This window comes from Schistocerca cancellata, chromosome 7 (genome assembly GCF_023864275.1).
Source record: "Schistocerca cancellata isolate TAMUIC-IGC-003103 chromosome 7, iqSchCanc2.1, whole genome shotgun sequence".
NCBI classification, from domain to species: Eukaryota; Metazoa; Arthropoda; class Insecta; order Orthoptera; family Acrididae; genus Schistocerca; species Schistocerca cancellata.
In genome coordinates this window covers 324123156-325276588 of record NC_064632.1, presented here as the reverse complement: position 1 = coordinate 325276588, position 1153433 = coordinate 324123156, and the positions used below count along the sequence as shown (strand labels likewise).

The 1153433-nt window shown below is 40.6% G+C and overlaps 2 protein-coding genes, 1 non-coding gene and 1 pseudogene across 3 annotated transcripts; 2 read left to right on the top strand and 2 right to left on the bottom strand.

Annotated features, from left to right (window-relative positions):
- The first annotated feature begins 175564 nt into the window (after positions 1-175564).
- Positions 175565-175638, top strand: Trnat-ugu (transfer RNA threonine (anticodon UGU)). The gene has a single exon. It is a non-coding gene; the product is annotated as a tRNA-Thr (tRNA).
- A 189592-nt stretch (positions 175639-365230) lies between these two features.
- On the bottom strand, positions 365231-1033745 carry LOC126092749 (cilia- and flagella-associated protein 44). The gene is made up of 27 exons (XM_049908475.1): positions 1033537-1033745; positions 958819-958981; positions 929913-930052; positions 924216-924379; positions 897224-897354; positions 847197-847341; positions 846853-847043; positions 830435-830674; positions 821774-822097; positions 785708-785978; positions 785255-785474; positions 772002-772269; positions 748538-748704; positions 717697-717915; positions 710272-710379; positions 686768-686954; positions 640796-640984; positions 606147-606344; positions 601888-602180; positions 559270-559513; positions 517700-517877; positions 505388-505556; positions 488656-488794; positions 430200-430399; positions 385945-386170; positions 385711-385845; positions 365231-365470 (listed from the first exon to the last, which is right to left on the bottom strand). Exons 1-27 carry the CDS (start codon positions 1033743-1033745, stop codon positions 365231-365233), a joined length of 5358 nt encoding a protein of 1785 aa, XP_049764432.1.
- On the bottom strand, positions 734522-734639 carry LOC126093836 (5S ribosomal RNA; annotated as a pseudogene).
- A 349-nt stretch (positions 1033746-1034094) lies between the features above and the next one.
- Positions 1034095-1052267, top strand: LOC126092157 (palmitoyltransferase ZDHHC3). The gene is made up of 5 exons (XM_049907626.1): positions 1034095-1034243; positions 1034368-1034507; positions 1034596-1034725; positions 1041111-1041269; positions 1051592-1052267. The coding sequence occupies exons 1-5, from the start codon at positions 1034125-1034127 to the stop codon at positions 1051851-1051853; spliced, it is 810 nt and encodes a 269-aa protein (XP_049763583.1). The 5' UTR covers positions 1034095-1034124; the 3' UTR covers positions 1051854-1052267.
- The last annotated feature ends 101166 nt before the right edge of the window (positions 1052268-1153433 follow it).

Genomic DNA, 1153433 nt, shown 5'->3' with positions numbered 1-1153433 from the left:
ACAACGGGGGAAATGCTGTGAATGATGTCTTCAGTCTCATATTGAGGCAATAATGCCCATTCTTTCTGCAGAGCTGCTTGCAAGTCTTGAGAGCTGTTGGCGGATGCTGACGTAATGCAACACGTCTCCCTAGTGGTTCTCAGAATGCTCTGATTCAAATCGAGAGAGCGAGCAGGCGACGTTACGCACGCAATATCTTCCGTTTCCAAGAAAACGCCGGCCACCCATGTTCTACGAGGCAGAGCATTATCGCACACCAGTACGAAGTATGGGCCCACAGTACCTCGCAACTACCGCACACGAGGTCCCAAGATCTCGTCACGATATCTGACGGCAGTTAAGCCTTGCCGATTCACCTGTACAGTTTCATGAAGAGATGTTCGAGTGGTCAACATAATCCCTGCTCACATTATGGATCCTCCTCGATAGCCATCTCTTACCACAATTTCTGGGTCCCCAAAATCGCGTTCCACGTCCCCTCGAGATGCGAATCCTCCAGGCCAAATCGGGACTCGTCTGTCAGAAGAATACTGGCACACTGTGCGATCGTCCGGGTGGCATGTTGACGATTCCACCTTAGACGTTCCCTTCTGTGAAGGTGCGTCGGAGGTACACGCACAACAAGTCTCCGACAGTAAAGGCTACTCTGCCGAAGCCTTCTGTACGCCGTTTGCCACGATACAACACGTCCAGTGGACACTGCGAGGTCAGATGCCAGTTGCCGTGCAGTACTAAGGCGGCACCGTCGTGCCTTTCAGCCAAATGCCGATCCCCTCTTTCTGATGTCACACGTGGTCGACCATGGTCTGGTCTTCGTGATAGTATTTCGGCATGTATAAACCGTCACCACCACCTAGAAACAACAGAATCATGCACACTGAGCCATCGGGTCACACCAGTTTGCGACTGTTCTACTGAAAGGGTACAGTACCACCCGACATTGAAAACAGATACAACATACTTCATTATTTTTGTCAGAACAACACATTTTTTTTTGTAAAATAACTCAATTTCAATTAATACAGCGAAGCCGGATACCAGTGTTGGAAAGAATGACAATTTATTTATTTAATTGATCATATGTGCACTCCCACAAAATAAATCCCTACATCCAGTTTGGTGAGATCTGTTAAATGAATGAATGTATGGTCATCTGCTAACCGCAGATAGTGAATGTGAATATATGATCATCTTTGAGACGATCCTTTGGCCACCTTTGGTGGGACCAAAGATATGAAATTTACCTGAGCTTTGAGCGCCTGAAATGTGGCTGACCAATATGGTAGCAAGGTGCTCCCCCACTTCGGCAGAGGTGCGAGAGAACCTGAAGAACGGCCATGTTTCAGCACTCTGCCGCTGGATCTTTTGCTGTTAAGACCTGTCTTAGGTGTGCTCCGTAAAGACAAAAGAGTGGAGACATGGTATGCACGTGGAATATTTAAGAGTAGTTTGAAATAATAATTTCTCTATTTCAGGAACTTTTGTGGGGAGAATTAAATGTCAGGCAGGTAATATTAATGCGATCGTAGTAATCTTCGGAAGTGACCAACGGTCACAATGAAACCACATGTAGCAATAAGTTGAAATACTTCCGTGTGCTTAAGTTAAGCTGAATTACTAGCGTGTGTACTATAAGTTGAAATATTTAAGTAATGGCGTGTGCAAGACTTGAAATTAGAGACGAGTACTTCCACGTGGTGAGTGCTGTGTGAGTCTCAATCTGTGTATGAGACAAAGGATAGAGAGAAGTACTCGTCCATGGTATCAGTTGATGACTCGCGTGTGTGATGAATATGCACTTAATATTACTTTGCATGTTATGTTTCCGTGTGACGCTTGATTCAAGCTATAATACTCTGAGAGAGAAGCAAGGTGAGTCAGCCCTCTATCCAGCAACGCTACTTGGCTTGCATTGCACAGGAAGACGTGCATATATCTCCAGAGTTCATAGTAGGAAAGAAGAATTACGAAATGGGGCAGTGTCATGTGAAACTGGGGTAAATACTAATTGAAGTGGGAAAGCTGAAAGTGATAGTGTTGTGACTATTTATTGTGTTGTAGTCCATGTTGTAGTGTGGTGTATGTCATGTAATTTGGGTACGTGTGGTTTGCATGGGAGAGTAGCTAGGTAGTTGCAGAGGTAGTGCGTTATGCGTGTTCCTTTTGTACCGCTCGGTCTGGAGGAAAGTTTCGTGATGATGGTTGTGAGAGTCGAAGTGTGAGATATAGCAAAAAGATCCACCATCCTATCCAGAAAGTGCACTGTAGCGTTGAATAATTACGAGACCATAAGATAGAGAATCACCAATGTAAAGCCATGCCCACTGGGCGGAATTTCTCATGTGTCATTGTTGTAGGTTATAGAATTTGTGTGTTTAGGTTATAGAATTTATCGGAATAAATAAGATAGTGAAAAGAAAAAGATTGGTGGCCCTTTCCTTCGAATTGTATGTTGTCATGATATCCAGAATTTATAATGTGTGCGCCACTCATATTCAGTGCGATGGCCACGTGTTGATAAAAGCCGTTAAATAAAATAGAGAAAATGTGGTATTGCCAGTGCGTAGTGAACAGTCAGAGTTCTGTAAATTACTGATAGTCAGATGAGCGTTTCCGTTGCGCATTATTCATACAGGAGGATAATTTGTGACTTTATTGTGAGTACTAGAGTTCATGTTACTCGACAGATAAGAATGAATCCACTCGCTTGGCAGACCACTCATCTTGCAGGCCTGACTGCTTGATGCCACAGTATGAGCAAGGCAAGTGGGTGCCTCTCACTACAACCATTCTTCTTATGCCCCTCCATCTCAGAAAGTCTAGTAGGCATCTTCTCTGTGCTGTACTGCACCGTCCGTGACTGTGTACACAGCGTTTGTGGATGTGGGACTGGTGTTTGTCCTTGAACGAATTAGACAAATGCAAGGCATCAGCGTTTGAGGTCTGATATTAGCAGTATGCTGCTGATATTGTACTAAGTTTGCGAACAGGAACAGAACACTAGAACACCTTAATCTCTCGCTCACAATAACTGTCGAGCAAGTGTCAAGAGAAATGTGCACATAGCATCGACGATATCTCACCATTTCCTGTCACTGACACAGAAGAGCTACTGCTATGAAACTGAACGACTCGGTTTCTGTCGAAGATGCTTGTAAGTGTACCAGATATGACAGGCATCTTCGTTGGTGGAGTCTAATGTTAAGAGGGAATGAGACTTTATTTCCAATTTTGTGTTGAAACCAAGGAGTTTTACGTCATAACAGGTTTTCCAGTGGTTCGTATCTAACCTAAAGCAAACATAGCCATATAGTTGCTTTTCTGTAGTCACAGTTAGTAACTTAGCAAAAGTAGCGTGAATGTCTTACAATTATTGCAGATAGTTCCAGAGTTGGCAGAGTAGCCCTTTTGACTGGTGAAAGGCTTGCATAGCTGTGTGCTCGATGAACAATGAGGAGTGTTACAGGTTTATGATCGAAGAAGACGAAAGACAACTAGCCAGAACAGCACAACAGGAAATCGAGAAGACATCATAGTGCATATACACAGCAAATCAGTTTTGCGTTTAAATCTGAGAAATTCATCTCAAAACCAGATCATATAAAAAATTCTAAGACAGACTTGCTCTGAAAGGGATACATATAGTGTTCTACAATACAAGGATTTGTAAACTTGGTATAGACAACTGATGTTTCCACAGGATTTACAAATAATTACACATGAATACAGGTGTGCTTCCTTCAACAAGAGTGTTGCGGTAAATTTTTTGTTGTCCCCCAGGCACTGAACGGTCACGATAGTCAGGGTCTATTGCTGCGATTTATAGTGCACTGTTTACGATTGTTGACAGAAATATGCTAGTGAAGCGTTGCTATAGCAGATTCTCTCAGGTTTCCAGCAGTATCTAACGTTACCTGTTTACATAATCCCTGTGAATTGTGGGTGCAGGGCTGACATCCAATAGCATAATCTCAGAATTCAGCACAAATAACTGCGATGTTCAAAACTCAAATACTAACAGTGCTCTTTATTCCATACAATATGTGTGAGGGGACTACCCAAGAAGACTGAAAATACACAATCAGAATACGATTCAGAGCACCAACTTTCAGTAATCCACATTCAGAAACCTGATATATTCCAGCAAGCCATCAAGTGTGTGATGTCCACACTTTCATATATATTATGGAATCGTTTGGTGAAGCCTTATAGAGCTCACACGTCAGAACAATCGACATCTTTTCTACGAATTTCGAGCATGTTGTTCACCTGTTAGAAATGTAACAATCCAACATAGTGAACCACTTGGACAAAACATGATATTTCTGGTTAACATTCCCCTATAGTGTTGCCCTGGAGGCACTAAGCAGTACAGACATATCTAAAGCAGAAGCATAGTCCATCAGCTATTTGTAGCTAAGCTATTTCCTCCAATATTATTTCAAATCTGAAAACATGTTATTCACTCACCACTTACAAGGACAAAAATATTTCTGCAATGTTACCCTAAGAGTACCAACATGCATCGACCCGTAACACATTCCATCAGCTTTCTCGCTACCAGATATTCCACCACTGGCACATCATACATGTTTGTCAGATTTCTCATCTTGTACTGGGCTTTCCTTGACATCTCAGTGAAAGAAATTTGCAGGTGATAAGTTTTGAATCCATCTTCTTACTTCCTTGCTGTAACATGGGGCATTTTGTTACAATTCTGCAGTAACACTGCGTAATTTGTTACAATTTTTGTTGCAACTTGGGGAAATTTGTTACGATTTTTGTTGTGAGGCGGGGCAATTTGTTACAATTTTCGATGTAAACAGGGGTAATTCGCTACAATTTCACCTTAACATGAAGTATTTTGTTACAATTTTTATTGCTACATGGACTGATTTGTTATCATTTTTCCGCAACACAGAGCAATTTGGTACAATTTTTCTGTGGTGTGGGGAAATTTTTTTATAATTTCACTGTCACTATTGCTGTAACATGGGGCATTTTGTTAAAATTTCACTGTAACTTGTGGTACTTTGTTACAATTTCATTGTAACAATACTTCTTATGAAGGAGTTTGATACAATTTCATTCGATTCTTATCTGTAATCAAATAAAGAAATATGATGTATGGACAACTTGTTACATTCTTTTATTAACTGTCGTGGTATGACAACCTACGAGTGTCACGTGCAGCTCCTCATATTTTATTTTCATTGGAAGGCAACATGTGAAATTACAAAAAGTAGACACAGACATAACACCACATGGACCATATAGCAAAGCAAATGAAATGCACAAGACTATCTGGGAAAACCATATATGTAGGGAATACAGCATATAAGATTAACGAAGCATCTGATAAAAGTAGAGATAAAGAACTTGAAAGAACATAACTACTACCGAGTCCAATATTACTAAAAACTTCAAAAGTTAATATTTCATGGAACAATATAGAAATGTATTGTGAAATATTGTACATGACAGTAGTATGTAAGAAAGCCAATGGAGTAGGAACAAAAAGCTCACAACAGTTCAAAATACAGAAATATTATCAAACGAGCATTAGAGGGTATACCTGGCAATGGTAGTGTTGACATTCAGAAGAAGATAATTAGCAGTCAGTTTCCAGAACGCATCTACTACATTCACACCAACGAAATAGTTGAACAGTTACTACTGGTCACAGCACTGACCTCTGTGAGAAATACAGCTCATTGGAATAAAATCATTTCAGTAACGCCACAGTTTAGAAAAAAATGTATTGTCAAAAACAAGATGTGTTGTCAGAAGCCAACACACGGCACATTACAACGTATGTACCTTATAAAAGAGGTTTAGATGTCTTACATTATTTGGAAATTCTGGGTATGTTACAATATTCACGGAAGAATAAACGCTTGAAATATATTTTAATAGTCACTGAAACAGTGAACTATAGATTTTGACGGCCATCGTATTGTCACAATTTGGTTCTGTGATTGCTGTTCGTACATTTAAATTCTTCTTGTAACAAACTTGTCGTTTTCATGTATTTGTACTAGCAATGTGAGTAACAAGATTGTCTGATTTCACGTTGTGGTCATCCGAAGAAGTTTACAGATGCTAAGCACTTCAAGACAAGACACGTTGACACTTCGAACTACCACAGGGTTAGAGTCAACCCAGGAGACAGATATTCAGAAACTGCCTGCACCTGCTACAGGAATAGGTCTGTGACACAAAATGGTGAAATTCTGTTTTTTCTATTCCTACATTTTCTGGCCACTTGCTAGACGGTTGTCGTGGGAGAAAGATTAAGGTAATCTAGTATTCTGCTCTTCTTCGCAAAATAAGTACAATATCAGCAACATACTGTTACGTTCTGAGCTTAAATGTTGACAACTTGTATTTGTCTGATTCCACCAAGAAGTTCGCTTCTATCACAAAGGTCAGTGAGATGCATGCTGACAATAGTTGCTTTTTTAAATCCTATAACGAACTGTGAAAAGCTGGTATCTTACTGTAGGCATTGGTTAAAACCAAAAACAGATTTGAAATACGTCATCAAAAAATGGTTCAAATGGCTCTGAGCACTATGGGACTTAACATCTGAGGTCATCAGTCTCCTAGAACTTAGAACTACTTAAACCTAACTAATCTAAGGACATCACACACATCCATGACCGAAGCAGGATTCGAACCTGCGACCGTAGCAGCAGCGCGGTTCCTGACTGAAGCGCCTAGAACAGCTCGGTCACACCGGCCGGCGAAATACGTCATCACTGTGTACAGACTTTCAGAGATTTTACACGTACATCAACAACTAAATGCGTAAACATACTGTACAGCAGAGCTGAAGTAGCACTAAACAGGTTAAATGATCGTATAATGGAAATGCCATGTGGCTAGGGCCTCCCGTCGTGCAGACCGTTCGTCTTGTGCAAGTCTTTCAAGTTGACGCCACTTCGACGACTTGCGTGTCGATGGGGATGAAATGATAATGATAAGGAAAACATAACACCCAATCCCTGAGCGGAGATAATCTCCGACCCAGCCGGGAATGGAACCTGGGCCGGTAGGTATGACATTACGTCGCGCTGACCACTCAGCTACCGGGGGCGGACAAAATGATCATATTATTCGAAACTACTGTCCTAAGTACTCTGGTTCATTCGACGATAATAGTTACGCTGATGTTGGGTCGATATATGACGATCCCCTAGACATCACAAGGGATGGGGCATAGTTCTTACTAGGGTGTGTGATCACCACGGAGAGGAATGCATGCTGGCCATAAGACGGGTAAAAAGTTTTTATGGTAGAGCGTTCCATTTCTCCACCAGAGCGTTTGACAACTGTTCGATGGTCGTTGGTGCATGTTGACAACTTGCAGTATATCTCCCCAACGCACCCCACACGCGCACGATGAGAATTAAGTCAGCAGAATGGGCAGGCCAGTCTATTCGCTGAATATTCTCTCGCTCGAAGAGTTCCTCCACCTGCTCTGCTCAAAGTGGTCGAATTGTCATTCATACAAATGGAGTGAGGACTCAATGCAAACCTTGAAATGATGCACATGAGAAAGGAGTACAATTTCACAATAATATTTCGGTGAGTGTAAAATGTTCAAAGATTTGGAGATCAGTATACCGTGCAACATTAGGCCTCCCCACACCATAACACATCATATTCGACAATGCTGAAAGTACCATCATATAGCGAGAGGTGAGGACATGTAATACACTTAGGAACACTGTTGAAGATGGTCGTTTTGTGATGATAACGTTAATAACATGATTTCTAGCGTTTTATCAGTGTGGTTGACTGACTTTATGTTTTCGAATGCGTGTACAAACGATTTCGTTTTACTCAGAAAATTTCGACATTTGTCTTAGTTGCCTTCTTAAAGTGTTCTGTCTTGTGGTATTAGGTGTATCATTATAACTTTTTATTTCAGAACGTGTTCTATAAGTTTTCATAAAATGCCTAGTGGGGGTACCTTTTTGCCCTTTCCTATTCCACTCGCAAACGTAGTAATAGGACAATGACTGCATGCTTTGGTGCATTATGTGTTCTCTTAAAACAGCTTCGTCTATGATGCGAGGAAAACGTCTGCTGCCTATACAGCCTATAAACGTGTCTCCAGAGGATCAAGACACTACTACTTTATTGATTTTACTTCAAGATGTGGACCTAATTACTGTTGCATAGCTTAAAATCATCATAACATTCGTTTTGTCCTCTTGTGTGCATAAATTGACTCAACAGGAAACGTTATCATCTCAATAAATTTCACTCAAGAAAGCCGAAGAATGCTCTATTAGTTCAAAAATTACTTGTTTTAATCCCTTTCAAACTATCAAGTGTTTCTCAAGTCCATGTAAGAGAGAATCGTAAAACTGTATCGTGTGGAAGAAAGATGGACTAACATGCTATCAAGAATTATACCCGTTTCCAAAAACCATCATTGAACTGACGCACACCACTATAGATCTTTGTCGCTAACTTCAGTGTCAGTTGGCAGTGGAATCTCTAAATACATCTTACGGTACTTGGGGGGGGGGGGGGGGGGAATATCAACATTTATTTCGTGTGCAGGTCAGCTCTGTCTCTTCATCGAAAAGTTCGCTGGCCGCTGTGGCCGAGCGGTTCTAGGCGCTTCAGTCTGGAACCGCGCTGCTGCTATGGTCGCAGCTTCTAACCCTGCCTCGGGCATGAATGTATTTGACGTCCTTAGGTTAGTTAGGTTTAAGCAGTTCTAAGTCTAGTGGACTGATGACCTCAGATATTAAGTCCCATAGTGCTTAGAGCCATTTTTTTTCTAAAAGTTCCACAAGACAGAATACACTTTGTTTCTCAGCCTCTGGTCTGTTTTTAGTATGGTTTCGCGATTACATCAGATGAGCAAAGTACGGTATATCCCTCCATATTTATGACTGAATTGAACAGTTCTTAACAAATGGCATTTCGTTCTTGATGATAAGGAACCTCGCTTGTTCATTCATGAACCAACATGGCGGCAGGTACAGCCGTCTAGGTTCCTGGACTTGAGGTCACCATTAGATACAGTTCCACGCCCTTGCCATAAGATCAAATGTGGAATACGACACTAGATTTGTGGTTCGGTTGACGAGTTTCTAGTAGATATCATGCTGTTCTTAACAACGAGGGAAGTGCAAGCTGAAAAGAAATTGCAGTCATCCTCCTAGGGAGGGATATAGCATACAGTACCAGGGTGTACAGTGACTACACCAGTTCTGGCTCTCGTCACCACACACATCTCAGCACAGTACAATGCCATCCAACTCTAAAATTAGGTTATGGTTGGGTGTAAAATCATGTACCTAAGTATAGTGGGGTTGCAGTGCCCACAGTGTACAATAGGTGAACGACAATTACCCACTTTTCTAACAGATAACATAGCGTCAGTTGGTTCAGACAGGTATTGTGAAGGTAAAAGCAGATGAATACACAGGACCACGTGACCGCGCTGCAGCACATAGCAGTTGCTTGGCGCGTGTACTGCAACTGCCTGAAGCTTACGGTAGCAGACACAGACACCGTGGTGCATGGTGTGGCACGGCTAGTTCTCTGGCACGGTACGGCACAGTGTTTAAATAATACCTCTCCCAGTCCTATCCTGCTACACACAACAGTGACAAGTGTTTGACCACCGTACATGTTGCACCAGTGGGTTATACAGTTAGGGCAAGTGGCGTGGACCCGAATTTGTCCCAGCGTATACAATGTACAAATAACACGGAAATACTGCTGGGTGATGTTACCCGGCTGCATTTCCATAGGTTATTCGAACAAGTGTTCTAGCCCTGACAACCAGGGGGCTTCCCGCCACTCGGAACATAAGGATACGTGAATTTCTCGCCATTTTAAGGTAAGGACAAGTCAACTCCAAACTTAGGTTGATAGTTGATTAAACAGCAAAAGTGGGGTGGGGAAACTACTTATATGTTTAATAAAGACGCAATTGTTCCCATCCCATCTTTTCGTGAATGCTTGAACTTGAGGTAAGCGGACCCCGAACTGTAACATCAGGGAAAAACCAAGGATTTTTTAAATTCCCACCATTTAAACTTAGGTGGAAAACTAAACCATGCGCAAGTGACCTGGAAACAATGTAGGCTGTCCCAAAATTCACCAAGTCCACCATCTTAGATTCTGACATCATGGAGGCTGTCCTAGAGTACCTAGGTCGCCATCATGGATTGTGACATCATACATAGTGTCCTAGTATGACCGGATCACCATCCATTATCGTCATCTAGGACTGTGATATCATAGATACGGTCGTAATATATCCCAGTTGCCATCTTGGATCGTCATCTTGGACAGAGACGTCGTAGACACTATCCACGTATGCTGAGGTCACCACCTTGGATCGCCTTCTTGCATTTCTTAATCTCACACCAACAGGATAATGGTGACTTGCCATCTCTTTATAATTCGTCAACTGTCCTGCTTTGATAGTGATGTCATAAAAGTGAAAGAAACACTCTTCCACAGTTGGATTATTCTGAATTTCCTGCCATATGTTGTAAAATTGGAAATTTGTCTATGTAGAGGGCGGAGGGGGGAAGGGTGGCAATAATGCAGACTGTTTTTAAATTGCCTCATCCCGACTTCTACAATAGCTATCATTATTGTATCAAAAGTTTTTATATCATTTGTTTACATCTGCACCTGTTGAATCGCTTCAATAAGAAATCTCAGTTCAATAAATACATCATATTAAAAGCATTTGTCGAAAAGTTTGAGAGTTTCCTTTGTGATGCAGCTCGTTTAAGAACTATAAAAGCAACAAATTTTCAAACTTTAACAACTTCATAATGTCAGTTACACTCATCAGTAGTTGACACTTAGTTCTAAGGTTGAGAACACAGATCTGCAGACTACAGTAACGTGGAATATGAATGTGCGGGATGTTGTATCTTCCTGTCATTTCTACCTGTGTTTAGGGAAGTCACTGTTTCTGTTGTTTTTTTCTTAGTGGAGCGTTTTCGCCTCTTCCTTGCCTTATTCAGCTTTGTGTGATTTGGTGGCTGCAATTGTGGACTCACGAAATGCAACAATTTTTTCCTTGGCAGCAGGTAGAGTCAGCTTGTGGATGGGTGTCTTTTCTTTCCTCTTTTCTTTCTTAAGCATCAGGTCACAAACCAGTCCACGTGGGCTAACAGTCTGAAAAAAAAACCAAAAACTATTCTCTGTTGAACGATGCTTGCAATTTCTTACAATTTCTTTGCATGTTGAAGACTCCAGTTCAGTCTGTACACTGAGCAAGCACCAAAGGAAGCCAAAGAAAAGTTTGGAGATGGGATTAAATTTCAGATGTATGAGAAAACCCGAATGAGAAAATTGATTATGAAACACACACTCTCCCTTGACACTGAAGCTACATTACTGCACACAAACGGATTAATAAATGCACAGAAACATTAAGGCCCTAGCTGAGTATATAAGAAGTGAAAACCTGAGTGAGAAAATTGATTATGAAACGTGCACACTCCCTTAACGCCGAAGCTACATTACTGCACACAAACGGATTAGCAACTGCAAAGAAACATTACGGCCCTGTCTGCGTAGCCTAATGTGGGGGATTGTCTAATATCAAGAATCAAGATGTTTAAGGTGCTAACAAAAACAGATTTGAATGAACATACTAACTTATTCACTTACAGCACAAACATGGAAACGCATCTGACTTTCTCACAATACGAAGTTAAAAACTATAAAAACTTACTGTAAACATCAAATACGATGAATCTTACGACTGTTACTTCAAAATTTTTAAATGCGCATCTATAAACCCAACTGACGTTCTGGAATAACTGAGATTTCCTGTAGTTCGATTACAGTGACTGGTTGGCTGAGTATTAGCCCAAAAAGATACAGGGTGTTTCAAAAATGACCGGTATATTTGAAACGGCAATAAAAACTAAACGAGCAGCGATAGAAATACACCGTTTGTTGCAATATGCTTGGGACAACAGTACATTTTCAGGCAGACAAACTTTCGAAATTACAGTAGTTACAATTTTCAACAACAGATGGCGCTGCGGTCTGGGAAACTCTATAGTACGATATTTTCCACATATCCACCATGCGTAGCAATAATATGGCGTAGTCTCTGAATGAAATTACCCGAAACCTTTGACAACGTGTCTGGCGGAATGGCTTCACATGCAGATGAGATGTACTGCTTCAGCTGTTCAATTGTTTCTGGATTCTGGCGGTACACCTGGTCTTTCAAGTGTCCCCACAGAAAGAAGTCACAGGGGTTCATGTCTGGCGAATAGGGAGGCCAATCCACGCCGCCTCCTGTATGTTTCGGATAGCCCAAAGCAATCACACGATCATCGAAATATTCATTCAGGAAATTAAAGACGTCGGCCGTGCGATGTGGCCGGGCACCATCTTGCATAAACCACGAGGTGTTCGCAGTGTCGTCTAAGGCAGTTTGTACCGCCACAAATTCACGAAGAATGTCCAGATAGCGTGATGCAGTAATCGTTTCGGATCTGAAAAATGGGCCAATGATTCCTTTGGAAGAAATGGCGGCCCAGACCAGTACTTTTTGAGGATGCAGGGACGATGGGACTGCAACATGGGGCTTTTCGGTTCCCCATATGCGCTAGTTCTGTTTATTGACGAAGCCGTCCAGGTAAAAATGAGCTTCGTCAGTAAACCAAATGCTGCCCACATGCATATCGCCGTCATCAATCCTGTGCACTATATCGTTAGCGAATGTCTCTCGTGCAGCAATGGTAGCGGCGCTGAGGGGTTGCCGCATTTGAATTTTGTATGGATAGAGATGTAAACTCTGGCGCATGAGACGATACGTGGACGTTGGCGTCATTTGGACCACAGCTGCAACACGGCGAACGGAAACCCGAGGCCGCTGTTGGATCACATGCTGCACTAGCTGCGCGTTGCCCTCTGTGGTTGCCGTACGCGGTCGCCCTACCTTTCCAGCACTTTCATCCGTCACGTCCCCAGTCCGTTGAAATTTTTTAAACAGATCCTTTATTGTATCGCTTTTCGGTCCTTTGGTTACATTAAACCTCTGTTGAAAACTTCGTCTTTGTTGCAACAACACTGTGTTCTAGGCGGTGGAATTCCAACACCAGAAAAATCCTCTGTTCTAAGGAATAAATCATGTTGTCTACAGCACACTTGCACGTTGTGAACAGCACACGCTTACAGCAGAAAGACGACGTACAGAATGGCGAACCCACAGACTGCGTTGTCTTCTATATCTTTCACATCACTTGCAGCGCCATCTGTTGTTGAAAATTGTAACTACTGTAATTTCGAAAGTTTGTCCGCCTGAAAATGTACTGTTGTCCCAAGCATATTGCAACAAACGGTGTATTTCTATCGCTGCTCGTTTAGTTTTTCTTGCCGTTTCAAATATACCGGTCATTTTTGAAACACCCTGTACATGCATCTGCTAATGCACCCATGTATTCGGAATAGCTAATTGCAATGCTGAAACTGAAGGCTGGCAGGGATTGTCCTAACATGATGGTGCTGATATTTCTCTCACCACAAATTGTGAACTTAAGACAAACAGGGCATGTCTCTGGTTCTCTGTTGTACGACACTACACTCGTGCTGTTGCAGACTCGAACAATGGAGACCTCAGCATTCAGAGATGTGCTCAGCGCCTAGACACACGTTGAATTCCCCTCTTGTCTATCAGAAAAACAGCAGCCTGCTTTTTCTTCCCACCATGACAACACGACCACCAGTCATTTCTCAACTGAAACTATTTGGTTCCAAGGACCTGTCCAAGTTCCAAACATCTACGATGTGTGTATATAGACTGAAGCGACGTCGAAAATTTGTACCAAGGACAGGATTCGAACCCAGGTCTCCCCTCACTAGAAAGATGCAATAACCATCACGCCACACTGGCACAGCTGCATGGACTGCCCTGGCACCCTAGCGCGGCTCTGCCTCACTCCAGATTCCCGTTTACGCCTCAGCACTTTGGTATTCCCCCAAAACTCGAACAGCATTGCTCTCCAACTGTATCAAAATAGCACCTCAGCATCGAACGAAATGGGAGATCCCGCCTAAATCCAGACATAGATGCTTTAATCAAATTAAACTAATCCAACACAATTGGTGAGCCTCTCTGATACGGTTCAAGTTCATGACGAATAGCAAGTGAGCCGAGGTGTGAATGGGAACTTGAAGAGGGAGGCGTGCTCCGGCATTCCGTGCAGTTGGACAAAGTAACTGTGCCAGGATAGTGTAGTGACTAGTGCTGCTGCATAAGGAGCAGGAGACTCTGGTTCGATTCCCAGCCTTGGTGTATATTTTCATTCGTGGCTTCAGTCTGCAGATCTACATTATAGGTAGCTCTCTGGAACCATACAGTTTTCCTTGAAAGGCAATTTATATTGCGTAGGGAGTCACGCTAGGGTAGTCCCTGCAGTTTTGCAGATCGAGTGCCAGGATGGCGTAGTAATCTGCCTAGTGAACGAGAGACCTGGGTTCGAATCCCCACCCTGGTAAAAATTTCCATTTGTCACTTCGGCCTGCATACATACACCAATGATTTTTCATTCGCTCTCTGTTCACCAATGGCATAATTCCTTCTTAAGGAGAAATGCAGTCAACGAAATGCGTCATGTAAAACACTCCAGTGACTTTTCTGACCTTCGTTTTTTTCTAAAAACTTTCCTTTATGTGATCTGGCCTCATGACGCCGCACGTATTTTTACCAGTTGATGTTTTTCATGCCCACCAGGTAGCCTCACTGCCCGGGCACTGGAAAGGTTAAAAACAGTGCCTGAGACTACATCCTAATTCTGCAGCTTCTTCATGCTTTTTCGGAAAGCTGAAAATTCTTACCTGGTGAAGCCATTATTCTGAATACGGCAGAGGGCTGATAAAAGTTCTTTCTCCCAGCTCACAACTGTGCTCTTCCGGCTAGACTACAAACACGCTTTATAGATGAACAAAAGGTTCCGTACGCTGAGTGCTACCAAGCGATCCAACTTTCACTCTGATAGCGCACAGCTCCCTACTTGCGGCCTGACCCAGTGCCACAACTCCTGAGCCCCTGCTGCATGGCAGACCTCCACTTTTACTGCCTAACCACCAGCCCCTGTCCACATCCCATCGTATGAGCGCACCCCAGACTCCCTCAGAAAAGCAACGAACAAACCCACACCAGATTAAATGTGAAAACGCTAATTACGACAAGAAGTTACCAAGACCTCAGCACATTAAGTCACTGCAATCGTGTTTCCTCTTCTAAGTTATTATTTTAAATCCTGCCTCCTCATTATCTTCTAGCTGAAATTAACTGTTATTAAATTAAAGAGACGACCTGAATGTTATGCTGCCTTATACTTAGAGGTTTGCCGATAACGTTGTAATTATGTCAGAAACAGCAAGGTCTTAGAAGAGTAGCTGAACAGTATTGGCAGTGTCTTGAAAGGAGAGTACCAGAAGAATATTAATAAAAGCAAAACAAGAATAATGGAATGTAGTCGAATTAAATCAGGCAATGCTGAAGGAATTAGATTAGGAAATAGGGCGCTAAAAGTATCAAATGAGTTTTGCTATTTGGGCAGTAAAATAACTTACGATGGCCGAATAGATAGAATATAAAATGTAGACTGGCAATGGCAAGAAAACCGTTTCTGAAGAAAAGAAATTAGTTAACATCGAATGTAAATTTAAGTATTAGTTTGTCTTTTGAGAAGAAATTTGTCTGGAGTGTTGCCTAGTATGGAAGTGAATCGTGGATCATAAGCAATTCAGAAAAGAAGAGAATAGAAGCTTTTGAAATGTTATACTACAGAAGAATGATGAAGATTAAACGGGTAGATCGCGTAACTACTGAAGAGGTACTGAACTGAAATGGGGATAAAGAAATGTGTGGCATAACTTGACTAAAAGTAGAGATCGTTTGCTAGCACACGTTCTGAAACATCGAGGAATCATCAGTTTAGTAATGTAGTGAATTTTCTTATGTGCTTTTTCTTCTTGGGATGGGGGAGGGAGAAATTGTAGACGGATACCAACAGAAAAATACAATAAGCAAATTCAGAAGGATGTAGGTCGTAATAGTTATACAGAGATGAAGAAGCTTGCACAGGATAGAGTAGCATGGAGAGCTGCATCAATCTTTGGACTGAAGACCACAACAAGAGTTCTCATAATAGTATAATCTCCCAAAGTTAAATAAGAAACTGTGAATTTAGTATCCGCAAAAATATCGACGCCTATAGCAAAATGTTGATATGGACTAGTCCCGCCACCAACGCCGCCTTTCCCCTTTCCTCTTATATCCCTGCCTAATACACGTGTTGCCAACCTATCATTTGCTTTATCTCTCTCTCTCTCTCTCTCTCTCTCTCTCTCTCTCTCTCTCTCCCCCCTCCACTCACTCCCTCTCTCCGTATTTCCTTCTCCGACACACACACACACACACACACACACACACATGAACAGAGGTGAATGAATGACAGAGAGAGAGAGAGAGAGAGTACGAAACGGAGATCTTGGCACGACAAACGGGTAACTGTAGGTAACATTTCCGTCCATGTAAAAATTATGGTGTCAGCAATCTCGAAAAACGAGCAAACATGTTTGTCTAATTCGCCCTTGTTTAGCTGTAGATTTGTGAAACAAATCCCTACACGTTTAAATAAAGTTTGTCAGTTTAACCTCATTTTGAAGCTGACGCTGTTAAGAGTTCGTGAATATTTTGACAGTAGTGAGAATGGCCCCAAATGCAGACAAAATATTTCTGGTACTGACTTTGGCATTGTGCTTACAGAATATTAAAGATGAAGACGAAAGCAAGATGCTGATCCGGGAACGACTTAACATGAGAGTGAGATAAACATACGGAAACTTGTTAAATTAAATGTTACACTTATAACCTGATGATTATGTCAACTTTAGACGGACTTTTAATAATTGCGGATAACTTGTTTGGAATTACTTCGTCGTTACACTGAAAAAGAAGACACAAGCACGCGAAAATTTATTCTCTTCAACTTTATCCTCTGATAATAGTTGATTAAAATACCACAACTTGGAAACATAGAGACAACATCGCCCGTAGGAGAACCGGAAACTTCAGTTTCTTTATTTCATTTTACCCCCGCTTGTATGTTAAGCATTGAATGGTGATTTTCTTGTTAACCTCTTTCTGCGTAATATGTTGTTGTTGTTGTTGTGGTCTTCAGTCGTGAGACTGGTTTGATGCAGCTCTCCATGCTACTCTATCCTGTGAAAGCTTCTTCATCTCCCAGTACCTACTGCAGCCTACATCCTTCTGAATCTGCTTAGTGTATTCATCTCTTGGTCTCCCTCTACGATTTTTACCTTCCACGCTGCCCTCCAATACTAAATTGATGATCCCTCGATGTCTCAGAACATGTCCTACCAAGCGATCCCTTCTTCTAGTCAAGTTGTGCCACAAGCTCCTCTTCTCCCCAATTCTATCAATACCTCCTCATTAGTTATGTGATCTACCCATCTAATCTTCAGCAGTCTTCTGTAGCTCCACATTTGGAAAGCTTCTATTCTCTTCTTGTCTAAACTATTTATTGCCCACGTTTCAGTTCCATACATGCCTACACTCCATACAAATACTTTCAGAAACGACTTCCTGACATTTAAATCTATACTCGATGTTAACAAATTTTTCTTCTTCAGAAACGCTTTCCTTTCCATTGCCAGTCTACATTCTATATCCTCTCTACTTCGACCATCATCAGTTATTTTGCTCCCAAAATAGCAAAATTCCTTTACTACTTTAAGTGTCTCATTTCCTAATCTAATTCCCTCAGCATCACCCGACTTAATTCGACTACATTCCATTATCCTCGTTTTGCTTTTGTTGATGTTCATCTTATACCCTCCCATCAAGACACCGTCCATTGCGTTCAACTGCTCTTCCAAGTCCTTTGCAGTCTCTGACAGAATTACAATGTCATCGGCGAACCTCAAAGTTTTTATTTCTTCTCCATGGATTTTAATACCTACACCGAATTTTTCTTTTGTTTCCTTTATTGCTTGCTCAATAAACAGATTGAATAACATCGTGGATAGGCTAAAACCCTGTCTCACTCACTTCCCAACCACTGCTTCCCTTTCATACCCCTCGACTCTTATTACTGCCATCTGGTTTCTGTACAAATTGTAAATAGCCTTTCGCTCCCTGTATTTTACCCCTGCCACCTTCAGAATTTGAAAGAGAGTATTCCAATCAACATTGTCAAAAGCTTTCTCCAAGTCTACAAATGCTAGAAACGTAGGTTTGCCTTTCCTTAATCTTTCTTCTAAGATAAGTCGTAGGGTCAGTATTGCCTCACGTGTTCCAACATTTCTACGGAATCCAAACTGATCTTCCTCGAGGTCTGCTTCTATCAGTTTTTCCATTCGTCTGTAAAGAATTCGCATTAGTATTTTGCTGCTGTGATTTATTAAACTGATAGGTCTGTAATTTTCACATATATCAACACCTGCTTTCTTTGGGATTGGAATTATTATATCCTTCTTGAAGTCTGAGGGTATTTCGCCTGTCTCATACATCTTGCTCACCAGATGGTAGAGTTTTGTCAGGACTGGCTCTCCTAAGGCTGTCAGTAGTTCTAACGGAATGTTGTCTACTCCGGGGGTCTTGTTTCGACCAAGGTCTTTCAGTGCTCTGTCAAACTCTTTACGCACTATCATATCTCCCATTTCATCTTCATCTACCTCCTCTTCCATTTCCATAATATTGTCCTCAAGTACGTCGCCCTTGTATAGACCCTCTATATACTCCTTCCACATTTCTGTTTTCCCTTCTTTGCTTAGAACTGGGTTTCCATCAAAGCTCTGGATATTCATGCAAGTGGTTTTCCTTTTTCCAAAGGTCTCTTTAATTTTCCTGTAAGCAGTATCTATCTTACCCCTAGTGCGATAATCCTCTACGTCTTTACATTTGTCCTCTTGCCATCCCTGCTTAGCCATTTTGCGATTCCTGTCGATCTCATTTTTGAGACGTTTGTGTTCCTTTTTGCCTGCTTCATTTACTGCATTTTTATATTTTCTCCTTTCATCAATTAAATTCAATATTTCTTCTGTCACCCAAGGTTTTCTACTAGTCCTCGTCTTTTTTCCTATTTGATCCTCTGCTGCCTTCACTATTTCATCCCTCAAAGCTACCCATTCTTCTTCTACTGTATTCCTTTCCCCCAGTCCTGTCAATTGTTCCCTTATGCTCTCCCTGAAAATCTGTACAACCTCTGGTTTAGTCAGTTTATCCAGGTCCCATCTCCTTAAATTCCCACCTTTTTGCAGTTTCTTCAGTTTTAATCTACAGTTCATAACCAATAGATTGTGGTCAGAGTTCACATTTGCCCCTGGAAATGTCTTACAATTTAAAACCTGGTTCCTAAATCTCTGTCTTACCATTATATAATCTATCTGATACCTTTTAGTCTCTCCAGGGTTCCTCCATGTATACAACCTTCTTTCATGATTCTTGAATCAAGTGTTGGCTATGATTAAGTTATGCTCTGCGCAAAATTCTACCAGGCGGCTTCCTCTTTCATTTCTTAGCCCCAATCCATATTCACCTATTACGTTTCCTTCTCTCCCTTTTCCTACTGATGAATTCCAGTCACCCGTGACTATTAAATTTTCGTCTCCCTTCACTACCTGAATAATTTCTTTTATCTCATCATACATTTCATCAATTTCTTCGTCATCTGCAGAGCTAGTTGGCATATAAACTTGTACTACTGTAGTAGGCGTGGGATTCGTGTCTATCTTGGCCACAATAATGCGTTCACCATGCTGTTTGTTGTAGCTTACCCGTTCTCCTATTTTTTTATTCATTATTAAACCTACACCTGCATTACCCCTATAGGATTTTGTATTTATAACCCTAATTCACCTGACCAAAAGTCTTGTTCCTCCTGCCACCGAACTTCACTAATTCCCACTATATCTAACTTTAACCTATCCATTTCGCTTTTTAAATTTTCTAACCTACCTGCCCGATTAAGGGATCTGACATTCCACGCTCCGATCCGTAGAACGCCAGTTTTCTTTCTCCTGATAATGACGTCCTCTTCAGTAGTCCCCACCCGGAGATCCGAATGGGGCACTATTTTACCTCCGGATATTTTACCCAAAGGGACGCCATCATCATTTAACCATACAGTAAAGCTGCATGCCCTCGGGAAAAATTACGGCTGTAGTTTCCCCTTGCTTTGAGCCGTCCGCAGTACCAGAACAGCAAGGTCATTTTGGTTAGTGTTACAAGGCCAGATCCGTCAATTATCCAGACTGTTGCCCCTGCAATTACTGAAAAGGCTGCTGCCCCTTCTTCAGGAACCACACGTTTGTCTGGGCTCTCAACAGATACCTCTCCGTTGTGGTTGCACCTACGGTACGGCTATGTGTATCGTTGAGGCACGCAAGCCTCCCCTCCAACGGCAAGGGCCATGGTTCATGGGGAGGCTGCGTAATATATGGTTGGGAAAGATTCGACACCGCTACCATTTTGGTAATTTTCCAGTACTATTTTGTTTTCATTCTTGATTGCAGTTTCCATAATTATGGAGACTCACTACAAAGAGGGATGAACTGTAATAAAACTGTTTTTCACTACACATATGTGGCGAGACATCGAGACAAACAAACCTCGCCGTCTTGCTAAACTATGCTTGACAAATGTGTCGAACACCGTCACCGTGAAATGTTTGGCAATCGTAGTAAGGTTTGACAAACTTCCTGTTAGTTTCTGTCTCGGGTTCTTCGGCCGACGTGCGTCTGATGTTCTTTCTAACGTTTCGCCAGCACGAGTGGCTGACTTTATCGAAATTTCACCCTCCATTGCTGATGGTGGAGGGTGAAACTTTGACAATGCCTGCCACTCGTGCTGGCGAAACGTCTGGAAAATTATCAGACGAACGAGCCGAAGAACCCGAGATGGAAGCCAACAGGCAGTTTGTCAATAAGTGAACACGAAAGCCTTAACAATTTTGTATAATAAAGTTTTACAAATTGTTCGATAATGTACGGGGGTCTTAACACAATTAAAAGCAAACCTGCATTACTACAGATTACATCCACTGACGACACCTTCAATATGTAAAGTGAAATATGTATGTAACGAAACTGAATATTGTACTGCAACAAGTAAAAGACGTTGGGATTTATAACACGAATATTTATAGAAGTGCTTGAAAAACAACAGAAATACACTCGTTAAACTACGAAAAAAACCACAGCAACATGCTCGTTATATATATATATATATATATATATATATATATATATATATATATATATATATATATATATACACTCCTGGAAATGGAAAAAAGAACACATTGACACCGGTGTGTCAGACCCACCATACTTGCTCCGGACACTGCGAGAGGGCTGTACAAGCAATGATCACACGCACGGCACAGCGGACACACCAGGAACCGCGGTGTTGGCCGTCGAATGGCACTAGCTGCGCAGCATTTGTGCACCGCCGCCGTCAGTGTCAGCCAGTTTGCCGTGGCATACGGAGCTCCATCGCAGTCTTTAACACTGGTAGCATGCCGCGACAGCGTGGACGTGAACCGTATGTGCAGTTGACGGACTTTGAGCGAGGACGTATAGTGGGCATGCGGGAGGCCGGGTGGACGTACCGCCGAATTGCTCAACACGTGGGGCGTGAGGTCTCCACAGTACATCGATGTTGTCGCCAGTGGTCGGCGGAAGGTGCACGTGCCCGTCGACCTGGGACCGGACCGCAGCGACGCACGGATGCACGCCAAGACCGTAGGATCCTACGCAGTGCCGTAGGGGACCGCACCGCCACTTCCCAGCAAATTAGGGACACTGTTGCTCCTGGGGTATCGGCGAGGACCATTCGCAACCGTCTCCATGAAGCTGGGCTACGGTCCCGCACACCGTTAGGCCGTCTTCCGCTCACGCCCCAACATCGTGCAGCCCGCCTCCAGTGGTGTCGCGACAGGCGTGAATGGAGGGACGAATGGAGACGTGTCGTCTTCAGCGATGAGAGTCGCTTCTGCCTTGGTGCCAATGATGGTCGTATGCGTGTTTGGCGCCGTGCAGGTGAGCGCCACAATCAGGACTGCATACGACCGAGGCACACAGGGCCAACACCCGGCATCATGGTGTGGGGAGCGATCTCCTACACTGGCCGTACACCACTGGTGATCGTCGAGGGGACACTGAATAGTGCACGGTACATCCAAACCGTCATCGAACCCATCGTTCTACCATTCCTAGACCGGCAAGGGAACTTGCTGTTCCAACAGGACAATGCACGTCCACATGTATCCCGTGCCACCCAACGTGCTCTAGAAGGTGTAAGTCAACTACCCTGGCCAGCAAGATCTCCGGATCTGTCCCCCATTGAGCATGTTTGGGACTGGATGAAACGTCGTCTCACGCGGTCTGCACGTCCAGCACGAACGCTGGTCCAACTGAGGCGCCAGGTGGAAATGGCATGGCAAGCCGTTCCACAGGACTACATCCAGCATCTCTACGATCGTCTCCATGGGAGAATAGCAGCCTGCATTGCTGCGAAAGGTGGATATACACTGTACTAGTGCCGACATTGTGCATGCTCTTTTGCCTGTGTCTATGTGCCTGTGGTTCTGTCAGTGTGATCATGTGATGTATCTGACCCCAGGAATGTGTCAATAAAGTTTCCCCTTCCTGGGACAATGAATTCACGGTGTTCTTATTTCAATTTCCAGGAGTGTATATATATATATATATATATATATTACTATAGCGATTTTTATTTTCTTTCGTTCAAAATTTAATTAACATTTTAAAGTAATTTGCCTGATGCTACAAAAAAAAGATGCATATCAGAAATAGCATAAAATATCGTATGGTGCTTCGTATTAAAGATTTACAGATACTTTAGAGGCTGAGATTATAGATATACTGTGAAGCACGTGTGCCATATTATGTCAATAAAGTAACATATTGCAATGTGGCAAGATGTAAGTCTCAGCAGTAAAATTATCTTACCATGTTTAACATTAAAGATTAATTAGTGCGGCTTTCACCGAATAAAAAAGAAGTAACATACTGCATTAAACGTAGTACAACGTTAATTATGTATATAATAAAGAGCTTTTTTACAACGAGAAAAAAATGAAGTTGCACGTACACAGCAATTTAGCGAAACGTAATTGAGTATTCATGTACATTTGTCACTGTGCAGGAAGGTTTAAACAACATGAGTGTATACCACTTCATTCAATGATCTTTTTTTGTTTGTTACAGAACGCGCTGGCATGTAAGTGTCCGGCCAAGGAGTGTGATGGGTTGTTGGAACGTCACAAGCAAGTGTTACTATAAATTAATTTTTAATCTTCAGTCTTCTGACTGGTTTGATGCGGCCCGCCATGTGTTATTTCCTGTGAACCTTTTTATCTCAAAGTAGCACTTGCAACCTACGTTCTCAATTATTTGCTGGACGTATTTCAACCTCTGTCTTCCTCTACAGTTTTTACCCACTTTAGCTACCTCCAGTTTCATCGAAGTCACTCCCTCATGTCTTAACAGATGTCCTATCATCATGTCCCTTCTTATTTTCAGTGTTTTCGATGTATTCCTTTCCTGTCCGATTCTTCGCAGAACCTCTTCATTCTTGCCTTATCAGTCAGACAATGTGTTCTACGAAATGATCTCTTCCGACAGGTGTTCTGAAGTATACCACTTAATTTTATAAATATTTAACGTGAACCGCAAGTGATCAATCTTGACACTACATAGAAGAATAATAGGGAAGAGATAAAACAAATGAACGTTAAATATACCCTTATACGCTTTCCGTTTTGAACAGGAAGAGCTGAATTAAAACTATGCGATTCTCATTCTGAAATTACGTTGGCATTACAGTAAAAACTAAAATGCAACGGCCATAGAGATTCCTATACAATTATGAGCGCAAATGCCTACCTATATCTTTTTCAGTTACACAGTTCATTTAACGACCATAAGTAACGATAAAACATCCCGTCTTTGAACACATTTCAACCGTATTTAATGGAGATTGCAACGGACAACCAATGAAAGAAACAATCATAAGATGTGCTGCACACATAGAGTTAAATACGTAAGCTGAAAATTGATATTAACCTCCTGTCGAAGTTGATATCAAGTTACAGCATAATTAGTTTGAATACTGATCACGCCTCTGCGTCCAAACACGTACGTTGACAGGTGGGCGATTAAAAAAATATTACAGAGTAAACAAAACAGAAACGAATCACAGCAGAACGTACTCACTGTACTGCTGTGAAACGCTTGAAACCGGGTGACACAGTTATGGAATTTGCTGTAGAGTGAAAGTGGCGCAGATCTGAGCGCTCATTGCAGACCCCATGTTGTGGAAGTTTCTGAGAACCATATCCAATAGTTACCACACATCACTGGTAACAAAAGAGGAACATATGCAGTACATCTACACACATAATCAAGTTGCTGACAGACTCTCTAACTCATAAAGAAAATTTTGAGAATGAATGTGCCTATTCCAGAGTAAGATAGCACAATCAATATGATAATAAAAATAATATTTTATATGTGTGGTGTCTATTCTTTGAAAACGTCCGAAAGGAAGCAAAAGCAGTATGATGATAAGCGATCATGTGTTATCTATGTGGTTTCTGTTCTCTCGGCATGTCTGAAAGAAAGCACAATCAATATGATGACAAACAATCATGTATTCTATATGTTGTGCCTGTTCTTTCCGACATGTCCGAAAGAAAGCACAATCAATAAGATGACAAACAATCATGTGTTAAACAGGGCGTAAATTTTATGCTGACAAACCAGAATAACTCGAAAAATAAGCTTCACACGAAAAAATGTGTAAAATCCAGAGTTGAATATTTTCGAGGGGGCTTCTGCTGGTGCTAAAGTTAGCACGCCACCCCAGCCCCTTTGGGGTGGGGCGGGAGGAAACTTTAAAATTTCAAATGGGAAACCCCATTTTTTATTGAAAAATCAGATTCTACATAAAAAACTACGTACATTTTGTCTTAAACATTTTTTTTTACTCTTGGTAGCTGGCGGTGTAATTCAAGAAAATCCATGTTCTCATTTTTGCGTGGAAAATAATTACGGATAAGTAAAAAATACTTATTTACTTCGTAAATTTTGATTCGCTAAAACTAAAACTCTCCCTCTCTCCCCATAGGGTGGGCTTTGAGAGAGAGAAATTAGAGTTTTACAAATATTTGTCCAAATGTTAATTTTTTCTGCAGATTTATAAAACTCTAATTCCTCCCTCTCAGACCCCACCCTATAGGGAGAGAGGGAGAGTTTCAGTTTCAGGGAATCAAAATTTACGAATTAAATAAGTATTTTTTATTTATCCGTATCCATTTTCCACGCAAAAATAAGAACATAGGTTTTTTTTAATTACACCGCCAATTACCAAGAATCAAAACAAATGTTTAAGACAAAATATGCGTAGTTTTTTATAAGTATTTGATTCTGCAATAAAAAGTTGGGGTTCCCATTTGAAATTTTAAAGCTGCCTCGCGCCCCACCCGCAGGGGGCTGGGGTGGTGGGCAAATTTTAGCACCAGAAGATGTCCCCCTAGAAAACAATTAACTTTGGATTCTACACTTTTTTTCGTGTGAAGCTTATTTTTCGAGTTATTTTGGTTTGTCAACTTAAAATTTACACCCTGTACGTGTTGCGTCTGTTCTTTTGGGCATGTCGAAAGAATACACAAGTAATATGATGATAAACAATCATGTGTTATGTGTTTAATGAAGGTGAGGACGGCCAGTGAACACTTCACTGCGGGTGCACACCACGTTCAATCTCTTACAGGAATCGGCGAAATGCCACGAGTAACTATGATAGCGGGCAAGGGGCATCGGATCAGTAGTGTGTGGACAAGTTGAGAATTTGCGTCTGGCGGGAGGATTTCTAACGTAGTTCGTGCAGTTGTGATGACCACTGCGTCATTAATTATTGCGACGTTTCTATGACGAACATACCAGTTTCAGTTCAGGAGATGGAGCTCTACAGTAACATTGTTATTTACCGTGATGGTAAAAGTATCCCCCTGAGACTAAATAATGGTGATTTCTTGAGGGTATTTTTGTTCTGTCGTTGCAACTACAAAAATGAGTGATTTTATTCACCAGGCGCGTTTCGCTTTATTGAGTTAAAGCATCATCAGTAGTCTGTAATTAAGTTATTTACGTTTTTATTTGCTTTTAGATCGGAAAACAGTTCGTTAAGAACATGTTGATTTGTACTTACGATGATTTTCGCTTGATTTCTCGCTTACATCGGGAAATCCAATCCACTAGCACATCGTTGCTTTTCCTTGTGCTTGTGTTTTGTAGTGTTGCCAACATAACCTTTTCACCACTTTGTCTTTGACCTACAATCTTTTTTATGGATCTATTATTGTATGTCTATAATTCCATTTAATTGTGTTTCTGTGTATTTAAATGCTGTGTGAGAGTATGGAAGGAGTAGTGATAGAGGAATGTTTTTTTATTATAGGGGAGGGAGAAACCATGATGAATGGACATAAGTGTATAGAAATGTGACACAGTGTGAGTAACAGGAAAAGGTGTGGGGCAAGCAGTGAAATGAAATTGTGGATGGGGGCAGGTGGGGGGGAGGGGGTTGTGGGAGAGTGGGAGGGGGTGAAGGATGGAAAAAGCTCTGCTCTTTTTCATGTGATTTCGTCAATTATTTTATATATAGTTTCCAATATTTATGTGGTTATTGAGTAACTGTTTGTGTTAATGCTTTTTGTATGTGGAAATTTTCTTGGAAAGGGAGGAGGTGACTGTCTTTGCTGAATTTTATGATATTCATGTCTGTTTCAGTACTGCTTGGTCTATGGTGCCCTTGTTTTAGATGATCTGCAAATGTTGAATGGTTTGTACCGTATTTAAATGCTCTAATATATTCTCTATATCTTGTGTCCAATGTCCTACCAGTCATTCCAATGTACAGCTTTCCACAATCTCTGCAACTGAGCTGATACATACCAGATTGTTGGTATATGTCTGTTTTTTATTTCATTTGGAATGTGCTTCTGTATTGAGTTGTCTGTTTTGTAAGCGATGCTTATGCCTTGTTTTCTGAGTATCTTACCTATATTGTGTGTGAATTTGTGGTAGGACATTGTAAGTTTTTTTTTTGTTTTTTTTTTTTTTTTTTTTTTTTTGCAGTGCAAGTTGTTTCAGTTGGTGTGGCTTTGTTGTTTTTTTTTCGCTATTTGTCTCTTTATTTTTTTGTTACAATGGCTAGCTCAGTCTGGTAATCAGAAGTGTCTAGGGGGATCAGTTCAGCCTGTTTAACACATACCTGATTGCTGCTTGTTGGTAGCTCTACTGGTGGTTTGAGGTTGCATTTAAGGTAATGTCACTTGTTGGGGGTTTTCTGTATACGTCAAACACACATTTGATACCGTTGTCTCTGAAGAACGCTTGTTGTTGAGGAATTTTATTTAAGACGTCTGCGAGCTACTCACATATCTGGGAACCTATTCCGTATGTTCAAATTTTCGTTGATAGTCTGCAGTGGGGCACCGTGTCAATTGCTTCTCGGAAATCCAGGAACATAGAATGTGCCTGTTGCCCTTCGTTCACATTTCGCAGAATATCATGTGTGACCTCCCCCCATGAACAATGGACCTTGCCGTTGGTAGGGAGGCTTGCGTGCCTCAACGATACAGATAGCCGTACCGTAGGTGCAACCACAACGGAGAGGTATCTGTTGAGAGACCAAACAAACGTGTGGTTCCTGAAGAGGGGCAGCAGCCTTTCGAGTAGTTTCAGGGGCAACAGTCTGGATGATTGACTGATCTGGCCTTGTAACACTAACCAAAATGTCCTTGCTGCTCTCGTACTGCAGACGGCTGAAATCGAGGGGAAACTACAGCCGTAATTTTTCCCGAGGGAATGCAGCTTTACTGTATCGTTAAATGATGATGGTGTCCTCTTGGGTAAAATATTCCAGAGATAAAATAGTCCCCCATTCGGATCTCTGGGCGGGAACTACTCAAGAGGACGTCGTTATCAGGAGAAAGAAAACTGGCGTTCTACGGATCGGAGCGTGGAATGTCAGATACCTTAATCGAGCAGGTAGGTTAGAAAATTTAAAAAGGGAAATGGATAGGTTAAAGTTATATATAGTGGGAATTAGCAAAGTTCAGTGGCAGGATGAACAAGACTTTTGGTCAGATGAATACAGGGTTATAAATACAAAATCCTATAGGGGTAATGCATGAGTAGGTTTCATAATGAATAAAAAAAGTAGAGTGCGGGTAAGCTCCTTCAAACAGCATAGTGAAAGCATTGTTGTGGCCAAGATAGACCCGAAGCCCACACCTACTACAGTAGTACAAGTTTATATGCCAACTAGCTCTGCAGATGACGAAGAAATTGAAGAAATGTATGATGAGATAAAAGAAATTATTCAGCTAGTAAAGGGAGACGAAAATTTAATAGTCATGGGTGACTGGAATTGAAGAGTAGGAAAAGGGAGAGAAGGAAACATAGTAGGCGAATAGAAATGAAAGAGGAAGCCGCATGGTAGAATTTTGCACAGAGCATAACTTAATCATAGCTAATACTTGGTTTAGGAATAATGAAAGAAGATTGTATACATGGAAAAACCCTGGAGATACTGACAGGTTTCAGATAGATTATATAATGGTAAGACAGAGATTTAGGAACCAGGTTTTAATTGTAAGACATTTCCAGGGGCAGATGTGGACTCTGACCACAATCTATTGGTTATGAATAGTAGATTAAAACTGAAGAATCTGGAAGGAGGTGGGAATTTAAGACGGGACCTGGATAAACTGAAAGAACCAGAGGTTGTACAGAGTTCCAGGGAGAGCATAAGGGAACAATTGACAAGAATGGGGGAAAGAAATACAGTGGAAGAAGCTTTGAGGGATGAAGGCAGCAGAGGATCAAATAGGTAAAAAGACGAGGGCTAGTAGAAACCCTTGGGTAACAGAAGACACATTGAATTTAACTGATGAAAGGAGAAAATATAAGAATGCAGTAAATGAAGCAGGCAAAAAGGAACACAAACGTCTCAAAAATGAGATCGACAGGAATCGCAAAATGGCTAAGCAGGGATGGCTAGAGGACAAATGTAAGGATGTAGAGGCTTATCTCACTAGGGGTAAGATAGATACTGCCGACAGGAAAATTAAAGAGACCTTTGGAGAAAAAAGAACCACTTGCATGCATATCAAGAGCTCTGATGGAAATCCAGTTCTAAGCAAAGAAGGGAAAGCAGAAAGGTGGAAGGAGTATATAGGGGGTCTATACAAGGGCGATGTACTTGAGGACAATATTATGGAAATGGAAGAGGATGTAGATGAAGATGAGATGGGAGATACGATACTGCGTGAAGAGTTCGGCAGAGCATTGAAAGACATGAGTCGAAACAAGGCCCCCAGAGTAGACAACATTCCATTAGAACTACTGACAGCCTTGGGAGAGCCAGTCCTGACAAAACTCTACCATCTGGTGAGCAAGATGTATGAGACAGGCGAAATTCCCTCAGACTTCAAGAAGAATATAATAATTCCAATTTCAAAGAAAGCAGGTGTTAATAGATGTGAAAATTATAGAACTATCAGTTTAATAAGTCACAGCTGCAAAATACTAACGCGAATTCTTTACAGACGAATGGAATAACTGATAGAAGCCGACCTCTGGGAAGATCAGTTTGGATTCCGTAGAAATGTTGGAACACGTGAGGCAATACTGACCCTACGACTTATCTTAGAGGATATATTGAGGAACGGCAAACCTACGTTTCTAGCATTTGTAGACTTAGAGAAAGCTTTTGACAATGTTGATTGGAAGACTCGCTTTCAAATTCTGAAGGTGGCAGGGGTAAAATACAGGGAGCGAAAGGCTATTTACAATTTGTACAGAAACCAGATGGCAGTAATAAGAGTCGAGGGGTTTGGAAGGGAAGCAGTGGTTGAGAAGGGAGTGAGACAGGATTGTAGCCTATCCCCGATGTTATTCAATCTGTATATTGAGCAAGCAATAAAGGAATGAAAAGAAAAGTTTGGAGTAGGTATTAAAATCCATGGAGAAGAAATAAAAACTTTGAGGTTCGCCGATGACATTGTAATTCTGTCAGAGACAGCAAAGGGCTCGGAAGAGCAGTTGAACGGAATGGACAGTGTCTTGAAAGGAGGGTATAAGATGAACATCAACAAAAGCAAAACGAGGGTAATGTGGGAATTAGATTAGGAAATGAGACACTTAAAGTAGTAAAGGAGTTTTGCTATTTGGGGAGCAAAATAACTGATGAAGGTCGAAGTACAGAGGATATAAAATGTAGACTGGCAATGGCAAGGAAAGCGTTTCTGAAGAAGAGAAATTTGTTAACATCGAGTATAGATTTAAGTGTCAGGAAGTCGTTTCTGATAGTATTTGTATGGAGTGTAGCCATGTATGGAAGTGAAACGTGGACGATAAATAGTTTAGACAAGAAGAGAATAGAGGCTTTCGAAATGTGGTGCTATAGAAGAATGCTGAAGAGTAGATGGGTAGATCACATAACTAATGAGGAGGTATTGAATAGAATTGGGGAGAAGAGGAGCTTGTGGCACAACTTGACTAGAAGAGGGGATCGCTTGGTAGGACATGTTCTGAGACATCGACGGATCACCAATTTAGTATTGGAGGGCAGCGTGGAGAGTAAAAATCGTAGAGGGAGACCAAGAGATGAATACACTAATCGGATTCAGAAGGATTTAGGCTGCAGTAGGTACTGGAAGATGAAGAATCTTGCACAGGATAGAGTAGCATGGAGAGCTGCATCAAACCAGTCTCACGACTGAAGACCACAACAACAACATCATGCGTGAAATGAGCAAGCCGAGTTTTGCACGAGCGATGCTTTCTAAAACAAATCTCAACCAAATTTATTATATTCTAACTGAGAATACATTTAAAAATTTTGCAGCAAACCAATGTCAAGATCTTGGACTGTAATTCTACAGGTCCGTTTTTTTACCCTTCTTGTCTAAGGGAACCATCTGCGCGTTTTTCCAGTTTTGGCGCTGGGCGATAGATTCGTGATAAATGAAAGCTCAGTAAGGTGCCAATGCCGTAATGTACTCTTTGTAAAACCGAACGGGATCCCATCCGGACCTGCTTTGAATTCTTTCCATTGTTTCTTTACGTCAGCGATGCCTATTACTACGTGGTCCATGGGCGAATCTGTGTGATGGTCAAACGATGGTATGTTTGTACAATACTCTACCGTGAACGATTTCTTAAATGCAGAATTTAGACCTTTGAATTTTCTTTTGTTATCTTCTACTACCACACCACACTGGTCAGTGAGCGGCTGGATTAAAGCGTTAATCCCTCTAAACGACTTTACGGAGGACCATAATTTTTTCGGGCTCTCCGCAAGATCTTTTGCTACGGTATGACGGTTGTAGTTGTTGCATACTTCTGGCCTCGATCTTTTTACAGGCGCACGAATTTCTACTAACTTTTGCCTGTCGTCATTTGCGCATTCCCTCAGATCAGAAGAACAAGATGAAAATATGAGTATATACAACTGTTTCAAATATTTTCTTTGCAGAGAGAAACACAGAGAGAGAATATAACTCATACATAGAGTTCAACAGGACTTCAACTCCACAAAACTGAATGATATTGGAGGTATAAGAAACTTGTGAAACGGTTGTTTCGCTATCTGTACGTGAAATAACTCTTGTTGTTAAAAGCAAAACGTTTGAATACAGCACGCGGCTCAGCTGTACTAGTTGAATAGGATTCGTTTAAGGACAGAAGGTACCGATAAATAGATTAAAATATGAAATTTCTCTTTATTGGTGATTATGTTGGTTTTAAATCTGTTTTGTGCGAATATAAATGTATTTTTGGTGAAATTTCATTTAAAGGTCCCAAACGTCGTTTTAAATGGAAGCTTGCAGCGTCAGTCATGTCCACTTTTAGCTCTGCGGCTTATCTTCCTTGAATTTATATGCGTAGGGGCACTTTCGGTAGTTAGACATATTGTTTGCTGTCTTGAATTCAACTGTTCCTACAGTAATAACGCAACGCGTGTGTATTTTGTTTCTGAGCAAAGAAATGCCGAGATCAATCTCCAAAATTGTCAATAAAAGGTCCGGAGGACCTGAAATAAATAAAACAGTAAATATAATGAAAACAATATCCTGTTTTATGTATGGAATGTGTACAACTGAAAAGGGTTTAACATTGGGGAAAATCATATCTGTGATTATGAACTGACCAATCTCTCCCAGAAACATTCAGAAATATAATTCTTTACTGCATTGTGCTTGCATATGAAGTCAGAGTAGTCTATGACACATACAGTGAAACAAGCTGTGAATTTAAATGATGAATGCGCAGCAGGAATGTATTAAAGACCGTAAGCACAATAAAACTTCAAACTCAATTTCCCCTAACTTTTGTTGTCTCTATCCTGATGTACCTTTTCTCTGAAACCATTTATTCCAGAGCAATAAAAACCTAACACTTAATTGCCTTATTGCGATTGCATGAAGTGACATTTTTTTCAGCTTTCTAACTATTTTATAAAGGAACTAGTGCCCTTTTCCGATTTAAAAATGTCCCCGAAAAAGAGGTCATTATTGAAACATTTTTCAAAATTACAATTTTAGTATACTACACTTAAAATGTCAGATCGTTAGCAGAGAGTGTAAAACCACGTAAAAAAGATCAGTGTTCTGCTTCTAGTACTACCAGAGAAAAGGTCAGTTTAACATGGCAAAGATACATATACCATTTCCCCTTAAAGTGTTTTTAGCGCATTGTTTTTAGGTTTGAGTGATGAAGCTAATGATTATTTAAACAGTACGAAACCAGTAATCCGATATCCGTTTTTAAATAACATATCACTGTTTTGTTAACGAAACATAATTTTAAACACCTGTTTTCGCCACACCTGCTCCAACCCTTCGCCAGCTCGGATGTGTGCTGGAAACGATTTCTTTCTCTCGGATAAGATTCGAGTCTCTGTATCACTTTCTTTCAATATTTTCTAATAATTTTTTTATATAATGAGAAGCACACGAACGACGACTGTATTGAAGCACTATGGAATCGTTGTCATGTATCTGACTTTAAAATATTAATGTGTTGTTAGATTCCCCATACGACATATTTGCTTACCGTTACTGCATGTCGGACAATGTGAATTAACACCTAGTTTCAATCCTGATAAATTTACGAATGCTGGTGGTAGATTAAGACACCACACGAAAAATTTAATTGGGAAAATAAGGAACGATCGGTCGCGAAATGGAAACCACAGTCAAAATCCGTTGCACAAGTGTGTTTGGCAGTGTCTCTAATATGCCCGTCGATCGCGTTACGTCGTTCTTTTTAGTTCTGACTACACGGGGAGCACATAAAGATACCTAGAACAGCAGTGTCTCCCGCCAAGTACGAGGGCCTGTGGGAAATTTCGCCTGAATCTATGCAGCCAACATTACATAACTGTTTTGCGTTTTCTTCTTCAAGACAATTCTCAGCCTTATTCTGCAGGGGCAATGAAGACGCTCCTGCATTGATTCCAATTGAAATTTTTGATTACCCACAATACACCCCGTAATTGTCTTCCTCTGAGTTTCATCTGTGCTGAACCGTTGACTATGAAGACAACATTTTGGCACAGACAACGAGCTGTAGGCCAGGGTAGAGAATTGACGGGAAGCACTGGCCGCTGCCTTCTATAAGTAGGGTATTCAGATATCTGTATACTGCAGTTACTGTTAATTACAATGTTTTCCATTTCTTCTTCATAGCGCTGCCTTGTGAAAGTTTTCCTCCTTCCCTTCGGTGCTAAGTATATATAAACCCAAAAAAGGGGCAATGAAACTATCTTTCCCATGTCATGAAGTGTTACAGTACAGTACTTTCATAAGTCTCACTGTTATCGTACTGGCATGCACACGGTAAGCCAAAGGACCGTTAACAATTTAAAACGCACAAATTTATGGAATAATGTAGGTAGAGAGTTAAAAATTGATGTACACACCTGAAATGACATGGGATTTTATTGAAATCAAGAAACGAGTGAAAAAACTGACAACATATGGCACTGGACAGCTATACGACAGTGACGCCGTGTGAGAATGGTGTATAAAATGAGCTGTAGTGAGGGAGAGACCCGGATCATCCCTAACCTGGCTGATAAACACCTGCTGAAAGGTAGGACTTTTATGCAGGATGGAGCTCCATCTCATATCGCTACTCGTGTGAAAGATCTCTTCAGCACATCATTTGGTGAGGATAGCTTGCCGAGCCGCCACGTCCGTCATGCCCGACCTCTCAGGATCCCAGATCTCAATCCTTGTGATTATTGGTCCTAGGTTTACCCGAAGCCGCAAGTCTACCGCGATCGTCCTATCTCATTAGGGATGCCAAAGGACAATAATCGACGGCAATTTCTCACATCACCTACTGATATGCTGTGCAGTGGTGTTAACAACATTGTCCCTCAACTACAATTATTGTTGATGAATGACGACCGATATGTTGAGTATTTGTTATAAAGAACATCGCTTCCTAAAAATCAATTTTTATGCTAACTATTGCTCTTTCATCATATGAAGGGCCACCTTTTGGTCATTTTCTAAACTTCTTTTGGTTCCAATAAAACCCAATGTCATTTCAAGCGTGTGTGTGAGTTTTTATCTCTCTATCTAGATTATTCCGTGAATTATTTAATTCTGAATCTTAGATACACGTTTAGGTCACCTTGTACTATTTACTCATTCACACTCTTGCTTTATAGAGATACTCAGTTAAGAAGTGTAATCTGTATTACAGATGATGACACGTCTAAACTTGATTGGATATATTTCGTTCTTGATAATATACTTGAACAGGCTAACGCTAACGGTTTCGACAAGTTTATTTGCAAGCAGCAGCAGTCCAATGCTAATGATGTGCTCGAATCGTTCTTCTGCAAGTAGTACATTTTTATACGTTTGTTAAATAGTATCGAAATACATATCCTACACATAATTTATTTTTTCACAGATGATTATATACCTGTGAAGGAATCAGAAATTTCTATATGAAATAATGATAAGTCACAAAATTTCTGCGCTTCGTTTATAAATACGAGGTCTGTCTAAAAAGAGTCCAACCTTTGATTTTCCCTCGCAAAATAGAGACGATAGCGCGGCGCCACTGTACACAGTAAAGGAGGAGACCTTCATGGGCATGCGTGAACTTTGTCCGCGCCTTCTAGCGCGTCAGTCGCTGCCTGTCGGTAGCTGAGTGAGGTGCTACACAACGCGTTCGTCAGATTACCGATTCTCTCAAGATGACTGAACGTGTTGAGCAAAGATGCTGCATCAAATTTTGTCAAAAGCTTGCTGATTCTCAAAGTGAAACAATTCGTAAGATTCAGCAGATCTTTGGAGAAGACGTGATGGGTGTAACACCAATTAAGGAGTGCTTCAACCGATTCAAAAATGGTCTACATCAGTGGAGAGTGACCAGCGTTCTGGCAGGCCCCAAACTGCTCGAAGTGCAGCTGTTGTTGTGAGGGTGCAAAATTTGGTGATGGCAGATCCTCGTTTGACCGTGCGGGAGATTGCCCAAGAGGATGGAGTGCGTAAAGATTCTGCACATGCAATTTCACATGATGATTTGAACATACACCGAGTGGCTGCGAAAATCATGCCCAAGTTGTTGTCGCTTGAACAAAAAGACCCCCGTTTTGACGTTGCACGGGACCTTCTTGACACCACCAACACTGATCCTGGGTATCTGAACACCGTGATAACTGGAGGTGAGTCATGGGTGTACGGGCGCGCCTCAGAAACCAAAAGACAGTCGTCGCAATGGAAGCATCCCGAGTCTCCAAGGCTGAAGAAAGTGCGGCAGGTGTGAAGCAAAATCAAGATGATGCTGACTGTCTTCTTTGATGTCCGTGGAATTGTGCGTCACAAATACGCACCGGAAGTACAAACAGTGACAAAGGAGTACCATCAAGATGTTCTCCGGCGACTCCATAACGCAGTTCGGCGCAAAAGACGAGTCATGTGAACGGGGAAATACTGGCAACTGCATCAAGACAACGCCCCCGCACATTGACCCCACTTGATCCAAAATTTCTTGCCCAAACATGGAATTACAGCCGTTAGCCAACCTCCCTACTCACCATACATGGCTCCTTGTGAGTTCCGGTTGTTTCCCAAATTGAAGACGCCACTGAAAGGATCCCATTTTGAGAGTAGAGAAGAGATAATGCGGAACAGGAGGATGGAGCTGAACACCAGTCCAAAAGCAGACTTCCAGAGGTGTTTCCAGCAGTGGAAGGATCGGTGAGCTAAGTGTATGCTAGCACAAGGGACTTCTTTGAAGGGGATTAGGGTCCCAACCCCGTCAGGTATTCGAAATATTATTTCTGGCCAAGGGTCGGATACATTTTAGACAGGCCTCGCATAGTTCTTGTACCAACATAAGTTTTTTTTGTGTACGATGATTATATCTTTTGGTTATCTGACATGAACATTCAGTGTAGGAGTCTAACTATAATTCTATATTGTAGTCTTCTTTTGATAACCCAATTAATCTGCCGAGACAGTTAAAACAGTTACTGGATTACAAGTTTCGGCAATATGTATTGTCGAAACGAGTAATCCAGTAAGTTTGTTAACGTAGTGATCTTGGCAAATAAATAGGATTTTCAAAAGAATACTTCAATACAGTTACATCTTCATTTCGTCACAGAAGTTTTGGAATCACCTACAACTATTGGCACACTCTAAGACAAAAAAAAGGACGCACAATGAAGGAATTATCCAAATGCGATGGAAATCGGTAGATGTGATGTACGTGTGCAGGCAAACAAATGAGTACACTTTCATAAAAATGGGAGGATTTATTCAAAACAAAGAGCTTCACATATTGAGCAAGTGAATAATGCGTTGCTCCATCTCTGGCCCTTACGCAAGCAATTATTCGGCTTGGCTTTGATTGATAGAGTCGTTGGATGTTCTCCTGAGGTATATCGCGCCAAATTCTGTCCATTTGGCGCACTAGAACGTCGAAATTCCGAGCTGGTTATGTGGACCCTGCCCATAATGCTCCAAACGTTCTCAAGTAGGGAAAGGTGCGGCGACCTTTCTGGACGTGGTAGGGTTTGGCAAGCACGAAGACAACCAGCAGAAACTCTCGCAATATGCGGACGGGAATTATCTTGCTGAAACGTAGGCACAGGATTCCTTGCCAAGTAGGGCAACAAGACGGGGCGTATAATATCGTCATATCGTCGACGTACCGTTGTGCGGCTACGGCTGCAGTGGATGACAACCAAAGGGATCCTGCTATTAAACGGTGAAGGCCATCAGTCCTGGTTGTCAGGTCATACGGCGGGCGACAGTCGGGTTGGTGTCCCAACACTGTCCAGGCGTGTATAACAAAATCAGTAAGGTACAACAGCGGTTCAGTTTTGGAAACTGCCGTAGTTGATTGTAGTTGAAGGAAAAAAGAGAGATAATACATGAGAAATATTTATTCTGCAATACCATTCATCAATACTCTTGCATTGGTCATTACCAGACATAGATCTTCAGTGTTTTGAGTGATCATGAGACTGAAAATATTTTCATTGGATCTGCCCCTTACAGAGATGATAACCATTTTACTTTCTCATCACCTGTTTACCGTAATGTGGTCTACACATCTGTACAGAGCGTTACTTGCAGTAAATAGCTGCGATCCATCTGCCCCCACTGCTGACGATGGTGATAACGTGAAGAATTCGTCTTCTGCCTTGTCTCTAGCAGACTATGTTATTGTGAGCAAAACGTCAGCGATAACATGCTTGCCATCTATTAGGATAGTAATACAAAACTATTTACGTCATCTTTATACCGTTGCAGGTCTATGAATACTGTCTTCATTCTTAAAGTATGACGACGGTATCATTTAATATTTTAACGTCACTGAATCTACAATGAAACACCAGTGTGTCGCCTTACTATAAAGTGTTTTCAGAGTGGGGAGGCATTTTAACCTTGAAAGCTTCCCTCGTGCCAACTGCGCCATCCTGCTATTCCAAACAGCAGAAAATACATGTTGACACCTTCAACTAGCACAGATTTAAAATTGCAGTGGAAGGCATATATGCTTACATCCATTAAGTAAAATTATAAAGAATGTAGCAACCAGTCGCGGAAACATGATTTATTTATCCTATTACAAATCGATTTCGATTGATATCAGTCATCATCGGTGCTAAAACAAATACAAGAGACAACAACATCTTTAACAAACGAAAAAATTAACAATAAAACATAGTTACATCAGTTATAACATATACAGATGTCTGAAATTAAAATTCAAAGTCATACCATTAGCAACCGATATATGCCATAAGTAGAAGTACTGTCCTTGGCAGATTTCTATCCTGAAGTGACACATCGTAGGTCAACACTACAACAAGACAACATGAGGTGGCGTCACGTGGACATAAGCGCCCTCTACGTAAAATACAAAAGTAATGTAAAATACAAACAGTAAAGAATATATCACATCACAAAAAATTATACAGTGATGGTAATTGATAATACCAATTTAAAAAATTACAAGTGAAAATATCTTAACATTGTTTGTCAGATGATAATAACAAATTAAATACGTCAAAACTACGATCGTCAAAATTGTAACGAGAGATAAACTCGCTAAAAGTATTTCATTCACACAAATTTAGGAAATGAAACTTATTTGTCATAATGACGAAACCGAATAGTGGAATCAATGGCGATCTGCTGTTCTACATGGAGCCCAACATTCAATCCATTAAGTAATCATATTTTCATATCATCTTGCTATAACACAGGGCAATCTGTTACAGTTTGGGCGTAAGTTGTTACATTCTTCTATTTTGGTTATCTGCACTTGATATAAATCGTGATGTATCTGAAAGTTAAAGTTAGCCAGTATCACATGCAGATTATTTTTTCAGTGTGAAGGTAACTTTTTTTGTTTTTTGAGTCATCAGTGTTCCGACTAGTTTGATGCCACGAATTCCTCTCCTGTGCCAACGTTTTCATGTCTTTTCGGCCCTGCAATCTCATCGACCGGAGTAGAATTGTCTTCAGTGATAAGTCCCGGTTCGAACTGAGTGCGATGGCCAGCGAAGACGTGTTCGGAGGCGCTCCAGACAGCGATGGGATGCCGACCTGACTGTTGCCCGCCATGTGGCCCGACAACTGTGAGTGGTGGTCTAGGGAGCCACTTCTTCTCATACCAGGCCCCCTTTTGTTGTCATCCGCAGTAACCTTACTGCGCAGTAGTATGCAGCTATATTCTACGCCCCGTTTTGCTGCGTTTCATGGCAAGCTATCCTGGGCTAACATTTCAGTAGGGCAAAGCCCGCCCGCACTAGTTGACAGTTTCCACTCTTTGTCTTCGTGCTAGCCAAATCCTACCGGATCTCTTCCGAACTGAAAACGTTTGGAGCATTATGGGCAAGGCCCTCCAGTTAGCTTGGGATTTTGATGACCTAACGTGCCAGTTGGACAGAATTCAGCACTGTATCCCTCAGCAGAATATCCAACAATTCATCAATCAATGCAATACCAAATGCTTGCATGAGGGTCAGAGGTGAACAAACTCTTTATTGACTTGCTCAATTTGTGACGCTCTTTTTCTTGAGTAAACCATCGATTTTTTCTGAAATTGTAATCATTTGTTTGTCTGTGCATGTACAACACGTTTACCGATTTCTGTCCCGTTCCGGTAATTCCTTCATGCTGTGTCGCTTTTCCGACTAACTGTTCATACTGATTTAAACAACTCTCTTTTATTAACTTATTTTTCATACAGAGATAAGATATATTCCTCATATTTTTTATTATTCATTTTGCCTCACGTCTCCATAATATTATCTAAATACTTGATTTTTATACGCTATAAACTCTGCTTGTATGGTGTTCAAACCAATAGAGGCATCTATGATTGCAAGTTGTACCGATTTATCACATATGGGAGCTATGACTGCAGCTTTACGTATTGCAGACAAACATACGCTAATACACAGTTCTAAATCAGCATTTATGCTCTAATCACAAACATAAGTCACAACATCATCGAATGCCATTGTCACATACGGCTGCCATTGAGGTAATTTGTCTGCTGCAGTCCACACTGCACTACAAACCATGACAAATTAACATCACTTCAATAGTTTAAACAAATATATTGTGGAAGATCTTCTAATGATGATGATAACTTGAATGTAGGAGTACCATACGTGTTAATATTGGCTGCCTTGTTGCTAAAGACTGTGAGGGAGATGAGCTGGCTCATACTCTGTTGACAGCAAATCATCTATGTACTTCAGCTGCCTCCACCTCTGTAAACTGCACTTTAGTGTTATGTTGAACATTATAGAGTTCTACTGTCACTTTACAGCGACATTGTGGTGTTTTAGCAGCATATAAACGTTTAGAAGCATACGCTTTTAACATCTACGTATTGGTAAAGAGTATTATTTTGAAATTAACTGGTGTTATGAGCCCACTGTAGCGTTTATATACCTCTCCACAGCAGTAAGACGTCATAGCTGACCTAAAAGCCGTAGAGCTTAATGCAATGTATGTTGCTGCACACATAGGCATGAGACCTCAATGCACTGAAGCTCAGAGCACTTGATGTGAAAAGACATACCTCAGGGTTCCAGAGCTTAAGTGTTTTTGTGAAAGTGAAACAGTTAAACTGTTTTGTTTGTGACATTTACTTGTGCTGAGGTCTTGGGGCTTTGAAGCTTAAATACTATTGTGAAAGTGAGACAGTTATGCTATTTTGTTGTAACATTTCCATTATTTACTTGTGCTGTGGATTGAACTCGAGGCCTCGGGGCTGCGAAGCTTAAGCATTGTTGAGAAATTGCGCGAAGATTAAGCTATTTACTCATATAGAAGCTCAAGACATTGGGGTTCTGAAGCTTAGAGTACTTGCAATGGGAGGTCATAACATGTTGTCGCGCAAATTATACTCATATACGGCGTAGTTAATAGAGCAACAAAATGTATATACACCATAAAAAATGTACCTCCTATGGACTATTAGAACAAGAGATATGAGTCGTCAAAGTTACGATGAGAATACTGCAAGTATTTGCGATTTATTACACAAATTGAGTATTTGAAACAAATAATAAATAAGATAAGACGAAACCATCTATAACAGGATTTACTTGTTTGGTGCACTATCGGAGACAAAATACTGCATATGCAAGTCAGCAATAACAGTATGGTCAGTGCGTAGGCAGTTCGCGCAGTGTGCACTTTTGATGGAAGCAGGTTGATCACAGTTCTCATGGAAAAACTCTTCCAATCCTTCTTCGAAGCAGTGCTCCAGGAGTGTTTGAAATACACCAGGAACGCCTTTGGTGCAGCAGCATTGACAAATGCGCATATGAGTAATTGGACACTCGTCCCGCCGAGATGGAAATGCACAAACGATTGAAGGCGTAATAAGTGGTCTTTACATCATATGTTAATGTCATTGTGAGAAGATACAATAATTGTATCTGTGATAAATTTCATAACATTTTTATATCGACAGAGGAAGGAAACGCCAGCAGGTTGGACAGTGCCTATGCACTTTGCTGCAATCATCTTCTTGATGAATTCAACGCCTCCAGGAACTGTAGAATTGTATAGTTTGTGATTACTATTGGCTGTCCAGGACTCAGCCAAATGAAAAGTTTTAGTATTTTCTTGTATATCAGGTCACGTTACTTTTTGTAGGAAGACTTTTAAATCCCTGTTTACCGTATTAGCATATTTACTTTGATGTTCGGTAAATTTATATTCGTATTTGCAATGAAAAAGACCTGTGGGCTCGGATACAAGAACATACAAATGGAGTATGTGAGTTAACGAGCATTTAGCTCTCCTTTAAGTATATGGCCAAAAGAGTGAAACGAACCCTGTCGTCCAGGACTGTGTGCCACAAAGAGCGCAGATACGTCACGAGATGGGAAAATTCACAGGCGTCTGTTGTGCTGAATGAGGCCTAAGCGCTGTAGTGTGCGAGCGAGACAGACGAGAACCTACGTCATAGGGAAACCCCGCAGAAGCTGATTGTGGCCAGGGAATGTTAAATATGGTGGACCTAAAATAGGCCATACAGAGAAACATTTATGAAAACTATTTAATTCTGTAGTAATTCAGGGAATGAAGCCACAGTAATTTTAATCTACCATCCTTCATAAATTTTCATGGTGATCAAAATAAAAGTTGAATATTGACCATGTGTATAATAGATTAGGATTTACTGTTAAAGTGAAATTAACAAGTTTCGTAACAAAGACCTGAATACTAAAATCTGAACGCTTTCATCTACCATAACGATCGACATTTCGTACAGACGCGCATCATTAAAATGGCAAATGTTGTAAATATCAACTCTGTAATTTTATTTGTTTAAAAGATACAGTAAATTTAAATTATCAGTGTTTTCTGTTAAGCATCAGATCATCATTTCCTCCACACAAAATACACTGAACGATAACAGCATGACACCATATCGAATCATTAGGTAATAGAATATCTGTTGTAAAGTTTAGTGCATAGTACTTTTATTCGTTATTTATTTATCAGAAAGCACATTGGTGCAAGTCTATTGACCGTGACATTCTAAGTTAAGGTGGAAATTGTATTGGTTCTATGTAAAAGAATTTATCGTTTATTATGTAATGGATAATATTATTACTTCGTTTAGGATGTGAAAGTGGTCAGGCTTTATTTAAATATGTTAAAATTTACAGTAATGTAGAATGAACTGTAGCCAATCAGATGGACGGCTTCATGAAAGGGAACTGCACTAGTCAGTTGAGCGAGGATGTTCTGCGCGCGGGAAACGCGGCCGGGGACGGGCAGAGGGACAGTGCTGGCGGAGATGGGACAGCGGACGGTCGGTCTTTAGGTAGCTAGGAAGTGAAACGACTTAAAATTTCTCGTTGTGTGGTATCGCGGGACTTAGTCTCTGAGCGTAGTTAACGAGGAGGACTGTTAGACGTATAATATTTGTTATGATAGTGGAGGGCTATTGCTTCAAAGTGAAAGTAGGTCAGGGTAACTGGAATTTGACCTCTACTATAAACGTGGCATCTTGCTGCTAACTGTCAATGGCGGCATACTTCTGCCAGTGCTAGAGCACTTGCCCGCGAAAGGCAAAGGTCCCGAGTTCGAGTCTCGGTCCGACACACAGTTTTAATCTGCCAGGAAGTTTCATGCCGTAGCCACTTGATGGTGACTTAATGAATAACCAGAAAGTTAGTGCACTTATCTCGTTAGTAACAGTGTTACTGGTAGACTGCATAAGTCTTTCCCATTCAGGAACTTCTGGCCTTATACAGTGCACTTCACTGGGTAGAACCACTTACTACACGTCCACATTATATCTTGCAAGGTGGGTGTCAATATGTTTGGTGGAATAGGACCGATTATGTTTAAATGTAAAACAGTAATCTGCTGCAATGCATTGCTTGACTTGAGTTGGAAAATCTGAAGTTCCATAACACTTAGGTAATCCTCTTCTGTTACAAAAGGAGCCAATTTCCGCCTCTAGACCTCTCAAGATTTAAAGGAAACAGAGGCTGGAGTGATCCATTCGATATCTTAAGCTGCGAAAAGAATTCCAGTCAGTGATAGTGGAGACATTAAATCGGCACTGACGAGTATATATTGACGTATGTTACATTTGGGGCATTCTCTTCGGTGTGGTAGACAGTTGACAGCTGCATCTGTTAGGCTTCTTTACATAATACTTCATTTAACAACTGCAGCAAAGTACACACTTACTAAACTGTAAATAACTCCACCATACAAACCTGAGCTCTGTGAAGCTATTTTGTCTACTCTCAAAAGAGAACTGGAAAGGAAATGCTGGGTGGGGGGGTTGGGGGTGGGGGGGGGGCTAGTGGTATATTTTGTTTGTAAACTGAAAAGCAATCAGCGCTCGTGGCGCATGAAGTTGCCTAAGACCTCTAGCTTTGTAATTAATTCTGTGAACCACGCAGTGTTAAAGCACTTTGTGGAAAATAAACAGCCCTGGACATATTTGCACACTGAATGGCCAGTGATTCACAAGGCAAGCTGCAGGAAGGGTCGATATAACTTTGTGAAACTCCCTGTAGTTGCTTTGCGGTAGAGAGAATGGGGAACTGCGTACTCGCTCTCCACTATGAAGACCTTAAAGGCGGGAAGTGCATGATCACAATACGGCGACCTAACTTCCCACACGCTTCTAACCTCCACCCCACCTTTCCACACAGTTACATCCCCAGAACACAGTTCATCTCTTAATGCGATTCTGCTGCACTTAAATGTAGTACAAGCAACTAAAATTTGTTCTTAACACATGTTATTTAACAACATAAATTAAATTTATGCCATGAAATCATTATTTTAAATAGTCTGCTATTGTTCCATCCCACGTAACGCAGAAACTGTTAGTCCTAGAGAAGAAATTAATAGGAGCTCTGTTGCGGAAAAGGAACTGAGTTTAATTTTGTATTGTGAAATATTTTCGCCAGAAGCCGTGGTACTGGAGACAGTCAAGGAAAAAACATAAAAAGATGACCTTTAAACGCCACCGGTCAGGACTTTAGTATGTTATTCATTACACTCCCTTCTGCCTCTTTGCAAAAAGTTGGGACTACGCTAATTTTTTCCCTAATTTTTCTTCGTTGACTGCACTATGACACGCAGACCACGAACAAGGTGTACAATGAAACAAAATGTTTAATGGCTCAAATTAACTTTCGGTGACCTTGGTAAACAGGTTGTTTTTTGCTCCGAGCGTATTAGGTCGTGGTCTTCGACGTAAACAGCGACGACTCTAACCTAACAGAGGGCTGCAGACCTTTTTTTACCGTGCCCTGACACCTTTACTGTGAGGGGTTCCGATGGCTCGAGATACCATCCATTTTCTGTGTTGGATCTTCTAACAGCGGCAACCACTCACTAAACAGAACACCGGTCATCCAAGCTTTACTTTGAATTTTGCAGTAAACAGGGAAAGCGTTCATACTCGCAGCTTTGACAGACTTTCCAGTTACCATAAATTGTAATTTATTTGTTGCCATGTTGTTGCTACAGGTTAAAACAGTTGTTCATTCATTTCAAAACCTGTTGCCGACGACTCTGCTTCCGAAGCAAGACTTTTAGTAGAGACGTTCAGTCCAGTTTCGTCAGCGTTTTGAACTAGCTCTGGGGAGTAATATATCGACGATATTAAGTCTGCAAACTCATCTAAGAATGGATCTGCGGTGGCAACATCACCTGATAGTTTTTCTCTACTTATCGTCAATTGCCGTATCCCGTCTCTCTTCTTCCAACGGTCTAATCAACCACAGGGGGTAGTAAATGTTTTACGTTTGTCAGCTGCTGTGCCTTTCTTGGATCGGTGTACCGCTAATAGGAACGCCTTTCTGTCTTTCCTGAGTAAACTATAAAAAAGTCACTTCGTCACTTTCATCATACCACGATACGGTGCTGTGACGTTACTCCCAAGTTTCTTCAGTAGTTGTGTTGCAGGAGCTTTCAATTTTTTTATCTAGTCACTGACAGTGTCTTTCCGGACACCAAATTCAAAAACCAATTTTGTAGCACTTCCAGTTTTCTGTTAATGAACGGTAACTTTGTTTCGTTTGCTTGGCATTGTACTGTACGGTATAACACCCGTTATATACGTACAGTTTCAACTTAGTTTATGAAGAAAAAGCGTATAATGTAGGTAGAATATTCGTTAATAACAGCCAAACAAACTGTGCTTAAACTCCTCTGAACAAAGTAGCAATGCTACAGCACGCGATCGGCTATATACACTGACGGGAAAAATATCGCAACACCAATAAGGAGTTGTGCGAAGTAAATGAAAGTTGATAGGCGCGTTACTGCACCTGAAAGGTGATGTATATTCAAATTTCGCACCAGTCGCAAAACAATGGCCCTAGTAGCGCCACTTGAGGACGCAAATTAGTATTGCTTTAAATACACGCTGAAACGCTCGTGAGACTTAGTTACTTTTGAGATCGGACGTGGTGAGTTGATGTTAGTGAAGAATGTCTTTAAGGAGACAAACACGTCATTATCAACACCTTATTGAATTTGAATGTGGTCGTGTAATGGGGCTACGAGAAGCTGGATGTTCCTACGATACTGCGTCTTACTCGATTTGCAGCAGCAATTTAAGCAGCAGTTGGCACGACGGTAACGAACTGTTAGACATCGATAACTTTAACACCTCCGAGCCAGATGCCCTGTAGCGTGATCTTCGCCGATCCCAAGCAACCGCCATTTGCGACTTCAGTGGTGACAAGCGAGAGCTCATTCGAGGGCAGGGTGAAGGTCTGTCGTGTTTCTTGATGAGAGGTGGTTCTGCTTCGATGCTAGTGTTGCCTGTGTGTTGATTAGAAGCAGGCCAGTTCAGGATCTGCTATCAGCCTGTCTACATGCTAGACATATTGGACCTACACCTGGAGCTATGGTCTGGGATGCGATTTCGTATGACGGCAGGAGCACTTTCTTGGTTATCGCACATACGCCGACTGTTAAATTGTACATCAATCTAGTGATTCGACCTGTAATGCTGCCATTGATGAACAGCATTCCAAGTGATGTTTTCCAGCAGGATAACGCTCTGCCACATGCCGCTTTTGTAGCCCAAAATGCTATGTAGAGTGTCGACAGCCTTGGCCTGCTTGTCACCAGATCTGTCTCCAGTCGAGCATATGTGGAACAACATCGGACAACAACTCCATCGTCTTCCACCAACAGCATTAAGCGTCCCTGTACTGACTGAGAAAGTCGAACAGGCACGGAATTTCATCTCACAAACTGACATCCCGCACCAGCACAACACAATACAAGCGCGTTTGCATGCTTTCATTGAACAGTCTGGCGATTACATGGGTTATTAACGTATCAGCATATTACACGTGCAAAAATGTACCTCACAATTACATCACCGTGTGATCCTGCAATGTTAATCACTTAAATATGGTACCTGGACGAACGTCTAGAAAATAGATTAAGGAAAGGCAAACCTACGTTTGTAGCATTTGTAGACTTAGAGAAAGCTTTTGACAATGTTGACTGGAATATTCTCTTTCAAATTCTGAAGATGGCAGGGGTAAAATACAGGGAGCGAAAGGCTATTTACAATTTGTACAGAAACCAGATGGCAGTTATAAGAGTCGAGGGGTATCAAAGGTAATGTGGAGGAGGCCCTTCCGGCAGCTATTGAACGCACTGGGTGTGACCGGCTGCAGATAATAGCACATGTCGGAACGAATGACGCCTGCCGCTTGGGTTCTGAGGTCATCCTTGGTTTCTTCCGGCGGCTGGCTGATTTGGTGAAGACAACCAGCATCGCACGCGGATTGCAAGCTGAGCTTAATATCTGCAGCATAGTGCCCAGAGTCGATCGCGGTCCTCTGGTTTGGAGCCGTGTGGAGGATCTAAACCAGAGGCTCAGACGACTCTGCGACTATAATGGTTGCAAATTCATCGACCTCCGTTATTGGGTGGAGAACTGTAGGGCCCCCCTAGACAGGTCAGGCGTGCACTACACACCGGAAGCAGCTACTAGGGTAGCAGAGTACGTGTGGCGTGCACACGGGGGTTTTTTAGGTTAGAGGGACCCCCCCTTGGGCGAAACGATAAAATACCTGACGGCTTACCAGAGAGGACATTATCATCGTTGATAAAGAACGTCCGTCCTCAGAGACCAAAAACAGGAAAAGTTAACGTAATATTGGTAAACTGCAGGAGTATCCAGGGCAAGGTTCCTGAATTAGTATCTCTTATTGAAGGAAATAGTGCGCATATAGTATTAGGAACGGAAAGTTGGTTAAAATCGGAAGTGAACAGTAACGAAATCCTAGACACAGAATGGAATATATACCGCAAGGATAGGATAAACGCCAATGGTGGAGGAGTATTTATAGCAGTAAAGAATTCAATAATATCCAGTGAAGTTATTAGCGAATGCGAATGTGAAATAATCTGGGTTAAGCTAAGTATCAAAGGTGGGTCAGATATGATAGTCGGATGCTTCTATAGACCACCTGCATCAGCAACCGTAGTAGTTGAGCGCCTCAGAGAGAACCTGCAGAACGTCGTGAAGAAGTTTCGTGATCATACTATTGTAATAGGGGTAGACTTCAATCTACCAGGTATAGAATGGGATAGTCACACAATCAGAACTGGAGCCAGGGACAGAGACTCTTGTGACATTATCCTGACTGCCTTGTCCGAGAATTACTTCGAGCAGATAGTTAGAGAACCAACTCGTGAAGCTAACGTTTTAGACCTCATAGCAACAAATAGACCGGAACTTTTCGACTCCGTGAATGTAGAAGAGGGTATCAGTGATCATAAGTCAGTGGTTGCATCAATGACTACAAGTGTAATAAGAAATGCCAAGAAAGGAAGGAAAATATATTTGCTTAACAAGAGTGATAGGGCACAAATCGCAGAATATCTGAGTGACCGCCATCAAACGTTCATTTCTGAGGAAGAGGATGTGGAACAAAAATGGAAAAAATTCAGAAACATCGTCCAGTACGCCTTAGATAAGTTCGTACCGACTAAGGTCCAAAGCGAGGGGAAAGATCCACCGTGGTATAACAATCATGTACGAAAGGTACTACGGAAACAAAGAAAGCTTCATCATAGGTTTAAGAGTAGTCGAATCATAGCTGATAAGGAAAAGCTGAACGAAGCGAAAAAGAGCGTAAAGAGAGCAATGAGAGAAGCATTCAACGAATTCGAACATAAAACATTGGCAAACAATCCAAACAAGAACCCTAAAAAGTTTTGGTCATATGTAAAATCGGTAAGCGGATCTAAATCCCCTATTCAGTCACTCGTTGACCACGATGGCACCGAAACAGAGGACGACCGAAGAAAGGCAGAAATACTGAATTCAGTGTTCCGAAACTGTTTCACTGAGGAAAATCGTAACACGGTCCCTGACTTCAGCCGTCGCACGGACGCCAAAATGGAAAATATTGAAATAAACGATATCGGAATTGAAAAACAACTGCTATCACTTAGTAGCGGAAAAGCATCCGGACCAGACGAGATACCCTTAAGATTCTACAGTGATTATGCTAAAGAACTTGCCCCCTTTCTATCAGCAATTTATCGTAGATCGCTGGAAGAACGTAAAGTACCTAGCGACTGGAAGAAAGCGCAGGTCGTTCCCATTTTCAAGAAGGGTCATAAATCAGATGCGAATAATTATAGGCCTATTTCGCTTACGTCAATCTGTTGTAGAATAATGGAACATGTTTTGTGTTCTCGTATTATGACGTTCTTAGATAATACAAATCTCCTTCATCATAACCAACATGGATTCCGCAAACAGAGATCATGTGAAACTCAGCTCGCCCTATTTGCCCAAGAAATTCACAGTGCCGTAGACACTGGCGAGCAGATTGATGCTGTATTCCTGGACTTCAGGAAGGCATTTGATACGGTTCCGCACTTACGTTTAGTGAAAAAAATACGAGCTTACGGAATATCGGACCAGGTTTGTGATTGGATTCAGGATTTCCTAGAAGAAAGAACACAACATGTCATTCTTAACGGTTCAAAATCTGCAGATGTAGAGGTAATTTCGGGAGTACCGCAAGGAAGCGTGATAGGACCTTTATTGTTTACAATATACATAAATGACTTAGTTGACAACATCGGTAGCTCCGTGAGGCTATTTGCAGATGACACGGTTGTCTACAAGAAAGTAGCAACATCAGAAGACTCGTACGTACTCCAGGAAGACCTGCAGAGGATTAATGCATGGTGCGACAGCTGGCAGCTTTCCCTAAACGTAGATAAATGTAATATAATGCGCATACATAGGGGCAGAAATCCATTCCAGTACGATTATGCCATAGGTGGTAAATCATTGGAAGCGGTAACGACCGTAAAATACTTAGGAGTTACTATCCGGAGCGATCTGAAGTGGAATGATCACATAAAACAAATAGTGGGAAAAGCAGGCGCCAGGTTGAGATTCATAGGAAGAATTCTAAGAAAATGTGACTCATCGACGAAAGAAGTAGCTTACAAAACGCTTGTTCGTCCGATTCTTGAGTATTGCTCATCAGTATGGGACCCTTACCAGGTTGGATTGATAGAAGAGATAGACATGATCCAGCGAAAAGCAGCGCGATTCGTCATGGGGACATTTAGTCAGCGCGAGAGCGTTACGGAGATGCTGAACAAGCTCCAGTGGCGGACACTTCAAGAAAGGCGTTACGCAATACGGAGAGGTTTATTATCGAAATTACGAGAGAGCACATTCCGGGAAGAGATGGGCAACATATTACTACCGCCCACATATATCCCGCGTAATGATCACAACGAAAAGATCCGAGAAATTAGAGCAAATACGGAGACTTACAAGCAGTCGTTCTTCCCACGCACAATTCGTGAATGGAACAGGGAAGGGGGGATCAGATAGTGGTACAATAAGTACCCTCCGCCACACACCGTAAGGTGGCTCGCGGAGTATAGATGTAGATGTAGATGTAGAAAGGTAAGCAGTGGTTGGAAAGGGAGTGAGACAGGGCTGTAGCCTCTCCCCAATGTTATTCAATCTGTATATTGAGCAAGCAGTAAAGGAAACAAAAGAAAAATTCGGAGTAGGAATTAAAATCCATGGAGAAGAAATAAAAACTTTGAGGTTCGCCGATGATTTTGGAATTCTGTCAGAGACAGCAAAGGACCTGGAGGGGCAGCTGAACGGAATGGATAGTGTCTTGAAGAGAGGATATAAGATGAACATCAACAAAAGCAAAACGAGGATAATGGAATGTAGTCGAATTAAGTCTTGTGATGCCGAGGGAATTAGATTAGGAAATGAGACACTTCAATTTTAAAGGTGTTTTGCTATTTGGGGAGCAAAATAACTGATGATGGTTGAAGTAGAGAAGAATATAATGTAGACTGGTAATGGGAAGGAAAGCATTTCTGAAGAAGAGAAATTTGTTAACATCGAGTATAGATTTAAATGTCAGGAAGTCGTTTCTGAAAGTATTTGTATGGAGTGTAGTCATGTATGAGAGTGAAACGTGGACGATAAATAGTTTAGACAAGAAGAGAATAGAAGCTTTCGAAATGTGGTGCTACAGAAGAATGCTGAAGATTACATGGGTAGATAACATAACTAATGGGGAGGTACTGAATAGAATTGGGGAGAAGACAAATTAGTGGCACAACTTGACTAGAAGAAGGGATCGGTTGGTAGGGCATATTCTGAGTCATAAAGGGATAACCAATTTAGTATTGGAGGGTAGCGTGGAGGGTAAAAATCGTAGAGAGAGACAAAGAAATGAATACATTAAAAAGATTCAGAAGGATGTAGGTTGCAGTAGGTACTGGGAGATGAAGAACCTCGCACAGGATAGAGTAGCATGGAGAGCTGCATCAAACCAGTCTCTGGACTGAAGACCACAACAACAACAGACGAACGTATTCCCGAAATTTCATTACTCTGGATTAATTTTTTTTTTTTTTTTTTTTTTTTTTGCGTCAGTGTAGTCGTACTCTTGCAACGTTTGTGGTACTCGTAATAGTGTCACTTCCTCACGTTGCTAAATTGCCAATTTCTCACATCGCTACCCCACGATGCATTGTGGCTGCTAATTCCGTACAGCACCTCTGCTCGTACATGTATCGCACATTTTTTTTTCGGATAGTCCTAACATTTTCGAATCGGAACGGACCACACCCCCAGTTAGTTCGCAATACCGGGATTCTACGGTATAAGGAAAGCTATAAAAAAAAATGGGTCTCGTGGTCGGGATCGAAGCTCAGACCTCCTGGCGCGAGGCCCGTCAGCTCGTGCCACGTTATTGGAACAGGACAGGTGGACAGCGTAGAGCAGACGCGGGTAATTGCCGTAATTGCAGCGAGGCCGCGAGCGCCGGCGTGAGGCAGGTCAGGGAGCAGAATGCGAGCCACAGAGTCGCGGGCCGGGGGGCAGCGACCGCATTTTTGTCGCCGCGGTTTTGTTGGCGCGGCGGGCGCGGTGGAGGGGGTTAGCAGGGTTGTTGGGGAGGGGGGAGGGGGACGGAGCAGTCGCTGACCCCGGGCAGCGCCCTCCCACACGCCGACGCCGGCGTTCCCACCGTGCTATGGTATGCGGCCGCGGGATCGTCTCGTCGCGCTAGTAGTAAAACTTCACCAGGAACCGTTCACACTTTAACTTTCGAGTGTACGAGTATGTTGGTAATGCCTGTCGTGGGAAGTGAAGATGGCGGAACAGCTTATTTGTATAGCCCACAACATGATCAATGTTTTCGTTTGCGTCGTAGGAGGATACAGAGCATTTAACCTTTTCCGACCCTCTGGCTACAACCACTGTGTACATTAACTTTTATTATGTCTTAGCTGCAACAGAATTATTTTTTCGCAATGGAAACCTGAGGTACACATTTGTGAGTGGTCACCCTTTTCATCAAGTTCAAGTGCTTTCAGCTGATGGGCGTCATTATGAAAATTTTAGCAAGTTAATGTAGCAGTGCGCGGCAGCTCGTGGGCGCCGGAATACACGGAGGTGGTTTTGTATTTTATTGTATTATTCTCCATGTTTCTTTTTAGAACTTGAGGCATTTACCATTGCCGTGTCCTTCATTCCACCACTCTTATTTTGACTACCGTTCCTTTTAAGTACGCATTAATGCAGCATGACTGAGTGTGATGTGGGCGTCCAATTATCTCTGCGTTTCGCTGTAAATGATTTAAATTTGAGTATTCTGCTTACTGAGGACTCGATTCTCTCAAAGATTATTTTCCATTTCGTATATGTAATAGCTAAACATCACTGAAGTTACATACTGATTTTGCTGGACGTCTTGCCAAAATAATATTTAATTTTCCTTCAATTTCATTTTTTTCTATTCAAATGTACTTGATGGCGCAACTTTAGCTTGAGAAACCGGTTTTACTGACAAAGGATTCTTCAACAGCTGGTGGGTTTTGTTTAACAAGAGTGCATTCTTCCTATAACTAGTTCGTTACTTACACGGGTCATTTGAACGATTCTTTTCTCAAAATGTTGTGAAACGGGTCAGTTCACAAAATATGTATACGTTATTGATGTGAAGATTAATGAGGACATTATTCTGTAGTCCTGCTCAGGCAACTACACTTAAAAAATAGTTTTATTTATTTATTTTAAATATGCATCAATTTTAAATAGAAATTCGTCCACTGAACAGAAGCAGTAGTCGAGGACAATGATTTTAGGTTGAACTTCCTATCTTACTATATTATCAAGAATAATTATTCCTCACTACTAAACTCCTTTCCGAGCCATCCAGAGCTTTAGTAAGAGGTAATGAAGGTCACTTTGTCCTCTAGTGTTGCAGCTACGGACATCGCTGGTCTTCTCAAAATGTGTCTGACTAACTTCGTTAGTGAAGGTATGTACTGTGCGGATACAGTTAAAATGTCTAATCGCTTGATCAGGTACCTCCACGCTGAGCGCAGGTGAACAGCAGATACTATTTTTACTTTCCTACATTGTGCAGTGAGTACTTTTTTCTGAGTGATGAATTATTAAAGAACATTATTCCGTACGACATTACTGAGTGGAACTAAGTAAAATATACCAGGAGATTGATTCGTTTGATTCCAACACTAGGAATTATACGAAGAGCAAAAGTAACTGAATTTAGTTGTTTGAGAAACTCAGTAATATGCTTTCTCCAGATCAAATTTTCACCAGATCAAATTTTCATCATAATGGACACGCAAAAATGTGCAGCATTCTTAACTATTTACTGACATTTGTTTGTGTGCTATATCATTTGATGGTATCATCTTATTTCTTGAACAGAGTTGAATGCAGTGTGTTTTCTTCAAACTTAAGCATAGTCCATTTTCAGATAACTGCTTCATAATTCTTTAAAAAATGACGCTGATAATCGCTTCTGTTGCTTTCTCTCTAATGGGATTAATTATAACACTAGTATCGTCTCCGGATGTACCAATTCTGCTTTTCGAATGTTAAGTGAAAGGTCATTTACATTTATAAGGAGAAAAAGCGAATCCAAAATTGAACCCTGTGGTACTGCCTTTCTGGTTTGTCCACAGTCATTAAAATTTTCTACCATTCCAACTTTGTTTGAATTATTCAGCACAACTTTATGCCTTCTGTTTGTTATCATACATCAGTTATATCAAAGTAAAATGTGCGTATGTAATTTTCACTCACTTTGCGCCTAGTACTACCAACTTCCAGTGAACCTCGATCGTGTTATAATACATCTTCCTGACGTCTGGAAGTTCCCTGCTCAACTCACTGAAAAATAAGTTTTGCTGATAATCACTTTATTACACTTTAAGTGAGTTTTAGTATTTTTTATTTTAGTGTAAGAGTAGCGTCATGTGTGCTAAATGTGGATATTGCCATAAGTTAACTGATATGGGAGAAACATGTCAGGGCAGTGGGTTGGTATTTCGTTGGAGAGAATACAGAGGAGAAGCTGAAAATGCGTCAGATAGGCTCTTTCATGGAGTTGTAGATTATGTAGCCGATACAAGAAAATCGTGGAACGGGGAAGAAGACTTGTACCCTGCAGGCCAAATTATAAATGGCATATTTTGAACTGAAAGGAGAAAGAGATAACGAGAGCGGGAAAAAAAGGTGAAAAAATTATAAGCAAAACGAAAAAACCTCATACACCACATTTCAGCTCCAGATTAACAATCAATTTGACTTGCTACCTGAATTAGGGGAAGACCCTCAACCAGTGTTTGAGTTTAATACGGTGCAGCAACCTCGTAGGGAAGGAATGGCTTTAAGGCTAGGTCGGTAGAAAAGTCATGTAGAAAGAAAAGAGCCTTTCTACTAGGGAGTAGTCATGGGAGAGGCGTAGGAAAATCGCTACAATAAAAGTTAGGCGTAGAATACCAGGTCAGAAGCCTCGTGAAACCTAGAGCCAAGCTTAGGCAGGTGACAGAAGGCGTAGGGGTCTTGTGTAGAGATTTTGATGGGAAGGATAAAGTGCATATTGTAGGATGATCAGGTAACCTGGGAAAATAGGAACAGCAAGAGCGCACACTCGTGTGGGGTTTGTCGAAGCTCTGCAGCGACATGACAAGCCCTCGGTTAACACAGTTGTTAGCCATGTGAACAAAGAGCTGAGAGAGTTGCTTTTGACTGAAACAAAGTCTCATATCCATGCTGTGCCTGTTGCTGCGACTGGGAGTTGGGGACACACTTATCATGGCCTGCGCCTAAACAGAAGGGGGGAGGAAAGATCAGCTGAGCACATTGCAGAAAGAGTAAGGGGAGGGGGGGGGGCAGCAAAAGCACGCACGACAAAATCCCTGTGATTCCTGGAATAAAAGGGGCACATTTTTGGGTTAGAATCAGGTTAAGGACAAAGACTATTAAAAGAAATTAGAGCAGTGCAAGACTATAACATGTATAACAGTTTCCAGAAAAATAAAATTTATTTATATCATCAGAACATTGGAGGGTTGAAAAACAATATAGATGAGCTTATTGTGTGCCTAGAAGATGTGGAAAAATCTGAAGAAATAGACATTCCGCACCTCTCCGAGCACCATCTAACCACAGGCATGGAGAAGTTAAATATCAGTGATTACAAACTTACATCATTTTCATGTAGAGTTAACAAGGAAAAAAGAGGAACACATGCAAAAGTTGAAAAAGTCAAAAATATTGAAACAAATAGATTTTGTGTGTTCAGAGTCTAGAAGCATGTACTTGTAAGTTGTTACTGCAGAATACCTCTCTGACAATTGTAACAGTTTGTAAATCCCCTCTAGGGAACTTCTGTCTGTTCATGAGAAATCTACATGCATTATTGAGCTAACTCCAGACAAGAAGAAAGAATTAGTAGTTTTCAAAGATTTCAATGTAGATTTCTTAAAAGATACAGACAGGAAAAATGAACTATTATTTGTATGTTCCATAATTTGAGTAGCCAATTTCCGAACGCCTGTGCAGCAAAATAGTGGGACAGTGATAGATAACAGTTTTATAGACAGTAATCAGACTGAAACAATATGTACCCAGTTGCTAATGGACCTATCTGAGCAGCAAACAGTATGGCTCCTTACAACCTATGGGCAAGTTCATACAAAAAAGGGAATCTTATTGATGAGAACCGGATATGTTTTAAGATTAAACTAAAAGGGATGGTATGGGATGAGGTCTATACATATAAAGAGACGTTATTCCCAAATTTAATTTATTCCATACTAAATTTGTGTCAATATCTGAAAGCCGCTTTCTTAAAAAAACTGTCCAAAAGATCCATTACAAAAAAATAAGTATGCCATGGACAACTAAAGTAATTAAAATTTTATGAGGGAGATTTATGTAAAGGCCAAAGTAAGTCAAAATCTGACATTACTTGTATGCTACAAAAATACTATAGTATTTGAAGTAAAATCACTAAAATGCGCAGAGGTATGAATGTCATGACAGAAATAAATAATGAAGATAATAAGATTAAAACTATATGGGACGCTATCAAACTGGAGATGTGACAGCCAGTCAGTGTTCAAGAGTCCATAAGAATTCAACTAAATGGCAATAATTCACAAGCTACATATATTTTTAACAATCGCTTTCTGAACATAGCAGCGAATATAGGATAAAATGGTTCAGTTGAAGAAGCAGGAGAATGCATTGAAAATGTTATTCCACAGAACTTTAAACAACTAAAAGTAGCACCAACATCCTTCACTGAAATTAATACAATTATTAAAAAATATGAAAAATAAAAGCTCTTGTGCACTGATGGAACTTCCAACTTAATAAGTAATGTTCTTAGTGTTATGTGCAATGCTCAGGGAACATTTCCAGAAAGGTTAAACTATGTAAACCATGCAATTATTAAACCACTTCATAAGAAAGATGACAAGACAGGTTTACACAATTATTGTCTAAATTTCTTACCAACATTTTTTCCCAAAATATTCGAAAAAGTAATGTACTCAAGAGTAGTTCACACTTATCGGAAAAATTTACTTAGCATATCACAGTTCGGATTCCAGAAAGATTGCCGACTGAGAACATTATTTATAGGTTCTTTCGTCAAATAGTAAAATCCTTAAATGATAATATATCGCCAGTTAGTATTTGTTGTTATTTCTCCAAGGCAATCAACTGCGTAGATCATAACGTTCTCTTATAAAAACTCACGTTTTTGGAATTGATGGCTTTAGACACAACTGGTTTGAATCATACTTAACAAACAGAATGCAAAATGTCAGAAAGGTAGAAAACTTTAGTGACTGGTGTAAAAATCATAAAGAGTGTCCCACAGGGTTAAATTTTTGGTCCACTCCTATTCCTTACATATGTTAATGATCTTGCACTTCATATTCAACTAGAAAAACTGGTACCTTTGCAGACGATACTAGTGTTATAATTAATTTCATTACAGAGAAAGCAACAGAAGAGTTAATAAATTATATTTTACAAGAATTATTAAATGGTTTTCTGAAAATAGACTCTTCCTAAATTTTGAAAAAACACAGTTTTGACAAAGTAACTTTTAAATCTACTTTAAAATCATTCAGTTCTGCAGAACAAATAGGAATATACCAACAATTGACGTAGCACATGAGCAGTAGTCAGTAAGTAGGACAGAATGTTTCAAATCTTTTAGTATATTTTCAGATGATAGAGCACAGGAATCAGTCATCCTTTTCTTTCAGGTTTTATTAGGCAAATCTATATTTCGGCTAGTGCCTAGCCATTATCGATGCATTATTTCATGGTATCACTGCCTGTCCTAGTACGTCAGTCCCCTGTTTTTCAAGCTTTTGTCACAGTTCATTCAAGATTTTAGTGAATATATTGATGAAAATTTGAACTGGAAGAAGGACATTAATGTGCTTCTCAAACAATTAAGTGCAGTTATCTTTGCTCTGCCTATAATTGATCATCTTGGAAGTCAATGTATTAAGCTCCTAACATACCTTGCATATTTCCGCTCAGTAATGTCACATATGTCACAAAAGCGAGCAGTAAGAGTACTATGTGGTATTCACCCACAGACGTCATGTAGATACCTTTTCAAGGAGATGGATATTTTAACTGCGCCGTCATGATACATATTCTCACTAATAAAATTCCTCATAAATGATCCATCACAATTTGAGAAGAACAATATGAACATACCTACAAACACTAGAGGGAAAAATGAACTTCATGGACCATTGTTAAAGCTGTCAGTAGTTCAGAGAGGAGTTCAGTATGCAGCAATAAAAATTTTTGATCATTTGACCAATAACATAAAATGTCTGACGAGTAGCGAAGCAAGTTTTAAATGTAACTTAAAATCATTTCTCGCAGTCAACACCTTCTATTGCTTGAAGAATTCATACTTAAAGAGTTGAAGCCAGTAAAAAAAAACTTGTTTTTAATTGTAGTTACGTGAGTAGGGATAAAATGATAGTGTGTTTATAAATCTCAAGAGTAATAATGTACATATATCCTGTAAACTGACTCGTTCCATATCATTTCAAAAACAGAATCGTTGAAATGATTTACGGACTGTGTAGCTAATTAAGTAACAATTCAGTCTCAGAAAACATGCTCACATCGTCAGAAGCATAGTCTGATATCATCCAGCATAATGATCTACTCTTTCTCATAAATCTTAGGATGGAGAAACTGAACGCAAAATAGAATCAAATGATACAGAAATCAACTTCTCAATACTCGACAGATTCGCACGCTCTCTCAGCCTACACCCCTGCATATGAATACTCACGTGTGAAAACCAGAGCGAAGAAAGCAAAGTCACGAACTAACTCGCCTCCGACGGTGCCACAAAATTCGGCACAGTAAAATAACTTTGGAACTGGCTTACCGATAATCTTGCGCCTCGTACAAATTAGTCATCACAGCTCTCTGTTGGGCAAAACTAACTTCATTAGAATAGCGTGCTTCATGAAAAGCATTTCCCAAACCAGCGACGTGTTAACACTGCAAGCACTTTACACGAAGGTAACGCACCTAAAACCAGAACGTAATATGGTACCGCTGACTTCCCCCGAACAGGAAAGGCACCTGGCAACTCTGCCTAAAAGTTATGAGGTTGGCTGAGGGCCAACGACTCGTCAAACATCACCCATAGATCTTACAAACGCATTAGAATCCTTAAGTAATCGAGCTGGCTGGCTTAACACCTCAGAAATACATCTAAAATAAACACTGTAGATCTTGAAAGAGATAAAATAGGTGGCGAGAAAATGAAAGATCCAACAACTGACGCCTTTCACCCTTGTTTTGCTTTTGTTGGTGTTCATCTTATAACCTCTTTTCAATACACTATCCATTCCCTTCAGCTGCTCCTTAAAGTTCACTGCCGTCTTGACAGGATTACATTGTAGTCAGCAAACATAACATTGTTATTCATTCTACCTGAATTTTTATTCCCTTTCTAATTTTCTGACTGACAAAAAAGTACGAATGACGAAAGTCACAATTTACAATGTTAAATCTTCCCGGCTGAGCGGAGCGATCGATACATAGAACTATGTATCACTCACGTTCCGTCTCCGACTGGCGGAGAGATTTTTCGGAGGTAGACCGGCCGCTGCAACAAAAGCTTGAGTGGCTACTGAATTTACAGAGCCACAAAGAAGGCTCCACATTCGAAGGATGATGCGCATTGTGTGATTATCTCTGGCTGGCACCATCCTTCTCAATTAAGAGTAAAGATATTTTATCTACTTTAACATCTATTTCGTTTCTGTTAAAATATTTATGGTGTTTGTGAAATTATGTGGCCTGTCTACACATGGGCGCATGGCAATGTGTTGTCTTTTTCTGAAGCGAACGTTTTTAACAGAAAAGTAGATATTAAGTCATATAAAATGTGGAAGTCAGTTTTGAGTGAACAGAATCATGAATCGAGGACGTTGGTGCCAGCCAGAGATAATAAGTCATCACATGACGAATGGAGATGCTCTCTATGAGCGTCTATAAGTTTGAGGACTGCTAGAGCCCTTATTGCAATTGCCGTTTTACCCCTGAAAATCTCTCCCCCAGTCGGGGACGAAACGTCACGGAATAGTTTAAGGAGGGCTGTGCCTGAAATTGTTAGCTATTTAGAAATTCTTCAAACGAAGTCCGACGACAATTAGATTATTTAATTTTCGTAGATTGTTTTTTCCTTTTTTTTCTTTTTCAACCGTGGATCGTACACGCAGCGGATCCACCGACACTGGATTTTAAATTATGCTGCGAACGATGAGTGAAGATGCAGGCAATGCTGAGTGACACACAGTGCCAAATGGATCTATCGCACCACGATTTTCGTGCAATGACTTCGAAAAGAAGTTAAATACAGAGCAATGTCACCCTTTTGTGGTACGTGTTTTTGGTGAGTCTACCCCTGCTACGACCCACTGAATTTTCAAGGGGTAGGGAGTCTCGTCAAGATGAACCTCTTCCTGGTCGGCCATCAACGGCAGTGACCCAAGGGAACTTCGACTCCATGAGTAAAATAATCAAAGAAGATCCTGATCTCACATTTTGTGACAGTGAAAGGACCACTGCAGACCATCGTTCACGGTTATTTAGGCCTAGTCAAGATATGTGTCCGTTCGCTGCCTCATTGCCCAAGAATGCCAAAAACCAAAAAGAATGGATTGGCATCGTTTTATGCTTGAAAATTCGAGGTAGGTCGATGCAAAGACACTGACAATACCGTAATAGAGTACGAAACATGGGTCTACTATTATGACTCAGAAAGAAGGGGTCAGTCTTCAGTATGGTGCTCTCCAGATGAGGAACCGCTCACGAACGTTTGGAGAAGCAGGAGCTCTGTAAAGAAGATGACAGCCGCTTTCTTCTCCACGGTGTGTCATTTCACCTCTGTGACTCCCGGAGCACGCCGTACAGTCAGTGGTGAGTGGTACGTGACTGAATGTCTGCCAAAAGTCGTCGCCACCTTGATATCACAGACCCCAAAGTCGAAGAAACGATATCTCTTTCCTCGGCGCGAAAATGCCACAGGCGCACACGGCTGCCAGAACAATGGACTTCTTGGAGGAACTGTGATCTGAGCCCTTGTGACTTCCTCTCTTTACCAAAGATGGAGTGAAAAAAATCGTGGGGAAAGTAATTCTTCCTATGAAGAGTCTATCTCAGCATGCAATAGCGCCTGACGTCACTAAAGAAGCCCGTACTGAGACATTTTTGAAAATGTCTCAGAGGATGGAAAAATGTACAAGGGCTATTGGAGCTTATTTTGAAATTCTAAAAAGTTTCAAAACTTATACTGCAAATAAACAAAATTCTAAAGTTCTGCTAAAAACTTTGACATGAACCTCATGCTGTGGCTATACGAACAGCAGGCGCCATTAGCTACCCGCACAACATGGATCACGACGACAGTACCACGGCCCGCGCGAGGACAGAGCAGAGGCCGTGCCAACTCAGACCGGCTCCAGTTTCCTGCTTCCGTGGAAACCGACTGGAGCTAATCACAAATGGGATATCACTCCACGAGGCAATTATTTTGGCTCACTCTCCGGCTCCAGGAGTCAGTTGCAGCGCAGGGAGCAGTCCCGGAAAGACCAGACATCACTCGTTACAACGTGAACGCCTCTCCACTCTGCACATCACCGAGCGACTGGACTTCATCAGTGTAACGGTGCTGTGATGGAGACCTTGATATACTCTGCTTCAATACTTCTCTACCACTTTGACATTGTCGGACTCAGTATTGGTAGCTGGTTCGCACTACTGGCGTAAGGTTGCCGCGGAGTGGAGGAACTGGGCGAATAAGGATTCAACATCATTCGTATCAACATCTTTATTAACACTCCTCAGGAAGAGTAGCTTCCTCAATTACATCAACAGGACTTTAACATATTAAGACAAACCGTGCAGTTAGATAAGACAGTTTAAGAATATTTACTAATAATCGATAGAACAATGCCTCTAAAGGTTTTTAAGGTTTATTACAAATGTCAAGACTGTCCCAAATAACAGTGTCTTACAACAAGCATAACACGGCAGAAAAACAGTCTTCAAAATAGGCAATAAACATGTTTAGAATATGTTTGACTAAAATATAACAAATAATTTAGGTTTACCTAAACGGGAGTTCATTAAAAGGAAAGAGAAACATTTAAAGCTGCTTGGTATGAAATCTCTAAGCATCAGGCAATGTGGTATGTACGAACGGCACCAAAATCACTTAGGGCAGGGCAGATACGCTGCTCACCACACTCCTCATTTCCTAAGCAACTAGTGGGTTCACACCGCAAGCCACAAACATACAATGATATCCTGATGAACAGAGAAGTAACTTTTAAGGGGGGTAGGACGTCAAACGGGTCGACTTGGAGCAGGAGAGGCACCACAGGACATTTTAATTTCCACTGTCTATACTTTTACAAATAAATTCATAAAACTTTGTCAGCATGACCAGGAAGGATTGAGGACTCACACTTGTAGCAGTGGAAGTTCAAAAACGTAACAAAATACATTTTTTTACATCTGACATTTCATAATTTTTTTCACTTACTACTGGCTACATTTGTTGCTATAGGTACACTTTTCTTCCTAAGTAAGAGAGATAATTCGATGAATTTTGCACAGCATACAAACTGTAGTGTATGAAACTCTAGAGTTTATTTAATTTATGAAAAAATGAGTGAACTTCTTGTTTAAAAAAACTGAAATTTTATAGTTAATTATCTCAATTTTTACCACAGTTTTTAATATATTTGGAAAATTCTAGAGTTTCATACACCTGTAAGTACTGCTTGTATGCTGAGCAAAATTCATCGAAGAATCTCTCTTACTTAGGAAGAAAAGTGTACCTACAGAAACAAATGCAGCCAGTAGTAAGTGAATAAATGATGAAATTTCACATGTAAAAAAAGGTATTTTGCTACGTTTTTGAACTTCCACTGCTATGAGTGTGAGTCCTCAATCTTTCCTGGTCATGCTGACATTTGTAAAAGTGTAGACAGTAGAAATTAAAATGTCCTTTGGTGCCTCTCCTTCTCCAAGTCGGCCCGTTTGACGTCCTTCCCCCCTTAAGTAGAACAGGTAACAACTTAAGTCATCATATAATAACACGCTGGCATCGCAGACAAAACAGTTGCGACAAGTCGATAAAAAAAAGGTAACTGGCAAAGACAATCCACACCCCTCCGTCCCCCTCCCCCCCCCCCCTCTTACACCAGATTGTAAAGAAGTTCAGTGCGGCCACCCGAGATTCAGCTTCAGATCACGTCAGAACGTGGAAACGCTAAATACTTAACCGTCGCACGGGACGCAGAACATAGGTGGAAGGAAGACGTGAACGATTGTCTGATGAACCTCGCCTACGTTAAACACAAACTTGACTTGGAAGTATAACCCATCAAAATACACGCAACAAGATTTGCCCTCGTAAGGCGCACAAGTTTGCGGGTTCTAAATAACTAGAGAAAGCAACTTGACGATTTAGCACACAACGTACCAGGCCAAAAAAATTTTGAACGTCACGAATAACGACACAATGAAAATAAAAAAATTACAAAACCCTAATAATTTAAAACACACAATTAAATCACAACTCTATGACAATTACCAAATGGAATCAATTATTTTTTGATACGTGCGACACGCTTATCAAATCGCCTGGCCAGACACAGTAACAGGGCGCAACAACAACAGGAGGCTGAACCAAGTTCAAAATGTTCAAATGTGTGTGAAATCTTATGGGTCTTAACTGTTAAGGTCATCAGTCCCTAAGGTTACATACTACTTAACCTAAATTATCCTAAGGACAAAGACACACACCCATGCCCGAGGGAGGAATCGAACCTCCGCCGGGACCAGCCGCTCAGTTCATGACTGTAGCGCCTCAGACCGCTGAACCAAGTCCGACATAGAAGCAGCAAGACACAAACACGCGCAGGAAGTGAAACAGCCACACTATATACTTACCATATCCATATAAGTGTATAGTTCTGGCAATACCGGCCATGACCTTGTTCTTCTGTGCGGATGCACACATGTTACCCCAACTCTTACGGGGCTTGGTAAGAATGTCTTTCACGAGTAATGAGTGTGTTGGGTAGGGACACTACGAATGTAGTGTGTGGACATATAAGGTGAGATTGTGGGTCTCGCGGGAGGCGTGCGCGAGATAGTCCCTGCAGTCGCACTATCCTCTGTGCCCTTGGTGGCTGAGATGCATAGAGCGTCTGCCATGTAAGCAGGAGATTCCGGATTCGACTCCCGGTCGGGGCACACATTTTCACCTGTCCCCGTTGATGTATATCAACTCCCCTCAGTAACTGAAGGTATTAATATATAATTCTCATTTCAGTAACTCATAATGGTGAGATGATTCGTCCCCTCCTCCTTCCCCTTAATAACTGAGTCGTGTCCACGCCCAGTCAAATCGGCCCTGAGATTTATAATTTTGTTTTGGTTTGTGTAAACAGCACGAAAATAAATACATTTCTTTCATGTTTTGATCTCCTATAAACAATCTTTTACATTCATGCATTAATCCCTTATTTTCGAACTATTTGTGATAGCTTCTAATGTGGCGCAATATCGTCAGTCGCCTGCTCGACATTTCATGTTCGACAGCAAAGACCACAAGTCCCAGTTCACTACATTTTTGGCGCCCAGCGTGGGGCGACCTGATTGGTAATTTTCATGGTTTCTGATGTCACAAAATAATTTCTCGAGATCACAACAAAAAAACATAGTTCATATGTGTCTACGGAATAATCAGTAAGGTTTGAGGATATATTGGACACAGGCTCCCGTGAAAGCCTACATTGTATGAATGATACCATATCCCAAACGCGAAGCTATCTACCAAACAGCGTCCACTCTCAGCGCCTTCTCCTCTGTGAACCCACCCTTCGCACTTGCTTATCTACTGGTTAGGAGTCTGTTCTCTAGTGGGCGCAGGAAAACGGTTCGACGATCGGCTGCCTGTGGGTTCGTCTGGAGAGAGTGGCGGGAGTAGATGACGGGAGGGAGGGCTCGTTTCCAGGGGCTACTGGCCGTAAAAGGACTGCGCCGAAATTCGGCGGCCGCGGCGTCACAGGCCAGGGTGGCTGAATTAATAAGGGCGCGCCCTCCGGCGGTGCAGGCTACGGCTATCGACCGGGGGGTCCCGCCGTCTCCGCCCCGGTGCTACGGTACTCGGCGCCGTTTAATTATTTCGCGAGACTTCCGTCTCGGGCCCGCGCTGCCTGGAATTTCGCGGGACTGGCGTGCGGCCGATGTCGGAGGAAATGCTGGGCAGGGAAGGGCGGCACTGATCTTCTAGGATGGTTAGATGTTAAACGGACGACCACCGACTGCGTGGCCACCAGAGGAGAAACTAAGGAAAGCTGCCAGCAGCACTACCTGACTTACATACCCGTATCACTGACGTCGATTTGCAGTAGGATTGGAACATTTACTGTGTTCGAACATTGTGAATTACAAGTACCTCATATTGTCGGCTGGAGAGCGATTAATTTATTCAATGTAAAGAAAGCTTCTGATAAGAAGTTTTTTTACTGCCCTGATCGCGTGTATGGATTACTTGCTTCGACATGACAAAACTGCCATTTCATATCCGCAGTATACAGGTTATGAAATCATGGTGAGCGATAAGCCGCACATGCCGGCCGCGGTGGCCGTGCGGTTCTGGCGCTGCAGCCCGGAACCGCGGGACTGCTACGGTCGCAGGTTCGAATCCTGCCTCGGGCATGGGTGTGTGTGATGTCCTTAGGTTAGTTAGGTTTAAGTAGTTCTAAGTTCTAGGGGACTTATGACCTAAGATGTTGAGTCCCATAGTGCTCAGAGCCATTTGAACCATTTTTTTTTATAAGCCGCACGTTTGTTTTCGCACCATCGTAACGGACTCATAGTACGTGTGAAATGATAATGAAATCAAGACCCTAAGCTGTCGACAGGCGTTGATATACATCAAGGGGTACAGCTGAAATGTGTGCCCCGACCGGGACTCGAACCCGGGACCTCCTGCTTACATGGCAGACTCTCTATGCATCTGAGCCACTAGGGCACAGAGGACAGTGTGATTGAAGGAATTTATCCCTTGCACGCTCCCCGTGAGATCCACATTTCCAACTTAACGTCCACACACAACATTCTTAGTGCCCCTGCCCATTACACTTATTACTCGCGGCAGACAATCTTACCGAGTCCCGTAAAAGTTCGGGGAATGCGTGTGCACCCAGCACAGAAGAAGAAGGTCAATGACCGGTTAGCCTTAACTATATATGAAGATGATATCTGTTATTTCGGCCATGTCCGAAAGAACAGTTCCTGTCACGCAACAGACAATTTATGGAGGAAATTATGATGTGGACCTGTTTGTGGTCAGTTTAAGAGTTGCGCCTTCGACATAGTACTACGAGGGTCGTTAAATAAGTAATGCCCCCCCTTTTTTTTCTCAGAGCATGCTTATTGTTAAGAGTCAGAACTTGATGACAATATATGCATCAACATGTCTTGTGCATGTACTATTTTTCTACGTAGTCTCCATTACGTTCTATGACCATACACCAACGTTGTGGAAGTGCCTGCTGGTAAAAGCTCCTGTCCTGTGGGCGTAGAAATGTTTTCACTGCATGACTGACACTCTCGTCATCTTCAAAGTATGTTCCCCATAGAGAATCTTTCAGCGTCCCAAAGAGATGCAAGTCGAGGGTGCCAGGTCTGGACTGTAGGGTGGATGAGGCAATGATGTCCAACCTAGTTTGGCTTTGTGTTCCTGGGTTGTCAGACTTGTGTGTGGGCGTGCATTATCGTGTTGGAATAAGATTTCTGCTGGATTCTTGTCCGATCGAATACGTCGGAAACGGATCTTGAGTGTATTTAGAGTCTTCAGGTACCCTTCAGATGGTTGACCCTCTTGGCATCACATCCACGTCAATGACACCATCATAATGCCAGAAGACTGTCACCATTACTTTTCCGGCAGATGGGTTGTCTTGACTTTCTTGTTTTGTGGTGAATGAGGATGATGCCACCTCATGGACTGCCTTTTTGTTTCCGGCGCAAAGTGGTGCACTCAGCTTTCGTCCTCCGTAACAATTCGTGACAGATAAGGCCTCTCCGTGGGTCTCAAAACGTTCCAACATTCCGATGGAATGGCCTTTCTTTGAATCTTGTGGTCCACTGTGAGCATTCGGGGAACCCACCGTGAGAACCTCTTTGAATATCCGAGTCTCTATCACTGCAGAAGCGCGTCCAATGCTGACCGACAAGTGTAGAGCAAATTTTCGAGTTGTGATGCCCCAGTCGGCACGATTCACCATATCTGTAGCAGTGGCCGTGACAGGACGTCCCGAGTGTGGCTGATCAGGGAGCTCTGTTTATGCGTTTCCTGAGGCTGTAACTACCTTTACCCATCGTCCAACTGTACTCCCATCAACTGCAGCATCGCCATACGCTGCACACAAACGTTTATGGATGTTCACCCCCGTTTCTCGTTCTGCACACAAGGGAGAATAACATTACCCTGCCTGTAACGTGAGTCGTATGTAGACCCCATTTTGACGCTGTACCACGGCTCTGCCATCTGCCTGAACGGTTCGAAACTTCACCGGCACACAGGTTAAATTCAACTGTTAAATAATACAAAGATTTTGGTATCACACAGTGATTTATTGCGAGAATTCCTAAAGTATTATAAGACAAAGATATTGAATATAATATAAATAAGAACAATTTAGCCTGGGTAGTGAGATGTTGGCTGAATCTGCATACAGGAGTGGGATCAACTATCACACTCTACAAACTTTGTGAGTGAGAGTATGCCTTAACACGTTACTCCTATTATGAATAATATTGATAGGGAATGAGAGCCCTTAATAAAGATCACACATGCAAGTTGTGGCCGTGCGTGGCGACAAGGTGACACTATATGCTAGGAGGGGCTAAATTAATCAGACAAGTCCCTACGCCGCCAGTGCTGCAAAAACATTACCATTGGCAAGACCGGCTGCGCGTCGACAGCTCGGAGCACAGAGAAGAAGTTGCACCTGTCCTCACTGGAGGTCTGCGTGCGAAACGACAAACAAGGCTGACTGTTGTCAACAAATGGTAACAGACATGGTCTCCCGGACTACCTTGCCAGTAATACTTCTGACTCTTTCGATCACCTTCATTCTGGCTGACGAGAAGTGAAGAAATCTAACGTTTGCTCTGGTGGTCCGGAAGGAAAACACGACCGATCACTCCTGCCGTCCAGAAGTGAATCCCTTGAACTCCTCACTTCGTTTCCCCACATTGGAGGGAAGTCTCCAATCGGGAGGACACAGAAACAGCTGTCAACCGCACTCTTATATTCTGCAGCTCCTTTCCCCTCCAATCAGTTACAACAAATTTCCCTCCTATCGCGGGTCGTCCCACCAAATTCGGTGGGCGCTGTTTTGTGTCAGTACGTGTCATACTGGTCCACCAATCAGAAGCCATTTTTCGTTCTATTTACGGGAAAGTATAGAACTGAAACTGCCTCGGGCCATTGGATGGCAGTGGTCTACCTGAGCGCCATACAGTCGACCCTCTTGGACGCAGACATTAAAATTCTCCAGACTGACACAGACAATGCAGCCGTCTGGCATCGTCTGGTAGGCGACAGGTGGGTCTCATTGCACTAAAGCCCGCTTCACGTAAGAAGGCATAGAGGCGGAGCGATAGAGAGGCGTGGAGGGGATGAGGTTTGCGCGTGCGTGGCGGCAGAGAGCGGGCAAACGAAGTCCGTATTGCCGAACTGTGTTGCTGTGGACAACGATCATGTTGATTCGCCTTAGGTACACCGTATTATACGCTCAAATCTATGAGGGAATAACATATTTTAAAACCGATTTCGATCATTCGTCTACATGAGAGAAAGCTTACTTTTGGGTCTTGAGGTTGTGTCCACTGTTCCACAGCAACTGTCTGTGTGACGTCGGAAGGCGAGAACAGCTGATACAGATTTGTGAGGACGTCAAGGACAATTTTTCTCAAAACTACAAGTGTCTAACGACAAGGTCATCGTAAATAGTTGCAATAATTGCCATTTATTGTGATTTGGACTGTATTGTAAGTAAAAATGTAGTACGTAACAAAACAAACTTCAAACTAAAACAGAAATCATTGTATTTCTTTGACAATTGCTTCTACTCCATATAATTTTTAAATGTGTATAATGCGCGTATGTCGGTGTGTTTCACTGCTGTTCAGTGTAAAAACAATAGTAACTGGTAGCAAACATTAGTGTAAAAGACTATCGTAAAAATTGTCAGTATGTTACCATATTTTTCAGGGTCTACAGGCATTACGAGTTTAAACTAACTCGTACGACATTACAGTAGGAGAATGCATTTATGATCTGTTGAACAAGCAAACAATTAACCATCTTCTGTACATGACTCGATGGAATGCTGACCGATAACGTAGAAAAATACCGATATATCGACAGGTAACCCTCCCTTTCATTTTAAGGCATTTTCCATTTCATGCCAACAAAATGACAGGGGCTTACGTGCCGAAAAACAGGCGTTTGTGACGAATTTATGCAGCCGTATTCTCGGAAGTAATACAACAGGCTGGGAAAAGCTTAACTTCTCCTTGGGCAATGTATTGAACATTATAGTCTGAATGCTCCACAGGCTACATATTCCTAATCAGTAAAAACCAGGAAGTTCTCATGCACAGTGTATACAATCGATATGTTGACAAAAACGTTTTTAAACCATGAGTCTTTAAAACCAAGAAAGATCAATACTTTGTTTCGAAGTCTACATCGTAATACCATTTATTATATACCATTTATTATCTGAGTCCATATCAGAACTATCTGACTGTAAATTTAGGATGATACGTTCAAGACTTTTATCCATCTTCACCTCCCCCTGAAAGTCTTATTTCTGAAACTTTTCAGCGTGACGCACACAGTGCGCCGACGCTGAAGGGGGTTGCTGACTATTGCTTCAAGCACATGTCTTTCAGTGTTATCTTGAATGTTTTGTTTTTTTCTCCACATAGCTCGTAACCTGTGCGCAAATTAATTCTATCGGATTATACTGACAGTAATATGTGGGTAAGCGCGAAACTGTGATCACATTCACATGCAAGATTGTCAAATTTGTGCATTCTGTCACGTGACTTTTATAAATTAACGAGCTGCAAGAGTTGTTCACGAGTCTGGCTTATATTGTCCGGAATATTTTTATTTTTCAGCCAGAATACCATATCCCGTTCCTGGTGTTCGTACTTGGTCACTTCTCTGTAACAGCTGAATGATAACTGGCACGGTAATTACAATGACGACTTCGAAGCTAGGTATGGTAAGAATTGTTTAGTGAATCACTTCTTGGAAGTGAGATTGTTCATTCCGAATGCTAGTCACTACTGTTATTCTGACATCTAAATACAATTTTACTCTCTGGAACCAAATCAGAAGAGTCAACATGCAGAATAAGAGTCCGAGAACCTTTTCCTAAGGGAACTTTAAAACCACCGTTACCATCAATCATTTTCCAGCAAGTATTCATGGAATGATCTGATTCACCTATGTTTCATCAAGGTAATACGCTGTAGAACTTCCTCCTCCTCTTGTATCGCGTATCTTCGTAACGGACGTGCTTCGTACTGCTTCTATGTCACTTCTTTCAGTTAAAAACTCTCTTCTTAACATGTTTAAAACCAATATATTTTAAAATTCTTTACATTGACGAAGCGCTACCTTTGAAACCAAATTGCTCAGGCATAATCAAACAAAGTTTTTGTGATGTTGGGTATTCCCTTCTTATACACATTTCCAAAACAGAGCGCTGTAAAACACAGTTGTCAAAACCATCTATTTGTGTCACAGGTTATTTGCGATTTCTATGATTTTCAGGCGACACGAAAACAAAATTGCCTGAGTTTTCTATAGCTTCGACACTTTTGTTTACTATTCTCTGTACAGCTCCGACACTTTTGTTATCCATCCTCTGTACAATTCTCTTGCCGACACGTGCTTCTGGAGTTTGTTCTTGCGTCTTCAGAATGTCAAAAATAGAAGTATCGGTTTCAGATTCAAATTTTGAAAATGATGTATATAAACCTCCTACTGCTTGTGAAGCATCTACATCTAATGATTACTCTGCAGCTCACAATTAAGCGCCTCGCAGATCTTTCATAGAACCACCTTCAAACTATGTCTCTACATTTTCCCCCTCAAACAGCGCGCAGGAAACACGAACGCTTTTATCTTTCCTTGCGAACTCTAATTTCTCTTATTTTATTATGAAGAACATTCCTCCCTGAGTAGATGGGCGTCAACAAAGTGTTTTTACATTCTGAGGACGAAACTGGTAATTGCCATCCCAATTCGCGTATCATAATCGTGGCAGTCTCTCCCCTATTTCGCGAAAATACAAAACGAGCCGCTCTTTTGCGATCAATTCTATCTGCTGTGGATCCCACACCTGACAGCAGTACTCCAGAAGTAGGCGGTAAAGCATAGTGTAAGTAGTCTCTTTAGAGGACCTGTTGCATTTTCTAAGTATTCTACCAATAAAACGCAGTCTTTCGTTTGCTTTCCACGCAGTGTTATCCATGTGATAGTTGCATTTTAAGATATTCGTAATTGTAATCCCTAAGTGTTTGGTTGAATTTACAGCCTTTAGAATAGTGTGTTTCATCGTGTATACCGAATTTAGCGGATTCCTTTTAGTAATCATGCGGATGAATTCAGACTTTTCATTATTTAGAGCCAATTGCCACTTTTCTCACCATACAGATATCTTGTCTAAGTCGACTTCTAATCTGTTTTAATCTCTGATAACTTTATAAGACGTAAATCACAGCATCATCTTCAAACTGTCTAAGAGGGCTGCGCAGATTGCCTCTAAAATCTTTTACTCGATGATGTTCCGTCAGTTACCTTTCGGACAGGAAGTCACGAACTCAGTCACACAACTGAGACGATAATCCATAGACACTCAATTTAACTTAAGTTGCATGTGAGGAACACGTTTATTGCCGTCGCGAGTTTATCTCTTCTTACAATTTTGACGATCGTAGTTTTGACGTATATATTTAATTTGTTATTATCATCTGACAAACAATGTTTCAGACATTTTCACTTGTAATTATTTAAATTGATATTATCAACTACCATTACTGTATAATTTTTTTGTAATGTGATATATTCCTTATTGCTTTTATTTTACATTACTTTTGTATTTTACATAGAGAGCGCATATTGCAAAGTGGCGCCACCTCATGTTATCTTGTTGAGGTGTTGACCTATGATGTTTCACTTCATGAAAGAAATCTGCTAAGAACAATACTTCTACTTATAACATGTACCGGTTAGAAAAATGGTATGTTATGACTGAATTTTAATTTCAGATATCTGTATATGTTGTAATTGGTGTAACTATGTTTTATTGTCAATTTTTTCGTATGTTAAAGTACTTGTTGTTTATGCCCTGTCTCTTGTATTTGTTTTAGCACCGATGATGACTGATATCAGTCGCCCGCATCTCGTGGTCGTGCGGTAGCGTTCTCGCTTCCCACGCCCGGGTTCCCGGGTTCGATTCCCTGCGGGGTCAGGGATTTTCTCGGCCTCGTGATGGCTGGGTGTTGTGTGCTGTCCTTAGGTTAGTTAGGTTTAAGTAGTTCTAAGATCTAGGGGCCTGATGATCATAGATGTTAAGTCCCATAGTGCTCAGAGCCATTTGAACCATTTTTGATTGATATCAGTCGAAATCGATTTGCAACAAGATAAATAAATTACATTTTCACGACTGGTTGCTACATTCTTTATAATTTTACATTTGAAAGAAACATTGTTTTGTGCCGAGTCAATGAAAGATAAATATCTCAGCATTCCGAGACAAGTGGCAGACCTGCGTTGTGGACAGGGACCGTTCTCTCTTTTTAAAGTGGTGGCCTACTTTCCGGCCCCTTTTTTCATGAGATGAGTAACCTGCGTCTAAAAAGTTGTAAGAATGCTCCTCAATTGTTAATCTAAATAGAAAAATCAGAGTAGGAGAAGACAGGACGCCGGTTTCCGAGAAATGCGAACACTGAGACGGCGTACTGGCTGAAGTAGCAAACTTAGGAATGGAAGAGTAATTCAGAATTGTTTGAGAACTGTGGACATTGATGTGAAACGAATGGTTAATGTTGTAAAAAGCCTCTTACGCTACAGCGCAATCGTTCTGAGCGAGATTTTCAATGTCCTCTCGGTTTAGTCTGCAGTTTCGTCAACATTATTAATTTAAACTTTCCCATGATGGTAATGAAAGAAAAAAGACTTTATCAAACGTTATATAGAAACTAATTACGTGCACAACTAGATCTAGACTTAACCCGTACAAACACAGTAGTTTCGTAGTAATGTGTCCAGAGAAACAAAACTATTTTTTTCTTTATTTCATACTGTTACAATTCGCAATATTTTGATGTAAAATCACGGCGATTTTTACATTCTCTAAGTGCAAGAATAAACGGTTTTTGATATTCAAGGATGATTTTAGCTGAAATCTCACATGACATACATGCACTGTAGGCAGATTTCATGCTGTTTCCCTAGTTGATAGACCACGGCTTGTTAGTTAAACCAAAAATATAAACATACTGCGATATTGCAGTGCCTGCATTGTTAAGAAGAGTAATGCAATGTTCCTTCGCAAATGCATGCATGTCCGAAATAACAGGAACTGTGACGACTACAGCCATTATGAAATACACTAAATTATGAAAGTGAAAATTTGTGCCGAAGTGGGTCTCGAACCTGGATGTCCAGCTTTACTCTAGCGGTCGCCTTAACTGTTTCGGCTATCCGTGAACGATTCACGGTCGGACCCACACCTCCATATTTCGTGGTTCCTGCACCATAACCTGTACTCACACTCAAATATGTAATTCCCGTACAGAGGAGGGCATTTTATTTGAAAGTCGCTGCTAACTATTGGCGGATAAATACAATATTTCAGTGGCTGTGTTGTTGAGAAGAATGATGCGATGTTCCTTCGGACATGCAGGCATATATGACGTGTGGAAGTTTGGTTCTGGTCATGAGTCATGCACGGATAGTCGACAGTTGCACCTTGCTCGTCGGTGAACAGGTTTTTCTTACTTCCGCTTGTACTGCAGTCCCGCGTGTGTCGACCTTTCGTGTTTTCAGCTTTGTATGTGTAACGGCCGGTGTTACAAAGCTCTTGCCTAGCGGAGTTTGTTGTTTATTTATTCCCTGGCATTGGCGTTCTGTGCCCGCGCCATGGTGTCTGTCGAGTCTCCCAAGAATATTTCTCGTCGCGGTACTGTTCCTATCAGTTCTGATAGAGTATGCATCATATTCAATCGGATTCTCTAGAAATTCACGATTGATTGATTAATACGATTGGAGTTACATCTTATCAGACAGATACAGTTTATTTTGATTCTGATTTGTACGCATTTTTGTAAAGTATCAAGTTCCCTTGCAAGTAGGCCTGCTTCTCTCTGGGGTTGGTTCTCAGGTGAAGTTTACAAATTGTGATGGTTTCGTTATTTCAGTCCTTCTTGGCTCAAAATGGCTCTGAGCAAGATGGGACTTAACATCTGTGGTCATCAGTCCCCTAGAACTTAGAACTACTTAAACCTAACTAACCTAAGGACATCACACACACCCATGCCCGAGGCAGGATTCGAACCTGCGGGCGTAGCGGCCATACGGTTCCAGACTGAAGCGCCTAGAACCGCACGGCCACAACGACTGGCAGTCCTTCTTGCAAATGTGGCAATCGAGTATATTCCGGTTGAAGCTTACAATCCTCCACCCGAAGTGGACGATTCATTTCTCAAGGCAGCTTTGTTCTGTTATGGAGTCGTTCGATATATCTGGCGGGAACGCCAGTCTGCTCGACAACGCTTGCAGTTTTACAATGGTACCCGAACCGTGGAAATACGCGTTCAAAAGAATATTCCTTTACACTTGAATGTTTGCGGTTACCTGATTCACGTTAGTGATGCAAGGCAAGAAGGAACCTGCATCCTTTGTAATGAAAGTGGTCACCTCAAATCCAGTTGCCCGATCCGTGTTACGGTTTTGAAGTCGTCCTATGAAAAACATCGTCCGTTGACATTAGCTCAATTACAGCCTTCGTAGTCTGCTGTCAGTACTTCTTCAGCTTTAAAGGACGTTGGAGAGACATTCCCCCTCCCACTCAGCACGATTTTCAGCCGTTGCCGGCACGTTCAGATGCGACCCCTGCTGCGTTAAAGCGCCGGAAACGGTAGCACAATGTAACGCCAGAGGAGGCGAACTCAGCGTGGGGAAGATTTTTTAAGTCACCCCTTCACAACACGCTCAGATTGAAAACGTTGTTTCACACCACTAAGTGAGAACATAACTTCTTGATGAGTTAGGGTAGGGGTCTCATAAATGTCCGGTGCGGGAAGCAGGGGGGGGGGGGGGGATGGGGGGAGGAGTCTCCAATCCACTGAGAGAAACACAATCGGTAGCGATGAGCATCCTCATTGGATAAAGAAGGGGCAGGCAATGATACACCGCCTGAAGCAGTCTGGCATCTGGCTACCCGGAAAAGAATCCGTAGTAACCTGTTGCTCCGTCGTATCAGACTGAGGAAGGGATGGCATTGCACTAGAACACTGTAACGGCAGTACAGCAGATGATATCTCCGTTGGCAGAAGCCACCGGAACAGACGTTCGTTTCCCAAATTTTTCCCAATCCTTCAGTGACGTCCCGGAAGTTACAAAGATTATCGGATAAGTTTATCTCGCGAAAATTTATGAGGTTACGGGGAGAGCCCTGCTGATGGAAGGCTTGGGCCTCCCTGAGGTTCGGATCAAGGCTTCTGCTTTTTTTCTTCGATGTACTGTTTAAACATACCTTCGCGTCCCCCATCACTTACTTTTTAACCTGTTTCCAAATTGCGGCCTTAACCCTTCCAATAGATGCTGGTAGGATAAATAATAAATTAAGGTTTATTCGGGAACTTTTTATTGATGTCAGTTATTTGGGGGTTGACATTCTTTCCCAATCGAATCTCTCTGTAAAAACGCTATTCCGTCGTTGGACGTTTCCAAATCGCAATGCCTCTGTGGAGTCCCTATCACCTGAAACAGACTGGACGGTCGTTTGGTCCGATGTCAAGCTACCTATTTTTGCTGCGGAAGTGGCGTCCTCACGGTACCAAGCCATTCATAACGTTGTCCCCACCAACATTAGACCTTTTCGCATTGACCTTAATGAGACAACCGATTCAGTCGTCGACATGAAATGGGTACATTATGTCATCGGTTGGTCGGCTGTGGACACAGACACTGGAGTTGGCTCCGCCGACAGTTAGCCTTTCTTGCCAGGTGTCGGAAACGGCAATCTCCAGTGAGATTCTCCTTCGTCCCTATTCAAACGTCTTTCCCAGAACGAAGAAGAATACGGTTACGTGGCTTGTCTGGCATTATGTTCATTACGTGGTGGTGGGCTGGTATGTCCCGGACCCTTGTGCCTTTTACCAGTACATGTTACGGGCCAACGGACATGGCAAAGAAAGCCACGCTATTTTGAGCTTTTTGCAAATATGCTGTATCTAGTGTTTAATAGCCAAGGAGTTGGATGAAGTGTAGAATCCCTTTTCTCTTCGAATGTTTCATTCCTATTGCCTTCCTTTTAGTAAACTTGACAACAAAATTTAAAAAACAAAACAACAAAAAAAAGAAAAAAAGGTGTTGAGTTAACCGTTCCTCTTGGTATTTTCATCGTGCTCCCTTTTCAGGTGTACTGTTAGACAGTTACTTCATTTTTGTGGCCGTGTTTGTCTGTTTTCTGTTTAATTAATTTAAAATAAACAAAAATAGTTTCAGGGTACCACTGGAAATGATTTTTTGAAATGGCGGAAACAATGTAAGGTTTCAACAGAAATAAATAAATGAATACAAAAATAGAAAAACGTCGGTATCATATGTGGGCCAAGCGTAAACAGGCGAGGAGGGGGGCGCGGGGGAGGCATCGTGGCCGGGCTTCGGGGGTTTCGACCATTGCCCACCTTGTCTCCACCCAGCCTAAAGCTGACTGTATCCGTTCTTCCCTGCCACTACAAGGAAAGAAAACCGAATCCAAGCATTTTGCCAATAAGAAAATATCCCGAAAAAACGGGTAAGCATTTACTTTCATAACCACGAGGTCAAAAGAAAAAGTGGTTAAGTGGACCGCTAACGTAAAGCGGGAAATACACATTCTACATCTACATCTACATCTACATCCATACTCCGCAAGCCACCTGACGGTGTGTGGCGGAGGGTACCTTGAGTACCTCTGTCGGTTCTCCCTCCTATTCCAGTCTCGTATTGTTCGTGGAAAGAAGGATTGTCGGTATGCCTCTGTGTGGGCTCTAATCTCTCTGATTTTATCCTCATGGTCTCTTCGTGAGATATACGTAGGAGGGAGCAATATACTGCTTGACTCTTCGGTGGAGGTATGTTCTCGAAACTTTGACAAAAGCCCGTACCGAGCTACTGAGCGTCTCTCCTGCAGAGTCTTCCACTGGAGTTTATCTATCATCTCCGTAACGCTTTCGCGATTACTAAATGATCCTGTAACGAAGCGCGCTGCTCTCCGTTGGATCTTCTCTATATCTTCTATCTACCTATCTGGTACGGATCCCACACTGCTGAGCAGTATTCAAGCAGTGGGTCCTAGTCAAGCACACATTGTCATTGTCGTCATTCCCTTCCACAGCTATGGTTGTTCGTAACCATAATTGCCAATACACTTCATATAAATATACTCGTTACCGTTATCTTCTTCTTCCTCCTTCTATGAATTGTGTGTGTGTGTGTGTGTGTGTGTGTGTGTGTGTGTGTGTGTATGTGTGAGTGTAGAACATCCTGTGATAATGAACGGCTGTAGTGTGCACAGACATCTTCCAATTTTTAAAATTATTTCCTGGTAAATTTAAACAGAATAATGCTTTTCCATGCCTGGAAGCGCGTATTACTGACAAGAGGACGCATTTTTTCTTAAACACGTTGTACAGATTTTTGGCAAGAAACTTCACTCGGGTTCTGAAAGATTGTTGGCAGTGTTCGGTCTCGCCCTGTAGAGCACAGACTAATGAGGGCACTTGTAGGCAAAGATGACGAGATAGGCAGAGTGTACAGAGAAAAGGAGGGCCACAGCAAACCAGTCGAGACAAACAGTCGGCAAAGGAAGTACGCGCGGTTCCGCCATGCGGTTGGCGTCGAATTCCGTGGACGGTCGGTGGTGCAGGCGGCCACGAACCGGAGGCCGTTAGCATTGTAAGCAAAAGCGCCGGGGGCCTCGCTTGTCAGGGAAATCATAGGCCGGCTCCATTACCGGGCCATATGGCTCGTGCCGGGCCTGTATGCAAATTGATTTCCCACGGATTACAGAAACGGCGGAATGCGATACAGCAGGCAGCGGCCCTCACCCTTCAGCCCCCAGCGCCTGCCGTGGAAGTGGAAGCCGAGCCCAACTTCGCTTCGCCGCCGCCCGAACGAAATTTACATCTGCCGCGCCACGGGGAAACAGATGGCGGAACGAATACGGCGGGCCTTTATTGCCCCTAAATACGTAACTCGCCTGAAATATTAAGTGGCGGCGCGCGAAGGCGTCGTTCGTTTTGGGAATGAAGAAGCAGTATTTCCCGGGCGGGGCAGCTGCGACAACCGACCAGCTGGGGCCAATCACCCACCCCGAGGCCGGGCGCCAACTGCAGGCCCGAGCTCCTACAGGCTGAGCATAAAGTCGTTCCCTGATAACAAAATTTATTTCTAAGGAACTGAACGGTTTATTGCAAATGGTAGCTTAACTCATAATTTTTTATGAGTACGCTTGCACATGTCTATGTGGCTTTGTTCAGATGGTAGCTATGCTCACAGAGTTTATTATGGATACACTTTTTGACGCTGTATTACAGATGTACTTCATAAAATGTTGGTGTTTAAAATGTTCATGGTGTTTATTGTAAATATGGTTCAAAAATGGCTCTAAGCACTATGAGACTTAATTTCTGAGGTCATCAGTACCCTATAACTTAGAACTACTTAAACCTAACTAACCTAAGGACATGCCCGAGGCAGCATTCAAACCTGCGACCGTAGCGGTCGCGCGGTTCCAGACTGTAGCGCCTAGAACCGCTAGGCCACTTCGGCCGGCGTAAATATGGTGCACTTGTTTTATTCCGTAAATCTTTAGATACTATGTGTTAATTAAGAAATGTGACATGTACTGTAACCTGTATAAATTATTTTGTATTACGATGTAGTTATTCTGGGTTAACGCCGTTAGGGAAAATTATGATAAGCAGAGTGTAAAGACTTGTGTGGGACCGCTGTCTCTGGACGTGAGTGTGACATCAGAGCAGAACATGCAGGAGGTTTACTTGGTTGTGAGATGTAAGAGTGAACACATCCAAGCGGCGGGCACTGTCGGGCCTATGTGAGACGCAGTAACTACTAGCGAACTGACTGGCCTCCCCATTACTCCATTACTCCGACTTAAATCTCATCGAACACGTGTGAGATGCGTGGGTGAGACCTACTGCACTACGTCGACTTACATGCACCATGGCTATCGAGCAGTCGTCAGCGGCGCTGGTGGAGGAATGGAACGCCCTACCACAGAAACTCATCAATCTTTTGGCCAACATGGGAGCACATTGCCCAGAACGGATTGTCGCCCTGCTATTTACACGCTCGTAATTTTTTATGTTAATGGGACCATTGTAAATCAAGACGATTTCAGTGCAATTATTGCCTTTGAGTAAAACTATCATTTCTGTTCGTCTCATTGCTTGTTTCAATTACCTTGTGTAGTACACACTAGCAGTTCTTGCTATGTACGGTCCAAGTTTCATCGAGCTGCATTAAATTTTGTACACCTGCATATTTCTCCATCAAATAATCAATTGATGTGCTGTGTGACAGCTGGCATTGTCATGAAGAAGAAAGATCCGACTTTTTCGGTAGTCTTTTATGATTTCATTGTTGACTCGTGGTATGCAAACTGTCGTTCGGCATTAACTGCGACACGTCCGTTGTAAGCAAAGCCTGATCATTTTCGTTGAAGTGCTTCGTAAACGAACGATTTTTGTTTCCTTTCGGTTCACGCAGGAAACCCCGGTTGGTTAATTGCTGCTTGGTTTCCTACTCGTACGAATATACAGAAGTTTCGTCTCCTTTACAATGTTGCATGCAGATTTTGCATTTCCTTGGTTAAATTTTTTGGCGTTCACATGCAGCAATTCACACGAACCTGTTTTTGACCTTTGGTCAAATTTTATGAAATCCACCTGGAGCAGATCCTTTTCGTATCTACACGTTTATGCCAAATCGAATGTATTTTCCCAGTAAGGCACATGGCTTGCCGATTTTGCAGGCAGCGTAATGTTTTTGAGGCACAGCAACTGATTTTCATTCACCTTCACGAGACTCATTGCTGACGGAAGCGTGATCACAGTGAAATTATCAAAACTCATCGTATACAGCCTTTTTGGATGTGTTTAGTTACCAAAAGTCGATCGAAACAATCCAGTGCGCGATTGTTGAGTTAGGACTTAACGAAAATCGTAAAAAAATCTCCCAACGAAACTTAAACGTGAAATTTCTATTTTTGCAATAAAGACACATTTACTATTCATAGACTATGTGCAAGCTTTCGATAAAGTAAACAGAAAACGATGACTCTATTTTCACCACGAACGGGAACACGCGATACACACAAATACACGGAGTACCCGCTACGCTCAAACAACCCGACTACCGAGTAAACAAAAATACCTCATAAATCATATAAATTTTGGCTTTCCTTTATATGATTAATTAAACTACAGAAAATTATTTCACTTAAGTAAAAATATACTATAATGCGTAATAAGAAAATATTTTAAAATATGAAAAGTTGTTTTTTGCTGGATGCATTCCAATCTCTGTCTTCCTCTATAGTTTTTACCCTCTATAGATCCTTCTAGTACCAGAGAGGTTATTCCTCGATGTCTTAACACATCTCCTATTACCCTGTCCTTCCTTCTTGTCAGTGACTTCCATAAATTATTTTCCTCGGTGATCCTCCGTAGAAACTCCTCATTTCTTACTTTATCAGTCCACCAAATTCCCAACACTCTTCTGTGACACCACACCTCAAATTCTTCGATTGTCATCTGTTCACGTTTTCCCACAGTCAATGGTTCACTATTATACATGCTGTGCTCCAAACGCACAGCCTCAGAAATTTCTTCCTCAAATTAAAGCCTATGTTTCATACTAGTAGACTTCTCTTGACAAGGAATGCCCTCTTTGCCAGTCCTAGCCTACTTTTTATGTCCGCCTTGCTCCGTTCGTCATGAGTTGTTTTGCTGCCTAGGTAGCAGAATTCCCTAACCTCGTCTACTCGGTGATCCCCAGTTTTGATGTTAAGTTTGTCGCTGTACGCATTACGTTCGTCTTTCTTCTACTTACTGTCAATCCACATTCTGTACTCATTAGACTGCTTATTCCTTTCAAAATATCCTGTATCTTTTTTCACTTTCACGGAGAATATCAGTTTCATCAGCGAATGTTATTGTATCCTTTCGCCTTTAATCTATTCTTGAACCTTTCTTTTTTTCCGTCGTTGCTTCTTCGATGTACGGATTGAACAACAGGGGCGAAAACCTACATCCCTGTCTTACACAGTTTTTAATCTGATCACTTCGTGTTTCGTCACCCACTCTTATTGTTCTCTCTTCGTTCTCGTCCATCACTCCTATTTTTGTCGGAATTTCGAGCATCTTGCACCATTTTACACTGCCGAACACCTTTTCAATGTGACAAATTTTTGCGGTCGGTTGGAGTTCAGCGGAGGTCAGTGCAATCAGCCTGCTCCGTTTACGAACTCGGAACACGATTAATTCCACCAGCAAATTAATGCCTTGTGAAATTATCACACAACAGAATGATACTGAAAAACCAGAACACTCTCTCTGCTACGTGCAGGAGCGGGAGAATTTCAAATTATCAACAATAAAATTTAATAAAAATGTTTTTACAAACCTTAAAAGAAGCAGTTATCTTCTCCTGGTTAATAATGTTCTAGGTACTGGCATCTATTTAACTCTGGAACGTCGAAGCAGTGAGCACACAATTCAGAGATGTAAAAGCACGTGACGATATTTGTTTTAAATTAAGGGAGGGTCGCCTCATCAGAACAGTACTAGGACAGCTCGAATGAAAATAATCATTAACATGAACGTGAATTTATTGGCTGAAATTAGTTTCTTTCACACATCAGTCGTTGATAAATACGAGATCTTTTCTGAACAGTTAAAAACTCTGAGCATGAAGCACAATGATGAATCCTAATTATTCGGCGCAATTAATCAAAAACTGACTTCGAGATTAATGTTTCAAAGCATAAGGTACCTGAAAGCTATTTGGAAGACTGTTAATTTCTTGGTCAAACTACACTCACATTCAGAAAAAAAAAACAGAAAATTTTGAACTACTGGAGATATAACATTCATATTCAGAGGACATATTCATTGGTATGTTCTTTAGAAATGATTAGCATTTGAACCACGTCGAAACACGACTTCAAGGTCAATGTCGATATCGCGGCACAACACTAGCTACTGGTAATACACTACCGGCCATTAAAATTGCTACACCACGAAGATGATGTGCTACAGACGCGAAATTTAACCAACAGGAAGAAGATGCTGTGATATGCAAATGATTAGCTTTTCAGAGCATTCACACAAGGTTGGCGCCGGTGGTGACACCTACAACGTGCTGACATGAGGAAAGTTTCCAACCGATTTCTCATACACAAAAAGCTGTTGACCAGCGTTGCGTGGTGAAACGTTGTTGTTATGCCTCGTGTAAGGAGGAGAAATGCGTACCATCACGTTTCCGACTTTGATAAAGGTCGGATTGTTGCCTATCACGATTGCAGTTTATCGTATCGCGACATTCCAGCTCGCACTGGTCGAGATCCAATGACTGTTAGCAAAACATGGAATGGGTGGGTTCAGGAGGGTAATACGGAACGCCGTGCTGGATCCCAACGGCCTCGTATCACTAGCAGTCGAGATAACAGGCATCTTATCCGGATGGCTGTAACGGATCGTGCAGCCACGTCTCGATCCCTGAGTCAACAGATGGGGACGTCTGCAAGACAACAAACATCTGGACGAACAGTTCGACGACGTTTGCAGCAGCATGGACGTTCAGCTCGGAGACCATGGCTGCGGTTACCCTTTATACTGCATCACAGGCAGGAGCGGCTGCGATGGTCTACTCAACGACGAACCTGGTTGCAAGAATGGCAAAACGTCATTTTTTTCTGTTTACACCATCATGATGGTCGCAACCGTGTTTGGCGACATGGCGGTGAACGCACATGGGAAGCGTGTATTCGTCATCGCCATACTGTCGTATCACCCGGCGTGATGGTATGGGGTGCCATTGGTTACACGTCTCGGTCACCTCTTGTTGGCATTGACTGCACTTTCAACAGTGGACGTTACATTACAGATGTGTTACGACCCGTAGCTCTACCCTTCATTCTATTCCTGCGAAACCCTACATTTCAGTAGGATAATGCACGATCACATGTTGCAGGTCCTGTACGGGCATTTCTGGATACAGAAAATGTTCGACTGCTGCCCTGGCCAGCACATTCCCCAGATCTCTCACCAATTGAAAACGTCTGGTCAATAGTGGCCGAGCAACTGGCTCGTCAGAATACGCCAGTCACTACTCTTGATGAACAGTGGTATCGTGTTGAAGATGGATGGGCAGCTGTACCTGTACACGCCATCCAAGCTCTGTTTGACTCAATGCCCAGGCGTATCAAGGCCGTTATTACGGCCAGAGGTGGTTGTTCTGGGTACTGATTTCCAGGATCTATGTACCCAAATTGCGATAAAATGTAGTTCTCAGTTCTACTATAATATATTTGTCCAATGAATACCCGTTTATCTGCTGTATTTCTTCTTGGTGTAGCAATTTTAATGGCCAGTAGCGTATGTGCGTGGCGCTCTCGTTGTCGCTATAAACCGAAGGTAATGGATCAGATTGTGACTTGAGCCAGATATGCAGGTTGCCTTGCAAACGTTTGCTCGAACCGTACCGTCAAATTAGTGAGTGTGAAAGAGAGTACATTATTGGCATGAGAGAAATGCTGCTCAGGTGGGAAGAAGTGTTTAGGCAGTGCAACGGGTGTGTGCAGAATGGTTAACCGAAGGCCATACAACACAACGAGATGGGTTAGATCACACCACCCAGAAGTAGTGTGTCAACCCTCATAGCATTCCATGTTGCGTTGTTGCCAAATTTATTCAAGATGGCAGATCCAAGCTGGCGGCGATAGATATGACAACGTCGCAATGGTGTCATGGCGGGAAGTTAAAATTTTAGTGGGAAAATAGTCAATTGGGCTACCTCCACAAACCTAACCCCCACCGCTTTTTCTCCCCTCCCTCGCCCAAAAATGGTGGGAAGTTGAAATTTTGCTGGAAAAAAGGTCACTTGGGCTTCTTGCACTAACCTAAGAAAATGGCTCAAAAAGAGAGCACTTGGGGTACCTCCACTAACCTAAGTCATCTGTGAACCATTAATTTACTTTCAAAACCTTTTCTTAAGAATTTATTTTATTTACTAGAGATTCATCAAAAACATTAACACATTTAATCACACTACGTGAGCGTGGAAGAAGTTGCCAGTAGGTAACTGATGAAAACAAATTAAATTTCTTTCAACAAATGGAAATTTTATTCCTAAAAGCCCTTTTTTAAAACCGATATAAAATTATAATCAGAAAGCACCCTCTAAATATCAAGTTACAATTTATTCAGAGGCAGAAAGAACAAATTTTGACAGTATGAGCTTTCGGGCTGAGAACTTTGCGTCTCCCTTTTGACACGGCCGTAGTCACGACCGCTGACAACAACCGCTGAAAGACTACACTGGTGCAAATCTCCAACACACCAGATTACTTTAAACTAAAAATTTTAACAACTCACACACACACATAAATTATGACCCTGTAGGAGGGATGGAAATGGTACAAAACACTAACATTAAGAAAATTAACTTGCCACCGAAGATGCAACGTGATTAAAAAAAGAAAACTCTCTTACGGTGGAATGGTGCAACCTTTATATACTAAAGTGACCTACGAGGTGCATTCAAGTTCTAAGGCCTCCGATTTTTTTTCTCCGGACTGGAAAGAGATAGAAACATGCACATTGTTTTAAAATGAGGCCCCATTCATTGTCAATACGTCCCAGAGATGGCAGCACCGTACGGAAGATGGAATTTTACCGCCAGCGGCGAGAATGAGAACTGTTTAAATACTTAAAATAGCGGCATTTTCCTTACTTGAACAGCGTGCAATCATTCGTTTTCCGAATTTGCATGGTGTGAAAGCAATTGAAATTCATCGACAGTTAAAGGAGACATGTGGTGATGGAGTTATGGATGTGTTGAAAGTGCGTTCGTGGGTGCGACAGTTTAATGAAGGCAGAACATCGTGTGACAACAAACCGAAACAACCTCAGGCTCACACGAACCAGTCTGACGACATGATCGAGAAAGTGGAGAGAATTGTTTTTGGGGATAGCCGAATGGCTGTTGAACAGATCGCCTCCAGAGTTGGTATTTGTGTGGGTTCTGTGCACACAATCCTGCATGACGACCTGAAAATGCGAAAAGTGTCATCCAGGTGGGTGCCACGAATGCTGACGGACGACCACATGGCTGCCCGTGTGGCATGTTGCCAAGCAATGTTGACGCGCAACGACAGCATGAATGGGACTTTCTTTTCGTCGGTTGTGACAATGGATGAGACGTGGATGCCATTTTCAATCTAGAAACAAAGCGCCAGTCAGCTCAATGGAAGCACACAGATTCACCGCCACCAAAAAAATTTCGGGTAACCGCCAGTGCTGAAAAAATGATGGTGTCCATGTTCTGGGACAGCGAGGGCGTAATCCTTACCCATTGCGTTCCAAAGGGCACTACGGTAACAGGTGCATCCTACGAAAATGTTTTGAAGAACAAATTCCTTCCTGCACTGCAACAAAAACGTCTGGGAAGGGCTGCACGTGTGCTGTTTCACCATTTGTTTCATCGATTTGTGTGATGAGGACACGTGGTCTGTTCCCAAAACATCGGACACTGGTGGTGGTCCTAAGCAACAGGTAGATGGAAGACAGTACTCGTCACCAACATGCGACCCATCCCAGCAGAACATCCCTGTGATAGTGTAGATACAGTGGATAAGAAGGTATCAAGTGTACCCATGCTTTTCTGTGCTACCCTCCAGTTTAACTCTCAGCAGAACGAAATTTTTAAATGTTGATATAGAAGCACATAATGTCTGGGATTTGCATGCCAGAATAGAAATTGAAAATGCATCGAAGGGTGTTAAAGTCCAATTTCTGAGTCAGACTGGTACGAAATATGTCGTGTAGAGCGCTACATCAGCAGGTGACTACAGAGTATTATCCAACTCGTCCCCCCCCCTCCCCCCACCCAGACATTCGCCTTACTGGTGGGACACTATCTATTACAACAGTGTATGATGACTGTGCACTATGTGTAAAAGTGCGTGTCAGTTGTGTTTATCTACTATAAGCCTTAGTTATGAACCTATAGGATTTGGATACCGCACTGCATCTTGCACTGGAGAGATTGAATCATTGATTGCCGTGCATAGACTCTGCATACAATGATGTTGTAAACTTCCTACGTGTGCATAGTGTACATGTTAATGATTTTGTGGAGTACCTTTCTTTGCACATGAACGCTGAAACAAAAGAGAGACAGATTAAATGTGCATGTGAAAGACCCAAGTGCTGTTAGGCAACCATTGGCTTGAGGGAGATAGGAACGGAATTTATCGCATATCAAAAAGCTTTGTTTGAGAAATACTGTATAGCTGCGAAGAAGAAGATAAAGAGGCTGACGATTTTTTTTAAATACTGCATCTGATGTATGATATTAAGTAATGTGTGCATATATAATCTCAAACTGTGTTTGTGTTTTATTTCATAGCTCTCTCATTATAGTCCAAGTATTACGCCTATTAATACCATTATTTTTCAGTGCTACACCTATAATGATGCAGCAGCAGACAGTTACCCCAAACATCTCCTCAACAGTCATAGACAAAAAGAATGATCAAGTTACTCTTCATGGGTGAAATATACATATAGCCGATTTCTCTGTGTAGCCAATATAGCTCAGTTGCTTAAGTGATGGAGCTACAGTGGTTACACATACTATTACCGTCCCTTCAAGTGCGTCTTTCTATATATGCCAACTACTTGTCAGAACCTGGCGTAGTTAGTATCATGGCCGGGTTGGTGAAACATTCTCATCACAAGGACTTTGTTGTCGGTGACTGATCCTGTGAAGATGCAAATGAAGACCTGAAGAGGAAGAACTGAATTTTCCTTCCTGATAATATACAAGCAATTATTATAGGTGCATCCAGTTGTGGGAAGACTAATGTCCTTCTGACGCTACTAACACATGTAGATGGAGTCCGATTTGAACATGCTTGTGTATTCTCAGAAACACTGTTTCAGCCCAAGTATCGACTATTATGGGAGATATTGCGCGGTGGAGATGGTGTTACATTCACGAGTTTCAGTGAAAGCTGTGACATCCTCCCACCTGAAAAAGCAAACACTTTCTTCATATTTGACGATGTTGCTGCGGAAAACCAAGACCAAATTCGAAAATATTTGTGTTTCGGTCGTCTTATGGGTGCTGATGTATTTTATCTAAGACAAACATATTCCAGAATCCCGAAACAGTTGGTTAGTAATAAAGCAAACCTCATTATAGCATTCAAACAATACAATCTGAATTTAAAACACATTTACCAGGCACATGTAGGAACTGACATGTACAATGATTGTGTAAATATATGTGCTGATTGCTGGAATCATTCACTGTATGGGTTTCTCATTATTGATAAAACAAAATTGGCTCTGAGCACTATGGGACTTAACTTCTGAGGTCATCAGTCCCCCAGAACTCAGAACTACTTAAATCTAACTAACCTAAGGACATCACACACATCCATGCCCGAGACAGGATTCGAACCTGCGACCGTAGCGGTTGCGCGGTTCCACACTGTAGCGCCTAGAACCGCTCGGCCACACCGGCCGGCTTTGATAAACCAAGAAGACTGAATGATGGTAGGTACAGGCGAAACATTGAAGAGTTTCTGTATATATAGCCCGGTAAGAGAGGTTATTGCATCAGTATACGCTGCACCATGGGCAAATTCGCGCGCATATCCAGCTCTCAACCCGAGAGAATGCGTGCGTGTACACAGACAGAACATTCGCCTGTAGATTGATGTGAAAATTCAGGCTATTGTGCATAAAGTTGGAGGTATTCGCAGGGATCTAGAGACTTATCACTAGACTTTTCTGGGAATGGTCAATGCGTTAAATGAATTAGTTAATGAAATCAGTAAGAAAGTAACCGACTTAACTGAAAAGGTCGAGGCTAATGAGGGGAAAACAGATGTAGAGTTCCTTGTTGAGAAGGGGGAACCAGGCGCATAGTAAGGGGAAGAAGAAGAGCGGATATATAAAGCCTCACGCTGCAGAGATGTCACCGAAGCAGAAAGTGGTTCAAGCGCGGAAAGCCGTTCGAGAGAAATTACGATTGCTAAGGTTAGGGCATATGGATCGACAGCAAACACTAAAAGAGGCCTTCAGCAAAACCAAAACCACACGATAACGATGGTGTTGCCACTGGTGTTCATTATCCATCACGCCCCTGGTCAGACAGATAGAACATTCAGCATTAGCTGGGGGAGACCGTTCATGCTGGGCATCCTGTAACTGTAACTGATTGCACAATACAGATTTGCGATAGGCGGTTTGAGAGAACACCTGGTTTAATGAGTTTTATTTTCCTAAGACCTACCAAAAAATCTATAAACTATTCAGTTAATGATAGGGAAATGTACCGTGAAATACTACATTTGACTGGTGTACATAAGGTCACTAAAAGCCTGAGCAAAAAACAAATATAAAACCATTATAAAACCAATACTTGAAGGCGAAAACAACAACAGCAGCAGCGGTGATGGCATAGACATTGAGCATAAAGCAGTGAACAATCGAATCCTGCAGTATATACGAGGGTCATTCAGTACTTTTTCTATTTTTCAACGTAATCCCCTTGACCATTTATGCACTTGTTACAACGGGCTACAAGCTTTTCAATTCCGGGTGCAAAGAACTCTTTATCTTCATGTTTAACCAATTTCCAACAAATTTCTTCACGTCCCCGTTGTCCTGGAACCTCTTCCCACATAATGCCTCCTTTAGTGCACCAAACAAATGGAAATCACTAGGTGATAAATCAGGACTGTAAGGAGGATGAGGCAGTACTTCCCAGCCCATTTTGTCGATGGTTTCACTGGTTAGTTGAGCCACATGAGGACGTGCGTTGTTTTGCTGGAGAATCACACCTCTCTTCTGAGATCCACGATGGCTCTCCCTCATGGCTGGCTTCATCTTGTTTAAAGGCAAATCAGAGTAGTATTGGCATTGCACGCTGCTCTTCGAGATAATCACAAAAAACTGGACCTTTAGCGTCCAAAAACACCGTCAACATGACTTTTCCTGCTGATGCTTCGGTTTTGAATTTTTCCGTGACAGGTGATTCGGCGTGTTTCCACTCCATGCTTTGACTTTTGATTCTGGCTCATAATAGTGAACCCAAATTTCATCACTAGTTAAAATTTTGTTGAGGAAGTGCTCACCTTCTCTTTCATAAAGTTCCTTTAGCTCTGTGCACACTCTCAACCATGTTTCCTTGTGTAGCCGCATCAACTGCACATGCTTTGTGGTACTTCGATTTGTTACAGATAATCTTATGAGCTGTATCAGTACTAACTTGAACCTTATCAACTATCATTCCCACAGTCACACGGCGGTTGGCACGAATAATGTCAATATTTCGACTTCCAAGTGAGGGAGTTGAAACTGCAACAGAACGGTGTTCGTCAGTCTGCGAGTCGTGGCAAATTTTTAACTGCTCTACCCACTTGCAAAAATTCCCACGGTTCATATAACCTTCACCATAAGCTTTAGTCATTCTACAGTATATATTCACTGGTTTCTCGCTTTCAGCAAGTAAAAAACGAGTAACAGAACATTGTTCAAGTATTGTGGACATTTCAAGCAAACTCGCCATCTTCAAATGTATTTTTGACGTTATAAACAAAACAATGTTGATACATCAGCTGATCAGGGCTCATCCCAGTGATGCCAACTTAAAGTCATAAAAGTGTCAAACTTGCCCTACTAACAGTTTTTTCCCCAGACCAATTTGTCTCTTTAATTATTGAATGAACCTCGTATATTTTATGACGATCCCAAAGAGTTAATAGATCGACCACGGCTGCTCATGGCATCAGCTGCTGCAGGTAATACCGCTCATTCGAATGAGGCTGTTTCAATAATCTCTAAGCTTAAAAAGAGAGGTATCATCGAATAAGTACGGAGACAGCAGTTCGAGAACTGCACCAAACAGCACGCAAAACACACCCTCGTGGCCATGTTACGATTGAAGGTTTGGATGACTTACGGCACGCTGATCTTGCAGGTAAGAGAGAGTATTCACATGAGAATAATGGATTCAAATATATTTTTATGGTCATTGATACATACTCCAAACTTGTCGGGACGTTACCTATTAAAACGAAAACGGCTGGAAAGGTCACGGATGTGTTTGAGCGTTTGCTATAGACTGGGACGTGTCTATAGCATGTCCAGACAATCTCCAAACCGATGACGGTGGTGCGTTCTACAATAGGTATTTCAAAACCGTGATGCAGCGGTATGGAATACATCACTCCACATTCACTCACCTAAAGGCAAGTATCGTGGAGCGTCTGAACAGAACAATAAAAGGTCGAATGTGGACGCGTTTTAATCTTTGCGGCTCATGCAAATGGACAGATATCCTCCCAGAAATAATTGCTTAGTATAATCGAGCCAAACATAGCACATTAAAAATGAGACCAATCGAGGTTCGTGATAATGGACGCGTGGACACTATGTACTATCGAATTAAAATGCTGGATCCCCGCAGACAGAAATTTAATGTAGGTGATTTGGTACATATCTCAAAACACAAGACAGCATTTGAGAAATCATACCTACCGATCTGGTCAACGGAGATATTTACAGTTTCAAAGGTGCAAAGAACAAATCCTAGAACTTATATATTGAAGGATAGTAAAGGCGAAGAAACTGCAGGCTACTTCCACACTGAGGAGTTGCAGAAAAGCTCAAAACCGGATGTGTTTCTCGTGCGGAGAGTCATAACACGTCGGGGAAATAGAACACCAGTCAAATGGCTTGGTTTTCCTGCAGCACGAAACAGTTGGATTGATGCAAACTATTTGCTTTATAATGGGGCACACAGTCCACAACCACCGCAGTAGCTTAACGTGCTTGCTAGGAGACGGATTAGAGGAGGTTGTGGTATTCTAGACAAACTGTCAGTGGAATTACACATTCCAGGATACAACTACTGTGGACCTCGAACAGAGCTTCAGAAACTCTTGGCACGATGTGATAAGGGGTTAATCTGTTCGAGGAAACGTGATGGAACATGACATTGCATACAGTGCAAATAATGATCTCTCAAGTAGTCACATTGCAGCATTTGCAGTTGAAACCATGCGTGAAAAAATTAAGTTGGGTTTAGGAGGAATTATGAATGCTCCACGTTGTACACTAAACAAGAAGAAGAAGAAGGGCAGGAAGCAGAGTTGTTTGAAGAACTGTATCCTGACAGCGATGTATGCAGCTAAAAACGAAATGAAGCAGAAAGGTGCGGGAAGAAGAAGAAAAGGATCGTTTAAAGCATCTCGAGTTCTATCAATACCCAAGACGTCTGGTGGTTTTCTTCCATTCTTCATCCCAGTCCTCTCCGCGTTGTCCGCAGAAGGGTCCCTCGCTGGTGGTGCTGCAGCTATTGCTCGAACAATCAAGAACGTGCAAAACTCCCAAGCGCAGTTAGAAGAAACAAGAAGGCATAACCGCATGGTGGAAGCCGCAGCCATCGGAAAAGGACTATACTTGAAACTGTACAGGACAGGGCTTGGTCTATTTATAAATTAGAAAAATGCCCATTAGCGGTCCTACCAGATCGACCACTCAAAAATACTGATCTTCTTAAGTTTGTTAGGAAAAAAATTCAATATTCCAAGATTCCGTGGTGTGTTTATGAGGGATACATTACCGAAGACTATATGAAAACTGGTAAGCGTGGTACAGTGAATTTAGATGTTGCTAGAGGTCCCGGCACTCACCGGGTGACATATGCTATGAAAAATTTGGATACCATCTACTATTTTGACTCATTTGGTGACCTGTAACGGCCAGAAGAATTACAGCGATACTTCAGACGTGTGTTCTACAATTTTCGTCGCTATCAGGACTTTAATAAAAAACTATGCGGACACCTATGTAACATGTTCCTCTTGACGTTTACAAAGAAGAAGAAGCAGGCTATATAATGAGGAGCTTTAAACACTCCTTCATCAGTTGAGGTTGAGACGCAATGTCGTGCAATTTGACGTTGAAAGAACGATCATCTGTATTGCCTGCAAATTACTTCCCAGAAACGATGTGAGCATTGGTCAATGGAGTATTGCACTGACTGGACTGGAGACATACAACAGCATCCCAACTATCACCGAGACTAACAACAAAATGCGTTTGGATACTAATGATGAAAAATACATTTCGGAAATAGAACCGGGTGCATACGATATCGACGATTTAAACGAAGTCTTAAAACAGTCAGGAAAAGGTGTGAGCTACGTGCAAACATTAGTACACCTAAATCTGAAATAAGGACTGTAAATGCAACGATTGACATCGACCAGAAAGGTTCAACAGAGCGCCTATTGGGTTTCACAAAACTTTTTCACAAAACGTTCCAAACTTCACAGAAGCTTTCCTGTAGGAGACGAGGTACTGGCAGGAGTAAACCTGTGAGGTGAGGCGTGATTCGTCCTTGGGTAGCTCAAATGGTAGAGCACTTGCCCACGAAAGGCAAAGGTCCCAAGTTCGAGTCTCTTTCCGGCACACATTTGTAATCTGCCAGGAAGTTTCGATTTGGGAATTGTCTCTGCAACTCATTTCCAGCCATCAGCGAAAAATGTGCCGGACACCCATGGTGTTGATACCACATTCTGCTCCTTGTTCCTGAAGGTATTTCTTCAAATAGCAGACTTAATGTTTCTTGCAGGAATGCGGTGTACTTCCTACTACTAACATTTCTTCGATGAAATAGGGGACTATAATTCTGTCCTCCAGAATACCACACAATACATTCACCGGCCACGGTTTTTAGTGAGCAACTTGCCACAGCCAACGTGGATTTTCAGTTGCCTAATAATGGATGTTATGCAAATTAGCATTTCGATGGTTCGTGAATGTAGCCTCGTCAGTAAATAAAATCAAATTAATGAATGTGTCATCCCTCTGAATCTGAAGTTGAGCCCATCTGCAGAATTCAATGCGATGCATACAATCAGTACCAGATAATTACTGGTGGAGACTGATTTGGTAAGGATAATATTCATGGCGATGCACAACACGAACAACACTACTCTGGCTCATGCCAGATTCTCTTGCGATTTGATGCGAACTAACACAAGGATCTTTAACCACAGTGGTAAGAGTACCAATTTCCGTTTCGTCCGCAACTCGTGACTAGCGGCTAGCGTTGTACCTCTGGATCACGGGGTTACGGGTTAGATTCCCTGCCGAATAGGGGATTTTCCTTGCCTGGGGACTGGTTGTTTGTGTTGTCCTCATTATTTCATCATAATCATCATCAATCGTGACAGTGGATACATTGGACTATGAAAAAGACTGGACCGTGAAAAAATTGTGACTTTGTACAGGTGCTGATGACAGCGCAGTAGAGCGCACAACAAACCAACCAACATCAATTTCCGTTTCCTCGTTAGTAGCTATTCTTTGCCGGATATGTTTCTGATGCGGCAAAGATCCAGTTATTCTCAATTTACCACACACATATTTAAATGTACGACGTTTAGGGTGAGTACGTTGAGGATATCTTTCAGCCTATAAGTCTCTAGCTCGCACTGAATTTCGTTGCCATTCTCCGAAATGAGAAGGATATCGACATGTTCTTCGAAGGAATACGTCATTCACATTCGCTTGATTCGACAATACTAGTCTTATCGCTCCTATTAGTGTAGTATTGCAAAACCATCGATGGTGTTTACACGTTAATGGCACATTAGATGGATACACCGTATTTGGCGAATACTTACTATTCGCAAGATATACGAGAGAGAAATGTCAGAGCAAATGCTTCGATAAGTGCCTGTGTGACAAGGAATACCACTCAATCCATGATAAGAATATTGCAGCACTTCATTGATACCAATGGTCAGCACTTCGAACACATTCTGTAAATGGACATTCATGCCACCTTTTTTACCTACGTTGACTTTCAAAGACCTTACTGTTACACATCATTGGATTCGTCTCGATAGCCACTGTCAGAAAATAAGTACCAAATATACAATAAATACCAAATATGTAATAAATATACAAATATTTTTTCTATTTATGTTTTTTAATATTTTTTGTTTATGCTTTTTTAAACATTTTTTTCACACACATGGTGTGCATTATATTTCTTTTTTTGTCCTTTTCTTTCCACACATGACCTATTTGTATGTACATAGTACACAACAATATTTACACGTCATACACACACACACACAAACACACACACACACACAATTACCTACACTATGATGAAAGGGCCATACTACTAGTCCTCCACCCCTTCTGTCGCTACAAGTGAGTAGTTTGAGTATGGGAGAGTTTCAACCCCTTCATCACAAATGACCCTTTTATTTTCATGAGGCGACAGGCCGATTTTAGACTGCAGCACAGTGTACACCTCATGTCCCTCAATCGAATACTGGTCTGCCGTATCATATGCGACGGCTGCCGTGCAGTACCGTGTACACCACTGTACAGGCACCGCAAATAGTCTTCAATAGACAGGGCTCTCGATGCCATACAACACACACTGTTAGCCCGCCTTTGGATGGCACCTTCCAATGTGCGATACGCATACGTTTTTGAGCGTAGACCTACAAATTCCACAATCGGCAATCCATTCACCTCATCCCTCATAAGACTGATAATCTTCTTGTTCTGTGGAAAAATACCATAAGGATTATCGGACGTGTATGAGGACATATCGAATTCATTACCGTGGTACCTCATTACTTCATTTGGGTCTCAGTTCTTCACCCAATAGATGAAGCTGTATGTTTCCATATAAAGTAATTTAGGATCTGTGAAATGAATTTTCGCAAACTCATAATGAAAGCGGTGAATGTGAAGTTTGGATAGGTCTAGTATGCACATCCCCATATAAATAGGTTTCGTAAACCCTACTGCAGACTTCGCCATCTCCACAGCAAGAAAGTTCTCATTGAATATGGTGCACACTTAAAATTTGGTCTGGCAATGCATTTTCTTACGCCATAACGCCCATCCCATTCGGTTATAATCAAAATTTCACGTCGTTCCCTCAAATTCTCCATTGTTTTACCGAAAATTGAATTACTCATTAATTTGTAAAAATCTTTCTCAAAGTCACATGTCGCAGAAGCTCTCTGTCAATATACTCCTTCAACCATGGGGACTGCTTGAAGGAGCTAGCCTGGGTGATTCTAACCAACTCCATACCAAAGCTGAGACACTGCTGAAGATTACAATGCTGAGTAATGTATCGCCGCTTAATTTTCAACGTTGTCATCAGTTTTGGCGTGAAGCCTCCTTACAGAACTAGTTGTTCTGGACACAGTGGCAAATCGGCGTGCGCATCATGCAAACTAATAGGGTATATCAGTTCTGCCTCCACCACATATCCTACATCACAATCAGCTGCCATACACCCCATGATTTTTCCACTTTATCCCTTGCACTCCTCTTCAGACAGCCATCGAAACTCACCAATCGGCAGTGATTGCTGCATGGCGTGCCCGTATAAGTTATTCACATTGAGATACATTATATAACTTGAATCAAGGGATCCTTTGAACCTTTCACCCATCTGCAGGTTACTTGCCTTCGCGTTCCAATGGACTCATTGGCAAAGTCCCCCACGGATCCCTCACTCAAAGAAAAGAAGCATGTCAGCAACGGTCAATAATTCAATGCTGCACTTCGTTATCTTGAGCATTGCATCCCAAAACAACTCAGGTTCCATGTAATAAAGGCAGGATCTAGAGAATATGTGGCCATGCATACTCTCTGGAATTCCTCAAAAACGTCCGCAAGCAGGTGTACATCTGTGTCCATATAAAGCAGCTTGGTTTCATTCAGTTTCGCCATACTATCCACATACTCATATGGGAAAACCCCCTTCCTAGTGACACGTTGAAACTTTTCCTCATCAGAAAATGCAGCTTCAGTGATATACATATCCTCCTGAGGTAGAGTTTCGACTACTTTCTGGAATGATGCCTGCATAAAACGTAGCATATCAAGGAAGCGGAGCGTAATTCTGTATTTCTCGACTCTCTCATGTAGGACACTGACCTTATCTTTTTCCAAGCCAAAATCAGCCGAGTACTCAACTAGAAAATGAGCGTCATACCCGCTTAAACCATGAAAGAAAACGGGTATGTGCATTGGAAGCTTGTACTTCAAATTGCACGCATTGAGGTCTGCACCATAGGTCTTCACCATAAGATGACAGTGGTCCCTACGAGGAGTTTCCGCTTTTCTGTGTAACGGCAGCGCACAAATATGACAATCAACCGCGTTACTACACAAATCTTCATTTTCCTTCGATTTGGTCATGGGAATGTTGTCGCTGTAAAGCTTATCTACCTCCCATGAAAGTCTTTCGAGCTCAGTGAGCAGCCAAACAACGGGACTATCCCCGACATAAGATTTGTATTGGTTTAGACTGGAATCATAGGACGATACAATTTGGTATGCTGCCGCATATAGTATGATAGGAAGATCCTAGAACAGGAGGGGAAAATTGCCGTCCTTCAGACTGAGTTAGACAAGGCCAGGGGAGATCTTGACAGGTTAAGGAGGGAGAAGGGTAAAGAGAGGTGGGAAGTGGCAACAGGCAACAGGAGAAACAGGCCTAGAACTTTGTCTAACAGCTTCGTGGTGAATGTGGAAAACAGATTTGACTTGTTGCTTCAGTTAGAAGCTGGTGAACCTCAAGCAGTTGCAGGTGTAGACAGGTCACACCAAACTTCCAGCAGCAAATCGAAAAGTAAGAATGTAGGGATAACAGTAAAGAGAAAGAAAGTGTTGTTGTTAGGTAGTTCCCATGGAAGAGGTGTTGGCCAACTTTTGCAGGATGAACTAAGATCAGAACACCAGGTCACCAATTTTTTTAAACCTAGTGCTGGTCTGGAGCAGTTGACAGAGGATTTAGGATCACTTTTCAAAGATTTCTCTAAGGAAGACACCATGGTTATAGTGGTGGGGCAGGTAATAGTATTGACAGAGATCCTGGGTACAGTATAGAGTGTGACCTGGCAGACTGGATCAGCATCCAAGCATACTAGTGTTGAGTTTGTATCTGTTCTTGGGCGCCATAACCGACCTCATTTGAATTCTTTTGTCAAGAGAGTTAATTTGGAGTTGGAATGGCTGCTTATGTCGGGTGCAAGATCACAAAAAAATGGTTCAAATGGCTCTGAGCACTATGGGACTTAACATCTGTGGTCATGGGTCCCCTAGAACTTAGAACTACTTAAACCTAACTAACCTAAGGACATCAAAAACATCCATGCCCCAGGCAGGATTCGAACCTGCGACCGTAGCAGTCGTGTGGTTTCGGACTGAGCGCCTAGAACCACTAGACCACCGCGGCCGGCGCAAGATCACACATTGGTGTGGTTCCTGCTGATTCTCTCAGTAGGTGGGATTACACTAGGCATGGCCTTCACCTCAACAGGAAAGGGAAAGGTAAACTGGCTGGGAAAATAGCACGAAAGTTAAAGGGGGAGGCACTGCCATACGTGATAAAATACCACTGGTTATAGGGTTCAGAAAAGACCATTTTTTAGGGTATGGAGGACAAAAAGAAACCAAATTTTAAGAGAGGTTAGGACTGAGACAAACCTTCAGTTTGAGAAAGAAATCAAAAAACGTAATTCTAGCTTATTATATCAGCTTAAACAGCTATTGATTAAGAATTTTCAACAGTCAGCAGATATTTCAGCTGTACCCAATCTTAACTCAGTCAATGTGAAACGTCACCTATCTTTATTGCACCTAAATATTCGAGGACTGAGAAATAAAATTAATTAATTAATTATCTGCATACACGAATTAGAGTCTTCAAACCCAGCTGACATAATCTGCCTCTCTGTACATCATCTGACCACTGGCATAGAACTTTTAAGTGTTACAAGGTTTAGGTTAGCATCTCACTGTTGTAGAGCAGAAATGGAGAAAGGAGTTGCCACATTCATCAGGAACTGTCATAAATTTAACATTCATAAATTTTGCCTAAAACAGCATATGGAAACATGTGCAACAGAAGTAGAATTTCACAAGAAATCCTTCGTAATATTAAGTTTATATCGAGCACCTGCAGGTAACTTTAATCTGTTCATAAACCACCTTGAAGCTGTACTGACCCATTTAATAGCCAAAAACAAAGTAATAGTGGTAGTTGGTGATTTCAATGCCTTAAAGACTCTGCCAATAAGAAATTATTTGAGTTAGTAACACTACCATTCAACTTAATTCACACTGTAAAGTTCCCTGTTAAATCTGCGCTCAAGAGGGTAATCAATAAGCCAAAAATTGATTATTTTAGGACTCTTCTCAGAGACATTCACTGGTCTGGTGTTTACAGTGCTCATGGCATAAGTGAAAAATATAACTGTTTTACTAATAAAGTGCTTACCTTATTTGGGCACCGTTTTCCCCCAAAACTAATCAAGGTTAGAGACAAGTCTACAAAGAAGCCATGGATTACTCAAGGAATAGCAGATCTTGTAAAACAAAAAGAAAACTATATCTGTCAATCCGAAACAGTTCTGATGTTGATGCTACAGCTTATTACATGAAATATTGCAAAATATTAAAGACTGCAATGTGGGCATCAAAGCAATTATATTACAAGGAAAAGATAGTCATATCAGATAACAAAATAAAGACAATATGGGATATAGTGGAGACCGGTAGAACCAGACATGAAGAGGGACAAATAGCATTAAGAGTAAATGATTCATTGGTGACAAATGTGTATAGTGTTGCAGAACTTTTCAACAAACATTTTATAACTGTTACTGAAAAGATGGGGTTGTCAGGTTCTGTAGATGCTGCTATGGAATACCTCAGACCAGACATTTCAAGTAACTTCCATAACATGAATTTGAGCTTCATTACCCCAGCAGAAGTAATGTCCATCATAAAACCTTTAAATCAAAAACATCTAGTGGGTATGATGACATATCAACAAAGTTAATTAAAGGATTTAGTTCAGAGTTGAGTAATATATTAAGCTATCTGTGTAACCAGTCGTTTATGAGTGGAATATTTCCTGAATGGTTGAAATATGCTAAAGTTAAGCCACTGATTAAGAAGGGAGATAAAGATACAGCATCAAATTTCCGTCCAAGTTCACTTTTGCAGCATTCTCAAAAATTTTAGAAAAAGTAGTGTACAATCAGCTTTATAACCATCTTATCTCAAATAACATACTGTCAGAGTCGCAGTTCGGATTCCTAAAGGGTTCTGATATTGAGAAGGCTATCTACACTTACAGTTAAATTGTGCTAAATTCATTCGACAAAAAATCGCAGGCAACTTGTATATTTTGTGATTTGTCAAAGTCATTTGAATATGTAAATCACAATATCCTTTTAAGTAAATTAGAATATTATGGTGTAACAGGAAACGCTGCAAGATGGTTCAAATCTTATATCTCTGGCAGGAAACAAAGGGTGTTATTAGGAAAGAGACATGTATTAAGATATCAGGCATCATACATCTGGGAACTAATTACATTGGGGTCCCACAATGATCCATTTTATGGCCCTTACTTTTTCTCATGTATAGTAATGACCTTTCATCAGATGCCAAGTTCGTTTTGTTTGCCAATGATACAAATATTGCAATAAATAGCAAATCAAGTGCAGTCTTAGCAAGATCGGCTAATAAAATATTTATGGGCATTAATCACTGGTTCCTAGACAATTCTTTGTCACTAAACTTTGAAAAAACACTATATGTGCTTCAGAACTTGTAAGGGGTGTCCCACGAGTATATGCCTAGCATACGATGAGAAGCAGATAGAAGAAGTGGACAGTGTTAAATTCTTGGGATTACAGCTTGATAATAAATTCAACTGGGAGGAGCACACTACAGAACTGCTGAAGCGTCTTAACAAATTTCTATTTGCAATGCGAATTGTGTCAGATATAGGAATGAAAAAGCTGGCATATTATGCTTACTTTCATTCCATAAAGTCATATGGGATTATTTTTTGAGGTAATTCGTTAAGCCAAGCTGAAATTTTGCAGGCACAAAAACGTGCAGTAAGAGTTATATGTGGTGTGAACTCAAGAATGTCCTGCAGAAGCCTGTTTAGGGAACTAGGGATACTAACTACTGTTTATTCCTTAATGAAATTTGTCATTAAAAATACATGACTTTTTCAAACCAATAGCTCAATTCATAGAATCAATACTAGAAATAAGAATAATCTTCACAAGAATTTATGGTCACTTACTCTTGTACTAAAAGGTGTGCATTATTCAGCAACACACATTTTCAATAACTTGCCAGCAGCCATAAAAAGCTTAACAACCAACGAAATTCAGTTTAAGAGAAGCCTAAAGAATTTATATCAGCTAGCTCCTTCTACTCCATTGATGAATTTCTCAGTAGAACCAACTGATTTGTGGGTGTGTGTTTTGTGTATATACATACAATATATATATACAATATAACTTCTGCACCATTTCAGTACAGTAATGTGTTCATTGTCAATAAGTATTATAGTAGTTCTATTAGATGTTTATTACCTTATAAATAAATAAAAACTGTTTTTATTTTAAATTCAGTGCATTAGTGTTTGTAAAATGATTCTTTCATATAGTGTTCATTAAAAAATGACGATCATTCCACTTGGGACCTGTGGAAGGTACATTAGCTTATTTGTTTCAGTTGTAAATATTTGCCATGTATTACTGTTTTTCTGACATGTTCTACATCCTGGAGGACCTCCTCACTATGGATCAATTGGAATGAAAGTAAATCTAATCTAATCTTATGTAATGTGTTTTTCTGTAAAGGTGGCATGTGGGGGTGTAGGGTCACCTTCACAGCGGGTCACAGGAGCAAGGAGGCATTCAAAGTAGGCATACACTACCAACAGGTATCGCTCCTGGTGGTGAGCATTCTTAAACTTTATGAATTTGTTTTTCTCGGTAGGCATAATAACACATACTGCATCCTTTGAAGCACAGTCTAATACATGTGCCGCTAATAACTTGTCTGAGGAGAAATAATTCAGGCACCTTAAGTAAATATGCTTTACATGATGATCAGTTGACAATTGGTAGGAAAGGAGTCTGGACATGTTTTTGATCCAAATGTAGTGATAATTATCACCTTCAGAGAAGAGCAGTATTTTTACATGCAACTCACGCTCACTGGAAAATTTTGAGAAATGGAGGGGTCCAATGGCAGTATGCTTCTCTTGCTCATCTGACTTGTTTTTCTTCTTCAGGCTATAGCCATGAACTGATATTCCGGTATTCTGCACCTCGAATTTAGGTATGTCCTGGATCTTGACAGGGAACTCGATACCATCAAAGTTGTAACACTCACGAGTATTATAACCTACATGGTATGTACTTGCACGTTCAGGATGATCTCTGTAATTGTCATTTCTTTCACAAGCCAGGATTGGCCATGCAAAACAAGCCTGATCCATTCTATTTTTGACATTAATACATGCCTGCTTATTAGCTGTATCTTTATGTAGCTTGATAGAGCTGGACCCTCTACCTACTGGATCATAGACATGTGTATGGATGTCCGGGTGTAGTATTCAGCTGAGTGCTTTAGTTGACCCTCTGACTTCCATCTCGGAAAACCAGGCCAGTATAGCACTCACGATGGATTTATGGAACCACTCAGCGATTGACGAGCTCCAAGTTATTACACCAGTTTCTCCCAAAGATAATGAAGCGTTGACTCTTGAACACCAAAATCAACTTGGGGGAGGGAGGGGGGGTGCGATAGTTCGACGCAGAGCACCGCACTGCGTTAAATGGTGGGATACAACTGATCATTGACCTTGAGGAGGCCCATTTCCACAACAGGAAGGCATGCCCTTAGAAAACCAACAGGGTTGCGGTACCCTCCAGTTGGGTTCTCGATCCTCCTGAATGAGATTCGCTCCTCCTAGATGTCTGCAATCACTGACTATTCTAATTGTGGTATGGTATCACTGACCTGATGCCATTCACTAAAAGGATGGGAGAGAGAGCTGCCACTAGCCACAGGATCTAATTACTATTAATGCTATTCTGCGTCTGCCCCATTGATCATGGCGCTGGGGAGGGGTATGTCAGCACGTGCCGAGGCACACATACCTTGCGTTTATGCCGATTCTGACAAGGCTGATATGATGATGCTGGGGTGCTACCACGTCAGACCGATGAGTACAGCCAGGCTGCAGTGATGGTTCCTGATGCTGTTGTTGCTGCTGCTGCAGACCCAGCCTGGAAACTTGAGAGGTGGTGGTTCGTTGCTAGGCCCATTGACGCTAGAGTGGCAGTGCCGGGGTGGCGGCGACGGCGGCAGCTTCCCTCGTGGCGACTAGCAGCACCCTTATCGGCGATGCGTGCCTTACCAAGCGCCGCTTTGGGGAGGAAGACTGTTTAGCCACCATCGGTATATGTGCCACACTGTGTTATGGCTGCAAAGACGTGACTTCTGTAGAAGGATAGAAAACAAACAGTTAAATACATTGCTTACTGCTGCTGGTGCAGTTAAAGAATTCTGACAATCACAAGGTTATAAACAGAGTGAGTAATTACTTTTTCGCTCTGGCTACAAGGCATTAACACTTCATCGGCCGACTCCACCACACCCTGAAAGAAGTCATCATCATCATCATCATCACCTAATATGGCCCGATCACAGTGCCTTTCCTCCTCCTCTAGTTCAGTGGCTCTTTGTGTAACCCATTCAGACATGTCATTGTCCCCGTCAGAATTGGCATCTGGCAATTGGTCTGCCTCGCCTACAATAGCAACAACAAACAAGATATATAAGCCGAAAAAACAAGTAAGAAAATTTTGAATCACTACTATACAAGAACAAATTACAATAAAAAATATACTCGCCTGGCAATCCAGGCTGTGAACCCACCACAGGAGGCTGGACTTCAAGAGTCTGCCACGGTCCAGAGGCCTCATGTCCCTCCTCATACTCCAAGATAAAATCCTGGAGTTGTACTATAATAAGGAGGCAGAATTAATAAGGCGAATTTAACATACTCACGAAAGTTTACACTCAAAATACTAATTGTTTACTCGCTCAGTAATCCTGTCTCCAGAACTCTACGACTCTTTGCGCTACATTCTGAATCGTTGCTGCTCCTACCTCTCTTCATTTTGGAGAGAAAAAACACATGCGCAAACAGAGATTAAGGTATGCACAACAACATGGACAGCAGCAGACTGAGGATAATGGAGGTTCGTTGTGGATTTATATGTAGACTGAGGCTACCAATGAGAGAGCTTCATTTGTATGGACAGCCAATGAGAAGCTTTTATGGAATGTCACTATTTCTGGAAGGGCTTGACGCTACCATTATCCCTGTTTCCAAATAACAAGAATGCCTTTATCATTATCGGTGTTTTCACGGGTGTGCACATACATGGTTCAAATGGTTCAAATGGCTCTGAGCACTATGGGACTTAACATGTATGGTCATCAGTCCCCTAGAACTTAGAACTACTTAAACCTAACTAACCTAAGGACATCACACAACAGCCAGCCATCACGAGGCAGAGAAAATCCCTGACCCCGCCGGGAATCGAACCCGGGAACCCGGGCGTGGGAAGCGAGAACGCTACCGCACGACCACGAGATGCGGGCGTGCACATACATGATGAAGGCTTTTAGCAATGAGAAGTTTCCCATTTCTGAGACATATGTTGAAAGCAGGACATTACGATTTCTGGGAAGAGTAACACGTGATGGACGAGGACCATCAGGGAGAATGTAACAGGTATTATTCTGAGATACTTTCGTCAACAGGTCCTGTTAGGCCAAGAACTTCCGTGCAGACAAGTTGAGACATGACGAGAGCTCCAACAACAACGATAAAAGAGACCGTTAACTGCTTCTGTGACACTTTAAAAATTCTGAAAAGGGAATGATGAGTAATGGAGGGGCTGTCCCTTTAGGATCACGAGGAAGAATTCATTCTGTGTTACTCTGGGAAGCATTGTAAAAGATTTCTATAGCGCGTCCAGAGGGAGACTTGGATTTACATAGACATGTGACATCAGTATCACATAGAAAACGGTTCAAATGGCTCTGAGCACTATGGGACTTAACATCTGAGGTCATCAGTCCCCTAGAACTTAGAACTACTTAAACCTAACTAACCTAAGGACATCACACACATCCATGCCCGAGGCAGGATTCGAACATTCAACCTTAGCAGTCACGCGGTTCTGGACTGAACCGCCTAGAACCGCTCGGCCACCGCGGCCGGCAGTATCACATAAAGAACCTTTTAGCTGCATCTGCAAGGGTGAGCCACTATGCAAACATCTCTTTTTCGCGCTCGGACCCATAGCTATGTGTCAGCCATGATGACCAGGTAACCACGAGTTTCAACAGTAATTTCTCTGGTGCCAAGTATGAAAGGGATGCTGGCGCTTCATGCTTGTAAAACCCAAATGGACACCTGTGCATGGCCCGGCAGCTGACAGCCGCTTTGTAGGGCAGACCGCACTGGCGTGTGCGCATGTTGGACCTCTGTGAGGAACCGTTCACTGATACATCACAGTCGAATTTCTTAACGATAGTTCGAAAGCAATTTTACGTACAATGAGTGTTTGTGCACTGTATTATTTTCGGCTGTTTAAACGTTGAGAGCGCGCTGGCCGAGCATTATATTTGCATTATTTTTTGATAATTTACGAGTTGTTTGGATGTCTGTACATCAGTGTACTGCATTATTTCGTTGACTTACGAGTAGTTTGCAGGTCTGTAGGCTGTGTATTGTGACCACAAGCATGTCAGAGCGAGTGTTTTTTATCTGTGTAATAAATGAAGTATGTGAAATCCATCCCTAAATAAACTGCTCCAACTTCCCACAAAATAAATACACTCCCTCCTCTGCAGCAGCCCAGCACTGTCTGTTTCATTTTCCCGCCATTTTCCCCACCTCAGACTGCCATGGGACGAAAGCGTCCCCTGGTGGCAGTACTGTGTTTTAGGTCAGTTGGACTCTGGACCTGATGGTGCCTATGACAACGCAAATTGTTTAAATAAAGACTGAATGCTAAATAAAGACTTATGTCCATTCCCGCCAATTCCAAGGAAGAGGTGGTGGTCGGATGACTTAGGTTAGTGGAGGTCCAGTTCTCCGTCTACTTTTGACGAATGTCCAGAAACATGCAGTATGGTAATGATGTATGGAAGGACGCCACTAGGGACAGGAATAGAATCAGATAGTGTTTTGGGACGAATCCAGGTTCTGTTTGTTGGAAAATGAAGGCCACATTTTGGTTCGCCGCACACAGGGGGAGCAGCTTCACACTGACTGCATTAGCACAATAAATACAGCATCAACTAAAGGCCTGAAAGCGTGTGGTGCTATTGGGTACACCACAAATCACAAGTGGTGCGCGTCCAGGGCACTGCGACTAAAGAGATGTACATAGGTGAATGACGTCCTGCGACCCGTAGGCATACCCTTTCTGCACAGCATCCCAGACGCCATTTTTCAGCAAGACAATGCACAACCACATATTGCTGCATGCACACGTGCCAGCTTGGCGTCACAGGATGTCAACCTTTTGCCCTGGCCCGCCGGATAACCAGTATGGTTGCCAATCGAAAATGTGTGGGATATGGTGAAATGAGGGGTGCAGTGCTGTGACCCAGAGCCAACCACCACAGATGAACTTTGAACTAGGAGAATGCTGCACCACAGAATGCTATTCAGGCTTTATACGCGCCAATGGCAACACGCATGGAGAAAGTTATCAGGGACCATGGCGGACTCTGTGCCTACTAGGCAACAGGACACGTACTGAACCAAGGTTACCGAAATGTTAATCATTTCTGCTGAACATACTAACGTACATGTTCTCTGAATATGAACGCCCTATCTCCAGTCGTTCAAGGTGTTCTGTTTTTCTGAACATGAGCGTACTCATTTCAGTTTGGGTAGCTCACAAAGTCAGCAGTACCGGCTAAGCTCGGAACACGAGCTCACAAACGCAGAAATACTGGCGAAGCTCGGAATACGATCCTCGTAATACAAACTCTGAACGAAATAGCAAAAACACAAGTTGGGGACGCAATCGCAGGTTGAAAATTGCACAGACTACAAGTAGCGCTAACGCTGTTCGCGACACTTAATCGTAACAGCAACAAGAAGCTCCAGGCTTGACCAGTCACCGCTCATATCCTCAACAGAAAGGACGTCGCTCTGTTTTGCCATGTAGGACGGTCCAGCAACCTGGCTGTTCCTCAATTACTCTCCAACTCAAGTTTTTTTCTTTTCTCACACACGGAAACAGCCAATCCCCAGGTCTGCCACCACGATAACCGTGAATTTTTTTTTCTGCGCCACTTTACAGGGAAGGCTTGCGTAAATTTTCCAGTTGCGCTTGTTGTATTGTCGCAGACTAATCTCAAGTTCCTTATCGGAAGCACGTCTACTGTGAGAAACGTGGCTCGTTTCCCACTCTATGTGAGAAAACATTGCGGTGGTTTCCCTTCTGCTGCACTTCCAGGAAACGCCCAACTGCGTTTCTCAAGGTCTTTAGGAGCCATCGAAAGAGCAGCTCATCATGCAGTAGAAGAAAATGGAACATGGATGATAAGCAGTTCAAACATGAAGACATTACCCTGAGGTGACAAAAAGTCATGGGATAGCTATATTCACATACACATACGGTGGTAGTATCGCGTGATAAAAGGACAGTGTATTGGCGGAGCTGTTCCTTGCACTCAGGTGAATCACTTGAAAAGGTTTCCGACGTGATTGTGGCCGCACGACCAGAATTAACAGACTCTGACGCGAAATGTCAGTTGGAGCTAGACGCATGGGACATTCCATTTCGGAAATCGTTAGGGAATTCAATATTCCGAGATCCACAGTGTCAAGAGTATGCCATGAATACCAAATATCAGGCACTATCTCTCACCTCGGACAACTCTGTGGCCGACAGCCTCCACTTAGCGAAAGCAGCGGCGTATGGGTAGAGTTGTCAGTGCTGACAGACAAGCAAAACTGCATGAAATAACCGGAGAAATCAGTGTGGAACTTAAGACGAAAGTATCCGCTAGGACAGTGAGGTGAAAATTGGGCGTTTATGGGGTATGGCAGTACACGACCGTCGCGAGTGCCTTTGTTAAAAGCGCGACATCACTTGCAGTGACTCTCCTGGGCTCGTGACAGTATCGGTTGGACCCTAGATGACCGAAAAACCTGGCCTGGTAAGATGAGCCCCCCGATTTCAGTTGGTTAAGAGCTAATGGTAGGTTTCGAATGTGATGCAGCCTCCACGAAACCGTGGGCCCAAGTTGTCTGCAAGGCAGTGCGCATGCTGATGGTGGCTCCATAGTGGGGTGGACTGTGTTTACATGAAATAGGCTGTGGCTTCTGGTCCAGCTGAACCGATCATTGACTGGAAATGGTTTTGCTCAGCTACTTGGAGACCATTTGCAGCCATTTATGAGCTTGATGTTTCAAAACAACGATCTACATCCACTGAATCACTCTGTATCATAACTGGCTGCTTGTTGTTGATCTATTTCTAAAGATGTTAAAGGCGCATAATGTTAGGATATCACTATGAATCTATATCTACATCCATACTCCGCAAGCCACCTGACGGTGTGTGGCGGAATACTATAGTGACTATAATCTCGAGCTCATTAGCGTGTAAACAAAGGCAAGCTCACCATTCTGTTAAGAATTGTGAAAGGGACAGGTTAAACAAATAATTACGTTATTTGTTAACGTTCGATATATCGCATTACATTCGTAAAAAGGAAAAAATACTATTGTCCAATTTAGAACCTAATCCATTTTTAAACAAATTTAAAAAATAAGAAATATAGATTTTGTATCATTTCAGAAACATAATTTCTAAAACAGCTATTTCCACAATTATTGCAGAAGGTTGTAAAGCTTTCTGGACAACACTCTTAATGAAGCACATGTCTGAGCCAACAGAAGATGACGAAGAGAGTAGCACAATGTTTTTCAGGCTGATGGCAATTTCCTAACTGTCTTGGAAATATAGACGTAAAACACATTCGTATAAAAAAAAATAAATAATAATAATAATAATAATAATAATAAAAACAGTAAATCTGGTTCCACGTATTACTGCTACAAATCCTCCTTTTCCATTGGATTATTAGCCGTCACCAACACAAATTATAGGTTTTCACGGTGAATGTAAGCCCATAAGGCAAAGACAATGATACAGGTGTGTTTGATGAATGCCCCTTCCGTCATGCAATAGAAAAGGGAAGACTAAAATTACCTGAAAAAGAATTTTTGCAAGGATCCAGTATCAAGTGTCAATATGTTTTTCTAGGTGGTGCAGCATTTCCACTAAAGGAATATTTAGTGAGGCCTTTTCCAGAATGACGACTGCAGGTGACAGTAAAGAGATATACAACTATCACTTACCTCTGGCAAGAACTGGATTATAGCACTGACTCAAATATTCCATTGCTTATAGATGAGAATTTGACTTTACGTAGATTGTTTCTAATCTCATATATATATGGATTGATTATCCAGTTGTCTTGTCATTGGACTACATTTGTTAGTTGTTGGTTTGAGGAACGTTCTCGATAATTTGAGTGAATTATTTGGCCATCCAAATCGCCCGACATGTAACCCATGGAACATTTATGGGACAAAAGCGAGAGGCCAGCTCTTGCACAAAATCCGGCACCAGCAACACTTCCGCTATTATGGATGGTTATAGAGGCAGCACGCCTCAATATTTCTCTAGGGCAGTTCCAACGATTTTTTTGAGTCCATGGCACTTCGCGCTGCTGCACTGCCCCCGACAAAAGGAAGTCCGACGTGGTATTAAGAGGTACCTCATGACTTCTGTCACCACGGCGCATAACTTTTTGAAATGAAGTGTTAAGGAATAGTGATGGAGGTTGGATTACTAGATCGGAAAACTGTTGAGGAGGTACGGAATATAACTGTGGAAAATATTTGCGGCACAGCACTGGTTGCTGTACCACCCTAAGCCGTCAATAAATCGTCAGTTTGATGACGGAAAGAACTGTGAGTGTGTGGGAGGGGGGGGCGGGAGGGGGGGGGGTTGGTGGTAAAAACTGCGCAGAGAGACGACGAAATGACTATAGTAAGCAGTTGTAGGCTGCAGTAGCTACGCAGGGATGAAGAGGCCTGCATAGGACAGAGTAGTGTTACGAGATGCAGCAAACCACACTTGGGATCTGTAATATTCGATGTCAAACCCCAAGCAAGGTAAGTGGATTTTCGGTATAAATAATCATCATTCTTGCAATATTTAATCGTCATTAGGAGCAAATAATCAGAAACAAAATGTTTTACTTATTTTCCACTCTCGTTTTCTGCTTGTTGTCTGAGGTCGGCTTTGTTATGCGATGAGTGAAACCTATTTCCTCACCTTTGTCGCCATTTATTAACATCAGATCAACTGCGCATCACACAATTTCTCTAGACAAGTAGTTTTTATAGTCAACACCCTGCCAAAAAATAATTTTAGGAAAAAGAAATTTTTTCTTCAGAAGTGAAGAAAAGAATTTTTAAATTCTGCTATATTAAGGCTAACACAAATAACTATCATCTGTATAGAAATTTTAGGTAATATAAGTGGCGATGAAAAAGTTTGCACCTTCTGGTGCGGCCGAGCATTTCTGGGCGCTTCAGTCTGGAACCGCGCGACCACTACGGTCACAGGTTCGAATCCTGCCTCGGACATGGATGTGTGTGATGTCCTTAGGTTTAAGTAGTCTAGGGGACTGATGACCTCAGATGTTAAGTCCTATAATGCTCAGAGCCATTTGAACCAAAAAGTTTCCGTTCCAAATCCGTGCAATGTAGAATCGGTATGCCCATCAGACAAAATCGTCGTGAGCATTGAGACAATTATGTCATTCACTCACCACGTTGAAGATACCCGTTCGGTAAAACACCGTGCCCTGCTGTGTGAAGAAGTCCGTAACTGCCTGCTACACATCCTTGTCCTACAGGAACCATCGACTCTTCTTGGCCTTATTTTAAAGGACCGAAGACGTGATAATCGCATAGGGAGAGATCAGGACTATAGGGCGGGCAGTCGAGTGTCTCCCGCGTGACTTAGCGTAACTTCTGCGTTATCACTATTGCAATAGGGGACGTGCGTTGCCATGAAGCAGCCGTATCCCTTGTCCACAATGATGGTTTTCGACAGACATGCTGCCCACACACAATTTTCAGTCTCCATGTATGTCTACAGGTGTTCGTCCTTCGGCAGCCAAGAAAAGCATAACAGCACGTTGGTCTTGTTTGGACACTTTCGGTAATAACATCACTATAGTTCAGGTTTCCGCATCAACTGCACGCATGTCGGAGACACACGAATGCCAAACCCGAACTATTCCCTTGTCTAGATGTTGGTGCTTACATACCCGCAGTGGAGTCTTGCCACGTTGCATATCCGCTGCAGGTACGTCCTCAAACGGAACATTTTGATCGCTCTTTATACATACTTCGTAGTTACCATAATTTTATATCTGTTTAAATAAAATATTTTTAATTTAACTAACTATACTATTAAAATCAGGAAAGTGATAACTAAATGCTGAATAATAAAGTTTATAGTAAAACACCATTAATAAAATTTCGACAGTTTATTTCGGAAACATTTGGCTATTCAATAGGTAATTAGTAGACACGATTAACACAAGAAGGGGAAATGTTACATTGTTACTAAATCATCGTAACTTTTGACCGTAACTTTTGATCGTAAATTTTACCACTCCATATGTCATTCAAAGGAAGTCATAATTTATAGTTTATGGACTAGTCAATCAAAATTATAAGGTCTCTAGTGCTATGTTACATACAAAATAAGTACAATAATATAAAGTAATATAATTTGAAAAATGGAAAAATCTTTAGGAAATAAATAACCACATCCCTCTAATTTATCATGAGTTCTATAACAAAATACCCCGTTACAGAACTACAGTTACCGTGGGTGTAAGAAGAGGAAGTGAAGAAAGAAGATGATATGGTCGAATAAGGGGACAAGGAAGGCTAAAAAATACACAACACAATGGTACAGCATTACGAATGTTTCCCCAGGAAGGACAGTCTTCAAGAGATACCAGTAAAGGTCTTAGTTGTGAGAGGATTATAGAAAGTGACGATAAATAATCTCTCGTATGTGTTGGACCCATACAAGTATATTTTAGTTTTTCTATTTTTATTTTATTTGATATTCCTATATTGTTTTCAGATTGTGATATTAATTTTGCATTAATTATGCACATACTCTTGTTTTATAACAAACATATATTGTACTATGAGTATCATATGTCTTTCACCAAAAAAAATCTTCAGTATAAAGCACAGTAAAGACACCGTTTTTGCAACTTGCTCCTGTTTCATGCTATCAAATTTTAAAATATAAGGAGTATAACTAGATTTAATATATTATAAAAATAATGCGGAAGCCATGGAATCTCGAACCATAGCCATAGCTACAATTAACTAACAGTCCATAACAGAAAATATCTAATGCTTCGATAGCACTTCGGATGGTTCTAAACAGCCACTCAACTCTAGTACTCATTTACCCAGTTTGCTTCAGCAAGGATTTGTATTACTTATACTCAGCCCCTCAAATGTGTTTTATTTGAATATTGTTAGAAAGAAATGTTTTTATTTGTTGTTCTTAGTGAATGAAGTAATTACTTTTGTATGGTCACCAACACTCTACCACCACCACCACCACCACCACCACCACCACCACCCCGACCCCCACCTCCCACCGCCCTCCGACCATACATGATAGGTATTTCAGATTGCAGACCACACAATAACACGCACCTGGAAGACATTCGCCTGGACGGTACAAAATACGATGGAAATAGTTTGCTTTCACGAAGAAGTTGACACGGTGGACACGTCAGGCGCTATGGCGCCCATGATGAATACACCGAGGTGACAAAAGTCATGGAATACCTCTTAATATCGTGTCGGTCCTTCTTTTCCCTAGCATAGTGCAGCAGCCCGACTTGGCATGGAGTCAAGAATTCGCTGGAAGCCCCACAGAAATATTGAGCTATAATGCCTCTGCATCCGTCCATAATGGTGAAACAATCTTGTGCACGGACTGACCTCTCGATTATGTCTCATTAACTTTCGATGTTGGGTGATCTGGGTGGTTGAATCATTCGCTCGAATTGTTCAGAATGTTCTTCAAACCAATTTGCGAAAATCTGTCGCATGGTTACATGTCGCACTGTCCATCGTTCTTTGGGAACGTGAAGGCCATAATGGCTGCAAATGGGCTCGAAGTAGTCGAACTTAAACATTTCAAGCCAATGATCAATTTAGTTTGACCAGAGAATCCAGTCCATTCCATGTAAACGCAGCCCACACCATTATGGAGCCCCGACCAGCTTGCAGTCATGAATCTCAGCCGCTGCTCTGCTCTTGTCGAAGTTATATTAACATTACGGGTATAGGAGGCACACGTAAAGCTTCAACATCGATTTTATCGGAAACTAAGGACCGTCGCATGAAAAGACGCTGGCCCAAGTCCTCAAAACGGATCCCTCTGTAGCATACCTAAGAATCATCAAAATCCGTGATTAACAGGTCTGATGGTCCCGTTGTGAATCGTTTTGCAGTGTAGTGCTCAATTCACCAAATCTTATAACAACATGTAACTTACTTTTTTAAGGCATCTCTCGTCGCAGCCGCGAGTGAACCTTGGCGCGGTGACGCAGCGATACGGCAGAGCACGAGTCGGAGGGACGGTTCAGTGGATGCGTTTACCGAAACGAATTTGTCAAGCGCTGTCGTGCTGTTTGCTCGTAAAGCGACGGGTTATGATGTAGTGGACGTCTGGCGCGCCCCCCTGTGCCGTTCCTTATGGCGGCTGCTACGTGGCCGGCCAAGATAATTTGGGCTCGCGGCCCGAAATTATGAGCGCCGAGACAGAAGAGGGGACGCCGGCGTTTTATAGGCTGTTTAACGCACCGTGATGGACGAGCGGCGCGCGCCGAGCCGGCTGCCGACATAAGTGGCTCCCTAGGCCTAAACCTCAATCTAAACTCTGGTCTGCTCTGCTGGAACACCTCGCTACCTCCCATGGAGCGTTGCCGCGCCACGGACGCAGCTGAGCGCACGCGTGATTACACTGCGGTGACGAAAGTCATGGGACAGTGATAAGCACATATAGAGATGGCGACAGTATCGCGTGCACAAGGTGTGAAAGGGCAGTGCACTGACGGAGCTCTCATTTGTACTCGGGTGATTCACTTGAAAAGGTTTCCGAGGTGATTATGGCCGCATGACGGGAGTTAACAGACTCTGCCGCGTTACGATACTTGCAGCTAGGAGCATGGGACATTCCGTTTCAAAAATTGTTAACTAATTCAATATTCCTAGATCCACAGAGTGGAGAGTGCGCCGAAAATACCGAATGTTTATTTTTTTATTATTTATTTACTCGTCAAGTTTCGTATCACCAAATTGAGGAGCAAATCTCCAAGGTCATGGAACGTGTCAGTACATGAAATTGCAACATAAACGTAATAACAGGTGAAAATAAATGTTCATGAACGTTTAAAAAAGTCAGTCCATAAGTTTAAGTAAACGCTGTCAGCAATACAATAAAAATAAGCTTAATTTTTCAAGGAACTCCTCGACAGAATAGAAGGAGTGACCCATGAGGAAACTCTTCAGTTCCGATTTGAAAGCGCGTGGATTACTGCTAACATTTTTGAATTCGAGTGCAGCTTATTGAAAATGGATGCAGCAGTATAATGCACACCTTTTTGCACAAGATTTAAGAAAGCCCAATCCAAATGCAGGTTTGATTTCTGCCGAGTATTAACCGAGTGAAAGATGCTTATTCTTGGGAATTAACTAATATTGGTAACAAGAAACGGCAATAAGGAATATACGTATTGAGAGGCCACTGTCAAAATACCCAGACTCGTGAACAATTTCGGCAAGAGGTTCGTGAACTTACACCACTTATTGCCCAAACCGCCCGTTTCTGAGCCAAAAATATCCTTTTAGAATGGGAAGAGTTACCCCAAAATATAATACCATACGACAATCGCGAATGAAAATAAGCAAAGTAAACTAATTTTCGTGTCGAAGTATCACTCACTTCTGATAGCGTTCGAATAGTAAAAATGGCAGTATTAAGTCTTTGAACAAGATCCTCAACGAGGGCTTTCCACGACAGTTTACTATGTATCTGAACACGTGGAAGTTTGAACTGTTCAGTTTCACTAATCATATGCCCATTCTGTGAAATTAAAACGTCAGGTTTTGTTGAATTGTGTGTTAGAAACAGTAAAAACTAAGTCTTACTATGATTTAGCGTTAGTTTAGTTTCTACAAGCCATGAACTTAGGTCATGTACTGCACTTTGAAACCGAGCCAATGTTGCACACAACATCCTTTACTATCAAGCTAGTGTCATTAGCAAACAGAGATATTTTAGAGTTACCCGTAATACTAGAGGGCATATCATTTATATAAACAGGAGTGGCCCCAGCACTGATCCCTGGGACACCCCCCCCCCCCCCAACTTGACAGTACCCCACTCAGACTCCACATTACAGCCGTTATGAACATTGTGAATAATGACCTTTTTCTGCCTGTTGCTAAAGTAAGAGGTGAACCAATCGTGAGCTGCTCCCCGTATTCCGTAATGGTCGAACTTCTGGAGCAATATTTTGTGATCAACACAATCAAATGCCTTAGTTAAATCAAAAAATATGCCAAACGTTCGAAACCTTTCGTTTAACCCATCCAGTAACTCACAGAGAAAAGAGAATATAGCATTTTCAGTTGTGAAACGACTTCTAAAGCCGAACTGTACATTTCATAGCAAATTGTGCGATATAAAACGATCAGTTATCCTTACATACATAGCCTTTTCAATAACTTTTGCAAACACTGATGTCAGGCGTCACCTCTCACCGCCGGCCGGAGTGGCGGAGCGGTTCTACGCGCTACAGTCTGGAACCGCGAGACCGCTACAGTCGCAGGTTCGAATCCTGCCTCGGGCATGGATGTGTGTGAATGCCTTAGGTTAGTTTGGTTTAAGTAGTTCTAAGTTCTAGGGGACTGATGACCTCAAAAGTTAAGTCCCATAGTGCTCAGAGCCATTTGAACCATTTTTCACCTCTCACCTCACACAGCGCTGTGGCCGCCGCCATTCACTTAACGACCGAGAGCAACGGCATTTGGCTAGAGTTGTCAGTGCTGACAGACAAGCAACACTGTGTGAAATAGCCGCAGAAATCAACGTGGAACTTACGGCTAAAGTATCTGTTAGGACAGTGCGGCGGAACCTGGTGTTACTGGGCTATGACAGCAGACGACCGACGCCAGTACCTTTGCAAACTTCATGACATCGCCTGCAGTACCTCCTCTGGCCTCGTGACCGTATCGGTTACCATAGACGACTGGAAAACAATGGCCTGGTCAGATGAGTCCTGATTTCAGCTGGTAATAGCTTATGATAGATTTCGAGTGTGGCGCAGACCACATAAAACCATGGACCCAAGTTGTCAACGAGGCACTGTGCAAGCTAGCAGGGTACAAATCCTGGTCATGTCCTTTTTCCTCCTGCAGTATGTCATTAATAGTATAAGTAATGCAAAATTATTCGAAAGGAGCCATTTTGGACGTAGTAATTTCATTAACAACGCAATCAGTACAGCAAACTGTCTTCAAATGTACGAGGGCTATTCAGAAAGAGAGGAACGGTCGGTCGCGAAATGGAAATGACAGTGAAAAGCCGATGAAGCTTTGCACAGATGTGAGCAGTGTCTCTAGTATGCCCTTAGATGGCATAACGTCGCTCATCTCAGCTCTGAGCGCACAGTGAGTGTTTAAAGACGCCTAGAAAACAGTATCTCCCACCAAGTATGTGTGGCTGCAGTGATAGTTCGCTGATTTCATGCAATACCACATAACTTAACAGTCATCCATTTCCTGCATCATGACACTTCTTGAATGCACACTGCAGGGCAATGAGGACGACCCTAAAGCGTTTTCGATTAGAAGAATTTGATTAACCACTATACAGTCCAGACTTGGCTCTCTCTGATTTTCAAAAAAATGGTTCAAATGGCTCTGAGCACTATGGGACTTAACTTCTGAGGTCATTACTCCCCTAGAACTTAGAACTAGTTAAACCTAACTAACCTAAGGACATCACACACATCCATGGCCGAGGCAGGATTCGAACCTGCGACTGTAGCGGTCGCGCGGTTCCAGACTGTAGCGCCTAGAACCGCTCGGCCACCACGGCCGGCTCTGATTTTCATCTCTGCTCAAATGAACCGCTGGAGGTGAAGACAACATTCTGGCACAGACAAAGAGCTGCAGTCCAGCGTAGAACATTGTTGGAAAGTACATGAACCTGCCTTCTATGACAAGAGTTTTAGAAGTTTAGTACAAAGCTACAACTGATGTCTAAGTCGGAGCGGTGACTACGTAGGGAAACAGCCGGAAGCTGTCGCTAATTGTTGCAAATAAAACAGTTTTGATTTCAGTGTGCTTTCCATTTCTCGACCGATCGTTCCTTGCTTTACGAATAGCCTTCGTATGTTTCGTTTCTTATAGAATAGACTAGCTTAGCGCCCACTGCTTCACTCGTCTAGACTGTGTGGCCTGCAGAGATTTTTTTTATTTTTATTTAATCAAATTATTTGTTGTTCACAAACTGCAACACCTTCTAAGCTTTACACTCTAATTAAGGCCATGTAAGCTTGGTATTTTCCGAATGTAATTCTGACCAAAAAGTGATTCTATCAGCTGGAGACCAAAGATTTGTTAATCATGCCTTTTGCGTTCTTGTGGAGATATTTCAATAGCAACTTTCATCCCCTAACAAATATTTCTTTATATCTAACTGAAAAGTGAAAACCAATTTCATAAATTCAGCTCTAATTTTTTTTTAATGTCATGAATTATTTTCTTAAAAATTTCATCCTGTATTGCACTCTCTTAGGGGTTGAATTTCCAGATACACCGAAAGACATTGTTTTTAAATTTCTAACCGAAAAGTTAAATACCAGTTGTCATAGATGTAGTCTTGAAAATACTTTAGTAGCTCTTTAGTAATTATTTATTTTCAAAAAAGTTTTCACGCACTATTTTGCCCCCGTAGTGGTTGCATTTCAAAAACTGCTGAAACACTTATTTTTTTACTTTCTGACAGAGAAACCGAAAGCCAATTTTAGTAGTTCTGGCCTCTAAATTCCCTTAATAGCCACATACTTTCAAAAAGCCTCTCATCCCATATTTCACCCCCTTAGGAGTGAAACTTCGGACAATTCCTTCTTAAAAGATGCCTACGGTATGAAATCCACACTCTCTCCAAACTTCAAATTTCTATCCTTAGCGGTTTGGGCTGGCAATGAAGAGTCACTGAATCAGTCTCACGCTATTTCACCTCTCAGGGTTTGAATTTCGAAAAATAGTGACACGCGTATGTTTTATGTCTGACAGAGAACCAAACACAAATTTTCATAAATTTAGCTTGAAAAATACTCGCACAGTGGAATATTTCCAGAAAAACTTTCATCCACCGTTTCACCCTCACAGGGATTGAATTTCCAAAAATATTGAAACACATATTTGATTTCTAACTGAGAATCCAAATTTAAATTTTCATGGATTTACCTTAAATATGCTTTGATAAAAAAATATTTTAATAAAAAATTGTCCCTGGTTTCATCCTCTTAGGGATTGAGTTTCCAAGAACAATGAAACGCGTATTTTTTATTTGTAACCGAGGAGTCAAACAACAATGCTCATACATGTACCTTTAAAAATAAAAATACTTTAGTAGTTCTTTATTAATGATATATTTCCAAACTAAAATAACATTCACTCTCTATACCCTCCCCCCCCCCCCGGGCTAAATTTCCAAAAATGCTGAAATACGTATTACTTTATTTTTGACCGAGAAACCAAATACCAATTTTCGTAGGTCTAGCTTCAAAATTGCCTTAATAGCGAGATTTTTCAAAGAAACATTTAATCCCCTATTTCACCCCCGAAAGGGTTGGAATTTCGAAAAATTCCTTCTTAAACGCCTCTACAGCGTAAAATCCACACATTCTCCAAATTTCAAGTTTCTATGCTTAGCAATATAGGTTGGACCGTGATGAGTCAGTCAGGACATTGCCGAGGATTACAGAATCTTACAACCTGTAAATGTTATTTCTTACTGTCCCTATTCCTTATTTCTTTCTCTTTAAAATCCTTGAAATAACCGGTAAGTGAACAAAGAAGTGAATACCTTTGCCTTTTCTTAAATGAAATCTAATTAAATCGTTTTCCTGTAGCCACGGGGAGTGGCCGCGCGGTTTAAGGCGTCATGTCACGGACTACGCGGCCCCTCCCGCCGGAGTTTCGAGTCCTCCCTCGGGCACGGGTGTGTGTGTTGTTCTTAGCATAAGTTAGTTTAAGTAGTACGTAAATCTAGGGACCGATGACCTCAGCAGTTTGTTCCCTTAGGAATTTACACACATTTGAACATTTTCCTGTATTTACTGATTTTAAATCGTAAGAAAATCTCAATAAGACATAAGTTCTTCGAGTCTAGCTCTTTGAAACATTTATTGTTCCCACATATAAGTATTGTCTTGCGCCAAGCAGAAGACATGCCTGTACTCCCGCATTTCGGCGTATTTCTCGCTCAATTTGTATGTATTTTCCGTCAATTTTTTCGTAATGCTATGACACTTATGCCGACGCCATCATGATATCACTTTGCGCCACGAATTCTAAAACTGCTTGCAAATGTGGTAGCACCGTCGTCAACACACAGCGCAAATGCACTATTTTTCTAGTAAGACGATATACGAGGTGCATTCAAGTTCTAAGGCCTCCGATTTTTTTTAAATTAACTATTCACCCGAAATCCATTAAACTGGCGTTGCTTCTCGACGTAATCGCCCTTCAGACGTACACATTTTTCACAACGCTGACGCCATGATTCCATGGCAGCGGCGAAGGCTTCTTTAGGAGTCTGTTTTGACCACTGGAAAATCGCTGAGGCAATAGCAGCACGGCTGGTGAATGTGCGGCCACGGAGAGTGTCTTTCATTGTTGGAAAAAGCCAAAAGTCACTAGGAGCCAGGTCAGGTGAGTAGGGAGCATCAGGAATCACTTCAAAGTTGTTATCACGAAGAAACTGTTGCGTAACGTTAGCTCGATGTGCGGGTGCGTTGTCTTGGTGAAACAGCACACGCGCAGCCCTTCCCGGACGTTTTTGTTGCAGTGCAGGAAGGAATTTGTTCTTCAAAACATTTTCGTAGGATGCACCTGTTACCGTAGTGCCCTTTGAAACGCAATGGGTAAGGATTACGCCCTCGCTGTCCCAGGACATGGACACCATCATTTTTTCAGCACTGGCGGTCACCCGAAATTTTTTTGGTAGCGGTGAATCTGTGTGCTTCCATTGAGCTGACTGGCGCTTTGTTTCTGGATTGACAAATGGCATCCACGTCTCATCCACTGTCACAACCGACGAAAAGAAAGTCCCATTCATGCTGTCGTTGCGCGTCAACATTGCTCGGCAACGTGTCACACGGGCAGCCATGTGGTCGTCCGTCAGCATTCGTGGCACCCACCTGGATGACACTTTTCGCATTTTCAGGTCGTCATGCAGGATTGTGTGTACAGAACCCAAAGAAATGCCAACTCTGGAGACGATCTGTTCAACAGTCATTCGGCGATCCCCCAAAACAATTCTCTCCACTTTCTCGATCATGTCGTCAGACCGGCTTGTGCGAGCCCGAGGTTGTTTCGGTTTGTTGTCACATGATGTTCTGCCTTCATTAAACTGTCGCACCCACGAATGCACTTTCGACACATCCATAACTCCATCACCACATGTCTCCTTCAACTGTCGATGAATTTCAATTGGTTTCACACCACGCAAATTCAGGAAACGAATGACTGCACGCTGTTCAAGTAAGGAAAACGTCGCCATTTTAAGTATTTAAAACAGTTCTCATTCTCGCCGCTGGCGGTAAAATTCCATCTGCCGTACGGTGCTGCCATCTCTAGGACGTATTGACAATGAACACGGCCTCATTTTAAAACAATGCGCATGTTTCTATCTCTTTCCAGTCCGGAGAAAAAAAATCGGAGGCCTTAGAACTTCAATGCACCTCGTAGTATAGTTGTACTCGCACCCACTTGCAGTCCATTTGCTCTGTTTTCTGTACATCTGTGTGTCGTCGCGGGTGGTTCAGAGAGGAAGGCAGAGTGGCTTCGGGTCTGCTGTCGGCTTCACGCGGCTACAAAGCAGAAGGGCTGAGGTATTTCCCGAGAGAAAGGAAGTGTGCCTGGAGTCAGCGCCTGCGCCAGTGCGCGCCCTGGCCTGTGTCGCGCGGCCCTGCAAAAGACGCGTGTTGCAGACCAGACAGCGGGACACTGTGTGTACTTAGCTAAAGAGAGTAGAGTTACGAGCTGGGGTGACTGCAGTATACAACTACAGAATGGATCGCGTGTTCGACCCTGTGCAGGACTGATTAGGTGTTTTAGGTTCTCTGTACACTCCACTGATCGCAAACTTGCGGTGTCAGCAAACAAAGAGCTGCTGTATGGCAACATTCTTCTGTATTTCTACTAAGGTAATAGTGATAGTCGTTAATTGACTGCTGTCTTTGATGCTTTCTTGGATAAAAGAGAAACATCTGCCCCTAAACTTACCTGCACCTGTGTTGAAGGATTACAGAAAGTGGTTCGAGTGATCGGTTGAAACAGAGTAGTAGCGAGGTATGACTTAATGATAGACTGATGATGCGTTCTCGGGAGGGGGGTATTGCAGCAGGTCATATTCCATCGGGGTGCATCAGTTGTGTGGCATAACCCATGTTCGACTCGTATACAACTGGGTGTTCTGTGTGTGACTTAGAGCACTGTCTACTTGTGATCGTTAGCAGCAAACCTATCAGTCATAAGAGGACTTCCACCTCATGTGTGATGATGATGATGATGATGTAACATGTCCACCCTGTTTCGACACATTCCTCTACACGAATGAAGATTTATGCGACGCACTCCATTCCCCTGCCGCATCTTGGGCAGTTTCATAACTACCGTGATTCTAGGTTAGCGACACGTATTTGTGAGTTACTGCAATCCCCGTGTATACATCTGATTGATAGATGTCCTGTTTACGGAGTTAATGACAGCATGGCGTGTAATTTCATGTGTCAAACACCGCTGCTATGCGTTAGTCTCTTTTCTTGTAAGAGGCATTCTCCGTTACTAATGATCATTTGTTTTATGGGACTGATATGAGCATAATTATATATAATTTATGAACCGTGATCTGATGTGAACAGTGAGCGCTATACACCTCTGGTGTGCATTATCACAAGGAATCGATGTTTCAAGGATGAACTTTTCCGTTTTACAGTTCGTTGCTATTATTTATCGTAGAGAAACTTGCAAGAAGGATGTATGTCATGCGCTGGAAATATATTTCTTACATTTGAATAGCAAAAGTGCTGCATTCCACACGAATAATAAGTCGGAAACTGCACCGCTATAATATTATTTCGTGTTTTAAGTGCAGAACCATGTGGCCTTAGGAGTGCATGTGCTTATGTTCTCTCCTACCAATACCTTCTTGGTAGGCACTAGAACAGTAGTTTAGAATTCATAGCGCAGTTGATTTACGTAAAATGCTTCAATCTCCATCCACCTGGAGCTCCATCATACATGATAACCACACGTTTCTTTTTCTCGACCGTCTGTTGTATTATCACGGCACACATCGAAGTCACCTGTAGTGTAGGAGGCTGCAAAATAAGATCCCTGTGTCCCTGAGTTGTTGTTTGAAATATTGTTCTTTTCCGCTGTAACACATCCAAGCAGTGTATGTCTACAGCTTCGTGCACTGCCATAGTTTTTGTTTTTTCCACAAAGACTTTGAGGCCTGCGTTCCATTTCGACAGATTCCTCATAGTGCTCTCATGATGGCAATCACTGTTTCGGTACTAGCCATCCCTGAAAGGCATTGCCCATGAGTAATAATTACAAGATGCATAGGGACCATCTAAAACCACATTGGAATTTTACTGTAGCAGATAGGTTTGAAAAGAGTGAGTCATTTTCTCAATCTCAAACAAGTGGTGTCAGTCAATCATTATGCAGAGATCAACAACATACCAGTGGACGGATGGGATGGAAAAGACACTTTCGATATACTGTAACAAGCATCAGAGCTGATAGTGCGATCAATTTTAGCAATTTTACCAGTTTCTTCTGTAATTTCAACGCTGACCAATGACATGGCAGTATGCTTTCCAATTTCTGTATCATTACTACAACTGCCCGTCCACTACTTTGCAAGGACCATATACTAGATTGCAAATGTAGATAGATGACTCTGTAGTATGTCAATTCGTTGTTCATTCTCGAACATATCCACCGAAGTATACCAGACGGCGACCTACATATTTCTAGCATTTCACTCACAGTGTGTAATTTACGATTACTATTGCCCATCTTGCACTATATGAATGGAAGTCGCAGAGCATTCTCGCATTGTTGAGATTGAAAAATGTCCTCACTTTGTGTTTGACCAGTCCTCCCTGCAACACTGTCACCGATTTAACCTGCAGCTGGCCAGAAGTAGACCACGTCTTGTGAAGGAACAGAGTAAGCCAAGTCCATAACTGCTGTTCCCCACGAATCTTACTCACAGTATCTATCCAAGTGCATAAAATCTCTCTAGATTTGCACATGTTGAGAAGGTTAGCAGCCCTTATCGGTGTATGGTAGTAGATATGAAAGTGTCGTGGTGATACAGCTGAGTGGATCAATACCTGTATATTTAATAGGGCCAGTTCATATGCTCGATGCCAGCACGCAAACGGTATTCGTTTTTGATATATATCGAGTTAGTGGAGCATTTATATATAGTTCATAGTTTTTTATTCTCTTTTGGGTGGTATGTGATAGAGAGAATGTTTGGGAGACAGACGTGGATGCACCTTGTGAGATGTAGATCTCCTTCGGACTACAGTAGCTGTATGTACTCGTAGTTTGGAGACACACTGCAATGCAGTAGCAAAGTCCTCGTCCTTCTCCCAGTTCCCATAACGGCTTGTACTGTCTTTTATACTACCTCGTGTTGAAGGAGAAGACTTCATTTGGGGCTGATCTTACACATCATACAAAGTTGGCGGAGGCACGACAACATGTTCCCATTTCCAGTGAGAGGTCCAAACCATGGGGATGATGGGGCAGAGTCTGAGTAATAATTACAAGATGCATAGGGACCATCTAAAACCACATTGGAATTTTACTGTAGCAGATAGGTTTGAAAATAGTGAGTCATTTAGAGATGTGAGAGTGCCACGAATATGATTCACTAGTCGCTGTAATCATTAAAAGCCATCTCCATAGGATCCAATGCAGGTACACGGTTTAATGGAAAGACTTGATTCAAAATCACCATGCAGGGTAGCCATTTGGTCTAGGGCGTCTTGCCACAGTTCGTGTAGCTCCCCCCCCCCCCCAACCCTGTCAGAGGTTCGAGTCTTTCCTCAGACGTGGGTGTGTGTGTGGTCCTTAGCTTAAGTTACAGATTAAGTAGTGTGTAAGCCTAGGGACCGATGACCTCGGCAGTTTGGTCCTATAGTAACTTACCACCACCAAATCGCAACAGCATTTCTACCGGAAAATGTAACACTATAGATCTGAAATCCAGTGTATTTTGTACACTTCTTACGACCTCAGTCTAGTGTTGCATTTTTGTAAAGTGATTCATCACATAGCACACCATCTACTATACGTGATCATTCTCAGTCAACCATCATCCTCCCTCGCCTATAACGCAGTGGGTATATTGCAGAACCTCTGACGTGGCATCGAGATGTGTTACAAATACTGGAGAATTATCTATCAGTGGCATGAGGGAGTTACAAATACTGGTTTCATACCACATTCCGTAGCCGAATCACTTTCTAAATTCGGTGACTTTATTACGAGCTTACGCCACCAGTGACGTATACCGGCACTGTCGGTCTGTTAATAGAAACCCCATCAACCACCGTCTATATTCAGTGTCATGGTATCTGGGTGGAAAACCACTTCATTCCTACGTAATGCCATAATTCGAATTATTAAGTTTGTACGGTTTTAACATGGATATGGTTCGTGATACTTGTGTGTGTCTGTAGAACCAAGACTACTTGTGAGAGTAACAAAGCCGTTGAGATAGTGTTTTTAACATCCCCGTTCTAAAATACAGTGCTACCACTCTCAAGAAAAACTTATCAGACATGATTTTCGCTTAGTATTGTCTGGTATCACCATCATTCAGTTATTGGCGAAGAATTATACTTAATCATAGGGGATGCAAGATAGAATTGCTGTGATCAACAGGCTCATAAAGTATGTATACTGTGGTCAAAAGTTCCGACAAATGCAAAGAAAATGGCTTTGGCCTGTCGTAAGGAAGGTATTCATTTGACGTGGAAAACTGCAAAAGGGATGAAAGACTTTTTTTTACATGGAAAATTATGCCCAGTCATAAGATTGCTATAGATTTTAATATTTCCAGAGCCACCATCGTCAGGAGGGGGTATTTCCGATACTTCGCTCATTGCCAAATGTTATCAGACTGAGGCTGCAATCGTAGTATTTTATTGTAAGTACAGTGATAAAATATATGTGGCTTGTTTCCTAGGACGATCTGCAATTTGTCTGTCTGCAGATAAAAAATGGTGGACAGCGCTTCCACAACGGCAGCAGCAGCAGCAGTTTGGTAGGTAAATTCGGTAAGAGGCAATCAGAATGCTCCATTCACAAGACATCCTTCGTGTAGTTCATGCAGGGCATAGGAGCACCTAAAGACTAGTTCGATCAAGATGGAGGAAGGTATCTACGAAGTGTCTGAGAGTAATGTGATGTCATCTTTGTTTGAGTGTTCAGAGACATGTCCAAGCAGACCATCCATTCCTGAAGGCTTGCTGTCCCTCAGCCGCCATTGTGGCTATACAGTATCTCCAGACCAGTAGCTGTAGGACACAGAAAATTCCAGCCATTTTTCTTATCGGTAGGACAGGGCTTCGAATTGTTCTCATTTTCCTATCTGTGCTCAGACACCAGTGTGTGCTTTGAGAAGTGACTCTAAAAAGATCGCAACACAGTTGTGAAACTATCCCTGCGGCGCTTCACGCGCTTTTGTGGGAAATACCCTTGTGTTTGAGCATGAGCTGCTTCAGGAGTTACTAAATCCATCTGAATATGTCTCTAAATGCACTTTCAAAAATGTTGCTGCACAAACTAATATCAGCTGCGATATCTGATTTTACACGCCGAAACGTCCCTGACTGCAGCAGCAGAAGCAGCAAATACGAAACTAAACCCACTCACCATTTCAGAAAAGTTATGAACACCGCAGCAGCTGTAGTATTTATAAATTTCTCTCTCTCTCTCTGCCAGCGCCTTCAAACAAGCAGCTAAGACTCGAAACGTGGTGAGCGTTCTGTTTAGAGTTACAGAGATATTTATTTCAACTTCCAAATATCATCGTTTCGACATGTAAAATCAGATAGCACAGCTGATAGTTTGTGCAGCGACATTTTTGAAAGTGCATTTAGAGACGTATTCAGTTCGATTTAGTAACTCCTGAAGCAGCTCATGCTCAAAGATAAGGGTATTTCTAACAAAAGCGTGTGAAGTGCCTCAGAGATGGTTTCACAATTGTGTTGCGATCCTTTTAGAGTCGGTGTTCAAGTGTGGCGGTGGTGGTATTCCTCAGAATGAAACGTGTAATTGTTTAAATATTCTCACATCATTTGTGAGGCTGTCTCTCTCTATTTGTGCAGTGGAACATTTAGTTCCTGTGATATCTTCAAGATATGTATGTGACAATATTCCACAACACCAGACGTAGTAACTCCTAAAACAGCTCGTGTTAAATAAAAAGGGTATCCATACACCACAGATTGGAAGGAGGAGGGCCGCAGGTATTTCTAATGCAACAGGAAGTGCTTAGCAGATGTCACTGTGGTTACCGCACAGCCATGCCAAAAGCTGGTGCAGAGACTGTTGGGGAACATGGGGCTTGGCACAGTGCGTGGTCTCTCTCTTCCAGTGGACTGCATGCACTGGAGTGAATGACTTGGCTCTTGCACTTCGGAAGGCTGACCAGACTTTTATCGAATGATCTACAGTTACAGCACATGCATTCATCTAGATCAGTTTTGAAGTATAACTTAGCCCCATCCTGCTGCATCTTCATTATTTCATGAAGTGTATTCATCTTCACGAAATATCATTGCTATCGACACAGTCCTCACACGCATAGATACAGCTAATATACTCCTCCCTCTCCAGCACAGACATCTCATACATTGAACACAGTAAACAATTGTGTCAGTCCTCCCAGTCCAGCAGCTAGACACAGACTTTGCCAGAATTTTTTCCCCACACCACCATCTTGGATTATGTCATAGGAGGGGAGAGGGGTAGAGATGACAGCGCCCTCTGGTGGTGGTGTTGTGAGATAGGTCACTTGGACTCTGGGCCTCATGGTGAACACACCACATGTAGCTACTGCCTGTAACAATGCAAATTCTTTAAATAAACAATACATACAAAATAAAACACGTCCATCCTATCTGACAGGCCAGCACAGACTGAGTCCTTTTCCCACCAACTTCCAGATGGTAGAGTGGAGGGGATGGCAAAGGGAGGGGAGGGGAGAGAGTTAGGTTAGGTGGAGGTAGCCCAGGTGACCTATTTTTCCGCCAAAATGTGAACTTCCCTCCATGATATCACTGCGATGTTGCCACATTTATGGCAGCCATATTGGATCCCCCATCTCGAATAAATTTCACGACAATGCAACGTCTGGTAGCACTCTCTTTGCCCTACTACTACTGCCCTACTGGATCAGTTTATCATTAATACATTCTCAGCTATTAAAGTTCAAACAGTGTATAGCCTTTTGTGGGACACCCTTTATATCTCTCTGTTTGACAGAAGTAATTGTAGGAGCAGGTGGCGTCAGTGTCTCCTTCTTGAGTGAGTCGTGGTCTAGTGCTGCTTTTAGTCGTGGCTGGGAGGAAACTATTATAGAAATGTTTCACTGTGTGCCAGTACACCTGAAGTTACATAATATGTATTAGGATCTGTATATTGACTGTGAATGCTAATTGTACTACTCGCGCCAGGTGCTTGGCTATCATTATTTACGTCGTGGATTATTATCAACTGGAAGATGAAATAATGATTGACAGTCACTATCTTGGAATCTACGCTACTGGCCATTAAAATTGCTACACCAAGAAGAAGTGCAGATGATAAACGGGCATTCATTGGACAAATATATTATACTAGAACTGACATGTGATTACATTTTCACGCAATTTGGGTGCATAGATCCTAATAAATCAGTATCCAGAACAACCACCTCTGGCCGTAATAACGGCCTTCATGCGCCTGGGCATTGAGTCAAACAGGGCTTGGATGGCGTGTACAGGTACAGCTATCAATGCAGCTTCAACATGATACCACAGTTCATCAAGAGTAGTGACTGGCGTATTGTGACGAGCCAGTTGCTCGGCCACCATTGACCAGACGTTTTCAGTTGGTGAGAGATCTGGAGAATGTGCTGGCCAGGGCAGCAGTCGAACATTTTCTGTATCCAGAAAGGCCCGTACAGGACCTGCAACATGCGGTCGTGCATTATCCTGCTGAAATGTAGGGTTTCGCAGGGATCGAATGAAGGGTACAGCCACGGGTCGTAACACATCTGAAATGTAACGTCCACTGTTCAAAGTGCCGTCAATGCGAACAACAGGTGACCGAGACGTGTAACCAATGGCACCCCATACCATCACGCTGGGTGATATGCCAGTATGGCGATGAGGAATACACGCTTTCAATGTGCGTTCACCGCGATGTCGCCAAACACGGTTGCGACCATCATGATGGTGTAAACAGAAAAAAATGACGTTTTGCCATTTGTGCATCCAGTTTCGTCGTTGAGTACACCATCGCAGCCGCTCCTGTCTGTGATGCAGTATCAAGGGTAACCGCAGCCGTGGTCTCCGAGCTGATAGTCCATGCTGCTGCAAACGTCGTCGAACTGTTCGTCCAGATGGTTGTTGTCTTGCAAACATCCCCATCTGTTGACTCACGAATCGAGACGTGGCTGCACGATCCGTTACAGCCATGCGGGTAAGATGCCTGTCATCTCGACTGCTAGTAATACGAGGCCGTTGGAATCCAGCACGGCGTTCCGTATTACCCTCCTGAACCCACCCATTCCATATTCTGCTAACAGTCATTGGATCTCGACCAACGCGAGCAGCAATGTCGCGATACGATTAACCGCAATCGCGATGGGCTACAATCCGACCTTTATCAAAGTCGGAAACGTGATGGTAGCATTTCTCCTCCTAACACGAGGCATCACAACAACGTTTCACCAGGCAACGCCGGTCAACTGATGTTTGTGTATGAGAAATCGGTTCGAAACTTTCCTCATGTCAGCACGTTGTAGGTGTCGCCACCGGCTCCAACCTTGTGTGAATGCTCTGAAAAGCTAATCATTTGCATATCACAGCATCTTGTTCCTGTCGGTTAAATTTCGCGTCTGTAGCACGTCATCTTCGTGGTGTAGCAATTTTAATGGCCATTAGCGTATTTCGCGATTATCAGTCATGCGTTCAGAAAAATGGTAAATTATTTTTCGGCGTTTTTAAATACATTTTGAGCAAAAAGGTGTAAATTTTATAATATTTGTTTGCCGGTTTTGGTTCATACTTGCGGTCTCATTGTTTGTGATAATGTGTAAAGAAGACCCGAAGTTCTCATACCAATGCAATCGAAATTGTTTGTGCGGTTTTGAGTTCCAGTATAACTGACGCACTGCAGTGTGGGGTGCATTCTTTACGCACGTTTTGAGTTTTGGCAAGCAGCTACATTAATTTCTAGTACACGTAATGTACAGTGACTGAATTTTGTCAAGCAACCTGTAACGTTGTTGCTTTAATGTATGGTGTCAGCGGTGCTGATAGACAATAAAAGCGGGTCAAAAGCTGTGAGCTGTCTGGGGAAGTTAACCTTGCATTACTGAGCAACTGTTTCACCAGGTATCCAGTCTAGCTTACCAAATTCCCAACCAGATGGTGGTGGTGGTTAGTGTTTAACGTCCCGTCGACAACGAGGTCATTAGAGACGGAGCGCAAGCTCGGGTGAGGGAAGGATTGGGAAGGAAATCGGCCGTGCCCTTTCAAAGGAACCATCCCGGCATTTGCCTGAAACGATTTAGGGAAATCACGGAAAACCTAAATCAGGATGGCCGGAGACGGGATTGAACCGTCGTCCTCCCGAATGTCCCAACCAGACTAACATTAATTATAATATTTTAATAGTCATACGACAACCGGTGATATGTATATAAAAAAGAGAATTTAAATAAAAAGAAATAAATCAGTTTATATTTGGAAATTTATTTTAACATTGATCATTGAAATTTCAGCATATTAAACGTGAGTCATAACTAAGCTGGTGCCTTATTTAGGACTGTGAAAAATGTGAGTTTGTAATCTTACGGAACACATCAAAAATGGAGCCAAGATTGGGAGACTGCATACAACACTGCATTCATAAAATAACACACGAAGAACGTTGAAACATATGCAAGAGGAAATTAACCACAACGAACCGATTCAATTTTCACCCAAAGAAGTTACGTTCGTAGCGCAATCCTGTCCGTCATATAATTACCACACACTGGTATACTAAATTCATACTAGCTCTCTGTGAAATCTTTCCGAAAAGAATAGCTGAGGGCTACTTTGATGATTACACCACATGCTTCACGTGGTCAACTTGGTTTACACAAAGAGTGTAACTCCACAATAATTTTAATAATTAAAATAAATTAGATCGAAAAGCAATTTACAAAAGAAAAACCTCGAACTGGTTACTATCGTCTTACTATTAACCTGATGGGTCAAACAATTGTATAAGCACGTGGTACTGGTCTCACAAAGTACACCCCATGTGGGTTGAACATAAAGAAAAGCTGCTATATTGAAAAATATTGTCAAGACGAGACGTTATAATCTCACGCACATTCGCATTGAAGATTGATGATGCTAGTTAGAGTTACTGATCAACACGTGGTTCCACTTTACTCACAAAGTAGTGACAAAGCAACTACCGGAATATATTCTGAACTTCACACTCGAATTACACTGCGTTGCAATTTAAGATAACATTAGATATTTTAGAGCTAAACCTGAAATAAAGGTGATTAAATTTTCAGTTAGGCTGAACTTAAGAAATCCATTGTCCTACGGACTTAGCAGACACGCGCTTAGCCGGAGATCTTACCACTTCAGACGCTCACCACGGACAGACTGCCGTGGTCCCTTCCTGAGGGTGGCTCTCAAAAACAAGCGGAAGTGGCCAGAGGGGCAGCTTCCTATACCAACATGACAAGGGACGGACAGGACCATAATAAGGATAGAAACCTCTTTGGTTTTAGAAAGCGCAGCTACCTGTTCCGACGTTGGTCCTACTGTTCTCTAGCAGACAGGCTTGTCTGCTACCCTCAAGCATGCAACTAGAAATACATTTGCTCATTCATCATCTCACACAGAAAGGAAGGGGGATGACAGTATCTTATCATATACAGTATATAAAAGAAAGCGGATGTAGGTTCCGTATGAGACTGTGCGACATGAATTACATATAAACTGTGTTTTAAAGTGTAGTAGTGTGACAGATCGTTCTTGTTTATGTGTAAAAGTAACACGTTTCACTGCTCAGTCTCCGCCCAGATAGTCAGAAACACCACAGTAAATTTAGAAGAGGAATTTATGCCGTAAATGACAACAGATTAAAGAAATTAACATGAAAGGAAACCAACAGAGACCTTTCAAACTAATTGACTTCTAGCACACATGTGGCGCAATGGCTGAGTTTTGGTAAGCAGCCACATTAATTTCGAGCACAGATGCAGTGCAGTGACTTCTTACAGTTACATCCAGCTCAGTGATTTACAACGAGTATTCGGCCAGAACAGAGCAGAGCAGAGCAGCGTTTCCGTTACTCAGGCTACCATAAACTCTTGGGCCAAGATGAACTATTGTCTGTTGGCACTAAGGAGCAGTGATCATTTGTGATTTTTCTATGTACTCCAGAAGTTGCTTTTGCACACAGATATAACATGTGACAGCAAACTGTTTCAAGTTTTGATTGTTGATGGGGATCCTTTTGAGGAGATCACAGATTGTTATTTCACGAATTCAGTTATTAATCATTGCTGACTATGAAGCTCAGTTTAACGTCATTAAATCTTACATGTTAGATAAAGAGATGCTGTGTCGTTCTAGTTGCAGTGTCAGAATTTCAAGTATTGCAGTAAGACGATAATGATCGTTTATGAACTTTCTTTCAAAATGTTTGCGGTTACTAGGTCCTTTTCAAAGTTGTCACATTAAATTTTTGAGAGTCACGTTTAGGAAATTCAGTACCATTTTATTTTTTACAGTTTCTATAGCAAATTTGCGCTTTCAGTTGTAGCCCTGTTATATCATGTCGAAGTCACGGCTCACTGACTAGACAATAATTATAATAACAAGAACACTAAATTAGGAAATAGTATCTCCTATAGAACGAACTCCTGGCGAAAACGTGTATGACCTGGAAATGAAGAAAGAATAATTGCCCTTCTTAGCAGAAGATGCCCACAGCCCTGGGCCTTTGGAAATGTGAAGCACCACCAAACATTTTGACGCTGCAAGAAACATATGTTTACATAATGTGAAAGTTGCCAGCATTAGTTCACGTAAATAAATTATAAGTTAGAAAGAGACACCAGATGGTGAGGATGCAGTGTACCTCATTGTTAGAAGAAGAGACGAGAGAGAGTAACGCAACTTTTTTTCTATAGAGGATGGTAGGATGTAAGTCACTGGTTAACCATCCGGAGGGAAGGGACCAGCGTTCTCTATGAGTCAATTTGATCGGCAAATCTGGAGCTGAACCAATCAAAAATCAATGGGAGATGCAAGATGCAGCAATGTGAGGTTTCCTTTTAATTAACACTCTATCTGAAAAGAGACTTTTACTTCAACGCCAGCCTTCAAGACGATCTTCGAGAGCCTTCTCCACCAGACGTCTGTGCTGACAGTTGCTGTCAGCCGCTGAACCACCTTAGCTGATGCACCGGGACTTAGAAAATTTTTGGGCTAATCTCAACTTGGCTACTGATGAGGGTCGTTGGTTCCGCCAATGACCAATTCTGCATCCACATCAGCCATCATCTGCAATATTACGGTAAGATCGAGCAGCAAACATGAGATGACCATTGAATTCATTTTAAGTAATCCAGTTTCGACGGGCTTCACTCTGAAGGCTTACATTTTAATGCCATGAACAGCTGCTTTCAACTCCCTTCTGTAGTGCTATCTATTTTAAATTACTACAATCACTGGGCATCTTATGATTGTAATCAATTTACTAGTATGATTACTAGCATCTCTCGCTTTCAGATAGGCCTCTGTTTTATTAGACTAATATTGCCATAGGCTGCCATTTGTTTATGTATGAATTTGTTGTATGAAGACTCATGTTGCCACAGATTGCCATTTGTTTAACATCCATTTTATTGTAATCAAACGAAGAAATTATAATTCATACCTCATTTTATAGTCATAATTTTCCCCATTCATTAGTTTGGAGGGTACCCCTGCATATTTAATCGACACTAGCCAGAATTCAATTCACTAACCTGGGGTGTCAACCTAAAAAAACGACTCCCAGTACTACCACCTGTCAATATATGGAAAGCAAAGAGCTTGCGGTAGAAGAAATTGTTTCGCAGCGTTGAAGATGAAGAAGTGCTCATAGCTCATGCTTTTTAGTGTCTAAGTTACCAGACTTTTTGCTTCGACTGGTCGTTCCTGTCATATCACTGTTTCCTGGCCATTCCCACTAGGACACCCTTTATAGTACTGCGACCTGAATGCACCATGATGGTTATATAACAACGAACAGGGGTTACGAGTTTGTAATGGACATAAGTAAATACGTAATTGATTCGCAATAAGCTAACAAGCTATAATAATTATTTGAGCTCACATGAGTGACATGTAAGCAACAGTGCTTGTAGCTAAGTTGGGTGCTTAGAGGAGGAGGGGGGCAGGGACCCTATGTGTTAACGTAGCATACATATGTAAGATATGAAGTAGTCACGTGTTATGTAAGTTACCTGCTCCAACTCCTTCCCCAGTGATAGCGGCTGACTTACCTTCAGTAGTGAAAAAGTATGCAAAGATGGACCGAAATGCTCATCATATTTACTGAAGTGCATAAAACTGATCACAGAGACAAATCAGTATAATTACTATCTTTGCTGAAGGCAAATTCACATTATATGTTTTTTTATTACAGTCTCTGATCACAATATAAAGTCCTTCAACGATGACCAGTTTCAGTCAGTAATGACCAGACCGCAGTACTGATTTTCTGCTTCAGTTTACAGAGCCATTTGGTCAAAGACTGGAATAAGAAACATTTGACAGTATCTGGATAACTGTCTATATTAGCGACTATGTTACAGCTCGTGAAACTAGTGGTATGTCTGACTTGCGACAGAGCCACAAGCCTCTGTAAACTGAAGCAGAAAATCAGTGTTGAGATCTGAAGATGGTTATTACTGACTGAAACCGATCACTGTCTAAGGACATTACATTGTGATCAAAGACTGGAATAAAAAATATTTGACAGTATCTGGATAACTGTTTGTATTCGCGACTATATCGCAGCCTGTGAAATTCACATTATGTGCAAAATCTTTATACATATTGTAAAGTGCCTCAGACGTAAAAAAAGCCAGAAGAGGAAAAATAATAGAAAGGCAATTAGAATGACTTTTAGAACGTCTGAGTAGAAAAACGCCAGCGGCAAATTGATTTTATCGGAGCACAAAGTAAGCGAATATGCTCCTGTTTTTTAAAAGTTTCTTTTGGATATTATCCTCAGCACCTTTAAAAATTTTCCCAAAAATCTTGGCAATGGAACACATTCTCCCACTTTCTGAGCTCTCGTCCCACAAGCTCCCCTAACTGTAGTTCGCTCACACCCAGTGTTCTGTCGCTGTAAGTGTCTCATACCCATCCACTCCCACTTGCCCGTTCTCCCTCACTCATTCACCACAACTCACTGTCATTATGTCTTTGTCTATCTCTGTCAGTATCCCCTGTCTCACAGCCACAGCTTCCTTCGTTCTGTTGCACTAATACTGTCTCTCCTCTTCTACTGGCACTACCTTATTCGTACCTTCCCACTACTGCTATCTCTTCTTACTGTCAGTATCTCTCTCTTTCTCGTTGTCATTGTCATACACTTTGTCTCTCATTGTAACTGGATCTCATCCACTCCCATTCCCTTCTTCTCTTTATTCTTCTCCAACTGACACTGTCTCTTTCACTCTTTTCCTAGCACTGTTCCGTCACTGGCATGTATGTTCCAGTGCAACTATATCCCACTCTTTCCCTCACATTGCCGTTGTGTCCTTCACTCTTTCTATACCACAACCATTATTTACTATTACTTTCCCGTCTCTTTCCAACTACCACTATCTTCTGTCTCAGCAGATAAAAGCTCGAATATCTTCGCATGCCAACATTTTTAAAGATGCTGAGGAAAGCAGAATGAGGCAGCAGGTAGCCGACTTTCCAATCAGTCTTTGAAATAGGAACATATTCGCTTTTTTGTGCTCCGATGTGAACATTTTTCCGCTGACTGCCTTCTTCTCCGTGCCACCGCAGAGCATGTCACTCATATGAAAAGACGTTTAAGGGTCAGTAAAATTTTGATACTTTATTTATGTGAAACTGAAACAACGCACAATTAATTTTAGATGTCAGACCGGATTTTATGTGCGCAAACATTTTGCGTGTGCTTCAGTAACATTACAATATGGGGTTCTCAGAATCCTTCTCATGATAACGGAGACACTTTCCACGATATGTATCTGTTCTATGTCACTTTATAAATTACGAAACTAAGTTTTCGCGTCACACCGGATTTTACTTGCATGTTTTACATATACAGGAAGGGTAGCTTTAAGCTTCTGTATCTTGGAAGAAAATATTCAAGGTTGTTCGAGATCGGTATCTCAGGAATATATCGTAAACCACGTTTTTCGAGTTTTCTCAGGAACCGCCCATGAAATAAAAGGTGCTTCCGTAAGCCCCTTAAGGGGCACCGTAGATCACATCTAACGCAAAAAAGAAAAACCGCTTTGCTCCCTTTACCCAAGCTGCAGGAAACGCGTAATATTCCAAATTTGACCCAGTGCTATAGGATAGTTACAGTAAGACGATTCTTGTCTTGGTTACACAAATTGGCCCTATATCAAGGGCTATCCAAAACATCAACCCTACGCTTCCATCACCACTAGAACCCGAAGCATGCGTCCCTGAAAATTTCCGTTGTAATTCGCGGTGTTTAGGATCATATTAGGTAGCGCGTAACGATATAATTGCTTCCAAAATATAGTTAAGCCATGCCACGTACAACGTTTGTGCAAATATCATGTGTTACGAAAAGCCACAACCCGTGAAAAATTTGAACAAAAAAACTATGTATCTCAAACAATAAAAGAAAGTAATTGAGTGATAATTTGAAGAAATTAAGTGCACTGGATTAAGTGAAACCCTATTCTGTACAACGCTTCGAACATCACCTCCTTCACAAAGCGATAAACGTAACGTCTCAAAATAGAAAGCACACTCGAAAGTTCTGAAGATACTGTGAATACCAGCACACCAAGTCTAGCAGTACGAAATGTCAGGTCCCGCCACAGGTCGAATCCGTCAATATAGAATCGGTATTGATTGCGTGACGCAGTGGGGACATTGACGACAGTGTCACTTTTTGGTGCTGTTGTAAGTATTCTGGTCAACCTTCACAGAGAAAATGAGAGGGAGTAGAACCTCCTTGGTTGCTTAAGATTGCGCTGGTGACAAGTGATAAAGAGTTACTGGCTTGTAGGGTACAGGAACTAAACTGCACGGTCATCGGTCAGAAAGATTTGGTTTTGGCAGGAGCAGTCTGCCGATTAGCAACTTATTAATCTCCTTCAAAGAGATTTATTTGTCTTTAATCACACTGACATGTGAACATATTGACATGTGAAATGTTCAACCAACCACCTCTTGTTATACATATAGAGTCATACACGGAAGTAACAAAAGTATAGGATAGCGATATGCAGATGTACAGATGGCAATAGCATCGCGAACACAAGGTATAAAAGGGCAGTACACAAGCGGAGCTGTCATTCGTACTCAGGGGATTCTTGTGAAAAGCTTTGCTGGCCGCTGTGGCCGAGCGGCTCTAGTCGCTTGAGTCCGGAACCCAGCTGCTGCTACGGTCGCAGATTCGAATCCTGCCTTGGGCATGGATGTGTGTGATGTCCTTAGGTTAGTTAGGTTTAAGTAGTTCTAAGTCTAGGGCAGTTATAAGAGTCGAGGGGTATGAAAGGGAAACAGTGGTTGGGAAGGGAGTGAGACAGGGTTGTAGCCTCTCCCCGATGTTATTCAATCTGTATATTGAGCAAGTAGTAAAGGAAACAAAGGAAAAATTCGGAGTAGGTATTAAAATCCATGGAGAAGAAACAAAAACTTTGAGGTTCGCTGATGACATTGTAATTCTGTCAGAGACGGCAAAGGACTTGGAAGGGCAGTTGAACGGAATGGACAGTGTCTTGAAAGGAGGGTATAAGATGAACACCAACAAAAGCAAAACGAGGATAATGGAATGTAGTCGAATTAAGTCGGGTGATGCTGAGGGAATTAGATTAGGAAATGAGACACTTGAAGTAGTAAAGGAGTTTTGCTATTTGGGGGGAAAAATAACTGATGATAGTCGAAGTAGAGAGGATATAAAATAGTAATGGCAAGGAAAGCGTTTCTGAAGAGGAGAAATTTGTTAACATCGAGTATAGATTTAAATGTCAGAAAGTCGTTTCTTAAAGTATTTGTATGGAGTGTAGCCATGTATGGAAGTGAAACGTGGACGATAAATAGTTTAGACAAGAAGAGAATAGAAGCTTTCGAAATGTGGTGCTACAGAAGAATGCTGAAGATTAGATGGGTAGATCACATAACTAATGAGGAACTATTGAATAGGATTGGGGAGAAGAGGAGTTTGTGGCACAACTTGACTAGAAGAAGCGATCGGTTGGTAGGACATGTTCTGAGACATCGAGGGATCACCAATTTAGTATTGGAGGGCAGCGTGGAGGGTAAAAATCGTAGAGGGAGACCGAGAGATGAATACACTAAACAGATTCAGAAGGATGTAGGCTGCAGTAGGTACTGGGAGATGAAGAAGCTTGCACAGGATAGAGTAGCATGGAGAGCTGCATCAAACCAGTCTCAGGACTGAAGACCACAACAACAACAAGTCTAGGTGAGTGATGACCTCTGATGTTAAGTCCCATAGTGCTTAGAGCCATTTGAACCATTTTTCTGAAAAGGTTTCCGAGGTTATTATGACCGCGCGACAACAGGAATGGACAGACTTTGAATGGTAGTTGGATAGATGGGACATTCCGTTTCGGAAACTGTTGGAGAATTCACTATTCCGAGATCCATAGTGTCGAGAATGTGCCGAGAAGAGCACATTTCAGGCATTACCTCTCACTATGAACAACGCAGTGACCGAACGCCTTTACTTAACGACCGAGAGCAGAAGCGTTAGCGCGTTGTCAGTGTTAACAGACAAGCAACACTGCGTGAAATAACAGCATAAATCAAAGTGGGAAGTACGACGAACGTACCCGGAGTCGTGGCCATATCGGTTGGACCCTAGACGACTAGAAAACCGTGGCCTAGGCAGATCATCCCCGATTTCAGTTCGTAAGAGCAGATGGTAAGTTTGGCGTGTGGTGCAGACCCAACGAAGCCATGGCCCCGAGTTGTCAACAAGGCACTGTGCAAGCAGCAGTGGCTCCATAGCGGTGATGGCTGTGTTTACACGGAATGGACTCGGTTCTCGTGTCGAACTGAACTGATAACTGATTGGAAATGGTTATGTTCAACTACTCGGAGACCATTTGCAGCCGTTCATGGACTTCATGTTTTCAAACGACGATGTCATTTCAACGAGCCACAATTGTTCGCGATTGGTTTGAAGAACATTCTTTACAAATCGAGCGAATGATTTGACCACCCCAATCACCCGACGTGAAACCCATCGAACATTTATGGGACACAATCGAGAAGCCACTTCGTGCACAAAACCATGCACCGGCAACACTTTCGCGATTAATGACAGTTGTAGAGACAGCGTCTCTCAATATTACTGCACGGGACTTCCAACGACTTGTTGAGTCCGTGCCACGTCTAAAGCTGGTTCAAATAGCTTTGAGCACTATGGGGCTTACTTCTGAGGTCACCAGGCCCCTACAACTTAGAACTACTTAAACCTAACTAAGGACATCACACATATCCATGCCCGAGGCAGGATTCGAACCTGCGATCGTAGCGGTCGCGTGGTTCCAGACTGTAGCGCCTAGAACCGCTCGGTCACTCCGGCCGGCGTGCCACGTCGAGTTCTTACATTACGCCGGGCTAAATAAGATCTTACGCGGTATTAAGAGGTATCCCATGACTTTTGCCACTTCATCGTATAGCTTCCCAAAGGTTCAGCCAGAACCCCTTCTCGGGATCGCACGCTTATTACATATGAGTTACAATTTCTATTAAAGACGAGCGCTGTTACCGTCATTCGCTCTGTGAACTACTGATTCCCTGGCCACTTCGCCTACCAAATCAATCATTGGCTCCTAGACCTTAGTCACGCGAGATACAGTAAGTATTAAGCAGTGACTTGCTGTTGTTATTAACTGAATTGCTCAACAATAGGTACTTGAGACAGTGACTAGATATCTCACACACTAATCCAATGAAAACCTATAGCCCCACCTACTAACAGTTGAAGTTGTGTCCACCAGAGTATTTCACCATCTTCTCGTTGTCGAAATTTCTAAAGCTCCTCCAGTAACTGCTGCCAGTCGTCACTGCCAATGGCGTCTTTATACTGGCTGGATGCTCGGTGGATGCTAGATACTTCGTCTATTCACTCCTAGCTATCTTGCTCAGTACATAGCTGAACCAAAACTTCCTATCACCAAGCTCAATCGTTCCATTTGCTAAGTCCTAAGCTGCAGAGATGCTCTCTCTTTCTCAGGCAAGCTGAGTAAAGAACGCCACGTCCGCACTCTAGGCAAGCTGGGAATGGAAGACCACTACGGGGACTTCTTCCAGTCCACTCTTCATCTCGGTTTCCCCTCCAGCAAAATCACTTACTCCAATTGCAGCGCAAGTCGCGTTAATTATGCATCGCTTCCCAGCGCTGACCAATGCCTGCTCTCGGAAGTCAAAAAATTCCTATAAAATTTCCCTTCCTCTCAACTTCTGCTAGTTAGCTCCTCCCAGGTCACCCATCACGGTTAGGTTATGCACAAAACACCAATTTTTCCGGAATTCTGACTCCCAGGAGAGTACTTCAAATTCCTTGGTTCTATGTTTCCATTGGAGGCTGGCGTATTTCATTCTGTCGCTCTTCACCTGATTTACTTCAGACTCTGCGGACCATGAATTCAGCGTGAAGTTGCTATAGTCACGAACACGCATATTTTGGCCTCTGTTGACCGCTCCACCGTAGCTTTACGCGGCTTGCTCGCATGTTTCACTGAAAACGGGACGATAGACATTTATCAACAGGAGTAGAAGTTCTCTGTCTGCTTCCCGGAATACCAGCATGGAGTCAACCACCCACTCACTGTCACTCACCTTAAGGCAGCTGGAGGCCGCACGCTGTTACCACTTTCTCAGAGCTTGAGCCGCCCTAAGCTGCCTATTGTCACTTCCCTTCGCCACTCCCCAGCCAGCCACGGTCAACTCTGTATACTTCCCTGGGATAAACTAGCATCCAGTAAATCGACGCGTTTCCACAAAGTTTTCATGTCAGTCATTTTTGTTCAGCCCTACTGTTCGCTCAACATGAGTTAGGTGAGCTTTAATGACTTCATATAAGGGGCATACTTCTCGCCATCTTACAAAACATTGTTACACATCCGCCCCCAGTAGCTGAGTGGTCAGCCGGCATGGTAACTCAGCGTGTTTGGCCAGAGACTTACCTATGTAATAAAGAAAAAAACCTGACTGAATGGATCAACTAAGAACCTAAACGGGTGTCATCGGACGTCCACCCCTAACAAATTCAACGAACAATATAGAACAAAATGAGACAAACCAAAGAAAGAAGATGGTCAGCATGACAGAATGTCAATGCTAAGGGTCCTGGTTCGATTCCCGACTGGGTCGGAGATTTTCTCCGCTGAGGGACTGCATGTTGTATTGTCCTAATCATCATCATTTCATCCCCATAGACGCGCAAGTCGCCGAACTGGCGTCAAATCGAAAGACTTGCACCCAGCGAACGGTCTACCCGACGGGAGGCCCTTGTCACACGACATTCATTTTAACATTGTTACATCAAAATAAGTTCATGGACTGAAACACTCTCTTCAGTTTCATTTCATTTCACTGTTGGGTATATCAAAATTTTATTCCAAAATTGCATCATATCTTCCAGAATGTAAATTACACTTTATCTAATATCATCTATTTTTACTGTGTTTATGGATAGTTTGGCTTTGTAGGTAGATTGCTTGGGAAGTTGTTGATTCATCTGAGTAGTGCTTAAATAAGAGCTATCAGACCGCAGGTCATTGACGTTTATCACCTGTGGTGAATCTTCGATGAAACTAAGTTCATGATACTTTGATAGAGCTGAAGAAATCTTTTGCACTTTTGGAACACCTTTTACGTACGAATCATTACTAAGGCAAGTATTTTTATGTGTATGTGTATATGTATGTGTATGTGTGTGTGTGTGTGTGTGTGTGTGTGTGTGTGTATGTGTGTGTGTGTGTGTGTGTGTGTGTGTGTGGGCGGGTGTAGAACCTTGACCAACAAGTATCGTAGTCTGTAAAGTCTTCTGTTCTCATGAGAGAATCATTAGATTTGTCTTTCTCGTGTGAAGAACGCAATATGAGGCCAGTTACTTCAATAACTGTGTGATATATTTTCTGTTTTCTCAGTTTTCTCCTAATGATGCCTAAGTCCCTATGTTGTTTACATAGGTCCATTGCCACCAGTTTAAGGCGACTTGCTCTCACCAGCATACAAAACTGCACGTGTTCGATTGGCAGTAGGTCTCAGACATGTTGCGACCTTGCCTATTTTCAAATGTTGCAAGGCGTCGAATACAACGACAGCGCAATGATGTGTTTAATTCGCAGTGTGAAGACGGTGTAGATCGGGGCCAAAGATGGTTTCTCGATGTTTCGGAAGTGTTCTTCCTATCATGACGAGTTATTCATGTTACGGTGAACTTAAATCAGTATTACACAGTCCAGTCACATTAATGTGAAAACCGCCTAAGTTCGATGTCAACGCGCAATAATCGCACACAGATGGCAGATGCCGGCAGTAGCAGTGGAGGGGTATACCAATCGTGACGGGGGAACCCGGGAAACAGTGCCGTCGGTGTCGTAAAGCGAAAACGGGGCAATTTATCTGATTTCCAAAAGGGCATGATCATCGTTTTATGGCCAAGGGTGGAAAGATTGCCGCAACTGCTAAGTTTGTGAAATGTTGACTTGATGCTGCAGTTGAAGTATACCATGCAGGGCAAAATGACGCTATCCAAAACCGGCGCTGAGGCAACTGTGGTACACGACGGGTCATAGATGACACTGTGAATGATGGCTGCGAAGATATGTATGGGCAAATAGCCAAGCAGCTGATGAGCAACTGACTGTCCAGATGAACCCCTCAACGACCGTTCAGCGAATGTTGCTGTGTATGGCCTCCGTAGCTTCTTCATCAACCATGCTGACTACTGTTCATCCGTGCACTTCAGTACCTCAACTGGAGGTCCACTAAGTGACTCACGTTTTGTGCTCCATCAGACAGATGGCCGTTGGCGTTTTCGGAGTGAAACGTCTGAAAGCAAACACTCTGCATCAATCTCTGGAGGGAGCCACACCTGCCCCGTGGGATTAGCCAAGCGGTCTAAGGCGCTGCAGTCATGGACTGTGCGGCTGGTCGCAGGGAAGGTTCGAGTCCTCCAACGGGCATGGATGTGTGTGTTTGTGCTTAGGATAATTTAGGTTAAGTAGTGTGTAAGCTTAGGGACTGATGACCTTAGCAGTTAAGTCCCATAAGATTTCACACACATTTCACTCTGGTCCACACCAGAGGAGGGAGTATTATGGTCTGGGGAATGTTTTTGTGACATTCTCTGGGTGACTACATCATTCTGAAAGGCACAATGGACAATGCCAATCCATGCATGCAGTTTGTTTTTCCTCGGTACGATGGCATCTACCAACAGGACAATGCAACGTGTCACACAGTTCGCAGTGTACGTGCGCGGGTCGAGGAGTACCAGGGTGAATTTTCCGTTCTCGCCTGACCACCAAACCCCTATGATTTAAATACGATCGAGAATACGAGCTGTTAACGCTATGGATCGTCAACCGAGAAACCCGGCGTAGCTGGCTATAGCGCTGAAGTCGGCAAGGTTCTGCATCCCTGTCAGTACATTCCGGAACCTCGTTGACTTTCTTCCTACGTGTGTCACAGAGCACTGTGCTGCGAAAGGTGATTATTCGGGCTTTTGACAGGCGGTCTCATCAATGTGACTGTACAGTGTATTATATCAACATTCTCTGTGACAAAGAGTTATCCCTTGTAAGGGTTCATGAGTATGCTGTGGATATCCTATCTTCCAAGATGACAACTGCCACTTTGACAGGACTTCATACATAGGTACCTAGTTTGACGAACACTCAGCATCTCCAATAACACGCTAAATTAGCTAATGTAAAAACTATGGAAAATATCTAGGACTATTTGGAACAGCAGATGAAATGCAGAGGAGTCAACATGCCCATTATAAAGGTTAGAGGTGAGATTAGTATTATCATGGTCTCTCCCAGAGGTCACTAGATATTAGTCTAGTTTGCTTATAACCCTGAGCTGAACTATAAATAGAACGGAACGGCAAACGGGAGCTGCATTTAATTGTCTCACCCAGTGATCGCCAAACTTTTCCGGCCAAGAGCCAATACTTGCTGTTCATTGCTGCTAACATTCTAAGGTAGCAATATTTTGCCACCATACATTTAATATTCTGTAAATTCTTTTCGATTTATGTTTATATTAGATCACTATTTACAATGCATGATCGAATTAGTAATAATTTCATTGGCTGATGCTGGACAGCACTATGTATTAACAATTTCTACACTGCTGCGTGTCTGGAAGTTAATTGGAGCCGAATGCTGACAGGAAGCACGACGTGGACAACGCGTTCCTCAGAAGCCGCTATCGGTTAAAGAGTGGCTGACAGGAGAGTTGTTGCGTTCTGCTGGGGCGGATATTTACTGCCTTGGAAGAGAACACAGTGAAGATGCGGTGCTTTACAATTCTGGAGGCCCACCCCATGGCACAGACTGAGCAGGTGGGAGTTTGCTCTCTGAGCAGCGTATCTGGCGGAAAAGTGTCGAGGGAGTGCGAAGAAATTCTTGTGGTCACAAGCAATAGTCGGGAGCTGAATACAGAGGAATCTTCTCATGGGAAATTTCGCGACTCGCTTTCCATTGAAAATGAGAGATGCGTATTTCATTGGCGGAGTGCTAAGGAAGTGCTAAGGAGGTAAGAGCGGAAATGCAAAATTCCAGAAAACCTTCTGAAAACATTATGAGCTACAAGCGATTGGCTGGTAGGTGTTTTGTATCCCGCCTGGAAAGGTGGCGCGTTGGTCTGCTCCTGGAAACAAAGGTTGGCCGAATGAAGGAAGCGAGTAGGAGCAGGTGAGGTAAAACACGTCGTAGGTACTGCGTTGTCAAATTATAGATGTTTACTATAGACGAAAACATGTTGATAAACGCCTACATAACTTGCAGTGAGGTGCGAAGTGTACCCGCCATCTGCTCTTGATGAACTGGCTGACCCTACAGTGGTGATCGTAGAGGGCGCTGTCGCCGTTCCTGTCGTAGTGCTAACTTAAATGGCAGCTACGCCGTGGCATCCTAGCTATCGATACCACAACGTTCATGACGAAGTAGTGTGAGGTAGTGTTTTTGTAACAGCTGCTGGGATTCTTCACCTGAGCATAAACACAGATAACACGTGTCGAGGATGAAGCGAACGTATGGCATGGAAACACCCTTACCTGCGGGGATTGATTGAAGACACTTCCCTGTGGGGATTGACATAGACCTTTTTTGGCGAGACATCACACCTGAGAACCCAGCGGTAAGATATGAGAAGTGCCAATTTCGCCACAAGGAGCGCAGGACGTCGTTTCTACGTGAACAGAATTATTATTTTGTTTACTCGAGTGACAGTTATTTATCTCCCTGTGGAGTCTGACATACACTGAAGTTCTCCTTTATGGAAGAATATTTGAGTCGAATTTCTGGCTAGAGAGCAAACCGAAATCTTGACTCTTGTTCTATCTTCTACAAATTTCAGCCTTGGGAGTTTATGGACGGCATATTTCGTCCACTGTGTAGGCAGAGAATTACAGGTACACCACAGACACCATCTGCATACCAGCCAATGCCCCTGTGAGCAGATCATCGGTGCATTATAACTGCCGTCTGTACTTCAATAGGTGATATGCGCACTTCGGTTTGGCGAACACTCACAATAAATTCATGTGCTTGTCCTCTGAGCTTTTTCTGGAAGTGCCAATCAAATTGAAAGTGTTCTGTTTGTCACCGTTAATCTGTATTAGCCAGCTTTGTTTCCATCTAATAAAAGGAGGGCACGGTCTAAAGAAAGTCAGACATATGTTCGGCCAATCTCGAAATTACATTTAGGGTAGAATTTGACATTGTGTACGCCATGTTAATATAATTTTTGGACTCTTTGTTGTTTAAGAGCAAATCATTTGCGACATCCAACTTTAATTCATTCTAGTAGCATCCCGATAGGAACAACTGATTTCATTTGCTGAACTGAAGTGAAGTAAAACCACAACACGATACTTCGTTTTATGGAAATCCCTAGACATAACTTGTCAATGGCAGAGTTGGCTTAATCACCTGTAGGCGTGAGAATTCCGCTGCGGAAACAAAATTGGTTCAAATGGCTCTGAGCACTATGGGACTTAACATCTGAGGGCATCAGTCCCCTAGAACTTAGAACTACTTAAACCTAACTAACCTAAGGACATTACACACATTCATGCCCGAGGCAGGATTCGAACCTGTGACCGTAGCAGTCGCGCGGTTCCGGACTGAGCGCCTAGAACCGACTGTTCGCTGTTTCCGGTTGGTGCCGCCCTCAACGATCGCGAAGTTGTGACACTATAATTTCCTGGCCAAGTGTTGTTCTGTTGTCTGTGTAAGCGGATTATTAATTGATTAATACTGTGAACCTTTCATGTCGTACATAAACTCCGTGTGGCGTATTTCGTGCAGATTACGAGACATTATAGCGAGCACTTCTTTGTAAAAAGTCTGCTGAACGACTGAATCTGTTACCTCGCAAGTAGTCGTGGGTCAGTGACTGTTTAGGACGTTTAAAATATCGGGTCAGACTAAATATCTTCTGGCTGCTCATGGGTATTAACTTGCAACAGATACATTCACTATAATTGCATAATTGACGTCGGGATGTGAAACACGGACTTGATAGACTTCTCCTTGTTTTAAAGACAATAACCAACTTCAAGGTAATTTTAGACATTTTTCAAACGAGTGATGCAAGAATCCCGAACGCCCGATAGTTTAACTAACTTTCAGTTACTACCCATGGACCGGAGTTATGTGGCCTTTGCATGGTAGGTATTTAGTCGAATTTTCTTCAACGCTGCTATTGTGGGCTAAATCAGTATCCACCACCGCAACCTGAAGCCTATCCAGGCAGATGAACTGATTGTTTAAAGCCGGCCGGGGTGGCCGAGCGGTTCTAGGCGCTACAGTCTGGAACCGTGACCGCTACGGTCGCAGGTTCGAATCCTGCCTCGGGCATGGATGTGTGTGCAGTCCTTAGGTTAGTTAGGTTTAAGTAGTTCTAAGTTCTAGGGGACTGATGACCTCAGAAGTTAAGTCCCATAGTGCTCAGAGCCATTTGAACCATTTTGATTGTTTAAAGAACAGTGAGAGAACCTAACACCTCTCCACACTCTCCCCCCCCCCCCCCCCCGCCCTCCCCGCAATGGCTATTTTGCACTCGCTGCATTAGTATATAGTATTTCATCTTGCAGCCTTTACTGTTTGCCTGTAACAGATAAAAAATGTTTTTCATAGTTCATAAAAGAGCAAACATCAGAAAAGAACGTAATGTTTCAACGAGCGTTTTATGAAAACAAAACAAGACATACTAAATTGAAGTTTGAGACATTTCCCCCTACAAAAAGTTAGGATCATCATCTGAATCTTCGATATCGTCATCCTCCTGTCATTGTCAAGAAACTGTTGCTCCAGTTTTCACGCAAAATTCCGTCTTCCGTTAAAAAAAAAAAAAAAAAAAAAAAAAAGTGAAGCCATATCTTTCGTTTCTTTACATTCTGAACGAATACCTGACGCCCTCCAGCAGCTTGACTTCGTGCAACAAACGGCTGTTTTAGAAACTACATCTTACTTGCAACACAATGAAGGTCGAGCGAGCCCGTCAATATAGGTGGCTTTGTACTTTACCATATTACGTGTTAGGATCGACAGTCTACCGCAATTTTAGTGACCCCTGAACTGCAGGGATTGACAGTCAAAGTATTAATAACACTAATTGTACTTGTAGTAAAATGCATTTTTATTTAATTTCATATTCTTTGTAAAAACCGCATTTCAAGACGGACGTCCCTATAATACACATTCAAGAATTTGTGTTACTTCCATTTGAAACTTATACCACAACAGCTGATCGGTACGATGCACAGATTACCGTGAGGTGTCAGTCCTAGAATTAAACGATAAAACATTCTTTCTCTCAAATACTCTAACCCCGCATTGACTGCGACACTTATCCATCTGCTGCTGAGGTAAGCAGCCAACTTAGCTGGCCGAAGTGGCCGTGCGGTTAAAGGCGCTGCAGTCTGGAACCGCAAGACCGCTACGGTCGCAGGTTCGAATCCTGCCTCGGGCATGGATGTTTGTGATGTCCTTAGGTTAGTTAGGTTTAACTAGTTCTAAGTTCTAGGGGACTAATGACCTCAGCAGTTGAGTCCCATAGTGCTCAGTGCCATTTGAACTTTCAAGCAGCCAACTTTACTTAGCACAAAGCCGAATTCAGCACCCACAGATAAAATTAAGGACATCTCAACGTATTGCTTCCTAAATGTTTTTGTTTATTACTGAGCAGGAAAACTGCACTCTTAGGAAGCTCTTCACGTTAGTTGACATTTTCGGTTCGGCAGTTAGCTGCTAGCTGCATGCTATTATAAAATATGGCACAGAACGCAGACCACACGACTACTCGATTGGGGCCAAATGAGGCCCCCGGGCCACAGTTTGAAGACCACTGCTTTATATGTTGTTCCATTCGGTAGAACGCATGACAAAAGGTCCACTACAAGACGACAAAATAAGGAGTAACTTAAAACATTCACGCCGGTGCATCACACTAGATTCTCCCATTGGGCGGCGTGTACCACCAGTGGCTCACGCTAGACCATCCCACTGGGCAGAGTGTACCACTAGTGATTCACAGTAGATTCTCCCATCAGACAGTGTGTACCACCTCTGGCTCACGCTAGATCCTTCCACTAAGCAGTGTGTACCACTGATGGCTCAGGGTAGATTTTCCCATCAGACAGCGTGTACCACTGCTGGCTTATGCTAGATCCTCCCATCGGGCAGTGTGTACCACTTGTGGCTCACAGTGGATCCTCCCATCACATGATGTGTATCACCAGTGGCTCATGTTCGATCTACCAGTTATACTGCCAGCAATAGACAATAACGTATATGACTGGTATAAAATATCCAATCGGTTGCAACAAAATTTTACTTTGACCAAGTTTCGACACCGACTAAGGGTTCCTTCATCGGAAAATCCACAATTACCTAAAAAGACTATAAATAAACATTAACAAAGAGAAAAATAAGGAAGAAACAGTTTTTATTCTTATAAGAAGACTGTACTCACATGTAATAACTGGCGAACAAAATTAAGGGCGATAATGCTCTTGTCACATAATATACTTCTTTAAGAAGTTAATGTTGAAACCACATAAAATTAAAAACAATGAAACTGAGATAAAGCTTGCCAGTAAAACTATAGCCACACGGGAGAGTTCAGTACGCGCCGCTAAAGACTGCAAGAGGTAACAATCATTGGAGATGGCATCAGACTAAGAGGTTCACATGCCGAAGTTGCTACAAGGTGGACACGAATCAAGTCGCGCTATCCAGTAAACACTGAAGATACCAGCTGCTTAATTTACGAAAATATTTTAAATCGCATTTAAGTACTCATCTCATGTATCAATAGCCAGTACTATGTAAAATGAAAAATTATATAGGACATTGCAACGGCAAATGTCAGATACATTTTTGTACGAAATAATAAATGTAGACGAGAGAGGAAAACCATATTTTAGAATCTATCTCAAGAAAAAGTGGGCTTCAGGCCTATCTAAGTAACAGCTTTATACCATTAAAATATGTTATTGAGTAACTGCAACCGTTCCTTAAGAATAATCGTCATTAAAAGAGAAGGTGTCTGACAAGTTCTAAGTCGTTAGGAATGTCGAGTGCGAAGCCTTCCTCTCTGTGTGGGGAACTGACATCATTAACTAGTTTTCGCTTACGGTTTGTATTAATAAATCATTAACAAAGGGTGAGTTATATATAACTCTACAGTTTATGTTCTTGGTATCTAACAGAAATTCCTCGTCCTGTTTACCCTATGTGGTAGATTGGACATGTGTCACAGCTAATTTTATAGACACCTGAAATTTATGTCACATGGGTCTATGGCTGCTTGGCAGTGTGAAAAAATTAAACTTCTACTTCATTACTATCAAAAGATACGGCCATTTACCAGTATGTCACATAATCACAAACTCACTCATTAAAACCTATAATGTAATTTTACCGTTGACCTAGACTCATGAAATTTGGTAAATTTGAAAAAATTAAATAAAAACTTTGGTAGATAAAAAAATTAGTCCCATTACTTTTCTCACACTCTTCGTAGTTAGGTTTGTGTAGAACCCTCGATGCGTTAGGCCTACTTCCACTTTCCGGATTTTTTATTTTTAAGTTTCAGTTTAAACTTTTGCTTGAGTTTACAGAACTGAATCTTTTTTTTCCCAACTGTGATTGCAGTTGTGGTCTTTGCCTAATTACACTGTATCGTTTGATCATGGCGCAGCATGTTTACAAATTCTGGAATGCCGGCATAGTATTTGTGTCCGGATTTTGTAATGGAAGCGGTGCTGCTTCTGCACGGTTCACGATTTCCCAACGGCAGACTACCAGATTCAAGATTTTTTACCCGTCTTTTCACTAAACTGCGTGAGACTCGTGCAGTTACTAGCAGTCATGCCTCATATGAATGTGCAAATCAACAGTGTGCGGGTGAAGTAGAGGACCTTATTCTGTTGCTCGAACGTAGCCCTTCGACAAGTACTAGCAGAATTTCTACGCGTATCGCTGTTACACACACAAAAGTTTGTCGTACATTATGTATGCACGATCTCTATCATTGTAATTTACAGCAGATTCAACGCTTTTGAGAATAAGGTGAAGGCAGACGACTGGAATTTTGTCGTTGTTCAGTTTTACATTGCAGAGTAATCGTATTAAATGTGTGTGAATTCCTAAGGGACCAGACTGCTGAGGTCATCGGTCCCTAGACTTACACACTACTTAAATTAACTTATGATAAGAACAACACACACGCCCATGCCCGAGGGAGGACTCGAACCTCCGGGGGCAGGGGCCGTCAAATCCGTGACATGGCGCCTCAAACCGCGCGGCAACTCCGAGCGGCCAGTAATCGTATTAGTACTGTTTACTGATGAAGGAACTTTTACACATTGTAAGCGATCCACTCTCACTAATATCACCACCCGTCAAAAATCTGAATAGCCAACTTTTGCAGCGCGGACGTGCAGGAGGAGAGCCAGGGAGACTCTGGGAGGTACCGACCTGGATGTGAAGCGATGCCGATTCCAGTACTGTGGACAACTGCGATAGGTTTCATGGCTAGGGTTCTATGGAGCGAGCAGCCCCCTCGAGGTGGTCCCACAGATTATCGGTTAGGTTTAAATCCAAGGTGGGGGGGGGGGAGGAGGGTTGGTGCCCAGGGGAGTAAGGCAAACTCATCCAGGTGGAACAGGCAGACAGGCAAAGTTAATAGAAAAATTGTGGCTGTAAAAATATCGATGTACGAAGCTTACAAGTACTTCCACTGTCATACCTCAGCAGTAGATATTGCCGAAAAAATTCTGGTCCTACATAAAATCGCTAACTGGGTCTTAGGCTTGTATCCAGTCAGTCGTTGACCAGTGCGATGTGGCAATAGAAAATCGTAAAAGTTTTAAATTTCGCATTTAAGAAATCGTTCACGCAGGAGAATCGTACGAACATAGCATTGTTTGACCACTGCAGACTCCCGTATGGACGAAATAGTAATAAGCATCCCTGGCGTAGAGAAACGACTTGAGGAGTTGAAAACAAGTACGTCATTAGGTCCGGATAGAATACCAGTCTGGTTGCACAAAGAGTACCCTACAGCATTGGCCCCTTACTTAGCACCGAGCGAGGTGGCGCAGTGGCTAGCACACTGGACTCGCATTCGGGAGGACGACGGTTCAATCCCGTCTCCGGTCATCCTGATTTCGGTTTTCCGTGATTTCTCTAAATCGCTTCAGGCAAATGCCGGGATGGTTCCTGTGAAAGGGCACGGCCGATTTCCTTCCCCATCCTTTCCTCACCCGAGCTTGCGCTCCGTCTCTAATGACCTCGTTGTCGACGGGACGTTAAACACTAAATCTCCTCCTCCTCCTTACCTAGCTCTCTCCCAGCACAAAGTCCCAAACGACTGGAAAGAAGCGCAAGTGACTTGTATATAAGAAGGGTAAAAGAACGATCCACATCATTGTAGGCCGATATCTTTTCATGGGTTTGGTGGAGAATCCTTGAAATATTGTCAGTTCGAATATAATAAATTCCCTTGGTAGGGAAAAAGCTTCTGTCCACAAAACAGTACGGCTTTAGAAAGCATCGCTCGAGCGGAACTCAGCTTGCCCTTTTCTCACGAGTGATCCTCCGAACTATGGATGAAGGGCAACAGTCGGTTTCAGTATTCCTAGATTTCCGTAAAGCATCTGGCACGGAGCCACACTGCTGGCTGTTAACAAACACGTAACAGTTTCCAGGTATCTGAGTGGCTTGAAGACATCTTAAGTAACAGAACCCGGTCCCGGTAGGTTGAGCCGGCAACTGTGGCCGCGCTTCAGTCCGGAACGGCGCTGCTGCTATAGATCCAGGTTCGAATCCTGGCTCTGTCGTGGATGTGTGTGATGTCCTTAGGTTAGTTAGGTTTAAGTAGTTCTAAATTCTAGGGGACTGATGACTGCAGATGTTAAGTCCGATAGTGCTCAGAGCCATTTGAATCAGTAGGTTGTCCTCGACGACGAGTGTCGATCAGAGGTAATGGTTTTGCCAGGAGAACTGCAAGAAGTGTGATGGGACCGCTATTATTTTCTATATAGATAAATGATCTGGCTGACAGGATAAGCAGCAGTCTGTGGTGTATGTGAAAGTGTCATCGTTGAGTGACTGTAGGAGGGATACAAGACTACTTAGGAAAAATTCAAGTTGGTGTGATGAATGGCAGCTACCCCTACATTTAGAAAAATGTAAGTTAATGCAGATGGTCAGGAAAAACAAACCCATAATGTTTGAATACAGTACTAGTATTATGCTACTTGAAGCAGTCACGTCGATTAAATATCTATGAGCACAGTTGCAAAGCAGTATGAAATGGTATGAGGACATAAAGACTGTAGTGTGAAACAGGAATGGACGACATCGTTTATTGGGAGAATTTTAGGAAAGCGTGGTTCATCTGTAGCGAAAACTGGTATAGGGCACTAGGACGACCCAGTCTTGAGTACTGTTAGAGTATTTGGGATCCGCACCAGGCCAGATTAAATACATTTAAGTTTGAACAACACGCAAGTATTACGTCGACACTTCAGGAACTCAAATGGGAATCACTTGAGGGAAGACGATGTTCTTTTCGCGGAGCACTATTGAGAAAATTTAGGGCACTGGAATGTGAAGCTGACTGCAGAACGATTATACTGCCGCCAACGTATATTTCGCGTAAGGACCATGAAGATAAGAGGTTAGGGGGCTCGAACCCTGCATGTGCACTGTGAGCTGTGTAACACATACATCGTCCTGCTGGTAGATGCCATCGCAGCGAGGAATCATGAACTGCATGTAGAGGTAGACATGGTCCCCAAGGATAGATGCATACTTGTGTTGATCCATTGTGCGATCCAGAGTGACGACGGCGCCCATGGAATGTCATGAAAACATTCCTCTGACCGTAATGCTCCCCCTTCTGGCATGGACTCTTCCTATGGTTGTTGCAGGGCAACAGGCCATCTGTCTAACGAAGCATAAAACGCGATTTATCTGAAAAGGCCACCTGTCGCCACTCAGTGGACGCCCAGTAGCGGTATTGGTGTGCAAATTTCAGCCTTCGTCGCCACCGAACAGCAGTCAGCATGGGTGCATGAACCAGGCACCTGCTACAGAGGCCCATACATAACGTTCGCTGAACTGTCCTTAAAGAGACACTGTTGGTTGCCCCTTGGTTCATCTAAACGGTCAGTTGCTTAATAGTTGCACACACACACACACACACACACACACACACACACACACACACACACACACAAAATAAAGAAAACTCACAGACACCTCTGAAAGATTCAGAACAACCGTCAGGAGCACTTTCAACTGTTCCACTGTCAGCCATCTTATTTTTACACCTTCAACTGTTCCACTGCCCGCCATGTTTGTTTTTACAGCTGGTAAACTGTGAAACAGTGACAATGGCAACTCAATAGATGGTGTCTGACAGTGATGAAGATAAGGAAAAAGGAAACATAAGTGAAACATTATTTAAACAGACACACACACACATATAGAATTAATTAATTTCAGGCATAGAAATAACAATTTTCAAATCGTAATTTCGGCTTAAGCAATTTATCTACTTTAAGGTGTAAGTGGTTGCAGATGACAAACTGTGGAACAAAACAGTCACTGTAGAAACACAACACGTCAGAAATACCACACCATGTGGTAAAAAGGTATGAATTCATAATTTATGTGTTCTTTCAAGTATCTGCAATTACGATTTAAAAACTAATAGTTACATGTATACAAACAGTAAAGAACATTCTTTAACAGATGAAAAATAAAAGCCCGCTGAAGATGCTGCAACTGCAGTGAAACATGTTTGGGTTAAAAAACAAAATTGTTTTGCTAAAGGCGGACCGTATCCAAAAACATACGTATTGTTAAATCAAACACGGAAAAAAGAGCTTCAACCCCGAGATGATTAGCTGCATATCTATTCGCCCGAGTAAATCTCCACAGGCGTCATTCACCGCTGTGATGTATGGGCCATGGTAAACCGCAGATGCCTTGGCGCCTATTTTGGATAGAACCATTTTGTCTTACACGGTATAGTTTAATCATGGCGGCAAGCGAACAGTTTACAAACATAGCCATTTCAGGCTATTGGACGTCAGATAAATCGCTCTGTTTCCGCATTACGACAATGGCTGCACTGTTTTCCGCGTCCGCCCGATATGATTTACCTACCCTCCACTGCTAGTGCTGCCACCTGCCGTCTGTGACGTCTACCATAGGTGGTCGTCACATTAATGTGTAATATCAGTATCACTCGTAACTCACCTCAGTAGCCCGGTGGAAACCCATATAGCATCGTGGGGACATATTTTCAGAACGCTGCTTTGTAAATGTGTGATTTGGTGTGATAGACAAGCAGTTGAGTGGGCCTGTTGTGTCAGCACATGAGGCACGGCTACCAAGACTAGAAAATGACCTTCGAGCATTATTGTAAGACGTCCCTTTGGTAGCAAGAATGGATATCTTCCAACATGACGGAACCGTGCATATTCTAGCTGTCAGGTGACACATCATCTAAATCTGAAGTTCTCCGGAAGATGTATTAGTAAAATAGTCACCAAGGTCCCTAGACACGACACCTGTAGATTACTGGTTGTGTGGATAGTTGAAAGACAAAGTCTATAAAGAAAAAATAAACGCGAGAAAGGTCTAATCTTTCGGATTATAAACAGTGCTGCCCTCATAAAAGAACACCATGATGACTTCAGACGTGATGTTGTCAAGAAAATTCGAAAGTTCATTGAAGTCGGATACGGAACCGATTGATTGACACCTGCAGTGAGTAACTGTTTCGGATTAATTTCAACATCTGTGAACGGAGAGAACAGTTTCTTGAAAGGAGGGTATAAGATGAACATCAACAAAAGCAAAGTATGGGTTACGAAATGTAGTCGAATGGTATTGCTGAAGGAATTATATTAGGAAATGAGACGCTAAAAGTAATACATGAGTTTTACTATTTGGAAAGCTAAATAAAGATGAAGGTCGAAGTATAGAAGATAGAAAACGTAGACTGGCACTGGCAAGGAAAAGTGTTTCTGAAGAGGAGAAATTTAAGTTTGAGGAAGTATATTCTACAGATATTTAACTGGAGCGTAGCCTTCGGCGGAAGTGGAACATAGTCGATAAGCAATTAAGACACGAAGAGAATAGAAGCTTTTGAAATGTGGTGCTGCTACAAAAGAATGCTGAAGATTAGACGTTAAGTCCTGTAACTAATATGGGGGTTCTGAATTGAATTCGGGAGAAAATATATTGTGGTAGAACTTGACTAAATAAGGAATTGGTTGATAGGACATATCAACAAGGAATCTGCAGTTGGTAACGGCCGGACTATAGTACGAGGGTGGGAAGAGTGAGGAGTGGGGATGGGGCGCGGCATTTCAGCGAAGGCCAGAATACATCAAATCGGTTCAAGTGGTACTCTATCGGCTATGAACAACCTTGCCCAGGATGGAATAGCACGAAGAGCCATTACATAAACAATAAAATTGGTCATACGTTATACGGAACGTTTTGTTCGAATTAGTCCATACTACCTCCTACTCAAACCTCCTGAAACACGCTGTATATGTACCGAGGATCTTACACAGAGGCGTAGAAGTTAACTCGAAAAATATTGACACACTTGAGCAGCTCTACTATGTGACATCACTTAGCTTTTCATTAGAGAACGGAATATAAATAGCATCGTCATTTCAAAATACGTAAACGTATGTCAGCCTTTCTGAATTTCATTAACAAGCTCCAAGAACACACTCTGGAAACAAGGCGACGGTGTATGAGTTGCACTACTACGGAACGACAGTCACTGCTGAATAAAAGTACAGTATCTCATTCATTCAGTTTCGCTAGCCGTATCTGCGTACTCGACGTCATCCCGGAAATGCCGCAGGTAACATCCGCGCAGGCGCTTATTGCTCGCTGCTGCTACCTAGCGGCGAACGTCGCGTTAGGAGCACGGTACGAAACGTGGCCTGACATCTCTTGACTCTTTCCTCAACTGTTCCTGAAACGCAATATTTGTTGATGAAATTGCACTGTTTGGCTGAAGCTGCTGTTTTATGTACCGACAGTGTTTATGTTTCTTAACTAAAGGATTCACTCTCTAACTGCATAAAGTGACACATTAAGATTGGAACATACATTGATAGTCAGCCCCGAATCTACAATTATTTTCCGAATGGTGGCAGGAACTTGATAGCGGCGCCCTGTCCTCTCGTACGACTTACATAAATTGTTACAAAAAACCTCACAATGAAATACTGCGTGGGATTTTTTGTGACCTGGAGAATAAAAATCATCCAGCCAATAATTTTCTCTTTCGTGTGAGATAAAATCAAATACGGGGAACATACAACCAATAAACAGACCAGTAAGGCAGGCCGGCCGAAGTGGCCGTGCGGTTAAAAGCGCTGCAGTCTGAAACCGCATGGATGTTTGTGATGTCCTTAGGTTAGTTATGTTTAACTAGTTCTAAGTTCTAGGGGACTAATGACCTCAGCAGTTGAGTCCCATAGTGCTCAGAGCCAAGTAAGGCAGTGCGCATTTCATCAGCATTTTTTTCTCTTTAATCTTGGTAGTTTCTACAGCTTTACACGGCGTGCTTCCCTTGCTGCGAAAGAATCTATTAGCCCATCGACGTTCGTCTCACAGGCAATTTTATTTTAAATGGCTAGGACCATGAGCGCCGACAGACGTTCCTCACTCACTGCTGAACGCAGGTAGCGTTTCATTATTTTCAGTTTGCTGAAGTTTCCCTCACAGCTTGCAGACGTCGTCGGTAAGGTACAGTGTATTTTAAAAAATCATTAGGAAAGACCTCTTGTGTCTGTATGTGAGAAAACGGATTTCAAGAAAACTTTCATCTCATATAACGTGTACTTTCGGTATCGTATAGGTAAACGAAAGTGACTGTTGGTTGGCCCCGTGATGCGCATGTGAACGGTGTGCAATAAAACTTCAATGAAATGCAAAATTTGAAATAAAGAAAATGCATCTGATTAAATATCAAAAGAAGCTAACTGTGTGCTCACTGAAAACTATAGAACTAAAACTCGGTACTGAAGTACGTTATGAACGTTGCGTGATATGAAGTGCAAAGTTTGGCTTGGAATATCCGCAAAAATAAATTACTGCTCTGCTCGGAACAAAATAACTTGTTTCAAATTAGCAGTTCTGCTCACTAATGTTTGCTAGCACGACGCCTGACCGTCATGACTACACTCTGTTTGCTCAAGAATGAATGGTGACATCTGCTCTGAAATAAAAGTGACGTATCTCTTGCTCAGCATGCTGTTTTTGTGTCTGGAGTACTGACGTTCTCGAAAGCAAATACAAATAAGCAGATGCAGCAGCTGAAGGAAAATAACCTACTCACTACTGATTTATTTCCTTTTTCTTGTCAGAAACTGTCTGTGACTTCGCGTGGCGTAAGGTGCAATGCACGCACGACAAAATATTCGAAATGTTACTTTAAAGAAAATCGTTCTTGAAAAATTGAACTCTGATTGTTGACAAAAGGGACTATGCACAACAAGACTCTGACAACTGCGAATTCAATCATCACAAAAATTACAGACATATCAATCAATTACGAATTTTGAGACATAATGAAAACAGAGAGATCAAATTAACGCTTATCATAAAAGTTATTAGTTATCCGACTGACAAAGATTTTCTTCAGTTAACAGTTTTGACAAACTAACATTTCATTCTTGCGCATTCATTTAAAATTCCTCCAAAATCTTCTCCATCAGTATAAAGAACGAGAAAGTATTTTAAATGTGTTTTCATCTTGTAATAAAGTATTCCAGATAGTTTCACCCAGATTTGCAAATAAAAGATCTGATTTTCTGAAATACTGAACAGCTCACTACTGTACCTCAAATTGGAATGCCCCAAAGATGACTAGATGATTAGAAAGTCAACCACAGATGAAACTAAGCACAAGAGTCAAGGATCGCATTCACTACTAACGCAGTACGCTCATTCGTCTTTATCCTTGTACAGTAAAAGTGAATTATTTACAATAGTAAAAAGAATATGAGCTTACTCTTGCAAGTCATGCTTGCACAGATATTGCAACAAGTCGAATGCACTTGATTTTTCATCTATTAAGGTTACTAGCTTTTCGAATACGGAAAGGTTCCTGGCAAAAATCAACTGCATTCAATGCTTTAGAATATTTTCGTGCTAGATCGGCACCATTTTTCTGCATATCCTCAATTGGTATACATAAAAATGCGTAGCATTCTAGGAAGGCGAAATTTTCATTTAGACTACTCACTGCGCTCTCTACCCTTGTTCCAATTTGAGTTAAAATTTTGTAAAATACTACTTTTATATGTCTAGAAAATAGCTCAGTCGGGTCTAGTGTTCTTGATTCGGTCTCGCGGATTTAGTCGTGATGCTTTTCCTTTCTAGAAGTTCCTTTGCTTTTGAGGACTAGCTCGATTTCAAGCTTTTTTGACGCTGCTGCCGTTTCTTCGCTCGTACGTTCTGTGGGTTTTCTCTCATTTCTTGCAAGATCTTAACAAGACCTCGCATTAGCGCCACAGAACGCGAAATGATAATGTCACGGTAATGTCCTTTTTCTGTACTTCGACGTTCACTCTATTAATCTCTCGAAGAATACTACCTCGAATTCTTAACTTGAGGATAAATTTAAAATCCATCGCCGCCTGTAGCAGATGATCAGCTTCATACTTAGCTTCTGCGGCAAGAGAGGATTCTCTTCAGTTTCTTCAACAGCTTTGACAACTTCCAGTAAATTATTACATACAGCTGTAACAACTAGGTCTTTACCTGACCATCATGTTTGAGTACTTTCTCGTAAGTTGTTTTTGTAGACATCTCCATTATTTTCTACCGGCTGGTGGATCCAACAAAGAAACAAAGTTCTTGTACAAGCTCAAACAGGCTAACTGCCTGCGGACATGATGACGCTGAATGCACGCCCAAAAGATTTTAAGAGTGTGCTAGACACGGTACAAACACTGCCAGCTCATTTCCACATCGCTGTGTGATATATTCTCCAGTATTTCCGTCAAATTCTATAAAATCAAAAAAGATTTTCTTTATTTCACAGCCGGTTTCTGTTATTTTAATTTAACGAATCACCTAGCACATTTTGTGTGTGAGAGATACATCTGAAGTGCAGTCAAACATGACGGTGAAATAGTTGGTGTCTTTGATCTCATTTACAATGGCATTTCAAGCTTTTTTTTTGCCATTATATAGATGATATCACTTTGTATTGTCTTCCACAAACAGCATACCTGTTTTTTTAAGTAGTCTAACGGACTCTTGAGAGTAGGATTGTATTTGGCGAGCAGAGTTATCAAATTAAGTAAATTTTCTTGACTAGGTTGAAAATTTTCAGTGAGATCACTCAGTGTATCCTTAGAATCTCGAAAAGAAAGACAGTTTGTGGCGTTATATATTACTACATGTAGAATATGTCTCCATTTTTATTTCTCAGATTGAATTAATCGCTCAGTGTCGCGGCCGATGCGCTGATACGATTCCATTTGCTACAAACGGGCTTTGCATTTGATAAACCATTCTTTACGTGAGTGCGATGCTTCATATTCAGATAACCTTTCTGAAGTCTTTTTCCAATTTATGAGAAGCTCTGTACACAACGCTGACGTAGAAGTGATGGTGTTTAGGGTGTAGGCAATACAGTAAGCTGCATTTTTTGTTTTTGAATAAGCAAGCCAGGATCTTTTAATATTTTTCTTATTGCCATTGTTCCGAACCACATGTGCTATGTCAAATGCCTACCGTTGCCTTGAGTGGACCTAAACTTCATGTTATTTTCATGATTATCATTTAGTAATACCGCTTGTTTGCTGAAGAATAATTTCGTCTCTGCTACTAGATTGCAATAAGTTACTAGATGCTAGCTCAACTTCGTCTTTCTGCAATGATAATACCGACGATGAAGACTGTTTACCATCATCTGCTCGTTGAAGCTCTGACTGTTCAGTCGAATTATCTTCAGTGTCTAAATTACAAGCATTATTCGAAATACCTGAACTCGTAATATCGGCATCATCAGTGAAGCTTAACGATGCAGCTGCTTCGTGAAACTATCTTCTCATCTTAGAAGCCGATTTATTTACGAAGTCAATTTTATCTTTAGCTTTTCTCTTGGTTTGAACCAGAGAAAGCTTTCTTCTTGGTGCATTCATCATTTGCCCTTTCATACCTAAAAATATAAATAAATACATTTTAACACTGATGAATTGGTCTTACATACAAAATCATGATCGTGTATGCATATGTATAATATATGTCCTTTATATCACTAACAAACACACATTTTTTATTTTAGCCCATTTAGTAGTGTAGCGTTCTAGCAAAAACTTTCTGTCAACATTTCATTTTCTTTGATATATTTCATCTCATTTTAGGCTACTTGACTGGACTATTACACCGATAATGTAAAACGTAATATTTTTTACCTGTTATTCCCGTTAATCGTTAATTTGCACTACAGTAATCTACCGATTTCCCTAATAATTATAATAACACTGATTATTCGCACTTCACATCAGCCACATAAACAAACAGCGATAGTCGCTTTGCGTTCAAATACGTAATCTTTTTTACTTGTTATTCCCGTTAATCGTTAATTTGCACTACAGTAATCTACCGATTTCCCTAATAATTATAATAACACTGATTATTCGCACTTCACATCAACCACACAAACAAACAGCGATAGTCGCTTGGCGCTCAACCACTCAGGTTTATTCGGCTCAGCTTGTGCAGCTCCGTCCGCTTTTATTTACAGGAAAGATTTTTTCCGTAGATGCGACGGGGATTCCCCTACCAGAGACATCATGTACACCATGCATGCGTTCAAAAATCAACTTATGATACTGCTGTGTCGACCGAACAAGACACAGCCATGGCGAAAGCACCACAGGCTCAAAGATGCAAGCTGGTGGCAGTGCCATAGAGACTCGCCACTTGCGCGAGTTCCACCTGCGCCACGGGCGGCGCTGACGATGAAGTTACCGACTTCGCCTCGGCCAATTGCCGGGCGAGTACAGTCCGCCAATGACTGGACGACAACGGACGGAAGTCTACTCGGAAGACAGAAGAGCGGCTCCCGCCCATGGTTATAGATGATCGCCCAGGGCTGACTCAGACAGGGAACGTCGTTTAGTGAACTCTTAGAAGTGAACAGACAGTTGTAAATTGCATTTTCTACGTAATGTGAAGTTTACCTACGATTATTTGCACTTAGCCACTGAGGGCCTTTTATGTGTTATATTACAAGCAGTGTTGCTGACTTCATTATTCAGCTAGTCGCAAAGATAAGTAAACCTTTTAATTCATTGAAATGATAATTCAATCAAGACCCTACGCTGTCGCAGGCGTTGGTATTCATCAACGAGGACAGTTGAAAATGTGTGGCCCGACCGGGACTCGAACCCGAGATCTCCTACTTACATGGCAGACGCTCTATCCATCTGAGCCACCGAGGACACACATGATAGTGCGATTGCAGGGATTTATCCCTTGCACGCTCCCCATGAGACCCACTTTACCATCTTAATGTCCACACACTACATTCGCGGTGGCGTTCTCGCTTCCCGAGCACGGGGTCCCGGGTTCGATTCCCGGCGGGGTCAGGGATTTTCACCTGCCTCGAGATGACTGGGTGTTTGTGTTGTCCTCATCATTTCATCATCATCCAGGCAAGTGGCGCAATTGGACTGAGCAAAGATTGGGTAATTGTACGGGCGCTGATGACCACGCTGTTGAGCGCCCCACAAACCAAACATCATCATCATCAACACTACATTCGTAGTGCTTTTGCCCGTTACACTCATTACTCGCGGCAGACAATCTTCCGTAAGAGTTCGGGCCATATGTGTGCATCGGCACAGAAGAAGAAGGCCAATGACCGGTTAGCCTTAACCGTATGAAGATGGTATCTGTTCTTTCGCACATGTCCGAAAGAACATGTCCGCAGCTCGTGGTCGTGCGGTAGCGTTCTCGCTTCCCGCGCTCGGGTTCCCGGGTTCGATTCCCGGCGGGGTCAGGGATTTTCTCTGCCTCGTGATGACTGGGTGTTGTGTGATGTCCTTAGGTTAGTTAGGTTTAAGTAGTTCTAAGTTCTAGGGGACTGGTGACCATAAATGTTAAGTCCCATAGTGCTCAGAGCCATTTGAACCATTTGAATCGAAAGATCAGATACCATCTTCATATTTTAATTCATTTGTGTGACTTCGTTACCAATTTGTTGGTATGTTGTAGAACCTTCGTTCTTCTACCCTCTTTCCTGACCCCTGGGCCATAGATGTGTAATAGTGGCAGGGAGAAATTGTCTTAGCGGTGTACGGCACCAGAAGTCGTTTCACGAACTCATAAGCTCGGCCTACCACAACAACAATGGCGACGAGGTCGTTACGAAATTGGCGACGAGGGTTTACAAAAGACATTTTCGTTAATAAACTCAGGATGTGTTAAAAAACCAACTGGGATACGTTTCAAAATCAAATGAATAGTCGATGGAGCGAAGTCGCCGGTTTCTTTTTCCTTCCAAGATATGAATCTGGTGTCCCCTGAAATTGACCCCCGGGACAGGTTTGCAGCACTGTTGGCTAGTGGGGTGCACGCAGCGCTTGTGAGTCCAACTGAGGAGCTACTTGATTGGGAAGTAGCTGCTCTGGTTACGAAAACTGACAACGCCCGGGAGAGTGGTGTGCTGACCACATGCCCCTCCATATCCAGTGACGTCTATCGGCTGAGGATGACACATGTGGTCGGTACTGTTAGGCTTTCGAAGGCCTGTTTGCACAGAGGAGAATGAGAAGGTCCTACTACTACAAATGGAACGGTATTTTCTTCACTACTTCGATTTCTTCTAAACAACCAGCTTTCTCTCCTTGTTCATTTCACTTTACAAAAACGACATCTTCAGTTGATTTCTGTGCGGTGGTCTCTACCAACATTTTGAATAGTGTCCCTCTTGCAGACCCAAATTGTTTATTAACAAGGAATCGCAGAAAACCTAAATTCAATGAAGGTTTCATTTCCCTGATTATTTGCGATTACAGCAGATGTTGGAGAGAAATAGAAGGTACAGATTGGAAAATATGACATAATAATTCGTCTAATAAATAGTCCCACACATGACAAATATACTGCTTGCGGTAGGTCGATAAACACTCCACAGCCAAGCGATTTACTAGACAATTTGCAAGCAGTATTTTTAACTACACTGTGTTGTTAAATTTTGCTATGGCAAATGAACTTTGTTTAACAGAAGTGGCAGTTGACTATCGTATGGCGACTAACACATAAAAAAGTAATATTTTTCCAGTCTCTGTCTTCCACAGTTTTTACACTTCGCAGCTCCCTCTACTACCATGGAAGTTATTTCCTGACGTCCCTTCTTCTTGAAACTGTTTTCCATATGTTTCTTTCCTCACTGATTCTGTTGAGAACCACCTCATTCCTTGCCTTATCAATCCACCTAATTTCCAACATTAATCTGCTACACCACACCTCTACTCCCTTGTGTTCCAGTTTTACCGTTGTCCATGATTCACTACCGTACAATACTGTGCTTCAAATGAACGTTCTCAGAAATTTCTTCCCCTTACTATGGCCTACGTTTGGTATTAACAGACTTCTCTTGGCCAGGAATGCCCTTTTCGCCAATGCTAGTCTGCCTTTTAGGTTCTCCTTTTCGTGAGCACATGGAGGAGCTACCACATGTTGGTGCAGAGTATTCTGCAATTCTCGCATTTGACTTCCTTGATAAACATCGTAATAAAAATCGACCTTTCGCTGTATACAGTTGAGCTCAGTGGAAGCAGCAACTGCATCAGAGGCAAGGTTGCAAGGTGATCTAATCATGAAGCTATTGCCAAGTGAGCTGTGAACACTCTAAGGTTGATTCATATAGTAACATACCATCCGGTACAAGGAAGTTAGTCTGGGTTACTGGAGGTACTGACTTACCACAATAAGTATTGTGTGTTGTAGAACCACTAGAGAATAACGATGAGTAAAATAGAATACTCTGTTTGGTGTACAGAAGCATACTGAGGATTATTAATGCAGTGGTCAGTTTATGGTCGCTGTTAGCCTAAATAATTTTGGCACAGACGAAGTTACGCTGCCAAAGACTTAAATGACAGTCACTTTAGATGTTTTGGATGAAGAAGATATTTATATGTCATTTGATGACCAGAGCCACAAGGAAACCATTAGTGAATCTGCATTACGCAAAAAATTAATCACTTATCAGATAGTGATTGTTAAGTGATGAAAGCTTTACTGCTATGATTCACTGATTGGTCTAATACAAATGGTCCATTAACAGCGACACCTGTTATACAACGTCCTATGCCCACTGGTGATAATACTTTGGTTTATAGGAAGCAATACTGTGTACCATGAGACCTGTAGTCACTGAGGAAGGAATTCATTGACCAGCAGCTAGCAGAAGGAATAATAGAACACGGTGATAACTCATGGGGTAAAATGGTACTTCTTTTCCCGAAGGAATCACCGGATGGTACCAAAAAATACACCTTCTATGTATTATCTGAACACAAAAACTGTCACTGGTGCATATTCCATCCCAAAAAAATTACTGCGACGTTGGACAACATAGGCCAATGCAAGTATTTTTCAACGGTGGAGCTGAGGAGTAGATATCGCAAGTCAGAAGTAATCTCAGAAGATAACCGAAAACTACCTTAACAACATCATGGGGCCATCTCCAGTATCACAGAATGTCATTTGGGCTCAAGCATGCACCGGGTACGTTTCAGAGACTGTAACACGCAGTGCTTTGTGGATTAAAGCCTGGGAAGTGTATGGTATATTTGGATGACATCATAGCATACTACAAAATTAGAGAAGAACATTTGAGATGTTTAGAAGATGTATTCAACAGAGTACAGGCAGCACAACTGATACTCATCAAGGATAAATACTATTTTTCATAGACAAAAATGAATTGTCTCAGACATGTGAGTAGTGAAAAAGGTATAACAATACCTGATTAGTATCAATAGTTCATGAATTCTTGATTCCACAAATAATGAAACAACAATAGTCATCCATAGGCGTATGTTACTACTGTAGAAAATTCGTCAGAACTATTGAAATGTTTATTAAGAAAAGGGGCAAAATTTGAGTGGGCAACAGAGTGCCACACAACACTTGATACAATAAAAAGGTATTGATATCAGATCCACTACCGATATTTCCTGACTTTGAGAAAGAACTCATCTGTCATGCGATGCTGCCAATGATAGACTGTGCTGTATTTTAAGCCAAAATGTAGATCACAAAGAATATCCAGTAACTTATATGTCAATACAACTAAATAGGACAGAACGGAACTACACCACTACAGAAAAGGAGATGTTATCATTTATGGAGTCACCTAGTTTTGCTACAATTTGTATGGGCATAAGTTTAAGGTAGTAACAGATCATAGATCGCTAAAAAGGTTGCTGGGATTTAATGATGCTTCTAGCGGATTGACAATATGGGCACTCAAACTGAGTGAATTCAACTGTGATCTTGTTCATAAGCCTGGTAGGAAGCACAAGAATACACACACTTTTAAGCAGGAGTACTGGAGTACTACAGTCACTAAGCGAAAATGTGGCTGGGTGGCAAAACGTGCAGGCATCCTACATAGACTGTCAGGCATTCAGGTTTGTGAAACTTCATAGCTTATTCAGCAGATCAACAAATTGCGGACAACGTGTGATGATTCTGCCAGCATTCAGGGACGAAGTTTTATCCCACTGACACAGATTTTTTCTATTGACGTCGTGACACAGCAGTTCATTTATTTTTCAGCGATTCTCCTTGTTTTCACAGTAACATACTATAAGCTACATTGGAGCAGTCTATTTACTGTATTCTCTCTTACATTGTGAAAAACAATCATACACAGTGTGTCTGAGCGTGATAAAGCTTAAAACAGAAAAACAGAATTCTCCACACTATCCTTATCATAACAGACCTTACATCTTCTAGATGGTGCTGCTTTTTTGTTAGTTGGGGTAGTTTTGTGGGAAAATGTCCCCAGTATCTTCCCTGTAGTCTTAATGGATTTGTTCGTTGGCATGGGCATCCACGAATGGCATTCCCATGATCAGGAAGTTTAATGAAACTTCCTGGCAGATGAAAACTGTGTGCCCGACCGAGACTCGAACTCGGGACCTTTGCCTTTCACGGGCAAGTGCTCTACCAACTGAGCTACCCAAGCACGACTCACGCCCCGTCCTCACAGCTTTACTTCTGCCAGAACCTCGTCTCCTACCTTCCAAACTTTACAGAAGCTCTCCTGCTAACCTTGCAGAACTAGCACTCCTGAAAGAAAGGATATTACGGAGACATGGCTTAGCCACAGCCTAGGGGACAAAGTTTTTATTTCTTCGCCATGGATATTAAGATCTACTCCATATTTTTCTTTTGTTTCCTTTACTGCTTGCTCAATATACAGATTGAATAACATCGGGGATAGGCTGCAACCCTGTCTCACTGCCTTCCCAACCACCGCTTCCCTTTCATGCCCCTCGACTCTTATATCTGTCATCTGGTCTCTGTACAAATTGTAAATAGCCTTTCGCTCCCTTGTATTTTACCCCTGCCACCTTCAGAATTTGAAAGAGAGTATTCCAGTCAACATTGTCAAAAGCTTTCTCTAAGTCTACAAATGCTAGAAACGTAGGTTTGCCTTTACTTAATCTATTTTCTAAGATAAGTCGTAGGGTCAGTATTGCCTCACGTGTTCCAACATTCCTGCGGAATACAAACTGATCTTCCCCGAGGTCGGCTTCTACCAGTTTTTCCATTCGTATGTAAAGAATTCGCGTTAGTATTTTGCAGCCGTGGCTTATTAAACTGATAGTTCGGTAATTATCACATCTGTCAACACCTGTTTTCTTTAGGATTGGAATTATTATATTCTTCTTGAACTCTGAGGGCATTTCGCCTTTATGTATGAATCTTGCTCACTAAAAGGCCTGGCTCTCCCAAGGCTGTCATTAGTTCTAATGGGTTTGTCTACTCCTGGGGCCTTGTTTCGACTTAGGTCTTTCAGTGCTCTGTCAAACGTTTCACGCAGTATCATATCCCCATATCATCTTCATCTACATTCTCTTCCATTTCTATAATATTGTCCTCAAAAACATCGCCCTCGTATAGACCCTCTATATACTCCTTCCACCTTTCTGCTTTCCCTTCTTTGCTTAGTACTGGGTTTCCATCTGTGCTCTTGATATTCATGCAAGTCGTCCTCTTTTCTCCAAAGGTCTCTTTAATTTTCCTGTAGGCAGCATCTATCTTACCGTTAGTGATATGTGCTTCTACATCCTTACCTTTGTCCTCTAGCCATCCCTGATTAGCCATTTTGCACTTCCTGTCGATCTCATTTTTGAGACGTTTGTATTCCTTTTTGCCTGCTTCATTTACTGCATTTTTGTATTTCCCCTTTCATCAATTAAATTCAATATCTCTTCTGTTACCCTAGAATTTCTATTAGCCCTCATCTTTTTACCTACTTGTTCCTCTGCTACCTTCACTATTTCTTCTCTCAAAGCTACCCATTCTTCTTCTACTGTATTTCTTTCACCCATTCTTGTCAATCGTTCCATAATGCTCTGTACAATCTCTGGTTCTTCCAGTTTATCCAGGTCCCATTTCCTCAATTTTCCAACTTTTTGCAATTTCTTCTGTTTTAATCTATAGTTCATAACCAATAGATTGTGGTCAGAGTCCACATCTGACCCTGGAAATGCCTTACATTTGAAAACCTGGTTCCTGAATCTCTGTCTTACGATTATATAATCTATCTAATACCTTCCAGTCTCTGCATAGCTGACCTAAGTTTCCTGTCACCTGGTCTAAGGTTAGCACTTGGTTTCAAAAGCTTTTGATGGTACCCTTCACCTAATTTCTACTGAAGCTGGTGGCCTACATTCTTACCATGACTGCTACCTAGAAGCAGAATTCTTCTTTTCCTATTCTGACTTGATCCCGACTTGTCTTTTTTTCGTAACTGCAGAGATTCTAAGTCAGTGATAGTTGTTTGTGAGATACTGTGAACCCTGTCTACACATTTACTTGACAGTTGTTGTACGTGGAAGAGACTTCGTTCTGTTCATGCATTTAGTGCAGCATGGTGTATAATTTGGCACGTCAAATTCCGCTCCTATGCTTTTGCCTATTTCCTCGTAAGATGGCGTTGTTTCAAGCTTTTTCCGTTGCTGATGATCGTTTTATACTGTTGATGCAAGCATAGCATCATTCCCGAACTGTAGTCAGACGTGAACAGTGGGTTTTATACACCTCTGGAAAGCTATATGAGGAATGTATCACAAAGAATCTATGTTTTAGGTGTAGAAACTAGTAGTTTTATCATCATAGTTTCTCACCAACCATAGTGAGTGTGATACAAAAATTGCAGAATGAATTAATGTCGGCTGCAGGAAATGTATTTACTGCATTGAAGTATTAACAAAAAATGGTTCAAATGGCTCTAAGCACTATGGGACTTAACATCTGAGGTCATCAGTCCCCTAGACATAGAACTACTTAAACCTAACTAACCTAAGGACATCACACACATCCATGCCCGAGGCAGGATTTGAACCTGCGAGCGTAGCAGCAACGCAGTTCAGAGCGCCTAGGACCGCTTGGTCACAGCGGCCGGCAAGTATCAACAGAATTGCATTGCACGCTACTAATATATCGGAAAATCACATTGCTTTAACGTTATATCGTGTTTAAGTGCAGAACTGTGCAGCCTTAGAACTGTTTGTTTATGTTCTGTGATCATTTCTTTGTTTCCAAAACATTCTCAGCATGGACTCCAAGCCCGCATCTCGTGGTCGTGCGGTAGAGTTCTCGCTTCCCACGCACGGGTTCTCGGGTTCGATTCCCGGCGGGGTCAGGGATTTTCTCTGCCTCGTGATGGCTGGGTGTTGTGTGCTGTCCTTAGGTTAGTTAGGTTTAAGTAGTTCTAAGTTCTAGGGGACTGATGACCATAGATGTTAAGTCCCATAGTGCTCAGAGCCATTTGAACCATGGACTCCAAACACTAGAACGATACACCAGAACTGATAGCACAAGTGATTTACGTAAAATGTTTTAAACTCTTGTCTGGATCTCCATTATGCATGATCCATACGTTTCTTCTTCTTGTTCTTTACTGTCTGTTGTATCATCACAATACTCTCAAATGTTTCAGGTTCGTATTTGTTATAAAGTATGCATGCACCTAAAGAAGTCTTGTGTACCTGGATGAGCGCTGTGAGAAAGACTGCTACAGAACAGTCTTCGCATAACGGCAGTTACGGTAATGGGATGAGAATATCAATCTATATCACTAGTGTTGGTCGGTTGTGCAAGCTTGGAACATGTGTTATGCTCTTTCCAACAGTACATTATCGAAGTGTATTGATGATGTGAAACTCAGCTCGCCCTGTTCCGTCACAAGCTGTCAAATGTACCGGGTGCGCTGCTGCTAGTGGTCAGATCCAAATCAAATCGGAGACACTGTTGCTGGGAGGGTTGGCCAGAGAGAGATGCTTAGAGAGATGCTTAGAAAGGGAAACCGTCTATAGCTTCGCTCAGGATCCTTAGCCAATAAGTTCCAAGAAGGGGCAGCTCGTTTTGAAATGTAGGCAGAGTGCTGCTAATACAGTTCCTAGTTTTACTCCATTGGATGTTACAAAACAATGAGAAGAGATAGAGATATGCATTGTAGCTTGCTGTCGGTCATAAAAATGACTTTTTCTGACATATGTGAAAGACCCTGTCCTGTATTTATATTTCATGCATCTGAAATGTATGTACTACGCACATGCATGACAGTTTATTTACAACACTTCCACAGACCCTACTTTTGAGCATGGGGATCACTCTCAAACTATACCAGTTTGTCCATCAAACGGAAAGACATCAGCTGTATTTGTTCTTGTGGAACCATGGCTGCCTTAGTATCATCGAGATTGTGTTTATTTTTAATAAGTATTTGCTTGTAAGAGTTAGGTTGACGTTCCACTGATGATTTATGTCACACAGCAGCTTATAATATAGATGTTTTGGGGCTTAACGTATGTTCCAAAATAGTTCTCACTTATACTCTGATGTACGTTCCAAAATAATAAGGACATACTGCTGTGGTCGGTAGTGTTCACAGCAAAATAGCGGAAGTTTTCGACTCTTTTAGGATGTGTTGTCGATTTTACGAATGGTAAGTATGTACAAGACATGTTTCATAGATTAATATATGTATGGCATGGACGACAGCGGGACAGTTGGAGGCAGTGGGGTGTGCAGATGGTTGTAGGATAATATCCTTGAAAGCAGGGTGTTTGTCGAGTCGTATTGTGCTGTAGGGTTACCACAATGCCGTGTTCCTGGCTGTTTTACAAGGAATCAACATTTTCTTTGGTGTACAAGGTAGCTGTTTTATCACCTTAAAGTTTGTCGACATAGAGTGTCCGAGAGAAGTATGCAGGGTAAATGTATGTCAGAACCTGGAGTTAGCCGCTGAAGGATAATACTCTCGTGAATAAATAAAGACACCGTCCCACCTACCTGCAGACTGGTACAGGTGGATCAGGGTGGAATGCTACATTGCCGCCAATTTTGAACACCCTCTGTGAACTAGCTCAGTTGAACACTCTACACCTCTCGGGCAAGTAACAGAAGGAACGGCCAGTGTTGTGTGAGGCAGACCAAACTGCTAAGGTCATCGGTTCCTAGACGTACACACTATTTAAACTAACTTAAGCTAAGAACAACACACACACCCATGTCCGAGGGAGGACTCGAACCTCTGGCGGAAGAGGCCGCGCAGTCCGTGACACGCCGCCTCAAGCAGCGCGTCCACTCCGCGCTGCGTGATCGGAAAGAGTAGGGACAGGGGACAGCGGAAACTGGGAGCAGAGGGTGGGGTAGTGGTGTATGGAGACAGCTGTAGGACAATCCAGCAGAATAAAATTATCAAAGTAAATAAATACCTTATATCCTTTCTCTCCAGCAGCTCAGCACAGCTGAGCCTTTTTCCCACCAATTCACAAGTGGGGGAGGGAGGGGAAATGGGGAAGTATGGGAGGGGCGAGTAGAAGATCTTGGTCTATGAGGTGCAGGTGTTATAACCGAAGTAACCACTTGCGAGAGAAAGAGAGACAGAGAGAGAGAGAGGGGGAGAGAGAGAGAGGTACGTGTTTCGACAGTAATTTCCCAGGTATCGAATATGAAAGGGATGCCGCCGTCTTCTGCTTTGCGTGACAGGAGGAAACCACTTGAGACAGTGAATGTGTTCTGAGATTTCCCAAATATCAAATTTCAAAGGGATGCCGCCATCTCATGCATTGTTCAGGCCCATGATATCAAAGGAAACTAACATCCGGTATCATGCATTCCTCGGAAGAACTAATTCATGGGCTTGCTGGGTGGAGTGATCACAAAATATTTATCTTGTGCCCGCCGCCGCGGCGCCCTCTATGTGGCTGTATTGTGAACACTAGTCAGTGTGCAGTGGGCTACCTTTGCGATCGCATGTGTTGCGTGGGTTACGGGTATCTGTGTTCTCAAACATCGGTGTGTAAAATTCCTCAGATATATTTAGCGCTGTGGCGAGTGTCTTTCTTTTTCCTTTTTTCGAAATTTAATAACTTTATTTGCAAAATGTACCTGTGACTCTCATGTGTGTATCGCATTATCATCAGTTGTTTATGAATGGTGGTTTTTCACGGCAATTTCGATGTGTAATTAGTGCAGTGAAGCATTTTTCATTACTTGCGGTAGCGCGTATTGAACTATGATCTGTGTGTGTCTGAAGCACTTGTCAGTTCGGTTTCGAGTGGTATGTGATTTTTTTAATTGATAATCTGTCAGCTTCTAGTAACAAGTGGATGAGGGAGGACTGCTACCTTCCAGCCAATTCCGATCCTCTCCCGGCCGATGGCAGTGGTGCAAGAAGCCTTGGGGAGGATGGGCGCGCAACTGCTTGCCTCTCCCAGCACAGCGCATCCGTGGTTCTTGGCATTCCTGAAGTCGGTGGATGGCGCATGCAGTGACGCGAGTTTGAGTTTCGTTTAGCCAGATATGTGGTGCTGACTGTTTTAAGTGAGCATCTTTCCCTGCAAAATAGTCAAGCAATTTGATGAGATACTTCATACCAAATTTGCAAATGACCTGTAGCTACCAATCCAGCCGAGTCTGTGAGTCAAAAGTATGTCAGTATTTCCAGAAGGGGCTGAGAAACCGTGGGGTTTGGGGATCAAGGTGGTAAAGGACTTTTACCAAACTGCACCACTATATCCACTAATAGGTAGTTACATAGGGACCATAGTTGCGCTACTTCCCAACAATTTTTTGATATCACAAGTAGTGCAGGGTTTCTGGGATGGGAGGAGATGGAGAGGGATGAAGGCTGGGGAATTTCCCAGAGGTGGAAAAGTGGCTCAAAACTGAACTGGGTAGGAGGTAACAAAAAAATGTCCAATAATCGGCATCCCTTTTCCCAGTAGGGTGAGGGGGAGGACAGAAGGAGGAGGACAGAAAGGGGAGGGGTGGGTGTTTCTCAAAAGGATGGATTATCCCCAGGGGGTCATAAATCAACCCCCAGGAGGTCATAAATCAATTAGCATAACAATAGGTGAAGGGGAAGGGGATAATTTGCTCCTGAATATTCGCAAATTGCATAAACAAAATGTGCCAGCTGTCTCTTTGCTCCAATATCATCAGTTATTGAAGATTTTCTGCACTTTAGTCTGATTAAAATCACTTGAAAGCCACAATGGCAGACACCAACCGCTGGGTTATAAGTGACACACAAACACAGTGGGTATCTTCACAAATGCTGTTAACTTGTAATGTTGAGCAATGTCGGAAGTGGCTGATGTGAGGTATAGTAGTAATGTGAGATTCTCTGTCGACAGCTGATTTTAAGCCCAATGACTGAACAGCGGCAGACAAAGCGATCTGTAGCCCTGAATTTGAACTCATGTTTTAATACAGCCACAATCCCATCATGTGCAGTATATCTGAGAAAACGGCGGTCAACCATCTGTGGCAGAACTCAAATCATGATCGCTTTGTTCACGGAAATTAAAACTAACGTCTACAAGTAAACTCAAGAAGGGAAAATTTCATTTTCAACACTAAAAGCAAACTGTACTTTCTCGTTATCACTGGGTATTATGCTCAAGCTGGCTACACTACCCACCACGTTACCAACCGATGATCAGTGCTCGTTGGCACTTGGTTACAGAATATAGGTGGCACAGGCAGATTCCAAACGGAAAAAAGAATGATAGGTAGAAAAAGAAGAGAAAATAAACAAAGTCAGTACAATGGTGAAAATGACACGGCACAGGATTAGAAATTTTTAAAAAATACATTTAAACCAATTAATTGAATACAAATAATAATCTAAGTCTTTGATTAATTTAGAAAAGAAATTAATTATTTGACGAGATTCGAACCTACGATCTTTTACACGCCAGGATAATATCCTAGCCACTGTTCTACGCAACCACATTGTGTCTGAATGTTGTATTTATGACTCTTAATTGCTGCCTTCAAGAAAGTCGGCTTCATGCAATGTCGTGCGAAGCTTATCTATCGTAAGCCTATATCTCTGGTTATAATAACTGTGTAACACTGAATTGCTTCTTGTGTGGAAGGATCCAGTAGTGCTGGTTGCGGGAATGTTGACTGCTATGATTCACCTGCTGCTTTACACAGTCACAGCCATTCCCTGTGTGGTTACTGTTGGATGTTTTAGCAGTCCAGGCCTGGTGCTATATGGTGCCTAAGTGTTCGTCAAACCAGGAAAGTATGCGTTCAGCCCTGTGAACACCTTGCAAGACGAGAGTGTCCATAGCACACTTATCATGGAGACATAGAAGAAAGAGCAACATTTGATCAATAAGAATGTTGAAATTACCATCCTGGTTCACGTTCATGGCAACCGGAATGAGTGAGCTTAATTTATTTGTTTATTTATTTATTTACCGTATGGTAATACGTATACAAAGATGACAAAACTACTTCATGTGAACATTTAAACACAGCTTTCCTTCGTAAAATAACACAAATGACGAAAGCTATATATGGCTATTAAGGCCTGTTATGTATTGTATCACCTCGCTCGCCATTGTCAGGAAATCTTCAAAAGGACCCTTGTAGCCACGTGTGGAACATGTCGATGATACATCATGAGCAACTGTCTGTCGTTCTGACCATAGTCGCACGATAGTGATGAAGATTTTCTCAATTTGGAAGACTATCTGCACGTCTTCCGCAGTCCGTTCTGATACGGTTGAAGGTAGTCCAAATTTCCCGAGGCTGATCAAATTCAGGAGGTTTCTTCTGAATGCAGGTCAGCTTCAGGCGTTGTGCCGGACAGTTTCATTGAAAGCAGCGTTTCCATTCGTCGATGGGATTGAATTCAGTTTCCATGTGAGGTGTCTTGATCTTAGTGTTTTAATTCTGGTATTCATCCAGTAGCACATTTCCCCGTCTGATACCAGGAGGTGGAATGTGACTCAAGATAGCTAACCAGTATTGTGTCCGCGACGTGGACAGCTGAAAATGTGTGCCCCGAGCGGGACTCTAACCCGGGATCTTCCGCTTACATGGCAGACGCTCTATCCACCTGAGCCACCGAGGACACAGATGAATAGCGCGACTGCATGGACTTATCCCTTGCACGCTTCCCGTGAGACTCACATTCCCAACTTTCCACAATTCTACATATTCTCGTATACATCGAGGTATATCAACAACACCTGTCGGCAGCTGAGGTTTTCAGTTAGTCATCATTTATTCCAGGGAAAAGCTGCACGGTCATCAACAGTAACTGTTATTTCAAGAACAAGTTACTGTCTTCGTATATATAGTTAAAGGCTACCCAGCCATTGACCTTCGTCTGTGGGAATGCGCACAGGTTGCCTAAACTCTTACGGGAATCGCCAAAGCGTGCGCGAGTAATGAGTGGGTGGGCAAATGTCTATAAGGTACATTACATATGTAGAATTGTGGACAGTTGGGAATGTGAGTCTCACGGGAAGCGTGCAAGGGATAAGACCCTGCAGTCGCGCTATTCATCTGTGTCCTCGGTGGCTCAGATGGATAGAGCGTCTGCCATGTAAGCAGGAGATCCCGGGTTCGAGTCCCGGTCGAGGCACACATTTTCAGCTGTCCACATCGAGGTATATCAACAACACCTGTTCGCAGCTGAGGTTTTCAGTTAGTCATCATTTATAGAATGGACATCGAATTATAATTTATGTTGTGCATTGACGTATATTTGTGTATATAAAGGTCTGGTAATACAGGTATTTTGTATGTTTTTACAAAAGCCTTCAAAACTTGTTTGAAAATGGTTGTCTCACACTTACCTCAGTGTTGTTCAAATGGTTCAAATGGCTCTGAGCACTATGGGACTTAACATCTGAGGTCATCAGTCCCCTAGAACTTAGAACTAGTTAAACCTAACTAACCTAAGGACATCACACACATCCATGCCCGAGGCAGGATTGGAACCTGCGACCGTAGCAGTCGCGCGGTTCCGCACTGAAGCGCCTAGAACCGCTCAGACACAGCGGCCGGCTCAGTGTTGTTCCCAGCATTTCTACAGCCTGAATATAATCCCCCATTTTGGTATTTTTGATCTGATTGGTGTCTTTCAACCGCCCATGGAATCTGTGAGGGGAAGTGGCTGATATTCTGAGTCAACAGAAGAAATTTTTGTCATCCTGCCTCAACTCTTCAAACAACGTGTAGAAACCTCCAGCTCCCTCTTCTTTCATTAACTAGATGAAACCCTGAATATCCAATTTCTGCAGCGTGGACCACAGCAAGACTTGCAGGAAGAGAGTCAATGAGGTCGTGAAAGATACCAACAGGGATGCAGAGCCATTCCGACTGCCATGGCCAGCTGTCCTCGGTTTCCCAGTTGTGGATTCATGGCACGAACAACCCGATCGCGGTGTCCGACAGTTTCTACATTGGTTTTAAGTCCGGGAAGTTTGGTGGCCAAGGGCGTACAGTAAAGTCATCCTGGTGCTCTAAGAACCATGCATGTAGACTGCGACCTGTTTGAGACGTTGCATTGGCGTGCTGATAGATACCATCGTGTCGAGGAAAAGCAAACTGCATGTAGAAATGGGCGTCGTCCCCAAGGATACACTGCTTATTTGTATTGATCCATTATGACTTCCAGTATGACGAGATCACCTGGAGAATACCCTCTGGTCTGTATCCTTCCGACGGTTATTGCATGGCCAAACACTCCAACGGCCATCTGTCCAGTGGAGCATGAAAAGTGATTCACCTCAAAAGACCACTGGTCGCCATTCAGTGGGCATCCAGCTGTGGAGTGCAAATTACTGCCTTCGTCGCAAATGAAATGCATTCAGCATCGGTATATCAACCAGGCGTCTGGTTCGAAGGCCCATACGCAGCAATGTTTGGTGAATTGTCTTTGAGGAGACTGTTGGTAGCCCCCTGGTCCATCTGGGCGGTCAGTTGCTCGACAGTTGCGTGTCTACTTGCCCGTACACATCTCCGCAGCCGTCGTTCGCCCTTGTCATCTATGGACGTTGGTCCACCATAGTTGCCTCGGCGCCAGTTTTGGATAGCGCCATTTTGCGATGCACGGTACACCTTAACCATAGCGCACGTCAACAGTTAACAAGCTTAGCTATTTCTGGAATGTTTCCACCTTGGCCCAAAATCCAGTAATCATGCCTCTTTGGACTTCGAACAAATCACTCCCTTTTCCGCATTACGACGACTGTAGTGCTTTCCGTGTCCTCCCCGCCCCCCTCGGCCCACTCCCCCCCCCCCCCCTCCCGCCGTCACCAACACGCTTTATACCCTCCACTGCTTGTGTTGCCGACTGCCGTGAATGGTTACTGCAAATTCACGTCGAACACAGGTGGTGGTCACAATGTGACTGTACCACGTATTTGTACATCGTGATGCTTTGGAAGACATAGAGTATTGAATACGAATGAATTTTGTACGGTACACCTGGTCCTATCACACATTCTTGGGGCACTCCTGCAATTATCTTTACATCTGTCGATTTATTTCCGTTAAGAGAGACGCGTTGAATTCTATCTGCAAGGAGCCTTGAATCCAGTCACAAATCTGGTCGATACTGCGTAAGCTTTAAATGACAGTTCGAAACTGTACAGATGCCTTCCTGATGCCAAGAAAAGCAGCATAAGTCTGACTGCCGATAGTTTCGGCACTGTAGACGTCATGGACGAATCTAGCAAGCTGAGTTCGCAAGGTCTCTGTCTACGGAGTCCATGTTGATATTTACAGAGATGATCTCCGTTCTCCGAAAACATCACAATACATGAGCATAGAACATATTCCAGAATTCTACAACAGGTCAACTTCAGTAATATAAGCCTATAATTATGTGTAACTGTCCTAAGACTTCAAAAACTGGAATAACTTGCGCTTTTTTTCCAAATTAGGCGATTTTTTCTTCTCCTCTTCATTTGTCAACGTAATAAAAATTAAACTAGAATTTGCTCTCTGTTCATTTCAAACAACCCTGTCCGCTTAAAAGCAATAAATAATTTAAATAACTCAGTAAAATTAAGTGAGCTGGTTTTATGGTGATAATCGGATTACTCGCACGACCGCGACGGAGATCTTAGCGCCGTGTGTGTAAACGCTGGATTTGTGTGAGCGGCGACTGTCAGTTGACCGCGCCGCCCTGTGTGCTACCAGCTTTACGACACGCTGAGCAGCTCTGTTTGAGGGATAGCAGCTGTAGCGTTTTCTTTGTTTTACTGTAGCTCTTCCAGACCGCGAGTATTATTTGAGTATACCTGTCCCTTCAATCTGCTACACAGGTCAAAATCAAAGGGAGAGAGGTCAAGCGATCGACGCCCAGGATATTGCACTGACTCTGTTGATTGTCTGCTGTTCACCAAAACCTCATGCACTTGTGACAACGTTGTCCAGGCGGTGTGTGCTGTTGCTCCATCTTGTTTAACATGCATATACAATCATCCATTGTCTGTGTGTTGATCCACAAACGTATTACACAGTTTTGGACATACCTGTTACTTGCGAACACCTTCCTAATGGAGCACAGAATCACTCGGATTGAATGGCCTCCATTCTCTTCATAACTTGGTGAAAGCATCGTGTTACGATTCACACACCACACACTGCGTAACAAACATTAAACCTTCAGATATGCATTGGTTCCTCGGAATACTGATAGGGGATTTTGTGATGCATCATGGTGTGTGTTCTGTGATTTGACATAAGTAACAGGCTGAACCAGGCCTTTTACGAAGAAATGAAACGCCGTAAAAGTCCTGATTCCACTTCACTCAGAAGCCACCAGCAGAATTCAACGCGCGAAAATTCGTCTGGGTGCTTTAATCAATGGACAACAGCAAAATTTATAAGGATACAGATAGAGGTTTCACACGACCATCTCTTAATTTTCACTTGTACAGATAAAATACGTTGAGATTTCGATGGACTTTTTTCAAGGCTTTCCACACTCGAGCACTATTTTCTGTTGTTCGAACTCTTTTCGGGCAGTTAGGGTTTCTACTCGCTACAGAGCCCATTTCGCATCATTTACCACTATGTTTGGCATTAAAGACTTCGCTGGAGGTTTTGCCAAAACACTTCCAGTCTCGAACTCTTGCGAAAACAGTTTCTCACGTGTCTTCCACCAATTCTGCCCTGCATAATACCCGACGATGTACATGCAATGTTCTATCTTGAGTACCAATTTGTGTGACATTCATATGGTCAGTCACTCAAATGTAATGACACATCGATGCGCATGCTCAGACACGTGACAGCATCGAAATCGCGGTTATCAGCATCTGTGGTTGCGAGTTACTAGTCGTTTACAGGGTCAGTCTCATCCCACATCTGTCGTATAAATATCGGGTGGTTATAATTAATATGCAGCTGCTCACAGAGGTCCAGTGTGGGATGTAATTATCGTATGGCAGCGAAAGTTGGTGGATAAGTTAACGCTGAGCCTGTTCACGCTGGAAAAACATTAGTTCCAGTTTTGGTAACCAGGTGCGGAGTTGGTGCTGTGAATGCAAGAAGGACGTATAGAGGAGTTCCATACTTAAATGGATTAGGGACGGGACGTGGTGAGAAAAGGTCAAACAAGTGAGAATGGCATGATGTTGATTTTGTTATTAACCGAGACTTCCACAATTTATTCAATATGAGCACCAGAGACGTCGAATGGAAGCTGCATCTTTAAAACGATGTGATAAATAGTTGTTAGTAACAGTTCCGGTGCAATCCGAGCAACATATTCCTGGAAAACGCGTTCGTTTAGATACACTATGTGATCAGAAGTATCCGGAAACCTGGCTGAAAAAACTTCCAAGCTCGTGGCACCCTCCATCGGTAATGCTGGAAAACAGTATGGTGTTGGCCCATCCTTAGCCTTAATGATAGCTTGTACTCTCGAAGGTATTCGTTCAGTTAGGTGCTGGAAGGTTTGTTGGCTAATGGCAGCCCATTCTTCACGGAATACTGCACTGAGGAAAGGTATCGATGTCAGTCGGTGAGGCCTGGCACGAAGTCGCCGCTCCAAAACATCCCAACGGTGTTCTATAGGATTCAGGTCAGGTCTCTCTGCAGACCAGTTCATTACTGGGATGTTATTGTCTTGCAACCACTCCACCACAGGCCGTGCATTATGAACAGGTGCTCGATCGTGTGGAAAGATGCAGTCGCCATCTCAGAATCGCTCTTCAACAATGGGAAGCAAGAATGTCCTTAAAACATCAATGTAGGGCCGTGCTGTGATAGTGCCAGGCGAAACAAGAAGGGGTGCAAGCCCCCTCACAAAAAATACTACCACACCATAACACCACCGCCTCCAAATTTTACTGTTGGCACTACACACGCTGGCAGATGACACCCACCAGGCATTCGCTATACCCGCACCCTGCTATCCGATCGCCACATTGTGTACCGTGATTCATCACTCCACACAACCTTTTCACTGTTCAAACGCCCAATGTTTACGCTCCTTACTCCAAGCGAGGCGTCGTTTGGCATTTACTGGTGTGGTGTATGGCTTATGAGCAGCCGCTCGACCATGAAATCCAAGTTTCCTCACTTCCCACCTACCTGTCATAGTACTTGCAGTGGAGTCTGACGCAGTTTGGAATTCCTGTGTGATCGTATGGATAGATGTATGCCTACTACACATTACAATCTTCTTCAACTGTCGGCGGTCTCTATCAGTCAACAGACGAGGTCGGCCTGTACGCTTTTGTGCTGTACATGTCCCTTCACGTTTGCGCTTCACTATCACATCGGAAACAGTGGGCCTAAGGTTGATTAGGAGTGTGGAAATCTCTCGTACAGACGTATGACACATGTGACACCCAATCACCTGACCACGTTCGAAGTCCGTGAGTACCGCGAAGCGCCCCCTTTTGCTCTCTCACGATGTCTAATGACGACTGAGGTCACTGATGTGCAGTAGCTGGCAGTAGGTGACAGCACAATGCACATAATATGAAAACTTATGTTTTTGGTGGTGTCCGGATACTTTTGGCACATAATGTCCACAGTAAAACTTATATCGATTCATATCAGGTGATCTTTCAGGCAGTGCATCTGGAAAACCTCTGGAGATAACAGGTTCGTTTACGGTTGCATTAATCAGATCTTTCAGTGGGCGAGCGACATGAGGTGTTGCCGTCTCCTGTATGAACACACTAGTTTCCACATAGCTGCGCTCTTCCGAAGAAGGAAGTACATGCTATAGAAGGAAATCTCGACAGGCTTTCTGGGTGTATCCTTTTCGTAGAATCCACATCACACAGTCGCAAACAGAGAGCACAATGGCTCTTCGTGCGCAACACACAGTTTAACAGTATTCCAAAGTCGGTAGTTCTGTGTATTGGTTGCAGTCTGTAGTGTAAGATGTGCCTCGTCATTCTGTAGGACATTGTATGGTCAGAAACCGAAGAGCAAATTCCGAACGTTGCCGCGGATCATGAGTTATCAGTTGCCGCACCCTCTGGATTTTGTGCGGATATCAATATAAGTAGACCGCAAAACGTCCCGTACTGTTGACAGTGGGATGAACAATTCTCGTGACACTGCACTAGCATTAGCTCTACCTGGGCCACGTGCTGCATAGTGAACTACAGCAACAGCAACCTCATCAGTAACTTCTATCGGAAAAGAGCACCTTCTTCTTCCAAGTGCCACATCAAGCGCACCAATATTTTCGAACGTCAATATCATCTTTTTTTAAAAAGCAGTTGATGACATCGGACCACTCCTCAGACCTTTCGGCAGTTACTGCCGTTCACATAAAACAGTTTCACTAACAGCCCACCGTATCTCTTCTCGGTAGCCATACTGTTCGTTCACGTTATACATTCTCAGATGATGTTGTGGGTTGGCAGGAGAGAGAACACCGGTTTACTAGAGGAAGCCGAAAGGCACGCGTTTTAGCTCACGCAGGCTGGCGTGAGGTTTGGAACAGTACAAGGAAATTAGACTTTAGAAAAAACGGACGTAGCTGGTGGAATACTTAACTTTAATCCATAAATGGTGAACATCGCTCTTGACGGTACATTATTCATAATCTCAATAGTAACTGGTAATGGCGCCTTGCTAGGTCGTAGCAAATGACGTAGCTGAAGGCTATGCTAACTATCGTGTCGGCAACTGAGAGCGTATTTTGTCAGTGAACCATCGCTACCAAAGTCGGTTGTACAACTGGGGCGAGTGCTAGGAAGTCTCTCTAGACCTGCCGTGTGGCGGCACTCGGTCTGCAATCACTGATAGTGGCGACACGCGGGTCCGACGTATACTAACGGACCGTGGCCGATTTAAAGGCTACCACCTAGCAAGTGTTGTGTCTGGCTGTGACACCACAGATGATATCATGGATGTAATACCATCAGACAAACGGTGTACACCGCCAAATTTGCTCCTGGTGGCCAAAATTTGAACTAATGTTTTTGTAGTGTAAATCGCATTAAAGCATTAGCGTATCTATGAAGTTTCCCTGCCCTACTATAATTGCAGACCACACTGAACCTTCATGAGTTTCTGCACTTTGGTTATAACCACCCGATATTTTCCCGGACACTTTTATTTTCCCCCTCCTGTATACGTGCTAGGAAATCAATGATTCCAGCAGATAGACAAATGCGGTACACTTCTCTTTAGGGCGGAGATTGTCTGATTACAACAATAATGGTAGTAGTTGTCACATCTGATTCTTTGAAAGTCGTTGCGTAAAATGGAAACATCAGCAAATCAGAAAACCTGGCGCCGTGTCGGCGGAAGTAACTGCTGCAGCTCACGAGCGGAGCAGGTGCTCAGCGTTTCATGGCTCGTGGCAAAGCACCCTCTTCCACCGGACGCCATCATTACTCGCAACTTCTACCGTGTCCGGCTCCGAAACTTGCGTGAGGCCGCTCCATAACAATCGGTACCCCGTTCCCTTTACCGGCCGACTCGGGGAGACACTAACAAAAATTAATTGTTACACATTACGAAAAAACATGATGGCCATGCAAATAGCTTTCGAAAATGTAATTATCTAAGGGAATTCATTGCGTACGTGGCCGACATATTAATTAAGACAATATTAGTTCGAGATAACCTGTACAAGCAAACAAGGAATCGCTTAATTGCTTAATTTTTGGATGGGAAACACCTTACGCACCGCAGCCACGCCATACAGCGTACAGTACTAAAATGTTATAATCATACCACGTTACAGGCAGTCGAGAAAATTTATTTTGGTAAGTAATGAAGCGGTTGAGGCAGCGTTAGGACGGACAAAATATTCAGTTGGAGGGCGAAGACGTGGAGCACAAACACACAAAATTCAAAAGCATTGTTCAGTACGCCTTAGAGAAGTACGTGCAGAGCAAGGTTTTAAGGCGTGGGAAAGACCCATAGCGGTCTAACAAGAGTGCCAGAAAGGCTGCGAAAGCAAATAGAGCTCCAGCATTGTTTTAAGCGATTTTTAAGGCAATTAAAGGCCCGCTGACAAACAAAAGCTGAACTAAGCGATATACCGAGCTTAAGGAGAGCAATCAGAGAAACGTTCAATCAATTTGAAAGTAAAACTTTGCCAATATAACTGAAAATCCTAAGAAGCTGAACCCATGTGAAGTCGGTAAGCGGTTCAGAGACTCAGGAACCATACCGCTACCAAAACGGCAAATGACAGAGAGAAGGACGAAGTATTGAATTCCGTCTTCTCAAACTGCTTCTCCGCTGAAGATCGTAAGATGGTCTCTCCATTCAACCATCGGGCGAAGGCCGAAATAGCAGATACTTAACTGAGTGGTCGCAGAATAGGAAAGCAACTTCAACAGCTGAATACAGGAGAGGCATCTGGATCCAATGAGATTCCTGTGAGATTCTACAGAAATTATGCCAAACAACTTGCTCCCCTCCTAGCAAGACGATGCAGTAAAGAAGAGTAGCTAGCGACTGGAAAAAACCGTAGGTCATTCCCGTTTTCAAGAAGGTCCGTAAGACAGTTGCACATAATTATAGACCTTTATAGCTGACACCGATCTGTTATAGAAGTATCGAAAATGTTTTATGTTCCATATTGTGACGTTTTCGGGGAAAGAGAATGTCCTATGGAAATATCAACATGGTTTTAGTAAAAACACATACGTTGGGAAACTCAGCTCGTTCTGTTCTTCCATGAGATACACAGCGCCGACTCGTGATGACGCCATGTTTCTTGAATTAAGTAGAAGTTCCACCGTGTCTAGTGGTAAAAAAAAGAAAAAACGAGCTTACTGGGTGTCGTTTTACGTTTGTGACTGGAATCAAGGGGTCCTTGTAGACATAACTCAACACGTCGCACTTGATGGAATAAAATCGAAAGATGTGAATGGAACCGTTATGGTTCCGCTTTCCTAGAGAGGCATGCAAACCAAAACATACAACCTTCACTAGAAATAAACACCTCATCAGGAAACAGTAATGGCTGTGCCTGAGAAGCAAGAATCATGGAAGGACTGACCAAGATGGTTTCACTGAACATCGTTTACCATGACTTTTTAAGACAATTATTTAAATTGATATTACTATACTGAACATTCAAGTGTAGTACAATTCTTGTTTTAACAATGGCAAATGTTAAACAGGAATGAGGTACAGAAGCAAACAATCAGGCAATAGCTTAAATTAAAACAGTAGAACAAATCCATGCAAATACCAGGAACTATATAACCGTTTCTGTTGAACGGAGCCTTCTTTACCTTCAGGACAAGGCTGTAGATCAATGTGAAAACATAAAATGGGCACCAGCCGAACATCAAAACAACAAAATTCCAGTAGCTACAACAGTTAACACTCAAGCAAAACCTTAAGACTACAATAAGAACGCAATACGAGTGAATGACATAACTTAATAAGGCTGCGCTTAATGATGCGTCCACAAGCGTTCATTCAATGGCCAAGCCACTTAGACGAGGGCCGCACCAAGCGGTACAACCACCGGAGCACACACCCACGCTACGGACCTGCCGGCGTGGGGCAGCGGACAGCCCAGCTAGCGTCCCCACACAAGTGCCGAGCCAGAACAGCCGCAAACCGAATTACAGTTGAACTGTATAACATACACACATCGCCAGTTAGTTTCTATGTGGATGAAACAAGGATGATTCACCGCATAGATGAATATATAACCTATATAAGGAGTAGCTACAAGAATTTGCATTAAAGCAGCCTGTAAATACATACATATGTGTATGTATAGATGTCTGCAAATAAGGAGGGGATTATTTTGAATTCCTGTGCTTACAAGTAAATGATAACTTACTTATACTTATTTTAAAACTATCAGCCAGAATAATAATAAATATGCACAAGTAACTTTCAGACAGTAAAGTCAATTTAAAACTACTTGGAACAAGTGGGAAAAACAACCGTACAACTCAGTGATTAAAACAAATTTCCGATCACAGCTCAACTAAAATATGCTAGCCTATAATGTAAAATATTCCCCTTAAGTAAAACAAGCTACAGACCACAGTTTTAAACTGATAACATATTGGAACTCAAACTTTACAAAAGTGATTTAGAATTAACACTGAGAGGCTGAGCCCAGTACCGGGTCACCAAAGCGACAAGCCTGACGCAAAACAGATGACTAGCAAGCTTAATTGCTAACTGATTTCAGTCAGTCAGGACTGCCAAAGACGGCCGCGAGTAGCAATACAATACCAGCGAGCTGTTGTGGACGGAAACGCTCAGTCAATATCCCAAGTCACAGCTTCACGTCCGCGGCTGATAACAGCAGAAGACCACTCCGGGTGTAGTTAGCAATCCCCGCAGAGTCGCGCAGAACTGCCCGTACTCCAGCATGGCGGCCAACTAAAGCCACACAGCCGCAACTCGGTACGGAAAGCCAGCAAGCTTCCACTCGCTGTCGCCAGACGATACACTATTTACACGCTCGCTGCCACAAACCCGCTCGCTGCGCAAACCCGGCCAAGAAGGCAAGACCGAGAAGCTAAGACAACATGCGAGCCGCACCGTCTCACGAGCTTCAGGAGCGCCCCTAGAATGTGTAATAGGACCCTTCCTGTTTACAATATTCAGGGGTACTGTAAATGATTCATTCCTTTTCAACGTTCTTCATTTTCGAGAGTATTACACGAACAAATATGACTGATGCATGAATCATAAACTCAAGGAGTTTGCAATATGCCTGTCAATTGGCGTTACAAGTATAGGGCCTTGACAAAGACGGTTACATTTCAAACCATACCGTTTGCAGCACATGCAACAATTAAATCCGGAAGACTAAGTTAGCGCCTTTTAGCGTCACAACGCGGGAAGCACTTGAGGATGAATATTTCACCTCCAAGCTGACGTTCAGTGACGAAGCAACGTTTCATTAATCTAGAAAGGTTAATCGCCACAATGAGTGAGTGTGGGGCACTGAAAATCCTCATGAAATTGTGGCGCATAAACATTTGCTGATGATATTTTGTGCGGCGTCACAGAGTAATCTGTATGGATCTTTTATCTTCTGTGAGAGGACTTTAACGGGTACCTCTTCCTTCAATATGTCGCAGATATGTGGTTGCTTCCACAACTGGCTGCCGATTCTGACAATCTCATCCTCCAACAAGACCGGGCACCTCCTCATTGGAGCATCGACATTCGTCGCTATCTAAAAGACGACCTTCCGCATCACTGGATTGGGCGTAGTGGTGAAGATCGTGTGAGTGTTCCCTTGCCCCCCCCCCCCCCCCCCAGGTCTCCTAACCTAATGCCTTGTGACTTTTTTTCCTTTGCGGGTACATCAAGGACAAGGACTGTGTTTCGTACCCCCCCCCCCCCTCCCATGTCAGGGGAACACTGCAACAGCTCAGAGAACACACCAATACTGCTGTGGTCACCACTGACTGGATGTTGTTACATAAGGAATGCAACGAACTTGACTAATGCTTGGACGTGTGCCAGAGGGGACTCGCAGAACGTTACTAGAATGCAAAACACAAACTTCGTGAGTTTACTGTTCTATTCGTGCACCAATAACTTTTGTACATGTAATACTTTGGAAACTATAGACCTCTCAAAACGAATGAATCAATTATAGTAGTCCTGTATAAAAACGATCTAGTCGTAGTGGATATCGTTGGAAGCTCCATGAGGCTGTTCGTAAATGATAAGGTTGTCTGTAAGGAGGTAGTAATTCCTGAAGACTGTGGCGAACTGCGGGGATCACTTGAAGAGGAGTGGTGAATGGTGGAGGCTCTGGAAGTTGTCTCAGAACGCAAATAAATGTAACATACTGCGCACACAGAAAAGAAGAAACCCTCTGATGCACAGTTACATTATTAGAGACAAATCGTTCGATATAGCTACCACAGCAAAATAGCTGTAAATAATCACATAGGCCGAACTGGAGTAAGATGACCACATAAAACAAAAAGTGGCAAAAGCAGATACTAAGCTGAGTTTCACAGGAATCTTTAAGAAATGTAATGCACCTGTGAAAGAATTAATTTACAAAACACTTGTTTGACCGATTCTTGAATACTGCTCATCAGTGTGGGACTCTTATCAGGTTGGATTTTACACAGGATTCACCCAAGAGCGGCGCCTTTTTCACGGGATCGTTTAGTCGTTGTGGGAGCGTTACAGGGATGCTCAACAAACTCCAGTGGCACAAGCTTCACGAGAGCCGTTGTGCATGTGCCCGTGCCCTGTGCCAAAACGGTCAACCTGACTGGCAGGTTTCCCCCACCCCCACGCCACGCTGTCTGAGCGCGAGAAGGGGGAAGATTGGAAAACCGCGAACGCGCTGCATTTAAATGGCAATGCCTTCGCACTGCAAACGACTTGATTTTATACTTCGCATTTCTCAGCAAAACAGGTTACAAACAAAAGAAATTTTCAGTATTGTTTAATTACTTTTGGCGTGCTGAAGACATAGTGCAATTCATACCTGATGCAAACTGCCAGCATACGGACAGACGCAAACAATTTTACAGTGTTTCGCACTCAAGTTTCCACGTAATCGTGACTTATTTCGTTACATCATGGAAGAAACGTCTTGCACATAAATATGTCGATCGAAATATTGTACGTTTTTGCAATCTCATTATAAAGACTTGAAAATTCTACCTGAGAAAAGCAATGTAGACGTAGTGTCGACATTAAAATGGGAATTACCTTGTAGATCAGTCAGTTACATCTGCATGTGCACGGGGGCGCTTTCAAGTGAAATGGCAAAGGGTATCGAAAACAGCTTTAAAACACCTGGAATACTGACAGTTTCCTCAAAACGTTTCGAAGACTACCCTTGTAATTCTTTCAAGGCCACAATGAACTGCTAAATCCTTGCGTTTTCTTTAGTGGCAGTGGACTTAGGGAACTGGACGGTCTTTGTCAGAATGTGTCCCATCTACAAAGCGATTTTTAAAAATGCATCCCCATCAAATCAGAAAGACGTTACCTTGCAATGTGTTGCTGTTGGCAGTGTGCAGTCACGATGCCAAGTCTGACTCCATTCCCGATGTTCTAATTTTCATTTCTGCACTCCTTTTTCCTTCATAAATTCAACAGTAGCGTGTTTTACTCTGCAGCAACATATACAGTCTTCAAACTCTGCGTTCATTTCCACTGGAAAGTGTTGCAAATGAGAAAGGAATAATGCGTGTGACTTCAGAAATTTTACTGTTCATACCACCAATTTCTCCACCTGCTCCAGGCCTGCAAATTTAGCACAAAGTTCTTTTTGACATAGAGAATAATGAATCCCGTATGTCGACCGTCGTAATTTTTTGCTCTTTTTTATGAACTAAATCTTTAAATTCTTTATGCATTGTATTGTAACATCGTTTCTTAGCAAATACATAGTACCCGTGACTTATGCGAATTTAAAATTCCCATCCTTCTCTTCCGTCATTGCCATTCATTTTAAAGCATTGCGACGACAGATTGCTAGACTGCCTCTTTTTGTGCAAACAGCCACTGGACGTGTGAACGTTCCTTATACCACGAACAAATAGCGAAGGTTAAACAGCGCTGACAGTACGATTCTGTCGAACTGAAGAGAGTTGTGCCGACCGAAAACTACCGCACCGCAATGCTGAGTGAAATGTCACGCAGTTCCGGGTAATTCCGAAAGGACCCAACAAAGCCGAGTGACTGGTCGGTCCTTGGCCCGCACACGGCCCACCCGCTGCACGCGTGAACACAGAGACCTTTACATTCACTCATTCGAAACGATTGTTACCTAGGAATTAAGGGAGGGGAATTTTAAAACTCGCAGAGTTCTGTGTGAGCAAATTTTTTAGAACATTTCCCCTGGCGCTGTTTTGAGTTCTTCCGATGAGGCCCACTTCCGCTTCCCAGGTACGGTAAATAAACAAAATTTCCGCTACCGGGCAGCACAAAACCCTCAGGAACTTGAGCAGCGACCACTTCACAGCCATCGTGCAATGGCTCAGTGCGCCGTTGCTTAATCTGGTGTTGGGGTCCGTAATTTTTCGAAGAAGATGGCGTAAAGGTAAAGGGTAATTCATTTGTCACATGATAGGGATGTTCCTTCGACCTAAGTTAAACCAATTTGTTAGCGACCATGAACAAGGGAGAAGTGTGGTTCCAGCAAGACGGAGCCACAGCTCACACTTCTCAACATTCTCTACAAATTTTAAGAGAGCTTTTGAATACATTATGGGAGAGGCAGTGATCAATGTCTTACAAATATTTACTATTAATAACAGTCTTTATCACTATTTATTTATCAAGGTTACCGGTTTCGACCACTACTGTGGTCATCTGCAGATCATTGAGTAGGAACCTCTTTCTGGGCTCTTCTCTCTTCGGGAAGAGACATCGCCTGGCACCCGAGGTCACCTGATTTGTCGCCCTGTGATTCTTTCTTTGCGGACCATTAAAAGGTCATTTGTACAGGCAACGCCCTGGCCGGCCTGGAGTAGAGGTTTGCTGTTCAAATGCCGAGAGAGCTCACAAAGCAACCACAGTGGAAACATCAAGAAATTGGAGCTAATATCGAGGTTTAATGTCAATCTTCTTCGCACATGTCATCTGCGAATGGAACAGGACGAGGGGATCGGAGCCGGCCGCTGTCGTCGAGCTGTTCTAGGCGCTTCAGTCTGGAACCGCGCGACCGCTACGGTCGCAGATTCGAATCCTGCCTCGGGCATGGATGTGTGTGATGTTCTTACGTTAGTTAGGTTTAAGTAGTTCTAAGTCTAGGGGACTTATGACCTCAGATGTTAAGTCCCATAGTACTTAGAGCCGTTTGAACCAATGGCACTATAACGAATGCCGTCAGCGATATATATATATACAGTATCTTCAAACTCTGAACACTGGTGTGAGTGAACATCTGTGCAATCTTCAGTTTTAATATTACTTTCGCAGTATATTTATTGTGCAACAAGTTGCTAGAAGTGATTCCACTGTTTTCCTTTAGTGTATGTAAGGAAAAGTGTTGTAACAGGAAGATAGTGTACCTAGAAACACATGACGTTTCCTGATCGGTGCTTTAATCTAGTGACTGCTTTTAGAATCACATAAAAGAATGTGCCCTACAAACCTCCATACGCAGTTCTCGACATTTTCAATGATTTTTGTAGTTGTGAGGCGTGAGGTTGAGTTTTGTGAAGCGTTTGTAAATATTTCGCGTTCCACACCTTTAAGTGGTGTATTAGATATTAAAGCTATTTCGAAGATATTGTTAATTCTTCAGTTACAGAGCTTTATGATGAGTAAAATTTTGTATATTCTTGACATTATTTCCGTAGCGTGTGGACTGTTAGGCCAAAGTCGTCGGAGGTGTATCATCATGTACCCTCAGGCAGAAAGTCTTCTATCACGAAGCACTTGATGTTCGCATATGAACTGAGTTTTCTTGCTTTAACAAGTGACCCTTTCCTGAAAACGGAAATTAGTGTTAGCTGCCAACAGCGTCTATTTCAAAATATTTTCAACTCGTAACTGGCATTTGATAATACATTTTGACATATTCCACTTATTGATTGTATATAGTAGAGAAAAAATGTAACACACGGACAGTTACATACATTGTTGCCGACCTTTTCTCGATTGCAGCATCTTTAAATCTATGAACAATACTTGTTCCTATGCACATGACCAATGTATAGGTCAGGCAAAAAGACACAAAAAGAAACAAAGATACAGAGAAAATACTTTTATTTATGAACAACAAATACTATGCCATTATACATTAGATTGTTTTAAGAATTATATCCGTTGAATGGCGTCCTCCATTGTTGACATATTGACGAAGCCTTTCCGAGAATTCGTCCATAGCTCTTCCAACTATGTGCGGTGGAATGGTAGCCATTTCCATGGTGACTGCCTTCTTAAGTGCTTGAAGCGTTGTGGATCGTTGCCTGTACAAATGACCTTTTAAGTGTCCGCAAAGAAAGAATCACAGGGCGACAAATCAGGTGATCTCGGGTGCCAGGCGATGTCTCTTCCCGAAGAGAGAAGAGCCCAGAAAAAGGTTCCTACTCAATGATCTGAAGATGACCACAGTAGTGGTCGAAACCGGTCACCTTGATAAATAAATAGTGATCAAGACTGTTTTTAATAGTAAATATTTGTAAGACATTGATCACTGCCTCTCCCATAATGTATTCAAAAGCTCTCTTAAAATTTGTAGAGAATGTTGAGAAGTGTGAGCTGTGGCTCCGTCTTGCTGGAACCACACTTCTCCCTTGTTCATGGTCGCTAACAAATTGGTTTAACTTAGGTCGAAGGAACATCCCTATCATGTGACAAATGAATTACCCTTTACCTTTACGCCATCTTCTTCGAAAAATTACGGACCCCAACACCAGATTAAGCTACGGCGCACTGAACCATTGCACGATGGCTGTGAAGTGGTCGCTGCTCAAGTTCCTGAGGGTTTTGTGCTGCCCGGTAGCGGAAATTTTGTTTATTTACCGTACCTGGGAAGCGGAAGTGGGCCTCATCAGAAGAACTCAAAACAGCGTCAGGGGAAATGTTCTAAAAAATTTGCTCACACAGAGCTCTGCGAGTTTTAAAATTCCTCTCCCTTAATTCCTAGGTAACCATCGTTTCGAATGAGTGAATGTAAAGGTCTCTGTGTAGCTGCATGTTCAAGTGCTGCAAGCTTTCGAGATTGTTGAATGGAGGCTCTCACACGCTCCACATTTTTCAGCGTTGTTGCAGTCCGAGATCGGCCAGCAGATTTTTTTCAGTAGAGAACCTGATGTTCTGAAGTTTGATACCAAAATCTGAACACTTTTTCTGCCAGGAACAGAATCATGTCACTCAATTTCAAACCGAAAGCGAAATGCTTGCTGAGTGGTAGTCACAGAACCACCATCACGAATATACTCCTACACAACAAAAACACGACGCTCACCTAGCCAAGCCATGGCGCCTACTGAAAATGACAGGTACACTACTATCGATCGATACTACCTCCGCGCCAGTATAGCAACCACACCTCACACACGTCCTCTGCAGATACGCGAAGACTTTTTGCCGGTCCGTGCACTTTGGAACACTATTTCACTTTTAGAAAAGCATTACTTTTGGAGAGTAATTCTTATAATTTCACAAACAGACTGCAGCACATATAATGTGAATGCTATCGTTTCAAAAGGGAGTAAGAAAACGTGATAAACTTCTATTACAACCGAAAGTCTGAAAAGTGTTCCACAGTACAACACTCTCCCCTTACCATTCTAAACAGTCTCTCACGTATAATAGGTCTGTTAGAAGAGTATCCGACCTTTTCTTCTGAACAGCTTATGAATTTGAAAGTAGCGCGCTTACATGAGCCGAAGTTGAACCTCCTTACGCATGCGTGAATTTTTCCCGTCTCTCGATAGCGTCAGTTGCTGGCAAGCAGTAGTTGGTTGAGGTAGTGTGTAGTGCTCGCGTCGGTTTCTCATTGCATGGGAAATGACGGAACAGCTGGAGCGGAGCTACTACGCTTCTATTGTGCCAGAAACTGGGAGACAGCCAGGTGGAAACCATTCGAAAGATTCAGACTGATTTCGGTGACGATGCTATGGCCATCACACAGATTAAGGTATTGTACAACGAACATATTGACGGCTGCTCGTGAGTGAAGGGCGAGTCGTGCTCCTGTTGGCCATCAAAAGGCTAAATTATCAGGTCACTGCAAAGTGAACGCTATGCTGATTCTGGACTGTCGTGTAATTATCAGAGCTGGCCGTGGTGGCCGAGCGGTTCTAGGCGCTCCAGTCCGGAACCGCGCTGCTGCTACGGTCGCAGGTTCGAATCCTGCCTCGGGCATCGATGTGTGTGATGTCCTTAGGTTTAAGTAGTTCTAAGTCTAGGGGACTGATGACCTAAGATGTTGAGTCCCATAGTGCTCAGAGCCATTTGAACCATTTGTAATTATCAGAGAAATTGTGGAAGAGGTGGACATCAGCACTGTTTCGGTACATTCGATTGTGATCGAATATTTGGCCCTGAAAGTGTCGGCAAAATTCGTGCCGTAGCTGCTCATGCCGGGCAAAAGCAACTTCATGTTGAAGTCTCACAGAACGTACTGCGCTCGACAAACAGTCTCTCTGACTTCGTGAACACCATAATCACTGGTGACCAGTCTGGACATATGGGTATTACCCGGAAACCAAATCCCAGTCATCAAATTGGAAGCTCTCTTCGTCCAAGACCAAAGAAGAACCGCCAAGTAGACAGCAACGTCAAAGCGTTTCTGACTGCTTTTTTTGACTCCCACAGTGTCGTGCACCACGAGTACATACCACAGGCTCAAACGATCACCAAAGAGTACTTCACGGATGTCCTCCGTCGTCTACGTGATGCTGCACGGCACAAGAGACCTTACTTGAGGTCAACAGGACATTGGCGCCTTCATCACGACAATGCTCCAGCACTTTCCTAGCAGGTGATTCAGATTTTTTTGGCGAAAAACCAGATTCCTATCCTTCGACAGGCTCCTTACTCTCCTGATCTGGCCCCCTACGACTTCAGGCTGTTCCCAAAACTCAAGATGGCATCGAAAGGAACGCGATTTCAGACAAGAGAGGACATTATGGCAGCAAAGACAGCTGAGCTTAACTCCATTCCGAAAGAGGCTATTTCGGTATGCTTCCAAATATGGGTGCACCGCTGCGAGAAGTATGTGGAGTTCCAGGGGAACTACGTTCTTAGCGGGTGATTACGTATCCAACACTCCAGGTAAGCCAGTTTTTTTTCCGGCCAAAGGTCGAATACTTTTGTAACAGACCTCCTATCAGCTGCCCCTGTTATATATTGTCATGCACGACGCTCATTAAAAATAATACGTTTCGGAAATAATCTGACGTGGGCAAAATGAAAATTCGAAATGAAACCATGGCGTGAGAATAGGCTAGAAGGCTAAACAGAAAAGACAGGGAAAGATATATGTTTGCTAACTGCTCTGCCAGCATCGACACCTCTTCGTATAACGTATTTCAGCTCGATAAACAGAGTTCACAGAATTTAAGAAAGCTATAATTGCGGTTTCTTTGCCACAGTTTTGTTCACTGGCAACAGCCGTTGCAGAGACGCACCATTTCCCGGCACATTTGCATTCTGTTACCGTAGTTGCCAGAAGCCATATTTGCTGCCACGCATTAAGAACAACAAATGGAAAAAAGCTGTGTTGCGTGAGAGGCTAATAACACGCCACCTGCCGTTTTCGACAGCTCCAGCGTTGGCTCATTTCCATATTTTTGGAACATGGTTGCCTACAGATTGAGGAAGTATCCGGGAAGAGGGAATTTACACAGCTGTAAAGTTTACAGAAACGTTTCGGAATATTCTCGACTTATCCACGCATTTCCAAAGTCCCAAAAACGTAGATCGTAATGGAAAACAGAATCCACATATAATTATTTACCGTTTGAACATCTGTGTGTTATTCATTGTGTACGTATTTGTGTTTTCATTTTCCGTTTCCTTTTATGTTGGCGAAAATTCTTTCACGGTTGAGCACTGTACTGGCTCCTAATTAATACCACTATTATAAGATTCATACACCTTGGACTACATGACAGCGTGATCCACGTACGTCTTGGAGTCATATTGTCAGCCATGATGTCTGTGTTTCCGAACAGATCGTCTGAAGACAGCGTTGATTTCCTTCTACTTTTCGCGTATCTATTTGTGTACTTGTCGAAGAGAATTATTGTTATAAGTGGCAACACACTGTTTTATGTATAGATGAAGACACATGAAATAACCTTAGTTTTCAACACTTCATGGATCTATATTCGTTATGGATCGTTTGTAAGAAACTGACAAAAACAAAATTGTGATGTTGCCTATAATATACCGCTGTAAGTTTCCGATAGTGTTGCTGTATAATTTAAGAAACTTGCTCGTACAGTAAGCTTTAAAAAATTCTTTAAGCTTAATTATTGCAAAATAATGTTTTAAACTGCATGGTGAATTTCTTGATGCGTTATTTACTCTAAGTTATTGATTAAATTATGATTCTGTATTTCAGTGTGGCAACAGAAATGCGTTATGGAAAGTGAAGCACAGATGAATTGCATTTAGTTCTAACAGTATATCTACATGGAGACCCTGGATTAAATGCATGTGTATGCATATAAAACCTACCGAAGCCAACAATTAAACAGCCTGCTAAAATTGAGGAAAAAATTCGAACGGTGATATAAAAAGGTTTAGTTGCACTTAAGCGTTTTCCAACGTGGTTGAAAACTAATTAAAAGAGAATATGCTTACATCTGAAGAGGTTATGTTCGGCTTAAGAATGACGAACGTAATAAAACTTATATTCCAGAACAAAACGGCTTACCCTATAATTTCAATGCATAAAGAGAAAATGGAAGTCAAGAAGTGGAGTGAAGGTGTTCACCCTAGAAATATCGCCGAATCCGAGGGAACTGATGAAAGGTCCAAGCAAAACTTCCAAGCCTAGCATAGAGCCTGTGAGCTGAAAATCGGCCCCAGCTAACGAAAGCAAAGGAGAAGATAGCTAGAACTACATCTCTACATGTGAGAAGGAAGTGTTTTGGAGATTCTGTGGAGAGTCCATCACCGCATCTCATTCGTAAAACAGAGGAATGGTATAGTCAGTTGTGTAAAAGACATCGAATGTAAGAAATTACCACAGGCATGAAATACAAAATCTGGATTCACGCGAACTGTGCAGAGTGAGAGAAAGATTGAAAAATTTGTATTGCAATGTCTGCAAATAGTGATCTAAGATTTAAACTACGGAATGTTTCCTTAAACTTAGATTAGTCCACTGATTTAAGCTCAGAGACGTAGTTTATGTGGTACTGTGTATGCGCCCACTGGTGCAAATTGAGGAGCCAAGATTCCTAACGTATACCACCTGCGAATGTCTAGAGAATTAAGCATATTGTACCAGAAGCGATGGCACATAACACTGAAGGTCCAATTACTTTCATTTGTGGCACACATGACTTCACGAACTGTAAAAATACAAGTAAAAGGTCAATTACCTACCAAATAGAAAACATGTGTAGTATCTGCTCGTAAAACGATACTGACATAACGTCTATGTCACAGTGGATTTTCCTGTGTAATCTCTTCCACCTTTTGTCTGTGTACCTCATCCTCTCACCTCTGTGTGACTATCTCTTTCTCCCAACTATCTCCATCTCCTCCTCCTCCTCTCTTTGTCCATTTCCTCCATTCCTTCTGTCTGACCACATCTTCCCCCTTCCATTTGACTTTTTAGTTGTCCACCTCTCTCTCTTTCCATCTCCATCTCCCCATATTCCTTTTCCAACTGCTCACTACATCTTCCATCTGCCTCATGCATCTTCTGCTCCTCCCCTCTCCATCCATTTCCTCCTCACCCTCAGTCTGTCTATCCACCCCTCTATCCATCTTAACCTGTCTCCAGACATGCTTATTGACACATGTAGGCCCTGCAGTACAGTTTCATAAAGCACGCCTAACATGTCAGTGCAGCCTGCATGTTGGTGCCAGAATACCGTTTCTTTCCCCTGATATGTAGGTTGCTCTGAAAAGCAGTACATCGGATAACAGATTTATGCACAGGGCTATTACAAATGATTGAAGCGATTTCATAAATTCACTGTAGCTCCATTCATTGACATATGGTCACGACACACTACAGATACGTAGAAAAACTCATAAAGTTTTGTTCGGCTGAAGCCGCACTTCAGGTTTCTTCCGCCAGAGCGCTCGAGAGCGCAGTGAGACAAAATGGCGTGCTTGAAATGCACTGACATCAGTCAGTCATAACAGTGCAACGACACTTCAGGACGAAGTTCAACAAAGATCCACCAACTGCTAACTCCATTCGGCGATCGTATGTGCAGTTTAAAGCTTCTGGATGCCTCTGTAAGGGGAAATCAACGGGTCGGCCTGCAGTGAGCGAAGAAACGGTTGAACGCGTGCGGGCAAGTTTCACGCGTAGCCCGCGGAAGTCGACGAATATAGCAAGCAGGGAGCTAAACGTACCACAGCCGACGGTTTGGAAAATCTTACGGAGAAGGCTAAAGCAGAAGCCTTACCGTTTACAATTGCTACAAGCCCTGACACCCGATGACAAAGTCAAACGCTTTGAATTTTCGGCACGGTTGCAACAGCTCATGGAAGAGGATGCGTTCAGTGCGAAACTTGTTTTCAGTGATGAAGCAACATTTTTTGTTAATGGTGAAGTGAACAGACACAATGTGCGAATCTGGGCGGTAGAGAATCCTCACGCATTCGTGCAGCAAATTCGCAATTCATCAAAAGTTAACGTGTTTTGTACAATCTCACGGTTTAAAGTTTACGGCCCCTTTTTCTTCTGCGAAAAAAACGTTACAGGACACGTGTATCTGGACATTCTGGAAAATTGGCTCACGCCACAACTGGAGACCGACAGCGCCGACTTCATCTTTCAACAGGATGGTGCTCCACCGTACTTCCATCATGATGTTCGGCATTTCTTAAACAGGAGATTGGAAAACCGATGGATCGGTCGTGGTGGAGATCATGATCAGCAATTCATTTCATGGCCTCCACGCTCTCCCGACTTAACCCCATGCGATTTCTTTCTGTGGGGTTAAGTGAAAGATTCAGTGTTTAAACCTGCTCTACCAAGATACGTGCCAGAACTGCGAGCTCACATCAACGATGCTTTCAAACTCATTGATGGGGACATGCTGCGCCGAGTGTGGGAGGAACTTGATTATCGGCTTGATGTCTGCCGAATCACTAAAGGGGCACATATCGAACATTTGTGAATGCCTAAAAAAACTTTTTGAGTTTTTGTATGTGTGTGCAAAGCATTGTGAAAATATCTCAAATAATAAAGTTATTGTAGAGCTGTGAAATCGCTTCAATCGTTTGTAATAACCCTGTATAAGGACTGGACAAAAATATTGAAACGCCACGAAATTGCATTCTTGAACATAAACACAGATGCTAACCAAGTCGGCAGATTGCGTTGTTATATTTGACCATTAATGGCACATGTACAATTTCCTTCAATATTTTGCAAGTGTTAGTCACTGTGAGAACAGTGTTCTGTATAAATGTGAGCGCATTACCTTGGAAGTTAGTGTATTCAGGCATGAGTAAATGGTTGGTGCTGGTATGTGAGTGCTTCCGTAACCAAGGTAGCCAAATTGTTTCACGCTTCAAGAGGCGTCATACTGAAGATTTACTCCACATATAGAGAAATCGGAAGAACACCATCCTCTAAGTCACAAAGTGTGTGTTGAGTGATGATGACAGATGGTTACTGAAGAGGATTGTGACGAATAATAAGACGACGACAGCTGCAAAAGTCATTCCAAAACTGAATGTCACACTCACGAACACCGTCAGCGACCAAACAACACAAAACGACATCTGTAATAGGGGAACTGCAGGCTGGGCTGAAATTTCGAAACCACACGTCAGTGTTGCAAATGCGTATAACACGAAAATGTGATGCCGTTGCCATTAAACCTGGATTATACAGCTATGGAAGATGGTCATTTGGTCGGATGAGTGTTGTCTCACATTGTTACCAACTTCTGACCGCGTTTATGTCCCAGGAGTAAAACTTAGCGAGATTTCGTGATGATTTGGGAGCTGCATCGTGGTATTCCATAGCCCAGTTGTTACTGTGCAATGTCTCATTACTGCCAAGGATTATGAGACTATGGTACAATATTTTTTCCCCAATTGTGATACTGTGGGCCAAGACGACAGAGGGTTTGTTCATATACCTCGCATCATCCAGCATTAGTTTTGTGAGCACAAGGATGAAGTGTCGCATCACCCTTGACTGCATCAGCCACCAGAGAACGCTGCGTGGTCGCTAACCACATCCATCATCATTGCCTGAACTTGTCATTCTATTGCAGGAAGAAGGTTGTAACAAACATTTAAAAACCATACAGGACCTGTAGTTACCCCATTCTGAGACGACTGGCAGCTGTTTTGACTGCCAACAGTTTTCCATCACCATATCACACATGGTGGTGTCTTGTGTTTTTGTGTTTCCACATTTTTCTGCACCCTGTGTAGACTGTGCCAAAATGAAAAGCAGACCGAGGATTACAGTTCTATGTACATAAATTTTAATAATAATTTTAGAATTACAGTTCATGTGTAACAGTGCAACTTCACATAATTGCCACTGACATTGATACATCATTGTCAGTGTGTATTAAGGGAGTGAATGGCTTCAGTGTAGAAATTCCTGGCTTGTTGGTTGATACAGTTTTCTTCGGTGTCCTTAGTTGTCACAGATGAACCTTCAACCATTCAGAGATTGGTTTAAAGAATTACAGGGGATGTATTGGAACTGTAAGGAGGGTGTTCCAGAACTTCTCATTGATATTTTTGAAACAGCTAGTGGCCTAGTGTTGTCCTGCAGAAGCACTATCCCATTCGAGAGCCTGCTCCGATACTTGTTCTTCATGGCCTGTTTGAGTATCGTCGGTATGTTGCAATACTGTTCAGTGTTAACCAAACTTTCTCATGCTGCGGTAGCTTTTGCTAAGCAGAGATCTTTCTTCGTCGGAAAAAGAAAGAACCCAGCAACACATTTTCAGTCTTCAGAGCACAGTGGACTTTTGTTGGACGAAGTAAGCTGGGTTGCAACCCTATAAGGTTAAAGATTAAAAGGCAGGGTCGAAGTGGTTACATCACATTTCATCTCAAGGCACACTCGGAGCAATAAAATCCGTTCTTTGCTCCACGTATCTCAACAGATGAACCACGAAAACACACATTCTCGCCGACTTCTAATTCTCTGAAACGTGCTTGGGCACCCACTGTGCACAAACTTTGCCATAATGAAGTTTCTTGCGGATTACATATAGCATAGTTCTTTTGCTTATCGGCAGTACAACAGCAGCGTCATGTGTGGTGACACGACAGTCCCGTCTGTATCAGACAGCCGAAATCGTGACACTGGCTGTGACAACTTGTGCCTGCCCATGGCGGGCCGGCCGCAGTGGCCGTGCGGTTCTAGGCGCTACAGTCTAGAACCGAGCGACCGCTACGGTCGCAGGTTAGAATCCTGCCTCGGGCATGGATGTGTGTGATGTCCTTAGGTTAGTTGGGTTTAATTAATTCTAAGTTCTAGGCGACTGATGACCAGAGAAGTTAAGTCGCATAGTGCTCAGAGCCATTTGAACCCTTTTTTTTTTTTTTTTTTTTTTTTTTTTTTTTTGTTAATGCTGGCACTACCGGAGTACCGGAGTATTGTGCACCAGACGATACACTGCTCTCCACACATTCCTGTCAACGAGCATGAAGACATTCATGCTCACTGGATCAAGTAACGAACTGCAGAAAGAACTGTCCGGAAAAAAGTAATTTCTGTGAAGCCGTTAGTACCACTTACGCAACTGGGAATACCACCACACCATATCTTGCTAAACACTTTCAGCCACATATACAAGGGTGTCACAAAATGATACTGACAGACTTCAAGGGGTTGTAGACGGTGTCTACAGGGACGAACTGAGCATAGGAACCTTCGTCTCGGAACGCCATCCAGAGCTTCGAAGCTATGGGCGCCGGCGCCTGCCACTAGGCTACTCCGTCGACAGCAAACGTGACTTTGTACGCTGACGGACCATAGATGGAACGCCTCGCAATGTTTTTTGTTATTCAGTGACGGCGACTGCCTGCCACAATCGACTGTGGCTAAGTTAGACTTAACTGCATAGACATGTCTTGTCTCCTACGAATCTAATGCTCTGTTGCAAAAAAAAATGGTTCAAATGGCTCTGAGCACTATGGGACTCAACTGCTGTGGTCATCAGTCCCCTAGAAGTTAGAACTACTTAAACGTAACTAACCTAAGGAATCACACACACCCATGCCCGAGGCAGGATTCGAACCTGCGACCGTAGCAGCAGCGCGGCTCCGGACTGGAGCGCCTAGAACCGCACGGCCACCGCGGCCGGCAATGCTCTATTGCCTCGGTGGATGACACTTCTATCCTCAATTTATTCCTCAAGACATATTCTAAAATACACTCGAAGTTCGTTCGTATCGTTTCGTAACACCCTATATATGAAAACACCCTTTTAGGTGCTTCAGATTTGATGTCTGATCTGCAGGAAGGTGAAACTCGTATAGGTACTTCCAGTAATTAAGACCTTGGTTCACTCCTGGGCCACTTGGAGCGCTGCAAGTTATCATTATATCATCTCAGTTTCTTATTGAAAGACTGAAATCTTCCATATTTGTTTTGGTTTGGTTCAAACAGATGCTGGTTTTATAGCATCGTCTTCCTGATAATGATTTCGTGTCTTTGAGCTGCATTGCGAATATGTTGCTCGTATAGTATTTGATTTTTGATTGCAGATCTAATATTGAGAGGAATAAATGTTTCCGTATTTGTTTTTGTTTCATATAGAAAAGGGGGTGGTTATGTGGACATATGTTCCTGCCTACGACCTGTGTGTGAACTGCCGGATAATGTGCTGTAAGCACACTGACGGAAAAAAATTGCAACACCAAGAAGGAGCTGTACCACAAAAATTGAAGTTGAGGCACGTGTTTCAGCATTACAATGATGTTTCTTCAAATTTCACGCCAATCGCGTAAGAGTGGCACTAGTAGTGCCACTGTGAGGGTGAAAATCAGGTTACACGCTGTAACGGTCGTGAGAGTTAGTTACGTTTGTTGATGTTAGCTAACAATGCCTTTAAGGCGACGAAGAGGCCATTATCAACACCTCGTTGAGGATAATAGGGCTACGACAAGAGAGATGTTCCTGCTCCGATCTTGCAGAAACACTTGGCAGGAATGTGGCGACTGTGCATGATTGCTGGGAGCGGTGGTCACGAGAATGTACAGCCACAAGAAGACCGGGCTCCGGAGGGCCGCAAGGCTCTCGTAATGCATCTGCAACAGCAATCCGACCAGCAGTTGGCACCACAGTGACAAATTGCGACTTCGCCGCGCGGGTTAGCCGCGCGGCCTCAGGCGTCTTGTCGCGGTTCGCGCGGCTCTCCCCCGTCGGAGGTTCGAGTCCTCCCTCGGGCATGGGTGTGTGTGTTGTCCTTAGCGTAAGTTAGGTTAAGTTAGATTAATTAGTGAGCAAGCCTAGGGACCGATGTCCTCAGCGGTTTGGTCCCATAGTCCGTACCACAAATCTCCAAATTGCGACTTCAGTGGTGTCAAGCGAGAGCCCATTGGAGGGAAGGGTGGAGATCTGTTGCGGTTGCAGATGAAAGCTGGTTCTGCCTCTGTGCCAGTGATGGCTGTGTGTTGCTCAGAAGGAGGCTATTTGACGACATGCCACCAACCTGTCTGCGTGCTAGACACATTGGAGCTACACCACGAGTTATGGTCTGTGGAGCTACTTCGTATGACAGTAGGAACACTCTCGTAGTTATCCTACTCAACCTGACGACAGATTTATACGTCAATCTGGATATTCGACCTGTCGCGCTGCCATTCACGAACGCATTTGGCTCTAATGGCCCTGAGCACTATGGGACTCAACATCTGAGGTCACCAGTCCCTTAGAACTTTGAACTACTTAAACCTAACTAACCTAAGGACATCACACATATACCGAGCGAGGTGGCGCAGTGGTTAGTACACTGGACTCGCATTCGGGAGGACGACGATTCAATCCCGCGTCCGGCCATCCTGATTTAGGTTTTCCGTTATTGCCCTAAATCGCTCCAGGCAAATGCCGGGATGGTACCTTTGAAAGGGCACGGCCGACTTCCTTCCCCATCCTTCTCTAATCCGATGAGACCGATGACCTCGCAGTTTGGTCACTTCCCCCAAACAACGCAAACCCAACATCACACATACCCATTCCCGAAGCAGGATTCGAACCTGCGACCATAGCAGTCGCGCGCTTCCGGACTCAAGCGCCGAGAACGGCTCGGCGACCGCGGCCGGTGAACAGCATTTCAGGGTGTGTTTTCCAAGTGGATACCGATCGTCTACACACCGCTGTTATACCCCAACATGCTCTAGAGTCTAGAGTGTCGATATGTTTCCTTGACCTGCTCGACCATCAGATCTGTCTCCAATCGAGCACGAATGGGAACTCATCGGACAACAATTCCAATGTCTTTCAAAACCACCATTAACCGCCCCTGTACTGACCGACCAAGTGCGACAGGCATGGAACTCCACCCCAGAATTTGACATCCGTCACTTGTACAATACAACGCATGCACCTTTGCACGCTGGCATTTAACATTCTAGCTGATACACCCGTTATTAATCTGCCAGTATTTCACATTCGCAATGCCTTATCTCTCGCTTACATTAACCTGTGATCTTGCAATTTTAATCACTTAAACATGTTGCCTAGACGAATGTATTGCCGAAATTTCATTGCTCCGCCTTAATCATTATTTGGTGTTGCGATTCTTTTCCGTCAGTGTATCTTGCTTGTATTCTACTTTATGTTTGTTCGCATCTGTTTTTCGTACATCTACATCTACATCTACATCTACATCTATACTCCGCGAGCCACCTTACGGTGTGTGGCGGAGGGTACTTATTGTACCACTATCTGATCCCCCCTTCCCTGTTCCATTCACGAATTGTGCGTGGAAAGAACGACTGCTTGTAAGTCTCCGTATTTGCTCTAATTTCTCGGATCTTTTCGTTGTGATCATTACGCGAGATACATGTGGGCGGTAGTAATATGTTGCCCATCTCTTCCCGGAATGTGCTCTCTCGTAATTTCGATAATAAACCTCTCCGTATTGCGTAACGCCTTTCTTGAAGTGTCCGCCACTGGAGCTTGTTCAGCATCTCCGTAACGCTCTCGCGCTGACTAAATGTCCCCATGACGAATCGCGCTGCTTTTCGCTGGATCATGTCTATCTCTTCTATTAATCCAACCTGGTAAGGGTCCCATACTGATGAGCAATACTCAAGAATCGGACGAACAAGCGTTTTGTAAGCTACTTCTTTCGTCGATGAGTCACATTTTCTTAGAATTCTTCCTATGAATCTCAACCTGGCGCCTGCTTTTCCCACTATTTGTTTTATGTGATCATTCCACTTCAGATCGCTCCGGATAGTAACTCCTAAGTATTTTACGGTCGTTACCGCTTCCAATGATTTACCACCTATGGCATAATCGTACTGGAATTGATTTCTGCCCCTATGTATGCGCATTATTTTACATTTATCTACGTTTAGGGAAAGCTGCCAGCTGTCGCACCATGCATTAATCCTCTGCAGGTCTTCCTGGAGTACGTACGAGTCTTCTGATGTTGCTACTTTCTTGTAGACAACCGTGTCATCTGCAAATAGCCTCACGGAGCTACCGATGTTGTCAACTAAGTCATTTATGTATATTGTAAACAATAAAGGTCCTATCACGCTTCCTTGCGGTACTCCCGAAATTACCTCTACATCTGCAGATTTTGAACCGTTAAGAATGACATGTTGTGTTCTTTCTTCTAGGAAATCCTGAATCCAATCACAAACCTGGTCCGATATTCCGTAAGCTCGTATTTTTTTCACTAAACGTAAGTGCGGAACCGTATCAAATGCCTTCCTGAAGTCCAGGAATACGGCATCAATCTGCTCGCCAGTGTCTACGGCGCTGTGAATTTCTTGGGCAAATAGGGCGAGCTGAGTTTCACATGATCTCTGTTTGCGGAATCCATGTTGGTTATGATGAAGGAGATTTGTATTATCTAAGAACGTCATAATACGAGAACACAACACATTTAATAGAGAGCCCAATGTTAGCAGTTTTTGACAGAACCGGTATTCAACTTCATCACGTCGTCACGAAATGAGTATTTAATTCTGCTTTGGTGTTGGTTCTTGGCGCTGAGTATGCTTTGTATAACTAGCAGGGAACAGATTGAAAAAAAGTAATTAAACTGATTATTATGTCAAAAGTATTCGTTATAACTGTTAATACATTTATCCCGCTCTGAGACAGGACGGTCAATGTCTCCACGGAAAAATGTTTGCGGTTCCCTACGGAACGGTGATTGCACACAGTCGGGCACTCTTCATCCGAAGCAAATCGACAGGCTGGAGTATCTTTCACCAGGGCTCCAAAAATGTAGGAATCGCACGAGATCAGGACTGTATGAAGGATGTGTAAAGGCCTACCAGTGAAACTCCTGCAGCGTAGTCTGTAAGCTTGGCTGGATGGAGGTAGAGCACGAACCCAGTCGGTGAGTACGGGAAGGAAATCGGCTGCGCCCTTTCAAAGGAACCATCCTGGAATTCGCCTTAAGCAATTTAAGGATCCCACGCAAATGTAAATCTGGGTAATCGGACGGGTATTTGAACCGTTGTCCTTCCGTATAGGTGTCCGGTGTCTTATCACCGCCCCTCCTCGCTCGGCAGAACTGCCTGCCATGTGTTTCTCACGGAATCGCTGCACAACCAACTCGATCCTGACGGCAGCTGGAGTATTTATGCATGATGAACTGATAAAACGCTCCGGCTAGGGCAGCAGAAATATATCATACCAGTGATCTAATTTGATACTAGTGGGTATTACATTTATTTTTAATCTGCCAGGAAGTTTCATAACAGCGCACACTCCGCTGCAGAGTGAAAATCTCATTCTGGAAACATCCCCCAGGCTGCGGCTAAGCCACGTCTCCGCAATATCGTTTCTTCCAGGAGTTCCAGTTCTGCTAGGTTCGCAGGAGAGTTTCTGTGAAGTTTGGAAGGTAGGGGACGAGGTACTGGCAGAAGTAAAGCTGTGAGGACGGGGCGTGAGTCGTGCTTGGGTAGCTCAGATGGTAGAGAAAGGTCCCGAGTTCGAGTCTGGGTCCGGCACACAGTTTTAATCTGCCAGGAAGTTTCAAAATTATTCTTTCTTTCCTACTGATTTCAGTCGCAGCTACAGTTTTCACGAGAGAAACATAAGCTGTGTGTTAGATGACTTGTTTTCTTCCTTTGGAGATGGACGCTACTACCGGATCTGTGAACAATAACGAATAAATTTGTACAGCTGATAACAAACATGCAATTCATAAAAGCACAAGCTGTATCAAGTCACCTCATTAAAGTGTATATTTAAATGCTGGGAACGCATCTCTGAAGGTCTTATTTCTGTACTGTTGCGTTGTATGAATCCAATGAACTGCTAAGATATAAAGGGAACAGAAGCTTTTGAAATGTAGTGCTACAGAAGAATGTTGGAAATTAGATAAGTACTTAATTTTTTCCACATTTATGGAATTGTTTGAGATCTGCGAATGTATTTTTGAACATATCAAAATGAAGCAGTCAAAATTATTTCATAAAATTAAATGAGTAGCTTGAGTAACTAATGAGAAGCTACTGAGCGAGTTGGGGTTGAAAAAAAAAATTTCTGGCACAAACTGTCTAAAAGAATGGAACGATTGATATGACAGAGCTGTGGCATTAAGGAACTGTCAGTTTTGTAAGGAAGAGAAGTATGAGAGGTAAATGTCTTAGAGGAAAACAAAAACTCGAGGTGGATGTAGGTTGTGATAGTTACGCAGAAATGTAGAGACTTGTGCAGGATATAAGAACTGTATCAAACTGATCTTCTAACTGAAGACAACAACAACAACGTTTTCATAAATTCATTTTTAGGGGTGAGTCACTTTTTACAGTTTGGTTCCTCAATCGATGAAAACCGTACCCTTATAGGATCACTATTTCATCCGTCTGTCTGTTCGTTAATACCCCTTTTTCTTAGGAATGATTAGAGGTAACAAGCTGAAATGTATGTCAGATGCTAAGGTCTACGGTGTCTTGGCAGTGTGAAAAATTTAAGCTTATAAGGCAATGGAGTCAAAAGATACGGTCATTCAAGTGATATATTTTGATACTCGCAAAATCTTTTAGTGAATAATTATCTCGATTATCGTAATTACTTATTACAGATGTCTTTTATACAATGTTATTATTATACTATTATATGCCTCTTACAAGACATTGCTTTCAGATGCACATTTTACTTGGCTACAATGTTCTGCAAGACAGCGTCGTCTAGGCTTTGTTTTCCTTGTGGTACATTCATCGAATGCTCTTTGTTGATAGTAACCACATGGTACCAACATTGAAATTAGTCTTGTTAACAACTTTTCCCTCTGAATTTGCCGTCTCTATTACAGATCTTCTTATGGTTTTACTCTGTGATGTTAGGCTGTCATTGGGTTTACTTAGGCCTGAATGGCACTCGCATGTTAACTGTCAATAGTAATGATTTTGAAGTTATAGCCAAACTATCGTTATATTGCATTCCGCAGTTTGCTATCGTTACATTTGTCATGCTACCGTGTCTTCTATGACAAACATGCATTTTTTATTCAACAGATGATATATGATGCTGATGTTCAGAAGTGCAATTATATTTCGAACTTTCCATCTGTGTATGCTACATATATTTCTTCTGTTTGTTTAGTCTCCCTGTGATGATGGCTGAAACAACCAAAACCGGTGAAGGCTAGATTTAAGTGATCGTAAAAAAGTGCTTTTCTTTAAATATCTTACAGTTGTAGCTAGTTACCTACACAAATTGATAATCCTTCATCAAAACTTAAAGACGAACTACCTAAATAAATGTGTTCTAGCATTTGCCTGGTAACTGAGTCCGATAACAGATTTTTGAAACTTCGTTTTAAGCTAATCTTCACCTTTCTACGATGTGAGTGGCTGCCAGAAACAACACGTGGTTCGGATTCCACGTTAAACTGTAGTTTCACTTTACCCGATAGGATAGCTGGGGTAGATTAGGAACACGCAAGTAGCCAAAGTGGCGTCCAAAAGAAACGTACGAGGCCACTGAGCCCCACAAAATTATTATTATTTTCTGTATACATAACTAGCGAACCCGGCAGTGCTTTGCAGGTGCTAAATTTGTATGGGAGTTCGATATATATCCTAAGGTCCTCCCCCCTCCCCCTCCCTCTCTGCTCCACCCCTTCTCTTTGTCTGCCTCCACCTACTCCTCCCCCCCTCTCTCGTGCATCACCTCCCTCTCCCATCTCTCCCTCCAACTCGCCCTCCCCCCTCTCTATGTTCATTTACTGCCCTCCCCTCTGTCCACTTAATCATCTGTCTGACCCTGAGCCTTGTTTACTGTTACTGCAAACAAAACCCTCATTCTGTCATGAAATCGCTAAGGGTGAATGAGTAAATCAGTTGAGTTCAAAAAATGGTTCAAATGGCTCTCAGCACTATGGGACATAACTGCTGAGGTCATCAGTCCCCTAGAACTACTTAAACCTAACCAACCTAAGGACATCACACACATCCATGCCCAAGGCAGGATTCGAAGCTGCGACCGTAGCGGTCGCGCGGTTCCAAACTGTAGCGCCTAGAACCGCTCGGCTACTCCGGCCGGCAAATCAGTTGGGGTCTATGGTATACGGGGGAGACCTCTCCGTCTGCTGAATCGATGAATATAGTAGCTTCAAAAGCAATATTTAATGTTGTTAATCCGCGAATGGGTGAAAAGTTTCGGACGACTCAAATTCTGTAATACTATTCTAATCATAAGGCCATAATCCATAAATACACCTTTTCTGTTTTCTGTAAAGCTGACAACAAGGAAGAATACAAAACAGCACATTGTTGTGTTATGAGAAACAATTCGTCTAATGATTTACTTGCCTTTCTCACGTAGCTAAAATTGACTGCAAGAAATAAAACGAAACGCCACATTTTCACAGCGCTACACAACATTTTCTTTCTCGCTGTCGCTCTTAGGAAACCTGTATATTGTCCATGTAAAAAACATATAGGCGATGTCTGTCTGAATTACAAAACACAGCAATCAGTGACAACCCCACTGTTATTCTTGCAAGAATAATAAAAAATCAATGGAACTGCGAGTGACTGCTGTGTTATCCTTCCTTAAAATAATATGCAGTCGCTGCGTACAACGGTTAGGTATTGGAGTCGAAGTTTGTTGTATGAATGGTTATAAGTGTATCACGTAAGAATGTATAGTAAAAGTGTCAACATAATTTCGAGTCATTTGGTAACATTTTCCATTTATATATTGCGTATGTGTTTATATACTACACAGATTAAAACCCTATAGTCTGTGTCTGCCCAAATGTTCATTAAAGTATAATATAAAATTTGCAGTAAATTGGTCAAGAACGTCCCGAGATATTTTCCAACAATTTACCCCATTTTTATGGTACATAGATATTTATATACAATATATATTACAAAACATGTAGTCTATGTCTGCCCGAATGTTTATTAGACTTTTGTGTAAAGATTTGAGTGTGATTGAGCGGTTCTAGGCGCTTCAGTCTGAGACCGCGCGTCCGCTACGGTCGCAGGTTCGAATCCTGCCTCAGGCATGGATCTGTGTGATGTCCTTAGGTTAGTTAGGTTTAAGAAGTTGTACGTTCTAGGGGACTGATGACCTAAGATGTTAAGTCCCATAGTGCTCAGAGCCATTTGAACCATTTGTAAAAATTTGAAATGAATCAGTCAGGAACATTTCGAGTTTTTTGCTAACCTTTGTTTCGCTTCATACACTATACATATGTATATGCCATATATATTTAAAACTATAAAGCCTATGTCTGTCTGTACATTCATGAGAGATTGAGCAAAAATTTCAAGGAAATTGGTCACGAACTTTTCGAGATTTTTGCCAACAACGCTCCTCCTTTACATACACTATATATAAATATATTCCATATCTATTTATTAGTGTATCGTTAAATAATCTGGAGTAAATAAGTGAAGATTTTTTCAGACTTTTGTAACAACGTTAAACTGCAACTTACCTTTATATAATAGTACAGACTAAGTTTGTACGGAACCGTCGGCCGGAGTGGCCGTGCGGTTCTAGGCGCTACAGTCTGGAACCGAGCGATCGCTACGGTCGCAGGTTCGAATCCTGCCTCGGGCATGGATATGTGTGATGTCCTTAGGTTAGTTAGGTTTAATTAGTTCTAAGTTTTAGGCGACTGATGACCTCAGAAGTTAAGTCGCATAGTGCTCAGAGCCATTGGAACCATTTGACCGGAATCCTCAGGGTGCTACTTGCACTTGCCATGTTTTTATAATATTTGTTACCACGGTGCTACCCGGCAGCATGCTAATAAATATTTGCAAAAGTGACTGAATCAAAAAATCATTTTATAAATTTTGTAGTACAGTCGCTGACCTCAGAAAATGCCATATAACATGCGACAGATGTAAGTGAAACAACGTACTGCAGCGAGCATATGATCAGCAACGCGATGGACACAAAATGGCGACCGGCGGTAAGTTGGCCATAGTTTCCGCGTACAGAGCGTTACGTTGTAGCGGCGTCACGGTGGCGGTTCTGTGCGCAGTGTGAGTGAGTGTGCGGGCACTGGGGAAGAGCAGCGTAGGCCACGGCAGCAGAAGCAGGACTGCGCCCGCCCCCTGGCGCGCAGCGTGGCGTGACGGCGTTCCCGCGCCGGCCACTTCGCGGTTGGCCAGAGGCGCAGGGGGCGTGGCCGTGGCCGGCGGCTCAGCTGTTTGTTGTGGCGTCCGCTTCCTGGCCTGCATGGCAGCCGCCGAGGGGAATCCCCGCCCGGCGCCGATAGTAATCCCCCTCCCCCCAATAACGCTATACTTCCCCCTTGGCTACAGCCTGTCGCCCCTCCCTATTTTGCTTCCACTTTGAAACACCGCCATAAGCAAATATCCCCCTCCCGCGTTTTGAATCATGATGCATAAAGACAGACTGTGACTACTACAGGGTGTTTCCAAAAGATCTATCCGAATATCTCCTGCGTATATGAACATAGACACGCGGGATAAATTTTAAGTTACCCAGAGTAAAGGAAGGTGCCCAAAAGCGAACCCTCATTTTGTTTCTGATTAAAAAACAGAATTTTTATTATCATTAATATTTTGAACTTTTCCTCATTACAGAGGCTTATCTCCAACATAATAATTTACTTGGAAATTACAATACAAACAATAAACGTTCATAGACTATATTTTCAAAATATTCCTCCAGGTGCTTCGCTCTAGTGTGTCCTCTTCCTCTTCGCCCATTCTCCTCATTGTGTGCTGTACATTCTGGAGCCAGGCGGTCATAGGCCGTCCTCTTCTTCTTCTCCCCTCCGGTTCCCACTCCAGTATCAATTTTGGTATTCCGGCTTCCTCCATTCGTCGTACATGCCCGTAACACTGTAATTTCTTCCGATCCATTACGTCATATTTTCTTTCTTTATTTATGTCACATACTAAAATCTCTAGTCTCTTGGTGATTTGGAAAATTTAAGCTTCTACGTCAATGCAATCAAAAGATGTAGACATTTATATCACATGTTTTGATACCTTGCCAGTATCAATAACAATAACAGGCAAAAATGGTCGAAATTCCCGATTCCAGGGATGGATGAGCTACCCATATAGCTAAGTTTGTACGGAACTGTTCGTTCGCGAGACCTACTCGCATTTATCCAGATTTTTATGTACTTTACAATTCTATATAGTATTTATATTTTACTCTTACAACATATAATGAAAAATTATTATGAAAAAATTATTTTCAAAAACCTTAAACTTAGTGAGTCAGAAAAATGGTTACCAAAATCGAATTCCTTATGAAAATAATCAGAATAACACTAAACAAACTTAGAAAAAGGCATTAAACCAGACGAAACGATGCACCTATAGTCTTTTTTCTGACAATTATGGGTTGTGGCATTTATGAAAAGGTGTAACCCACTTTTTTCAAGGAATTTCGTCTTTGAAATGGTGTTTAGTGTTATTTCTCATTGCCAGTCCCACGGCAGCTCATTAAGTGTAAATCCAAAGAAAGAACCCTCCATTGCAAGACAACACTAAACATCTCTTCTATAAGATGTTTGCCCGAAATTTTATATAAACCTGTTTTTGTCTTTGCTTCTTCCTCAGGTTGTACGTCATATGGACAATTCAATAAGTGTTGCCTGGCTTTCTTCCAATTCACCATCTTAACTACATCAATACCTTTAGTCAGTTTATGAAGACTCCACTTTCTTTGATCATCCTTCACCTTTATCCTCTTGTAGTCTGCAAGAGAATTCCAAGACAATAACAGTGTGTACTAACTAGGCAAACTTTGAACGTGAAAAAGGCAACTGAAGGGGGTGCAAGTTGTGGAGTAGACCTGCATTTTGTTAAAAATAAATTTTCAACCAAACGCGCATTTGAAATGATTTGAACATCAACATCAACATTAACTCCTCCTATCCAAGAACACATATAGGTTGAAAGGCTTACCTACCAATATCTAGGAGAAATATTGAAAAATTTAGCACAATGTAAAACCTTTTTCCACAGCCAAAACAAGCGAAAAAACAGTGCATCCCGCTGCAGTGTGGAAGAAGCCTTAGTCCCCCAAAGTTCATGAGGATACAGACCCAAGAGACCTGGGATATGAATTTGGGGGGGGGGGGGGAGGGAGGGGGAGGAGAGGAGAAGTCCAGCTTGGAGGACTTTTCTCTACCACAAAGCCTTCAACTATCCTACAGTATAAGGTTGTGTCTCTTGCATGCATATATACACAATCTTCGAGTACATTTTACAATTATGTTTAGGATCAAAGATTCTAATTAACCTTTAGCAAAAGTTCAAGGTGTGTGGATGCACGACAATAATCCAAATGGTTCAAATGGCTCTGAGCACTATGGGACTTAACTGCTGAGGTCAACAGTCCCCTAGAACTTAGAACTACTTAAACCTAACTAACCTAAGGCTATCACACACATCCATGCCAGAGGCAGGATTCGAACCTGCGACCGTAGCGGTCGCGCGATTCCAGACTGTAGCGCCCAGAACCGCTCGGCCTCTCCGGGCGGCACAATAATCCAGACGACTGTTAAAAGTCGTCCCTTACCTTTGTGAGCAAGTCTGCTGTTGCTCTGTAGTGTCGCAGTTCACCAAAAGTAATTGGAAGAAGAGGCACATAGATCGAGTCTTTCATGAATCCACCCCAAAAAATGTTACATACCATCATACGAGGTGAACTTGGTGATTAATGGTGCACTGCAATATCATTACACCCCTTAAATCCAATGCATCGCTGAACCAGATCATTGTTAAGAAATGTTCTTATATGCACATGTCAGTGCAGTGGGGTGCTGTCCAGGAATGAAATTTTTGGCATGTCCTCACAGCTGTGGGGAAAATCAAATATCCAAAGCATTTCTTGTAAGCGAGCGAGCTAACAATAGCTAAATAGAGAGCTGCCAACGTCATTGCGTCGGGCTTGTTTCGTCCAAACTGCAGCGGAATGTACAAATGGGCGATGGCGGAGTACAAAATATGCTGTAATACTCGTCTCACTGAAACAAACACACAAGACTTTTTTGCGAAAAATTCGATAGTGAATGTTTTTTAAATTATTTGGTCGTAGCGAGACTAATAACGTATCTCCATTGTGCTGTTTACATTTACAGGACAAGTAGTTCATATAGTGAATATAAAAACTATTTAGGCACCTATTTCTGATTTGAAGCGTGCTCAGCAGACAAATATCGCTGCACTAAGAAGAACAGAGACTACAAATGTAGGTGTTTAAGATTTGTTTTCCGTTTCAAAAATTAAACACACATTACAACAGTTGAGATAAAATCGTAAGCAATCTTCAGTTATGACGGTCAACAAGCGTTTTAAGACGTAACAAAAACTAACCACATAATGTTTTTGCAGAACGATTCCTGGATTCAACACGAATGCCTTTCATAGGTAGCTTTACGAATAACAAGCCATTCTGAAATCCCATAACGCTAAATTATACTGCAATAGCGAAATTAGAGAATAAAATATAACAATACATCTGTTTCTACATCACAATAAACATTTATATCTTAATTAAGAGACTAAATCTATGGGGGTGGTTAGTTTGTGCGATTTGTTCAGTAATAACTCTTCAATTGGTGGCTTATTTACAGTGAAGAGAACTACAGCAACACCTATCAAAACAATGCGCAAACAATTTACCCACAACACCAGTCAGCGATAACAGCGCAACCTAGACTAGATCGTGGTAAAACAGAGAGTGAAACTTGACGTTACTGGCAGGGACTGGCATATAAGGGCTTCATAAAGCCTGGTGGTCGTATGCACGAAATTTTGAAGAACTGCAGTGCATCAAACAGTCAGGACATTGAAATATTTGGTGGCGCGATCCATATGTACGAGAACAAACGAACAATGTCAGCTTAAACTCAGTCAGTAGAGTAAAGAAGCAAACAGTTATCAAGTCAGGCGTCATTGTCAGAAGTCATCTAATAGATCGATCCATATGTACGAGAACAAACGAACAATGTCAGCTTAAACTCAGTCAGTAGAGTAAAGAAGCAAACAGTTATCAAGTCAGGCGTCATTGTCAGAAGTCATCTAATAGATCTTTCTTGTTTAAAAGAGATTCAAAACGCAATCTACAAGAAGACCTGTTGGTCAAATTCAAGTGCGTTTTTTCAGTGTGTTTTGTATCTCCTCCGTTTTCTGTAAATTCCCACTGATTTATTCTTCGTCCATTCCGTGGAAATACGAGCCGACGAAACACACCTTCGCTTCTGCTTGCACACCAGACAGCAGTCCGCCCCCGATAGTTGAGTGGTCAGTGTGACAGAACATCAATTCTAAGGGCCCGGGTTCGATTCCCGACTGGATCGGAGATTTTCTCCGCTCAGGGACTGGGTGTTGTGTTATTCTAATCGTCATCATCATTTCATCCCCATCGACGCGCAAGTCGCCGAAGTGGCGTCAAATCTAAAGACTTGCACCCGGCGAATGGTCTACCCCACGGGAGGCCCTAGTCACACGGCCAGACAGCAGCACAACACGGCATTCTTTCTGTCTGCAGAATGAATGACAGATGGTCAAATACACACTGCACAAGTGGTATGTGTTTACTTCAAAATCTTATTGGTTTCATGACAAAGCTTTTTTATATAAACTTCGAAAAGACACTTGTCACAAGTTAAAAGCTTATACACTCTAAGACAAAAAAAAGATGCACCACGAAGAAATTATTCGGATGGGATGGAAATCGGAAGACGTGATGCACAAGTGCAGACAAACAAATGATTACAATTTCAGAACAATTGGATGACTTATTCAAGAGAAAGAGCTTTAAGAATTGAGCAGGTCAGTAAAGCGATGGTCCATATCTGGTCCTTATGGAAGCAGTTGTCAGCTTGGCATTGACTGAGAGACTCGTTGGATGTCCTCCTGAGAGGTATTGTGCCAAATTCTTTCAAATTGGCGCGTTAGATCGTCATAATCCCTAAATGGTTGGAGGGTCCTGCCCGTAAACTTTAGACTCAATTTGGGAGAGATCCGGCGGCCTTGCTGGCCAAGGTAGGGTTTGGCAAGCACGAAGACAATAAGTGTGCGGGCGGGCATTACCTTGCTGAAACGTAAGCCCAAGATTGCTTGCCACGAAGGGCAACAAAACGGCGCTTAGAATATCGCCGACGTACCGCTGTGCTGCAAGGGTGCCGTGGACGACAACAAAGGGGTCCTGTTATGATATTATGAAAAGAAATGGCGCCCTACATCTTCACTACTGGTAGCCGGGCCATACGGCGGACGACAGTTGTGTTGGTATCCCACTGCAGTCCGGGCGTTTCCAGACACGTCTAAGACCTGTAATGTCATTGACTGAATTAGAACTGTCTTCACTGATGAGTCTTGCTTCGATCTGAGCCCCGATGACCAGCGGGGACATGTCTGGAAACGCCTCAGAGGGCCGCGGGTACAAGCGTGAATGTCGCCGGCTATATGGGCCGACAGCCAAGAGTGATGGTCAGGAGTGCCATTTCATTTCATAACAGGACCCCTTCGGTTGTCATCCTCGGCACCCTTACAGTACGGCGATACGTCGACGATATTTTACGCCCCATTTTGTTACCCTTCATGACAAGCCATCTTGGGCTTAGATTTCAAGAAGCTAATGCCCGCCCGCACATGGCGAGAGTTTCTAATGCTTGTATTCGTGGTTGCCAACTCGACCTTGACCAGAAAGACCGTCGGATATTTCCCCAGCTGAGAACGTTTGGAGCATTATGGGCAAGGCCCTCCAATCAGCTCTGAATCTTGACGACCTAATGTCCAGTTTTAGAGTATTTGGTACGATATCCCTGAGGAGGACACCCAACAAGTCTGGTAATGAATGAAAACCAAGTAATTGCTTTCAAGTGGGCCAGAGGTAGACCAACGAGTTATTAACCTGCTCTCTTGAATACATCATCCAATTTTTCTGAAAGAGTTATTATCTGTTTTTCTGTACATGTACATCGCATCTATCGACTTCCGTCACATTCGGATAGTTTCTCCGCGGTTTGTCTTTTTTTTTGTATGCCTTAGTGTGTATTAGCCATAAAGGACGGAAAACCTATAATACTTTCTCACTGACCAAAATGCGAACTGCAATAAATCGCCGGCCAGTATGGCCGAGTGGTTCTAGGCGCTTCAGTCTGGAACCGCGCGACCGCTACGGTCGCAGGCTCGAATCCTGCCTCAGGCATGGATGTGTGTGATGTCTTCAGGCTAATTAGGTTTAAGTAGTTCTAAGTTCTAGGGGACTGATGACCTCCTAAATCAATCTTTTGTGATAAGTCAGAGATCCAATTATACCTTGTACCTCATTCACTGTTTAAAGCCATCACTGTAATTTCGTTCTTCAACTTAAAAAATAACTGAGGCGCGGATAACCTCCTCCTAACGCCTTTCTTCTTCCGTCCTCCTTCATGTAAGAATCCGTTTCTTTGTTACCTATAATTTTAAGAAGAAAAATGATAATACTGTCATTCGTTTTCGCTTTTATTTCACAGTAATCCAGTATAAGCGCTTTTACTAATTCTGTGTTCAGAATTTGGGTCTGTTTCAGTTTTTAATAACGTCTTATTGTTTCTTGACATAACACGTTTCGGAGGTATTTTCATCATAAAAAAATGGTTCAAATGGCTCTGAGCACTATTTGACTTAACATCTGAGGTCATCAGTCCCCTAGAACTTAGAACTACTTTAACTAACCTAAGGACATCACACACAACCATGCCCGAGGCAGGACTCGAACTGCGACCGTTGCGGTCGCGCGGTTCCAGACTGAAGCGCCTAGAACCGCTCGGCCACAACGGCCGGCTTTTCATCATCAAATGGCTGCATTGTATTTACAGAGCAAACTGTTGATCAGCTATTGAATGACACAGTGCCAGTGAATGTGTCCTTAGTTGCTTTGAAGATTCGCACGTTTTCTTTTCGTGTAATACGAAATATTGAATTGAATAGAGTTGTCACTATCACTACGTAGCGTGTTTTTGAATCAAAATCAAGAATGCACAGAATTAAATGTACATGGATCGTCGTTCACACTTATAAAGTGAGTAACCTGATTTTACATTAACATGACGTGTTCTGCATGTACTGATAGCAAGCGAAGCCACTAAGAACACGTGATGTTAATGTACTATCGTGTTGCTCACTGTGTAACAGAAAATGTTGATTCATTTTTAACTTTGTGCATTCGTGATCGTGATAGAAAAAAAACGCGACATAGTGACACCGGTATGTTTACCTAATACAATATTTCGCACTATACGAAAAAATTGTAAATCTTATAGCAAGAAGGATATATTCGCTGGTACCGTGGCATTCAACAGCTGAACAACAGTTCGTCCTGCTAATACAATGCGGCTATCCGATAATGAAAAAAAAGGTTACAAACCTAAAAAGGTATCAAACTGTAAAATATGTTAAAGAAAAATGTTATCAGATTAATGACTGGTAGCTGCCTTTACAAGATATGTTCATAACAATGTTGTACGGGCTATACTGATTTGCTAAAGTTCCCAGCAGCACGTGTCTGATTGCGTTGATTTTCCGCTGTAACGCCTATTTATCAACAAAACCAAACACTGGAACAATACTCTAGAATTGGTCGCTCTAGCGTCTTATATGCGTTCTTTACAGATGCATTGTACTTTCCCAGAATGCATCGAAAACATCCAAGTTTTTCATGTGCCGTAGGTGCTGCACAGTTTACGTGTTTGCCCTATTTAATGGCTCTGAGCACTATGGGACTTAACAGCTGAGGTCATCAGTCCCCTAGAACTTAGAACTACTGAAACCTAACTAACCTAAGGACATCACACACATCCATACCTGAGGCAGGATTCGAACCTGCGACCGTAGCGTTTGTCCCATTTAATATCGCGTATTAGTATTACCACTAAATGTTTAATCAATGTGACGTGTGAAACATGTCCTCTCCTAGTACACAGAATATTTTTAACAGCCTGCTGCCGAGTCAGGAGGTCAGTGGGCGCCGAGGTTAGACAGGTGAGGTTGTGACGTTACAAAGTGTCGGAGGCCGGTGAGTGTTTCAGTCTCACGCGCGAAGGTGCCAGCAAAACAGCGGTATCTGTAACAACATTTTATTAACATGATTACTTCAATGAATTATTGTCATAAATTTTTATTTAACCATCTTGATCGCGAAGTGTTTTGAATAAGATTACCAATTTCGACTACGCAATAGAATCTACAACAGGAGTAAGATAAGAAAGCATTACCGTTTACTACATTAAGAGGTTAAAAAACAAAGGAAAAATCATAACAAAGTATTAATTTTAGCTTGATTCCTGTAATTAAATTTTATTTTCGGAACATTCCATAAAATTGAGAATATTTTAACTTTATCTCCAAACATATCTTCTTTTAATTATTTTTTAGAATTGTACGTTATGTGTGCATCTGCGACCTCTAGGATTGCATTTGCATCCTATGTAAACTGGTTGACATTTTTGACTCGTGTTGCATCGGTGAGGAATACTAGGCATAGCATTCCAGCAGCTTCCGCAGCCTGCGGCGTGTCAGGCACACTGCCTGATAGCGAAGCGGCGCGGGGTGCAATAGCGGGGCCCGGCGAGGCAGCCCGAAGACGCGCCCCTGTGAGCACAATGGCCTCAGCGCTCTCGGACAAGAACGCGAGCTTAGACCTGTACCAACAGCATCTTCCGGCCGGAAGGCTGAAGCCCAGGGCTCCCTCAACACACACAGCGTACCGCTAGGAAGGCGATACACGTACATCCTGGAAAGTGGCATTCTGGTGCTCAACCAGCACACAGAAGGTGGCAGCTCGTAGTCAGTCACTTTTGGTCCTTCACCCTGGCGTATACGCAGGGCTGGGTCCCTGCTTCACCTATTCTAACACGACGTTTTTACCCTGCGGGTTGCCGCTCCTCTCTCCCGCAGGCGCTCCTCCATAGGAGATAAACAATTATGAGCCCCCCCCCCCCCCCCCAGTACTTCCTGTGTTTGTTTTCGTTGCTGATTGTTAACATTCCGTTTACAGGCTCAACGCCAACAGGCATCACAAGAGACCACCATACACAGGAAGCGTGCGCAGCAACTACAGCGGCGCTGCTGTCACGAACCATCTTACGTCCATGAATCCCGTGATCAAGTGTCCGTGGATATTCCTCCGCCTCGGCATGCTTAAGCCGTGGCGCACGCTCCAACGGCCCGTTGCAGTCGCACTTTCGCTCCAGGTCACTCGAGCCGATTGCCAGTGCTGTCCCGTTCTACTCCCGTTCTACTGAAACACAGCCGACTCTGCACCACACCGCATCGCTCCGCTACGCCGCGCAGAAGCCATCAGCACCCTCCCTGATGGCCAGTGCTACGGTGTAAATACGCAACAGTGATTACGTCACGACCTGCGTCACGGCCCAGATCACGACAAACTCTTGTCTTGCTACGTTGAAGTTGATCAAGGACTATGATTGCTGTTATCATTCTCTTATGCGGAAATTTACTTTTCGGCAGTGAGAATGCAATAAATATTGGTTGTCAAACCAACTGCAGAATCGTCAATCATTGCGTGCAGTGCAGACTGCCGTCCAACCTACGAACATAAAAGGTCCAGTACGCCCGCATCTTCTGTTTGTCACGGCTGTGACCCGTCAATAGCGCCAGCATGGAGTGATGTCCACCCACAGCCGGGCTGCAGGCATGTAACTGAAGTCTCCAAATAGGCGGCTAGCAGCACATCACGGTTCGCCAGCAGTTTTAACCTGTAACTAGCGAAACTGTCATTCCGTCGGAACTGGGGATGCAGACCTTAAGACGAGACACTGACGATATGTCCGACACAGGTGTATTTAAAGCCAGAGATCACGTCATTGTGTACTCTCTGCATCATACGAATAAACCTAACGTAAACAAACACAAACAAGATGATTGTCAGAAGCCGTACACTAGTGCTCTTACGCTCTTGAAATTAGGTCCTAGCCGGCCGAAATGGCCGTGCGGTTAAAGGCGCTGCAGTCTGGAACCGCAAGACCGCTACGGTCGCAGGTTCGAATCCTGCCTCGGGCATGGATGTTTGTGATGTCCTTAGGTTAGTTAGGTTTAACTAGTTCTAAGTTCTAGGGGACTAATGACCTCAGAAGTTGAGTCCCATAGTGCTCAGAGCCATTTGAATTAGGTCCTACTTATGTATTAAATATCTCATTACTAAGTTACGATAATCGAAACGTTAAGGTATTCTAATGTGTTAACAGGCATCAACGTTTTCCTTAATCACGCTTTGGCTGTGTACCTTTGTTTCAAAAATCATGTACAGTCACAGTCTCTGTACTATTATACTCTGATCGTCGCGCTGTTAACGCGCAGCCGGCCGAGGTGACCGGGCGGTTCTAGGCGCTACAGCCTGGAACCGCGCGATCGCTACGGTCGCAGGTTCGAATCCTGCCTCGGGCATGGATGTTTGTGATGTCCTTAGGTTAGTTAGGTTTAAGTAGTTCTAAGTTCTAGGGGACTGATGACCTTAAAAGTTAAGTCCCATGGCGCTCAGAGCCATTTGAACCATTCTTTTTTTAACGCGGAGTATGAAAATGGCTGAGGCCTCTTCCTGCTCCGTAGTGAACTTTGCATGCGGAACAACGTTAAAAAGTGCCGAGAAATGAGTTGTTCTTAATGTTTTTCATATATTTACAGAAAAAATCGGCTTTGAAGTTTTCCGAGGGACTGTATTTGATTTAGTTGAGATAAAATGCGCAATGGATATATAGCGGAATCGGTAGCGTTGTAGATAGGTGTAGTTCGTGAACAGCTGGTTGAAGTCTCGCCTTGCTCGTGATTTTTTTTCGTTCAATTTGAAGTACCTATATCTCGAACTGTGAAATTCATCATCATTTTTCGTGAATAATGCACGTCTTCTTGTTTGTAATTACATACTGCACGCGAAATTCCTGTTTTCATTTCAAATAAAAATTCTTAATTATCCATATATTCTGAAAGATTGTTAATAAAGGTTGTTTCAGTTAAGAAAATAGAACAATTTAATTTTTCAGGACAAAAATGAAAAACCAAATACTCTTTATTTGGACTATGTCCATTGTTTACCACAGATGTAGTGTCACACGAACTAGTGTGATGAGTGTCGTAAAGCATGAAAAACAATCATTTTCAAAGCATGGAGCACACCATACAAATGTTGCCTTTTTACATTTGCCACCGCACCATTACAATGCGAACCGAACTGATCTGGAGCCAAGTTAAGAAGGAACCTGTCGCGAGAAATAAAAAAATTGTTAAGCTGCCAGACGTACACAGAAATGGAAGTAAAGCCGTTTTCATTGGTCAGCTTTTAAAGAAACCTTTTGCACGTCTGGAAGTGAATTGTTTCGCACCAGTGTATCTACTAGATTCCAGGCTTGTTTTGTGTGTACGCTCCCCTAACGGTCCCATGGGTTAAAATCAGCTATGATTCTTGCCACGTTCAGGTCCATTACTTTCCGTTAGGGACTTACGTCACCAGTGGGGCTAGCAACTTGCTTTGCAAATAATTTCGACGGGACCATTTGGGGAATATACACAAAAAACAGGTTTGGAATCTAGTATATGAAACTATTCGAGTCCACAACGTGCGAAAGACTTCTTTAAAAACTAACCATTGAAAACGATTGTATTTCCATTTCTGTGTTCGTGATTGCAAACGTTTGTAGAAGACCCACTGTAATTGCTGTATGACGATTAGGACGCCAGGTACCGTAACACACAGACTACATTTAGCAAATAATAACAAATACGCCTCAATCCAGAATCGAACCCTCGACCTGCTGCATGCTAACTCAAAACGCTATCCAGTGCACCAACTGCATAGCATTACTGCTATCTGCTGTCAGTATCGCCCTCCGCCACACACCGTTGGGTGGCTTGCGGAGTATAAATGTAGATGTAGATGTAGATATAGATGTGATTACCGTGTTGCCAGTATGCCAGTCTTGATCGTCCGTTTACTATCCGAAATAAGCCCAGGACGAAATTTTCTGACGGGAAGTTTTGTATTGCTAGTGTGTGAGGAATCGCTTTGCGAAGTCCGAGTGCCCGAGTTTTTCTCCATCCTGAGTATTTAGACAGACATTTATTTATTTCCATTCCTTTCACATGGCAATATTAGGGCCTTTAAGCCTTCTCTTACATCAAACCAAGCTACACATAGTTCGTTTGTACATGAGGAAATGACCGGTATAGAAATGAATATGTGTGACTTAAGAAATGTCGGCTTTACTAACATTAAGCACGTTCCTCGTTACAGTCTTCTCGAATTTGATTAGAGGCATCTAACAAAATAAGTATGACGATAGTACAAAATTAATCAATCTGGAGAAGAAGCTGACTGTTCAGAGGAAGGAAGAAAGATAAAAGTTTAACGTCTCGTTGACATCGAGGTCATTATAGGCGTTGCATAAGCCCGGATTAGGAACGAACAGGGAACGAAACTGGCAGTTTCCTTTCGAAGGAACCATCCCGGTATATGCCCTAAGCGATTTACGGAAATCTCGGAAAACCTAAATGCGGATGGCCGGACGGGAATTTGAACTGTCGTCCTTGCGTATGAGAGTCCAGTGTGCCGATTACTGCGCCACCTCGCTCGGTGGTAAGAGGAAGGGCAAAAAATTAATCAATATTAGGCATAAAATTAGCAGATAAGGTGGAAACAGAAATAGAAAGGGATGATAAAAGCATACATAGCTTATAATGTGACAGATATTGGTTCCCTGTTCAACAGAAACAAAACAGCTTCTTTCACCACTGGCAATGACGGATACATAAGTAATCATTTCAATAAAAATGAATTTGTAATATACCACGAGGTATAAAATAATTTATCATAGCCCCATTCAGATTTCTAACTCCATGTCAACAGTCCTGAAAATGTGTGACTTGGAACTTTTTATAGCTATGAAAATGTTTGTAAGATTTAAAACGAAAAACATGGGGCGTTTGCAATACGTAATTGTTGAATGAATAGTTCACCTCCTAATTGTTATCTACTGCATACTCGTACATCCCTCATCTTTAATTTTAAGTCTTACAAGTAGTTCCATTGTATAATAATCCACAATCACAAATTTTCGGTACTATCTGTATACGATTCGCAATCTGTATGCTGCTATGAAAAGTTATTTCACACTTTTTAGTCCGACTTAAAAACGTAGTATATTACGTTACATTGCGAAGTTGAATCTTGTGTTGGTGAATTTTTTCAATAGATTTCAAAACATTTTGATGAAATAACAACGGAGACATGTGGCAAATTTCAAGTTTATTTCAGTTTCTCTTCAACTGTTTACACCAATATATTGCTTCCTCCTGCGTATATCTCGTGAAAAGATCGTGAAAGTAAAAATTAGAGGGTTTCGAGCACACATGGAGGCTTCCCATCAACCGCCCTCTCCGCGAACCATTCGTGACTGCTGCAGGGAAAGGGGGAAATGTCAGTGGTACACAGAGCACCCTCTTTCACACACCAGACACGAAAACGAGCTTATATTACATTGTCATCCCGTTCTGAGCTATGTGCAAAATTTGAAGTCTCTAGCTCACCAGGAAATTAGTTTAAAATCAATTGAAAAATTTGCGACGAACAGGCAGACAAGGAAGCGACGTAGTGAAAACGTAGTAAAATACGGAGTTGTACCAAATTAAACTATAGGTCCTTTTATAACTGGCTGGATAAGTCTGTTCAAATATCGTACGAACGCAGACTATACCACTTCCAATAGCATCATTCCTAGTAAAGCACTGCCGTGTACAAACTAATCGTAGATAGAGAAAAGCAGCTTTCGGAATTATAGAAGAAGAGTCAGAGTTAACTAACTGCACAATAAATTTAAAACGAGAGCCAAAACACACCTCATTAATAATACATAGTTAAGGATTATTTAGAGAACACAAAATAGGAACTGGAAAAAACTAACATAAATTAATAGTAAACAGCTTTATTATTATACAGTATACTGTCAAAACGCAGTGCATCTTATTGTAAAATCTTAAGCCCAAAATCTGTGACGGGTAATGTGCTAACCTCCTTCTATTTTTCTGAGTTCAAAATCTGAATCACATGTGGAGTGACGATAATAGTTTTCCAGACAGACAAAAGAAAAATTCGGAGTAGGTATTGAAATTCATGGAGAAGAAATAAAAACGTTGAGGTTCGCCGATGACATTGTAATTCTGTCAGAGACAGCAAAGGACTTGGAAGAGCAGTTGAACGGAATGGACAGTGTCGTGAAGGGAGGATATAAGATGAACATCAACAAAAGCAAAACCAGGATAATGGAATGTAGTCGAATTAAGTCGGGTGATGTTGAGGGTATTAGATTAGGAAATGAGACACTTAAAGTAGTAAAGGAGTTTTGCTATTTGGGGAGCAAAATAACTGATGATGGTCGAAGTAGAGAGGATATAAAATGTAGACTGGCAATGGCAAGGAAAGCGTTTCTGAAGAAGAGAAATTTGTTAACATCGAGTATAGATTTAAGTGTCAGGAAGTCATTTCTGAAAGTATTTGTATGGAGTGTAGCCATGTATGGAAGTGAAACATGGACGGTAAATAGTTTGGACAAGAAGAGAATAGAAGCTTTCGAAATGTGGTGCTACAGAAGAATGCTGAAGATTAGATGGGTAGATCACATAACTAATGAGGAAGTATTGAATAGGATTGGGGAGAAGAGAAGTTTGTGGCGCAACTTGACCAGAAGAAGGGATCGGTTGGTAGGACATGTTCTGAGGCATCAAGGGATCACCAATTTAGTATTGGAGGGCAGCGTGGAGGGTAAAAATCGTAGGGGGAGACCAAGAGATGAATACACTAAGCAGATTCAGAAAGATGTAGGTTGCAGTAGGTACTGGGAGATGAAGAAGCTTGCACAGGATAGAGTAGCATGGAGAGCTGCATCAAACCAGTCTCAGGACTGAAGACCACAACAACAACAACATGGGAAAACACGACGTACGTAAGTGCATAGTGCAAGTAATATGTACAGTTTGCCGTCGTGCGTGCGTGTGTGTGTGTGTGTGTGTGTGTGTGTGCGAGTGTGTGTGTGTGTGTGTGTGTGTGTGTGTGTGTGTGTGTGTGGGTTTATCTGTAGTGCAAACATCAGGCACGACTGATGCAATATGAACATAAGTCCTTCGTCAGCTAAATATGTCCGCAACAGTGTACCTGTAAGAATGAATGAATTAAATTTTTTTATCTCTTTTTTTAGTAGGATGAGATGTATATTATCATGAAAAATGGTTTGTGGATGAGTTAAATAACTAACTGTGTGTAAGATACATTATAAACAAGCCTTCGGAATAAATAGACCAGTTTTAATGACAGAAAAAAATACTTGAGACGAATTTGTTGTAGATGAAAGAGCACGTGAATGTGAAGGTATGTAAGAGATGTGACAGTCAAATTTGATATCTTTTTTAAGGGCTTTTTACCTCGGTCAGTGAGAACGGAATCCTGTTAGAGTCATTTCGCTGTCTGCCTGTCTGTTCTACTATTAAGGTCCCTTTTTCTTAGTCACGAGTAGAGATATCGTGTTGAAATTTGTCACATACTAAGGTACTCGATCCCTTGGCGGTGTAAAAATGTTTAACATATAAGCCAATGCAATCAAAAGATACTGCAATTTTTGTTACTTGCAAACTCATTCATCGAAACCTATAGGGCAATTCCTGTTGACCTAGAATCATGAAATTCGGCAAGAAGCAAGGTTTCACAGCACAAGTATAAAAAAATTCAGAAAATGGTTGATTTTTAGTTATACCACATAAAAAACTTTTTTCTGCCATTACAAACGTACATAGCAGTCGTAATCTGTCAAAAATTTCTGGAACTACTGTAGGAATTTTGACTTAGTTCTCAGTAATGGGTAGAATGATTCACGAGGAACGTTTTTGTATTCAATTTATAAATACTTCGTGCTAATTGGCTGATCTAAGATGTAATGAAGTCCCATGCCGCTGTGAAAACGATGCAGGCATAAGGCAGCCCTACTGCCACGCTGACAGTCTATGCCTGCGATACGTACGGCATCAAAGTAGTAGTGGTAACTGATGCACGACTGTACTTCCACTGTATGGGATGACGTTCCGTTATCCCATAAAATATCCAATGAAGCTTTCCACAGAGCAATTCAACATTTGCGTTAACAGCAACAGCTCTATGGCCGGCTGTACCGTTTTCTTATCTGCAGGCTTCCGTCAAATCTTACCAGTAATCGCAACAGGGACGAGACCACACGAATTCAACGCACGTTAATACAGTATAACTCCAAAATTGATAAAATACATGAAAAATTGTAACAGCAAATGCGAAATTGCACAAAAAATTAAATTTAAAATTAAAACGTTCTCGAAAGTCTTGGAATTACCGGGACCGATACCCTGCGAGCATCAGTATCGAACACAGGTAAAAGTTACTGAGATTCTAGATTCTAGGGATGGATGTACTAATTATACCTATACTTAATTAAGTTTGTACAGAACCTTCGGAGTGCATGTGCTACTCGCACATACCCAGAACTTATTTTTTTTTATATAGATGAACTTCATGTTTCTCCTTGTGGATAACAGCTGTCTTTGAGAAAAAGACAATGGTGCAATTATGTCGAACATATAGCGAGCAAAGGTATGAGTTGTGCCATTGTTCGTGTGGTGTTTGAATGGTGCACGACTAGTAAATTTTTGCATGCCTGAAGGAATGTGTGTCATCAATACAAAAGGCACTGGATGAATTCTGTATAGCGCTTCAGAAAGTTTCACTCAAGTGCAGCGTGAGTGACAACTATGAAGATATCTGAGAGCTACTCCTTTGTCTAATTACGTTATGTTCTTTGTAAAATATTTATTGGTGAAAATTTTTTTGGTTTATTGATAGACGCAATCACATGTTCATGACACAATCATAACCGGTTTCGGCCATACAATGACCATCTTCAGATTCTAAAACAATACAAAAGAAAATTTATATTAAAACCTAAAAATAAGTGCAATATTTAACCACCCTTATTAGTAATCTAAGTGAATTTATGCGAAATACATATAGTTCATACCTGAAGGCGGCATACACTGAACACAGGTTCATGCGTTGTCAAACTAGCTATGAAATGTAAAACAAATGTAACAAAATTTTTATGTCTATATAAGTCCGGTGTTTTACATTTTATTGCTAGTTTGACAACGCATAAACCTGAGTTCAGTGTATGCCGTCTTTAGGTATGAACTATACGTATTTCGCATAAATCCAGTTAGATTACTAACAAGTGTGGTTAAATATTGCACTTATTTTTAGGCTTTAATATAAATTTTCTTTTGTATTGACTTAGAATCTGGAGATGGTCATTGAATGGCCGAAACCAGTTATGACTGTGTCATAAACATGTGATTGCGTCTATAAATAAACAAGAAAAAAATTTACAAAAGAATCAATCACGCACTCCATAGACAAAATGTTTTTTCCAAAATTTATTAGTATAATCGTTATTAATTCGCAGGTTATTTGTCGGTGGAAAATTATTTTCATATATGAAGAATCTCATTATTTTACCTTTGATGACTTGAGAACACAGCGGCTGTTGGTCGTATTATCAGTAAGGAAGAAAACTGCAATCATCCACACTATTTTTGAAATAATTTATGTCTCTGTAAGTAGTTTTGGGCCCAGGACCATCATCATTCTTCGCACAAATCCAAAATTTTATCCTGAAAATTTTTTACTTTGTGTATTGAAACGTCCCCTTAGAAAAATTTATACACGACTGTGCTTAACCTGACACACAATATTTTTAGCGCAACGCAATCTGACTATCAAAGATCCCTGCAAAAGAATGGCCCTGAGTAACATTAACCTATACCTTTCACAAATCACTTACCTCACAAAAATCTTCGTTACTGGAACTACTGCAATACAGCGAGCGCCACTACTGCCAGCTAAATAAAAGATTCAAACTACGGAAGGCACTAACTACTGATAGGGATAGATAGCAAATGAAAGATATTAATAGAGAACAAACAATGTATTTACCTTAATAGTCATAATATATATATCAGTTCATGACAAATTACAAAACTCCGCCATCTCTCTCCCCACATCCACCACTGCTGGCGGCTCACCTCCAACTGCGCAACGCTACGCGCTGTTCACATCCAGCTGCTGCTGCCTAACACTACAATGGCAGACAACAATGCAAACTAGCCACAGACTGCACACAGCACAGCCGGTGATTTTCATACAGAGCGCTACGTAACGTTGCCAATAAGAAAACATAAACAGCCTACTTACATAGCCCCCATGCTCCCCCAAAAAAATTTTACAAAATATTTTTGGGCAGTGGCCAATAATGATTTGAAAAAAATTTTTCATAATTACAATAACAAAGATATCAAATGCACACACTTATTTATACAATGCTAGTCAAAAGCTAAAATTTTCTCACAGTCCATAAAGAGAGTCCAGATTGTTCATCACAGTAAAATTTCAGTGTTTTTTTTTTTTTTCTAAGTCTGAGCAGTAAAAGACAATGCACACGGAAGTAGTGGATTTCCATGCAGTCTTGAAGAAGTAGTGTTGTCCTTCCAACTGGAGGCTGTGCTGACTCTTGACATGCTGACAGGTAATGGGCCACAACAGAGCAAACCCACAGCAGAGTCATTCGACGTTTTGAAGAATATTGGTAGGTAGGTCATCACAGAGTAGACCCACTGTAGTCCTGGTAGAGATTGTGGTATTGGTGGGCCACCAGAGGTGCAGACCCACTGCAGTCCTTGTAGAAATAATGGTATTGGTGAGTCAGCAAAGGTGTAGACCCACTGTAGTCCTTGTAGAAATAATGGTATTGGTGAGTCAGCAAAGGTGTAGACCCACTGTAGTCCTTGTAGAAATAATGGTATTGGTGAGTCAGCAAAGGTGTAGACCCACTGTAGTCCTTGTAGAAATAATGGTATTGGTGGGCCATCAAAGATGCAGACCCACTGTAGTCCTTGTGGAGACGGCCAGCAGCCATCTGTTGCGACTGTGCAGGTGCACATTCACCATCGAAGAGTCTTGTGGAGAATATAGCAAGTCCATAAACCACCACTTGTGCACTCACAAAGTTTTTTGTTTGAAGTGTCCTTAGAACCAGCAATGCTGTTATCCAGTCCCTTGCTGAATTATTAACACACGTGCAAACACTAACAGTCCCAACTTCTCACATATTGTCCATATACTATGACCAACAGAAACGTGTGCAGTGAAATGTAACTTACAAGTTACTTAATTTGATGAACTGGTGTCAATTACAATATTATAACATGAGAATACAATTACAAAGGTACAAAATACATCATTAAAAACATAACGATAGAGATAACATTTGTAGTAATACAGGCTTTACAAAAGAATAGAAATAAACATATACATCAGTGTTACAGAAATTATGACATAAGTACATACATAAAAGATCAGAATAACTTGCGAAACATCAACTTCACACATGAGCATTAAAACAAAACAGAATAAATAATGTCTCAACATTTTTACAAAGTAAATAACATAGAAAAATTCTACAACATAGCTCTCATCAGCTAAACACATAAAGACAGGAAAAACACAAATACACAAGGGTACACAAACATATAGAGGGATGACACAAAAGGAAAGGACTGGGTTTGTTTTACTGCAGTATTTTGCATGGAGATCTCCCTTCGTTCATCATTATTCCCAAAAAGTCCTATCTAAGCCTGCTTTCTGTATTCTGTTCACATCCTCTGTCAAAATAGTTTTTCTCCACTGTACAGTATCCTTTTTTTTTTTTTTGCCCAAACCATTTTCATATAGCTTCTCAATACATTTCTTCCAAGTCATCATAGTTAGTTTCTTATATAGTCTACCCCTCTTAAGCTAACTTAAATCTACTGAGCTCAGATGCTAAACTAAGGGACGAGGCAATGCAGCAGCATATAACAAATTAACACAAACAGCAATGCAAAAAAAAATGGAAAATTGCAAAGCAAGCTACAGTAAATCTAAATTACCAAGCAATGCAACATTACAACTAATATGAGCCAATGTGCAGCAACAAGAAAAATGAAACAGTAGTAAAACTAGCTTAACAGAATAATACAAAGTCAAATTCAATAACACTATGCCTGGCAAACAGCAGCAACTTATACCTAAACATGACATAGCTCAAGCAGAAAAAATTTTACACTAAAATGGCCATGTCTAATACCTATGTCACATCTTAACACTAAAGTGATGCATCACGAGAACTTACACTAGCAGATAAGTTACCAAATCGTAAAGAAATTATTTATGCAATTCCTGTGAAGGGAAATGTCTATTTATGTGCCCTCGTTTTCTTGGAAGTAGATCATAAATTTCTTATTGACTGGATCTGTAGGCATAAAATAACTATATTAGTACAAATATTAAATTTTATTTTAACCAATGCTGCAGTGCAGCTAGAAACTAGATATTAAAGAAAATGAGCAAATATGTACAAAGTAAAGCATAAGAACATCATTCAGTAGTCATGAGGCATTTCCTAAGTTAGTAGCTCTCAACTCTCGTAGAAAGACGCTTGTCGTAATCAGGTGTGCAGATGTAAAAATATTTCTCGTCATTTCATTAGGCATTTCAGTAAATATCATAAATTACGAGCTCCACAGTATGCTTTCAACAAGGAAATGTCAATAGCGAGGATAATGGCCTCCCCTTCCTTTTTCTACCTGTGCTTCCGGAAAGGCACACCCTAATGGCTTGTTCTCCAGGTGTCTGACACAGCTGTGTGCCCACGACGCACGTGCAGGTGGTCACTTAACTTTCTTACGGAAATATTTACGACAGCAGTTTCCGTTACAGTGACAGTCTCATATAAAAATTTCACAGGTCGAGAATTTACGTTGCAAATGTGTAGAAACAAAATCCTATGAATATAACAGTGTCCAAAAAAATTTTCGCCGGCATTGTGATACATTCACGCATTTACACACATTTCATAACTCCTAAAGTACGATTCTTGGTTTCCAACATCCTTTTTCACAAGTCAAGAGTCCCTAACTTCTATCCATTATTCATATACATATAAACACGTAATCACATTCCTCATATATGGTAGCATCATCTTATTGACATAAACATACCTCAACAGCATAATACACATCGTCGTCGTAAAAATAACATCATAACACCTCAGTCAAATCTCAAAAAAGTCGTAGCTTTCTGCAATAATTTCAAAACCTAAAAAAAATTCTCTGCTCATGTCAAAAGTGTCATCTGTCTGAAACGTACTTTAAAAATCGTGATCTCATACCAAATATATCATTCAAAGCTCTCATAATATCACAATGGGTCCGAAAAAATATGAACAGTTTACAAAGTACAGACAAAATACAATTTCGTAAGTGTGAAGTTATCCAACGGTGTAATTGCGTAAACATGTGTCACTGACGTAGTAAAAAAAAGGTTTATCTCTCAGTTAAATAATCAGATAGCTGTGTATTTTGTGTGTTAGAGAAATATGGTACCGATGTGTGAAGTTGTATAAGCAAATACCATATTAGCTAGGGCTCCTTGTGCTTGCCAAACACATGATACACAAAGTAAGCGTGTACCCCCCTGAGGATTATTGTAATTATACCCTCAGGTGTTACAGATTACAGCAATGGAATGAAATGTATCACGGAAAACTTTCTTTGTAATTCAAAAATCTTTAAAAATAAATGTTTTAAGTACAAAATTAATCACTCAAATACGTGTCCTGTAGCGCTAAATGTGCGTCTTGCTGTAAGATCATCTCTGTGGAAGTCTCGTAGTTATTGTCCTCCGAAAGCTAAGTTCTGGAGGAGGAGGAGATTAGTGTTTAACGTCCCGTCGACAACGAGGTCATTAGAGACGGAGCGCAAGCTCGGGTGAGGGAAGGATGGGGAAGGAAATCGGCCGTGCCCTTTCAAATGAACCATCCCGGCATTTGCCTGGAGCGATTTAGGGAAATCACGGAAAACCTAAATCAGGATGGCCGGAGACGGGATTGAACCGTCGTCCTCCCGAATGCGAGTCCAGTGTGCTAACCACTGCGCCACCTCGCTCGGTAGGGCTAAGTTCTGCAGAAGTCAATGTACTTACCTCATGATAAACAAAAGTGAAATGCTTTGGGTATAGATTTCTTAGTTATTACGCTTATTGTTGTGATGAAGAAATTACTGTGCTGTAACGTATTGTTGTGCTAGGGAAAAGGCTGTCTCATTGTAGCTATACCACAAAAGTTACTATTAAATATGTTTTACTTTCCAGAAGAATTCAGAAAAACCGTGCAGATATGAAAAAGAAACACCGCAAAAGCAATAATATAAATTGTGTCACGCATTAGTAGCATCGTGGTATAATCGTGTAGCTGTCAAAGAAACCAAATACTAAGTCATCTTTAATCTCACAGAAAGTACTTCAAATAAAGAATGTCTTTTCAAGTAAACCAAAATGTTGCATTAAAATCTCATTAGCAGTACCAGATATGTTCTAAGTATGTGAGCCTTATAGTCGTTACGTAATCGTGCAACTAACAAGCAAGAATGTACACACACAATAACACTGTGTCGTCTGTTCGCAATAACAATGTAGTCGTAATTTCTGTTTAAATAAGTTCTCTTGGTTCTTGAGTGGATATTTAACTTCAAACATTGTTGCATGTTAACAGTTTCTTAAGTCTGACAAAGCATACTAGAAATGTGAAGTGAAAAGTTTTATGGCAAAGACAAAGTTAATGTGGTGCAACCCTTTGCTCTCCTCAGTACGCAGAGTTTCAGCTTTAATGCAGTTATCATGTGGTATACGTCGGTAAAGATTACTGGAACTTTTCCCAAGGTTAGCGTCTATGTTATTTTTCCCTGAGCCAGCGGGCGCAAGTGGCTGCCTGCGGTGCGAGTCATTGTCTGTTTCTTTGTTGGCGCGCGTCATTATTGGGATTAGGAGACCTAACTTCTACAAATTCGCCTTGCCGAGAGGGATCTGCTCTGTTTAAATCCCGCCAGTTCTGATGCAGTTCAGGTCTGTCGTTACGATCATATCGTCTGTCGTCATGTCGGTAGATTCCATAGTTTCTTTCTTGTCGGTCACGTGGTGGAGAATTTCTCCCTGAGTCGTAACTGCGCGCTGGACCGTTGCGTCTAAAGTTATTCTGTCTCCCTTGATAATAATTGTTTTGGTTCCCATATTGTCTGTTTCTCTGATTGTCTCTGTGATAGTCATTACTGCAGAGAGGTGATCTTTCCCTGTAATTATTACTACTCTGCCAACGGTTGTCATACGGGTGATGTCTGTTTTGGTCGCGATTTGTGTTGTGAGAATAGCCTTGTCGTGTCCAGTTATTATTTCTGTCGTCACGGAATTGTGACGGATGTGCCCTGTAGTGATTGTTTTCCCGTTTTCGCATCCCGCGACTGTCTGTGTCAATTTCTAATTCTTGTAAGAGTCCCTGAAAAGCTTCAATGTCGTCTTTGCAACGTCCTGCTAAAATAATATGTCGTAAATGTTCAGGCAGTTTGATTAAGCAAATGCGGATGAGTTCTGAGGGCCTGTATGGGTTTGACAGGTACTGATTCTTATGCAACATGTCTTCAAAATATTTCACAAGACTGGAAAACTCAGATTGTTCGAAATGTTTCATCATTATGATGCCATGTTTTACTCGGTCTTGTGTGGCTTGAGACCAATATGCTGAGAGGAAGGCATGGTAAAATTCTCCTTCACTGTGACAATCGTGAATGACCGATCGCATTCTTACAGCTGGTTCATTCTCCAAGTAGCCACACATAAATTCTAACCTGTGCTCCAATGACCAGTTGGGAGGGAAACATTGAGAGAACTGATGGAGCCATGCTTGTGGATGAATGTCGTTGGTAGAATTCTTAAACTTTTTGAATTTACGTGTAGTAATGAATAGCTTATAGTCAAAATCATCGTGTCGGCGAGTAGCATGTCGGTCATTGTTACGTCGTGTCGGCGGCTCGATCTCAAAATTCGGTGTACCTTGCCAATTTCTTTCATAACTTCCGAAATGCCCTGTGTTATTATTTTGTGGCTGTTCCGTATTTTTATGTCCCTCTTCCCGTGTTGGAGTGCGAGTGTCCTCTGAAATACGTAATTCTTGTATTACCTGTGTCAGCTGATCTTGTACTTCCCGGATTTCTCTTTGGTGTTGCGAATTGATTTGATGTTGATTTTGTTTGAATTTTCTTATTTGTTCATACTCTTCTGTGTCAGTGAAGGCTACGGGTCTTGTGTCATTCAGATCATCATCTACCTTTGTAGATAAGTTAGTGACCTGATCCGAAAGTTCGGCTACTTTCTCCGATAGTGTACTTATTTCCTCCATGTGTCTTTCTGAACCAATTTTCAGGGTAACTACTGGGTCCTTTAAATTTTCCTGAGTTTTTGCAAGTTGCGTAACCGAATCGGTAGATGCAACTGAGTCAATTTTAGCTTGCAAGGTCTCATGATTTTCATGAACAATAGTTTGCAGTTCTTTTATGGCTGCTTCGTGATTCTGTAATGCATTTTCATGACGCGAAAAAATTGGTTGGAAATGCTCACAAATTTGTGTTTTTACGTCATTACAGACCTTCTGACATTTCGATTCGATGTTATGTAACTCAGTGGTTAAATCTTCACGTGTTTGTTCAAGTGTGGTGTCTAACTTTTGAAGATTTTGTTCCATTGTGTCTAACTTTTGAAGCTTTTGCTGTGTTTGTCTCTGATTTTGTTCCATTGTGTCTAACTTTTGAAGATTTTGTTCCATTGCGTCTAACTTTTGAAGCTTTGTTCCATTGTGTCTAACTTTTGAAGATTTTGTCCCATTTGTTGCATTAATTGTAATAACAATGCATTAGTGTCTGGAATCTGTTCCTCTACGCTTTTCGGCAGTGCATTTGCACCAGCAACATTCACATTTTGACAAGCAGAAAATGTGTCTTGACTTATTTGAGAAAACGGTGAGGACCCAAAACCCAAGTCTACAGTATTTGCAATATTGAGTTCTGTCATTTCGGATTCCTGAGGCGAGCTGTTGCCGACCGATCGATCGATAATGCTTCCCTGTTCACTACCTGTTTGACTGTCTACACCATTATTTGCCGCCCGCTCCATTTCCCTATGCACAATTACCAAATTACTACTTCGAATGTCTGTTAATTCACTACCCAGTGGTGCTGATAAGCTACGCTCGTCGTCACTATTATTTCTCAGTTTACTTTGGAGCCGCGTGTTACGTTTTTCACACGCCATTATTGTCACAATATTTCAGACGACAACACAGAAAAACACAATTTGAATAGCAGAAATAGGAGAACACATTAACATAGCACTGAAAATAATATCTAGTTAATTGCAAGCGTAGCTGCGAAATACTTGGTGCAAATCTACCTGCATGCCACAACTGCTTTACTGTACAACAATGAAAGACTGCAACTACAAAGGAGATTCTCTCTACAATTACGCGCTAGCAATAAACAAAATCTACGCTAATTACACAAACTACAAGAAAAAATCAGAAGATACCAGTGAGGTATCCTAGGCTAAGGGTCGACATATGAAACGTCCCCTTAGAAAAATTTATACACGACTGTGCTTAACCTGACACACAATATTTTTAGCGCAACGCAATCTGACTATCAAAGATCCCTGCAAAAGAATGGCCCTGAGTAACATTAACCTATACCTTTCACAAATCACTTACCTCACAAAAATCTTCGTTACTGGAACTACTGCAATACAGCGAGCGCCACTACTGCCAGCTAAATAAAAGATTCAAACTACGGAAGGCACTAACTACTGATAGGGATAGATAGCAAATGAAAGATATTAATAGAGAACAAACAATGTATTTACCTTAATAGTCATAATATATATATCAGTTCATGACAAATTACAAAACTCCGCCATCTCTCTCCCCACATCCACCACTGCTGGCGGCTCACCTCCAACTGCGCAACGCTACGCGCTGTTCACATCCAGCTGCTGCTGCCTAACACTACAATGGCAGACAACAAGGCAAACTAGCCACAGACTGCACACAGCACAGCCGGTGATTTTCATACAGAGCGCTACGTAACGTTGCCAATAAGAAAACATAAACAGCCTACTTACAGTATTACGAATTGGAGGTCTGGTTCATTGACGTGTGACATGAAGACTGAAGCTGCCCGTCTTTACATATACCTTCGGTATCGCCGATATAATTCCACAAATACGTAATTTGCCATAATAGACCTAATACCACAGAATAAGTATTACACAATTATTGTAAGGTAAACCTGACATCAACCTGAAAGTTGTTTTGGACACCACAGTACTTTCCTAAGCCTGGTACTATTGGAAGAGGTACGCCTTTGCCATCGTCAGATCTTTGAACTGACTTGTCCACACAGATACAGGGAGACCTACTGTGCAGCCTAGTCTCCAAACTGCGGTGTAATTCGGCATTTTTCAAATTAACGACTACTGCCAGAGGCGAAAGATGTGATAAGTGACAGTGAAGCCCATCATTGCCAGGGGGGGAGATGGCGGTCTTATTGTGGTTTATCAATTTTTTAAATTAAAAGCTTTTAATGCCTAGACCGCAGTTTTCCTATCACAAATGGAGTTCGTTTTGACGTGTCTCGTCAGACTGCTGAGGGTGCAGCGTTCTCACATTATCCTTCAATATATACATATTTGATAAAGATGACTCTACGTTATAAGCTACGCAGGATTATTCTTGTGTAACGGAGGCTACGGAACAGCTGAGAGATTTTGAAACTGTCACATGTACTGGTCTCACGATAATTCCTGTTATACTATTGCAAGGAATTAGATTTTTTCCAGCTTCTAACCATGCAACTGGACAATTTCGTATACGACCGTCAACCTGCAAAATTACCGTCTACAACCAGGCTTCCTTGCGGTGACGTTTCCAACTACGTACTGCTATTGTTTTGGTACTTACGATTGCATGTTGGTGCCTGACTACAGCTAACGATGCTTTCCAATGCTTATTCACCAGCTTTTCATATATCGAACGATCTGAAGATGGTCACATATAGTAACCGAAACTAGTTATCGAACTTTAATTACGACAGGAAAATTGCGTTCTAGGCATTAAAAGTTTTCACTTCTTAAATTTTTTTATTTAATGCGTAACACATACAAATTCTAAGAAATATACTAACCTAGGTTACAGCTTACATTGTCAGTCGAGTTTCGGGTAATATGATAACATACTAACCTTACGGTGCATAGGTTTAGTGTGCTAACACATTCAAAAATGGTTCAAGTGGCTCTGAGCACTACGGGACTTAACATCTGAGGTCATCAGTCCCCTAGAACTTAGAACTACTTAAACCTAACTAAGGACATCACACACACACCATGCCCGAGGCACGATTCGAACCTGCGATCGTAGCGGTCGCGCGGTTCCAGACTGAAGCGCCTAGAACCGCTCGGCCACAACGGCCGGCTCGCTAACACATTCAACACAATATCACTGGTTGGTATTCTCTCGTCTTTGCGTAATATATGTGTACAAGCATTAAAAATGGCGACTGACAGCACAAAATCATAAGAAAAGCAATGATGGATGTGTGTAATAAACCAGTCTGTTATAAGAAATGTAAGCAGACCTTGTCAAGTAGTTTGGTAACATTTTGATCATTTTCCTACACTTTTTCATTGGAGCGTGTACTTATTTTTTCTCTTTTTTCGCCTTGTTAGTAAATTCCGTCACCTTTAAATTAGCTATATATTGCCCCTCTTCAGCTAACAAGGGGTTCACACGAACTTTCCCTCATTGATTTCATTCATATTGACAGGGTATGTGGGGCGGGACTAGAACTTCAACATTAAACAGGAAGACGCAGCTCTCAAGTGCTTTCGATAAAATCGAGTTTGAAAATTTTAGCCGTTCTTATATACTTTGCTGGGCTGCTAACATGCAAAGAGTCCGTAGCCAAGTTAGGGTGTGACAACAATCTCGACTCCCGTGATTTTCGCCAATACACTGTGAACGCTCATTGGGAATGGCAGAGGCTTCCATGTTGCCGTGCTTTATTTGCAAGTATTTTGCAACTTGTCTTTAATCGTCGAGGTATTTGATAGTGTCCGTCGGTCCCCCCTTCCCCCCCCCCCCCCCCCCCCTGTTCTGAGGCCTTCTCTCATTGTGTTCTTCCTAGAGACAAAATCTGCTTTCTTTTGAGTCCCGAACTTGTGTAAATTATGTCTATGAAGTTATATTTTCACAAAAAATGAAAAATTGAATACACAAAAAATAAAAAAAAGGCCAGTACCTTGCGATGAACCAGCAAAGTGACAGGCCTCGGGATTCAACCCCTGCGTATCTTGCCTCCACCCAGCCTCAAGCTATGTCCGTTCTTTCCTGCAATGTAACATAAAAAACTGAGTTGACAAGAACAGCGCCCTTGTTTTTAAGAAAAGGAAAGACATAAAAAAAGATTTGTGACCACTTGTCCACGAAATGAAAGGTCCCGCGTTCAAGGCATGCTCCGACACACAGTTTTAATTTGCTAGTAAGTTTATTTAATAATACCATTATTTTTTCTTTATCGTAAAACAGTTCTATAGCTTTCTTTTTTAAGGGACCGAATGCTGTCACTAACAGATAGGTTCGCTGAGTGAAGGCAGCGTGCATTATGTAATATGTATTGAAAGAAGTTATCCCGAGGTATCTTAACAACATGAGTATTAACTTTGTATGGTACTAGATTTTCGATAGCGTATCACTGACTAAGAATTCAGGAATCCAAACTAGTAATACAAGGGCACTAATAATTGATGAACAGGCACATTTACTACAAGAGAAGGAAGGATACCCTAGAACCCCTCTGGAGAAAATAGAGACCGGCTGAATAACATGGTTAAATCACCAGCCTATCGCAGTAGAGATGTTTTCGATTCCGAAGCGGCTTAAAGATTAATTGAAAAAAAAAACCTAGTAAGCGCTTAGTTCATAGGCGCGAGGATTGTGGATCGAATCTCACCGCCTTTTGTGATCTGTCGGCACCAATATTCTGTGACATGCCTCGGTACACGTGGTACGCCGCGAAACTGGGTTACCTCCAAGGACCCTGTATTAATGTGAACCTAGCTCGTTTTGCAATAGACACACTGAAAAAACCGTGCACATGCAAAAATTAGGCGTCCATTACATTTCCTGTAAGGCACAATAATTGTTTTCTATGGTTCTCCCATATTTATCATCCTGATTTGTGCAATGTTACGTATTATACTTGTCACAAATGTAGGTAAAATAACATTAACAAAATCATTGTACTAACTTCATTGACTGTTCTCGTGTTTTCTTTCTTCATTTCCAGTCTCTTTAACAAAAATCTTTTTCTATATTTTTCTGGATAAATATTAGCAGAACAATAAGCGAATTTTAAAGATCGCACGGTCATAATAAATCTGCTGTTAGCATTGCGTGGGAACGAAAAACACGCCTATTGATAGCGAGATTCGATCCAGAGACCTCGCGCTTCTGAAACTAAGCGCACGGCTGCGAATACCTTAAATACTAGCGACCCTACAAAGTATATAAGCATGCCTACAATTTTCAGACACGACTTTCTGGAAAACGGTCAAGAGTTCCGCCTTTCTGTTTAAACCTGTTAAAGTTCTAGTAATGTAGTGCCCAAAGTATTAAATCAGTATGAATCAAATCGGTGATGGGAATTTCGTACGTGAGAACATTTATAAAATGCAAAATTAGGCGCTGGTAAATTGAAGATTTAAACAAAATGTACCATTTTTTTTACTGTAGTGTCTTCATAAAATAAAACGCCACATTTTGTTGAAATTACGAAAGATAAGCAGTATGTGAGGAGAGTTCTTCGAGAAAGAGTGTTTTCGAGATGATGTGAGACGGGAGAGTGGGAGAAGTACCGTGATTCAAGTGGGAATGTAGTAACGTGGGAGGGGAGTGGGTGAACAGGAGCCCGAACATAGACTCTTTTTCTCTTTCTTTTCTTTGTTGTTATTTTATTCCCTTCGCCCCTTACGGACTGCGGCTGGGGTGTGATAAGCACAATTACCGGCTGTTCAGTGAAAAGACAGGTGGTATACACAAAAACGAAAATAAAACAATAAATTAAAAGGCGAGATATTTATTCGTAATGTTAAAAATTGGCCATATGAATTTGATGATGGTTTTATAAAGAGCTGAAAGAAATTTTATTTCCGTCGTCATTAATTTAAAGCAGGAATACTCAAAAGTAAAAAGAAAACATTAGGAACACTTTTAGAATACGATATAGAAAAATATGATCTTAAAAATGAAGCGCTACACTCGTTAAAAGTTGAAGAATCTGCTCTTGGAAAAAACGTCTCTTTGAGGAGATGCTAAGGTCAGACTTTCATTATTATTTTCGTTTTACGGTTCACTTCATTACCATTTCGTTGCTTTTTGGTATGCTGGTAAATGCATTTGAATGGATACATAACAACATCTTTGTTACATTATTTTTAGCAGTATGACAGTTTATTGTGTGCGATATGGCTGAGAAGACAGAGTTAACACATTCACATCTGTTTTTCCTCGAGATTATAGGCATTTCCTGCTGCTTGCTATGAAAACGATGGGAGACACGCTGCGAGAGTGAATCGTTATTCCGAGATTTACCACTAGAGCTAATTTCTCTGTCATAGTCACACACTTTAATTGTAATATTTTAGAGAACAAAACTGACGCACATTGTATTGAAAGGCGGCAGCCACTCTTATCTACGATAACAGTGTAGCACTTTATACGTAAACGAAGTGTCTTACGTTACTCATTTCTTCCTTAGTGTAACTGACAAAATCTGGTTCGCTGCTTTTGTATACGCCGTTTCATGTAATTATGGTGCGATCGAACTTACAGATAAAATTGTTTAGAGCAAGAATTCAATCTAATATTTTTCGATAAGGGAATAACGCATTGGTTAGAGGTTTTGAGTGCTCTGTTGCGATTGTGTGTAGATCTAAATGCGACAGTCGATTTTAAACAAGATTTTGACTTACCTAAACCAAACGCAAAAATCTGGAACAATTTTTTGTGTTTGTTAAAAGCGTAGATAAATGTTCACAGTTATTAATTGCATTTTCACTGGCAGAATTGTTTAAAATATACCCTTAACTGTTTTATTTTAATTCCTTTGCAATATTTCGCGCTTGGGCTAGCCTACTCCTGATGTCCTCCCTGCTCCCTCAGTCATACGTTAGATACTTTGATTAAAGATTGTCACTATGACTCATCATGCAGTGTGCTCCCTGCCGCCGTTGGATAAGCAGCTGCAGCAGCAAGTCGTATACTCCTAGCTCACTCATTTGTTACATAGTTTAATTCTTAATTTCTTTGCGTGTTTTTGGTACTTGCATTGTTTAATTCATAAATTTCGGGCGTATTATAGTATTTGAGAGTTGTAGCATCGCGTTTTAGTACCTGAATAGTGTAAATTCGCGTAGTCGTCTGTCAACTGTTTTTGTTTTGAACGGCCAGTGTCGGTTGGTCACAGTCAGTGTGCTCCCTGCCGCCGTTGGATAAGCAGCTGCAGCAGCAAGTCGTATACTCCTAGCTCACTCATTTGTTACATAGTTTAATTCTTAATTTCTTTGCGTGTTTTTGGTACTTGCATTGTTTAATTCATAAATTTCGGGCGTATTATAGTATTTGAGAGTTGTAGCATGACGTTTTAGTACTCGAATAGTGTTAAATCGCGTAGTCTCCTTCCGCCGCCGAGCAGTGTGTCAGCAGTGCACAAGTGGCAGCATTACTGCATTTACTAGGCAATCTTGTATTTTAATAACCGCTTCAATTTTGTGTCGTTTTGTTTGCGCTCTCTGTAGATTAGTTCAGACGTTCTTTGCACAGTTTTTAGCATGGATAGGGACTGCAACTGCTGTGTTCGGATGCAGGCTGAGTTGGCATCCCTTCGCTCCCAGCTTCAGGCAGTGTTGGCTTCGGTCACACAGCTTGAGGCTGTTGCCAATGGGCATCACTGTGGGGGTCCGGATGGGGGTTTGTCGGGGACGGCCAGCTCGTCCCACGCATCCCCCGATCGGACTACGACTGTGGGTGCCCGGGATACTGCCCGCATTGAGGCTGATCCCTCACCTGTGGTAGAGTGGGAGGTCGTCTCAAGGTGTGGCAGGGGGCGAAAGACATTCCGGAGGGCTGAACGGAAGGCCTCTCCAGTTTGTCTGACGAACCGGTTTCAGGCTCTGTCTCAGGCTGATACTGATCTTCAGCCTGACATGGCTGCTTGTCCTGTTCCAGAGGTTGCCCCTCAGTCTGCAAGATCCGGGCAGTCGCAGAGGGTGGGATTACTGGTAGTTGGGAGCTCCAACGTCAGGCGCGTAATGGGGCCCCTTAGGGATATGGCAGCAAGGGAGGGGAAGAAAACCAAAGTGGACTCCGTGTGCATACCGGGGGGAGTCATTCCAGATGTGGAAAGGGTCCTTCCGGATGCCATGAAGGGTACAGGGTGCACCCATCTGCAGGTGGTCGCTCATGTCGGCACCAATGATGTGTGTCGCTATGGATCGGAGGAAATCCTCTCTGGCTTCCGGCGGCTATCTGATTTGGTGAAGACTGCCAGTCTCGCTAGCGGGATGAAAGCAGAGCTCACCATCTGCAGCATCGTCGACAGGACTGACTGCGGACCTTTGGTACAGAGCCGAGTGGAGGGTCTGAATCAGAGGTTGAGACGGTTCTGCGACCATGTGGGCTGCAGATTCCTCGACTTGCGCCATAGGGTGGTGGGGTTTCGGGTTCCGCTGGATAGGTCAGGAGTCCACTACACGCAACAAGCGGCTACACGGGTAGCAGGGGTTGTGTGGCGTGGGCTGGGCGGTTTTTTAGGTTAGATGGCCTCGGGCAAGTGCAGAAAGGGCAACAGCCTCAACGGGTGCGGGGCAAAGTCAGGACATGCGGGGACCAAGCAGCAATCGGTATTGTAATTGTAAACTGTCGAAGCTGCGTTGGTAAAGTACCGGAACTTCAAGCGCTGATAGAAAGCACCGAAGCTGAAATCGTTATAGGTACAGAAAGCTGGCTGAAGCCAGAGATAAATTCTGCCGAAATTTTTACAAAGGCACAGACGGTGTTTAGAAAGGATAGATTGCATGCAACCGGTGGCGGAGTGTTCGTCGCTGTTAGTAGTAGTTTATCCTGTAGTGAAGTAGAAGTGGATAGTTCCTGTGAATTATTATGGGTGGAGGTTACACTCAACAACCGAGCAAGGTTAATAATTGGCTCCTTTTACCGACCCCCCGACTCAGCAGCATTAGTGGCAGAACAACTGAGAGAAAATTTGGAATACATTTCACATAAATTTTCTCAGCATGTTATGGTCTTAGGTGGAGATTTCAATTTACCAGATATAGACTGGGACACTCAGATGTTTAGGACGGGTGGTAGGGACAGAGCATCGAGTGACATTATACTGAGTGCACTATCCGAAAATTACCTCGAGCAATTAAACAGAGAACCGACTCGTGGAGATAACATCTTGGACCTACTGATAACAAACAGACCCGAACTTTTCGACTCTGTAAGTGCAGAACAGGGAATCAGTGATCATAAGGCCGTTGCAGCATCCCTGAATATGGAAGTTAATAGGAATATAAAAAAAGGGAGGAAGGTTTATCTGTTTAGCAAGAGTAATAGAAGGCAGATTTCAGACTACCTAACAGATCAAAACGAAAATTTCTGTTCCGACACTGACAATGTTGAGTGTTTATGGAAAAAGTTCAAGGCAACCGTTAAATGCGTTTTAGACAGGTACGTGCCGAGCAAAACTGTGAGGGACGGGAAAAACCCACCGTGGTACAACAACAAAGTTAGGAAACTACTGCGAAAGCAAAGAGAGCTTCACTCCAAGTTTAAACGCAGCCAAAACCTCTCAGACAAACAGAAGCTAAACGATGTCAAAGTTAGCGTAAGGAGGGCTATGCGTGAAGCGTTCAGTGAATTCGAAAGTAAAATACTAGGTACCGACTTGACAGAAAATCCTAGGAAGTTCTGGTCTTACGTTAAATCAGTAAGTGGCTCGAAACATCATGTCCAGACACTCTGGGATGATGATGGCATTGAAACAGAGGATGACAAGCGTAAAGCTGAAATACTAAACACCTTTTTCCAAAGCTGTTTCACAGAGGAAGACCGCACTGCAGTTCCTTCTCTAAATCCTCGCACCAACGAAAAAATGGCTGACATTGAAATAAGTGTCCAAGGAATAGAAAAGCAACTGGAATCACTCAACAGAGGAAAGTCCACTGGACCTGACGGGATACCAATTCGATTCTACACAGAGTACGCGAAAGAACTTGCCCCCCTTCTAACAGCCGTGTACCGCAAGTCTCTAGAGGAACAGAAGGTTCCAAATGATTGGAAAAGAGCACAGGTAGTCCCAGTCTTCAAGAAGGGTCGTCGAGCAGATGCGCAAAACTATAGACCTATATCTCTGACGTCGATCTGTTGTAGAATTTTAGAACATGTCTTTTGCTCGAGTATCATGTCGTTTTTGGAAACTCAGAATCTACTATGTAGGAATCAACATGGATTCCGGAAACAGCGATCGTGTGAAACCCAACTCGCATTATTTGTTCATGAAACCCAGAAAATATTAGATACAGGCTCCCAGGTAGATGCCATTTTCCTTGACTTCCGGAAGGCGTTCGATACAGTTCCGCACTGTCGTCTGATAAACAAAGTAAGAGCCTACGGAATATCAGACCAGCTGTGTGGCTGGATTGAAGAGTTTTTAGCAAACAGAACACAGCATGTTGTTCTCAATGGAGAGACATCTACAGACGTTAAAGTAACCTCTGGCGTGCCACAGGGGAGTGTTATGGGACCATTGCTTTTCACAATATATATAAATGACCTAGTAGATAGTGTCGGAAGTTCCATGCGGCTTTTCGCGGATGATGCTGTAGTATACAGAGAAGTTGCAGCATTAGAAAATTGTAGCGAAATGCAGGAAGATCTGCAGCGGATAGGCACTTGGTGCAGGGAGTGGCAACTGAGCCTTAACATAGACAAATGTAATGTATTGCGAATACATAGAAAGAAGGATCCTTTATTGTATGATTATATGATAGCGGAACAAACACTGGTAGCAGTTACTTCTGTAAAATATCTGGGAGTATGCGTGCGGAACGATTTGAAGTGGAATGATCATATAAAATTAATTGTTGGTAAGGCGGGTACCAGGTTGAGATTCATTGGGAGAGTCCTTAGAAAATGTAGTCCATCAACAAAGGAGGTGGCTTACAAAACACTCGTTCGACCTATACTTGAGTATTGCTCATCAGTGTGGGATCCGTACCAGATCGGGTTGACGGAGGAGATAGAGAAGATCCAAAGAAGAGCGGCGCGTTTCGTCACAGGGTTATTTGGTAACCGTGATAGCGTTACGGAGATGTTTAACAAACTCAAGTGGCAGACTCTGCAAGAGAGGCGCTCTGCATCGCGGTGTAGCTTGCTCGCCAGGTTTCGAGAGGGTGCGTTTCTGGATGAGGTATCGAATATATTGCTTCCCCCTACTTATACCTCCCGAGGAGATCACGAATGTAAAATTAGAGAGATTAGAGCGCGCACAGAGGCTTTCAGACAGTCGTTCTTCCCGCGAACCGCGAACCATACGCGACTGGAACAGGAAAGGGAGATAATGACAGTGGCACGTAAAGTGCCCTCCGCCACACACCGTTGGGTGGCTTGCGGAGTATAAATGTAGATGTAGATGTAGATCATCCAACAAATTCGAAGAGCTTGTATTTGAAGTAAATGTCTGCTGTATAATTTCTTGCATGGAAAACAGCTTACCGTAATTCTCGTATATTAACAGTAGCATAAGGCATTATGGTGAAGAATGACTGAGTAAATTATGGAAAGACGTGAGGCTGTGCTCATCCAGTGCTGACTGAGTCATTTTAGCTATAGATTCGGTGCTGTATTGCAAGCGCCGGCCTACTGACGAGCGGGTAGTAAAAAAAAAAATGGTAAACTGAACACTGTTTTCGTCATTCTTGTACTGTCCATAAAACTGTTCTCAAGTCCTAGAACAACTCTCGGATTAAAATGCAGTAGGAGTGTGTATGCTAAAACACGCACGAGAATATTTGTGGTGCAACATGAAAGTGTAAAATAATGGAACACTAGAAAAAAAATTACTATTTCATTTTAAAGCGGATGGGCGCGCCGGTCCCAGTTTGAACGCGCCAGGTGGATTAGCGGCAGGGGCCGATGTGTCGGCCAGCCTTGGACGTTGTTTTAGGCGGTTTCCCTCATCCAAACAGGTAAACATCGGGTTAGAACCCCAGACTCCTTCAAATATAGGCTACACAAACATTTAGAATACTTTCTCACACTTGAACATGAGATTACTCTAGACCAGGAAAGGCCAGACTTTGTAAATCTACTTACTGTTTTCTCCAAATAAATGATTAATATGACCATGATGTGCCATAAAACTAATCTTAGAGCTACATTTTGATACTGCATATTACTTGTTTTTCTTACTTATTTTGTGCATGAATGCTTAGATATTTTAAGACTGATTGTGCATACACATTTAAGCTATACAGATTAATGGAAAAAAACTAAATACTTCCAAATTAATATTCTTAATGGCAAGTAGAAATATGCCTTTCAAACAACAATCATAAAATAAATTTTTTATTTATCTACATGAACGAAAAATTAATGTGATGTCTGCTGTTCCAAATTCGATGTCAAATAATTTATAGTAGGCACATACTTTGTAACTTTTGTCAGAATACGAGATGAACTCGCGTCGTCTGACAAACGGTTTCTTAGTGAGTCTTCAATGTTATTTATTTTAGGAAATAATGATTCACCGGCAACTATTTTCCTGATAGCAAACGCCAGCTTGTTTAGACAGCTATACGTGCCTGGAATCGAATTCCATGTTTCCATAATTTTAGTGTTGAAAATTTTGCTCATACTGCCTGATACTCTTTCTAATTCGTTCACTTCCAGTTTTTTCCTTGTTTCGATAAATGTTTGTATCCATACAGAACTACATTGGAAATAAGTCAGCTTCATTTCAGTTTCTTCAGTTTCCAACCAATCAAATTTATAGGAGTTCAGTTTATGCAGTAAAGTCACAGTAGGATACATAATAAATTTTAGTGTTACCGACAACTCTTTGAATTGAGAAAATGTCGATGAAAATGCTTCGATTGAAGAACGCATTACCATAAAAAAATCCTCAGTGACATTTTATTGGTCTGACCTTTCATGTAAATTCAAATAGATGGCAATTTTTTTAATTTGGGAAATATTTATAGTTTTTGGAAACAATATTACTAAAAACTTGCAGTTTAGCTTCAAAAGTGCGCATAAGAAGTTCCATAACAATAACTGTTTTGTTGGTGCCTAGATGTTTTGCTTTCACATCACTGAAATTCTGGTACGTATCCGCAAAAAACACCAATTCTGTAAACTACGCAACAGGCATTAACTCTGAATATTGCACAGATTTAGCCTCACTTTGTCAAAACAGCCTCATTTCTTCCAAACAATCCACAAACATTTGAAGTACGTTGTCATGGCTCAGCTAGCGGACGTTGATACGCATCAGTAAAGCCATAGTTCACTGAATTTACTTCTACTAACAACGCTTCGAACTTTCTTTTTATTAGAAGCTTGCGATTATAGAAGTTTTTGTGATTATGACCATTATATTATAAAGGGAAGCGAAACCACCCTTTGCACAAAAAACTTGTTAACGTATGATACAGTGGAATTCAAGAATAAATATCCAATATGTGCTTGGAATAAACGTATAAAACTATTTTTTGAGGGGCCCCGTCCGCCCGTGGTTAGCACACTGGACTCGCATTCGGGAGGACGACGGTTCAATCCCGTCTCCGGCCATCCTGATTTAGGTTTTCCGTGATTTCCCTAAATCGTTTCAGGCAAATGCCGGGATGGATCCTTTGGAAGGGCACGGCCGATTTCCTTCCCAATCCTTCCCTCACCCGAGCTTGCGCTCCGTCTCTAATGACCTCGTTGTCGACGGGACGTTAAACACTAACCACCACCACCACCGTCCCCCCATGTCAGTTCTCGTCGACACAACTTTCGCTTAAATCTACTTCTTTTTCAGTAAGCGAATTTTTAATGGCGTTACAAATAAATATTTGTGTCCTTAGTTGCTGCTGAAAACGATACTATCGCAATCAGTTCTTCTTTAGTGTCACTTACAACACATTACCGAGCAAAGACAGCTCAATGGACAGGTTTAGTTGCATCTGTACTTCAGTCGGGATACAGTGAAATATAAGGAAAAAACTTGAAGCCATTTTTGTCGTCATTTTAAATTTTCTACCAGTTTTAGGATTCTTCCTTTCATTGTGTTTATACATAAGGAATATCTCTGGGCCGGCCGGGGTGGACCAACGGTTCTAGACGCTACAGTCTGGAACCGCGCGACCGCTACGGTAGCAGGTTCGAATCCTGCCTCGGGTATGGATGTGTGTGATGTCCTTAGGTTATTTAGGTTTAAGTAGTACTAAATTCTAGGGGACTGATGACCTCAGAAGTTAAGTCCCATAGTGCTCAAATCAATTTGAACCATTTGAATATCTCTGATGCACTCAATTATTTTATCTTTATTTTCAAAATCTTCAAGAAGTGGTGGGATATGCTAACAAGGCTTCCTTCAAATTCCCCTTCGCCAAAAGGTTCACTATGCTGGGCCAGGACATTTAAAGCTGACTAACTTGCGGCGCCGGTTGACTATCGTTGCTAACATATTTAATCATAGATGTCGACTGTCTAATCCAGTCTTTAATAGCGCATGCAATAAATTGCTTTTGTCCTGGTTCGCCTTTTTGACAAATTGACATCTCATTTGTTTCATAGTGTCGTTTTGCAGACGATGTTTAACACACCTGTTTCCGTACACCGTACCTGCTTCCGCTAAAATTGGAAATACCGAAGTAACATGCCAGAAGAAGACACGAGAATACAGGCCTAAGTGAGAGAGCACAGGAGTTCTCTTATCAGTTGCTCTCTTCAGCTAAAACTACAATTTATGTGAATGTTTATTTGAGTTAGAGTATTACGTTGCACTTTAGAATAAAGTCTGACAGGAGGAATTTTCAAAAAGTTTTAACTATCACCTAGGAAAAATAAAGTTCCGTATTTAATTTTTTGTTTATTTGCAGATAAATTCGTGTAGTCCTAGTAGTACCTACACAATGAAGTCCCCTCGTGACAGCACCGCGTTGAACGGCTGTAGATTGGGATGACCAAACGTCCCGGGAAATCCAAGTTGTCTCCGCTTTTCATCATAACATAAGGTGTCCAGAAAAATTGTTTCGGGACGTTGATAATTTCCGAAATTTAGTTTTTAAATATATTTTATGAAATTCTACAAGTTTTTAGAGATTTCGCTCGATTGAAAGGAATAAGAGGCGATAAATTAATAAATTGTAGTTTATTTCTGTAACCTCCATAGTCCCACAGTAATCACAGTGTCATTGTTGATAAGTTGAAACAATACTTTATTTTGAGCAGCACTGTGGATGGAGAGCAGTTTTATTGTTTAAGAGTTCCAGGTGTTGCAATTCGAGAACAGTGACGAAAACTGTCCGATTCTCGCGTCACTTGCCACCGTCATTGTCTGAACAATGCAGTTGTTTGTTTTGTTTTGTTTTAGGGTGCTAAAACAACTAAGGTCATACGCATTCATGTCAGAACCTCAGAACACTAACACGAAAAAGGAGTTAAAGGCGACTACACGTTCAGCCCGATCGACGGAAGGAAATACAACTAAAAACGAGTACTTCCTCTTGGAGATAGGTCCACAAAATACATCGCAGACACTATGGAGGTCCTGAACTAAAGACTAGACGTCATTTGCCATATTGCTACGACAGATAAAAATAAAACGGGGTCCACAGCCGGCGCATCGTTCGCTAAAATGACCGATAACTCAGACTGCAAACACACAGCAGAATGGAAGTGGTAATAAAAAGGACATTCGGTGAGGAAATGGTGAACCACCAAAGGTTGATGACAATGAGCACAAAGTGGTGGAGGATCATCACTTAACAAATGGGGATACAAACATTGCCCAATACGCAACCTATGATCTCGTGGTGGGAAGGCCTAGCGAGAGTCGACCAAGCATCTGGGATAGGTTTAACTCTCCCTTACGAAGGGAAGACCAGTGGTGATGCCAAAATGACACCAGCTGCTGACACTTGGTGACGTTACGTCAGACGTATTGTACCAGTGGCTCCTCGTGTTTCTTGCCATTCAGTTGCAAAACGCAATGCCGAAACGTGCCTGCAAATTCAGTGGCAGTTATTGTGCGAAGTGAAATTTTGCCGCCATATGTCGATTTGATTACGAAGCAGAGCGTTTTTTACGTTACTGTGTTACTGTTATCAGTGGTGGCGTGCGTTCTGACATAGTTGATCGCATTAAGTTAAAGAAGGACATTAACAGATTTAGCGCACCGGGCTGCTATAAAACTCTACAAAATTATTTTGTAAAACCACAAAAGTTAGAGCATCCGAACTTACACTAGCCTACTACACAGTAAAACATCGCCAAAACTTTAGATCTAATGATTGTACTCATAAGCTTAAAAGCGTTATGTTTGATGATTCTTCAATTGCAAAAATGTTTAGTTCGGCAAGAAAGAAAGTATGAAGCTTACTAAAAGGAGTATTGCTCCACGGAGTTTAAAGGAAAGCCTTGAGAACATCAAAAACTCTTCTTCCTACGGAATATCCACTGATGCCAGGAATCATAAAGCTGCTAAAATATTTCAGTTGCTTGCTCTATTTTTCGAGATTAATGAATGGATTCAGTCCAAACTTTTGAAGATGAGTTCCCTACGTAAGGCGTAAGGACACATATGAGAAATTTCAACATTTTGTTTGAATTCTATTGAAAAGTTTGATCTTGAAAATAATAAATATGCAGTCTTTTATGGAGACAAGGCAAATGAAAAGTATTTGCGAAACTCAAGACAAACATTGAAAGGACAGACTGCCCGGCACATGTTTTACACAACTACGTGCAGACATCTGCTGATAGTTTGAGCTGTGACGTTGAAACTATCATTGTGAAGGTATTCTCGTAGTTTTTTACATACACAGTTAGAAGAGAGAGACCTAAGTAGTTCTGCAATCGTATGTGTTTGAATATATGAATGTAATATGTCACTCGAAAACGGTTATCACTGTTTCTAGTACTGTGGAAATAAATTATGGTAAATTTGTTCTTTCCTTTACTAATAGTAAATAGGCTATCACAGGGTTGACAAAACATATTAACACAACATTAAAATATCCTGGATACATTTGGAAGGGAGGGATTCCGTTGGGACCAAGCTGTCTGTGTCCCAAAATGATTTGGTCAACGAGCTCTACATCAGACACTCGAGTTCGTTTCGGCAGGAGTAGAAATGCTGCAGCTGTGTCGAGCCAAACCAGAGGGTTAAAGAAGTCATTTAGGTGCCCTCACACAGCTGCCACACCCCCTCTGCTGCCAAAAATGAAATACCGCTCAATACTACACTTCGTGAACGGGCTACGTCAATTCGTTTTCCCCCTTCTAGTGGCGTGCTGCAGTGTTGTGCACAGGAATTTCAGTGTGTATGAAGACTGAAGACATGTACGTGGAGCGAACGATAAATTAATGACATAACTTTATTTTCTCGAGGTGATAATTAAAACTACATGACTACTATCGTACTTACGAATTTTCTCATATTTTAGAACAGCATTTCAATTTTGTGCAAGTATCATGCCACTCCTCGGCGAGTGTGAAGAGCTGCTAACTCAGGGACCCTTTTAGAGCATGGAAAAACGAAGAAGTTTGACAGGTAAAGCAAAACCTATACGAGGGCGCATTCGTGATGAGGAGTTGTTATCTATCCTGTGCCCGTTACCGTAATTAGCCGTAGAAGCAACTCGGCGACAAGCAAATTGCCCCTGGAGATGTACGCGATGTTGACCGAAGTCTGTACCGGCTGACTGAGAATTAATGAAGGGGGAGGAGGGGGGGGGGGGGTGTGGAGTGAGGCAGGGGAGAGGTTGGGGAGGGAGTATGCTCTTTCCTTCGCAAGTGCAGGTGCGCCGCTAGCTTGTCGCTCTCTTCCCGGCCGCAGGATGTAATTTGTCACAGCCAAGAAAATCTCACTGTCGTTATTTGTCATCTCGCTTCAGCTGAATAATGAACGGCTTGCGCCAGCTGTACACTATACTAGAAGGGAAGAAAGGAAATTACAGATTTAATGTCCAGTGTGTTAACCACTAAATCAACTTCACTCTTGACCTCAATTTACCGCAGTCCCCTTGAGCAGAGACATGCTTTCCGTGATTGTAATAGAGCACAGGCCACACATTACGAAAAAGGGCAGTACAACTGATGCTTATATACCGGGCATTTATGCGATGCTGATTAGTAATTAAATTTAGCTACTCACAGAGGTCCAGTGCGAACTATACTTGTGTGGCAACGACGCTTGGTATGTATTTTAATCCGTTAATGCGGAACCGGTTTTCCGGTCAGAAAAAGTTTTGTTCCCATTTGGTCACCAGGTGCAAATCTGGCCCTGCGAATGCAAGAAAGACATGTAGAAATACAGAGTGTACATTAAGTACGGGAACACTTTCAATTATTTATCGCACAAGAACTAAATATTCTACGGATGTCATACATATTGCATTTTGAAGAGAACCTCTGAAAGTTTTTTTTTTTTTTTTTTTTTTTTTTTTTTTTGTTACAAACATTCGATATGCGAACCATGAGTGTCCCAGCAGACGTCAATATGGTAATCGAATTCTTGCCATACCCACCCCAGCATGGCTTCGTCGATTGTGGCAGACGCTTCCCCAGAGCTCTGCTACATCACGTGACAGAGACGGTACATACACCAGATCTTTAATGTGTCCCCACAGAAGAAAGCCACACGGAGTGAGATCTGGTGATCGGATAGGCCAACTCATGAAACAGCTGTCCCCTTCTGTAGCACGGCCGCCATGTTTGCGACTAGCGCTGACTATCGGCAAATTATCAAACTACGCTGTGGCGGTATACATGAAAAAAAAAACTTTCAGTTTTTCTCTTCAAAATGACATATGTATGATATCTGTACAATGTTTGGTTCTCGTGCAATAAATAATTGAAAGTGTTCCCGGATTTTATGTACACCCTGTACTTCCATACGTAATAGATTAGGAACGGGACGTGGGTAGAAAAGGCCAGACAAGTGGCAAAGGCATAATGCTGATTTTTTATTAGCTGCCACTTACACAGTTTGATGAGGTCCAGGTGCTATATCTGTGAAACGACGTGATCGACAGTTGCTCGCACCAGTTTCGGCGGAATCTGAGAAACGTGTCTCCGTACAGGGGTCTTCTGATCAGGTAACGACCGAACCCGGTAAACGCGTTCTTTTAGATATCCCCAGAGCCAAAAGTCACATGGATTTAGATCAGGTGATCTTGCATCTGGAAAACGTCTGGAGATAACACGTTCATGGAAATCTGCATTAAGCAGATCTTTCACTGAGCGTGCAAGAAAACAGTGGTTTCCATACAGTTATTCTGTTCCAAAACATGAATCACATACTACAAGGAGGTCTCGATAACATACAGACGTCGCGGTACACCTGACGGACCCTCTGCCTCTGGATGTATTCTCTTCAAAGAAGAACGGACGGAGAATAAAGGTTATTGTGAATCCACACCACACAGCCAAATACGGCGAGTGCAGTGGTTCTTCGTGCTCAACACACCTTGAACAGTACCCCAAATTCGGCAGTTGTGTGTATTCAATGCGCCCTGCCCGGCCACAAACCGCAGAGGAGACTCGGAACTTTGCTGCGGATCATGAGGTTTCACTTACTGCACCGTCTGAATTTTGTAAGAGTACCTTTGCAATACTGAACGCCAAACTTTCCTTACTTTTGATAATGGGATGGACAATTCTCGTGACACTGCACGAGCGCTAGCGCTACACAGGGCACGTGCTGCATGGTTAGTTACCTCGTCAACAACTTCCACCGGTATAAGATGCCTATGGGCCCTCGTCCACGGAAAGAATATCCGCTGGCCGCCAGTCCGGCAGATTCGCCGAGTTTTGTAGTGACACATTGTTCCTTATGAGGGCTCGTCCACGGGACGACACGGCAGAACGACCGGCCCGGCTGTCGGGTGCGCCTCCGGTTGCCCACTGCAAAGCCGGCAGCCGGACGGTGAACTGGGTTCTCAGTTGGACGGACATGTTGGAACACGTCTGCGTGTCCACGAGCCGGCAACTCGCCTGGTGCCGGGAGAGTTTAGTCGCGCCTGGAGCCGTCATACAGGGTGATTCAAAAAGAATACAACAACTTTAAAAATGTGTATTTAACGAAAGAAACATAATATAACCTTCTGTTATACATCATTACAAAGAGTATTTAAAAAGGTTTTTTTTCACTCAAAAACAAGTTCAGAGATGTTCAATATGGCCCCCTCCAGACACTCGAGCAATATCAACCCGATACTCCAACTCGTTCCACACTCTCTGTAGCATATCAGGCGTAACAGTTTGGATAGCTGCTGTTATTTCTCGTTTCAAATCATCAATGGTGGCTGGGAGAGGTGGCCGAAACACCATATCCTTAACATACCCCCATAAGAAAAAATCGCAGGGGGTAAGATCAGGGCTTCTTGGAGGCCAGTGATGAAGTGCTCTGTCACGGGCTGCCTGGCGGCCGATCCATCGCCTCGGGTAGTTGACGTTCAGGTAGTTACGGACAGATAAGTGCCAATGTGGTGGCGCTCCATCACTAAACACAATCTTTGAAACGAAAGATTCATCTGTTTCCATTTCAGCAAGGATAAAATCACAGAAATCGATTCTTTTAATCTTATCAGCTGCAGACAGTGCTTGAACCAATTTCAGACGATAAGGTTTCATAACTAACCTTTTTCGTAGGACTCTCCATACAGTTGATTGTGGAATTTGCAGCTCTCTGCTAGCTCTGCGAGTCGATTTTCCTGGGCTGCGAACAAATGCTTGCTGGATGCGTGTTACATTTTCATCACTCGTTCTCGGCCGTCCAGAACTTTTCCCTTTGCACAAACACCCACTCTCTGTAAACTGTTTATACCAACGTTTAATACACCACCTATCAGGAGGTTTAACACCATACTTCGTTCGAAATGCACGCTGAACGTCTGTCGTCGATTCACTTCTGCCGTACTCAATAACACAAAAAGCTTTCTGTTGAGCGGTCGACATCTTAGCATCAACTGACGCTGACGCCTAGTCAACAGCGCCTCAAGCGAACAAATGTACAACTAAATGAAACTTTATAGCTCCCTTAATTCACCGACAGATAGTGCTTAGCTCTGCCTTTTGTCGTTGCAGAGTTTTAAATTCCTAAAGTTGTGGTATTCTTTTTGAATCACCCTGTACGTGCTACCTGTTGAGTTTCAAGATGAATGCTGAACTGAATACTGATTGTGAAGTTTTGATTGCGTTGGTGGAGGAACGACCAGTCCTGTGGGATAAGACAACCGAAAGATATAAGGATAAACGACTGACTTTGGAAGCGTGGAAGGATGTGTGTACACAATTTAAAGAAGATTTAAAAACTCTTGGAGATAAGGAAAGTAATGATATAGGTATGTAGTTAAACTTCATCTCAAATTTATTGTTTCATTTTCATTAGACATCACATTCCTTCTCTCTGTACGTTTGTTTGTTTCACTTAAAATATGAATACATTAGGCGAACATATCTTGCCACGGAATTTTCTCATTTTCAGAAACAAAGTACTGGGTTATTACAAATGATTGAAGCGATTTCACAGCTCTACAATAACTTTATTATTTGAGATATTTTCACAATGCTTTGCACACACATACAAAAACTCGAAAAGTTTTTTTAGGCATTCACAAATGTTCGATATGTGCCTCTTTAGTGATTCGGCAGACATCAAGCCGATAATCAAGTTCCTCCCATACTCGGCGCAGCATGTCCCCATCAATGAGTTCGAAAGCATCGTTGATGCGAGCTCGCACTTCTGGCACGTTTCTTGGTAAAGGGGGTTTAAACACTGAATCTTTCACATAACCCCACAGAAAGAAATCGCATGGGGTTCAGTCGGGAGAGCGTGGAGGCCATGACATGAATTGCTGATCATGATCTCCATCACGACCGATCCATCGGTTTTCCAATCTCCTGTTTAAGAAACGCCGAACATCATGATGGAACTGCGGTGGAGCACCATCCTGTTGAAATATGAAGTCGGCGCTGTCGGTCTCCAGTTGTGGCATGAGCCAAGTTTCCAGCATGTCCAGATACAAGTGTCCTGTAACGTTTTTTTCGCAGAAGAAAAAGGGGCAGTAAACTTTAAACCGTGAGATTGCACAAAACACGTTAACTTTTGGTGAATTGCGAATTTGCTGCACGAATGCGTGAGGATTCTCTAGCGCCCAGATTCACACATTGTGTCTGTTCACTTCACCATTAAGAAAAAATGTTGCTTCATCACTGAAAACAAGTTTCGCACTGAACGCATCCTCTTCCATGAGCTGTTGCAACCGCGCCGAAAATTCAAAGCGTTTGACTTTGTCATCGAGTGTCAGAGCTTGTAGCAATTGTAAACGGTAAGGCTTCTGTTTTAGCCTTTTCCGTAAAATTTTCCAAACCGTCGGCTGTGGTACGTTTAGCTCCCTGCTTGCTTTATTCGTCGACTTCCGCGGGCTACGCGTGAAACTTGCCCGCACGCGTTCAACCGTTTCTTCGCTCACTGCAGGCCGACCCGTTGATTTCCCCTTACAGAGGCATCCAGAAGCTTTAAACTGCGCATACCATTGCCGAATGGAGTTAGCAGTTGGTGGATCTTTGTTGAACTTCGTCCTGAAGTGTCGTTGCACTGTTATGACTGACTGATGTGAGTGCATTTCAAACACGACATACGCATTCTCGGCTCCTGTGGCCACTTTGTCTCACTGCGCTCTCGAGCGCTCTGGCGGCAGAAACCTGAAGTGCGGCTTCAGCCGAACAAAACTTTATGAGTTTTTCTACGGATCTGTAGTGTGTCGTGACCATATGTCAATGAATGGAGCTACAGTGAATTTATGACATCGCTTCAATCATTTGTAATAGCCCTGTAATTAGTGAACTGATTTCTGCGCCGTTCACGTAAAAAATTTCTCTAACAATGCAACAATGCAACTCTATTCTCGATGGCCATACTGCTCACTCGCGTTATGGCTTCTCAGATGACAGTGTGGATGTCATACGTAGTACGAACAGTGCACAGCGCCAGATTTGCACCTGGTGGCCACAACTGGAGTAATTTGTTTTCCAGCGTAAGTGTGGTCAGCATTAACGCATTACCATATCAAGCAAGTTTCGCTGCCGTATGATAGTTACAGCCCACAATGGACATGCACTGCTCACCCGGTATACTACGCTGTTTTGCAGCATAGTCACCCAGTCTCTGTAAATAACGCTCGGAATGTTCTACCAGTCACCCAGTTCCTCGACTTCAGAGGTCATGGAGTCATTCGAAGACCACTGTGTGACTGTCCTCATAGTTGGAAGACTCACATCAGATGTTCTTTCAGCTTTCAGAAAAGATGGAAGACTCATGGTCTAAAATCTTCTACTTCCCGATCGGCGTCACCCACGTCTTGGATAAATTGGTGCCACCATTTCACTACGTCTGGAGACGCGACACAGCGTTTCCTCCACGCATCGCTAGTATTTCACGGTGGATCTGTGTGAAATTTAAACGTTCTGCCCACAGTAATCGTACCGTCCCCGTACAGCTTTGTAGCACATTTCCAGTTGCCGCCCCATTTAACTCCTATACTGTCGCTACTTGAGGCAGCGCAGTCGAAACACTATTTACCATATGGATACCCATCGTCTCAGGAATGATTTCAGCTTGTGCACTGCAGGATTTGCGTTTCTAATTGTGTCATGACTCGGCTTTAGGAGGCTTGACTGTTACACCAATGTAGGTTTGAAACGCAAGCATCAGTACGCATTACAGGTGCAGAAAGTCACCACGTTATAAAAATAAGAGCAATACTACTGCTGTTCGCGAGTATCGACGCATTAAAGGAGTACGGATAGGTCCTCTTTCCGCACAAGGGTTGAAGAATGTGATGCGGAAGTTCGAGTTCAAAAATGGCTCTGAGCACTATGGGACTCAACATCTTAGGTCATAAGTCCCCTAGAACCTAGAACTACTTAAACCTAACTAACCTAAGGACATCACACACACCCATGCCCGAGGCAGGATTCGAAGTTCGAGTTAACTGGTGATTTGGAAACTGCGTACCCACCGAGATCACCAAATTTGAACGCGTCTGATTTCTGCCTGCAGGGTTACCAGAAGAACGAGCTTTATCAACGGGACACTAATAACATTGGAGGTTGAAGTTGAGCACAGTAAAGAGGGCAACTCTCATCCCACCTGTTTCGCGCTGCACTACAGCAATCTCCAGTGCCGTTCCAGGCTGTCGTGGATGTAGATGGTCTTGACACTGAGCAACGTTTATAACCTGGAACGTAAACACGGCATGCAATTAACAAGTGTTACACTCTCATGTGGAAATTAAAATATGTTTTTTCAATGGTTTATTCGTTATTTCTCTTCCGCATATCCTTACAAATGTTTGACAGAGTTCCGTTGTTCTACGATCACTCATTTTTCATGGGGGCCTGTCAAGAAGCGAGGGTTTAATTATAACCATCGTGTATATTTGACCGATATCTGCAATGTCCGTCCACTGAGTCCCTTAATTCGCCAGACCACTGCCGAAAATTTTTCGATTGTTAAAAACTGCATTCCTAGACGACATATCGTTTTGGTTATGGGGTAACACTGAGGATGCCTAAATACATCAGGAGCCAGAGCTTCACGCTCTTGTGAGCGATAGTTCGGCATTTATTAGTTTTTTCTCGAAATTTGATTGAAACTGAGAGTGGCTCTAGAGCAAAAGCTGGTTAGTGCTGTTTTCTGACCAGAATAGTAGTTTTGAAGTTACTAGTGTTTGTTTCCGTCTTTGTTCGCACCACTATACTCGTAGATTAACTAGTATCAGTTTTGGTTGACGGAACTGTGTAAGACAGTCCAAATGAGGAATCTGAGCCACGTCTGAGGTTCTCCAGACTGATAACTCAGGGTGTAGGAATTTTTGAAGTATATTGTCTAAGTCGTCAAAATAAAATATTGCCGTTTAAAAAATTTTTGGCGTTCACAGTTCTATAGACAGGAAGATTGGATTAAGGAGAAAGCAAGTGTCCTCCTTTTAAAGAAAAATTTAGGGAGTTGGTCGATGCCCGAATTTGGCAGCGAGAAGCGATGCCTCATCACACGAATGCTTGACCATAACAAAGTCTGTGCGAGTGGCAAAATCAGTAAGCATTTTCATGCGCACCGCTCCCGTCATATGCACGGGAATTTGAGTATGAGAGTTGGTCGGCAGCGAAGCTACGTAAAAGCTAATCGATCGATTCTCTGATCCGCAGAGGATTACAGTGTTACAGACTTTATTTTCAGCCATGCTGAAATGTTGTATAGAAATTGAAAATTTTACGGTCAGCTTCAGACTCTTTCTGGAGAGACCCACCGAATATTCCCTTAGATTAATTCAGTGGTGTGAACTATGCCAGCGAACTTTTAACTTTCACAGGTGCGCTGGTCTTTGATTTTGAGTAGTTACATCGAATCGGAACTTTAAATAATTTTGATTAGACATATTCTGGTGTGGAACTCGGAACATTTTCGAATGAAATCGAGGTAGAGATGGAAAGAGAGAGCTGAGGGAGGATATGGCCAGAGGGAAGTAGGAGCAAGGTATGGTCAGAGGGACGGAGTGAAGAGAATGGACAAAGAGAGGGGGGTAAGAAATGAAGAGGCAAACAGGGTGGGGAGGAGTAGACAGATAGAGGTGTGAGGATGAGGTGGACAGACAACACTGTGAGGAAAGATGGACGGGGGGGGGGGGGGGAGGGGAAGGCATGTTAAGTATATGTGTTTAACATATACATGGGAGAAGCCACAGAGAAATAGCTAATGTAGCATAACAGTGATAATGACTATAATAACAAGACTACAAATAGAAAAAAGACAATTTTACATTAGAGACCAAATGTTCAATACAGTTTAATTAATCTATGCTTGGCTTTTGTCACTGTAACCAACAGTTTCGTGTAATACTATTATACAAGGACCATTCAATATCCGGGTTCCCGGGTTCGATTCCCGGCGGGGTCAGGGATTTTCTCTGCCTCGTGATGACTGGGTGTTGTGTGATGTCCTTAAGTTAGTTAGGTTTAAGTAGTTCTAAGTTCTAGGGGACTGATGACCATAGATGTTAAGTCCCATAGTGCTCAGAGCCACTTTTTGAACCATTCAATAAATAATGCAAACACATTTTTTTCTCAAAGTTTTTCATTCAGTTCTATGGCCTTATCCAACCTTAATGTGAGAGCCTGTATGCTATCATGGTATCTCTCTACTGGTCTGCATCTCAGCTAAGTTCTTGCTGCATCAGTAACTTCCGCAACATCGCTGTAGTGCTGCCTGTGGAGTCCATCCTTCAGAGACCCAGAGAGATGGAAGTCAAAGGTATGAGATCCGTTGGAAGAGGAAGAACAGTCCACCAAAGTCTTGCAATTGTGAGGTGTCAAACAAATAACACACCTTTCACCGAATTCCTGAAACAGTTCCAGTTAAATCGATAGCCGGCCGGTGTGGCCGTGCGGTTAAAGGCGCTTCAGTCTGGAACCGCGTGACCGCTACGGCCGCAGGTTCGAATCCTGCCTCGGGCATGGATGTGTGTGATGTCCTTAGATTAGTTAGGTTTAATTAGTTCTAAGTTCTAGGCGACTGATGACCTCAGACGTTAAGTCGCATAGTGCTCAGAGCCATTTGAACCATTTGAAGTTAAATCGATACGTCACACGACATAGTCATGTGAGATTGTACGAATTTTATTGATATGCAGATCAAATAAACAAACCAGCATTGCATGAATGTAAACCACTAACACTCACACTTCTTGTTTTAATTTAATCGTCTGGCTAGGAACCCCTAGTCGGGTAGACCGTTCGCCGGGTGCCGGTCTTTCAATTTGACGCCAATTCAGCGATCTGCAGTCGATGAGGATGATAGGACTATGATGAGGACAGCACAACACCCAGTCCCTGGGCGGAGAAAATTCCCTGACCCAGCCGGGAATCGAACCCGGACACAGAGGATTAACAGTCCGTCACGCTGACCATTCAGCCACCGCGGGCGGAAGTCTCACACTACTAATTGCATGCAAGTAATTTCCCAGACCCGAGCTAGGACACGTAGTATGAAGAAGAATTTTACAACTGTATGCCCGTCTCTCGTTCGGCTAAAAACTTCACAGCGGGACATCTAGCAGACACAATGAGACACTGGAGCACCTGTGTAGGCCGCCGGCAAAAGCGTTCCTTGTCCCTGCTTTTAACGATGACCCTTCAGATATCCTTTCTACAGGCATGTGGCCAAAGATGGCAGATAAATGTCCGAAGAAACCCAACTCGAAACACTGGTAACTGACCTGGGTTAAAACTCGCATGAAAGAGAAAGCTGTATACCTCAGTATTATATAAGAGAAGTTACACTCTGTCCTTCGAAAGAAATGACGCCTTTGATAGGCTACAAAACTTCAGTGGGAGGAGTTATAACAAGTACAAATGCTCTCAAATGGTTCAGATGGCTATGAGCACTATGGGACTTAACATCTGTGGTCATCAGTCCCCTAGAACTTAGAACTACTTAAACCTAACTAACCCAAGGACATCACACACATCCATGCCCGAGGCAGGATTGGAACCTGCGACCGTAGCGGTCACGCGGTTCCAGTCTGAAGCGCCTAGAACCGCACGGCCACACAGGCCGGCGTACAAATGCTCTGATGGGCCAGAAAGAAAACACGTGGCCACCAACTTTGATACAGGCAAATGTAGAAAAAAAGAATTCGCTCTTTCTCTTGCAGCAAATCTTCGAGTGTTCGAGCAAGGTGACTCGCGCCATGTTGAGACAATTGCGAGAGTCATTATGTGAGCAGTTGTTCACTGGCTCATCTTAACTCGTAAGGAGTTAACCTGCAAAGTTTCGTAGTATGGGGAATCGCACTGAGCACTGACAGTTAACGCTTGTGACTGATTTGACGGCAACGACATAAGTGCTGTTCCAGCCTAATAACGTGTACCATGCCAATTGACGTAGTTAGGGAACAACTAGGAGTCTCGACGTCACCAAAGACGTAGGAAATGTGTCAGACTGCGGTTTAACAGTCGAAAGAAATTTAGAATAGATTCTCAGGTTCACAGCACGCGCCGACAGCCATCACTGTCGCCGCCGACGGAAGGTAAAAACGTGCACTCGTGCTATGCCAGCAAGTGATATTCAATTGACACTCAGAACTGCGGACATCTCAGTCTCTCCTTTATTTTTACATACAATCAACCATGACCTGTAGTTAAACATATTCACGATTGTTGGGCTTAATTGATGCAGAAATGCGAGATATCCAATCTAACAAAAGGAATTGATCAGCCACCCATACACCCCTAAAGTTGGTGAAATGTTTTAATTGTGTACTTCTTTGTGATTGCTCTTTACTGACCCCCATCCACTAATTAGTTATTTTAATTGTGTACTTTTTCTTAATTTATATCTTTGGCCCCAACTGTATTTAATTTGTTTGTTCTTTATCGACCCCCAGATATGCTCATCAACCATCTTACTATTAAAGAACCTTAGAATAGTTAGGAATTTCGCTACACAGTTGTGAACACCCCATATCAATATTTTACCACCCTGTACATATTATAATATGTCATGAAGTCACACGTAGATTAAAAATAAACCTTAATAACGAGCCCGCATCTCGTGGTCGTGCGGGAGCGTTCTCGCTTCCCACGCCCGGGTTCCCGGGTTCGATTCCCGGCGGGGTCAGGGATTTTCTCTGCCTCGTGATGGCTGGGTGTTGTGTGATGTCCTTAGGTTAGTTAGTTTTAAGTAGTTCTAAGTTCTAGGGGACTGATGACCATAGATGTTAAGTCCCATAGTGCTCAGAGCCATTTGAACCATTTGAACCTTAATAACGAAAATCTAAGATTTATATTTATTGCTAACATATAGTTACACTTGAACTCGTACACTAATTTCTGTTAGCGATGACGTTTCCATTACAGGGAGAGTAGTACAAAATGGTTCAAATGGCTCTGATCACTATCGGACTTAACTGCTGTGGTCATCTGTCCCCTAGAACTTAGAACCACTTAAACCTAACTAACCTAAGGACATCACACACATCCATGCCCGAGGCAGGATTAGAACCTGTGACCGTAGCGGTCGCGCGGTTCCCGACTGTAGCGCCTACAACCATTCGGCCACTACTGCCAGCCGGAGTGTAGTGGAACCAACATTGAGATCATTGTCTGATTACATCACTGTCCATACTGCTGCATTTTTCTGAACTCTGCTTGCGTGAGATGGCCTCTTCCTACCTTGCAGGCTGGAGGTTCAACACCAGATCCCTTAAACACTCACAGAGCATTCCTGCTCAACTGTGTTAGAAAGATATATCAGAACCAGTCTCACACACGTTAGACAATCTCCTCTCAGGTGCACAGACCTGTGGGTAGTCTTTTGTTACTGTGGATAAGCAGAAGTGCATTGGCATTTTTATGGCCACAAACGTGCTTTAATCCTTTTTTGAATTTTCTAAGAGTCTCACTATAGTCTTTGGAGTTGAATGTCTCATCATATAGAGGGTACTACCAGAATGACGCCTTCAGCAGGCTGTAGTCATGCCTTTCGAGGGTACTGATTTGAATTCTTCTTGGAAAGAGGTTGTGTGGTAGCTCTCCCATAGATTATCATTTTGTTTCAGATGGCAGTTAGTTAAATCATTTACTAGAAAACAGAACAATGACTTTCAGATGGCAGTCACATACTTCATTTACAAGAAAACAACATAGTGATTTCCAGAATGAGATTTTCACTCTGCAGCGGAGTGTGCGCTGATATGAAACTTCCTGGCAGATTAAAACTGTGTGCCCGACCGAGACTCGAACTCGGGACCTTTGCCCGCGAAAGGCAAAGGTCCCGAGTTCGAGTCTCGGTCGGGCACACAGTTTTAAACTGCCAGGAAGTTTCAACATAGTGATTTATTTCTTCATCAACACATACACTCTGCAAGTCAGTTCTAGATTCTTCGGATAAATTTTAGCAATTTCCTATCCTTTTGCATGAAGGCAATTTAGTGAGTGAAAAGGTACTATGAACCTTTCTGCCTGCCTTAATCTATTTTATCTTATTTTTATAGTACGTATGAGCGGTATACAGGATGGGCAAAATAAATTCGCACCCAGGGAAGATGATGGGACTTGGGCGGGCTGTCTCAAAGGGCATCAAATATTTTCAAGGCGACTTTTATGTTGCCCATCCTGCAAGTTGATGGTAGCTCATAATGGTCACACGGTTCTTTAAATTTTCCCAAGTGTTTGTTGCAGCACTGTCGCCTTATTCTCAAAATTCACGAATATCTCTGTTAGACTTTTGAAAAAGCTGTTATGATTAGTAACGATGCTAAAAGTCAGCCTCCGAATTCGTTTGACCTTTTCTATCATTCCTACATGATAAAGACTCCAAAAGCTAGAGCAGTACTAAAGAATTATTTGCACTTGCGTCTGGCATGCTCATTCCGTTACAGGTGTACTGATCTTCCACAGAAAAAATCAAATTATTCCATCCGCTATTCATAACACTGATTTTTACATGTTTGTTTCATTCAATATTACTATTGTTAATCACCCTTACATATTTAAACGATTTGATATACTGTAGATGTTCTCTACTGATACTGTAATCGGATAGTGTCATGGTTTTTCTTTCTGTTATCGGAACATCAAGGGAAAATTTTGTCCGAGTCTTTGTGCATGTCCTTACGACCGCTCAAAGACGATACGTTGCAGTAGACAGCAGAATTGTCATCAAACAGTTGACAGTGACGCTGTCCCTATATGATAAATGTTTCATGTACAGACTGTGTGACAAAATATGTGAAGCAGTGAAAGATATGGTTGGATGTCAATGCAACTCCTTGCGCGAACTTACCATTAGTGGGTTTATACAGAGTTGCACTTCTCCATGACAGGTAGAACGGCCATCGGACTGCCCTACTATTGCTCATGTTTAACGCTGTTTTCAAGGCTGCTAGGGCATATAAGGGGAGTGAATAGCGTCAGATGGTGAGTGATCACTGAAGGGCACATAAATGGGGGGGGGGGGGTACTTGTAATACAACATTACCAGCACCCGACACTTTGAAAGGGCCCCCATTGTGGATCTCCATTTGATCAGCTGATCGAATGGTGTAATATCCAGATTTGTGGGGCATGCAGGTGTGATAGAGGCCCAGTGTTGGACGGCATGGGAATATGAGGCTAGGCATTCTCATCATCAGTGCCCTAGTCGACCACATCTGATATCCATAAGGGAGGATCGGCGTCTTGGTGCAAATGGTTCAAATGGCTCTGAGCACTATGGGACTTAACATCTGTGGTCATCAGTCCCCTAGAACTTAGAACTACTTAAACCTACCTAACCTAAGCACATCACACACATCCATACCCGAGGCAGGATTCGAACCTGCGACCGTAGCAGTCGCGCGGTTCCGGACTGAGCGCCTAGGGATCGGCGTCTTGTGCACCAAGCACATCATAACCCATTTACACCTGCACCTGCAATCCGAGATCACTTAGTGGACTCCTTGCATCATTCTGCATCATCCTGCAGTATTGGATGGAAACAGCAATAGCTGGGCTAGAGAATTACCATTCCATGCATTGGCTACCATTAACACCACAGTGCAAACGACTGCATTTGGGTTTGCTACGACAAGGAAGCATGAGCTGTTCATGAACCGCATCGCACTGAGTTCAGCAATGAATTGTAGTTCTGCACAACCTGGGATAACTATTGTCTCTGAGTGCTGTGCTGACCTGGGGAGAGGTCCAATACTTCCAATTTCTGGAGAGGTACAACAACGATGTTACTCCTGCGTCACTGTGCGGGGGTTCATTGGGTATGGTCACGGTTGGTGTTGACTGCGGGAACCCTGACGGTGCAACGGTACGTCATGGACGTCCTATATCCTCAAGTTATCTCTCGTGTGACAGTGTCATGGTGCCTGTTATCAACAGGACAATGCTCGTCCATATATGGCACATGTTTCTATGAACTGTCTTTATGATACTATGGTACTCGTGTGGCCAGAAAAAACACCACATCAGTCCCTGAAAGAACGTCTGGGACCAGCTGGGACGTCAGCTCTGTCCTAGTCCCAGCATCCAGGATATCTGGGACCAGATTGACAGCTTTCTTCAGGAGCTGATACGACAACTTTATGACACTCTCCCCAACCGATTCAGTCTATGAATCCACGCCAGGGCGGGTGCAATGTCATGCTGAAAAATAGGCTCATACTCTCAAGTTTTTCGTAAATTTACCTCGATTTTGTAGTCGCTCAAATACCGTCACATACCTTACAAGCCGTGAGGTTTCATTTCATTCCCTCCTCACCTTCTAGGGGTTTCACCTTCCTTGTCAGGTCGCTTGTATCGAAAATTAGGGAAACTATTACGCTTCCTTCGACATGCCCAGTATTACATGTACTTCTATTGAACATTTGCTTTCCGGTATAACGTTTTGTGTTTTAGTAGCAAAATATTCGTTAGTGAATATTAGTCGACTTTATTATACAAGATCGAAGGCCTTTTAATAACATACGTAGACATAATCTGCCTATTCACTCGCATCTACAGCCTGCAAAATATCATGTTTGAATAACCTAATTTGTGTATTCTCCTTACCTTTGAAGTAAGATTTATGCACAAACCAAAAACAAAATTAATTATTGTATCCAACGTTGGAAGCGCTCCGGGCCGCTGACAGAGGTCGATCGTCCAGCTCTGTCCGCGTTCCCAAAGTGAAAAGCACAGTTTACACAGCGAAACTGCAGCTCATTCTTCTCAGAATTACCTGACGAAAATTCGTAGTTTCCCGTTGTGATTTCACGTTGTCTCGCTTTTGCTACCCTTCTTTGTGACGGAACATAAAATCTCAAGCTCATTGTGCAAGCCATAATAAAGTAGGCAGTGCCAGTGGTCGTTGTAACTTGACGTGTGGTAGTCACGGGGGACGCTGGTAAACGTGGCGACTCTCATCATTAGCGCTCGTTAACACCTCGAGGTGACACACACACACGTAGTTTACGTCCACTCACCTACACAGGTGTGAGTCACAAGAAAGGGCTATCTGCGATTGGTATCTCACGACAGGTGTTCCACCACCAAACGAGCTGTGCCGTAGGCTTTGCCTTTGGGTGGCTCTTATAAGGCACTTTTTTTTCAATTTTTCGTAGTTTTCCTTGGGCTACCCGCTAGTTTGGTTGCATATAATATTAAAAAAATGAATTTTTGTATATCCGTCTTCTACGCGTATGTATGCCATTCATCCAATTACAGTGAAACTTTGGTGAGTTGTTGTCCACACGCCTACGAAGGTTTTTGCGCTGTACGTATCATCTATCATGTGTAGAGATGAGGATGAAACAGGTTGAGATAGGAGCTTAACACATAAAAGTCCAGAGCAACTTCAGTCAAATGTTGCACACATATGGCTCATTAAGTGTATAATTACTTCTATACAAATATTGTGGGAATAACATACTTGACAAGTAAAACTACACTATGTGATCAAAAGTATCCGGAAACTCACAAAAACATACTTTTTTCATATTAGGTGTACTGTGCTGCCACCTACTGCCAGGTACGCCATATCAGCCATCTCAGTAGTCATTAGACATCGTGAGAGAGGAGAATGGGGCGCTCCGCGGAACTCACGGACTTCGAATGAGGTCAGGTAATTGGGTGTCACTTGTGTCATAGCCCGCATCTCGTGGTCGTGCGGTAGCGTTCTCGCTTCCCACGCCCGGGTTCCCGGGTTCGATTCCCGGCGGGGTCAGGGATTTTCTCTGCCTCGTGATGGCTGGGTGTTGTGTGCTGTCCTTAGGTTAGTTAGGTTTAAGTAGTTCTAAGTTCTAGGGGACTTATGACCACAGCAGTTGAGTCCCATAGTGCTCAGAGCCATTTGAACCATTTTTGTGTCATAGGTTTGTAAGCGAGATTTCCACACCCCTAAACATCCCTAGCTCCACGGTTTTCAATGTGATAGTAAAGTAGAAAAGTGAAGGGACACGTATAGCACAAAAGCGTACAGGCCGACCTCGTCTGTTGACTGGCAGAGACCGCCGACAGTTGAAGAGGGTCATAATGTGTAATAGGCAGACATCTATCCAGATAATCACACAACAGTTCCAAGCAGCATCAGGATCCACTGAAAGTACTATGATAGTTTGGCGGGAAGTGAGAAAATTTGGATTTCATTGTCGAGCGGCTGGTCATAAGCCACATATCACGCCGGTAAATGCCAAACGATGCCTCGCTTGGTGTAAGGAGCGTAAACATTGGACGACTGAACAGCGGAAAAACGTTGTGTGGAGTGACGAATCACGATTCACAGTGTGGCGTTTCGATGACAGGGTGTGGGTATGGCGAATGCCCGGTGAACGTCATCTACCAGCGTGTGTAGTGCCAACAGTTAAATTCGGAGACAGTGGTGTTATGGTGTGGTCATGTTTTTCATGGAGGGGGCTTGCACCACTTGTTGTTTTACGTGGCACTATCGCAGCACAGGCCTAAACTGATGTTTTAAGCACCTTCTTGCTTCCCACTGTTCGATTCTGGGATGGCGATTGCATCTTTCAACATGATCGAGCACCTGTCCATAATGCACGGCCTGTGGCGGAGTGGTTAGACGACAGTAGCATCCCTGTAATGGGCTGGCCTGCACGCGTCCTGACCTCAATCCTATAGAACACCTTTGGGGTTGTTTGGAATGCAGACTTCGTGCCAGGCCTCACCGATCGACATCGATACCTCTCCCCAGCGCGGCACTCCGTGAATAATGGGCTGTCATTCCCCAGGAAACCTTGCATCACCTGACTGGACGTATGCCTGCAAGACTGGAAGCTGTCATCACGGCTAAGGGTGCGCCAACACTATATTGAATTCCAGCATTACTGATGGAGGGCGCCACGAACTTGTAATTCATTTTCAGCCAGATATTCGGATACTTGTGATCACATACTGTATTCGATAGCGACCGATATTCAGATCCGTACGTTTGCGATTTCTAGACTTATTGGTGACATTCAGGGTGAAGTTTTATTCCTAGGTTTGGGGGTGGGGGGAGGAGGGGCTGCAAAGACAGTGACATAGCAGCATATCTATGTTATACATGAAGCAATTTCTACTAAAACTGGCACAAATTTTACTTACTATGTGAATAAACATTTTCTGTGACAGTAAGACACACCTAGCACCTTTATGAATGAGTGTCTGGGGTGAAAAGAATTAACATAAAAGCCTAACTCAGGAACGCGTAGATCAATCTAAAACAAATTGGATATATAGATTGCAAAACCACGGCTCTGTTAAAGAGAGCTGCCTACCTAGACCCTCGCCCAATGAAACACTCCTAATTAAACTGTGTGCAATGGAATTAATAAATGCTAATTTATGTTGCAATAAGGTCTAAGCAGGTGGGGATAATCACAAACTTTCACTAATTGTGCACTGAATGACTAACCATGAAATGAAATTCAAAGATTATGTAAATCCATGAGGTTATTAATGATAACTGATTTTTTCACGTTCTCAAATAACCCACAAAAACTTACTCCTAATGTGTCTCACATTAATAATAAAATGAAAAAACAAAAGTGGAATGAAACGTAGTTGACAGAGTTAGGAGAGGGAAGTATGTGGTGGTAAATTCAGCTTCCTAACATATTAAAACTGAGTGACCAAAATTCGCGATTCAGCAACAGTGCTCGAAGCAGAAGCAAAGTTATTACCCAGCTGTGCCTGCTCCAGCGGTCGTGTCTAACCCAATCGTGAAATTATGGAGAGTTATTAAATCCTCTGTGACATACACTGCCGGTGCTGCATGCAGTCTCACTATCATTGAAGTGTGGATGTGTTGGTTGCTGGTAGCAGCGATGGCTCGCTAAGTTCGTCTGTTTGGTTGCAATAACTTCATCATCCTCGGACAAGGTCTGAACGAGAAGTCTGCTGGGCGAAATCTGCCCCTGAAGCATGCTCACCGAAGTGTCCCAACTGAGAGCAGAATCTAAAGTGTCGGTAAAGCATCTGCTCTCCGAATTTTTCGCACCTCAAGTATAAATTGCCAGCCGGAAAAGTTATATTTAGTATCCCACCAGTCAAAAAATTAAGCTGTCTCCTGAGTACCCCCACCAAAGCTGGGAAAATGCGGCCATCCCAATGAAGTGCAGTGATGCACAACTTCCAGAACTTTTCTTCGGAATAGAGGTGGTATGGCGCCACTCTATGGATTGCCGTTTTGTTTCCGGTTCGAAGAGATAAACCCACGTTTCATTTTCTGTGACGATTCTCGACAAAAAATTGTCATTAATAGTATCGTAACATGCAGCCAGCTCATCACAGATGGTCCCTCGTTGCTCTTTATAGTCTTCTGTTAGGCGGGCACACACCTTTGAGTACCCAAACTAATGGACCAATGCATCAGCGCTACCAACAGAGATGTCCAGTCCTGCAGCGGAATGTTCGATTGTGATCACCTCGGATGAGAGTGTCCGCACGTTCCAACGTTGCAGACGTGACAGCTGTATGCGGTCGGTCAGCAATCAGGACATCAACAGATTTTCGCGACCTAGTATTGATGACGACAGACACCTCGCTCAATGACTCACCATACTTTCGTTCACTGTCAGGTCTCTGTAGATATACTGCAACTGCCCAATGTGCAATGTTCTGGTTTTCCACAAAAAGAAAATTGATGACAACTCTCTTCGTTACAGACCCATTTTGAAGGCTGCGTACAGTGTCGGAACCAGTCGTAATTTCAGGAAACTATAGGGACTGAAGCGGGAATATTCTACGACGTCCCACAACAAATACCACATTTTTTCGACCCAAACTGGCCGGGGAAAAATGTGTTGCATTACTTACTGAATGCCCCTCGTATATGTGTATCTAGTTAGAAACAAAAAAAAAGGCATTGCAGCGTTTACTTGCCACACAGTTTGAGGGATGAAACAGCCCCTCCCCCTCATATTATATGTTATTCAAATGTGAGTTATTTTGGAAACAAAAGAAGTCCGTAGGAAGCGGTTTGTTGTTGCATTTCGTACGGCGTTTCCGCGGTAACAGAGCGGAAGAGACAATTGCGACATGAGTATCGGGCTTAACAGCTCCGCAAATGACACTGTTTCACCGTGATTTTAGCTCACTTTGGGCAGTTAAAGACAGGGTATTGATTACCACCACGGAAGTCTATCAGCGGCAGCGCCGTCAGTGGCACACGGTTACGATGGTGACGACTTCTGCGGAGTGGCTCTATCTGTTCAGTTCGGAGGTAGATATTCCTGAGAGGTGAGTGCTTCGTCTGGGAGGTAACACACCGCTGAATATTAATTTTTAGTGTTTCTACTTCTGAGACATCAGCAGTTAGGAATAAAATATGATCTAGCTTTGTATATGTAAGCTTACTTAGAAAGCAAACGAGACTTTGCGACGCATTTTGGCTACAGCTAGTTTCTAATAAAGTAAAACTAATTTTTTCAGTAGCTTTGACGTATGTCAGAAATTACTTACGGTCTTTCGCAGTGGCATTACAATGAGAATTTCTTACTTCTTAGTTACTTCTTAGTAAAACAAATCCATATTACAGGTTGAATGACAACCACACTGTTTTCGTTCTACTGATTTTTGTTTATTTGAAATTAGTATTCGGCTTTTTGGGTCATCTTTCCTAAAGATAAACAAAAATCAATAGAACAAAAACAGTGTGCTTGTTATTTCTTCCGTGACCTACATCTATTTAATAAACTGATAACCGTTAATGTGCCGGCCGTTGTGGCCGAGCGGTTCTAGGCACTTCAGTCTGGAAACGCGCTGCTGCTACGTCGCAGGCTCGAATCCTGCCTCGAACATGGATGTGTATGATGTCCTTAAGTTAGTTAGGTTTAAGTAGTTCTAAGTCTAGGGGACTGATGACCTCAGATATTAAGTCCCATAGTGCTTAAAGCCATTTGAACCATTTTAATCGTTAATGTCCTGGAGTAAAATACAGTACTTAAAAGGGAAAAAAGATATACCAGGGGCGTTCAATAAGTGATGCAACACATTTTTTTCTGAAATTAAGTTGGTTTTATTCGGGATTCCAATACCTCATGTTATTGCGAACTCTTTTGGCTAAAAATCCCTATTTTTCAATGCAAAGGCCTTATGCCACTTTACTGCAAGGACCTGTAAGCTGCATGGTACCACTCTACAGGTAAACGTCGGTACCAACGTCTTACTGTACCGACAATCTCCCCATCATGCACGTACTGCTTCATGCAGAGTGCATCCTTCATAGGGCCAAACAAATGGAAGTTGGAAGGTGTGAGATCCGGGATATAGGGTGGGTGAAAAACAACATTCCAGTGATATGTTGTTGCGTTGTCGTGGTGAAGCAGAAGTTCGTTTGCATATCTGTAACGACGAACACACTGAAGTCGTTTTTTCAACTTCCTGAGGATAGCACAGTACATTTCAGACGCGATCGTCGCTCGATGAGGGAGGAGAACAAAGACAGTAACTGCTTCAGAGTTCCAGAAGACTGTCGCCATGACTTTACCATCTGAGGGAGTGGCTTCGGTGTGCAGCCACTCCATGGGTTGCCGTTTTGTTTCTAGTTCGAAGTCATGAACCCAATGAATTGTCACGATGAGCGTCGTAACGCGTAAGCAATTTCGCACATATGGTCCTCCATCTTCTCCACTGGCGATGGTGACACTCAGTCATGATCACTGGATAACAAACGACATTGCGAGACGTTCCGCCTACGGTTCGTCAGCGTAGAAATGCACGTTTGCTACCGAAGCGGTAGCCTAGGGCAGACGATGGCGCCTAACTTCTACACTCTGTAGTGTCGTTGGATGACGATTCCAGACACTGGTTCCTATCCTCGATTTGTTCCTCAAGACACTCTCTCACTGTTTGTCGCAAATATTAACAATTAAATAGAAAATAATGAAGTTATGGGTTAATTTTTAAGTGAGAGTTTTCTCTTTTTTCCCTCAAATGTAAGATCCCAGATGCATGCCTTTCTCTATTCCTAGTGAGTCCAAATTACATGCAATTTGATTTTGTGTGCAGTGGTACCACTCTAGGGCGTAGCACAAAGAAAAAGATCAAACTCGAAAAATAAGAGCTACTTTCCTCCGTATCTCTGTTTGCCTTAAGTGACTCCTCCATTAGTTACAAGACAAAACCTCCGACCAACGATGGGTGACTTCACGAGTGGTTGCCGCTCGCAGCAGAAGTAGTACAATGAAATCTCAATTTGTACTGATTGGGGTATGTACTTGTCCAAATTATAAAAATCTCGAATTACAGAAAGCACGAATTACAAAAATTATTTCTAAACTATCTGAAACTATAATATAGAACAGGTGGTGGTATAGACTAACTCGGATGTTATCCATGTAGCCTATGTTCAGGTTGGTTGGTTGGTTGGTTGTTTGGGGAAGGAGACCAGACAGCGTGGTCATCGGTCTCATCGGATTAGGGAAGGATGGGGAAGGAAGTCGGCCGTGCCCTTTCAGAGGAACCATCCCGGCATTTGCCTGGAGTGATTTAGGGAAATCACGGAAAACCTAAATGAGGATGGCCGGACCCGGGATTGAACCGTCGTCCTCCCGAATGCGAGTCCAGTGTCTAACCACTGCGCCACCTCGCTCGGTAGCCTATGTTCAGTTTTTGTCGGTTACAGAGATAAGTTTTCATTTAACATATTGGTATTTCAGTTGCCATGGGTTTATTTATCGATTATCACATTTATTTTGAAGTTCATGTGTTTAATTTTTCAATTCTGTGATTTTTGGGCAACCATTTAGGTAAGCCTCATGGTTCGAATGTCTCTGAGAACTATGGCACTTAACATCTGAGGTCATCAATACCCAAGAACTTAGAACTACTTAAACCCAACTAACCTAAGGACATCACACACATCCATACCCGAGGCAGGATTCGAACCTGCGACCGTAGCGGTCGCGCGGTTCCATTATGAAGCGCCTAAGCCTCATGTATTTACAACTGCTGAGTATGCTGGTATAGTATTTGTTTACGGTTTCTGTAGTAGTAACGCTGCTTGTAGGAAATACGGTAGACAGTATACAAACCGCAGAGTAGCAGATTCAAGAGTGCTGACTCGTGCTTTCACTAAAGTGTTTGAGAGTTAATATACTGCCTAGTGAGGGGGAACATCTAGCATTTATTTTAGTTACTGAATTAAAGTGTAGACAATAGAGGCAGTGGACAAAGAGGCATTGAAAGGGGATTCATATGTAAAAAGTGCTTGCGAGTTATTAGAGACCAGAAGGTTTGAAGTTCCGTATAATTCATCATCCACAAGCTGTCGCCAATGCAACATTGATCCAGAAAGTGTAGAATAAATTTATTTTATTTCGTTCTACGATCACAAAATTGTTTGGTCTTTAGGCGACATGTTTTGGTCAGCGATGACCATATTCAGACCTGCAGCAAAACAAGGAAATTCCATATAGGTGAAAACAATGTGCTTAGAATATGATGAGGCACATCTGTTTTAAAACATGATCTAATATTATGAAAGCATAGTGGCATCGTCAAAAATTACACACAAAGTCAGCTTAGCATCCTAGTACACATCTAAAAAACGGCGTAATCTAGATCACAGTGCCGGCGGAGTGATTCTGTTAACAGGGCTACTGTTCAAAGCTAGCCACAGTACAGCAGCTACAAATAGGCTAGAGAAACGAAACTAAATAGTAGGCAAAAGCATACTCACCCAGAAAACAGAACTAATAAAGAAAGAATGAAAACTACTCCAATGAAATTTCACGTCAATATGTCCCAGCAAACAGAGAAATGTTTCAGAAAATCTAATATTAGATGTGGCATTCAAGTTAACAACAATTCAAAACTTCGTGTTAAACATGAGTTGATAAAAGCGTATGACAAATCTAATGGCTCTGGAGTATACACGATTTGTTGTAATGACTATAATAAACAACGTTCCAGCAGAGAGTGAAAAACATTGTTTAGTTCTTAAATGGCGTCAAAAAGATCTGTTTTGAAAATGTCAAAAAACAATGTGCTGCAGCTCACCAGAAAATGCTTCAGAGTCCTACTAAATCAACCTGTCGGAAGAGACCGACATATCACGTCGATCATGCGAACGAATACTCCATCTGGGTCAGCACACGCATCTCGACTGAGTGTCTGTTGTTCATTCACTAAAACCTGCAGATGCCCGTCAACGCCTCCAGTCTTATGAGTGGCTGTTTACTGAAATAACAATGAATGGTTTTGACATGGATCTGTTCTTCATGTTTGATGAAGCCTTGTTTCACCTGAATGATAATGTCAACTGACAGGTTCTGGGCAGCGGCGAATCCACATAATTTCCACGAGAAACCATTGCATGATCAGAAGGTTGGGGTTTGGTGTGCAGTGTCTGCATGCAGAACTATTGACCCCATTTTGTTTCACCAGACGCTGACGTCGGCGTGTTACATTGCCAACATTTTGAAACGATTTGTGGTGGCATCAATGGAGGAGGAAATGACTTACGATTACTTCCCACAGAATGGAGCAACTGCCCATACAGCCGGACGAACCTTGGGTCACACTTACACAATCTTCAAGCCTGACACAGTAGTTAGCAGAGGTCACTCTCATCACGGCCTTAGCTGGTCACCTAGGTACCTGATCTGTCAGAGTGCAGTTACTTTGTGTGGTGAGTCCTAAAGTCTAACGTATATCGCAACAACCTCCATAGTCTTCAAGACCTGCAGCAGAATATTTCGGATGAGATTTCAGCAATTCCAGTAGCGATCCGCCTTGAGCATTTTGCTGACCAGGACTCAAACGTGCCTAGAGTTGAATGGTGATCACTTTTAACATCTGTTGTAGTCAGGATAGTACTGTATTTCCTTTCCTCTGTTGTGTTTCTTTGTGAACTGGGACTCTGTTCTCCGCGCCACTTTTATTTGCCTCATCCTGTATAAGTAGGGTTCAGAGCCTGAGAATATCTTTTAGCACAATCGTAGCAATACCAATGCATTTTCTGTGTATGTACAAAGAGAGCAGGGACACTTTATGACCACCACAAAAAAATTTAAGGAATACAGATTTTATTAATTGTCGTTGAGTTTCATTCACTTCATAGCTACATTTTAAAGATATGTACATGTGTAACAAGGGTACTGAATTTGAAAATATAAATATGACATTTGTAGCGAAGTTACTTTCACTACTAAAACTTAAATTTTTTGATTACATTTCACTGAAAAATCGAAAATAATTGTGGAGTCTGATATAAGAAATCTTTGAAAATATTAAATTTTTTTAAAAATTTTTTAAAGTATTAAGTACGTTGACTAGACCACATTATTTTCAGAAGGTGCCTGCGAGGGTTAATCACAGCCTCTCTTATGTGCATCTTGCCTTCTGATTAGCTAGTATTGAGTGCATCAGATATTTGCTTCATTTTCGTATGTTGGTCGTATTACTCTAGTGATTGAGTGTCCTTTCACCGTTACTGCAATAAATTTCATAACGAGATATTCTTAAAAGCGAGTGGTACAATGTACTCTGCGTCGCAAGGCACGAGAATTTCTCTGGCGGTTAAGTACCTCTGACTTCTCGCCTATGCTGCACTCTGACGGCTACGCCAGTAAATGGCGCTGATTACTTACTTGTGTCTTTTGTTTCATCCATTTGGCTTCTTTCCCTAGTTTTTTATCAGTTTTATATTAATCTGTAAGCTCCGTAACCTTGTTATTGCGTATGTTTTTATTTTCACTGGAAGTAACTACAAGAGCATATCAGAATGACATACTGTCATGTAACCATTTCATCTTAACAATTTTAAATTTAGCTTTATGGGCGTTTTAATTTATTACATTTTATCACTGTAATAACATACTCGCTTGGTAAACCCACTGTAGACTTTACTTACTGTATTTTTCATTTTATAGCATTCTGTAGAATTTTATAATTGATGAATATGTGTAGACGTACAGTACCGACGTATAACATATTTTGGGCTACGGTGACACAGTAGGGGTGGTAACGGCACTACTCCGCCGGCATTGTGGCCTAGTTTACACCATATTTTAATATGTGCGACGATGCTAAGATCACTTTGAGTGGCTTCACTATGATTGGTCCTTTTAAAGCACATTTCCCTCGTCACGTTTAAAGCTCATATTTTTCACCTGTGTGGAAGTAATGTTTTTCATTGCGACCTATTTTATTGTTTTAAGATGCAAACAGTACCCTTGTTTTACTTGGTTGCCCTATGTTTCGCCGCAGATCTGAAGATGGTCGTCGTTGACCGAAACCGGTTGTCTAAATACCAAACTATTTGCTGATTATAGGCGTAAATAAAAGAATTTTATTCTATGATTTATCATAATTTATTGCATGACAGGAGTACAACTCTACAATGCTAAATGTATGGTTGCAGGAGTTTCAAAGGACACATGCTGTGCGGTAATGGCCACACCTGGCCCAGCCGCCCGAGACGAATTATCTGGCTGCTCAACACAATATAACGTCGTTTAACTTGCTCGGGGCTCCAACATTCAATGCGTGCAAAATTCAGTAGGAACCAGCATTTACAATTTTCTAAGATTAAGCGACTTCCAGAAAGCTAGACAGGGACTGACCATTTATTTACTAACGGCATACAATCTCAGTTTGCAAAACTTCATTAAAATGTTTTTAATTTTGAATCGGTCACCTGGACAGGCGAAACAGCAACAATGTATTGGCAAGGTGACGCTTCCTCAATAAAATCCAAATGCGAGACACAATAGCGAGTAATTTAAACTCAGTCACATCGAGCAGATCGACGTGTACGTGTATGGAGACAATCTCATGAACCCATGGATCCCGTTCATCAGCAGGGGGCTCTTCAAGGTTGTGGAGGCTCTCTAATGGTGTGGGGCGTTTACATTTGGAGTGATATGCGACCCCTGACACGTCTAGATACGACTCTGATAGATGACACGTACCTAAGCATCCTGTCTGATCACCTATATCCATTCACGTCCGTTGTGCATTCCGAAGAACTTCGTCAATTCCAGCAAGACAATGCGTCATACCAAACGTCCAGAATTGCTACAGACCTCTTCTGAGTTTTAAAACATCCTCTGGCCATCAAAGTCCCCAGATATGAACATTATGGAGCATATCTGGGATGACTCGTAACGTGCTGCTCAGAAGAGACCTCCACCCCCTTCGTACTCATACGGATTTATGGACAGCCCTGCAGGATTCGTGGTATCAGTTCCCTCCAGCACTACTTCAGATATTGGTCGAGTCCATGTCACGTCGTGTTGCTGGACTTCTGCGTCTCGCGGGGGACCTACACGATATTAGGCAGGTGTACAAATTTCTTTGGCTCTTCAGTGTATATGCCTATGAGAAACTGAAATGCAACATGTCACTCAATATGCACTTCATTCGCTGTAAATCGACATTTTCCCTGAAGACTGTGGGGCGTTTAGGAATGAACATGGTGAGAGCGTTCATTAACAGATCTCTGTAATGGAACATCGTTACCAAGGAAGGTTTAGTGTTTCCATGTTGGAAGATTTGTTTAGTGCTTCGATGTTGGAAGATTTCTGTTGGACTTTGCAGAAAGATTCTCATCTTACCTGTAATCGCAAGGTGAAGAGAAAACATGTATTGTAAACAAGGTAGATCAGCAGTGTAGGTTTAATTGAGATACATTGGCTGTTGCTTTTAATGTACTTAGTCTAAATCACTTTTATTTTTCCACATGATTTGTGAATACGTTAGACGTAACGATTTTGTATTGGTCATATATTTCAGTGGTGTTGCGTAACAAATGTGTAGGAATCTATGGCCTATCTGATAAAAATGGTATGATATATGGATCTAGTACCCGTCACATTGAATAAATCCATTTAGATATCCTTGAATCACTAAAAATTTCGAATAGAATGTGAAAAATATATGTGTCAGCATTTCAATAAAACTAAAAACTTCAACACGCTGTATCTAAAACACTAGAGTCATTCTACAAAAACTGACTGATATTTTTCATCAGTGCATTGAATTCTCCCCAAAACCACTGTCAAATGTTTGGTAAGTAAACGCGTTTCACAGTGCTACGGTTGTTAGACTATGGAGCATTATAATATTTGAAGAACATAAAAGTGTCAATAACTTCCAAACCTTAGCTAATCTAGATTTTTAATTATCGTTCACAACTTCTTCGCAATCAAATCCATATGATTGTCTAGTGTAATCAGTAATTTGTTCTACCGACCAATGGTTTAGATTGGTAGTGCCGGCTTGACATGTACTGTAATAAGATTAATGATCTTATACCTACATGCACCAGATGCAGGTATGCTTAAGGTTATCAATAGTTATACAACTCTCCAGGGCCATTTCTAGCCAACCACATACATTACCCATGCGTGCTGCTACAGAACTTCTGATTCCCAGCTTGGTTCTTCATGAAATAGCTCTAGGACAAGGTAAAAGTATTCTGGCCAATGCCTTTGTGACGTCACTATACGTGGCAATTTGAAAGGTCGCGAATAGAGCCAGGTGCACCGGCTAGAGTGAGCGGCGCTACACTAGAGCCTTTCGAAGCCAATGTGGGAGATCGCTGTGTACCACAGACGGAACGTCGAGTACCACTGGAAGAAGAACACTGGCAACTAGACGGTAGAGCGGTCATGGATGCATGTCCGAAAGAAAGTTGGATCGTACTTGTTAATAAGACAGCCACTGCTATTTCGTATTCATTCGCCAACACCAGACTCTCGACTCTCAATAAGTATGTCCTTCATGGACGTGAATATACGTAACGTACGAGTGCAGGTTGTGACACATAGGCATACGGAATTTCGGGTCTGGCCGTGATTCGTGCACGCATAAAACTAATCGCGTAAAATGGGAAATCCGGTTTCGATTCCCGTTCCGGCGCAAATTTTCGTTGTCGTTATCTCAGAATACAGGCGACCATGGTTCATACTCGCAACTGCGAATACATTTCCTGTACGTCCGGTGTGGTTACAGTAAAACAATCTGTGAAGTGTTAACAGAAGTGTTAACACGGGCGGTTAGACTTGGGCATTGTATGAGGACCTCTTTTGTATGCAGTTCTCTCCAGGTTCCGGCGCATGTTGTAGGTCTGCCTGTGGTAATTTCTTTTCCATTGTTGTCAATTTATTGCCCTAGCCCCATATGGGCGGGGGCTGCGCTGTCAGTGGATGCAAGTCGCCGCTCTTCGGCCATGTTGTTGTTGTTGTGGTCTTCAGTCCTGAGACTGGTTTGATGCAGCTCTCCACGCTACTCTATCCTGTGCAAGCTTCTTCATCTCCCAGTACCTATTGCAGCCTACATCCTAGTGAATCTGCTTAGTGTATTCATCTCTTGGTCTCCCTCTGCGAATTTTACCCTCCACGCTGCCCTCCAGTACTAAACTGGTGATCCCTTGATGCCTCAGAACATGTCCTACCAACCGATCCCTTCTTCTAGTCAAGTTGTGCCACAAACACCTGTTCCCCCCAATTCTATTCATTACCTCCTCGTTAGTTACGTGATCTACCCATCTAATCTTCAGCATTCTTCTGTAGCACCACATTTCTAAAGCTTCTATTCTCTTCTTGTCTAAACTACTTATCGTCCATGTTTCACTTCCATACATGGGCTACACTCCATACAAATACTTTCAGAAACGACTTCCTGACACTTAAATCTATACTCGATGTTAACAAATTTCTCTTCTTCAGAAACTATTTCCTTGCCATTGCCAGTCTACATTTTATATCCTCTCTACTTCGACCATCATCAGTTGTTTTGCTCCACAAATAGCAAAACTCCTTCACTACTTTAAGTGTCTCATTTCCTAATCTAATTCCCTCAGTATCACCCGACTTAATTCGATTACATTCCATTATCCTCGTTTTGCTTTTTTTGATGTTCATCTTATATCCTCCTTTCGAGACACTGTCCATTCCGTTCAACTGCTCTTCCAAGTCCTTTGCTGTCTCTGACAGAATTACAATGTCATCAGCGAACCTCAAAGTTTTTATTTCTTCTCCATGGATTTTAATACCTACTCCGAACTTTTCTTTTGTTTCCTTTACTGCTTGCTCAATATACAGATTGAATATCATCGGGGAGAGGCTAGAACCCTGTCTCACTCCCTTCCCAACCACTGCTTCCCTTTCATGCTCCTCGGCTCTTATAACTGCCATCTGCTTTCTGTACAAATTGTAAATAGCCTTTCGCTCCCTGTATTTTACCCCTGCCACCTTCATAATTTGAAAGAGAGTATTCCAGTCAACATTGTCAAAAGCTTTCTCTAAGTCTACAAATGCTACAAATGTAGGTTTGCCTTTCCTTAATCTTTCTTCTAAGATGAGTCGTAGGGTCAGTATTGCCTCACGTGTTCCAACATTTCTATAGAATCCAAACTGATCTTCCACGAGGTCGGCTTCAACCAGTTTTTCCATTCGTCTGTAAAGAATTCGAGTTAGTATTTTGCAGCTGTGACTTATTAAACTGATAGTTCGGTAATTTTCACATCTGTCAACACCTGCTTTCTTTGGGAGTGGAATTATTATCTTCTTGAAGTCTGAGGGAACTTCGCCTGTCTCATACATCTTGCTCAAGAGATGGTAGACTTAGTTGCATAATTTAAAATATATGAAAGGTAGAGTCGTTGACTAAGTAAAAGATTGACACAAATGAAATGACAAGTGAATGTTTCACGAAAGTTAAATTACAGTTAACATTAGTTAAAAAGTAAAAAGCTAGTGTGTTGACTGATTACCATAGAGACTAACATGAGTGAAATGACAAATGGATCTAGACCGCCAGGAAGAGGGCTATAATGGCACATAACAGTTAGGGTAGTGTGTATGAGAGTGATTGCATGGGTGGGTGATTGAAGGCGGAATGCGGGAGAGTGAAGAGGGATGCCACACAGGACCAATGGTTGGGATGTGGGTGGAGAGGAAAGGGAGCCCTGCCTGGGGAGGTGGGGTGTATTCTGTTTAGATGTGGCAGGATGTGTATGTAAGGGCGGATTTCATGGTCGAGTAAGGAAAGGCGATTAAAATTTCGTTGGTACAGGATGTGGGTACAGGATGTGCACAGTGTGAAGATGTAGCGCTGGGTGAACGTCATGGTAGAGATGCGACAGACTATTAGGAGCAGTGAGAAGGGGGAAACTATGGGGTGGGTAGTGTCGAGTGTGCGGGTAATGTAGGATATTCGGAGGTGTTCAAGATGGAAGAGGAATTGGGTGGGGAGGTCAAACACATTCGAAAAGCTAGAAGGAGTGCGTCGCGTTCGAGGATCTGTAGGGCGTGATAAAAGGAGGGAGGAGTGCATGCCCATGCCACATTTGCGTAGCAGAGGAGGGCCGGATCAGGAATTTATAGGTGTTGAGGGTTGTGGAAGGGTGCAATCAACGTCTCCCGCCGGCTAGTAGTTTCAGTAAGTTTAGTCTATTGTGCCTGTGGTACAGACAGTGCTGTATTTGCAGGAGATAGGAGCGAGCACCGTATAGTGGATGTATATGCAATTGCTCTGTGTGATTTTGACTACATCCACAATGCTGCTCAATATTTATGGGACTGATTTTGAGCAGAAGCTTTAAGTTGGATTGTAGATTTATGTAACGGTGATCAGTGAATTAAACTGGCTTTGTCTTACTATTGCGTACGTATCTGAGTAATAGTCTGTTCGACATATATCAGGCATTGTGGTAATTGTGATTAATTAGCAGTGTATAATTGATTATGGCCAAGGGCTCTACTAATAGATACTGAACTTCCTGTGTTGTCTATTGGCTAATTTTATCCGGTTGTATTCTTTCATTTGCATTTACTATGGTAGTATAAATTTATTTTCTGTTTTTAATATTTGCATTATTACTGTTTCATGTTTTGTATAGTGGAATTCTGTCTGGGTTACTTTTTTCTAAATTGTGCTAATTTATTATCTGACTTTAATATTTTTGGTTATTATTGCTTTTACTCTCTGAGTTTGCGCAGTGACTGAGTTTAAACTACTCGCTATAGTCTCTCGCATTTGGATTTTATTCAGGAAGCGTCACCTCGCCAATACATTGTTGCTGTAATGGGATACCTCTTAATATCGTGTAAGCAACTCGACATGGCATGGACTCAACAGCCGCCCATATTTGCGGAAATGTCACCGGTGCAGGATTTTGCGCGCAAACTGACACCTCGATTATATCTCGTAAATATTCGATGATATTCATGTCGGGCGATCTGGGTGGCCAAATCATTCTCTCGAACTGCCCAGAATGTCCTTCAAACCGGCCAGGTGACATGGTGCATTGTCATCCATACAAAATCGATCGTTGTCTGGGAACATGAAGCCCATGAATTGCTGCGAGTAGCCGAAAATAACCATTTCCAGTCAATGATCGATTCAGTTCTGCTAGAGGACCCACTCCACCCCATGTAAACGTAGCCCACTTTGTAATGTACATCGGCCGTTTTAGCGAACGACGCGCGGGCTGTCGACCGTGTTTTATTTTTTATCCGTCGTAGCAGTATCGTGAAAGATAGTTAATTTTTAGTTAAGAAACTCCGTTTCTCTATGGCGTATTTGGTGGACTTTCTCCAAGTCCCTTTGTTCAGCTGTCTTTCCTTCCGAGGATTGGGTTTAACGTCTCTTCGCTTTTACCTCCCTTTTTTGCCTTCAGTTCTACGTTTCTGGCATGGGCGCGAATAACCCTAGTCATTTTTGCGCCCTAAAACAAAACAAAACAAACCTCCAGCTTCCACAGTGCCTTGTTGACAACTTGGGTCCATGGCTTCGTCAAGTCTGCGCCATACTCGAACCCTACTATCAGCTCTTACCAACTGAAATCGGGCCTCATCTGACCAGGCCACGGTTTTCCAGTCGTCTAGAGTCGAACCGATATCGTCAGGAATCCAGGAGAGGTAATGCAGACGATGTCGTGCTGTTAGGAAAGGAACTCACGTCGTTCGTCTCCTGGTTCAAATGGCTCTGAGCACTATGGGACTTAACATCTGAGGTCATCAGTCCCCTAGACATAGAACTACTTAAACCTAACTAACCTAAGGACATCACACACACCCGTGCCCGAGGCAGGATTCGAACCTGCGACCATAGCAGCAGCGCGGTTCCGGACTGAAGTGCCTAGAACCGCACGGTCACAGCGGCCGACTGGTCGTCTCCTGCCATGGCCCATTAACATGGCATTTCGGCGCACTGTCCTTGCGGATACATTAGTCAATACGTCCCACATTGCTTTCTACGGTCATTTCACACAGCGTACTAGTACTGACAGCTCTACGCAAAAGCCGTAGCTCTCGGTAGTTAAGCGGAAGCCGTCTGTCACCGCGTTGTCCGTGATGAAAGGTAATACCTGAAATTTGGTATTCTCGCCATACTCTTGACACTGTGGATCTCGAAATATTGTATTCCCTGACGATGGAATGTCCCATGCGTCTACCGGCCATTAAAATTGCTATATCACGAAGATGACGTGCTACAGACGCGAAATTTAACCGACAGCAAGAAGATGTTGTGTTATGCAAATTATTAGCTTTTCAGAGCATTCACACAAGGTTGGCGCCGGTGGCGACACCTACAACGTGCTGACATGAGGAAAGTTTCCAACCGATTTCTCATACACAAACAGCAGTTGACCGGCGTTGCCTGATGAAACGTTGTTGTGATGCCTCGTGTAAGGAGGAGAAATGCGTACCATCACGTTTCCGACTTTGATAAAGGTCGGATTGTAGCCTATCGCGATTGCAGTTTCTCGTATCGCGACATTGCTGCTCGCGTTGGTCGAGATCCAATGACTGTTAGCACGATATAGAATCGGTGGGTTCAGGCGGGTAATACGGAACTCCGTCCTGGATCCCAACGGCCTCGTATCACTAGCAGTCGAGATGACAGGCATCTTATCCGCATGGCTGTAGCGGATCGTGCAGCCACGTCTCGATCCCTGAGTCAACAGATGGGGATGTTTGCAAGATAACAACCATCTGCACGAACAGTTCGACGTGTTTGCAGCAGCATGGACTATCAGCTCGGAGACCATGGCTGCGGTTACCCTTGACGCTGCATACAGACAGGAGCGCCAGCTATGGTGTACTCAACGACGAACCTGGGTGCACGAATAGCAAAACGTCACATTTTCGGATGAATCCAGGTTCTGTTTACAGCATCATGATGGTCGCTTCCGTGTTTGGCGACATCGCGATGAACGCACATTGGAAGCGTGTATTCGTCATCGTCATACTGACGTATCACCCGGCGTGATGGTATGGGGTGCCATTGGTTACACGTCTCGATCACCTCTTGTTCGCATTGATGGCACTTTGAACACTGGACGTGACGTTTCAGATGTGTTACGACTCGTGGCTCTACCCTTCATTCGATCCCTGGGAAACCCTACATTTCAGCAGGATAATGCACGACCGCATGTTGCAGGTCCTGTACGGGCCTTTCTGGATACAGAAAATGTTCAATTGCTGCCCTGGCCAGCACATTATCCAGATCTCTCAGCAACTGAAAACGTCTGGTCAATGGTGGCCGAACAACTGGCTCGTCACAATACGCCAGTCACTACTCTTGATGAACTGTGGTATCGTGTTGAAGCTGCATGGGCAGCTCTACCTGTACATGCCATCCAAGCTCTGTTTGACTAAATGCCCAGGCGTATCAAGGCCGTTATTACGGCCAGAGGTGGTTGTTCTGGGTACTGATTTCTCAGGATCTATGCACCCAAATTGCGTGAAAATGTAATCACATTTCAGTTCTAGTATAATATATTTGTCTAATGAATACCCGGTTATCATCTGCATTTCTTCTTGGTGTAGCAATTTTAATGGCCAGTAGTGTATCATTCCGCGTTCAATGTACAATGCTTGGAACTTAAATAGAGGCAACTATTTATTCGCAACCGATACAAAAGAGTTACATGTTTGTACGTGTTATTTGCGCCTGTTACTGTCCTTCAAAGTAGTCACCAGCGTTGTGTAGAACCCGTTGCCAGCTATGTGGAAGGCGTAGTATACCGTTAGCAGAGCCTGTTTTGTTGATGGTGCGAACGGAGCGGTCTACTGCCTGTCGAATCGCTGGAACAGATCTGAAGCGAATGCCACGAAGGGGTTCCTTCATCTTCGAAATCAAGTCAAAGTCACAGGGACTTAAGTCGTATTACTGTTCGTTTTTGGAGCACCAACGGGTACCAGCTTTGCGAAAGAACCGGCGACACTTTCTGCGCAACCCACCCATCATTTTGCACGACAATGCGCAGGTGCATACAGTGCAAGCTGTGGCTGCTGTGTTCGGTCGATGGAATTGGGAAGTACCGTACCATTCGCCGTACTCCCCGGACTTAACTCCTTGTGACTTTGATTTGATTCCGAATATAAAGGAACCACTTCGTGGCATTCGCTTCAGAACTGTTCCAGAGATTCGACAGGCACCATCAACAGAACAGGCTCTGCCAGCGGTATACTACGCCTTCGACATCGCTGGCAACGGGTTCTACACAACGCTGGTGACTACTTTGAAGGAAAGTAACAGGTGCAAACATCTAACTCTTTTGCATCGGTTGCCGGCCGGAGTAGCCGAGCGGTTAAAGGCGCTGCAGTCTGGAACCGCACGACCGCTACGGTCGCAGGTTCGAATCCTGCCTCGGGCATGGATGTGTGTGATGTCCTTAGGTTAGTTAGGTTTAAGTAGTTCTAAGTTCTAGGGGATTTATGACCACAGCAGTTGAGTCCCATAGTGCTCAGAGCCATTTGAACCATTTTTTTTTTTTTTTTGCATCTGTTGTGAATAAATAGTTGCCACTATTTAACTTCCAACCCTCGTATGTTAAATCCCGTCTTGTGGCCATGATCACGTCGAAAACCTTTGCACATCAATCACCTGAATACAATTGACAGCTCCCCAACGCTTATACATCTTGTGCACGCGATACTACCTCTATCTGCATGATGTGCATCTCGCTATCCCGTGACTTGTCGGTAAATGATACGAAAAAAAATCTGTTTGCAAAGAAATAAATCAGTATAAATAAGCCACTGTGTGGCAGATGTAGCATTCTAAGCTTACAGCCAAAATAGCTGTTCAGCTGGATAATCTTTCTCAAATAATTTGTCTTTTCTTGAATGCGCATCGTTTGTTTCATTAATTATACTGTATTCTTATTACGTTTGGCGCCTGACTCTTCAGATGTGCGTTTCATGTGAGAAACGTTTTGTTAGTAATAACAGTATTTTAATTCAAGTATGTTTAAAGAAATTAATGTAAGAAACTACACTCCTGGAAATTGAAATAAGAACACCGTGAATTCATTGTCCCAGGAAGGTGAAACTTTATTGACACATTCCTGGGGTCAGATACATCACATGATCACACTGACAGAACCACAGGCACATAGACACAGGCAACAGAGCATGCACAATGTCGGCACTAGTACAGTGTATATCCACCTTTCGCAGCAATACAGGCTGCTATTCTCCCATGGAGACGATCGTAGAGATGCTGGATGTAGTCCTGTGGAACGGCTTGCCATGCCATTTCCACCTGGCGCCTCAGTTGGACCAGCGTTCGTGCTGGACGTGCAGACCGCGTGAGATCACGCTTCATCCAGTCCCAAACATGCTCAATGGGGGACAGATCCGGAGATCTTGCTGGCCAGGGTAGTTGACTTACACCTTCTAGAGCACGTTGGGTGGCACGGGATACATGCGGACGTGAATTGTCATGTTGGAACAGCAAGTTCCCTTGCCGGTCTAGGAATGGTAGAACGATGGGTTCGATGACGGTTTGGATGTACCGTGCACTATTCAGTGTCCCCTCGACGATCACCAGTGGTGTACGGCCAGTGTAGGAGATCGCTCCCCACACCATGATGCCGGGTGTTGGCCCTGTGTGCCTCGGTCGTATGCAGTCCTGATTGCACGGCACCAAACACGCATACGACCATCATTGGCACCAAGGCAGAAGCGACTCTCATCGCTGAAGACGACACGTCTCCATTCCTCCCTCCATTCACGCCTGTCGCGACACCACTGGAGGCGGGCTGCACGATGTTGGGGCGTGAGCGGAAGACGGCCTAACGGTGTGCGGGACCATAGCCCAGCTTCATGGAGACGGTTGCGAATGGTCCTCGCCGATACCCCAGGAGCAACAGTGTCCCTAATTTGCTGGGAAGTGGCGGTGCGGTCCCCTACGGCACTGCGTAGGATCCTACGGTCTTGGCGTGCATCCGTGCGTCGCTGCGGTCCGGTCCCAGGTCGACGGGCACGTGTACCTTCCGCCGACCACTGGCGACAACATCGATGTACTGTGGAGACCTCACGCCCCACGTGTTGAGCAATTCGGCGGTACGTCCACCCGGCCTCCCGCATGCCCACTATACGCCCTCGCTCAAAGTCCGTCAACTGCACATACGGTTCACGTCCACGCTGTCGCGGCATGCTACCAGTGTTAAAGACTGCGATGGAGCTCCGTATGCCACGGCAAACTGGCTGACACTGACGGCGGCGGGGCACAAATGCTCCGCAGCTAGCGCCATTCGACGGCCAACACCGCGGTTCCTGGTGTGTCCGCTGTGCCGTGCATGTGATCATTGCTTGTACAGCCCTCTCGCAGTGTCCGGAGCAAGTATGGTGGGTCTGACACACCGGTGTCAATGTGTTCTTTCTTCCATTTCCAGGAGTGTATTTCCTTCATTACATGAGAGATGATCACTTCATGTTTTTAAAATTCTCGCGCATATAAAAAGCTGGGACCGCGTTGTTTAGTGGTAGAAAGGATCGTGCACCAGTCGCGCACTATCGATAAACGTTTTTTTCTTTATCACAAAGAATCTGCTTTCATACTAAACGATATTAGATTATGCACTGAGGTGACAAGAGTCAAGGGTCAGTGATATGCACATACAAGGTGTTTCATATGGTCGATATTCAGGGATGTGACAGCAATGATCATTCAGAACAAAAAAGTTAAATAAACATGGGCTCTAAAACGCGTACCTTAAGAGCTATGAGCAATTCTTGATCTTGAAGACTGTGAAACAAATCTCTTCTACTGCAAGCTCTTTGCTTTCCATATTTTGGGAAGTGGTAGTATGGACCAAAACAAGAAAAAAATGTCCAGTAAACATGTACTGTAAAATGCATACCTTAAGAGCTATGAGCACTTGTTCATCTTCGCTACTTCAAAACCCAACTCTTTTAATGAGTAAGTGCTCATAACATTTAAGGCATGCGTTTTGGACCCCATGTTTATTTAATTTTTTCTTCTAAATGATCATTACTGTCATATCCCTGAATATCGACCACCACTTCTGAAACATCCTGTATACAGATTTTCCTAAGCAAGGTGTAAGAGGGCAATTGTGATACGTTTTATATACACTCCTGGAAATGGAAAAAAGAACACATTGACACCGGTGTGTCAGACCCACCATACTTGCTCCGGACACTGCGAGAGGGCTGTACAAGCAATGATCACACGCACGGCACAGCGGACACACCAGGAACCGCGGTGTTGGCCGTCGAATGGCGCTAGCTGCGCAGCATTTGTGCACCGCCGCCGTCAGTGTCAGCCAGTTTGCCGTGGCATACGGAGCTCCATCGCAGTCTTTAACACTGGTAGCATGCCGCGACAGCGTGGACGTGAACCGTATGTGCAGTTGACGGACTTTGAGCGAGGGCGTATAGTGGGCATGCGGGAGGCCGGGTGGACGTACCGCCGAATTGCTCAACACGTGGGGCGTGAGGTCTCCACAGTACATCGATGTTGTCGCCAGTGGTCGGCGGAAGGTGCACGTGCCCGTCGACCTGGGACCGGACCGCAGCGACGCACGGATGCACGCCAAGACCGTAGGATCCTACGCAGTGCCGTAGGGGACCGCACCGCCACTTCCCAGCAAATTAGGGACACTGTTGCTCCTGGGGTATCGGCGAGGACCATTCGCAACCGTCTCCATGAAGCTGGGCTACGGTCCCGCACACCGTTAGGCCGTCTTCCGCTCACGCCCCAACATCGTGCAGCCCGCCTCCAGTGGTGTCGCGACAGGCGTGAATGGAGGGACGAATGGAGACGTGTCGTCTTCAGCGATGAGAGTCGCTTCTGCCTTGGTGCCAATGATGGTCATATGCGTGTTTGGCGCCGTGCAGGTGAGCGCCACAATCAGGACTGCATACGACCGAGGCACACAGGGCCAACACCCGGCATCATGGTGTGGGGAGCGATCTCCTACACTGGCCGTACACCACTGGTGATCGTCGAGGGGCACTGAATAGTGCACGGTACATCCAAACCGTCATCGAACCCATCGTTCTACCATTCCTAGACCGGCAAGGGAACTTGCTGTTCCAACAGGACAATGCACGTCCGCATGTATCCCGTGCCACCCAACGTGCTCTAGAAGGTGTAAGTCAACTACCCTGGCCAGCAAGATCTCCGGATCTGTCCCCCATTGAGCATGTTTGGGACTGGATGAAGCGTCGTCTCACGCGGTCTGCACGTCCAGCACGAACGCTGGTCCAACTGAGGCGCCAGGTGGAAATGGCATGGCAAGCCGTTCCACAGGACTACATCCAGCATCTCTATGATCGTCTCCATGGGAGAATAGCAGCCTGCATTGCTGCGAAAGGTGGATATACACTGTACTAGTGCCGACATTGTGCATGCTCTGTTGCCTGTGTCTATGTGCCTGTGGTTCTGTCAGTGTGATCATGTGATGTATCTGACCCCAGGAATGTGTCAATAAAGTTTCCCCTTCCTGGGACAATGAATTCACGGTGTTCTTATTTCAATTTCCAGGAGTGTATTTCATAACTGCTGAGATCGCTGCAGTGCCTGTTCCTTCGGAAATGCACACGTTTCAAAAGCATCTTGCTTTTGAAAAGCATCTTGCTTTTGAACAACACAGGCACTGCAACATTGTACTTATAGATACGATAACTTTACGTACATTTAATGTTCTTTACAGCCGCCTCCTTTACAGATAAAATCTGAGGTTACTATAAATTATAGACGAGAAGATACGCTTCAGAACCTATGTAAAAATGTATTAATTTTGTTTAGAAATCTTTCTCAGTTACTTGACATGATGCCACAAACCGCAAGTATGTGTCTAATTTTTTTTAAATTGTATTTGTAAATTAGGAGAGTTTGATATGGAGGCCCTGTACTTACTATTCTTCCTGAAACGCCTCAATATTATGTAGCCATGCGATTAGAGTTCCTATAGTACACCCTGCCACCTTTCTTACGCAAACACACAAGCGTAGGTGGCACACGTAGCTGCACCGAGCCCGTTTGCACCTGGAAGAGGATAAAGCAGTGCTGGAGTGGGAGTTATCGCGGTGCAGATGCAGCGGGAGGGCCGTACACCTGCTGCCTACACCTGCTATGGCGCGTGCCGGACAGGGCAGCTGCCGCGCTGGGCAGATGCGGGCAGCCGCCAGCTGCCACGCACGCACACGCACGTACACACACGTACAGGCGGACGCAGTGATTTGCCACGTGCTGTCAGCCAGCTTAGGCAGTCGCTCGTTTGTCATCGTCGCTGCTGGTTGGCAGCGTAGCAGACACTGCGATGATATACTCTGAATCGGTACATGATCGAGCAATTAATGTGAAAGTCGGTCGAAAAGTAATACCTCTTAATTTATTTATATTTTCCCCACTATGACGTACTGCCGTAGTGTAGGACGCTGTCTTGCTGTCGACACGGTGTATTCGATTTCATTCGTAGACCTAGGATTGATTAACCGCATCCTTTAACAGAAATGGTCCTCAACCCATTAGACCATCTCACTCTGGGAGGCAGTACTACAAACAGTGGATAGATGCAATGCCCTAATTAGACTCAATTACCAACGACTTATATTTTCTGTGGTACCACGCACAGAAGACAGAAACTTTACAAACTTAATTGGCGCGAAAAGTGCGGATAAAGTGCCAGTAAAATTATAAATACACTACTGGCCATTAAAATTGCTACACCACGAAGATGACGTGCTACAGACGCGAAATTTAACCGACAGGAAGAAGATGCTGTGATATGCAAATGATTAGCTTTTCAGAGCAATTACACAAGGTTGGCACCGGTGGCGACACCTACAACGTGCTGACATGAGGAAAGTTTCCAACCGATTTCTCATACACAAACAGCAGTTGACCGGCGTTGCCTGGTGAAACGTTGTTGTGATGCCTCGTGTAAGGAGGAGAAATGCGTACCATCACGTTTCCGACTTTGATAAAGGTCGGATTGTAGCCTATCGCGACTGCAGTTTATCGTATCGCGACATTGCTGCTCGCGTTGGTCGAGATCCAAAGACTGTTAGCAGAATATGGAATCGGTGGGTTCAGGAGGGTAATACGGAACGCCGTCCTGGATCCCAACGGCCTCGTATCACTAGCAGTCGAGATGACAGGCATCTTATCTGCATGACTGTAACGGATCGTGCAGCCACGTATCGATCCCCGAGTCAACAGATAGGGACGTTTGCAAGACAACAACCATCTGCACGAACAGTTCGACGACGTTTGCAGCAGCATGGACTATCAGCTCGGAGACCGTGGCTGCGGTTACCCTTGACGCTTCATCACAGACAGGAGCGCCTGCGATGGTGTACTCAACGACGAACCTTGGTGCACGAATGGCAAAACGTCATTTTTTCGGATGAATCCAGGTTCTGTTTACAGCATCATGATGGCCGCATCCGTGTTTGGCGACATCGCGATGAACGCACATTGGAAGCGTGTATTCGTCATCGCCATACTGGCGTATCACCCGGCGTGATGGTATGGGGTGCCATTGGTTACACGTCTCGGTCACCTCTTGTTCGCATTGCTGGCACTCTGAACAGTGGACGTGACGTTTCAGATGTGTTACGACCCGTGGATCTACCCTTCATTCGATCCCTGGGAAACCCTACATTTCAGGAGGATAATGCACGACCGCATGTTGCAGGTCCTGTACGGGCCTTTCTGGATACACAAAATGTTCGACTGCTGCCCTCGACAGCACATTCTCCAGATCTCTCACCTATTGAAAACGTCCGGTCAATGGTGGCCGAGCAACTGGCTCGTCACAATACGGCAGTCACTACTCTTGATGAACTGTGGTATCGTGTTGAAGCTGCATGAGCAGTTGTATCTGTACACGCCATCCAAGCTCTGTTTGACTCAATGCCCAGGCGTATCAAGGCCGTTATTACGGCCAGAGGTGGTTGTTCTGGGTACTGATTCTCAGGATCTATGCACCCAAATTGCTTTAAAATGTAATCACATGTCAGTTCTAGTAAAATATATTTTTCCAATGAATACCCGGTTATCATCTGCATTTCTTCTTGGTGTAGCAATTTTACTGGCCAGTAGTGTATCATAGCAAAACAGCAAATGTAATTAATTGTACCCGAAATACGCTGTCGTCGGTGTGCAAGATCAGGACTCAGTAATGATCAAAGAAGGGTATATAAAGGACAATGGGAAACAATATGTACGTCATAACGAATCGAGATGCCCAACAAATTGAACTAAGCTACACTGTTCACTTGTCAAAAGCCCGAATAACCACGTTTTATAGACACGCATGAAGAGAGTCAGTGAGTTTCTCGAAGTTACCGACATGGCTATGGAGCCATTCCGGCTACAGTTCTGTGGCCAGCTCTGCTAGGTCTCTCGGTTGAGGATCATTGGGGCGAACAGTCAGATCGAGGTGGACCCACAGATTCTCAATTGGGCTTAAATCCGGGGAATCTGATGGCCAACGACTGTCTGACCAAAGAAGCATAAAACGCCAGTCATCTGAAAGGCCACCTATCGCCACTCAGTGGACGTCCAATTGTGGTGTTGCCAATGCCGGTGAACAACTGTCAGCGTGGGTGCATGGTCCAGGTACCTGCTGCAGGAGCCCATACGCAGCAACGTTCGCTGAACGGCCGTTGAGGTGTCAGTGCTGGTAGCCCCTTGGTTCATCTGGGCAGTCAATTCGTCAACAGTTCCACGTCGTTTCGCCCACACACACCTTCGCAGCCGTCACCTATTGGCCTTGGTTAACCACAGTTGCCTCAATGCTGGTTCTGGATAGCGCCATTCTGCCATGCATGGTATACTGAAAGGGTCCTGTAGTTCCCTTTCATTATCATTTTATTTGCTTTCCAGTGATACAGAACTTCCTATCATGCGTGAGTGAATGAATGTGGGTGTGTTTCATTTTGCTAGACAGTGGTTTTGGCTGCTGCAGAGAATCAGCGGTAGTCGTACAGAATGGCCAAACCTTGTAGTTCTCAGGTAGGCAAAGAGGTTTGCTCCCCTTGTGTGAAAGTTACCGGTGTTAGGTTGGTGGCGGAAGCCTCATCTCTGGGTTTTCCTGGTCACGGGATCGCGTAGGAGACGTTGGAGTGTGTGGGACGGTCAGTCTGCTTCCAGCTAGCAGAGGGTCTGCAGCCGAAGTCTCTTCGAAGAAGGGTGAGTTGACTTCACCGCGTGGCGCGTTGTCTCATAGCAAGGGGGAAGCGCTTAGCGTTTGGTCTCGCGTTTCATCTTATAAAGATTGATTTGCTGGGTGGCAGCAAGGAATGCAAGGGTTTTGCAGACTTTCAGTTTGATTCCTAATGCAGAGTTGATTTTGATCCGTAAGAAGAACATAGCACAAAGGTGTTGCATATGTTGATGCGCCGTCGGTTTCGTGTGAATGTTTGTGCGCCTACAACTGCGTGTGTATGCATTCTAATCTTTTCTGAATCTTGGTAATTTTTGGTTCTTTGTGAATGTTCTTTGTCTCATCACTTTATGTCCTGTGGAAACCATCCACATGGGTTAACATAAGAGGTTAACATTAGAGTTTGTTGGCCCTCTGCCATTATCCTTTATTCAAATGTGTCCTCTGTAAAATGTTAATTCTTCGCGACTGCGTGGTTTGATGTTACTAAAATTTGGACACGGTACGTAGAAATTGTGTCTCCACGAACCACGTGCGCACACGAGTCTGTTGTGAAACATATAGCGTTTCACAAGCAATTGTACTTAGTTACCAGGCAACAGCAGTTCTATAGATGCATTACATCAATGTTTTAAGGAATAAGTATTTTTGCCTCCAAACTTATCCAGTGTACCGATGTTACGTCTCCGTTACCTACGCCATTTACCTTGTAGTTTTCCTTGTTAGCCCATCCATAGCGTTTCCGTGTGCTCAGGTCCAATAATTAGTGTCCCTTTTTTATTTAAGACAAATGCTTTGGAACAGATCTTGTTTTCAGGAATGTTGCTGCAAGCTTCACTTATCCGCAGTGTTCACGCACTCTTTACTTTATTCAATATTTGATTCACGTGAACAATACATGGTCATATTAATAATTGCATCCCATTCTTTATCAGTGAGTTTACAATGAATCTTCTTTTGTGAGCTTTTCTTGTGAATAAGTAATTTTGCGATTCAGCGCAACCTCTAATTTGTCGGGAGGCTAGAGTTGGTGGCGACCCAATCTTTTACGTTGGTTTCAATGTCAGACAGCATCTTCTTATTCAAAGTGCGCGTTGCTCTTTTAGCCATCAGGATACATTCAAAGTGCGCTTCACTCTTCCTACAGATAGCGACCTTTTATTCGCGCTACTTACAATACTTTAATCACAGCGAACAGTTTACAAACTTAACCGTTTCGGAAATGCTTTCACCCTTGGTCCGAAAGCCAATCATCATGGCCTTTTGGACGTCAGATAAAGTGCTCTGTTTCCACGTTGCAATAACTGCACTGTTTTCCGCGTCCCCTCCCGCAGGTTTGATATACCCTCCACAGGTAGTAAGGCCACCTGCCGTCTGTGAGTGGTTATTGCACGTTGACGTCCAACACAGGTGGTGATCACGTTAATCTGACCGCACCGTGTGACTGCACAGTTAAGACGCTTTGGGGAGGTTACTGGGCTTTGTGTTGAAGCTCCACTATACGCGAAACATTTGCGTTGTGGAGTTCCTTGAACATCTAAAGCCCCGTTCACACTGAAGCGAATGGAAGCTAACACAGGCGGACACGCGTTCTCAGACCATTCGCCAGCGTTTACCACTATTAGCTTGTGCCTCTGAACAATCATTTGCCGGCCGGTGTGTCCTAGCGGTTCTACACGCTTCAGTCTGGAACCGCGAGACCGCTACGGTCGCAGGTACGAATCCCGCCTCGGACATGGATGTGTGTGACGTCCTTAGGTTAGTTAGGTTTGAGTAGTTCTAAGTTCTAGGGGACTGATGACCTCAGATGTTAGGTCCCATAGTGCTCAGAGCCATTTGAACCATTTGAACAATCATTTACACTAGTTGGAGCGGAAGAGAACACGAGATAACAAATATAGCCAATGAACGCTGCGTTATTGCTTTTTGCCCCTAATAATCGGCACACCGTATACGACACTATATTGTTTGAACAACACTGCAAGACTGATATTCAGAGAGTATTATTTTGCATGGCGAGCGCACTGTTTTTAACGAAGCAAGCAAACGGGTTTAGTAAAAGAAGAATTTAGATGCCTGAATTTCTACACAAACGTGAAATGCTTGTAGCTACTGCACTTAACACTGAATAGCAGGGCCAGCTGTTGTTAGCTTTATTCCAAAACGTTGATGCTTTTCGCTGATCTCATTACAGTTGAGGAGCAAAATTAAAAGCATTTCACTAACAAGCGAAAAAATGCTCCTGTCGAAGCACAAAAACGAATATATTCCCCTTAAAAGGACTGTGAAAGAAAAGTGGGGAAACAGTTGCCTCATTCCCCATTCCGCTTTCCTCACCAAAAATTTTATCATAAGAACATATTGGCGCTCTTTTAACTCAGAACGCTCTAAATCCTTTTACCCAGTTTCTCTTTGTAGTTAAGCCTTCTCAGCGTCTCCCTTTCACTGCCACTGCCTATACATGTCTCCCTCCCATAGTCTACTTTTTCTCCCCTTGATTTACGGTGTATCCCACTGCCTCTGTCTCCTCTCCCACTTAAACTGTTTCCTTCTGTCTTTTTTCCCTCTACCACTGTCTCCACCACACCTCAGCAACTCAAAAATTCAGAGGGTAGAACTTACGTTTCCCCCTGTATCCACGTCTTTCAAAATGCTATCCAAAAGGGGTCCAACCCTATACCTACGTGTTAAAGTTCGATAGTCTGGGAGGGTTTGAACCCTAACCCTCCCCATGAAGCCTATATGGTCTCCACTCATCAGTGTTTTTCATTCCTGCAGTCGCCTCTCTCTTTTGCTCCCACTGTTATTACCTTCATCCATCTCTCTTTCTCCTTCACTGCCACCTTCTCTCTCCCACCATCTATTTATCCTCTCTCCTTCTCTGCCACTGTCACGGTCTGCTGTCTCTTCCACCGTCACTGTCCCTCTGCTACTCTCTTTCAGCACAAAGAGCGCGAATATCAAAAATCTTTGATGAGGAAAGCGGAATAATGACTGGGGCAGATGGTTCCCGATTTTTGTGTCAGTCTTTAAAAGGGGAAAATATTTGCCCGTTTTGTGTCCCTGCAGGAGCACTTTTTCACTGGTTTTCTTCATTTCCCTGACACAACGAGGTGTGTTGCTCGTATGAAACGAATTCTATAGGTCAGTAAAGCTTTTACAGTTTATTTATATTCTTCGACACATTTATATATTCTGACACAAATATAAACTTCAAATAAGTACGCATAATGTTAGGTTAACACAAAATCGCTACATTTTTTTGGATACTTTGCTCATCGATCGCAATTATTCATCACCCGATTATGATTTGTATCTTATAAAAGTGTTATTAGAAATATTTTACTGAATTTAAATTCTTTTGAGATTTACATAATTTTTGACAGTCATTTTAATTTATTTTCAGAGATGTCGAGAACCTAGTCAGTTTTTTGTCACTGCAATTTCACTTTGAACATATTTGTATAGATGTGAATTGCCTATTATCCCGAGACAGTGAAAGTTTCATTGGTGAGAGAATACTGACTAAAAACATATGAGAGGTGTTCAAGAAGTAATGGAATACATTTTTTCCAAAGCAGTTTGATTTTATTTAGGATTCCACTACACATACTATTCCCTACTACCTCTTTCAGCTACAAAATCGTATTTTTCAACATAATCTCCGTTGGATGCTACGGGCTTGTATGCCTGCATGGTACCACTCCACTGGTCGGCGTAGGAGCCAACGTCTTACTGGATCAATAACCCCCCCCCCCTCCCCCGCGTCGACCACATACTGCTTCCGCGGAGAGCACCCTTCCTTAGCCAAACAGATGGAAGTCAGAAGATGTGAGATCGGAGCTGTAGGTGAATAAGCAACAACACTCCAATGAAGTCAATGAAGTTTTGTGAGCTGCTCTCTGATGCATAGACTTGTGGAAGGCCTTGCGTTGTCATGGAGGAGGAAAAGTTGGTTTGAATTTTTGTAGTGACGAACTCGCTGAAGACGTTTCTTCAGTTTCCTGTGCATAGCACAGTACACTTCAGAGTGTATCGTTGCACCATGAGGAGGGCATCTAACAGAATAACCCCTTAAGAATCCCGGAAGACTGTCGCCATGACTTTAACGACTGAAGGTGCGACTTTGAACTTGTTCTTCGGAGGGGAGGAGGTGTGGCGCCTCACCATGAATTGCCGTTTTGTTTCCGGTTCGAAGCTATGCCTGCACACTCACCGTCGTCGCGACTGGACAGATATCACGTCGCCGTTTGCTCCCCGGCAGCGGAGCTGATCTCAAAGGTTTGTGTATATATTATCCCGGCTAAGAACCATTCCGTGCCGTGTGGTACGGGCATAAAACATCTCTGAATCGCGTTGTGAATCTAGTCTTGTGAACTAGCAGTTGAAAATTGATCACAATTTTCCAGAGATATTTCATACACTTTCTTCCACAACGGATCCAAAGACAGTTTTTTTTTTTCTTTTTTATTACTCTGGAGTAAGATATCAGTTGAGTTCTAGTCTATTTTTACTAATTTGTTTCCCTGAGTAATTTGATTTAGTTACTTTAGCAGTCTCTATGCATTCGTTGAATCCTATTAAATTTGTTTGTGAAAAGATTTATCAACTTCCATCAATAACCCTTGAATGTTCACAGATATTATTGTCTATGTACTAGCTGATTATGAATTTGGTAAACACTGGGAATGTCTCGTATATTTCTGTTTTATTGACTCAATTAAGTTCTTAAATTAATGAGAGATGACACTGGGGGATCAATGAAAGGAGAGTTGATCCTAGTGTGTATTGTTTCGGTATGATAACAGTCAGTACTACATTTCTTCGTGTACCTATCACCAAAGATAAATTATAAATATGTTTCAGGGCATTACAATGTATAAGCTTCTCAATTCTCACGACACGATATTAATTATAGATTCGAATCCTTTCAGTGCCTCTTCAGCACAAGTTTAGTTCTTAAACGGGCACTATTGTTCACTTCTCGTTTATTAGCGTAATCACCTTGACAACGAGCGGCAAATATACTAGTGTGATAAGGTCCAAACTATTTTCGGTCCCAATACTCTTTAATAATTCGCATACAGTGAATAAAGTTCTAATTCAACATAAAAGTTTCAGTATTGTCAATAAATCTCTTCACAAACGTAAGCATACGATCGTAGCTTTTCGTTTAACACGGACAATCACCATTCACTTGAATAACAATGTTCATACACCCAGTCACCTCTAATTGACTCCGTCTCTGAACTTATCCCAAAATAATCTATTCTCCACCACTCCAATGTCTAATCCAGTTCTAAGAATGCAATTTAATTAGGCTTCTAATCCCAATATTCCGACTACCACGGAAGAACTGCGAACACACTCGCCACCGCTGAAAACAAAAACTCAAAACATCTAAAAATGCTGCGCATTGGTTTATTTATTACATTCAAAACAAAACTCAGCTCTGTTCTGTCTTCCTTGGATTACCTTTGTACTACTTTGCGTTACTCAATTTCAAATATTTACTCATTGTAAAATTTTAACTAACTATCACTTCGAAATACTACTACCGGTTTTTGCCTCTTAGGTCATGTCGTACTACAGAATTTGATCTAATACTCGTTTCTGTATAACCACTGTGTAAAGAGCGGTTACAAAGCGAGCGGCAAAAAGGTGTCACGATCAAGCTCGAAACGCGCAAGTAATTCGCACAGAGTGTCCTTCGTTGCTCTCTATGATCTTCTGTTACGCGGTGATAAACCTAGCGGGCATACACCTTTGAGTGCCCCAACTGGTGGGTAAGTGTGTCAGCACTACCAACAGAGGTGTCCAGTTGAGCAGAGAGACGTTTCAATGTGATCCGTCGATCACCTCGAATGAGTGTGTCCGCACGTGTTGTGTGCGGCCGACCGCCACGCTGGTGATCGGACAGGTTTGCACGACCTTGTTGCGATGATGACAGACGCCGCGCCCAACGAGTCGCCGTGCTTTTGTTCGCTGCCAGGTCTCCACAGACATTCTGCAAGCGCCTATGAATATCTACGATGGTCTGGTTTTCGCCGAAAGATACTTAATGACAGCTCTCTGCTTTATGCGGTTTTTTTGCGTAAGCACGGTAACTTTGAACCTCTGGATCTCGGATAAGCTTAATGATATCGAAAAAAATTTCTTAAGTTTCCCGAGAATATCACCTTAAGAACATATGGCAAACATTTCTATGATCTGCCATCCCATGAATAGAATTTATAGAAGTCGTAACCCCCAGAATTGATATGTTCCGTACCGGTACTCAAAAGTCATGGTTTTTCGGGTTTTTCTCAGGGGTCGCCCGCGAACGAATGATGCTCTTATAAGTTGCCTAAGATCCACCCTAGCCTACACCTGATGGAAAAGAATCAACCGATTTTCTTCATTTGTCTGGGCTGGAGGAAGTGCGTAGTTAAATTTTGAAGTTGTAGGATAGCTACAGTATTCCCGTCCTTCCGATAGGTATATAAATAGTCGCTAGGACAGAGGATAAACAAAGCACTTTCCCCCTTATCTCTGTGAGATGTGTGTCTACTGCAGGAACCTTGTTTTTACTTAGGACACTGGTAATTACCAAGCATAAGCTCAACTCCATAAAAAGTAATTGCTAGACCGGTACTGACTTTGCAAAAACTGAAAAGCATTCTCAAGTTACTACTCACTGATTTAACTGCCCACTAAACGTTTTATTTGACTGGTCTATACATGCACGAGCAAGAAGGTTGCTCACAAAGGGAGTTCCTCACCTTAACGCCACCTTAACGAACTTATTATCGCCCTTACCCGGAATTATAGCTCAAATCCAATTATGCCGGAAATTAGCCGAGTGTTTAAGGGGAGGTAATTCTATTGCTTGTCGCTTCATTAGAGAACATAGAAGAAAAAAATTATGTTCTGAAACACGTTAAATATTAAAATAATCTCAAATTTCCGTATGGCACATTGATTCTTATGATATCTCACGCACTGATACATTGTAACCTGATGTGAGTGATATTTTTTTATGAACATAATTTGCAAACCAGGGGTCTTTTCCAGTACTTTGTCGCTTAGAAGACTGACTTAGTATTCGTCATTTGCAATTTTATTCTTTACTAGATAATCAAACAGAAAAATTGCACACGTGTCACCGATAAGACTGGCTATAGCCTTTGTACCAATGGGAGCAGAATCTGCCCTTTGTGGTAAATGGCAGTCGGTTTCAGCCAACAGTTGTTATTGTTCTTTGCTGTCTACAGCGAAGCGATGGATCCACAGTTCATTTAGAGTCATGAATCGTCGCATATTTTTTAACTGTTCAAAAAGGAACACACGCATTATAAAATAAAACCAAGTTTACGTCTGTTTATTTTAGTGATTAAACGTAAAAAAACTAAGCTGTTTTTGAAGGCAAGGTATTGCAATTTATCTGTTGGGATGAAAGACCCGTGGCTGCATTAAAAGAAAGAGAAGCCAGATATTCACTAAATCAAGTCAACATCTGACGTAAGTTATAAGCAACGTGTACGAACAAAAGCAAAGTTTTCGTTAATATAAGTGCCACGTCAATACCCGGCCGAACACCTATCACCTTCCTTTCTATGCAGACTCAACTGCAGTAAAAAAATGAAACTACTGCTTAACTAATTCTCAATTATCAACAAAATCTCACGTTTTCCCACGAGCTGCGGTGTTTAGAACACCCAGAATATATCTCCGCAACTTTTTCTTTCGTGCCTCAATAGTAAAGTGACAGACTATGAATTCAGAGCTCTTGGGTTCGATCCCCCATCAGTGCTGAGATTTTTATCTCATACCTTGGACTTCCACTACTTCTGGAAATGTTTGTTGCGGTGAAAAATGACGATCGGCGCTGTGGTTCGGAATTCACGTTAAACTGTGCGTCTAGCTATCACTGACTGAGTGTGTCAGTTCAGAAGTCAGAGACAGAAAACGCCATACCTTCTCCGATAGCGCCATGTCTACTAAAGCGATTTGATGTTCAAACCAACATTCGGGCTAGGTGCTTTACATTACTCAAATAAAAGCATGAAAATTTTTCGTATCTGTATTATTACATTGTATACTACTTTCAACACCGCCGCTACACACACTGAAGCACTTATCCCAACTGTGAACCATTTTATGCAAGCCCTCTCCCAAACGCTCCCTGTCCTCCTTTAAAGGAGCAGCACTGACGCCTGAAATGCAGGCAACCACGCGTACTCGAATGCATGCAAGAACGCCAACCCCTCAACACCGTTAGCCGGCGAGAATAAGCGCATTTAAAAGTTACGCGATCGATCACGCGTCCAACATTTTGCTCACACTCAACAAGCAGTCTGAAATATACCTCATATACGTAAATTAGAATGTTTTTTGTTACTTTCACAATAAAACACTCATATTTGACTATTTAAAATATTTATTTGCAGAACGAAACAGTAAATGTATGTGTATTGTTGGTAATAATCCTAGGACAATTAAAAGCGCATCTTCTAAGACACTTATTATAAACTGAGAAAAACAAGTACTTCTTGTTATTTAACTTTCGTGACTTAATCTTCGTCATATATCTGAGCTTCGCGTACATCACTCTACTTGTTGTCTGAAACTTATGTTTCGTTGACAAATCGTTTTATAATTTTCTCTAGAGGATAAGACGGTCTTTGCATTGAACTCCTAGGCATAATTTGTGATTGAGTTAGCTGCAGGACCAGCGTTTTGAGGTACTGTCTCCTACTAATTATCAGATTTGTATTTTCTTTATACTGTATTTCGCTGTTTATGCCAGTATAATTTAAAATCGAGAAATATAATCTCAGTGGCCACCTACAGGCAACTAGAGCCACGGAATAGTTTTATTTCCGACGATGCACTACACAGACAGCTCCATTTGTCCGATTACAGTACGTAATGATTTCCGATTTTGTGTCTTCCACAGCAATTGGATCAATCTGGTCATTATCACAGAGTGTACTAATCATAAGCGCAACTTCGTTCTTTTTTTATTTGGAGATAGGAAAGCAGAAACATGTTCATACGACAACCAAAGGTACTACTGGGTTTTGTTCCTATTTTACACTACTGGCTATTAAAATTGCTCCACCAAGAAGAAATGCAGATATAAACGGGTAATCATTGTACAAATATATTATACTAGAACTGATATGTGATTACATTTTCACCCAGTTTGGGTGCATAGATCCTGAGATATCAGTACCCAGAACAACCAACTCTGGCCGCAATAACGGCCTTGATACGCCTGGGCATTGAGTCAAACAGAGCTTGGATAGCGTGTACAAGTACAGCTACCCATGCAGCTTCAACACGACACCACAGTTCATCAAGAGTAGTGGCTGGCGTATTGTGACGAGCCAGTTGCTCGGCCACCATTGATCAGGCGTTTTCAATTGGTGAGAGATCTAGAGAATGTGCTCGCCAGGGCAGCAGTCGAACATTTTCTGTATCCAGAAAGGCCCGTACAGGACCTGCAACATGCGATCGTGCATTATCCTGCTGAAATGTAGGGTTTCGCAGGGATCGAATTAAGGGTACAGCCACAAGTCGTAACACATCTGAAATGTAACGTCCACTGTTCAAAGTGCCGTCAATGCGAACAAGAGGTGACTGACACGTATAACTAATGGCACCCCATACCATCACGCCAGGTGATGCGCCAGTATGGCGATGACGAATACACGCTTCCAATGTGCGTTCACCGCCATGTCGCCAAACACGTATGCGGCCATCATGATGCTGTAAACAGAACCTGGATTCATCCGAAAAAATGACGTTTTGCCATTCGTGCACCAAGGTTCGTCGTTGAGTACACCATCGCAGGTGCTCCTGTCTGTGATGCAGCGTCGAGGGTAACACTAGCCAGGGTCTCCGAGCTGATAGTCTATGCTGTTGCAAACGTCGTCGAACTGTTCGTGCACATGGTTGTTGTCTTGCAAACGTCCCCATCTGTTGACTCAAGGATCGAGACGTGTCTGCAAGATCCGTTACAGCCATGCGGATAAGATGCCTGTCATCTCGACTGCTAGTGATACGAGGCCGTTGGGATCCAGCACGGCGTTCCGTATTGCCCTCCTGAACCCACTGATTCCATGTTCTGCTAACAGTCATTAGATATCGACCAACGCGAGCAGCAATGTCGCGATACGATAAACCGTAATCGCGATAGACTACAATCCAACTTTTATCAAAGTCGGAAACGTGGTAGTACGCATTTCTGCTCCTTACAGGAGGCATCACAACAACGTTTTTCCAGGCAACGCCGGTCAACTGCTGTTTGTGTATGAGAAATCGGTTGGAAACTTTCCTCATGTCAGCACGTTGTAGGTGTCACCACCGGCGCCAACCTTGTGTGACTGCTCTGAAAAGTTAATCATTTGCATATCACAGCATCTTCTTCCTGTCGGTTAAATTTCGCGTCTGTAGCACGTCATGTTCGTGGTGTAGCATTTTTAATGGCCAGTGGTGTGGTATCTAGGAACAACGAAGGGATTTGTTTTTTATTCTTCGTTAGACTAGCAGCTTAAGTTGTTCATATAGCCAGCGCATTCGAGGTGAAACAATTATCAGCGGTTATGTTTGCGTCTGTATGTATCTTTATCTTGCGATAAACGATTCAGGACAGCAGATGTAACGTTATCTAATTTGAATGAGCCATGTGCCTGCTTGCACGAGTAAATTTCTCCATTACTTGTGTAAAAAGAATTTGAATCATGTAAAGCAACACCTTGATTCCATACGTGACCTGTATATCTGCAATGTACAAATGCAGTTTACAGCGACATCGAAATGCTTTCAACATCTCATAGATTGTTACATTTTCTCCAACCTGATAATTCGATCGACACATTGTGACAAAATAATCAAATATTTCACGAATCGGGGTGAGACTGTCATACTTAGACGTTTTTGAGTGGATCTGAATGTCATCAAACCACATATTTCTCAACAACTCATTACGGTTTTGACCCGCATTTCCTGCACATTCAAATGATACTTTTTTTATATCAGCCAGGTATAAAACGCCTTAAACACTTTCACTTCTATAATATTAGTCTCCTTACAATCTCTCTCTCTCTCTCTCTCTCTCTCTCTCTCTCTCTCTCTCTCTCTCTCGAAAATCAATCCTTTATTTTTTTTAATGTGAATACGCCTGTATGTAACTATGTCTGTCAGCATTTCTTCACTTACAAAAATAAGAAAACAGTCCTCAATATCTCTGGCATCTTTTGCCACAGCTTTTACCCCTTGTCTACTAATAACAATATTATGAGAAGCTGTTCTCCCATTGCAACGACCTAGACTGTAACTCCACTTCGTTTGTTAGTCTTTAACGAAGTAAAATAACTTATCTCGAGCTTTGATGAGAGACATCTCACCTTCGTCTTCTTCTGATGACTGTTCACGGCATAGCTGTCGCTGTTTTCACTGTCAATGTCACTTTCAACATTGTCGGCTCCAACAGATGCTACTAAAATGTCTTTTATGTCGTCTTCTTCCAGCCACACACAAAGTATCTCTTCTTGTCTGTCTCTTTATAAAAATACAAAGCAATGTTAGCTCACTCATTTCACATATACTTAAAAACTAAACTTAGTCCGAACAGATCTTGGAAGACCCAACGGTAAGTGTCATCCTCAGCTTACAGGCGTCACTAAATGCGGATATGGAGGGGCGTGAGATCAGCACACCACTCTTACGGCCGTTTTCAATTATCGTGACCAGAGCCGCTACTTCTCCATCAAGTAGCTCCACAGTTTGCCTCACAAGGTCTGAGTGCACCCCGCATGACAACAGCGCTCGGCAGACCGGAAAGTTACCCATCCAACTGCTAGTGTAGTGCTTTAATTTGGTGTTCTGACGGGAACCGGTGTTACCACTGCAGCAAGGCCGTTGGCTCATACGCTGACGAGGCAAAGAAACTGATACAGCTGCCTGATATCGTGTAGGGCCCCGCGAGCACGCAGAAGTACCGCAACACGATGTGCCAGGACTCGACCAATGCCTGAAGTAGTGCTTATTTTTTTCATAGTTCCACACAACTTCTTCCTGTTTTCTCGATCGATCTGTGTTCAGTTTTTCAAGGCCTATTCACTGTTCCAACTTATAACTAAATCTGAGGGAGGTGCGATGGGGAGGTTCCCTTGCGAGCAGGCAACAAGTTTCCAGTCCCATTTCGGTGTAGACGAGCCCAGGCGAGGCGTAAAGCATTGTGACGTGCAGGCATCAAGGGTACACGAGTGGGCCTTCGGCTCCGAAAGCCCATATCGATTATGTTTCGTTGAATGGTTCGCACGCTGACACTTTTTGGCGGCCCAGCATTGAAATCTGCTGCAATTTGCGGAAGGCTTGCACTTCTGTCACGTTGAACGATTCTCTTCAGTCGTCGTTGGTCCCGTTCTTGCAGGATATTTTACAGGCCACAGCGACGTCGGAGATTTGATGTTTTGGCGGATTCCTGATACGCACGGTACACTCGTGAAATGGTCATCAGGGAAAATCCCCACTTCATCGCTACCTCAGAGCTGCTGTGTCCCATCGCTCATGCGCCGCCTATAACACCACGTTCAAACTCACGTAAATCTTGATAACCTGCAATTGCAACTGCAGTAACCGATTTAACAACTGCTACTGCGCCAGAAACTTGTTGTCTTATATAGACGTTGCCGATCGTACAGCCGTATTCTGCCTATTTACATATCTGTATTTGAATACTCATGTCCATACCAGTTTCTTTGGTGCTTCAATGTACATGCTTTGCTATGGTAATTAATAAAAACGCAATAAACCAAGAACAAAATATAAATAGCTGAAATATACATTTACGTCGAGACTCGCACCATGAGATAAATTCCATACTGCCGTGATCAACCCAGCTGACTGACCTCTGCGAGCGACACCCTCGTACTCACACAACAACAGTTTCCTAGTCTGGGGACGAGTAAAATAAAGCTGCTGAGTGAATGAGGACCCTGTAAGCTTTGCTGACAAAATGCCGAGTGTTTTAAAATTTCTGTGAGCTAAGTGCTCATACCGTGAGTTCTGGCGGGGTTAATGCTGCCATGCTGATTAACAACACTGTAATAATCTTGTAAGCTGTCTGTGGATGCCGGTGAATGCATAGCTATGTGTCCATCTCTAACGCATCAGCTGTCCAACACCCGATCGCCTGCAATGTTGCAGTGGTCACTGCACAGAATTTCACAATGTGCCTTCTATTCCTGCCTCACTCGCTAGAGCTCCTTCAAATACACTCCTGGAAATTGAAATAAGAACACCGTGAATTCATTGTCCCAGGAAGGGGAAACTTTATTGACACATTCCTGGGGTCAGATACATCACATGATCACACTGACAGAACCACAGGCACATAGACACAGGCAACAGAGCATGCACAATGTCGGCACTAGTACAGTGTATATCCACCTTTCGCAGCAATGCAGGCTGCTATTCTCCCATGGAGACGATCGTAGAGATGCTGGATGTAGTCCTGTGGAACGGCTTGCCATGCCATTTCCACCTGGCGCCTCAGTTGGACCAGCATTCGTGCTGGACGTGCAGACCGCGTGAGACGACGCTTCATCCAGTCCCAAACATGCTCAAAGGGGGACAGATCCGGAGATCTTGCTGGCCAGGGTAGTTGACTTACACCTTCTAGAGCACGGTGCGTGGCACGGGATACATGCGGACGTGCATTGTCCTGTTGGAACAGCAGGTTCCCTTGCCGGTCTAGGAATGGTAGAACGATGGGTTCGATGACGGTTTGGATGTACCGTGCACTATTCAGTGTCCCCTCGACGATCACCAGTGGTGTACGGCCAGTGTAGGAGATCGCTCCCCACACCATGATGCCGGGTGTTGGCCCTGTGTGCCTCGGTCGTATGCAGTCCTGATTGTGGCGCTCACCTGCACGGCGCCAAACACGCATACGACCATCATTGGCACCAAGGCAGAAGCGACTTTCATCGCTGAAGACGACACGTCTCCATTCGTCCCTCCATTCACGCCTGTCGCGACACCAGTGGAGGCGGGCTGCACGATGTTGGGGCGTGAGCGGAAGACGGCCTAACGGTGTGCGGGACCGTAGCCCAGCTTCATGGAGACGGTTGCGAATGGTCCTCGCCGATACCCCAGGAGCAACAGTGTCCCTAATTTGCTGGGAAGTGGCGGTGCGGTCCCCTACGGCACTGCGTAGGATCCTACGGTCTTGGCGTGCATCCGTGCGTCACTGCGGTCCGGTCCCAGGTCGACGGGCGCGTGCACCTTCCGCCGACCACTGGCGACAACATCGATGTACTGTGGAGACCTCACGCCCCACGTGTTGAGCAATTCGGCGGTACGTCCACCCGGCCTCCCGCATGCCCACTATACGCCCTCGCTCAAAGTCCGTCAACTGCATATACGGTTCACGTCCACGCTGTCGCGGCATGCTACCAGTGTTAAAGACTGCGATGGATCTCCGTATGCCACGGCAAACTGGCTGACACTGACGGCGGCGGTGCACAAATGCTGCGCAGCTAGCGCCATTCGACGGCCAACACCGCAGTTCCTGGTGTGTCCGCTGTGCCGTGCGTGTGATCATTGCTTGTACAGCCCTCTCGCAGTGTCCGGAGCAAGTATGGTGGGTCTGACACACCGGTGTCAATGTGTTCTTTTTTCCATTTCCAGGAGTGTAGGTGCGGGAAAACGAGTGTCAGTACTTGTCAACAGTCTGTATTCTCTAAGTAAAGAGCATAATGTCACCCAGGCATTTAGGTATATCTTTTATAGCACAAGGAACAAGAGCGAAGACCTTCCGTTAAATAACGTGGCACCGACGCACAATAGAACTGACGGCGAGAGCACTGCGCGACTCCATCCTGTTGTTCCGGAGTGTTGGCAGTCGCCTGTCAGGCTGCACACTAAAAGCATTCTCGTTGCAACCTCTTTGTTGCATAACATTATACGGCAGTCTTGGCGAACTGCATTCGCACTATGTTACGAAAATTATGTGGACATCCCTATGTAATGCACTATTAACCAGTAGATATCACGATCAGCGAATCCGCCAGAATAAAAGAAGGCAGGGAGAAGTGTGTTGTCAGTACAGATCTTGCAGGCTGAGAGGTTTCCTCTGAAACAGGGCAGGCGACGGCATCTGGCTGAACGGCGGCGTCAGCCACAGACAGCACCTGTTTGTCAGACTAAATGGGGAGGCCTTACGCGCCGTCCCCTGGGAAGTCTTTCGTTGCCTACTACGCCCTGGGGCGACCTCCCGCTCGAACACAGGTGAGAGGTCAGCCGCAGAATGAACAGTAACTGGGCTGGCCACCGGTGAGGACCGATCAGAGGACTTGGATGTGCTGGACGTCCGTTGGATTCCCACGACTGACCCACAACAGCGATGCCCATCCACTGCAGCTTCAAGCTGTGTAACTGAAGCCATCACAGCCTGGAGATGCGAGCGAAGTGTGACCAGCCCGGCTCGCATCCACGTACAACAATCACAGTCTCTATTCATACTAAAGACTGTGGAAAACTAAACTACCCAGATAAGGGACTATCGGCACATACTGTGGAACTATACTCCCGATGCTGACAAAAAAGCAGGAATTGTGTCTAATAAATTTCATTAATACGCTGAGAATTATAAACCTAACTACTGAAGCACTCAGTTGAAACTAAATAATTCGGTTTACTTTCCGACGCAAACGAAAATGGAGAACTGTGGCTATTAGATATTAAATTAACATGCAGAAACTCAAGATACTGAACTATCAAAATACATGGATGAAGTTATACAATTCGCTCCTGGTTAGAAACTCGTAAAAATCACAAAATCGGTTGCTTTCCTGTTTCTGCGTCTGTCTCAGGCGGTTGCTGCTGCCCTATCATAAAGCAGTTCTGACAGTTAATAATATGTGGACAGTTACACTCCTAAAATGGACAGCACTGCGCAGAGTGCCGATCTGAACCCAATAGAACACCTTTGGGGTAAGTCAGACGCTTTACTTCGCTCCAGATTCCGGCTTCCAACATCACTAACCTCTCTGGTTTCGACTATTGAGGAAGGTTGGGGTGCCATATCTCCACAGATGTTCAGACACCTAACTGGAAGTGTCTCCAGCAGAGTTCAATCAAGGGCGGACACACCATATATTAATGCGCACTAATAAGTGTCCAGGAAATTTGGTCACATTGTGTATGTACAGGGAAGTTCCGCATAATCAGGCATGTGTGTTATACACACAAACATTTTTGATGGAAGAGGCAAACGAAGAACCACAAATCTTATTAAAATCGCTGCTTGTGTGGGTTGCAAGAGCCACTAGCTACTCCAGTCGCCAACGAAAGAGAGTAAAAAAAGCCGGGGGAAATATAGCTACAAATACTACCCAAGGCATCACACTTCCGGAAGACATGAGAGAAGGGAAAGAAGATTTTGCTTTTAGGTAATATTACCAAACTTGTCAAGGGACTGACAAATAATTTCTACGGCGCCCACGTTCTTTATTTAATCTGTCAATGTCGTAACAACCGATGCCTGCTATGCTACACTTTTCACTCCTACTTTGTTTTATGAAATTTCCTTCTTGTGGTGTGCGGTCCATCCTACTTTGCTTTGGTTGATCTCTTTTATGAGAGTCTTTCTTTTTTAGTACTCTAGTGAGAAGCTACTGACTTTGAATGTCTACAGTTGTCAAATTACTGGACGAACTGACGTAACCTATTAATAATATCGTCTGCATACTCGCTAGCTGTAGCTTACAAGTTATGTAAAACACACGTTTTTGTGTGGATTCAGCAGTCGAAGTACATCTTACTTACCGAACGGCGGCCGTTCATAATGAAGCTCCTACCACTTCCTTCATTCCCTCCCCTTCTTGTTTGTTCCCTCAACTTCTTCTTTATTCCTTCATCTTCTTCGCAGATATGGAACAAGTTACTTCTTTTGCACTGTACGTTTCTTATACAACGAAAGACAAGAGCGTAATCAGATTCTGAGATGGGGTGGGGTGAGCAACTCACGTTAGTTTCACGTAAAATGATAAAATAGCTTTGCGATTTCACAACAAATGTCCCTGTGTGCACTTGCTTCTATATGTTCTTGCTCTCCTCAGACCGATACTGGGTTCATACGTCTGTTTGTCTGGAGGGCCAGCATGACAGATCCGTTTCCGAAGAATTTTCTCTAGGGAGGGGGCAAGGGAGGGGCAACATCCCTCCGTTGTCCCTAGCTGCGTACGCCCTTGACAAAAGAACTTAACTGTTCAGTCGCGTTACTACGATCACCACCTGCAGGGTAGTCAATAAGCAGTAGATTAGAAGTTTAATGGCCATAACGGTTAGCAAAAGTGCACTTTATGTTAGATTTTACTTATGTACCATAAGTCAAATCGGAGTGTTCTAAAATGCAGTTTTCTTAAGAGTTAGAGGCTGAACTTCTGAAATAGAAAGTAGCCGGTTTCTTCTGGTCCAATAAAACTGCAGCAGGGTGAAGTTACTTATCATTATGACACCCACAATAGTGCCTCCATCTTTTCAGCTGTCTACACAGTTTTTAGCTTCCCTGAGTGCAGCATATCAAGTATAGGACCAAATGCTTTCTAGGTATTGTTCAAACGTGTATGACCTAGTCCATGGCCAAACGCATATGGTGGTAAAGTTACTGTATGTTATCTTTTTCGGTTGCTGAGTACAGGTGCTCGCTCCAGAGCCATTGGTAGAGATATTTTCGATGATATTTCAAGAGTTGTCTGTAACTATCAAGAATCCGAAACTTCCGAACATAATAATAAGTCACACCTGCTACATGTTATTAGTCAAATTTGCCGGAAAATGCACTTTCGCATGGCGCTAAGGCGATTCAACCTGTGGCATACTACTGACGACGGGCTACCTTGTAGATGTTACAGCTAAAACGACACCAGATTTGGCGCATTTAAGGTAATTTTATTATTAATAATAACATTGTGTTGTGAACATCATAGAATTTGTTCCTAAACTCTCATCCATTTGTCGACAACTCGAAGTTATAAGAGGCAATCAAGTGTTTCGTTTCGAAGGCCATAAAGTGCAGAATAAGTATGGTATGCCAATCAGGTAAAATCACCGTGATCATGGAGGCATGCACCGGGTTGGAAGATACCCGTTTGGATAAACACCGTGTCCTGCTGTGTGAAGAAGTCTGTAACTGCCTGCTGCACATCCTAGTCCGACAAGAATCGTCGCCTCTTCAAGACATTTTATAACGGACTGGAGGAGTGATAATCGAATGGGGAGATATGAGGACTATAGGGCGGGTGCTGGAATGCCTCATATTTGAGTTGGCGTAATGGATGAGGCCGGCTCCCAGATACATTAGCGTCTGTGCTTATATACCCTCATCGGAGCCGTGCTATGTTGCATATGTGCTGTAGCAACTTCCTCTAACGGAAGCTTTTTAATCGTCCCTTATGTTATAAAATGACTTTTGGATGACTAATTTTTTATGACACCACATCCGTCCCAATTTTTTGCATTGAATCATTTCTACCCGAAGGTGGCTGGAAAATGACGCAACAAATTGGTATTAAATTACGCAGTCTAACATGCTTAAGTTTCTCCTTTATGCTGCACCTTTTATAATTTGATTTCGTTTTAGCAACCTAAGTAATTCAAATTAGGGTTAGTCTAAAATTAAAACATATCAATGTAAACTACAGAAATACAGCCTTAAGTCCAGTGTTGAACAAGTTCAATCAAGACCTGAGAAGTTAAACGTAAGTGTGTCATATACAATACTCAGTTATGTGGACTGTCCCAACTGAATGCCTCAGGTACGAGCAGAATATGTATCCGTACCAAATTTCTCATTTTTTTCCCTTCAATTTCATCATCCGCTAGACTTCTTGTCTCGAATGGGCATCCATACAGTGTACTTCATTGTTGTTGCACAACTGCTAAACTGTATCTCTGATTCTGATTCGGATTCAGACTATGAAAACTCAAGCAATATCAGCTCGCTTTTTCATAATGTTTTGTTGCTTTCAAATCTTAGAATTTTATTTTACCTTCCGTTTCTCTATTTTAATTTATATAGCGTAGCCATTAAAATTCTGGAGTGTTGCAGCTCTCATTTCGTGTTTTTACTATAAATTCATCCATAAAATTGTAACGAAAAGTAAACGTATAATACTGTGGGGTTATATTTCACAGCCACCCGTTGTACACGATGCTACTCCAGCATGCATGAGTTTACTGTGCCACAAAAAACTTGATGTGTATCAAGTTCAGTGAGTAGAAGAGCTTCTACATCTACATCCATCTACATCCATACTCCGCAAGCCACCTGACGGTGTGAGGCGGAGGGTACTTTGAGTACCTCTATCGGTTCTCCCTTCTATTTGAGTCTCGTATTGTTCGTGGAAAGAAAGACCGTCGGTATGCCTCTGTGTGGGCCCTAATCTCTGATTTTATCCTCATCGTCTCTTCGCGAGATATACGTAGGAGGGATCAATATACTGCTTGACTCCTCGGTGAAGGTATGTTCTCGGAAATTCAACAAACGCCCATACCGAGCTACCGAGCGTCTCTCTTGCAGTCTTCCACTGGAGTTTATCTATCATCTGCGTAACGCTTTCGCGATTACTAAATGATCCTGCGACGAAGCGCGCTGCTCTCCGTTGGATCTTCTCTATCTCTTCTATCAACCCTATCTAGTACGGATCCCACACTGGTGAGCAATATTCAAGCAGTGGGCGAACAAGTGTACTGTAACCTACTTCCTTTGTTTTCGGATTGCATTTCCTTAGGCTTCTTCCAATGAATCTCAGTCTGGCATCTGCTTTACCGACGATCAACTTTATATGATCATTCCATTTTAAATCACTCCTAATGCCTACTCCCAGATAATTTATGGAATTAACTGCTTCCAGTTGCTGACCTGCTATATTGTAGCTAAATGATAAAGGATCTTTATTTCTATGTATTCGCAGCACATTACGCTTGTCTACATTGAGATTCAATTGCCATTTCTTGCGCCATGCGTCAATTCGTTGCAGATCCTCCTGCATTTCATTACAATTTTCCATTGTTACAACCTCTCGATATACCACAGCATCATCCGCAAAAAGCCTCAGTGAACTTCCGATGTTATCCACAAGGTCATTTATATATAATGCGAATAGCAACGGTCCTACGACAGCCCCCTGCGGCACACCCGAAATCACTCTCACTTCGGAAGACTTCTCTCCATTGAGAATGACATGCTGCGTTCTGTTATCTAGGAACTCTTCAATCCAAACACAAAATTGGTCTGATAATCCATATGCTCTTACTTTGTTCATTAGACGACTGTGGGGAACTGTATCGAACGCTTGCGGAAGTCAAGAAACACGGCATCTACCTGGGAACCCGTGTCTATGGCCCTCTGAGTCTCGTGGACGAATAGCTCGAGATGGGTTTCACACGATCGTCTTTTTCGAAACCCATGCTGATTCCTACAGAGTAGATTTCTAGTCTCCAGAAATGTCATTATACTCGAACATAATACGTGTTCCAAAATACTACAATATTTTTTGTACGTTCTAGGCAACAGTTCAAGCGTCCGCTGCTAGTCAGCACTGCAGTCACCGAAAAATCCAAGATTCTCGACGCCCCTCGTCTGTTAGTGCATGAGGCCTGCCTGGTGTCGGTTTAGCTGTGTTCTTTCCTTCGCATAACCATTTCACAATCACGTCACCACCAATCGACTTGGGAAGCTCTAGAGGTATTGAAACGTCCCTGTTGGATTTGTTACTCCGGTGACATCCACTGACTAGTCTTAGTTGAAGTCGCTGAGCTCTCCCGGCCCGCTTATTCTGGTGTTACTGCTTCTCTCTTCTCTACTGGCAAAGCAACACTCCTCGTCTCTCATGACATCCAGTAGTCAATCCTACATTACATAGGGCTGCTCTAATGAACTCTAATGAATATTTTATCATCATGCAGCCTTGGTCAGACAGTAGCAGCATCCAGACATGGAATTGACCATTCCCACGCCTTGGCTCCCGTTAACACCAGAATATAAACGGTTCCGTTTGGATGGCGTGATGATCAGGAAGGGTGGGCTAACGACTAATGGTGCTGTATTGCGTTCAGCGATGAACCATGGTTCTGCACTACCCACATGACTATCCTCAGCGAGTACAGCAGCGACCTGGGGAGAGGTCTCAATCTTCCAACATTTTGTAGAGTCGCAGCAATGTTACTCCTGGGGTCATGGTGTGGGGAGCCATCAGGTATGATGGCTTTCGGTCTATTCTGGACTGGTAGTGATTGAGAGAACTCTAACAGCACTACAGCAATTTGGATTTCGATTAGGCTTTCACTTGTTGTGCATCTTCATATTTTCGCGGCGCAAATACTGATGCATAAAATTTCGGGCGTGCAGCCACATAAATTTGACTTCTTCTTCTTCTTGTAATATTTAGGCTGAATACAGTCCAGCCATCTTCAGAGTGAGCCGAGGTGGCTGACGCTCCAGCACTTGCTCCCTTCTTTTAAAGCCGTGGACCGCGCCACTGCGCATGCGGCCACAGATACACAAGGCGCCAGAGACGTTAATCGGCGGCAAAGACGTATGGCATATCCATGGAAATAGATCCATGGCTGCGCAGTCGATCCACACGGCGATATCGATGTATCACTGCAAGCTGCACCGTCGCGACGTCTTTGTGATTTTATTACATAAATTGCCCGATTCCAAGATTTGTCCAAGCTGAAGCCGCTATCTCTATTAATTAAATGCGTCGCCATGCTCTTACAACCTAATAAATCTGCAGTGGCCGAGCACCGTATTGACACTGGGCACTCTATGGTGTAGATAATGTCGAAATTTTAGCTTCGACTTTATCCTTCTGGGACTCAATAGTGAAGCAAGCAATTGAAATTCACTTGGCTACGAATTTTATTAATAGAGATAGCGGCTTCGGCTTGGACGAATCTTGGAATCCGGCAATTTCTGCAATAAAATCACAAAGACGTCGTGACGGTGCAGCTCTCAGTGAAACATCGATATCACCGTGTGGATCGACTGCGCAGCCATAGATCTATTTCCATGCATATGCCGGCCGGGGTGGCCGAGCGGTTCTAGGCGCTACAGTCTGGAACCGCGCGACCGCTACGGTCGCTGGTTCGAATCCTGCCTCGGGCATGTATGTGTGTGAAGTCCTTAGGTTAGTTAGGTTTAAATACTTCTAAGTTCTAGGGGACTGATGACCTCAGAAGTTAAGTCCCATAGTGCTCAGAGCCATTTGAACCATTTTCCATGCATATGCCATACGTCTTTGCCGCCGATTAACCTCTCTGGCTCCTTGTGTATCTGTGGCCGTATGCGCAGTGGTGCTTTAAAAGGACGGAGCAAGTGCTGGAGCGTCTGTCACCTCGGCTCACTCTGAAGATGGCTGGACGGTATTCAGCCGAAATATTAGAAGAAGTCAAATTGATGCGGCTGCACGCCAGGAATTTTATGGATTAGGCTTTCACTTGTATGACAGCATACCCGGACACGGTCACTGACCTGGCATAATAAAAAACGTGATTCATTCAAGCAGACGCCACTGCATTGATCCATGATCCAATTTCAATGGTCTTGTGCCCACTGCAATTATCGATGGCGCTGGGTCAGCATGGGAAAACGAAGGGGTCATCCGCTGTGCAGCCCAACATGCGCCGAATACTGTGTTCCAAAACACTCATGCCTGCACCAGCAGGTTTTACAGAGCGTTCTTTGATGAGGTGTGGATATCTAACACCTTGACACCTAATCGTTGCACCGTCCTTCTATCACCTTTCATAGATGCTCTACATGAACAGCCGTTCAGCTTCGCTGTTTCCGAGATTCTCGTTCCCAGCCTCTAGGCCGTTGCAATCCACTCTCTGTAAGAGTCGCTTATATCACTGCGGTACCCCATTTGTGGCCCATACAGTGGCTAGAATTATATACGTCTCGTCAGAGTTCCACTCTCAACTTTCCTTACCGTACCACTCACCCGCAAAGCCACCAGGCGGCATTTAATTTCGCGGCCGGCAGTATACAAAAAACATAAACTAAACATTTCTCAACCTGACTCGGTATTTGCAGCAGAATTCATGCTACCAACACCGCGCTTTTGTCCCATCCCGTGGTCATTAAGAGAGTGCTCTGGTCGCTGCTAACAAGTTGTCAATTCGCTGTTTACATTATTGTTCCTTGTTTCTTCTCTGCAATATCTATCATACAACTGTTATCAACTGGACACTCTCCACTTTCCTCTGACTTTTGCGTCTACCTTAATCTCCTGCTAACTCCGTTCATGTTTAGTATCATCTTCTTCTTCTTCTTCTTTTCTTCACAATCGTCTTCTGTTTCCTGCAACCTTTCCTTCGATGACTCTTTGTTGCTAATAATTTCTTCACAACAAATCTTTCAACCAATACGTTTTCCCCATTCTTATCATTTGCATTATTTTACTTTCCTCTCCTATTCTAAGAAGTACTTCTCCATTACTTATTTCCTCTGTCCATTTCACTTTAAGCGTTTTGCTCCATGACCACATTTTCACTTCTCCATCAGTAATGCATTAGGCCTTGCTCGTCCTGTTGAAGCTACTTTTGTCCCTTTCATCTTTTTTCTGGTCTTTCAATGCATCTTTGATCTTACGGAATATACTGCCATAAAAATAGTGGTAATCGTGACTCCTCCATTTACAATAAATGGAATATCTATTCTTGCCTATTTTCTTCTACATTTCTATTTGTATAAAATATTACTAATTCCTTCCTAATACATTCTTTCATAACCTAAGTTTGTGTGTTCTGCTATGTTTATGAGGAACTTCATTTCATTGACCTATAATCTTATTTTACCTTTTTTTTTCACCACTCAAGTTTTACATACACACAGCGCTATTATGCCGGCCAGGGTGGCCGAGCGGTTCTAGGCGCTACATTCTGGAACCGCGCGACCGCTACGGTCGCAGGTTCGAATCCTGCCTCGGGCATGGATGTGTGTGATGTCCTTAGGTTAGTTAGGTTTAAGTAGTTCTAAGTTCTAGGGGACTGATGACCTTAGAAAGTTAAGTCCCATAGTGCTCAGAGCCATTTCACAGCGCTGTTATTACAGATACAACTTTATAATATTCAAGCAGTCCTTAATTTATTTTGAGGAAATCTTCTAATGGTTCCGTATAGGTAAGTGAACCTCTTAGTTTTGTCTTTCTGATCTACATCAGCTCTTTACGTTAGCATGGTTCCTAAAAATTTAAATCTATCTACTTGCTCTGTCATCTTGTATTCTATTACTATTTTTCCCACATACAGCCTTGACTTTTGTTTTTTGAATTGATATTGTCATATTTTGTGTAGTTCATTGGCAGCTCTCTCTCTAGTTCATTGGAGCTCTCTCTCTAGTCCATCTTCACTGCCAGAGATTAAAACTTTAACATCTGCAAACAGCATCGTCATTATAAAGGCTGTATAAAAAAGGAGTTTACATCTTTGTAAGTTCATATTGGCTTATTCAGTTAACTTACAGGCATAACGAAATACATCAAGTTTTTTTTTATCTTATACCTAAATAGGTTCAATTTGACATACATTGGTTATGCGGCACATATCCCATCTGAAGTAGACTTCTTGCCAAACTCGCCACAGCATACCAGGTGTGACTTGTTCAGTTGTGATTTAGATTCTAGCTCTGAGCTCTGGCAGAGAAAAGGTAAGGGTTAAACAAACACGGTATTCTTCATGAATCTCGAAAGGAAAAGGTCAAGAGGTGTCAAGTTCAGTAAGGAAGGTGCCTCGCAGTCGGCACACTTTGGATTACCGACTTACCTGGAAAGCAGACATTTAGGAAATCCAAGATGTTGGAGAGGTGATGTGGTGATGCGTCATCTTGCATAAACTGCACGCTGCGTTTTTGGTCACCACCATCATTCTGGGGGATTAACAAGTTATCATGCATGTCTCAGCATGCTCGGGACCAGTACAGTCATCCATCTTTGTTACAACTACCACTAGCGCTTGGGGTGGAGTGATTCTGCACCAGCGTACCACGTGAGCCAAAACCTAATCTATTTTACTTCACGATGACACCAAGACTAAGTCTGTAAGTCATATGAATAATTTTGTACGAATTTTCAAAGTTATAAAATACTCTTTGATGCACACTTTATATTCTTGTTAACAATATTCGTGTGTGTAATGCTGTAGTTATATTTAGAATTACCATATAATTTCGTCACTATATATATTAAAGAGCAGCGGCGAAAGACTGCTACCTTCTCGATCTCTCAAATAAGTATCCTCTGGTTTTTTCCTCATTATTCATTATTATTTGTACTCTTGTATTATTATAGATCTTCTGAATTACCCATTTAAGATATATTGGTATGCCTCTTCTTCTTCATATCTCCCACAATAACTATCTATTTACTTTGTCTTATTTATTACAATTAATGAAAAGCGTGTGCATTTCTCTATTGTACGGTATTCCTTGTGTGTCTCTGTAATTTGTTGTAGTATCAATGTACTGTCTGCAAAACTTCTTCCTTTCCTGAAATCATTTTGTTCCTTTGATACAATGCAATGCATTTGGGCTTCAGACTTCTGGTTATTATTTTAGAACGTATCTTACACAACCACATATCACAACTTTATTTTTGATTTATTCGCTGCCACATATACATTTGGCCAACTTCTTACTTAATTCTATCGGATCCTTTTTTGCTGTCAATAAAGCACTCTTCTTTTCCAAAGTTCTTCTAGCCATAGATATTCTGCTTCCGCCACACAGCATGCATTTTCTGTAACCAGGCTTCCTAACTACCAAAAGATTTTATTTGTCCCAGGGCCTTTTCTTCCAATGATATTTTGACGGAAACTTCACGTTTTCTGATTCTCATCACACTACATTTGCCGTCATTCCATATTCTTTTCTCATTTTTACGACACTCTTCCCCATAAGTCGTTTTTCCTCCTCCGATTCAACCAACATCGCTTGATCACTTCATACTTAGGTGTCTTTATCCTTTTCCTCCTATTATTACACTTATTACTTTTTCCATTTCTTTGTAATGTACCTGACTAATATTATATTTCGATAATTCAAAACAGTCTTCTATAGTAAAAGCGTTTTTTTTTCAGCTAAACGTCCATCATCAGATGCGTCTAGAAAAGAATGTACGAGATTTTCAATGGAAGTATCTCAGGTTATGTACGTAAATGCTGGTACTAACACTGTTGTATGATATCGCAAAGCGCTCATTGGTAAGTTTTCACTTCCTATTTTGTCCATAAAGAAGAAATTTTGCGATGAAAGATAGTTTTGAAAAGAACAAATTTTAATCATTGGGTAGCTATATACTTTATGTGATGTTACACTGTTGTGTAGCACGGGACCTCTTAATTGACTAACTTCAACAACATTACTCAAAAGTCAACCGGAAATTACTACTATAATATACTCGTAAATTGAAAGATCGACCATGGGATTCTCACACATAGTTCCTGAAAAGTTTAGAGTTCTATGACGAACGAACAGGGTACATGATTCACTAACAGATGGCATTAGATGTTATCTGGCTCCATTACATAATGTAGCGCGGTGTTAATCCGTCTATAATGAGCATGTTCTTGGCGGTGGACTCTCAAATCTCACGCAAGCAGAAGAAGAACGAGAAGAAAAAAACGTTAAGGTCGTTCATTCGGATAGCAGTCGGCTTGTGGAAGCGCCAGCTGGTGCTAGAACGATAACGACCAGACCCCACAGCACCGGTGCCTTTTTTACCTCAGGAGAAGGTATGGGGGAGGAAAATTCTCGTAGCAGATGTGTGAGCCATGAATCCATTTGTGTACCGACTCAACCTTAACTACGACCGCGTACTGACGCTTTCCTATTTTTCGAAATTTGAGTTTACTGTTATTATTAAGAAATTTTCTTTCTTCTGTGTTGCAGATTAATGATGGGCTAGAGAGACTGTAAATGACAATAATGAGGACTTTCCAACGATATCAGCACAAGTCAACGTAAAAACTTGATGTCCCCCCCCCCCACCATTCCCAAAAAATGTAAAAAAAGACTCCATAATATTGTGAAAGATCTGAAGCATTTACACCCAACAGTTAATGACTACGAGTAGGACGAAGGTTCTTTCGATGTATTTGGTATTAGTGTTGCCAACCAGTTAAAAAACGCTGTCACTTAACAGCACAAGATACGAGGGCGTGCTGAAAAGTCATGTCTCCGCATTTTTTATGTGAAAATCTTAAAGCTTTTTAAGTATGCCAAGCCGCTGTTAGCATTCCACATCTTTATTCTTAATGCTTACATATTTATTTTTCAACATAGTCACCCTAGCGACGAACACGTTCTCCCCCCCCCCCCAACGAGACACCAGTTTGTTGATACCGTCATTGTAGAATGATTGACTTTGTTGACGGAGCCACATCATCACCTCTGTCTCCCGATTCATCACTGTTAAAGTGAAGTCCTCTAAGGATGAAAATCGGAAGGGGCCAAGGCGTGACTTATGGAGGATGACCGATGACAGTAAACCCAGGGCGTGGATTATTGCAGATGTCGCAGCGTTCGTGTGTGGTCTGGAAGGATAGGGTGCTGCTCGTGTGGACGAACTGGACAATCTCTTCGACTTAGCGAAACTCGATTACAGCACGCTGTTTCCCACGCACCGTCTTAGTTGCGTTACACGACGCCGTGTAACACGCTACAGTTCGGCGCCCTGTAGCGGCAGAGGACTGTAAATACACAGACATGAAGAATAAGTATGTTGAACGTTAATAACGTCTTTTAATTTAAAAAGTTTAAAACAAAAAATTCGTAGACATTACGTTTCAGCATGCCCTCGTACAATTCGGAATCTTCTGACGGAAATGAGTGTCGTTCACATTCAAGACTGGTTTTCGATACCTATCATCGTTCATCAAGTAAATCCCTCCTATCACCGTACTGTGTATCTTCACCATTACCAATGTTTAGCCCTCAATACCAGTTTCCACCACAGTCAAGTACTTTCACAGTTATTCTTCCACTTCCCTACGCACACTTCGCACACTACGCCACGTATGCGCCATACATTACCACAGTTAGACAATATTAAAAATGCTTTCGGTTCTTCAGATTGTTCTGAAAAACTAGCCTCACTGACTTCTGCTCCTTTCAGTCAGCGTTTTTCATCTACGTACTTATTACAAATTACCCTTAAAAATTATAAAATGCTTTAAATGTTTACAATAAATGTCTACTTAAATGTAAGTACTGGTTTTAAGTTACTACCTTACCTGAAGCTAAACCTCTAGGTGTCCGTAAATAGCATCCAAACACCTAGGATGAACTTGCTTGTGCTGACTAGAGCACTGGGGAAATGGTGGAGTAAGCGGAAATCTGTTCCTGTTACACGAAAACCCAAGGCACATGGAAGTTAACTTTTCCTGGAATATCTATTCGCAAAACAATACCTTTTTTTAGAATTTATGGCATCAAGTAAAGAATGAAGTTCCAGTCTCAGAAAAATCTGTATTCCTTGATATTTTCAGTTTCTAATTCTCTAATGCACTTCCGCGCCTGGTATCTTTTCCTAGTAGCCACGGTCTTGTGAATAATCGTTGACTATTACGGTGTGACGCCTCTAATTAGGGTGGCAAAAGTAATTACAGTGAAATACGATTAAAAAAATGGTTCAAATGGCTCTGAGCACTATAGGACTTAACTTCTGAGGTCATCAGTCCCCTAGAACTTAGAACTACTTAAACCTAACTAACCCAAGGACATCACACACATCCATGCCCGAGGCGGGATTCGAACCTGCGACCGTAGCGGTCGCACGGCTCCAGACTGTAGCGCCTAGAACCGCTCGGTCACTCCGGCTGGCAAATACGATTAACAAAAAATATTTATCAGAAGTAGTGTACTGAAACGTTACATTTCTGGTGACATATAAAGATTACACGAACTACTATATAAGGGAAAGACGCCATGTTATCTCCCTCTTATCGCTCGTCTTTTTGATCTTGTTGCTAAGCTCTTGTCTTGTGTTGCGCTCGTAGCTCTGTATGCCATTCGATGTATTGAACCTTGCTACCTGTTCGTCTAGGTTGAATTACAGTTAAATAATAATTATCAGTGTAAATTTTAAATATTTGTTCTTGCTTTGGAACGGAACCCTCTTCCTCTCCCTACCATTTACATAAATGAGGCCAGTGCTTTGTAGGGGTGGAAGCTCATGTGGTGTTTTAGTTCCAGAATTAGGTTAAAATTAGTTTTCTTTCATTTCTTACGCTCTGCATTCTGAACAACCTGCATTTTAAAGTTATTTACGAAGTCTGATTTTCAGTTAACACAGCATGGTTATTTTTGATTGTTGAAAATGTATCTTTACATAAACCCACTCTGGCAGAAGCTTTCATTAACCCTGGCTTGAGCCTAACGAAATAATATTTCAGAATTAAAAGAATTTTCAATTTATTTCGAGTCAGAAAGAAAAATATTTAATATCCAATAACTCTTAAAACAATTGCCGAAATAATTTCTTAATCTTGCTAACGTCCTAGCGAAGGCATCGATGATGTCTTCTCAGATGGAACCAATGGCGTATTGAGGTGGTGAGGGAGGGGGGGGACCGTGTTCCAGAATTAATCCCCCCTCCTCCTCCCAAAATGTGAGATTGTAGACCAACGACGGTGGTCGACTTGAAATTCTTTCCTCAATGGCTAAATCGACTGGAGCAGTTGCCTCGAAACGCAATGGCAACTTTACCTGCAACCGTTAGGTCTACCCTAATTTGTTTCTGTTTCTACATCTCTTGGCAACCCTACCAGTGGCAACGGCCGCGAATGAGGGTAGTTTCTCCATCCTTAAGAGAATCAAGAGGCACCAAATAAATAAAACTAGCGAGACATGTCTGAATGGGCTCGCCATGATGGCAATTCATTGAGAAAAAAGGACTGATGTTCAAACTGTGATAAATGATATGGCAAAACAAAGAGTCCGCCATTTTCCTTCTGTTTATGTGCATTAAAGTATCAGACAAAAGCAGATTTTATACACTTCAGAGAAAATTCTATAAGCAGCTTGATCACATTTTATTAAAATTATTCAGACTTCATAACTTTATAAAATTTAATTTCATAATGTAATTCATAGCATCAATAAATCGTTTTCGTAATGTAATTAGTGTCCTAATTAAACAAACGTAAACCAAAGATACACTTTATTTTCATAATTTTGAACATTAAATTAGTACAGATCACTAAAATTAACTTTCAGTTTGAGCTACTGGAAACTGAAGGTCTAAGCACACCCCCTCCCTCCCCCAAAACAAAATTATAAATACGCCACTGGACGGAGCCACGATGTTTTCTAGATCCAGAATAGCAGTTCTCAGGGAGATACCTTTAGCAATATAACTATCAGCCTTCTCTACGTTATATTCGAAATATTCAATCAAATTGTTACGAATGGCGTGGAATTAACAATAGATTTGAATTAAATGAATAATAAACTGACTTTAGAATTGGATGTACCACAACTGAACTGCTTGCAAATCTTGATTAACATTACGCAATGCAGTAATGAGTAAGAATTTCTACTTTGCCTAGGATCCGCACATTTTGAGAAGTTGTTGATAAAATTTCAATGGCCCTACAGAAATGAAGCACTGATTTAATTTATGTTGCCAGGGCCTCGTGGGCCTTCGGGGTCATTAAGCAGAAGAAGACGCGGCTAAGACTGCCTGTCTGACAAATACGATTTCTGATGTGCTGCCCCCGTACATGCAGTTACCTCGCTATTGAGGCAGAGGATCATGGGAGACAGGTCACTGTGACGGGAGGAAGTACATCTAACTCGCTTCTGGATAGAGCACATTCCTCAGAAGCCTGGATTCGTCCTCCAGTAGAAAGATTCACCAGTGTGCAGTGTTTGTTGTATACAGGTATTTGTGCACTACATTTTAACAGAATTTGTTTCAGACCAAGCCACGAGGGCTGCAACTGATATATAGGTGACCTGCCTTCTATTTTAGGAGATGATGATTCAAAATTAATGTCGTCCGTGTTTCGAGATTCAGTGTGATGTATGGTCTTCTCAATGCTATCTTGGGTAGGAGATTTTAATGTGTTTCCAGGTTGGTTGCTTCAACTTTTATCTAACAATTGCTCAAGAAGGCATAGTTCACTGTTCCACTGTTTTAGATGTTGTGTAGTTAGTCTGTCTATTTTAACCGTAAACTACCTTCAGGTATACACTTTTTGGCAAAGAGATAGAATACCATAGAGAGGCAACACCGCGATCAGATTGAAGCAAACTGATCTACTCTCCGCCATGATTTTGGAAATCAAAACAAAGAGGCATGGCACATGATAGTTCGTAATGAAATAACGAAACGTAGCCTAAAATAATAAAGTCACATATTCACTTAAAGTTAAACACATGAAGGTTCTTTCTGTGCTGGTGTATAACACAAATGAACAAAACGACAACGGATAAATCTTTTAAACAGTACGCACATGAAACGAGGTATATTCGTAGTTTTACTACTTTTCAGCGTGCATCTATACACTGCCCAAATTTCGAAAAGGAATTCGGCAACTGTATATCTTACAAGTTCGCACACGTACTATATCGCTTTTAAAACAACCACAGAATGACGAGTGAGTATAACGAGGCAGCCGCAACCGCTTTCGACTGGCGTTCGTCTGAAATTGGAAAACGATCCGTGACATCTCACGCTCGTAAATTTTGAGAGGATTCATCGTATTTTGTTGTTTCCGTATAACTTGCGCGTTATGACACTACGCTGTTTCAGGGCAACGGCGCATAAAAGATTTATCACAAACACATAACTCTAAGTACGATTTGCTAGAATTAAATGTCAGTTAAGGAGACATAACTGTAAAGGTCCTTAGAAGATTCTAAGACGAACGATAATAATTTTCGAAACTTTAATCGATCGCTGCGTTCATGTCGTTAAAGATATGCAGTAGGGGAGTTTAAGGCACCTTTTTTTTTATCTTCGCGTTAGTAACACAGTCTGGGACTTTCTTATTCATATAACCGAATTGTATTCTACAGTGTTCGATGTTATTATTTGCTCATAAGATTAAGTTCTATCAGGAATGAGTTTCTACACTTTCGTTATTTCATTCGAATTAAAATAAGAAAAGATGACGCTGCTGCGAGTGAAACAATATTCTTTCTTGTCACAAAAATTTGATCTTTCTTTCAGAATATTTCGCGATTTCAAAGTCTAGTCTCGTTGCTGCGACTGAAATGAGCAGCAATGATATTTGTCTTCTTGCATGTCACAAATACTTAGCTGTTTATCTCCGAATATGTTGCGATTTCCGAGAGAGACAATGGGAAGGAACCCAAGAGCACAGCTTTAGAGAAGAATGAAAAATTGGTAGAAGCTGACCTCGAAGAAAATCAGTTTGGATTCCGGAGAAATGCAAGAACACCCGAGGCAATACTGACCTTGTGACTGCTCATAGAAGATGGGTTAAGGAAAGGCAAAATTACTTTTATAGCATTTGTAGACGTAGAGAAAGCTTTCGACAATGTTGACTGGGCTACTTTCTTTCATATTATGAAGCTGGCAGGGAGCGAAAGGCTATTTACGATTTGTACAGAAACCAGACGGCAGTTATAAGAGGGGCACGAAAGGGAAGAACTGGTTGAGAAGGGAGTGAGACACGGTTGTAGCCTATTCTCGATATTATTCACTCTGTATATTGAGCAAGCAGTAAAGGAAACAAAAGAAAAATTTGAAGCAGGAATTAAAGTCCAGGGACTATAAATAAAAACTTTGAGGTTTGCCGATGACATTGTAATTCTGTGAGAGACAGCAGAGGACCTGGAAGAGCAGCTGAGCGGAGCGCAGAGTGTCTTGAAAGGAGGATATAAAATGAACATCAACAAAAGCAAAACAAGGATAATGGAATGTAGTTGAATTAAATCAGGTGATGATGAGGGAATTAGATTAGGCGGCGACAGACTTATAGCAATAGATGAGTTTTACTGTTTGGGAAGCAAAATAACTGATGATGGTCGAAGTAGGGAGGATATAAAAAGTAGACTGGCAATGGCAAGAAAAGCGTTTCAGCAGAAGAGAAATTTGTTAACATCGAATATAGATTTAAGTGTCAGGAAGTTCCTTCTGAAAGTATTTGTATGGAGTGTAGGCATTTATGGAAGTGAAACATGAACGATAAACAGTTTACACAAGAAGAGAATAAAAGCTTTCGAAATGTGGTGCTACAGAAGAATGCTGAAAATTAGATGGGTAGATGACGTAACTAATAAGGAGGTACTGAATAAAATTGTGGAGAAGAAAACTTGGTGGCACAAACTGACTACAAGAAGGGATCGGTTCGCAGGACACATTCTGAGGCATCAAGGGATCAGCAATTTAGCACTGGAGGGAAGCGTGTGAGGTAAAAATCGTAGAGCGTGACCAAGAGATGAATACAGTAAGAAAGATTCGATGTAGGTTGCAGGAATTACTCGGAGACGAGAGACTTGTAGAGAATACAGTAGCATGGAGAGCTGCATCAAACCAGTCGACTGGAGACCACAACAACAACAACAGCAATAACAATAACAACAACCTCCACCATACTGTGTCGCACGTTAATGCTAGTATTTAAAAATGTAATTATTGGTAACTCATGATATCAATATTAAACTCTTACGAAATAGTGATACTAGTAACGACATTTTAATTTTAATTCTGTTTCGTCACAGAAACACAATGGAACTCTTTTCCTTTCATCTCTCAACGAGTTTCATTTTATCCATCAGGCGGTTGTTAGTTACAGCTTAGGAACGACTGGTTAGGTGGTGGAGTCGCTTCCAGTGTGGTCAAACGAGTCTGAATGACGAAGAACGAAGCGACGGACTATCTTTCTGCGAAGAAACGGGCATCGTAATAGGAATGGGGTGCCTGGACCAAAGTATCGCAATCGAGGGTACAGTGGAAAAATGAAATCAGTCAAGCATCAGTTTTCAACATCGTGCACATTTTGAAGATGGCAAAAGATCGCCCCCAGCCCGTTGGGCTCCGTGACCACTCACAGCATTTACACACGCACACACACACAAAAAAAATAGTACCAAAGCTAGCAGCAGAAACATGCATATTCACCAGCGCCGAGGAAGATACAGACCCATCCATCATCAGGCAAGATGAATGCGAGTGTATTTTGGGGCTGCCGTGGTGTAGTCGTAAGAGTTATGCGTGTATGCTTCCGAAATCTCCTGACGACATTACGGGAGGCTGTACCTACGAAGAGTCACGGGAAATTGTCCGAGGGGTGTTTTTGCTCCACGACAATGCTCCAGTTCATTCTTCTTAGGACATATCTCACATGCTGCTTCTTTGGTCTATATAACTCTGCCTCATCCCCGTATTCTACTGAAACAGAACCCAGTGACTTCTTTCTCTTTCCTCGGTTGAAGAGACGATTGCATTGGAGGCATTTCCAGAATGGCGGTAAGGTGTTTTTGAGATGAAACCCTTCCTGGACAACTGAAAAGTACTCTTCTACAACCATGGTCGCCAAAAAAGTATCCACCATTGGGAAAATTTTTTCGCGTTATCTGGAGAAGGACTAACATCATCACCATTTTTCACGGTCATAGCTCGATTTTTTCAAGGAGATAACTAAAAATTTTTGACTAAACGTCGTGTGCTCATCAATGCGACAGATTTCATTAGACAGCTTCTGAATAGTGATACGAATTAAAAACCGAAAAGGACACTTAAAAATCGACATTCCACGCAATTGTTTTGTGAGTTGGCAGTACTGTTGCCAATTGTCTAAGTAATGCCCTACAGGCAGCAGCATACTACAGACAATCGAAACGCGGCCACAATATCACTTCAAAATGGCTGCCTCGCTTGTGACATGCACCAGGGGAGAACGGTATTAAGTCTATTGAGATCCATGGCCGAACGAAGAGCCGGTAAAGTGATGAATATCTATTACTACAGAAAGTGTATGAAAGGAGTAGAAAGTTCGGAAATGTGGTGAAGCTTGTGACAGACGCTCAGCACCCGGATCAGGAACACCGCGTTGTGACACCAAAGTCCGCTGAAAAAGTGGAAGCTATTGTGTCAATAAACGGCCATGTGACGATGGAAGAAATAATCGCAGATATGAACATTAGTAATGGCTAAGCACGTCACATCATTCATGAAGCCTCGCAAAGTGTCTACAAGATGAGTGCCACGGGAGCTCACTCCATAATACTCTGCATCATCTGCCATTTCACCATACCTTCAACCGAATATTACCACATGCTTGGACCACTCAAATAGGCGATGAGAGGAAAGAAATTACGTGCTGACAGAGATGTGCAACAGTGTTCCGCGAGTGGCTGCGCACAAGACCAAAAAAAATTTTAGAGGAATTCTTAAACTTCCTACATGCTGCACAAAGTGTGTTGGAAGTCTATGTAGAAAAATGATACACATATGCCCCACTTTTGTTTAAAAAGTAAGGTTTCCATTTGACTTCCCCTAGTATGTCCTAAATTGAAAGAGGGGTCAGACAGTGAGATTCCGTACCAGAAAGTCAGATCTCAGAAGAATTACATGATGTTTCAGATCCTTAATCTGAGAAAACAAGGATGGAATACGTTTTAATGCAATACATCTAATACACGTCCTTTTTGCTGCGACAGTCTGATGGAAAAATCCACAACAAATGATTTCTATGTCCCCGCAGCCCAGCATTGCTTCATCGCAGGGATATGTGGATACAAATCAGCTGCAAGGCATAAACATTTAGACAGGGTTAGTCGGTTAAAAAAAGTGTGACATCGGCACTTCTGTGTGACGGTATGAGTGAGCTCAGTGGGAAAACGTAGGGCAACCCGTTAAGCAAATTTAGCAGGATGGCATATCGCTGACCACTCGTAATAAACTGGACCGATTCGGTCACTAAGAATGATGACTCACGGCGAAGCCTCCCCTCAGTCCAGTATAAGTACCCCAACCAGCTAGCTCAGAGGTAGTCGACCAGCAAGTTGGATGGCATACATGTCATTCGCACTCGATTCTCTGATTATTGTATTGTAACATCTTGTGTGAGATTGTTCCAGTACTGTCACTCTGTGCCAGGCATACCTTCACTGCTTGGCGCAATGATAGCAGTTCTTAACTACAGGTAACTGACGCTGGAGTCCATGACCGAAGTTGCCGCCGATGGGTAGTCCATGAGTCCATCAACACCACTCGAGATCGGCTGCTCTGATACTTAGGCTTCGTGCAAATTAGATGGCCTGCCTAACAGGCTTGGCAGGGTCAGTGTACATCATGACATCAGACTTCACGGCACCCGACAGCACGGTCCAGTTGATGGGAGAGCGCAGGCGGTGACCAGAAAGGGATACAGCACTCTTAGGGCAGCGTGTAAATCAACCATACACGCACCGCTTTCACGCCTCCTTTGGAGTGGATTTGCTGCACGGGAAGCGCCTACAATTCAGTGTACAGGCAACCCGCCACACTAGGAGTCGCCGGCCTAAGCTTCGGCTGACGTAACGACCTCCGGCAGCCGTGAGTCTGCCACTGATGACAACAGATTCCACTACAGCCCACGTAGCTACTGCCAGTTGCTGAGGCCAGAGCTACGAGATGTATACTGAACAATAACTCGAGTAATAACTAATTTTGTTTCATTAGCATCAAACGACGTCTTTCATTCAACTAGATTGCAATAAGTTGTACGACATACTACCTGTGGTCTGATGCCTCGATCAACCAAATTTACGCCAAGAGGGTGACTGTTACTCGATCTGTTGTGTATTACACTCCGGCAGATTTAAATGAACTACACCAGATGTTCTTTGCTTTGTTACTTTGTTGAAATGTTTGTGATTCGGTAATATTGATCAGATGTATGAAGATTTTCATCAAAATGCGTCATAAGCAAGAACCGCATGAGAATATTTCCACGAAAATGTTGTCTTATGTGTCCCATTTTCATCAATACTGATAAAAGATTCTGGAAGTTGGAATTTTGTGCTTCAAGGTAAGAATGTTATCAATGTAGCGGTAGAAATAGCATTTGTTGCACCTGCTGCTTTATACAATGGCTGATTGGAATCTCTCAATGAAATATTGTGTAAATTCTTCTCATTCTATCCTACACCAACAGTCACACGGTAGTAATTTTGAGCATCGTCACGATATTGTCAGTAGGTTGTTACAGAAGGCAATTATTTGGAAATTTGTGGTAAGGTCTTATTGGACCATACTGCTAAAGTCATCGATCCCTAAGCTTACACATTATTTAATCTAACTTAGACTAACTAACGCTAAGGACGACACACACACCAATGCCCGGGGGAGGACTCGAACCTCCGAAGGGGAGAGCCGCGCAATTAATTATTTTAATAAGTACAAACTCTAAAATAATGTACTGGAAAGGAATTCTGTCGTACGACACACTTGTGGAGAACATCTCAACAGGAATTTAGTCAGATCTGTAATGTAAAAAAATTTCAGGTGCCTCATTTTGTGGAGATTATGGAGAAGAATTCTGATACGCCACATTTTGTGGAGAATATACGGCAGCATAATATCAGCATGGTTCACAAGAAACTTGATCCACATAAACAGTGATTTCACTGAATTTCATTCCAACTTCATGACTGTGAACACGTTATAGATCAAACGTATTTTTCTTTATCGAGGCTAATGGCAATAAAAGAGTCACAAACATCCCAGTAAAATGTCTCTCAATTGTATTTACAGAAGAATCACAAAGTTTAATGCATTTGTAGCTTGTAGATTTAAGAAACAGGAAAGGACGCAAGGAAAAGTAGGGCTTAACGTACACTCGTTGATATCATTATAGATGAATCACAATCTCAGTCAGTCGTGTCCTTTCCAAAAGGAACCATGCCAGCAATCCCCCCAACCCACCAACCTTACTACCCAATGTGTCTTTTCTCACTCGTGTAGCTCCATCCCCTTATTTATTAAATATATTCCGGGGTATCACGCCTCAATCTGATGAAATTCTTGTTGAAACCCAACGATATCTTCAAGGGGATAAGGGTTGTAGGATTTTCGAAGATCCGATGCACGTTTGAAGAAACTACAACCACCCTTGTAGAAGTCCTCCGCAGGTGTTGACGAAACGCCATGCTACCGCAGCATAACAGCCCGTATTATTTTAAAAAAGAGTGCCGTTTCCGGCCGTGAAGGTTTACAATTAGCCCCACCTTCTGTGCAGTTGCCACACAAACAGTCGTCTGTTCTGCACAGATGACAACCGTTCAACTGTGTGTCAATTCCTAAGGGACCAAACAGCTGAGGTCACCGGTCCCTAGACTTACACACTACTTTAACTAACTTAACGCTAAAGACATCACTCACACCCATGCCACAGATGATACAAATGGATTGCAGAGTGACTGTTTATATGTGGTTTACTTTTGCCTAGTTTAATTAATTTCATCTTCTGTGGATTATATTTGCGACACGTCAGTGTGATCTGGAAATCGTATGTAGGTTGTAAGTTTGTTACTTTAATTTGCTATGTTGGAAGCGGTACTGATGGACAATAAAAGCAGGTTAAAAGCTGTGAGCTGTCTGGGGAAGTTAATCTTGCATTACTAAGCAACTGTTTCACCAGGTATCCTGTCTAGCTTACCAAATTCCCAACCAGACGAACATTAATTATAATCTTTTAATAGTCATACGACAACCAGTGATATATATATAAAAGAGAGAATTTAAATAAAAAGAAATAAATCAGTTTATATTTGGAAATTTATTTTAACCTTGATCATTGAAATTTCAGCATATTAAACTTGATTCCTAACTAAACTGGTGCCTTATTTAGGATTTTGAAAATGTGAAAATGTGAGATTGCAATCTTACGGAACACATCAATTATGGAGCCAAGATTGGGAGACTGCATACAACACTGCATTCATAAAACAACACACAAAGAACGTTGAAACGTATGCAAGAGAAAGTTAACCACTACCAACAGATTCAAATTTTCACCCAAAGAAATTACGTTCGTAGCACAATCTTGTCCGTCATGTAATTACCACACACTGGCATACTAAATTCATATTAACTCTTTGTGAAATCTTCGCGAAAAGAATAGCTGAGGGCTACTTTGATGATTACACCACATGCTTCACGTGGTCAATTTGGTTTACACAAAGAGTGTAACTCCACAATAATTTTGATAATTAAAATAAATTAGATCGAAAAGCATTTTACAAAAGAAAAACCTCGAACTGGTTACTAACGTCTTACTGTTAACCTGACGGGTCAAACAGTTATATAAGCACGTGGTACTGGTCTCGCAAAGTACACCCCACGTGGGTTGAACATAAAGAAAAGTTGCTATATTGAAAAATATTGTCAAGACGAGACGTTATAATCACACAAGCATTCGCATTTAAGATTGATCTTAGTTAGAGTTACTGATCAACACGTGGTTCCACTTTACTCACAAAGTAGTGACAAAGCAACTACCGGAAAATAATCTGAACTTCACACGAGAATTACACTGCGCTGCAATTTAAGATAACATTAGATATTTTAGAGCTAAACCTGAAATAAAGGTGATTAAATTTTCAGTTAGGCTGAACTTAAGAAATCCAACGCGCTTAGCCGGAGACCTTACCACTTCAGACGCTCGCCCCGGACCGACTGCCTGGACCCTTTCTGAGGGTGGCTCACAAATACAAACGGAAGTGGCCAGAGGGGCAGCTTCCTATACCAACATGACAACGGACGGACAGAACCATACTAAGGATAGAAACCTCTTTGCTTTTAGAAAGTGTAGCTACCTGTTCCAATGTTGGTCCTACTGTTCTCTAGCAGACAGCCTTGTCTGCTACCCTGAGTCATGCAACTAGAAATACATTCATCCTCTCACACAGAAGGGAAGGGGGATGACAGTATCTTACCATATACAGTATATAAAAGAAAGCGGATGTAGGTTCCGTATGAAACTTTGTGACATGAATTACATATAAACTGTGTTTTAAAGTGTAGTAGTGTGACAGATCGTTCTTGTTTATGTGTAAAAGTAACACGTTCCACTACTCAGTCTCCTCCCAGATAGTCAGAAACGCCACAGTAAATTTAGAAGAGGAATTTATGCCGTAAATGACAATAGATTTAAGAAATTAAACATGAAAGGAATCCAACAGAGACCTTTCAAGGTTTATAAATATTATACATTTTCTCGAGAAAAACGAGGTTCCATGCTGATCTTCGCCATAACTGTCTTTTTGCTTTAACCTTGATCTGCAATGAAATTTAATAAACGGTGTCCAAGACACACAGATATTATGTATGCCAAAATTCATCAGATTCGTCTATGGAGCAGGAGAAATTGTCACACAGAAGAACTTCAGTTTGTTTCTAAAATTATAATCTTTGCTTGCCAGCACCTTCAATCCACAGGGAAGGTGGAGAGGTATTCTTATGGTTCAATGCTCTGTGCCTTTCTGTACGAGAGTACTGGTAGTGTGTAACATAGCGGTGTGTAATTTGACTACGCTACTGCATGTGAAACAGCCTGCTGTAATCGAGTTTCGCGAAATCAAAGAGTACGTCCTCACATGGAGCGGCCTCTCCTTCAGTACATGTGAGTTCTGCGACGTTTGCAACAATCCGTCGCCTTGGATTCACTGTCATCGATCGTCCTCCAACAGACCCGACTTGGCTCCATCCCATTTTCCTCTGTTTCCAAAGCTTAGAAAACACCTTCTAGGATCTCACTTTGATAGTAGTGAAGCGGTGCAAACAGAGCTGAGATTGTGGCCCCATCAACGAAGTCGAACATCCTATGTGATGGCATCAACAAACTGGTCTCTAGTTGGGAGTAATGTGTTCGTCACCAGGGTGACAATGCCTAATATCGTGTAGGGCCTCAGCGAGTACGCAGAAATGCCGCAACACGACGTGCCGTGGACTTGACTAATGTCTGCATCCTGCAGGACTGTCCATAAATCCTACGAGGTGGGTGGAGATCTCATCTGAATAGCACGGTGCAAGGCATTCCAGATATGCTGAATAATGTTCTCGTCTGGGGAGTTCGGTGGCCAGCGCAAGTGGTTCAGTTCAGAAGAGTATCCCTGGAGCCAATCTGTAGCAATTCTGGCCGTGTGGGGTGTCGCATTGTCCTTCTGGATTTTCCCAAGTCCGTCGGAATGCACAATGTACATGAATGGATGCGGGTAATCAGATAGGACGTGTCACCTGTCTGAGTCGTATCTAGACGCATCAGGGGTCGCGTATCATACCAACGGCACACGCCCCATAACATTTCAGAGCCTCCACCACCTTGAGCAATCCTCTGCACGGTCCATGGATTCATGAGGTTGTGTCCATATCCGTACACGACCATCCACTCGATACAATTTGAAATGAGGCTCGACCGACCAGGCAATATGTTTCCAGTCACCAACAACCCAATGTCGGTGTTGACGGGCCCAGGAGAAGTGCAAAGCTTTGTGACGTGCAGTTATCAAGGGTACACGAGTGGGCCTTCGGCTCCAAAAGCCCATATCGATGATGTTTCGTTGAATGGTTCGCCCGCTGACACTTGTTGGTGGCCCAGCATTGAGATCTGTAGCAATTTGCGGAAGAGTTGCACTTCCGTCACGCTGGCGATTCTCTTCAGCCGTCGATGGTCCCGTTCTTGCGGGATGTTTTTCCGGCCGCAGCGATGTCGAAGATTTGATGTTTTGCCGCATTCCTGATATTCACGGTACACTCGTGAAATGGTCGAACGGGAAAATCCCCATTTCATCGCTACCTCGGAGATGCTGTGTCCATCGCTCGTGCGCCGACTATAACACCACGTTCAAACCCACTTGAATCTTTATAACCTACCGTTGTAGCAGTAGTAACCGATCTAATAACTGCCCCAGACACTTGTCTTATATAGGCGTTGCCGACCGCAGCGCCGTATTCTCTGTATTTGAATACGCCTGCCTATGTCAGTTTCTTTGGCGCTTCAGTGTAAATATGTATGAATGAAGATGTAGACTGTTACTTGTTTTATTTAAAAAGCTATAAGAGTCTTCGTACAAAGTATTCGGTGGCATTACTGCTCAGCACGTTCTCACAGATCACTAGCTATTACCCGCAGCTCCGCTCGCATATCGGTAGTTTTGTTATGACTATTGCGAATACATAGAAAGAAGGATCCTGGTAGCAGTTACTTCTGTAAAATATCTGGGAGTATGCGTGCGGAACGATTTGAAGTGCAATGATCATATAAAATTAATTGTTGGTAAGGCGGGTACCAGGTTGAGATTCATTGGGAGAGTCCTTAGAAAATGTAGTCCATCAACAGGTGGCTTACAAAACACTCTTTCGACCTATACTTGAGTATTGCTCATCAGTGTGGGATCCATACCAGATCGGGTTGACGGAGCAGATAGAGAAGATCCAAAGAAGAGCGGCGCGTTTCGTCACAGGGTTATTTGGTAAACGTGATAGCGTTACGGAGATGTTTAGCAAACTCAAGTGGCAGACTCTGCAAGGGAGGCGCTCTGCATCGCGGTGTAGCTTGCTCGCTAGGTTTCGAGAGGGTGCGTTTCCGGATGAGGTATCGAATATATTGCTTCCCCCTACTTATACCTCCCGAGGAGATCACGAATGTAAAATTAGAGAGATTCGAGCGCGCACGGAGGCTTTCGGACAGTCGTTCTTCCCGCGAACCATACGCGACTGGAACAGAAAAGGGAGGTAATGACAGTGGCACGTAAAGTGCCCTCCGCCACACACCGTTGGGTGGCTTGCGGAGTATAAATGTAGATGTAGATGTAGATGATGTGTAATAAGGTATTGTATGGGCAATAACATCAATTGTCTTCATATGTCAGCCAGTTGGGGTAAGCATAGAACGGCATGTGCGCCCCTCCCTCCCGCCCCCCTCTCAATTCTATGCCCTCCTTACTGCCCTACGTAGAGGGGCGTGGGCTGGAATGCACACCTATGCATCATGCTATTGAAGTTGCTACACTTTACACTCTGTGCACATTATGCAGGAAATTTAATAATTTTTATCGTGGTTTATTTTCACTAATGTAAAAAAGATGTTTCCTTCCTGTAACCCCTCATTACATAGAGGTAGGGGTGTAAATGTGGAAACCCAATTTGTTTTTGCTGTATAAAAGAAATGTTTACTTCTCTTTCAGCTTCAAAAGTTAGCCAAAACTAATTCATAATGTTTTATCAATGAATGTAATATTATGAAACACAAAAACTAAATACGTTAAAAACTAAAAAACATTTTCTGCTTGCACAAAATCTCATTAATTTTTCAAGAAGTGCTGGTAATGTGGAAACGCCTTGAAATTGTGGGAAACTGACTACTTCAAACGAAAACTATCAAAAAAGGTTAGAAACTATTTTATTTTATGTTAAATAAAATTACACAAAAATGTTTTTAAACGCAACTCTAATAGAAAAATGCATCATAAGCGAAGTTCACTTGCAAAAATCGCATATGTAAGTATCTCCATTTCCGGCACACAAAGAGTGACTCCACTCCTCATACACTACACACTTAATCACTACACACTTAATCCACAATTCTCCCCGAACGTCTTTGGAAAATGCGCCTCCACAAAAAAATACAAATGGTATCTTCTTCAGTAGGTTTTTCTTCCCCAACTGGGAGATCCAAATCTGACTCACCTGAAGAAACAGTTGGTGCATTGGGCTCTTCATCTGAATCCTCAGATAACTTAAGCCGTTTTTTGCATGGTTTTCTAGGATGAGCTTCACGTTTTTTTCTTGCTTTTGGCAGGTGCCTTTACCCTTCAGTAAGGAGTCTTCAAGGCGTGTTTTATAAGGCGAAGATGTCAAAACAGCTGATGAACCTGGATTACGACCTCTGTTGGAAACCATCTTCTTTAGAGGAGGGATTGGCATGATATCTTGAGGAGACACACACGTGTTTGATGAGATATTTGACAACGATGTTGACCTTCTGCTTTCTCTTTGGCCATCTTCACTTCGGCTGTCAGTTGTCACAGGTCCGAATGCGTTCTGAGCGTCTTCTTGTCTGTGGTCATTATTTCCACCTGGAGATACTGGATTCTGGTAAGTTCCTCTCAGACTTCTCGCCTCATCTAAAGCCGACATGGCAGCTATAAAGTCGATTTCTGCAAAAACAGTCCTATCACATGGGAAAATTCCAGTCTCCAAAAATCCTTTTGCAGCAATAGAGCCAGTCTGGCACTTTAGGTAGGCTTTCCCAAACAACTCAGATATGTCATATTGTCCTAAGGGCTGGCTGCTGTGCCGCAACCATTGGTGAACATACTCAGCGTAATAGGTTTTTAGAGTGCCCATAAAGGTCTTATGAAGTGGCTGAGTTTTATGAGAGGTATGAGGCGGGATGCTCACGATTGTTGCATGGTTCTCCCTTGAACGTTCTATAACGTGAAGGTTTCTGGCACGACTGTTATGCACATCAAGAATTAACAACACAGGAGATTCTTTTGAGGGATGTGCCTTAGAAATGAAGTGGTCAAACCACTCGGAGCAGAAAATGGTTCAAATGGCTCTGAGAACTATGGGACTCAACTGCTGTGGTCATAAGTCCCCTAGAACTTAGAACTACTTAAACCTAACTAACCTAAGGACAACACACAACACCCAGCCATCACGAGGCAGAGAAAATCCCTGACCCCGCCGGGAATCGAACCCGGGAACACGGGTGTGGGATTCGGAGCAGAGCTCAGTTTAAATCCAGCCTGAAAGATGAGATTTACCAATTGTTCCAGGTGGTGCTCCTTTCAGTAGAGTATCAGCCAGTTCTTCCTGGGAAGAATATCATTGGTGATACGAAAGTATGGCCAGCACTCATACAGCATATGACAGTCACCAGCGATGCTTGCTCTGCTGATGTGAAGGCACCTACTTGACGTTCACCCTTCAGTCCAATTATATGTGGTATTCTGCTCTGGACGACAGACAGCCCAGTCTCGTCCACATTGTACACACGATCAGCACTATAGGAGTGTTTACTGTACTCAGCTTCCAAAATGTCATAAAACTTGTCTACACCTTTTTTGTTGAACCCGTTTGCTCTCAAGAATGAGGTCCCCATAGGTTTGTGGATTGTCAGTTTATTTCTGTGTCGTCTAAGAAAATGTCAAACCAAGCTAAGTAGAAGGATGATTAATATTATTTCTTTCCTCTAGCTGATATGCCATTCTCTTGACATCTAATCTGGTAAGGACATAGAACCGATTATCCATTTCAATGAGATACTGTACCAACTGTTTCTCAATAGCATCAGGTAGTACAGGCTTACGTCCAGGTCTCAAAGAAACACATTCTTCAGATTTCATATCACTGTGTACAAACCTTTGAAGTGTCGTCTGAGGTATACTGAAAGCTTTTACTGCTCTTCTTAACCCCATCTGCTTTTCCCTTAAGACTATTATAGCCTTAATCATGTTTTCAGCATCCCACTTCTTCTCGATAGCTCTTGGTTTCCGATCATTTAGCTTTCGTGGTATCTAGAACCCGACGTAAAACGTATTAGAAGTAATGTATTTGATGTTGGTATTGTGGGAACGTTTCGACAATGCCATCGTATGTATGCTTCCACATGGTCATTTTAATTTTCGGTAGATTACATGAAGCAACTATCCATTTAAGGTTGACAAAGGACTGCTAAAACCTTCTATGCACCTCCCTTTATAAGCTATCAGACGTAAATAAAGATAACTACAAAGTATGTGGATAAATATAATACTACAACTTACCTCGAAAAAGGTTTAGAAAATGCGCGAACGTAAATTGCATCCCTGTCACGGCGTCTGTTGCTCAACTGACTGCTAACCCTCTATCCTGACAAACAGGAATTATTGCAACAATTTCTGCCTGCCCCACTAGAATGCAACACTCTGCAAGCCAAATACTAGACGTTTCCATATTACCCACACGCTTCCACATTTACACCCCTACCTCTACCTGATCTTTTTTGAAACTAAAATTTGTTCGAACTAGCCATGAAGAATTCCAATTTTTCATATAAATCACGAATTCCCATTTTAAAGTTGAGAAAATTAAATAAAATAATAAGAAGGCCCAATGGAACAGAGTAGCAAGCGCCTTCTTTCAAAGACATTCTAACAAACGTCCCTTTTATTTCACAACTACTATATAAAACGAACGCACGAATTGTTAACGTCTTTAGCGTCTGGGAGTCTTTAGTGTTTGGGACTTTCTAGCATCTAGGAGTCTTTGTGTTCGTGATTTTAGAATTTGAGTACTGAGTATTGGCGTCTCTTTAAGGGGAGCCGGAGGTGGTCAAATCCAAAAAATTACGAATTTTATTTTTTTGCTACCAAAAATTAATTGGAACATTCCTCTTTAATGTAAACGTTGAATTATTGTTCTACTCGCCCTAGAAGTGGAGTTATTACCAATTTCCCCCACGCCTGCAGAGGAAATGGGCCGCTGAATGCATCTAACACCCTCTCGTGACTTCCTGGCGAACTGCTTGGGATTTTCTCGGCTTGTTACGCATACAGCGCCTTATGTTACGCATACAGCGAGTGTACAAGGGTTGGCTACATTGTTTTCTGTGACAAATGAAGCGCTAATAGCGTGGAACATCGTCTCCTTGCTGTTTACCGTTTCGAATTAGTTCAGTGTTGCGCCTGTTGTTGGTAGTATTATACTTCTTGTGTAAAGCGCTGTTCTGGTTACGATGCCACGTTTTAGTAACCGTGTATATAAGAAGAGGAAGTACGTAGGGGAAAGAAAATTAACACTAATACCAAGTTGCGATACTACAATTGCTGAAACAGTGCGTTCTTCTGCTAAGCAACACATGTCCGGCCATAGCCCTGTGACATCTTCTAGCAAATACTACCTTGGGGATGGTGACTCCAAAGGTTTCAAGACTATAGAGGAACTGAAACCATATGGAAATGAATTTGTAGTTGAAAAGTTGGAATGCATTGGGCATGTGCAAAAGTGTATGGGTGCACGGCTTCGAAGGCTCAAACAAACTTTGGGTTCAAGTAAGCTCAGTGATGGAAAGACAATAGGAGGGAGAGGCAGGCTTACTGATGAGGTGATTGAACGTCTACAGAGATACTATGGGTATGCTATAAGGCAAAATACTAGTAATGTTAGTGACGTGCGAAAAGCAGTGTGGGCATTGTTCCTTCATACTGCCTCTTCCATGAATACCCTCAACACAACCTGTGCCCAAAAGATTCCTGGTGCAAATATAATGCAAAAAAGGACTATGATCACAAACATGGTTTGCCAGCAGCTGTGATAAATGCAATAAAACCAATTTTTCATGACTTAGCACAGCCAGAATTGTTACACAAATGTCTACACAGAAAGACGCAGAATCCCAATGAGAGCGTAAACAATTTGATTTGGAAAGAGATTCCTAAAAGGGTGTTTGTAAGCATAAAAACACTGCACTTTGGCATTTATGATGCAACAGCAACCTACAACCAAGGGAACAGTGTGAAGTTCTGAAGGCATTAGGATTTACAGCTGGGGTGAACACTGTACGAGCACTAAGAAATATTGACAGAGAAAGGATAAGAGGAGCAGAAAGAAGAAAAAGGCATATGAAGTATGACGGAACAACAGGCCAGAAAAGAAGACAGAAGAGGAAGCTTTTGGAGGATGAAAAAGAAGACCCTGATAATCCATCCTATAGTGCAGGAATGTATTGAGAAACTTTGATAGCCATTTCCTGTAAATTAGAATTTTTCGAATATAAGGAACATTTTCTCAAAATCCACTCAAGCTAGAGAGATGAAATTTTTATACAGCATTCCTAGTGGTTAAACTTACATTGTAATACAGCCATTTGGCAATATGTTCAGTAGTTTGATTTCAGTTTAATTATAAAGCAATTATTTGTAAAAAAAATTGGGGTCATTATTAAAAAAATAATAGGAAGGAAACTAGAAAAGATACTCCAAAATCCCTCTGTCATAACTGCAAATACTAAACCACTCTATATGTAAAACAAATTCAAATTTTTCTATTTGGTAGTTTATTCATAAATGTTCCTCAAACTTCGTGATTTTAACATGGGCAGCATAGGCACCTCCGGCTCCCCTTAAGTTCATGCGCCACTGCTTGAAGTAGTTAATTTCACTGGAAGCTGGACTAATTAAAAGTAAGTTTCTGTTCGTTTAATTTACTGTAAAAAGTACGAAAACTTACAGAACTGAGGTAACGCCAACATCCAGCGAACATCTCAGTCAATAAAAGATATCATTAATTCCAATTTAAGAACTTTAGTTGTTACCGAAGCTACTATTCAAATATCGCGTCGCAACTTGACGTTCGATTATGGACCCTGTTCAGACATTTACTATCGAGCTAAAGTGTGACCATTCACAGCAGTGAATCATATTAAAAAAACTGTGTTACTAAAAACCGAGTTAGAAAAAAACTATAGTGTCCTGCGATTTCGAACCAAGCATCACGAGAAGTGAACCGTGTACTGGATTATCTCTGAACAATAATAATAATAACAGTTTATTAAACATTAATATTAAAGGGAATAATTGTCAACAGACAAAACATCGTACTGTGTTAAATGAACCCTGTAACTTTTGAAGGAATTAATTCGCGAATCGGTCGCCTGGTAACTATTAATAAAGATCTTTGGCCGCAGCCGCTAAACAACGCAGCTTTCCGATAGTAATAATTTGAATCTAAACTTTTTAACGAACGAATTTGACTCAAATTAGTGCAAAGAGCGGATATAATCAACAAATTAACAGATAGTGCTGCATCGCTTCGCTTTCCCGTATCTATATGAGGTGAAGAATACTGGCTGTTCATAGAAAAAGGACATTAGAATTTCACTGATGGTGGAAGAGCCAATTGGCAGCAAAAGGAGGCGTCACATTCGCTATTCCACCCACTTACAGGTGGATTTGCTTTTTAGCCCTTGTTCTTAATCATGGACCATACCAAATGTCATCGGAACTGTTTCAGCGGTTTAGTCGTGGAAACGTAACAGGCAGAGAGCTTTCGCACTTACATTATTATATTATGTTATACACAGTTCAATCACATTATTGTGACCTGTCAAAAGCCTGAATAACAAACTTCTGAGCTGCGGACATGCAACATGAGAGTTATTAAGGTTCTTGGAGGTACCGACAGGGTTGTGGAGCCGTGATGAAACCCGTGCAGTGACCACTACACTAGGCTTCTTGCTTGAGAATCCATGGCGCGTACAGCCCGATGGAGGTGGTCCCTCAGATTCTCGACTGAGTTTGAATCCAGAGAGTTTGTTGAACAAGGGAGTAAGGTAAACTCATCCTGGTGCTGTTTCAGCCATTGACGTACATTGTGAGTGACACGTTGCGTTGTCCTGATGGTAGATGTCATCATGCCGAGGAAAAAACAAAATACGTGTAGCAATGGACATAGTCCCCAAGGAACTTCCATTGCTCCAGTGTGCCTTCCGGAATGACTAGACTACTCAGAGAATGCCACGAAGACATTCCCCACATCATGATGCTCCCTCTTCCGGCATGGATTCTTACGACAATTCCTGCAGAAATGTACACCCCAATGGCCAACTGTCCGATGGGACAAACAGGTGATTCATCTGAAATGCCACCTGCCGCCACTCAGTGGACGTCTAATTGTAGGATTTGCGGCAACTTGCAGCCTTTGTCACCCATGAACAGCAATCAGTGTTGGTGCGTGACCTACACGCCAGCCGCAGGAACTCAGCAGCATTCGCTGACCGCTCATTGGGGAGACGCTGTTGGTGGCCCCTAGGTTCACCAGGATGGTCAATCTCTCAACAGTTGCACGCCTGTTCGCCCGTACACATCTCCGCAACCGTCTTTCACCACCATCACCAACGGCCCGTCGTGCACCACAGTTACCTTGGCGCCTGTTTTGGACAGCGGTATTTTGACATCCACGGTACACTTTAACCGTGGTGGTACGCAAACAGTTTACAAACTTTGACAGTTTACAAACTTTGCTGTTTCGTAAATCCTGCCATCCTTCACCCGAATGGCAGTGATCTTGTACTTTCTTTGTACATCAGAGAAATCGCTCCGTTCTCGCATTACGACTCCGTGCGCCGTTCACGTTTTATGACGTTCCAGTGCTAGTGATGCCATCTACTGTCTCTGTGTGGCTATTGCACGTTGACATCGAACGTAGTTGGGGTCACATTAACACGACTAGACTGTGTAGTGTGGAAGTATGGATTAAACATATCGAGGATTGGATAAGCAATGTACTCATTACGTTGAATCGTTTTATGTGCAACATATCAACCAGTCAAAGCATTTCCACAAATATCATAAAGTTCAAAAGTCAACGATAAAATAGCTTTTTCAAAGAGCAAATATTTTTCCGTAATTCGCTTAATATTCTGCAAATGAATTCAGTAAATGTGTTGTATTATACACTTTCTAATGTAGCCTGTGTTCTTCCCCAGCGTTCAAGCTGTCTCCACACTAATATTCATCAGTATCGGTTCAGCAGTTCAGTCGTTAAAAGTTACAAAGACACTTTCTCATTTAGAAGATTAGCATAGATTGTCGTACAAGTAGTGTGACACGTATTTTGGGTCAACTTCAGGTAACTGTTCATACAGTGTGTCTCAGGAAGAATGGTCAGGGAATTCGAAGCAAAATAGTGAACATGGGCTCTGAAATGCATGCCTTATGAGATACGAGAACTTCTGCGTCTTTGGTCTTGTGAAACAAAACTCTTCTACTGCATCCGTTGTGCTTTTAATATTTTGAGAGTGGTTAATATGAGGGCGATACAGGGACATCTGGTAACACAATCTTGGTTCGTTGTAAGCCCACTTGGAGCGCTGCAAGTTTAACAATCCATCATGTCGTTTTATTATTGGTGATGTGTTCCTGATTACGGCTTCCTGTGTGTGCTGCACACTTTGAATTGTATTGTGAATACGTTGCTGATATTCTGCTTGGTATTTTCTCGCATCCGTAATATTGAACAGAGATAGTCATTCTTTGTTTTTTGTTTCGTATCACATGGAAGCTGATTTCTTCGCATGATTTTCTGTGGACTTACGTATATTTGTTACTGCTTGCGAATCTGTGTGTTAATTGTTTGAACTAAATGGATTGTAAGTATATTTCTTTTATTTCATTTTTAATTTATTTTATTTTGACTTGCATCTGTTTTCTGTACTATCTTGCATTTAACGGAAAACTCCATGTTAGGGTCGTTTGAAATAACTGAAATTTAACTTTATTATATCCTGTCACGAAAAGAGTATGTAATTCTGCTTTGACTGGTGTTGCTTCTTGCTACTGAGTGACATGCATTTCCGAATGGTTTGCGAAGTATGGATGTAGATAAGTATGTTTTGTAGTCTTATTGACTGGAGCTCGAAATGCAACAGTAATTACGCTGATATGTTCGCACGTTATTAGCATGTACTACAAGCAATACATTTTAACAGAAATCACTCATCTAGAATCACTCTACCCGCCAGGGTAGCCGAGAGCGCTAACGCGCTGCTTCCTGGACTCGGGTAGGCGCGCCGGCCCCGGATCGAATCCGCCCGGCGGATTAACGACGAGGGCAGGTGTGTCAGCCAGCCTGGATGTGGTTTTAAGGCGGTTTTCCACATCCCGCACAGGTGAATACAGGACTGGCACCCACGTTCCGTCTCAGTAACACGACCGACAGACATTAGAACTCGTTCGCACTATTTCATAGGTTACACTAGACGTCGACAGCTGGGGTACAATACTTACATCCAGGGGGGTCCGGAGTGGCGGTAGGAAGAGCATCCGGCAACCCCCTCCAACTAACACTGCCAAATCCGTAATAACAAGGCCTACCTCGCGTTGGCGCGGGACAAGGCCCAAAGAAAGAAGGAAAAAAAACTACTAGAATCATTTTCAGCAACAAAAATATCGGATGCTTCCTTCAAATGCGAGAAAGTGCGAAAAACGTATGCGAACAAAAATAACGTAGAATACGAGAAATATATTTACAATGCATCTGAATCGAGCAGTTCACACAAGGATACGTAATCAGTAACAAATAGACATGAGTCCACAGAGTTAAATGTTACGAAACCAGCTTCTGTTCTATTTCAAACAAAAACAAGTATGCAGTGGCGGATTTGCATATAGGCCCACTAGGCACGGGCCCAGGGGTGGCACATTGAAGGGGACGGCATTTTTTGCTCTGTACTCATTTTAACCTTTTACGTTGTAAAATAACTGCGCTTACAAACGACAAAATTTGTAATATTGTTAAACAACTTGCTAGTTTCAATAAGCCTTAAGATCGAAATTCGACAATACAAGCTTGGAAATATACATAGTTTACTTGGTGACTGAATGGAAATTTAACATTGGGTTTCTGTCTGGGTCACCTTCATGATTGTTCAAAATATTTTGAAGTAAGCTGTCAGGACGGCAATCTACTATACAATGTTTGGAACGTGATTATTCCGAGCATGTTGTCGGCTTCTACTTGGCCCTACCATATTTTCCCTGTGAAAATACCGAGACCCCTGAAAATCTGTGATAAACTAATCAGCCGTTTCTTAAATACTGTACACGTGTGGGCCTCAGCATGTAAAGCCCGACTCTACTTAAATTTCTTGTAGAAATTACGGGGGAAGTATCAGTTAACCCTCCATTACTGTAATTAATGTCAAAACTCTGTGGTCTTCAATATCTGAGCTTTGATTTAATGACACACGTTCAACAAAACATGTTGATACCGGGAATGTTTTACATTTTTAAACACATGTTTATACGAAAAGATCCTAAGCGGAATATCTAATAATGTGAGAATACACTTCACAACAGTTTAAAAATTTTATTTATTTACTTAGTTACTTTTTTGGTAAAAAAGAATAAGAAACCCACTTTCGCTTGTCTCATTTATTGTGCTGCAGCCTGCACGATATCAAAGCTCCCACTCCGTGCAATCGAGTAGTACGTGGCATTCTACATCTACATCTACGTGATTACTCTGCTGTTCACAATTAAGGGCCTAGCAGAGGGGTCAATGAACCACCTTCAAGCTGTCTCTCTACCGTTCCACTCTCGAACGCCATGCGTGAAAAACGAGCACTTCATTTTTTCTGTGCGAGCTCTGATTTCTCTTATTTTATCGTGACGATCAATTCTCCCTATGTAGGTGGGTGGCAACAGAATGTTTTCGCAATCGGAGGAGAAAGCTGGTGATGGAAATTTCATGAGAAGATCCCGTCGCAACGAAAAACGCCTTTATTTTAATGGTTATCACTCCATTTCACGTATCATGTCCCCCTATTTCGCGATAATACAAAACGAGCTGCCCTTCTTTGTACTTTTTCGATATCATTCGTCAGTCCCACCTGATGTGGATCCCACACCGCACAGCAATACTTCAGAGTAGGGCGGACAAGCGTGGCGTAAGCAGTCTCTTTGGTAGACCCGTTGCATCTTGTAAGTGTTCTGCCAATGAATCGCAGTCTTTGGTTTGCTCTACCCACAATATTATCTATATGATCGTTCCAATTTAGGTTATTTGTAATTGTAATCCCTAAGTACAGGGTTATTACAAATTATTGAAGCGATTTCACAGCTCTACAATAACTTTATTGAGATATTTTCACAACGCTTTGCACACACATACAAAAATTCAAAAAGTTTTTTTAGGCATTCACAAATGTTCGATATGTGCCCCTTTAGTGATTCGGCAGACATCAAGCCAATAATCATGTTTCTCCCACACTCGGCGCAGCATGTCCCCATCAATGTGTTCGAAAGCATCGTTGATGAGAGCTCGCAGTTCTGGCACGTTTCTTGGTAGAGGAGGTTTAAACACTGAATCTTTCACATAACCCCACAGAAAGAAATCGCATGGGGTTAAGTCGGGAGAGCGTGGAGGCTATGACATGAATTGCTGATCATGATCTCCACCACGACCGATCCATCGGTTTTCCAATCTCCTGTTTAAGAAATGCCGAACATCATGATGGAAGTGCGGTGGAGCACCATCCTGTTGAAAGATGAAGTCGGCGCTGTCGGTCTCCACTTGTGGCATGAGCCAATTTTCCAGCATGTTCAGATACACGTGTCCTGTAACGTTTTTTTGCAGAAGAAAAAGGGGCCGTAAACTTTAAACCGTGAGATTGCACAAAACACGTTAACTTTTGGTGAATTGCGAATTTGCTGCACGAATGCGTGAGGATTCTCTACCGCCCAGATTCGCACATTGTGTCTGTTCACTTCACCATTAAGAAAAAATGTTGCTTCATCAATGAAAACAAGTTTCGCACTGAACACATCCTCTTCCATGAGCTGTTGCAACAGCGCCGAAAATTCAAAGCGTTTGACTTTGTCATCGGGTGTCAGGGCTTGTAGCATTTGTAAACGGTAAGGCTTCTGCTTTAGCCTTTTCCGTAAGATTTTCCAAACCGTCGGCTGTGGTACGTTTAGCTCCCTGCTTACTTTATTCGTCGACTTCCGCGGGCTACGCGTGAAACTTGCCCGCACGCTTTCAACCGTTTCTTCGCTCACTGCAGGCCGACCTGTTGATTTCCCATTTACAGAGGCATCCAGAAGCTTTAAACTGCGCATACCATCGCCGAATGGAGTTAGCAGTTGGTGGATCTTTGTTGAACTTCGTCCTGAAGTGTCGTTGCACTGTTATGACTGACTGATGTGAGTGCATTTCAAGCACGACATACGCTTTCTCGGCTCCTGTCGCCATTTTGTCTCACTGCGCTCTCGAGCGCTCTGGCGGCAGAAACCTGAAGTGCGGCTTCAGCCGAACAAAACTTTATGAGTTTTTCTACGTATCTGTAGTGTGTCGTGACCATATGTCAATGAATGGAGCTACAGTGAATTTATGAAATCGCTTCAATCATTTGTAATAGCCCTGTATTTAGTTGAATTTACAGCCCTCGGATTTGTGTGACTTACTGCGTAATCGAAATTTAACTGATTTCTTTTAGTACTCATGTGAATAACTTCACACTTTTCCTTATTCAGGGTCAATTGCCACTTTTCGCACCATACAGATGTCTTATCTAAATCATTTTGCAAGTCGTTTTGATCATCTGATGACTTTACAAGACGGTACATGACAGCATCATCTTCAATCTATCGAAGACGGCTACTCAGATTGTCTCCTATGTCGTTAATATAGATCAGGAACAATACAGGGCCTAAACACTCCCTTGGGGAACGCCGGATATTACTTCTGTTTTACTCGATGACTTTCCGTCTATTACTACGAATTGTGACCTTTCTGACAGGAAATCACGAATCCAGTCGCACAACTGAGGCGATATTTCGTAGACACGCAGTTTGGTTAGAAGACGCTTGTGAGGAACGGTGTCGAAATCCTTCTGGAAATCTAAAAATATGGAATCAGTTTGACATTCCCTGTCGATAGCACTTATTACTTCATGAGTATAAAGAGCTAGTTGTGTTTCACAAGAACGATATTTTCTGAAACCGAGCTGACTACGCGTCAATAAATCGTTTTCTTCGAGGAACTTCATAATGTTCGAATACAGTATATGTTCCAAAATCCTACTGCAAATCGACGTTAGTGATATAGGCCTGTAATTCAGCGCATTACTCCTACTTCCATTTTTGGGTATTGGTGTGACTTGAACTATTTTCTAGTCTTTACGTACGGATCTTTCTGTGAGCGAGTGGTTTTATATAATTGCTAATTATGTAGCTATTTTATCAGCATACTCTGAGAGGAACCTGACTGGTATACAATCTGGACCGAAGGCCTTGCCTTTATTAAGTGATTTAAGGTGCTTCGTTACACCGAGGATATCTACTTTTATGTTTCTCGTCTTGGCAGTTGTTCCTGATTGGAATTCAGGGAATACTTACTTCGTCTTCTTTGGTGAAGGAGTTTCGGAAAACCGTGTTTAATAACTCTGTTTTAATGGCACTGTAATCAGTGACTTCACCGTTGTTATCGCGCAGTGAAGGTGTTGATTGCCTCTTGCCACTGGTGTGCTTTATGTATGTCCAGAATCTCTTTGGGTTTTCTGCCAGATTTCGAGACAGAATTTCGTTGTGGAAATTATTAAAAGCATCTCGCATTGAAGTACGACCCATATTTCGAACTTCTGTAAAACTTAGCCAATCTTGGGGATTTTGCATTCTTTTAAATTTGGCATGCTTTTTCCGTTGCTTCTGCAACAACGATCTGACCCGTTTTGTGTACCATAGGGGATCAGTACCATCACTTATTAATTTATGTGGTATATATCTGTCAATTGTTGTCGATTCTATCTCTTTTAAAACATTCCTCAACTTTTCTATACTTACATGATCAGCTCGGAAGGAGTGAAGACACTCTTAAAAAGGCGTTAAGAGCATTTTTATCATCTTTTTTAAATAGATATACTTTGCGTTTCTTTTTGATGGTTGTAGGTGTTACGGTATTCAGCCTAGCAGCAACTGCCTTGTGGTCGCTAATCCCTGTATTCGTCACAATCCTCACTATTTGTTCAGGATTATTTGTTGCTAAAAGGTCAAGAATGCTTTCGCAACCATTTACGCTTCGAGTGGGCTCATGAACTAATTGTTCAAAATAATTTTCTGAAAAAGCATTCAGTACAATTTCGGATGACGTTTTATTCCTTCCACCGGATTTAAACGTATAATTTTTCCAGCATATCGAGGGTAGATTGAAGTCACCACCGACTATAATTGTATGAGCGGGGTGCTTATTTGAAATGAGACTCAAGTTTTCAATGAACTATATCTTCTTAGTCGGTGGGGGGGGGGGGTCAGTAAGACCATCCAATTAATAGTTTAGTCCGATTGTCCAGGTACAACCTCTACCCATACTATTTCACACGATCTATCTACTTCAATTTCACTACAAGGCAGACTACCTCTGACAGCAATAAATACTCCATTACTACCTTACTGTGTTTTACCTGCCCATTTTTAGACGGACGTCCCTTCTGTGGTTCCCTGAGACTCTCTAACCTAAAAAAACCGCCCAGTCCCTTCCACACAGCACCCGCTAACCGCCTCCTGTGTGTAGTGGACACCTGACCTATTAAGCGGAACCCGGAAACCCACCACCCGATGGCGCAAGTCAAGGAATCTGCAGCCTACACGGTCATAGAACCGCCTGAGCCTCTGATTCAGACCCTCCACTCGGCTCTACACCGAAGGACCACAGTCGGTTCTATCGAAGATGCTGCAGATGGTAAGCTCCCCCTTAATCTCGGAAGTAAGACTGGCAGTCTTTATCATTTCCGCTAGCCATCCGAAACCATACAGAATCTGCTCCGATCCAAAGCTACACACGTCATTGGTACCAACATTAGCCACCACCTGCAGTTGGCTGCACCCTGTACTCTTCATGGCGTCTGGAAGTACCCTTTCCACATCCAGAATGACTCCCCCTGGAATGCACATGAAGTGCACACTGGTTTCCTTCCCCTCCTTGGCAACCATGTTCCTAAGGGGCCCCATCACGCGCCTAAAGTTGGAGCTCCCAACTATCAGCAAAATCACCCTCTGAGTATGCCCAGACCTTGCGGGCTGAGAAGCTTCCTCTGGAACAGGGTGGACGACTACATCCGGCTCAGATACATCGTCACCCACAGATAACGCCTGAAACCTGTTCGTCAAACAAACCGAGAAGGCCCTACGATCGACCCCTTAGAAAGTTTTTCGCTGCCTGCCAGACTTTGAAATGATCTCCCACTCGTCCAGGAGTGAGGAGTCAACCTCAGTGTAAGCAGTACTCGTGGCTGCCACAGCAGTGGGCCGATCGAAGGACACGTGGGACTTGCTCAACGTCCCTCGCATCCCCGCGTTCGATCTCCCACAGTGACGCCGCTTGGCAGTAGCCTCAAGCTGTGTGACGGAAGCCAAAGTAGCCTGGAGCTGTGAGCGAAGGATTGCCAACTCAGCTCGTATCTGTACACAACAATCACATTTCCTATCCATTACTGCAGTCGCTCCTGTTTGAAGCTCTTAAAAATATGCAACAAACGAACGATGTACTCGCCTTATTAGCAGTGGGAAATCGAAGTGATCTCTCACTGGCGGTCTAACTGACATGCGCTGTTCTAACCAAACAAACAAAAGCCTGTACGATACGAGGGTCGATAGCAACGGCGGTACTGTACACTACACACTGTTATTGAAATAAAAGGTTGTGCCTAGTAAGCACTCAAACACGCAAGAAATTACAAAAATAAACTAGTAACTACCCAGATAACTGAAAATAAGTCGCTCCTGTTTGAAGCTCGTAAAAATATGTAACAAGCGAACGGTGTACTCGCCTTATTAGTAGCAGAAACTAGCAGTGTGCTCTCGCTGACGGTCTAACCGACACTCATTGCAAATTTTATGTTAAACTTCTTAACTAACTTCATTCTGTGAACATCCCCCATGCTGTGGCAAAGCCACGTATCCGCAATATCCTTTCTTCCAGGAGTGCTAGTTCTGCAAGTTTCGCAGGAACGCTTCTGTGAAGTTTGGAAGGTAGGAGACAAGGTATTGGTAGAAGTGAAGCTGTGGGGACGGGGCGTGGGTCGTGCTTGGGTAGCTCAGATGGTAGAGCACTTGCCCGCGAAAGGCAAAGTTCCCGAGTTCGCGTCTCGGCCCGGCACACAGTTTTAATCTGCCAGGAGGTTTCATATTCAGAACATATTTGCATCCCAGCTAAAATTCCGGTGACGCGGGAAACAGAAGCCAAAAAAATGGGACTGTCCCGTTTTCTTTACGAGGCGAATTCCGGCCGGCAGGTGTGCTTCTAATAATCACTGACAACAGAGAAACAGACGATAATGAAATTAAATTATTCTGCATTGCCGTTCTTTCATAGCACAGTTACGTCGAGTAATCCGAGTTGGTCAGTTCATCGCGCCGTGTTTAAAGGAAAAATCTTTGTGCTCCTGTGCCGTGTTTAAAGTAAAAAGCGTTGTGCTCATGTGCGGTGCAGTGCGCTTGGAACTGATTACAGTCTTTCTTTCTTTCCTTTTACAATTTTTTTCTTTTGTTTTGACTGTTGGTTGACAATTTTGTAAGTGCCTTAATATGAATAACAGTGAAAAAATCAAACGTGCAAAATTAAGTGGGGCGGCATTTCGGAAATAATCGAAGGAAAGGCGAGAACGAGAAGCCAATGCTCTAAAAACACTTGGCAGAGTACATAAATTTTTTGCAAAAAATGTTGCTGGTTCGACTTAGAGTTCAAGTAGTACGGATGATATTTCTGGCACTGCAGCTGTTCTAAAAGAAGTAAATACAGACGAATCAGAATTTATAAATGAAGAAAAGCAAATTGTTCCTGATTTAGAGTTTCACGAAAAACTAAGTGTCGAGTCAGACATTACAAAAAGAAATGACCTCGTTAGTGATGATCCTGCAGAATGGTGTGTCAATGAATCAACAATCGCCATTCTGTTACAGCTTATCATTAATCAAAATTGTAACGGTGATTTTTTTAATTCAAGAAGATCATTAGGCGATAAAATCAGATATTTGAACAAAAATGTATTTAACCGTAAACTTTTAAATGGTGAATCAACTTTGCAAGATCTTCTCGTATACTCCTGTAGCACCGGTACTGTTTTGTGAATTGTTCGGGGGTAAGGCAGCGATTGCTACTAATGGTACTGCAGATTGGAAAAATATATCTAATATTTTATCTCATGATGGGAATTCACTTAGACACAAAAATTCTGGGTTATCACTCTTAACAAGAAAAAAGTCACTTGGAACATTAGATAACCATTTCGAGTCATCTGTTGAGACAGAAAAAATGTTTTGGCGCAGTGTGTTGAAAAGGGTGTTTGCAGTAGTGAAGAAGCTAACGAGTCGTGGACTGCCCCTACGTGGACACGTTGAAAGATTCTATTCATTACATAATGGTCAATTTATGATGTCTCTTGAACTTACAGCTGAGTTTGATCCTTTTCTCGAGGAGTACATTGAACGATATGGAAATCCAGAGCAGGGACATACAAGGTATCTTTCTTCAACAATCTGTGATGAAATAATAGAGCTTCTTTCTGAACTAATAAAAGAACTATCATAAGTAAATAAAACAGGCCAAATATTTCTTTATAATAGTAGATTCTACTACAGACATTTCACATATCGATCAATTACCTTTCATATTAAGATATGTGAACGACAATGGTGAACCTGTTGAACGTTTCCTTCTGTTTTTACCAAACCCGGGACACAAGTCCGTAAACTTAGCAGAGGACTTACTAAAAGTCCAGTCTACAAATTCCATTGATATTATTGACTGTATAGGCAAGTCTTATGACAACGCAAGCAATATGTCAGGAACCTACACTGGTTTGCAGGCACGCATTTAAGAACGAAATCCGAAAGCGCCTTATGTGCCTTCTGCAGCATATTCTTTGAATTTAGTCGGCACTAGTGCTGCAAGCTGTTGTCGGGAAGCATGTTCATTTTTCAATTTATTGCAAAACCTTTATAATTTTTTCTCTGCTTCTATACAGCGCTCGGATAAACTTCTTTCTTTCATGAAACCAAGAAGCAAAGCGGTAAAAAGTTTATCAAAAACACGTTGGCCAGCAAGAGAGGAAGCGTGTTGTAAGTCCATGTGAAAACTGGGAGACGTTATCAATGCCCTCACTCATATTGCCACTAATACGTTTGAAGTACCACTTGTGCGAAATGAGGCTTCAGCTTTATTGAAGCAACTCAGCAGACTAGAAACAGTATTCATTATGACAGTTTGAATGGACATACTCCAGAGATTTAATAGTGTAAATCTGAAATTGCAAAGTATAAATACTGATACTAAAATAGTGCATGAATTATATAAATTAGTTGTAGGATTTACTGCATCTATTCGTGGCATGTTCTACTATTATGAAAATAAATTCATGGAGATTTTGACTGATATAGACTATGAATGCACCCATAAAAGATCACGAAAACGCAAACTTCATGATGACGAAGAAACACTCTGAAGAAGTTTCTCTGACTGAAAGGGAAAAATTTAGAGCCGAAACATTTCTCCCTTTTCTCGACAGCTTGTACGACGAATTAGTGAGTAGGAAGGAAGCTATACAACACTGTTGGCCTCCTTCACAATTTTCAGTAACCTTAAGAACAGTTCACCTGACGATATTGCTGAACGTGCAGCAAAGCTCCAAGCGTCATATGACAGATTTAGAGACTTCCTTCCCTAGTGAATGTGTACATTTCACGGAACTTTTGAAATCTTCTGAGATCAGTGATATATCCGTCGAAATGAGTAAATTTTTACGAAAAGAGTGGTTACAGTCCGTGTTTCCGAATGTTGACATTGCTCTTAGAATATTTCTATGTATGGCACTTACAAATTGTTCAGCAGAACGCTCGTTTTTGGCTCTTAAAAGACTGGAATCGTACCCACGTTCTGCGTTGTCTGAGGAGAGATTGAACGCCTTGTCCATTCTTAACATCGAAGCCGATCTCCTAACTGATAACCGTCTGATCTATGAAGATACGATCAACGAGTTTTCTGTCGTCAAAGCCAGACGCAAACTTTGCAGACTGGTGAGTTTGTTTATTTGTTCATATTAGTTTTAAAAATTTAAGATTATAATGTGATACTGTAGTATATTACAATTGATGCATATTCTTGGCGTATGCTGAATTGTATAGTTATCGCGGAAATATACGTTATCGGACAGTACGCTTCGATGAAAAAGTGTTAATAAATAACGTAGCTCCGTTCTGTCGATAAATATATAAAAGCTTTGCTAATACCGTTAGAAAGAGCTATGGTGAGAGCAGCAGCTGCAGTACAAAACTGTTCAGCCCTTACATGGATTAAAGGTAATGTATGCACTTACTATGCAGTATCTATCTACGCAGACCCTAATGCTTTACCCGTTAACTATTAGATTATAAAACAAATTTGATTTTACGGCACCAGTCTGTAAAATTATGTAACAGCAAATCCAGTTCTCTGTTTGTTCGTCTGTATTTAGTTATAGTTCGTGCACCGAAATCTCTATTTCATTTTCATTTCTTACGCTTTCCTATAGATTCACGTATTGACAATGAACGTGTTTTTTTATCTGCTACACATTCAAGTTATCAGATCGTAAAACGACAGTTTAATTTTAATTTTGAACCCATCTCTGTAAAAGAACGTATTAACTTCTAACGTATGACACGTTCGCCTCAATTTTTAGATCATAACACAGCTTTTCTATTTTCATTTTCAACCGTTTCGTGTAAAAGAACATATTAAAAGCGAATGAATAACAAAAATCCTTTGTCTCCTACGAGCTGTGCTGAATTTTTAGGCCATAAGAGAAAAGTTATTTTCCTTGTGTTTGTTTATGTTGTCTTTCGACAGAAGAATGTGTTAACACAATGCAGTTTTAAGTTTGTTTTATCCGCTGCCGAGCACAAAGTACAGTTCAGGAACCATATTACATTTTGATTGAACGCGACTAGACCGCTCACGCGTCCTTCAGAACAACGAATAGCAGAGTACGGAAACAGCTCACAGCGCTCCCACCCAAAACGGCAATTGTGATCAGATAATAGTTATTATTTAAAATATAATATGGTATGCCTAGGGGCGCAAAATTTTTAAATCCGCCTTTGCAAGTATGGAATCATTTATCCCACCCAATACTAATGACGGGAGCAGAAATTAATCAGAACACGAGTATCACATTTACAACGCAATTCAAAGAGCGTAATATAACAAGAAGGTCGTAATAAAGAACACAATACGATGAAACCAGCTTCTGTGTCCTGTAATGTCAGATGATTTTCAGGCTTTGACATAAGCTAAAGTGCAATTATGCCCGTTTCGTAATGACCACAAAGTCAAAACTGTATTATTGTGATTTACAAAGAAATAATTTTACAGCCAAAAAGGCAATCGCAACGTCAGCTACAGAATTTTACATGACTGTGAAACCCAGTTAGGAGAACTTAGTTTTCGTTTGAAATATCTCGAATATATCATTCTGCAAGGTAACAGGAACGTTCCCAGATAGCGTATTTCCTTTTCCGTGTTCAGCAAGAGAAAATAGTGCCTTAAAATAAGCACAGGTTTGTTATGTTCATTCTCTCTCTTAACTCATATTCACTTCAAGGCGTGGGTCCTCCAATGTTGCAGGGATTTGAAATGCACATTGTTCTTCCAAACGCGTGAGTAAGGCGATGAATGGAACAAAGCCATGAAGCTCACACGCTTATTTCTCCGTCAGTCACGTTTGTTTTTCAACTTGTAGCGTTTGAGGTTATGTTTTCAGCGTGTGCTGTCGGCCAATAAGGAACTTCTGAAGGGCATCTTGCTTGCATTGTTGACAACTTTCAAACAGTAAAATATGATGAAGACGATAATAGTTACCTATGTCAAAATCGGCAGTCTTATCTTGTGAAGGTGATTACGACACAAAGTGTGGTTATTTCATGAAAAAATTTTAAGAGTCAGCTCAAAATAATTGGATTATGATGTGACGTTATTCGAATCAGTTACAATATGATTTTAGAAAAGTATGTAATTGTCATCTTTCCGAATGAAACTAAAACAAAGACAAAACAAAAGGCGCGACTAGAAACTTTAATTGTAAAGCAAATGTAGAAAACAAGTTTTTAAAAGTAACTAAGTGTACCTTACAAAATTACCATTAATGAGCGGGATTAAATGTCCTAATATGGATTAAGTACAATGTACAATCATTCCCATCGAATCTAAGTCGCCCAAGCACTGAGCCTGTTCTGTTGTTCTAAAGACGCTATAAACCAATCTGTTATATTTTGAAGGTCGCATGATATAGATGCAGCAGCTAAATATTATAATGAAATGGCTGTCATTGAGGACTACGATGATAACGCTCACATTACATTGTGCAAAGCGCAAAAAAATTCACTTGATCGTCAAGTTACATATTTTTATGGGACGCGAGGCTTCAGTTACGTTATCGACGTTTCAAAGCAAACGAAGATTGAGTTATCCAGCAGAAGAACAAACTGTGTGCGTTATAATAGCACTCACTATGCAAAGAGTGTTTAAACCTGATTTATCTGATGAAATTGTGTTTATTGACACAATTGGAGCCTGTGATCAAACAAATTTCTCTTACATTTACATTTGCTACAATGAAACTTGGTGCTTCGCTGTTGTTGTCATTTTGCACACTCTCCTGGCTTGTTCAGTTGTAGCGGGTGGTTACAATTAGAGTGCAGCTACTTAGGTAGGTCCAGTATGAGCTGTAATTATCCTATGGCAGCGAAACTTGGTAGATATTCTAATGCACTGAAGAGGAATCGATTTACGCTGGTAAAAAAATGAGTTCCAATTTTGGCCACCAAGTGCAAATCTGGAGCTGTGAATGCAAGAAAGACTTAGCCTATGTCAATGTTTCCATATGTAATGGATTAGGAAAGGGATGTTGGCAGAAAAGGTCAAACATGTGAGAAGGGCAAATGCTGATTTCATTATTAACCGCGGCTTCCCCAATTTGTACAATACGAGCATGAGAGTCGTCGTCGAGATGCTGCTTCTGTAAAACGACGTGATCAGCAGTTGCTCGTAGCAGCTCTGGCGGAATCGAAGGAAGGTGTTCCTTACTGGGCTTCACATCAGGTGCAGACCAAACATATCGCAGGCAAACGCTTTCTTCCCAGGTTCTTTTGGGTCCAGAACGTCTGGAGACAACACTTTCGTGGAAGGTTCCATTAAGCAGATCATTAACTGGGGGAGCGAAATGAGGTGTTGCCCCATCTTGCATGAGACAGTGGTTACGGCAAGGTTGCACTCTTCCGAAGCAGGAATCACGAGCTGTACAAGGAGCAGTCGATAACGTGCATACGTCACACCACATCTGACAGGCCCTCTAGATGTATTCTCTTCTGCACAAATCCCGTTCGTGATCCATTACATATGGAAACATTTATGTGCGTCTTCTTGCACCTGATGGCCGACATTGTAACTACGAGTAATTATTTTCCAGCGTAAATCGGCCCTGCATTGACGCAATAGCGTACCTACCAAGTTTGGCTGGCATACGATAATTACAGCTCCGTGAGTAGCTGCACTTTAATATGTCCACCTGGTACATGCTCGAAAACAATTTCAACTTGACTGTTTCTGGTGAAGGCGTACTGGAAAACAAGTTTGATCTATCTCATTTTTTTTTTTAACATCTGCATAAGAATTTCGGCATTTCTGGTTTTGTGAAGAATGTAATAGGAAAAAAAATTAGGCTTGCCTTAACTTATGGAAAATATGAAAACGAATTTTGGTATGCTTCATGTAGTGGAGGACAAACTATAAGAATTTCAGCATGACTCAGATGAAATTTAACACACAGAAACAGTGGTTTCGCTGTATTTCATTCAAATCTCATGACAGTGACCATGCAATCGATCAACAATGTCTTACTTTGTCGAGGCTTAATCGTACTGAATGTGTTACAAACATTTCAGTGAAACGTCTCTCAATTTTACAATGCCTCATAAAAAAGTAAAGCAAACAGAAAAAGTGGTGGGATGTCAATGGAACCTGGTGCAGGCACACACGATCGGCGAGTATGTAAAAATAGAGTTGAAATTTTCTGTGAGAGGTAGAACATTCACTGGAGTGCATTCGTGCTGGTTGTTTTGCTACCAGGCCTGATAGGATATACACTCATGCACATAGATTAAGGATAATTGCAGTGGTGCGACACAACGTGGCACTACACAAAACTGGGGCTAATAGCGTAGGCACATAGGGAAAACACACGACACAGATCTGTAAGTCCACGGTATTGGTGATAAGTTGAGAAAACCGTCTCGAAACACATGTGCTACAAAATGTCACTGTTTCCTGCGCATGTACCCCGACATCAATATGGGATATGATCACCATGCACACGTACACAGGCCGCACAACGGGTTGGCATACTCTGCATCAAGTGGTCGAGTAGCTGCTGGGGTATAGCCTCCCATTCTTGCACCAGTGCCTGTCGGAGCTCCTGAAGTTTCTTAGGGGTTTGAAGAAGTGCAGCGATACGTCGACCGAGAGCATCCCAGACGTTTTCGATGGGGTTTAGGTCTGGAGAACAGGCAGGCCACTCCATTCGCCTGATATCTTCTGTTTCAAGGTACTCCTCCATGATTGCAGCTCGGTGGAGCCGTGCGGTATCATCCATCAAGAGGAAGGTGAGACCCACTGCACGCCTGTAAAGGCGGACATACTGGTGCAAAATGACGTCCCGATATACCTGACCTGTTACAGTTCCTCTGTCAAAGACATGCAGGGGTGTACGTGCACCAATCGTAACCCCACCCCACACCATCAAACCACAACCTCCAAACAGGGCCCTTCCAAGGACATTAAGGGGTTGATACCTGGTTCCTGGTTCACGGAAGATGAAAAACCGGCGAGAATCACTGTTCAGACTATAGCTGGACACGTCCGTGAACATAACCTGGTACCACTGTTCCAATGACCATGTACTATGTTCTTGATACCAGGCTTTACGGGCTCTCCTGTGACCAGGGGTCAGTGGAATGCACCTTGCAGGTCTCTGGGCGAATAAACCATGTCTGTTCAGTCGTCTGTAGACTATGTGTCTGGAGACAACTGTTCCATTGCATGCGGTAAGGTCCTGAGCAAGGCTACCTGCAGTACTCTGTGGCCATCTGCGGGCACTGATGGTGAGATATCGGTCTTCTCGTGGTGCTGTACATTGCGGACGTTCCGAACTGTAGCGCCTGGACACTTGGAATCGTAGCCATAATCTTGAAACCACACTTTGTGGCACACGGAGGACCCGTGCTAGGACCTGCTGTGTTTAACATGCCTCCAGTCGTCCTAGTATTCCACCCCTCATAACGTCATCAATATGTGTTCTTTGAGCCATTTTCAACACACAGTAACCGTTATCACGTCTGAAAACATCTTCACACTTACTCGTCACAGCGTACTCTGACATGCACCAACACACCTCTACTTATGTGGACTGCTGCCGGTGCCATCGTGAGACGACCGCAGGTCAAATGCAACGCATGGTCATACCCCGCAAACTACCTACCAGAGCGTTGTTTCACCATGTATCAGCATTATCCTTAATTTATGAGCAAGAGTGTAGATGAGTTGTTTACAGCGTCAACCGTTGAGGAATTACTGTGCACGGCACGGATATACTGTGTACTAGAGTGAGACAGCGTTATCAGCACATGATAGAGATTGAAGGGGACAGCATTGTGAGCCTCCATTTGGTTGACTGGCAGAACTGTGTAATGTCCATATTTGCAGGATGCTCAGATGTGACGGTGACCCAATATTGGACGGCATGGGAACATGAGGACTGGCTTTGTGGTGAGTGCACTGTAAGACCTTCAGTACACACACCATCAGATTATTTGACTTGTCGCTCTAATGAAGTAGGCGAGTGTCAGTAATATGTCTCGTTGTCTTATCGTGGCGTGTTTATCTTCTGCCATTAGGTCAGACGATAGAAATGCCACTGGCATGCTTAGAGTAGCAGATTGACGGTGAACAGAACTTGATTAATTTTCACACACATTTATTAAAATAATAACAAGCATAAAAATTACTTAACTTGGTTCTGGATGCTATTTACTATTGACAATCTGAAGTTCCTTTGGTATTGGTACGTTAATCCTATTCTCACATATATCTCTGATACTTGACAAAAGTGTCTATACATTTATCTTCATGGCTATGTACAGGAATATGGTAATCTTATTGGGCGTAGACTGAAACTTGACTATAGACTGATACAGACAAATGTCTGTACAGATTGTTGCAGACAAATGCAGACTGACTAATCGGAGGTCTGTACACTCATTATAATACCTCGCACATTCATGTATCACTGCGCGAATGTGATCCGCGAGGAGAAAAGGTTCTACATTAGCAGCAATCTCATTGGCTGTGTTAAATATTAATACACGGATCGGCGGAAGCAGAATTTGGTCCGTCTCTATGGCAGTGCCATCTCATAGTGCGGAGATGGACGAGTGCTGCGCCTGCGCTGTTGTGCTTAGCGGGGCACGGTCTAGTGGGAAAGTTGTGTATGCGCTGACTACGCAGAACTATGTACACAATAGGCATACTCGTCGTTAAGGTTCCAGTCGACCACGGTGGATTACCAACAAGCGCAGTGTAACCCCTTCTCTTCTGTGCCAGCTGTCAGAGAACAACTAATGGACTCCCTTCAACATTCTGTATCATCCTGCACGATTCGTCAGAGGCTAGCAACATATGTTTCCATCCCAGGCGTATGTGTTATTAAGCTACAACACCAACGGCTGCATTTTGAGTGATGCTGTCACTGGAAAACATGGACTCCTGATGAATGTCATCGCACTGTGCTCAGCGATGAATCATTGTTCTGTACTACCCTGGATGACCACTGTCAGCGAGTATGGTGGTGACCTGGGCAGAGGGCCAATTCTTTCCATGTTCCAGAGAGTCAAAATGGTGTTACCATGGTGTGGGGAGCCATCTCCTGTGGCTTCACGACGCAGGTGGTAGCGACTGTGAGAACTCTAGCAGCACAGTGGTACATATAGGTATCTTTCATGCTCGTGTATTACCTCTCAGGGCAATATCATGGTGGCATTTTTCAAACAGGACAGTGCTTGTTGTAGCATGACATGTGTGCCTATGAACTTTCTGTGTGGCGGTGAGCCATTACCATGGCCAAAAGAAATCCAGATGTGTCCTCTATAGAACTTCTGTGAGATCAGCTCGGACGTCAACACAGTCCCAGAGCCATTATCCAGGGCATCATGGACTAGATCAACAGCTGTGGGCCAGCTAGCTTCAGGAGGGGATGCATAATCTTTATGCCATTCTTCCCGACTGAATAACTGCATGCATCCAGGTCAGAGGGGTTGCAACGTCATATGATAAGTACACACACAGTTCCAAGTTATTTGTAAATTTGTAATCACTGAAATAACCCACAGATCCTCTCAAACTGTAAAGTTTCATTTTGTTTCTTCCTCCCATTCTGCCTGCTTCACGGCTTTTTTTTTGGTCTGGCAATGTATTCACAGAAGAAATAAGGATTCCAATTTTTTATCAGTTGTACCCTGTAACTTGATGAAACAGAAGAGGAAGTAAGGAAAATTAGGGCATTATGTACAGTTGTCGAGGTAGAATAAGAATAGGAAACCAAACTAGCCATGTCCTTTTCAAAGGGACATCCCAACATTCGCACAAACCCACATTAACAAATGTAGTACATGGTTTGTGTAATGACAGATGGAGTATTTAGTGAACAGGCACTCTTGAATCCAGATTGTGTCTTTGGTACTGCTATATCATAGCACAATGCTCAGATTTACTGACAACTGTTATATATTCCCACGACTTACTGCGGTTGCTTGAATTTGCTTTCATTTAGGGAAACTATCATTCTTTCATTAAATAACACTCACTCTCTGTACAGTAAAAACACAAGCTTTATTTAAACTTTGTACATAGCAACAAAAATAAATACATGTCCATTAGGAATAACAGACATGTGTTACATGTAAGAAAATCAACGTGAAAAACAAGTCTAATTACCAGCGCCTATTAAAAAAAAAGTAGCCAGAATAACTGCAACTAAAACATAACAGCATTGTCTTTAATACGTTAATTATATTTTCGAATGGCACACACTAGGTTTAATTACGTAAAACAGAATTAAGCTATTCACATTTACATCGGGAACTATGATAGACACAAGAAAAAGTTTCACTGATTGACTTCATCATTTAAATTACTATTTGGTTTTTGAGTAATGTCAGTAACTGTCTGAACAGGATATGCGGTAATAGGCGAAGGTGAAATGGGCGGCAGCGGCTCAGATTTGAAAGACAACATTCTCATTTCTTTCCGCAGAGCCTCCATTTCCAATTCTTGAGTTCTTAACACATCGTTTAATACGTCACAGTCTTTTGAATATTTTGTTAACTTCGCCGCAGTTAATCCGCCCTGTAAGAGAGGCAAAAATACAGAAGATATGATTAGTTTTTACTTAACTTCAAGTGGTGTCCACTGGTGAGACAAAACATATGACCATCTGCTTAAGATCATGTTGTTCAACATTCGGAATGTAACACAGTACCGATACTGCATGGCACGGATCCGACAGTTGCTTGGTAGATTTCCGGATGCATGTGGTGCCAGAAGTCCAAGCATAGGGTACAATTACCGTACATTACAATCACAGGATTGTGGGTAGGAAGGTGGTACCAGATAGTGTCCCGGATGAGCCCCACTGGGTTCAGGTCAAGCGATTTTGGTGGCCAAGACATCAACGTGAGTCCTCTGTCAAGCTCCACAAAACACGGTAGCACCATTCTGGCCTTGTGACTCATACAATTATCCTGTTGGAAGAGGCCATCGCCGTTGGGAGAGACATCAAACATGAAGGGATGCTGCTGGTCCCTAACAAAGTTCAAATAGTTCAGTGAAGTCACGGTACTTTCCATTGCTACCATGGCCCACGTGAAACCCCAGCTTCATGTCCCCCATTACGTAATACTGCCCCACCAGCCTGCGTCTGTAGCACGTTGCAAGTATTGAGCAGTTGTTTATCTAGATGATGGCTTGACTGGACAAGATCAGCGACCTGGTGTAACAAGAAACGCGTTTCATCCAACCATCCATCACGTTTTGATTGATTTACGGCTCAATCTCTATGGTCTGATGCCCAGTGCAATAGTAGTTGACGATTTCGTTGGATCAACATGGGAACCCGTAGCGGTTCTCTGCTGTGCGGCCCAATGTTCAATAATCTGCACTGGACGGTGTGCCCCACAACATCTGCACCTCCACCAGCATTGTAATCTGTCATTAGGTCTGCCACAGATCACCACCTATCGTGCTTAACAGAGTAACCAAGTATCCAACCACCGTGGTGAGACATGGATGCCCAATGCCTTGCCGCAGTCTCGTAATTTCATCATCATTCAACCACTTTCCATAGACGCTCACGACAGAAGCATGCAAACAGCCGATCAGCTTGGCCATTCAGAGATGTTCATTCCCATGAGTGGGGCCATAAAAATCTCTGCTTTGTCAAAGTCACCAAATGGCGGCATTCAATCTCGTAGTGGGTAGTGGTAATATTGTTTTTGCTCATCCGTGTAAGTGTCATCATAGTGACTCACGAACCACTATTCACAAACTGAGACAAAGAACCTATTCCAAATAAATTCATCATAAATCTGCATATAATTTCCCTAAAATTAAACTGGAATTACCTTCAAGCACATTTTACATTTGCAAAACAATATATTCCCTGCGGAATTTTCTTAAAATTGTTATCCTGATAATGTACTGTAAAGTCCATAAATACTGAAAACTATGGGTTACTACGTATCTGCATTCCGGGCTTCTTGGTGTCAGTACTGGCATAACAGAACTGCCTCACCGTATATTTGATAAATTTTTCTCGCTAGACTGTGAATATGACAATGAGACTTTAACTGACCCCATCCCCAAACCCCATCGGTCAACTGGGTAGCGTATGAATTGCAGGCTGCCCTCCTATTGGCTGAGGCATTCAGTTTCCTTTTCCTTATTGGTATGCCTTATTAGCCAATGAGGACTACCCTTTCCTTTGTCGTTGATACACTGCATAACACAACTGAAGGACCACTTTTTCCAAACCTTGTAACTGTTCCTCACTCGATGGAAAAGTTTGAAATTTAGCTCAAAGGTGTCCAACTTTGCTCTGTAAGGGTGCAAAAGCGTGGCCTTGGGGTCGGCGCTGTTTCAGACAGCAAGGTGTCGGCACATGCGAAAAAAAAAGAGGAAAAAGTGGCCAGAGCTCAGAAGTTCGCGTGAGGTGTAACATGGATTACTAATGTCACAGTGGCACTAAATTTCACCACAGTTCTATCCAACGCAATCGTGGACCTGTTACGCGACGGAAACGTCATCGCACCCTCTCTTACCAATATTTCACTCCTTCTTTTGAGGCCCCTGCAATGGTCAGGACAGCGACGTCCAGTGCGGGAATTACGTGGTGTTCACACTTGTGGCCGAGGAAAACATTTCTGGCACTCCAATGTTCAGAATCGACACCAAAATACCTCAGCGGGTGGCATAAAGGATGTCAATGAGACCACGGTATTCCTTGGGGCGTTGATTCCCACATATTTATGTAAAACGACAGTTCGCAGTGTGATGAACAACACAATGACGTTCTTGACAATCTTTGACACTGCCGACACCCCGCTGTCGATTTAACCCTTCTCTAGAGACATCGTGGCCCCGCAACACTACTGAACCTGATCATACCCTTTGGAGAGCAGTGCGACCAAAATGTTTGCTCCGGTCTCCGGTGCGGAATCACAAGGGACCGTTCAGTACCATACGGCGACATTTAAGCACGATGCAAATCTGGAAACTGTGATTATACTTTTTCAGCCCTCCTGTTTTGAGCATTCCTGAGGCGTTATCATGGAGAGGTGCAACATAGACACCTACGTGACTAAAACAGTAAAGAGTCCTCCCATTTTGACTACACTCTCGTTGCCATCTGTTCACTTTTGTTGAGCCCTTTACAAATGTAGCAGTACAGAGAAAGCTTATGTAAAAAATCCTACGCTCCTGCAGGCAGGCATGCTGTTGCTCTTGGCAGCTGCTAGAAGACATGTGGTACTTGAAGAATGTGAAGGGGTTGCCCGTCACCAAGGGCCTAGGGCTCCATCACGGATTTTCTCTGTAGTGTACTGACCATATTTGGTCATAGATGCACGACGTTGGAAGTGAAGTGCAGCAGTGTCATCGCAAGTGTTACGCTTTACGATATATAACACAATCATTGTAATGCTGCAAGGCGAGCTAGCTTGGCAGGATGTGGAAATAGTTGACACAGCAATACCCAAGTGGCCGATGCCATAAGCCTTTCCACATCTGCGGCTGCTAAAATGTTTAGTACACTATTTTTGTGAAAATACAGTTTTCATTCTGCATGTATGAAAGTTTTAAAGTGTAGATATCTCCTTCCCGCTTGTTTTCAAACTTAGTTCAACTTGTTCCCGTGAGTGGCGCCGTCACAGGATGTCTTCAAGATGGCTGCTACACTTGACGTTCGTCAGAAGCAACGTACTGTCATAGAATTCCTGTGCTGTGAAAACGAGACAGTGGAAACGTCCACAAGAGGTTGAAAAAGGTGTATGGAGATGCTGCTGTCGATCGCACTACAGTTAGTCGGTGGGCACGCAGGTTATGTGATGAAAGCGGCCACGGCAATATTGAGGATTGTCCATGCAGTGGCAGGCCTCGTACTGCACACACTCCAGACAAAGTGCAGGGAGTTAACGAATTGGTGACTGCTGACAGACGCATCACAGTGAACGAATTGTCATGCTATGTTGGGATAGGGGAAGGAAGTGTTTGCAGAATACCTAAAGTGTTGGTGTTAAAAAAGGTCTATGCCAGGTGGGTTCCCAGGATGTTGACAGTGGCTCACAAAGAAACAAGAAAAACGGTAGGTAGCGAACTTTTGGAACAGTACGAGAATGGTGGAGATGAATTTCTTGGAAAAATTGTGACAGGTGATGAAACATGGCGCCATCATTTTTTACCAGAGACGAAGAGGCAATCAGTGGAGTGGCATCAGGAAAATTCACCCAAGGAAAAAAAATTCAAAACCACAGCTTCTGCTGGAAAGGTTATGGCTACGGCGTTTTTCGATTCCGAAGGACTCTTGCTTGTGGACATCGTGCCAAGTGGAACCACCATAAATTCTGATGTATATGTGACGACACTGAAGAAACTTCAAGCTAGACTGAGTTGTGTTCGACCACATCGGCAAAAGCAGGATGTTTTGATGTTGCACAACAATGCACGGCCACCATGGAAGCGATCACAAAACTCGGATGGACATCACTGAAACACCCGCCTTACAGTCCTGACCTGACTCCATGTGACTATCATCTCTTTGGGAAACTGACTCTCTTCGTGGAACAAGGTTTGAAGATGATGACTCCCTTGTGCACGCTGCCAAACAGTGGCTCCAACAGGTTGGTCCAGAATTTGCCCGTGCGGGTATACAGGCGCTGGTTCCAAGATGGCGTACGGCAGTTGAGAGGGATGGAAATTACGTGGAGAAATGAAAATATTGTTCCTAAAGGATGTCTTCCCCTGTGAACCATGGACCTTGCCGTTGGTGGGGAGGCTTGCGTGCCTCAGCGATACAGATAGCCGTACCGTAGGTGCAACCACAACGGAGGGGTATCTGTTGAAAGGACAGACAAACGCGTGGTGCCTGAAGAGGGGCAGCAGGCTTTTCAGGAGTTGCAGGGGCAACAGTCTAGATGATTGACTGATCTGGCCTTGTAACAATAACCAAAACGGCCTTGCTGTGCTGGTACTGCGAACGACTCAAAGCAAGGGAAGCTACAGCCGTAATTTTTCCCGATGGCATGCAGCTTTACTGTATGGTTAAATGATGATGGCGGCCTCTTGGGCAAAATATTCCGTCGGTAAAATAGTCCCCCATTCGGATCACCGGGTGGGGACTACTCAAGAGGACGTCCTCATCAGGAGAAAGAAAACTGGCGTTCTACGGATCGGAGCGTGGAATGTCAGATCCCTTAATCAGGTAGGTAGGTTACAAAATTTAAAAAGAGAAATGGATAGGTTAAAGTTAGATATAGTGGGAATTAGTGACGTTCGGTGGCAGGAGGAACAAGACTTTTGGTCAGGGAATACAGGATTATAAATACAGAATCAAATAGGGGTAATGCAGGAGTAGGTTTAATAATGAATAAAAAAAATAGGAGTGCGGGTAAGCTACTATTAACAGCATAGTGAACGCATTATTGTGGCCAAGATAGACACGAAGCCCGCGCCTACTACAGTAGTACAAGTTTATATGCCAACTAGCTCTGCAGATGACGAAGAAATTGAAGAAATGTATGATGAAATCAAAGAAATTATTCAGATAGTGAAGGGAGACGAAAATTTAATAGTCATGGGTGACTGGAATTCGGTAGTAGGAAAAGGAAGAGAAGGAAACATAGTAGGTGAATATGGACTGGCGCTAAGAAATGAAAGAGGAAGCCGCCTGGTAGAATTTTGCACAGAGCACAACTTAATCATAGCTAACACTTGGTTCAAGAATCATAAAAGAAGATTGTATACATGGAAGAAGCCTGGAGATACTGACAGGTTTCAGATAGATTATATAATGGTAAGACGGAGATTTAGGAACCAGGTTTTAAATTGTAGGACATTTCCAGGGGCAGATGTGGACTCTGACCACAATCTATTGGTTATGAACTGTAGACTAAAACTGTAGACTAAAACTGAACTGCAAAAATGTAGGAATTCAAGGAGATGGGACCTGGATAAACTGAAGGAACCAGAGGTTGTACAGAGTTTCAGGGAGAGCATAAGGGAACAATTGACAAGAATGGGGGAAAGAAATACAGTAGAAGAAGAATGGGTAGCTTTGAGGGATGAAATAGTGAAGGCAGCAGAGGATCAAGTAGGTAAAAAGACGAGGACTAGTAGAAATCCTTGGATAACAGAAGAAATACTGAATTTAATTGATGAAAGGAGAAAATATAAAAATGCAATAAATGAAGCAGGCAAAAAGGAATACAAACGTCTCAAAAATGAGATCGACAGGAATGTAGTCGAATTAAGTCGGGTGATGCTGAGGGAATTAGGTTAGGAAATGAGACACTTAAAGTAGTAAACGAGTTTTGCTATTTGGGGAGCAAAATAACTGATGATGGTCGAAGTAGAGAGGATATAAAATGTAGACTGGCAATGGCAAGGAAAGCATTTCTGAACAAGAGAAATTTGTTAACATCGAGTATAGGTTTAAGTGTCAGGAAGTCGTTTCTGAAAGTATTTGTATGGAGTGTAGCCATGTATGGATGTGAAACATGAACGATAAATAGTTTGGACAAGAAGAGAATAGAAGCTTTCGAAATGTGGTGCTACAGAAGAATGCTGAAGGTTAGATGGGTAGATCACATAACTAATGAGGAGTTACTGAATAGGATTGGGGAGAAGAGAAGTTTGTGGCACAACTTGACTAGAAGAAGGGATGGGTTGGTAGGACATGTTCTGAGGCATCAAGGGATCACCCATTTAGTATTGGAGGGCTGCGTGGAGGGTAAAAGTCGTAGAGGGAGAGCAAGAGATGAATACACTAAGCAGATTCAGAAGGATGTAGGTTGCAGTAGGTACGGGGAGATGAAGAAGCTTGCACAGGATAGAGTACCATGGAGAGCTGCATCAAACCAGTCTCAGGACTGAAGACCACAACAACAACAACAAAGGATGTATCTACACACTGTAAAACATGTGAAATAAAAGGTGGATTTTTTAAAATGTAGTATGCATTTCTTTTGAAATATATGCTGTAACCAAACAAGCGCAGCTCGAAAGCGTATAAATACCCATGTATATTAAAATCACATATGTTAATATCCCAGCTCTATCACCGTGTGACTGTGTCACTTGGTCGCCGTCTGAAAAGCTGGTGGTGGACCACTGTTAGCCTGTGTCAGGTCAGTCCGCCCTGAGACTGGACCAGGAGTGGCGCCACAACCCATTACGTCACCGGCTGCCGCCTCCTGGACAGTGCGGAGTCTGCGAGCCATGCCACAATGCACGCAGGCCACTGCCCGTCCAACACTGCACTCTGCCTGCAATGCAGGGTAGCAACACATAGGAGGCTACAGAATGCTGCTACGAAGCTGCCACTTCCTGTACTGGGCTGTACTACCGTAATTAAGCATTTGGAATTAGAGGATGTTTAATTGATGCTGCATGGCGTCCCAGCCCATCTCTACCTCTCGCCGCACTTCGTAGCCGCGTGGTCTTAAGCGCCTTGTCACGGTTCGCGCAGCTCCCCCGTGAGAGGTTCGAGTCCTCCCTCGGGCGTGGGTGTGTGTGTTGTCCTTAGCGTAGGTTAGTTTAAGTTAGATTAAGTAGTGTGTAAGCTTAGGGACCGAAGACTAAGCAGTCTGGTCCCATAAGCTTTTACAACAAATCTCCAAAATTTTACTCTAACTCTCAACAACATCTCTAAACAGGTACCTTTTTAAAGTGCTCAACAAACGCGGGTGGGTGGCACTGTGGGTGTTGCCAACTGTGGGATCTTAGAGGGATCCTTTGCCGTTTTATTCGCGCATGTGACCCTTCTGTAATAGCGCTATAGGGGTGCAATGATTTTTAAATCGGGTTGCTGACTCGCTAGGTCCATAGTGAAGGTTGAATCGTCCCTCTGGTGTCAGTAGTGTCAAACGTTGTCAAGAATGTCGTTCTGTTGCTCACCGCATTGCGAACTGTCGTTTCCGACCGCGAAATGTGCCGGAATCAACGGTTTAAAGGAAGGGGTAATTCCTTTGACGCCCTTTCTGCCACCCCCCCCCCCCCCGAGACATTTCGTGCGCATTCTGAGCGGCGGTCTGTCAGAAATGTGTGAGAACCAACCACCCCCCTCCCTCCAAGGGGAGGGGGTTTTACTGACGCCATTTATACCACCCATTGATGCCTTTTCGTGTGTCAGAAATGTCTTTCCCGGTCACTCATAAGAAAACCACGTGATTTCAATGCTGAGCCTCACTGTTCTGACCTCCATTATGGAGGCTTCAAAAGAAGGGGGGATTCTTTTGGTAAGATGGGGCCCGACGGCTTCCCATCATGTGACACGTCCACGGTAGCGCTGGGCGGAACTGTGGGGAAATTTGATGACAATGTGAGATCATTAACCCACCATACATCTCACATGAACTTCTGAGCTGTGACCTTTTTTCGCATGCATCGATACCTTGCTGCTTGAAGCGTCTCCGAGCCTGGGGGTGACGCCGCAGGGCGCCACGGTTTCGCACCATTATAGAGGAAGACTGAAGGCATCTTTGAGCCAAATTTCAAACTCCTACATCACACCGGGAAACAATTATTGGATTTGCAGAAGTGGTCCTGTAATTGTGTTGTGCAGTGTATTTATTACCCTTCTTGTCTAGCTTAAGATAACTTATGTTTTCCTTTTTTTTTTTTTAAATATCTTTTCCTTAGTGCTATAACTTATTATCCTTATCGCTGTTATTACCCAATAAGCACAATTTATGAGACAAGTTGGCAACCCATGATGGTAGAACTGTGACGTCATATCGAACATGGGTACCTCCATGAAATGTGGTATGAACCTGCCCCTATAACGTTACAGTGGCCATAGCCCAGCGTAAAAACGGCGATAAATTAAAAAAAATTTAAGTTAGATAGCTTCCATGCTGCATAGTCTATTCATTTAGAAACGGTTCTGTGTCTCTCTATACATGTTTGTGGCGGTATTATGTTAAAAACATGCTACTGGCACACATACAGGATATCACCAGTGCTGTGCTATGTGTAAAATACATGAAATTCAAAATAATGTAAGACAATTTTGCTTTTGAAACAATTACTGATATGTTATAACTTTTTAACGTTGCTCGACATGAAAGAGATACTTCATATTTACATAAAAATGTAGCCACGGCAAAGGAACTTGTGCTTTTTTTTTTTTTTTAACCATGGCAGAAAGTCACCAAATAACATTCACAAGACACGTGAATATAACACTATCTAGACAAGATGCCTATCAGATATCTGGTCTGAAGGTCACAGAATGTAAACAGTCGTTGAAAAACGCATAGCAGACATGTATTCAATTATAAAGACTAGACAAGTTGCCCTTCAGAGACTTGGAGGTCATAGAATCTAGGCAGTCATCACCGGTTGCTAGGTGTACCCCCACCCCCCACCCCTTAAGGTCCATTCTCCAATTGGATGGCAAACTGGTAGGCTGTTCTCGAATGGGCTAGTCTCCTATTGATCAGGAACACAGAAGACTGTCTTTCTATTGGCCATATGCATGGTATTTACTCCTGCCCACCAGGCAGATGGGTACAATCATCCTCCCACCCATCCCCTCACCCCCTCCTTGATTGTACGAGGTTTGGAGCTTTAATAGTGGCAGCTATATTCTTACAACTTACAGAAAATAGATACATATTTCAAAGTTTTACTGTCTTTCAAAATAGTGACAAGTATTGTATATAACTCGCTGGCAGCGATGTGAAGGTCGTAGGATACCGTTAGCAGTAACAGTTGTGTTGATAGACCGAGTGGAGCAGTCTATTGCCCAATGAATCTCAATAACAGTTCCGAAATAAATGCCATGAAGTGCTTCCTTCAATTTAGGAATCAAGTTGAAGTCGCAAGGACTTAAGTTGGGTAGTGTGGCGACTGGTGCAGTATTTCCCAGCCCCACTGATCGAACATATTGCTCTCAACCTGTGCCATACCTGCCCGAGCATTGTTTGAAGTGTCGTCCTCCTGAATGTATGTCTAAGTGTAGTGACTGCGACGTGTATAGTGTAGCATCAGGTATGTGTTATATGATGACAGAAGGGAAAGAGTAAAACCCAGTCCCAGAATACTGACTAATTCACTCGAATAGCAGCAAGAAGGCCACCGAGATCAATGTCCCCATCCGACAGCGCCACAGGCTTCACTCCATGAGACACTGAGAAGGGGTTAGGAATTTAATCCAGGACACTGGCATAAAGTTAGTAAGTCAGGACCTTTACGCCAAGACGTTTCCTTCCCTTGCTGGCAAAACACTTGGAGAGAAAATTTCTGCCACTGACAGGATTCGAACCAACTACATTCAGAATCGCAGTGGCGTGCCTTAGCAACCTCAGCTACAAAGGTGGATACAATGCCAAGAAATGCTTCTTTATGTATAAAAGCTATTGCCATAAGTTGGAGAGTTTTCAGATCACTGCAAATCACTGGTAGCAGGGCTGGTTGGACACAATTTTTCCACACACGCGACACATGATTTGGCAGCATCCCCTTTCCAGCCCCCCCCCCCCCCCTTTCATTCAGACATTAGTCGCATTCCCTTGGACATGTATTTATTTTACTCGTGTGATGAATACAACAATCCTCCTCCGTCGCTGAACGGTGGTGTTCACGCTTTTCACATGGTATATCTAGGTTCGATTACTGGTGATAATTGCCGTCAGATAAAAGTGTTTGCACCAAACTGTGAGCCACCCCATATTTATTAATTATTTATCTATAAACATTAGAATAAAATGTTGTATTTCTTACATATACATGATGAACCAGAATTAACACTTAAAATGACACATATGAAAGTATACGACAACAAAATAAAAAACATTCCACTAAACATTGGTCCGCAAACGAGCTATATTCGAGATAACTGCAAATGTATCTTACGTGTCGCCACTGACCTCAGTGCAACATGTTCAGTACAAAATGTTAGTTTAAATGCATTTGAAATGAAAACTTTTCAATTAAGCTCCCATCGAAGTGGGGTCAAACGTCACCCATAGCCTACCCTACTTTGCACAATGTTGAAGAATGTGGTAGATGCACAATGCACCAAAGGACATTTTTTCTGCCGATACGAGACATCTAAAGTATCAATGTGGTCCAAGATGGACAGGTAGAGCAGAGTACCTTGGCCTCCGAAGTCACCTGGCATCAGCCCTCATGGTTTTTTTTTTTTTCGCCTGGGGTCATTTCTATAGTGCAGCCTACAGCACTGTCGTTGGTACAGTTGGAGAACTGGAGCAGCAAACTGGACAGTCTTGTCAAAATTTACGAGATGATCCAGGGGTGTGTCAAAGAATTCGTAACTCACTGCAGGGCCGAGGATGGCGTTGACTCCAAATGGCAAGACTACATATGAAGCATCCTCCATTAACAGGTACTGGCACGGATACTAGATAACCTGTTGTGTTGTAACTACGTTTTAGAGCGAAAACAAAATTGTTTACGGCAGTATGAAATTTTATTAGTGACTGTCGATTTAATTCAGAGTGATGTAATAATTATGAATGTCCTGAGGGATATTTTTAAGAGTAAGTTTTTAAGTGAAAAATGATTATTTGCGCCGCGATCGCCAGTTGAACTAACCACAGCAGACAACTAAGTAAGTTACGAAGTAAGTTTCGTATGTTTCTTAAAAACAACGAGACGAAACGAAGAGGGATAAATGCATGCCGCGCGGGATTAGCCGAGCGGTCTAGGGCGCTGCAGTCATGGACTGTGCGGCTGATCCCGGCAGAGGTTCGAGTCCTCCCTCGGGCATGGGTGTGTGTGTTTGTCCTTAGGATAATTTAGGTTAAATATTGTGTAAGCTTAGGGACTGATGACCTTAGCAGTTAAGTCCCATAAGATTTCGCACACATTTGAACATTTTTGATAAATGCATGTACATGTGTAGAATCGTTTTCAGTTGAAAATGCTCCCGTCTGCTCAGTACATTTTACTTATTCGTATTATGAAAGGGATTTGAAAAGTGAGTGCTGAATATTCCTTCGAAACTCAAGTTCAAAACTGATTCAGTTCCAATTTCAAATCTACCATCCTCTGGTGTTGATTCAGGGCGTAGTACTGAGCCTAATAGTGACATAAATATATGGGCACAAAAACGAAGCCATTGCAAAGATGCAGATGATATTTTGCAGGTAAACATACACTGAAGCACCAAAGAAGCTGGCATAGGCATGCGTATTCAAATCCAGAGATACGTAAACAGGCAGAATACGGCGCTGCGGTCGGCAACGCCTATGTAAGTGTCTGGCGCACTTGTTAGATCGGTTACTGCTGCTACAATGATAGGTCAGCAAAATTTAAGTGAGTTTGAACGTGGTTATAGTCGGTGCACGAGCGATGAACACAGCATCTCAGAGGTAGCAATGAAGTGCGGATTTTCCCGTACGATCATTTCACGAGTGTACTATGAATATCTGAAATCCGGTAAAACATCAGATCTCAGACATCGCTGCGGCCGGAAAAACATCCTGCAGAACGGGACCAACGACGACTGAGAACTGTTCAACGTGACAAAGCGCAACCCTTCCCCAAATTGCAGCAGATTTCAATGCTGAGCCAATAAGAAGTGTCAACGTGCAAACCATTCAACGAAACATCATCGATACGGACTTTCGAAACCGAAGGTCCACTCGTGTACCCTTCATGACAGCACGAAACAAAGTTTTACGCTTCACCTGGGCCCGTCATCACCCACATTATCTGCTGATTACTGGAAACATGTTGCCTGGTCGGAAGATTCTCGTTTCAAATTGTGTCGAGCGAATGGTCGTTTAATGGTATGGAGACAACCTCATGAATGAATGGACACTGCACGTCAGTAGGGGCTTCTCAAGTTGGTGGAAGCTCTGTAATAGTGCGGGGCGTGTGCAGATGAGTGATATGGGACTCCTGATACGTACGCATACTGTCTGATCACCTGCATCCATTCACGTCCGTTGTGCATTCCGAAAGACTTGGGCAGTTTCAGCAGGACAATGCGATACTCCACACGTCTAGCATTGCTACAGAGTGGCTCCAGGAACACTTCTCTGAGTTTAAACACTTTCACTGGCCACCAAACTCCCCAGACATGAACATGGGATGCCTTATAATATGCTGTTCAGAAGAGATCTCCATCCATTAAGGATTTATCGACAGCCTTGCAGGATTCATCGTGTCAATTCCCCCCAGCACTACCAGACATTAGTCGAGACCATGCCGCGTCGCGTTCCGGCACTTCTGCGTGGTCACGGGAGCCCTAGACGATGTTAGACAGGTGTACCAGTCAGTATCTTTGGTTCTTCAGTGTATTATCAACTAATGGAAAAGTTACTACTAGACAAAACATTAGCCGCGAAAATAAACACTGTTCTAAATGCGACGATGCATGCTTACACTAACCATTAGAAATTATGGAAACAGAAATAAGACTTTAGGTAAAAGAATGCAGATTTACAGGATCGTTTCTCTGTTGAAGTAGCGATGAGTTACACGAAATTGAAACTTGTTCAAAAAGTGATTCAGAGCTCTTTTTCTAACTATCAGCAACAAGTAGTTATGAAAGGACGATGTACTAATTCGTCATCTGAAGATACTGCAACGGTTGCGACGTTGCGTTGTCTATCTTTTCTCAGAGACATACCGAAACATCCTCTTCCTAGCGAAGTCACTATTAACAAGAAGACTCAGGGAATTTATCGTTCTGCCACATTTTATTGATTTAAGCCTTAGTGTTTTGAAAACTGAAAGTTATTAACAAAATTTGAAAAATACATAGTTCGGACGCTACATTACCATTTAACCAACCATATAAAAATAGTATGACTTACATAAAGCTTAACAATAATAATACACTAAAATCTGCAAAATCTCGATTAAATTCCTACCTTCTTATGAGTTGTGTGCGCTGTGTGCCTATAAGCTCTAAGGCAGTATGGCGAGGCGCAAGGATCCACGGTGACGTCACAGCTCATAGTCCGCTGGTGCGTTATACCTAACGCGTATTCTACACTCATGCTCATACATTAAGGATAATGCTGATACATAGTGCAACAACGCTCTGATGACCATGCGGTGCATTTGACCTGCAGTCGTCGCACGGTGGCGCCGGCAGCTGTCCACATACGCAGAGGTGTGTTGGTGCATGTCAGAGTACGGTGCAGCGAGTAAGTATGCAGACGTTTTCAGACGTGCTAATGGTGCCTGTGTGTTGAAAATGGCTCAAAGAATACATATTGATGACGTTATGAGGGGTAGAATGCTAGGGCGACTGGAGGCTGGTCAAACACAGCAGGTCATAGGATGGGCCCTCCGTGTGCCACAAAGTGTGACCTCAAGATTATGGCAACGATTTCAGCAGACAGGAAACGTGTCCAGGCGCTACAGTACGGGACGTCCACAATGTACAACTCCACAAGAAGACCGATATCTCACCATCAGTGCCCGCTGACGGCCACGGAGTACTGAAGGTAACCTTTCTCGGGACCTTACTGTAGTCACTGGAACAGTTGTCTCCAGACACACAAGTCTACAGACGACTGAACAGACATGGTTTATTCGCCCGGAGACCTTCAAGGTGCATTCCAATGACCCCTGGTCACAGGAGAGCCCATAAAGCCTGGTGTCAAGAACACAGTACATGGTCATTGGAACAGTGGTCCAAGGTTATGTTGACGGACGAGTCCCAGTATAGTCTGAACAGTGATTCTCGCCGGGTTTTCATATGGCGTGAACCAGGAACCAGATAACAACCCCTTAATGTCCTTGAAAGGGACCTGTTTTGAGGTCGTGGTCTGATGGTGTGGGGTGGAACTATTATTGGTGCACATACACCCCTGCATGTCTTTGACAAAGGAACTGTAACACGTCGGGTGTATTGGGACGTCATCTTGCATCAGAATGTCCACCTTTTCAGGGGTGCAGTGGGTCCCACTTTCCTCCTGATGGATGATAATGCAAAGCCCCACCGAGCTGCCATTGTGGAGGAGTACCTTGAAACAGAAGACATCAGGCGAATGGAGTGGCCTGCCTGTTCTCCAGACCTAAACCCCATCAGGCACATCTGCGATGCTCTCAGTTGACGTATCGCTGCACGTCTTCAAACCCCTATGACGCTTCAGGAGCTCCGACAGGCACTGGTGCAAGAATGGGAGGCTATACCCCAGCAGCTGCTCGACCACTTGATGCAGAGTATGCCAACCCATTGTGCGGCCTGTGTACGTGTGCATGGTGATCATATCCCATATTGATGTCGGGGTACATGCGCAGGAAACAGTGGTGTCTGTAGCACAGGTGTTTCGGAACGGTTTTCTCAACTTATCACCAATACTGTGGACTTACATATCTGTGTCGTGTGTGTTCCCTATGTGCCTATGCTATTAGCGCCAGTTTTGTGTAGTTCCACGTTGTGTGGCACTACATTCTGCAATTATCCTTAATTTATGAGCATGAGTGTAGTATCCGTGGGTACTGGTGTGCAGTAAACTGTAACATGTGACTTGGTGAAGTGATATTGTATTCCTTGTGAACGTAGGCCATGGGTGAAATTTATTCCAAATTAGATGACAGCTTAATCGAAAGATTTACATTACAAGTACATTTATATAAACTAGGACGATCTTTGATACTGAAGTCAGTGAGGGCTCGTGACCACTCACTGACTGTTATCTCGCAAATGGTTCGTTTGGGGATCCATGTTTACTGGAATTTCTATGCTTCTGTTATCATATACTTTCAACGGTGTCAGTTTTCGTAACAAATTATGCAAATTTTGCACAAAGCTGCTTGAGTCGCTTGGGCCTTAAACAGTCGCCTACCTGCAGTATAAATGCTTTCGTTGATTATGGCAGTAGACCGTTCCAAAAGTTTCAGTTGTTTCATGCCTACACTAACTGATAATTCACCAATGCAGATAAGCGTTTCAATAGTTGCACTTTATTTTCTATTCACTGCAACGAGAATTTCTACTTCGTTTCTCTCTCCACTTGCAAGGGCATTTTTGACCCGGGGTGTTCAAAAAGTCTCTCCGCAGTGCCGTATGATTGTTAGCTGCGCGTGCCGTCTGCCGCAGTGAATATACCGAAATGAAACTCAGTGAAACACACGTTATTAATTTATTGAATATTCATTTTTACTTACAAATTTTCACATTAAACGTTGAAAGTGTCTCCCCCTGTTGCTGAATACACAATTGACATTTCTTCTGTAACAGAAGCAGTGAAAGTGGATATTGCAGTTTTCAATTCATCGATGGATTTTGGACGGTTTTTATAGACAGTTGCTTTCGCTGCACCCCAGAAGAAAAGGTCATGTGTTGTTATTTCAGGGGATCGTGGTGGCCAAAGTCCCTGTGAAATTACGCGATCACCAAAAACATCAGCAAGCAGTGGCATTGAAACGCGAGCTGTGTGAGCAGTTGCACGATCATGTTGAAAATAACCGTTCAGTATTTTACTTAACAGAACTTCTCCTATTAATGGGTAAAGAATATCACTTCAGTATCGTTGTGCGTTTATTATTTCGTTGAAAAATATGGGACCCACAATCCGACGTCAAAAAATTGCAATCCAAACTCTTGTTTTCACAGAATGAAGTGGTTCCTCATGAATACACAATGGATTTGCAGTATTCCACACTGGAGAACTTTTCGAGTTCATTTACCCGGATAAATGAAACCACGCCTCACAGCGAAAAACGTTTCATTAAGAATATCCCTTCCATTTTGTTGAACGAAATTTTTGCCCCATTGACAATAATGCAGTCTCTTACCCTGATCAATAGTTTAGGCACGAAGGGAATAGAAGCTTTCGAAATGTGGTGCTACAGAAGAATGCTGAATATTAGATGGGTAGATCACATAACTAATGAGGAGGTGTTGAAGAGGATTGGGGAGAAGAGAAGTTTGTGGCATAACTTGACTAGAAGAAGGGATCGGTTGGTAGGACATGTTCTGAGGCGTCAAGGGATCACCAATTTAGTATTGGAGGGCAGCGTGGAGGGTAAAAATCGTAGAGGGAGACCAAGAGATGAATACACCAAGCAGATTCAGAAGGATGTAGGTTGCAGTAGGTACTGGGAGATGAAGAAGCTTGCACTGGATAGAGTAGCATGGAGAGCTGCATCAAACTAGTCTCAGGACTGAAGACCACAACAACAACAACACCCTGATCAATATTTTTCAGTTCTTGCACTATGGGAAAAGTTCTAATTTTTTCCTTAAAGCTATGTGGGCCGTTCCGACACTAACATCGATTTCCCGGGCGAGTTTTCTTACTTACTGTTCGGACGCATGGACATTTTATCGGAAATATCGAGAAGTTTATCCTCACACAAAACTCTAGGATGACCACTTCTCGGTGCATCGGTCACTGAACCCGTACTTCGAAATTTGTTAATCAAATCTCGCACAGTATCGCGATGTGGGAGCGTTGTCTCCGGGAAACCTGGATTAAGTGTTTGACAAACTGAAACTATGTATTTACCGCCAGCTTTGAACACTTGTTCGACTAAAAACACACGTTTTTCAATCGTTAGCATTTTAACAGTGACAAAAACGAAACAAACGAACAGAGGAACTAAACTTAGACGTTCACGTCAACACGTAACGTCACACACTACTAACACTGGCTGAGATAAACGAAATAGTGGAATGTTGGGAGAGTCCACTTGAAGGGAAGTAACCCTGTCAGTCGAACAATTATACGGACGCGCGGCTAACAATCATACGGCACTGCAGAGAGACTTTCTGAACACCTCTCACATCTGTATTCCGCATGCCACATTACGATATGCGGCGGTGCATACTTTGTACGCACCATTATTCTCTCTATTTCCTGTCCTACATGCAATTGATGCACGGGTAGAATAGTTGTCACTAACCAAAATTTCTCTAATTTTACTGTCATAGTCATTTCGTAAGATGCTTATATGGCAGAAAGTAATATGTTGCCCGACTCTTTACGCAACGTATTTTCTCGGAATTTCTACAGTAAATCGCGCTGTGATGCACAACGCCTCTCTTGTAGCGTCTGTCATGGAGCTTTCCAATCATCCCTGAATCGCTTGTGCACCAACAGAACGATCCTGTGGCGAAACTCGGTGCCCTTTGTTGGACCCTGTCTATCTCTTCTAATCATCCGACTTGGTAACACCTCATTAGGTGTCGTCGCTAACGCATGCCTGTGTGGTGGCGCTGATGTTCAAAAATGGTTCAAATGGCTCTGAGACTATGGGACTTAACATCTATGGTCATCAGTCCCCTAGAACTTAGAACTACTTGAACCTAACTAACCTAAGGACATCACACAACACCCAGTCATGGCACTGATGTGGAGAAAAAAATGTTCAAATGTGTGTGAAATCTTATGGGACTTAACTGCTAAGGTCATCAGTCCCTAAGCTTACACATTACTTAACCGAAATTGTCCTAAGGACAAACACACAAACCCATGCCCGAGGGAGGATTCGAACCTCCGCCGGGACCAGCCGCACAGTCCACGACTGCAGCGCCCCAGACCGCTCGGCTAATCCCGAGCGGCTGACGTGGAGAAAAGCTGGTTCAAATCCTACTGGTGCAACACTCTCACCACCAGTATTTGGCTGGCAAAGGAGAGAGATGGTGTCGTAAAGTTCCAGATCTTTGTGCCAATCTCCTGGATTAAGCTCCAAAGCTCTCTGCAGTGTCTCATGAAGTCAGGGATTGTGACACTGTTGATGGCGATCTGACCATCAGCAGACCCTACGCTTTCGGAGCATTAGGCTGCGTGCCAACATAGGATGTCATACTCTTGTTTCTCTCATCATTCATATAACACAAACATTGCACTACACTATACATACATCCACTACTCTCACCTACAATCTAAAAATACACATACCACACAAAAATCTTGTATCAGCAACGAGAAAGAACGTATCATAACCGCGGACGAAGAACATCCTTTCCGACAGGTGGGTGAAACCGCCCTGTGGGATATCCCAGCCAACAGTGCCACAGTACATTTAGCACCTACATTATTTGTACATCATAACCGGTAAGGATTCCAGACCGGTGAGTAATACTCAAGAATCGCTCGAACAAGTGTTTCGTAAGCCACCTTTTAGTGGATGAATTAATTTGCTCAATATCCATCCTATGAATCTCGTTCTAGCATCTGCTTTTCCTACAATTTGTTTCAAGTAGTCATTCCACTTTAGGCTACAAGTGGTACTCCTTGTTATTTTCTATAGTTACTGCTTCTAGTGATTTGTCACCAATAGTGTAACTGTACAGAAGTGGATTTCTTTTTTTGTACATGCGCAGTATGTTTTATTTATTTACGCCTACGGTCAACTGCCAGAGCCTGCATCATTCATCAGTCCTCTGCAGGCCTTCCTACATTTCATCACAATCTTCTAACATTGCTATCTTCGTACAGACAATCACATCATCTGCAAACAACCTCACATATCTTCCGACGTAATCCACTAGATCATTAGATACAGGAGGGTTGGTAATATTGAGGGATATGACAGGAACACTCATTTGAAGCAAAAAACTTCCTATGGGCATATATTCTGTTCCTAATAGTTTCCGAGATATAACATATTTTTTCAGATTTGTTTTTGGGCTAGCAGCGCGCACGTGTGTCTTACCTACCCAGACTCTTTGACGTTTTATTCTAGTCCAACCAACCTCGATTTTTCAAACTTTTTTCTCGGTATGTCTTTCTGCCATAGGAATAGGAGTGGACAGTGAGGGTTAAGTGGTGGCCCTGCCTCAAGCGCTGATCTATCTCGGAAACTGTTCGGAATAGGGAATATGTCCATACGAAGTTTTTTGCTTCAAATGAGTGTTCTTGTCATATCCACGAATACTGATCATTCCTCCTAGGACAACCTGCGTACTGTAATCAGTAAAGGTCCTCTCACACTTCCTTAGGGTACTCCTGAAATTATTTTTCGATCTGTCGATTTTGTTCCATTAAGAACAAAATGTAGGAAGTCTTGAACACAGTCACAAACCTGGTCCAATACTCGGTAACCTCGTATTTGGTTCACTAAACGACAGAACAAGCAGATGCCCATCTGAAGTCAAGGGACACGGCGTCAACCTTGGCGTTGATTTCTATGCCGCTCTGGAGAGGAGGAGGAGGGAAAAGCGATTGCAAATAATCTGTGATTAAAAAGAGGACAAAGTCTGCTTATGCAAAATCACATTTGTTTAAGTGACGGTCAACTGATGTCCCTGCCTCAAGTGCTGATCCTGTAGATGTCATTTGCATCGGTACCATCTGCGAACAGCCCACGGAGCTTCCGATGTTAACCATCAAATCATTTCTGCAAACAGTAAGGCTGCCACGATCCTTTTTTTGGAACACATCTGATAAGTTAGGCTTATTTCACAACTTGCTACTTCTCACTGTTCGCTAGTTGGCTAGTAAATATTCACTCTAGTTACATAACTGATCTGATATTCTGCAAGTTTACATTTTGAACATTAGGCGACACCACGACATAAATCTAGATGCCGCTATCTCGAGACCAGAGAGAGTTCTTTGCAGAATACAGGCTGACTACTATAGAGAAGATTTTTCAGTTTCCAAAAAGATCATTATATTCGGAGCACAAAATTATTTCACAAATCTGCAATAGATCGTCTTCTGTCTAGGCCTACAGCTACGCGAGTATGTTGGACGACTCTTCTTGAGAATGACTGAATTTTTCAAAACATATATTTCTTTCAAATTACATCAAGGTATGAGGTTAGTGTCTTTTATCTCAACATATGAATTTTCACAAGTAAATTACTACTGCTATTACGATTTCAAATATATTTAAATTAAAACAATCATAGTTCTGAGTGCATATACACCTACCTGCTTCGTCTTTTGTTTATTTAAGAGTTTCCATAGTTTAGTTTTCTCTGCTTCCAACACGATCAGTAGATTTTTCTTTTCAGTATTCTGTTGAATAATTCGAGACAGAGCTTCCAGTCTCTCTTGCACTTCAGTCTGCAACAGTATTATAAATAATAATTAAGGATATGTCCAAGAGAACTAAATAAATATTGTAGATGAAGAAAATGATTGCGATATTTAAAGACGACAAACCTGCATTTTAAAAACTTTTCTGTCGTACTCTTGCCTTAATTTGTTCACAGAGGATCGCATCTCCGAAATATGCTTCTTAAGAATTGCTTCCGCTAAATGCTTTAAGTTCAGTTTCCGCCCAAATTTCTGTAGCATTGCTTCCCCTATCTCGATTTTTAGCGATTCAGCATCAAGCGCCATTTGCCGGCAGTCAGACGACATTCGCTTGTGATGTTCCTTATCCTTCCTGCAAAAAGAAAATAAACATTCACTCCTCCCTCCAAAAGGCACATTTTTCTCCTCCTCTCCGTCCGAACAGGCCTCGGAAGGACCATTGCACCGACCGACCGCCATGTCATCCTCAGCTGGTAGGCGTCACTGGATGCGGATATGGAGGGGCATGTGGTCAGCACACCGCTCTCCCAGCAGTTGTCAGGTAACATGACTGAAGCCGCTACTTCTCATTCAAATAGCTCCTCAGATGGCCTCACAAGGACTGAGCGCACCTCGTTTGCCAACAGCCCTCGCCAGACGCGGACGGTCATCCATCCAAGGCCGACAGCGCTCAACTTCGGTGATCTGACGGGAGCCGATGTTACCACTGTGGCAAGGTCGTTAGCTAAAAGGCAGATTTTACTTAGAGGAAAGAAAGAACACTAGAAACAGATATCATAAAGTGTTCATAAATAATTCTTGCACCAGCAGAAGATCGGCTAATGTGTGCGGACTCAGATTCAAGGGGATCAGGGAAGGAAAGGATGAAACTAAAATAAAACGTTACTGTGAAATAAAATTAAAAAAACAGTAATAAAAAAGGCAGCCTACTCACAGCGCACATCTTTGTATATCTGTGCAAATAGAAGTCTGCTGCTGGGCAACATTCAGTACCATGTTTCTTCAGCTTGTGCATTGCAGTACGCTTAGATACCTTTTGGCATGCTGTCAGAAGGTGGTTGAGACATTGCTACTCGAGCCTGCCCCACTTTTGAGGTCATCTAGTGTGCTAGGAGAGTTCCTGTGACAAAGCACTGCAACATGTTCCAAGCATGCTCCATTGTACATGGTACTAAAATATACTCTCTTTCAAATTCTAAAGGTGGCAGGGGTAAAATACAGGGAGCGAAAGGCTATTTACAATTTGTACAGAAACCAGATGGCAGTTATAAGAGTCGAGGGGCATGAAAGGGAAGCAGTGGTTGGGAAGGGAGTGAGACAGGGTTGCAGCATCTCCCCAGTGTTATTCAATCTGTATATTGAGCAAGCAGTAAAGGACACAAAAGAAAAGTTTGGAGTAGGTATTAAAATCCATGGAGAAGAAATAAAAACTTGGAGGTTCACCGATGACATTGTAATTCTGTCAGAGACAGCAAAGGACCTAGAAGAGCAGTTGAACGGAATGGACAGTGTCTTGAAAGGAGGGTATAAGATGAACATCAACAAAAGCAAAACGAGGATAATGGAATGTAGTCGAATTAAGTCGGGTGATGGTGAGGGAATTAGATTAGGAAACGAGACACTTAAAGTAGTAAAGGAGTTTTGCTATTTGGGGAGCAAAATAACTGATGATGTTCAAAGTAGAGAGGATATAAAATGTAGACTGGCAATGGCAAGGAAAGCGTTTCTGAAGAAGAGAAATTTATTAACATCGAGTGTAGATTTAAGTGTCAGGAAGTCGTTTCTGAAAGTATTTGTATGGAGTGTAGCCCTGTATGGAAGTGAAACATGGACAATAAATAGTTTGGACAGGAAGCGAATAGAAGCTTTCGAAATGTGGTGCTACAGAAGAATGCTGAAGATTAGATGGGTAGATCACATAACTAATGAGGAGGTATTGAACAGAATTGGGAAGAAGAGGAGTTTGTGGCACAACTTGACCAGAAGAAGGGAACGGTTGGTAGGACATGTTCTGAGGCATCAAGGGATCACAAATTTAGCATTGGATGGCAGTGTGGATGGTCAGAAGGATGTAGGTTGCAGTAGGCACTGGGAGATGAAGAAACATGCACAGGATAGGGTAGCATGGAGAGCTGCATTAAACCAGTCTCAGGACTGAAGACGGCAACAACAACAACTAAAATATGACTGCCACTCTTCCCTGACCAACCTGGAGAAATCCATCAGTACATGGCTGCCTTCAAGCTCCTCTAAGATATTCATCAGGCTTCAGGCAAATCCTGTACTCGACTGTGAAAAGAAACCAATGCACACATCCGGATTCCATTCCAGACTTTCCATTCCCCACCTTACTCAAGCACCACAGTACAGGTTGACAGAGAGGGAGGGAAGAGTGCAAATTGATCAAGTGCAAATGGTTCTGTAATGTCTGGGCATCCAGTCACCTCCAGAAAGCAGCATACATTCTTCTCGAGGTACCTATGAACTAAAATTTGCAGTTAGCAGTTATCAGCTCGTGTTAATGATGGCGAGATATGCTTATGTGGCATACCTTCAGTGTTTTGGGGCCTGTGATAGCAGCTGAAAATTCGAATGACGATGCTGTGCCATACACTAATTCAGTGGGTAGCTATCCATCCTGGCAACCCTTCTTGCTGCGAAGTGGTGATGTGTTCACAGTATATGGTTGAAATACTGGGTGACTGAACAGTGAACAGAGACCGCATTGTCTCATTCATGATTGGTAATGCAGCATGTTCTACTCAATTCGACTGACTTTTACCGTCTCTACACAGGTGGAATTTGCTGTGGTCAAAATATTGTTCAGAAAGTGGCTTCCAATAATAAAAACATCGACTACGAAAGTACGAGGGTATGTTGAAAAGCTATGTCTCTGATTTAGTTGTGTGAGAACTCTTAAAGCTTTTTAAATAAAACGAAGTTTACTAACATTCTACGTCTTTGTTCTTCACGTCTGCATATTTATTTCTCTACACAGTCACCCTGGCGATGAACACATTTCTCTCAACGAGACCAGTTTGTTGATACTGGGGTCTTTTAGCTGCTTACCTGGTGGGCTACAATCAAGGAAGATGAGTATTCGCGGGCCACACGTAATATACTTAACATTAACAGCAACCGCTGAGTAATAAAAAAGTTGGAACAGTAGGAATATACGCTGACCGAAAAAAGATCACAACACCAAAAAGGAATTGTACGACGCAAAAGACAGTTGGTAGGTGTGTTTGTACATCTGAAAGAGGATTTATATTTAGATTTCAAGCTAGTCGCATAAAAGTGGTGCTAGTAGCTCCAATATGAGGATGCACATCAAGTTTGCCTTAAATACAGACTGTAACGGTCATGAGCATAATTAGCTCTGAGATTGGACCTGGCTGATGTCAAGAACTTAAGAATGCCTTTAAGGTGACAGAAATGCCATTATCAACTTCTCACTGACTTTGACCAAAGTCATGTAGTGGAGCTACAAGAAGCTGTATTTTCCTTCAGCGATATCGTGGAAAGACTTGGCAGCAATGTAGCCACTGTACATGGCTGCTGAGAGCGTTGGTCACGAGCATGTATGGTCACAAGATGGCCATGCTCAGGACAACCACGGCACTACCGAGACGGAAGATCATCATGTTTGGCATGTGGCTCTGCCATATCATATTGCATCTCCAGCAGCAATTTGAGCAGCAGTTGGCACCACAGTGACATAACAAAATTTTACAAATTGGTTACTTCAAAAACAGCTCCAAGCCAGACACCCTGCAGTATGCAGTCCAATGACCACAAAAAACCGCCATAAGCGACTTCAGTGGCGCGTGAGCTCACTGGAGGGCAGTGTGGAGGTCTGTTGTGTTTTCTATTTATTTTATTTATTTATTTTATTATCCATCTTTAGGCATTAAAAATGCAATTGATGTCGTCATTCATGTACATATACAGTTTACATAACTAACAGAAATGGTGTAATATATTGTAGATCATTATTGCCTAATAAGATACAAGACTTTGTCCTTGATGCTGCACAAGGTATTTGCATTATATTTACATGTATAAGTTTAATCTAAGTGAAACTATATTAGTACCAGTACTTAAGATCATCTTTAGTGCACATTATAAACTCTTCTATTGTATAAAAAGCTTTTTCTCTAAGCCATTTCTTTGTGACACTTTTAAACTCATTCAGTGACACATTATGTGCCTCTATTGGCAACATGTTAAATAGTTTTACTCCCATTTACCTGTAACTATCTTGAGTTTTCTTTAGTCTAGCAATTGGAATGTCAATTTGCTGTTTTATATGTGTGTCATGGTGATGGATAAATTGTCGTAGTTTGTGACTATGTTGGTTTTCTTTTGTGTGTATCAGACAACTTAGTATAAAGAGGACTGCAACTGTTAGTATTTTTAGATTTTTGAAATATGGTCTACAAGACTCGTTATTTCTGACTCTGTGGATGCATCTGACTGCCTTCTTTTGCCAAATGAAAACTTGTTTTGCTCCGGTGAGTTTCCCCACAACAAAGTGGCATATGTTAAATTGGTGTGGAAAAAGGCATAGTATGCTTTGAGTAATAACTTACCACTAACACATGACCTTAGTTTACCTAACAAATGTGTCACACATGCTAACTTAGTGCAAATGTAATCGGTATGACTCTTCCATGTTAATTTTGAGTCAAGATGGATCCCAAGTAGTTTAGCTGAGACACAATCAATCTTATCACTCTTAACACACAAGCTAAAGAGAATATTTACAGTTTTATCATGATTTATATGCAAGTCATTGAGTCGGAACCACTTGACGGCTGCTCTGAGATGAGCCTCACTTTCCTCGTTTAATTTTCCTAAATCTTTCCCTGCTGTAACAAAAGTTGTATCATCTGCATAGAGTGTGGATTTACATAACATGGTGCTGGGCAAGTCATTTACATATATTATAAAAAGTAAAGGTCCAAACACAGAGCCTTGTGGTACACCCTGCATGATATCCAAGACATTTGACCTCATATTGTTAAAATGCACAATTTGTTTTCTGTCACTCAGATAGGATCTGATCAGAGATCGTTCTGAGCCTCTAATACCATAGCAGTGCAGTTTTTCTAGTTGTATCCTGTGACTGACAGAGTCAAATGCCTTGCTGAGGTCCACAAGAGTGGCATTAACTGATAATCCTGATTCAAATGATGGCAATATATATGAAACAACATCTTCAACTGCTTTTGCCGTTGACAGGCCGGACCTGAAGCCATACTGAGAGTTACTAAGAATATTATTCACAGACAGATGTTGACTGATTTGAAGCTGTATGCAATATTCCACTACTTTTGATATGATGTGTACAAGGGAGACTGGATGGTAATTATTAGGACAAGACTTGTCACCTTTCTTGTGCAGTGGAGTAACGACTGCCATTTTTAAGGATGAAGGGAAACAGCCACTGACAAACATCCAGTTCATAAGAGAACAGAGTGGATGTGCTATTACATCTGCTATTTTTTTTATTACAAAATTGGAGAGACCATAAATGTCTTATGATTCTGAGTAACTTAATTTTACTATTGCAGTTTTAATATCTGTTACTTTTACTTCTTTCCATTTAAACACAGGAACCATATCCTCAAAATTTTGTGGAAATGAATTTCTATTATTTGAGATATGGTCGTTGTCACATTTATGGATATGTTCATTTGCAGCACTGTTATTCATACTGGCAGCATTAATGAAGTAGGTGTTGAAATCATCTGGTGTGATAGAAGCTTCACATGAATTATTTTTGTAACATCTTTAATTACCATTTGACTTGCACTTGCTTAACCTAATTTCCGTCTTGTATTCGTTCCTCAAACTTATGTAGTTTGCTTTTTCGGCTTCACTATTTTTTGATTTGTCCTAGGAAATCATTAACAGAGTTCTGAGCCTTTGTAGGTCAGGTGTGAGCCAGTTATGCACTGATGTGAGACCATGTTTCCTCATAGTTCCCTTATTTTTTCTTGTTACTTTAGGGCAGCAAGTTTTAAATGTATCTGACAATGCACTAATGAATAATGAAAATGCTTTTTCAATATGATTACTTTCCAGCAGAATGTAATTCTAATTTGTTATCTTTATTTGTGTTCTGTAGTTATCAATGTTCTCTTCATTCAAAAGCCTAATGTACTTAATTTTATTGGAGACAGATGTGGGCTCTTTTGTTATCAATTTTAACCAAATACCTTCATGGTCTGATAAAAAATGAGTATTGAATAGCCCTAGTTCATACCGATTTGACTCAACATTTGTGATTACATTATCAAGGCAGGCAGACTGTCTCGTTGGGTTTTCATTAATGCAGTGCAGGTCATGTGATCTTAGCATATTCAGAAGATTAAGTTGTTTAGGTGTGTTCTGCCTTATATCAATATTTATGTCACCAAAAATTAAAATCCTATATTTAGGCCACTTATTGATGTGTAGTATCAGTTTCAGTAAGGCCTGTGCAAATACTTCAACATCATTATCAGGTGTGCGGTATACAGACACAATTATGAGTTTTAACTTGGGCAGTAACATTGCTGCTATTTCCAGTACATTTCCTATACAGTAATCATTAACACTAAGGGTGCTGTAATCCAAGTCTATACCACTACTAACATATACAGAGGCTCCCCCATAGTTGTGTGTTGGTGTACAATAACCTGTTATTAAATCAAAGCCTGGGGGTACATATAACTGCAGTTGGTCTTCACTTTGTTCATTGATACATAATATAATATTCTTGTTCACTCCTAACAAAAAACTCAGGTCATCAGTTTTGTTTCTTAATGACCTGATATTTATATGTACAAATAATAATGAGTCATCCTCACAAAGGGGTAGGGCTGGATTCCTCTGTAGCAGTATATCAGTTTGTTCACTTTGCTTGTACATTCTTCTGTCACTTGTTGATTGTGTACTTACATCTCTGGCTAGTTTCTTGATCGTGTTGGATCCAGATGATGACGAGATGATTTGCCTGGTGCCATCCATAAAAAAATCACTGCTCCTCTGTGGAACTTTTCTCACTCTGTGCAAATACTTCAACATCATACAGTAGCTTGTTTGTTTTCACTCATGTCTTGCGTACTTGCTTTTCTTAATTTTACAGCTTGATTGCTTACACTCACTGGCTGAACACTTACATTTAAATCATCTGCTCTTTGAATGTTCTTATTCACTGACTGAGAACTTGCTTTTAACTGACCCACTTGACCTGGAAATGACAACATGACATTTATATGTGTAGATGATGTGCTGACAGTTCCTGGAGACTTTCTTCTTTGCTGGGAAGTGGACCGGATAATGGTTTCACTTATGTTTATATTTGTAGTTGGTGCGCTGACAGTTTCTGGTGACTTTCTTCTCTGCTGAGAAGTGGACTGGATAACAGCATCACTTCTGTTTATCATATGAACACCCTGTCCCAAAACTGGTGTCATCATATGACTGCAGTTTACTGAGGAGGTAGGTACCTTTCTCAATGTTGCCCTCCATGTGAACCTAGCAGAAGTAGTGATAGTTTTGCATACTTTCTGTTTTCCTTTTGCGTTGAGATGCATCTCGTGTTTTGTGTAGTCTTCTCTATGTAGAAGTTGGTTCAAGTCGATTACAGTGACGTTTGTACATGGAGATGCCAGGTCTATTATAATACAGTTAAGATTGTACAGCATATAGTTGTTTTCTGGCTTATCATATCTGTATGGGATTGTACACAGTAGCAGCTTAGTATGACGCATTCTTGAAATTAATCTTTGTACACTCGTTTTAAAAACTGCTGTGCTTCTGTTACTGTCATTAAAACCTGCAGTAACTACCACTAAGTCGTCCAAAGTGAAACCCCTGGAGAGTTCGACTGCTTCCCTGACAATGATGAAAGCTTCTGATGAAAGCTGGCTCTGTCTCTGTGCCAGCGATGGCCATGTGCTGATTAGAAGGAGGCCAGTTGAGGTCCTGCAGCAACCTGTCTGTGTGCTAGAAACACTGGACCTGTACCTGGAATTATGGTCTGGGGTGCGATTTGATATGACAGCAGGAGCACTCTTGTTGTTATTCCACACACCCTGAATGTTAATTTGTATGTCAGTCTGGTGATTCGACCTGTTATGCTTCCAGTCATGTACATCATACCACTGGGTGTTTTCCAACAGGATAACGCTCGCCCACATATCACTGTTGCAACCTAACATGCTGTACAGAGTGTCGTCATATTGCCTTGGCCTGCTTGATCACCAATTCTGTGTCCAGTGACACCAATTCTGTGTCCAGTGAAGTGCATACGGGAGATCATCAGACAACAACTCCAGTGCCATCCACACCAGCATTAACCAATCCTGTATTGACCAACCAAGTGCAACAGGCACGGAACTAAACCACGCAAACTGACATCCAGCACCTGTACAACACAAAGAACACAGGTATGCATGCCTGCATGCAACATTCTGGCAGTTACACTGATCATTTCACATTTGCAATGACTTACCTCGTGCCTACATTAGCCTGTGATCTTGCAATGTTTATCACTTAAATATGTTACACAGAAAATGTATTCCTGAAATTTCATTATTCTACATCAATAATTTTTTCTTTATTATGATTTTTTTCTGTCAGTTTGGTTAAAACATTTAAATAATTTAGAATTTGTTAATTTATTATGTTTTATTCCAAAAAGGCAAGCTGAAATTAATATGACATTTTATGTATATAATTTCATTAAAAATGTTTATATAAGTAATTACAATTGTTAATATATATAAGTAATTACAATTGATGAGACATTTGACTTAGAATTTGGGAAACTAATGTATCAGTATCATTTTTGATCAAAGTGGTTGCAATTCTCAAAGTGTTCTCAAGGTGTTATCTGAGATTTTGTTTCTAATTTTAGTCTTTATGTGGCTTACTCTTGACAATAACTGTTTACAGATGTATGTACTTCCAAAAATAGACATATAATGCATGATTGTGCAGCAAGGGATGTTTATCTCTTGGGAAGTATGATTTGTAAAAGTCCAGGAAAGATACAGGATGAAATTTTTATTTTAGTTGGGTGTCAGACTGCAAAACTCCATCCATTCCACCTGAAAATATACTGGCAACATATCTATATATATTTTTTTTTTGTAAAAAGTGTCGCATAAATACAAATGTTCTGACTATTTTTCAAAAATCGTAAAATTTATTTACAATTCTTGCATCAGATCGGAAAGTATGGCTGCATATTTCATCCCATCTTTAAGATTATGTTCTAGATTATTGTCACTTTACATAAAAAAAATTCTAAGGATTTTTTTTAACTGATTATGAGGCAGATGCTGACTTCGTGGGCCCCACTGACACATGTTTTGGGCTGCATGTGGCCTGCATTGCAGGTTGGACACCCCTGTCAGATTATCTAACTTTGTTGACAGAACCACAACCTCACCTCTGCTTGCACTGTTCCATCCTCAAAGACATTCTTTAAGTTTTGGAAACATGTGAAAATCAGATGTGACCAAGTAGGGATTGTAATGAGCATGATTGTTGATAGTGAATCCCAGGTGTCAGACTGTTGCAGCACTTGTGTGTGGTCTGGCACTGTCGTGCTGATGGAGAGGGTGCTCCATGCGTGGAGAAGTCTTCAAATTCATGGTTTCAGTTTTCTGAGTATCTCATAATGCACTGACCTAGTTATTTACACACTGCTGTGTTACATCCTAAAGATTGGAGCCCTTTAGCAGCAGTGTGTTGCAGCTTATATCAGCAAAGCAGGAAAGTCAACCGGGCAACATGCATTATACATAATACCTCCCCTATCTTGAGAAGAGAACACAAAATTCAGAGACAGCACTTTTCAGCACATCCTCAAAATGCATGTGGTGCAAAACACATGGTCAGTTTCTTGCAGTGTTGATAACAATAGGGTCCCAAGAGCAGAGAAAGGCTTCAGCAGTAACCATTTCACATGCATACCGTATTTCCTCGAATCTAAGCCGCACTCGAATCTAAGCCGCACCTGAAAAATGAGACTCGAAATAAAGGAAAAAAAAAATCCCAAATCTAAGCCGCATCTGAAATTTGAGACTCGAAATTCAAGGGGAGATAAAAGTTTTAGGCCGCACCTCCAAATCGAAACAAAGTTGGTCCATTGTAATATGAGACACAATTTAGGTCAAATGAATGACGATACAGCTACAGTAGTTTGGTTCGAGTCAAAAGCTTAGCAGTTAAGCTTTCCCAGGTAGCCATTGCTATGCGTCAGGCACTCTGTCCATATTTATACGGATACCCTTCCTTTTTCACGTGCTTCGTCTGGTTTGAATCGATTGCTTATTTTGCTTTGATCTGATAAGTGCCGTTTTCTATGTTATAGGTGTTTACGTCAGTCACTCGAAGCTGAAAATGCATTATTATACTGTGTCATGCATTGTTTGTCGCATTCTGATAGCGCGTGTTTACGGCCTGTCGCTGCTCGCGGCATGGCTTGCTTTTGTCCGCGCTACCGCCGCCTACAATTTAAAAAAGAGAGGAATCATCTCATTAGCGAAACAATGGCAAGAGACTGCTATTTGTTGTTACTTACACTGCTGCTTTCTTTGATAATGATCAACAAGAGCCAAATAATAGACTGCGTATGATAGAACATGTTCTGAACGAGAGTTTGGCGAAAATTTTTCTCCGTTTGAAAATCTTTGCGGCCGCTTCTTTAGTACATCAAATTCTGCACAGAAATTAGTCATCTTAGATTTAAAAATCTAGTCAGTTGCCGTGCTTCATTTCTGACTGTATCACTATTAGGCAGAAGAGTATACGAATATAAACATGACACGATACGTATATTCTTCCGCGTTTGCTGTTGTCTCACTCTAGTTTCGTAGTTTATTTGGCAGACAGGATTTAAATGAGATAGAAGCAAACACGAAAGAATACATGGCAAAATGTTTATATTCATATTATTCTTATGGTGAAGAGAATACTGCATGTGATTCACATTTCATCAGGTTCCTATTAGCAACCATCTCTTCTCACAGATAGGAAAAAATTCAGAATGTAGAGTTGGCCATATTGACAAAAATCCCAGTATTACCAGTCAGATTTTCGTAGTACATTGAAATTCGAAGATGAACAATACGGAATTTGTATTTACTTCGTTGGATTATGTATGAAAAAGCAGTGGTCGAAACTCGGGCGGAGAAAAAAAGCTCGTCTTCCAATTTCTTTTTAAATTTTATTTACTGACGCAGAGGTTTTGGCGCCAGTATTTGTCTTTGTGCCTGTGTAGCGCTACATATATTCGACGGCAGAAATTAGTTGTGGCGGCACCTATCAACATTTTTCAGAACTTCCGCTTGATTTGCACTCGATTCTAAGCCGCAGGCGGTTTTTTGGATTACAAAAACCGGAAAAAAAGTGCGGCTTAGATTCGAGTAAATACGGTACATTATTTTTGCTGTTTCTTACAAGATTTGACAGTCTGTGTCACTCAGTGATATTTGAATATTATCTTGGCCTTCATAATTTATTAGTGTGTTCAGTCAATAACAGGCACAGTATTGTTCTAGTTGCATGCATGATGGGAGAGCGTGGATCACTTTCATACATAAAGCCAGCGTCCAGTGTTGTGTGTTCTGGATAACAGCAAAAGTCAGACATCAAAGGCTTGGATGTTGTCTACACCAGATGATGCTGTGATGTTTATGTTTTGTAAATACAGTATTCCCCAATTTCTTTTAACGAGGTAATTTTGACCTTCTTTTAATTAATGTTGAAAAGTGTTTTGGTGAGTCAATTGCTGTCTGTTCTTCAATGTGGCCACAGATTTCAAGTGTATCTCATAGTTTTAGTGAACTTATCTGTTTGCATATAGGACTCTGATGTTTTCCTCTTCATCCTGATTCCATTTCCTTATATAGGGCCAAAAAATTTTACTACAAATTTTTTGCTCCTGTTACTGAATTTCTGAAGTATAGAGCACTCTTCAACAGTTATGGTCTCTGGTGCATATAATGCTTCTGGTAGAAGACTTTATTGTAATGCCACAGATTCATATTGAGCAATGTTAGTTTTTTGTTATAGTGATGCCATGTAATTATGAATGCCTTTTGAAGTTTCATGGCTCTTCCTAGGTTTTAATTGCAAACCAGATGTAATAGAAGTGTGATCTTCCCAAGCTATATGAAGGAGTATACCTATAAATTCGTCCTGCATTCCATCTTTAGTACAACTTTCCTGATATTTTGATACAGATTTTCCATATAACAGCTTCTGTCATAAGATATCTGGAAGCCTGCTTTTGTTGCTATCTTGTATAGTTTTTCGAGGGCATATTTAGTTTCTTCTGTAGTCTTACTGATCCCTGATAAACCATCATCAAAGGTAAAACATTTAACATTGATTTTGCATCCAGTCTTTGATGTTCATATCTTTGTTGTCTTTATCCTATTCTCTCATAACTTTGATGTGAACTAAGTTAAACAGTAGGGAAGAGAGACAGTCTCCTTTTCCAAAAGATTTTATTTCATTTTCTTTATGTGACAGTACCCAACCCCACCATGATAAGAGACAGTGATCAGTGTCTGTTACTGTTTGCAGCAGTCAGATTATGGCTGCATAGGATTTGTTACCACTAGTGGTTGAAAGTTGACAAGCATTTCATCACAAAATTCTCACATGCATGATGCTGAGGTTAAGAAAATGTGTTTCATCTGGTCTTGCAACTGCCTTTGGGCTCATGTGGCATCAGGCAGTGCTTCAGCTTTTTTCATGATTGCATACAGTGGGAATGCAGGTACGACCCCAGAAACATGTGGCAGTGTGATATCCAACAGCACATGAGGTGTCTGTTCTGGAAATATGTACAAGAACAGACACTACACATGTAATGGTATAGATACACTATTCGATCAAAAGTATCCAGACACCTGGCTGAAAATGACTTAAAAGTTCATGGTGATCTCCATCAGTAATTCTGGAATTCAATAGGGAATTGGCCCACCCTTAGTCTTGATGACAGCTTCCACTCTCGAGGGAATATGTTCAATCAGGTGCTGGAAGGTTTCCCGGCAGCCCATTCTTCATGCACTAAGGAGAGGTATCGATGTTGGTTGGTGAGACCTGGCACAAAGTCGGCATTCCAAAACATCCCAGCAGTGGTCTATAGGATTCAGGTCAGGACTCTGTGCAGAACAGTCCATTACAGGGATATTATTGTCATGTAACCACTTCACCACAGGCCATGCATTATGAACAGGTGCTCGATCATGTTGAAAAATACAGTCGCAATTCCTGGAGTGGGAAGCAAGAAGGTGCATAAAACATCAATGTAGGTCTGTGCTATGATAGTGCCATGCAAAACAACAAGGGGTACAAGCCCCTTCCATGAAAAACATGACCACACCATAACACCACTGCCTCCAAATTTTACTGCTGGCACTACACATGCTGACAGATGACGTTCACCAGGCATTCACCATACCCACACCCTGCCATCAGATTGCCATATTGTGTACCATGATTCATCACTCCACACAACATTTTTCCACTGTTGGTCGTCCAATGTTTCCGCTCCTTACACCAAGCAAGGCATCGTTTGGCATTTACCGGCATGATGTGTAGCTTATGAGCAGCCGCTCAACCATGAAATCCAAGTTTTCTCACCTCCTGCCTAACTATCATAGTACTTGCAGTGGATCCTCATGCAGTTTGGAATTCCCGTGTGATAGTTTGGATAGATGTCTGCCTATTACACATTACGACCCTCTCCAACTGCCAGGGGGTCTCTGTCAGTCAACAGACGAGGTCGGCCTGTACACTTCTGTGCTGTACATGTCCCTTCATGTTTCCACTTCACTACCACATCAGAAACAGATGACCTAGGGATGTTTAGGAGGATGGAAATCTCATGTACAGATGTATGACACAAGTGACACCCAGTCACCTGACCACATTTGAAGTCCATGACTTCCATGAAGTGCCCCATTCTGCTCTCTCAAGGTGTCTAATGCCTACTGAGGTCATTGATATGGGATATCTGGTAGTACATGGCAGCACAATGCACCTGATATGAAAAACTTATTTGATCACATAATGTACCTCTCAAAAAGCATATGACTATTTTGGTATGGATTCATGCCATTATTCATCCCCTCGTGGGAAACCAATGATGCTGTGAACAACAGGGAATATGACTTGGATTACATCAGTGGTGAGCAGCACCTTGGAATTTGAGTTGGATGGGAGGCATGTCCAAGTGCCCGCAGCAGTTAAGGAAACTGTCGTAGAGAAGCAGAGGTTCTGGGTTTGTTTCCTGGTAAAGTCACACATTTTCAAGTGCAGCTTTTGAATTATTTTAACACCCAAAGGAGCTACATCACATAGACTTCCCTTTAGTTATTGGGCTATCCATTGACATATTTTATAATATACATTTTCTTCCACCTTAACTAATTTTGTATAATACAATTTAAAAACAATAAAATATGTTTTGTATCAGCACAGTTTTACAGAACGTATTTTGACCAGAGTTCTTGCTCTAAGGCACTGTACTACCTTAAATTGATTAACTTTTGTAATATTAATCAAACATTAATTGGATGATTTGATGTTATGAAATAAACCAAACTATCGAAATTTGTTCACAAATACATAAACAAACAATATTCCCCTACATAAATAAGAAAGCTTCTGGTCCACAAACACTGCCCTATTTTAAAATACAAATAATTTGAATACAATACCCAGTTGTTCCCTACAAAGTCTACTACCAGTAGCATATTACAAACATTTTCAGATTTGCTTCTCAAATACATGTTAGCAACATTGTCCAAAATTTCCTCTTCGGGAGTTAAAACATATAATTTTTATTGATCAGATAACATACCTTTACAAGCGAAACATAGATTGCAATATATGGTTTTGAAGATAATTTTATTTAGAAGAAGTATTTCATACCCATGGTAGTATTTATTCATGATTTTAATTATTGTATATAATTGTATAATTATTTCCATCACAATCTTATTTGGAAAACAGCATAAGTTTCTACTACACTCCTGGAAATTGAAATAACAACACCGTGAATTCATTGTCCCAGGAAGGGGAAACTTTATTGACACATTCCTGGGGTCAGATACATCACATGATCACACTGACAGAACCACAGGCACATAGACACAGGCAACAGAGCATGCACAATGTCGGCACTAGTACAGTGTATATCCACCTTTCGCAGCAATGCAGGCTGCTATTCTCCCATGGAGACGATCATAGAGATGCTGGATGTAGTCCTGTGGAACGGCTTGCCATGCCATTTCCACCTGGCGCCTCAGTTGGACCAGTGTTCGTGCTGGACGTGCAGACCGCATGAGACAACGCTTCATCCAGTCCCAAACATGCTCAATGGGGGACAGATCCGGAGATCTTGCTAGCCAGGATAGTTGACTTACACCTTCTAGAGCACATTGGGTGGCACGGGATACATGCGGACGTGCATTGTCCTGTTGGAACAGCAAGTTCCCTTGCCGGTCTAGGAATGGTAGAACGATGGGTTCGATGACGGTTTGGATGTACCGTGCACTATTCAGTGTCCCCTCGACGATCACCAGTGGTGTACGGCCAGTGTAGGAGATCGCTCCCCACACCATGATGCCGGGTGTTGGCCCTGTGTGCCTCGGTCGTATGCAGTCCTGATTGTGGCGCTCACCTGCACGGCGCCAAACACGCATACGACCATCATTGGCACCAAGGCAGAAGCGACTCTCATCGCTGAAGACGACACGTCTCCATTCGTCCCTCCATTCACGCCTGTCGCGACACCACTGGAGGCGGGCTGCACGATGTTGGGGCGTGAGCGGAAGACGGCCTAACGGTGTGCGGGACCGTAGCCCAGCTTCATGGAGACGGTTGCGAATGGTCCTCGCCGATACCCCAGGAGCAACAGTGTCCCTAATTTGCTGGGAAGTGGTGGTGCGGTCCCCTACGGCACTGCGTAGGATCCTACGGTCTTGGCGTGCATCCGTGCGTCGCTGCGGTCCGGTCCCAGGTCGACGGGCATGTGCACCTTCCGCCGACCACTGGCGACAACATCGATGTACTGTGGAGACCTCACGCCCCACGTGTTGAGCAATTCGGCGGTACGTCCACCCGGCCTCCCGCATGCCCACTATACGCCCTCGCTCAAAGTCCGTCAACTGCACATACGGTTCACGTCCACGCTGTCGCGGCATGCTACCAGTGTTAAAGACTGCGATGGAGCTCCGTATGCCACGGCAAACTGGCTGACACTGACGGCGGCGGTGCACAAATGCTGCGCAGCTAGCGCCATTCGACGGCCAACACCGCGGGTCCTGGTGTGTCCGCTGTGCCGTGCATGTGATCATTGCTTGTACAGCCCTCTCGCAGTGTCCAGAGCAAGTATGGTGGGTCTGACACACCGGTGTCAATGTGTTCTTTTTTCCATTTCCAGGAGTGTATTTGAGCATTCTTTTTTATTAACATCAAGTGTGAGAACAGAATATAACTGATTAACTGTAAATAATTAATTAATAAATTAAGAACATTACAAATTACATCATCAGATACTACCAGCCAACTTGGATTCAGCACAAATAAACCAGAGTTCTACAATGTGTTGCCCTGCCTTTTGGTGAGGCAATTACTAAAAATAAAAATATACCTGCTGGTGAGCTAAGCTCATTTTCCTTGCATGTTAATATTAGTTAATTTTTTTGTTACAGACCAATAACAGCAAAGTCCATAGAAAGAAAGGACACTAGCATTCATCTTATAAATCATCTGAAGGAACAGACCCACAAATGTGTGTGGAGACTGCCAATTTTTTTGGGGTGATGACAAGAATCACACTTGTGTAGAAAAGATCTTGCAGTTGGACAAAAACAGTGTTCATAGAGAGATCTTTTGTACATGCACCATGAGCAATGACTTTACTGCTCTACATTGCTAGGTCTAAAAGATGAAATAAATCTCAATAATGCACTGCTTCAGATCTGCCATGAGATTTAAATTTTTTCCATTTTAATTCAACAGCCACCAGTTCTGGTTTCCAGGCAGTGCTTTATTGAAATCCAGCATCACTGTTGATAAAGACAGTCTGTTATACTGTGTATGGAATCCTTGATAACACAATCGCAGGACAGTGAGGATAAGGTTTTAAGTGTTTCCACAAAATATGTGGTACCATTTATTTAGACAATGGTCCATTATTCCCAATCTGCCAGGTTGCCCTGGCATGATCCTGTGTCCCATATAGCAGCTTATCATTTCTGTTTGTCATGGTCAGAAACCTACATACCACAAAACTACTTACACAGAGTCATATTTGCGGGCCAAAAGTTATCATTAACCCTACACAATGAGGTAGTGTCTTATGCTCCATGCATATAGAACATATTTGGTCTCAGATCCAACAGTCTGCCAGGTGAGTAGCAACATTTAAGAGCAGTGTTCTGATAGAATATTATTCTGAAACACAAAAACATAATTTATTCCCATCAAAGGCAAATAAAGATACAGAGGCAACTACTACAATGGTCTTCTTTCTGTATTTCAGCAGTATGTCTTCATGAATCAAAAGGATCCTTAAGAGATAAAACATTTAGTACATTTTTCATCCACTATTAAAACTGAGAGTTATATTAAGTTTCGTCCAAGGTACTCTTGGCTTTAGGAAATGCAGAGTACACAAGTTTCATGCCAGTGTGCCAAGTCTTATATTGGGCAGACATATCACAATGAACAAGAATGCTATGTTGGTCACTGTTACAAACAGATCTAGGACAAACTGATGAATCAGCAGTAATGGAGCATTTTAATAAACAAGCGCCATCATATGTTTTATTGAAACACTGAATTTTTGTGCTCAGCATCAACATTCTGCAATTGTGTTTCTAACACAGTCAGTCATATGTATCCATACGGCAAACAATCTCATCAACAATGATGTGGGATTTCCATTGAATACTGTCTGGATCCCAGTGATGTCTGCTGTTTAAAAAAAAAGAGGAGATTCAACAACTTCTGATAACAGACACAACACAGGACATCACAGCAATTTAATTCAGCTTTTAACCATAGCAACATCAGGCAGCACAGTCATTGTGTATGGCACATGCTCGGAAGGCCTCTATTTGGCTCCAAACAGAGTTCACAATGAGCACCATTTTCATCCATAGAGCTTTTCTGTGTATGCATGTTTCCTGCTCATGGACATGTTGCTGTGCAAATATTATTAGTCATGTCTTGCAGCTGTAACTACTGTAGCCACCTGATGATACCAGGTGACAGACACAAGAAATGTGTTTTGCATGAAAAAGTTGATTTATCAAAATGTATTTGCTACACTTTCATCATTTTTCAGGGTATCGCCCTACACACATCCACTATATGAACACAGATGATTGAATACAACGAAATTACATAAAATTATAATCACTGTATCACTGTAATAAATTCTACTGCTACATTATAACATTAATGTATATTAAATTTGAACAGTTAATTAACAATCTGTGGATTTACTATGATGTGTGTTTACTTCTAATCACAAACAATCTTCATTATTCACACAAAATCCCTGCTGTGTTCAATAGGCCATTTCACAGCAGCAAAATCCAATGTGATGAGCACAGGTTTTGAGGTACAATATTGGGGGTGAGGTGGGGTGGGGGCAGCCAGGGGAGAGAGTGTGGCACTTAAAGTTACTTTGGTACATTCATTTGGAACTGCAACTTTACCACTGGTAACTGTTAAAAGCCTTGCAGCAAGATTCACACAACCACATTACTTATCATAGAGTGAAAGTAAAATCATCAGACAATTTTACAGAATGATTAGTGTGTCTACGAGAGTATTTTAATTGGGTTGTCAAATAATTTATGGGTCTTCTCAGAAGAAAGTACAACTGAGTGGTAGTTGTGTTGCAGCACCCAAGATTAGTTGGTGTGGCACCGGAATAACCAGTAGAGAGAAAAACTTTTGCAGGTAGAAAAAGGTAACAATTTGCAAATCAGATTTTGAGAATGTTTGGTAGGGCAATTATGTAGAGATGAAGAAACAACAGCAAAAGATGAAGGACAACATCAAACCAGTCCCAAAAACATGATAATGACAGGAAAGATGCACACACATAGCTCTAGTTGCTTTTGCTCAGTTTGAATCCTGTAATGTGCCAAGCACTAGTTGTCACACAAAATGGCTTTTTATTCAGTTCACGACCATTTTTCAGCTATCAGGCATTGTTTCAGTTATTCAATGATATAAATTCTGCGTGGTCAAAAGTGAAAGTTACTGACATCAGAAACGTGTGTTCTATGTAGACAGGTCTGTTCCCATTATGCCAGAGTTGTAAATACCCATACGAAAGAACCTTTTGGGAATGCAGACAGTTTCATCTTGGTGGGTCCCAAAAGACTTAACCACAGATCAGAGACAGGAGCATGTGTAGTGTTGTGAAGAAATCATCTACCAATAAGCAGATGAAGATGGCTTTCTTGCAAGGTATGGGACAATGGACAAAATGCGGGTTCACCACTTTGATTCAGAGATAAAACAACAGTCACAACAATTGAAACTTCCTACATTCCCTAACCCCAAAAAATTTTTGGGTGCAAAAATTAGGCAGTAAGGTGATGGCATTGGTCTCCTGGGATGCAGAAGGAGTAATTATGGCAGATTACTTGCAAAATGGCATAAGTGTCAATACATCATACTGTTGCACCCTCCTTCACTGTTTGAGATAAGGAATAAAGAAAAAAAGGCACAGAAAATTGGTGCATGGGGTTCTTTTGCATCAGCACAATGCATCGGCGCACAACGCCCTCGCAACACTGGAAAATCTGCATGACTGTGAGTTTGAATTGTTACATCATTCGCCGTATTCTCCAGATTTGGCTCAATCAGACTTTTTTCTTTCCCAAACCTAAAAAAGGATATCAGAGGACAGTGATTTGACAATGATGATGCAGTGATTGATGCTGTGAATGCCTGGTTGGACTTGAAATTGAAGACCTTTTATTTTAATTGTTTGCAGAAGTTATCTTAGCATGTCTGCAAGTCTCTTAGTGTACAAGGTTGTTATACTGAGAAATAAATTGGTATTTTGAAATTTCTGTCATTCTTTATTTTTTAGGCTAGAAATGTTTTGCATTTTGAACCCTCCCTCACAAGACTGGCCATACTTGCAAGGTAGCTTGTAGACCACAGGTGTTCTAATACCTGCTATGTTTCTATATACTCTGAGTAATTGATGTAGTTTTGTCAGGGGCTTGCAGATGGATTTGATCTTGTATCTTTTCAGTTGGTGGCTTTTATTGAATGACAGAGAAGCAAAAATGATAGTTCAAGCTGCCTTTCATGAAAACACAATGGTGCAGTCCACAGATCTTCAGAACACTCTGTCATCAACTTGGCAGTGAGAGATATAGACATGGGTGGAATGTTGGTACTTAAGGAAGAACTTAATTTTGCCCTTTTGCAGTGGCACATTCCTATCTCTGAAATAATAAGTGGCATTGAACAGGCACTCTGCAACCTCCCAAATGAATCACCGGACAAAATATGGTATGAAACCAACCATATCCTCATGAAAATAAAGTTACCAGCACTTAACATGACCAGGGCTGTGTGCAATGGCCTGTGAGCACTATGGAATGATTGTGGTTCTTATTGCTGACAAGGGCAATGCAGCCATAATTATAGAATATGTGGACTATGATATGAACATATGTGTTTTACTGGATGAAGATACTTACTAGAAACTCCCATTCTCAAGAGCTCTCTGATGGAAGGCAGTGTGGTCAAGAATCTTCTTCAACAGGCACCCAGACCACCTACTGCTTATATTTTGCCAAAGATCCACAAGAATGGAACTCCATTCCACCTTACCGTATCCACCATTGGTTCACCAACATACAAGCTGGCAAAGTACTTAGCCAATCTCCTTGCACCACACTGTACACATCATATTAAAAAATAAGCAGGTTTTATCAGCCAAAAGTGACTGCAACTTAGTGAGGGTAATATTATGGTCAATGCTGATGTGGTGGTGTTGTTAACGAATTTGCCTGTCAAAAACTCTTTGGACATAGTATCCCAGTTCTTTGTAAGTGATCTGTTCAAGCTATTTACGCATACTCACATGCCTTCACATTTTCTGTACAATTGCCAGTATTAGGATTGGACAGACAAAGTTGCAATGGGTGGCCTGTTAGCTCCAGCTGTTGCAAGTCTCTTCATGGAGAATTCTGAGCATATTGTCTTAGACAAGGCACCATTAAAGCCTAGATCTTCCTTTCAATACATTGACAACACATACATCATTTGGCTCAATGGATGCACAAAACTTGATGAGTTCTTGGTACACCTCAATAGTATTAACAGTAACATCCATTTCATCATGGAGGTACAAGAAGACAATGCATTGTCCTTCCTCAAAATCCTCATCCACCACTAATGAATGGATGCCTTGTCCACAGGACTTAAAGAAAACCTATCCACACTGATGTGTACTTGCACGTTATCAGCCATCATCACCCAGCACAGAAGCTTACTGTGCTGCAAACACTGGTGCATTGTGCAAGAATGATATCAGACACTGACAACTTGCCCCATGAGCTGAGCCACCTACACAAAGTCTTCAGAAATAACAGCTATAACATTTGTCAAATAAATGAAGTGATTTCAATTGCAAATCACAATAAGACCACCAACAAGGTTCGGGAAAGGAAACTTACTTTCTTGCCATCCTGTGGCTCCATGTTGGGCAAAATAAGCAGCCTGCTGAAATGACACAAGATCAAATCCATCTTCAGGCCTCCAACAAAAATCTGTCAATTACTGAGATGAGTTAAAGATGCAGTGGGTCTTAGAACAACTATGGTCTACAAGATACCTTTCAAGTGTGGCCAGTCTTATGTCAGACAAAGAGTACACAATGTGAAACAACACAGTAAGGAGTATGAGAGGTTTTATGACCAATTCTACCCCAAGACATCCACTGTGGCTGGGCATGCTTTTGAAAATGGTCATCGGATAAAATTTGATGAAATGTCAATGGACAGTGCATAAACTTCAGGTAATCATTCCCTAATCAATCTCACAACTGCAAGCCAGGATGCCTATATCCAGATGAATGCAGGAGCTACTGTTTCCCTGATAAAGCTCCATTTATATGCTCATGTGGGTTCCACTGCCTTGGTGTCAAGCTCCCAAACATTGGTCGCATATGGCAACAGTTCCACACTCCTCCGACATCAATTTACAGTCACTGCTTCTAAAAAATATAATACACAGCTGATAACTGTGTTTGTTGTCACTGATCACATGGCTGGCAACATTTTGCTATGCTTGCCTTCTTGCTCTTTGAATTCTCCATCACTGATGAGGTTCAGGTCATCTCAGACACAGTTCTCATTCAGGTGCTTGATGACCACCGGCCTGGCTTCACACCTCCATTCACACTTGGTCTGGGGTGTGCCTTAGATTTCTGGGCTGATATCTCCTTACGCCCAAATACAGTACCCAATTTCTGCTGGGTGTGTCCTATTGGTCTCCTTGCAAACTGTCATTAAGCATGAACTTGATCGCCTCTCTGAACCTGGGTAACTAAACCAGCTGACACCAGTGCCTGGGTCAAACCCCTGGTAGTGGTCAAGAAGCCCAATGGCTCTCTCCAGGTATACAGGGATTTTAAATCAACTCTGGTGTTGCTACTGCATCTTTTAGCAAAAGTAATAAAAAGTAGTGATAAAACCGAGGTGGAGTATTGCATTATCAACCACAAGCTGATAGCCACAGTGTGGAGACATGTGAGTCAAAATAACAAACATGTAAGGGGATTGCTAGTCAAAGCTAGCTGTGCTCAGCCAAAAACTGTTCAATGCAATAGTAATGACTGTAGCAGGTGTGTTATGTCACCACACCAGGGCAAATCACTTGTTATGGGTGATGTGAGTAGGTGCCAGATTTTAGTGAAATAAATGCACCTTGCAGTGACAGAAGTGTGTCTGGATTTTGAGATAGAAGCATTCTCATCACCAGAATCCAGCAACACCATCACAATGCCAGTGCCATACCAGACAGAAAGACAACTGGGCATCACTTGCAGCAGCCATGGGCTCGAGACGGGGTTGCCACTGTTGCTGCCAGCATTTAGCCTTTCACAGGATTCGACACCACAGCACTGCAAACCCATTATTCACAACTGCCACTGCCAGCACTGAGTTCCCACCCTGGGACTTAGTACCACAGGGCCAGTCACCGTACGACTTCTGCCAGGGAGCAGCAGCTCAAATACTGCATCTAGTAGTGTCCAAATGCCACCACAGTGCCCTCATGTGGAGCTGAGTCACTGCCCTAGGAACCAATGCAGACAGAGCAGTAGTACACTGCTGATGTCATGACCATGGCCTACACAGGTCACCAACTGCACTTGAGCCTGCAGTTAGCATTCTGGGGCATCTATGCAGCATCCTCTCACCAGGGTGAGATCCACTGCCCACATGTTATCACAAGACAGGGTCAACAAAGCATGTACCATGATTGAATATAAGCCTTCTTTATTCTCAGCACCACCACTTGCCCAACCAAGTTCAACTGCACTCTCCAGAATGTCAGCAAGGGCCTTCAGTCCCACCACCATGCTGTTTGATGACAGTAGAGAGAGCATCACTGCCCACAACCACCATCTGTAGATGAAGAAGATGACTCGACTATTGCAGTGGTGCAGTTTCATTGATAAATGGTGGGCTGAGTGCAAATTTTTTTTTTTTTTTTTTTTTTTTTTTTTTTTTTTTTTTTTTTTTTTTTTTTTTTTGACTGCAAAGTCCTGGCAAGTCAGTGGAAGTAATACATAAGTTGTTAGTCATGAGTAGTGATTCAGGAGGTGAAGCTAGGTTTAGTCATTCTTTCAGTGTATAATAAGTGTGAGCACCCACTCAGGCAATAGCAATTAAGATATAAGAGCCATTCAAAAAGAAGAAACAGATCTCAAACATTTATTGCTTACTAATTACAGAAGATACACAAAAAATTCCAATGTTCCTGCAAAGAGAAAAGTTCAATTTTTTATGCATTCAGCATGAGCACCATGTGTTACACGACAAATGTCAAAATGGTGGCTCATTTCCTACCACATGCAAAGCAGCTGGTCTCTCATTATTGAATTCACAGCCTCAACAATGCTATGTCACAGACTTTCAAGAGTTTTAGGCATAGGGAGGATAAAAATGTGGCCTTTTACACAACTGCCCAAATAAAAGTCAGAAGGTGTGAGGTCTGGAGACCTGGGAGACTACCAGCAATGAAATTCATTTTCTGCTCCTCCTCTTCTGATCCGATGCCCTGGAATGGTGTCATTCAGGTAACATCGGATGTGTTTAGAGAAATTCAACAGGGCTGAATCTGTTGAAGAGTGTATGCCAGAGATTCGAAATGTAGTGCAAACCAAGTACTGGGTCACAACCTTGTAGGACAAGCAAATAATGTGCACAGCAAGTTGTTTACAGCACAGCCAAATGTTGATGTACACAATGGGTACGAAGTGGGTGAAGGGTACAATGTGAGCCTGGAAGTAATCATTCTCACTGAATGTCATGCCACAGTTAGCCTTCAGAGACAGGAAGCTGTTGCCGGTGTAGAGCTGCCATGAGGTGTGACTACTGTACAAGACAAACCAGTTAAACAATATACAAATACATTATGCACAAATACATTGCTGGTATGGTGCCACCAGGCATAAGAAAGTTGTTTTGGGTGAGCAGGAGTACCAGAAAACCAAACATTTCTACGAGAATTCAGTTTGTAAAGAGCGCTACAAAACTAGGAATAAATGGGACTACCTGTTGATGTGTTGCGAGTTGTAATGCCATATATGGTTTTCTCGTAAGAATAGTTTCTGGAGTATATTGTCTTGAGAAGCATAAGGAGAACTGTTGTTGCAAGGGCACAGTTATGAAAGTTGTTCCAAAACAGGAAGGTTACAAAACCAGTGGATAGACAGGTGAGACAGAGCATAGGAGTTTAATGAAGCTGAGCTATATTTGCTGAAGCTGATATGTTAAGGATAATTTATTAAGAATGAAAGTTTTTTAGTTTGTAAGTGTGGAATGGAAAGTTAAAAGTCATTTGTCCATAAGCGTGGCAAGAGGCCTAGCAGGGAAAAATGTTTCATTTTGAGTTTATGAGTAGGGCAAGGGGTCCTTAAGGGACATTGTGAGATTAAGCAACAGATAAGAAAGGAGTTTATGGAGTTTTAAAGATTAATGCAGTAAAGAATAGCCAGTCTAGTAGCCCTCACTTGTTTTCACGCCTGTATCCTAAGCCTCAGTGTTTAAGGTGCAGGAAGAAGGCCACATGGCTAAATTCTGCCACAATGTCCTGAGATGAATGAAGTACTCAGGTGGGCATGGCAGCCACGCTTACAATAGAAGTAAAGGAGAAACACATATGTGCGCATGCTGCAGGGGTTCCCATTTTTCCAACTGGCAGGGCAGACCGGCTTTCTCAAGCCACAGCCTGGCCAATGATGGGATAGTGGCTCTAGCTGTAAAGGCACACTGGTGAAGAAGACAATGTGACCAGAAAAACTGAAACTGGCATAGCAGAACAACGAATTGGCAGCAGTCTCCCCTGCATGTGAACAGAGGGAATGTCCCACCACCAGTACTGGGGCAGAAGGCCACAAGTGAGGGGGAGTGGGGGGGGGGGGGGGGGGACACAGCCTGACCACCCTCAAGAACACCAAGGCTGTGGAGATGGCAGAGGTCGGCTGGCAATCTGTACAGAAAACTACAGATGAGCTCTGGGCAACAAGAAAAGAAAATAACCCTACCCCAACCACTGCCATATCCTTGGGGCGAAAAACTAGGAAAGGCCCTGCTGAGCAGCCAAACACACCTTTGGCAGCCACAGAGATGTGAGAAGTCATTGGGGAGATTGCAGCGGAGACAACACCTGTAACTGCTGCCTTTCCAGTGCAAGAGGAGATATAATGGCAGGCCACCATCATAGGTCCTGAAATGGCGGCATGGGTAGTGTGGGTATTTAACAGGACCAGAGGACAACCTTCACCAGGGCACTCCCCTGCAGCCTGCGGTGCCTGAACAATCATCTGTGGCAACTGCACAGTCACCTCCTGTGATTGATCTGCAGCCACATGAGACACTGTGAAGAGGAACTGATATAGCAAACAAAGCTGCAGAAAAACTGGACCTGCTGCTGCAACCAGTCACCACTGACTGAGTGCAGTAGAGGGCCACACACAGCAGTGCCTGGCGCTAACACATAGATTCTGACTGACCACTTTATGATGAATAGATGACGATGACCCTGATACCCAACTGCATCATACCTGTTATTAACATAATGTACCCTTGCTTGATCTGTCACTAACAGCAAGCAATCTACTACTGCTATTACTACCTATCCATATTTTTTTCTTTTCTATTGGTGCTTGCTAAGGAAGTTTTATCATTCTGTCCTTAAACCTGCTCTTCTTCAATGGTCCTGTGTTACTGGGTTAGCGTAACCAATGCAGAAGTGACAGTAGATGTTTTGTGATGATCACCAAGCTAGTGTGATGGGGAGGGGGTCCACTCATACTTTGGGGGGGATCCACTCTTACTTTGTTTTACATACTTAGAATGTAAGTAATTTTAGGCCAGGGCTGGGTCTTTTCCATGGAAGGGGTCAGTGTAGTGTCGCTATCCAGTCTTGTAGTAAAAAGTGGTGAGACAACCACTGTGTAGTATTCTGTTAGCAGCCACAGGCTGGTAATGTGAATCAGAATAACATACATGTAAGGGTATTGCAAGACAAGGCTAGCTACACTCTGAGGAAAACTGCACCATCTCTTACTTTGGGAGATTTGACTAGGTGCAGGTTTTAGTGAAATAAATGCACCTCTGAGCGATATAAATATGTCTAAATTTTGAGGAAGAAGCATTCTTGTCACTGAAGTGCAGCAACACCACTATAATGCCACAGCCACACTGTGGTGATACAACTGGTCACCACCACCGGCAGCTATGATAACGAAAACATGCTGCACCTATTGCTGCCAGCACTAAGTTTCTCACGGTACTTGGTGCCTCAGCACTGCCAACCTGTCATCTGCACTTGCAGCTGCCAGTACTGAGTTCCCTCCCTCGAGTTTAATACCACAGCACCAGCTGCCATCTGATACCCGCAAGGGATCATTGGGTTGAATCCCATGACAGCTGCCTCCTCATACTGCCACAGTGGCTGCATGTGGAGCCAATGTGCTGTCACAGATGCCAATGCTGATGGAGATGTAGCGCACCACTCACATCATAACCATGGCCTAAAGAAGCTACCAATCATCCATGGGCCTGCAGTCAGCATTGCGCAGCACCTATGCAGCATCCTCTCACCAGGGCGGAAGCCGACACCCATACAACAGCAGCAGCCAGGGTCAACAGTGTGTTGCGTGTCTTGCCACACAAAGCACATCCGCAGGTTGAATAAAAACCTTCTTTATTGTTAGTAATGTTCCCACTGAGCCCTCCAGCCTGACACTACCAATACTAACCCCATGCAGTGGAACTCTACTCTTCAGAATAATAAATGTCAAGGCACAAGTGCAAACCTATGCCATTCCACACCAAGAGGACTTTCTTACAAAGCTTGTCAGTGGTGATAATTTTTGTAAGATAGATTTTGTTGATGCTTATTTTCAGATACCACTGGATGAGGCCCCCAAAACTTACATGATGTGCAGACTTTTTGGGGAAAGTTGAATTATTATTCTCAATTTATCCAACAAGTGGCCAACACTCAACTAACTGTGGAAGAAGGATGTTCAGTACAGGTGGATGGCTGTCTGTAAGCACACTTCCACACAGATGAAGCGTCTGCTGTGCTCAGCATCTTGACTAATGTCACTTTCTCCATCACATTCCCTGGTTTTGGATACGGATGTTTCTCCCTGTGACATAGGTGCAGTGCTGGTGCATAGGAATGATGACGGTACCAAGCAACCAATTGTCTATGCATCAAAGGCACTGATGCCCACTCAATAGAAGTACTCGCAGATCAAAAAAGAAGCTTTGGTGAATATCTATGCCATTAAGAAATTCCACGTTTACCTATTCAGGGCAAAGTTTATGCTCATTACCAATCACAAACTACTGGTAGCACTCTTATGGGCGTACTCCCAGCTACCAGAGAGGATAGCACAACAGCTCCAGCATTGGCATTTTTCCACAGCTCTTACATTTATACCATTAAATACAAGCCCACGTCACAACACTCAAATGCAGATGCTTTACCCTCAGGACCCAACCTAGCATTTGGCCAACAGGAAATCTCCTGTTTCCATCTTGACATGGAATGGCAGCACACTCTGGGTGGGTTTCCCACTACAGCTACTCACATCAATGCAGACACATGCGACCCTGTCTTATGGTGTGTCATACACTACACGCTCCGTGGGTGGCCCAGTTATTTTTCGAAGTCCACCAATCCAGGGCTCTGGCCTTGGGCTCACCTCTCCCAACATTTGTCAGTTGTCTGCAGTGTTCTGCTTGACACAGAGATGGATATTCCCCTTCCCATGATTCTGTTGACCCTATGTCCTCATGTTTTGCAACACCTACATCCTGGGCATTGGGGTATGTTGCAGATGAATGTGCTCCCAAGGTGACATACCTACTGGCCTGGACTGATGATGCACAGTTGTTCTGCTTGTATGTGGCACCGCCATTCTCCTCCTCCATTTTTCATTCCCTGCTCCACCCCCCATTGTCCCTGGGACTGTATTCATCTTTGCTGGCCCCTTTCTGGGCTCTGTGTGGCTCATTGTCATGGGCGAATGTGATCAGCATGTTGACCACCACCACCACTGATGCCACCCTCAATGCAGTCATTCATATTTTTGCCATCAAAGGACTTCCTCTCACTATTGCACCAGACAATGGTATCTGACACATAGCAATTGCTTTTGAACCATTCTGCACTTCCAGTGGTATACAGTGGTATAAAGCACCTGTTTAGTCCGACATTTCACACATCCTCCAATGGCAAAGCGATATGTATGGTGTGAACGTTTAAATAACAAATGTTAAAGGCAGTGGGCACTTCTGCCACTGTGACTGCACTCACAATCTTTCTGACCACCTACAGAACCACCACTGTCCATGACCACAGCCTGCTATAACTCGTCTGTGAAAACCACAGAATACATTGTAACATCAATTACAGTAGTGGGAACCCCAAAATTGGGGAAATGATGCTAGCAGCAGACACAATGCTGCTTTGCAGTGCCACTTGTACAAATGATTCATTGCAGACCTTCATTCTCTTGGCTTGCATGCCAGGATACATCTCCAGCTATTGCTGTGTCCTGGAGGTGGGCTTTACATTAAAGCATACACATCAAAACAAACATAATGTGTTCAGTGGCAGCTCTTGGTGACATCTCAGGCAACATCAGATCCCTGCAGCTTCCTCTTCATAAAAGCAAATCTCGCATCTTTCATTTGTTGATTGATGAATCACGTGGCAGTGTCGGACAGCAACATGATATAGGTCAACAACGTGGTGCCAGGTCATTGTATCCATGATGTGGTCTTGTGCAGAGTCAGCAGAGGCTATAGGACAGGACATTGGTCTCATGCAGCTATAGCAGTGGTAGCGGCTCCACGTAGACTAGGGCAGGCTGCCCAGACTGAATGAACGAAGCACTCATCTGATACTTCACAGCACGCAGCCAGACAGCCCCCATGACAGTTTAAAACATCTACTCATGGCTTAGTAATTTGTATGCAGCACCTGAAAGCCAAAAATGTTAAATTCAGCATTCCTTTTCTGACATTAGATTGTACATCCCCTCTTAGATGTAATCAGAATCAGAAAGTGGTGTGGGCTTGTAATTAATATCCGGTATGCAGGTGTATAAAAAGAAACCATATTGGTTTATTTGTTCATGGCAATTACATCATAAATATCACTTCAGGGGTGAGAGAAGATAAGTACAGTGGCATCACATCCATCTTGAAGAAGAAGGGACCCAATCCATTAAGCGTCTGCTCAATGCAGCAGATCAGAACAGAAGTGAAAGACATTACTCAGTAGCATGTCCAGGAGCCCTCAGCCTCACAAGTCACATGATCCTATGACATGATTTGATTGGCAAGGTGGCTTTGCTGATGATGATTCTTTCTATTTTGGCGTGAACTGGTTGATTGTTGTCACATCAGCTGAAAGGAAACGAATGATAAAGACAGCGTCTTTGAAATATTTAAACAATACACATTACTCGCATTTGGAGCCTGAGGGGCACCTTGTACACAAGTATTAATAAAGAGGAAGTAATTCTGGTGAAGTGAACTACATTATGGAGTCCCAATATCCTCAAATTAAGTGACTGACCATTCGTCATTATATCAAAACAAATTAAAAAATGATGCCCATTAGAATTCACAGAGCTTGCTCAAATGCAAGTGTGCCATTACCAGTGGTACAAAGGACACATACGAAAGATCACTCACATACGAGTTTAAGTTTTATAAACAACACAACACAGTTAATCTCTGTCAGGAAGATGCAACTAATGCTCTTTGCCACTCACGACTTCTCACACCTCACCGTGATAGTTAGGAAAGCTGTAGAAAAACATTTTGATATGCCCCAAGTCAACAAATCCCACAAACTGCTAATCACGACAAAAAAGGTCATCGGTGACAGCAATACCACAACACTTGAGTAGTGCTTGCCAGTATGCTGCACTCAACCTATCTTCAAAAGCAGGGGTGACACATTGCACATGGCACAAGCCCTGCTCATTAACTACCAGCATCTAGACCTCAGCAGTTTGTCAGCAGCAGAAAGTACTTCAATCACATTCTTATATTTTAGCAATATTTGGTCGAAAGCTTATATCGTGACAATCTTTATGTTGTGCCTATCTGTGACTCAGCATCTACACTATAAGGTGAGTAGCAACTTTCCTTTTCATAATATTGTTACATTTCATCCTGGATTTTCCACTGTTTGCACCAGCACATCAGATGCAATAGCAAAGCTTACTGTGCAATCAAGGCAGAGCAACCCTGGGCACACATCCACACAGTTCAACCACTGAGCCACATCTCTCTAATAAAGGTATGTCACTACACTGCTCAAAATTGTTGGTGCCAGTGACATCAGGCAGCACAGTTTACTAAATGTTCACTCTCCTTGTAATTACATCATTCTCTATGATTTATATACATGGAGACAAGTTCTAAACATTACTTGAAAATATGTGACAAATTCTTTATGTTCCGCCAAAATCATATGTAAGATGGACTATTTTTCCTTTCACCTGGGTACACTGATGAACTCACCCAAAGGGGCCTAATGAATGGATGTCCTCAAGAATTGCATCTTAAATTTTTGCATCCTTTCTCTGTGTCCCTGTGCCTACTCCTAACCTTTCCAGGCCCTGCTGGCTTTGCCCACCATGCTGACCTGTGATATTGGGGGCCACTGTTCACACACTGCCCCCAAAATGTGCTATCTGGCCTTCCCATGAACACGCCACCTCCGGTTCTGATAGCCTCACTTACTTAAATCTCTCCACTCTATATACTCTGGTTGTTATGCTGTTCCTGCCATTCTTATTGTAATAAAATTCTGTAGCATTTGACAGGGTTTCCAACTAATTGCATTTCTTAATCATTATCCTTTAATTGTTTAATTTGTTGATCATCAGCCTGAGAGTGAAGCAGAAAGGTTAGGATTACCAGTTTGTGAGGTAACGGGTGAGTTGTGGTGCCCTGGAAATATTCTAAGTTCGGAGTTGGCATGGCCGCATGGGCTCTCGGCAAGCCGCAGCCCGGCAGCAAACACGTGGTGTCGAATGTTAGGCGGGGTCCAGGAACTGCGTGGTTGGGGATTTCATGGTGATGCTGTGTCGATGAAAGAGACTTGTAGGCCAAGAGTGCCAAAGGTGGTGGACTTTGTGAAACCATCATGGCAGACATTTCACTGTTCATATAGAAATTAATAGTAGCCAGATGAATCATGATACCTCAAAAAGAAATATATACATTACCATTATTTGCATGATGATTCTGATGGTGTAATGTGATTTTTAATATCTTTATTAGTTTAAAGTTTAGTATCTGACAATAAATTATACAAATAACACCCAGCAACAAATTTCCAAAATCCAAATGGTTCATCCGATTTTGTCGATCGATGTGTCTTTAGAAAGCTATTAGTGTAAACCTAAATTTGTATAAATTACAGGCATTTAGCTTGAATACTACATGAGTTATTGGAGGTCTAAGAGGCCGATTACTATTGATCACACCAGGCCATAAGTACTCCACAGTGACACAAAAAAACGGTAGCAGCATGCTTATAAATATATTTATTCATCTATGTTTTTGTCTATATCTGATATAAACTATTCATGAAGAAATTGGTTAAATATTTAGTGTGTTTCAGAAAGCACAGAGACATTGGGCTACTGGTCTACCTTTTGTTCTATTCCTTTGATATATGTTTGTTTAATTTGTTTATGTATCTAATAATGTGTGTTAGAGCGTGTTTATGGTCCAGCCGTAGGAATATTTATTTAATTTCAAGTTATTTAAATGTAAATCCAGTATTTTGAATGTGTTTCATCATGTTTTTGTGGGTGCGTAGGCTTGAAGATATGGTGCAAGCACTCTAGCCAATCACAGCGCTTGTGAATGGGGAGACTGGACGGAAGTGCAAGAAGAGTTCTGAGTATGGCACACGGCACTGGAAGTGTTAGACGTGATGGTGTGATGGACGTACAGTTGCAGGAAAGACTTGGAGAGTGTGGAGCGGCTTGCGCTTGATTGCGGGAGATGGAAATACTTCAGAGTGCCTACTTGTGAACATGTGAGATTTCCATGCTTTCTGTGGTGAAGACATAGTATGCATTCAGAAGTGAATATCTCATGGGCTATGTTGTCATTAATAACTAATTACGTGAAGTAGGAATCTATTGTTTCCCTGTTATTCAATTTATATTTTATTTAACTGCTGGACCATCGAACCAATAAGTGTTTTGAAGAAATATACCGCATTCTGAAAAGTACTTCTACTATCATACCCATCATTTAAAGTCGTTAAAATAGTATGTTTAGAATTTATTTAATTGCAATCTTTCATTTATAGATGACTATGTTGCATTAAAAATTCACAATTGCCGAGTGATAGGAATCTTCGACCATTCAATTCATGTGTATATTCATATTGTATACTGTAGACTCAGCAGTATTTGGCTTGCAATGTGGCAACTATATATCCCAGCCACCAGACAACGAAACCAGCTAAAACTTTTAATACACTCCTGGAAATGGAAAAAAGAACACATTGACACCGGTGTGTCAGACCCACCATACTTGCTCCGGACACTGCGAGAGGGCTGTACAAGCAATGATCACACGCACAGCACAGCGGACACACCAGGAACCGCGGTGTTGGCCGTCGAATGGTGCTAGCTGCGCAGCATTTGTGCACCGCCGCCGTCAGTGTCAGCCAGTTTGCCGTGGCATACGGAGCTCCATCGCAGTCTTTAACACTGGTAGCATGCCGCGACAGCGTGGACGTGAACCGTATGTGCAGTTGACGGACTTTGAGCGAGGGCGTATAGTGGGCATGCGGGAGGCCGGGTGGACGTACCGCCGAATTGTTCAACACGTGGGGCGTGAGGTCTCCACAGTACATCGATGTTGTCGCCAGTGGTCGGCGGAAGGTGCACGTGCCCGTCGACCTGGGACCGGACCGCAGCGACGCACGGATGCACGCCAAGACCGTAGGATCCTACGCAGTGCCGTAGGGGACCGCACTGCCACTTCCCAGCAAATTAGGGACACTGTTGCTCCTGGGGTATCGGCGAGGACCATTCGCAACCGTCTCCATGAAGCTGGGCTACGGTCCCGCACACTGTTAGGCCGTCTTCCGCTCACGCCCCAACATCGTGCAGCCCGCCTCCAGTGGTATCGCGACAGGCGTGAATGAAGGGACGAATGGAGACGTGTCGTCTTCAGCGATGAGAGTCGCTTCTGCCTTGGTGCCAATGATGGTCGTATGCGTGTTTGGCGCCGTGCAGGTGAGCGCCACAATCAGGACTGCATACGACCGAGGCACACAGGGCCAACACCCGGCATCATGGTGTGGGGAGCGATCTCCTACACTGGCCGTACACCACTGGTGATCATCGAGGGGACACTGAATAGTGCACGGTACATCCAAACCGTCATCGAACCCATCGTTCTACCATTCCTAGACCGGCAAGGGAACTTGCTGTTCCAATAGGACAATGCACGTCCGCATGTATCCCGTGCCACCCAACGTGCTCTAGAAGGTGTAAGTCAACTTCCCTGGCCAGCAAGATCTCCGGATCTGTCCCCCATTGAGCATGTTTGGGACTGGATGAAGCGTCGTCTCACGCGGTCTGCACGTCCAGCACGAACGCTGGTCCAACTGAGGCGCCAGGTGGAAATGGCATGGCAAGCCGTTCCACAGGACTGCATCCAGCATCTCTACGATCGTCTCCATGGGAGAATAGCAGCCTGCATTGCTGCAAAAGGTGGATATACACTGTACTAGTGCCGACATTGTGCATGCTCTGTTGCCTGTGTCTATGTGCCTGTGGTTCTGTCAGTGTGATCATGTGATGTATCTGACCCCAGGAATGTGTCAATAAAGTTTCCCCTTCCTGGGACAATGAATTCACGGTGTTCTTATTTCAATTTCCAGGAGTGTATTTCAACTCTGAGTCAGTGGGTACGTAGTTGATGACTACCGCACTACCATCATCGCATTTTTTATTTGAAAGCCCGCAAGTTACAAGTTACATCTTACTGGTGTAGTGAACCAGCTTTATTGCCACACTCATGCACTGTGCTCTCTGTAGGCACTGGTGATGGTGACTGACAAGTAACATGCCTGTACAATGATACATTTATTTGTCATAAAGAGATGCACTGCCACTTAACAATATTTTCTAGTAGTGAAAGTCTGCACAATAACTCTCCTTGAACAATGTTCCCAGAGGGTGTTCACTCAGCAGTGATTGAGCATGTTGTCAGATCCCATAACCACATGAACATAATGGACACATGAGCAGATGAAACTGATGATAGTCTTCCTGTCCCATGGGCCACCATGTACATTGCAGTCATGATGAAATGAGATGGATGAATGGACAGCACTGACTAAATACTCCTGTACGCATAGTGGGAAGCCCATGTTGAGCTAGACTCATGTGGCCCACAGCCAGCAGAGATGCCTTGAGAGATTTTTACACCATTCCATAGCCCAGTTCACGCTAGCCTCTGGTTTATGTCCTGCACACCCATGTGTATTGCATCTTGGCCTAAATTTGGTTAATGGTAAATCCATGGTCATTTCAGTGAATGCCAGGCACTGCTAACTTGTGCTGCCTTTAACTATGGCTCTGGCATTCATGCATATCTCAGATAGCTTCCACAAAGATCACCCCCCCCCCCACTCCCTCTCCCTTTCCCCATTGAGAGTAGAGCTCAGGAGCTCTGGGAGATGCCAGTGACCAACTTGCCACTAGCATATTTGGAGCCCATGTGCTTTGCAGTGACGTCAGCATAAGTGAGATGGTACGGGCCAGTCCACAGTGATTGGGTGGCAGCCAGTAATGTCTGCACTTGGGTTGTGGGGTACACAGTGAACATGTCTGTGCCCTGCTGGCTCTTGACAGCAGAGGCTAGCTGTGCAGAGTCCACAGCCATATGTGATTCATCTCTGAGGACACCAACACTCAAGCAAATTATGGTTGGCAGTTAATACACTCTAACAAGGGGAGGCCACCAATTGTGAAATTCAGATTCGATTCATACTGCGCATAATAAAAGCTCATGGCCAGAGGTGTAATGTGGCAAAGCACCAAGATGCACTTCTCAGCTGTTGTCGAGAAAATCGACAGTTAAAAGAAACCATTGCAGTGAAATACTCTCTACAATTAATAATTTTCTACAGTGTTGTGGCGCAGCGGTAAGCACTCGGGTTCATAATCCGATGGTCGCCAGATCGAATCTTGCACCATGCAACATTTTTTTTATTATTTGTTTCTTGTAATTCAAAAGAAGGATGATGTGACTTACCAAATGAAAGCGCTGGCCGGTCGATAGACACACAAACAAACACAAACATACACACAAAATTCAAGCTTTTGCAACCAACGGTTGCTTTATCAGGAAAGAGGGAAGGAGATGGAAAAAAGACGAAAGGGTGTGGGTTTTAAGGGAGAGGGTAAGGAGTCATTCCAATCCCGGGAGCGGAAAGACTTACCTTAGGGGGAAAAAAGGACAGGTATACACTCGCACACACACCCATATCCAACCGCACATACACAGACACAAGCAGACATTTGTAAAGGCAAAGAGTTGTATTTCCGCCTCGACTGACATCTCTGCCGAAACTCTTGCCTTTACAAATGTCTGCTTGTGTCTGTGTATGTGCGGTTGGATATGGGTGTGTGTGCGAGTGTATACCTGTCCTTTTTTCCCCCTAAGGTAAGTCTTTCCGCTCCCGGGATTGGAATGACTCCTTACCCTCTCCCTTAAAACCCACATTCTTTTGTCTTTCCCTCTCCTTCCGTCTTTCCTGATGAAGCAACCGTTGGTTGCGTAAGATTGAATTTTGTGTGTATGTTTGTGTTTGTTTGTGTGTCTATCGACCTGCCAGCACTTTCGTTTGGTAAGTCACATCATCTTTGTTGAAAGTTGTTTGTCGTGGAAAAATAATACTTAAAATAAAACACAATATCACAAATAATATTCAAGTGAATACAATTTATTGAAAAGTTCAGTACACACTCACACATAATTAACAATTAGTGACCAGAAGTAGCTGGAGTATCGCACGAACCATAGTGATAGTTGTCACAGAAACATGGAAAGCAGAAAACAGCACGACATCAAGCACATCTGATAAACGATGCATTTTTACAAGAACAATTGTTTTTTAAATTATCTGTTGGGAAACACATCTGATTGACATTCTGAAAAATTGTTCTATCGTTCGTCAGGTTTGATGCATACCACGCGTATTGTATCATATCGGCAAAAATCGGAGAAGACAATTGGTGGTGGATGGTGGATTGGATTTTTATACAGTCATCTTAGGAGTTGATGTCACGGTTTCGCTCGATTAAAAAAGCACAATTTGGAAGGCACTTGATCAAATTTTTTACCTGCCGGTAAAAATATACGTCACACGGTTGGACGAGAGGACTGCACTTTGGAGGAATGGCTTTTATAGTGCACGTTGGTAACTTCTTATCATCCTGGAACATCTCATCGTATAATGCCGGGTTCGTTTGCCCACCCCAAGAGTCAATCAGAAGGAGAAATACTTTCTTTTGTATGTATGGTTGCAAAGCATTACGCAAGAAGTCCATGAGCAAACCCGTTGTTAGTTTACCGGATTTTGAGGATGTAATAACAATGTTGGTCTTCTGTACTCTGGGTCTAAATGTATCTGTGGACTCTTCGAGGCATACGAAAACAAGAGGCAAGACTCGTACAGACATCGTGATTGAATATTGTGCCGTATACGAATGCGTCACTTTGGTTACCAGGACAGCCTTTGACCCTTTTTAGGCGAGAGTTCTGTTGAACATGGACTGATACTGGCACCCTGACAAACAAAATGTAAAAATATCGTTTATATAAGAAATATACGAAATCTGTGTTGTCTATCATATATCAGATTATCATATTCTATCATCATGTCATATGACATTTGTGAACAGCTCTTTACGTACCTGTTTGATCAGTATTAATTATGAAATCTTTGTCGAAGTTAGTCATCAACATTCGCGTCTGGATCCGAAATGTGTCCGCTGCAGCCAAAATTTCATCTTGGGTAGCCGTCTCTTTCTGGGAAACAAATTTTGTGATTTTCCGTTGCTGAATCCCATGCTTCTTTTTAAATGCAGTGACCCATGTTTTTGAAGCTTTGAATTTGAAATCTGGGAACTGACTTGCAGCGCCCAAGGCCCACTGCTGCAGGTTTCTGGTAGTAACTTGCTGGAAGTTTTGTCGAGCTTCTACGAAGCGATCATGCACCCATGAATCGATGGTACAATATTTATCAAATTTGCTACCGCCACGTTTGATTTGCTCTTCCCACCTGGATAAATAGCCCATATTTGTCAAACGAGAGCACCCTTTTTTTTTGTAGAGTTTTGAGACTCCAGCCTGGATGTTCTTTGGCCAGATTGACAGCTCTAATTTTGTAATCCAGAGAAATACAGTCGTACCCTTTTTTTTTCTTCTCGTCCGGCTCGTATTCGTCTGATGATTCGTTGGCAAAGGGACTCGTTTCATTGTCTTCGTACGCATTATTATCGTCGATTTCATTAATGTCTATCAGTTCATCATCATGAACGAGGGTGTTTTCGGCGAGCATTTGCAGCGTATTCTGGAACATTTCTTCCCCAATTACCATGGCTTCTTCGTTGATTGATGATGACGTTTCTGCTGCGATGCGATTACTGTTACGAAGGAGGCTTTCAAAATATACCAATGCATCTTCCAATTCTTGTTTTGCCACTTCACTGTGTATAGAATCTTCTTCGATCACATCACTTTCATGCGAAGGGCCCAGATCACTCTCCAATTGTACCGCCTCCATTTTTCCGTTTGTTTAACAGGGTGTACCAAAGCTCTCACGTACGCATTGATTTTCGACGATGTTATAAGTTGCGCTAGGGACCATTCCTACCTTCTTTCGAAGCTAGCAGGCAACTATGCTGTTATGCGGCGGCTCGTTTCGGCCCATTCAACATCTGTCCTTCAAGTGTAACGAGCGAGTAACGGAGTTTATATTTCATACCTGCCACAGCAAATTTGTGTTCGTGGTGTCTCTATTCTAATTCGAACGTTTGGCTTACACAATACGTATTTGATTCGGAATATCATTTCTACGTCTTCCGTTAACTATACGTGGTAAACATTACGAAGACAACTAATAACATTTGTGAAATACAACTTTGTTTGCAGAAAACATAATGATGTTCGAAGTCGCCAGTTTTTCCACGACCAACGACTTTCAACAACTTATTACATGCATAATTGTTGCAACTGATTGCCGGGAATTATATATGTGTGTGTGTGTATACATTTTAATTACAAAAAACAAATACTAAAAAAAGTTGCATGGCGCAAGATTCGATCCGACGACCTTCGGATTATGAACCCGAGCGCTTACCGCTGCGCCACGACGCTGTAGAAAAGTATTAATCGTAGAGAGTACTTCACCGCAACGGTTTCTTGTAACTGTCAATTTTCTTGACAATGGCTGAGAAGTGCATCTTGGTGCTTTGCCACATTACACCTCTGGCCATGAGCTTTTATTATACGCAGTATAATAGAATCTGAATTTCGCAATTAGCGGCCTCCCCTTGTAAGACAAAAAACGAAAGATACACCACAAAGGTATTATCTGAATTGGATAGAAATCAGTAAATGTGATGTACATATACAGACAAACAAATTATTGCAATTTCAGAAAAACTGGATGTTGGCAGTTGCAACTACACTCCTGGTTGTTGAGCTATATGGCAGGTGGCAATCAGGATGGTATCTTACCACTGTCCAAAGCATTTCCAGATACATTTTCACTGGTCATCGGGACTCATTTTGAAATTAGATTCATCCCTGTCAGCAAATCTATTCCTTCAATCAGATTCCAGGCTCAAGATGTGTCTGGAGATGCCCAAGATAGCAGTGGGGTACCAACGCAACTGTCACCCACCATACGGCCTGACGGTCCTGAGTGATAGTTTGGGTTGTCATTTCTTTTCATATCAGGACCTGTTTGGTTGTCATCCAAGGCACCTTTACAGCACAGAGGTATGTCGTCGATATTCTAAGCCCAGTTTTGTTGCCCTTCATGGCAAGCCATCCTGAGCTTCCACTTCAGTAAGATAATGTGCACTCGCATATAGCAAGAGTTTCTAATACTTGTCTTCATGCTTACCAAATCCTGCTTTGGCCACCAAGGTCACTGGATCTCTCCCCACTTGAGAATGTTTGGAGCATTATGGGCAGCACCTTCCAACCATCTCAGGATTTTGATGATGTAATGCAACAGTTGGACAGAATTTGGCATAATATCCCTCAGGAGGAATCCAACAACTATATCAGTCAAGGCCAAGCTGAATAACTGCTTGCATTAGTGCCAGAGGTGAACCAACGTGTTCATGACTTGCCCAGTTTGTGAAGCTCTTTCTCTTGAATAATTCATCCAACTTTTATGAAACTGTCATTATTTGTTTGCCTCTATGTGTACATTACATCTACTGATTTCCATCCCATTCTGATGATTCATTGGTGGTGCATGGTTTCTTTTTGCCTTAGAGGGTATAACGAAACAAAGCATTCATGAGTTGCACAGTTAACACATAATGAAATAAAGAGTTCACAAAGTAACATTTTTCACAGTTCAATGCCTTGATGCTCAAAACAATGGAAGCAAGAGAACTGCATGAAGCGTCTTAACTTGTATGAGCATGGTGGTCCCAGAACTGCTACAGACAAGGCTGCGGCCCTGCACACAAAGTGCCGAGTTCAATGGCAATGCAAACACAGAAACTAACATGGCAGTTGATCCAGCTTCAACACCCAATGCAGTGGAGACACAGGGATGTGAAAACAGGTCCAGGGGCTGTGACACACAAGCTGCATGTGAGAAAGGAGATAATGACTGGAGCTTGACTAGAGGACATTTGATGACACAGCCTGCTGGGGACAGGGTCTCTGAAGGAAATGGCAGCTGTGGCAACTGCACTGAGAAATGCATGAACACCTGAGCTGTAGTTACAGCCAGCATAAGTTAGTGGTACCCAGCATTCGCTGATGTGCCCACAGATTTACCATTAGGCCAAACTTTGCCAATGGGAAATGCATATGGTTGTGCAGGAGACAAAATAGAGGCCAGTGCGAGTTGAGCAATGGAGCAGTGTAAACACATCTCCAGGAGGCTGATTTTGCTTGCCAGAAGCCACATGGATTGAGCATAAAACAAGAACCCCACAACACAAATGAGATTGTTTAGCTAGCACCAACCATTTGGGCTCATTTCTTCACAATTGTGACATGCATGCTGCCCCATGGGTTTAGAAGACAGTTTTCAGTTTCATTCATTCATGTGTCCATCATTTTCCTGCATTTATGTGATCAAATAATTTGTTCGATCACTAAGGAATGTGTGCCCTCCAGGAACAGTGTTCAAGCAGAACTATTGTGCAGTGGCCATCACTGCAGTTACACGACTGCGAGAGTACAGAGTTTTGCTGCTAGAAAATATTGTTAGGTGATAATGTATTCCTTTATGATAAGTAAATGTATCAGTGAGTGGGCATGTTCCTTGTCAATTACTGTCACCACAACCTACACCCTGAGCACACTGCATGGGTGTGCATCACTAACTTGTATGTGGTTGTCCTACACATTTCTGTTTCTCACTCACATCAACAAATTAAACAATTAAAAAATAATAACTAAGAAACATACTTAGTTGTAAAACCTGTTATATGGTGCAGGATTTTATTATAATAAGAATGGTAAAAACAGCATAACAATCAGAATACATAGAATGGAGATATTTAAGTTTTAACTAAGCAAGTCTATCAGAATTGACTCAGAGTTGGCTGGAGTGCAGGAAAGCTGGGTAGCACATCCAGAGGGCAGAAGGATGTCCTCCTCAGGTAACTGTGCTTAACTTTTAATTTGGATTTTTTCTCTGTATCTCTGTGCCTGCTCCTACCCTTTTCAGACCTTGCTGACTTTGCCTGCCATGCTGGCTTCTGATACTGAGGGCCATCATTCATGCCTTCCCCAAGAATGTGCATGCACCCTCCCTGCACTCCAGCCACCAAGTGTCAATTCTGAAAGGCTTGCTTAATTGAAACTTAAATATCCCCATTCTATATACTTTGATTTTCATGGTGTTTCTACTATTCTTATTGTAAATAAATCCTACATCATTTAGCAGATTTTCCAACTAAATATGTTTCTTAGTAATTATCCTTCAATTATTTAATTTATTGATTATAAGCTTCAGCATGCACATTGTTATGACAGTGCACTACCACACCTCATGGACACTATACCAATGACAGGGTTCTTGGAAGATCTTATTACATCAAAATATAGCAGAAGTGACATAACAGCATCTAGAATCAAAATAATAGTGATACATTGGTAGGGCAAGACAGACAGCCAGAGAAGATGCTGAATACTTCCAGCTGATCTTGCTCATTTCAGTGCAATACTTAGGAATTCTGCTGCTAGATGACACAAAATGGAAGACATTGAATACTACTGAAATCTTAGTTCTGAATAGCTAGAATGGTTTGGATTGCTATTCCATATGATGACAAGGATGTTAGACTGGCAATAATGAAGTTAAGGGGAATAATTATGGCAAAAGTGTTGCATTAGTCAGAAGACCAAATTGTTTTATGTCTGACAACATTATTAAATGAATGTCTTCTGCAGGGACAGGTACATGGAATATTGTTACACCAGAAAGCCAAAATCTTACAGGCCAATTTACTTTGGAAATTCTCTACCTAAAATAAAGAGAAGCACCTATGCATCTGTCTGAGAAATTACAGACAGATATGTGGCATAAGTTCTGTGCAGTATGATTTCAGAAATGGAAAATCCACCACGAATTCAGTGACCATGAATCATGCACTGCATATTGTTGACAACTCAAAAACAAATATACCATCATTGTAATGATTGATATAATTGGGGTATTTGATAGTTTATTATCACCTGATTTGGTGAAGATACTAAATAAAATGGACTCACACTAGTGTCCCCATTACACCCTCTGGTGATACTGCAAGACAGATAGACAAAAGATGAGGCTGGAAGGTGCCAGTGGGAATAAAGTGAAGAGTGTTGTCAACAGATGCTCACAGGATTTTGTATGTGGCCCAGTTTTCAGATATTGGCAGAAACCCACGATGGAGCTACATGACAAAAGAAACACTGCAGTTCGGGCAATGTAAAAACTCCTTGACAACTTGTAGTACTGTTACCGGCTTTCAAGTGTGAAATTCTCTACAAGTGCAGGTGCAGGCGAGAACAGAAGCCATCAACAAAGCTGTGGTAAGGATGAGGTACTATCATAGAGATGTTTACAAAACTGTGTTACATTATTGGTTGAGACAGGCCCATGAAGCTGCTGCAGCCAGCCCACTGCAAGTGACAGGGACCAACTTATGCTGATTCAACTACAATGACTACCTTTGAGTGTAATAAAAGCACATTGCAATGGAATCCTCATCACCATTATATGCCATCAGATGAGTGTCTGTGCACATAAAGCCATAAAAGTAAAGACAGCCAGGCCCTTTGGTAAGCACAACCACACATCACAGGTGCCCACAGGACTGCACCTAATTGAAAATAAAACATTAGAAAACTGAGACTTCTGCTGCTATGTATGAGAGTGTGCTGAAGTGATGTGTCCAAATTTTTTATTCCATTCTCAGTATCAGTTGAAGTATTGCATGTCATGAATATTATTCAGCTGATTTTCATACTTTGCTGTCACAAGTTGCAACCCTCCATCAATAGCAGGCTCTGAACCGCAGCATATAACATGGCAGTGTGTAATGTAACTATATTGGTATGTGAGAAACAATATGATGTAATCAAATTTATAGCCACAGAAAACATTTGTCCACATATGGCATACTCTCTCCTTCAGCATGAGAAGGCCAGACCACACATGGACACTGCAATGTCTGCAACAATCTGATGGCTTGGGTTTGTCATTGATCACCCTTATTATAGTCCTGACCTGGCCCCACCTGATTCTCAGCTATTTCTGAAAATTAAAATATATCTTAGAGGACTTCACTTTATAGTGATAAGGCAGTTCAACCAGAGATGTGTTTGTGGCTCTGTCAATGAAGCTAAACATTCTACATGACATTATCAACAAATTCGTTTCTTGCTGGGAGAAATGTGCCCATCGCCAGGATGTCTACATTGAGAAATAAGTATGCAGACATGAAGAATGAAAATGTAGAATGTTGATAACATGTGCATCATTTAAAAACCTTTACGAGTTTTCAAATAAAAAGTTTGGAGGCATTACTTTTAGCATTCCTGTGTACATAAATTGCATATTGTCAAATTTATAGTCCTTACAGTTACCCTAAAAAAACAATTTTCATAGATTTTTAGTTAATTGTTATTCTACAAAGTATATTAATTGATGATGGCCATGAGAAAGATCTTTTCACTCCAAACTTCACCACATTAAAAATATTACTTATCTTTAGATACCACTGAAATATTGTTTCTGTTACATACCTGTGCCTTTCCTTTTGCTCAAGAGTCTCCATTCGTAGTTCTCCAACACGGTTATAGAGCTTTTTTAATGTTAAATTCAGGAATAGCAATTTATCATCAAGCTTTTGGAATGGAGCTCTCAAATCATTGAAATACTGCAACTGGTTTAGTCGAAGGATCACTGTAGCCTCCACTTCATTCAGTCTTCTTTGTTTCTCACGCTAATATTGACAGAAAAGCACATATGTAAAGCCTCTTTGTTAAGCGCCAATAGGAAACAGAATTCTATATAAACAGGACTTAACATAATAATCACAGTACAACTTTTTCTAGTTGGCCTTGATCTTATTTACTTTCCAACATTAAACATTTCGTGAAATGTCTGACATCATCGTTCCCTCTATGCTAGTTATCACTGAAGTGCATTGCTCTCCTTTAACATTTGTTATGTAAATAGCTTGCTGGCTTCTTATCATTTACTTCAGCAGTACTCTTCTGATACAAAGCTATAAACTGATTTTTCTTCACTTTGTCTTCTGCAAGCAAAGGGATAAGAGATATGGTCTTGGGAAGCAGAACAGTTCCTTGCTATAGCAAAATTTTCATGGATCATATTGAGAACACTTTCTTGAAAACAAGGGACTGGAGCCTAATTTGTTTCTCATAAACTGATATTTCCAATGTTTGTATGATTATTGAAGCTAAATTACAAAATTCCTTCAGGTAGGTTCTACTTACGTTTGTGTCAAATCTCTTGGGACTATTCCTCTGTACATCTTTGATCATCACATTGTATTTTGGAGAGTATTAGCCATTCTTAGATAACAGACTGCAGCTACCACTCTCTCGCATTACCAAAGCAGTTTGTGAACTGATTGTGAATACATCTAGGAATTCAATCAGTCTTGTCCTCCCTCTAGACATGTCATATTTCATTTCTGGTGGACCTCATAAAGCTGTATATCAGAAACTTGTGGTAGATACAGTAAGCAAAAGCAAAGCTCCATGTTCTGGCCCAGATGGGCCACTCAAGACTGACCAAATGCCGTGTCATTCTCTACTAATGGCACCATTCAGTATGGAGAGGCATGGGGTCTGCACACTACTTCTCACTCAAGCAGCTCCTCATTTGTCGGAGGCCAAGTGCACCCCACTCCAGTCCTGCCAAGAAACAAGGAAAAATCCCTGGCAGTACCGGCAATCAGACCTAGGTCCTTTGCAAGGCAGTCAGCCTACTTAAAAGAGTATTGGTCCATGTCTGGAAAGCAATTCAGAAGTGATTCTGCATGCCATGGATTCAACAGATACTTGGTAGGTTTCCAGAGATTTGTGGGATCAGATGCCTAGGCACAGGTCACACACTTCCTTTAATTTATGGGCAGTTGGCTTGTGGGCATAGAGCTGGCACCCGATAGCATCCCACTTGTGTTTCATTGGATCCAGAGAAGCTGAATTTGATGGCTAGGATATCAACGTGAGTTCACTATCATCCTCCTCAAACCTTTGCAACATGATTCTGGCCTTTTGACATGGACAGTAATCCTGCTGCATGATATCATCACTGTTGAGGAACACATCAAGCATAAAGGGTTACAGGCGGTCCCTAATAATGTTCACATAGTTCACATTTGTCATGGTGCCTTCAATTACTACCACAGGTCCTATGGAAGGCCAGGTAAATGTCCCCAAAACATAATACTGCTCCCTTCAGCCTGTGTAAGTGGCGCGCTGCACATTTTGAGTAGCCATTCACCTGGCTGGCAACTTATCTGGACATGACCATTGACCTGGTTTAACAATAAACTGGATTCATTTAACCAAGTAACATGATTCCATTGATCTGTGGTCCAATCTTGATGACCCTGAACCCACTGTAATCGTAAATGATGATGTTGTTGGATCACCATAGTAATGCGCAGGGGTCCTCTGTTGTGGAACAGCATGTTCAACATTGACCACTGAATGGTGTGGTCCAATACACTGGTGCCTCCACCAGCACTGTACCCTGTCATCACATCTGCTGCAGATTGCTGCCTGTCCTGCTTTACAGAGCAGGCAAGCCTCTGACCCCCACTTCTGTGATGAGATGTGGATGTCCGACTTCTTGTCGCCTACTCATGCTTTCAGCATTCTTCAACAACTTTCCACAGGTGCTCATGACAGTAGCACACAAACAGCCAACTAGCTTCACATTTTCTGAGATGCTCACTCCCAGGCACTGGAATCTGGCTTTTGTCATAGTCGCTCATACTTACCCTCAGTTGATAACTAGATACTGGGGAAATCCAATATGACTCCAGCCAATGGGAGTATTAACAAGTTTATCAAAATCATATCCAGCAAGTAAATGAGAGATTCACAGGTCCTTAGCAGCAGTTTGCTGTTACATTAAGATAAGAATCATTATATAAGAAATTGTAGTCATAAGGGAATTATAATACAACATCTTCTGCTGAGGAAAATGTGGGGAGCTGCAACTGTCTGTACATAAGCAATGAGTTCTTATCAAGCAAAAATATGTGAATATCTAGCAAGTATTTCTTATTACTTTTTTCTAGAAAACATATTGTGTTAACACAAATACTGCACCATTTTTCTAACCCAGATAATTAGAGACTTTTCAGTGCTTCATAATGTAAACCATGAAATACTGCCATTTCTTTTGTTCAATCATAGTTGAAGAGTTTTTTCACAGATGGCTTACCACATATATGCAGACAATGACCCAGCTGTCATGGGATTATACCCTTATTGTCTTGAATAGTAGGTTGTCATTCTCATAATCATAGAAGGTATCAGCATCCATTGCAATAATTATTTCTTTCATACATTTAGCCCTACTAGAATTGGTAAAATAGGATATGTATGTAAGTAACTGTATTGGAAATCATAGGTGCTACCACATGCCACATGGACTGGAGATTCAACCAAATGGAGTCTTTGGTTTCATAACTTGGCAGTGATATGATGTTCATAGCTATTTGTGCACAACTGAGAGCACTTCCAGTGTGGGACTCTAGATGACGCCACAAGTATTGCTTCTGTCATGTCTTGTGGACAACTTCTCTGGCTGTAGTCTGTGAATAAAAGGGCCAGCTTAGTAGTGTACAGCCAGTTCTGTATTTACCATTGCTGGATCTACACCTCCTTGTTACATCAATTATCTCATTATTACTGTATTTGTTCTCTCTTCAACTACACTATAGCTGTTTGTTCCTAATGTTGCAAAACACTTACTTATTGCTTTTTTACATTACAGTTATCATTTTCCATGGATCCCTTGGAGAGCAGTCTCTCATCTAATCTATCCTGCTGACACATGTCAAATTTGTCAGCTTGGTGTTGGCCCTTGCTCTACAAACAGGGTTTGCTTGGAGTATTCGTTCATCAGATTTTTCTGTAGTCTATAATGACAGTGATTGCATTGTTTGTGTCTCATTCACTCCTCTAGAGATTCTACTGTGCAACTGTAATAAGCTGGTGTTAGTACAAGAACAAAACTGGTGAAGACACACACTTACTAACGATGAAATTTGTGCCTGTTTCAGATGGTAAACTTAAAAGCCCAGAATGGATTCAACAATTATTGAACTCTTGAAACAGCAGCAGCAACTGATGATGCTGCTCTGCTGCACCATGCAGGATATGACAGGAATCACTAACAGATGACTCTCCATGATGCATAATGCCTCTCTTGTAGCATCTGCCACTGAAGTTTGTTGAGCATCACTGTAATGCCTTCATGCCGACTAAACAATCTCTTGAGAAAACATGCTACTCTTCAATGGATCAAACCCACTAATGGTCTCAAGTTGGCAAGCAATACCCAAGAGCTGGTTGAACAAAGTGTTTTGTAAGCATTTCTTTCATGTATGAATTACATTTCCTGAAGGAACTCGAAACTTTATTTATGCTGATGATTGCGCTATCACTACTCAGGCTGACTGTTTGAGATTGTAGAAGATACACTATCAAAATCTTTGGAAGAATTCATTGTTTACTATCATGGGAATTACTTGAAACCTAATCCTGCCAAGACTCAGACCTGCACTTTCCACCTGAAGAATAAACAGGCAAAGATATCCTTAAATATATCCTGGGGAGGCATCATACTCAAACATAATCATACTCCCAGATATCTTGGAGTAACTCTGGATCGCACACTAACATATAAGAATCATTGCCTAAACACCAAACAGAAAGTGGCAGCCGGAAATAACATAGTGCGAAAATTGACAGGTACGCCACGGAGTGCTAATCCAAGCACCCGGCTAGTGCACGTCGAGTGAGCGCAGCGGTATACACGGCATCGCATCACAGTCTGCAATCACTATAGGGGCAGGAAGAGTTCTGCATAGCCAGGCAAGAGAGATTATTTTCAATGTCATTACATTTATGTCAGATGAGGCATAAGAGAGGAGACAAATCCCAATGAAGGAAGCCCATCCACTACATGGCCCGCACATCCTAGACTAAAATCAACAAAGAGCTTCTTGACAACTACTGTGGCTCTCATTGAGAATCCACATGCAGCAGGGATCTCGTGATGGTGGGAGAAATGTCAGTATATGGGTGAATGGATGGCTCCAAAGGAAGAACTTCCCCTGGACATTTGCAGAAGTGGTCAATATGGAGGTCTCTCAATAGATTACGATCAAACACAACAAGATGCACAACCAATCTGCAGACTTGGGGTTTCTCTGTGGAGTCAGTTCTTTGCCAGTGTGATGTTAAGCAGACTGACAGTCATTTCCTTCAGTGTTCCTCATCACCAACCACCTGAACCATGCAAGTTGAGTCTATCTCTTGTTGTATGTTCATGGACATATCTGTTTGTGCAGTAATTACCAATGTTATTTTTGATGTGTATAACTGACTGGTAAATGTATTCCCATCGAGCAGTTAAAATCCCCAGTGTTTTTAAAAGGGGATTTTTAATACACACACACACACATATATATATATATATATATATATATAAAGATGATGTGACTTACCAAATGAAAGTGCTGGCAGGTCGACAGACACACAAACAAACACAAACATACACACAAAATCCAAGCTTTCGCAACCAACGGTTGCCTCGTCAGGAAAGAGGGAAGGAGAAGGAAAGACAAAAGGATATGGGTTTTAAGGGAGAGGGTAAGGAGTCATTCCAATCCCGGGAGCGGAAAGACTTACCTTATGGGGAAAAAAGGACAGGTATACACTCGCACACACACACATATCCATCCACACATACACAGACACAAGCAGACACTTGTAAAGGCAAAGAGTTTTTCCTTCGTGGAATGTTTCCTTCTATTATAAATATATATATATATATATATATAAAAAAAGAAAGATGATGAGACTTACCAAACAAAAGCGCTGGCAGGTCGATAGACACACAAACAAACACAAACATACACACAGAATTCTAGCTTTCGCAACCAATGGTTGCCTCGTCAGGAAAGAAGGAAGGAGAGGGAAAGACAAAAGGATTTGGGTTTTAAGGGAGAGGGTACGGAGTCATTACAATCCCGGGAGCGGAAAGACTTACCTTAGGGGGAAAAAAGGACAGGTATACACTCGCACACACACACATATCCATCCGCATAAACACAGACACAAGCAGACATTTGTAAAGGCAAAGAGTTTGGGCAGAGATGTCAGTCGGGGCGGAAGTACAGAGGCAAAGATGATGTTGAAAGACAGGTGAGGTATGAGCGGCGGCAGATTGAAATTAGAAATTAGCGGAGATTGAGGCCTGGCGGATAGCGAGAAGAGAGGATATGCTGAAGGGCAAGTTCCCATCTCCGGAGTTCTGACAGGTTGGTATTAGTGGGAAGTATCCAGATAACCCGGACGGTGTAACACTGTGCCAAGATGTGCTGGCCGTGCACCAAGGCATGTTTAGCCACAGGGTGATCCTCATTACCAACAAACACTGTCTGCCTGTGTCCATTCATGCGAATGGACAGTTTGTTGCTGGTCATTCCCACATAGAACGCTTCACAGTGTAGGCAGGTCAGTTGGTAAATCACGTGGGTGCTTTCACACGTGGCTCTGCCTTTGATCGTGTACACCTTCCGGGTTACAGGACTGGAATAGGTGGTGGTGGGAGGGTGCATGGGACAGGTTTTACACCGGGGGCGGTTACAGGGGTAGGAGCCAGAGGGTAGGGAAGGTGGTTTGGGGATTTCATAGGGATGAACTAAGAGGTTACGAAGGCTAGGTGGACGGCGGAAAGACACTCTTGGTGGAGTGGGGAGGATTTCATGAAGGATGGATCTCATTTCAGGGCAGGATTTGAAGAAGTCGTATCCCTGCTGGAGAGCCACATTCAGAATCTGATCCAGTCCCGGAAAGTATCCTGTCACAAGTGGGGCACTTTTGGGGTTCTTCTGTGGAAGGTTCCGGGTTTGAGGAGATGAGGAAGTGGCTCTGGTTATTTGCTTCTGTACCAGGTCGGGAGGGTAGTTACGGGATGCAAAAGCTGTTTTCAGGTTGTTGGTGTAATGGTTCAAGGATTCCGGACTGGAGCAGATTCGTTTGCCACGAAGACCTAGGCTGTAGGGAAGGGACCGTTTGATGTGGAATGGGTGGCAGCTGTCATAATGGAGGTACTGTTGCTTGTTGGTGGGTTTGATGTGGACGGACGTGTGAAGCTGGCCATTGGACAGGTGGAGGTCAACGTCAAGGAAAGTGGCATGGGATTTAGAGTAGGACCAGGTGAATCTGATGGAACCAAAGGAGTTGAGGTTGGAGAGGAAATTGTGGAGTTCTTCTTCACTGTGAGTCCAGATCATGAAAATGTCATCAATAAATCTGTACCAAACTTTGGGTTGGCAGGCCTGGGTAACCAAGAAGGCTTCCTCTAAGCGACCCATGAATAGGTTGGCGTATGAGGGGGCCATCCTGGTACCCATGGCTGTTCCCTTTAATTGTTGGTATGTCTGGCCTTCAAAAGTGAAGAAGTTGTGGGTCAGGATGAAGCTGGCTAAGGTAATGAGGAAAGAGGTTTTAGGTAGGGCGGCAGGTGATCGGCGTGAAAGGAAGTGCTCCATCGCAGCGAGGCCCTGGACATGCGGAATATTTGTGTATAAGGAAGTGGTGTCAATGGTTACAAGGATGGTTTCCGGGGGTAACAGACTGGGTAGGGATTCCAGGCGTTCGAGAAAGTGGTTGGTGTCTTTGATGAAGGATGGGAGACTGCATGTAATAGGTTGAAGGTGTTGATCTACGTAGGCAGAGATGCGTTCTGTGGGGGCTTGGTAACCAGCTACAATGGGACGGCCGGGATGATTGGGTTTGTGAATTTTGGGAAGAAGGTAGAAGGTAGGGGTGCGGGGTGTTGGTGGGGTCAGGAGGTTGATGGAGTCAGGTGATAGGTTTTGTAGGGGGCCTAAGGTTCTGAGGATTCCTTGAAGCTCCGCCTGGACATCAGGAATGGGATTACCTTGGCAAACTTTGTAAGTAGTGTTGTCTGAAAGCTGACGCAGTCCCTCAGCCACATACTCCCGACGATCAAGTACCACAGTCGTGGAACCCTTGTCTGCCGGAAGAATGACGATGGATCGGTCAGCCTTCAGATCACGGATAGCCTGGGCTTCAGCAGTGGTGATATTGGGAGTAGGATTAACGTTTTTTAAGAAGGATTGAGAGGCAAGGCTGGAAGTCAGAAATTCCTGGAAGGTTAGGAGAGGGTGGTTTTGAGGAAGAGGAGGTGGGTCCTGCTGTGACGGAGGACGGAACTGTTCCAGGGATGGTTCAATTTGGATAGTGTCTTGGGGAGTTGGATCATTAGGAGTAGGATTAGGATCATTTTTCTTCGTGGCAAAGTGATATTTCCAGCAGAGAGTACGGGTGTAGGACAGTAAATCTTTGACGAGGGCTGTTTGGTTAAATCTGGGAGTGGGGCTGAAGGTGAGGCCTTTGGATAGGACAGAGGTTTCGGATTGGGAGAGAGGTTTGGAGGAAAGGTTAACTACTGAATTGGGGTGTTGTGGTTCCAGATTGTGTTGATTGGGATTTTGAGGTTTTGGAGGGAGTGAAGCTGGAAGTGGGAGATTGAGTAGATGGGAGAGACTGGGTTTGTGTGCAATGAGAGGAGGTTGAGGTTTGCTGGAAAGGTTGTGAAGGGTGAGTGAGTTGCCTTTCCGGAGGTGGAAAGCCAGGAGATTGGATAGTTTTTTAAGGTGGAGGGTGGCATGTTGTTCTAATTTGCGGTTGGCCTGTAGGAGGATGCTCTGAACAACCGGTGTGGATGTGGGAGAGGAAAGATTGAGGACTTTTATTAAGGATAGGAGTTGATGGGTGTGTTGATTGGCTGAGAGGATGTGTAGGTGAAGGATTAGGTGGGTGAGGGCAATGGAATGTTCGGTTTGGAACCTTAGGCCCCCTACAAAACCTTTCACCTGACTCCATCAACCTCCCGACCCCACCAACACCCCGCACCCCTACCTTCTACCTTCTTCCCAAAATTCACAAACCCAATCATCCCGGCCATACCATTGTAGCTGGTTACCAAGCCCCCACAGAACGCATCTCTGCCTACGTAGATCAACACCTTCAACCCATTACATGCAGTCTCCCATCCTTCATCAAAGACACCAACCACTTTCTCGAACGCCTGGAATCCCTACCCAGTCTGTTACCCCCGGAAACCATCCTTGTAACCATTGACGCCACTTCCTTATACACAAATATTCCGCATGTCCAGGGCCTCGCTGCGATGGAGCACTTCCTTTCACGCCGATCACCTGCCGCCCTACCTAAAACCTCTTTCCTCATTATCTTAGCCAGCTTCATCCTGACCCACAACTTCTTCACTTTTGAAGGCCAGACATACCAACAATTAAAGGGAACAGCCATGGGTACCAGGATGGCCCCCTCGTACGCCAACCTATTCATGGGTCGCTTAGAGGAAGCCTTCTTGGTTACCCAGGCCTGCCAACCCAAAGTTTGGTACAGATTTATTGATGACATTTTCATGATCTGGACTCACAGTGAAGAAGAACTCCACAATCTCCTCTCCAACCTCAACCCCTTTGGTTCCATCAGATTCACCTGGTCCTACTCTAAATCCCATGCCACTTTCCTTGACGTCGACCTCCACCTGTCCAATGGCCAGCTTCACACGTCCGTCCACATCAAACCCACCAACAAGCAACAGTACCTCCATTATGACAGCTGCCACCCATTCCACATCAAACGGTCCCTTCCCTACAGCCTAGGTCTTCGTGGCAAACGAATCTGCTCCAGTCCGGAATCCTTGAACCATTACACCAACAACCTGAAAACAGCTTTTGCATCCCGTAACTACCCTCCCGACCTGGTACAGAAGCAAATAACCAGAGCCACTTCCTCATCTCCTCAAACCCGGAACCTTCCACAGAAGAACCCCAAAAGTGCCCCACTTGTGACAGGATACTTTCCGGGACTGGATCAGATTCTGAATGTGGCTCTCCAGCAGGGATACGACTTCTTCAAATCCTGCCCTGAAATGAGATCCATCCTTCGTGAAATCCTCCCCACTCCACCAAGAGTGTCTTTCTGCCGTCCACCTAACCTTCGTAACCTCTTAGTTCATCCCTATGAAATCCCCAAACCACCTTCCCTACCCTCTGGCTCCTACCCCTGTAACCGCCCCCGGTGTAAAACCTGTCCCATGCACCCTCCCACCACCACCTATTCCAGTCCTGTAACCCGGAAGGTGTACACGATCAAAGGCAGAGCCACGTGTGAAAGCACCCACGTGATTTACCAACTGACCTGCCTACACTGTGAAGCGTTCTATGTGGGAATGACCAGCAACAAACTGTCCATTCGCATGAATGGACACAGGCAGACAGTGTTTGTTGGTAATGAGGATCACCCTGTGGCTAAACATGCCTTGGTGCACGGCCAGCACATCTTGGCACAGTGTTACACCGTCCGGGTTATCTGGATACTTCCCACTAACACCAACCTGTCAGAACTCCGGAGATAGGAACTTGCCCTTCAAGCATATCCTCTCTTCTCGCTATCCGCCAGGCCTCAATCTCCACTAATTTCTAATTTCAATCTGCCGCCGCTCATACCTCACCTGTCTTTCAACATCATCTTTGCCTCTGTACTTCCGCCCCGACTGACATCTCTGCCCAAACTCTCTGCCTTTACAAATGTCTGCTTGTGTCTGTGTTTATGCGGATGGATATGTGTGTGTGTGCGAGTGTATACCTGTCCTTTTTTCCCCCTAAGGTAAGTCTTTCCGCTCCCGGGATTGTAATGACTCCGTACCCTCTCCCTTAAAACCCAAATCCTTTTGTCTTTCCCTCTCCTTCCTTCTTTCCTGACGAGGCAACCATTGGTTGCGAAAGCTAGAATTCTGTGTGTATGTTTGTGTTTGTTTGTGTGTCTATCGACCTGCCAGCGCTTTTGTTTGGTAAGTCTCATCATCTTTCTTTTTAGATATATTTTTCCCACGTGGAATGTTTCCCTCTATTTTTATATATATATATATATATATATATATATATATATATATATATATATATATATATTCTGTACTAAATAAAATAAATTTCCTTAAACTTCTTCCTATGAATGCCATTGTGGTACTGCTTTCCTACTATTTGGTTTATGCAGGCATTCAACTTAAGATCAGTCCTGATGGTTACTCCTAGATGTTTTACAGAAGCCTGTTAAAAACACTGGGGATTTTAACTGCTCCATGTGAATAGATTTATCAGTCAGTTGGTAATTACTGCACAAACAGCTCTGTCCATGACCATGCAAGAAGAGATAGACTCAATTTACATTTACCAAGAAAAAATAAACATAAAACTCAAAACAGCATTTTCTACCAAGGAATAAAACTGTTCAATAAATTACAAAAATAGATTAAAGAAATTGCAAAAATACACTTATTTAAAAAGGCAGCTAAAAAGTACCTCTTATGAAATACATTTTATATGTTGAGGAATTACTTAGATAAAACAGAGAAGGGTTTGATAAAAATGTTATACAAATAAATAATAGTAATAATGATTATAAAACTTATAACATTACTGCTCTTCTCGTTATACAGACATGCAATTTACCTGGTGATGACAAGATTCATTTTTGTCACAAGGCAGCCATGTATAACACTACTGCGGTAGTAAATTTGCCAAATATGGTCTAAACTTGCAGTAAATGTTACCCTCTGAGAGGAATTTAAATGACCGAGTTTACCTAATGGAAAATTGGAATTGAACCTCAATTTTGAAAGAATAGCTGTAGGTAGATGACAGAAAAATACAATTTTGCAAGGAGTAACAGTAACTGATAACTGTTAAATGAAATAGTTATATGGTCGCCAGCCTAATAGGCATAATAATGTAACAGCATTATTCATCAAGAATCTGTTTTTACTGCTTCAATGCGAACTTTCATTAAATACTGTTCTATGAAGTGCAATGAACACACCCAAATGGACAAATTACACATTGGGTAGCAGTAGTTGTCACTAGATTTGCGAATGAGCCCTTCTATTGTTTACTTTAATCATTACTTCTGTCTTTAGCTAAAATTGCTTAAACCTGCCCTTCATTAACCACACAAGACCAGATAGCACATAATAATAGTCAATACAATTAATACAAGGGCGAGTCAAATGAAAACCTTAAATATTTTTCTAAATATTACTTATTGTGCAGAAGTGGTACAAAGCAGTATTCTGACTCATTTTCTCCCTCACGGCCACTATCCATTAATTGTGCAAGATTATTGTCAATTTCTACTTCATTTATACTATAGACGATCTCATCCTCTGACCTATTTTTATTTATACTAGTCATTTCATTACTCTTCCTTTCCTTATCACCAATAACAGCAACTCGCTTGTCTTCCGTGGTGCCTTCATTTTCAACATTTCCCTCTTTAATATTTGCTGCACGTGTACTTTGCATGGCACTTCCTATTTTCACCTTCCCTCTATCTACAATTTCCGCCCCTACTTCTACTACTTCCCCCTTTATAATATCATACTCTGTATAAATATTCTCAATTTTACTTATTTTGTTCTGCTCACCTTCGTCCTTTGATAACTTTTTCTTGCACAACAACTCTTTCTTATTATTGCCATTAATTGATACACTCAAATTTTGTTTGGTTTCGGGGTCATTAACCACTGAAACTTGTCTACTGAAGTGTCTGATTCCATGCGCACTTCTGCTGCAGCTAAGTCGGCCGCACAATGGCGAGCTGCTTGCCTATCTGAGTTCATTGTGCTCTGCCACTCAGAGCACGAGCACCTGCCTGTTAACTTTTCACATCAGTGTGACTCATATGCGCTGCCATCTGTTATTCTACTCATGTCACCCAGCGACGTGTTCTTATAATTGCCTCTATGTTTGCTTTCATTACATCGATAATTTCAGTATGATTTACTATGTTTGGGCCTCACATCATTGTCCATGCAGATCTGGCCCATAATACACACAGGCACTAGTTTACTGCATCATTTCTGTTTTGCTAATTTCTTGGCGTAAACACTCTGCCTCGGAATGCAACACTCCCACGTCTTCTACCTCTTCCTCGCTGTACTACATTTTCGTGATATCTCTCATTTTCATTTTGCTCACTTTGATCAGGGTTTTCTCTCATTCTATTACTATTGATCCAACGGTGGCCACGATTTCCCTTCCAATGGTCTTTGTCTTCGACACTCTCTGAGAAAGCTGAGAAGCTTTTATGATTGCTTCCCACATACCTCTTTGAATCTTCCAGTAGCTTTTTCCACAATTCTCATACAACTTCTGATTCTGTCTGTCTAGTTCTTAAATGAATCAGCTTTTGGTACCAGGTCTCACAGAATTCTTTCATAGACTGCCTACTTCTAACATCGTACATCCTGGAAATTATAAATTCATGCCACAGATAGTCTTGCTTCTTTTCCGGCCAATATTCTTCAACAAATTTCTGTTTAAATTCTTTATCCTATCCGTTTCTGAGTTGAGTCCCCAACTCTTTGCATCACCTGCTAAGGCACCAATAATTACATTAATCTTTTCCTGAGCTGTCAAGTATTCGGGAAAGTTCCTTTCGCAGTTCTTATGAAATCAGGAGGATGCCATCCATTGTGTCTTTTCGCAGGGTCAAACCTCTCTTCACCCTCTAATAGTTTGCTACTAATCATTCTTTTGGTTACATGGGTGGGCATTTCCTTTATTTTTCTTCCCAAGTCACACACTTTGCCTAGGATTTGAGAAGTGTGGTGCTCGCACTTCTTTCCACATGAAGTTATTTGTTTACATAGTTTTTTTTCAGTTTCTATCACCAATTGTCTCACTTGAGCAAACTCAGTGTTGCATTAGATTAATATTTCTGATTTAAGACCAAATACCTTCTTGTCAACTTTGGTTATTATTAAAGGCTCTACTTGGTGTTGAAGCTTCATTATCTCAGTGTTAAATCTTTCACTAATGTCAATTATTTGCCCGTGCATAGTGGCAACATTACCACTGATAGTATCAACTTCAAATTTTATGTCTTTAATTGTGTTACTCACAACTCCTACCCTTGAATTTACCTCTTCAATTTGTTTACTAAGTTTGTACCCTTGCATTTCAATTTGGCAACTCTGCATTTTTTCAAGTGATTTAATCTGACAGTTAATGTTACTACTGTGAGCCACAACCTGTCTTTCAATTTGGTTGTTTATTTTTTGACCTTGTGCTGAGATTTGAGCAGTCAACATTTTGAACAATTCTGTCATATCTAACGTTTTTTAGCTTTCCTTTCCTGACGCATTTTCGCGTTCAAATTTTTCCTCTCATGATTCACTTACTGCTTTTTTGACCTTTGGGAAATCAAACATATCCGTTGATTCATCGATACATCCAATATTTTTACTCACATCCTCCTCCCTACTTTGTTTTGTCTCTGATACGTTCATTATACTGATTTGCTCATTTACACATGCATGATATTCTGTGTAGTCTTGCTGGTGTCTTGTGGGGACATCTATTGTTAGATCTAGTGAACTACTGCCACCTAATGCATTCTGTGCTGCCCCGTTCCATTTGTCTTGACGTGTCTTCATCCTATTATCCATCTTTGATATTCTGTTGCATATTGGTATCTTTAGCTCTCTGTTCTAGGAAAATTTTTACCTACACTTTCTTCTAATATTTTGCAGATTTGTGTCACTGGATGTTTCTTACTCGTTTTACTTTTATATTTTCTTCAATATTTCTGTTTCGAACCATCTCTCATAGTAAAACGAACATGGTACCAAATTATAACACTTATACCCCAACAGAACAAATAGCCTTGTCATGGGAAAAGCCAAATATAACACCACTGCTCCGATCATTATACTGACGTGCAATTTACCTAGTGACAACCAGGTTTATTTTTGTCACAAGGCAGCTGTGTATAACACTACTACAGTAGTAAATTTGCCACATATGGCCTAAACTTGCAGTAAATGTTACACTCTGAGAGGGATTTAGAAATTTGAGCGAGTTTACCTAATGGAAAATTGGAATTGAACCTCAATTTTGTAAGAATCGCTGTAGGTAGATGACAGAAAGAAATAATTTTGCAAACAGTAACAGTAACTAGGTTACAGTACTGTTAAATAAAATAGTTATATGGTCACCAGCCTGATTAGGCATAATAATGTAAAAGCATTATTCATCAAGAACCTGTTTTTACTACTTCAAAGCGAACTTTCATTAAATACTGTTCTATGAAGTGCAATGAACACAACCAATGGACAAATTACACAGTGGGTAGCAGTAGTTGTCACTTTAGTAGTTAAGTAGTCGCTAGATTTGTGAATGAGCCTTTCTCTTGTTTACTTTAATCTTCACTTCTATCTTTAACTAATATTGCTTAAACCTGCCCTTCACTAACCACACAAGACCAGATAGCACATAATAATAGTCAAGTACAATTAATACGAGGGTGAGTCAAATGAAAACTTTAAATATTTTTTTAAACATTATTTATTGTGCAGAAGTGGTACAAAGCTGTACCACTTTTCAACATAATCTCTCCCATGCCCAATACAAGTCCTCCAGTGCTTACAAAGTGCATAAATTCATTCTGAAAAAAATCTTTTGGTAGTCCGCACAACCATTCATGCACCGCGTGGCGTTCCTCTTCATCAGAATGGAACTTCTTTCCTCCCATTGCATCTTTGTGTGGTCCAAACATATGGAAATCACTTGAGGCAAGGCCTGGTGAGTATGGTGTATGAAGAAGACACTCAAAATGCAGGTCTGTGATTGTTGCAACCATTGTACAGGCAGTGTGGGGCATTGCATTGTCATGTTGCAAAAGGACACCTGCTGACAGCAATCCATGTCACTTTGATTTGATTGCAGACCACAGATGATTTTTTAGGAGATCTATGTATGATGCACTGGTGACAGTGGTCCCTCTAGGCACATAATGCTCCAAAATGATGCCTTTTTCATCCCAAAAGAGAGTCAGCATAACCTTCCCTGCTTTGGTGATGAGGAATGGTGCCATTCCTTGCTCACTCTCTTCGTTTCTGGTTGGTGGAAATGAACCCAGGTTTTGTCCCCAGTAATGATTTTTGCAAGGAATCCATCACCTTCTCGTTCAAAGTACTGAAGAAGTTCTTCACAAGCATCAACAAGTCGTTCTATCATTTCAGGAGTCAGCTGCCATGGCCCCCATCTTGTACACACTTTGTGAAACTGGAGCACATAATGCACAATGTGTTGTGCTGATCCATGACTAATATGTAAACATGCCGCAATGTCATTCAGTGTGACTCAGTGGTTTTCCTTCACTATGGCTTCAACTGCTGCAATGTTCTGTGGAGTCACAACTCATTGTGCCTGACCTGGACGAGGAGCATCTTCCACTGAAGTCACACCATTTGCAAACTACCTACTCCATTCGTAGACTTGCTGCTGTGACAAACATGCGTCACCGTACTGAACCTTCATTCATCGATGAATTTCAATAGGTTTCACACCTTCACTATGCAAAAACTGAATAACAGCACGCTGTTCTTTCCTGGTGCAAGTCACAAGTGTGGCAGCCATCTTTATAATGATACTGCGACGGTATCTGTGCATTTGCACTATGCTGCCACCTACAGGCCATTCTGCATGCTGTTTATAGCATGCTTACCAACTTACAGGATAATGGCACAAAATTTCAATTTGTTATTACAAATTTAAGGTTTTCATTTGACTCACCCTCATACAAACATTCACTATACAGAAGTGAATAGGACACACAGTATACCAACCTTCTATCTTTGTTTCTCAATGATTACTTCAATAATAATCATTAGCTAGAAACCTACTAAGAAATGTGATCCCACAAACTAGCCATCTCATTGTAACAACAAAATTCTATACACTTCCAAATTTATGTATCATTAGGGTAGGATTGGATTACTCTTTCAATTTGAGATCATTAAGTTTGTACTATTTTAACACTCTTTACCCAGACAATAACCTCTACACAACAGAGAGAATTTCCAGTAAAATTTAACTTCAAACAACCTCTAGACAAAATTTTTATAGTACCACTTTGGAAACAAGTAAGTTTTGAAAACAATTTTAAATCAGTAAACATTAGTACTCTCTTTTCCAACTAATACTTTTTCCTAAACTGATTTTTAAGTTTATTTTCTAGTTAAGTTTCAAAACATTCAAGCATGGACAGTCACTGTTATATGTATGAGAAACAAGTAATTCTTGCCCAGCAGATTAATTGTACTGGCATAAAACTTTGCCACACTTAAAAAAAAATGCACCGTAGAATTGTTAATGCTTTTTATGCAAAGGACATTCTTGGATTTCATTATTTAACAGAGAGGATCCTACTTGGAAAAGTGCACAGGATGGACACTTTGTTCAAATACATTTTTGAACATTAGGATTATATTTCCATAGAACCAAACACAACATTACTGGTTCACACATTAATACATTTCTGACTTTTTGTGAGTATGATGAAGTGGTTGCACAATCAAGGTGGTGAGTAGGTGGCGGCTAGGTGGTCTTTCCATTGGCAGTAATAAGCTCTATTTACCTCTTCTTGGCATTGTAAATAATAATTTTAGACCTTTTTCCAAATCGAGAACACCATTTTACAGCCACATACTAAATCCAAGGCCATTCCATTCCACTTGTAATACTATAAGCCTCACTCAGCATCTGCACTGTTTGCTCGTCAGTTACTTGCTGTCGACTGCCTACTGTGCTCTCTCGTTTGGTGACCAGATGAGCACCACATCCACCTTTTCCTAGTGCATCAACTCGCTTCCATTGCAGAGGGGAACTACATTGGCTTTTTCTTTATATAATGTTTATTCCCTATATATGAACCAGTTACAATGTAGTTACCAACAAACATATTTTTAAAAAATCTCATCATTTAAGCATATTAAGAAGGCAACACAATTAAACATAATTAAATGATACTCTCCTCCAAATAATACAAAGAACTTGACTTGCAAAGAGTAAACATGTCATAAAGCCTTTAAATTTCTTTAAAGTAGATCAAAGACATTACATATTAAAGAATATATGCTTTACATACTCATCATAAATCAATACAAATTCCAAAGAGTAAACATGTCATAAAGCCTTTAAAGTTCTTTAAATTAGATCAAAGACATTACATATTAAAGAATATATGCTTTACATTACTCATAATAAATCAATACAAATTATTTACAGTATTAAACTATGGTGTTACAAATATACAATATTCCACGTAACACCTTCACTTTGTGTTTTTTCCCTTCTTTTTTCCTTTCTAGGAATACTTACCCACAAACTATGCATAGGACAATACTAACACCTCTTCCTGTTCCTGAGCTCAACATCTCACTCGTTATGGAGGGATGCTGACTGAGGATAGCAAATGGGAAGTTGCAGTACAGAAAGTGGCCCAGAGATCATCAGAGTGTGTGTGTGTGTGTGTGTGTGTGTGTGTGTGTGTGTGTGTGTGTGTGTGTGTAGTGAGTGAAGTGTTACGAAACAATGTGTGATTGTATACCAGGAATAAATCTAATGATTTTGTCTAACTAGAACTCTGTAAATACATATGTATACTAATTAGCTTATTTTAAATTGGTCTAAACTTGTAAGTACCGGGTGACCAAAAAGTCAGTATAAATTTGAAAAATGAATAAATCACAGAATAATGTAGACAGAGAGGTACAAATTGACACACATACTTGGAATGACATGGGGTTTTATTAGAACTAAAAAACTACAAAAGTTCAAAAAATGTCCGACAGATGGCACTTCATCTGATCAGAACAGCAATAATTAGCATAACAAAGTAATACAAAGCAAAGATGATGTTCTTTATAGGAAATGCTCAATATGTCCACCATCATTCCTCAACAATAGCTGTAGTCGAGGAATAATGTTGTGAACAGCACTGTAAAGCATGTCCGGAGTTATGGTGAGGCATCGGCGTTGGATGCTGTCTTTCAGCATCCCTGGAGATGTCGGTCGATCACGATACACTTGCGACTTCAGGTAACCCCAAAGCCAATAATCAGACGGACTGAGGTCTGGGAACCTGGGAGGCCAAGCATGACGAAAGTGGCAGCTGAGCACACGATCATCACCAAACGACACGCGCATGACATCTTTCACGCGTCTAGCAATATGGGGTGGAGCGCCATCCTGCATAAACATCGTACGTTCCAGCAGGTGTTTATCAGCCAGGCTGGGGATGATGCGATTCTGTAAAATATCGGCATACCTCTCACCCGTCATGGTAGCAGTTACAAAACCAGAATCACACATTTCCTCGAAGAAAAAAGGCCCGATAATGGTAATGATTTTGAAGTTCGAAGCCGTGGGTTGTTTAGACGATAGACCCTGCCGACCGAGCACAAGGCGTAATGCTGTTGAGACAGTTCCAACCCATACCCCGACTTTCTCGTCGTGCAATGGAGTTTCCATGACAGTTCAAGGATTTTCGGTAGCCCAAATTCTGCAGTTGTGGGCGTTGACAGACCCTTGGAGCATGAAATGAGCTTCGTCAGTCCACAACATGTTACTCAACCAATCATCATCTTCCGCCATATTTTGAAACGCCCACACCACAAATGCCCTCCACTTCACTAAATTGCCAGGTAATAGTTCATGATGCCGATGGATTTTGTACGGGTAGCATCGGAGGGTATGCCTAAGTGTCAACCAAACAGTAGTTTATGGAATGCCGGTGTGACGTGCGACTGCATGAGCGCTGACTTCCCCCGTGCATAGACGAACCCGCTACAGTCTCCATTTCTTCCTGAACTGTCTCAACAGCATTACGCCTTGTGCTCGGTCGGCCACTACAGGGTCTATCGTCTAAACAACCCACGGCTTCGAACTTCAAAATCATTCTTGTCACAGCTGCATTTGTCAACGGACCTTTACCCGTTCGAATCCCCTTCCTATGGTGAGAGGATTGTAGCACTGAACTAGCACATTCCCCATTCTGATAATACAGCTTCACTAAAAGCGCCTTTTCAGGTAATGTCACAGCTCCTTTTATACACAATTGACATGCGCAGTCACTGACGTTTTGCTGTCCAGCGCCATCTGTCAGGCATTTTGTGAATTTTGTTGTTCTAATAAAACCCCATGGCATTCCAAGCATGTGTGTCAATTTTCACCTCTCTATCTACATTATTCCATGGTTTATTAAGTTTCCAAATTTATACTGACTTTTTGATCACCTGGTACTTTGACATGTCCTTTATCCTTGTAAAAAGAGATCTGCGGATGAATAAAGCTACTACTACTACTACTACTACTACTAAGTTACTGTTTCAAGCAATTATTCATCAACAGTGTAACTGTACAGTAGTGGACTACTTCTCCTAAATATGTGGAACATGTTACATTCATTTACACTGAGATGACAAAAGTAATGGGATAGCAATATGCACATATACAAATGGTGGCAGTATCACTTACATGAGATATAAAAGGGCAGTGCACTGGTAGAGCTGTCATTTGTGCTCAGATGATTCATGTGGAAAGGTTTCCGTCATGATTATGGACACACAATGGGAATTAACAGACTCTGTACAGAGAATTGTTGAAGGAGCTACACACATGGGACATTTCAATTTGGAAATCGTTAGAAAATACAATATTCTGATACTCACAATGTCAAGAGTGTGCTGAAAATACCAAATTTCATGCATTATCTCTCACCATGGACAATACAGCGGCTGATGGCCTTCGCTTAATAACTGAGAGCAGTGGTGTTTGCGTAGAGTTGTCAGTGCTAACAGACAAGCAACACTGCATGATTATAACTGCAGAAATCAATGTGGGACTTATGAAGAACATATCCATAGGAAAGTATGATGAAATCTGCTGTTAATGGGCTACGGCAGCAGATGATCGACGTGAGTGCCTTTGGTAACAGCATGACATTGCCTGCAGCACCTCTCTTGGGCTCATGACCATATCAGTTGGACCCTACTGACTAGAAAACTGTGGCCTAGTCAGATGAGTCCTGATTGCAATTGATAAGAGCTGATGGTTAGGTTTGAGTGTGGCATATATCCCACTAAGCCATGGATTCAAGTTGTCAACAACGCACTGTAAAAAAAGCTGGTGGTACGTTCACATTCATGTGGGCTGTGATAATTATTATTAATATTGAATCCCATCAAACATTTGTGTCCTCACTTCATGCACAAAATCCTGCAACAGCAATACTTTCACCAATTTGTATGGCTGTACAGGCAGTATGGCTCAATACTTCTGCTTGGAGCTCCCAGTGACTTGTTGGGTCCACGCCATGTCACATTGCTGCACTACACTGGGAAAAAGAAGGTCTGATATGATATGAGGAGGTATCTCGTGAATTTTGTCACCTCAGTGTACCTTCATGGTCAATTGCCAGTCCCTGCACCATCCCACTAAACCTCTGCAGATCTTCCTGCAGATCCCTACACTCTTCTTGTGTTGCTACCTTCTTACAGACAATCACATCATCTGTGAACAGCCTTATGGAGCTCCTGACATCATCTACTAGATCATTTATATACATTGTAAACAGTAACAGTCCTATCACATTTCGCTGTGGTTCTCCTGAAATCACCTTCACATCTGTTGATTTTGTTCCTTTAAAATTGAGTTGTTGAGTTCTAACTGCAAGGAAATCTGTAATCCAGTCACAAATCTGGTCAGATGCTTGGTAATGTCGTACTTTTCACAAAATGACAGTGAGGAACTGTATCAAATGCCTTCCTTAAGTAAGGAACATAGTACCAAACATGAATGCCAGTGTCTATAGGGCTGTAACGCCTGGGGATCACACACTATGTTGGGTGGCAGTTGAGGACAAGTCAAGGTCAGGATACTGTAAACCACCACCCCAGGATGTGTGACAACCAGTGGGCATTAGTAAAACAACATCAAAGAACCAAACGTTTACTGTTCAGTAATAAAAAGATTATGTGATGGCACCCCAGGTAACCTGCAGCAGCAGGGCAGAGGCAACATTCACTTGGCTAGAATGTGCTGACTCCAGTGCACAGTCCATGTGGATGCTGCTGTGATGACAGTGGTGGTACAAGGCTTCTGAGGTGGCAAGACAACTCTGGATGCCACCAATGCTCCATCGGCCACTGACAGCCTTGCATGTAGAGTGTGGTGTTGTGCTGAGTCACAGTGTGGCCTGTGGACAGCGGTGACCCGCAGATCTAAGGCACCGAATGGCCCACAGATCTAAGGCACCTAATTCCTTCCCATCAGACACAGTATGGATGGTGGTGCTGTTTGACATATTGTTCCTTAGAAGCATGTAGACAGCTAGATGAGCGGCTGATACCCTAATACAGTGTGGCCTGTGGACAGCGGTGACCCGCAGATCTAAGGCACCGAATGGCCCACAGATCTAAGGCACCTAATTCCTTCCCATCAGACACAGTATGGATGGTGGTGCTGTGTGACATATTGTTCCTTAGAAGCATGTAGACAGCTAGATGAGCGGCTGATACCCTAATACAGGTCCCTCCTTCAGTATGATCGGCTACAGACTAAGACAATCTCCACCAAAAAATGGGAAATATTTACACAGGGGTGGTCTGTGCTTGTTATTCAACCATTCACTCCATTCACCCCAACTCGTAACATCACTGCGCAGCCTGAGCATAGGTAAATCACGCAGTCCAAGTCATAGCTGCTCCTTCTTCCCACGTCCAAGTCATAGCTGTTCCTTCTTTCCACTGTGTCCATAATTTGGCACCCGGACTGCCATGCTTGGCTGTGGAGTGAGGTAACTAGCTTGTTGTGCACTCATAATACTTGCAATATCAGTGGACTCCCCTTTTCAAAATTCTGCCTGGCTGTTACAGCCGGACTTGCTTTGCCCTACTTTTTGTGACACTAAGGAAGTTTCCCTTGGTTGCAGCAGGTATATTATTTTATGGTGTACTTCTCCCCCTCCTTCAAAATATTTGCACTGGATTTTGCTCAAGATGTCTCTGGAAAATGTCTTTACATCCATATGCAATCCTAAAACATTATTTTCTCCTTTCAGTCCACTGAACTCGTATTCTCACAGAAACTTACTTCCTCAAAGGGTGACATATACACTCGTACCATTATTTTTCCACTACCATAAACAATTCACAAATCGCAAGGAACCTGCAACACAAATGGATGTTTTTGACAACAATGTTTTAAAGTGCTCCATGTGAATGATGAATGCTCAACATCACAAAAATGTGTTACAGCTATGTAGGAGAAAATTAGCTTCAATGGTAAGTGCTTCATCAATGTAAAGAATTATAAAAGAGGTTGGTTCCTGATATGTTAAGAAGAGAGTTTTTAGTTCAAAGAAGTGACATAGGTCCAGCACAAACTATGTCCCGTATAAAGATTCATGATACAAGAGAAGGAGGTAGTTCAACAGTGTATTACCTTGATGAAAGATGGGTCAATTAGAATCATTCCAGGAAGATTTGCTGGAAAATGAGTGATGGTACTGTGGTTTTACAGTTTTCTTAGGAATTGGTTCTTGGATAGATATTCTGCATGCTGACTCTTCTTCTAGTTTTGTTCCTGAGTAAACTCGTATTTAAGAGTAAGAAAAACAGCAGTGATTACCATTCAGAAATGAACGTGTCAGTTTCATGATGTGATTCACAATTCTAGTCATACCTTGTTTCACAGTCAGTCATTCCCAGTTATAATTCAACTGTTACAGAGAAAACACTAAGTATAAACACCAGAAAAGTGGATTTTTTCCCTAGCTTAAAAATAAAAATATAAAGCACAGTATACATCAGACTCATGGCAGCTTGTTAATTTATACAAGTCACCTGACAGAACATACAAACTTGAATTTCTTGCACATGAATTGTGTCACACAGTTTTGCATTTACTCATGTCACTGTCAGTGTAGCCCTATTCAATTAATTTGCACAAAGGATATGGCTATGTGGGAGAAAAAAAATTCAAGATAACATTCACCAAATCGCTTGTACATGAGGCGATATGCAACATGCCACCCGTAACATGGGCACAGTCTGTGCGGCATGCTAAAAAGTTTCACAAAGAATAATTTGACAGTGAAGTGAGGATTAATAAAAGCTTTGAAACTATCATCACAAATTTACAATCAGATTGTTTGGAAACAGATTCAAATAGAAGTGACAGTGGTATTGCAGTGTAGACTTTGGAACAAAGTAACAATATTTCTTAATTTTAAAAACTCATGGTTTAAAAAATGTGTTTGTCAGCATATCAATTGCATACATAACCTAGCCTTTTTGATTAGGACTTTGTATCCTTTGAATTAGGCAGACTATAATGTTCAACATATTGCCCAAGGAGAAGTTAAACTCCTCCCATCATGTTGTGTGCTCTAATGACATGGGAGAATGCAGTTGGATAAATTCATCAAATGTCTGATATTTCCACATGTAAACCACTGTCATTCTCAAAGCACGAACTGGAAGGCCCTAAAATGACAGCAACCGTTACTTGTCAAGATATTGGTGGTTTTCAATATTATCGGTCATCATTCCCTGGAGTTATTTGCAGATGATGGTTAGTTGTTTGCTTTTTCTATGGATTATAAATGTGGTCTCTCACTGTAACGTCGAATAAGTTATTTTAAACTCATATGCCCATTAACAGCGAAAAATATGACAACTTCCTGACCATTTTTATGATAGCCTTTTCATTGGTCTTTTCTACCACTAATTCTGTTTATACACAGTGATTACACTTAACTACAGTCAAACACATCAACACACACACATTACACATATTTATAAAAGTTCTATTGAGTAGAATCAGTTGTCAAGCGAATATAATGACTTTGGTTTGGCCTTGAAGTTGATTTTGTTGTGTATTAAATTTTCATTTATAGTACAGTTCAAATCACAATAAATGATAATTATTGCAAGTAGTTTCAATGACCTTGTCATTAGATAATTGTCATTTTGAGAAAAATTGTACTTCATGTCTTCTCAATCCGTCCACTGCTCTGCCTCTATACGCTTAAGTGCCATCTTACATGACGTGAGATTTAAGTGATTATAGTTGCCTTTCTATTCCATAATCACTTATTCAGTATCTGCTATTTTGTCACCGTATGATGTTGAAATGAGGGACCATGTTATGATCTTCCACGGTATCGATAATTTGGAAGATTGAATTCAACAGTTCAGGTTTCTCTCTGTTTTCTTCTGTTTCTGTGCCAGTATGGTCATTCAATGACTGAACAGGTCATTTTCAACCACTTATCAATTTTACATGACACTAAAACTTCTCATGGTTTTTAGTCAGATCATTAGGCAAAGTTTTATTTTCACTGATTGAACATTTATCTCATTACTCTTCTTATTCTCATTTTCTTTTTGTTCTGCTTTTGTTTATCAGTGACGTTTTGACTTCTCTTAAATTGGTGATGAAGCTTTCTTTGTTGACACAGCAGTTTTCTAACACGGCTATTGAACCACAAATTCAAACTTGCATTCACCAACAATGTGATTTATTGTTTGCAGGGCATCTCCACAGTCACAATCTGGAGATGTTGCACAACCCATTTGTGCTTTAGATATCCACAGTTCCCTTGTCCTGTTCAGATGCAATTGATGGTTCTCCACTGGCATCCGGGGAGTGTGAAACCTGGAACTAACATGGAAGACTTTTCAACCAGATGACCGTTGAACACTGCCGATTCTTCCCACTGCCTTCTCCTTACTTCATTGATGTTAAAGTTGGAGGCTTCAAGATATTGTGCAGTTCACCACGGTGGTTTTCTTGACTTCAGACGCTGATGTTCTGCTATTAATATATTGCTGTGTATGGGTAGCTGGGGGTTCTTCTGAATGTTTCTGCAGATCTTCAGGAGAGCATCTGATCTTCGTAGAGCTGGAGATTGGATGTTACTTAAAACTGGTAACCCCTTGTTTGAGTGCATGTATGCAGCCTGTGATAAGTCACATTGTCTGGTTAAGTTGCACATCTATCTTGCCACAGTGGGCACTGTTCATCCAAGTTGGACAACAGTATTCAGCGACAGAATATGATAGTTCGCCAAAGCAGTTAATCTTAGGGTTTGAGCACAGCAACCCCAGGAGGTACCAGCAAGCTTCTGAATGATATTATTACAGGTCTTCACTTTTGCGACCATGTTGGAGAGATGTTATCGGAAAGTTAGGGACATATCGAGTTTTATTCCAAGGTTCTTCAGTGTGCTGCAGTACTGTAGGGTTTGTCCTCAGAGTTTAACTGCTGATTTACAGTCAGAGTGTCTGTTCTGTAGGTGGAATGCTGAAGTAACAGTTTTCTGATGGTTTAGGTGGAGGCACCATTTCCTGAAGTATGTGTCCAGGATTTCCATGTTGGCAGTTAATGTGCTTTCAACACTGGTGAAACTGGAGCTCTGCGTTACCAAACAAATGTCATCAGTTGAAAAGGAGAGGGACCAATACAGATCCTTGAGGTAGTCCATCATTTAATTTGAAGACTCTGCTTCTGTCGTTACCAGAGTAAATCTGGAAAAGTCTGTTGCTTAGCATGTTGCTAAGCAGGTTTGTGAGTTTCCAACATTGAATCATGCTCACAAATTTTAAGAGAAGACCTTCTCACCATACAGTGTCATAAGCAGCAGACAGATCCAAGAAAGCAGCTATGCTTACACATTCCTTCTCATACCCATTTTGAGTATGGGTTGTTAATGCAAACACATGGTCATTACAGCTTCTACAAGGCCTGAATCCAGCTGTCCTTAAACAATGCCCCTCTCCAAATTTCAAGTTTAATCCTTAGTAGAAACCATGGACCTTGCCATTGGTGGGGAGCCTCCTTGCGTGCCTCAGCGATGCAGATGGCCGTACTGTAGGTGCAACCACAACGGAGGAGTATCTGTTGAGAGGCCAGACAAATGTATGGTTCCTGAAGAGGGGCAGCAGCCTTTTCAATAGTTGCAGGGGCAACAGTCTGGATGATTGACTGATCTGGTCTTGTAACACTAACCGAAACGGCCTTGCTGTGCTGGTACTGCGAACAGATGAAAGCAAGGGGAAACTACAGCCGTAATTTTTTCCTGAGGGCATGCAGCTCTACTGTATGATTAAATGATGATGGCGTCCTCTTGGGTAAAATATTCCAAAGGTAAAATAGTCCCCCATTTGGATCTCCAGGCGGGGATTACTCAGGAGGACGTCGTTATCAGGAGAAAGAAAACTGGCGTTCTACGGATCGGAGCGTGGAATGTCAGATCCCTTAATTGGGCAGGTAGATTAGAAAATTTAAAAAGGGAAATGGATAGGTTAAAGTTAGATATAGTGGGAATTAGAGAAGTTCAGTAGCAGGAGGAACAAGACTTTTGGTCAGGTGAATACAGGGTTATAAATACAAAATCAAATAGGGGTAATGCAGAAGTAGGTTTAATAATGAATAAAAAAAATAGGAGTACAGGTAAGCTACTACAAACAACATAGTGAATGCATTATTGTGGCCAAGATAGACATGAAGCCCATGCCTACTACAGTAGTACAAGTTTATATGCCACCTATCTCTGCAGATGATGAAGGAATTGATGAAATGTATGATGAGATAAAAGAAATTATTCAGGTAGTGAAGGGAGATGAAAATTTAATAGTCATGGGTGACTGGAATTCAAGAGTAGGAGAAGGGAGAGAAGGAAACGTAATAGGTGAATATGGATTGGGGGTAAGAAATGAAACAGGAAGCCGTCTGGCAGAATTTTGCACAGAGCATAACTTACTCATAGCTAATACTTGGTTTAAGAATCATGAAAGAAGGTTGTATACATGGAAGAACCCTGGAGATTCTAAAAGGTATCAGATAGATTATATAATGGTAAGACAAAGATTTAGGAACCAGGTTTTAAATTGTAAAACATTTCCAGGGGCAGATGTGGACTCTGACCACAATCTATTGGTTATGAACTGTAGATTAAAACTAAAGAAACTGCAAAAAGGTGGGAATTTTAGGAGATGGAATAAACTGACAAAACCAGAGGTTGTACAGAGTTTCAGGGACAGCATAAGGGAACTATTGACAGGAATGGGGGAAAGAAATACAGTAGAAGAATAATGGGTAGCATTGAGGGATGAAGTAGTGAAGGCAGCAGAGGATCAAGTAGGTAAAAGGACAAGGGCTAATAGAAATCATTGGGTAACAGAAGAAATAATGAATTTAATTGATGAAAGGATAAAATATAAAAATGCAGTAATGAAGCAGGCAAAAAGGAATACAAACATCTCAAAAATGAGATCGTCAGGAAGTGCAAAATGGCTAGGCAGGGATGGCTAGAGGACAAATGTAAGGCTGTAGAGGCTTATCTCACTAGGGGTAAGATAGATACTGCCTACAGGAAAATTAAAGAGACCTTTGGAGAAAAGAGAACCACTTGTATGAACATCAAGAGCTCAGATGGAAACCCAGTTCTAAGCAATGAAGGGAAAGCAGAAAGGTGGAAGGAGTTTATAGAGGATCTATACAAGGGCAATGTACTTTAGGACAATATTATGGAAATGGAAGAGGATGTAGATGAAGATGAAATGGGAGATATGATTCTGCGTGAAGAGTTTGACAGAGCACTGAAAGACCTGAGCCGAAACAAGGCCGCAGGAGTAGACAACATTCCATTAGAACTACTGACGGTCTTGGGAGAGCCATTCCTGACAAAACTCTACCATCTGGTGAGCATGATGTATGAGACAGCTGAAATACTGGACTATCAGTTTAATAAGTCACAGCTGCAAAATACTAACATGAATTCTTTACAGACGAATGGAAAAACTGGTAGGATCTGACCTTGGGAAGATCAGTTTGGATTTTGTAGAAATATTGTAACACGTGAGGCAATACTGACCTTACGACTTATCTTAGAAGAAAGATTAAGGAAAGGCAAACCTACATTTCTAACATTTGTAGACTTAGAGAAATCTTTTGACAATGTTGATTGGAATATTCTCTTTCAAATTCTAAAAGTAGCAGGGGTAAAATACAATTTGTACAGAAACCAGATGGCAGTTATAAGAGTCGAGGGGCATGAAAGGGAAGCAGTGGATGGGAAGGGAGTGAGACAGGGTTGTAGCCTCTCCTCGATGTTATTCAATCTGTATATTGAGCAAGCAGCAAAGGAAACAAAAGAAAAATTTGGAGTAGGTACTAAAATCCATGGAGAAGAAATAAAAACTTTGAGGTTCGCCGATGACATTGTAATTCTGTCAGAGACAGCAAAGGACTTGGAAGAGCAGTTGAACTGAATGGACAGTGTCTTGAAAGGAGGATATAAGATGAACATCAACAAAAGCAAAACAAGGGTAATGGAATGTAGTCAAATTAAGTCGGGTGATGGGCAAGGAATTAGATTAGGAAATGAGACACTTGAAGTAGTAAAGGAGTTTTGCTATTTGGGGAGCAAAATAACTGATGATGGTCGAAGTAGATAAGATATAGAATGTAGACTGCCAATGGCAAGGAAAGCGTTTCTGAAGAAGAGAAATTTGTTAACATCGAGTATAGATTTAAGTGCCAGGAAGTCGTTTCTGAAAGTATTTGTATGGAGTGTACCCATGTATGGAAGTGAAACATGGACGCTAAATAGTTTGAACAAGAAGAGAATAGAAGCTTTCAAGATGTGGTGCTACAGAAGAATGCTGAAGATTAGATGGGTAGATCACATAACTAATGAGGAGGTACTGAATAGAATTGGGGAGATGAGGAGTTTGTGGCACAACTTGACAAGAGGAAGGGACCGGATGGTAGGACATGTTCTGGGGCATCAGGGGATCACAAACTTAGCATTGGAGGGCAGTGTGGAGGGTAAAAGTCGTAGAGGGAGACTAAGAGATGAATACACTAAGCAGATTCAGAAGGATGTAGGTTGCAGTAAGTACTGGGAGATGAAGATGCTTGCACAGGATAGAGTAGCATGGAGAGCTGCATCAAACCAGTCTCAGGACTGAAGACCACAACAACAACAATAGGTTGGGTTGGGTGATGATGAGTCAGAGAGTGAGTCAGTCAGTCACGACACTGCCTTTTATACACTCTGAGGTGATAAAAGTTATGGGATAGTCATATGCACATATATAGATGGTATATCATGTACAGACAGTATAAAAACAAAAGTGCATTGGTGGAGCTGTCATTTGTACTCAGGCGATTAATGTGAAAAGTTTTCCAATGTTATTATGGCCACACAATGAGAATTAACAGACTTTGAACATGGAATAGTAGTTGGAACTAGATGCATGGGACATTTCATTTCAGAAATATTCACTGTTTCAAGAATACCAATTTCAGGCCAGACAACAGAGTGGCCAATAGCCTTCACTTAATGTCCAAGAGCAGCAACTTTCGCATAAATTTGTCAGTGGTAACAGACAAGCAACACTGCATGAAATAACCACAGAAATCAATGCAGAATATACGACAAATGTATCCGCTAGGACAGAGCAGCAATATTTGACATTAATGGTCATGACAGCAGGTGAATGACATAAGTGGCTTTACTAAAATCATGATACTGCCTGCCATGCCTCTCCTGGACTTGTGAGCATATTGGTTGGACTCTGGACCATAGGGAAACCACGGCATGGTCAGACAAGACCTGATTTCAGTTGATAAGAACTGATGGTAGCATTCAAATGTTGTACAGACCTCATGAAGCCATGGACATAGTTGTCAACAAGGAACTGTGCAAGCTGTTGGTTTTGAACTGCACCATGTGAGTCTTTGATATGTTTAGATTCAACCCATTTAGCTGAAACCAAGTTTCTAAGGTACTGAGGGTACTGATCACAAATTTGGGAATTTTTTCCGAATCCTGATCTTCAACTAAGACAGATGTATCATCGGCGAATAGAATTGATGGGGAGCTGATATTTAATGGTATATCATTAACATAGAGGAGAAATAGGACTGGGCTTAATATGGAGCCTCGTGCGACACCCTGAGATTTTTTTTTTTTTTTTTTTTCAGTCACACAAATAATATGCGTCATTTGAAGAGATGCTAACTCTTTGCTTTTTGTTGGATAAGCAGGATTTAAGCCATTGTAGGGTACTGCCACTAATGCCATACTTTTCAAGTTTGTAAACAAGCAATGCATGGTTTACAGAATCAAACGCCTTTGTGAGGTTGCAGAAAATACCTGCCACCTTATTCCTCTTGTCTAATGATGTACTTTTTTTCTCAGTAAAACTATTTACTGCATCTATGGTGTTTTTCCCCCACTGAAAACCAAATTGATTGTTTAGAATAACTGAATATTTTGCAATGAAGTTTTGGATTTGTGCAAAAGCAAGTTTTTCAAATATTTTAGATAGGACTGGGCGAATCAAGATAGGACAATAATTTCCCATGATCTCTCTTGATCCCTTCTTGAAGAGTGGTTTGACTTCAGGATATTTCAGTACTTCTAGGAAACAGCCATCTTCAAAACATTGATTTATTATTTGAGCTAGTGGGTTTGCAATTCTGTTGTGTACCACTTTAATAACTTTGGTGGATATTCCACCTCAACCTGCAGATTTTTTGTTGCTTAATATTAGAATAGCATTTTCTACATCCTCCACAGAAACTTTTAAGAATTTTGTAAAGTTTCCTGAGTTTTCACCTACACCAAAGGGATTTACTTTGTTGTGATAATCTATTACATTTACATCAGACTTTGATATATTTATAAGGAATTCATTAAAGTACTCTGGTATTTGAATTGGATTTACAATAGTATTTCCTTCAATGTCAGGTTTTGAAATTTCTTGGTTACAGGCTTTAACACCTAACTCGGATTTAATGGTTGACCATACACCCTTTGTCTTATTTGTATGATTTAAAATTAGCCTGTTATTTGCGAGTTGTTTTGCTGGCCCGACAACTCTTTTAAATATGGTGTCATAGAGTCTAACATATTTCAGTTCTCTGTGCAGTTGCCTTTTTCTTACACTGGAAATTTTTATGCCCTGGGTAATCCACTTTATTTGTTATTTTACTGTTGCAGAGTCTAGGTGGAAATGTTTCATCAAAGACACCAAGAAAACTATTTAGAAATTTCTCAAAGTTGTCGTCACTTGAGTTACAATGATCAAAAGGCCATGTTTTCTCTTTTAGCTTCTCACTATATGTTAGCAAGTTTTCCTTGCTGAAGTTCCTGCTCATATGGGTTCTCATATGTGAAATGTTCCTGTCTGTCTGTGGCAGCTCAATGAACAATGCACAATGATCTGAAATACCTAGATCTAGACAAAATTTATACACATCTTCATATACATAATTAGTTAGAACATTGTCAATACATGTTGCTGATTGCCCATTGTCTCTGGTACATTAAAAGAAATTCAGTTTGAAACCATATTTCTTTACTAAGTCAGTGAATCTTGAAGTGTGGTTACTATCACACTTGATATCAATATTAAAATCAGCAGCTGTGGCACTTTTTTTTTCTTTTTTTGTCTACAAAGGTCTTCTAGCATAATATGAAGCTTACTCATTCTGGAAACATCCCACATCTCTGCAATATCCTTTCTTTCAGGAGTGCTAGTTCTGCAAGGTTCGCAGGAGAGCTTCTGTAAAGTTTGGAAGGTAGGAGATGAGGTACTGGCAGAAGTAAGGCTGTGAGGATGGGGCGTGAGTCGTGCTTGGGTAGCTCAGTTGGTAGAGCACTTGCCCACAAAAGGCAAAGGTCCCGAGTTCGAGTCTCAGCCTGGCACACAGTTTTAATCTGCCAGGAAGTTTCAGTCTTCTGGCCGTTTGGATGAGGTTCCTTGTGTGGTTTACAATTGCTTCCTCGCTGTTGTTTCCAAGCGAATTTGTTCCCACATGGATAAAAACACCTTCTGGATTTCAGCTATGCTTATCTGCTGCATTCTCTCTTGAGTTTGAGACGTTGTTTATGTGTGTATGCAACTGACGTGTCCTGATTCCAGGCCAAATGTTGATTTCAGAATTTGGAACAACTATGTATTTCAACAATGAGTCATCTATAATAAAGAATTCACTTTCAGTCTTATTATAATGCTTCTCTCTGCCTTTGTTGTACATTATGCTGGTCCACTTATATTTGTTTGGTTCTTCCATATCTTCAGTTTCTTTTTCTTTTATAATGGCAGCTGAAATTTTTCATGGTTAATCAGTTGTATCACTCCGCGTGTTTGCCAAAGTAGGTCCAACGAATACTGGAGTTTTCTCACATACACAACACTTTTCACGTTTCAATGCAAAATTTTCTGCTTTAGTAATGTCAGCCCCACTTTCAGACGAATAATTTTGTCCTTAGAACTTAGTGTGGATGTTAATCGCACATTTTTGTCACCTATACAGTTGAGGCATGTCCACTGAATATCATCATTTACAAATTCTTTTGACTACACATTTTTTATACTCTCTGCACAAAGAACCATTTAATTTCAACTGATTTTTGAGCATTCTATTACCACACAATCCTATCGGTGCCTACATTGCCTCAGTGTATAGAGATTTATTATTAGTGGTTTCATGAGATCTGCCATGATTTCGTCTCCTGTGCCAATCTCATCATCTCATAGTACGAAATGTCCTCAATCATTTGTTAAATTTATTCCAGTCTCCACATTAACCAATAATTTTTTTCCTCAATGACTGCCTCTTGTGCCAGGGAAGTTATTCCCATATGTCTTCACAAATGTTTTGTCATCCTATCCCTTCTTCCAGTTATTGTTTTCCACTTTTCTTGCCCTATCAGTCAACTTCATTTTCAGCAACGTGTGCAGTTCTACAGGTCTGGCACTTATATTCTCTTCCCTTCCAGTTTTTCCACAGTCCATGAGTCACTTTCATACAATTTTGTATACTCTCAAAAAGTTTTTTCTCAAATGAAAGCCTATGTTTGGTATTAGTAGACTTCTGTTGGTAATGAATACTTTCTTTGTCTCTGCTGGTCTGCTTCTTAACTCCTTATTTTCTTCCCCAAGTGTTATATTGTTCCCAAGGTAGCTCAATTCATTCACTTCATGTATGTTGGATGTTAACGTTTTTACTACTCTCATTTCTGCTACTGCTACCCATATTTTCCTCACTCTCAGTTGACACTCAGTGCTCAACAGAGTGTTCATATCGTCAACAGGTCCTGTAATTATTTCTGACTTTCTGACTTTCACTGAGCAAATCTTATCATTGAATTGACAACATTTCACTCTGAATGCTAAACTCACTTGTGAAACTTCCTTTTATTTTCTTGATTGCTTCTTTGGCATACGGATTGAACAGCACAGGAAAAAGACTACACACCTTGATTTTGCATTCATATTGCACCCTCTTAGTTCTTTAAGTATTTCTAAAACCTTGGACCACTTTACTTTATCAAATGATATATTTACCTTTCTGTACGCTAAACTGATTGTTCTCAACTTTCTTTCCTAGTTTTCTGTACATTATTCTAGCCAGCAACCTGAAAGCATTTATAATAGCTCATTTTCTATTCTCCCCCCTCCCCCCTCTCTCTTTTTATTTCTCTGTCTCCCACCTTTCCTATTCCTATTCCTCCCACCCCCCTCCCTCTCTCTCTCTCTCTCTCTCTCTCTCTCTCTCTCTCGTGCTGCTGCTAGTCATTCTCTTTCTTGTTGAGCTCACAAATGAAGCAAGGGAAAAAATAACTGCATATATGTTTCTGTACAATTCCTGAATTCTCTTTCTTATCTTTGTAAGCCTCACACGAAATGTATGTTGGTGGCAGTGAGATTGTTCTACAGTCTGTTGCAATGCCATTTCTCTTAACTTTCTCAATAGTGTTTCCCCAAAAAGCACTTCTTCTTACCTCTAGGGATTCCCATTTGAGCCCACGGAGCATTTTCATGATACTTGCATGTTGATAGAGCCAACAGGTAACAAATTTAGCTGCACACCATTGAATTACTTCAATGACTTCATTTACTCTGACATGGTGGGGAACCCAAACACTCACGCAGCACTCAAGAATGGATCATACAATTCTCTGTATGCGTCTCCTTTATTGATATGCCACACTTTACTAGTACTTGCCCCATAAATTGAAGTTAATATTTAACTTTCCTAAAACTGACCTTACATGCTTGTTCCATTTCATGTCGCTTTACAGAATTGTGCCTTGATATTTAATTCAAGTGACTGAGTCAGGCAGCACAAAACTATTACTATATTCAAACATTACAGTATTATTTGTACCTACCACATAGAGGAGGCACTGAGTTGCAGTCAGGCACAATGAAAAGACTACTGAACATTTCAGCTTTCAGCCTTTAGGCCTTCTTCAGAAATAAGAAGCACACACATTCTCACAAGCACAACTAACACAAACATGCCATTGTCTCCAGACGCTATGGCTGACTACAGACTGCAACTGCATCTGACTTGAGTAGAAATCTCAGGTGAGTGGTGGGGCTAAGGAGGTGGCATGGGGCAGGGAGGGAGAATGGGAGACACAGGGAAGGTGTTATACTGCCTGTGAACCATAAAAGCAAGCAGGGACATGGTGGAAACAGGACAGGGGAGCTACATGCAGAGAGTAAAGATACTATGCTGCTTGGAGAGATTGGGGGGGGGGGGGGGGGGTAGCTAGTGAGCAGAGAAGGCCAAGGGGAGAGGAAAGAAGTAGAGACTGGGGAAAAGACTAGTGGGCACATTCATAGAATGAAGCCATGCAAAATATTGGGGAGGGAGCAGGGTAGAGAATAAATAGGTGGATGACTGGGACTAGCAAAGGTTGAGGTTAGGGAAATTATGGGAATGAAGCATATATTATAGGGAGGGTTCCCACTTGTGCAATTCAGAACAGTTTGTGTTGGGAGGAATGTTCCAGATAGTGCTGTCTGTGTAGCAGTCATTGAAGTAATGCAGCATGTTCAGCAACTAAGTATTCCAGCTGTGTCTTGGTCACAGTTTGGCAAAGACCATTCCTGTGAACAGACGACTTGTTAGTTATCGTGCCCGCATAGAAAGCACCACAGTAGTTGCAGCTTAGTTTGTAGAATACATGGCTGCTTTCACAGGCAGCTCTGCATTTGATGGTGTAGAAGGTGCCTGTGACAGGACTGCAATAAGTTGCAGTTAGAGGGTGTATGGGTCAGGTCTTGCATCTAGGTCTATTGCAGGGATATGAGCCACAAGGCAAGGGACTGAGTACAGCGGTGGAGTAGAAATGGTGGAGGAAGTCGCATAGGTTCAGTGGGTGGCAGAATATCACTGATATCACTGTGGGAAGAGTGGGGAAGATATTCCTCATTTCAAGGATTAATGAGAGGCAGTTGAAACCCTGGTGGAAAATGGGATTCAGTCGCTCCAGTCCTGGGGCATACTGAGGTGTGAGAGAAATGCTACTTCATGGCTGGACAGTGAGTACGTGGGAGGTGGTCAGTGACTTGAGAGATACAACATTGTAGGTCTGTTACTGAATAAGGCTGAGATGGTTATGTCATTTTATGAAGGCCTCAGTGAGACCCTTGGCATATTTGGAGAAGGACTGCTTGGTATTACAAAGACAACCATGGGTGGCTAGGCTTTATGGAAAGGACTTCTTGGTACATTGTGGATGGGAGCCATCAAAGTGGAGGTATAGTTGGGAGCTGGTATGTTTGATGTCGACAGAGGTGCTGATGCAGCCAGCCTTGTGCCATGTACATGAATTCTTGCTAACTACCCAGATTTTCAAATCCCTCACCTGGTTCAGATTCATAGATGACATCTTTAAGATATGGAATGACTTTATGGCTGCCACCCACTCCATATCAAAGAGATCCTTTCCATAAAACCTAGCAATCCAGAAACACATTTCTCATGCCCTGCCTCTCGGCTCACCACCATCTCCCATGTACTCACTGTCTGGCCACAAAGGAGCACTTCTCTCATGGGTCAGTACCACCCAGGACTGGAGCAACTAAATCATAGTCTCGTGTTTCAATTGCTTCTCATCATGCCCTGAAATGAGGAATATCCTTCCCACTATTCTCCTCACCACTGCCACTGTGGTATTCTGATACCCACTGAACCATGTAATATCATGTCCAGCCCTACTCCACCCCTGCTCCCTGTTCCTTGCCTCATGGCTCATATCCCTTCAATAGACTTAGATGCAAGACCTGTCCTACACATCCTCTCACCACTACCTACTTCAATGCTGTAACAGGCATCTCCTATTCCATCAGACACTGGACTACCTGTGAAAGCAGCCATGTGATCTACAAACTAAACTGCAACCATTACGGTGGTTTCTACATGAGTAGGACAACTAACATGCTGTCCATTCACATGAATGGTCACTGCCAAACTGTGGCCAAGAGACAGCTGTACAATCAAATTTTTGATCATACAGTGCAACATGATGTGCTTCATTTCACTCCAATGACTGCTACACATATTGCACCATTCAGATGCTTCCTATCAACACTAACTTGACTGAAATGTACAGGTGGGAACTCTCTCTACAGCATACCCTCATCTCAGCAATCCCCATGCCTCAACCTTCGGTAGTTTCAATCCTCCACACCTCTACCCCTCTTTGCTCCCATTCCAGCACTAAACATCTCTTCCATTCCACCAGCATACCCACTGGACTTTCCCCTTCTCTGTTTTATTTCCTCTCCCCCTTCTCCTCACCATCTCCCCCCTCCCTTGCAGCCCACAGGCTGGCCATAGTGGCTGGAGACAGTGGGCATGACTATATGAATTGTGCTTGTGTGTGTGTGTGTGTGTGTGCGTGTGTGTGTGTGTGTGTGTGTGTGTGTGTGTGTGTTCGTGTGTGCTCTCTTTCTGAAGAAGGCCTTTTTTGCAGAAAGCTTAAATGTTTAGTAGTATTTTCATTGTGCCTGTCTGCAACTCAATAGATCCTCGTATGGGAGCAGCAACCTATCCCTTTCATAACAACATTGTCTTTATTTCATCCTGGCTATTATGCTGTTTGACAGAATTATTTTTCCTAACCATCAACTGTAACCTAATTTTTTCCCACATTTAGGGCCAGACTGAAATTCTACGAGGGCAGTTCAACAAGTAATGCAACACATTTTTTTTCTCGGCCAATTTTGGTTGAAAAAACCGTAAATTTCTTGTGGAATATTTTCAAACATTCCCGCTTCGTCTCGTATAGTTTCATTGACTTCCGACAGGTGGCAGCGCTGTACAGAGCTGTTAAAATGGCGTCTGTAACGGATGTGCGTTGCAAACAACGGGCAGTGATCGAGTTTCTTTTGGCGGAAAACCAGGGCATCTCAGATATTCATAGGCGCTTGCAGAATGTCTACGGTGATCTGGCAGTGGACAAAAGCATGGTGAGTCGTTGGGCAAAGCGTGTGTCATCATCGCCGCAAGGTCAAGCAAGACTGTCTGATCTCCCGCGTGCGGGCCGGCCGTGCACAGCTGTGACTCCTGCAATGGCGGAGCGTGCGAACACACTCGTTCGAGATGATCGACAGATCACCAGCAAACAACTCAGTGCTCAACTTGACATCTCTGTTGGTAGTGTTGTCACAATTGTTCACCAGTTGGGATATTCAAAGGTTTGTTCCCGCTGGGTCCCTCGTTGTCTAACCGAACACCATAAAGAGCAAAGGAGAACCATCTGTGCGGAATTGCTTGCTCGTCATGTGGCTGAGGGTGACAATTTCTTGTCAAAGATTGTTACAGGCGATGAAACATGGGTTCATCACTTCGAACCTGAAACAAAACGGCAATCAATGGAGTGGCGCCACACCCACTCCCCTACCAAGAAAAAGTTTAAAGCCATACTCTCAGCCGATAAAGTCATGGTTACAGTCTTCTGGGACGCTGAAGGGGTTATTCTGTTCGATGTCCTTCCCCATGGTCAAACGATCAACTCTGAAGTGTATTGTGCTACTCTTCAGAAATTGAAGAAACGACTTCAGCGTGTTCGTAGGCACAAAAATCTGAACGAACTTCTCCTTCTTCATGACAATGCAAGACCTCACACAAGACTTCGCACCTGAGAGGAGCTCACAAAACTTCAGTGGGCTGTTCTTCCTCATGCACCCTACAGCCCCGATCTCGCAGCATCGGATTTCCATATGTTTGGCCCAATGAAGGACGCAATCCGTGGGAGGCACTACGCGGATGATGAAGAAGTTATTGCTGCAGTACGACGTTGGCTCCGACATCGACCAGTGGAATGGTACCGTGCAGGCATACAGGCCCTCATTTCAAGGTGGCGTAAGGCCGTAGCATTGAATGGAGATTACGTTGAAAAATAGTGTTGTGTAGCTAAAAGATTGGGGAATAACCTGGTGTATTTCAATGCTGAATAAAACAACCCCTGTTTCAGAAAAAAAATGTGTTGCATTACTTATTGAACTGCCCTCGTATACATGTTGTCTTGTATCCTCCTACAGTAATCAAATGATGACACTTTCCAATACACTACAGCATCATCAGCATACAGTTGCAGATTACTTATCACCATATCCTTCAGATCTTTTGTGTATATAGAGAACCAGAGCAGTCCTATCACACTTCCGTTGGGCACTCCTGATGATACCCTTGTCTCTGATGAACACTTGTTATCCAGGGCAATGTAACTGGGTTCTATAACTTAAGATGTCTTACATCATCTTACAAGAAGTCACATGTCTGATAACCCATTCTGTATCCTCAGACCTTTATTAACAGTCTGTAGTGTTCCAATGTGTCAATACTTTCTGAAAATCCTGACATATAGAGTCTGCCTGTTGCCCATCGTGCATGGTTTGTGGATAGAAGCTCTTTTCTCTCAAGGAAATTTACTACATTTGAACTTATAATATGCTCAAGAAGTTGACAATAAACCAACATTAAGGATATTGCTCTGTAATTTCATGGGCCCATTCTTTTACTGTTCTCACATTTGGGAGCCACTTGCAATTTTTTTCCATACACTTGGGACTTCCCACTGAATGATTCATGAGAGACACAACCAAACTTTAATTCCATCTGTACCTGTTGATCTATTTGTTTTAAACCCTTTCACCTACTTTTTAATGCCAGGTGCCAGTCTCTATGTCCTCCATCCAGGAATTTGTGTGGCAGTAAAATGATTGTATGTCTGTATGATTTTCCTGCACAAATGTTTTATATTGCCACACCAAACTGGCGTCTCTGATGTCCCTAAATATTAAATGAAGGACTAGAATTTTCTAGGTTTCTCAGTAAAGTGTTTTGCTAAAGTATAACAGAGAAAGTTGTTGTATGCTTTGTGTAATGATTTTTTTCATACATGAATTTCTGTTAAATTCTGTCTGTTGATGTTTCTTTTTTCTTTTTGGTATTGATAGTGCAACAATTTCTGCTAGCTCAGCATTTACAGAATACTGCTATTAAACCACCATGGGGATTTTCCATCCTTAGTCCACTAACTCAGCACGTACTTCTGCAGAGCATGATTTACAACCAAATCAAAATTTACCCATAACTCCTCTACACCCACCATAAACATTTGCTGTCTAAATAGGATGCTAACGAAATCAAACAATGGAAAATATCCCAAACTGAACGAAACATTATTATGAAAAGGATAGTTGCTACTCACCATATAGTGGAGATGCTGAGTCGCAGATAGGCACAACAAAAAGACTGTCACAAAATAAGCTCTCAGCCAACAAGGACTTCATCAAGACAACACACACACACACACACACACACACACACACACACACACACTAACACAACTCACACAACATGACCACAGTCTCTGGCTGCTGAGGCCAGACTGTGAGTTGTGTTGAATGTTGGGATGGTGGGGTAAGGAGGAGGCAGGGAGACAGGGGAGGAAGGGAGCAGAAAAGGAGAAATGGCCACAGGAGGACAGGCTGTATGGAAAGGACTTCTTGGTATGGAATGGGTGGCACATGTCGAATTGGAGGTATTTCTGGTGGTTGGTAGGTTTGATATGGATGAAGGTACTGATATAGCCATCTTTGAGGTGGAGGTCAACATCGAGGAAGTTGGCTTGTTGTGTTGAGTAGGACCAGGTGAAGTAAATGGAAGAGAAGGGGTTGAGGTTCAGGAAGAATGTGGATAATGTGTCCTCACCCTCAATCCAGCCCACAAAGATGTCATCAATGAATCCCAACCAGGTAGGAAGGATTTCTCTAGATGGCCCATGCATAGGTTGGCATAGGGTGGTGCCATATAGGTGACCATAGCCATACCCCAGATTTGTTTGTAGGTAATGCCTTCAAAAGAGAAGTAATTGGGGGTGATGACATAGTATTTAGACACAGGGCATTGTCTTTAAGTCCTGTATGACTTAATTTGGGTGTGTGGCAAAAGGTGAGACATGGAGGTCTTGTTAAAGACCTTGTCTCCTTCTCCGGTCCCTACAGTGGAAACACTTTTTTGCCACCAATCCTACCAATCACACTCAACGAGAGACCAATGTTGGACCAGGCCTGACTCAGTTCACTCCTCCATCCAACTGTGATATACCCCCACTGCCCCCAAATCAGCCCCTGTTAATTTTCCAGAATTTCTGAACATCAAACCTTGGCTCACCATAATTTCTCAAATCCCTCAACATGCAAACTAACCTTATGTCTGCAGAAAGAACCACAATCCACCATCGAAAAACGGGTCCTGACCTTATAATCCTACCTGCTGACACAGGCTCCTCCACTGTTGTTCTGAACCGCAAGGAATACCGGGCAGAAGGACTCTGCCAGCTGCCAGATACTTCCACCTACAAACCCTGCCATAGTGACCCCATTCCAGAAATCAAGCCGATCTCTAATCTCTCCTCAAATCCTTAGACCCATCCCAGAACCTCTCCCCAGAGTATATGAGATCTTCTCATCCCCATCATTCCACACACACACACACACACACACACACACACACACACACACACACACACACTCCTACCTTGTACATGCTTCCTAAAGTTCATAAATCCAACCACATAGGACACCCCATTATGGCCAGTTACTATGATCCCTCTGAGAAAATCGATGCTTTTATAGACCAACACCTTCAGCTTATTACCTGCAACCTATCCTTCTTACAAGAGATACCAACCATTTCTTCCACTGACTCTCCACAGTTCTTGCGCCTTCACCACATGGTGCCCTGCTTGTCACTACTGATGTCACCTCCCTTTACACTAACATCCCTAATCCCCATGGCCTTACCAGTATTGAACACTACCTTTCCCAATGCTCAACAGATTCCAAATGTACAACCACCTTCCTAGTCACCATGTCCAACAATGTCCTCATCCCCAATTACTTCTCCTTTGAAGGCATTACCTACAAACAAATCTGGGGTACGGCTATGGGCACCTGCATGGCACCATCCTATGCCAATCTAATCATGGCCCACTAGAGGAATGCTTCCTAACCACCCAGAATCCTAAACCACTCACCTCATGCAGATTCATTGATGACAACTTTGTGATCTGGATCAAGGGTGAGGACACCCTTTCCACATCCCTCCAAAACCTCAACACCTTCTCCCCAATCACTTCACCTGGTCATACTCAACCCAGCAAGCCACAACCCTTGGCATTGTTTTCCACCTCGAAGATGGCTACATCAGTACATCCATCCATATCAAGCCTACCAACCACCAGCAATACTTCCAGTGCGTTCCTCTCCTGATTCAGAACTGGGGCAACTGAATCACATTCTCTGCCAGGGTTTTGACTGCCAGTCATCATGCCCTGAAATGAGGAATGTCCTACCCACTATCCTTCTCATTCCTTCCACAGTAGTATTCTGCCACCACTGAACCTTCACAATGTCCTCATCTATCCCTACAACCCCTGCACACAACCCTTGGGTTCATGGCTCATCTCCCTGTAACAGACTTAGATGCAAGACCTGCCACACACATCCTCCCACCACCACCTACTCCAGTCCAGTCACAAGCATCACATACCCCATCAAAGGCAGGCTACCTGTGAAACCAGTCATGTGATCTGCAAGCTAAGCTCTAACTACAGTGCTGCATTCTACGTGGGCATGACAACCAACAAGATGTCTGCCCACATGAATGGCCACTGACAAACTGGGGCCAAGAAAAAGCTGGACCGCCCCATTGCTAAGCACACCACCCAACAAAGACTTTCTTCAAGTCAATGATTGCTTCACAGCCTTTTCCATCTGGATCCTTCCCACAAACACCAGCTTTCCTGAATTGGGCAGGTGAGAATTCTCCCTGCAATATATCCTACATTCCCGTAAACCTCCTGACCTCAACATTCGTTAGTCATTGTCCTTACCTAGCTGTCCTATCCTCTCTCTGTATGCTTCCACAAGCCTCACTTTACTGTCCCCCACCCCTATGCTGCTATCCCCCCCCCCCCCAAAGGCTCCTCCTTACCCCTACCACCTGCTCACAGTCTAGCCTCAGCAGCCAGAGACTGAGTGTGTGAGTTGTGTCTACATATGTGTGTGTGTGTGTGTGTGTATGTGTGTGTGTGTGTGTGTGTGTGTGTGTGTTGTCTGTTTACAACAAAGGCCTTGTTGGCCGAAAGCTCACTTTCTGACAGTCTTTTGGAAGTGCCTATCTGCAACTCAGCACCTCCATGGAGGCTCCACTATAGGATGCTAACTACTGCTTATCTGCTCTTTTCAGCACAAAAAACTCTCCTATCATCCTTGATTGATTTATTAACTGTAGTAACTACCATTTCTATGATGACATCATGATCACTAATATTTGCCTCTGCACTATCAATGTCAATAAGATCAGTCTTGGTCCCATTGCATATGATTGTCAAACTAGTTGCTTAAGACAGTTTTCAGAGAAAACATTCACAACTACTTTGCAAGATTGTGTGTTCATACCATCCTAAATGTATCCACAGCCTATAATTGGAAGGTTAGAGTAGTCTACAACTAATATTGCAAGACCTTACTTACACATTACTGAGTGTAGACACTCTTTGAACTTGTCTACAACTGTTACAGCAGAATTCAGCAGTCAGTAGAAACATCAAATGACATATTTGAATTGACCTTCAATGGTTACTTGTGTCCAGATAACTGAACAGTCACACTCGATTTTGACCTCGATACACATTTTATTTTTGTTGGTTGCAATGAATACTTCCTTTCCTATGACATCTAACCTGTCTCTTTGATATACGTTCCATGCCTTATAACACATTTTTGAGCTTTTGACTTGGGTTTCATCCAGCTCTCAATTCCAAGCATAATTTGAGTGTGACAGCTTTCCCAGAGATCCAAAAATGCAATGACTTTGTAGAAATTGCTACAGTGATTTACTGTTAAAATTTTGACATTCAAACTACCTCTATTATCCACACAGTCTGACTTTACTCTCTGCATACTGAATGGTAAGTTTTCATCAAAGGACCTAATACTGTTACCTAGCCTTAAAAATTGTCATGTGCACACTATGTGTAATCTGCTACTTAAGGAGCTGCTTCCTCTGTGTAATGCACCCCTGATCTCTCTAGGGGAATCCTACTATTCTCCACCACACAACACAGGTCATTAATCTACAGTCAAGACCACCATAGAATTGGCAGAACCTCTAGATGCAAACCCACATTCAGCCATATAGAAGTGACCCCAATCAACTCTGGGTTCAATATTCCACATTACAAACTCTGCTTGTATTCCATGAACAAATCCAGCAGTCTTCACCACTTCTGTCTGCTTCCTGTAGGAACTGAGGATAGCCTCAAAACACAAGCAACAGGAGTTGTTGGTGCTGACATGAGCCACAACTTGCAGATGTCTGCACCCTTAACATCTGCTGGAAGGACTCATCGACATCTTGGATTAGGCCGCTAGCAGAGAGTCCAAGTGCATATTTTACTTCTTCCCAGACTTGGATGCTGTTTCTCTAAAGGCTTGTGATGAAGCAAGCTGGGATATTTTTTACTTCCCCTCTTGTTTTGACATCTGCCTCCTTAAAATTCATTTTTTCAAAAATGGTTCAAATGGCTCTGAGCACTATGGGACTTAACATCTGTGGTCATCAGTCCCCTAGAACTTAGAACTACTTAAACTTAACTAACATAAGGACATCACACACATCCATGCTTGAGGCAGGATTCGAACCTGCGACCGTAGCGGTCACGCGGTTCCAAACTGAAGCGCCTAGAACTGCACGGCCACACTGGCCGGCTCATTTTTCACTTTTAACTAATTACCATTAACATACATGAGTATAATCTGCATTTTCATAAAAAAGAAAGGTTGTCCCTCAGTTTTAAAGAATACAACAACAGGTGTAATTTTGTGCTAAGTTTTATGTATCTAATTGATTTTCTAATTTATTTTGACTATTACTAGTTAGTATCTTTTGTTATAGGGCAAAATTAGTAATTGTTTCATAACTTAAATTATACTGTTGACTTATAAACAAACATAAATTCTGTACTTATTGTAAACATTTGGAGGAACAACTAATAGTATTCTTAAAGCATCTATTTGGCTCTATTCGAAAACATGTTAGCAAAGCTAGCTCTTAATTAATTCCAAAGTAATTTCCCGTTTCATCAAAAGTACTGTTTGTGTAATTATATTTGTTAATTTCAAGATCAAAACAGATAATACGGCTAAGAAACTTTAAAAAGATGAAATGTTTCAATGTATGCACTTAACTGTACAAGTTAAGTTTTAATTGTAACTTCTGTAAATTAAACATCAAACAATGTGCAGTTTCAGTGCCTATTATTGGAAAGATATATAAGAGACCAATTTTTGGTCCTGAGACAGTCAGTCCATGGCCGAGTATCAGAAGAGGAACTCATATTGGTTAGATCAACAACAATGCAACAATGCATCCCAAAACTGAGATGGTGAACATGACAGAGAGAAAGAGGCACAGAATTGTGAAAAACAGTAGTACAATGTTTTGTTATTGGAAGAACAGGGATGAAAATAACAAGAAAAAAAGGTGATAGGAAGGAAGTGGGAGGAAGGCAGCTGTGGTTTAAAATGGAAAATGTGTTGGGGTGCTGGAGGGGCAGTTCCTGCCTGTGTGGTACAAGAAAGCTGTGCTCAGGGAGGGGACATCTTAACAGTGTAGGTGCTAAGGCAGCTATTGAAGTCACAGACATAGTAGTGTGCATCATGTTCCTCAACAGTTGTTCAAACTTGCAATTACCTGTTAAGTTAATACATCATTATAAATATACCATTTATATTAGCAACATGTTTCAGTAGTCAATCTCCCATCATCTGGCTCTCAAAGTTAATCTTACATAAAAAGCACTTCAAAAGCACTCAAGGTCAAAATATAAAGACATGAAGTTCTCATCTTACTTTAGAAATGGCAGCACCAGATTCCCTGCTCCATTTATCCATTTACTGCATATTCTCTAGAATGTTGATTCCATAAGGCAGTAAACACTGGTCACATCAGCTGCCTCTCCGTGCAGTACTATAGTTCAATTCATTTATCTTGGCGGCTCGCGCATGCCCGCCTAGACGCGGGAGATTGCTGCGTTGCCAGTTGCACACGACGCACGCGCCAAGAGAAGCAGCGCCATAGTATAGCATAGTTTGCACGCTTACATTTAGGGGGGAGCGCGCAGTTCATGAAGTAAAGCCACCACGGCCGCAGTAACCCTTTTGCTGCTACAAAGACGTGCTCCCTGCATTCCGCGCTGTGGGCGATTCTGTCACTGCACTGCTCGCCTGTGCAGACACACTGTGTTCCGACTGCTTTGACACTCTTTATCATTCGATTCCACAAAAACTATTTGGCTCAAAAATTAGACTTTTACCTATCTTCTTGACTGATACCTTCCCCCCATAAATGACTTAATTTTGTTTCGATGTTCAACGCAGTTATTATGCAGCATTAAATACAGTAAACCATTGCACGAAATTTTGAAGAGTTTGCAGAGGTTAAGTCCATAGAGTACACCTTCCGGATGGTCGATTTTAGTTGCCACAATGTTGAGAATGAAATGTGGACAAGATACCTATATATTTCATTTAATTTAAGTACCACATAAGTGTCGTATGTAATATTGAGAAATATTCCACCTTTCGCGACTGTAACGAAAGTTTTACTTACACTGGGCACGTTTGGCTTTATTTTAAAGCACTTCAATCAATCAAAAGGAAGTAGACAAAATACATTAAACAAAACTGTGGACTTACAAAAACATTAGGACTTGAATATTCCGTCTGTCAGTGAAGTGCTCAGAGCTATGTCAAATATAATTTTGTGTGTGGTACACACAAACAGCATTTATTTGCTAAAACACTGATGAGCCAACACAAACGTTGAATATTGTGCTACCGCACACAAAACTACGAAAGGTGACTTGGCAATGGAGGACACAAAATACAGTCCTCTTATGATGCTTCAAAAGAGAGAAACGCGTCTGGTCTAAATAAGTCGCTTATTACAGTTGCAGAAGAGGGATATATTTCAATACCATTGGTAAAACTGCGACTGTGGAACAAAAACAAGAAACAGAACATGAATACCATTGTGTATGTGCCATAGCTTTCACCGATGGAAGTGCTTTAAAATAAAGCCAAACGCGCCCTGGGTAAATAAAACTTTTATTAAAGTCGTGAAAGACGGAATATTTCTCAATATTACGTACGACACCTATGTGGTACTTAAATTAAATGAGATATTGTTATACAGTAAATATTATATGAAATTTAGGTATCTTGTCCACATTTCATTCTCAACATTGTGGCAACTAAAATCGACCATACGGAAAGTATACGCTATGGACTTTTACCTCTGCAAACTCTTCAAAATTTCGTGCAATGGTTTACTACATTTAATGTTGCACATCAAAACAAAATTAAGTCATTTATGGGGGGAAGGTATCAGTCAAGAAGACGTGTAAAAATCAAATTTTTTGGCCAAATAGTTTTTGTGAAATCGAATGATAAGTGTGTCAAAGCAGTGGGAACACCATGTGTCTGCACAGGCGAGAAGTGCAGCGATGACAAAATCGCGCACAGCGCGGAATGCGGGGAGCACATGTCAGCAGCAGCGAAAAAGTTGATGAAGAGGCAAAGCACTCGAAATTTCATTCAAACGAATAAAATTCGTGAAGTAAGGCACTCCAATATTGTTTTAAAATAAAGAAAATATTAAGCACCGCGCAAGGTTTGAACTCATAACCTTTCGCTTGGCAGCCCAACACCTTCACCGTTCCGCCACCTCAGCTCATCGAATAGTGTAACTCCATAAGGAGTCTAACACTGACGCAACTACTTATAAACACTGTTGGTATGATTATGAATTACTCACGTTTCGTTGAAGTACAATAGGAAATAAACAATTACCGCTGTTCTTTATTGCGAAAAAGCAGTTCGTGAGATTGAAACAAACACCTTTCCTTGCTATCACCTGAATTAGGAGTCTTATTGCTTGTTTGGTTTAATTAATTAATAGAATATGAAGCAGTTGGTATAAAGAATGCTTTTTCCAAACATTCTATAAAAGAAAGTCTGCTATCAAGACATTGCTTTTGTTCTATTACTTTATTTATGACTGAACGTTTCTAGAACTGAAGACACTCGTCCGTGCTCTGCACTGCAGTCGAGATCTGGCAACGTCGTTCTCTGTTCATTGGCTGACTGTGTTTTGTGACGTCAGATGCGCAGAACGAACCTAAACTCGGCCACCAAGATATATGACGCGCACTATAGTTCACAAACATATGTATGGGCCTGACAGCTGCACTGAGCAACCAGCCGTTCCATAACATTCCAAAGACAATACACAAAGGGTATGGAGAGACATATACTAATGGTTATCTGTGCCAAATTGTACACATTTTTCATACAAACACAACTTTTAAAAAATCTAAAAAAACATTGAAGAAGGAATTAATCCTCTCACCAGTTTGTGTATACAGTTCATTATCACACTTCAGCTGGTGGATTTCCATTTTGAGTTCCTCAAGTGGGTTGAGTTTCTTTCCTTTCTTATTCACACATATCACCTCTAAGTTCTTTTCTTTGCCTTCAGGGGTTGATCATCCAATATAAAAGCATCCGCATGTTCCCTATATCCTGTTAAACTTTTCCTACCTCTTTGTCCCATATATTTTGCTTCACACAATGTCAAGTATGCTAATGCATTCAAACCGAACCAATTTACACTGTAAAACAAATTAATTCCAATTGTGACCACCAGGTGCAAATCTGGCACTGTACACTGTTTGTATAACACTATGACATCCATGCTATTATATGACAAGCCATAACATGAGTGGACAGTATGGCTATTGACAAGAAAGTCTATGCACTGCTAGTGAAACTGTTTTATGTGAACAGAAGCAATTTAAGAGCTGCATTGAGACAGTATGACTGACTGTAATGTTTGAGGAGAGGCCCAATGTCATTAAATGGTTTAAAGAAGAAGATAATGAAATCTGAAAACATGGGTCAGCTTGGTGCAGCACCTGGAAGAGGAAGGTGTCATATCCACTGGAAGTTATTGATGAAGTTGCTGTTGTTGTAACTGACCATGCACAGCATGTGTCCCAGATAATGGTAATGTTTGTGCAGTGTCACGAGAATTGTCCATTCTGCGGTCAACACTATGGAAAGTTTTGCAGTCTATTTTACACTGGCACATATACATGATACAGATGGTGCAGCAACTGAAACCTCATGACCCGCAGCAACATTCTGAATTTGTTCTTTGGTCTCTGGCATGGTTTGAAGTTGAAGACACGTGGCAGGACAATATTCTATGGAGTGACAAGGATGAAGTGAATACAAAGAACTACCAAGTTTGGGTACTGTTGATCCACGTATTGTACACGAAGAGCCAGTGCACACACCATATGTGACTGTGTGGTGTGGATTCACAAGCACCTTTATTCACAGTCCATTCTTGTACAATATGTGATTCCTCCTTTGGAAGAGCACAACTGTGTGGCAACCACTGTTTTCTGACAAGATGGAGCAACACCTCGTGTTGCTCACTGAGTGAAAGATCTGCTTAATGCTGCCTTCCACAAATGTGTTAAGTTCTAGAGATTTTCTAGATGCATGGCCAGCAAGATCACCTGTTCTGAATCCATGTGGCTTTTTGCTCTGGGGATATCTAAAGAACATGTTTACCAGGGACACATTCAGTCTCTACCTGATCTGAAGGCCAGTTTACAGGAACACCTTGCTCATACTGAACTAGAACTGCTGTCATCAACTGTTGATCATGTCATTTTATGGATGCAGCACCTCATCGACATCTCCGGTGCTCATATTGAACAAATTGTGTAAGTGACAGTTACTAATAAAATCAATATTATGCCTCTCTCACTTGTCTGACCTTTCCCCTTGTAGGAACTGAATGCTTTTTTACCACCAGGCATGAGGAGGAGGAAACCACCACTTTAAGCAGAACCAAATGTTTAACTGTACGTATACACTCTAGTATAAATAAGAAACCAGGAAAGAGTCAGTGTAAAAATCTTAAAAAAGAATGCTAATTTTGAAACTTTAGACAGAAATACCAGCACTTTCTTAATGCACTTGAACATAAATGGATTAGGTACAACCAATCATAATGGTAGAGTGAATAAAATTGATGAACTGCAGATTTTACTCTCAGAATACAAAAGTATTAAAATGATTTGTTTAAATGAACATTGGCTTACAAAACATTGTGTCACAATTTTGGATAAGCTAAACAATTCCAGTGTAGCCTCAAGTTTCTGTAGAACAAATAATACCCATGGAGGCTCACAGATACTTGTAAGTAACTCCTTAGAATACAAAGTGAAAGATGATTTCAGTTTTCTAAATGAAGGAGGTGTATTTGAAAGGTGCTCAGTTGCATTAGAAAAACAAACTATTGTCATATCAATACACAGAATTCCAGGTGTAGCAGTAACAAAATTATTTTTACCAACGTTAATGGGTCTTTTACAGAAATTCAGTAATGACTAAAAGATAAGGGTTTTAATAGCCACTGATTTCAATACAAATTTATCAAATGATGCAAGGAAGCTATGTATAGATTTAAGACTTTCAGACCATTCCACATTGTTTATGGAAATGATTAATACAAATGAACAAAATACTAGAAAAACTTACAGCAAAAGACATTATACTGTTGAAAACTTAAAATTGTTCTGCTCTAAATTAGAAGAGATGGAGTGGGGCAAGTCCAAGATGAGATTCAAATCTCTATACATTTTAACATATTTTTTTAATTTTTGTATGAATTTAATGAAATATTTCCACTTACAGTGGGCTAGACAAAAGTGTCTAATAAGCTAAATTGGATCACTGCTGGAATAAAAATATTCAGTGGAAAAAAGGAGAACTGCACAAGGAACTGAAATACAACAAAAACTCTGTTTTCATCAACTATGTTAAACAGTATAAAAGCATATTTAAAAGCGTAGTGAAAGTAGCCAAAGAAATAGTTAATAATAAATGGATCTCAGCTCATGGAAACAAATCAAAGGCAGTATGGTCCACCATAAAATCAGAACTGGCGATTAGAACTGACAGCAAAGATATTACCAAAATTAAGGTGGGGAGTAAAATAGTAACAAACCTGTTTCAAATGTCAGAGTCATTCAACACTTTTTTAACAAATGTATCTTAATCAGATGTAAATGTATATGTTTATGCAGAAAAAGTAAATTTAAGACACAAGGCAGAAGAATACTTTAACAAATTTGAGGAAATTTCAGTTAAAGATGTAGAGAAAACTATATTACAACTCATAAACATGACCTCATGTATCATGCGTGAGTGAATAAAGAAATCCACAAAACCAACACTGGAATAAAACAATTATATGCTACTTACAGAAAATGTAATGTAGTAGATATTAACAGACTGGTGAAAAATCTGCACACTGAACATGGTGAGCATCTGAATTACCAGGGTAAAAAATTTCTCTGTCACAAGATAAGCAAAATTATAAATGAAATTCAAGAACGCAACTGTCTAGTTTTAAAATACAATATTTCTGGGGACACTTATGGACCTCCTTTTTTAGGCAATACAACGTTACAGGGGAAGGAAGGGTAGAAGCCACGTTAAGTGAAAACTGCAGCAAAGTAATCAATTCAGATAACTGTGTTGTTTTAGATCAATCAGTGAAAATAAATGAACATGCAAGACCTTGTGACATCAAAATACCTTTATGTGCAGATAACAATGTTCTCCTTCTACATATAAATGTACAATCACTTTGTGGTCAAATCAATGAACTGCAGTCCTGGTTTGATCAAATTAACTGCAGTTGTATCAATGAACAGTGGATGAAAGAGTCTGAAATAGACTTGTGTGTTCCTCTGGGACATTTGCTAGTTACTAGCTATTGCAGAAGAAGCATTTCACATGGTGGAGTCTCAAACTACATTAAAAGCAAATTAGATTTAGATTATACAGTAGTAGACCTTAGCAAAATGTCCCTTGAAGGCATATTTGAAGTAGCTGGTATGGTAATACACACACAAAAAATTGTAATTGTGCCAGTGCATCAAACACCAAGATCTGATGAAATAATATTTACAGAAAAAATTAACACACTAATTTTGCAGTTGTCCAAATATAAACAACATAAAATTGTAATTGCAGGTGATACTAACATAGATATAAGGGCAAAGAAGAAAAATGTTATCTATATGGTTAATTCTTTGAAGTCATTGAACTATTATTGTCTTAATGAAAAGCCCACCAGACAGAATGCATGTCTTGATAACATAATTACTAATGTATATAAAGATACTCTTCGATGTGACATAACAGAAATAGGAATATCAGATCATGCAGGACTATGACTTCGAATAGAAAATTCAAAACTCAACTCTAAAGAAAGACAAGTGACATATAGACTTCTAGAAGAATCCAATGTAAACAACATGATTAATGAGTTACAGAAAATTGATCGGTCTCATAAAATTAATAATAATAAGGCAACTGATGAATGCTTTACTATTTTCCTCACAGAAATTAAGCACATTGTAGAAAAGACGTGCCCCACTGTAACCAAAAGACAACATCCTAATAATACACATAAGCAATGTCCTACCAACAAGTGGAACACTCCAATACTTAACAAACCTAGGATACTACTTCTAATTCTGAAGGATAAATCTAATAAAAGTGATCAAGACGAGGCAAATTACATAAATAGAAAACTTTACAAATCAGAAATAAAAGGGGCTAAGTGCAATGCAAATGATGAATACATTTTGAATTCAAAAAAATAAATGTAAAGCAGCCTGGAATGTCATAAAACAGGAAATTAATAACATCAATAAAGAAAACAACATACCTGTAGACTGTGATACACTCAATGATTATTTTGTAAATAGTGCCACTACCACTCCACTCAATAATTCTACCATAAATGTAGAAGCATTACTCATCCATACAAAACAGACTAGTGAGAACTTTACTTGGACCCCTATCACCCCAAATGACATTTGCAAATCAATAAACAAACTAAGTAATTCCAAAACAGTAATGGACTCAGTAATTTCATCATAAATCGTATAGCAAAGGAAATCAAAATGCCACCTCTCTCACTGTCAAACAGAGTACTAGATGAAGGAATTTTTACAGAATGTCTTAGGTGCACAGTTACACTACCTATGCATAAAACAGGTGATAAAAACCTCCCAAACAACTACAGACCCATATCAATAGTACCAATCACATCCAAAATAATAGAAAATTGCATGCATATGCATCTATACAGCTATTTTGGAAGCAAAAAACTATTAAATGAACAGCAATTCAGATTCAGGTCTCACCTATCAACTGTAAAAGCAATTGAAGCTTTGGTGAACAATGTATATGAAGCATATGACAAGAGGCTGCATATATCTGGAACACTTATTGATTTAAGCAAAGCATTTAATTCAGTGTCTCATGACATAATCATTAAAAAGTTAGAATACTATGGCATTGAAGATATACCACTCACCTTATTCAAATCTTATTTAAGCAATAGATCACAGCTTGTATATGCAAATAAACAGAGATCAGCAATACTCCCTATAAAAAGAGGAATACCCCAAGGCTCAGTTCTTGGCCTTTCCTGTTCATTGTCTATATTAACAGTTTCTCAGATTATATACCATTTAAGAATATACTGTATGCTGATGATATAACACTAATAACCTCAGGTGACAATTTACAAACTGTGCTGGATAACAACAGAGAAATAATGCAAATGACTAGTCACTGGTCTCAGGCCAATCAACTGTGCATAAACAATATAAAAACAGAAGAAATAATTTTTAATCTAAAAGCTACAAAAAGTAAAAATAAAGCAGTGAAACTACTTGGATTGCACATAGACCAAAAACTCTCCTGGGAGGAACACACCAATCACCTGTGCAGCAAACTAGCCCATGTAATTTTTTTACTGTAGAAATTGAGAAACAGTGTAAGCAAACAGCTGTTACTCCACTCATATTTTGCTTTCTTCCAATCCCATCTGAGGTATGGAATTTTGCTCTGGGTAATTCCTCAGGGGCTAAATGTATTTTCAGATGGCAAAAGAGGGCCATGAGATGCATACTAGGATTAGCACCCAGAGATTCCTGCAGAAACCACTTTTAATATCTCAGTGTAATGAAAGTACCTAGCATGTACATATATAACTGTTTACTGTATGCTAAAGAAAATCTGGACAAATTCAGCACGAGATGCATAAAATTTTTCAATAAGTTACCATACTCAGCTCGTACAGCCCCATTTAATAAATTCAAGAGTGTATTGCAAAATTGGTTAAAATGCAGTGCATTCTATACAATTGAAGAATTCCTAGGAAATACTCATTATAATATTAGCTTCTAATAAGTGATGAAGAAATGTTTTCAATTCTTAAATAAGCTAAATAATTCTGTGTATGTAAGTGTTTATTGTGCTTAACTGTACTCCATTGTAAACTTTGACGAAGCCAATTGTATGAAAAATACTGAAAGTTGAATAAAAATATTCTATTCTAAAAAATTCTATTCTATTCTATTCTAAGAAACAAAAATGCTGCTGGGTGGGATATCTACCAAAGTAGTTAAAGCAGCTGCCAGGGTAATAGCTCACCATCTTTGCTGAATAATTAACAAATCACTTGAAGAAAGCCGCTTTCCAGATGTCCTAAAGTATGTGGAGGTAAGACCTTTGTTTAAAAAAGGCTCAAGAGAAGATATGGGGAACTGCCACCCAATCTCTATTCTCCCAATTTTTTTTCAAAGATATTTGAAAAAGTGGTGGTAACACAAATTAAAAAATTTATAGAGAAATCAAACATAATTTCAGATAGTCAATATGACTTTCAAAAAGGCAAGGGTACAACAGAGGTCACTAATGAGTTAAAGGCTCAATTCTAGGTCCAAATCTGTTTTTACGTTATATAAATGATCTGCCCTTGTTGAAAGCAATGACCCTGAACAAATTCCTTCAACTGTTGGACTGTTAGACACTTTGGAAAACTGGTTCCAACTAAATGGGCTAAAACTGAATATTGGGAAAACAAATTTGCTGCAGTTTAAAACTAAAAACTAAGGTAAAAGAATTCCACATTACTCATAGAAACCAAGAATTGAAAGACACGTACTGTGTTAAAATTTTTAGACATGCATTTTCACCAAAATCTATCCTAGTCTTCAAACATAAAGTATTTAGCAAGTAAATTAAACAGCCTAACATTTGCAATGAAGATTCTGTCATATTCAGCTAGCATGGAGACAAGAAAAATAGTTTACCACAGCTACTTCAAATCAGTTATAAGGTACATCATTATTTTTTGGGGACTAGAATTTTAAAATTACAAAAATCAATTTTTAGATATATGTCTAATGCAAAACTGAGAGTATCCTGTTGCCCACTCTTATGAAACTTAAAAATATTAAGTGCTCCATGTTTGTACATTTATGAACTGATCATTTTTGAACACGGTAACCCCAAGTTATTCATAGACAATAACTTCAATACAGTAGTAGGAACAAGGAGAATTTCATGCTTTCTGCTTATATATTAAAGCTGTTAGCACAAACCGCAGAATACATGGGCATGGAAATTTACAACATTCTAAAAAAGAAACAAATCCTCAGCATGGAGATTGGGCAACTAAAGCAAAAACTATGACAATTGTAATTACAGAAATGTTATTGTTCCTTAGAAGAATTTCTTAATGATAATATGACAATCTGAGCAAGAAAGCAAGTGGCTGAAATGTTTTGTTAATTAACCTTAGAAGTTTTATGTCTAATAAATGATTGCAATAATGATTCTCACTTTGTAAAGTAATACTGTTATTGGGCTACACACAGTCCCTGTAAATTATAAATTAATAATTATTGTTTCTGTAATATACATAAATTTTAATTGCAGTATTGACGAGACCCCTGTATATTAAATCTTGTGATTTAACTCTGTACATTACGTGAGAATAAAAATTCTGATTCTCTTACATATGGAAACATTTCTGGACATGGTGCTTTCAATTGAGGAATATATTTTTCTTATTGAACTTGTGTTTTGTCAAGGTAATAAACACACAGATTTAGTTTAGGAGGCATTTGTCAACAAATTTGCAGAAATAGATGCACCTCAACATAATGTAGTTTGTTGACTTATTGAAAAATTTTAAGAGACAGGGTCAGATTCTGAACAAACTGGATAACCAACTAAACTAAGTGATTAAAAGTTGTTGGATGTTTCTGACTTTATGCAGTACAGCTCGACAAAACCATTGTGCAAGATATCACTAGAAACATACAGTTGGCATGAAACCAAGCATGAAGCATTTAAGCAGACATTGAAAGTGTTCCTGTATAAAGTGACAGCAGTGCAAGAGTTGAAAGATGGGGATCATGAAAAGTATATCCACTACTAGAAATATTTCACATCTTTTATTGAGAGAAATTCTTAATATCAACTTCTATGCAGATGAGGGCTGGTGCCAACTCCCATTGTCATGTTAACACAGAAAAACACATTTATGGTCAATGGTGAGTCCTCATGCTGCATGATCAGAAAATTGGTGTTTGGGTAGCAATATTCCAGGCAGTGCTTTAATGGACCTTCATTTTTTGAAGAAATCGTGAGCAGTGAACATTATTGTTTAATGACCAATGAATTCATTGGCCAGCTAAAGGTAGATAAAATCAATTACTCATGGTTTCAGTTTTCTGTAAGAGTTTTTTTGGGGAAACATGTTATCTCTTAAAACCTATGGCCCCCTCTCTCACCAGACCTTACCCTACTAGACTGTTTTCTGTGGGGAGCAGCAAAATCTGTAGTCTATCACAATTGCTCAAGCACATTGTGTGACTTAAAAACTGAAATAACTGCACATGTGAGACTCATACCACAATCAGATTTGCAGAAAGTGTTTTCCAATCAAATTACATGGTTTCATATGTGAATAGCCAACAAAGGGCATCATTTTCAACATTTTGTAACTGCACAGCATCTTTTTGAACAGTGTATTTGCATCACATGGAAAATTCACATGCAAGAACTAAGAAATAATTTTAGACAGTGCTACTGGCAATTACTCATGTACAAGGGAAGATTTGTATAGTACTGATTATTGATGCATCAAAGTACACACACAAAAATCTCCCTTTGTCAACTGCCAGGAAAGGACCAACCATTCTGAAAGCTGGAATAGCATATATGCTTTTCGATGTGTTTAGTGGCAGTAGTATAAATTTAACCTCAAGAAATGTATTTTATTAACAGAAAATATGTCTCTTATAAAACTGAATATCATTTTATGTTTCAGCACAATCACATCCATTGTTAAAGTAATATATCCAAGAGCTCAGAATTCTTGTATTGTAGTCCACTGCCACCAGTCCATTAACCCTATCACCTTAAGACAGCTTCAAAATATTTCCTGCACAGACTTCAAAAGGTGCATTGGAAAATTTTATTCTTCATCTGATTCTTCAAATTATCTACATGTTTGTTGTCCTGTAATACTTGATCTAAAAAGCATTTTAGGTATTCATTTCCGAACAGCTTGTTTTTCTTTTTTTCCATTTAAAGTTTGCTGACACTCAGCAAATAAGCAATCCATTTAGTGAAATGAAAGTGTCAAGTACAGCACCTACAAAAGCTGGACCTTTGTTTCCTGGATGAACTTGTCCCAAACTAGAGAACTGTGGCAGTGTTTGAAGCATCAGTGTACACTGTGCTGATTAATTTACAGACTCATCACATCACTGTGTTCTCTTGATGTTTATATATTTTTTACTGCCACATGTTAAAACTTTTCAGTGTACTCAGTTCATAAGTTACAAAACTAGTGATATTTGCCAGGATGAGCTGCACACTATAATTCAAGGTCTATGTCCTCAGCATGTTTAATTGTTTGTTACCACAAGACTTATAAACTCAAAGAATGTAACAAAGATCTGCATCCCAGAATCAATGCCTTTAGTTAAACTACAGTAAAAAATGAATGATTGGATTTAATGTCCCATCAATAACAAGACAATATAGATGGTAAATGAAAGTCATGATTAGAGTCACAAACTGAAACATTTATCTAATCCCAATATAAATGACAGATGTATTCAATACAGTATTTATGTATGGAGACTGGTAAATGTGAACACTGAGAATTGTTACCGTTAGTAACCAATATACAACATAGAAGTAGATTTTGCACATTTTGCTATGATATGTTATGATCTCTGCCCCATCCCAGTAGTTGTACCTCACGTTCCCAATTCTGTGCAAGCCAAATAAAAAACAAGTGCTCCCAAATTTGACTACCAAAATGCTACTGCCCTCTCCCATTCAACAAAAGGACAAGTCCCATTCCCACAATCACATACCAGAAAGCATAAATGTGCATGGTAACAGTCTTGCAGACTGTTGCCCCAGGTGGAATGGAAGGAAGGAAGGAACTACTATGAATCTCTGTGGAGATATAGTCTCCATGTGATGAGTACCTCAGAGAGAGAGAGAGAGAGAGAGAGAGGGAGAACTGAGAAGCAAGACTGTGTGCAAACTATCAATCATCTGCAGGTGAGTATAATGTTTCCTGATTTTGAATTTAAGGTGCAGTGATTGTAAGTCAGCAGCTTATTAGTAAGATTCTATTCCTACCTGAAACTTCTCCAGCTCTATTTGGACTTCCTTCAACATGGCTTCATCGGCCTTCAATTTCTTCTGACTAGATTCAGTCTCTTTTCTTAAGAGCTCAATCATCTTCTTTTCTTCTGCTACATCTTGCTCAATTGCATATCTACAATTTTTTATTTATTAATGAGGTATGAGTGAAAAGATTACAATAGACAAATTAGTAAATATGAATGGGCATAATAGTGATAGATACAACTTTAAGAATACTAATAGAAATCACACTTTAATCATTGATATATAAATGTCTATCTCAAGTTCTGAAATAGAATGGATTGTAAACCAAAAATAGTTTCACAAAATTAATAACTTTTGTTTATCACTCTTTTTCTCAACAGCAACGAAATCAGTATTGTAAAATCTTCATTAAGTGACTCTTTAGATAAAATAAATTACTCTTACAAATAATGCCAACATAATAATTTGTAAATAAATTTTTTGGTTATCTTTGGTAAATAAAGTTATCTTTCAAGAATAATTTTCATTTACTCCTCATTTAAATGTAATAAAGTATAGTATAGTTTCTAGTCGCTGCAGACCTCTCCATCATCTTCTGTCTTCCCACCATCTCTCCCTCACCATCTTGATCCAGTATTCTCCTCTCTTCCATACATTGTCCTTTGCCCCTTTCAGCCACCATTCGCCTTGTTGTCTTTCTCTTGGTCTTTTTTTTCCTTCCCTTTCATCTTGTGTGTCTTTCTGAGTAGCTTCTTATCCTCCACTTGCTCCTCCGCTTGCTTACCATGTAGTACTTAAGATCAAAAGCTATGTTTAAATTATGTAACACAATTGCCACTAAATAATTTTCATCACCAAAAATATTATCAAAAACTTAAGTTTAGGGATCCTTTTGGTCTTATCTTTCTTTGAACAAAGCTTTTTGACCAAATACTTTGACCATCACAATGGAAAGAAAACAAACTGCTGTCAAACCACCAGGAATGGCAATCAGTGTGAGGAATGTAAGAATTATTTTCATGTGGGAGGTTAAAACATAACAAATATGAAGAATGATGCTCATAATTGTTACTACCACTACACATTACTGGAAAAAGGGGAGCTTATCTCGAAACTTCAAGCTGATTTGCTAGTAGCACAAGAAGTATTAGTAGCTTTGTGAGCTGCAGTTTTCAGAAGTAACGTCAGAGCTAGACCAGAAGACTGGATTACATTCAAGCTTTCCAAATCACTGAAAAGATCCAGGAGCCACCGCAAGTCTATTACCTTCTGTCTGGCTGACTACAATAGTTCAGTACTTTGGAGACTGAAGAAAAATGCTTTCAGATAATCCAATAAGTTCAGTGTAACCTGATGTTGCAGTGCATAAGGTGGAAGCTCAGTGTGGGGAGAAAAGTTGTAATGAGACTGAGAGGATCTTATTGCTGGGTATTGGCCACAGGAGGGGCATGTCAGACTTTGCATATATTTTCCCAAACATTATATATTTTCCCAAACATTTGATTATCAGGTAACTAGCATATTTAAGTCACGTGCAGGGCTCAACAATGTCACCTCTGATATAGACTCTTTGGACTAGAATCTTGGTAAAGAAGAGCTTACAATAATACTCGGGACTGCAGCTAACAGCTTCAATCATAACATTAATGCAGAAGAAATATAGTTACAGTACAAATAGCTACTGGAGAAACAAATTACTACACCTTGTACAAAGACAGTAAAGGAAATGCAGGTAGTGTTTCCCATCAAAACATCAGAACAAAAGGTGGACTTCTCATATCCATAAAAGAAATGAAGGAACAGATGGAATATCAGCAGACTTGGTGTGCATATCACATCACACAAAAATAACTGAAAGTGAATAGACTCATCTTGAGGAATACAAGGTGGTATTGTATTACTCTAAGCCCAATAAGTAGAGAAGGCAAGTGGATTTCTATGCGAAAAATGAAGTCAAGACCCAGGCTTGTAGCTTGAAGAGCATTACATTGAACAGGTTTTTTAATGCTGTGTCATAGTAGTGGACACACAAGTTTTGTAAAATTGACAGTTTACAAGCCTACAGCAGAGAGTATCTTCAGCATCATAAAACACCCATAAAAAGTTTTAATGAGGATATGCAGACTTCATTGGAGAATCATTGTTTGTGGAGAATTTAATGTTTTTCTCTCAGACAGTACTAATCAACAACGACTAGTGGATTATTGTACACAGTGAAATTCTCTGTGACTGTTGAAGAATGTAGCACAATGGCCCACGACAATTAGTTTTGGATCCAACAATGTGTAGTGATTTAGCCATAAAAAACCAAACCCCAATGGTTTATCTGATCATGATGATCAAATGCTAACAATATCATACACTGACCAGTTAGGTACAGATCACATAAGAAAAATATTACATCATAATATCACAAACAGTGACTAGACCAGCGTTTAGAGAGAAACTACAAGAAGAACAATGGGGAAGACTATTTAACTCTTTCTGAAACATACTCCAACAGTATTTTTGAGTCTTAGTTTCTGAAAAAGCTTCAATAAGATATTGTTATTCCAGCAGCCAGAGAACACTTCAAATTTTCTAATACAAATTTCCTAAGCAAGGTTTTGTCTTAGAACAACAATGACAGAAAGAATAAAAATAACACTTGAAGATTATAAAGTTAATCAGTTACAAGGTTGGTTAATTTGTGTAACTAAAGATACACTCAAGATCAACTAAAACGAATAGAAAAGTTCGGAAATCCAAGCACAAGCATGAAAGCTAATACTGTACAATAAGTATCAAAAGACTGATTATATGTTAACATAAAGCAATAAAACTGCAGAGGTGCAAAATAAAGCACCCCAAGGAGAATATCAAGTTGTATTACAGGAAAAGTAGTTAGAGATAGTCTGTTTCACACACTGACCATTTGTTTCATACGTCCTAGTTACACACTGTGTTGGCTGCTCTCTGAAGAAGGAACATTTCCAACTTTCTTTCAGCACAATGTTGCCCCATATTATTATGGGCTAGCTGTCAGAACATACCTGGATGTCCAGTTTCCCCAGAGATGGATAGGTCATGTAAGTCCAATGGAGTGACCATGACATTCCTTAGATATAAGTCCACTAAACTGCTATCTGTGGTAACTGTATATGCACTCTAGTTCAGAAACATTGCGCACACCAAGCAGCTGGTTGCTAATGCTTGTGCTTGCATTCCATCATGACAGGTGTTGGTTAAAGACCATGAGGAATGGGTCAAGCAGATAACAACTACCTTACAACATGCTGGACGACACGTCAAACACATCCTGTAGCCTTTATGTGTTATCATCATTTGTCTTTTTTTGTACAAAAAGCAACAAAAATTGAGAAAGAATAAAGCTATGCTCAAATGAAAGCCATCATTGTTTTCGTCACATAATTCTCTGTCTGTTTGATATGTCACATGCCCCTTTTCGATTTGAGAATTATGAGCTGCAGCCAAGATGGGACTTGTTTCAAGTTTGTTCCCTTATTATATCTAGGCTTCCACAGCCAGTGTCAAAATGATTAAAATTCTTCTGGGTGTTGTACCACATCGTAGTATCAAATATAAAACACTATACAATGACATGATACTTCACTCAGAAGAATATTAATCATCTTTTTCCCTGATGCTGGCACATTTAATTGGAAATTACATTTGTAAGAGAAGGTGGTGCAATTTTAGTTCAGGATACACAGTGTCTTGCTAAATGCTGGAATTTTTCAGAGAACCATTTGAGTTCCAGTTTCTTGGATTTTATCATTAGAGTCATTTTGTGAGATGTATGTAGGAAGGAGTGCAAGTAATATGTTATTTGACTCTTCTTGGAATATGTACTATTATTGTTTAAAAGTAAACCTATACTCAATGAACATTACTTCTCATTTAGCACTTGCCTATAGACTTGGATTATCTCCTTCATGATGCTCTTGATCTGCTTCTTCACCTTGAAATCAATTTCGACAGACTCTCCTGAACATTTTGTCAAATAGGGAGACAAGTTATCTGTTATATTAAGGTATATGCATAAAAAATTCTAGGTCGAAATTGCGAAAATATCTTTACCAACAACTAGTTTCAGCTCATTGATGAGCCACCTTCAGATCAACATGAAATTATTATTTTGTTCAATGTGGCTTATACATGATGAACAAAATAATGGTTTATCAATGAACTGAAATTTTATCAATAAAGATATTTTTATGATCCTGACCTAGAATTTTTAATCCACAACTCCTACCAAGTTTTGATTCTGACTATTTCTGGTGATTAGTTGCCAATTGTATAGTCAAACAGTAATGTATTCTTCTTGCCAAATTACACTGATGAATTATTCTCTAGATGTTACCAGTAAACTGGTCAAGTGTATCAACATTTCAGAATAGCAAGTGTTTTACTCTACAACCTGTACAAAAATATTGAGGTCCTGTACAATTTCAACATTTATATGTTCCAGTTTCCTATGTTTCATGTGCTGGAGTTGGGTGAAATGGACCACCTGCATGCATTTGCAAGTGAGCATACTAGGCAGTGGAGGAAGTGTAGGTAAATGGAGTGGTGGTGTATTGAGTCCCATCACATTCATTTGACCTTGTCCATTGATGGCTTCTCATCCCAGGGAGGGCCGAATTCAAAGCAACTGTTGTGCTGTACAAGGTTTTCAAGCAGTCTTATTTAAATAATTGTACATACATACTGCTATGCATATCAAGTGGCTGTGTGGGAAGGAACACCTACAAAAATTATTACCACACTAAATTGAAATCATGGGTACATAAAGTTCTAATCAGAAGAAAATGGTTGCCTGTTCTAGAAAGACAGAAGACAAAGCAGCAGCCTGGCATTTCTACCACATGTGATACCAGCCCATGCCAAAATTGCCAGGATACTGAGCAAGCCCTGTGTGGAGACGATTTTTCATCCTTCCTGCAAAACTAGTGAAATGCCAGTCTGTTTAAAAGAGCAGATGTAGCTACAAATAATCTGGCTTGTAAAACATTGTGTGGAGCTTGGAAGACTGTACATAGGTCAAACACAACACTGCAGTTTGTGGTGAATCATGGAGTATGTGAGACATGTGCATCAAGAATACCCACCAAAATTGGCACCAGTGAAGCACAGATTCAAAGAGTTCATACATTCATGTTTGCAGATATGAAGATGGTTTGTCACGCCGGAGGACTCAGTCACCAATGAGGTAATAGAAATATATGTGTATGTACGTGTGTGTGTGTGTGTGTGTGTGTGTGTGTGTGTGTGTGTGTGTGTGTGAAGATACAGTTTTTTAATTAATGTCATGTGACTAGGGCCTCCCATAAGGTAGGCCGTTCGCTGGGTGCAAGTCTTTCGATTTGACGCCACGTCGGCGACCTGCACGTCGATGGGGATGAAATGATGATGATTAGGACAACACAACACCCAGTCCCTGAGCGGAGAAAATCCCCGCCCCAGCCGGGAATGGATCCCGGACCCTTAGGATGGACATTCTGTCGCACTGACCACTCAGCTACCAGGGGCAGACTGAAGACCCAGTAAACCACAACAATGACTTCCAACTCAGCTCTGCCTAGTATGAGATGACTGCACGAATCCAACTGAAATGCTCAAGAACACCAGCAAGGGGCAGAGCTGAAGAACTGCCACTGGACTCCTTCTCACCTCATATGCCAGTCTACACAACACTATCTGTCGGCTATAGCCATGCGAATCACTGCTGAAGTACTGGTTATACTTTGTCTTATGCTGTCCTTTTAGTACATATTACAGTGTCAGGATGTCACTTTTGCCCCAGAATGGAATGTGTTGGGTGGTTGGATGCATTCAACCAGCGCCATGTTGCATGCAGTATCAGGAGAGTTCAGTTAATAAAGAGATTGTTTATTTTGCAAGACTCTTGTACAGAGGTTGTTTACGGTGCCTAGGTGGCATGTGTTGTCATCGTCGCAGTGGTTGCTACCACAGTGCCCCTGTGGCATGCTTGGCACACAACAGTACATGTGTACACAAGGAAATGGTGCTGCCTCAGCAGAAGGACAAGGCTGGTGTGGCGGCCATATTGATATAAGGTAGGCACTTCAGGCAGCCCCTGCGGTTATATGCATTGGCCATGACTAGTAGGATAAGGACGCATATGTCCTATGTTAAAACCAGGACCCTTAGAGTCATTTGGAATGCTGGTTGAAGTTAATATGGAGATCTCCCCTTGGTATCAGAGTTTATAGACCCACAACTGCTGGGTCTAGCAGCAGCTTCTAGACCAGTGGCTTGGCTGATGACGTTGTAATGTATATTTGAAGCTGCTTGGCTCCTATGGGACTGTCAGTTCACATGGAGACTGTTATGACATCCGCTGGACTCAGGAGTTCTAGAACCATCTTAGTAAGAATACAAGTGCTGCCAAGGGCTGAGATTTGAGTATGTATGAGGTGTAATCAAAAAGTAATGTGAATTTTTTTAATTTTGCAGGCTTTATACATTTGATTTTCAATTTCTTTATCTTGTTGGTACACATGTTCCTGATGTACGCATTTTCAGCTGTTTTAAACACTTAGTTTATTGTTGACAGTCAAAAAGTTTATGCACAGTTTTGATTGCTCAGGAAATTTTTACTATCAAAAAAGATGGAGCAAAGAATTTGCATTGAATTTTGTTTAAAAAATTGAATAAAGTGTAGTGCTGAATTCAAAATATTGACTGTGTCTTTTGGCAAATCTACTATGAGTAAAAAGAGTTTCTGTGTCGAATAAACATTTCAAACAGCGTCAAGAAGACGTTGAAGACAACAACTGCTCTGGATGCCCTACCATGTCAATTACTGATGGCAATGTGGAATTAGTAAAGGAAATGGTTCTGTAAAGTCACCAAATAACCATCAGTGAGGTTGTTGATGATGCCAGTATATCCTGTGGCTCATGTCAAGCAAATTTTTTTAGATGTTTTGGGCATGAAACATTTAACAGTAAAGTTAGTTCCAAAATTGCTGAATTTCAACCAAAAATGATGTCGCTGAATGAAGTTGACAATGATTCAGAACTTCTGAAATAGGTTATGAAAGCTGATTAAACATAGGTATATGTACATGACATCAAAACCAAGCCCCATTCATCCCAAAGGCAACTGCCTGAAGAGCCAAGACCAAAAACAGTTCGACAACTTCAATCACATGTAAAAATTCTTCTCACTGTTTTTTTTATTACAATGGGACAGCACATCATGAGTTCCTGTCTTGTGGTCATATGGTCTGCAAGGAATGTTACCTGGAAGTTATGTGACATTTGTGTGAAGCAGTCCAAAGAAGACAGCCAGAATTGTGTAAAAGCCACTAGTGGAAATTGCATCACTATAATGCTCCCACTCAGACCTTAATGCCTGTTCATGATCTTTTTGGCAAAGAGAAAACCATTATATTGCCTTAGCAACTTTATATGCCAAATATGGCCCACTGTGACATCTAAATATCCTCAAAGCTGAAGAGAACCATGAAAGCACATTGTTTTGCACTGCTGAGGAGATAGAAACAGTATCACAAAAGGAGCTGAGCACCATAACGAAAAGTGAGTTCCAGAAGCGCTTCCAAGAGTGGAAGAAGTGCTGGCCCAAATGTATTATCTCTCAAGGAAATTGCTTTGAAAGGACAAAAGTGATTTTGATCAATACATAAAGATTCTTGAAGAAAAACGAAAATTCCCATTACTTTTTAATCACGCCTAGTAAAGTCACTCTTCCCAGGTATGTTGTGACAGGTGTCTATTCCCCAGTTATGTAGGTGACAATGGAAGTGCAGTGTTGTGCTACAGCATGTGGAAATCTGTACCATTGCTACAGCAGACTTGCTGTGTTACAGGGTGTTGTGCCAATATTATTTTAGCTCACGGCAGCAGGATTTGACGGCTCAGCTGTAGGCCTCTCAGTGGATTTTGAAGTCTGTACTGTGATTACTTCTGTGAAACTCTTGACTCCATAGGAAGATTTGATCTTCTGAATGGTAGATTGTTGCTAAACCTTTGAATCACTTAAAATAATACATAGTATTATTGTATTTATATTCTATAACACACATTTACAAAAAAAAAAAAAAAGAAACTGAACAAAAAAATTACAATAACTCAAAATTCAAAATTTTCAACAAGAGATCCCTTTACACTTTCTGCCTCACATATAATGTCTGAGCCAAAGCTTTCATCTTTTCAAATCATTTTTTGTGTCCATTTTCTAGGCAATGTTCAGCCATGACCAAGTTCTCAAGTTCCTTTTGTTTAATATGCCATGAGTACTCGGCACAATGCTCAGTAACAGAGAAAGCAGTTTGACCTATGTAAATGCTACCACATTTACATGGGACACCGTACATGCCAGGAACTCAAAGACTTCCATTAACCTTGTGTAATGTATCTCTTTTCTTGGAGGTGAGGCTGGAACACGGGCCTCAGTCCATGTCTCTTCAGCACACATCGTATTTTACTAGTAATTGCTCCATGGTGTGGAAGGAATGCAGCCAGCTTGGCCTCTTCTGTCTTTCACTGATCTTCCCTGAAAGCTTTTGCAATTTCTCCATTGCTGTAACAATTTTCTCTGAACACACACTTCAAATGCTGAAGTTCAGACTCCAGATGGTTGTCATCAGCAACAATCTTTGCCCTGTGTGCTAAGTTCTAACACAGTGAGCACTGCTTTGTTGTGTACAGGGTGGTGAAAAATATTGGCGTTCAGGTACTGGACAGTACACTTAGATTACCTGTACACTGAATGGCCATCCCAGCCTTCTGCCTTCCACTCAGCTAAAACGTTCAAAACTGGAAGTTTGCTATTGCTCTCCAATTTGTCAATAAATTTAATCTTGAGATAAGGTGTCATCAGTGTACCATAGGAAGCAAAACAGATGCTACCTCACAGAGTTCTGAGCTTGCTCCTCAAAGTGTTCTATGGAAAAGTTTATGACAGCTGGAGACAGTGGGGACCCCATGGATGTACCATCTGTTATCTCATAATATTCATTCCAGTACAGGAAATACATTGATATTAAGTCATGGCAGAAGGTTTAACAATCTCAGGTAAAAACTGTTGGGCAAAAACATCCAGAGTGTATTGTACCAGCACCCCTTTTCTGATGTTGACATTGTGTCTATATAATCAGAACACACTGCCAGCCCTAGTAGTCAGTGATTTTAACTCGTGGTGATGATGGTGGAGACAACTATCGAAAGCTGAAGTGTCTTACTGAAAAGTCAAGTGGCTTGTAAGCTGAAAAGATTTTATTGAAGCATGCCACAGTGAAAGTCTCAGATGGCACAAGTGTAACAACCACAATTGCGGGCCATTATTTGTATTTCCTTTCAGATTATGCTTTCCACTGTGGAGCGAATAACAACTATCACCATAGTACAGGTCAGTATTTTGTTTGGATTATTTATCTGCACAATCATGTGGGTATTAATTCTGTGATTCACCAAGAACACAGGGTGTACCACTGGTCCAGAAAGGGAAAAATATATGTATATATTAAGCACCATGCCCCTCTGTCATGTGCAGAGTTAACATGTGAATGTGTGGAGTGGACATCTGTGATCATCTTAGAATCTACATCATTTACACACACATGCCATCCTGACATAGATTTCATAGGTTTTCTGCGATTCCCCTAAATTGCTTCAGGCAAATGTCAGGATGGTTCCTTTGAAAGGGCATGGCTGACTTCCTTTCCCACCCTCCCCTAATCTGAGCTTGTGCACCATCTCTAATGACCTCATTGTCAACGGGACGTTAAATAAACGGTGGCACAGAAAAATGGGAGCATTTCCACAATCCAATAAAACTAGGAGTTATGAAGGAAAGAAATTGCATTTGTATTTATTGAAACCCTACAACTTTGCCATTTATGAAACATTGATGGCATTTATCATTTTTTTTAATTACATCCTTTAGATGGCATCCTACTGTATGATTACATTAATGAAATCTGCTGTTGAAGTTCCTCACTGATCACTGCAACATCTCATCTGGCCTCTGTGAATTGCATTCCAAATTCCCTGTTTCAACTCATCCAGGGTTCTTGGTTGAGTCATCTAGACTTTGTTCTTGAGGTAGCCCCACAAGAAAAAATCACAAACGGATAAATCTGGTGATCTAGGTGTCCAGCCAATGTTACTGAATCATGAAATCACATAGTTGCCAAACGATTCTCAAACATATGCCATTGATTGCCATGCAGTGCGTGATGTTACTCCATCCTGTTGGAACCAGGCTTCTTGAACATTTTGAAAGTTATTCAATGCAGGTGTAATGAAAGTTCATAACATCGCCATGTAACAATTGGCATTGACAGTTATTGTGTTTCCCATTCATTTGCAAAAAATTTGGTCTGATAATCCCATGTGATGAAACACCACACCATACTGTCACTTTACTAGCATGTAAAGGGTGCTCATGAACGTCACTAGGATTTGTGTTTGCCCAGTAACGGTATTTCTGTTTATTCAGATAACCTGTGAGATGAAAATGTGCCTCATCTGACATCCACAACTTGTTTAGAAATTCATCATCATTGTTTATTTTTGTCATCATTTGTTGACAGAGTCCTAATCATAACCAGCAATTGTTGTCCTTCAATTGTTGCACCATCTGTAGTTTCTACAGATGAAATTTTATATCAAGATGAAAAATTCTGCAAACGCTCTCCCATGACATTCCAATCACTGCTGCTTGCTTACGAATTGAACGCTGTGGGTACTGTAAGACAGACTCGCGTACAACATCAATGTTCGCTGGAGAATGCAAACTTCTTGGCCATCCTGTTGTTTTCTTCTTGAGGGCAGATCCAGTCTCTTCAAAGTTATTAATCCAACATTTTAGCACATGTTTAGACAGAGGGGCATCATCATGTCCTAAATTGTAAAAACATCAAAACTCCTTCTGCACTGCTAACAAACGATCATTGTTTTTATAAAACATTTTTATGGCTTGCACGCTGTTGTCCATTCCACTGATCCATGATTACTGAAATGGTGGACTGTTTACTCACTATCATGAACCCGCAGTGCTGCCACCTGCCCATGGCTGCCACTACTCATTTCAAACATTCCCGTTATTCTGTGTCACCCTGTCCTAACCTCCACCTTCCTCCTCCATTCACACACACACACACACACACACACACACACACACACACACACACACACACAAACAGTGTACAGTAATGGTCCAGGAGAGTACATTGTTTGTTTGTTTATTATATTACAAACTTTTAATTAAAAGCTTATTACTTATTTAGTTTTGCTTTTGCAGTTAAATTCTTAAATTTCTTGATGTTTGTGTAGCAAAGATTTCTGCTGTCTCTAATATGGATAGGGACTGTGAATGCTGTTTTCAGATGTGGGTCGAGTTGGTGACCCCTTACCCACAGCTCCAGGCAATGCTGACTTTGGTCACACATCTTAGGCTGTTGCCAATGGACATCACTGTAAGGGGCCAAGTGTGGCTATCCAACTGAATATGGGTATCCAAGAAACATCCAGCACATCCACCAATTAGTCCACTACAGTGATTGGTCCAGTAATTATCCACATTGAGATTCACCCCTCACACATGATCGAGTACGGGGTCATTTCAAGGTGCGGATGGCAGCAAAAGTTAATCTGTGGGACAGATTGAAAATCCTACCCAGTCCATCTGAAAAACTCGTTTAGGGAACTTTCTATGGCTGATAGAGCTCCTGAGCCAGATGCAGTTGCTTGCCCTGTTTCATAGGAACATATCAGTATGTGTAGAGGTTACAACCAACAACCAGCATAAACAAATAATTGGTTCCATTTACCAATCCTTCTGTCTCAGATGATATACTCACTGGAAGTTCAAGGAAAATTTGGGTTTTGTTTTGTTTCAAACAGATACTTAACTCATACTGTGGCAGCCATGCTGCAAAAATGCATGAACAGACCAGAACCACACACGGCTGTCCCACATTAGCTGTGTCAGACATCTGTCGGCATCCATACCTGCCGACAGGCAAAATTTTGGTAACATGTGGCGCACACAAGCACACATCGGCAAAAAAGGCGACAACAGTGTGAACCAAGCTGCTGTACAGTACAGACATGTTTTTCGAGAGTCTGTAACCTTAATCCACAGACGACACGGGTTGAGCTTAACGCAAGCTCCCCACAGACACGTAACGGAATTTATTTGATGCTCTCTGTTCATTTCTACCTTCGTTTCATCACTTCCATGAAATACACCGTGCCCTGCAGTCATGAGAAAAAGTTTGTTTCATTCTGGACTTGTGTCCACTGTTCTCCTGTGCTCACACACTTGGACAACATGCTTGTCACTGAGGAGTGTACACCCTCCGAGGTCAGCATTAAAGTGGAACTGTTACACAAACACAATTATCACAATCACTGGTTAGTGGTCATTGTGATTTGATTTCATTTTTGGTGCTTGTTCATTTACTCGTTTGTCAGAATAAATACATTTTTGGCAAGTGTTAAAGATTACTTCAATCTATGTTTGGTATGTTGGTGAAAATACATATTTAAAGTCAGTGGTAGACCTAAAACATCATCTGAAATTCTGCTAAATGCCTTCACCAAAAATTATTATGAATAATTAGTTCAGGAGGCCACACAAAGCATAAACAGTTTCAATAACACTCTTGGCAACATGCTAGAGCTCACAGCAACAAACAACCCTTAGCAAACAGAGAGCATTGTGATGGATACAGGAATCAGTGATCACAAGGTCATTGTTGTGAGACTGGATACCATAACACACAAACCCACCAAATGCAAACACAAAATATATCTATTAAAAAAGCAAAAAAAATTGGCTTGTGGGTTCCTAAGAGATTGTCTCCATTCCTCATTCCTAAGAAATAGTCTCTATTCCTTCCAAACTAACTATGTAAGTGTAGGCCAGATGTGGCTTGTGGGTTCATAAAAGGTAGTCTCCATTCCTTCCAACTAACTATGTAAGTGTAGACCAGATGTGGCTTAAATGCAAGGAAATAGTACTGATGACAACTGAGAGATTCATACCAAGTAAGATGATAGGAGATGGAACAGATACCCAATGGTATACAGAAGTGGCCAGGACAATTTGCAGAAGCAACAAAAAAACATGCGAGATTTAAAAGAATGCAAAATCTCTGACTGGTAATGTTTTACAGAAGGTTAAAATTTAGCATGGACCTCAATGAAAGATGCTTTTTATAGGTTCTTCAATTAAACTCTGTCCCAAAATCTGGCAAAAAATCCAAAGAGATTCTGGTTGTGGCTTGTGGGTTCATAAAAGGTAGTCTCCATTCCTTCCAACTAACTATGTAAGTGTAGACCAGATGTGGCTTAAATGCAAGGAAATAGTACTGATGACAACTGAGAGATTCATACCAAGTAAGATGATAGGAGATGGAACAGATACCCAATGGTATACAGAAGTGGCCAGGACAATTTGCAGAAGCAACAAAAAAACATGCGAGATTTAAAAGAATGCAAAATCTCTGACTGGTAATGTTTTACAGAAGGTTAAAATTTAGCATGGACCTCAATGAAAGATGCTTTTTATAGGTTCTTCAATTAAACTCTGTCCCAAAATCTGGCAAAAAATCCAAAGAGATTCTGGTTGTATGTGAAGTAAGCCAATGCCAACACACACTCCATACCTTCACTGTATGACAGCAATAATATTACTGAGGACAGTTCCACTACATCAGAGTTATTATTTGTGGTTTTCTGAAATTCTTTCATCAAAGAAAATGTCATAAAGTTCTAGAATTCAAGTCAGTAACAGTTGCCAAAATGAGTATCTTAGAAGTAGATACCCTCAGCACAGCAAGGCAACTTAAGTAACTTAATAAAGGCATGTCTTCTATCCCAGACTCTTTATCAATTTGGCTCCTTTTGGAGTACACTGACATAATAGCTCTATATTTAACAATCATATAGAACCACTTGCTCAATGAAAATTTATACTTAAGGACTGGAAAGTCACACATATCACATCAATACGCAAGAAAGGAAATACAAGTAAGCCACTTCATGATAGACTGTTATCATTGACATCAATTTTCAGTAAGATTTTGGAACCTATGCTGTGTTTGAACATTGTGAAATATCTTAAAGAAAATTATCTATTGACACATAGCATGGATTCACAAAATATAATTCTTGTAAAAACAACAGGGGATTCCAAGTTCAATCCTTATTTCTAGATTTTGAGAAGGATTTTGACAGATGGTTCTTCACAAGCAGCTTCCAATCAAATTGCATGCCTATTGAGTAGCATCTCAGTTATTTGACTGGGTTTAAGATATCATGTCATAAAGGACACAATTTGTAGTAGTTGGTATATTCTGTGAAACAGAAGTGAAATCTGGTGTTTCCCAAAGAAATATTATAGGCCCTTTGCTGTTTCTAAAGTATGTAAATGGTACAGGAGACAATGTGAATAGACCCCTTAGGTTGTTTGTAGATGATGCTGCCATTTACCACCTGGTGAAGTCATAAAAGGATTAGTATCAATTACAAAAAGATTTAGACACAATACCTACAATGTAGGAAAAGACGAATTGCTACTTACTCAGTAAAGTGAGACACACCATTCACACACATAGGCAAGCACACCTCATGCGCACATGACCTCCAACTCCAGCATTCTGGCCTGAGATGCTGGAGTTGGTGGTCATGTGTGCATGAAGTGTGCCTGCTCAAGTGTGTGAATTGTGTGTGTCTCTCTCTGTTGATGAAGGTGGTGGCTGAAAGCTGTATGTTAGTCTCTTTTAATTGTGCCTGTCTGCAAGTTAACATGTCTTCCTTATGGTAAGTAGCAAATCTGACTTTTCCTACATTGCTGATATTCCTACCTGGAGTTTCCATTGTTAGACACAATATATGTATGCTGCAAAAAGTGGCAATTGACTCTAAACAATAAAAAGTATGGGATCCCCCACATTGTTGTTGTGGTCTTCAGTCCTGAGACTGGTTTGATGCAGCTCTCCATGCTACTCTATCCTGTGCAAGCTGCTTCATCTCCCAGTACCTACTGCAACCTACATCCTTCTGAAGCTGTTTAGTGTATTCACCTCTCGGTCTCCCTCTACGATTTTTACCCTCCATGCTGCCCTCCAATACTAAATTGGTGATCCCTTGATGCCTCAGAACATGTCCTACCAACCGATCCCTTCTTCTGGTCAAGTTGTGCCACAAACTTCTCTTCTCCCCAATCCTATTCAATACTTCCTCATTAGTTATGTGATCTACCCATCTAATCTTCAGCATTCTTCTGTAGCACCACATTTCGAAAGCTTCTATTCTCTTCTTGTCCAAACTATTTTCGTCCATGTTTCACTTCCGTACATGGGTACACTACACACAAATACTTTCAGAAACGACTTCCTTCTACATTTTATATCCTCTCTACTTTGACCGTCATCAGTTATTTTGCTCCCCAAATAGCAAAACTCCTTTACTACTTTAAGTGTCCCATTTCCCAATCTAATTCCCTCAGCATCACCCGACTTAATTTGACTACATTCCATCCAGATGAGTACTACAAAAAAAAAAAAAAAACCATTAAATTTTGGTTACACAATAAATAACAAAAATTTTAAGGTTGTTGCTTCAGCTCAATACCTAGGGATTATGGTTACGAACAACTTAAACTGGAACCATCATGTAGAAAATCTTGTTGGGAAGGAGAACCTGGGACTGTGTTTTATTGGTAGAACATGCAGGAGATTCACCAGATCTACTAAAGAGACTGCCTACACTACACTTGTCCCTCTTCTGCTAAAGTATTGCTGCATTTTATGGGATCCTTATCAAATAGGACTGATGGAGGACATTGAAAAAGTTCAAGCAAGGGCAGCTTGTATTACCATAAACAGGGAAGAGAGCATCACAGATATGATGAGTGAGTTGGGGCGGTAATCATTAAAGCAAACATATTTTTCAGTAAGCGAGATCTTTTCACAAAATTCCAGTCATCAGCTTCCTCCTCTGAATGCAAAAATGCCTACATGTGGAGAAATGAACATCATAACAAAATAAGGAAATAAGAGCTTGCATGGAAAGATCTAGGTTTTCGCTTTTCTGTCACACTGTTCAAGAATGGAACGGTCAAGGAAAGAAGACACTTAAAGAAGACCCTCTACAAAGCACTTGGATGAGAACTGCAGAGTAGTGATGTAGATGTAGAAGTCTTCATTCACAAGTCCAATCTGATATTTTATAAGCTCATATTTATCTACTAAGCAACAGTGTTGAACAGTATCACAAGTCCCCATGGAATATGGTATTAACTTGGGTGCAGCTATCTATTGCCTTCTGGGTCTCATGGATAGAGTGAGCTGCATAACACAATGAATAAATAAGTTTCACCATTTTTTCAATCAATGTTGTAAAGGAGATTTTCACTATTCAAAAATTTCTATAATATGTGAAATAATTTTACAAGATACTTGTGTCAGCATTATAGGACTACAGTAATGTACATTTGACCAACAACTCTTCTAGATGACCAGAATGACCTGTGATATTACCAACATTTTGAGAGACATCACTGCTCCAGTAACCTGTGATAAAATATTGCTACATGGGAAGTTTCCATTAAAAAAAAAAAAAAAAAAAAAAGCAACACTTTTTGACTCCACAGGTCAAAGAGAGAAAATATACGTGTTTTCTGATGATTTATGCCTTACATTTAAGTACAGAAAGTTCAGTTAAATTTGATATCCTACCTCTTTGCACGAAGCTGAAATGCCAGGTCATAATTATTTCTGTTACATCCTTCAGGACAAATTGTTTCATCAAGTTTTATAGGTCCTATTTCTCCTGATTCTATACTTCCGAGGTCTTCATCCTCATCTTCAGAGCTTTCTTCTGAAGTTGATGACTCTTCATCAGATTCTGTGAAATATTGGGTGTTTTCATTACTGGTATGGGTTTACATTAAAAAATAATATAATATAAAATAAAAAATAATATATTAAAAAATAAAAAATAAATATTGGACTACAATGTGCTTATTATGTAGTCTACTTATTATTTGTTGTACACGTACACACACACACACACACACACACACACACACACCACGCACACACACACCAGTGATGCAGTCTATTTCATTGTAAAATGATCGATATCTGATAAAGATACTTTATATTTCGGTACATATTTGACAGATAAAAAACACATTAAAGCAGCATGACAGTATTTGATAAATTGCTCGGTTATACACTTATCACTGAAGAGTAATGCCTTCCAGTAATAACTAATGCAATAACCTGACAAATATTGTCTTAAAATTTAGTTTAGTTCTGCTACAACTGTAAGCACTCATAGTTGCTATCTGTCGCTAAGAAAGAACATCTCAGTTCATTAATTTATGTATGACTCATCCCACATATCCAAAATCGTGATTCCATTTTCACAGTGTTCAGGATCAAAATTATACACATGGCAGGGGACTTAAACTAATTACTTTATGACAAGGAACTAATGGTTGAAAATAAATATTTATGTTTTTACTGGCATAAAAACTAACAACTTTTACCAAAATCTTAGATTCACAGCTATTGCTCAAATCTGCTCAATTTCATCTATCTGCGACTTGGAAACAATCAAAGCTGCATACCTTGGATATTTCCATTCACTCATAACATACTTCACCAAGTTCTCAGAAAACCAGTCCTGAGCAAATAAAGACTTTATTGCACAGAAGAAAGTCAAAGAACATTCAAACAGGTGCTGGAAGGTTTCTTGGGGAATGTCAGCTCATTCTTCATGGAGTGCTGCACTGAGGAGAGGTATCGATGTCAGTCAGCGAGGCCTGACATGAAGTTGGTGTTCCAAAACATCCCACAGGTGTTCTACAGGATTCAGGTCAGGACTCTGTGCAGGCCAGTCCATTACAGGGATGTTATTGTCATGTAACCACTCTGCCACAGGCCATGCACTATGTACACACTCTACCAGACGACGTTCCCCAGGCATTTGCTACACTCACACCCTGCCGTCACATTGTGTACCATGATCTGCCACCCCACACAATTTTTCCACTGTTCAGTCATCCAATGTTTACACTCCTTACACCAAGTGAGGCATCATTTGGCATTTACTGGATTGATGTGTGGCTTATGAGCAGCTGCTCGACCATGAAATCCAAGTTTTCTCACCTCCTGCCTAAGTGTTATACTACTTGCGATCCTGATGCAATTTGGAATTTGTGCGTGATGGTCTAGATAGATGTCTGCCTGTTTGCCTATTACACATTACAACCCTCTTCAACTGTCAGCGGTCTCTGTCAGTCAACAGAGGAGGTTGGCCTGTACGCTTTTGTACTATACATGCCCCTTCATGTTTCCACTTCACTATCACATCAGAAACAATGCACCTAGGGATGTTTAGGAGTGTGGAAACTCACGTACAGACATATGACACAAGTGACACACAATCACCTGAACACATTCAAAGTCCATGAGTTCTGCACAGCCCCATTCTGATCTCTCACAATGTCTAATGACTATTAAGGTCGCTGATATGGAGTACCTGGCATTAGGTGGCAGCACAATGCACCTATTATGAAAAACTTACGTTTTGGGGGGTGTCCGGATACTTTTGATCTCATAGAATATTTGACCATAAAAGTGTTACATAAACATTAGATAAGCCACTAAACTTTTTCTGGTTAAGATCAATATAAGTAAGTCACAACATGTTCTCCTTATCTGACACACATCAATGAAGAACTATGGTACACTATAGTTACAGATACAATGAAGAGTGGGAACATAAGGCAAAAACTGGCCTACACAAATCTATTTGCATAAAATTTGAAATTAAAATGAATTTGTACTGTTGTTGTTGTGGTCTTCTGTCCTGAGACTGGTTTGATGCAGCTCTCCATGCTACTCTATCCTGTGCAAGATTCTTCATCTCCCAGTACCTACTGCAGCCTACATCCTTCTGAATCTGCTTAGTGTATTCATCTCTTGGTCTCCCTCTACGATTTTTACTCTCCACACTGCCCTCCAATACTAAATTGGTGATCCCTCGATGTCTCAGAACATGTCCTACCAACTGGTCCCTCCTTCTAGTCAAGTTGTGCCACAAGCTCCTCTTCTCCCCAATTCTATTCAATACCTCCTCATTAGTTATGTGATCTACCCACCTAATCTTCAGCATACTTCTGTAGCACCACATTTCTAAAGCTTCTATTCTCTTTTTGTCCAAACTATTTATCGTCCATGTTTCACTTCCATACATGGCTACAGTCCATACAAATACTTTCAGAAACAACTTCCTGACATTTAAATCTATACTGGATGTTAACAAATTTTTCTTCTTCAGAAACGCTTTCCTTGCCACTGCCAGTCTCTCTACTTCGACCATCATCAGTTATTTTGTTCCCCAAATAGCAAAACTCCTTTACTACTTTAAGTGTCTCATTTCCTAATCTAATTCCCTCAGCATCACCCGACTTAATTCAACTACATTCCAGTATCCTTGTTTAGCTTTTGTTGATGTTCATTTTATACCCTACTTCCAAGTCCTTTGCTGTCTCTGACAGAATTACAATGTAATCGGCAAACCTCAAAGTTTTTATTTCTTCTCCATGGATTTTAATACCTAACCCGAACTGTTCTTTTGTTTCCTTTATTGCTTGCTCAATATACAGATTGAATAACATCGGGGATAGGCTACAACCCTGTCTCACTCCCTTCCCAACCACTGCTTCCCTTTCATACCCCTCGACTCTAATAACTGCCATCTGCTTTCTGTACAAATTGTAAATAGCCTCTCGCTCCCTGTATTTTACCCCTGCCACCTTCAGAATTTCAAAGAGTGTATTCCAGTCAACATTGTCAAATGCTTTCTCTAAGTCTACAAATGCTAGAAACATAGGTTTGCCTTTCCTTAATCTTTCTTGTAAAATAAGTCGTAGGGTCAGTATTGCCTCACGTGTTCCAACATTTCTACGGAATCCAAACTGATCTTCCCCGAGGTTGGCTTCTATCAGTTTTTCCATTCGTTTGTAAAGAATTTGCGTTAGTATTTTGCAGCTGTGACTTATTAAACTGATAGTTCGGTAATTTTCACATCTGTCAACACCTGCTTTCTTTGGGATTGGAATTATATTCTTCTTGAAGTCTGAGGGTATATCGCCTGTCTCATAAATCTTGCTCACCAGATGGTAGAGTTTTGTCAGGACTGGCTCTCCCAAGGCCGTCAGTAGTTCTAATGGAATGTTGTCTACTCTGGGGGCCTTGTTTCGACTCAGGTCCTTCAGAGCTCTGTCAAACTCTTCACGCAGTATCATATCTCCCATTTCATCTTCATCTACATCCTCTTCCATTTCCATAATATTATCCTCAAGTACATCGCCCTTGTATAGACCCTCTATATACTCCTTCCACCTTTCTGTTATCCCTTCTTTGTACTATATTTTTGTACTATATTTATGATATTCACCTGGTTATTTAGCATTTATGTAAGCAGTATAAAAATGCAATTTAAATCTAATAATATCATTGGCAAAAGAGAAAAGAACTGTCTTACTTCACTCAAATATTTCTGACAGATAATTCGTGACAGATACTGTAAACATCAATCAACCATGCTCATTGATGAACTATGGTTACCCAACAGGACATAGGGAAAGGAACCTACCATAGACAACATGCATTTATAGGCTGCACACTCATTGTCAAATTTTCACATCCTATATGCTCCATTCAAAAGAACACACACTGATGCTAATTTATAATTCTAAACAATACTCTGCCTGGAGGCTGGATGAAGCTGCTTCAAAGTAGAAGTCTTTTTATTCTCATCATCCATGCGGCCTCTTTCCACATGCTGCTCACTCATAGCACTTTTGACTGGATTTAGGTTCTTCTTTGTGGTTCACTATCTGCTAACTTGGTACAGTGCCTTGAGTGTCATCCCTACATCCTTTTGACAGACAAATAACAAGCATCTAACGTTATTTGGTCCAACTATTTGCACTAGTCTGAGATATGTTCATATATCTTGCTTCCACCTAGCCTCTTTCTAATTGCATGTAGTTCTAAATTAGCATGTACATTACTCATGACGTCTGCCTTCTTCTTTAGCACTTAAACACCTTTCTACCACAAAGGGCCTCCCCGCCACATATTTTTCAGACTCCACTTTACATAAGATTCACTATCTATTATTCTTCTCACCATGTATCAGTTAAACTATCTCGCAAAGTAAGTAACATAAATATGTCTGCAGTAAGTAATTCTACCCTATTTGTGGCCATTTAATTCAACTCAGTTTGAAATTTTATAAATTACAAACAGTACCTCTTCCAATGTCTGCTATAAACTATACTGAAATATTATGCTTTATTGTACAGATAAGAAAATTTCATCTTCTACAGTTGAATTTATTTGTAGACGTATTAACTAAATGGAATACGTTTTTAGCTTTCATTTACAAACTTAGTTATAGCTGTATGACTTAGGTTTCATGTTATAAGTGCATTTTCTGGTACATATCTGTTCCCAAAGATGAGAATCAAGCAAAGGTAAACATGTCAACTTTTGAAAATATCGATTCTTGCCTTATACTGTAAAATTTATCTCTGGTTACAATTATGACAAAACTGCATATGGATTTACAATGTTTACTAGGACAGAATTTACAATAACTATGACTAAAATGTAATGGAGTGGATCTACACATAGGAATGGAATTTTGGTACATGAAAGAAGGTTTTTTTCTGTGTAGGGGTTGCAGTATTGTCCAAGAGGAGCAAATAATTGAAATGAGTTTGTCCATGCAGTAATAAATGTAGGGATGCACAAATCTGTTTCTTAATTTCTATAATTTCTAACTGAGTGAGCTTTCTTCCTTTTCCCCCCTATATGTAGGACTTCTATATCTACGAAGCATTTGCAGTTTTCATTTATGCAATATTTGGCAAAGGACAAACCTGGCTTCTTTAACCTCCAACTTCTATGGTGTTCTATGAGCCTAGTGCAGATTGGCCTCCAAGTCTGTCCAATATAGCAACATTGACTGCAGATTATCTTATAAAACCCACTGCTAGCACTTTATCTTTTGAATTGAAGAGACATGACATCAGTGGTCTGGTATGTTAACTTGCGCCCACACTAGGTAAATAACTTCATAAAATTTTTCATATTGATGCCCCACTATGTGATTTAGAAGAACACCTCCTTCACAAAATTTTTGTGGAAGTGGGAAGTAATGAAAGGTGCCAGAACCCTTCACCTTGGCTCTTTTCATTTCTTCTTCTTTAATTATGCAATTGGATGGGAGCTGAATTAGTTTAACAGAAGTCATGAGATCACAGCGATTGTAAGAGCTGGGTTCTTGTCTCTTCTTAACCTTCTGTAATCTAACATGGTACTGGGTATATCAATTTGTTTTCTGTGTAAGCTTCAGAATAGAGGATTGCTGTGCAGGTATATGAAAGTCACCATGTTGGTGAGAGGGGGCTGGGGGGGGGGGGGGGGGGGGGTGAAAGGTACTTTGCCAAATGGTGAACAGCTGAACAAGATATTGTCTAGTTTATAGCATGGTCTGCAGAATGACCAAGATAAAAGCCTTTATTTCAGGAGACAGAACTCTGTCAGCAGAAACAATTACGCCATCAGTTGGTGTAACTTTTGAGGGGATTGGTCAATGGGTTTTGTTGATGAGAAGGGAGGAGCAAGCCGTTTTTTAGAGAGAGAAAATATCAGATGTGGACATGTCGCACTCAGATGCTGGGAAGAGTTGCGGCTGTGCTTTCAAGTAGCAAAGTCATCTGAAATCCAATATTTGAAAAACCACCTGCTTGATCACAACACTGAACTTCCAACCAGAGAGCCATGGTGTCTCCACTCTGCTCACATTACATTTAAGATTATGGTAAGCATCACTTACAGCTCTGGCATATTAGGACAAACCAGAGATTTTATTTTAAATTCATGATAGGTTTTACTGTCACATATTTTTAGTGCTTCCTCAGAGCTTTGGGATTCTTAGGTTCTGTTTCAGACAAACAATCACTGTGATTGTCATAGTCAGGTTACAATCATTTCACAGTGTCATGTGCAAGATTATTAACCAACTCCACCTCACCTGGTAACTTTGACAACTCAGAGTTTTAGTTTGCAGCTCTCATCAGAAGGTACATCACAGCAAAGTTCATATTCACATAATTGTCTTACTGCTTTGTAATTCCAAATGTGTTTTGTAATAAACCATAGAGTACACTTAACTTTGAGTTTATTATCACAATCAGTCCTTTCTGTGACAAATATTATGTCAATTCCTCCACCTTCAGATTCAGTGCTAGAGCCTAAATAACTTATATTGTTAATAAATCTGTTGCACACATTAAATTCAGCAATGAATCTCAGGATGGGCCTGATTCTTGATTAATGCAGATTCAGTTAAATTTCACTTACACAAAAATGGTGTTTTGCAGTTGGAATCACAGTTCTCATTAAATGCCACTATACAAGTGGTTTCTGTAGCTGTTCCACGAGTTGCTGGAGCATGGCGTCTATGGGCCATTGAAAACCTTTTACCTCATCACCAATTATAGGTAAACGATTCTGACAAGACTGGAAACAACTCAAGAACCAACAGAACAGTCAAGAGCATCAATAGTGAGTCGCTTGAGTAAACAGATGAACAGCAACAAGAAAAGCACAGGCAAGAGAGACAGCACTGCAGAATAACAAGTCCATTGAATAAATTAAGATCAAAAATAGAAGATGGAAAGAATCTAGAGCTGAAACAATGATATGGAGGAAGGTCAGTGCCAGAGGGCAGTGAAATCATGACTGACTGACAGCTGCTGCACTACTCGTCTAAAGGGCAACCATGAGCAATGGAAAATGGAAATGAGCATTTGGCGTCATTGGCCGGGAGGCCCCTTACAGAACAGGTCCGGCCACCTTAGTGCAGGTGTTATTACATTCAACGCCACATTAGGTGACCTGCATGCCAGATGCAGATGAAATGATGATGAAGACAACACAACACCCAGACCCTGAGCGGAGAAAATCTCCGACCCAGCCGGGAATCAAACCCGGGCCCATAGGGCGGCAATCCATCATGCTGACCACTCAGCTATTGGGGCGGACACCTTGAGCAATGATAGGTCAGCAGGGTGACTGTGGCTCCATATCAAGTGCTGCAGCAGTGACAGCACTGCTCACAGATTACAGCAGTGCAGTCTAGTGGCTGTCATTGAGGTCCAAGTCCATGCCTTCTGGTAGGTGTTACTGTGTCAGGATACCAGATTAAGGACTGGTCAATGGGATATAGATGTTGTGTATTTGTTGGAGTAAACAGGAAACTGAAATCCACTGAGGCAGATATTGCATCTGCATGCAAGATTGGTTGGACAAGGCTAAATATCACTGGTAGGCATAAACTTATGACTCAATCTTCCTATTGACCACCAGACTCACACCAAGATAAAACCATAAACTTCTGTTAAAATATAGCTCACTAATATGTTGGTTCACCAATCACACTGTGATTATTGAAAAACACTTTAATCATCCAAGAATTAACTAGAATAATTACAGTCCCATAAGTAGTGGGTGTGACAAGTCGGGTGATGCTGCGGGAATTAGATTAGGAAATGTGACACTTGAAGTAGTAAAGGAGTTTTGCTATTTGGGGAGCAAAATAACTGATGAGGGTCGAAGTAGAGAGGATATAAAATGTAGACTGGCAATGGGAAGGAAAGCGTTTCTGAAGAAGAGAAATTTGTTAACATCGAGTATTGATTCAGTGTCAGGAAGTCGTTTCTGAAAGCATTTGTATGGAGTGTAGCCATGTATGGAAGTGAAACATGGGCGATAAATAGTTTAGACAATAAGAGAATAGAAGCTTTCAAAACGTGGAGCTACAGAAGAATGCTGAAGATTAGATGGGTAGATCATATAACTAATGAGGAGGTATTGAATAGAATTGGGGAGAAGAGAAGTTTGTGGCACAACTTAACTAGAAGAAGGGATCGGTTGGTAGGACATGTTCTGAGGCATCAAGGGATCACCAATTTAGTACTGGAGGGCAGCGTGGAAGGTAAAAATCATAGAGGGAGACCAGACCAAGAGAAGAATACACTAAGTAGATTCGGAAGGATGTAGGTTGCAGTGAGTACTGGGAGATGAAGAAGCTTGCACAGGATAGAGTAGCATGGAGAGCTGCATCAAACCAGTCTCAGGACTGAAGACCACAACAACAACAACAACAACTTGAAACATTTAGTATGTACAGGAACTGTCACTTAAACTTAGCAAAATAGTTGACTAGGCATCAGTGGCAAATACAGAAAAACCTCAAGGAGGAGGCGCGAAAGATATCTTGAGCTACCTTTACTTTTACTGTTATAAAAAGTGATCAACTCACATGAAAAGTTTAAAAAAGTTATATTTAAACTGATTATACATACATATAAGACAATTCCATCTTATGATATAAATAAGTTACAATTGTGGTTCTCTTCCTTAAATGATGAATTCTATGCACCTATTCTTCCTGATGAATTCGCTAATTACATCATCAACAGGACAATCAATGTCAGGGTGAGTATTCAACAGAGTTAAGCCATTAAGTCGATTCTCCTTCACTGTTGACCTCAGTCATGTCTTTGTATGCCGCAATGTTGAAAAATTTCTTTCCACTGTAACAGGAGATGCAGGCAGACAAGCAAATATTTTGTACAGCCTGTGCAAAGTAAGACAGTAAGATCTATAACAGACAGACAACACTTGCATAACAGAATCATGATCATTACAGGTGTTTATGTTCGTTTGCTTGTATTGAAGCATCTCTCCCATTAGTCTCTTTTTAATCACAAAGAGCGATTCTTCTTCAAAGAACAGTAGTTCAGTTAAGCACTAATTCAATTTAAGTGCCAGATCATTACTGTCATGTTTCAGTAGTTGTGAGGGCATAAGTATGTTGAATTTTAAATGATAAATATTTTCTTCAGCAAAACATTCTCTCATACCAGTTGTAACATGGTCCAGTGTTGGAATAAAAACTGTTTTTTCCAATATGTCATAGTATCATCATTATGACTGCAGTTTTCCCTGTGTCTCCATCTACCTGAAAGATGAGGAACACTCATCTCCATGTCTAACTCTTCCATAACTGCCTTCGCCTCCTCAACAATATGAGCAAAGTGGCTATCAGCATTAGCTCTCATGCTGCCGTACACCTTGAGTATCAAATCTAATTTTGCTTTTACCATCATGACATCCAAGCTAGGGTCTAGTAAGATTTTGCTGACTGGAAATGTTATGCTCATAATGTCAATCCATGTAAACAGAGTGATGATAAACTCTCAAGGAAGGAAGGAAGATATTGGCTTTGGCAGCCGTTGTTCTACGCTTCCAACACAGAATTTCTTTGAGAACTTTGCAAACTGTCCTGAGATCAGCTGTGAATTGAATAATAGCATCATGGCAATCAACCCATATCATCTGATAATGTGACTACTCCATAACTTGATTCAGTCAAGTTGAAAGAAACAAACAAATACCATGCGGGCTGACTGGCGAGGGTGGCACGGGTGGCAATGCGGGCACTCCTTCAAGGTGGGGCATACACCCCACATGTCCCCCATATGTATCTGCCACTGCTAGGCACTGGATAGATATGTATGTAGTAGATAGTTTCTGATCAGAGGGACCCTCCATGATAAAAAAAACCAATGCAAAGATACTTCAAAAGAAACAACAAGTGTTAAACAAGGTTTAGGACTATATAGTTGCTAAATGAAATACAGTCAAAAGTGTGATAAGTGAAGCTGTCAATGACTATTAGAGTAAAATCTTATTAGCAGCATCGTGTCTGCAACAGACACCATGTAAATTCTGTAGCTGTGATACATATTATGTAAAGTTACAGCATCATCAGTGTGGTTTTAATTTCTTTCTTTGTTTCTTTCTTTGAGGGTTCCTGCATTGAAAAAGGAAAAAAAAGAAAAACACTCATAATACTGTTACTTCAGTCAAACTTGTCTAGGTGAAAGAGAAGAAAAAATTGTGTTTGCTCAAGACAGAACCAGAAACTATTCAAAAACAAATTTATTGAATTCAGCATTTATGATTTTGCTTTGCTACCCTCAACTTCAATTCCTGTGTCACCCATGAGTATCTAGACACTAACTTTAATGCCACTGAAAGCCTTTCCATACGACCAAAATTTATTTGGGTTCCGTGGGAGGTAATCCAATAAGATTTTATTATGTAAATTCAGGGTGGAAGGGGAGAAAGGAAAGGAATAGGGAAGGAAATAATGTTATCAGCTGCATCACAATTTTATGCAGAATCAGCAGTGCTGAATGAAAGTGTGTCCCAGACCAGCACTCAATCCTGGGATCTCCTGCAAACTAGGCAATGCATTGATCACTGCACCATCTGGACACAGTGCTTATCACAAATGTGTGGACTATCTTGGCTCACTCCCTGCTCCAGGCTGCCTCGAATCCCCACCTAGTGCCACCTGTCTACAGTCTCTGTCAGTATCTTCCATGCTTGCTAATTTTAGAATCACACAAGACGTTGAACAAAATCTACATACGCACAGAAGAGTGTGGATTCATTGCCCATCAAGGCAAATCAATTACAGGAATGCATGGTGAAACAACAGACACCATGCGAAATTCACAGCTGTGATACATATTTTGTAAAACGATATCAGCTGCATTGTGCCTTTATGCAGAATCAGTGGCACTAAGTGACAATGTATGCCAGACTGGGACCCAAACCCAGGATTTACTGCTTACTTACTTTTTTTTGTAGTGGAAAGTTTTTCCCTTTCTATCACGTTTTACTCAGCTTCCTTGTACTAATGAACATGGCAGATTAGTTGTTTAGCAGCAGGTATGGTCAGACTCTGAATGAGCACCTTTAGTTAGCTGGAATATTTTCCATATGCAGCCTATATGCCAGTTCATCTCTCAGTGATGAAGCTAAAAAGTGGAATTTCTTGCCAAATTTTGATAACCTTAGTTGTCATGCTTCATCACCCAATTTGGGATTTAATATATATTAAAATAAAAGTGGTTTTAGTATATTATTCGTTTGAAGATGTCATGGCTCCGATTACCCTCCCCTTGGATCTGCACATGCCTCTACGTACCATCCCCAGTGAGACTGCAAAGACAAGATGAAACTACCATTACAGTGCACTCTGATGCATTTAAGCAGTCATTCATCCCACACTCCATATGCAGATAGTGTGGGAAGACACCTAAATGCGTGGTATAACAAAGAGAGAGGAGAGAGGGTGGAAGTAATTCTCACAATTATCTGTATAAATAGATTAGCTCTAGTTGTAATTGGTTGTTAACACACTTTACAGAAGTAGTTTGAAGAGGTTGTTTCTGCCTATTACCATACGACTTGATAAATTCCACATCAATGAAGGCTTTTTTTTCAGGGTTATGTATGAATGAATGCCATGTTCTTCGTGATGAATGGAATGGATAAATGAATGTCATTTTCCACTTTGATCTTCAGGAAAATGTTTCTATTTACAACAAATGCAACAATTTTATGGAGGATAATTCAGTAAATAACTTACTATGATCATGCTATGTTCATACTGACAACTATATTAAAGCAGAGCATGGAGAACGTGCTAACTAACGGGTTATCTGATAGCACATAACATCAGCTACACAGACCAATTTTAAACTCATTCTTCTTTGTTCTTTAACCTGACACTAAATTCATGCAGTTTCACAAGTTTTAAAATGAGAAATACTAGTGAAACAATCCTACACAAAAACATTTGGTATTTCTTGTATCATAACTGTTACATGTAAATTGACAAGAGAAACAAGAAATGAAACATACATGCAATAACTCAGCTACTGATGTCAAGAATGCATCTAACTGAAATCCTCAAAGTTAGTACAATGCACACCAGGTAAGATTTGTAAAGCTAATCAGCATTTTTTAAACTTAATGATGATGTATTTAAAATAAAAACCCAAAACGCTTTATGATAGAGGAAATTGAATAACTCACCATCATCTTCTTTGACCTTTGGTGCTTTGTATTTCTTCTTGTATATCTTTCTAAGGAAATCTGCAAATGGTTCATCAACTAGTGCCTCATTGAGAGTGGACAACAATTGAGCCTCTTTTTCCATTAAGTTATCGATCTCCTTCTTCCGAAAATCAATATTTGTTTGTAGCTGTTGTATCTGGGGATATGATGAAGGTACTATATGAATTCCTTTTCAGCTTATGTATACTTTTCAGAAATAGAAATTATTTACAAAGTTAAATTTATGTTTAGAATAATTAGAATTTTAGTTTCAATAGAGGATGGGAAAGGATACTTCTCAAAACTAATCTGCCACACACTAAAACCCTGCACAAAACTGAGATAATATTTTACAAACAATTAATGTGTGATAACTTTAAACTGAATGTTTTTCTCACCTTGGCATTGCATCATATACCTCCTGAACAGCAAAACCTTACTTGCAAAGTAACACATAATTCACTGTAGCTCAATACTGTTAAGTAATATGGAAATCTAGGTTTATGTTTTTAATGTTACAGTCAAGACAATATTACACCACACTATTCCAAGGAGCAGTGACTGAGCAACGGAGAATTGGAGTATTCAACATTGTGTTGCCTCAGTTGGTAATTACTATGAAGTTAAATGTGTGATGTTGGTCGACATGGTTAGGTACTGTCTCAATGTCTCAGAACGCCATACAGGCCTGGGTGAAGCAGTCTGAAGACAATGGTGGTGCACGACGTGAAGCATGGAGCTCCGAGAGCAGTGTGCACACCTGAAAACGTGCAGAGAGTGAAAGAAGCTTTGAAAATATAGTTCTCACTCTCAGTGCATCAGTAGTTTCACATTTCAGGAGTGAGTCAAAGAAGTTAATGACGAATGCTTAAGGACATCACATTTCATCCTTACAAACTGAAAATTGCTCAGAAACTTACCCCAAGAGACAAGGAAGCATGAATTACAGTCTGCACTGCCATGTTTAATTTGCAGTGAACCCCTTGATTTCTTGAATAATTTGTTCATAACTGACAAAGCCCATATTCATCTCTCAGGTTTCGTCAACAGACAGAACAAACAGTACTGGTCTCCAGCAAAACAAAAGAGCTGCATAAAAAGTTGACAGTTTGATTTGGATTCAGCGTTTTTGAGACTGTAGGCCCATGTTTTTTTCAGAATGAATATGGAGAAACATTGGCTGTTAATGCAAAATGTTGTCACTATGTTACAAAACTTTGCTAAATTTTGCTAACAATGGCTTTCCATTGAGCCAAAGGCGCTTTACCTTCAGCAAGATGGTGTATGCACGCTGTGTGAGACAGCATGGCCATTGTTAGTGGAATGTTCAGAAGTTATCTCTTATTTTGGAGACATTACTTGGCCTCCTCAGTTATCCAGTCTTACTGTACTAGATTTTTTTTCCTGTGAGGCTTTTGAAAGACCATGTGTTCTGGAGACATATCATGAACATTCAAGAACTCAGACAAGCCATTGCTGATGAAGCTACAATTATTGAAGGTGACCATGGGGGCAGATGTATGACAATTTCTTGAACCGCTTTACAACAATGCACTGATTGAAATGGAAGCCATACTTCTCAAACAATTTTCAAGAAATAGTCTTGTAAACTTTGGATAACAAATGACATATCTCAGTGTATTTATAGACTATTCCACTTTATCTTTCCTGTCTCATTTTCATCATCTCATCTGAAGTATATCAGCCAGATCAATGCTGCCCTGTACAAACATTTGTTAACTGTGAGTGTGAATGAAAGAGCTTTGTCTCAGCCCATAGTTTTTTATGATGTTAGATGTCTGGTGCAGAAGAGGGTCATTTAAAAAGAGAGATATCATTCTGTCCTGAAAACTAATCCTGCATCACTGCTGATGTGTGTATTAAAGACCAGTCTTACAGTAAACAGATTATCACCATTTATTATAACTGTCACACTGATGAGAACAGGATTAATGACTATCAGGCAGAGCATTTCAAGTCTATAGAGATTCAGCCCACACTGAAACAGATGCATGGCCCCTGGGAGAAGACTCATGGGTCTATTGGTGTTCAAATGAATGCCTTGCAGACTGTGCACTCAAACTGGACCATCATTTGCTGTAGCAAAAACTGATTTGTCAGAAAACATAAATTTCCTTAATTATTAATTAATATTGTTCTTGGTAAATATGAGCTAGTGTAGTAAACTTCCTTCTTGGAATTGCCTAAACAGCAACATGTCTGCTTTGTTGCCTGGCACACTAAACCCAGAGCCAAGTTATATCTCCTGACCCATCAATTATACTTAATTTAAAAATATATTTTGCACTGATGTGATAAAATTTCACTGTTGTAAGTCTAGTTCACATATGTCTAGTTGATATGGCAGTTTCCTGATACCATTCTGTAAATTGTTACACACTGTACTTATTAATCCCATAGCATGTCCCTGTCTTTGATGTGAATAAATTTCGTTTTTCCACAAAGTCAATAATGTTGTAATGGGTTGCCTGTTAACATTGTTGCATGGTGCATAATTGAGTGGATGGATCAAAGTGATGTAATGCAGATATCTGAACTTGAATCGTGCACTTGGCTACCACAGAAGTACAATAATGTGCTTACACATGTACATAGCTCACCACATTAGATCACCAGAAAATAGTCATCATAAAAAAGTCTAATATGGTACACTATTGTGGAAGAAAACCACAAACATATTATATTTCAGTTACAGTGAGGTGACCATACAAAAGTTACACACACGTGTGTCTCTGGTTTTATCCAAACAAAGCTTCATCACAACAACAGCATTTTTGAAGACAGTAAGCTGACATATTCAGAACTACTGTGCAGTAACACTGACATCAATTTTTTGTAGAATCTGTGACATATTCTGAGCTCAAATATAATGAGATATCTGTAACAAAGTGACTTTCCTCCATGTCAACAAGCATGGATTCCAAAAACATCAATGATGTGAAACTCGACTCACACTTCTTTCAAATGACGTACTTAAAGCTTTGGATCAAAGTAGTCAGGTAAATGCAGTATTCCTTGATTTATGAAAACATTTGATCCTATATGACATCTATATTTATTGTCAAAAATGTGATCATGTGGGATGTCAAGAAATATTTGTGACTCAATTGGTGATTTTTTAGTAGGGAGGGGAGGCACATTATGTTGGATGGAGAGTCAGCATCAGATGTACAATAGAAGTAATTTTGCGTATACCCCATAAAAGTGTGTTGGGACCCTTGATCTTCATGTTCTATATTAATGATCTTGTGGACAATATTAATAGTAACCTCACACTTTTTGCAGATGATGGATTTACCTGTAGTAAAGTACTGTATGAAAGAAGCTGCATACTTATTCAGTCTGATCTTGATAAGATTTTAAAGTGGTGCAAAGATTGGGACCTTGCTTTAAATGTTCAGAAGTGTAAAATTGTGCACTTCACAAAATGAAAAAATGTATTATACTATGATCTTTCTTTTTCTTTTTTTACATAGAGTCAACAAAGATGACTTTTGCAGATGTCAGTGTTGTTTTATATTGATATAAATTAACAAAACTGCAACAGAGGCACACAAAAGAGAATATAAAGCCACAAAAGTAGGTATACAATTAAAATATTTCTCATTTCTAATAAAAACTGTAAGATCCTGTTTCCAGCTGAAAATATACCAATGAGCCACAGCTGGAGATGGATAACTCCTACAAATATCTGTGTGTAGCACTTTGTATGGATATGAAATTGACCAGGTATGGACATATCAGATGGTAGACTTTGGTTTATTGGTAAAATAGTGGGAAAATGCAGTCACAAGAATGCCTGCAAATCACTCGTGTGACCCAGTCTGAACTATTGCTCAAGTGTGTGGGACCCGTACCAAATAGGACTAACAGAGGATGTTGAGTGTATACAGAGAAGAACAGTGTGAATGGTAATGGGTATGTTTGACCCATGGGAAAGTGTAACAGAGAAGCTGAAGAAACTCCACTGGCAGACTCTTGACATAAGCTATCTCAAGAAAGCCTACTTACAAGGTTTCAGGAAATGGCTTTAACTGATTATTCTGGGAATATGCTGCAAACCTCCTAACACCCAGAGGTATTTAAACAACCATCCTTCCCTCATTTAATATGTGAATAGAACAGAAAGAAACCCCAATAACTGGTACAGTGGAATGTATCCACTGCCATATACTTCACAGTGATTTGCAGAGTGCAAATGTAGGTGTAGATGTGTGGATCCATTCATGAACATTTTTTATTTTTTCATTCCTTTAATATTGACAATTTTAAGTTTGTCCCATAGTATCTCTATTTCGTATATTATGAATGACACTACTGCCACTTTGAATATTGTCATCGCTGTGCTTTTTGATAGACTGGTTTGGAATATTGTGTTAGGCTTTGGTGGCTGCTGCTACTCTTTCCTGAATGCATATACCCAAAACTGTTCTTGGTGTCTATAATGTATTTCCCAGTATTTATATTTCCCTACTATTTGCAGTGGTTCATTGTAGAGAGCTGTACTGTCTTTGGGTGATGTTTTTCCTCCCTTCCTGAATGTCATTTGAACTGCCTTCTTTTGGTTTATTTTTCAGTCATTTTCCTTTTCCTCAGTTTCCAGTCTTCATACTGCCTTCTGCATGTCCTCTCTCACTGTTAACCCTATCATCATGTCTTCTGTGTACATAATCATTTAAGCTTGTGAATCTTCTGCTATTATGTTTGTCATATCTGCTGCACATATGCTGAGCAGCATTGGACTCATAGAGTCCCCTTAAAGAACTCCATTCATCTGTATAATTTTCACTAAGATTTCAACACTGTCATTTATATGAATCAAATTTTGTTGAAGGCATGCCTTGATTGTTGTTATTAGTAGGTCTCACTCTCTGGTCATCCTTTTCAGTCTCACCATTAGTTTTTCTCTATTTACTGAATCAAAACATTATCCTGAGATCTACAAAGACTTCATAGTCCTTTCCCTTTTGGGGTCTCAGTGTGTCTTCTATCATGACTGTCAGTATTTTAACTGCCCGTACTGTGCTCCTGCCCCTCTTAAAGTGAAACTGGCATCACAAGATGTTTCCCTTGACTGTGCTGAGTAGTCTTTTATTGAGTATTTGAGTAAATATTTTGAAAGATACCTTTTCTAGTGCCACTCCTCTTAACAAATCCAGAGATGTTCTGTCTCCTTTCCCTTTGTACAGGATCTTTAGTGTTGCTTTTCCCAGCTTCCAGTGATTTTTCCTGTCTGTAGGCACTCGTTCATCAGGTCTTTCCATATTTTCTCCATGCTGTCAATCGATCTTTGAGGAGCTACATGTACATGTTGTCTGGACTTGTCACTTACTTGCTTCCTCCTTCTTGTATTGCTTTTCTGATTTCAGTATTTGTTATTAATTAAAAGATATGTGTGGTTCCCATAGCTTCCATTTTATATGCATTGTCTTTTGTCTGTTTATTCAATATTTCTGAGAAATGTGTTTCCCATTTCTTCATGTGGATTTTCCCTGTGCATCCATCCCTAGTTTTCTTGACTCCTTCTTCATTTATTCTGCTGTTTTCCTTTTAGTGGTAGATTTATATTTCCCTCTTTTTTCTTCATATGTAGGTAAATGTTTGTTGTCTGTGAAAAAACAGTAATGCAACCATTTTATAATAGCTGCCTTCTACCTACTGTAAACTTAACTGAGATAGTGTAGTTTGTATGAGATTTAAACATATCATTTTGTTGTCAAGGCAGTGAAGTTCATATACAGCAAAAACTATCTATACTCACATTGTTACAGCATTTGAAACTGGATGATAACATGAGAAGAAGCATGTATAACCCAGGGATCCTTACTTACATACATACTCTGCAAACCACTGTGTGCATGGCAGCATCCGACATTTTTAGCTAGCTGGAAAATAGCAATAAACAGCAAAATACAGGGTGTCCCACTTTCAATATGCTGTAGAAGGAGAATCAATGCTCAGAATGACATCAGCTTTGAACAGCATTGATTGACACAGGAGGAATCATCATGTAACAACAAAATTAATGAAAATTGACCAATTGATGGCACTGTACATGTCAGAATATACATACTAACAGACAAACAGCACATGGCCGTTCCTCAGTTTGCATCTGAGATGCCCAACATTACTGTCTCCATGAAGGATGGCATGCTGCTGCTAAAGATCTTTTACAAGATGGGTGACTGTGAGCCAATAGCCCTGCAGAAGTTCTGGACACTCAAGAGTAAGAAGAAAGGCATTGGTCTGATGTCTACTAAAGATCTAGTGAAAATGATTACAAAATTTGAAAAGACTTTTTTTAAAGTGCTATGTGGTAGAAGTAGGAAAGCAGTTGATCTGACATCTGTTGAAGCTGTGGCCACAAGCACTGCATGAGAGGTTGAGCTGTGGTGTGCAACCATGCAGTGCACAGGGAACTGCCTGAACATTGGACATGCCTGCAACGACAGTGCATAAAAACCTATGAAACATCCTGCATTGCTATCTATACACAATCACACATGTTCAGGAGCTGTTTCCTGCTGACAAAAAAAGACAACCTTTCACACTGGGCTTACTTGCTCACACGGAGGTGGACAACAAATGGCCATGGAACACTCTGTGGACAGATGAATCCCATTTCCATCTCCACTGACATGTCAATATGCAAAACTGAAGAATACAAGCAATAAATATCTGTACGCACATCAACCAGTACCACTTCATTGTGCAAAGGTGATTGTGGGATGCGGCTTGATGGCAACATTTATCATGTTGTTGTTGTTGTTGTTGTTGTGGTCTTCAGTCCTGAGACTGGTTTGATGCAGCTCTCCATGCTACTCTATCCTGTGCAAACTGCTTCGTCTCCCAGTATGTACTGCAGCCTACATCCTTCTGAATCAGCTTAGTGTATTCATCTCTTGGTCTCCCTCTACAATTTTTAACCTCCACACTGCCCTCCAATACTAAATTGGTGATCCCTTGATGCCTCAGAACATGTCCTACCAACTGATCCATTCTTCTAGTCAAGTTGTGCCACAAACTCCTCTTCTCCCCAATTCTGTTCAATACCTCCTCATTAGTTATGTGATCTACCCATCTAATCTTCACCATTCTTCTGTAACACCACATTTCTAAAGCTTCTATTCTCTTCTTGTCGAAATTACCTATTGTCCATGTTTCACTTCCATACATGGCTACACTCCATACAAGTACTTTCAGAAACGACTTCCTGACACTTAAATCAATACTCGATGTAAACAAATTTCTCTTCTTCAGAAACGCTTTCCTTGCCATTGCACGTCTACATTTTATATCCTCTCTACTTCGACCATCATCAGTTATTTTGTGCCCCAAATAGCAAAACTCCTTTACTACTTTAAGTGTTTCATTTCCTAATCTAATTCCCTCAGCATCACCTAGTTAACTCGACCAAATTCCATTATCCTCGTTTTGCTTTTGTTGATGTTCATCTTATATCCTCCTTTCAAGACACTGTACATTATGTTCAACTGCTCTTCCAAGTCCTTTGCTGTCTCTGACAGAATTACAATGACATTGGTGAATCTTAAAGTTTTTATTTCTTCACCATGGATTTTAATACCTACTCCAAATGTTTCTTTTGTTTCTTTTACTGCTTGCTCAATATACAGATTGAATAACATCTGGGAGAGGCTACAACCCTGTCTCACTCCCTTCCCAACCACTGCTTCTCTTTCATGTCCCTCAGCTCTTATAATTGCCATCTGGTTTCTGTACAAATTGTAAATAGCCTTTCACTCCCTGTATTTTACCCCTGCCACCTTCACAATTTGAAAGAGAGTATTCCAGTCTACATTGTCAAAAGCTTTCTCTAAGTCTACAAATGCTAGAAACGTATGTTTGCCTTTTCTTAATCTAGCTTCTAACATAAGCCTTAGGGTCAGTATTGCTTCACGTGTTCCAACATTTCTACGGAATCCAAACTGATCTTCCCCGAGGTTGGCTTCTACCAGTTTTTCCATTTGTCTGTAAAGAATTTGCGTTAGTATTTTGCAGCCGTGACTTATTAAACTGATAGTTCGGTAATTTTCACATCTGTCAACACCTGCTTTCTTTGGGATTGGAATTATTATATTCTTCTGGTAGTCTGAGGGGATTTCACCTGTCTCATACATCTTGCTCACCAGATGGTAGAGTTTTGTCAGGACTGGCTCTCCCAAGGCCGTCAGTAGTTCCAATGGAATGTTGTCTATTCCCGGGGCCTTGTTTTGACTCAGGTCTTTCAGTGCTCTGTCAAACTCTTCACGCAGTATCGTATCTCCCATTTCATCTTCATCTATATCCTCTTCCATTTCCATAATACTGTCCTCAAGTACATCACCCTTGTATAGACCCTCTATATACTCCTTCCACCTTTCTGCTTTCCCTTCTTTGGTTAGGACTGGGTTTCCATCTGTGCTCTTGATATTCATACAAGTGGTTCTCTTTTCTCCAAAGGTCTCTTTAATTTTCCTGTAGGCAGTACCTATCTTACCCCTACTGAGATAAGCCTCTACATCCTTACATTTGTCCTCTATCCATCCCTGCTTAGCCATTTTGCACTTCCTGTCGATCTCATTTTTAAGACATTTGTATTCCTTTTTGCTGCTTCATTTACTGCATTTTTATATTTTCTCCTTTCATCAATTAAATTCAATATTTCTTCTGTTACCCAAGGATTTCTACTAGCCCTCGTCTTTTTACCTACTTGATCCTCTGCTCCCTTCACTACTTCATCCCTCAAAGCTATCCATTCTTCTTCTATATATTTATCTATATAGATTTATCATAGCTTTTTGTTTTCAAGGAGATGTGTGCTGAAAGTCCAGTTACCTGTCCTATTATGTAAACGCCATCATCATTCCAGCCTTTCAACAGAATGGATGTATTGTGTCACATTCCTGCACATTTTCCCTACACCAACTTTTTTTTTTCTTTTGGCTTTGGTGTTGTCTGTCTTTGCAGTTGGGAAGTTAATGATAATATGGATTTAGTTAGCTTATTTGTCAACCTTTATAGTGGAGGTGAGGGGGAGGAAATCTTCTTGGATAGGATGAGTATTTGGTTAGAACACGTTGGCAATTTTCATGGAATTGGCAGGATTGTTCTTAACATAATGTGAAATGCTTTCAATAATCACTAGGAAGGACCTTTATCAGAGACAAGTGCTTTCACTGCCACTTGGTTTGCTAACTACTGTCCACTTGACCTAAATAATAAATCATGAACATTTTGAAATAATACAGTGTCAGTCAGGGTCTACTTTCCCTGTGATACAAGAGACAAGTACCAATCAGTAACTTGTTCCTGCTATCCACTGAAAGTCCTCTAACTTATTGCTTAGAGAAAGAGATAGGCCGTCTCTGCTCAATGCTATTCCAACGAATACTGGAAACTGCTACTTAGCTTGCAGTGTCCATATGTGCACCAGAGTCTATCATCATCTTCTCATAGTTGAAGTGTCTATTGCTCCATCAGATGCTGCTGAGGAGCGTCACTGCACTCTAACTGATTGGATTACTTGCTGAATCTCTCTTCTTTGCTACTGCTGTTAGTCCATAGTCACTACTCTTTAATCTGCCACTCACTGATCTAATACTTTGTTTTTCATTGATTCTGCATGCACATGGCCCTCTGTGATATCTGGATAAAATCTTCTCAGGTTTCAAGCCACGCCATTTGCAATAATCCAATAAAATCCTCAAGCTTCTGATGGCTAGCTCTGCCATTGTTGTCAGGAGTAAAACTACTGACTGCTGGGACCGGCACTATTTCCCACTTATATACCTATGATTACAGTCACTGGCACCAATCAGAGAGGGCTGAACTGATGCATATATAGAAGGTGAGTTGGGCAGCTGATAGTAGATCTGGTGGGACCAAGTGATGTCAGATGGTGTGGGGGGCCCGCGCCATTTTCTGAAACTGCCACTCCTGCCTCCCTACAAGCATTAAGCATCTGCTGTTGCTTCCTTTTGACATACAATGCCCACCCCAGGTCCTACTTAGTGTGTAGTCCTTGTCTCTGTTGAAGATGTTGCTGTTCGTTCTAATCTCCGCTGCCTCTTTTACAACTCAGTCCCAGTATGTTGACACATGAGCCGAGACTCATGTGTTCTCAAACTGTATTATTTGTCCATTTTTGACGCAATGCTCAGCTATGGCCAACTTGTTGAGCTCCCTTTGCTTAATATGTCTCTCGTGCTCAATACAATGCTCTGAAACTGTGCAAATTGTCTGGCCTATATAATGCTGCTGCACTCATGAGGGACACCATACACACTGGACATGCAAGGAGCTACGTCATCTTTAACTGGGTGCAACGTATTTTGTATCTTGGGGGCAGGCCAGAACACTGGTCTCAATACATGTCTCACCGAGCGAGGTGGCGCAGTGGTTAGACACTGGACTCGCGTTCGGGAGGACGATGGTTCAATCCCGCGTCCAGCCATCCTGATTTAGGTTTTCCGTGATTTCCCTAAATCTCTCCAGGCAAATGCCAGGATGGTTCCTTTCAAAGGGCACGGCCGACTTCCTTCCCCGTCCTTCCCTAATCCGATGGGACCGATGACCTAGCTGTCTGGTCTCCTTCCCCAAACAACCAAACCAGACCATCAATACATGTCTCTGCAGTAAACATCCTAACTTCCTACTTTTTCCCCACAGTATGGTAGGAAAGCTGCCAGCTTTGCTTCTTCTGCTGATTCACAAGGCATCCTTCTTCATTGACTCCTGAAAGTGTTTGCAATTTCTCTTCTGCAGTAGCCATTCTCCCTGAACACATGCCTCAAGAGCTGCAATCCAGACTGTATGTGGTTGTCATCAGAAAAAGCTTTGTCTCTGTGTATTAACAAGTCAGGGCTGCTTTCTTGTGCACAGAATGGTGAAAACTACCAGTTTTCAAATATCGATCAGTGTGCGTCAGTTTCGTGTACACTAACTCATTTTGAATTAGCTCTAAATACTTGACAATTTGTACTGGATTTACAGTGTGAAGGGCAAGAAAACCCTTTTCATCATGAGTTATCACACATACTAATTGCTCATATTCCCTAGACACTTCATTAAATAAAACCTGTAATTGCAAAAGTTGTTCACTGATGGTCATGAATGTGGCTGTTCTCCTGAGACCATAGTCTGTGAGCCTCAAAGAATATGTTGTGGCAGAACTTCCAGAAAATATTAATATCTTTGCTTTTTTGTACTTCGTTTTACTTACTTTGGTTGTTGACTAGTTGGTGTGAGACATTCGTCATGACTGTTACCGTGATTGTCGAAAACTATTTCTTTGTGTTTTGATTTATCTCGTGCCAATAAAAATATTACATAGTGAAAGTAAATGGTGTTTTCTGTGTTATAAGTATAACACACGCCATACTGGTGTCCTCCGACATGCAACATACATCCTATTCAACAATGTGGCCGTTTACTTCGATATCTCCACATCACTCACCTTCCGCTCCTTTCGGACTACAACATGATACTAATGGTACCTCTACACTGTCTTTCCATGGTTTCCTATGCACAACGCCACCAACAACTGGGATAAAATTGGAAGATAAGTACAATGCCGTGGAGTTTTCTCTGTCATCAACAATGTCATTGTGGACTCTTTCAACATCGTCAGTGATGTCACCTGCTATGAAGTTTTTTTCTACGTTAGTCTATAACAAACCAATCATGAGTGCTGTGCCTAAATTTGTGACTCAAAGTGCATCGTATGTGCAACCTCCTGTGACATGTGGTGTGCAACAGTGCCCCAACACTATGAACCTCACAGACTTTTTGAGCCCACAGATCACTTGGAGCTCCCCATATATTGCTGATAAATTGGTTTTGGACACATTCTCACTACAGAAACAGATGGGTACAAATTTCAATGACAACAATTACTGGTTGGACAGTCATCCCGCCCCGATTGTTTCTGCAGCCCTGGCCGCGCCTGCAGCGCCTCCCGTGCCAGCTGTGTTTAAACCAGCCGCCGCGAACACCATGAGTGACAGCTTCATAAACACTCCGCCACTCCTGTCTGCTATGCTATCAAATCTGTTACATCCACAACACAAGAGTGAGAAAATTCCTAAATTACCAAGGTTCACGATGGACAATCCGCATATGTGGTTTATTTTGGCAGAGACTATATTCACCGCCCTAAACATTGATTCAGACAGCGTTTATTAATGCCGTAGAGGACCACGCTGAGTGGGTACAGGACTTAGTACTCTTGGTGGCCCCCGCAAATCGTTACGGACTGGCAAAACAACAGATCTGCGAATGTCTAGCTAAGACTACGCAAGAGTGTTTCATACATACTGCGAGATGTACATCTCAAAGACTTGACTCCTTCACAACTGTGGTGACGTATCAGAGCAGTCTTCGATAGCAAAACTATGCCAGATGAAGCTTTACTTTCTTTCTGGGTTGCAAAGCTGCCGCAAGCTATCCAACTGCAGCTTCTATCACACGACCGGGAAGCTCTACAAGCGAAATTATTGCTGGCCGACGCCGCATATAAGATAATCAACAGAAGAAAGTTATCTATGTGTGTCCCCCTCGATATTACACCTCCCCCGCATGGCAGAGGCCGATCTTTCCAAAACAACAGACAGAGTACACTGGCTGACCACCAGATTCCACACCGTCCTTCACCATCCCATACCACAGCTTCAAGTGACGTCCTTCACCCGGTAACAACACAGGATCAGCAAGTTTATCCTCTCTGCTGGTATCACTCCGTTTACGGTAATACAGCCAGGAATTGCCGCTCACCCTGTGGAATGTGCCAAAACATGCACGGCGGGCCATTATAGGTGCACCGGTCCGCACTTTGACGTCAAGTCGCCTAACAGATCACAGGCTAGTACTTCCGAATTATTCTCTCGGACGTTTGTATATCCAGGATATAGCTTCTCAGAAATGGTTTTTAGTGGACACTGGTGCCGATGTGAGCATCATTCCACGTTCAATGGTCACTTCTACAATCAAGCATTCGCCTCACCAAATCAGAGCAGCCAACAATTCCTCATTAAAGGTTTATGGTGTAACGCAACTTCGCATTTACTTCAATGATACACATAATTATGAATGGACATTTTCGGTAGTAGAAATCGATGAGCCAGTATTAGGATTGGACTTCTTAACTGCTCATAACTTTTCTTTGGACTTAATTACACCTGCCCTCTGCTCAGTGGATTTTAAACAAAAATTTTTGGCGAGATTTTCCCCATCCATGCCGACAGAATGCAGCTCGAATACGTCCTGTCAACAAGACAAAGAGACAGTTTCTATTCTATCTGAGGAGGTCAAAGCTGCCGTAGTGAACTTTGTTACGCAACGCCTTGAAATCGACCAATTGTCTGAAGACAATGCAAGGCTACTTCAACGTTGTGATGCCCTGACTGATGAATTGTGCGGGTTTAGAGAGGAGATCAAGATTAAAAGTAATAACACACACGAAACTACACGGGACCTGCATACCACACAGCCACAGTAGCACCTGCCACGACCCGGACAGCGAAGGCGGCAACCCACCGAACAACCCCCCACCCTGCGCTTCACCGTCCGCCTTTCATCAAAACACAGAGGCGAAAGCTGTTACAGGCGATGCTGCGCATGCGCGCACAACGATTCCTTTGTGCAGTAACACCATAGTCAATGGAACCCCGCCGGCTGTTGCACAGCGCAGCTCCGCAGACAACACTGCAGCTTTCACTGAACTACCGTTCAATGATAACATGTCTCAGGTTAGTTCCCTTTCATACTTACCATGCACAAACGATAATGTCGCTCCTTCCTGTGTCCCTCCACGTATTTTGGCCACACCTATTCACAAAATCAAGGCCATTACTACGGGCGTCTGTCACTGGCTTAACACAACTGAGGGACCGCCTGTCTGTTCTCGCCCCCAACGCCTCAATGCAAAAAAACTTACCAATGCCAAAGAATGTATTAATGAACTTTTACACTTGAGTACAGTCCACCCCTCGAACAGTGCGTGGTCTTCCCCAGTACATGTCTTTCCCAAAAAGGACAATTCCTTTCGACTCTGTGGAGACTATAGGTGTTTGAACGCCAGAATAATACTTGATAACTACCCTGTCCCACACCTCCACGACTTTTCACAATCCATGTTCGGTGCCAATTTTTTCTCTGTTAGACTGCAAAAAGGCATACCATCAGATTCCGGTGCACCCAGAAGATATCCCCAAAACCGCTATCATCACCCCATTTGGACTATATGAATATTTGTTTATGCCTTATGGATTGAAGAATGCCGCTCAGACCTGGCAAAGATTTATTGACACCATTCTACGTGGCCTTAATTTTTGCTATGCCTACCTAGATGACATTATTATTTTCTCCACAACTGCAGAGGAACACAAACAACACCTCCAACAGGTTTTTGATAGATTGGCACGACACGGAGTTGAGATTAATCATGACAAATCCCAACTGGAGAAGCCAGAGGTTATTTTCCTGGGACATTTGGTCAATAATGAGGGCATTCATCCCACCTCAGATAGAGTACAACAAATACTTGACCTTCCCCTCCCTCAAACCTATAAAGAGTTACGTAGATACCTCGGAATGGTAATTTTTTTTAGACTCCACATTCCACATGCAGCATCTCTTCAAGCCCCTCTCACTGAGGCCTTAAAGGGAAGAATACCACAAGCGACAGACACATAGAATGGGATCAGATCATGCAGCGAGCCTTCGACTCGCTTAAGTATGCCTTGGTGAACGCTATTACCCTGTCTCACCCTCACCCTGATGCCTCCCTGATAATAACCACAGACGCTAGTGATAATGCCATTGGCACAGTTTTGCAACAGACCCTACCAACAGGTACTACACCCCTGCATTTCTTTTCAAAAAAGCTCACCGAAACGCAAAGGAAGTGGTCCACATTTGATCGTGAACTTTATGCCATTTATGAGGCCATAAAGTACTTTCGTACAGATATTGAAGCCCGACTTGTGACAGTTTACACAGATCACAATCCCCTTGTCGAGGCTCTCCGCAAACCAGCATTAGATGTACTACCCAGAAGGTTCCGCCATATGGATTTGGTATTACAATATGTTTCAGACTTTCAATATATCGGGGGTAATGACAATGTTGCAGCAGACTACCTGTCACGCCTGTCCTACCTGAAGGCAGCTATTGATCCTCACCGCTTAACACGAGCTCCAGCTATCTGAACCAGAGATACAGCACCTTCTCTCTGACTCTGTTACTTCCTTACAAATTGCTCTACTTCCCTTCCCTAATGATGATTGCTCTTTGTATTGTGACATTAAAACAGGTCATCCTAGTCCCTAAAGCTCTTAGGAAAGATGTTTTCGACACAATCCACAATCTCGCTCACCCGAGCATTCACGCGACTACGTGCCTCATTACAGAGAGATACATTTGGCCTAATGTAAAAAGAGATAGTAATCGGTGGGCGAGAGCATGCATACCTTGCCAGAGAGCCAAAATACACAAACATACTAACCCCCATTAGGCAAATTTACTGTGCCCTCAGGTAGATTCTGTCATGTCCATTTGGACATTGTCGGTCCGTTACCGATATCTAACAATTTCCGTTACTTACTGACCATGATAGATCGTACCACACGTTGGGATGAGGCTATCCCCATCGCGGACATTACAGCCGACACTGTAGCTAACGCTTTTGTCTGCCATTAGCTTTCTCGTTTTGGTTGCCCTACTTCACTTACCACAAACCACGGGAAACAATTTGAATCTAATCTGTTTCATCGCCTCTGTCCACTGTGCGGTATCAACAAATTCAGAACTACAGCCTATCACCCGCAATCTAACAGCCTAATAGAATGATGGCACCGTACCCTGAAGGTCGCTCTCATATGTCATTCTTCCTCTTGGACTGAGGCACTCCCCTGGGTCCTTTTAGGTTTGAGGACGGTTTTCAAAGAAGACCTTAAAGTGTCAGTTGTTGATATGGTATACGGAGAAAACCTCGCACTTCCGGATTTTCTTGATGATCCTACTCTACTTCCCGAGGATCAACTTCCCGAGTTGGTACGACAGGTTCGACAGCTTGTCACCAAGTTACGTTTTCCGCAACCTCGATCGCATGCTACCCCTCCGGTTTTATTCACCCACACCTCAGTTCTTGTAACTACGTGATGCTTAGAGAATATGCCATGCATCCACCCCTTGCTTCACCCTACATTGGCCCATACCGGGTCCTGTCACGCTCTGAAAATACTTATACCATCCTCTTTAAGAACAAACCATCTGTCGTGTCCATTGAGCGATTGAAACCAGCATGGATCCTTAACGACACCAACATACACGATAATGAATTTGTTTTGCAAGAACCTTCAGAGGCCTGTCCTAACCCTTCTCCACAAGCTAATCAAACACTCTCTGCAAGTCAAGGCCCCCCTCTTCTGTACTTCACGCCTCCGAGTGCCAGCAGTAATGAACTAGTGTTTCAAGTGAACTTGAGTGACTATGATGTGGACTCTATAAAAATACAGCTTGTGGACACTATTCTTTTTTTATTTGAAATTCAATACAATTCTGTGCCATCTGACCAGAAAGACATTAAGCTATTACAGTGCTTCAATGTGGCTCCTGGTACTTCACAAAAAGACATTTCAGCCTATGTAGACTCCAATAATGTTTTATTTATAAGAGTAACCTCTCCCTCTCCTTCGTCTTCCCTGAATCCTCCTACCCCTATTGCCATCACCCGTGCTGGCCGCACCATATGGCCACTTCTCAGACTTCAAGATTATGTCATGCCTTAAAGGTTTACCTTCCCTTTATCACTTACTCCTCATCACTCCTCCTATGCGTTCCGCGCTCCTCGCAGGAGGGGGGGCTCTGTGGCAGGACTGTCAGAAAATATTAATATCTTTGCTTTTTTGTACTTCGTTTTACTTACTTTGGTTGTTGACTAGTTGGTGTGAGACATTTGTCATGACTGTTACCATGATTGTTGAAAACTATTTCTTTGTGTTCTGATTTATCTTGTGCTAATAAAAATATTGCATAGTGAAAGTAAATGGTGTTTTCTGTGTTATAAATATAACACACGCCATAATGTAATAAACTGTTCTAAATTATTCATTCCATTTTTGAGCAATTGCTCATTGGTCATGACTGAATCTAAAGTTTTATTTAAATTTGACAATGTGGCTCTAGCTACAGTCACTTGTTCTTTGAACAATTTAAAAAACTGTTCTATCTCGACTCCATACTATCAATGTGTGTTTTGTAATAAGCAGCATCTGCCTTGTCCAAGGTTATGAATAAAATTTTACTAATATCCGCTACAGAATTAATAATTACTCTCTCTTGTCTCGTTACTGTTTTTGTTAACTGATTTATGAGAGATTTGGTCTCTTGCTATCATTCTACATTGTGCATAAACCCATTAACTAGGATATTAAATGCCACTTGGCTAATTTTTAGTTGCTCCAGTCTCTCTTTACATTAATGAATCATTTTTAATCCTACCTGTCGAACAGTGTTAAATTTGTCATCCAGTGCTCTCAAACTCACATAGGTTACCAATCTCCAATTCATACCGGTTACATCAACATTGCCTTTATGATGGTAGTATATCCCTGGCCGTGTCTTTATCATGTGAATCTCCACAATACCATACATCTCTTCATACCTATGACAACTGTAGGTCCACCATCCACCAGAGATCTTCAGAATCCACATCACTGCTGTTGACGGCATCCTTATGGGTCTATAAGTGAAATGCTAATCTTACATTTCTAACTTCATTTTAGTAATAAAGTTTCAATCTATTACTGTGTACTTTCCATTCTTGTCTCCTGTTTGCCATGATTACTACATTAGGCTATTTGACTTCTATTATTTCATGTGAGCCTCTGAAGTGGGAATCCAACTTTTTTGATCTTCCATGTATTAGTGTCTCATCACACAGAAACACTCTGTCTTCTACCTGAAATATTCTCTTATGCTCCATCTTGCCATAATGAACCTTGTTTGCTTCTTTGGCCTCTTTTATCTCTAACTACTTGATGTGTTTCTTGCATCCTAGCTTTGAACTGATATACATAATTCTCATAATCATATCCTGTTTTGGCTGTCTCTTTTTTTTAAATTCTGGGTAAATTGTTCTTTCAAACCTTAATCCAAAAGGGGCATATCCTGTGTTGTGATGTGGTGTAGTATTGAAAACAAAAATAACTATAGGGGCCCCATTTGTCCCAAATGGTATGATCTTCAATTATAAAATGCTTCAAATACTTCACTAACACCCAATGTGTCCTTTCCAATGTTCCATTCACTTGCAGGTGGAAAGGCTGTCTGTATATTCTTTGTTCTCAATAATCTGTGTACTCTCCTGAAAATTTGACATAGAAAATTTGAACCTTGATCTGTCAACGCTACTGAAGGAATACCACACTTTAATACAATTTCTTCAATGAATTTTTCTGCTATTGTGTCTCTCTATCAAAACTGCTACAGTAAACTTGCTCATATCATCCTGAAAAGTTAAAATATATCTGTTGCAATCGGTAGTTACATCTAATGAATCAACTATTTCCATATAATATATATCAAACATTTTTTTGCTATGTCCTTAATAACTAGTGGCATCTTCATCTTACTTTGAGTAATTTTTTTTCCATTGACATTTATCATATTTTCTAATGTATTCCTCGACACCTCTTTTCCTTCCCTTCCATGAACCATATCTCTTTAGAAAACCCGAGGTTCTTTGAAGCTCTTGCTGCCCTCCTAATAGATTGTCATGTACTTCCTTTCTAATCCTGGCCTCTGTTCCTTCCTCAACCATTCTTCATTTAACTCAGTAATCTCAGTTATCCTTCTAATGGGCTCTCTGTTTTCCATGACCTGTGCCTCTTCATTACTTTGTTGCATTCTACTTAATGGAATTCAGTAATCCTGGCTTATATATAATCTCGTATGAATATTCTTCTAGTTTCAGTCTCCATTTTAAATGTGATGATGGGCATTTCACAGCAAAAATCCACATTAGTGGCTTGTGGTCTGTTACTATTTTTAATTTCCTTCTATACATATATGGTGAAATTATTTTGTTGTTCATACTAATGCTAAACACTCCAGTTCAGTTGATGAGTAGTTTTTCTCTGCTCTATTTAATGACCTGGAAGCATATGCTATTGGTAAGTCACTTCCAACTTTACCTTATGATAACATTGTGCCAAGTGCTGTTTCATTTGTGTCCATCTTAATAATGAAAGGTTTCTCAAAGTCAGGGTACTGTAGTATGGGGGGACTGAATAAGTTTGCTTTTAATCCATTGACTGCTTCCTGCTGTTCGTTTTCTTTTAACAACTTATGTACAGAAGCTGCAGTTCTACTGAAATCTTTTACATATTTTTGATGGATCCTGCTAGACCTAGATATCCTTTCAATTCTTTCTTTGTCTTTAGCACTTCTCTATGTTCGACTTGTTTGACTGTACTCCTGTATCAGTTATCTTATATCTCAAAAATATCACTTACTTCTGTAAAAATTCACACTTGTCTGGCTGCAACATCAGCCTATACACCCTTAGTCTGTCAAAAATCTCTCTTAATTTCTCACTATGTTCTCCTAAAGAACATCTGTAACAGGTAATATTGCCCGAATATATTAAACATTTTGTTCCTTGTAAACCTGACAGTGCAATATTCATTAATTTCTGATATTTTTTCCATGCCCTTTTCATATCCATAGACACCCTCTTGTACTCATACTGCCGGCTGGGGTGGCCGTGCGGTTCTAGGCGCTACAGTCTGGAACCGCGGGACCGCTACGGTCGCAGGTTCGAATCCTGCCTCGGGCATGGATGTGTGTGATGTCCTTAGGTTAGTTAGGTTTAAGTAGTTCTAAGTTGTAGGGGACTGATGACCTCAGAAGTTAAGTCCCACAGTGCTCAGAGCCATTTGAACCATTTGTACTCATAGTAAGCATTAAATGCTGTTTTCTCCCTGTCCTGGGGTTCCTTCAATATCTGATGATATCAACTGGCTAAATCCAACATGGAAAATTACTTAGCTTTCCCAACTGATCCAGATTATCAGTCACCAAACTATATTTTTGTTTTCCACTGGCATTGACTGTTTTGAGAATCTATAATAGTGGTGCATTCCATTGGCTTTGACTTTCTACAATAATATCATCCGCTAACATTTTCTCTACATGTTTACATAATATCTCCTTCTGGAAACCTGGTACCTGATATAGTCTGATCCTGGCTTTGTGCTTGGGCAGTATCAGAAGTCTATGTTCTACTCTCTGTAAATGACAAATGGTCCCCTTTTAAATGCAGCACATCACCAATAGCTCAATTCATGGAATCAATACTAGAAATAAGAATAATCTTCACAAGGATTTAAAGTCACTTAGTCTTGTACAAAAAGGTGTGCATTATTCAGGAACACACATTTTCAACAACTTGCCAGCAGCCATAAAAAGCTTAACAACCGATGAAATTCAGTTTAAGAGAAGCCTAAAGGATTTATTGGTGGCCAACTCCTTTTACTCCATTGATGAATTTCTCAGTAGAAACAACTGATTTGTGTGTGTATATACAGGGTGTTACAAAAAGGTACGGCCAAACTTTCAGGAAACATTCCCCACACACAAATTTAAAGATGTTATGTGGACATGTGTCCGGAAACACTTAATTTCCATGTTAGAGCTCATTTTAGTTTCGTCAGTATGTACTGTACTTCCTCAATTCACGGCCAGTTGGCCCAATTGAAGGAAGGTAATGTTGACTTCGGTGCTTGTGTTGACATGCGACTCATTGCTCTACAGCACTAGCATCAAGCTCATCAGTACGTAGCATCAACAGGTTAGTGTTCATCACGAATGTGGTTTTGCAGTCAGTGCAATGTTTACAAATGCAGAGTTGGCAGATGCCCATTTGATATATGGATTAGCACGGGACAATAGCCGTAGCACAGTACGTTTGTATCGAGACAGATTTCCAGAACGAAGGTGTCCCGACAGGAAGACATTTGAAGCAATTGATCGGCGTCTTAGGGAGCACGGAACATTCCAGCCTATGACTCGTGACTGGGGAAGACCTAGAACAACGAGGACACCTGCAATGGACAAGGCAATTCTTCATGCAGTTGACGATAACCCTAATGTCAGCTTCAGAGAAGTTGCTGCTGTACAAGGTAACGTTGACCATGTCACTGTATGGAGAGTGCTATGGGAGAACCAATTGTTTCTGTACCATGTACAGCGTGTGCAGGCACTATCAGCAGCAGATTGGCCTTCACGGGTACACTTCTGCGAATAGTTCATCCAACAATGTGTCAATTCTCATTTCAGTGCAAATGTTCTCTTTACGGATGAGGCTTCATTCCAACGTGATCAAATTGCAAATTTTCACAATCAACATGTGTGGGCTGACAAGAATCCGCACGCAATTGTGCAATCACGTCATCAACACAGATTTTCTGTGAACGTTTGGGCAGGCATTGTTGGTACACGATCAAAGGCAGAGCCATGTGTGAATGCACCCACGTGATTTACCAACTGACCTGCCTACACTGTGAAGCCTTCTATGTGGGAATGACCAGCAACGAACTATCCATTCGCATGAATGGACACATGCAGACAGTGTTTGTTGGTAATGAGGATCACCCTGTGGCTAAACATGCCTTGGTGCACGGCCAGCACATCTTGGCACAGTGTTACACCATCCGGGTGATCTGGATACTTCCCACTAACACCAACCTGTCAGAACTCCGGAGATGGGAACTTGCCCTTCAGCATATCCTCTCTTCTCGCTATCCGCCAGGCCTCAATCTCCGCTAATTTCTAATTTCAATTTGCCATCGCTCATACCTCACCTGTCTTTCAACAACATCTTTGCCTCTGTACTTCTGCCTTGACTGACATCTCTGCCCAAACTCTTTGCCTTTACAAATGTCTACTTGTGTCTGTGTATGTGCTGATGGATATGTGTGTGTGTGTGTGCGAGTGTATACCTGTCCTTTTCTCCCCCTAAGGTAAGTCTTTCTGCTCCCGGGTTTGGAATGACTCCTTACCCTCTCCCTTAAAACCCACATCCTTTCGTCTTTCCCTCTCCTCCCTCTTTCCTGACGAAGCAACCGTTTGTTGCGAAAGCTTGAATTTTGTAGGTATGTTTGTGTTTGTTTGTGTGTCTATCGACCTGCCCTGCCAGCGCTTTTGTTTGGTAAGTCACATCATCTTTGTTTATATATATATATATATATATATATATATATATATATATATATATATATATATATATATATATATATATATATATATATATATATATATATATATATATATATAATAGAGGGAAACATTCCACGTGGGAAAAATATATTTAAAAAGAAAGATGATGAGACTTACCCAACAAAAGCGCTGGCAGGTCGATAGACACACAAATAAACACAAACATACACACAAAACTCTAGCTTTCGCAACCAACGGTTGCCTCGTCAGGAAAGAGGGAGGAGAGGGAAAGACGAAAGGATGTGGGTTTTAAGGGAGAGGGTAAGGAGTCATTCCAATCCCGGGAGCAGAAAGGCACATATACAGACACAGGCAGAAATATGTAAATGCAAAGAGTTTGGGCAGAGATGTCTGTCAAGGCGGAAGTAAAGAGGCAAAGATGTTGTTGAATGACAGGTGAGGCACGAGCAACTTGAAATTAGCGGAGCTTGAGGCATGTTGGGTAATGGGAAGAGAGAATATATTGAAGGGCAAGTTCCCATCTCTGGAGTTCTATCTTCTTCCACAGATTGTCAACTGATGAAAAACCAGTACACTACCTTTGCCCTCCTGGACTTGATTCATGGTGCAATTACCACAATGCCCAGTACTGAAACAGTTCATATAGCCATAAACATTCCATCCCAGCAACAGTCTTGGATATCATAAAACCTACTTACAGAGACTTTACAGAGATCTGGCAAATCCTGAATTTCTGAAGAAGTGTCTGCAGGGTCAGACTCAAAATCCCAATGAGTCGTTCAATAATCTCTGTTTTTGTTGGAATGAAGACACTAAAGTGGGGGGTCAGTGACGCTGTTATTGCTTTTAATGATGGCAACATTGGTAGGGTGAAAGTGCTACAGCATATGGGAATTAATCTTGGAGCAAACTGCATCAGAGAACGTGAACAGATGGACAAGGTTCGTATTGATAAAGCAGAGTATGAAGCACAATTGGCCACTAAGGAGTCCAGAAAGAAGAAAAGCAGAAAAAACTTGGAAAAAGATCAGGAAGATGATATACAGTATGGTGCAGGGTGAGTAACTAAAAATAAAAAATTAAGCATATATTAAATGAGTTACAGTCTTTTGAAACTTTAGAAGCCATTCCTGAAAATTTGCATTTTCTGTTGCATTTTTCCCTAAATCTCAGAAACCACTTTGAGTAAAGTATTCAAATTTTCATGGAGTAATAACATACATATCCTGGGTCTATTGAACTGAAAGAAGAACATAATGTTATGTATAATTAAAATTATTTAGGATAACGTACAAAAAGTACACAAATTTTAACTGTGTAGTTAAAAAATTGTATTTCTGAAAGCAGTGACTGAAATGCAATTTTTGTAGTTCAGTAAACTCAGAACATACAGTTTAATGTCCTGTAAAAGTTTCATCTCAATGGCTACAGTGGTTCCTGAAATACAGGGAATCCAAGTCACTAAATTTAACATTTTTGGGATAGAGGGTTCCAACACCCTTAAGAGTATATCAAAAGGACAGGCAAATGAGAAATGGAGGTGGTGTATTTGTTGCAGTAGACAAAAAACTAAAATCCACCATGGCAGAAATTTAAGCTGCATGTGAGATTGTTTGGCAGGACTCAGTATCATGGATGGGCAAAAAATGATAATTGGATCATTCTATTGGCCACCAGGATCGTCTCCTGATGTCACTGAAAACTTTAGAGAAAGCTTCTGTTCACTTATAAATAAGTTCCCCAATCATACTGAGCTCATTATGGATACCTTGATCATCCAACAATTAATTGAGAAAATTACACTGTTGTTAGTGATGGGCATGATAAAGACATCCTGTTAAACTTTACTAATAGCCTTCCCTGAAAAGTATGTAGAAATGTAGAATAGATAGTTAGGAACCCCACTCATGATGGAAACATATTTGAACTAATGGCAACAAATACACCTGATGTCCTTGAGGATGTCCACACAGAAACTAGTATCAGTGACCCTGATGCTGTCGTGGCAACTAGGATAACCAAAGTACAAAGGACAACTAAAATAAGCAGAAAGATATATATGTTCAGTAAACTAGATAAAAAATCAGTAGTGTCATATCTGAATAAGGTACTTGAAACTTTCAGCATAGGTCAGCAGCTTGCATAGGAACACTGGCTTGAGTTTAAAAGAATAATTGACCACGCACTGGGCAGATGTGTACCCAGTAGGACAGTTTATAATGGAGGGAACCTCCATGATACGCAGTCACTGTAAAGAAACTACAAAGGAAACAGTGATTATGGGATGATAGGTGAAAAACAAAGTGCAGGGCTATTGATAGAGAAATGCTGAATGAAACAAGCATGTTTGGTTGTCAAGAGAGCAATGCATGGTTTCTTCAATGACTACTGTAGCAGAATATTGTCAAATGACTTTTACAAAATCCAAAGAAATTGTAGTCATATTTAAGGGCTGTTAGTGGCACCCCAAAGATAGTGTCCAGTCCCTAGTGAATGAGACAGGAACTAAAATTGAGGGTAGCACAGCAAGAGCTGAAATGCTTAACTCCGTATTCAAATTTTCCTTTACAAAGGAAGACCCAGGAGAACTGCCCAAATTTAATCCTCGTACCAATGAGAAGATGAATAAAATAAGTTTTAGTGTCAGTGGTGTAAAGAAACAGCTGAAATTTTTAAAACTGAACAAAGCTCCAGGACCCAATGGAATCGCTGGGAGATTCTGTACTGTGTCTCAGTTAGCCCCTCTTCTAACTATAATCTTCATAGATCCTTGAACAAAAGCCTGTTCCCATTTCTTGAAAAAAGTCACAGGTCACACCCCTCTAAAAAGAAAGGTAGTAGAAGTGATCCACGACACTACTGTCCAGTATCCCTGACACTGATTTGTTGTAGAATCTTAGAACACATTCTGAGCTCAGACATAATGAGGTATCTTGAACAGAATGACCTCCTCAATGCCAACCAGCATGGATTTCGAAAACATTGATCATATGAAACCCAACTCTCACTTTTCTCACATGACATACTGAAAGCTTTGCATCAAAGCAACCAGGTAGATGCACTGTTTCTTGATTTACAAAAAGCATTTGACTAGTACCGTACCTACTATTAATGTCAAAAGTATGATCACATGAGGTATCATGCAAAATTTGTGACTGGAGTGAGGACTCTTTGGTGGGGAGGACACAGCATGTTATCTTGGATGAAGAGTCATTTTCAGATGTAGAAGTAACATTGGGTGTGCCACAGGGAAGTGTGTTGGAACACTTGTTGTTCATGTTGTATGTTAATGACCTTACAGACAATATTAACTGTAAAATCAGGCTTTTTGCAGATGACGTAGTTATCTACAATAAAGAACTATCTGAGAGAAGCCGCATAAATATTCAGTCAGAACTTGATAAGATTTCAACATGGTGCAGAGATTGGCAACTTTCTCTAAATGTTCAGAAATGTAAAAATTTGTACCTCACAAAACAAAGAAAGTAGTTTACTATGACTATACTATCAATGAGTCACTGTTGGAATCAGCCAACTATACAAATACCTGACTGACAATTTGTAGGGATATGAAATGGAATGATCACATAGGTTCAGTCATGGGCAAAGCAGGTGGTAGACTTCAGTTTATTGGTAGAATATTGGAAAATCGTGCGACCCATCCTAGAACATCGGATAGGACTAACAGGCGATATTGAATATATACAGAGAAGGACAGCATGGATGCTCACAGGTTTGTTCAGTCAGTGGGAATGTGTCACAGATACACTGAGAACTGAAGCCAGACTCTTGAAGATGATCATAAACTATTCTGAGAAAATCTATTAACAAAGTTTCAAAATCCTTCTTTAAATGATTACTCCAGGGATTTACTACAACCCCGTATGTACCACTCCCACAGGGATTGTGAGGATAAGATTAGAATAATTACTGCATGCATAGAGGCACTCAAAAAATTATTCTTCCCACACTCCATATGTGAATGGAACAGGAAGAAACCCTAATAACTAGTGCAATGGGACATACCCTTTGCCACACACCTCACAGTGATCTGCAGGGTAAAGATGTAGATGTTCACGTAGAAGTGCTTTCACTGCCACTCTGTCTGCTAACTGCTTTCAATAATCACTAGGAAGGACCTTTATCAGAGATGACTGCTTTCTCTGCCACTTGATTTGCAAACTTTGCCTAAATAGTAAATTATCAACACTTTAAAATAATTCAGTATCAGTCAAGGATCACTTGCCCCAAAGCTCAAGAGGCAAGTACCAACCAATAACTTGTTGTTGCTATCAACTGAAATTTCTCAAACTTAGTTCTTTGAGACAGAGACAGACAGTTTTTGTTCAATGCTATTCCAATGAAAAGTGAGAATTGCTACTTAGTTTTCAGTTGCTGTGTGACCACCAGAGTCTATAATTGTCTTCTCACAGCTGAGGTGTATTGACCCATCAGGTAGTGCTGGAGCATCATTGCACTCCAGCTGACAGGGTAACTTGCTGAACCTCTCTTCTCTTCTACTACTGTTACTCCTGCTGTCACTACTCTTTAATTAGCCCCTCTCTCAGCTCTTCTTTTGTTCTACATTAATTTTGGGTGCACATGACCCTCTGCGATACCTGTTGGGAATATTCTCTTGGAAGCTTTCCTCATCATGTGATCACCTTAATGTTTGACTATCACTCTAACTCATGGTTCTTTCATTATGTGTATTGTAAAGTTCCCTATCATTCTGTTGACCTAGACCCTCAGTGCTGAGTGACCTCTATGAAGCAGATTGTGTCAATCTGTTTTGAGACACATTATCTGCTTCAAATATCCTGTTTAACTGGCCTCTGTCACACATGTGGGCCATCTTGCATATGAAACCTGACTCACTTCTTATGTTATGATCTGACATGTAATTTAAATTATTAACGTTTTCTGATCTGCCATGAAATTAAAAGAATTAACATTTTCTATGGTCACGATGGTGGGTACGGTCATTTTTATGCGAGATGACACTCCTCCACACATTGCAGCCAGTGTAGCAGCTGCTGAAGAGGTATTTTGGAAGCACTAGAATTGTCAGCCATCATTTCTCAACAGCCTGGCCATCCAGATCATTTGATATTAATCTAATTTGCTTCTGGCTGTGGGGTCTCAGTACTCCAATTATGAAAGTAGCTGAACAGAAGACACGTCTCCTCCCACCTTTATCTCCCTCTGCCTCTCTGTCTACCTCATCGTCCCACTCCTATCTGTCCACCTTCTCCCCATCTCTCTGTTCATCCTTTCCTGCCCTGATCTCTACATCCATTTCTTCCTGTCTTGTTCTCTCTGTCAGTCTCAACCTGTCTCCCTCATGATAACCTCCTCCTCACCCTCTATTCATTTCTTCTTGCTCCCCTCTCCCTCCCCACCATCACCTGCTCACTCCCCATCAATCTCCTCCTTCTTCCTATCTATTGCCTACTCCTGTCTTGAAAATTGTTTTTTCCTCTAGATGTGTGGGCTGTCCTGCAAATTTGGTCAATAAGGCAGGCCAATATTAAGCCAACACAACATGCCTGTCTTGCAGGACAATCTACTTGTTGGGGGATTGAAAAGTGTTGTTGCTCTTGATGTGTAGGTTGTCCTGCAAAGCAGCTTGATAAGGCATTCTGATACAATTCCCACACAAAAGGTCTATGGTTCATGGCAGCGTAAATGCAGTGACTGAAAAATCTTTTTTTTTTTCTTGTCTCCACTCTTATGAGAGCTAGGAGGTCAAAGCTGATATTTGTGTAGCATAATGTACCAGATTTGGTTGACCATGTTTTATTCCTGAACACATTTCCCTCCTCCTCCTTCTTCCCACTCTCTTTCCACCTCATCCTCCCACATCTGTCTAGCAATATTTTCCTTCCATCTCTCTGTTTCTCCATTTCTTCCCACTCATCTTTCTAAGATGCCCCCTTCTCGTATTGATCTTTTTACAAAAGCACTTCTCTCAACTAACTGTTACCTGTCATTACCTATTATTATTTGCACAGACTCTTTTGAACCAAGAGTGCAACTGTCTTTGTTTCCTTAGCATTTTCTGAAACTTTACACATAATTCCTCTACACCCTTCATATTGGAACTACATTATATCAGTTAATTCTCTAAGTATGATGCTAACATTTGCTTATCTGATCTTTCTAGAAAACATATTCTCCTAGCCTTCTTGATAACTTTAGTAACCATCATTGGTATAATCTCAAGATCACTGACATTGCTATAATCTCATGATCACTGATGTAATCCCTGTATCTTTACTTACACCATCAATAATGTCAGGCCTGTTTGTAGCTACAATGTCTCAAATGTTTCCACTGTGTGTGGGCTGTTGATATAGTTTCTTGAGTCATTTTTGGAAAACATGTTCAGAAGTACTTTACAAGAATGTGTGTCTGTAGCCTCTGCAATCAATGTGTAGAAAACCCAGTTTACATTCAGTGTGTTACAGTCACCTTCAACTAATATTGCATGAGATGGGTATTTCCATGCTACTGACTGTACACTTTATTTGACTGTTCTAACAATGTCACAGCAGAATCAGGTGGCTGGTAAAAACATCCAATAATTATCTTGATTTCACATAGACCTATTATACACATCCAGATAATTTCACTTTCAACTTGATAGAAGCAATATTTTTTCCACCTGTGACAATACTCCCTCTACTATGATTTTTAATCTGCCTTTTTGATATACATTCATTGAATCGCTAAATATCTCAGAGTTTTCTACTTCAGATTTCAGCCAGTTATCAGTTCCTACAATAATTTTAGTATGAGAAATTTCCTGCAGGGCATTCTGTACATGGAGTGATTTCACTATATGTGTATCAGCTGTTGAGTGTTTGTCAGCATACCTCAAACTACTGCCTAGGCTAAAAAATCCCATATTCACTCCACAAGTACTTCTCTAGCCAAGTAGCTGCTTCCTTTATGTAATGCACTCCTGACCCATCAAGGGGAATGCTACAACTCTCCACCTCATACTGCAAGACCAGAAATCTGCAGCCAAGACTGTCATGGAATCAACAGTGCTTTCAGTTGCAATCCTCCATTTGGCTCCAAACCAAAGGACCCCAATCAACTCTTTGCCCATTTCCTTCTCCCCCTCTCTCTCTATCCATATTCTCCTCTCTCTACCTATCTTCTCCTGCCCCCCTCTACCTGTCCACCCCCTCCTCTACCCATCTCAACCTTTCATTACTCATGCCGATCCACAACTGTAACCCCCACAAAACAGGTCAATAAAGCAGGCTGATACTACCGCAACACAACAGACCAGTCATACAGTAAAACCTACACATCTTTGCATTGAAAACTGCTTCTTGCCTCTGACATCAAGGCTGCCCTGTGAAGCAGGTTGATAAGGCACACTGATATATTGCCGCACAAGACAGAAGCTGCACAACAGATTAAAATAACACATTCTTGGCATATCTGCACACCTATTTGAGTTGTACAGTTATAAATTTCACAGTCTCGATACTCATGAAGTTTGCGATTGTGTGCCACATTTGGCGGGAAGCGATCCAGAGGTCTGGGAGGAGACCTGGGACATACTTACAGCCTACTTTGTATATGTACTAGCGTTTCTTCCACGGCGTTGCCTGTGTACACGTATGTCAAATGTTATGCTCACATCTCTCATCCCATCACCTCCTCTCCACTCTCTGCCCACAAACTCCTTGCCTACCTGTCTGCTCATCTCCTCCTCCAACATCTCAGCTCACCTCCTCTTCCCTCCACTCTCTCTGGCAATCTCCTTCCCCCCTTCTGTCATCCTTCCCTATCCCTTTCTCTATGTACATCCCTTGATATTCCTTCTCTCCCTACCCATCTCCTTCTCCCCCCCCCCCCTTTCTCCCTGTCAGTCCCACCTGGCCCCTCCCTCTCTCCATCTCCAACCTTCCCTCAGGCAGAACCATCCACATGTGTAGCCCGTGCAAGAGACACCAACAAAGTTGGCTGGTACTACTACCACAAAATGTCTCTCATGCAGCACATCCTACATGCAAAGTGCTTGGGAAACTTTTTTCCCATGATGTGTAGGCTGCCTTGCAAAGCAGGCCAATAAAGCAGGCTGATACTATTCCAATACAGCCCACCTACTGTGCTGAGCACTCTACACACTGCGGGCTGGAAAACCATTTCTGGCTCCTGACATACAGACTGCACTGCAAAGTTGGTCAGTAAAGCAGGTTGATACTATTTCCATACAACACATCTGTTGCACGGGGCAGTCTATACGGCAGGGGATTAAAGACATGCACTTTTGTATCTCCATAACTATTATATAAATATTGTAGCTAGAGGCCTGCCCTCTCAGGACAGGCATCTGTGTTTCAAATTTGGTCCACTTCATTCCCAGACACACATATATATTCTCTGATTTATGTATATTAAGACAAATGAGATTTTGGAACTATTTCATCTGACTCAAAGAACTAACATATGTGCATATAATAAGATGGTACAGAAACATGCTTAAGTTAAGATAGAGTAACTAAATGGAGAGGTATTGAACTGATCATGCAGAAAAGAAATTTATGGCACAATTTGACTATACAAAGAGACTGATTGATAGGAAACATCCAGAGGAATCAAGAAATGGTCAGTTTGGTTGTGGAGGGGTAAAAATTGTGGAGAGAGACCAATGCTTAATTGTAGTAAGAAGATTCAAGTGGATTTAGGTTCCAACAGTGATTCAGAGATGGAGATGCTTGTGCAGGATAGACTAGTGTGGAGAGCTGCATGAATCCAGTCTTTAGACTGAAGGCAATTACAACACATGATTGATACAATGAAATTAGAAAAGCTTGAATAAGAAATGTGCTTGTTTTCTATTAAATGAGATGCAATTTTTGTGAATGTTTTTCATGAAGTGAAGCAAGATGACTTTTGATCAAAAAGAGAATTAAAAAATTCTGTAGTTGAAGAAAGAGATACAAAAAGAAGGAAATACTCTGAAAGGTACCAAATCTATAAGAGGAGGTCAAAAAAAAAAAAGAGACAGACAGGAAAAAATGGTTGAAAGAGATACAAAAAGAAGGAAATACTCTGAAAGGTACCAAATCTATAAGAGGAGGTCAAAAAAAAAAAAGAGACAGACAGGAAAAAATGGTTGTACCCAGGCAAGCAGCTCCTTGTTTAGAGACTGTGTCTCTTTGTGTCCTAGCAAAATTTCTGCAGCATACTTGAAACAATCTTTGCAGCATGTGGATGTACAGCATGTTGGATTTGTTAAAACTATTATGGATATTCAATTTCTTTAGAGACAAGCAGCATGGAAGATCTGTGTCAGCTTGAGAAGGCTGATGATAGCGATATGAATTCTTCGACTACTTAAATGACCTTGTTATCACTGTCTTGAGCCTGGAACCATTATTTCCTAATCCATCTACTTGTACTGAGTGCCTTGACTTTGGGCCACTACAAAATGCTGAGTTATTAATGTGCTTAATATTTCTGGAGAGTTGATAGAGCTGACTCTTGTTGCTTGAGTTTCATCACCGTCAAGACTAACAAAATGCAGTAACAGTTTAAATTATTCATATAAATAATACCATTTCATCTGATTTTTTTAACTTCTCTACATATTCATTACTGTAATAGCAAATCTACTATGATGGATAGTTGGGTCAGGCATTTTCTCTGCCCAGGGGCTGGATGTTTGTGTTGTCTTCATCATTACACCATATAACATTTTTGCTAATAAAGTGCTTACCTTATTCGAACACTGCTTTCCCCCGAAACTTACCAAGGTTAGAGCAAAGTCTACAAAGAAGCCATGGATTACTCGAGGAATAGGGGTATCTTGTAAAACAAAAAGAAAACTATATCTGTCAATCCGAAACATTTCCAATGTTGATGCTATAGCACATTATAAGAAATACTGCAAAATATTAAAGACTGTAATACGGATGTCAAAGCAAATATATTACAAGGAAAAGATAGTCATATCAGATAACAAAATAAAGACAATATGGGATATAGTGAAGGAGGAGACCGGTAGAACCAGACATGAAGAGGAACAAATAGCATTAAGAGTAAATGATACATTGGTGACAGATGTGTATAGCGTTGCAGAACTTTTTAACAAACATTTTATAACTGTTACTGAAAAGATGGGGTTGTCAGGTTCGGTAGATGCTGCTATGGATTACCTTAGACCAGACATTTCAAGTAATTTCCATAATATGAATTTGACCCTCACTACCCCAACACAAATAATGTCCATCATAAAATCTTTAAAATCAAAAACATCTAGTTGGTATGATGAAATATCAACAAAGTTAATTAAAGAATGTGAATCTGAGCTAAGTAACATATTAAGCTATCTGTGTAACCAGTCGTTTATCAGTGGAATATTTCCTGAATGGCTGAAATATGCTGAAGTTAAGCCACTGTTTAAGAAAGGAGATAAAGAAATAGCATCAAATTTCCATCCAATTTCACTGTTGCCAGCATTCTCACAAATTTTCGAAAAAGTAATGTACAGTCGACTTTATAACCATCTTATCTCAAATAACATACTGTCAAAGTCACAGTTTGGATTTCGAAAAGGTTCTGATATTGAGAAGGCTATCTACACTTACAGTGAAAATGTGCTTAATTCATTAGACAAAAAATTGCAGGCAACTGGTATATTTTGTGATCTGTCAAAGGCATTTGACTGTGTAAATCACAATATCCTTTTAAGTAAACTAGAATATTATAGCGTAACAGGAAATGCTGCAAAATGGTTCAAATCTTATATCTCTGGCAGGAAACAAAGGGTGTTATTAGGAAAGAGACATGTATCAAGCTATCAGGCATCATCCAACTGGGAACTAATTACATGTGGGGTCCCACAAGGTTCCATTTTGGGGCCCTTACTTTTTCTTGTGTATATCAATGACCTTTCATCAGTAACATTACCAGATGCCAAGTTTGTTTTGTTTGCCGATGATACAAACATTGCAATAAATAGCAAATCAAGTGTAGTCTTAGAAAGATCAGCCAATAAAATATTTGTGGACATTAATCACTGGTTCCTAGCCAATTCTTTGTCACTAAACTTTGAAAAAACACACTACATGCAGTTCAGAACTTGTAAGGGGTGTCCCAAGAGTATATGTCTAACATACGATGACAAGAAGATAGAAGAAGTGGACAGTGTTAAATTCTTGGGATTACAGCTTGATAATAAATTCAACTGGGAGGAGCACACCACAGAACTGCTGAAGCGTCTTAATAAATCTCTGTTTGCAATACGAATTTTGTCAGACATAGGGGATATAAAAATGAAAAAGCTGACATACTATGCTTACTTTCATTCCATAATGTCGTATGGGATTATTTTTTGGGGTAATTCATCAAGCCAAGCTAAAGTTTTCTGGGCACAAAAACATGCAGTAAGAATTATATGTGGTGTGAACTCAAGAACATCCTGCAGAAGCCTGTTTATGGAACTAGGGATACCAACTACAGCTTCCCAATATATTTATTCCTTAATGAAATTTGTCATTAAAAATATATCACTTTTTCAAACCAACAGCTCAATTCATGGAATCAATGCTAGAAATAAGAATAATCTTCACAAGGATTTAAAGTCACTTAGTCTTGTACAAAAAGGTGTGCATTATTCAGGAACACACATTTTCAATAACTTGCCAGCAGCCATAAAAAGCTTAACAACCAATGAAATTCAGTTTAAGAGAAGCCTAAAGGATTTATTGGTGGCCAACTCCTTCTACTCCATTGATGAATTTCTTAGTAAAACCAACTGATTTGTATATAAGTACAACATAACTTCTGCACAATTTCAGTGCAGTAATGTGTTCACTGAAAATTTGTGTGGCTGTGTGTGTGTGTGTGTGTGTGTGTGTGTGTGTGTGTGTGTGTGTGTGTAAGAATAATCTAACTTCTGCACCATTTCAGTGCAGTAATGTGTTCATTGTAAATAAGTATTACAGTAGTTGTATTACATTTTTATTACCTTATAAATAAATAAATAAACTTTTTTATTTTAAATTCAGTGCATTAGTATTTGTAAAATGACTCTTAGTGTTCATTAAAAAATGACGATCATTCCACTTGGGACCTGTGGAATGGTACATTAGCTTATTTGTTTTAGTTGTAAATATTTGTCATGTATTGTTGTTTTTCTGACATGTTCCACATCCTGGAGGACCTCCTCACTACGGATCAATTGGAATGAAAGTAAATCTAATCTAATCTAATCTAACTCAGGTAAGTGGCAAGACTGGACAGTGAAAAGATTGGGAATCTGTATGGGCACTGATAACCATTCAATTGAGTGCCCCACAAACCAAATATCATCATCAACAACAACAACAACAACTATGTAGGAATTTTGTTTTCATTAGGAATTACACGTTTATCAACAATTTTCTATGTGATTTTTCTGTGGCTAATCTAATAAGTCATTTCAGGATCATTTCATTTATTCACTATTCCTTCCTTGCTACCTGATAATAACATGTTATTCTGCACGTTATCATCACTGTGGTAACTCAAGTAATAATTAAATGTGTTAATAGGTATACACAATTTTTGGATCAGTTGTCACGGGCTATTGTTTGACAGAGCACAAATATGCTGTTTGCTATGCAGTGTGTGAGGGATGTGAACCATCAAATATATAGTGGTGAAGACCACTTGTGATATCACTCAATTAACTTTGCACTCATTGTTATCTACAGAAATAACTTTCTCTCTCCATTCTTGCTGAATGAAACCTGTTTTATAGTGACATACATTTTTTGTTCTATAGACTGTAGCAGAATGAGCATTACTTCACAGGAGAACCAACTTCTTGTGCATCACTCATGATGATTGGCTGCATCTGAGTTATCCAAGCAGGTTGTCTCACCTTGCAATGATTATTTGAAGAACACTGGTTGTGATGCTTAATTTTTATGGTTCTAAGTAACTGTCAAAATAAATGCTGTATAATAGGTAGGTAAAATCTTTCCTTTTTGTATACTAGTGCAATAATTTATCTACAGGTATTCTTAAAAGCCAAGACATTTATGAGTCAGATAAGTAATTTGAAACACATTAAACTGCATTAAAACAAAAAAGTTTATACTTTTTTGCTGTAAATACAATTCCACATCAGGACTAAATGATTACTTATAGATTTTATGTCCAGTCTGTCAGTAGCATCATTCATCTAAAGAGAAAGTTGAAGACAACAGTAAGTTTTCCAATGTAGTCCATACACTACACATGTACTTCCCTCTCTCATTTCCTTAAGGGTTGCACACTGACATTTGCAAAGCTGTAAGTCTATTAGAAATTTGTTTTTATTTTTAAAATTATATTTTGTAAATATACGTAGGGCTATGTTACTATTCCCATACTGCTAATTATTCCTAATTTTTCTTTGTATAGAAAGGCACAAAAAAGAATACAGAATCATGGTATGTTGCATTGGTTTATGGCACACTTTATGTTTCAACTGAACTGAATACATACATATCATCACACTTTTGTGTAAGTCTTTCCTTATAAAATCATCTGCAAATTTAAGAATTCTCCTCATTAGAGTACTACCACCTTTTCTCCATTCCACTGCACAAGTGTCTGTCAATTCTCTTAACAGAAAGACATGAAACTCTATTATTTTGCTTCTGTACTTTTCCAGTATAACACACTCATCTCGCTGAGATAAGTATTGAACACCTCATGGATACCGCTGTACTGTACTCGAGTTTTAATCATCAAACTACAACAGTTTCGTTTTTATCTGTCTTCCTGCTTCACACATTGACTGTCAGACAATGTATCAATTGATATAAGCTAGATTTCTTCTGCATTTTTATATGTTGCACTCATTCCTAAAAACATACCACATATGGTGATTCCACATCTGTGAAGCCAGAACAACATGTTCAAGCTTGAATAGCAATTTGTAGAAAAATCAATTTTGATTTAATGGAGTGCATTTTTAAAAAAGATAATATCCTTTCAGCTACAAGATGCTTTAACCAAAGAACAGCTTTTAATGTGGATAAAATTCATTGTCAGATGCCTTAAAACTGTTTCGAATGAATGTTCTGCTCCAATACTGGCAGAGGTGAACCAAAGCAATCTCAAAAATACCACAAAGTACAGTTAGAAAAAATTTCATAAAAAAGTGTAGTGTTCAAAAGAACTTCTAACTTTTCACCTAAGCTAAAAATGACAAATATCAATACAACAATGAAGTGGGTTAAACTCTATATCTTTCCCCTTTAGCAACTGAATTCACTTAGCCTTGCATTTTGACCTTGTTATATGAATCGAATCAGTTGGTTTCATTTACTATAAAAATTCTCAGACCTTATAATCGACACAGTTTGCATCTGATACATTTTTACATATTTTTTTTAATATTTTATCCAAGCAAAAATATCTGTTTTCATGCAGCTTCAAAATTTCAGCTGTGAGTAAAACAAGATATGTCTTTGGGAAAAATTACAGCTGTAGTATCCCCCTGCTTTCAGCTGTTCGCAATACCAGCACAGCAAGGCCGTTTTGGTTAATGTTACAAGGCCAGATCAGTCAATAATCCAGACTGTTGCCCCTGCAACTACTGAAAAGACTCCCAAACATTTAAAAAGCTCAAATGGAAGCTGTCTTTAAATGACCTTGAAGTAGTTTCTTATGAATAAATCTTGTTATAGAATTAAGGAATCATTTCAGAGGAGTAGAATACTTTCATTAGTACAAACAGTGTTTACATATGCCAGTAATCAAGCTACACAACTTTTTATCTTTATTACATTACTTGTAACTGTCCAGACAGTTATGAGAGGAAGTGTAAAATATTTACATAACCCACAGAAATCCTTATATTTTGTTTATGGAGAATAAATAAATAAGAGAGGGTTGGTCTTTGTTTAATAGAACAGTTGAAATAATCTAATCCATGAAGGGAGAGGAAGAAGAAGATGATGAAGAAGAACTTCACTAATTGTTAAACCATCTACGGACAATAAAATTTCCCTTTTATGAAAGTTCCCTGTGAGAAATTGTTTGCATTCCACTTAGTTGTAATTAAGCATTAACTTGTTCTCAGAAAGTCATACTGATGTTTCTAGCTACTCTATTAGCTAGATCACTTACACTATCTCCAGTGTGTTTCACAATAACATTTGCATTCTCTGCAAAGGGAAAAATTTTGAATCATCTTTCTGGGAAAGAGCTGTAACAGAAAAAGATAAACGTTTGGAGGAATAGTATTGTATTTGTTCGTGATGTTGTCTGTACTGTAGATTTCTTGTAAAGTTTGTTCTTCAAGATTGGCTTTAAATATTTGCATACTAGTGGATTTATTGCTCTAAATCTTTTGTTTACAACTGTGAGATATGTTTTTTCCATGATCCTTTACTATTTGTACATTGTGATATGGCAGTCCCACATACTTTTCTCAGACTATGTCCATAAGTTAAATAACAATCTGTGAAGACATTGTGCATGGCTGAGTTGCCATTTTCCTGAACTCTAGTTGGAAATTTTACCATCTACACCAGGTTCCAGGGTTCAAGGAAATTTATTAATGTTCTTTTCGCTAGAGAGTAAATAGTGCTTCTCTCTCATTCTGAAGTCTAAGTGACTTCCCCTTCCTTTCTAAGCTCCCCAACCTATTGCTGTCTCCTCCCCAAAAAAGAAAGTAATAATTCCAAATGATGTGATAGTGTCATGTACCTTTTTATGTGTTTATTTGCTGTGCTAAGTATTTTACTTCCTAATGGTTATTAATGGCCAACAATTCTGTCTTCTAATTCTATAGTTTTTTTGAAGACCTGGCTAGTAATACAATGATAACTATATGAAGCCAAATCCTGGAAAAACACAAGTTTTTGCATTTCCTCTAAGAAATCAGAAAGCTAAAAGAAAACTGAACATCACTTAGACAGAACAACAACTTATCCATTGCAATACTCCCAATCACCTTGCAGTAATCTTGGAACATTCCCTTACATTTAAATCCCACAGTAAAGAGATAAAGATGAAAGTATCTGCACAGAAACATCATCCATAAACTTACAAGAACCACCTGGACTGCTCAACCAAAACTCCTTCAAACATCCGCCCTTGTACTATGTTTCCCTGGAGTGGAATATTCTGCGCAATCTCGAAAAATTCTGTAAATGCCAAACAGTTGATATAACTTTAAATGAGACTGGACATGTTGTAACACACTGTCTACAAACAACTTCTGTTTGTAAACAGTTTCAAATTATGGTGATAGCATCATCACATATTTGCAGTAAAACTGCTTCAGAAGTGAGGAAGAAAAAGAAAACTGATCCCTGACATCCCTCATTTGGGCAAGAGCCTCAATGACCAAGACTCACATCAAGAAAGAGTTTCATGCAGACAACTACAACAATTCTTTCATCACCTGGAAGTCAATCAATGGAATTTTTGTGAGGTTCTTTGATTGAGTCCTGATCCTACTATCTCTAGGATTTCTTCCTCTCCACAAAAATGGTGATGTTTCATTTTTTAGCACAATGATAATGAATAAATAATACTAAAGTGGCAAAACAAAATAAAAGCCATGAGTGGCTGAAAATATCTAGAAGAGACCTCAACAATAAACATCTGCAAATACTCCAACTAAAGAGCCTGAGGTTTGAAGAGTTACTGAATGAATGGGACAGAAATATGTTTGTGTATGTTAAGATGTCCATTGCAATCTGAAGACAATTGTGTAGTGCAAGGGATCTGAGAAAGACACAGACAACTGTATGCTAAAATGCCCACAGTATCCACGTCTACATCCATACCTGGGGATATGTATAATTATGTAACTACCGGCATCGGAGCAGTCATAAACAGTTTTAAAACGTGCTATGACAAATCCTATATGGACTTTACTATTAACCACAATGGCATACTCATAAAAGACCAACTGAAAATTGTAAATATTTTTAATGAATATTTTTCTTCCATAGGGGAAGCCATAAATGACAAACGTAAAAACATGCACTGCAGTTTTAAAGGTAATGCATGTGACCATAGTATATATCTAGCCCTCACAAACTGTACAGAAATAATGAACATCATTAGCTCTCTAAAACCCTCTAATTCAGCTGGGAATGATGACCAAAACATTCATGTTTTAAAAGCCTGTGGCCAAAATGTCTCTGTACCTCTGTCTGTAGCAGTAAACAATATAATAGAATCAGGCACCTTTCCAGACAGACTAAAAATAGCACAGGTAACACCCATTTTTAAAAAAGGTGACAATAACAAAATAGAAAACTGCAGACCAATCAATCTTTCCTGTCTATTCCAAAATAGTCAAGAAAGTTATATACAACAGGATTATAAACTTTCTTAACAGACACAACCTGATTTTTGAAAATTAAAATGGATTCCTATAAGGTAAATCAACTAGCACTGCAGCTGCTCAACTAATTGGAGAGGTGTTAGGGGGTATCGAAAGCAAGGTACATGCTGTGGGTGTATACCTAGACCTGGAAAAAGCCTTTGATTGTCTGAATGTTGACAGCCTATTAGCCAGGCTATGGAACATGGGCAATAGAGGTGCTGCTTATGACCTAATAAATTGTTATATCAGCAATAGAAAACAGTTTGTTCTGCTTAAAACAGAAAGTGGTGTCTAAAAATCAGAGATCACTTACATAAAATATGGCGTGCCCCAGGGCTCCGTGTTGGGTCCCCTTCTGTTCATGATCTATGTAAATGATATTAAATACTGTACTATAAATTCCAAAAATTGTTCTGTATGCCGATCATACATCCATTGTGTGTAAAAAGGAATCATGTAATGAACTAGAGGCCGAGTGTAATAATGTGACAAAAGAAATTGTTCAGTTTTTTAATGAAATCCATTTAAATGTAAGCACCAGTGAAACATGTTTGATGGAGTTTAATAAAAGTAGTTTGAATAATGAAATTAAATTATACATTGGCAACAAATTGGCAAAGAAAGAGTCTAGTGTAAAATTCCTTGGCCTAACAATCCAAAGCAACCTGAAATGGGACACACATATTGACTCCCTAGCAACTAAGTTGTCAAAAAGTAGGCCTGTATTTGCAATCTGCAAGTTCTGTAATGACACTGTAGTCCTAAAGACTGCATACCATGCTCTTTTCTCCTCTCACTTGAACCACGGTTTTTAAATTTGGGGGGCAACAACCAAAGCTAATCTAGATAAGCTACTCATTCTTCAAAAAAGGGGAGTGAGAATAATCTGTGGAGCAAAATATAGGGAGGGAATCTTGTCGTAACTTGTTTCCAAAAACAGAGGTGTTAACTATTATAAACACATATAGTCTAAAAGCCATATTGATTGTGAAAAGACTGCACCCAAACAGTTATTCGGGTTTCGACTAGAACAATACCAGAAATAAAGAAAGATTTTACATCGGCAGCCACAGAGCAACACTTTATGAAAAGGGGCCTCAGTATGCAGGTATAAAATTAGCTAATGCACTGCCTAGTGCAGTCATGGCTCTTCCAACAATTAAAGTGAAATATCAGCTTAAGAAATTTTTAGTAAAAACACCCTTTCTACACATTAGAAGTGTACCATACTTATATGAAGAACAACAAACGCTTTGTGAAATTATGTAAATAGAAATCGGTAAACATCTTATTGTAATTTTGTTGTAAATTAATGATGTATTCAGAAGAATGTATCTTGTGTATTGTACAAATAACTGTAATCATTACTGCTTCTTCGTACATGAGCAGTGTACCATTCGATGTTGAATAAAGCTATTATTATTATTATTACTATTATTATTACTCTTTTGATGTCCACACTGGTCAGAAAGTGAATGGAAATTATATTTATAGTATGAGTGAATGAGTTGTGTTATCATATGCTCCACTCTCATGTTAAAGTAGCCAATATTATGATAATAATATTATGTCAAATGATAAATTTGTTATCAGTTTTTGCATGGAATCATTCATATTTCATAATGCACAAAGAGTGTGAAATATAATACTTTGAATTAAAAATATGTATTTTTTTCTTGGCCTACATGAAAGTTTCTCTCTTTTCTTAAATTATAAAATGAATAAAATCATCGTAGGTGATACTTTCACTAGCTTACACAACAGTTTCTTTGAACCATCCATAAAATGGTAATGTGTACTACTCTGAAACTAAAAACTACATTCTACTTTAATGATCAAAATTAATTTAAAGGGTAATGATTTCTTACTACTTCCTTTATTTCATATCAGATATCACCCGTTGAGAAACAGTTTTAATTTTCATTAGACTACTCACTTTATTTTGAGCTTCAATATTTTCTGCATGCTTCGCTGAAACCTTGTTTGAAAGGGCATCTTCTGTAGCTTCAAATTTTTTTATTATTATTAACTCATGGTGCAGAGTTAATACATGCAACTCCATCAATTTTGCATCAACTTCCACATTTATCTTTTCTTCTTGTAGTTTTCTGACAGATTCATCAAATTCATTTAAGGAATCATAAATGCCTTTAATTATTTGATCTTGCTCAAAAACCTTCCTGACGACAAAAAGAATATTTCATTTAAATAAACATAAATTACATCTTCTCTGTATTGTCTTGTATCTTTAAGATATAGCACAAATTTGTAGTATCTGAAAATATACATAAATCATAACTGCTGTAACCATGTACATCAATCTGGTTATGCACTGTGGCCTGGTGCACTACACTCAAATACTCAGCCAACAGCATCTGTGCAGTCCAGCCACCAGAGCCCCCCTGTGACTTGTGCATAGGGCATGGCACCCACCATGCTGCCCACCGGAGCTCTCCTCTACATAAGCACAGTGCAGCAGGTGCCCATCCTCAGATTGTGTTCCACTGCTTATTGTACTGTTTCTACATTGTTTACTTGAATGTAAATTAATAAACTTTTGTTCTTTGTGGTCATACTGTTATTTGTGTCTAGCATTATGACAATAACATTTTTGTGTCATTTTGGCACATTGCTCGAGATACATAAATTCCACAAAATAATGAACAAAATCTCAAATTATATCACAGTAGATGGATGGACACTCAGCATACATGCTGGTACTTGATTTGGCATCAAAGTGAAGTGAGTATAACCTTTCTGTGTACATGTAGCATATTTTAAAGAGGAATGTGCCTGTCCTTACGAGTTGTAAGTGAGTATAAATTAGTCACAGATCAGTATGTCTCCCCAATGCCTCTGCTATCTCATCAAGTTCACAAAATGCTGAGCAACCATTGATATGAGAGTGAAGAAGAGTGGCACACTCTAGTAAGGATATGGCTGTTATTCTGTAACTTTAATGAAGCTCATGCTCTGCAGTACTGTCCCTGTCACCATCATCAACTGTTTCAGTGATGAGAGGAAAGTTTAAACAACTTAAATCACTATTTTGTATTTATTCTTTGATTAGGCAGCTTTTCATCAAGTCCACATAATGATTATTAGAGTTGGGGGCCATGGAAGGACGCAGTAGTTGAAGAGGGAGTGAGACAATGTTGTAGCATATTCCCTGCGTTATTCAATGTGTACATTGCTCGCAATAAAGGAAACCAAAAAAAAAAATTTGGAGAAGGATTTCCTGAAGCATTAGTGTAAGATTCAAGAAAAGCCCCCCCCCCCCCAACATACACACACACAGATTGAACTATTAAAATCAATTGCCAAAGGCTAAGAATAAGCCATAGTTTGATGCACTCTTAATATTTTGTGGAACTCACTTAACATTGTGTACAGAAAGCTGCTAGCATATGAAGCTGCCAGCAGTGATATTGTTTTGGTAAATGTAAAGGATAGGATAGTGAAATATCAACAATGTACAAAAGATAGATTGCCACTTGCCACAAACATGACACATTAAGTTGCAGACACATAAAATTACAAGACACCTACACATAAGCTTTGAGGCACAGCATTTGTCAGAAAAAAGAGAGAAACACACACCATTCATTCACGCAAACAATCACACCTACCCACACATGACCCCCAACTCTAGCAGCTCGGATCAGAATGCAAGGCCTTCACCACTGACAACCACTATCCCCCAGACAAAGTCCACAAACAGATTTTTCATGCCATTTCCCCTCACACACCTAACCCTCTCATCACCCCAAAGAACCAGCCACAAAGGAGTGCCCTCTGTGTCACCCAACATCACCCCATACTGGAACAATTGAACCACATCCTTCACCAGGGCTTTGATTACCTATCACCATGCCCTGAAATCAGTACCATCATTCCCAAGATCCTTTCCACCCCTCCTGAAGTGGTGTTCCATTGCCCACCAAGCCTCCCCAACATTCTAGTCCATCCCTATGCCACTCTCAATCCCAAACCCTTACCCCAAGGATCATGTCTCTGTGGAAGATACAGGTGCATGACCTGCCCAGTCCACCCACCCAGCACTTTCTATTCCAGTCCAGTCACAGGTGTATCATCCCCATCAGGTGCCAGGCCACCTGTGAAAGCAGCCATGTCATTTACCACTACTGCTGCAATCATTTTACTGCTTTTTATATAAATATGACTATCAACCATCTGCCTTTTTTGGCACAACATGCAGCTAAACATAACGTGCTTGATTTCATTGGCTGCTTTGCTACCTGAGCCATCTTGATCCTTCCCTCCACCACCAGCTTTTCTGAACTGTGCTAATGAGAGTTATCCTTGCAACACATTCTCTACTCCCATAATTATCCTGCCCTCAACCTACAGTAACATACTATCCCCACACCCTCCACCCAACAGTTTCCACACACTCTGTCCTATCACCTCCTCCTCCCCTTTCTTGTCTCCCATCCTCTTTGTTTGTTACCATCTGCCAATGAATCCACCCATCTTTCCCCACTCCTCATCTTGTCACTCCGTTTTTCACACCTCACTGCCCCACAGCTTTCTGACACTGCGCTTCTCAGCATTCTAGTCCCCACACACTTTGCCAGACAGCACTCCTCTCTCCTCCCACCTAAAAAATTCTATCCTTTCCTCTTCCTCCCTCCCCCCAGAGTGTTGCTTCCATGCCACATAATAGTTGCATCCTGGTCCAAGCTGGCGGAGTTAGCAGTCATGTGTGTATGAGGTGTGATTGCTTGTGTGAGTGAATGGTGTGTGTTTCTTTTTCTTTTTCTGTGACCAAGAGTTTATGTGTAAGTGTCTTATAATTGTGCCTGTCTGCAACCTAATGTGTCATCTTTATAGTAAACAGCAATCTATCTTTTCCTACGTTGTTCATATTCCAACCTGGAGATTCAATTGCTTTACAGGCTAATAAAAGACAATGGTAGTGTATTTGTCATAGCAGACACAAAAATTATAATCTTTGACAAACAAACTGAAGCTGCATGCATGATTCTTTGGGCAAGATTCAGTATCACTAGCAGGCATAAACTTCTAACTTGTCTTTCTACTAGTCTCACCTCCCCCCCCCCCCCCCTCTCCCCCAATGGAACCAAAAACTTTAGAGAAAACATCTGCTCACAAGTACATGTTCACCAATCTCCTTATAGGAGGAGACTTAAATCATCTATCATTGGACTAGGATAATTACAATAAGTGTGTTCGTGTGACAAGACAACTGAGAAACAATAGCAAATGCATTCTCTGAAAACAACTCAAAACAGTTTGTTTGGAAACATACCAATGATTGAAATATTTGACTTCTTTGACAATGTTGTGGTTGATACTGGTATAAGTGGCAATGAGATGGTTGTAACAATAATGATTACCAAAGTACAAACAAGAAGTACAAGGAGAAATATTTACATTTTCAGTAAACAAGACAAAGAGTCATTACTGTCATATCTCAGTGAGGTACTTGAAATCAACATGGCTTTAAAAAGGTACTTGAAACATTTAGCTCTGGACAGAATTATTTAGAGGAACTGTGGCTGAAGTTTACAAGAATAACTGACCAAGCAATGGATAGATATGTACCTAATGGACGAGTTGTAATGGGCGAGACACTCCTTATCATACAGCCCCACACAATAGGTGTCAAACAAAGCACAGGGCTATACAAATTCAAGTTGAATGCACTTGGCTGTCAACAGGGCAATGCATGAAGCCAGCAATGACTACTTCTCGAAACATCACCCACAAAACCCAAAGAAATTCTGGTCATGTTTAAATGTTATATTTTCATATCCTTCTTTTTAAAGGAAAATCTAGGACTATTGTCCTAATTTAATTCTCCCAGTGCAAAAATGAGCGATATGGGAATTACTGGCTGTGGTGTCGGGAAATAGCTGAAATCACTAAATTTTAACAAAACACCAATGGCTAATGGAATATCTGTAAGTGCTAAACAGAAGTTGCTACTGAATTAACCCCTCATTAATCAACAACAAAATATGCCTTGCAGTTGGAAGTAAGCACAATTAACAATCATTTACAAGAAGAGTTGTGGAAGTGGTCCACAAAACTACTGACCAATATTTTTGTTATCAATCTGTAGTAGAATCTTGGAACAAATCTTTAGCTGAAATTTAATGAAGTATCTCCAACAGAAAGCCCCCATCCTTTGGATTCCAAAAACACCGAACATGCAAAACCTCACAACCCCCTAAAACTTATGTATCGAGGTAGCCAGGTAGATGCAGCACTTCTTGACTTTTGTTAAGAGTGAGACTCTGTACCACAGTGATGCAAAAATTAATGTAAGTACAGAGGCAAGAGTTACCAGGGAGATTTCTGACTGGGCAGAGGATTTCCTGAATGGAAAGTCAACCACAGATATAGAAGTTGTCTCAGGGAAGTGTGTTGAGATCCTTGCTGTAAATGTTGCATATTAATTACCTAGCAGATGATATTAATAGTAACATACATTTTTTTAGATGATGCAGTTATATACAATAAAAGACTATCTAAAAAAGCTGCACAAATATTCATTCAGGTCTTGGTAAGATTTCAGAATGGTACAAAGATTGGCAACTTGTTTCACACAGTTAGAGATATAATATTGTGCACTTCTCAAAATGAAAAAAAAGTACTGTCCTATAACTACAATATCTATAAATCACAACTGGAAACTTTCAACTTTTAAAAATATCTTGAAGTAACAGTTTATAGGGATATGAAATAACCTGCAAACCACTGTGAATTTCATGACAGGGGTATTTCTTCTATTACCATGTATTACAGTTCTTCGGATTCCATTTGTGTATGGTTTGAGGAAAGGACAACTCCTTAAATGCCTGTGTGCATGGTGCAATTAGTCCAATCTTCTCTTTGCAGTCTTTACAGGAACAATACATAGGAGCTGTAGTATATTCCTAGATTACTTGCTTAATTATTGTTCTTGGAACTTTGAAAATAGTCTTTTATGGGATAGTTTGCATCTATCTTGAAGCATTTGCCAGTTCAGTTATTTCAGTCTTCCATGAGACATTTCTGTTGGTCAAACAACTAGTGGCCAGTCATGTTGCCCTATTTTGTAATCAGTTACTTCCATGTTCCATAGACAATTTGCAAAATAAATTGTAATGAATTGAAATGAATCATTTTACATAGAAATCACAAATTTATTTGTAAATATGGCTACATGCTAACCATTTATAAGCTACTTCAAAAAGAAAATATAAATATGAGAGTTAATAATTCCTACCCACCACTATTTACACTTTATAATAATACAAATTCTTGTAGAGAACAGAAACAGGTATCAAAGAGAAACTTTTTCACTTTGTTTTCAAATTCTACTTTGCTGTTTGTCAGACATTTTATATCTTGTAACCAGAAAAGGGAAATGTATCTGAAAGCAAGAAAGAGTAGTGACCCAGAAACTATCAAACATTATAAAAACTACTGTGCTATATTAAGAAAAGTTATTAAAAAATCCAGAAGTATGTGTATCATGTCTGAAATCAGCAACTCTGATAGTAAAATTAAAACTATTTGGAATATTATTAAAAGAGAAACAGGTCAACCAAGAGCACAGGAAGACAGTATTACCATCAAATTGAATGAAAACTTTACGAACAAAAAGCCAGAAGTTGAAAATATTTTTAATAATCATTTTCTAAATGTTGTGGATATAGTAGTACCCAGGTGTTCATTAGAAGATGCTAGGCTGTTAATGGAAGAGGCCATACCTATGCAATTTGATACAACTGAAATCTCACCCACTTCTCCCTCTGAAATTAGGAAAATAATAAACTTGCTTAAAAGCAAAAACTCACATGGAATTGATGGCATTTCCAGCAAAATACTAAAAGCTTGTTCTCAACAGCCACCTGTGTAATAGCTCTCTGGAACAGGGCACTTTCCCTGATAGACTGAAATATGCTATTGTTATACCTTTGCATAAAAAAGGGGATAGATCTGATGTCAACAATTTCCGTCCAATCTCCCTTCTAACAGCTTTATCCAAAATTTTTGAGAAAGTAATGTATTCAAGAGTAGCTTCACATATCTGTAAAAATGAAGTACTAAAAAAATGTCAGTTTGGTTTCCAGAAAGGTTTTTCAACAGAAAATGCCATATATGCTTTCACCAATCAAATTTTGAATGATCTGAATAACCGAACACCACCCATTGGGATTTTTTTGTGATCTCTCAAAGGCTTTTGATTGTGTAAATCATGAAATTCTGCTAGAAAGGCTCAAGTATTGCGGCGTGAGTGGGACTGTGCACAAATGGTTTAATTCATACCTAACTGGAAGAGTGCAGAAAGTTGAAATAAGCAGTTCTCATAATATGCAAATATCAGCACATTCCTCAAACTGGGGAACTATCAAGAATGGGGTTCCACAAGGGTCGGTCTTGGGTCCTTTGTTGTTCTTAATATATATTAATGACTTGCCATTCTATATTCATGAAGAGACAAAGTTAGTTCTCTTTGCTGATGATACAAGTATAGTAATCACACCTGACAAACAAGAATTAACTGATGAAATTGTCAATAATGTCTTTCAGAAAATTACTAAGTGGTTCCTTGTAAACAGACTCTCACTGACTTTTGATAAGACACAGTACATGCAGTTCCGTAGAGTAAATGGTATAATGCCATTAATAAATATAGACCTTAATCAGAAACACATAGCTAAGGTAGAATATTCAAAATTTGTAGATGTGTCTGCTGATGAGAGATTAAATTGGAAGAAACACATTGATGATCTGCTGAAACGTTTGAGTTCAGCTACTTATGCAATAAGGGTCATTGCAAATTTTGGTGATAAACATCTTAGTAAATTAGCTTACTACACCTATTTTCACTCACTGCTTGCATAAAGCATCATATTTTGGGGTGATTCATCACTGAAGAATAAAGTATTTATTGCACAAAAGCGTGTAATCAGAATAATAGCTGGAGTCCACCCAAGATCATCCTGCAGACATTTATTTAAGGATCTAGGGATATTCACAGTAGCTTCTCAGTATATATACTCTCTTATGAAATTTGTTATTAACAACCAAACCCAATTCAAAAGTAATAGCAGTGTGAATAACTACAATACTAGGAGAAAGGGTGATCTTCACTATTCAAGATTAAATTTAACTTTGGCACAGAAAGGGGTGAATTATACTGCCACTAAAGTCTTTGGTCACTTACCAAATAGTATCAAAAGTCTGACAGATAACCAACAAGTATTTAAGAAGAAATTAAAAGAATTTCTGAATGACAACTCCTTCTACTCCACAGAGGAATTTTTAGATATAAATTAAGGGGAAAAAAAGAAAAAAAAAACTAAAAAATTATAAAAAAAATTTAAAAAAATAAAAATGTTGTTATATTAACTTAATTATGTTGTTAAATTAACTTAATTATGACATGTAATGGAAAATTTGACTCGTTCCACATCATTACGAAATATCGTATTCATGAGCCATGGAACTAGTATTAATCTAATCTAATCTAATCTACTGGGTAAGTGATTAAAAAATTTTGCAGCATTGTGCACACCTTTTTGTGCTAAAGACAACCTTGATGTGGAGTAATGCATATCTGCCTTGGATGTTGTAATTATGTAAATTATTGCTTCTTTTGAACTGCAATTGGTTATTTTCAACAAACTTTATGAGGGAGTAAAGATATTGTGAAGCATCAGTTAAAATGTCTCACTCCTTAAACAGATGTCTGCAAGATGATTGTGGGCGAGCACAAGATATTATTTCTATAGCACTTTTTTGAGCAATTAAGACTTTCTTTCTCAGAGATGAGTCACGCTAGAGCATTACTGTATATGAAATTACTGAACGAAAATATGTAAAATATGTCAACTAACTGATTCAGCCTGGAATCTCATTGACTGGAGTACAATTGTCTTCAGAAATCAGTCCCACTTCAATTTGACTCCTGATGACCATTGAAGATGTGTCTGGAGAAGCCCCTACAGAGCACTGGGATACCACCTTTCTGTTCCCTGCCCTACAGCAGAACAACCAGGAGTGATGATCTGGGGTGCCATTCCTTTTCGTAGTAGGACCTCTTCGGTCATCATCCACAGCATCCTTACGGCAGAGCAGTATGTCGATGATATTCTACACCCCATTTAGTTGCCCTTCACGGCAATCCATCCTCAGTTTACATTTCAGCTACATAACACACATGGCTAAAGTTTTTCCTGCTTATCTACATGCTTGCCAAATCCTACCTCGCCTCACCAAATCTCTCCCCAGTTGAGAAACTTTGGAGCATTACAGGCAGGACCCTCCAGCCAGCTCGGTATTTTATGATCTAACATGCCAATTGAACAGAATAATTTATCAACTAGGCACAAACAAATACTGTATAACCATTTTAACAATTGTTAAGTACTCAATTCTCTGGAACCTTAGAGAAATTTTTATATATTATTTTCTTTATATTATTTTTAAAAAGCATTAATGACTGTATACCAATAATATTGTAATAATGAGGTTTTCTGTTGAATTTAGAAGCATCCAACCCACCTTACATTTCAAGGCGGTGGTTTACTCTGTACTGATAAGGAAATAAATAAATAATTGAACATAAATTGGTATGATATCCCTTAGGAGGACGTCCAATAACTCTATCAATCAATGTCTATCTGAATCAAGTACAACAGTGGATCTAACGTTGAGCCTTGGAGAAATCAATGCATGATTTGAAAACTGCTGAAAATACCTGAAAAAGGGAAGGCAACTGTGCCCAATGTGATACCATCTCATTTGAATGATTTATTTATAAGAAGGATGTGGAACAAGTCAGTTTAGAGCACATATAAAGAATCATTTAAACATACAATGCCTGCTGTAAGCTGCCTCCCCCCACCCTCTCCCATGCCATGCACCCCATGAACCATGGACCTTGCTGTTGGTGGAGAAGCTTTGCATACCTTAGCAATACAGATAGTCGTACCATAGGTGCAACCACAATGAAGAATATCTGTTGAGTGTTTCCTGAAGATGGGCAGCAGCCTTTTCAGTAGTTGTAGGGGCAATAGGCTGGATGATTGATCGATCTGGCCTTGTAATATCAATCAAAATGGCCTTGCTGTGCTGGTACTGTAAATGGCTGAAAGCAAAGGGAAACTACAGCAATCATTTTCCCTGAGGGCATGGAGCTCTGCAGTATGCTTAAATGATGATGGGTAAAACATTCCGGAGGTAAAATACTCCCCCATTTGGATCTCCAGGCAGAGACTACTCAGGAGAATGTCATTATCAGGAGAAACAAAACTGGCATTCTACGGATCGGTGCGTGGAATGTCAGATCCCTTACGCAGGCAGGTAGGTTACAAAAATTAAAAAGGGAAATGAATATGTTAAAGCTAGATATAGTGGTAATTAGTGAAGTTCAGTGGCTGGACTTCTGGTCAGGTGAGTACAGAGTTATAAATACATAATAAAATAGGGATAATGCAGGAGTTAGTTTAATAATGAATAACAAAACTGAAACACAGGCAAACTTCAATGAATAGCATAGTGAATGCATTATTGTATCCAAGTCAGCAATGAAGCCCATACCACACCACAGTAGTACAAGTTTATACACCAACTACCTCTGCAGATGAGGAAGAGATTGAGGAAATCTGTGATGAGATAGAAGAAATTATCCAGATAGTTAAGGGAGATGAAAATTTAATAGTCATGAGGAACTGGTAATCTGATAGTAGAAAAAGGAATAGAGGGAAAAGTAGTAGGTTAATATGGACTGGAGGAAAGGAATGAAAGAGGAAGCCATCTGGTAGAATTTTCCACAGAGCATAAATTAATCAAAGATGAGACTTTAATTTTATCCATATTTTGCAGCTTCAAACGTGACTGTACTCAATGCACTCGAGGTATGAATTAAAAAACGCCTTCAGTCACAATTTTTCTTGTTTTATTCAGTACACGATGCATTTCAGACCCTGTGTGTCCATCTTCAGGTGTAATTCATCTTAATACATGATTTATTTGCTCTCTTGAATGAGATGAAACGCACATTCGCAAGGCTTGCGAATGTACCTCTTGAATGAAGTGAGATGCTTAAAAACGATGGAAGAAAAAACTTATATTGTTACTAAAATATTGAAAACACTTTTCTTGGATTATTTGGAAAAAGCATTTCATCTCATTCAAGAGAACAAATAAATCATGTATTAAGATGAATTACACCTGAAGATGTAATGCATCGTGTACTGAATAAAACTAACACTTGTTTTAAGAGTCATGAAAGAAGATTCTATACATGGAAGTGACTTGGAGAGGGCTTCAGATTGATTATGTGTAATGGTAAGACAGATATTTCAGAAACAGATTTTAAATTGTATGACATTTTCTGGGGCAGATGTGGACTCTGACCACAATTTACTAGTTATAAACTGAAGATTAAAACTGAAGAAACTGCAAAAAGGCAGGAATTTAAGGAGATGGGACCTGGTTAAACTGAAAGAACTGCTGGTTGTAGAGAGTTTCAGAGGGAAAGTTAGTGAATGACTGACAAGAACAGGGGAAAGGAATACCATAGAAGAAGAATGGGTACCTTTGAGAGATGAAACAATGAAGACAGCAGAGGACCAAGTAGGTAAAAATATGAGGTTTAGTAGAAATCCTTGAGTAATACAAGAGGTGTTGAATTTAATCAGTGAAAGGAGAAAATATAAAAATGCAGTAAATGACGTAGGTGAAAGGAAATACAAATGTCTCAAAAATGAGATCGATAGGAAATGCAAAATGGCCAAGCATGAATGGCTAGAGTACAAATATAAGGACATAGAAGCATACTACACTAGTAACAAGATAGATGTTGCATACAGAAAAATTAAAGACACCTTTGGAGAAACAAGAGTTCAGATGGAAAACCTGTCCTAAGCAAAGGAGGGAAAGCAGAACGGTGGAAGGAGTATATAGGGGGGTCTATACAAGGGAGATGTACTTCACAGCAACATTATGGAAACTGAAGAGGACATAGATGAAGATGAGAAGGGAGATATATGATACTGCATGAAGAATTTGACAATGCACTATAAGACTTCAGTCGAAACAAGGCGCCTGGAGTAGACAACATTCCGTTAGAGCTACTGATAGCCTTTGGAGAGCCTGCCATTACAAAATTCTTCCATCTGGTGAGTAAGATGTATAAGACATGTGAAATACCCACAGACTTCAAGAAGAATATGGTAATTTTGATTACAAAGAAAGCAGGTGCTGACAGGTGTGAATATTGCCGAACTATCAGTTTTAATAAGTCCTGGTTGCAAAAGACTAACACAGCAAGCTGATATGATTCCCACACAACACACATGTTGTGCACGGCAGTCTTTATGGTAGGAGCAAAGAAACACGTGTTTGTCTGCATGAACCCCACAGTGATGATACTCATGAAACTTGCTAATTCTGTGCTGAATTTGGCTGTAATCAACCCAGAGGTTTGGAAGGAAATGCCACACACACACACACACACACACACACACACACACACACACATATGCTGCTTCATATATAAAGGGTGTCGCTCCTAAGAATCATCAGGTATATTCTACCTGGTGCTTCAGCAGACATTTGCTATTTTGTTTTGGCAATGTGCAGCTGGAGTCAGTCCAAACAAATGCTGCTCATCCTGTCTTTCATCCATCTCCCAGTGTTAACAGAAAGTGTCAGTTTGTTTCCCATTACAGACATAATGATTTGTAATGTAAAATTTAATGTTCCCATTGGGTAGTGTGCTCCCAAATTAGTCTAGTATAATATTCATTTTATCAATATCTATTAAAAGGAAAATAAAAATACAATAAATAATTAACACTCCAGCAGCAACTTGTGTGGCACTCTGGCTCATGGTTACTGCTACTGCCAGTCAATTCTGGAGTACTGGTTATTCTTTAGGTTTTATTGTCCATATTCATACATATCACTACAACAAATATTGCACTAGACTAATTTGGGGCACTCTATTGAACTGAAACATAAAATTCCACTTTAAAATGTAATTTTGTTTGTAATGGAAAACAAACCATTGCTTCACATCAACACTGCATGTCTCGTGAAGGACATGATAAGCAATATTTATTTAGGCTGACTTCAGCTACAAATTGCAAAAACAAAATTGAAACATATCTCTTGAAACACCAAAGAAAAATTGCCAGGCAACACTTAGGACAGACACCCAGTACATAGATTACCTTATAAATTACCTTGTAGGTAGTGTTCTTAGCTCTCTGATGCTATTCACAGATCACAAACTTGTACACCTGGAGATCATGTCAGTAGAATACTGTCATGAAATGCAGGAAGACGGAAGATGATAAAGGCTCTAATAAATCATTGGTACCTCCAGCAACATCTATTTTTTACATTTACTTTGATTTATTTTTGTGCTTAGTCATCATATGATGACTTTTGTAAATGTCATATTGTTTAAAAATGTATAATACATATCATATTAGAAAGATGATGAGACTTACCAAACAAAAGCGCTGGCAGGTCGATAGACACACAAACAAACACAAACATACACACAAAATTCAAGCTTTCACAACCAACGGTTGCCTCATCAGGAAAGAGGGAAGGAGAGGGAAAGACGAAAGGATTTGGGTTTTAAGGGAGAGGGCAAGGAGTCATTCCAATCCCGGGAGCGGAAAGACTTACCTTAGGGGGAAAAAAGGACAGGTATACACTCGCACACACACACATATATCCATCCGCATATACACTCCTGGAAATTGAAATAAGAACACCGTGAATTCATTGTCCCAGGAAGGGGAAACTTTATTGACACATTCCTGGGGTCAGATACATCACATGATCACACTGACAGAACCACAGGCACATAGACACAGGCAACAGAGCATGCACAATGTCGGCACTAGTACAGTGTATATCCACCTTTCGCAGCAATGCAGGCTGCTATTCTCCCATGGAGACGATCGTAGAGATGCTGGATGTAGTCCTGTGGAACGGCTTGCCATGCCATTTCCACCTGGTGCCTCAGTTGGACCAGCGTTCGTGCTGGACGTGCAGACCGCGTGAGATGACGCTTCATCCAGTCCCAAACATGCTCAATGGGGGACAGATCCGGAGATCTTGCCGGCCAGGGTAGTTGACTTACACCTTCTAGAGCACGTTGGGTGGCACGGGATACATGCGGACGTGCATTGTCCTGTTGGAACAGCAAGTTCCCTTGCCGGTCTAGGAATGGTAGAACGATGGGTTCGATGATGGTTTGGATGTACCGTGCACTATTCAGTGTCCCCTCGATGATCACCAGTGGTGTACGGCCAGTGTAGGAGATCGCTCCCCACACCATGATGCCGGGTGTTGGCCCTGTGTGCCTCGGTCGTATGCAGTCCTGATTGTGGCGCTCACCTGCACGGCGCCAAACACGCATACGACCATCATTGGCACCAAGGCAGAAGCGACTCTCATCGCTGAAGACGACACGTCTCCATTCGTCCCTCCATTCACGCCTGTCGCGACACCGCTGGAGGTGGGCTGCACGATGTTGGGGCATGAGCGGAAGACGGCCTAACGGTGTGCGGGACCGTAGCCCAGCTTCATGGAGACGGTTGCGAATGGTCCTCGCCGATACCCCAGGAGCAACAGTGTCCCTAATTTGCTGGGAAGTGGCGGTGCGGTCCCCTACGGCACTGCGTAGGATCCTACGGCCTTGGCGTGCATCCGTGCGTCGCTGCGGTCCGGTCCCAGGTCGACGGGCACGTGCACCTTCCGCCGACCACTGGCGACAACATCGATGTACTGTGGAGACCTCATGCCCCACGTGTTGAGCAATTCGGCGGTACGTCCACCCGGCCTCCCGCATGCCCACTATACGCCCTCGCTCAAAGTCCGTCAACTGCACATACGGTTCACGTCCACGCTGTCGCGGCATGCTACCAGTGTTAAAGACTGCGATGGAGCTCCGTATGCCATGGCAAACTGGCTGACACTGACGGCGGCGGTGCACAAATGCTGCGCAGCTAGCGCCATTCGACGGCCAACACCGCGGTTCCTGGTGTGTCCGCTGTGCCGTGCGTGTGATCATTGCTTGTACAGCCCTCTCGCAGTGTCCGGAGCAAGTATGGTGGGTCTGACACACCGGTGTCAATGTGTTTTTTTTTTCCATTTCCAGGAGTGTACACAGACACAAGCAGACATTTGTAAAGGCCTTTACAAATGTCTGCTTGTGTCTGTGTATATGCGGATGGATATATGTGTGTGTGTGCGAGTGTATACCTGTCCTTTTTTCCCCCTAAGGTAAGTCTTTCCGCTCCCGGGATTGGAATGACTCCTTGCCCTCTCCCTTAAAACCCAAATCCTTTTGTCTTTCCCTCTCCTTCCCTCTTTCCTGATGAGGCAACCGTTGGTTGCAAAAGCTTGAATTTTGTGTGTATGTTTGTGTTTGTTTGTCTGTCTATCGACCTGCCAGCACTTTTGTTTGGTAAGTCTCATCATCTTTCTTTTTAGATATATTTTTCCCACATGGAATGTTTCCCTTTATTATATACATATCATATTAGTGTAGAAATGTTTAATACTTAACTGATTTATCTACAAATGGTAATACATAATAGATATAGCTATGAGTTCTCTCAATGAATACACATATTTATTTACAAGAAAAGATTTTAAGTTTGTTTCCAATGGACTCCCAGTATCTACTCTTATGGGTTTGGCAATTTGTTGTACTACAATGAGGCATTGATATATAGACCGTAGTCTCATACTTTTTGTTCTTTGTCTAAAATAACTGTGATTATTACTTGTGTAGTGGTTCTCCACATCATAGCATTTTTGTGAGTTGCTCTGATGTCTTACATAGAGTGTGATAGCTCTACATATACACAACAAGTATACAGCAAGATATTTATTTTTGATAAGAGAATCATGACATGTCTCCCTATAACCCAGACCATGAGTTAACAAAACAGATCTCTCCTGTTTAGACTTGGTCTGCACCTAGACAGGAGGGGTAAACTTAGGTTGACAGAGCTTCTTGCAGATAACATATGAGGAACATGGTGAGATGTGGGGAATAGGGTACTATCACTCAAAACAAGAACTCTGTGGTTACTGACATCAGAGGGGCACCTCTTTTAGTTTAGACTCAGGGTTTAGGCACCATGTTTTGAAAGAAGTTAGAATAACAGAAGAGCCTGACAAAAAGGTTAGCTTATTTCATCAAAATATTTGAGGAAGGAGTAATAATGATTTATTTTTGGAGAGGGTCCAACTTGAGCAAAACACAGTTTTACCTACCTCCTTTTTCACAGGCATGTTTCACAGAGGTTCCAGCATTACCAGTGAGTTTTTATTTTCCTTCTATTAACAAAAAAAACACTCTTAACTACTTGTTCACATATAAATTTGAGTTTTTATGAGAGTACAATATAACCCCGCTTTTACGTTCCCACAATTAACATTTTCCCGCCGTTTATGACATTTATTATCGGTCCCGTGAAATTTCGTATGCCCACAATGTTAATTTGCACCTGATTTTACATCAATATATTTATAATTTTTCTGCGATTTACGCATTACAAAAAAATGTTTGTGGAGAAAATATGATGCTGGCATAATGTTGACAGTTCAGTAGTGTCCACAAACATTAAATAGTTAAGTTTCTTGACATCAAGGCACTCTATTCATAGGATTTGAATGGATAAAAGAGTAAAAGTTGTAACAAATTGTGCCGTATCTCCCATCACTTCCAAGCTCTACATGGCGTTGAGGCTGATGGGAGTAATTAGATTCATTTGAAAGAAGAGATCATGACCACTCACAGCGATTTCCAAACTGTATCTACTGTGCAAATGCAGTTTCGTGATTGTTGTGATCATTGTGACACCTTTTTTGAACCATATTTAGCGTGAGTCTTCAGTTTCTCGAAGCGTATTTGTTGCTCGAACAGTCCACGGGTATACTGCCAGTTATTAGTGTCCAACGGGCACAATATTTCGGCGATCAGACATGTCGCCATCGTCAGGTGCACTGACGAACTGAGCTCCTGAGGGCAGGCAGCCGATTTAAATCCCCTTCCCCCGTGGGCCACTCACTCCAGCATCCGCGCCCGCGCATCGGTGGTCGCAAAGGCATGGGTGTCAGAGTCTGTCATAGCATTGATGTGCTTGCTACATCTGCCCTGGTCACCAGTTCGTACTTCTTGCTGAGAGTCTCCTTAATTACATTCAATGCTGGGTCCCAAGCCTTGCTGAGATTGTAGCCGCAATCTCGGTTGATAAGATCTTCCCTGGTGCGAATTTTGATAGCCTCCCTTATAATGCTGTCCCAATATTTAGAGGTCTGAGCCAGGATCTTGGTACGCTCATAATCCATCTCATGTTTCTTGGAAAAACAGTGCTCTGCTACCGCCAACTTATTTGGATATTTCAGTCGTGTGTGCCTTTGATGTTCTCCGCAATGATCTTCAATGGTGCGTACTGTCTGTCTGATATAAGTCTTCCCACACTCACAGGGAATTTGGCATATGAAGGCCTTCCTCAAACCGAGGTCATCTTTCACATTTCCCAGTAATGCCCGTGTTTTATTGGGTGGGCAAAAGATGGTTTTAACTTGGTGTTTCTTTAATATACGGCTGATTTTCCCTGATAGTGTGCCATTGTACTGGATAAAGGCAGTGGCTACATCTTCTTCTGTGACTTCATCCATCTCGACAAGTTGTGCTGTGGTGGTGGGACGGAGAGCACGTCTAATCTGCCATTCCGAGTACCCTTTTTTTCAGAACACGGTTTTTAGGTGTTCCAATTCCTGGGGCAGATTCTCTGTGTCTGAGATGCTGTGCACCCTGTGTACTAGTGTTTTAGTACTCCATTCCTCTGAGAAGGGTGATGGCAGCATGCAGGTACATGTCAGTGTGCGTTTTCTTCCTGTACACACCGTGGCTCAGGGTACCATCAGCTCTTCTCTTGACCATGACGTCCAGGAATGGTAATCTTCCTTCTGCTTCGGTCTCCATAGTGAATCTGATGTTTGGATGTATGGATTTTAGGTGTGTAAGGAAATCCAGGAGCTTGTCCCTACCATGGGACCAGATGACAAACGTGTCATCGACATAACGGACGAAACAAGTAGGTTTCCAATTGGATGACACCAAGGCTTCCTCCTCGAAGTACTCCATGTACAAATTTGCGACCACCGGCGAAAGTGGGATGTCCATTGCGACTCCCTCCATTTGCTCATAGTATTCCCCATTAAACAGAAAAGGCATTGCACTCAAGACGTGCCTAAAAAGTTCAGTGGTCTTCTCATCAAATTTCTGCCCAATAAGCTCGACTGACTCTCGTAGAGGCTACCTGGTGAATAGTGAAACCACGTCGAAGCTCACTAGGATATCAGTGTCTTTCAGTCTGAAGTTGTCGAGACATTTCATGAAATCCACGGAATTATGGATATGGTGAGGGCATTTACCTACATAGGGGCTACGTAATTCAGCCAGATATTTTGCCAGCAAGTATGTAGGTGCCCTAATGTTGCTGACAATCTGGCGCATAGGTATCCCCTCTTTGTTGACGTTAGGGAGTCCTTAAAGTTTTGGTGGTACAGGTCCTTGTGGTGACAATTTCTTGGCGTCCCCCTCTGGTAGATCCGTGTCCTTGAGTAGAGCCCTGGTCTTGTTCTCCACCTTCTTCGTGGGGTCAGCGTTGATCTTCCTATAGGAGTCATCATCTAGCAGGCGCTGCATCTTCTCAATGTAGTCCTTATGGGAAAGAACAACAGTGGCATTGCCTTTGACAGCAGGTAAGATAACAATCTCAGTGCACTCTCTTAGGTCATGAATGGCCACCCTCTCTCTGCTGGTAATGTTAGTCTTCGGAGGTTTAGTTCTGGTCAGAGCCCGGCAGGTTTCCCATCGCACTTATTCTGCTGCTTCAGGTGGTAATCGCGCTGCAACCTGTTCCACTCCACTGACAATGTCCGTGACCGGCGTGAACCTAGGGGTGGGAGCAAAGTCCCTTCTCCAGAACCGAAACCGCCTCATGAGTCAGCTCCATGTCAGTGAGATTGATGATCGTCTTGAATGGTGCCTCCAGCGATGGTTTATCCATTCGGGAATCATTACTGTTGTCAGAAAGTCCTCAGGCCATTCACCACTGTCATATATTTTATTACATAATCTCAATATTACTCTTATTCCATCTTAGTTCAAGAATTTTAATATTTCTTCTGGTATTGTATCTATACCTATTGCTTTGCCATTTTTCATTGCAGCTATGGCAGACTTTACTTCTTCCTTTAGGATGGTTGGTCCTTTCTCGTCATCACTTACACTGTTGTGTGATTCAAGTTCCAGAGTTTCTGGTTTGCTATTTGTGTCATATAGCTCTGTTAGATATTCTTCTTACTCAAAATTTCCACAGTAGCACTTCCTGCTCTGTTTCGTTCCCATGTCATAGTCTTTACTCTGTTGTATAGTAGGTCGTATCTTCCCTCCCTGTCCAGTTCTTCAATTTCATCACATTCCTCTTTTAGCTATTTTTTCCTAGCCTGCTCTGTTTCTCTTTGCAGTTCATTATTTAACCTTCGGTATGTCTTTCTTGCATCTTCAGTGCTCTTGTTTTTCAATTTTCTTCTCTCCTCCATCTTGGAAATCATTTCTTGTGTGACCCATGGTTTTTTTGACCTTTTCCCTTTTACATATCCTATATTTTGCTGTCATGCATTAATGATTCCTTCTTTCAGCATATTCCAGTACTCACTGGCATTATCAGGTCATTCTTTGTCTCGTAATGTGTTGAGAAACTCCTGTGACAGCATTTCTGTAATTTGTTCTTTGTTGGATCTTATCTTCTCTAGATCCCACTTCTTCACCATGGTGGCCTTCTTCAGTTTTTTCATTCTTAGTTCTATTTCTGCCATAAGTAAGTTGTGTTCACTATTAATATCTGCACCTGGTAATGTGCATTGATTCCATTCCTGTATCTTTCTTCTACCAGTATAAAATTGATTTGGTTTCTGTATTTATCCCCTGGTGATTTCCAAGTGTAGAGCCTCCTCTTGTGGTTCTTGAACCATGTGTTTGCCGCTATCAGCTGCCTTTCCCTGCAGAAGTCAATTAGCCATTCAACTCTATCATTTCTCTTTCCAAGACCATGACTGCCTAATATGTTTCCCTCTTTCCCTTTTCCCACAATGGCCTTCCAGTCTCCCATTACTATTTTGCAGCATTTTTTATTTTTGTCCATTATTCTCTCTATTACGTTAGACGTTCCTCTACAATTTGGTCATCATATTATGAAGTCGGCATATACACCTGGACAATCAGTAAATCTTTTTGTGCTCCTTTCAGCCTTACACCAATAACCCGGTCATTTGCATAGTCTACATATTCCACACATTTAGCCAATTCTTTTGTCATAATCATTCCTACTCCATTCATTCCTTTTACTTCTCCTCCTGAGTAGTACAACACATATTCATCTGACTGCAACTCTCCATGTCCATTCCATCTTACCTCAGCAACTCCCACGAGGTCCATATGATTCTTTTCCATCTCTCTTTTAAGGTTTTCTAGTTTTCCTGCTTGTAGCAGAGTTCTAACATTCCAGGTACCAATTCTTGTTTTGATTTTTTGCCTCCTTCCAAGTTGTATCCCCTGGAGACCCGAATGGGGGACTATTTTACCTCCGGACACTGATTTAACATGAGAGGAAGCCATTTTTGTGCATAGACATAGTAGAACCATAGTTGATTATGTTTCCTTTGGTGAGGGTCAATACAAGAAAATAAATGTTTATCCAGTAACAAAGTCTCTCTCTGATCATGACGCATGATTATTTAGGATAAATAACAGAGTACCTCACATTATGAATGCTCCTCAGTGAAAGTCAGTTAGAATAATTAATGACTCCAGCACAAAAGTTTTTAAGAATGGTTTCCTGGCAGGAAATTTGAATAGGACCAAATGCTAACAGAAAATGTAATCTATTCCATGATAAACTCATTTCATTATTTGAAAACAGCTTTTTGCATAAGCTGATCAGACACAACATTAAACAGGCAAGTAAAAAACCATGGATCTCTAGAGAGATTCCGGCATATTGTAAAAGGAAAAGGGGACTGTATCTGTTGGTAAGAACAAATACAGATCTTGCAATAATTGCAAACTACAAAAACTGCCCAAAATTAGTAAGAAAGGCCATCAAAAATCAAGGAAATTCACATAATGCCAAAAACAACAGACTTAAGGCTATATGAAATGTAGTGAAACAAGGGACAAGACAACCAGCCATAGAACAGGATAACATCTCTACTGAATTGAATGGAAGAGCTATAAATGACGAGTCACAGGTAGCAAATACTTCTGATAACCATTTCTCAAATATAGCAAAAAATACAGGCATAAACAGTTGAAGAGCAGATTCACAACAGTATGTTGAAGAAGTAACATTCATGAAATTCAATCATATTAGTGTATCACAAACTTCTCCTTCTGAAATTAAGAAAATTATACATTCTCAAAAAAAAATGAAAAGAAAAAAAGAGAGAGAGAATGCTTATCTGCTTTTGATGTCATAAGAGTATTAAAGATTTGTTTCCACATGATAAGCCCTGTTTTATCTAAAATATGTAATTTATCACTAATTCAAGGCATTTTTCCAGAGAGACTGAAGTATACCACTGTTGACCCCTCTTTAAGAGAGGTGATATGAGAGATGTCAATAACTAACTACCTGTTTTACTGCTCACACCAGTTTTCAAAATTTTTGAGAAGGTGATGTATTCTAGAATAGTATCACACCTTAGCAACAATAATATCATCAACAACTCATAGTTTTTGTTTCAGGTGAGTTGCTGTACCGAGAATTCCATTTACATATTAACTCACCATATTTTACAAGTTTTAAATAATAAAACAACACCAACTGGTATTTTCTGTGACCTGTCTAAGACATAAACTGTGTTAATCCAATATTCTTTTAGATAAATTGAAGTTTTACGGGACTGATGGTACAGCCAACCAATGGACAATGCCATATTTATCTACAAGAAAGCAGAAGGTTGTACTTAGTAACTCAACCAATATAGTCTGGAGGTGTCATTGTGATGGGGGAGGAATCATGTATGGGGGCTCTCCCAAGATTCAGTCTTGGATCCACTATAGTTTTTCATACAACAAGCAGAATTAGTTCTTTTCCCAGGTGATCCTAGTATTATAATCAGTCTCAGCATACATAAAGAAACAGAAGAAATGGTGAACAATCTTCTTAAATGAATCATTCATTGTCTAGTTTTCTGTGAATGGCCTCACATTCAATTTGGAAAAGACACAATATTTACAGGTCTGCATATACAGGGGTACTACACCAATGATAAATGTAACACATGGTGAGGAAATAATAAATAGGTTGGAAAGAAACTTACTGGCAGATGAAAACTGGGTGCCAGACCAAGACTCGAAATCGGGACCTTTGCCTTTCATGGGCAAGTGCTCTACCGTCTGAGCTACCCAAGCATGACTCACGCCCGATCCTCACAGTTTCAATTCTGCCAGTACCTCATCTCCTACCTTCCAAACTTCACAGAAGCTCTCCTGTGTACCTTGCAGAACTAGCACTCCTGGAAGTTTGGAAGGAAGGAGATGAGATACTGGCAGAATTGAAACTGTGAGTTGTGCTTGGGTAGCTCAGACAGTAAGAGCACTTGCCCGCGAGGGGAAAAGGTCCCAAGTTCGAGTCTCAGTCTGCCACACAGTTCTAATCTCCCAGGAAGTTTCATATCAGCACACACTCCACTGCAAAGTGAAAATCTCATTCTGGAATAGATTGGAAAGTTCAAAATTCTTGGGTGTCCATACTGATGACAATTTAAACTGGAAAAAGGACATTCTGGAACTCCTAAAACAACTTAGTTCAGCCACATTTGCACTTAGAGTCATCACAAACCTTTGAGAGAGAAATCAGAAAGTTGACATGTTTTGCACATTTTCAATCAATAATGTCACATGGGATAATGTTTTGGGGTAACTCATTTTTAAGATAGAAAGTCTCCATTGCTCAAAAACATGCTGTAAGAATAATATGTGGTACTCACCCATGATCGTCTTGCACGTATCTAGTTAAGGAGTTGGCCATTTGGCTACTGCTTCAGAGTATATTTATTCCCTCCTGAAGTTTGTTGTAAATAGTCCACTATATTTCAAAATGAACAATACTGTACATAATTACAATACTAGAAGAAAAAATTATATTCATTACTCCACAGAAAGGTTGTCTTTAACACAAAAAGGGGTGCAGAATGCTGCAGCAAAAACTTTTGATCACTTACCAGCAATATACAATGTCTAACAGACAGCAAAGTAAAATTTGAAATAAAACCGAAATAGTTTCTCCTTGATAACTCCTTCTATTCTGTAGAAGAATTCATATTACTGTAATGTGTAGTAGATGGTGGGTAGAAATTAATAACTCATATCTGTAAATATTTTTGAAAATTATGGAAGAAAAAAAATCCAAAAACTTATAAATATTCAGCATGTAGCCATATTCACAAATTAATTTGTAATGTGATGAAAAATGACTCATACTATGGCGTTATGACTTATCATGCAAAATTATCCATATAACATGAAACTAATTAAATGACACAGAAAATTAGCATGGTTTTACCACTGGAGATTGCCATCCAAGACCAGTTGCGGAAACCTAAGAATTAACAATTTTCTTTGTAAATATATGAAATTCCACAATATTTCCTATACATTTGTGACATCTGTGGTATGAGTTGTCTGCTTTAAACCCCCAGTAACTGTGATCTGGTATTATTGACTTTTTGCTCCTGATTATTAGAACATCTAGTCCCTTCTGATGTTCCATGTGTTAAAAAATGTGTTAAAACATGTGTTATATCCTCTTTGTTGTCACCATAATACAAGATAGACAAGAAGCCCACGCCTGCTACAGTAGTACAAGTTTATATGCCAACTATCTCTGCAGATGATGAAGAAATTGATGAAATGTATGATGAGATAAAAGAAATTATTCAGGTAGTGAAGGGAGACGAAAATTTAATAGTCATGGGTGACTGGAATTCGTCAGTAGGAAAAGGGAGAGAAGGAAACATAGTAGGTGAATATGGATTGGGGCTAATAAATGAAAGAGGAAGCCGCCTGGTAGAATTTTGCGCAGAGCGTAACTTAATCATAGCTAATACTTGGTTTAAGAATCATGAAAGAAGGTTGTATACATGGAAGAACCCTGGAGATTCTATAAGGTATCAGATAGATTATATAATGGTAAGACAGAGATTTAGGAACCAGGTTTTAAATTGTAAAACATTTCCAGAGACAGATGTGGACTCTGACCACAATCTATTGGTTACGAACTGTAGATTAAAACTGAAGAAAATGCAAAAGGTGGGAATTTAAGGAGATGGGACCTGGATAAACTGAAAGAACCAGAGATTGTACAGAGTTTCAGGGAGAGCATAAGGGAACAATTGACAGGATTTGGGGAAAGAAATACAGTAGAAGAAGAATGGGTAGCCTTGAGGGATGAAATAGTGAAGGCAGCAGATGATCAACTAGGTAAAAAGACGAGGGCTAGTAGAAACCCTTGGGTAACAGAAGAAATATTAAATTTAATTGATGAAAGGAGAAAATATAAAAATGCAGTAAATGAAGCAGGCAAAAAGGAATACAAACGTCTCAAAAATGAGATTGACAGGAAGTGCAAAATGGCTAAGCAGGGATGGCTAGAGGAGGCTAGAGGACAAATGTAAGGATGTAGAGGGTTATCTCACTAGGGGTAAGATAGATACTGCCTACAGGAAAATTAAAGAGACCTTTGGAGAAAGGAGAACCACTTGCATGAATATCAAGAGCTTTGATGGAAACCCATTTCAAAGCAATGAAGGGAAAGCAGAAAGGTGGAAGAAGTATATAGAGGGCCTATACAAGGGCGATGTACTTGAGGACAATGTTATGGAAATGGAAGAGGATGTAGATGAAGATGAAATGGGATATATGATATTGTGTGAAGAGTTTGACAGAGCACTGAAAGACCTGAGTCGAAACAAGGCCCCCGGAGTAGACAACATTTCATTAGAACTACTGACAGACTTGGGAGAGCCAGTCCTGACAAAACTCTACCATCTGGTGAGCAAGATGTATGAGACAGGCGAAATACCCTCAGACTTCAAGAAGAATATAATAATCCCAATCCCAAAGAAAGCAGGTGTTGAGAGATGTAAAAATTACCGAACTATCAGTTTAATAAGTCACAGCTGCAAAACACTAATGCAAATTCTTTACAGACGAAAGGAAAAACTGATAGAAGCCGACCTCGGGGAAGATCAGTTGGGATTCCGTAGAAATGTTGGAACACATGAGGCAATACTGACCCTACGACTTATCTTAGAAGAAAGATTAAGGAAAGGCAAACCTACGTTTCTAGCATTTGTAGACTTAGAGAAAGCTTTTAACAATGTTGATTGGAATACTCTCTTTCAAATTCTGATGGTCGCCGGGGTAAAATACAGAGAGCAAAAGGCTATTTACAATTTGTACAGAAAGCAGATGGCAGTTATTTGAGTCGAGGGGTATGAAAGGGAAGCAGTGGTTGGGAAGGGAGTGAGACAGGGTTGTAGCCTATCCCCGATGTTATTCAATCTGTATATTGAGCAAGCAGTAAAGGAAACAAAAGAAAAGTTCGGAGTAGGTATTAAAATCCATGGAGAAGAAATAAAAACTTTGAGGTTCGCCGATGACATTGTAATTCCGTCAGAAACAGCAAAAGACTTGGTAGTAGGGTATAAAATGAACATCAACAAAAGCAAAACAAGGATAATGGAATGTAGTCGAATTAAGTCGGGTGATGCTGAGGGAATTAGATTAGGAAATGACATACAGGGTTACTACAAATGATTCAAGCGATTTCACAGCTCTACAATAACTTTATTATTTGAGATTTTTTCACAATGCTTTGCACACACATACAAAAACTCAAAAAGTTTTTTTAGGCATTCACAAATGTTCGATATGTGCTCCTTTAGTGATTCGGCAGACATCAAGCCTATAATCAAGTTCCTCCCACACTCGGCACAGCATATCCCCATCAATGAGTTCGAAAGCATCGTTGATGCGAGCTCGCAGTTTCTTAGTAGAGGAGGTTTAAACACTGAATCTTTCACATAACCTCACAGAAAGAAATCTCATGGGGTTAAGTCGGGAGAGTGTGGAGGCCATGACATGAATTGCTGATCATGATCACCACGACCGATCCATCGGTTTTCCAATCTCCTGTTTAAGAAATGCTGAACATCATGAGGGAAGTGCGGTGGAGCACCATCCTGTTGAAAGATGAAGTGGGCGCTGTTGGTCTCCAGTTGTGGCATGAGCCAATTCTCCAGCATGTCCAGATACACGTGTCCTGTAACGTTTTTTTTGCAGAAGAAAAAGCGGCCGTAAACTTTAAACCGTGAGATTGCACAAAACACATTAACTTTTGGTGAATTGCGAATTTGCTACACGAATGCGTGAGGATTCTCTACCGCCCAGATTCGCACATTGTGTCTGTTCATTTCACCATTAATAAAAAATGTTGCTTCATCACTGAAAACAAGTTTCGCACTGAACGCATCCTCTTCCATCAGCTGTTGCAACCGCGCCGAAAATTCAAAGCGTTTGACTTTGTCATCGGGTGTCAGGGCTTGTAGCAATTGTAAATGGTAAGTCTTCTGCTTTAGCCTTTTCCGTAAGATTTTCCAAACCATCGGCTGTGGTACGTTTAGCTCCCTGCTTGCTTTATTCGTCGACTTGCGCGGGCTACGCGTGAAACTTGCCCGCACGCGTTCAACCGTTTCTTCGCTCACTGCAGGCCGATCCGTTGATTTCCCCTTACAGAGGCATCCAGAAGCTTTAAACTGCGCATACTATCGCCGAATGGATCTTTGTTGAACTTCGTCCTGGAGTGTCATTGCACTGTTATGACTGACTGATGTAAGTGCATTTCAAGCACGACATACGCTTTCTTGGCTCCTGTCTCCATTTTGTCTCACTGCGCTCTCGAGCGCTCTGGCGGCAGAAACCTGAAGTGCAGCTTCAGGTGAACAAAACTTTATGAGTTTTTCTACGTATCTGTAGTGTGTCGTGACCATATGTCAATGAATGGAGCTACAGTGAATTTATGGAATCGCTTCAATCATTTGTAATAGCCCTGTACTTAATGTAGTAAAGGAGTTTTGCTATTTGGGGAGCAAAATAACTGATGATGGTTGAAGTAAAGAGGATATAAAATGTAGACTGGCAATGGCAAGGAAAGCGTTTCTTAAGAAGAGAAATTTGTTAACATCGAGTATTGATTTAAGTGTCAGGAAGTCGTTTCTCAAAGTATTTGTATGGAGTGTAGCCATGTATGGAAGTGAAACATGGACGATAAATAGCTTAGACAAGAAGAGAATAGAAGCTTTCGAAATGTGGTGCTACAGAAGAATGCTGAAGATTAGATGGGTTGATCACATGACTAATGAGGAGGTATTGAACAGGATTGGGGAGAAGAGGAGCTTGTGGAACAACTTGACTAGAAGAAGGGATCGGTTGGTAGGACATGTTCTGAGACATCGAGGGATCACCAATTTAGTATTGGAGGGCAGCATGGAGGGTAAAAATAGTAGAGGGAGACCAAGAGATGAATACACTAAGCAGATTCAGAAGGATGTAGGTTGCAGTAGATACTGGGAGATGAAGAAGCTTGCACAGGATAGAGTAGCATGGACAGCTGCATCAAACTAGTCTCAGGGCTGAAGACCAAAACAACAACAGACAGCAGTTCAAGTGGTATGTGTGTGATACTGCCTGCCCTCAGTTTCTGCAAGAGAAATGCATGGTTGACCAGATTGAAAGCCTTTGCAAGATGTAACAAAATGCCCACAGTGCTCTTTTCTTCATCTATATAATTATAGCTGTTGTGCATGAATTGTGTGACAGCTGTTGTGATGTGATCTTTTTGAAATCCACGTTGTGTTTCTGCAAGATTATTTTATGTGAAATATGGCACTCATATGTGCCAGCATCAAAGAGTCAAAAATGATCCTAAGTCTAGGTAACAATGATATTGGTCTGTTGTTTGTTGCTTCCTTCTTTGATCCTTTTTATGTATGCTCTTGCATTGCTCCTTTTCAGTGCATTGGTAAACATACCGCCTTTGACGATACAATGGATGAGACATGCAACTGGTTAAACCACCACATTTGAGCGTTTTTAAATTACTGTGCAGGAAAGACCATCCCAACCACTTGAGTGTTTGCTTTTTAACTGTAGAGTTATTTTGTTTATTCCTTGTTCTACTACGTCCTCAAATTCAAAGCCCTTACGTGTTGTGTAGTAGTGTACTGAGTTGTTGAGAGGATCTGTGTCTGGAATTATGGTGCCAATTGGGGAGATAAAATGCTTGCTAAGAACGTTACGAACAGATTTTTGATCTTGCATCTGTGGATCACGTGTGATATTTAGTGCCTTCCAATACATGTTCATTGATGTTTCACAGCATTTATTAATGAGGTTCCAGCAGGCATGGATTTCATTTGCTGACTGTACTACAGATTCAGTGTGAGCTCGTTTTCTAAAAATTAGCAGTTCTGATATGAAACTTTGCTTGGCATTTGCATATTTTTCTTTGAAAATGTGCAGCCCAGATGATATGTACACTATACAGAGGGTATGGATATTTTGTTTGAGCTTGATTAATCTAGCTGGTAATTTGAACGTAATTCTTTTTTCCACTGATAGGGAATTGTTCTTATTTTAGTTGGTCAACAAGAATCAGATTGCCTCAACAGAATAGAACTGAATTAATCCCATTTATTATTTGATTCTTCTAACTAGTAGACTCCCTCCCAATTCTCCCTAGTTAGTGTATTTTTCTATGTGATTGTGTTTGTAGTGATTAGGCTTGACTTCTGTTGAAATATTTTTGCATTTTCTGAAGGATCCACATTTAGGTAATCAGTTTCCTGGCAATGATATCAGAGAAGTGGAATTCTATAAATGTAATATAGTGTACTTATGTAGCAATATTGTCTAAGTACAGTACATATCAAACAGTCACTGGAACCTCTCGCAAGAATAAAATATCTAGGAATGTCTTTTCAGGGTGATTTATAATGGACTGAGCATCCAAATTTAGCCAAAGATAAGGCAGAGGGCCAGCCTGCGATACAGAAAAAAATCATAAAGAAATGCTTTCCCTACACAGAACACCACTGCTGAAACATTTGTTTGACCAGTTCTTCCTCATTATTATTCAGCCTGTGACATATATCACATTTTGTTAATGGATGAGGAGGAGAAGTTTGAGGGAAGAACTGCACACATCATCACGAGTTTTTTTAGTCTGTACCAGAGCACCACAATAATGATCAAAAATTCTAATAAAAGAAGTTCAAGAGAAACCCACTGTCCACTGCAGAGTGCCTTACCCTCAAAATCTGAGAGCCTACATGCCAGTATACATCATCATAACCTATTACTTCTCAAAACATATATCATGTAATTAGCATAAAAAACATTAAAACATTTAAGGCAAATACAGCTCTTTGGGTGTGTGTGTGTGTGTGTGTGTGTGTGTGTGTGTGTGTGTGTGTGCAGTGGTGGCAGAGGGAACTGGCTGGTGGTGAAAGGAAGAGGAATGGGGGAAGGATACCAATGATCTTTCTCCCGACTCACCATCCATAAATGGAGACGCAATGGAGGGTACAGGTTTCTGGCACACCATGTACAATTCACGACCCATTTTGTACTGCTTGACAGTAGACAGATGCAGAAGGAAATGTAGATATAAATGCCACATTGAATGCTAACTTCTTATTACCTAATCAGGATACCAGTGCTAAGTGCATTGTGATCTGGCTGCCACATCATGTTGAGTTACCAACACAGCACTCCTCTTTCTGAACTCAGTATTTCTGATTGTTGGAAGTGATGAGTCCTTCTGTTATTCTAGTAAACAGTGCAGATACAAAAATTATTTGATTGCTTTTGTAACTTTCAAACTTTTCTGTAGATGAATTACTTTTTTAACTTTTGTTATTCTGTATATGAATTATTGCACAAATTGCTACTGTGACAAGAAATTATACCTTCTAGTAGTTTCTGACAGAAATTTGGCTATTTGTTAATCAACAGTGCTGTCTTTGTTAGAATTATTATTTTCTTAAGTATAATCAAGTAAATATCAGTGAAACTGATGGTAAACCCGGGATTATTACTTTACTGTAGAACTCTGAAAAACTGTCCTTATTAATGGTAAAATAGTCAAACACCACATGTCTGGCTCATCTATTTGATACACTGGGATGGAGTGTAATTTTGTTCCTCAGTCCTGTCACAGAACTGAGTCGAAATGGAGTGTTAATTTATTTATTTTGGGTTTATTCCATCCCATTATGGAATATATTGTCCATGGTCATCTATTTTATAAAATTAACTACTCTCCAAACCCACTAGTAAAATACAGACAATAGTGCTTCTGCTCTTGCTAGCACACTACTTCTCCATCACAATCTCTTCAGTGCTAGAGGCTTGCAGGAAGCTGGAATCCTTCTTGATTTTACATATTGACCAACTTCAGTTCTCCTTTCAAGACCAATCTATTTAAGCTTCTTCACACACTGAGTTCATCATTGTTCAATATATATGTCACAATCATATCACAAATGTTTGGATACAAATATCTTGGACAAGAAGGATCATTTTTGACAATCAAAATGACCAAGAATGTAGGACACAATGACAATTTTAAAACTTCTTTTGTTCTTGCTTCTACAATGTTTATATTTTTATTATGAGCACCATTCTTCCATAACTGTAACACTCCTCCAAATTGCAACATCTAAGAACAACATAACTATAACACACTTCTAAGCGGCAACATCTAAGAGAAAGTGGACTTGCTAAACTTGTCGTCCTGTGTGTTTTCTCCTATGGGTTATCTAATTATTTATAACTAATTAAATGGCTCTCAATGTATTTCTTGTAGCTACCCTATGTACTTTTATAGTATTTAGGATCAAGAATTTATTTATTTATTTATTTATTTTTTTTATTTTTTTTATTTTTTTTTTTTTTTTGGGAAATCGTCCCTAGATTTAAACTCTTCTGAATGAGCAGTTTCCCATTTCATCACATCACCCTCCATGTAACTAAGTGCAAAATCTATTTCCTTAGAATTTTCCCACCTCTTTGATAATTATCTAGTGAACACTCATAAAAATTAGGTTAGATGTACTTCACCATTTGGTTAATAAACTATTTTGACAAATTCATCCCATTCCCTAGCTGAAGTCCTTCTATTAAATCTCCAGAGAATCCATTATTATATTTAACATGCCTTTTGCTTACTACTTCTTTTGTTTTTTCCAGTTCTGGCAGAATTTTTTAAATTCCTTTTCATTTTTAACTAAATGTTCTGAAGAATTAGGGGTACATACAGTTTAGTCAATTCTCTAGAGTGGAGTAGAGTTTTATTGGTCCTGGTAATCATACAGCACACAAATAGCACATTCTGATGTAGGAAAAGTCAATGTATAACAAAATATAATGGTAAATATGTATTAATTTAATTATTTCTGCATTATTTATTTCATTTATGGATTTATTTAACCTGGCAAGATTAGGGCCATCAGGCCCTCTCTTACATCTAACCAGGCACTCTACTTATTTTACTTTCATATGTTTTATTAGGCATGTTAAACTACATCTAGAGTTTATATTCATAGATGATAAGTACTGCTATAATTAGACATTATGATAGAGACAGATTTTAGATAGGAGGGCTAGCAGCATGGGGTATGAGGGAGACTGATGGTGAAGGGAGGAGAAGAATAGGGACATTATGAAACATCATCAAGGAAATAAAGGAAAAGAAGATTGTGTGGCTAATGGAGATAGATGAAGAGGAAGAAGAGAAAGAAGCAAATAGACACTAGCTTTGCCATTTGACAGAGGGGAGGACTAGCCTCGTACATTAATTATTTGGGAAACATTATGAGGATGATAGTAGGAAATGCTTCAATTTCTTGTTAAAAGCAGCAGGGGATTGAATTTTGCACAAGGTAAGGGCAGTTTGTTCCAGAGGCAGACAGCAAAAACTGAGAAGGAGTTTGAAAAAGTTTTATTTTTGTGAGTGGGCACAGTTAGGAAACTAAATAATAGTGACCTTGTGTTTCAGTTATGATGGCATGAAAGGTATCTGATCTCTGAAGCACGGTACTGGGGTGCTTGCACAATGAGGAGCCAGTGAAGTAGACATAGAGTGTGGTAGTCATGCAGTTTGTCTGGTCGCAGCCACCCTAGCTGGGAGTATGAAGCACTAACATGGTCATACTGGTGAATGTTGCAGGTGTAATGCACACAGACATTCATGGTTAGTTCTAACCACCTTTGTTTTCACAAGTCATGCATTGTTGAATTACATCACAATAGTGGAAGTTCGGTAGAATGAGTGCCTGCATGAGCTGGCAATTCATGTCCTGTGGAAATACGTTCCAAAACTTTTTGAGAGCACAGAGACAAGTGGACATCTTGTGGCATACTGCGACCGTATTCTCTGCCCAGTTGAGATGCTCATCCAAAGTTACACCCAAGTTCTTAACTGTTTTCTGATATGGTATTGGAATAACATCGAGCAGAATAGGTGGCAGCCATTCGCGGAAGTCTGAACTTATTTATTTCTGATGAGCTATTAAGATTACCTGTGTCTTTTTTGCATTTAGTTTAAGCCCCAGGTTTTTTGCACATGTCACCACTGAAGACAGATCATCATTCATTTGAGCAATTCCAGTATTTGTATCTTCAGGTCAGATGCATAGGTAGAGCTGGATGTTGTTGGCATAGAAATGATATTTACAGGAGGACAGAACCAATAAAATATCATTGACATATAAGGAAAACAAAAGTGATCCTAAGACTGATCCTTGTGGTGCTCCTGAGAAGACATGTTTCCAGGAAGACTTTTCATTTACACAGACAACACAGTGCTGTCTGTCTTTTAAGTAGCTTTCAAACCATCTCATTGCACTATCTGAGAAATTAAGCTGTTGCATTTTTCTGACCAATATGTCAAAGTTAACAGTGTCAAAAGCTTTGCTGAAGTCTAGTAGTGTCAATATTGTTGCCTTTTGACTGTCTATGGCATACTTCAGGCATCAGTTACTTTAATTAGAGCAGTGTTTGTGCTGTGGTGTTTATGGAAACCAGATTGAAATTTATCATATAGGTTGCATTCATGCAGGTGTTCAGTGATTTGATCATGAACAATGTATTCAAGTGCTTTGGAAACAGCAAGCAGTATGCTAACTGGTCAGTAATCATTAGGCAGTCGCGGGTTTTCAATCTTAGGGATAGGTCAAATTATGCTTCTTTTCCACGCAGTAGGGTATATTCCATTCACGAGGGAAAGATTAATTATGTCAGTTAAGACAGGTACTAAGATGTTGGCAACATTCTTAATCATTGTTATACTGATACTGTCATTGCCTACGGCATCAGAAGAGATTCTCATTATTGTGTTTTTTGCCGTATTTACTGTTACATGTTTTAGATGGAAGGTATCATGGTTAGTTATCTAGTTAGGGGATTCTTGTGGTCGGTATTTATCAGCCATATGGGTATTCAGAGGTGCAGAGAAGTATTCACTTAATTCATTCGTTTAGACGTGAAAAGCAGTTTCTGATTTTGCCTTTCCGACCCCCAAGCTACGGAGATTCGTCCATAGAGTCATGGGCTTCAGATCGCTACATACAAGGGAGCAAGCATGCCCAATTTTAGCATTGCAAATGCATTGTTTCACTCTGTTCTGTAGCTTTCTACATTCTTCGAAACGCTCATGTTTTGGATCTGCCTTGAAACGCCTTTGGGCAGAATCCCTATTATTCATAATTTGATGTAATTCAGTTGTCAGCCATGGAGCAGGAGATTTTCTTACACAGATTGTGCATACAGGTGCGTGTTTGATGTAGAGGGCAGTGAGTTTATCAGGAAGTTCATTAATTTTGCCATCGATTATAGGTTCTCTGATTATTTGATGCCATGAGATTTCTGAGCATTTGGCTGTTAGAGCGTCAAGATCAATACGTTTCATATTCCTACAAGTTATGTAATGCAATTTGATCTTTGGGGGCTGCACAGACTAGGCCTGGAATATTACATCATGTGCTGAAAGGCCTGGGGCCAAGGTTTGACCAACATCTCTTAATTTGTCAGTCTGTTTTGTTGCGATTATGTCTAAGAGTATGACTGTGTCCTGCATGGTGTGTAGGTTGTAATAGAAGAATGTTCATAAGAATGTTCATGCTATTGCAACCAAACAATCTTCTTGGGTTTATTGTGGAGGGAGTGTCTCTTAGCAGGTCTACGTTCATGTCTCCCATTATGATGACATATTTTTATTGACACTGAAGCGAATGTAATTCTGACTGAAAGGAACTCATTGGGCTTATTTTTGGTGGCTTGTACATGACACCAGTCAAGCACTTCCAACTTTGTATATTTATTTCAGTAAACATGAATTCAGCCTCTTTTTCTTCATCAGGGTTTGACATACATAAAACTTTCGCTTTCAGATCTGTTCGTATATATGCTCTGACCGCGACATCTCACTTTTTTTATCTGTCTGCCCTAAGAATGTGTACCCTGGGAGATGCAGAGGATACGTGTGGTTTTAACCACATTTCAGATAAGAGGATTATGTGGTAGTTTAGTTGGTTGAAGAGGAGGCTAAGTTCTTGGTAATGTGGTGATAACGACTTGATGTTGCAGTACGCTACTGAAAGCTCTGACCCATTCCACTGAGCAGCCTGGAGTAGGGTAGTAGACTGGTTTGTCCCTTTGTTAGGCACTACCTGCCACGAGGGGCACTTGCCACTGCTTCCGTGAAGTGACATTCCACAGGGATGTCCAAGATTTTGCATCCCCTGTTTATGACTCTGCGAGTGCAGAAAGAAAGGCAATAGCAAGAGATCTCCTCAGGTTGCAGGTGCAAGGAGAATATGACCAAAACAGTGACGACTGTGTGTCACCGTGTATCCTCTGTCGTAAGAGATGAAATGTAATTAGTGTATTTGAAACAGCTTAGAATTAAATTGAAATTGATTAAAGTGATACTGATAGTGATTTTTGTTACGAACAATTTAAACCGAAGAGGTGGGTAATTAATGAACTAAAGGAGAGACTAATAACTGCAGTGGTACTATTACAGAATGGAAGAGAATAAACTGCGCAAATAAAAATAGTATCAGCAGTAACTAAAATTAAGTAAATGTTAGAGCTACAGGTACAAACAATAATATAAAGTTAATAGAATTACAAAAACAATTAGTTGAAGGTATAAATATGGGGATAATTAAAAAGTTAATACAATTACAAGACAGTATATCTGAGTATAGGGGATGTTACAATTTGCAAATGGTGTTACGTTTGCACTTTTGGCTCGAGTAGTTTCACTTAATATTATTCAGTTCTGTCATGTTTGTAACTGTCTTCTTTCCAGCTGTTGTCTTCATGATTACTCTGTCATCCTGAGTCTGAAGACCAAACTGGGTATGGCACTGTTTAAAATCTTTAGCCATTCTCATGTCAGATCTTCCCTTGTTGTAAGCCCTGTCCTTGCTAATCTCTTCTTCTGGGTAAAGATACCTGCCTTTTTTCAGTATGAGAGAAATTTAACTATTATTGGATGAGGTTTGTTAGCATCTAGTAGTTTTCTTCCCACCTGATGGCTCCTGTCAATGTCTGCCTTAGTCACTTCAACACCTAATTTTTCACATGCAGCCCGTTTAAGCAGTTTGTCTGTGTCTTCTTCCTTATTTTCTGTTACACCAGACAGTCATAGACTATTTTGCCTTTGGTACTGTTCTAGTTTGTCTGTTGTGCCAGATAGTTTTACTTCCAAATCTCATGCCTTTTTCTCATACTCATACACAGATTTTTTAATGCTGTAATTTCAGCAGTATTGGCCTCAACAGTTTCATGCACTTTGGCCAATACTGTTGCCGTTATTGTATCTGATATAGTGCCTGCTATCAGATTGAGATTGTTTCTATGGTGAAGTGCAGCGTTTACCTCAGAGCAGACCAGCTCCGCTATACCTGGACCACACATTCCGCCAAGAGCAGGCCCGCCACAACTGTTGCTTCCCTGCTGCTGCATGCACTGCTGTTGAGTCTACTGTTTACCATTTTTCCAGCATAGATATTGGCGGAGCACAGAAAAAATAGCACTGCTGCAAGGAACACAGTAGTTTATACAATTTCCACTGGCACTAGACAACACTACCTGCAAGAGCACCTTCGAATTCAACTAAATTTCACGAGCCAAACTTAACACATGTTACACTGCAGCTGCCGTCCTATTCATATATTCAAATGATAACTGAGTTACAATATACAAAGCAAATATTGTACAAAACTAAAGAGTAGATATTTTAAAGCAGAAAGAGCATGTACTGTAATGGCAGATTAATATTTGTATTACAGCAACATTTACATGGTAAATCATTAAAGTTCTAGTAACATTTTATGGTACATCACTAAGGGAAAGACACATATCATTAGTGAGCTTCCTGAAGGAACTCGTGGAGGCTATAGAAGCAGTGATGAGTCAAATATGCCTTAGCAGTTGGCTTGAAATTTGCCAGGTCATTTACTGATTTAATTTGTGGGGGAAGTTTATTATAAATAACTTTCCCATAATACAGGGTTCATTTTTTATTCAGGGTGGTGTTGGTGGCCTCTAAATATATGTTTCATTTTTGCCTGGTGTTATAGCACTGGATATTTTCATTTTTATGGAAGAAAGTGGGATTTTCCATTGAATATTTTTTCAGAGACGCTGTTATCTCTTACACATATATACATGGAAATGGGAGGATTTCCAGCTTTTTAAAAAGTGGTCTACAGGTTTTGTTTCATTTTATACCTTCCATTATTCTTATAATTCTTTTTTGTAGTCTAAATAGCTTTTGGCCAAGAGAAGAATTACCCCAGAAAATAATTCCATATCTTAGTTGTGGGTACATACAGTCATAATAGACAGTTTTCAGAGAATCAATGAGGCAACATCCCTCTAATATTCTCATTAAGTAGCATGTAGTGCTTAATTTCTAACAAACTTTTCAATATGCAACCTCCATTTTAGATTTTCTTGGAGCCATACTCCCAAGAGCTTAATGTTGTCTACATACTGAAGGTCTTTGTCAGATAATTGAATGTGAATAGTTTACTCACCTTTTTTCACATTATAAAACGTTAGTGCTACTGTCCTACTTCCATTTATTACCAATTTGTTGTGACTTAACCAGTTTTCAGTGTTGTTCAATGTCTCTGTTGGAGACTTCTGAAGCATTTCCATTTATTTCCCACCCACTAGCACACTTGTATCATCAGCAAACTGGATGATATTCTCACGGAATTTATTTAGATCATTCACATATAACAGAAATAGAAGAGGTCCCATAACTGAACCTTGTTGCACTCCATATTTAATGGTTTCATAGTTTGAATAGTGGTGCGTGAGTTTGATGAAATTTTGATGTTGCACATCAACCACTGTTTTCGACTGCTTAGGTATGACTTTATCCAGTCGCTAGATGACCCTCTAATCCCCATGTTGTCAAGCTTAGGCAATAGTTTTGTGTGATCTATGATATCAAAAACCTTAGAGAGATCTAGACATATTCCAGTGACATTTTTGCCATTATCCAGTTTCTGAAGTACTTCACTTAATAGTTCAAAAATTGCTGTATCAGTTGATCGACCTTTCCTGAAACAATGTTGTGCTGTGGATAGTATTTTTTGCTCTTCCAAAAAATCTACTGCTCTTCTTAGAAAAAAATTTTCTATGAGTTTTGAGAATACATACCGGGCCCGCAGTTAGCTACTTCATCCTTTTTAACTCTTTTGAATAGTGATTTGAGCTTAGCTCTTTTTGGCATGATGGGAAAATTGCAGTTTGAAAGGAACTATTATAAAGGTGAGCTAATGGTTCAATAATGAGGTCTCCACATTTTTTTATAAGACTGTCTGGGATGCCACTTATTCCAGAGGAATGATTCACTTTTAAAGTTCTGACAGGACTTCTTTCTGGGTTTTTGGAAAGAGAAACAGTGAAGTAGAATTTATGTTGGTATTTAAAGATGATACTGGGCAGTTTGCATTGCAAGGTTTGACTTCAGTGATTAAATGCTCACTTGTATTGCTAAAATAAGTATTGAACACATTTGCTATTTCTTTAGGACCATTAATTTCTTTGCCATTACAATTCAATTTAATCTTGGAATTTTGAGGAGAAACATTGTCAGTTTGCTGTTCCACTATACTCCATACAGCCTTAATATTGTTATTTGAGTTATTTATATAACAGTCATTTGCCATTACTTTAGCTTCTTTGATCACTTTTCTAAGTATAATTTTATAATTCTTTAAATATGCAAGGATTCATTGGATACCATCGAAGACTTGGAGGTCTCATATAATCTTTGTTTTTCAGCAAATGACTTTTTTATACCTGTTGTCAACCAGCAATTTTTGCTGTTGAGCCAACTACACTTAATTTTCTGATTTTTAACTGGAAATGACATGTTAAAATAATGTGTAAATATATCCATAAGTATGGTGAACTTCTCATCTGTGTTTTTGTATCTGTACATGTCAGTCCATGTCTCCTTCTTCAGTAAATTCCTCAAGTATTCAATGGCTGAAGGTTATTCCTATTTTTATTGTTTCTGTTTGTTTAGTTAAGTTCAGCATTGAAGATAGTTCAAGAATCTGTGCATAGTGGTCACTGAAACCCGTGTTGAAGTTTCTAGCTGCATACTCATGGCTTTCCTTGTTTATCAGTATCATATCAATAGTGGTGCTGGATACACTTGTAACTCTGGTAGGGGAATTTATAATTGGGAGCAGGTTGTATGTTGCACAAATAGCCATAAGGTCACCTCTATCTTTTGAAACTTTGAAGGTCATCTCTATCTTTTGAAACTTTGTTTAAGTCTCCGCATATTATAACTGTTTTGTTTAGGTCCCTGATACTGTCAAGACTACCTTCATGTTGGTTAAAGAATATTTTTATGTTTGAGTTTGGACTTCTTTACAGGCAAATGATGATTGTTTTTATTGAGGTTAGTTCTACAGTAGAAATTTCAAAATCACCTTCTTTTCCTAACTTTTCAAGAGATTTTAGGCAGCAATAGCTGATACTGTTTTTCACAAATATACATGTTCCTCCATCTGTAGATATTTTTCTACAGAAATGAGATGTCATAATATAACCCTGTATACTTATGACTGCTAACATCTCAGCAGTTAGCCAATGTTCACTAAAACACATTACAGATACTCACTTTAATTGATCTGACAGTAATACTTCTAGCTCTTTAATTTTATCTCACGATGACTGCACATTTTAATGGACAATTATACACTTGGGATTTCTGCTTGGCATATCTGATTCATCACTTACCTTGATTTGTTTCTGCATTCCTTTCGTTTTAATCTGAAGAACACTTCTGGGATGAACTATGGAGTTGCTGTCTTCATCTACGGCCAGTTCATCTTGTATCTTCTGCTTGACTGTGTCATATATTCATTCCCCCAAACTAACAAAAGTAGGCTGGGGACTAAGGGTAACAATCGAATCCCTAGACTGCTCTAATATGTTCAACCTTATCTGGGTGTCTGAGATTTGCTCACTAATATTATTAAACTCCCACTTCATAAAGTCTTTCATTTGTTTCTAGTCATTATTTAATTCACAAAATTGCTCATTGATCTAATTTCATACTAAATCACATTGATTGTTCGCCTCTGTATATAACTCCCTTTTTTAAGTATTTATAGCCGTCTACAATTCTGAATTATTGGTATTACTATTAGTTATCTTATTGCTTTAATCATTTTTTAATTCATCACTAGAGGTTTTAAAATCATTTCTTAATTAATTTTTAATTCATTACTAGAGGTTTTTAAGTTGTTTCTTAATTCTTAGTTAATTATTGCAGAACTCTCCTTCTTTAAATACTTTTGGTAAATTGCTCTCCACAATATGAGTAACCACAGGCATACAATAAATTCAACAATAAACTATGAAGAAGAACCAAATCATGAACTTGTACTACTAAAGAAATAAAATCACTCATCATTAAACAGCACAATGATGAGTTACGATCACACAACCACAATCAAAATAATAGAAAAACAAATAGTTTATCTCAGATACAGCTCATCAAAGCTGTGCTGAAGTGATGGTGAGAAGGTAATGAATTGCTGATTCCATCTTGTCAGCTGACTCAAATGTATTGCTAAGTTGGAACAGCAGTGGATTGTGGTGAGGCAGCATATTAGGGTGTTGCCCTTGTGTCATACTGAAGCTGTGGTGACAGTCAGAGATGGTACAAACTGCTATCATCGTTATTTCAACTCATAGACTGATCAAACTTCTTCCAAGTTGGAATCCACCATAGCCAAAAATAAATGTCAATTGGTTGACTGCATACACTTTCCTCTCTTTATTCACAGGCAGTGCTTCTTTTAATAGTGCTTACACTGCAAATTACTGGTGGCTGTTGACACTCATTGTCAAAGACAATGGCATATTTCTCCAATTTCTTCTTGATAAATTTCTTAAAATTCTTCTTCTTTTTGTTCTCTAACACCATTATATTTGCATCCATCACTAGGGCACAAAAATTAAGTGTAAATTTTTACTCAGTCCTGTTGAAGAACAGAGCCAAACTGGAGCGTTAATTTATTTATTTTGGGTTTATTCCATCTCACTATGTGATGTATTCTCTGCGGTCACCTATCTCATAAAGTTAACTACTACCCAGACCCACAAGTTATATCTGGACAATTGTGCTTCTGCTCTTGCTAGCAGATTTCTTCTCCTTTACAGAGTCCCCAGTGCTAGAGGCTGGAAGAAAGCTGAGTCCTTCTCAGTTTTACATATTGATCTGCAATATGTCTTCTTACAACAACAATATATTTAAGCTTCCTTATACAATGAGCTAATTGTTATCAGATATGTTTATTACAATTTATCACAAATCTTTGGATGCAAATATCTTGCACAACGAGAATATTTTTTGACAACCAAAATGACCAACACCACTATAGATGTTGTGTATGCCTTTGTTCCATGGCCACAACATCACCTTAAGCCATGATGTCTAAGAACAAGCAAACAACAGCAGGTGGACATGCTGAACTCATCATCCTGTCTTGCAGATATGTTGCACCTATGTACCCCAAATTAATTGCATATGCAATGGAACTTTGATTTTACATTCTACGATTTTACGTTGTTCTATGCCTTAAATTTGTGTCCCTTGAGAGGGGGGGGGGGGGGGGGGGGGGACGGATTTCAATGTGTTAGATACTGATGCTTTTCACCGTACTTCACAATTTTCAGTTTAAATCACCACTTTCATCAATTTTTCCTTTTTTCTGGGCGAGCACAAAGGAAAAAATCTCTCACAAATGTACACTTTGAGATATAATTTGTTGTCATAGTATATCAGAAAATAGCTCAATTACCTTGTACCCAGACACCAGTTTCAATTTTTCAACGAGTTTTTACTTGCTGTTACACATCTGTGGTTTTTTAAGAACTGATGAAATTCATTAGCACAAATTATTACATAAACATTGTATTGTACATTTAATTTCCTTCACTTATATAGATTTTATACAATGTATTGTTGGAGGTTTTAATATCTTCCTTGTTCTGCATTTTCAACAATTTTGTGTTTTTTAACTTTGGATTGCATGAAACTTAAAAAAATAGGAGTTTCACTTTTAATGAACTATTTCTCTGACAATATGCTATCCAAAACCTAACTGCTAATAAAAACATTAATTAAATGCCATGATCACCCTTCATCATTTAGAAGGACCGAGAGTGTGATCCATCATTTTCCTCAAAGTGATGTGTTACGTCTCACAGGATAGCTCACTGTACTACACAATGTATACCCTCTTGATGTTCCCTTCACAGAAATATCTGAAGCTTCATTTATCTATTTATTCTGTTGAAAGTATTCTTTGTAACATCTGACGAAGAACAAATTTCTTGTAGTTGGTGGACACATTGGTGCCCACATAAGCCTTGCAGTGACAGCAACTCCACACTCCTTGAAGCTCATTTTCTGCAATTCTGGCATTCAGTAGAGCCATACCAAGAAAATGTAATATTATGTGAAGCTATCATTTTAGTTTCATTTGCATTATCTGAGGTTAGTCACTTCTGAATAACTGGTAATTCACTGAGTAACTGATATAGCATGTCAAGAATCAAGCAACAACAGCACATAAAACTAAACTCCCACAAGAAACTACTTACAAACAACAAGAGCACATGAGAAGCATGTGTTATAACAGTAATTTCAAACCCAGACAGATGGAAAAAGTGTGGTACTGAACACCAAGCTCTGGAGATGGCCTCTAGAGGTCTTTAACTACTGATAAACATCAAGGTAAGCTACATAGTCAACCTAAAAATGTGATTTCATACAGTAATCACCAGTAAACACAGGGTTAATAATCAGTATCGATCTTTTGATACACGCCAGTAGTATAGTGTTCTTTCTTTGTTGATGGTCCACAACACCTGCTGTTCTGCATTCATTTCTTAATGTAGTGACTCAGGAAAAGAATAAATATGGTATCAGTTAAGTTGATATTTTGGGGCCATTCACCATGAGTCATTATTTCATGCAGTGCAATTAATCTCCATTTCACTATATGTGAGAGATGGTGATATGTGAAAGATGGCAGGTATCCATGCCATGGCTTATTTCATGGTGTTTTTGTAATCCAGAGCGTTCTATTACATTGTATATATGTGATGGAGATTCATTTATCAATTATGATACACTTATGTATTTGTGTTCATTGTGACCCAAAGTTAGCCACTGATAATGCTGGTAAATGTGTCATAGCCATACAGTGACAATTTATAATGAAGCAATCTGACCTTCTCATGGAATTAAATACTGTTTTCTATGGTCAACAGTGGGTTCAACAGCAGTGAGGCAAAAAAAAAATATGTATGTGGATCTCCCCTACACAATACAGCACTGTGTGTGTGTGTGTGTGTGTGTGTGTGTGTGTGTGTGTGTGTGTGTTTGAATGCTGACTGTGTCTGCCTCATTTATTCCACTACATGATTATCAGACTATATTGCTTTGAAACCTCTAATGCTTAGAAGCTAATTAAAATCTCATTGTTTCACATTAATATATAAGAGTAAGCACCAATACTAAAACAACTAGCATTTTTTCAGCCTGAAAAAATTTCAGTTTGCAAATCAGTTTTATTACTGTTTGTTTGTATTCAGTTTTTAAAATTTCATCGTTTCACATTAATATATAAAAGTAAGCAGCAATACTAAAATAACTAGCATTTTTCCAGCCTGAAAAATTTCTATGTTTGCAAATCAATTTTATTACAGTTTGTTGATATTTAGTTTTATGATATAATTGGACTCGAAACACCCAAAAACTCAAAATTTTACCTGGATTCTCTGAAAGACTTGAATTCCTCTTCCACAGAAGTTGACTGTTTGTCATCATCCTGTAACTCTGTCACCTTTGCGATGTCATATTGTGTACTCATTGTGTAACAACGTGACATTAAATTTGCTAGAGATGAACTGCTTGATTCAGTTCTTGCAGCTTCATTATCTTCAGTTAACAGTATTTCAAAGGTGACATCTAGTACTTCGTTTGTAGTGGATGTTGCATTTACTTCATCAACAACTTGTGTTTCTTGGGGTACAGTATGGGTTTCAGACTCTCCTTCTTTCAACTGCCAAATCATGAAGAAATAATACTCTATAAGCACATGAATTTATGGACAGTGAAATTATTGTTCATATACTAAGCTATGTACTAGATATATTGTTGGCTCAAACAAATACTGCTCATCACATATTTTATTCATTGCCCTACATGAACGGAAAGCATCAGCTTGTTTTCTGTTGTAAACAAAATTATTTTTAAAGCAGAACTTTACATGCCCATTCAATAGAGCAGTCTGTATTAGTCTAGCAGGGTATTTGGTTTATTGGTGTGTATAGCTAAGGACAGTAAACGAACACGAATAACTAATACTCCAACAACACCTAGTGTACTGCCCTGGCCCAAATGAGTCTAGCAGGATATTTGGCTGAGTGGTATGTATGAACAGGGACAGCAAACAATGAAGAAAATCCAGTACTACAGCAGTAACTAGCGTGCTGCACTGGCCCACCATGACTGCTGCCACCACGCAGCAGGACAATTAAGTCACTGCTGCATCACTGGTTATTCATCATGTTTTACTAGCATCCGCCCCGATAGCTGAATGGTCAGCGTGACGGACTGCTGTCCTGAGGAGACCAGGTTCAATTCCCGGCTGGGTCAGAGATTTTTCTCCATTCAGGGACTGGGTGCTGTGTTGTCCTTATCATCATTTCATCCCCATCCAGCATGGAGGTTGCCCAATGTGGCGTCGAATGTAATAAGACCTGCACCAACGTGGCCGGTCCTGCCCTGTAAGGGGCCTCCTGGTCATTGACACCAAATTCTCATTTCCAATTCCATGTTTTACTGGCCCTCTTAACATATGTAGTTAAACTGAATATCACACTAAACTAACTTCAGATTACTCTATCAAATGGGTACATAAAATTCTGCTTTAAAAATAATTTTGTTTGTAACAGAAAAAGCTGATGCTTTCCATTGGCACTGCACATAGCATGAAAGATGTAATGAGCAGCATTTGTACAGGCTGACTCCAGCTACACATTGCAAAAATGCAATTTCAAATATCTTCTGAAACACCAGAGAAAATGCATCTGGTTATTCCTAGGAGACAGACCCAGTATATACTTCTGGGGAGGAGAAGATGGTCAGAGGGAGGGTGGAGGAAGAGATGGACAGAGTGCGGGGGTAGGAGATGGACAGAGAGTGTGAGGCGGAGATGGACAGAGAGTGTGAGGCGGAGATCAACAGGGGGGGGGGGGGGGGGTTGGGAGATGGACAGAGATAGGGGAGATGAGGAGATGGATAGAGAGAGGGAGCAGGAGATGGACAATGGGGATAAAGCCACGGGTAAAAGACTAGTGTTATATACAGTTTTTGGCATCATGACTACCAGTGTCGTATGTAGATTTAAAATTACATTATGGCTGAACATGAGAGCAGATTGATAGCATCAAAAGAGAAGGAGAAGGACAGGAAGAAATAATTAAATGAAATAATTACTATAATGGGTAAATAAAAGAATTCAGGATTATCTGGAAACAATACTGAGGAGATGAGCACCCATTTCACCTTCAGAGAGATGCCAGGGAGCGAACATAGTTCCCATAGAATTATTGCACATTGTTAGAGGCTAGAGTTAATAATGAGCAAGAAATGTAAGAATGAAGATGAATATGGAAAGAAAAGCATAAATTTTATCAACAGAAAAGGGAAAAAGAATGACAATTTTCTTAAATTAATATGTATCCCAATTTAATATAAGTCACACATGGAAGTAAAAAGCTTTTCAACATAAAAATACTACAAAAGAAATGTTATGTGCCTAAAGAAAGAAATATATTAACAAAAAAGCAATGTACTTATCAGACCAATGATCTAGAAGAATAGATGACTATGAATGAGTGGAAATGCTTGGAGAAACAAGGAGAGCAATAACAAAAGTCCAAAGCTGAAGAATCTAGTACAAGGAATTGAGGTCATTTAATACATTGTTACAGTAGGAGTGTCAAGATCAAGTTTTACCTAAGGTAAAGCATAAAGTGCAGGCATAATTGGTTGCAGAACTACACTGTATCTTCCACACAACTCTAATGTTTTTACTAAAGAGATCTTGACTTTACCAGTGTATAGACGGAATTGGATCATTAGACAGGCCAACTGCCTTTGCATCAAAACTCCTTAACAAAGATCAGTGCAACTACTCATGTACTGAGGAGGAGGCTCTTGCTATCATATATGGGGTGACCAGATTCTACCAATATCAAAATGGCTGAAAATTATACCTTGTGACACATCACAGGCCTCTCACCTCAATGTTCAACCCTTCCATGCCAGTCACTCCATGCATAGTGCAAAAGCCGTAGTGTCGGTCTCTGCTCCTTTACAATTACCAGTACAAAATTATTTGCAGGCCAATGGCTAAGCATTTGAACATAGATACTCTTTTCTCCTACTAGTTGGCATTGATTTGGTGATCAGCATCTGAGAGAACTCATGCTTCCACATTGATGCTTAAAACAATATATCACTTGACAGTTTTTCAACCGACCGCCATCAGATTGCTCAGGCAAATGCTGCAGGCCACAGTCTCAAGATTCCATAGCAACATCTCATCAACAGTTAGCTGCAGTCCATTAAACAGATTAGTGATCAAGTTGTATGCAATTATTTTGGACTTTGGCACACCTTATCAGCCCAGCAGGGTGTTATCCTATTACTTACAATGATCAGTCTCCTTTGTCGTAGTGTCACATTTGCTTCAAAAGGAAATTCTTTGCCTTTTCCATCAAGGAAACTGGGGCATTGTATGCACCAAGCAGCTTGCCCAATTCCACTGCACATGGTTCTGCATGGACATCCAAATCAAACAATTGGATTCACAATGTCCAACATGTGCAGAACACCATGCTGCTCCACCACAGAAACTTTTTGATTGGCCCAGGCCCAGAGCCATTGATAGCATTTGCATATTGACTTAGCTGGTCCCTACTGCAATTCTCATTAGCTTGTTGTGGTAGATGCCTATAGCAAGTTTCCATCTGTAGTGCCACCATCACCCTCACTGCAGCCACAGCCTGTGGCCCACCTCCACACTGCCACCTTCCAGTGGAACACCCTGAATCCTCCAGGTGCTATTGGGCTTTACCAATGGAAGATGTTCCATTTCTGAGCATGGGTGTGCACCCTAAGGCTGGTTTTCTGACTGATGTTTCTGGCCGTTCCCAAGACAGATGTCGGGGTGCAGACAGGGGCTCAGCAGCAGTTTCGGCTCTTGCCCCCTTACTGGCACCTGCACCCAGGCCTACCCCCCCCCCCCCCAATTGTTTCTGCCAGTACTGAGATATGAGTTTTGAGTTTTGTGTGTGTGGACGGCGGGGACTATGGTGTCGTCCAATATTGGTAGCATACCAGACATACATGCATAATGCATCCTGAGATTGGCAATAAACCACGTGACAGCCTCACCAATCCAAGGCCATCTTGAAGCTACACATCTAGCTGTATGCACATGTAACTCTAGCACTGAGCTGACGTACAAAGACACTGCAATCAGATCAGACCAATCGACTAGTGGTCTACAAGTGCAGTCAGTTGAAGTCTCAGCAGTTTATAATAGTTATCTGTGATTGTGCTCATTTTTAACAACTTTGTCAGTGAATGCACTCCCTTGCATCTGCTGTACAAAGAGTAAGTGAACACCTGTGTCCCTCAGATCAAGCATGCTGCTAAACATTTCTGCTTTCTGTCTAAGCACCCACTTATTCCTCAGCATCCTCCTCTAGCAGATCCAACACTATTATTACAGAGAATTTATGCAGTGGTTTTAGAAATACTTCCTTCTTGGCAGGAGAATGAGAAATAAATCATATATTGTATATGGCAGTGCGATTATTTAGAAAATATTTCAAGACAGTAAATGTAGGGGAACAGCAGTATCCATTAGATTTTGTCTACAAAATAAGTCACAATGTATGGAAATATGCTTCAGTATACAACATAAAACTGTGTTAACTGGTAAGATGCAGACCTCAAACTCTCTTTCAGGAAATTCTATATCTTCATGGAGAGCTGGAACAGGTGGTGGGAATTTAATCATATCATCAGGAATTTCTGTATGTATGTCCTTAATATATTTGTGCAAATGCTTAATTCTGTTGATAAGCTCCACTTTGTTGTTCCTTAGTCCATACAATTTGTCATTGTAATCTTTCTTGATATAATAAAGCTGAAAATAAAATTTAAATTAGACTGACTAGTAGAATATTAGTTACATTATATTAATTGTACAAATATACATTACAAACTAAAAATAATGGCATTTGGCTAAAGAAAAATAAAATAAAACAAATACTATTTGTAAACAGGTGCAACAACAAGCAGCTGGTATCAAGTTTTTGAAGACCAAACTCACTTATCACTCAACCCTTCCTGGATTAGTCTCTACAGGGCTCAGCTCTTGCATCAAGGGTGTAGCTTTGATCATTTCCATCATATTAGATCAAGACTAGTAAACATCTTTCCCAAATGTCCATAACAAAATGCCATCATTCAAAATCCCCACCAAATATGAACTAGAAACAAAAACATCCCTAATCATGTTTCCTTCTTCCCATTTCAAGTTCATGGAGGATCAGGTACTTTCAGCACATAAAATATTATACCAAAGGTAGAAGACTTCACTTGAGGCCATAGAAAATGAAGTTCTTCTTCAATTCAGATATACCTGTGTAATGAGATGCACAACCTGAATGATTATGACTATAGGTTATATAGTTTTTGGAGTACACAGAGAGCTATAGGAAGGAAACAGAAAAGATGTTGTCTTGAAGATGTCAATAGATATGGCAAGAGTATGCTCGGATAAGAGCGGAGGGCTGGAGGTGGAGACACAATGGTGGGTGGGGGCAGGGAGGGAAGGGAGGGAGATTTCTTAAATCAAACTTGCAGTTTTCAGATGACAGTCAAACGTCACAGATATTTACTCATAGCAAGTGTGCCGAGAGCCATTTGTTATGAAATATCAGAACTACTCGGTAGTCCACAGTTATCTTCTTTGCAAATAAATGCCAGTGTATTTGTGTTTTATGAGCTTGCAGGGGTGCTGCACAAATGTGGCTGTGAGGATCATGCAATAGTCGCATGCAGTTCTTGAATCACAGTACACCATATATTGCACAAAACAGTAATTTAGCCATTCTAGTTAAATCAATAGACTGGTATTCTCATTAATGAATTACTTTATTTTCAACAAAGTGGGAAAAGACAGACTGCTGCTTACCATAAAGAGACGCATCAAGTTGCAGATAGGCACAGTTAAAAGACACTTACATAAAGATTTCACCCACAGCCTTCATCAGTGAAAGAGAGAGACATACCATTCACACACAGAAGCAAGCACATCTCATGCACACATGACTGCCAACTCGAGCATCCTGGGCCATAATGCAGCTATCCTGTGGGTGCAAGCAGCAGTCTGCAAGGGGCAGGGAAGGGATAGTAGAGTACGGGTGGGGAGAGAGATGAATGCTGACTAGAGGAATGTGCAGAGACTAGACTGCCAGTAGGCACAGTGTCAGGAGGTAGTGGTGCAGGAAGGAAATCATTGTGCAGCTTTTTATATTCATATGAGAACAAACCAGCTGTCCACCAGCATGAACAGCCACTGCCAAACTGTGGTCAAGAGCAGAATAGACCACTCTGTGGTACAACATACAGTTGAACATAACACATTTGATTTCAATGGCTGCTCCATTACCCAACCCATTTGGATACTTTCCTCCATCACCAGCTTTTCTGAAGTGCGCAGTGAGAGTTATCTTTACCACACATTCTCCGCTCCTGTCATTATCCTGGTCTCAACCTATGGTAACATACTGTCCCAATACCTTCCACCCAACAGTTTCCGCCTCCTCTCTCCATCATCTCCTCCCATTCACATCTCCGACCCTGTTTATTTGCAGCCTTCTGCCAACACGTCTGTCTTTCATTTCCCACTCCTTTTTTGCTCATTTTTTCCCACCTCTCTGCCCCACAACCTCCTGATGCTGCACCTGTAGCCAGTCTAGTCCCTGCACAGTCCACTGGGCAGTGTTTTCCCCTCTTCCCACCTGTACACTACTATTCCTTCCCCTTCCCTGCCACCTACAAATTGCTGCTTGCATTCCACATGATAGCTGCATTCCAGCTTGAGATGCTGGAGTCCAGCCTGAGATGCCTGTGACTGGACTGCAGTAGGAGTCAGGGACAGTTCTTGCACCTGAGTCGACCACAAGGGAATGACCAATGAGGTGCAGGATTGGTAGCTGGATCAGGGTAGAGATGGACAAGGATATTCTGTAGGTTGGATGGTCAGCGGACACTATTTAGGGTGGTAGAGCACATATCACATTGATAGACAGGGGATACCAAGGGAGGGGAGAAAAGGAGAGGAAGGCAGAGATGAAGAGGTAGACAGGGATGGGAGAGGGAAATGGGAGAAAGGGGGAGAGACGGGGGCAAGAGAGACAGAGGGGAGATGCCATTCCTCACCCTTATCATAGGTAGATGCGCACAAACAGAAGCACTTTGTTCACCATCAGCATCATCCTCAAGAAAACTCAGGCTTATTCAATATTTTCCTCTCTGTCATTGTCAATCGACCCCAAAAACATTCATGCATAAAATCATATTCAAATTTCAGCCCACAGCATCTACATTGTCATTGCCCCTTCCTTGACATTATCTGTTTTACATATCGCAAGGCAGGGTATCCTGCAAGTGTCTTTCTAGGTCAGTGTGCATCAACAACTTCTGCTATCAGCACACTGCTAACTATCTTGCTGAAGCCCAGGGAAGCAAAGGGTGACATGCAACATCACATGTTGCAACTGTACATTCATGGGTTGATGGTAGATTTCCAGGTGGACACAGGCACAGCCACTTCTCTGATTAATGAGGATACATACTGAAACATTGGATTCTCACAGCTGCAATCTCCTCAGTGCAAAGAGGTGACATACAGTGGCCAGTCAATTCCATATCAGGGACAGATTATGGTCCAAGGTAAGTATAAAAACATTACTTGGCAACTAAACTTACCCATAGTCAACTCTTGGGTAACACATAACATTTTTGGTTTAAACACTTTTGCACCTACTGGTTTTCAAATTCAGGACTTGGTTAATTTGATTTCATCTGTGCCCCCATTCACAGAACTTGATGTATTGTGTGCACAAATTAAGCAGGTGTTTGAACATATATTACGTTGTGCAGCTGGGTTCCGGGCACACATTTGCTTAAAGTGATCAACAGTGTCTAAGTTTTTTAGAGCTCATTGGGGGGCTTTTATCATGCTTGAGCAAGGTAAAGCAGACCTAGGTAGGTTGCAAAATGTGTATGTTCTATCTCTAGTATTGTCTAACTGCTGGGCTATGTCCATGGCCTTGTTTCAGATACCTAATGGATTTTAAGTTTACTGTTCAAGCTGAAGCAAATGTCAATTCATATCCACTTCATTGACAGGAGGAATTGTTGGCTAAATTGGCTACAGGTCAATATTTTTCAGAGAAAGGTCTTGCTGATGTCTACTTTCAATTGCCTTTAGGTGAGGAGACAAAGCAGTTTTTAGGGCTTAATACACCATTTGGCATGTATCATTACAGCAGGTTGCCATTTAGAGTTGTAAGTGTTCCCGTGATATTTCACAGGTACCTTGAGCACTCATCCAAGGTATCCCCCCAGCTGTCTTAATTATTTAGACAATTTTTTTGTTACCAGAGTCACATGGGAGCAGCACCTGCACACTCTCCAGATGTTGTTTGACTGGCTCCAAGTCAACTGTCTGCACTGTCACCTTGACAACTCTAGCTTCTTCACATTGATTATCACGTACTTGCCTCATATGTAAAGTGAGATGGGGCCACCCAATGCAGGATCATGTGGCCACAACTGTTGAGTTACCAGCTCCTAAGAAACTCAAAGAACTACAGTTGTTCCGAAGCAAAGTAAATTATTATGCCAAGTTTATTCCAAATGTGACCTACATTTCCCATACACTCAATAAATTGTGTAAAAGAGGTGTTAAATTTGTGCTGTGTGATCAGAGGTGTCAGAAGCCTTTCATGCAACTAAAAAAGTGCCTTTGCTTGGCCCCTTGTTCAGCTGCATTCCACCCTGGCAAGTGTTTCATGCTTGCCGCTGATGCACCAGATTGTGGCATTGATGTTGTGCTGTCCCAAAAATACACAGATGGCACCGAAAAGCTCACTGCATTTGCATCTAAAACATGAGATGTGGCACAGAGAAATTATTCACAAATCAAGCAGGAAGTGCTGACTATCATGTATGGCATCCTAAAGTTCTATGTGTTCCTCTACAGTACGAAGTTTCAGCTGTTTGCCAATTACAGGTCTGTTATTCCACTGCTCAGCACCCATTCAAAACTTCACAATACAGTGGCATAGTGGATGCAATATTAGGCATAAGTCAGTATTTGTTCTATGAGGTCCATTATCAGCCCACCATGCAGCACTCCATCATGGACATGCTTTCCCAGTTGCAGTGTGTCACAGATGCCAAATTGGATAGTCATGAGGAACTGTGTTTTGCTTTAGACACAAAACAATCAATTAGAGCAGATATGGCCCATGATCCACACCTGGGAAAAGTGTCGTCTGCTGTATGGCAGGGGACCAAAGCTGTTGCATGAGGACATTGATCCAGAATGGTGCACCTATTTTTCCCTATGGCACAGGCTTATCAAAACTGAAGGAGTCATTTTCCTAGTGAAGGAGTAATTTTCCTAGCTACAGATGATAAGTGTCAGGTGATAGTTCCTTCCGTGCTCTGCCCTGTATACTGTGCAACACTTCCACACTGGACATTTGGGAATGTACAGAATGAAGGCAACAGCATGCCCGGGGTTCATGTCACCACTGAACACTATCTAGAACTGCACCTATGACCATTCAGCCCCAGTGCAGTGGTTCAACCCTTAGCCATGCCCTGACCAGCCCTTGGAAAGGGTATATGTCGATTTCTTGGATCCATTCCAGGTAGCAATGTGGCTGCTTGTTGTCAGTGCTCTCTCTAACTTTTTATATGTAGCATGTATAGCTACAACTACCAGTGCAACAACTTAGCACACTCTGTGCATCATACTTGATAGAGGATGCCCCTTCCATCCTAGTTCCCCACAATGGCCCTTAGTTCACAATATCAGCATTTCAGGATTTTTTGTCAGCATCCAATCCAGGAACCAACAGGAGGGTCAGGACATTTAAAACACAAATATGCAAACTGCTAACAACAGCCAATTCCAGCAAAGCACTCATCAGTTTCCTGACCTCCAACTGGTCCAGTCCCATGAAGGGACATAGTCTGGTTGCAATTTTTCATGTGCATGGACCCCGAATCCTGCTCAATCTTCTGCACCCAACTCTGCAAGCCCACTGGCCATGCACACAAGTTTATCACCACGTGGACACCCCTGTCTGTGCTTATACTTTCAGCCAGAGCCTTGGCTAGGTCTAAGGCAGTGTCACCAACCACAGGTGGAGTCAGATGTCTGAGGCTGATGGTGGCCAGAAGAAGCTGGCCCTGTGCCGCAATTAGCTCCATCTGTAATGTGACATACCACCACCCTATTTCCTGCCACTGCCAGCTAGCCATGCCATCTGTGATCGCCCCACAGTCTGGCCAGCCCACCAGCCTGCCTCTTATTACAAAAACCTCTGCCCTCATGTTAGGTGTTGGCAAGAAATCAACCATGACTAGCATTGGGAGGCAATGAAAATTGAACCCTTTCCTCCCCCTAAACCACTTCCAGCTCCCACTTCCACCACTGGTGGCACACTTCCCCCACCATCAGTGAGTGAGGTGGATCGTTATTGGACTGTGCTGTCTACAGAGACCAACCCGTTCGTCCCAGCTCTGTCCCTTCCAATGCCCACTCCACTGTCGGCTATGCCAGCTGTGCCCCTGACTCTGTTGATCAGCGAAGACTCTCACAGATGGCATTTCCTCTCACCTCTGCTGATCATAATAGGAACCCTCCACAGGCACCTTTTTGGGCTTTCCTACATTCCTCTCTTCCTTTCCTCATTAAAATGGGCAACAGCTGGTTAACTTTCAGCCCTACATGCCAATTAAAGAAGGATTTAGTACCTGAGGGCGATATGATTTCTCCATCTAGCCTAAGTATCATTAGAAAGAACACATCAGGGCTCCAAATGACAGACACACCTCATGCCCACATGACACTCAGCCACCACAGCAAGCCGTGAAGTTGGGTCACCCTGTGATGAGTATTTATCAATAAACTACAGCCTGGCAATTGCGTCCAGTCTCTCACTGTTCTTGGAAGTCCTACACACAAGACGCTGAATGGCAGAGTATTTTGACTTTGCCTGGCTAACACTTTGTGATATGGACTTATCCCTGGATTGTAGTGTATGTTTCAACGATTGGGAAACACTCTGGACTTCTGTTGGTTCGAAATTCATGTCGTTATTGATGATCTCCACTGCCAGTCACCACCAGAATCCATTGTGTCTTTCTGCCGGTCTCCTTGTTGCCACCACTGTGAGACTTCATAAACTGTGTTTTTATGTACAAAGAGTACCATAGAACACTTACCAGAATCTTTATTGACAGACAATATCCCCTCCAGCTCATCCATAAACAGATCTTCTGTGCATTTCCTCCTCTGACACCAGTAAATCTGTTAACCAGCCACCAACCAGCACTCCCCTGGTCCCCCAATATAACCTTGGTCTTCAAAACCTCAACCACATCCTTCACCAGGGCTCTGACTACCTCTCATCATGCCCTGAGATGAGGGATATCCTACCCAAAATCCTACCTGCATCACTCAAAATTGTGTTCCACTGGCCATCCAACCAACAGAATACCCTTGTTCATCCTTACTCCAGTCCTTTACCTCGAGGGTCATTAATATGTGGTTGACGCAGGTGCAAGACATGTCCCGTACAACCAGCACCACCTCCTACTGCAGTCCAGTCACAGCCATCTCATACCCAATGAAATACAGGGACACATACAAAAGCAACCAAGAAATTAAAAACTTAGGCCAGTATTACACTATCATATTTCTTTGACAAGAAAGATGATCAAATATCCATCAAATTTATTTGACAAAGATCTTTGACATGGTGCAAGAAACAGATATTACACTGTTGTGATATTTTCCACTAAATTTAAAGATGTTGGACAACAACAACTTGTTATTAGGCACTGAAGCTGCTTGCACCACAATTTTATTGCATTGTGTGTGCATTTGGAAGAAAAGTGGTAGAAGAAAAGGAAACATACTTGGCTGAACCCATGGGTATTACTTTGAGACAGTAAAAGCATCCAACAAAATTTGTTATCAGAGCTGCAAGTGGAGGATGTCAAGTTTTACATAAATTACTTAGAATGAATGAGAGTGCATTAAAGTGTTTGCTCAGCAGAGTGGCTTCTCATACTACAAACCAGACTACTCACTTGAACAATGCTATATGTGCAGAAGACAGGCTCACTGTGACACTATGATTTCTTGATACAGGAGAGAGCTACTCCAGTTTACAGTACAGCACTCGAATACCACAATGCACATTAACCAAAATAATTCCAGAAATGTCTGAAGCACTTATTAAAGTAGTTAAGGGGGAATATCCAAAGATAAATAAATGTTTGGTGCACAATATGGGGAATAAGAACAATTTTTATTTTTGAATAATTTAATTAATAAAATTAGTGTTCCAATAACCACAAAATTAATAACAAGTACAAAAGAGATGAAGTGCTATTTAACTTCTGCCATCCAGAGTTCAAAAATATACAAAGTAGAATGGAAAGTTAAGATCTTTTATTTTAGAGAGTGACCACCACCTCTATCCTGGCTTTCTGAAAAGCTGGCTGGATGTTTCCAGATGTAGAGGTGGATGGCTGTAACTGTGATTGTGGATATGAAGTCGCCTGCAGTATATTACACCTGCCCATTAGCACACGATTAATAGCATGCATTGTGCCCTTTGCTGACCCCCTCCCCACTCCGTCCCAGTTGAAGCAAGGTTATTATCAAGAGTTGAAGGAACACACCAACTTAATTTCTTTGACATAAATATTTGATGTATCAACTGTAACAAAGAAATTAGGTAGAGTAATACTGGTCTTAAAAACTTCCAACAATGCAAATACAGGACAGATGTAACAATATTATGAAAAGGATAGTTGCTATTCACCATACAGCAGACATACTGAGTCACAGACAGGCACAGTGAAAAGACTGTCAGAAAGTGAGCTTTCAGCCAACAAGGATTTCATCGGACACAGTCAACACACACACGCGCACACACACACACACACACACACACACACACACACACACACACACACATGCGTTTGCGTGAGTGTGTGTGTGTGTGTGGGTGGGTGGGTAAGTGTGTGTGTGTGTGTGTGTGAGAGAGAGAGAGAGAGAGAGAGAGAGAGAGAGAGAGAGAGAGAGAGCGAGAGAGAGTGTGTTGTCTATTTCTCCATAGGCCTTCTTTGCAGAAAGCTCACTTTTTGACGGTCTTTTTGTTGTCCCTATCTGCACTCAACATCTCCACTATATGATGAGTAGCAACTATCCTTTTCATAATAAACTTACAAACTTCATTTATTATACTGCTGATTTTCAAATTTATAGTATAAGCCAAAATTTATAGTGTAAGCCAGAGATACAAAGCTTCATAATTATACGAAGCTGGTTGTTTTCATTTTTCAAACTGACAATTTGAGGCTTTCTAATCAATTCCGAAACATCTGTCTTTATTTCACTGATTGTATATTCCAACCAAGCTTTTGTCTCCCCCCCCCCCCCCCCCCACCTCTTGTGGCTCAATATTAAGCAATCATTATGACTCTATATGTAGTCCACTGCATTTCATGTTTCTCATACTTTATTTATTGTAATTCCAAAGGGAAGTGGTAACACACAGTTTTTAAACTGATCTCCACTGTTTTTTTTTTTTTTTTTAATTAAGAAAGGGGATTTATGTTTAGTCCATTTTATCTAAATCCAAGCAAAACTTTCTCCAGTTTGGTTTTCCCCAACTCTTGTTTATATTTCATAAGACTGACCTATGACCGTGAAGTGCATGGCGGAGGATAGTATCTAGTATAGGGCCACATCTCAGGATTTCTTCCTGTTTCAACTATATATGAAGCACAGGAAGAATGACTGATTAAACATATCTGTGACTACTGCAGTTAATCTTGTCTTGACAGTCCCTAAGGGAGTGGTATGTAGAGGGATGAAGAATACCTCTAAATTTTCAGTGAACAGTGGTTTTTTAATTATGAAAGTTGGCTTTCACAGAATAATTGCCTTCAATATTTAGTTCATGTTTTCAACATCTCCATGACACTCTACTGTGGATCAAACAAGCCTGAGTCCATTCATGCCACTCTTCCCTGTACATGTTCAGTATCCCAGTTAGTGCCATTTGCTATGGGTCTCACTGTAATACGACAACCCTTTTCGGAATCCTGTATCCTTTTCCAGTCTCATCCCCACTCTCTTGAAGAGGGCATATGTATAATATCAGTAATTTACAACAGTTTAACCTGCTACTTTCATTTTTTCTTTTCTGGTTATCTGGATTCGAATACACTTTTGCAGCAAATTAGTAATTTGCACTAATTTAAGCTATTGTATTGACATTGTTTACGTTGGGATCTCACCAATATGCAGAATGAAGGAAACATGTTGGAGTAAAAGCTGACATGCCATCACAATTTGTACATTATAAAAACTTCAGGCACATGGTAGGAATAATTCCGCTATTGTAATTATGGAATAATTAACGATTAATGTACCGATACTTCTGATCATCAAAATACAGCTATTTTTTATGTATTAAAACTAAAAAAAAATTGTATTCCTGATAGAAATATGACATGATAAAATTTCAGTCAGAATTAAGCATACTTATGTTTTAATTCCCCCCCATAAACCATGGATCTTGCCATTGGTGGGGAGGCTTGCGTGCCTCAGTGATACAGTTAGCCATACCGTAGGTGCAACCACAACAGAGGGGTATCTGTTGAGAGGCCAGACAAAAATGTGGTTCCTGAAGAGGGGTAGCAGCCTATTCAGTAGCTGCAAGGGCAACAGTCCGGATGATTGACTGATCTGGCCTTGTAACACTAATCAAAACGGCCTTGCTGTGCTGGTACTGCAACGGCTGAAAGCAAGGGGAAACTACAGCCGTAATTTTTCCCAAGGGCATGCAGCTTTACTGTATGGTTAAATGATGATGGCATCCTGTTGGGTAAAATATTCCAGAGGTAAAATAGTCCCCCATTTGGATCTCCGGGCGGGGACTACTCAAGAGGATGTCGTTATGGTAGGTTAGAAAATTTAAAAAGGAAAATGGATAGGTTAAAGTTAGATATAGTGGGAATTACTGAAGTTTGGGGGCAGGAGAAACAAGACTTCTGGTCAGGTGACTACAGGGTTATAAACACAAAATCAAATAGGGTTAATGCAGGAGTAGGTTTAATAATGAATAGGAAAATAGGAAAGCGAGTAAGCTACTACAAACAGCATAGTGAAAGCATTATTGTGGCAAAGGTAGATACGAAACCCACGCCTACTACAGTAGCACAAGTTTATATGCCAACTAGCTCTGCAGATGACAAAGAAATTGATGAAATGTATGTTGAAATAAAAGAAATTATTCAGATAGTGAAGGGTGACGAAAATTTAATAGTCATGGGTGACTGGAATTCAGTAGTAGGAAAAGGGAGAGAAGGAAACGTAGTAAGTGAATATGGATTGGGGCTAAGAAATGAAGAGGAAGCCGCCTGGTAGAATTTTGCACAGAGCACAACTTAATCATAGCTAACACTTGGTTCAAGAATCACAAAAGAAGGCTGTATACATGGAAGAAGCCTGGAGATACTGACAGGTTTCAGATAGATTATATAATGGTAAGACAGAGATTTAGGAACCAGGTTTTAAATTGTAAGACATTTCCAGGGGCAGATGTGGACTCTGGCCACAATCTATTGGTTATGATCTGTAGATTAAAACTGAAGAAACTGCAAAAAGGTGGGAATTTAAGGAGATGGTACCTGGATAAACTGACTAAAACAGAGGTTGTACAGAGTTTCAGGGAGAGCATAAGAGAATAATTGACAGGAATGGGGGAAAGAAATACAGTAGAAGAAGAATGGGTAGCTCTGAGATATGAAGTAGTGAAGGCAGCAGACGATCAAGTAGGTAAGAAGATGAGGGCTAGTAGAAATCCTTGGGTAACAGAAGAAATATTAAATTTAATTGATGAAAGGAGAAAATATAAAAATGCAGTAAATGAAGCAGGCAAAAAGGAATACAAACGTCTCAAAAATGAGATCGACAGGAAGTGCAAAATGGCTAAGCAGGGATGGCTAGAGGACAAATGTAAGGATGTAGAGGCTTATCTCACTAGGGGTAAGATAGATAATGCCTACAGGAAAATCAAAGAGACCTTTGGAGAAAAGAGAACCACTTGTATGAACATCAAGTGCTCAGATGGAAACCCAGTTCTAAGCAAAGAAGGGAAAGCAGAAAGGTGGAAGGAGTATATAGAGGGTCTTTACAAGGGTGATGTACTTGAGGACAATATTATGGAAATGGAAGAGGATGTAGATGAAGATGAAATGGGAGATACGATACTGCGTGAAGAGTTTGACAGAGCACTCACAGACCTGAGTCGAAACAAGGCCCCCGAAGTGGACAACATTACATTAGAACTACTGACAGCCTTGGGAGAGCCAGTCCTGACAAAACTCTACCATCTGGTGAGCAAGATGTATGAGACAGGTGAAATACCCTCAGACTTCAAGAAGAATACAATAATTCCAATCCCAAAGAAAGCAGGTGTTGACAGCTGTGAAAATTACCGAACTATCAGTTTAATAAGTCACAGCTGCAAAATACTAACGCAAATTCTTTACAGATGAATGGAACAACTAGTAGAAGCCAACCTCGGGGAAGATTAGTTTGGATTCCGTAGAAATGTTGGAACACGTGAAGCAATACTGACCCTAAGGCTTACCTTAGAAGCTAGATTAAGGAAGGGCAAACCTACGTTTCTAGCATTTGTAGGCTTAGAGAAAGCTTTTGACAATGTTGAGTGGAAAACTCTCTTTCAAATTCTGAAGGTGGCAGGGGTAAAATACAGAGAGCGAAAAGCTATTTACAATTTGTACAGAAACCAGATGGCAGTTATAAGAGTCGAGGGACATGAAAGGGAAGCAGTGGTTGGGAAGGGAGTGAGATAGGGTTGTAGTCTCTCCCCGACGTTATTCAATCTGTATATCGAGCAAGCAGTGAAGGAAACAAAAGAAAAATTCGGAGTAGGTATTAAAATCCATGGAGAAGAAATAAAAACTTTGAGGTTCGCCGATGACATTGTAATTCTGTCAGAGACAGCAAAAGACTTGGAAGAGCAGTTGAACGGAATGGATAGTGTCTTGAAAGGAGGATATAAGATGAACATCAACAAAAGCAAAACAAGGATAATGGAATGTACTTGAATTAAGTTAGGTGATGCTGAGGGAATTAGATTAGGAAATGAGACACTTAAAGTAGTAAAGGAGTTTTGCTATTTGGGGAGCAAAATAACTGATGATGGTAGAAGTAGAGAGGATATAAAATGTGGACTGGCAACGGCAAGGAAAGTGTTTCTGAAGAAGAGAAATTTGTTAACATCGAGTATTGATTTAAGTGTCAGGAAGTCGTTTCTGAAAGTATTTGTATGGAGTGTAGCCACGCTAATGAGGAAGTATTGAATAGGATTGGGGAGAACAGAAGTTTGTGGCACAACTTGACTAGAAGAAGGGATCGGTTGGTATGACATGTTCTGAGGCATCAAGGGATCACCAATTTAGTATTGGAGGGCAGCGTGGATAGTAAAAATCATAGAGGGAGACCAAGAGATGAATACACTAAGCAGATTCAGAAGGATGTAGGTTGCGGTAGATACTGGGAGATGAAGAAGCTTGCACAGGATAGAGTAGCATGGAGAGCTGCATCAAACCAGTCTCAGGACTGAAGACCACAACAACAACAACATGTTTTAATTGGTGTCGGTTATATGGAAATGTAATTACGACTATACGGAAATGTAAAATTATTACTCATACAAAATTTAATTAACTGAACCAAGGCCTTTTGTTCAATAAAACTAATCCCTCTGTTCACCTGAAAATGATAGGGTGATTATCCTTCAAGTAAGAAACATGATACATGCAAATTAACGAAATATATTGTTGCAATGATAAAACATGTAATTTGTAGTCTTAATAGAAACAGATTCTTTCCTGTTTTTGTACGAAATTATTCACTTTTAATTCATGTAAATTTCTATGCAATTTGGGAAGGCAAATGTAAAAATTTTAAATGTATAAGTCTAAAAATTTAATATGTAACAATTTCAGTAACTGTTTAAAATCATACAAATACAGGTGATTTGTACACCACCATAGGTCAGTCCAAAGTTAGTCTTACATCAGTTATGAGACAGTGTTAAGTCAATTTTACGCATTTAGTTTGCCATCAAACATCTAGCATGGGATATAAAACTCTTTGTGAACATGAATTCCTGGAGCTTATTTCTACCATTTCATGACCCCCATGTGGCGATTCAGTAACATCAAGATGAACCTACAGCAGTTATGAAGCAGCATCCCAGATTACACAATCTATGTATTATTTATTTGGTGGAGGGTGTCTGTAATATGACGCGGTATTCTGTTTTTCTTGTGCTAAGCAATGACAAACATCCAAAATTTCACCACGCAAAAACATTTTCGCCACATTATATTACAATGTGGTGAAAGGAGCTGGGATGTGTATAAAACTGCATTATATGCTAATGCTTATTAAGTAAATGGAAACAAGGACGTATATGGAAAAAGTGGATGTGTGAGTCAATGGACCAACAGCCAGCAGCCAGCAGCTTGGATTGCCAGATGAGTACCAAAGCATTATTTATGTGACAGAGTAGTGAAACAGTGAACTGTTAGGATGTGAAATTGCTTGCTTAAGTCAGGAAAAAATAACTGCATGTGACATACTTCAAAAATATTATAGGAAAGATTTTTTTTATTTATTATTATTATTATTTTTTTTTAATCATCTCATCAAAGTTGTGCATAAATCAGTTAAAATGAGTAGAAGCAATATATTTTTTGTATGTGACCAAGACGGAATCACAAGAAGTTCGGGTCAGTGGCTGCATGAATCAACACCAAATCTAAATACTCAAAGGAAATTGGAAATTTGCGATAAGATCTTATGGGACCAAACTGCTGAGGTCAGCAGTCCCTAATCTTACACACTACTTAATCTAACTTAAACTAACTTATGCTAAGGACAACACACACACCCATGCCCAAGGGAGGACTCGAACCTCTGACAGAGGGAGCTGCGCAGACCATGACGAGGCACCACAGAACGCATGGCTTCCCCTCATGGCAATTACTCAAAGCCACGAGAACCCATCAAGTAGTTTAACTTTACCTTTCCATGGATTTCAACAATCAGAAAATTTGTTAGATCAGCTTTCAAGATTACTAGATAGTAAACCGTCCAAAATCAATTGTAGAAAAATAGACAATACTATCATAAAAATGGACCAGAAACTATAAGCAATTAGGGAAGATGTTAATAAGGCAGATAGACAAATAAACAGTGTAAATGAAAGAGTAGACAATGTAGAATCTGAAGTGGGCTGTTTGAAGAAATTTGCTGTTACTGAATTACAGCTAGTTAACAAACATGTTGACATAATTGACAAATGAGTAAAAAGAACAGAAAATATCATCATTGACAAACTCAACAGATGAAAATCAGAGTTGCATAACATACAAATTTATATTGAAACTGAAAATAATTTAATTGATGAGAAACTAAAATTTAATTCCATATTGGTTACAGAGCAAATTTCTTCAGTAAACAGCGAAGTGGATTATGAATCAAATAATCTTCAAACAGTCAACTCTAAAGTTGTAAATTTTTAGTTGTATATGTTTAGTATTATATATAGTGGAAATAACATGTTTCAAAACAATTACTGTAACGTTATTATGAAAATTTTTCTGGGTGATTTTAAACTACACCCTGTCGATTATTTGTGCCAGTGCAAGGGCAGCTTTGCACCGGGCATACCAGAACATACGCAAGTGAAATTTGCTAAACAATATTTAGATGGAGAGGCATTATATTGGGCTAACCAACATGCTAACCCAGAAATGACATTTTCAGAGTTTGAAAAATTATTTTTAAACAAATTTTGGTCAGAAAGTATGCAGGTCGAAATGAAACCAGAATTTTTTAATGGGTGTAGATTTCATGAAGAGAGATGAGAATGCGAGAATTTTGTGAAAAGCAGCTTACAACATTAGCACACTTATAAACCACTTGACAATTAATCCAAACTGGCACACTGAAGTGGCGTTTACCTGGGTGTGGAGCCTTGTTTACGTACCAGATGACAGTATTGAGGAATTTCTGAAGTACATAGTAGAATGTGCTTGGGAGAACAGTTTTCAGAATTGGGGGTCATCACAACACCACCAGAATAACAACAACAGGAACAATAGTGACAGATATGATGTGAATAGTGAATAGTGTTTTATTCGTCTCATAACATACAATTTCTAATCATATGATTAGTGTACAGGAGACACGTCAAAAAATGGATAACACAACTTAGGCCTAATTGGTACAAAGAATTTGAACATTAATATAAACTTTTATTTTTCTTTCCTCCCTTTTGTGAAGGACAGCTACATTTATACACAAGACTATACGTAAATTTATCCTGCTCAAATGTTCAGTTCATCCTTCATGAACTCCTCAACAGTGTAGTAGCAGGGTTTGACAAGTATATCATATAGCTTTGTTTTCAGTGTCTCTAGGTTCATACTCAGAACATTCTTTCCTTTTAGCTTGTTATGAATTTTCATTGCCATATACTGAGGAGACTGCGCATATAGGTTTAACCGATGAGTGGGAAGCATAAAATTGTCTTTGTTTCTTGTGTTATATGAGTGATTGAAACAGTTTTCCTCGAATAACTCTAAATTGCTATGTAGAAAGATGATAATATCATAGATGTATAAGGAAGGAACTGTTAATAACTGTTGTTTTTTAAATAGTGGGCGACATGATGTCCTTGGATGGGCGGTACACGTGTTCCTTATTATTCTTTTCTGTAGCTTTAGTATGCGCAATATATTGCTTGAATTTCCCCACAAAATAATACCATACCTTACAACTGATTGAAAGTAGCTGTGGTATGCAATTTTCCTTGTATTCATGTCTGTTGCACCAGCTAATATTTGCATAGCAAACGCAAAGCTACATAATTTGTTTAACAGGTAGTCAACATGTTTATTCCAATTTAAGTTTTTATCTCGGTTTAACCCTAAAAACTTCACAGAATCTACTTCCTCTATATCCTGATTTTTATGAGTTATTTTAATTTCTTGGGGCTTTGACTGTTTTGTTCTGAACTGGACCATGTGGGTTTTGGGGATGTTCAATCTTAATCCATTCAGTTGGAACCATGTTTCTAGTTTGTTCATTGTGTTTATTATGTAGAGAGGGATGTTTTCTGGCTCCTGGTTTTCAATTAATACAGATGTATCATCTGCAAATAAAATCGATGGAGCATTTATATTGTTCGGTAAATCATTAACATAGAACAAGAACAAAATAGGTCCTAGAATCGAGCCTTGAGGGACACCTTGGGCTACTGTTTTCCATTTTGAATAGTAATTTGCTGAATTTGATGAGACAATCACTCTTTGTTTCCTATTTGATAAGTATGAAGTAAGCCAATTTAGAACATTATCCTTGATCCCATACTTGTCAAGCTTATAGATAAGCAGTGCATGATTTACAGAGTCAAAGGCTTTTGTGAGATCACAAAAGATTCCTGCAACTTTATTATGGTTGTCTAATGATGTGCTGATCTTGTCGATAAACTTGTTAATTGCATCAGTAGTACTTTTGCCACGCTGGAAACCAAATTGGTTTTCCGTAATAATATCACATTTCTCGATAAAATTTCGAATCTGCATAGCAGCAGCATTTTCAAAGATTTTTGAAAGGACTGGAAGGAGCGAGATGGGATGATAATTCCTCATATCCTCTCTTGACCCATTTTTGAACAACGGTTTTACTTCCGCATACTTCAGCACCTCTGGGAAGCTTCCTTGTTCAAAGGATTGGTTTATTATTTTAGATAGTGGGTATCCTATTATTTTACACACAAATTTAAGGACTTTTGCTAGTATTCCATCCCAACCCGCAGAATTTTTGTTTTTTAGTTTTAATATAATTTTTTCTACATCTATTGTTGAAACTGTCTTGAATTTTGTGAGGCATTCAGAATTATGATTTAGTCCAAAGGGACATACATTGTTCCCATAATCTGCAACATTAACCTCTGGTTTCACTACATAAATGAAGAACTCATTGAAGCATTCTGAAATTTGAGCCAGATTTACAATGATCTCATCTTCAAGCTTAATTGTACTAATTCCATGTCTAGAGGCTTTGATACCTAATTCGTGTTTTACAACTGACCACACTGCCTTTGATTTATTCTCATGTTTTAAGATTAATTTATTATTTGTCATTTGCTTCGCTGCTTTGACAACTTTCTTAAATGTACTTTTGTATCGTTTAACATATTCAATAAATTCAATTTTTTTATTATGTCTTAGTTCCTTATGTAGCTGCCTTTTCTTAGCACTGGAGATTTTTATACCCTTAGTGATAGAAGAAATAATAATTTTGGTAACATCTGTCACAACCAGAGTAATAATAACAATAATAATAATAATAATAATAACAGAAATGAGTAGGGTGGAGGTAATCAGAGGAGAAATGGTAACATATCTTATGAAAATAATAATCAGGAAAACAGTTAAACACCTCACTGTGAGCCTGTCAGTTGGCAGTGAAGAACAGTTACAGAAATCATGCTAGAAGTAGGAGAGGAAGGCGAAGTTCACTTCACAGGCACCACAATAGACACAATAATTACCAGATAAACAGAGTTGATTATGATAAGGCATTTTGGGACTTTATGCTGCTGAAAATGGGTGAAGATACTAGGAAAGTAGAAAATAACTTTAATCTTAGTACAGATGATTTGACTAACTTATTTGATGAGAACGACGTGTTTAGCAATAGTAACATTTATGATGATGATGATGATGATGATGAGTATGTTTAGTTAGCTTATTTTGTGATGATGAATTTTCAATATTGTCTGTAAAAGATGTGGAGGAAACAAGGATCATATACCTACATTGAATTATGTTTATGTGCCCGTTGACATTTTGCCAACATAAGAACTTTTACGGCGCACGCGCGTCATTCAAATTTTGTATATAATATACAGTATAATGTAAGTCATGTAAATAGTTGTAGATAACTTAGATTTTCTTGTGCCTTTAGGTGAATTGCTCACCTGCAGGTGTGTCCTTTCGCCTCGCAATTCAGGGGGCAATATAAAGGCACATTTGCATGCCGTTCGTGAGTTTCCTCGGAAACGCGAAATCTTAATTAAATAATTAATCTGTGACAAATAAATAAAGCCTATGGCACAGAACTGCAGCGCTGTGTCACTGATAAAACAAAAACACAATTACGATACTCTTATGTTTCATTAAGAAGAGGAGGTCTGGGACAACTGGAGCGGGAAGCTTGTATTTTTCATTGACTGGCACACCGCCATATTTGATGTTATATAAGAACACTGCGAGTTGCAATCTTACTAGGCACTCGATTCTGTAAAGAATTTATATTTATGAAAGTAAGTAGAATTATTTAACTGTAGGCTTATTCGTTGAATATATCTGATTTAACTAACTGTGTAAACTTTTTATGTTTAGTAGACAGTCACCTCTGTACGACGTATTGACATGGCTGGCAAATTATTCTAATATTGAGATTTAGATTTGAGTCCGCACCTACCGCAGCAGTCTTTGGAAACGATTTAAATACGAAGTCCGATTATTTGAGTCTTATTTCACGGTCAACTACGAATAACATTACATTTATGAAAAAGCCATTGTCAAGCGTCTGATACCGAATAATTATACGTCCACGTTCCAGATAAGCAAATATTAATTACATCCAATCACTATCATACATAATTAATAATTAATGTAATGTTTTATGTTCTGCTACTTTTGATAGTGATCATGATGTGGAGACATGTAGTTGAAGTTGAGATTTATGCAGGTGCAGATGATGTTGCTAATGAGTATTTTGAGGCTATTGTTGCTGATGCTGGTGTATTTTATGATGTATTAGATGGTATGGTTTATTTGGAAGTATTAGACAATGATATGAGTAATGGAATGATAGAATACGATGATTTGGAGTTGGAAAAACAGGTACATGAAAATCAGTTGATACTCATTGAGGTCAGTGAGATATTACATGATTGTTACAGTAAGGAGGTTTGAGATAAGCTAATAAGTGATAAGATAATGAAAGTATTGGAAGAGAATGAGGAGTCTGAAGGAAAAGGTGATTATTGTGATAGTGTTAAGTGCACACACTCTAGTTGTAAGCTACCTGTAAGTACTTTACAACCTAAGATAGGAAATGAAATTCAAGTAAATGCTGATTTTAAAGTGTAGGGATATTGAAGATGATTTATTGGCAGAAGAGGATGGAAGTAATAACCAGGTGGTTAGTGAAGACTTTTCTCAGTTAGTACTGGATAAACTTAACTCGGCAGACAATTAAAGTAGAGATGAAAAAAGTGACTTGGGAGGGATTCCTGTGGGAATATAGTAGCATTTACAGTGATAAGCCAGGCAGGGTGGAAGATTACATGTGTAAGTTAAAACTGAGACCACATGAAACATTTTTCATTAAGCCATGTGGAGTACCTATTTGTAAGAGGAAGGTTGTTGAAAAGGAGTTGGAAAAATTGCAGAATTGGGGGATAATAGAAAGGACTAGCAGTCAGTACAACAATCCTATGGTTGTAGCAGAAAGATGGTGGGGTTAGAATAGCACTTGACTATTGACATTTAAACAAATTTTCAGAAAATGAAACTGACCATTCAGAATCAATGGAGGAATTGTTATACAAATTTCATAATGCAAATTATTTTACATTTTTGGATCTGACATCAGAATTTCATCAAATTACTTTAGAACCCAATTCTAGGCAATATACTGCATTTTTATAATGGATAAAGTTTTCAATACTGTGTAGTACCTTTTAGATTAAACTTATCAGTTGCTGAATTTATCAGGGATTTGGATTTTGTTTTAGGAGGTGAGTTACTGTTAAAATTAATCATTTATGTGGATGACATTCTGGTAGTCAGTAAAACTCGGGATGAACATATGGAAATTCTAAAAACAATTGCAATAAAATTTATTTGGAGTGGATAAGACATTAAATTTGGAAAAATGTAAATTTGGAGTAAAAGAGGTGAAATTTCTTGGGCACACTATTAATAAGGAAGGAATTCTGCCTGATGAAGACAAACTGTTGGCCATTGCAGATTTCCACAAACCAAGGTGAAATGACTGAGTTTCCAACTTGTACAGAGTTAACTGCTGATGAGAGGGAAGAGGTGGTGAAGAAAAATATGGAGGCATCTCATAGTAAGAGGAAGAAGAAGCATGACAAAAATCTTAATGTTAAACATTTTAAAGTAGGAGACCTCATGTTGCCTAAAAGATACAAAAAATCAAAAGCAATCAACAAAGAAACAATAAAATTCTTCGATATACACATAGGACCGTTCAAGATCTTAGAGATACCACACCCAAATGCATTCAGGTTAATTTCAGGTTAATTCATCCAAAGTCATGTAACCTATTTGGTTTAAGAAACATCACACAACTGAAGCCATATGTTTGAATATGATCAACCCTCTCTGTGTGTACCATGTGTCTGGCAAGCACAAGGGTCCCAGGTAATGTAGTAGCTGCTTGAACATCTTTATATTTCTGTACTACATTCCTTATTTATATTTAGTTTCTTGTCACATGTTCAAAGCAATCCTGGGCATATGAAGTGCTTTCACTGATTTGAAAATAGCATCTTATCTCATTTATACTGACAGAAGCTGACAACAAAATGAATTTTGAAGAGAAGTATAGCCAACTGGATAAGACACATGCTTTTGTCTACTTAACATAGTAGTTGGTCAGCAGAAACTATGGTATAATCTTGGTCACTTGTATAACATTTGGTATTATTTCACATCTCTATGGTTATACAGTTCTTCAATTATATGTAAATCTGAAATACCACATACATATATGATTAAATGTTCACTATTATAGAGTTCAGTGACAATCAACATAAATTACTTTGCATGCACTTAGCCTGCTATTTGAAATTTATACATGATACTTCAATGATATTATGTATTATTTACTTTATTTTATATCTAAAAACAAAGATGATGTAACTTACAAAATGAAAGCGCTGGCATCTTGATAGACACACAAACAAACGCAAGCATACACACAAAATTCAAGCTTTGGCAACCAACGGTTGCTTCATCAGGAAAGAGGGAAGGAAAGGGAAAGATGAAAGGATGTGGGTTTTAGGGGAGAGGGTAAGGAGTCATTCCAATCCCGGGAGCGGGAAGACTTACCTTAGGGGGAAAAAAGGACAGGTATACACTCGCGCACACACACACACACATATCCATCCACACGTGCACAGAGACACACAGACAAATGTCTGTGTGTGTGCGAGTGTATACCTGTCCTTTTTTCCCCCTAAGGTAAGTCTTTCTGCTCCCGGGATTGGAATGACTCCTTACCCTCTCCCCTAAAACCCACATCCTTTCGTCTTTCCCTCTCCTTCCCTCTTTCCTGATGAAGCAACCATTGGTTGTGAAAGCTTGAATTTTGTGTGTATGTTTGTGTTTGTTTGTGTGTCTATCAACATGCCAGCACTTTCATTTGGTAAGTTACATCATCTTTGTTTTTAGATATATTTTTCCCACGTGGAATGTTTCCCTCTATTATATTCATATCATTACTTTATTTTACTTTATATTGACCATAACAAATCTTATTCCCCTGCAATAAATCTGGTGTTGTCTTTCAAAGCTTTTGATTAATATGATTTAGGAGTATTTTGCTCGATATAGTCCAAGGGAGATGATAGAACACCAATTATCCATGGACTTTAAGCTATGTTTCAGTATGTCAAGTGCATTACTCATATCTGCATTATGATTTGTGCTTTTACCTATATTAGATTCTGTATATGTTTTCGTGTCATGTTCTCTATATTGGTTGGTAGAATTCATCATACATGTTCTTTGGTACTTGGATGCTCAACACTGTCATGGGGTATAATGTTGCTCTTTTTTACCATTTATATTTTCTGCATATGACCATCTGACCAACATGTACCCATTACATAGAATTTCTTACATATAACTTATTATATAAACAAAAAACAAAGATGATGTCACTTACCAAACAAAAGCATTGGCATGTTGATAGACACACAAACAAACACAAACACACACACAAAACTCAAGCTTTCACAACCAACGGTTGCTTCGTCAGGAAATAGGGAAGGAGAGGGAAAGACGAAAGGTTGTGGGTTTTAAGGGAGAGGATAAGGAGTCATTCCAATCCTGGGAGCGGAAAGACTTAACTTAGGGGGAAAAAAGGACAGGTATATACTCGCACACACACACATATCCATCCACACATACACAGACACAAGCAGACATTTGTAAAGGCAAAGAGTTTGGTCAGAGATCTCGTGGCAAAAGAATCTGCTCCAGTCCTGAATCCCTGAACCATTACACCAACAACCTGAAAACAGCTTTCGCATCCCGCAACTACCATCCCGACCTGGTATAGAAGCAAATTACCAGAGCCACTTCCTCATCCCCTCGAACCCAGAACCTCCCACAGAAGAACCCCAAAAGTGCCCCACTTGTGACAGGATACTTCCAGGGACTGGATCAGACTCTGAATGTGGCTCTCCAGCAGGGATACGACTTCCACACATTCTGCCCCAAAATGAGATCCATCCTTCATGAAATTCTCCCCACTCCACCAAGAGTGTCTTTCCGCCGTCCACCTAACCTTCGTAACCTCTTAGTTCATCCCTATGAAATCCCCAAACCACCTTCCCTACCCTCTGGCTCCTACCCTTGTAACCGCACCTGGTGTAAAACCTGTCCCATGCACCCTCCCACCACCACCTACTCCAGTCCTGTAACCCGGAAGGTGTACACGATCAAAGGCAGAGCCACGTGTGAAAGCACCCACGTGATTTACCAACTGACCTGCCTACACTGTGACGCTTTCTATGTGGGAATGACCAGCAACAAACTGTCCATTCGCATGAATGGTCACAGGCAGACAGTGTTTATTGGTAATGAGGATCACCCTGTGGCTAAATATGCCTTGGTGCAGGGCCAGTACATCTTGGCACAGTGTTACACCGTCTGGGTTATCTGGATACTTCCCACTAACACCAACCTGTCAGAACTCTGGAGATGGGAACTTGCCCTTCAATATATCCTTCTCTTCCCGCTATCCACCAGGCCTCAACCTCCGCTAATTTCAAGTTGCCGCCAATCATACCTCACCTGTCATTCAACAACATCTTTGCCTCTGCGCTTCCCCCCGACTGACATCTCTGCCCAAACTCTTTGCGTACAAATATGTCTGCTTGTGTCTGTATATGTGTGGATGGATATGTGTGTGTGTGCGAGTGTATACCTTTCCTTTTTTCCCCCTAAGGTAAGTCTTTCCGCTCCCGGGATTGGAATGACTCCTTACACTCTCCCTTAAAACCCACATCCTTTCATCTTTCCCTCTCCTTCCCTCTTTCCTGACGAAGCAACCATTGGTTGCGAAAGCTTGAAATTTTGTGTGTGTGTGTGTGTGTGTTTTTTTTTTTTATTGTGTCTATCTACCAGCGCTTTCTCATTTGGTAAGTCATGGAATCTTTGTTTTTATTGTATTTTTCCCATGTGGAATGTTAACAAAGATAATGTAACTTACGAAACGAAAGCACTGGCATGTTGATAGACACGCAAACAAACACAAACATACACACAAAATTCAATCTTTCGCAACCAACAGTTGCTTCACCAGGAAAGAGGGAAGGAGAGGGAAAGATGAAAGGATGTGGGTTTTAAGGGAGAGGGTAAGGAGTCATTCCAATCCCGGGAGCGGAAAGACTTACCTTAGGGGGAAAAAAGGACAGGTATACACTCGCACACACACACACACACACACACACACACACACACACACACACACACACACATATCCCTCCGCACATACACAGACACAAGCAGACATTTGTAAATTTGCCTTTACAAATGTCTGCTTGTGTCTGTGTATGTGCGGATAGATATGTGTGTGTGTGTGTGTGTGTGTGTGTGTGTGTGTGTGTGTGTGTGTGTGCGAGTGTATACCTGTCCTTTTTTCCCCCTATGATAAGTCTTTCCGCTCCCGGGATTGGAATGACTCCTTACCCTCTCCTGTAAAACCCACATCCTTTCGTCTTTCCCTCTCCTTCCCTGTTTTCTGATGAAGCAACCTTGGGTTGCAAAAGCTTGAATTTTGTGTGTATGTTTGTGTTTGATTGTGTGTCCATCAACATGCCAGCGCTTTCATTTGGTAAGCTACATCATCTTTGTTTTTAGATATATTTTTCCCACATGGAATGTTTCCCTCTATTATATTCATATCATTAATCTGAACCCAACAATTACGTTTGTTATTGTCACTGTTGCATTTCGAAATCTTTTCTGTCATCTTACTTTCTCTTTCTGTTTTTGCAAGTAGTTTCACTTTGTATTCGCCTTCTGCTTTTTACTGTAATCTACTATACAATTTTATCCCACCTATTTATACTCAATAATACGTAACCCACTTCCAAACCATATCAAAAAAAATTTTTTTCCACTTTCAACACTACCGCTGCTATAAAATCCACCGTTTCCAGTTCACAAACAGTTCCTTTCACCTATTAAACAACCATTTTGGCTAGTTCTAACAACTTTTGCTTTATTTCCATTTCCGTTTTTCCCACATCACTGATCATAATTAGCCGTTTCCCACAGGTTTAAACGTCATTATTTCTTCATCAGACAATTGTTAGCCTCGTTTCATAATCTGCCACCATAAAACCACTCCTTTTAATACATTTACACGCAGTTTTTTCGAAATTTTCCCAAATTTCTCCATCCTTCAACGTGTTTTGGCGGCAACACAACCACCTAACCTTTGTGCATATCGTTGTTTACCAACCCAAGTTCACCACAGGATCAACATAGCTCAGCTTCAACCAACACTTTTTCGACTTTTTTCACACCAGATCTCCAGTTGCTTTCTAGTTCACCTTTATCTCTCCCCATACATTTTTATTTTCATTTTCATTTCAGCCTCATGTTACACTTTCCACCTTCTAATACCATGTCACCCTCACACCATCCCCACAACGACCCCACTAAGTTTTATTTACATTCCCTCCGCAAACATGCCTTCGTCCTAGCCAGATTACGCTCCCATATTTTATTTACTCAGGCTTGTCTGACATTTGGTATTACCCCAAAAGGAATCACACTTAAAGTTCCCACCTCTGGCCATAACCCTTCTTTCCATCAGTCCCTACACCAGTTCCAAACTGAACAATCCATTGCCCTCACCCACATAATCCTTCACCTACACATCAACTCAGCCAATGAACACACCCGTCAACTCCTATCCTTAATAAAAGTCCTCAATCTTTCCTCTCCCACATCCACACCGGCTGTTCAGAGCATCCTCCTACAGGCCAACCGCAAATTAGAACAGCATGCCACCCTCCACCTCAAAAAACTATCCAATCTCCTGGTTTCCCACCTCCAGAAAGGCAACTCACTCACCCTTCACAACCTTTCCAGCAAACCTCAACCTCCTCTCATTGCACACAAACCCAGTCTCTCCCATCTACTCAATCTCCCACTTCCAGCTCCACTCCCTCCAAAACCTCAAAATTCCAATAAACACAATCTGGAACCACAACACCCTAATTCCGTAGTTAACCTTTCCTCCAAACCTCTCTCCCAATCCAAAACCTCTGTCCTATCCAAAGGCCTCACCTTCAGCCCTACTCCCAGGTGCAACCAAAAGAGCCCTCATCAAAGATTTACTGTCCTACACTCATACTCTCTGCTAGAAATATCACTTTGCCATGAAGAAAAATAATCCTAATCCTACTCCTAATGATCCAACTCCCCAAGACACTATCCAAATTGAACCCTGCCTGGAACAGTTCCATCCTCCATCACAGCAAGACCCACCCACTCTTCCTCAAAATCACCCTCTCCAAACCTTCCAGGAATTTCTCACTTCCAGCCTCGCTTCTCAATCCTTCTTAAAAAACCTTAATCCTACTCCCAACATTACCACTGCTGAAGCCCAGGCTATCCGTGATCTGAAGGCTGACCGATCCATTGTCATTCTTCCGGTGGACAAGGGTTCCACGACCGTGGTACTTGATCGTCAGGAGTATGTGGCTGAGGGACTGTGTCAGCTTTCAGACAACACCACATACAAAGTTTGCCAAGGTAATCCCATTCCTGATGTCCAGGCGGAGCTTCAAGGAATCCTCAGAACCTTAGGCCCCTACAAAACCTTTCACCTGACTCCATCAACCTCCTGACCCCACTGACACCCCGCACCCCTACCTTTTACCTACTTCCTAAAATGCATAAACCCAATCATCCCGGCCACCCTATTGTAGCTGGTTACCAAGCCGCGACAGAACGTATCTCTGCCTACGTAGATCAACAACTTCAACCCATTACATGCAGTCTCCCATCCTTCATCAAACACACCAACCACTTTCTCAAACGCCTGGAATCCTTACCCAGTCTGTTACCCCTGGAAACCATCCTTGTAACCATTGATGCCACATCCCTATACACAAATATTCCGCACGTCCAGGGCATCGCTGCGATGGAGCACTTCCTTTCATGCCAATCACCTGCCACCCTACCTAAAACCTCTTTCCTTATTACCTTAGCCAGCTTCATCCTGACCCACAACTTCTTCACTTTCGAAGGTCAGACATACCAACAATTAAAGGGAACAGCCATGGGTACCAGGATGGCCCCCTCGTACGCCAACCTATTTATGTGTCGCTTAGAGGAAGCCTTCTTGGTTACCCAGGCCTGCCAACCCAAAGTTTGGTACAGATTTATTGATGACATCTTCATGATCTGGACTCACAGTGAAGAAGAACTCCAGAATTTCCTCTCCAACCTCTACTCCTTTGGTTCCATCAGATTCAACCTGGTCCTACTCCAAATCCCATGGCACTTTCCTTGACGTTGACCTCCATCTGTCCAATGGCCAGCTTCACACATCTGTCCACATCAAATCCACCAGCAAGCAACAGTACCTCCATTATGACAGCTGCCACCCATTCCACATCAAACGGTCCCTTCCCTACAGCCTAGGTCTTCGTGGCAAACGAATCTGCTCCAGTCCGGAATCCCTGAACCATTACACCAACAACCTGGAAACAGCTTTCACATCCCGCAACTACCCTCCCGACCTGGTACAGAAGCAAATTACCAGAGCCACTTCCTCATCCACTAGAACCCAGAACCTCCCACAGAAGAACCCCAAAAGTGCCCCACTTGTGACAGGATACATTCCGGGACTGGATCAGACTCTAAATGTGGCTCTCCAGCAGGGATACAACTTCCTCAAATCCTGCCCTGAAATGAGATCCATCCTTCATGAAATTCTCCCCACTCCACCAAGAGTGTCTTTCCACCATCCACCTAACCTTCGTAACCTCTTGGTTCATCCCTATGAAATCCCCAAACCACCTTCCCTACCCTCTGGCTCCTACCCTTGTAACCGCCCCTGGTGTAAAACCTGTCCCATGCACCCTCCCACCACCACCTACTCCAGTCCTGTAACCCGGAAGGCGTACACGATCAAAGACAGAGCCACGTGTGAAAGCACCCACGTGATTTACCAACTGACCTGCCAATACTGTGAAGCTTTCTATGTGGGAATGACCAGCAACAAACTGTCCATTCGCATGAATGGTCACAGGCAGACAGTGTTTGTTGGTAATGAGGATCACCCTGTGGCTAAACATGCCTTGGTGCATGGCCAGCACATCTTGGCACAGTGTTACACGGTCCGAGTTATCTGGATACTTCCCACTAACACCAACCTGTCAGAACTCCAGAGATGGGAACTTGCCCTTCAGTATATCCTCTCTTTCCGTTACCCACCAGGCCTCAACCTCCGCTAATTTCAAGTTGCCGAAGCTCATACTTCACCTGTCATTCAACAACTTCTTGGCATCTGTACTTCCGCCTCGACTGACATCTCTGCCCGAACTCTTTGCCTTTACAAATGTCTGCATGTGTCTGTATATGTGTGGATGGATATGTGTATGTGTGTGTGTGTGTCCGAGTGTATACCTGTCCTTTTTTTCGCCTAAGGTAAGCCTTCCCGCTCCCGGGATTGGAATGACTCCTTACCCTCTCCCTTAAAACCCACATCCTTTCATCTTTCCCTCTCCTTCCCTCTTTCCTGATGAAGCAACCTTGGGTTGCGAAAGCTTGAATTTTGTGTGTGTGTTTGTGTTTGTTTGTGTATCTATCAACATGCCAACGCTTTTGTTTGGTACGTTACATCATCTTTGTTTTTAGATATATATTTCCCACGTGGAATGTTTCCCTCTATTTTTATATATATATATATATATATATATATATATATATATATATATATATATATATATATATATATATAAAGATGATGAGACTTACCAAACAAAAGCGCTGGCAGGTCGATAGACACACAAACAAACACAAACATACACACAAAATTCAAGCTTTCGCAACCAACGGTTGCCTCATCAGGAAAGAGGGAAGAGAGGGAAAGACGAAAGGATTTGGGTTTTAAGGGAGAGGGTAAGGAGTCATTCCAATCCCGGGAGCGGAAAGACTTACCTTAGGGGGAAAAAAGGACAAATATACTCTCGCACACACACACACATCCATCCGCATATACACAGACACAAGCAGACATTTCATGTCTGCCTGTGTCCATGCACATGTGGACGGACACGTGTGCATGTGCGAGTGCATACCCGTCCCTCCCTCCCCACAAGGCAGGTCCCCCCGCTCCCGGGACCGGAACGGCTCCCCACCCAATGGCCAGCTTCACACATCTGTCCACATCAAACCCACCAACAAGCAACAGTACCTCCATTATGACAGCTGCCACCCAGGGAGGGACGGGTATGCACTCGCACACGCACACGTGTCCGTCCGCATGTGCACGGACACAGGCAGACATGAAATGTCTGCTTGTGTCTGTGTATATGCATATGGATGTGTGTGTGTGTGTGTGTGTGTGTGTGTGTGCGAGTGTATACCTGTCCTTTTTTCCCCCTAAGGTAAGTCTTTCCGCTCCCGGGATTGGAATGACTCCTTACCCTCTCCCTTAAAACCCAAATCCTTTCGTCTTTTCCTCTCCTTCCCTCTTTCCTGATGAGGCAACCGTTGGTTGCAAAAGCTTGAATTTTGTGTGTATGTTTCTCTCTCAATTTAACCTCCATGTAAGAGTTTGCCAAAGAATCTTTGACATCGCCCTTGTTGAGCCACTTTTGTCGGGATACTCTTCCACATCAATGTCACGATATTAGTGATATATACAGGTATTGTTACTGTGCTTTTTTTTCAACTGCTTGTTCAGGATACCATTGAATACTTACATTGCTCTTCTTATTGAATCATTTCAATGCCAGCACATGTATTTATCTTCAAGCAACCGTTCGTGTTAAAATGTGGTATGAAACAATTAGATAGTGTCTGAACATCCTCTACAAAATCATTTTCACCAGGTTTCATTACAGTATGGACATGTTTAATTTTATTTATGTGGAAGATTTTCCCATATCTGACATGAATTGTAATCATTGTCTGTTGCCTGTTAGACATTTCTTGTGAACCAAACCTCATTGTACAGTCCCGTTCATGCCTCATGAACCCAATTTAATAATCTTCTGTTTCTATGCCCTAGATAAAATGCTTCAATCCTTATTTTCTGGAATGGAAAGTCATAACTTTCAAATCAGTCCGTGCATCACAAACATGGCTCTTGAACATTTTGTCTGGAACTTGAAGGTCCATATCTTATTAATTCACATATTTGCATACTTATTCCTTACTGGATCTTGAGATCTGAACTAATTGATTATGAACTTTCTTACCGGTTAGTACCCAGCAGTTTGGATTTTTCAAGTTGGTCTGAAAATTCCAAATGTAGTTCTTTAACATTTTGAATTTGGTTTGAGGTGTCTTATGCCAAATTCTAGCTTCATGTATTTTTGCTTTTTTTTTGTTTTTTGTTGTGATGTTATGGTTTTGGACTTCCTGTATAGTTTTAGGCATCATCATAAGTAAGTCTTGTATTTGATTGTATGTTAGGGAGTAAATGATTTTTTTCAAATATAACTTGTTTTGTGGCCTTATAGTCACTTGTTGCAATCACATTTCCTATGAGTGGATGAAGTCTATACAGTTCTATGCACTACCTAGGATGCATTTAACAGACTGGAGGGATTTCTCCTCTGCATTTTCTGGTATATATGTTAAATTGGTGTTCTTCTATGATTTGATGCAGGATAACTCTTGAATCTGATTTGACGTTCATGGAAACAAATATACATTTTGTTTGGTATAGTAGGTTAGATTTTATGTTACCAACCTTAATTTTGCTTTGTCCTACTATATTTTGCACACAGAATAACTTTTTTACATTGAACAGTTCACCATACTTCTGAATGGGAAGTTACACTATGATTAGAGTAATTAACAATTATGGGATATATGTGCAATAAAGCAGCTGGGGTGGATGAAATTAAGTTGGAACTCATCAAATACAGTGGAATGTCAGGTCTTAAATGGCTAAACAGGATAATTGAAATGGCCTGGGAGTTGAACGACTAACACTAGATGATAGAGCAAACAAAAAAATATTTGAGGATCAGGGTGCATTAGAGAAAGTTAGATTAGCATGTACTAATAAATTGGGGCCTTTTAGTTTGAAGCCGGACAGATCGTCTGGTGTTCCATGGAGGAAATACAGTAGACGAAATGCATTTAAGTTTGTAACGTATTGTAAGCCTGAGACCAGTGCGGATATAAGTAAAGTGAAGTCATGGCCAGATCTAGAAAACCAATGTAAATGTAAAAATAAGCTATTTCAGGGAGTCAATCCTTTTTATATTGGTGTAGAAATTGCAGGTGACGAACCAGCCAAAAATGATGTAGTTCAAAGTGAAGTTAAATATGTTACATTTATTGTACGAAACAGAGTGTATATGACATTTTGTAGAAGAAAGGTTCCATCAGACTGGACAAAAGCAGTAATCACACCAATCTTTAAACATGGAAACAGAAAAGATTGTAACAACTACAGAGGTATCTCTTTAATCAGCATTGTGGGTAAAATCTTCTCAGGTATTGTTGAAAGGAAAGTGCGAGTATTAGTTGAGGACCAATTGGATGAAAATCAGTGTGGGTTTAGGCCTCTTAGAGGTTGTCAGGACCAGATCTTTAGCTCACGGCAAATAATGGAGAAGTGTTATGAGTGGAACAGGGAATTGTATCTATGTTTTATAGATCTAGAAAATGCGTATGACCGGGTTCCTAGGAGGAAGTTATTGTCTGTTCTACAAGATTATGGAATAGGAGACAAACTTTTGCAAGCAATTAAAGGTCTTTACATGGATAGTCAGGCAGCAGTTAGAGTTGACGGCAAATTGAGTTCATGGTTCAGACTAGTTTCAGGGGTAAGACAAGGCTGCAACCTGTCTCCACTGTTGTTCATATTATTTATGGATCATATGTTGAAAACAATAGACTGGCTGGGTGAGATTAAGATATGTAAACACAAAATAAGCAGTCTTGCATATGCGGATGACTTAGTTGTAATGGTAGATTCGATTGAAAGTTTGCAAAGTAATATTTCAGAGCTAGATCAGAAATGTAAGGACTATGGTATGAAGATTAGCATCTCCAAAACGAAAGTAATGTCAGTGGGAAAGAAATATAAACGGATTGAGTGCCAAATAGGAGGAACAAAGTTATAACAGGTGGACGGTTTCAAGTATTTACGATGCATATGCTCACAGGATGGCAACATAATGAAAGAACTGGAAGCGAGGTGTAGCAAAGCTAATGCAGTGAGCGCTCAGCTACGATCTACTGTCTTCTGCAAGAAGGAAGTCAATACCAAGACTAAGTTATCTGTGCACCGTTCAATCTTTCGACCAACTTTGTTGTATGGGAGCGAAAGCTGGGTGGATTCAGGTTACCTTATCAACAAGGTTGAGGTTACAGATATAAAAGTAGCTAGGATGATTGCAGGTTCTAGTAGATGGTAACAATGGCAGGAGGGTGTCCACAATGAGGAAATCAAAGAAAAACTGGGAATGAACTCTATAGAAGTAGCAGTCATGGCGAACAAGCTTAGATGGTGGGGTCATGTTACACGCATGGGAGGAGCAAGGTTACCCAAGAGACTCATGGGTTCAGCAGTAGAGGGTAGGAGGAGTCGGGGCAGACCAAGGAGAAGGTACCTGGATTCGGTTGAGAATGATTTTGAAGTAATAGGTTTAACATCAGAAGAGGCACCAATGTTAGCACTGAATAGGGGATCATGGAGGAATTTTATAAGGGGGCTATGCTCCAGACTGAACGCTGAAAGGCATAATCAGTCTTAAATGATGATGATGATGATGTACATATGAGTAAATTACTGATGATCTTGTGCTGATATAAATTTGAAATAAACTAAGAAAGAAGTTGGAACAATGTGATGTGCAGTGGAGTATGGTAAACCACTGCACTTTATACTGATATACAGTTTACTCATAGAGGTGAGAGACACTGAAGTTGCAATGACAAAGGGATTATTCTGAGATGCATTTAATGTTGTTTACTGATGTACTTTCACATTTATCTGAGAACACTGATATATATTTGATCATTCTGACCATTAAATTAGGAAGATGATACATTTTCTTCTATCTGTCTGAAATTTTGACATCAAAATTAGTTTGATACAGCATCTATCTATCTAATGTCTGAAAAAAAAATAAAAACCAATCCCACAAACAATTTTTTTACAGATAAGACACATTTTTTTGGTTCTAATATATAATCTATTGAACATAGTAATAAGAAATCTTATAAAACATTCAATGGAGTGCACCAAAAGGACACGAAGAGGATAAAACTGAAATTTTATACACTTGTATCTTTCTTATATTTCACTTTGTATATGAGAAAGTTGATTGACTACTACACTTTATACATAACATGTATTTTCACACACACTAATCGCCAAACTGTTTGTCTGTTTCACTAGGCATGATTATATTCCCTTCAGTTTAGTCAGAGATTTAGAAGACATTTGTCTCTCTGCGATAGTCAAACCTCTTCAAGGAGTATTGTAATACTGCAACCCTTTTTGGGAGCCTGTATCCTTTTACAGCCTCATCCCCACTCTCCTGACGAGGGCATATGTGTAATATCAGTAATTTACATCAATTTAAATTGCTACTTTGATTTTGTCTTTTCTGGTTATCTGGATTCCAATACACTGAAGATTTTCTCTTGCAGCATATTAGTAATTTGCACTAACTTGAGCTATTGTTTTGACATTGTTTACATTGGGCCTCACCAATATGGAGAATGAAGGAAACATGTTGAAGTAAAAGCTGATGTGCCATCACAATTTGTACATTATACAAACTTCAGGCACATGGTAGGAATAATTCTGCTATTGTAATTATGGTGTAATTAATTATTAAAGTCCCAATATTTCTAGTCATTGAAAGGCAGCTATTTTTATGTATTCAAGCTAAAAACAAATTGTACCCCTAATGGAAATGCCATGTGGCTAAGGTCTCCCATCGGGTAGACAGTTCACCTGGTGCATGTCGATGGGGATCAAATGATGATCATAAGGACAACACCACACCCAGTCCCTGAGTGGAGAAAATCTCTGACTCAACCAGGAATCAAACCTGGGCTGGTAGGTATGACATTCCGTCGTGCTGACAACTCAGCTACCAGTGGTGGACATATCTTTAATATAAATATGAGATGATAACTTTTTTAGTTATATGGTAGAGCTTATGGTAGGCACAGATGGATATTTCTCTTGTCTTACAAAATTTCCTACCATAGATAAAATAAACTCAATGTAAAAACGTTGCACAAAGATAATTTGCTTTTAATGGGGACTATGTTGGGAAAAAGTGCATCTCTTACTTGACTAATGCAGATTTTCAGTGCCAGCTATCAGCCTTCATAACTATTTTAGATGATTTCTGAAATGTGTACTATTTTTTTTGAAAACAACATAAAGCATTAAATAGTCTTTCCCATACTGACATATCAACTGTTCTACATTTACTCTGAAATCCTTTATTTGAATGAAATGTGCCAATCTAGGAAGTTCAAATGGAGCATACCCGAAATTTGATTTGTGATTGTAGTCATCTATGACAAAGACTGCAGGCTCCATATGAATATAAAGATTTGTAAAATAACAACATATGACTAATGAACAAATACCTTTTCCCTGCATGAAAGTAGCTCATCATACTTTTTCACAGTAGTCACCCTCAAATGCTTTGGTACAATGTAATCAACAGCACTTTTTAATTTAAAATCGCCGATTGTTTGTTCAGCAATCTCAATAGCTGCAACATCATCTGGATGATTCTGTGTAGGATCTGGTTTCTTCTTGTTATGTAGTATCCACTGTAGAGAAACAACTTTTTTTAAAAAAAAGTTTCTTCAAATTTGTAATAGTTGTCACATATGTAACTGTGTGATAAGTATGCTTGTCCTCCAAGTTAGTACATGTAAAAGTCATTTCCAAAGAAAAAATATTGGCATCTGAATGATAAGTAGCAATATATGAACGATAAGTAGCAACATAAACATCCAATAAATATTAGGCTGCTGAAACATACATTACAGTATCAGTGAATGAGTCAACTGAACATGAATCAAAAAACCTAATGAGATTGATTACACTTAAAGTAAAATAGTAAAAGCCTTTTCTGCTCAGTTGTGCTCAGTAGTGTCTATAATACATCATCTTGACAAGGTCTTTTTTCATATGGCAAATACACTACTGTTAGACTTTCTTCTAAGAATGGTACCTCAACTTCCAGACTAAAGTGGTAGTGTATTTTCATAACTTAACTACCTACTATTTCATGGTGTGGACACTGGCACAATACACCAAGGACCAATAAAGTATTTATTCTGCAAAAATGGGCAATAAGAATATTAACATTGTAATGGAATATAAATAATGGTAGGAGTAATGGTGATAGGTGAAGTGTTGAGTGGTCACTGGCATATAAACATATGCTTTCAGATGAATCCTTCTTGAAAGCTTACAGAATACACATGCATCTGCATGGCTACATTGCCCTGGATGACTTCACTTCACCAGCCCAGTTGAGCTGCAGTGTGTGCAGTGTCGCCAACCAGGATAATGTAATCATGCAGGTGTATTCATACATGTATACTTATTCTGTTCGTTCTGAAGAAGGACTTGTCAGAAAGGATAGCAATGTTTTCCATGCCATTTATGCTTATACAAACCACTTGCTGCAATAGTAATATTTACTGTACTTATTTTATTATATAGAGTTGGTTGACAAATGCAGTTGAGAGGCTTTGAACCATCTACATACGTCAGCAGACATAAAAGTTAATGTCACATGTAGCAGGTAATAAAAGTCCACATTGAGTATACATGAAAATAATATCTATGCGACCTCTGTAAGCCAATATAATTTACAAGATGGAGTTCTTCATTATGAGTTAAACACTTTTTATCATCGCTTAGACATTTTAACATATATGACTGACTCTAGCAAATTATAACTTAATTCATAGAGTAAGATTTTATGGATAAGGACTAAATAGTGTGCCCAATTCTCTTTGATACCAAAATTTACTTTCCATTGACAGTTGTGTTTTTGTTGATTCTATAGTGTGAGTCAGGAGGAAAGGTACACGCTTTAAGGGTACCTAGATTATTGACATGAGAAATGAAAACCCTGAGGAAGAATGTGTGTGAGGGTCTCATGAAGACCTTTACGGAAGAGTGGAAATGGGAATTTGATGGCGTCATTACCCAGGATGAAAAATGGTGGTTTTTGTACAAATCTGAGGACAAAACCCAATCCATGCAGTGGTGTCATCCTAGTTCCCCTTGAAAGGAGAAACCAAGACTTTCACGAATAGCAGGCCGAAAGGTGATGACCTCCTCCTTCTGGGATCAGTGTGGTGTCATTTTCATCGAATTTTTGGAACCCGCCTCCACAACTAACCAGGACCATTACTGTTTATCACTGGACAAGCTGCGACGTGCGATCAAGACCCACAGAGCATGGCTTCAGGTTCAGCTCATCAGATTACACCATGACAATGCCAAACCCCCGTACACAGGAGAAAATCAGGAAAATTTGTTGGAAAATTGTTTCTCATCCTTCCTACAGCCTGGACTTGGCTCGGTCTGATTTTTACCTCTTTGGTCATCTGAAGGCCCACCTGCAGGGCAAAACATTTGTTAATGAGAAAGATCTTATTTCCTGTGTCAAGCAATGGTGTAAAAGTCAATCCCCAGAATTTTACCAAAGTGCATTTACATCATGGAAAGTACGTTGGACCAGATGCATCACAGTTGATGGGCCAGATGCATCACAGCTACATTGAGTAGGCTCAATATATAGCTAAATGTTTCAAGTATGTTCACAAAAAATTTCATTCTCCTCCTGCACAAAATAAGAAATTAGGAATGACTGTGCAAAACGTTTTGAATGCCCTTTCTACAATAAAATACCATAACAAGACCTTAGACGGTTACACACAATACATATGAGTGAAGTGTCTACCAATGCTCAATATCATCAACAGGTGTTGCCTAGTGCACTGAAGCGTCAGGGGACTGCTCTTTGTTTTATACATGCCGACATGCATACATATCAGTTAGTGTATACACAAGATCAGTCCCCTCTGATACTTCAGGGCGTTACAGAGTACCTGCTGGTCCAAAGATAGCACAACAATCCAGCAGCATCCCCATGACAACACTGTAGATCATCAGTGCTGGCAAAACATGAAATATTTTGTCTGTCTAAGGTTACTTACTACAAACATAAAATACAGTTCTCTAGGTAAGGCCTCATTACATACAGGATCAGTACATGACTATAGATGCACTTCATTCCTTTGTCAGAGAATCTGACAGGTTGGTGAATTTTTAGCCTTTTGAGCAATGTTTTACTCACTAATAATCATTTTAGATTGGTTTTGTTACTAGTATTTGTTATAAACCATAGAGACCAATACCACATATTAATCCTATGGAATGCCTGACCATATTAAACTTAATTATGTGCATTATATTTGGTATACCTCCTTGGTTTTGAATTGATTATTGACATTAACTAGACATATGTATATTACATTTCTAGAAAGTAACATTAGTTAGACACTTTACTGATATACATATATGGTGACAATTCTTGAAAAACAAAATTACAATCCATGGCATGCATGCAATTTATTCAACATTTAAATGTCACTACAGATATTTGGATTTAGATTATGACATGTTTGATATGCCTGCCATCATATGTGATGATGTAGCACAGACAAATAGTGAAATTCTACATGACCTGCTGAAGTTTCAGAACATCAATGTTGTCAATGACCTTCTGAATGGCTGTTTTCATTTCAGAAATGGTTTTGGAGTAATTGCTGTACACATGGCCTTTAATATTGCCCCACAAAAAGAAGTTGCATGTGCTCAGATCTGGAGAATATGGTGGCCAATCAAGGCCCATGCCAGTGGCCTCTGGATACCCCAGAACCATAATGTGGACCCCATAGTGCTCCTCCAGGACACCAAACACTCTCCTGCTTCGACAAGGTTGAGCTCTGTCTTGCATGAACCACATCTTGTCAAAATCAGGGTCACTTTGGATAATGGGGATGAAATCATCTTCCAAAACCTTCAAGTACCGTCCAGCAGTCATCGTGCAATCAAGGAATATCACACTGATTACTCCGTTACTGGACATTGCACACCACACAGTCACCCGTTGAGGGTGAAAGACTTCTTTATCATGAAATGCAGATTCTCAGTCCCCCAAATGCACCAATTTTGCTTATTGACAAACCCATCCAAGCAAAAGTGGACTTTATCACTAAACCAAGCCTTACTAATTCCCATCATGCCTCATGCAGTTTGAATGTCCTAACACAAACCATTCAGAAGTTATGGTGATTTTATTTCATACTGTTCAATAACTGCCACCCTGTACATGTGTAACCTGTTTAAGGCCTTCAAACACAATTTTATTGTTTCCAGACTGTATTGTATTGCAGGCCTGATGAAGCAGAACAGTGACAACAAAATTGATGACATTTGTGTACACAGGCATCAAGAGCACAGCAGTTGGTGAGACATAAATATTATGAATAAAGAGAAGTCTATAATTTTATCCCATTATGTGAGTGATGCACCCTACAAGAAGAGAGATGTGCCCACGACACATAGAATATGTCCTAATGTTAGGTTCTGAGTTGCTCCTCAAAAGCACCTGAAAGGTCATCCTGATATGATGAGAAATTGAACCACTTAATAATAATTCTTGGGTACAGTTTGAGTAGACAGGCTGACATAGTATGGGAACACAACCATAGGCACGGCCTGTATCTGTTACACTATTGATGTCTGGGTTCCAACTGGTGTGCAATGCACTCTGATGAACAGTGATCGCAGAACATCAATGTCGAACTCGCAAACTGGAACTGGAACTAGGACACTCAAGGACTGCCTGGCAAGCTGCTGGGTGGCATCTTATAAAACCAGCCAGCAGAGATGTTGTTCTTGTATTGCATGGCTCATGCAGGCAAGCTAGGCCTGGCAATAGTGGTGGTGATGTGTTCCCAGGTACCACAGCAACTGTTGCAGATGGGATGAGCTGTGACTGAGTTGTGCAGAACTTGATGGGTGGTAACCTACGGCTCACTGCTTGTGGTTGGTGGCTGGATCATAAGGTGTCAGCCACAGATATTACATCCCTCTATCCCACAGAGGAGATGGCAAAGTCCCCTTGCTGTGTAGTTGGCCACTATGTTGTATGCAGTGGCTGAGGATGCAGCAAATAATATGACACCTAAGCAGCTCAAATTCATCTGCCAATGTATTCCCATTATCTGCCATAAATACAGCGTGGGTGAACAAAACTGTCTTTAAAGAATTCGGGTCCCCCTCTCAGAGATAATGTTGAACAATATGGTGGAGCAACTGCAGAATTTTCAGAGTCTATGGAAGTCATCAAATTCTCTTTCTAAGCAGGTTGCAGGTTATGCTCATTGTGTTCAAACTGATTTTTCCATATTACAGTATACTCAGACTTCAAAGACACACAAAAGATAAAGTTTTAAAACTGACACACATCTATTGTGTGTTACTTCCCCAACAGCTTATTTCAGTTTTTGTTTATGCATATTACTTTATCTAAAATATGCATTTATATGAGTGATTAAGCAATTATAAAGCTCCAATGAGTTCTATTAATGTGACACACATATTTAATACTCTGTTTGAAACTATGTAGTAGTCATAGATTTATCACATTTTAAAAAGATCATGGTTTCTGCAGTATGTTTATATTTATAAATTAATGTCTTTTTATGGTGTACATAGTATTTTTCAGAGTAAATCTAAATATACTTCATTATGTTTTACTTGTTGCCATTACTATGAAGTATTCATTGAATTTGGTACCCAACATTTTTATGATTTTATTGTTGTAGTTATTTTTTCTGACACAACTATTATCTGATGCAAATAATGGAAATAATAAAGGTAAAATTTTACCATATAGTTGAGGTACTGAAAGTCTACAGGTGTATAACACTTTTAAGAATAATGTCCTTACCTTATTTGAAAGCTGTTTTCCCTTGAAATTAAACCTAGTTTGACCACAGCCATGGATTACTCAAGTATTTTATATGTCAAAAAGGAAACTCTACCTAATAGTTAAAAACAGCTCTGATGTGCCCATTACAAGGTAGACTGTAAAACACTAAAGCTAGTAACACAGATGTCAAAATAAATAAATCATAAGCAGAAGATCGTCACATCAGGTAATACAATAAAGATAATGCAAGATACACATAATGAAAGAGGAGACTGGTAGATCAGATATGAATAGGAGCAAATAGCATTAAGAGTAAATGATACATTGGTGACGGTTGTGTGCAGTGTTGTGAAAATATTTAACAAGTATTTCTTATCTAAAACTTTTATCCACTGTGGTTTGTAACACTGGAATTGTGATGAATAATTCCTGAAATTACATACTATAAATATCTACCATCTGATGATGACTCGCTAGGTGACTCAAAACCACTAATTGAAAATAAAAATTGAAGAATAAAACAAAAGGTGACTGGCTGCAGTGATTTCTGTAAACCTTCATTTCTTGTCTGTTACTGAAACCTTGGTGTTGTCAGGTTCAGTGTATACTGGATTGGAATATCTCAAACTAGACATCACACACAACTTCAGTAATATGAACACAACCCTCACTACACCAGTAGAAGTAATTTCCACCATAAACTCTTTATAATAAAAATTCTAATGGTTATGATAAAATGCAACAAAGTTAATTAAAATGTAAACTTCTGTGTTTAGTAAAATATCAAGCTATTTGTGTAACCAGTCATTCCCCAGTGGAACGTTTCCTGTCTGGTTGACTTGCTGAAATGAAGAAGCTTCCTTATAAGAAACAGACAAAGAAATACCAGGCAGAGCCAAGTTTTTCAGCCCTTGCTGTACACGCTGTCCCACATGACATGCTTCTTGTGCGGGAATAGTGTCAGCATGCCTTATCGAACCGCTTTGAAGTGCAGCCTTAATGTCAGGGGCAAGAAACAGTTATCAAACCCAGACACAAACATTGCCCTATAAGACAGGTGTATTGTGTTGGGAATAGTATGGGCATTCTTTATCGACGTATTTTACAGGAGCCCCATGTGTGGATTGGCACTGCTGGAGGAAGGTTGAGGATGACAGAGGCAAGAAGGGACTATGGGAGAGGCGGCAGGAGTGGATGGATAGGGGACAGAAGGAGGGAGGGCAGGAGTAGATGGACAGAGAGAGGGAAAGGAGGAAATGGACACAGGGAAAGAGAGAGGAGCAGATGGAAGGGCATGATGGGCAGTGAGGGGTGAGGAGGAGACAGACCAAGAAGTGTGCACTTTATATGTGACATACACGTATGCAGGTGAATTTGCAGGGAAAAGGCTAGTATATATAAAGCTTAATGTAAGTGTATATGTTTCAGAAGTAGTCCCAGGCTCCTGGACTAAAGTGGACCAAATCTAATACACAAAATCCTAGCCCTGAGAAGACCAACGTAGAGAAGGCCGTACTGTTCTAGCTCTAATAGTTACGGACAAACAGACACGCATGCCATTAAGTCTCTGCCACACAGGCTGCCCAGCACAACAGGTGTTTTGTGCTGGATTATTTCAGCTTGATTTGCATGGTAGCCACACATCATGGGGAAAATTGGATTTCCAGGCAATTATCATATAGGCTGTGCTGCACAAAGGGCATATTGTGGGACATTACCAGTCAGCTTTATTGCCCTCTTTGACAGAGGCTACACATGTGCATAGGCATGCCTTGGGGAAAGGTTGAAATAGATAGAGGAGGAAACGGAGAGAGAGTGCCAGGGGGTAGGGCAGGAGTGGAGGATAGGCAGAGAGGGGGGAAAGGAAATGATGGGTAGGGAGAGACTGGGGCGGGAGAGGATGTACAGACAGAAAGGGAGGGCAGGAGGTGACTGACAGAGAGAGGGGTGGAGAAGATGGACCAAAAGAGGGAGGGAAGAGGAGATAAGCTGAAAGGTGGAATTAGAAGATGGACAGACAAGGAGGCAATGAAATAATGGGCAGAGTGGGGGTACAAGGACATGGACCAAGAGGAGTGCACATTATGTGTGCCATACATGTATACAGGGAAACTGTGGGGAACAGATTAGCCTCAATATATATGAAGTAACACATAAAGAAGACCAACATGGGAGGATTTATAATGCTCTACTTCCAACATTCATGAAGATACAGACAGGTGACATTATTTAATTCCCTGCTGTATAGGTTGTCCTGCATGACAGGTGTGCTGTGCGATGACACTATTGATCTGCTCTGCAGGTCAGCCTACCACCACCACCTGAAGACAAGGCCACGGTGCACTCAGTGTGGCATCACCCAGAGCTGAGCAGGTTTGGTGAGCCACTCCACTGACAGAATCATGGCCCATGCCCTGCAATCTTTCTCAAACAATTTCACAGAATATATTCAGTACACAAACTTGAGTCTTATGCTACCTGTAGCTTTATATGTCATTTGTTAAGTCTCATAATTATTGTGATATTTCCTACATAAATGACAAATTCAAAAACATTGCAATGAAAAATAGGTGACATTATAATTTTGCATTTGGTACGTATTGTGACATACGTTTCTGTAAATGAAATTTAGACAAGATATTAACTTTTTCTTCAGGCTTGGGAGGAGGTATCTATCTGTTTCCAATCTCAAGAAAATGGATTTTAAGTAGCATGTTTACTTCTGATGGCATGATCGCAGGAATGAAACATTCATAGTATCCCTCATATATTGTAAACTGTTTGAGATATCAAAACAAGATTTTGTTCAATGATAGCAAGCAAATTGGAGAGTGTTTTGCCATATGGTTAACATATGGAACTTTGTCTTTGGCAATATAGTAGAAGCTACAATTTTCATTTTATTTATTTATTTTATTTTTAATCAGTGCCATAATTTTTTAAAAGAGTCATAGACATGTAGTGGAAAGAGAATTTGCCTAGTATGAAGAACATGAAGTTTCTTCTCTTTTGTTTCTGTAAACCAACAAAATGAAAGTTACCAAAGGATTTTCTTTCTACTCATCAGTTATCTTTGACATATACTGCAGATACTGAACCATATTTCTGTTCCTATGCCTGTACAGAGTAATGAAGTGAAACTTCTAAAAGCAAATATCTCTTTGAAGTCTTTCGTAAAAATGTCTTCAATAAATAGCTGGCAAGATTTTGCAAGTCGTTAGTTTTTTTCATAGCCTCGGAGTTACAAAAGAGTTTTACTAAATCAGTTCTAGTCACAGCAAAAATCCAGAATTGTTCTATTGGAAATAACATATTTGATGCCTGGTCGTCTGTGGTTAATAAGGTCATGAAAATAAGACATTCATTACTTTATGAACTGTTTGAGACAATTCATTTAGGTTAAAATAGATTACAAACATATGTAATTTATCTTTAACACATCAAAAGATGATTAAAGTGAAGACGTTCATCCCTCGCCCTAATTGGTTGTCAAAATGTCCTATTTGCTGTGAATTATTTCCATATTACTCAAATGAAGAACAGGAAGAAAATCACTTCTTAACTTTCAGTCACAAATGTTCACTATTGAATATACAATGGGTTACAAAATTCTACCAAAATTGCAACAGAATTAGTGTTTTATTTGTGTCTGACATGTTAAGCTTTTCTTTTTTTAAAAAAAATGATTTCAGTTATGAGAAATAGCTTCATTTCTTTTGTTGAGATGTTAAATTTTGCTTATTTTGCCAAAACACAGTATAATTGGCATAAAATCACCTTGCAGTAGCTGCTGCAACCTATTGGTGAACAGAGAGACCAACAGCTTATGGAAAATATCTTGTGTTGATTTGCAGTGACATAAGAGAAGGAATTTCATGTTTTTCATATTATCAAATTCTCTTTTCACTAGCCGTTCATGACTCAAAAAATTATAGTACTGGTATTAAAAAATAAATAAAATAAAAACTGTAACATCTGCTACATCACCATATCTAAAAGTTCCATAGGTTAACCATATGGCAAAACATTCTCCTCTTTGTGTGTTATCAAATAAAATATAACCTGTAGCTTCTGCTATATCATCATAGATAAAGTTCCATATGTTAACCATATGGCAAAACACTCTTCTCTTTGTGTGCTATCCTTGGCCAAAATGTCATTTTGGTATCTCAAATGGTTTACGAGATATGAGTGATGTCATGAATATTTTATTCCCGTGCTAGTGCAATCAGAAGGGAACATGCAACTTAAAATCCATTTTCTTTATATTGGAGGCAGATAGAAACCTTCTCCCAAGCCTAAAGAAAAATTCAATATCTTAGCTAAATTTCATTCACAGTGACAATTGGTCTAATATGGACCAAATGCAAAATTATGGAAATTCTGTAAAACTGTTTGAGAAAGATTGCAGGCCATTTGCATTGATTCTGTCAGTGCAGCAACATGTCAAATTTGTCTTGATCAAGTGACATCACCCCAATCATGCCATGGCCATCTCTTTAGGTGGTGGTGAGCCTACAAGTTATGCCCCTAATAATCACTTGAATATACACCCGCCATACACGGGTGTACTCTCCACCCCCCCCAACTCCAGCATATGAACATCAATTCCCTTCCTTCCACAGACAACAATGTGTCATTTCCAAAGTGGTGACCATCATTACATCACAGCAATTGTGCTACATGTACTGCAATTACACACCAGAAGTGTGACCCACATGCCCCTGTAGTCATCTGCCATATTTACTCGAATCTAAGCCACACTCAAATCTAAGCAGCACCTGAAAAATGAGACTCGAAATCAAGGAAAAAATTTTCCCGAATCTAAGCCGCACCTGAAATTTGAGACTCGAAATTCAAGGGGAGAGAAAAGTTTTAGGCTGCACCTCCAAATCAACGAAGTTGGTCCATTGTGATATGAGACACAATTTAGAGTTGAATGAATGACGATACAGCTACAGTAGTTTGGTTCGAGTCGTAAGCTTAGCAGTTAAGCTTTACCAGGTAGCCATTGCTATGCGTCATGCGCTCCATCCGTATTTATACGGGTACCCTTCGTTTTTCACGTGCTTCGTCTGGTTTGAATCGATTGCTTATTTTTCTTTGATCTTTTAAGTGCTGTTCTCTTTGTTATAGGTGTTTACGGCACTCTAAGCTGAAAATGCATTACTGTACTGTGTCATGCATTGTTTGTCGCATTCTGATAATGAGTGTTTACGACCTGTCCCGCTCGCGGCATGGCTAGCTTTTGCGTGCGCTACCGCCACTTACAATAAAAAAAAGAGAGGTGTTGTCTCATTAGCGAAACAATGGAAAGAGACTGCTATTTGTTGTTACTTACACTGCTGCTTTCTTTGATAATGATCAACAAGAACCAAATAATAGACTGCAAATGATAGAAGATGTTCTGAACAAGAGTTTAGCGAAAATTGTTCTCCGTTTGAAAATTTTTGTAGACGCCTCTTTAGTGCATTACATACTGCACAGAATTAGCGTCATCTTAGATTTAAAAATCTAGGGAATGTGCTTCATTTCTGACTGTATCACTATTAGGCATAAGAATAATATGAATATAAACATGACATGATATGTATATTCTTCCGCGTTTGCTGTTGTCTCACTCAAGTTTCGTAGTTTATTAGGCAGACAGGATTTAAATGAGATAGCAGCAAACATGAAAGAATACAAGGCAAAATGTTTATATTTGTATTATTCTAACGGTGAAGAGAATACTGCATGTGATTCACAATTCATAAAAGTTCCTATTAGCAACCATCTCTTCTCACAGGTAGGAAAAAATTCAGAACGTAGAGTTGGCCATATTGACAAACATACCAAACAGTCTTGCCAATCAGATTTTTGTAGTACATTGAAATGCTGCTATATTCGTAGATGAACAATATGGAATTTGTAATGACTTCGTTGGATAATGTGTGAAAATGCAGTGGTCGAAACTCGGAGAAAAAAAGCTCGTCCTCCACCTTTTTTTTTCAATTTATTTACTGATGCGGTCCAGTGTTTATCTTTGTGACTGCAAAGCATGCCTGTGTAGCGCTACATATATTCAACTGCAGAAGTTAGTTGTGGCGGCACCTACCAACATTTTTCAGGACTTCTGCTTAGTTTGCACTCAATTCTAAGCCGTAGACGGTTTTTTTGGATTACAAAAACCAGAGAAAAAGTGCGGCTTAGATTCGAGTAAATACGGTAATGTGAAATACCTAGATGTTTTCATTACCTGGCAAGGACGATGTAGTACACTGCTCAACATAGCTGAACAGCACTGACATGCCCAACAACAGACCTAAATGTCCTTCAGAACTTCTTTACTCAAAACACACACACACACACACACACACACACACACACACACACACACACACACACACAATGTTGACAGAAGCAACGCACTAAGACTAAATCACATGCCTGTAAGTCAAATGTGGCCCTGTGCCAAATGCAAAACAAAAATGTTATTTGCACAGGAATGTCCAGAGGACATGCAATAATATCAAGCACAGATACGATCAATTGCGGCAACACACAGAACACTGGAATCTGAAGATGACCATGCTGCATGAATTCAACAGCTAAGACACTATGTCTCACGAGACACCATTACAGTGTGAGACATCCCTTGAAAACATGAAACATTGTCAGACAGAGGCACATCCACACCTCTCCATGTTGACCTATAAAATGGAAATGTCGTGTGGCTAGGGCCTCCCGTCGGGTAGACCGTTCGCCTGGTGCAGGTCTTTCAATTTGATGCCACTTCGGCGACTTGTGCGTCGATGGGGATGAAATGATGATGATTAGGACAACACAACACCCAGTCCCTAAGCGGAGAAAATTTCCAACCCAGCTGGGAATCGAACCTGGGCCCTTAGGATTGACAGTCTGTCACGCTGACCACTCAGCTACCGGGGCAGACTCTATGTTGACCTATCATTATGCACCTCACAAGACTTATGCAGATACTAGATGTTAGTGTGGGTGAAATGTCAGCATCATTTTCACTTTGCAGTGCAAATCTATTTTCTGTCAAAACAACTAGCATGCATTGTAGAAATGGCTTGGTTAAATGGAATTCCTTGGTCCACAACCAGTCACAGCGTTCCAGATGACATTGTTCACCACAATAATACCATGTACACAAATCAAAGTAGGTCCCATGTTCAAGATCCAGGGGCAGAAGTGTCAATGGGTAGGGTCCATGTTGCCACCTGAAGGCAATGAACCCAAATACATACAACTGCATTTCTTAGGTAACAAGGTCCTTAAGGCAAAATGCAAATTCAACCACAGCAAACACCCCAAGATCATGATTACATTACAAAAAATGCTGCACATATGCAGACACCACACATGCACACATGCACACACACACACACACACACACACACACACACACACACACAAAGCAGACGAATTGCACAAATTAAAACAGATGAATTGCACAAATTAAAACAGTCTTAGAACATATGCCACATGGTGAGAAAAAATTACTTATAGGATTCAATAAATGACCGTCAGTGGAGCACAACTGTCCTTTCAATCTGCCCCAATCACCTGAGACAGAGGATGGTGGACAGAGGATGAGATGGGAATAGAGGTGGGAGGAAGAGATGGACAGATAGGGAGGTGAGGAATTGATGGGTACAGAGGGTGGAGGGTACATATACATATAAAGCAGATTATCTGCACGTATTTCTGGGATCTCCACCCAAACTGCTGGAATGATTTCACTCAATTTTGGCACACAAACAGCAACCTTCCTGAGCACCAGTACATCGTACTACCTCAAACAGGAGTGGAAGTACAGGTCATAACGTGTGTTTTCAGCCCCTCCAATATAGGGTGCCCTGCATGACAGACGTGTTGCGTGGACACAGTACTGTCCTCCATTACCGATCTGCTTTGCAGGGCAGCCTACATGTCAGGTGGAAAAAAAATAATAAAAATAAAAAGAACGGAACGGTTTTCATACCACTGACATGTAGAGCTGTCTGGCACGAACGGTGTGTTGTGGCAGTACCAGCCTGCTTAATCAACTAGCTTTTCAGGGGCTTTATGTCCAGATGGTCTTAGATGGTGACAGTCTGAGATGGACAGAGAAGACTCAGTTATGGTAGGAGAACATAAATAGGGAGAGAGGGTGGCTGAGGAGGATGAACATGGAGAGTGGGGGCAGGAGTGGATGGAGATGGCAGTGAGGGTAGAAGGAAGAAGAGGGAGGCGGAAATGGACAGAGAGAGAGAGATACAAAGAGGAAATGGGCAGACAGATAGGGGAGGAGTAGTGGATGGTCAAAGAAGGAAGGGAGGAGGAGATGGACAGGAGAGGTGGCAGAAGAAGATTGACAGAAAGAGGGGTAGGAGAGGTGGGTAGGAAGAGCTAGGCAGAGAGAGGTTGAGGAGGCCATGGACACAGTGGGAGAGGAGAAAATGGACAAAGAGTGGGGGATGGTGGTGGTGGTTAGTGTTTAACGTCCCGTCGACAACGAGGTCATTAGAGACGGAGCGCAAGTTCGGGTTAGGGAAGGATTGGGAAGGAAATCGGCCGTGCCCTTTCAAAGGAACCATCCCGGCATTTGCCTGAAACGATTTAGGGAAATCACCGAAAAAAGAGTGGTGGAGAATGAGATGTGTGCAACATATGTGTTGAACACATACACAGGCGAAGCCATGGGGAAATGGCTAGTTATATATAAAGCAGAGTGTATGTATGTGTATGAACTCCTCCCAGGCCACTGGACCGAAGTCGGTAAAACTTGGCACCAAAGCCCTTGCCCCCAGACGACAAACACAGGGGAGTTTATTACACACTAGTCCTAATATATAGGTTGGAACTTAAGTAGTGGCAACACTGCTGTGGAGACACTATGGAATGGAATCTACTATTGTCGCTGAAAGCACACACTGTTGACATACCTGCCTTACCTCTGAGCAATTGGACTCATCTGTCCCACATCACCAACATGCGCACAATCGAGGGAAACACAGTCACTTGTGAGTGAGCTGTCTAACGTAACGGAGTCACTATGCTTTCGAAACAGGAACAACAGAGTTGGATCAAGACTGAATGAACCAGAGGTCGTACAGCACGACAGTGTCATCAATGTCTTCAAGAGGCATGCAGGGAATCGGCATTGCTGTACAGAACAGGGGCACATAGGGGTAAAAGCCTTCAACAAAGGTCGGCAAACTGTGGCAGACATGCATCGGGCAGGTTGTCCTAGCATCTCTGAAGAAGAAGTGCATGCTGTTGCGACCAGCTTTATGAAAGAAGCGGTGACACTTTGTGCACAGCCCACACATCATTTTGCACGAAAATGCGAGGACGCATGCAGGACAAGCTGTGGCTGCTCTGTTCAGTCGATGGGACTGGGAAGTACTGTACCATCCATCATACCCCCCGGACTTAAGTATTTGTGACTTTGATTTCATTCTGAAGATGAAGGAACCACTTTGTGGCATTTGCTTCAGAACTGTTCCAGAGATTTGACAGGCAGTAGAATGTTCCATTCGCACCATCAACAGAACAGGCTCTGCTAACGGTATACTATGCCTTCCACATCGCCAGCAACAGGTTCTACACAACACTGGTGACTACTTTGAAGGACAGTAACAGGTGCAAACATGTAACTCTTTTGTATCAGCTGTAAATAAATAGTTGCCACTATTTAAGTTCCAACCCTCATAGTTATGGAGATACAGACATACACACTTTCTAAGCCCCTGCTGCATATGCTGGCATACATGATAGGTGTTTTGTGTTGGAGTTGGAGTAGTGTCAGCCTGCTTTGCATTTCATATACAGGAGTCCCATTTGTCTTGCTCATCCAAAGTAACTTTTTTCTCAAGCATAAAATGAAAAATTGTTGCAACCAATGCTTTTTAATGTCATTGGGTGATTCTTGCTAGGGTACACATTTTAGGAGTCCCCACTGATGTAGGAGGTTTGGAATCATGTACGAGGGTTGTTTTTTAAGTAAGGGCCATTTGCGTGTATAGTCCTGTAGTTCGCGCGGACGCCGCAACAAGCCACAGCGCCACTTGCCGGCATCCTTCCTGTTCACACTGTTGCAAGTTGCAGCTCTGTAGCTGACGTGTACGCATCGCTGTGCTACTTTATAATGTTTACGATTATTGAATCGCCCGCCGCGTGAGAGATATGGTCAGTGATACGTTTTTTGACCGCGAAAAGCCTATCAGCTGCAGAAATTCATCGTCAGTTAACAGAAGTTTATGGCTTGAATGCAATGAGTGAAGGTAAAGTGCGTCAATAGGTTAGAGGGTTTAAAAATGGCCGTCAAAACATCCATGACGAAGAACGCTCAGGCCGGTCCTCTGTGATCACTGATGATTTGGTGGGTGCAGTCGAAACAAAGATTCGTGAGGACAGAAGATTCACAATTTCCACTCTTTCTTTGGAATTTCCACAAGTTTCAAGATCGGTTTTGTACAAAATTGTGTCTGAAAACCTAAACTTTAAGAAACTGTGTTCTCGGTGGGTACCCAGACTCCTCACAGAGGACCACAAAGGGAAGAGATTCGCCACTTCATTGGACTTTTTGATTCGTTACGAGGAAGAAGGGGATGACATGTTGAGTCAAATTGTCACTGGAGATGAAACATGGGTATCCCATATCACTCCCGAAAGCAAGCGACAATCGATGGAATGGCGACACACAACCTCACCCGTCAAGGTCAAAGCCAAACAGACGCTGTCAAAGCGCAAGAATATGGCAACTGTGTTCTGGGACTGGCGTGGTGTTTTGCTAGTGGACTTTATACCACAAGGAACGACAATCAACTCAGATGCCTACTGTGCAACTCTAAAGAAGCTCCGCAGAGCAATTCAAAACAAAAGGCGCGGCATGCTGACAAAAGGAGCTTTGCTCCTGCACGATAACGCTAGGCCTCACACCTCTCAAAAGACTCGGGATTTGATTGATTCTTTTGGCTGGGAAGTTTTGGACCATGCACCATACAGCCCCGACCTTGCTCCTAGCGATTTTCACCTTTTCCGGTACCTGAAACACCATCTTGGCGGGCAGCGCTTCAATGACGACAATGAAGTGAAAGCGGCCGTGAACTCTTGGCTGTCGGAGCAGGCGGCCGAATTCTTTGAAGAGGGAATTAAAAACTTACTTGTACGGTATGACAAGTGCTTAAATAAACAAGGCAACTATGTAGAAAAATAGGTAAAAGTGTGTAGAATCAGAAAATAAAAGTTTTTTTTACAAAAGTATTTGTATCTTTTTTTAAAATATAAATGGCCCTTACTTAAAAAACAACCCTCGTCCATTTATTGAAGAATATACTTACCCTCTCCATGAGATATTCAAAAATATATCACACTGTACCATTTTTGTCAACAAAACATAGTTGTACAAACAATAAAGGGTGCACATGTTGTGAAGAAACCCAGGTGTTTACTGCCTTTATTGCATACATTATGTACCCAGTGTAGTGCTGTAGAAGAGGTGTGGGTATTGTTTACGATTTCTGACTCATGTAAACACAGCTACTTCCTCCACTTCCCCCCTCCCCATACATGCTTCAGTTGTTGTTGCTTTAGCATACAGTACACTGCATACCAGTGTGATCATGAAACAGAGTAACTTGGTAACTGCATGGTGATAGTACACATCTTAAATACAATTTTTGCTGTGTAAAGGTGTATGATGTACACACATGACAATAAGGCAGAAATGCTGCTGATCTATTGAGAAAGTATGATGACAGGACATAATTTATTAACTTGCATTTTTATGTTCAGTACTGTTAGAGAACATCATGATTATTATGTTATTATGTCAATTTTGTACTGTACCTATCTGTACTGTAATTTTCTGCTGGTGGGTGAAATGCTGTTCAGGTACAACTACTGTACAGCACATGATTCCCTGGCAAGCCATTGCCTTCTCGCTGTATGTTTGGTCATCTCATATCTCACCTACATGAAACGGGAAGTTTAAATGCAAGATCTCGAAATTGTTATAGAAGACGAGCAGACGGGGCTGCTGAGGTCACTGTGCTCATTGCTATAGCTGTGTATCCTCAAGTCAGCACATGATGAATTCACCACAAAGTTGGTGTCTCCAAAACAATGCACAACACATTCTGAAATGTCATAAACTCCATCATTACCACGTTCATTTAAACCAAGAACTTCATGGAAATGACTTCAACAACAGGGTTCAGTTTCCTGAGTGGGCTCAGCAATCAGTTCAGACTAATCTTATTTCCTTCTCAGATGTTCTTTTTACTGAAGAGGCATCATTCTCCAAAAAAGGAATTGTCAGTATGAGAAATATGTGTTATTGGTCCATCAAGAATCCACAGTGACTCTGACAGGTAGAGCATCAAAGTCTGTAGAACATTAATGTTTGGTGAGGAACTATTGGAGATGCCACCATTGGACCTTCCTTTCTAAATGGCAACCAAAATGGCAGACAATATGCCTGATTTTTAAGACACATTCTTCCTGTTCTCTTGGACACTGTACCTCTGAATCATTGGATGGTCATGTGATTGATGACTGCCAAAATGTTGGTGCAACAGCAGAGGCCATGCAGCAATGATTATTGATGCTTCTACAGCCATCACACAGGAAGTAGTAGTATGATGTAGGGCATCCTTCATCCACAGAGTGACCCTATGTATGAATCCCGATGTCACCATTTTGAGCATGTGACTTAAATGCTCTGTTTTTATGTAGTGGTAGTATCACAGTAAAAGTAATATGGTACTGTACAACAACAGGATCCAATTACTGTACAGTGCAGTACTGTTGCATTCAGTGTTCATTGGTAATTTGTAAAATATTGAAAAATGCCTTGGAATGGTTAAGTGATTTACTTAATGAAATGCAATTAAGTTATACTTCAATTAAAGAAGTTTTGTATTATTTTTCATACTAGTTTCATGGATAAAATGGTACAGTGTGACTTCTTTTAACAGTTCTTGGAGGGGGTGAGTGTATTCTTGAGTAAAATGTATATCATTCCATTTAAAAAATTTAGCCTCTACCCAGTATCTCCAACATCTGTGGGGATACATAAAATGTATACCTGTATACCCTCAACAGGAACTACCCAATGATGTTAAAAACACTGGTTGAAACAATTTTTCATTTAACACAACAGGAAATATATACACTACTGGCCATTAAAATTGCTACACCATGAAGATGACATGCTACAGATGCAAAATTTAACTGAAAGGAAGAAGATGCTGTGATACGCAAATGATTAGCTTTTCAGAGAATTCACACAAGGCTAGCGCTGGTGGCGACACCTACAACATGCTGACATGAGGAAAGCTTCCAACCGATTTCTCATACACAAACAGCAGTTGACCGGCTTAGCCTTGTGAAACATTGTTGTGATGCCTTGTGTAAGGAGGAGAAATGCATACCATCACATTTCCAACTTTGATAAAAGTCAGATTGTAGCCTATTTCGATTGCAGTTTATTGTATCACGACATTGCAGCTCACATTGGTCGAGATCCAATGACTGTTAGCAGAATACGGAATCGGTGGGCTCAGAAGGCTATTACAGAATGCCGTGCTGGATCCCAATGGCCTCATATCACTAGCAGTCAAGACGGCAGACATCTTACCTGCATGGCTGTAATGGATCGTGCAGCCAGGTCTCAATCCCTGAGTCAACAGATGGGGACGTTTGCAAGACAACAATCATCTGGACGAACAGTTTGATGACATTTACAGCAGCTCGGAGACCATGGCTGCAGTTACCCTTGACGCTGCATCACAGACAGGAGTGCCTGCGATGCTGTACTCAACAACGAACCTGGGTGAACGAATGGCAAAACGTCATTTTTTCGGATGAATCCAGGTTCTGTTTACAGCATCATGATGGTCGCATCTGTGTTTGGCGACATGGCAGTGAACGCACATTGGAAGCATGTATTCACCATTGCCATACTGGCGTATCACCCGGCGTGATGGTATGGGGTACCATTGGTTACACGTCTCGGTCACCTCTTGTTCGCATTCACGGCACTTTGAACAGTGGACGTTACATTTCAGATGTGTTACGACCTGTGGCACTACCCTTCATTTGATCCCTGCAAAACCCTACATTTCAGCAGGATAATGCATGACCGCATGTTGCAGATCCTGTACGGGCCTTTATGGATACTAAAAATGTTCGACTGCTGCCATGGCCAGCACATTCTCCAGATCTCTCTCCAATTAAAAACATTTGGTCAATGGTCACCAGTCACTACTCTTGATGAACTGTGGTATAGTGTTGAAGCTGCATGGGCATCTGTACCTGTACATGCCATCCAAGCTCTGTTTGACTCAATGCCCAAGTGTATCAAGGCCATTATTACGGCCAGAGGTGGTTGCTCTGGGTACTGATATCTCAGGATCTATGCACCCAAATTGCGTGAAAATGTAATCACATGTCAGTTCTAGTATAATATATTTGTCCAATGAATATCTGTTTATCATCTGCATTTATTCTTGGTGTAGCAATTTTAATAGCCGGTAGTGTATGCACTTGGCATATGGGCTGTGTTGCATGAAAATCATGTTGTGGGAGTAGTACCAGCCTCCTTTATTGGCCTCTTTTGCAGGGGCTACATGTGCAGATGGGTATATGTGGAGGAAGGCTGAGATGGACAAAGGAGGAGCTGGAGAGTGGGAGAGATGGAGCAGCAGGAATGGATACAGAGGGAGGAGAATGAGATGGCAGAATGGTTCAAATGGCTCTGAGCACTATGGGACTCAACATCTTGGGTCATAAGTCCTCTAGAACTTAAACCTAACTAACCTAAGGACATCACACACACCCATGCCCGAGGCAGGATTCGAACCTGCGACCATAGCAGTCCTGCGGTTCCGGACTGCAGCGCCAGAACCGCTAGACCACCGCGGCCGGCTGAGATAGCAGAAAGAGGAGTGAGGAGGAGTTGGACATACAGAGAGTGGAGGTGGATAAGTGTATAAAGAGGAAAGGACAGAGAAGATTGACAGAGAGAGGGATGAGGAGCAGACAGCCAGAGAGAGTGGTCGAGAAGATGGACAGAAAAGGAGCAAGATGGGGTGATGCAGGAGGTATTTGGGAGGTGTAGAGTGGATGTGGGGAAGGGAGGGGGCGATGGAGGAGACAGAAACAAAGAGGGGGAGAAGGCAGGCAGAGAGGAGGAAGAGTATGAGAACAAATAGAGGTGAAAGGAAAGTATGGTTGGAGAAAAGGAGCGGAGGAGACAAAGTGATGGAGTAGGAGATGGAGCGACAGAGAGAGTAAGGAGGAGGAGATGGATGGACAGAGGTTCAGAGATGAGGTGAACAGAGAGAGGGAAAGGAATATGTGGGTACAGAAAGGAGAAGAAGTATGTTAGCATATGCAAGTGAAGCTGCGGAAAAGAGGCAGGTGTGTGTGTGTGTGTGTGTGTGTGTGTGTGTGTGTGTGTGTGTGTGTATAACGCAGAGTGTATAAATGTCTGGGATCTCCTCAAAGACCTCTGCTTTGATTTCAACCAAATTTTATACATAAACAGTGCACTTCACAAGCATCAGTGCTATATTGTATACAACTTCCTAGCTCCAACAAGAGTGGAGATATGAGAAAAATATTTTCAGTCAACCCCTGCCACATAGGCTGCCCTGCACAACAGGTATGTTGGAGTAGTAACAGCCTGTTGCATCAACCTGTTGTTCAGGGACCACATATTGGAATGGGCATGCCTGGGTGAAAGTCGAGATGGATACAGGAGGTAATGTACAGAGACTGTGCTGGAAGGGATGGACAGAGAGTGGTGGCAGGAGGGGATGAATAGTGAGAAAGGGGAGCAGGAGGGGTAGGAAGAGAGAGAGGAGAGCAGGGACAACATAAGAAGTCTGTTCAAAAACTTCCAGAACATTTGTGTTGGAGTGAAATGGGGTGGAATCCCTGGATGTGCCTGTGCTTAATGTGTAACTGCTGAAATTTCAATGTTGTATATCAGTTAGTTATTGTTCAGTCCTGTATTGAGTAGAATATTGTGTCACACAGTCTGCAAATTTTGAGATGGTAGAGTTTGATGACCAACACGTCCACATTAAATTTTGCATGAAACAAAAAAACCTTTACAGAGACACCCACATATTGCAGGAAACCTACAGTGATGAGTGCTTAGGCCATATCTGGTGTCCAACCGGTTTGCATACTTTAAAAATTGCCAGATGGAAGTTAAAAATGACTCTCATTCAGGACTCCCTTCAACATTCACTGACAACACTCGTGTCAGGAACACCAATGAAATTGTGCATGCCAATCAAAGGTTGAGTGTCTGAGAGACTGCAGAAGAACATAACATTTCAGTTGCATCATGTCATAAAATCCTTACACAGCATCTTCGAATGCATTGTGTTGCCACCAAGTTTGTCCCACAGTTCAAGAGTCAAGACCAGAAAGACTTGCAATCTGTGAAGAGCTTTTGGAATGAGCAAATGAGACTCAGATGTTCCTTAAGAGAATCATAACTGGTGACGAGATATGAGTCTATGATTATCATGTTGAGACCAAGGTTTAGTCTTCCCAATGGGTCGGGAAAGGTTCTCCAAGACCAAAAAAAGCTCATCAGGTCAGGTCAAATGTCAAAGCCATGCTGACAGTTTTGTTTTCACTTTGAAGGATTAGTTGATCATGAATTCATGCCACAGGGACAAACTGTTTAACGATGGTACTATCAGGACATATTGCAATGTGTAGAGAAAATGTGATAAGGAAATAGCCTGAAATGTTACAAGATAATTCACGGCTCTTGTATCATGATAATGCTCCTGCACAGTGTAATGTAATGGACTACTGAAACTACCAATACCACCGGCTGGCGAGGTGTGTGGTGCTGTCAATCAACTTGAAGGAGCAAGTGAACTTTAACTACATAAACATAAAGTGAAATATTATTATTTTGTTACAAAACTGTTAATATGAAGATAATAATGAGATATATTACCACAGAACTATATTATAAACACTTTTCAATTTTCATACTATGTTTTTCATATATGTATACGTGCGATGTGTAAAATATCGATATATAACCAACGTTGGCAGTAGTGCACAGTTTGTAAGCTCAGTGAACAGGAACCGGTTGTTGGTGGGGGTAGAGACAATGGGCAGTTGGTGTTGAGACGTCTTGTAATACGCATGCTTAGAGAAGGTCAAGGATAGAGAGAACGAAATGATGTATTGTAAAAGCTGTTACATTGAAAATTATTGAATATTGTCATGATCAGCATTTATAAAATAAAAGTTGGAAGTTTAACTAGGTGTCAGTTCTTACGCAGCAAAATACACACCCTGGACCTCAAATTGATTTAAGAAACAGCGGATGGCGAGATTCATCACTGGACGATGAGCGTGCAACAACGACCAATAAAGGTAAGAAAGTTATATTACTCTAAATTCAAATTGTGATGTTACCTACCTTTCTCCATGTCTTCAACCCTGTATGTACTTTGTTGTTAGAGTGAACAGCGTGATGGGGACTAGGGATTGACTAGGCACACCAGGGGGAGACTTTAAAAGGGAATTGTTACAAAATTCAAAACGGGTGGAAGAAAAACTTTTGGAAGAAAATAGCCTATTGGCCCAGAAATTCTTTAAAGTTAGCGAAACTATCAAATCAGAAATGGAATTAATCAAAACCAACTTAGAAGAACTTGCTAATGATACTGAAGATAGGGTGGGGGACGTAGAAGATACGCTCAATAAAGTCAAACTCACAATCAAACGGGAAGCGGAAGAAACCGTGAAAGAGCTTGAAGTATTTGCAAATGAAAGAAAAATTAAAAAGGGGGAAATGATTACCAGAACTGACTTGCTTATGAAAAATTTCGATGGCAAATTGTCAATGCTTGAAAACAAAGTTATGGAAAAAGTAAAGACTGTTGAGCATAATGTAGATTGTTGTAATACTGTGATTAAAGACAATGAGCATGAGGTAGCATGATTACAGAAACAGTTAACTGAGATTTGAGATAATTTAGCCATGAAATCGGTGGCAACTTCATTTAACGGAGTTTGGCCAGGTGTTAACGTGCATAATTTTTCAGGAGACGGAAAATTACACCCAGTTGATTTTATCATGAATTGTCGTGGCAATTTTATTCGAAATGAGTGACACTGTAAAGATTAAATTCGTAAAAAATTTCTTTGATAGTGATGCTCTGACGTGGGCGAATTTGTCCATCACCTCTAATTTAACATACGGTCAGTTTGAAAAAAAGCTTTTTGAACAAATTTTTCTCAGAATCAGTTCAGGCTAAAATTAAAAGTGATTTCCTTAATGGACCTAACTATAAAGAATGTGATGGCATAATGTGGGAATTTTGTGAGAAACAGTTATGAAAATTGGCACATTTGGACAGACCTTTTGACGATTTAACGCAAATAGACGCATTAAGACGAAGGTTACCAAACAGACTTCAATGGAACTTAGTTTATGGACCAAATGACTCTATTGAACAATTTTTGAATTATGTGGAAAAATTGGATCGTGCGTCGGAGAGAAACAAACGGTTTAGTGGACACCACTATGAACAAAACCGTGGGGGGTGGAACCAACATTTTAGTAGTGGGAATAATCCAAGGAGAGACAGTGGTAATTATTGAAGTAATTATAATGGGAATCATCAAAATTATCAGCCAAATCGAAGTGAGAATTATCAGGGAAACCCCAATAGGCAAGAGAATGGGAACTGGGGACGAAAAGAAAACGGGGAAAGCAATAATTATAGTGGGAGCAGGAATAGACAATGGGAAAATTCTGATAGAAGACAAGTTGGGAATGGACCAGGCCAGTTAAACTAGGAGCCGTCCCGATGAGGGCCTTTCAGTTTGGGACGAACAGATTTAACTTTAGAAATCAGGCTATGAGAAACAAAAGTAGGCATAGACAGAATAATTACGGAAAAAGACAGATTATTAATACGAGAAGGACACCTAAAAATGTTAAGAGACCTTTTGATAAACAATTTTGGCAACAAATAAGTGATAGGGGGGCAAGCAAAACAAATTGTAGACACATTAGTAATGATGATTTAGAAATCAGTGGAGATGTAATGAAGGATTTGTTCATGGAGGAAGAAAATGTTGTGAGAGGTGATGTGGGTGGGTGGGGGGTGGGGGGGGGGGGTGTTCCTATGTTAATAATACTAATGACAGCTATGATATGGAATTATTGCATTAATGTATTCTGATGAACTTGTAGTAAATGGTGATCTGAATAATATGGAGACTTCTGTGAATGGTAATGAGACTCAAATACTGAACAATAGAGTTGTAGAACTGATGGAAGAAGGGTGTGATATTAATGTGAGGGATAATATTGAAGTGGTTGATGTTAGGGAAGTTGAATCATGTGTTGAGGTACTGAAGGGTTCTGAAGAAGAGGCTGTTGATGATAGAAATGCTATGGAATATGGAAGCGAGGTAAAAGATTTTGTTGTGCTTAAGGATGATGCTGATGTGGGTATTAAGGAGGAGAGTGTTAGTAATGAGAGTAATTGTTCAGTACAGGAGGATCAGGAAGCAGTCATGTTCGTTAATACATCATCAGTAATCAACAGGATAGATGCTAAGAATGAGGAGTAGGTAATTATTAACATAGAAAACAAGGAACAGAGACTTATTTGTAGGTTGTGGGATAAGCTTAATGAGGGCAATAAAGATAATATGTTTTGGAGGCAATTATTGGAAATTTGCAAGAAGGTTTATCCAGTTTGGTGGGAGCAAGCAAAAGTGGCTGTAATATGTAAAGAATTGCTGATGGAGAATGATATCAATAATGTGTCTAATTATGTTTGTGAGGAGAAACCTGATTGTCTTGTGCACAATGTGCAGATTGACAATACCTTAGCTTATGTTAAACAAAATGATGATTTAAATTTTAAAAGTGTGGAAGATGATTTATTGCATGAAGATGTTGATGAGCAAGAGAGTGAAATTATAGGTAGCCCTTATATACAAATTTGTATTACTGATTGGATGGGTTGTTGTCTGATTGACACAGGGAGCCCCATATCAGGAGTCAGTGAAAAGTTAAGGGATAAGATGAATAAAAACCACGAGTTTGCAGAATTGCCGGTAGTAGGGGTTAAAATCAGGGACCAACAGGAAGATTCAGCAAAACAGTAAAAAGTCAGATACTTTTATCTTTCAAAGTTGGAGATGTGATCTATGAGCAGGGTTGTCTTGTTATTCCGGAGCTGAGTGAAGGTATAATTTTGGGCATGGATTGGACAGTGAAAGTGGAGATGGAATTTGACTGGGGAAGCAAAACGGTTATACTTGCTCATCCTACAGATAAAGATAAGAGGTGTAAAGTGAATTTCATTGAGAAATGCAGCAATAGTCATAATCCGATCAGGGGGGTAGATTATTCTGATGATGGGGGATATTTAGATTGTTTTGGACAACAGATTTCTGATGATGTGGATTATCAAAACTTAGTAGAAACCAAAATTGCAGAAGCAGGGAATTTAACCCACAAAAAGCAATCTGACCTTAAGGAACTTCTATGGGAATATTCTGATGTATTTAGTGACAGACCTGGCAGAGTAAGAGGTTATGAATGTAAACTTGTACTTAAGCCCCATGAACCCTTTTTCATGAAACCTTATGGTATTCCAATAAACAGGAGGAAAGGTAGGGAAAGAGTTGGAGAAGATGGAGACTTGGGGGGTTATTTAAAGATGCAATAGTGAATATAACAATCCGATTATAGCTATTGCCAAGAATGATAACAGTGTAAGACTTGTCCTTGATTCCAGATTTCTCAATAGATTATTATGTAGGGAAACTGATCATCCTGAAAACATTGATGAATTACTACACAAGTTTGAACATGTAAAATTTATGTCAAGTTTGGATTTGACCTCGGGATTTCATCAGATACCATTACCAAGGGAATCTCAGAAATACACAGCATTCCTATACAATGTAAAATGTTACACATTTATTGTAGTACCTTTTGGACTTAATGTTTCTGTTGCAGAGTTTATTAGAGCCTTGGATTATGTTTTGGAAAAAGAATTGTTGAGTAAACTAACTATATATGTGGATGACATTTTGGTTTCAGGAAAAAGTTGGGATGAACACATTGGGTTACTTAAGAGAATTTGAGGAGTTTAGGAAAGGAGGCATGTCTCTCAAGCTATCGAAATGTAAATTTGGTGTAAAATAATTGAAATTTTTGGGACACATTATATCAGAGAATGGAATAATGCCAGATGATGAGAAAATTGAAGCTATTGCAAAGTTTCCACCTCCTTGAAATAAGAAACAGCTGAAGTCATTTCTTGGAATGTGTGGATTTTATAGGAAGTTCTGTGCTACTCAGGTGCTTAATGCACCATGTTTGGGGAATCTGCTTAAGAAAAATACCATATGGGATTGGGGCAAAGATTGTCAGACTGCTTTTGAAGAGATCAAACATCAATTGATAAATAGTAAAATCTTATTTAGGCCAGATTTTGAATTACCATTCTGTCTGATGACTGATACTAGCAACTATGGTTTGGGGGCACATATTGTCCAAGTGAAGATAGAGAATTGGGTAGAATCCCTTTTGCCAGAAGGATATTACAGAAACACGAGAAACAGTACACCATTACAGAAAAGGAATTGTTAGCTGTACACTGGGCCTTTTTGAAGTTTAAAAATTATTTAGTGGGTCATGAGGTAATAGTCTTTTCTGATCACAAAGCACTTTCTTATTTACAAGAATGTAAGTTATACCATAGTAGAATCACAAGATGGGCACTCTTTTTTCAGCAGTTTAACTACACCATCAGATGCATTTAAAGGTAAAGAAAACTGCATAGCAGACGCACTTTCCAGGCATCCTTTGGGAGTATCAACTGGTGACAATGGTGACGAAGAGGGTAATGAATTTAGAATCATGTATCTAAAAGGAATAAGTGAAGAGAAAGAGGTCATGAAAATTTGCAATGATATCTGACGATTTCAGAACCATGATTCAGAGTGGAAGTTGATGAAAAGTTATATTGGAAAAAAGGGAAAGGAAAAAGTAGGGCAATATTACAAAGTTCATAGAGGAATACTATTTAGGAGAATGAAGGAAGATAGTGAGGTATGGAAATTGTGTTGGCCACATGAATTTGTTAACTTACTTGTAAAATATACCCGTGAGAGTTATGGTCATTGTGGAGCACTCAAATGTATTCAGAAAATCCAGGAAAATGTTTACTTTTACAATATGGTGAGGACAGTCAGGAAAATCCTGTCTACTTGTGATCTGTGTCAGAGAGTTAAGGTGACCAATCAGACGAGTAGGGGTCAGATGCAAAATATAAATCCTAAACAGCAGCTTGACATTGTAGCAATTGACTTGTATGGAAGACTGCCAACTTCTAGATGAGGGTTTATATATGTCTTTGTAGTTGTGGACCTGTTTTCTAAATTTATTAGGTTATACCCATTGAGAAAAACTACTAGCAAGAATATTATTTCATGTTTTACCCAAGACTATTTTAAATGTGTGGGAGTACCCAAGGCAATTCTCAGTGACAATGGATCACAATTCACATCCAAAACTTGGGAATAATTAGTGTATAGAGAGGAAATTAACCATATTCTTATTTCAGTTCATCACCTTTCGAGCAACCCAGCAGGAAGATACATGCAGGAAATTGGGAGATTATTTAGAACTTACTGTCATATTGACCATAAGACCTGGATAGAACACATTAGCAAACTTGAAGATGTGATGAACAGTTTACAGCACAGTTCAACTGGGTTCTCCCCTTATGAGATACTTTTTGACAAAAAGCCGCCAAATTTTATTAGTGAACTGTTTGAGTTTCCAACATGTACCAGTCTGACGAAACAGGAAAGAGAGGAAATAGGAAGGAGGAATATGAAAAAGCAAGGGGAAATTAGAAAAGCTAGACATGGCAAGAGAGGAAGGATGAGCGAGTTTAAAGTTGGTGATCTAGTCCTTGAGAAAACAGTAGAGAAGTCAAAATCATTATGTGGGGAACTTAAGAAATTTTTTGACATATATATAGGACCTTTTGTAATATCTGAGAATCCTCATCCAAATGCCTTTACGTTGATCTATCCAGAATCTAGATGACTTTTTGGTCTATGAAACATCACTGAGCTGAAACACTATAAAATTCCATGTTAATATTTACAGTGTCATATCTGTCAGAGCTTAGGTTACAGTTTCTATCTGGAATTTTGCCAGTCAGTTTGCAATATTGTATATATTTATGGTTTACAAAATGAATGTCTTATGCCCTTGTCTTACATAATGAATGCTAGCTTGGAAAATTTATTCATGTTCAATGCCTTTTGAAAATATCATTTTAATTGTAACATAGATAATTATGTTAATATGCACTTATTTGGTTTCTGGAGGTCATTTACTGATCTATTCACCCTTGTGCTATGTATCTGTGTTTGGGCAGAAAGTTTATATGTTTATTGTGTAATCCAGTATTGTGTTGAATTTGCACGATTTCTTATGCTTATGAACTCTTAACCATTGTGTTGGTTAGTATTTCACAACTTTGTCTTATGCAGTTAACTGCAGAATTTCAAAACACACTATTCAGCCATGTGGCGTTATAACTGATCACTAGTCACATTTTTTTTGACATGTGCTCTGTGCACCTAGGTAGATATCTGGTCAGGTGTACATTTCTGAACCAGGGATATAAATATAATTTGCATGATAAACATACTTGAACTATGCTTTTAGACCACAAATATACATTATGCTCATTGTGTAGTTTCTTGTTGAGCTATAACGTACAGAGAAGTACTGCATTTGAATTGGAGAGGTATAACAGTAGATGAGATTTTTCATTAGTGAACCCATTTTACATTTTAATTAACTTTCTATAAGCTTTATGCTACTTTATATTCAAAATTTCTGGAGTTGTGATGTTTTTGCTGTAGCCCTGAGACATCTCATTCAAATTTAAACGTTGTTTCTGATATTGGATCTGTAATACGTAAACATTTATATAATACTGACAAACAATGGAAACAAAATATATAAGAAAGAAATGTACACTTGACACTCAAGAATCTGAAATCAACCTATACTTAACAATAACTGTGAACTTATAAATATGAAAATACCAATCTTCTGCATATATATATATAATGATATGTAGTCTTACACATGATATTAGAGCGAGGCTGAAAAATTGCATTGCCTTTGAACAACATTTTGAAACAATTTTAATTCTATAGTCACATGTTGTGAATAACTATGCTTGTTCAAGATTTTACATGCCATGATTAACATCCAGAACAGACAGAAACTGTAGCATATGAACATCATGTTCAGTTTATTCTTGTACAGTATGATGACACAATTCAAATACCTATTAGTAGGTGAGAAACCGTAAGAAATATTCAGGCTGAGGTCGTAACAATGTAACTTTGCTGATGATACTTTATACAAAGACACTGGAAATGTGATACTTGCTGTATCAGTTGTCATTCTTGTGAAACAATTTTAATAGAGAGATCATCCTCTGTAACTGCCAAGAAGGTTGAGGAGAGAAGGTGTAGTAATGGAATTGCATGGTCAGCTCAGAGTAGTTGGACAGTGTATGATACTTGTGGCACAGGTGACTCATACACACTAAACACATTTTTTCACTTGTGACGTGAAGTCTTGTTGTGACTTTTGTGCTGCAACATATTATGTGACTGTTGGAGGAAGTGACTGGTGAAATCTGCTCATCCTGCAAACTGTGTGACAGGAAGTATGAGGCTTTGGAAACTGCAGTATGTTTGTACGAACCAGTGTTCATTCACATTTATGGTGATGCTAAACCAGTATCGGTAAGTTGTGAACACTATGTGGTTCTCACAGAGACACATAGACGTTGTAGACATTGGTGCTGGCTGGACTATTGCTCACTATAGTATCTCAGGTTCTGTCAATAAGACATGGAACGGTTTATGGCTGTGTGCTGGTGGCAGAAAGGAGAAGACTCGATGGTTTATTTGGTTATTCTATACTTTTACTGTTTGTGGAGCATGGACCTTAAATGAAGAAGGATGCTACACACTGTACATAACTACACATTACAAGACATTACATATTACCTATGCCATAAGTTTAGGGATAGATTACCATTTCTATGTATTTTTAGGATTAGAGATGTATTTACCATTTTGTTGTATATCATGGAAAACTGAACTGACCAAGCAATTACTATCCTCTGTTTTACACATATGAGAACACAATGACATGTTTGTGTGGATGGAGACTTGAACCTCCACATAATTACTTATAACTACATTGAGAGAAATCAGCTAGTTTATACACATGATTTGATATGAGGGAAAGGTATGAGAGTTACAGGACAGTATGGATAAAGGCTGTAGGGTAATGTACAAGAAAGTACTATAAACACATAGGTTTGTAAAATATTGACAATAATATAGTTTATTTCCTTTCATTTTTGTACACTATATGATATCACATGATAGAATTAGATAATTTTGATGCACTCTTGTTGCTTGTAAAGCATTATTCTTTAGGTTAGAGAGATGATGTGTTAGGGAATTATATTTTGTCTGATTCACATTTAGTAAAAATTATTGAACTTTAAACACTAGTAGTCCATTACTGCAAACCAAATCAAGTTGCAATCTACACTATTATTTCTACATTTTGATGCAAGAGATGGCTGGGTTAACAGGTTCCCATTGCACTGTCACCTCTGATGTGAATTATTATATAACTATGAAGATAATTTGTTACTACTGAAGATGACTAGGTTAACCTGCTCCCATTGCACTGTCACTTCAAAATCTATATTACTTGGTGAAACACTTGTTGATGTGAGAAGGATGATACACATATTAAGTTGATGTTAAGTCCATATTCTAAAATTATTGCATTTATATTTTATGTTTAATAATAACTGATAGAAATCTTTGCACATTTGTTTATGTAAATATGTAAGTCAAATTTGGTAATCGAACCCAGAATGATAGAGAACAAATACCCTGGGTGAGATACCATTATAAATATGTGGCATTAATTGATTGTTATATAATTCCAGGATAATTACCAATGTACTAAGTCTGAAACCTGACAGAGGAGGAGATAAATTCAATAGGAGAAGATTGGCGGGCACAAGAGGACATCCGAAGACGATTATTAGTATTTGTGTAGTAGGGTCAGTGGTACGTTGCATTGCATGTCTGTCGAGATCTCATGCGAAACTCTTTTGCATGAAATCTCGAGGGGTGTGTGTAATGTAACGTACTACTGAAAATACTGATACCACCGGCTGGCCAGTTGTGCAGTGCCGTCAATCAACTTGAAGGAGCAAGTGAACTTTAACTTCGTAAACATAAAGTGAAATATTATTATTTTGTTAGAAAACTGTTAATATGAAGATAATAATGAGATATATTACCACAGAACTATATTATAAACACTTTTCATTTTTCATACTATGTTTTTCATATATGTATACATGCGATGTGTAAAATATCGATATACAACCAACGTTGGCAGTAGTGCACAGTTTGTAAGCTCAGTGAACAGGAACCGGTTGTTGGTGGGGGTAGAGACAATGGGCAGTTGGTGTTGAGACGTCTTGTAATACGCATGCTTTGAGAAGGTCAAGGATATAGAGAATGAAATGATGTATTGGAAAAGCTGTTACATTGAAAATTATTGAATATCGTCATGATCAGCATTTATAAAATAAAAGTTGGAAGTTTAACTAGGTGTCAGTTCTTACACAGCAAAATACACACCCTGGACCTCAAATTGATTTAACAAACAGCAGATGGCGAGATTCATCACTGGACGACGAGCGTGCAACAACGACCAATAAAGGTAAGAAAGTTATATTACTCTAAATTCAAACTGTGATGTTACCTATCTATCTCCATGTCTTCAACCCTGTATGTACTCTGTTGTTAGAGTGAACAGTGTGACAGGGACTAGTGGTCGACTAGGCACACCAGGGAGACCACACAGGTTTAAAATGATAATTTGTAACTTAATATTCTATTACTGATAATAATTAATATTTGTCCCCTGGAGAAAGAGGTTCATTACAGCAGTCATCCCTGTTGGTGAATGACTATTGCACAAAAAAAGAAATCACTGTGCTACCTGATTCTCTGTATCTCCAGTCCTGGACCCTGCAGACATTTTTTATTTTTTTATTTCCAAAGTTGAAAACCCTGTCGAGAGGATGAAGATTTGCAATGATAGGTGAGATAAAAGAAAATTTGCAGACAGTGCTTCATGTGATCCATCAAGAGGTGTACCAAGACTGCTTCTGGAAGTGTAAACAGAATTGGGTGTGGTGTATCAATTGTGGAGAAGAGTATTTTAAAAGAGACAATGAACAATAGGAAAAATGTAAGTGTAGGAAAAATTTGTGGACAAAGTTCTGGATCTTTTGAACAGATCACATATATTGCTACTTGGGAAAAAGAGATGAACAGGGAGGAGGAGGAGGAGGAGATTGATAGAGTGGAGGAGATGAAGATGGACAGAGATAGAGGGAGAGTAGATGAACAGAAAGAAGATGGGAGAGGAGCTGGGCAGAGGAGGGAGGAAATGGACAGAGCAAGGGTGAATGGTAAAGAGGAGAAGAACAAAGAGAGCGGGAGAGGTTGAACAGAGAAGGGAGTACAGGACAACATAGAGAGAGGGAGGGGATGAAGTGGACACGGAGAGTGGGGAGGAGGAGATGGACAGAGAGAAGCAGGTATGTTGTGTAGGTAGGACCAGCATGTCTTGGAGAGGTTGTATGTGTGGATGGGCATGTCTGAGCAGAGAGGAGGAGGACATGGAGAATGAGAAAACAGGCAGCATGAGGTGGGCAAAGAAAGGGGGTGGGAGTGATGGACAGTGACAGGGGCAGAGGATCATTAGAGAGAGAAGAGGAGATGGAAAAAGAGGGGCAGGAAGGGGAAATGGAGCAACCAGATGGAAGGTATAGAAGGCAAATGGGCAGGTGGAAAAGAAAGAAGGAGCAGGAGAGGGACTGGGAACAGGAGATATGGAAAGAGACAGGGAGAGGAACATGTGGTTGGAGAGGGAGGACGGTATGAGACAAACAGGGAGGGGAGGCAGATGTCAAGAGGCAGAGAGAGCAGGGAGAAGAAGATGGGGAGATAGAGAAGGGAGGATGAGGTGGACAGCGATGGTGAGAGGAAGAGGTGAGGGAGAGCAACAGGCTGAGGAAGAGATTGACAGGGAGAGGGGAAGGAGATGGAGAGACTGAGTACAGGCAGGAAGGGATGGACAGAAATAGTAGGGTAGGAAGGGATGGGCAGAGAAGGTGAGAAGAGGAGATGGAAAGGAAGGTGGGGGGGGGGGGGGGAGGATATGGGCAGAGAACTGGGGAGGAAGAGATGGGCGATGAGAGTAGGGGAGGAGCAGAAAGGAAGAGATGAGGCACAGAGGAGATGTGTAGAGAGGACACGAGGAGGACATGGGCAGAGTAGGGAGGAGGGTGTGGAGGGAGGAATGGGGAAGGAGGAGATGGTCAGAGAGAGGGGAAAGAGAAAACAGACAGAGGGAAATTAGGGGATGAACAAATAGGTATGGGGAGTGGGGGGAAAAGGAGAATTGTGCAATATGTCTCTAATACATATGTGGGTGAAGCAAGGGCAAAGGTTATCTGTCTATAAACAACACAGAGTGTGTATATATGTCCAGGATTTCCTAAAAATGTGTTTTTTCAGCCTCTGCCATACAGGCTGCCCTGTACGAGACGTGTGTTGTGTGAGAGTAGCATTGGTATGCTTTATTGACCTGTGTTGTTGGGCAGCATACATTTCAGGTGCTTTTAGTGATGGACAGAGAGAGGAGTCAGGAGGTGATGGACAGAGGGACAGAGTGAGGGGGAGGAGGAGGTGGATAGGGAGAGAGGAGAGAAGCAGATGGACAGAGAGAGTGTGAAGGAGGAGGACAAGGTGGACACAGAGATGGAGGCTGAGGAGATGGACAGACAGAAGAGTGAGAAGTGGATGGACAGATAGTGGGGGTAAATATGGTCACAGAGAGTGGGAGGAGGATATTTACAGACAGAGGGAGGAGGAGGGGGAGATGCAGGTGGAGGTATAATTCGGTTCTGGGCAAGTGGAAATGGATGAGGCAGGAGGGAGAGGTGAACAGAGAGACAGGAGAGGATATGGTCAGAGGAAGTGGGGAGGGAGATATATAGAGATAGTGGGAAAGAGGAAATAGACATATAGAGGTGATAGGATGAGGTGAACAGAGAGATGGAGAAAGAGGTGGACACAGAGAGATGGGAGAAGAAGGTGTGTGTAATATATGTATTGAGCAAATTTGTGGGTGAAGTTGCAGGAAAAAGGCTAGTAGTTAAATAATATCCAACTCTCTACTTTCAGTGTTCCTGCCTCCTACTCAGTGTGTCCTCTATATGGTGAGTAACTACTTGTTATCACTGAGTACAAATAATACATTGTCTCAGATATTTTGGAATCAGATTTAAAACTGTAAGGCATTTCCAGAGGCAGACATCAACTCTGACCAAAATATTTGGTTATGAACTGTAGATTAAATCTGAAGATATTGCAAAAAGGAAGGAAATAAAGAAGATAGGACCTGGATAAGCTGAAAGAACCAGAGGCTGCTGAAAGTTTCAGAGGGAGAATTAGGCAATGACTGACTACAACAGAGGAAAGGACTGCAATAGAAAACAAACAGGTAGCTTTGAGAGGTGAAATTGTGAAGACAGGAAAGGATCAAATAAGTAAAAAGACAACACCTACTGGAAAAATAGAAAAGATATAGAATTTAATTACTGAAAGGAGAAAATAAAAAAAATACAACAAATGATGAAGGCAAAGCGAATACAACATTAATATACAAGTTTGTTAGTAAGTGCAAAATGGCTAAGCAGGAATGGTTAGAGAACAAATGTAGAGATACTGTCTATCACAAAATGAAAGAGACCTTTGGACAAAAGAACAGCAGCTGTATGAATATCAAGAACTCAGGTGAAAAACCAGTACTAAGCAAAGAAAGGGAAGCTGAAAGGTGGAAGGAGTATATAGATGGGCTATACAAGGAAAATTAACTTGAAGGCAATGTTATAGGAAGGGAAGAAGATGTAGATGAAGATGAGATAAGATATACAATACTACGAGAATAATTCAACAGAGCACTGAAAAACACAATTCGAAACAAGGCCGCCAGAATAAAAGCCATTCTCTCATACCTACTGATACCCTATGCAGAACCAGCCATGATAAAAGTATTCCACTTGGTGCGCTTCATGTATGAGACAGGCAAAATACACTCTTGACTTCAGGAAGAATGTGAGAGTATTTGACACACCTACTCGGGAAACAATCATGATGACCGTGTGCCAGAAGATGGCCTGTGGATGGTACTGTGTACCAAAAAGGTAGCCAGTAGGCAAAATAAATAAATTACAACTGTAGACACAAACATATACTTTTTCACTACTGTATTGCTGGCTGTTCCATCAGCAATACATCAGAAATGTGTAAGAATGTAGCAATTCTAATTACAAAGAAAGCAGGTGCTAACTGGTGTGAATATTATTGAATTAGCATTTTCATATGAGGGACACTCAATTAGTAATGCAACACTTTTTTTCTGAAAGCAGATTGGTTTTATTCAGCATCCCAATACACCATATTATTCTCCACTCTTTTGGCTATAAGGCCCTATTTTTCAACATAATCTCCATTCAGTCTGAAGGTTTGGGAGGACCTGAATGCCCACATGGTACCCACTCGTTGACATTAGAGCCAACATCTTGCTGCATCAATAACATCCCAATCATCCATGTACTGCTTCCTATGCAGTGCATTCTTTTTTGGGCCAAACAGATGGAAACTGGAAGGTGCAAGATCCAGGTTGTAGGATGGATGAGGAAGAGCAGTCCAACTAAGTTTTGTGAGCTCCTCTTGGGTGTGCATACTTCTATGATGCCTTGTATTGTCATGGAGAAGGAGAAGTTCATTTGAATTTTTGTGGCAATGTACATGCTGAAGTTGTTTCTTCAATTTCCTGAAGGTAGCACAATACACTTCAGAGTTGCCCATTCCACCATGAGGGAGGACATCAAACAGAATAAAACCTTCAGAGTCTCAAAAGACAATTGTCATGACAATACCCACTGAATATGCAGCTCTGAATGTTTTGTTTGGAGGAGAAGTGATCCATGGATTACCATTTTGTTTCCAGTTTGAAGTGATGAACCAATGTTTCCTCACCTGTGACAATGTTCAACAAAAAATTATCCCTGTCAGCCTTGTAATGTGTAAACAGTTCTGCAGAGATGGTCCTTTGTTGCTGTTTATGGTGTTCTGTTAGGCAGTAAGAAACCCAGCAAACATGTGCCTTTGAGTATCCCAGCTGGTGGATGAGTGTGACAGTGCTATCAACAGAGGCATCCAGTTGTGTAGTGAGGTGTTTGATTGTGTTCTGTTGATCACCTCAAATGAGAATGTCTGCACATTTAAATATTCCAAGAGTCACAGCTGTCTGTGGGCTGGCTGGCACATGGAAGACTGGACAGGTTTGTGCGATGTTGTAGCGATGGAGACAGATACCTCGCCCAACAACTCATCATGTTTTTGTGCACCGCCACATCTCTGTAGATGTTCTGCTAGTGCCTGTGAATATCTGTGAAGTTTTATTTTTCTGCTATAACAAACTCAATGATAAATCTTTGCTTGGAACACACCTCCATTACAGACACCATTTTGAAGGCTATGCATAGTGCAGCCACCCATAAAAACTTCAGAAAACTATAGGTGCTGTAGCAGGAATATTCCAAAATGTCTCACAAGAAATCCCACATTTTTTTAGCCAAAACTGGCTGAGGAAAACACATTTGTTGCATTACTTATTTATTGCCACTTGTAAGTCTTTGTTACAAAATACTAATATGAATTTTTTACATATGAATGGAAAAACTGGTAAAAGGTGTTCTCAGGGAAGATCAGTTTGGGTTCCAGAGAAATGTAGGAACATGCGAGGCAATACTGACCCTATGACTGCTCTTAGAAGCTAAGTTACGGAAAGGCAAAGCTATGTTTGTAGTATTTGTAAACTTAGATTTTGACAATACAGCAGGGGTAAAATACAGGGAGTGAAAGATTATATACAATTTGAGCAGAAACCAGACAGCAGTCATAAGAGATGGGGGGCATGAAAGGAAAGCAGTTTTTGAGAAGTGAGAGAAGTAGGCTGTTATGTATCTCCTTTTGTTACTCAATCTGAACAAGAGCGAGCAGTAAATCAAAACCAAAGAAAAATTTGGAATTAAAGTTCTGGGAAAAGAAATACAAAAATTTAGGTTTGTCAATGACATTGTAATTTTGTCAGGGACAGCAAAGGACTTGGAAGAATAGTTGGATTAGACAGTGCCTTGAAAAGAGGTTATATGATGAACATCAACAAAAGCAAAACATAAGTAATACAATGTAGTCAAATTAAATCAGGCAATGCTGAGGAAATTAGTTTACAAAACACAGCTCTAAATTAATAGATGAGTTTTTCTATTTGTGCAGTAGAATAATGGATGATGGCCAAAGTAGAGAGGATATAAAATGTAAAGTGGCAAAAAAGAAATCTGAAGAGGAAAATTTGTTAACATTGAATATAGAAGTCTTTTCTGAAAGTATCTGTTTGGAGTGCAGCCTTGTATGGAAGTGAAATGTGGATGATAAACAGTTCAGACAAGAAGAGAATAGAAGCTTTTGAAAAGCAATGTTATAGAAGAATGCTAAAGATCAGTTGGATGGATAATGTAGATAATGAGGAGGTACTGAACAGAATTGAGGAGAAAAGAAATTTATGGCCCAACTAGACTAAAAGAAAGGACTGATTGATAGGACACATCCTGAGGCATCAAGGGATCACTAATTTACGATTAGAGAGAAGTTTGGGGGCTAAAAATTGTAGTGGGAGACCAAGACATGAGTACAGTATGCAGGTTCAAAAGCATGTAGACTGCTTTGGTTATTTGCAGATGAAGAGGCTTGCACAGGACAGAGTAGCATGTAGAGATGCATCAAATCAGCTTTTGGATTGATAATTACAACAGCAGCAGCGGCAGCAACAACAACAACAAAAACAACAACAACAAAAACAACAACAATGTAAAAGTAAATGATACAAATTATGTCTCCCTGACAGAGAATAAGGGTGTCAATAGGAAAGAGTTCTGTATTAAGCTATAAAACATCATCTAACTGTAAACTAATCACATGTGGTTTCCCACAACTTCCCACCCCATTCCCTTACTTTTTCTTGTCTACTGCAATGACCTTTCATCAGCAACATGTAGAATAATGACTGTTCATTTCCGTAGCATTCTTTAAGCTACACCTGTTTCATGGATGGTGCTAAAGAACAGTCACATTGAGCCACAAATGTAGATCCAGAAGTTGTGGGATCCTGACTGCTTGTGAATTTTCCTGCCTTTCAAACACTTGGACTGATTTATATGAGTATGAAGAAGAAGAAGCATTAGAGTTATGAGACTGTACTGACAAGAGAGTTGGGCATTATTACACAGATCTTCCAATTGAATGTTGAAGAGCTTAGTAGTTCTAAGAGTCAGGTTCTTTCAAAAATTTTAATACCATTCTTCAGGAAACATACACTGAAGATGAACAGCAACAGAAGTCCAGAGGCTTGATCAATGGCTAAGATCTATTTGGAACTATGTACCACTGACATTATGGACTTGCAACCTATGTGAGAGACAATATCAAAAATGCATCCCCTACCATTCTTTCAATGCTCACAAAAATTGGTCAACTAACAGTGGTAAACATAACTGATGAACATAGGGAAAAGTTATTAAACTGGATGAAAGGAAACTATCTGCACCAGATCTTTGATGGAAAAGATAGAAATACCTCCAAATCTACCACCCACAACACAGGAAAAAACCCTGATCTGAGTTTTCCTACCAGTAATTGCAGTCAGATCCTGTCCCCATACATAAGAAGGTTAAGGACAGTTTGCCACATAGTCAACACTGCCCTATCCCTCTGAAAACTGAAATCTTCTTTCTTACCTGTTCCTTTCTGAGTCCCAGTTGGAACCTACTAAAAGCAAATTTAGAAAATTTTTTGCTTAACACTGGCCAAACTCTGCTGCTGATCCCTGCAAAGTAATGTAACTACCACAGATTTATAAAGATAATAACAGTAGTTGCAAAATTATATACTCCCTGGGGCTGTCACAAGTTTGTATCATAGGATGGACTGATGAGATGGAAGTTATGTATCCGTGATTCTTCCGTGATAACAATGATGAAATTGCTGATAAGCTACTATAAATCCATGATGCAACCCAAAGAAGAAAATTGGGAGAAACTACTGAGGCATTAAACTTCACCAAATCAAGCAGGAAGGCATGGAACCTCCTAAGGAAACTCAGAGGTGACAGTGCATCTGAGTGACAAATGCCAGATGTCTTTCCCAACCAGATTGCCTCACAAATCGTATCCTTATCAAGACCTCCAAGAGATGGGAAACATACTACATTCCTCAAGTGCCAACTGAAACTGTTCTGTTAGTTACATTAAGCTCCAAATAATGTTTTCCACTCCTTAATAACTGATGAAGTAAATATTGCTGTCAGTAAAATTAAAACAGGGAAGGACCCAGAATGTGATGTTATTCTCCCTGAATTCCTAATGCACAGTGGCCAGAGGACTAGAAAATAGCTGAGCCAGTTCTCCTCACATTATGCAGAATGGTCAGGTGCCACCTAATTCCAAGAAAGATAAAATAATATCTTTGCTAGAGTCAGGCGACTGTCGATTTCCCTCTTAAGCAACACCTCTAAGTTGTTGGAGGAGCTCATTTCAAATTGCACACAATCAATACTGGAATAACACCTACCAGTGAAGTGAGCTGCCTTTCACCATAACAGAAGCTACTCAGTCTAACTAGTCACATCAAAGTAGTGCGCCAGCAAGGGTTGATGATGACAGCTGTCTTTGTAGATCTCACCACTGTATATGGCGCCATATGGAGAGTTGGTCTGCTATAAAAATCATACCACACCATCCATGCCAGAAACTCTTACACTTCCCCAATACCATGCTATGTGGCAGAACCTTCCATATAATGTAAGTAGAGTCAGAAAAATAAACAATAACCTCCCTTAAGGATCTGTACTGGTGCCTGCATTTTTCAACCTCTGCATATCAGACATCCCAGAAACAAAATGACGTAAATTTCGTTATGCCGACCATTTGGCTATAGCTGTCCAAATTAAGTCAATGGAAAATGGTGACAGTCCTCATTCCCAAGATCTTAAGCTTTTTGGAAAATTGTAAACTGGCTGGAGACTGATTGTCAGCACAAGCAAAATGGAAACAATGAGCTTTCATCCGAATAATGGTCAAGCTACAAAATCTCCCAAATTATACTTCAACAGTTAAGTACTTCCCCGTAGTTAGTTTCCTGAGCACCTTGGTGTCACATTTGATCACACCCTATCCTGTAAGAAATACCTAGAAACAATAGCATTTAAAGTCAATACAAGCAACAAATCCTGCACAAATTGTATGTCAGCAGGTGAGGAGCATGTTTCCTCACTGAGAGGTTCTGCCCTATGTAATTTTGTTTTATGGTATGTCATAAATGCTTGAGGATCAACTTACTATGAGACTATGCTATAAAAATAGATGTACTTTAATCTAATAAACAAGACTGGCCGGCCATGGTGGCCAAGCGGTTAAAGGCGCTACAGTCTGGAACCGCGCGACCGCTACGGTCGCAGGTTCGAATCCTGCCTCGGGCATGGATGTGTGTGATGTCCTTAGGTTAGTTAGGTTTAATTAGTTCTAAGTTCTAGGTGACTGATGACCTTAGAAGTTAAGTTGCATAGTGCTCAGAGCCGTTTGAACCAAACAAGACAGAAATCACTTCAGTCTTCAGATAATATCCTTCCACAGACCTCAATAGCAAAAACACACATACATATTATGACATAACTGTCCCAGGACAATAAAGCTACACAGGGGAGAGAGTGGAAGGGAGGAGGGTGCACATACACTGGTGAGCCAAAGCATTATGACCACCTACTTAAAAGTGTGTTGATCAGCCTCTGGAATGAAATTCAGCAGTAATTCTGCACGCCATGGATTCAACAAGTACTTGATAGGTTTTCAGAGGTTTGTGGCATCAGACGCCTACACACAGGCCACACACTTCCCATAATTTATGGGCAGTTGGATTGTGGGCATGGAGCTGGTGTCTGATAGCATCCCTCTTGGGTTTCATCAGATTCAGATACACCAAATTTGATGGCCAAGAAATCAACATGAGTTCACTATCATGTTCCTCAAACCATCAACACAATTCTGGCCTTGTGACATGCACAGTTATCCTGCTGGAAGATGTCAGTACTGTTGGAGAAGACATCAAGCATAAGGGGTTCAGGCAGTCCCTAATAATGTTCACATAGTCCACAGCTGTTGTGGTGTCTTCAGTTACTACCGCAGGGTCCATGGAAGCCCAGGTGAATGTCCCTCATGACATAACACTGCTACCACTGGCCTGTGTACATGGCGTACTGCATATTTCAATCAGCCATTGGCATGGATGACAGCATATCTGGACAAGGCCATCAACCTGGTTTAACAATAAATGGAATTCATCTGACCAGGTGACATGATCCCATTGATCTGCAGTCCAGTCTCAGTGATCCCACACCCACTGTAATCATAAATGACTATGTTATTGTGTCAACATGAGAACACTTACAGGTTTCCTGCTGCAGAACACTGTGCGCCGAATGGAGCGCTCCAAAACACTTGTGTCTGTGCCATCACTGTACTCTGACATCAGATCTGCCACAGATCACTGCCTACCCCGCTTTAGAGAGTGGGCAAGCCTCTGATCCCCGAGTCCTGTAATGAGGTATGGATGTCCAACTTTTTGCTGCCTACTCATTGTTGTACAGCATTCTTCAACCACTTTCCATAAATGCTCATGACGGTACCCAGTGAACAGCCAACCTGGTTCATCATTTCTGAGATGCTTGCTCCCAGGCACTGGGCCACAACAATCTGCTGTTTGTCAAAGTCACTTGAGTCAGTGAATTTCTTCATTTCTGCCACTTATTGTTGCTACAATGATTCCCCATTCATCTCTGTTCAGCTCATATACTTCTCTTACCATGTCACATGTCCTCAGTACCACCAGGCAGCATACAGCCTCATGGTTGGCAGAGGTCATAATGTTTTGGCTCATAAGTGTATGTACATATTGTGTCTTTGTTATGAGGAAGGACATTCTCGAAAAGCTTAGCTATCATTTTCATTATTTGTTTTCCACACAGGACACTCCATTATCATATTGAGTTATTGTCTGAGAAGTTGGCCACTTTAATGTTACTACTTCTACTTGTTTCTTATTTAATAATGCTTGTAATCTACATCTACATGATTACTCTGCAACACAGAATTAACTTGTTGGCAGAGGGTTCACTGTACCACCTTCAAGCTATTTCTCTACTGTTCCACTCTCAAACAGTGCATTGGAAAAACAAACAATTAACTCTTCCCATGTTATGTCTGATTTCTCTTATTTTAATATGACGATCATTTCTCCCTATGTAGGTGGGCGCCCTCAAAATATTTTTGGACCCTGAAGACAAACATTGTTATTGAAATTACATGAGAAGATACTGTTTCAAAGAAAAATGCCTTTGTTTTTATGACTTCTACCCCCAATTTGCAATCATCTTTGTTTCAATTTTTTAATGTTTTATTTTTGAACTCAGCAGACCCCACCCCCTTTTTAATTTTTTAAAGAAACAACAGTTGGTATAATTTTACAATACTTCTTTTTTTAAAGGAAAATATAAGACAACGGGCCATATCAATATCTTTAAGAAGGTGTCAAATTTTCCACCACTTCTCTGTTTTTCATTTATGATCTGAAACTAATTAGCATGTTTTACTGTTAACTTCTGACCACCATCTATCTTCTGTATCCATATACATACATAAATTAAAGTCCACCACTGTGGTTTTGTCTATGTGTTTGGACTAATCTCAGAAACTACTGTTTGAATTTTGATACAGTTTTCAATAATAGATACTCTAATTCATGAGATTAGATGGGTAAATCACATAACTAATGAGGAGGTACTGAACAGAATTGGGGAGAAGAGGAGTTTGTGGCACAACTTGACTAGAAGAAGGGACCGGTTGGTAGGACATGTTCTGAGGCATCAAGGGATCACAAATTTAGCACTGGAGGGCAGCGTCGAGGGTAAAAATCGTAGAGGGAGACCAAGAGATGAAAACACTAAGCAGATTCAGAAGAATGTAGGTTGCAGTAAGTACTGGGAGATGAAGAAGCTTGCACAGGATAGAGTAGCATGGAGAGCTGCATCAAACCAGTCTCAGGACTGAAGACCACAACAACAACAACAACAACAACAACAACAATTCATGTGATAGTTTTGTGAGTATAATAAATATTTTGTGGAAACTGGCTAAACGATGATGCATTAAAGCCCCCTGCTGGTGTGAAAATGATATAACTTTCATCTACCAGTGCGTGGCGGAGCTCCCTGGAAATGCGTAAGGTGACCCGACAGCAGCACAAGGATAGTGCAAGCTATTACTACTGGAAGGCTGGTGCAAGCTACTGCCGACATGCTAAATTACCTGTGATGCAGGAAGTATGGCATAGTAAGCTCACAACGGTTTTCTGCTTTATGTACAGGCTACTCTCAGGAGGTACTGTAGTGGTTTTGAAAAGATTTTCACCAACTGACAGACTGATTTATGAGTAAGGTTTGTGGCACAGGAGGTAGATGTAAGGCTGTCTGATTCCGGTGTCAGGCTGGCACAAGACTGCCACTAATGGGAACTTCCCAAATGACCTGTGATGAAGGACATATCAGGTGTTAAGCTGACAAGAACATATTTTTTTGGTGTAGAGTTAATGTTTAAGGGTAGTGAAGGGAAACGCAGAAAAAGATCACAGAGAAAATGTCGTTCATTCTGGACTAGCACTGCATTCGGGTGACCAACAACTGACTGTAGTGCACACAAAACTTGCTCTACAGTTGGGAGAACCAGGCAGAATGGTAGCTCATAGCTCTCATTATTGCCACAACATGTCATTTTGAACACCAATTAAATATGAAACAGATAACATTTGAGCCTCCTGAGAACTGTTCTGGAGTGCTCTGCTTAAACTGTTTTAAGTTATGTAAAAGTGATGACATTCAATTACCTAACGTTGTTCTCTGAATTTTAATCATAACTCTATGCAATGGCCTGTAAATAAAATTACTGCTGTGGCAGACAAGTCATCCAGCTGTCAACACTTAGTGTTAGCTGCATTAGTTTTCAAATAAACCATTTACTTTTACTTCTAAATTACTGGAGGTAGTTGGAAACAAAAACAAATTATCAAAGTCTGTAACATGATGACGTTCACTCCTTTGCCATGGAAAATAAAGCTGGACATAAACTACTTTAGGTATCTTCAATCAGACAAAAAATCAACAGATTATATTAGATTAGATTAATACTAGTTCCATGGATCATGAATACGATATTTCGTAATGATGTGGAACGAGTCAAATTTTCCAATACATGACATAATTAAGTTAATTTAGCAACATACTTAAGTTAATATAACAACTTTTTTTTATTTTTGTGTTTTTTATATTTTTTATTTTTACTTTTTTAATAATTTTTTTTTTCTTAATTTATATCTAAAAATTCCTCTATGGAGTAGAAGGAGTTGTCATTCAGAAATTCTTTTAATTTCTTCTTAAATACTTGTTGGTTATCTGTCAGACTTTTGATACTATTTGGTAAGTGACCAAAGAATTTAGTGGCAGTATAATTCACCCCTTTCTGTGCCAAAGTTAGATTTAATCTTGAATAGTGAAGTCTTCACAAATACTGACTCTTCCGTTACACCAGTAATTCTGCATGAGCAGTCTTGCTCAAACTAAATGAACTGAACAAGCAGTCATCTGAAAATAACACAGGATCGGCATCTATAATGCAGAGAAGGAAGTGAGTGACAAAAAGGTAGACTTCACAATACTACGTCTTCAGAGAGCCCACAACAAATTAGGACTCGAAGAAGTTTTTGCTGTGTCAGAGTTAAGCATATCTATCACTTTCTTTCAAATGACAAAATATGTTTGAAACCACTGATTAATGGTATCTGTTATGCCATTGAATTCCAGCTCCTGAAGCAACGCCAAGTGACTTACCAAATGAGACCCTTTCGTAACATGAATGATAACGAATGGTATGAGCACAAGATATGGTTGCAAGTACAGGTACAATATATCTCAAAAATACTGTTTATTTACTTAAATGTTTGGTTTTTAATATCTTTCACTTAATAAGCAGTAACAGTATTTACATACTGTCCCCCATACAAACAAAAGTGTAGTCAGAATGTATAAGATGTAACCACTCAACAAATGGAGTTGACCAACTCAGAAAGAATAACTACTGTGTTACCATCAACATCACTTTAGATATATGTTAATGTGAATTACCTCATCTTGCCTTCTTTCAACTTTATTCTTCTGTTCATAATATTTCTGTACAAGCTTCTTCAGTCTTAGATTTTGTTTAAATTCTGGTGATTCAGTATTCAAGCCTTTTAGAATAGACAGAACAGAGAATTCTTTTCTCCTTTCTAATTCCTCTTCTACTTCTTTTGTTGGTGGTTTGAAGTCATCCCTTGAGAAGTAAGTGAACTGATAAGAACAGAAACACACATGTACAGATATAAAGGATATGCACCCAAAATTATCCATATAATGGAAAAAATTATTTACCAAATATCTTCAAAAAGCCTTACAAATAAGCATGAGTGCCTGAGATGATCAAATCAGACCAGACCTTGTGTTACTGATCATGGGGAACATTTTATACAGCTATAAGGTCATGTGGAGGATCAATACTTTTAGGATTTTACGCAATGAAAGAGGAGTCTCTACCTACTAATTGCCATGTGAGGAGGAACTTCAATGAGGTTGACAGGTGTAACTAGTTAATTTTGGCAAGCCAGTTCACATCTCAGGAGTTAGGCACACTCGCATTTGTCTTGATGCTGTGGAGGGGTGATACATATAGTGTGTAGAAGGAATTAGTACAAGGATTCCTCCAGTTATGTAATATAACATACACAGTGAACTGACTATTTGACGTTACTAGAGTCTGGCTTTCTTGTCTAACATGAGGACGCTTGTCTCAGGGGGCACTCAGTTAACTTTTGTAACAGGATAAAGATAGTTCATTGTGGGATGGCCCATAATGCAAAATACCGTTAAGGAGTTAATTTGGTAATAAAGGGCAGTGTGAGGTAAAAGCTGTAGGGGGAAACTCAGGCTTCACTGCAGTAGGCTGGTTCAAATGGGTATAAGTTGCAATATTCATGTACAGATGTGAAGATACTTGCACAGGGTATACTAGCATGGAGAGCTGCATCAACTCTGTCTGTTGACTGAAGACCACAACAACCTCCATACCAGTGCAATCAGGTAATGAGATTGGAGACCTTGCCCGTCGGAGTATAAAGCCATGGCTTAATGGGTAGCGTCCTATTCAGAGGCAAGTCATGGTGATTTCATCGCATCAGAATGATCAATATGAGGTATATGATGTCAGACTGTTGGTTTCATTAACCATAGTTTGTTGTCCTTCACTGGCAGTCACTATACTTAACACAGCTGCATAGCTCTCAGGCCCCACAGCAAGATGATGAGACGACAGCCTTCTTGGCCACTTGTTCATTTCTCCAGACTGCAACATGTCCTGTTACCCAGCAGAATGATACATGCTTCACCTGTTGCTGAAGGAGCAGTTTGTTCTGTATTGTGTGTATAATTTTCTCTGCTATGAATACTTGTTACAAAGCTTGTAGAGCACTAAGGGAATCATAGCAAATGAGAAACCTTTCACTCTCACTCTCACCTCTTCTACTCCACTGCCTTCTGGATTCCATACAGTTTTCCATTCTGTACAGTGTATTAATTACAAAGACACATCTTGAAGATATGGCCCAAGAAAATACTCAAGAGCTGAGGGAGACACTGCTCTGAACAATCAGTCTATACTACATTAAAAGCATGATGCCTATCTAAAATGTTGTAAACCAAGGGCTGAAAATGTAAACTGGAAGAGCAGTTCTTCATAAAATTTGTTAAATCTAAAACAGTTCTGGTCTCATAAGAAGTAAAGGTGGAGATCTGCTCTGATCTCAGCATACAGCTTCCAAATGAGCCATACTGTATTATTTATACAGAGTACTAATTAAGTTTCTACAAGTTGCTCTTATATACCTGGACTGAATTAGAGAGACTCAAATCATCAGTAAAGTAATGTCAAAATTCACCACCGTATTGCCCATTCTTTCTTCTATTTTTCAGTCCAAAATCTGTACTGCATTTCTAACACTGTGATTGTAGTGACATCTATGACCACCTAGCACATTGGACAGATTAATTACCATCACATGCAGAATTTGTATTAGCACAGCATTGTACCTGGAATGACAAGTGAGTCATCCCAGTCTCCATTGTTATACAGGATTTCTGCCACTGCTGAACTGTCAGCCTGAATGAGGAAACTGCACAGTTTCAGTAGTAAAGCAGAAGGTGCTTGTGAGTTTTAACTGCAGTTGTCCCCAAATTCCTTACCAACAGATATGACTGTTCTCAGTTGCAGGAAAGTCACTTGAACTAGCATAAGTTGGGACAGGCACATTTTTTTAATCAGGTACAGTCACACACCGAGGATGAGATTGCCAGTTATCAGAAGCTTCAGTGCCACATAAGAACACAGTATACAGATAAAAAAGGGTTGCACTAAATATATTTACTTGGAGACTTTCACATGTGAAGCAGGTGCAAAGTACATCTTACGTAAGTGATTGCAAATTGAATTTATACTGAAACCTATTGTAGTGTTTAGAGAATTTCTGTTTAAATTTTTGAACCACTTGGCCTTCCACCATCTCAAACACACGATATTTTAGATGTGAGTGGGAGAAAGGAACCCTATCTAGAGCATGTCATATGTCTGTGCAGGAGTGAAATCAGTCACGAGAAAAAGGTTGACGCGGCAGTTGAACAGCACCGACAAGTACTTGTTGGGTGATCCACGGAAGTCATAGTGAAAGCACATGGAAGAACCAAGGAGCTTCTGTGTTATTCTGTGCTGTTTGTAATTTTACTATTGTTAGTGACAAAAGAACAATTGAGATTTGGAATTGTGAATAAACACTTCCTTTGGCTTGCTGGAGGCAAGACATATTTTATGATTAGTTTGTAACAGAGTTATGGTTGTTAAGCCAACTCTTTGCTAAATGTACTTAAATCTGTTTCTAATGTGAAAAGATACGAGTGACTTACAAGAAGTTGAATATTTATATTGAAAGTGCGAAATGGTTATTGCGTATAGAGTCCAAATATGCTGATGGTATTGCCGAAAGAGAACAGTTTTAAAAGATAAGGCCTATTAAAAAAGTCATCACAAAGCCGCTAGAATGTGGTGACTAGTGTGAAAGGACTGAAGAAAACAGAAATTTTGAGATAAAAGAGAGAGAAAAAGCTATCAAGTGTTCCCATAGCAACTGAGCATAACAAGAAAAGAGAACCATTAAGAGAAACTGATGCCGGAGTATCCGAAGGAGAAAATTTGTAAAGGCAAATAAGGGAGAAGACGTAAGAAAGTCACAGCGTGAAAAAAAAGTCACAGCATGAAAAACAGAAGAGAAGATCTCAATGTACTAGACTAAGACGAGATACGCCTAGAATGATACGACTAAGAAGATCTGGTGTGGGGAGTATAAAGCTCTCACACACATCACAGGGACGCAGACGTGGAAACCAGCCTACATCTGATGCTGCCGCCACCAGCTGCTGTTCACCAGTGCTGACCTGCCATCACATCTGCTCACCTATACTGCGAGAATTCTATGCCGGGTGATCACAAAACAGAACTTTAGTACCTTATCAAGAAGTGATATTTAATGAACTTTATTAATGTACTTATTATACTTAAAGTTAATTTTTAAATGCTCACAAGGACTAAAGCTTGTAAAATTGTGGATCACGTTCAGCAAATTGAAGAGACATAAGAACCAGCCATGGCTATGAGAACTACTAAAGAAGGGCCTGACTTGTCTGAGTTAGTAAATCTAATCAAAACTCAAAATGCTGCTCTAAGAAAGGAACTAAATGCAACTCTATGTAAAGAACTAAGCTTAGTACATTCTAGTTGAAATGGAAATGGAAATGCCCTGTGGCCTGGCCTCCCGTCGGGTAGACCATTTGCCTGGTGCAAGTTTTTCGAGTTGACGCCACTTCGGCAACTTGCGAGTGAATGGGGATGAAATGATGATGATAAGAACAACACAACACCCAGTCCCCGAGTGGAGAAAATCTCTGACCCTGCCAGGAATCAAATCCAGGCCATTAGATATGACATTCCATCGCGCTCACCACTCAGCTAACAGGGGCGGACACATTCTAGTTTAAATGCTCGGAATGAAGCTTTAGGATTGTTAAATGCCAAAGTCGACTCACCGAGCAAAGAATTAGGTAATCTACAAGAAGGCATGGATGCTTTAAAGACTGAATTTGACACCCTGAATAGCAAAGTAGAGGATTTGAAATTAGACTTAAAGAAAGAATTAACCAATTCCTTATGTTCACTGACTTTACTAGTAAACAGAATGATAATTTCCAGGAGTTATCAAAAAAGTTAGAATTTGAAATTGAGGACGGATAAATAATGTAGAATCAGAAATCAATGAAAAATTAAGGTCTTTTGAAAATGTGTGTAACATTAAATTTAATGCTGTAAAGCAGGGACTGAGTACTTTAAAAGAAAGTGTAGATAAGCAGAGCGAGTTAATGCATGTCATTCAGCCGCAAATTACAAGTGTAAGAACACAAGTGGATAATGTAGAAAGAAGCTCTAAAGAGAAATATCAAACTCTGATATTGTAAATGTAAGTAGTTTGGAAGAACAAGTCCAGGAATTATAGAAAGAAAAGTTACTGAGAGAATAACACCCGGGAACATGTCACCTATGGCTTCTTCCGTACTTACTGATACCAGGAAGGGCATAGATGACCTGTGGAGAGAAGTCAAGCGTATCCAGGACAGAGTAGAAAAATGGGTAACGTCACCTAATGTTGTGTTAGTTAGTGAAGTGGTGACTGATTTACTGTGGGGATACTTTCAAAAGAAGTTTAAAGAGAAATGTGCACAAGAAAAGTTAATATCAGATCCCCCAGGGATGTTAACATTCTTAGTTAACGGCGGAGTGACGACCGTCGGATCCCGAGTTGTTTTCATTGTTTCTTCCAAAATAGTTTTCCTGCACCGAATTCCTTTAAAATCTTATACTATTCTGTCATCTATTCCTAAAATCTTAAACTATCCTGTAATCCTATATCTTAGAAACCCAGATATGACAGTCAATTAAAAAACAATCCTAGAGAATCACAGATAAAAAGTGATATTTAGATAAAGTGAACTGAATGGTATATTATGTTTGTAGAAAATATAGTATTGTGTGACTAGTTGAACAACTAATATACTGTAGTATATAGATTTTCTATTTTGTATAGAATATTTTATACCTTTTGTGAGATGTGATGATGGGAGGGTTTATATCAGTTCTGAAAGGGGTGGGGTATTGTGGATAAAAGCATGATTTACAAAACACATAAATCATGACTAATACAAAGCACACATCACACCTTTCAAACATCCCTCACAAACAAGTGTGCTTAATTCTTCATCACTTGCCGTTTCCATAGGTTTGCTAAGATTTCCTTCGGGAACCTAAAGGGTGAAAGTGGTAATGTCTGTTCTGTAAGAGATGATTTAACACCAAACCTCCTCCGACATCTCACCCACGTACTTGGGATGTAGGGATCCTGGGGAAGGGGGGTGGGAAGGTTTTCCTGTCTTTGAGGCTATCTTCTTCCTCTTCTTCAATCTTAGCAACAATTTATATTTATTTCCTTTCTTACTTCTCATTTGAAGACCTATCTATTTTTTTTCCTCTTTCCATATTCACATACTACTATTGCAGAAGTTCTTACTACTTTCCTTGGTTTCTCATAACATACATCTTATCTTTCAATAAGAAGGCCGAAGAATCAGACTACATGAACACACATCCACATACATAAACAAAGAAATTTAAACACAAACATTAAAATTACAGATCACAAAACCTGTCATGATGTGACAACCGCCAGGTGTTGCAGGAGAAAAGATATGTGTAAACAGTTAAACATTCCACGTGGGAAAAATATATCTAAAAACAAAGATGATGTGACTTACCAAACAAAAGCGCTGGCACGTTGATAGACACACAAACAAACACAAACATACACACAAAATTCTAGCTTTCGCAACCAACGGTTGCTTCATCAGGAAAGAGGGAAGGAGAGGGAAAGACGGAAGGATTTGGGTTTTAAGGGAGAGGGTAAGGAGTCATTCCAATCCCGGGAGCGGAAAGATTTACCTTAGGGGGAAAAAAGGACGGGTATACACTCGCACACACATATCCATCCACACATATGCAGACACAAGCAGACATATACAGAGGCAAAGAGTTTGGGCAGAGATGTCAGTCAAGGCGGAAGTACAGAGGCAAAGATGTTGTTGAATGACAGGTGAGGTATGAGTGGCGGCAACTTGATATTAGCGGAGATTGAGGCCTGGTGGATAACAGGAAGAGAGGATATATTGAAGAGCAAGTTCCCATCTCCGGAGTTCGGATAGGTTGGTGTTAGTGGGAAGTATCCAGATAACCCAGACAGTGTAACACTTGCCAAGATTTGCTGGCCGTGCACCAAGGCATGTTTAGCCATAGGGTCATCCTCATTACCAACAAACACTGTCTGCCTGTGTCCATTCATGCGAATGGACAGTTTGTTGCTGGTCATTCCCACATAGAATGCGTCACAGTGTAGGCAGGTCAGTTGGTAGATCACGTGAGTGCTTTCACACATGGCTCTGCCTTTGATCGTGTACACCTTCCGGGTTACAGGACAGGTTTTACAACGGGGGCAGTTACAAGGGTAGGAGCCAGAGGGTAGGGAAGGTGGTTTGGGGATTTCATAGTGATGAACTAAGAGGTTATGAAGGTTAGGTGGACGGCGGAAAGACACTCTTGGTGGAGTGGGGAGGATTTCATGAAGGATGGATCTCATTTCAGGGCAGGATTTGAGGAAGTCGTATCCCTGCTGGAGAGCCACATTCAGAGTCTGATCCAGTCCCGGAAAGTATCCTGTCACAAGTGGGGAACTTTTGTGGTTCTTCTGTGGGAGGTTCTGGGTTTGAGAGGATGAGGAAGTGGCTCTGGTTATTTGCTTCTGTACCAGGTCGGAAGGGTAGTTGCGGGATGCAAAAGCTGTTGTCAGGTTGTTGGTGTAATGGTTCAGGGATTCCGGACTGGAGCAGATTCGTTTGCCACGAAGACCTAGGCTGTAGGGAAGGGACCGTTTGATGTGGAATGGGTGGCAGCTGTCATAATGGAGGTACTGTTGCTTGTTGGTGGGTTTGATGTGGACAGACGTGTGAAGCTGGCCATTGGACAGGTGGAGGTCAACATCAAGGAAAGTGGCATGGGATTTGGAGTAGGACCAGGTGAATCTCATGGAACCAAAGGAGTTGAGGTTGGAGAGGAAATTCTGGAGTTCTTCTTCACTGGGAGTGCAGATCATGAAGATGTGATCAATAAATCTGTACCAAACTTTGGGTTGGCAGGCCTGGGTAACTAAGAAGGCTTCCTCTAAGCGACCCATGAATAGGTTGGCGTACGAGGGGGCCATCCTGGTACCCATGGCTGTTCCCTTTAATTGTTGGTATGTCTGGCCTTCAAAAGTGCAGAAGTTGTAGGTCAGGATGAAGCTGGCTAAGGTAATGAGGAAAGAGGTTTTAGGTAGAGTGGCAGGTGATCGACGTGAAAGGGAGTGCTCCATCGCAGTGAGGCCCTGGACATGCAGGATATTTGTGTATAAGGAAGTGGCATCAATGGTTACAAGGATGGTTTTCGGGGGTAACAGATTGGGTAAGGATTCCAGGTGTCGAGAAAGTGGTTGGTGTCTTTGATGAAGGATGGGAGGCTGCATGTAATGGGTTGAAGGTGTTGATCTACGTAGGCAGAGATACGTTCTGTGGGGGCTTGGTAACCAGCTACAATGGGGCATCCGGGATGATTGGGTTTGTGAATTTTAGGAAGAAGGTAGAAGGTAGGGTTGCGGGGTGTCGGTGGGGTCAGGAGGTTGATGGAGTGAGGTGAAGGTTTTGTAGGGGGCCTAAGGTTCTGAGGATTCCTTGTAGGTTTTAGGTAGGGTGGCAGGTGATCGGCGTGTAAGGAAGTGCTCCATCACAGCGAGGCCCTGGATGTCCGTCCTCCGTCACAGCGGGACCCACCTCCTCTTCCTCAAAATCACCCTCTCCAAACCTTCCAGGAAATTCTGACTTCCAGCCTTGCCTCTCAATCCTTCTTAAAAAACCTTAATCCTACTCCCAATATCACCACTGCTGAAGCCTAGGCTATCCGTGATCTGAAGGCTGACCGGTCCATCGTCATCCTTCCGGCGGACAAGGGTTCCACGACCGTGGTACTTGATCGTCGGGAGTATGTGGCTGAGGGACTGCGTCAGCTTTCAGACAACACCACATACAAAGTTTGCCAAGGTAATCCCATTCCTGATGTCCAGGTGGAGCTTCAAGGAATCCTCAGAACCTTAGGCCCTCTACAAAACCTTCACCTGACTCCATCAACCTCCTGACCCCACCGACACCCCGCACCCCTACCTTCTACCTTCTTCCTAAAATTCACAAGCCCAATCATCCCGGCCGCCCCATTGTAGCTGGTTACCAAGCCCCCACAGAACGTATCTCTGCCTACGTAGATCAACACCTTCAACCCATTACATGCAGTCTCCCATCCTTCATCAAAGACACCAACCACTTTCTCAAACGCCTGGAATCCTTACCCAATCCGTTACCCCCGGAAACCATCCTTGTAACCATTGATGCCACTTCCTTATACACAAATATCCCGCACGTCCAGGGCCTCACTGCGGAAGGTGTACACGATCAAAGGCAGAGCCACGTGTGAAAGCACCCACGTGATCTACCAACAGACTTGCCTACACTGTGACGTATTCTATGTGTTAATGACCAGCAACAAACTGTCCATTCGCATGAATGGACACAGGCAGACAGTGTTTGTTGGTAATGAGGATCACCCTATGGCTAAACATGCCTTGGTGCACGGCCAGCACATCTTGGCAGAGTGTTACACCGTCCAGGTTATCTGGATACTTCCCACTAACACCAACCTATCCGAACTCCGGAGATGGGAACTTGCTCTTCAATATATCCTCTCTTCCCGTTATCCACCAGGCCTCAATCTCCGCTAATTTCAAGTTGCTGCCACTCATACCTCACCTCTCTTCCCGTTATCCACCAGGCCTCAATCTCTGCTAATTTCAAGTTGCCGCCACTCATACCTCACCTGTCATTCAACAACATCTTTGCCTCTGCACTTCTGCCTCGACTGACATCTCTGCCCAAATTCTTTGCCTCTGTATATGTCTGCTTGTGTCTGTATATGTGTGGATGGATAAGTGTGTGTGTGTGCGAGTGTATACCCATCCTTTTTTCCCCCTAAGGTAAGTCTTTCCACTCCCAGGATTGGAATGACTCCTTACCCTCTCCCTTAAAACCCAAATCCTTTCGTCTTTCCGTCTCCTTCCCTCTTTCCTGATGAAGCAACCGTTGGTTGCGAAAGCTAGAATTTTATGTGTATGTTTGTGTTTGTTTGTGTGTCTATCGACGTGCCAGCGCTTTCGTTTGGTAAGTCACATCATCTTTGTTTTTAGATATATTTTTCCCACGTGGAATGTTTAACTGTGTACACATATCTTTTCTCCTAAAACACCTGGTGGTTGTCACATCGTGACAGGTTTTGTAATCTGTAATTTTATTGTTTGTGTTTAAATTTCTTTGTTTATGTATGTGGATGTGTGTTCTTGTAGTCTGATTCTTCGGCCTTCTTATTGAAAGATAAGATGTATTTTATGAGAAACCATGGAAAGTAGGAAGGACTTCTGCAATAGAAGTATGTGAATATGGAAAGAGGGGAAAAAAATAGATAGGTCGTCAAATGAGAAGTAAGAAAGGAAATAAATATAAATTGTTGCTAAGATTGAAGAAGAGAAAGAAGATAGCCCCAAAGACAGGACTCCTTACCCTCTCCCTTAAAACCCACATCCTTTCGTCTTTCCCTCTCCTTCCCTCTTTCCTGACGAAGCAACCGTTGGTTGTGAAAGCTTGAAATTTTGTGTGTGTTTGTGTTTTTTCTATTGTGTCTATCTACCAGCGCCTTCCCGTTTGGTAAGTCATGGAATCTTTGTTTTTAAAACATAAAATTATCATAAATATACATAAGTATATAAAAACCAAAAACTAAGATTATTCTACATCAAGTATACATAAGAAGGGGGCATGGTCAAAGAAAAAGAATGCAAACAAGAGTGGGTGTGATTGTGATACTCATTTAAGAAAAGTCAGTATAATAAATACTCTGATTAAGTGACAAATTGTAGGATAGCGGGACTCAAATAGCATAAGTAAGCATATTATCTACTGAATACTGTATATAGACATGGTATCTACTGGAAGTATAGAAGTTGATAAGTAGAGGAGGACTCTAGGGATTAGAGGAAGTATTAAGAAGTATATGAGAAGTGTAGAGTAGATTTGTAACTTTACCAGAAAATACTTAATTATAGTATACATAGGAACACATACTGGGGTAATGAAACCATGAGGCCTACTCAGACAGGATAAGAGGGGCGTATCCAGCATTGGCTAAGTTTATGGGACAGACGTACCTACCTGTGATCTGAAAAAATAGGAATGTTTTATAAAGGGGCGTACCTACCAGAATAGAAAGAGGAAGTTCTCTCATAAGGTCAATCCACAAGCACAGTTTAGGTACTGATCCTAGGGAAAAGGGACAGTAGCACGACAAAAGTCATAAAATTTTGTAGGGATTATTCTGGAAAGTTTGAATTCTATGCACAACGAGCATTATTACATTTATGTAAGTTCACAAATTTCAAAAGGAACACTTTCATTTTGCCCAGAGTTCCTCCAAACTACAACAGATAATGAAGCTAGTACATACTAAAGAAAAGGTAGTACAAAGGATAGAAATAATAGAATACTCAAGTGTCATGAACACCTGCAGTTTCTGACTAGAAATAACGAAAGAATCCTCACAATTCTCAAATATTATAAAAGATGACTAAAAACATGGAAAAATGTTCAGGTCTTGATATCAAGGTGAAATAAGAACAGAATAAAGGAATGCTAAGCTAAAGATTCGTATACAGAAAAGAAAAGATTGTTGTTGAAGTGAAAGATGTATGTAGAAACATCTGTAAGAAAGTATATTGTTATGATATGAAATGTTGTTGTGAGTGATGTCATTTACATAATGATTACGTATAAAATTTCACATGTCCGATCTGGGGAGGGGATATATAGTGTTTTGAGAATTTCCGCATAAATTCTAGAACCACCTGGCCTTCCACCATCTTGAACACATGATATTTTAGATGTGAGTAGGAGAAAGGAACCCTATCTGCTGCACATCACCTGTCTGTGTGTGCAGGTTTGAAGTTTGTTGTACGAAGACGGTAGACACGGTAGTTGAACAACACTGACAAGTACTTGTTGATCAGTCCATAGAAGTCGTAGTGAAAGCACATGGAAGAACCAAGGAACTTCTGTGTTATTCTGTGCTGTTTGTAATTGTGACTATTGTTAGTGACAAAAGAACAACTGAGATTCGGAATTGTGAAAAAACTTTTATCTTGGGCTTGCTGGAGGCAAGACATATTTTATTATTTGTTTGTAATAGAGTTATAGTTGTTAAACTATCTCTTAGCTACTTAAATCTAGTTCTAATGTGAGACAATATATGTGACTTCAAGAAGTCTGATGTTTATGTGCGGAGTGTGAATTTTGTTCTTTATGAAGCTCAAATATACCAATAGTTTCTAAAAAGTATTCTTCGAGTACCTAATTATTTTGTAAGTAGAGAGAGAGTATTTAAGGTTCCTGTAACTAGCATCATTCTTTGGAAAAGAAGTTTATAGAGATTCCAGAAGCTGGCTATCCAGTGAAGAAGATCGGCTGTGTACACCAAGTAAGTCGACTCGTATAAGGAGAAGTGGGAAGCTTGCGCATACACTTCAAACACTCTTAGTCTTCAAAATGACAGACTATCATGCCATTGCCTCTACTTAGAAGGCAACTTCACTAAGTTCCTTTCACTTACTGGCTGAAACTGTGAAGACTGTTCACATCACTTATGAGGTAGATGTAGAGATATTGACTTATATTGTTGTTCCCTGGTCTGATCATGGGCTTTGGTTTGTAGCCACCTGGTGGGATTAAACGTAACGCCACATCAATTGTGAAATAATTCCAGGTGCAGATTTCTTGATCTGTGTTTCATGCTCCTGAAGAGTTCACGTGTGCTCAGTAAGCCCCAACTTAGGAAGTAGAGTTCATGTCAAAAGGACATGGAGTTTCAAATGTTGCAGAAAATGCAGAGAAAATGCAGTGGAATGCTCCCAGCACTTGCATTAAATGAATTGGAATGCTGCCAGCAGTTAGTAAAAGCAGTAAAAAAAATTAATTCTGATCAGAAAGATAGGCTGGGGCCAAATGGTAACCAGTTGTTTTTATTGGTCTTCTACATCATACATCAAAGTGGCTGAGTGTTGCTGAGAAAGGGAAATGTTACTGTAGATAATTTTTTCATGTTTCAGTTTCACCTTAACACACAGATTTAGCAGAGGTGGCAGAGACCAAGATTCTTATGATATAGTACTAATTTCCCTCCCAGAGTTATTTTCAGAAATTTTTAAGACAACTCTTTCATTGTAGGAACATCAAAGATTATCTGATCACAACAAGGTCCAAGGTTGTCGATGAAATACTTTTATGAGATCATAATTTCGCAGGCTTAATAATCTGATTTTAAATTTTTCTTTTACGTCATTGGCACACATGTTCCTGATGTACTTTAGCATTTTCCACTGTTCCAAATATTTAGTGTATTGATAATAGTCGAAAAGGTTGTATGTGCTTTTGAGTACTCAGCAAATTTTTACTTGTGAAAAAGATGGACTAAAGCATTTGCATTAAATTTTACTTGAATGTTGACTATGGCTTTTGTCAAATGTACTATGAGTAATAGAAGAGTTTATGAGTCATATCAATGTTTGAAAGTGGATCAAAATGATCTTGAACATCATGACTGCCCTGTACGCCCTTGCACATCAGTTACTGATGACTGTGTGGAAGAAATAAAGAAAATGGTTATGTAGAATTGCCAAATCACCATCAATTGTTGATAATGCTGGAATATCCTTTGGCTCATGCCAATCAAGTTTTTGGGATGTTTTGGGCATGAAATGTGTAGCATCAAAGTTCGTTCTGCAATAGTTGAATTTAGAACAAAAATGACATCACTTAGGAATTGCTGAATGAAGTCGACAATGATCCATAATTTCTAAAGAAAGTTACAAGAGGTGCAAACATAGGTATACAGGTACTATGTTGAAATCAAGGTCAAGCTGTGCCAATGGAAACTACCTGAAGAGCCAAGACTGAAAAAAAGTAGACAAGTTCGATCACATATGAAGGTTCTTCTCACAGGTTTCTTCAATCACAATGGGACAGTGCATATGAATTGCTATCTTATGGTTGTACAGTCAATAAGGAATACTACCTGGATTGCATGAAGTAATCCAAATTGAATGACCAGAATTGTGGTAAAACCACTTGTTTCCACAATAATGCTCCCATCCACACCTCAGTGTTTATTCATAATTTTTTGACAAAAAAAAATCTTTATGTTGTCACACATGGCCCCCTGTGACTTCTTTCTGTTCCTGAGGCTGAAGAGAACATTGTTTTGCCAGTACTGATAAAGTAAAAACAGAATTGCTGAAGGAACTGAATACTATAATGAAAAATGAGTTCCAGAAGTGCTTTCAAGATTGGAGAAAGTGCTGGTGCAACTGTATTATATCTTAAGGGAATTACTTTCAAGGGGGCAAAGTTAATGAACACATAAAGATTCCTTAAGAAAAAAATTCCCATTACTTTCTGATCACACCTCATCTGTCCAAAAGAACAAACACCATTTTGTGGTCTGAACATGTCCAACATGCCATAGGATTGTTAGTTCTGGGGTGTGGTGTGATGGGTACTGTAGTTTCTTTCATTGGGGCAAATGTAGTGGGGTGGGAAATGGGGACATAAATGAGGCTCACCAGTGGTATTGTAGGATCTGCAGTAGAGATAGGAAAATACTGGAACCGGAAGGGAAAATTTAAGCTTTTCAAGCTGACTTAGACAAGGCAAGGGAGTATCTGGACAGGTTAAAGAGGGAGAAGGGTGAACAGAGGTGGGAAGTGGCAACAGGTAATAGGGGGAACAGGCAAAGGAGAGCATCAGACAGCTTTGCCATAAATCTTGAAAATAGATTTGACCTGTTGACTCAGTCAGAATTGGATGAGCCTCATGTAGCTGAAGCTGTAGAAAGAGAACAACAAGCTTTCAAGGAATTGAAAAAGGTAGGGAAATTTGTAAAGAGAAAGATAGTTCTGTTGTTAGGTAGCTCCCATGGTAGAGGTATTGGCCAACTACTGCAGGAAAATCTAGGTCCAGAGTACCAGGTCACAAACTTTTTGAATCCTAGTGCAGATCTGGGTCAGGTAACAGAGGATGTGGGTTCTATATGCAAGGATTTCACAAAGGAGGATGCTGTGGTTATAGTAGGTGGTCCGGGAGATAGCATTGACGGAGACTCTGAATATTCCATAGAGAGTGACCTGGTGAAGATAGCATCAGCAACGAAGCATACAAGAGTAGGATTTGTGTCTGTGTTGAGACGTCATGATCGGACTCATTTGAACTCTTCTGTCAGGAGGGTGAACTTGGAGTTGGAGTGGCTGCTTAGGACGGATATAGGGTCCCATATTTGTTTGATTCCTGTGGATGCTATTGATAGGTGGGACTACACTAGGCATGGCCTTCACCTCAATAGGAAAGAGAAGGGAAAACTGTCTGGGTTGATTGCAGAAAACTTAAGGGGGGACACTGTCACAAGTGGTAAAATACCAGTGGTCACAGGTGTCAGAGGGATGCCTTTTTTAGGATAGGGAAGGGGGAAAGAAAACGAGTTTTAAGAGAGATTGGCAGACACACTCAGTTTGAGAAAACAGATGAACAGGAATCAGATTTTAGCATACAGCCTCCATTTAAACATTGTTTAACAGAAAGTAATCAGAAACTGCCAGTTCATCTTCACCAAAGCAGTTATAATCCCTTTAGTATGCAGTATCGGTTATCTTTATTACACCAGAACATTATGGGACTCAGAAATAAAGTTGATGAACTACTTATTTGTATTGATGAAATGAATTCATCCAACCAAATTGACATAATCTGCCTCTCTGAACATCAAGTGACCAATGGTATAAATATGTTAGACATTTCAGGCTTTAAGCTAGCTTCCTACTTCTGCAGAGTAGATATGGATGGAGGAGGAGTTGCCACATTTATTAAAAACTGCCATAAATTCAAGAACATTGACATTAATAAGTTCTGTTTAGAGCAGCACCTAGAAGCATGTGCAACAGAAATAGAGTTCCATAACAGATCCTATATAATAGTAACTGTTTACCAAGCACCTGCAGGAAATTATAATATATTTATAAATCATCTAAAAGCTCTTATGGGTTATTTAACAGGAAGAAACAAAGAAATTTTGATTGCTGGTGACTTTCATACAGATTTTCTAATGCAGTCTACCTGAGAATGCAAGTTTGTACAGACATATATTCAGGACAGAATTTAACCTAAGCTTCGACAAGCCTCATACTGATACCTGTGTAACTTGTGACAGATTGCAAATGAAAATTATACAGGGTTATTACAAATGATTGAAGCAATTTCACAGCTATACATTAACTTTATTATTTGAGATATTTTCACAATGCTTTGCACACACTCACAAAAACTCAAAAAGTTTTTTTAGGCATTCACAAATGTTCGATATGTGCCCCTTTAGTGATTCGGCAGACATCAAGCCGATAATCAAGTTCCTCCCACACTCGGCGCAGCATGTCCCCATCAATGAGTTCGAAAGCATCGTTGATGCGAGCTCACAGTTCTGGCATGTTTCTTGGTAGAGGAGGTTTAAACACTGAATCTTTCACATAACCCCACAGAAAGAAATCGCACGGGGTTAAGTCGGGAGAGTGTGGAGGCCTTGACATGAATTGCTGATCATGATCTCCACCACGACCGATCCATCGGTTATCCAATCTCCTGTTTAAGAAATGCCGAACATCATGATGGAAGTGCGGTGGAGCACCATCCTGTTGAAAGATGAAGTCGGTGCTGTCGGTCTCCAGTTGTGGCATGAGCCAATTTTCCAGCATGTGCAGATACACATGTCCTGTAACGTTTTTTTCGCAGGAGAAAAAGGGGCCGTATACTTTAAACCGTGAGATTGCACAAAACACGTTAACTTTAATGAATTGCGAATTTGCTGCACGAATGCGTGAGGATTCTCTACCGCCCAGATTCGCACATTGTGTCTGTTCACTTCACCATTAAGAAAAAATGTTGCTTCATCACTGAAAACAAGTTTCGCACTGAACGCATCCTCTTCCACGAGCTGTTGCAACCGCGCCGAAAATTCAAAGCGTTTGACTTTGTCATCGGGTGTCAGGTCTTGTAGCAATTGTAAACAGTAAGGCTTCTGCTTTAGCCTTTTCCGTAAGATTTTCCAAACCGTCGGCTGTGGTACGTTTAGCTCTCTGCTTGCTTTATTCGTCGACTTCCGCGGGCTACGCGTGAAACTTGCCCGCACACGTTCAACCGTTTCTTCGCTCACTGCAGGCCGATCCATTGATTTCCCCTTACAGAGGCATCCAGAAGCTTTAAACTGCGCATGCCATCGCCGAATGGAGTTAGCAGTTGGTGGATCTTTGTTGAACTTCGTCCTGAAGTGTCGTTGCACTGTTATGACTGACTGATTGATGTGAGTGCATTTCAAGCACGACATACGCTTTCCCGGCTCCTGTCGCCATTTTGTCTCACTGCGCTCTCGAGCGCTCTGGCGGCAGAAACCTGAAGTGCGGCTTCAGCCGAACAAAACTTTATGAGTTTTTCTACGTATCTGTAGTGTGTTGTGACCATATGTCAATGAATGGAGCTACAGTGAATTTATGAAATCGCTTCAATCATTTGTAATAGCCCTGTACATGGTACATCCGATGAAAAAAAAGACAGCTGAAGTTGAAAAATAATTTTATCTCAGGAAGGCAGAAGCAGGAAAAGAGGCCAAAAGGAAATTCAAGGAATTAAAGGATGACAACCAGGTTGCAATATGCTTTGATCTTCGAAAGATGCTGCCGACACCACATGTGATGAACTCGAAAGCCTGCTATATGTGACAGCTTTGGACATACAACCTCAATATTCACAACTTAATCAGTGGTACTGCGCACATGTTTATGCGGCATGAAGGACAAGCAAGTAGGGGTTGCCAGGAGACACCACCTTGCCTGCTGAAGTATATTCAGAGTCTTCCTCATACTGTGAAGCACATGTCAGCCTTCAGTGACAACTTTGGAGATCACAACAAGAGCCATCTAATAGTAAAATTTTGGTGTTATATTGTTATGAACACCCAAATTGAAACTGTCGATCACTATTTCCTCGTTTCTGGACATTCATACAATGAATGGGATCAGGACTTTGGGATCATTGAACTTAAAAGAAAGAGGAACCAATGTGGCAATTATATACCAGAAGACTCGATGAATCTGGCTGCCGGAGCAAGTTGAAAATTTGTTGCTACTAAAATGACGGATGAAGACTTCATTGATCTTCAACCACCAAACTGGTACTTTGGGAACACCGTGCCAGGGATATGAGGAATGCAGGTACTTCATTTTGAAAAGGCAAACCAAAATAGCATTTTTTATCAGACAACATCCGCTGAAGGTATTCTGCCTCACCAGAAACTGCCAATGAAAAAACAATGAACTTGAAAAATGCCTAAACAACTTAGCAATCTTCAAGCCATTGCTGTGAAGCCAAAGCTAAAATACACAAAATATGATGACCTGATGGGACTTCTGCAATTTTTGCCACCAATACACCACCAATTTTATAAACTTTTATCCCATGAAACACAGGCTGATGAACCATTTGCACCTAGTACTCATGTGAATGATGACGATGATGATGATGCCGCTACAGACTTGGGTGATAATGTCTATGACACAGATGATGATTGTGATACATGTTAATAAGTGTTAAACCTGAATATTTGTACTTTGTAAATCAATCAGTACACTATTGATGCAATATCCTGTTATAACAATAAAGGTCTGTTATGTTGAGTATGTACTCTGAGCATTAGCATTTTATTCTATTGTAAGTGAGAGGTAAAGGGGTCTAAGTGCGTATTTCCCATTCTTTGTACCTATCAACTATAAACTCTATGTTCTACTTATTTATTATCATTGGTAATAAAAGGCTAAGGACCCGAGTATTCATCTGAAATGTTCGAAATGGTGAAAATCTCACGTCCCCTCTTATGAAAACCATTAAACTTTGCGTTTTCTCAAAACTATGATTTTGTCACTTAGACCCGTTGACCTCTGGGGTCCTCATATGTAATTACAGCAATGAAGCCCAATGATCCCTTCAACGCAGTTGCACACCAAGCTCGATGCATTTACCCTGTAATGAATGGAAGGTGTAGTTCGGGTCTGATGTGGTTCTGTGATGTTTAGGGGTGTTTTTCACACCATGACCACTCAGTTAGGTAACCATGAACGTGAACTGTGAAGTTCATTTTAACATTCTCAGTGACCAAGTGTTGACATTTCTTCCACACATTCGTGGTAAGTGTTCTATGAACACTACAGTCATCCATGATAACAACAGCCATTTTCACAGGGCTGACTGCATATGTTCCTGGGTTGATGATCAATCCTATCACACTTCAAATGGCAAAATACATCATCCAGTCTTAATCCTATAATAAATGCCTGCTATATTGTGTAAACTGCTATGAAGTATATCCTGGACCCTATTTATGATTGATCTGGTTGTATGCAGGTAAATTGCTTCATTTTAAAATGCAGGAAGTCTTGCAGATGATTAATGCTTGGAAACACAATCCCTGCCAATCAGTAGTTGAAGCACAGATTTGTCGATAAGCAAACATGTAGCTAAACTGTGCCAGCTGAATCTACAATGCCATGGCAGCAGCTCAGCAGGTAGAGAAGGGGCTGAGAGGTTGTGTCAAGTGGGGTGAGTAGAGGCAGAGAAGAAGCACGAAGTGGGAGAAGCTCTTGGGGAAAGGAGGCTGATGATTTGATGGGAAGCCGTGGGGGTGTGAGACATGAATGTGGGAGGAAGAGATAGCAACGCATGATGATGATGACAGTGACAAGGAAGAGTGTATTTGGAGGTGGTGATGGACCAGGGGAAAGGGAGACTGTTTGGTAGAGGGAGTGGGCACAGTGGGTTAGCAGAGACTGACACCAGGAGGGTTTCAGGAACAAAAGGTGTGTGACAAGGCTAGCTCCCATCTATGTAATTCAGTAATGTTAGTGCTTGGATCCAAATGGCATCAGTTGTGAAGTATACATCATGCTGAGTTGCATTTTGTGCCACTAGGTGGTCAATTCTGTTCTTGATCACAGTTTGGTGGTGGCCATTTATTCTGGTTGACAGCTGGTTTTTGGTGATGCACAGAGATTGCAGCACAGTTGGTATATTAGATAGCTGCTTTCGAAGTTGGGCCTGCCACTGATGGTATAGGATAAGCCTGTGACAGGACCACAGTGTGATGTGGTGGGTGGGCGGATCAAGCAGGTCTTGCATTTGGGTCTTCAACAAGTATGTGACTCCTGTGGCAAGGAATTGGTTGTGGGAGTGGCATAGGGAATGACCAGGATGTTGTGATGGTTAAGTGGGTGATGGAATACCACTTTACGAGGGGTGGGAAGGATTTAAGGTAGGATGTTCCTCATTTGTGGCCATGATGATACATCATCAAAGGTCTGGGCAAAGGATATGGCTCAGTTGCTCCAGTCCAGGGTGATAGTGGGTGACAAGGGATGCTGAGAAGATTAGGGGGGGTATGGTATGGGAGTTCTGCTTGTTGAGTAGGTTTGGATGGTAGTGCCTGTCTGTGAAGGCTTCAGTAAGACCATCCACATTCTGCCAGGTTCTTTGCAAATGTGACCTGATTTTTTAACACTGAAATAACATCTATCATCTCAGTCCACGGAGTTTCATTTCATTTTCTCCCCTTTAGGGAGCTTTACTTCTTTGTCAGACAGTCTTTATTTTCCCCTTCAGTCTTCATCGCTAATTTTGAAATATTCTTTCTTTCTTTCTAAAATAGTTGACTATACTGATGCCCTGTCAAATCACTAATTACACTGATAAGAATTCAAAAGTTATGCAGGTCTTTAGAAACACCTAATTTACAAATGACCACATGTACAAATCTTCTGCTTACAGAATATGCAACTTTTCAGGGAAATTTAACAAAAGGTAATCATGAGGACACAGTGACTGAAAATGATATCACAACAAGACAGCCTGGTAACAAACCAAATATTTAGAAAAAAGTGTAGCAGGAAAAAGATATTAATATCAGTACATCAAACTCAAATAGAAAATGTTGATACAGAAAACTTGTCCAGTTACATAAGTACAGTAACTGTTTTATAGATACATCTCACATTTTAAGCATGAAATTCACAAGTCAAGAGAAACTGGAATATGAAATACCTGACTATACCATTAAGACTCTTCTGACAATGACCGAGAAGTATTTAAAATGAATGAAGTCTTGAAATACAAATTTAGAGCTCTTGGCATATATTGCTTATTTCCAATTTAGTGAAAGAATTTTTCCATACAGTTAAAAAAGTTCAAATGTAATACCATTATTAAATAGTAGCAACAGATAAAAAGTTTATTTGCCCTGACACTCCATACAGCATTTTACTCACTAACAAAGCAGTTAATCACTAAAATCTTAACATGACTACAAGCTACAGATTGGCAATCAAGTAGATCTTGTCCTCACTATAAGGTGTCCCTCTCATCCTGGATCTGAGTAAACTGACTTCCTATTTAATGTTCCCCACCCTACAACTTTCTCCTCTGTGATGAAGCAACTAGTAGTCCCAAAAGCTAGGATAGTTATATCTCGTTTACTGTTGCATGTGTCTATCAGCAATATTACACATTTTGTCTCTTGATGGTTAGTACTGATGAGCATTGCTATCTTTTGATACGATGAAAATACACACATCAAAAAAAGTTTTGCATCACCCTGGTTCCCAGAACTCCTTAAGATAGACATTGACTGTGGCTATTGTATCACAAACACAATCCCTTTGACTGTTCAGAGATGTCACTAACCCGCCCAAAGATGTAAACAACCATGCATGAGCAGTGCCTATTAGACGGAAGGGGACTGACAGCCGATCAGTTCCAGTCATTCCACCAGGAAGGAGGTACACGGCTTGTGTTATCTGTAGTTCAACCACGCCTACACGGTCAGTACTGCAGTTCGATTGCATCCACATCGTTACTTTGTACCAGGCACCTCAGGGTGAAGCATGATGTTGTTCAGACATGGAGGAGATACAGAGAGATAGGAACTGTTGATGACATGCCTTGCTCAGGCTGCCCAAGGGCTACTACTGCAATGGATGACCACTACCTACAGATTATGGCTTGGAGGAACCCTGACAGCAATGCCACCATGTTGAATAATGCTTTTTGTGCAGCCACAAGACATCGTGTTACAACTCAAACTGTGCGCAAAAGGCTGCATGATGCACAACTTCACTCCCAACATCCTTGGTGAGGTCCATCTTTACATCTACAACACCATGCAACATGGTACAGATGGGCCCAACATCATGCCAAATGGACCGCTCATAACTGGCACCAAGTTCTCTTCACTGATGAGTGTCGTATATGCCTTCAACCAGACAATTGTCGGAGACATGTTTGGAGGCAACCGGTCAGGCTGAAGGCCTTAGACACACTGTCCAGTGAGTGCAGGAAGGTGGAGGTTCCCTGCTGTTTTGGGGTTGCATTATGTGGGGCCAACGTTGGCCACTGGTAGTCATGGAAGATGCCATAATGGCTGCACGATACGTGTATGCCATCCTCCGACCGATAGTGCAACCATATTGGCAGCATATTGGCGAGGCATTCATCTTAATGGATGACAATTCATGCCCCTTTCGTGCACATCTTATGAATGACTTCCTTCAGGATAACGACATCACTCAACTAGAGTGGCCAGCTTGTTCTCCAAACATGAACCCTATCGATTATGCCTGGGATAGATTGAAAAGGGCTGTTTATGGACAACGTGGCCCACCAACCCCCCTGAGAGATCTACACCGAATCGCTGCTGAGGAGTGAGTCAATCTGGACCAACAATGCCTTGATGAACTTGTGGATAGTATGCCAAGAGGAATACCAGCATGCATCAATGCAAGAGGACATGCTACTGGGTATTAGAGGTATCAGTGTGTACAGCAATCTGGAGCACCACCTCTTAGGTCTTGCTGTATGGTGGTACAACATGCAATGTGTGGTTTTCATGAGCAATAACAAGGGTGGAAATGATGTTTATGTTGATCTCTGTTCCAATTTTCTGTACAAGTTATGGAATTCTCGGAAACCAAGCTGATGCAAAACGTTTTTTTTATGTGTGTATATCTGTTTGTGTTTTGAGAGTAAATTAGGATAATACTGAAATATAACTGTAGAATACTTATATTTATAATACTCATATATTTTTCTGTATAACTTGACATTTGTAATACCATTTTGTGATGACAAAGAAATGCTACTACTCACTGTGTCGCCTTGGCCCTGATGTCAACCAACTGTGCATATAATATTACATTATGAAATAATGTGTGTATAGCTTATGCAGTATGTGTCGTAATCAGTGCTGAGAAATGAATGAACAATGCAGTGCTATTTTTTTACGTTACTAAATAACTTCTTTGAAAATAGTATTGTATACTAGGGTTAAACCAAGTGTGGTTACACTGTTTTCAACAGACTTTGCTTGTACTTGGAAAGATGAAGGCTCCAGTCTCTGTCTGGCCATCCTAATTTAGAGTTTCAGTGGTTAATTTTTATCTCTTTGTCTCTTTCCCTAACACTGCATCCTCAACTTTCTCCCTGTATTCTCCATTTTTTTTTTTCTTAATGTTCCTCCTACCAGTCACCTACCAAGTTACCATACATATCTATTTGTTCCTCTTCAGAACAATTTTTCTTACAACCTTCCCATTCTTTGCTCCCTAGTTCCACACCCCTTACATTTCCACACAATGCCCTTGAACAAATATTGCTACTTGCTCTAATCAGTTAGCAGCATCATAAGGAAACAGTGTCTGTGCACATGTCTTTGTTAGCTGCAAAGCTGTCAAAGTGGATACCAAATGAAAGCTGGGAAATTTTTCATCTTTTCTGCATGTCAATCAATTACACAGAATCTGCCCTATCCTTAGATGTGTAGTCCCATACTACAAGAGTAAATTCCATCTGGATTACACACACACACACACACACACACACACCCACACACACAAACACAACTTAATGTCATATACTGAAGTACACATTGGGCCTTCTTAACTACATTCTATGAAGAGAAAAAATGAAATTAGTCTGCAATTATCTCTATAGGCAAATTGAAACATCTGTGAACCGTCTCTTTTTATAATAAGTAATGTGGAAGACTAGTTAATGAGTTCAAACTCCATTTATTTTTTGGAAACACTTCTTGATTGTTTATTATTGTATGTACACTGTTGTGATTTATATTATTCACTTACCTCATTAATCTGCTCATTTCCTGAAGTTTTTCTCTGACAACTTCTTTTGCTGCTAAAAATAACTCATCTAGTTTCCTATGTCGAAATGTAGACGCCTTGTAAGTATTACTGAAATTATTAACAATTAATTAGAATGTGTTCATTTCTTTCATTACAAACAATTTATTGTAAAACCTCATTTAAATCAGTCCTTAACTAAGGAGTAATCTGCTTACCACTATATTTTCATAATAATCATCCTCTAATTATCTTCTGTCCAATCAATGCAGACTGTTTTAATATTTGTTATTACTTATATAATGATCATTATTGTTATAGAACCTTCAAACCATAGCACACAGATAGTTTCAAGTGATTAGCAAATAAGCTATCAGAACAGAGGCATTACCGTCTACCTTAATGTTCATTACCAGGTAAAGCCCTATTGTTTTCTCATGATCATTCTATTTCAATTGTAGAGCAGAGTTTAAAAATGAAACTATATCCAAACATTGGTTATGTTCTTCTGCAGACTTATCCAGCAGACAAAGAGTTGGTTAACACAAATTTGCATATTATTTAAATGACCTGCAAATTTGCATTCACTGCAGTCCTCTCCAGGGCAGTTCACTGCTGTAGACTAGTGAATGCCTTCCTTTATACATTGTCATTTTTGGTTATCTATAGAACTGGTGTGGTTGCAGCGATCTCTACATTGGTGAAACCCAGGGACCCATTAGAACTCATGTTTCAGAACATGAATGTTACACATGACTGGGACAGAACAACAAGTCAGCTGTAGCAGAACACCACCAGGAATGTGAACCCCATCAATTTTCAAGAACCTCTCATGCCTGCTCGGCAGCCACTGAAATAATTAAATTCACAGGGAGGTTTGCTACAAGTTGGCTGAAAGCTCGTTTTGTGACAGTCTTTTTGTTGTTCCTATCTGCGACTCAGTATCTATGCTACATGGGGAGTAGCAACTATTATTTTTGTAACATTGTTACATTCCATCCTGGATTTTCCATTGTTTGATTACTTATTCTGAGTGCTGTAGTTATCACTCCAATTATTGTTTGATATGACTGAAAATTTGTCAAAACAATGGAAAATCCAGGATGAACTGTAACAATATTATGAAAAGGAAAGTTCCTATTCACCATACAGTAGAGATGCTGAGTTGCAGATAGGCACAACAAAAAGACTCGCACAATTAAAGGTTTTGGCCATTAAGGCCTTTGTCAACGACAGATATAGAAACACACACACACACACACACACACACACACACACACAACTCACACACATGACTGCTGCCTCAGGCAACTGAAACCACATTTATTTGTAACAAAATCAACAATCTGACCAGTAATTTCCTTAGTTTGAGACATAAAAAAGGAATGGCAGGATTGTTACCAATAACTGCTGAAACAATTTGTTGCAGCATTTGCCACTTAATATATATCATTTCTACAGATTTTTGTGACATTTTAATCCAACAAATATTGAATGAATAGATCAAAATATACAAGGTAGTTTTCCACCTCTATGAAAAACCATGGCACAAAGTACAGAATGGAAATTTTAATATGCATCTTAACATTTGTCACATTCTACTGCATTATGTATAAGTACCTTCATGGTTTCAGCAGATGACTGCACAAAAACTAATGCATGCATTTTGTGTCCTGGAATTCACAAACTGTGGCTTAACTGTAACAGTTCAGTGACAGCTTTGTACCAAATGCAAGTGAAATGCTCCAAAAGACAAAACAATTGATAAGTGATACAACACATTTCATGGGATTGGCTGCTTATGTGGTGCACAGAAAACAGGCTGACCAGGACTGTCAATAGAGAAAGTGGAGTGCATGCATGAATCATTCATCAGGAACCTAAAGAAATTAACGACATATGTGAGCAGGCAACTGTAGATACCACAGTCAACTGTGTGGCACATTCCATGCAAATGTCTGCAAGTAAACCACATCAGCTGCTGCTGTTACATTGGCTGACTGCTCAGAACAACAAATTCTTTTTGGCTTTTGCACTGACTTGCAGCAGCTACTGGAGGAACATGCTGTAGCCATGGGAGTGTGAGTTTGGGTGCCTGCGTGGTTGTGTGTGATGATGTGAGTATTACTGCTGGGGAAAGAGTTAGTGCTTGAAAGCTATTGTGAATACTGTTTTCTATTATGTGTGACTATGCTCCATGCATCGAACCCCTGTAAATAAATGATTGCCTTTCCCTTATTTTACATATTGCTCCATCAAGGAATTTCCATTATTGTTCAACTCTATGTCATTTCTTCCTATGGCATATGTCAAGAATGTGTGTTCCTGCCTCCACTGCCACATAATCTAGATGAATTACAAAGAAGAATAATTAATACAGTCGCCAATATTGACCATGAGTTGTTAGGACATGAATGGCCAAGTTTCACTATCACATTGACATTTTTCTTGTCACAAACCTTGCCCATATTAAGCACTTGAAATCTGAGTTAAGAACTTGCGGAGATGCTCTATCCACTATACATGTCTGCTTTCAGTCTGGCTTGCAGTTTCTGCACAGATGTCTTCTGAAACAATGGAGGTACTTATGAATAATCCTGTGTATGGAATTTGTATCTGAATCAGCCCTTCTTGACAACATACCGTGGATCCCTCAAATGAAACATAGGGCCCAGTAGTTGGAATGAAGGACAGGTCACGCTCATCTACCAGAAGGGCAGCAGAAGTGACCTACAATACAGGGTTATTACAAATGATTGAAGCAATTTCACAGCTCTACAATAACTTTATTATTTGAGATATTTTCACAATGCTTTGCACACACGTACAAAAACTCAAAAAGTTTTTTTAGGCATTCACAAATGTTCAATATGTGCCCCTTTAGTGATTCGGCAGACATCAAGCTGATAATCAAGTTCCTCCCACACTCGGCGCAGCATGTCCCCATCAATGAGTTCGAAAGCATCGTTGATGCGAGCTCGCAGTTCTGGTACGTTTCTTGGTAGAGGAGGTTTAAACACTGAATCTTTCACATAACCCCACAGAAAGAGATCACATGGGGTTAAGTCAGGAGAGCGTGGAGGCCATGACATGAATTGCTGATCATGATCTCCACCACGAACGATCCATTGGTTTTCCAATCTCCTGTTTAAGAAATGCCGAACATCATGATGGAAGTGTGGTGGAGCACCATCCTGTTGAAAGATGAAGTCGGCGCTGTCGGTATCCAGTTGCGGCATGAGCCAATTTTCCAGCATGACCAGATACACGTGTCCTGTAACGTTTTTTTTGCAGAAGAAAAAGGGGTCGTAAACTTTAAACCGTGAGATTGCACAAAACACGTTAACTTTTGGTGAATTGCGAATTTGCTGCACGAATGCGTGAGAATTCTCTACCGCCCAGATTTGCACATTGTGTCTGTTCACTTCACCATTAAGAAAAAAATGTTGCTTCATCACTGAAAACAAGTTTCGCACTGAACGCATCCTCTTCCATGAGCTGTTGCAACCACGCCGAAAATTCAAAGCGTTTGACTTTGTCATCGGGTGTCAGGGCTTGTAGCAATTGTAAACGGTAAGGCTTCTGCTTTAGCCTTTTCCATAAGATTTTCCAAACCATCGGCTGTGGTACGTTTAGCTCCCTGCTCGCTTTATTCGTCGACTTCCGCGGGCTACGCGTGAAACTTGCCTGCACGCGTTCAACCATTTCTTCGCTCACTGCAGGCCGACCCGTTGATTTCCCCTTACAGAGGCATCCAGAAGCTTTAAACTGCGCATACCATCGCCGAATGGAGTTAGCAGTTGGTGGATCTTTGTTGAACTTCGTCCTGAAGTGGCATTGCACTGTTATGACTGACTGATGTGAGTGCATTTCAAGCACGACATATGCTTTCTCGGCTCCTGTCGCCATTTTGTCTCACTGCGCTCTCGAGCGCTCTGGCGGCAGAAACCTGAAGTGCAGCTTCAGCCGAACAAAACTTTATGAGTTTTTCTACATATCTGTAGTGTGTCGTGACCATATGTCAATGAATGGAGCTACAGTGAATTTATGAAATCGCTTCAATCATTTGTAATAGCCCTGTACTTCTATCCAGTGTCACTGACATATATCTACTGTAGAATTTCAGAACTTTTTCTGAGTTCAGAGGTAATGTGGTATTCTAATAAAATGTCAACCATCAGAGATTCTGTAACCATCAGTCATGCAAAATGCAAGTCACACTTTATCTCACAAGACATACAAAAAGGCATCAAGGGAATCAGGTGCTTGCATTAGTTCTTGACTTCTGAAAAGTGTTTGACTCAGTACCACAAAAACTCTAATTAATGAAAGTACAATTATATGGTGTATCAAATAAAATTTGTGATTGGATTGAAGATTCGTTGGTAGGGAGAACATACCATGCTGTCTTGGATGGAGAGTTACTGAAATATGTAAAACTAATTTCAGAAGTTTCACCGGGAAGTGTGTTCGGTATCTTACTTCTTATGTTGTCTATTAATGACCTGGCCAGTCATACCTCAATAAAATTTCAAATTTGACTAAACGTTGGTGACTTGCTTGAAATGCTAAGAAATGTAGATCTGTGCACTTCGCAAAACACAAAAATGTACTATCCTTAGACTACAGTATCACTGGATCACAACTGAAATCAGTCAACTCGTACAAAAACCTTGATGTAACAATTTGTGGAGGGTATGCAAGGAAATGATCACATAAACTCAAACAGTGGATAAATCAGGTGGCAGACTTCTGTTCTTTGAGAGGATGCTATGAAAATGCAGTTGATCTATAAAGATTTTCGTTTACATAACACTCGTTTGCCATATCTTAGAATATTGTTCATGGGTGTGGGGCACATACAAGACAGGGCTAAAAATGGATTCTGAGGTTACACAAAGAAGGACATCACAAATTGTCACGTGTTTGTGTGAGCCATAGGAGTGTGTCACAGAAATATTAAAAACTCTTAAAATGGTAAATACTTAAAGATGTATGGTAACCGTATAACAAACAACTGCTTATGAATTTTCAAGAAAAAATATATGTGAGGAATCTGAGTGACCTGCCATTTCTTTTTAATCTTGCCCAGATTATGCTTCTCATCTCCCTGACAAACGAACTGTTAGTTCCAAAAGCTAGGGCAGAATGTCACTTTTAATTTTATTTCTATATGTGTCAAAATTTGAAACAATAAATTTCACCTCCTGAAGGCTAATATCCATTTTGTCTATTAGGAGTAAAAGTTTTCAAAATCTTTTCTCTATGAGAGCCTCAATTAAATAATAAATATTCCTATCAAATTTCATATTTCATGGCCACGGTTTAGCAATCGGCGTTGACTACATAAATAATGTGATATGTGATTTATTCATATCATTACATACAATTTTCAAATAATTTGATTTCATGTACAGGAGACATGTCAAGGTTTACAAAAAGAAACTTTTTTCTCTTTTTTAAGAGAAACACAGAAGTTTACATTATATTTTACATTTCTAAGTTACAGCTACACAAGTACATAAAATAATACATGTAATACAATCCCTTTGTTCAGACTGTGAAGCTGTCCTCAATGAATTCTTCAACAGAATAATAACACTTTTCCACCAGAAGAGTAAAGAGCAATTTTGTCATTGAACCAAGCTCCATCATATATTTATTACTGCCTTTTATTTTTTTAACCCCATATGCTCTGGCATTTGGGCATAAAGTTTTAAATGATATGTTGGAAGTTTGAAATTATCTCTGTGGCGAGTGCTATAGTTGTGGTCAAAAGGGAAAGCGTCTAGTGTATGTTGATTTTTATATAAGAACACCACTACATCATATACATAAAGCGAGGGGATAGATAGCATTTTCAAATTTTTTAACAGTGGTCGACAGGATTCCTACTTTTTTGCAACATACATGTTTCTAACTACTTTCTTTTGTAATACTAGGAGCCTAGTGACATTTGTTGAATTTCCCCAGAAGATTATGCCATAATGAATAAATGACTCAAAGGAGCAATGATAAACTATCTTTCTGGTATCCATGTTTGTTGCATCTGACAAAATACACATTGCAAATGCCAAGTTGTTCAGTTTATTTGCTAAGTAATCTATGTGTACCTTCCAGTTTAAATTTTTATCAAGATTTAGGCCTAAGAACTTCAAGTAGTTTGCTTCTGTGATATCCTGATCATTGCCAGTTATCTTCATTTCAGTCCATTCTACTGATTTAGCTTCAGACTGCATCATTTTGGTCTTAGTTACATTTAGTTTTAGTCTGTTTTGATGGAAACAAGATTTGAGTTTTTCTAAAGTATTTTTGGCTTTTTCTGGAATATTTTCAGATACCTCATATTCAATTAGAACTGATGTATCTTCAGCAAATAAGACTGAATGAACTTCAATAGCAAGTGGTAGGTGATTTACGTAAAAAAGAAACAGATAGCGACCCAGTATCGAACCTTGTGGGACTCCTTAGGGAACTGTTTTCCAGCCTGAGGAATAATTGGTTCCTTTTGAAGTTAAAATTACTCTTTGTTTCCTATCTGACAGGTAAGAGATAAACCATTTTAAAGCAGTGTCCCTGATTCCATACATCTGTAATTGGTGCAGAAGTAATGCATGGTTCACTGAACTGAAAGCTTTAGTTAGATCACAGAATATTCCTGTAACCTTTCTACCCTTACCTAACGTGGAGCATATTTTTTGGATCTCATTTATAGCATTTACAGTACTTTTACCCTGTTGGAATCCACACTGGTTTTTAAAAATTATATCATTTACAGTAAGAAATTTATTAATTTGTTTTGCTGCAACCTTTTCAAACACTTCAGAGAAGACCGGCAAAAGAGAGATAGGGCGGTAATTCCCCATATCTTCTATCAATACTTCTTTGAACAGAGGTTTGATCTCAGCATATTTCAATACATTTGGAAAACATCCCTGTTCAAAAGATTGATTTATAATAAATGAGAGTGGTTGAGAAATTATATCGTACACACAATTGATTACAGATGTGGTTATTCCATCCCACCCATGTGAGGTTTTGTTTTTTAGACTTTAAACCCTCCTTACACACCCTTGGGGGATGGATTTTGAAATATCCTTTCTTACTAGATGCCTACCTCACACACAATGTTCCCTCCAAATTTTGTCAGTCAATGAGTTTCTTCTTTTCTTCCTTTTTGGAAAACTAGACTTTGAAGGAATCATAAGAAAAAAGTGGATTTTAGTTTACATATGACCTATTGTGAAGCTGAGAAAAATTACATGCAGAGAGCAATAAAACAAAACAAAAAATGTGTCCTTGTTAAGTAAATAGGAATTCTATTTTTGTTTTACCATAACACTTCATTTCAGTGCTGAAAGTATAGAAAGAATTAGTTTATACAATCATTCACATATAGTATACAAACAATCAAACTGAAATACGTACTTCAAGGACAAAACAGTAATAATTTGAGAATCCAAGCTATTTAAGAAATAATCTTGAACTTTATGAAGGCCCAGAGTACTTTTCTCCACTATAAAATCTATTTTACGATGCATCATCTGAAAGTAGCTATCCAGCTCTGCTTCCATATCTTTTCTAATCCTTTTATCGATCTCAAATTCGTCATGTGGAATAACTTGAGATTCAGGAAGTTGCTGATTTCTGTGAAGGAAAACATAACATGGAAATGACACCATTCAAACTCCAATGATAATTAGTATATTTAGTATCTGTAGTGTAGTAGCTAACTAAATATTCTGCTTAGTTTTTTCTTTCCTTAATGTACTATTTTGTGCCAGTGCTTCTAAGGTCTTTTCCCTATGAAAAATCAACTGAAACTACCAAGACATTTTGTATGAGGTACAGTGCATGACACTACAGTTTTATTGTAAATTCAGACTATTTCATTTAACCTGCCTCTCCCATGCACTTCGCAGCGGTTAGCAGAGTATGGATGTGGATGCAGGTGTAGATCTAATATTAACAACAAAATTGCGTTACTGAATGCACCAGCAGACAAAGGCAGGAAAGTTCATTCATTATGACAAGGTTAAGTTCTACACCATTGTAACATGGCTACCAATGTCAGACAATTTTTGGCAACATAAGTCAGACAACGAGGTCTTGACATTTGAAATGAAACCAGCCATCTATGACAAATCTTGCACAAGTAGACACCAAAATTAGCCACACTCAGTCCTCCACACTGCTCAAAAATACTGCAGGCCCACACACAAACAGCTGAATCAATAAAAATGAAAACAACTGCAGTTATGTTTTAAAGTACATGTTTCTTGAAACAGATATTAAATTTAGAATACATTATGTACAATAAACATTATACAAACCACTATGGATTAAGATACTTGTGAATTCAGTGTAGAACTGGAGCAAATTCTTCACTCATTAATACAAAGAAAAATCTTTACACATGCATTAAATTAAACTCTCAGTTTAAAACTGCAACATAAAAATGACCAAGAAAGAAGAAACCTGATAACTGTAGCAAGATAGTTGTTGCTGATGTTACCTAGTTGATGGAAAAATAAAACTAAATACATATGCACATCATAAAATAAATATTGTACAAAGTTACATACCATCCCATGAATGGAATACAATAATTTCTCTGACCATTACAACATTGTGCTCTTCCTGAAAATGCAATCTCAAATTAGCTGAAAAGTTGCATTCTTGCTCATTCCTCAAGCATACAAATTTTCAATTATAAATTCATTACCGCACACACTGCAGATATTCAGATTTACAATTACAGTGCAGTCCTTTTAAAGTAGCAACATTGTGTTCTAATAAAAAGCAGTGATTCTTATTGGCTGGAATGAGTGCCCTATTACATCATGAACATAAGTCAATCAGCAGAAATGTTGGAGTGCCGATGAACAGTGTTGAGTGGCAGACGGAACCTCATTTACTGTAATAGAGGATGTGGAATATCTTTGACAGAATCAAACTGAGCAGTGAGCATGTTTATCCAAGTGTTTATGAAGCTAACTTCTTTTATTTGGTCATTTTTCTAGTTATACATGCGTATTACAAAAATATGGAATTTAGGTGATACACCACATTAAAGGTCTTCCCAAAAAACATCATTTTTAGTATACTTTGTTGTGTTAAAGTGACTGAAAATATGGCATCAGTAAATAAAGATGCTGTAGCTCTTGGTATTGTTTAGTAGCTGATTATGGGAAGGGAATGTGATACACTCTGTAAACTTTTTTTTAGAGAGAGCCTTGGCATCATAGTTCCAGTCAGGTAGCAACAAAAGAACTTAACATAAGATCAAAAATAATAAAAAGACTATAGGAAATAGTTAAAAATGTCAAGTTATATTTTTCTAGTATAGAGCATGATACTTTGGCTACATGTGTCCTGTACTGTTGTAGAGCAATAGTAAGGTAATTTAGATATGGAATAAGTACTGTGCACTCAATTTGGGAGTCTGCAGTAATGTTTTAAATGCCAAGTGTATCTGAACCTGTAAGTTGCTTGAGAATTGCACTCTTACAATAGCTGACACCCCTCCTCCCACCCCATCAGATACGGAGCACACACACTGTCAGCTACTGGAATTGGAAAACTATTTGAGTTCTGAATGTCTGTTTATTTGGAACAGTTAATTATCACTGCCTTGTCTGCCTAACACATTATTTTAACCAACATGTGTTTTGTACAGTTATAGAACACTAATAAAGACAGTTTAGGTACAGGAATACTATTATGACACTGAGTTTGAGGGTCCATTGTGTTCTGCATCAAGTGGGCTACAAATATCAAACCTTACTTGTCGCTAAGTGTGCAATACCCTGTACATTAGATCAGTAGTACATCAGTAAGTGAGCCATGTGTATTTTGTATTGTTATAAAATAATAATACAGACAATTTTTACTTGGAAATAACTATGTGATATTTAATTTGAGGGTACATTCTGCCTTGCAAAGCTCATTGACAAGAGCAGTACAGAGAACAAGACTCTGAGGTACATACAGATTGGCCATTTTGTTTTAATGGCCAGTAAAGTAAGAGAGAGTTGGCCTGTTTCCAGTAAAATGGTGTTGCTTAAGATGGAGTTGATAATTGTGATTGGGATTAAAATGGAGTTGATAATTGTGACTGCACACTAAAATGCTGGGACATGACTGGGAGATCCGAATATATGAGTATGTTGGCTTAGAAGCCCTGTTATTGGCCTGAATCAAAAAACTGCCATGGTTGGAAGAGGAGAGGTGTATGATGATGTCAGCCTGATGCCTCCGCTCTGCCTCTGCAATGTAGGCAACCCCTGAGAGTTCTCTCGTGTGCTAGCCATGTGAATGGTATCCAGCCTGCCAATTGCTCTTCTTCTTACATGTAACAGGAATGTGGCACAGGTGAGATCATTCTGGCTGCAGGAATAGGGATTTGTGGGCAGTGCACATGACAGGGAGGTGTGGATTAGAAGTGGAGATAGCACAGAGGAAAAGGCAGATCATGGAAAAGAGTGGAGTACAAGTGAAGTTACTATCTTGCAGGGATAGTAGTGGATGTGGGACAGTGGCTAATAGAGAATTAGGCCAATTCCTTAAATGGTGCCTGAGTCACGCAATCCCCCTGAATGGCCTAATTATAAAAATCCTCCTCTCTAAATGCCACCCCTTCTTTCACAATGACCTACAAATTTTGCCAGTTCCTATCTCTCATGGATCAGATATTTGAGAATCAAATCCTCATGATACAGGTCTTCCTGAACCTCGTCTGCTTCCTTTGCAAGATACTGTTACTGTGCAACCCCAGGAATTCTGAATGTTCAAAATTACAACATTAACTGTACTTCTGAATGAGATTCACATAAAAATGTTTAAGTTTGATAAGAACACAGTTTTTCACAGAAAGTTGTATCATTTTGGTTCACCATACCTTGCCTCTTCAATATTGTCTGGCAAATAGCTGATAAATTGTTTGTAAAGTACTGTTGTTATTGTGGTCTTCAGACCAGAGACTGGTTTGATGCAGCTCTCCATGCTACTCGATCCTGTGCAAGCTTCTTCATCTCCCATCCTTCTGAATCTGTTTAGTGTATTCATCTCTTGGTCTCCATCTACGATTTTTACCCTCCACGCTCCCCTCCAATACTAAATTGGTGATCCCTTGATGCCTCAGAACATGCCCTACCAACCGATCCCTTCTTCTAGTCAAGTTGTGCCACAAATTTCTCTTCTCTCCAATTCTATTCAGTACCTCCTCATTAGTTATGTGTAAAGTACTATTGCCTCTGTAATATGTGAGCTAATACAGTGTGGTTAAAATAAAATTGGACTGGATAATACTTGAGGCTGAAACAAAATACATTGACTAAGTTAATGAACAGAGCATATGACAAATTGCCACGGTTGTGTTTATGATGTCAAATTATAATCATACATGTTGCTCTCAGGACAGTTTTATTTTGGATATTCTGTGGTAAATGTCTTGCCCCAATCTGGTGTCAAATTTCTCTTCAGAATAGTGTTCCCTTATAGCAGACTTAGTATATTATGCCAGTTATGTGGTTGGTGAGAGTACCTCAGTATATAGTAGTTTGATTACGTACATCCTTGTAACTCATGTACACATTGCACACACCTGAACATATAAGTGTTATCTGAATCTCTTTCACAGATTAAAGTGAAAATACAAATACCATTTAGCTCTATTACAGACATTTTTTGTACAGCCTACTTAAATTAGAATGAATCTGTGTTTGTGGTGCTTAAATAACTGAAATAAGTTTTATATCATCAGCAGTTATGCATTATATTAACTATTCAGTTCAGCCAGATTGAGGTGACACACTGGTTACCATATTAAACTCGCATTTTGGAGGAAAATATTTCAAATCCACATCGAACCATCCTGATTTAGGTTTTCCATAATTTCCCTACTTCACTTGAGGCAAATGCCAGGATGGTTCCTCTGAAAGGGGATGGCTGATTTCCTTCCCTATCTTCGAAACTGTCCAAGCTTGTGCTCTGTCTCTACTGACCCTGATGTTGACACGACAAACCCTAATCTTCCTTCAATCTTTGTTCATTTCAGGCCATTTGCTATCATCCATGGTTTGGCTTGACATAATTGTATAAACAGTAGAACATAAAATGTATGGTCGTAGTACTTCTTTAGTGATATGTTTATAGTTGGGCCATCTAGTGAAATGTTGTGGGTAAAATAGCAGAAGGTGTCACTGTACTGGGAAATTTGGATATTATGAGAGTCTCCATCCATACTAAAGAAGTCAAGAGGATGCACCTTATTACTCAGCATGACCTCAACATGATGAAGGATTTTTGCATCAATGATAATCAGTACTTGACACTGAAGTGCTGATGTACGTATTGGTTCTGAGCACACATACCATAAGATTTCAGATTTGTAGGGCTACTGGAGAGACTTGCCATGTAAAAATGAGTAACCTCTTATGGTGATGCAGAAATCCAGTTCTCATTAATCCAGAAAACAAATAATTTGCTTGTCTGTTTTGGTTCGTACCTTTATAGTATTACATATAGCTAACGACTTTAACTGAAATACTCACTTGAGTATTACAACATTAATTCGACTTAATGTATTCTGTCAATTTCAATGGTTTTGCTACTTCCAATACATAAAATATCTGTACCCTCTGAAGACCTGTATAAAAGTAAATCTGTAAATGTTGTAGTACAGTGTTTGTTGTCATATGTACATCTCCATACTGCACTGCAATCATTACAATTGCATTTTTGCATATTCATTGTTCACTTGTGGCAAAAAATTGCACCAAACCTTGACATAGTTTGTTATAAGCACACTTCTATATAAACAGGTATGTAGAAGATGCAGTGACTCTACAAGAGACACTAACACAAGCAAAAACTGGTTTCACCCAGGTAAATAGACTTTGGAATTAAATTCATTGTAAGAAACTTGGCCGTATCTTTTGATCATAACACATTTCTGAGAGGCACTGTGGGAAAGAATGGCTTAATTTCATATAAGATAGGTTTGATCAGCCTTAAATTGCCTGTAGACATTTGTATAGTAATAATATGCATGAGAATTAAGTGGGTGATGAACCTAAAATGCCATCTGAAAGCAAAAATGTATAATTGAAGTAAAGATCTCCCTTAAAATGACAATGATGAATAAATTATCAGTGCATTGTAATATAAATGTAAACTGTAGAATTTTTGAATGTTGTGGTAGTTGTTTTTCTTCAGTCCAAATTTGTGCTGTACGGGCCTCTTCATTTCTATATAAGTGTTACAACCTTCATTCATGTCAACCTGCTTATTGCAGTCAAGCCCTGTTGTTCCCCTACAAGTTTTAGTCCCCTCCCCCAAACATCATCTTTTACCAAACTGACAACTTCCTGATGCTTCAAGATGTATCCTATCAATCAATCTCTTGTTTTTAGTCAAGTAGTGTCATAAATGTCTTTACAATCTGCTTCAGTAACACCTCATTGGCTACCCGATATATCCATATAATTTTCAGCAGCCTTCTGTAATACTATATTTTGAAAGCAACTTTCTTACTCATTCCAAAAACCAACAGACTTCCAGCTTGCATAACAAAAATATTTGTTGTCGTTGTTGTTGTTGTAGTCTTCAGTCCTGAGACTGGTTTGATGCAGCTCTCCATGCTTCTCTATCCTGTGCAAGCTTCTTCATCTCCCAGTACTTACTGCAACCTACATCCTTCTGAATCTGCTTAGTGTATTCATCTCTTGGTCACCCTCTACGATTTTTACCCTCCACGCTGCCCTCCAATGCTTAATTTGTGATCCCCTGATGCCTCAGAACATGTCCTACCAACCGGTCCCTTCTTCTGGTCAAGTTGAGCCACAAACTCCGCTTCTCCCCAATTCTATCCAATACCTCCTCATTAGTTATGTGATCTACCCATCTAATCTTCAGCATTCTTCTGTAGCACCACATTTCGAAAGCTTCTATTCTCTTCTTGTCCAAACTATTTATTGTCCATGTTTCACTTCCATACATGGCTACACTCCATACAAATACTTTCAGAAACGACTTCCTGACACTTCAATCTATACTCGATGTTAACAAATTTCTCTTCTTCAGAAACACTTTCCTTGCCATTGCCAGTCTACATTTTATATCCTCTCTACTTCGACCATCATCAGTTATTTTGCTCCCCAAATAGCAAAACTCCTTTACTACTCTAAGTGTCTCATTTCCTAATCTAATTCCATCTTAATTTCACTACATTCCATAATGATCATTTTGCTTTTGTTGATGTTCATCTTATATCCTCCTTTCAAGACACTGTCCAATCCGTTCAACTGCTCTTCCAAGTCCTTTGCTGTCTCTGGCAGAATTACAATGTCATCGGCAAACCTCAAAGTTTTTATTTCTTCTCCATGGATTTTAATACCTACTCCTAATTTTTCTTTTGTTAGCTTTATTGCTTGCTCAATATACTGATTGAATAACATCGGGAGGCCGGCCGGTGTGACCGTGCGGTTCTAAGCACTACAATTTGGAACCGAGCGACCGCTACGGTCGCAGGTTCGAATCCTGCCTCGGGCATGGATGTGTATGATGTCCTTAGGTTAGTTAGGATTAATTAGTTCTAAGTTCTAGGCGACTGATGACCTCAGAAGTTAAGTCGCATAGTGCTCAGAGCCATTTGAACCATTTAACATCGGGAGAGGCTACAACCCTGTCTTACTCCCTTCCCAACCACTGCTTCCCTTTCGTGCCCCTCGACTCTTATAACTGCCATCTGGTCTCTGTACAAATTGTAAATAGCCTTTCGCTCCCTGTATTTTACCCCTGCCACCTTTAGAACTTGAAAGAGAGTATTCCAGTCAACATTGTCAAAAGCTTTCTCTAAGTCTACAAATCTAGACACGTAAGTTTGCCTTTCCTTAATCTTTCTTCTAAGATAAGTCGTAAGGTCAGTATTGCCTCACATGTTCCAACATTTCTACGGAATCCAAACTGATCTTCACTGAGGTCAGATTCTACCAGTTTTTCCATTCATCTGTAAAGAATTCGCGTTAGTATTTTGCATCTGTGAATTATTAAACTGATAGTTCGGTAATTTTCACATCTGTCAACACCTGCTTTCTTTGGGATTGGAATTATTATATTCTTCTTGAACTCTGAGGGTATTTCGCCTGTCTCATACATCTTGCTCACCAGATGGTAGAGTTTCGTCAGGACTGGCTCTCCCAAGGCCGTCAGTAGTTCTAATGGGATGTTGTCTACTCCCAGGGCCTTGTTTCGACTCAGGTCTTTCAGTGCTCTGTCAAACTCTTCACACAGTATCGTATCTCCCATTTCATCTTCATCCACATCCTCTTCCATTTCTATAATATTGTCCTCAAGTACATCACCCTTGTATAGACCCTCTATATACTCCTTCCACCTTTCTGCTTTCCATTCTTTGCTTAGAACTGGGTTTCCATCTGAGCTCTTGATATTCATACAAGAGGCTCTCTTTTCTCCAAAGGTCTCTTTAATTATCCTGTAGGCAGTATCTATCTTGCCCCTCGTGAGATAAGCCTCTAAATCCTTACATTTGTCCTCTAGCCATCCCTACTTAGCCATTTTGCACTTCTTGTCGATCTCATGTTTGAGACGTTTGTATTCCTTTTTGCCTGCTTCATTTACTGCATTTTTATATCATCCCCTTTCATCAATTAAATTCAATATTTCTTCTGTTACCAAGGGTTTCTACTAGCCCTCATCTTTTTACCTACTTGGTCCTCTGCTGCCTTCACTACTTCATTCCTCAGAGCTACCCATTCTTCTTCTACTGTATTTCTTTCCCCCATTCCTGTCAATTGTTCCCTTATGATCTTCCTGAAACTCTGTACAACCTCTGGTTTAGTCAGTTTATCCATGTCCCATCTCCTTAAATTCCCACCTTTTTGTAGTTTCTTCAGTTTTAATCTACAGTTCATAACCAATAGATTGTGGTCAGAGTCCACATCTGCACCTGAAAATATCTTACAATTTAAAACCTGGTTCCTAAATCTCTGTCTTACCATTATATAATCTATCTGATACCTTCTAGTATCTCCAGGATTCTTCCATGTATACAACCTTCTTGCATGGTTCTTGAACCAAGTGTTAGCTATGATTAAGTTATGCTCTGTGCAGAATTCTACCAGATGGCATCCTCTTTCATTTCTTATCCCCAATCCATATTCACCTACTATGTTTCCTTCTCTCCCTTTTCCTACTCTCGAAGTCGAGTCACCCATGACTATTAAATTTTCATCTCCCTTCACTACCTGAATAATTTCTTTTACCTCATCATACATTTCATCAATTTCTTCATCATCTGCAGAGCTAGTTGGCATATAAACTTGTACTACAGTAGTAGGCATGGGCTTCGTGTCTATCTTGGCCGCAATAATGCATTCACTATGCTGTTTGTAGTAGCTTACCCACACTCCTATTTTTTATTCATTATTAAACCTAATCCTGCATTACCCCTATTTGATTTTGTATTTATAACCCTGCATTCATCTGACCATAAGTCTTGTTCCTCCTGCCACCGAACTTCACTAATTCACTAACTTTAACCTATCCATTTCCCTTTTTTAATTTTCTAACCTACCTGCCCGATTAAGGGATCTGACACTTCACCCTCCAATCCGTAGAACACCAGTTTTCTTTCTCCTGATAATGACGTCCTCTTGAGTAGTCCCCGCCCGGAGATCCAAATGGGGGACTATTTTACCTCCAGAATATTTTACCCAAGAGGATGCCATCATCATTTAACTATACAGTAAAGCTGCATGCCCTTGGGAAAAATTACGGCTGTAGTTTCCCCTTGCTTTCAGCCATTCGCAGTACCAGCACTGCAAGGCCGTTTTGGTTAGTGTTACAAGGCCAGATCAGTCAATCATACAGGCTGTTGCCCCTACAACTACTGAAAAGGCTGCTACCCCTCTTCAGGAACCACACATTTGTCTGGCCTCTCAACAGATACCCTACTGTTGTGGTTGCACCAAAGGTACGGCCATCTGTATCGCTGAGGCACGCAAGCCTCCCGACCATCGGCAAGGTCCGTGGTTCATGGGGGAGGGGGAGGGGGGACCATCTATTTCATCTTCTAAAATAAACACATTTGGTCATGATAACAGACTGATCTCTAGAATAGCTCAAGATCAGGGCTGGGCGGAAATGTGACAATCAGGTTGCAAGTTTGCAAAGCCAACGAACATGGAAGTGAATAAAATTTGTGGTAGCAAATTCCTCTGCAACTTAGTATGATGCTGTGCCACATTAAATGCACATTCCATTATAAAAAATAAAACTGCAAGGTAAACTGAAGAAGTCTATTAAATAATATACAAGATGAACCAAAACCTCTGACAAATTTCAGACATTGTTCAGGGACACCTTCTGTGTATTCTGGTACAAGGGGTGCCAGCTGATTATAAAATAATAGGGTAATTGCGATTTATTCCATTTGTTACCCCAGTCACCTTCATTTCTGTGAAAATACTCTCATATCAATGAAAAGGCTATTAATATGCAACTATTCTAATGTGAAAGGATCCGGTTTCTCATAGGGACCTATATACAGATGTAAAAGTACTGTGATGAAGTCATCATCTCTGCAGGAACAGCTCAGTATAGCATCATAGTGTTGCTCTTTCATTGCATTCAGTGATCCCACACATGATGTCTACACTTCATCAGTAAATCAATCCCTAGTGCTATGTATCATTGTTAATGTACAACTAATATTGTTGGAAAAACAAACCTAAGTCATAATGGAGCAGTACAGAATGCAAGCTCAAGCTCAAGGGCCTAGACTAAAGTGGACATTACTGTTGCCAACGGCAAGTACCATGAGTAAATAGAACAACTGAAAAAAAAGACAGAGAGCGAATACCATCATCTTTTGCACTGTTGTGCTCTACTTTCAGTGCAATACAGATACTAACTGGGGCATAAAAACCACATAAATGAAATAATCCTGTATGAGTCACTGGAGACCATAAATATATTGCACCAAAATACTGAGAATGTACTCCTGAACAACCACTGAAAGTTCATCAGTGAAGTTCTGGTTATGTATATTAGTAATGGCAAAGTTGTGGAATACAGAGTTCTTATGTACACCAGACTGTAACAGTGGAGCATTTCACAGGTTTTGAAGAAAATGATCTTATATTCTGAAAAGTTGTGTAACTAAAGTGCTGGCAAAGAAGTGCAATGCAGTGTTCTTACCACAGATGACACAATTAATTAAAGCATTTACATAGTTTTTGAAAATAGTTGTCTTACATTTTGAAATACTGATGTAAAACTAAAGGCACACAGGCAATTTAATTTTCTTAATAAGATAAGATCATATGATTTATATTGCATTAATGAAACAATCGAAAATCCAGCATGGAATGTGACAATATTATGAAAGGAAAATTGCCACTCACCATATAGTAGAGATGCCGAGTCACAGATAGGCACGACAAAAAGACTGCCACAAATAAGCTTTTGGTCAGCAAAGCCTTCATCAATGATGATGACAGACACACACACACACACACACACACACACACACACACAAACACACACACACACACATATGCAAGCGCAACTCATACACACATGACTGCAGTCTCTGGCAAATGAAGCCACACTGCGAGCAGCAGCACCACTGCATGATGGAAGTGGCAACTGGGTGGGGGTAAGGAGGAGGCTGGGACAGGTAGGGGGAGGAATAATAGGATAGGGTGGGGGGCAGTGTAGTGCTGTTGGGGAGTGTGCAGGGATGAGGTGGAGAGAAGGTAGGGCAGCTATGTGCAGTTGTTTAGACGGAGGCCAGGGGGAGGTGGGGGAGAGGGAGTGGAAAAGGAGAGAAGTAAAGTAAAAACGTCCTGCCCACTATCCTTCCCACCCCTCAAACAGTGGTATTCCACTGTCTACCGAATCTACCGATTATACTTGTCCATCCCTACACAACTCCTGCTCCCAACCCCTAACCTAATGGCTCATATCCCAATAACAGACCTAGATGCAAACCTGTCCCATACATCCTCCCACCAACATTTACTCCCATCCAATCACAAACATTGCCTATCTCATTAATGGCAGGGCTACCTGTGAAACCAGTCATATGATCTACAAGCTAAGCTGCAAACAACTGTGCTGCGTTCTATGTTTGCATGACAACCACCAAGCTGTCTGTCTGCATGAATGACCACTGGCAAACTGTGGCCAAGAAATAAGTGGACCACCCTGTTGCAGAGCACGCTGTCCAACACAACATCCTTTTTTTAATGACTGCTTCACAGCTTGTGCCATACGGATCCTTCTCACAAACACCAGCTTTTCTGAATTGCACAGGTGGGAACTTTTCCTTCAATATATACTACATTCCCATAACCCTCTTGTCGTCAATGTTTGTTAGTCATTGTACTCACCTGTCCAGTCTGTTCCCTGTTCCCATTCTAGCACTACACAGCCCTCATTCTAACGTCACACCCAGTCTTTTTACTTCTCTCCTTTTCCGCTACCCCACCACCTCCCCCCAGTGCTCCATCTAACCTCCCAACTGCACATAGCTGCCCTACTCTCTCTCCACCTCGCCCTGCGCACTCCCCAACAGCACTTCACTGTCCCCCACTCCATCCTACCACCCCAGCCTCCTCCTTACCCCCACCCAGTCGCCACTCCCATCATGCACTTGTTCTGCTGCTTGCAATGTGGCTTCAGTTGCCAGAGACTGCAGTCAAGTGTGCGTGAGATGCGTTTCCATGAGTGTGTGTATGTGTGTTGCTATTTTCGATGAAGGCCTTGCTAGCCGAAAGCTTATTTGTAACACTCTTTTTGTTGTGCCTATCTGCGACTCAACATCTCTGCCATATGGTGAGTGACAACTTTCCTTTCATAATATTGTAACATACTGCATTAATGATAATTCAAGCCTGCCTTCATAATGTTATCACCAGCGATCAGGAAAATCAGTATGAACTTGTTAGTTCAATATGTATTTTATTATCTGAACATAAAGGTCACTAGTGCGTGAGTGGATTAACACCCACTCTCGCTACCATTTCACACCTAGGTTTTGGCAACAGGCCAATCGGTAGCATATCCAAAGGTCTAGGTCTGGTCTCAAGGCAACAGTTTGGCTGTAAGAGCAAGTGGGCTCCACTACACAACTTTTGTCCAGAAGAGTATACATTTGAAACTAAAAACTAAAATTCCTGCTTCACAGTGCAATAAAATACAACTTCTGAATTACAAGAACACTGCCAATTACAGAACACATTTGAAAATGAGGAAATAGTATCATGTTCTTGAAAATTCTTCTTGAGGATTCATTTACATTATTTATCATTGCAACCTCCGAAATATTTCATCCTGTTGCCCTAAGGTAGTAAAACAGAAATGTAGCAACTGCCAAGAAACATAATGCCACACCTGAGCACAGAGAGATCACAACTGACCTGCAAACACTTAGAATTCTGATGATAATTTCTTACAAAAAATAGAGTATGTCAACTATATACAGGTAAAATGAAAAGAATAGAAATCAGGTTGTCCAAATGCACGTTGAATTATGAGTACATGAATAGCTCTCAAAACAATATAAAGCTGCACAAAATTTTATCAATATCCAAGTGGGTAGAAGTAAGAATAGCAAAAACCCTCCCTCAGGAGATGCTATCTCTCCATATGGTTTCAACAGATTCTTCGTTAATGCTTATGAGAAAAGAAAATTTAAAAAAACTAAATTTGACAACATCCAGAATACAAACAATTTTAATCTGAATCATTTGGAACTCATTGTTCATACATTTCATTGGAAGGACATTAATGTAAATTATTACAGAAGTAGCAAAGTTAGGTCACACAAAATCAGAGAACATTTATTGTCCCTCCAATTTTGCAATAAAAAACTTTATGGGTATAACAGCACACCCACTATGTTCACTGATTCATTAGATGTTTAGTGGAGTCCATTATCCTTGATCCTTAAACAATGTAGTTGTTACACTTCCACTAAAAAATTTGTGACCAGACACTTTCTAATAATTAGTCCCCAATCTCTCTTGTATCCAACCTTTCAAAAGCACTAGAGTACTGCATACAGTTCCAGATCTGTGAACATCTATCAAAAAATAACATTCTCAGTGAGACATAGGATAGTTTCAGGCATTGTCTGTCAATGGAGAAAGTATCTGAAGATATTTTTTCATTTGAACTAGACTCATTTCTGTCATGATTATCTATTAATGCCATGGTAGTAGATCTCAGGAAGGCATCTGAATCAGTCAGCCATATGATGCTGATAAATAAAAACAAAACTCTCTTTCATAATCTCAACCCTGAGTGAGGGAAAACAAATACTACAGTTATACTATAGAAAAACGAATGCTCTGGATGTCATATGTCTTTGCTATTTATAATCTATGTAAGTGATCAGTCAAGTACTATGTTGCAAAAGTCTACGATACATGCATATGCCACCACATTTGCATCACCTGGGTAAGTCTTAGTAGCATTAAAGCATCAAAGTAAAAATCATCCCAGAGCAGCCAGTAGATGGTTTAGAAACAATGATCTGATTTATAAAGAATAAATTGTATCTTAACCTTGAGACAACTCTAAGCGTTCTCATTAGTTGACCTACTAAAGATGTGCTTCTCCTAAACTACTCAGGGTTCCACTTGACTTAAAGTGTCATGTGGAATATCTGTGAATGGACTTGGCATTTATTAAGTAAAGTTTGGCTTTGTGTTAGTGGCAATCTATTATACATTGCATATTATGCCTTTTTTTCTACAACCACTTGACATATGGAGTTCAGTTGTATGGCAATTCCTCTCAATTAAAAAAAAATCTTAATGCCAGTAAAGGGCAGTCAGATAAATTTTTGTAACTCATTAAAGAATCTTGTACGCCACATTTCAAAAAACTGAAAATACCAAGAGTTACATTCCTCTTTATTCTACATTGTTTGATACATACAAAGGAAAACCAACAGTCTGTTCACCAACATGATAAACCAATGACACCAGATTGACATCCCAATTGCATGACAAAAAGTTCCAGGCCAATTACAGATACCAGTATTTAACAAATGGCCAGCACAGGCATAAGGTGTGGTACGCAGTGTATTCAGACACACTAAATGAAACTGGCTTACACAAAAACTATTTAAACAATTGATGAATTTAAAATGTGTCCTCAAAATGACTGAATACTAATGTTTTAGCATTTATGTTTCATGTGTGTATGTACTTACTGTTTGTCTGATGAATAAATTATATTTTGATAGTAATTTGTTTATTTATGTATCCAAGAACCATATCACAGTGATACAGGGTTTCTCATTATAATGCAAGGAAAATAAATAGCTCTAATATACATACACACAGAATATACAAGTATGTTTTATGAGGATCAGACAGGTGGTTGACTGTGGCCTTGCTGAAGCGATCATCCCACATTTGCCTATTTGCACCAAATATAAAATCTAAGACAAAAAAAAAGGACACATCGCAAGGAATAATCTAAATGGGAAGTTTCAGAAAAACTCAATTTTTTGTTCAAGAGAAAGGGCCCCACAAATTGTGCAAGTCAATAATGCATTGGTCCACCTCTGGCCCTTATGCAAGCAGTTATTCCACTTCTCATTGATTGACAGAGTTGTTGGATGTCCTCCTGAGGTATACCATGCCAAATTCTGCCCAATAGGCACGTTACACTGTTAAAATCCTGAGATAACTGGAGGACCCTGCCCATAATGCTCCAAATATGCTCAGTTGGGGATAGATCTGGCGACCATGCTGGCCAGGTAGGGTTTGGCAAGCATGAAGACAAGCAGTAGAAACTCTTGCTGTGTTCGTGCAGGAATTATCTTGCTGAAATGTAAGCCCAGGATCACTTGTCATGAATGTCAACAAAACAGGGAAGAGCATATCATACACATACCACTGTGCTGTAAGGATATCACGGGTGACAACCGAAGAGGTTCTGCTATGAAAAGAAATGACACACCTGATCATCACTCCCAGCTGTTGGGCCATATGGTAGGTGACAGGCAGGATGCTATCCCATCCCTGTCCATGGTGTCTCCAGACACATGTTTGGCCTGGAATCTCATTGACTGGAGTAGAATTGTCTTGAGTGATGGGTCCCACTTCGAACTGAGCCCTGATGACAAGCAAGAGTGTGTCTGGGGATACCAAGGATAGCAGTGTGACACCAACCTGACCATCACCCACAGCAGGAGTGGTGATCAGGGGTACCATTTCTTTTCATAGTAGGACTCTTCAGTTTTCATCCACAGCACCATTACAGCACAGTGGAACATTGATGATATTCTATGCCCTATTTTGTTGCCCTTCGTGGCAAGCCATCCTGGGCTTACATTTCAGGAAGATAATACTTGCCTGTACATGGAGGCAGTTTCTTTGTGCTTGTCAAACCCTACCTTGATCAGCAAGGTCGCCAGATCCTTCCCCAGTTGAGACTGTTTGGAGCATTATGGGCAAGGTCTTCTAACCATCTCAGGATTTTGACAGTCTAACACACCAACTGGACAGAATCTGACATGGTATACCTCAAGAAGATACCCGACAACTCTGTCAATCAGTATGAAACTGAATAACTGTTTCCCTAAGGGCCAGAGGTGGACCAATGTTTTACTGACTTGCTCAGTTTGTGCAGATTGTTCTCTTGAATAAATTATTCAATTTTTCTGAAATCATAGTCATTTTTTTGTCTGTACATGTACTGATTTCCAAGCCATTTAGATAATTCCCTCATGGTCAATATCTCTTCTTTTCTTTTCTTAGAGTGTATTGTAAGATAAAACATAGTTCTGACTGGATTACTATGGATGCCTGCAGGTGACACCTGGATCACAAACATCGCATCTTACCATATCTTCCTCATAATAACTGTACATGTTTTTATCTGTATCGGTATTAGCTCACAAAATGAGGAGGCTCAACTAAACCTACTGATACTGGAAGTAAGCTTTGTCCCACGTCATAATGATGTGGCATATAATGTAATAAAAAACTAAAAACTAAGCTCATGCTGCACAGGCCATGAAGGCCCAAAGGTACCGACTGGCCGCCATGTCATCCTCAGCCCACAGGCATCACTGGGCGTGGATATGGAGGGGCATGTGGTCAGCACACCGCTCTCCTGGCTGTATGTCAGTTTCCGAGACTGGAGCCGCTACTTCTCAATCAAGTAGCTCCTCAGTTTGCCTCATAAGGTCTGAGTGCACCCCACTTGCCAACAGTGCTCAGCAGACCAGATGGTCACCCATCCAAGTGCTAACCCAGCCCGACAGCAGTTAACATCGGTGATCTGACGGGAACCGGTGTTACCACTGTGGCAAGGCCGTTGGCTATATTATGCAATACATGGGCAAATAGGATGAGAACAGAACAGTGACAGTACTTTTTTTTGTTTCTATATTAAGTTTTGGTATGTTGGTTGTGGTGCCAGACTGATCTCTAGCATAGCCCAAAGTATAGATTAGGTTGATAGATGACAATTTGGTTGTAACTTAATGAAGGCACAGAATGTGAATACACTATCTTAATTGTGGTCATCTGTAGCACACCCCAAGGCCTATGTTAGATTGAAATGTGATTCCTTGGTTGTTGGTTGGTGAAGTGGTACTGAAGTCTTCAGTTAATTGCATTTATATTCTTGAAACTAAACTAAACTTTGTCCGAACAGGCATTGGAAGGCCCAACAATACTGACCAGCAGCTGTGTCATCCTCAGCCCACAGGCATCACTGGATGCGGATATGGAGGGGCAAATGGTCAGCACACTGCTCTCCTGGCCGTATGTCAGTTTACGAGACCAGAGCCACTACTTCTCTAATAAGTAATTTCTCAGTTTGCCTCACAAGGGCTGACTGCACCACTCACTCTTGGACAAAGGTGTGCCTTGATTTTGCATGACCATTTCTGGGGCACAATGGCTTATTGTAGTAGATGCTTTTAATAACTTTCCTTATACCTCCAGGATGTATTTGTTTACCTCCTCAAAATAAATTCAAGCATTATCAAAAATTTTTTCTACAGAAAGGTTACCTACCACTTTGTTTACTGATAATAGTATCCAATTCACTTCTCAGGAATTAGAGACACACACAGGGAAATGGTACCACACATATTCAGCCAGCACCATTTCATCCACAATCCAATGGACTGGCAAACAGATTTGTGAGGTCCTTTATGATGCAAATGGCCAAGCTGTTTAGGGATTACATATTAACAGAGTTCTTATCCACATATAATACCACACGTAAGATGGTCAATTTCCAGTAAATAAGTTAAACTGTTGATCCCACAGGACCCTTCAGTTTATTGTCAAACTGACTGACCATCGTGACCTACCATATGTCACGCAGATTCTCAATGTCAAGCTGCATGACCAAGTGTTTGCCCCCATATTTCAACAGATAAAGCAACTGTGGATGCCAACACACACCAGCAAGCTGTTGGGTCATTCCATGTTTGAGACTGAATCAGCAGATGAGGCTAATGCCAGGAAACACTTGAATCAGTTACATCCAGGATAGGGTCTTGCCTCAAATGATGGAAATGCTTCCATGTTCTCTTTTTCAGGAAATCTCAGATCGGGTCTCTTGCCTGGTCACCCACAGCACCTGCAACCAGAATTTCTCATACATTACGACCTCATCTCCATGCACAGAAATATGGTCTAGAGTTTCAACATTGTCCCACTGGAGGTTGATGTCATCGATCCCTACGGGGAGAGGGATGCTGTACCCAAGTGGCACTGTGAGTGATCATTAGTGGATTTGTGTGCTCTACTATAATAGTCTTCATAAGAGTTAGAATTGTATTTACTACTGTGCTTGTAAGAAACAGGTAACTTCAGGTCAATGCTGTCACCCCACAGTAGTTTACTACCCTGATAAACACAGATAACAACTTCTGCATTGCATCTACTACAGCCACTTATCAATGGAAGCAAGGACCAAAATTTCTCAAATAGCCAGAGTCACAAGAAAAGTTGGTTATATGCCAGAACCAGTTGTGGCCATATCTACACAATAAGAGCCTATGTCATCTCCCCAACTATAGCAGCCAAAGGTGTAGTAACAGCTGCTTCAGCATTATCACACCAGTATGATTTGTGCCCTCAACAACTACCAGTCCCAGACATGAGCAACATCTGGAATGCAACGGAGATGGCACACCTAAAGATATACACTAAGAACCCTCATCTTCAGCCCATTTACAGTGGTGGTACAGAAGATGAACTGACAAGCCATTTACTCTGATGGGAATACATTTGACTGTCTTCCACCCTCCTTGGTAATCCAAGTATACATCAGGGTACAATCAGACATATATGTCAATTATAAGTGAAGAGATCTTGTATCCCAGCCAGATCACAGGAAATCACCCAACACGGATGAAAGCCTGCAGTCCCTAGGTGACACTGCTATTACCATATACATCATATGTGGATACATGCCACAGCACCAAGCCGCCAATGCATTACACTCAAACACTGAGTCAACAGCATCTGCATGGGCTGGCCACCAGAGGCTGCCCGTGAATTGTGTACATGGCACAGCACTCATTGTGCCATCTTACCAGTTCTCTCCTCTATAAAGGACAGTGCAGCAGGCACCCATCCTCAAATTGTGTACTACACTTATTAACCTGTTTCTGTTGTTTACTTGACTGTGGATAAATAAACTCTTGTTCTTTGTGGCTGCACTATTGTTGTGTCTAGCATTATGATGCAGTTGCTAACAAGTGTGGCATTCACTTCTGTGTGCTCATTCTGTTTGGTTTTTCCATCAATCCTCATGTCCATGTAGGCAGTGCTCAAATCTATACTCAAGTAGCTGCAGGCTTTTACATTTGCTGTCACAAACTTGTTGGCCACACTTGCTAGGCAGGCACCCATGCCATCAGCGCACCTACCACCCTTCCCCCCTCACTATGATGTAGCCGATGACTGGGCGGCTTATGAGAAGTGACTTCCTAACCTTTGGTATCACTGACGCACTTAAGTGTACAGCTTTCTTCCTTTCTTGAGTTTTCTCTTCAGATCCATCATTTGTCATGCCAGTTAAGCCTGCTCCAGGAACCTGTGACGCATTTATTCAATGGAATGTGTGCGTTGTTCTCAAAATATCACCATAAGATTCACACATGTCACTGTAGCACTTGTAGGGTTCTATTATTGTCATAATCACCCCACCAGTCCAACCAGTCTTGGACAGCCAAAATCCACAGCCTCAGTCACAAATGTCAGTTTGTTACCAATGCTCATCATGATTCCTATGCTTATTCTATGGTCTGTGACACCATCATTTAGTTGGTTCCTGACAAAGAGGTGTGCAAAGAAACCATCTTTGGTTGAAGTGTTGAATATTGCTCAATCTGTTGAGGTGTCTCATGCTGCTGGTGATCAGATTGAGGCTGGAGATGACATCAATGCAATGGCTCCTGTTCCTGGTCGTTGGGGGTCAGTTAGTTCTTGGGGGAGGAAGACATGGCAGCCATAAGAAATGCAGCCTCTGTGCCACACTGGACAGTGACATGCCAAACAGCACCCACAGCAGTGGCAGCTCCCCCACCTAGCCTAAACTGTTTCATGCAAAATGACAGTGCCACAACCCCTAACCACTGTGTACAACAAGAGTAAGAAGAAAGGACATACAGTGTCTGTGTGTCATTCCCAGCACTCTCCTGCAGATATGAACATCGATGTTAATTGGTTGTCTCCAGTGCTCATGAATAATAACAAATTGTTTATTGAAGTGTGACTGATGGACAAGAGTGTCCAGACTACAAGTGGACATAGGTGAAGCTGTGACACTGCTGAACTCCAAACTTATGCAGACTTGTGATCTCTGGCTTTGCTTCAAGTTACTAAAGATTTGGTGAGTTGCAACAAACAGAATATCCCAATTTTGGGACAACTGATGGCTCTGGCTAAGTATAAATCTGTAGTTCACTCCTTGACTTTTCTGGTAGTGGATGAGGTGCCAACATCTTGTTCGGCCTGGATGCTTTCAATGGTTTTGGTTTTTTCTTTACAGATGTGGTGCACTTTGTTTCTGGCAAGGTCCCTTACAGCAGGTAGAGTCTCTGTGTTCTGAGTTCTCACCTATTTTTTCAGAGGGGTCAATTCATGCCACTGATTTTAAGCCCACATTACCTTGAAACCAATGGCACAGCCACACATCTTGCATATGCTCCCTGTTTCAGTGGCTTTGTGTGATCAAGTAAAATCAGAATTGAGCAGGTTGATGTCACTGGAGTCATACAACTTATTACATCCAGTGAGTGGTCCACCTACTCATGATTGTTAAAAAACTGAATGGCCAGCTTCACCTCTGCCATGACTTCAAAGTTGCTGTTAACACTCAGTCCGTAACTGACACCTACCCTTGGCCCCATTAGGATGAGTTTCTGGTCAAACTCACAAAGGGCCAGTTTTTCTCTAAAACTGATTTACCTGAAGCCTATTTATTGATTCTGTCAAATGAGGATCTGAAAAGATTCCCTGTCGCTGACATGCCCTTTGGGTTCTACCAACATCAACACCTCCCCATTTGGTGTGGCTAGTGCGACAATGATGTTTCAGCATTTTCTGGAACAACTGACAATGTCAGTTCCAGGAAGCATCAACTATCTCAATGACATCATGACAGGTGCATTCCCAGAACAGCATTTACGCATCTTACATTCCTTGTTCACAGTCTTACATACTGCAGGATTCAATTGCAACTTGCCCACATCCCACTTTTTTCATGTGCTTGGGGTTTGAGGTTCCTCCCGATGGTGTAAAGCCTTTACATCATCATGTCACCACTGTTGTGGGTCTGCCTCACCCTTCCAATGTCAAAGAACTCTAAGTGCTTTTAGGGAACATTGCCTATTTTCACAAATTCATTCCAGATGCAGCCACATTAGCCATTCTCTCCATGAATTGCTCCACAAGGACGTTCCCTTTTGGTAAACACTGACCTATAAGCACCAATTTATGCTTTCGAAATCTAAATTACATTCTGCTCCTTGTTTGATACTTTCCATCCTAGCAACCCTATGTTCTTGACTACAGATGCTTTGGGACCATTCTTGCAAATTGCTATGAGGATGGTTCTGAATTCCAGTAGCTTACATGTCAAAAATGATCAGCTTCACTCAACAGCACTACCCCCAAGGTAGCACTGGCCATTGTGTACACCCTCAAAAAGCTTCGTGTATTATTGTATGGGTCTAATTTCCACCTCAACACAGAGCACAAACCCTTGGTTTTGTTGTTTAATCAATCTGCTTTGCTGCTCAACAAAGCAGCACATCGCCTCTAGCATTGGACCTTGTTTCTGTCTTGCTACAAATATCAAATACATATTTGGCCAACTGCCAATGCTGATACACTATCCCCACATCCGATGGGTCCATATCCTACTTTCGATCAGGATGAGCTCCTTTGTTTTCACTTAGATATTCAGGGGCTAGTCGAAGGATTTCCTCTTATGCGCTCCTGGATACAGTTACTGTTGGTGCTGATCAAATTTTGCATCAAGTTATTCACGTCATTCAGCATGGTTCACCAGACAGGCCTCTGGGCAGGGCTTCTGATCCTTTAAGTAACTATTATGCCCTTCATGACTGCCTTAGCTATGGATGGGCTGTAGCCCAGGGTTTTGATCTCGTCCGCACTATGGCAGGATGTGCTTCAGCTCCTACACCTGGAACACTGGGGAGTCTCTCATACCAAGACAATGACCTGTTGACATGTGTTTTGACCCAGCATTGATTGTGACATTGTTTATCTTGCCCCTATCTGCTCTTGACATGTGTTTTGACCCAGCATTGATTGTGACATTGTTTATCTTGTCCCTATCTGCTCTTAGTATGCTACACAACAGTTAGCATCACAGGCAATGCTCTGCAGTGTCTGTGGGAGAGCATCCATGTTGATTTTGGGACCCCCTTTCAAAATTCTTACAGGTTATTGGTTGTTGATGCTTTCTTGAAATTTCCATACAGTTTCGACTGTACTTCCATGTCAGCCATGCCTGTGGTTCAGGGCCTCTCAAAAACTTTCTGCTGGAGCATTGCCTATATACTCTTGTGACGAATAATGGTCCACAGTTTGTCTCACAGACCTTTGTGATTTCTGCACCAACTGAGGCATTTCCTATGTGACTGCTCCTTCTTTTCACCCCCAATCTAATGGTGAGGCAGAACAGCTCTATCCTCCATCAGCACCTGTCCCTGCCTCATGGGGCATCCCTGCTTTGAGTGCAGACCCACCCTCCTTGTGGACATCTGTGCTTCCTGCCTCTGCTCAGGGGGCCCGGTGCCCTGACACATGATACTGGCCCTTCCTGTGATGATTTCCTGTCACCTGTGCTTCCGCCACCACCTGGGCCAGTGCCACCAGGTCCCTTACCACCAAAGTCATCAGCACCACCACTCAAATGGTTAGTGCAGTTCCACCATGTTGAGGACACAGATGTGAAGATGCTACCAATACCTTATTACTCATCCTCTCTTAGGGTACTCCATGGGGGATGGGGGAGTCACCGCATATGTCTGTGGCCAACTTACTTCTGTCCTACTTGACAACTTTGTCCCAGAATCTGCTTCTGCCACCATTATTATCACCTGCAGCACCCACTGCAAAGACCATGGCTGTGTCACCATCTGCCTCAAAGCCTACATCAGATGAGTGCCCTTTCTCCAGGGCAGGAATGCTATAATCCTGTACATCAAAACTGGATATGTGCTGCAAAACAATACTGTTGGTGCACTACACTCGAATACTCCACCAATAAATCATTATGAAATGAAGACACAAGTGCAGATTAAATAAATTTCTATTTAGCATTGAACTTGTATAAGACTGGAGTCAAATGGGGCAAGACATTCAAAATTCTGAGAAAAATACAGTCAAAATATAGGGAGAGACAGGTAACACTCAACATGAACAAGAGTCAAGAGGGAATAATAAGAGTGGGAGACCACAAATGAAGGATTTGGATTAAAAAGGTGTAAGACAGGGCTGTAGTCTCTCCTCTTCTGTTCAACTTATACAGCAAAGAAGCAATGATGGAAATAGAAGAAAGATTCAGGAGTGGAATTAAAATTCAAGGTGAAAGGATACTGATGATACAATTCACTGCTGACGTTGCTATCCTCTGTGAATATGAAGAAGAATTACATGATCTGCTGAATGGAATGAGCAGTGTAATGAGTACAGACTATGGACTGAGAGAAAAATGAAAAAAGACAAAAGTCAAGAGAAGCAGCAGAAATGAAAACTGTGAGAAACTTATCATGACTGACAGAGCAAGGAAGACATCAAAAGTAGTCTAGCACTGGCAAAAAGGGCAAAAAGTCTACTAGTATCAAACATAGGCCTTAATTTGAGGAAGAAATTTCTGAGAATGTACGCTTGGAGCACAGCATTCTATGGTAGTGAAACATGGACTATGGGAAATCCAGAACAGAAGAGAATCGAAGTATTTGAGATGTGGTGCTACAGACAAATGTTGAAAATTAGGTGGACTCATAATGTAAGGAATAAGGAGGTTCTCCACAGTATTGGAGAGGAAAGGAATATGTGGGAAACACTGACAAGAAGAAGGGACAAGATGATAGGACACAGCAAATAATTCAGGACATAAGGTGCAGCTGAAACTTTGAGATGAAGACTTTGACATAGGAGACAAATTCAGTACAGGCCATGTCAAACCAGACACGAGATGGACAAGCAAAAAAATAAACAAATAAATAAATAAAAATTGGAGTAGTGTTTTTATGATGATGATGGACTCTGGGCATTCCTTTGGTCCATCTGGTATTACTCTATGGTTTGGCAGTCACAGGTCCTACAGTCATGTTGCTTGTATTAATAATACAATACATACAATAACACATACATACATACAATAATACATAATTATTAATAATGTATTAATAATATGTTTTGCGTGTCTATTGGATGACAGATGTGATATTTTGCGGCTAAAATTACAAAAAAGGAAAATAAGTGGAAACATTGCAGAATGGGCAGCAAAACAAAGGTGTCTTTATGAAATCATGTACAAAGAACTGCTCCAATTAGCACTGTATCTATTATATATTTCTCTTTTAATCATTTATCTAAAGATGATGTGACTTACTAAACGAAAGTGCTGGCATGTTGATAGACACACAAACAAACACAAACATACACACAAAATTCAAGTATTCGCAACCAACGGTTGCTTCATCAGGAAAGTGGGAAGGAGAGGGAAAGAAGAAAGGATGTGGGATTTAAGGGAGAGGGTACGGAGTCATTCCAATCCCGGGAGCGGAAAGACTTACCTTAGGGGGAAAAAAGGACAGGTATACACTCACACACACACACATATCCATCCGCATATACACAGACAAAACCTGTGTACACCTTGTACACCTTCCGGGTTATAGGACTGGAGTAGGTGGTGGTGGGAGGGTGCATGGGACAGGTTTTACACCGGGGGCGGTTATAAGGGTAGAAGCCAGAGGGTAGGGAAGGTGGTTTGGGGATTTCATAGGGATGAACTAAGAGGTTACGAAGGTTAGGTGGACGGCGGAAAGACACTCTTGTTGGAGTGGGGAGGATTTCATGAAGGATGGATCTCATTTCAGGGCAGGATTTGAGGAAGTCGTATCCCTGCTGGAGAGCCACATTCAGAGTCTGATCCAGTCCCGGAAAGTATCCTGTCACAAGTGGGGCACTTTTGTGGTTCTTCTGTGGGAGGTTCTGGGCTTGAGGGGATGAGGAAGTGGCTCTGGTTATTTGCTTCTGTACCAGGTTGGAAGGGTAGTTGCGGAATGCGAAAGCTGTTTTCAGATTGTTGGTGTAATGGTTCAAGGATTCCGGACTGGAGCAGATTCGTTTGCCACGAAGACCTAGGCTGTAGGGAAGGGACCATTTGATGTGGAATGGGTGGCAGCTGTCATAATGGAGGTACTGTTGCTTGTTGGTGGGTTTGATGTGGACGGACGTGTGAAGCTGGCCATTGGACAGATGGAGGTCAACGTCAAGGAAAGTGGCATGGGATTTGGAGTAGGACCAGGTGAATCTGATGGAACCAAAGGAGTTGAGGTTGGAGAGGAAATTCTGGAGCTCTTCTTCACTGTGAGTCCAGATCATGAAAATGTCATCAATAAATCTGTACCAAACTTTGGGTTGGCAGGCCTGGGTAACCAAGAAGGCTTCCTCTAAGCAACCCATGAATAGGTTGGCGTACGAGGGGGTCATCCTGGTACCCATAGCTGTTCCCATTAATTGTTGGTATGTCTGGCCTTCAAAAGTGAAGAAGTTGTGTGGGTCAGGATGAAGCTGGCTAAGGTAATGAGGAAAGAGGTTTTAGGTAGGGTGGCAGGAGATCGGCGTGAAAGGAAGTGCTCCATCGCAGCAAGGCCCTGGACGTGCGGAATATTTGTGTATAAGGAAGTGGCATCAATGGTTACAAGGATGGTTTCCGGGGGTAACTGATTGAGTAAGGATTCCAGGCGTTCGAGAAAGTGGTTGGTGTCTTTGATAAAGGATGGGAGACTGCATGTAATGGGTTGAAGGTGTTGATCAACGTAGGCAGAGATACGTTCTGTGGGGGCTTGGTAACCAGCTACAATGGGCGGCCGTGATGATTGGGTTTGTGAATTTTAGGAAGAAGGTAGAAGGTAGGGGTGCGGGGTGCTGCTGGGGTCAGGAGGTTGATGGAGTCAGGTGAAAGGTTTTGTAGGGGGCCTAAGGTTCTGAGGATTCCTTGAAGCTCCACCTGGACATCAGGAATGGGATTACCTTGGCAAACTTTGTATGTGGTGTTGTCTGAAAGCTGACGCAGTCCCTCAGCCACATACTCCCAACGATCAAGTACCACAGTCGTGGAACCCTTGTCCGCCGGAAGAATGACGATGGATCGGTCAGCTTTCAGATCTCGGATAGCCTGGGCTTCAGCAGTGGTGATGTTGGGAGTAGGATTAAGGTTTTTTAAGACGGATTGAGAGGCAAGGCTGGGAGTCAGAAATTCCTGGAAGGTTTGGAGAGGGTGATTTTGAGGAAGAGGAGGTGGGTCCCGCTGTGTCGGAGGACGGAACTGTTCCTGGCCGGGTTCAATTTGGATAGTGTCTTGGGGATTTGGATCATTAGGAGTAGGATTAGGATCATTTTTCTTCATGGCAAAGTGGTATTTCCAGCAGAGAGTACGAGTGTAGGACCGTAAATCTTTGATGAGGGCTGTTTGGTGGAATCTGGGAGTGGGGCTGAAGGTGAGGTTTCGGACTGGGAGAGAGGTTTGGAAGAAAGGTTAACTACTGAATTAGAGTGTTGTGGTTCCAGACTGTGTTGATTGGAATTTTGAGGTTTTGGAGGGAGTGGAGTTGGATGTGGGAGATTGAGTAGATGGGAGAGACTGGGTTTGTGTGCAATGAGAGGAGGTTGAAGTTTGTTGGAAAGGTTGTGAAGAGTGAGTGAGTTGCCTTTCCGGAGGTGGGAAACCAGGAGATTGGATAGTTTTTTAAAGTGGAGGGTGGCATGCTGCTCTAATTTGCAGTTGGCCTGTAGGAGGATGCTCTGAACAGCCGGTGTGGATGTGGGAGAGGAAAGATTGAGGACTTTTATTAAGGATAGGAGTTGATGGGTGTGTTCATTGGCTGAGTTGATGTGTAGGTGAAGGATTAGGTGGGTGAGGGCAATGGATTGTTCAGTTTGTAACTGGTATAGGGACTGATGGAAAGAAGGGTTGCAGCCAGAGATGGGAACTTTAAGTGTGAGGCCTTTGGGGGTGATGCCAAATGTCAGACAAGCCTGAGAAAATAAAATGTGGGAGTGTAATCTGGCTAGGGCGAAGGCATGTTTGCGGAGGGAATGTAAATAAAACTTAATGGGGTCGTGGTGGAGGTGTTGTGAGGGTGACATGGTATTAGAAGGTTGAAAGTGTAACATGAGGCTGAAATGAAAATGAAAATAAATATAAAAATATATGGGGAGAGATAAAGGTGAACTAGAAAGCAAATGGAGATCTGGTGTGAAAAAAGGCGAAAAAGTGTCGGTTAAAGATGGTCTATGTTGATCCTGTAGTGAACTTGGGTTGGTAGACAACGATGTGCACAAAGGTTAGGTGGTTGTGTTGCCGCCAAAACACGTTAAAGGTTGGAGAAATTAGGGAAAATTTCGAAAGAACTGCGTGTAAATGAATTGAAAAGAGTGGTTTTGTGGTGGCAGATTATGAAAATGAGGCTAACAATCGTCTGACGAAGAAATAATGACATTAAAACCTGTGGGAAGTGGCTAAAAATGATCAGTGATGTAGGAAAAACGAAAAATGGAAATAAAGCGAAAGTTATTAGAACTAGCCGAAATGGTTGTTTAATAGGTGAAAGGAACTCTTTGTGAACTAGAAACTGTGGATTTTATAGCAGCGGAAAAAATATTATTATTATTATTATAATTTTCTTTTTTTTGGAAGTGGGTTACGTATTACTGAGTATATATAGGCGGGATAAAATTGTATAGTAGATTGCGGTAAAAAGGAGAAGGTGAATAAAAAGTGAAACAAGTGGCAAAAACAGAGCGAGAAAGTAAGACGACAGAAAAGATTTCGAAATGCAACAGTGACAATAACAAACGTAATTGTTGGGTTCAAATTAATGATATGGATATAATACAGGGAAACATTCCACGTGGGAAAAATATATATATAAACAAAGATGATGTGACTTACCAAACGAAAGCGCTGGCAGGTCGATAGACACACAAACAAACACAAACATACACATAAAATTCAAGCATTCGCAACCGACGGTTGCTTCATCAGGAAAGAGGGAAGGAGAGGGAAAGACGAAAGGATGTGGGTTTTAAGGGAGAGGGTAAGGAGTCATTCCAATCCCGGGAGCGGAAAGACTTACCTTAGGGGGAAAAAAAAGGATACACTCGCACACACACCCATATCCAACTGCACATACACAGACACAAGCAGACATTTGTAAAGGCAAAGAGTTTCGGCAGAGATGTCAGTCGAGGCAGAAGTGCAGATGCAAAGATGTTGTTGAAAGACAGGTGAGGTATGAGCGGCGGCAACTTGAAATTAGAGGAGGTTGAGGCCTGGCAGATAACGATAAGAGAGGATATACTGAAGGGCAAGTTCCCATCTCCGGAGTTTTGACAGGTTGGTGTTAGTGGGAAGTATCCAGATAACCCAGTTGGTGTAACACTGTGCCAAGATGTGCTGGCCATGCACCAAGGCATGTTTAGCCACGGGGTGATCCTCATTACCAACAAACACTGTCTGCCTGTGTCCATTCATGCGAATGGACAGTTTGTTGCTGGTCATTCCCACATAGAAAGCTTCACAGTGTAGGCAGGTCAGTTGGTAAATCATGTGGGTGCTTTCACACGTGGCTCTGCCTTTGATTGAAGGCCAGACATACCAACAATTAATGGGAACACCCATGGGTACCAGGATGGCCCCCTCGTACGCCAACCTATTCATGGGACGCTTAGAGGAAGCCTTCTCAGTTACCCAGGCCTGCCAACCCAAAGTTTGGTACAGATTTATTGATGACATCTTCATGATCTGGACTCACAGTGAAGAAGAGCTCCAGAATTTCCTCTCCAACCTCAGCTCCTTTGATTCCATCAGATTCACCTGGTCCTACTCCAAATCCCATGCCACTTTCCTTGACGTTGACCTCCATCTGTCCAATGGCCAACTTCACACGTTCGTCCACATCAAACCCACCAACAAGCAACAGTACCTCCATTATGACAGCTGCCAGCCATTCCACATCAAACGGTCCCTTTCCTACAGCCTGGGTCTTCGTGGCAAACGAATCTGCTCCAGTCCGGAATCCTTGAACCATTACACCAACAATCTGAAAACAGCTTTCGCATCCCGTAACTACCCTCCCGACCTGGTACAGAAGCAAATAACCAGAGCCACTTCCTCATCCCCTCAAGCCCAGAACCTCCCACAGAAGAACTATAAAAGTGCCCCACTTGTGACAGGATACTTTCCGGAACTGGATCAGACTCTGAATGTGGCACTCCAGCAGGGATACGACTTCCTCAAATCCTGCCCTGAAATGAAATCCATCCTTCATGAAATCCTCCCCACTCCACCAAGAGTGTCTTTCCGCCGTCCACCTAACCTTCGTAACCTCTTAGTTCATCCCTATGAAATCCCCAAACCACCTTCCCTACCCTCTCGCTCCTACCCTTGTAACCGCCCCTGGTGTAAAACCTGTCCCATGCACCCGCCGACCACCACCTACTCCAGTCCTGTAACCTGGAAGGTGTACACGATCAAAGGCAGAGCCACGTGTGAAAGCACCCACGTGATTTACCAACTGACCTGCCCACACTGTGAAGCTTTCTATGTGGGAATGACCAGCAACAAACTGTCCATTCGCATGAATGGACACAGGCAGACAGTGTTTGTTGGTAATGAGGATCACCCTGTGGCTAAACATGCCTTGGTGCACGGCCAGCACATCTTGGCACAGTGTTACACTGTTCGGGTTATCTGGATACTCTCCACTAACACCAACCTGTCAGAACTCCGGAGATGGGAACTTGCCCTTCAGTATATCCTCTCTTCTCGTTATCTGCCAGGCCTCAACCTTCGCTAATTTCAAGTTGCCGTCACTCATACCTCACCTGTCTTTCAACAATGTCTTTGCATCTGTACTTCTGCCTCGACTGACATCTCTGCCGAAACTCTTTGCCTTTACAAATGTATGCTTGTGTCTGTGTATGTGCGGTTGGATATGGGTGTGTGCGAGTGTATACCTGTCCTTTTTTCCCCCTAAGGTAAGTATTTCCGCTCCCGGGATTGGAATGACTCCTTACCCTCTCCCTTAAAACCCACATCCTTTCTTCGTTCCCTCTCCTTCCCTCTTTCCCGATGAAGCAACCGTTGGTTGCGAAAGCTTGAATTTTGTGTGTATGTCTGTGTTTGTTTGTGTGTCTATCAACATGCCAGCACTTTCGTTTGGTAAGTCACATCATCTTTATTTTTAGATATATTTTTCCCACGTGGAATGTTTCCCTCTATTACATTCATATCTTTTAATCATTTGTTTAACCTGAATGAATGCAGCAGAATGAAATACACAAACTGAAACAGTTAATCCAAGATTTTGTTCAGTTTTTCATAAATAGTGATACATAGCACACCAGTGCACATCAGTAGATACTTCTTAGGCAAATAAAGATTAATAATACGATAAGAAGAAAATATCAGAAATTATAACCTCTTCAGTAGTAACTCAAATGTTTGTTGGTAACTTTTGAGTAAATCCAAAACTCCTTGTTTTCTTTGATTTGCAACTTCCATTTTTCTGTCATACTCGGCTTGAAGTTTTGTTTCTTCAAGACTAGAGCATTCTTCACCAATTATGTCTTCCACTATGTCTTTTGGCTAAAAGAAAAGTGCAACAATTCAATTATGCTAGCAGGTGATTTACATACTCTCATAAAGAAGTACAGTCAAATAAATGATATGAAGAACCGGTTACAAAATTTGCCTCACAAATTTTCAGAACAGATTAATACCATCATAAAAATTTAGAATAAACTGGTCACAATATATTTTTAACAGGCTTCATAATTTATACACATTCGATTATAATCATAAAAACATCAGAATCACATCCTTACAATATGAATCCAAATGCATTTGAAGCGGTCTTCTTATTTGTTTCCTGCAAAAAGGAGTAACTTCACTTTGAAGAATAAATGGAATAATTTATAATATATGACCATAAACTAATGCTAGGTGTAAGTTTGGGGTATACTAGATTTTTAAAAAAAGCAAGAAACTATCTTAAACTGTGTTCTTATGATATGATATGTACATCAAAATCAGTGATAGCAGATTAGTAGTTTATTAGAGATTTGTTCTCATGCTTAAGCAGGAAGCAAACATGGTTTAGTTTCTCTGCGGCAGTATGGAAAATTATTTTCAAAAATATTTTGAGCAGGTACAGAATGAATTACATTTGTGTGGCTTCAAATGGGTCCTATTTTGGATATGACCACTGCTAACTGAACATAGTTGGTCAGTACACAAATCTGAGAAATCAGCCTAATTTCTTTCATATAAGAAGTCAATGTGACTTTTTCTGGGTGTACAAAAAAGATTGTTTCCACAACATTTTTGTATGTTGCTTTACACTGGGTTGTGCAGGAACTTCCACCATTTTTGCTCCCTTCCAATAAATTGCAAGAACATGTCCGTAGTAAACTGTTCCTTCTTTTCTACTGATCTGACTCATTTTTACGAAACTTCTCACAGCATTACCACACAACTTGACATCGCAGAAGTCATGAACTACAATAGCGCAACAGATAGTAAATTAGCAATGGAAGCAGTTTCACTCCCTTTGTACCTTGGAGGGATATCACACCAAACTATGAGAAACTGTGTTAATTCTAAAACATGATCACAAAAAAAATTAAATAAATGTGGGCATAAATTACAACAATAATTAACATAACCTGAGTAATGAAATTTTCAGCAAAAATTGAGTAACGACTAGGATTCACCTCCTGTGGTATGACTAACAGTGAGCAAATGATCAGCAACAGCTCTACAATGAGAGCTTAAAACCAAGAAACTGGACGGAGAAAACTGAAAAAGAAAACAAAGAATTGAAAGTATTAGAGAAGTAGAGGGACACATGGAATGAGTTGTGAGGGAAGGAATAAAAATAAAATAAAATAACAAGATGATAGACAATGACAGAGAGACTGAGAGAGAAGAATGTGAATACAAAACAAAAGGAAAGAAGGAAGGCTGTAGTGTCCTAACTTTAAGCTCAACCTTAAGGCGAGATAGATGGTGTTTTTCTTCAGCTCCAGATGACAGACAGATATGGGTCTGATGTTTCCCCAGTATATTTCTACCTTGTAGAATTCTTGGGTGTCTGCCCAGGTCTCATCATAATTCCACCATCAAACCAGCCATGGCTAATCACAGTATAAAAACCAGACATACATAGATAATGACAACACCAAAATACTTGAGCAATCTTCCTGCTTCTGGGATTGCTTGATTAGAGGTCACTGAAATTAGGGTTTCAGATGATCTAACCAACAGAGATAGCAGCCTACAACTGGGTCAGGCTTGGAGCCCTGCACTGAACCAAAAAAAAAAAAAAAAAAGAACAACCCCATACAGTTAAGTCTGCACTCAACAGCATTAATGCGTAACTGGAGGCCATAGTTTGGAGCCAGGCACCACTCTCTCGACCACTATCATCACCCATGGTGGGGGGCTCCACAGACAGCAATAGGAGCAAAGTGCTGGATGGGGTAACAGCCAACATGCATATGACACCAACAAGAGCCAAGCACCAGTCATCAGGAAACACCAGAACATTGCAATGAGTCTGTTTATTGAACTGTCATGGAGGAATTACAATAGCATCCAGGTGGACATTTGAGAACTCTACATAGTTTTGAAGATCACACTTCAGACATGGATTCACGAAATATTGTAATAACCAGCACCAAATTATTCAGTTTGTTTATCTCATGTTCATAAGTAGTACTACATTTTTCAATTTGTATGTGGTGTACTTTCCATTTGCTATACCGTACTACCATCTGAGACCTACCCAACAGACATAGAGTAGAATAAAAGTAGCTTTCTATTGTTTCACATGTTTTAGACCTTCTTCAAATAATACAACCATGTTATCCTCCTGTACTGTGGATCAGAGTATGTTTACAGTAATTCCTTTCAACACAAATTCCATGCACCTTCACTACTACATAAATGTTATGTTTGCTGTTTAGTCCCATAGATGAGGACTACTGGGAGAATCTTCGTGCATCTAAACAGTTGTTCATAGAGGTAGAGAAATTTGGTTCTCTGCCCATCCTCAATGTTCCCATCTGCTGACAAAGTGCTACATATCCTATTCTCAATTTATGTACAGAAACAACCCAAACAACTTTCATTTCCTTGTGCTTAGGTGTATCTCCTGGTATAGCTGTAGAATACGGAGAACATTAGTACAACAAGAAATAATTATATCTGATGCTAAAAACCTATCCAATGAATACGGCCAACTACAGAAATGTGATCAGGATCAGTGGGTAAAGTAATCAACAGATATGTCAATCTGCAAGGAGAGCAACATCAAACAATATGTCAGCAGTGTACCTTTCGTCATTCTGCACCTCACTGGCAAGATAAGATAAAGCTTGACAGTAAAAGATATTATACCAGTTTGTTCCAATTGCAGGCACTTCCAAGGGCTGTCAAATGTGACAACTGAATCAGAATAACTGCTATATACCAAACCTCAGAAATATGGACTGTTATTGGTACTCAAACTACGTAATTAAAGAAACATCATCTTATCTATATTACCTTTTTTAAATAAATATTTACAATCTGCAGTTTTCTCTGCTGCACTCAAAACTGCTAAAGTCTACATCTACATCTACATCAGTACTCAGCAAGCCACCATATGGTGCATGACAGAGGGTACCCTGTAGCACTACTAGTCATTTCCTTTCCTGTTCCACTCATAAATAGAATGATGAAAAAACGACTATCTACACTCCTGGAAATTGAAATAAGAACACCGTGAATTCATTGTCCCAGGAAGGGGAAACTTTATTGACACATTCCTGGGGTCAGATACATCACATGATCACACTGACAGAACCACAGGCACATAGACACAGGCAACAGAGCATGCACAATGTCGGCACTAGTACAGTGTATATCCACCTTTCGCAGCAATGCAGGCTGCTATTCTCCCATGGAGACGATCGTAGAGATGCTGGATGTAGTCCTGTGGAACGGCTTGCCATGCCATTTCCACCTGGCGCCTCAGTTGGACCAGCGTTCGTGCTGGACGTGCAGACCGCGTGAGACGACGCTTCATCCAGTCCCAAACATGCTCAATGGGGGACAGATCCGGAGATCTTGCTGGCCAGGGTAGTTGACTTACACCTTCTAGAGCACATTGGGTGGCACGGGATACATGCGGACGTGCATTGTCCTGTTGGAACAGCAAGTTCCCTTGCCGGTCTAGGAATGGTAGAACGATGGGTTCGATGACGGTTTGGATGTACCGTGCACTATTCAGTGTCCCCTCGACGATCACCAGTGGTGTACGGCCAGTGTAGGAGATCGCTCCCCTCACCATGATGCCGGGTATTGGCCCTGTGTGCCTCGGTCATATGCAGTCCTGATTGTGGCGCTCACCTGAACGGCGCCAAACACGCATACGACCATCATTGGCACCAAGGCAGAAGCGACTCTCATCGCTGAAGACGACACGTCTCCATTCGTCCCTCCTTTCACGCCTGTCGCGACACCACTGGAGGCGGGCTGCACGACGTTGGGGCGTGAGCGGAAGACGGCCTAATGGTGTGCGGGACCGTAGCCCAGCTTCATGGAGACGGTTGCGAAAGGTCCTCGCCGATACCCCAGGAGCAGCAGTGTCCCTAATTTGCTGGGAAGTGGCGGTGCGATCCCCTACGGCACTGCGTACGATCCTACGGTCTTGGCGTGCAACCGTGCGTCGCTGCGGTCCGGTCCCAGGTCGACGGGCACGTGCACCACTGGCGACAACATCGATGTACTGTGGAGACCTCACGCCCCACGTGTTGAGCAATTCGGCGGTACGTGCACCCGGCCTCCCGCATGCCCACTATACGCCCTCGCTCAAAGTCCGTCAACTGCACATACGGTTCACGTCCACGCTGTCGCGGCATGCTACCAGTGTTAAAGACTGCGATGGAGCTCCGTATGCCACGGCAAACTGGCTGACACTGACGGCGGCGGTGCACAAATGCTGCGCAGCTAGCGCCATTCGACGGCCAACACCGCGGTTCCTGGTGTGTCGGCTGTGCCGTGTGTGTGATCATTGCTTGTACAGCCCTCTCGCAGTGTCCGGAGCAAGTATGGTGGGTCTGAAACACCGGTGTCAATGTGTTCTTTTTTCCATTTCCAGGAGTGTATATGCCTCTGTATGAGCCCTAATTCCTCATTCTTATATTCATGGTCCTTAAGCACAATATATGTTAGTGGCAGTACAATCATTCAACAGTCAGCTTCAAATGTCGGTACCCCAAATTTACTCAACAGTGTTTCTCGGGGGGGGGGGGGGGGAAAAAAAAAAAAAAAAACATCACCTTCCATTCAGGGATTCCCATTTGAGTTCCTGAAGCATCACTCTAACACTTACATGTTGTTCAAACTTGCCGGTAACAAATCTAGCAGCCTGCCTCTGAATCACTTCGATGTCTTCCTACAGTCTGACCCGGTATGCGTTCCAAACACTTCAGCAGTACTCAAGAATAGGTCTCACTGGCATACTATGTGCGGTTTCCTTTACAGGTGTACCACTCATTCATAAAATTCTCCCAATAAACTGCAGTCAACCATTCATCTTTCCTGCCACAGTTCTCTCATGCTCGTTCCATCTCATATCGTTTTGCACCGTTATGCCCAGATATTTGACAACTTGACTGTGTCAAGCAATACTGTATCCGAACATTACAGATTTGATCTTCCTACTCACCAGCATTAACTTACACTTTTCCACATTTAGGGTTAGCTGCCATTAATCATACCAACTGGAAATTTTGTCTAAGTCATCTTGTATCTTCCTACAGTCACTCTACTTTGACACCTTACTGTACACCACGGCATCATCAGCAAACAACTGCAGATTGCTGCCCACACTGTCCACCAAATCACTTATGTAAATAGAGAACACACTCCCTGAGAGAACACACTTCACTGGGGCACTCCTGATGATATCTTGTCTGAGTGATGAGCACTCACCGTCAAGGACAACAAACTGGGTTATATTATTTAAGAAGTATCAAGCCACTGACATATCTGTGAACTTATTCTATATGCTTGTAACTTCATTAACAGCCTGCAGTAGGGTCACAGTACCAAATGCTTTCTATAAATCTAAAAATATGCAATCTACCTGTTGCCCTTCATCAATAGTTCTCAGTATATCATGTGAGAAAAGGACAATTTGAGTTATGCATGAACAATGCTTTCTAAAACCATGCTGATTCACATACATAAACTTCTGTCTCAAGAATGTTTATTATATTTGAAGTGAAAATATGTTCAAGGATTCCGCAACAAATTGAAGTCAGGGGTATTGGTCTGTAATTTTGCAGAGCCATTCTTTCACCCTTCTTATGTACTGGAGCCACCTGTGTCTTTTTCCAGTCACTTGGGACTTTGTGCTGAATGAGAGATTCATGACAAATGCAAGCTAGGTAAGGAGCCAATGCTGTAGGGTACTCCTTGTAAAATCGAACTTGGATTCCAACCAAACCTGGTGGTTTATTTACTTTCATTGGTTCTCTATGCCAGCGATTCTTATTACTATGTTGTCCGTATGGGAGTCTGTCCAATGGTCAAATGATGGTATGTTTGTACAATTCTCCAGTGAGAACAATTTCTGGAATGTGAAATTTAAAACTTCAGCTTTCATTTTGCTATCTTCAACTGCCACATCACTTTGGTCAACAAGGGGCTGAATGGAAGCCTTACACCCACTTAGTGGTTTAACATAAGGTCAGAATTTCCTCGGGTTCTATGCCAGGTCTTTTGCTAGGGTATGACAGTGGTAGTTGTTGTATGATTCACACATAAATCTTTTCACAGACCCCCGAATTTCTACTAACCTTTGTATGTCATCATTCGTGCGTTCCCTTTTGAACCGAAAGTGCAACAGCCTCTGCTTCCTCAGTGTCCTCTGAATTATGTTATTAAACATTGGTGTGACTTTTCCATCCTTTATCCGCTTACTAGGCACATAACTCTCCAGACCACAACTTACAATCTGCTTAACTTTGCCCATAATTCCTCTACATCCATCTTACTGAAACTAAGTGATGCAAATTCACTGTCTAAGTGAGATGCTAATAATTGCTTATCTGCTCTGTCTAATAGAAACACTCTCCTAGTCTTCTTCACGGCTGTATTAACTTTCCTAGTCATTGTTGCTGTAATGACATCATGATCAGTAATCCCCACTTCTATACTGACATTGTCAGTAAGGTCCAGCCTATTTGTAGCTAAAAGGTCTATGATATTTCCATTGCATGTGTGCTGCCGAGCTAGCTGCTCAAGACAGTTATCAGAAAACATGTTCAAAAGTATTTTGCATGACTTTCTGTCTGTACCCCCTGCAATGAATTCATAGACATCCATGTCTACACTTGGTAGGTTCAAGTCACCTCCAACTAGTATTGCATGACCTGGGTGCTTAGACTGTCTTTTAATAACTCTAGAAGTCACACCAATCTTCAAAAAAGGGATTTAAGCATCTGCCCCACAACTACCGGTCAGTTTCTACAGTTCTTTCTCCATGTCTTTTAGTCTCTTATGAACAACCAGCTAAAAAAAAACTATTTCAAAAAGCATGATCTCCAAGTTAAAGTTAAAAACCAAGTGCTAACTGGACATGAAAATAAAAATTTGGTATCTGTTGCATTTTGTGACCTCAGAAAGTTTTTGACTGTATACCCCATCTTACTTGGAAAATTGTAATTTTACTACACTCAGAACTTCTCTTTAGATGTGATCGAATCCAATTAGAAAAAAATAGGCAGTTTGTCCCTGTTAAAATTAGATGTTCTCCACTGAAGGTAATTTGGACTGGTGAGCCACAGGACTCAGTCCTCAATCCATTATTTTCCTTTGTTGCAATTAATGATCTAGGAGCTCATTCAATAATGTGATTTACAGGTGGCATGACACTGATTAAGACACACCAAGCCAACACAGAACTGCATTAATAACTTCGGAAAAAATTGTAAGTAGATACCAAATTAAACTGGAGTAAAAATATTTGCTCTGCCTGCAAGTGAATACCTTAAGCATGTTATGTGAAAACTGACAGATGCAGTGACTAATGAGTCTTTCAAGACAGCATAGGTCAGTCTTTTCCAATCAGACATCTCCTGTGGCATACTGATATGGTGATCTTCCTGCTACATCCATGAAATAGTGAAAATCCTAAAATAGCAACCAGAATAATGACTTCACAAAATAATTTTTGAATATATAATATAACTGGATAGATAGAAAAATGTGCAAATTTTTGGAGCCAATAGCACCGTCTCCTGGCAGAAGGATTGAAGGGGAATAAAGAAGGATGAAGTAAAAGTACTGGAGACATTTAGGAAATAGGGAGAGTTGTGGAAAATTTGCCCAGAACATTGGGTCAGGGGAGTCTTACCAGACAGGATGAGAAGGAAAGATTGCTTTTAGGTGATTGCACTGGATGAGATTTCAAAACCTGAGAGCTTAAAGGAGGAAGATAGAGTAATAAGCAAGACAGAGGTTACTGACAAAATATCAAGCAAGAGTTAACAATAGCACACAGCTAAGGGCATTATACATAGTAAACAGGTGAGTTGGGGGGGGGGGGGGGGGAGGGTGAGGAAAAATAGACAGGTCGGAAGATAAAGGATGTAGAAAACTAAAAATAAGCAAAGAAAGGAACAGTTACTGTAAAAAAATGCTGAGTCCACAGACTTTAACATAAATTAAGGACATTTTGTAATGCCAGTTCCCCCCTTCATAGTTCTGAGAATCTGGTGTCAGGGGGGAGAATCCAAATGGCATATGTTGTGAAACAAGCACAGAGGTCACAACCCTCAAGTTGTAGAGCATGCTCTATCTATGCCCATTCATTCTAATTGGTAACTTGGTGGCAGTTGTACCAATGCAGAAAATCAGACAGTGTCTGTTGTATTTCAAAATGCACAGACAAGCATTAAAATAATGTTTTAAGTAATCTAAATTTCAAAAACACACACCGTTGCCCACTTTGAGGTCACAGTACCAGAACCTCTTTTTTAACAAATCAAGCACTGTCTTATACTATCCTGCCACTTTCCTCATTCGCTAATTCTCTGATCCCCTCATTTCTTAAGCTATCTGCCTTTATCACTCCAACACTATAACTCATGTATTTCATCTGACTAGCTTGTATTTTGCTTCTTTCTCTTCCTTTCATTATCTAGGTCTCCAATGCATATGTCATGATTGGAATGCAGTATGCCTGATATCCAACACTTTTGCTGTTTGAGGAATATCCTTACTCCACATCAGACTTCTAACACTGTTCTGGAATGTTTCTGATTGTCTCCCACACTCATTTATTTCTCTGTTTTTTTCTTCCATTCCCCTTTAATAAACTTCCCAGATACTTGGAACTTTCCACCTTCATTAGTTGTTCCCCACCAACTGTTATTCCAGTTGGGACTAGTAGACAATCCCTCTACTTTCAAGAATGGAACCAACTAACAATGTATGGTGAGGATTTTGTGTTGTTACGTTATGAACTTAGAATATTCCCACACAGATACCATCTCAAGTTAAAGTTACAGGGTACTAGTTGCAGTTCGAAAACATATTCTAACTATTTAAAATATTTGTTTATAAACAACATTTTGCTATCTGAGGTGCATATGCACAAATTTTTCAAATTTCCTCCTTGAGAGCAAGATACGTTTAGTTGATTGTGAGAGAGGCAGGAGTCTTTGAGGTTGATGCTGCAATAATTTAAAGTCTGTCCTTACACTTTGTTACTTGTAAAACTGTAGGCTTATTTGATTAGAAACTGCAGTCTTTTAAACTGGAATGACAGTTCAGAAGAGATCAGTGGCATTCTGGGGATAAATAGTGTCTGTCCTTTGTACTTTCCAGTCATAATTTTGGCTTCTGTTATGTTGTTCGATAATTGTTTGATGATCATTCCCAGTCCATCATATAGTTGTGGTGAGTCGAAATTTCTGAGTAGTGTGATTGGAGATCCAGTTTTAAGTTGAAGGCAGTGCCCTGGTACTTGTAAGGAGCCTACAAATTCTGTTCAGAAGTTCACACTTCCTTCAATGTTTAGCATCATGTTAATTGATTTGTATAGACTCTCTTCACCGGAAATTTTCTTTTGAATATTAAAGTTGATATCATCAACGATATTTCTTAAGTTGCTAAAATTGCCTCTTCAAATAGCCAGTCCTGGTTGGTATAGTTGTGAACAGTGTTAGTATAAATTTGATCAGTGAGTTCATTTTCAGCAGACTATTTTTGTGTCGTCTTGTTGTCACTGTAGACTTGTATCATGGGAAGCAAGAAGTGGATGTTGTTGGTGGACGGAGTCCCCTTTTCTGTAACACAACAGCATGCATTTATTAATAGGGTTCTTTATTAATATAAACAAAGAGCTACTTAAATTAAGCTTCCATGTGCTGTGGTACAAGTCTTCCATAGTAGTCCGCATTAGCCTCACTGCTGATGAAGAACAAGTCCGCTATGCACACTACTCTTGCCACTATGGGTTGCTTGACTCTGAGCTAGAGGCTGAGCTAAATGCAACTATGACTCTCATTGGGCTGCGACTGATGCCTCGACTCATTGGCTCACTGGATAACTGATTGTTACTGGGCCCTCCGGTCTGCGGTGGCCGCCTAAATACTGGTGCTGAGAGGACACTGGCAGGGTGTTTCTTGCAAGTCTGTCTTTGGCCTCTATCAATCTACTTGCAACCTCTTTGCTGCCCAGAGTGCTTATGCCAGCACAGCTGTGTTGCAGAGAGAACTGTTGAGTTTGATGAGACCGGTCAGTGGGATATGTGCCCTAAAGTTGTTGAGCAAAATGTGTGGTTGTTTCATCTTTGGATGGTTAAACTCTCATATATCCAAGTAAATAATTCCACCAGTGTTGTTGTCAATCCAGTCCATGATAACGTTGTAAATTTCCTTTTGATTGTCACAGAGGAGTGGTTCATTGTGAGCAATGTATTGAGGTAGTTCATTTTTCCTTAGTAATTTTGTAATTCAGTACACTGATAGCATCTTTTCATGGTGCTTGTATTCCAAGTTGTACTAAGGTGTGACTTTATTGCTAAACATTTATCTTCTAGGCAAATGAGTGTTTTGTTGAAGATGTTGTTGAATTCAATGGTGTATGTCATCATTCATATTCTCTTTAAGTGCCCCAAGTCTCTCTTGTGTTCAGCTGAGGCTGAGCGAGGTTTATTGTAGTGTTAATTCCCAGTGGTTGTCATTTTCCAGTAGCCCTAAGCATTAGCATGGTTCTCTGTTTGTCTGTCATAGGTAACCATCAACAGTCTTGACATCTGTGAAACTTGTTGGTCTCCGTATTTCAGCATTTCATGTAGCAACATCCAGAGGCAGAAACATTCAATGTTGTTCAGATGTACAGTGTATACTCGGTCTAGTGCTCTAGTTTTCATGATTTGTGGATGATCTTCTACTGGGATTTCTTGTTTTTGTTGTTGAATGATTTTCCTCGTGTTCCACATATAATAGGTAGGGACACCAACACAAAGTAATGTTTTCACAAATGGATCCTTTTGGCACAGTTGGTAAAGAGCTGTTAATGTTGTGTTCTGAGGTGGTTCACTTGCAATTTTTCTGCTGGTGTCTTTTGTGAAGTAGACTCTCTCCAAATGTACTGCTAGATGTTGCACAGTTGGTTTGCATTCATGTATGGGAAAATCGAAAATCCACCATGCTGCTTCTTTCCCATTTCGTGAATGAGAATGTCATTGAACCCAACATTTTTCATTTTTGAATTATTGTCTTTTGTATTTGGGGTAGCCACAAACTTCAGCTTGTGTGTCATCCAAGTTGTCTTCTTCTTCTTTTCTCTCATTCATACATGTGTTAATTGGGGTTTAATGGCCCATGAATCATATTTTTCACTACTATGTCACACAGTTCCAAATCTTTTTATGGATGGGGAAATTCTGACATGTTCCACATCCTGGAGGTCCTCCTCACTACAGATCAATTGGAATGAAAGTAAATCTAATCTGATCTAATCTAATCTAATGATATTGTCATTGTCTGTAGGATGAATTGTCGTGTAGCCTGCTGTTTGATTGTGTACATCCAGCATCTAATGGTTCCAAACATGTGGTATTTTGTGATGACTTCAATAAACCTTGTTTGTTTTTGTCAGAAAATTGAGGCTGTTGTGTCATGTTGATGTATGGGGGTTTGCCTGTATCTTACTTGTTCTTTGATTTCCACCCACAATGAGGCATGTGAATGTTATGAAGTGGTCAGATCATCTACATTTTCTTATGCAGGTCATGGCATCTTGAGTGTATTTCTGCATGTGCCTTGGACTTCCTATGTATCCTGAGGGTAAGATTACCATTGTTCCAATGTCATCAGTGTTTCCATCATTTACGATTGAATCTCAAAAGCTGGATGTATTCTTCGATTCATAGTTTCTTCTAATTCAGTCTTATTTAAAGCATCCACTCCAGTTCTATTTTTGCATATGTATCTACCAGGAATTGTTGGAATAAACGGCAAGTGTTGACAATGTGATTGCATGTTTCATTGTATCTTGATCATTAAGCAGTAAGCAAAGAACTCCTTGGAAGTGACCTTTTTGTTTGTTTCTACACATGTTTCAGGTTTTTCAGGTTGGCTTTGTTTCACATCAAGATGATATTTATCCTCTTGTACAGAAATATTAACAGATATTGGAGGGCATCATGTCAATGATGTGTCTCTGAAATGCCTTGTAGTCCTTCTCTTCTTTGTTGTACAATTATGTCACGGCTTGTGTTTCCACTGTACTCTATTACGATGGTGACTTCTTCTATCTGAAGTGATTTAAATCAACATTCATATTCTCCATGTATTATAACTTTATAGTCATCAGAAACCATCCAGTCTAATGGTGTTTTGGATATCTGAATCAGATGATTACATTCATGTAAGATCCTCTGCACATCTTGGGCTACTTCTCATCTCAATCCACTGATATCTGTGCATCATTGATCAACTTCTGTTTCTTCATCTCCAATTAAATATATCTGCAGAAATTTATGCTCTTCATTGAGTAGTGGTAGTAACGATCCCATGTTGGGATAGGTTTGTCCCTGAATGTAAGGAACAGATACGATTTCACCTCTGTTAGTGTAGGTCAAAGTGATACTGAAAGAAGTCAGTTAGAAGCAAGCATTGTACACTTTAATATTTTGAAGAAAGGCTTTGATTCTGGAGATTTCCTGGTCATGTTGTTGTTGTTGTTGTTGTTGTTGTGGTCCTCAGTCCTGAGACTGGTTTGATGCAGCTCTCCATGCTACTCTATCCTGTGCAAGCTTCTTCATCTCCCAGTACCTACTGCAAACTACATCCTTTTGAATCTGCTTAGTGTATTCCTCTCTTGGCTTTCCCTCTACGATTTTTACCCTCCACACTGCCCTCCAATACTAAATTGGTGATCCCTTGATACCTCAGAACATGTCTTACCAACCGATCCCTTCTTCTAGTCAAGTTGTGCCATAAATTTCTCTTCTCCCTATTCTGTTCAGTACCTCCTCATTAGTTATGTGATCTATCCATCTAATCTTCAGCATTCTTCTGTAGCACCACATTTCAAAAGCTTCTATTCTCTTCTTGTCTAAACTATTTATCGCCCATGTTTCACTTCATACATGGCTACAGTCTATACAGATACTTTCAGAAACGATTTCCTGACACTTAAATCTATACTCGATGTTAACAAATTTCTCTTCCTCAGAAACGCTTTCCTTGCCATTGCCAGTCTACACTTTATATCCTCACTACTTCGACCATCATCAGTTATTTTGCTCTCCAAATAGCAAAACTCCTTTATTACTTTAAGTGTCTCATTTCCTAATCTAATTTCCTCAGCATCATCCGACTTAATTCGACTACATTCCATTATCCTCGTTTTACTTCTGCTGATGTTCATAATATATCCTCCTTTCAAACCACTATCCATTCCGTTCAACTGCTCTTCCAAGTCCTTTGCTGTCTCTGACAGAATTACAATGTCATCAGCAAACCTCAAAGTGTTTATTACTTCTCCATGGATTTTAATACCTGCTCCGAATTTTTCTTTTGTTTCCTTCACTGCTTGCCCAATATAAAGATTGAATAACATCGGGGATAGGCTACAATCCTGTCTCACTCCCTTCCCAACCACTGCTTCCCTTTCATGTCCCTCGACTCTTATAACTGCCATCTGGTTTCTGTATAAATTGTAAATAGCCTGTTGCTCCCTGTATTTTACCCCTGCCACCTTCAGAATTTCAAAGAGCGTATTCCAGACAACATTGTCAAATGCTTTCTCTAAGTCTACAAATGCTAGAAATGTAGGTTTGCCTTTCCTTAATCTAGCTTCTAAGATAAGTCGTAGGGTCAGTATTGCCTCACATGTTCCAATATTTCTACGGAATCCAAACTGATCTTCCCCGAGGTCGGCTTCTACTAGTTTTTCCATTTGTCTGTAAAGAATTCACATTAATATTTTGCAGCTGTGCCTTATTAAACTGATTGTTCGGCAATTTTCACATCTGTCAACACCTGCTTTCTTTGGGATTGAAATTATTATATTCTTCTTGAATTGTGAGGGTATTTTGCCTGTCTCATACATCTTGCTCACCAGATGGTAGAGTTTCGTCAGGACTGGCTCTCCCAAGGCCATCAGTAGTTCTAATGGAATGCTGTCTACTCCCGGGGCCTTGTTTCGGCTCAGATCTTTCAGTGCTCTGTCAAACTCTTCACGCAATATCATATCTCCCATTTCATCTTCATCTTCATCCTCTTCCATTTCCTTAGTATTGTCCTCAAGTACATCGCCCTTTTATAGACCCTCTATATACTCCTTCCACCTTTTTGCTTTCCCTTCTTTGCTTAGAACTGTGTTTCCATCTGAGCTCTCGATATTCATACAAGTGGTTCTCTTTTCTCCAAAGGTCTCTTTAATTTTCCTGTAGGCAGTATCTATCCTACTCTAGTGAGATAAGCCTCTACAACCTTACATTTGTTCTCCAGCCATCCCTGCTAAGCCATTTTGCACTTCCTGTCAATCTCATTTTTGAGACGTTTGTATTCCTTTTTGCCTGCTTCATTTACTGCATTTTTATATTTTCCCCTTTCATCAATGAAATTCGATATTTCTTCTGTTACCCAAGGAGTTCTACTAGCCCTTGTCTTTTTACCTATTTGATCCTCTGCTGCCTTCACTACTTTATCCCTCAAAGCTACCCATTCTTCTTCTACTGCATTTCTTTCCCCCATTCCTGTCAATTGTTCCCTTATGCTCTCCCTGAAACTCTCTACAACCTCTGGTTTAGTCAGTTTATCCAGGTCCCATCTCCTTAAATTCCCACCTTTTTGCAGTTTCTTCAGTTTTAATCTACAGTTCATAACCTATAGATTGTGGTCAGAGTCCACATCTGCCCCTGGAAATGTCTTACAATTTAAAACCTGGTTCCTAAATCTCTGTCTTACCATTATATAGTCTATCTGAAACCTGTCAGTATCTCCAGGGTTCTTCCATGTACACAACCTTCTTTCATGATTCTTGAACCACGTGTTAGCTATGATTAAGTTGTGCTCTGTGCAAAATTCTACCAAGCGGCTTCCTCTTTCATTTCTTATCCCCAATCCATATTCACCTACTACGTTTACTTCTCTCCCTTTTCCTACTACCGAATTCCAGTCACCCATCACTATTAAATTTTCGTCTCCTTTCACTATCTGAATAATTTCATTTATTTCATCATACATTTCTTCAATTTCTTCGTCATCTGCAGAGCTAGTTGGCATATAAACTTGTACTACTGTAGTAGGCATGGGCTTCGTGTCTATCTTGGCCGCAATAATGCATTCACTATGCTGTTTGTAGTAGCTTACCCACACTCCTATTTTCCTATTCTTTATTAAAGTTATTCCTGCATTACCCCTATTTGATTTTGTATTTATGATCCTGTATTCGCCTGACCAAAAGTCTTGTTCCTTCTGCCACTGAACTTCACTAATTCCCACTATATCTAACTTTAACTTTCCCTTTTTAAATTTTCTAACCTACCTGCCTGATTAAGGAATCTGACATTCCACGCTCTGATCCGTAGAACGCCAGTTTTCTTTCTCCTGATAACGACATCCTCTTGAGTAGTCCCTACCCGGAGATCTGAATGGGGGACTATTTTACCTCCGGAATATTTTATCCAAGATGACGCCATCATCATTTAATCATACAGTAAAGCTGCATGCCCTCAGGAAAAATTACGGCTGTAGTTTCCCCTCGCTTTCAGCCGTTCGCAGTACCAGCACAGCAAGGTCGTTTTTGTTAGTGTTACAAGGCCAGATCCGTCATTCAACCAGGCTGTTGCCCCTGTAACTACTGGAAAGGCTGCTGCCCCTCTTCAGGAACCACCCATTTGTCTGGCCTCTCAACAGATACCCCTCCGTTGTGGTTGCACCTACGGTACAGCTGTATTGTTGAGGCATGCAAGCCTCCCCACCAATGGCAAGGTCCATGGTTCATTGGGGGGGGGGGGGGGAGGGGGGGGGAAGACTTATTACTGAATATTGATTGTTGAAAGCAGTTGCCTGGGTAGATGTAGGTTGGGAAGGGTAAAGAAGGACAGAAGAACAACAATGCAAGGAGGAGTTAGTGGATAATATGAGGCAAGTCTTTCAACAGATGACAAACAGATAAGACAAAATAGGGCAGAACACATAAATGATAGAGAGGAAGAGGGATGAGGGCACAAAGGGAAGGAGAGGAAGGTGCTGATGAAGAGGGAGACAGGCAGGGGAGAGGGTAAGGGAAAGGAGTGGAAAAATGGGGGTAGAGGAGCGACAGTGACAGGGAGAGAGAGAGGGAGAGAGAGTTCACAAATTGGGAGGGGAGGGCAGAGGGTGGAAGAGTGGTGTGAGAATTTACTACACGATCTGGATGAGGAAGGAGTGGTGTGAACAGAAGAGCGAAAGCAAAGGGTATGCTGAGGCAGTAGGAAAAAAGTTAATGGAGGTTTAGGCTTTAGGCCAGGGGGAGTGTGGAAGTGCAGGATAGGCTGAAGGAACACCTCCCACCTGCAGAGTTCAGAGAAACTTCTACTGGAAGACATTATCTAAATGGCCTGCATAGTGAAGCAGCTGCTGAAGTATTTCAGCTGTGATGCACAGAATGTTTGGCAATTGGATGGTTAAGTCTGTAGTTTGCCACAGTTTGGCAGTGGCCATTCATGTGAGTGGGCACTCGATTACTTGTCACATCCACACAGAATGCTGTACAGAAAACGCAGCACAGCTGATACATAACATGGTTGCTTTAAAGTGTGGCCCTGTCATTTATTCAGGAGATGCCAATAACTGGACTGCAGTAGCAGGTGTTGGGTGGATGTGTGACAGTTCCTGCACCTTGGTCGACCACAGTGATCAATGGGATGCAGGATAGGGAGCAAGATTGAGGCACAGATGGACAAGGATGTTCTGTAGGTTGGTTGGTCAGCAGAGCACTAGTTTGGGTGATGTGGGGAGGATGTTGGGTAGGATATCCCTCATCTCAAGGCACAATAGGAGAAAGTCGAAGGCCTGGTGCAGATGTGGCTGACCATTTCTAGACCACAGTGATACTGAGTGACTAGAGGAGTGGTGGCTGGTAACAGGTTAAATGGGTTACTGGTGCTAGAAGAGGAGATTGTACAGAAGATCTATTTATGGATGAGCTTGATAGACTACTGTCTGTCAAAAAAAAGCTCTGGTAAAGTTATCAGTGTATTTCAACACTTTCTGCCTTCCATTGCAAACACAGCATCCACAGGTGACAAGACTGTATGGAAGAGACTTTTCTACATGAAATGGGTGAGAGCTGTAAAAGTGGAGATACTACTGGTGCTGGTGTGCTTGATATAAAGAGACGTATTTACAGAGTCATCTGAGAGGTGGAGACTGACATCTTCAAACGTGGTTTCTGAGTTGAGATGGACCAGGTAAACCACATTTTGGAAAAAGTGCTTAGGTTATGGAGGAAAGTGAAAAGGTTGTCTCTGCCATGAGCCCAGATCATAAAAATCTCAGCAATGAATCTGAGGAGGAGTAGGAGATTAGTGTTTAACATCCCATCGGCAATGAGGTCATATTAGGGAAGGATGGTGAAGGAAATCGACCATGCCCTTTCAAAGAAAGCATCCTGGCACTTGCCTGAACTGATTTAGGGAAACAATTGAAAACCTAGATCTGCATGGCCAGACGAGGGTTTGAATCATCATCCTCCCAAATGCAAGTCCACGTGCTAATCACTGTGCACCTTGCTTGGTAATGAATCTGAACCAGGCAAGGCGTTTCAGGTGTTGACTGGGCAGGAAAAATTCCTCCAGATGGCCCATGAATAAGTTTACATAGGATGGGGTCATGTGAGTACCCATGGCAGTACCATGGATTTGTTTATAGATGTTTGCCATCAAAATTTAAATAACTGTGGGTCAGGATGTGGTTAGACAGAAGGATTAGGAAAGATATGGTGGGTTTGGTATCAAGAGGATATTGGGAAAGGTAGTGTTCCATAGTTGCAAGGCCACGAGCACATGGGATGTTGAATGAGATTTTCACTCTGTAGCAGAGTGTGCACTGATATGAAACTTCCTGACAGATTAAAACTGTGTGCCGGACTGAGACTCGAAGTCAGGACCTTTGCCTTTCACGGGCAAATGATCTACCTTCTGAGCTACCCAAGCATGACTCATGACCCGTCCTCACAGCTTCAATCCTGCCAGTACCTTATCTCCTACCTTCCAGTTTGGAAGGTAGGAGACGAGTTACTGGTAGAATTGAAGCTGTGAAGATTGGTCATGAGTCGTGCTTTGGTAGCTCAGTTGGTAGAGCACTTGCCTGTGAAAGGCAAAGGTCCTGAGTTTGAGTCTCAGTCCGACACACAGTTAATTTGTCAGGAAGTTTCAAATCAGTATGCTCTCCACTGCAGAGTGAAAATCTTATTCTGGAAGCATCCCCTAGGCTGTGGCTAAGCCATGTCTCTGCAATATCCTTTCTTCCTGGAGTGCTAGTTCTGCAAGGTTCGATGAAGTGTAGTCAATGGCTGCACAAGCTTCAGACACATCAAAATAGAATCCTCTGCACCACTGCAGGAGCGGACTGATACATGCCCAGACACAAAGTCATACATACAATCACTTATATAATCAACAACAGTGGTTTCCAAACATCATTCGTCCATGTTAGAAGATAGACAGGCAAAGCCCTCTGGTGCATCTTTGTCAAAAAAATTCAGATAAAGCTAGTAAGTACTTTTGCTCTAGCAGAAGGAGAGGGGGGAGGGAGGGGGGGGGGAGGAACTGAGGGAAAACCTTGCACCCATAATAGATGGCGTACCCTTCTGCACTTTTCCCTGGAATCTTTCCTTGAGAAGGCATAAGTATTTTTATGGTAAAGAAAGTATCTGAAACTACTCTGGATAGAGAGTTCCCCACTGAATGTGAAATGTAGTTTTATTTTGATATTTTACCCTGAAAACAGCCAAAGGGTTGATACCAAAAAAGAACAAGATGTGATATGACCACAAGTTCCTGAGAGGATACCCAGAGTATTTTCCAAAGCAATTGATGAAAAGCATGATAAATAATGCTTATGACATAGAGTGTGAGGACTTCTCGTTACTGTTGCAGCTCAGAATGTTTAATTCTTTAACTACCATTGCGAAGAAATGCAACAAATTTTATGTTGCTGAAGCTATATCTTGCTCTTCTGAATGATCAATGATATCAAATACCAATGGAAATAAAGCTTTTATCCCATGTCTTTGGAGGATGAAATTCACCTGGTCAGAGGATCTATTAAGTAAATGAAAGGATTTACTTCCTATTCAGGCTAGTTTATATGTATGTCCTAACAGATACTTTCTATGGGAAGGCGTTACAATCTGAATGATTTTGGGTGACAGTTCCACCCAATATAACATTTTATAAGTGATGAAGGATCACTAGAAGTTTATCTATTACAGTTGCTAATAAAGATTAATTTGATGAAACAGTTACTAAAGAAACACTCTTGCTGTACTTGGTGCATCTGATACAGGCTATGAGAGATACACACTTACATATGTATATAAAGCTAAACGATTATTGTTGCTTGTGAACAGTATATTCAAAACTGAAATTGTTTCATACATAAGTCTCTCAATCTTCTGGTAAATACCAACAGTTATATGAGTAAACCCAGCATTGCCGAAATAGTTAATGCTTTCTTTATGTGAGCTATAGAATTACCAGAAAAAAAATAAAGAAAAATACATAAGAAAAGATGCAATTGCTGTGCATCATAATCTCCATAATCTCCTACTTAATTACATTATTATACTAGCTTAGCAGCCACTGCTTCACTCATGTAGCCTGCGACGATTTTCTTTTTTTTTTTTAATTTTTTATTATTTAATTGAATTTTTATGTTGTTCACTAACTACAACACCTTCTCAACTTTTCGTGCTAGGTAAGGCCATATAAGCATGGTCTCTTCCGAGCACACTTCTGCCCATAAAGTGGCCCTTGTAGCTTGGTAGCTGGAATCCAAACTTTTGTTAAACATGGCTTTTGCATTCTTGTGATGATATTTCCATAGCAACTTTCATCCCCTAATAAATATTTCTTCACCGTATTCAAGACATGAAATACCAGTTTTCTTAAATTTAGCTTTACTTTTTTAGTGCACAAAGTGTTTCTCAATAATATTCATCCTCTGTTGCACTCCCTTGCGGGTTGAATTTCCAGAAACCCTGAAATATGATTTTTTTTTTTTTTTTTAATTTCTAAATGAGAAGTCAAATACCAGTTATCATAGATGTAGCCTTATACATCCTTAAGTAGGATAGGCGTTAAGACTCATTGAATTCAATTACAAAGTCATCAACAGGCCAAGCAAGACACATGGAAATGTAGAAGCTTTGAGTAGAAAGGTAGTAAATGCTTGGCCGTGCACTTGCTGAATGACTAGCTGTGCAGAATGCTGAGGGTGACTGCAAGCTTTCCAGGAAGCAACAGCAGTTCGGCATGAGTGATGGTCTTATGTGTAAGCTAACCAGGTAACAAGGTTTGGTCTGCGGGTAATGTTGCCGGCTAAGACAAAGGAGGAAGTCCTGAGAAAGGCGCATGATCACATTTTGTCTGGTCATGGATGGTGCAAGTCAATAAACCATAAGGTGGCTGTGAGATATACATAGAAGGGAAGATGCAGATCAGTATGTCAGAAATTGTGTGCAGTGTGTGACTTGAGTTATAAATGAATACCATACCATTACAGAGACTGCCACAAGTGTCAAAGCCATTTCAAATGATTGAGGTAGATGTGTTAGGACCATTTAATGGGACTCTGTCAGGAAACTGTTTAGTGTTGAGAATAATAGATCACTTTTCTCACTATAGGGAAATGATTGTTATGCAGAACCAGCAAGCAGTTACGTTGCACACGCAATGTTCAACAAGCTGGATACTGAGTGTTAAACAATATGCGTATGCTATGGAAGCTGATGACTGAGGTGATGGAATATGCAACGCTTTCAAAGGACACTGTAAAACCAGACTTGGGAATCATGCAAGCATAGGTGGATGTGTTTTATGTAAGTCACTATAACAAGGCTGTTACAATCACTAGCACACAGTATATGGGTAATAGTGAGCTTACATAAAGTTATTTATCACACAATTCACGGATGGCCGTGTACCATACTGTTCTCGCCAGAGTGAAAAGTTCAGGGGGAACTGCCACCAGAGCTGAGATTGATTACAGTGCTCAGTAGAGAAATTTATACATGTTAAGGGCAGCTGGTGAATTGTTAATCTCAGAAGGAGACAGACATGTAATAATGTCAGAGGGGAACTAGAACACTGTCAGAGAGAGCAGATTGCAATATGCCTGGCCCAACTGCTTCAAACTGGTGAAAACACGTGTGCAGTGCAGCTATTCTTGGGCAGAAAACATGGGAACAAGACTATCTGTCAGACATTGTGGTATCTAATTGATTTTTGCAGCTTACAGTGTTAACTGTATTTACTCAGGATATGATGTGGTAGTGGTGCTATGAACAAGCAAGGCTCACAAAGGCATGGGGAGTGAAGCTGAGCTGTAGTGGGTTGTTGATCAGTGGGACAGCAAGTGACATATGGCCAGCCTTCCATCTACCAGCCACAGTTGTGCAAACTGCAAAGTTGAACATCACACAGACCACACAGACACAGTTGTACCGGCCAGATCAACCACTAGAGGTACTTCCAATGTAGAATCAAACCATCCTTAACAGTACATTGAAACTACATCTGATACATTCCTTGAACCAATTAATAGAAGCACAAGAGGGGCAGATTTCAGTAGAACAGTTGACACCACATGTTAAGCTATTTAGGGAAGGGTAATGATAAGCAATTGTGACCTTGAGCATCACACTACATAGCACCATAGTGGCTCTGATTCTTCTATGCATAGCCTTTATCTAATTTAGATGGAATGGCACATGTCAACCTGATCCACTTGTGGACAGATTATGGTAGACAGGATGCCGAGGGCATAAAAGTGAGTGTATGTGGAATGTTGTAGCATGAATGTTGATGATAAATGTATTTTCTACAGTTTAAGAGAATACGAAGATACAGAACAAGCCATGTGAGCATGGAGAGAGAATTGCCAATGGCATATGACTGGGAGGATATGAAAGTGTACAGGCGCAATGTGTTGTGGGTTCCAAAGGAATTAATGAATCATTAAGGGGGGTAGCAATAAGTAGCCTAGTAGTGTAAGAGGAAGTCAAAGAAGTAAGCTTTGTAAGTTAAATACGGTCTCTGAACCCTGCGCATTAAGCCCCCAGATACTGTTATAATGGAAATTTATCTGTAAATGTAATACACTGTTGTAGATTGGTCTAAAGTGGGAGCCTGCAAGCTGGGTCTTCCCATGGAAGGGGGATAGTGTAGTGTCTGTGAAAATATGTGTTCAAGTACTGCAGCAGCCACTGGTAGCTGGCAAACATGGTAGTTGGCATTTAGATTACAGTAACAGAGCTGTTGAATTATTGCTAGGGGTACAGCTTGCTCAAAACTTGCCAACATGATAGTAGCACACAGTTCTTGCAGGACAGGAAAAGGTTTTTCTCCATTGAGGGTTTCAGTAGTGTTGTACACGTGACTAGAAGTGGTACAGTGGCAGAACAGGTGCACTGTTAACCTGTACAGATAGTTGTGTTTTTTGTAAGTCACCATTGTGGTGCCTACTTTCTGCACTAAGCTTACTCCCAGATATTGAGCCACAGCACAGCAGGCCATCCCAGGCTCATGCTATCAGCAAGCCAAATTCCTGCCCAAGGGGCACCAGATTGCATCACACACACGGCAGCCATCTTTCACCATCATGCTGTGGACACCACTGCACTACACACCAGCGGCCGCTGGAATGCAGTCATTCATCACGGAGCTGGCTACTGCAGCTAAACACTCCACTGTCCATTGTCTGTGGGCGCAGATGACACAACATGCTTATCACATGACAGATGCAGTGGGGTTGTGTGCCATAGTCCGAGTACAAGTGTCAGAAAAGCTGGGAATGCATGTTGTAGTCACCTTCCTGGACACTGGCTGTCATCCCGAAAGTCACACGGTCTTCTACATGTGCTGTGGGAGTAAATATCACTACCCCATGCCCACAAAGTACAGATGTATGAGTAAAATGAACTGCTAAAGTTGTCATCAATTTTCAGACAGAAAACTCCCAGGGTTGGTTGCAATATATTTAATACAGTAATATCCGTAAAGTAAGCTGATTTCAACTTACTATTACTTCCTTATTTAACAATGGGCTAAAATTGTGACTTAGTTAAAGTTAATACAACTTTAAATAAATGAAACTTACAGCTCCCATTCGCATGATATATTTTATATCTGTGGCAACATCCATTGGAATTTCTAGATTGAAATTGTACATATATGTATTTCCATCATAGCCACAAGAAAACATGTATGAAAGATCATTACTGAAGCAGAGACGTGTGATAACTCCATTATCATTATCATGCATTGATAATAGCCAGTAATCTGTCATATCACGATAGTTTGGTTTAACACGGTTAATGCGAATTTTTCCATCTTGCATGCCAAGTATGACATATTGGTTGTCAGGGCTGAAAAAAAATGCAAGATTTCTTTTAACTTTGTAATGAGATGTAAAAGTACTGAAATATGCTAATATTCCCCTTACTTAAAACTTTTTGTCAGACGGACAAAGTGACCACATTTCATAAAATATAAAAACTGGGAGCAGTAGAACTGACTTGAGATCAATAACACATAATCATCTTGGGGTTGAAGCTCTTTTTACATGTTTGCTTTAACAAAACATGTTTTTGGATGGGGTCCGCCTTGTCTACATTAAAGTGTATAAGTTTATAATAGAAGGAAACATTCCACAAAGGAAAAATATACCTAAAAACAAAGATGATGTGACTTACCAAATGAAAGTGCTGGCAGGTCGACAGACACAGAAACGAACACAAACATACACACAAAATTCAAGCTTTCGCAACAAACTGTTGCCTCATCAGGAAAGAGGGAAGGAGAGGGAAAGACGAAAGGATGTGGGTTTTAAGGGAGAGGGTAAGGAGTCATTCCAGTCCCGGGAGCGGAAAGACTTACCTTAGGGGAAAAAAAGGACGGGTATACACTGGCACACACACACATATCCATCCACACATATACAGACACAAGCAGACATATTTAAAGACATATTTAAAGACAAGAGTTTGGGCAACTCTTGTCTTTAAATATGTCTGCTTGTGTCTGTATATGTGTGGATGGATATGTGTGTGTGTGCCAGTGTATACCTGTCCTTTTTTCCCCCTAAGGTAAGTCTTTCCGCTCCCGGGACTGGAATGACTCCTTACCCTCTCCCTTAAAACCCACATCCTTTCGTCTTTCCCTCTCCTTCCCTCTTTCCTGATGAGGCAACAGTTTGTTGCGAAAGCTTGAATTTTGTGTGTATGTTTGTGTTCGTTTGTGTGTCTGTCGACCTGCCAGCACTTTCATTTGGTAAGTCACATCATCTTTGTTTTTAGGTATATTAAAGTGTATAAGGTTGCAGATGACAAAATGTGAAAGAAAACAGCACTGTAAAAATGTAATACATCAGGAAAACCACACCATGCGGTAAAAAGGTATGAATTCATAATTTATGTGTTTCTCCAAAAATCTGTAATTATTATTTTAAAAACTAAGATTTACATGTACACAAAGAGTAAAGAACATTCTTTATCTTTAACTGCCATAAAATAAAAGCCAACTAATGATGCTGCAACTGCAATGAACTAAAGGTGGGCCCCATCCAAAAAAGTATGTATCAATAACACAATTAATTTGTCAATAAGTAGTCATCTCCATAAGCATTTTGAAACCTTTCTTGGACCACCACTGATACAGTTGAAAAAACTAATTTCAAGAATTTCTATGATGTATCATGTTAGACTTCAGTTAAAATTATATTAACACACTTATTGGCATAAGTATGGCACATGAAGTGCTTTCACTTTCGATTCATGAAAGTAATTTCAAGTGGTTTAACGATTTTGAAACATTTCTAGTAAATACATCAAATATTGTGGATTTTTATGTATATAACAATGAAAATAATCAATTATTGACAATATAATTAAATGGATAGATAAAAAAATCTACTCACCCAGCGGCAGCAGGAGAATACACACACAAAACAGTTTAACTTTTACAAGCTTTCAGAGCCACTGGCTCCTTCTCCTGCCAAAAGAGTTGAAAGGGAAGGAAGAGGGGTGAAGAAAAAGGACTGGAGAGGTTTAGGGAAAGGGGTACAGTCAGAAAAGTCACCCACAATCCTGGGTCGGGGAGACTTATTGGATGGGATGAGAAGGTGGAAAGTCTCTCCTTCTCATCCTGTCCGGTAAGTCTCCCTTGACCCAGGAGTGTGGGTGACTTTTCTGAACTGTACCCCTTTCCTTAAACCTCTCCAGTCCTTTTCATTCACTCCTCTTCCTTCCCTTTCAACTCTTTTGCCAGAAGAAGGAGCCACTGGCTCTGAAAGCTCATAAAAGTTAAACCTTTTTGTGCGTGTGATCTCCTGCCACTGCTATATATACAATGACTCATCTACACTTCAATCAAAATGAATTCATGATTTTCCATATTTAAGATAATCACATTACAAAAAAATGATGATACTCTTTTGAAACAAGGCTCATGCAAATTTCTACCAACATATTATTGATGAATGATCTCATTCCTATTGTAACATTAGTATGTCCTGATCCACTTCTTTGTTTCCCATCTCTGCTGATAATTGCCAATATGCATCTCTCTGTTGGCAGCTGGGAAACCCTCACTGATTTCAATGATTTTTTGTAGTAAAGCACCTTACCTCACTTTCATGATTGTAAGTTTTCTGTCTGAGACACAGTGGAATCTACCACCAGTAAACTCTGTTCATTTTACTCCAAGACCTCTAGATCACCCAAATGCTTTCTCAAAATCTATGAATGCAAGACAATGCAGTAATTCATACCCATTACTCTATTCCATAATTTTGATCACAACTTGTAAATTGTCTGTTGTGCTATGTCCTTTTTTATAGCCAGTTTAGTTATTTAAAATACAGTGTTTTTTATCCAACAATAATTTTTATGAATATCTTGTATAATGTAAACACAAGGTTGTTAGGTTTATAGCTTTTCATGTCATATCTCTATCTTTTTTGAAAACAGAACAACTATGACATTGTTCAACTTTTGGTGAGTTATCTTATTGCACAAACATTCTGTAAACAATTTTGTATTATTTTCTCAAACAATGGAAACTCCAGGTAGGAATATGAACAATATCCTAAAACTGCTGTGTTACTTTCTTAAAATCGTAACCATCTACATTAAAATTTCATCATCATCTTTCCTTTCTTCAGACTTCACATGGCTTAGTACTCATCAACTTGCATTACTTTCATAATGCGATTGGTTTCATTGTTAACCAGACACTTTTCTTTTTATTTCTTGAACCACACAAACATTTAAGGAGATCTTACCACTCTGTAGTTTGTTTCTCTGCTATCTAGAATCTATATCTACACATACATACATGCTCCATAAACCACTGTGAAGTTCACGGCAGAGGACAATTAGTGAGGTACCACATGTAAATATTCCTTCCAGTTACGTTTTAAGTGCAGGAGCAATGACTGTTTGAATTTCTCTGTGACTGTTGTAATTAGTCTGATCTTGTCTGTGAGGTCCCTAAGAGAGAGATATGCGGGGTGATGAAGAAAATTTCTAGATTTTTCACTTAATACTGGTTCTTGAAACTTTAAAAGTAATCTTATATGGAATAATTTGTAGCTATTTTCAAGCATTTGCTGATTCAAGTGCTTCAGAATTTCTATGATGGTCTTCCTTGAGTTGAACAAATCTGTAACCATTTGTGTCACTCTTCTCTGTATATGTTCAATGTCTCCTGTTAATACTAAATGGTATGGGTCCCATAAACTTGAGACATATTCTAAGATATGATGCATAAGGGATTTTTAAGCAATTTCCTTTATAAACTGACTGCATTTTCTCAGTATCCTGGCAATAAACTGAAGTTACCAAGCCCCCACGGAACATATCTGCGTACGTAGATCAACACCTTCAACCCATTACATGCAGTCTCCCATCCTTCATCAAAGACACCAACCACTTTCTCGAACACCAGGAATCCTTACCCAATCTGTTACCCCCGGAAACCATCCTTGTAACCATTGATGCCACTTCCCTAAACCGAGCGAGGTGGTGCGGTGGTTAGACACTGGACTCGGATTCGGGAGGATGACGGTTCAATACTGCGACCGGCCATCCTGATTTAGGTTTTCCATGATTCCCTATATCACTCCAGGCAAATGCCAGGATGGTTCCTCTGAAAGAGCACAACCGACTTCCTTCCCCATCCTTCCTTAATCCGATGAGACCGATGACCTCGCTGTCTGGTCTCCTACCCCAAACAACCCAACCCAACTTCCCTATACACAAATATCCCACACATCCAGGGCCTCACTGCGATGGAGCACTTCCTTTCACACCAATCACCTGCCACCCTACCTAAAACCTCTTTCCTCATTACCTTAGCCAGCTTCATCCTAACTCACAACTTCTTCACTTTTGAAGGCCAGACATACCAACAATTAAAGGGAACAGTCATGTGTACCAGGATGGCTCCCTTGTACGCCAACCTATTTATGGGTTGCTTAGAGGAAGCCCTCTGGGTTACCCAGGCCTGCCAACCCAAAGTTGGGTACAGATTTATTGATGACATCTTCATGATCTGGACTCACAGTGAAGAAGAACTCCAGAATTTCCTCTCCAACCTCAACTCCTTTGGTTCCATCAGACTCACCTGGTCCTACTCCAAATCCCATTCCACTTTCCTCATCGTTCACCTCCATCTGTCCAATGGCCAACTTCACACATCCGTCCACATGAAACCCACCAACAAGCAACAGTACCCCCATTATGACAGTTGTCACCCATTCCATATTAAACGGTCCCTTCCCTACAGCTTAGGTCTTCGTGGCAAACAAATCTCCACCAGTCCTGAATGCCTGAACCATTACACCAACAACCTGTAAACAGCTTTTGCATCCCGCAGCTATCCCCCGACCTGGTACAGAAGGTAATAACCAGAGCCACTTCCTCATCCCCTCAAACCCAGAACCTCCCACAGAAGAACCACAAAAGTGCCCAACTTGTGACAGGATACTTTCTGGGACTGGATCAGACTCTGAATGTGGCTCTCCAGCAGGGATACGACTTCCTCAAATCCTGCCCTGAAATGATATCCATCCTTCATGAAATCCTCCCCACTCCACCAAGAGTGTCTTTCCGCCGTCCACTTAACCTTCGTAACCTCTTGGTTCATCCCTATGAAATGCCCAAACCACCTTCCCTACCCTCTGGCTCCTACCCTTGTAACCGCCCCCGGTGTAAAATCTGTCCCGTGCACCCTCCCACCGCCACCTACTCCAGTCCTGTAACACAGAAGTTGTACACAATCACAAGCAGAGCCACGTGTGAAAGCACTCATGTGATTTACCAACTGACCTGCCTACACTGTGAAGCCTTCTATGTGGGAATGCCCAGCAACAAACTGTCCATTCGCATGAATGGACACAGGTAGACAGTGTTTGTTGGTAATGATGATCACCCTGTGGCTAAACATGCCTTGGTGTACAGCCAGCACATCTTGGCACAGTGTTACACCATCCGGGTTATCTGGATACTTCCCACTGACACCAACCTATCAGAACTCCGGAGATGGGAACTTGTCCTTCAACATATTCTCTCTTCCCATTACCCACCAGGCCTCAACCTCCGCTAATTTCAAGTTACCGCCCCTCGTACATCACTTGTCACTCAACAACATCTTTGCCTCTGTACTTCCATCTCAACTGACATCTCTGCCCAAACTCTTTGCCTTTACATATGTCTGCCTGTGTCTGTATATGTGCCGATGGATGTGTGTGTGTGTGTGTGTGTGTATACCCATCCCTTTTTCCCCCTAAGGTAAGTCTTTCCACTCCCAGGATTGGAATGACTCCTTACCCTTTCCCTTAAAACCCACATCCTTTCGTCTTTCCCTCTCCTTCCCTCTTTCCTGATGAAGCAACCGTTGGTTGCGAAAGCTTGAATTTTGTGTGTATGTTTGTGTTTGTTTGTGTATCTATTGACCTGCCAGCACTTTCGTTTGCTAAGTCACATCATCTTTGTTTTTATATATATACAAAGATGGTGTGACTTACCAAATGTAAGTGCTGGCAGGTCGATAGACACACAAACAAACACAAACATACACACAAAAATTCAAGCTTTCGCAACCAACGGTTGCGTCATTGGGAAAGAGGGAAGGAGAGGGAAAGACGAAAGGATGTGGGTTTTAAGCGAGAGGGTAAGGAGTCATTCCAATTCCGGGAGCAGAAAGACTTATCTTAGGGGGAAAAAAGGACAGGTATACACTCGCACACACACACATATCCATCCGCACATACACAGACACAAGCAGACATTTGTAAAGGTAAAGAGTTTGGGGCAGAGATGTCACTCGAGACGGAGTACAGAGGCAAAGATGTTGTTGAAAGACAGGTGAGGTATGAGCGGCAGCAACTTGAAATTAGCGGAGGTTGAGGCCTGGCGGATAACGAGAGGAGAGGATATACTGAAGGGCAAGTTCCCATCTCCGCAGTTCTGACAGGTTGGTGTTAGTGGGGAGTATCCAGATAACCCGGACGGTGTAACACTGTGCCAAGATGTGCTGGCCGTGCACCAAGGCATGTTTAGCCACAGGGTGATCCTCATTACCAACAATCACTGTCTGCCTGTGTCCATTCATGCGAATGGACAGTTTGTTGCTGGTCATTACCACATAGAAAGTTTCACAGTGTAGGCAGGTCAGTTGGTAAATCACGTGGGTGCTTTCACACGAGGCTCTGCCTTTGATCGTGAACACCTTCCGGGTTACAGGACTGGAGTAGGTGGTGGTGGGAGGGTGCATGGGACAGGTTTTACACCGGGGGCAGTTACAAGGGTAGGAGCCAGAGGGTAGGGAAGGTGGTTTGGGGATTCCATAGGGATGAACTAAGAGGTTACGAAGGTTAGGTGGACGGCGGAAAGACACTCTTGGTGGAGTGGGCAGGATTTCATGAAGGATGGATATCATTTCAGGGCAGGATTTGAGGAAGTCGTATCCCTGCTGGAGAGCCACATTCAGAGTCTGATCCAGTCCCGGAAAGTATCCTGTCACAAGTGGGGCACTTTTGTGGTTCTTCTGTGGGAGGTTCTGGGTTTGATGGGATGAGGAAGTGGCTCTGGTTATTTGCTTCTGTACCGGGTTGGGAGGGTAGTTGCGCGATGCGAAAGCTGTTTTCAGGTTGTTGGTGTAATGGTTCAGGGATTCTGGACTGGAGCAAATTTGTTTGCCACGAAGACCTAGGCTGTAGGGAAGGGACTGTTTGATGTGGAATGGGTAGCAGCTGTCATAATGGAGGTATTGTTGCTTGTTGGTGAGTTTGATGTGGACGGATGTGTGAAGCTGGCCATTGGACAGATGGAGGTCAACGTCAAGGGAAGTGGAATCGGATTTGGAGTAGGACCAGGTGAGTCTGATGGAACCAAAGGAGTTGAGGTTGGAGAGGAAATTCTGGAGTTCTTCTTCACTGTGAGTCCAGATCATGAAGATGTCATCAATAAATCTATACCCAACTTTGGGTTGGCAGGCCTGGGTAACCCAGAGGGCTTCCTCTAAGTGACCCATGAATAGGTTGGCGTACGAGGGGGCCATCCTGGTACCCATGGCTGTTCCCTTTAATTGTTGGTATGTCTGGCCTTCAAAAGTGAAGAAGTTGTGGGTCAGGATGAAGCTGGCTAAGGTAATGAGGAAAGAGATTTTAGTTAGGCTGGCAGGTGATCGGCGTGAAAGGAAGTGCTCCATCGCAGCGAGGCCCTGGACATGCGGAATATTTGTGTATAAGGAAGTGGCATCAATGGTTACAAGGATGATTTCCAGGGGTAACAGATTGGGTAAGGATTCCAAGCGTTCGAGAAAGTGGTTGGTGTCTTTGATGAAGGATGGGAGACTGCATGTAATGGGTTGAAGGCGTTGATCTACGTAGGCAGAGATACGTTCTGTGGTTGCTTGGTAACCAGCTACAATGGGGCGGCCGTGATGATTGGGTTTGTGAATTTTAGGAAGAAGGTAGAAGGTAGGGGTGCGGGGTGTCGGTGGGTTCAGGATGTTGATGGAGTCAGGTGAAAGGTTTTGTAGGGGGCCTAAGGTTCTGAGGATTCCTTGAAGCTCCGCCTGGACATCAGGAATGGGATTACCTTGGCAAACGTTGTATGTGCTGTTGTCTGAAAGCTGACGCAGTCCCTCAGCCACATACTCCCGACGATCAAGTACCACGGTTGTGGAACTCTTGTCCGCCGGAAGAATGACGATGAATTGGTCAGCCTTCAGATCGCGGATAGACTGGGCTTCAGCAGTGATGAATTTGGGAGTAGGATTAAGGTTTTTTAAGAAGGATTGAGAGGCAAGGCTGGAAGTCAGAAATTCCTGGAAGGTTTGGAGAGGGTGATTTTGAGGAAGAGGAGGTGGGTCCCACTGTGACGGAGGACGGAACTGTTCCAGGCAGGGTTCAATTTGGATAGTGTCTTGGGGAGTTGGATTATTAGGAGTAGGATTAGGATCATTTTTCTTTGTGGTAAAGTGATATTTCCAGCAGAGAGTACGAGTGTAGGACAGTAAATCTTTGACCAGGGCTGTTTGGTTGAATCTGGGAGTGGGGCTGAAGGTGAGGCCTTTGGATAGGACAGACGTTTCGGATTGGGATAGAGGCTTGGAGGAAAGGTTAACTACTGAATTAGGGTGTTGTGGTTCCAGATTGTGTTGATTGGAATTTTGAGGTTTTGGAGGGAGTGGAGCTGGAAGTGGGAGATTGAGTAGATGGGAGAGACTGGGTTTGTGTGCAATGAGAGGAGGTTGAGGTTTGCTGGAAAGGTTGTGAATGGTGAGTGAGTTGCCTTTCCGGAGGTGGGAAACCAGGAGATTGGATAGTTTTTTGAGGTGGAGGGTGGCATGCTGTTTTAATTTGCGGTTGGCCTGTAGGAGGATGCTCTGAACAGCCGGTGTGGATGTGGGACAGGAAAGATTGAGGACTTTTATTGAGGATAGGAGTTGACGGGTGTGTTCGTTGGCTGAGTTGATGTGTAGGTGAAGGATTAGGTGGGTGAGGGCGATGGATTGTTCAGTTTGGAACTGGTATAGGGACTGATGGAAAGAAGGGTTGCAGCCAGAGATGGGAACTTTAAGTGTGAGGCCTTTGGGGGTAATGCCAAATTTCAGACAAGCCTGAGGTGAAGGCATGTTTACGGAGGGAATGTAAATAAAACTTAATGGGGCCACTGTGGGAGTGTTGTGAGGGTGACATGGTATTAGAAGGTGGAAAGTGTAACATGAGGCTGAAATGAAAATGAAAATAAAAATATATGGGAAGAGATAAAGGAGAACTAGAAAGCAACTGGAGATCTGGTGTGAAAAAAGGCAAAAAGTGTTGGTTAAAGCTGGGCTTCTTCCTAAAATTCACAAACCCAATCATCCCGGCCGCCCCATTGTAGCTGGTTACCAAGCCCCCACAGAACGTATCTCTGCCTACGTAGATCAACACCTTCAACCCATTACATGCAGTCTCCCATCCTTCATCAAAGACACCAACCACTTTCTCGAACGCTTGGAATCCTTACCCAATCTGTTACCCCCGGAAACCATCCTTGTAGCCATTGATGCCACTTCCTTATACACAAATATTCCACACATCCAGGGCCTCGCTACGATGGAGCACTTTCTTTCACGCCGATCACCTGCCACCCTAACTAAAACCTCTTTCCTCATTACCTTAGCCAGCTTCATCCTGACCCACAACTTCTTCACTTTTGAAGGCCAGACATACCAACAATTAAAGGGAACAGCCATGGGTACCAGGATGGCCCCCTCGTACGCCAACCTATTCATGGGTCGCTTAGAGGAAGCCCTCTAGGTTACCCAGGCCTGCCAACCCAAAGTTGGGTACAGATTTATTGATGACATCTTCATGATCTGGACTCACAGTGAAGAAGAACTCCAGAATTTCCTCTCCAACCTCAACTCCTTTGGTTCCATCAGACTCACCTGGTCCTACTCCAAATCCCATTCCACTTCCCTTGACGTTGACCTCCATCTGTCCAATGGCCAGCTTCACACATCCGTCCACATCAAACTCACCAACAAGCAACAATACCTCCATTATGACAGCTGCCACCCATTCCACATCAAACAGTCCCTTCCCTACAGCCTAGGTCTTCGTGGCAAACAAATTTGCTCCAGTCCGGAATCCCTGAACCATTACACCAACAACCTGAAAACAGCTTTCACAAGGCCTTTACAAATGTCTGCTTGTGTCTGTGTATATGCGGATGGATATGTGTGTGTGTGCGAGTGTATACCTGTCCTTTTTTCCCCCTAAGGTAAGTCTTTCCACTCCCGGGATTGGAATGACTCCTTACCCTCTCCCTTAAAACCCAAATCCTTTCGTCTTTCCCTCTCCTTCCCTCTTTCCTGATGAGGCAACCATTGGTTGTGAAAGCTAGAATTTTGTGTGTTTGTTTGTGTGTCTATCGACCTGCCAGCGATTTTGGTAAGTCTCATCATCTTTCTTTTAGATATATTTTTTCCACGTGGAATGTTTCCCTAATATATATATATATATATATATATATATATATATATATATATATACCTTGTGTCTGTATATGTGTGGATGGATATGTGTGTGTGTGCGAGTGTATACCTGTCCTTTTTTCCCCTGAAGGTAAGTCTTTCCGCTCCCGGGACTGGAATGACTCCTTACCCTCTCCCTTAAAACCCACATCCTTTCGTCTTTCCCTCTCCTTCCCTCTTTCCTGATGAGGCAACAGTTTGTTGCGAAAGCTTGAATTTTGTGTGTATGTTTGTGTTCGTTTGTGTGTCTGTCGACCTGCCAGCACTTTCATTTGGTAAGTCACATCGTCTTTGTTTTTAGGTATATTTTTCCTTCGTGGAATGTTTCCTTCTATTATAACCATATATATATATATATATATATATATGGTTATAATAGAAGGAAACATTCCATGAAGGAAAAATATACCTAAAAACAAAGATGATGTGACTTACCAAATGAAAGTGCTGGCAGGTCGACAGACACACAAACGAACACAAACATACACACAAAATTCAAGCTTTCGCAACAAACTGTTGCCTCATCAGGAAAGAGGGAAGGAGAGGGAAAGACGAAAGGATGTGGGTTTTAAGGGAGAGGGTAAGGAGTCATTCCAGTCCCGGGAGCAGAAAGACTTACCTTATGGGGAAAAAAGGACGGGTATACACTCGCACACACACACATATCCATCCACACATATACACTGTATATGTGTGGATGGATATGTGTGTGTGTGCGGGTGTATACCCGTCCTTTTTTCCCCATAAGGTAAGTCTTTCTGCTCCCGGGACTGGAATGACTCCTTACCCTCTCCCTTAAAACCCACATCCTTTCGTCTTTCCCTCTCCTTCCCTCTTTCCTGATGAGGCAACAGTTTGTTGCGAAAGCTTGAATTTTGTGTGTATGTTTGTGTTCGTTTGTGTGTCTGTCGACCTGCCAGCACTTTCATTTGGTAAGTCACATCATCTTTGTTTTTAGGTATATATATATATATATATATATATATATATATATATATATATAGCACAGATCTATGGAACGAAAAAATAATGTAATGTAATCTAATCTAAATTCAATCTAGTAATAGGAGACTCTGTATTCTGTGAAATTTGCACCTCTTAGAAATCTTATGAAGATTTCACTAAATATTTGTGCTGGGTTTTCTTCAGATAGTACTTCATTATAGAAAACTCATCATCCATAGAATGTCTAAGATTACTACTAACACTGTCTGTCTGATAATAAATATACAAAATGAACAGCAAGTGTCCCATCCTATGACCCTGGAACCCTTCTTGACAATTATTCTCCATCTAAAATAACATGATGTGTCCTTCTTATCAAGAAATCCTCAGTCCAACCACAAATAAGCATTGGTGAGATACAGTTTTAATCACAAGTTTTCAGCTGGATAATCAACTTATAGTGTGATCTACTGTCATTTATGAGTTTATACATCTCTTCATAGAGGTCTTCTACCTCATCATAAAAAAGTGTACATAGATTTTAATAATTTCCTTATGTTTTGCTTATGTGTAAAACAAAACCTGGCAGCCTCCTCAAGATTCATTTAACACTCAAATATTTAATTTTTTCTCTTTTCTATGGCATAACCCTCACATTAATTACCATAAAGGTCTGTTCCTCAGCATTGAATGTTCTGAGTTTAATTCTATTTCATCTCTATTTTTCAAGTACACTTTTGACAACCTTCTTGCCTTTCAAGCCATAGAGTTCTGCAAAATATTGTTCCTGACTAAAAAGTAAGTTTCTATGCTCCATTTTAATATCTACATAACCAAGCTTTGCATATCAAGATGTGGGCACCAAAGTAGCCTGAAATTACTATCTTAGTTCCCTTAGTCTACAATTCTCAATATTCATTTGCTTCACCAGGAAACTGACATACCAGGAACTCAAAAGAACTCATGAAGTGTATTTGCTTCAATGGTTTGAGAACTTTCACAGTTAGTAACTTTCACTTCCTGAATGTTATGTACCTTAAGACTGAGTGAACATTCTCTCCTCCATGAAAGTTCTTAGCACACTCATCTTCACATAAATGTGGTGAGTCTATTTTATGATCTTGTAATCTACATTGATTACATATGTATTTGCCTTTAGGTGCAACATTAGAGTGCCCAATCCTCTGCTATTTGTAGAAGCCCACATGATTTGGCATGAGCAGTAATAACTCGAGACAAATATGAGGTCTGACAAAGGACTGAGACTGCTCACACTGCCAAAGAATTACTTATCTTGTGTATTAGTGTGTGGTTCTTTTTGACCTCGTAGTGTGTCATTATGCTGTGACAAGTTCAACTCGCTTGATCAACTCAGTCACAGTTCACAAGCAGTTCGGTGCAGATGTGGTTTGTACTCTGACACAAACTAAAAATAACATATGGTGTATATTCCAGTATTCACTAAATATTTTCAATTTTTAGTGGCAGATTTCAAAGTAGGGCCCATTTGAGTCCATGAACAATTGTATACATTCCTTTCAATGCTAAAACCATTTCTGCTTGTCATTTTCTATACAGTTGCAAGGACACTCCTTCACATTCACCTTCTGATGGAGGACAAGAGCAAATCTGTAGTAAACAGTTTGGCCACTGCCACTGAGCCACTGAGCAAGTTGAAATTTGCCACAACTTAACACAAACAGTGCACATTTAAAACCCAGTCTTGCACTAATATGCTACAATACATTAATCATCATCAGCAAAACCAGAGCAATAGAAACTTAGTAATTGCAGCTGAAACTGCAATTTTTTGTTTAATTCCAAGAATGGTATGCATAGAAATGCTTCACAGTAAAAGTTATTTCAGGAACTAACCTGTACAAAAAATAGTTTATTTCAATATCATCTGCATCAGCTATCATAGTGGAACACACAGGATCTTCTTCACCAAATTTATATTCATACAAATAGCCTGCATCATAACCTCCCATAGATAACCAAATTATATCTGGTGCAACATACACAGCAAACAGTACAGAGTTTGGTACTTCTGGGAAGTACAGAGGCTCTAATTTTTCTTCTGACTCTGAATCCTCTGTGAAAGTACATTTAAAACAAGCATTATTCACTATAGATTTGGCTCACTCTGCAATTGACAAGTTAACATGATACTATGATTAAATTAATTCTCTTCAGTTATTTTCTGCTCATAGGATTACATTCATTCCATTACTTACAATCTTTGTTAATATGGAAGGCAGTTATTTATTGGACTCTTATGTGCTATAAGCATTTGCATAATTACTCATCATGTAAATGAATATTTACCAAAAAATGTTTCCTCATCAATATCTAGATGTGGGTTTTCCTCCCTCATCTTTCTTAGCTCTTCTCTTTTTTTCTCAAGCTTCTTTTCTTTCTTAGCTTCTATTTCTTTGATTTTAATCTCTCTTCGAATCATTGATTTCACAGACTTGAACTGTAAAACTCTTGATTCAACTCTCAATCTGAAAGTTTTCTTTGTGTAAAAGACAGGTCTTTCAGGTAATATCATTTCCATATAGTGCCCAGTGCTACAGCCAACCATTAAAGTTGAGGCCTGGATAAAAAAAAAACATCAAATAAGATCAGATTTCTGTTGATACAGGTCAATAGTAACCAAATAAAACCAGTAAGTATTAATTCAGAGAAGGATAGGTACACACAGACACAGTTTCTTCTTTAACATCATGAAATTAATTTTTTTGGTCACAAATAACTAAGCAAAAGAGTATGAGACAAGGATTATTAAGTGTGGTATAAAGATTCATTAAATAATGACAAATAAGACTATGTTTTGGACCTGCATAGCACAAATCAGATTAAAAAAGCAAAACACGGCCACAAACTGCAAACAGAGTATTATGTTGTGTTGTTACAACATTGCACCCATTTACCTAGGGTACTTTGTTAGAGAATGTCTTCTGACATGTACATCTTATAGTGAATGCTTCCCAGTAATATTTTCCTGATATTAAAACAAAATAAAAGAAACAAAAAAAGCAATGCCTGAGTTTTATAAAATTGTGTTAGTGTTGAATCCTCAAGTTTTTGTGGATTTGCACAATCTTCATTGTCCAGATATGACTGGCTGCTGGCCAGTGTAGACACAGATCAGCTCTGACTGGAGAGTTTACTGTACTCAGCATACAGTGTCTTCTCACCATAATTCCACCAGGCACTCAACACAGTGTTTGTGGTCAGTGATAATGGATTTGGATTTTCATATTACATACAACAATCAGACAATTTGTGTCATGACATCAGCACAGCTTGGTGAGGATTTTGTATAAAGCTGTTATCTGCAGGTGCAAGTTGCCTATTTTATTTATTAAGAAGCTGTAGCTATAGCCTAATTTCCCGTATTGGTTAGCTGCAGGCAACTCGAAGATGTTCAACAAATGAAGTCAATTATAACACAATAAATGTTTAAATAATACAGCTGACATGGTTTTCAGTAAACATTACCATTAGTGTCAGCTATGGTGCTCAACATGATCAAGATTATACAAGTAAGCTAGGGTGAATAGCTTTGGGGCTAATGGTTAGGCTTCTTTTGCCCTGAATTGTTACAAAGTTATAATGACTTTCCACTGTTGTTACAGGACACATACTTTTGTTAGTAACATGAGTCCATTCACTACCTAAGTCTACCACTAATTTGTAGAACGTGAATGTTGAACACCACATTGCTGGATGGATCATGTCGTTAATACCTGGGGTATTAAGCAGTACAAGAAGTTATTTCTCTGCCATATTCAAATTCAATCAGCCCCCCCCCCCCCCCCCCCCGTCACCCCGCATGCCTATGATTTTGCTAAACTGCAGGTTTAGGTAATTCTGGCATAAAGTGGTTAACTACGGGGGCAGTTCAATAAGTAATGCAACACATTTTTTTTCTCGGCCAATTTTGGTTGAAAAAACCGGAAATTTCTTGTGGAATATTTTCAAACATTCCCGCATCGTCTCGTATAGTTTCATTGACTTCCAACAGGTGGCAGCGCTGTACGGAGCTGTTAAAATGGCGTCTGTAACGGATGTGCGTTGCAAACAACGGGCAGTGATCGAGTTTCTTTTGGCGGAAAACCAGGGCATCTCAGATATTCATAGGCGCTTGCAGAATGTCTACAGTGATCTGGCAGTGGACAAAAGCACGGTGAGTCGTTGGGCAAAGCATGTGTCATCATCGCCGCAAGGTCAAGCAAGACTGTCTGATCTCCCGCGTGCGGGCCGGGCGTGCACAGCTGTGATTCCTGCAATGGCGGAGCGTGCGAACACACTCGTTTGAGATGATCGACGGATGACCATCAAACAACTCAGTGCTCAACTTGACATCTCTGTTGGTAGTGCTGTCACAATTGTTCACCAGTTGGGATATTCAAAGGTTTGTTCCCGAACTTCTTCTTCTTCATGACAACGCAAGACCTCACACAAGTCTTCGCACCCGAGAGGAGCTCACAAAACTTCAGTGGACTGTTCTTCCTCATGCACCCTACAGCCCCGATCTCGCACCGTCGGATTTCCATATGTTTGGCCCAATGAAGGACGCAATCAGTGAGAGGCACTACGCGGATGATGAAGAAGTTATTGATGCAGTACGACGTTGGCTCCGACATCGACCAGTGGAATGGTACCGTGCAGGCATACAGGCCCTCATTTCAAGGTGGCGTAAGGCCGTAGCATTGAATGGAGATTACGTTGAAAAATAGTGTTGTGTAGCTAAAAGATTGGGGAATAACCTGGTGTATTTCAATGCTGAATAAAACAACCCCTGTTTCAGAAAAAAAATGTGTTGCATTACTTATTGAACTGCCCTCGTACAATCTGAAATTACTTGAAAATCTTGTATGCTTGGCACTCTGTAGCTTGTATATATTAGTTAAAAGACATCTTGTTAACATCATGAGTTGTTTTCTATATAGGAATACACGGGAACAATGGCAATAAAAGAGATACAATTCATTGGCTCATGGAGTGATGTCAACAAGAATACAATGAAAGTATTTCACACATCACAAACATGCTTAACAACTGATTTCCCAGAGGCCTGCACATGCCGTTATAAAGATGCTATCTGCCGTGGTGCCCAGGGTCACTAACTGGAATGCACAATACTTATTTTGCGTAAGTCATGGAAAGCAAAGGGCATATGGTCTGTGGCAGCCACTAGGTACCTCACCAAGCATCAGCAAGACATGTTGGCCACATTGCAAGACCATGCCTATAACCAGTCACAAGTTACTACAGGGCAGCACGTCTCTTCCTGGAGAACAATGACAATATTATGAAAAGGAAAGCTGCTACTCACCATAAACGGAGATGATGAGTTGCTTATAGGCACAACAAAACACTGTCAGACAAAGCTTTCAGCCATACAGACCTTCATCAGAAAAGGCATTTTGTTGTGCCTATCTGTGACTCAGCATCTCTGCTATATATTGAGTAGTAACTTTCTTTTTCATAACATTGTCATAAAAACAAAACAAAAAACAGGAATCACTGTGGTCATTTATTGTCTATGAGAACCAGCCAACTCATGCACTGACTGCTTGCAGACTCTCAATTAAGCTCTCATCAACGTGCCATCAGTGACAACAACATAATGTCAAGAAGTAGGCTTCTGTGTTGGAAAGCAGTTTTCTTCAAGTGCTGATCATTTCAGTGTTAATTTCAGCTCCAGGGAGTTAGCTGCAGCCAAATCCATAGAATTATATTTTTTTGGATCTGCAGAAGATGCAAAGTTAATTTGTAATAATAAATTGTGATGAACAGATTTTTAGTTTTCAGTAGGACAATTAATAAGATATAGTACTCCTATTGCGGCTCTCCCTCTCAATTAAAAAGAAATTTAAAAAAAACAACAGATTTTGCACTATCCATGCCAGGTGTCGCAGGTGCAATGTTGCACATGCACAGCAGACTAGTGATGGTAACAACCAAATGAAAAAAATTGATTATTTTGGTTGTTGGAAAACAATCAACTCATTCGGTTGTCGGTTTAAGTATTGGTTGTATAATTCGTTCATTCTTCTGAGTGAAACTAGTCTCTGACAGCAACGGAATGAGAACAGTCATTCAGTTAGTCAGACAACTCATTTTGAGTGAAACCAATCTGTGGGAGCAATCAAATGAAAACAGTTGATTCATAAAGTATGAAAACACTCAACACCATTGTAGTTTTGAATATTGATGGAATTATTCAATCTTTCTTTTCAAGTGAAAACAGTCAGTAGCTTTTCCAACTGTTGAACTATGTGTTCATTCTTTCATCTGAAACCACTCTTTAGTAATTTAGGTGTCGCAGCTATCCAGGCATTCTTCTGAGTGAAACCAGCCAGCAGCACTTTCATTAGCTGAACTAAAGCAGTGCAACATTATATTGCCAGAAGGCAGCCCTACTCCCACAGGTAAGTGAAGACATATCTCAGTGGGTATGCCAAAGTGCCAAAGTTAAAATAAGCATTACATATGTTCATTTAATTATGTACTGATTGGAGAATTTTTTATTTTCATCATTTAAAACCAATTCGTATACTGTTGCGGATTAAGTAGTTCCAGATGCTATTAATGTGAAACTAAGTAAGCTAATGTACCACAGGGGTAGGCTTGCTATCACTTTAATTGCCAGCCCCGGACAAAAACTTCAAAAACTGTGGATAACTGGGTCAAATCTGATTACCAAACACACACAGTCTGTACACGATAACTGTCCAATTGCCACACCAATGACACTTTTTCCAGCAGTGGAGGCAAAGTCATCCACAACAAATGCTGATAGTTCTGGCCTGTTAGGCAATGTGGAAGGAACACTGGTTCCAAAATATGGTCACCAATGATCACGGCCCACTCATTCCAGTTGCACTGTGCTGATGATTGCTGTCACCATACCATGGGGGTTCTGCACACTTTCAGATGACTTTTATGAAAGCTGATGATACCACTCTGTCTATAGGTGGCCTCATCTGTGAATAGAATGGATGACACAAATCCTGGAATCATGGTTCCATGGTGAAGAAACCATCAAAACTGCTCCCAATATGGAAAGTCTGTTGCTAGTAAGCCATGCACACTCTGTAAGTTGTAAGGGTGGTAACAATTGTCATAAAGAATGTTCCACATGGTCATATGGCTTTCCCTGTACTGGCAGGCCAACTGCCTGATACTGACTCAGCAATCACCATACACAGTGTTAATCTCGTTTTCCTCCAAGGCTGGTGTCTGAACATTTCAGGTATGTCCTTCACAATTTCCTGCTTCCTGGAAGGATCCTGTCTCAGGCAAATGGTAAAACACTGTTGGAAACACTGAACGCTGTGGTTGTTGGCAGCACCGATAGGTCTCCTGATACAACCTTGTCTCCCGCCACCCATTGTCATGTGCCTTACTGTATGTAAACACCATGTCAGCAAGCTATCGATTCAAATACAGAATCATTGTGTACAATGCTGTATCACATCCACTACAAGGTGAGTCAGCAAGAGAAGTGAATTGTACACAAAATTATCAATTATTATGGCAGGAGAGAGCACTAGGGCATGTGTGAGGAACAGTACCACCCTCTAGGAGGAAACCATGCATACTGCAACTGTGGCTACATGGTACAACACGTGTTAGACCGCAGCCTCTGTAATAAAGTACCATTGAATAAATGGTCTCTAGCATGGACATAAATTCATTAGATCTTTTTTGTCCCGTATCCTCTCATTGATCAATCCCTAGAATTTGTACCCAATGGAAAAAATCACCCTGTATATCAAATGACATGGGTACCAATTATACATTAATTCTCTATTATTCAAAAACCAGTGTTCACCAAGAAAACATAGAATCCCATGGATATTTAAAATGTAATTGTAACCATTTCTATATGGTTACAGAAGGAGCAGGAGGAAGAGGAGGAGGAGGTGTTTAATGTTATGTCAACAACGATCTCATTAGAGAAAAAGACAAGTTTAGATTAGGGAAGGATGGAGAAGCAAAGCAGCCATGCCCTTTCAAAGGAACCATCATGGCATTTGCCTTAAGCAATTTAGGGAAATCACAGAAAACGTGAACGAGGGTGGCTGGATGCAGGATTGAACCATCATCCTCCCCAATGTGAGTTCAGTGTGATTGCAATAGGATCAAAGATCTGTCCTAACTCTCACAGTGCACAAATCATTATGCATACATATTACAGCTGTCAAAATGTTAAAGCGGTGACATTTCCAGCTAACATTGGACGCCACTGTCACAGGATGTAAACATGGAGCTTATGGATACGACAAAGAGTCTACATAAGGTGAATAGGTAGAATCTAAAAATGGCTTTGATCCACCCCTAATTATGAGGTCATACACCAAGAGACAGAAGGAGCAAATTATAACAGAGATCAGATCACATTAGAAAAGAGTGAGGAAATCGAAAAAGATGAGATTATAATTTTACCCCACCGGAATCACATTGCGGATAATATAAGTCATTTGTTTCAAAAACTTAGGCTAGTAATTGGCTTCAGGACAGAGAACACAACCTTCTTGCCTTTCAAGCCATAGAGTTCTGCAATATCTTATCCCTAACTAAAAAGTAAGTGTCTATGATCCATTTTAATTAATGCAAAAAGCTCTGCTTCAAATGTTGGTGTAATAACAGATAGAACTTCTCATGGTCATGTGACAGGCTATGCTGGTGTTACTCTCTCCCTCTTCATCTACGGCAATGTTTCCACTTCCATTTCCACTGTCTGATAAGGCAGCAGAAGATTGGGAAGTGTAAAAAGCACTGCCTACAGCAAAATTTCCATACCTTCCAGGTTGTGGATGCAGAGTTATATCGTACACTGTTTTTGTCAGATCTTCTTCATTGTCTTTTGACAATTTTTGGTAGTTGTTGTATTATCACTGTTGCATGTGCGGTCTGGCCACAAGTGTTGAATTCTACCAATGCACAAAACAGACCATCAGTCTTATTGTGCCTGGACCATGAGTCTCCACGGCCTTAGTAGCAAGTTCCATTTTGTCATGTCCAAGTCAAAAGAGTCATATGCAGACATCAAAGTTCATGGTGTTACAATCCTCTCCACTCTGGATACAAAAGACTGCTGGTGGGAACTCCAGTCAGATCCATTGCCCAGTTGTATGAGGTCTCACACTCTCGAGGACAACTTAGAGGCAATGCAAGCTGACTGGTCCAGTGGCTCCCATGCAGCATGAAGACAGCGTTCTAGCCACAGCTCCCTGTTGCCATTGAGTATGTCTTGTTACTCTCAACATGATAGGTCAGAGTGTCCCCAGCACTGGGCCATCTGTCATAAGCATCAGAAAAAAGGTCACATTATGGAAGTCTGCCACTCAACAGCATAGAACACAGCATCAGAGAACATGGATATGGATCCCCAGGAAGCATCATGATCAGGGCCGTTTCCCGATCAGGAGTGCAGTAAGCTTTTTTATCAATGTTTTGGTTCTTTCACTGCAAGTGTGACTGCTGGTGGACACCGGCACAGCCGTTTCCCTGCTTAATGCCCGCATATATTCAGACCTCAGCTCTCCTCCACTGTCACCAATAAAGGGGCACCTGTGGGAATATGATAAACACCAGATCTGTTGGCTTGGCCAACTCACTGGTGACATTATCTATAGATCAGTAACTTGGCATACAACCTATAGTGTTCTTAATCAATCATTGGAATCTCTGTGCTCTAAATTGGAGGATATTTTTGTGGAAGGCCAAGGGTGCACCACAGACTTTAAAGTCCACATAACCTTGAGGCAGTCAGCTCACCCTAGATTTTTTTGTGCTCAGCAAATCCCTATAGTTCTCTGCTCCAAAGTCAAGGTGGAGTTGGACCAGCTCTCATATCTTAGGGTCATGGTTCCCATTTTCTCTAGTGAATGGGACACACCCCCTTGTTATCATGAATCAATCCTCTGGTAAACTGTGACTTTGTGGTGATTTTGAAGTCACTATGAATTCACAGTCCATGGTCAACACACATCCGCTGCCAGATCTGACAGAGCTGTTCACATGCTTAACAGATCAATTTCTCTCCAAACTTGATCTTTCCAAAGCATATCACCAGTTACCCTTGGACAGGATTTCCAAATGTATCATGGTTCTTAATACACTTTTCAGGCAGTATCAATACCAAAAGTTTTTGTTTGGCATAGCAAGTGCCCCACAATTTTTCAACGTTACCTGAAACAACTCACGTCCACTAATCCACACCGTTTCAACTACCTGGATGACACTGTCATTACCAGACATACTACAAGCGACCACGTGCTCAATCTCTGGGCCCTTTCTGAAGAACATGGTTCTGCATTGCGATCTAGAGAAGTCTAATTTTTTCCAACCCTCTCCAACATCCTATAACAGCTGGATGTTGAACCCATAGTGAGCCTGTTAAAGGGCATTATGTATCTGCTGTCTCGCTTGTCGTTGCATGAATTGTAGGCTTTCTTCAGTGAAATACCTTATTAGCACCAATTCATTTCTGGGGTGATCACCATTGCATGCCCTCTCTGCCTTCTTCACAACAAGGGTGCTTCCTTTTGTTTGTTCTCCAGCATACAACCAGGCCTTCCCCATACTGAAGGACTGTCTCAGGTCAGCACCATGTCCAGCTACTTTTGATCCTAACAAACCACTGACTTTGGCTACAGATGTCTTGCAGTATGGTGTGGGGTCAGGTCCCTGATAAGGTGGCCCACAGGTTGCAGTGGTGGGCCTCATAGCCCTCTAAATACCACTAAGACATTCATTTTTGCCCCACTGGGCACCATGTCGACCCGTACACCTTATCCATGCTGCCAGTCAATTTGGACCCCAAGTTTGATTGGATTGAGGATTGGAAGGGATCACTGATTCCACAGCATTTAACCACATCCTCAAGCAGGTCCTCCACCTCACTCAGCAGGATTGGTTGTTTCATCCTCCTGACTGTGCTTCCAAATCGCTTCATAACTACTTTGCCTTGCACCATTGTCTCTTGGTCTTAGCAGTGTCCAGCTCTTCTTCATGGACAACACACCTCCCAGGATGGTCATTCCCACGAGTTTAGGGAATGATTTGATGCCTGATTTTACTATTGTTATTTGACAGAGATGGTCTGACAGCCTGAGATCTTTTACAGTTACATCACATTTTTCCCTGCCCATATTTGTGGCCACATGGTCAATTACTGATAAAGTCATTGTAGTAACCCTTGCTGCACTAATAACCAATAGGGACATGCCAAAACTTTGAAGGATGTTTATGAAGGTGCTGCTGGATTCATTTATGATATTACTGTTGATGTTAATGTCCCCACACAGAATTATGTTGACTTTTGTACATGAGACTTTATCTACAACTTCTGTTAACTTATTGAAAAAAGTGTCCACACTACTACTGGGAGATCTATACAAATACAAAATGATTAATTTATTGGTGATATCAAGCCCTGTTAATTCAATAGCTGATATTTCAAAGCATTTGTCTTCACTTACTGTATTGAGGTCATGTCTTGATTTGAACTTTGTTCCTTTTCTGATATAACTGCATGATCCTCCACCCCTTGAAGTAGTCCTGCAGTAAGAGTTTGCCTTTTCATACAATGATAATACTACATGTTGGATTTCTGTGTCTCTACACCAGTGCTCAGTAATACTAACCACTGTGCAGTTCAAAGATTGGAGCTCAACTTCTAATAGTTGTATTTTTTTTTTTATTGCATGTTTTGATGGAGGACTGTTAAGCCTCTTAACTGCTCCATGTTACTCTTTCCAATAGTTTGTTTTTCTTTGTGAAATCTGGTATATGAGATATTTAAGGTGTTAAAATCTGTCTTGAAAGTGATTGTTTCAGTATTTTTTAAAGCGCTGGAGATACTCTTTAGGCAGGGGAACGTATTCTCTGGATTTATCCTAAAAAAGATCTATTTTTCCTACCTATGACAACAGGTATAGAAACCATTTGTGGCCCGAGATCCATATTTTCATGAATCAGCTGTACCACTATTCCCTTCCCAGTCCTGTTTAAGTGTAGGCAATGCCTAATGAAACACCATCTGTTGATAGTCCTGACGGGCACCAGAGAAACATGAGCAAAGTTGGCTGTACTCAGAGCTATCCCTAACACCACACTGATTCACCTCACATCTCCATCACGGTGTGGTCGATCATGATGCCAGAACAGCTCAACAAAGTGTACGTTGGTGCCATGAGTCAGGGAAGCTATCTTGTCCAGGTCACCACCTATGTCATATGCCCCACCGCTGTCCAAACCGTTTCCCACCCCACCCACTATCACTACATGGTCCTCTTTTGTAAAGTCCTTACATAAAGACCCTAGGTCCTCTATCACATGGCTTAGCCCTGCATTTGGATTGAAGATACTGGTGGCCTGGTATGCTGCCCCTAAACTTTCCTGTAACTTAGGGCCTACTCCTCACCCATGGCTACTATATAGCAGCAGCACTTTCTTCTTCGTAACACTTTGTACATTCCTAGGCTTCTTGGCCTCAGTTGAAGTGTGTTGCACATTTCCTGCTCCTTGTTCAACCTGAGGCTCTTCTCCACTAAACTCTGGCAGTGGTAGATACCTGTTTTGGTGTTGATGATAAAATTGTCATATCATGTTCTCTTTCTTCCTATCCTCCTACCAGCTGCCAGTTCCCAACCACCCTCCTCCCCCTATCTCCCTTGGTCCTTATGAGTTCCTTCCTTGCTTCCTTCAACTGTTCTTAAAGGGCACTTCTTAAAGGGCACAGATTTTCCTTTCCTGTTGCCCAATCAGAAACTCTTTTAGAGTAAACAGCCTTCATTATGCATATGTGAAGTCAAAGTACTTGACAAAAAAATCATAAATGACAGTAAACTCAAAAGAATATCACAAAATCCCAATATATTACCAACAAAACTGAATATATTGATGAATTTCTAAGTGATAATAGTCCTTAGATTCATCTCATGAATGAACTAGGGTGCAAAACTGAAGAAATTTGTAGCATTAATTTAAGTAATTATAAACTGTCAGTGTGTATTGTAGGAAACAACATAAAGGTGGTGGTGTTGATATTTATGTCAAAAATAATGTCCAGTGTTAAAAAATTGACTGTGTAGATAAATTTGTATGTGAGATGGTTTCTGAAATGCTGCAACAAGAACAAAGCTCAGATATAGCAGTTTAATAATACATGTCCCCTAACAGTAATATGGAAGACTTCTTTTGTCACTTATAGGAACTTGTTGTGAATCTCTCATCTCATAAAAAACAGACTGTAATAGTAGGTGATGTGAACATTGACTCCTTCACTAATAGTACTAATTATCTTAAACAATGGAAAATCCAGGATGGAATTATATTAATTATCTGAGATATATTGACATGTTATACTCCTATAATTACACCCATGTGAATTCAAGAGCAACAAAAATAACATGTGACTCTCAACATGTATTTACCACGTTATTACAAACTTAAACAAGAAAGATCTTGTAGTTAGAACCACTGAGAACCATATTTCAGATCATAGTGCATTACTCATAAAGCTCCATACATATTAAGAAGTAGTATCTCATGGGGACCTACTTACCTATAAGAGAAAGCTAGACTATCATACATTAAAGGAGACCCTGGCACACAAAAACTAGAATCAGATAGGCCTATATGAAACAGAAGATATTAACGAAAAGTGGGACAAATTTTATACATTAACCCATTGTCTTAATCAAGCATGCCCAGTGATCAAAAAACTAAGAAAAACTGACACTTCTAAGAACCTTGAACTTCCCCCCATTGTGATAACATTGAAGGAAGATATTCTTTTTAGAGACACCAAACTGCAGTTCTTCAAAAATAAATAGAAAGCATGTAGAAAAACCTACAGGGAAGCACTTAAGACATTAAAAAAATTGCTGAGTGGCACAAAGGAAGTATGTGAGAGATTCATAGACGAGTTTAGTAAGATGAGTAGGGAGGAAGTGATATACCCACCACAGGTGCTAAATCCCAGTAACATCAGTAATTCATTCTTCCTGGAGTGTGCTACAGAATTGGAAATCATGAAAACCATTTCCAACTTAAAAGCAAATACATCCAGTGGCTGAAATGACATCTTAGACAAAAATTTGAGAGAATGCAGTAACGAATTAATAAAGCCACTACAACATACAATAAACAACTCTTTCAGTCATGGCTCATTTCCTGACTTGTTAAAAGTCACTGAAATAATACCAGTACACAAAAAGGGAATAACTACTGATCTGCAAAATTAGAGGCCTGTTTCTTTGACATCAGTACTCAGTATGTTGTTGGAAAGGCTACTTCTCGATCAACTTCAGTCATTTTTCTGCAACTACAATCTAATAAAAAGCTCTCAGCACAGTTTCAGGAAAGGCAGGTCTACAATAACAGCTGTAGCTACATTTTTTCAAGCAGTACTGGATAAACTTGATGATAGAAACAAAGGAGCTTTTTAGACCTATCCAGGGCCTCTGACTCTGTAAATCATTCCATTCTTCTATATAAATCATAAATTCATGGAGTCAGAGAAGTGGCATTAGACTTGTTAAGATCATACCTCACTGACAGAAGACAATGTGTTAAGCTGTATCATATAAATGGGGTATACACATAAACAGTAAAATCACCTTATAAAATTCTTAGCTGTGGAGTCCCTCAGAGAAGCATTATCAAACCTTTTTTGTTTATTGTGTACATCAATGACAATAATTTCACAAAATTCAAGCCTAGTAAATTACGCCAATGATACCTCCTTCATAAGCTGGGGCTCTACAAAACAGGTAACAGTGCAAAATAATACAGAGAACATTACCCCCATCACAGAATATATCACCAAAATCAAATTGGCACTAAATAAGGAGAAGACAATCCTGTTGGAATTTTTACTACATTATAAATCAAGACAAGTGGATATTGTGCCAGATTATTCCATTGAAGCAATTGATAAACATAAATTCCTGGGTATTTATTTATTTATTTTATTTATACATCTGTTGACAATAAATATTGTAGTAGATGAACATCTTAAGTGGAAGGAGCACATCAGCTATACATGTAAAAAAATCTCCTGTAACACCTACCTGCTAAAACACCTTTCTAGCATATTAGTGCCACCTGTCTTTAGCCAAATCTGTTTTGGAATCACACACACTCACCTACAACATTGTATCAAGATTTGGGACAGGACACCAATGGTATACATGGATACGGCTTTCATAGCCCAGAAAAGAGCATTTAGGATAATAGCTAATATTAGTAAACAACAGTCCTGTAGAGAATACTTTATTATGTATAACATACTAACATTGTCTTCATTGTATGTTCCCAGGGCTATACTGTTTGGAAAAGAAAATACAGAACATTGTATAATCAATAGTGAAATCCATAATTATAATACTGTACAAGAAAAAGAGAGGATTGCCACATAAAATGTAGTAATAAAAGAGCAACAGATCATAGTCCATTTTCTGCTGGAAGACATTTTTATAGCAGACTGCCAAATAACATAAAACTGTTAAATGGAAACATATTTAAGACAAAATTAAAGCCACTGTTAATTGCTAAATGTTTGTACTCCATCAAGGATTTTTAATGATATTCTGTATAATTTATCTTTATTTATAAACTCTTATTAACATTTGTATGTTTATAAACAATGTCCATGGCTGTAAAAGTTATTATTGGCAAATAAACCACTTATTTTATTTTATTATTATTTTATTCAGTAATAGATGGATAGGTAGAGGTGGATCAATTACCCAGCCTCCATACTTCTAGACCTAAGCCAGCAGGACTTTTATTTGAGGGAACATTTGAAAGGTCTTGTGTATAGAACACCAGTACAAGAAGTCTCCATGCCCGTATTATGGAAGGCTGCAAAACCATACACAATACTCCAGGGACACATCAGAGCATCCAAGATTCACTATGATGGCAGGTTTGATGCCTGTATCAATGCCCACAGAGACACAGAGAGCATACTGAACATCTACTGTTAGAAAAAGTTGCATGTGGTATGCTGGTGCATTCTGTTCATGTGTGTTCTCCTTGATTAGTGAGTTGAAAAAAATGAGCTGTAACATGGAAACAAAGCGTTTCCACACCCATGTTCAAACAACATAATTTCTTTGTCTACATATGAGGAACACGTCCTGCAATTTGTGCTGAAAATTTTTTTTGCACCCTGTACAAAGATATGATCGGAGAAACAATAACAGATCAGTAATACAGATTCTTTGTACTAACTGTTAGATCCAAATTTACATTCTATGATGGTAGTGTCCAATATGCCCCGGAAATGTTGTTGTTTAACATTTAGCATACTTCTAAAAAATTGAAGTTATGCCATATAAGGTATCCTTCTATGTGTCTTATAGTAACATACCTGTTGACTTGTAAGCAATGCACAAAACTGACAATTATATCAGATGATAAAATTATAAACTTTTAATCCTCCAGTGGAAGGGTTGTGCAAAACTTTTACCTCATTATAAGCTATGCTATGCTGTATTGTAGGGAATATAAGGAACTATAATCTTTTGCTACTAGTGGTGTAAAGGAATTAATGAAAAACTTCAATGATCAGGGCCTCAATTAGAATGTCACAAATCTCAGTTATTGGATTAAAACTGATTGTTCTCATCAGTCCAGTGTAAGTAATTTTGGCAACAAAAACGAGCAGCTGTAAATTTCTAGGTGCTTATGTTGAAGAAAACCTGCAATGGACAGATCACATTAATTTTGTGTGTGGGCAAGTCCTTAGCCAGTTCACCGAGATAGTTCTTACTCAAACTTTAAAAAATAGTTTACTATGGAACAATTTACACCTTTCATAAGTATGGGACTGGATTATGGGGTTGTCCACTTAGAAAGAACATTGCAATAGGACTTATACATAGGATAGACCACTGACAACCATGTCGTGAAGTATTTGTGCAGCACAAAAATTGTAGTCTTGGAAAATCTAGCCAGTCCTTTTATATCCACGGCATTACTGAGAGGGACATCCTAGCAATCATATCAGCACTTTGACCAAAAATATCTTGTGGCTGGGATGACATTTCACCTAAACTGCTAAAGGAATGCAAGGATGAATTAGTGAAACCCCTGACTCGCTTGATAAATACCTCCCTCAGAAATGGAGTATTCCCTGACCTTTTCAAAATTACTGAAATGATACCAGTGCATAAAAAGGGATTAAAAACTGACACTAAAAGCTACAGGCCAATATCATTAACCTCAGAACTGGATAAATTGTTAGAGAGAGTAATACTAAATCAAGTTGAATCATATTTCACCAAACACAATCTGTTAAACAACCTACAACATGGATTTAGAAAAGGGAGATCTACTACAACAGCAGTAGCATCTTTTATACCTGAAATATTAAATAAGCTGGACAAAAGTGACAAGGTAATAGGGACTTTTGTAGATATGAGTAAAGCCTTTGATACTGTGAATCATGCCATTCTTCTGTGTAAGCTAGAAGAGTACGGGTTGAGAGGACTAGCCTTGAAACTACTTACCTCGTATTTGAGAGACAGGAAACAGTGTGTAAAGCTAACTTATCAAAATAATGAGCAGCTCCTAACAACCAAATCAAACTTCAGGACACTTCAATGTGGCGTGCCTCAAGGAAGCATACCTAGGGCCTTTTCTGTTCCTTGTATATGCAAATAACTTATTTGAACCCCAAAATTGCATGGTTGCAAGCTATGCCGATGACATATCCTTCATCAGCTGTGGCAGTGATATGCAGTCTGCAGCTAACAGTACCGAGATCAGTTTCAATAGTCTGTCCGCATACCTTACAGCAAACAAGCTTCTTGTAAATAAAGACAAAACGGTAATAATGAAGTTCATCCACAGTTATAATGCTGCCAAAACTGATACTGTATTTACATCCCCATTGGGTCTTGCATATGCAAATTCACATAAATTTTTGGGCATCATTGTTGATGAACACTTATCATGGAAAGACCATGTAGATAATATTTGCAAGAAAATCAGTAGAAATGTGTATCTACTGAAACGGGTCTCAGCCTTCTTGGACCATGATACTTTAAGGCAATTATATTTTGGGTTAATTCATCCACACCTTCAGTATGATATTTAGATGTTGGGTGGGGTATCAGCAGTTCATATAGATAGACTTTTTAGATTACAAAAAAAAGGCAGTAAGAATGGTAGCCAAGGTAAAGAAGAGAGAGCCTTGTAGAGACATCTTTAGAAAATATAAAATTCTTACGGTGTACTCCATGTATATACTGCAGACAGTCATGTTCGTGAAACAAAATACTGAATTTAATATGCGAAACAGTAATGTACACAACTATGATACATGAGGAAGGGAAAATTTTCATAGAATTGTGACCAATAAAAAGGCAACCGACCACAGCCCACACAGAATGGGAGCAATTTTCTACAATGCACTACCCTGTGAACTCAAGAAAGTAAATCTAAATATGCTAAAGAGTAGACTGAAGAAATTATTAATAGAGAAGTGTTGTTACTCTATAGAGGACTTTAAGTTGTAGTGCCATCTTGGAAAACAGTGTATATAGACATGTCTCCGGTCTATCAGTGGTATGAAAGAATGTAATTATACAGTGTATTATGTGCACTGTACTATTATAAATATAAGCTAAATTGTATAACACTATAGAGGAATCTACTTTTAGAGCCCTTTTGAAAAATAATGTGTACAGACGTGTGTATGATGTCTGATCCATATGTTGTTATGAAAGAATGTAAATATTTTACTGTATATGTGTAATGTAATCTAAATTTTCCTGACAATGTCCAAAAACTTTTTGTTATATGGACAGAAAATAAACAAATAAATTAAATAAATAAATAACCAATATATTCTTCACACACATATAAATTACTAACATTGTTTTCTGAGTCAAGCAACGGAATTTATCATGTGCTGTGATGTACACACCACAACATCAGAACAAGATATAAGTACTTTCAGAAGAGAACAAAGTTATAATGACAGATAGGAGCCCATACATCAATTATTTGATTTAAATTAACGAAATACCACATTATTCAAGAACACTTGAGGGTATTGATTTTAACTATTAATTAAAATATTTTCACATAAAAAAAGATTAGATTTAAGATAATTGTCATTTATTGTTCTGTCTCAGTTACACACTTTTTTAATCACTATGGATCATCTTCAGATCTAAGATATTGCATCAGCAACTCGCCTGTCAATTCAGAACAACATGTCAGAGTAGTGTAGTTCTGAGTAGACAAAACTGGTTGCTGATGTTATTACTTAGCTCTAAATATGATCCAGAGTGATCAAAAGATGTAACAAATTCAAAAAGTGTGCAATTGAGGCGTAACAATAAATGACAATTATCTTAAACATACACTCGTATACAGTTGCTGAATGCTATCAAGACCGTTATGTCAACTATAGTGAGATAAATGTTTATTTTCATTTAACTAATTCTAAGACACTGCTTATTAAATGAATCAGCATATCTGCCATAAAGTAATTAATGTATAAAACAGATGCAAGCTGCAACTATTGTAGTATGTCACAATTTTATAATTTTTGTTGTATTATTATATCTGATAGTTGCAAAAGCTATCACTGTGCTGGTTCCATGCAAAGAAAATATAAATAAATCCATACATCTTACAAAAATTGATGTGTGTGTGTGTGTGTGTGTGTGTGTTTTTCACATCTCCTAAACCATTGAACTGATTTCAACCAGACGTGGTACACATATCCCTTACTGTCAGGCAATAATTGCTGTGGGAGGATGAAGCATTTAAATATCACATCATAGTTCAGCAGATATAATGTCATAAACAATGAGATGTGTGAAGAACATCTGAATCACACAGGATGCTTAATTCTGTGCTACTAAATGCATCCACAATAAATTTTATAGATGGTATCCACATATACTGCTAAGCACCTACAAAAGTGTATCACATAACACATACAGTTAAGGAAATATGACGTCATAAACACTGAGATCTTTACAAAAATTCTGCATTCTACATAATGTTTAAATCTATTACTTCTTTTCTTTCACTCTGTTCATGACAAATTTTGCGTATAGTACCCACATGTCACTCAATGTACCTACAACATCATGTCATTGTATGACATATAGATCAGGAGACATGACCTCATCGTTACCGAGATGTATGAAAACTGCCACATCATGCATGAAGTTTTAATAATTTATTCTTTACAACTATGACACTCCTATAGTCAAGTCAATTTAACGAATTCCTTGACATATGGCAGCACTTTTGATAGCTTTCAACTGCAAACTGAAAATGGTTGTAGGTGAAAACTACACAATTTCTGGAACTATGAAGACATGTTGCCACAAAGATATTTACATAACTGCATTATAGACATATAGACATGTGATCTAGATGTGCCAAGTGTACAGAAATTGTCCAGGAGCATGTTTCTTAATTTGGATACCAGGCTTCCACATTTGTACATTATGCATATTTCTTCATACAAGTGTTTCATAATTTCAAAGGTGTTTTCACAAATATATGGTACAAATATTTTTTGCTACTTCTCAAAAAACACAGTTCCCCCCCCCCCCCCCCCCCCAATACAAAACGCAACATTAACACCCAGGCAATCCCGGGTTTGTCAGCTAGTAAATAAATAAATTTGACAGCTGTAACACATACACAAAATAACCTGCACGTTGTGAAGCAGGACAGATCTTAGATCCTACCATAATCGCATAGATATGGTTATTGTTAGATTTTAAGTATTCACAGGGTTCTATGTTTCCTGAATCAACATCAATTTTGAAATCATAAAGAATTTAAAACTGTTGCCCACAACGTTTGGAATAGGGGCATAAAGGTCCACAAGGGGGGAAGGGGGGGCACTGGAATCTGGAGTACAGAGTTTTTATTCATTACATAATTCTCATACATTTCTTGTAAAAACAATTTACAATAATTCCACAAAACCTCTCATTAAACCTAGCTGATTGCAGTGAGGCAATACTATAACAATTACCATCTTCTCTTCAGAAAGTGCAATACCAGACGTTCAATTATGGAGCAAGATCTTCATTCATTTGTGAGTCATTCATCCTCTCATAATAATGGGCATGCTGTTGTACTGCGGATCAAAGGAAAGCAGAGGAAAAGCCGGTCTTGTTCGCTGTGCTAACGTCCTTTAAGACTTCTTCTAAGTATTGTTGTCAAGATGGCTGCAAAACATTCCCCAACTTTAGCAGAATTAAATTCCTTGCCACAGTCTTCAAGAATTACTAAACACAGTGCTTCCAGAAGCATTGTTTGATTACACAGAATGCCATGAGCAGTACCATGGGCACTGCACTTTGCCTCAGTGATTGCTTTTGTAGCAAATTTATCATGTTCGTCACGAGAACACATACATTTCATAGTGTTGGAAGGAAGTGTAGGGGAGTGTAGCCTGCATAAGGAGTTAGTTTAGTATATAATGCTTGTTTAACAACAAGGGAACACTACAGCTAGCTCCATACATTCAGAGTCCAAATGAGGCTAATTCCAGGGACTTCAGTAGGCTAAAGCCAGAAATACTATCATATACTATCATTAACATTTTTAGGGCTGCAACAGCCTGATAGGAGTCAGCAACTGATGTTTTAAAAAGCAAAAAATTCTAAGAAAGGATAGGAATACAGCAATCAGTCTCAATCCCATTGGTTTTTTATTATTCTTGCAGATCCAGATTACAGCTATAAATCACCATCTTCAGAGTCCACCTGCTTAGCTGGCTGGTAACATGCTTGCCTCCCATGCACTGGGCCCGTATTTGATTCCCGGCTGGGTTGGAGATTTTCTCTGCTTGGGGACTGGGTATTGTGTTGTCCTCATCATCATTTCATCGTCATCGGCCACAAGTCACCCAACACGGTGCCGACTGAAACAAGACTTGCACTTGATGGCCAAACCCGACTGGGACATCCTGTCCAACAATGCCATACGATCATTTCATTTTTACAATCTTCAATGCATTTGAGTGAGTTATAATACAACAAACTCACAGTAGCACATGTCACCATAGGACTTTATTGGTGTAATAATATAAATAATTAAAAACAATGTGATTGCAATTTATCACTGGAATCCTATCCTTTCTTGTAATAATATACAGTTTCTGTGCACAACAGTTCTGTATGAAGTAACAAGTCATCAGCTGAACACATTTCTAAATAATTCGGATTTGTGGAAAGAAGGATTTTTGTAAAAACATTCTCTTCTGATACACATGTTTCGAGATTCTTGATTTGGCTTTGGGTGACAAAGTCCCTACAGGTAGCTACCAATACTGTGAGTTGTGCTCTATGGGTTTTGTCAAAATGCAATACTGATTAGGTTTACTCTGCAATTTTCTACATGAATGATTACCATTATTTTTATTGTTGAGACTACTTGCAAGATACACTTGATAATTTACAGCTCAGCAAAGATAGTATTCCTTAGCCATAAGTGGCTCAAAAACATTATAATACTGATAACTTGTTATCTGAAGCAACAGTGTGGTATGATCTTTGGTCAATAGGAGCAACTGAAATTGTTGAAAAACATACAGCAATTTTTCTACTATGAAGGAGGCTGTATCAATTGCTCTTGATTTGACTGCTACCACATGCACAATTAAATGATCTTTCAGTACTCTAGGAAGAATGAAACTGTGGTTGTGTTCATCAGTGAGAGAAAACACGCTATGTGAGTTGTACATGCTCTATATGTTCACAGGTGAAAACTAACTGAAAAACCTGATTCTACTAACTTAATCATTAACCTTCAAACAACACTGTGTATAATATCACATTTTGTGTAGTTTCATATCACATGTTATTCACATCACTGTTAATCTTTCCTTCAACAGCAACTGTAAGGAAAACAGATTTTTTTTTAACAAAAAAAAAAAAGTTTTAGATATGAGTGTATAAGCATTTTTAAAATTTGTTCTCTGCATTTTCACGTTCGAGGAAGATTAGTCACAGGCTTTTCATGACTGGCAATTTTTGTTTATAACCAACAGTATTCTCATTTATGATTTTTTCCTACTTCAGAATTTTCACATTCAATATCAGTCTAACATTATTCATATATGAATAAAAGTATCTTTTCTAAATACTGCATGGTTTATTTTCTAACTCATTTATCATTTTTTTAACACCTTATGTGTCAGATTTAATCATGAAAGGCTATGATTTCAGATCATCAACTACAAATGGGTCGCATCCAACCATAGTCATTTTAATAATACATAAAAATTTACTTACAGCTTTTAACTGCCAAGAGCAAAAAGTTATTTGTCCTTGGAAGTGAAAATGCAGAGAAAAATTTTTAAGAATGCTTATACACTGTCATCTAAAACTCTGCTTACAAAAAAATGCATCCATTCACATACATTCAGTTTCCATTTACCTAGAAAAAATACAGAGTGGATAACTTTTGTTTCTCTGGGATTTCACAATAAACGTCAATTTCCTTGCCTCTGCCTCCTCCCCCTCCCAGAAAAATTTCTGTGGACACCCATGTATAGAGGTACATAATATAATTAATGTCTCTATTGTTATGCACTCAAAATTTGTTATGTCAACAATTATGAAAAGGACAGATTGCTACTCATCATAAATATTACACATTTAGCTGCAGATAGGCACAACAAAAAGACTGTTACACACTGAGGTTTCGGCCGAAGTCTTCTTCAGAAAAGAGAGGAAAACACACACACATGCACACAATCAGGCACACCTCATGCACACATAACAACAATCTCCAGTCACTCTGGACAATGTGCAAGTCCTGCAGTCTGCCCAGAGCAGCCAGAGATAATGGTCCTGCATAGATGAATGTGTGTGTGTGTTTTTGTTCCTTTCTGGAGAATACTCTGGCCAAATACTCAGCGCATAACATATTTTTCATTGTGCCTGTCTGTATCTCACTGTTGCACCTGTATGGCGAGTAACAAACTATTCTTTTCATAATTGTTGATATTCTGACCTGGACTTTCCAATTGTTATGTTGTAGATACAGATATGCACATAACTGTTTGTCTTTCAATCATTATCATAATTTCAATTGAAACAAATGATAGCTAACTGAACAGCATTATTGAAAATATTCAGCACATTAAAGAGCCTGGAAAGACAGTGTCTCCTGATATGAGGATCCAACAATGACAAAAATTCCTACTTTAAGACATTTTTAATGGCACAAGCAGAATACATGGCAGAATTAAAATATGGGTTGCAAACGGGTGGTTACAAATTGCTGCACCACATACCCACATGTAATTCTTGAGCTGATGGTAACTGCAGTCTTATCAGGAATTACGAATAACATAAAAACTAAGAAGATTTGACAGTGTATGAGTATTTCATCGGATTTTTTATTACAGATAGTGCTTCAGCAGAAACTTTGTTTGATCTCATCAAAGACATTTCAATCTGGCACACACTACCACTCAGAAAACTCAGAGGCCAGTGTTGCAATAGTATGTCAAATGTTTCTGACAAAGCCTCAGGATTGCAATCATGCATAGCAAAGAAGAGTGTTGAGCATTGGTTGTGCATTTTAATGATAATAATCCTAATCTTGTTATGTGGGATAGAAAAAAAAGGTTTTACCAGTAAGAAAATTTTTTGAAATAATGAAAATTTTAATAAAATTTATATGGGACTCGCCAATGAGCTGTGTGCCACTCAGGGAGCTGCAGATAGAAACTGAGAAAGGAACAGAAAAATCTTTACCTTCTCTATCAACCTACTTTCCAACAAGGTACATATTATAATGAAAATAATCAATTTTTGAAAATGTAATATAACTGTGTACATAAAAAAATCTATTCCTCAAGTAGTGTCAGGAGAATACAAATACAAAGGCATTTAAATCTACAAGCTTTCAGAGTCAGTGGCTCCTTCTTCTGGCAGAAAGGTTGAAGGGGAAGGAAGAGGGGTGAAGGTACAGGATTGGTGATTTTTAGGAAATGGGTAGAGTTCAGAAAAGTTGCCCAGTACCCCAGGTCAGGGGAGACTTACGAGACATGTTGGGAAGGAAAAACTGATTCCAGAATGAGATATTCACTCTGCAGAGGAGTGTGCGCTGATGTGAAACTTCCTGGCAGATTAAAACTGTGTACTGGACCGAGACTCAAACTCTGGACCTTTGCCTTTAGTGGACAAGTGCTCTACCAACTGAGCTACCCAAGCATGACTCACACCCCATCCTCACAGCTTTACTTCTGCCAGTACCTCATCTCCTACCTTCCGAACTTTACAGAAGCTCTCCTGCGAACCTTGCAGAAAGTTTGGAAGGTAGGAGACGAGGTACTGGCAGAAGTAAAGCTGTGAGGACGGGGCATGAGTCGTGCTTGGGTAGCTCAGTTGGTAGAGCACTTGCCTGCGAAAGGCAAAGGTCCCGGGTTCGAGTCTCGGTCCGGCACACAGTGTGAATCTGCCATGAAGTTTTGAAAAACTGATTGTTGGGGACTCCACCAGACAAGTTTTGAAAACCTGAGAGCTTAAAGGTGATAGATACATTAATATGCATGACAGAGATTACTGCCAAAACTTCATTCACACATTAATAAGAGAAGAAAGCTAAGTGCATTGTATGTGATAGACATGGGCAGGGTGAGAGGGGGTGGGTGGGGGTGAGGATAGACAGGTCAGAAATTAGAAGATATAGAAAATTAAAAGGGAGAGAAAAAAGGAATATATACTATGAAGAAATGCTGAGAGTGAAGAAATTAATGTAAATTAAGGCCAGTTGGGTGGCAAGAACCAGGACATGTAATGCCAGTTCCCACTTATGGAGTTCTGAGAAACTAGCGTCTGGGGGACGAATACAGATGGCTCAAGTGGTGAAGCAGGCACCAAGATCAAGACTGCCATATTGTAGAGCAAGCTCTGTAAAATAATATTGTGTGTTGCCAGTACCCCCCCTCTGCCCATGCCCATGCCCATTCATCCTAATTGATATGTTGGTGGTAGTCTGCTGATATAAATGACCGAACAGTGTTTATATAACAGTCAGTATACAACATGCATCATTTCACAGGTGGCTCTCCCTTTGATAAATATGCTTAGCCAGTATGGGTATGGATAGAAGGATGTATGGGGCAAGACTTCCACTAGAAATGGTCATACGTGTAGGGGCCACAGGGTAGAAAAATGAGTCTGGAAGAAGCATAGATGTTTTACATCAGCATAACTACCATCAAGTCTGTTAGAATGAAAGGGGGTAGCAGAGGGTGTATGCTGACAACACACAATACCCTGTTGCACAGCATGCTGTATAACATGACAGTTGTGGACCTCAGTGCCACACATGTCATCTGGGTTCTTTCACAGACACCAGTTTCTCAGAACTCGTCAGGTGGGAACTGCTGTTAAAAAATGTCCTTGGTTCTCACCACCCACTTGGCTTTAATTTACGTTAATTTCTTTGGTCTTGGCATTTCTTCACAGTAACTATGTCTTTCTTCACTCTCTTTTAGTTTTCTATATCTTTCTTTTCCTGATATGTTTATTTTTCACCATCCAACTCCCACCTCTATCACATACAATGCGCATACGTTTCCACTTTTATTAACTCATGCACAGTGTTTTAACATAATCTCTGTCTTGCATATTACCTTATCTTCAATCTTCTAGCTCTCATGTTTTCAAATCTCATCCAGTGCAGTTCCCTGCAATCAGTCTTTCCTTCGCATTCTGTCCACTAAATCTCCCCTTACTCGCGATTGTTGGTAACTTTTCCAAACGCTCCTCATTTGCTAAACATCACCACTCCTTTCCTTCAACCCTCTTTCTTCCATTTCAACCCTTCTGCCACAAGGAGGAGCCACTGGCTTCAAAAGCTTGCTAATTTAAATACCTCTATATGTGTATTCCCCTGCTGCCACTTGGTGAGTAGATTTTGTATCTATTGAATATCTGTGCATATATAATGATTAACAATTTTATTGAACTGTGTTTGGTATTTTATGGTTAGAATATAATAGAGGGAAACGTTCCACGTGGGAAAAATATATTTAAAAAGAAAGATGATGAGACTTACCAAACAAAAGCGCTGGCAGGTCGATAGACACACAAACAAACACAAACATACACACAAAATCTAGCTTTCGCAACCAATGGTTGCCTCGTCAGGAAAGAGGGAAGGAGAGGGAAAGACAAAAGGATTTGTGTTTTAAGGGAGAGGGTAAGGAGTCATTCCAATCCCGGGAGCGGAAAGACTTACCTTAGGGGGACACAGAAATGTCTGCTTGTGTCTGTGTATATGAGGATGGATATGTGTGTGTGTGCGAGTGTATACCTGTCCTTTTTTCCCTCCTTTTTTCCCCCTAAGGTAAGTCTTTCCGCTTCCGGGATTGGAATGACTCCTTACCCTCTCCCTTAAAACACAAATCCTTTTGTCTTTCCCTCTCCTTCCCTCTTTCCTGACGAGGCAACCATTGGTTGCGAAAGCTAGATTTTGTGTGTATGTTTGTGTTTGTTTGTGTGTCTATCGACCTGCCAGCGCTTTTGTTTGGTAAGTCTCATCATCTTTCTTTTTAAATGTATTTTATGGTTATATTTATAAATAGTTTTATTATACAGATAGTGGTATGAGTAAAATCTCTGAAGGACAAACGGGCAATTTATAAGTAATTCATGTAGTTTCTGTGTAACCACTCCATTGAGAAGGGAATTGATTGAATGGTATCATCCAAAGCATCAGGAGTCTATGATTACTTGCCAAGATTTATGTTCTATTTTAAATTAACAATGCTTACTGAAGTTTTTTATCAAGTAGAAATTTTAAATATAGGTTTACAGACGTCTAACCTATGTGTCATTAAATTTTTCGGAAAAAACAGAAGCAGTCACCAATGTTTTAAATGCTCCTCACAATTTTAAATTTGAGGAAATTTGTGCAAAAAGTTTTAACTACTTCTGAGCTTGACCTTGAAGCATCTAAACTTCTACGTAAGCACAAAACTCTAAAACATTTCGATACAGGTAATAACGAAAAAGTCAAAATCTAGCCTAAATGCCCCAAAAACTGTTCAGATAATCCTTTTTGAGGATTTACATCAAGTGATTGCTTTACTCAGGAGTTGATCTGATAATGAGTCCACAAAATTTTTTAAATTGTTGAAAAAATTTACTACTGGGCATCCTACAGACATGGATGACATTGTAAAATTTTACAAAAATTACCGCATTTTCATGGAGACATACTGATAAGCAATAGATATATGTTTTTGTAACTTTTGAAGACATGAAATGAGCAGGCAAAAAACTTGAAAGAAGTTATGGAGTTTTTAAAAACTATGACTGAACAAGGGGACTAATTCCAGGGTTTGTGTGGCTTTTTGTTTACTTGCTATGGCCCTTAGACCACCATATTCTAATGAATGACGTTTTTCATTTTTACGTCAATACACATTTATTTAAGGTGAACAATGTAGTAAAATCAATTTAATCATATTGCAATTTTGCATGTTTACTGTGACATTACTGATACAACTAGATTTAGATGATATGTTAAATTCATTTACTTTGTGACACACAAAGTGAAACATAGTTTTTGTGTTGTGTAGGTGACTTTTTGCTTTGAACAGCATTTAATTAAACAAATAACACTTTAAGAATCATTTTAAATTTAATTGTAATCTTTATCCCCAAAATGTCTACTTTTAGGAACTTTTGTTCTGTTTACTATTTGTAGGGTAAAGGTGGGGTAGGAACCCTCTATGGACAGTTACCCAACAAGATACAATATGAATTGCCATTCCTGTCTCTGGGTCAAACGTGTTCATAAAGCTCTGATGACTCATTCAGAGAAATGTGAACAATTGGAAAGTTCATTTCAAATTGTGATTTGTGAAGATACACTATGTGATCAACAGTATCCGGACACCTGGCTGAAAATGACTTACAAGTTCGTGGCGCCCTCCATCGGTAATGCTGGAATTCAATATGGTGTTGGCCCACCCTTAGCCTTGATGACAGTTTCCACTCTCACAGGCATACGTTCAATCAGGTGCAGGAAGCTTTGTTGGGGAATGGCAGCCCATTCTTGATGGAGTGCTGCACTGAGGAGAGGTATTGATGTAGGTCGGTGAGGACTGGCACAAAGTCAGCATTCCAAAACATCCCAAAGGTGTTCTATAGGATTCAGGTCAGGACTCTGTGCAGGCCAGTCCATTACATGGGTATTATTGTCGTGCAACCACTCTGCCAGAGGCCATGCATTATGAACAGGTGCTCGATCATGTTGAAAGATGAAACTGCCATTCCTGAATTGCTCTTCAACAGTGGGAAACAAGAAGGTGCTTAAAACATCATTGTACGCCTGTGCTGTGATAGTGCCATGCAAAACAACAAGGGGTGCAAGCCCTGTCCATGGAAAACACGATCACACCATAACACCACCACCTCCAAATTTTACTGTTGCCACTACACACAATGGCAGATGACGTTCACCGGGCATTCACCATACCCACACGCTGCCATCAGATTGCCACATTGTGTACCATGATTTTGTAACTCAACACAGCGTTTTACCACTTTTCAGTCATCTAATGTTTTCGCTCCTTACAGCAAGCGAGGCGTTGTTTGGCATTTACCGGTGTGATGTGTGGCTTATGAGCAGCCGCTCAACCATGAAATCCAAGTTTTCTCCCCTCCCGCGTAAGTGTCATAGTACTTGCAGTGGATCATGATGCAGTTTGGAATTCCTGTGTGATTGTCTGGATAGATGTCTGCCGATTACACATTACGACCCTCTTCAACTCTCAGTGGTCTCTGTCAGTCAACAGACGAGGTCAGCCTGTATGCTTCTGTGCCGTAGATGTCCCTTCACATTTCCGCTTCACAATCACATTGGAAACAGTGGACCTAGGGATGTTTAGGAGTGTGAAAATCTCGTGTACAGCCATATGACTCAAGTGACACCCACTCACCTGACCACGTTTGAAATCCATGAGTTCCGCGGAGCACCCCATTCTGCTCTCTCACGATGTCTAATGACTACTGAGGTCACTGATATGGAACACCTGGCAGTAGGTGGCAGCACAATGCACTTAATAAGGAAAACATATGTTTTTGAGTGTGTCCTGATACTTTTGATGACACAGTGTATAATGTGCAGAGGTGTGAGCTTGTTATGCATGTTACCACTGTTAAGGATCATAAAGTGTATGTACTATCCTGGTCTTTGTGAGACATAAACAGAATTGACACAGTCATCATCAAAACATACTTTGATACTAATAAGTGTGAAGTAATTTCAAATTTAAATTAACAGGATCATCCATCATTTGACTGTTAGGTTACAGTTCCAACCTATTTCAGAGAACAAGACATCAAAACATCTGGCTATACTGAGGAGCAACAGCAGCAGTAGTATGACTACATTAGTATCTTCACAAAATTATCTTCCTGTGTCAGTTCCTCCAATTGTATCTAAAATATTTGCAAATTTGCTGTTACCCAAATTTAGAGCTTTACTGCAAAATATTTCACTATCCTAAACGAACATTCTGGTTTTTAATAAGGACAAACACCAGGGATACAGTAAACAGTTTTGTTGAGAAAATAAGCACATCATTAGACATGAATAATGAAGCTGCAAGAATCCTTTGTCACCTCACAAAGGCTTTTGATTTTGTAAACCATGCATTGCTTATTCATAAGCTTGATAATAATGGAATTAGGGACAGCGTCCTACAATGGCTTGAATCATACTTATGGAACAGAAAACTAAATTATCATTGCTTGAGTGGGCCAAATTGTTACAGTAAAACCCCACTTAAATGAACTTGGGTCAACTGAAACCCAGTTTATCTGCAATGCCTCTGAAGATAGCACTCCGACTTCAGGTCACAAGTGGCCCATTGGGACCATCCGACTGCCGTGTCATCCTCAGCTGAGGATGCAGATAAGAGGGGCGTGTGGTCAGCACACCACACTCCCGGTCATTATGATAGTTTTCTTTGACTGGAGCCACTACTATTCGGTCGAGTAGCTCCTCAGTTAGCATCACAAAGCTGAGTGCACCCCAAAAAATGGCAACAGCACAAGGCAGCCCAGATGGTCACCCATCCAAGTGCCGGCCACAACAGCACTTAATTTCAGTGATCTGACAGGAACCGATGTATCCACTCTGGCAAGGTCGTTGCCACCTTTAAATATAGCAAATAAATAAATAAAGTAACTCATTCTCCACTGAAATAAACTGAGGCAAGTGTATGCTGGGTTACAGAGTCACCAGTCTAAATGCCAACAATAGTGCATTGTAGTGATAATTTCTTTCTGTTTCATGTGTATTTTTGTGCCTTGGAGACAAAAGCAAAAGCATGTTGTAATTACTTACTTTTGCTGATAAATTAGTGCTTTCAATGAAGTTGAAAAAGGAAATCGATTGAAAACTGTTGCAGCTCATTAAGCAGTTGGTGTTTCTACCATCTGAGAGTGACTAGAGTCAAAACATAAACTTCTAGAGCAAGGTGTGAAAAAAACTCCTCAAGACTGAAAACACCTGACTGAAAAGGTAGGTGAAGCTCTCTATCTTCGACTCATCCACCAACAAGAAAAAGGCATGCCTCTGACTGGCCCAATATTGCAAGAAAAAGCTAAAATGAGTTGCCAGGTGAGGTAGGAAAACATATTTCTTCAAGCTCTGGTGTTTAGACAGGTTTACAAACAGATATGGCTTTTGGCAATGTACGACAAAAAAAGTTGTTCGCTGACCCAAACACAGTTCATGGTTTCAAAACTGAGTTTGAAGATTATACCCCATGCTACACAAAGGACCAATGAAATGAGAGTTAATCTCAAGATATTGTCTACAAAAACCTTAGCTTCCTCAAAGTAATGTTTGCTTAAGCACACAAAATGAAAAATAAAGGATAATTGCTGTTTTGGTTTCAGATGCTTATGGTACTCATACATTGCTCCCATTGTGTATCAGGATGTCAAAAAAAACCTCAATCCTTGAAAATGCACGACCAGTTTTCTTATGGATCCCAAAATAGTTCGAGGATGTTTTGTGAACTGTTTGCCGAATGGTTTCATGATCACTTTGTACCAAAATTTGAAAGTTTTTAACTGCAAAAGTTTGCCTAAAAAGCCTTCTTATTAACTCACAATGGTACCTATGAAGTCTTGCGATTTAACTTGTGACGATATTATTGTGCGTTTTCTTCCCCAAGTCTTATCAGACTATTTCAGCCACTGAATACTGGTAAAGGTAATTCCCAGATGCAAAGACATGGATTTGTGTGAGGTGAATGAGTGGATTGTCATAGACAAATCGGAAGAAGTTACAGACTGGGAAATGGCAATTGAGTCAAATGCTGATGTGACCAAAGAGACGGAAACAGCAGTGGTGTAGCGAGGGGGGTGGAGGGGCAAAGGGGTCTATCATGACCCAGATGCCACTTGCAGAGGGGCGTCAAAAAGTTCTTCAATACAAACAAGATTTTTCGGAAAGTATATTATTAGTAGAGTAAATGCTATATATTATATTACTGTATGTGTTTCTGTGGCAGAGGGGGGTGACGAGCAATAAAGTTTAATGTAATACCCCAGCCAGGTGCTAAGGATGTGGGGGAGGGAGGGGGAGTACCAGTAAAGTGTTGAGCCCAGGTGCTAATAGGGGGGGGGGGGGGGGGGGAGGGGGGGGAGGTACCAATGGAGTTAGGTCCACTGAAAAGACAGCTATACAAGGCAATGGTACTGAAATGCTATTACTCGTTGGACAAATACATGCAGACTGATGACCTCAGCAGTCAAGTCCCATAAGATTTCACACACACAAATACATGCAGGATGAACTGTTAATTTGAATTAGATACATGTTATCACATATCCCACTACAACAGGGAAGGCACAGCACGGAAATCACTGATTTGGCTCAAACTTTGTGAATAGAAGCAGGCAGTTGGCCCTTGAAGTTCCTCTTCTGAGTGGGATATAGGAAAAGGTAAGATGTTCTCCAAAGATTTTTGAGTAGGGTCTATAGTGGTACATAGCAACACATCTCACTTTCCTTTTACTAGATCAATGAAAGATGTGCATGTGAAAAACATGACTTTAATCAGTAGTGGTGGTAGGAGGATGTATGGGACAGGTCTGGCATCTAGGCCTATTACAGGGGTATGAGCCATGAGGTAAGGGATTTGGAGTAGGGGTTGTATAAGGATGGATAAGTATATTGTGTAGGTTCGGTGGACAGCGGAATACCACAGTAGGAGGGAAGGTAAGGATAGTGGGTAGGATATTTCTCATTTCAGGGCACAAGAGGTAATCAATCCCTGGTGAAGAATGTAATTCAGTTGCTCCAGTCCCGGATGGTACTGAGTTACAAGAGGAATGCTCCTCTGTGGCCGGACTGTGGGACTTTTGGAGATGGTGGGAGACTGGAAAAATAAGGCACGGGAGATTTGTTTTTGTACAAGGATGGGAGGATAATTACGATCAGTGAAGGCTTCAGTGAGACCCTTGGTATATTTAGAGACTGCAGATGGGATGACCACCGGTGGCTAGGCTGTATGGAAGGGACTTCTTGGTATGAAACGGGTTGCAGCTGTCGAAGTGGAGGTATTGCTTGTGGTTAGTAGGTCTGATATGGACGGAGGTATTGATTTAGCCATCTCTGAGGTGGAGGTCAACATCTAGGAAGGTGGCTTGTTGGGTTGAGTAGGACCAGGTGAAGCAAACAGGGGAGAAGTTGTTGAGGTTCTGGAGGAATGTGAATAAAGTGTCCTCACCTTCAATCCAGATAGCACAGATGTCATCAATGAATATGAACCAGGTGAGGGGTTTAGAATTCTGGGTTTTTAAGAAGGATTCCTCTGGATGGTCCATGAATAGGTTGGCATAGGATAGTGCCGTACTGCGAATTTGTTTGTAGGTAATGCCTTCAAAGGAGAAGTAATTATGGGTGAGGATACAGTTGGTCATGGAGACTAGGAAGGAGGTTGTTGGTTTGGAATCCATAGGGCGCCTGGAAAGGTAGTGTTCAATAGCAGTAAGGCCATGGGCATTAGGAATGTTAGTGTACAGGGAGGTGGCATCAATAGTTGCCACTCCCATCATGCACTGGTGCTGCTTCTCGCAGTGTAGTTTCAGCTCTCTGAGACTGGAAACGTGTGTGCAAGTTGCGGTTGCATGAGTGTGTGTGTGCGTGTGTGTGTGCATGTGTGTATGTGTGTCTACTGCTGACAAAGGCCTTAATGGCCAAAGGCTGTGATTGTGTGAATCTTTTTATTGTGCCTATCACGACTCAGCACCTCCACTAAATTAATTTATGTGTTGCTTATAAGACAAGCCACACTGTCTCTAGTTGTGTAGGTTATTCCACTTGACATCTTTCATCTTAGAGGGGTTATCTATAGTGGCAGATGTTGCTATGAAGCATAGCAACATGTCTCACTTTCCTTTTATTAGACCAATGAAAGACATGCATGAGGAAAGAATGACTTTAATTAGTAGTAGTGTAAAGAGCAGCTACTATGCCCAGGTTTTTTGAAAATTATGTGCAGATGTGAGAAAGAAAAAATGTAAGCACAGAGCAGAAAGTGATAACAGATGTGTAATTTGGACTGGCCAGTGAGGGATCATTTCCACTCTACAGTCATGTTTTGGGGCTGCTGTGGACTCCAAAGAAGAAAGGGGCCTACAACATTGGTCAAGTACTAAAGAAAAATAAATATTGTTAGACAGAATCAATGCTATGTTATCTCAAGTTAAGTATGAACTTATGGTTTTGGTCAAGCATGTATAAACATGTTATCTGAAAAGCTTTGTTAATTATCAGTTGTTGTGAGCTGAAAACTTATATGAATATAGAAGAATTACAGAAACCATGTTTCATGAGATGCAGAAACTCTCTTATAGCCCTCACCCCTCTGCAGTCAGAAAAGAAATCAGTGGTGAAATACATGGCACTGCATATCAGGAGAGAAAACAAGGGAGCAACCAAGAAATTAGGAAAAGAAAGTAGCTGATACTACACGGAATGAGGAAAGACTTGGCATCTTGCAATATATCAATCACTTAAAATCAGCTCACAAGAAAAACCACCTCAGGTTTGAGAGGTTATTTTTCAATAATTTTCAAGTCTGTGGCATGGATCTAAGGTCAAGCACACTGTCTGGCAACTCACCAGTGCAAAAAAATGGTTCAAATGGCTCTGAGCACTATGGGACTCAACATATGAGGTCATCAGTCCCCTAGAACTTAGAACTACTTAAACCTAACTAACCTAAGGACATCACACACACCCATGCCCGAGGCAGGAGTCAACCCAACCTGCGACCGTAGCAGTCCCGCGGTTCAGGACTGCAGCGCCAGAACTGCACGGCCACCGCGGCCGGCTCTCACCAGTGCAGGTTCTGTTCTTGCTACTACTGTTCAGTTTAGTTAAGATCACTTTAAGTTAATTAGTTACTATATCTAAACAGTTAATTTACATAATTGGATGAAGTTCTGAATGAAAGAAAAATTTCCAAAAATTCTAGCAGTTAACTACCAAACCACTTTTTATTTGTTATTAGATGGTACAGTAAATTGTTTAGGGTGATACTCGTTAAATAACCTTCAAAGATAAATATGTTCACATCATACACATTGGACAAAAGCATTTTTGAGCAAGAACATTTTTTCAAAATATGTTTCAATGGAAGCCACACTTCATTCAAGTTTTTAAATGAGAAGGTAGCAGTAAGAATCCAACCTGAGGCGGCGAGTAGCCAGACTGTGTGTATGAGCACTCTGCCACACCACTAACTTGAAAATGATTGAAAGAAAATCCCTCACATTCCACTCAATAATCTTTAGAGAGCATTTTACCTTTTTCTATGGCCCACTCAGGGAAGAGATTCTAGGAATTTGAAAGAAGCACATACTTGCTTTCACTCACACAGTTTAAGCCCTGTCATATACCCTTCCCTTTGTAAGTTAATATGGCCATTCATAGAATTATTATTTTAGTGTTACTTTATTTTTTGTGAAAAAACATTGTAACTATAATGTACGTTTTTGGCAAGACTCATGTGTGTAAACCAAACTGATTGCAAACGTAAGTCATGAGATGAATACAGAACTGTTCACAATTCACAATTAATGTTGCAATTACTGTCTCATCCACTAACAGCACTGCTGATTGCAACTACAGGCTAAATGTCTTACTAAAAAGTTACCAAACCATATGTTTTCCCACTTTAACACTGGAGTTCTTCTCATCTCCCAAACCAGTTCATGATATATTTTTTTCTAGCCATCCTCACCCATCTCCAGCAAATATACCAAAGCTAACCTTAGAACTTGTCCTACCTGTGATCCCGATTCATCTTACAATCCATTCAAAACAACAAAGTGAGTAACAATACAGTATGTAAAGTCTGTCCTTGAACAAATAGACATAGGTAACAAGGAGATAAAGATTAATGGTTTAACTTTCTGTAGATGGCAGTGAACTTGTAACAACAGTCATAATCAGTAACCACCCTCCTCTACCCTTGATTCTTTAAAGAATAGAGCTCCCATGTATGAAACAGCTTCATACATCCAGTTACTTTGCAAATGCATAAATGTGAAGCATGTAAGGGAGAAAAGTTTTTAAAAAGTTTTAAAATATGTTTAATGTTTATTGGAAGCAGCTAAGTGCTCTCAATCATTTGGGTAATTATTTTAAGCAAAAGGGAGTTTTTCACATAAAATCACACAATGATATAATTTTGCAGGTACATTCAGTGATACATGTGAATCCTGTCTGCAAAATGTGTTGTGAATAGAGTTAGTATTAAAGAAGTAATAAATTAAAACATCCTGGCTGGTGCCGAAGTTTTGAGGTATGAACAGCGAAAATGAAGTAACCTGTAAACTGTTTTCCTTTCCTCATTTTATGTGTGTGTGTTGCAGGGGAGTGGGGGAGGGTTGGTGCTAGTGCTAGCAAGAAAAAGTTTTGTTAAGGTTTGAAATTACGTGCAAAGTTTGTTGGAAGTTGTTAAGGGGGGTAGGACGACAAACGGGCCGACTTGGAGCAGGAGAGGCACCACAGGACATTTTAATTTCCACTGTCTATGCTTTTACAAATAAATTCATAAAACGTAAAACTTTGTCAGCATGACCAGGAAGGATTCGGAATTCACACTCCTAGCAGTGGAACTTCGAAAATAATAACGAAATAATTTTTTTTACATGTGAAATTTCATCTTTTTTTCACTTATTAATGGCAGCATTTGTTGCTACAGGTACACTTTTCTTCATAAGTATGAGAGATCCTTCGATGAATTTTGCACAGCATACAAACCATATTTAAAGGTGCATGAAACTCTAGAATTTTCCAAATCTATTAAAAACTGTGGTAAAAATTGAGGTAAATAACTATAAAATTTGTGTTTTTTTCTAATCATGAAGTTTAAAATATAACAGCACATTCGTTTTTTTCATAAATTAAATAAATTCTAGAGTTTCATACACCAGTAAGTATGGTATGTATGCTGTGCAAAATTCATCAAAGAATCTCTCTAACTTATGAAGAAAAGTGTACCTACAGCAACAAATGTTGCCATTAGTAAGTGAGAAAAATGATGAAATTTCACACGTAAAAAAAATTTTTTTTTTTTCCGAACTTCCACTGCAGTGAGTGTGAATCCTGAATCCTTCCTGGTCATGCTGACAAAGTTTTATGAATTTATTTGTAAAAGTATAGACACTGGAAACTAAAATGTCCTGTGATGCCTCTCCTGCTCCAAGTCAGCCCGTTTGACGTCTTACCCCCCTTAAGTACTCTCATTCTCAAATACAAGATAAACAGAGTCTGAGTAATGTATGCATTGTTAGTTATGCTGCATCAAGGTGTATATACAGTTTCTAACTGTAATACAGTCTTGTGTTACTGTGTTAAGCCTTTAACATAAGATTACTCCTCTTAATGAGTACATAGTAAAGCATTTTAAATTTATAAACTATGTCAATAATTAAATGGAGTACTGAAAATTAAAGTTCTGTTGCCTCTGTAGCCTGAAATTGGGCCAATGTACCAAGTTAGCCTTTTAGTAACACAGGTAATAAAAACACACTAAAATATAGAGAGTCTAATGTCTCTAAAATCATTCATTAAGTATTTTTCAGAGTTTTCTTTCCATTTCCTGTAACAATATGAGTATTTATAAGAATGGAGGAAGGAAATAAACAGTACTAAGATCTATTTTGAAAACATGTTTCTGCTACTGAGAGATTTGCTACTGAAAGAAATAGGATGAGTGATTTGCATGTTCAACTCCTAGTGCCTGCAGCTTTTTCTGGCATTGTGATAGATAATACATGATTATTTAATGGATTACATTACCTCATTTTCTTTCCAACCTAAATATGAAACACCACCTGGTGTTGGTACAAAACCAATAGGATTTAAAGCCACAACATCTCTTCTACGCTGAATCTGATAGACAAACACAGTTGCATCTTCACTTCCTGTAACTATTAAATTTCCTTTCTTGTTGATAGTTATTTTTGTTATTGTTTTTGAGTGGGGCTTGGTTGTTTCAATTAGATTTACATATGCATCCTGATTCTCTCCACCATACATCTCATACTCTTGTGCAGATACAACAACAATACGTAAAACACCATCAGACATGCCAACAATAAGAATGCTTCCTGTTCTATCCAACTGGAAAAAATCAAACAAATATTTAATTTGTTTCTGTATTTCACTTAGCAATAAATTAAAAACAAAACATGCTTAGTGAATAGCAGCAGACCTATAAACACATACAGCAACAACAAGTGTTCAGAAACTTTAGCAATCTGGAGTTCCTTCATGTTACAGAGGAAAGTTTTAAAGTAAGTTATATTGCTGACTTCTCTCCCAAAATGGACAGCTGTATCTGACAGGTCCGCTAGAGTCACTTTTCTGCTCAGCCTTTGTCATGTTTCAATGTCTTCAACACCTAAATTTTATTTTTTTCTGTACAGAGGAATGCCATGGCATGCAAATAAGTGAATCTATCAGTTTTTTTATTGGTCTGACAATTTCCTACTCTTGGTGGATATTTTTCTACTTGTATGTGGTTTTGATTCCTTTTTGATTGTACTTTGAATTGAAATCAAATTTAAATTTAAGTCATGCAATCATGAAACATAAGCCTCCCATCCAACAGACACTACCCAAGTCTTCCACCCGAGAGGTAGTTTATAAGATACCGATCCTTGATAGTTCCTGAACATTTTTGAAAACAATTTAGAATATTTATTATAACAGTCTCAGTTTCAAATAGTCACATTTGATCGCTAGTTTTGATCACAAGTAATGATCTAATGGTAAAATAACACGAAGCATTAATAAATAATTATTTCAAACATTATGGATGTTATTGTTGTTATTCCAAGCTGGACTTCTCATTGTTTTATTTCTACAGATGACACAGGTTGAAAATATTTAAATTTTAAAACTGGACCTGAATATGTAGACAACATAATTGACAATATTTAAAATTTTAAAACTCTACCTGATCCATGATGAGTTGTGAAAAGTCAAAATTCTCCAAAAAGAGTACAATAAAGGTGATATCATACTAGTATGCTTGTGACAACATTCCATGGGAGATAGCATTTTACTAAACACACAATGCATCATCATATAGGCCCAACATGAGGAATAATGGGTAAGGAAGAGAAGAAGGTGGGAAGGGGAACTTTTTCTTGCACGGCGAATCTGGATGTTTCCATTCCATACTCTGCCATTTACTCTCCAGCTTGTAATGATGGATCCATGTTTCCTCGCCAGTAATGATCCAGTCTAAGAAGTTGTCCCCTTCGTTACCACAGTGTTCCCAACATTTTTTGCAGATGTCCAAGTGCATTTGTTTATGCAACTGTGTGAGTTGTTTTGGGACCCATCTTGCACAAACTTTATGAAACCCAAGTCTGTTGTGGATGATTTTGTAGTCAGAACCGTGACTAATTTGCAGACAATAGTTAATCGTCTGTCTAAGAGAATCGTTTCACTTGAACACTCAATGGTTTCTTCATTTGTGGCAGTAAATGGTCGTCCAGCTCCTTCTTTGTGCGTAGCACTTGTGCAACCATTTCCGAATTTTTCAATCCATTTGTAGACACACTGTTGTGGCAAAACACTGTTCCTGTACTGTACCAAAAGTCTTTGATGAGTTTTGGCCCCTGATACACCTTCCAACCATAAAAAATGGATCACTGAACGTTGCTCTTCTTTGGTGCAAATAGGCAGTGGAGCAGCCATGATTAACAGCACAGCAGGGATAATGAAACTAAACTAGCAACTTGAAAATGGCAAAGATATAACAACAAATACACAAAGCATGTGTCATCAATGTAAAATGACAGTACTACCAAACTAAACAAAAATATAACTAAATTACGCATAATAATTGACTTACCCTCATATATTGGAAAGACAGATTACAGGCCACAGGACGGGGAGTGTCTATTGCAGTTGATAGAAATATTGGTTCTATTGAGGTTGAAGTTGTGTGTGACAGTGAAGTTACCTGGTCACATATAACTGGTGATGGTGAAACTAAGTTAATTGCTGAATTTTTAACTGGATACCAGATTCTGCTCACAGTTCTAGAGTCATTCAAAGAATGTCTATGGTCAGTAGCACGTAAATATCCAGATCTGCATTTACTAGTTGGAGGTGACTTTAACCTGCCGAGTACAGAATTGGAAGTCAATGAGTTCACTGCTAGGAGGAGTGAGGTACAGGCGAACAGTCATGTGAAGCACTTTTAACACATTTTCTGAAAACTGTTTTGAGCAGCTTGTTCAGCAGGCCACAGGGTGCAATGCAAATATTTTGGACATTATAGCTACAAATAGACTGGATCTTATCAACAATGTTAGTGCAGAAACAGGAATTAGTGATCATAATGTCATTATAGCAACTGTGGTTATGAAATTTAATAAATTAGTTAGGAAGGGTAGGAGAACATTTCTGCTAGAAAGAGCAAATAAGCAGTTGTTAGCCTCTCAATTAGACAGTGAATTGACATCACTTGGTTCCAGCAAAATGGATGTAAAGCAATTATGAGCAAAATTTTAGCAGATTGTAAATCATGGTCTGGAGAATTATATGCCTAATAAGTGGATTAGTACGGAAAAGACCCACCACTGTTTAATAATGAAATTCAGAAAGTACTGGGGAAGCAAAGACTGTTGCACTCTCGGTTCAAAAGATGATGCACAAATGATGACAAGCAAAGGTTAGTAGAGATTCAGCGTCTGTGAAAAGATCTATGCACAAAGCATACAACTACTACCACTGTCATACCTTAGCAAAAGATCAAAATTCTGGTCCTACGGAAAATCACTAAGGCTTCCATGCAATCACTTATTGAACAATCTGGTATGGCAGTTGAAGACAGCAAAACAAAAGCCAAAGTTTTAAATTTTACATTCAAGAAATTGTTCTTGGAAGAGAATCACACAAACGTACCGTCACTTGACCATCAAACTGAGTCCATTATGGACAACATAGTAATAAACATCCCCAGTGTAGAGAAACAACTGAAGGAGTTGAAAACAAGTAAGTCACCAGGTCCAGATGGAATCCCAGTTCAGTTTTTCAAGGAGTACTCTATGGCGTGGCCCCTTATTAGCTGGCATTTATTGTGAATCTCTCACCTAGTGCACAGTCTCAAATGCATGGAAAAAGTGCAGATGACTTCTGTGTACAAGAAGGGTAAAGGAATGGACCTGCAAAATTACAGACCAATATCCCTAACATCGGTTTGCTCAGTTTGAATACATTAAATTTTCTTGAGACTGAGAAGCATGTTTTTTTAAGCATCACTAGTGTGAAACTCAGCTTGCCCTTTTCTCACATCAGATACTGCCAAGTATGGCTGAAGGGCAACAGGCAAATTCCATACTTCTAGATTTCCAGGAAGCATTTGATGCAGTACCCCAATGCTCGCTGTTAAAGAAGGTACAAGCATATGGAATAGTTTGACAGATATATGAGTGGGCCAAAGACTTCTTAAGGTATAGAACCCAGTATGTTGTCCTCAATGGCGAATGTTCATGAGAGACAAAGGTACCATCAGGAGAGCTCCAGGGAAGTATGACAGGGCCACTATTATTCTCTACACACATAAATGATTTGGTGGCAGGATGGGCAGCAATCTGTGGTTGTTTGCTGATGATGCTGTGGTGTACGGTAAGATGCCAAACTTGAGTAAGTGTAGGAGAATACAAGATGACTTAGACAAAATTTCTAATAGGTGTGATGAATGGCAGCTAGCTCTAAACACAGAAAAATGTAAGTAAATATCGATTAATATGAAGGGGAAAAAAAGAAACATAACTTTGGATACAGCATTGGCAGTGTCCTGCTTCACACAGTCATATCTTTTAAATATCTGAGAGTAACATTGCAAAGAGATATTAAATGGAACAAGCATGTGAGGACTGTGGTAGGAAAGGTGGCTGGTCAACTTTGGTTTAATGGGAGAGTTCTACGAAAGTGTGGTTCACCTGTAAAGGAGACCACATATAGGACACTAGTGTGACCTATTCTTAAGTACTGCTTGAGTGATTGGCATCAATACCAGGTTGGATTAAAGCAAGACTCTGAAGCAATTCAGAGGCAGGCTGGTAGATCTGTTATCGATAGGTTCAAACAATACGCAAGTGTTATGGAGACGCTTCAGACAGTCAAATGGGAATCACTGGAGGGAAGGCGATGATTTCTTCGAGGAACACTATTGAGAAAATTTAGAGCACCAGCAATTGAAGCTGAATGCACAACAATTCTATTGCCTCTAACATACATTGTGTAAAAGGACCACAGAGATAAGATACGAGAAATTAGGGCTCAAATAGAGACATACAGGCAGTCATTTTCCCCTCACTCTATCTGTGAATGATAACTACAAATGGTACATGGAAGGAAACAACAAGTAGTGGTACAGGGTACCCTCCGCCATGCACAGTAGAGTGGCTTATGGAGTACGTATGTAGATGTAGATGTAGATATAGAGAATGGAAAGTAAAAGGACTGTGCAAAAAGAGTTCAGCCTGTCAAGTACAGTTTGAGCTTTGGTTGAATGATTGTGAAGGACCAGACTTGTTATGATGAGGAACTGGTGTAACAGGAAAATGGGAATGTTCTTGCATTAGGTTGCATGACAGCCTGAGATGCCAATTTTAATGGTAAGCCCATTAGATGGGATGTCATGTGCTAGATAGGATTTCAGAAACAGGATGTGTGATTGGAATTTTGCAAAGACAAAGGAGATATTTTGGAATAGATGAAGGTAGAATAAACAGTAGTTCATGGTTGGATGGTCAGGAGACAAAAGAAGTGACTGAAAAATAGTTAAAAATGTTGAAAATTCTCAACCTTATTTTCAACAATGTAAGGAAAAGATAGATTGCTGGTTATCATAAAGACAACGCATTAAGTTGCAGACAGGTGCAACTAAAGGGCACATACACATTAGCTTTTGCTTGCAACCATGACCAGAAAAAGAAAAAGAAGCACGCACACACACACACACACACACACACACACACACACACACACACACTCATTCATTCAACAAGTACACCTCATGCACACATGACTGCCATCTCCATCAGTTTGGTCCATTGGTCAACAGGGACCCATTACTCCAACCAAGTACAACATCGTTGTTGCCACTTCACTCCAATGAAGAAAGCAAGAATTTTCAAGGACAGGGATAAAGATCCAAACACATGTGTCATGACAGGTTTCGGGAGATGTAAATAAAGAAGTCATGACATGGGAAAACAAAAGAAAAAATATGCCTTTTCTTATGAAATTTGAATATTGTGCTGTTGAGAAACAACTGTGACTTTTATATTGAAGGCATTTTCAGATTCCATCACAAAACTGATTCTACATAAAAACAGAAACCAGTCATGCAGTAAAATAAAAAAAAAGCTTTTTAGCAACTGGAGCAAATACTCATCAATTCAGCACACAGTTGCAGAGCAGCAGTGCTCTCCAGAAGCTAGTATGTGTTGTGATCAAAAGTAATGCGAATTTTTGTTTTTCTTAAAGAATCTTTATTTATCCATCAACATCAACTTTGCCCCTTCAAAGTAATTCCCCTCAGATACAATACACTTGTGCCAGCCCTTTTTTAAATCTTGGAAGCACTTCTAGAACTCACTTTTCAGTAGAGTGTTCAGATCCTTCAACAATTCTGTTTTTATGTCATCAATGTTGGCAAAATGACGTCCTTTCATGGTTCTCTTCAGCCTCAGGAATACAAAAAAGTCTCAGGGGACAATGACCAGTGAATACGCTAGCTGAAGCAACATAATGTTTTTTTTTTTCTTTTTTACCAAAAAATCATGAACAAGCATTTAGGTGTGAGCAGTAGCACTACTTTGATGCAATTTCCATGAGTGGTTTTGCCACAATTCTGGTCTTTTTCTTCAGATTGGTTGATGAAAAAGGTGTTTAACTTCCAGATAGTAAGTAGTCCTTACTGACTGTATGGCCACGAGGCAGGAGCTTATGATGCACTATCCCACTGTAACCAAAGAAAACAGTGAAAAGAACCTTCATATGTGATCAGACTTATTGAATTTTTTTCAGTCTTGGTTCTTCAGGGAGTTTCCAATGGAATGATTGGGCCTAGGTTTGGAGGTCATGCCCAAATACCCATGTTTCATATTTGTTATAACCTTCTTTAGAAATTCTGGGTCATTGTCAACTTCATTCAGCAATTCCTGAGTGATATCTATGTGATATCACCTCTGGTCAGAATTCAATAATTTCTGAACAAACTTTGCTGCTACATATTTCAAGTCCAAAACATCCAAAAAATTGCTTGATATGAGCCAAAGGATACGCTGCCATCATCACCAATCTCTCTGACAATGATTTGGGGATTTGCCCCAGAACCATTTTCTTTACTTCTTCCACACTGTATCAGATGTGCTCCCTAGAGTGTCCCTAGGGTGGTCGTTGTTTTCAATGTCTTCCCGACCCTCTTTGAAATGTTTATATCACTCATAAATTCTTCTCTTACTTGTATTAGATATGCCAAGAACCACAGCCAACATTCCAAGTGTGATGCTGTACTTCATTCCATTTCTCAAGCAAAATTTAATGCAAAATCTTTGATCCACTTTTTTCAAAAGTAACAATTCATCAAGCACCTGAAAACACATGTAACCTTTCCAATTGTCAAAAAGAATCTAAATATTTGAAACAGCTCAAAATGCAAAGATACATCATGAATATGTTTATCAACAAGAAAAAAAATTAAAATTGGATTTATGAAGCCCATGAAATTAAAAAAATTCTGTTACTTTCTTATCACACCTTGTATGTAAAAAAAAACCATCAGGTACATAGAGAAACTTCCTCCATTATAAACCTATTTAACAAAATCTAAAAAGCTCAAAATATTAATGGTACATTAACTATAGACATATGAAATAACCATATTTCTTACAGTAATGTTCACTACTTTTATTAAACTGACACTCAAAGAACACACCATCATGTCTAGATCAGAAGTATATATTGATATCAAATTTACATATATTACAAAATACTACCAAGATTACTAATTACAAGATTAAGTTAATGTAAGTATCACTGCCATTAGATTTAACAGCACACATCAAATCAACAATATTACACCAAAATGCCCCCTACTTAAAAGTTAGCATCGATCACTGACTGCAAGTGAAACAAATTTGTGAAGAATTATATATTAAATGACTTGCATCATCAAAACGATTGGCTGAATAAGAGGACTTCTTCAGACTAATTGGCCCTTGATAGAATATTAATAGATATCCAGTACCTGCAGACCATAATGTATATCAGTGATGTCGTTGACAGTTCAAATGTCATTAAATAGAGACACAAGAGAAAATAAAACTTTCAAGCAAAGGCTGGGCTCAACAAACATATGAGCAGTTTGGTTATGTTGGTCAGCTGAGATGTATTCAGGTTTGTACTGATATATGAAAAAAAGTTTTGTTATATTCTGTAAAAACATACCTACTTATTTATATTGACTCAAGTATCCTTGTAATGCACCTGATGATGCATGGATTTGGTACTGAGACCATCAGTATATAAATTTGACATCAATAAGTACAGACAAATGAAAAAATAATAAGGAAAAGACAAAAAAATTTTGTCCTCCATGCACTGAAAATAAAGCTAATAAAAAATACTGGCATCATACTGATCTGTAGTACCCCATAATTCCTGCTTTGAAATCAATGCACTGATTAGGAAATAAGTTGGATCTTTCTCAATAAACATTTTTCATGAATATCTTTCTATCAAGTTGTTCAAATATAATTCATTTGAAAAAATAAATAAAAAATCTGCTGAAGAAAACACACATGAAAGTTAAGGAAACATGCATGCTTTCGAAGCCAGAGGCTCCTTCTTCTGGCAGAAGTGTCAAAAGGGAAGGAAGTGGAATGAAGGGAAAGGATTGATGAGGTTTAAGAAATGGGAAGAGTTACCGAAAAATCAACCAGAACCCCAGGTCAGGACAGACATATTGGACAAGATGAGAAGGAAAGAGCCACTGGCTTTGAGAGCTTGCACATTTCCTTAACTTTTCAAAAAAATTGATTATTTTTATCAAGCTGACAGATCATGTACTAACTGTACTCTACAACTGCTGTTTTAAACCACTGTAAAACTGTAGTACATGAAGCTTCATTGGTTGCAAATTTCACTATCTTTTTAAATTTCATTGCCTTTTTTACTAGTTAACATTATTCCTACAGTTTTAAACTTATTCTTCATTAACCATTTTCAGTGTAATATTGTCTGATTTTGATGTATTAATGTAAAAGATTCTGCTTAAACACATTGAAATGAATGGAATGTTGCCATTGTGGCATACATATAGCAAAAAGTTGGAATGAAGCAATACAGTCATATCATGTCATTCATGCAACATTTCATCGGCAATTTCCAAAACATGTAACATGAAAATGTCAGCAGCATACTTACAGATAATGGGACCCATAACAGACAACTACCCGGAATTTCAAACTGTTTCCACAGAACTAGTTTCTTTCTTAAGTAGTTGTTCACAAACAGTCGGCCATCAGACCCCAATGTAGCAATATATGGCCCAACAGGAGAAGTTGCCATATCAACAACAGCACCTGCATGAGAAAGGAAAATTTCTTGAGGTGCTTTACAGCCAACACGCTGCAGATCAATTCTCCAGATCCTGCCATTTGCATCCTGTAATTTCATGTATTATTTTCTGTATGTTAACTAGATAATGACACACATAAAAAAATAAGAATGAGTGAAAAAGGATAACAACAGCTATAATAAACTATTATTTGTTTATTGAAATGAACTAACAGTTTAATTTTACAACTAGAAGTACATTTTACATTATCATTGAACTACTCTTTAACTTTTATAATATAATTCACACAGTTTGTACTAGTATAAAATGTAATTTCATATAACAATGAAAACAGTCAATTATTGACAAAATATTAATAAATTATTTAATTGGATAGACAAAAAAATCTGCTCACCAAACGGCAGCAGAACACACACATAAAAGATGGTTGTTAATTACTTAGGAAAAAAAGATGCTCGTGTTCTTTAGCTTACCTAACATCATAATATCAAGCTTTCATTGGAGTGCCATGGTATAGTAGATAAGACAATGAACCCATTTTCAGGAGGAGCAAGTTCCACATCATCTCGATTTCAGTTTTCAGTAGTTTCAATTAATTATGTGAAGAAAAAGTTTAGCAATGGTCAATTTGCTTCCTCTTCCTTGGCCAACAGAGATAGTGATACACCCTTCAACCCCATCTTCTCTTGCCTTTTTCTAAACTAGCAGTAAACCCCCTATCCATAATTCTTTAAGGAATTGAATTACCATGTATAAAACAGCTTCAAACCTCTCATTTCTTTACAAATGAATTTATTTGTTAAACACTTCATGTTAAGCATTTAAGTGAGAAAAAGTTATAAAAGGTTTGAAATTATACTTAAAGTTTGTTGGAAGTTGCTAAGTGCTCTCATTCTAAAATACTGGATGAATATAGTCTGGGTAACTTGCACCTCAAGACATATACAGACTTTCTAGATGGAATATACATGTCTTACATTTTTTTCCAAATTTATTTGACGTCAGTACAGTAGTCAAGCCGTGGTCGCAGTAAATTTCAGAAAGTTTACATGAATAGTTTCGGTGAAGCCCAGTCACCATTATCAAATGTAACAAGTATGAAATAACTCTGCTGTTACTTATGAGAACCTGAAATGTAAGTAACATCTAACCACAACATCCTTGTAATAGGAAACAGTACTGTGAATTTATCATGTTAAATTAAACTTCATTATGCAGCAATGGCAAAGAAGCAACATCATTGCAATTGATCGCTCTGAAGCCTTTATCTCTACAGAACATTAAAATCTTAATGTTGTATATGTTAGATTAGGATCAGCAATGTCCAACTACTTCCATAATGAACTGGCAAGTGAAAGTGTTGCCTTATAAATCTTAGCAATTCTGCTATTATCCTGAAACATACATCGCTGAAGTATGAAGTGAAACCATTACCTAAAGTATTAGAATGCACCTCAATGAAGTTAATGAAATAATAACACCTATGCTTGAATACTTTTGTCTCCAAACCAATTGGTCTACTCTGAGAAAAAAATCTCCACATCCCAATTACTCCACATCTCAATGTCTTAAAGTTGAAAATGCATAGATTGTAATCTAGAACACAGCAATCAGTAGCACTGTGTCCAAGAAACAACTGGACAACACATATACAGCTGAGGTTAACACATTATTGATCAACATTGTAGACACAGCACTCACAGCACTCAATAGTGCTGTGTCAAAGAAACAATTGTTTGCTTGGATGACACACATACAGCCAACATTACTATATGACTAAAAAATTTTAATGTTCTGTACAAATAAAGGCTTCACACTGATCAATTGCAATGATTTGCTTCTTTGCCATTGCTGCATAATGAGGTTTAATTTAACATGACAAAGTCACAGTATTGTTTCCTATGACAAAAGTGTTGTGGTTAGAAGTTACTTATACTTCAGTTTCTCATAATTAATAGCAGACTTATTTCATACTTTTTACATTTGATAACTGTGACTGAGCTTCATTGAAACTAGTCACGTAAACTTTCTGTAATTTACTTGTGACTATGGCTTGAACCATGGACCTTGCCGTTGGTGGGGAGGCTTGCATGCCTCAGCGATACAGATGGCCGTACCGTAGGTGCAACCACAACGGAGGGGTGTCTGTTGAGAGGCCAGACAAACATGTGGTTCCTGAAAAGGGGCAGCAGCCTTTTCAGTAGTTGCAGGGGCAACAGTCTGGATGATTGACTTATCTGGCCTTGTAACACTAACCAAAGCAGCCTTGCTGTGCTGGTACTGCGAATGGCTGAAAGCAAGGGCAAACTACAGCCGTAATTTTTCCCGAGGGCATGCAGCTTTACTGTATGGTTAAATGATGATGGCATCCTCTTGGGTAAAATATTCTGGAGGTAAAATAGTCCCCCATTCGGATCTCCGGGTGGGGACTACTCAAGAGGACGTTGTTATCAGGAGAAAGAAAACTGGCGTTCTACGGATCGGAGCGATGTCAGATCCCTTAATCGGGCAGGTAGGTTAGAAAATTTAAAAAGGGAAATGGATAGGTTAAAGCTAGATATAGTGGGAATTAGTGAAGTTCGGTGGCCGGAGGAACAAGACTTTTGGTCAGGTGAATACAGGGTTATAAATACAAAATCAAATAGGGGTAATGCAGGAGTAGGTTTAATAATGAATAAAAAGATAGGTGTGTGCGTAAGCTACTACAAACAGCATAGTGAACGCATTATTGTGGCTAAGATAAGACACGAAGCCCACGCCTACTATAGTAGTACAAGTTTATATGCCAACTAGCTCTGCACAGGATGAAGAAATTGATGAAATGTATGATGAGATAAAAGAAATTACTCAGGTAGTGAAGGGAGATGAAAATTTAATAGTCATGGCTGACTGGAATTCGAGAGTAGGAAAAGGGAGAGAAGGAAACATAGTAGGTGAATATGGATTGGGGTTAAGAAATGAAAGAGGAAGCCGCCTGGTAGAATTTTGCACAGAGCATAACTTAATCATAGCTAACACTTGGTTCAAGAATCATGAAAGAAGGTTGTATACATGGAAGAATCCTGGAGATACTAGCAGGTATCAGATAGATTATATAATGGTAAGACAGAGATTTAGGAACCAAGTTTTAAATTGTAAGACATTTCCAGGGGCAGATGTGGACTCTGACCACAATCTATTGGTTATTAACTGTAGATTAAAACTGAAAAAACTGCAAATAGGTGGGAATTTAAGGAGATGGGATAAACTGAAAGAACAAGAGGTTGTACAGAGTTTCAGGGAGAGCATAAGGGAGCAACTGACAGGAATGGGGGAAAGAAATACAGTAGAAGAAGAATGGATAGCTCTGAGGGATGAAGTAGTGAAGGCAGCAGAGGATCAACTAGGTAAAAAGACGAGGGCTAGTAGAAATCCTTGGGTAACAGAAGAAATATTGAATTTAATTGATGAAAGGAGAAAATATAAAAATGCAGTAAATGAAGCAGGCAAAAAAGAATACAAACGTCTCAAAAATGAGATCAACAGGAAGTGCAAAATGGCTAAGCAGGGATGGCTAGAGGACAAATGTAAGGATGTAGAGGGTTATCTCACTAGGGGCAAAATAGATACTGCCTACAGGAAAATTAAAGAGACCTTTGGAGAAAAGAGAGCCACTTGTATGAATATCAAGAGCTCAGATGGAAACCCAGTTCTAAGGAAAGAAGGGAAAGCAGGAAGGTGGGAGGAGTATATAGAGGGTCTATATAAGGGCGATGTACTTGAGGACAATATTACAGACATGGAAGAGAATGTAAATGAAGATGAAATGGGATATACGATACTGCGTGATGAGTTTGACAGAGCTCTGAAAGACCTAAGTCGAACAAGGCCCCAGGAGTAGACAACATTCCATTAGAACTACTGACGACCTTGGGAGAGCCAGTCCTGACAAAACTCTACCATCTGGTGTGCAAGATGTATGAGACAGGCAAAATACCCTCAGACTTCAAGAAGAATATAATAATTCCAATCCCAAAGAAAGCAGGTGTTGACAGCTGTGAAAATTACCAAACTATCAGTTTAATAAGTCACAGCTGCAAAATACTAACGCAAATTCTTTACAGACGAATGGAAACACTGGTAGAAGCCAACGTCGGGGAAGATCAGTTTGGATTCCGTAGAAATGTTGGAACACATGAGGCAGTACCGACCTTACAACTTATCTTAGAAGAAAGATTAAGGAAAGGCAAACCTTACCTTCGTTTCTAGCATTTGTAGACTTAGAGAAAGCTTTTGACAATGTTGACTGGAATACTTTCTTTCACATTCTAAAGGTGGCAGGGGTAAAATACAGGGAGTGAAAGGCTAATTACAATTTGTACAGAAACCAGGTGGCAGTTATAAGAGTCGAGGGACATGAAAGGGAAGCAGTGGTTGGGAAGGGAGTGAGACAGGGTTGTAGCCTCTCCCCAATGTTATTCAATCTGTATATTGAGCAAGCAGTAAAGGAAACAAAAGAAAAATTTGGTGTAGGTATTAAAACCCATGGAGAAGAAATAAAAACTTTGAGGTTTGCCGATGACATTGTAATTCTGTCAGAGACAGCTAAGGACTTGGAAGAGCAGTTGAGCGGAATGGACAGTGTCTTGAAAGGAGGATATAAGATGAACATCAACAAAAGCAAAACGAGGATAATGGAATGTAGCCGAATTAAGTCGGGTGATGCTGAGGGAATCAGGTTAGGAAATGACACACTTAAAGTAGTAAAGGAGTTTTGCTATTTGGGGAGCAAAATAACTGATGATGGTCGAAGTAGAGAGGATATAAAATGTAGACTTGCAATGGCAAGGAAAGCGTTTCTGAAGAAGAGAAATTTGTTAACATCAAGTATAGATTTAAGTGTCAGGAAGTCGTTTCTGAAAGTATTTGTATGGAGTGTAGCCATGTATGAAAGTGAAACATGGACGATAAATAGTTTAGACAAGAAGAGAATAGAAGCTTTCGAAATGTGGTGCTACAGAAGAATGCTGAAGATTAGATGGGTAGATCACATAACTAATGAGGAGGTATTGAATAGAATTGGGGAGAAGAGGAGTTTGTGGCACAACTTGACAAGAAGAAGGGACCGGTTGGTAGGACATGTTCTGAGGCATCAGGGGATCACAACTTTAGCATTGGAGGGCAGTGTGGAAGGTAAAAATCGTAGAGGGAGACCAAGAGATGAATACACTAAGCAGATTCAGAAGGATGTAGGTTGTAGTAAGTACTGGGAGATGAAGAAGCTTGCACAGGATAGAGTAGCATGGAGAGCTGTATCAAACCAGTCTCAGGACTGAAGACCACAACAACAACAACATGGCTTGACTTCTGTACTGAAGTCAAATAAATTTTAGAAAACCTAGCTGCACTTCTTAAGACAGGCATGTCTAATTACAAAACTTGTCTTACTGTTTTAAACCTTTAACACAAGATATTAATAAATAGATTATGAAAGCATTTTTAAAATTTTTAAATTCAGTCAATGATTGTACAAATAAATGAAAATAAAATTTTTGTTGCCCCTGGAAACTGTTAGATAAGCAACCTGCAACTGGGATCATGCACCAACTCGGTTGGGTATTTAGTAATATAGGTACTGCTACTCAACAAGCTCTTCATAATGCAGACTTGCTGATTTCTAGCACTGTGACCTGAAGCTTTTGCGTTGCAAATAATCATTAACAAAGATACTGAACTAGGCCTTTAGGTAGCATGCCATGGGATAATAATTTAAGATTTCTCATAAATTTCAGTAGGTTTACATTTGGTTGCTGAGAGTGAAGTGGAGGAATAGTATAAAAACGAAAAAAACATAGGACATAGATTATTATTCACTGGGTAATACAGAGTGAGTAAAAAGATGGACACAATTTCAATTGGCTATATTTCCTCCACTATATTTTGCACTTGAAATCTGTCAAGTATATCTGAAAGAAGATGTTGTAATGTTTTGAATAATACCACTACAATATCAAGCACTGCACTGTCTAAAGTGTATATCACGTTAGTTATAACCAAGATGGCTACTATACAACACAAGATCTTTGCATTTGTGAGTTCAGTAAAAGAGAGTCTGCAACTGCAGTGCAGCTTGCAATTTGGTGTAAGTTTAACATTGAACCTCCAGCAAGGAAGAGCACCGATCATTGAGATAAATAATTTGATGAAACTGGTTCTCTGTGTAAAAGTAAAAGCCCAGGCCAACAAATGTATCAGAAGAGTGAGCTCTGAACGTAGCCCAATGAAATCTACCTGTAGTTTAAACTTGGACTACTGCAAACAGCTGTCTAGTGTGTATCGAGGTGCCAATTAGTGTACAAACGGTACCATATACAACTGGTACAGGATCTTTACGAAAACAGTAAGATAAAGCACACAGAATTTTATGAGCATATGGTCTGAAACATGGAAGAAGATGAATTGTTTCTCCCTTGTGTAATAATTAGTGGTGAAACTATGTTTCACCTAAATGAACACGTCAAGTTGCAGACAGGCACAATTAAAAGATACATATTGCTTCTGGTCACAGTCTTCATCACTAAAAGAAACACACACACACACACACACACACACACACACACACACATACACACAAAAGCAAGCACACCTTACACATACATGACTGCCAAACCACCAACGCCAGCATCTCAGGCTAGAATGAGCCTTCTGACCCGAGATGCTGGGAGTTGGCAGTCATGTGTGTGTGTGTGTGTGTGTGTGTGTGTGTGTGTGTGTGAATGGTGCATGTGTGCGTGTCTTTCTTACAGACAAAAGCTGTGTCCGAAAGCTATAAGGTGTCTTTTAATTGTCCCTGTCTGCAATTTGACGTGTCTTCTTTATGGTAAGAAGCAATCTGTCTTTCCTACATTGTTTAGATTCATACCTGGAGTTTCCTTTGTTTGATTTTCACATAAATGGAAAAATCCACATATAACAATGGAAAATGAGCAGTACAGTAACAAAGTTAATGTGTTTTGTGCCATATTGTTGATGAAGGTTTGTGGACCTTTCTTTTTTGATGACAATACTGTTACTGGAGCAATGTATCTCATAATCCTGCGAAACTGTCTTTTTCCTCAAATGAATGCAGACTCAGGAGATTACATTTTGCAACAGGATGATGCTCCATCCCATTGGTATCTGAAAGTTTGATGTTTCCTGAATGAATCTCTTCTTAAATGATGGATAGGTTGCATGTGGAATGAAGACCTGGAGCTTCACTTCTGGCTACCAGTGTCTCCTGATCTCATACCTCGCAAATTTTTTTTTTTTTTAGGGGTTAGTGAAAGATGAATGCAATTTATAGAATTAAAATGCAACATATAGTTCAGGAAATATACCCACCTGAATCTGTGTCCTTTTTGACTCACCCTGTATATTTGTGCCTCAATACAGATACTTGTCCTTCAAATATTCCAGTCACTTCACTGGGCCTTGTACTCAATTCTGTCAATGATATTTTCTAACCATTAGCTTCCATTATTTAAAAAAATGCTGTTGGTGTGGGCAGAAATTGTTTTGACATATAGACAGATTGTTACCATTCATACTTGTTGTGCTTGTTTTATGTGGTTCAAAAGGAGTTTGCCATTACACTGAGCCACAGAAAAGGGTAAAAGATCTACTTTTAAAGTTTTTCAAAGAACAATACACTATTTTTTGTACAGATTATTTTGTTATTCTTCTACTGCTTTGAAATTTATGCACGTTTATTTGTAATCAAACCAATTTCAGAAACAATTTTTCCACTCTAAAGTTGGTATCTGAAAAACGTGGTTTTGGAAGAATTCAAAAGTTCCTTGTGGCGATAAAAATCACTGCCTAACATCTTTTTGTTTAATGCAAAGGAACAAAATTAAGGTTAACATTTTAATAACATAGTTCTTATTATAGGAAACAGCAATCTATAATTATTATAAATAAACTGGAAGCAGTCTTGATCCCATAAATTTTTTAATGTAGTGACCGGTTTCGATCTTATTATTATAAGTTCATCTTCAGACCATAATTGTCTTTTAGAGGCGGTGGCGCATGGCAACCCTCTTGCTTGTGGCTGCTGGTGTATGCAGTACTGAACTGGGGAGCTGTTGAGACTGATAGAGGTGGGGGTGAGCAGAGACAGGGGAGGAGGAAATGGACAGAGAGAGGGGACAAGGGGGAGATGTACGAGGCAGGCAGAAGGTGTGGAGTGATGGTGGGCAGGTGGAAAAGGAAGGGGTGAGGTGGAGATGGAAAGAGAGAGGGGGAGGAGTATATGGTCAGAGAGAGAGGATGGAGAAATGGACGAAGAGGAGATGACAAGACAGGGGGAGTGTGGAGGAGGAGATAGACAGATACAGGTGAGGATGAGGTGGACTCACAGAGCAGGAAGGGTGAACACAGAGAGGGGGAGGGGGAGGTGTGTTCAATATATATGTTGAACGCTAATGTGGGCGAAGCTGAGGGAAACAGCTAGCTGTATGTACAAATACTTGTACTCTCTGGTCAGGGAGGTAGTTTGCCTCAGCACATGCTAAATGTATCTTTTGAGTAAAGTATTACCAACTGTGTTCAGAGACCATCCTTTACTACTAGAGATGGCTGGCTGACTAGGTGAAGACAGATAATCTCACCCATAGAATAGTAGCAGAGCTATTGTTTTGCACTGTTGATCCCAGAACAGTGGTTCTCAGGTTTGGAGCAGATTGGAAGATCTAATCTAAAGGCTCATATGATTTTGAGACAGTATCCAATGCAAATTTCTCGGCCTCTGCTATCAGGGGGACAGCTGTAGGGTACACCTTAATAGGTCTGGCATGCACCACACGCAAGAAGTATGTACTAGGGTAGTGGAGTACATGTGGGATGCACATGTGGGATTTGTAGGACAGAGAAATCCATCGACAGGCCCAATAAAATGCCTTCTGAATCCACACACACTAGCATTCTTTGTAGCAGTCTGGAGATATAAAATGTTAATTTAGTATCAATTAACTGCAATCTTTTGAAAGGTACCAGAACTAATCTTGCTTATAAATGGTAATAATGCCCACATAGTATTATGGACAGAAAGCTGGCTTAAAGCAGATATTAACAGCAATGAATTTCTAAACTCCAACTGAAACATTTATCACAAAGGTTTGTTGAACACTGGTGGTAAAACGCTTGTTTATAGCAACAAAAATATGATAATATCTAGTGTGGTTAGTACAGTCTCAGAATGCAAAATAATTTGAGTGAATGTAAGTGTTACCGTTGGATCAAACATGGTAATCAGATGCTTTTATGCACCCTCTGCATCGGCATCAGTCATGGTGGAACAGTTGCGAGGAAACTTGAAGAATATTTTGCACAAATTTCCTTTTCGTGTTTCACCTTCCTTTTCGTGTTTCACCAGCTATACCCTGGGCGACTCAAGTCATTAGGACAGGTAGCAGGGCAGAGAATCTTGTAGAACTGTTTTAAGTGCCTTATCAATAAATTACTTTGAGCAGTCAATCAGAGAACCAGCTCTTGAAATTAACATCTTAGATCAGCTGGAGGCAAACTGACCCGAATTTTCTGGTTCAGTTAGCAAAGAACAGGGAATCAGTGGTCATAAGGCTGACACTGCATCACTGAATATGTCCGTAAGTAGGAATACAAAGAAAGGCAGGAAGATCTTTCAGTTTAGCAAGAGCAACAAGAGACATATTTCAGATTACCTTACTGGTCATCATGAAAATGTCATCCCCAGTATTGAGCATCAATGGACGAAATTCAAGAGCATCGTACAACATGCTTTACACAAGTATATACCAAACTGACTAGTGAGGGTGGAAAAGACCCACTGTGATTTGACAACTGTGTTAGGAACTTAACAGCAAATTTAAACATAGCCAAAGTCTCATAGACAAGCAAAAACTTGAGGATCAGAATTTCCCAATCAATGGGAAATAGCACAGGTAATTCCCACTTTTGAGAATGGTCATCTAACATACACACAAAACTATACGCCTATATCTCTGATGTCAAACTGTTGCAGAATTTTGTAACATGTTTTATGATCACATATTATGACATTTCTGAAGATTGAAAATCTCCTCTCTGTGAAGCAACATGGATTCTGAAAACAACTGTGTGAAACCCAGCTCACTCTGTTCGTCCACGAGACAAAGAAAGCAGTAGATACAGGTGCCTTGGTACATACCATGTTCCTCAAGGCCTCATGGTCATCTAACGATCAACATACAAGCATATGGATTATCAGACCAACTGTGTGATTGGACTGAAGAGGCCTCATGGTCATCTAACGAACAACATACAAGCATATGGATTATCAGACCAACTGTGTGATTGGACTGAAGAGTTTCTAGCAAACAAAACATAGTATGTCATTCTGAACAGAGAGAAATCATCAGACATGAAAGTAACTTTGGACATGCCCGGAGGGAGTGTTAGAAGACAATTACTTTTCATAATATACAGAAATGACATAGCAGAAAAAATCAGAAGTTTCATGAGGCTTTTGTAACTCATAATGCTAGAAAATCGTAGGGAAATGCAGGAAGACATGCAGAGGATCAATGCTTGGTGCAGGGAATGGCAACTGACCCTAAACATAAAAAAGTAATGTATTGTGAATACACAGACAGAGATACCCCTTACTGCAATCATTAACAAAATTGCAGGACAATCACTGGAAGCAAATACTTCCATAAAATATCTAGCAGTATGGGTATGAAGCGATTTGAAGTAGAACGACCACATAAAATTAATCACAAGTAAGGCAGATGCCAGACTGAGATTCATTGGAAGAAGTCTCTGGAAATGCAGTCCATCAGCAAACAAAATAGCGTGCAAAACACTAGTTCCACCAATACAATGAATACTGCTTGTCAGTATGAGATCTGTACCGAGTACGGCTGATAGAGAAAATACAGAAAATCCAAAGATGAGCAGCATATTTTGTTACAAGTTCATTCAGTAAGCATGAAAGCGTCACTGAGATGCTCATCCAACTCCAGTGGCAGATGTTATCACATTATGGTTTACTGTTAAAGTTTGAGAGTGTACGTTCCTAGAAGAGTCGGCCAATATATTGCTTTCTCCTATGTATTTCTCACAAAAATCCCACAAAGATAAATTATAAATTTAAAGAGATTCGAGACCACAAGGAGGCTTACTAGCAATTGTTCTTCCCACAAACCCTATGCGACTGGAACAGGAAAAGCGGAAAGTGACAGTGGGACGCAATGTACCCTCTGCCATACAATGTAAGATGTTTTGTAGAGAATAGATATAGATTTAAATGTAGATTAGTTCTTGTTGGTGATCCTGTCCTCATAACTGGTACCTGATATTAGATTCTACAGGTCATAGTTTGATGGAAAAACTGGGTGTCTTGGACATCGAGATTACTGTGGCTCCAATAAGGCTACGCAGAAGTTGCCGCCTTAATGGCCTCAACCTGACTGCAGACAGCATGCTCCTATTATGATCCTCATTCTCAATGTAGAAATGTATGTGCACGTTAAACCATTAGTGACTCAGTACATTAAATATCAAGCTTTCTTGGAGAGGGGAGGGGGGAGGCAGAGGAGGGGAGAAAAAGAGAGAGAGAGAGAGAGAGAGAGAGAGAGAGAGAGAGAGAGAGAGAGAAGCCTAAGGTGATGCAACTGTGTTGTTAAACACAACAGGTGGGATGACATGATTTGTCTGGCCAACATCTACTTTCATTTGGATGGTCTGTGAACAAGGAATAAATTTCAGGTGGGAATTCAGAAAATATTTGGCATTAACCAGTAACAAGTCTGCAAATATGAAGAACAGAGCGCAATGCTAGGGGAAGATAACACAGTTTTATACACAGAGTGAACCTAAATATGATGGAAGCTGCCAAAGCTTCATATCTCATAAAGTGCCTGCCAAGGGATGTCATTAAGTGCTCCTTTTGAAGGATGTCACCACCACAGAGGACATAATCAAGTGGTGCCAAAACATCGAGGCAATGCACAAGAGAAGAGCAGCTGCAAGATGTTTAACCAACTTCTGAATGTCATACCAATGGCATTATTCATGGAAGACCATAATAACATCACATTGCTAATATGGCAAACAGTAAGAGAAGAGGTACGAAGGTTTACACCATCTATTATTGTCAAACTCAGATGACCAGAAGCAGCCAAGTTGAATCTCAAACCAAACCAGGGGGTAGCAAAGCTAATTTATTGGTACAAATGGCTCTAAGCACTACGGGACTTAACGTCTGAGATCATCAGTCCCTTAGACTTAGAACTACTGAAACCTAACTAACCTAAGGACATCACACACATCCATGCCCGAGGCAGGATTCGAACCTGCGACCGTAGCAGCTGCGTATCCAGACTGAAGCGCCTAGAACCGCTCGACCACAGCAGCCGGCGCTAATTTATTAAGAGTTTCAGCAATGTCAACAAGACAGGCAAAATTTGAGGAATGGACTCGAACACCACAGAACTATGTCACAACCGACAGACATTATCCAAGGCTCTTGATGACACAGATACAGCTGGATCCCTCACCAATTCAACTGCCAAACAGAAAAAATAACATTTGCAGAATGTAGGACAACATGACAGTATGTTTCCATTGGTTATGTAGTATGCCTACAATACTGTAACAAGAGATGGAGAGTGTTTGATGACCACTACACCATAAGATATAAAAAAACAGAGCAATTCTACACACATTAGCCAACTGATGCTAAGGACAACCAACTTGTGGGATGAAACCACTGCCAACAGTATATAACATTGCTCTTCAACACATGGATGCCATTCCCTGTCACTATACGGCGGTTTTGGCCATTCACAGAGAAACAGGTAAACAAAACAAGGTAACAATCTATAGAAATGAAACTGCCGCAGATGAAAATCCTACATGGACTTCAGCTGCAAAGATGTCAGTAAATTACATCAACATCACCAATGACGAGCAATCTGTCCAGGCACGTGTCAATCCTTGACCCATCCTAAAATATTCCTCAAGGGTGTGGGATCCATACCAAATAGTAGTAACTGGGAAGATTGAACATATACAGAGATCGGCAGCACAAATGATCACAGATTTGTTTGATCCATGAGAGAGTGACATGCTGAGAGTGAGATGCTGAAGAAACTGAACTGGCAGACTCTTGATGAGAGATGTATACTACTCCGGGAAAGCCTACTTACATAGTTGATGATAGATGTATACTGTCCTGGGAAAGCCTAATTACATAGTTTTATAAACTGGCTTTAAATGATGGCTATAGGAATATATTACAACCCCCTGTGTATCAGTCCCATATGGATCACGAGGACAAGATTGGATTAATTACAGCATGCACATGAAGACATAGAAAGGTTTTTGTCACCAATTTCCATGAACAGCCACAACTCATTCCTAATGGTTAGCGTATAATGGTAACTAAACCAATCTAAGATGGTCAAATCGGTGCATTGATGGAGAATGATGCTATTGCTACTATTAGCAGCAGAGCAATCTACTTGCTAACCACCAGCCTCTGGACTCAATGAGAAATGTCCATTAGCGCTAACCACTCTACACAAATTCTCAGGCACATTCACGTCTTAAGTAAGGACAAGGCTTACCAGATGACCAGACACAAACAGCATATTAACACCACGAATCATATCTCTATAGTCAGCAATATATAAAATGTCTCCAGCTAAACAACACACAATTCTGAAAGAAGTGGAGAAAATGTTGCAATGTTGCAAGACAGCAACATTCAGCTGTTAAAAAATCCAAGGTCTTTAGTTGTGTTTCCTGTAAAGACAAAAGATGGTACATGGTGTTTCTCTGGCAGTTACAGTGACCAAACAAAATAAACAAAAAGGATATATGCCCATTGCCATAAACTGATGACACCTTGGACTATCTAAAGGGAGTGAAATATTTCTCCACTTAAGATATGCAAAATGGCAACTGGCACATGGAGGCTGATGAGGCTCAATGGGGAAAGGGCGCTTTCATAACACCTGATGGTCTCTAAGAGTTCAAATAACAATTTTGATGTGTCCAGTCTGCTTCAGTATCTTAAGTGTGTCTTTGCTATCTGGATGACACAGACTTCTTGAAGAGATTTTAAGAGTACATAAAATGTACTAAACCATGTATACAATGCAAGTCTTAACTTAAATCTGAGAAAGTGCTTCTTTGGTGCCTAACAAGTAACAATCTTGTGGTACCTTGTTAACAGAAACATTGTCTGTTCTGATACAGAAAATGTAAGAGCCCTAACAGATTTTACAACTGCTTGCCACATTAAGGATGTGAAAGATTTCCTTTGAATGCGCTCCTTCTACAGATGCTTCTTAAATGATTTCAGTTGTAAAGCAAGATCACTAGAAGAACTGTTGCACAGGGACGCCAATGTTTCTTCAAGTGAGAAGTAAGAAAGACCCTTATGTATCCTTAAGAGGCACTGTCATATTCACCAATTGCAGCACATTTTGTCAAGAATACTGGGACAGATCGACACACTGATGCATGGTTGGGATATCTGTTATAGGACAGGTGCAATTCTATTGCAAATTCAGGATCTTGCTGAAAGAGTGATTGCATATACTTCCTGAGTAATCTCCAAGGGTGAGAAGAATTCTGTATGACTGAGAAGTGATGCCTTGCAATTGTTTGGACAACCAGTAAGTTCTGCCCTCATTTATTTGGTAGAGAATTCAGTGTTGTAATAGACCATCATTCTTTATGTTGGTTGACAAGCCTGAAGGATTCACCAAAACATTCAAATAACTTTTCAGAATGCAGCAGCATGTCGTCAGTGACAACCACTAGTATTTTGACAGGTGTGTACCTATCATTTTCAAGGCAAAACTAGATATGACCGATACCAGATGTTGCTGATAGTGAAAATTACGAAACAGCAGGTGAGATAGCATTAACTCTGTCCCACTGTTTTTTGACAAGAGGGTGGGCAGGATTCCAAGCAGAATTTAATCAAAAACCTCCATCTCTATTTACAAGATAACTTGCTAATTTAATCTCAACTACTTCCTTAATAACACTATCCCAATAGTAGGAAGTTCACACCAGACACTTCATGTTGTTATATTCCATAGGATGACTGGTGCCAAGACAATGCTCTGCAATAGCTGATTTGTTCGGCTGTTGTAAGTGAGTGTGATGCTTATGCACACTACATTGGTCCTGACAGTCTGACCAATATACGACATGTCACAACTGCAAGGAATACAATAGACATCCATCTCACACAAACCAAGGAGGAGGCTGTGATGGGGAGAGGGAGGGATTGCAGGGTAGGGGTGGTGGACAGTAAGTTCTGCTTGTGGGAGCATACATGGATGAAGTGGAGAGAGGGTAGGGTAGTTAGGTGCAGTCAGGAGGTTAATTGGATAGCAGGGGAGGGGGGACAGAAGGAAAGGAGACAAATAAAAAGACTGTAGGTGCATTGGTGAAATAGATGGCTGTGTAGTGCAGTCAGGTGAACATGTGTGTGTGTGTGTGTGTGTGTGTGTGTGTGTGTGTGTGTGTGTGTGTGTGTGTGTGTGTTGTCTATTTCCAATGAATGCCTTGTTGGCTGAAAGCTTAGTTGCAGACAGTTTTTCTGTTGTGCCTATTTGCGACTCAGCATCTCTGCTATATGGTGAGTAGCAACTACCTTTTACATAATACTGTTACATTGTTATTTATATGGATGTAAATGTTCATTTGTTCAAAATCTTAACTCTACAATCTGAATACACATGTTTTCATATACCTACTGGATCACCTTATAGTGTGTGCTCCATTACACATATAAAAACATGCATGTATTCAAAATGCAATTGTTGTGTCAAAATTTCAAAGGAATCAGTGATTAACTTTCAGAGATTTAAGTTTTTAAGCAAACAAACATGAGATTTTGGTTAACAAGATATCACTTTAATTAATATATAAAAAACAAGTGCATATTTAAATCCAGCAGTGTGACAAAATTTCCAAGAAATTAAGTGAAGAACTTTCAGATATTTACACTTTTGTACAAATGAACATTTACATTTTTGTTTATCTAGATTGTCTTCGTAAGTCTGTGGATGATTGTTGTGACTACTGAAAATGATGATACAGTGTACTATGTACTTTATCTGATTTTGTTGATGATAAACAAATTTAGAAAGAACAAAACCATGATGACCTTCTGTGTTGTGATACAATGATATGCTTTACAGAAACCTTTTTATCCACAAATCCTATAATGAATTGTAAAACAAGTGCTCATATGTACCTGTGCAAACCAATATGTACTTTCTGGATCCTCAGGGAACTGCTTAACTATAAATATCAAATCTGATTTTCTCGGACCAGATCCAATTTCAAAAGAGTAATACGGTTTCATTTCTAGTTTGAATTCTTCCTCTGTAGGATCTGCTTTGTCAATGATCTCATAATACCACGTGTTTATAATGCCGTCTCTACCTGTTCAAATCATATATGTTGTTTTAATATATCAAATTCCTTACTCAATTTGCATGATAATGATAAAATTTCATTGGCTAAATACTATCATTCGATGAAATCATACATGTGAAAGTTAATTTTAAAAATGAATAATAAATAGCAAACACTTACCAACTGTCACCAACTCTTTCCCATCTAGAAACATTTGTGTTATTGGACCTTTATGACATTTATTATTTCCCATGCCAACTACTTCCAGTTTAATAAGACCTTCATTCCACAGCAACATATTTCCCCATTGACAACCAGAGATCACCTAAAGTCAGGGTGACATTGTCAACTGTGCACTCATGTTATCTCATTTTTTATTGTTACATATGCCAACAAAAAGCAATGGAATTGGCAAAAGGCATTTATCTGCTCCAGATTATAATGCAGCATAAATAATGTGTCTACAGGTAAAAATTAAAACTGACAGGCGACAATATTATCAGTCCAAGTTGGGAAAAATATGGAGCAGAAGGATCTAAAATATTGTATGCAAATCAACAAGTACATATGACTAACATCAAGCTCAATATCCATTCTTTGAGGGTTTCTTCCTATTTGTTTACATTCAGACTACCTTAGAATAATAGATAGAGACATGAACTGTGCAGTTGGTATATTCACCAAACAAAGATATGAGCAAAATATATTTTTAAACCCTAATAGACAATTCAACCATTTTCTTTATAAGTACCCAAGAAGTTGAAACATCAGATTTATTTACTTCAGTCCTATTTGTTTCTTTTTTCAAATGTTTGCAGTTAAATTGCTATAGATGAGTCTCTCTAAAAAAAACACAAATTTACATTTAAATGGCCGCAAACAATGAACATGATTTCCATAACTTTACAATACATAATTATTTCATGTCTGCACTGCTTGCTAATCTAGTTTTCTTTGTACTTAATTTAGTCATTTAAAGCCACCAGATTCTGATTCCTCAGCTTTCACATCCTCTCTTCTTTAAAAAAAAATGGTAAAAGGTTTGCTTCTTGAAAAACGAGGAATATGGAATTGGAGGCACTACTTGCAATTGCTTCTTTAGCTTTTGGTTTGTTTGCTTTTGATTCTTTAGCTATCTGAATAGAAGAAGGCAATTTGTTAAAATCAGACTGAAGAAATTCCAGGGAGTCTTTATATTACAAGTTTGGTATACCAAGGATAAAATACTGTGTCCCACAGGCTTTGTTCTTGGTCCTGTCCTTTGTAAATCAGACATTCATGATCTCCCCAAGCATATACCTATGAATATATGCACATGACAGAAATATAACTGATAACTAGCTGTCAACACATACTCTCCAAGATGTAGTCAATGAAAACATTTGTCATACAAAATCCTGTCTTGTGGCAGGCAGATTACTAGTAAATATATTGGAAACTGTATGCATAAATTTTCAGCCAAGTCAGAATGTTAGCCTTTTATGCAGTAGGTGTGCTGGCAGAAACAGCAATGCCAATGAAAGGGTACCAATTTTCTTGGAATTCCTTTGAATAAAGCATTAAACTGAAAAGATCAATACTGGGATAATAGCAGCATTGATACTTTGAAGCTTGCTAAGCCCTATTTAAGTCTGTTGTGATCTATGATCCGATTTTCATAAAATTTTTATGTCACAGAGAAAAGCAATGAGAACAATGGTAGTTAAGAAGAAAGCTGAGCACCATAAATCCAGACACAACAAAAAGACTGGCCTCAGTGGCCAATGACATTGGTCATGTATATGTGAGTTGTGCTTGCGGGAATGTGTGTGCATTGTCTACTTTAGAAGAAGGCCTTATAGCTGCAAGTCACGTGCTCAGTAATATTTTTGTTGTGCCTGTCTGCAATTCAACATCTCTGATTTGGTGATTAATAAGTTTTACAGTGCAGCCATTAGAATCCCTACACAAAAATCTAGATTGCCACCCTGATGATACTAGAAACAAAATATAATTACAAATTAAAACACAGAACACACAGAAATTATGTGGCAATGAAAATATACAGTCAACTTCCATCATGAAAGAAGGTCAGTTTAATGTCCAATAAAAGAAAGATACAAACTGAAACAATTTCTACTCAATCACAATTCCTGCACAGTTCCTGAATTTTAGGAAACAGAATATTACTCTTCCCAAAATCTAACATTTTTCTTATTATGTGCTGCCAGTCCTGTTCCTAATTATAAAGCTGTAACATTTTCATATGGTATACTTTCTTAATAAAACTGAAGGTTTAAGTAATATTTTTCCAGTAGTGTTTTGTGTATAGTATAAAACAGAAAATTTATATAATGTTGTATAATAACACACCTCATCACTGAAAAGGGCAAGCTGACCTTACCACAATAACACAACATACAAAACATACATACATGCAGCAACACATTTACTTAACTAAAAACAAGAATCACAGGAAAAGCTGTCTATGAGAGCTATACATTTCAGCAGTATAAGTAAAAGGATAGACTGCTATTCACCATAAAGAAGCACACTGAGTTGCAGGTAGGCACAATGAAAAGACTGTTACACATTTAGCTTTCAGCCAAAGCTTTCTTCAAAACAGAAAATACACATATCCAATCACACAAGCAAGCACATCTCACACACAAATGATAACCATCTCCACAACTCAGAACGAAATGCATCTATCATGCTGAACAAAAGCAGCATACTGGAGGCAGCAGGAAAGGGGGAGGGATAGCAGGATACAGGTGTGCAGAGAGAAGAGGTCTGTCTAGCACAGCATTCAGGAACTAGATGGAGACCTGACAAAACTGCTAGGTGCAGTGACGAGAGGTTGTGGGACAGTGAGGGGGTGGGGAGCAGAATGTGAGAGCAGCTAGGAAGGGAAAACACAGGCAGGTGCATTGGAAGAGTTTGGGACACAATGAGGGTGGGGAACATGAACAGGAAGGAGGTGATAGGACAGAGTGCGTGAAAACTGTTGGGTGGAGGGTGGGTGGACAGTAGGTTACCATAGGTTGAGGCCAGGATAGTATCAGGAGCAAAGAATGTGTTATAAGGATAACTCCTATCTGCACAGTTCAGAAAATCTGCCGATCAAGGGAGGATCCAGACAGCCATTGAAATCAAGCATGTTAGGTTCAGCTGCATGTTGTGCAATTTGGGGGGGGGGGGGGGGGGTTACTTTGCTCTTGGCCACAGTTTGGTAGTTGCTGTTCATCCTGGTGGACAGCTGGTCGGTAGTCATACCATTATAAAAAGCTGTGCAAAGATTGCAGCAAAGTTGGTATATGATATGACTGCCTTCACAGGTGGCTCAGCATCTGATGGGGTAGGATAAGTCTGTGATAGGGCTGGTATAGGGAATGCTCGGTGGATGGACTAACAAGTCTTACATCTGGGTCTTCCAAAGGGTGTGGCAAGGATTTGGGACTGGAAGCGGCATAGGGGTGGACTAGGATGTTGTGGAGGTTGGGTGGGTGACAGAACACCACTTTAAGAGGGGTGGGAAGTATCCTGAGTAGGATATGCCTCATTTCAGGGCATGATGATAGATTATCAAAGTCCTGACAAAGGTTGTGATTCAGTAGTTCCAATCTGGGGTAGTACAGGGTGATGAAGGGGGCATTCCTTTGTAGCTGGTTCTCGGGAGGGAGTGGTGTGAGAGATCTGTTTGCAGACTAGGTCTGGAGGCAGTTCCTGTCTGTGAAGGCCTTGGTGAGGCCTTCAGCATACTGAGCAGGGGAGTTCATGTCACTGCAGATATGCCATACCCAGGTGACCACATTGTATGATAGGGATTTTTTGTTGTGGAAGGGATGACAGATGTAGAAATGCAGATACTGTTGGTGGTTGGTGGGTTTATTGTGGGCAGATGTGTAGTTGGAGCCATCAAAGAGGAGTAGGTCAATGTCCAGGAAGGGTGTATGCTGGGTTGAGGAAGACTAGGTGAAGTGGATGGGAGAGAAGGTATTAGGGTTGTGAAGCAGTGAGGACACAGTGTCTTGGCCTGGATATTATCAATGAATGTGAATCAGACCACGGGTTTAGCATTTTGGAAGGCTGGGAAGGTTTCCTCTACATGGGCCAAAAACAGGATGGCACTGGAAAGTGCCATGCAGGTGCCCGTTGGCTATGCCAAGTATTTGTTTGTTTACCTTCCCTTCACAGAAGAAGTAGTTGTATGTTAGGATAAAGTTAGTAAGGTGTATGAGGAATGAGGTAGTGGTTTTGGAGTCTGAAGGCCACTGGGGAAGATAGTTTTCAATAGTGGCAAGACTGTGGGCATGATAGATGTTGGTGTGGAGGGAAGTGGCATTAACAGTGATGAATAGGGATCCGGGAGGTACAGGACTGGGGATGGCTGAGAGTCAATGAAAGAAGTGGTTGTTATCTTTGATGTGGAGGGCTAGATATTGGGCAAGTGGTTGGAGGTTTTGCTCAATGAGTGCCAAAATTCTTTCAATAACCAGCTACAAGTTTGTGAATTTTGAGAAGCATGTATGAGGTGGGTGTGCAGGATGCTGTAGGGAAATGGATTCAGCAGAGTCAGGGAAGGGCCTAAGGCTTTAGTGTGGAATGGGATCACTCTGGCAGAGTTTATAGGCAAAGGAATCAGACAACAGGCAGAGGCTTCCAACCATGTAATGACTGTACTTCATGACAATAGTGGTGCAACCTTTCTCAGCATGTATGATGATTGAAGGTACGGGCGTGATCAGCTGTGTGGCATCCTCCTATGCCAACCTGCTTATGGGTCATCTAGAATAAATCTTCCTAGCCACTCAAAATGTCAATTCCCTCATTTGATTCAGGTTCATTGATAATATCTTCAAGATTTGGACTCAGGGCCAAGACACCCTATCCTCATTCCATCACAACCTCAACACTGTCTCTCCCATCCATTTCACCTGATCCTCCTCAATCCAGTGTGCCACCTTCCTGGACACTGATCTCCTCCTCTCTGATTGCTCCATCTACATCTTTGTCTACATTAAACAGATCCACCAACAACAGTACCAGCATTGCGACATCTGTCATCCCTTACACACCAAAAAATCCCTCCCACACAGCCTGGCTGCTTGGAATGGTTTACCTCCCGTAACATGAACTTCCCAGCCAGTATACTGAAGGCTTCATCAAGGCCTTCACAGACAAGCACTACCCTCACATCTAGTCCACAAACCAATCTCCCATGCCATTTCCCCACACACCGCAAAGAACCAGCTACAATGGAGTACCCCCTTCACCACCCTGTATTACCCCAGACTGGAACTACTGAACAACATACTTTTTCAGGACTTTGATTATCTAACATCATGCCCTGAAATGAGGGATACCCTACTCAGAGTCCTTCCTGCCCCTCTTAAAGTGGTGTTCTGTCACCCACCCAACCTGCACAACATCCCAATCCACCCCCATGCTGCTCCTAATCCCAACTCCTTGTCACATCAATCCTAATTCTATGGAAGATCCAGATGTAAGACTTGTCCAATCCATTCACTGAACACTCTCTATACCAGCCCTGTCACAGGCTTATCCTAGCCCATCAGAGGCTGGGTCAGCTGTGAAGACATTCATTTCATATACCATTTCTGCTGCAATCTTTGCATAGCTTTTTGTACTGGTATGACTACCAACAAGCCGTACACCAAGATGAACAACAAATTGTCGCCAAGAGCAAAGCAACACCCTATTGCACAACATGCAGATGAACATAACATGTTTCATTTCAATGACTGCTTCACAGCCCAGGCCATCTGTGTTCTACCCTCTACCAACTGTTTTTCTGGATTGCACAGATGGCAGTTATCCCTAAAACACATTCTCTGCTACTGAAATTATCCTGGCCTCAACCTATGGTAAACTACTGTCCTCAAACCCTCCACCTAACAGTTTCCGCTCCTCAGTCCTATCACCTTCTCCCTGTTTACATTCCCCACCCTCATTGTGTCCCACACACTGTTGTCAGTGCACCCTCCTGAATTTTTCCTTCCTTGCTCCTCTTATCCTCATATATTCCCCCCACCCCCCCACCCCCGTCTGCCCCGCAACCTCTCAACTCTGCAGCTGGCAGTCTTGCCTCCATCTAGTCCCTGCTGCACACTCCACCAGACAGCATTCTTCTCTTCCCTCTTCATGTACACAAGTATTCTTTTCCAGTAAAGGCAGTATAATTATTGAACTCAACCTCTGACTACAACCTGATTTGCTCAGCCAGCTTTGGGGGGGAGGAGGGGGCGGGGTATACAGTTTAATTAAAAAAATCACTACACAGGCGATAAGTGACAGTAAAAAAAAGACCAGTTGAGGACTGCCTTTTGATATCCATGCTGGATAAAGGTCTCTTCTATACTCATCCATGCATGCAACTTTTACCTATAAAAATCTATGTTGCTCCGCACATCTACATCTAAATCTAAATCTACATATATACTCTGCAAGTCACTGTGAAATGTGTAACATTGGGTACAGTTTATTGCACCATGTAATAGGGTTCCATCTTATTCCATTCACAGATAGAGCACAGGAAGAGTGACTGCCATGTGGATGTCTCTGTGAAAGCTCTTCTTCACCTAATTTTATCTGTGTGACCTCTAAAAGTATGTTGGAAGAGAAAAAATAGAGTATGAAACTGCACTTGAACCAGAGGGTTGGAGCAGTTGAAATGAGGAAGGTGAAGGACTGTTGGATTTCCACCATAAGAATAGTTTGTTAGTTGGAGACTCCTGGTTCAAGAAAAATGAGCCACAAGATTACCAGGTACAGTAATAACTTTGGCAGAAATTTGGTAGCTGACTATACCATCCACGATAGTGAAATGAATAAGAATATCACAGATATCACTGTAATACTCTCAGAGGCCTCAAATAGTGACCATCGACTACTAATAACTAATCTGAGAGGGGCTTAAGATAAGAAAGGGACAGGAAACGAGGGCCAAAATATTAAGCTATGGAAGCTGAAAGACGAAGGGAGCAGAGTAGAGTACCTCAGAATATTTATGGCATATCTTCTAATGGTAGAATCAAAAATGGTGGAAGAAGAATGGGACTGAGTCCAGAGGAAATGTGACAGAAGCAGTAAGTGGGAGAACAAGCAATAAAAATAGAAGTAAAATGACACCATAATGGAATGAAGTAAGACATAGCACAGAAGAAGAAGCACCAATCAAGAAAGACAGAGGAAAAAAGAGTGGTGAGAGAAGGCAGATGAAGGTGGCTGGAAGAGAGGACTAGAATGATGGACTGGATGGTTAAATGTAAGAGGTGGAATGATATGACGGTCTATGTTCAAAAGGTAAATAAAAGTGGTCAAGAGGTAGAAAATAAGGAGGAATTGAAGACCATGTGGAGGGAGTATTTTGAAGAACTCTTGAATCCAAACAGAGACCTGGAAAATGAGGAAGAAGAGGAACTGGGAACAGAAAAGGACTTAACATGGAGAGAAGTAACAAATACGTTGAGAGATATGAAGGCAAGAAAGACACCAAGTTTGGATAAGCTGAGTGTAGAGATGCTGAGAGCCTCTATAAACTGATAAAAAGTGCATGGGAAGAGATGAGGACTCCCAAAGCCTGGAAAATGAAAATAACTGTCGCAGTTTTCAAGAAATGTAATACGAGTGCAGAAACTACTTGGTAACTACATTGATGAGCCATTGTGGAAACATCTTTAGAAAGTTCGCGAAATATTAATTTGATCAAAATAGAAGGAAGGCTGGGAGAACAACAACATGGGTTTAGAGCAGGGTGGTCCAAATTAGTATAACCAACCCCAGGGATGGAGGGGTGGCTACAATATCATGATGGTAGATGGCACAAAGTTGAGGCAGGGAAGCAGGCAAGTGTAGGCCCAAGGAGATGCAACTGTCAAAATTAAAGCTTTATTTTCTACTTGTGAGTGCTGCACCGGTGAGGGGTAGTGACCATACCCCAACTCCACAGGAAGAGGGCTGAATGACAAGTGAAATGTCAGTTAATGTCCAGCCACCTAGATGCAACATGCACATGAACAGCTTTACCGATACCTAAGCTCAGCGCATGGCACATGAACCCATTGTATGAATTGCACCACGAACATCTGGTGTCAGCATTGCACAAAGACGGTCAACAATTTGCCATTATTGCCAGCTCTGTCGTGAGTGAATGCCTCACGATGGCCATTGGTGGTAGCACAGAGGTGTGCCCGATGCGTGACAGAACGTGGCTGCCATTCACAGGATAAGACCCACTGCCCCTTGGCCAGAATCCAGCCGCTGTTGGAGTGACCTCAGAAGGTCCGGTGCACTGTGGCACTATCCACAGCATGAACTTAGCACTAAAACCTTACACAGTGATGGAGACCAAAATTTATGACTGCTGCTCGTGGCTCCATGTGGTCCCCTCATTTGGTGTAGCACCCACATCGTGGTAGAGTGCTACTCTGGGCCATGAACGAAGCTGCTATGAACATAACAGCTATTTATACAAGATAACAGCACACCTGTTATCCTAACACACTGCTTCTAGTCACATTCTTGACAACACTACTGAAATCCACAGATGGGATAATCCCTTTGCCTGTTTTGTGCATTACCACAGAGCTGTCAGGTTTCACCAAGAAAGCCTGGCCTGTCTCATGATAATTCAACAGCTCAGTTGCTATAGCAGAAATATAAACATCCTACATTTGCCAGCTACTAGCAGCTGCTCCACATATTCTCACTGATTTGCTCATAAATGGTAGTGGCACTAGACTATCCCTCTCCACAGGAAGACTCAGCCCCTCAGGTCCTGTTTTAAGACTGATTTACAGCAGCATATCACCACAGGATGTGTACGGGGGACAAGGAAAAAAATTTCTGGATTTTTCCTGGAATTCCCGGTTAAAAATAGACTTTCTCCACGTGAAAATGCACTTTTTTCAGGTGAAAATACGCTATACCCTGGGTGAAAGTACATATTTTCCATGTTAAGTGACAATATCTTTTCATTTATATCTGTAAAACGTATCAAGTTTTTATGGACCAGTATAGAACTTCTTGGCATTCCCTGCAAAAAACAAAACACTTTGGAAGGATCTTCAATGTGTGGTAACAAGTACAGTGCATGTTTTCGTACCACAAAGTATAGATATGAATTCACCAAATACAGAATTATAGTTTCTGAACATAGAACGCCAAAAGCAGTAGCACTCTGAGTGGCCTGACAGTGAGCTACGAATTAAGAAAAATACGGTGTGATAATATGTATCCTTGCTTTGTGAAATATGACTACGACATATTTTTCATTAAGAGAAGCTAAGCTTTATAAAACTAGTCATCAAAATTTTTTTGCTGTTTTTTCCAAAGATGTGGTGAAGGCAGGATCCTAAAAGCACCGCTTAATTTGCAGCAGCTGAATATTCCTGAGAAGCATAATTGTAAATTTCATTGCTGTACACTGAGCATTTCATAGGTTACAAGGCTGAATACATGTTCTGTCAAGCAATTCAACTTTTCCATAGAAAAGACGATCACACGTGAAACTGGTTTTTCCCAGATTTCCCAGTTGCCCCAGGGTGTATACACCTTGATCACATGTACAAACAAGTTCTCATAATAGGGGTGTCTGGCAGTCCAACCCCCATGATTCAGAGACCACATTTAATTTACAAACCTTACTTGGCAGATTCCCTCTTATGCTATTAAGCTGCTGCAGATTCCCTCTTATGCTATTAAGCTGCTGCAGATTCCCTCTTATGCTATTAAGCTGCTTATATCAGCTCACTTAACAAACCATTAGTTCATCACATCGTGTTTTTATACTTCTACATCCTGCCAGTCATGTGCCCTTGGCAATTCTGCTTGGAAATGTTCAAGGCTCTTTTCTGGACCTCACATCCTTTTTAAAGTGTAGGAAATACATTTCTCATCAACATTCACTCAACAATATTCAACATTTACTCACTTTCATGCTCTAGGGTTCAAGTCTACTGGAACCTGACCTACTGGCAGATTGGGTTGATGGGCAGCTCTCCAGCTCAGATAAATGAAGGCTATGCACAGCTGATTTGGAGCCACTGAGGCACTATGTATTGCAATGCTAAGTTCATGTCATTCGTCACTGCACTTTCCTAAACTGCTTAACATGCTACATCAACTGTTCTGTTGAAATCCACCCTTTCTGTGTGACTATTAATTGGTTCAGGAAATGGAACAGGTATAGTTTTAATGAATTGTTCAGGAAGGTTAGACTCTGCTTCAGCAATACAATTAGCGGTTTGTCTGACCAGTATGACTGTGACTGTCACACGCTCAACAGGGTAATTCCTGTAACCATTGCTGGTAGATGGAAGGTCGTCCCTGGCATGGCACATGCCTGCTTTTATTCCACAACGCACTGCCTTTCATTTTCTTTTGCCTTGCCGTCATGAGCCTTCCGTGCTCATAGCAGCTTGTATAACTACCACATTACTGCACATGGAATAAATCGAGTGTTGGAAATAAGGTTTAGGTTTGACAGTGTCCCTTGGAAAATCTTGTCCATTTGTGATGCCTACAAATAGCTGCACTGATCATATGTTTATGCCAGTTTGATTCACCTGGACTGGACACACTGTGATCTTCTCCCTCCAACAATACTGCAGTTCCTGTTCTGTTTACACCATATGTCTGTCCCCCTCCTCAGACGTCAACAACACACCAGCTGTTCTCACTTTTAAAAACTTCTCTGTGGCTGACCATTTCACTAGATAGGGATGAATTGTGGATGCTTCCTCTCCACCTGGAATCCAACCAGTATGTACAACTCTGCCTGGCCAGTCCTCACCTCTACTGAAGCCATACCATATTGAAAAGGTAAACTCTGTTTACTCAATTCTGCTATCAGTCTCTGTTCCAAAGGCAGTTCCCCCTGCACTCTTGGCAACCCCCACAAGTATTGCTCTGTGATAGGACAGGACTCAGGCTGCTTATGTAATGTGTGATGGATAGCTTCCTGTAAGGCTGCCATTAATTCTCATGCATACCACACACTGTCTGCTAACAACTGTATCAGCCTTGTCATAATGGCTCTTCCATCTAGTGTAGACACCTGTGTTTGCTTGATTCCTAGATCTCAATTCAAAGCATCCTCTGGTGCCTTTGTGTATTCCATTTCCAAGCTTGACAGCTTCCATAGCATATGCATACTGTTCAACATTCTGTTCTCTAAGCTTGCTATCTACATGGTCTGACACTCTAACACTGACTCACTAACCTCTGTCTATTTCTTCACAGTCTCACTATCTCCTTCAACTCCTGATGTCACTGGTATCTGTTGTCCCAAACACAAGTCTTCAAAACTCTCCATCCTTGCCCCTTCTTGCCTTAACCATATCAAACAGCGATGGCATTTTTCTGCCATACTACCTCATATGGAGATAACCCTGTATCAGTGTGGACCTTTGAATTGTAAGATAACATGGCAATTGAGAGATATGTGTCCCAGGCATTTTGATGTGGATTCGTCCACCTGCTTAGCTGTGTGGTAGTGTGCTCCCCTCCCATGCAAGTGGGCCTGGGTTCAATTCCGCCGGGTTGGAAATTTTCTCCACTCAGGGACTGGGTGTTGTGTTGTCCTCATCATCATTTCATCCTCATCACCACAAGTCACCCAATGTGGCGACTGAAATAAGACTTGCATTTGGCGGCCGAACTTCCCCGCATGGGGCCTCCCAGCCAATGATGCCATACACTCATTTCCATTTTTTGATGTGGTTTCAAATCGTAGCTTAATATCCTTATGATTGTACAATGCACCTGTTCCATCTATCATCTAATTGTTGGCTGAGTGGACTAATTTTCAGTTTCTTCACATGCAACAAGCGGCACAATTCTTTTATCAAGTCTGACTAAAAATTTGTCCCTTGATCAGCAATCACTGTCTCTGACACCCAAAACTTATGTATCGGACTTGTTCACCATTGTTTCCGCAACTGTAACACTTGCTGATTCAGCATGGCAATCATTTCTGCATGCAAATAAAACTGATCTATTGTCATTTCCAACAACTTCAACATTCTAGTACTCTCTGTAATGGTATTCATTTATGACGCAAGTCCACATACAATGCACAGTGCACATAATTTCTCATATATTGGTCCACATGTCCCTTCCACCAATACCTCTCAGTCACCTTCATTTCATTGCTCTGCATCCTCCATGACCAGATAACACATGATCACGCACCTCCGTCAGGACTTCTTCCTTCAACTTAGCCAGTGCTACTATTCACAGCCCCTAACCTAGTTACCTTCCACAAAAGATCATCACACACGCTGAACTCTGTTCCCACTCTGTAGAGATTGCAGTCACTGTCAGCATCCTGCACTGCTTGCCATTCAGTAATGCCATAACCCAGTACTTGTACTATCGCAACTTTTCTGCTGACAGCAGCCACATTTCCGTGTTTCTTCCCTGGCTTGCCCATCACTTCATAATCAAACTCACTGAGTCTTACCAACCATCTTATTAGTCTGCTGGACAGGTCTTCCAGCCCTAATAACCTTTCAGGGTGGCATGGTCAGTCACTGCTTAAAAGTTTTTCCCGTACAGGCAACACTGAAAATACATGACTCCAAGATAGAAGAAGTGGACAGTGTTAAATTCTTGGGATTACAGCTTGATAATAAATTCAACTGGGAGGAGCACACCACAGAACTGCTGAAGCGTCTTAACAAATCTCTGTTTGCAATGCGAATTTTGTCAGACATAGGGGATATAAAAATGAAAAAGCTGGCATACTATGCTTACTTTCATTCCATAATGTCATATGGGATTATTTTTTGGGGCAATTCATCAAGCCAAGCTAAAGTTTTCCGGGCACAAAAACGTGCAGTAAGAATTATATGTGGTGTGAACTCAAGAACATCCTGCAGAAGCCTGTTTAGGGAACTAGGGATACTAACTACTGCTTCCCAATATATTTATTCCTTAAAGAAATTTGTCATTAAAAATATATCACTTTTTCAAACCAACAGCTCAATTCATGGAATCAATATTAGAAATAAGAATAATCTTCACAAGGATTTAAAGTCACTTAGTCTTGTACAAAAAGGTGTGCATTATTCAGGAACACACATTTTCAATAACTTGCCAGCAGCCATAAAAAGCTTAACATCCAATGAAATTCAGTTTAAGAGAAGCCTAAAGGATTTATTGGTGACCAACTCCTTCTACTCCATTGATGAATTTCTTAGTAAAACCAACTGATTTGTATATAAGTACAACATAACTTCTGCACAATTTCAGTGCAGTAATGTGTTCACTGAAAATTTGTGTCTGTGTGTGTGTGTGTGTGTGTGTAAGTATAATCTAACTTCTGTACCATTTCAGTGTAGTAATGTGTTCATTGTAAATAAGTATTACAGTAGTTGTATTACATGTTTATTACCTTATAAATAAATAAAAAACTTTTTTATTTTAAATTCAGTGCATTAGTATTTGTAAAATGACGCTTAGTGTTCATTAAAAAATGACGATCATTCCACTTGGGACCTGTGGAATGGTACATTAGCTTATTTGTTTTAGTTGTAAATATTTGTCATGTATTGTTTGTTTTTCTGACATGTTCCACATCCTGGAGGACCTCCTCACTACGGATCAATTGGAACGAAAGTAAATCTAATCTAATCTAATCTAAATATGTGAGGCAAAGGATCTTTTTCTCTGTGGTTGAATAATTTTTCATTGTGCTATTAAGCTGTCTCAGTGGAAAAGCCTAGGGATATTCCTCACATCTTAACTCAAGAAACACCCCACAGCATTGTTAGATGTGCCACAAAATACTATAAACTCCTTCTGAAAATCCGGAAAATTAAAAACTGGACTTGACGTTAAAACTTTTATCAAATCTTTGAATTCTCCCTGATACTCCTCCATCTGCATAAATTTTGCACCTTTTTTTCAACAGCTACATGAATGGTCGAGCTATACAAGTAAACCAACCTGCCCCAAGAACCTCCTATAATAGTTCAGGAGTCCAAAAAATGATTGTAGCCCTTTGCTTAACTTCAGAACTGGGAAACCTCATACTGCTCATACTAATCTCAGACTTTTTTCTCACCACATCCTTGTTAATCACATGCCCGAAGTTACCTACTTCCTCCAAAGCAAAGTGACACTTTTTGGTACTTAAAGTCATATATGTAGCCCATAATATCTTACATATTTCTCTAGCCATTGCCTATGCTCCACGTCCTCTGAGAACACAATTACATCATCCACAGATAAGGCTTCAATCCCCTCAATACTTTGTCCACCAATCGATGAAACATCGCAGGAGCAGAAGTATTCTTCAGTCTGAACGGCATCCTCTGATATTAATAATGGCACCAGGCTACTGAGAAAGCAGTCTTCAGTCAGTCCTCCAGAGCCGCCTTCAAAGGATGGTATCCAGTTCTTAAATTCGTGGAAGAGAAATATCATCACTACCCCAAATTATCAACAGTCTCTGGGTATGGTGTATGCATCTGTCATTTTTTTTACTATTAAGGTGAAGTTAGTCACAGCAGAAGTAGTACTCCTTCAAAATGTCTGTAGACTTCTTAGGCATGACCACAACTCCTGCACTGCCACTGACTATTGCTCTCTTCTACTGTTCTGCCAGCCGACTGCTGGTTGATACACTCCTCCATTATCAATTGCAAATAGTGAGATATCTGAGACAGTTTCCTGTACAGCAGTGCTTCATTTACCACCAGTTTTCAGTGCTGTGTAATGGTACCGGACCCCAAGGAAAATATAAATCTACAAATTTGTGTTTCGTTGTAACTCCACCATCCGCACATTCTCTAAGTGCTTTAGAAGCTCCACCTTTTTACTCAATGCAGTCTTGGTAGCAGCCAGAGGGTGCCCATTATTTACACTCTCCATACACCAACCTTCTCCTCTGGAATGTCCAATGTTGCTACTGACAACCCTTTGTCAACCTCACCTTCTGCCACCAAAATTATCTAGATTCTCTTGCACTACCTTCTCACTATCTGTCTCCTGTATGCTGACAATACTCCTTTTAACAAAACAACTCACTGAATCTGAAATATCATTCCCTTCCAGAGGCTAAATTATACACAGCATATCGGCAGGTAAGTCTGGCTCCACAGTCAACCAAAGCAACTTTCTGGTGCCATCTTGCACACAATCATGGGAATCAAGCCTCAGTGTATTTGTACGAACTTTAATTGGATTGCCCAATATGATAGACTCACATGACAACAGCTCTACACTGGCGACCGATTCCCCTAGCTGCAATGTTTTCCCACTACATTCCACAACACAACACCTGAGGTTAATTTTGGCATGATTTTCATCCAAAATGTACAACCTCTGGATAATACTGTAACCTTCCTTTACATAAGGCACTACCTCTACATGCACTGTTTAAACCGAACTGTCTTTTCTCATCCCATCACCTATGACCCACTAGATCCCTACTGGGTACTGTCACATGCACCACTGTGTCCAACAAAATCTTATAATTCTTGCCATCTGCAACACCTACCACTGCTGCTCATTCCACTTCTGCATATATACTCACTATATCTAATCAAATGGGAACACCTTTTGGTGGGCTTTGGGTTCCCTCTCACATTTAAGGGCTGCTTACTATCCTCCCCAATGCTACCAAAATTCTGTTGCTGCTACATATCACCCCCCACCCCACTGAGGCTGAGGCCTCTGCATGTACCCAATCATCCACATCTGTAACACCTTACATCTGTGGAGAACACCCCATGTCTATCAGAGAGCCCTGCTGACATATTGATCTTCTTACATTCCACTGATAACTTAACAGCTTAATGCAGCTCCCTAGGGGTACCCTTCTTGACATATCTGGTGGTAAGCCTCTTAGGAAAGCACTGGGTACTCTTTTCTCAGCTTCTTGCAGAAAAATTTTATTTGCTTCAGCAGTCTCCCCCAGCTCATATTTATGCACATTCACCTTCCTTATTCTATCAGCAAAATCCTTTAAGGCTTCCCCATGCTTCTTTGTCACAGTATTCAATCAATCCCAAAAGAACTTTTCACTGTTCTGCTTCTTGTACCTCTGTAGAAGTCTCTGCTTCAACTGCTAAAAATTTTCCTGTGTTCTTTAATGCTTCTGTACATCTTACAAACTATTTTGCCTGTACTACTAGATGTAATTTAATCACCAGTAATAACTATCATACCAACGTCCATACCTGCCAACACTGTCGAGTCCTCCATGAATGACATATCCTCAGATGACCTCCAGAAATGGAATGGTTAAACTAGCAGCAGCTGAATCTATCACATGGTCTGGTACCTACAGCAATGCTGTTTGCTCATACTTAACTGGAATTTGCCCCTGCAATTCTGTGTTACCTGCCAACAATTATGCTACCTTTTCCATCAACAAGTGCACTGCCTCTGGCTCTGAAATGCCCTACATCTCTGGCTCTGACATTGCAATACCACTGCCACCATTTACACACAATACACATAAAATAAATATCCAAAATTCACAAATTAAATAATTTACAACAAATTACATTTTACATCTTATCATTCACCATCTACACTTCCAACATTGCCTGACAACATGACCATTACAGTGATACGTAAAACAATATATGGATACCGACTCAGCACTTGGCGCAGAATGTCCAAGCTGATTATGCTCTGAACATCTAACAGGCTCCAAGCAATGCTTTCGCAGTTTCCCCGAAATTCAGACAGGTCAGACGATTCGTCCTGCCTAGGCAGTAACCCTCAAGTTATGTCAACACTCCCTTCCAGATCCCATACCTGTCACATATACCAAAAATAAATAACAGTTCTCTCACCTCACTGTGTTGGCATTGCAGGCTGTGTCGAGACATCATACTGTGTTGATGATGAACCCTCTGTTGTCCAATGGAGATGACACCACCAACTCTAACTCCAACTGCAGCCAACACCAGGGATGGAGGAATGCCTATGAAGTCAAGATGGAAGGCAGAGGAGGGATGAGGCAGGCTCGCCAGCCAGTAAAGACCCTGAGAGATGCTGCTATCAAAATTAATAGTTCAATTTCTTCTTGTATATAACTGCTGTCACCTGTGCTCTGTGTGACCCCATTGCATGAGTTGCACCACAAACACCTACCATCAGCATTGCACGAAGGAGGTTAGCAGTCTTGCTATGGTTGCCAGCTCTGTGGTGGATGATTGCATCCCAGGAGTCAATGGCGTGTAGCATAGAGGCACACCCACCATGATGGTGCAAGACAGATGCCATGCAGTGGATGCAACCCACTGTCCCCTGGACAGGAGTCTGGCTGCTGATGGAATGAGCTGGAAGGCCCACTGTACTGTGGCACTAAGTTTGGAGGGCATACTTAGCACTGGAAGTTGGTACTACATCAGAGACTCAAATTTGTGACTGCTGCTGGTGGCTCCATATGGTCCCCTGGTGTTAGCTGTAGCCCCCACGTCCTGGTAGACCATTGGGCTGTGAATGAAACTGCTATGAAAATAGCAGCAATCTGCTAATGTTCTGCAAAATTACATTTATTTGGTCACAAACCGGCTTTCAGATTCATCTTCAGGCGATAAGTGAATGTCGTAAGACTTAAACAGATATTATTTGTATAGAAGATGAAAAATTATGAAGTGTTTACAAAGGAAAATATTACAGCAATTACATTAACTAAAAAGGGTAAAAAAAGTGTTTATATAGAGATATATATATTGAATGATGAGAAATAAAATGAATTTACAGTCTGAATATAGTATTTGTAATAAAACTTAATTTAACAAGGGGGAAAATGGAAACTGAGTCCTATCATTTAATACTAGGCTGGCATTCTGTGTCATGTGTTTGTTGATTTCCATTATTTCCAGTAGGGTCATCATTCTGCTTTTTTTATGAAATGTAAAACTTCACATTCCATGTCATATGGATGATATTCTGCTAAAAAATTATCAGCGAAGGTTGAATCTTTCTTCCTTAATCACCAGTTTCTCTCATGTTCACATAGCCTGATAGCCACAGCTCTCCATGACTGTCACAGCGTGCAAAAGTGGTGCAATTTTATTCAGTTTCTTTTTTTGTAGAATAGTATCAACTGAGGCAGAGCTGTAGCCATTGGTGGAACTGATTTGTTGGATGGTTTGTAGTTCTGTTTTAAAGGCTGATTTGGATAATGAAACAGATATGAGGTGATGCACCACTGACTGGAAAGGTCCATGTTTGTGGCTGTAAGGATGCTGGGAGCTTGCACAGATTACTGTATCAGTAGCTACATTTTTTTTTCTGTAAATGCTAAAAAATGAAAATCTGCAAACAAGACACAGAATGCCAGCCTAGCATTAAATGATCAGGCTCAGTTTCCATTTCCCCCCTTGTTAAATTAAGTTTTATTTTGCATCATTTGTTATATTTATCTCCAAATAAAATTTTTGTTTAAGCTTTTTCGTTAATGTAATTACTGTAATATTTTCTATGTAAACACTTTGTCACTTTTGTATCTTCTGTACAAATAGTATCCATGTGAATCGCACATCATGTTTATCTCAATTTGTAACATTCAGTTGTCACCTGAATATATCCTGAGAAACCAAAAGTCAGTTTGTGGCCAAATAAATATAATTTTGCAGAAGACTGGAAATGTCTTCCTTTATAATATTGTTATCATGTTCTGCCAAGCACCAACAGAAAATTCAGTTAGTGTTAACAGCTTTCTGTACAAAATAGCAGCTAGTGTTACTTAAACATCAATAAACTATTGATTAATCAATAGTGTAGGTATCGGTAGTCTACTTTAATTATTGTCAGTCATATTCTTTATAATATGATGCCTCTTTAATCTGCATGTGAAAGTTGTCTGATCCAATTATCTCCATGGCACATGGGTCGCAGATGTAAAGAAGGTAGCAAGGAGGTATTTAATCATCATCAAGTACGGCAGCACCTCAGCCAGTCTGTACTGTTTATACATGTTGTAAGTATGTTGGCCTCTGTGGGGGAGGGAATGAGAGAGAGAGAATTTTCTTGTTTGTCTACCAGTGCTGACAAGGATGTAAGGGTCTCATACCAATCAGCTGCTATGGTAAAAATTATATGCATAAACCACGAATTCCTCTCCTGTTTTAACCTCTTCATCTCAATGTAGCACTTGCAACCTATGTCCCCAATTATTTACTAGATGTATTCCAATCTCTGTCTTCCTCTACAGTTTTTGCCCTTTAAAGCTCCCTCTAGTACCATTGTAGTCATTCACTCATATCTTAACAGATGTCCTATTATCCTGTCCCTTCTCTTTACCCGTGTTTTCCACATATTCCTTTCCTCTTCGATTCTGCGCAAAAATTCCTCATTCCTTACCCTATTAGTCCACTTAATTTTCAACATTTATCTGTAGAATCACATTGCAAATGCTTCAACTCTCTTCTGTTCCAGTTTTCCCACAGTCCATGTTTCACTACCATACAATGCTGTACACAATGTGATCAAAAGTATCCGGACACCCTGAAAAACATAAGTTTTTCATATTAGGTGCATTGTGTTGCCACCTACTGCCAGGCCAGGTACTCCACATCAGAGACCTCAGTAGTCATTAGACATCGTGAGAGAGCAGAATGGGACGTTCCGCGAAACTCATGGACTTCAAACGTGGTCAGGTGATTGGGTGTCACTTGTGTCATACTTCTGTACACAAGATTTCCACACTTCTAAACATTCCTAGGTCCACTGTTTCCGATGTGATAGTGAAGTGGAAACATGAAGGGACATGACAGCATAAAAGCTTACAGGCCGACCTCATCTGTTGTCTGACAGAAACTGCTGACAGCTGAATAAGGTCGTAATTTGTAATAGGCAGACATCTATCCAGACTATCACACAGAAATTCCAAAATGCATCAGGATCCACTGCAAGTACTATGATGACAGTTAGGCAGGAGGTGAGAAAACTTGGATCTCATAGTCATGCAGCTCCTCATAAGCCACACATCATGCCAGTAAATGCCAAACAATGCCTTGCTTGGTGTAAGAGGAGCGTAAACATTGGACAATTGAACAGTGGAAAAATGTTAAGTGGAGTGACGAATCATGGTACACAATGTGAAGATCTGATGGCAGGGTGTAGGTATGGCGAATGCCTGGTGAACATCATCTGCCAGCATGTTTACAGCCAACAGTAAAATTCGGAGGCGGTGGTGTTATGGTGTGGTAGTGTTTTCCATGGAGGGGCTTGCACCCGTTGATGTTTTAAGCACCTTCTTGCTTCCCACTGTTGAAGAGCAACTCGGGGATGGCAATTGCATCTTTCAACACGACTGAGCACATGTTCAAAATGCATGGCCTGTGGTGGATTGGTTACATGACAATAACATCTCTGTATAGTCAATATCAATAGCCTTCAAACTTCGATACACAGGAACGCTGCGCCGCAAGCGATGACGCCATGCACGTCGCAAAGGCATTGCTGTGGCACGTTAACACAAGTGAACGTAGCAAGCCAACGCCCAGCGAGACACCCAGAGCTATGCGTCCGCACTCCTCGACGTTCACAGAGCGAATGACGCTCCGTGCTGCGGCGCAGCTGGACCCCTGCAGGGCTTATCGCTTCCGGTCGCGGCACGCCAACTAGGCGCCAGCGCGCTTTATCAGCACCGTTGCACAACCGGAAGTGAATTCTTCTGCAACACGGGCCTAGTAATACTAGGGCCCGTGTTGCCCGGCAGCCTCCTCCAGCGGCTTGGCAAGTCAAAATGTTAGCATCTGGAAATGCTTCAAGGCCACCATAATCTGCATGATTGCCCCATACAACAGCAAGTGTCAGCCATGTACTACCTCCAAAAACTGCTTGTACATCACATGTAAAGTTCAAATGGAGTCCACGAAAAAAATTTGGACCTCCAATCAATTGTTGTTTATTAAACTGTATAGCCAAATCAATATGAATAGCCTTCAAACTTCGATACACAGGAACGCTGCGCCGCCAGCGACGACGCCATGTACGTCGCAGAGGCATTGCTGTGGCACGTTAACACTGTAGATTGCATATTACACAGCGGCATACGGTAGACGCACACAGCCTGTCGAGTCTCGCGTTACGCGAGTTATTGCGCTTGACCTTGAATTCGGACTTAGTCTCTGGCCGCTGCAACACAACACGGGTCCTAGTATTACTAGACCCGTGTTGCAGAAGAATTCACTTCCGGTTGCGTAATCACGCTGATAAGGCTGATAACGCGCTATTTCCGGCAGTTAATTAGGAGCAGTTTGTGCTCGCTGTGCATGTTACAGTCTTAACTTGTGTCACTTGTGTTAACGTGCCACAGCAATGCCTCTGCGACGTGCATGGCGTCGTCGCTGGCGGCGCAGCGTTCCTGTGTATCGAAGTTTGAAGGCTATTCATAATGACTTGGCTGGACAGTTTAATAAACAACAACTGATTGGAGGTCCAAATGTTTTTCGTGGACTCCATTTGAACTTTACATGTGATGTACAAGCAGTTTTTGGAGGTAGTACATGGCTGACACTTGCTGTTGTATGGGGCAATCATGCAGATTATGGTGGCCTTGAAGCATTTCCAGATGCTAACATTTTGACTTGGAAGACGTGGAGTATAGCAGAGACAACAGGACTCTTGGCTAAACAGCCTTATGGTACACTTGTTCCAACATCAATACCTCTCCTCAGTGCAGCACTCCGTGAAGAATGAGCTGCCATTCCCCAAAAAACCTTCCAGTACCTGATGAATGTATGCCTGCAAGAGTGGAAGCTGTCATCAAGGCTAAGGGTAGACCAAAACCATACTGAATTCCAGCATAATGGATGGAAGGCACTGTGAACTTGTAAGTTATTTTCAGCCAGGTGTCCGGATACTTTTGATCACATATTGTACATTCTCAGAAATTTTTTCCTCAAATTAAGGCCGATATTTGATATTACTATACTTCTCTTGGCCAGGAATGCTCTTTTTGCCAATGCCAGTCTGCTTCCGATGTCCTCCTTGCGCCATCCATCATTGGTTATTTTACTGCCTAGGTAGCAGAAATCTGTAATGTCATCTATGAGGTGGAATCCAAAATTTTCAGGACTGGTGCTGCCATTTCGAAAGTAGGAGTAGTAGATCTTTGCAACGCTAGGGGGCAAGAGCTGCATATCTGATGAGTCAGTGTGCAGAATGGCATTCAGCTGGGAGGACATGTTGCGTGTCCACAGTGATTTCCGTAATACTCTGTGTTTGGTGTGTGGCAATTTTACAATGGATCTGCAAACAAAACAGCGTGTGTGTATCAAATTCTATGTGAATCTCAGGAAAAGTGCTAGAGAGACCCTTACAATGATTCAACAAGTGTTTGGGGGACAGAGCATGAGCCGTAAGCGTGTGTTTGAGTGGCATGCTCAGGGCCGGTCATACAGATGTCGAAGATAATGTTCACACTGGAAGGCCCGTTAGCTGCACAATGCCAGACATTGTTGCCAAACTTCAACAACTGGTTTGTGCGGATCGACGTCAAACCATTCAAGACCTTGCAGATGAAGTGGGTACTGGTTATGGGATATGTCAACAAATATTGATTGATGAATTGGGCATGCACCACGTCACCGAAAAATTTGTGCCAAGGATCTTGACTGCCGATCGGAAGGCACAGCATGTTGAAGTTTGCATGGACCTACATCAGACTGCATCTGATGATCCAACCTTCTTATCACGGGTTATCACCAGCGACGAGAGCTGGATTTACCAAACAGTGAATTCCGCGTACTAATGTGACGATTTGCGACGTCTCCGTGAAAATGTGTGGCGACAATATCCTGAACTTTGGCATCAAGAAAACTGGCTGCTGCATCACGACAACACACCCTGTCACATATCCTTGCTCACTAGGACCTTTTTGGCAATAAACAACATGGCAATTGTAGCCCACCCACTGTATTCGCCAGATTTGGCACCTTGTGACTTCGCACTATTCCCAAAACTGAAACTCTAGTTGAAAGGCCATCGGTTTGACACTCTAGAGAGGAATCAAGAAGCATCACTGGTAGTGATAAACACCATCAAAGAACAGAGAACAGAACTTCCAGAAAAGGTCTGACCAGTGGCAGAAGCGCTGGGACTGGTGTGTACGTGCGGATGGGAACTACTTCGAGGGTGATGGTGACCACTAGTTCAAAGGTAAGCTTTTCAATAGATGGCCGCACCAGTCCCAAAAATTTGGGATAGAACCTCATACTTTGTGACCATCAATCCTGATGTTAAGTTTCTTGCTGTTCTCATTTCTACTTCTGCTTGTTACCTTTGTCTTTCTTCGATTTACTGTCAATCCATACTCTGCACTCATTAGACTGTTCATTCTGTTCAGCAGATCATGCAATTCTTCTTCACTTTCACTTAGGATAGCAATATCATCAGTGAATCGTATCATTGATATCCTTTCACCTTGAATTTTAATTCCACTCCTGAACCTTTCTTTTATTTCCATCATTGCTTCCTCGATATACAGACTGAACAGTAGGGCTGAAACGCTACATCCTTCTCTTACACCCTTTTTAATAAGAGCACTTCATTCTTGGTCATCCACTCTTATTATTCCCTCTTGGCTGTTGCACATATTGTGTATGACCCATCTCTCCCTATAGCTTACACCTACTTTTCTCAGAATTTCAAACATCTTGCACCATTTTACATTCTCGAAGGCTTTTTCCAGGTCAACAAATCCTATGAACATGTCTTGATTTTTCTTTAGTTTTGCTTCCATTATTAACCACAATGTCAGAATTGCCTCTCTTGTGCCTTAACCTTTCCGGAAGACAAACTGATCATCCAATGCACCCTCAATTTTCTTTTCCATTCTTCTTTATATTATTCTTGTAAGCAACTTGGATGCATGAGCTGTTAAGCTGATTGTGTGGTAATTCTCACACTTGTCAGCTCTTGCTGTCTTCGGAATTGTGTGGATGATGCTTTTCCCAAAGTCAGATGGCATGTTGCCAGATCGTACATTCTACACACCAATGTGAATAGTCATTTTGTTGCCACTTCCCCCAATGATTTTAGAAATTTTGATAGAATGTTATCTATCCCTTCTGCCTTATTTGATTTTAAGTCCTCCAAAGTGCTTTTAAATTCTAATTCTAATACTGGATCCCCTATCTCTTCTAAATCGAATCCTGTTTCTTCTTCTACCATATCAGACAAATCTTCCCTCTCATAGAGGTTTTCAATGTATTCTTTCCACCGACTTGCTCTCTTCTATGCATTTAACAGTGGAATTCCAACTGCACTCTTAATGTTATCACCTTTGCTTTCCTGTATGCTGAGTCTGTCCTTCCAACAATCATTTCTTTTTCAATGTCTTCACATTTTTCCTACAGCCATTTCATCTTAGCTTCCCTGCAGTTCCTATTTATTTCATTCTTCAGTGACTTGTATTTCTCTATTCCTGAGTTTCCCTGAACATTTTTGCACTTCCTCCTTTCATCAATCAATTGAAGTATTTCTTCTGTTACCCATGGTTTCTTCACAGTTACCTTCTTTGTAGCTATGTTTTCCTTCCCAACTTCTGTGACGACCCTTTTTAGAGACGTCCATACCTCTTCGATTGTACTGAATACTGGGCTATTCCTTATTGCTGTATGTATAGCCTTAGAGAACTTCAACCGTATCTCATCATTCCTTAGTACTTCCATATCCCACTTCTTTGGATATTGATTCTTCATGACTAATATGTCAACTTCGGGCTGCTCTTCATCACTACTATATTGTGATCTGAGTCTATGTCTTCTCATGGGTATGCCTTACGATCCAGTATCTGATTTCAGAATCTCTGTCTCACCATCTGAATCTTCCCGTATCACTCAGCCTTTTCGAAGTATACCTCCTCCTCTTGTGATTCTTGAAGAGTGTATTCGCTATTACTAGCTGAAACTTGTTACAGAACTCAATTAGTCTTTCTTCCCTCTCATTCCTTGTCCCAAGCCCGTATTCTCCTTCAACCTTTTCTTCTACTCCTTACCCTACAACTGAATTCCAGTCTCCCATGACTATTAGATTTTCATATCCCTTTACACCTTTTACCTTTTCAGTATCCTCATACACTTTCTCTGTCTCTTCATCTTCAGCTTGTGATGTAGGCATGTATAACTGAGCTATCATTGTCGGTGTTGGTCTACTGTCAATTCTGATAAGAACAACCCTATCAATGAACTGTTCACATAACACAATCTCTGCCCTACCTTCCTATTCATAACAAATCCTACTCCCATTATACCATTTTCTGCTGCTGATGATATTACCCTATACTCATCTGACCAGAAATACTTGTATTCTTTCCACTTCACTTCACTGACCACTATTACATCTAGATGGAGCCTTTGCATTTCCCTTTTCAGATTTTCCAGTTTCCCTACTACATTCAAGGTTCTAACATTCCAAGCCCCGACTTGTAGAACATTATCCTTCCCTTGATTATTTAATCTTTTTCTCATGGTAACCTCCCCTTTAGCAGTCCCCTCCTGGAGATCTGAATGGGGGAGTATTCTGGAATCTTTTGCCAACGAAGAGATCATCATGACACTTCTTCAATTACAGGCCACATGTCCTGTGGATACACATTATGTGTCTTTAATGCAGTGATTTCCATTGCCTTCTGTATCCTCATGCCATTGATTATTGCTGATTCTTCTGCCTTTAGGGGCAGTTTCCCACCTCTAGGACAAGAGAGTGCCCTGAACCTCTGTCCACTCTGCCGCCCTCTTTGACACGGCCGTTGGCAGAGTGTGGTATGGCTTTTTATGCTGGAAGTCTTCAGCCGCCAATGCTGGTTATTAATCTAGATTTAAGCAGTGGCAGGATTCAAACCCGGCACTGAAGACATTTTATTATGAATCAAAGACACTACCCCTAGACCATGGGTGCAAATTAGTGTTAGCTTACTTATTTATAGCAAGAAATGCAAACGTAAACAAGGCCGTTGTAATACAATGCAGTTAGTAGAGGAAATATCACATTTTAAAAGATTTGCTAAGTGCTTATTATTGGTTCATGTAACACATTTTAAAATAAATATGTTTATTATCATTATTAATTAAGCACACCCACTATTGTCCTCTTTTGTTTCTGAGTCTTCATTGTATTTACAGTTGTTTTCAATTGTACATGTTTATGTATAAAATGATTCGAAAACACAAAACACTGACACATCCTGATGAACCTACATTACTTTCACTTATGTAGAAGCACACATCTCATGCATATGTTAGTTACCAGCATGGTGCTTGAATAGTGGAGTTCGTTCCCTCAAGGATGCAGCAGTCTCCACAAAAATGAATAAGGAAGAAAGACACAATTCCACAACCTCTGAAGTGTCATGTTTTTTATTTGTACAGCAGCTGGGCATAATCATTAAAATATACAGCTGTATTTACATGCTCTCACAGCATCGCATTCATAAGTAATTCAGACAAAATGTGAATGTTCCTATGGATCTGAGATAAAACTAACCTCATCTTGCCAGGCATTGTCACTGAATGACCAGAAATGTATTTTCAAAAGCTTCTAATCCTGTAGCTAGTTCTTAAGCTCTTGCCCACTAATGCTGCAACCCCTTGTTGAAACTTGTGTAACAGATGAAATACTTCACCTTATTTTTATTTATTTGATTTTTTTAAAGTTTGCAGCGTTTAGCAACCTGATCAATAATTTTTTGAGTGTCACAAGGAAGAACGCTGCTCCTAAAGCTTCTAGCTCTTTGGGGTATCATTGTACGTGACCACAATGTGCCAACAATGGCTTCTTTGTCATTCATTTTGTTATTAAATGCCACACATGAAAAGAATGATTCTTTGTCATGCAACTATAGTGCCACAACAGTCGAATAGTGGCACTGGCAGCAAGGAGAGAAAGAGCACAATTGTCACGAAGTGTTCCTAACGGTGCCAACATGTAACAATAGGTACTCATTGTTAGTGAGTTATCAACTTTGATCGGCTTTCACACATTCCAATAATCTCTGTTGGCCAAGGAAATCCCGCACTTTCAAGATTACTTTGTTGATGTGAGAGGTGCAAATTTAGAATTTGTTATGTTATAGTACTGAAAATTTATTGTAAAAGTCAATCATCATTGTGGAACTTTTTCAAGAAAGTACATGATAATAGTCAAGCAAAATTTGCATATATTGTAATGGAACCTTCTATTTTAAACAATAAAAAAATATTATACAGAATTATAAACAGTGATTCACTCACAATGTTCAGAAATAAATTACTGGAAGAACATGGGGAACACATTTGTCAGGTAGGTCATGTAGATGGATATTTTAATTCTTTCATGAACTTACTTCTATTGGAAGTTGATATTGTCTTCCTCTCAAACAAACACAGGAAAAATGGAACAGAGACAAGGATAATGTATGGATAACTCATGGAATCAACATACAGGGTGAGGCACGAACTATTGCCACTAAGAAGAACTCCAAAAATATGATAGCAGCTGAAACGTTTGTGGGGAAAATATTGCATGGGACAACGGGGGCCTTAATATGACGTTGCTTATTTGTTGCTAGGTGGTGTCGCATCAGAGATATAAAGGTCAACTTTGTTTTTTTAAATGGGATGCTATAGTTTGGTACTTATTTTCGGATAGCAGTTATTGAGACGAATCCAATGATGTGTAACAGTAAGATCTTTGAAGGTCAACAAATGTCAAAAAGGTGGCATGAACAACCATTACAGAGGGTGTTTGAAGTGATGACCATTGGTATCAATGTAGTGCTGCAATCTTCTTATCATGGGTTGAGTGGTATTCCCTATCCCTTCAGCACTTATCAAAGCACATGCTCTGACAATTCTCTCTCGTATATCATGCAAATAGTAAATATTCGTCAAATATTGCGTATCCATCTAACTTGCCACTGACATGTAAAAAGCATTCCATGGTTTTGCATTACAACACTAACAGGAATGGTAAGACTAGTATCATCAAATCAAGAGAATGTGAATTATGTATTCCTTCGGAGAACAAGTAGACATGCTTCTCATTTATGGAGAACGCCAATGAAATTCAGTGACAGCTAGAGACTTATATGCTGAAAGATATCCTCAAGTTACTCACCCTGTACATCGAACATTTAAATATGTGTATGATAAATTGAGAGCAACTGGATCTTTAACACATCGGAAACATATCTGGCAAAGGAAAGTTACTAACGTGGAAACGGAAATTGGTACTCTTGCCACTGTGGTTCGAGATCCTTGCGTTAGTCCATGTCAAATCGCAAAGGAATCTGGCATGAGCCAGAGTTGTGTTGTTCGTGTTCTGAATCACCATAAATATCACCCTTACCATATCAGTCTCCACCAAGAATTAACTGGTACGGATTGTAGGCGTCGCACTGAATTCTGCTGATGGGCTCAACTTCAGATTCAGAGGGATGACACATGTATTAATTTGATTTTATATAGTGATGAGGTTACATTCATGAACCATGGAAATATTCATTTGCATAACATGCATTATTGGGCAACTATTGTAGGGCAGAAATGGAGAAAGGAGGAGTTGCCACATTCATCAGGAACTATCATAAATTTAAGAACACACATTCATAAATATGTAAGCATGTGCAACAGAAGAAGAATTTCATAAAAAATCCTTCATAATATTTAGTGTATATCGAGCACCTGCAGGTAACTTTAATCTGTTCATAAACCACATTGAAGCTACACTGGCCCATTTAACAACCAAAAACAAAGAAACAGTGGTTACTGGTGAGTCCAATGTATATTCCCTTAAAGACTCTCCTATAAGAACTTATTTGATTTAGTAACACTATCATTCAACTTAATTCCCACTGTAAAGTTCCCAACTAGGGTAGCCAATTGCTCACAAACAGCCACCGATAATATATTTATAGAAAAGTCCAATGAACAGAATTATATTACACAACCAATAGCCTCTCAGATCATGACATGCAGTTCCTTCTGTTAAATGTTAATACTGAACAAGATATAAAATCTGTTAAATCTGAACTCAAGAGCGTAGTCAATAAGCCAAAAATTGATTATTTTAGGACACTTCTCAGAGACATTCGCTGGAGTGATTTTTACAGTGCTCATGGCATGAATGAAAAATAGAACACTTTTGCTAATAAAATGCTTACCTTATTTGAACACTGTTTTCCCCTAAAACTAACCAAGGTTAGAGCAAAGTCTACAAAGAAGCCATGGTTTACTCAAGGAATAGAGGTATCTTGTAAAACAAAATGAAAATTGTATCTGTCAATCTGAAACAATTCTGATATTCATGCTATAGCACATTACAAGAAATACTGCAAAATATTAAAGACTGTAACTCGTACATCAAAGCAAATATATTACGAAGAAAAGATAGTCCTATCAGATAACAAAATAACAACAATATGGGATATAGTGAAGGAGGAGACAGGTAGAACCAGACATGAAGAGGGCAATAGCATTAAGAGTAAATGATACATTGGTGACAGATGTGTATAGTGTTGCAGAACTTTTAACAAACATTTTATAGCTGTTACTGAAAAGATGGAGTTGTCAGGTTCTATAGATGCTGCCACGGCTCTCAGACCAGACATTTCAAGTAACTTCCATAATATGAATTTGACCCTCACTACCCCAACAGAAGTAATGTCCATCATAAGATATATAAAATCAAAAACATCCGGTGGGTATGATGAAATGTCAGCAAAGTTAGTAAAAGAATGTGATTCTGAGTTAAGTAACATATTAAGTTATCTGTGTAACCAGTCGTTTATCAGTGGAATATTTCCTGAATGGTTGAAATATACTGAAGTTAAGCCACTGTTTAAGAAGGGAGATACAGACAAAGTGTCAGATTTCCATCCAATTTCACTTCTGCCAGCATTCTCAAAAAATTTAAGAAAGGTAATGTACAATCAGCTTTATAACCATCTTATCACAAATAACATACTGTCAAAGTCGCAGTTAGGATTTCTAAAGGGTTCTGACATTGGGAAGTCTATCTACACTTACAGTGAAAATGTACTTCATTCATTAGACAAAAAATTGCAGGTAATTGGTGTATTTTGTGATCTGTCAAAGGCATTTTACTGTGTAAATCACAATATCCTTTTAATTAGAATATTATGTTGTAACAGGAAATGCTGCAAAATGGTTTAAATCTTATATCTCTGGCAGGAAACAAAGGGTGTTATTAGGAAAGACACATGTATCAAGCTATCAGGCATCATCCAATTGGGAACTAATTACATGTGGGTTTCCACAAGATTCCATCTTAGGGCCCTTACTTTTTCTTGTATGTATTAATGACCTTTCATCAGTAACATTACCAGATGTCAAGTTCGTTTTGTTTGCCGATGATACAAACATTGAAATAAATAGAAAATCAAGTATAGTCTTAGACAGATCGGCTAATGAAATATTTGTGGACATTAATCTCTGGTTCCTAGCCAATTCTTTGTCACTTAACTTCAGGAAGGGGAAGGAAAAAAAAACCTACATGCAATTCAGAGCTTGTAAGGGGTGTCCTACGAGTATATGCCTAATATATGATGACAAGTTAACAGAAGTGAACAGTGTTAAATTCTTGGGATTACAGCTTGATAATAAATTCAACTGGGAGGAGCACACCACAGAACTGCTGAAGCATCTAAACAAATCTCTATATGCAATGCGAATTCTGTCAGACATAGGGGATATAAAAATGAAAAAGCTGGCATACTATGCTTACTTTCACTCCATAATGTCATATGGGATTATTTTTTGGAGTAATTCATTAAGCAAAGCTTAAGTTTTTCAGGCACAAAAACGTGCAATAAAAGTTATAGGCCTATGTGGTGTGAACTAAAGAACATCCTGCAGAGGCCTGTTTAGGGAAATAGGGATACTAACTACTGCTTCTCAATATATTTATTCTTTAATGAAATTTGTCATTAAAAATATATCACTTTTTCAAACCAACAGCTCAGCTCATGGAATCAATACTAGAAATAAGAATAATCTTCACAAGGATTTAAAGTCACTTACTCATGTACAAAAAGGTGTGCATTATTCAGGAAGACATATTTTCAGTAACTTGCCAGCAGCCATAAAAAGCTTAACCAATTAAATTCAGTTTAAGAGAAGCCTAAAGGATTTCTGCACCATTTCAGTGCATAATGTGTTCACTGTAAATAACTATTGTAATAGTTCTATTATATGTTTATTACCTTATAAATAAAAAAAATGCACTTTCAGTGTATTAATGCGATATTAGTAAATGAGTGGTGAGTGTTGTGAAATGATCCTTTCATGTAGTGTAGAAAAAATAAGAAAGTAAGAGAGAGAGAGAGAGAGAGAGAGAGAGAGAGAGAGAGAGAGACGATCATCCCACTTGGGACCTGTGAAAGGTACATTAGCTTATTTATTTTAGTTGCAAATATCTGTCATGAATTAGTTTTTCTGACATGTTCTACAACCTGGAGGACCTCCTCACTATGGATCAATTGGAATGAAAGTAAATCTAATCTAATATGAAAATCCATGTTGGTTGCGGCAAGTTGCATACCAAAAACTGTGGTCGGAGAATGTATGGTTTGGGATTCTGGAGAGCAGAATTATAGGCCCCTATTTCATTGAAGGTACGAAGCACACCACATTCCTGCAAGAAACATTAGGTCTGTTATTGGAAGAGATACCTTTACGAAAAAGGAAGAGAACGTGGTATCAACACAATGGGTGTCTGGCACACTTTTCGCTGCCAACTAGAAATGAGTTGCAGAGACAATTCCCAAATCATTGGATTGGATGTGGAGGAGATGTGTCGTGGCCGATGTGTTCACCAGACTTGATGCCTCTGGATTTTTTCTTGTGGGGATTCGTAAAAGACAATCGTTTTTAAAGAAGTTCCAACTACACCTGAAGATATGTGAGAGAGAATTGTCAGAGCAAGAGCATCGATAAGTGTCAATGTGATAAGAAATACCAATTAATCCATGATAAGAAGATTGCAGTACTGCATTGATACCGATGGTCATCACTTCGAACACCCTCTGTAAATGGACGTTCATGCCACCTTTTTGACCTTCGTTGACTTTCAAAGACCTTACTGTTACACATCATTGGATTCATTTCGATAGCTGCTATCAGAAAATAAGTACCAAACTATAGCATCCCATAAAAAAAAAAAAATTAAAAATGTTGACCATATCGCTGAAGCAGCCCCACCAAGCAACAAAAAAGCAAAGTGATATTATGGCCCCCGTTGTTCCATGCAACTTTAGTCCCACAAACTTTTCAGCTCCTATCATACTTTTGGAGTTACTCTTGGTGGCAACAGTTAGTGACTCACCTTGTATATTTTGTTAAGAAGAGAGAGCTTTACATGATTCGGTTAACCAGCTATAGTCATGAGTTGAAACTTCATTACCATCAATATTGTAAAAACCTTCAACTCTTATTAAAAAAGCAAAAAGCATGCACTATGTGTGATCTCTAGCTTTCCCACTGAATCAACTGTTTGTATTGCTCTCGAGTTTTCATGCATATGCAGTTGTTCACTTAACATGATATTTTAACAGTGTTCTTTGTTGTCGTCTTCAGTTGGTACCTGTAGAATGAGGGTTTTGACTACACATCCCACTACTTCCCCACTACACTGTCGCATACTTTGTTGGAAATGCAATTGCCAAATACTGGATGGGAGCTCTGGTCCCTCAGTGCTTCTGCTACAATCGTGCATGAAAGTCACTACTCAGCTGACACTGTGGCAACAGTTAGCTGAGAGCTGTACTAGAAATGAAGATACTGGTCATTCATATTTCAATAGCCTCCTATGGAACACACTCCCAAAATGATGAGGTACGCCTCAAAACTCCTGTTTATTAATATTTCATTGAGTCCCCTGTTGTTTAGGATGTTTTACTCAAGTGCAAAGCAGATGGCATTATGGGACACAGTGTGTACAGGAAAGCCACCCACTCCAATTAGTACCTCTGTACCTCCAGCAGCCACCATTCTTCACAGCAAAATAGGTGCGATCATTAAACTTGTCAACAGGGCCCATGCAATATCAGATGAAAACAACCTACCCTGAGAGCTCAAACACTTTTAAGTGCAGATTCAAGAAGAAAGAATATGGTGGCAGACAAATCTGATATGCTTTCAGGCACAACGTACGGGTCTAGCAAATAGAACATGATGACAATGATAAGACAATGGCATACCTGCCACAGGCTAACAAAGCACCGAACAAAATCTGCACAATCCTGACTCAACATAATACTAAATGCATTTTCTGTCCAGTTCTGCAAACACATGCACTATTAGGTACAGTGAAAGATGACTTGGGGCATCATAAAATGGTTGGCTACCATATACCATGCAAATGTAGTACGGCATACATCAGGCAAACTCTGTGAACATTTGAAGAAAGCTGCATGAAGCACAGGAGACAGAAAAAACTTAAGCAGCTAACAAAATTTGCGGTCAATGACTTTTGCATGGCTACAGTGGACTCAATGATACATGAAGAAACAGGAGTGTTGAGATACACCTCTACATTTTGGGAGTGTGTGCTGTAGAAGGCCACTGAAATATGAGTGGCCAATGGCCTGACCAACAGATATAGTGGCTTCACTCATAGTAGAGCATGAGACCTAGCACTCTGCCAATTAATGTCATGATGTTGGCAGAGTAGCAACTTCCACACCTGAAAGGAGCAGCAGGAGCACTGAGTGAACGAAGTTCACACCCAACATTTGGTTAGCTCATCTCTGACATGGTTTTCAAGAAGGTGGTGGAGGAAGGGGTTGGGAGTAATAAGGCTATAAAGGAGGTGTGTTACAGTGAAGACCCTCATTACATAGGTATTACATGAAGATGACAGCAAGACGCAATATCAAAATATCATGTTCCATGAACAAACGGCACCTAGATGGACAACTGACGGCAATTCAAATAGATATGCACTGTGCTCAAAAAAATAAAACACTCTATCAATAAAGCAAAGACAATCTGAAATATTATTAAATATGAAACAAACAGAAATAGTGATGTTTTAAATAAAACTGAGTCATTGAAATCATTGGCCAACAAATCCAATGAGTAGTTCTCATGGTGACAACAAAAACTGCATCCACTAATAAGCAATAAAATACAAATACACTATATTTACCTTGTCAGATGCTGATGCACCAGTAAAGGTATTAGTTGCAAAAACATAACACAAAATGATTTTACAAAATTCTTAAGATCATTAAAAAGCACAAATATTGTGTTGATTTGATATGACTATCCTTAAGTTTTCTTTATAGCCAGTCAATGACTCAGGGCATGTTACCAGAACACTTCAGCATTCTGTAGTAATACTTATTTATAAAACCAGAAATAAGAAAACACCTCTAAATACAGACTCACTTGATTTTCTCAAGATATTTCAAAAGCTTTTGAGTATGTGCCCTACGACAGAATACTGACTCATTTTCTTGAACATTACTTGTTAACTGCCTCTCAATAGGCCTTTATAAAAAGATTCTCCACAAAGGAAGTCATTACATACTTCACAAATGAAGTCCTGACAGAGTTAAACAAGAAGAATTATTGTCTTGGCATGTTCTTTATTCTTGTCAAACTCCTTGACTCTGAGGAGAATAATACAATTCTTGACAAAATAAAATGTTATGACATTAATGACACTCCATTTGTATGAATGGAATGAAAGCTTCAAAACAAAAACCAAACAGTCACAATAGTTGAACAGGTCTACAACTGGTTCAAGGAAAAGACAGTAACTCTTCACTATTTCAAAAAGCATAAAGATCTTGCTAGCACCGGAAGAAAGTGTGAATGGTCATTCATTAAATAACATTATGTGTAACATTCCTTGGTATCCTGTTGCATAAAAAATCTAAATGGAGTCAATACACAGATAAATGAGTCAAGAAGCTCAGTTTAGCATATTTTGCTCTTAGCACTATCTCTATGTGTTCACTCAAAGACAAGAGTGTTTGCTTCTTTTGCGTATTTTCAAATCATGTTGCCCTGGACTTATCTTCTCGGGCACTGCACCTAGATTAAATAAAGTATCATTTCAATAGAACTGAGCAATAATAATATTGTGTTAAGTAGACAACTGTACATCTTGCTGAAGGTCTTTTTAAGAATATTGGGATTCTTATTGCTGATAGTAAAAATCAGTTTCATCTTAAGGTATTCCCACAATCACAATTCGAAACACAAAATCAATTTTCATGTAGACTTTGCATCTTTGGCTAGGAATCAAAGTAAGATTATGCAAGCTAGTGCAGAGTTATTCAAGAATTTCACAACTAGAATTAGTAAGAAGTACAGTATCCTTACCAATCAAAATAAAATTTAGAATATACCTTTTTATGCACTCCTGCAAATTATCTGATTTTCCAGATTCAAGGACATAAAAATCCTGTTATATACATGGTAAGTTACTGCGTTCATGGTCAAGCTTCATGAGAAGTAGTAGTGAATTGTAAATATGTCTCTGTTCCTTAAGATGATGAGAAGTCAAAATAATAAAAGAGTGCCATAAAATACTTTAGAATGCACAGAAAAGTAAGAGTAGCTTACTTTATCAAAATATTAGTGGACTGAGTAATAAGGGAGAAGAGGTTCCTGTCTAATTAGAAAATTTAGACAGCTCTAAAAATATAGCCTCCTGTGTCTATCTGAGCACCACATAACCACAGGGTTAGAAAAGTTACATATAAAAATTGCAGTCCAGCATATTACTGATGCAGTATTATTATGGTAAAAGGGAGAGTTATTACACATATTAAGAAAGAAAACAAGTTAAGCTACGGTTTCATCTCAATAATTAACTTTCAGTACAGCTGGTTGAAGACAGTAGGATCCTAACTGACAATGTTTTCTTGGATGAAACTCAAAGCAAGAAACTAACTGTTTACCCAGTAAAAAATGCTCTCTCTGATCATGATGCACAGTTGTTAGGATAAGGTGTCTTACAGTATGGACATTCCTTAGTGGAAATAAGTTAGAATAATTAATAACTCCAGGGAACATAGGATATATGCGGGCAGAGTTCCTGTAACTACCCTGGTCTCAACAAGAACGTAGGATATGGTTCAGGGATAGTTCCTGTAACCCTCCTGGGCACAACCTTTGTTAGTTATTGTCCTACATTCACCTATCCCCTTCTCTGTTCACACTTCAGCACTACACAGCCATCTATTCCACATACGCACTCAGTCTTTTTACTTTTCTCCTCTTCCTCTGCCCCCCCCCCCTACCCCCCTCTCCACTCACCCTCCCATCTAACCTTTCAACTGTCCCAACTGCACCCAGCTGCCCTACCCCCTTTCCACCTCATCCCAGTATACTCTCACAAGCAGCATTTTACCATCCCCCACCCCCACTCTGCTATCCCTCCCCTCCTCACCTCAGCTTCCTTCTTATCCCACTACCCAGATTGCTTCTCCCATCACGTGCTGCTGCCAACAGTCTGACCTTAGCAGCCTGTGGTCATGTGTGCATGAGTTGCATTTGTGTGAGTGCTTGTGTGTAAGTTGTCTAGTTCTGATGAAGACCTTTTTGGCCTGGGCAATAGTTTACTTGTTTGACAACTCTTTTTGTTAAGTCTATCTGTGACTCAGCATCTCCAATATGTGGTGAGTAGTAATCTAGCTTTTCCATAATGCTGCATTATTCCATGCTGGATTTTCCAAAATTCAGTCATATGAATATATTACCAACTTCTCCTTTTGAAATTAAGAATATTTTATATCCTCTCAGAAATAAAGGTTCAGATGCCAGTAACTACTGACCTGTTTCAGTGCTGACATGTTCTCCAAAATTTTTGAGGTGATGTATTCTAGAATAGTATCTCACTTGAGCTACAATAATATCTTCAGCAAATAACACTTTGGATTTCAGAGGAGTTGCTCTACTGAAAGTGCAATTCATATGTTCACTCAACAAATTTTACAAGCATTAAATAATAAAAAAGTGCCAGTTGGAATTTTCTGTGACCTATCTAAAGCATTTGACAATGTGAATCACAATATTCTCCTAGATAAATTGAAGTTTTATGGGACTGATGGTATAGCTAACCAATGAACAATGTCACATCTAACCAAAACAGGCACAGTTAAAAGACACTTACATATAGCTTTCGGCCACGGCATTCATCAGTTATCATTAATTGTGCCTGTCTGTAACTTAATGTGTCTTTATGGTAAGTAGCGATCTGTCTTTTCCTACGTTGTTGATAGTCCTACCTGGAGTTTTCCAAAAATTCAGGAAGTTGTACTTAGTAATTCATCCAATCTACGGACAGTGTTCTGACTGGGTAAAAATAAAGATTCATGTATGGGGTTCCCCAGGGCTCAATCTTATGTCCACCATTATTCCTCATATATGTAAATGTTCTTCCATCTAACACCCAACAAGCAGAATTTGTTCATTTTTCAGATGGCATTTGCATTGTAATCAATCCAAGCATACATTCAGAACAGAAGTAGTGCTAAACAATGTTCTTAAAAGCAACATTAGGTTCTCTGTGAATGGTCTCACCCTCAGTTTTACAAAGAAACAATGTATTCTGTTCTGCACATATAGAGGTACTCCACCAATAAGTATAACACATGGGGTGGGAATAATGATATGGTGGTAACTTCAAAATTGTTTTTGAAACTCCTCAAACAACGTAGTTCAGCCACATTTGCACTTAGAATCGTTGCAAATCTTGGGAAGAGACAAATCGGTAAGTTGACATATTTTCATTTAATACTGTCTTATGGAATAACGTTCTAGGATATGAAACTCATCTTTAAGGCAGTCTTCATTGCTCAAAAATGTGCTTTAAGAATAATATATGGCATGCAAGATCAGCTTATAGACATCTTTTTAAGGAGCTGGACATCCTGACCACAGCTTTACAGTATATTTATTCCCTCATGAAGTTTATTGTAAATAATACGCCACAGTTCCAAAGGAATAATGATGTATGTAATTACAATACCAGAAGGAACAATGACATTCATTACTCCACATTGAGGTTGTCTTTAGCACAAAAAGGGCTGCGTGATGCTACAACTAAAATTTTCGATAATTTACCTAGTGATATAATGTCTACAGATAGTACAGTAAAATTTTAAAACAAACTGAAAAAGTTTCTCCTTCATAATGCCTTCTACTCCATAGAAGAATTTTTACTACTGTATTGCGTAAAAATGAGTGTGCACCAATTACTAATTCACTTTTTTCTGGAAAAAAAGAGAAACAAAAATAAAAGAAAACCCAAAACTTATACACGTTACCATGTAGCCATATTTACAAATTAACTTGGGATGTTAATGTGAAATGACTCATTTCACATCATAATGATTTATCGTGCAGATGATCTATGGAACATGAAACTAATCATTTTCTTTTAAAAATACCAATGCAATCAACTAAAATTAAGGTATCAATAGAAGATAAACAGCAGATGTGTACTGGTGCCCTTTCTCTGACTGCTGTTGTTATAATATCACCAGGTCTGTATCACTGTATAGTCTGTTATTGGTTGTGAAATAGATTCTTACCTAAACTGTTATTTAATGCTTTCATTTCATGGTTGTAACTGCCCTGTGTCAAACAATGAAGCATTTAAAAGAACTCTAGCATTCTGGGCAGTGAAGACAACAAGCTCTCTGGAAACATCCCCCAGGCGGTGGCTAAGCCATGTCTCCGCAATATCCTTTCTTTCAGGAGTGCTAGTTCTGCAAGGCTCGCAGGACAGCTTCTGTAAAGTTTGGAAGGTAGGAGACGAGGTACTGGCAGAAGTAAAGCTGTGAGGATGGGGCGTGAGTCGTGCTTGGGTAACTCAGTTGGTAGAGCACTTGCCCACGAAAGGCAAAGGTCCCGAGTTCGAGTCTCGATCCGGCACACAGTTTTAATCTGCCAGTAAGTTTCATATCAGCGCACACTCCATTGCAGAGTGAAAATCTCATTCTGGAAACATCCCCCAGGTGGTGGCTAAGCCATGTCTCCGCAATATCCTTTCTTTCAGGAGTGCTAGTTCTCCAGGCTCGCAGGAGAGCTTCTGTAAAGTTTGGAAGGTAGGAGACGAGGTACTGGCAGAAGTAAAGCTGTGAGTATGGGGCGTGAGTCATGCTTGGGTAGCTCAGTTGGTAGAGCACTTGCCTGCGAAAGGCGAAGGTCCCGAGTTCAAGTCTCGGTCCGGCACACAGTTTTAATCTGCCAGGAAGTTTCATATAATATTTGGATTTATTCATAGAAAACCATAAAAACATTTAATTACAAAAACAAAAATAATTTTCAAACTTGAGACACCACAAGATTATTCTAATCAATCACAACTGTGTAAATATCTGTCACAAGGGTGCTAGACTTGATCTGATTCTCTCTCTCTCTCTCTCTCAGTAATCACATTAGTACCTACTGCAAACACTACACATGGAAAATAGCTTTTTGAACAAGATACTGCCGCCAATGTCTACAGAATACACAACTGTACTTCATAACCATTGATTTACTACGTAATAAATGCTGCATGAAAACAACAAGCTCACAAAAATTCTCAAAAATATTTTTCAGTCATGTAGTTATTGAATAGTGGTATGTGGGGAGATGGTGCACATTGATTAATAACTGCTTGAATAACTGGGAAAATTGATTGGAAAGAATAGTTGACATTTGAAGGTAATTTATGAATCTGTGCACAATCCTGGGTGAACTGATACCCATATCAACACACTCCAATATCAATACATTCAAGGTCAATATTCATAATTTCTGTTACGCATTGCTTCACATTAATTCCATTGTGTGTTGTCTTGACTATGACAATGTCAATGCAGGATCACCCCCCCCCCCCCCCCCTCCCATTGTTCGCACAGATTACTCCAGTCTGTCCTGAACCTCTTGATGCAGGATCTCAGCGGCGAGTGAAATGATGAACAGATAGTGGTGGACATCTTCAATGTATAAATAAATTTTTTTTATAATAACTTTTTTAAACACTTTTAATGTACTGTTGAAATACACATTTTTAACAATGCAGTATGGCGGATCCAAGCATACGTGTGAACGCTACCACTGATAGAAACAAACAGGTGAAGATACAGGAATTAATAAATTGAGGAGCATATTTCATACTTTGTTTCATACAGACATTTAGCGATGTATCAAAACATTATTCTTGCCACAAAACAACTCATTAATTTACCTTTGGCAGTGTCTATAACTCATTCAGTTTACATATAGCTCATATACACACATCAAAAAAAGCTTTGAAATCACCACAATTCCCAGAACTCCTGAAGATAGATGTTGACTGTGGATTTTGTATCACAGGCACAGTCCCTTTGACTGTTCAGAGGGGTCACTAAACCTGCCCAAAGATGTAAACAACCATGCATGTGCAGTGCCTATTAGACAGAGGCGGTCCAACATCCTATCAGTGCCAATCATTCCGCCAGGAAGGAGATACACAAGTCGTGTTGTCTGTAGTTCAACCTTGCCTAGACGGTCGATACTGCGGTTCTGTAGTGTCTGCGTTGTTACTTTGTGCCAGGGAGGGCTCTCAACAACGGAAGAGTCCAGGAGTCTCAGAGTGAACCAAAGTAACGTTGTTCGGACATGGAGGAGTGTAGAGACAGGAACTGTCGATGACATGCCATGCTTGGGTCGCCCAAGGGCTACTACTGCAGTGGATGACCGCTACCTACGGATTATGGCTCAGAGGAATCCTGACAGCAACATCACTATGTTGAATAATGCATTTTGTGCAGCCACACGACATCGTCTTATGACTCAAACTGTGTGCAACAGGCTGCATGGTGTGCAACTTCACTCCTGATGTCCATGGCGAGGTCCATTTTTGCAAACACAACACCATGCAGTGCGTTACAGATGGGCCCAACAACATGTCAAATGGACTGCTCAGGATCGGCATCACGTTCTCTTCACTGATGAGTGTCGCATATGCCTTCAACCAGACAATCATTGGAGTTGTGTTTGGAGACAACCCGCTCAGGCTGAATGTCTTAGACACAATGTCCAGTGAGTGCAGCAATGTGGAGAATCCCTACTGTTTTGGAGTGGCATTATGTGAGGCCGACGTATGCCACTGGTGGTCATGGAAGGCACCGTAACAGCTGTACGATACATGAATGCCATGCTCCGACTGATAGTGCAACCATATCGGCAGCATATTGGCGAAGCGTTCATCTTCATGGATGAAAATGTGCACCCCATCATGCACATCTTGTGAATGACTTCCTTCACGATAACGACATCACTCAACTAGAGGGGCCAGCATGTTCTCCAGACATGAACCCTATTGAACATGCCTGGGATAGATCGAAAAGGGCTATTTAAGGATGACGTAACCCACCAACCATTCTGAGGGATCTACACAAAATCGCCGTTGAGTAGTAGGACAATCTGGACCAACAATGCCTTGATAAACTTGTGGATAGTATGCAATGACGAATACAGGAATGCATCAATGCAAGAGGACATGCTACTGGGTATTAGAGGTACTGGTGTATACAGCAATCTGGACCACCACCTTGAAGGTCTCACTGTATGGTGGTACAACATGCAATGTGTGGTTTTCATGAGCAATAAAAAAGGACTGAAATGATGTTTATGTTGATCTCTATTCCAATTTTCTGTACAGGTTCTGGAGCTCTTGGAACCGAGGCGATTCAAAATTTTTTTTGATGTGTGTATATGACAAGATAAGAACAAAAAAATTACATGATTCAATACAATTGTCCCCCACTGTGCACTGACATCATATGGAGGTGACCAATGTCAGTGCTTATTTATCTTTTTGAGGGTTGATAATCCTGGCTGGAATGGGCATAGCCTTTATTTTCAGCCACTGGAGTTACGAATTCATATGGGCATGTCAGCTACTGTTAACGCACGCATACATAGGTTTAATATCCTAACAAAGTGCTTGCTGTAATCACATAGTCCCTTTGTTGTCAGTCAGCATCTGCACAATGTTTAGCTCATGAAGCACGCACGCACAGTGCAACATCCGTTATTGTCCAAGTTCGCTCTCACATGTGCAATACGAGGCCAGTGTGTCCGTGTCGTGCATTTACAGTAGCTTTCACTGCACAAATTTATTAAGTACGTGTTCAGCGGTGTGATCTTTTGTTAAATTTTTGATGCAGTGACAATTGGTTTCCATATGAGCAGCCCAAGGAATTTATTTCACCTCATCACTCTCACTTATTCAAAGCGGAGATCAGCTGTACATCCAACATCCATTGACAAGGTAAGTTCCTTTCCACCTTCATGTTGTTGTCGAGCACAGATAATTCATGTTACATGAAGTATTGCCATTTTTGGTTTATCATGCGCACACCCACATATTGTTTTATCACACACACACTTAACACTTTGCAGCCATGTTTGTTATGTTTTTGCATTTTGTTTTTGAGTGTCTGTCATAAAGTTGCATTACATAAAGTTCCTGTAGTGTCCTTTCCACATGCCGTACACACAACATAGTAAAATACAAATACAATTACAAAATACACTCATCCTATTCATTTACTGCCATGCCATTATTGTTGCTCATATATATTACAGTCTGTAACCTATTCTCTCCCCTTTTTATACAAAGTGCCATTGCTTGTCATTTTGTTTTCATTTTTGTTACATTATTCGATTCCAATTATATGAGTATACATTTTACTCTCGTTTGGTTATGCATTCTTCATATAACATTTGTAGAACAATAGATTCTGTTTTCATTTATGGCCTAAATTGATATACATTTCATTTCAATTTACAATGACTTCTTGTGGGAGCATATTTATCAATTCAATAGAGTCACAAATGTAAACGATAGTCGCTATAATAGATACTACGTGCCGCTCAGATAACTACATGTGGCATTACCTCTCTAGCATTCTCTAGGAAGGATCTACACACTACAGGGTTGAGGAAATTCCACAGAAAGGCATTTATTGTCTCAGTTACATCTCGTTAATAGAGTTAACTGTGATCTCGAGAACAAAGTAGTTTGTTGTTTATAGACACAATTCAAATCTGATGATAGCAATCATACCAAATACTTATTCAGTGTTTAAAAGTGCAGCTCAGTATTTACTTGTTATGTTCATTGCATAAAGGATAACCATTTCATGTGCTGAGGTTTACAGAGTTGTACCATCAATATGATATATTACATATAATGAGCATAAAACACTGTTTACGTAAGTAACACACATGCATAAAAATTTCAAAGTAATTCATGTGTAGTCGACACTCACAGTAGTTAGGTTTTGGACCCTTGATTATTTGGTAGTACTCAGCCCTAGTTCAGCATCATGATATGTGATGTACTGCAACTGTTTTCTTCTTCACATACTTCCATACTATCACATTGATATGTATCATAAACTTATAACTATATTTACTTGTGGTGCAATCCTTTGTTATGTTTTGCTCTACAAGCATTTATCTTTCTTCAGTCTGAGACGTGTCAATGCATTATTCCCTGGAAGAAAAAACTTAAAACTAACTTAAAACTAAATCTTCATAGGCAAGTATTTAACTGCTTGATGGTTACTAATACCTTTTTCATATATTCAACCATGTATTCATTCACTTCACTGTGCAGTCGTGCTATCACAAAACTTATTTAATGTCATGTGTGCAACTCTACTCACCTTATAAATCTGAAGAGATAAAGCGTATTAGAGGTGTGGTGCGACCTCTTATTCAGTTTACCATTTATACTGTACTTGCTTGTTTACCTGCAGCAAGATTTTTCTTGACCATCAAGTACAATTAGTACATGTACTCATGTACTTTAAATATTCAAATGTGCAAATATTGTACTTATATAGATATAATGTATATAGTAGCATAGCTTAAACAAATATCTAGTAGTTTAACATCCCTTTCCTGTGTATATAATCCCTTAGCTTATCTTTGTGTGTGTGTGTGTGTGTGTGTGTGTGTGTGTGTGTGTGTGTGTGTGGGTGGGTGGGTGTGGTTGTTGTGTACATAGTCATAGTTGCAGTATAGACTCTCTCTTAATTTTCCATGTCCCTGTTTATTCAATAGGCTTTACTAATTCTAGTCCGGGCTGTAGCTCATAAAGTTTGTTTGTTTTGGGGGGGCTCCAGCCCTTCCAGCTGTGCCTGTCTGTCGCTTGTGGTTTGTTGACTAGTTTGCTCTCCAATGTGCATGCACTGTGTCACTCTGATATCGCTTGCATCACGGTGTGTTGCGTATTGCATTACACGTATTTCACAACTTCATTTATTTGTCTACAATTGGGCTAATTGCAAGGCAAAGCATGGTATTTAGAGTATTGTGGTCTCTAGACACATAAAAGTAAAATTCTTCCTTGCTACCACCACTCATCTTATCGTTTACACCTCGACATATAAGAAAAAACACAAACAAAAATTTTTCTTAACAACTGACAACATAAATTTTGGAGTGTGACTTTCCAGCAGCCTAAATCTAATATTATTACACATATATACAACTTTGAGGGTATACAGCCCTTCTTCAATATATAAATGTTCTCAAGCCTGTGTGGTTACAGACCCAACTCGTTACCCATGTTTGTATGTACCAATCTGTATGCTCCCAGGTAGGGGATTTTAGTATTATGTGTGGTCCAGTGTATAGTAGTTGCTTCTTACGATTCAGTTTTCAAATTTTTGTAGATTTGGGATGTGTTCTAAGTAACACCTTTTGTCCTATATAAAGTTATGTTGTATATTTCAGCTTTCTGTCGTAAATTCCTTTCCTGTATTTAGCTCAGGTTTCGAAGTTGATTACCACTTGTCATATTTTATCCTCCAGTGATAATTCCAGTATTGGTATCTTGGGCAAAGGTTTCTCCCAGTCATCTACTTGTTTGCAATTTGACATCAGCTCATTTGGTATAAATCCATTTAATGTATGGAGAAGGTGGTTAACAACTTGTAAGAAAGGCACAACATATTCAGTCTGTTTGGTACATTTATGAAGTATATAGGCCCTCACAAACCTGTCGAATTCCTTTAACTCCCTTTGTATGGGGTAAGTTTTGGGATGAAATTTGGATACTAAAATGTGTTTGATTTGGTTGGAATCAACAAACTCTTTCCATTTACACCCAACAAAATATGAGGCATTATCTGTTAACAGGACTTATAGTTTTCCTGCTCTTGCAAAATAATCCTCTTTGATTTGTCTTATAATTGAACTGGCTGTAATGTTCTGTACAGCATACAGTTTTACGTATTTGATGAAAATACCATACAGACCTACTATAAACTTTACTCCCCCCCCCCCCCCCCCCTATTTCTGTGATAGTGTCCAGCCACATCCAATGATATCTATTATAGAAGTTTTTTAGCCACAATTGGATGTATTTCAATCTGTCTGGAGATGTTAGAATGTTTTGCTTTCTGGCAGACAATACACTTTCTTTCCACCCGTAGTACTCTTCATCTAAGGTTGGAGAAATAACAATATTTACCTATTTTGTCTGTGCATTCTGAAGTGCCATAATGGCCCTAAGTATTGTGTGTGTATAAGATAAAATAATCCGCATATTCCTCAGGCAAACATACACGCTGTTGTTCTTGTTTGGGATGGTTCCTATGGAACAGAACACCTTTGTGAATAGTGAAAAACCTTTTTAACTTTTCATCACCGTTTTGCAAGTTTTGCTCTTGTCTTACTGCAGCGCATGTCTTCCTGCTGTAATTGCTGCATGTGTTTACACATGTGGACATAGTATGGACAGGGTGTTTTGTCTTCCATCAACACAGTTCTTATTTGACCTTTCTGCTCTACAAGAGTGTTAAATTCCTCTAATCTTGTGGTATTCCAGGAAGAGCATCAGCTATTATGTTTTGGTTTCATTTTATGTACACTATTTCAAAATTGAATTCTTGAAGATACATACACAACCTGGCTATCCGTCGTTGTTGCAATTTACAAGTTAACAAAGCGATATGGACTGATGGTTACAGTATACTTTCATGTGTTTACCTCTAAGGAAAAATTCAAACTTTTTAAAGGACCAAATTACAGCCAAATCCTCCAACTCTGTAACTGAATATGAACTTTCAGCTTTGGATAAGGTGCCACTGGCAAAGCTAATTACTTTAGTTTTCCCTCTTCTTCTACCATCTGAAAAAGGCATGAACCCAGACCATGGGAAGATGTGTGGGTGCATAAACAAAAACCCTTCTTCATGTCTGGTTGAGATAAAATGTTAGCATTTAATAAAGCTTGCTTGATGTTCTCGAAATCGGTTTGACATTGTCTGTCCCATAACCAAGGTCAGTTTTTCCAGAGAAGATAGACTAAAACATCACTGTCCATAATTTGGTTAGGGACGAATTTCCTGAAAAATGAGACTAGGCCTAAGTATGCCTTTAACTGCATCTTGTTTTGAGGAGCAGGACAACTCCTAATGGCATCAAGTTTTTTTAGGATCTGGTAGTATGCCTTCCGAAGAGATTATATGACCTAAAAATTTTACCTTTTCTTGTCTGAAACTACATTTCTTGAAATCTGCTGATACTCCATGTTCGGAAAAGCGGCTCAATACTTGTTCAATTAATCTTAAGTGTTCTACCGAAGAGGGTGTGGTAACTAAAAGGTCGTTCACGTATACTGTTAACTTACTCGAAAGTTTGGGCCCTAGCAGTTTGTCCAGAGCAGACATAAATACACCTGCACTTACGTTCAGTCCAAACGATAATACTTGAGATTTGAAGCTTTGTCTTGATTGTGACAACATCAATGCAGGATCACTCCTCCGCTGTTCACGCAAATCTCCTCTGTCCGCTCTGAATCTCTTGATGCAGGATCTCGGGAGTAAGCAAATGATGAACACATAGGGGTGGACATCTTCAATGTACAAATAAATTTTGCTTTCCTAATAACTTTTCATAATACTTTTAATGTACAGGTGAAATACATATTTTTAACAATGCTGGTATGATGGATCCAAGCATGTGTCCATACGCTTCCACTTACAGGTACAAGAGTCAATAAATTGAAGAGCAAATTTCTTGTTTCATACAGATGTATCAAAATATTATCCTTGCCACAAAACAACTCGTTAATTTATCTTTGCCAAACCCATTCAATTTACATACAGTTTACATATAAGAAAGGAAATGAACAAAAACAAATATGATTCAACACACAATACACAGAAATTAAGAGGAAAAACTCTCTGCATGGAGACACTACTGCAAAAATTCACAGAAAGCGCAAATTTAGTTTGGGATTTGCCATATAGTGAAGACTTTCTATGGTACTCATAAGTATTTGACATTAGCAATTTATTAAGTCACAAGAGTTTTGACACAACCTGTGAAAGATAATGTGGGAAAGGCAATGAGCTTCTAATCGAGAAGACAAAAGTTCTGGGATAGCCATATGCACATATACAAGTGGCATTACCTCTCACCACAGACAATGCAGTGGCCAACATCTTTCACTTAACGATTGAGAACAGCGGTGTTTGCATAGAGTTGTCAGTGCTAACAGACAAGCAACAATGGATGAAATAACTGCAAAATTCAATGTGGGACCTATGACCAACATGTCCATTAGCACAATGCAGCAAAATTTGTTGTTAATGGGCTATCAATTTGGATTTCAAAAGGGGAAAAATGCAATAAATGTTATCAGGGAATTCAGTGAAAATATAAGCTCTGCTTTAGACAAGTGTAAAAAAGTCACAGGTATTTTCTGTGATTCGACCAAAGCTTTTGACTCGGTCAATTACTTACTACTTCTAAACAAGCTAGAGAGGTATGTGATCATGGACAAAGCATTGCAGTGGTTCAAATCTTATTTGTCAGAAAGAAAACAAAGAGTTATTCTATATTCAAATGGGAAAAAAATCATTCTTGGAAAGGAAAAAGATTAGTACAGAGGTCAAACAGGGCTCAATTTTAGGGCCTTATCTTTTTCTGCAGTACATATGTGATTTACATTTAAACATTTATGTTCACTCCATTTTATTCGCAGATGACACCTCAGTTTTAACTGAAAACAATGATTTAGAAAAATGCATGATACAATGGAAAATATAATGCGAAACCTAGAATTATGATTTCAGCAAAATGGATTAAAACTCAATGTCACAAAAACAAAATTAGTGCAGTTCAGTGCTAAAACATCATCATCATCTTCCATAAAAATAGTGCACAGCAATCAGGAAATGACTGAAGCATGTCATGTAAAATTTCCAGGTCTAAATCTTGACAAAAATTTAAATTGGAAGCCACATGTAGACTTCTTTGCAAACAAACTAAATAGCCTAGCTTATGGACACCTGAAAGATAGTCTACCACAGCTGCTTTGAGACTATAATTCGATGCGGAATAGTTTTCTGGGGAAACTCTACGAACAGCCCTAGATTACTTACACTTCAAGAAAGAATAATAATAAATGTGTTTCGTCCAAAAAAGAACATCATGTCATCCATTATTTAAAAAATTAAAAATACATCTATGAAATTTTTATTTTCATCTACAAAAATCAAAACTCACTTGACAATTTTCATTTCAAAAACAATTACAGTACTCGTCACAGACACAGTTTCAAATTTCCCTCTCATAATTTAAAACTTTATCCTCAAACACCATTGCACATGGGATTAAAAATTTACAATAAATTAAATAACACAAATCTGTTAAATATGGAGTTTGACCCACAAAAAGGTTGTTATTTAATACACTAGCGGAAAATGTTATTATTCAATTGAAGAATTCATGTAGGACATTTTGGCAATTTGAAAAGAAAAGAAACAATAAAGATTACATATTGTATAATAAATTGTTAATATTATCGTATAAATTGTATTGCAAGCTGCAAAAGACCATAATGTTATATATGTTCTTGTCAAATTGTTCATGTGTAAAAATGCAAAAATGCTTGCTGAAAAATGTTAATTATTATAACCAAACAATGAAAAATCCAGTATGGAAAGTAACAATACCAGAGAAGGAAAGTTGCTACTCACCATATAGCGGAGATGCTGAGTTGCGATAGGCACAATAAAAAGATCCACACAATTAGAGCTTTCAGCCATTAAGGCCTTTGTCAGCAGTAGACACACACACACACACATGCGCACGCGCACAAACACACACCTTCCACACACGTCTGCAGTCTCAGAGACTTATTATAACGTTATTTTCTCAAAGTAATTTGACATGTATCCAGTACAAAAATCTTTGATTTGTAACTGTACATTACGTTATGAGAGGAATAAACTACATTCTAAATTGTACGTTCCTCCAGGAGGCAGCAATCAACCAAGTGGAATGGACAGCAGTATCCACTAATACAAACCTGATTGAGACAGCTTGATATCAAGTTGAAATTTGTAGCATCATCACAGGAAACCTCCCCACACACTGTATGATCTCAATGGGGGTGGCCACCAAAGAGTGGGACAGAGTTCAGCATCAACTTCTCGAGCACTTTACGGGCAACATGCCAAGGTGAGAAGCTCGTAAACTGCACAGGATTGAGTGCCACAGTACTGAATGTAACCGATCAGCAAATTTAGATTTCACATGTACAGGAAGAGGTGTACTTTTGAAGGGACTGCCTTTATTTTGGTTATTGTTTTATCTTTATTTACAGTAAAGTTACTTATTTAGTTCATCACATCTTAATCTACCACTCCCTGTTCTCCTTTGATGTAACCCCAAACACACTGACAGACATCCAAGTGCTACAAAACTTTTCTGAGCCATTTGTTAGTTTTAATACATTTGTTTATAAAAACATGTAACCTAAAGAAAACTGAATATACAGCTAGTAACAAGTTTGAAGCCTAATGGAAGCAGAGTCAACTTCCTCTAATGACGAAAAAAATTAAAACTGTGAACATAGCAGAATTAAATCTGGTTATACTATGGTAGTGACACATGTACTAAACATCTAACTATACAAGATACACAAAGAGATTCCACAAAGCTTAAAATTACTACCAAAAAAGAGAAAAAAGTTTTTTTTATCTGCAAAAAGGTAGGCAACTAAACAAAAATGAATACCAGAACATAGCACATTGTTCTTCAAGAGTTACATACCACCAACATAAAACATAAAAAGATGTCATGTGGCTATTATGAACATTTGTATGTTTGTGCCTAACCGTATGCATGTCTCGTACAAAAATGATTCAAAGGACAAATAAATTTATGCCCATAAGGACTCACCACAAACTGCATAATTTTTTACCTGCTCATCTGGCAGAGGATAGAATCCAATAATGTCAGAGATCTCTGTTTTGCCAAATCTTCCTAAAACACCCATTAACTTGAGGCCTGTGAAAGTCTTCGCCATTTTCCAAAATTTTATGTGACCAGCACCTAAAAATAATTGGAAGGTAATCAGAGAAATGTATTCAATGTTATTAAATTGATTGTCATCATTTCTAATTTATTTTAAAGAAGTAACAAAACAGTTATATATTACATTAGTAATGATATTCTGAATATATTTTAATAGCAATTTCATATTAGGCACTAACTCAATTGCATTGAGATATGTCAATAAATAAACAGAACGTAAACATCTTTTGGAATCCTGACACAATCCAAAGATCAACTGACTGAAGAAACCCTGAACCATGTGACTTGTAGATACAGTACTATTATTCATCTGCTGTGCAAGATCATTGTCATCACTGATAAATTACAGGGAAATAGGTTAACTTAAAGCGGATTAAAAATCAAATAGATTGTTTTCTTATGCATCTCTTGTCCTTCAAATGGAGTATTATTGGAAGATACAATGTTTCCACAAAATTAAAACTACTACATAAGTTACTTTTATTCAATCTTGTTCAATATCCTTCCTTGGGTTTCTAACAGTCTTCTCTCTTCTTTTTGCAGGAAACTGTAAACAAACATCCAAACATCCATTTCTGCTGTAACAATGTTCAAGATGCCACACATTATCACTATGCAAAATAACTACAGCAGTTTTGGTGAAGAAAGTACTAACTGATGGATTCATGTGGACTCCTTGAATCCCTATGTGTCTAAAATACTTTTTATACACATGCCACCCAAACACTTTATTATGTTGCAATTAGTTTCAACAGTTTTACCATTGTCTGGTAAGACTAAAGCTTAAAATGTTATATACGACATTCCATTACTCAAGAATATGTTAACAATATAGTTAATTCTGTGAAAGCAAGTGAGTCTTCAATATTGTATGATATCATCTAGCCCACAAACACAACCCTTACACATTAGGCCATGAAGTTATTTTCAGTGGCCAACAGTAGTATATTCTTTAAATGGCTGCTATGCTAGATAAGAAATTTCCAGGAACCCAAATTTTATATTTGAGAGATTTGATTAGGTAACATGTTTTCCTGGCAAAGGTATAGATTTTTGAATACAGAAAAATTTGCGCTGAAAATAGTAACACAAAAAAGTTTAATAATTACATGACAACATTTTTGAGTCATAATATCTTCTGAATGGCAAAGTTTACAATAATCCTAGATGTTCTTAATTTGAAAGACAACCAAGGCTTTCAAATGAGTTATGCCAATCCTAAAACAAACTATTATTACTGGTGTCAAATTTTTAAGTATAATTTTTAAGTATATGTGGTTTTCCTGAACCTTACATTTGAATATTTCCTTAAAGAAAATGTTTCTTCAATAGATACATATTTATTTTCAGCCAGATGTAAATTATTCTCTGAAGATTACTATTTACAGCTCGAAGAATAATTTTGATATTTGTCTTGTAAACAGTGTATGGATAATGTAGGAAAAAAGTGAGAAAAAATAATATTTATATTATGACTGTCTCGGGTGAAGTAGAGTTATTTCATCTGACTAAGATCCACACAGTTTTTAATAATGTTTAATATTTCAACTATGTGAACAATCTGCACTGTATCACCATATTAATTAGCTTTGCCTCAATAGGAAACATCTGTATTGAGTCTGACTTCTGTGTTACAAGTAGGACTCCTTTATAATATGATGCACATTGGCAGGACATAAAAATCCTATAAAGCTTTGGTAACATCATTCAGCATGTTTTGTGAAACTTCCGAAAAGCCAATTATACTTAGATTAGGGAAAATTTACCATGATATGGGGTATGCATACACAGTTGATCACCATGGCCTGCACACAGACTGAATGCATTTTGTGCAGTAAACTCACCAAATATCTATGTTTGTCTCTAAAACAGCTAAGATCACATCCCCTGTGGTGGCATTTAACATAAATAATGCTACTGCCGTCCGCCTGCTTAGCTGAATGGTAACATGCTTGCCTACCATGCAGCGGGCCCAGATTTGATTACCAGTCAGATTGGAGATTTTCTCTGCTCGTGAACTGGGAGTTGTGTTGTTCTCATCATCATTTCAGCCTCATCACCTTGGATATCAAACACGACACTTTCTTGGGCACTCTTAAACTGTCTGGCCCAAGTAAACACTTGGTTCTGTGACAGCATAGCTTCCCCAAATTGTGCCTTCAAATGAATTAAAAATTCCAGAGATCCTACCCCTTTACAGGTAAAAAACTTCATGATAATATGTTGTGCAACAGATGAAGGAACCTCGTGTTCAATCATGGTTGTAATGTGCCCAGAACAGAGGGCAGCATCAAATCTAGCTGGTTCTCCCTCCCTAACGCCCCACTCCACCATCCTGCTCGGAACTGCTTGTGTAATACACTAGTGCAATTACCATTCACATTTGTATCACCCTCATGTAACTTAAGGGCTTGTGACTTTCCAGTATGGTAGACACTTTCCAGCATCCTTTGAAAGGAACCTTTGAAAAGCCCAAGCAGGAAGCAGCTATTTGCTGAAGACCACTTGACTGCTTGAGAAGGAAATGACCAATGAAATGCCTGCATTTTGCTCCTGAAGTTGACTGTCAGTAAGCCCTGAATGTTACAACAGTTATTTATATAATTTATGAACCATTATCCTTGTAGACAACTCATTCATGTTGAAAGTATTCCACATTATATAAAAAACATAACTTCCAATACAGCTGCATACACAAACAGGTAATGACAGTATTTCTAGATTTAGGAACTTACTGTTTTTTCTTAAGGGCAGATGCATTAAAGTCAGCAATTATGAGCACAATTTATTGGGTAAAATACACCGATACGGTACATGCACAGTTAATACACACACTTTTAAGTTTGGACATGCACAAATAGAAGTGAGACAGCCAAAATCAGAGTCCACTCATAGTCCATGGTCAAAGCCAATCAACTGACTGCAGCAGGTGAAATGAAAGTTCCATATAAGCGAGCACTTTAGAGAGTGAATTCTCTGGACTTTGGGCACACGGTTATGGCTAGCTGGAGGTCACAGATCCCATCAGGTGATGCATCATGTGCTCTGGGGGCATGATTTCTTCCCAGAGTGCCACTTGTGGTGGCAGCTTGCAAATCGCAGCACCATTGGTGGTGAGGCCTGTAAGTAAGGGTTGATCTCTGACAATATCACCGTCGCCATGGGAGGAGAGAGGATGTAACTCAGAGCTGAGTTAAGATACTCTCCCTAGTATAAGACCAGATCACAAAAGTATCATTCACACACCATAAGAAGCATGTAGGGTTCTATCTAGCCATCTCCAATGCCTCCTCTTCAAATCCCTCCATGAACATATTGGCCACACAAGCACACAGAAGGTGTAGGCATGGACAGCCCTCTGTCTCCAGTAGTTGCCAATGTGTTCACAGACAGATGTGAAGAGGAAGCATTCCAAATGGCTAGATATAAACCACATACTTCTTCAGGTATGTGCATGATAGCTTTGTGATCTGGCCACATGCTAAGGAGAAGCTCAGCAAATTTTTGAAACTTCTCAACTCATTCCATTCAAATATTAAGTTCACCATGGAACTGGAAAAGAATGGACAGTTGCCATTTCTGGATGTACTTGTCAAAAGGTGAGCAGATGGGTTTTTTGGTCAAGTGGTGTATTTCAAACCTACACACTATTATTTATACCTACAAGCCAGCACCAGTTACCACACAGTGCAGCAGAATGGAGTTCTTAAGACACTGGTCCACAGGGCACACATCTTGTCAGACTCAGATAGTTTGGAAGGACAACTGAGCATCTGGACCAGCGTTCCATAAAAATCAACACATAGTTTCAGAAGGCCATCCAACTAACCATACCGCCACATATTCTAGAAGAAAACAAGCTGAAGTGAAGACTGGTGTACCTGACCTACACAGGATCTATTTCTACTGCAGTTTGTAGAATCCTCAGGACGCGTAACATCAAGTGTGTAAGAACTGTCTCAAATACAATCATTCCGTGAACTTTGATAAAACGAGGCTTCTGAAATAGACCCTCAAATACTGGCACAATATTATATGAGACTCTATAGAGATAAAGGTCAGGATAAACCTCATGGATCATGACACTGGGTGCCAACTCAGTAGATCCTGGGAGTCTACACTGTAGTTCCTAAAAATGTAATGGGGCAGCAACAGAACTTCACAGAGAGGAATTGTGAGTGTGGGCATCGGGAACGAACCCCAGACAGAGTGCTGGGTGCAATGGACCACAGATACAACAGAGCAGGGCACTCTAGTGAAAACGGATCACAGAGAGAACACCCAGAACCCCACTGGACCAAGAACAGAATGCCAAAGCACACATGGGTACGCTGGACTGCTGACAAAACAACAGTGGTGAACCTGGCACACCAGATTGGGGAGGGAATGTCTAAGATCACTTTTGGTGGGATCATAACACAAAGGATATACCTAGAACCACACCAGACCAAAAACAATATGTCACCACACAGACAGACGCACCAATCTCAAGACATAACACCAACAGTCAGTTTGGCGCACTGGGCAGAAGAGGGACTGCCTAAACATGCTTCTAGTGGGAGTGGACTGCAACCTGAAGCCTGGGACCAATTATGAAGAGGAAAGGCCGTAGTTGTAAATACTGCATCTGTTCCATTTGGCAAACAGTCTCAAGTAGCACTTGATGAAAATAATGAGTCATGTTTTAGAAATGTTGTGCATGTATAATGGGGATATCCAGTATGATACCTGATACCCGATACCACAAGGTTGCTGGGAAAGCCTAAAGAGTCACTTCGAGAGACTCTACAGATGGGAGATGTTCTGAAGTATTAAGCTGGACAAGCTTTGACAGAGGACAGGAAGGATGCTCGGTTCTCTCAGTTTCCTGCTGAGATGTTGAAATGGAGATATATTACCAGACTTTCTCCAAAGAGGTGAACACAATATAAAATGCCAGGCAAGCATGGCACTTATGTGAGAAAGGATTCAAGATATGCACACAGGCTAGATGTGGTAGCCAGTAAGCTTTTACACATTCACCTGCGTGGCAGCCTCCTTAGCACATGAAGCTAGGGACAAGGTAGACAGTGCCTCTTGACCTAGTAGAGCACACCAACAAGAATGCCTCAGCTTGCCAGTCCAGGAATGTGTGAGTAAGAAAGAACATCACATCTACATCTACATCTACATTTGTACTCAGCAAGCCACCCAGCGGTGTGTGGCGGAGGGCACTTCACGTGCCACTGTCATTACCTCCCTTTCCTGTTCCATTCGCGTATGGTTCGCGGGAAGAACGAGTGCCGGAAAGCCTCCGTGCGCGCTCGAATCTCTATAATTTTACATTCGTGATCTCCTCGGGAGGTATAAGTAGGGGGAAGCAATATATTCGATACCTCACCCAGAAATGGACCCCCTCGAAACCTGGACAGCAAGCTACACCGCGATGCGAGCGCCTCTCTTGAAGAGCCTGCCACTTGAGAGCCTTGCTAAACATCTCCATAACGCTATCACGCTTACCAAATAACCCTGTGACGAAACGCGCCGCTCTTCTTTGGATCTTTTTTATCTCCTCTGTCAACCCGACTTGGTACGGATCCCACACTGATGAGAAATACTCAAGTATAGGCCAAACGAGTGTTTTGTAAGCCACCTCCTTTGTTGATGGACTACATTTTCTAAGGACTCTCCCAATGAATCTCAACCTGGCACCCACCTTACCAACAATTAATTTTATATGATCATTTCACTTCAAATCGTTCCGCACGCATACTCCCAGATATTTTACAGAAGTAACTGCTAACAGAGTTTGTTTCGCTATCATATAATCATACAATAAAGGAGCCTTCTTTCTATGTATTCGCAATACATTACATTTGTCTATGTTAAGGGTCAGTTGCCACTCCCTGCACCAAGTGCCTATCCGCTGCAGATCTTCCTGCATTTTGCTGCAGTTTTTTAATGCTGCAACTTCTCTGTATACTACAGCATCATCCGCGAAAAGCCGCATGGAACTTCCAACACTATCTACTAGGTCATTTATATATATTGTGAAAAGCAATGGTCCCATAACACTCCCCTGTGGTACGCCAGAAGTTACTTTAACGTCTGTAGACGTCTCTCCATTGGGAACAAAATGTTGTGTTCTGTTTGCTAAAAACTCTTCAATCCAGCCACACAGCTGGTCTGATATTCTGTAGGCTCTTACTTTGTTTATGAGGCGACAGTGCAGAACTGTATCGAATGCCTTCCAGAAGTCAAGGAAAATGGCATCTACCTGTGAGCCTGTATCTAATATTTTCTGGGTCTCATGAACAAATAAAGCAAGTTGGGTCTCACACGATTGCTGTTTCTGGAATCCATGTTGATTCCTACAGAGTAGATTCTGGGTTTCCAGAAATGACATGATACGCGAGCAAAAAACATGCTCTAAAATTCTGCGACAGATCGATGTCAGAGATATAGGCCTATAGTTTTGCACATCTGCTGGACGACCCTTCTTGAAAACTGGGATTACCTGTGCTCTTTTCCAATCATTTGGAACCTCCCATTCCTCTAGAGACTTGCAGTACATGGCTGTTAGAAGGAGGGCAAGTTCTTTCGCGTACTCGGTGTTGAGTCGAAATGGTTTCCCGTCAGGTCCAGTGGACTTTCCTCTGTTGAGTGGTTTCAGTTGCTTTTCTATTCCCTGGACACTTATTTCGATGTCAGCCATAGTATTTCAGCTTTACGCGTGTCATCCTCTGTTTCAATGCCATTATCATCCCAGAGTGTCTGGATATGCTGTTTCGATCCAGTTACTGATTTAACGTAAGACCTGAACTTCCTAGGATTTTCTGTCAAGTCAGTACATAGAATTTTACTTTCGAATTCACTGAACGCTTCACGCACAGCCTGCCTTACTATAACTTTGACATTGTTTAGCTTCTGTTTGTCTGAGAGGTTTTGGCTGCATTTAAACTTGCAGTGAAGCTCTCTTTGCTTTCGGAGTAGTTTCCTAACTTTGTTATTGAACCATAGTGGGTTTTTCCCATCCCTCGCAGTTTTACTCAGCACGTACCTGTCTCAAACGCATTTTACAATTGCCTTGAACTTTTTCCATAAACACTCAACATTGTCAGTGTTGGAACAGAAATTTTCATTTTGATCTGTTAGGTAGTCTGAAATCTGCCTCCTATTACTCTTGCTAAACAGATAAACCTTCCTCCCTTTTTTTATATTCCTATTTACTTCCATATTCAGGGATGCTGCAACGGCCTTATGATCACTGATTCCCTGTTCTGCACTTACAGAGTCGAAAAGTTTGGGTCTGTTTGTTATCAGTAAGTCCAAGATGTTACCTCCACGAGTCAGTTCTCTGTTTAATTGTTCGAGGTAATTTTCGGATAGTGCACTCAGTATAATGTCACTCGATGCTCTGTCCCTACCACCCGTCCTAAACATCTGAGTGTCCCAGTCTATATCTGGTAAATTGAAATCTCCACCTAAGACTATAACATGCTGACGAAATTTATGTGAAATATATACCAGATTTTCTCTCAGTTAGTCTGCCACTAATGCTGCTGAGTCGGGAGGTCGGTAAAAGGAGCCAATTATTAACTTAGCTCGGGTGTTGAGTATAACCTCCACCCATAATAATTCACAGGAAGTATCCACTTCTATTTCACTACAGGATAAACTTATACTAACAGTGACAAACATGCCACCACCAGTTGCATGCAGTCTATCCTTTCTAAACACCATCTGTGCCTTTGTCAAAATTTCGGCATAATTTGTCACTGGCTTCAGCCAGCTTTCCGTACCTGTAATGATTTCAGCTTCGGTGCTTTCTATCAGCGCTTGAAGTTCCAGTACTTTACCAACGCAGCTTCCACAGTTTACAATTACAATACCGATTGCTGCTTGGTCCCCACATGTCCTGACTTTGCCCCGCACCCTTTGAGGCTGTTGCCCTTTCTGTACTTGCCCAAGGCCATCTAACCTAAAAAATCACCCAGTCCAAGCCACACAGCCCCTGCTACCTGTGTAGCCGACTACTGTGTGTAGTGGACTCCTGACCTATCCAGCGGAACCAGAAACCCCTCCACCCTAGGGCGCAAGTCGAGGAATCTGCAGCCCACAAGGTCGCAGAACCATCTCAGCCTCTGTTTCAGACCCTCCACTCGGCTCTGTACCAAAGGTCCGCAGTCAGTCCTGTCGACGATGCTGCAGATGGTGAGCTCTGCTTTTATCCCGCTAGCGTGACTGGCAGTCTTCACCAAATCAGATAGCCGCCGGAAGCCAGAGAGGATTTCCATAGCGACGCACATCATTGGTGCCAACATGAGCGACCACCCACAGATGGGTGCACCCTGTACCCTTCATGGCATCCGGAAGGACCCTTTCCACATCTGGAATGACTCCCCCCAGTATGTACACGGAGTGCACATTGGTTTTCTTCCCCTGCCTTGCAGCCATATTCCTTAGGGGCCCATTATGCACCTGACGTTGGAGCTCCCAACTACCAGTAAGCTCACCCTCTGTGACTGCAGACTGAGGGGCAATCTCTGGAACAGGACAAGCAGCCATATCCGGCCGAAGATCAGTATCATCCAGAGGCAGATCCTGAAACCGGTTCATCAGACAAACTTGAGAGGTCTTCCATTCAGCCCTCCAGAATGTCTTTCACCCCCTGCCACACCTTGAGATGACCTCTCACTCTACCACAGGTGAGGTGTCAGCCTCAATGTGGGCAGTATCCCGGGCAGCCACAGTCTTAGTCCGATCGGGGGATGCATGCGACGAGCTGGCCGTCCCTGACAAACCCCCGTCCGGACCCCCACAGTGATGCCCATTGGCAACAGCCTCAAGCTGTGTGACAGAAGCCAACACCGCCTGAAGCTGGGAGCGAAGGGATGCCAACTCAGCCTGCATCCGAACACAGCAGTCGCAGTCCCTATCCAGACAGAGGACACTCACGTTGATTAACCTACGTGGCAAGCAGTTTGATGACGCCACACTGAAGATATTGGGCAAGGACCTCAGTTTCACAACAACTCCTAGAAATGTGTCCATTTCAGGTTTCATCAGTGCAGTGGAGTAAGTAGCCAACACACTTTGACCAAATTCAGCAGCAGTCATCAATGCTAAGCTTCCAAAATTGATATCTCAAGTGATAAGAGGCTTGCACTCCAGAGGCACTGGAAAGACAGAGCACCAAGGTGTTGTCAGCACACAAAATGAACTCCAGTCATTTTGCAGTAAGCTGATTATAATTAGGAAACATAACAACTTCTGGAGGACCCTACTTACACACTTACAGACTTTTGGAATGTGACCCCACAGACAAAGTGGACAAGATGTCTAGGGCTCCCTTTAAGGAAACAGATATGCCTGACTATGTCATCAAGCAACTACAATCAAATTGCCAGTTCCAACTAGACTACATGAGCTGCCAAAAGCACTCAAAGAGGGCTTGACACATGCGCCTGACTGTTAGCAACATTAGTGCATCAATTTACCATAGTCAAGTACATGCAGAAACTGCTCTTACCATATGTGGGGAAGTGCATTCACCAGATCCACAACTCTGGGGACTTCTCGCAATGTTTCAAGCAACTACTTATCACAGAATCTGATATAATGGTCAGTTTTGAGTGGTATCCCTGTTCACTATGGTGTCACTGAAAGACTCGCTGGAACTGATTACAGAGATATTTGATGATGCTCTGTTGGACCTGTTCAGGCATATACTGACTAATTTTCTGTAAGAACCACACAGAATGTGTAGCCCTGATTAGCCCGCTGCCTCCCGTTGTTGCCAATGTAGTCCAGTCAACAAGAGAAAATTAAGGGGAAAAATCATACAGTCAGAAATGTTTGGACAGTGCTTCGATGGAGTGTCCTGACCAGTCAGGTGTGAGCGATGGAGTGGGGAGACATTTAATGGTCACTTTTCAACATTTTTCTCGAACAACTTGAAACCCACAGTTTCAACAAAAATGTTTCCCAGTACAAAATTAAACTACATTAAATTCCCTACACAAATGGTCTTATTCATTTTTCCCCTAGGACTAATATTTTCCATATTGCAGCAGTTGGAAAAATCACATATTATTAAAAATATTCTTCTAATAGTGTAAAATTAATGTTTATCTTTAAATGAAGTAGGTTAAAAGCAAATATTAAATGTGTGTACGACATCTAATTGCATTTGAGCTGTATCAAGGGATAAATTGTTTTCCGGGTGTGTAACTGGATGGAAGTTTTTGGAACAGAAGTGTGAAGGAAAGTAGGTCACTGGATTGTGGCCATGTACTTCCCTCTTTCATAGGTCTGCATAGGCTGAGCAGGCGACTTCTCATTCTTGTATATCCAACTACATCACAAGAAGCAACTTCAGAGTTTTTTGTGAAGTTATATGGATCCTCCACAGTGTGACTTATGAATCACTGGCAACATAGTGCACAGACATGCCTGGGGAGTATTTATTTTGCACAAAATGCACACTACATGGAATGCAGATATGAGTTACTAATAACATTAAGATACACATATGGACAGAATGTACATAAATCTCTGCATACTATTCTACATTGCTAGAGGGGAAATTGATTCATAGTCATCCTGTACGGCACTTGTAGTGTCATTCTTGAAAAGGTAACCTGCGCCAACATGAGCACTGCTCTTTTCAGTTTACAGACAGGCTACACCTCCCCTGCATTTCCTGTCCAATTCTCTTATGTGAGTAGACAAAATAACTTCATTCAGTTCATGTTTATATTGTGGAGTTATTTTCAGTTTATTAAGTGAGTAGTTATTTGCAGTTGTTAAGTGAGCTGTTACATAAAGGAGCTCAACAACTGGAGCTGTCAAATGTCTACCACACTGAAGAACCCTTTTTCAAGTGTAAAATGCAGTCAATATGTATTCCACATTGTCAGTTTCATTGCCTATACTATCATCGTCTGGAATACTTTTCACAGCATATAGGGTATCAAATGCATCACCCCTGCCTCATGTCTCACAAAATCTGAAGAGCCCCAGAGTCTTAAACTGTCTCCCTCAGCAGCAGAAATAGGACACCTTTGTGTTACAGAACTTCAGATATTTCAGCATGCTTAAGTCAAGCAATGCATTACAGCAGGTTACTGTTATAGACTTGAACATCATCAGTCACTTTCCAGCAGATATATTCACTCCCATTTTGAAACATATGTTGTGGATGCATGGCAAATGCTTTCAGTCAGTGCAGCCCACTCTACAAGTGCCAGTTATTTCTGAAAAGAAAAGACTTATGCAATCTATCAGTAACACAATTAATGGAGAGGGAAGTGCAGTAACTTTCTGATCATTCATTAATTCACAAGTCACCATCAAGTGACTCAAACAGAATTACACAGCTGTACAATATGCTGTCAATGACAAGCCAGCAGCAAGGAGTCATATTTACCAACCTAATCTCTTTCCCTCTAACACTACAAAAGTCACTGACAACATCAACATCACACTAACAAATTAAACACACAGGAACATATTTTACATATACTAGCTCACTTAACAACTGCAAATAAGTAGACAAACTGAAAATAACTGCACCATATAAACACATGTTCAGTAATGTTATTTTGTCTATTCACATAACAGAACTGAACAGAAAATGCTGGGGAAGTATAGTCTGTCTGTAAACTGAGAATCAGGCAGTGCTCCCAGTGAAGGAAGTCATCTTTTCCAGAAGAACACTAAGCTGCCATACGGTATGACTAAGAATCAATTTCCTCTCTAGCAGTGTAGAGCAGTGTGCAAAGACTTGCGTTTATTCTTGTGGTTTTGCATGCTATCAATACCATACCAGGCAGTCCATTTTGAGAAGTTGGCATAACTCATGTAACTGTTCCACCAATCTGCAGCCAGCTCCAAAACACACCCTCTTAGCATGCACAGCTACTACCACTACAGAGTCAACTTAGGAAGATGCTGCACCAATGACAGCTGAGCATTTTTGTAACATTTTATCACTGCATTCAAAGACTTGTTAGTTACCTCCTTTTGTAAAAGACAAATCTGCCTGTCTCACAGAACTGTTAGACTGTAATTGGACTTGCTGAACTCAAGTTAAGTAAACCAGAGTTACGAACACATTACATGTGCTTCTCATTATTTTTTGCTGTCTCAGCATACACCTACTCCTTGGCATCCACCCCTGCACTGACCAAACAACTGGCGACGAGACTGTTCCCACAAGTGTTCCAGTCTGGTTCAACTTCTCGCAATAAAACTACCTGGTGCAAATATTTTCTAGCAGAATTGTCGTTCTTCACCATCCTTGCCTTGCTTTGCATTTGTGTATTGCTTTTCAGAATACTTAACCCATTCTCATAACTTTTGCATGTATTGATCATGGCTAGTCCTCCACAAAAACTGTCAGTAACAAAGATTGTTCAGTTTCAGTCACAGCAGATGCAGCAGCTTATGGAAATGACGACAAGACTGCACACTTCTAGGCACATCACACCAAAGATAAGGACTGGCAACCATATTTTCTTGCAACAGTCAGGGTGTACAGGCTTGCCTGCAAATGTTTCCCCACCACCCAGTCTGAGAGTGTTTCCAATGAAGAATGTATTGCTGCACTAGACAAATACCTACAATGAACAGAATAATATGGCAGTTGCACATTACAAATTCTTTCATTTGAGTAAATAACCTAAACACTCATGAGCAGTGGGCAGCAGACTTACAAGGGCTTACATGCCATTGCAAATTTAAGAGTAAGTGTGAAAATTATTATAGTTATGCAATGATAAGGGACACCTTTACTCAATGTCAGATCCTTGAATATGAAGATTCTTAAGTATCCCGATCCTATCTTGCAACAGGTTTTGGAATTAGTGGAGAGTCAGGATTCATATCATAGATCAATGGTTGACTTCAATTCCACTCCTTATTTGTGCCACACACAGTCGTAGTAAACAGGTTGCACCCATAATTATTGTGCCACAGTACACCAAGTGTCAGCAGTGAAGTAAACAGAATCAGTGTGCTCAGCAGCAGACTAGCAGTGTTAAACCTTTTCCTCAGGGTTTTCACTAACAAACACCTGGTGTGCCCGTCATGACACTATCTGTTATAATTGCAGTGAGCATGGTCACATCCAGTCTGTCTGTTTGCAAAAATGCAAGTCCAACAAGTGCTCTGCAATTTCTCAAAGGTCCCAGCTAAAAGATGTCAATGCAATTTTTTCCAAGTATAGTAGTGATTTTAGTGTTACATAGTACAAGTCAAGAGCAAGAGAGAAATAAATCACACAATTCTTCCATTCTACGTGAAGGAAATAGATTGTTTGTCACTTTGCCAGGATTGCCAATCACTAAAAACACATGCATCTGGGCACTGATGCATCAGTGACTTTATTGAACAGAAGCACCTAAGAACTATTAGGCAAGCCCAAGCAACAAAAGCAATAGGCAACTCTTCCTGGTTACAGTGGACATGACATTCTCATGCTAGGCACATGTGGCCTACCTGCCATTTTTTGCAACTTTACGAAAACTATTTCATTCACAGTTTTGTGCTTACGTTACAGTGAAAATATTTGTGACATGGGCTCTTTTGACCTGTTTGTTTGCACATTCAAGATGCTCTCTGTGAACTCTTCTGTGCTTATAGAATGGATAGCTAAACTTAGTGGCATTTTTCAAGGCAAAGTTCATAATTTTAAGGCTTTTATGGGTCACATTACAATGAAAGACAATGCGAAAGCACAGTTTTCTGTCACACAGCGCGTCCCTTGTGCTATCAGAGATCAGGCAGCACATGACCTCATATCATGTCAAGAGAATGGTGTGATTTCCCCTGTAGCAACCAGTCACCTTTAGTACTGAAGAAACCTTCAGGCTAGTTATGCTTATGTGGAGATTTCAAGGCAACAGTAATTCCACAGGCTGTGAGTGACTTTTTCCCTTCCATGGCCTGAAGATCTTGTGCACAAATTTGGTGCAGCACATTACTTCTTTTCCAAGACTGATCTTTGTGGTGCTTATTTGCAGCTTCCTTTGGATGAACAGTCGTCACAAAAAGTTTTTGTGATCATCACCCACAAGGCATTATTTAAGTTTTTGAGATTGCTCATTGGCAGTGAGTGCACACCCGCAATTTTTCAACGTTATTTGTCCACAGCTGACTGCCACAGTTCCTTCTTGTTCAAACTATTTGGATTACATAGTCATTTCAGATTCCGTAGAAATGTTGGAACACGTGAGGCAATACTGACCTTACGACTTATCTTAGAAGAAAGATTAAGAAAAGGCAAACCTACGTTTCTAGCATTTGTAGACTTAGAGAAAGCTTTTGACAATGTTAACTGGAATACTCTCTTTCAAATTCTGAAGGTGGCAGGGGTAAAATACAGGGAGCGAAAGGCTATTTACAATTTGTACAGAAACCAGATGGCAGTTATAAGAGTCGAGGGACATGAAAGGGAAGCAGTGGTTGGGAAGGGAGTGAGACAGGGTTGTAGCCTCTCCCCAATGTTATTCAATCTGTATATTGAGCAAGCAGTAAAGAAAACAAAAGAAAAATTCGGAGTAGGTATTAAAATTCATGGAGAAGAAGTAAAAACTTTGAGGTTTGCCGATGACATTGTAATTCTGTCAGAGACAGCAAAGGACTTGGAAGAGCAGTTGAACGGAATGGACAGTGCCTTGAAAGGAGGATATAAGATGAACATCAACAAAAGCAAAATGAGGATAATGGAATGTAATCAAATTAAGTCGGGTGATGCTGAGGGAATTAGATTAGGAAATGAGACACTTAAAGTAGTAAAGGAGTTTTGCTATTTAGGGAGTAAAATAACTGATGATGGTCAAAGTAGAGAGGATATAAAATGTAGACTGGCAATGGCAAGGAAAGCGTTTCTCAAGAAGAGGAATTTGTTAACATCGAGTATAGATTTAAGTGTCAGGAAGTCGTTTCTGAAAGTATTTGTATGGAGTGTAGCCATGTATGGAAGTGAAACATGGACGATAACTAGTTTGGACAAGAAGAGAATAGAAGCTTTCGAAATGTGGTGCTACAGAAGAATGCTGAAGATAAGGTGGGTAGATCACGTAACTAATGAGGAGGTATTGAATAGGATTGGGGAGAAGAGAAGTTTGTGGCACAACTTGACTAGAAGAAGGGATCGGTTGGTAGAACATGTTTTGAGGCATCAAGGGATCACAAATTTAGCATTGGAGGGCAGTGTGGAGGGTAAAAATCGTAGAGGGAGACCAAGAGATGAATACACTAAGCAGATTCAGAAGGATGTAGGTTGCAGTAGATACTGGGAGATGAAGAAGCTTGCACAGGATAGAGTAGCATGGAGAGCTGCATCAAACCAGTCTCAGGACTGAAGATCACAACAACAACAACAGTCATTTCAGAATGTTCTCCCAGCAAATATCTTGCCAATCTCAGGAAATTGTTTCATGTGCTCTCAGATGCTGGGTAAATTGTAATAAAGACAAGTATTCCTTCTTACAGACAAACTGAATATTTAGAAAATTTAATGAACAGTCAGGATATCCAACCTTTGCAGTCACACCAATCAGGACCTCCCAGCTCCTAGAAATGTCAGTAACTCCAAGCTGTGTTGGGTAAACTAACCCATTACATTCAGTTGGTTCATACCATACATTGCAATGTCTTCAACAAAAGATTGTTCCATTGGAGAGGGCAGTAGTATGCCAATCTGTGTTTTGGAAACCAAAAGATGCCTTACTGAGCGATTGTTGTTTGGTACACTTTGATCCCACCAAGCTACCCGTGCCTTCTGTTCATGCGTCCTCTTACAGGACTGGCACTGTTCTCTCACATAGAGTTGGATCATTGGAGAGTCCAATTGCCTTCACTTGCAACTTCACAGTGCAACTACTCACTGATTGAGAAGCAAGTTCTTGCATCATATGTGGGGTACTTAAATTGCACCATTATTTGTATGGCAGTACATTTTAGTTGGTTACAAATCATGAGCCTCTCACCTCATTGTTCAGCCCTTCAAAGCCAGTCCTACTGCACATGTTGCAAACGTTGTTGTGCTGGTCTCTGCTCCTTCTAAATTACCAGTACGAAATTGTGCATGGGGCTATGGCTAAGTATTCAAATGCAGACACTCCTTCTCACCTACCAGTCGTCACTGATTCAGTGTTCAAGATCTCTGAGGAGTCTCATTATGACACTGATGGTCAGGACAATGAAACACTTGATGGTTTTCCCAATGACCATCGATGAATTGCAACTGCTGTGGATCCCAGTCTTAAGATTCTATTGCAGTACTACCACTCTGTGTAGCCACACATTCAATTCAGAAAATTAGTGATCCGGTGGTTCACTGTTCTTTTGTGCTTCAACACAATGTATCAACTCAGCAAGAATTTATCATACTACACATAAACAATGATCAGTCTAGTGTGATTGTGCCATATTTGCTTTCGAAGGAAATTCTCCATCTCCTGATTCAGATACACTGAACGCACTAAGCAGCTTGTCCAATGCCTCTGCATGGATACACAAATAGAACAATTGACTTTGCAATGTCCAGCTTGTGTGGAGCTGTGCTGCTCTGCCACACAAGTTATTTGATGACCCACGCCCAGCACCCCTTGGCATTGTCTGCAAGCTGACATTGCAGGTCCCTATTGGAATGCCCAATGGCTTATTGTGGTACACACCTTCAGTAAATTTCCATTTGTCGTCCCCATGTGATCCACAAATAGCTAGTTCTATCAAGAGTCTAACGTTGATTTTTTGTATCAAACATCTGCAGAAGCACTGGTTTTGGACAATGTACTCCAGTTCACATTGCCAGAATTTCAGCAGTTTTGTGGTGCCAACACCATCACGCATGTGATAGAAGCATCCTTCCATCCTCAATCTAAAGGTGAAGCAAAATGCTTTGTCGGAACTTCTCAGTGACACATGAACAAGTCAGGTGCTTCCCATATGCAGTACCAAGTTTTAGCGTCCTCTCATGAAACTGGTCCCACATACGCAACAGCAATCACCAGTGAAACTTTTGCATTGGCACCATCAGGCACTGCTTCAGATGCCACACCCTCTTCAGTGGCTGTCCATCCTCCACAGCAGTCTAAGTGTAATGTATATGGTGATGCATTTTTCAGATTTTTTGGCAGACACTGGCACTGGGGATGAGACATTATCACAAAAGTCTTAGACCATTCTTTGCGCGTTTTACAGGATCCCACAGGACTGCAGAAGAGCTACCCGAATCAGCTCCACTTTTGTAGGTTGCGTGATCCTGCCAGAGGATTTTCATTTACACATTTGGTGCCACAGCCTCAACCATCTTCACCTGCCTCAGGTCCTACATTCCAGGACAGGGATCCAATGGATATCAATGCAGCACTGTTGCTTTCTCCGCAATTCCAGCAGCCCCAGCCACAAGCAGTGGGACCCCGTCACCCAGTGGCATATCAATGGGAAACTGTGGACCCTTCAGTCACTGTTGCACCTCCACCAATGGAAGATTGGGTATGGGTGGCTGATGTTTCTTGCCACTGAAAGGCGAATATCAGGGTGTGTGCATTGATTTTAAGTTTTGGCTCTTCCCTCTCCAATGGCACCTGTGCCTGAACTTGCCTCCCCACAATTTTTTTCTGGAAGTACCAGTACACAATGACAGTGAGGAGTTGTGCACAGGAGAAATATGATACACTATTGATACCATGCCAGCAAGTCCATGTCCACAAGTTAGCAGTAACTCATGTGATTGCCCCGTCCACAGTCAGCTCCAGGACACAACCTATGCAACATGCATGACTAATGCCGCAATGGAGCCGACTTAAGAAGATGCAGCACCAAAGTCAGCCAGTTCTGTTTGTAGCATTCTATCAGTATATCCAAAGCTTTATTAGTTATCCTCTGTTGTCATTGCCAATGACAAACCTGCCTGTCTCATGGAACAGTTGGACTATAATTGGACATGCTGGACCCAAGTAAAGTAAATCGGAGCTACCTACATATTACATGTACTTCCCATTATTTTTGCACACTGTCTCAGCACCCTCGACGTGCACCTCTCAACACCCTCAGCATACACCTCTCTAGCACCCTCAGCATGCACACCTGATTCTGTCCATATGCATTGCTTGTATCAGTATTATTAGTAATTCATATCTGTATTCTATGTAGTGTTAACACATTTTGTCAAAGGTAAAAACTCCTTGGACATATCTGCACAACATGTCTCCAATGATTCATATGGCATACAATGCAGGTTCTGCATAACTTTGTGAAGTATCCTGTGGTTGCTTCTTGTGATGTAGTGGGGAAGATAGAGTTGGAAATCACATGCTCAGTACTCAGTTTGTGGGCCTATGAAAGAGTGAGGTGCACAAACACAATCCGGCCACCCACCCTCCCTCATACTTCTATGCCACACACCTCCCCCCTCCAACATGTTCTTCTTCTTCTTCAACACTACAGTCCTTGGTGGGCTTTGCTCTTCTCAACAATCTTCCTCCATATCTCTCTGTTCTCAACTTTTCTTTTTCCATCCACGGATCTCCATCTAGGCAAGGTCAGCCAGCACATTGTCTATCCATCTAGCTCTTGGTCTGCCCTTCCTTCTAATGGAATACAGTTTGGCATTTATTATTCGTTTGGGCATCCTGTCTTCCATCATCCTCTCCACAGGTTCTAACCAATGTATTCTTAGAGATTTGATAAATTTCACTGTACCTTTCCCTTGTATAAGCTCCTGTATTTAATGGTTGCATCTCACTCTCCAACTTTCTGCCACTCTCGGAGGCCCGTTATTGTCTGCTTCTGTCACTGTCCATGTTCCTGATCCATATGTGGTAACAGGTCGCACAAGGTAATAGTGTACTCTCAATTTAGTTGTTTTCGTAATTAGGGAGTTCTTGGGTATCTTTAGGTTCGCATAATAGGCTTTGATTCCTGCTTTAATACATTTTCTCATACTATTATCATTAGTTAGGAGGACACCTAAATAATGGAAGCATCTAACAGCTTTGAAGCATTTATCAGAGATCTTCAGGTCCTGTGGTGTTCTTCTAGCTTCATAATTGGACATAAGCATATATTTTGTCTTGCTTTCATTTACAGTAAATCCAATTCTTGTTCCTTCTGCTTCCATTTGTCCATATATTTCTGTAAGCGAAGTTACATCCCTTGCCATGATGGCAATATCATCTGCATATGTGCATATCTGGCTGGACTTCATCATTATTGTTCCTCTTTTATCTACTTTTTGTATGATACTATGCAGCGCTAAGTTAAACAGGACTGCAAAGAGGCCATCACCTCGTTTCACTCCATCCTCAAAGTCAAACTGCCTGGTCATTCTGTTATTCACTTTTACTTTTGCTTTTGTATCCTTCATTGTTAGCTCGATTAACCTTCTCAGTTTATCACAGATGCCCAATTCTTTCAGCCCTTTATACAATGCTGGTCTATTAATACTATTGAAAGCTTGTTTAAAGTCAAGTGGAGATCTATATCATATTCACAAAATTTTTCCATTATTTCTCTAACAGCAAACAACTGGTCAGATGTACCTCTGTTTGCTTGGAATCCACACTGGTATTCTCTGAGTATCTTTTTGACACACTTGTTTATTCTTTCATTCAGCACTCCAGAGAAAATCTTATATACTGTATTCACTGGGGTTAGGCCTCTACAGTTTTCACAATTGACCTTTTCTCCTTTCTTATATATTGGGCATATTATTCCAGTATTCCACTCCTCTGGTGTGCTTTCATTTACCCATATGTTCTTTATTAGTTTAAATATTTCACATCTTAGAGTTTGCCACCCTGATTTTATTATTTCTGTCACATCCCAACTTCACCAGGTGAATGGTTATTTTTTAGTTTATTTATCACTGTTTCCACTTCCAGCACTGTTGGATTTTGTACGTCATCCCTTTCAATTTGTCTTGCCTCTGTGTTCTCTTCCTGTTCCTGGGTACCTCTTCGGGCCTGATCTGAGTTTTCGTTGAGCATATCTTCAAAGTATTCTGCCCACCTCTGCAATATTTCTTATTCATCTCTTATTACCTCACTGTTTCTGTTTTTGCATGCATTTTGTTTGGGTTGAAAATTTTTTCTCATCTTTGCCACGGCATGATAGAATTTCTTCGTTTCATTGTGTTCCTTTATTTCTTCTATCTCTTTAAACTTTGATTTCAGCCATTCTTTTTTCTTTTCCTTGCATATTCTTTGGCATTGGATCTTAATTCTTTGTACACTTCTATGTTTCTTTTTGTTTCTCTCTGTATCATTCTGTCTTGCTGCATTTTTACATTCTATTACTAGCCTGCATTCATCATCAAACTGCTCATTTCATGCATTTCTTCTCATCCCAAATATGTCTTCTGCATACTCTTTCAGTGCTTTCTGGATCTTAGTCCATCTCTTTTGGATTCCCATTGTTTCCTCACTGAGAGTCAGTGCATCTCTAACTTTTGCTTGGAACACTTTCACAACTTCTGGATCATTCAGTTTTCTGTGTCCCAGTATGTATTTTTCTCCATTCCAGGTTTAGGTGTTACAGATAGTTTCTCTCTCACCACAGCTTTTACAGCATAGTGATCTGAGTCACAGTTAGGGCCCCTGCAGCTCCTCACATCGATAACTGACGTGGCATGTCGTGCCTTTACAAACACATGGTCTATTTAATTGACTACTCCACTTACACTTGATTTCCATGTTCCGAGATGCATTCTTTTATGCGGGAAACATGTGCCCCTGACGATCATATTACTTCTAGCAGTCAACTGACATACCATTTCTCCATTCTCATTACTTTCCTCATGCAAAGTGTATCTCCCAGATACTCTTCCATATTCGGTTCACCCAACCTGTGCATTAAAATCTCCCATAAGTAAGGACAGATCATACATTTGTACTTTACTGCATGCCCTTTCTAGATCTTCATAAAACTTTTCCTTTGTTTCTTCTTCTGATTTCTCTGTTGGTGCATACACTATTGTTATCGTTATATTTCTGTATTTCCCTTTCACTCTCAGCCTGCTAAGTCTTTCATTTATGGGTTCAAATTCCAAAACACTTTTACCAACTTCCTTTGTTATTATGAATCCAGTTCCGACTTGTCCTGTTCTTCCATCTGATTCACCATACAGTAGAGAATACTGGGGCATATCTATCTGTCCTTGTCCTTGCCATCTTATTTCTTGCAGCACTACAATGTTGTACTTGAACTTCATGATCTCATCAGCTATTTCTTTCATTTTTCCTGGTTTCAACATCATTTGTACATTCCATGTTACTATGGCCAAATTTTTTGTCCTTTTTCTTTGCCACGGTCATGTTTTTTGTATCTCATTCAACATCCGAAGCTCTTTTTGAGGTTCCATAATATGTCATTTTTACAGTGTGGGGTTATCGGTCCCATGCCCAACCCCCATCTTGGAGGACCTGGATTTCTCTAGGGTTTACTCCACTATGGTCAGCTTCCCTATGCCTACAGAGCACCCCCTGCCCTATGTTGCAGGACACACTTCATCTGGCTCCTCAGTCAAGACCAGTTCAGCTTGGGTGACCCCGCCAGTAGCTATGCTACTGCCAGAATAGCCCTCAACTTCACGCAAACCCTTCCGCCCGGCACTGAAGGTGCCAACAATAAGGCGGTGTCCCCTGGGAGGGCCCTCCAACATATTACACCCCCGGAATACAATTTATTCCTTAATACAGTTCTACAGCACTTAGATGTGGTACACACATTTAATATTTGTTTTAACCCTTTTCATTTAAGGATAACCAACAATATTTTTAATAATCTGTGATTTTTCCATCCCCTGCAATGTGGAAACTGTCAGGTCTAGAGAAAAAAATGAATAGGACCTTTTCTGTAGAAAATTTAATGTAGTTTGATTTTGTATGGGGGAAACATCAGTAAAAGCCATGGTTTCAAGTTATTTAAGAAAAGCGTAAAAAAGTTACCTTCGAACCTCCCCACTCCCTACTCACCCTGCAGTAAGAATTGTTAGTGTATTGCCAACTTGGCATGTCATACATTGGTCACACAACTAGGACAGTGGACAGCAGATGAAAAGAACTTCCAGATCACACCTGGGACACTGTTATAAGAGTGTCTATAGAGATAAAGGCCACAGAAAACCTCATGAAGCATGACACTGAGTATGAACTCAGTAGATCATGCACTGGACTTGCTGAAAACGCAATGAGGCAGCAGCAGAACTCTACAATAAAAGAAGAACTGAGAGTGTGGACATGGGGAACAAACCCCAGACTGGGCACTAGACATACCAGACCAAAGATGGAATGTCACTGGGCGCTTCCAGCAGGAGTGAAGTGCAGAGGGAACACCTGTAACCCCTCCAGACCAAAAACAGAGCACCAATGCAAGGACACACCTGGACCAAAGATAAAAAAACGCCAGCACTCAGTTCGCTGCACCGGACCAAAGAGGGAACATGAAAGGATGCTTCTGAACTGCAGATAGAACACATGGAACTGGCCATGGAGGAGGAAGGCTGTAGGACAACTCAAAGCTAATTTGACAGAAATTCTATACCAAAAGTTTCCACTTTCCAGATGGTAGCATGTTTAACATTTAAGTTACTGTTTTATTTACATTCAAGAAGTCACACATGGCACAATATAAAAGTATATGTCAAGGAGAATAGATTTTAATCTGCATTAAAACACATTTCTAGTGTAAAAAATTTTATTTTTATAGGAAGATTGAAAATCATGGTTTTGTAATTCACACTTCTGACGAATTATAACAGGCATCATATCACTGAAATGCAATAGTTGTGTTAACATTTGGGATATTTAGGAAGCTGCTACATTGCAGCCCTACAGCATTATATATATCCTTGTAAGTCTTTAATGTTGTTACAGCATACACACACACACACACAAAACCGATACTTTGTAGATTTTGTCTGGAAGTTTAGTTTATTCTGTAATCTATGTGGATGTACATGTTCTTATTTGCCTCGATCTATGTAAAATGCTACTTAGTATGGCTTGTCTGATGTTCACTGAGTACCTTCTGTTGACAATGCACACAACCATAAAGAAAATAGTTACTCTTTCATTCTCTTCTGAAGTTGGACCTAAGAAAGATGACCGTCATTGCTAGGATATTGTGCTGCATATTGGCACTAAAGAAATTACATCTGATAGGTATCATTTTAAGAAACTGAAAGTCTGTGATGATGCAATAATTAACTGGTACACGCATATCTCATACTTTTTTTCAGAAAGTTATAACTGAATTCATGGTACAAAGATCCAGCCTTCACTATACTGATGTTTGCCTATTAGCTTTCATCTCAGAATCTTCAACCAGCATTTTTTGAATACTGTTTCTAACATCTCTCCAGAGCGAGTGGCTGATACTCTCAAAGATTCATCCTGCACTGCTGGTGGTGGACTTGAGTCGAGACCATGGCTGGTAGTTACATATGTAATGGTTGTGTTAATGTCTGTAGTGAGTGTTTCTCTTGTAATAGTTGCTGTAATTCCTCCATTGTTACTTGCAATTGTCATTAGTTGCAGCACAGGAATCGAGAATCACATGTTTGGCTCAGACAATGTGTGCACCAAAACAGCCAATTTCTCCACTTGTGACAACCTGCAATATCATTTATGTTCGATGACCCTAGTACTGGTGAATCAACTGGGCATCCCAACACTGATGTTTCCCATGTACACAGTATGCAGTGTGCTACCTACATTGTGAGTGGCTCCTTTAAGACCTTCATCAACCTAAGACACTCTAATTTTCTTGGTCATGTTCTATATACACTTTACACTGTTGTTTCTGCAGTATATGGTCAGAATTAAGAATGGCCGTATTTGACATTTCTTTTTCTTCTTCTTCTTCTGATATGATACTTTGCTGGGTGTAAGGTTTTATGACACTTGGTGGAGCACCACTGTTTGTCAGAATCCATTTATCAGTCAATCAATCAGCCATTTCTAACATTCCACATTCTTCCATAACACCATATTTATAAAGCTTTGTAATGACACATTCCGACACAGAGAGATACAATACTTTACTTTAAAGTCTGTGCCAAACATTAAATTGAGAGGAATGTAGACTATAATCTCTGTAATGTTCATATTGGATTCTCTTTTGTTTCATACTCCAAGAAGGAGTTAATATACACTTTTGATTGTTACCTTGTAGGGGATGGACGTAAATTTTGGTGTGCTGAAAGGCAGCCATCTTGTTAGTATTTATGGTTTGTGTGAGGAGCAGAGCAAGTCTTATTGTCTTGTGAATAAAAAATAGTGAAAAGTATCTAAGTTTTATGAGAATTATTTAAAGCGACGTAGCATTGTATTCCTTTGTTTTCACCATCTTTCTAAAGGAAACTGATGCCAAATTACGAAGATATACACGGTCAACAAAGAGAAGAACATCTAGGAGACTAATGAATTAATATTGTGGCAGAAGGACTAATTCTGCGTCTAAGGTGAGAACTCTGGATAAATCAACAATGATGTAGAATTCAAAAATATTATTAATTGGAATTGTAAATTATATTACAGGAAAATTTCACGCAGCACTGAATTTGGCTGCATTCAAGCCAGTCAATACAGTCCGTAAAAAAGCCTTTCAAAAATTCTAAAGTTAAAGTTCCATATCCATAATTTTTTCTCTTTTCAAAAAATCAATAAATTTAATTTTATTATTTATTTCACCACAGCTTCTACTCCTTTCTTGTGTCACTATTTATCATTCCCTTCTTGCATGCACTATTTATCTGTGATGCTTCATTTCCATTAAAGCAAACAAAATTATTGATTTGTGTCCATAATATGGATTGGAACTGGTTACATTCATCCATCATTCATCTTCTACAGACACCACCATGAAGAAAAACTTTTATATATTTGGAACAAATCAAAACATAGATAAAAAGAAGCTAATTCTGCAAGAAGCTAATTCTGCAAGAAGCTAATTCTAAACATTGAATCAAATAAGTATTACATTTTAAAATATTATGTAATAACTGTTAAATGACTGATCAGAGGCACAACGTGGATAGACATTATGATCACCTCATCGTACACCATCATATCCATAATGTGGTAGTTGTCAAATAGTTAAGTTCATTCTTTTCCATCATTCACTGCAGACATCATGTTACAAGATTACTCCTTTCCTCTTCCTATGTTTAGTATCTTCCTTATTACAATGTGATAGTGCACATTTCAGCTCAAAATATTGACCAAGATTTCAAAGACATGATACCCATTTTAATTCATAATTATAATGACAATACAACATCACTTTCTTTAAAAATGATGACTGTATAGTCGTGTAAAATAATTACATAAGAAAAACTGAAGTAAAACATAAAAATCTTGCATACTAAGAAATGAGGAACAGCTGCCAACTATAAAAACACTTGATAAGCTCTTTTCTGTTTGAATATGTTTCCACTACTAATTACAAGTACAAGGATAATACAAGGTTTACTTTTGAAATGTAGATTTTCAAAGTAAATTTAACTGAATTATCTGAAACTGTTAGCACGCTTAGTCTTCACCATTCTGCTACACGCTTCTTTTCCCATTTTATTGGTCTAGCTTTTACAGTATATGTTTTACTGAATTAAATAAAGTATACACCATTAGCTGACGAAAGTCATGGGATGTGTCATAATATCATGTTGGACCTCCTTTTGCCTGGTATAGTGTGGCAACTCGATGTGACACTGACTCAACAATTTGTTGGAGGTACCCTGCAGAAACATTGAGCCAAACTGCCTCCATAAACATCCATAACTGCAAAACTGTTACCAGTGCAGGATTTTGTGCATGAACTGGTGTCTCAATTATGTCACAAGAAGTTTGATGGGATCCAATGTGTGTAATCTGGGTGGTCAATTCATTCGCTCAAATTGTCTAGAATGTTCTTCAAACCAATCGCGCACAGTTGAGGCCTAGTGACTTGGTGCATTGTCATCCATAAAAATTCCATCATTGTTTGGGAACACGAAGCCCATGAATGGCTGTAAATTATCTCCAAGTAGCCAAACATAACCATTTCCAAGCATTGATCAGTTCACTTGGACCAGAGGACTCAGTACATTCCATGCAAAATCAGCTCACACAATGCCTGATGAACAACTTGGGTCCCTGGCTTCATAGGGTCTGTGCCACACTCGAAGCCTACTATCAGCTGAAATTGGGACTCAGCTGACCAGGTCACGATTTTCTGGTGGTCTAAGGTCCAACCAATATGGTCACAAGCCCAGGAGAGGCACTGCAGGTGATGTCGTGCTGTTAGCATTGCCACTTGCGTCATTCATCTGCTGCCATAGTTCATTAATAGCATATTTCTCAGCTCTGTAATAACAGATACATTCGTCGTACATCCCACATTGATTTATGTGGTTATCTCATGCAGTGTTGCTTGTCTGTTAACACTGGCAGCTCTACACAAACACAGCTGCCCTTGGTCATTAAGTGATGGCTTTCAGCCACTGCATTGTCCGTGGTGAGAGGTAATGGCTGAAGTTTGGTATTCTCAGCACACTCTTGCCACTGTGGATCTTGGCTACTGAATACCCTAATGGTTTCTGAAATAGAATGTCCCAGGCGTCCAGTACCAACTACAGTTCCATGTTCAAAGTCTGGTAATTCCCGCCGTGCAGCCATAATCATGTCAGACACCTTCTCACACAAATCACCTGATTACAAATGATAGTTCTGCCAATGCACTGCCCTTTTATACCTTTGGTATGTGATACTACCACCGTCTGTATATGTGCATATCGCTCTCCCATGACTTTTGTCATTTTACTGTATTGCTACATGTAGACATCTTGAGTTATAACTCTGTAAGATAGACATAAAATGATAAAAAATTAAGTGTTAACTAGTGACCTCCTGTTGTGAGACGTCCAGTCAGATATTGAGAAAACATAACATTTACAACATCTTGTACATAAGCTCTCTGTTGCCTTAAAATTCTTGACTTCCTCCAGTTCCAAACCGTTAAGAAATAGTCAGGTTCACCACCTTGTGAACAAAGATATTCACCATCTGGACTGAAAAAAAGGAGTTGTTTCAATGTATCATTAAACAGTATTTCAGAAGACGACAAAGAAAGAAGAGGCAACCCAAAGGCTTAAAATATAATAATGATATTGCCAAGTAATTGGCAATTACAATGTACAATATTCTCAAAACTCTTAGATTACTTATGTAAACTGTAAAACAATTGATCAAAAATCATCACCTGCTAACGAACAAACTACAGCAGTGCAGTACTTGGCTGACTCATTTTCAATAACTTTTGGGCGTATACTTGATGGAGTGTTGCAATAATTATACTGATACAATGTTTTCTACAGCCAGACTTACAATAGACACTTCCTACATCCATCACTTCCTCTTCCCTCTCTCTCTTGTTCACCTCCCCCCTCCTCTCTATCCACATCCTGCTTCCCCTCTCTATGTTCACTTCTTCTGCCCTCCCTGTCCACCGACTCTTCCCCCTGACTTCCCCCTGCAGTCTGACTTTGCCCCTTGTTAATTGGTGTTGCAAAGGAATCATTGATTGGAAATCGAAATCACTTAAAATGAATGGATGATTCAGTTGGGATCTTTGGTATATGAGGCATGAGAGAGACCTCTCCAGCTGCTGGGTCTGTGGATATAGTAGCTCCAATGACAGCATTTTGCACAGTTTTAATCTGCTAATGGGTAGGATTACAAAGTTTCGGACAATTCAGATTCCATAGTAATATTCTAATCATAAGCCAATAAGCCATAAATACAACTTTCCTGTCAAAGCTGACTGTGAAGAATAAAATGAAACAGCACATTGCTGTGTATGCTAATTTTGTTCAAAACTGCATATGAAAAGAAATATGGAAGAAACAATTTGTCTACTGTAGTGGTTTAAATGCCCTGATATTGTAGTTAATATTTGCTGTGAGAAAGAAAACTTTACCACACTTTTTCACAGTACAGCACATTACAGTATTTTTTGTCTTGTAAGTGGTTTTAACAAAAAGCCTGAACTCTGATGTTTAGAAAACCGTCTGAATGTTTATTAGTCTACTGTACAAAAATTTGAAGTTTATTGGTTAGGAGCTTTTCGAGATTTTTGGTAATACTATTAAACGATGACTTGCCTTTACAGAGGGTGTACATAAAGTCCGGGAACACTTTCAATTATTTATTGCACAAGAACTAAACATTGTACAGATATCATACATGTGTCATTTTGAAGAGAAACCCTGAAAGCTTTTTTTCATGTATGCTGCCACAGCATAGTTTGGTAATTTGCCGATAGTCAGCACTATTCACAAACATGGCGAGTTCAGATCAATTTCTGAGAATTTTTGGAATTCTCTGTCTAAAAAGAACATCAATCAGCGTCACTTACCCCTCGTGTCCACAGTATTTCCACCGGCATCCTGGCTCCCACTGCCCAGTTACCTGGTTTTTAGTAATGCATTAAAGGTCACACAGTGTGTCAGTAGTCCACTACAAAACAGCATAGGCATGATATGATGTCTTGTTCTACCATTTCCTCTTTTGATGGATCTCATCAATGTTCATCAAATAAAGCAATGCATTCTACTGAAAGATTTAACTCACCTGGAAATGGAAAAACCTGTCAAATTATTACTGACCCTTCAAGTGAATGAGTCTGAGGTTCCTTTTCATAAGGATACCAGTGAGTCCTCTTCTATTATAAATAGTTGCATTAGGTTCCCCTCCACTACAACCATTTTGTATAAGAGTAACTGCATATAGTGGTTACGACATACAGATGAGTCGTTTTTACTACAGAAGTCGCTTATAAAAATGTTTTGAGGAAACTTTCATTCTTAGTTGTTACTTACAGTAATGCAGAAACATATTTGGATTAGATGTATTCAAACAGCTTGGTATTTCCATTTCAGAAATGTGTGTTTGGTGTCCACAAAGATTCCATCCCACGTCACAGAAGAATTAACTGCATCATGTTCTGTTCTGTTCACTCCCAGCTTAGGTTTGAGCTACAGATGTAGCAGTAAAAGTTTATTTAAGACCAGAGTCTGGGCTTCACTTCCTGTAGATGTGCCCTTCCCACACATCCTATGTTACTTACAGTAATGCGGAAACATATTTGGATTAGATGTATTCAAACAGCTTGGTATTTCCATTTCAGAAATGTGTGTTTGGTGTCCACAAAGATTCCATCCCACGTCACAGAAGAATTAACTGCATCATATTCTGTTCTGTTCACTCCTGGCTTAGGTTTGAGCTACAGATGTAGCAGTAAAAGTTTATTTAAGACCAGAGTCTGGGCTTCACTTCCTGTAGATGTGCCCTTCCCACCCATCCTATGAAATGCAGCCAAATAGGAATTGGACAGATTGGAGGACCTCGATATGATTACCCCAGCATCCTAAAGCCAACAGGCTTCTACACTCAAAATACCAAATAACCAGAAGGCTCTCTCCAATTACCCAGCTATCTTATTCTGATTCCATGGCCGGAAGACCTGTTTTCCAAGCTGAAAAACAGTAACTATTAAACTAAGGTTGATTTGTCAGAAGCATACTTGCAGTTACCATACATCCAGAGGCTCATCACCTGTTAGTTTGTGTTTGCACTTCCTCCGGCTCTGGTCTCTACTAATATAACCAGCCACCCTTCGGTATTTCCAGTGCCCCAGCAGTATTCTAGCATTTTTTTGGATCAACTGATACAAGACATTTCTTCTTGCTGCAATTATTTGGATGACATTATATTGACAGTGTATCCACCAGTGTGCACCTTTGAAACACGCAGTCATTACTTCCCCAATTAACCAATGCAGGCCACAAAACATAACTTCCAAGAGTGCAAATTTTTTCAATACTCCATTGAATACCTTGGATTAATAATCAGCAAGTAGTGCATATTCCCACTAAGCAGCACATTCATGCCATAGAGAACATGCTCAGGCCCCAGAATCTCAAGGAGCTGCAATCCTTTATGGGAAAAATAGCTAGCTGTTAAGGCCATTTAATTTCCCATGTCACAGAAATATCCTGCCCACTCATTGCACTGCAGAAACAAGGGGTTACATTCAAGTGGTCTCCAGAGCTTTTGTCAAGTTTAAATGATCCCTCCAATCACAGCCATTCCTCATCTCGTTTTCACCAGGGCAGCCTCTTCTTCTTGCCACAGATCCCTCGCAACGCAACATGGTGTGGGTACAGTGCCATCCCAAAGGCAGCTGATGGCTCTGAACAACCTAAGGTGTTTCCAAGATACTTGATGCTGCCCAAAGCAGCTACTCCCAGATTGAAAAAGAGCAGTTAGCTATCATTTATGCAGTTAAGAAATTTCATACTTATCTGCACATCTTCAAATTCCAGCTGCTGACAGACAACAAGCCATTAATTATACTGTTTGGACTGAATTCTAGCCTTCCGGACAGGACAGCACAAAGGCTGTAATGGTCAGTGTTGTTCTTATCCGTACATACCTATGGCATATATGTAAGCCTAGAACCTGCCTTGCCAATACTGACACTTTGCCCAGTCTTCCAGTAAGCCCAGATCTTAACTTTGCCACACATGAAGTCATTACGTTTCAGTTAGATTCTTCACTGGCGCTTAACGATTTTGCTCCCAATGCTGCACCGGTCATACTCCAGACAAGAGTGGACCCTACTCTGATTACAGTTACCAAATGGTTTAAGTGAGGGTGGCATCAGCGTGTATCCACAATGGAACATAGTGTGTTCAAAATGTTCTTTGCCTTACATAAGAATCTCTCCCTCCATGATGGTGTTCTCCTTCTACACACAGAAAACAAATGGCCAAGGGTCTTTATGTCTTCGACTCTGTGCCCCACAGAACTTGTGCTCCCACACAGGGGCTTATGCTGCATGAAATAAGTGGCATGCCATCACACATACTAGTTGGCCATCAACAAGGACATTGAGACCATAGTTCAGTTTTCCACTGTGTGTTCTCAGCAGCAAGCTGCACCTGCCCCCCTTTGAGCCCTTGGGAACACCTCCTCATTGAATTTTCTGGTCCTTGTGTCAGAGGTGTCTAGTTGTGGTAGACCCACACTCTAAATTTCCATATATCGACCCCACGTGCCCCATGATAATGGAAAATTTGATGAAGGGCCTTTCACAAATCTTTACCACTGAGAGCCTCCTAAAGACCATTGTCTCTGACAATGGCTGCCAGTTTGCCTCCTCCCAGTTCTCCCATTTCTGTGAGAAGCAAGAAATGTAACATCCTTAGGGCATCATTTCACATCAATCCAATGGGGAGACAGAACGGATGGTGTGGACCTCAAACGAGAACATAGGAGCCATGGAAAAATCCACCTCAATGGAAGACACCCTCACCTTATTCTTGATGATCTATAGTGCCACTCCAACTCTGGGAAAAAGCCCAGCAATCTGCTACATGAGGGGCAGACTTGGACCCTTCTTTCTCTGCTCCTGCCACTGGGTTCACATCTATCCCAGTCTCCTTCCCATCATCCGTACCAGACCTGCACCTCGATGAGGATGCCATGCAATTTTCTCTGGAGGTGCCACCAGAACCAAATGTGCCCCAGATCATGGCTGGTGTGCCTATCTCGTCCACACAACCTGCAGCCCTGACCTCAACAGCCACAGATTCCTGTCCTCCATTGCCAATGCCAGATCCCTAGTAACCAGTTGGTCATACGGAATGAGCTCCAGCATCCTCAACTTACTCTGTTACAACACCAGCAGCCGCAGACCTGCCTTCCATGAGTGGCATGGACCATGCTGTGTCTGCCCCCATTTGGCCTGAAGTCATTAAGATGCTGACTCTGCAGAATCCAGCCCCAGTAGCAGCAGCCCCCAGCCCAAGCCCCAAGCATCACCCTATGAATGAGTTGGATCCAGCACAAGTTAGGCCAATTCCATCAATATAACCAGTGCCATGGGAGGAGAGAGGATGTAACCAGATCTGACAGCTACATGAACATGTCACAGCTGTTGGAGATCAACCCTTACTTACAGTCCTCACCACCAATAGTGCTGCGATTTGCAAGCTGCCACCACAAGTGGCATTCTGAAATGAAATCAAGCCCTCAGAGCATATGATGCATCACCTGATGGTATCTGTGACCTCCAGCTGGCCATAACCGTGTGCCCACAGCCCAGAGCATTCATTCTCTGAAGTGCTTGCTTATATGGAACTTTCATTTCATTTCACCTGCTGCAGTCAGTTGATTTGCTTTCACCATGGACTATGAGTGGAGTCTGATTTTGGCTGTCTCACTTCTATTTGTGCAGCTCCAAACTTAAAAGTGTGTGTATTATTCTGTGCATCTACCACGTCAGTGTATTTTGCCCAATAAATTGTGCTCATAATTGCTGACTTTAATACGTCTGCCCTTAAGAATAAACAATAAGTTCCTATACTGTCATTACCTGATTGTGTATGCACCGGTATTGGAAGCTGTATCTTTTATATAATGTGGAATACTTCATCATGAATGAGTTGTTTACTTGGATAATGGTTCATAAACTATATAAATAAATGTCTCTCTGATGACAATAATAACAATAATACACAAAAAATTGGATGCACGTACCTGTAATTCAAACATGTGTAACTCCTAGTTGTGCCACCTCTAAGTGCTGCAACTATATCCATTGTTGGCCACTCATATATTATGATGTCAGGGTTAATTCCTTTCTCACCAACAGCAAAATGTGGGTTACATGGGCTTTTCTGAAATAAATTACATTTTAGCAGAAATATAATAGGTAGAGTAATACACGGCATGTAAGTACATTCATATTTAACTGAATTAGAAACACTTAGGTAGCATAGAGCACCTTTATACATTACAACAGTGATTTCTTGTTGCATTTATTACATGAGACATTGAAAGTGCTAAGAAGCCACCCTCATTCAAGACCACTAAACCACAACTCACAGGTAGTTGTCACAGCGTCTTCTATGGTACCAAATATATATATTATAGCAGTAATAATCCAAATATTTTGCTCAAGAGCCAAGACTGACATTGTGCACTGGTACACTGGGCCACATATGTACTGATCTTATTACTAATTGGTATTACTAATTAGTAACCTACATAAATTAGTACATTATGAGCCCCCAACAGAACAGCCATAGTAATGCCATGAACAGTTGTTCGTCGGTCCTGAGTACTGATCGTTAAAAGTCAGCACCATTCAGAATACTGCATGTCAACTGTGCACCATTTCAGATTTCTGCCCCCCTCCCCCCTCAGTGAATGCAAAGTTGTGACACTGTGATTGCCTGACAAAGTGGTGCTGCTTTATCTGTGTGAGCGGACGATCAACTGATTAATAACAGTATTTATGCTTATACTTAAATGCACTGTTGAATATGAGACACCATCACGAAAGTTTGATAAATGATTTAAATTACAGTTTTCTCCTACTAACTGTGTTGTATTACAACAGCTTTAATTAACTGAGTGTTCCTAGTTAAAAATAAATATCACAATTGAATACACCCATCATGACGGTAATGTGAATTCCTGAATCCTTATCATTTCTGTGCCAAATTTATCTTGTTTTTTGTCTGTATTTTTCAACATGTTTTTGAGTATACCAGTACCTGACATTGTCCATATGGCCCAAACTGGCTGATTGTGATACAGAAAATAGAAAACAAAAGAACTATGAATGTTAAAATAAATATTCAGTAGCAGACACTTACATGTATATAATTTATTTACACACAGTTAACAGATGCTAAAATAACAGAGAATTTGTAGAATAGCAGACTTTGTCACTGAGATGAATAAGATGACTGTCCTTAGGGAATTCTTTTAATATAAAACAAACAGTGAATGGACTTGGTAAGAGTCAAACAGAACTAAAACAAATTGGTTATATTTTACCAAACAATAAATGAAATTGTACAGGATGTAATGAACCTAAAAAAAACTTTAGGATTTCAGAGTATCATGGACCCACAAGGAGGTGGAGAAAAATACATATAAAGCTAAAAGGAACATCTGCCACAGACTCAGAAACAGATACTGTCACATGACTTTATGTTTGACCTCTGCTTAAGACAGCGTTACTACTCAGGGCACATATTCGTTGAAAGCACCGATGATGGCTGTTAATCAGTTGAAATTGATTTGCAAAAGTAAATAAAGAAAACATGATTTTGCGATTGGTTGCTGCTTATTTGGTAATTTTACTGTCACATAAAATCTGGAATCAAAAACCACTGACAAACATAGGATTTCATCAAGAACTAACACTTCACACTGCAATCATATTTACTTAGCACAAATGATGGTCTATGTGGGGTTAAACAACTGCCTCTATGGAGAAAGTTCTCATTTATAGATACATAGTAAATAATAACATTCCATTAAAAATTAGGTCCCATAACCTTCGAGAAATTACAAATTTAAAATGATAAATAATCCCAGGAGGTGGGGATTGAACTGGTAACACAACCTTCACTCATCAGTGACTATAACTATACCCCCACAGTGGATGACATATCACATACAGGATTGTTCCCCCTCCCTCAGAATTTACAATAGCTACCTGGATCTAGATCCAGTCTGTGGTCCTCCAGATGATGTGTGGATTGTTGGTTCTTACTGATGTGATTGCTCTTGTAAATGATATTTGATTCCGAATTCTACACAACATAATCCAAATACAAATGGTATAATCCTCTGAAGGTCAGCACTGTCATTGTGTGAATGGATATATGAGCACATCAGGCATTCAGCCATGTTTTTGAGAGAGGCTAGTCAGGATCCTACTAAATGGCTAAAATGATTGGTTGTGTCATTAAGTATAAAATTTATAATAATTTAATGTATATTACTAGCATCTACTTCTACTTGGGCAGTATAGCCCAGCAATGGTTCAAAAACAGACAAACTTCAGGAGGAAATCAATAAGTCATTTAGCCAAAGGACACAGAAGAACAGATCCCCACATCGTGAGGAGAAGACACAGTCACACACATAAAACGTTTTAGGACTGTGTCAAACAGTGAACCTGAATTTGATGGAAGCTGACAAATTTTCACACCTAATAAAGGGTGGCACAGGGTCACCATCAAGCACTTGTTTTGAAGGATGCCACCGCAACAGAGGATTTCATCAACTGGTGCCAGCACCCAAGGAGGCAACACAGCCAGCAAAATTATGTCAAAAGATGTTTGACAGACTTCTAGAGTCACACAATGGCAGTCGTGAAAGATAGTCTTGATCTTGCATCGCCAATACAGCAAATAGTAAGAGAAGAGAAAGGAGGATTTACGACTTCTGTTAATGTCAAACACATATAGCAGGAAGTTGAAGCAAATAATGTTGAATCAAGCCACAATGAAGTAGCACTCTTAAATTCAAAAAGAGGCCCATTGTTCATTGGCACTGATCATTAGAACACAGATCAACATGATGAATTGATTTGTTCCACAACCATTAGACAAAATCCAAGGTTCTCACTGACACAGACACAGTTGGTTCCAATGCAACTTGAAAGCTGCACATAAGGCAGACATGTGGAGAACAGAGGACAGCATGCTGATATGTTTCCACTGTGAACACACTGTACATGAAACACACTAGTGTAAAGAAAGCAGCAACTCTTACAGTGCAAGGCAGCAAACAAAAGGGCAATTTTAAGGACATGAGGCAATTGTAGATTACCAGACATAAGTTGCTGGGCATAAGCCATTGCCATACCCTGGACAAGATTGCTTCCAACGCATCACAGTCGTTTGCTGTCGTCACAAAGGCATTTCAACCAATCAGTCACCAAATCTGGTAAACTAAATGAAGAGACCCTCTATGGAGCTAAGGTCATCACAGATGAAATTCCTTCATGGACAAGTTACCAAGATGTCAACACCACCATCGATGACCAAAATATCCTGAGAACACATTATTCTAGGGCATTTTGTCTGTAATATTGAAAGTTTATCATCACCAGATGAAGAACACTATGTTCCCAGATTCAATGGCTGTTGTGCTGAAGACTGGAGCATACACCCAGTTGACAGGAACCGGTATTGAGAGAGTAATGATCAAAGAAAAACTGAGCCCTTAAAATTTGTCATTTTACAAGAATGAAGCCTTAAGGTAACTTTAGATGGGACTACATTATTATGAAGTTCTCCAATACGTTCGTGCAACAACTACTCTGGGTGACCGTCTACCATTAAAGACACACTTATCCCATCATCACCAACAACACAAGTTCTAGTCAATAGTCTGGCACTCAGTTCAATCATGAAGCTCTAGGTAAATGTGTCACTAACTGCTATGAACAGCCACAAATCACAACTATATGTATATAAAGACAGCAGAACAAATACAGGAAGGCCAAGGCCAGTAACATTGATGGAAAACCAGAATACACCACCAACACTGACTAAACACTGGAGAATTCTACCATCCTGTTGTCAACAGAGCCAAAGGCCTTGTTGCAGTGGTAACACCAGTTCCCGTCAGATCACCAACATTAAGCAATGTCGAGCTGGGCTAGTTCTTAGATGGGCGACGATCCGATCTGCCAAGCACTGTTGGCAAGCAGGTTGCACTCAGATCTCTTGCGAGGCAAATTGAGGAACTACTTGATTGAAAAGTAGTGGCTCCGGTCTGGTAAACTGGCATATTGCCAGGAGATCCGTGTGCTCACCACACGCCCCTCCACATCCACATCCCGTAACTCCTGTGGGCTGAGGATGATATAGCGGCCAGTCGATACCACTGGTCTGTTTGGACGGAGTTTGGCTTTTTTTTTTATTATCATCATATCTAGAGAGATGAAGAACATAGATGTCCATTTTGCGATAACAATAGATGATGTAATGGCAGATTAGGTATACATCCAATTTGAAGTATGAAGGAATAATTTCTGAAAAATGCTGCAATTATTATATTTTTCAAGATACAAAAATCGTAGACCTATCAGCTTCATCTCACTGAACTCATCATCAGATTTTTGAATTTCAATAAAGCTAAGGAACATGCAAGCTTTACAAGTGGATGCAGCACAATGCACCATTTATAAGTTGTGAACAACATTGTAGAATGGAGTAAAGAGTATGAATTACCATTTTGTCTGGGTTCATAGATTTAAGAATGCTTTGGAGTCTATTTCAGCTAAGTCTGTAACAACAGCTTTCAAGAAACAGGTCACCGAGGCAACTTTTGATACTGTATTGAAGTATACTAAATTAATGCTATGGCTTCCTTTAGACTTTGCCAAAATACCGAGAAATTCAGAGTTGAAAGAGGAGTCACACAAGCACATTCCATATCATCAAAACAATTATTAGTAGTTCTACGGGGAGTTTTCAGGTCCTTTAGTAAGGAAAACAAAGAAATAGTGTTTGTTACTGGATCACATATAAGCCACGTTTTGTTTTTTTACATCTGCATCTACTCTACGCCCTGAAAACTAATGAGAAGTGCACAACAGAGGGTATTTCCTATTTTCAGATGAAGCTGTACTGTTTGCTTCTTGTGTAAATTTTAACAATCAATTGAAGAACTTCATACAGGTGCTGGAAAATGGGCCTAAAAATATGTACACGGTTTATCAAAAAGAATCATCCAATTTTTTAAAAAATCATAACTATTAAGTTATTTGAGATATTTGCGTGAACAACATAGTGTTGTAAAGAGTAAATTCTCAAATTTTACATGGTTCCTGTTAGGTAGCAGCAGTGTGCGCCCACTTTGGTTCTACTAAAAATGGTGTCAGGACAACAGAAAGCATTTTGCTGTCTACATTTTGCGCAATGTGGGGCAGTAATAACTGTTCAGCATGACTTTAGTACTAGGTATGGTGTGGATTCTCCTACAACACAGAGCATTGGATGATGGTATCAACAACTGCATGAAACAGGTTGTTTGCGTAAATGCAAATAGCCATCCTCGAGTGTCTGACACAGACATTGAATGCATCCGCAATAGTTTCACAAGGAGTCTGCAGAAATCCGTTCACCGTGCAGCTCGACAGCTCAACATGCCTCTGATGTCCATCTGGCGTGTATTGCCTCAATGTTTAAACATGAAACCATACAAAATTCAGCTACTGCAAGTTCTCATGAAGGTAACCAACAACAATGTGTGGAGTTCCGTAATTTCTTTCTTGGCAAGATGGAGGATGAGTTTTCTTCCATGCTTAGTGTTTAGTGACAAGGCAACATTCCATTTAAATTGAAAGGTGAGCCATCACAGTGTGGCAATATGTGGTATGGAACAACCACATGAAGTTGTACAACATGAGAGGGACTCTCCAAAATTTAATGTGTTTTGTGCAGTTTCACCAGAAAAGAAGTATGGTCCATTTTGCTTTGCCAAGAACACTGTTACAGGTAGCACAAATCTCGATATGCTTAAAGACTTTCTTTTCCCACAGTTGGAAACTGATTCAAACAACTTCATTTAGCAACAGGATGGGGCACTGCCATACTGGCATCTGGAAGTGTGAGAATTTTTAAATCAAAGGAATACTGAACGATTGACCGGTTGAGCTGCACCAAATGATTTAGCCTTACGTTACTGGCCTCTAAGGTCAACGGACCTGACTGTATGTGATTTATTTCTTGTGGGGATTTATAAAAGACTCTGTTTATGCACCTCCATTACCACCAACAATGAATGAAGTCACGTAACAACAGCTGTGGAAGCTGTAGCTCAAGACATGCTCGCTTCAGTGTGGGAACAATTTGAACACCACATTGACATATGCCATGCATCTCAAGGGGGCAGTATTGAACATGTATGAAAAGGTGTGAAAAAAATATTTTTCAAGTTTCCCGTTCATCAAAAAACTAAATTCCATGTATATGTTTATTGGTTTCAGAAATATAGACATGCCAAATTGGATGATTATTTTTGATTAACTCTGAATTATAATAAGATGAAAATCATATACACTCCTGGAAATGGAAAAAAGAACACATTGACACCGGTGTGTCAGACCCACCATACTTGCTCCGGACACTGCGAGAGGGCTGTACAAGCAATGATCACACGCACGGCACAGCGGACACACCAGGAACCGCGGTGTTGGCCGTCGAATGGCGCTAGCTGCGCAGCATTTGTGCACCGCCGCCGTCAGTGTCAGCCAGTTTGCCGTGGCATACGGAGCTCCATCGCAGTCTTTAACACTGGTAGCATGCCGCGACAGCGTGGACGTGAACCGTATGTGCAGTTGACGGACTTTGAGCGAGGGCGTATAGTGGGCATGCGGGAGGCTGGGTGGACGTACCGCCGAATTGCTCAACACGTGGGGCGTGAGGTCTCCACAGTACATCGATGTTGTCGCCAGTGGTTGGCGGAAGGTGCACGTGCCCGTCGACCTGGGACCGGACCACAGCGACGCACGGATGCATGCCAAGACCGTAGGATCCTACGCAGTGCCGTAGGGGACCGCACCGCCACTTCCCAGCAAATTAGGGACACTGTTGCTCCTGGGGTATCGGCGAGGACCATTCGCAACCGTCTCCATGAAGCTGGGCTACGGTCCCGCACACCGTTAGGCCGTCTTCCGCTCACGCCCCAACATCGTGCAGCCCGCCTCCAGTGGTGTCGCGACAGGCGTGAATGGAGGGACGAATGGAGACGTGTCGTCTTCAGCGATGAGAGTCGCTTCTGCCTTGGTGCCAATGATGGTCGTATGCGTGTTTGGCGCCGTGCAGGCGAGCGCCACAATCAGGACTGCATACGACCGAGGCACACAGGGCCAACACCCGGCATCATGGTGTGGGGAGCGATCTCCTACACTGGCCGTACACCACTGGTGATCGTCGAGGGGATACTGAATAGTGCACGGTACATCCAAACCGTCATCGAACCCATCGTTCTACCATTCCTAGACCGGCAAGGGAACTTGCTGTTCCAACAGGACAATGCACGTCCGCATGTATCCCGTGCCACCCAACGTGCTCTAGAAGGTGTAAGTCAACTACCCTGGCCAGCAAGATCTCCGGATCTGTCCCCCATTGAGCATGTTTGGGACTGGATGAAGCGTCGTCTCACGCGGTCTGCACGTCCAGCACGAACGCTGGTCCAACTGAGGCGCCAGGTGGAAATGGCATGGCAAGCCGTTCCACAGGACTACATCCAGCATCTCTACGATCGTCTCCATGGGAGAATAGCAGCCTGCATTGCTGCGAAAGGTGGATATACACTGTACTAGTGCCGACATTGTGCATGCTCTGTTGCCTGTATCTATGTGCCTGTGGTTCTGTCAGTGTGATCATGTGATGTATCTGACCCCAGGAATGTGTCAATAAAGTTTCCCCTTCCTGGGACAATGAATTCACGGTGATCTTATTTCAATTTCCAGGAGTGTATAATAAACATACTAAAATGAAAACAGTGAAAATTAACAGTGAAGTCAGAACAACCGACAAGTTTTATGATTATGGTAGTTGAAAATAGTGACTGGACGGACAGAAAATGCAATAAAAAACAACTAAAAACAACTTGTAGCACTCTTAGTAAACTTAAACAGGTTTTAAAAATCGAGCATTTCATATATCTGAAGAGGAAAGTTTACAGTCAGTGTGTACTACCAGTTCTGAAGTACAGTTGTGAAACAAGAATAACTTTGAACGCAAATGAAAATGAAAATGGGGGGGGGGGGGGGGGGTGGAGGGGGCAGGGTGGTCTGGGACATATACAGAGGGTAACAGTTGATAGGCAGAAAAAGGAAATTCTTTTCTGGATTAAACAAGATAAAAAAAGACAGATCATGAGCTAATGGAGAGTAGGTAAATGGCATTAGAAAACATGCAGGAGCAACATGTGTATTCCTGAAAACAGTAATAAATCAAATAATCTATAGATTTTTTTTTCCAAGAATGGATGTCAAATTACTGCTGATGACAATGAACGAAAATATATTAACTACAGGTAATCATGTACAATTTTGTTAAAGAACTTAAAATGAATGACATCAACTCTGTCCCTACAAATTCTCTGTTTGCTAAAGCCATCTACGTACAAAAGGAGAAGCACAATTATATAAATTCGCATGAATCAAAGACCATGCAGATTAATAAATTCTTAAAAAGCATAAATTCTTAAAAAGCAAAGGTCCCACAAGTCCAACCCCAACTCTACTTTGATGGAAGACAGGCAACAGCATGAAGTAGGGAAATGCTTGAGATTGTGAAGTGCAGTGGAGACCCCATGTTCCCTATCACTGCTATGACAGCTGTAGAGGCCACATGAACCTCAAAAAATATTGGCACTTACTGGTACAAGAACTAGAAAGTCATAAGGTAATGTGCTTTGACTGTTACTGGGAAAGGAAGCCTGCTATGGTTTATATCATTTTCAGCAGGGAAGGGACGAGGGATGTCACTGTCATAAATGCCTTAAGAGTCCTTAGATAGTGACCCCTGATTACTATTGACGAGTCTCAGGATCATGATAGATGAAAGAAGGGGAACTCAAATACAAGAGAGAAAAACATAGATGGTGGCCAGTAGTACTAGCCGGTACCAGCTATTACTAACTATCCCTCCTCTTCCCCGTATGCAGAGGTACTTCAGCCTCACCATCTAGTAGGCTACAGACAGCCACCAAACTCAAGCAGCTTTTAGTTTAGTGGATGTCAAAAGGCTACTAACATTGTCACATGATTTTGTGGCAGACATACTGGTTGTGTCTTAAAAGATAATGGCCACTAGTTGAGTGGTACACACTGCCGAGAGTCTAACTACTATCATGTGTATTATACTTATTTTGTAAAATGTCTTCAATGTCTGAAGGAGTGCAGTCAAAACTAGCTGCTAGTGTAAAATGGAGTGCAGACAATAAGGTATATTTTTAGAAACTTAGATAAACTATCAACTATTATGTAACATGAATCATTGTGATTATGCCACCGAGATAAAGAGGGAGAGCTCTTTTATGAAGTCAAAGAGTGACTTAGTGGGACTAGGGGTCACCATTCCCAACATGTTTTTTTGAGAGCCCGTATAAAGGTCATGTACAGTGGTGAACTCCTGAAAGTGAGTTCACTGAAGACAAGTGGAGCACGCACTGACATCTACATACCAAAGCTACCATGGTTCACTGCAGCCAATACTTTCTTGAGAGATGTAGTCATCATGAGGAGGTAAACACTGAATTTGGTAAATTTAGTTTTTAATGGTGGTGTATGTCAAATCAAAACTGTGAGACCAGGGAAATCAGCTAATTCACTGACAGAAAAAAATCACAGCTCCACAAAATAATTAATGTAGAGTAACGAAATTTCAGGAACACATTTGTCTGGATAACATATTTAACACTGCAAGATCATATTTTAATGTAAGTGCATGATAAGCCATTAAAAATGTGAAATGCTGGTACATCAATGCCCACTGCAACTGCCAGAATAGTGAATGCAAGTAGGCAAATATGCATGCAATGTGTTATACAGGTGCCAGATGTCAGTTTATGGGATGGAGTTCGATGCCTGTTGCACTTCATCGATCAGTACAAGCGCAGTTAATGTTATTTTTGGATGAAAGGTGATCGAGCAGGCCAAGATAACATGTTGGCGCTCTGTAGAGCAAGTTGGGTCACAATAGCAGTATGTGGCTGAGAATTATCCTGTAGGAAAACGCCACCTGGAACACTGTTCATGAATGGCAGTATAACAGATTAAATCATCAGATTGATGGACAAACTTGCACACAGGACACTTGGGATAACCATGAGAGTGCACCTGGTGTCATACGAAATCACATCCCAGACCATAATTCCAGGTGGGTCCAGTGTGTCTACGATGCAGACAGGTCAATTGCAGGCCCTCACTGACTTCTTCCGAACCAACTTACGACCGTCTCTGGCACGGAGGTAGAACCAGCTTTCATCAGAAAACACGAAAGACCTCCATCAATGACCTCCTCCAATGAGCTTTCACTTGACATCGCTGAAGTCACAAATGGCAATGCTTTGGAGTCAATGCAATGCATGCTACACGGCGTCTGGTTCACAGCTGTCCTTGAAGTAAACACTTTGCAACAGTTCGTTGTGTCACTGTGGTGCCAAATGCTGCTTAAATTGCTTCTTTAGATGCATTACGATGTGCCAGTGCCATACACCGAACATGATTGTGTTCCCTCTCAGTAGTGTCATGTAGCCATCCAGAGCCCAGTCTTCTTGTGAACATACATTCTCGTGATTACTGCTGCCAGCAATCATGTACAGTTGCTACCTCCCCACCTAGTCTTTCTGCAGTATCGTGGAAGGAACATCCAGCTTCTGTAGCACTACACAAGACCTCATTCAAATTCAGTGAGGCATCTTTGTCACATTAAAGGCATTGCCTAAGCTGACTTATGTAAGGACAACCAGAACACACATGCATCAGTGGCTCCCATATTGGTTCCCCTATCTGTGTATGGGAAACTTACAATCGGCACCTATCAATGCCAAAAGTACAATGCTGTAACCTCCTTTATAGTGGTAAAACTCAGAGCAATCCCATATGGTTTTATGACCACATGTTCACCACCAATAGCACCATCGCATAAAAGAATATTCCAATTTGTTTGAAACTTTTTTTGTATTTCCACCCAGCCCTCCTATGTTTGTGGAACCTAGAAGAGAAATATTAGTTACAAACTAAAATTTGCACATGTGCACAAACACAACAACACAAACATCGAGTTAATTATTGGTAGTCTTTTAGTTTCAGGTTACACCAGCTACCAGAACTAAAGATGATGGGACAGATGACAAAATTGGTACATCTGATCATTTAAGCTATTGACTTTGTACATAAAGTCATGGCCTCATCACAACCCCCACTTGTGCCTAATCTCCCAACACCAAATTAAAAAATATATATATATGACATGTAAGCAAGTTAACAAAAGTCAAGAGTGTCATTGAGAAGTTACAGAAAATATCTGCGAGTCACCTGCCAACTTCAAATAGACCTCAGTTCTATGAGATATATGTCGCAGCTCAGTTGAAGGACTTTCCTTTGAAAAATAGGCTTACGTGCCAGAACTATATTCAATCAATGCTGACAAATGAAACACTCAAATTGTTGTATAATATCATTGCCTGACAAACCATATTTGTTCTATGTCCAATATTCAATAATAAATTAAACTAAACAAAAATTCACATACACACGTCAAAAAAAGTTTTGCACCACCCTGGTTCCCAGAACTCCTGAAGACAGATGTTGACTGTGGATACTGTATCCTACCGATTATGGCTCAGAGGAACCCTAACAGCAACCACCATGTTGAATAATGATTTTCGTACAGCCACAGGACATCGTTTTACAAATCAAAACTGTTCACAATAGGCTGCATGATGCGCAACTTCACTCCCTACATCCATGGTGAGATCCATCTTTGCAACCATGACACCATGCAGAGCGGTGCAGATGGGCCCAACAACATGCTGAATAGACTGCTCAGGATTGGCATCATGTTCTCTTCACTGATGAGTGCCACATATGACTTCAACCAGACAATCATTGGAGACGTGTTTGGAGACAACTCAGTCAGGCTGAATGACTTAAGACACACAGTCCAGTGAGTGCAGCAAGGTGGAGGTCCCCTGCTGTTTTGGGGTGGCATTATGTGGGGCCAACGTACGCCATTGGTGGTCATGGACGGTGCTGTAATGGCTGTATGATACATGAATGTCATCCTCCGACCGATACTGCAATCATATCGGCAGCATATTGGCGAGGCATTCGTCTTCATGGACAACAAATCGTGCCCCCATCGTGTACACCTTGTGAATGACATCCTTCAGGATAATGATATCGCTCAACTAGAGTGGCCAGCATGTTCTGTAAACATGAACCGTACCGAACATGCTTGGGATAGACTGAAAAGGGCTGTTTATGGACGACATGATCCACCAACCATTCTTAGGGATCCATGCCGAATCGCTGTTGTGGAGAGGGACAACCTGGACCAACAGTGCCTTGATGAACTTGTGGACAGTATGCCAATACGAATACAGGCACACATCAATGCAAGAGGACATGGTACTGGGTATCAGAGGTACCGGTGTGTACAGTAATCTGGACAACCACCTCTGAAGGTCTTACTGTATGGTGATACAACATGCAATGTGTGGTTTTCACGAAAAATAAAGAGGGCGGAAATGATGTTTATGTTGATCTATATTCCAGGTTTCAGTACAGGTTCCGAAACTCTCAGAACCGATGGGATGCAAAACTTTTTTATGGGTGTATTTTGTTTAATCATCTGTTGTATGACTGGCATAGTTGTGTGGAGTTACAACTGCAAAATACACATGCACATTTCTGCATTTATTTGCTTTTAACACACCAGCACTGCTAATAATTTGCTCCTTTTTTCACTAATGTTTATCAAATAATACAAAAGACAGACCCATTTTTTATTTTTATTCTGCTGTATACTATAAATTAACTAGTTAGCCAGCAATAACTTGGGGAGATCTTACCTTCACATAGTCTTGTAATGTTGTAGTTATTGATGGAAGTACTTCTGGCATGAAACTTGGAATGGTGTTGGTTGGTATTCAGAACATGATACATGGTATGAAGTTTAGTGTGAGGAAAAGTGAGTACATGGCCATTATCATGAAATGGGAGAGGACTACACAATGACTCTTGTGGCAGAGGAACGACTGAAAAACGTTGATAGCTTAAAATTCCTTTCCAAATGTTGTGGAAACAAATGGAAGAACTGTTGAGGAAATCAACAAGACAGAGTGGCAAGCATAGCACTTCCGAAGTGTCACGAGCTGGGTCTGGAATAAAGATGTCTCACAAATAACTAAGGGAATAACATAATGGTCACACTATGTGCCTGTCCAGGCCTATGCTTCTGAATCCTAAACAAACGAAAAGCAATTTAACCAAAAAATTTCACAGAAATAGATTGGGAGTAAGAAGGATGGACAGAATTAGAATGGAAAAGATCAAGGAAATGGTAAACAAAGTACCCTCGGCAAGGCTTAGGTTGTACACACATGAAAGGATAATGACATGTAATAGAATGTTAGATAAGATGCGTGAATAGGTGCTCCATGGTAAAGAGCAGTTGACTGAAAGGAGTGGATGAGAGCATCTACAGGAAAGAAAAGGCTGGAACAGGGTGATGGTGGAGCAATGACTGGGGATAGAGGAGAACAGAGAGGTTAACATGCAAGGAAGATCTGGACAGTGCTTGGAGACTGTTTCTCATGATGATACTGAAGTAAGCTCTAAACTTCTACTCTGCAAAATACAAGTGTATTACATTCTCTGTATTAGTCATCTAAGTATTTGATAATGTAATATCTGTCTGTACTTATCACATTATGTGCCTTGGAGTTCAAAATTTCATTACAGATGATATAGTATTGCGTTGCTGACTCTCAACAACAGACACCAATAAGCAATACCAAAGAGCATACAATTATCAACATCCTGAAAATAGTTGTAAGTGTGAAGATATCCATGGAGAACTGTATGATGTTTAAAGTTAATGTACAGAAGCCTACAACAGTGGCCTATAGTCCAATCTCATTTTTACATATTTCATACACAAAATATTGGACAGAAAACCTTTTTACAACTTGCAAATATATATCACTTAATTTGAATGAATGCTTTCCCGGCGTATACAGCTGGCGAAGAGTTCTCAGGCTTCCAGCCGGGTGGCGGTGTCTTCAAACTGCGACGTTTCGACGAGTGACATACTCGTCATCTTCTGGCGAAGTGCCGAGACTTTGCGGATGCCAGTCCCTTTATACCTGCAGCGTGCCCCCCACCATCTGGCCGCGGGAGGCTGGATACAGAGGAGCCGGCGGGCGGGGTGGAGGGGGAAGTGGGTGCACCGTTGGTGTCTCCGTCAGAGCATTCCGGTCACGTCTCGTGAGCTGGATGGTTCTTGGTGCGTTCCTAGCGTATTGCGGCTAATGCTGGATTCCAGGCCGTGCTCAGTTGATAACCTTCGTCCCTGTTCACAAGATTCTCGTGGACCCGTATTTCTATTAATTCTTTCATGACGCTGTCCCAATAGCTCCCGGCTCGGCACAGCACCGTGGTGTTCTCGAAATCAAAGGTGTGGTTTTCTTTGATGCTATGTTCCACTATAGCAGATTTCTCTATCTGTCCAAGTCGGACAGGCCTGGTGTGTTCCTCGCACCTTTTCGAGATGCAGCGTTGCGTTTGCCGAATGTACTGTGCACCACATTCGCAGGCAATGCTGTATACACCAGGTGTGTTGAGTTTGAGTGGGTCTTTAGCTGAGCCCAGCAGCTCTTTCATCTTTGGCGGTGGTCGGAAGACATTATTTATGTTTTATTTTCTCAGTAGCCTCCCGATTTTGGCTGATATGGGCCCCAAATATGGAAGAAAGGCGAGTCTCTTGTTAACGTCCTCTAACTCTCTTCTTCCTCTTCCTGAAATTTGTCGGCCTGTCTCCTCTTAAAGGCCCTACCAATCTGTGTTTCACTGTACTCGTTTTTCCAAAATACCTCTCTTAGGTGGTGTAATTCATCCGAGAGGCTTTCTTTGTCATAAATGACACGCGCCCTATGTACCAAGGTGCCAGATGGTGGCAGCTGGTTGCATGGAGGTACAGGTCTGTGTGCGTCTTCTTTCTATATACCGAATGGCCCAGCGTGCCATCCGCTTTCTTCCTGAGCAGTATGTCCAGGAATGGAATACAGCCATTCTCTTCTACTTCCATCGTGAAGATGATATTCTCATGTATGCCGTTTAGGTGGTCCATAAACTCCTCCAGTGCCTGCCTGCCATACTGCCAAATCATGAGAGTGTCGTCCACATAGCGGAAGAAGTGCCTGGGTTTACGGTGAGCAGTTTGTAGTGCCACCTCCTCAGAGTGTTCCATATAAAGATTTGTGATCCCTGAAGTTAGGGGAGATCCCAAGGCCACTCCATCCACTTGTTCATAATGCTCTCCATTGCACTTGAAGTAGGTGGTCGTAAGTGCATATTCAAAGAGCTTCACTGTTTCAGGCTCGAATTGCTGATTAAGGGGTGCCAAGGTGTCTTTTAGAGGTACTTTCGAGAACAAGGAGGTGACATCGAAGCTCACGAGTAGGTCATCTCTCTGTATTCGGATGTCCTTCAGTATTCTTACAAAATCTGCGGAGTTTTTGACGTGATGACTGCAGTGTCCCACCAGTGGTTTTAATAGTGTCGCCAGGTATTTGGCCAGTCCATAACTGTGCGAGTTGATAGTGTCCAGAATCAGCTGTAGAGGCACCCCATCTTTGTGAATTTTGGGCAATCCATACAGGCATGGTGTCGTTGGCACTCTGAGATACAGCCGTTTCTGCACTGCCTCTGGTAGATCTGAGTCCTTCAGTAGCGCCACGGTTTTCCTGGTCATCGTCGAAGTAGGGTCCTTGTTGAGTTTCCTGTAGGCTGGGTCTTGCAGCAGAGAGCAGATTTTCTGTTGGTAGTCAACTGTGCGAATCAGCACCGTCGCATTTCCCTTGTCTGCTGGGACGACCATGATGTCAGTATCATCCCTCAGTGCGCGCATAGCCTCTCGCTCCGGCGCAGTAATGTTGGCTTTTGGGAGTCGTGACTTGTCGATGATCATGCAGGTCTCCCTTCGGATCTGCTCAGCTTCCTCCTTGGGTAGGCCCCCAGATTGCTTCCTCTCCGCTGATGGTGATGTCCCCTTTCGGTATGGTCCTTGGTACAGGTGCAAAGATCAACAGATCGACAAATTCGACAGACTCTCTGGACCTCAGTCGACCCAGAAGGTGACAAATAGCACAAGAGCTATTGTAAATTTGACAGATAAGGTGCTAGATGCAGCCACAACTTCTGTCCTCACAAAAGGGTTGAACTTTGCACCTGTACCAAGGACCATACCGAAACGGGTCATCATCATCAGCGTAGAGGAAGCAATCCGGGGCCTACCCAAGGAGGAAGCTGAGCAGATCCGGAGGGAGACCTGCAGGATCATCGACAAGTCACGACTCCCAAAAGCCAACATTACTGCGACGGAGCGAGAGGCTATCCGCGCACTGAGGGATGATGCTGACATCATGGTCCTCCCAGCAGACAAGGGAAATGCGATGGTGCTGATTCACACAGTCGACTACCAACAGAAAATCTGCTCTCTGCTGCAAGATCCAGCCTACAGAAAACTCAACAAGGACCCTACATTGACGATGACCAGGAAAACCGTGGCGCTACTAAAGGACCCAGATCTACCAGAGGCAGTGCAGAAACGGCTGTATCTCAGAGCGCCAACGACACCGCGTCTGTATGGATTGCCCAAAATTCACAAAGTTGGGGTGCCTCTACAGCCGATTCTGGACACTATCAACTCACACAGTTATGGACTGGCCAAATACCTGGCGACACTATTAAAACCACTGGTGGGACACTGCAGTCATCACGTCAAAAACTCCGCAGATTTCGTAAGAATACTGAAGGACATCCGAATACAGAGAGATGACCTACTCTTGAGTTTCGACGTCACCTCCTTGTTCACGAAAGTACCTCTACAAGACGCCTTGACACTCCTTAATTAGCACTCCGACCCTGAAACAGTGAAGCTCTTTGAATATGCACTTACGACCACCTACTTCAAGTGCAATGGAGAGCATTATGAACAAGTGGATGGAGTGGCCATGGGATCTCCCCTAACTCCAGGGATCGCGAATCTTTATATGGAACACTCTGAGGAGGTGGCACTACAAACTTCTCACCATGAACCCAGGCACTTCTTCTGCTATGTGGACGACACTTTCGTGATTTGGCAGCATGGCAGGCACGCACTGGAGGAGTTTATGGACCACCTAAACGACATACATGAGAATATCACCTTCACAATGGAAGTAGAAGAGAATGGCTGTATTCTATTCCTGGACATACTGATCAGGAAGAAAGCGGATGGTACGCTGGGCCATTCAGTTCATAGAAAGAAGATGCACACAGACCTGTACCTCCATGCAACCAGCTGCCACCATCCGGCGCAACGCAAGTCAGTACTGAACACCTTGGTACATAGCGCCCACGTCATCTGTGACAAAGAAAGCCTCTCAGATTAATTGCATCACCTAAGAGAGGTATTTCGGAAAAACGAGTACAGTGAAACACAGATTGGTAGGGCCTTTAGGAGGAGACAGGCTGACAAATTTCAGGAAGAGGAAGAAGAGAGTTAGAGGACGTTAATAAGAGACTCGCCTTTCTTCCATATTTGGGGCCCATATCAGCCAAAATCGGGAGGCTACTGAGAAAATAAAACATAAATAATGTCTTCCGACCACCGCCAAAGACGAAAGAGCTGCTGGGCTCAGCTAAAGACCCACTCAAACTCAACACACCTGGTATATACAGCATTGCCTGCGAATGTGGTGCACAGTACATTGGGCAAACGCAGCGCTGCATCTTGAAAAGGTGCGAGGAACACACCAGGCATGTCCGACTTGGACAGATAGAGAAATCTGCTATAGCGGAACATAGCATCAAAGAAAACCACACCTTTGATTTCGAGAACACCACAGTGCTGTGCCGAGCCGGGAGCTATTGGGACAGCGTCATTAAAGAATCAATAGAAATACGGGTCCACGAGAATCTTGTGAACAGGGACGAAGGTTATCAACTGAGCGCAGCCTGGAATCCAGCATTAGTCGCAATACGCCAGGAACGCACCAAGAACCGATCAGCTCACGAGACGCGACCGGAATGCTCTGACGGAGACACCAACGGCGCACACGCTTACCCCTCCACCCCGCCCGCCGGCTCCTCTGTATCCAGCTTCCCGCGGCCAGATGGTGGGGGGTACACCGCAGGTATAAAGGGACCGGCATCCGCAAAGTCTCGGCACTTCGCCAGAAGATGACGAGTATGTCACTCGTCGAAATATCGCAGTTTGAAGACACCGCCACCCGGCTGGAAGCCCGAGAACTCTTCGCCAACCATATATCACTTACATTTTTTATAATAAGTTGGACCCATGTAAAGTTACAAAATTGATACATACCGTTACTGTACAACTTCTTTCTGCAGTTAAAGTATGAATTACATGTTTTATTGCATAAGATATTTAGAGACTGAGTAGAAGCAGTTTTGTAGTATGCAGAATGTCATATATTTCTTAAAGATACAAAATGCAGTTCAGAAACAGATTTATATTTCTGGGTAATCTGTTGTACATTTCTGTTCCTGCATGATATACAATTTATCGGCACAATGTGGTGCTGTAATGACTAACACGTATGTCACTGTTTGACCTGGTTTTGTTTTGAGTAAGAAAGCCTTTTCTTCCTTGTGCCTTTTCTGATGTATAGCTACTTCCAATACATAAATACATGAATGGGTTCATGATTTTAGATATTTAAAAAAATTTATATGGTTTTCTGTTGCTTGCACATTTCATTATTCTTGTAACTGCCTTTTGTTACCTGAAAACAGTTTTGGTCTGATGTGCATTTCCGCAGAAAATGATAGCATCCCTTGGTAATGAATGCCCATAAGCAAAATAAACAGCTTTAACTGTTTCAGAGTTTGTGCTATTGCAAAGAATTATTACTAATGTCTAATTCTTAACTAATTTGTAATTCAAAGGCGTCATATGAAAACACCGTTTAGTATTTTCTTACATATGATAATTAAGAAATGCCATTTTGGTTACAGCACTAATGAATGTTTTAGTTATCCATACATATTATTGGTTGTGCAGCACTTTTATTTTGTTCTGTGTGGGCATTTATAGATACTATTTTCTGGGAATTTACTGTTAGTCTGTTTCTGGTAAACCACGTGGACATAGATCACATTGGACTTTACATATTAAATCACTCAAATGGTACACATTTTTGTCTTCGTGTGCTGACGAGCACCGTTTCCATACTAAACTATGCAATCCACCTCTGCAAACAGTAAATAGAACAGCTTGCTGCTTGATGAATATGGCATTATAATGGTCAGCTGCATGAACTATGCCAAAGATCTCGTCATTAGCACACCAGAGCCATAAGCTGCAGCATCCCATTGTCAAACCAATAAATATGAAGAACAATAATGACAATTCCTGGATGAAGTAGTACATGAAACAAGAAACAGCATTCAAACTATCTTTTGAGCACTAGGTCTTTTTCTTGAAAAATTCACACATTCACACACACACACACACTCTTCCATGGCCATGGCAAGACTCAAGTCTTGGCATAGCCACAGAAGTGTGCGCTTGGGTGTTGGTATGGTTGTGTGTGTGTGAGTGTGTCTACTTTTGCAAGAAAAAGAGCTAGTGCTTGAAAGCAAGTGTTAATGCTCTTTTCTGTTTCGTATTTCTGTGCTCTCCGGATCAATCGGCTATGGATGAGTGCTCGCCTTTCAGTTATTTTACATACTGCAATAAATATGAAGAATATGTAGAAATAAATTTTATATAGTGTCAAACCAGAGTAGCAGACTGACAGCAGATCAAATGTTCACATATATTTGTAGAGTTATCTAGAACTAACAATTGCCACCTACACCAGAAATCTTTCAGCAGGGTGTATCGATGCTTACTTTGGCACTGTTGTTGTTGTTGTTGTGGTCTTCAGTCCTGAGACTGCTTTGATGCAGCTCTCCATGCTACTCTATCCTGTGCAAGCTTCTTCATCTCCCAGTACTTACTGCAACCTACATCCTTCTGAATCTGCTTAATGTATTCATCTCTTGGTCTCCCTATACGATTTTTACCCTCCACACTGCCCTCCAACGCTAAATTTGTGATCCCTTGATGCCTCAGAACATGACCTACCAACCGGTCCCTTCTTCTCGTCAAGTTGTGCCACAAACTCCTCTTCTCCCCTATTCTATTCAATACCTCCTCATTAGTTACGTGATCTACCCATCTAATCTTAAGCATTCTTCTGGAGCACCACATTTCGAAAGCTTCTATTCTCTTCCTGTCCAAACTATTTATCGTCCATGTTTCACTTCCATACATGTCTACACTCCATACAAATACTTTCAGACATGACTTCCTGCACTTAAATCTATACTCCAAGTTAACAAATTCCTCTTCTTCAAAAACGTTTTCCTTGCCATTGCCAGTCTACATTTTATATCCTCTCTACTTCGACCATCATCAGTTATTTTGCTCCCCAAATAGCAAAACTCCTTTACTACTTTAAGTGTCTAATTTCCTAATCTAATTTCCTCACCATCACCCGACTTAATTCGACTACATTCCATTATCCTCGTTTTGCTTTTGTTGATGTTCATCTTATAACTTCCTTTCAAGACACTGTCCATTCCGTTCAACTGATCTTTTAAAAGTCCTTAGCTGTCTCTGACAGAATTACAATGTCATCGGCGAACCTCAAAGTTTTTATTTCTTCTTCACGGATTTTAATACCTACGCCGAATTTTTCTTTTGTTTTCTATACTGCTTGCTCAATATACAGATCGAATAACATCGGGGATAGGCTACAACCCTGTCTCACTCCCTTCCCAACCACTGCTTCCCTTTCATGCCCCTCGACTCTTATAACTGCCATCTGGTTCCTGTACAAATTGTAAATAGACTTTTGCTCCCTGTATTTTACCCCTGCCACCTTTATAATTTGAAAGAGAGTATTCCAGTCAAGATTGTCAGAAGCTTTCTCTAAGTCTACAAATGCTAGAAACGTAGGTTTGCCTTTCCTTAATCTTTCTTCTAAGATAAGGCGTAAAGTCAGTATTGCCTCACGTGTTCCAACATTTCTACGGAATCCAAACTGATCTTCCCCGACGTCGACTTCTACCAGTTTTTCCATTCGTCTATAAAGAAGTCGTGTTAGTATTTTGCAGCTGTGACTTATTAAACTGATAGTTTGGTAATTTTCACATCTGTCAACACCTGCTTTCTTTGGGATTGGAATTATTATATTCTTCTTGAAGTCTGAGGGTATTTCGCCTGTCTCATACATCTTGCTCACCAGATGGTAGAGTTTTGTCAGGACTGGCTCTCCCAAGGCCGTCAGTAGTTCTAATGGAATGTTGTCTACTCCCGGGGCCTTGTTTCGACTCAGGTCTTTCAGTGCTCTATCAAACTCTTCACGCAGTATCATATCTCCCATTTCATCTTCATCTACATCCTCTTCCATTTCCATAACATTGTCCTCAAGAACATCGCCCCTGTATAGACCCTCTATATATTCCTTCCACCTTTCTGCTTTCCCTTCTTTGCTTAGAACTGGGTTTCCATCTGAGCTCTTGATATTCATACAACTGGTTCTCTTTTGTCCAAAGGTCTCTTTAATTTTCCTATAGGCAGTATCTATCTTACCCCTAGTGAGATAAGCCTCTACATCCTTACATTTGTCCTCTAGCCATCCCTGCTTAGCAGTTTTGCACTTCCTGTCGATCTCATTTTTGAGACGTTTGTATTCCTTTTTGCCAGCTTCATTTACTGCATTTTTATATTTTCTCCTTTCATCAATTAAATTCAATATTTCTTCTGTTACCCAAGGATTTCTACCAGCCCTTGTCTTTTTACCTACTTGATCGTCTGCTGCCTTCACTACTTCATCCCTCAGATCTACCCATTCTTCTTCTACTGTATTTCTTTCCCCCATTCCTGTCAATTGTTCCCTTATGCTCTCCCTGAAACTCTCTACAACCTCTGGTTTAGTCAGTTTAACAAGGTCCCATCTCCTTAAATTCCCACCTTTTTGTAGTTTCTTCAGTTTTAATCTACAGTTAATAACCAATAGATTGTGGTTGGAGTCCACATCTGCCCCTGGAAATTTCTTACAATTTAAAATCTGGTTCCTAAATCTCTGTCTTACCATTATATAATCTATCTGATACCTTTTAGTATCTCCAGGGTTCTTCCATGTATACAACCTTCTTTCATGATTCTTGAACCAAGTGTTAGCTATGATTAAATTATGGTCTGTGCAAAATTCTACCAGACGGCTTCCTCTTTCATTTCTTAGCCCCAATCCATATTCACCTACTATGTTTCCTTCTCTCCCTTTTCCTACTCTCGAATTCCAGTCACCCATGACTATTAAATTTTCGTCTCCCTTCACTACCTGAATAATTTCTTTTATCTCATCAAACATTTCATCAATTTCTTCATCATCTGGAGAGCTAGTTGGCATATAAACTTGTACTATTGTAGTAGGCGTGCGCTTGGCACACACTTTCATAAACTTACTCAATGCCAGAAGCTGCAGTAGACTTAAAGAAAATCTCAACATCATTACTTACTTAATTTTAAAAGGTAAATCCTAAATAAAAGTGAACCTTCTCTCTTGGTAGATTGCATTAATTAAGGGCCTACTCTGTAAAAGATATCATTGTCTGTGGACAGCTGGAATGTGTAACCTTTTTGGTTTTATAAGGCTGTTGCAAACTTTCCTAATTGCTAACTGACAATGCTGTGTCTTGCATGTACAAACATTTTGTAAAGTCATGAGCTTCTTGGCATTGGTGTATTCAACAGTGAACCCTGGTCTGGCACATAACTTCTAGCACAGTGTGACTGGAGGATTGTGTTCATATCCAGCTGTTTTTGTAGCAGAAGCCAAAAGGCCACCCATCAGCCTCTTCAATAGGCTGGAAGCAGTGTCTGCAGTTGTGAATTAGCCAGAGTCAGTAACAGAAACCTCTCCTGCTTAATCATTGCCATATTCACTCCCGAGCACTGAAAGAACTTCTGTCAGTTTTTACAATGAAGACTCTGGGAATTAATGTAAACAGGTGTTTATGAATCAACAGTTACATGAACCACAGCTTGCACTTACCAAATATCTCACAGATTTAGCACATATGCAAATTGTACACACACCTTTTGATGTTTTACCACACTGTTTGTATTCGTTTTTGCCTGCTTCATTTACTGCATTTTTATATTTTCTCCTTTCATCAATTAAATTCAATATTTCTTCTGTTACCCAAGGATTTCTACTAGCCCTCGTCTTTTTACCTACTTGATCGTCTGCTGCCTTCACTACTTCATCCCTCACAGCTACCCATTCTTCTTATACTGTATTTCTTTCCACCCTCCTTGTCAATTGTTCCCTTATTCTCTCCCTGAAACTCTGTACAATCTCTGCTTATTTTTTAATCTCTGCTTATTATTTATCCAAGTCCCATCTCCTTAAATTATCACCTTTTTGTAGTTTCTTCAGTTTTAATCTACAGTTAATAACCAATAGATTGTGGTCAGAGTCGACATCTGCCCCTGGAAATGTCTTACAACTTAAAACCTGGTTCCTAAATCTCTGTCTTACCATTATATAATCTATCTGATACCTTTTAGTATCTCCAGGGTTCTTCCATGTATACAACCTTCTTTTATGATTCTTGAACCAAGTGTTAGCTATGATTAAGTTGTGCTCTGTGCAAAATTCTACCAGACGGCTTCCTCTTTCATTTCTCTCCCCCAATCCATATTCACCTACTACGTTTCGTTCTCTCCCTTTTCCTACTGACGAATTCCAGTCACCCATGACTATTAAATTTTCGCCTTCCTTCACTACCAGAATAATTTCTTTTATTTCATCATACATTTCTTCAATTTCTTCGTCATCTGCAGAGCTGGTCGGCATATAAACTTGTACTACTGTGGTAGGTGTGGGCTTCTCATCTATCTTGGCCACAATAATGCGTTCACTATGCTGTTTGTAGTAGCTTACCCACATTCCTATTTTCCTATTCATTATTAAACCTACCCGTATTTGATTTTGTGTTTATAACCCTGTAGTCACCTGACCAGAAGTCTTGTTCCTCCTGCCACCAAACTTCACTAATTCCCACTATATCTAACTTTAACCTATCCATTTCCCTTCTTAAATTTTCTAACCTGCCTGCCCGATTAAGGGATCTGACATTCCACGCTCCGATCCGTAGAATACCAGTTTACTTTCTCCTGATAATGACATCCTCTTGAGTAGCCCCCGCCCGGAGATCCGAATGGGGGACTATTTTACCTCCGGAATATTTTACCCAAGAGGACACCATCATCATTTAACCATACAGTAAAGCTGCATGCCCTCGGGAAAAATTACGGCTGTAGTTTCCCCTTGCTTTAAGCCGTTCGCAGTACTAGCACAGCAAGGACGTTTTGGTTAGTGTTACAAGGTCAGATCAGTCAGTCATCCAGACTGTTGCCCCTGCAACTACTGAAAAGGCTGCTGCCCCTCTTCAGGAACCACATGTTTGTCTGGCCTCTCAACAGATACCCCTCCATTGTGGTTGCACCTACAGTATGACTATCTGTATCGCTGAGGCACGCAAGCCTCCCCACCAATGGCAAGGTCCATGGTTCATGGGGGGAAGTGCAAAATGGCTAAGCAGGGATGGCTAGAGGACAAATGTAAGGATGTAGAGGCTTATCTCACTAGGGGTAAGATAGATACTGCCTATAGGAAAATTAAAGTGACCTTTGGAGAAAAGAGAACCACTTGTATGAATATCAAGAGCTCAGATGGAAACCCAGTTCTAAGCAAAGAAGGGAAAGCAGAAAGGTGGAAGGAATATATAGAGGGTCTATACTGGGGCGATGTTCTTGAGGGCAATGTTATGGAAATGGAAGAGGATGTAGATGAAGATGAAATGGGAGATATGATACTGCGTGAAGAGTTTGATAGAGCACTGAAAGACCTGAGTCGAAACAAGGCCCCGGGAGTAGACAACATTCCATTAGAACTACTGACGGCCTTGGGAGAGCCAGTCCTGACAAAACTCTACCATCTGGTGAGCAAGATGTATGAGACAGGCGAAATACCCTCAGACTTCAAGAAGAATATAATAATTCCAATCCCAAAGAAAGCAGGTGTTGACAGATGTGAAAATTACCAAACTATCAGTTTAATAAGTCACAGCTGCAAAATACTAACACGACTTCTTTATAGACGAATGGAAAAACTGGTAGAAGTCGACGTCAGGGAAGATCAGTTTGGATTCCGTAGAAATGTTGGAACACGTGAGGCAATACTGACTTTACGCCTTATCTTAGAAGAAAGATTAAGGAAAGGCAAACCTACGTTTCTAGCATTTGTAGACTTAGAGAAAGCTTCTGACAATCTTGACTGGAATACTCTCTTTCAAATTATAAAGGTGGCAGGGGTAAAATACAGGGAGCAAAAGTCTATTTACAATTTGTACAGAAACCAGATGGCAGTTATAAGAGTCGAGGGGCATGAAAGGGAAGCAGTGGTTGGGAAGGCAGTGAGACAGGGTTGTAGCCTATCCCCGATGTTATTCGATCTGTATATTGAGCAAGCAGTATAGGAAACAAAAGAAAAATTCGGAGTAGGTATTAAAATCCGTGAAGAAGAAATAAAAACTTTGAGGTTTGCCGATGACATTGTAATTCTGTCAGAGACAGCTAAGGACTTTTAAGATCAGTTGAACGGAATGGACAGTGTCTTGAAAGGAAGTTATAAGATGAACATCAACAAAAGCAAAACGAGGATAATGGAATGTAGTCGAATTAAGTCAGGTGATGGTGAGGAAATTAGATTAGGAAATTAGACACTTAAAGTAGTAAAGGAGTTTTGCTATTTGGGGAGCAAAATAACCGATGATGGTTGAAGTAGAGAGGATATAAAATGTAGACTGGCAATGGCAAGGAAAGCGTTTCTGAAGAAGAGAAATTTGTTAACATCGAGTATAAATTTAAGTGTCAGGAAGTCGTTTCTGAAAGTATTTGTATGGAGTGTAGCCATGTATGGAAGTGAAACATGGACGATAAATAGTTTGGACAAGAAGAGAATAGAAACTTTCGAAATGTTTTGCTACAGAAGAATGCTGAAGATTAGATGGGTAGGTCACATAACTAATGAGGAAGTACTGAATAGGATTGGGGAGAAGAGAAGTTTGTGGCACAACTTGACTAGAAGAAGGGATCGGTTGGTAGGACATGTTCTGAGGCATTAAGGGATCACCAATTTAGTATTGGAGGGCATCGTGGAGGGTAAAAATCGTAAAGGGAGACCAAGAGATGAATACACTAAGCAGATTCAGAAGGATGTAGGTTGCAGTAGGTACTGGGAGATGAAGGAGCTTGCACAGCATAGAATAGCATGGAGGGCTGCATCAAACCAGTCTCAGGACTGAAGAACACAACAACAACAACCACACTGTTAATTGATTTCAAATGTATTACTGAACAAATTATCTTCAGAAGTACTGTATATGATTTGAAGATCTGTTAACTGCAAAACTGAGTGTATTATTGAGATGGTGAACCCTTGAATAATTGTTGAGAATCTCAGAAAATGTATGGTGTATAAATGGCACGTTGCCTTATTATGGATAAATGCAAAGTAATGCACATGATTAGGCAGCAAATTCTGGTAGCTTTATAGCAGTATTAATCTGCATGTAGAATCAGTTACTATTAACACTTAATAAATGCTCAAGTCTATAAAACTGGTAAAAAATGATATTTTTAAAGATCGCTGACAAGTTTGTTTTTCATGACCCTTACAGAGAAATACATATTATAGAAGAGCTATTCTGATTTTTATAATCTTTTGACTGAAAACAATTTCACAATAACAAAGAAAGTGCGATATTTCCAACAAAAAATAATATTGTTCCCAGTTCTTGTACAATTTCATAGGTTATTGACTTTGATATGAAACAGTTTGAAGCATACTCCACATATCAACCAACTACATCTAGAAACATTAAACACATACTTCACAACGGCTTTGACTACCTCTTATTGCGCCACAAAATGTCAGGTACTAAATCCAGTCCTTGTCAGAAAAAGTAGTATTCTTTGGCCCATCCAACTGCTCCAGAACTGTATGAGTGAATGATTCTGGTGCAAAACTTCTCCTAATCAACATCCCCAGCACCTCCTAGCAGAAATGAGTCAGTCATTTTCTATATCACTTACTGCATTGTCATTTCATTTACTCTTGACCAGGAACAGTGTCCCTCTCACAGAATTCTCAGTGGCCCAATTCAGATATTTGTTGTTGCCCTTTCTTTAAATTCTGCTTGTAATGTGTTCACTTACACTTCTTTCCTGATTACAAACAATTTAATGTATACTTTCTCCCCCTTCCCACATATCAAGTCCACCTCTGTACATACCCTCACTAAAAGGCATACTTCTCATTGCATTTTCTTTTATTCTGACTCCTATGTCCATTCTAATCCCCTTTAATTGACCTAGTTTTGTATCCAGCCTTCCAAGAATTCAGTGTATAGCCTTGCCACTCTCATCTTTAAAGGACCCTGTACACGATCAAACAATCTGTCAAACTTTACTATGTTTGCCAAACATTTGACAGTGTATAGTGCTGTTCAATGTATCTCTCAAACACAGAGCATGTTCAATGTGCTTGAGAGAAATTCTGATTGCCAGAAAATTTTACAATGTGGTAGATGTTATATGTGCTAATGTTTCGCTACATATGTTTAATGAAAAAGAGTTTTATTACAATTTATCTACTATATCCACAACTATGAAATCTACGATTAAGAATACAAACAAAAAATCAAAATAGTACAGTTTTCACATCTTTCCTACCCATTTATTACACAGGAAGTGGTTAAAATGAAAATCTATATTATACGCACAATATACAAGTGTACGTGGGAAAAAAAAGTTCTCCAATTCTTCCACAGGCTGGATTATATGTTCCCACATTGTGGCATTTTAATGAACTGTCTTTCGCGGATCAAGTAGAAGAGAATAATGTTTTGCATATTCATGTCTTATTTTTCAATGTTAAGGCAACGTACCTCTAAATAGGATATTAAAAGTTTCAGTGTCCATTTGAAGAAAGTTGATGTTACGTTCCGAGTGTAATAATTCCTTTAACAATTTTCATGTGAATATTTCCCTCTCCTTTTAAAACATTCTCTGGACAAGCGTCTTGGATTTTTCTTCCTCTTCTTCTTTAAACAAAGTGCCAGTGTCAATTTTGGGAATGCTTTATCTGTGTTAATAACTGTTCTTACCAGTGCCAAAATACAGCATACACGAACAACATCCGATAAAAAAATGAGGTTAAATTGGATCGTGTACAGACTTGTTTGAGACACCTTTCTATAGATAAGAGCAAATATGACTAATAAGACTGATTGTGTACAGAGCCTAAAGATCACAAGTCAGCACTTTTTGTTGATGTATAACTTACTTCACTGCTTCTGTGCAATAAGTAAGGACCTTTTTTTCAGCATCAGAAAGGCTGCAGAAAGTTACCAAGAAAATTTTTAACGGGAGTCAGCAGTTTGGATTCTAGGGCATTTACTGACAACAATATCTACAGTATAGACAACAATATCTACAGTATAGTTTTTGTGTGACTTTTATCATGAACAGAACTTGCATTCTATGACAATAAACTTACGTAATTATGGTCACATAAATTTACACTAGGTATTTCATTAATGAAACATGTGTATTAGATTAAGTCACACACCCATCAGTCTGACTTTCATTGAAAGAAATTCTGTTATGCTAAGTGAGCAACTTACACTGAAATTTATAAGACCTTCATGTGAATCTAGTTAGACACAATTACCAAATTTGGGTATTGAAACTGTACTTACTGTTATATGCCCAATCCCACCACCCTGTGAACTACGTCGAAACCACAGCAACTTTGCCTCAACATCATAAAAATGTAAAATATTTCCTGAGGCAAACAGTAGTGTTTTATAGTCAACAGCACATAAATTGAAGTACTTTTTACATTCATATCCAAATGAATGACTACAATTTTAGTTAAGGAAAAAAGGTTTGTTTAATGAAAAACAATATATTTAAAGAAAAGGTTCAGCCCACACGCACACACACACACACACACACACACACACACACACACACACACACATGGAGTTTCAATGAATCGCACAATCCGCAGCATTGTCCCTAGAACTGATCATGGCCTTTTGGTCCCAAGTTGAGTGGAAGGACTGAACGTGGGACTTCAGAAGTTCTGTGAAAAGCTAGGCTGTGACTTCCTGGACTTGCGCCATACGGTTGAGAGCTGTACGGTCACCCTAAATGGGTCAGGTGTGCACTACACATCAAAGGCTGATACTCAGGTAGCTGACTTATGTGTGAGGGGCACAAAAGAGTGTTTTAGATTACACAACTCTACAACCGATCCTGATAACGATAGGTGTAAGAAATCCAGAATTGTCAATGTAAGATCGAAACAAATGTCTCCCATAAGTGAGAGTATTAAAATCCCAATGGTAAAGCACCAAAGCATTTTCAAGAAAGTCAAAGAGTCTGAAGCACTCATGAAAAGCAACGGTGCTCACATAATACTAGGTACAGAAAGTTGGTTAGAATCTGAAATTGATAGCACTGAGACTCTTGTGGAAAATTTACATGAATACCGAAAGGATAGGCAAATGGAAAATGGAGGTGATGTATTTGTCGCAGTAGACAAGAAACTCAAATTCATCAAAATAGAAGCAGAAGCTGCATGTGAGATTGTTTGTGCAAGACTCAGTATCAGGGGTGGGCATAAAGTCATAACTGGATCCTTCTATCAGCCGGCAGACTCATCTCCTGACGTAATCAAAACTTTAGAGAAAACCTCAGTTCACTTGTATATAAATTCCCCAATCATACTGTAATCACTGGGGGAAACTTTAATCGTGCAACAATTAAATTACTGTTTTTTTAGTGGTGAGCATGATAAGACATAATGTGAAATATTACTAAATACCTTCTCTTAAAATTACCTACAACAGATAGTCAGGAAGCCTATTCATTATGGAAATGTAAGGGGCATTCAAAAAGAAATGGGCTGGAGGCATGATTACAGAAACCAGTACCTGTATGTTAGAAGTATTAACCCTGGCTGTTGAGGCACTTGTCCCACTGTGACACAAGGCGGTGAATGGCTGTCTCACAAAATTACCGGGGCTGCAATGTTAACCAGTACCGCACATATAGCTGGACGCCATCGTCAGAGGTGAATCATTTGCCCCTCAGAATTTTTCTAAGGGGACCAAATATGGTGTAATCACAGGGAGAGAGATCTGGACTGTATGGACAGTTGCTGTGAACCTCCCATTTGAATTTCTGCAGGAGTGCCATGACGTGTTGGCCGTATGAGCCTTTGCATTGTCATGGAGCAGAATGACCCCGTGCGTGAGATTGCCTGGCCGTTTTGATTTGATCGCTTGGTGACGGCTGGTCAAGGTTTGCAAGTAATGCTGGGCAATCACTGTTGTCTCATGCTACAGGAAGTGAATCAGAAGGGGGCCATCTTGTTCAAAGAAGAACATCAGCATAACCTTTTCTGCACTCATGTGGATGGCCTTGGCTTTTTTTTGTGGATACTTCCACTGGAAGCTTTGTTGTTTTGATTCTGGTTCGAAGTGATGACATCATGACTCACCTCCAGCCACCACTCATCCCAGGAACGAATTCCCTTCCCGAGAATATTGCTGCAGGTGAGCAAGACAGTTGGCTGTTCGACATGTTTCCTGCACACTTTGCACATGTGCATTCGTTCCTTCATGATGGTATGAACACTTACGACACTCAATCCAACCATGGCGGCTATGGCTTTCACTGACACTCAGCAGTCCTGGGTAATGAGTGCATCCACCAGCTGGACGATGTCATCGGTAATGCAGTGTGGTGGTCCAGACCGTGCATCATCGGCTAACAACACCCATCCTTCCCTGAAGTGCTTGTGCCATGCCTTGACCCTTCAACGGACTTGCAGTGTTCGCCGTACACTTGTGACATTCATCAATGAATGTCCATTCCTTCTACTCCTTCCGCTGTCGGAAAACGAACAACACCTCTTTGCTCTTCTTTTGATGCCTCCCTGTCACGGTTTGCAATGCGACTGGCAGCGTTGGACGATTCACGCATGCTGCTGCTAGCTCTGTATAGTCACGTGAGGTGCACGTGTGCCCTCTAGCGATAAGCTGTGAAATTCCACGCTCTGGTCGGAACCACACATCGTTAAACACACCACAATATTACCCTCCTGCCACCAGTTTGCACATTCCAGACTCTGGATCATTCCTTTTTGAGTGCCCCTCATATATTGGCTTTAATGGCAACAAATAGATCTGACCTCTTTCAGGATGTCCACGTCAAAACTGAAATCAGTGACAATGACGCAGCTGCAGCGACAACGATTGCCAAAGGGGAAAGGACAATTGAAACATGCAAAAAGATATACATGTTCAGTAAACCAGATTTTAAAAAATCAGAAGTGCCGTATCTCCACGAGAAACTTGAAACTTTCAGTGCAGGGCAGAAGCACGTACAGAAACTATGTTTCAAGATTAAAAGATTAGTTGGACATATACTGGATAGATACGTACCCAGTATAACAGTTCACAATGGGAGGGAACCTCCAGTGGGTACAGTAACTGTAGAGAAACTTCTACAGAAACAGATATTACTTCATAGTAGGTGTATTACGGAGCGTAGGGCTATAGACAGAGAGACACCGAATGAAATGTGTTTGGCTGTCAAAAGAGCAATGTGTGATGCCTTCAGTGACTACTGTAGCAAAATACTTTCAAATGATATTTCACAGAGCTTAAAGAAATTCTGGTCATCTACATCTACATGACTACTCTGCAATTCACATTTAAGTGTTTGGCAGAGGGTTCATCGAACCACAATCATACTATCTCTCTACCATTCCACTCCCGAACAGCACGCGGGAAAAACGAACACCTAAACCTTTCTGTTCGAGCTCTGATTTCTCTTATTTTATTTTGATGATCATTCCTACCTATGTAGGTTGGGCTCAACAAAATATTTTCGCATTCGGAAGAGAAAGTTGGTGACTGAAATTTCGTAAATAGATCTCACCGCGACGAGAAACGTCTTTGCTGTAATGACTTCCATCCCAATTCGCGTATCATATCTGCCACACTCTCTCCCCTACCAAGTGATAATACAAAACGAGCTGCCCTTTTTTGCACCCTTTCGATGTCCTCCGTCAATCCCACCTGGTAAGGATCCCACACCGCGCAGCAATATTCTAACAGAGGATGAACGAGTGTAGTGTAAGCTGTCTCTTTAGTGGACTTGTTGCATCTTCTAAGTGTCCTGCCAATGAAACACAACCTTTGGATCGCCTTCCCCACTATATTATCTATGTGGTCTTTCCAACTGAAGTTGTTCATCATTTTAACACCCAAGTACTTAGTTGAATTGACAGCCCTGAGAATTGTACTATTTGTCGAGTAATCGAATTCCAACGGATTTCTTTTGGAGCTCATGTGGATCACCTCACACTTTTCGTTATTTAGCGTCAACTGCCACCTGCCACACCATACAGCAATCTTTTCTAAATTGCTTTGCAACTGATACTGGTCTTCAGATGACCTTACTAGATGGTAAATTACAGCAACATCTGTGAACAGCCTAAGAGAACTGCTTAGATTGTCACCCAGGTCATTTATATAGATCAGGAACAGCAGAGGTCCCAGGACACTTCCCTGGGGAACACCTGATATCACTTCAGTTTTACTCGATGATTTGCCGTCTATTACTACGAACTGCGACCTTCCTGACAGGAAATCACGAATCCAGTCGCACATCTGAGACGATATCCCATAGGCCCGCAGCTTGATTAGAAGTCGCTTGTGAGGAACGGTGTCAAAAGCTTTCCGGAAATCTAGAAATACGGAATCAACTTGAGATCCCCTGTCGATAGCGGCCATTGCTTCGTGCAAATAAAGAGCTAACTGCGTTGCACAAGAACGATGTTTTCTGAAACCATGCTGATTACGTATCAATAGATCGTTCCCTTCGAGGTGATTCGTAATGTTTGAATACAGTATATGCTCCAAAACCCTACTGCAAACCGATGTCAATGATATAGGTCTGTAGTTAGATGGATTACTCCTACTACCCTTCTTAAACACTGGTGCGACCTGCGCAATTTTACAATCTGTAGGTACAGATCTACCGGTGAGCGAGCGGTTGCATATGATTGCTAAGTAGGGAGCTATTGTATCAGCGTAATCTGAGATGAACCTAATCGGTATACAATCTGGACCTGAAGACTTGCCCGTATCAAGCGATTTGAGTTGCTCCACAACCCCTAAGGTATCTACTTCTAAGAAACTCATGCTAGCAGCTGTTCGTGCTTCAAATTCTGGAATATTCCATTCATCTTCCCTGGTGAAGAAATTTAGGAAAACTGCGTTCAATAACTCCGCTTTAGCGGCACAGTCGTCGGCAACAGTACCATCGGCACTGCGCAGCGAAGGTATTGACTACGTCTTGCCGCTTGTGTACTTTACATACGACCAGAATTTCTTCGGATTTTCTACCAAATTTCGAGACAATGTTTCGTTGTGGAACCTATTAAAGGCATCTCGCATTGAAGTCAGTGCCAAATTTCGCGTGTCTGTAAATTTTAGCCAATCTTCGGGATTTCGCGTTCTTCTGAACTTCGCATGCTTTTTTCGTTGCCTCTGCAACAGCGTTCGGACCTGTTTTGCGTACCACGGGGGATCAGTTCCATCTCTTGCCAATTTATGAGGTATGAATCTCTCAACTGCCGTTGCTACTGTATCTCTGAATTTGAGCCACATCTCGTCTACCTTTGCATAGTCAGTTCGGAAGGAATGGAGATTGTCTCTTAGGAAGGCTTCTAGTGACACTTTATCCGCTTTTTAAATAAGTTTTTTTTGCGTTTGTTTCTGGTGGATTTGGAAGAAACGGTATTGAGCCTAGCTACAACGACCTTGTGATTACTAATCCCTGTACCAGTCATGATGCTCTCTATCAGCTCTGGATTGTTTGTGGCTAAGAGGTCAAGTGTGTTTTCGCAACCATTTACAATTCACGTGGGTTCGTGGACTAACTGCTCAAAATAATTTTTGGAGAAAGCATTTAGGACAATCTCAGAAGATGTTTTCTGCCTACCACCGGTTTTGAACAAGTATTTTTGCCAACATATCGAGGGAAGGTTGAAATCCCCACCAACTATGAGTGGGTACTTATTTGTTACGAGACTCAAATTTTCTCTGAACTGTTCAGCTACTATATCATCGGAGTCTGGAGGTCGGTAGAAGGAGCCAATTATTAACTTAGTTCGGCTGTTAAGTATAACCTCCACCCATACCAATTTGCACGGAGTTATCTACTTCGACTTCACTACAACATAAACCACTACTGACAGACACAAACACTCCACCACCAATTCTGCCTAATCTATCTTTCCTGAACACCGTCGGAGACTTCGTAAAAATCTCTGCAGAACTTATTTCAGGCTTTAGCCAGCTTTCTGTACCTATAACGATTTCAGCTTCTGTGCTTTCTATTAGCGCTTGAAGCTCAGGGACTTTCCCAGCACAACTACAACAATTTACAACTACAATTCCGACTGTTCCTTGATCCAAGCACGTCCTGTATTTGCCATGCACCCTTTGAGAATGCAGCCCACCCCGTACTTTCCCGAGGCCTTCTAACCTAAAAAACCGCCCAGTCCACGCCACACAGCCTCCGCTACCCGTGTAGCCGCCAGCTGAGTGTAGTGAACTCCTGACCTATTCAGCGGAACCCGAAACCCCACCACCCTATGGCGCAAGTCAAGGAATCTGCAGCCAACACGGTCGCAAAACCGTCTGAGCCTCTGATTCAGACCCTCCACCCGGCTCTGCACCAAAGGTCCGCAGTCGGTTCTGTCAACGATGCTGCAGATGGTGAGCTCTGCCTTCATCTCGTAAGCAAGATCGACAGCCTTCACCAAATCAGATAGCCGCTGGAATCCAGAGAGAATTTCCTCAGATCCAAAGCGACACACGTCATTAGTGCCGACATGTGCCACCACCTGCAGCTGGCTGCACCCTGTGCTCTTCATGGCATCCGGAAGGACCCTTTCCACATCAGGAATGACTCCACCCGGAATGCACACGGAGTGCACACTGGATTTCTTCCCCTCCTTAGCCGCCATATCCCTAAGGGGCCCCATTACGTGCCTAACATTGGAGCTCCCAACTACCAATAAGCCCACCCTCTGTGATTGCCCGGACCTTGAAGGCTGAGAATCATCCTCTGAAACAGGGCAGGCAGCTGCATCTGGCTCAGCCAGAGACAGTGCCTGAAACCTGTTTGTCAAACGCACCGGGGAGGCTTTCTGATCAGCCTCCGGGAACGTCTTTCGCTGCCTGCCACGCCTTGGAATGACCTCCCAATCAACCACAGTCGAGGCTCAGCCCCACTGCGGGCAGCAACCGGGGCAACCACAGCGGCAGACCGATCTGGGGACAGACGGGATGAGGTTGACATCCCCGTGATTCCCAAGTCCGGCTCCCCACAGTGATGCCCACTGGCAACAGCCTCAAGCTGCGCAACCGAAGTCAGCGCCGCATGCAGCTGTGAGTGAAGGGATGCCAACTCAGCCCTCATCCGAACACAGCAATCACAGTCCCTGTCCATTCTAATCGATGTTGAACAACAGTTACTGAAACACGAGTCCATGCCTAGATAATGCATGGGAAACACACAAAGAATGTATGAACTAACGTGTACAAATGCCTAACAACTGTGCTACAATCTGCCTGAATTTATGATTACAGTAGCTAAAACTCGAAATTACACCTCCTATACAAAACTCACACGCAATTTAAGTAAGAATCTACGAAGTAAACACTAAAGCGCGATACTACAACTCTCAAATACACATGTAAAGAGTGCTGTTAGTGACACCAAAGTTCCATTTCCTAGGGAATGAGACAGGAACTGAAATTAAGGGTAGCAAAGAAAAAGCTGAAATGCTTAACTCCTCTTTCAAATATTTCCTTATGAAGGAAAGCCCAGGAGAACTGTCCCAATTTAATCTTCGTACCACTGAAAATATGAATGGAATAAGTATTAGTGTCAGTGGTGTAGAGAAACAGATGATATCATTAAAACAGAACAAAGCTCCAAGGCCCGATGGAATCCCTGTTAGATTCTATACCGAATTTGCAGCTGAGTTAGTCTCTCTTCTAACTATAATCAAACAAAAAACCATGCTCAGCTCTTGGAAAGAAGCGCATGCCACACCCATCTATAAGATGGGCAGTAGAGTGATCCACAAAACTACCATCCGATATCACTGAAATCTATTTGTTGTAGAATCTTAGAACATATTTTGAGTTCAAAAATAATGAGGTATCTTGAACAGAATGACCTTCTCAATGCCAACCGGCATGGATTCCAAAAACATCAGTCATATGAAACCTAACTTGCACTTTTCTCACATGACATACTGAAAGCTTCAAATCAAGACAGTTACGTACATGCAGCATTTCTCAATTTCCAAAAAGCATCTGACTCAAAATCACACCTAAGCTCATCGTCAAAAGTATGATCATATCGGGTACCAAGTGAAATTTGTGACCAAATGGTGGACATTTTGGTAGTGAGGGAGCAGCGTGTTTTATCTCGGATGGAGAGTCAACATCAGACATAGAAGTAACTTCAAGTGTGCCCCAGGAAGTGTATTGGGACCCTTGCGGTTCATGTTATATATAATGATCTTGCAGACATTATTACTAGTAACCTCAGGCTTTTTGCAGATGACAGAGATATTTCTCGTGCAATACTATCTGCAGAAAGATGCACAAATATTCAATTAGATATTGATAAAATCTCAAAGTGGTGCAAAAGATTTAAATTTACAGTTATCTATAATGAAGTGCTATCTGAAAGAAGCTTCATAAACATTCAGTCAGATGTTGATAAGATTTCACAATGGTGCAAAGACTGGCAACTTGCTTTAAATGTTCATAAATGTAAAACTATGCACTTTAAAAATGAAAAAAACGTAGTATCCTATGCCTACAACATCAATGAGCCACTGTTTGAATCAGCCAGCTCATAGAAATACCTAAGTGTAACACTCTGTAGGGATATGAAATGGAATGATCACATAGGTTCAGTCATGGGTAAAGCAGGTGGTAGACTCTGGTTTACTGGTAGCATACTGGGGAAGTGGAATCAGTCTACAAAGGAGATTGCTTATAAATCATTCATGTAATCGGTTCTAGAATATTGCTCAAGTGTGTGGGACCCGTACAAAATATGACTAACAGGGGATATTGAACTTGTATAGAAAAGGGAAGCGTGAATGGTCACGTTTGTTTGGGAGAGAGTCACAGAAATACTGAAGGAACTGAACTGGAAAACTCTTGAAGATACAAGTAAAGTATTCCAAGAAAGTCTATTAACAAAGTTTCAAGAACCAGCTTTAAGTGATGACTCTAGGAACATAATACAATCCCCTACGTTATGCTCACATAGGTATCGTGACAATAACATCAGAATAATCAATGCATGCACAGAGGCATTCAAACAATCCTTCTTACCACATTCCATACCTAAATGGAATGGGAAGAAACCCTAATAACTGGTACAAAGTGACATACCCTCTGCCATGCACCTCACAATGGTTTGCGGAGTGTAGATATAGATGTATATATCGTAAAACTTTAATGATGCTCAATACCAGACATACAAAACTAATGGCATAATTCATATATTAGGCGTTATAGAAATAAGAGAAATACTCTCCTTTTCAGCACAGTAAAGCTATTTATCGAGAAGATGAAACAGCAAAGTACAATGGAAAAATCACTTACTTTAGTATAAAATCAGGAAAGCAGAAAGGTGGAAGGAGTATACAAAGGATCTATACAAGGGCGATGTAATTGAGGACAATATTATGGAAATGGAAGAAGACGTAGATGAAGATGAAATGAGAGAAATGATGCTGCCTGAAGAGTTTGACAGAGCACTGAAAGACCTAAGTCGAAACAAAGCCCCAGGAGGAGACAACATTCCATTAGAACTACTGATAGCCTTGGGGAGAGCCAGCCCTGACAAAACTCTACCATCCGGTGGGCAAGATGTATGAGACAGGCTCTTAGAAGATAGATTAAGGAAAGGCAAACCTATGTTTCTAGCATTTGTAGACTTAGAACTAGCTTTTGACAATGTTGACTGGAATACTCTCTCTCAAATTCTGAAGGTGGCAGGGGTCAAATACAGGGAGCAAAAGGCTATTTACAATTTGTACAGAAACCAGATGGCAGTTATTAAGAGTCGAGGGGCATCAAAGGGAAGCAGTGGTTGAGAAGGAAGCGAGACAGGGTTGTAGCCTATCCCCAAAGTTATTCAATCTGTATATTGAGCAAGCAGTAAAGGAAACACAAGAAAAATTCGAAGTACGAATTAAAGTCCATGCAGAAGAAGTAAAAACTCTGAGGTTTGCCGATGAAATTGTAATTCTGTCAGAAACAGCAAAGGACCTGGAAGAGCAGTTGAACAGAATGGACAGTGAGTTGAAAGGAGACAAACATCAAGACAAGGATAATGGAATGTAGTCGAATTAAATCGGGTGATGCTTAGGGAATTAGATTAGGAAATGAAGACACTTAAAATAGTAGATGAGTTCTGCTATTTGGAGAGCAAAATAATTGATGATGGTCAAAGTAGAGAGGACATAAAATGTAGACTGGCAATGGCAAGGAAAGCGTTTCTGAGGAAGAGAACATCGAGTATAGATTTAAGTGTCAGGAAATCGTTTCTGAAAGCATCTGTATAGACTGTAGCCATGTATGGAAGTGAAACATGGGCGATAAATAGTTTAGACAAGAAGAGAATAGAAGCTTTCGAAATGTGGTGCTACAGAAGAATGCTGAAGATTAGATGGATAGATCACATAACTAATGAGGAGGTACTGAACAGAATAGGGAGAAGAGAAATTTATGGCACAACTTGACTAGAAGAAGGGATCGGTTGGTAAGACATGTTCTGAGGCATCAAGGGATCACCAATTTAGTACTGGAGGGCAGTGTGGAGGGTAAAAATCGTAGAGGGAAAGCCAAGAGAGGAATACACTAAGCAGATACAGAAGGATGTAGGTTGAAGTAAGTACTGGGAGATGATGGAGCTTGCACAGGATAGAGTAGCATGGAGGGCTGCATCAAACCATCTCTGGACTGAAGACGATGACGAAAATAACAACATGTTAAGAGTGAAGGTGTGAAAAGTAAGAGTAAGCCAAGTGATGATTTATTTGTAACCTCGCAATTCCTGTCACTCAATCCAAAGTATAGTATTATCATATGATATTACTCAAGATCCAGTTGACACTACTCGCCCAAACTTAGCAGTAAAACAACCAGCTCTGTAAAATTTTAAAATCTGTAGACTTCATACTCTCTTGGTACTGATACACTAAAACCCAACACACACTTTTCTCAATGACGTCCTGAAAGCCATGGATCAAGGACATCAGGTATGTGCAGTATTTCCTGACTACCGGAAAGCATTTGACTGAGTACCACACATATGTGGTATCATCATATAGGGTATCAAGTAAAATTTGTGACTGGATTGAGGATTCCTTGATAGAGAACATCTAGCTAGTCATCTTCGATGGAAAGTCATCAACAAATAGGGAAGTGACCTTTGGTGTGCCCGAGGGAAGTGTGTTGTGACCCTTACTGTTCATATTGTATAGTAATGGTCTAGCAGAAAATATTAACAGTAGCCTCAGACTTTCTGCAGATGACAGAGCTATCTCTAATACAATACTAACTGCAGAAAGATCATAATAATTATGATACATTTATTCATAAATTTGAACTCACAGTTTCCAAAAAGATGAAGCTATTTGAGGTGTGGGTGAGTCAAAAGTACTCATTACTTTGAACAGTAGCTATCAGAAACTACTTCTGCATACTACATTAACAATTAATGACAATTAAACAGCTATATTTCATTTCTAGTTAAACAAACAACCTACAAACAACAACAAAATTAAATAAAAGCCACAAAAAAGCTATTTCTTCCTTACTTTTACACACAAACCTGTATTTATTTGCCACAGCTTGTTTAATATTTACGTGACTAAAAATTACAACTGTTGAAAAACAGTTGTTATCTACCTCCAAAATGTGTAAACTTACTTTGTCACACAAACCCCAGCAGGGTTCTAAGGTGGGCCACAATATGTTTATCAGACTGCCTGCTTCTTCCCACATCTTACCGCTGAACCAATGCCTGTGCCTACTTTACCTGTGATACAATCTATGAGATCAGTCCATTTCATCTCACTGGAACACTACAAACTCTACTGAACAATTATAAACAGACACCACGAACATGGATTAACCAAATCCTCACAGTAGTATGTAATTATCAGAAACATTACTTTCACGGGCACTACTGTTCCAAGCTATGCCTTGAACAACATGATGCCCCAACCACAGGTGCAAGGCGAGCATCACACCCAGGCACCGGCTCCAGCAGGCACCATAGGCTTAAACCATCATTAAGCTGATTATTAATTTGTACTCAGTGCTACTACAGTATATTACTATTTTTATTTTAATATAAACATTCACCATTGTTCTTTCAGACACACTGAAAATAGCATCACCAGCAAACCATGAATTAGACAGATTTGGAGCTGAATCTGCATTAGGGAAACAATCAGTAATGCTAAATTAATAAGTTAGGAGGTACAGTTCAAGGAAAAATTTTTAGCATCGATGCATCATGGGGAAAAATTATATATCAAGCTAAAGATGAGCTGGTAACAGATTCAGAAATGTATTTCAGAATAAAATTTTCCTGTTACTTGCTGGACACCACAAAAACAAAAAGACTGAACAATTTATCTCTGCTTAGTATAGATCAGGATATCCACATCAAAATTCTAAAAAAAAATTGCTAGTACCGAAGCCCAGAATGTAGCTTTTCTGTAAAAATTTTGGTATTTTTAAAACTGAGTACTAACTTTGTTTTAGCATTGCATTTACATAACAACGAAGTCCCTACAAAAGCTATATTGTAGAAATAAAAAAATTAATATTCCAATAAATATATACCAATGACACAACAATAATGGTGACACAACATAAACACTCACACATGGATAATTGCAATTGACACGAAGACATTACACAATTCTTTGTTTCTATTCATTGCCCTTTATCCGGCCAGTACTGGTGTGGAACGGTTTGATCCATCTACAATCTCATGAAGAGCCTATCATACCCTTATACAGGCTATTACTACAATGTCACCACTCCCACGGGTATTTTAAAGCTACTGCCACCACACGCATTATTAAATCGAAATTGTCATCATACTTTTCTTTCTGTTAATGTTCCTCCTGGCATCCATTACTCGGAGCACTTTGGTCTATTACCTCCAGGCAGTAATTGGAGCAACCCCTCGCGACGGCTCTTTTATGCTTCCAGTTTATGCTATTGAGATTATTAACGCTCGTAATACCTACACTGAGCCTATAGAAATTTCTGCTAGTCAATATGCCACCGCATTGCTGTGTAAAATTTACACTACAAACCTGAAAAAATTGCTTCACAAAATCCACAATAATTACAGAAATGAAACTGATTGTTGGAGTCAGATGCCACAAAATTACTTTAAGTGAAATTACCATCGCCCCTTTAATGGCAAAAAAACCACGGCCCAAATAGCTCAGCTGACATTATCTCCAGTAAGCAATCCTTATTACTCAATTAAATAATTGGCTGCCTGTCACTATTTATGATACTGCGAAATGCCACCTCATTTACATCCCATGCAGTCTTGTGACTATTTATGACACTTTCAAGGCTATTCACGTCGTGGTAATTTAGTAAAAGTAACTATTTATGTAAAATTAACTGAGGCAATCACAAGAGTACAAACACATGGTTAAAAATAATCTTCCGTGTATTAAACTCAAATAAGACAGATAGCAATCCATGGATTTGCAATACTACTCAGTACTGTGCCTGAAAGCGGTGTACATTATTCGTGTATTCCACGAAGCTTTTCCTTTACATATGGATTACGGATAGCAACCTAAATAGGATTTAGGATCTTCTTTCACGCAAATTAAACAGCATCCGATGCTACTCGCTCGAAAACTTGGGGTAGCTCGCAAATTCTGCCGTTTTCTTTCAAGCATACCTTCACGTCTCTGGAAGACTTCGCCTGATTTTACATATAACTGAAAGATAAAGAGGAAAGAAGCGCTTAAAAACCTATGAAATTTGCTATACTTGATCTATATATAAAGTGGTGACTACATGCACTTCGTCCTAACTTGTCATTTCCCCAACGTATTAACACGCAGCATCCGACACTATGTCTTCAAAGTCCATGTGGTAAAGTGAATTCTGTAATGAAATGTAATTCTCATGTGAATGTGTTGCGGCTAGTTTATTTCATTATGTAACTTTAATGGAACAAGCATTGAAATATCTTCAAAAATTGACTGTCTGATCCTTCTACAAATGTGATCGATAGAAAAAGTTCAAGTTCATATACTTCTTTCCCCTTTTGTGTCACTGAGGGACTTCCCCTGCTTTCGCTTACTATCGATCATTTTTACGCAAGGACCTGCAGTCGCATTTTTTTTTAAGTTGTTAGAATCCTACAACTTATTCCCCTCAAACATACGTTACGAAATAAATAAGATGCAATACACTCACATGAAAATTCCAATTCCTTAGAGAATTCAGTAACAAAAGTTAATTGTAAAAGTTAAAAAAAAATGTATTTTAAACGTATTTTAAATGTATTTTAACCACAATCAACTTCACACAGCCCGAGTTACAAAAGCGGCAACGCTGTGAAAATGACCTACAACCTATGAAATACGGTTTGTGAGCGTTTTGAATTAGATGTTTGTGAGATGTGCAATATCTGGTAAGCTATAGTAATGTACCTGTCATACCGATACCGAAGGTACCTCAAGTGCTTTCCTCTCCTATGGAGTCTGTCTCCTCTGAAGAAAGTACAGGATCTGTCATTAATCAACCACTTGGCTGCAAGTGGCGTTTCAGCGATAGATCTAGGTGTCCTGTAAAAGGAGAACAGGGACCAGGGAGGACTCACGGTGCTATACCGATCCCCATAACCAACAAATTCGAAGTGCTGTCTTTCACTTCACCTGTTTTGGGGAAACCTGTTTTGTCTTCTGTTAACACTAGGCAGACGTGAAAGGGTAGGGGTCCACTAATCGTTGGTATTCAAACATATAGCCAATTACAGTAACACTTACAGAAATGGCAGTAAGGGCAGGTGAGGACACTAGGGACACTCAGTTTGTATTCCTGTGGGCCTCGTTCAACATAATACTGGCAGCCATTGAGGGAACAGGGTGCAGCAAACTGCAAATTGTGGCGCACATTGGAACAAATGACGCCTGTCGCCTGGGATATGAGGTCACACATGGGTCATTCCAGCAACTGGTAGAGAACCTTAGATCTAAGTCGAGTGAAAGGACTGAACCAGAGACTTCGAAGGTTCTGCGATAAGTTAAGCTGCGACTTACTAGACTTGCGCTGTAGGATTGAGAACTGTCCCAGATAGCACAGTAAGCCGGTTTCAAACTTGTTTCCAGCTGTAAAGTTCAAACATATAAGCTTGATCAAAGCTGGAATATTCAAGCCTGTTAGCTGGATTCTAGCTTGAAATAAACATCAAAGTTGGCAGAGTTCAAGCTATATTTCAAGCTTGACTTATCAAGCTTGGCTCCAGCTGTATCTACACACGTGGAATACAGCCTGGTATTTACAGCTTGTTTTAAGCTATATAAATATTAATCTGAATTTATTGAACCTAATTAATTACGTTACGTAATGTTTAACATTTGTAACATTAACGTACTGAACTGTTTTCTAGTATAAAACAAACTTGTCAACGAACCACAACCATTAACGCGCGTCACAAAGGTAAAATGGCCGTAAACGTAACTTTACGTTACGTAATATTTAACATTTGTAACATTAACGTACCGAACTGTTTTCTAGTATAAAACAAACTTGTCAACAAACCACAACCATTAACGCGCGTCACAAAGGTAAAATGGCCGTAAACATAGCAAGGCTCAGAAAAGTAAATAAAATAAGATAAAACAGAACTGGAAACAGCCACACTCAAACCAAACTCCGCGCCGCCATGATGTCACACACGACAACACCCTTACGTCACGGCTTATAAACGCTTGTGGCGCTTCCCGTGGACGTCTATGGAAGCTATGCTGCGCGCGCATCTGCTGTACAGCCTTCCAGGGAAATTACAGTTTATTTCAAGCTTGGGAAAATTATTTTAATTCAAGCTAAATTTTTACAGCTTGATGTAAACTGTGTAACAGGTTGATTTTTCAATCTTGAATTTTCAACTGAACCTAAACTCAATACCCACCTTGAAACAAGCTGTGTAACAGGTTGATTTTTCAATCTTGAATTTTCAACTGAACGTAAACTCAATATCCACCTTGAAATAAGCTTGAGTGCTAGCTGGGGTAGGTCCTATCACACGTATCAGGTGTGCACTACACATCAGATGCTGGACTTGCGCTGTGTGTGGGATACACACGAAGGTTTTCTAGATTAGGCTACTCTCGATACAATCTAGAAAACGACAGCTGTAAGATACGCAGAAGTATTAGTGAAGGTCGAAAGAAATTTCTTCCACAAGTGAGAGTATTAAAATCGTAGCAGATACCTGCTGAAGAATTTGCAACGAAGTGCCACAGTTCGAAGTGCTACTGAAAAGCTGTGAAATTCACATAATACTAGGTACAGACAGTTGGTTCAAAACTGAAACTGATAGCACTAATATTTTTTGATAAAATTTAAGTATATATCGAAAGAAACTCAAATCCACTTCGACAGAAACTGAAGCTGCATATGAGACTTTTTGGGCAAAACTCAGTATCAGGGGCGGGTATAAAATTATAATAATTGGGTCCTTCTATCGCCCACCAGTCTCATCTTCTTGTGTACCGAAAAATTTAGAGAAAACCTCACTTCGCTTGGGTGCAAATTCCCCAATCATAGTGTCATAATTGGCAGAGACTTTAATCATCCAACAGTGAATTGGGTAAATGTCAGTTTTCTTAGTTGTGGACATGATAAGACATTCTGTGAAGCATTACTAAATACCTTCTCTGGAAACTACATAGAACAGATAATTTGGAATCCCACTCATGATGGAAATATATTGGATCTGAGGGGAACAAATAGACCTGACATCTTTGAGGATGCCCGCACTGAAACTGGTATCAGAGATCATGACACAACTGTGACAAAAATAATTACCAAACAACAAAGGACAACTGAAACAAGCAAAAAGATATATATTTGTTCAGCAAATGAGATAAAAGATCACAAGTATCATATCTCCTTGAGGAACTCGAAACTTTCATCACAGGGTATTAGCATGCAGAGGAACTCTAGCTCAATTTTAAAAGAATAGTGGAGCAAATGCTAGATAGATATTTAGCCAGAAGAACAGTTCATAATTTAAGGGAACATCTATCAGAGGCATGGTAAGGAAACCTCTAAAGAAACAGAGATACTGTGTAATAACTGTAAAACAAAGTGTAGGGCTATAGATAAAGAACTACTGAATGAAACTTATTTCGCTGTCAAGAGACAAAGTGTCATACCTTCAATGACTACCATAGCAGAATACTTTCAAATGATCTTTCACAGACTCCAAATTAATTCTGGTCATATGTAAAGGCTATTACTGGCATCAAAGTTACAGTGCAGTCCATAGGGAATGAAACAGGAACTGAAATTAAGGGCGGCAAAGCAAAATCCGAAATGCTTAACTCTGTTTCCAAACGTTCCTTTGCAAAGGAACCCTAGGAGCATTTACCCAGTTTAATCTTAGTAATACCGAAAAGATGAGTGAAATAAGTATGTGTCAGTAGTGTTGAGAAACAGCTGAAATCATTTAAAACTGAACCAAGCTCCAGAGCCTGGTGGAATCTCTGTAAGATTCTATACAGAATTTACAGCTATGTTAGGCCCTCTTCTAAGTATAATCTATCACAGAACCCTCAAACAAAAAGTCGTGCCCAGATCTTAGAAAAAAACATAGGTCATACCTTCTAACAAGAAGGGTAGTAGAAGTGATCCACAAAACGAACGTCCAGTATCCTTGACATTGATTTATTGTAGAAGCTTAGAACACATTCTCAGCTGAAACATAATGAGGTATCTTGAACGAAATGACCTCCTCCATGATATCCATCATGGATTCCGAAAACATCGGTCATGTGAAATTCAACTCATACTTTTCTCACATGACATGCTGAAAACTATGGATAAAGGCTGTAAGGTAGGTGCAGTATTTCTTGATTTGAGAAAAGCATTTCAATCAGTATCACACCTATGCTATTGTCAAAACTACAATCACATGAGGCATTAAGTGAAACTTGTGACTGGCTTGAGGACATTTTGCCAGGGGTATTCAGCGTATTAAATGTGATGGAAAGTCATCATTAGATGTAGAAGTGACGCCAGGTACGCCCAAAGAAAGTGTGCTGGTACCGTTTTCGTTCATGCTGTAAATTAACGACTTCGTGGTCAATTTTCATAGTGAACTCAGACTTTTGGAAATGATGCAGTTATCTATAATGGCATACTATCTGAAAAAAGATGCACAAGTATTCACCAGAGCCTGATAAGATTTCACATTGGTGTAAACATTGGTAGCTTGTTTTAAATGTTCAGAAATGTAAAACTGTGCACTTCAGAAAACGAGAAAATGTAGTGTATTATTCAAATATCTTGATGTAATATTTTGTGGGAATACGAAGAGGAATGATCACATAGGCTCTGTCACAAGTAAAGCAGATGGTACACTTCAGGTTATTGCTAGAATACTGGGGAAATACAATCAGTCTACAAATGAGATAGCTTACAAATCACTCGTCCAACCCATCCTAGAATATTGCTCAAGTGTGTGTCACCCATGTCAGATAGGACTAAAAGGGGATACTGAAAGTATACAGAGAAGGGTAGCACAAATAGACACAGGTTTGTTTGACCCACGAGAGACAGAGGTAATGAAGGAACTGAATTCGAAGACTTCTGAAGATAGATGTAAACTATGCCAAGAAAGTCTATTAATAAAATTTCAATAACCAGCTTTCAATGATGACTCTAGGAATATATTACAACCCCCTACATATAGTTCATGTAGGGACTATGAGGACAAAATTAGCTGTGGCAAGACGGACAGATTCAGACAATCATTCTTCCCACACTCTCCATACTTGAATGGAATGGGAACAAATCCTAATAACTGGTACAATGTGGCATACCCTCTGCGATGTACTTCATGGTGATTTGCAGGGTATAAACAACGCTGTAGAAATAGATAACGTATGCTTAATATTGAACAGCTGATAAAAAAATATTTTCCGAAAATTAAATCTGTAAATGGGCTGATGTAATACTACAATGGGGCAACATTAACCCAGTTTGCAAAAAAAAATTCAACACTAAAATGATGAAGTATACACTATACACCAAAATGTACTAAACATCCACCACTTTTACTGCAGAATTTTTTGTGATTTTGGATGGAAGAATGAAGGATGTCATAAATATTAGTTTCGCAAAACCGAAAAAAGTGGGCTAAATTGGCCCAGTTTACAGTACTAAAATGACAGTTGTTTCATATTGTGCAACTTTTCAAACAATTCCTGATATATTGTATTTCCTTTTGCTTAATTCCATGTGAATATATAGACACTAGGAATAAACTTAGTTCAGTCATGTTTCCACTTCGAATCATTGCAAATCTTAGGGAGAAACAAATCAGTGTGTTGACATATTTTGCATGTTTTTGTTCAATAATGTCGTGTAAAATTTGTTTTAAATGCTCTAGAATGTGCTGTAAGAATATTATGTGATGCTCACCCACAATCATCTAGTAGACATTTGTTTAAGCAGTTACCATTCTGTCTACTGCTTCACTGTTTATATATCCCCTGGTGAAGCTTGTTGTAAATAATCCTTCGCATTTCAAAAGTCTTCAGAGTTAAATAGGGGGGCAATAGCTTCTTTATTTATTGTGTTTCTGTGAGACAATTGAATTATCTTGGACATTGTTTAAAAACATGATCAGACCATCTTCTCTTAAAAATAAGTTCTCTTTTTCTCTACAATGGAGGTGTACACGGTTTTTTCTGCCAGTAAATATTAGGCCTAACACGTGTTATTCAATCATTTTATTCCACTCAAACAGTGGTAATGGCCCAGGAGTGTTATTAAGAAAAGTAGAAATATGTATTAGAGCTAATAATCCGATTTCGAACTAGTTTGTGTGGCAAAGGCGAAATATTTGACGATACTGACTTGAATGTTTTTGTGTGGAGCATTAGAAAACGTTTACTGATGCCAAGATGAGTTCATGCATCTCACAGAAAAGAATAAATGTTCTCTTAACAGCAGTAAGACCTTTCATGAAACATACAGAGATGGTTAAAAACACACATAGCATTGAGATTGTAACTGGAGTAAATTACAATGATCAAAAATACATGTAGCATTGAGGAACTAACTGGAGTGTATTCCTATTCACACAAAGTGATTCTAACAGATTCTGACTCATGGACTGTAAGTATGCCTGCCAAGACTGAATGTGGTGAAAGTGCATCAGTTGCTGATAAAAAGACATACATAACACATAAAGATAAAATGCTAGTAAAAGTTGTACTTCCATGTGTGAAGAACAGCTAATGCATATACGAAACCTGAAAAATCCAAAAACCATGCAACAAGAACTTCAAACACTGTACGGCCCAAAGGATAGCAAATTGCTCACAGTGCAACTATGACAGAAATTATATTCATTAAAAATCAAGATTTTTTTATTCTATGGAAAATTATCTAAAAATGATAAACAAAACTGTAGTAGATCTATCAGACATCGGTGATGAAATTTAAGAAGCTGACCTAGCAGTGACTATCACATGTGGGCTGTCTGTCAAATGGAATAAAATAGTTCCTGCTTTGTGCAATTTGGCTGATAAAGATCAACACAGAACGGTACTTTTGTTTCTTACAATTGTTAAAAGTTTGTCACATTGCCCTAAAAAGGGGAAATTTAAAAAAGAGCAAAAGAAATTAGGTTAGTATGAGTGTACCCTGTGGTACACTTACATTGAATAGTGGTAATTGGATAATGAATTCTACAGCATCATATCACAAAATTCAAAATCAAAATTATTTTTCAGCTGTTGATAAAAATATTTTAGAAGAAGTCGTAAACTTTGCTGATGGCAGAAAAATGAAAGTTGAGGTGAATAGCATAAAGCATAACAAGATTGAAAATAATTAAAAATGAGGATTTGGCTAAAGTTCTTGTAGTTAAAAACATACTACTTGGGCTTGATATCGACTCTATAATCTTATTTGTGAGGTAGCTCATTGAAAACGATATAGACGTTTACAGATCATTGTAGGCTTCCTCAGCCAGTGTCAAGACGTTTAAAATTTCTCTGGGTGTTGTGCTGTTTCATTGTATAAAATATAAAATGGTACATGTTTTATGTTTTAAACAACTGCATAATACAACACCAGGTAAAATTTTAATTTTGTACTCTTTGACATGCGACAGTTACATGAAATCTACCATTCTGTAATACCAGTAGTTATTTTGTAATTAAAGTGTGTTTATTCACAAGTGCTGGAGTATTCCTCCCGGATGCTGACGGCCAGGAACCTGGATATCAGAGATATCAATAAAATTTTCAAAGTTGTTTGAGAGCAGGATCTTAGGAAAAGATCTTTAAAATTTCAGCTATTTTCTGTGTTTAGCAGTCTTGGAATCCATAGCTCGGTTTCGGTATGAAAAAAGGCAAAAAACGCTTTTTTGGTGGTTCTCTATGGGACTGACCATGAGCTAATAAAACCTCTTTGTCTTGGAAACGAAGATACTAAGAATATTTTCAAGGTTGTTCGAGATCTGAATCTTAGGAACATATCATAAAAGTGTCAGTCATTTGCTGCGCATAACCATCTTGGAATCTGTGGTCGAATTTGGTACAAACAAATGGTAAAAAGCTATTTCTTTGGGGTTCCGAGGAACCACCAGTGAACTAATGGTGCTTCCATAAGCCTCTAAAGTCCACCATAGGCCACATCAAATGCAAAAAGAACCAACTGTTTTGCTCCATGGAGAAAGCATGCAATATTCATAGCCTGACCTAATGTTGTAGGATAATGGCACTACGACAATCCTTCTGTTGGATATATAAATTGTGTGTAGCCCAAGGGCTATCCAAAACACCTTTCCATCACTAATAGAACCCAAGGTATGAACCCCAGAAGAATGTGCCGCTTTTGGAAAATATTAAGTAGCGCATGCTGTTGCATGCGTACTGATTCACAAAATGGACGATTCAAATGGAAGAACAAACTGGTACAACTTTAACAGAATCCGCACTGACAATGGTCTAGAATCCTGTTCACAAAAGTTGTCACAGCTCTGTGAATTTGACAGAATTTGGCATGAAGTAACTGTAACACGTACACTACAGTGATATGGTATACCTGAATGCCTCAGTAGAACATTAATGGATTGGTAATGTTTGCTAGGAAGTGTTGTGCTCAGCTCATGTACACTGCAACATATATAAGAAACTGTGTTACAAATAGCCTGAACATCGAGAAAACGCAATATGAATTGTGTACAAGTATAAAGACAAGTATGTTATATTTACTTGGATACTCACTATATGGCCAGGGATATAGAATCTGAATGCCGGGAACAAATCAGGTTGTGAAATCTAGAAACTTAACATTCAAAGAATTTTTGAGCAGGATAATCTCAACTAAAAACAGAGAACAGAAAGAATTTATTGAATTGTACATTGAAGGAATATTACCATTTCCAAATGCTCAAGATGAAATATGAAGTGAAAGAGAGAAAATGAATTTTGTCGTTTCTCAGATCATGAGGAAAATGAAGGTAATCAGGAATTGTTGGATATTCTGAAACTTCATGAAATCGAGCCAAGTGTCATCCAATGTCACTTTAATCTCAAGAGAAGGCTTTTACTAAAACAGCACCAATAAATGTTGTGTATGGAAAAACAACGATGAACATTTATTGTATCATGAAGCTGTCAATTTTGATGAGGCAATGAAATGGATAGTTGCAATTAAAGAACAAATTAACTTCTTGAAGATATATGGTGTAGTTCCAGTAAAGGACAGATGGAACATTTTACAGCCCATTTAATTTCAAAGGTTTTTAGTCCAGATGAAAATGAAATGATTGTAAGGCATTGTTGGCCAGATGTCCCCAGAAGTGCCACATTGGGCAACTTGCAGCCGATGATGAGGATGAGAAGGTGATGAGGACAACACAATACCCAGCCCCTGAGCAGAGAAACTCTCCAACCTGGCCGGGTTCGAACCCAGGTTGAGTGCACGGGAGGCAAGCATACTACCACCCAGCTAAGCAAGGAGACATTCAGGCAGAAGGCATAGACTATAACAAGATTTATGCTCCTGTTTCAAATCATAAAACAATACATCTACTGACAGCAGTCAGTGTTGAGAAAAATTGGCATATTGATCAGTGTTAAGTGAAGAGTGCATATCACTCACTACCTGTATAGCAAATTAAAGAAAAATGTTTATGAGTTCCAACCAGAAGGCACAAAAAAGATAGGTTGTCAAGTTAACAAGTCAACATATAGTGGCAGGTGCTGGGATGAACATTTAATCAAATCGCTAAAAAAAGTGGGATTTGTTCGAAATAACATAGATCTATGTGTAAAAAAATTTAACTGCAAAGGAATAGAACAAATTCTATCTGTATGTGTGGATGACATGATTGCTTTACACACCATGAAGAGATGAGGCAAAAGCTGAAAAGTCTTCTAGAAATGTAGGGAGTGAAATTTGAAAAGAGCGAAGGTGGAACAGTTAGTATTTCTTAGACTGATTAAATTAATGGACTTCTATACTTGACAGATGAGGGCTTCAAAATGTTAATGGAGCCAAGACACCAAAGGAAACGAAATCAAATTTCCTTGATGAGAAGTATATGATGAAGTTAAAAATCTTCCATACTGTGTGGTTATTGGTGGAATACTTTATGTCTGACAGAGGGCACAACAACACAAAACTCTCTCAGTGGCCAAGTTGTCTCAATATTGTTCAAACTTAAGTATGAACTATCTGAGTGCATCAAAAGGGGTACTAAGATATGTTAAGGAAATAGCACATTACAAACACACATATTAATCCACTGTCAAATACTTGAAGCAATCAATGAGGCTCATTGGACTACTTGTATGAACTATCACTAAACTGTTACTAGATATATGATAATACTGGTGGGATTTCTAATGTACTGGAAATGTATAAAAAGCTGCATTTGTGCTGAGCACAGTGGAAGCAGAGGATGCGTCAAAAACAGCCTGCACAAGAGAGGTGGTATGGATGAGAGTGTTACCAAAGAACCACGACCTGAAAGAAATGATATATATGATAATACTGGTGGGATTTCTAATGTACTGGAAATGTATAAAAAGCTGCATTTGTGCTGAGCACAGTGGAAGCAGAGGATGCGTCAAAAACAGCCTGCACAAGAGAGGTGGTATGGATGAGAGTGTTACCAAAGAAACACGACCTGAAAGAAATGATAGAAGAACCAACAGCTGAGTGGTTTGATCACTTACCCCAAATTACAAAATATCTGCCAGATAACGAAGTTATATCCGAAAACAAACGTTGACAACATCTTCTGTTCCATAGGAGAAGTTCTAGTTTTATAATCTGTAAAAGGTAGTAATTAGGAATTACTAACTCAAATCTATATATTTTTTTAAATCTTGTACGTGGTTTCCACTTAGCCATATTTACTTATGTACACATTATGTGAAATTTAAATTACTTGTTTCACCTCACTACAATTAGTCATACACATGGCCATGGAACATGAAACTAACTACCTACCTGTCAAAATAGCTCAAGAGAAGTGAATTGTTTATCAAACAAGACATCTACATTTTACTTGTTAGACTGCGGCCAGCCGGTGTGGCCAAGCGCTTCTAGGTGCTTCAGTCTAGAACCGTGCAACCACTATGGTTGCAAGTTCGAATACTGCCTCAGGCATGGATTTGTGTGACGTCCTTAGGTTTAAGTAGTTCTAAATTGTAGGGGACTGATGACCTCAGATGTTAAGTCCCATAGTGCTTAGAGCCATTTGAACCATTTGTTAGACTGCAGAAACTGATAACCTTGAATTAAACGACTACATAATAACATTACAAATCATATAATCGCAAATTGCCACTATTTTACATTTGTTGGAGTGGAAAACGCGTTTTCTTATCGTGTTATGTATGTGCATACTGTCATGATGTGACATGTGTGACAGCTGCACAGTGGTTTATTTTCGCGTAGCAGAATATCGTCACATATTAAAATGTCATACTTTATCGTTTAAATGGAAATAATATTACTGAACCGTTTTTGTGCACATATTGTAATCAAAGCATTATGCTTATATGTGTGTATACAACACGGCTTGCCATTCACTTGACTTCTGCACAATGTTCCATTTTCGTCTTTCATAATTTTCGACACTTATTAATATTCCATTTCTGACTGTTTAAATGGGAAGATATCAGTATTTCATTCTTGTCCGTACATTCTCTGAAGAAAATTGTTGAGACAGAGGTACCACAAAGATCAGTTCTTTGGCCATTCTTATTCGTAACTGCAATGAGTGACTTGCCACTCATTTTACCCATACTATGATAGGCTATGCAGATAACACTACAATTACCTCCCATCAAGACCCATCAGTATTATTCCAAATGTCACTGGAATCACTAAATGCTGCAGTGAAGTGGTTCCCCTCCAATAATCTTGTGTTTAACCCAAATAAGGTCCATCATCATCTGTTAGGATTATCTAGCAACATAAAAAATAAGACAGTTAAACTTTTAGGATTTCCTATTGACTTCAAGTTGATCTGGGAAAAATACATGTCATATTTGCAAAAGAATATCAATTGTAACATACTTAATGTGGTAACTGAGAGATGTAGTTTCTTCTGAAATCGAAAACTGAAATATTTTGTGCTGTTTTAGTCAAAACATTTCTCATGTGCTACTGCTATAGGAGTACCCTTCATATATAAGTGGTGTACTGGAAATACAAAAAAAAAAAAAAAAATCATAAGAGAATCCTGTAGGGCTGGAGATAGAGATCACTGTCGATCTCGGTTTAAAAAGTTGAGATGCTTAAAACTGTTATACCTGTGAATATATGTCTCATCACTATACAGCAAATTAAATGAATAAGGGCCTGTCAAATGTAAAAAAAGCAAGTAAACTGTTTATTATATCAAAAGTAATCTCCATAACTGTTAATACATTTATCCCACTGTGAGACAAGATGATCAGTGCTGTCTTGTCTCATAGTGGCATACATTTATTAACAGCTCTAGTGATTACTTTCGAAATAATAAAGAGTTCACTTACTTTTTTCCACCTGTCCTGTTTTTATTTTTCTACCAGAACATCGAAAGGGGAAAAATGAAATGTACATTCCAAGACAAAGACTGATAGAAGCATCCTACTTACCTAGTGTTAGTTCCCTAAAAATATTTAACAAATTACTACCTTCATCATGCACCAAATCTTGGAAATTATTTCATAGAACATCGTATAGCTGGTAATACATAACATAATTTTTAAATGTTCAGATCGTGAGTACAGTAGAATACTACTAACCTGAACCCCAGAAATCCGAAATTTCATAGAACATCGTATAGCTGGTAACACATAACAGAATTTTTAAACGTACAGATCGTGAGTACAGTAGAAACCTACTAACCTGAACGCAATAAATCCAAAATTTCGGATACGGAATACATAATGGAAGGAAAAATAATTAAAAACTTATTTTTAGTGTAAAGAATTTTTTATTGTATTCTAGCACTGAACAACTCATTGAAAAACTGTTTATTGGAATGAAATGTTTATTGCACTGTAACTATAGTGCTGTGTCACAAGTTTATGAGCTAGTACTGTGTTTTTCACATGCAGTAGCTTGTAAAATCAGTAATTTTCTTTTTCTACAGAGAACTGAACCTGCTTGATGATGTGATATTGTGCCATTATTGTGTAAACATGAAATTAGTTGGTGTGTACACAATATGCCGACCTATGTAGCATAATGCCATCTCAAGGACATCTCCAGCGTCAGAATTTGGCGCAACATGTTTATGAGTGTCTTATCTTTCACTATCTTTGTCTTCAGGATAGTCATCAGGTTGATACTGAACTATAGAGACAGTGGCTTCATCAGTGATTTCTTGATGACCAGTATCATCGAGTGATATCCATTCTTGAAGGCAGTTTTCCCCTGCATTCTCACACTACACGATTTCTTGGACAAGCTGAAAGATATCATTATTGTCTGATGCTGGAATGATTGGGTTTCTTCAAACATGAGACTTCGCCACAGTTTCTTCCATGATGTTTTTACTAAATACTCATTCTAATTCTCCCAATGCCTCATCTAGTCAGTAGATGATGTCCTTCATTGTTATGTTTTTCATTTTTTCTAAGATGGAACAGTCCTCTCCTTCAGTTACAAATCGTGGAAGCTTTTTTCTCTAATTCACTTTCCTTGCTCCATTGGTTGCAAGACAGGGGTTGCGTTTGATGGCAAAAGAATACACAATGTCACTACTGACTAGCTGCATTTCTGAAGGATGAGATGGTGCATTATCAATCAAAAGTAGAGCTCGAGATGGCAGTCCATTTTTTTTACTGAATCTTCGAACAAAGGCAAAACATTTTTCCTTGGACCACTCACCAAATAGCACACAAGTCATCCAAGCTTTACACCGATTTTTGTAATAAACAGGGAGAGAGGTCATATTCAGTTTTTAGGGCCGACAGTTTTACAGACTTTCTAATTACCAATAATGGTTATTTGTTTGTTATCATGGAGTCGCTACAGGCTAAAACAGTAAGGTGTTCTTTTTTCATTTTAAAACCTGGTACAGTCGACTCTTAACCGAAGCAAGACTTTTTATAGTGAGTGCTTTGAAATTTACTCCATTTTCGTCAGAGTTATAAACTAGTTATGGCGAATGACTTTCTGTCGATATCGAGTCTGTAAACATATCTGTTGTGGTACTATCAGCTGATAATTTTTCTCCACCTATTGTTAATTGTCTATCCTGTATCTTTTCTTTCAGCAGTCTAACCACCCATTGATGGTAGTAAATTCTGGATGATTGTCTTCCTGAGTAAACCACAAGAAAGTTGCTTCGTCAATTTTATTATTCGATGACACAGTGGAGTTGTGACGATGTTCCGACGATTTTTTCACTAATTGTGTTGCAGAAGCTTTCAGTTTTCCTGTGATTTTTTCCCAGCCCCTGATAGTGGGTATCCCATCATCATTCAGTCGTCACACTTCCACCATAGTAAAGCTGACAAAGCACTTCCTGTTTCTCTTTTGATGTACAGGAACAATGTTTCCATTTGTTTCGCATTTTTCTGTACAGAATATCATCTGTTATATATTTCTGTACAGAATATCATCTGTACAGTCTGTAAACATATCTGTTGTGGTACTATCAGCTGATAATTTTTCTCCACCTATTGTTAATTGTCTATCCTGTATCTTTTCTTTCAGCAGTCTATATATAACAGATGATATTCTGTACAGAAAAAAGCGAAACAAATGGAAACATTGCTCCTATATATAGTATATAGTATCACCTTAGCTAACTATGCTGTTGTATTGTTGTAGAGTATTGTGCACAGTATTTGCAATATTGCCACTTCTTCACATCACTATGTTGCCACTTTCTCAGATAGCTATGCTATGGTGCTATGTGGTTGGTAATCCTATGCAATAGCTGTATTTCAATATGTACATTTTTTCATGTAATCCAAACTTTCCAAATCCAAACAGACAACACCCCAATTATTTCAGAAGACTTGGGTGCTACTATGTAACATGCTAAAATTCAAGTTACGTGATTATTCCACTGTATGCATGATGTTGTCATACTGAAGGCTCTGGCTTATCGTACTATACTACTAGCCATTAAAATTGCTACACCACGAAGATGACGTGCTACAGACGCGAAATTTAACTGACAGGAAGAAGATGCTGTGATATGCAAATGATTAGCTTTTCAGAGCATTCACACAAGGTTGGCGCCGGTGGCGACACCTACAACGTGCTGACATGAGGAAATTTCCCAACCGATTTCTTATACACAAACAGCAGTTCACTGGCGTTGCCTGGTGAAACGTTGTTGTGATGCCTCGTGTAAGGAGCAGAAATGCGTACCATCACGTTTCCGACTTTGATAAAAATCGGATTATAGCCTATCGCGATTGCGGTTTATCGTATCGCGACATTGCTGTTCGCGTTGGGTCGAGATCCAACGACACTTAGCAGAATATGGAATCGGTGGGTTCAGGAGGGTAATATGGAACGCCGTGCTGGATCCCAACGGTCTCGTATCACTAGCAGTCGAGATGACAGGCATCTTATCCGAATGGCTGTAACGGATCGTGCAGCCACGGCTCGATCTCTGAGTCTACAGATGGGGACGTTTGCAAGACAACAACCATCTGCACGAACAGTTCGATGACGTTTGCAGCAGCATGGACTATCAGCTCAGAGACCATGGCTGCGGTTACCCTTGACGCTGCATCACAGACAGGAGCGCCTGCGATGGTGTACTCAAGGACGAACCTGGGTGCACGAATGGCAAAATGACATTCTTTCGGATGAATCCAGGTTCTTTTTACAGCATCATGATGGTCAGATCCGTGTTTGGCGACATGGTGGTGAATGCACATTGGAAGCATGTATTCGTCATCGCCATACTGGCGTAACACCCAGCCTGATGGTATGGGGTGCCATTGGTTACACATCTCGGTCACCTCTTGTTCGCATTGACGGCACATTGAACAGTGGACGTTACATTTCAGATGTGTTACGACCTGTGGCTCTACCCTTCATTCAATCCCTGCGAAACCCTACATTTCAGCAGCATAATGCACGACCTCATGTTGCAGGTCCTGTACAGGCCTTTATGGATACAGAAAATGTTCGACTGCTTCCCTGGCCAGCACATTCTCCAGATCTCTCACCAATTGAAAACGTCTGGTCAATGGTGGCCGAGCAATTGGCTCGTCTCAATACGCCAGTCACTACTCTTGATGAACTGTGGTATCGTGTTGAAGCTGCATGGGCAGCTGTACCTCTACACGCCATCCACGCTCTGTTTGACTCAATGCCCAGGCGTATCAAGGCCGTTATTACGGCCAGAGGTGGTTGTTCTGGGTACTGATTTCTCAGGTTCTATGTAGCCAAACTGTGTGAAAATTTAATCACATGTCAGTTCTAGTATAATATATTTGTCCAATGATTAGCCGTTTATTACCTGCACTTCTTCTTGGTGTAGCAATTTTAATGGCCAGTAGTGCATATACAAGACACTGAACTGTGATATTACCAAAAAAAAATATTTTGTTCCATACATAAGATTATTTCAAAAACACAAAAATTTTGCTGAGCAAGGAAATAAATAACAGGAATATGACATTATTTTCGGCAAGTCTAAATATTCACATCTTAAAAACGATAACTATCACATTAATGCTGACAATTCAATTGGCAGCTATATTTAGCTTAAGTTTGGTACACTCTGAATAAAAACTCAATGAGGCAGACCATGACTAATATTGCTGAATAACAATATTATCAAAACGTTGATAGTCATAAAACTGAGAGGAAAACTTGAGAGTTGTTGACGTATTTTAGCCCACCTTCTCTCATTTCTGTATCACACACCAGATAAATTAAATTTGAATTAAGCATTTTTTTCATGCTAACTTTCATATCAAATTGTTTAATTAACCATTAATGAGTGATTATGTGATTCAAGTACAGTGGAGTTTTGTTTATTTTCCATTTCATATTTCCTTTAACGTTTAGAATTCACTGTGGTGCATGATGTTCTAGGAATTAGCATTCTGGGCGAAGGCCATGTTTTTTTGTTGCACTCAAGTGTGCAAATCAGTAGTACTTCATGTGCACACTGGGTGGCAAGGGACATCAACGGCAGGCATGTAGGCCTGGCGGAAAGTATCAGAAACGATGACCTTTCTGGCTGTGTCCAGTCATCTCACTTCAGGCACCTGCCCTTGGGATATAGATAAAGGGCAGTGCAGTGCAGACAGTAATGAAACTGGGTTCCTAACTATGGGATGCCCAGTAGATTGGCACCAGGGGGCGCCACCTTGTCAAAAAAAGTTTAAGACTGAAGAATGCATAGAGCAGAACTTTCAATCAAGAAAAAATCGTTCCCAGCTTTGTGGAATTAGGACACCACTTAAGGTTATATGTTCAATTTTTAGCTTGCATTCTTGTGTGGGAGGAAAAACGCAGCTATAGAGGTGGAAAAATTTGGACATGTGTCTGTCTTTTGATAAGAGTGAGTCAGATTGGCCACGCTATGTTAGCTACACTGATGGGCGATTAGAAATTGTTACAAAGGTTTTAATTGGGTATTGTGTCTGACATCTGCCCAGCTATTGGTTGTGAGGTAGACAATGATGGTTGTACTCTGTGACTGTGGATAGACATCGTTATCATTTTAGATCTCTCTGGATACAGGTTTCCACAGGTTAACAACTGGCCTGCAGAGTTCATCTGGCAGCACCAATGGTATTTAGATGTAGATGGCATTAGCAAGCAATTTCCATATGTTGCTTACTGATCACCTGAGGGTGCAGCTCACAGTGTCAGTACACTGTCTGCAATCACAGCCTAAGATCCAACCATGGTAAGAACGCTGTGCAGGGCAAAGCATCGAATATAGGTTTCCACGTACTTTAGACATAGGTTTACATACAAATTTAAGACATTTCTTTAAGTATTAAGTGTAGAATTTAAGTTGTTTTCATTACACATATATTTAGTAGTACCATATCTACTCGAGTAATTATAAGTTTAAAGTTCTATCATTTATTTCCTTTCAAAACGCGTAAAGTACGTATCGCACATACACGATCTTAGGCCTAATTTTTCGGGTATACATGTTTTGATTTTTATCGTTAGTTTAACTTCATTAAGTTACTATATTAATAATATACACATATATTAGTGTTCCACATAACTTAAGTGATCTGTAGTTAATAGAATACTATTGTTATTGCCTAGATAAATTTTGTAAAAAATATTCTAAACAACCATGAGAGAGAAGTGTTTGAGCTGCCGTAGGAAAGTCAGTTCTAGGGTTTTGTGCAGCTGTTGTGGCAGATGGTTACATTGGGGTGAATGTAGTGGCATGGGAATTGGGGAAGCAGATGGGTCAATTCCATGATATTGCAGATTATGTTCAAGGGAAAGGAAAATAGCGAAACAGGAAGGGAAGATTAGAGCCCTTCAGGCTGAACTAGATAGTGCTAGGGAGGAACTGATGAGGTTAAGGGGGGAGGAGGGTGAAGACAGGTGGGAAGAGGTAGCAAGGAACAGGGGCCACAGAAAGATAACAGTATCAGGCAGTTTCATCATTGGCACAAACAATAGATTTGCCTTGCTACCTCAGTCAGTTAAGGAAGAGGATCAAGTAGATGTAAGTGTAGTCAGCACTCAACTTTCACTAGGAAACCAACTGTTGCAAAAAAAAGTAGAAAGGAGGAGGAAAGTTCTGTTGTTAGGTAGTAGCCATGGAAGAGGTGTGGGCCAGATTTTGCAGGAAAAATTAGGTGACAGGTACCAGGTCACAAGTACTTCCAAGCCCAGTGCATGCCTTAGCCAAGTGATAGAGGATGTAGGATCATTGTGCAAAGGTTTTACAAAGCAGGATCACGTTGTGGTAGTGGGGTGAGTGGGAAACAGTACTGATAGGGATCAGGGCTGCAATATTGAGTCTGACCAGGTAAAAATAGCTCTGCAACGACCCATACAAATGTTGGCTTTGTTCCTACTTTCATGCAGTACGATTGGCCCCAATGGAACAGCTCTGTCAGGAGGGTCAATATGGAGCTAGATCAGCTCCTTCGGGTGGCTATTTTTTCAAGCATAGGTTTGGTTCCTATTGATGGTATTGGTAGGTGTGACTTCAGAAGACATGGCCTGCATCTCAATAGTAAAGGGAAGGGTAAACTGGCAGGGATGATAGCGAAATCTTTAAGGGGGAGCACTGAAACTCATGGGAGTACTTTTTTAAGCTAAGTTCAGTATCCAATCATCCTACATTGATTGAAATTAAGCTTAATGAAAAGTTCAGACAGGCAGGTACTATGTGTGAAAATATCTCAAGATTCTCCTAACAGTACAGTGAAAAATAATGTTACTATGCCACAAGATTCACATAAATACACAGTAAAAAATAATGTTAATATAGTCCATCAGAATATCAGGGGATTAAAAAACAAAGTAGATGAGCTTCTTGTTTGTATAGAAGATTTAGAAACTGAGGATGGAACAGATGTAACATGCCTGTCTGAACATCATATAGTCACAGGTATATAAATGGTAAAAAGTAAGTGGATATAAGCTTTCAGCACATGTAAGTAGAGACACTATGGAGAGAGGAGGAGTTGCCACATATGTTAAAATCAGTCATAGTGTGAAAAATTTGGAAACTAAAAAATTTTGCATAGAGCAACACATAGAGGCATGTGCATCTGAACTAAAACTAAATAAAGGCACTTTGATAGCTGTAACTATGTATTGGTCCCCATTCAGAAATTTTTAACTATTTTTGAATAACTTGGATTCTTTGTTGTGGTACCTGTCAGACAAAGGAAAGGAAATTATTGTTTGTGGAGATTTCAATGTAGATTTTCTGAAAGAGTCAGATAGAAAGCTTGACCTTGGAGTATTGCTGGGTTCTTTCCATTTGACATCAGTTATTGATTTTCCTACTTGGGTGGTACAGGAAAGCAGCACACGGATAGATAACGTTTTCATGGACCAAGATAAATTCAATCAAATAAAAGTTTTTCCTGTTAAGAATGGTCTGTCTGATCACGATGCACAGCTAGGTAAAGTATATGATATAGCTCTATACAGTAATGCAAGACAGTACTCCAAAATAGTGCATTCCATTAACGCTTTAACACTTCAAAATTTTAGGGACAGCTTGCAACAGTTAGACTGGGATGAGATGTACAGGGAGCATGATGCTAATTTAAAATTTAACCTATTTCATGATACCCTTGTGAGTATATTTGAAAACAGTTTCCCTAAGAAAACAGTGAAATATAACTGTAAGAAACCATATAAATAGCCATGGCTTACAAAAGGGATAAAAAGATCTTGTAAACAGAAAAGGGAACGGTATCGTATAGCTATGAGGAGGAATGATCCCGAAACAATGAAACATTATAAAAACTACTGCACTGTATTAAGAAAAGTTATTAAAAGTCCAGAAGTATGTGCATTTTGTCTGAGATTAACATATCTGATAATAAAATTAAAACAATTTGGAACATTGTGAAAGAGCACAGGAAGACTGTATTTCTATCAAACACAATGAAAAATTTGTAAACAAGAAGTCAGAAGTAGAATTCATTTTTTAAGTCTTGTAGAGAAAATAGGTTCCAGCTATTCATTAGAATATAGAAGGCAGTATATGGAAGAGGCAGTACCTACACAATTTGATAAAATTGAAATTCAACCCACCTCTTACTGAAATTAGGAAAACAATAAATTCACTCAAAAGTAATAGCTCACATGGATTTGATGGCATTTCCAACAGAGTACTAAAAGCTTGTTCCCAACAAATAAGTATGATTCTCAGCAACATATGTAGAAGTTCAGTGAAACATGGAGTTTTTCCAGACAGACTGAAATATGCTATTGTTAACCATTGCACAAAAAAGGGGATGGATCTGATGCTAAGATCTACTGCCCAATCTCACTTCTAACAGCTTTATCCAAAATTCTTGAAAAAGTAATGTATTCAAGAGTATCATCACATATTTGTAAAAATGAAGTACTAACAAAATGTCAATTTGGTCTTCAAAAAAACTTTTTAACAGAAAATGCCATGCTTTCACTGATCAAATATTAAATGCAGTTAATAACCGAACATCGCCGACTGGGATATTTTGTGATCTCTCAAAGGCTTTTGATTGTGTGAATCTTGAAATTCTTCTAGATAAGCTTAAGTATTGTGGTATGAGTGGGACAGTGCACAAATGGTTTACTTCATACTTAACTGGAAAAATACAAAAGGTTGAAATTAACATTACAGATAGTCTTCAAAAATCAGCAGAGTCCTCTAACTGGGGAGGTATCAATAATGGTGTCCCACAGGGTTCAGTCTAGGGTCCCTTATTGTTCTTAATATATATTAATGACTTGCCACTCTATATTCATGAAGATGCAAGGTTAGTTCTTTTTGCTGATGATACAAGTATAGTAATTACACCCAAGAAGCAAGAATCAACTGAGTAAATTGCAAGTAAAGTCTTTCAGAAAGTTATTCAGTGGTTCTCTGCAAATGGACTCTCACTACATTTTGAGAAAACACAGTTTATACAATTCTGTACAGTAGATGGCATAACACCATCGATAAATATAGACTATGAACAGAAGTCTGTTGCTAAGGTAGAACACTCAAAATTTTTGGGTGTATGCATTGATGAGAAATTGAATTGTAAGAAACACAACGATGATCTGCTGAAACGGTTAGGTTCAGCTACTTATGCTATTAGGATTATTGCAAATTTTGGTGATAAACATTTCAGTAAATTAGCCTACTATGCCTATTTTACGTCACTGCTTTCATATAGTATCATATTTTGGGGCAATTCGTCATTAAGAGAGAAAGTATTCATTGCACAAAAGTGTGTAATCAGAATAAGAGCTGGAGCCCACCCAAGACCACCTTGCAGACATTTATATAAGGAACTCGGGATATTCACAGTACCTTTGCAATACATATATTCACTTATGAAATTTGTCATTAATAACCCATCCCACTTCAAAAATAACAGCAAAGTACATAGCTACAACACTAGAAGAAAGCATGATATTCAATATTCCATATTAAATCTCACTTTGGCACAGAAAGGGGTGAATTATGCTGCCACAAATATCTTTGATCATTTGCCAAATAGTATTAAAAGTCTGACAGATAGCCAACCAACATTTAAAAGCAAATAAAAGAATTTCTGAATGACAACTCCTTCTACTCAATAGATGAATTCTTAGATATGAGGTAGTAACTGTAAAAAAATAATTAAATATTATGTGTAAACCAAACTTATTACATTTCGTAATGATGTGGAATGTGTCACGTTATCATTACAAAATGTCGTATTCATGATCTATGGAACAAGGATTAATGTATGCATGTTTATATGTAGGTCTGGGAAGAGAAGTGCGTTCAGAATAGATAACGTAGGGTTAAGTGACGAGTAATGTGTTTGTAGTAGAAGACACAATACGAATTTGTAGTACTAAACTTTTTTTACTTGTCTTCTCTTAACCTGCTTTGATTAGAGGAGTGCCATGGCTCACTTAGACTTAATGTAATTCCAGTCTTGCGTCAGGAAATACGTTTGGGCATCTGTTCTTTCACTTGTAGTCTATCACAGTCTTGCCTCCTAACTTTAAATTAGATGTCAGGTTTTGCAGTTTTTTCTCCTTTGAGGGTTACCCAGAAAATAATGCATCGCATTTTTTTTCTCAGCCAAAAAGAATGCTACTAATGCGAAACGTTACGTATGTAGTGTTTGATGTTTCCTGAGTGAGCGCGCCAAGTTTCCGTCGCTTCCGACAGATAGCGTAGCTGCAGGACAGTTTCAAAATGGCGTCTGCAGGTGATGTATGTTACAAGCAACGTGCTGTCATTGAATTTCTCTCTGCAGAAAAAGAAACTGTGGGGAATATTCACAAACGCTTGTCAAATTCTGTGGAGCATTTTCTGTCGACAGAAGTACAGTTAATCGCTGAGCACAGATTGTGAGATCATCAGAAGGCGGTTCAGAGGAGCTCCACGATTTTCAGAGGTCGAGGAGACCATCCACAGCTGTCACACCTGACACACATGACCTACTCCTCCCGACTTCCACTTGATTGGGCCATTAAAGGATGTCATTCGTGGAAGCAATTTTGAGGACGATGAGGAGGTGATTCACATAGTGAAGCACTGGCTCCGTCACCAGGATAAGGATTGGTACCGAGGTGTAGCCCTTGTTTCATGTTGGAGGAATGCCATGGAACATGATAGAGATTACGTGGAAAATTAAGCTGTTTAGCTAAAAAGCCTTCTATCGTGTGTGTAGTTATTATTATGTTTAATAACGAATTGTTGAAGAAAAAGTGCGGTCCACTACTTTCCGGGCAACCTTCGTATTTAAATTTACATTCGTAGATTTTTATTTTGTCTTGCGTTAAAGATCGTGCAAGAAAAATTATTTTCAAGCTTGTAATCCGATGGTGGCGACCCATATGGTTCAAATGGCTCTGATCACAATGGGACTTAACATCTGAGGTCTTCAGTCCTCCTAGAACTCAGAACTACTTAAACCTAACTAACCTAAGGACATCACACACATCCATGCCTAAGGCAGGTTTCGAATCTACGACTGAAGCGGTCGCGCGGTTCCAGACTGAAGCGCCTAGAACCACTTGGCCACACTGGCCGACTGGCGACCCATATTTTGTACCTTTCTTAAACAACAAAAATTCATTTAATAGTTAGTTAATATAGTTGAAGTTACTGAAATTAGGACGACCTATTAACCACAACTTAGCTTACAGCCACTACTGATTGCAGATTAAATTCTACAAGAGGCATTCATTAAGTAAAGCATCTCATTTTTGTTTTCTGACAATGTGTTGGTTTTATTCAGGATTCCAGTACAACATATTATTCCCAACTCTTTTGTCTATCAAACCCTATTTTTGAACATTAGCTCTGATCATTGCGACAGCCTTACACCACCTACCGGTAGGGGTCTTATAACTGCAGGTACCACTCTACTGGTCGACGTTGGAACGAATGTCTTGCTGCATCAACTTGCCCATCATCTAGGTAATATTTTTCGTGGAGTGCGTCCTTCATTCATTATGCCACACAGAACGAAACTGGAAGGTGCAAGATCCAGGCTGCAGGATGGATGAAGAAGTCCCTCTCATGTATACAGACTTACGTGAGGTCTTATGTTGCCATGAAGAAGGAAAAGTTCGTTTCCATTTTTGGGTGACGAACACACTGTAGTTTTTTCTTCAGTTTCCTGTGGGTAGCACATCTGTGTGTTGCCAGCCAACACAGGGGAGATCAGACAGTTTGCGCGACCTTGCTGCAATGATGACAGACTCCATGCCTAACAACTCACCATGCTTTTGTCTACTTCCATGTATGTGTAGACATTCTCGAAGGGCTTATGAATGTTTGTGATTCTCTGGTTTTCTGACAAAAGAAACTCAATGACAGCTCTCTGCTCGAAGTGCACGTACATTACAGACTCCTTTTTGAAAGCTATCATGTATTGTGCCATCACGTATTGGAACTTCATGAAACTTTAGAGGCTGAAGTGGGAATATTCCACGATGGCCCACAACAAATTGAGCATTTTTTCAACCAAAATTGACAGAGAGAAAGAATGTGTTGCATTACTTATTGAATGCTCCTCATAATTAACATTTTAGTAGCGATTCCTATTGCACACAAATTTAATAAGGACAACCGTTCAAGGGAGCCCTGGCATCGTAGGATCCAGGATGTTAAAGATTATTAGGAAAGTTAACTTACACACAAGTTCGAAAGGGCATACTGTATCAAAACGTGAAGCACATATTTGTGATATTTGCAGCAAAAAATTAGTTACTTTGCATCGAGGATTAATGCTCAAATCTGAAACTAATGTTGATACTAAGACCCAAAAATTGCCGAATGATAAGAACTTTAAGGCTACAGAATGTTAAATTATCTTACTCAATACGACCGTTTTCTTAACAACCAACTTTTTGGCATATTTTGCTTTATATCAGTATTTGTACTGCACATCAGTATTTGTACTGCATTTAGTGAGAACAATGAAATGTGAACATCTATATTCTGTAAAAACAGGACATAAAGGAGAAACATATATGTTATTTCTGAATGTGCTTTTTCAGATTTTTATGGAGTAGATATGTTTTCTATGAAACTGATATGTTATCTTTCAGTCTTATATGAATGGTGAACATAATTGAGAATTCAGTGAAGAAAAGGCAATGTGGGAGCTTGTGAAAGATGTATTTTCTATGATTTTATTTGGCCCACTTGTAAAACTATAATTATTGTGTAAATATAGATAAATTCGCTGAAATGAAAGTACTTGTGAAGTTTTATATATAACACTAAGATAATGGGTTTATCAGTTGTTAAAATTAGAACTCCATTTCCATTTCAACTGAGAATAACTGTGACTGTTAAATGTTGGTAGGGCTCAACTATCGTGTCAATGTCAACATACACAGAAGACTTAAAATAGAGAGAAGGGAACGGAATATAATACCTCAATAATTTTCTATCACACATAATGTGTTCCATAAGGATAACAGGGCTCAAGAAACAAATTTGTTGACAAGAGACAGGAAGGGCTGTGGCACATATAACTGCTTACATGTGTACAACACAACAGATATCTCACTTGACCATCTAATCTGACTAAGTGCCTGACCTTCCATTGTTTACGACACCTACCATTTGATAACTACAAAATTAACTGTAAGAAATCGATGACAACTAAAGCAGGGCAAAAAGCGAACATCTACATTTGCTATGGGTTAAGATCCACGAAAGTAATGTGAAATTTTCATAAGAGATCAACTCAACTCACTGTGTGTTATTTTGCTCATAACTTCAAGAACTGCCATAGTCATCCCAAGAAGTGGGTGGTTGCACACCTCCAGACAGAGACAACTTATTTATCCTGCAGTTGCTTGAAACAGCACCGAAGCAAATGCTGCAAAATTAGTTGAAGAGTTATTCAGAAGGGAAATCGAGAAGGAGTTTTGAGTATGCAGCAGAGTGTGCACTGAATTGAAACCTCTTGATAGATTAAAACTGTGTGCTGAACTGCAATCTTTGACTTTCATGGACAAGTGCTCTCGGACTGAGCTGTCTAAGTAGGACTCACAACCCACTCTCACAACTTCACTTGCTTGAGTGCTAGGCTCACAAGGTGTAGAAGAGAACCTCTTTGAAGCTTGGATATTACGAGAGAGGTACTTTTTCTTTGTTTGTTCAGGCTATGAGGAGCAAAACAGCTGAGGTCATAAGCACTCAATTCGTGACTTAAAATGAGATATTTCCTGGCGAAAGGGCCATGAAATTAGTTGACACATAGGCGCCTGAATGGCATCACTAGATGTCCAGTTAAAAAGTAACAATCATAACAGAAAGATGAAATGATGAATTATAACAATCAGGTTACATTAAGTTTCTTGGACACCTGGTGTTCTTGGTCGAAAATCAAATCTCCTTCGCCATGTTGCTATGTGGAGTAAAGACTAAAACATGCTCTACAGCCTGTGGTGTATCTGCTAAAACGTGAGATAGCTCAGATAACAAGCACCATTAAGGCATAAGAGGTTAATATATTCGCACTGAGCTAAAAAGTGGCACACCGTCAGTGGTTGGTTCAAGAGCAAAGTGTTGCAGGGTCTCCACTTAACAGGTCGCGATGGCTGAAAAGATAATGTTCTTTATGTAATCTAGTTAAAATTATTTCCTCATGACATGATGTATGAGAAGAAATCTCATAAGCCTACAAAGGGTTTAATCTCATTGAGCTTATTCCCACAGAAAGACGACCAGTGCTCATGCCAAAGTGATCAAATGTTCCTATGTACAGCAATGCTGAGATCTTCTGAGAGGACAGATGTGCTAAAAGGTAAGGATAGTAGGGCTGCAGCCTTGCAACAACGTCATCAGCTTTAATGCCCAATATACCATCATCTCCAGGAGGAGATAGAAGGCATTAGTGTTTAACACCCCGTCAACAATGTGTTCACACGAGATGGAGCACAAGTTTGGATTATGGACGATAGAGAAGTATAACAGATGTGCCTGTTTAAAGGAACCATCCCAGCATTTGCCTTAGGTGATTAGGGAAATCACAGCAAACCTGAATCAGGATGAACCACTATCCTCCCAAAAGTGAGTCTAGTGTGCAAACACCTGTGCTACCCCTCTCGGTGACATCTCCAGGCACCAAAACGAATGACACATTTGTGCCAGTGAATGAAGGCAATCCTGGATCTGATGCACTATAATATGGTATGTAGTATCACAAAGAGGCTGTGGCAAACACGGGGGAATCAGTGCATACAACAGATTTAGAGATTGTGTGTTGATAGATGTACAAGGTGCCCTGATAAATGGCAAAGACATCTATAGTAAAAATTGAACACTGATATAAAAAGCGACACCAAAAAACCTCTTTGCAAACAACTTAGGTATACAACAGACCACAGTCCTCCTTAGAATCATTAGTGTAAAAGAAAGTGCTCTCCCCAAACTGTGTACAAATCTCCAAAAATCTCGAGCAAATAATCAAACCCGAAATAAATGTTCTATGTAAGGAAAATAAGGGGCACAGATATCTGCATGGGGCTAAAGGGGGGAAAGATTCTCACCCCTTGGGAGCACAGGAGGAAACTTGAGTTGAAGCTTTCACAGCAGTAGTAGAAGTGGTAGAAGCAGTAGTTTTATTTAGCCATAGATCCCTTTTTCAGGGATGTTGGAAATGTCTTTGTACTACAATTTGAGAACAACAAAATTAAAGTAAATCACATAATAGCCGTTTACAGACTTACAGGATGGGAGAGGTAGACAGCTGTAGCCGTATGGTTGGAACCATCCTGGCATTTACTTGAAATAAATTAGGGAAACCCTGAAAACCATGGCTGAATACAAAGCTACTCTATTTAAAACAGTTTACCCCTAGTGTACAATACTGTTTTACAAATAAGTTATTTAATAATGATAAAAGGCTGATGTTACACTTCGTTTCTCACTCCCAGTTAGTACACACGCATTGTTTTGTAATGCAGTACACACTACACACACTATCAGCTGATGTCAGAAGTATATTGTGAACAGCAATTTCCCAATTGCTAGCCTGAAATATTCAGTCAACGTTCCTCCATAATCAGTGAGATGTTGAGTTCAGAAAGAGTATAGGGTGTTAGTATTATGCATTGCATAGTTCTGAGAGTAAATTTTCAATGGAAGGAAAAAAAGAAGGAAAAAGAAGGTATAAAAGTGTTTCATAGATCGTTAGATGTTTTATTGTAGTTATTATTATTTGTATTAAATGTTTTACAAAAACCCTACTCTTTGTTATCTAAGTAATCCTTCCATATATAGAATGTTTAGGTTTGCAAGTACTGTCAAATGCCTTTTTTAAATAATTTTGCTTGAATAATTTCTTTAATCTTTTTATTTAATTATTTAAGCAAAATTACTTAAAAAACGCATTTGACAGTACTTGCAAACCTAAACATTCTATCCTTGGTAAAAAAACCCTATTTTGAGTTTGTTGTTTTCCTTGGTAAAAGTCAGTCTAGATCCTGTTCGATGGTCTGTTTGTGCAGTAATTACCAACGTTATTTTCATATGTACAACTGTTTGGTAAATACATTCCTGGAAATTGAAATAAGAACACCCTGAATTCATTGTCCCAGGAAGGGGAAACTTTATTGACACATTCCTGGGGTCAGATACATCACATGATCACACTGACAGAACCACAGGCACATAGACACAGGCAACAGAGCATGCACAATGTCGGCACTAGTGCAGTGTATATCCACCTTTCGCAGCAATGCAGGCTGCTATTCTCCCATGGAGAAGATCGTAATGATGCTGGATGTAGTCCTGTGGAACGGCTTGCCATGCCATTTCCACCTGGCGCCTCAGTTGGACCAGCGTTCGTGCTGGACATGCAGACCGCATGAGATGACGCTTCATCCAGTCCCAAACATGCTCAATGGGGGACAGATCCGGAGATCTTGCTGGCCAGGGTAGTTGACTTACACCTTCTAGAGCACGTTGGGTGGCACGGGATACATGCAGACGTGCATTGTCCTGTTGGAACAGCAAGTTCCCTTGCCGGTCTAGGAATGGTAGAACGATGGGATCGATGACGGTTTGGATGTACCGTGCACTATTCAGTGTCCCCTCGACGATCACCAGTGGTGTACGGCCAGTGTAGGAGATCGCTCCCCACACCATGATGCCGGGTGTTGGCCCTGTGTGCCTCGGTCGTATGCAGTCCTGATTGTGGCGCTCACCTGCACGGTGCCAAACACGCATACGACCATCATTGGCACCAAGGCAGAAGCGACTCTCATCGCTGAAGACGACACGTCTCCATTCGTCCCTCCATTCACGCCTGTCGCGACACCACTGGAGGCGGGCTGCACGATGTTGGGGCGTGAGCGGAAGACGGCCTAACGGTGTGCGGGACCGTAGCCCAGCTTCATGGAGACGGTTGCGAATGGTCCTCGCCGATACCCCAGGAGCAACAGTGTCCCTAATTTGCTGGGAAGTGGCGGTGCGGTCCCCTACGGCACTGCGTAGGATCCTACGGTCTTGGCGTGCATCCGTGCGTTGCTGCGGTCCGGTCCCAGGTCGACGGGCACGTGCACCTACCGCCGACCACTGGCGACAACATCGATGTACTGTGGAGACCTCACGCCCCACGTGTTGAGCAATTCGGCGGTACGTCCACCCGGCCTCCCGCATGCCCACTATACACCCTCGCTCAAAGTCCGTCAACTGCACATACGGTTCACGTCCACGCTGTCGCGGCATGCTACCAGTGTTAAAGACTGCGATGGAGCTCCGTATGCCACGGCAAACTGGCTGACACTGACGGCGGCGGTGCACAAATGCTGCGCAGCTAGCGCCATTCGACGGCCAACACCGCGGTTCCTGGTGTGTCCGCTGTGCCGTGCGTGTGATCATTGCTTGTACAGCCCTCTCGCAGTGTCTGGAGCAAGTATGGTGGGTCTGACACACCGGTGTCAATGTGTTCTTTTTTCCATTTCCAGGAGTGTATATTCACATGGTGCTGTAAAATCCCCAGTGTTTTGGGAAGATATTTACAATGAGTTGAGTACAACATGAAAGCGAACATTGGGAGGCAACAAGGACTTACAACTTGCCCCATGTTGGCGGTCAATGGAGTTATCAAAAGATGAATCATTAGACGGGTGGTTTGACAGAGAGATTGGGAAATGCATTTGCAGAAGAGATGACAGTGGTTACTAGCCAGCTTCTGCACAGAGAATCGTAACTGCACTGGTGGAGAATATACCTGTGGCCAAACGGTGTACATGGTGGTGAAGCATGATCAGGCATCGTAAGATGGTTGGTCGTGCAGATGAATATATGACGCATCCACCATAATCAGCTCGATCACACTGAGGACTGATGCAGATGAAGAAGGACTGTCTGGTCTGCTGCCCATGACGTGTGGCTCAGGGCATTTCGGGAACAGACATAGCGAGGTGCCAAGCAGGATAAGCAGGAAGAACATAAATAAAACTGACAAACTGCAGTGGTGGATTTATGACTGGAAATGGAGGAAAAAGAGGTCCCATGAACATGTGTCCAGAAAAGCATCGTTGCCACAGTAGATGATGCTACCGAATGACAGTCTCTCTGACCGCATGCCATGTGTTCCTTGTCTGTTGCATTCTTTGGGACTGATGCAGTGTACTGTAAGCACCAGAGTGGTCCGGTATTCTTGTCGGGAACGAGACAACATGGTGTCTGTGCACAGCCAAGCAGTTGGAAATGGTCGTGAGGCAACACAGCCATACCAAAACAAGTATCATCACAGACACCAACCACATCACACAATATTTCAAGTCCTTTTTGGGTGTTTATGTGATCATGGGTCCTTTCAGATAGACGAACGTGCAGACAGGTGACAGACTGTGCTTACACGAGATTTGGAGGACTGGATTCTACAGGATATCGAGACAAACCCTATTAAAAGCTCTAGGCAAGTGGCTCACCAATGTGGTGTAAGCCAAAGTACGATTTTCTGTATCCTGTATGACAACCGCTACTATCACAATCACGTGCAATTCCATGGAGGTCAATTTGAACATCTGTTATGGTGTGGGTACGACGCAGCTCTGTACTGTGTTCGGGGATGATCTATTGTTTTAAACAGACGCAAAGGCTCCAAGATTGCCGATCATTTACAGAAGTTCGACATTTAGCACGGACTTCAATGCGAGATGCTTATAATAGTTTCCACAACAAAACTTCGTCTCGAAACCTAGCAGAAAATCGAAGGAGATTCTGGTCGTATGCGAAGTATACTAGTGGCAAGACACAATTAATTCCTTCTCTGCCTGGTGGCAATGGAGATACTATCGAAGAAAGTGCTGACAAAGCAGAGTTACTAAACACATCCTTCCGAAATGCCTTCATAAAAGAAGGCGAAGTAAACATTCCAGAATTGGAATAGAGAACAGCTGCCAACATGAGTAACATAGAAGTAGATATGCTCGGAGTAGTGAAGCAACCTAAATTACTTAATAAAAAGAAGTATTCTGGTCCAGATATTATTCCAATTAGGTTCCTTTCAGAGTATGCTGATGCAATAGCTCCATACTTAACAATCATATATAACTGTTCACTCGACAGAAGATCTGTACTCAAAGAGTGAAACGTTGCACAGGTCACACAAATATTCAAGAAAGGTAGTAGTGGTAATCCACTAAATTAGAGGTCCATATCATTAACGTCGATATGCAGCAACATTTTGGAACATCTGTTGTGTTCAAACATCATAAATTACCTCGAAGAAAATGGTCTATTGACATACAGTCAACACGGATTTAGAAAACACCATTCTAGTGAAACACAACTAGTTCTTTACTCACATGAAGTGTTGAGTGCTATTGACAAGGGACCTCAAATTGATTCCGTATTTTTGGATTTTCGGAAGGCTTTTGATGCTGTACCACACAAGCGGCCTGTAGTGAAATTGTGTGCTTATGGAGTATCGTCTCAGTTATGTGACTACATTTGTGATTTCCTGCCAGAGAGTCACAGTTCGTAGTAATTGACGGAAAGTCATCGAGTAAAACATAAGTGATTTCTGGCGTTCCCCAAAGTAGTGTTACAGGTCCTTAGCTGTTCTGTATCTATGTAAACGATTTGGGAGACAATCTGAGCAGCTGTCTTAGGTTGTTTGTAGATGATTCTGTTGTTTATCGATTAGTAAAGTCACCAGAAGATCAAAACAAATTGCAAAACGATTTAGGAAAGATATCTGAAAGGTGCGAAAATTGGCAATTGATACTAAATAACGGAAAGTGTTATGTCATCAGCCATAAATTCGGCCAAATATCTAGGAATTACAATTATGAACAACGTAAATTGGAAGGAACACATAGAAATTGTTGTGGAGAAGGCTAATCAAAGACTGTTTTATTGGCAGGACACTTAGAAAACGTAACAGATCTACTAAGAGGACTGCCTACATTATAGTTGTCTGTCCTCTTTTAGAATACTGCTGTGTGATGTGGGATCTATACCAGATAGGATTGACGGAATACATCGAAAAAGTTCAAAGAAGGGAAGCACGTTTTGTATTACCGCGAAATGGGGGGGGGAGGAGTGTCACTGAAGAGATGCAGGGTTTGGGACGGACATCTTAATACAAGGGCGTTTTTCGTTGCAGAGGAATCTTCTCACGAAATTCCAATCACCAACATTCTCCTCCGAATGCTAAAATATTTTGTTGCCGCTGACCTACATAGGCAGAAACGACCACCATGATAAAATAAGGGAAATCAGAGCTCGCCCAGAAAGATATAGGTGTTCATTCCTTCCGCGCGCTATACGAGATTGGAATACTAGAGAATTGCGAAGGTGGTTCGATGAACCCTCTGCCAGGCACTTAAATGTGATTTGCAGAGTATCCATGTAGTTGTAGATGTAGATATAGATGTAGATATAGATGTAGATGTTGTTACACGCACACATCCTCATAGGACCTTTTTGGCTCCATTTCCAGTCAGGAATCTGTCCCTGCAGTTTGCTAGTTTTATTAACCTGTGTATTAGAGGATCAACCGCTTACCCCAAGAATTTCGTGGTTTCGACGAATTGTTGTTGAGATTTAAGGTCAGCAAGAGGAATTTGTTCCACTGCCAGGAATTCGTACAGACGGTATTTACAGAGGGAAAGTGGAAGTCGTTGTCTGTACTCCTCGAGAAAAGATAGTAGGTACAGCGATGGAGGCGATTCTCGAGTAAACAGCTTCCACTTAGCATGCAGCAATGAGGTACACCGTTCTCCTGAATAAAAAAAGTCCAATAAAGGTGTACCCAAGCCTATATTAAAAACCCAGACTTTTAAAAATTCCCTAATAAAGTGAGTTACATGGCCTTATTAGCACCATCTTACAATATGGCTACCGTCTAGTACTTCCCACAGAGAGTTATCCATAGTATTGGTTGGGAAGGTGGAGGGATTGTCGACTTCAGAGTGATGCCTACAAAGTCACATTGGACGTTTTTTTAGCAATTGCTGTGACTAAAGCTACCGTACCAGCCCCCAGTGGTCATTCATTCTATCGCTCTGCAGACACTAACTGAGGATACTGACCTGTAGCTGGAAGGCGGGTGTTTGTCTGTACCAGGATTAGTTATAAGGATTACAAAAGCTTCACGTCAATGTATAAGAAATGTGCTATCTTTCTAGGTACGATTGTGAGTATGGGAGAGAAAATATTTGTCATCAGGCAATACTTGCTGTAATATCTGAATTAATATAAATTTCATCATGTCCCAGGACAGAGGAATGTGACAATGAAAGGACATGCTCTACTGAAGCCTATAGTTGTGCTATTTCTGTATATGCAATGTCATTAGACTATGCCCATTTGTCCGTAGAATGAGCTGGGGATTTCGTGGAGATGAGGAATTGGGGTTGTGTGCTTGTTTTCTACGTGTAAGCGATATCCTGTGCTCCACCTCTCGCTGGGGAGGTATGAAGGTTTGAGAACTCTGCAGAGTGCTAGACCAAGATATTGGGGACAGAAACAGAATCCACTATAATATCGTTTACAATAGTCAGACCAGGTATTGGAATATAGGCTTTTTTGGCAGCAACACAACGATGTTGATCCCAAACAACAGAAGGGGGAGTAAAACAGTTTAGAAAATTAGCAAACGAGATTCAGGAAGCTTTTTTTCTAAGTCTGAGAATTCTAAAACTCTCTGTATGCATCTGATTATATCGAACACAGACTGTTCTCCATCGTAGGGTGGTGCACAAAGACATGGAAAGTACATCTCTGAATGAAAATCGCGTGCCGCCATTACTCTGTCAACCAATGGACCGGATATGAAACGTTCGGCAGTGGAGAGGATGACATTCGCAAGATATCCTGCAGCTGTGGAATTTTTGTTTTTCATAGGTCTCCAGTTACGAGTAAAGCAGCAGTCATCTTTAGAAAGCTACTAAATCGTCTTACGTATGAATTATGCGTAGTTTAGGAAGCGAATTACATACTGAAAATTGTCACTCGACTGTGTGTATGAGACGACAAATCACTCGAGATGGCGAGCAAGTTGTGTGCGAAGAAGGAGATATACCGAATCGACAATGAATGTATGGTACCTGAAAGAAAATATGGGTTCGCCTGTGTTGAAGGAAACGATATAAAGCTGGTTCAGAACATCTGCCAGGAGAACGCTGCTGCACAGGCTGTGGAAGAGCCTGACATGGGATGGTAGGCACTGAAGTCATCAAGTAGCAAGAAAGATGTTGGGAACTGGGTGATAAGTTGTAACATGTCTGCCCAGGTAAGAACGAATGACAGAGATACATACAGTCAGAAAGGATATATAATTCCGAGAAGAGGAATACGAACAGCCATAGCTTACATCTGCTTCAACAGAACGATCTGGCTATGTACATCGTCTCAGATGAACGTCATTACATCCCTATGAGCTGGAGTTTCCTCCTCAGGAAAAAGTCGTAACACTCTGAGATGAAATATGAGACATTGAGGCAATGTTAAGGTTATATTTCGCCTTTTGCAGGCATATGAAAGACTGAAGATTGTGAATGTAGTACCAGCTGTGGTTCTGCTCTATGTGGACCATCAAGCGTCTGGGCAGTAAGTCAATGGAAGTAATTTGATATGCAATGGGTCTCTACACAAATGTGAGGAGCATAGCTTTCAACAGTTTTTAAGCTGATATGTAAGGTCAAACTCGATTAGCAGGGTCAGTAAAATTGTTCTGGATCTGTGACTGTATTGTTATTGTGGTTGAAGACCCAAAAGAATTTTATTGACTATCACATTTTATTGATTATCGCTGAAGCCTACACTTACATTGATTAGCAGACTCCCACTGCGTAGGAATTAGCATGCCTCTAAAGGGCATGCAAACTGTGTCCTTAGTTTACGATGAAAGGATTTATATTAAGGAGACTGCGTGTGACACTACTGAAAACCAAGGCCCAGCTGAAAGATTTGTTATTTCCTTGTTTTCTTTCCATGTTAGTTTGTAAGGAAGAGATTTAGAGGACTGGTTTGGTGTGTTCATTGTGACCTAATCTCCCATGATTGCCGGCATCTCCGATGGAGCGCTTCTTAGTTCCCACACAAGAATATTAACCTACCTTAGGTGACTTGTTCACACCTCAAGTCACACACTCTGAATTCCAGACAGAGGAACCAGCTGGAGTTGGGAAGGTACTAGTTCAAGTTAACACCCTTCACTGGGTACATATGTCGACCCACATGATGGGCATTGTATGTCACACAGTCACACTTTGCACATCGAACATGTGAGCTGGCCTTCAGAAGCAGACAAAAAGAAAGAGAGCTGTAAAAGATCAGATCTCAGACACAGAAGAGGAGGAAGGACGTAATAAATCAATAGACAAAGAATGAACAGAAGAACAGCATGGAAACAATGGGACAGACCTGCAGCTCAGAAACAGGAGTAGTACTGGTAGAGCTGAGGCCCCACAATCGCCAAACACTTACTCACAAAAGAGTTAGATGAGAAAGGGAGGAGGAGATGTACTATCGTAAAGAAACAGTGAATGCGAGTCCTGAGTCATCCTTGGACAGCTCATTCGTAGAGAAATTGTCCATGAAAGGCAAAGGTCCTAAGTTTGAGTCCAAACCCAGCATACAGTTTCAATCTGCCAGGGCGTTTCAAGAGGAATCAAGTTACCAGTAAGAGAAATCAGTTACTGGGTCAAAATATGTGCAGATCACAAGCGTAACTAGAGCTGGTAGTTTTGAAGAAAAGGACGAATTAGCGAAGGACACCAAGATGTATCTGCAGCTCCCCAGTGACTATTGAAATCACACTGAACTTAGCATATACTGAGGTACAGAGAATGTTGTCAGTCATCTCTTCTCACATCTAAGAAACCTCTGTAGTTTGTTCCAAATTTTCCAGGATGGGGTTAACGTTGCTCTTGGCCATCTTGTGCACTTGGTGTGGTGAGGATCAGGCTGAAATAATGCTGTTGTCACTATTCACCTCATAATGTGCAACAACAAACAGATCTCACACTCTCATGGCTATTGCTCGCCCAGATTACCATTTGCTAGCAGCTGATTGAGCATTTATTGGCTATCAGTGAAAAGTGGACTTTCTTGGCAGATTATATTCTGAAGGAACATATCGAATCTCAGACAGGATAAGACTGCTATGATGCTATTGATAGTATTCAGTTCAAAAAAGAGCAAAAATTTTGGTCCAATGCTGCTAACCAATAGTAACTGTAAATTACTCAAAACTGTATCACTTAGAAGTTTCCACTTACTTATGATTGCAGTATTTTAGAAATATATCATTGGTTTTTATTATAGTGTTCAGTGGTGGATTCTGCTCAATGCCTAAGCTGTTTGAGTGCTCACAACATAAGATAGAAATTACACGTAATAAAAAATTGGGGTGATGTGTTTTGAAACGTCATGTGCAGAAACTGTGCGATACAATGTCTTGTTTAGTCAAGAAGAAAATTAATTTTAACATCTCTTAAACATCAATATCATAAGCACAGACTGTGCATCAATCAAAATGGAGATTGGAAGTATCTTTATCTCGTCCTTCAGTGGCAAACACTTGTTTTGCACCAGTATCACCTGTGAAATATGTGGGACACGAGAATTTCAGTACAATACAGTTTCGAAACGACACCATCAAGACTACCAGGATGAGTAAATGACTGAAAGAGAAACTATGTTTGTAGTTACAAAAAGATTACAGAAAATATTTCGAAAACATAAAATGACCCATCACATACAAGTGACACATGAAAACTCACATTCTTCAACTCATATCTTGGAAAATCAATTAGGGGTATTGAGATGCGAATACAGTCAATGTTTTTGAAATATTATTATTCTAACTCTTGCGTGCAGTAATATAAGCATAAATTATGCATACCATTGTTCAAGAATATTTTCACTTATATATAAGGTATTAGTTTAACCAAATTGCAAGCAAGACAAGGTATTAGGCCACCTATATAAGAGCAGTTAAAAATCAGCGAATTCTAAATTACTGCATCAGCATTGGGATCCTTTATCAAGTAATATCTCAAAAGATATTGAACGAATTGGACGATGTGGTTTTAGAATCATAACGGATTGGAATGGGCCATGTAACAGAGACGTTTGGCTAACATAAATGGGAATCTTTGCTAAACAGAAGTCATCGCTCTTGAGAAATCTTGATGGGTAAATTTAAAGAATCGTTATTTGAGGAAGCTGCAATGGGTCTTCTGTGTTATACCCTGCTTAGGGATGGTAAGAAGAGCATAAGATATATTATGGTATGTCCTCAATTGGAGAATGGAAATTGTTCCTGTTGATATGAAGTAGCCTCCACAGTGCACTTTGTAGCACCTTGCTGAGTATTACGTGTCCAGTGACGATAAATATCACTTTGACAATAAATAATCATCTGTCAGACTGTATCAACTCAACTTGATCATTGGTATGATTCATGTTACATAATATTGTCAAAAATTAAACTGACTGGAGGATTGTGGTATCATCAGTAACATCATATACCTAGCTATGCTTTGCAATGTGTGACGCTTAGTATCTGAGACAAAGTGAGAAACATTTTGTCTATTAACGAGACAGGACCTCTTTATCTTCAAACGTTGCTATGACTTCCACTCTCAATGGTGATGAGATTAGAATGACAGAACTGGTGTTGAGACATGGCTAAATAAAGTGGTTACAGGTAAAAACCGATGAATTTTGTTTTATTGTACTAAGGATACAATTAAAGAACTGCCTCAGGACGAAAACAAAATTAATAGAGACTTCACATTAATTTTAATGAACTGTGCACACCACGAAACACTGAATAATTTGTGGAACCACTAAATCAGCCAAATTTTCTCATTTGTTGCGTTTCTAGTTCGGCATCACTGTCAGTCAAAAAGACTTCAGAACACTAGTGTTTCTTGTCAGGCCACTGTCAACCTTACATTTCTAACAAGAACAATATTGTGTCTAGTAACATTGCAGGTAATTATGTTATAAATGCCTTGTTATAAATGTCTGTTTGTGTCGAAATTACTAATAAGACATTACCTTTCCTATTGCGGGGGTGCATATAACTTATCAAAGCTGGAAAGCTGCAACACTTACATGAGAAGTATTCAGTAGCCTAGTTCAAACGACTGAAACTGAATAAAAATGATTTTAATGAGTCTACTCTACAATCCATCTATGTAATTTACATGTAAAACTGTGGAACTGTGCACAGTCGATGTCTGAAGTGTACCAACTCTAGACAACATAAACATCAGTCACATAGATAAGGGTGTGCTGAAAACTAATGCCTCCACATTTTTTATTTGAAAACTCTTTCTTTTTAAATAAAACAAACATTATTAACATTCTACATCTTTATTCTTCATGTCTACATATTTGTAGCCCTCTGCTGCTGGAGGGCTGCAAATTATAGCGTTTAACATGGCAGTGTGTAACATAACTTTGCCATTGCATATCACCAACCTGTAATCAATTTCGAATTAGAAGTGTTCATCCACACATGGAACATCCTCTCCCTTAGCATGACAATGGCGACAACAGACTAGTATTGCTACAGCTGCAACAATTCAAGGTCTTCATTTCACTGTCACTGACTATGTTCCATGTAGTCTTGATTTGGTCCCAGCCGATTTTTATCTGTTTCCATAACTTAAAGAACAACTTCCACGACTTCACTTTCATAGTGATGAAGCGGTGGAAGCAGAAGTGAGGTTGTGTTTCTGTGAACGAACATTCTTCACTGGCAAACCAACAAACTGGTTTCTCATTGGGAAGCACGTGTTTGTTGCCAGAGTGGCCATGCTGAGAAATAAATATGTTGGTACTTGTAAATGTGTAAAATATTAACAATGTTTCTTCTATTTAAAAAACTGTAAGAGTTTCCACAAAAAAAAAATCGGATGCAGTTCTTTTCAGCACAGCCTCACAAAATAGAAAAAGCTTGTACCCACTCTGTTTCAAATCAGACTGCCATTCAGTAAGTATGAAAAATGAAGTTAAATTTTTAATGAAGATATATCTGCCGTGAAATAAGGAAAGAGGATGCTTGTGCCCAGTTAATGAAAATTAAAGCTACGAGAATCTTACAGTGCTGACGAGAGGAAGAGATGACCATGAAACTATTAAGTTCAATTGAAAAGTATCCAGAGCTAAGATATGTGCCATTGGTGTATAGAACGATAATTCACGCAAGCAAGAAACGGAAATCTCAGAATAGAAAAAGGTTCAACTTTACTGATGGTTTTCCATCAAAAAGTGGAAAACTACATGGTACATTTCATGTGCTTGAATTGATGGAACATAAAGGTAAGTAAAGGTTATTATATCTTCAATTCCATAAGAAAGCAACTAATGGTCCATTATATCAGGCAATGAGTTGGTTAGTGAGTAAATGAATATCAGATACAATAAATTTCAAAATTTTATCAGAAACTGAGAATCAGAGCTACAAACTGTGACTGGTTTTCAACAAAGTCTATTAGAGAGCACAGTAATGTGTATAATTGCAGAAGTATTTGCTGGAAACTAATAACTATATAGTATTCAAATTTATTTAATTATCTTTTACAAGTTTTGGGATTTTCATACAAAGTTACAAAAGATCAACATTCAGATATACACAGCGTAAGCAAAAGTGGGTCATAATTTTTGCTCTTAGGGCTCATCTCAATATGTGGCTACAAAAACCTCAACAGAATGAGTAAATATAAAATGGGGTTATGAGTTCATATTACAATTTTTCTTAATTTCCTTCAGAAGTGAACCAGTCTTCGCAAAATATAAGTAGGTACCACACATTTATCAAGATCAATTATCTCTGAAAAATCATCAAAATTTCATAAATTTTCCAAAAACATTTCGAGAAATGAGGCTGAACTGAATATTAAACACAAATAATATCTGATACTTCAAAGATTTTTTCAAAAAGGACTGAACAAAATTCAAACAATGGAAAAGATATGGATATGTAATATATTTGATGAAAAATATTATTTAAAGGCAAGAAAACATTTAATTAGCTTTGTAATTACACCCTGGATACGGAAAAAACAACACATGTACTGTAAGAAAAACACAGAAGTTATTATAACTAAAATTAGTACTGTAGCCTCTGCAGGCAATGGCTCTCACAGAGAACAGATTAGCACTTGCATCAGGGACGTACAAAACATTGTTCATTCTAGCATTGTACAATTTATTGTTTCGTCGGATTTGGATGTAAACTGTTCCTTGACCGTACGCACACATTTTGACATCTTGTTTTCCCAATGAAATTACTGGAGGAACATCAAATTCACTATACGAAACAAAATACTGTTTGTTGGGAGTGATATGATTTGTAGCGACACTGTTGCAATACCATTTATTTGGGTCACTGTGATTACTGGTACACACACCCATAGCGTATGAAGTAAATGCAGTGTGTTCACTGTCTCGCTTCTTCTCTTTTCTTTTATTGCTGTCACGAGTGTTCTGTAGACACTCTGCTACCCAGTGACCTAATTGTTTGCATTTATTACACGGAAACTTCTGTTTTAATTGTGACTTCGTCATCTTTACTTGCTGATTACTTGTTTGCCGTTTTCTTGTTTTAGAAACGACAAAAGCTGCACTTCCATTAACGTCTTGTTCACGCAGTTCAATAGTACGGAGTTTTTCAATCAATAAATTCAAGCTTTGCTTTTCTGTCGGTATCGTATCCCAGAGATCCTTAAAATTGTCGTAGTCTTTTCCCAGTGTAGACAAAATTCGACCATTTAAGATTCTTTCAGATAGCGTATTTTCTTCATGTTTTGCTAATTCATCGTTCAGGTCCACAAATAACTTTTGCAGTTTGGCCACATGTGCACTAATATCTTCCGATTCATCACGTTTAACACGGAAAAATGTTTCAATCAACATATTCAAACGCTGAGTACTGCTACGTTCAAATCGGGTGTGTAATTTGTCCCAGATTTCTTTAGCATTCTTGCACGTTAAGACGAGTTCTGCAACAGGTTTACTTAGCGCACTTGCTATAAGACTTGCTGCCTTTGCGTCGTCCTTGAGCCATTCCACATACGCTTCTTTTTGTTCACTTGTCGCATCTTGCAGCAACTCTACACGTTCACGTGTACCGTTAATAATATCTTCTAGTCCATATGAACGTAGCACCATAGAAATATGCCATTTCCATTTGGCCCAGTCGTCAGGTCCTTCAAGCTTATCAATGCTGACCTTATAATCGCCGCTAGCAGTCATGTTTCTTTACAGACATACGCTCATTTCAAATATTGTTTTAATTAAACTGTGTTGTTTGCCTTTACACGTGTACTGGGCCCATAACCTGATGAAAAATATTATTTAAAGGGAAGAAAACATTTTATTAGCTTTAAAATTTAAGCCAGAAATTGTTTGTGATTTACATAGTGATCATGTTGAATTTGAAGTCCATCGGGAAGAATTTAATGATCCGAATTCATCTAAAGATGACCAATGTAAATCTCCTAGGCTGTACACTTCTGGAGGAAGCCAAACTCAAGAAAAAATTGGCACTGTCGATTCTAGAGAAAGTCAAGAGTCAAGTGAATCTGAAGAAAATAAAGAATTAACAGAATTTCTAAAAGCAGAAGCTGCTGAATCTTCTAATGAAGAGAAACAGAAGAATAAAAGACAACGAAGAAAACCAATCTGGATGGAAAGTGGTGAATTTTGTATGGCAACAAAAGTTGATGCACTTGGATACAAAGATCCAAACTGTTTTTCAGAAATATTGCAGTCAAACGAGAAGGAAGAATGGATGCAAGCTATTAGTGAAGAACTTCAATCACTTAAAGAAAACAATACCTGGGTGCTGGTTGACCGTCCGAAGAATGCCAAAGTATTGCAAAACCGCTGGGTTCTACGGCGAAAGGTCGCAGTCAATGGAGGTACTCGCTTTAAAGCCAGATTGGTTGCAAAAGGCTGTATTCAGAAAGCAGGAATTGATTATGACGACGCCTTTAGCCTTTTGGCACATTATGACACCATACGAACTCTGTTGGCTGTAGCCGCTTCAAAGAAAATGCTGCTAGAACAATTCGATGTAAAGACAGCTTTTTTGAACGGAATACTTTAAAATGAAGTATATATGGAACAACCAGAAGGTTTCGAAGATGGTGCAGGCCGAGTATGTTTCTTAAAAAAAGGTCTTTATGGGTTGAAGCAAGCGCCACGTTGCTGGAACAAACGTTTTGTTGAGTTCATGAAGAAAGCTGGTTTTTCAGTGATGCAGACCCATGCCTATTTTATTGTAGACAAAATGGAAATAGCCTTTATGTGGCAATCTACATTGATGATGGCCTGATTGTCGGCAGTAACAAGAAAGAAATTGCTATTTTTATGGATGTTTTACAACATGACTTCGAAATAACAACTGGCAGTCTTGACAATTTTCTTGGCATAAAAATAAAGCAATATGAAGATGGAGCAATAATGATAAGTCAAGAGAAACACACAGAAGAAATTCTGCAAAGATTTCGAATGGCAGAATGCAATACAATCTCAACTCCTACTGGACGTGAGGACAATAATCAAAACGAAGAAGTTTCGTCATCTGTACCCTACCGTGAAGCAATTGGTTGTCTCATGTACCTTTCAACAGTAACTCGTCCAGACATCACTTTTGCAGTCAATAAAGCTGCTCGAGCTATGGAGAAACCAACCACTGAAGACTGGAATAGAGTAAAGCGCATTTTCCGGTATTTGAAAGGGACCTTAAATTTTGGAATTTTATATAATAAAAAAGAAGAGTTAAAGATTTACGCTGATGCAGATTTCGCGAGTGATAACCGGACAAGGCGCTCAACAACTAGAATTCTTGCAAAGTACTCAGGTGGTGCAGTGTCATGGACAAGTCAGTTGCAGAAAGTAGTGGCCACATCCACAACCGAGGCGGAAATAATTGCAGCTAGTGAAGGAGCAAAAGAGTTAGTTTGGTTACGTCGTCTGCTATCAGAATTAGTGGAAATGTCGGGGCAGCCTCCAGTTCTTTACATTGACAATGCTAGTGCATTGAAGTTGGCAAAAAATCCAGAATATCATCGACATTCTAAACATATAGAGGTCCGACATTTCTATGTTCATGAAAGATATCTGAACGGTGAGATATTCTTGGAACACATTGATGGACACAACCAGTTGAAGAAACCTCTTGAACGAGTTCGATTTAATTTTCTATGTTCAGAAATTGGCATGCAAGAGACAAAGCAATAATTTCATGATTTTTTCTTTTGGAGGAAGTGTTAAAAGAAAAGAAAAAATTGCTTGACGTCTATATTTATGTGCTGCTCCATGACTCTGCTGCCAATATCTTTATTCTCGGCTTGTGTGTAACTTCTGTGTTTTTCTTACAGTACATGTGTTGTTTTTTCCGTATCCAGGGTGTAATTACAAAGCTAATAAAATGTTTTCTTGCCTTTAAATAATATTTTTCATCAATATTATATAATTTTCCAAAAATTAAATCTTGAACATCGAAATTGCAAAAATTTTTACTATATAAATTAAGATAATTATCCTCATTTCAGTATTTTGAGGTGGTGTTCTTGGAACAAAAAACTGTATCAAATATTCATATGATTTTAGATGCTGCCCTGAAACAGGTTCCATGAATATTGAAAAAAAAATCAAGCATTGAAATATTTTAACTTTATTCCAAAAATAGTGAAAAAGAAGAAGAAATTTTAGGATTCATAAATAAACTTAGATATGTGTAAAAGATCAGGAAATACCTTTTTACTTCATATGTTCATAAGTACAGGGTAATTCATGAAGATATTTAAATATTTTAATATGTTTATTCTATAAGTAACACTAAAAAAAGTCCATATAAACGTAAATCAGCAAGCGTCTAGTTACGGAGCTATGGTCAATAAAAGAGTTTGCCTGAAACTTAGCGACTTTGCTAATATGAAGTTATTCCAAAACTGTATGAGGTTAAGGGGCTCCGGAAAGGCTCAAAATCATGAAAAGTTCAATTTTTACTTTTTTGCGTTTTCTGAATCTGCAGACTATTACCTTTTAATAGATATATAATTTATTCAATTCCGAAGACTACAACTATTTTTAAATTTTTTTTGAAATGTGTTCTACATGCGCGTGACCCACCGTGGCGCTGTTAAACTGCTGTCAAATGGTGTTATTATTAACGTCTGTGTTCATCAGGTACATTTTAGTGATGTGAGATAAAGTATGTGTTGTGGCTAACCTGTGATGGTTCAATATATATCGCTGGTGTGATTGTCGATTGTTTCATATTTATTTACCCTGTCGTTGTCTCGAAAATATTCGTAATTAATTCTGTTTCTTGAGTCTCTGTTTTGTTGAAGTATAATAATGAGTAAAAGTAAAGTTATTAGAAATCCTCTGAAGGCTTTTAAGATAAGGAGAAATGTTGGAAAGCCAAAGGTATGTGTTATTACTGTAAACAATAAAGACGATAACCAAGTGAGTGAACCTAACCTCTCAAGTACACCTGCCCATAGCAGTCAAAGTGGGAAAGAAAATACTTCACAGAAGAAGCTTGGTTCAATGAGTGAAAACTATGAATGTTTTATGGGCGAATCGGATGTGAATGAAATATTTGATATGTCGGTTCTCAAAGGAATTTTTTCAAACTGTGTAAGATGTATTCATTGTAGTGAAGTTGGTCTGGAACTCTCCATAATAAAGCACGTAGGACTTGCTAGTGAAATACAACTGAAATGTGATAAGTGTTCATACATGACCACCTTTTGGAACAGTGTTGCAGTAACTGCAACTGAAGAAAATGGTAGCAAAATCTACGAACACAACATTAGATTTGTTTATTCCTTGCGTTCAGTTGGTAAGGGTGCTACTGCAGGTGCAATTTTCTGTGGCATCATGAATCTTCCAAATCCCCCAACCAAGATTACGACCTATAATAAATTAATAGGGTCTAAAGTAGAAGATGTCTGTATAGAATCTATGAAGAAAGCTGTGGAAGAGGCAGTAATGGAAAATAATCGTAACAGAGATTTGACTGCAGCGTTCGATGGTACCTGGCATAAACGGGGACACACATCTCTTCATGGTGTAGTATCTGCCACCAGTATGTATACAGGGAAAGTTTTAGATGTAGCAGTAATATCAAAGTATTGTAGATGTCCACAAAAATATGAAGGTACACATGAAAATAATTGCAAAGCTAACTATAGTGGCAGTAGTGGAGGAATGGAAGTGGCTGGTGTTGCCAGTATATTCCAGCGTTCTGAGGCGTGTGATAAAGTGCGATATGTTAATTACCTTGGTGACGGTGATTCTAAAAGTTTCAAACATGTTCAAGGACTGAAGCCCTATGGTGATGATGTTGTAGTGCAGAAATTTGAGTGTATTGGACACGTACAGAAACGAATGGGAACAAGACTTCGGCGACTGAAAGCTTCGTACAAAAAACAAAAACTCAGTGATGGTAAAGGGTTGGATGGGAAGGGAAGGTTAACTGACAGTGTAATTGACAAAATACAGAACTATTATGGAATGGCTATTAGGCAAAATACACAAAGTGTCGACGAAATGAAGAAGGCTGTTTGGGCTCTTTTTTTTCGTACTTCTTCAACCGATGAAAATCCCCAACATAGCTTGTGTCCCAAAGAAGAAGACAGTTGGTGTAAATATAACAAAGGATTGCTAAATGGTGAAGTCTACACTCATAAGCATAGTCTGCCTCATGCAATAATGGAGGTGATAAAACCTATTTTCAGAGACTTAGCAGCACCTGAACTGTTGAAAAAGTGTATTCACGGAAAAACTCAAAACCCGAATGAAAGTGTAAATAGTGTTATATGGTCGAGAATCCCCAAGACTGTATTTGTTGGAATAGAAACACTTCACTTTGGTGTGTATGATGCTGTTGCGACTTTCAATGATGGAAACATTGTAAGGTGCAAGGTATTTAGAAATATGGGAATGAAGATAGGTTCTAACATGGTACGAGCGATGCTTGCTTTAAACAAGGAACGCCTTAGGGCTGCAGACAGGGCTGTAAAGAGTCTAGAAATACAAGCAAGAGTAAACAGGAGGAGGAACAAGAGGAAGCTGGAGGAGGAGTTTGCAGAGGATGAAGATAATCCATCCTATGGACCTGGAATGCACTAAAAAGTTAATCCAATCTTTGTCGCTCGATTCCCAAAACTTTTATTTTCTCATACTAATTACATGTTTTCTAAGGATCTTCCAAACATATTTGTTTCAAACTTTCAGTAAATGTTACACAGTACCTTCTGCATAATTTAACACAGCCTTTTTCCAAAAAACTGTATATTTTTGAATATATAAATAAAAAATTGCAAAAAAATGTTGTGAATTTTCATTACAATTGAAAAAAAATCATCTTTAATAACTGAACTAAAATTTTGTAAAATCCCTGTGTCAAGTTATAGCCCATATTCCAGTAAATAATCTGTAAAAAGTTCAACTTCCTACCTCAAATACACTCCTGGAAATGGAAAAAAGAACACATTGACACCAGTGTGTCACACCCACCATACTTGCTCCGGACACTGCGAGAGGGCTGTACAAGCAATGATCACACGCACGGCACAGCGGACACACCAGGAACCGCGGTGTTGGCCGTCGAATGGCGCTAGCTGCGCAGCATTTGTGCACCGCCGCCGTCAGTGTCAGCCAGTTTGCCGTGGCATACAGAGCTCCATCGCAGTCTTCAACATTGGTAGCATGCCGCGACAGCGTGGACGTGAACCGTATGTGCAGTTGACGGACTTTGAGCGAGGGCGTATAGTGGGCATGCGGGAGGCCGGGTGGACGTACCGCCGAATTGCTCAACACGTGGGGCGTGAGGTCTCCACAGTACATCGATGTTGTCGCCAGTGGTCGGCGGAAGGTGCACGTGCCCGTCGACCTGGGACCGGACCGCAGCGACGCACGGATGCACGCCAAGACCGTAGGATCCTACGCAGTGCCGTAGGGGACCGCACCGCCACTTCCCAGCAAATTAGGGACACTGTTGCTCCTGGGGTATCGGCGAGGACCATTCGCAACCGTCTCCATGAAGCTGGGCTACGGTCCCGCACACCGTTAGGCCGTCTTCCGCTCACGCCCCAACATCGTGCAGCCCGCCTCCAGTGGTGTCGCGACAGGCGTGAATGGAGGGACGAATGGAGACGTGTCGTCTTCAGCGATGAGAGTCGCTTCTGCCTTGGTGCCAATGATGGTCGTATGCGTGTTTGGCACCGTGCAGGTGAGCGCCACAATCAGGACTGCATACGACCGAGGCACACAGGGCCAACACCCGGCATCATGGTGTGGGGAGCGATCTCCTACACTGGCCGTACACCACTGGTGATCGTCGAGGGGACACTGAATAGTGCACGGTACATCCAAACCGTCATCGAACCCATCGTTCTACCATTCCTAGACCGGCAAGGGAACTTGCTGTTCCAACAGGACAATGCACGTCCGCATGTATCCCGTGCCACCCAACGTGCTCTAGAAGGTGTAAGTCAACTACCCTGGCCAGCAAGATCTCCGGATCTGTCCCCCATTGAGCATGTTTGGGACTGGATGAAGCGTCATCTCACGCGTTCTGCATGTCCAGCACGAACGCTGGTCCAACTGAGGCGCCAGGTGGAAATGGCATGGCAAGCCGTTCCACAGGACTACATCCAGCATCTCTACGATCGTCTCCATGGGAGAATAGCAGCCTGCATTGCTGCGAAAGGTGGATATACACTGTACTAGTGCCGACATTGTGCATGCTCTGTTGCCTGTGTCTATGTGCCTGTGGTTCTGTCAGTGTGATCATGTGATGTATCTGACCCCAGGAATGTGTCAATAAAGTTTCCCCTTCCTGGGACAATGAATTCACGGTGTTCTTATTTCAATTTCCAGGAGTGTAATTTGTGAGGAAAGATGTAATTTATAAGCGTTATTTTAACATTGCAAGTATAGGGCGTTCCGGAGCCCCTTAAAGTAAAGCACAATTTCCATTTATTTTGTTGTTATAGGTCTGGTGAATCTAAGAAAACATGTCCCAGACGTGTATCTGCAGTAGTTTTCCAGAATATCCAGAGAAGCACAGATTATTATACAGTTAAATTTGCGTACTTTCCATTAAGAATGTAGAAACCTTTACATCATTGTTGGCAACCGTTAGTAAGTTGTTTCAGTCGTTTCCTAACATTGAAAGGAGTTAGTTTTCTGTATGTTCAGTGAAAGAACTTAATAACAACAGTGTATTTAAATGAAACCACATAGTCAATGTTGTAGTTTGTAGATTATTTATGAAATAGGAATGCCTTTCAAATTTACAACAAAGGAATATGCAGACATGGTGTTTATTTATGGCAAATGTGATGGTAATGCTACTGCTTTTGTCCCCAAAATTAAATTCTCTACAACTTCTATTGAAAACTTTGGCAATTCTCTGGAATTTAAAAAACAAATTTGGCCAAGTAGTTAATAAATTAAAATTTTACAAAATTATGTCTTTGCTTCTCTGGACGTTCTGTAAAACTACAGCAGATACCCGTCTCAGACATGTTTTATTAGATTCACCAGATCAATAACAACAAAATAAATTGAAATTGTGGTTTACTTTAACCTAGTACAGTTTTGTGATGGCTTAAAATTAGCGAAGTTGCTAAATTTCAGGCAAAATCTTTTATTAGCCGTAATTCCGTAACTAAACATTTGTTTACCTATGTTTAAGCGAAATTGTTTATTCAGTTTTACTTGTACAATAACATGTTAACATATTTACATATCTTCGTGAATGCCCCTGTACAATAAGAAAAACATCAAATGGTATTGGAATTTGCGCAGCTGAATAAGTATTAAGGAGAAAAAAGGACATCTTACTAATAACTATATTTGCACATTCAAGAACAAACAAAATTACAGCGAACACAACAGAATAATTAGCGCACACAAAGAGTGTTAGACAATGTCAAAGAGGTCTATTTTACACAGTGCACTTACACACGAAATATATTGTTCACACAATTCCAACACCCCTCCTTAAACTTATATTTTGTGTGTTGCTTCCACAAGATAAACCAAATAGTCCCACAATCTTCTCAAACTTCTCCCTTTCCAAGGGTTTGGTCAGAAGGTCAGCTAACATGTCTTCTGTAGGCAGATAGTCCATGGCAATGTTCTGTCGCTCTACGTGTTCCCAAATGAAATGGTGCCGTATATCAATATGCTTCGTCCTAGCACTAGTAACATCATTTTTAGCTAGGTTTATGGCTCCCTTATTGTCACAGAAGATGGTTGTAGGTTCCTCAATTAAATTGGGTTCTATTTCACTTATTAATGTTCGTAGCCATAATGCTTCCTGTGTGGTGTAAGATAGTGCCATATACTCGGCCTCTACGGTGCTCAATGCAACAGTTTTTTGCTTTTGACAGGACTTGTTGGAATTGTGTGAGCAATATATTTCGTGTGTGATGGCGCAAAGTGCACTGTGTAAAATAGACCTCTTTGACATTGTCTAACACTCTTTGTGTGCGGAACTTATTATGGTGTGTTCGCTGTAATTTTGTTTGTTCTTGAATGTGCAAATATAGTTATTAGTAAGATGTCCTTTTTTCTCCTTAATACTTATTCAGCTGCGCAAATTCCAATAGGTTATGGGCCCAGCGTGCATTTGGAATAAGTATATCAATAAAATAGTAGGGAGAAAGTATTGGAAAAGTTCCAATTTACGTGAAGTGCGAGTTATCCTTACAAGACGATCGCAATTTTTTTCCGCATTATTTTTCGGTGTTCTTTACTGCAATAAAAAAGCAAGTTACCGTTAAGAATGAGTGCGGCACAAATTCCACAGATTGAAAGACTTATAGTTCGCGAAAACTATGCAACCTGGAAGTTCGCAGTAGAAGCGTATTTACGTTTAGACGACCTATGGGACGTGGTAGATGGGACAATGAAATCCACAGATCAGAATTATTCAAGTAAGGATAGGAAAGCAAAATCAAAATTGATATTACTGATTGATTCGGTGAATTATGTTCACTTTGAAAAAGCTGCTACAGCGAAAGAAGTCTGGGACAATTTACAAAGTGCATTCGAGGATGGTGGTCTTACGAGAAAAGTAGGATTATTACACGAGTTAATTATACACGAGTTAATTACCACTCGTCTGGACAAATGTAAGAGTGTAGACGAATACGTTAACAAAATAATAACCACGTCAAACCGACTGAGAAACATCGGATTCGAGATCGCTGACGAATGGATAGGAACATTGCTGTTGGCAGGACTGCCCGAAAGGTATGCACCTATGATTATGGGACTTGAAAGCTCGGGTATACCAATCACAGGCGACAGTGTTAAGGTGAAAATCCTGCAGGACGTAAAGAGTGCTCCAAGCTGTTGTGCATTGGAGAAGGAAGGTGCGTCTGCTCTCTACTCAAAAAACAAAAAGAAGAAACCGGTGACGTGCTATAAATGTCAGAAGATGGGACATATTGCGTCTCAGTGCAAAGAAAAAGTAAGCCCAAGATCAGACACTCAGCAAAAGAGGTATGTTACTGATAGCCCAGAGAGAAGGACCAATAACAAAGGTAAGGCACTCTCATGTTTTTATTCTTTTGGTGGGATGAGCAATCGTGATATGCAATGGATTTTAGACTCAGGTGCATCTGTGCATATTGTTAAAGATAAATCACTTCTTTATGACATCAAAGATAATACTCATATGGGAATATCTACTGTTGATGGCAACAAGCTCCAGTGTCACCTGGCTGGGAAACTAGATCTACATGTAAGTGTAAATGGGGAATCAGATATGGTTACAGCACACAATGTTCATTATGTGAAAAATGTGGCAACTAACCTGCTGTCTGTAGGGGAAATTGTCAAGAAAGGAAATACAGTCACCTTTGACATGCAGGGTGCAAGAGTAATCAGTGAAAGTGGTGAAGTTATAGCTACAGCAAGTAACGAAAGGGGTATTTTTAAGTTGGATACCATTGAGAGTAAACATAAAAATGTTAGTGATTCAGTATATTCAGCAGGTTTTTTATGGCACTGGAGGCTTGGACATCTAAATAGAAAGAGTATGTCTATAATAAAGGATATGGTAAAGGGAATACAGAATTTTAGTGTGTCCAAGGATCCTTGTGAGACATGTATAAAGGGAAAACAAGCAAGGTTACCCTTCAAGACTAGTAAGAGTAAATCCACAGAAGTCTTACAGTTAATCCACACAGATGTAGGTGGCCCGATGGAGTGTGAATCCATAGGAAGGAGTAATTATTTTCTTACGTTTATTGATGATTACTCACGATATACTCATGTTTATTTTCTTAGTTCTAAAGACCAAGTGAGAGATATCTTTGAGGAATATTGCAATATGGTTGAAAGATGGACAGGAAAGAAGATCAAGATCATCAGGTCTGATAATGGGAGAGAATATATTAACCAGAAATTGAAGAAACTTCTGGCAGAAAAGGGAATCAGGCATCAAACTACCATAAGGTACAGCCCATCTCAAAATGGGGTTGCTGAGAGGGCTAATAGGAACATTGTTGAGAAAGCAAGGAGCATGATGACTGACGCTGAATTATCCAAAGATTTTTGGGCAGAGGCAGTGTCAACAGCTGTATATTTAAACAATAGATCACCTACAAAAGCATTAAAGAATAGAACCCCTTATGAGATATGGGTAGGAAAGAAACCTGATCTAAGCAATATAAGGGTTTTTGGGTGTGATGCAATGGCACATATTCCAAAACAGCTAAGAGGAAAATGGGATCCGAAAGCTAAAAAGTATATTTTTGTAGGCTATTGTGGAAATTCAAAGGGCTACCGATTAATGGATCCATTGACTAAAAAGATTGTCACAAATAGAGATGTAATATTCTTTGAAAATAGAAAGGACTCAAAAGAGAGCAAAACCACTAAGTCAACTGCACCTAGTTCAGAAGGTGAAACCTTGTGTGAGGAAATAGGAAGTAAAGAAGAGGAAGACGACAGCCAAGGACAATTGGATACAATTTATGATGACAATGAGCTAGAGGATGGAAAACACGAAGAAAACAATGTAAGGCGTTCTTCTCGTTTACCAAAACCGAAGGAATATCCAGATTTTGAGATGTATACAGCACAGTCTTTTAATGATGAGCCAAGAACAGCAGAAGAAGCAATGAGTGGCCCAAACTCTCAAGAATGGAAAGAAGCGATGAAGAGAGAATTAGAATCTTTATATCAGAACGAAACCTTTGAATGGGTAGATATGCCAGGAGATAAGAAACCACTGCAGGCAAGATGGGTATTCAATTTTAAGAACCCTGAAAGCTCATCACCAAAATACAAAGCAAGACTTGTGGTAAAAGGATATTTACAAAAACAAGGGGTAGATTACGAAGAAACTTTTTCACCTGTAGTCAAATGTGCATCATTGAGATATCTTTTAGCCTTGGCAGTAAAACGAAATTTAATAATGCATCATATGGATGTTAAAACAGCATATTTAAATGGGAAATTGGAGGAGGAGATATATGTCATTCCACCAAGGGAAGCCATAAAAACCAGGTCAGAAAGTAAAATGATTTGGCGTTTGAGAAAAAGTATTTATGGACTTAAACAAAGTGGACATTGCTGGAATCGATGTCTACATGAAACTCTAGTAAATATGAATATGATGCAATCCAAGGCAGATCCCAGCATTTACTATAAAGGGAGAAAAGAAGAAATAATAATAATGGCGATATGGGTGGACGATTTCTTTCTCCTGACTGAAAGTGAAGGCCAAATGAGAATTTTCAAGAAACAGCTGCAAACCAAGTTTAAGGTGCATGATTTGGGAGAAGTCAAACGTTATTTTGGTATGCAGATTGCTAAGGATGAAGAAAGACAAGAATTGAGCATAAGTCAATCATCATGCATGGAAAAAATATTAAAGAAATTTGGCATGAGTGATTGCAAACCCATAAGTACTCGAATGGAAGTAGGAGTGAAGTTAAGTGTAAATGAGACTGATGTGGAATGTGAAAAGAATGTTCCTTATTTAGAAGCGGTAGGGAGTCTGTTATATTTGTCTCAAACGTCACGACCTGACATTGCTTTTGCCACCAATGCAGTGAGCAGATATTGCAGAGACCCAAAGGAAAAGCACTGGAAAGCTGTAAAGAGGATATTCCGATACCTAAGAGGAAACTCAAACTATGAGTTAAAATACCAAAGAGATGGTAACGCAAAACTAGAGGGATATAGCGATGCAGACTGGGGGAGTGAATTGGGAGACAAATACTCCACCATTGGCTGCTGTTTTAAATTAATTAATTAGCACATCAAAAATTGAAAACCGATGCTTTTATACTGATACAAACACTGCATATGAGGAGTAAAATTCATGAAGTTTTCTTTAGGAAAATTTATTGCATATTATGAGTTTCACATACAGATTTTAATAGCTGATTCATGCATCAGTTTTACAATACCACAAATACTGTATTAATTAGAGATCATATACTTGGAATACAAAGTTTATTTGGCAAAGAAAATAAAGGAGATAATGGAAGGAAAGAGTGAAAACTGATTATGAAGTAGAATATTTGAATCTTCTAGAACTATACAAACTAAATAATAAAACCAGAAGCCTTTTAATTATCAGTCATATTCTTCATATTCACTACTAAAAATTGTTTTTGAAAATGAATTTTCAGAATTTTGATGTAAATACTTAACAGCAACCCTTAATTGATTGGTTGTTTTTTCATCCAGATCACCTGGTAGACCTCATGTACAGACGGACAAGGACCATCGAACATTTTGGAGGGTTGTTGTAATACGTTGCATGAAAATAGTGGAAGAAACCACTTTTTGGTTCCAAAGGGCTACCAACAGTCCACCTAGCAGAATGATTGTGTTAGGAAATTAAAGAGAATGGGGTAAAATGATCAAGCAGATCCATATAAGCCACAATTTTCTGTAGTCAGGGCTAAGTGACACTTGAGGTGATGTAAAACACTGGACAGTTGATAACTGGAAATGAGTGATTTGTAGTGATGAACACTTTGAACCCTCTAGCAATCCAATGGAAGGGTTTGGGTTTAGCAGATGTCTGGAGAGTATTACTTGCCATCATACCTAGTGCCAACAGTGTTAGTTGTGTTGTGGTTTAGAGTATTTTTCGTTTTTAAGATCTGGTTAGCTTATTGCGCTTAAGAAAACGATAAATACAGAAGGATATGAATACAGTTTACAACATTGTGTACTGCTTTTAGTAGGGGAACTAATCAGAGGTGATCACTGCACCAGCACAACAATGACCCTGTCATAAAGAAACCCCTGTGAGGCAGTGGTTTGTGGACAACATTCCAAAATGGACGTCCCAGAGTCTCAACTAATAGAACACCTTTGGGATGTGTTAGAACATCAACTTTTCTCCAGTATCCAATGTCTGTCATCACAATATTCTTTGGTTTTGGCACTTGAGGAAGAGTGAGCTGTCATTCCTCCACAGATATTCAGACACCCCCTTGATAGTGTACCCAGCAGAGTTTAGGTTTTCATAAAGATGAAAGATACTACACTGCATACTAATTTCCACTAGTAGGTGTGTGAGCACTTTATTGGGTAGTGTACAACAGAGTCACATTTCAATAACAAAACTCCAGTTTATCTACTTCATTTTCTAAAACTATTCTTTTATTATCATGTGGACTTAGAGTCCTGTTTTACTTCTGTCATATTTATTTAATGATTTTCCCATCTTTGTCTCATTATGATATTTTGTTATTTGTTACTGAACAAACTGCTCTTATAACATTCAAACATTAGTGCATTATTCCCAAGCAAATCACTTGAAAAAGTTTATGGCAGCGCCATCAGCGATTTAATTGAATGATCGTTCATAATAATTTCTTTCACTTTTTCCATTATTTCATCATTTGGCAATGTTTAACATTTCAAAACTTTCCTGCACTTTATTCTGTACTGATAGCTACATATTATAGGAGATATAATACATATTATGTGATCTACTTTTACATAGAATAAATAATCACACATGCTACCAAAACATTTGTTACATGTTTTACAGCTGAAAACAAACTAAACTTGTACAGTCTAACACTGTACAAATTCTTTTCAGTTTTGTTTCCCAACACAACAACAACAAAAATATTGTGTGAATTAGACTAGTACAATACAGAAATTAGAAAAGTACCATTACTTTTTGAACAAATCATGTATATTCTTTTTTAGTTAGTTATACCATTTATTTGCTCCATGGCTGTATTCTAAATCCTTATCATCTCTTCATGCCAAATCGTATTTTCACAAGCTTTCTCTACTATATTAGTACTGTTATCTCCTCTGACCATTCCTTCTTGTTGGTGGCCAGGCCACAGTAATTATGCTCTTGAGCATGGATTTTAGCAAGAAAATGGTGAATTACGCAATTTTCTAAACTCTTACTATGGATCTCTGGATTCCAAAATTTACATAGCAAATTAATCAAAAATCTTATTAAGTATGAATACTTTTAGGATTATTAATCTCGAATAAAACTAAATTACCTGTTAACAGTTACTTATTCTCAACATTTCATTGTGTTATTTCTTACATGCAACCATTTCATCTCCATGAATAAGCTTCAGTCTATTGAGTAAACGTCTAACATCGTTCACACAAACAAATTTTTTCAGTTCGTTTCACAAAATATTTTTATTAATTCTGCACCTTCCATTTACATAATTAGATATTGACGTGAATGTATTCACAACAGTTTCTTTTATCGTGTATTTTTATATTTCAGTTTTTCTAGATTCAATTTCATTTCGGTTTTTGTCTGAATATATTGCACTTGACACACGAATCATGTAATAACTGGTTATAGCTCGAAAGATCAAAGCATACATTTATGTCACACATACTAATATGTTTCCTTGTAAAAGTTTGATCAAAGTATCAGTACTTTGCGAAGTTACTCTGCCAGTGGCTAATCCATTTCCACTGTATTATAGTTGTATATTACCATTGTACCTAAAAATTCCAATTAATCTTAATCCAAACACCTCTTATTTGATGTTGTTAATGTTTTTCAACATTCATTGATACATATATTTATTTTTTACTTTTTCTCCTATTTTCATCTGTTACCTGTCTATTTCTAATCTCTTCTTCATAGTTATACAGTCATCTCATATTTCTGGTTCACTTAATGTAATACCTTTTTGATTTATTGATTAGTCTAACAAGTACAATTTGTGCTTAGATTATCATGAGTCTTTAACATACGTTCACTTATTTATTCAATTGCTTCTTTACATTTATAGAAGAGGTATAGCTTTTTTATATTTATCATAGTCTAATTCAGATATTTCTTCAATGTATAAGCGTTTCTTTTAATTTTTCTTTTCCTTTTTTTAACAACCTCAGGACCAAATTTTGCTATCATTCATTTAGGGAAAAAAATCATGATCACTATCTTTGAACTCTACATAAAATTTTCATTTACACCATTTACGATTAACAGTTAATTTTTACTACTACATATAGATTTTGAGAAATCGTTTATTTTAATTTGATATTTTCCATCTTAAGCGTTCCCTCTCAAGCCTACTGTAAAGAAACCAAATTCATTATTCCAAACTTCACTTTATAGTTCTTTAAATTCTTCAGATGTCATATCTCCACATACAAACTCATTATAAACATGATTTAAAATTGAATCTTGTAATTGAAAGATATACACAAACCTAAGTTCGTCGCTAACGAATTGTTTTGGAATCTTTTGACAAATTTGAACTACTCTTCCTTTATATCTTCCTCTAATGATGTGGAGTCTAGTTAAGCCAGTGTTTCAAAACAGCAATCATTAAACAAAACCACTGAATCGTTTCTGATAGATCCAGATTTCCAGAATCTTCATTATTTTCAGTAAAACCAACAATTTTAGCGCCCATTTTTTTCAGCTGTGTTGTGCCTCTACAAAAACTCTTGATATTTAGTTAGGCCTATACTTTAAGTATCAACATTTAAATTATTGTTGTTCTCGGGTTGTATTTACTTTTCTGTTCTTTATCCATATGTTTGAATATCATTAACCGTCACAAATTTTATTAGTTACGTTTTTCTTGTATAAATTAATAGACTAATTCTTCTGAATAATAAGATCTCACTTCTAAAAAGTTTGACTATTCTATTAAGAAATAAATGTAAATCACACAAAGGAACCTAACATCAGTATTCCAGTAGATATACATCTAAATAGACTTGTTATTGATAGGAAAGTTTAATTATGTATGAATACAAAAGGCAGATTTTCAAGTGTTTTACGACTTTATAATAACACTTTTGAAGGGAATGAAATTACCAATGCTGATGGTGTTCCTAAAATTATTCCTTTTAAATTAATTAACATTAGTTTTTATTTGACAGATTATAAATTTACATCATACTGAGCCTCTCAAAATATTGATGTACTCCTAACATTCTTGCACTGTATTATTTTTTCTGCAAGAAACATAGAAAAACAACATAATTAGCAAACAGTAACCAAATGTGTTTTTTTTTGTTTATTTACAACATTCACCATTAGAATATTTGTATTACTACATTTATGATGTATGAGCTGTGTTTTGTGTGCGTGCGTGTGTGTGTGTGTGTGTGTGTGTGTGTGTGTGTGTGTGTGTGTGTGTGTGTATGTGTGTGTCTGTAGTGTAGTGTACTGTTTGTGTTGTATGCTGCTGAGAGTAGGGAGGGGGTTAAATGCAGTACCAGCACATAGCCTGCTCCTCATGAATTGCACCAAGGGTGCCACAAAGGCTTAACATCCCAATCGACAGGAGGATCACAATTAATAGTGACACATGCCCTCATTTCATAAGACTCACTTGCAAGGTTTGATATTTAATCGAGGACACCGACACAAAGTCTGGTGATCAGGAAATTCGTGCGTCATCTCTCCTCCTCTCCCTGGCCAAACACTAGCAGTGACAATTTTTTCCACCAACATGATTCGAACCATCTTAGCTATACAGTGAGCGCCACTGCAACATCGTTTGCTAGCGACCTGGGCCATGGATAATTTGGATAAGGAGCCCCATATTAATAATATCCAAGTGTGTGGACAGGCTAGCAAAACAGACTATCAATTTGCCAAAACGCATTCCCTAACTGTAATAAAAACTATTGTTAAAAACCAGCCTTTTTAAAATGGGAAATCATGTGGGACTATTCTTAAGTTGTAGGAGACCAAAGATATTAAAACTACACACAGATATTTCCAAATCTCCAGACTTAAATTCAGGTAATTTCCAAGAATGATTGCCTATCGAAGTTAGAGGCCTCCAAACGATACATATCGAAGTTGCGATAGTAAATCGATTATGGAAGTCTCGTGGCGCGTGTTAACGAGTATGTTTGAAGGTGTCACTAAACAGAACGACAAAAGAAAAGCGTTAGAGAAGCACTCGCAAATGGAAAGGGGACGACTTACCTTAGTCGTCGTCGGTGTTATCGTCTTGTGACAGTCCGCGTGATGTATGAGCTGCAGGGACAAATCCTTTTTTCGCATACCCAGGGTAAACTTTGCCAATATCGCGCAGGAATGTCGGCAGAGTGTCGCATGCGTCGACTTTCCCCTGCAGACGCAAGTTGTGAAAGTATAGGTACTGGAATAAATACAGTTCGTCCCTCTGTCGTGGTCGTCCTTCTATTTTTATGGTTGACTTGACAGACTTCCATAGGCTTTCTATGTTCAGGGTACGGACACTGGTGTCATCTGAAGAGACAAACTCGTCAGAGTGGTTCACAAATTCGTGCTCGAGGCTTTCAGCTCTGAGACTGATATGACTGAAAGCCGTCAGTGATGACTTTTTGTCCAGGCAGTATGAAATGCTTTATAAGACCCGCTAAAGTGACCTTGTCTCGCGACAATACCCTGAGAACGAAACATTTGCGTGACTCCATTTCTATCCCACCAAAAACCCAAATATGATCTACTTCACTTTTAGAAGGTCGTCCTCCTTGATTCTTTCGTCTAGCAATGTGAAACTCGTCTACTTCCACTATTTTATTCGGTCCACCAATTGACACAATGTGATTTGTCACTATGACGTAGCACACTTCTCGGCAAAACCCGAAGTAATCAAAGACGGTATTCGCCTATAGCTCAGTTTCTGATGCTGTGGCTTGCGGAGTATACTGTGGCTTGCAGAGTATAATCTCGAATCCAGCACGACACAAAAATTACGCTTGTCTCAATCGACAATTTAGATGACTCGAACCACGTATTGTTCCTGATGCTGGTTTGCTTTCCACAAAGCCCGCAATGAAATTTCAACGGAATCTCGGTGTCCGCACTCCTCTTAAACCGTTTCACAGACTTCGCAGCACCACAATCCCTCCTGTTGTCGTCCGGCAGAAGTCCATATTTCCTGCAAAAAAGTCAAACATTTGTCTACACTGCATATGCATGGAATTAGAGTTTTCCATGTGAGGCAATCCGCAGAAGAAACTTGAGAGCACACATCACACTCGCTATGAAGAGAAACTGTCACAAACAATTATGGCGGGAATGTAATGTACTCAAACTGAAGAATCAACGCAAAACTGATGCAAATGACGATCACAAGTAATTTATCATAACGCGCGCCACGAGACTCCCATAGTCGATTTCGTATCGCAACTTCGATATGTATCGTTTGGATCCCTCCAACTTCGATAGGCAATCATTCTTGGAATTTACCCAAATTCATTTAATGGCAAACCACCACAAATAACATCACCAATAAGGACAAGGTTCAGCCATGGTTCATTGTCAGCTTCCTTGGATCAAATTAAGTTTATTGAGTTTCCACCTTGTTAGTAAAATGAAACATCAGTTACGGATTTTAATCGCGTGTTTTTCTCCCTGGACTCAGTATGACAAGCACAAAAAGATATAATGATGAAGTATGTTCAACAGCTACCAACTGATATCAACTATTTCCTATACATGAACAAGACAAGAACGTGTAAAAGTGAGCTAAATTTTTACATTCAAATATTTACATATACTTTTACATTTTTACATGTTCATCAAATAAAAAATTTTAATAAATTTGTACTGAGAAATCTTGTAATCTGTTGAATATAACCAAATTTAACAAGAAAAGTTATGATATAAACCTATAAGAAATTCTGGTTAATAATGAACTATTGCCTAAATTTATGTGACTAACTCAGAGACAAAAGCACCACTTCCAGTTAAGACACTTTCGAACTAAAAATCGGCACTCTGTTAATTTTTCAGTCTAGCAAAGTGTGTCTTGGAATACCAATAATGAATTTGGGAAGTACTTGAGATAAAGCATGTCTGGATACCTAGTCTCCTGTTTCTTTCCTATTCCTTCCCTGGAAGAGAAAAAATCGAATGAACAGGAGTACCTAACGTTCCAACTCTAACTTGTGAATATATAACTTCATCTATAACTTCTTTCGTGTGTTTCAATATGGAAAAGTGCCTGCCTCATCACCTGGCAAATTATTCAGGTGACAGAAATCGTAATATCAATGGTACAAAATTACCGATTTGTAGCTATGGCCTATTTTAGCAAACGTCCAGCTTCGATTTGAACAACATAAACCATGTGGACATCCAGTAAACGAAGTAAGCCTATCACATCATCACCCAAGTTACGTAAAAATGAAAGGGACTGAGGGTAAATCAGAGGAAGGAAACGTGAGAAAAATAGTAAAAGGCACTTTTATAACAGTTTCTTCTATTTTACCTCGACGAAATCAGAATTAGACATATTGCGTTCAGTATACGTAACGTCTCAGAATAATTAAGTTTTCTAATTTCAATAGAACCAAGTTTTTTGCGTTCGAAAATAATACTGAAAGAAACGATATTCAGTGAATAACCAATACACATAATATCAAAAGGATACTTGAACTCTACTATATTTTCAGGGACTGTGCTGTTTTCACTTAGATAGGGCGTAGAGATAAAATCTTCTGAGAGCAAAACCTCTTGAAGTTCCTCTTCGTCTTCCTCCTCTAGGCCATAACTACTCTCCTCTTCCAAATTTTCGCTCGAAAATGACTCCTCGCCATCTGTAGGTAGTTCTTCTATATCACTTTCAGTTGCATCCGACATTTCTGTATGAATATTCAGTGCAAACCTGTCGCATGAAGCAAAATGACAGTAACGCTTATAAACAGATGTTTATATTTCATTAACAGTTTCTTGTTTCAGTACGGAAATTTCATTGTCACCTAAATCGCAGATATATGTTTCTGTATTGCGAATTCACAACGGCGACTAGCAAATTGGTCTCAGAAATAGGACATGAAACGCTTTATCTGCATAACTGATTTAGAATTGTGTTAAACTATCTGAAACGTTTATTTCTGATTCTATAGCAAGTTTAGATGATGATATAATTCTTATTGAATTGTGCATCTATCTCACGCGCTAAGTCCAAAGATAAACTGTGCGTTAGGGAAGATATGTAGTTGACTGGTGGGGGTGTACGATGACAGTATTTGTTAGAGATCCTTGTGGTATTGTATGTATTTTGATGACATATGTGGCTGTGCTTTATGCAGATTACGTAGTAGTAAGATGGATTATTCTACAGACTATGCAAAACAGGTAGATATTGTTATTCGTTCGCACTCTTGGTTTCGTACGCACGAGAAGCCATGAAACTGACGTTTCAATAAAGTTTTGGTTAATATGTTCACGTTTGTATTTTCTAATAACACGCATGTTTCAGTCTTTGGGGACCATTCCATGTTGTACTCTTCAATACAATTGTTTTTCTGCTTGGGATGGCACATTTGAAAGCAGTTTGTTCGGACCCTGGCGTTGTTCCGTTACCTCAGAACAGAGTCGATTTTTCTGACATTCATTCAGGTATGTTATGCGCATATACGTGAAGTGTAATATTAGTTTATGTAGCTACGACCTTGAACAAATCTGCTGTGATCGCCTGAATGTCCAGGGTCACAGAATTCACTACAGCGAGAGGATTGGACTGTGTGTACAAGATGTGAAACCTACCGACCACCAAGAGCGCATCACTGTCGAATTTGCAAACGTTGTATACGCAGAATGGACCATCATTGTCCATGGTGAGTGTTCTGCATTTTCAACATTGTTTTGTATCATTAATGTGAATTTGTGAACAACTTGGAGATTTGTAGATAGGTAGACGTGCCCCCAAAGTTCAGGTGAAAACTGTTTTGATACGTTGTTGCGATCTTGGCCGTTACTTATTACTGGGTATGTATCGTAATAATTCAGTATATAAAACTTCCAGTGAGAGTTGCGAAGTACTAAATATTGATATTTTTACACAGTATTTTCTCTTCAAATGTTTTGAGAATAAATACTTTATTAAATTATGCATCATTACCTCGTGAAATATTCTCGCTAGAGAACTGTGACAATGCTAGCCGTGTATAGGTGCTTCTTCTATTGCAAAGATATTTTGCTTTAAAACAATTTCTCCTTTTCCCTTAATTATAAATCGACGTGTATCATACTGCCACTGATGGAAATATACACGCCTGTTTAATGTACTTCCAAGATACAAAATGACAGACTTCGTTTTTTGTGTCCCAGCTCTCTCTTTTTATATCTACTTACGTACACTGCAAACCTCAGAGAAATGCGTTGCAAATGTTATCCATTTCTTGTCATTCGCATATGTAGTATGGGGAGAATGATTGCTTGGACACCTATGTATGTTTTGGAACTAGTACAATCTAGCCTTCGCAGTCTCTACAGTAGCAGGCTTTTGTATGTTAAAAGATTCGTCATCCGAAGATTGGCTCGTGAAACTGTTTGTAGCTGTATGTGGAGTAGTTCCTATCCATTGTAAAGCATCTAGCAGTTCAGGTTCCATTTAGTGAGCCTATGTGATCATTCTGCTTAATGTCTACACAAACTGGTATTTGTAAGAATTGACCAATTCCAGGAGTGACTCTTACATCTGACAGGAAGTTTATGCAGATTTCCCTCCCCCCCCCCCTCCTCCCCCCACACTGGTAGCATTTCATTATAGATATGTGCATCATCTTCAAAAAGTCTGAGGTTACTATTATAGTGTACTTCACATTGGAAGGTCTCTCTACAGAGAAGAGAGAGCGATAGGATTGGGCGGCAGGTTGCCTTCCTTATATACTGTGACAAACTTCCGTTGCTGACTCTTTAAGAGATGTTGCTGTAGATGACAATCAGTAAAATTGCAACTCTACTGAAGTATGTGTACATCACAGTTTGGGCGTGACAGTTTTCTCTGTCTGGCGCTAGTCACATCGAGATGTCTGGTGACAGACTGTATCTTATTGGTCATCTAGGCTTACTAGAAGGCGGATGCACAGAACATGTCGAAAGTGGGCCATCTTGTGATGTGAACGGGAACTTTCTGGAATGCCTGCTAATTCGTGTGAAGCATATTAAATTCTGTTTGAGATACATTATTATTGAGCTCATAGCGTATTGTAAGATTCTACAACAGACAAATCTGTTATATTAGATAAATGTTGTTGTTTACTTCTGCCATACGTTATGTAGAAGAGTGTGACATGTTCCGTCTTCCAGCCACTGAGCGTGGTTTTTGTTGGGTACCCTTGGATGTGGGATCCCAACAGTCTGCTTTGACCTGTGAAGTAGTTGCGCTGTGCTGCGATGTGTTGTACAACATCGAGCATCACTGTTTTGGAGTGGAAGTGAAATGTTTTTGTAGAGAGAATGGTGCATGAGGAGGTGGTGTGCTGTAGTAGTTTAATTATGTGGTGCGATGTGTCTGTGAGGTATGTTATTGTACTGTTTAGTGTGCTGCAGTCATAATTATGTGGAGTGTGTAAAATAACATAATGACACAATCGAATATATTCTGCAGATTATTCTGGTCTTGGGTTGAGCTATACAGGTTAACTGGAGACTGGGATAACTTGATCTTATGGTGTGTTTTGTATGGTTTTGTTGGGTTTATTTTTTGGCATTTTCAAGTGTTTTGCAGTGTTGCGTCTTAAATCATCCTTTTTGTTTTTATTATTGAATTTTTAGTTTGTTCCTGCCCAAAATCCCTTATTTCCCACAGTTCTCCCACTGATTTCGTTGGGTTTAGTCAGTGTATTGATTTGCATGGTATTTGTATTTTTGCGCGTGTTATGATTGATGCCTGGGTTGCCATGTTGAATACATGTGGTAATGTCATTGGTCAAAGCAGATTGGTGGTATTGGAATCTCTGTTAATCCCTTTTTGTTAAAGGTATTTACAGAATGTTGTGGCTATGAAAGGAGTTAACTTGGGCACAAATTCTCTTTCGAATATGACTGCAATTCCATTGCATCCTAAATGTTATCCAATTTCAGCAATTTTAGCTGTTTCTCAGTAACACTGACGCTAATATCTGCATCACTCATTTTTGCAGTGTTGGGAGATTTAAACTGTGACAGTAAAAAAATCTGCTTCAGAAAATGAGGGCTTTGTTGCATTTAAGTCTGCCTAAAGTACTTACTAGACAATGGCTTACACAGTTATACTGCCCTAGCCTTGCCCCTGTGACCCAACAGAACATTGATAGAAACCTCTACAATAGTGACCTTTTCTCAATTATATTATCCCTGCCACTGTTGGAAGTATGACACTGGGCTCTTAAGTGAGTCAACTGGCAAGTCTTAAACTCTGAAGCACAGCTAAACATTGACAAAGCAATTAGCCAGCCAATAAAACATGCTGCTGCTACTGTCATTTGTGCTGCAGATGAAACAGTTACCTTCTCTTGGACATCCCCCAACAGAAGCCTGACCTTGCATGTCTAAAGAAGTAGCAGAGGCTAGTAGAGATCACAGTAGTGTGTTCCAATTCCATACCATCACACATCAGTGGACAATTTACTGTAAAAGACTTCAAAAGAAGGGATAGGAGGGGGTTGAAGGAGAATAAAAATTTTAACTGAAAAATGAAGAAAGGTTATTGGGAACAATTAGTCTCCTCTGTGAGGGAACACTTCTCATCCTCTGAGTATGGACTAATCTCTGCCCTATCTGGCTATGGGAATCTCTAACATCTCTGCTAATGGAGAGAGGATGCCTCTGTCCAGCAATTATCATCTAATCTTTGGAATATTTGAATCAAGGTAGATACTGTATTTCTTGGAAAGTATTTGACACAGTACTACATCTATGCTTAATGTCAAAGGTATGGGCATGTGAGGTATCAAACGACATTGAGGATTTTTTGGTAGGGAGAACATAGGAAATTATCTTGGATGGAGAGTCATTCTATTCCATATTGAGTTGGAAAGGGGGGGGGGGAGATTGATACAGCTTGACTAAAATAAGGTATAGGTTAGTAGGATATGCCTTTGAGGCATCAAAGAATTATCAGTTTGATAACGGAGAGAAGTGGGGGTCGGGGTTATGAATGGTGCGAAGGTGGTCTGAAAAATTGTCCACCTTATAGTGAAAATGAGAATTTATTTTTCAAAGACCTTTCATTTTTATTCAGTTTCATTTCCTAACATTTGTGCAACTCATCCATCAATGTTCCAGAGATCTTGTTCCATATGTGTAGTGTTCCTGTGAAAGTGCTGCAAAATACTCATCTACAGCTGCAACTGCTTCTTAGTTGACAGGGGAGGAAGACTTTGTTTTAGGAAGAGATGGAGGTCGAAGGAACCAAATTTGGGGGAAAGGATGGATGTTCCAACACTTCATAGTGAAGATCTCACAATTTTTCCATTGCCGAGACATTTTTGTGGGCAGATCCATTGTCTTAATGGAAGATGACTTCTGCAGTACAACTTTATTTTTGTGAATTTTTGCTTCTACACCTGATGGGTTAGATTTATATTCCCCAGTTTTTGTGACATTAATATTTTACTCACTAGGTTAGAGTTGTCACATTTTTCTTAAATCTACAGAAGAGGAGATTAGGTAACATTGAAGAGTCACAGGATTAATTTGTGAATATGTAATTGGAGTACCTTATGAATCTTTATAGAGTTTACTAAATGCAAATGGAAGTAATGTGCTAGTGCTTCTTTTAATAAGCAATTTCGAAATTTTTTTCAAAGTTGGTCACTTGCGCATGAAACAGTTTTATCTTTGGCTGTAACAGGAATATAATTCCCAAAAAGTTGTTGAGGATTCAGGCTTGTCTCCCTGATGGGTGATGTTCCTGAAACTTATTGTCAACAAGTAAACTTCATTTTGTGAGATTAAAGCGCCAATTTTTTGGGATTATTGAACATAATAGAATGAATTTGTAGCAGTTCATTCCTAGTTTCGAAAAGATCGAAAGAACAAGCAAACTATGAAGAGATTAAATTAAGAAAGGATACACCTTTGTCCGTAACAAGTTTGTAATGATGCTACACATTCTTAAACAAAGAATAAATTCATGAAAGACAAATGCTTGATATTATTTAGAGCAAACAGAAATGACAAGGAACAATCAAAAATCACATTTTTATTCATGGAGATGGTAAAGTGGTTCAGATTACATTAGATTAGATTTACTTTCATTCCAGTTGATCCATAGTGAGGAGTTCCTCCAGGATGTAGAACATGTCAGAAAAACAATACATGACAAATATTTACAACTCAAACAAATAAGCTAATGTACCAGTCCACAGTTCCCAAGTGGAATGATTATATGAAAGAATCATTTTACAAATACTAATGCACTGAATTAAAAATAAAAAGGTTTTTTTATTTATTTATAAGGTAATAAACGTGTAATACATCTACTAAAATATTTACAATAAACACATTATTGCACTGAAATTGTGCAGAAGTTATATTGTACTATATACACGAACAAATCAATTGGTTCTACTGAGAAATTCATCAATGAAGTACGAGTTGGCCACCAATAAATCCTTTAGGCTTCTCTTAAACTGAATTTCATTGATTGTTAAGCTTTTTATGGCTGGTGGTAAGTTATTGAAAATGTGTATTGCTGAATAATGCACACCTTTTTGTACAAGACTAAGTGACTTTAAATCCTTGTGAAGATTATTCTTATTTCTAGTATTGGTTCCATGAACTGAGCTGTTGGTTTGAAAAAGTGATATATTTTAATGACTAATTTCATTAAAGAATAAATATATTGGGAAGCAGTAGTTAGTATCTCTAGTTCCTTAAACAGGCTTCTGCAGGATGTTCTTGAGTTCACACCACATGTAACTCTTACTGCATGTTTTTGTGCCCAGAAAACTTTAGCTTGGTTTGATGAATTACCCGAAGAAATAATCCCATATGACATTATGGAATGAAAGTAAGCATAGTATGCCAGCTTTTTCTTTTTTATATTCCCTATGTCTGACACAATTCGCATTGCAAATAGAGATTTGTTCAGACGCGTCAGCAGTTCTGTAGTGTGCTTTTCCCAGTTGAATTTATTATCTGCTTGTCATCATATGTTAGGCATATACTCGTGGGACACCCCTTACAAGTTCTGAACTGCATGTAGTATGTTTTTCAAAGTTTAGGGACAAGGAATTGGCTAGGAACCAGCGATTAATGTCCACAAATATTTTATTAGCTGATCTTTCTATGACTACATTTGATTTGCTATTTATTGCAATGTTTGTATCATTGGCAAATGAAACAAACTTGGCATCTGGTAATGTTACTGATGAAAGGTCATTGATACACACAAGAAAAAGGGCCCTAAAATGGAACCTTGTGGGACCCCACATGTGATTAGTTCCTAGTTGGATGATGCCTGATAGCTTGATACGTGTCTCTTTCCTAATAACACTCTTTGTTTCCTGCCAGAGATATAAGATTTGAACCATTTTGCAGCATTTCCTGTTACACTATAATATTCTAATTTACTTAAAAGGATATTGTGATTTACACAGTCAAATGCATTTGACAGATCACAAAATCATTCAGAAATATGCTAATATAGCATTGTTGACAAGTTGCTATATGTAAGTAATTAGACAGAATAGTAGAGTTTTATAATATTTTATGTTATGAATTACTAATTTGAGAAGCTTTTATCTTGGTGGACATTAATTTGTAATGATTACAGTTACTACTTTGCAACAGAGAGGCATCTTGCCCAGCAAGCAGCATTTTACCGCTTTGAATTTTTATTCCTATTATCCTACAGTCCCTAATGAATCATGAATCATTGAACCTTAACTTAAATTTTAAGCCAGGTGGTGCTAAGTACTTGGTGTGAACCGTTTGTTGCAATGGAATAGCTTTCAGGTACTTAGAATGAATGTTGGAGGCTGTTAAGTCTTTTATTACTATTGGAAAGAAAATAGGGCAGACATTTTGAGCTTTTATTCAGTGTATTGTGTGTGTGTGTGTGTGTGTGTGTGTGTGTGTGTGTGTGTGTGTGAGAGAGAGAGAGAGAGAGAGAGAGAGAGAGAGAGAGAGAGAGAGAGAGAGAGATATCTTATCAATGAACATAATCTAATCCCACCAAATAGTGTTATGTACACCTCACAGATTTTATTCTGTAACCATTTTTGTCCTCAGGATAAATAATTGTGTTGGAGAGCAAAACCAGAAGTATTTCATCCAGTTCCTGGTTTACGTTGGTGCCCTAGCAGCGTATGCAATTATTCTTGTGATAGTTTCATGGGTAATGGATTGCCCAGAATGCAGTAATGAAGTGACAGTAAAGCAGAGTAGAATGTGAGTGTTGAAACATGATTTACATGAAGTTCATAGTTTCATAGGAAAATTTTAATATAACAATGGAATCATTTAATTCTGAAATTCCTAAATTATTTAAGAGAAATAAATATTCCATGCCACATCTTTAATGTAATGGTAGAATTTCTTTTAGCCATGTGGAACAATTCATTTCCTAAACTGAGAGATTGTAATATTACCTTATTTGAAAAATATTTCTAATTGCAATGATTATCACTTGGAGTTCACCACTTATATTAGTAAATATCTTTTAAGGCATTAAGGGTGGTAGGATGTCGAATGGGTCGATTTGGAGCAGGAGAGGCACCACAGGACATTTTAATTTCCACTGTGTATACTTTTAAAAGTAAATTCATAAAACTTCATCAGCATGACCAGGAAGGATTCAGGAAGTAGCAGCGGAAGTTCAAAAACATAACAAAATAATTTTTTTTACATGTGAAATTTCATCATTTTTTCACTTACTATTGGCAGCATTTGTTGCTACAGGTACTTTTCTTCATAAGTAATAGAGACTGATCGATGAATTTTGCACAGCATACAAACCATACTTACAGGTGTCTGAAACTCTAGAACCTATTTAATTTATGAAAAAATGAATGAGCTGTTGCGTTTTAAACTTTATGTTTAGGAAAAAATCAATTTTTTTAGTTAATTAGCTAAATTTTTACCACAGTTTTTAATAAATTTGGAAAATTCTAGAGTTTAATACACCTGTAAGTATGGTTTGTATGCTGTGCAAAATTCATCAAAGAATCTCTCTTACTTGTGAAGAAAAATGTACCTATAGCAGCAAATGCAGCCAACAGTAAGTGAAAAAATCATGAAATTTCATATCTAAAAAAAAATTATTTTGTTATGTTTTTGCACTTCCACTGGCTACGAGTGTGAATCATGAATCCTTCCTGGTCATGCTGACAAAGTTTTATGAATTTATTTGTAAAAGTGTAGACAGTAGAAAATAAAATGTCCTGTGGTGCCTCTCCTGCTCCAAGTCGGCCCGTTTGACGTCCTACCCCCCTTAATTTAACTAACGTAAAATTAAGAAGTTATAATTAAACAGTGGCCATATGTAGAGTGCAATAAATGTAATATAAAGCATTTAATTTGTCCTTAGTATCCTGTTACACAGAAAAATGTGTATTACATGTGTAATCACATTGCGAAGTACATTTACGTGGTAACCAAATGCTTCTTTTCTCTTTTTTTTAGGTCTCTCTAACTATTAAATGTTCATAAAACTTCTGTAAGTCCATACAAAAATAAATACAAAATGTTGGTTCTAGTACTTTTCAGTAAATTTCCTTCACTTCTGTGGTAGGTCACTTTTTCAGCTGATTGATAAGACTTGATACTTTGGATTTGTAATATACATAAGTAGTTTCTGAATATTTATATTTTTGTGTTTATGGAAACCTTCCTATCACATGCTTCTGTTTGAGGAAGCCAAATGTCCTTGTGGGTAAAATATGACCAGGCTTTCACTGATGTACTGGTATTGACTTACTCATTATATATTGGGCTTAGCAAATATGTGCCCTCTCTTTTCTGAACCGTACTCACAGTACAGAAACTGGCAGGTTAAGCAATACTTCATTCTAGTTTTCTAGTGGATTTTCCCATTGTTTCATTCTAGTTTTATAGTGTATTTTCCCATTGTTTCGACTGATATGACAACCTTTTTGTAAAAAGGGATATACCGCATCTGAAACTCCGTTATTCCACTTTGTTTTTGTTGCATAAATTTTAAATTGACCAAAATGGCTGGATTTGGGGATAAGTTACACATACTGATCTGGTCCCACATTCTTAAATTTTCTTTTCATGACGCCCAAGTCGTGATCAGATGGCAGTTAAGAGAGCCCTTTAATAGGGAAATAATGGCCGATTTTGTCAGATCTGTTACTGTCGGTCAAGAACAGTAACATTCTTATAACCATATTATCGTGATTTTACCTTCTGCATGCATCACTGAACAAGTTGAGTTCTTTCATTTTGTTTTTGAGGGCAAAGGCTTCAGTGTAATGATACAGAATGCACCTTTCATTAAGACCTCTCTTGCCTTGGCCTGCATGATAACAGTGAAACATATCTTCCTCTATTTTTATGTTTATTTTAAAATTAAAAACCCACTTTCCTCAAGGGTTCAGCAGTTATTTGCCAAGTACAGGCTTGGAGACCCCTGGGGGTTCCTGAGCTGCGGGCTTGTGCTTCCAGTCTTGTCACCGTAACCTCTGGACATGCTTCAGCAACCACCATATGGTGTGGCGGTGGAATGTTGTGTGTCTCAGGGAATGGGGTTCTTGGCTTGACAGTGTAGATTGCGAGGATGGTATAAACCTCTATAAAAAGCACTCAACCTCAAGGTGTGCCGTGTGCTGATGACGTGCATGGCTGTTGCAGGGGAACAGTCACTAGCTGACAGCCTCTGAGGAACCTGCCACACCTCAGTTTTATAAGGCTTCCTGAGGCATGGGGGGGCTCTGTTTGAGTGGACCCTTATTTCCATAGCTGCTCATGGGCCCGAAATGGATCCTCTGAAATGTTCATTTCCTTCTCCCAGCTGAAAGGGTAGGTTGCTGGTAGGTACCAACACCTAGTCGAATAAGAGGGCTCCTGTAGCCTGTCATCCTGATTCAGGAGTGAAATCTGAGTTTCAGGTCTAGTAACAGAACACATGCTGACAGTCAGGATGTTTTTAACTGTCAAAAGGAAAGAGGTCCTCTTTGAGAAAGTATAGCCTTTCTGTATTCAGAAGGCATTGCTTTCAGTTTAAAATCTGTTAAGCAGTTGCGTAATGAGAAACTGCTAGTTCCTAACAAGTTTAAGAACCTACAGAATGCACATTGCCTGAGGGAATATACCATCGAAACTGAGCTGCCCACCACCTTGAATTACAGCAAAGGTGCTGTGACGTATAGGGATCTGGTGGACATTCACAGGGAGGACGTGAAAGATGAGTGGGCTCTAGAAGCAATAGTTGACGTTCAAAATATCATGAAGAGAGCGGATGGTGATCTTGTAAAGTCAGACTCCTTTATTCTGACGTTTCATAGCACAAAACTTTCGGGACATGTTTAAGCACGTTTCCTTCACCTAAGTGTGTGGCCTTATGTACCCAACCCAGTGCAGTGTTTCAAATGCCAGTGCTTTGGGCATACTACTATTGGGTGTCGTGGACAAGCTGCTTGTGGCAATTGTGGCAAGGCTGTGCATGAAGTGAAGTGTGTGAATTGCTCTGGAGTTCACCTTATCTGGAGTCAGGACTGCAGTGTGTATCCGGAAGAACGGAAGGTACTAGAGCTTAAAACACCGCTGTTTCCTTTCAAGGGGGGTATGATTTAATACAGTTATGTGCTGCTCCCTAAATTCTTAGTGTTGAATCTTACCAAGTATTTTTTTATGATTGATGGTATCAGAACTTCTGATAAGTCTAGGAATGTGCTCAGGGTATGTTCCTACCTATCTAGGCCAATAGTGTTTCGTACTGAAAAGAAAAGGTTGCTGCTTCAAACACAAAAGGTGTAATGGACATCCACAGCTAAACTTCACATTGAGTAAAAAGAACCACTGCAGCACTATAATAATTAAAAAGCATGATCAGTTTTATAACATTAGTTACATCTTCTGAAGTTCTGAACAGAAAGAAACACAGAAGTAACCCCAGAAAGTGACAATGTTAGATAAAAAGAACATCACATCATTCCCTAAAGTGCTGAATGCAAGTGACATTTTCCCCCAATTCCTATAATTTCCCTCCATTCTAAAAATAATATTACAGACTACGATAAACTAATGTAAAAGTGGGAGGGATGGGGGGGGGGGGGGAATAGCTGGAACTTAAAAAAGAATATGAATAAATAGTACAAATACAACGCAATGAGGGAACACAAGAGAAAACTGGAGGAAAACTGTATCATTGGATCTCACAAATGGCCTACAGGACAGAGAAATGGCTGACTGCATATTAATGAGGAAACAAATGATGGGTCACTAGACAGGTGGTGCATATGTAGAAGAGCCAAGGGCAGACTCCATGTGAGAAAAATGCTAGAAATTGTGTGCATACGAGATTACAAAGTAAAATACTAAGATAGAAAATATAAACTATAAATGGAATACTATTTGATTGCATAAATGATGCAATGTGGGAAACTGTTAAAGTTACATACTCTGAAAAAGCTAAAAGGAGAGGGACCTATAAAATATCAGACTGTAAAGACACAATGTGGGAGACAAAGGAGATGGCAATGCAAAAACTGGTAAACGGATCGGGTTATTATTGAGATAATCAAAACTAGCTAAGATCAATTTATGTGAGTACCATACCAGATGGGATAGACAAACATGTCAACCTCCTTACCAGTACCTCTCTACTAGAAGTACTAGGTGAAAATACGATGTTTAAAAAGGGGTATTTAAATATTCCACTTTGAGTGTCTCAATTAGGTAACCTGGTCAAACCCTGTCATTAATTATGGTGCATATAAGAAAATCGGACTTAATGTACCTTAACACCACCCTGTGATTTGGAGGAGGGAGACGGGCACAAGCATTCATGGGCATTAAAGTGTGTCTTACATACTGATTAGGAAATAATTTACAACATTTTCTAAGTCCCTGAATTCGAAAAAAGATCTGTCACAGAAGTGACTGGCAACATTAGTTTCATTAAAATGTGTTTAAGACAGTCTTCCCCAGTTTTGTAAGATATCAGTTTAGCAAAAATGCTTCTGTATCCAGTTCAGTTACATGATGTTTAGTTTGAGAAATGACATACAAGCACTGTATGAAAAAGAAAGTAATATTAATAAGAATTTGTGTTTCTCACCTGTACTTATTGCAGTTGTTAAGTCAAAACTGTGTATGTATCCAAGCATGTAGACATGTATCCACTACATCTAGGAAGAGGTTTGGATAGGGGACATTACATTAAGTAAACTTTCGGCTGGGTCTGAACATTGTTATTACTGACTATGAATTTGTTTAGTGCAAAAGTATCAGATTTAATTACAATTTCTTTTAATCAGAAAGTAATGAGTTTAATTGATAAAGGTCGTAACTACAATCCTCATAACAATCCTTAACAATAAGAGGCTGATTTGTTGGTTCCCATGCAGTATTTGCCCATGATATTCAATTGTTGACCACAGTTGAATGTAATGAAGTAGTGGTAAACACCAATAAAGTGACTGAGCATCACTTGGCTAAAATGAGTGGGTTTAAGATAATCTCATCTGTTCCTTCTGAAAATCGTATTATCACTAATATTTAAAAAAAAACTAGATGATAGAGGCCCTCATAGTGCACACCAATAAGCCAAAGGGGGCGGTAATTACCTACGAAGAAGACTATGTGGGCAAGGTTTATAAGTTAATTGTGGATAATCGTAGAGAAAAATGAAAGTTTGACCTTGCATTTAAATACCTTGTTTATATTAACCATACCTTTGAAATCTTTGAAATTGTTCCCTAAACAGCAAGAAAGACACACTCTAGTGCCTATGAATTCTCGTACCCACAAATTAAGGAGAGGTTTTAAGAGACACAAGTCTGATTTTCCTATACAACCCATAATTAATGCCAAGGGTGGATCAGGGTACTATTTAAGAAACTCATTGTGGAATATTTAAATATTTTAAGCATACCATTTCACGTAGTAATTCTAGTAGAAAGGAATTGATTAGGAGGTTGTTTGCCCCCATCTGGTACAGTGATAGTCGCGTTTGACATTGAGAATGCATTCTCGAGAATACCCTCTGACCATGTTGTTAGCATTGTTAAGGACAACCTCAAATAGTGCCCTGGGAGGCTAGTAGATTGAACTGATGTTTTACAGCTTCTTGAGTTATCATTTTTAATCATTTTAGGTATGGAGCCAATTTCTCTTTCCAGAAACAAGGGATTGCCGTGTGTTTGCCCTTGTTGTACACATTGGCCAATATATTCTATTCTGAGATACTACATATTTACTGAGTTGACTTTTTTTTTTTCAGAGAAAGTGGTACTGTTGTCATGGTTTGTTGTTTTCCTTTTACATAAAGGACCCATTTCTGAATGTACTTATTTTCTTCACCTCCTTGATGACCTCAGTGAGCATGCAGTTGAACACTGTGCCTAGTACTAATAACAATGTGCTGTGTTTTGACTCCGCAGTCACACTGCAGGATAATTCTTCTACATTTGATATTTATTGGGAGCATGCCGTGGCAGATCTCAGTGATACATGGTTACTCCAGTCACCTTCTCTATTACAGACAGGCTGCTTTTCAGGCTATACTCTTGAGATTGCATAACACTCCACTGTTGGTGAAAGTGTTCAACCGGTAATAACGCGTAATAAAATTTGTAAAATTTTTTAATGCATACTGCCGTGCCTTTGTACAGAATATCAATAGAATCACTCTTAAGAATCTTAAAGGTTCTCTGATCCCACCCTCAGACTGGCAGGAGGGTGTAAGCACAGCAGTTCTATTACGTAATTGTACCACTAAGACAGTTTTAATAGAGTTCCATACTCTGGTAGGATTTCATGTCATGTTGACAAACAGCTTTTGCTCTCAAGATTATCTCGTTATATTTTGTTCCCTGGAATAATCTGAGGAGGTTCAGACATTGTGAAAAAATGAAGGGTGACCCTTCAACAGTAATGATGGCATATACAAGTACAGGGCTATTACAAATGATTGAAGCGATTTCATAAATTCACTGTAGCTGCATTCATTGACATATGGTCAAGACACACTACAGATACGTAGAAAAACTCATAAAGTTTTGTTCGGCTGAAGCCGCACTTCAGGTTTCTGCCGCCAGAACGCTCGAGAGCACAGTGAAACAAAATGGCGACAGGAGCCGAGAAAGCGTATGTCGTGCTTGAAATGCACTCACATCAGTCAGTCATAACAGTGCAACGACACTTCAGGACGAAGTTCAACAAAGATCCACCAACTGCTAACTCCATTCGGCGATGGTATGCGCAGTTTAAAGCTTCTGGATGCCTCTGTAAGGGGAAATCAACGGGTCGGCCTGCAGTGAGCGAAGAAACGGTTGAACGCGTGCGGGCAAGTTTCACGAGTAGCCCGCGGAAGTGGACGAATAAAGCAAGCAGGGAGCTAAATGTACCACAGCCGACGGTTTGGAAAATCTTACGGAAAAGGCTAAAGCAGAAGCCTTACCGTTTACAATTGCTACAAGCCCTGACACCTGATGACAAAGTCAAACGCTTTGAATTTTCGGTGCGGTTGCCACAGCTCATGGAAGAGGATGCGTTCAGTGCGAAACTTGTTTTCACTGATGAAGTGATGGGGTTATGTGAAAGATTCAGTGTTTAAACCTCCTCTACCAAGAAACGTGCCAGAACTGCGAGCTCGCATCAACGATGCTTTCGAACTCATTGATGGGGACATGCTGCGCTGAGTGTGGGAGGAACTTGATTATCGGCTTGATGTCTGCCAAATCACTAAAGGGGCACATATCGAACATTTGTGAATGCCTAAAAAAACTTTGAGTTTTTGTATGTGTGTGCAAAGCATTGTGAAAATATCTCAAATAATAAAGTTATTGTAGAGCTGTGAAATCGCTTCAATCATTTGTAATAACCCTGTATATCAGCCAGAGGGGTACAACATTTGAGGTCAGGTTTAGGGAACATCTGGTTTGAGCTTTAGCTCAACTTTGGGTACCCATTTTTTCTGATATGGGTCAATCTGTTGCCAGAATTTCATCCAACCTTTCAGTGTTGAATAGGGAGTGTAAGGGCAATGTCATTTATGTTCTAGAAAAACTAATTTACCATGCTTTAAAGCAGTCTCCTAGTTATATTCAACACCCATAGTAAATTGATAATCAATCTTAGCTTATTTTGATTATTCCAGTGGATAACACAGTCCATTTGACAGTTTGTGCATTGCCTCCTCCATTGTCTTCTCCCCCCCCCCCTCCCCCCCCCCCCCCTCCCCACCTTTCCCACTGTCTTTGGTCCTTTCTACAGTTTGATATTTTTCAAAGAGTGTTAACATTTAAAATAGTTTCCCACATTATGTCAATTATGCCCGCAAATAGTATGTCTTCCATATTTTCTGTTGTAGTATTTGTCATCGTAATCGTGTGCGCCCCTGATTCCTAGTATTTTTTCACACAATCTGCCCTTGGATCCTCTGCACTTGCACCTGCTGCCTAGTGACCCATCAAATGTTTCTGCATTAGTTTTGTCATCTGTGGTGCTGTCCTGTACTCCACTCTTCAGATCCGATGGTATGGTTTTCTTCAGGTTTTTCCTTTTCTGTGGGCTCTGGCTGTAGGCCCAGTTTCTGTGTTAGTTTATTGTTGACTGTGCCATGATTTTTGGAGTGAAATTGTAGGAATTGGCTGGGAAAAGTTTCATATTAATTGTAGTCCAATATCATGTTGTAATTGCAAGTATTGGTCATTGCCACATTTTGGTTTACTTATCTTCAGCTAATTTTGGCAATGACCTGAATTTTATTTTGATTTTTTTATTAAGTATTGTCAATTCTTGGTATTATTTCTTGGTTTCTAAAAAGTTTCTCTAGAATTTTTAAGGTACACATAGTAGAGAAATAGGTCTAAAATTTGACATCTTCTCCTGGCTTCTTTTTTGTAGCTAATCTGTTATTATGTTTCTGGTTAATTATTAGAATTAAGACACTTTGTTATATCAGGTGCAAATGCAGTGGAAAGCAAATCTTTACGCTTTCTTGGTGGGTCTACTGCCAGATCACATTTGAGCGTTCTCCAGCTGTCCTCTCACTCCTGTTTATCGCAATTCCATTTACTATCTGCTGTTATATAATTCCATACCTGGTTGGTTCTATCCTGTTTATGGTAGCACACAATGTGCTTTTCATATCTGGCAATGATTTGCATGAGTGGAGAAAAAATCCCTGTGGCTCAGATATCACATTAAAGTAGGTGTTTCCCTATAGCTAGGTGAGTGAGTCATTTTTCAAACTGGATCTGCCTCCAGTAGGATTCACATCTAAAAAAGCACTGAAGTTCAAAGCAATCTTTAGTTTTATCAGTTACTTTACACTTATGTATTATTTTGAATCTTTCCTCTCAGTACCACTTCTTTCCACATTGGAGAATCATTTATTGAAATTTTATTCATTTGTTGATGTCGGTCAATAATTATTTACTAATATGTGCATTCACTTTGTCCAGTGTTTCAAATAAAATAGCACAAACCTCTCGTGTTTTGGAAACAATGTGAATTTGCAGGAAAAAAACTCTGGTATAGTCACTGAAATAGCATGAAACACATTTTGTTCTTATACTTTCTTCTTTACAGTAAGCAATGCAGAATCATTATAATGAGAGTGCAATGCATAACTCCAGGTCTCAAAACACTTATTACATAGCAGTGCATGTGCACAGTTTCATCTTGTAGGTGAATGATATCCCTTTGGACCTCTCCATTACTCATTATATGGCTCTAAAGTCTGCCATCAGATCATGTTTTGTATATTCCATAGTATTTTCTCGATGCAACTGCCTTATTAAAATGTAGTGGGTAGAAGGAACTTCTGTCATTGGATAATTTTGATGAAACCTGGTCCCTTTCATTACCTCACACGATCACCACCACTTACAGGTACAGTACACCAGCTTAAATGTTATTGTTAGCAGTGATCAAAAGAGCACAATCTCGTAAAACTTCCTGCTTATCTTTCCCATCATTTGTTTTTGTGCCCCCATACCCCCTCCTTACAAGTTGTTCTTGACCCGGTAGCAGCTCTGCTTGTGTCCTAATAAGGGGGAGCATTGTCTTCTTACTTTTCTTAGATAGAAAGCTGGAATGTCACTTTAATAAATGCGTGAATTTGGAATGGGGCTATGTTGAAGAATAAAGTAGCACTTTTTAGAAAACTTTTCAACTATACCTGTGAGCAGCGTATTGTATGGTATGTTGGACAGTTTTGTGTTGAATTTACATTAAATATTAAATTAATGGAAACTGTTAAATGGAAAATGAAGAATGATTAGTGTTAAGCTGTAGCATATGATACTGCACCAAAAGGATATTTAACCTTCATCTTATTTGTGTTGTACATCTCCCTCTTTGCTGTGACACCTTTTATTTCTTTCATTTAGCAGTAATCATTTCCCACTTTTGTGTAAACCTTAGATGGGTGGTAGATTGACCTGTTATTTTATACTAAATATTTATTTGCTGAAAGTTATGCAAAACCCATTCATTCATTCATTTTGCTGCTGCTGCTGCCTCTTGTCATTGGCACATGTAGTCTTCCATGTTGATTTACTATAATTTGTATTTTCCAGCTTACACTGTGTGATACTTGTGGTGGAAAGTGCCCTGTTTGGAATGTTTGTGTCTGCAATCTTGGTGGATCAGTTTCAAGCGATATTCAGTGATGAGACAGCAGTGGAACAGGTGCAGCAGCAGGGTCCATATAGACCCCATAAACACAAATGGGCACTTCTCACAGAAGTGTGCGGCCGCAGTCATCCTATCTTTTGGCTGCTGCCGTGTGCCAGTGTACCTAAACACTTGGAAGAGCCATTGCTCAACCACACTGTCTGAAATTGTGTGTACTGTGACGTGAAGTGAACTGGATATTTGTTATGTTGCTTTATAATTTAAATTTGCCGGGTGATTGCAGTGATAATCTCGAGCATATTTCATTAACTGGATGAATAATGTTTTAAAAGTGCTATTGTGAGTCATATGGCTGAGAGTATATTAAGATTTTAATTTGTTATTATCATTTGTGATGTGATCCAAATGGTTTTTTAATTTCTTTGTATGCGAAGGAGTCAAGATAATCCTTTTTTATTTATTAATGTTGTTAATAAGTTACATTTATTTATTGTTTTATAGCACATTGTGATATAATGTTGCCTTGATGTGTAACTTGGAACAAGGTAACTAAAAGTTTCCAGGAGAGATGATCGGTTTGTATTAACGTGTCATGAATTCATGAGCTAAAACAGTGAACAGGAATTCTGTTACCTTTAAATAATTAATAATTTATGTCCTGTCTGTCTGTGTGTCTGTGTGTCTGTGTGTCTGTGTGTCTGTGTGTCTGTGTGTCTGTGTGTCTGTGTGTGTGTGTGTGTGTGTGTGTGTGTGTGTGTGTGTGTGTGTGTAAAAGGGGGGGGGGGGGTGAGAGAGGATGAATCAATATGACACATATATTCATGGAACTACTTTAAATTTTCAACTGTCTGCATTGTACACAATATGTATTATGAAAGTTGAAGAAAACGCAATTGTATGTTTGCTGTAACGTTATCTTTTATCTTCTGTTGTAGGTGCAAAATGTTCTCTTTTACTTCTTGATCATCCCATGAAAGTAGCATGAAAATTAAGGAGAAAAGTATTACTCTTGCTTAAGTATGTTGTTTAGTGATTTAAGTGTGACAATAATTCTGTAACACTGCAGGCTATGTTTTTTGTATGATAATGGTACTCCGTTGTTTTATGCAAATCTGAATTGTATTTATTACCTTGCTGCTTTACCAGAGCATGAGAGAATTTTTTTCCAGAAACTATGCATATTTCACAGAGCCATATCTTCTAATAACACAGTTAGTCAGTCTAAATTTATATTGTTGTTGAAAATGACAATTATTTCATCTTCCCCATTATTTTGTTCACTGCTCACTTATTTTATTGGAAGACTGCCATACGTGTTTAATTTTGTACTGATATTCTATAGTCCTAAACAAACAAATAGAATTTTTGGCTTGCCATATTATGTATCTGAATGAGAGATGTAATGAAAAGTACATCCTGTACATTTGTAATGTCTACTTTTTTGTAGTTGACTATTGCACCCTTCAGAGCAAAGATCTTAGTAGGAAAACAGCTATTTTGTGGACTCAACTAAATCATAGTTAAAGGCTTCCGTCATGTTTCAGAATACTGGTCTTAGGGCTTCTATTGTTTCTCTTAACAATAAATCAAGAATTGTATGTTCATCAGCAGCTGAATAAGTGATGTGCTTTCAAACAAATACTTATAAAAAAGATATGAAATTCAATCAAAATGAAAAGTAACGTTCCCCATCCATCTTTTGCTTACTTTTCCATATGATGTGGTAAAACACTTGGGCAGGTTTTACATCTGGTTAGCAATATCATTATCTTTGGTCTTTGTTTGTGAATGAGGGACTTATTACCATATATTTTGGCACCTTAAACCCTGCTCAACCAATCCACCCCCAACCTGCTGCACTTTGTGTCTAGCCTATTTTTTCTGTTTCTCTGTCTTTCTCCTCCTGTCTTAAGTTTTTCTTTTATTGCATTTTATTCATTATAATTTTCACTGCCAAGGCATTTTGTTTTCAGACTTTTCAAGAGAATTCAGTTGTTTGGAAAAAACTTGATTATTCTTTTTTCTGTAAATGTTAAAATTCCATCACTGCAATTTAATGAATCAAATTGTAGTAGTCTCAAAAGTTGTTAATTTATGTACTACCTTTTACAACACTTCTGTATTCATGGTAACTGAAAAGTAAGTCTGTTAATAGTCTATGAAAGGAGATTACTTATTTTCTATGTTATTTATCATGCTTTTTAAATTTTAAATATGTATTAACCTTTGGTTGCGAAAGGTTGAATTTTGTGTGTATGTTTGTGTTTGTTTGTGTGTCTATCGACCTGCCAGCACTTTCGTTAGATATATTAATCTAATGGCCTTGATGAAGAAATGTTAAAAGCTTCTTTATTCCCATTCTGGCCTCTTTATATCATACTGTCTCTAATCACCTTTGTAATCCTTCAGTACACTTCATTGACTCCTACATTCACTTTTCTTTAACACAGTGTGCAGCAGTTTATTCTGTAAAATGTCAAGTGCTTCCTTTGTAGGCCTAAAGTAAAGGGGAAACATACAGTACAACTACTGCGTAAAATGTGTGATATGCAATTTGAACGTAAAAGATTTGATTTATTTTTGTCATTCTTACTCCACAGTTTTCAGATGTGTATTGAATGATGGTATTCTTGTTCCAACACTGTAAAGTTATTAACAATGACATTTATTTAGAACAATCTGTTGTCCAGTTTTGATTGTAGAGCCATTTTTGCGTAGACTTGTAATGACTGTTCACCTGCAAGAACACGGGAAATGGCCAAAAGGGGCCAATAGCTACTATCAGTAATTTTACAGTCTTGTTGCAGCAGTATTGTCATTCAGTACAAAATTTATTGAGCTTATCTATTACATAATTTTGATTAGTTTATTTTCTATAAATCAGTGCTAGTGAATTCACTGCAGTGCTACAGATAGGATTTCCAAAGTGAACATGTGATGACAAAAGTTTTAATCAGTTATACGATTCTATATCTTTAAAGATATTTAGCATTATTAATGGTGACTCACTTTATGCAAGGAACAGCCTCTATAACGAACTTTCTACATAAGTGTAACTGAAAACTTGTTCTCGGTGGATAGTAATGCTTTTCTGTTAAATTAGAGCATATTCTTCATGTCAAAAGCTCCATTGTTATTTAATTTTTTTAGTTTTGATGTTAGAGCAAATTGAATGCATGTGTTAAAGGTTGCATAATTTTCAGTCACCATAAAGTACCTGTTTGTTCATTGTTGCTTAATAATATTGGCATGTACAAAGTTTTCAGCAGTTATTGATGTTAGCAGTTACCCTTAACTTTTATGTAACATATGTGAAACATTCCAGTATGACTTGGACTTGGATGTAGAAAAGTGAAATAATGTGGTTTACTGGATTATACTCAGGATATTAACTCATATTCTGCTAATGGCAGCCAGACATTAGTTTGAGAACGATCCTGCTTTTTCACTGTAAAAACTTTTTGTCATTGTACAAATTGTGGAGAGAATAATGTATTTGTTAATGCAGATGCACAGCCTAAAGGTATTTTCCGAACATAAAACCCTGTATAATTGCTTTTGCTGTGTGCATTGTCATCTATACCTTAACATTTATTATATAAGAACATGAATATGAAACTAGAAATATTCAGATATGCATGTTCGATCACTGTTTACTTCAATTTTGGAGAGAATCAATTTTAATGTGTATAATATTATGTGCATGCTCGCCTTGTAGATTCTGATGTTTTATTGTTTGTATATGTGCAAAACAATTTGCTTTGTTCATGGCATTTCATATTTACCAGTTACTTTTTAAAAAAGAGTGCATGGGAAGTATGATATTAATTTATCATCAGTATTATGTACTGAAAACTCAATTTTATACTTCATATTTATTTTATGAGACTGAAATGAGATATGCATATTTGGGCTTTATAAAAGGATGAATATTTGTATGATTGTTTCTCATTCTTTTTTTCCTTTGATGCAAATACAGTCTTTCATTTAATTAATTTCTATCTCCTTGTAATGTTTTTGTTTTCTATGAGCCGCATGTGTTGATATGAACTTCTAAAGCACATGTTGATGAAGCGTTAATGAACAAAAGTAAAGAATCTGCACTGCAATTGCAATTTTCATGGAATACCAGTTTCTGTATAGGTTGATTGGAGCTTGGTAGTACTTAACCACAACATAGGTAACTAAAATTTTACTGACTTGTTCGGAATTAATCCTCTTGAAGACTGTGCTCCTGAAAGGATGAAGGGTGTACATCTGAAGTGGTATGTTTACATTTGTCAGGAATTTACTTATTCAATATGGGACTCTCAGATGTGCTGCCAGATCATGTTTTGTATATCCCAGAACATTTCCTTGAAGAAACTGCTAGACATAGTCAGATGGTGACCATTTGTTACACATACCAGTAGCAAATTCCTACTACCCACCAGCCGTTGTTGCCAGGAGGAAATATTGTGGGTATATAAAATGTATTCTTTCACAGATGCAGGAGCCAAATATTGAACACACATGCCAGAAAATCCTGAAAAAAGTCTCACTCTACTTTTTTATTGAGTATTCTTATTACACTCATTACAGGGATCAGTTCAGGGTAAGTCATGTAGCCGCACACTGTGAAACCTAGTCCCCCCCCCCAGTTTTCAAGCAAGCATGCACATTCGTGTGTGTGTGTGTGTGTGTGTGTGTGTGTGTGTGTGTGTGTGTGTGTGTGTGTGTCAGATTTGTTATTTGAGCAGTGTAGTTACTTTTTGCCAAATTCGGTGTTACATTTTTTTGCCAAATTCTGTTAGATGTACCACAATATCCAAATTCCACTGTCTTGATGGCCTTATCACTTGTTACATATAGATCTTCTGTGGTGCAAGGATCTGGCAGGTTTCTGCAGACTAGATGTTATGGGTCCTACAGGTCACCAAACACAGAACTTGTCTTCATTCATGAAGCCCCACTTCCTGAGGTTTATTTTGCATCTCAACATTCCTGTCGTCAGTCGGTTTAGTGCCTTCCATGTCACGTGGCTGATGAAATCTTGTGGCAGGCTCCTCTGTGAGAATCTGGTCAACCCTTTCAGTTAATGAATTTCATCATAGCTCTGTTAGTCAAGGGGCATGAAAGGGAAGCAGCGGTTGGGAAGGGAGTGAGACAGGGTTGTAGCCTGTCCCCGATGTTATTCAATCTGTATATTGAGCAAGCAGTAAGGGAAACAAAAGAAAAATTTGGAGTAGGTATTAAAATCCATGGAGAAGAAATAAAAACTTTTGAGGTTCGCCGATGACATTGTAATTCTGTCTGAGACAGCAAAGGACTTGGAAGAGCAGTTGAACAGAATGGACAGTGTCTTGAAAGGAGGATATAAGATGAATATCAACAAAAGCAAAATGAGGAAAATGGAATGTAGTCGAATTAAGTTGGGTGATGCTGAGGGAATTAGATTAGGGAATGAGACACTTAAAGTAGTAAAGGAGTTTTGCTATTTGGGGAGCAAAATAACTGATGATGGTCGAAGTAGAGAGGATATAAAATGTAGACTGGCAATTGTAAGGAAAGCGTGTCTGAAGAAGAGGAATTTGTTAACATAGAGTATAGGTTTAAGTGTCAGGAAGTCGTTTCTGAAAGTATTTGTATGGAGTGTAGCCATGTATGGAAGTGAAACATGGACGATAAATAGTTTGGACAAGAAGAGAATACCTAGAGGCTTTTGAAATGTGGTGCTACAGAAGAATGCTGAAGATTATATGGGTAGATCACGTAACTAATGAGGAGATATTGAATAGAATAGAGGAGAAGAGGAGTTTGTGGCACAACTTGACAAGAAGAAGGGACCGGTTGGTAGGGCATGTTCTGAGGCATCAAGAGATCACAAATTTAGCATTGGAGGGCAGCGTGGAGGGTAAAAATCGTAGAGGGAGACCAAGAGATGAATACACTAAGCAGATTCAGAAGGATGTAGGTTGCAGTAAGTACTGGGAGATGAATCTTGCACAGGATAGAGTAGCATGGAGAGCTGCATCAAACCAGTCTCAGGACTGAAAACAACAACAGCTACAACAACAACAACTACTACTACTACTACTACTACTACTACTGTTAGGTTAGTCCCAGGTGCTGACGGAATTCCTGATGTATTCATGAAACTCCTTCTTGACCTCAGCCTAGGATTTTGTGGTTCATGTCGGAACATGGGGTGGTTGGGATTGATTTCCTGCTTCTTTTTCTCCATTTGTGCAGCAGTTCTGTGGATGTCAGATGGTGCTTCTAGTGCTTTAGATTTCAAGAATCAATCTGGAGATGATTTGCCAACTTCACACCTATCTCACATCAGTTGACTTACTTGGTATGCAAAGCCGGTCTTCCTCCCTGGATAGTCGGCCACGTCGATCTCCAAAAAACTCCATCTCCAAAGAATAAAGCTGGTTACGGGAATTTACTAAACTCTCTCTCTCTCTCTCTCTCTCTCTCTCTCTCTCTCTCTCTCTCTCTCTCGAAATAAAAAGTGGATACTCACTGAATGATTGCTTTTAGTTTAGTCTCAGTATATTTTCAACTTCCACAAAGAACAAATTCACCATTTCTCACATAAAAATTTGAAAGTTTGCAAGTCAGCAGATTCGTCTTGCATTAGACTCGATTAAATACATTCACAATAGTGTTGATTTAACAATCACATAATTTATGAGCGTGTCTTGCTTCTAGCAAGTCCAACTCGTGAATTACTTAAGTCTAATTTCATTTCTTCGTTTGTCCTTAACAATCATCACAGTCACTAAAAGCACAGCATAATACATAAACACTCCTTGTTCTCTACACATACACTGAAACTCTATGGATGGTACAGCAGGTACTTGTAGGTCACCGTTCGGCTGCCACATCTACAATTTGCTCATGACTGTTTTTAGATCTGTGCACACAAATATGCAATGTACAACAGATTGGATTCGTCTCTCACACTTCTATTTAAAATATCGTGTGTTCGAGATGGAGGAAGGCCGAGTAGTTCTAGAATTTATGCAGAAATTCTTGCAGCACTACACGCTGTACCCATAATTGATAAATTTTGGTAACATGAGTTGGTGGTGGGTCACCATGCCTGCAGTTTCATTTAACTCTGTATCCACCTGTTTGTCATACGTGGAATTTTGCCAAACTAGTAATGTGTATTCTGCTGCAGAAGAGCATAGTGCCAAAGCAGATGCATGGAGCATGTTTGGAAGTGTTTAAAATTTTCATTCTTACGTCTTTGTATATGGAAACAGCCTTGAATACATGGGTAGGTAGTTGTATGCCACTTGCAACGACGTATTTGTGCAGGCACTCCATGTAGGTGTAGTTTTAGTAGCAGTTACCAGATTTGTCAGTTTGTTTTAATTTTACGTGGTTTCGATATTAACTTCTTAATGAAGTACTGTATGTGATAAGAGCATTATTGGTCTTAAGGGGAGTTGGAATGCCCTATCCTGACAATGTTAAATTTAGTGACTTGGCTTCCCTGTATTTCAGGAACCACTGTAGCCGTTGACATGAAACTTTTACAGGAACTTAAACTGTATGTTCTGAGTCTACTGAGCTACAGTAATTGCATTTCAGCCACTGCTTTTGGAAATACAATATTTTTATTACATGGTTAAAATTTTGTACACTTTTTGTATGTTATCCTAAATAATTTTATGTAACATTATGTTCTTCTTAGTTCAGTAAACTCAGGATACGTATGTTATTACTCCCTGAAAACTTGAATACTTGACTCAGTCATTCTTGAGATTTAGGGAAAAATGCAACAAAGTGTAAAGCTTCAAAAGACTAACTCAATTAATATATGCTTAATTTTTTACATTTAGTTATTCAGAAGCACACTGCACCATACTGTATGACAACCTCTTAATCTCTTCCAAGTTTTTACCTTCTTTTCTTTCTGGACTCCTTAGTGGCAAACGGTGCTGCATACTCTGCTTTATCAATTTGAAGGTTTGTCCACCTGTTCATGTTCTCTGATGCAGTTTGCTCCAGGATTAATTACCACCCTACCAAAGTTGCCATCATTAAAAGCAATAACATCATCACTGATCCCCCACTTTAGTGTCTTCATTCCAACAAAAACATTTTTTTGGTAATAGAGTCCATATTAGATTATTGAACAACTCGTTGGGTCTTTGAATCTGACCATGCAGACACTTCTTCAGTAATTTAGGATTTGACAGGTCTCTGTAAATAGATTTTGTGAAATCCTCACTCTGCTGCTGGGATGGAATGTTTATGGCTGTGTGAACTGTTTGAGCACTGGGCATTGCTGTAATTGCTCCATGAATCAGGTCCAGGAGGGCAAAGGTGGTGTACTGGTTTTTCATCAGTTGACTGTGAAAGATGGTTGCCCATACTGCCTGCTCCATTTTCAACAAATCCTCAGTATTATTTCTAATGGCTGTCTCACAATACTGCTGTAGTTCATCAATCATTTTGTCTGTCAGCATGCCTCTTATGGTTTTACCATCAGGCAGTTTCTTGTCACTCAAACTTTGTTTCAACTTCCTCAACCTCGTGCCCATTCTCTTCTGGACATGACCAACACATTACCGTTTTGTGCTGATCTTCTGGCAGCCTTCTATATAAAAAATTACAGATTTTATTTGATCTTGAAGTAGTGCGTGTAGAAATTTTAACATTTTCAACCGGTGAAGATTATATTAAAAAAAAAAAATTCCCATGTGAGTTTTTAATTAATTATATATATATAATCATTTTATTTGGAAAATTGCAATTTTATAATGAGATAAAAATCCGAAAATGTGAAAAACAAATTTTACCATTCTAACTCCCCTTAAACTCATTCACCAGTTAGCACATGAGAGTTCAGTATTCATATAAGTCTATTAGAAATAAAAACGGGTTATTCCTCGCTTTTCTCTGTGTTAATGTTTGTTTATAATCTTTTCATGTGACAGCGAATTTCATCTACATGTACATCCATACTCCGCAAGCCACCTGACGGTGTGTGATGGAGGGTATCTTGAATACCTCTGTCGGTTCTCCCTTCTATTCCAGTCTTGTATTATTCGTGGAAAGAAGGATGTCGGTATGCCTCTGTGTGGGCTCTAATCTCTCTGATTTTATCCTCATGGTCTCTTCGCGAGATATATGTAGGAGGGAGCAATATACTGCTTGACTCCTCGGTGAAGGTATGTTCTCGAAACTTCAACAAAAGCCCGTACCAAGATACTTGAGGGTCTCTCCTGCAGATTCTACCATTGTAGTTTATCTATCATCTCAGTAACGCTTTTGCGATTACTAAATGATCCTGTAACGAAGCACGCTGCTCTCCATTGGATCTTCTCTATCTCTTCTATCAACTCTATCTGGCACGGATCCCACACTGCTGAGCAGTATTCAAGCAGTGGGCGAACAAGCGTACTGTAACCTACTTCCTTTGTTTTCGGATTGCATTTCCTTAGGATTCTTCCATTGAAAATCAGTCTGGCATCTGCTTTACCGACTATCAACTTCATATGATCATTCCATTTTAAATCACTCCTAATGCATACTCCCAGATAATTTATGGAATTAACTGCTTCCAGTTGCTGACCTGCTATATTGTAGCTAAATAATAAGGGATCTTTCTTTCTATGTATTCGCAGCACATTACACTTGTCTACATTCCCCCCAGGGGGTCCACAACTCTTTTGTGGATACGTGCGTAGCGAGCACGGGACCCCGAGCTAATGTGGCCTTCCTTCCTTTCCGGGCTGCATACCTTCCCATTCCGCATCCTTCCCCATCCCTATCTTCGCCCCTCCTCCCCTCACCTCTGGCTCTTTCCTTCTCTTTCTCCCCATCTGGGAGTATGGTTTGTGCCTACGTCCGGAGACGGACGCTCGTAAATGTACTGCATTTCTTGCCTTCCTTGCTTTTATGTCTTCTTCCTTCCTTTGTCCTTCTGTCTTTTTCCTTCCTTTGTCCTTCTCTTTTCCTTACCTCTTCTCTTTCTCTTTTCTCCGCTGCGGCGTTTGAGACTTCTCTTCCTTCCCTTCCCTTCCTTTTTCTTCCTCCCTGTGCGTGTCTGAAGGCCGGCCCACGCCCTTCGTGCGTAGCCGGTGACGGGGTAACGCGTAATTCCCCGCCCCGGGTAGACAGGTAGGACACGTACGTACCCCCTGGTAACGGCCAGGCCCAGGGAGGGGTGATTACCCGAGCTGATACCTTCCGAAAATGCCGATTGGTCCCTCCGTCCGTTTGTCGGGAGGTGTGACCTGAGGTGTGAACAATCACCTAAGGCGGGAGTGCCCTCAGAGAGGGCCCCCACAAGGGAGGAGCGCGCCATCGGAGACGCCGGTAATCATGGGGGATTCTTCCGCAATGGTTTCCTCACCTTCCACTAAGTCTAGTCACAAACGTAAGCATACTGAGTCTCAGCCACAGACGATTCTTCCATCGTTGCCACAGTTCCTCGTTGTTTCTCGGTCTGATGAAGGTCACGACTTCTCCACGGTCAACCCTTTCATTATTCAGAAAGGAGTCGACGCAATAGCAGGTCCTGTAAAGTCTTGTTCCAGATTACGGAATGGCACCCTGTTGTTAGAAACACACAGTGCCCTCCAGTCACAAAAATTGCTGCGTACTTCTCTGCTCCACACCTTCCCTGTCCGGGTGGAACCGCACCGTACCTTGAATTCCTCGCGTGGAGTCGTTTATACACGCTCCCTCGATGGATTGTCTGACGAAGAAATTCAGCACTATCTGTCTGACCAGGGCGTAACGGCAGTTCATAGAGTAATGAAACGGGTTGACACGAACATCATTCCAACCCGTACTGTCTTCTTGACATTTGACACAGTTCAACTCCCATCGAAAATCAAAGCAGGCTATGAGATAATTTCCGTTCGCCCTTACGTCCCAAACCCTACGCGTTGCTATCGATGTCAGCGGTTCAATCACACCAGCCAGTCCTGTTCCAATCCAGCCAAATGTGTTACGTGTGGCACGGATGCCCATGAGGGTGCTTGTCCACCTCCATCCCCTCGCTGCATCAACTGTATGGGTGACCACGCTGCTTCCTCTCGAGATTGCCCCGTTTTTAAGGATGAGAAGCTCATCCAGGAAATAAGGGTGAAGGAAAAGGTGTCGACCTTTGCTGCTCGAAAATTATTCGCCAGTCGCAAGCCCACCGTGCCTCAGACAGGAAAATACAGCACTGTCCTTGCTTCTCCTCGGCCAACAAAGGAGGCGGCCACGCAGACTTGCGACCTCACCTTTAGTACCACGGTCGTCAGATCGGCCAGCGCAAAGATCGCTCGTTCAACCTCACCACTTTCGCCTGCCCACTCTATGGCTCACCCTTCGTCGAGTTCTGCTACATCTCGAGCCCAAAAGTCGGACGCCAAGTCTTCGAAAAAAGAGCATACTCGTGAAGAATTTTTACGGACCGCAGCTTCACAACCATCGGTTCCTCCTTCCTCTAAACAACATTCTTCCAAGAAGGCTACAAAGAAACCCAGTTCCTCTCCTTCTCCGCCAAGGCGTGCCCCCTCTACAGCACCACCTGGCGGAAATCGCCCTCGGCCATCTTCTGTGTCGCCGAGGCGCACTGCTGGTGGCCGGTCAACCGGCCGATCGCTGGTGGCAGGGACTGCTCCTGACCAACTTATGGATCAGGATCTTCTGCCTTCGGCTGAATGCCATTCCATGCTGTCGGTTGCTAGCTCCGAGCAGTCTTTGAGTTGACAGCAACTTTGGTCACATTCCTCCATTCTCTTTTCACCCCATGTCCATTATCCACTGGAATATCCGCGGCATTCGAGCCAATCGGGATGAATTGTCGGTCCTCTTACGCTCCTACTCGCCGGTCATCTTCTGTCTTCAGGAAACAAAGCTGCATCCCCATGACCGCTTTGTTCTCCCTCATTTTCAGTCTGTCCGATATGATCTCCCCTCTGTTGAAGGCTCTCCAGCCCATGGAGGACTCATGATTCTTCTCCGTGATACTCTCCATTATCACCCAATCCCCTTAAACACTTCCTTCCAAGCTGTCGCCGTCCGTCTTTCACTTTCCGGATACACGTTCTCTCTTTGTACTGTATACATTCCATCGTCCACACCAATGGCACGAGCTGATCTCCTTCATCTTCTTGGTCAGCTTCCACCCCCCTATTTGCTGGTTGGGGACTTCAATGCCCACCACCCGCTTTGGGGATCTCCACACCCTTGTCCACGTGGCTCCGTATTGCTAGACGTCTTCCACCAAGCGGATCTAGTTTGCCTCAACACTGGGGTCCCCACATTTTTGTCTGCCTCCACGACAACCTTATCTCATTTGGACCTTGCGGTCGGTACTGTTCCGCTAGCTCGGCGCTTCGAATGGTTCGCCCTTGATGATACACACTCGAGTGACCACTTTCCATGTGTCCTCAGACTGCAGCCTCAACTGCCATATATGCGCCCGCGACGCTGGAAGTTTGCCCAAGCCGATTGGACACTTTTTTCGTCTCTCGCGACATTCGATGACCGTCGCTTTCCCAGCGTCGACGATGAGGTCACACACATTACCGACGTTATCCTTACAGCTGCGGAACGTTCAATACCACGCACCTCCGAATTGCCCCGGCGCCCCCCCAGTTCCGTGGTGGAACGAGGCATGCCGTGACGCAATACGTGAGCGGCGACGTGCTCTTCGCATTTTCCGTCACCATCCTACTTTGGCCAACTGTATCCGCTATAAGCAGCTCCGTGCGCGATGCCGTCGCGTCATCCGCGATAGCAAGAAGGCAAGCTGGAAATTCTTTATTAGCTCATTTAACACCTTCACTCCCTCCTCGGAAGTTTGGAGTCGGCTTCGACGGCTCTCAGGCGCGCCTAGTTTCTCCCCGGTTTCTGGGCTCACTGTCGCGCATGATACCTTAGTGGACCCCGTCGCAATTTCTAACTCGTTGGGTCAGCACTTTGCTGAGATTTCGAGCTCTTCAAATTACCCGCCAGCGTTTCTCCCGAAGAAACGTGCAGCGGAAGTGCGACCTCTTGCTTTCTCCTCCCAAAATAACGAAAGCTACAATACTGTTTTCTCCATGCGGGAACTCCAACATGCCCTCTCATCTTCTCGCTCCTCCGCCCCAGGACCGGATGGTATCCATGTCCAAATGTTGCTGCATTTATCCACCCATAGTCTGCGTTACCTCCTTCGCCTTTATAATCGAATTTGGACCGGCAGCACCTTTCCCAGACGGTGGCGGGAAGCTATTGTCGTTCCCGTTCCGAAACCTGGAAAGGACAAACATCTCCCCTCTAGCTATCGCCCCATTTCTCTCACGAGTAGTGTCTGTAAGGTTTTGGAGCGTATGGTGAATTACCGTTTAGCTTGGTGGCTGGAATCCCGCAGCCTTTTAACACCAGCCCAATGCGGATTTCGGAAGCATCGTTCTGCAGTTGACCATCTTGTCGCTCTCTCCACTTATATCATGAACAATTTTCTCCGGCAACGCCAAACGGTAGCAATATTTTTTGATCTGGAGAGAGCATACGATACCTGTTGGAGGACAGGCATCCTCCGCACACTGTTCTCTTGGGGCTTTCGAGGCCGGCTGCCCCTTTTTCTTCGCGAATTTATGGCAGAGCGCACTTTTCGGGTGCGGGTGAACACTACTCTCTCCCGTACTTTCTCCCAAGAAAACGGGGTACCCCAGGGATCCGTGCTTAGTGTTGTACTGTTTGCCATCGCCATAAATCCAATTATGGATTGTCTCCCTCCTGATGTCTCGGGCTCCCTCTTTGTGGACGATTTTGCGATCTACTACAGCTCTCAACGGACCAGCCTTCTTGAACGGCGTCTTCAAGGATGTCTCGATCGCCTCCACTCGTGGAGCATCGAAACTGGCTTCCGTTTTTCACCCAGTAAGACCGTTTGTGTCAATTTTTGGCGACGTAAGGAGTTTCTTCCGCCCTCCTTACATCTAGGTCCTGTCACCCTTCCGTTTTCAGACGTCGCTAAATTCTTGGGTCTTATGTTTGACAGAAAACTATGCTGGTCCTCCCACGTTTCCTATCTTTCGGCTCGCTGTCTGCGATCACTTAACACCCTCCGTGTCCTGAATGGTACCTCCTGGGGAGCGGACCGAGTGGTCCTTCTCCGCCTCTATCGCGCCTTAGTGCGCTCGAAATTGGATTATGGAAGCATAGTCTACTCCTCTGCTCGGCCGTCTATTCTTCGGCGTCTCGACTCTATCCACCACCGTGGATTACGTTTAGTGTCTGGAGCTTTCTACACTAGCCCTGTGGAAAGCCTTTATGCTGAGACTGCTGAACCTCCGCTGTCCAATCGGCGAGCAGTCCTCCTGAGTCGTTATGCTAGCCGTCTGTCTTCCATGCCTGCTAATCCAGCCCACGACCTTTTTTTCGACGCCTCCTTTGATGTAGGGTATGCAGGCCGCACCTCCTCCCTACTACCCCCGGGAGTCCGCTTCCGTCAACTGCTCCATTCTCTTTCCTTCCGCTTTCCTAAAACCTTCTTGACAACTTGGGGTACAGCTCCGCCTTGGCTCCGTCCCCGGATCTGCCTGCTCCGTGACCTTTGTCAATTTCCCAAGGATGGTACCCCTACACTTGTTTATCGTCGGGCATTTGCTGCTCTATGTGCAGAAATGACGGACGCCACATTTATTTACACCGACGGCTCGAAAACATCGTTAGGTGTAGGGAGTGCCTATATTGTTGGCGACACCCCAAATCGCTTTCGGCTTCCCGACCAGTGTTCGGTTTATACTGCGGAGCTTTACGCTGTTCTCCAGGCTGTCCACTACATCCGCCGCCATCAGCGGATACAGTACGTTATCTGCTCAGATTCTCTTAGCTCTCTCCTCAGTCTCCAAGCTCTTTACCCTGTGCACCCTCTGGTCCACCGGATTCAGGACTGTCTGCGCTTGCTTCACCTGAGGGGCGTCTCGGTGGCGTTCCTCTGGCTCCCGGGACACGCTGGTATCTGTGGGAATGAGGCGGCCGATATAGCGGCCAAGGCCGCAGTCTCTCTTCCTCGGCCAGCTATTCAGTCGCTTCCCTTCACCGATCTTCGGAACGATTTATGTCGCCATGTTGCTCAATTATGGCATGCCCATTGGTCGGCACTTCCCTGTAATAAATTGCGGGAAGTGAAAGCCCTTCCTTGCGCTTGGACCTCTTCCTCCCGAACGCGTCGTCGGGAGGAGGTAATTTTAGCTAGACTCCGGATAGGGCATTGTCGTTTTAGCCATCGACATCTTTTAAGCGGCGATCCTCCCCCACTCTGTCCCCACTGCTCTCAGCTGTGGACGGTAAGACACCTTTTAATTGAATGCCCCTATTTTAATCCGTTACGCTCCCGTCTACAGCTATCGCCTGATCTATCGTCGATTTTAGCAGATGACACGCGCTCCGCCGACCGCGTTCTACAGTTTATTAGTGACAGTGCAATGACGTCAGTCATTTGAAGCTTTTTTGGGGACAATCACCCCCTTTCTGTAGTGGATTTTTAAGCAGTCTTCTATTTTTAGTTTCTCCAATTTTCTGACTTTGTTCCCATTGCTGCTGGTTTTAAATTTCGGTTTTTTACTGTCTTAAGTCACGGGCTGGGCGCTAATGACCATAGAAGTTTTGCGCCCTAAAACCACAAAAAAAAAAAAAAAAAAAAAAAAAAAACTTGTCTACATTGAGATTCAATTGCCATTCCCTGCACCATGCGTCTATTCGCTGCAGATCCTCCTGCATTTCAGTACAATTTTTCATTGTTACAACCTCTCAATATACCACAGCATCATCTACAAAAAGCCTCAGTGAACTTCCAATGTCATCCACAAGGTCATTTATGTATATTGTGAATAGCAACGGTCCTACAACACTCCCCTGTGGCACACCTGAAATCACTCTTACTTCGGAAGACTTCTCTCCATTGAGAATGACATGCTGCATTCTGTTATCTGGGAACTCTTCAATCCAGTCACACAATTGGTCTGATAGTCCATATGCTCTTACTTTGTTCATTAAACGATTGTGGGGAACTGTATCGAACGCCTTGCGGAAGTCAAGAAACATGGCATCTACCTGAGAACCCGTGTCTATGGCCTTCTGAGTCTCGTGGACGAATAGAGCGAGCTGGGTTTCACATGATCGTCTTTTTCGAAACCCATGCTGATTCCTACAGAATAGATTTCTAGTCTCCAGAAAAGTCATTATACTCGAACATAATACATGCTCCAAAATTCTACAACTGATAGACGTTAGAGATATAGGTCTACAGTTCTGCACCTCTGTTCGACATCCCTTCTTGAAAACGGGGATGACCTGTGCCCTTTTCCAATCCTTTGGAACGCTACACTCTTCTAGAGACCTACGGTACACCGCTGCACAAAGGGGGGCAAGTTCCTTCGCGTACTCTGTGTAAAATCGAACTGGTATCCCATCAGGTCCAGCGGCCTTTCCTCTTTTGAGCGATTTTAATTGTTTCTCTATCCCTCTGTCATCTATTTCGATATCTACCATTTTGTCATCTGTGCGACAATCTAGAGAAGGAACTACAGTGCAGTCTTCATCTGTGAAACAGCTTTGGAAAAAGACATTTAGTATTTTGGCCTTTAGTCTGTCATTCTCTGTTCCAGTACCATTTCTGTCACAGAGTGATTGGACAGTTTGTTTTGATCCGCCTACCGCTTTGACGTAAGACCAACATTTCTTAGGATTTTCTGCCAAGTCAATACATAGAACTTTACTTTCGAATTCATTGAATGCCTCTCGCATAGCACTCCTCACACTACATTTCGCTTCACATAATTTTTGTTTGTTTGCAAGGCTTTGGCTATGTTTATGTTTGCTGTGAAGTTCCCTTTGCTTCTGGAGCAGTTTTCTAACTCAATTGTTGTACCACGGTGGCTCTTTTCCATCTCTTACAATCTTGCTTGTCACATACTCATCTAACACATATTGTACGATGGTTTTGAACTTTGTCCACTGATCCTCAACACTATCTGTACTTGAACAAAACTTCTGTGTTGAGCCATCAGGTACTGTGAAATTTGCTTTTTGTCACTTTTGCTGAACAGAAAAATCTTCCTACCTTTTTTAATATTTGTATTTACGGCTGAAATCGTCAATGCAGTAACCACTTTATGATCGCTGATTCCCTGTTCTGTATTAACTGTTTCAAATAGTTCGGGTCTGTTTGTCACCAGAAAGTCTAATATGTTATTGCCACGAGTCGGTTCTCTGTTTAACTGCTCAAGGTAGTTTTCAGATGAAGCACTTAAAAAAAATTTCACTGGATTCTTTGTCCCTGCCACCCGTTATGAACGTTTGAGTCTCCCAGTCTATATCCGTCAAATTAAAATCTCCACCCAGAACTATAACATGGTGGGGAAATCTATTCGAAATATTTTCCAAAGTATCCTTCAGGCTAATTTTCTATTGAAAGCAACCATAGTCAGTGTTGAAACCTGGTAAAAGTAAAATTTTGTTACAACTGGATGGCTGATGTACACTTGTCAAAAATAAGCCAAAACGTTTTGACCCCATGCCTAATAGTGTTTCAGCCACCTTTGGAACACAATACAGCAATAATTCTGCATGATAGGCATTCGAAAAGTCCACCGTAGATTTCTGGAGGTATGTGGCACCAGATCTCTATGCACAAGGTGCACAGTTTCTTTAAATTACATGCCTGGAATTGGCACCTGATATTCCACGTGCATTCAGTTGGGTCAGGTAATGTGAGTTTGATGTACAAGACATCCCAAGTTGATTCTCATGCCCCTCAAACTTTTGTAGCAAGATCCTGGATTTGTGACATAGACAGTTACCCTGCTGGAAGATGGCATCTTAGTCACGGGTAACATAAAGCATGAAGGGATGCAAATGATCTGCAATAATGTTCATACTCCACAGCTGTTGTAGTACCTTAGACTGCTACATGTCCCAGAGACAGCCAACTGAATGTCCCACATAGTGTAATACTGCCCCCATTGACACAGCACAGTTCAAGCAACTCTTTTGGCTGGATGATGATGTATCCAACACAATCACTGACTGATGTGACAGAAATGTGATTACTCTAACTAAGGCACTAAGATGCCATGGTCTAATCTCAATGGTCCCATGCTCATTGCACGAGTACTTGATGATGTTTGACCAACATGATAACATGGAGAGGTCACCTGCTACAGAGCCCCATGTTCAACGGTATGCGCAGAATGGTGTGCCCCGAAACACTTGTGCACACTCTAGCATTGTACTGTCATGAGACCGGCCGCCTGTCACACTTAACACAGTGTGCAAGCATCTGATATCCATGACACATGGACACCCAACACCTTGTTACCTTCTTGTGGTTATATGGTCTTGCTCTGCTTGTATAGTGTCTGTATCACATCATGTGCCTACAGTTCTTCTAGACAACATTGCATCTTGCAGTGGATACTGGTCATAATGCTGTGGCAGATCTGTGTATTAGTGTTCCACATCTTTCTCCTCTGAGCTGAATATTTAATGTTACTCTGCAATTTGTTTCCTGCCATTCATGATAACCAAAAATATTTTCTTAGTTTTGTCATCATTCCCTGTAAAATTTGTAGCTACTGATGCTTTGTCTTATGATCTGATGCCCTCACAGGTTAGTTGTTTAAAGGCCCGAGTTCACTAACAACTGTGATTGCAGCAGTCAGACTATGGTGTCTGAAAATTTGAGCATCAGCCAACAGCCTGTTGTGACCCTGAGTCAGTAGCAAGTGAGTCAAGATTGATGTGGAAGATATTTTAATAGTTTACCTTTTTTCTCATAAGAAACACAAAACAATAAGGAGGCTTCGGGTTGTTCCTCTATTTCTGGAGCGATGTTGATTGCGCCTCCCAGCGGAGCAGTTGTCATAAGGACAGAATCGTAGTACAATGCTTTCAAAAGCACTGTAGTGATCTCACGTTGATATGTCCCTCAGAGCATTTCTTGTGGTACACTGGATTTTTTGCAAGGTGCAAGCAGGCGACCTGTGATTATAAGTGGAAGTGAGAGTAACTAATCTACTTGAAAAGAGATCTTGGATGCCATTACAGAGCATTTATTAGTGAACACTGTGAAACAGGTACAATTAAATAGTCTGGAACAATACATCTAAAAAAAATTTGTGAAATTTGAGAGCATGGTAAAACTGATTATTACATACGAAGAGACCCAGATTACATCCTGTCCCTGACTGAATTGGTTGTAAAACTTTGTAGCCATTTGTACGTAGCCAGTAGCTTAACAATATTCTTTTGTTGATGTTTTAACTGGTTTACTGCATAGTGCTTTTACCTTATTGAAGCTCTGACGACACATTGGCTCTCATCCTAGTATTTGCTGTGCCAGAAGTGGACTCTGGTAACACCAAAAAGTGTGTAGTTTCCATATGTATAGATCGCCAAACAAGTCTTCCTCATGGCTCCGATGAAACAGTACTGCACCATGTGACCTCTCCTGCGTGGGAAACAGCATCTTGCTCATTACTGCTGTATTCTGCAGTGCCACTTATGGGAGTGAAAAACTTGCCAGCTGCAGTCTCCAATAAAATGTAAAATTTAGAAAATAAGATTCTACTCAAAATAATAGGAAACTCATAAGCATTCAATGAATTCGAAAGAAAAGTTTTGCTAACAGATCTGAGCAAACCCCATAAGAATGTTTGGTCTTCTGCAAAGTCAATAATTGGATCAAAATCGTCTATTCATTTACCTAGAGGTGGACAGAATTCTGGATCCGATCTTCTAAAATAGTTCATCAGGGAATACAGTTATACAGTTCCTACTTACAGTCATCGCATGAACACAGAAATGGCAGATATAGAGGTAAGTAATCACAGAATAAAAAATAAACAATTGCTGAAGGATGGGTAGGCATCTGATCCACATGATACCTGTGAAATTCTAGAGATTATGCAAAGAAACTTTCTCCTCTTCTAGCAGTAATTTATCATATGTAATAGGAGCAACAGAAAGAACCAAGAGATTGGAAGAGATAGGTCCATCCTGTTTTCAAGAAGGGTCATCATACAGCTGCACACAATTACATTTCTGATGCCATTCTGTTGTAGAATTATGCTAACATGGTTTATGCTCACACACTGTGTTTTTGATGAATCGTAATCTCCTCTTACAGATCAACATGGAGTCCATAAACAGAGAGCTTGCAAAATTCATCTCACTCTGCATGTCCATGAAATCCAGAGAGCCATAGATAAAGGTGTCCTAGTAGATTCCTCGTTCCTTGACGCCCATAAAGTATTTGATACAGTTCTGAATTTCATTTAGAGGATGCAATACGGAGTTACTGAGTATAATACTATATCTAAAAAGAAAGATGATGAGACTTACCAAACAAAAGCGCTGGCAGGTCGATAGACACACAAAAACAAACACAAACATACACACAAAATTCTAGCTTTCGCAACCAACGGTTGCCTCGTCAGGAAAGAGGGAAGGAGAAGGAAAGACAAAAGGATATGGGTTTTAAGGGAGAGGGTAAGGAGTCATTCCAATCCCGGGAGCGGAAAGACTTACCTTAGGGGGAAAAAAGGACAGGTATACACTCGCACGCACACACATATCCATCCACACACACACAGACACAAGCAGAATTGAAATGTCTGCTTGTGTCTGTGTATGTGTGGATGGATATGTGTGTGCGTGCGAGTGTATACCTGTCCTTTTTTCGCCCTAAGGTAAGTCTTTCCGCTCCCGGGATTGGAATGACTCCTTACCCTCTCCCTTAAAACCCATATCCTTTTGTCTTTCCTTCTCCTTCCCTCTTTCCTGACGAGGCAACCGTTGGTTGCGAAAGCTAGAATTTTGTGTGTATGATTGTGTTTGTTTTTGTGTGTCTATCGACCTGCCAGCGCTTTTGTTTGGTAAGTCTCATCATCTTTCTTTTTAGATATATTTTTCCCACGTGGAATGTTTCCCTCTATTATATTCATATCATTAATTTGAGTATAATACTAGATTTGTGATTGGATTCAGGACTACCTAACAGATATGTTGTTCTTAATGTGATGAAGTTGATGAATGTAAAGGTAATTTTGGGAATACCCCAAGGAAATGTTATAGGGCCCTTACTATTTACAGTATGCATAAATGATCTAGTTGGGTCCTCAACAATGCTGTCATCTATTTGAAGGTTGCAATATACAGAAGACTATAAAAAATTAGAGAAAGACTGGTGGAGGACTGATGATCGGTGCAGCTGCTGGCAGTTGAAAATAAATATATTATATTTGTGCATAAATTGGTGAAGAATCCATTTCTGTTGACTTTCACTACTGGTGATAAATCGCTCCGAACAGCAACACCAGTTACAAACCTAGAAGTGACAGTCAGGAGCAACATAAAGTAGAAACACTTATAACTACATGTAGGAAAAGCAGCTGCCAGGCTGAGAGTTATTAGAAGAACCATAAGGAAATGTGCAGTGGTTGGACAAAATATGGAAACACCATCAGAATTGTCTAGCTGAACGTAAATGTTGATACTAGTCAAGTCTGCAGGTTGCACTATTGTATCTGACCGTGAATGGTGCCTGTACAGTGTCCTCGGTACGTTGCAGGTATCAGTTATGGTCAGAACAGTGGTCTGTATAGTTGTGAGTGCATTAAGTCAAGCTTAATGAATTGGAATGTGGGAAATGATTCGTGCTCGTATGGTGAGCACTTCCATGACCAATATAGTAGTGTTTGATGTTTCAAGAGACACCATAATGAAGATTTATACTGCATACAGGGAAAGCAGAAAATCATCCGCTAAGTCGCAACATGGAAAGAAGTGTCGGTTGCGTGGTCTTGAGAGACAGTCATCGAAGAGGACTGCAGTGAAAAATAAGCGGATGGTGGATGCAGAAGTCCCTGCAGGACTTTGGAACTTAATGCCGCAGTCTTGAACCCTGTTGGCACCAAAATATGAATGGAGCTCCATAAGCAGGGAATTGTAGGGCAAGTTGGGATTCCAAAACAACTCATTAATGATGCAAACATCAATAATTGGAAAACTTGGTGCTAAAGGCATAGAATCTGCACTATAGAGCAATGGAAGAATGTCATTTGGTTAGATGAATTATGTTTCACGGTGTTTCCACCCTCTGAGTTTATGACCCAAGAGTGGAACTTGACGGCAGTTTGATGGCGATTTGGGTAGGCACATCATGGTGTTCCATGAGACCCAGGGTTGCTGTGCAAGATTATGATATTGCCAAGGATTATGTGACCATTTTGGCTGATCAGATCCCTCCCATGTTTGTTCCTCAGTGATGGTGAGGTGTTCCAGGCTGACTGGGCCCCTGTTCACATGGATCCCATTGTCTAAGACTGGCTTTGTGAGCCCAAGAATGAACTTCTGGCAATGACAGTCACCAGATCTCTATATTATTGAGCCATTTTGGTCTAAGTTTGACAGAAGGATGCATGATTGTTATCCATCTCCATCATTACCTGAACTTGCCACTGTTTTGCAGGAAAGGTGGTATAAGATTCCTTTGAAAACCTTACAAGGTCTGTATTTATCCATTATGAGATTACTGGAAGCTGTTGTGAATGCCAGTGGTTTTCCTACACCATATTAGGCAGGGTAGTGTGTTGTGTTTCTGGTGTTTCAATATTTTTGCCAATACCATGTAATTCATTCACAAAAGAAGTGGCTTATGAAAAACTTGTTAAGAACAGATCTTGAGTATTGTTCATCAGTCTGTGACACCTACCAGCCTGAATTAGTAGAAGGTGTAAAGAAGATCCAACACAGAGCACCGTGTTTTTTCATGGGTTCATTTAGCAAAGTGTGAGAGCATTTTGGAAGTGCCCAACATATTCCCAGTGGCAGATGCTACAGAAGTAGCACTGTGTATCATGGAAAAATTCCTATTGAAATTCAAAGTGTGTATGTTCTAAGTAGACTTGGGCAACATATTGCTTCCCCCTAAATCCCTCTCAAAACAACGAAAATGAGAAAATCCAAACAATTAGAGGTAATAGAGAAGCATACTGACAGTTGTTCTACACTTGTGCTATTTGCAAATGGGATAGAGACTTGGGGGAAAGAGGGTGATAGTGTTATGGGAAGTACCTTCCAACATACACCATAAGTTGGCTTGTGGAGTGTAGATGTAGAAGTGAATGCAACTGATTTCAGCTGACGCCTGCAAGTTTTAGAATTTTGAAACAGGATATGCCTTCTGTGGAGTTTTTATACTTCATGCCACTGCTTCACAGTATACATACATGCTAGCTTTCTTGTTCTCAAGATCAATGGCATACACACACTTCCATGTTTATGAAAGAACTCAGAGGTAAATACATTCTGAAGGTGACTTGAGCTGGCTGCAACTGGTAACATGGGTCTAGTTTCGTGAGACGTTGTTAAATTTCAAGATTATTATATTGTGATATTTCTCCTTAGTTGTGTTTTAAGTCCGTCAAGGCTTGAACTTTCATAATTAACAGTTGAATTCTGGACCCCAAACAAGGACAATTACCAGAGAATGCTAAAATTTGTAGTGCAAATTATTCTTCATAGCTTTATCAAAATCATGATCCACAGAGATGTGTTACAACATAATGAATGTGCCATTTATCAATGTAAAAGAGCCATCCATTAACTTTGTGTCAACCTTCCGATGACAGTAACTCCTGTTTATCTGACAATAATCTGGAACAGTTTTGAGTCCCCTCAAGCCCACAAGGTTCTATTTAGTGTCCTCCGATAGATGAGCAGTGGTGATCTTACCCCGAAAATTGAGATGTAAATCCCCTATATCTCACTACTGACTGCTGCACACTCAGGTAGATCATAGAATAATTAACAATAAACACAACAAAATCCAGAATTCATTAAAAAATAAAGGCATCTTTACTTAATTAAGGGGTCATAAAGGAAGGAGCCACATAAGACAGATTCCTTTCAATGTGACACATGCATATTTACAGCATTTTCTTTAATAACATAAAACTGCTATTTAGTTTCATCCGTGAACAGGCAGGTCATTTCAGCAACATTGGCAATAAGTTTCTTTTTCAGAAGTGAAAAAAGAAAATTCCTATCTTTCTTAAGGTATTGTGACCCCAGTAGTCATAAATGTTGCATTATACATTCAGTTCTTGTTATCTTCCTATATGTTAATTGTATCTAAATTATTGCCCTTCAGTCAGCTGAATATTTGCCAAAGACAGCACACAAAAACAAGATTACTGCATCTTCTCCTTCTTCCTCTTCCACTCCCTTCCCCACCCCCTTCTTCCTTCCCATCACGTTTGCATCTGTAATTGACCCATTCTTCTGAAACTGTTTCTATTTACAACAGTTTGTCTGTTCATATTCAACTTTCCAATTTATACAGGGTATTCACAGGTATTAATAACAAATTTTGGATTGTAATGTTGGCCAAATGATTTCTTGTAGCTAAGGTTAGAGCTGAACATGAAGTGCCTAATGTAACATGAAAATGATAATGGAAAGTCACGGATTTGCAAATAACTTAAGGAGTAAAGGCAACAACCCACCTCATAGTAGAGGTTTTACGTTTTGAAAAGATACATAAACACAGCTGAAAGCACTGTTACTTTCAGATGAGTCTTTATTCACAGCAATAGAATGTGGGTTGTGTTAGGTAGAATGGGTGAGGGTAGAAAGAAAGTAGGGAGAGGATGGGTGATAGCTGGGAAAGAGACACAACAGATGCTTGGGATAGCAATGCAGCTCTAGTGAGCTCGTATTGGCCACAGGCAAAGAAAGTTGTGTGCACCCTATGATGATGCCAAGGAGTGGATTGGGAGGTGAGGATAGAAGAGGGGAACGGAGGACTGCAGGGAAAAGATTGGTAACCAGAGATTGATGCAAGGAGTAATATGAGACTGAAGGATGTGTTACATGGACTGTTCCCATCTACATAATTCAGAGAGTGGATGGTGTTGGGAGGAATTAGACAGATTGCAAGAGATGTGAAGCAGCCATTGAAATTGACCATGTCGAGCAATATTCAAGCATTAGTTTAATAAACACATCAGTCAGTAATAGGTTTGATAAAGTAAATAGAGGCAATATAAATGAGAGCAACATGTTTTGCTACAGGTTAATTTGGTAAGTACGAAACACCCCAGAGGTGTCCTACATCACAGTGTTGTATACTGTTAAAATTCTGAGAACATACATTCCCAGAAAAGTCAATCAGTATATTGCTTCCTCCTACATAGAGCTTAAAAAGTCAATCAGTATATTGATTCCTCCTACATAGAGCTTACAAAAGAGACTATGAAGAAAAATTTAAAGAAATTTGAGTTCACATAGAGGCTTACCAACAATCATTCTTCACACAGACCATTCGTCACTAGAACAGCATATGCAGAAAGTGGACTGGTACACAAATCACTCTCCGCAACACACTATATAGTGGCTCGCAGAGTACAGATGTACATTTAACTGTAGATCTGTGCAGAAGTCACAGCAGGGGTGGTTCATGACATAACTGCTTTCACAGATGGCGGAGTCTCTGACAGGGCAGGATAGGATAGAATAGGAGTGTGGTGGGTCTGGAGTAGGATGTGCTGTGTTGGTGTATAAACAGGTCTTGTGCCTGGGTCTTCCACAAAGGTATGACAACTGTGGCAAATGGTTAGGAGCGAGTCTGGTGTGAGGATGGACTAGGATATTGCAAAGATGGGATGGGTGGTGTGATACTCTTTGAGAATGATGGCAAAGATTGTATGTAGGCTGTTCCTCATTTCCAGGAACATGATAAATAATTGAAGTCCTAGTGAAGAATGTAGTTCAGTTGCTCCAGTTCAGAATGATAAGGGCAATGGTCCTTTGCATCTGTTTACTAGGGTGGTCAGAGGATTAAGGGTGTGTGAGGAAATGGCATGGGAAATTGTCTGCCAATTTTGCTGGGGGATAATGCATGTCTGTGAAGGCCTTCAATATACTTGGCAAGGGAATATGCCATCTGTAGGTGGTCAAATTAGATAGTAATGATTTTTTCAAGTGTAAAGTATGGCAGATTTCAAAATGAAGGTAGTGTTGATGGTCATGGGCTTGATATAGCCAGAGGTTGTGATGGAGCCTTCAGAGAGATGGAGGTCGACATCAAGGATGGTGGTACAGTGGTCTGAGGAGGACCAGGTGAAGTGGTTGGGAAATATGATGAGGGTGTCAAGGAATGAGGATGGGGTCCACATCACAAAGATATCATCAATGAAACTGAACCAGATAAGATGTTTGGAATTTTGAATGCCTAAGAAGGTTTTCTCAAATGGCCCACAAATGGACTGGCCAAGGGAATCATGACCGTGCAGTTGATTTCTTTGTATACCTTCCTATCAAAGGAGAACTAGTAATGTGTGAGTATGTAGATAGTTAGAGGTATAAGGAATGAGCTGGTGGATATGGAGTAAAAAGGACTTTTGGGAGAGGTAGTGTTCCACAGCAGCAAAGCTAAGGGTGTGGGGGCTGCACGTTTATAGCAAGTTGGCTTCAACAGTAATGAGTAGGTATCTAGATGGTATTAGTGTGAGGATGGCTGAGAGTCAGTGAAGGGAGTGGTTTGTGTCTGTGCCTACTATTCGGTGAGTTGTTAACCATTTATAATCTGATGAAATCTTGCTTAAGTGCACTACCTATCTCAAAACACATGGACAGCAGTTCTCTTCACAAGATGCGCAGTGTGTTAGATTTTGTACCACAATCAGAAACATTATATGTAACAGTGTCCAAATTTAATTTGACCTGTGAATTCATAGAAATAAGTAACTGTGGTGATGGACTTGACATTAATAACAGAATGTTTCTGCTAGCTACCAGTTCGCATACGATAGTTGTACAGTCATTGAAAGATACCTTAAATCTGATAGCACATAACTTCCATAACCTGAAGCAGCTCTTGGTTTTAGTACTAGGGAAGACTGCTAATCTGTTACCAATGTGGTCAACTTCTTGAATACCGGAGAGTCCTGACAATTTTTGTCTCCTTCAGTCATGTCTCAAAATATGTATTTATGACAGCTCTATCTAAAGCATACACTGTGAAAACCATCAAACTGCATCTCAAGTTTAAACAGAAATTTGCAGTCAGTGCCATTAGCAAGCAAGGAACTTGTTACCAGAGGAAAGTAATGACACGTTTTGCACCATTATTTCATCTCACAGTTCATGAAACTCTTGCTAGGCAGTGACACTTGTGTTACCATATCCTGGTGCATCCTAGTGAGACATTTACAAACTTTGCATGCCCATATTACAATGAACAGAACTACTAATGCCAAAAACAAAAATGTATCTGTAACATTGTTGGTGTAATCTTCACTCTCAAGACAGGTTTGATGCAGTTCTCCATGCTAGTTACTAGTTTATCCTGTGCAAACCTTTTCATCTCTGAATAATTACTACAACCTACATCCTTTTGGACCACCTAGATCTCCCTCTACAATTTTTACCCCTCAACTTCCCTCCATTGCCAAATCAACTACTCCTCATACTTCCGGACATCTCGTATCAACTGATCCCTTCTTGTAGTCAAGTTGCGCCAAATTTCCTTTTTCCCAAATATGATTTAGTACTTCTCATTAATTATTTGATCTAACCATCTAATCTTCAGCATTCTTCTATTTCAAATGCTTCTATTCTCTTCTTGTCTGAGATGCTTGTCTTCCTCATTGCACATCCATACATGACTACACTCCAGATAAAGACAGTCAGAAAGACTTCCTAACACTTACGTTTATGTTATACTATCTGGTATAGCTTTGAATGGGTAGCATTAAGTACCTGTGTCCAGACGACTTGTGTGGTGTAACATACTTTGTATGAGGGCAACTATTTAGATTTATGAATAAATTAAAGAGAACAACATTAAGTAATTGAATATCATCAATTTCATATCATTTATGTATTGTAAGCAATGCGTGGCAGGAAAGTTTTCTGGAGGCATGCCTATTGAGAGTTCCTTACTGAATTGTCATGTGGAGTGACAACTGGCGGCAATGATGAGAGCACATCGTGATGTAAGTAATAAGTCTACAACCAATATAAATATTGGAGTGATAAGTATTAATGGTTTTTGGTATGATGTGGTCCACTCCATGCATGATCAGTCACCCTGCTGATACTTATGATGATTTTTATCTTACAGATATATTGCATATTTCTTTCTTGGAGTTATTTTCTATGGTGGGCCTGCTATGCAGAGCCACTAGACCATGACATGAGACTTCATCCTTTGCAGTGGGCAGATGCTGAAACAGAGCTCCAATCTGTTCAAGCTACTAAAATGGCAATCAGTTTTGGAATAACTCTTCCATATTATAATCAAAGTGTTTCGTTTACAATTGTGGGGATATAGACAGTTTATAACTTGTAGCTCACAATAGAGCATAACATGTACTGCTGTTCTGATATCACATTAGAAAATCACTGTTACCGTCTGTCATCTTTAATGTTCTTGCATTAATGTTATCATCAGCACCCTTTCCTCTGTGGCTTCCAAGTCACCTCCAAGTCATGGCACCAAAACATAAGTGGGCCTCCTCAGCAGGTGGAGATGCATGCTCGCTCACTGTCACACCTTGTCAATGTTCTGAGCTGATTTCTTTTATACCAGTTCTGCACTTATGGCAAACCAGAGTGCACACAGTAGGATGTTCCACACTTGACACCTATCTAAATGACATTTTTGTTTTCCATGAACATCTTTACTCTGCCTAAATGGTAAATCATTAGAAGTGGAACATGTTATTTCACAGAATCAATATGTTACACCAGAAAATTGAATGTGAATCAGGGCTGTGTGTGTGTGTGTGTGTGTGTGTGTGTGTGTGTGTGTGTGTGTTTCTTGGTCATGAAGTCTTCATGGCAGACTTATTTTCTGTGTCACAAAAAATCATGTCCACAGGAAGCTGAAAGTTAAGCCATCTGCCTCACTGCTGAAAGAACATACTGTATGTAATTGAAGAAAAGTTGCTGAAGTAATTTTTCGGAAAAAGTTTTACTTGTAACATAAAAAATAAAACATCACATATTTTGGATTTTCTGTGCAATTGTTCTCAAATGATTGCAGGGAAACTACTGGTTAAAAATATTTGGTTATTTCAAATCGTAAGTCATATATCAAACAATGGAAAATCCAGGATGGAATGTAACAATACCAGAGAAGGAAAGTTGCTACTCATCATATAGCAGAGATTCTGAGTCGCGATAGGCACAGCAAAAAGATTCACACAATTATAGCTTTCGGCCATCAAGGCCTTTGTCAGCAGTAGACACACACACACACACACACACACACACACACACACACACACACACACACACACTCATGCAAACGCAACTTGCACACACGTCTGCAGTCTCAGAGAACTGAAACCACACTGCGAACAGCAGCACCAGTGCATAATGGGAGTGGTGACTGGGTGGGGGTAAGGAGGAGGCTGGGGCGGGGAGGGATAGTGTGGTGGGAGTGGTGGACAGTGAAATGTTGCAGTTTAGACAGAGGGCAGGAGACAAGGTGTGGAGGGGGGAGGGGGTAAGTAGCGGAAAGGAGAGAAACAAAAAGAAAAAGCAATTAAAAGACTGGATGTGGTGGTGAAATGACGCCTGTGTAGTGCTGGAATGGGAACAGGGAGGGGGCTGGATGGGTGAGGACAGTAACTAATGAAGGTTGAGGCTAGAAGGGTTATGGGAAAATAGGATGTATTGCAGGGAAAGTTCCCAACTGCGCAATTCATAAAAGCTGGTGTTGGTGGGAAGGATCCATATGGCACAGGCTGTGAAGCAGTCATTGAGATGAGGGATATCATGTGTGGCAGTGTGTTCAGCAACAGGGTGGTCCACTTGTTTTTTGGCCACAGTTTGTCAGTGGCCATTCATGTGGACAGACAGCTTGTTGGTTGTCACGCCTACATATAATACAGCACAGTGGTTGCAGCTTAGCTTGTAAATCACATGACTGGTTTCACAAGTAGCCCTGCCTTTGATGGGATAGGTGATGTTAGTGACCGGACTGGAGTAGGTGGTGGTAGGAGAATGTATGGGACAGGTCTTGCATCTAGGTCTATTACAGGGGTATGACCCATGAGGTAAGGGATTGGGAGTAGGGGTTGTGTAAGGATGGATGAGTATATTGTGTAGGTTCAATGGACGGCAGAATACCACGGTGGGAGGGGAGGGGAGGATAGTGGGCAGGACATTTCTCATTTCAGGGCACGACGAGAGGTAATTGAAACCCTGGCAGAGAGTGTAATTCAGTTGCTCAAGACCTAGATGGTACCGAGTTACAAGGGGAATGCTCCTCTGTGGGACTTTGGGAGGTGGTGGGAGACTGGAAAGATAAGGCACAGGAGATTTGTTTTTGTACAAGGATGGGAGGATAATTACAGTCATTAAAGGCTTCAGTGAGACCCTCAGTATATTTTCAGAGGGACTGGTCATCACAGCAGATGCAGTGACCACGGCTGGCTAGGCTGGGGATGGGGAGCAGGGGTTGTGTAAGGACGGATGAGTATATTGTGTAGGTTCGATGGATGGCAGAATACCACGGTGGGAGGGGTGGGAAGGATAGTGGGCAGGACATTTCTCATTTCAGGGCATGATGAGAGGTAATTGAAACCCTGGCGGAGAATGTAATTCAGTTGCTCTAGTCTTGGATGGTACTGAGTTATGAGGGGAATGCTCCTCTGTGGCCGGACTGTGGGGTTTTGCGAGTGGTGGGAGACTGAAAAGATAAGACACGGGAGATTTGTTTTTGTACAAGGATGGGAGGATAATTACAGTTAGTGAAGGCTTCAGTGAGACCCTCAGTATATTTTCAGAGGGCCTGGTCGTCACTGCAGATGCAAGGACCACGGGTGGCTAGGCTGTATGGAAGGAAGAAGGAACTTCTTAGTATGGAATGGGTGACAGCTGTCGAAGTGGAGGTATTGCTGGTGGTTAGTAGGTTTGATGTGGATGGAGGTATTGATGTAGCCATCTCTCAGGTGAAGGTCAACATCTAGGAAGGTGGCTTGTTGGGTTAAGTAGGACTAGGTGAAGCAAATGGGGGAGAAGTTGTTGAGGTTCTGGAGGAATGTGAATAAGGTGTCCTCACCTTCAATCCAGATAGCAAAGATGTCATCAATGAATCTGAACCAGGTGAGGGTTTTTAGGAAGGATTCCTCTAGGTGGCCCATGAATAGGTTAGCATAGGATGGTGCCATGCGAGTGCCGATAGCTGAACCGCGAATTTGCTTGTAGGTAATGCCTCAAAGGAGAAATCATTGTGGGTGAAGAGACTTGTTGGTTTGGGATCCATAGGGTGTCTGGAAAGGTAGTGTTTGATAGCAGTAAGGCCATGGGCATTAGGAATGTTAGTGTATATGGAGGAGGCATCAATAGTGACGGGCAGGGCACCATGTGGTAAAGGGACACGAAGTGTGGAGAGTCGGTCGAGGAAATAGTTGGTATCTTTTATATAGGAGGATAGGTTCTGGGTAATAGGTTGAAGGTGTTGGTCTACAAGAGCAGAGAATCTCACAGTGGGGGCACAGAAACCGGCCACAGTGGGACATCCTGGGTGGTTGGGTTTATGGACTTTAGGAAGCATGTAGAAGGTGGGAATGCGGGGAGTGGTAGGGGTAAGTAGAGAGATGAACTCTGGGGAGAGGTTCTGGGATGGGCCTAAGGATTTTAGTAGTGACTGGAGATCCTGCTGGATTACTGGACTGGGATCGCTGTAGCATGGTTTGTAGGTGGACGTCCTTCTGCCACGTAATCCTTGAGGTTCAAAACAACGGTGGTGGAGCCTTTGTCTGCAGGTAGGATTATAAGGCCGGGATCAGTTTTTAGATGGTGGACTGTGGTTCTTTCTGCAGATGTAAGGTTAGTTTGCATGTTGAGGGATTTGGGGAACGATGGTGAGGCAAGGTTCAAGGTTAAGAAATTCTGGAAAGTTAACAGGGGGTGGTTTGGAGGCAGTGGGGATGGATCACGGTTGGATGGGGGAGTGAACTGAGTTAGGCAAGGTTCAATATTGGTCTTTGGTTGAGTCTGATTGATTGGGCTGGTGGCGAAAAAGTGTTTCCACTGTAGGGACCGGGAGCAGGAGAGAAGGTCTTTAACTAGTTCTGCATGGTTGAATTTGGGAGTGGGGCAAAATGTGAGGCCTTTGGAAAGGGTTGATATTTCTGTGGGATTAAGGTTTCTGGAGGAAAAGTTCATGGCCAAAAGCTATAATTGTGAGGATCTTTTTGTTGTGCTTACCACGACTCAGCATCTCCACTATATTGTGAGTAGCAACTTCCCTTCTCTGGTATTGTTGTAAGTCATACATCATAGCCTGATGATAAGGTGGTTATCTTTTCATTATTGGTCATATTTATTACATTACTTTAAAGTTGAGTAACACACTGCTCATCATTCAAAAGATTTGCAGTGAATTAAGAGTGTGAATTTTGTTGCTAATCTGAGGGAAACAGATATTGGCAGTCAAATCGTCATCATATTTTGAAGTGCTGATCTCCACATCATTGAGGCATGAACACTTGGTTAAAAGGCAGAGTGGAAAAAAATCACCCAGCCAGGACTTGATCTCATAACCTTTTGGTTCCTAGTCACACACTCTACCCCTCCCCTCAGCTCCCCTATTTTTCGTTTTTCTTTTTGTTTTTTGACATAATATGACAACCATTCCAGTACATCATTGATTCCTTCACTCAGGGTTTTTTCCCCCCCTCAGAGGTTAGCCAGCCCTCTGACTGAACACATTGAGCTACCGTGCCAGCACACCTAGACCACCACACCAGATGCAAACTAGATCCTGCTTGCTGCATTCAGCTCTGCTGCATTCAGCTCTGCTACTTTCATGAATTATGGCAGCTGTTTGCTAGGTGGCAGTGGCATTGTTTTCACCACTTAAATTTAATTCATTAAAGTTCAGACAGTTTGAGGGAATATTTTTAAATTGTATACATAACCTTCCTTGTGAATCTGTGCATCTATTAGTCAAAACTGGATCAAAATCCCTACAGCAGTTCCTGAGGTTAGCCTGCATATACTGACGAACATGAGCAAGTGGCTTTATAAATAAGTTATAAAAAAGTAACCTTTGATTGTAAAAAAAGGTAAATAACTTACAGAAATGTTTGAAACAGTCCTGAATGCAGTACATCTTCAAGTTTTATTTACAAATATTCACTGTGGCTACCTTTTGTAGAATGACAAATGTCCCATTTGTAATCGGTTTTCTGCCAAATCCTATGACATGAGTCTTGATTTATGGTGGCAACTGCTTGTGTTATCAGCTATCATTACTTGTCAATGTTTGCTGGAAGTGGAGGAACAAACACTCTGTCTTCCATGTAACACTATACACAATAATCCATTAGTGTTAAATCAGGTCATTGTTGAGGCCAGGATAGTGTTCCACACTGTTCAATCCAAGTTGGTGCATTCCTACAGAGACATACAACAACTTCACAATGATAATACAGAGTGCAGCATCTTGCTGGAAAATAAATTCTGTGCCCGTATCATGTAATTGAGGCATTAGATAATATTCAAGCATGTCCAGGTATGATTAGCCAGTTACTGGTGACTTGGCAAAAAAAAAAAAAAAAAAAATGGACCATAAACTTTGCTATAGCTGACTCGGCATCCTATATGATACACAACCAGCTCTGGTGAAACAATTGTACCAATTAATAACATTTTGTCTTTGAGATGGTGACTTGTGATATTTAGTTCTGAATTTTTTGTGAATTGTAGTAGCGGATCTGGATTCATGAAACCATAAGCAGCACTGTGCATGTTCAGCACTGCTATATGACTTCATGATGACAGTTGGAATAATTTATTCATGCATGCCATCTAATGGAAATGTCAGAAACTAACGGTGTTAGGTGGAAATAAAACTTGAAAATACACTGAATTCAGTGCTGTAGCAAACAGTTCTGTAAAATTATTTAGCTACAAAAATCTACTCACCCTGTGGTGGCAGAACTCACACATAAAAGACTGTTGTGTTTGGCAAGCTTTCAGGGGCAGTGGCTCATTCTTCAAGCAGAAGAATTTTATCAATAATTGATTGTTTTCATTGAAACATTTCATTAAGTTATTTATGCTTTTCACAATTAAAGGCTGTTAACAGTTTCATCTGTTTCAGAAATTCCTCCCTTGTTGTTTACAGTCCGCATTTAGCATTCACCTCCTTTGGCCACTGTCGGTTAATTTGCTCCCCAAATAGCAAAACTCATCTACAACTTAGGGTGTCACACTTCTCTCATTTCCTAATACAATTCCCTTAGCATCACCTTATTTAATTCAACTACATTCCATTACTGTTGTTTTGCTTTTATTTGTGTTCATCTTATAACCACTTTTTAAGACACTGTGCATTCTGTTCAACTGCTCCTCCAAGTGCTTTATAATCTCTGTGAGAATTACAATGTCATCGGCAAACCTCATATTTTTTATTTCTTCTGCCTGAACTTAAATTCCCTTACCTAGGGTGACCAGACATCCGGATTAATCCAGACATCTCCTCCTTTTTAGCTCTTTGTCCGGGGTCCAGGTGGATTTTTACAGTGTCCGGCTTCTTTGCAAAGCTCAGTGTAATACAGTTAAATTTACAATTGGTCTTGTTCTATTGCTCTTTTCTTGAATGAATATTTGAAATGGTGGCTCTGTATGTTTGAGGACTCCTCATGTTTTAGATGGATGTCACTTAAAAATTATTTTTGCTACAGTGATGTTGAGAAAAGTTTTGTGTATTTGCAGAAGAAACATAATGCCTTTGAAATTGAAGATGCAAAATGTTTTGATCAGTTCTGCAATTTCAGGAAATTTCTAAAAAGGAATAATGATGATCCAGAATTTAGGACTTTATCTTGTAGTAAAAAATGGGCAAAGTCTTTTTGTGACAGTAAGTCAGTTGACTGTCACTCAGAGTTGCTGAAACTTGCTGAATACTTTTTCAGTATTTCAGGACATAATGCTAATGCAGAAAGAATATTTTCTCTAATTACCACACAGTAGATGGATGAGAGGAATAGATTAAACCTTGAATCAGTGAAAGGTCTGTTAATGGTCCAATATAATTTAAAAGAATTTTCATATGTGTCATTTTACAATTATCTGTTAAGTAAGCCTAAACTTCTGCAAAAAATTGGTTCCTCCAAGAAGTATCAATAATTGTTAAGGAATGTATGTATGTTATGTCTATAAGTAATAAACTCATTTATTGAAATTAAGTGTATGTTTGATGGGGAATACTGCAGATGAGGATACGACCTGTCAGCTTTGGACAACTCACATGAAAGTAGCCAATCAGGAGTGGAGTTTAGGCAGCCATCTTTGTTAAATCTTAAAACTACACGTAAATATAAAAACAGTGGATGCCACACTGTCACCACAATTAATGTTTTTAATTTAAAATAAAAAAATATTGTTCTAAGAATCACCACCTGACCACCAGTAACAATTAACTACTAGTTTTACCGGTAATTCCAGGCAGTCACGTGACTTGTCCAAAGCTGACGGGTGGTATCCTCATCTGCAGTTGACCCGTTTGATGTGTCCTCTTTTTTCTTCCTTTGTCCTCATTTTTGAAGCTGTTTGTCCTCCTTTTTAAAGAATTGCATCTGGTCACCCTACCCTTACCATACTTCTCCTTGGTTTCCTTATTGTTTGCTCAATGTACAGATTGAGTAACATTGGGGATAGGCTGCAATCTTGTTTCACCCCCTTTTCAACTTCTGCTTCCTTTGACTCCGAACTGCAATCTGGTTTCTAGACAAGTTGTAAATCACCTTTATTTCTGTATTTTATCCCTACTATCCTCAAAATTTCAAAGAGTTTAGTCCAGTTACCTTTGCTGAAAGCTTTCTCTGAATTTAGAAATGCTATAAATGTATGTTTACCTTTCTTTGGCGTGTCTTCTAAGATAAGACATAAGGTCTGTACTATCTCACATGTTCCTACATTTATCAGAACCCAAACTAATCTTCACTGAGGTCAGCTTGTACAAGTTTTTGCAAATTTTCTGTAAATAATTCATGTCAGCATTTTGCAACCATGAAATTAAACCAATGGTTCAATAGTATTCACACTTGTTGCAACCTGCCATCTTTTGGAATTGGAATTCTTATATTCTTCCGGAAGTGTGAGGGTATCTCTCATGTCTCATGATGTCGCACACCTGGTGGAATAGTTTAGTCATGGCTAGCTCTCTGAATGATTTCAGCAATTCTGAAGGAATTTCATCTATTCCAGGGCCCTTGTTTCTACCTGTGTCTTTCAATACTGTGTCAAATTTTTCTTGCAGTATCGTATCTCACATCCCATCTTCCTCTTCTCTTTCTATAATATTAATGTCAAGTTTGTGTTGTTTCTATAGACCCTCAATTTATTCCTTCTACCTTTCAGGTTTCCATTCTTTGCTTAGTAGTGGCTTGATATCTGAGTGCTTGATAGTCATACAGCTGCTTCTCTTTTCCGCAAAAGTCTTCTTAATTTTCCTATAGGCAGCACTTATCTTTCCTCCAGTTGTGTGTGTTTCTACAGCCATTCCTGCATAGCCATTTTACATTTTCTGTCAATTTCATTTTTTAGATTTCTATATTTCCTTTCACCAGCTTCCTATGCTGCATTTTTTTATCTTCTCATTTGGTTAATTAAATTCAATAGATCCTGTTTTATCCAAGGATTTCTACTAGGCCCTTTCTTTTTAACTATGGGATCCTCTGCTATGTTCAGTATATCATCTCTCAAAGCTAGTCATTTGTCTTCTATTCTATCCCTTTGTGGGGCGGCGGGTGGAATTATTGTTATTAAATGTTTTGTATTTATTTATTTATTTATTTCTGTTGTTTGCCATTCTCAACACTGGCTCTCTAACTACAATATTGGCAACCAGAAAGTGATTAGCAAAACGTGAAGCCTGTAATTAGAATTCCTAGTGCCCACTTCATCTGAGAAATACATTTATAGGTACAGCTTATAGCTCTGAGGAATTAGGAGATTGTCTGGGATTCATAATCAAAAACCATTTTCTCTAAAATGTTCACTATATTCTGAAAGTCACAGACCAAAAAGAATCCATACAATCCAACTACCAGAGCAGTTCAGAGTCTAATGCACTGATGCAACTATAGCTGTCCAAATTAAATGTTTAAGTGAATGCTCACCATAATTTGATGATAATGTTCATCAAACGCCACGCTAAATAATGGTAGAATGTCTGTCCCCCGGCAGCACATGAAAATACGACATACGCAAACTGAAGATAGATCATTAAAGTCATCCCAGAATTAACACTTCACTCGAAAACGATTTCATGGTTACGCATATCCCAAGTAACTTATTACGTCATCCGAGGCTGTTTATAGCAATGATACAGATGTGACGCGACTCCCGGCACAGGTGGTGCGCTAATCAGCATCTGGAGAAAACTGGGGCCTTTTTTTCTCATGCAGCGTTTGTATATATAAAGCCGTGGTGCAGACGGCTAAGGGAACACCTGATCAAATCCGCTCTCCCGACTAGCCACTGGGCTAGTAATGCACCACTTTAAGTTATTGAATAAATCATTGCTTCCTTTGCTGATGGCCGATGAAACTCTCAATTTAAATGTGAAATCAGCACACAGGTGAGTAATCATAATAAAAGTCTGACGTGGCTAAGTCAAATATTTTGAGCGAGAGAATTAATTTAATTACACTACACGCAGTAGATGAGCTCTGAACTTGCCCTTTGGAGATACGCTATCGCTATAGTTTTATAGTTATTCAGTTGAAACTTCTCACATCTTTATGATTATAGCGGATCTCCCTTCTACTTAAATTTAAACATCCTAGCCTTATTTATTTGCCTACTTAATCTATCTTGCTTCCTTAATTTTTAAGACAAAAACCAGAAAATCATGAATTTCAACTAAAATTTTAATTTGTGAGATCCAGAATACTGTTTCTACTAAATTATTATGAAAAAGGAATCTAAATATAAATTTTTAAGTTTCTAGCTCTTTTCTGTTGCGCCAATGATTTTTACAGAAAAACGTCCAAATTTCGAAAATGGTTAAAGTTATTGAACTGATATTCAACACATATTGATTTAGTATTACTCTTGACATGCTAGAAACGTTTCAGGTTATTTACTTGATTTTTAAAGTATTGCGCAACATTTATGACGTCAGAGCTAGTTACAGCGGACTAGGCTGGCACACAATGGAAAGACTGATGTGAATTTTATAAGGCGTGAGTATGCTGATTCCTTACACCTTCCTATTGTTTCAGTCCAGTGTATGCTAATGCTCCCTCTGAAACTTTCAATAACCCCTGGTTCTTTCAATTTACTGAGGTCTCTTCTCCTTAATTTTCTATCTTTTTGCAGTATCTTCAGTTTTACTCTGCAGTTCATAGCAAATAAATTACGGGCAGAGTCCACATCTGCCACTGGAAATGTCTTACAGATTAACATTTGGTTACAAAATCTCTATTATACCACAATCTGAAACTTTCCAGTGTCCTCAGGTCTCTTCCATATGTATAACCTTCTTTTATGTTGCCCGCATCTCGTGGTCGTGCGGTAGCGTTCTCGCTTCCCACGCCCGGGTTCCCGGGTTCGATTCCCGGCGGGGTCAGGGATTTTCTCTGCCTCATGATGGCTGGGTGTTGTGTGATGTCCTTAGGTTAGTTAGGTTTAAGTAGTTCTAAGTTCTAGGAGACTGGTGACCGAAGATGTTAAGTCCCATAGTGCTCAGAGCCATTTGAACCATTTATTTTTCTTTTATGTTTCTTAAACTAAACGTTAGTGGTGAACTAATTATGTTCTGTGAAAAATACAACCTGATGGCTTTTCGCTTTATTCCTTACCCCTAGCCATATTCTCCTTCTGCTTTTCCCTCTCTTTCTGTTCCTGCTATTGAATTCTGGTCTATAACATCCATTAAATTTTTTTCTTCCTTAAGTATCTGAATAATATAATTTTTTCTCAACAAACCTTCTTTCCTTATCTTCGTTATCTGCAGAGCTAGTTGGCTTACAAAATTGTTGTGTTGGATGTCAGATTTGTGTTTACATTGGCTGTGGTAATGTGTTCATGATGCTTTTCACAGTAACTTACCTGCATTCCTATTTTCTTACTCGTTATTAGGCCTATGCCTGTGTTACCCCTATCTGATATTGTGTTGATAACTCCATACTAAGCTGACCAGAAGTCTTGTTCTTCCTGCCACTGCAAATCACTTACACCCACACTACCAAAACATTAATGGTAAATGTCAACTAGAGTGCAATAGAGATGCTAGCTGATCATTTAAATTCTGTTATACATTATTGAAAAATATATTTTAATATATCTTTTGAAGTGATTTCAATTTGTCTAGTATCAACTAGGAAAATCACATATATTAGTGGTACTAAGCCTTGTAAAGTACAACCAAATGCATTATCAAGCACCTGCTTTGAACTTGCCTTTCTTAGAGTGCCACCAGAAAGACAGGGATTAGTAGTGACCATGATGGCATGATATGCACACAAAATCAACACACATTAATTTTCACTCATGCAACCTGATGGAGGTACAATTCTGTAAAACATGTCGTGTAAGCCTAAATAAAGTGACTGATTACAGATATTTGTGTATTTTAATTGAAAAATAGCGTTTAGAAAGGCATTACATGTGATACTTGCATTTCTGACAGAAAAGAGAAAGTAAGCTTGGAGGAAAAGACTAATTATGCTTGAGTAATGTTAACTAAATCTGTGATCAGTCTCAGAGTACCACACAGTACTGAATAGTATATGACTCATCTTCTGCCTTAGGTGTCATATGACTGCAATATAGAGGAACATGTCATCAGCACACTCTTCTACCAGCCAGACAACTTTCTGAACTACTCATTCATGTAGCTTTTCAATTGGCCTCTCAAGGTTGAGTGCATCCCACTAGCGCAAGTGCGCGTGCGCTGGTGTGTGTGTGGAGAGGTTATCAGCACCCAGAAAAATAACAAATGTTATTAAAATGTCATATAACAAAAGGAAGAGTAGATCTTACACAAAGACATGCACTCTGTCCAAACATCACTCATGGTCATCCACAAAATCAAGCTAACTCACATCCTTTAAGACAGCATAAAAACAGGCAGATAGAACACAAGTAATATAAGAGGAAAGCTTAAATAATTACATAGAGGAACGTAACCAACAGATCACTGAGAAAAATAAAACAGCGATGAGCTTCCCCCCCCCCCCCCCAACCTCCCTCCCCCCATCACACCCCCCCCCCCTAACCAAGTAACAGATTGAAAGCTTTCCCCTAAAATTTTAGGGAACAAGTTGGGCATTCCACAAACTCTTAAAAGTTGTGACGTGTTCATTTGATTGTCAGTTAAAATAGAGGACTAATCTGTTGGCAAATGATCTGTTACTCTCTTGGTTGCATATAAAACACAGTTTCAAAACAACCGTGATCTGTACTCCATGAGTTTGACACACTGGAGGATCCTCTAGCTAGAGCATGAAGCCATGCATAAGAGGACTCTTAAGTGAAGATGAGTGAGAAGGACCTCATCCTTTCGGCTTGACTGGAAGGAGGTACACCATGACGAAGTTGTTGATTTCATCAGGTGCAGCTTATTGTCTGTCACTTCCAGCCACTCTTCTTCCCATCAATGCATGACTCACTTCCTCAACAGTGAGGAAAGCACATTGAATTGTCTGAGTATCTCAACACATCTCCTTGACAGCTACCTAAGCCATTTTGTTTCCCTTAATACCATGTGCCCTGCCACCCAGCAGAAAAACACCACCTTCCTCAGCCTTTGTAGATGGAGGAAGGCATCCTGAGCTATTTTATCTGTTGGATACAACCATTGTAGAGAGTTAAGGGCATGCAGGGAGTTGGAAAAGACAAGGAATTTAGCAGGCATAACGCATCTCATCTGCACTGGTACTCGCAAGATTGCGTAAAATTCCTCATCAGATACCATGAATCCCTGAGGCAAATGGTTCTTGAAGACACAATGCGGAAAAACAACAGAGCAATCAGTGGTGTCTCCCTGCTTTCACCCATCCATGAATGCAGCTATACAGTTGTGATGCTCTTTTAAAGTGTTGTAAAAAACATATTAAAAGTAATTCAGCAGCCTCTTCTGTACTGCATTAAATCTAAAATTACCTTGAGCCTCTGCAGTAACCAGGGTGCCACCCAGTTAAAACCCTGGATTTGGGTTTGTACCTACCCCACACCAAATGAATCCAGCACATGCTTCACATGATTCCCAAACAGCCTTGTTTCTCATGGACAATTGGAGAAAAGGCAGATTATAGTTGGATAAGGAACAGTATGGCATGCCGGTGAATTGGGAGGAGTGAGGAAATTATATGCTTGATGCATCATGAGGCACTGCCACCAGAGAGGAGGAGGAGGAAATTAGTGTTTAATGTCCTGTCAACAATGAGGTCATTGAAGATGGAGCACAAGCAGATTGGCGAACGAAATCAGCTGTGCCCTTTCAAAGGAACCATGCCAACATTTGCCTTAAGTGATTTAGTGAAATTACAAGTTGTCATCATGTGGAGAGTAGTCGTTCTCTTACCTCAACATACAGACTGGATACAAGTCTGGTCCTGTAGGCACCCATGGCCAGCCTGATCCCCTCTTGGTGGCTTGTGTCAATGATCTTCAGATAAGAAGGTCTTACTGATCCACAGGCTGTGTACCCATAGTCTAACCACAATCACACAAAAGCTCTAAACTGGGGTAGATGTGCCCTTTTCGCTCCCAAGGCCTGTGGCACAGGCAGTTTATGATATTCATTGCCTTCTGGGTCCTTGTTTTCAGGTCCTTTAGCTATAGTAACCATGACAGTTTTAAATAAGAAATGTGACCCAGAATCCTCACCAAGTCTTTAAAATGTAGAATGGTGTCCCTCACATGCAAGTCAGGTAAATTAAAAAGACAATTCGTACACACTTACGTGTAGAAAATGTAAAACCCTTCTTTGCAGCCCAGTCCTCCACTCTCTTCACTGTAAGTTGTAACTTATGAGTTGCTGTTGCAGTGTTGGAGGAGGAACAGAAAACAGAAAAATCACCCACAAATAAAAAGCATTGCAAATGACTCCTTGAGATGTTATACTGTTAATGGCTATGGCAAAGAAGGTGACACTTAAAACTCTTTCCTGGGGAACACCAGTCTCCTGCTCAACATTGTCTGACACCACACCAGCAAGTTGGTACTAAATATGTATTTTGATAAGAAGGACTAAATGACTATGAGGAATTGTGCACAAAATACCCACTGATAGAGCTGTTTAAGAATATTGTGCCTCCAAGTAGTGTCGCCTTATTGACGTCAAGGAATATCCCTATGCAAAGCTGTTTGTGTAGGAAAGCCTGCTGGATGGTTGCCTGTAGCAGGTTCAAGCTGTTGACAGTAGATCGTTATCTCCTGAATCCATACTTAGAGCAGTTAAGGAGCTGCCCTGATCGGAGGTCTTTCCTACATAGCTCAACAAGGTAACTATACAATTATGACTAAGACACATTCAGTCCTTTCCTGGTTTGAGAAAGAGTACCAAAATTGACTATCTCAATGAGTTGGGAAATTGTCCTGTCTGCCATACTGAATTGAAACATCCTAAGAGTATTTCCTTTGATGCTGTTCGGAAGTTCATAACATCCTGTATTGAATTTGGTCATGACTGTGCACAGTGTGAAGAATGTCATGCAATGCTGAATCCAGCTCCAGCATGGAAAAAGGGCATTTGTTTGACTTGTTACTGTTGGATCTCCCTCTCTCCATGGTCAGATGGAAGTGGTGGAAAGCTGAAAGGATCCTGGATGGCAGTGGCTGTAGTCATTGGCAGTAGGTATTGCAAAAAGCTCTGCCATTGTTTGGGTGATATCTATAGTGATTGTTAGGAGACACCCTTTCTTCAGCACCACTGCCTTATGTAACTGGCTGCATAAATCATAAATCCTCCTGATAGCTTCCCATAGAACAAGTGGAGCGACTGACAGAGTCCAGGAACACGTGCTGTGAGCATTTCTTGCTCTTCTTGATTATGTGATGAGCTTTGGCTCATGTTACATGAAAAGCTGGGAGATTTACTGCTGTTTGACAACACTTAAACTGTCACAGAACTGCACACCTGACACAGATTTCTGAGCAGCATGGCTCAGTCCATCAAGGTACTGGCTGTCATCTAGGATGACCTGAGTGCTTAGAGACAGGTAAGTCAGCAGCATGATGGCCCCCTTGTGTGATGCGGTCTATCCATTCCTAGATGCTGCCTCAGTGTTCAAACACAGTTAGCTGGTAGAACAGTGTCCAATTAGATCTGCTTCCTTTCAAGGAGTGCTCTACCTAGTAGGTAGATCAAGCATGTAACCACTAATCCTTATAATCAGAGTGCCTTTTGACTGTATATCCATACAACTGTTCCACATGGAATTCGGCTGTTAGCAGCTGGTATATATCATAACATGACAGAAGAGACATAGCAAAATCATTGTGGAAGAGAGGATGGTCAAGGTGGCACACCACTGGACCAGCCGATCTTCTCTGCACTCGGTGAGTTGAGAACTGCCTGCTGAACAGCTGGGTGCTGGCTTATCTAGCCCCGGGCAGAAGGATATTTCGGGGACTATTTGCATACACGTGTTCAGCAGGAAATAGTTTGTTGATCATTGTGCCTCCTTCCTCTGCTGCCAGTTGATGCCCTCTGTTGGACATTGGCTTCACCTAAGTGTTTGTTGTCAACTGTGTTACTTGCTTGTAAACACTCTTGCGACGGCCAGACTTCGCAGTGGAGTCAGCAATCTGCATCCCTGGTCTGTCTGCTGTGTTGCTGCAGCAGAAAGGACACTGTTACTTATGTGCCAGAAGCAAAGACCATAAGTACATGAAGGCTTGCACTTCTTGCAAGAAGTATACTTGCCCTGCACACACCAAGAAAGTAGAAGTTGCTTGTATTGTAAAGTGTTCTGAATGTGAAAATGAGTAACCCTTGTAACTGTGAAATTAATATAAATAAATGTAAAATCATTTTTTTTATAATTTATTTAAACACTTTTCTAAGTAATTCATTTATAAAAACAAGTCCCAGAAACCCTTTCACAGTAATAATAATCAACATTTTTAACTTCTGGCCTACCAAGAATATGGAAATACTTAAGACATATGGTTTATCCTAGATAGAGAAAGTTTAATGGTAGTGAGGCCAGCTACTGACTCCTTCCATTGGCATTGGCCAGTGCAACATAGAGCATTGGTAAGAAACTGTTAAGAATAATTTTATTTCATCATCTGTTATTAATATTGCTTTCAGACAAGTTACTATTGGCCATTAATGCTCTCAAGCACATCATATTTGCTTTTTCAGAACAAAAAAGCAGGAATGTTAATTTTTTATGCTTCATCAATAATGAGATGACTACACAGAGCACAATCTTAGGCTGGAAAAGGCAATATTCAGATATTTACATTAAATAATTATGCCAAACCAAAAAAAATTTTAAATCTGGATGGCAGAAAGGGGATTTTATGTCATCTGACTAACACAGTTACAATGCATAATATTTTGTACAAATGAAGACAGAAAATAAATGTCAGAAGAACATTTTCCTTATACTTGTATTGGGTGTTCACTTCACCCACAACAATTTTCATTTGTTCAGTTTCCTAACAGATTAAAGCTGTGTGTCAGGCCCGGAGTGAAATGAAACCATTGCCTTTTGCAGACAACTGCTCTACTGGCTGAGCTGTCCTATCACAAATCATGACCTACCCTCACAACTTTACTTCTCCCAGTACCTCTCTCTCCTTCTCTCTGAGCTTCACAAAAGATATCCTGCATATTTTGTGGGACTATCACTCCTCTCAAAAAGAATACTGTGGAGGATTGGCTCAGCCACAGCCTAGGGAGCCTGTTTCCAGAATGAATGTTCACTCTGCACCAGTGTGTGCACTGATTTGAATCTTTCTGGTAAATTAAAACTGTGTGCTGGACCAAAACTCAAACCAGGAACCTTTTCCTTTTGCGGTCAAATGCTGTACTGGCTGAGCTATACAAGCACAACTTGTGCCCCAAGCCCATTGCCATCCTTCCACCACTTTCATCTCCTTCTTTCCAAACATCAGAGAAAAGAAAGGAAGAAGAAAGAGTAAGTTTAATGTCCCATTGACAGAAGGTCATCAGAGATGGAGCAGAAGCTGAGATTATGGAAGGATGTGGAAGGTAACTGGCCATGCCATTTAGAAAGGCACCATCCTGGCTTCTGCCTTAAGCAATTAAAGGAAATCACAGAAACCTAAATCTGGATGGCCAGATGGGGGTTTGAATTGTAATCCCCCTGAATGCAAGTTTGATGTGCTAACCATTCCACCACCTCAAAACATCACAAAAGTTCAACTGCATACATTGGAGGCACTATCTTGAAAAACAGTATGCAATCATCTGTGATGTTTCCTGTTTTCATTTCATGACTGGTTGTCAAAGATGGGGCATTACTCATTACAGGAACTTGCAGCCTTCATTTAATCTGTGCTGCAGTACAATGCAGTGTCTAAAAAGAGAAATTATGGTACAGAGAAAACTTTGCAATAGGTATGATACCAATTAAATTAAATTTGTCACTATGGATAGTACATACACGAAATTGTCAAGGAGAGGCAGCCAAGTTTCTTGACAAAGAATTGTTCATAAAATAGAATTTGAGGAGATTCGTCAATAAGCACCTGTCAGTTTGCACATTTCAAAGGGTAGTGTCAGGAGTACTGGCATAGCGGCAATTACATCTGTAGCAAATGTAATGTGCTCAAGTGTGTGAAATTATTATTAACAAAGCTTATTATTTGGTAGGGTGTACTCATCCATTTGCTTTATATCTGCTGCTGCCACAGGCTCATGTTGTTGCCTGTAACATGGTTTTTACACCATGAATAATAAATACAAACATTAAGTTTCAGAACCTTTATTCTAAGTCACTTCATAATTATACTGACATGCTTACAACACTGACGTACATCTTTCTTAAGCCATTACATACTTCTCGCGTGGAATCTAATATGACACAGCTCCTTAATGCCCACATGGCTACCCCTTTATATATCAATCTGAACAATCTTCTGTATTGTTATAATAGTTTTTTTTAAATAAAATTACAAATAAAACTGTTGCCTTAAAATTAATGACTTTTTCAACAGTTGCACTGGCACTTATAGAGCAAATACATTTATCAAATTTTAAGCATTTAACATTTCAGAAGTGTCAGAATACTCAAATATGAAATATTAACAATACTTTTACTATTTTTATAAAATTCAAAAGATACATGGATTGGAAAATGTTCCTACCAAAGTATATGTTTATAAGTCTCCCATTGAATGTGGCAAAATACGTCTTTTATTTATTATTGACAAAATATCTAAAGAACTACCTATGTTTACACACTACTTATAACATTTTTGCTAATTACATTTTAATTTTCTAACCAATTTTGATTCTCTCAGTTGGTTTTTTGTTTAAATACAACATACTTTAATTTAGTTATTGTTTTAACACAAATCCACCTCAGTTTCAAAGAAATAACTTTGACCAATGTACTCAATCATTTGTTCCAGATTTCACCTAATGATGTTAATCCTAAATATTCCTACCAATTACAGGACTTATATACTTCAATACAATTATAATTTAATCATTGCCTGCGGCAGGGCACACACTTTCCACTCGTCGCTGCTGATTCTGCATAAAGCCTCGATGCAGCTGACATCAGTACCCCATTCCCACCCGCTTCCTTTCTTCCCCCTCCACCTCAATTTACATATAAAAATACATATTCCTCACACACTGTCAGTCGAACAACGACGAATACAATACTGAAATTTTTTTGTTTTAGTCTTCAGTAGCAGTTTATTTATTTACCTTTTGTTTACATCAGTGATTCCTGTTTATTTCAAATTGGATCGAAAAATATGTGTTTTAAATGGGTTTCAATGGACTGTTATGTCTCACCAACCCCCAAAAGGATTTGTGCAACTAAAAGTTGAAAAAACCTTTTCTGGCAGATCCACATAATAATACTCATTTTACAATCAATTGGATGGATTGGCAATTTATGTATGATATGAGATCAGATTTCTGCTTAATCTCCAAAATGAAGTGTACACATACATCACAATGAACTCTAAACTATGTTTTCAATTAAATATGTAAGATTATCATAAATTACTTTCTATCAGTTTCAACTGCATCATACAAAATATTGATTAATAGCACAAAGAAAGAACAAGTTAATTAAGATTATCTGTAGCTTGTATTTCTGCATGAATAGGAGGTAAATCTATTTCAAACAAAAAAATTATCTAATGGAAATTAGCTGAATTGGTCTTGTTTCTGAATAGTTATGTCAGTCACTAGAGCCTCCAGGTTCTCCTGAGTGCAATGGAGACACTGGTGTATATAACTCTTTCTCAATACTGTCAATGCATTGTGGAACAAGTGTTAGTATCGGATACTACAATACTCAAAATCCATATTAGATTGTACTTAGCAACCTCCTTTTGTTGGCAAGTGCACCAACATCTTCTTAGTAACACACAGCATTAGACCATAATATACCAAAGTGTTCAGTCTCCTCCATGTGTAATGAGGAGCACTGAACTGAAGCTCAATATGGTTCTCTGTTCATCAGAAGTTCTTCATTGCAAAACCTGGAATGTGTTGATGTTCCACTCTTTATGACCATCATATATCGTGTAATTGATTGTTTTGAACAGAATTGTTAAATACAGCAAAATTCCAACTGATCATATTTAAACATTTCCTGTCTTAAATCTCATTTTGCAATTTTAACTTGTTCTTCGATAATATATCACAATAAATATAGTCTTATTAACTACATGAAGTAAAATTATAACTTTGGATTTCAAATTATATAACTAGTACAAAATTCTCAAGTGCTATTGCACTAGTTTCTGCGTTTTACACTACTATTCACATATATTACTGAATAATCACACTTCCACATATTGCCATCTGCGGCTGACTAAAAGACAATTCTCCACAGAGTCCACTTGGACTACATGTACAAATATTGATTAAGTCACAGTACACAGACTGTTTCAACATGTTTATAATATGGTACTACACTTTATGATACAAAAAATTTCTTGAAATTCAGTTCTTCACCATTTTGAGTTCCAACACACAACAAAATGAAACATAAGTGAGTAATATATCAGTTATATCATAAATTATCTATACATGTGACACCTTTGAAACTATGGTTATACATCTATACACAATACATGTTTAAATCATCCTTATCAAAAACCACCAGTTCAAAAATGGTTCAAATGGCTCTGAGCACTATGGGACTCAACTGCTGCGGTCATAAGTCCCCTAGAACTTAGAACTACTTAAACCTAACTAACCTAAGGACAGCACACAACACCCAGCCATCACGAGGCAGAGAAAATCCCTGACCCCGCCGGGAATTGAACCCGGGAACCCGGGCGTGGGAAGCGAGAACGCTACCGCACGACCACGAGATGTGGGCTAAAAAACCACCAGTATATCAAGTTGAAAACTGCATACTTGCTCTTAGATTACCAAAATAGTATCATCAATCATATCAAAGATTATCTATACATGTGACAGCTTTGAAACTATGGTTATACATCTGTACATAATACATGTTTAAATCATCCTTCTCAAAAACCAGCAGTACATTAAGTTGAAAACTGTATACTTGCTCTCAGATTAGCATAAGTATATATACATCTATACATAATGGCATCTTTGAAACTATGGTTACACATCTATACATAATACATGTTTAAATCATCCTTCTCAAAAACCACCAGTACATCAAGTTGAAAACTGTATACTTGCTCTTAGATTCGCAAAAGTGTATCATCAATTATATCAAAGATTATCTATACATGTGACATTTTTGAAACTATGGTTATTTAATAATGCAGAAATGTGCCCTAATACATCCGTTACATAAAAAAGGGGATAAATCGGATGTGAACAACTATAGAGGAATCTCCTTACTTGCCGTCACATACAAGATATTATCAGCTTGTCTTCTTGAAAGAACACAAAAACTGCTAGAACCCAAAATCTCAGATTTCCAAGCTGGTTTCAGACCAAACAGATCATGTCCAGAACAAATTTTAAACTTGAAATTGATTACAAGGATGAGACAAATGCGAAGGAAGCCTACAGTATATGTCTTTGTCGACTGTAAAAAGGCATATGATTCAATTCACAGACCCACACTATTTAAAATTCTTGAAGAACAAGGACTGGATAAGAAGACACGGAACATCATAGAGCAGACATTAACAAATACAAAATGCAAAGTGAAATTCATGGGAAAACTTTCAAAATCATTTGAGATAAAAACTGGGGTTACACAAGGTGATGGATTATCACCTCTGTTATTTAACTTAGTTCTGGATAGAGTCATGGCAGAACGGGAAAAAGAACTCAAAAAAGAAAAGTACTGGAAACCAATATCACTGGGAACCAAAAAAGATGACCTACAAATCCCCTACTTAGCCTACGCAGACGATCTTGCAATAATGGCAGATTCTAGTGAAATGGCAGTCAAACAGATAGAAACCTTAAAAGAGTGTGCAGGAAAAGTTGGCCTACAAATATCTTTTGAGAAAACGGTGTTTACAACAACAAATCTAGAAATTTCTAAGTTACAAACCAAATATGGAGAAATTAAGAGGGTACCATACTTTAAATATTTAGGAGAGATAATTTCTGAAAAATACTCACAACAAGAAAGAATATTAAAAGCTCGTAGGGGTCTAGGGCTGGTCCAAAACATTTACAATAAAAAATGTCTATCTATAAATACAAAAATTAAACATTATAAGTCGGTAATTAAACCAATAATGCTATATGCCAGCGAAACCTTGACACTTAAAAGAAAAACAGATATGGAAAACCTGAAGAAAGAGGAAAGGAAAATCATTAGGAAAATTCTGGGACCAAGATGGACCAAAGAGGGGTATAGATTACAGAAAAATTCTAAAATTGAAGAATATTCTAACATAGAGATAGACATGAGGAAGAGGCGTCTAAAATTCTATGGCCACATAATGAGACTTCCCGATCACAGACTTACAAAAAGAATAGTAAGATACGTAGCATCCCTTGTTAATGGAGGAGAATGGATCAAAAATGTAAAGAAAGATCTGGAATTAGCCAACATTACTACTGAAGACATGAACAAAAGAAACAATTTCAAACTTAAAGTTGACAAATGGGAGGTCAAACCAGAGACAAAAGCGCCGAGAACTGGAACAAAATGGAGCGAAGAAAGAAAAGCTGAATTCTCGCAAAGAATGAAGACCTGGTGGGCAAACAAGAAGAATAAGAAGCCCCAGAAGTGAACCATTTTACTTAGCGTCTTCCATGTTGGGAGCTTTACGACTAATAATAATAATAATAATAATAATAATAATAATAATGCAGAAATGCTGACTTGTTTCCTGGATCCTCCTACACAAAAGGCTTTAGTCACAAAGACAAAACTGACATGGCAAATGAGAAGGGTCCCAGCAATAGAGACATATGCATGTGGACAGAGGGAAGGACAGTTTGGTACTCTGGTGAGAGGTAAGAAATTAAATTGAAGATTCGGAGTGTTGGAGCTGAAGAAGAAGAAAAGATGACAGACCCCAAAGACAGGAAACCCCCCTACCCAGGACCCCCACTGTTCAGGTACTTCACTGTGGTGCTGGAGGGAGAAGTGTGTTAGACATTCCCTAAAGAACACACTTGCCACAGCTTCACCTCCCCAGTCCCCAAAAATTAACCCCAACACTCCCTAGAAGGGTAAACAATAGCATTCTGCTAGGCAGAGTAATTGAAATATTTAACTTTGTATGGGTTAATACATGTATCCAATGTTAGATATAACCAGCTAACTTACAAACAGTTCCTCTGATACATGGTTCAGATCAAACATAATTAATACATACTGGCTGGGGTAAAGCACCATATGCCACATGGTGAATCTATGAAAGTACCATAAATCCCCTAAATGTTAAATTTCACCACAAAATTACCGCAAAAATGTTTCTGAGAGGATTTTCACCCCCATATTTTGCCTTGACTATATAGTGCGCAGAATGTAGTCTCAACTATATCAACTCCTCAAATCACTGTTTAACTCGTAATTCATGATGGATATAAGAATTCAAAAAAATGTTCAAATATTCAGTGATAACAGAGATGAGAATAAATTTCTTTCTATTAGTTATTTCACTTTCACTGGGTTAAAGTACTCACCATAGGGTTTGCTAAAGTATACCATATTATCTTGACTGCGTAACGTAAGATGCATTTCAAATAAATTTCAGATGGTGCATCAAATATCAAAAAACAAATATCATTATGCTAAATGGGTAATTAAGGTTGTCTGTACAATTTTAGCTGTGTAATATTCCTAAGTCCAAATAACCTTTTGGACTTTGGATATACAAGTCTGTATGCATTTGGATGTGGGTTTTCAACAATTTCAAATGGTCCTACATAAATATCAAAGAATTTTTTAATTTCATTGCTTAGAGCTTTAGATTTGGTGTAAATTTTTGTCAAAACTAGATCTCCAACTTTGAATTCTGTGTTTTTTATGTGTTTGTCATGCCATCTCTTTCTTTTTTTGTAATAGTCATTCATGGTTCTTCTATCTACTTCCTGTCTTTCAGCTACTGTTATGCTTTTGTACGCTGGAAACTCTATAAGTACTTCAATTAAGTAAGGTGGCTTTTGATCAAACATGATCTTGTAAGTAGAGTATCCTGTGGTAGTATGTTGTAAGATATTCATAATATCTTCAAAATGATTGATATAATTTAACCATTTAACCAGTGAGTGTGATTCTTTTGACAGTAAGTTCTACATAATCTTCCAATTTCCCTCATATAACACTCAGTCTGGTTACATTTTGGCGAATAAGATGAAATTAGGATCTGTCTGATATTATATTCTTCTACAAATCCCTTCCAAAACCTTGAAGTAAACTGACTCCCATCGTTTGATAAAATTGCTTTTGGTATACCCACTTTAATAAAGTAGTCTTTCACAAATTTGGTTACTATTTTCTTGATAGTTGCTTTCTTTAAAGGATAAAATTTTACATATTTTGAAAATAAATCTATAATAACAAAAATGTAATGAAACCCTCCTTTAGCTCTCAGAAGTATTCCCACTAAATCCAACTGTTTATGAGGTATCACATTTTGTAAAAGACTCTTGTTGGTATTGTTACTAACTTTTGTTCTTTGACATTGATCACAACTGGTAAGTAAAATCCTAACCCTCCTAGACATGTTGTGAAAATATATACATTCTTGGATTTTTGAATACATTTTAATGCACCACAGGGTCCAAAACTTTCATGTGTATATTTTATTAAAGTATTGATGTGAGAATCTGGCCAGCAGACTTTCCATTCATCACTGTCGGCGTTGTGTTTATAAAACAGAATTCCTTTGAAGACTTGTTTATTACATTTGTAGCTTTTCATGACTTTCCTTCCCTAAATAACTTTTAACAAGCTTCCAATGATCATCACCATTTTGGTATCTTTTCAATTGATTACAGATTTTCCTAATTTCATTTTCTTCTTTCACATCTTTAAAGTACTTAATTTTGAAATTCTTTCCTTGACTATCATTTTCACAGTCATTTACATTTACCATTGGCATTCTTGGCAGAGCATCAGCAATTATATTTTCCTTTCCTTTTATGAAACGAACTGTGTATCTAGACTGCTGTAAGAACATTAACCACCTGGTAATTCTCTCATGATATAATTTACATTCCTGTATGTAAGTTAATGCTTTATGATCTGTACAGACTTTGACTTCATGCCCAAACAAATTATTTTTAAATTTTTTGAATCCCAATACTATTGCCAAAAGTTCCTTTTCTGTAATCATATAATTTCTCTCATGTTTTGAAAGGTTCTACTTGCAAATGCTATAGAATTATGTTCTATTTCCCCATTGATTTCCTTTTCTTGGACCAAATGTACCCCAAAACCATAATCACAACTGTCAGTCAAAAAATGGTTCAAATGGCTCTGAGCACTATGGGACTTAACATCTGTGGTCATCAGTCCCCTAGAACTTAGAACTACTTAAACCTAACTAACCTGAGGACATCACACACATGCATGCCTGAGGCAGGATTCGAACCTGCGACTGTAGCAGCCGCGCGGTTCCGGACTGCGCGCCTAGAACCGCTAGACCACCGCGACCGGCAACTGTCAGTCATCAAGCAAAATGGTAATGATAAATCAGGCCTATAAAGGCCTTTCTATCAACTCTTTCTTAATTTCTTCAAAAGCTAATTGACATTCATCAGACCAACCCACACTGCATTTTTTATTAACAGGTTATGAAGTATTAACAATACTTTCACTATTTTTATACAATGCAAAAGATACACGGGTCAGAAAATGTTCCTACCAATATATATGTTTCCAAGTCTCCCATTGAATGTGGCAAAATATGTCTTATTTATTATTGACAAAATATCTAAAGAACTACCTATGTTTACACTCCACTTATAACATTTTTGCTAATTACATTTTAATTTTCTAATCAATTTTTATTCTCTCAGTTGGTTTTTTGTTTAAATACAACAGGCTTTAATTCAGTTATTGTTTTAACACAAATCCATCTCAGTTCAAAGAAATGACTTTGACCAATGGCAAAGTACTCTACATTTAGCAAGCTGCCATAAAGCAACATTTGATTACCAGATGATTAACCACAATGCTTTTCAGTTGGCTGTTCACATTCAGATTCTTTATAAGTATTCAGTATTTGTACATGCAATAGACTTCATCAGTACATTTACTTATTAATATTACAAAATACCTATTGACATTATTTACATTGTTATGTTTGATATTTCTAAAAATTCTTCTAAAGAATAAGATCAGTTTGCTAGCAAGAAGCTGTTCTGCAGTAAGAGCAGAGTAGTACTCATTCTTGTATTATAATCATGTCTCTGATTTGTTACACTTAAAGTTGGTAGTTCAGTGAGTTTGTAACAATATGCAGCAAAAAATGGTGATCAACACAACTGAAGGCCTTACTCCAATCACAGAAAGTTACCTGTGTATGAGCATGGTCCTCAAATGCTGATAAAATGTCTTTAACTAATTGCTCTACAGCTACCTGACCATCAACCACATGGATTTTGCAGAACAGACAGGCAGACAAACAAACAGACAGACAGAGAGAGCCAAACATAATGACCATCTGCTTGAGCTGGCATGGATGTGTTCCATCAGACTCAGATCAGGTGAACTTGGTGGCCAAGACATCAGTGTGAGCTCACTATCAAGCTCCTCAAACAGTGTAGCACATTTATGACCTTGTGACACAGACAGTTATCCTGCTGGAAGAAGCCACTGCAACTGGGGAAGATATCAACCATGAAGGGATTCTGGTGGCCCACAATAATGTTCACGTGATCCACAGCTGTCATTGTGCCTTTGATTACTACCATAGGTCCCATGAAAGCCGAGGTGAATGCCCACCATAGCATAATACTGTCCCCACAGGATTATTTCCCTTGCACGTTGCTTGTTTTGAGAAGCTGTTGCCCAGATAATGACATAACCAGGCATGAATATCTACATCTAAGTCCATCCTCTGCAAACCACTGTGGAGTGTATGGCAGAGGGTATGTCCCAGTGTATTTATCAGGGTCTCTTCCCTTTCCATTCACATATGGAATGACTGTTCAAATGCCTCCATACATGCTGTAATTAATCTAATCTTGTCCTCATGACCCCCATGGGAGTGATATGTAGGAGACTGGAGCATATTCCTAGAGTCATCATCTAAAGCTGGTTCTTGAAACTTTATAAGTAGCTCTCTTGGGATAGTTTACCTTCAGGAGTCTGCCTGTTCAATTTCTTCAGCATCTCTGAGACACTCCCCCATGGGTCAATCAATCATGCGACCATCCGTGCTGCCTTCCTCTGTAATTGTTTGACAGTAGTCAGAGGGATTTCCAGATGCTTATTAATGCCAACTAACTTAGCCTATGTTCTAGAACAGCATTCACAGTGGGACTGCGTTGTGCTTGGTGCAATGTTATCTGTTGAGCTAAAAAAAATTCTATTTCCCTGTAAAAACTGAAGCAAATACACAAATTGAGATTTCTATTAAAACAAGAGAAAAACATGAGGTAAAAAGTATTAGTTTACCAAAACTTTTTGAGGTTAATTATAGTCACTAACAAACTTGAAAATAGAGTTAATTTATGAATGTACCTGAATGCAATGAGAAATGTGATTTATCCAAACACGTGATATGTTTCCATAGATCCATGGTCCAGTCTTGATGATCCTGTGCCCACTGCATATAATTCATGATATCAATGATATCACTGAGTCAATATGGGAACATTCAGGGGTCATCAGCCATGGAGCCTCGTGTTCAACAATGTTCACTGAACAATGTGCACTATTTTTCTGCACCAGCAATGTAATCTGTCATTGGGTATGCAACAGATCTCTGCTGTTGCTTCATAGAAGTGACAAGTTTCTGACCTCCACGTTCTGTGATGAAGCATGGATGACGAAGACCTTGTCAGCTACTCATGATTTCACCATCCTTAAGGCATTTATTTCAACTTACTATGGCTTAATTTTTTGATAGTCATTTTTGTTTTGGAGTCCAGGTTGAGAAATTGTACTTGAGATTACATAATTAAATTTTTCAACTGTGACTGTGATTTGTTGGCCAATCCTACTGTGTCATTTAAGCATGCTATACATATTTACAAATGATGAGCATGCCAATATGATATCCCTGTGTGGGCTTTATAATGGAAACAGAGCTCACACTAGTAGAGAATACAGAGATGATTTCAAAATGACAGATTATAAGATTCAAGAGGACTTACTTGTGTTTTCACTAAACTGCATGAGACTAGTGCAGTACCCAACAATCATATTTCCTATGAATGTGCAAATGAACAGTGTTTGGATGAAGTAGAAGACATTATTCAGGTGGTAGAATGTGTTCCTTCAACAAGCACATGGGAAATTTGTACTTGTATCAGTGTTCCACATACCATAATATGGTGGTCATTATATATACACAGTCTCTATCCTTACCATTTACAACACTTTTGAGAAGGAGATGAAGATTTTGATGTTGACTAACTGCAGATCACAAAGAAATCTCATTAATACAGTTTATTAATAAAGCCACTCTCACTTATGATGGGACCAGTAACACCTGTAATACGCATCAGTCATCCAACAAACATCTGCATACCCTTGTGGAGACAAATTTACTAAATATGTGGTATTGTACATGAGATGATCTGTTGATTGGGCTTGTTGTGGTACCACATTGTCTTATAGGGTCCCATTATCTAGACTTTCTTGAAAGCAAGTTTCCAGCATTATAGGAGAAGGTGCTTTGGTTATGGATGGGTATGTTCTTCCTGGATCCCTACACATTTTAGTCAACAGTCAACACAACAGAAAAACCTAACTTTCTCTGCAAGGTGGAACAGCCTGCTCTAGTTTTTAAGCACAAATTTTCATAAGCAATTAAGCCTTCAGTTAATGTAATTAAGCAGTTTAACATTTGCTCCAAATTTCTGTAATTCAGATTAATTGCATCCAGGATTTAATGGTTCAAAGGAACAGGTTCTGATTTGCATTCCATAGCTGCTTCATTTTAAACATTGTTATCTTCTGCATCATCTCCTAGAAATTATCTCGTCTATACCGAGAAAGTGATATGTTGTAACATTATCATCAGTCAAAAAATGGTCTTGAAAGCTGCTAGTCTAAGTCATCAGCATCATTGAAATAACATTTGCCCCCTTCTCATACCTACAAGAAAAAATAACCAGTCAGTTGGGTATTCTACAAAAACATTTCCCAAAAATTTCAAGTCTGATTAGTTTATCTCAAAAACTCCATCTTCCAGAACTGTTTTCAATGACTTGAGGTTTCACAGCATCCAGTGCATCTAAAATAAGTCAGTGCATCCATGAAAGATGAAGACTCAACAACATTAATGTGCTGTAGATACTGCTGAAAAAGGCACTTGTGATGAAAATGTTATTGCCCCTATATAAATCCTTATACTATGGGCTGCAGTCAGCTGGTCATAATGGAAAGAGGGAAAGGTAGTTGAATAGGTTGCAGTGAAACATCTTTCATGTGGGCAACACAGTTGTCTGCAAGAAGAACAATCTTGTGGTTTTCTTTGATCATTTGCTCTTAGTCCTGTAACAGATTGTACTTCTGTCATCCAATTGATGGAAACAATAAATGACAATATCTTTAGTTCCCAAGGCACAGGTAACATAACATGGCATAATGAACCTGATTTGGTCCTGAGGCTATTTCTAGTACTACAGAGCATATTTCATTTCACACATCAATAATGGTTGATTGTATGTTGACTCATTACTTGAGAAGCAGCTTACCTTTTGTCACCTCATGATTCTGAGGAATGTCAGGAACTCTGGAGGTATCTACAGGACTACTCTGCAATTCCCAATTAAGTGCCTGGCACAGGATTCATGGAACCATCTTCAGACAATTTCTCTACTGTTCTACTGCAAACAGTGTATGGGAAAAATGAACACTTAATTCTTTCTGTATGAACTCTGATATCTCTTATTTTTTTATGATCATTTCTTCCTTTGTAAAGTGGCATCAGTATAATATTTTTACATGCAGGGAAGAAAGTTGGTGACTGAAATTTCATGGAAAGAGCTTTCTGCAATAAGAAAGGCATTTGTTTTAATGATTGCCGCACCAACATGCCTACCATATCCGTGACACTCTCCCCTTCTTCGCAATAATACAAATCAAGCTGCCCTTATTTGGACATCTTTGATATCCTCTGTCAATTCTATGTGGTAAGGACCCCACACAACACAGCAGTACTCTAGCAGAGGATGGACAAACATAGCGTAGGCAGTCTCTTCAGTAGACTGTTGCATCTTCTAAGCATACTACCAATAAAAAATAGTCTTTGGTTTGCCTTTCCCATAACATTGTGGTTGTTCCGATTTAAGTTGTTCATAATTGCAATTCCTAGGTATTTAGTTGAATTGACAGCATTTAGATTTGTGGTGTATCATGTAACTGAAACTTAATGGATTCCTTTTAATGCTCATGGGGATGACCTCACATTTTCCCTTATTTAGAGTCAACTGCCACATTTTGCACCATTCAGATATCATCTCTAAGTCATTTTGCATTTAGTTTTGATCTTATAATCACTTTATTGTTTGGTAAATGATGACATCATCTCCAAACAATCTAAGAGGGCTGCTCAGATTGTCTCCTAAATCATTTTTATAATATGATGTTGTGCTAACTCTTTACCATGACATTGAGTGATGGAGTAGTCTGATTGGGAACCAAGACTTTCTGTTATTTAATCTTGCTCACCTTTTGTTTTAACACATTTGCTAACCTCTTCTGATCAAATTTATTTTCTCAAAGTGCTTCAGTTACTGCTGGTAGTTAAATGTTTAAGACCAACACCCAAAGAAATGTGAAGCTTCTCATTAACGATGTCTTGTATATTGTGCTCTTGTTTGTAATAACTGTGAGTTACAAAGCTGTTATATTATAAAAACACTAATAAGGACAAGTCCCAAAACATTCTGTCTTAATTAACAGATTCTAACTGAGTGTATCAAAATAAAAAGATTTTCTCTGTCCCATTAAATTATAAGTACTGCCACAGCTGCTCTTCCTCTACAGTGCACACCATGTCTCCATGACAGGAACCAAAGGCAGAACAAACTTTTCAACCAACAGGTACCACAAACATGGTACAAAGTTAATTGTCTTCCCAGCATGCATCCATCTCATGATACATGTGCACGGTCTCATGATACATGTGTGTGATATCATCATACATGTGCATAAATAAAACATGTACAAACAGTAGCTTATCTAATTCATTACAAAAATAAATTTTTATATTGGTGATCATCATCTGCCGGTTTGTAAAAATGCTTTTTCAACACAGCACCTCACCAAAGTGATATGTTACACTACATATTCCTGCCATTAGGCAAATGATGTCGTCACTACTGTGAAATGTTAATGAAGCACTAAATATTCAGAATTAAAACTAGTTTTAACCTTCTCACTACAAGCATTACTATCATTTGTTTCTTTAATGTACAAAGACAGTTATAATTGTATTTCATTTAAATTTATTAACTGTGGAATGCTTCATGATAAATTGTAAACCATTGCTCATAGATGTATTTTTCACTTTGATTAAATTTCTTGACATTTATACCAGGTAATCAGTCTGTTGTTACGGATCTGGGACCTTAGATGACAAATATTTATTATCCATCTGGATCAATAAACAGTTTTCTCTTGTGATTTACTCATTACTAAGACCTACAGTCCAGCAGCCATTTAGTCAAATTGTCCATATTTCATCTAATGAAGTATTTATTCCAGAATCCTAGCTTTTCTAGCTATTCTTATAAAACTTTTAGAATCAATGGATGTGTGCTACACCTTGGGCAAAACACATTTTTAGCAAATTAAACTCACACTACTTGTTAAAAAGAGTACATGAAACTACAGAGTTACACAGGGATAAGCCCTTCATAGTTGTTACAGGTAGCACCACATTAATTGTTATAAGGCTATTTTCCTCATAAAACACCTTCAGCCTTCATAAACTGCCACCAAACCAGAGCAGATAACAGAATTTGACCAGTTAGCAAGTATTTGTTGTCAGACATTCCGCAATCAGTTTCCTACATTTCCAAACCTGGAGAGCAGCATACAAAACTCTGACACTTGTCTCTTTATTATGTCATCTTTAAAGTACTTTATGTCATCTTTAAAGTAGTATCTTTAAAGTAGCATATGGAACAGATTAACAAACTCAGGTAAATTCATCTACTTTGCAGAACCTCAAATTGTGGTACCAAATTACTTAATAGCCAGCAGGATACACCTCTTTTCACAGAAATATTATCTCTGTACAGAGTGTCCCCAGAATGTTGTGACAAACTTCTAGGGTTATAGAGAATGTCTTGAAAAACAAATCAAGGCTAGGAACCTGTGTCCAGAACCATCATCCAATGATGCTCCAGACTGCTATAAAGGCACTGGCATCCACCACTAGGCCACCTCTTCAGCAGCAAGCATGACTGTACACTGATGAACTGTAGATGGAATTTCTCACAACATGTTTGTTATTCAGCGATCACGACAGGGAAACACATGTCCGAAACTGTCATCCACAAGCAACAGAGCATCAGATTTATAGGAGACAAGGCCTGTCTATGCAGCAGCTCCATCTTCTCCACTGACAATTGTGGCACCATCACTGAATAACAAATAACATTGCAAGATATTCTGCTTATGGTCAGTAAGTCAGTGTACAAAGTCACATTTGCTGCCAAAGGGGTGGCCTGCTGGCAGGCACTGGCACCTATAGCTTTGATACTTTGTAGCATCATTGGATTATGTTTCCAGACACGGGTTCCTATCCTCAATTTGTTTTTTTGTTGTGTTTTTAAAATTCTGTCCTCTGTGCTGTATTCATCTTCATCCTCTGCAAATACTTTTTACTGTAAATCTGAGTGTCCTCATATTGTATATTTCAAAGAATTCCCCCCAATTACATGCTGCAACAGCAGTGGCAACTCATAGATATGCATTCTGGGTGCTCACAAATTTTTAAATTCAGGTAAATATGAGAGAACGAAATTAATAGCATCTACTGTATAATAGTTATGCTCATGAACATATTCATACAACTTAAGCCACTACAGTAATAATAATAATAATAATAATAATAATATGCATTACTTGTCCGAAAAAAGGAAGAACTGTTTTGTGGAATTTGTTGCTTTGTACATAATTAAGTATAGTTTATGGCAAGAATGAAATAATGTTTAAGCTTTCACTACTCTCTGTTTCACATTTTTGTGTAAGTGGGGGTTTTCGTGCTTTTTTATCTTTTCAGACAAATGTATAAAATCCCTATTTCATGTATTAGTTAACGATTTAACTTATGGGTTGAAAACAGGCATTCTTGCATTGCACCCACATATGCTTATTGTACACTCCATTGTTAAATGTTTGCTTGTAATCACATTTATTTGATTTTTTCACTTTCTCAGACAATGAATCTGGTCTGAAATGCCGTAGTTTCTTGGGAGCTAACTTTTTCTGCAATTTTCTTTTCTGTTAGTGCTTAATACAGGTTCAACATATTTCATGTTTATGCTCCACAGGAAAGCCAATTCCTGCACAGTAGACTACCAATTCCAAATACAAACTGCCGTTTGCTGAAATGATTAAATTCAAGTAGTACCATCTACCAACAACGTCACTTGACCAGAACACAAATGAGGTGCTGAGAGCCATAAAGGCCAAGAGCACACCATCTTCAGACCCTCTTCCTTATTTAAGCGAAAAAAAAAACAAAAAAACAGTGAGACAGCTTTCTGTGAATGATCAAATACATGTACAGTGTGGGCCTACAGTACAGATAAACCATAAGATCAACAGATGTCAGATGCACGGATAAATGCTACAGTCTCACAATCCCAGTTTTTTGTGTTGCCTTAATAGAAATCTCATTTGTATCTGCTTCTATTTTTGTAGGAATTAGCAACTTTTTAGCTCAATAAATTTAGAGAAAACCAACATATTTAATTTAAAGTTATTTGCTCACTGCCTTATAATACACTGCAACAGGCAAAATGCAGCCCTACTTTGAATGCTGTTCTCAAACACAGGATGAGTTGGTTGATGTTTATAAGCAGCTGTAAATCACCCTGACTACTATCAAATGAATGGCAGCTACTGCGAATCACTGTGTTGGAAGAGCTCTTTGAGTTGTATACCTGTGATATCTGTACCAGAGGTACCTCAGATACCGTCCTTTCCTGTGAATCCTGCCTCCTCTGCAGGTGGAACAGGATCTGTCATTACCCATCCACTTGACTGCGAGTGGCATGTCAATGGTAGATCTAGATATCCTGTACAGGCTGGACTGGGACCAGGGAGGACTCAGGGTGTTGTACCAATCTCCTAACCAACACGTTTGAAGTACTGTCTTTCACTCTCATCAGCAGTTCAAACATACGGCAAATTATGGTAGCCCTTAGGGAAATGGCAGCAAAGGATGGGAAAGGACAATAGGTGCACTCAGTGTGTATGCCTGGGGTCCTCATGCAATATGTTGAAGAGGCTATTCTGGCAGCCATTGAGGGAACAGGGTGCAACCAATTGCAGATTGTGCTAAGCTCACAATCTACAGTATTCTCCCTAGAACTGATTGTGGCCCTTTGGTTCTCAATTGAGTGGAAAGACTGAACCAGAGACTTCGATGGTTCTGTGACAAGCTAGGCTGCAATTTTGTGGACTTGCACCATAGGTTGAGAACTGTAGGGTCGCCCTAAATAGGTCAGTTGAGCACTACACATCAGAGGCTGCTACTCAGATAGCTGAATGTGTGGGATGAACACAAGGGCTTTTTAGATTAGGTGACTCTCAGTCCAATCCAGATAATGATACCTGTAGGAAACCCAGAAGTATCAATGTAAGACTGAAAGAAATGGCTCCCACAGGAGAGAGTATTAAAATCCTGGTGGTAAACTGCCAAAGCATTCGCGGTAGAGTGCCAGAGTTTGAAGTGCACATGAAAAGCAGTAAGGCTCACATAATACTAGTTACAGAAAATTGATTGAAACATGAAATTGACAGAAGTCAGATTTTTGGGTAAATTTGAAGTGTATTTTGAAAGGATAGGCAAATGGGAAATGGAAATAGCATATTTATTGCAGTAGGCAAGAAACTAAAATCCACTGAGACATAAACTGAAGCTGCATGTGAGACTGTTTGGGCAAGACTCAGTATCAGGGTTGGGCATAAAATGTTAATTGGATCCTTCTATCATCCAGCAGACTCATCTCCAGATGTAACTGAAAACATTTGAAAAAACATCAGTTCACTTGTACTAAAGTTCCTCAATTATACTTTAATCACTGGTGGAAACTTTAATCATCCAACAATTAATTCGGAAAATTATAGTTTTGTTAGTGGTGGGCATGATAAGACATCCTGTCTTTACCAAATGTCTTCTCTGAAAACTACCTAGAACAGGTAGTAGGGCACCCCACTCGTTATGGAAATATATTGGATCAAATGGCAACAAATAGACCTGACCTCTTTGAGGATGTCCACATTGAAACTGGTTTCAGTGACCATGATGCGGAAGTGGCAACAGTGATTACCAAAATACAAAGGGCAACTAAAACAAGCAGAAAGATATATATGTTCAGTGAACTAGATAAAAAAATTAGTAGTGTCATATCTCATACCTCAATGAGAAACTTTAAACTTTCAGCACAGCTCAGCAGCATATAGAGGAACTCTGGCCTAAGTTTAAAAGAATAGTTGGACACATACTGGATAGATGTGTACCCAGTAGAACAGTTCATAATGGGAGTGAATCTCCGTGGTATACAGTCACTGTAAAGAAACTTCTAAAGAAACAGAGAATACCGCATAATAGACGTAAAACAAAGTGAAGGGCTACAGATAAGAGAGATGCTGAATGAAATGCATTTGGCTGCCAATGGATGATGCCTTCAGTGAGTACTGTAGCAGAATATTATCAAGTGATCTTCTGCAGAACCAAAAGAAATTCTGGTCATATGTAAAGGCTGTTAGTGGCACCAAATGAGGCAGGAACTTAAATTGAGGGTAGCAAACCAAAAGCTGAAATGGTTAACTCAATTTTAAAATGCTCTTTTACAAAGGAAAACCCAGGAGACTTGGTCCAATTTAATCCTCATACAACTGAAAAGATGAAGTATTGGTGTCAGTGGTGTTGAGGAACAGCTGAAATCGTTCGAATTGAACAAAGTTCCAGGGCCCAATGGAATCCCTGTCAAATTCTATACTGAATTTGTGGCTGAGTTTGCCCCTCTTCTAACTATAATCAGTCATACAACCATCAAACAAAAAACCATGCCCAGTTCTCAGAAAAAGCCACAGGTTACGCCTGTCTGCAAGAAGGATATTAGGAGTGATCCACAAAACTACCATCCAGTATCCTTGACACTGATTTGTTGCAGCATCTTAGAACATATTCTGAGCTACGGCATAATGAGGTATCTTAAACAGAATGACCTTCTCAGTGTCAACCAGCATGGACTTCAAAACCATTGATCATGTGAAAGGTAACTCACACTTTTTTTTTTCAAATTACATACCAAAAGTTTTGGATCAAGGCTGTCAGATAGATGTAGTATTTCTTGATTTCCAAAAGGCATTTGACACAGTATTGCACCTAAGCTTATTGTCAAAAGTACAATCATATGAGGTATCAAGTGAAATTTATTACTGGAGTGAGGGCTTTTTGGTAGGGAGGATGCAACAGGTTATGTTGGATGAAGAGTCTTTGTCACTTGTAGAAGTAACTTCAGGTGTGTCCCAGGGAAGTGTGTTGGGACCCTTGCTGTTCATGTTCTATATTAATGACCTTGCCGATAATAGTAATAGTAAAATCAGGCTCTCTGCAGATGATGCCGTTATCTATAATGAAGAACTATCTGAAAGGAGATGCATGAATATTCAGTCAGATCTAGATCAGATCTCACAGTGATGCAGAAATTGGCAACTTGCTTCAAATGTTCAGAAATGTAAAATTTTGCACTTCACAAAACGAAAACATGTAGTATCCTTTGACTATAATATCAATGAGACACTGTTGGAATTAGCCAACTCACGCAAATACCTGGGTGCAACATTTTGAAGGGATATGAAATTGAATGATTACATAGGTTCAGTTGCGGATAAAGCAGGTGATAGAGTTAAGCTTGGTGGTAGAGTACTGGGGAAATGCAATCAGTTTTCAAAGGAGACTGCTTACATATCACTTGTGTGACCAGTTCTAGAATATTGCTCAAGTGTGTAGGACCTGTACCAGATAGGCTTAGCAGGGGATATTGAACATACACAAAGAAGGACAGCATGAAGGTCATCAGTTTGTTTAATCAATGGGAGGGTGTCACTGAGGTGCTGAGGAACTGAAGTGAAAGACTCGTGAAGATAGGTGTAAACTATCCCAAGAAAGTCTATTAACAAAGTTTCAAGAACTGATTACTCTAGGAATATACAATAACTCCTACATATTGTTCACATAGGGATGGTGAGATAAAATTAGAATAACTACTTCTTATACCTAAATAGAACAGGAAGAAACCCTAATAACTGGTACAATGGGACACATCTTCTGCCATGCATCTCACTGTTGTTTGCAGAGTATGGATGTAGACACAGATGTAGAAATTTTTGTAAACCCCAAACTATGGATAATAATTCTTTTTCTGTGTCTGTATAATTTAATTCATGTTTGTTAAGACTTCTGCTGGCAAAATCTAGTATATTACATTCTCACTTATTGAGCTCCCAATTCCGTTGCAGCAATGCACATCCAAATCCATATTCTGACGCATCTGTTGCCAATTTAAAGGTCTGATGCATCCTAAGATGGCTCAGAATTTTGGCTTGCAATAAAGCCTGTTTAATACTGTTAAATGTTTACATTGCACATCATCCCAGATCCAATGGGATCATCGTTTCAAAAGTGATTTGTCATCCATAGATTGATCTTCTATAAAACACCTATAGAAGCTAGCTAACCACAGAAATAAATGAAAAGTTTTACATTTCATGGAACTGGACAGTCTTTCACTGTCTGAATTCATCCTGGGTTAGGCTGTAGGCCTTTTAATTCTACAATATGCCCTAAAACTTTAAATTCATATTTTCCAAAATGACATTTACTTAGATTACTGTTATCTCACTCCCTTGCAATCTTTTTAACATTTTAATGAGCACGGTGCAATGTTCTGTCCATGTTTAGAAACCAACAGTATATTGCCCACATACATGGTTATTTCCTGTATTACTTCATAAATGTCTTTTCTTATTACCTTCAAATAACATGCCCAATAACAAAGGCCAGTAGCAAAGTCACCAACAAAAACAAAAACTAGATAACAAAAGGTATTTTAGTCTCTAGAGACAAAATAAAAATATTGCACAGGGTGTGTAAAACCAGAAATTATGAAAAATTTAATATTTATTACAGAAAATACAAAAATATACATTCCAGTGTACTGCATGCAGCCAAACAACAAGAAGCAAAAACCTACATAAGTAGTGCTGACTATAAGGGCAAGGCTTGCTTGTCTATTATAATTGCTAATCGTATACCATCAAACCCACAGGAACACAGCAAAACACAGTTTAGGATAAGCAAAAAGATGATAATAGAACAGAATAACACTGTCAATCTCTTAAATGGCCATTTTGCCACAGTAGGCCAAAAACTAAGAGAAAAGGCAAACTGAAGACACAATAGCACAAGGAATACATATATTCATCCCATTCAAAAAACTGTGGCTCTATTTCCAGTGACAGAAGAAGAAACACTGTAGATAAAAAAGTCTAAAACAGACAATATCATGTTGAACTGATGGAATATCATCCTCAGAAATTAAATATTGTATGCAGGAACTCAATAAACCACTTACACAGCTAATCAACAAGTCATTCTTGGAAGGATTTTTTCCAAACTGTTTGAAGATAGCATTGATTAAACCAATAAATGGAAAGAGAAATGAATATCAACCAGAAAATTATAGACCCATAGCTCTTTTACCAGTCATATCAAAAATATTTGAAGGAGACTATGCTCAGAGGTTCATTGCATTTCTGATGAAATATGGAGTGATCAGTAAAAACCAGTTTGGCTTCCAGAAAGATAAATGTACTATAGATGCAATCATAGATCTAATGGAGAATGTTATAATGATTAATGGGAAATCTCATATAAAGATGTGAAACAAATACTAACAAAGAGATAGAGGGGCTGGCCAGTACTTACCTCAGCTCAGTACAGCCGATAGATACACAAAAAACAGAACCGAAAATTTACGTTCCTAGCTTTCGGAACAAATGTTCCTTCATCAGGGAAGAGAGAGGGGAAAGAAAGGGAAGAAGGGAAAGTAGATTCAGTTACTCACAACCCAGGTTATGAAGCAACAGGGAAAGGAAAACATGGAGGGTAGCAAGGATGGAGGCATTGTTGTCAGAGGGAAGCCAAAGATATTCTACTATAAGTACTGTGCCAGCTTCAAACCAAAGAGGATGCATACAGAAGTAAAGAGGTATATAGTATAAAGATAAACACAACTATGTAGGAAGAAAAGATGCGTGAATGGCTAAAGAGGAAAGGGAAAGAGGAGAAGACTGAAGAGTAAATGGGAGTGAGGTTGTTTAACGTAGGTTCAGTCCAGGGAGATGGCGGGATGAAAGGATGTGTTGGAGTGCAAGTTCCCATCTCCACAGTTCGGAGGGACTGGTGTTGGGTGGGAGAAGCCAAATGGCACATACGGTGTAGCAGGTTCCTAGGTCCCTAGAATTATGCTGGAGGGCATGCTCCGCTACTGGGTATTGGGCATCTCCTAGGCGGACAGTTCGTCTGTGTCCGTTCATGCGCTCAGCCAGTATAGTTGTTGTCATACAGTACTTACAGTAGAATATCTTTGGCTTCGCTCTGACAACCATGCCTCCATCCTTGCTACCCTCCCTGTTTTCCTTTCCCTGTTGCTTCATAACCTGGGTTGTGAGTAACTGAATCTACTTTCCCTTCTTCACTTTCTTTCCCCTCTCTCCTCCCTGATGAAGGAACATTTGTTCTGAAAGCTAGGAACGTAAATTTTCGGTTCTGTTTTTTGTGTATCTATCGGCTGTACTGAGCTGAGGTAAGTACTGGAGAATTTCATAACCAACTTAGACAGTATTAATAAATGTGTAGGGGTATTTATGGATTTAACAAAAGCTTTTGACTGCGTGGACCATAAAACATTGGTAGAAATATTAGAGGCATACAGGATAAGAGGGATGGCAGGAAACTGGATCCTGTCATACCTAGAAAACAGGAACCAATACACAGAAACTAAAAAAATGACAGGAGAGAAAATAAGATCTACAACAAGAATTCTACATTTCTCTGTCCCAATAGGGATCCATAGTTGGCCCATTGCTCTTAATTTTATATACAAATCACATCCCAAATACTGTAAATTATGAAAATATAATTATTTATGCAAATGAGGCAGCTCTACTATTCAAAGAAAATCTGGAAATAAAAGCCAACTTGGAAATAAGTAATGTTATCCCAAGCTTTGCTGAAATAAATCTGTGTAACAACATTGCTAAAACCCTTTGTTTAAATTTCAGACTAAAAAACTAACACATTGAAGATATTAACATTTGTGTAGCTGGGTACCTTGCAGAAAATTCCAAATACAGAAAAGTCCTTTGGGATAGTAATCGATGAAAATTTAAACTGGGCCAAGCACACAGAATACATAACTGGAAAGCTCAGCTCTAACCTATACATTCTCCACAAATTCAGCTTCATAAAAGACATAAATATTATGAAAATTACATACTACTCAATAATTCATTCCATATTAAGCTATGACATAATTTTGTGGGGAGGCACCTCCAAAACAAACCTAAATAGAGTATACAAAATGCAAAAAAGAGCAATAAGAATAATAGCCAACCTTAAGTGGAGAGATCAAGTTGATCAGCATTCAGAGCACTCAAAATACTAATGCGACCAAGCATTTACCTTCATGAACCCTTGTGCTGGACAAAATTCAAATATGTATCCAATACTCAAGACACCAAGTCCCAGTATAACCAGCAAAGCAAAACCCAGATCTAACACCATGAATTCAAAACAAAGCCATCCTATGCAAGTCCAAAAGCCCTTGAAAAACTTCATTCACACTTGAGAGAGATAAACAATTAAAATATTTTCAAAAAGTTTCTCAAAACATTTTTGATAGAAAACTGTTACTATAGTATAAATGATTTCAAATGCATAGCAGAATAATACAAAATTGTCATTCTAATAGTATGTACTTTATTATACTTTAATTAATTAATTAATTAATTTGTTTATTTAAGAAATTTGTTTAAAAAAATTCTCTGCTTCTTAATTAATTTTGGTATTTTTAGTTATGATTTTCATGGTTTTATTTAGGTTTTAGCTTCAGTCTTTTAAAAGCTAAAGTCTTTGGTTTTAAATACCACAGGAGAGCTAGATATATGTCCCGCAGCATCAATCTCGCTGATACTCCTTGTTGGAACTGCTCAACCTGAAATCTCTGAAATGTTTATTTCACTACGAAGATTGTTCAGCACAACTAGGTGTTATGTTGTATGATGCATATGGCTTGATGTGTCCAACTTTTTTATCAACAAAAAGTTTATTGCTTCTGAGATATTCTCTCGAAGAATATTGACTGTGAAAAGATGCAGGCTCGCACTATCATTCCACACTGTACTTCCGATTGATCTATGTCATGTGATATCTGAAGAATGTTTGTCAAATCTTTTATAGATTGGTAAATACACACCTTGAATGCATATTATTTCCTTGAATTTGTTTATTGTCCATTGACTAATTAAATATTCACAGTGGAGCTTAATAGCATCACACAACAATAGCAAAATCTCTCCAACATAAAACACATCCAGTCTCTGCAATCGCTTCACACAGAGTCCTCAAATATACATCTTTGGTTACTTATTCCAGAGAGATGTGTCCGTATCATGGAACATCCAATTCTTGCAGGTAGTTTATACTACTCTCAGCATTAATAATTCACCGCACCTGAGTCAAAGTTTTTCACCATTTACGATCCATTACAATGCCCCTTTTTGGGTACGGATTTTCTTTATAAGTCAATATGGGGCCAAAACTGTAACAAAATTAACCCTACTGTTTCCTACATGGCTGATGACAACCTTTGGTGCTTATGAACTTTGTGTAGCTTTCATAATCACTCACTGCTTCTCATAAGGTTAAATATTTTGACATTAGCCGTTTAAGTAACTCTGTAAATGGCTCATGTGGCCATGGACTTTCGATCAGAAGAGCCTTCCCATTTGGGCAAGGGTTCCTGAGGGAAACCTGGAACAACTCTAATTTAATCTTATGTTCCACCTAGAAATTTACAAAAATTAATTAAAAGTTCAAATACCAGATCTTGTCTTTTTATAGGGTGTTCTTGCATTGCTGTAGTTGGGTAAATATAAAGATGTCTTGGTAGTGATGTCAGCTCGACGTCTGATGGAAGTTACATGACAGGTGTGTGTAGAGATGGAGAATGATCCTCTTCCTAGTGTGGGATGGTAGGGGTGGTCAGGAACAGGGTTGATCCTCGGGTAGGAGAATGGCTGGATCATACTCTCATAGGTCCATTCACAGGGCAGTGATGTGTGAACATGTAACATACCACAGAACAAGTATCAAGACTAACCATTACTGATGGGAAAGCACTGTGAGAGAATGGGTTAGTACATATACACTTCATTCTCATGCTACTGGTCTCAATTTAGTGATTTGGAAGATGTAATATACATTTTATTACTCAATATTTGGGTAATCTTTTGCCACAATTGTCGATTCTTTTCTCCTTTATACATTTGTTTATTAATGTCAGAGTACCATGTCCACATTCATTGTCCTTAGTAAACTCTAGTGATAATTCTGTTTCATGACTTCAACTTTTTCTTCAAAGAAGCACAAAATTGTTTTAGAATATGATGCACATGAGTATATACTTGCTTATTAGCACACACTCTTGTGTCTCATCATCACTAGTTTCTTTTTATGGCACTGCACCAGCATGTGTTCATAATTTAGTTTGTACCTGGAAACGTACAACACTCCACATGAAGTTTGCTGCTGTTCCAGGAATCCATCACTACTCCACACTTCTATCAGTCTGCAAAATTAGCTTTAACCTTTACAGAATATAATTATGAGTTTATCTACTTCTCCTGAATCTACACAAATTCAGCCCAGTTGTTTCTCTTCGTCATTTATCATACTTCAAATAATTACAATTCAATACCAAACAGCCTACAATGATCACATACATATCCCTCTCAATCTGGTCCAGCATTTACCTTCCAAATACTTTCGTTGGTAATCTATCTCAATAAAGTGTCATGAAACTCCAACCAGTGAATTGACTTTATTCTTTAAAATAATTAATCAGCTATATTGCTGACACACAAAATTCAAGCTTTCACAACCCATGGTTGCTTCATCAGGAAAGAGGGAAGGAGAGGGAAAGACGAAAGGATGTGGGTTTCAAGGGAGAGGGTAAGGAGTCATTCCAATCCGGGGAGCAGAAAGACTTACCTTAGGGGGAAAAAAGGACAGGTATACACTCGCACACACACATATCCATCCGCACATATACAGACACAGGTTTGGTAAGTTACAGCATCTTTGCTTTTAGAATATATTTTTCCCATGTGGAATGTTTCCCTCAATTATATACAGGGTTATTACAAATGAGTGAAGCGATTTCACAGTTCCACAATAACTTTATTATTTCAGATATTTTCACAATGCTTTGCACACACATACAAAAACTCAAAAAGTTTTTTTAGGCATTCACAAATGTTCGATATGTGCCCCTTTAGTGATTCGGCAGACATCAAGCCGATAATCAAGTTCCTCCCACATTCACAAACCCCATCATCCCGGCCGCCCCATTGTAGCTGGTTACCAAGGCCCACAGAACGTATCTCTGCCTACATAGATCAACACCTTCAACCCATTACATGCAGTCTCCCATCCTTCATCAAAGACACCAACCACTTTCTCGAACATCTGGAATCCTCATCAGGAAAGAGGGAAGGAGAGGGAAAGACGAAAGGATGTGGGTTTTAAGGGAGAGGGTAAGGAGTCATTCCAGTCCCGGGAGCAGAAAGACTTACCTTAGGGGGAAAAAAGGACGGGTATACACTCGCACACACACACATATCCATCCACACATATACAGACACAAGCAGACACATATATATATATATATGGATATAACAGAGGGAAACATTCCATGTGGGAAAAATATATGTAAAAAGAAAGATGATGAGAATTACCAAACAAAAGCGCTGGCAGGTCGATAGATACACAAACAAACACAAACATACACACAAAATTCTAGCTTTCGCAACCAACGGTTGCCTCGTCAGGAAAGAGGGAAGGAGAGGGAAAGACAAAAGGATATGGGTTTTAAGGGAGAGGGTAAGGAGTCATTCCAATCCCGGGAGCGGAAAGACTTACCTTAGGAGGAAAAAAGGACAGGTATACACTCGCACACACACACATATCCATCCGCATATACACAGACAGTGTCTGTGTATATGCGGATGGATATGTGTGTGTGTGCGAGTGTATACCAGTCCTTTTTTCCTCCTAAGGTAAGTCTTTCCGCTCCCGGGATTGGAATGACTCCTTACCCTCTCCCTTAAAACCCATATCCTTTTGTCTTTCCCTCTCCTTTCCTCTTTCCTGACGAGGCAACCGTTGGTTGCGAAAGCTAGAATTTTGTGTGTATGTTTGTGTTTGTTTGTGTATCTATCGACCTGCCAGCGCTTTTGTTTGGTAAGTCTCATCATCTTTCTTTTTATATATACCAAATGAAAGTGCTGGCAGGTCGACAGACACACAAACGAACACAAACATACACACAAAATTCAAGCTTTCGCAACAGACTGTTGCCTCATCAGGAAAGAGGGAAGGAGAGGGAAAGACGAAAGGATGTGGGTTTTAAGGGAGAGGATAAGGAGTCATTCCAGTCCCGGGCCATCCTGTACTCAGCTACCATTTTATTATATTTTAATTAATTAACTAATTTATTTATTTCATAAATTTGTTTAAGAAAATTCTCTGCTTCTTATTTATTTTTGGTATTTTTAGTTATGATTTCCAAAGGTTTTATTTAGGTTTTAGCTTCAGTCTTTTAAAAGCTAATGTCTTTGGTTTTAAATACCACAGGAGAGCTAGATATATGTCCCGCAGCACCAATCTCGCTGATACTCCTCATTGGAACTGCTCCACCTGATCTCAAAATGTTTATTTCACTACGAAAATTGTTCAGCACAACTAGGTGCTGTGTTGTATGATGTGTATGGATTGATGTGTCCAACTTTTATATCAATGAAAAGTTTATTGCTACTGAGATTTTCTCTGGAAGAATATTGACTGTGAAAAGATGCAAGCTCGCAGTATCATTCCACACTGTACCTCCGATTGATCTATGTCACGTGATATTTGAAGAATGTTTGTCAAATCTTTTATAAATTCGTAAATACACACCTTGAATACATATTATTTTTTTGAATTTGTTTATTGTGATATCGAGCTTAATAGCATCATACAACAATAGCAAAATCTCTCCAACATAAAACACATCCAGTCTCTGTAATCGCTTCACACAGAGTAGTCAAATATACATCTTTGGTTACTTATTCCAGAGAGTTGCATCTGTAGCACGGAATGTCCAATTATCGCAGGCAGTTTATACTATTCTTGGCATTAACAATTCACCGCACCTGAGTCAAAGTTTTTCACCATTTACGATCCATTACAGCACAAAAAATAGATGTAGACAAGTTTGAGATGTAAGAAATGTACTAAAGTAAGACAAATTACAATGTAATAGTGTGTACAAAATACAATGTATCATACGAAACCGCAAAATATGTAAAATATACAGGTCTATTTTACATATTTTGTGATTTTGTATCATACATTGTGTTTAGTACATGCTATTACATTGCAATTTGTCTTACTTTAGTACATTTCTTACATCTCAAACTTGTCTACATCTATTTTTTTAATGCATACTATTAAAATGCCTATTTTGGATTATTCTGCTATGCACGTGAAATCATTTAGTGTGTGTGTGAGAAACCCTGAAAGTTTTTTCATGTATATCACCACAGCGTAGTTTGGTAAGTCGCCAATAGTCAGCGCTAGTCGCAAACATGGCGAGTTCTGATGCAGAGCGAGCTTTCTGTATGTTTCTGCCCAAGGCATTGGACATAACAGTAGGGTCTGCTGCTGTCAGGCCAGAAACTGGGGAATGGACCTGGGTCCCAGATAGCCATTATAGAATGGTTAAGAACATGGAGACCACACCTCTGCTGCTTTGTGGCATGCCTCAGTCCACCACGCGACCTGGACACTGTGTGGTAAAGAAGTAGTGCGAGATACGGAACATTCTGTGGCATTAAGGATAACATTTATAAGGTGCCCTACCTAGTCATCACAACTGGGGAAATGTTATTTGTCAAAGGTCGCAAGGAAGGAGTAAATCCACCAGTTGGCCTTAGAAAACTACCAATTGGGTTTACACGCAGGTGGCATAGGAATCAGCAAATGGATAGCAAATGGGAAATGGTTTCTTGACTACATTTCAGAGAGAATGGACCACTCAAGATGACAGGCAAGCTGGGCAGTGCACAATGAGAGGTTCAAATGGGAATAGGTGTGCATGAGTCTGAAAGTAACATGGGTGGGCCAGATGAGATTGAGTTGATTGAGAGGGTCAGCCCAGTGGGAACCTCTTGGACAGGTTCTTGAAGAGCCCTTAAGGGGATGGTGGGCATTAAAGTCTCTGAGCTGACGAATAAGCTGGAGTAAGCCAGCCCTGGTGACAATGAATGATGGAGGATGTAGACGTTATGGAGAGAAAAGGTGCAATGAGGAAGGAAAATGCACACTGTTCATTTTTTTATTTATTGATTTCCATGGGACCAAACTGAGGAGCAAATCTCCAAGGTCATGGAAGATGTCAGTATATGAAATTACAACATAAAAGCAATAACAGATAAAATAAAATGTTTCTTAACCCAGAACAGTCAAGACATAAGTTAAATAAGTAAACAGAATTGGCAATATAGTATGGGAATCAGCTTAATTTTTCAAGAAACTCCTTGACAGAAAAAAGGAATGACCCATGAGGAAACTCTTCAGTTTTGATTTAAAGTGCATGGATTACTGCTAAGATTTTTGAATTCTTGTGGTAACTTATGGAAAATGGATGCAGTTGTATACTGCACACCTTTCTGCACATGAGTTAAGGAAGTGCAACCCAAATACAGATTGGATTTTAACTGAGTGACAGCTGCTAATTCTTCAGAAGAAGCTGATATTGTTAACAAGAAATGACAATAAAGAATATACATACTGTAGGCGCCCCGGTGGTCCCGGTTGCCTACGGTGGACTGGAAGCCAAGCGGTGACCTCTCCAGTTGACAGGATGCTAGGAAATGACTGTGGATGCGTCAGAAACACCAAAGAAACATTATTAATTCATGACACCTTTATTTCTGTTGAGTAAAACGTGGCCCACGTAACATATGCTGGCTGAGCTTGGTGATATCAATGACCTTCCCAGAGTCCTCACTGACTCAGAGCGATGACACCAGCTCCGGGCCGCACCAGTCTTGCTAGCGCAGCGCCACGTGCTGTGACGTAGCGGTGGAATGCCCTTACTTTGGCCGTGCATGGCTGGCAGCACCCGGCTGGCCTGCCGGCTCGGCAGCGGACAGCAGGCTGCTGCATGTAGGAGGCTCCGGGTTGGAGACCCAGCGCTGTCGGCACGAGAAGTGTTATCGTAGTGCGGAGTGTACTCTATCCCACCCCATCTTCCCCCTACTCCTCCTGGTGGCTCGTCCACGGTGGACGGGCGGAACGGGCTGCAATTCCCCAGCATCGTCGGCTCACCTGGTTGTGATGGCGAATGCGCAGGGCCTGGGCCCTTCACGATCTCAACGACAGCTCACTGATGTGGCCAGCATTGGCGGTGAGCGAGTCTGCCATGATGTCTGCCAATCCTGGGTTGATGATGGACAGCGGCAGCAGAGAGGACCAGAGCTGGTACTGTCCCCTCACGTCTGCTGCTGGATGGGCCGCCCTTACTGCAACATCTCCTTAATAAAGATTACCATGTCAATCACCAAGCTGAGTGCTACGCAGCAGCCCAGTACACATCTAACTGCAAGTCTAACTGCAAGTGCCTTGTTGCTATCAATGCTGGCGTATTTAAAGGAAGCACGAGCGATGTCCTGACGTCATGCTCGTTTGTAATAAATACATTCGTTCCACTTATACTGCTGATTTATCTGTCATACTCGCCCCTTAGGTGTTCTTGTGACAGAGTTATGTGTTGTTACGGCAGACTTACACGAAGTTATGAAATGCAGTACAGCTGATGCTATACCTCTGTCTTACACTCTACGAAAGTCTTTGTCTAACACAAACCCGCATGCTAAGCAATTCTCTCTCGCCTGTTGTGCGTAACCAGGCCACTGCCCCTGTGTGGCGACACATTCCGATACATGTGCAATCCTCTTACCTCTTGGCTAACCTATAGCCTCTGGCTCTCAGCATAGGCAACGAAACTTTGACAATATTCCACGTTTCCGAATTTTTACTATTCCGCGACACTACAATACTGAGAAGCCAATGTCAGAATACCCAGACTAGTGAGCTTACACCACTTATTACCCCAACTGCCTGTTTCTGAGCCAGTAATATCCTTCAAGAATTGGAAGAATTACCCCAAAATAAAATACTGTATGACATAGTAGGTGAATATGGATTCGGAGTAAGAAATGAAAGAGGAAGCCGTCTGGTAGAATTTTGGACAGAGCATAAATTAATCATAGCTAACACTTGGTTCAAGAATCATGACAGAAGTTTGTATACATGGAAGGACCCTGGAGATACTAAAAGGTATCAGACAGATTATATAGTGGTAAGACAGAGATATAGGAACCAGGTTTTAAATTGTAAGACATTTCTAGCGGCAGATGTGGAATCTGACCACAATCTATTGGTTATGAACTGTAGATTAAAACTGAAGAAACTGCAAAAAGGTGGGAAATTAAGGAGATGGGACCTTGATAAACTGACTAAACCAGAGGTTGTAGAGAGTTTGAGGGAGAGCATAAGGGAACAATTGACAGGGATGGGGGAAAGAAATACATTAGAAGAAGAATGGGTAGCTCTGAGGGTTGAAGTAGTGAAGGCAGCAGACGATCAAGTAGGTAAAAAGACGAGGGCTAGTAGAAATTCTTGGGTAACAGAAGAAATATTGAATTTAATTGATGAAAGGAGAAAATATAAAAATGCAATGAATGAAGCAGGCAAAAAGGAATACAAACGTCTCAAAAATGAGATCAACAGGAAGTGCAAAATGGCTAAGCAGGGATGGCTAGAGGAAAAACGTAAGGATGTAGAGGGTTATCTCATTAGGGGTAAGATAGATACTGCCTACAGGAAAATTAAAGAGACCTTTGGAGAAAAGAGAACCACTTGTATGAATATCAAGAGCTCAAATGTAAACCCAGTTCTAAGCAAAGAAGGGAAAGCAGAAAGGTGGAAGGAGTATATAGAGGGTCTATACAAGGGCAATGTACTTGAGGACAATATTATGGAAATGGAAGATAATGTAGATGAAGATGAAATGGGAGATACGATACTGTGTGAAGAGTTTGACAGAGCTCTCAAAGACCTGAGTCGAAACAAGGCCCCGGGAGTAGAGAACATTCCATTAGAACTACTGACGGCTTTGGGAGAGCTAGTCATGACAAAACTCTACCATCTGGTGAGCAAGATGTAAGAGACAGGTGAAATACCCTGAGACTTCAAGAGGAATATAATAATTCCAATCCCAAAGAAGGCAGGTGTTGACAGATGTCAAAATTACTGAAATATCAGTTTAATAAGTCACAGCTGCAAAATACTAACGTGAATTCTTTACAGACGAATGGAGAAACTGGTAGAAGCTGACATCGGGGAAGATCAGTTTGGATTCCGTAGAAATGTTGTAACACGTGAGGCAATACTGACCTTACGCCTTATCTTAGAAGAAAGATTAAGGAAAGGCAAACCTACGTTTCTAGCATTTGTAGACTTAGAGAAAGCTTTTGACAATGTTGACTGGAATACTCTCTTTCAAATTCTAAAGGTGGCAGGGATAAAATACAGGGAGCGAAAGGCTATTTACAGTTTGTACAGAAACCAGATGGCAGTTATAAGAGTCGAGGGGCATGAAAGGGAAGCAGTGGTGGGGAAGGGAGTGAAACAGGGCTGTAGCCTCTCCCTGATGTTATTCAATTTGTATATTGAGCAAGCAGTAAAGGAAACAAAAGAAAAATTCGGAGTAGGTATTAAAATCCATGGAGAAGAAATAAAAACTTTGAGGTTTGCCGATGACATTGTAATTCTGTCAGAGACAGCAAAGGACTTGGAAGAGCAGTTGAACGGAATGGACAGTGTCTTGAATGGAGGATGTAAGATGAACATCAACAAAAGCAAAACGAGGATAATGGAGTGTAGTCGAATTAAGTCAGGAGATGCTGAGGGAATTAGATTAGGAAACGAGACACTTAAAGTAGTAAAGGAGTTTTGCTATTTGGGGAGCAAAATAACTGATGATGGTCGAAGTAGAGAGGATATAAAATGTAGACTGGCAATTGCAAGGAAAGCGTTTCTGAAGAAGAGGAATCTGTTAACATCAAGTATAGATTTAAGTGTCAGGAAGTCGTTTCTGAAGGTATTTGTATGGAGTGTAGCCATGTATAGAAGTGAAACATGGATGATAAATAGTTTGGACAAGAAGAGAATAGAAGCTTTCGAAATGTGGTGCTACAGAAGAATGCTGAAGATTAGATGGGTAGATCACATAACTAATGAGGAGGTATTGAATAGAACAGGGGAGAAGAGGAGTTTGTGACACAACTTGACAAGAAGAAGGGACCGGTTGGTAGGGCATGTTCTGAGGCATCAAGGGATCACAAATTTAGCATTGGAGGGCAGCGTGGAGGGTAAAAATCGTAGAGGGAGACCAAGAGATGAATACACTAAGCAGATTCAGAAGGATATAGGTTGCAGTAAGTACTGGGAGATGAAGAAGCTTGCACAGGATAGGGTAGCATGGAGAGCTGCATCAAACCAGTCTCAGGACTGAAGACCACAACAACAACATGACATAAATGAATGAAAATAAGCAAAGTAGACAAATTTTTGTGTCGTACGATCACTTACTTCAGACACTATTCGAATAGTAAAAATGGCAGCATTGAGTTGTTGAAAAAGATCCTGAATGTGAGCTTTATACGACAGTTTACTGTCTATCTGAACAACTAGAAATATGAACTGCTCAGTTTCACTAATCATATGCCCATTCTGTGAAATTAAAATGTCGGGTTTTGTTGAACTGTGTGTTAGAAAGTGTAAAAACAGAGTTTTGAACTTATGTCATGAACTGCACTATTTGAAACAGAGCCAATGTTGCACACAACAGCCTTTACTACCAAGCTAGTGTTATCAGCAAACAGAAATATTTTAGATTTTTCTGTAATACTAGAGGACATATCATTTATGTAAATGTGGAACAGGACAGGCCCCAACACTGATCCCAGGGGCACCCTCCATTTGACAGTGCCCCATCACACACCCCACATCACAGCCATACTCAACATTGTGAATAATGACCTTTTACTGTCTGTTGCTAAAGTAAGAGGTGAACCAATTGTGAGCTACTCCCCTTATTCCGTAATGGTCCAACTTCCAGAGCAATATTTTGTGATCAACACAATCAAATGCCTTAGTTAAATCAAAAAATATGCCTATCATTTGAAACCTTTTGTTTAATCCATCCAATACTTCACAGAGAAAAGAGAATATAGCATTTTCAGTTGCTGAACCACTTCTAAAGCCGAACCGTACATTTGATAGCAAACTATGTGATATTAAATGATCAATTATCCTTACATACACAGCTGTTTCAATAACTTTAACAAAGATTTATGACACAGAAATAGGTCTAAAATTGTCTATGTTATCCCTTTCTCCCTTTTCATAAAGCAGCTTTGCTACTGAGTATTTTAACTGTTCAGGAAACTGATCATTTTTAAAGGAAAAATTACAAATATGGCTAAGTACAGGGCTAACGTGTGCAGCACAGTAATTTAATGTCCTGCTAGGCATTCCATCATATCAGTGAGAGTCCTTAGTCAAGTATGATTTAATTATTGACTCAGTCTCCCCATTGTCAGTATCACAGAGGAGTATTTCAGACATCAAGCTCGGAAAGGCATTTTCCAAGAGAGTTATATGATTCGCTGTAGGAACTTAGTTTTCACTTAATTCACCAGCAATGTTCAGAAAATGATAGTGAAATACTGTACATATATCTGACTTGTCAGTAAGAGAAATATTTTTATTATGAACTAACTTTATATCATTGACCTGGCATTGCTGACCAGACACTTCCTTCACAACTAACCATACGGTTTTAATTTTATCCTGTGAATTACCTATTCTATTTGTGTACCACATACTCTTTGCCTTCCTAATAACATTTTTAAGCACCTTAAAATACTGTTTGTAATGGGCTTCTGTAACTTGATTGTGACTACTTATAATATTCTGATATAATTCCCGCTGTGTTCTACATGTCACTATCCCACTAGTCAGCCACCAACGCTGCAGTTTACTTCTAGTACACTGTTTAGAATGTTCTAATGGAAACAAACTCTCAAAGAGCATGAGAAATGTGTTAAGGAAAGCATTATATTTTTCATCTATGTTATCAGCACTATAAACATCCTGCAACTCTTGTTCCTTAACAAGTTTTAAAAAACTAAACTCTCTATATTGCCATTGGATAAGTTTTCCTACATAGTCTGTCATTATACGTAACATTTGTTTGGGTACAAATGCCTTTTAGTGTTAAAATTTGTGCATCATGGTCTGAAAGGCTATTACACCCTTTGCCCATCTAGAAAAGGAGAATGAATAAAAATATTATCTATGGCTATGCTACTGTTCCCCTGTACCCTGGTTGGAAAAAACACAATCTGTATCAGATCATATGAGTTTAGGAGTCTCACCATCCTTTTTCTTGCACAATCATATACAAAATTAATATTGAAGTCACCACATATAACTAATTTTTGGTGCATCCTATAAAGTGAACCAAGAACCCTATCTAGCTTGAGCATAAATGTCCTGAAGTCAGAGTTAGGAGACCCATAAACAACAACAATTGTAAGTTTAGTTTTGCTAAATGCAACTGCCCCTGCACAACATTCAAATATCTGTTCAGTGCAGTGCTGTGATATGTCTACAGACTCAATTGGAATACTGTTTTTTATGTACTTGGTCATTTCCCCACTCCACAAGAGCTCCTTGAAAAACAGCCAGCTAATCTGTATCCTAATAAAGGAAGCCTCTGAACTGTCAAATTATTTAAGTGGTGCTCTGATATGCCAATAATGTCAGAGTCAACACCTATAAGCAGTTTACTAACTTTGTCTCTAATACCTCTTATATTTTGATGAAATATGCTAATTCCTTCTCTACTTGGATACCTGACCTCCTCTGAAGATGATTCCTTTGTTAGAAGGACTTCCTTTAAGCAGCTATACCTATCAGATGACTTTAATACAAAAAAAGGTGCTGTTGTAACACAAACTACTACAGGAATTTTTCCATGAGCGATCTCACCACCACCCACTACACTGCCACTTATAAGATTTGTTGCCAGCCTTGCCTTCTCATACCTCTTGAGGTGCAGGTCATACCTAGTGAAACCCAGTCTATTGATAGACTCAACTGGCACCACTGCAATGTGAGCCATGCCCTCTGCCATCAGTGCCCTCTCCAGCCCAATGTTAACACACCTAACAGCAGCATTAAGATGAGGCTTATGACGATGCTGAAACAGTTGCACAAAGTGTACAGTAGTGCCACTGGTTTAAGTAGCTATCTTTACCAGGTCACGACCTACATTATATTCCCTGCTCCACCCATGATCACTGCCTGATCCTCTTTCATAAAATTTTTACATAACACCCCAATGTTGGCAGTCACCTGAGCCAACCCTGCACTAGGCTTCACAACGCTGGTGACCTGGTACTCACGCCCCAACACTTTCTGCAACTGCTGGCCTACACCTCTACCGTGCAAACTACCTAGCAGCAGAACCTTCTTCTATCTGTTAGAATTTGCAAATGACTTAGGATACCTACTTGCTGAGGACTGCTACTTTTTTCCTACCCCTACAGTTACAAGTGGTTCGTCTCCACTCAACTCTGACAATTAGTCAAATCTATTGCACATGCGCAAAGTAAAATTGTCTGAATAACTCCTCCTCCTAACTGCCTTTTTACCAACAGCCAGTTCCCATTCCCCAGCGCCCTTCACTCTCCTCAACCTATCTAGTTCCTCCTTTGCATCTTGTAACTACACCTGAAGGGCACAGATTTTATGCTCCTGCTCCTCTATCAACTTATTTCTGCAACAGATTTTGTGTTCCCAGGAGAGGATCTTGCTAGAAGGCCCACTGGCTTCCCCACTGAATTCCCCCAATGAAAATTCTTTGAACAAATCCCACACTGTAACCCACTACTCACAAACCTATGACAAAGCCCACACATCTCAATCATGGTAAAATTTTAACAGATACTGAAAAAACTAAACATCTATGTTACCTAAGTTCAACTACCACAATAGAACTGTTTAAAGAATTAACAATAGTGGTCTCACAATTCTCTCACTACTAAGAAAGCAACAACTTTTCTAATAGTACTAAATCACAACTAATACCAATACCACCAAAACTTCACACAATTTCTTAGTTAAAACCAAAAATTCAAGTGGCCACTGGAACACTCAACGAAGTTAAAACAGTGAATGAAAATTTTACTGAAATATTTTACTAGAAACAATGAGAAATGTCAGCAGAAAACTACCACAGGAAATTTACTAAACTACTTCAACATGCAGACAACTCTAAAATACACAGCGAGCGAATGTTTCCAAAAGTCTATTATACTTTTATTTTGACACCAACAGCAAGAGATACCATTGAAAACTAATAAATTTAATAACTGTGTAACAGTGCAAAAACAACTTTGTTAGAACTTAACTTAAGAACTGCTACAGCTACAACTGCATGCCGCAAAATGTAAACACGCTGCTAATATTTGGATGGATAATTGAAAACTACTAAATTTAATATTAGAAAACAGTGCACAAATAACTTTGACAATAACTGCTACAGCTGCGATTGCCCACCACAAAATATGAACACACTGCTGAGGCCTGAGACTTGGATGAACAACATAAGTGGACTCACGAATAACAGAACACTCGAATCAATAACACAAAAAGGAAGACTGAGATGAATGAAAATCCACTAATAAGTTACTTTTATAGCAAATATTAACACAAATAAGCTTTCAAATTAATAACTGAAGACTAAAACTTTTTAAAATATTGGCGAGCAATTTCAACAGCAGTCCAGCACACATGACATCACAGCAAAGAGACTCAATGAGATGGTTTGTCTATGGACATCATCCCAGATGAGCAGCGTAACTCTCCCATGAGATGGAATACCATACGTGGGTGGAAGGTCAAACTGGACCGGAAGGAAATGCAAGAGGACAAAGCAATCATGAGGACACAATTTTTCTTATTGGAGGCAGAAAACAACCAGTTGCTGTGATTCCAAGACCAGCTGTAATTCTGCCCTGTTGGATCTAATGCCACAAACATTCCATTGGAGAAGAGTCATAATAGGGCCTGGGTAGGAGTGAACACATGAAAGTCAGTCACATCAGTGGCTGCTGAGTGCCAGCCTTCGAAAACTCACTGCTACAGGGCACAGAGCCTGGAGGATCCTGTTCCATGAAATCTACAGAGGCATTGCCATTCTCCCTGGTTTGGGCTGCAGATTACAGGACAGAAAAAACGGTAGGTGGTGTGCACCAGCAAAATGTAGTATATCATGTGGCAACAGCGTTTAAGAGGGTCTCTAAATTGGAGAAGTCCATTTGCCTTTGTTCAATTTCTTAGAGTCTTTACAGTTGGCAGACAAAGACTCAGATGTTTGTTGGTGGGAGGGAAGTAAAAAGTCTTTGCAGGAGTATTCCTTTTGTTATTTCTGGCTTGCCTGTTGTATAACAGGTGATTTTGCCCCTGGGGGCGAAGATTTGGAGGCTTGCTGCACAGCTGTAGGAGAAGGAGATGGGTACACTTCCATGATACTGGGCAATTTCACAACAGCAGTACTGAATTGGAGTTCACAAGTCTGAGTAGCCATGTGCTTCATGGAGAGAGGCATAGCAAGAATGATATTATAAGTGCTGAATGGTGAAATGCTTGGCTTTCAACTAACCAACAACTTGCGAATGATAGGGTAGGGTACTTTTTCCCTCACCCAGATCTCCTGGACAGCCCACTCAACAGGATGAGGCAACATGGTCGCCATTAAAATTGAGAGAAGGAGATGGGTAATCACCCTGAGAATCTCTGCCACAAGAAACATATTTGGCCGTGTTTTGACAGGACACATGAATGTGGTTATAACATTGACATTGATAGCAATGCATCAGGTTTGGAATGTATGGTTGGACTGTGATTGACTTCATAGCCTGTCTTAATCTTCATTGGAAGCACTACTCAATTAAATGTGAGGAAAAGAGTGTGTGTAGGCACTAAGTTTGCATTAATCTTTTTCAGTACCTGATGGAATACAGTGACCCACTAATCAGAGGGATAATTTTACATTCCTCCCTCAGTCAGACCATCAAGCAGGCCGAGTGTAAATAACACCACATGAAGAATTCACCATGTGATTGGCCTTGACATGAACATGATAGCTGTGGAGGAGCAAAGCTGTAAGCAGTTGTTGGGCTTGAAAAACACAATTGGTCTCCAGAAGGAAAGTTCCATTATGTAAGCGAGAGCAGGATTTCACAGGACCTGCAATTGCATCAACACCTTTCTGAATAATAAACGCATTAACCATAGCAAAGGATTGATGTTCTTTGATACACGGTACAATGAGAAACTGAGGTGCAGGTTGGAGAGTCTTTGTATCTCCGATGGCATGCTTCTTCCAACTGTGTGTGTGTGGGTGAGGGGGGGGGGGGGGTGCCTCACCCACCTTAGCTGATTGTTCACACCTCAGATCACACTTCCTGAAATCTTGACAGAGGGACCAATTGGCATTTGGAAAGGTAACAGCTCAGGCAGTTGTAATATAACGTGGTGGAAATGTTTTTGTGGTGAAGTTTGGGATGTGTATCATTGCTTAACACAAGAAAAACAAATATACCGTGTCTTATTACAGTTATCCTCCACCAAAAAAAATAATACGCATCTTGTATAATCCAGGGCGCTGCTTCTTGATGCTGCCGTGGGTTCATCTTGATGTTACTGCATCGCCACATGGGAATCATGTAATGGTTTGAATAAGTTTCAGTACTTCTTGTTGTTCACAGAGAATTTTATTTCACGTGCTAGATGTTTGGTGGCAAACATATGAAGTCTGACTACATGCTGTTGATACAAAATTCGGTCCAAGACTGACTTATGGTGGCATACAAATCACCTCTATTTATATGATTTTAAACAATCACTGTTATTGTTACATATTGCATTTTGCATATTTAACAATTTAAGTTTTTACATATATCTTTCCAAATTATATAGAAAATTACATGTAAAAACAGTGAATAATTTTATACAAAGACAGGAAAGAAACTGTTTCTATTTAGATTATAAATTACACGTTTCATCATTGCACCAATATATTTAGTTAATTTGTATATATTATTTTATTAACTTGAAGGTAAATTATCCTATCATTTACAGGTGAACAGAGCGATTAGTTTTATTGAATGGAAGGTGCAGATTCAATTAATTTTGTACGAGTAAAATTTTACATTTCTGTATGATCGTAATTACAATTCTATTAACTAACACCAATTAGAACATGAGCATGTTTAATTCTGACTGAAAAATCATCATGTCATATTTCTGTTAGGGATAATAAACAAAGAGGCAGAAAAATAGGTGTTTCTCGACAACTTGAAACTTCAGAACTTTAAACATTAATTACTCCATAACTACAATAGCAAATTTATTCCTACCATGTGCCAGTAGTTTGTATTGTCTGTAAATTATGATGGTACATTAGTTTTTAATCCAATATGTTTCCTTCATTCTATATACTGGTGAGACACAAAGTTGACAATGTCAAAGCAACAGTTTAAATTGGTGTAAATTACTAATATTATATATATGCCCTCTTCAGGGGAGTGGAGATGAGATTGGAATAAGATACAGGATCCCAAAAGGATTGTGGTATTACACAGTCATCCCTCCCTTGGCCTGGCATATACCAGGTGGTACATGCGAATCCTACCTGTCCACCCAGTTGTGGCAGTTACACATTACCCAGTCACCTACTACGCGCTAAACATGTGAGAAGGCCTTTACAAGTGCGAAGGGAGATTGAAGAAACAAAGAGAGATTTCAAATGCCAAAGCACAGGAAGGGGAGGAGATGGAGCATGAAGGAAGAAGGAAAAAGCAGACAACCCGAAATTTCAGGACGCATTCCCAAATATACCCAAGACGTCTTCCCCATGGGAGATGAAAAAGAATAGCAAGAGGATAGACATGCAGCACGAAAAGAGAAGAGGTGCTGCAAAGGTTGGGGTCCCATGGAAGCCAAGCACAAATTCACCAAAGACTGGTGAGTTCCTAGGTGGACAAACACACCTCTTCAGCTTTCCCATTACTATTAGCGCACTTAGACTACATTCTATAATACCCTTTTCAATCATTTCTGTACTACTGCTTGTACAGCTATGTGAAGACTCATAGGAATAGCGTATGGTTGGCAAAAAATGTCTTATTGTATTAAAGATACAAGTGTAATCACCAATCACTCCAGGTTTTTTCAGAAAATACAGCTTGAAACTTACACCATATTTCATGTAGTTTATTTCTCTTTTCCTGGGTTACTCTATTAGATTCCTGTGACTTAACTAATTCCATGAGTGCAGCCTCTGTTGTGTTACGTTGACACATTGCTACTGAATTGGGGATAGCAATGTCTGCTGAAATTAAAATCTGGTAATGGTTAATAGTAATCTTTTTTCTTCCTTAATAAGCTGCTCCCAGTCATTCCAAATAGCCTACATAAACTCCAGTTATGGTTAGTGTTGGGCAGTTATATTTATGATACATATTTATCATTAACTACTGTGATACCAAAGACTGAATATCCATCTACTATAGTAAATTTTTCCCTGTATAATAGTTTTTACCTGTTGTTCTCTCTATAAATTTCTTTCCTCCAACAACCATTCATGCATATGCCTAAAGTTAGTGAAGGCTACAAATTTCTTTTTCTGGGGCCTGTTGTCTCGTCATCATATTCTGGATTCTGGTGCAGTCTCCAGAATGTATGTGGTTTACCAACGACTGCTTCAAAATCAAATTCTTCAGCGTGAGCAGTTCCCCACTCTGTATTGTTTATATTATTTGTGGAAAATGCTGGTGACTGGTTACTCCATAGACGGCTTCAACTATTGATATTTTGTTTACTTCACACTATGTGCTTGCATTCTTTTGTTAGAGTCATGGATGATAACTTACATTTATTGTAATCGGTGTAATGAGTTTCTCCTGATGTATAATGTCCACATTCTTTGTTTCATGTACCCAAACCTTTGATAAACATCAACAAGCCACTAGCAATTTAACATCCCCTATACCAAATCTCTTTTCTTACATAAAACAGTAATCTATGCACCAGAACTTTAATGAATTGACACTTTTTTATTGGGTCATCTAAATATTTAAATCATATTACGTGCCATTCAATATATTTCCTGCAGGCTCCGCAACTATTATTATAGTAGTGTGATGTAACTATCTCAAGTGTTAATTTTTCTTGAGTAATAGGAGGCCAGTACTTCATTTCAAATTTTTACTGAAAATCATTCCAGGATAAAATTCTTCAGTGTGAGCAGTTCCCCACTCTGCAGCATCACACACTAAGTAACTTAATGAGACATCAATTCTCCTCAAACCATCCCATCTCTTGGGCAAAGACTTAGTAAAACTCTCAAAAATGCCTTAAAAAATACCTCCCCATCTGGCTTAAATTTAGGGAATTGTTTGGATATACTAGATTCATTTCCTAGCTGCAATTCCTCTATCAGCTCAATGACAGTCCACTATTTGCACTAAACTTCCTTTCATTTAATTCCTTTTTAGTATTTGTTAACTCGTCCAAAATTTTCTGTGGTTCTCTCTCTCTCTCTCTCTCTCTCTGTTTCTGTTTCCACATTAGAATGAGGTGTATCTGTAGACAATTCAGTCCTTCTCATACTTGATCACTGACTAGGTCAACTACACACTCATCCAAAATAGCAAGTTTAGAGCTTGACATTGCGCCTATCACTGAATCTTTGGTTTGTTCCAACAATTTCACCTTCGAAATATCAGCGCACACTATGCTGCAGAGTGAAAATTTCACCCTGGAAACATTCCCCCTTACTCCTGTGCCTAAGATTTGATGGTGTATAGTATTAAATACCAGCTCTGTTAAATCTTAATTGTTTAATGTATTTGTTCACATCTTTAAACTACTCATTTACTTCCTTTTGAATTAAATCCCACTGTTTCAAAATTTCCGAATTTAGTTCCCCTAGTAAAGTGGAAAGTTTCATCTGTAATAGCAGTATGCTACTTCAGATTTCTTCCTAGTCCTTAAGTGACTCCGAAATACACTGTTCTAGCTTGGTGTTAATTGTTTTTATTCCATTTGCTAAATCTATTTTAGTATTTTTTTTTATCATTACCCCATTGTTCACTCAATACTTTGAACCAAAGTGAGATTTCTATAGTAATTTTTCTCGTCAGCAAAGGCATACAATGTATACAATAATGTACATTTAATTAGTCTCAGCTTAATATTACAGCAAGGCTATCTAAACATCTATCGCACACACATACACTCCAGTTGCAAAAACCATTTGCATTTCATCCCACGGCTCAAACATGAGGAGGGGGCGGGGAGGGGGCGGGGGGGGGGGGGGGGGGGGAAGAGAGAGAGAGAGAGAGAGAGAGAGAGAGAGAGAGAGAGAGAGATGGGGGGGGGGGGGTGACGCTTTTGGAAATTAATGAACCTGGATTATATGCAGCTGACCAGAATTTTGGTGTAAGTAGATACCGACAGGAAGCTGGATCATTGTGTAGAATTTGCTATGTTGGTGAAAGTTACTGTACCGAAGATACTGCTACTGCTCTAAGTTGATGTGCCGCAGCTGTGATCTATGACTGCTGTTGAGATCAACTCCCATAAATCTGGCTACTCAAAATTCACCAATTCTCTTTAATATTTCAGATTTCTGTTTACTATTTGTTCTATGTAAATTTTAGGTATTCCAGTCATATTTGTTCCATGTTCTGTCACGGTCGCCACATATCCTGTTCCGTTGGGCCTTTACCATGATATTGGGTGGTGAAGTAAAGTCTGATCAGGAGCTAAGACATTCTGTTATTTAACCTTGCTCACCTTGTTATTTCAGCACACAAGCCAACCTCTTCTTACCAAACTTCTTTTCTTGAAGTACTGCAGCTACTGCTGTAAGATAAGACTACAAGTCTAATATCCAACTTTCGAAACAAAAACGAGGCTCCTCGTCAACATCTTGTATATTGTATTCTTGTTTATAATACCTTTGAGTTACAAAGCTGTTACATTATTCAGAACTTTGCAAAAACATTGATAAGGACTAAGCCTAAAAACATTCTGTCTTAACAGATTCCAATTGAGTGTATCCATTTAATAAGTTTTCTCTTGACCCTGTGATGTTTCTTTGCGGCACACGGCGTATCTCCATGCTAGGAATAAACTCGTGGAATAAACTTCTTGACTAGCAGGAACCACAAATGTGTTTTGATGTTTGTCATCTCCCCACACTGCAGATATGCCATGTCCATCCAACTCATGATACATGTTTACAAATAAAACTTACATCCAAATTGTCAGTTATCTAATTTATTATGAAAATAAACTCTTTATAGTGGCATTTGTTACATGTTGGTTTGAAAAATGCTTTTGCAACACCTCACTTCACAAATGATTTGTTGCAGTACTAAATTAGGAATGGCATAGGACCTATTAACATTCCTTTGGAGAACACCAGATATTGCTTCTGTTTTACTTGATGTTTCCACTGATTACTACAAACTGTGGCCTTTGTGAGAGGAACTCATGAATCCAGTCACGTAACTCTGACAATACTCCATGAGCATGCAATTTGATAATAAGTCTCTTTTGAGGAATGGTGTCAAAAACCTTCTGGAAATCTAGAAATATGGAATCAATTTGAGATCACCTGTCAATAGCACTCATTACTTTGTACTAATAAAAAGGCAGTCGTGTTTCACAAGAACAATATTTTCTGAATCAGTAAACTGATGTCTTCGAGGTAATATATAGGGTTCACATGCAGTATATGTTCTAAAATCCTACTGCAAATCGACATCAGTGATGTGTGTCTGTAATTCATCGGATTACTCTTATTTTCATTCTTGATTATAGGTGTGACCTGTACAACTTTCCGGTCTTTAGGTACAGATGTTTCATCAAGCGAGTGGTTGTATACGATTACTAAATATGGAGCTAATCTACTGTCACATTCTGAAATAAACCTAACCTACAACCTGGACCATAGGATTTGCCCTTATTAAGTGATTTAACCTGTTTTGCTACACTGAGGATATCTACTTCTACATTATGCATGTCAGCAGTTGCCTCGATTCAAATTCTGGAATATTTACTTTGCCTTCTTTGGTGTAGGAATGTTGGAAAACCATGTTTAGTAACTCTGATTTAGTGGCGCTGTCAACAGTAACATTACCACTGCTATTGCACAGAGAAGGTATTGTCTCTTGCTGTTGGTGTACTTTATATACACTCCTGGAAATTGAAATAAGAACACCGTGAATTCATTGTCCCAGGAAGGGGAAACTTTATTGACACATTCCTGGGGTCAGATACATCACATGATCACACTGACAGAACCACAGGCACATAGACAAAGGCAACAGAGCATGCACAATGTCGGCACTAGTACAGTGTATATCCACCTTTCGCAGCAATGCAGGCTGCTATTCTCCCATGGAGACGATCGTAGAGATGCTGGATGTAGTCCTGTGGAACGGCTTGCCATGCCATTTCCACCTGGCGCCTCAGTTGGACCAGCGTTCGTGCTGGACGTGCAGACCGCGTGAGACGACGCTTCATCCAGTCCGTGAGACGACGCTTCATCCAGTCCCAAACATGCTCAATGGGGGACAGATCCGGAGATCTTGCTGGCCAGGGTAGTTGACTTACACCTTCTAGAGCACGTTGGGTGGCACGGGATACATGCGGACGTGCATTGTCCTGTTGGAACAGCAAGTTCCCTTGCCGGTCTAGGAATGGTAGAACGATGGGTTCGATGACGGTTTGGATGTACCGTGCACTATTCAGTGTCCCCTCGACGATCACCAGTGGTGTACGGCCAGTGTAGGAGATCGCTCCCCACACCATGATGCCCTGTGTGCCTCGGTCGTATGCAGTCCTGATTGTGGCGCTCACCTGCACGGCGCCAAACACGCATACGACCATCATTGGCACCAAGGCAGAAGCGACTCTCATCGCTGAAGACGACACGTCTCCATTCGTCCCTCCATTCACGCCTGTCGCGACACCACTGGAGGCGGGCTGCACGATGTTGGGGCGTGAGCGGAAGACGGCCTAACGGTGTGCGGGACCGTAGCCCAGCTTCATGGAGACGGTTGCGAATGGTCCTCGCCGATACCCCAGGAGCAACAGTGTCCCTAATTTGCTGGGAAGTGGCGGTGCGGTCCCCTACGGCACTGCGTAGGATCCTACGGTCTTGGCGTGCATCCGTGCGTCGCTGCGGTCCGGTCCCAGGTCGACGGGCACGTGCACCTTCCGCCGACCACTGGCGACAACATCGATGTACTGTGGAGACCTCACGCCCCACGTGTTGAGCAATTCGGCGGTACGTCCACCCGGCCTCCCGCATGCCCACTATACACCCTCGCTCAAAGTCCGTCAACTGCACATACGGTTCACGTCCACGCTGTCGCGGCATGCTACCAGTGTTAAAGACTGCGATGGAGCTCTGTATGCCACAGCAAACTGGCTGACACTGACGGTGGCGGTGCACAAATGCTGCGCAGCTAGCGCCATTCGACGGCCAACACCGCGGTTCCTGGTGTGTCCGCTGTGCCGTGCGTGTGATCATTGCTTGTACAGCCCTCTCGCAGTGTCCGGAGCAAGTATGGTGGGTCTGACACACCAGTGTCAATGTGTTCTTTTTTCCATTTCCAGGAGTGTACATTGTGGAAACTATTAAAAGCATCTTGCCAGTTTTGAGCTTCAGTAAAACATTGTCCATCTTGAAGATTTAATTAAATATGGCATGCTGTTTTTGTTGCTTCCATAACAGTGATCTGAATTGTTGTTTGTACCACAGGGGCTCAAAACCAACTTTTGTTAATTTAGTTGCCATAAATCTCTCAATTGCCACCAATACTGTTTCTTTGAATCTGATGTAGTGATGTCAAAAACAGTTCAGCCACTTGTTTATCATTATATGCCATGGTAGAATGGCCAAATTTTTGATATTTGAAGCATCACACCAGTTTTGGGATATATCGTCAAACTCAAAGCAGATATAACCAGATATATTATATCAGGTGGTACAGGTGTACCAAAGGTTAAAATAATTATTGCTGTTTTTCCCAACACCCCATATGCTTGTGATGTCCCAGTTTTTCTAGGCACAACTGATTAATAATATGTTTCCAGGCGTTCTGAGTTGTTGCTTCCATTTTCTGCACTAAAGAAAATAAAAACAACTCAGGCGGTACATCCAGGAACACACTATTACCATTTACTCTAGCATACAGTTTTTTTCTCATTTCCATGATGCTGAGGTTTTCCCCTTCTGTCCGCAGCTCGTGGTCGTGCGGTAGCGTTCTCGCTTCCAATGCCCGGGGTCCCGGGTTCGATTCCCGGCGGGGTCAGGGATTTTCTCTGCCTCGTGATGACTGGGTGTTGTGTGCTGTCCTTAGGTTAGTTAGGTTTAAGTAGTTCTAAGTTCTAGGGGACTGATGACCATAGATGTTAAGTCCCATAGTGCTCAGAGCCATTTGAACCATTTTTTTCCCCTTCTTGTCATTCTGTGCAATACATCTCCATCTCGATGGGAACCTACCAACTCGCTAGTTAAAGGTGTTATAGATTTCAGCTAAAATAAAGTAGTCATCTAATTTCTTGTACCATAGGATCTAACACACTTTGTGTAACTAGACTATCTCTACTAGTACAATACTATTGCAAACAAGTTTTACAGCCTCCAGACATACAAGAATGTAGAAAGGGAAGATCTTTCCAAAGTTCCTCTCCTCCTCCTCCATCTGCAACTACACCTACGTCTACATCTGTACTCTGCAAACCACCACGAGGAACATGGCAGTGGGTACATCCCATTGAACCAGTTATTAGGGTTCCTTCTGGTTCCATTCACATATAAGAACGATTGTTTGAATGCCTCTGTGTACGCAGTAATCATTCTAATCTTATCTCATAACCCCTACATGAGCGATATGTAGGGATTTTATATATTCCTACAGTAACCATTTAAAGCCGGTTCTTGAAACTTTAGAACTGGTCACACGAGTGATTTGTAAGCAATCTCCTTTGTAGACTGATTGCACGACCCCAGTATTCGACCAATCAACTGAAGTCTACCACCTGCTTTACCCCCGACTGACCCTATGTGATCATTCAATTTCATACCCCTACAAAGTGTTACACCCAGGTATTTGTATGAGTTGGCCAATTCCAACAGTGTCTCACTGATATTATAGTCATAGGATACTACACGTTTTCATTTTGAGAAGTGCAAAATTTTACATTTCTGAACATTTGAAGCAAGATGCCAGTATTTGCACCATTTAGAAATAGTATCAAGATTTGACTGAATATTTATGCAGCTCCTTTCGATGTTGTTGTTGTTGTGGTCTTCAGTCCAGAGACTCATCTGATGCAGCTCTCCATGCTACTCTATATTGTACAAGCCTCATCATCTCTGAGTAATGACTGCAACCTACATCCTTCTGAATCTACTAACTGTATTCATATCTTGGTCTTCCTCTATTACTTTTATCGTCCACGCTTCCCTCCAATACTACGAGGGTCGTTCAATACGTAATGCCCAACTTTTCCTTTTTCTTTTTTAGGCAGAACATATTTATTGTTAAGAGTCAGAATTTGGTAACAATATACAACATGTCTTGTCCATGTAATATTTTTCTATGCCGTCTCCATCACACCATACGCCAGTGCTGTGGAAGAGTATGGATTCCCTGCTGTAAAAGCTCGTCCTGTAGGTGTAGCCATGTTTTCACTGCTTGACTCACACTCTCATCATCTTCTAAGTGTGTGCCCTGTAGAGAACCTTTAAGCTGCTCAAAGAGATGGAAGTCCGAGGATGCCAGGTCTGGACTGTAGGGTAGATGAGGCAATGAAGGGGGTGGGACAGGACGTTCCGAGCATGGCTGATCATGGTGTTCTGTTTATGCATTTCCTGAGGCTGTAACTTTCTTCACCAATCACCCAACTGTACTCCTATCAACTGCAGCATTGCCATACACTGCACACAAATGTTTATGGATGTGCACCACAGTTTCTTTTTCTGCACACAAGAATTCAATAATAGCACACTGCTTGTAACGTGAGTCATATGAAGACACCATTTTGACACTGTACTATGGCTCTGCCACCTGCCAGAATGGTTCAAACCTTCACCAGCACACAGAACGAACATCAAATATGAAGCACCGACAAGGACATGACTGTTCAAGCTTTACTGGTGGATGTGTTGTAAACAGTCTTCACAAGTTTGCCGCCGGATCATGTTGTGCAAATTCCACAATATTTCCTTGGAGCAACTGTCTGACATCTTCAGGTGGTTCAACCTTGCTGGTGGCTAAATACGACTGATGGGATCTGCACGTCGACGCCCCATATCTAGAATGCACGTGGAAATTGTGCATGTGCAATGATTTGCAGATAGATGGTGCCATATTAAAACCCCTGAAAATTAGAGAGCGGCTCTCCTGTGCGTGCGCTGTTCACTACATTTGCCAACAGTGTGGCCAGATGTTAGTCACCAACAGCCGCACTAGACCAATGCTATGAAGGGCCTGTTATTGAAGAATCTCGATTTTCATGACGTGATTTAATAGCAGCCAGTGCAGGGTTCCAGGGTGCACTCAGTTGAAATCTCGCATCCTTGTTGATGAGATTATCAGCTGTATGGATACATATTGCTTCCTTAATGATGCAATCCCAGAAAGATGATGCTGGGGATTAAACTTCCATCTTTTCATAAAGCATCCAATGTCCTGTATTCAGACAGTGTTCCGCAATTGCCAACTTTTCCTGTTAACAAAGGTATGTATGATGCTGATGTTCATCACAGCGTTCTTGTACTGTGCGGCATGTCTGGCCTATATACGCTGTCCGACATTGACAAGGAATCTTGTACACACCACATTTCCTCAGGCCAAGGTCATCCTTCACCAAACCCAACAGGTTTCCCTGTTTTGCAGATGGTTGAAAAACACACTTTATTCCATACATTATGAGGGCTCTTCCGATTCTTGATGACATGGCACCAAAATACGCCAAAAAGGCCAAAGTGGTGGGTGTCTTTGTATCTTCATTCTGCTTCATAGATTGAACTCGCCTGGGCCCGAATGCATTACGTATCTGTCTCTCAGAATAATTGTTTTGTCGGAACACTGTCTTCAAATAATGTATTTCACTCAACAGGCTTTCAGGATCAGGTACCACATCTGCTCTATGAGCTAACGTATGTAATGCACTACTGCATTGTGCAGGATGATGGCAGCTTGTGGCCTGCAGATATAGATCTGTATGTACTGGCTTGCAGTAGACGCTGTGTCCAAAGGTTTACCTTTTCTTGATGTTTTGGTACAAAGGAAAGTACCATTTTTTCCACTTCCATTGTGAAGTTTACCTTTGAATGGAGCAAATTCAGATGCTGAAGAAATGTAGGTAGAGTATCAAATCCATGTGCCCACACCACAAATGTATCATCCACATACCACAGAAAACAAGAGGGTTTGAGAGTGGCTGACTGATGTGCTTTTTCTTCACAGTCCTCCATAAAATATTTGTCCACCACAGGAGACAGAGGGCTTCCCATGGTGAGACTGTCCACATGTTCAAAATATTGGTCATGAAATAAGAAGTATGTTGAAGTAAGCATGAGTTTAAATAATGCTACTATGTCCTCCTCAAACTTGTAGCTAATGAGCGCCAAAGAGTCCTGTAAGGGCATCTTTGTAAATAAAGACACAACATCGAAACTTACTAAAAGATCCGATGACTGCAATCTAAGAGTTTTCAGGTGACCTATGAAATCTTCAGAATTTCAAATGTGATGGTCACACTTGCCTATGAGATGTCCCAAAAGTGAAGTCAGGTATTTGGCAACAAAATAAGTAGGTGCGCCTATGTTACTTACAATGGGACAGAGACGTACCCCATTCTTATGGATCTTGCCAAGAAAACGTACATTGTTTAATCTCACGGAGAAGACTTTGGACGATGCTGCAGTTTTGGTGCTACAGAAGTGTCTGAATTTTGCACCTACACCAGAGACCATTCCCATCAGAGATGTGATTAGTGGAATAGAGCAAGCTGTTTTGAAACTTCCTAAGGATGCTGCCTGAGAGATTAGGCATGACATGCCACACCTTGCTTCATCTAAGAAGGTCCAACTTTAACATCATCTCAGCTGAAAGAAATGCTGTACGACAATTGAGAGAAGACCAAGACACCGTCATCTTACCTGCTGACAAAGGAAATGCTACTGTGCTTCTCTCCCACACAGAATATAACAGCAATATACACAAACTGCTCAGCAATACTGCATATAGTAAATTAAAAAGTGATCCGACGGGTAGGATTCGCAGAAAGACTGTGGAACTCATCAGGAAGAGATTGATTCCAGCTAAAGTCACAAAGGGTTTGCATCAACAAGCTGCAGGTCGTCCTAGACTCTACAGCCTATCCAAGATTCATAAGAATGGGGTGCCAATCCATCCCATTGTAAGTAACAACATAGGAGCACCTACTTATTTTGTTGCCAAATACCTGAAATCACTATTGGGACCTCTCATAGGCAAGTGCGACCATCCAAAACTCTGAAGATTTCATAAGTCATCTGAAAACTCTTATATTGCAATCATCAGATCTCTTAGTGAGTTTCTATGTTGTGTCTTTATATACAAAGGTGCCATTGCAGGACTCTTTGGAGCTCATTAGCAACAAGTTTAAGGAGGACATAGTAGCATTATTTAAACTCATGCTTACTTCAACATACTTCTTATTTCATGACCCAATATTTTTTGAACAAGTGAACAGTCTCGCCATGGGAAGCCCTCTGTCTCCTGTGGTGGACAATTATTTTGTGGAGGACTTTGAAGAAAATGCACTACAGTCAGCCACTCTCAAACCCTCTTGTTTTCTGTGGTATGTGGATGATACATTTGTGGTGTGGACACTTGGACTTGATACTCTACCTACATTTCTTCAGCATCTGAATTCGCTCCATCCGAATATAAACTTCACAATGGAAGTGGAAAAAGATGGTATTTTACCTTTTCTTGAAGTTTTGGTACAAAGGACAGCAGATGGAACCTTGGGACGCAGCGTCTCGCATACAGATCTGTATCTGCAGGCCACAAGCTGCCATCATCCTGCACAATACATAAGTTCATATAGTAGATGTGGTATCTGATCCTGAAAGCCAGTGCTCAGACAAAATGGTTATTCTGAGAAACAGATATATAATGCCTTCAGGCCCAGGTGAGTTCAATCTATGGAGCAGAATGAAGATACGAATACACTCACCACTTTGGCCTTTTTGCTGTATTTATGTGCCACATCGTCAAGAATCTGAAGAGCCCTTGACATATATGGAATTAAGTGTGTTTTTCAACCATCTGCAAAACAGGGAAACCTGTTGGGTTCGGTTCAGGATGACCTTGGCCTGAGGAAATGTGGTGTGTAGAAGATTCCTTGTCAATGTGGGGCAGCGTATATAGGGCAGGCATGCCGCACAGTACAAGAACTCTGCAATGAACATCAGCGTCATACACGCATTCGTCAATGGCAAAAGTTGGCAATTGCGGAACACTGTCTGAATACAGGACATCGGATGCTTTATAAAAGATGGAAGTTTTATCCCCGACATCATCTTTCTGGGATTGTGTCATTAAGGAAGCAATACATATCTGTACAGCTGATGACCCCATCAACAAGGATGTGGGATTTCAACTGAGCACAGCCTGGAACCCTGCATTGACTGCTATTAAATCACACTGAGAAAAATCAAGATTCTTCAGTAACAGCGGTACTGTTGGAAAATGCAGCGTTTAGCGCACGTGCAGGAGAACCACTCTCTGATTTGCAGCACAGGGATTTTGAATATGGCACCATCTATCTGCAAATCATTGCATGAGTGACTTCCACGCCTGCGCATTCTTCGCACACACATTCAAAAAACGGATTGTCAACATGCGGATACCATCAGTCTTACCTAGCCACAAACAAGATTGAACCGCCTGAAAATGTCTGACAGTTGCTCCAAGGATACATTGTGGAATTTGCACAACGTGATCCAGCGGCAAACCCATGACGATTTTTTACACCAGCAAGGACGTTTGTCTTTGTACATTAATGGCCTTTTTAAGGAATGTGGGGCATTACTTATTAAACAACTGTCGTAAATTGGTGATCTCTCCTTTTAGTCAAGTTGTGCCACAAATTCTTCTATTCTCATCTTGTATGAACTATTTATTGTCCCATGTTTCACTTCCATACATGGCTACCCTCCATACAAATACTTTCAGAAAGGACTTCTTGACACTTTATACTCAATGCTAACAAATTTCTCTTCTTCACAATGCATTCCTTGCCACAGCCAGTCTACATTTTATATCACCTCTACTTTGACCACCATCAGTTATTTTGCTTCCCAAATAGCAAAACCTATCTACTACTTTAAGTGCCTCATTTCCTAATCTAATTCCATCAGCATCATCTGATTTAATTTAACTACATTCCATTATCCTAGTTTTGCTTTCGTTGATGTTCATCTCATATCCTCATTTCAAGACACTCTTCCAGGTCCTTTGCTATCACTGACAGAACTACAACGTCATTGGTAAATCTTGAAGATTTTATTTCTTCTTCATGGATTAATTCCTACACCAAATTTTTGTTTTGTTTCCTTTACTGCTTGCTCAATATACAGATTGAATAACACTGGGTATACGTTACAACCCCGTCTCACTCCCTTCTCAATCATTGCTTCCCTTTCACGCCCCTCGGCTCTTATAACTGCCATCTGTTTCTTTACAAATTGTAAATAGCCTTTTACTCCCTGCACTTTACTCCTGCTGCCTTCAGAATTTGAAAGAGAGTATTCCAGTCAAAATTGTCAAAAGCTCTCTCTAAGTCAACAAATGCTAGAAACATAGGTTTGCCTTTCCTTAACCTAGGTTCTAAGATAAGATGTAGGGTCAGTATTGCTTCACATTTCTATGGAATCCAAACTGATCTTCCCTGCAGTTGGCTTCTACCAGTTACTCCATTCGTCTATAAAGAATTCGTGTTATTATTTTGCAACTGTGACTTATTAAACTGATAGTTCAGTAATTTTCACACCTGTCAACACTTGCTTTGGTATTGAATTATTACATTCTTCTTGAAGTCTGGGGGTATTTCACCTGTCTCAAACATCTTGCTCACCAGACGGAAGAGTTTTGTCATGGCTGACTCTCCCAAGACTATAAGTAGTTCTAATGGAATGTTGCCTACTCCCACGGCCTTGTTTTGGCTTAGATCTTTCAGTGCTCTGTCAAACTCTTCACGCAGTATCATATCTTCCATTTCATTTTCATCTATGTCCTCATACATTTCCCTCAAGTACAGCACCTTTGTATAGACCCTCTGTAGATTCCTCCTATCTTTCTGCTGTCCCTTCTTTGCTTAGGACTGGTTTTCCATCTGAGCTCTTGATATTCATACAGGTGGTGCTCTTTTCTCTGAAGGTACCTCTAATTTTCCTGTAGGTGGTATCTATCTTGCCCCTTGTGATATATGCTTCTGAATCCTTACATTTGCTCTCCAGCCATCCCTGCTTAGCCATTTTGCACTTCCTGTCAATCTAATTTTTGAGACATTTGTATTCCTTTTCGCCTGCTTAATTTATAGCATTCTTTCGACAGTACTTCATTACAGATAACTGCACCATCTGCATAAAGCCTGATTTTACTATTAATATTGTCTGCAAGCCCATCACTATAGAACATGAACAGCAAGGTTCCAACACACTTCCCTGGGGCAAACCCGAAGTTACTTTTACATCTGATGAAAACTCTCCATTCAAGATAACATGTTATATCCTCCCTATCAAAAGGTCCCCAATCCAGTCACAAATTTCACTTGATACCTACTTTTGGCAATAAGCATAGGTGCAGCATTGAGTCAAATGCTTTTCAGAAATCAAGACACATTGCATCTACCGGACTTTGATCCAAAGCTTTCAGTATGTCATGAGAGAAAAGTGTGAGTAGGGTTTCACATGATCGATGTTTTCGAAGCATATGCTGATTGACCTTGAGGAGGTCATTCTGTTCATGATACCTCAATACATTTGAGCTCAGAACATGTTATAAGATTCTACAACAAATTGATATCAAGGATATTGGATGATAGTTTTGTGGACTACTACTACTATCCCTATTGAAGACGTGTGTGACCTGAGGGGATCTATGACAGATTGTAGTTACAAGAGGTGGTAACTCAGGTGCAAATTCAGTATAGAATCTGACAGGATCCCATCATGGTCTGGAGCTTTGTTCATCTTGAATGATTTCAGCTGTTTCTCAACACAACTGACACTAATATTTATTTCATTTATCTTTCCAACAGTACAAGGATTAAATTGTGGCAATTCTCCTGAGTTTTTCTTTGTAAAGGAACATTTGAATATGGAGATAAGCATTTTAGCTTTTGCTTTGCTACTCTCAATTTCAGTTCCTGTCCCATTTGCTAGGGACTGGACACTAATTTAGATGCCAGTAACAGCCTTTACATACAACCAGAATTTCTTTGGGTTCTGTGAAAGATCACTTGACAGTATTCTGCTACGGTAGTCATTGAAGGAATGACGCATTGCTCTCTTGACAGTCAAATGTGTTTCATTCAGCATCTCTGTATCTATAGCCCTGCACTCTGTTTTACACCTATTATGCAGTAATCTGTTTCTTCAGAGGTTTCTTTACGGTGACTGTACACCATAGTCGTTCCCTCCCATTATGAACTGTTCTGCTGGGTACATATCTATTCAGTGCACGGTCAACTATTCTTTTAAATTTGAGCCTGAGTTCCTCTATATTCTCCTGGCCTGTGCTGGAAGTTTACATTCCTCATTGAAATATGACACTACTCCTCCTCGATTATGTATGTATGTATGTATGGTGACAAACTTGTGCCCCATTTCTATCGTTTTGATACTTCTCAAGTGAGCTGGCCATCTCTGCTCCTTTGATGGTTGGATGTAGGTGCTACCTGTCTGTCACTGTCCCATCATGAGTAATTTTGGTTATATTTGGTTTCCATGGAATCCGACTTCAGTTAGGGAAATAAAGGTCAACTCAGGCAGTGTCCTGCTAACCTGTGAACGTTTACAGGTTTGTGAAATATTTGACCATTTGACAAACATGTCACATGTACAACATGTTTTAACAATAATGGAAATTCCTGGGTGCAACAATACATAATACAAGGAAACTGCAACCGCTCATCTAT

Excerpts from the sequence above, each read along its gene's own strand:
- LOC126092749 (XM_049908475.1), bottom strand. The coding sequence starts at position 1,033,745 with ATGTCGGATGCAACTGAAAGTGATATAGAAGAACTACCTACAGATGGC. Across the intron at positions 847,342-897,223 it reads ATCCTCTGCCAGATGAGCAG|GTGATCTCTGGTTGTCAATG; the intron begins GTAAAAAATTAT and ends CCCTGACTTTAG. Across the intron at positions 488,795-505,387 it reads TTTCAGCTTCGTGCAAAGAG|ATATGCAATTGAGCAAGATG; the intron begins GTAGGATATCAA and ends AAAAAATTGTAG.
- LOC126092157 (XM_049907626.1), top strand. The coding sequence starts at position 1,034,125 with ATGACAGTATTTGTTAGAGATCCTTGTGGTATTGTATGTATTTTGATG. Across the intron at positions 1,034,508-1,034,595 it reads TTTTTCTGACATTCATTCAG|GGTCACAGAATTCACTACAG; the intron begins GTATGTTATGCG and ends CTGAATGTCCAG. Across the intron at positions 1,041,270-1,051,591 it reads ACAGTAAAGCAGAGTAGAAT|CTTACACTGTGTGATACTTG; the intron begins GTGAGTGTTGAA and ends TGTATTTTCCAG.